The 901,182-nt window shown below is 43.4% G+C and overlaps 6 protein-coding genes and 2 long non-coding RNA genes across 17 annotated transcripts in view; 3 read left to right on the top strand and 5 right to left on the bottom strand.

Moving 5' to 3' along the window:
• LOC115096563 overlaps positions 1 to 1,880 on the bottom strand; it is a 34,442-nt gene extending 32,562 nt beyond the window's left edge. The window contains exon 1 of the long non-coding RNA XR_003858102.1: positions 1,789 to 1,880. This is a non-coding gene — a long non-coding RNA (uncharacterized LOC115096563). The remainder of the gene's footprint in view (positions 1 to 1,788) is intronic.
• Positions 1,881 to 6,718: 4,838 nt separating this feature from the next.
• Positions 6,719 to 17,764, top strand: LOC115096562. 4 transcript variants are annotated; one of them, XM_029611353.1, is made up of 4 exons: positions 6,719 to 6,839; positions 11,260 to 11,354; positions 12,062 to 12,277; positions 16,638 to 17,764. In XM_029611353.1, the coding sequence occupies exons 1-4, from the start codon at positions 6,793 to 6,795 to the stop codon at positions 16,730 to 16,732; spliced, it is 453 nt and encodes a 150-aa protein (XP_029467213.1). In that variant the 5' UTR covers positions 6,719 to 6,792; the 3' UTR covers positions 16,733 to 17,764. The 4 variants fall into 4 exon arrangements, 3 of the variants coding, with proteins under 3 accessions (XP_029467213.1, XP_029467212.1, XP_029467211.1); XR_003858101.1 differs by lacking the exon at positions 6,719 to 6,839 and adding an exon at positions 9,937 to 10,096; XM_029611352.1 differs by lacking the exon at positions 6,719 to 6,839 and adding an exon at positions 10,363 to 10,851 and having other exon boundaries at positions 12,122 to 12,277.
• Positions 17,765 to 34,017: 16,253 nt separating this feature from the next.
• FAM102A (family with sequence similarity 102 member A) lies at positions 34,018 to 91,875 on the bottom strand. 3 transcript variants are annotated; one of them, XM_029611535.1, is made up of 11 exons: positions 91,649 to 91,875; positions 77,668 to 77,788; positions 77,018 to 77,047; positions 68,240 to 68,356; positions 68,085 to 68,131; positions 64,673 to 64,812; positions 50,406 to 50,510; positions 49,885 to 50,071; positions 47,991 to 48,112; positions 46,117 to 46,186; positions 34,018 to 37,810 (listed from the first exon to the last, which is right to left on the bottom strand). In XM_029611535.1, exons 1-11 carry the CDS (start codon positions 91,792 to 91,794, stop codon positions 37,765 to 37,767), a joined length of 1,131 nt encoding a protein of 376 aa, XP_029467395.1. In that variant the 5' UTR covers positions 91,795 to 91,875; the 3' UTR covers positions 34,018 to 37,764. The 3 variants fall into 3 exon arrangements, with proteins under 3 accessions (XP_029467395.1, XP_029467397.1, XP_029467396.1); XM_029611537.1 differs by having other exon boundaries at positions 91,693 to 91,829; XM_029611536.1 differs by lacking the exon at positions 91,649 to 91,875 and adding an exon at positions 90,932 to 91,115.
• Positions 91,876 to 91,899: 24 nt separating this feature from the next.
• LOC115096631 lies at positions 91,900 to 107,352 on the top strand. Its single transcript, XR_003858119.1, has 3 exons — positions 91,900 to 93,379; positions 105,570 to 105,667; positions 106,964 to 107,352. It is a non-coding gene; the product is annotated as an uncharacterized LOC115096631 (long non-coding RNA).
• A 7,821-nt stretch (positions 107,353 to 115,173) lies between these two features.
• Positions 115,174 to 118,324, bottom strand: NAIF1 (nuclear apoptosis inducing factor 1). Its single transcript, XM_029611971.1, has 2 exons — positions 117,270 to 118,324; positions 115,174 to 115,900 (listed from the first exon to the last, which is right to left on the bottom strand). Exons 1-2 carry the CDS (start codon positions 117,709 to 117,711, stop codon positions 115,431 to 115,433), a joined length of 912 nt encoding a protein of 303 aa, XP_029467831.1. The 5' UTR covers positions 117,712 to 118,324; the 3' UTR covers positions 115,174 to 115,430.
• A 107-nt stretch (positions 118,325 to 118,431) lies between these two features.
• Positions 118,432 to 171,898, top strand: SLC25A25 (solute carrier family 25 member 25). 3 transcript variants are annotated; one of them, XM_029611968.1, is made up of 10 exons: positions 118,432 to 118,859; positions 159,551 to 159,677; positions 160,293 to 160,380; positions 161,463 to 161,574; positions 164,031 to 164,189; positions 167,359 to 167,511; positions 167,597 to 167,704; positions 169,303 to 169,470; positions 169,614 to 169,764; positions 169,863 to 171,898. In XM_029611968.1, the coding sequence occupies exons 1-10, from the start codon at positions 118,551 to 118,553 to the stop codon at positions 170,045 to 170,047; spliced, it is 1,560 nt and encodes a 519-aa protein (XP_029467828.1). In that variant the 5' UTR covers positions 118,432 to 118,550; the 3' UTR covers positions 170,048 to 171,898. The 3 variants fall into 3 exon arrangements, with proteins under 3 accessions (XP_029467828.1, XP_029467830.1, XP_029467829.1); XM_029611970.1 differs by lacking the exon at positions 118,432 to 118,859 and adding an exon at positions 157,787 to 157,806; XM_029611969.1 differs by lacking the exon at positions 118,432 to 118,859 and adding an exon at positions 158,111 to 158,271.
• Positions 171,899 to 205,845: 33,947 nt separating this feature from the next.
• Positions 205,846 to 719,961, bottom strand: LOC115096615 (collagen alpha-1(XXVII) chain B-like). Of its 2 annotated transcripts, none has more exons than XM_029611498.1 (61): positions 719,598 to 719,961; positions 710,834 to 710,904; positions 687,412 to 688,823; positions 599,627 to 599,680; positions 584,750 to 584,803; positions 578,702 to 578,755; positions 577,794 to 577,847; positions 563,957 to 564,001; positions 563,359 to 563,412; positions 545,641 to 545,685; positions 529,188 to 529,241; positions 521,949 to 521,993; positions 489,773 to 489,826; positions 482,307 to 482,351; positions 449,633 to 449,686; positions 445,791 to 445,835; positions 438,880 to 438,933; positions 432,053 to 432,106; positions 431,873 to 431,926; positions 429,602 to 429,655; positions 429,281 to 429,334; positions 421,424 to 421,468; positions 418,906 to 418,959; positions 418,089 to 418,133; positions 412,403 to 412,456; positions 400,118 to 400,171; positions 384,607 to 384,660; positions 371,265 to 371,318; positions 362,501 to 362,554; positions 357,254 to 357,298; positions 357,052 to 357,096; positions 352,931 to 352,984; positions 341,484 to 341,537; positions 329,572 to 329,625; positions 326,053 to 326,106; positions 324,342 to 324,395; positions 319,941 to 320,048; positions 306,762 to 306,815; positions 305,566 to 305,673; positions 304,647 to 304,700; positions 298,697 to 298,750; positions 293,219 to 293,275; positions 292,943 to 292,996; positions 292,563 to 292,616; positions 291,797 to 291,850; positions 269,503 to 269,556; positions 269,309 to 269,416; positions 268,684 to 268,791; positions 257,154 to 257,261; positions 254,813 to 254,866; positions 254,400 to 254,462; positions 246,547 to 246,600; positions 245,173 to 245,208; positions 241,740 to 241,757; positions 241,454 to 241,489; positions 230,496 to 230,522; positions 228,865 to 228,930; positions 220,730 to 220,898; positions 212,971 to 213,080; positions 207,045 to 207,263; positions 205,846 to 206,449 (listed from the first exon to the last, which is right to left on the bottom strand). In XM_029611498.1, exons 1-61 carry the CDS (start codon positions 719,612 to 719,614, stop codon positions 206,303 to 206,305), a joined length of 5,175 nt encoding a protein of 1,724 aa, XP_029467358.1. In that variant the 5' UTR covers positions 719,615 to 719,961; the 3' UTR covers positions 205,846 to 206,302. The 2 variants fall into 2 exon arrangements, with proteins under 2 accessions (XP_029467358.1, XP_029467359.1); XM_029611499.1 differs by having other exon boundaries at positions 710,834 to 710,901.
• A 49,461-nt stretch (positions 719,962 to 769,422) lies between these two features.
• Positions 769,423 to 885,002, bottom strand: PIGU (phosphatidylinositol glycan anchor biosynthesis class U). 2 transcript variants are annotated; one of them, XM_029612636.1, is made up of 13 exons: positions 884,805 to 885,002; positions 884,429 to 884,623; positions 869,467 to 869,531; positions 868,180 to 868,239; positions 862,081 to 862,143; positions 861,832 to 861,941; positions 848,274 to 848,374; positions 835,575 to 835,672; positions 816,712 to 816,866; positions 807,805 to 807,948; positions 797,504 to 797,628; positions 787,802 to 787,944; positions 769,423 to 772,737 (listed from the first exon to the last, which is right to left on the bottom strand). In XM_029612636.1, the coding sequence occupies exons 2-13, from the start codon at positions 884,556 to 884,558 to the stop codon at positions 772,624 to 772,626; spliced, it is 1,308 nt and encodes a 435-aa protein (XP_029468496.1). In that variant the 5' UTR covers positions 884,559 to 884,623; positions 884,805 to 885,002; the 3' UTR covers positions 769,423 to 772,623. The 2 variants fall into 2 exon arrangements, with proteins under 2 accessions (XP_029468496.1, XP_029468497.1); XM_029612637.1 differs by having other exon boundaries at positions 884,831 to 885,002.
• Between the last annotated feature and the right edge of the window lie 16,180 nt (positions 885,003 to 901,182).

The following is a 901,182-nucleotide window of genomic DNA, read 5'->3' as shown; positions in this document are numbered from 1 at the left end:
CCAAATGTCTGACCATAGGTTAGACACCCCTACCAACTACTAGAGAAGAGAATATTGAAGAGACTACAGGTGGCCAGGACTGACTCTAGGGAAAATGGTTCTCTGAGTGAAAACTATCCCCTCCCCTCCTCCAGGCCTCTCTTCTGCATGGTGGGATGTCATCCGCCATGGCCCTGCCACCACAGGATAGGTGATGCTGGTGATGCCCAGGGCACCCCTCAGCTCATGACACCCTGGGCAACTGCCAGAGGATGTGGTTAGTGCAGTTAGTGTAGCTGGGTTCAAAAAAGGTTTGGATAAGTTCTTGGAGGAGAAGTCCATTAACTGCTATTAATCAAGTTTACTTAGGGAATAGCCACTGCTATTAATTGCATCAGCAGCATGGGATCTTCTTAGTGTTTGGGTAATTGCCAGGTTCTTGTGGCCTGCTTTGGCCTCTGTTGGAAACAGGATGCTGGGCTTGATGGACCCTTGGTCTGACCCTACCCAAACACCGGTTCTGCAGGTGGCACAGTAGCTTAAGTACCAAAAGTGCAGTGAAGCTTTTGTTCTGTCTCCATCTGCTGGTACAGGAGAAAAACCCATCCATCTGGACTGGTCTGGGGCATGATAAGGAAGTATTTTTGTACAGAGTTGCTTATGACAAGTTGCACTATAGAAGCGATGAGTAGCTGTGGTAGTAGGTTTGGAATTGGGCAGGGCAGTAGTGGTGGGAATGTGGAGAAAAGGTTGGGGGGGTCAGAGGAGGGCTATAGAGGCGGGAGTTAGGAGAAGTTGGTGACCAAGGAGGACATTAGTGCCGAGAGAGAAGAGAAGAGGTTGAGGATGGAGTAGGACAGTAATGGTGTGAGCGAGGATCAGAAACTGAGGCCTGAAGAGGGTAGTAGTGGTTGGAGTAAGATATAAAAGCCAGTAACCGAAGAGGGCAGGAAGGGACATAGGAGCACAAGCTGGGGGTGGGGGAAGGGCAGTAATGAACATAAAAACCATGCCGGATCAGACCAAGCTCTATCAAGCCCAGCAGCCTGACAGTAGACCTAAAAAAGAAGATCTATTTCCTGCTTCTCTCTCCCAGGGCTAGCCATGGCTTTCCCACGTATGCCTGGCTAATAATGTTTTCATGGCCTTTTCCTCTAAGGACTTGTCCAAACCTCTTTTTAAATCCTGCTATGCTAGGTGCCTTGACTAAGTCCTCAGGCAATTGATGCTACAGTGTGTGTTGGGAGAAAAAGTACTTTCTACGATTTGCTTTAAATCGGCTGGTCCTTAGTTTCATGGAGTGTCCCTTTGATTTGAAAGGATAAATAATCGTTCTTTATTTACTTGTTCAACCTCATTCATGATTTCATAAGCCTCTTTCTTATATGCCCAAGCTGAAGAGCCTCTTATCATAGGGAAGCTGCTCCATCCCTTTATCATTTTTTTCGCCTTTTTCTGCTCCTTTTCTAGTTCTGCAATGTCTTTTTTGAGATGGGGAAACCAGAAGTGCATACAACGCGCAAGGTGCGCTTGCACCATCAGTCTATACAGAAACTTTATGAGCGATAGAATATTTTCTGTTTTAATCTCCATTTCTTTTCGTTGGCTTGAAAAGAGGATGTGTGTGTGTGTGGGGGGGAGGAATCAATAATGATGAGCGTGAGAAAGAGGATGGGGAATGAAGAAGGGCGTTAGCGGCGGAAGCAAGGAAGCAAGGAAGCAAGGAAGAGAGAGACTGGGGATGGTGGGGGGGGAGGGCAGCATTGGTAGGTGTTAGGGCCTGGGCAGAAGTTGACATGAAACACATACCAAGGCAATAATCCAGAGGCTAGTGTAGGTGGAAAAGAATAAGGACTAAAGCCAATGAGGCTGATTCCCACCAGCTGGTCGGTCCTTATTGCTAAATAAGAGAGGAGAAAAAAAAAACAAAACAAACAATACAAACTAAATTGTATTCTGCATTTGAAGTTAGAAAATGAAACATCTGTGTCATCTAAGCAGCTGTAAGCTCCAGAAAGCACTATCTGATCACCAAAGCCTGCTGAAACTTCACGCTGAAATAAAAGGTTAGAAAAACGTGACAGCTCCCAAAAGCCAGTCAAGAAATGTATTTAGTTATTCCAATAAAGATTCATTACTTTATTTTAATTATTTTTTTTTTCCATACATCTGAAATAGAAATTGAGGATTGAAAACATTTTTGAAGAGTCTTTAATATTCATTTTTATATGCAATATTCCTGTTCATAGAGGATTCTTATGCAAGACTAATGTCCTGGACTTTATTAGGTGTTCTTGCTTTTGGTTTGGAACATCTGACATTAGCCCACCTGACAAGCCCGAGCACATAAATAATTCCATACTGTCACTTAACTACTGCATTATGTAGTTTTGCTACAAGGAATGAAAGGGGGAAAAGTGGGAACTCCTCCTGAGAGAGCATGGGGAGTCAGGGCAGGGCTGCACACATAAAAGCAGGAAGTGCCTACGTGGTAGGCCGTTCTGCTGGCTCAGGGCGCTGCCACGCAGAGGGACCTGGGTTCATTTCCAGGCACAAGCCTTCCCCCACTCACCCACCCGCCCAAGTCAGCAGTGGCTGGGGATTCCGTGGCAAATGTTCATAGCCCTTAGTCGGGGGGATTCAGAGTAAGTAATCCTACAATGGCAACACCTGGTTGCCCGTGATTGCAGGTTTCCAGAAGGCATGCTGGGATATGATTCTTGGTCAGAGACAGCTGTCAAACTTAAACATTAAAGTAAGCTGGGAGTCTATATAAAATATAATAAAAAAAATACTAATAAAGATTCATGGCACCAGATCCCAGAAGGGAACTGCCAATTCAAAAAAGGAGGAAGGCCACAGGAATCGGGGAGGAGGAAGTGGGGGGCTGAGTGAAGTACAGGATTAGGGCAGAAGTGGCAGGGTCAGTGAAATGCAGGAGGGGGGAAGCAAGAATTGAGGAGTGAAGCCTCTCACCCCACAGGGCTGCAGGAGGCAGGCAAGTCCTTAAGCTGCTTACAAAATATCACATTTTGCCACAATCTGCAGCAAATCTCCACTTGCCGCAAACATTTCAGAGGTTCATTGCACTCTGGGATGCCCAAGGTGCAGCTGCCCGTCTCTGGGAGGCCAAAGATCTCCATAGCAGCAAGCACAGCACTCAGCGGGAATGCGGCAACACTCACCATCGCCTCCTTTCAACGTCACATCTGGAAACATCGCCAGTCAGAAGCTGGGCGCTACAGCACAACCGCTCTCGGGGGGTTTAGTTTCCCTAGGAAGCAGCGGAAATTGAACTCTTAGCAAGCGAAAAATGGAGGCTGGAAATGTGAAAACTGTCTAAAGCAGGGGTGAGCAAACCTTTTGAGCCACAGCCCCTCCTTCCATCCAAGCAATTGGTTGGGCCCCCCCCCCCCCTCCTAAAATCGGGTTCCATCATACTTATGTATACTGTGTATACACACACACACAATCCTGGATTCCTGGCCTGGAGTCAAAGTGTCTCACTAATCAATCAGCTGTTGAGCCATTTGCCAAGTAGCAGGCAATCACACTGCAAGCCAGCAGCTCAGTTTTCATTCTCTTTAGGCTGCTGAAAGGAGCAGACAAAAAAAACACAAAGAGACAGACACCACACCACATCCTCACAGGCACAAAAAGGCAGAGAGAGAAACTCTAAAGAGAGATGGAGAAAGACAAAGATACAGGCACACTCAAACACAGAGAGACACATGCATCCCACACCCAGCCAGACCACACCAGCAGACAGGCCCAAAGAGTCACACACCACACCTAAAGGAACACAAATACGCCACAGAGAAGCACACACACACACAACAGACAGACCACAGGTCACACCACACCTAGATATAAAGAAACAGACACACCAAGCAGCAGATACTCAAAACCATGCCCAAACACACACAGAGAAACTGACGCACCACACCACAATCAGAGAAACGGACACTTCATAACCAGACACCACATTCAGACATAGAGACAGACACAGTCAGCACACACCAAATACAGACATCCTACACCCAGACAAGCCCAAGGATACACATCCCACTCCAAACACACATACCCATGTGTGGAACGGGTACTTATACTAGAAAGTAAGCTTCAGCTCAACTCCACCCAATTCCAGGCAGCAGGAGGGCGGCGTGGCCTCACAGGCTGCAGCTCTCATCTTTCCTCCACCCAATCATACATGTAAAATTGTGCATCCAAAACGGGCGCCCGTTTTTTCCAAACGCACACAGCCACCTCTCCTGGGCGCATGATGCACTCAATAAGAGGGTCTGTTTTATATAGTTGCAGATAATTTATAGGTACTATACACACACACACACACAATTACACGACTTGGAATATTTATATTGTGCACCCAAAAAAGTTTTTTCTTCATCAAACCTTTCGTTTTTTAATCATCGCAAGGAGTAGATCTTAGTGCCGCGACAATACTAAGTAGGAGGAACCACCGAATAGCAGTATTTTTTGTTTTTAGGTTGAGCCCTGTACATAATATTCTGTACTTAGGGCCTGGACCTGCTGACCTGCTTTAATAACTTCTATCCCAGTCACCTTATTGATTCTGATCCTCCCCCTTTCTCTCCTCTGTTTTTTTTTTTGTTTTGTTTTTTAAACAGAAGCCCTAAAACACAATATTTCATAGAAGATTTAACACACAATCTATACACTGTACACCAGATAGAATAAAACATTTATACTTACAGATTATTTTTGTTTTTTCTGAAAATTATTTACATACTTACAGCCCTTGACCTGTGGCAAGACTTTACACCAGCTCCAGGGCTGGCGTCAAATTTGCTGTGCTAAAACGTGTGTGTCGGGCGCATGGCGATTTGTTGCATCAGGGGGTAATAGCTAATAGCCTCATGTACAAGACATTTACATGTCATCAGCACTATTAGCTATGCGTTTGTTTGGACGCGTTAATCCCCTTATTTATTTTATTTATTTATTTAGCAGTTTTTTATACCGACCTTCATAGTAGATAACCATATCGGATCGGTTTACATTTTAACAAAGGGTAAAACTGAGGTAACAATTCTGGTAAATAATAGATAACAAAGGAAAAGGAATAAGTCAAAGTTACAATCAACAAGGTATGGAAAACTTGGAGGCTTAAAGACAAGCTGGAAGGAAGATAGAGGCAGGTAGAATAAATTGTATTGGGTGCTAGTCTAGTGCGTTATTGTATTGGGTGCTAGTCTAGTGCGTCCAAAAACACACACCCAACTGCGATTAACCTTTGCACTAGGATGAGCGCACTTTATTGCGTCAGCCTGTCATTGTGTGAGGGGAAGGGAGGGGGATTGGCCAGAGGAATGAGCTAAATGCAAAGCTGTACCGCTTCTGCTTCCTCCATCCAGTCATTCTGTGGGGGATCAGCAAATTCCACAGGCAGGGGCTGATTTTGTGGCCCTTCATACAGCATCACAGGAATCCATGTGCCCTGATTATGGCATTGGAAATTTAATTTTAGATATACTGCTGGCATATTTACAGAAATGATGACATCCTTTGGATTATTCTTTAGCTCAGAATGGCATTCATGATAAAGTTTAACCATAAGGGCTGTGCAGTTTTTAATCCCAGATTACTGAGCTGTTCTGACTGATCACAAACCTTTAGTAACAGTAATCCAATCTCTGTGTGTGGAGTCTCCTAAATGAAATTCCACACACAGATTGGCTTATTGTTACTAACGGTTTGTGCAGAGATGCCAATGGTGGTCTACCCTTAAGAGGGTCATTTAATGATCCAAAGCGTAAGAATGAATGCTGAAGAGTGAGATTTTGCAGACAGTTCATCCAGGATATAAATCTGGAAAGATATATGGAGTATTGAATTACTTTGCGAATGAAAAGGAGCATACCAAAATATTTAGCTTTCTTTGAAGAGATGTTTCTATATGCACATCCTTATCAGCATCCCTGCCAGGACACATACACATGGACATGCGCTGGAGGAGATGGGGGGAGACATGACAGCACAAACCCTGCCAAAATGCTGCAGCACTTGGAGAGAGTTTTCTTTTTATTTCATGATTTTTGTCTGAATATCAAAAATAGTTTTCAGAGTCTCCCTATGCCCCTCACGGGTTCATGCCAGACAGGCAGAGGGGGACTCAGAGGGATTGATGACTTGCAGATAAATCACCACACACACCCCTCTCCTCAGAGCAGACTAAGCAGGGAGAAAACAATCACAACAGCATACTAAGCAGAACTTGCATTAAACACGCAAGAGAACCAAATTATAAAAGAACTGTATCAAATGACCGGCCCCCTTCTCCTCCTCATGCCTCTCTGGCCCCTTTCCCACCATCACACTGACCCTCTCCCATCACCTTGCTTGTCTTAGTCTGGAATGAGACTCTCAATCACTGGACCGTGACGATTTAAGTCCTTCTCCTTAAGGGTGCCACTGTCCTGATGCTCGGAGCTGCCAAAACAATTTCACAGACGCAAGAGTTTATCCGCATGCTGGAAAGCAGGTTGGAACAATAGCACCATTTCCGGCTCCTGTCCTCTCCCCTGCCCTAAGAGGAAGACGGAAGAAAAGCGTCTAGGATCCGAGGCGTTTTCGCAATCTGGCAGCTCCTCCTTAAGTGCTTCTCACTCCTTCACGTTGCCTCCCGGCTCAGCGCAGAAACTTTTTTTTAAATGATGAATGTCTCTGCGGCTGGCGACTCAGGGAGGCTCGCTCAGGGCTCCTCCCCTGCCCTTCCCCGTTTGCGCAGTCTAACGTCAAAGACCCAATGGCGTGCATGCTTTTCGGCCTGTGATGATATCAATAGGGACACATGCAGAAAAAAACTGCTGTCTCTACAGGTCTGCTTCGGGAATAGGAGGCGGGTTTGCCACAAAAAAATATTTTTTTTTCTCTCTTCTTCCTCTCTCTGGTCTCCTTTCTTACTTGTTTGCCTCTGGTTCTGCATAATCTAATTTAATTACAATTTATTGTTCTCTCTGTGCATTCCCCGTTTAACTTAAGGCAGTGATACGTAACCAGGTAATAGTGTTATGTACTGTCGGGCTCGGGTGGGGTTAGGCAAAGCTCAAGAGTCTGGAGTCCTTCCACTCAATTAAATGGAGGCCTGGATCTCGGTGTCAGCAGGAGCAAAAGCAGCAGCGGTACCGGATTTGGCGTTTGGCTGCAGGCCTGGAACTGGAGTCCGCAGGCAGATTGCAAGGCTGGGACAGGCACTTGAAGCCGGCTGGAATTGCTGGAACCCTGGTTACAGGCGATAGCAGAACTAGTAAACAATGGCACTGAAATACTTGAATTTAAAAACTGTAGGCTGGAACCAAAGTCTTGACACACAAGGTCTGGAGATTTGAGGTTCAGCATGTAGCAAATCCCATACGTAAGTCAGCGTTCGGGTTGCTGCAAATAACTTCCCTTTCCTCTGCAACCACTTTAACAGCTCCAGCCAATCTCTGATACCTGGAGGTGTGACTTTAGCGGCTACATGAAACAGTCATTCACATTCGGAAAGAAGTAATTGCTACATTCAGTGAATTAAAAGATGCATATGAGATGATGCTTGATGCACATTAAATTTCTCCAAAGCATTTTTATTTATTTATTTATTTATTTATTTATTTATTTAATGGTTTTTATATACCGATAACCGTTTTCACATCATATCGGTTTACAGGGAACAATAATAAATAGGCCTAAGAATGAGGCACAAACCATTACAGTGAACAGAATTATCTTAAAAACCAGAAACTAAGTAAACAGTATTAACTGAAGAACAATCCTAAGAGAACAGTATTAACTAAAGAACAATCTTAAATAAATGAGGATACACGTGGGAGCAGTTTTGTATGCCGTAGACAATTTGTAAATAATTAGGAATAAGAGCAAAGTAATAAGCATAAGTATAGGAGATGTAATAATAATAAGGTAATAAAAGCTAGAATATCTATTGAAGGTGTACAAATCTTAAGGACAAAATCTTAAGTACAAAAAATCAGTTGAGGGATATGGGGGGCTATGATTTTTGAGGTAGATGAAGCAAGGGGCTATGGGAAGGCTTGTTGGAATAGCCATGTTTTTAATTTCTTTTTTAACTTTGCTGTGCAGTGTTCTGCAAAGTGCATGCCTGTTATTGTCAAATGATGGAGTCCCTACACCCCCTCCGTGCAATTAGGATTCAGTTTCCAGTCTGGGAGTTAATACTGACACTCATCTGTCATTTAAACAGCATATTATAATATGAGAAATTGGTTTTCCATCTGTGACAGTTGCTGCTCATTTGCCCCTTAGTTGATCAAAAGTCCACAAAATGCATCTCGCGCTACTATACGCTAACAGGTCCTAGAAATTATAGACACAAGACTCACAGGTTAGAGGAGTGGCTGCATCAATGGCTCCTCTGCAAGGAGGCTTCTGCTAAGCTGCAAGTTGTCATCAGTACATATTTTGGCGTCCCATTACTGTCTGGACAATCTCTCAAAAAGTGATAGTACATTCTGACAAGCAGTTTTGCATGGCCTGTTCACCCAGTAGTTCTCTCTCCATGGTAGGGTCATAGTTGCTTATTTCAGTAAATTCTCCACTGCATCCTTTAGCTTGGAACTCTAATTCAGCCCTGCTTATCGATGGAAAAAGCAAGATTGTTTACCGTAAACCTTGTATTCCATAGATAACAGGAGGAATGTACATTAGCCATACAAAATACCTGCCCGCCTCACTGGAGAGTTGACTACCTAGCTAGAATTAGCTCTAAAGTTGATTGAGGGGACTCCTGAGGCAACACCCAAGTGGGAATTCCCCACATGCTCAGTAGAGTTTACTAGTTACTAGTTTACTAGTTAGCAGTCCATTCATTGATACCAAATGACATCACCTACATGTAATGGCTAATTTATCCTGCTATCTATGGAAAACACCATTTACAGTAGGCAAACTTGCTTTTCCTTAGATTATTCTTGAGACTACCTCCTTTCACCCTCATCCCATGACTCCTCATTCTTCCGCCTCCTTTCTGTTTAAAGAGGCCTGCCTCATGGGCATTGATACCTTGAAAGTATTTAAATGTCTCTATCATATTTCCCATATCCCGCTTCTCTAGGGTACACACATTTAGATCTTTGTCTTTCCCCATATGCTTCACAACTAAGAGCAGTGACCATTTTATTAACCACCCTTTGGTCTGACTCCATCCTGTTTATATCTTTTTAAGGTGCAGTCTCCAGAATTGAATGCAATATTCCAAGTGAGGTCTCACCAGGGACTTATAGAGGGGCAATATCACCTCCCTTTTTCTCCCTATGCAGCCAAGAATCTTTCTGGCTTTTAGCATTGCTTTATCCACCTGTTTGGCCACCTTAAGATCCTCAGATACGATCACCCCTGGATCCTGCTCTTGATTTATGCACAGAATTTCACCCCCCAATACTGTGCTGCTCCCTTGGATTTTGCAGCCCAAATGCATGACCCTGCATTTTTTAGCATTAAATCTAATCTGCTAGACTCTAGACCATTCCTCAAGTTCGACTAGATCTCCCCTCAAGTTTTCCACACCTTCATGGGCAGAATGTGGTGGTATCCACAAAAATATAAAACATTTCCCGATAGTCTTTCCACCATACTGCTTACAAAAATGTTGAAAAGAATCACTCCTATGACTGATCCCTGCAACACACCACTGCTAATAGTCCTCTCCTCAGACTGAATTCCATTTACAATTACACTTTGTTGCCTCCTACTCAGCCAGCTTCTAATTCAGTCATCCACTTTAGGGCTCATACCCAGGGCACTCAGTTTATTTATAAATCACCTATGTGGAACATGTCAAGGCCTTGCTGAAATCCAAGTATACTATATCAAATGATCTCCCGTGATCCATCTCTCTGGTCAACCAGTAAAAGAAATTGATCAGATTTGATACATTGAATACAGTTGCAAAGTTAGCTAGATAAGCTTATCCGGACAGTGTCTGGATGTGGACTTTAAAGTTATTAGACACATTTTAGAAGTATGTGCCATGTCTGTGGGTAGAGCTGTATGACGCCCTACTGCTTCCATGTGGACGGAGCATGTTGGAAGCGTAGTGCCAAGTGACCTGGAGGTGGAGGTAGGTGGTAGGTGTCTAATTTGTGCTGTGCCTAGAGCCTGCACTTTCCCAACTTATTTTGATATCTTTCTCTTTGTAGCCTGAGTCCTGCTTGGACATTTCTCACTTGCTTGAGGAATGCTCACTCATTTTCCAGAGTTTCACCTTTTGCAATGTGCGAAATGTTCCAGCTGCTTTGGCCTGTAATCGTCATGCTGGGGGGTGGGGCGGGCAGGGGACGAATTGAGTCTGGGCTGTTAAGGCATCGGACTGGGGCGAAGGGAGCAGAGGCCAGCGCTGAAGATGAGACGGGGTTAGGTCAGGTGCAAGGAGGACTATGCTGCTGCAGTTTTGGGTGATCTGAGCCGGGCTTACAGTTTTGCTCGGCCCCCATCGCAAGCTGAACTTGTTCAGGAGCCACTTTGGCAGCGTGCGGACCCGATGGAGGGGGAGGGGGGCTCCCTGGCCCTGCCTTGTCTCCTGCCCCTGCCCCTGCTCCTGCTCCTGCTCAGCTGCCCCTTGCCTTGCTCTGGGGAGCCTTCACCGCCGGTGGGCTGCCTGAGGTTAAGCCACTGCCGCTGCCTGCGGACAGACGGCTCGGGTCTGGTGAATTTGGCGGCAGTGGCAGACCCGGAGGGCTTTGTGTTTCGGGCGCAGCCCCTGCCATCGGGGGCAAGAGGCATCTCCGCCTCCTTCAGCCCCTGCTTTCCATTCAGCGAACCTGCAGGGCTCCCGGGCAGCGGCTGCCAGGACGTGGCCGTGTGTGTCGCAGGCAGGTAGGGAGTGTGGCTGGGAACTTCCCCTTCAGGCCATGGCAAGAGGAGGGGAGGCTTCTCTCGCTCTCTTTTCCTCCTCCCCTCCCCTGGGCCTGGGAGAAAACTCATTCTCTTTCCCCTTCTCAGGGTGGGACTGCTTGTTTCTCTCCTCCAAAGGTTAGGGGTGCTTGTCTCTCTCTTTCTATCCCTCGACTCCTCCTTCGGAGTTGGGGGAAAGTCCATATCTCTCTCTCCCCCCCCCGGGGTTAAGGAAGGCTCCTACATCTCCTCTCCCCAGGCTTACCTCCCTCCTTCCTGGGGCCTGAGGCCGATTGTCTTTTCTTCCATAATGATTCTCATGGAAGGAGGGGAGCTGCTGTGTTGTAATCCATTACCTGATAACAGAAGGTGTTTGGGTGCCTCTTGCAGGTACCCTGGATCACCCTACACAGACTTTGGACGACATGAAGGCAACGAATTTAATTACAGCAATGAAACCAAAATCCTGACGGTCACCTACCATGGTAAGGAAAGCAAATCCTGAGTGGGCTGCCTGTGCATGCATTGGTAGGTGTTTTCTGTGCGGATGCCTGGGCTGGAGTGCCCTCCTGAAGGAAGCGATAGAGACGAAAACAGTAACGGAATTCAGAAAAGCCATAGGATAATATACACAGAACACTGGGTAACCTGCATCGAGTGGCAGTTACAGCCAAAAAGTAGCAATTGGCAATGCCTTGTTCTTCCTGCACAGTGGCACGTGTCATCCCAAACAGCGATAGTATAATTGCACTTGGGGACCTGCATGGAAAAGCAAGGATGAACCCAAACTTCAGTGAGCGTTTGGAGGCCAGATTTTAAAATTGAAGTGTGTGCTTGGGAGGATATGAAGTGATAGGAAACGGGTGGGAAGGTCAGTTAAAAGTTGTGGGGAGAGAAAGTTGGTGTTGGGTTGCATGTGTGACCTAATATGCACATCTACCCAAGTGCACAAACCTCAAATGGACAGACTAGATGGGCCATTTTGATCTTTATTTGCTTTCATCCACTGTGTTGCTGCATGTGTCTGTCTGCACCTCTCTCTTTGGAGATTTGTTTCTCCCTGAAACGAACTTCATGGTTGTCTCATGCTGTCTGCCCAGAGCAAGTCTTTCTGGGTGGAAATTTAGTGTGCAGGTACCAGTTACGCAATGCTGTGTCTAGTTGGTGACATGAAGTCTGTGCTTGTCTGCAGCTCTGCCTGGTAGCCGTCTGATGACTGTCGTTCATTTTAACTGCAGTCCCTTGTACTCAGTTTCTTACCAGTCAGTCACCGAGGATCCAGATGTGCTTCAGATTTATGTTCAGAGCCCTTGTGCTTGTCCCAACAGCTGCCAACTGGAAGATGTAGGACCTGGGACCATCATATTAATAATACTCTTACTGGCTTTGGCCCTTTATTTTCTCTTTGGTAAGTTTTATTGCAAACACGAGTCACCATTGTAAGATAGTGTAAGCCAGCACCCAAGACTAGATCAGGATCATTACCTCTTCTGGCTAAATATATGCATTACCTGATTATGGATACATGAGTTTGTTGATCATTATAGCTTCTTAGTAGAGTTTGGCAATTTTCACATTTTAAAGATAGAGTTTGATTTCACATTTGTGTTGTGCACGCACAATCAAAAGAAATTCGGTTAAAAAAACTGAGTGCCTAATCTAAGTATAGAGAGATGTACCTATTGTGTAGGTCAGTTTCTATATTAATGTCCTATGCTAGACAGACTCAGAATTACTGTGGCGCTAGAGTGACAGTGATTCGTACTATCTTCACATGAGTACTAATGTACAATGAGTCCATGTCCCTAGCAAAACAGTGCCATTATGGAGATAAGACACTGACTCTTAGTGCTCAAGTTACTTATTGGTCACAATGGCATAAATTCACACGAGCCCTCATGCAGCTGTTATTAATCGCTCTTCAACACTTTCCTAGCTCTATCTTTGAAAGGGTCCCCCTCTCCCCTTCTGCTACAGAAGCCCCCTCTAAAATTTTGTTTGGGAGCCTGGCTATGAACTTTCACCATTAATGCTATATTATTACTGTGGAGCTAGACACTGACTCTTGGTACCCATGTTACTAACAGTACAGTATCGCAGTAGTGATAGCCACTGATGATCTTGCTTAAGTTGGTCATGGCATTAGTTAGTCTTTCCTATCCTGGTTTGCCTCCAGACAAGGCAAAAAAATCCTAATATAAGCCTTGGCATTCAAGCTTAAATTGCCATCAGTGCAGATATTCATAATCCTATCCTATTAATGTGGAAACAGAAATTTAATACGTTGACTTTCAATCTTCATGGTGGTGCGGTATTGTCATGAAAACAGATCTGGAAATATTTGCAACCCATTAATTGGTTGCGTTAGCTGCTGCCCTGGCTAAGCCAATTAAAGAGCTCAGAGTTCTCCTTGGCTATCTGAGTCACAGAAGGTCATAGCCCGGTTTACTTCATATCTCACTGACCAAACCCAACAAGTTACAATTTCTTGGAATACCTCTGCTCCACAACCTATGCCTACTCGTGTTCCTCAGGGCTCTGCCCTATCCACAGCTTACCTTACCCTTTTATGTAGGCTGCTTGTGGGACTCGGCATTGCTACAAACTTTACGTGGACGATGTGCAATTTTTTGTACTGTTGACCTCATCCTGGGCCGTCACTTTTGAATTCATATCCATTTGTTTATCAGCTATAAAGCTATGTCTCTCACATAACAAATTAGCACTTCCCAACAACAAGACCAAAGTCATGATCTTGTCTAGGCTTCTGGCTGCAGATATCCCTACAGTTTTTAATTTTGATGGCCTGATGTTACCCATTATGAATTGCAAGTTTGCAATGTAGGTGTCATTTTAGAACCAGACCTTTGTTTGTTTTTTTTACTTTATATTTATTGCATTTTAATTATTACAAAGCACAAATACTTTGATACAGAAATACAGAAATACATTGCCAAGAAAATACTATTCCACAAAACAACAAAACTCTTCAAGCTAAATAGTCCACAAAATATAAAAGCAAAAGGGGGGAGAAACTGAGCAGAGAAAAAAAGAAACTTAACATAAGAAAATTACCAAGTGAGATTTATCAATACGTCCTGCAATTTAGAAAAGTAGACCAATTAAGAAGTTGGAATCATTAACCAATTTCTTTGAGTCTATATATGCTCTAAGCTGTTCAGGTGTTAAAAAAAAATACATACAAATTCTGTTGAAACTTAACCAACCATTTATAGGATGTTACGGCTATGGCTGCTGTGCAACCGCCTCACCACCAGGGGTCCTTCAAGAGCAGGCTCTCCTGGCTGGCTCTGTGTGTGTGTGTGTGTTCGGCCTCTCTGTCTTGCTATAAGGTACCTTGACTTTGTTCCCAGCCAGTACTCTGCTCCATATATCAGCCATCGCCCAGCTCCATACACTCCTGCCGCTTCACATTCCTTCCCAGCCATCCCTGTCTCTCTCCACCTGGAGTCACTCCTGAAGGTGGTGTTCACTAAACCGGATCACTGCCCAAGCGTAACATAGGGTTCACATAATAAAAAAGTAACTCTAAGGACAAGGGTCTTGGAACCGGACCTTGCAATGCAAACTTACATTAAACATCTGATAAAATCCTTCTTTTTCAAGTTACACATGCTATTTAGACCAAAATTCTTTCTGGACTATATTAAAAGCTCTTGCTTTCTATCTTTAGACTAGTGTAATTCTTTAATGGTAGGTCTCCCTGCAGCCGCCTGCATTTTGATAGGTATCAGCACATGTGAGCATGTCACCTTGGTACTTCACTCATTACACTGGCTTCCAGTTTACTGGCACATGCACTATAAGCTTGCTGTGCTTATCCATAAGTTGCTTTTTCCTTCCACCTCTCCTTGGATAAAATGAGTTGTTACCTACTTATAGACTTTCATGATCATTAAAATCTGCTAACAAGAGCCTATTAGAAGTTTAATCACCTAAACCTGCTCAACTCACAGAGTCCCGTGTCAGGGCCTTCTCTGTTGTTGGCCCACTGACATGAAACTCTCTCCCAGAAGACTTGCATCTTACAGCTGACTTGCAGATGTTTGTAAACCGGTCTGATATGAATCCTTTTCATGAAGGTTGGTATAGAAAAATGTTAAATAAATAAAATAAATAAAAAGAACCTCAAGACTTTCCTCTTTCAGAAAGCATTAATTTTTTTCAACTTGATATAATTAGAACGTGCGCTCCTTCTGCTTGCCTGCTCCTGTTATTGATGCTCTTGTATTCAGGCATAGTATTGTTGTTTTTGTGTTTTTATGTTACTTTATTATGATTGTTAAGTTGTACCCCGCCTTGAACTTTGAAGAGCGTGGGAAATAAATCCTTTTAAGTCAATAAAGTAAATAAGGGCAAACGTTTGCACCAGCCATCTGTAGTTAGGAGGAGGCCATATCCAGGGGAAATAGCAAAAAGCAAAACCTTAAAACTTATTTTATGTAACCTTCTGACATAAACAGGTCTAAAAATTCAGAGACCTGGCTGCCACAGTAGCCATAACCCAACATTTTTCGGCAGTGTTTTACATCACAAGACATAATCAGGTAAAATACAGAAAGTTAGAGAAGAGGAATAGAAGGGAGAAGTACTAGTGGGACATGATTATGGGAGGCAGGCGCTCTTGCAAATTTGTGTTCAAAGTAGAGGGGGTTTGGAATCCTTTGATGTAACTTATTTCAAACTGGAAAAATTGAATCTTCTCCATTTTGCATAATCATTTGTGATGTTTTGATCATATTAAAAAAAGGCTGTTATGGTAGCTGTGGCAGCCATACTCTTTAGATTCAAGGACTTATGTAAAGAAACATAAAGTAAATTTACTACAAGTTCTGTAGTGTTGTGTGATGCACTTGCTGTGTGCGTTTGCCTCTAGTTCTTATGCCTGATTGTCTGCTTTTAGACTTGACTAACTTTCTTTTCTTTTAACCGAGGCTCATGACCTGTATGTTTGTCTTATTAGATTGTAAGCTCTATTGAGCAGGGACTGTCTTTTTGTATGTTTGTACAGTGCTGTGTATGCCATGTAGCACTATAAATCCATCTACTCGCATAACTCCGACTGGCTAGGTGAACCTTTCCTTCACACTCAACCCACCCCACTCGAGCCAACCGCGTGGGTATGCTCCAAATACCATCCCTCAAAAAAGCACACCTCTCCTCAACAAGAGATAGAGCCATATCTATTGCGGGCCCCACCTGCTGGAACAAACTACCCCCAAACCTTTGTCTCGAGCTCTGCCCCAAAAATTAAAAAAAAAATTAAAGACCTGGCTATTCATCCAGGCTTTCCCAGAATAGGACCCCCCCTGCCATTATCACTCCCTCAAACTGCCTCGAATCCAAGTTGATCCACCCTGCCTTTGTCTCTTCTACCTCACGTTAACGCACTCTCAGATAACTAATTTTAACTAACTAAGCCATATTGAATTCTATCGTTTTCGTTGTTGTTACATTCTTTGTTTACTGTTAAACTCTATCTGCCTGTCCTCCTCCAGTTTCCCCTCCCTGCCCCAGTTGTCCCCTTCCTGTTCGATGTAATTTCTTTCTTTTGTTTGATGTAAACCGATATGATGTTCATACAAATACCGGTATAGAAAAGCTGTTAAATAAATAAATAAATATAGAAATGTTAAGTAGCAGTAGCTCTGACGTGCGAGGCTGCATGTGTGTCTGTGTCTCCAGCTCTGAGGAGCGAGCCACTTGATGTTTGCTTTCTCTTTAACAGTTTCTCTGTCTGTCTCCAGGATCTTGCTCCCTAAGACCTACCCGCACAGCTGAGGGAATAGAGATGGTACCAGAGGAGCACGTATGGTGTCATTTTTGTTATGCCTTTTCTTAGAGCGGGGCCACTGTCATCACTGGAAGAATGAAGTGTGAGGGTGTCTTCCAAGAGTCAAAGTTCACCGTAGAAAAGAGTCTCAATGAAGTAATATTCAGTTCTTGGGACTGTAGGACATGGTTGATGTTCTGCCGATAGGAACAGTCCTGGAGTTCCAAGACAGCCACCTGACGAGCCTAAAGTCAAAATGCAGTGCTGTAATGTAGAGTGCAGTCAGCTTTTAATTCAACCCACAGCCTTCAAGACGCTGCAGATATTCTGTCCTGAGACTGTAGTGGAAATGAACACGGTACTTTCTGCATGCACCTGGTTTGTAATATTTTCTCTGAAGATTACTGGGGATAAGAATGGTGTGCTGCATTTTTTGTACCATATTGTATGTGCAAGGTTCATGCTTATCCCGCCATGCCCCGTCCTCTGCACCAGGCCTCACAATGCCAAAGCTTTGCAACAAAAAGGGGAAAAAATCCCTCCAACAGGACAAGACACACTCACACCTGAACAACATTGGCCGGTCATTCTAAAGCAGATACCACAGAAAAAACATTACATTCTTGTATCTCCATAGAAAGAGCCATTTCACAAAACAGCTTCTGCCAAGCATTTCTACTTTCTAGCCACCCTTTGAAGTTCTAGGAGGAGACAGATTTCCATACTCTTCTAAATGGCAGATTTTTACCCTTCAAAGTTTGATATGAGGGCATTTATGAAGATCAGAACATTTTTGAAATGTGATACAGCAGAGATTTTTTTCCCTTTATTTTTTTATAGCTTGTAGGTTTCTGTTTAGGTGTACGTTTAAGTCTTTGATAGTCTTTAATTATGTTCTGTAAGAAGGGATGAGTTTGTTGCTCCGTTCTATCCATATACTGACTCTATAGTTAAGACCCAGCAGCTTAGGGCAGATTCTACAGAAGTCAGAAAAATCTGTAGCTGTTTTGCATAGTTCTGTATTACTTACTCTGCAGCAAGCAATTTTTCATTGTACACTTTTTAATTAAATGCTTTCATTAAAAAAAAATTACAACTTTTTATATCTGATTTTTTTTCCATCCTCCATTTTTTGTCCTGCTTCTTAAAAAAGTTTCATTCTTATTTCTCTTCCTTTCTATTCTCATCTCTATCTACAAGCTCTTTTTCTTCTCATCTTCCTCTTTCTCGATCCCTTCTCCCATTTCTCTCTCCCTGTGATCTGTTTTCTTCTCGTCTCCCATCCTCTTCTAGTTATGTTTACTGTGTGAGTAGCGTGGTGCCTGTTGTATGTCTGAGTGCGTGCAGTTCACCTTTAGGATTCTGAGTTAGAGCAGGTGGGGTGACAGCAGGCAGGTTGGTGATTGGCTGTTTCCTGCAGCTCTGTACCAGTTTCCATAGCTACTGAATTCTGGCATCCTGTGGGCCCAGCCTCGGGTTCTGAGAGTGCATGCATGAGTGGTTGCTAATGATATGCTGGTACACTCACACCTGTATAGTGATGGCAAGGCTCGTTTCCATTATACTTTTCCCTGGATAATCAAATGATGAATGGTGGAAAATTATCTGGACAGGGCTAAGCCTGAAAGTTAAAGTGCCTAAATGAGCAGAAGAACCTATATGCACATCTAAAACAGTTTAAAGTGACTTAACAAAAAAAACAAACAAACAACTTTTTCTCAAGTGCTTTTGTCTTGCCTGGTGTGGTACTTCATATATCTTAAAGTCTCTCTCAAACTTTCTAAGCATCAGCAAAATACAAGTGGAGAAATATTGTCACAGAATACACACACAATAGAAAAGGTTCTGCCCCAATCCCTCCTACAAAAGCTGGACTGGAACTCTCACTTTCCAAAAAAAAAAAAAAGTCCATGAAGCAGAGCCATTTCTTTAATTGCTTTTATTAAATGTAACCTCCTGTTTCCTCGGAAGTCACCTTTGGGTGCTGCAGAGGTGGCGAGTTACCTTGCTGCAGCCCCAGGAACAGGAAAGATCCACCAGGGATCGCCAATTGGGGATGAAACTGTCTCTGGGAAGCCCAAGAGAAGGCTTACCAAAATGCAAAGTTTTAATATCCACACTTCCAGTTGGTTCCAAAATATAAGATTTTATTTTGTAAATCCAAATGAAAACAGATTTCTTCAGGGAAAGTCTTCTTAAATTTGTAGTAACTCAAATACATTTCTCCCTTGTCTTCAAATATTTCTTTAAAGATGAGGCTCCAATTCAGAGTTCGGGGGGCAACATTCTTTCAGAATCAAAAACAACCAAAATCTTTTCTCTCCTGGAGCTTCTCCGGCAGGAATTCCAGCCTTTCTCCTAGGGTTTCCTCCCTCTGAATTCTACCAGCGCAGGAGCCCTTATGCTCCAGAATACTACTACACTCTTCTTTCTTTAAGTTGCCTTCCACAGCATCTTAAATAACTTCTCCCAAACTCATTCCCTGTGAAGAAAATGTACCTCCCTCGGGCATTATTCTATCTTCCTCACCCATCTGTAACTCAGCAAGAGCATTACCTCATCCCCCTTAGATGCCTGCAGAGGACAAGAGTTCTGCACTTTACACAAAACTCCCTGAACCCTGGGTGAACCCTGGACAGCAGGAACCATCCAGAAAACTTTAGAACACTTGGAGCAGGTTAACAACCCTAGGTAGGGTTACATAAACTTCACTGGCACCATCTCCATTCAGGAAACTGACAGGTAAGTGGAAGCACAAGGCAAAAGGTAAAAAAAAAAATCACAAGAAGCTTCTTGTGATTTTTTGGCCATCTCCATTCAGGAACATCTCAGCTTTATTTTCCAGCAGAAATACAAATCTTCCACACCTAAATCACAGCCAAAATTCTTAAACAGTTGTCATTTCTGCCACATAGGCTATAAGACAAAGGTGGCCAACTCCGGTCCTCAGAAGCCACAAGCAGACCAAATTTTCAGGAAATTCACAATAAATATGCATGAGATAATTTGCATGCACTACCTCTTATATGCAAATCATTTGCAGTATATAAACTGAGGAGAGGCTTACTTCTGGGCACATCACATCTGTGTGCTTATTAAATCCCTTTGCACACTGCTGCCATTACATGCATCCTTTTTCATACTTCTTTGAAATATAGCAGAGTCTCCAGGTGCAGCAGCACAACTTGAGCAATGCTCAGAATAACAAACAAATCCAAACTCAAAACAGGATACAGCATTACTAGTTCTGCCTTGTTCATTCTACTTGTGTGGCTTCTCTCATATAATTCTGTCAAACATTTTATTCCATTTCCAATTAGTAGTTTATATCAATCCCCTTACTAGCAAGCATTATAAAAGAAACAGATCACTGAGCTTAAAAGCCTCCTAGTCCTCTCTATCTGAGTCTCCTTCCATGGTGAGAAAGCTGCTTTTTTTCATAAGGTTGTCTATGCCCAGTTTGCTTCCTCTGTGTTGTCTGCCCAAACCCTTCACCTTCATGCATACTCAGTCTGTCGAGCCAATACAGTAAAATCGCGGGAGAGCTCTCCCAGCACGCGCACAGGCCACTCTCCTGTGCGCGCGATACAGTATTTTAATTTATTTAAATTAGGCCCGGCGGTAAAAAGAGGCGCTAGTGTGTCCCTAGTGCCTCCTTTTGGCCCGGAGCGGCGGCTGTCAGCGGGTTTGACAGCCGACGCTCAATTTTGCCGGCGTCGGTTCTCGAGCCCACTGACAGCCACAGGTTTGGAAACCGGACGCAGGCAAAATTGAGCGTCCGGTTTTCGACCCGCCAGCCGAGGGCCCATTTAAAAATTTTTTTTAAAAATTTTTTACTTTTTTAAACTTTCAGGACCTCCGACTTAATATTGCCATGATATTAAGTCGGAGGGTGCACAGAAAAGCAGTTTTTACTGCTTTTTTGTGCACTTTCCCTGTGCCCGGAGAAATTAGCGCCTACCTTTGGGTAGGCTCTAATTTCTGAAAGTAAAATGTGCAGCTTGGCTGCACATTTTGCTTTCTGAATCGCACGGGAATACCTAATAGGGCCATCAACATGCATATGCATGTTGCGGGCGCTATTAGGTTGGGGGAGGGGGGGTTGGACGCGCGTTTTGGACGCGCTATTACCCCTTACTGAATAAGGGGTAAAGCTAGCGCATCCAAAACGCGCGTCCAAATGCCGGCCTGTAGGTGGGGTTGCAGCCTCCACCCAATGCCAGCTCCTCCCACCTAAGGCTCTCATAAGGCTAGTCAAGGCAACTGGAAAATGTAGTTCTCTAGTGCAGTGATCTTGTTTCTTTCCCCTTTTAGCGTTTCCAGATGTTAACCAGACCTTGCCTTTCCGTTCTGAGGTACCAATTTCTGCGCAGGGACTAAGAAAACTATTAGTGAATCATCACACCGGTTAAGCCTTAAGTTCTCTGGACACACGCAGGAAGATAGAGCTCACTCTTGGCTAAGGTAGCTGGATAAATTGTTCAATCTGGAACAGCTCTTTTTTTGTTTTTTTTAATCTAACTAAAATTTAGCTGGATAATGACTTTTCTAACTAAAGTTTAGTTGGATAAGTGCCCTAGATATTTAAAAGTCAGCATTAGCCAGATAACTCACAAGCTATCTGGCTAAATGCATTTGAATATGGCCTTATAGAGGTTCTCATTTTATCAAGAAATTAATTTAGAGTTAATGAGTCACAGCTTATTAGGGTGTTGCAGGCGTGGACCCTTGGACCAATGGGAGGAGCTGACGCTAGCTGCAGGGCCCCGCCTTTGACTGGTGGAGCCGGGGCTGTGGCAGAGGCCCAACTGGAGCTTCACCTATACCAGTCCTCATTCCCTTAGGTTGCACCCTCAGGTGCCGGGGCCGGCAAGACTTAGGCACGGGCCTCTGATGAGGAGATGGAAGTCTGTGGGGAGCCAGTCGGGTCACAGGCCAGGCTCCAGAACAGGCTGGGTTCAGCTGTGGTCAGAGACAGGCAGTGGTCAAGGCAGGCAGCTTTCAGGCATGGTCCAGAGTCAGGTAGAGGTCGAGGTGGGCTGAGTTCAGGACTGGTCGTTAAACAGGCAGTAGTGGAGGTAGGTGGAGTAGAAGCATAGTTGCAGGTCAAGCTGTGGTCAGTGGCAGGTGGTGAGCAGGTGTAGTCCTGTCAAGCAAGCAGCAGTCAAAACTAGAGATCCATCAGGGAAGACAGGAAGGCAGGCAGGGAGGCACAGAGCAGCACCGATAGTCAGGAGACACAGAAGACACTGAGGAACTGAAGACTGATAAAGAACAGCAGACAGACCACTGGACATACTGAAGACAAGGACTAGGAACTCGGAAACAAACACAGGAAGACAGGAACAGACGCTGAGGTAACTCACTCTATTTAGAAAGTAGTGGACCTATTGCCAAGGCATGGGTTGATGGGAGCAAGGCCCTTTTAAGGGCTGAAGGCGGTGAAATCATGGTGCCACGTGCTCTTTAAGTTCAGTGAACACATGCCTAGAAGTATTTGGACTTGTCTGTAGCATTCTGCTGCCCCGACGCTACCGGTTAGTGCAGTGGTTTGCTGGCCTGCTCCGCAGACTGCCGAACGCAACATAGACCGCCTTGGGACAGTCCACAAGTATTTTTTTACCTGCAGACTTTGCACCAGTTTTCAAAGAGAAAGTATGCATATACTTTCACTTTGAAACTTGTAAAGGATAAAAAGGTACCCATGACTATTTGCATCTGCATTTTCTGCAGATACTCTTCTCTATTGACAAACAGAGCAGAATTAGCCATGACACATGGGTGACATCATCCAATGGCCCCAACCTGAGCCTTCTCTCTTATTTCATAGAACTGTTGCTCCACTGAGCAGATACAGGAGTTCCCACGTAGGCGTGCCCCCACTAACTCCTCAGTCTTTTTTTTTTATCTGAGCATCAGCATAGACCTGCACCCTAACACTCATTTTCTTGAATTAATATCTATTGCTATCTTTCTACATTATTTTGCCTTGCTGCCTTTTCACTACTATTATAAAATAAATTCTTCACAAAACATGCCTGGCATGAAGAAGCCTACCATCAATGTCTTCAAAGACTGTGTATGTGGTAGGAAAATGTCCATTACTGATGGGCATAACATTTGTAACCAGTGTCTAGGACCAAATCACACCCAGTCCAACTGCTATCACTGTGGCTGGATGTCTCTGTGCTCCCAGAAGTTAACAGCCTGGAAAGAGGAGGAACTGCGTAAGTGTTTGAAGAGCTACAGCTGTTCCTCCTCTGAGTGGAGCTCTTTTGAGCATCCCCTGTGTGCCGAATTAAGCAGGAGCTCCTCGAGCAAGTCTCCCCAGTCGTTGGAGCAGGTGTGGGGCACCTCCACCTTGGGGTCGAGTAAGTAGAAAAAGCACTATTTTCCGGTGCCAGTAAGTCCTTTGTGTGCACTGTGGGGCTCAGGGCCTATTAAAAGGAGGAGTGTCACTCCACAGAGGTGGTAGCACAATTAGTGCCAAAGAAGCACCAATCCTCGGCAATGATGATGCAGTTGAACCACAAAGCATTGGTGCTGTTGATGGCGATGCACCATTCACCAGCACATCAAATCCTAGAATCATGGATGCATCGGCCCCTGGAGCCATCAGTGCATACTAGTCCCAGCACCACTAGTGCATAGAGACCTTGTGCTGTCAGTGCATTGCACGCCGGAGAACTCAACACCTCAATCCTCAAAGCAAGGATCTGCACTGGGCCTTGGTGTTACTGATGCAATTTTTTATTAGCTCGTCAGTTCCCTCTATGCCACCAACTATTTGAAGGACAATTTCTCCATTGAGACTACTGGACCAAGGCATGTGCTGGATGCACCAGATCCAATTTACTACAACTCCGGGATTTGGGGTAGTATAACAGCCTCACCACTCAGGTGTGGTGGAACCAGAATTAAAACAAGAATATTCTCAAACACTCCACCAAGGAAAGATCCCAGGCTGTTGGACAAGTTTGGTAAAAAGGTATTTCACAGTTCCATGCTAAATGATCATATTTCTGTTCACCAGTTTTATGATTGATTTAAAAATTGAAGCCACTACTTAATGGCAACTCTGTGTATACCTGAAATCCCTTCTGGACACAAAGGAATATAACACCATCTTATTCATCCAGTTTATGAAGCATTTAACACAATGGCCTGCTCCTCATTAGCTTCTATTGAAGCAAGTTGAATGGCTTGGTTGAGGACCAGCAATTTAGGCGACTACGTCCACGACAAGCTAGTGAAGGTTAGAGATGTGAATCGGAACCAGAATTGGTTCGGATTCCGGTTCCGATTCACATCGTGGTTTTTTTTTCATCCGGCCTGATCGCAGTTTTGTTTATTGGCTGCTCCCGAGCCGATAAACAAAAATCCCACCCCGACCCTTTAAAACTAATCCCTTAGCTTCCCCAACCCTCCCGACCCCCCCAAAAAAAACATTTTACAGGTACCTGGTGGTCCAGTGGGGGTCCCGGGAGCGATCTTCTGCACCCGGGCCGTCGGCTGCCACTAATCAAAATGGCGCCGATGGCCTTTGCCCTTACCATGTGACAGGGTATCCGTGCCATTGGCAGGCCCCTGTCACATGGAGGGAGTACTGGATGGCCGGCGCCATCTTTAAAAATGGTGCGGGCCATCCAGTGCTCCTACCATGTGTCAGGGGCCGGCCAATGGCACGGATACCCTGTCACATGGTAAGGGCAAAGGGCCACAGGCTGCAGAATCAAGCCATTCGCATGTCTGACAACACGATGATAGCTGCCTATATCAATTGCCAGGGAGGAACCAAGAGCCAGCAAGTATCACAGGAAATAGACCATCTGATGGAATGGGCGGAAGATCATCTGCAGATGATCTCAGCCACTCACATTGCAGGAAAAGCAACATACATTGGACTTTCTCAGCAGGGAGAGTCTGGAGCCAGGAGACTGGGTGTTGTCAGCAGAGGCGATTCAGCTGATTGTGGATCACTGGGGCCTTCCATTCCTAGATCTGCTGGCAATTTCTCGAAATGCGAAGGTTCCTTGTTTCTACCGTCACAGAAAATATCCATGGTTCCTGGGAATAGAAGCTCTCATACATGTCTGGCCAGAAGACAGATTGCTTTATGTCTTTCCTCCATGCCCCTTGGTGGGCAGGATGATAAACAAGATCGAAGGCCACAGGGGGCTAGTAGTCCTGGTGGCGCCGGACTGGCACAGGCCTCTGTGGTATATGGATTTGCGATGACTCCTGGTGGAGGCCCCCTTTCGTCTTCCGCCGCACATGAATCTGCTTCAGCAGGGACCAGTTCTTCACAAGGATCCAACTCGATTCTGTCTTATGATTTGGCCCTTGAGAAGGCTTGCCTGTTAAAGTGTGGTTATTCCTCTGCAGTGATTGCCATTTTACTCCACCCTTGCAAGTTCTTCACTTCATAAGAACATGCCATACTAGGTCAGACCAAGGTCCATCAAGCCCAGCATCCTGTTTCCAACAGTGGCCAATCCAGGCCATAAGAACCTGGCAAGTACCCAAAAACTAAGTCTATTCCATGTTACCGTTGCTAGTAATAACAGTGGCTAATTTCTAAGTCAACTTAATTAATAGCAGGTAATGGACTTCTCCTTGGCTTATGTGCGGGTTTGGAGAGTTTTTGAGGCCTGGTGTGAGGAGCGGGGTGTTCTTCCTTGTTCAATTAAGATCCCTCTCATTCTGGATTTTTTGCAGGATGGATTGAATAAAGGCTTGGCCCTTAATTCCTTGAAGGTGCAGGTTGTGGCTCTTGCCTGTTTCAGAGCCCCGGTGAATGGTGTTTCCTTGTCATCTCATCCTGATGTGGCCCATTTTTTGGAAGGAGTGAAGCACCTTAAGCCTGCCTTGAGGTTACTGGTTCCATTGTGGCATCTTAATTATGTGAGTTCAGTGTTTATGGTTGGCTGAGTACAGTTCTGGTTACCTGTTTTTAGTCAAGTTTTTTGCTAATCTGTCCACAGTTGCTTTTGAAGAGAATATGGTAGGCTGGAGTCACTGCAGGTTTATGTATACTGTGACATCAGCTTGCTCAGTCTCCATCGGCTGGCAGGTGAGCATAAACCCACTGGTCCTGAGTCCATCTGTCTACACACTAAGGAAAACTAAATTATCAGGTAAGTAATTTCTCCATTCTGACAGATCATGTAAACATCTTCAGATCTCTGGTATATCAGTTGCTGAATGCAAAACAAATAACAGCCAGGAAAGTGCTAATTGTTCTGGTTCAGATGGTGGCAGCAGTTCATGTAATATCACTAACCCACCTCTACATGAGACTCCTGCAGTGGGGCTTCTACTCCCAGTGGGACCAGTTAGCTCAACCCTTGACATCTTTAGTAAATATATTGCAAGAGATGAAACGAGACCTCCAATGGTGACTAGATCCAGACACTTTACAGGAGGGAGCTCCACTATGTCTATTACTCATCAAGTGACATTAGCAACAGACACATCCACCAAAGGATGGGTAGCGCATATGGGTTTCTTCTGACACCAAGTGACTTGGCCCCTAATGGAAAGCCAGTTTCAAATCAACCTGCTGGAACTGCAAGCAATCAGACATGCCTTAAGCATTTTCTCCCATCTCCTCAAAGGGAAGAGAATGGTCTTTCAAACTGACAATCAAGTAGCCATGTGTTATATCCACAAGTAGGGAGGCACAGGCTCATGGACTCTCTGCCAGGAGGACATGGAGATATGGGAATGAGTGTGCAACCATCAAGTGGTGCTTCAAGTGACCTACCTTCTGGCAAATGCCTCAACAAAGTATTTTGCCCTCATGAATGGTCCCTTTAACAGTCAACAGGGACATCTTTCAATCAACCTCTTTATGTCAGAGGACACCACAAAAATGGAAAGATTTTGTTCTATTCTTTCTAACAATCTCAGATCCACTTGGGATGCTTTTTTGTTCACCTGGAAAGCAGCTCTTGTATGCTTTTCCACCAATTCCACAAATAGTCAAGACAGTACAGAAAGTACTCAAAGACCAGGCCTGCCTGATACTTATTGCACCAGCATGGCCCAGACAGGTGTGGTTTACAGATCTAGTACAACTGTCCATCAGCCCTCCAATTTCTTTAGGGGTCCGTCCATCCTTGTTGACTCAAGAAGAGGGTCTTCTATTTCATCTGAACCTTCTCTCTCTTCCAGTTATGGGAGCAGCTTGAAAAGATATGAGGAGGGTGAGCTCCGTGGGTCCTCCGCTGCTTTAAGAACATAAGAAATTGCCATGCTGGGTCAGACCAAGGGTCCATCAAGCCCAGCATCCTGTTTCCAACAGAGGCCAAACCAGGCCACAAGAACTTGGCAATTACCCAAACACTAAGAAGATCCCATGCTACTGATGCAATTAATAGCAGTGGCTATTCCCTAAGTAAACTTGATTAATAGCCGTTAATGGACTTCTCCTACAAGAGCTTATCCAAACCTTTTTTGAACCCAGCTACACTAACTGCAGTAACCACATCCTCTGGCAACAAATTCCAGAGCTTTATTGTGCGTTGAGTGAAAAATAATTTTCTCTGATTAGTCTTAAATGTGCTACTTGCTAACTTCATGGAATGCCCCTAGTCCTTCTATTATTCGAAAGTGTAAATAACCGAGTCCCATCTACTCATTCAAGACCTCTCATGATCTTAAAGACCTCTATCATATCCCCCCTCAGCCATCTCTTCTCCAAGCTGAACAGCCCTAACCTCTTCAGCCTTTCCTCATAGGGGAGCTGTTCCATCCCCTTTATCATTTTGGTTGCCCTTCTCTGTACCTTCTCTATCGCAACTATATCTTTTTTGAGATGCGGCGACCAGAATTGTACACAGTATTCAAGGTGCGGTCTCACCATGGAGCGATATAGAGGCATTATGACATTTTCCGTTCTATTAACCATTCCCTTCCTAATAATTCCTAACATTCTGTTTGCTTTTTTGACTGCTGCAGCACACTGAGCCGACGATTTTAAAGTATTATCCACTATGATGCCTAGATCTTTTTCCTGGGTGGTAGCTCCTAATATGGAACCTAACATTGTGTAACTACAGCAAGGGTTATTTTTCCCTATATGCAACACCTTACATTTGTCCACATTAAATTTCATCTGCCACATTTGATACCTCGTAAAACTAGTTATATTCACTAAAAGTTGTTCCTACTGCATAATAAGCTTGGATAGATAATTTTGTTATAAAAAAAACCAAAGAGAAGTGAGCATTAAATCTGTTCATTCCACATATAAGGGATGACAAAAGGATTCCAAAATGGCGACAAACTCATCAAAGGCTGCTGCAGAGAAAGTTGTCACGGTGCTGTCTGATGAATTGATACATATTATATCCAAAAGTGTATCAGCACCATTGGAAAATCCAATTGACAATAGTTGAAATTAAGGTAGGCCTTGATATACAAACTAGGCAGCTGACTGAGGTGGAACAGTGATTTATAAACCAGGAAGGCCATGCGGATCAAGTGGATGCACAGATCTCAGCTTTACAAAAGGAAAATTCAGCCTTAATTAACAAAGTAGATAATTAAGAAAATCAAAACCGGAAGAATAATCTGAGAGTGATTGGGATTCCAGATGCACTAAAGGACAAGGTTTACCATCTTATTTTGAAAAATGGCTGCCGGAAACACTTGGCCTTGACACTGTGGTAAGCCCTATTACATGTGAACAAGGGCACTAAGTAGAACAACTGAGGGAGAAAGATAATAACCATCTGAGGACAATTGTTGCTCGACTACTAAATTGGGCAGACAAAACAAAAACTTTTGTTGCTTATAGTGTTAAAGGAATGGTGGAGTATGGGGGGGGGGGGGAAGGGACGGGCGGGCAAGGATTTTGATCCTTTTTGACTTTTTGGCATGAATAGCAGCACAGTGGAAGGAATTGTCACCAGCGTGTACAGAGCTACAAAACGGGGAATTCGACTTTCTGTTCTATATCCAGCTAAAAGTAGGATTTAACATGCAGGCACAACAATCTTTTTATCTGGAAAGAAGCAGATGCAAAACTACCTTCAAAAGCTACCACAGTGGCTATGGATGTATCTCAGTATATATTATACAGATACCTTTAGGAGCTGCATCATGCAGTCATATCACAGAAACATAGAAATGATGGTAGAAAAGGACCAAATGATCCACCCAGTCTTCCCAGCAAGCTTATGCCAGTATCTGCTGCACTGTGCAGGTTACCCTCCTGCTTATCAGTTTCCCAGACTGTAAAATTCAGGACCCTCTGATGCTGTCTGAATTCAATTTTTCATAACCCCCTGCCAAGGAAGCAGAGAGCAATGATGGAGCCGCATCAAAAAAGTATCAGGCTTAATGATTAAGGGGTAGATTTTTTAAAAAAGCGCGATCACGTACTTTTGTTCGCGCAGCAGGCGCAAACAAAAGTACGCAGGATTTTATAAGATACGCGCATAGCCACGCGTATCTTATAAAATCCTGGATCGGCGCGCGCAAGGCTGCCGATTTTGGGCAGCCTGCGCGCGCCGAGCCACGCAGCCTGCCTCCGTTCCCTCCGAGGCCGCTCCAAAATCGGAGCGGCCTCGGAGGGAACTTTCTTTCGCCCTCCCCTCACCTTCCCCTCCCTAACCCACCCCCCCAGCCCTATCTAAACCCCCCCCTTACCTTTGTCCCTAGATTTACACCTGCGAGAAGCAGACGTAAATCTACGCGCGCCAGCAGACTGCTGGCGCGCCGTCATCAGACCCAGGGGCTGGTCCGGAGGCCTGCACCACACCCCCTTCAAAAAACCCTGGGACCTACGTGCGTCCCGGGGCTCTGCACGCGCCGGCGGCCTATGCAAAATACGCGCGCTGGGCTTTTAAAATCCGCCCGTAAGGGTAGTAAAAGCTGCCTCAGCAAGTTACCCCCATGTTTATTTGATCTCCAAACCATAAAAGTCAGGGCCCTCATTGGTTGCTATCAGAATCCAATTTCCCTTTACCCACTGCCGTTGAAGCAGAGAGCAACGATGGAGTTGCATTAACAGTATCAAGAATTATTTGTTTAATTCCATTCTCTAGCCTTTAGGGATCCACAAGGTTTAGCCCATGCCCCTTTGAATTCCTTCACTGTTTTTATCTTCATCACCTCCTCCAGAAGGCCATTCCAGGCATCCACCATCCTCTCCGTGAAGAAATATTTCCTGTCGTTGGTTCTGAGTCGCTCTCCCTCCCACGCACATACAGTCATAAATCTACCATGGCAAAAGATGGGAAGTTCTAATTATACAATGGCATAGATGCTAAACGTGATTAACCTGATGATTTCCCTGGCTTAAGCATTCTAAAATGGTTCTCATTGGCAATAATTGGAATCTCTTGTTTTGAACTCTGTCTCTCAACTTGGTTCAACCATCACTGATTGTTCCACTCTCCTTACCCAAGGAATAATATCCACCAGAAAGCCCTCAACTAGAAGAGCTTACGGCTTTAAATGGAAACAGTTCTTGTTCTGGTGTCAACAAAAGTTCCTTGGACCCATTTGCATGTGAACCGAGATATCTACTTTGGTACATGTTCTCTTTTTTACTCTCAGTTCTCAGCTCCTCATCAGTGAGAGTGCATCTCAGTGCCATAGTAAACTGTTCTCCACTTATCCTTTAGTATCAAAATTTATGAAAGGCTTGTAATCAAAGCCACCTATTCCATGGGACTTTAATGTGGTTTAAATTTATGATGCCACCTTTTGAGCTATTGGAGTCAGCTTCTCTGAAGTTTCTCACATGGAAAGTACTATTCCTTGTTGCAGTCATGTCAGCTAGAACAGTCAATGAACTTCAGGCATTTATTCATTTCTCTTTGGTAACCTGCACGGGGCAGCAGTTACTGTCATAAAAACCTTGCTGGGCAAACAGGATGGATCATTTGGTCTTTTTCTCCTGTCATTACTATGTTACTATATTACTGTCCTTATATGCAATTCTTCCACAACAGAGTGGTGCTCCACACCCACCCTAAGTTTCTACCAAAGGTGAAATCATCTTTTCATATAAATTAAGCCATCGTATTATCTACTTTCTTTCCGAGGCCACACGCACATTAAGGAGAAAATAAAACTTGACTGTAAAAGAGCTTTGGCTTACTAGTGGAAAAGAACTCAGCCACACTGTCAGGCCTCACAACTATTTGTCTCTTTCAATCCTAACCGATTGGACATAGCAGTTGCCAAACGTACTTTGTCCACATGGATAGCGCTGTATTGTGCACTGTTATGTGCTCACTGGTCTCCGGATTACAGACTCAATTAAAATTCATCAAGTGAGAGCCAAGGCTGCATCAGTGGCTCAGCTATGAGCAGTACCTCTTGAAGACCTTTGCAAAAATGCAATTTGGTTGTCAGTGCACACCTTTATGTCTGATTACTGTCTGGACAATCTATCAAGGAGCAAACATAAATGTGGACAAGCAGTTTGGCTTAGTCTGTTTAATCAGTAGTCTGCTCTCCATGGTGGGATCTGGGTGTTTATTCAGTAAATTCTCCACTGCAACCCTCAGCTTGGGACTCCCCACATGTCATACTAATTCAGCCCTACTTATTGATGGATAAAGTAAGTTTGCTTACTGTAAACTGTATCCCTCCCATAGATAGCAGGATGAAATTAGCCATTCTAAATATCCACCTGTAGCCCTGGAAAGTTAACTACCTAGCTAGACTTCACTCTAAAATCAAATGAGGCATTCATGAGGCAACTCCAGCACATTTTCAATAAAGCCAAAGCACTATGAGCTAAGAGACAAGGGTCCATTCAGCACCATCGGATGATGTCATCCACATGGCATGGCTAATTCATCCTGCTGCCTAAGGAGATCATCATTTATGTAAGCAAACTTACACTTCCATGTAAAATAACACCCACAAATTTGAAAATGTGATCTACATGCATTATTTTCCTCCTCTGACTTACTCGCCTCCTATTCTCCCATCAGAGAATTCCTCCTCTAATTGTGGTCAAAAGTATGTGCATTATGGATCATCATGCATACTGTTATCCTGGTTAAAAAAAGAGAAATTTTCAGACAGCCAATTTACATGCAGAAATGGCTTTGAAAATTGCTCCTAGATGCCCATGTAGTCATGTAATTGAGATTCATAATAGATTTGGGTATTATGTTGGTTGAATCAAAAATGAAATGACGATACTTATGCAATTTTTAAAAGGGTGCTCAGATTTTATTAGTCTTGGATATTTTGTAATACAAATACAAATGAAAAAGAAAGGAAGTACATTTTATTTAATAGGATCGCTGTTGGATTTGCACGTCCCTGCTGTCACATTTTCTCAACTTTATGATTCTTATGAAAACAGCACAGCTTTTTCTGAAAAGTCCTTACAAGGTTACCACAGCCTTGCTATGTCTTATGATTGTCACTAGAGCAGGGCATCCCAAACCTGTCCCTTCAGACCCCACAACTCGTCAAGGTTTCAGGATACCCTCAGTGAATATGAATGAGAGAAATTTGCATACACAATCTCCAGTATATGCAAATTTATCTCATGCATATTCATTGTGGATATCTTGCAACCCTTACTAGCTGTAGGGTCCCCAGAAAGGGTTTAGGATGCCCTGCACTAGAGGGTCCCTATGGAGTGCATACAGACCTGCTGTGTTTCAGAATTCCTTCCACAGGATGCCTATGGAGTGTGTACAGACCAGCTGTCTCATGATTCTCACTATAAGATGCCTATGGAGTGTGTACAGTCCAGCTGTCTCATGATTTCCACTACAGGATGCCTATGGAGTGCGTACAGCCCAGCTGTTTCATGATTTCCACTATAGGATGCCTATAGAGTGTGTACAGCCCAGCTGTCTCATGATTTCCACTATAGGATGCCTATGGATTGTGTACAGCCCAGCTGTCTCGATTCTCACTATAGGATGTCTATGTACAGCTCAGCTGTCTCATGATTCTCACTATAGGATGTCTATGGAGTGTGTACAGCCCAGCTGTCTCAATTCTCACTATAGGGTCCTTAATTGTGTGCATACTTGTATTATGTTACATGATTTTTCTATAATGTCCCTACAGAAATAGACTAAGTCAGCAGATAAGGACCCTCTAGTCTGCTCAGTTTCCTTCCTGCTGCAATAATATAGAACCCACCTGGGATCTACACAGCACTGTTTATTTGATTTGATTTATATTTCACTTTCAGGCACTTCAAAGCGGATTACAATCAGGTATTGTAGATATTTCCCTATCACCAGAAGGGGTCATTTAATAAGCTGTGATATTTTATCATGAGAGGGGCTAAATATCATAGGGAGACATTCCTGTGGTATTTGGCTCCTCCCAGGACAATATCAGTGGTTTCCCTGCAATATGTTTTCTCTCAGAAAAACTGCAGGAAAAAATCATGGAGAACAAGGCAAAAACGGGTGATGGCAGCCCACTTCGCATGAGGCTGCAATTGTTTTAAAGGGCCACGTGGCCCAAAAATATCCTTTCGCTGCCTAGAAGAAAAAAAAAATTGAAAAAATAGCTTTCATAGTCACGTGGTGATGCCATATTCCCCTCTTCCAAAATACCTCTCTTTAGCCAAAACTCACCCCTGAACCCAAGATCTCCCCAGATGCAGGCCCCCCCGTACATACACCATATTCCCTGGTAGTCCAGTTGACTCACCATATATAGAAAATTGACCCTGGTGGTCTAGTTGGGCCCCCCCCCACCCTAAGAAATTCAGTCCCTGGTGATTCAGCAGCGGCCCAGAGTAACCCCTCAGCCTCAGGCTAGTCAACACCATTTTCCAAAATGGCACCAGCCAATTTTTGCCCCTATCACAAGATGGGGCAAAGGCCAGTTAGCGCCTTTTGAAAAAAAATGGGGAGCTCTGGGCCACTGCTGAATCACCAGGGACTGAATTTCTTAGGTAAGGAAGGCTCCGGGAGACTCACAGAGACCACCAGGGTCAATTTTCTCTGGAATGTGGGGGATCCACTAGACTACCAGGGAATATGGGGTATGTATGTAAGAGGGGGGCTGGGAGGGATTGCTACTAAGGGGGCTGTTTAGATCTGGGAGCGACCTTGGTGGGGGGTGGGGGTGAGTTGGGTTTTGGAAGTGGTGCAGGACATCTCCACCCAACTTAAAGCTATTTTTTTTTTACACTTTTTTTTCCTTCTATGCCACCACTACAGGTCATGGGTGAATGGGAGTTTGCCACACTGAAGAGTTGCAGCAACTGATTTAGGGCTGCTGCAGGCCCTTTAAGAAGCATCCCAGGGACATGGGGATACACATTAGCATCCTGATGCCCCAAGGATCATTTAGTTACTGCTCCTGAGTTTTTGCCAAAATAATGCTCCTTGCTTGTTTTGAGGCAAGCTGCATTATTTTATTTGCATTAGATTATGTATGCATTAGCTACTTTACATGCATGTAAATGCACCCAAAGCAGCAAATTTCAATAAGGGGCAGATTTTGGTTGAAAATATCACACATTATACAGTGTTTTGAGTGCAATAAACACAATTTTTGGAACATCAATTGCTTATTGAAGCTTAGGAAACATATCTGTAAGTTTGTACTTGAGACAACGGAAGGGGAAGTGACTTGCCCAAAGTCACAAGGAATGGCAGTGGGATTTGAACTCTGGCTGTCCTGGTTTGCTATGCTATGCTATGCCTCCATGTCTTTTTCTGGGTTGGGGAAAGCCGTTTACAAGATCAAATGAGGAAAATGGATAAGTTCTGTCAGGGCGGGCTTCAGCTCTTCTGCCAAGAGTGGAGCAGAGAGGAGGAAGTTAAAACTAGGGAGAAAGTAGGAAATTACAGTCTGGTTGGTCTGACTTTGGTGGGTAAATTAATGGAGACTCTACTAAAAGAAAGGATAGTGAAGTATCTTGAATCCAGTGGCATGCAGGATCCAAGGCAGGTTGGTTTTAGTAGAGAGAGATCAGACAAATCAGATTCATTTCTTGAGTATGGTGACCAGAATATTAGTGTGTGTGTGTGTGTTAGATGTCATGTACTTGGATTTCAGATTGTGTCCTGCACAGAAAGCTCATAAATAAACTGATCATCCTGGGGGTGGACCCCAAGGTAGTGGACTGGATTTGAACCCGGTTGAGGGATGACAACAGAGAGTAGTGCTCCATGAAATTCCAAGAAAAGCAGGGTGATCAGTGAGGAGCCTCAGGGCTCAGTCCTGGGGCTGGTTCTAGTCAGTGTCTTTCAGAGCGATATTGTGAAAAGATTAGAAGGAAAAATTACACTAAGTTCTGCAACAGAGCAGAAAGCCCCAAGGAAGCTGAGAGCCTAATAAGTGATCTAAGAAAACCTGAAGAGCGAGTCAATGCAAACAAAATGCAAAATCATGCATTCTGAAAATGGAAATCTTGGGGGACAGGTATACGGTGGGGGTCCTGATGTACCCTAACCTAGAGAGAGACCTTGAGATGACAGTATGAAACAGTGGGATGAAGATGTAGCCAGAGCCTCAGGAATGCTAAAGTGCATAGGAAAAAGTATAAAAGTATATAGAAGTATGTGATCATTTGTGAGGTCTCACCTAGAATATTGTGTCCAGTTCTGGAGGCCATACCTCCAAAATAAATATAGACAGGAAAAGCTACCACAATGGTACAAGGTCTACACCAAAAGTGCTATGAAATAAGACTTAAAGACCTAAATACTGTATGTATATACCCTAGAGGACACATGAGACAGCGGGGCTGTGATAAAGACATTCAGACACTTCAAAGGTATCAGTGACGCACAAGAAGCAGGAAAAAAAGGTCACAGCATGAGACTCCAAAGGGAGATAGTCTCCAGAGCAGATGGGCAGACTAGATAAGCTGCATGGTCTTTTTCTGTCATCACATTTCTCTATTTCCAACATCAGGAAATATTTCTGCACAGAAAGAGTGGTGTATGAAATGGTCGCCTGGGGGAGATGGCAGAAAACAAAAAACAGTATCATAGAAAATAATGTGTGGCAAAAAAATATATACTGGTCAATATATACTAACAAAAGATTTGTATTTGTAAATGTATACACATCAGTAGTGCATGGTTCCAAGCACTAAAAATTCAAACAAAGGGTCTACTAAGCACTACTGATGTGTATGCATTTACAAATACAAATCTTTTGTTAGTATATATTGACCAGTATATTGTTTTGCCACACATTATTTTCTAGGATTATAATTTCTCTGTGTGTGTGCTGTGTACTCCGCCCTTCTCTTCTTTTGCTGTCACTCAGAAAACAGAAGAGTGACAGAATCCAAGAGAATATGGGATAATCACAGAGGATTCCTGCTTATGGAGAAGAGAGGGGAAAGACAGAGATCATCTGGGGTCCGTGACACGGCTGCAGGAACGAAGTCCTCATCTGCCATCATATTTTAAGTTTCTCTAGCATTTTAAAAACGATCCTATGCATGTCCTATCCTTTCCAGAGGACAGGGGAACAGATTCATTGTGGAGAAAGCTGTGCTTCAAGAATGATATGCTTTGTGCTTTCTACTAATGAATGAACTCTCAGTCTTATGGTAGAAATACAAGACGTTGCAGGGAAGGGGCAGTAATGGGATGTTAGGAAGCTGCACAAAACTCTCTCACATAGAGATATGGCAGAAAACCTGGTAACATCACAAGAAACTTATTACCTAGCAAAAGTGACACTCGATTAAATAGGGAGGGACTAGGCAACTAACACTGAATCCCCACTTCAATTTTGACCCCTTACTGGGCCAGCACTCTCCCAGAATTCTCGCTGTGGTCATGTCCCCCCCCCCCCTCCCAAAAAGAAGCCTCATTGAGCTAGTGCCCCTAAAACCTCTGTACTAAGTCAGCATGCTCTTTTGTGCTTTCCTCCACCAGACTCTCTCTCTAGCCCTGAAAATGGTGGTCAGAACCAAGTACTCTTCCGAGACCAGGAACAGTAAGAAGTGCCCTTCTTCAGGCCAATCTGCATTAGGCACTCTGACTTTCTAGATAGGAGATTTCCCATGAGCTGCTGGGGCTGGTTATGCTTGCCAGAAATTGCTGGAACTTTGGATATCATCTTGCATGGTGACTGATATAGATACAGCAACTATAATTTTATATTTAGGTGGGTGACAATTGCATCAGCTTTTACAGCATATCGCTATATTTCCTTCATATTTGTGCGTCCATTTTTCTTTTTTTTTTTTTAATAATCACAATTGCACACTGGAGAGTCCTTAATTTTCCATTTATGCATCAGTTATCTTTATTTTCTATAGTTTCTGCACATATGGTTTAAGACTGCCTATAAGAAATGTGGAAGATCTTTGATCATCAGCTCACATGACAGGCAATGAGAGTCTGCATCAGGGTTTGCTCAAAACTTGTAGAAAATGAGATTCTGTCATCATGATCCTGTTATGCCTTGGACAAAAATGACAATCCTAATAGAGATGCTCTATTACAGTGGCTCTGTTCTTTTCTTGCTTTCTGCAGTAAATCTCTCATTTTGCTAGTGAGAACGCCCCTTTACCTTCTGGAATATTTTCATAATTGCATCATACTGCTTCTTATGGCAGCTTTCAGAGATTTTTTCATAGGGGAATAAAACTTTCGCCTCTTGTTGTTTGGGGTCAGAGTTTGCCACCAAACAAAAATACATTATGATTAGCGATTATGGCTCACATCTGCTTAAAGCAAAGTGACGTGAGGCCTTAGGGACCTCCAGATGTGCAAACAGATAGGCATGTGAGATACACAATTATCAGGACAGAAAAAGAAATCCCGCTGATAGTCCTTGTAACCTTGGGCAAGTCACTTCACCCGCCATTGTCTCAGTTACAAACTTAGAGCCAGATTCATTAAAGCTTTTCTCCCATTTTGTGTCTATGGGAAAAAACCCTTAGTGAATCAGGTCCTTAGGGATCTATTTATTAAGCATTTTTTCCCATAGAGACAAAATGAGAAAAAACCTTTAGTAAACAGGCCCCTCAGATTGTAAGCCCTCTGGGGACAGAAAAATACCTGCATGTAATCTGCTTAGGAGTGGCTGACCAGTCATGAAAGGCACAATATAAAATAAAAAATAAAATTCAGGAATGAAAGCAGCGGTATCTCCCCAGTAGACAGGCCCTTCTAGTGACCTTCAATCACAACTGGCTCATACACTCCAGCAAAGATCCTGTCAGAGAGACAAAAAAACAAAACAAAATGAACGGTTTCAAGTCAGCAAAAGCAGGAGGAAAATGGTAAGGGGCTGAAAACAATAAAGGCTAAATATTTATAGGTGACAAGGTGTTCAGTAAAACATCCCAGCTAAATTAACAAAATTAAGAGACTCTCCAAAGTTACGGAGAGTATTAAGTAGATCTGCAATGCTTCACTCATCCACCAGGAGGCAGCACCTGCCCAGCATGATGTGGCTTTTGAAAAGTCCTGAGATGACTCTTGCTCGTAAATAAGAACGTAAGATATACCAAGCTGGGCCAGACTGAGGTTCATCAAGCCCAGCATCCTGTCTCGGACAACGGCCAATTCAGATCGCAAGTAACCAGTGGATTCCCAAAAGTAGATCTATTTCGTGTTACTCGCTCCCAGGTTGACTTGGCTAATAATTGTTTATGGACTTTTCCTCCAGGAACTTGTCTAAATATCTTTTAAAACCCGTTATGCTAGTGGCCTTGACCATGTCCTTTGGCGACAGATTCCGCAACTTGATTGGGCACCAAGTGAAAAAAATGCTTTCTACGATTTGTTTTAAATCTGCTGGTTGCTAATATCATGGAGTTTCCCAGTAAATAACTCTTCCCTATTTACCAGTTCCACCCCATTTATGATTTTATACATTTCCAGCATATCCCCTTCTCAGTCATCTCTTTTCCAAGCTGAAGAACCCTAACCTTTTTAAACTTTTCTTCATAAGGGAGCCATTCCATCCCCATTCACACAGTACTCAAGATGGGGGGGGGGGGGGGGGGGGGCGCACCAATGACAAATACATATAGTAGGCATTTGATATTCTCAGTTTTATTCTCCATTCCTTTCCAAATAAGTCTTAACGTTCTATTTGTTTTTTGACTGCCACAGTACATTGAGCTGACGATTTCAAACCATCGTTCACAAGGACTCCAAGATCCTTATCCTTATATATAAATTCCAGCACCATGTACCTGTAGCTGTGATTATTTTTCCCTATGTGCATCACTTTGCACGTGTCCATACTAAATTTCATCTGTCATTTAGATGCCCAGCCTCCTAGTCTCACAAGGTCCTTCTGCAAAAGCTCACAATTTTTTTTAAATTTTTTTTTTTTTTTTTTTTTAACAATTTTGAATAATTTTGTGCCATCTGCATATTTGATCACCTCACTTGTTCCCTTTTCCAGATCATTTTAAACAGTTCAGATCTCTGGGGCACTCCACTATTGACCTTGCCCCATTTAGAAAAAAAACCTGCCCATTTAATTCTACTCTCCGTTTCCTCGCTTAAATCCACAATAGGACACTGCCTCCTATCCCACGACTTTTTAATTTCCTGAGGAGTCTTTCATGGGGGACTTTGTCAAATGCCTTCTGAAAATCCAAACACACTATATCAACTGGCTTACCTTTTATCTACATGTTTATTTATATCTTCAAAAATATCCAGTAGATTGGTTAAGATGACATCACACCATGGAGCGATACAGAGGCATTATGATATTCCCCGTTTTATTCTCCATTCCTTTCCTAATAAATCCCACCATTCTATTTGCTTTCTTATGCTGCTGCTGCACACTAAGCAGAAGATTTCAATTTATTATCAATGAAGACACCTAGATCCTTTTCCTGAATGGTAACTTCTAATGTGGATCCTTGCATTGTGTAGCTATAATTTGGGTTACTCTTTGCTAAGTGCATCACTTTGCACTTGTCGAAATTAAATTTCATTTGCCATTTGCATGCCCAGTCTCCCACTTTTGTAAGCTCATCTTGCAATTTCTCACAATCCTTTTGAGACATAACTTTGAACTCATATTTGAATTCTGTAGGAACTCTTGGGTTATTACCATCCAGTCCTGGTGGTATGTTACTCTACTGTTTGGCAATTTGATATTGCATCTTCCAGCTTCACAGTAATTTGCTTTAGTTGTTCAAATTCATCACCATCAAAGAATATTTTGGTGTATATATCTTCCTCAGTAAAGATGGAGGTAAAGAATCTATTTAGGGGTGGGTTTTTATTTTTTGCTAGTTGTCCTCTATGAGCACCCCTTCTACCCTTGGTCATCTAGCAGTTCAACTGACTCTTTCACAGGTTGGTTTTTTTTTTTGCATCCTATTGAAACGTTTTTACTATTTGTTTTTACATCTTTAGCAAGCTTCTTTTCAAATTCTTCCTGGGTCTGCCTTATTACTCTTTTACATCTAACTTACCAGTGCTTATGTTCTTCCCTATTTCCTCATTTGGGTGTACTTTCGATTTTTTGAAAGATGCCTCTTTGGTTTTAATTGCCTCTCATCTCACCATTAAACCATGCTTGCAGTCATTTGTTCTTCCTTCACCCTTTTTTAATGCACAGGATATATTATATCTGGGCCTCTAAGATGGTATTTTTAAATAAAGTCCACGCTACATGCAAACTTTTAAACTTGGCAACTGCTCCTTTTAGTTTTTTTCTAATTTCTTCATTATATTGTAGTCTCCCTTTTTAATGGAGAAATTACTTACCTGATAATTTCGTTTTCCTTAGTGTAGGCAGATGGACTCAGGATCAATGGGTATTGTGCTCTCCTGATAGCAGATGGGAGATGGAGTCAGATTTCAAAGTGGATGTCAGACTACATATACCCGTGCAGCAAGCTTAGCTCTTCAGTATTCTCTTCGAAAAGCCAGTGTGGATATATGTTGCTTAATACTTGATTACACTTGATTAAACTTGAACTGGTTCAACTGATTATATATATAAACTTTGGACTGGAGACCACCAGTGCACTCAAACAATAAACGCAACTGTGGGTGTCTTGAACTAGGGGTAGGCTGTGGCTTACCTGTACTTGCTCAGTCTCTAGATTTGATATCAGAGGTTCTCTGGATCCATCACAGCCCAGGATTGGGAGCTTTTTCACCACTATTCCCCCGCTTACACCAGGTGAGGTCGCTGGGAGAGTTCAGGAGTGAGAATCTACCACCCCGACCGAAACATCGCTAAGACACGGATCACCAATAAGGCCGGAACCGCCAGGATGCGACGAGGAAAGAAGATTGTTGTGTGCTGTGGGCCCAACGGAGAGAAACCGTAGAGAGGCCGGAACATCTGAGCAAGACTGAGAAGGACTTACCCTGCAAGTGCAAGGAGACAAAGTAAACCCTGGAGGAGCTGAGGGTGAATTGGGGCTGAACCTTGCAGCAGGGGTGAGATCCATTGCCCCTGGAAATGGCGGCGGCCTAGCACTGGGTGTGGGCATAGGAGTGAGTCAGGAACTCTCGCAGCAAAAAACACTACTCCCTGAGTCGGAGATATCTCTTAATTTGATTTGGAAAGCTCTCCAATCTTTAGAAAAAGCTATATTGGGACTAACTAAAGAAGTAATTGAGGTAAAACAACAAGTTAAAGATAATGCCATCGAAATAACGACACAATAATAAAATTGAGAGTCCTCCCTGGCCTGAACATCCAAGCGGTAAAACCTGGAGAAGGTGTGTAGGGAAGACCATGTCGCCACCCGACAGATCTCGGCTGGCGACAGCAGCTTGGTTTCAGGCTAGGAGACTGCATGGGCCCTTGTAGAATGCGCCTTGACCTGTAGAGGTAATGGTTTTCCTGCCTCTATGTAGGCAGCATTAACTACTTCTTTGATCCAGCGGGCTATGGTTGCCCGCGATGCCGCTTCCCCTTGTTTCTTCCCTCTGTGGAGAACGAACAGGTGGTCAGTTTTGTGCAAGGATTCTGATCTCTTCAGGTATCAGACTAGGATTCTGCCGACATTCATGTGGCGGAGGAGGCGTGAGTCTTCCGAATCCCTGTGCTCATCTGGTTCATATGGAACTGGGAAACCACTTTCGGAAGGAAGGATGGTACCGTACATAGCTGTATGGTGCCTGGGGTGAACCTGAGGAATGGTTCCCGACAGGATAATGCTTGAAGTTCGGAGATGCGCCTGGCTGAGCATATTGCGATCAAGAACACTGTCTTTAAGGTCAAGAAACAGAGACAGGACACTTGTTGGTCTGAAGGATTCCCCTGCTAGGAAGTCTAGTACTAGGTTGAGGTTCCATAGAGGCATTGGCCACTTTAGTGGTGGTCGGAGTTGTTTGACTCCTTTCAAGAAGCGGAACACATCAGGATGAGTTGATAGTCTGATGCTGTCCACTTCAGACCTGAAACAGGCCAGTGCTGAGACTGAACTTTGAGGGAGTTGAGGGACAACCCCTTCTGCATGCCGTCCTGTAGGAATTCTAGGATCGGGGGAATCTTGGCTGTCCTCGGGAGGAGACCACAGTCTTCACACCAAGCTTCGAAAACTCTCCAGATCTGTATGTAAGACAGATGTGGAGAACTTGCATGCCCGAAGCAGGGTGTCAATCACGGTTTTTGAGTAGCCGCGCTTCTTTAGGCTAGTCCTCTCAAGGGCCATACCGTAAAGAGACTCAAACCTGGTCTTCATGGGAGATCGGTCCCTGATGAAGAAGGTCCCTGGATGGCGGTAGATGTAGAGGGTTCCCCGCCAATAGTCTTCACATGTCCGCGTACCATGGTCTTCTTGGCCAATCCGGGGCGACTTGTAAGACTAGTCCCCCTGTGATGCTCTATCTTGTGAATGACCCTGCCCAGTAGTGGCCAGGGTGGGAAGGCGTACAGGAGGCTTTCCTCTGGCCAGATCTGGATGAGAGCGTCAATTCCCTGAGATTGTGGTTCTCGTCTGCGGCTGAAGAATCTGGGGACCCAGGCATTGCGACAAGTTGCTAGTAGATCCATGGCTGGGAGACCCCATCGATTTACACTATCAGCTGGAAGGCTGTGCATTACCCCGGGTCTAGGCTCTCTGCTGAGGTAGTCCGCAGAGATGTTGTCTTTTCCCGTGATGTGGGAGGCCGAAATCCCTTGTAGATTTATTTCCGCCCATTCCATGAGGGGGTCTATTTCCAGAGACACCTATTGGCTCTTGGTTCCTCCCTGTCAGTTGATGTAGGCAACGGTCGTTGCGTTGTCTGACATGACTCTGATGAACTTGCCTTGGAGCCTGTGGCTGAATCATAGGCAGGCTAGTCTGACCGCTCGAGCTTCCAGGCGGTTTATGTTCCATTCCGCCTCTTCCTTGTTCCATTGTCCCTGGGCAGTCAGTTCCTGACAGTGGGCTACCCACCCTCACAGGCTTGCATCTGTGGTGAGCAAGATCCACTTCGGAGTGGATAGGTTTACACCTCAACTTAGGTGTTCTTCCTGTAGCCACCATTGAAGCTGCTCCCGAACCTCTGTCGGTAGCTGGAGGCGAAGTGAGTAGTTCTGGGACACTGGATTCCATCGTGACAGTAGGGAACATTGTAGCGGCCGCATATGGGCCCTTGCCCATGGAACAACTTCCAGAGTTGATGTCATAAGGCCGAGGACTTGAAGGTAGTCCCATACCTTGGGGCAGACCGAGGTCAACAGCTTTTGTAATTGACCCATCAGCTTCCTTCTCTGTGGAGGGGGAAGGTAGACCTTGTTCTGTTTGGTATCGAACCAGATTCCCAGGTATTCTAGTGACTGGGAGGGCTGTAGACAGCTCTTGGTTGTGTTCACGACCCACCTGAGCTCTTGTAGTAGATTCTTGACTCTGGTGGTCGCATGGCGACTCTCCTCTGGAGACTCTGCCCTGATTAGCCAATCGTCCACGTAAAGATGTACCAGGACTCCTTATTTCCTCAGTGCTGCCGCCACTACCACCATTATTTTGGTGAAGGTTCTGGGGGCGGTGGCTAGTCTGAAGGGTAGCGCTCTGAACTGATAATGATGGCCTAGTATCGCAAAGCGCAAGAAGCGCTGGTGGTTCTGATGGACCGGAATGTGAAGGTAGGCTTCGGATAAGTCAAGGGAGGTTAAGATTCACCCCATTTGTTGGCTAAGTTCTCAAGTTTGCTCCCGAACAGGAGGGATCCTTTAAAAGGCATTTTTGTGAGGTTCGCTTTGGAAGCTGTGTCAGCCGACCAATTCCGAAGCCATAATTGTCTTCCTGCTGCCTCTGCGGCAGTGACACCCATGGATGAGGTGTGCACAAGGTTTGCGGTAGCATCGGTGAGGAAGGAGACCGCAGGCTCCATAACTTCTCCGGGCGTGGTTGCGTCTCTGGCGAGGATCAAACAGGAACGTGCCACTAATGCACAGCAGGAAGCAATTTGTAGCGTCATTGCTGAAACATCAAAAGACTGCTTAAGGATGGCTTCCAGCCTTCTATCCTGGTGCGTCCTTCAGCGCCGCTCCCCCCTCCACTGGGATCGTAGTGCGTTTTGAGACTGCACAGATCATAGCATCCAATTTGGGGAAACTTAGAAGTTCCTTAGCCATGGGTTCCAGTGGGTATAGGGCTTCTAGTGCCTGCCCCCTTTAAAAGTGGGCTCCTTGGTAGGCTCCAACATGGGAAAATAGCATGAGGCCTTACGGAGGTACACCAACAAGGGATTCTTCTTTGGTTCCAATGTAGGTTCCGTGCCTGGAAGACCCAGTGTCTTTATAATCTGGGACATGATAGCTGGTAATTCGTCCTTGTGGAAGAATCGGAGCATGGTCCGGTATGGCTCCATCCCTGGGGGAATTTCTCCTTCTTCCAGGGAATCAGTTTCCTCTTCTGAGGTATCTGGATCCTCATCAGAAACGCTCTTGGTTAGGAGAGGTATTTCTCAAGGAACCCAGGAGAGGCCGGGAAGGCTTGAGCTTCTGGCGGGGTTTGAATTAGGTGGGTAGTAGGGCTGGCTGTGCCTGGACAAAGGTTTGCAGCCCTTTAAAAAATTCTACCCAGGAGAAGGTTCCTGGGTCCATGTTGATCCCAGGGTGAATTGTAGAGGTTTCCCCGGAGGAATTTTCCTGTGGGGGCGCCAATTTGGAAACACTTAGGTCCGGGGTGTCATCATCCATGGTTCCGGATCCTTTCCCTGGCTGTAGAAGGTCTTGGCTTGGTTCTCCCTGGTTCTGTTCACACTGTTGGCACAGAAGGGATTCCAATCCAGGCTGCGCGGCTCTTAAGTGGCAGGCTGGGCAAAGGATGGGTCCCTTGGCTTTCTTGGCTGGCGGTGCCATTATTTGCGCGCGTGTAGGGCTTAGGAACTCACCCATGCGTGGAATTGTGCGCACGGATGTGCTTAATTGTGAGTATCAGATGTGCAGAAGTTATGCGCACAAAGTGCGTGCGTCATCGGAATTTGTACGTGTCGCTGCATGCACAACCCAGATATGTGCGCCGCTGTACGCTCAAACCGTAGTTAGGCGCCTAAGTTAGACGCTTTGGGCCTCTGGCCTGCCCCATGCATACCGTCGGTCGGAGGGGGAAAATGGCGCCGATGGCGACCCCGGAGGGTCTCCACGTGTGTGGACCCTCACACCGAATCGGGGCCTGCCCCCAAGGAGGGCTGCTGAACCCGATTTAAACCTCAACGGAGGAAGGACGGTATGGCTGTTCGAGCCTTGGAGACCGTAGACTTAGAAGTAAAGTATTCTACCTTACCTGGTCTCGGCACTTACCGGTCGTGTGCCAGGCGGTCTCCAGCTGCGGGGGGAGAGGGGAATACCTTCACTGCCACGCTCGAATCTGCACCCGCTGCCTTTCAGCCACCCTGGGGGCTAAGTCCATGTCGGGAATCGGCCGGCGGACTAAGGCTCACCTCTGAGGGATATCGAAAATCACCTCAGGAAAGTCTTGACTTGGGGAGGGACCGTTAGGTTTCACCACAGGAGAAACGGGGCTCTCTTCTTAGAGGTAAATTTTCTCTCTTCTCTCTTGTAAATGCTACACTATTCTCATTTGGGATAGTGTCTGCATCTGCTATGGAGACGGAGAAATACTGAAGAGCTAAGCACGCTGCATGGGTATATGTAGGCTGATGTCAGCTTTGAAATCTGACGCCATCTCCCATCTGCTATCAGGAGAGCACAATACCCATTGGTCCTGAGTCCATCTGGCTACATGCTAGGAAAAGTTAAATATTACCGCAGGAGTTTTACTTAGTATCTGCCCTGCTGTGATTACGTCATATTTAATTGCATTATGATCACTGTTGCCGAGCAAATCCACCACCATTACATCAAGTCCTGTGTTCCACTCAGACCCATGACCATGTCATGCAGCAGCTGGTTCCATGACCAGCTGCTGCATGACACTGTCAGTCATTTACGGCATCAAGGTACTTTACTTCTCTAGCATGTTCTGATATGACATTTACCCAATCAACTGAGCATCTACAGAAACCATCTGACCTGGGAAAAGTTCCCCACAATTTTTGTCAAAGCTTTCAAAAACAGTCTGGTATACTTACCGGCTTCTCATCTGAATCCCACTCAGTGTGGTTGTGCCATCCCTGCTTACAAACAGCCTCAGGTTACTGTCTATACAAAATAAGAAATAGTAATAAGAGTGACAGCCAACAATGCTACACCCAGCCACACCAACTAACTCAACCCAATGTTGTCAACTAGGATTTGCTGCACTGAATCCCTACCCCCCACCCTCCTCCCACACACTGTATATGGAAGCTTGCCTGGCTGAACACACCCTCTTCACTACATAAGGGAGTCAGCTCATCTTCACTCATACACATTGTATATTCCCCCTAGCTTCACATATATTCCCTCCAACGTAAACACGGAGCCTGCCTGATTGCATCCTCTCATGCACCCTTTCCACTGTATACAGGGGCCTGCATGGCTATGCCTCTCTCTGCTCCATCTTATACTGTATACAGGAGCTTACCTGTTATCACATACTTCCATTGTATATAGGGGCCTGCCATATACACAATCTCCTCATATATACTGTGTACAGTGGTCTGTCTGGCTATATATACAGTATGTACATATATCTGTACCCTCCACACATTCCTGTACACTGTATATAGGGCCTGACTGCCTGCACACACAAAAACACCCTTTTACACTCTATCTATATATGTATCTATATGTGCCTGGCTATCTATCTATACATAGCAAAAGGACTCCTTTCAGCATATGGCTTTTCAATTAAAGAACATTTCTGATAAGAAAGTGGAGTGAGTGGATGTGCTTTGTACAGAGCTTTACAACTAAGAGAGTCAAGAGGACTCGCCTCAGCATAGAGTTTTACAATTAAGGAACTTTTCTGATAAGAAAGAGGAGCCAGAGGATTTGCCTTTGTACAGAACTTTACAACTAAGGACTTATTCCTGTGATAATTAAATGGTTGTGCTTTTTCATGTAGCATTATTACAATAAGATTTTGTATAGCATCTAATTTGTTTCATTTGTCTTGTATTAGAATGTTATATAATTCTACTTTCATTGTTCATTTTTCTGAAAGTTCTATCATGCTGACTTTTTTGATACGTGATATTTAATAAAAACATTTTTGTTATATGTTTTACCGTTAAGAGTTCCAATTTTGCATTGTTCTATATATATACACACACACTACCCTGCATACAGAGACCTGCTTGGCACCACATACACACACCCATCCTTGTTCACTATATAAAGGAACTTGCCTGGCAAAGCGCACACACACACACACGTGTACAGGGGCATATCCAAGTATACACACAGTCTTGGTTTTGTCAGTAGGCACCCATTATGCCTGTGCCTGTGCCTAGGGTGGCAAACATTTAGGGGCAGCAGGCTGCCTAAGATTTGCTGTTTTCCAGCTCTGCTAAATCTTATTCAGCAGAGAGCAGCCCTCTGCTACCGTGTAACAGACCCTTATCGGGGAGGGGGGGGGGGGAATAAAAGCACTAAAAGTATCTAGGGATGGGAAAATCCTAAATCCGTCCCTGCACACACACATACCGAACCCTGTCTGAATACACACTATGTGACCTGTATACTGAGGCCTGTTTGACCACACACACTTCTTGTGCACTGTATACCAGATCCCGTGTGACTGTATAAATACGCACCATGTGCACTGCATACAGAAGCCTGTTTGACCACAGAGACACACACACACACTCTGTACACTGTACAAAGAGGTCTGCCCGACTATACACGCACACACAACCCCTGTGCACTGTATTTAGGGATCTACTTTATTGCATAAACACTGCATATACCAGCCTTATTCATAAAGCACTCTTTCCCATTCTGTGCCTACGGTAAAAGCCTCTATTAGAACGTCCCAAGGTGAGCAGCACAGCCTTGCTATAGTCTTGCAAAGGTTTCCCACCTTCATTACTGCTGACGTCTGTGAAATCTTGACTTTGAACTATGTTCTCCACGATGTCATTAGCATCGATCCTGGTATCATCCACCCATGAAGGGAAACTCTCCATAAAGTCCTTCTTCCTCCTAAAAGCACAACTTGCTATGTTTCTTGTGTGGAACAAACACTGCAACTAAGAGGCTGAGCACCTCTACTGCTACACAGATAACAGGTCCTTAAGTCAGTAAATCGAATGTATTTAAGGGACAAAACAAAATCACAGCTAACCTTTGGAGATGTTAATGCCTGTTTATGAATACTACCTCAGTAACCCACCCTTATTGTGGACTTATAACCATGAATGTTACTTTTGTAAGCCGTTGTGATCTATACACGGAACGACGGTATATAAAATGCCTAAATAAATAAATAAGAGGGGGTTTATATGAGGCTTTCAGAGCCTTTAACTTCTAGGTCACTGTCAGAGGCCACTGTTTCAGATCTAGCTCAGGCCAGTAGTGACAGAAAGCCCTTCCTACCTGAAAGCTATAAAACGAGTTGGCACTCTCCTTCCTTCCATTTCCCAGGGGACAGCTATCCACATCAGTAAAACCACATCACAATTTGCCACTAATTGGCAGTCTCAGCAGAAACATGAAAAAAATGTATTAAAAAGAAAGTTTGCATTGATGTAAAAAAATCGATGTTTGTATTGATGTCCAAATTACACACGTTCCTTTAGGGGACCACTATGTTTAATTATCAAGAAAAGGCATTTTAGTAGAACAGGGACAGTGAAGGCAGCTGAGGTTCCTCTGTACAAGGAGCTCCCTGCAGGAAGCTGGAGTAGAAGACTGCACTAGCAGGCTCAGGTTCCTGGTAGCATTAAACCAAAATATTAGCATTTTCACAAGCAATGACATTTGTAGCTAGGCATGCTGCTGTAACAAATAAAAATGAGTAAATAACTCTGCTGCTAACGGTACTTTAATAGAAGATCATTGTCAAGGAATCATTGGAAGCAGAGGTCTTGAACATGATTCCCCCAAAAACTACCGTTTTGAGGTCTATCTATTTTATTTAGTCAAATGAGATTTCTTGCCTTGTAATCTGAGAAACCCCATGGCAAGTTAATGTATTGCTGTATTTCTTGGTGTATATGGTGATGTAACGACTGGTGTATTCCTGTGTTTGTATGAATGCATTCATGTAGCCATTACTGGCACATGTTGGGTTTGTCCTTGGTGTATATTCATACACAGGTGTATTCAATGTATTTGGGAGATTTATCAGTGTGCTCAATGGTACACCACTTGACACATGCATTTGGCTAGTAAAAGGTATAGCAGTATGTTTATGTGCATTGATTTTGATGGGTCAAATATGTGAATCTTTCCAGTTAAAGGCATTGTTCCTTTCATCTACACACTGATTTAGTAAAAATAGATCACTTCATAAGGTGACAAAAAAAAATCTAGATTCCACCTGAGACGAATTTGAGAGTTTCTAGGGAAAAAAATTACTTCTTTATTTTTAATTTTTTTCTTATATATTTAAAAAGTCTTGTATACCTCACCCTACAATAGTATTGCCTGGGGAGCTTTACAAAGTGACATTCCTACATGGCTGATGTTGCTATGGACCAGACACTGGAACACAGGACAATATGACTAAAAAGAGGAACAGACAAGAAGTTACCCCAGATCAGAAAGTTCACAGTCTGCCTAGACTCTTGTCTCTCAGTCTCTTCAAGATTTCCAAAATCTATCTGGTGCAGTAATGCCCTTTCTCCACACTGGCTTTAAAATATCCATGGACAGTAATTCTGCACACAGTTCCAAACAGAGATAGGATGCATTTTAAGAAAGGGACCATTCGTCCAGCTCACATAATGTAATTCTCTACAATTGTTACATACCTGGATTGTCTGTCCAGTAAGACAGAAGATCTTGAGGAACGAACAAGCTTCTCTGACTTGTCTCTTTCTGCCTGAGGACACTCTGCAGCGAGGCTCAGCCCCCCGGAAGTACTGCTGCTAGTAGATGGACTGCGCTGATGGGTCTGGTCGGAATTGCCAGAGCAGCAAGAATGCTCTGTGCTATATGCTGTGGACACAGAACCTCAATGGAAATAAAGCTTTTTTTAAAAAAAGGACAACAGCTGCCTTGTAGTCCCATAGATAGTTATTCAGAGAGAAAGATATTAGGAAAATAGTCATTTCTGAAACACTCATACTGTCCCGAGTTCCCATTTATCACACATAGAAAGTCTTCACACGAAGGTCAATAAGGAACCAAATGCAAACTGTATTATTTGAAACATTGCAATGTTTGCTCCCTTCTCTTTGTTGCTTTTGATATAGGGGTTGGTTAGTTAGAGAGACAGGTGGGAGACTGCAGGTTAGTTTCTTAGGGATGTAGGAGGTTCATAATTAGTTACCAGATATTTTGGAGCGCTGACTGGCATAACTGGAGTTTCGTGAATGACCCAAGTGAAAGGCTTCTTCTAAACTTGACAAGTTCTGATCTGCTTCCTCCAGGACCCCTAAATAGAAAAATAAAAGAAAAAAAGAAAAATGACACTTAGCATTAAAAAAAAAAGAGAAAAAAATCTAGTACTCATTCGACAGGAGATAAGATTTGAGGATTATTCTTGATTTTTCTAAACAAATCATGATGAGTTTTCATTCTGTTGTACAAAGTACAAAGCAGAGGATGAAAACAATCAAAACTGTATAATTGTATAAAAATTGAAGAATAGGGGTATCAAAAACATATAGGTATGTTTAATTCTGTTTATTAAATATCAAGAATACACAACAACTTGACATGGTTATGTGTGGTTCTTAACATACCATGTCCTTAACATCAGAAATATAATGAAATATTAAAAATAATACCCCCATCCACCCAACACCCACCCAAACCCTTTAGCATAAACTGGAACAATATTTTAAAATAATAATGTTATGATCATAGACAAATGGAGAAATTACTTACCTGATAATTTCGTTTTCCTTAGTGTAGACAGATGGACTCAGGACCAATGGGTATAGTATACTCCTGATAGCAGTTGGGAGACCGAGTCATATTTCAAGCTGACGTCAGCCTACATATACCTGTGCAGGAAGCTTAGCTCTTCAGTATTCTCCTTGAAAAGCAATTGTGGATATATGTGTGTTTTAATAACTTGATTAACTAGGACTGGTTCAACTGATTTCCAAATTGGAGATCGCCAGTGCACTGAACCGAAAAACGCCGACACCTGGCCACTATGGGTGTCTTGAACTAGGGGTAATACCTGGCTTACCCATGCTTGTCTTGCTCTTGGGGATTTTTCACCCGAGGATTCCTGATTTTGGGGCAGCCGTGGGTGGGATGCTGAGTCCATCTGTCTACACTAAGGAAAACAAAATTATCAGGTAAGTAATTTCTCCATTTCCTAGCGTGTAGCAGATGGACTCAGGACCAATGGGATATACAAAAGCTACTCCTGAACTGGGTGGGAGGCTGCCCGTGGCCCACTTAGTACTGCCCTTGCAAATGATGTATCCTCCTGGGCCTGGACATCCAGGCGGTAGAACCTCGAGAAGGTGTGAATGAAGGACCACGTCGCCGCCAGACAGATCTTGGCTGGTGACAGCATCTTGGTTTCTGCCCAGGACACTGCCTGGGTCCTTGTAGAATGGGCCTTGACTTGTAGAGGCGGAGGCTTCCTTGCCTCTACGTAGGCCGCCTTGATTACTTCTTTGATCCAGCAGGCTATGGGTACCCACGAGGCCGCTTCCCCTTGTTTCTTCCTGCTGTGAAGGATGAATAGGTGGTCCATCTTTCGTACGGAATCCGATCTTTCCAGGTATCGCACTAGGATTCTGCCGACGTTTAGGTGGTGAAGATGGCGTGAGTCCTCTGAGTCCTTATGTTCATCTGGAGATGTAGAGATATGATTTGGTTTAGATGACATTGAGAAACCATCTTCGTGAGAAAGGAGGGGACCGTGCGTAGTTGTATGGATCCTGGTGTGAACCTGAGGAACAGTTCGACAGGATAGGGCCTGAAGCTCGGATATGCGACGGGCTGAACATATTGACACTAGGAATGCAGTCTTCAAGGGCAGGAGCCGTAGTGACAGACCGTGAGTAGGTATGAAGGAAGCTCCCGCTAGGAAGTCTAGTACTAGATTGAGATTCCATAGGGGCACCAGCCACTTTAAGTGTCTGAGCCGGAGATACAGAGGTCCGGGGTACTATCATTGGTGGAGCCGGATTCCTCTACTATCTGAGGGGGCCTTGCTTCGGTTCCCCCTGGGTCTCTTCGCACTGCAGGCATAGGGCAGAGGCCACTTCAGGTTGCGCAGCTCTCAGGTTGCAGGCTGGGCAGAGAGCTTGTTCCTTGGCTTTCTTGGCCGGCGGTGCCATGATTTGTGTGTGTGGAGTGGTGGAGTGGCTCAAAACTAGTCTGTGTGTGTAGGTGCACACACCGGGAAACTTAGGTGCGCACTCCGAGTGCGCCGACTATGTGCGTGCAGGCCGCTATTTGTGCGCTTAGCGGGGATGCACGCACCGCTGTGTGCACAGGCCTATCTGTGCATGCCGCTATGCGCACAACACTAATGCGCGCCCCCGGTTTGCCGCTGTGCGCACAGCTCAGTAGTGCTGACAAGATGGCGATTGAGGAGGGGAAATGGCACTGATGACCATGTGGACAAGATGGCGATTCCCCCGGAGAGTCTCCACGAGGGAGGACCCTCGCACCGGATCGGGGTCTAGCCTGGACGAGGATGCTCAACCCAATGAAACAGACACCGGAAGGACGATCTGTGCTGCTAACCGAGCCTCGGAGACTGGAGAATTAGAGAAAGTTTTCTACCTTACCTTGTCTCGGTGCTTCCTGGTCTCATGCCGGGCAGTCTCCGGTTGCGGGGGGAGAGGGAAAATACCTTCACCGCCGAGCTCGGTATCGCACCCACTGCTTCTCAACCACTCTGGGGGCTAAGTCCACGCCGGAAACTGGCTACCGGACAGAGGCTTGCCTCTGAGGGATCTCAGAAATCACCTCAGGAATTCTCAACTGGGGGAGGGACCCTTAGGTATCACCGTAGGAGAGCGGAGCTAGTCTTGTAGAGGTAAGATTTCTTTCTTCTTTGGTTTGGATTTTCTCACACTGTGCAAGTATGTGTAGTGTCCCTAACTGCCTAGGAGACTGAGAAATACTGAAGAGCTAAGCTTCCTGCCGGGTATATGTAGGCTGACATCAGATTGAAATCTGACTCAGTCTCCCAACTGCTATCAGGAGTACACTATACCCATTGGTCCTGAGTCCATCTGCTACACGCTAGGAAAGAGCATTTTTATACAAAATCATTCAAAATCAAACTCTGTGATCTGATTGATAAAGAGTCCAATAAGGAGTCCAAATCTGCAAAAAGTTAAGTCTACATTTAAACGTAGTGTACCGGGCATCTCTCTTTTCCATGATTAGAAGGTTATGAAGGACATTTCTCAAGAACGTTAGAGTAGGGGAGAAGAGTTCCTCCAGAAACAGAATTGATTTTATACCAAACAAGAAACATTTGCTCAACTATAATTGAATATATTTATTTTCCAACTCCACAGAGGAAAAATCATCAAACAGAATCATCTCTGTGGTATGAAAGACAATAAAACCACTACTTTGGACATAAAGACAACACTTTACCCCAGAAAGTCTGAATGGATCAAAAAGCATGGCCATGAGTACCTTCTTGAGTGCAACATTTGTAAAAGATTGCAGTCAAACTTATAATAGCCAAAAAGGCTCTGTGTTGTGAGATATAAAAATGAGTTAAAAATGTATGTAGGTTAGAGATGTGAATCGTGTCCTCGATCGTCTTAACGATCGATTTCGGCTGGGAGGGGGAGGGAATCGTATTGTTGCCGTTTGTGTGTGTAAAGTATCGTCATAATCGTTAAAATCGTGAGCCGGCACACTAAAACCCCCTAAAACCCACCCCCGACCCTTTAAATTAAATCCCCCCCCCAAATGCCTTAAATTACCTGGTGGTCCAGCGGCACACTAAAACCCCCTAAAACCCACCCCCGACCCTTTAAATTAAATCCCCCACCCTCCCGAACCCCCCCCCCCAAATGCATTAAATTACCTGGGAGTCCTCCGTAGTGGCGGTCCGTGGCTAAATCGGGGGAAGGGGGAGAGCACGAAAACCGGCACACTAGATCGTGAGGTCTTCAGCCGGCGCCATTTTTCATTTTTCAAAATGGCCGCCGCAAAATGGCGGCGGCCATAGACGAAAACGATTCGACGCAAGAGGTCGTTCCGGACCCCCGCTGGACTTTTGGCAAGTCTTGTGGGGGTCAGGAGGACCCCCAAGCTGGCCAAAAGTTCCTGGGGGTCCAGCGGGGGTCAAGGAGCGATTTCCTGCCATGAATCGTTTTCCGTACGGAAAATGGCGCCGGCAGGAGATCGACTGCAGGAGGTCGTTCAGCGAGGTCCGGAACCCTCGCGAGATTTCCGGACCATTTTGAAAAATGGCGCCGGCTGAAGACCTCACGATCTAGTGTGCCGGTTTTCGTGCTCTCCCCCTTCCCCTGATTTAGCCACGGACCGCCGCTACGGAGGACTCCCAGGTAATTTAATGCATTTGGGGGGGGTTTTAGGGGGTTTTAGTGTGCCGGTTTTCCTGCCCTCCCCCTTCCCCCGATTTATGATTTTTTGACGATAAATCGGGGGAATTGGTATTGTATCGTGGCCCTAACGATTTTTGACGATTTAAAATATATCGGACGATATTTTAAATCGTCAAAAAACGATACACATCCCTAATGTAGGTGTTCCCATAATCGATTAGTAAAAGTAGGGGTAATGGCAGTAAAGAAATGAATAAAATGAGTAATGGTTCATGTAAACTGTTATTCTTGTTGCCATTTGTCCAATAAAGTATGAAAATTTAGCTGCAAGTCCACTTGTTGTAATGTATATTTGACAAATAGGGACGTTCTAGCTCCAAGACATTAAAGATCTCTTGAATTGTAGACAACTGCTGTGCACCCAACAGTGACTTATCCAGCCTAGTGATATAGTGTTTCACTTGTAGAGAACCATACAAATGTCTTGGGGCTGGAGCAAAAAATTCCAGTAGCTCATAAAAGGGAATACAGAGTCCCTGGGAATCTCAAAATTGCAGCACTACCAATAATCCTTTTTACCACCATCATGATCAGGTCCAAGCAAGAGATCAAGATCCAAAGAGGCAAGCCAAGGGCGAATGAAGACACACTGAAGACACTAGATAGGAGTATGGAAGACGAGATGGGATGAGGCAGGTCTGGATGGCAAGGCCGGACGAGGCAGGACTAGAAGTCAAGGAAATCAGTAATGCTGGCCACACGCACTGCTAGGCAGGAAACCCATAGCCTGTTGCTGCTCCAAGGGAGCCTTTTATGCTGGAAGGCCCATGATGTCATCAAAGGGCGCTGGGGCTGAGTTCCCGTCTCTGGCCCTTTAAATGTCTGAGCGTCAGGCGCGTGCGTGCCTGCCTAGGGAGGGCTGGAGAAGAGACAATGCAGTGGCGTCTCGTGCTGCATCCGGTGGGGCCTGAATGCCAGTGGCATTCTTGCTGTGAAGACTCGCCAGTGGTTCTGGGGTGAGGCGGTTTGTGGGACTGTCCTGTGAGCCACCAAATGTAACAGTAACAGACTGAACCCTTCTTTCCCAAAATACCCCATCTATTCCCAGTTCACAGCATCTTTGAAATAAAATGGGGGTAAGGAACCCTGATCCTGAAGTGCTGCAAACAGACCTGGTTTTCAGGATATCCACAGTGAATTTACATAGGATATATCTGCATATAGTGAAGGCGGCGCATGCAAATATATCTCATTGTGGACAGCCTATAAACCAGACCAGTTTGTGGCATTGCAGGACTGGAGTTGCCTACCCCTGTAATTTTGTGATTTACAAGGTCAAAAGTACAAGTCTAACATAACTATTATCACTGCCTCCCCTATCCCAGTGGCTAGACATTCAAGCCATGACCAATACCAGCATGGAATCAGGACTGGTAAGCATCGAGGGACAATAAATCATTTAAAAATGTCAACTCATAACAGTACCACCTTTTCCAAAAGTTTAGCCAAAAATCGAGAAATTACTTACATGATAATTTTGTTTTCCTTAGAGTAGACAGATGGATTCAGGACCAGTGGGTTATGTATTCCCCTGCTAGCAGATGGGAGACTGAGTCAGGTTTCAAAGCTGACGTCACCTAGATATACCCCTACAGTGACCTCAGCTCTTCACCATTCTCTTTGAAAAGCCATTTTGGACATATATATTGAAGAACTTGATTAAAATTTGGATACAACTTGATTAAACCCTTGGTTAACAAAACTTGATTAAAAAACTTGATTAAAAACTGGAGACCGCCAGTGTACTCAATCAACATAGGCGTTGAAACCAGCCATATTGTAGATGCCCTGAACTAGGGCTAGGGCAACAGCTTACCCGAATTCATATGGAATAGAGGTTCGCCTCATGGGCAATTCCTTGGCGCCTCTCCTGGGCAGCCATGGGTGGAATGCTTAGTCCATCTATCTACACTAAGGAAAACGAAATTATCAGGTAAGCAATTTCTCCATTTCCTAGCATGTAGCCAGATGTACTCAGGACCAGTGGGATATACAAATGGAGCGGGAGGCTGCCCATGGTCCAGTTAGCACCTTCCTTGTAAAGGCTGCATCCTCTCGTGCCTGGATGACCAGGCGGTAGAACCTGGAGAAGGTGTGTAAGGAAGACCATGCCGCCTCTCGACAGATGTCGGCGGGCAACAGTAGCTTAGCTTCCACCCCGGATACTGCCTGGGCCCTAGTAGAATGAGCTTTGACCTGAAGGGGTAAAGGCTTCCCTGCCTCTACATAAGCCACCTTGATTACTTCCTTGAACCAGCGAGCTATAGTAGCTCGTGAAGCCGCTTCGCCCTGTTTCTTCCCGCCGTGAAGAATAATCAAGCTATCTGTCTTGTGCACCAGTTCAGAGTGCTCCAGGTACCATACTAAGAGTCTATCGACGTTTAGATGGTGAAGAAGGCAGGAGTCTTCCATGTTCTTGTGTCCCTTTGGTGACGGTAAGGAGATGGATTGGTTCAAGTGAAACTCCGAGACCACCTTTGGTAAGAAGGAGGGGACAGTGCAAAGCTGTACTGTTCCTGGAGTAAATCGAAGGAATGGTTCCTGACAGGATAGTGCCTATAGTTCCGAGATGCGAAGGGCCGAGCATATTGCCACCAAGAATACAGTCTTTAGTTTAATAGGCGGAGCAACAGACTGCACATCGGTCTGAAGAAAGGCCCTGCTAGGAAGTCCAATACTAGATTGAGGTTCCATAGGGGGACCGGCCACTTTAAGGGTGGTCAGAGTTGTTTAATCCCTTTTAGGAAACGGGCCAAGTCCGGATGTGCTGACAGACTGTTTCTGTTCACCGCGGCCCTGAAGCAGGAGAGGGCTGCTACCTGGATCTTGAAGGAGTTGATGGACAACCCTTTCTTCAGGCTGTCCTGTAAAAATTCCAGAATCATGGGGATCCTGGCCATTCATGGGGACAGCCCATGGCCCTCGCAACAGGCCTCAACTATTCTCCAGATCCGAATGTATGCCAGGAACATTGAGAACTTCCACGCATGAAGCAAGGTGGTTATCACGGACGCCGAGTAACCGCTCTTCTTCAGGCGAGCCCTCTCAAGGGCCAGACCGTAAGTGAATCAAGACAGAGCTTTGTGAAGAATCGGGCCCTACTGGAGAAGGTCCCTGTGTGCGGGGAAGGCAAAGAGGACTCTCCATGAGGAGCCTCTGCATATCTTTGTACCACGGGCATCTGGGCCAGACCGGGACCACTAGGATGATTAATCTCTGTGGTGTTCTATCATACAGATGATCTTGCCCAGTAGAGGCCATTGGGGGGGGGAAGGCGTACAGCAAGGTCCCCTCTGGCCAGGTCATTGATCTCTTGGGAGTGCTGATCTCGTCTGCGACTGAAGAACCGGGGGACTTTCGCATTGTGAGATGTGGTCAGTAGGTCCATGGCCGGGATGCCCCAGTGATTTACTAGGAGCTGGAAGCCTTTGGTTGACAGCGTCCATTCCCCCAGGTCCAGGCTTTCCCTGCTGAGAAAGTCCACTGTGACGTCTTTTCCCGTGATGTGGGAGGCTGAGATCCCTTGTAGGTTTAACTCCACTCATTCCATAAGGGGGTCTTTTTCCAGAGACACCTGATGGCTCTTGGTTCCTCCCTGGTGGTTGATGTAGGCAACCATTGTTGCATTGTCTGATATCACATGGATCGCTTGCCCCTGAAGCCTGTGGCTGAACTGCAGGCATGCTAGTCTGACCGCTCGAGCTTCCAGGCGGTTTATGTTCCAATTCGCCTCTTCCTTGGTCCATTATCCCTATGCTATCAGTGTTAGGATTAGTAGGTATGTGGGCCCTGGGCTGAGGTGAGAGATGATACCGCCCACAGGGAAGAGCCCTGTGAGCCTCACCGTCGGGAGGCAAGGTCTCAGCAGACATCAGACACAGCTGTGGAATAGAGTCTTTATTAGAGAATAGAGAGACACTGCCTGTGAAGCGGGGAGTGCAGGAGAAAGAGAGTCTGTGCGGTGGGGTATACCCAAGGGGAATATCTCTGTAGAAGATACAGCAATGGTCCGCAGAGCAGGGTACACCAATGAGGGTTCCTCACTAGAGATGTCATAGTAGTGGTCCGCAGCGCGGGGTACACCGATGAGGGTTCCACACTAGAGATGGTACGGTAGTGGTCCGTAGAGTGGAGGTACTCACAGTAGCGGAGGTTCCAGGAGAAGTCCCGGGAAATGGAGCAAGTGGTAGTCCAAGGCAATAGGCCCTCCGAGGAGTGGATAGCCAGAGACGAGAAAGGGCCCCCGAGGAGCGGGTACCCAGAGCGTCTCGTGCCAAAGGAGCAGGAACTGGAATGGGAAGTCAGTAGCAAGTGAAGCGGATTCATCAATGAGGGAACTCTTTGCCAAGTCGTAGGTAGGCAGGGCCAGGTGGCTTAAATGTCCTGGAAGGATGATGTCATCCGGAGGGGACGCCCCTGAGGTTCCCGCCATGACATGCTTAAAGACTGGCCTGTGCATGCACGCCTAGGGCATTCTGAGGGCAAGATGGTGGTCTGCAGCATCCGGGGAGGCCCGGGAACGGTGGGCAGGCCGGCGATAGCTGGGGGAGGCCACAAGTCTTCCCAACGGAGTCAAAGCTGAAAAGAAGGAGGTGAGCAACAGTGGTCATAGCCATCTGCGACCGATGGGCATAACAGTCAGCTCCTGACAGTGAGCTCCCCACCCTTGGAGGCCGATCTAGCTTGGTGGGGAAAGGTTTATGTCCTTGCTTAGGTGGATTTTCCTGTAGCCACCACTGGAGCTGAAAGCATACCGCCATTGGTAGGTGGAGGTGAATCCAGTAGCCTTGGGACAGTGGGTTCCAGCGTGACAGTAACGAGTGTTGGAGAGGCCACATGTGAGTCCTCGCCCATGGTACTACTTCCAGGGTTGATGCCAAGAGGCCAAGAACCTGAAGATAGTCCCACACCTTGGGACCTTGGGGCACATTGTGTTCGTCAACCGGCGTACTTGGTCCATCAGTTTCCTCCTCCTTGGGGGAGGGAGGAAGACCTTGTTCTGCCTGGTGTCGAATTGGGCCCCCAGGTACTCTAAGGACTGGGAGGGCTTGAGGCTGCTCTTGTCCATGTTCACGACCCAACCGAGTACCTGTAGGAGGGACCTGACCCTGCTGGTCACCTGGAGGCTCTTTTCCAATGACTTCACCCAGATCAGCCAGTCTTCCAAGTAGGGGTGCACCAGGATCCCTTCTTTCCTCAGTCATGCCGCCATGACCACCATAATTTTGAAGAATGTTCTGGGGCGGTTGCCAGACTGAAGGGTAATGCCTGGAACTGATAATGTTGGCCTAGTACCGCAAAGCGTAGAAAACTCTGGTGGTCTTGATGGACTGGAATTTGAAGGTAGGTTTCGGAGAGGTCCAGGGAGGTTAAGAACTCTCCCGGTTGCAGTGCCATTATGACTGAGTAGAGAGTTTCCATGCGGAAGTGCAATATCCACAGACAACGGTTGACACTCGAGATCCAGGATGGGCTGGAATGAGCCCTCTTTCTTGGGCACGATAAAATAGATGGAATAACGCCCTGTATTTACTTGGGGTGTAGGTACCAGAGTTATAGCCCTCAGACTGAGGAGCCTTATCAGTATGGATTCCACTGCCAGTTTCTTGAGCTGGGAGTGACAAGGTGATATGATGAACCTGTCCTAAGGGATGCTGCGAAGTTCCAGAGCATAGCTTTCTATTATGATGTCCAGTACCCATTTGTCCAACGTGATCTTGACCCACCACTGGTAGAAGAGGGAAAGTCGACCCCCTATCTCCTTTTCCCATGATGGGTCAGCCCAACTTCATAGGGAAGCTCAAGTCAAGCCTGAGCCTGAACCTGTTCTTCTTTTGGGTTGCCGGTTCCAAACGGACTGAGACCTCCCAGAGGGTCGAGGTGACTGGAACGACGGGCCAGAAGCACTGGGAGCCCCGGCCCAATCCCTCATAGGTGAGGGGTGCTGAGACCTCTTTTTCCTGTCTTCCGGTAGTCAAGGCACTGGAAATTCGCCCCACTTACTGTCCAGTTCCGCAACCATAGCTGTCTTCTGGCTGCCACCACTGAGGCTATTCCTCTGGCCGAGGTACGCACTAGGTCTGAGCTTGCGTCTGCCAGGAAGGCTGCAGCAGATTCAATCGCCTCTCCAGCATGCGCCCCAGAGCTATCTGCCTCTCTCGAGAGGAGCAAGCAAGAGCAAGCCACCAGGGCACAGTAGGAAGCGATCTGCAGTGTCATTGCTGACACGTCGAAGGCTTGCTTAAGGATGGATTCTAACCGCCTATCGTAAGCATCCTTCAAAGCCGCCCCTCCCTCAACAGGGAGAGAAGAGCAGTGGTGACTAGACAGTGGAGGGTTGGAGGCCAAGATGTCAGTGAAATGCGCATAGTACTCTTGCTTGGTGGGCATGATAGATTGGGAGGAGTAAGCATAAATTTGAAAAGTAGAAAGTCAGCATGAAAGCAGTACTTTTTGCCAGAGATGCTCTGTAGAGTGGGTGCATGACCGTAATAATTGAGTACCATGGGTGAGCCAGGGTAGGAGTATGGGATGTTTCACAGGATAAAGGAGAGGTGGTGTGAGTGTCTAAAGTGGAGGAAAGTATGGTACTGTGGGAGAGGACAGCCTCATTGACAATTCTGATAGGGTTGAAGAGGACAGGCAAGAAGAAGCACCAGCAGATAGGCACAAGGGTCAAAGCCTGGATATTTCTAAACATGTTGGTTATGGCTAGTTGAGTTTGAGGAGGAGAGTGGCTTAAGTATAAATGATATGAGGTGAAAACAATGATAGAGAAGCCCAGAGGGTTCTGTTGCTTCTTTTCCATATCTGGATTGATTATTCCTTCAGTTTTTCAGAAGACATCAAAGTTTTCTTAAATATTTTTAGCTATAATATCTTCAAAACATTTGGGTTTGTTGATATTAGGTATAGGTGTCTATTTTAAAAGGTCCATATTTCCTCCTGCTCTTGACATACACTAGTGCCCATATGTAGGGCATAGTGGTTTCATGAATCAGACAAAGCGTACTAATGTAGCTCATGTCAGATACACATACCTGGGAACTCTCCAGATTTGGCCCGGAGACCCTGGAATTCTAAAGGAATTGCTGGGTCTCCGGGCCAGCAGCAGAAAACTCTGAGCAGTGGCATACTGAGGAAGGGGGGGCTTTATTTTCCCATCCCACCCGGTAGCCGAACTGAAGAAGGCACATGGCTGCCGCCACTGTTCCCTAAGTTGTGCTCATGTGTCGCAGTGCACAGCTTGTCCCCCCTCCCCATGCCCCTGGGAGCAATAAGACCAGCAAAGCCACAGTGGAGCTCATCCTACCGCAGTCGAAGGAGAGAAGAGGACCATGGCTGCCGGGGGGATCCCATCCCGCCCGGCAGCCCAACTGAAAGAGGCAGCAGCTGCCGGGGGATTCCATCCCACCCTGCGGCCAAAATGGAGGCCCCCCCTGGGTGCTGAGGGATTCTGTCCCACCCAGAAGCCAACAGAGGAGGCACCAAGGCTGCCAGGGGATCACGTCCTGCCCAGCGGCCCAACTAAAGGAGGTTCCGTGTTGGCAGGGGACCACTCCTGCACTCCTGTTAGAGAAAGTATGCGTAAGCATGTGTGCCTGAGAGAAAGGGCTGTATGTATGCTCGAGAGAGAACACACATGTATATATGTGTTTGACAGAGAGGGAGTCAGTGTGTGTGTGCGCAAGCATGTGTGTTGAGAGAAAGGAAGAGTGTGTTTATATGTGTAAGCATGTGTGCTGAGAAAGGAAGCGCGTGTGTAAACATGGGTGCTGATAGGAAGCTGTGTATGTGTAAGCATGTGTGCCAGAGAGAGAGAGGAAGTGTGTGTATGAGTGTATGTAAGCAGGCATGCCTGAGAGAGAGCCTTTGTGTGTGTTTGAGAGAGAAGAAACACATTTATGTGTGTGCTTGACAGAGAGGGAGCCAGTGTGTATGTGTGTGCCTGAGAGAGGAGGGAGGGAGCCAGTGTAAGTTTTGAAAGAGCATTTGTGTATATCTATCTGTGTGAGCATGAGGATGAACATGTGTGTATATGAGAGAGTAGAAAGTTTGTGCATCCTCTTCCCCTCCCACTAATCCATAACAATCTTATATTGACCGGAATTTAAAAGTTCCCAGGCATGGAGAATGAGGTTTTTTGTTTTTTTTTTTAATTCTTATTGATTTTTAACTATTTATGTGTTTGATCTGTATGATGTTTTGAAATATTTTATTGGTATTTGGGAAATTAAAAAGTTTTTAATTGTTGGATGTTCTGTTCATCAGCTGTTTTGAAATATTATTAGTACAGTTTTATTATTATGATTAATACTTTATATGTCTTGATTTTATTGTTTGATGTTTTCTGAGGAATGGTGATTTTTCTGTTTTTCCATTGGTGCACTACATACAAAGTCTGGCTTGTTGCGGTACCTAATTCAGTTTTTGTCTGCATTTTTCCACTTATACTTTATAGTCACTCTGTTTTGTATTTGGTGAGTGTGTGTCTTTGTTCTGCATGTGTGACTGAGGTTAAGTATTCTGCTAACATATCATTTCTATGTAGGGATCTATAGCAGCTTAGCTCGTTCTGTTTTCCTAATAGGTATATTAGGAAAACAGAACGTGTTTTAGGGCCTAGCGTAATGTTTCCTAATAGGTATATTAGGAAAACAGAACGTGTTTTAGGGCCTAGCGTAATGTTTCCTAATAGGTATATTAGGAAAACAGAACGTGTTTTAGGGCCTAGCGTAATGTTTGCAAGCGTTATTTTGGAATGAGAGGTTCATTATATTGTAACTGAAATTTAATTTGCTCATGGCTTTCTGATGACCAAGCCCACACCTAACATGTGTTAAAATAGTCCTGATACCATATGCGTTCCAAGTGTCTTTTTAGCTTTTATGCAGGGTTTTCTGGTTGACACTGCATCAAGGTATGTAAATATAATAAATAAATAATAAATAAAATAAATAAATATATACACTGTTGTGATACTTTTACTTTAAAAGACTGTACTTTGAGTGTCCTTTTTCATGTAAAGTCTTATTATAAATGCATAATTTTAAATTGTGTGTACAGAGGGCCGTGGTGGGGAGGAAGGCCAGGCACAAAGCTGTAAGATTCACTTAGGGTGAATAATACCCTTGCACTGGCCCTGATTAGACAAAAAAACCAAACAGAATGAGGAGGGGCCAGCTCAGTAATAGTTTGTACAGGGCAGCAAACGTGTATGTGTGTGTGTGTGTGTGTGTGTGTGTGACTGGAAATCAAAGGTTCCTAGGTATGCAGATACAGAGTTAATAATAGTTATGCAGCTTTTATTTATTAGTAAACCCGCCAACAAAATCATAAAATTGTGCAATATGGGTGTCAGCAAACCAAAACATGTGAGACTTTAAAAGATCACTGCTGGTCTTCTCAATCATGCACCCAAAAGTGTCTCTTTTTAATTCTGTCTACTTTCATTTGCAATAAAAAATTGAAAACTGATTTTCTTTCATGCTATTTAAATAAAAAACCATATGCTGGAACTACAAATCCACCTGACATCAGCTGATGTTTCATTAGCAAAGAACTGCTTCAGGGCTAAACATAATAGAAAGTTGCTTAGCAAGGTGGCCTCTGCTTTTTAAAGCTGGATGAGATGCCAGCATCCCTATTGAAAACCACTAAAGCTAAATAACTCTGCACTATGTTTAGCCCTGAAGCAGTTCTTTGCTAATGAAACATCAGCTGATGTCGGGTGGATTTGTAGTTCCAGCATGCGGTTTATAATTTAAATAACATGAGAGAATCAGTTTTATTTGCAATAAAAATTAAAAGACAGACTTAAAAAGAGACACTTCTGGGTACATGATCAAGGATGACCAGCAGTGACCTTTTAAGGTTTTGTGTGTTTTGGCTTGCTGACACCCATATTGCACAATCATATGATTTTGTTGGTGCGTTTACTACTACTAATAATAATTAGGGCATAGTGGTTTGACAGCTATGAAATCTACAGTCTAGTTTCTGAAATGGAAAAGACTGATGGTACCTGAACTGAGGATAGAAAGTCTAGCCGTAGTTTGATGAGCTGTGCCCACAGCAGCCGCTCCCATCCCCTCACCCTTACAAGTCAACTGCAGCAATGAGTCCTGTCCTGGAGTGCAGATGTATTTTGCTGTTGAAGGAGGCCTGAAAGGTCCAAACATAGAAATCAAAAATCAGTCAACCTGAGAAATTTAAGAACCTTTATTAGCATTTCCTTCATTACCTTGCCAGCCTTTGGATAAGCTGGCACCTGCCAATAGTAAAGACGCAGATCCAAACTTATATAGCAATGGAAGAAAGCTGTTTGTGGATTTATCTTGGGATATATTATATAACTGGTTTTCAGGTGAGAAAGCCCGCTACATTTTGCCCAGCTCTTTCTAGATATCTTTCTGCATCCCTTTCTAACATAGAAACAAAGATGACGGTAGATAAAGACCATATGGCCCATCCAATCTGCCCATGCACACCTCCTGTTTAGGGACTGTAAACCTACCTCTTCCTCAGAGATCCTCTGGGCTTATTCCATGCTTTAATGAATCTTGACACTATTTCCATCTCTACCACCTTCGTTGGGAGGCTGTCTGTGCATCCACTACCCTTCTCCGCAAAGAAATATTTCCTTAGATTTCTCCAGATTTTACTCCTTTTCATCTTATGACTCCTATTCTAGAGCCTTCTTTCCACTGAAAGAGTCCTACCTCCTGTGCATGTATTCATTGGAGGTATTTAAATGTTTCTATCACATCTCCCCTTTCCTCCAGGGTAGGTATGTTTAGATCTTTAAGTCTATCCCCATATGCTATGTGATGAAGGCCATTAACTATTTTAGAAGATGGACTGAATCCATCTAGTTTATATCAATTTGCAGGTGTGGGCTCCAGTATATTACAAAGTCCCCTAAATTAGATATAACCAGAGACTTTTAAACGGAGACACTATCACCTTCTTTTTCCTGCTGGCCATTCCTCTCCCTACGCACCCAAGCATCCTTCTGGCTTTTTTTTTTTAATTTAAGTATTTATTGAGAGAAATTTTCAAAACTTTACAAAGCAAGTAAGTCAATAACTATAACATTATTACAGGAGAAACTAGCAGAGTTTCCCTTTTTCTGCCCCTCCCCCCCATTAACTAACTCCCTCTCCAATCTCCAGCAGCAAAAGTCATACCTCAAACAAAAAAGAAATATGATGTAATTCAAATCTCCTCCCAAAAGATTTAAGATGAGGATAGATAAGTTTTGTGTCAATCCTTTAAAGGTCTCCACACAAGATTAACTCTTCAATGTCTCTCCCATCTTATCGTGGTAAGCCTTTCCATTAAGTAAACACTCCACAGTCTTTGAACCACTCTGTCAAAAGATGTGGACAGTGTCTTTTTTTAATTCACTGCAAGCTCACACCGGGTAGCAATAAGACCTCGAGCAGCAAGGGAGTCCTTCGCTTTATTAGCTGCTGGGGTTGGTACAGCCAAAACAAAAATTTAATGGCCCTGATGCAGCCCTATTGAAAGAGGGCGGAACTCGGCCAGAGTCGGGCCCACTTGCATACTTTTGTCTCTACACAATAAAGAAATCCAGATTGGACATTTGGCTGCTTATTCCATATTTCTGCTCTCACATCGTTGGTAATCCCATTTCCTCGGCGTGAACTTCATTTACCAATTCCCATTGTCATCTCCCGCTCAACCAGTTTCTAACCCAATCAGTCATTTTAGGGTCCTTATCTATGGTTCTTAGTTTGTTTATAGGTTACCTATGTGGAAATCCCAAGGCCTTGCTGAAATCCAAGTACACTACCAGAAATGACTAGAACATAGAAACATGACGGCAGAAAAAGAATGTATGGCGCATCTAGTCTGCTCATCTGGCCAATTAATTTAGCATTATAATTCTCATCACTTCCATAGAGATCCCCTGTATTTATCCCATGCTTTCTTGAATTCAGATACTGTTTTGTCTCCATCTCCACTGGGAGGCTGTTCCATGCATCCACCACCCTTCTCTAAAGAAATATCTCCAAATATTACTCTTGAGTCTACCCCCTTTCAACCTCATCAAATGACCCCCCCCCTCATTCTAGAGTCTCTTTTCCGTGAAAAGAGGCTCACCACCTGACATGGAAACCTTTGAGTTATTTGAATGTCTCTATCAAAGCTTCCCTATCCTCCAGGGTATACATGTTTAGATCTTTAAGTCTATACCCATATGCTTTACAACGAAGACCATTGACCATTCTAGTAGCCACCCTTTGGACCGACTCCATCCTGTTTATTTCCTTTTCATGGTGCAGTCTCCAGTTTCAAATGAGGTCTCATCAGGAATAGCCAGCAGACCCTTTTTCTGCTGACTATTCCCCTCTCTCTCTATGCAGCCAAGCATCTTTCTGGCTTTTACTGTTTTATTCATGTTTGGCTCCAGATCCCATGCTTCCTTTGTGCTTAGAAGAATTTCACCTCCAGTACTGTCCCTTTCCCTTGGGTTTCTACATCCTAAATGCATTACTCTGCACTTTTTAGCATTAAATCTTAGCTGCCCGACCTTAGACCACTCCTCAGGCTTCGCTAGATCCCTCCTCATGTTTTTCCCACCTTCCTGGTTGTCCACCCTGTTACAGATTTTGGTATCATGTGAACAGTTTGTCTTTTTGCCAAACAAACCTTCTGTTATGTCAATCACAAAAATGTTGAAAAGAACTGGTTCAAGGATTGATCCCTGAGGCTCACTGCTAGTAATACCCTCCTCTCCTCAGAGGAAACTCCATCTATCACTACCCTTTGTCATCTCCTACTCAGCCAGTTTCTAACCTAGTCTATCGCTAACATATCTAGAAGGAAGTGCAAAAGTGGCAATATGCCACTCAAAGGTGAAGGGGAGGAATATATAGAGGCCGATAAGGAAAAAAGCAAAATTGCTTAACAAATATTTCTGTTCACTGTGGAAGGGCCTGCAGTAGGACCACATAAAATGAACACAAATAAGATTGGCAGTGAAGTAAACTTCAATCGATTTTCAGAACAGTGTTTATTTATTTATTTCATGAGGAACTAACTAAATTTAAAGTAGGTGGGGTAATGGGGCCAGATGGGGTGCATCCGAGGGTACTAAGGGAACTTAGGGAGATGTCCTGGTAGCTCCGCAGGCTGACTTTTTCAATGCTTCTTTAGAGTCTGGAGTAGTTCCGGAGGACTGGAAAAAGGTGAATATGGCTCCTATTCATAAAAGGAGAAGTAAGGAGGCGGCTGGGAACTACAGACTGGATAGCCGATCAAATAGCGGCATATTCATCTGTTAGACAAAGCGTAAGACGACATACGTTTTAGAAAAGACAGATATTGATTTATGTACACCCTTCCAGAAGAGGAGCCCAGAGCTCTGGATATGATGTGGGATACACAGCAGGAATTGGCATACATACGTTTTGAAGCAGGGATCTCCAGACAGAAGTGACATTCCAACCGTGACCTGGTAGAAAAAACACATGCTGCTATTAGGAGGAGCTCAGTACCTGTAATCGCGCTTCTAAGGTCGCCAGCCTTAAGGCTGTAAGAACTCCTGCTCTTGATAGTGTACCTTCAGAATGGAGTTGTCCTGACGGGTGTTCTTGGTGTCATAGCCTTCCAGCAAGCAGCATCGGATGGTAAAACCAGAGCCAGCAAACTCTGCCAGATTGAGATCTGCAAAGCCAAGCTGTGCAAGAGGGAAATTAAGGCAGAAATATGACAATGAACAAAGAGTGGACTGGCAAGGAGCATAGAGACAGAAGGACAACAAGGAAACAATGGCGATTTGTCCACCTTGTAGTAGGAATTTAAAACTAGGGTGCAACATGCTGGTTTGATGAACAAAATTAAGAGCAGCAGTGTAGGCAAAAAAAGAGCTTTGAGGAGAAAAGGCCCATGAGAGTGAGAGCAAACAGAAGCTAATCAGCTATTGGGATTGCAGGAGATGTACCAGTTAATAAGAAAATTCTTTACTGGGATCATGGGAACTGTAGTTCTCCTCTTATTAAATAGTACTGGGGATGTGCATAATAATATTATTACTGTATTTGCGTCTTTCAGTAGTACTTTGGAATGTTTTAATACCGACATATATCATATATTGGAGTTGTAATGTCCTATGACTTTGTGTGTTTCTATAAATAAAAAGTTGTTAAAAAAAAAAAAAAAGAAGTTAATCAGCTACTGATGAAAACTAATGACATGACTCTTACGTAGGCAAAAATATCAAGGCAGTCTTTGTATAGGATCCCTAAAGGGCAGATTTTAAAAGCCTGACATGTGCAAATCCTGGGAGATACATGCATGGCCGGGATGCATGCGCGCTGAGCACATTTCCAGAGCGGCCCGGCCACATGCGTCTCTCCTGGTATATGTGGAAGTGCCAGGTTTCTTTAAAGGGGTGGAGCAGGGGCTGGCCGGGATAGCGCCATGATGCCAGCACACACAACTTACTTCACCTCCTGATAGGAAGATACAAAACAAAAAAAATTTGATTAGTTAGGTGGGGATTAGGGAAGTTCCCTCCCAGTCCACTCCTTTATTCGAGCGGCCTGGGATGGAACCGGGGAAAGGCCGGAGTGCGTCACTACGTGTTTTTTATAAAATCCCTCCCCCCCCCCCCCCCGGCAAGTGGGCACCCGCGCACACAGATATAAAATCGGGCGTGGATGCGTGCGCATGTTATAAAATCAGTACGTCCTTTTTAAAATTTATCCGTAAGTGCTCTGAAGTGCATTCTCTAGAAGAAATGTCTCCACTTCAGCTCAAAGATAGAGATGAGAAATGGAGGCGTACATCACAGAAATGAGAATTCCCTCCCGAGTCAGTGAAAAACAGACTTATTCACACCCAACCATGCTGCTCCTCCTCTGACCTGCCTCCTCTCCCAGCACACAGCCAGCCATACTGCCCTAGCTTGGTTCTTCTGCACTTGAGTTTTTCATATAATACAAGGGATGAGGGTCCAGATTCAATTCTATAGCATGAGTCTCATCTTCAGCCTAACATCTGTGACAATTCATGCTAACTTTGCTGAATCAAGATGTAATACTACAAAATGCTGATGCTAGCAAAAAAAGAAAACCAAAACAAAACAAGCACATATTTGCTAAAACTGCTGAGAACCGTCTATAGCTCGTGTGTCTGCAGACATTGCAAGGCCATACTCCCGTTTTCCTCTTGTTTTTCCAAAACAATGGGAGACATTTCTTCTTGAATCCAAAACACATCCTATTTCTCTCTCTCTCACACACGCATATATACACACACACAGGCTCTCATCCTCACATGCTCTCTCTCACACAAACACAGGCTCAGTCTCACATTCTGTGTCTCTCATGCACACACACACACACACACACACATAGGATCTCACTCGAAAAAGGAGTAGATTTTATAACATGCGTACTTCATATAGATCAAGTGGGTGAGGAAGTCAGCTAATCAGTTTGCATCCATATTTGCTTCATGATGGCAGCTCCATCCAAGTTCCTCTATCTTGTTTCATGTCATCAGTGTGTCTATAACAGTCAAGGGTGATGTCATCCCTGCACTTATGGATCATGTATGCCCTCTGGACAGAGTCACTGTAACTTTCCACCCAGGATGTATTTGAGGGAGCCTGTATGTATGTTTGAGAGAGGAAGGGAAGAAGACAGGTGGAGAGAGAAGAAAGAGAAAGAAAGAAAAAAAAAAGACTCCGAAAAAGAATTAGGAAAAACACCGAGAAAGGGAATGTGGGAAAAAGAAAGGCTGGGACCAAATGATTAGAAAAATAAGATCAGACAACTAAAAGGTAAAAAAAAATAAAAAAAAATTACTTTGCATTTATAGTGATTGGTATATGCTATCTTTGGGAATGTGCATTATGTATTTGTATTTTGTTCTCTCTTTAGTATTTCACTATTCAGAGTCTGGTTTCCTGAGCTTTTCATTTTATTTTTGTCTGCATGTTTCTGTTTCTAATTTGTAGTCCCTTATTCCGTATTAGGTGAGGGTCTGTCTGTGTTCTGCGTGTGTGACTGAGGTGCAGTATTTCTGTTAGTGTGTCATGTCTCTGTAGGGATTTGCTGCAGTCCGGTTTGTTCTATTTCCCTAGTTAGTAGTATAGTAGTGTTCTAGGGGATGGTATAATATTTGCATTGCTGCCTTTTCATAGAAAGGTTTGCTGCTGTTTGAGTCCTGAGATTAAATGTTATTAGTCCTAGGGGTCTCTGCGCTACTGTGGAGCGCAGAATTCCCCCCCCCAAGCAGAATTGCCATTTTCTGTGCAAAATTGCCAAATTCTGTGCAGAAAATGGTGGAGGAGATGCCGACATGCCGCGAACGGAGCATGCAAAAAGGAAGGCCCTGGCGCGCCATTCGCGGCGAAGATGATGGCGCACGTCCTCTCCCTCTCCTCTCACACACACTCACTCGCCATTCGCGGCGAAGATGATGGCGCACGTCCTCTCCCTCTCCTCTCACACACACTCACTCTCACCCAGTGAGAGTGAGTGTGTGTGAGAGGAGAGGGAGAGAGGTGTGAAAGGGGAGGGGAGGGTGAGAGAGCAAGGGGTGAGCAGGAGGGTGTGAGAGAACCAGGGGGGGGGGGTGTTTGAGTGTGGGTGCCAGAGAGAGGGAGCCTATATGAGGAGATTGTGAAGGAGTGTGTATGTGTGAGAGAGACTAGGAGCTCCTATGTATGAAAAAGGGATCGTGTGTATGTGAGGGTGCTAGCCTGTGTGAAGGGATTGTGTATGTGTGAGACAGAGTCTGTGTGAAGGGGTGCATGAGAGAGAGACATAGGTAGCCTGTGTCAGGATGTATATGTGAGAGAGAAAGGGAGCTTGTGTGGGTGTGTATGCAAGAGAGAGGGACCTTGTATGAGGAGATGTGTGTGTGCGAGAGAGTGAGAGAGCCTGTATGAGGGTGTGTGTATGTGTACTAGAGACGGGAGCATGTGTGTGAGAGAGGGAGGGTCAGAGGGAGCCTGTGTGAGGGGCAGTTCTGAGAACAGGGTCAAACTCTGAGACTGGCAATTGAGTGGAAGGGGTTGAGCCTAGAGGTAGAGGGGAGAGATACTGGCAGTTGGAGGAGTTGGGGGCCTGAGAGGGCAAAGTGGCCAGGGGAGTAGGGAGAGCGAGTGGAAGGGACACTCTTACAGTGAATTTCTAGGGAAATTCTTCTCAAAATATTTAAAATTCTGCATCTTTAAGTAATAACTTTTTTCTGTATTAATTTAAAATGTAATTACTTAAAGACTGTCATGTAAATTGTGTTATTTTGACCAATATAAAGTTTGCAGAATTTTAAGTTTCTGTGTGCAGAATTCCCCCAGGAATATATTATGATATATTATGGCATGGTTCTAGGTGTCTTTTTTTTGCAGAGGTTTGAGTTAATTCACAAAGTGATTGGCAGTGGAGGGTGTTTTCGGTTTGCTGTTACGGAGATGAGTGTGTGTATGGAAAAGAAAGAGAATAGAGTGAATGTACGTGAGAGGAATGAGAGTGATTGTGTGAGTCTGTGTGTATGAGAATAAGCATGTATGTGTGTGAAAGAATAAGAGTGAACATGCAAATGTATTAGCGAGTGTGTGTGTGTGTATGTATGTATGTATGTATGTATGTATGTATGTGAGAAAGTTTGTGTGCATGCTGCTACTGGTGTGCGAGCCCATGGCCTCCTCCCTCCAATCTGCAACAATCTCAGGGTGACTGGAAATCAAAAGTTCCCAGGTATGAACATGGGTAAGATGATACTGTTTATAGAAAGGACTTTTAATTAGCACAGCTTCCCTCTGATCCTCTGAGAGCATGTGAGAGGGAGAGAGAGGGAGAGAGTATGTGTGTAAGGAAGTATCAGGCCGATACAGTACTTGGACGTGCTCTTGGTCGCACGTTTTCCCTTACCCCTTATTCAGTAAGGGGCGGAAAACGCGCGTCCAACCCGCAGCACCTAATAGCGCCCTCAACATGCAAATGCATGTTGATGGCCCTAATAGATGTGTGCGCGGTGTACAGTTGATGGCCCTAATAGATATGCGCGCGGGATACAGTAAGTAAAATGTGCAGCCAAGCCGCACATTTTACTCTAAGAAATTAGCGCCTACCCAAAGGTAGGCGCTAGTTTCTGCCGGCACCGGGAAAGTGCACAGAAAAGCAGTAAAAACTGCTTTTCTGTGCACCCTCTGACTTAATCTCATAGCGATATTAAGTCTGAGGTCCCGAAGGGTGTAAAAAGTAAAAAAAAAAGAAAAGAAAGAAAAAAAATTTAAATTGGGCCAGCGGCTGTCAGGCCGAAAACCGGATGCTCAATTTTGCCAGCGTCCGGTTTCCGAGCCCGTGGCTGTCAGCGGGCTCGAGAACCGACGCCGCAAAATCGAGCGTCGGCTGTCAAACCTGCCGACAGCCGCTGCTCCGGGGCAAAAGGAGGCGCTAGGGTCGCGCTAGTGTCCTTAGTGCCTCCTTTTACCCGTTTCTACCGCACCACCTCATTTACATACTGAATCGCGCGCACCGGCGAGTGGCTGGTGCGCACGCCAGGAGAGCGGGCGTTCGTCCGCTCTCCCGCGTTTTTACTGAATCGGCCCGTATGTGTGAGAAGAGCGAGTGAGGAGGGGAGCATGTGTGAGTGTGTCTAATGAAGGAAACGTGTGTGGGCGAGAGAGAGAGGCATGTTTGTGAGTGACAGAGAGGGAGTGTGTGACTCCCTCTCCCCCCAATCATCCACAATCTCAGAGTGACTGGAAATCAAAAGTTCTTAGGTATGGAGAGCAGGGGATTTTTAAAAATCCTTATTAATTTTAATTATTGGGTATTAGTTGATGTGTCAGCTGATGTGAAATACTTTGTGTGTGTTTGGGAAATTTAAAAACATTTTATATAAATTTTTGGTTACTGGATTTTCTATTCAGTTTTGAAATATGTATTCTTTTTATTTATATAGTTTTATTGTTATGAATGATGTTTTTCTATGTCTTGATTTTATTGTTGTATTATGAGGAATGGTGATGTTTCTGTTTTTCGATTGCTGCACTCCATACAATCTAGTTTGTTGCAGTTTCCAGTTCAGTTTTTGTCTGCATGTTTATATTTATACTTTATGGTCTCTTTATTCTGTGTTTGTTGAGGGTCTTTCTAGGTTTTGCATGTGTGACCAATGTAAGGGATTCTGCTGGCATGGAGTTTCTCAGCAGAGATCTACAGCAGCCTGCCCCATGGAGCTGAGTTAAGAAATGTGTTAATTGCTTATTTTATGTATGTTTTATTATTGTAAACCACTGTGATCATACTTGGAACGACGGTATATAAATGCTTGTAAGGAGAGAAATAAATGGGGAGCAGTTGAGTGGCAGGGGCCCCCCTTCGTTGCCTTGAGAAGCTAGAAGGTAGTTCACAGGCAGGATTTAAAATGTATTAAAATTTATGGAAATTAGCATTTGCTTCCCCACCCCCACAAGTCCTTGAGTGTCCAGTCCTGGTCTGTGGAAAGGTTGTCAGAACCAGATGGACATTCTCATTTCTAAGCTAAATTTCTTGCCTAGAAAACAGCAGGATACTGTGGCTACTTTCTGGGGGATTTGGGGGAACTGGTTACACTTTGAATCAATACAATAGAAAGTACTACAGAACGCTAGCCCTGTTAGAGCCTAACTCATGAGAAACCCACAGAGGGACAGCTCTAAAAGAAAAGAAAAAAAAAAGATAAACACAGGGAGAAAGAAAGGGCTGACTCAAACCCCAGGGAACAATAATCAAGCCTGCAGCCCGTTTCAAGGAGAGGAGCTGTTACTGCACTTCAGGTTTAAAGTTAGTGGTTAGAAAGGGAGCGGCAAGCTCCATATTAGAGGGCAGCAGACAGGCTGAGCTGCAACCACCCAGACGTATTAGGCTGAGGTTACCTTAACACCCATGCAAACTGCTCCAGGTTAATTGGTTAATTTGTGCTTTGAAACCCCTAATGTTGGAAATGCTGAAAGCCAGGTAGTGAAAGCTCAGTACTTTGGAGCCACGCTTGATCAGCTCTGTTCCTGTTTGCTTCTGGGGAAACTGCGGTGATTATAAAACCCTCTCCTGAACTGTCTGTAACTTGTGTTGCAAGCTGTACAAATTAGAACCCCAGACTGTAAAGGCTGCTATAGTCAATCACAGTGGAAACTCTGGCACGGAATCCCCTTTCAGTCTGGGCCCACCTGCCCAGCAGGACTAGGAGTGGTACTTTTCTCCTTATGCTGGAATCTGCTTGGAAACTTAAAACTTGAGCTGGCTTAAGCCTTGCTACATACTATTTCAAAACATTATTTCTTTGCTTGAATGTTAGCTGTTACTGAATAAAAAAGTATCTGGGGAATTGAATTGTGGCTTGGTTTCAGAGTCATTACTAAGTGCAAGGGTTTTGGGAAAGAGATGTAGAACATTACAAGAGTTGCCACAAGGAGATGAAAGCCCAGTTCCAGGTTTTGTTTTGAGTTAACAGGGAGATCCCCACATGGTTGTCAAAGTGAAGTGGAAAATATTAGAAGTCAGTCTTCTGCATAGAGCCTTGCTTACTGCTTGAGACCGGTGTAAGGCTCATGACACAAAGGATTAGCCACAGGCTAGGGATGAGAACCCCTTTTCCTTACTATCAGGTCTATCCTGTAAAGTGCGGCCGCGTTTACCCTGCTCCTAAGCCGCGTTTTACTCACTTTCCGGCCGCGTTATCCCTTCCTGCGATCCCGAATCCACTTTAACCTACTCCTACCGCGTCCTAAAATCCCCGGCCAACCCCTTCCGCACGCGGCATGGATATTGCATGCAAACGAGCGAATTAGCTATTCCCTAGCATCCCGTAACCCGCGCCCCGACTATCGCTATCTTTCCCTGCCGTTTTGTCGCGCGTTTAACCTGCTAACTTACCGCCTACCCTGACCCCTGCGGTAGAGGCAGGGGTAAGGGTAGGTGGCAAGCTTTTCCCCAGCCCCCGCTCACCTGCCCCGGCCGCGATCACGGGTGCCGGTCTCCGGGGCAGCCCCAGTCCTCTCCCTCCTCCCGAAGCAAAAAAAAGCGAAAAAACCAAAAGCAAAAAGTAAGTCGCTTCGCCGCTGTCACTTCTCCCCTCCTCCCGGAGCAGGGCGCGAAAAGCAGCCTTGCTCCGGGAGCAGGGAAGAAGCGGCGAAGCAACTTACTTTTGCATCCCCGATCGGACTTCTCCTGCCTAAACTTACTTTTTTTGCAGCCGTCCGGTCCATCTGAAGAAGGTATCTTCCCCTCCCCGGGGAAGATGGATGCCAGCACGGGGGAAAGCGGCCCCTGTGCATTCAATTGGCTGCTCAAGACGTGACGTCACGACGTTTGGCGTCACGGCATGTGACGTCACGTCTTGAGCAGCCAATTGAATGCACAGGGGCCGCTTTCCCCCGTGCTGGCATCCATCTTCCCCCGGGAGGCAGGGGAGCCACGATACCTTCTTCAGATGGACCGGACGGCTGCAAAAAAAGTAAGTCCGATCGGGGATGCAAAAGTAAGTTGCTTCTCCGCTTCTCCCCTCCTCCCGGAGCAGGGCGCGAAAAGCAGCCTTGCTCCGGGAGGAGGGAAGAAGTGAAGGGACTTACTTTTTGCTTTTGCTTTTGGTTTTTTTCGCTTTTTTTTTTTTTTTTGCTTCGCCGCTGTCAGGTTCTCCCCTCCTCCCGGAGCAAGGCTGCTTTTCGCGCCCTGCTTCGGGAGGAGGGGAGGGGGGATTGGCAGTCCCGACTTCCTGGTATCTGTCATTTCAAATGACATTTGAAATGACAGATACCAGCGTGGCGTGAAGCGTTAGTTAGGCCCGCGCACCCAGGATACTGTATAGGCGCTCTATCCAGTAAAATGGGTAGCGCGGGCCTAAGGCTTCACGGGCCCTTCTTAGACGCGGTTTACATTTACATAAAATTAGTGTTCAGGATCGAGCGGTAGGTGTGCTGCACTGTGCGTGCGGCAACCGCGGGTGCCGCAGGCACTAACGCAGCTCTTCCTACCGCTCGGTACTGGATAGACCTGTATGAGAGGTTTTAAGACTTATGAGCAGGGAAACTTCTGGCCATAGAAAACTCATTGATCTCCATCTCCTTACATTCCTAACGACCCATAACTTGAAATTGCTCACTCTAACTGTAGAAATCCTCCCCACAGAAACCCTGAGCCCTACGCCTCACATCACACCAGCCCTGCTGCTTTCCTAGTGAAATCCCTCCACCAGGGCAACCACCAAACTGGGACTCTGCATGGTACAGATTTCTATCTTCTGGTGCTCAAATATGTGCAGGTTCCATAGAGAGAATAAGGTGTAGAAGCTAATTAAGACTGGGAATGGAGTGCAGTTTGTGGGGTGGTTTTTTTTTTTTTACCTTTGAGTAGGTTTTTCCTCCCTTCAGTTCCTGTAATAAAAATTCTGTCACTTTTCATTGTGGAAGATGAGCAAAACAACTTTTAACTATGCATAACATATCCCACCCAGAATGCCTGTCAGTATGTACCCTCCCACACCTCCATCATCAGGCCTTATAACCATGCAGCCCCCAGGCTCTCTCTGTATCACCTAGCACCTCATACCAACCCTCATTACAGCACTGTTCCCATAACCTTCCCCTTCACCGTGGTTTACACCACTCCCATACCCCCTCCCCCCCCAAGCCACCCTGTTTTCTCATACCCCTCATATTTCCCAGCCTTTTACTGCACATCTTAGCCCAGCTGTCACAGCAGCCTGACTTCTAACCTCTAGCACCTCCTCTTTATCTAGAATCCCACACAAAGCACATAAATATGAAAGCAGATTGACCCTTGAGTGCATCCAATATCCTATACAGCACAGTAAAGTGCAAAACCCTACATACAAGACACCACAATAAGTTCTAAACTCCAGCTTCCCCACCATTCCTGCCTTGAGGGATACAATACCATGGTTCAGTTAGATGCCCTTCCCTGACACCTTTCCCCTATCTTTCAGACTGTAAAAGGTACTGCTAATGATTTTCTGGATGCCGCCAGCACTCACCTTTCGGACAGATACTCTGCAGACACAAGGATCAAGCACACCTGTAGCTGGATTGGCACTCATTTTACAGATAAAGCTGAACAGTTTCTTCCAGTGCACACGATTCTCATGCACCTCCTCCCTGTATGCACAGAATAAAGAGAGGATTTAGCACAGATACCTCCTCCATGCACTCTGCAAGTGAAAGGCCAGCACTGCAGCACCTGGGAGAACTGTGTGTGTGTGTGTGCCCCAGAGCCAGCAACAGCACAGCTGGAGACTGAGTTCACTTCCTGCATGACATATGGCAGAGATCATTACAGGACTTTAGGTTAAAACAGCATCTGCCAAAGCTCCAGAAACTGCAATACACTCTCCAACAGGTACGTTTAAAGAACAAAAGATCTGGAAGTGTTCCAGGTCCACAAAAGAAAATGAAGATTAACTGAACTGCCTTGCTGGCAGCCTCCAGAACAAGCCTGCAGCTGATATATCATACATGCATGGATCAGTGCCTTAGGATTTCCCATCTAAATGCCACACACAGAGTTCTCCAGGGCCAGGGGTGAAAGTTCCTGGCAGGGTCTAAATGCTGCAAGCATGAACATAACTAGGATTTTCCAGCTGAATGCAGCTCTGGCATCCTTGAGATGCCTAGATTTTTTATTTAATTATTAAATAAAGTCATGTGGTTGCTGTCTTAGTACAGCTGACTTATTTCTATAAAAAAAAGCTCTGGAATTTGTTGCCAGAGGATGTGGTTAGTGCAGTTAGTGTAGCTGGGTTAAAAACGTTTTGGATAAGTTCTTGGAGGAGAAGTCCATTAATGGCTATTAATCAAGTTTACTTAGGGAATAGCCACTGCTATTAATTGCATCAGTAGCATGGGATCTTCTTAGTGTTTGGGTAATTGCCAGGTTCTTGTGGCCTGGTTTTGGCCTCTGTTGGAAACAGGATGCTGGGCTTGATGGACCCTTGGTCTGACCCAGCATGGCAATTTCTTATGTTCTTATTAACTAATTAAAGTACTCACTGTCTAGTGAATCACGTGAGTAATTTTAACCCCCAGAATCTGCTGCAATAATGACAGCAGCAAATTATGCCTGCTTTCTCTACAAGCAACTTTTCTGCTGGAAATAATGGGATAGATTTCATAAACTTGCGCAAACGCGTACTTTTGTTCGCGCACCAGGCGCGAACAAGAGTACGCGGAATTTCAATAGATACGCGCGTATCCATTAAAATCCGGGATCGGCGCGCGCGCAAGGCTGCCCAAAATCGGCAGCCTGCGTGCGCCGAGTCGTGCAGCCTTCCTCCGTTCCCTCCCCTCCCCCCACCTTCCCCTCCCTAACCCACTCCCCCGGCCCTATCTAACCCCCCCTTACCTCTGTCATGAAAGTTACGCCTGCTTGAGGCAGGCGTAACTTTGCGCGCGCCATGTTCCGGTCCGGGGGTTGGTCCGGAGGCCGCATCCACGCCCCTGGGCCGAAACCACACTCGCGGCGCCACCCCCGGATGACACGCCATCCGCGTCATGCCCCCCGATGATGCACAGATCGCAACACACCCCCTGTCACGCCCCCCCAGGAAAGCCCCGGGACTTACGCGCATCCCGGGGCTTTGTGTGCGCTGGAAGCCTATGCAACATAGGTTCGGCGCGTGCATGGGGTGTTTGGGCCAGGTTTTCGGGGGGTACGCGCGTACCCCTTTGAAAATCTGGCCCAATGTGCATAGTTTTCATTTAACAAAACTATGTGTGGTGTTTAATCCCCTACCGCCTCCCCATTCCCACGAATGCCCCTAGTGTAGAATGCTGTGGGTAATTTTGACTACGTCAATGGTAGAGAATAAGCAAAGCCCCCATATCTATGGTATAACACAGTTTTATCCATGGAAATGACTTTCGTTATTGTCCCCTAAAGGTTTATGACTAAACTCCATCTTGTGCACCTGACTAGCTTTCCTTACCTGCAATACTGAGTGACAGTTTAGTAATTAACAATTTGGAAGGATAATATGAAACAATTATTCTGTGCCTGCAGGTTGGCAGGGAGCTCAGGTTTTCCCTTTGACCCCCTCTCCCTTTGTTTCTGCGGCTTCACCTTGAAAAACAAAAAACAACCAAAACCCAAAAACAATCCCAAACTGCTGAGTTTGTTCGTATAGAAAAACCCAAGTGGTTGCCAAATCTGTCTTCATGGAATCATCTACTCTCCAGTTGGGTTTTCAGGATCTCCACCATAAACATGCATGAGATATATATGCAGATGCTTTTCACCCGTATTCATAGAAACAGAAGATGTCAGCCGAAAAGGACCACTTGGTCTATCCTCTTTTGTCGCTAATGCCATTTTACTCTGCTGTCAGAGGTTTAACTGCCTCTTCTTCCTCCCACTTTTGATCTTTTGTGTCTGTTCTACACATCCTTGAATTCTGCCACCGTTCTTGGCTCCTGTAACCTCCGCTGGAAACTGTTTTGAGATATCCACCTGTTGAGTTTGAGGATCCTTAGACTGAGGTGGGGGTTGACGCAACCTGCACGGAGGAACCCTGCAGGTCCCCACCATCAGCAGGCGGACCCGGAGGGAGCAGAGGCCCAGCTGGAGCTTCGCCTTTAGCCGCTCACATTCCCCTCAGGTTGAAACTTTGGGTGACAAGATCCGTCGAGATAGCTGGGTTGAGGTAGGCGTAGGTGAGGCAGGCAGTGTTCAAGAATACCCAGGAGTCAGGCAGTGATCAGTGGTGGGTGTCCGTCCAAAGGAAATGGAGGGATGGTAAGGGGAAACCAGACGGGCAATTCAGGAGGCAGAGGAGGACCGAAGAACGAAGACAGAGAGAGCTGGGACCGAAGACAGGAATATTGTGTCATCATGTACTACTTGCAAGTAGGAAGACCCATTGCCGAGGCGCTGGAGCAGTGTCAGGAGAGGTCGTTTATAGGCTAAAGTGGCGATGTTATCAGGGAGCACCCGGAGCCTTTTCGCACTGTGGGTTCTTTTAGTCAAATGTAGTCAGGCGCGCCCTAGAGGGAGCGGGACCAACTGAGGATGGCAGCGTCTTGCCACGTGGTTCGGCTGCAGCAAGATACAGTACATACATTTACATCAGTGTGCTTCTTTTAGTATTACTGATGAGTTGCACTGGAGAACTCATAGTTTAGTGGTACAAAGTGCAGACAGACCCTGGAGGTAAACTGGTTCCGGTCTGCCATAGACTTAGGACTGGGGAGAAGATTCCCCTTTCAGCAGGACAGTGATCCAAAGCACAAAACAAAAGCAGCAATGGAGTGGCTCAGTAAGAAGAAAGTGAACATCCTCGAGTGACCCAGTCAAAGCCCAGATCTGAATCCAACAGAAAAATCTGTGGCAAGACTTGAAGACTGCAGTCTGCAGACAACCCCCAGACAACCAACCTGAAAGAACTTGAGCTCTTCTGCCAAGAAAAATGGGCAACAACTGGACCATCCTGCTGTGCAAAGTTGATAAGACACCCTAAACAACTCATGGCTGTTATTGCTGCAAAAGAGGCAGCCAATAAGCATCAAAGTCGACGGGGGTAGGGGAAAGACTTATACAGTTGAGACTTTTTTTTATTATTAATTATTTTTGGAATATTTCTATGATTGTTCTTTCACAATGAAACTGTACAGAGTGTTGTGTAGATCAGCGAAACAAACAGGGCCGTGGAAACAATAGATGGCCGCTTAGAGCGCCATAGTTTTGGGGATGGCACGGTGATGGCATCGCTTTCCTCCCACCAAGGCAGGCTCAGAGAAGGAAGGGATGTCAAGTCATGTAGGCCTGCACAGGCGGAAAGGAGGAGATGCCATCACCACCACTGGAAAGTGCAAGCGCAGGCTGCAGTATTCGCTCACTCGTGGAGAAAGGAGGCGGCGGAGAAGCATCAGCCCATGTGGCTAAAAGGAGGAAAAAGGAGCAGGAAGCAGCATCAACCACCCGTGGCCCAAAGAAAGAGAGACCCCCTTCAGCCGTAGCAGCTGCAGGAGGAAGGTGCTGCTGCCGCTTGTGCTTCCAGAGGGGGAGAAGAGCGAGTGAGAGAAGAAGTGTATGTGTGACTGAGTGTGCGTGCAAGAGAGATTGTGTGTCTATGTGAGAGAAAGCGAGAAACAGCGCATGTGTGTGTGTGTGTGTGTGTGTGTGCGCGCAATCGGGGGTTGTCAAGGCAATCTGCTGCCTGAAGCGAGGGATGAGAGGGCCCCCCCCCCCACCCCACCAAGGCACGGCATAGGTCAAATCACCGAGAGGGCCAAGGGAGGTGTGGGGGGAGAGTCTCTTGCAGCCTGGCCCTTTCAGTGATTTTAAATGCTGCACAAGGGGAAAGCAGGGGTCAGAGTTCCCAGAGGAGTGGCAGAAACCGTGTCAGTGATAATGTTTCTAGGAAGCTGGCAACCCTGCCACTTTCCCAGGAACCCTATGACCTGCCTCAGACATTTCCTCAGCGTTTGCCCACTGGAGACGTGGGAGATCTGTGTGTGGCGCACTTCCTCCAGGTCAGTGCAAGGGGATTAGGTGCCCTAGGCGAACTTTACAGCTCTGCTTCCCCTCCTTCCCTGCCCTCACCACACACATTTAAAACTGTACGTTTATAATAAGAGGTTTTACATGAAAAAGGAAACATCCAAAGTCTTCCGAGGTAAAAGTAACAAAACAACAACATGTATGTTATTTTTACATGCTCCGCTGTGGCACCATGCAAAAAACCCTGCAAAAATGAGACCCTTGGAACCCATATGGTATTAGGCATATTATTTAATTTATTTAAAATCTTTTCTATGCCGTCGTTTAGTAATGTACCATCACAACGGTTTACATAGAGGCACATATTTAGTTTGGTTAAAAAAAATGTATCTATGAAAGTGCCATTACAGTGTCGGTACATGCTTATATAATATAAGTTATATGGATCTAGTCCATTTATATGATTAATAGGGAAATCATACAAGAATGTGCTTAAACTGAAGTTCTCCAACATTATCATTCGAGCATATAAAAAGATAAAAGAAAAGAACAGAATGTGCAACCACACATCTCGGTAACCTTGTTCTGTGTTTCTTATTCTCCGTTCTCATTGTAAAATGCTTTTCTGAATAGCCATGTTTTTAAGCTTTTTTTTTTTTTTTTGAAGAGTTTTGGATGACTCTGTAATCTTGTTTCTAGTGGCAATATGTTCCATAATTTGGACCAGCCAAGGATAGTGCTCGCTCTCTAACTTATTTATTTTATTTAAGAACTTTTACTATACCGACGTTCGTAGGGCACATCACGCCGGTTTACAAAAAACTGAAGCAGGTAGAAAGTACATTGAACAAGGGGGGCGGGTAAGGGGAGCAGGCGAGAAAAGGGAAGAGGGGGTAAGGGATAAAGACAGCTGGAATTATAGAGGCAGCCTAGCGAAAAATGACAGGAATTAACAATGATGAACAGTAACAAACAATAGAAAATTAACTATTTTACATAATTTCCTTGGTACATGTCTAAGGCAGGCAGAGTAGGGGGGGGGGGGGGGGGGGAGGAAGAAAAACCCCCAAAAAAAACCAAAAACAAAAACCGAGGGCAGGGAGGAGTGTGTTAACTAACTTGTGTTAGTTTTGCTGTCTTTACAGAGGTGATGATTAGTAGAGCTTTATTGGCTGATCTCAGATTTCTGTGGGGTACGTGCAAGCGAGGCGCTGTGTTTAACCAGTCGGCTTTTTCTTCATTGATTAGTTTGTGAATTATGCGTAATGTTTTATATTGCACTCTCTGCTCTATTGGTAACCAGTGTAGCTCGGCCAGTGTTTGAGTGACGTGATGATCTCTTTTGCTCTTGCCAGTGAGTATTCTGGCAGCAGAGTTCTGTAGGACTTGAAGTGGTCTTATTGTCAAGTACGGTAATCCTAGAAATAGTGTGTTACAGTAGTCTCTACTAGTGAAAATCAGTGCCTGAAGAACTGTCCTAAAGTGTTTTTTGGTTAGTAACGGTTTTAGCCTCCTGAGGACCATAAGTTTGGCGTAGCCTTCTCTAACTTTAAGTGATATGTGTTGTTTAAGGCTAAGTTCCGTGTCAATTATTACTCCTAGGTTTCGAGCTTTCTCGGCTAGATCCACTTTCTGATCATTTTTAAGTTTGATGGGGTTGTTAAGAGCATTTGATATGGGCTTGGCCATCAGAAAGTCATGAGTAAACTGAATTACAATTACAATATAGTAAATCTCCCATACCAAAACAGCACTAAATGCCAGCACTGAAACAGTAATAACCATACCTATGAAAAGGCAACACTGGAAATATTACACCAGGCCCTAAAACACCACTACACCTCCTAGTAGGGAAACAGAACAAGCTAGGTTGCTATAGATCCCTATATAGAAACTACATGCCAGCAGAGTACCTCTCTTCAATCAAACATGCAGTACACAGATGAATCCTCACCAAATAGAGAAACAAGCATGTGCAGACAAAAACTGAACTGGAAACCACAAGATTATGCAGCACAATAATGGAAAATCAAGAGAGAGGAAGTTTTGAAATGTAAAGTCACTTATTTCTGTTCCTCGATGTGTTCTGGTCTCAGTTGCTTTCTAGTAGTAAAACAAAAGCACCATCATTCCAACAATAATAAAATTAAGAAATATAACACATTAATCATAACAGTAAAACCATATTAAAGAATAAATATTTCAAAATTGAATAGATCATTCAATTAAACTTGAGAAAAAATTTAAAATATTCTTAAAAAACAATAAAATATTTCAAAACAATAGACATCAAATAACACCCAACAATTAAAACTAATAAGAATTTTAAAATTTTTTAGCCTCCATATCTTGGAATTTTTTGATTTCCAGTCATCCTGAGATTGTCATGGATTGGGGGAAGGGGGCTGCACAAATTTTATCCTCTCTCTTACACACACACATGCACTTACATATGCGTCTCTCATACATACACCCATATTCTCTCACACACTCCCTCTCACATACACAGGCTCTCTGTCCCTCACACTCACATACATTCTCTGTATGTGAGTGTATGTGAGTGTATGTGAGTGTGAGGGACAGAGGAGGAGCAGAGGAGATATGATACAGACTTTCAGATACTTGAAAGGTTTTAATGATCCAAAGGCAACGACAAACCTTTACCATAAGAAAAAAATCAGCAGAACCAGGGGTCACGATTTGAAGCTCCAGGGAGGAAGATTCAGAACCAATGTCAGGAAGTATTTCTTCACGGAGAGGGTGGTGGATGCCTGGAATGCCCTTCCGGAGGAAGTGGTGAAGACCAGAACTGTGAAGGACTTCAAAGGTGCGTGGGATAAACACTGTGGATCCATAAAGTCAAGAGGCCGCCAATGAAGAGTGGGTGACTCGCCAGAATGATGGCTACTGCCTGGACACAATACCCTTATTCAATAAACATACACATGGTTACTGTGACTCCAACATCACTCTAAGCTTCAACAGCAAGAGGAAATGTGGAAAAAAGGATTTGCACTCACAAAGCTGGGAGTAGCTGGCTTGTTACGGCGGTTACTACCCCAAACCAAATGTGCCTGATACTTCACTTTAGATGCATATCCAGCATAGCTCTCTGCTTCAACGGCAGGGGAGAAGAAAAACAACCAATAAGGGCTGTATAACATAGTCTGGGTTAAAACAAATAAGCATGGGTGTAGCTTGCTTATTGCGGCGGTTACTACCCCTACTACCCCCTAACTAATCAAGCTTGATATTTCACTTGGATGCAGCTCCATCACTGCTCTCTACATTAATGGTGGGGGAGGAAGGGAAATAGAACCAAGAGCTAAAAGAAACAGATAAGTATGAGAGAAAAAATGTGTGAAGCTTGCTGGGCAGACTGGATGGGCCGTTTGGTCTTCTTCTGCCGTCATTTCTATGTTTCTATGTTTCTGTCACACTCACCCCCACATTATAGTTACACACAGGCTCTCACACACACCCACACGTATACATGCACACAGGCTCTCACACAAACACACACAGGCATACATGTTCTCTCACTCACACACACACACACACATAGGCATACAGGCTTTCAATCACATACATGTATACAAACTCTCATATACACACACACACACACGCTGTCTCTCACATGCATACAGACTCTCTCACAACACATACACACATTCTCTCAGGGCCTCCTCTCTTTTTGGGCTGTGGCAGGATGGGCTCTGTTGTGGCCCTGCAGAGCCTTGTTCTTCAGGCCATGGAGGGATGTGGTTCACTGTGGCCCCACCTAGTCATGCTCTTTGGCAAGGTTAGGAGGCTGCCACTCACAGGAATGTTTTGGGGGCCACTTTTTGCTGCTCCCAAAATTTTGCCATCTGAGGCAGCCACCTCACCTTGCCTCATGATAGAACTGCGCCTGTGTGCAATAGCTCATGTTTGTGTGGGAAAGCGAGAGCATGTGTTTGGGTATGATTGAGCATGTGAGAGTGAGAATATCAGTGAGACAGTGAGTGTGAGAAAAAGAAGGTGCATGTTTGTGAATGAGAGAGAGCATGAGTGTATATGAGGGAAGAAAATTACCCTGTGTCTCTCTCCCCACAAGCACACTTCCCTCCTAATAATCCATAACAGTCACATGGCATCTGAAAATCAATTGTTCCCAGAATGGGAGAGCAGAGCATGTTTTTATCCTGATTAGTTTTAATTATCGTATGCTATTTAATGTGTGCTGTTTTTAAAAATGCTATTACTGTTTGGAAAATTTTTTTAAATGTTTATATGAGTTTTTAACTACAGAATTTTCTATTCATTAGCTGCTTGGAAATATGTATTTTTATTGACATGACTTTACTGTTATTGATGATTTTAAAAAATTGTACTTAAGGAATTTTGTACAAAGTATACAGAACATATAATTAACAAAAACAAGAAGATCAAATAAATCACAAATTGTTAATAAAGAAAAAACTAAAGTACAAATACTCAATTGGGGAGATCAGATGGTGTGAATAGAAGGAACAGATATAAAAATAAGAAGAAAAGAATTATTGTCCTGTGACATATTGGATCCAAGCTGCCATAATCTACAGTGACTTGACTATTAGAAAATAGCTTCCATTAAAGATAATATGATATTGCATAGTAGAATTGAAAGTTTGGAGAACGAATTGAGATCTGGTAACCTTAGATTACTTAATTTTCCAATTTCTAGACTACTTTCGGCGGATGAGTTATATAAAAAATGTGACTGAAGTATTGCAGTTTGAAGTAGAGAAAATACCTTTAGTCTCTAGACTATATTACCTATCTAAAAGAAGGATAGAGCAGAACCAGGAGGGTGGAGTGGATAATTTAGAAAGTCCAGGGGTTTCCACCTTTTTGGAAGACTCCCTAGACTTGATAAATTCAAGAGCAACATTGCTTGTTTCCTTTTCTTTGAAACGGGATAAAGACTTGTTTTTTTCTTAAATATTTTCAAAACAAAGATCGTAATTATTGTGGACAGAAAATACAAGTCTTCCCAGATGTTTCCCGTGCGACTCAAGCACAGAGGAAACTTTTCCTATCTATGAAACAATCGGTGTTAGATATTGGAGCTAGTTTTTTCCTAAACTTTCCGTGTAAATGCCAGATTTTGTTTCAAAATAATAAATTTGTATTTCTTGATCCATCCCACCTGCAACACTTTATCTTAGATAAGTCCCAAGCTTTATGAAAGAGCAGTAAGGGGAAATTTGATTGTAAAAGAGTAATGTCAATGTTGCAGAGTCGGTAACCCTTTTCTCCTCCAAAGATGTGGGCTAGAATACAATTATATTTTCTTTAAAAGTTGTGATGTATGAAATATGTAATACTTTGATTATATCATTTTGTTGTAAATGTTATAATTTGAAAAATATAAAATAATAATTTAAAAAAAAAAAAAAAAAAAAGGAAATATCAAACATATTTATCATTAAGCAAAGTTTCCAAATGTGATACATCCTAGAATACAAATCTAGGCTTGATTTACTAAGGCTTTTCTCCCATTCTCTGTCTATGGAAAAAAATACTTAGTAAATGAGGCCCTCAGCTTACTGTAACACAATAATGCATTTGCAAGAATCTTTCAAGAAAAAAAATTGAACCCAATGCTATAACCCTGGATTTCAACAATAAAATATTTGTCCTATTAGTACTTGATAAATCAGCAAATATATATATATATATATATATACACACACACACATATATACACACACACATACACACATATACACACACACATACATACATATATATATATATATATATATTATATATATATATACACACCTGTATACCAGAAAAAAATAGATCTATGCTGAAAATACCAAATCCCTATCAATCTCCAGAGCAAAATGAACTAGTAACGTAACAATCCCAATAATCTCATCCTGAGAACTCTCCAAGGGAGCCGAGACATCCAAAGGACTCGATATTTATGTTTGTTTCCAACATCCCTTCTGCTAGTGATCCTTTTTTAGTACTAAGTATAAAGTAAGAACATAAGAACATAAGACATTGCCATGCTGGGTCAGACCAAGGGTCCATCAAGCCCAGCATTCTGTTTCCAACAGAGGCCAAAACCAGGCCACAAGAACCTGGCAATTACCCAAACACTAAGAAGATCCCATGCTACTGATGCAATTAATAGCAGTGGCTATTCCCTAAGTATAATTGATCAATAGCCATTAATGGACTTCTCCTCCAAGAACTTATCTAAACCTTTTTTGAACCCAGCTACACTAACTGCACTAACCACATCCTCTGGCAACAAATTCCAGAGCTTTATTGTGCGTTGAGTGAAAAAGAATTTTCTCCGATTAGTCTTAAATGTGCTACTTGCTAACTTCATGGACTGCCCCCTAGTCCTTCTATTATTCGAAAGTGTAAATAACCGAGTCACATCTACTCGTTCAAGACCTCTATCATATCCCCCCTCAGCCGTCTCTTCTCCAAGCTGAACAGCTTGGAGAAGTACACCCTAGAGATTGGAGGTAAATGTGCAGAAAGTTCCAAATTATCCATAAGATATTTTAAATGCACCATAGAAACCAATTTCAATTTAGGAAAATGTATTAATCTTAAATTCCTATATCTTGATACATTTTTTCAACACTTCTGTTCTTGACATCAAATAAAGATTATCTTAATCAGACCCTTGTTTGTATATTGCAAGAAAGATTTGTGAAGAAAAAGTACTTAATCGTCTCTATACAGGGGAGGGGACAGGTATTGGAATTGAAGACCCCAGCATGGTCTTGCAAACTGCTTGAATCATCACTAGTTCTACCTGCTGTCCTTCCCAAATAGCCAGCCTCTCAGTGGAGCATGTTTTCCTAACAGGAGGTGTATTTGTGCTTTAGGGACTGGTGTAATATTTGCATTGTTGTCCTTTCATAGGTAGAGTTATTACACAGTACCATAGAAACATGTTGGCCAAAAAAAAAAAGACCGTACAGCCTAACTAGTCTGCCCATCCACACCAAATGCTCAGCTCTACAATCCCTACCACTCCCTCAGCGATCTCCTGTGCTTATCCCATGCTTTCCTGAATTCAGATACTGTCCTTCTCACTTCCAGCTCCATTAGAAGGGTATGCCATGCATTCACCACCCTCTCTGTAAAGAAATATTTCCTTAGATTATGCCTAAGTCTACCTCCTTTCACCCTCATTCCTTGATCCCTGCTCCAGAGATTCCTTTCAGCTGAAAGAAACCCACCTCCTGTGCATTGATATCATGAAGATATTTAAATGTCTCTATCATATTCCAGCTGTTGCTGTTTGAGTGATGGCAATCAATGCTGTTTTGCTATGGGAGGTTTATTATATTATAACTATAATTCAGTTTTCTCTGGGCTTTCTGAGAGCCTAGGCTCTGTGATGGCAAACTCCAGACCTCATGTGCCACAAACAGGCCAGGTTTTCAGGATATATAGAATGAATATGAATGAGAAAGATTTGCACACACTGCCTCCATTGTATGCAAATTTTATCTCATGCATATTCATTGCGGATATCCTGAAAACCTGGCCTGTTTGCAGCACTCGAGGACTGGATTTTGCCATCCCTGGCCTAGCTCACAGCCAACACATGTTGGCTGTGAGCTAGGCCACACACCTTGCTATAACCAAGCTAGGCCACACGCCTTGCTATAACCAAAGACAGAGCCTTTTCGATAGCAGGCCCATCGATCTGGAACAGTATCCCATCAAACCTCAGACTGGAGCCATGCCTTTTATCTTTCAGAAAAAGTCTTAAAACCTGGCTCTTTCAACAAGCCTTCCCTGAACCACCAATCACTAGTTGGCCTTCATTCCTACCCGGTCTGGCACTCCGTTTCTCAAAGAAAAAATAAATGGACTCTGAGACATTCAGGTTAAAGCACCGTCCTTAAGTTTTTAACTTGTACACTCTATGGTAAAATTTTTTACCGGCCTATCTTCTTTCCAGCTTGTTACAATCATCCAAGTTCTCTCCCCCTGTTGATTGTAACTTTGACTTATTCCTACTTATTGTTATCTTTTGTTTACGTGAATCTGTTACTCTAGTTTTTCCCTTGTTAAATTGTAAACCGATCTGATATGGTAAATTTACTATGAAGGTCTGTATAAAAAACTGTTAAATAAATAAAATAAAATGTTATAATGGACTTAATACTACATATGGGTTTCAAGTGTCTTTTTTGCAGGGTTTTCTGGTTTACACCACAGCAGTGCAATATATCTTAAAGACTGTACTTTTAATATCCTTTTTCATATAAAATCAGATCTAAATGCATAATTTTTAATTGTGTGTGTGTAAAAGGCAAGGCTGTAAGTTTCACCTAGAGTGCCTACTACCCTTGCACCAGACCTGGAAACAAATATCTACTTTAATGCATTTTGATTTTTTAGACAGTAGAATGTGAAACATTTACAAGGGTGCGAAGACTTTTACAAAGCACAGTATATATGTCTGCTGAAAGTAGCAGGTTTTGTGCTGAGAAAACCACCTACTTCTGCCATTACTAACAGGAACCTGTAAACGCACAGCAACCTGGTAAGGGATCACACACTATAGGGCTGGTGAAGAGGAAAGAATAAAAGAGGGGAAGTCAAAACCGGTTTCTGAGCAGAGATGCCCGAGTTAAACCTCTTCCACCCCAAGACCTGGAGCAGCCCACTGCATCGACGTATTCTCTTGCCCTTACGTAAGCCAAGAAGGTTTTATTTCTCTTCCACCACTTTCCAAAGAAAGAAGTTATTATCTAATGTACACAAGGGAGCAGAAACATTTCTCTGGCGCTTACCTTTTTCTTCTCTTGCATGGCTTTAGCAACATAAGAGCTATCATATTTTTAAATCTCAACTTCCCCAACCAGTCCAGAGCTCTGTTGGAAAGTAAATACAACTGTACCAGATGCCACTGAATCTCATAGTTGAGGCACAGTGTTGTCCTATGCTCAATCGGGCTTCTTTTACGTTTTTTTAAAATTCCGGTCCCAGAGGCAGAATTAAAACCTTTTGCAAAAAAAAAAAAACCGCCACAGAGCGTTCCTCCAGCCAACCACACCCCCGCAAACAAGCCACGCAACAGAAAACACTAAAGTGCCGACCCAGACTTGCCAGCATTCTGTTTAGGCTTTAAAAATGACCAAGGATCTGCCATACTTTCTCCAAGAAGAAGTTTTCCCTGGGTGACGCGCAGGGAGATGCCGCTGCGGCTTGTGGGGGAGGGGAGGACGCATCGCTGCCCATTTAAAAGGCCGAGATGCGCTAAAGCGCTTCGCCCCATTTTGTGTCGGGGAGGGGGGGCATAGTGTGCACAGCTGGCCTACAACATTTCTCCGTCTCCCCGAGCGCAGCAAACATTGCGGCCGGGACCAGGAAGGGCTCTTGCGCCCCGCCTGAAGTCAACAACGGAGCTCCATTGCCAGCACCGCCCCCATCCCCGCTGCCGGGGCTCCTGGGCCCGAGCATCCCGGGAAGGCTAAAGTGTCCTCCGAGTGACCCGTGCGAGGCGGTACCTGGGGGAAAGGCTGGCGAAGTCCCCGCCGTCCAGCAGCCGCACCTTGCAGAAGAGGACGCCGGTGACGAAGGGCACGGCCGCCAGCTCCTGCAGCGTCAGGCGCGTCTGGAACTTAAACCTCTTCTTCTTCAGCAGGAAAGCCATGGGCCGCCAGCAGCATCTGCCCCGTCACGGCTCGCTGCAGCCAAGCCGGAAATCCCCGGCCCCGCACGACTCCTCCCAGTCCAGCTGTGATAAGTGGAGTCCTGTGCAAGAGAATGGGGGCGGGCTCCCCCGATCTCGCTCTCCCCCGTCCCAATGCAAGGGAATGGGGACTCCCCCCCCCCAATTCCCCTCTCCCAGGCCCTGTCGGGATGGGGATGTACCCCCCCCCCGTCCTTTCCTCCAGTGTAAGGGAATGGGGGACTGACTTCCCCAAATCTCCCTATTCCTAGCCCCGGTGCAAGGGACTGAAGGTCTGGCTCCCTTTCCCCATTCCCAGTTCAAAGAAATGGAGGACAAGCTCCCCCCAATGTCTCCATCATTCCTAGCCAGCCTCCCTGTAAGGGAATGGAGGACAGGCTCCCCTGATCTCTAACCTTTCTCCCTGCCCATTGCAAAGAAATGGGAACAGATTCCTCTGATCTACCTTCCTAGTGCTTCTCCAGTCGTCGTCCCCCCCCCCTTGCCAGCCCCAATGCAAAGAAATGGGGATGAACTCTCCTGATCTCTTCTTCGCCCATGCAGAGGAATGGGGGATTGACTCCCCTTATCTATCTCTCTCTCTCTTCCCCCACCCCTGTGTACAGGAATGGGGACAATTCCCCTGATCTCTGTTTGGATATCTACTTCTCCTTCCAATCAACATCCACGTGGGATATTGGGGGGGGGAGGACAAAACTCCCCTGATCTCAGGTGTCCCCGTTCAAGCAGGATAATGCAGGGAGGGGAGTTCTCTCCTGGTTTTATGCATCCCCCTCACTGGAGGGGAAGGAGGAATTTCCTCTCATTTCCCCTCCTTGCTGGGGAAAAGGGGATTTCCCATCATCAGCATCTAGGAAGACAAGACAAACAGGAAAACCAAGGCAAGGAACAAGACAGGGAACAGAACATGGGCTAGCAACATGCGGGACACAAAGCACACCAGGGGACCTGTTGCTGAGCCAAAGCAAGGAAGGCTGGAGAGCTCTTAAGTAGGGCAGGACAACTGACCTCATCCCGAGGCACTGTGATGTGCTTCCTGCCAAGACCCTTTTAAGATGTGCTGTGTGTCGCGTGCATATGTGTGCCTAAGAGGGAACACAGGAGCGGCTGAATGGCGGCATCTAGTGCCACGCTGGTCTCGTGGGTGGCGTCCAGGCCATGAAAGATTGTTGGCAATGTAGGGGATGAGTGCGGCAGCTCATGGGAGGGCTCCGCGAGCGGTCAAACGTAACAGTCAGTAGAAAAAAACAACTCTTGAACAATACCTTCAACTCCTTCCCTCTGGTAATTGTCAGGAATCCATTTCTCTCTGATGAAACTTCCATTCCTCAGGCTCTTCAAAAGTGAAAGGCACCTCCTCTTTCCAATGATTGGAAACTGGGTGTCTGCTATCAAGAGCAAAAGGAACAAAACTAGACTTTTATTCAAAAGGGGGAAAAAAAACAAAGAAAAGACAGGAAGGATGAAAAAACGTCCTTAAGTCTCCCAAAATGAGAAGATAGTCACTGAAGAAAAATCAACTCAAAGAGGACCTCCTCTGTATCAGGTAACTGACTGATCTGTCCACTGGAAGTGAGATAGCCAGCAGCAGAATCTTCCCTACCCCTTGATCTAATCTTATTCAGGGACTCACCAACCAGCTGACTCAAAACAAATTGTAGAAAATACTCTTTCACTCAGATTCTGTGGAATCTGTTGCCTTGAGGACATGGTCAAGGTTCTCATATAGTGGGTTTTAAAAGAGGTTTGGACAAGTTCTTGGAGGAAAATTCCATAACACATTATTTGCCAGGTAGACTAAAGAAAGCTTTTGTTATCCATGGGAGTGAGTAACAGGAATAAGATATATTTTATGGGATCTGCCAGGTAATTGTAACCTGGATTGGTGTTGGATTATTTCTGACTATTGATGAACTCAGAGCCACACACAGACAGAATGTACATAGGCATACAGAAAACGGATTCTGGGCCTGGCCAGCTCAGAACTGGTTAACTTAATTTACACATGTGCAGGCAGACAGAATTATCCTTGACATTTAATCCCCCACATAATTGCTATTTGCATAACCCCCAATTATTTGCTAATGTTTACATCAGAAGTGAGGTGTCTCTCACATATACAGATGCTATTGATTAGAACTGTCCCAACTACAGCACCCAAGCATGAAGAAACACATCAAAGTAGTATTAAGGTCTAATGTGCTTAACTGTGGCACCAAGACTGATAAGAAAATAGAGGAAGAAAGACCCCTCCTGCCTCAAGCAGTTTGCTCAGTCCCACTTTATGCATCTGCCAGTGTTAAATTTCTCCTGATAGATTTCTCACAAAGAGGCCGATGCAATACCGTGCACTGGCCACAGCGTACGACTCAGCACACGATTGGACGTGCGTTTTGGATGCGTGTCCATAACCCCCGATGCAAAACGGAGGTTAGTGCATCCAAAATGTGCTTCCAATTGAGCGGGCAGGTAAATTCATGTTGATGAGGCTATTATCTATTTCTCCTCGGACACATGCCTGACACACACATTTTAATCCACAAAAATTAACACCTGCCCGGAGCATGTTAGGTTCCATCTTAGGTGCTACAACCCAAGAAAGAGATCTAGGCGTCATAGTGGATAACACATTGAAATCGTCGGTTCAGTGTGCTGCGGCAGTCAAAAAAGCAAAAAGAATGTTAGGAATTATTAGGAAGGGAATGGTTAATAGAACGGAAAATGTCATAATGCCTATGTATCGCTCCATGGTGAGACCGCACCTTGAATACTGTGTACTATTCTGGTCGCCGCATCTCAAAAAAGATATAATTGCGATGGAGAAGGTACAGAGAAGGGCTACCAAAATGATAAGGGGAATGGAACAGCTCCCCTATGAAGAAAGACTAAAGAGGTTAGGACTTTTCAGCTTGGAGAAGAGACAGCTGAGGGGGGATATGATAGAGGTCTTTAAGATCATGAGAGGTCTAGAACGGGTAGATGTGAATCGGTTATTTACTCTTTCGGATAATAGAAAGACTAGGGGCACTCCATGAAGTTAGCATGTGGCACATTTAAAACTAATCAGAGAAAGTTCTTTTTTACTCAACGCACAATTAAACTCTGGAATTTGTTGCCAGAGGATGTGGTTAGTGCAGTTAGTATAGCTGTGTTTAAAAAAGGATTGGATAAGTTCTTGGAGGAGAAGTCCATTACCTGCTATTAATTAAGTTGACTTAGAAAATAGCCACTGCTATTACTAGCAACAGTAACATGGAATAGACTTAGTTTTTGGGTACTTGCCAGGTTCTTATAGCCTGGATTGGCCACTGTTGGAAACAGGATGCTGGGCTTGATGGACCCTTGGTCTGACCCAGTATGGCATGTTCTTATGTTCTTGAGAAGCCCAAAAAAGTTACAGAGAAGCAGAAAATACTGCTGTGCACAGGTTAGGAAAATGGATATTCATAAAATTGAGTATCCACTTTCCTAACCTGACCGCCACCTCTCCTGGGCACCTGCTGCCAAGGTGGTGCTAGGGATGGACAATTTCCCCTAGCGCCTCCTTTTTACAGCAGTACCCGATTTAAATATTAAATCAGTGTAGTGGGTAGGAAAATTGGTGATTATTTTGTCATAGATTATACAACACACATTTATAAGCATAGAAGTTTTAATTATAAATCTGAGAATAAGCAATAAAAGCATACAAGATTAGAGTTTGCAGTAAAGAAAATTCACAAAAATACTTCCCCTCACAGTTCCCCAATGTGAGTCTTATATATCTTTGTAGATCTGGGAACACAGCATGCTGGGAAATTGGCAACAGCTCATCAGGCACTTCATTAACCAATATTAATGTACAAAGCTATTCTTCTGAGCTATTCTTTCTCTGATTTCAAATAGCTTGTCTCATGTTGCTCTTTTTAAATTAATTATTCTGACCTTTGCTCTAGTTTCTTCTCTGGGCAACTCCCATGAGTCCTTGGGACCCCCGTTGTCTGTTATCACATCAGCAAGCAATTAGGTGTGACCAAGAGGCTACTGTCCTGTTTTCCTCTGATATCTGCAGTTAGCCTTCTGAGTAACTGCTTTCCGATATATCTGATCTCAGAACTCGTTTTGTTGCAAGCAAGCTAAGAAAAATGGCATATTTGTTCTCACTACCTATAGGCCTTATATCAAATAATTATACTAATAATATCAGTGATTTCTCTACTTCATTACTCTCTATCACAGTACAATATTCTTCTGCAAGCTAAATAACTCCTTAAAATAATTTCCCACATTTCACCCGCCAGATCTTGAAGCAGAGTAATCACTAATAATAGTTGTTCATATGTACTTCCATCTTACACAAAGGAAGAGTAAGCACATGAGTCATAATAGCTTTCACAATACATATTAAAATAATAATTTCAAGTATAATAGCAAGGCTAATGCAAATATTAATCAGTATTTTCTTTCCGCATGCTTTAAACTGTTCCCACCATACATATATGCTAATAGCCTAATCATCTTATTTGGCCTATCCTGGGGGAAGATTATAAGGTTCAATTAACCATTTAGTTCTGTTTAGTATCTGTGGGGTATGATCAATAATCTCTGTGCAACACTGGGCACAGAGTTCATCATTTAGTACTTGACAAACACCCCCTTTTTCTGTCAGGATTCAATCTAATGCCATATGATTATCCATGGCAGCAATGAGTTTCAACTAATTGATGTGTTAGAGCACAGAGATTATCCTGGTTATTATTCTTAAGGGTTTCTACTGAGGCTTATAAGTGCAGAACAGCAGTAGAGAGACGGCCAATAGCATGTATGTTGGAAAATGGGAACCATGCCGAACCTATCTGAGGTGTTCCTCAACAATAACAGGTGTATCTTGTAAGGCATTCTGATTGTATTTATCAGAGAAATTCAGGGAGGGGAGTTCTTCTAAGGTTTGTCATTTATGACAGGACTTGTATATCTACTTATGCTGGGGAAAGCAGAAATGGGTAAATAATCATACACGGACATACATTTTCCAGTGCAATCAACAGGGAGAGTAGCTTGAATTTTATATCCCCTTGACAAGAAAAAAATACAAGAGCTGAAACATGGTTAGGATGGGAAATAGGCTATGAGGAGTGAATGTCCAAAATAATCATTTTAATAAACCACTCTTCCCCAAAATCAAACATGAGGCATTGTTATGGGATGGGAGTCTAGTATGATTCACGATATTGAAGTTATCTCACTGACTACCTGGTACCACTGGAATATCTGGTTATGATATTGCATGGCACTAGCAAAAATATTGGCAGTTGCAGCTTGTCATGAGAGGGCTGAAGTATTCTTAAATAAAACCGTGGGCTAAATCGTGGGTTTGGGTTTCAGTGGTTACTAATGTGGGTTAGGTAGAAACAAGGTGTAAAAGAGTAAGAAAGAGAGACAGATCAGGAGTGAAAGGTATTATTAACTATAGGTCTAGCTTATGGGCACAGAACAAAGAATATGGGATTAGTATTACTATGTATACAGTTAGCCATTATGGCTAATGGTATGGGGGAATTCTATGTGATGGTAAAATTAGAAATATTAAGAAAGGCCAATGATATCTCCAAAGCTAAATTCTGAAGGATTACAATTTCATGCTTATGGCGTATGTTACTATAATTATCATAGCTGGTGATGTTAGTGAATGATTCTAATGCTAAGCATGTAAAATGTAACATTAAAAAAAAAAAGAACCTAACAAACCCAGAAAGGTTAAATCAAACAAACCAAACAGTCTTTTGTATAAAATGTTCATAACTGAAACCATGGAGTAGAGATGAACATGCGCCATAGATGGTGTTTTGTTCCTCTGTGCTTGCATCAGAGCTTGTGGAGAAACCTTCATTCTGTTGACAAAACAGGCAAGCAATTCACAGTGTGTCCCATTATCTTTCAGCAGTGACTCTTGCAACATGCTGTAGTACAGATAAAAGTACAGGGTGAAAAATCCAAACTTTAACACTAACGGTTTCTTTGTACATGGTACTGCTCTACATTTATTCAGTATTCTAAGCACATGCTCTAAACTCTTTTTCAACATAATATTATCAGACTAATGTATTCCTCCACCACCTATCCAATAACTAAGGCAGCTCCATATCGCTAAACTTATAAAGTCTCTCTCTCTCTCTCTCTGTGGCTTGTTATAGCAAGATGCAGGATATTTGCCTAAAATCATGCAACAACATCAGGTTCTTTCACTAAATAAAAAAAAAACAGTAATAAGAATAGAAAATAAGAAGAAACTTATGAACACAATGGGTCTTGTGTAGCAGATGTTCTGGTCTGATGGAGAAATTTGCTGTTGTTCTCGGAGAGGTGGATCTTTGGTCCGACTGGTCGGAGATAGGATGGATGGGATCTCCGCTGATGGAAGTAGGTCGGAAGGCGGATCTGTAGCCGAAGACTGAAGAGAGCTTCACCCTGGAAGCCCGTGATCCCTCCAGGAGGAGCCTGTGAGGACCCGGGCCGCTGGGACTTAGGCGGCTTCGGCGTAGATGCAGAGACGAGGAGACGGACCAGGATCAGGACAGGTGGAGAAAACAGCACACGAGGAGCCAGACCAGGGTCAAGACCAGAAGACAATCCGAAAGGCGAGCCCAGGACCAGGGGCTGCGGACCAGAGCTCAGCGAGACAACGGCAGAGCGGGACCAGAGGAACCGGAGAACCGCAGGACCGGCAGCAGGAACAAGGAAGACCTGGAACAGGAACTCAGGCAGGCACAGGAAGGAACAGGCAGGAACAGCAACTCTCTACTCACAAGGAGTCGACCGCGTTGCAAGGCAGGGATCTTCGGTCAGACGCCGGGTTTAAATCCCCACCGGCGTCTGACATCACGAAAAGGGGCCGGCCGCGCTTTTGCACCAGAGGCCCTTTAAAAGGGTTCCCTCTGCGCGCGCGTGAGCCTAGGGGGGGCGGGGCTACGGCAGCGTTCGGCGGCGTCTCCCTCATGGAGACGCCGCTGTGTAGGACCCGCGGCTTCTGCTGGCCTCCCTCCCGACCGAAAAGGTAAGGATCTGGTCGCGAGGGTCGCGACTGGAACCACAACATTTGCTGTAGCTGATCGGGACCATGCACTTTCAGTCTTGTCTCCCGTTTCTTGTATCAAGATCTCAGCCTTAATTAGACATTCAGACTGATAAGCACATCTGCCTGATGCAGAGATGAAAAAGGAGAGGACAGGCAAAAAGGGTCAACAAAACATATTATATATATCCAAAGAAAATAAGAAATGTAGGCTGCCCTCTGTATTTCTGATAAGAGCTTCTCACATTCCTTAGGGCAATTTTGGTCTAACCAGCATAATTGTAATCCATCTCTTGAGGTAAGCAGCGGTTAAATGGTCTAACATCCATTCTTCAGGATAGCGCTCTATAAAAGTACATAGAAGGGCTAACAGTTGTATAGCTAAAATACTATCGGGTAAAGAATCCCTAAAGAGCACCTTTGAAAGAAAGGTACATTTCTGTAAAAACTCTGATAGCCATCAGGAAGGGCATATCTCCCTTCTTATCACTTTGACAAATTGCAGATCTTACTTTTGTCCAGGCAGAGTTGGAAGTATGTAGGAAATTCACTAAATTCAGTTCATCTGCAGTAAAAATCAACTTACATTCCCACATTCTTAACACTTTGTCTGTTTATATCTTTTAAATAGAAAAGCTAATTCTGTGCTATAGAAACCAATTTTTTCTTCTATTTGCATAACTCCCACTCTCCCTTTTCCTGGCTAGCTCTATTCCCCTTATCAGTTAACTCTTCAGCTTCCTGTATCTTTTCAGGTTCTAAAGCACTGGTAATCAACTCTACAGTATCAGAATTATTAATGTCCTCATTAGAGGGATTTTCTTGTCCCTTTGTGACTAGATTCTGTATTTCTGCACAAATATGGGTTTCAACTGCAAATGCACATGGACACTGAGCACAATTTCCTGGATTTGACAGCAGTTCTTCAACTTGGTGCTGTAAGTTAGTCACACCCTTCTTAAGTGTATCCTGACAATTAAAATGATGACAGCAGACAGACAAATGCATCAAACATGCCTGCAAACATTCCTGACATCTTCCGATGTATACCAGGAAAGTCAGGTAAATATTTCAGAGGTCAAGTCAGAGCTCTGACCCAGCCTGATATTCTCTCTCACATCAGCTGTCTCTGTTTGGCTCAGTAGCTCTGCTGCAGCATTCAATTTGTTGAGAGTGGTCCAACCAGACACAATATCAGAAACTGGGTCATTGCTAGACTTACACATGATCCACGTATTAGCAGCAAAAAGGACACACATTCTTTTTGTCACACTCTGCCACTTACTTACTGTATAGCAATATAACAAACAAACTAGGAGACAAGTAACACCAATCCCATCCTGTTGCCAAATGTAATGGGTAAGAAAACTGGTGATTATTTTGTCATAGATTACACAACCCACTTATTTATAAGCATAGACGTTTTACTTATAAGTCTGAGAATATGTTACGGTTCTGGCCGCGAGCGCCGCGTCCAGACCCTTACCTCCTTGTTCCTGGACCTGTTCCCGCTTCTGTTGGCCTAGTTCGCGGCCTGTTCGGTGGCGTCCCCGCGAGGGCCGCTCCACCGGGAAGCCTCCCATGGACGCCCTGCCTCTAGGCGCACGCGCACCAGTTGGGCATTTTTCTAGGCCGTTTCCCGCCAGTGGTGACTCCGCCCAGTTCCTGACGTCAGTCGCCGCGGCCTTGATAAGCCGGCCACGGACACTCAGTCTTCGCCTTGCAACGGGCTACCAACCAGTTCCCTGTTGCTCCGTGCCCCAGAGTGAGCTGCCTTTGGAACTCGCTTCATTCCTGCTTGCCTGCTACAGTACCTGCTTGGTTCCTGCTTGCCTGCTACAGTACCTCCTTGGTTCCAGTACCCGAGTCTTGCTACAGTTCCTGCCTGGTTCCAGTACCCGAGTCTTGCCACAGTTCCTGCCTGGTTCCAGTACCCGAGTCTTGCTACAGTTCCTGCCTGGTTCCAGTATCCGAGTCTTACTACAGTTCCTGTCTACTGTTCTAGTCTGGTTCCAGAGCACCTCTACATCCTGCCTGAACATCTGCCTCCCGGCCTGCGGTGCACCAGAGACATTGAATACCTTTCCCAGTCTCTTGCAGGTCGGCCCAAGGGTCCACTAAATTGAGACTCCATAACAGAATAAGCAATAAAAGCATACAAGATTAGAGTTTGCAGTAAAGAAAATTCACAAAAATACTTCCCCTCCCAATTCCCTAATGTGAGTCTTATACATCTTTTTAGATCTGGGAACACAGTGCGTTGGGAAATCAGCAACAGCTCATCAGGCACTTCATTAATCATTGTTAATGTCCAAAGCTATTCTTCTGAGTTATTCTTTCTCCAATTTCAAACAGCTTGTCTCATATTGCTCTTTTTAAATGAATTATTCTGACCTTTGTTCTAGTTTCTTCTCTGGGCAATTCCCATGAGTCCTTGGGGCCCCCACTGTCTGTTATCACATCAGCAAGCAATTAGGTGTGGCCAAGAGGCTACTGTCCTGTTTTCCTCTGATATCTGCAGTTAGCCTTCTGAGTAACTGCTCTCCAATATATCTGATCTCAGAACTTGTGGATCGGCACGTGTTAAGGGTGTGGGCACTCAATCATGAGCGCCCGTTTAATGCACGCCAATATTGCATCGGCTTGAAACTGTATAAAGGTGAGCAACACTGTAAAGGAATCAATCAACACAGACCTCAGACCATGGCAGGACAGACAGATCTATGAGCCCTTATTTTCAACTGTGACTAGGAACATAAGTGATGTATCTTTCTATCAGGCCAATACAGTACAGTGTGCTCTGGTGGAGCGCACTGTTAATCCGCGTTTGGACGCGCTAGCTTTACCCCTTATTCAGTAAGGGGTAATAGCGCGTTGAAAATGTGCGGCCAACCCCTCGAAACTAATAGCGCCCGCAACATGCAAATGCATGTTGATGGCCCTATTAGTTATTCCCGCACGTTTCAGTAAGTAAAATGTGCAGCCAAGCCGCACATTTTACTTTTAGAAATTAGCGCCTACCCAAAGGTAGGCGTTAATTTCTGCTGGCACCGGGAAAGTGTACAGAAAAGCAGTAAAAACTGCTTTTCTGTACATCCTCCGACTTAATATCATGGTGATATTAAGTCGGAGGTCCCAAAAGTACAAAAAAATTATAAAAATAAATAAATAAATAAAATTTAAAATCAGCCCGCATCTGGTTGAAAACTTTCCGAACCCGTGGCTGTCAGTGGGCTTGAGAACCGACGCCGGAAAAATTGAGCGTCGGCTGTCAAACCTGCTGACAGCCGCTGCTCCTGTCAAAAAGGAGACGCTAGGGACACGCCATACTAGATTAGATTATCAGCAAATAATAATGCACATAGTTTGGTTCCAAAGAACTAATGGAGTCTACTTTCTAGAAGTGTGCACACTAGGGGTGTGAATCGTGTGATCGATCGTCTTAACGATCGATTTTGGCTGGGGGGGGAGGTAAATCTTATCGTCGTGTTTTTTGTTTTTTTTAAATTGTTAAAAATCGTAAATCGGGGGAGGGCGGGAATACCGGCACACCAAAAAAACCCTAAAACCCACCCCGAACCTTTAAAACAAATCCCCCACCCTCCCGAACCCCCCCCAAAATGTTTTAAATTACCTGGGGTCCAGTGGGGGGGTCCCGGCACGATCTCCCTCACTCTGGCCACGACTGCATTAAGAGCAATGGCGCCGGTGGCCCTTTGCCCTTATCATGTGACAGGGCAAAGGTAGCGCCGGTGCCATTTTGGTTCCTGACTCCTGACGTCACATGTGCAGGAGATCGCCCCCGGACCCCCGCTGGACCCCCAGGGACTTTTGGCCAGCTTGGGGGGGTCTCCTGACCCCCACAAGACTTGCCAAAAGTCCAGCGGGGGTCTGGGAGCGACCTCCTGCACCCGGGCCGTATTGCCAATCTTCAAAATGGCGCCGGCGCTACCTTTGCCCTCACTATGTCATACGGGCGACGGTCGCAAAATTTAGACAATATTTGTAAATTAGATATATGTGTTTTACTTTATAAAAATAAAATCATTTTCTGACATTTCTTTGACCAGTTAATGTATGTGGTTCTTTATTAGAGTAAAAGGAATCTTACTGATTGGTGCTGGAGGGGAAGGGGAAGAGATTTGAAGATGGGGAGAGTGGGGATCTCAGAAGAGGGAAATGAAGAAGGGATCTCAGGAGGGTTAGAGGGATAAAGGATGGAGGAGGACAGACACAGATGGAAAACAGGATGGGAATCAGGGAGGAGAGGGAAAGGGAAGGAGGGGAGGGGAGGGAAGTAGGTTCAGGGAGGGGGAGGAAAAAGAGAGGATTTGGGAAGGGGGATCTAGAGTCATGATAGAAAGGAATGAGCCACTCCCCCAGACATTGATTCTCTTACTCACACTCCCTTCAATCTTCTCTGTCACACGCCACACTCCATCCTGTCCTCTATCTCGCCAAATACACCCCTCCAATCTCCTCATTCACACAGCTTTATCTCTCAGATTCCCTCACGCACCTCCAGGCCCCTCACTCACACTTTCATTTCATTTCATTTTGAAAACATAACAAAAGAGAAACAAGCACAGTTTTGGTTGGTTTAATTTTCTTAGTAAATAGCCACCAGCCCCAGCTCAGACTGGCCCAGCTTGGCCTGGCCTAGCCCAGCCTAGGGCTCTCACCCCTTCTTCACTGGCCCCGTGGATGCTGCTGGGAGCAATTCATGTACACTGTGCTCCTGACAGCCACAGGGGTGCCGGGAAGTGGAGGGCTAGGGATGGAGCGGAAGGCTTGGGTTAGGTTGGTGGTTGTTAGGGGGTATCCCATAGTACACATGTTTTTGGGGGGTTTTTTGTGAATTCAGGGGAGAGGGAAGGCCCATAGGGCCAATATAGCCTGCAGCTTATGATATATCCTACAGATGGGGGTAGGGGATTGATCCTTTTGCTCCAGACACTTTTTAAAAAAATTTGATACCTAACCCATTATATTTTGAATATAGCAAATTAAGGTAAAAGTTATCTGGCTACCTGTACCCAGACAACTTTAGGACTGTTCTCAGGACTTCCATGCTTAGCCAGATAACTGTAAATCTATATGTCATAACTTTTACTTTGCTAACTCATTTATCTGTGAATTGTTTTTTTAAAGTGAGTTAGAGGGTAAAGAAGGTCACTTCCATTTGTGATTTATTATATAGATGCTAGATTAAAAAAGATTTCTTACAAATATGTCCAGTGAATACTGGGTTACATGGGCACAATTCACAGGAAATTATAGAAACAAAATCAAATGGGGAGCTTGCAAGTTCCCAGCAACCCTGAGTGCACAATCCTCAGAAAGTTCCTTTATCAAGAAGCAGAGAAATATTCAGATACTTATCCAATTACAATTTTCTTATGCCATGTAAAAGCCAGGCAGCCAGCCAGCAGCCCACAAGTAAAATAATTTTCCAGACCTCCAGTCAGGGGTAACAGTCCGACATCAGCAGAAACTGCTTGTTTATTTCTGGCGAGGTCCAGCTTGTATCCCACTTGACACAAGCAACAGCTGACTGTGTTTCTCAAAATTCTTTTAAACCTACCAGAGATAGCCAGTTAAGAATAGCAGGTAATTTTGCAAGTATTCTCTTAAACTCTTGACATGGCTAGATGGAGGCAATTCTCAAAATCTCTGTGTGCAAAGTACGTGGGTACTTTGTACTCTCATAACTTTAGGCAGATTTTGAAAATTTGCTTAAGGTTTATGTGGACACTATGGGTACAAAGCGTGTATACCTTTCACCTGCTATGTCTGCAAGTTGACTTACACAGGAAAATCTGTGCATGCATATTGGAAAATCCCTTTACATGCACGGAGGTTTCTCTGACTTAAACGCACCTCCTGGAACATCAAAAGTAAAACTAGGTAGCTGGATTTAGCCTCTTTAATGGTGGGGGAAGTAAGGGCAGTGGAAATAGATTTTCACCCCATACGACCAAAAGAAGTACTCTGATGGGTCAAGTAATATATGGAATTTATTGCCAGAGGAGGAGATGAAAGCAGTTAGCGTAGCCGGGTTAAAAAAGAATTTAGACAAGTTCCTGGAGAAAAAGTCTGTTAGCCAATTAGACTTGGGAAAACAACTGCTTCTCCCTGATTGTGAACAAGAAGAACTGGATCTATTCTTTGGAATCCTGCCAGGTACTAGTGACCTGGATTGGTCACTGTCAGGGACAGGATGCTGGACTTTATAGACCTTTGGTCTGACCCAGTATGTCATTTCCTGTGTTTTTATTTTCAATCCCTATATCTTGTCTCCGTCAGTAGCCAAACTAAGTCCAACAAGGACACTGAATTGCACAGTCTGGGAAAACAAATAAGCATTGGAGTAACTTGCTAATATGGCGGTTACTACTCTTAACCAATAAGCCTTAATATTGTTGGTACAATTCCAACATTGCTCTCTGCTTCAATGGCAAGAGGTAATGGGGAACCGGATTCAAACAGCAACCAGCAAGGGCCCTGGTTTTGACAGTCTGGGAAACTGATAATTATATGGCCAGTAGTTACTACAATAAGCTTGTTGGGCAGACTGAATGGACCATTTGGTCTTTTACTGCCATCATTTCTATGTTTCTATGTTAAGTACACTACATCTAATGCTCTTCCCTAATCTAACTGTAAAGGCTGTTATCTTCTGCAGGATGTATAAGTACAGAATAACCCCAGCAGAGACATCTGAGAGGAAATTGTGACAGTAAGTGAAACTGTATGAAGACAACTCCATAAGAACTGGAGGTTGTAAGTATAACATCTATTTCTATTGTACTGTTAGTTTAGTTTAGTTTTTTCTGTTGTGGGGACGCCCACTGAACTACAGGTAATACTTTTTTGTTGATGTGTTATAGACAGTATGTCTGATTCTGCTTTAATGTTGCCCTTAGATGTAGTTTATGCAGCATTTCCTTTAAACAAAAAACTTGTACTAGAGCACAACAAAAAGTGATTTAAGGCAGCAAAATCTAGCCCTTTTTTATGTTGGCCACAAGAAGGTTCCTTAACGGATGCCTCACTTTCAGGGCTCCAAAGTTTCCTACTGGATCATAAGAAGGATAAGTCTCTTGAAAAACATTTGCAGGTTTTGGACTTGAGGGAGAAAAGGATACCCCCCCCCCCCCACACACACACACACACTCCCCAATAGAGACTATGGATTTAAAGAATCTTTTAATGCTAAGGAAAAAATTCTGATTTTATTTTTTAAATTGTTACTTGCCTTTTCCAGCAAAGGTTGGCAAATGTCAGTAACTGTTTGGATCTGGGTCTTATGTTTATGTCTGATTGCTGCTACGGTGTAACTGAGTTACTGCATCGTAGTGAAGAATTGCTGTCTGCCCAAATCCTAGAATAGAGATCTGTTCCAGGAATCACAGCCAAGTCTCAATTTACACTTGCCATGGACACGCACAATTATGTAAGGATTCAGAATTGGGTCATGGGGGGGACACAGGGGTTCCTCTAATGAGAATATTGATGATTCTGTTGCTGTAGAAGCAATTGCTGGTGCTGAAGTTTTAGAACTTGAAAGGACACAGGGAGCTGAAGAATTAACTGAATTTGCTGATGAGAACAGAGCTAGTGAGAAGGAGGGGAAACGGGGGATAAAATTTAAAGTGTTTCTCAAATACAAACAGAGGAGAAAACTTGTTTAAATGAATTGATTTTTCTGTTTAAAAGTTATAAACAGACTGATGGGGAATTAAATATGTGGAGAAATTAATAGATTTTTGCAGAAAATGAATTTAATTTAGTAGATTGTTTAAGAGTGTTTAGTTTCATTTGCACTGAAGTGTGATCTGTAACTTTTCAAAGAGACAGCAGAGAATGTATTCCTCTCTTAATGGCTAGCATTGAATTTGTACAAAAACTAATGTATGGTTTATTTAAATGCTGGGTAAATAAATACTTGTATGTGAGTTAGAAAAGGAAGGTGAATAGCTATGATCAGGAAATAGAGAAAGAGCAGCTGTATCTATTTTCCCTGAATATAGTGTATGTTTTGTTTACACTTTGTTTTTTTATTTCTGTCTTAAGCAGAATTGCCTATTAGTTTGTATGTCTGGTAATGAAACACCTTTACTGTTGACATCCCGCTACAAAAGAAAAAAGTACATTCTTCTGGTCCTGAATCAAGACTGGAATGCCTGTCACATGACTAATTGTGTTCATACGTTTTTTTATTTTTTTATCCCTATTATATGTAATGAAATATTATAGATACTGTTAATTTAATGAAGGACCCTGTAAGTTACAGCATGCATTGCAGAATGAGTTGAAAAACCCAATTAGTTTTCTGAGTACTTTGATCTTTGAATAAATCAGATGTTTGTAGCTGTTTATTAAGAGATCTGATAAAAGAGATGAGATAAGCTTCCTTTTTACTTTTCTGCTTTTTGCTTTAGAAATTACAGAGAGAGAGCAATGGACTGATAGACTTTGCTTTTCCTCTTTGTATTTTGTATGCTGCAGACTGAGTTATGGATTGTGGAATTGCTGAGGAAATGGCTGGAGGCAGGAGTCAATGCTGAAAGATATTGAGACATTGTTGGGAATGCTGCCTGTTTGTCATCAGGAATGAATTCCCAATCCCTGACGCAAGCAGAAATGCAAAAGATCATCTATGCTGCATATTTTTATTTTATCTCTATTTCCTGGGTTACCTTTATGAACATTCTATACAAAAGACTATTTTGATTGCTTTATATTACATTTTTCATGCTTAGTATTAGAATCATTTACAAATATCACCACTCTAGCAGAAGCAGTTACATGGGATCCTTTAACCCTGACCGAAAAAGATAGCCTTATTGCAGCTATAGTATTTATATTTGGTGCTGGCCATAGCACAGCCAGATTAACAATGAGTATTTTGCACTATAAGCTATTGTGGAAATCTTTAACATTACTGTTGAAACCCAGAGGCGCACTGCCCTTCAATTAAGAGGGATAACAGAAACCTTACAAAACTATAGATTAGCTCTAGATTTGCTTTTAATGGCACAATGAGGCATTTGTCATGCTCTCCAAACCACTTATGGCCATCAGTGTTGTATAGAAGTTACTGACCATACCCCAATAATTCTTAACCTGACTATACACTTGGAAGAAAATTACAATTTACCCTCTGATTGGTTAGCTGAACCCGAGAGGCATAAGCCCTTCCTATCACTCTGGGAACAGATAAAAGTTTGGGGTACAAATATACTCATATATCTTGCTATTGGTCTTGATGGCTGTATAGTATTTAGTCCTTCTAATAGTATGTATCAAAGCTGTTTTACACTGAGTGGTTGCCCAACTTTTGCCAGTGTCCTTGCCAGTTGTTTTACCCCCCACCCCCCACTCCTCTTCTGTATGATGATTCTTCTCCTGTGGATGCAGACCCTGCTGCTTCCACAGATACAGAAGCATGGCCTACTCTCTCACATACTCCTCTGTATACTCCAGCTTACCCAACAGAAAACCTCAACAAGCCAATCTTACATGGCTTGGAAATACAGATTTAGTCTAGCAAATCATTTCTTTCTTTTTTTTTTAACATTACTGCTTCAGCAAATGTTATGTTACTGCTCTCTGACCATCCTCTCCAACATGGAAGTGCCTGATTTCTGGTTCTAACCTCTGCTGCAGTTACCATTAAATTTGGGTATTAGGTTAGGGGTAGTGGATAGCATTGTTTCCTTTTCTTTACATCATTCTGGTGATCTAATGTTCTGTTTCTGCTGTCTACTGTCTGGAGATGCTACCCTGGCTGCTCCTTTACCATAGCTCTCATGTAATCCCTGATTCATCATCTCTCACATTTCTCGATGCCTGTGAACCTTGGTTTGCACGTATTCACCAAGGTTCAAGAGGGAAGATGTAAAGTCTGCCTGGCAGCAGAAACAGAGGGCCAAGCTGTGTGACCTGTGTGAACTTGAACTTGGGTCCAGCGTATGGAAACTTGTGTGTGGGCAATGGAGAAAGGCAGCCTTGCATAAAGAGGAACAAGAAGATGGCAGCAAGCAGCATGATAAATGACGTGTTACTACAGGCACCATGGTAAAGCAGAACAAGACAAAATAGGCACGTATAAGAAACTAAGAAATGAGTCACTATCACTACAGAGGCGAGCCTAGTGGACTGGAGAGCTCATTGTGGGGGACAGTGGTGCAGGGTTTCTGGTTCCTGATGGCAGCATTTTGGTCAATAAATCAGCTAGAAACCAGCGCTATATGATTAGCTGTAGGCAGGTTTCTCCCAATAATAAGGAGAACTACAGTCAGAATACTATCGGTAGCTTATGTGAATAGATGGGTACCAAGAGGCTGTAAGTGAAAGAAAAGGGAAAGCTCGTGGTGGACTAGGTACAAAATCATCTCAAAGAACTGTCAACAGCACACATCACAGGTGTTAACAATGTTCGGGCAGATTTCCTAAGCAGGCAAAAATTATATTGAGGAGAATGGGAACTGACTGAATTGGCATTTGCTCAAACAGTGGACAGATGGGGGATCTCTGTTGGTGGAATATGATTGTGACTCAACAGAATGCCAAGGCTGAGAGGATTTTCAGTCACAGGAGACAGGATCTCAGGGTTTGAATGCTCTTCTGCAATCATGGCCACAGGACAATCTGTTGCATGTGTTTCCTCTGTGACCTCCAATAGGGCGAGTGCTCCAAAGGATTTCAGACATTCTGAACCTGATTATTTTTGTGGCTTCGGATTGAGCCAGGCATCCATGGTATGCAGATCTTGTCAAGCTCAGGATATGAGGAAGTCGCTCAGGTTCAGTTTGGTGAGGGGTTTACTTCATCACGGTCTGGTGACTATGGAAGACCCCTTTCCATTCTGTCTTAGGTCTTGACCCTTGAGAGGGTGAGGTTACACAAGCGAGGTTACTCCAGGACAGCAATTGTGGTATTGCTGAAGGATAAAGATATCTCTCCATTTAAAGGACAGTTTCCTTCAATCTTGGCTTTCCATCAGGAAGATTTGGATAAGAGATTAGCCCTGAATCCCATTACAGTTCAAGTGGTGGGGCTGTCCTATTATAGAGGACAAGTGTGTGGGGGAGGGAAACAGGTGTGGCAGGCCCCTTGGCTTTGCACCCTGATGTGATTTGTTTCTTCAGGGGAGTGAAGCATGTTTGGGTTCAGCTTTCAGCATGATCATTGCTTCCTCAATGGGACCTGAAGTTGGTCTTTAGAGCTATGTCAGTGCCCCCTTTTGAACCTCTGAAAAAAGCTTTGTTAAAAGATCTGTCTCCTAGTAATCATCTGTTACGCTAGAATTTTGGAACTTCAGGCAATGTTGTGCTGGGATCCCTACTTGCTATTTTCAAAGAAAAAAGTCAAAATTCATCCAGCTCCATCCTTCTTGCCTAAACTGGTTTCAGATTTCCATCTAAATCAGTCTATTTTCCTTCCTTTCTTTAGGTTTTTAGAGTGCATTGTTTTGACGAAGGATCAGCAATTTTGGATGTCCGTAGGGTACTGTTACATTACCTGCAATTAACCTATCTTTTCAGAAAGTAGAACTGGCAATTCATCCTTTTCAGGATTAAGGAGGCAATCGCTTCTGCCTATATCGGGAAGGGTCTGCAGGTCCTGGAGGTTCTCTTATTCTTCTAAAGCCCGGCTTCTTTGATTCTGCCAGAGGAGATTTGCAAGGTGGCAACTTAGACTTCCTTGCACTAATTTGTTAAGCATTACAGGTTTGACCATCAGGCTGAGGGAGACAATTTTTGGAGCTAATATTGACAAGGCAGCCTTGGCTTCTTTCTGCTCAGTTTATTCACTGCTTAGATAGTCCCAGCATTTGGACTGATCTGGCAGGATGATAAGGAAGGTGAAATTTAAACTTACCTGTTAATTTTCTTTTTTAAGTCCTGCCAGACCAGTCCAGAACCCACCCATGTGTCTTCAACCTAGGAATTCTCCCTCACAGTCTCTTCAGCTGTGGTATAAAATTGCACAAAAATCAAGGCTATGTGTCCACTGTCTTAGTAAAAGCAGCTCATTACTCTCTGCTCTGCTTTCTCCAGGGGCTGGGGGTCAGAAATGATCTGTGTTTCTAGTTCTGTTCCATTTTTGTGGGGGAACCAGAATTTATTTTCACTGCCAGCTATGTTCTGTTTCCTTGGGTCCCAGAATTAAGATGGCAGAACTCTGTTCTGGGTCGTTCTGCCAGAAATTAAGCCCTAGGTAAGTAACAGACACAAAAAAATGGTTGAATTAATTCAGCACAAGTTTGAAACTAGTGAGTAGTAATGTGAATCATCAAGGCCAGGGTTGAAGCCTTGACAATTGGCTCTACTGCTCACAAGTGTAAAAAATGTGATAATTCACCCTCTTTTTGTGTCTGTCCTTTGCTTTGTAGTGTTTGCCTGCTTAAGGATCACCACTTCCCCTGCGGTTTCCTACAGCAGTGGTTCTCAACCTTTTTTCTGTTAGGACACTCCTAGTAGATAGTTCCCACATGTGTGACATACTGAACACATGACCATCACAAAGCTAACCCTACCCCCACCCCTCAGTAATGGATATAAAGCAGAACTAGAACATTCCCAGTACAACTCACCATACAAAAAAGATATATTCTGGTGTTATCTCAATAACAGCAACACAAACTCCCTCTACTACCAGGCGCAATAGCCCTACTTATAAAAAGATAACAGTTCACCACCAATGCATGTCCCTTTGAGAAAATACAACAAATAGGGTGAGGTATTTTACTAGCCTACATGTTAAATACCTCACCTTGGTCATACACACAAGATCGACCTTCACCAAGTACAGAAAGACCGCAAATTACAAATATGTAGGCAGAAACTGGAATAGAAACCCAAAAAAGCCACTCTGCATGCTAAACAAAACTGGAGAAATAGAAACAGAAATATAGCACCTAGAATTAGTACCAGGATCTGCAACAATGCACACAAACTAATCCACACAAAGTTACACCTTCATTATGGCATCCATGCCAATAGAACAACCCTACCTATAAAAAGGCAACACTACAAATATTAAACCAGGCCCTAAACACCAATTCACCTCCAATTAAGAAACAGAAAAAGCTAAGCCGTTATAGATTCCCACACAGAAATAACTGTAAAACTATATGAATAAATGTTTCAAAACAGCTGATGAACAGAACACAAACACACACACACAAGCAACCTGTCTCACATACACACCACACATAAGCACCCTCCCTGTCTCACATACACCACCACAAACACACAAGCACCCTTCCTGTCTCAAATACACACCACACACACAAGCACTGTCTCACATACTGTTGTGTCCGTTGGTCGCAGACGGCTGCGACCGCTCTGCCTTATCTCTTTTCTTCCCTTTTCCTCCTCTTTGGGCAAGATGGCTGCCTCCAGTGTCGAGGGCCTCGGCGACTCCAGTCTAGCATGGGAGTTCCAGTCCGCCATGCTCACTCCCGTGGCCTCCAGGGGCGCGCACACCTCTCCTACGCTCAAATATACGTCATGGCAGGAACCTCGGGGGCATCCCCACCACATGACATCAATACGTCCAGGTATTTCAAGCCTCCACTTCGCTACCACCATTGAGTTAGCAAGGACTTCGGTTAAGCTACTCTGACCGCTCTAAGCTGTATGCTTAGATGCCGCTCTACATTCCATGGGCCTCGCTCCTTCAGAAGCTCAAGACACCTGCTCCTCAGGGGTCTCTCACTTCCATCTCCCTTCGGGGCCTTACTAATTGAGACAACCGCTCCTCGGGGGTCTCTCTCTGTCTACAGGACCTCTGGACTATCAGGTACTCACTCCTCGAGGGCCTACCAATCTAGTATCCTGTACCACGGACCTTCGGTCCTACCATCTCTACCAGGAAGACGCCCACACTCCTGTGAGTATCTTTAAGATCCGGTGCTACAACTCCACACACCAGGCTCGGCGCTGCCCGCACCGCAGGTCCCCACCTCTCTGAAACATTTGGGTGAGAATCTACTTCTGAGACTGTTGACCGTATTGGGACCTCACGGACCTCAGTGCCTTATCTTCCTGCTTCATACCATCTACCTACAGCAGTACAATAAAGCCTTCCATTCTTTCTGTGGCTGCTGAGTTTAGCCTATCACTGTGTTCCCCATGGGGCTCCTCCCCGTGGGCGAAGTCATCTTCACAGCGACCAATGGTCCACAATGCCACAAACACAACACATACACAGGCACCCTCTGTTTCACATACACACCACACAAGCACCCTGTCTCACATACACATCACACACACAAGCACCCTCCCTGTCTCACATACACACCACACATACAAGCACCCTCCCTGTCTCATAAACACACACATATATACACACTGGCCCCCAGCTGAACAGCTTGTCTTTGGCTCTGCTGACCTGGTCTCTGGCCCCAGCCAGCAGCGCCAGTCTTCATTTCTTTGACGCTGCCAGCCTGGTCTCCAGCAGTGGCCAGCAGCGCTGGTCTTTAGCCCCACTGGCCTGGTCTCTAGCAGTGGCCAACAGCACTGGTCTTTAGCCCCACTGGCCTGGTCTCCGGTGGCAACCAGCAGCACCGGTCTTTGGCCCCACCGGCGCCAGTCTTCGGCCTCACTGGACTGGTCTCCAGCGACGGCCTGGCCTCAGCCAGTGGCCAGCACCTCCAGTCTTCGGCCCCGCCAGCCTGGTCTCCATTGGCAGCCAGCAGCGCCGATCTTTGGGTCTTCGGCTCTGTTGTCTGTGGGTGGCACATGACACACCTGCTGAGAATCACTGCCCTACAGAATAGGAGGAGAGGGGGAACAACAGGAAGGGAGGAGCTGGATGAAGGAGCAGAGTGACTTTTTCTTCTCTGTTTGCTCCTATTCTCTTCTCTGCAGGCTGCCTGGAGGAGAAGGGCTACAGCAGAACACCCCTACTCTCTGCTGTTAAGACTGAACAGTGGCGATACCCAGTTCAGATCTATTCCAACAGAAATTAAGCCCTGGTTCTACTCCTTCTATCCCAGCTAAAATGGCGGTGGCATCTCTAGCTTTCAGAAGTTTCTCACACCCCTGGAGCTAAGCCTCAGCACATAGTTCCCTGCTTCACTCAAATCAGAACAGCTAATATGCTGTTTATATTTTAAATGAAAATTTCAGTTTCTGTTTATTAAAATAGTAATATTTTTAGGAAGGAATTTCTGGCTTGATACAACAGAAATTTTACCAAGATCAAAACAGACACCATGGGGGTCAATACTGAAAGTGGTTTGTCTAGCTAAGTCCCGGCCTTAGCTGGACAAATAGCGGGATGTAAAATCCTGCTGCTCTGACTGCCTGGGACTTACTCGGCTAACTTTTTATCCAGTTAAAAAGTTAGCCAGCTAAGGCAGAGGCAGTCCATTGTAGACCGCACTTACCAGCTAAATTATCCGGATTACACAGATATTCAGTGTTATCTAGCAAATACAACTGGCTAACTTTAGGATTGCCAAAGGGAAGGCCTAAAGTTAGCTGGGTAAATTTATCTAACTTTTACATAATTAAGTATATTTAGTGGCATGCCCGCAACACTGAATATGCCCGCTAACTTAGCTGGATACGTTTATTTGGCTAACTTTGCTGGTCAATTAACCAGTGAAAACTGAACATCTTTCCACAAGAAGAAAAAACACTGCGCTGAATTTTTGTATTTTGTTGTAGTGTCAGTGTAGAGAGCAAAAATCAGTCTCTTTCCTTACTCTGAGAAAAGGTATTCTGTTTCAGTACTTTTTCTTGGTTTTGATTTTTGGCAGCCTTGTTCATCACATTATGTTTGTCACAGTCAAAATAAAAGCATGGTGAGAGTAGAGAAATTACAGCATATTCTTCATATATGAGAGGAAGATGAATATTCCAGACAAGGTACCTCTGAATGGAGAATCAAGAAGGTCAACACCAAAGAATGATCAGATTAATATTGTAGTTGAAGGGGCCCAGAGTATTTCTGCTTTAAAATATGACAATATTCACAAAAGTTGTAAATTAGGATTCAGCCAGAATGAAAAAGCAACAAGTCATAAGCAATTTGACTGTCTATTGTACAGTGTGATGGTGGTATTTTCTAGCTTCTGTTGTGTTACATGACTGAAGATGTGACCTCAAGTGCTTCTTTCTGGCATTTGTGAATATGATCCAGAGCTCAGATGTGTGGCATGAGCATCAAAGCACTAACACCAAGGCCACCTTCATCCTTATAATACAATCTCCCCTAAGTTGGGAAATGTGCTATTTTCACAAAAACACAACACTGCAAACTGTACATCGGAGCTAAAGAATATAATACATTCTGTACATTTGAAGCTACATTTTTTAAACCTGCTTAAATACAGTTTATTCTGCAGAACACTTGTTTGCAAAACAGTTGTGAAAAGTTTAGGTAGTCTGGCCTCAGTGCCTGGACAATACCGACAGTTTTGTGAGTTACTGCAGGAGGTCCTTTCCTTTGCTGCCTGACTCAGGCTCCATGGTTGGGTCTGCCACTTGCTGAAGGGCTGGAAGCACGGTTCTTAATTGACTTCTCATTGAATGGTGCTGTCCTGCTGTCCATTCTGGGTTCCCTGGCTGGGTTCAATACCTGTCGTGGTGCTGGTTGTGTGGCCCTGCAGAAATCTGCGGAAATCTTTAATCATGGGGCGAATGAGCTGAATGAGAGCACTCAGAGCAGCCTGAGTTCCCTCCATGGCCTGTGCCTGGCGTTCCTGGGCACAAGCTTGCACTTCCTGGGAACGGCGGATCATCTGCAGTAGGTCATTCTGTTGCTCCAGGTGCTGGGCAATCTCTTTCACATGTAGATTGGTTACTCTCTGCTCTTGCAGAAGTTTGGCAGAATTCAGGGCAATTCGACTCTTCAGTTCTTGTGGTTTCACAGACATATCTGCTTGTTGTGTCATCCCTATGGGGGCCTCGGCAGTGACTGTTGAAGGAGTTTCAGTCGTGCAGTACTCCACAACACCATCCTCCAAAGTATGATAAGTTGTTTCTGCAGGTACTAGTAAGGAGAAGAAAGTGAGAAGAGTCAGTGGTATTTTTGCCAAGTAGTTGCATATCCCCAATCTGTGTGTGCAGACATTGTATCTAAAAAGCATGTTGTATTTTGTAACATTTCAGCTTTCACTATGAATTAAATTAGCCTCACCTGAGCAGGTAAGAAGCACTTAGCTTTACCTTTGTAGGTAAACTGGGGTGTGCTTAATTCATATCATAATAAAAACTGCAATAAATGAGTCTCTCAGACCTGCAACAACAGTCACAGTGCTGGGTCCAGTAATATACTGAGAATCCCAGAGCAGCAGGAAGAGTCACAATTATAAGTTTAAACAAGAATATATGCTATTTCAAGAATAGTCTTTGAATATCGATTTTGCCTAGGACCCTGATCAAAATCTTCATTTAAAAACAGATATAGTCTAACAAAAGTACTATCACTGAGTGGTAAGCCTGAAACCCCCTGGGAGGTGGGTGTGGGTCTATCTGGAAGTCTGTGTTATTGCGAGGTAGGCATGGGTTTCCATAGATGTCTCTGTCAATGTCACTGCGGGGTGTATGTTTCCCTGGGTGTCTCTCTGTGTTACTGAGAGGCAGGCCCAAATCTTACTGAGAGGCAGGCCCAAATCTTCCTAGATGTGTCTCCTATTGTTGCTGAGAAGTCTGGGTCTCCATGGATGTCTCTGTCAATATCACTGGAAAGTGAATACAAATCTCCATGGATGTTTCTCTCACTGTAACTCAGATGTGCACCTGGTTCTCCCTGGATACCTCTGTGTCACTGGTATGTTGGGCTGAGTCTCCATGGATGTCTCTGTCAGTATCTAAGGGAAGGGGGTTTCCATGGTTATCTGAGTAACTTGAATGTGTATATGAGATATAGAAACATACAATAGATGGTAGATAAGGACCATAATATCCATCTAGTCTGCCTGTTTTTATTCCTGGTGCAATCCATAGACCCAAGTTGTCACTGTCAGTGTTGTTGGGTGGTGGGCCAGGATCACTGTTGCTATCTCTGTATCACTGAGAGGTAGGTGTGGGTATCCATGGACAACTCTGTCAGTGTGGTTGGAGGTGGCTGTTAGTCTCCAGGGATGTCTCTGTCAGTGTCGCTGAGAGATGGGTCTAAGTATCTGGACAAGACTTTGTTAGCGTCACGGGGAGGCAGACCTGGGGCTCCAGTGTCATCTCTGCCAGCTCAATGTGAAGTGGGTGTAAATCTTTAAGGGGTATTTATATCCCTAGAAGAATTGAGATGAAGGGGAATGAACCAGACATGGTGTAAAGTGTCTCTCAAGTCCTGGCATTAGCACATTCCACATGTGCAGCTCAGTAATTATTTGTGGAGGCAGTGCTGGTCATTCACTCACTCTGGGTCAATGTGACGGTGGTGGTAGAGTTGATGGGCACCTGCACCGGAATCTCAGCAGTGCAGTCGCTGTTGGGTAGGTTGATTATGGTTGCTTCGCCCAATAGGTTGCAGATACGCTGTTGCATGGGTGTGAGGATAACAGGGGTGGATGGCACATCTCCCTCACCCTCCATGGCCACCCGCACCTGTGCCACCTTGCGACGCACCTCAGTCTTCAGATCAGACCACTTCTTCTTGACCTCTGTGAGCTGGCGCTGGCAGGTAGTTACAGCATTAACACGCTTGAGTATGTGTTGCCAAGCACTGTTCTTGGTGAGCAATGGCACACCTGCATTAAAATGGTTAATAAGGACATGCTTCTGCTTCTCTAGCTCTTCTACAATGATCTCCACCTCCCGCTCGGAGAAATTCATCTTTCGCTTTTTGGCTGGGGTGGCCATGGCCTTGCAGAAACCCACTAAAATACGCAAGTTACGTAAATCGGAACCAGCCACAATTCAAGCAACCTGCGCAGCGTAATGGCTTCTAGAATCGGTGTCTTCCTTCCGCTGACATCGATTACAGCTCACGGTGATTGGCTAAAGGTGCTGCCATTCGAAAAAGGCTCGTAGGCGTTTTGGTTCCGCCTACTCACGTTTGCGAAGCCGTCGTTGGACAATTACGATAGCAATCATGTGTAATAAGAACGTAGGCCAATGAGACGGATTCGATATGATGTCAATCAAATGTTAAATTTGATTGTAACAGCAAAGGTTACAGCTTGATTAGATGGCACGCCCGTCAATCAAGGTAGACGACGGCGGGAAAAAAGGGGACAGGTACTGTTAACAGCGCAACTGTTTGCGTTAACTGAGCCACAAACGGCCGACTCGTCAGACGCAGTTTGCGTAGCGAGTGAAACCCCCGAAGGCCGATCTGAAAGTAGCCAGACAGCTTTACTTTGTCAAGCTGTGAAGCACTATTGGAACTCCCTATTGAAGCTGCCATTTGCCATTCAGATTGTGCTGGGCCCGCCTTTTGACTGACTCATAAATACGCAGTCTTGTGACACTACCGTCAAATTCCCCCTATAGGCTGATCTGCCTTTGCTGCTGTTGGTAGAAGGCTGTGGTTCGCAGGTTTAAGAGGGAGTGTTTTGACGTATTTCCGCTCGGGTACGGTTGTACGCCCGCCATTTACCGGCATTTTAGTTGTAGAAAGGTGGTGAGGGAAGCGCGCGCGCGCGCGTGTTAACTCAGTCTGTGGAAGGGCCTAAGTCCTTCGGTTTTCCCGCCCGGGGATGCAGCGACCGCGCTCCTTGGTGTCGCCGCTGCTGAGCGGCGTATTCTGTCAATGTGAGCCTCCAGACTCCGAGGCCGGTGCTTGGAATGGCTGTAGCTCGGCCCCCTCCGGCTCGGCCCAGCCACTCGTAGCAGCCTTGGCTGTGGACCCTTGCGGGGGCAGCCTCTGCGGAGGTCCCGAGTATGAGCGTCGGTTGTATACGCTCTTCCAGGAGCTTGATGTGAATAGGGATGGCGGCATCTGCGTCAATGACTTGGCGGTCGGGCTGCGGCGGCTCGGGGTGCACCGGACCGAGCCAGAGCTGCGGGTGAGTGAGGCGGCTGGAAGCAGGGGCCGAGCGGGAAAGAGGGCTCTGGAGCAAGAGGTCGTGATTTGGGGTTCAGAGGGTACACCTAGGAATATTATGGTATACATAGTTACACTACGGTAGATAACTAAGCAGACTGGGTGGTCTTTATCTCTATCCACAATACTAAGGTTGTATTCGAGTAGCCAGTGCAAAACATGTCACGTTTATGACATGCTTTTGCACATAAAATTGAAAACTGGTAAGATGACTGACTTTAGTGTACCATATCCTTATACTGTTTGTATCCTGTTGCATCGCAAGAGGCAGGGGAACGAAGGTTGTGTGCACAAAAACATGTCTGATACTAGTTTCTCTTAGTAATTCTATAAAGTTTGCTGTATGATATTACTCTTAACATCTTTTTTTTAGTTTGGTTTTTTTTTCATTTTGGGAGCACTGCAAATATTAGGCCCTAAAACACCAATACACCACCTGTTAGGTAAACAGAATAATCAATCTCCACATAGAGAAATCTAAATATTTTATAATTAATTGTGCAAAGAATTTTATTCACAAATATTGTAAACAATGACATCTATAAAATCAACACACCCATACTTGCATTCATTCTTTAAAAACCAACACTATTGACACATGGAATTTTATACAAAGTTTCAAAAAAGTGCAAAAACAGCATCAAAAATAAGTTATCATATGTGATGGAAACTGAATGAAGAAAAGTATTTCTAATCTTTTAACGAGGTACATTAATCATGTACACCCTACAATATTCTTGTAAGCGTCCTTCAAATAAATTAGCATGAAAGATTGTTTCCTTCACCGTCTCCAATCCATTATCTCCAGTCCAACAACGGATCCTTGTTTCGCCCTTTTCCAAAAGGGCTTCCTCAGGGACAACTTATAAATTCACAATGTACGACCTCTCAACTCAATTTCACACTTTCAATTCCCATCCATCTAGTTCTCAACCTGAACCGCTTACAACTATTTTATTGAAAACCTTACAACGAGAGGAAAACGCTCTCCAACAACAGACCAACCTTGAAGTGTCACGGATGGGCTTCAAAACAAAAACTCCGAGATGGTCAGCAAAACCGCAGATATCGGGATGGTTATGAGGATATTCAGATTAATGGTTTAGCAACATTGCTGTGTATGTAGCATTTTTACCGCTCTTATTTTACCTCATTTCCGATACCATGCAGACAGAGAGGTATATAATGTATTTCCACAATTTTTGAGTATTGGACTGAACTGGTCTCCAAGCAAAAGTCCAAGGGAGTTATACACCTCACCGCAATGTGCTCTGAGCTATGAGCCAAACTCCAGCCACACGATATTAGCAGCCCGAGTTCCCCATAAGCTGGATTCAGCGGGTTGCCCAACAGTTGAAATTGCCCGTTTCACTCAATATACATATTTTGACAAAATCCGGTTCCCCTGAGGCAGCTGGAAGCGAAACACGGCCGTGTAGGGGCCCTGTTGCAATTATAATTTTGTATACCATACTTTGAATGCTAGGCACACCATTTAGTGTGCAAATGTAAAATAAATAATTGGTTGTTACAATGTACTGGACAATAACAGTATATGCCGTACATTTTTTGTTGTGATTTCCTGTGTGTGTGCTGTTTACTCCGCTTCTTTTCCGTGCTATATCAGTGACACTGATTTCTAAAGATGGGTCCTATATTGTCTCAATAGCTCAGTACAGTATTTTGAGATAATTACATAGCTGTCATTGGACTATCACAGCCTGTGAAGAATAGTTTACCCCAAGAGACATTGAAACAACACTAACTCCCAGGACTCACCCTACCTAGGAAAAAGCCACACTGCAAATAAAATATTTAAAAACAGCAGACATATCAAATAACATGCAACAATTAAAACTAATAGGGATAAAAAAAAATCCTCTGCTCTTCATACCTTGGAATACCATTCTCAAACATCAGACCATTACAAATCCTTCAAAATACAGCCGCCAGAATCCTAACTGGAACGGAAAAATAAAATCATATAACACCGATCCTCATAGCACTACACTGACTCCCAATAAAATTTTGGATTGAATACAAGACTTTGACCATCACTCACAAGCTAACACATAATGAGCAAGCAAAATGGACAGCATTAAACATCAGCCCCCACAACACACAATGAAACTTAAGATCAAACAACAAAGGCCTCCTGAAAATTCCCTCCATCTGCACAGCTCAACTCACAAAAACACGAGCGAGAGCATCCTCTCTTGCCAGCCCCAAACTCTGGAACACACTCCCGACCGATCTAAGGATGCAACCCAACCTAAAAAAATTCAAGAAAGATCTAAAAACTTGGCTGTTCACCAACATATACAAAGACAGCCAGGATCAACACAACAGCCCCTTCCCAACCGACCTCCTAATCGGAAATCAACATGACCACATACCTCAGACAACATAACTTCCTGAACTCTCATCTTTACTAAATGTAAACATACCTTCTCCAATTATCATCTACTACCTATTATTACTTTCTAACGAGATCAAAACTTGTAAACCATTGTGATGGCGAACCCGAATGACGGTATATAAAACTCAATAAATAAATGATAGATAAAATACCTGGGAACTTTTTCATTTCCAGTAACCCTGAGATTGTCCTGGATTAGTTGGGGGGGTGGCATGGGGGAAAGGGTGCACAAAATCTATCGTTCTCTTCCTCATATACACACACAGTAACGTGTTCATGCTCTTTCACCATTACACACAGGCATTCTCATACTTGGTGACACATCTTACACACTCATGGGGCACTTGCACTGTGGCGTGCTCTCCCTCTCTCACACACACACACACACACACTCTCCAGGCATTCTTGCATTCAGTGGCTCTCTGAACACAAACACTAAGTGACTCTCTCCCTCTCGCATGCAGTAGCCTACTGTGTCTCTCTCACTTGCACGGACTCTGGGTCTCATGCTCTCTTCTCCACCTCTGTCATGGGTCCTTGCTTTTTCAGCTGCAGTGGTATGGGCTCTGCAGTGGCCTGCCGAGACTCATCTTTGGCAGCCTGCTGCATCATGGGTTCTTTTTGTGGCAAGGACTGTAGCAGGAGTTGCGTTGATGCAACATCTCCTGCTGCTGTGGGGCTGATCCTGTGATAAGAGCTGCAAGATCGGCCCTGCGGCAGCAGGAGATGATCACTTAAACACAACTCCTGCTGCCGGCTGGAAATCCATGAAGTTGATCACATGGTTGAAGTTGATCTCATGGTTTGAGTGTAGTATCAGCTTGGGCAGGGGTTTGGTTTATCCTTGACTGACTTGAAAAAAAAAAATGCAAAAAACACAAAACAAATAAAGGAAATTGGTTAGGGTGGGGGATTCACTGAATCCCTTTAAGGCCCTGATCACACGCCACTTCCATCCAATACTCTCTGCTTCCTGAATATCCACCCCAGAGTTCTAAAAGAACTAAAATATGAGGTTTGTGAAAGCTGTTTATTAATAATCTGTAACCTATCATTTAAAACTACCACAATACCAGAGGACTGGAAGGTGACTAATGTAATGCTAACTTTTAAAAGGGGGCTCCAGGTGTGATCTGGTGAGTCTGATAGTGCTGGGTGAAATGGTAGAATCCATTCTTAATATATCACTGGCCATATAGGTAGACATGGCTTAATGGGGAATAGTTAATATTGTTCTAACAAAAGGAAGATTTGCCTTTAATAATAAAAATAGGCACCAAGAGCATAAGCACTGGCAACTTAAATGTAAAACAGTAGTTAGGCCAAGAAGGACTTTAAGAAATAGCTTGCCAGTGAAGCAGAAACTAATAAAAACATTTTCAAGTACATTTGAAGCAAAAAGCCCGGTGAGGGAGGCAGTTGGGCTGCTTGACCGAGAGACAAAGGGGGTGCTTAGAGAGGACAAGGAAATAGACAAACTGAATTAATTCTTTGCCATGGATTTTATATAGGAGACTATTGGGAACATACCCACCCCTGAAACATTCTTAAATGCAGATTTTGAGCAACTAAAACAAATATCTGACACTGAAGGATATAATAGATCTGATGTATAAACAAGAGTAACAAATTGCTGGGACCACATAGTATCCACCCAGAGTTATAAAAGAACTAAAATATGAAATTCCTAACCTTTTCCTAGTAATCTGTAACCTTTCACTTAAAATAGCCACAATTCCTGAAGACTGGAAGATGGCCACTGTAATGTGGATTTTTAAAAAGGACTCCGGGGTGATCCAGGTGAGCCCAGTGTTAGTGCCCAGCAAAATGGTAGAAGCCATTCTTTCAAGGATTTGTTCTGTACACAATGTGGATGCTATTGGTTGCTGTTACCTTGTTTACTATGTTTATTATTATGTAAAACCCAATAAAAATTATTTAAAAAAAAAACCAAAACAAAATCACTGGCCATATAAATAGGCATGGTTTAATGGAGAAGAGTCAACATTATTTACAAACATTTGATATTCTGCTTTTTGCTAGGTTTGGTCTCAAAGCAGATTACAAAAATTAACTTACAGGCAGAAACCTGAGCATTTCACTAACTTGCAGGCTAATATTTAACTCCCGATATACAGGTCGATACTGTAACGTGCGGTTGAAGATTTCCCGTCTGTAACGTGCTGGGAGCGCACAATTCGGACGCGTAAGGCGATCCAGTCTCCAGTTTCACGCGTCCTTAGCGCTTCTTAAAACAGACGCATAACCCTTTCCGCACGCAGCATGTATATGATATGTAAATGAACGAATTAGCTGTATAATGAAGGAATTAGCTATTCCCCTCCGATACTGTGACGCGCGCTCAGATTATCTCCTTTGTAACCTGCTATTTTGCCGCGTCCTTAACCTGTTAGTTTACCGCCTACCCTCTACTTGGTGTTAGTGTGGTGTTAGAAAATTAAAACGGGAATAAAGTGTAAAAAATGGGGACTATTTCGGCGCTCAAGGCCCCATCCGGTCTCCGGTGCAGCCCCAGTCCTGTCCCCTCCTCCCGAAGCAAAATCCTCCCGAAGCAAAAAAAAACAAAAAACCGAAAAAGTAGCAAGGCTCGGGCCTGCTACGGTAGTCCCTTCTCCTCTCCTCCCGATTTCGGCGCTCAAGGCGGCCGGGTGGGCGTGCATTCATCCAGGCAGAGGGAGCCAGTGGCGAAAGCAGCCTCCGGCTCCCTCTGCCTGGATGAATGCACGGCCCCCGCCGGCAGTGAATGAATGCCCGTGCGATTTCGGCGCTCATGCCTTGAGCGCCGAAATCGCACGGGCATTGTTTCTGTTTATCCCAGTCTAATCGGTTGCCCATTCAGGAGCCAAAGTTATTTTCATTATGACTAGGGTTCAGTGGTCTTTTTCTGATTTAAAAAAAAAAAAAAGGCTGGAGATCAACTTATTTGTTAGAAAGAGGTTTTCCTATAAAGGAATTTGATGCATGAATGAATGCCCGTGCGATTTCGGCGCTCAAGGCATGAGCGCCGAAATCGCACGGGCATTCATTCACTGCCAGCGGGGGCCGTGCATTCATCCAGGCAGAGGGAGCCCGTGGCTGCTTTCGCCGCCGGCTCCCTCTGCCTGGATGAATGCACGCCCACCTGGCCGCCTTGAGCGCCGAAATCGGGAGGAGAGGAGAAGGGACTATCGTAGCAGGCCCGAGCCTTGCTACTTTTTCGGTTTTTTTTTTGCCTCGGGAGGAGGAGACAGACTGGGGCTGCACCGGAGACCGGACGGGGCCAGGGCAGGTGAGCGGGGGCTGGGGAAAAGTTTGCCGAGCATCGGGGAACATAACTGTCCACTTCCTGGTACCTGTCATTTCAAATGTCATTTGAAATGACAGATACCAGCGCGGCCGTGAAGCGTTAGGCCCGCGAACCCAGGATACTGTATAGGCGCTCTATACAGTAAAATGGGTTGCGCGGGCCTAACGCTTGCCTAAGGCTTTGCAGCCGCGGCATGCATTTGCATGCAATTGGAAGAGAGTATCGAGCGCTAGGTGAAGAGAACTGTGCGTGCGGGGAACGAGGGTGTGCCTGGCAATGCCGCACTCTTTCTACCGCGGCCTTAGAGTATCGACCTGATAGTAAGCTAATGGTATGCTGCTAATTTTTTTTTTAATTCCTTATATATGCTGCATGTAAAAATGTTCTAGATTTCAATTCCCTACCTAAGAACCTAAATTTAGCATCTAGAAAATCCCTCTTGCACCTTCCTATGTCCTTGGTATTCTTGTACCAAGACAGTTCCCCTCCAGCACTAAAAACTTATCTAGATGGCATGTGAGATACCACTGTGCAGTTAGTGTAGCTGGGTTTAAAAATGGTTTGGATAAGTTCTTGGAGGAGACAGGCCATTACCTGCTATTTCTTAGTGTCCAGTCAGAAGAATCCAGAACAAGTGGGTTTTTATGCTCCTTTACCAGCAGATGGAGACGGAGCAAACTGATGTCACAGTGTATAACCCCCTCTAGTGACAGCCTGCCAGTATTCTCTGTCCTCAGATGATGAATGTGCATCTCCCCACTGGGGATTACTCAATTTGGTAAAAAAAAAAAGAATTAAGGAGAAAATATTTTGCCTCGCTCTCCTGCGGTGATACCATAAGGTCCCTCCCCCAGTTGACAATTCCTGAGCTGATTTCCATGGTTTCTTTTACGTGTGCCTTGGTCCGGTAGCTGGTTTTTCAGGTGGTGTGGACTTAGCTGCTTGTGCAGCTGAGAGGCAGCAGGTGTAGAAAGCCGAGTGTGGCAGTGTCAGCAAATGCCCTCTTCCTACAAGCCAGAGACAGTCTGTGTACTCAGCCAGGTAAGGGTGAACTCCGGTAAACTTGTTTTTAAAAAAAAAAAAAAATTAAAAAAAAATTGGAGGGTTCCGTTAGGGCTTCCTTCCTCCTGGTCTCCGTGCTCTGCATGCCCCATTCTGATGTTTGTCCCGCTCCATGGGAGGTCAAGAGAAATGGGCAGATTGAGCAGCCTCAGTTGGCTAGGCCCTGCTCTGAGGCTTTAGTTGCATGCTGCAAGGTAGGCCTCAATGGCTTTTTGCATGCTTGTTAGGCTGCTCTCCACAGGATTGTCTGTTTGCCTTGTGTGTCCAGTTTTCTGGACACATAGTCAGGTCTTGTTTTCCTTGAATGGCGCTTATTGTATAAACACCCAGGTATTGGGGGCAGGATGCCCAAGTGTTGGACGTCTAGAATTTTTGGTGGTCTTTAAACAAACCACTCCCCCCCCCCCCCCCCCCCCCCCCCCCCCCAGCTAGAAGCACACCTCAGGCCACCACTCAACACACTGTCAGCCATAATGACACCTATACCTAAAAAGCCTAAGCGCCTTTGTCTTTGCTCTGCTTGTCATATTAGGGCATCTCAGCTGGGAGTGTCTGCTAATTCATGCCAGTGCTGTTTGGAAGCTCAGGGAGATTTATCCTCCTCCTGATTTCACAAAGCCTGGTTCTTCCCAATCTGATGTAGGTCTGGGTAAAGACGACTTAGGTGGGACACCTGACTCTGGACCTCCCCTAACTGGATCCTCAGCAGGGGATGGCAGCTCAGTGAATATACCCCAGGTTTGAATACTTCTACACTTTCCTGGATGGAATTTTTCCAGTGCTTGCAATTCTTCAGGCACAATCCTCATCCCAATCCACTGCTCCTAGACTGGAAAAGCAGGTGGGAACCTTGCCTGGACCTTCTGTTAAGCACTGGAGCACTCCTAGATCAGCCACGGGTCCTCCTGATAGAGACCTGGATGGCACGGATGATACCGATCCTGATTCTTTGGAGGATGGTGAAATTCTTTCAGGTCTGGAACTATGCTATGGTTCTTTCATAGAGATGAACTGCCAGCTCTGATCTTCCAAACCTTGGAAATGCTCAGGGTCCCTGGGACGGATCACCAAAGAAGAATCCCATTTTGGTTTCCTTGTGTAAAGCATCCTGTTTTTACCCAGTATTGGAAGCCATTCAAGAATTGACTGATCTTGAGTGGGGTGTCTCAGATGCTACTTTCAAAGGGGGTTGGATTTGGAAGGCCTGTACCCTCTGGATCCAGTGGTAAGAGCACTTACATCTTCCAAAGGAAGATGCATTTGTGTGTGCAGTTTCGAAGCGGACCACTATTCCTGTGGAAGGAGGAGCGGCCTTGAAGGATGCTCATGATAAGAAAGATTGAGACTATCCTCAAGCAGGCATTTAAAGCAGTGGCAATGACCTTGCAGATCGCTTCTTGTTCCTTGGTGGCTCGCTCTTGTTTGCTTCTCTCCTAGGAGGTTGATGACTCTGGGGTAAATTCCAGGGCAGTTACGGAACCAGCTGCTGCCTTCTTGGCCTATGCAGGCTGTGGTTTGGTCTGCATTTCAGCCAGAGAGGGGTGGCTTTGATAGTAGCGGGCAGGTGCCAGTTGTGGTTGAGAAATTGGTCGGCCAATGCGACCTCCAAGGCTAACCTCACCAAGTTGCCCTTTAACAGCTCACTTTTATTTGAGAGCGAATTGGAGAAATTGGCCAGTAAGTGGGACAAATCTCTGGTTCCTCATTTACTGAAGGATAAGAAGCAGATGCAGCGCTCCTTTACCATGAGGAGTCATGCTAGAGGATCCAGGCATTTTTGGCCCTAAAGAGGAGCTACCATTTAGAGGACTCGGCCTTTCGGTAGATCTAAGTCATTTCACCCCAGAAGGGGTGCAGGCTTGGGTAGTGGAACCTAATGAGCCTCACAGTGAAGGTTTGCCAACCCACCCTCGGTAACAGGAGATAGGGGCACACCTTTTTTTTTTTTTTAATCCGAGGTGGGTCAACATTACATCGGCTCAGTGGGTTATGGAAGTAATACGAAAAGGGTATGCGATGGAATTCTGCAGTGTTCCTCAGGGCTTGTTCATGGAGTCTTCCTGCCACTCCCTGCAGAAGAAGCAGGTAGTGGAGAGTATGTTGACAAGGCTCCTCAGTCTGAGGGCTGTAGTCTCAGTGCCCATGTCTCAGGAAAACAAGGAGCGATATTCCATTTATTTTCTTGTGCCAAAGAAGAAGGGTTCCTTTCATCCCATCCTGGATCTCAAAGGTATCAGCTGTCATCTGCAGGTGAAACATCTCTACATGGAAACTTTCTGTGATAATTTCTATGCAGTCAGGGGAATTTCTGACCTCCCTGGATCTATTGGAAGTGTACCTTCACATCCCCAAACAATGCTTTCTGCAGTTTTGAGGAAACATTTTCATATTCGGGTGCTGCCCTTTTGGTTTGAACAATGCTCCAAGCACCTTCTCCAAGGTAATGGTGATGGTTGCGGCAAAATTGAGGAAGGGTGAAATCCTAGTTCACTTGTTTTTAGACAACTGGCTAATCCGAGCCAGGTCGCCGGAAGAGAGCTACCTGGTGACTCTCAAGGTGATTTCCTTGTGCAGGAACTCTGGGTGGTGAATCTAACTAAGAACATTCTTCAGCCTACTCAGTCTCTGGAATTATCTCTGGGTTCGTTTCGACATGCAGCAGGGCAATATGCTCCTGCTGGAAGCTTGAATTCAGAAGTTGCTAGTGCAGCTCCGTCTGCTGATGAGCACTCTGTGCCAGACTGTATGGTCTTACCTGCAGGTACTTGGCTTAATGGCGGCAGCCTTAGAAGTGGTACCTTGGGCAAGGGTGCATGTGTGTCCTCTTCAGTGCTCCCTGCTGTCTCTGTGGAATCCGCAGTCTCAAGACTATTTGATTCGGCCTCACCTGCTGATGGAGGTTTCTTACCAATTGCATTGGTGGCTGCAGGCAGAGCATCTAAGGAAGGGAGTTTCTGTAATCTCTCTGGACTGGCTCATGCTGACGACCGATGCGAGTCTCCTTGGTTGGGGAGCTCACTGTCAGGAGCTGACAGTGCAAGGCCTATGGAATGCAGAGGAATCTCTCTGGAACATCAATTGCCTGGAAGCCAGAGCGATTTGGCTGGCAGGTTTACAGTTCAGTGACAAGCTGCAGGGTCGATCAGACCAAATGTCTGATGTAAGCCACTGTTGTAGCATTATCAATCAGCAAAAGGGGGGGGGGGGGGGTACCAGGAGCTAACAAATATTGCAGGAAATAGATCAACTTATGGAATGGGCAGAAGTGCATCTGCAGATGATTTTGGCCTCACAATTTGCAGGCAAAGTCAATGTAAGAGCAGACTTTCCCAGCATGAGAGTCTGGCCCCAAGATTGTGGGTGTTTTGAGATGAGGCATTTCAACTGATTTGGGATAGCTGGGGTCTTCTGTTCTTAGACCTGTTGGTGACCTTGCTCAATGTGAAGGTTCCGCGCTCCTTCAGTCGCAGAAGAGATCCAAATTCCTTGGGGATCGATGCCCTAGTGCAGGATGGCCAGAAAACAAGTTGCTGTATGCTTTTCCTCCATGGCTCATGTTGGGCAGATTGATTTTGAAGGATCGAGCGCCACAGAGGGATAGTGCTCTTGGTTGCTTCAGATTGGCCCAGGAGACTGTGGTATGCAGATCTGCAGGGGCTCCTGGTGGACTCGCCTCTTCGATTTTCAGCACGCAGGGACCTGTTCTTCGCGAAGATCCGAATCTGGTTTGTCTTATGGTTTGGCCCTTGAAAAGACTCGCTTGCTGAAATGTGGGTATTCTGTGGCAGTGATTTCCACCTTACTAAGAGCGAGAGTTCTCCACTTCCTTGGCCTACATTTGGTTTGGAGAGTGTTTGAGGCCTGGTGGGAGGATGGAGGTACTCTTCCTCCCTTGGTCACGATTCCAATCATTTTGGAATTTTTGCTGGATGGCTTGAATAAAGGCTTGGCTCTCAATTCCTTTAAGGTACAGGTAGCGGTGCTCACCTGTTCTAGGGGTCAGCTGAATGGTAGATCCTTTTTGGCTCATCCAGGTTTGACAAGTTGTCTGAGAGGCGTGAAACATCTTCAGCCTCCCTTGCGATTTCCGGTGACCTTGTGGAGTCTTAATTTGGTACTGGACTTCTTGGCAGGCCCTACATTTAGGCTGCTACATACTCTCTCCTTGCAGTTGTTGACCTTGAAGACTGGTATTTCTTGTGGCAGTTTGTTCTGCACGTAGGGTTGCTAAACTGCAGGCCTTGTCTTGTTGGGAACCATTTCTCCGGGTGACTCCAGGGGCGGTACAATAGCATACTGTTCCTTGCTTTTTACCAAAAGTGGTCACAGACTGATTCAAGTGAAACTCAATCTCCTTGCTGTCCTTAGACAGGGAGTGAGATGTAGAAGAGTATAATTTTTTGTGACCCTTTGTATGTCAAGAGACACATTGTCTGTCTGGTTCTCAAGGTTACTGAACCCTTGTGGAAGTCAGGCTGCCTGTTTATCCTTCACAGCGGTAGTAGACAGGGAGAACCAACCTCACAGGCTACAATAGCTTGCTGGGTTAAGGAGGTAGTCACGGCTGCAAACGTCTATTCTGGGGAAGCAGTTACCTGGTTAGGGCTCGCTCATTCTACTAGGGCTCAGGCAGTGTCATGGGCAGAAATTAGATTGTCCTCAGACATTTGCCAAGCTACGACGTGGTCCTTCTTACACACTTTTTTTCCAGGTATTATGGTCTGGATGTGCAGGCCTGGGAGGATGCAGCCTTTGCACGTGTGCTGTCTAGACCGCGGGCAGCCTCCCGTCCTATGAGGGAGTAGCTTGGGTATATATTATTCTGGATTCCTCTGACTGAATGCTAAGAAATGAGAAATTACTACTTACCTGAATTTCCTTTTCCTTAGGATAGTCAGATGAATCCAGCTTCCCTCCCTTGGCTGCCAAAATGTTTGTGTGTTAGGAATTACTGGTGTTAGTCCAGTCCCTAGACTAGCATTATTACATTCTTGTCTGAGCTCAGTGTTGCATGTTGGCTGTGTATTGAAATGGTTACATTTTTTTTTTATCAAGTATTTTTTGCTAGTCTGTCCACAGTTGCTTTTGAAGAGAATACTGGCAGGCTGATGTCACAGGAGGGGTTTATATACTGTGACATCAGTTGGCTCCTTCTCCATCTGTTGGTAGGGAAGCATAAACCCATTTGTTCTGGATTCATCTGTCTTAAAGAAAAGGAAAATGTCAGGTAAGTAATAATTTCTCATTAATCAAGTTGATTTAGGAAGTAGCCACTGCTATTACTGGCATCAGTAGCATGGGATCTACTTAGTATTTGGGAACTTGTAGCCTGGATTGGCCATTGTTGGAAACAGGATGCTGGGCTTGATGGATCCTTGATCTGACCCAGTATGGCAACTTCTTATGTTCACATCCAAAATAGTGCTAAAGTATGTCATTTCTTCCTCTAATGTTGGTGCGGCCTGTCAAATTCCTAATGAATATGTATGAGAGAGAGCTGTTTACAATGGAGACAGGTGCATGTAAATCCTCTCATGTATATTCATTAGGGATATCCTGGAAACCTGACCGGTTGGTGACCCTTGAGGGCTGGGAGTGAATACCACTGCTCTATAACATTGCTAAAATGAAGTCTGTCCTTTTCTGAGTATGCTAGGAAAATGCTCATCCACTCTTATCTCCTGCTTAAACTACTGCAATTTGCTCTTTGTAGATCTCCCATTAAACCATCTTTCTCCACTGAAATGTATTCAAAATTCACTATGATCATGTAACCCTCAAGTTGTAATATTGGCTTTGCTTCTGCATATAGTTTGTTTCTCTTACAAACGCATTCACTCATCCACTCTTCATTACCTATATTCTCTCTTCCTACATCCTTCCTTGTGAAATGTTCATTGGGCAAGCTGTTTGTGCCTTTCACCACCACCTACTCCAAGTTCTGTGCTTGCCCCCATGCTGCCCCATATACATAGAATAGACTTCTCATTTGGTATGTCATGCTCCCTCTTTGACCATATTGAAGCCCAGTCTAAAAACTCGTTGTTTTTGAGGGTGCTTTTAAATCCTATAACACTTTTCTCTACAATAAATATCTTCCCACAGTGTGTGTCTTGACTAGATTGTAAGCTCCACGGGAGCAGGGACTGTCTTGTATGTAGCTGTATAGCACTGCATATGTAAGGCAGTGCTTTTAAAAGTGATTGATTAGTAGTAGCTCAGTTGAAACCAGCCTCTGCTGGGCTAATGTGCCATAAGCCTTCATTGTGAAACTACCAAAGTTCTTTTTTTTTTTTTCCCTTTTGTAATATATTTCCTTCCAGTTTTGCATAGTTCTTGTAGTAACAGTCTTTGGCCATTCAGAAATGGCAGCAATTCCTCCTTTATCTGGGGCTGTGACAACTGTCTTTCTTAGGTACAAGTGACCTGGCTAACGAGTTAGTAAAGATTCAAAATCTGTTTAAGGAATTAGGGAGAGGTCTTGGAAGGTAGATTACCTTGGAAGTGTGACTTGCATACTACAAGAACTTGTCCTCACAAAACTTCTAGTAATGGTTGAAAGACTAGTGCAAGAAAATTAATTTTGGATTTTTGGTGACCTGGGATGCACCAAGCAAGATAAGTCTATATCAAAGGGATGGTTTATATGTCTGTCCAGGAAGGTATTGCACTCATTAGTTTTAAATGCTAAACTAAATAGAATTTGAAGCCATGACCAAGGAGAGGGTAATACAAACTGCTGTTCCTCACAAGTAAAAACATGGTGGAAAGTGAGGTAAGCTCTAAAAGGATAAAATCTCCAAATCAACTATGTAATAAAATATGAGATTCAGGAATTAAGTAGGATAGTTGATTAAAATAGCTAATGGAAATATAAATGACTAAAAGTCAATGAAGTGTAGAACATAATCTTGGAAAGTCATATGTGCAAATGCTCAGTCTGAACAAAATCAGAAACCCAAGGAAGGGTATCTTTAGTCCTATTATATCTCATACCTTAAAAATGTAGTGCATAGTCCATAAATTACCTGTCCCAGGTCCCTCTTCTATTTTTTTCTTTGTGTAATCCTTATCAGCGACCATGTCTGTAGATACTGCAGATTGGTTAAGGGCCTGAAATTTTTAGATCAGATATGAGCAGGATAGTGGTTTAAATCACTTGCTGATCTTTGTACTGAATTTGGTATACTCCCCCCGTAATGTATATATCTGAGTAGTTGTGCAGAAATTTATTGGGAGGGGATGGTAACACTGTGCACTTGCAATCCCATATAGCATTGCAGCAGCTATTGACTTCTGTCTTTGTACTAAATTGATCTCTCAATCATGCATACACCTACAGGATGGGATTAAAACACTGGAAACTAACATGTTATCCTTTGATCAATGGAATGTTAATTTATCCCTTACATTAGATGAGGATGATTGGAGGGACATTTGGCGTGCTACTCTAAAATTGTCCAGAGGTAATAAAAATAGGGAACTGATGTTTTGACTTTTACATAGATACCCTCTGTACTTTGCAAAATTTAATGATGTAAACCCGCTGTGTTGGTAAGGTGGTGGCATTTCATCATCTTATTTACACAGCTGGTATGACTATTCATTAGTAACTGACTTTTGGTTACAGGTACAGACTTCTATTTCACTTACTCCTCATTTTGATGTTCAGCTCACAATACCTTTTTGCCTCTTGGGACAATAAGAAGACCCTCCAACCAAGCAGACATGAACTTATTTTGCATTTATTTCATGCTGCTAAGCCACAGCTTGTTCATTGACAGTGGGTGGTTACAGAGATTGCAATAATGGAGTGAATGTCTCATACTCTTCATCATACCCTGTAGAAATATGACTCTAGTTGGGGGGCTTATTGGAAATGTTGGAAGGATTCTGGGATGGAGGTATAGTTCAGTTAACTGTACTCTAGGATTCTTTTGATTCTCTATGCTCACAAAGTTAATGATCTGCTTTTGATATCCTTTGCACTTGTAAATGTTTTTTTCTCATTTGTCTTAAATAAAGAGGTAACAAAATCAGAAACCCAGAGGCCAACTGTGTAGGGATACTTGGTGTAATTGAAATCAAGGTTAGCATGAGACAATATATGGTGTTTTCCTGTTCTTGCTCCTGGTCAGAAACCAAATTACTGTGATTTGCTACCTGAGTAATATATAGACTTCCATCCCAGGCAAAAAAGGTAGCTTCAAATGAATGGGAGAACATTATGGTGGCCAGCAAGATGGGAGGTTGTACTTGTAGGTATCTTCAGTCTACTAGATGTGGAATAAAATTTACCTGCTGTAGCATCAGCTAAAAGTGTAGAAGGAAAGAAGCCCTGAATGTCATACTAGAGGCTTTCTTGGTCAATTAGTCAAAAAGCCCATTGAAGAGAGGCTAAGCTAGAACTGAAACTGACAAATGGAATCAGTGTCACTGACCTCAAGGAAAAAAGTCTAGTGCTTTTTGTACTGCATATTTCAATATTAGACTCTGCCTTAATGATAGACAGATTTTTTCAAAGCTGTTTATGTAGGTCAATAAAAATTGCTCTCTTTCTATGGCCAAAACTACTTGCATTTTGCAATATAATTAATTTCCTAGCTTGTAGCAGATGGACTCAGGACCAATGGGTATAGTGTGCTCCTGATAGCAGTTGGAGACGGAGTCAGATTTCAATCTGATGTCAGCACTACATATACCTGTGCAGGAAGCTCTGCTCTTCAGTATTTCTCCGTCTCCTTAGCAGTTCGGGACTATACACACGCTTGCATAGCATTAGAAAATCCAAACCAAAGAAGATAATTCCAAACTACAGAAGAAATAATATTACTTCTACAGACGAGCCCCGTTCTCCTGCAGTGATACCTAAGGATTCCCCCAGTCGAATTCCTGAGGTGATTTCCGAGATCCCTCAGAGGTAAGCTGCGGTCCGGTAACCGGTTCCCAGCATGGACTTAGCCCCAAGGAACGGGAGTGGCTGAGAGGCAGCGGGTGCGATACCGAGCGCGGTAGTGAAGGTAATTTTCCCTCTTTCCCCTCACAGCCGGAGACTGCCTGGCACCAGGCCGGGAAACACAGAGACAAGGTAAGGTAGAAAACTCTTAAGTTTTCTATCTTACCTTGTACCTCTGTACAGATTGCCAGCTGACGTCTGTCCCATCAGGTTGATCAGCCCCGTTGGGGCTAGACCCCAATCCGGCTTGAGGTCCTCCCACGTGGAGACCCTCTGGGGGGTTGCCATCTTGCTCACATTGTCACCGGCGCCATGCCCTCCCCCCCACCAGATCGCTGTACTGTCCACCTAACTGAGCCGAGTGCACAGCGTCGAGCGCATGCATGTAGGTGCCCACACGCTCAATGGTGCCGGGCGCACAAGTTAAGGCTGCGTGCACATACCGGCCTGCACACTTATCTTTGCAGCTTGCACGCACATCTTTGGCGCACCTGGAGCGCATATCTAAGCCACCCGACGCGCACATAAAAATACACAGACCGGGTTTCAGCGACTACGCGCACAAACCATGGCACCACCGGCCAAGAAAGCCAAGGCACAAGCCCTCTGCCCAGCCTGTCACATAAGAGCTGCGCAGCATGAAGAGGATACTGCCCTGTGTCTACAGTGTGAGGCGGCTCTCGGAGAACCAGGGCAAGGCCCTCCCCAGCCAGTACAGGAATCCGGATCCACCGATGGTACCCCAACCTCTCTATCCTCAGCTCAGCCCTTCCTCAGATGGGGCCCTCGGGGAATGCCGCTGGATTCAATATAGACTCAGGAACCTTTTCCTGGGTGGAAATTTTTAAAGGTCTACAAACCTTTGACCAGATGCAACCGGTGACACAGCCACAGCCTCCACCAGAGGACCCTAAGCTCCCAGGTCCCTCTCAGCCTCCCAGAGACGTGTCTCCCCCGGCCAAAAGCCTCACCTTAGGGGACACAGACACCCTGGAGGAAGATAGACTCTCTGGAGGAAGGGGAAATCCTTCCAGGAACGGAACCATACCGAACCATGATGCGCCGCTTCTTCTCCAAAGACAAGCTACCAGACCTCTTGTCTCTGAGCCTGAAGGAGCTGGCCATCCCAGGCACAAGTGCCACAGCGGAACCAAAGACAAACCCACTTCTGGTTGGGCTCCGCCAGGCCTCCTGCCATTTCCTATTGCTGCAAACCTTACAACTCACCGACCTGGAATGGAATACTCTGGAGGCCAGTTTCAAAGGAGGATGGGTCCTAGAAGCCCTGAACCCACTGGAACCCTCAGCCAAAGAACTCCTGGTTTTTCCCAAAGTGGACACCATGGTCTGCGCTGTCACAAAGCGCACTACCATTCCAGTCGAGGGAGGAGCAGCACTCAAGGATGCCCAGGACAGACGTCAGGAATCCATCCTTAAACAGTCATTTGATGTAGCAGCTATGTCACTGCAGATCGCTGCCTGCTGTGCCGTGGTGACACGTGCCTGCTTGTCACTTACCAGGAACGCCACCACGCCAGTCATCACTAGAGCCAGCAATATTCTTCCTCACGGATGCGACCTTCGACCTGGTGCGCACCTCAGCCAGGGGCGTATCATCCACTGTGGCAGCTAGAAGGCAACTCTGGCTCCGAAGCTGGTCAGCCGACGTGACTTCCAAGACGAAACTCACGAGAATGCCTTTTAAAGGAACCCTCCTGTTCGGAAGCAAACTGGAGAAGTTAGCCGACAAATGGGGCGAATCACCAGTACCTCAGTTACCGGAGGACAAGAACAAAAGGAGCCGGCCCAGGCCCCAGCTGCACCCCACAATGAGAATCAGCTGACCCATCCATAGGAAGAAGCCATAGGGGGCAGGCTTGCCCTATTCTTTTTTTTTTTTTTTTTTTTTTATTTATACTTTATTAAATTTCTTGCCATTTAACAATGCACATGAAAAAAGAAAAGTTTGATTTACATCATCATTAATTAAACAAAGAGAAAAAGGAAATACTTTTACATAATTATTAATGTAAAACCAAACAATCAGCCCACATTATGGGGAGCCATCCAAAGATATTTTTCAAGGAAAATAACTCAAACAACAAGTTAATATTTGGAGATGAACCATTGCAATTATTAATACCAGTTACCGTATTTTTCGCTCCATAAGACGCACTTTTTTTCCCCCAAAGGTGGGGGGAAAATGTATGTGCGTCTTATGGAGCGAATATAAAAAAAAAACCAAACAAAAATCTAACAAACACCCCCCCCCCCCCGACTCCCCCAAGACCTGACAAATTAATTTCCTGCAACCCCCCACCCTCCTGACCCCCCCAAGACCTGCCAAACGTCCCTGGTGGTCCAGCGGGGGTCCGGGAATGATCTCCTGGGCGTGGGCCATCGGCTGCCAGTAAACAAAATGGCGCCGACGGCCCTATGCCCTCACTATGTCACTGAGACCGACCGCTGCTATTGGTCGGTCTCAGTGACATAGTGAGGGCATAGGGCCGTCGGCGCCATTTTGTTTACTGGCAGCTGACGGCCCTATGCCCTCACTATGTCACTGAGACCGACCAATAGCAGCGATCGGTCTCAGTGACATAGTGAGGGCATAGGGCCGTCGGCTGCCAGTAAACAAAATGGCGCCGACGGCCCTATGCCCTCACTATGTCACTGAGACCGACCAATAGCAGCGGTCGGTCTCAGTGACATAGTGAGGGCATAGGGCCGTCGGCGCCATTTTGTTTACTGGCAGCCGACGGCTCACGCCCAGGAGATCGTTCCCGGACCGCTCCTGGACCCCCGCTGGACCACCAGGGACGTTTGGCAGGTCTTGGGGGGGTCAGGAGGGTGGGGGGTTGCAGGAAATTAATTCGGCAGGTCTTGGGGGGGTCAGGAGGGTGGGGGGTTGCAGGAAATTAATTCGGCAGGTCTTGGGGGGGTCAGGGGGGTGGAGGTTGTTAATTTAAAGGGTTGGGATGGGGGGGTTTGGGGGTTCCCACAGAAAGAAAAATATTCTGATCTGGGGAGTGGACCGAAATGGCCCTCCCCAGACCCGAAAACAAAATGGGGAGAAAAAAAAAACCTATGCACTCCCCTAATTTGCTCCATAAGACGCCCAGACGCAGAGCCGGTTTAGCACAATTTTTTTTTTTTAAATTTTCCCCCTCTGAATCCTAGGTGCGTCTTATGGTCAGGTGCGTCTTATGGAGCGAAAAATACGGTAAATATTCCCAATTTCTAAGGTTGTTACAATGACCTGTCCTCCTTTATCTGCAAGAAAATTTTCAAGATGAATTGGTTCCTGAAAAACAAATCTATTCTTTTTGATAAGTAATTAAACACTTGCAGGGAAATTTAAGATAGAAGGTTGCCCCAAGGGCCAATACCTTCTGTCTTAATAACAGGAACTGTTTTCTTCTTGCTTGTGTATCCTTGGATACATCCGGGAACACCTGGATTTTCTGACCGCAAAAACTAAATTCTTTGTTTCTGAAGTACTAAATTTTTATCCTGTTCCAGGCTAAATTCTACTATTAAGGTAGATCTAGACTGGATGTCGTCCACTGAGGCCTCCAGAAAGGCTGTTAGATTAGGACTATCTGTAGTTAATACCTCTATTTCCCCCTCAGGTAATAATACATCTCTTCTCCTTGTTGAAACATAAAACATTTTAGATATAACCAATTCTTTTGTAATACTCAGAATTTCCTTAATATATTTAACAAATAATTCTTGAGCAGATAATAACCTGGTAAAAGGGAAGTTTAGGAACCTTACATTTTTTCTTCTCATGGCATTTTCTAAGCCCTCCAGCTTTCTATACATAATCAAAGAGTCTTTGATATAAGTCGTCCCAGTGGCTTGCAAAGCTATTATTTGCTTAGAAGAAGTACCAGTTTGCATTTCTAACTGTTGTAGTCTTTTGTCGTGATCATCCAGGCTTTTCCCTGTTTCTTTAGAAAAATTGGAGGACTGTCTCATGGATGAAGATAACTTCTCCAATTTTGTAACCGCCTTCCACACATCTACCAGCGTTATATTCTCAGGATTGACTATTTCATCATCATTCAATTTTTCAGAAATCTCATGTCCAACCCCATCTGTTAACAGTCCTTCCTGGCCTGCTGGTAGCTCTGCTGACACAGCTGATGTTATTAAAGCTGGCGTACTTGGGGCATTGAAACCTGTAGCCCCATTTCCCTCAGCAGATATATTGAGACACTGGTTACTGGCAGGACTTAAGGAAGCACCAGAAGAAAAGGATATATCAGGAATAACCTCCCTAGAAGGTTGACTCACCATTCTTGTGAGGTGATGATCCATTGGTCCTGAAACTTCCTTTCTGACTGGAGTGGATACCACCATTTTGGCCTTCCTCTTTTTTCCCATCGATGTTTGAATACGCAAATAGAGGTCTTATTCAAAAGAGTCAAATCGCTACCAGGGGCGCGCCCCTTTGGCGCGCAGCTTCGGCAGCGCGCCGCAGCCCCCGGTTTAAATAGGGGCAGTCGGGCTAAGATGTCGTCAGAGGTAGGCGGGGTTAAAGTTGTACCGGGGCGGGTTGTTATGCTTCCTTCCTCCGTCCTTCTCGCCACAGCTGTTCCGGACACGCTGAAATTGCTCCCAGCGTGCTTCTCCTTTGCAGGCTCCCGCTTTCTTCACCGCAGGGGCTTGCCCTATTCTAACAAAGATGGGTTGAGATAACGTTGGATAAGTGGGCCCTAACCATCATTCGAGAGGGATACTATCTGGACTTCCACAGCAGCCCTCCAGACAAATTTGTGAAATCCCCTTGCCACTCCTCCTGCAAGAGGACGGCAGTGGAAACCATACTGAACAAATTGCTTGCCTTAAAGGCTATAACACCAGTGCCCTTACAACAACAAAATACTGGGCACTATTCCATCTATTTTATCATCCCCAAGAAAGAGAGAACATACTGGCCCATCCTGGACCTCAAGTCTGTCAACCACTACCTGAGGGTACCACACTGCTGCATGGAAACACTGTGCTCGGTCATAAGGGCGGTACAGTTGGGAGAATTTCTGACCTCCCTGGATCTGTCAGAAGCCTATCTGCACATCACAATCATCAGCGCTTCCTACGTTTCACAATCCTGGACTGGCGCTGTCCTTCGGACTAGCTACAGCCCCTCGGACATTCACCAAAATCATGGTTGTAGTGGCAGCGACACTAAGGAAAGAAGGAATCCTTGTACATCCATATCAGGGCCAAATCTCCAGAGGAAAGTCAATAGGTGACCACCAGAGTCAAGAATATACTGGAGAACCTCGGGTGGGTCATCAACACAACCAAGAGCTGCCTGCAGCCCTCCCAATCTCTAGAATACCTGGGAGTCCGGTTTGACACCAAACAAGACAAGGTCATTCTTCCCCCCCCACCCCCTTACAAGGAGCAGAGAACTGATGAACCAATTGCGAAAACTGCTGAGAGGTTCTCTCCCCAAGGTATGGAATTACCTCCAAGTCCTCTGCCTCATGACATCAACCCTGGAAGTCGTCCCATGGGCAAGAGCTCACATGCGACCGCTACAACATTCCCTACTGTCACAATGGAACCCGATGTTCCAGGACTACTTCGTTTGCCTCCAGCTACCGGAGGAGGTGCGGACCCAGCTCCAATGGTGACTACAAAAAGACCATCTGAGCAAGGGAGTAAGGCTATCCCCACCAACCTGGATCTTGCTCACCACAGATGCGAGCCTACGAGGGTGGGGAGCCCACTGCCAGGAGCTGATGGCCCAGGGTCAATGGGACAAGGAGGAGTCGGGATGGAACATCAACTGACTAGAAGCCCGGGCAGTCAAACTAGCCTGCCTACGATGCAGTCACAGGCTCCGGGGCAAATCGGTCAGTCATGTCAGACAACACCACAACAGTTGCCTCCATCAACCGCCAGGGAAGAACCAGAAGCCAACAAGTGTCCCTGGAAATAGAACCCCCCCCCCCCTCTAATGGCATGGGCGGAAGCAACCTACAAGGGATCTCAGCCGCCCACATCGTGGGAAAAGACAACGTCACTGTGGATTACCTCAGCAGAGAGAGTCTAGACCCAGGGGAATGTATGCTGTCTATCACAGCCTTCCAGTTGATAGCAAACCACTGGGGAACACCAGCCATGGATCTTCTGGCAACCCGGTCCAACGCCCAAGTTTCCAAGTTCTTCGGTTGCAGACGAGAACCACAATTCCAGGGGATCGACGCCCTCGTCCAGGCCTGGCCACAGGAAGACCTACTATACGCCTTTCCTCCATGGCCACTACTGGGCAGGATCATCCGCAAGAGAGAACACCACAGGTGGCTAGTTCTTCTAGTGGCCCCGGACTGGCTAAGAAGGCCGTGGCACGCAGACATGCAAAGACTGCTGGCGGGGAACCCCCTGTGTCTACCTTAACACAGGGACCTGCTCCAGCAAGGACTGATACTCCACGAAGACCCAACTCTATTCTCTCTTACGGTCTGGCCATTGAGAGGACTCACCTGAAGAAGAGCAGATACTCGGGGGCAGTGATTGATATCTTGCTCCGAGCACGCAAGTTTTCCACGTCTCTGACCTACGTACGAATATGGAGAATATTCGAAGCCTGGTGTGAAGACCACAACATATTTCCATGGACAGTCAAAATCCCCACAATCCTGGAATTTCTGCAGGACTGCTTACAGAAGGGGTTGTCCCTCAACTCCAGCAAGGTTCAGGTGGCCGTGCTGGCCTGCTTCAGGACCGAAGTGGACGGCATCAGTCCACTTATGTGCATTATTGTAAACCGTTGTGACGATATCTATCTTAATGACGGTATAGAAAATATTTTAAAATTAAATCTTCCCATCCAGATGTCTCCTGCTTCTTGAGAGGGGTCAAGCAAATCAGACCACCACTAAAGTGGCCGGTACCCCTATGGAACCTCAATCTAGTATTAGACTTCCTAGCGGGAGCCTCTTTCAGACCTACCATTGGTGTGTCCCTACGATTTCTGACCTTGAAGACTGCATTCCTAGTGGCAATATGTTCAGCCTGTCTCATCTCTGAACTTCAAGCACTATCCTGTTGGGAACCTTTCCTCCGATTCACACCTTCCTTCCAAAGGTGGCTTCGCATTTCCACCTAAACCAAACCATCTCGCTGCCATCTCCAGACGAGCATAAGGACTCTGAAGACTCTCGCCATCTTAACGTCGGCAAACTCCTAGCCTGATACCTGGAAAGATCGGAATCCGAACGAAAGACGGACCACCTATTTGTCCTTCACAGCGGGAAGAAACAAGGGGAAGCAGCCTCGTGGGCAACAATAGCCCACTGGATCAAAGTAATCAAGGCGGCCTACGTAGAGGTAGCAAGCCTCCGCCTCTACAAGTCAAGGCCCATTCCACAAGGGCCCAGGCAGCGTCCTGGGCAGAAACAAAGATGCTGTCACCCGCCAAGAAGTGTCGGGAGGTGACTTGGTCCTCTATCCACACCTCGAGGTTCTACTGCCTGTATGTTCAGGCCAGCGAGGCTACAGCATTCGCAAGGGCAGTACTAAGTGGGCCTCGGGCAGCCTCCCACCCAGTTCAGGAGTAACTTTTATACATCCCATTGGTCCTGAGTCCATCTGCTACACGCTAGGAAATGGAGAAATTACTTACCTGATAATTTCGGTTTTCCTTAGTGTAGACAGATGGGACTCAGCATCCCACCCACAGCTGCCCCAAAATTTGGGAATCTTGAGAGCAAGACAAGCACGGGTAAGCCGGACTTTACTCATAGTTAAGACACCTGTAATTGCCAGGTGTCTGCGTTTCTCAGTTGCATGCACTGGCGGTCTCCAGCTAGAATTCACATCAACCAGTTCAAGTTAATCAAGTTATCCAAATACACACACATCCATTATTGCTTTTCAAAGAGAGTACTGAAGAGCAGAGCTTCCTGCAGGGGGTATATGTACTGGTGGTGATGTCAGGTTGAAATCTGACTCTGTCTCCAACTGCTATCAGGTGCACACTATACCCATGGTCCTGAGTCCGTCTGTCTACACTAAGGAAAACAAAATTATCAGGTAAGCAATTTCTCTATTTGTGCCCACAAAATCAGGGCTCTTTACTTGGGCTTATAACTGATTTAGGGTAGTTTCTTCTCTTGCACTGCCTACTTTTTAGCTTAGGGATTTTGTCTTCCAGAGATAATTGTCTCTTGGAGAACTCTTGATGAGCTAGGGGTGGGCTTCTGTTGAGTAGTGGACCTGTCTATTGGCAGGTGCAGAACTGTATTTTTGCCCTTTGTTTGGCTGCTGTAATTTTGTATATTTCCCCTATGGGAGGTTTTATGGTTTTGATTATGCTTAGTCTCATTTTTTATTAACTTACAAGGGGTATCTTACTCTGCACCACTGTTGTATATTATAATTGTCATGCTTGTTTTGGTGGTTTAACAGACTTGTATGATTTTTCTTAATTTGAATTTTTTTTTTTTGTACCTCCATTGTAGGCACATTTGTGGGAGGGTGAGTAAATATTTTTAAGGAAATACAATGTGTGTATTTTTTGGGTGGGATTGCAAAATGTGTAGGTTGTATTTTCAAGTTTACATTCACTAATTTGCAAAGAATCTACATGCAAGAAGTTTCAATGTGAAAAGTATGTGTGTAACTTCTCTTGGGAAAAGTGGTGCAAACTAGCCATGGACTTTGTTCCAGTGCAGACTGTTTTGAAAATTACCCCTCTCTAAGACCTTCAGGAAGATGCAATAACACTACTACTTGCCCTGCAGGCATTCTGTGCTACTGTGGAATGCAGAATTCCCCCCTTCCTGCAGCTATCGCCCTTCACCTTATAGAATTGTGGCCACACCGCTGCTCTGAATGCTATTGCAGGCTCAATTATGGCAATAATCATGGCTCCACGAACCTGCTGGAAGAGGAAGGGCATAATACCCAGAAGTATAACACGGATCAGGCTCATAGGAGGCAGCCTAGCTCTGCGAGTCTGGCTGAAGACCATTCCTGGGCAGTTGACAGGCAGGGAGGACCTCTAAAGGAGGCATGTGAGCTGTCAGAGAGAACGCACATGAAGGAGAACATGACTCTCTTTATATCTACCACTGTAGGAGGGGCACTTTCAACTCTGGCGGGGTTTGGCAGTATTACATTGGTCTGCCTAGGGTACTGCAGGTTCTTGTCATGGTTGTGTGCAAAGCCACTGGCAAGATCCAAGCTCCTGAGGGGGCTTAGCTCTCCCTATCTCTTGCTCGCTGCTGGTAAACAAAAGTTTGCACTCCTGGTGGTAAGGGTCCAAAAATCTCTCTTCATGTGGAGTGGGTAAGAACTGGTACCAAAAGAATTCCAATTTTTTTTTTTTTGCAAATTTTGTGTGGGGATGCAATGGGACCATCCCCCAGTTCTCTCCAAATTCGCTCCTGATTAAGGAGCGGACTGGGAGGGAACTTCCCTAACCCCCTGTCTAACCTTCCTTCCCTGTCCCCTCTCTTTAAACCTAACCTACCTCTTGCCAAACTTTTTTTTTTTTAATTTTCTTCTGCTGCTGAGGAGCAGTAAGTTACGTGCGCTGGCTGGCGCATGCTTCCCCAGGTCAACGGCTAAGGCCTGCTGTCCCGACCGGCCTCCTTCTGGAAATGTGCCCAGTGCATGCACGTGTCTATTTTTACATGAGCCAGGCTTTTAAAATCCAGCCTTTTCTGTCAGAAGGAAATCAGTAAGTGAGAAAAATGTGGTCTGTTTTCTGTACTATTATTTAAATGAAAATACTGGATTGCACTGAAATACAGAATAATTGGCAAACAATATTTTGACAAATGTGCAGAATTCTGCACAATTTAGAAAATGTGTGTGCAGAACTTATAACTTTTTCTGCAGAATTCCCCCACGTCTTTACTACTAATCACTTCTCTAGTACTACTATTATTACAGTGCCAGCCACAGGATATGAAACACATCTTCTGATTCAATGTAAGATTTATTCACAACATAAAGGTAACAGGTTCTCTTCATGTTCATTAACCCAACTATATAACAAATTCATAGTATTCAATCCAGCTCAAAATATTCCAGTTGGCTTCACACATATATATACTATCAATAGGTTCAGCAGGGTTGCAGATCCTCCTCCATGAACTGTGGCACGGTTTGCAGCTCTACCTTTAATGGCTCAGATAGTCTAAGTGATATCAACGGAGAAAAAAAAACTTGGACCCATTGTGTTGCTGACACAGTCCACTTTTCAGACTCAGGACTTACCACTTTGATTAAAGTTCATCCAAACATCTTAATTGCTTACCACATTCAAGTATGTGCTAAACCCATTTCTACTTAACCATTGATACCGAGTTTTATGAAAGTCTTTTGCCATATTACATAAGAACCTAAGAAATTTCCATACTGGGTCAGACTTAAGGGTCCATCAAGCCCAGCATCTGTTTCCAACAGTAGCCAAAGCAGGCTACAAGAACCTGGCAATAACCCAAACACTAAGAAGATCCCATGCTACTGATGCCTGTAGTAGCAGAGGCCATTCACTAAGTCAACTTGATTAATAGCATATAATTGACTTCTCCAAGAATTTATCCAACCTTTTTTTTAAACCCAGCTACACTAACTGCACTAACCACATCCTCTGGCAACAAATTCCAGAGCTTAATTGTGTGTTGGGTGAGAGAATTTTTGCCGATTAGTTTAAAATGTGCTATTTGCTAACTTCATGGAGTGCCCCCTAGTTCGTCTATCTGAAAGTGTAAATAATAGATTTACATCTACCCATTCTAGACCTATCATATCCCCCCTCAGCCGTCTCTTCTCCAAGCTGAACAGCCCTAACCTCTCTAGCCTTTCCTCATAGGGGAACTATTCTATCCCCTTTATCATTTTGGTAACCCTTCTCTGTACCATCTCCAGTGCAATTATCTTTTTTTTGAGATCTGGCGACCAGAAATGTACACAGTACTCAAGGTGCGGTCTCACCATGGAGCAATACAGAGGCATTATGACATTTTCCATTTTATTCACCCTTCCCTTCTTAAGTCCTAACATTGTTTGCTTTTTTGACTGCTGCAGCACACTGAGCTGATGATTTCAATGCATATTATCCACTATGATGCCTAGATCTTTTTCCTGGATGGTAGCTCCTAATATGGAACCTAACATCATGTAACTTCTGCATGGGTTCCTTTTCCCTATATACAACATCTTGCACTTGTCCACATTAAATTTCATCTGCCATTTGGATGCCCAATCTTCCAGTCTCGCAAGGTCCTCCTGCAATTTATTACAATCCGCTTGTAATTTAACTACTCTGAATAATTTTGTATCATCTGCAAATTTGATTACCTCACTCATATTCCTTTCCAGATGTGAGGCAAGACTTCCCTTGGGTAAATCCAATGTTTACTGTGTTCCATTAAACCATGTCTTTCTATATGCCCTGTGATTTTGACCTTTAGAATTATTTCCATTATTTTTCCTAGCACTGAAATCAGGCTCACTGGTCTATAATTTCCCGGATCACCCCTGGAGCCCTTTTTAAATATTGGGGTAACATTGGCACCAACTCAATACCCTCCACTTCTGTGGGACTGGGATAGGTCCTCTCTCAATTCATGAGATTTCAGATCACTACAGATGGATTTTCTTAAGTAGTTCCTAATTGCAGTTGATTCAGTTACAAGTTAGCAAGCTACAACCTCATGTCCTCTATACACCATACATGCCTTTTCTCCATGATCAGGTAGTCCTTCTAACTCGCCCACAATTTCTACAAACGTTTCTCAGCTTTTCATATTACTGAATCCATTATACATTTCTACCTTTTTTTCTGAGACTGCATATCTTTGAGAGAGCCCTTCATATCTTAGATTACAGCAGAGACTGAATTGGGTTTAAGAAAAGAATGCAACCTCATTGCTAGGCTTTGCATCTATTTATTGCATATGACATTAATAGACAGCGTCAAGTCACCTAATGTATATTGTCCACCTGGATAGCAGAATGTGTTCTGCACTGCTAATCCTAATCTTAGGATAGTGCTCTTTGAGTATGTTTGCAAAGCTGTAACTTGGTAAACAGTTCACAACTTTCCATCCTCTTGCTGTCTAAACAGCTTCTCAAGGACTGACAGTAACTTGGGACAAACAGTTTTGTGTAACTTCTCGCAGTAGTCTACTCTCCATAGTGGAGTGTGGGTTGCTTGTTCAGTAATTGTTCCACTGCAATCCTCAGCTTTGGGACCCTACATTTAATGGCTAATTCATCCTGCTTAGCGAGGGGGGGGGGGGGGGAAGGGGAGCATGTTTTCTTACTGTAAATGGTGTTTTCCATAGGTAGAATGAATTAGCCATGGAATACCTGCCTGCCTTTGTGGAGAGTTGACTACCTAGATAATAGCTATGATCATAGACTAAGGAAGCTCTTGAGACAACGCCTATATGGGAGCTTCCTCACAGGCTCAAAGCTCTTCTAGCTAGGAGAGACAAATATATTCGGTGCGGCTGGATGATGTTACCTACATGTAATGGCTGATTCATCCTACTATTCATGGAAAATACAGTTTAATGAGCAAGCATGCTTTATCATTTTAGAAAATAAAAAAAAAACCATAAACCAAGCAAAGTAGAGTTTGCAGAGTTAACAGGAGAACCAGAGGAAGGAAAGGCAGGTGAGCAAAGGCCTGACCAGGATAGTGTCACGTGTGACTTTTTTACCCGCCGGTGAGAGATTGTATGTGTGCACTCTGTGCAAAGAGCTCCTGGCTCTCAGGGAGCAAGTCCGATTTCTGGAGGCTAGAGTAGCAGATTTGGAGGAGCTGAGGGAGACAGAGAGGTACATTGACGAGACCTTCAGGGACATAGTAGCCAAGTCCCAAATTCATTCTGGCAGCCCCAGTGCTGCCTTGGATCAGAAAAGTCTCCCAGTAGGAGAACATCACCCTGGTGTAGCAGGAAGTGATCCTGTAGCAAGGACCTGCTCTTCAGGTGATGTATTGTCCTTTCGCACTGAGGACAAATCTCCCAGGGCTACTGCCCAGGAGGGAAGAGTTAGGCTGGCCATTATAGTTGGTGATTCGATTAGAAATGTAGATAGTAGGGTGGCTGGTGGACATGAGGACTGCCTGGTAACTTGCCTGCCTGGTGCGAAGGTGGCAGACCTCACACGTCACCTAGATAGGATTATAGACAGTGCTGGGAGGAGCCAGCTGTCATAGTACATGTGGGAGAGAGGTTTTGGAAGCCAATTTTTTAGGTAGAAAGCTGAAATCCAGAACCTCCAGGGTGGCATTCTCTGAAATGCTTCCTGTTCCACATGCAGGTCCCCAGAGGCAGGCAGAGCTCCAGAGTTTCAATGCGTGGATGAGACGATGGTGCAGGGAAGAGGGATTCAGGGAACTGGGGAAACTTTTGGGGAAAGGGGAGACTTTTCTGAAAGGATGGACTCCACCTTAGCCAGAGTGGAACCAAACTGCTGGCACTAACTTTCAAAAAGGAGATAGAGCAGCTTTTAAACTAGAACAAGGGGGAAAGCAGACAGTCACTCAGCAGTGCATGGTTCAGAGAAATGTATCCTTGAAGGAAACTAATGAAACAGGAGAGTTGGGGCATCCCAACAGAGAAGTTCCATTAAAAGCAAACAGTTCATATGCCTGTTTGTAAAAAATCACCAAAGCTAATGATTTCTGAATTATCCCAAACAACTGAAAAGCAGGTTGTTAAAACAAGCAAAAACCACAGTTTGAAATGTCTGTATGCCATTGCCAGAAGTCTAAGTAGTAAGATGGGAGAGTTAGAGTGTATAGCATAAAATGATGAGATTGACATAATTGGCATCACAGAGACTTGGTGGAAGGAGGATAACCAATGGGACAATGCTATATCAGGGTACAAATTATATCGCAATGATAGGGAGGATCAACTTGGTGGGGGTATGGCACTTTATGTCCTGGAGGGTATAGAGTCCAACAGGATAAAGATCATACAAGAGACTAAATGCTCAGTTGAATCTATGTGGGTAGAAATCCCATGTATGTTGGGTAAGAGTATAGTGATAGGAGTATCCACCTGGACAAAATGGTCAGACAGATGATGAAATGCTAAGAGAAATCAGGGAAGCAAACCAATTTGGCAGTGCAATAATAATGGGAGATTTCAATTACCCCAATATTGACTGGGTAAATGTAACATCAGGACTTACTAGAGACATAAAGTTCCTGGATGTAATAAATGATTGCTTCATGGAGCAATTGGTTCAGGAACAAACAAGAGAGGGAGCTATTTTAGATTTAATTCTTAGTGGAATGCAAGATTTGGTAGGCGAGGTAACAGTGGTGGGGCCGCTTGGCAACAGTGATCATAACATGATCAAATTTAAACTAATAACTGGAAGGGGGACAATAAGTAAATCTGCAGCTCTAACACTAAATTTTAAAAAGGGAAACTTTGATAAAATGAGGAAAATAGAAAAAAACTGAAAGGTGCAGCTGCAAAGGTTAAGCGTTCAACAGGCTTGGACATTGTTTAAAAATACAATCCTAGAGGCGCAGTCCATATGTATTCCGCGCATTAAGAAAGGTGGAAGGAAGGCAAAACTATTACCGTCATGGTTAAAAGGTGAGGTGAAAGAGGCTATTTTAGCCAAAAGAACATCCTTCAAAAATTGGAAGAAGGATCCATCTGAAGAAAATAGGATAAAATATTGTCAAGTTAAGTATAAAACATTGATAAGACAGGCGAAGAGAGAATTTGAAATGAAGTTGGCCATAGAGGCAAAAACGCATAATAAAAACGTTTTTTAAATATATCCAGAGCAAGAAACCTGTGAGGGAGTCGGTTGGACCATTAGATGACAGATGGGTTAAAGGGGCTCTGAGGGAAGATAACGCCATTGCAGAAAGACTAAATGAATTCTTTGCCTCCGTCTTTACTAATGAGGATGTTGGGGAGATACCAGTTCCGGAGATGGTTTTCAGGGGTGATGAGTCAGATGAACTGAACAAAATCACTGTGAACCTGGATGTAGTAGGCCAGATTGACAAACTAAAGAGTAGCAAATCACCTGGACCGGATGGTATGCATCCTAGGGTACTGAAGGAACTAAAAAATGAAATTTCTGATCTATTAGTTAAAATTTGTAACCTATCATTAAAATCATCCATTGTACCTGAAGATTGGAGGGTGGCCAATGTAACCCCAATATTTAAAAAAGGCTCCAGGGGCAATCCGGGTAACTACCAGTGAACCTGACTTCAGTGCCGGGAAAAATAGTGGAAACTATTCTCAAGATCAAAATCGTAGAGCATATAGAAAGACATGATTTAATGGAACACAGTCAACATGGATTTAGCCAAGGGAAGTCTTGCCTAACAAATCTTCATTTTTTTGAAGGGGTTAATAAACATGTGGATAAAGGTGAACCGGTAGATGTAGTGTATTTGGATTTTTAGAAGGCGTTTGACAAAGTCCGTCATGGGAGGCTTCTACGAAAACTAAAAAGTCATGGGATAGGAGGCGATGTCCTTTCGTAGATTACAAACTGGTTAAAAGACAGGAAACAGAGTAGGATTAAATGGTCAATTTTCTCAGTGGAAAAGGGTAAACAGTCGAGAGCCTCAGGGATCTGTACTTGGACCGGTGCTTTTCAATATATATATAATAAAATGATCTGGAAAGGAATATGACGAGTGAGGTTATCAAATTTGCGGATGATACAAAATTATTCAGAGTAGTTAAATCACAAGCAGACTGTGATACATTACAGGAGGACCTTGTAAGACTGGGTATCCAAATGGCAGATGAAATTTAATGTGGACAAGGGCAAAGTGTTGCATATAGGGAAAAATAACCCTTGCTGTAGTTACACGATGTTAGGTTCCATATTAGGAGCTACCACCCAGGAAAAAGATCTAGGCATCATAGTAAATAATACTTTAAAATCGTTGGCTCAGTGTGCTGCAGCAGTCAAAAAAGCAAACAATGTTAGGAATTATTAGGAAGGGAATGGGTAATAGAACAGAAAATGTCATAATGCCTCTATATCGCTGCATGGTGAGACCGCACCTTGAATACTGTATACAATTCTGGTCGCCGCATCTCAAAGATATAGTTGCAATAGAGAAGGGCAACCAAAATGATAAAGGGGATAGAACAGCTCCCGTATGAGGAAAGGCTGAAGAGGTTAGGGCTGTTCAGCTTGGAGAAGAGACGGCTGAGGGTGGATATAATAGAGGTCTTTAAGATCATGAAAGGTCTTGAACGAGTAGATTGACTCTGTTATTTACACTTTCGAATAATAGAAGGACTTGGGGGCATTCCATGAAGTTAGCAAGTAGCACATTTAAGACTAATCGGAGAAAATTCTTTTTCACTCAACGCACAATAAAGCTCTGGAATTTGTTGCCAGAGGATGTGGTTAGTGCAGTTAGTGTAGCTGGGTTAAAAACGTTTTGGATAAGTTCTTGGAGGAGAAGTCCATTAATGGCTATTAATCAAGTTTACTTAGGGAATAGCCACTGCTATTAATTGCATCAGTAGCATGGGATCTTCTTAGTGTTTGGGTAATTGCCAGGTTCTTGTGGCCTGGTTTGGCCTCTGTTGGAAACAGGATGTTGGTCTTGATGGACCCTTGGTCTGACCCAGCATGGCAATTTCTTATGTTCTTAAGATGAAAAGCTAAAGAGAGGTCAGGTCAAATCTGTTGTAGATCTCCATTTTTTTTTTTGTTTTTAAATCAAGGGTTCCAAAACTACAGCCTATAAGCTACATCCAGCCCACAGCAGTGGGAGTAGCTGTGGGAGCACATTCATTTGCTGCCTCCCACTCTTGTAACTTTGTTTTTAGTGGGGGTTTTTTTTTTTTCCTAATGTAGATTTATTGAAGATCATACTCAAAGCGAACACCCACTCTCATACTGACCATATGAGCACCATGTCTACATGCAAAACATTGCAGATTGTACTTCTCTAGCTGCTGATCTTGTAGCTCTTTCAGGGAGCAGCAAGAGGACGTGTGACCTGTGCTTTTTGTGCATGCAGAAGTTGCTGGTAGAGGAAGTCTCTGGATGGGTGGAAGTGCTGGTGGGGTTCCCAACCTCTAGCTGCAGCAGAGGAGCCATGTGGTGATGCTGCAAATGCTAGTGGGGTTCCCAATCCTTGCTGGGAGAAGAGGAAGGGAGGGGGAAGGCAATTTGAGTGACTAAGAGTGGAAAAGAGATGGAGGAAAGGGGAGAGAAATAGAGAGCGAAATGTATGGGGAATGGTGAGTGGGAGAGAATATGCCACACACCCTTCTTCCTAGGGGTTATATGCTGATAAAGGGAGGAGGTAGATGGTAGGGTTGCCAACTACTAGAAGTTAAGGAAACTGTATCCATCATTCTTCTGTGGGAACTCTGCCTCCCTCCACCAGCATTTCAAATCGCTGAAAAGGCCAGAGTCCAAGGGAGACTCCCTACTCCCACTGCAGTAACTTGAAATATTTCACTGCCCTTTGCTTAGTTTGGGGACCCCTGTTCTAAATTTTAATATGCTAGGAAGGAAATGAGGGACAGTGGCATCAGCAGGAAGTGAATATAGATAATACAGAGAATGTAGGTACTATCTTAATATTTTATAGACACTTTTTTTTTCCTGCAGTGATTATTCCTGGGAAGACACATTTTCTAAACTTGGGCAGCAGCCAAATAGTAAGAGCCAGGGAACTATTTCCCAACCCCAAGCTGATCCAATAGCTAAATTTTTTTACTGTTTTCACTAATTTCATTTACTTTTGTATTGTATTCATGTTATACTTTATTTCACTCTTTTTTTTTTTCTTTTTGCTCTTCAGTCTCTCTACTTTATTCCTTTTTACCTCACCACTTCAGTGTTGCTCAGTACCACACAGAGCACCTGAGTTTGCTTCCTGGGTTTGGTGTCTGGTTCTTTGTGCTTGTGTTGGCTGGGGATGCTGTGAAGGCAGGGTTTGCAGTCCCTGTGGGGGAGGGAGTCCCATTTATCACAAGATAATACCTAATGGCTGGATATAGGACCCCTGTTTATGGCCCTTGATTGCCACTTTCCCTCCTCCCCTTCTGTATACCAGCAGCAGTAACTTGAGCAAAAGACTGCTATATCCCACCTCTCCTATCTGGTTCCTTTGAGCAGAGTAAACCAATCTGCTTGAGACTGAAGGTGAGAAAAAGCCTGTTCTGCCTGCTCATCCATCAGCATAAGACACTGGATTCTTGCTTTCCATGTGCTTTTGGGCCCCTCCACTTTCCTCCAGCAGCTGTGGTTCTATAAATGCTGCCGTTGCACCAGCTCTAGAAGGGGGTATGAAATAGAGGGACAAAATCCCCCAGTAGTTGCAACTGAATGCTCATGGTGCCAGATCAGATTGAGCTGGCAGTACAGAGAAATGGGAGGGAACTGCTGGCCCCAATCCAAAGAACAAAGTCTTGTGTAAATTGCTTTGGATGCCAAAGTGTGAAATTTGTTTCCTTGAGGTGAGGTTAGCGGAGTATGATGATCTGCTGCGGTTGGCCAGAGTGGTGGATCTGAAGCTAGTGCTAGATTTTCTGAGTCTGGGGTGTGGCTTTGGAGACAGAGTGGGGGATGGTGCTCATGTTACTTCACAGTATGGAACTGAACTGCAGTACTGGCTGAGCTGAATGCAGGAAATCTTTTCATGCTATTCTTGGATTGGATGAAGATTATTCAAACTAATCTTTCATCTTGAGAGCAGTGATTGGTCAGGTCCTGCTGCAGTGAGTGCTTACGGTTTCCTCGGATGTAGGATGTGCATTGACAGAAAACATTTCTCATCAGCACTAACAATGTATTCGAGATTCAGGATTCCCTGAATTGCTGCAGCTCTGATTGAAAGATGTTGGCCCCTGATTTTTGATGATCTGGGGATTCTTTACCACTGAACAATTTGCATAGCCCAAACAGCATGGGGTGAGCTGAGCACAGTGGCTGATATGAATTTTTCCAGAGGAAGTACTGAGGATGCAGGAACAGATGTGTGGCTTAAAAGCTGCTGGGTATTGAGGTCCTTTTACCTGCTGTAAAGTTGATTGATGTACAGTTCCCAACTGGGTTGAAGCTTCAGCTACTGCTAGTTCTTTGGGAGGTTCTTTCCCAGGGCTACCTGCCAAGGGTCAACAAGAGAAGGAATTCTACCAGATTTAGACATGGGCACTGACGAGCGAGAACTCCAGACTGACCTGGTAGAAGGAATGGCTGAATCAACTGAAGAGAGATCAACTGCTGTAGTGCTGAGAGTGACACAACCCCAGTTGAAGGTAATATGTATGAGGGATACAAGGGGGAGTGAGTAACATGTTAAAAAAAAAACCAAAAAAAACAAACAACTAAATAGTAACTAGTAGTACTGATGCTACCTAAGCAAATTACTGTGCCGCCCCTGTGAGTCAGCATATGCTCTATTTCTTAGTAGCCCTGCCTTCTGCATGTGTTTTATGGAACAGGAGGCCTGTGTATGAGGAGGGGGCAGGACTACTGAGGGACTTGTGAGCATGCTTGCTCGCACGTTCCATGTTCTGTGACTGTTTCTACCATTGAGAGAAGCTACTGAGTGGAACAGGGCTGCTCTGCAAACTGTTGCTATGCCCAGATCACTCTGGCATGGAGGCTGGTTGAGCAGGTGTACAGATCTACTTCCCTGTGCCTGGAGCCACCATAGAGCCACCCCTGTTCATTGTAATTTCCACCTACTGTTATATTGTAAACAGATATGTGTATTTTAACATCTGTATAAAAAAAACTGTTAAAATAAATAATAGATAGGAGTTTGATTCCATTACATTGTGTCTTCAAACCCACCATCTTAATCTAATTTTTAAGATACTGTCCTTTGAGGTGTTTTTGTATATAAATCATCAGTTACAATATTTTTATATGGATTGTTTATAAAAGTAGCACAAGCTTAGCCACCTGCAAAACCTTCTGTACCCTCAGGAAAATGCTCTGGAGGGGAGCAGGGACTACTGAGCCCTGGTTCCGTCCAACACATCTTATTGCTGTGCTTCAGACCTGGTTATGCCCTTTGCTCTGATTCTGTGTACATTGAAATCTAAAGCCTGTAAAACAGTGGTCCCCAATTTATTTTCCAAATTGGGCCACTTTCAGATTGTGTACTGGAGGGCCAATCCATTGATGCTTTCCATCCCTGTTCTAGTCCACTGTGCTTCCTCCTCAGTCTACTTTTTTTCTAACAGCTGCTGCAGAGACTTTTTATTCCAAAAGCCTGCTCCTGCTGCTCCAGGCATCCACTCCTCTTTCTTCCTTTTTCCCTGTTTCTAAAGTCCTCCCTTTCCTAGATGCCAATGCAATGAGACACATGAGCGTTAGCACAGGTTTTTACTCCTGTTTTAACGTGCATTTTTCTGTGGTAAGTTGACTTGGATGCTTGAACTGGTCATATAGGGCACTCCGCCCCAGCCAGTTGGGTTTTCAGGATATCCCTACTGAATATGCATGAGAAGTTTGCATACATGGGAGATAGCACATGCATATTCAGTAGGGATATCCTGAAAACCTGACTGGCTGGGTGGGGGGGGTTGTAGGACTGGTTTGAGTACCCGTGAGTTAACTGGTATTTAACAGGGGTTTTAATACCTAAATTTTGCAATAAACCAGGATTAACAGTGTTAAAATGTGTGGGTTCATGCAAATCCCATGTAAAAGCTATTCCCCCAGCAATGCAGGGAGGTGTGTTAAAGAGCAGACAGCTTAAAGCATATTTTCTTAATGTTGGAAATTTAACTCTTGGGTCAGAGTAGTAAAACTTAACTCTCATTTCTGGTAGTCTAGCTGCTTTTATCAGACTGGACACAACAATAGAATAACTTTGGCCACCAGAAATGTGAGTATTCCACCTTGGACCCATGAGTCTAATTTCCAATGTAAGCTCTCAAGGCAGGCACCTAAAACTGAACAGTACATGGCACTATACATTCCCACTTCAGCATACTGTTTAACTGTAGATGCCCATTCCAAGGAGCTTACACTTTTTCAGCTAGCTATACGTGCTCACTCCAGAGGCCATTTTGGCAAGGAATGGCTAGTAAAATCAAAGCATAAGCTCTCCAGGGTGCGCTACAGCTGAACAGGATGCCAAAGTGCATACTGCTCATCTGAAGGCACCTGCCCCAGATAGCTTATGCTCTTTTTCTTGCCGTGCCTTGCTAAAATGGCACTGCATGCAATAAGGCCATTTTGACAAGGAATGGCAAGTAGAATAAAAGAAGCTCTCTGGAAAAGATCTACAGCTAGATGAGAAAAGCATAAGCATTCTGGGTGGCCACCAATAGTTGAACAGTTCACACCTTAGCACAGTGCATGCACTGTCCTGGTGTTCAGGAAAACAAAGATATAACCTATGACTGGTGCCTGCCTCAAAGAGCTTACAATGGAAATTTAACTCCTGGGTCTAAACTGGAGTAAACTCACATTTCTAGTGGGCAATGTCTCTTAAGCCTAGGGTAATACTCTTCTTCAGACCCAGGAAAGACTTACATTTCCAACGCAAGTTCTCTTGAGCTGGAACCCACAGCAGAACAGGGTGTAAGCTCTCTAGGAAGTGCCAAAGTCAGGATGCACAACACCAAAGTGCATACTATTCAGTTCCTGCCCCAGAGAGCTTACACTGGAAATGTAATTCCTCCTTTGGTCTGAGATGGCATAAACTTGCATTTCTGGTGGCCAAAGTCATTCTATTGCTGTGTCCAGTGTGGTAGAAACAGCTAGACACTACCACACAGGCACAGCAATAGAATATCATGGCCACCAGAAATGTGAGTTAGCTTTTACTCCATCTCAAGCCAAGGAGTTAACAAAATACAAGAGTAAGGAGGTAAGTGCTTGAAGTTGGAAGGAGTGTGACCAGACTAGCAAGATCGGGACTGGACATCTCAAGTGCAAAGCATGCCAAGTGAACTCAAAGGAAAAGCTCTCTTGAACCAACCATTAAGGATGCACAGCACCAAAGTATGTTCGGTTTAGCTATAGGTGCCTTCTCTAGAGAGCTTACCCTTTGACTTCACTCGGCATGCCTTCTCCAAATGGCCTTGCATGTGAGATTGTGCCCAAGTTAGATACTCTTGCATGCAAGGCTATTTTGGTCACATGCCTTCCAACTCCTTCTTTACTCCTGATTTCAAGCATTTTTTTAAAGCACTTTTCTCCATTAGTTAGGATATTTCAGCTTCATTCACATTTTAGTATGGGCTTCCCCCCATTTAGACTTTTTTTTAATACCTTTTCGATTTGTATCCCTCGGGACAACAGATGCATTAAGGAAAACCTTCGTTAAAATTGAACCCCTATTTTCGCATAGGCTTTATTACATCAGCTCCTCTGCTGCCCTCCCTTTTATACTTTCAGCCTGCCGCTGCTACCTCCTCCCCCTTCTGTGCTCCAGCAGCAGCGTAATTTGAGCACCTGATTGCTGCGTCACCTCTTCTGCTTCGTTCTTAGAGTATCCAATTTAAGCTTGTGCTAGTAAGCTTAACCCTTTTTTTTTTTTTTTTTGCTTGGGAGCAGAGAGAAAGCTATTAACGCCTGGAGCTGAGCTGCAGCCTTGGGGGGGGGGGGGTGTTTGCTGCTCAGGAGCGCCCCCCCCCCCCAGGTTGTCCATTAGGCTCTGAAAAGGAACCAGTTCCGTGCCTGGTACAAGTTAAAAAGTGGTCACACTCTGACTGGCAACCAGGATGGGGTAGAATGGACTTTGTCATTATTTACTGTGTAACTACCATAGGACATGAGATAAATGCAGGTATTTCGGCCGGTAAGTGTTAAAACTTCCAGCCTGCCCTGTCTACCAAAATTGATCTTTTTAGATTTAGTTAAGATGTGCTGGGGCACTGCCCGAGTGCCTCACGCATGACAGGCTGATGCTTAGGGTTGTGCTTTCTGAAAGGTTACCGGTCTTCCCTGGAACAGGACCTCTTGCCTAATTTATTGAACGAATATATTTCCGCGTGCTGCTTGAGAGTGACGAAATAACGCTGGCACTGAAGCCTTTCGGTGGCGTTGACTCATCTGCTTCCTGATATTTAGTTCTTGAGTGCCCTTTGCTCCGAACCAGTTGTCCTTTCATATCTGTCACGCGGGAAGAGTAGTTATTTATTTTGGGGGACGGGAGGGAGTTGGACCTTGATCTCTCTGCTATGGTAGGTATTTGCTATCTCTGACCCTGACCCCAGCCGTGCTAGCAGCATGTGAAAGGACTTAACGGCGCTCCCTGTGCAGTCCAGTAACAGCAGGAGGGAGGAGGCCGTGACGTCAAGGCGGTTCTTGCAGTGCTGGCACTCCGGAGCTCCATTGGTTGATGGGAAGAGCTCTATGCGTAAGACTCCCTAATATGGAAAAGGGCTGGGCTCGGCCAGCCAATAGCTGCGGAGAAATTCTGTCTTCTTGCCGAGGCTGGGTGGCAGGAGCAGCTGTAGAGCTGTGTGTGGTCTGAAGCCGGTAAAGCCATGCTCTGCCTTTGCCTCTCCGTGCCGCTGCTCGATGATTCCCATAGAAAAGTAGAGTACTTTGAGTCCCAGAAACTCCCCTTGGGGTTGAAGTCGATCTTCCGGCTAAGTGTTCTTCTCCCGTCGCAGGAGCTGACCACCTATCGCCAGTGGCGTCAGGTCAGAGAATGGGCATTAGAAGCACTAGAGAGTAGGACGGAAAGGATAGATCAGTACGGAGAGATGTATTTAAGACCAGAACCATCTGTGTGAGATTGGAACGGGTTAAGGATACAAGATAACAATGGGGGCTCTTTGACTTTTCAGCAGAACCAGATCTTGTAGCATTTTTAGTGACATTGGCTAGAAACTTGTAATATTGTGAATGAACTTCGAATATTTCATTTCATCCAGATTTTATATTGCCTTGATTTATTTTAGTCACTGCCTTGTTTTGGCATTGTGTGTGTATTATTTTAATTGTCCTTGGTGGTTTTTCATGAACTATTTTTATTGTAATATTGTAAAATGAGAATTCTGCAATGCTATGTTTTAATTTCTGTAATGGCGATTTAATAAGTTCTTAAATTTTGGCACCTGTTCAGTCCAGTTAGAAACTGAACTTGATATCTATGGATAACCCTCTTATTTATTTTGAGTATCAGGCAATGGTTCCTCAATCTTATGTTCCTTGCCCATGAATTCAGGAATAGTGAGCATAGAAGGGACTTCACTGCTCACTACATCTTCATAACAGATTAAGAAATAAAGTTTGAAGCCAGAGGGATGGGTTTGGATAGCTTTGTTGTATGGAAGGGGGGTGAAGCCCTGGAGACAATAAGCATTCAATCTGGATTGTGATGGCTGTGCATTTTTGGGCGATATTATTGAAATGCTTCCTGGAAAACTTTAAGCAATATCTTGTACTTCTATTGTGGTTCTTGATCTTAACTGTGGTATTGGGATCTACCATGTAATTCTGTAGTATAATATGTTATCTAGGAGTTTTTGTTTTTAAGTTGTATTAAAGTAAATTGTTGAAAAAACCTGGTATTTTCTTCATAGCTAGTTGCAGCTGGTTCTTTTTATACCTTTTTAGAATTTCACTATCTTTTAGACAATAACTGGATATCCTGGCTGGCTGTAGGCTACATCTTTATTGCCTCACCTATGGTTTCAGTTTTTAGGGTTTAGTACTTTATTCCTATTCATTCTTGCTGATTGTGCCAACAATGTTTTCTATCCATTTTGTTGGTCTGCTGGAGGGAAGGTCAGGAACCTTACTTCATAGAGTATTTAGGACTGGGTATGAGTTTAAAATGGAAAAGCTAGGTCTCTAATTTTTATTTTTTAATTATTCAAGTGCTGCATTTGGATATTTTACTGCAGGAGAAAGCAGTTATGGATTGAGTTTCTTTTTTTTTTTTTTTTCTTTCCATCCTCCCTCCACTCTAAACAGAGGATCGTGAAGGCAGGTGACAAAGACTTGGATGGCCAACTTGACTTTGAAGAATTTGTTCATTATCTTCGCGATCATGAAAAAAAACTGAGGCTGGTCTTTAAGAGCCTGGACAAAAAAAATGATGGTGAGATTTCAACCAAATTTAAAAGCTACATTGGCAGTACTTCTGACTACTTGCTCCCCTTTATCAGAAGAATAGTTCATATCTCCTTGTCAGTCTGTTCAGAAGGAATTCACTTTAGAACGATCTGCCCTCTCCCTCAAGTCTTGACACTTACTGCATCTTTAGAGTAAGAGACTACTAACTAACCACGATTGGGTAGAGTGACAAGGGAGGGATATAATCAGGCTAAAGTAGTTTCTCAGATTAGATGCAATGGGCCCTGCTTTTTCAGTTTTGAGGATTAAGTCTGACCCAGTATGGCATTTTCTTATGTTCTTAAGTGGTGTGGAGTCAAATGTTTTCAGATTCAGATCCTGAAGTCCCTAGTTGAAAAACAGGCTGAGAAATGATGCAGTTCCCCACAAATATAACTTGCACAATCATCCATTTTCCTTGCTTCACCCAAGGGCCTTTGAGTGAATTACCTCTCACACCCACACACCTTTGTCTAGCTTTTCTGTCTTAGATAATGCTGCTCTTCCCATGCCACATGGGTGCATGTATACATACAATGCATGTTTCCTCAACACCATTGTATTGTGACTTCTAGGACACAGCAAATTTGTTTCTTTCCAGGTCGCATTGATGCCCAGGAGATCATGCAGTCTCTTAGAGATCTTGGAGTGAACATCTCTGAACAGCAGGCTGAAAAAATCCTCAAAAGGTAAATGTCAAGGCTCTAATGAACACACGTGAAAAGTAAAGGTGCCGTCTCCTCGTTCTAGGCAGTTGAGTTGCTACTGGATGATTTGTGGTTGGACGAGTCTGAGGCAGGCATTTATTTATGCTGGTCTTGCTAGGGTTATTTTGTCTCATAGCAACATGGTAGATGACAGAAAAAGATGAACCGACCCATCTGGTCTGCCCAGCTGCCAACCATAGAGGATGCCTGTCTGTACAACAACAAATCAATTAGCATGACTCTCAGTATTGCCTAAACAACCTATCCCTTTAAAGATGTACTGGTCCTTTAACTTATGCTTTTTTAAAATTGATAATTTTAAATATACTGTGAGTGAAATTTATCACTTTTTAGTCTTCACTTTTCAACACATTTTAGTTTCTTCCCCTGAACTCTGCTGATATAAAGGGCATTGGTGGACTTCAACTTTTTCCAAAAAATGCTAAATGAAGGGAGATGGGAGATCCTAGTTCTGTGGCTTTTTAAGCAACATTACTGAGTTTGCAGATGATTTTCCAGAGAATAACTGATCCTTGTCTCTGCACGTCCCTTCCTGGAGAAGGGAGACTGTAGTTATAGCACTTCTCCTCAGGCAGTAATCTGTTCATATCCACACTGCAGTAAAACTGCAGCTGAGTTGTGGTTTTTTTTTTTTTTTCTTTTGGTAGTCCATGCAATACACACCTGTATGTTAACAATTTTGTTCGTGTACCTATGTTTTTATCATCAGCTGCGGTATTGGTTGATTGGGCGATGCATGTTTGTGTGCCAATATGCACCATTAATGGGTGCTACTGTATTGTTGTTTTTTTTCCTTGTGCTTCTGCCTCTTTGTCAGAATAAGGACTGGGCATTTCTGGGGTCATATCACCCAGTAAGTATCTGAGCCTGGTTTGTGTCTTTTCCTGTTTGCTTATGTTCAGCATGTCATGCCCTGGTCTGTTGCTGATTTCATTAATGCTGTATGTCTGCTACAGTTGCTATTACTTTGGGGGGGGTTAGTAAGATATAAAAGAAGGGTGTGTTATGGGGATCCAGTAATCGCCTCTGCTTTGTTTTGACAGTATGGATAAGAATGGAACAATGACTATTGATTGGAATGAATGGAGAGACTATCATCTCTTGCACCCTGCTGAAAACATTCCTGAGATCATTCTCTATTGGAAGCACTCCACTGTAAGTACCTATCCTTTACCACCAACTTCAGCCTCTTTCATTTAATGGCCTGGGAGTCTCTCCACTTCTATTTTTACTCTGTTGCCCTTTGTCCTTTTATGCGTTAATGTTGTACATTCCTTGGAAGGGACTGTGTGGGTACTGTAGCAACCAGATTTTCCAGGTAGTTTCAGGCTTCAGACCGGCACCTGCTGGTTGGGTACCTGCCAGGACTGATAGACTAACATTTCCTGCTCTACTTAAAGAATGTGTATAAATAATAAAGTACCTTGCTCTGCTTCTTTCAGCATGCTGCAGCTCCACATAGCAGTTTGGTCCTGTATGTTGCTTTATTTCAGGCTCACTGTCACCTGGAACATTTCAGACCCACTGCTTTTGTCCTCTTGGGGTTGAGACCAATTCAGAATATTTGAAGTGGCTTTGGGATTGGGGGAGGGGTAGGGGTAGGGAAAGCAACTTCTGAGGTCTGTTTCTGCTGCAGGTGCAGTTGACTTCTCGGTCAGTTTCTCATTGACTGTTTTGACTACTTCAGTTTGTGCTAGTGTGTTGCTGTCCTTCCTGCAGTGCAGCCATGAATGCGTTGCTGAAAGGCTGTGAATAAAGGCAACGGTCTTTGTGCCAGTCCTCCAAAGTAATAGGTTACTGATTTTTGAACTACTTTTAAGACCTTAAAGAGGTGAAGTCTGTCTTTTTTTTTTTTTTTAATAAAAAATTGCAGGTGATAATCTTTTTATTGGATTAATTTATACAAGTGACTAGCATTTAAGAGTTGGTCATAAAATGTGTTAAGTTAGTCCAATAAAAAGATCATCTGTAGCTTGTTGGCCTCTATTGCTGTGTTTAAGAGGACTAACATGTTAAATACACTGCTTTTTAATTTGAGAGTAAGCATGTTGGCCTGAACTCTGTTATCAAAAGTTTAACAGTGCAGGCTTATGCCACCCTGAAGAAGGGACATGTAGTGTTTGGGAAGTCCATATGCAGAAGCTTTTGGATAATTCTTATATTGATCAAAACAAAATGCTGCAAGGGATCCAATTTTCTTTAGGACTAATATGGCTTCTAAAGCTATACACTTCATTTTGTGCCTAAATCATGAGCCTATAGAGAATTCAGGGTAATGTTTTGACATAAAACTACTGGGAAAATGGGGAAAAACATGTAATCACTTTTTTCTATGATACATTGATCAAAGAAGCAGAGAAATACCGTTGGCCAAACAGTTGACATGTTTTGACCATTATCATACAAATGTACAATAGAGATCCCAAAACTAACAGACAATATTGGGAATACTTCTACAACACATTTTATTACATTCACATTTTTTTTCTTTTTTTACAAGTACTGCAAATGGGTACCAAGATAAATACAGTAAATACAGAGCTGAATACAACTATACTATATAAAATAACATTACTAGCAGATCATATACATAAAGTAGACCAACAATGAGCAACCTTAAGTGGCAGCAAAACCCAGATGTAGGTATAAGTTCACATCTGTCCAAGATAAATTGTTATGGTAATGGTCAAATAACAACCATCAATACAAAAGTATAGCCTATATTTGTGTTTCGCAATCAGCATGCCTTTTGTGTGCCATGAAAAAGTCACCACTACCTGAATCTCGGATCCAGGCCAACACCTGTACTCTGCTCTCAGCATCTTATAGCAACAAGAGACTCCAACAGTAGTTCTTAAACATCATGTAAGAAAGGAGCTTCCTCATGTATAGTCATGCATGTCTCTCCTTCTTAGCTACAGCATGAGCCCTGGATTATGGGAATTAATGGGCAACATGCAGAGTATGGCTAGCTGGGCCCTGCAGAGCACCATGTCATCTTCCCCCTCCTGAGCTTCCTTCTTTGAGTCCTTCCAGCCCCACTTATTCCCACACTGAGTGAGATGGGGAGAGCATGCACTGAGCATGGGATGTGACTGACTTTGAGTGTTGGGAGAAGCAGCATTGAAAGAGGGTTGGCAGCCACATGTGGCAGCCAAGGTAACTAACTGAGCCAGCTGCCTGCACCGTACCAACTTCTCTCTTCTCTGGCATTTGTATATAGAGGGAATTGGTCCATGGTGATGGGTTCGTGTGTCTTTCTCCCCTCATGTTTGTTTAAAAATTTCAAAGAGACTGCCTGGTCTTTCAGTGCTTCTTTACCTCTTCTTCGGGCCATACGAGTACTCTCCCTGTCTGAGTTGCCTTCTCCATGGAGGGTCATGTACCTTGGGCTTGAAAAGGCCAGGAAACACTGGCCTACATGATTATCAAACCTATCCAGTAAAAAAAAAGATTATAACGTAATCTTGGATTATATTAGAAATTAACCAGGATTATTAAAATAGTTTATACATTTGTGATTATATTTTTCAGCCACAGATCATAAGCAGTTTGTTTGAATCTTCCTGCTTAATCCTTCATGCATTAGTCTTATCTACTTTTCTTTACAGATTTTTGATGTTGGAGAGAACTTGACAGTTCCTGATGAATTCACAGCAGAAGAGAGACAGACGGGGATGTGGTGGAGACACTTGGTAGCAGGAGGAGGAGCTGGTGCTGTCTCACGAACGTGCACAGCACCACTGGACAGGCTGAAGGTGCTCATGCAGGTACGCTGTAAGGTGCAACGGGGCTTCCCAAGCTCATATGCATACATAGGAGAGAAATTTCATATATTGATTGCAAGTTTTTGTATTGTTCACCCAGTGTATCTAAGATTGAGTGGCTGGCATTGCCAGAGAAATGCACCTAATATCCTGTAGTGGTTTTTGGAATGTTTGTAACCCTGCCTTTGGTTTAAGTCAGAATGTAGGGGCCCCTCAGAATCCCCAGGACCAATCTATCTTCCCAGACCTCTATTTATTTTTTTCCATGTACCACCATGGTTAGCCACTGGAGTGCTGGGGTTCCACTGGTGGGGAGGAGGTCACACCTCCAGGGCCCTAGGTGCACTCAAGGTGGGAATCTCTGCATTGTCTCGTCTGTCCCACTTGACCTTTCTCACAAGGGTACTCACTCCAGTACATCTCAGCAGGCTGGTTCTCCAATTCAGAAAGAGCAGCAACTTGCTTGAAGTGGGGGTCAAATAAATTTTACTGTAACTCATAACTTTAATCCAAAATTTGAAAATCACAAAATACAAAAATAAAATGTTTTTGATACAGATGGAATGAAACTAAGTGAATCAGTCCCTTTCCCTCTCTCTGCAATTCTGAGTCAGTGTCCCTTCCCAGTGACAGGAAAGATTGAAAAATCTCTTTTCCAAAAAATGGGAGAACAGATTCCTCCTATTTAAGAATAAAGAAAAAAACTTCTCCAAAAAGTCCTTCCTTCCTTGGCATCTACAGTCCCTTCTTTAAATGTGTAGTGTAAAGTAGCCCCAGTGTGAAGGCAAAATCCCCACCCCTTTGGAACAGGCTTTGGGGCCTGAATTTGGGAAATGCCAGCACAATGCCACTGCTTCAGAAACTACAACCAGCCACACTTTGCACATGCTCAGCCTGGCCTTTATACTGCTGAGCTGATCAATCCATCCCAAGGTGGGGAAAAATCTTCTGGCTGGTCCAAAAAGTGACCAACAACTCTTCCTAAGATGGAGGAAGGGAAAATAAATGATGATGGTATGAAGTGCCCCTTATATTTTATACAACTTTAATTCCTTGGAGCTAGCTGTCATATGAAGGAGAGACTCCCTCCTTGGTTTTGTTTTCTAGCTGGCATTAGGGTTTTCAGGTTTGCTTCAGAAACAGAGGGTAGAGATAAATGTCAGTACAGAGTGCAGTGTCTGCTTGGAACTTGCTTGTGATATACTAATCTACAGATTGTGAAACTATAGTAATAGTTGGGCAAGAAGGGTTGTAAAATGCTGATTTCCACAGCAGTTGGAGGATGAAAGGTGGAAACTGCCATAGGCTAGAGGGGGGAGTAGATGTGAATGAATATTGGAGATGGCAGTTCCCTCTTCCGCCCACAATCCACACACTCCTGTCTGAAGGACAGTGCTGCTGCCCTTTTTTTTTTTTTTTTTTTTCCCTTCAAAATAGACCCCTACTTCTTTTGGCCTTCCCTATTAATGTTTTACATCTACCTTGCCGTTCTGTTCTGTTCTCATTTGGACTTGGTTTCCATTGTTTAAAAGATGACGTTTTGGCTTTAGTAGCCTATTTAACTGTGCTCGTAGCTATTTGATCTTTTTGTGACACTTTTTTAATGTATGAAATACATTTTTATTTATTTATTTTTTTTTTAAATTTGGTCTTCCAAGATTGTTCATCTAAAAATACTATCTCAATGCCCCATGCAGATTTTTAACGCTTGCTACTGCCCCTTTCTAGGTTTTTCTTAATTTTCTAATTTTCGTAGTCTTATCACAGTATGTTTTTACTTAATAATCTCCCTACAGTGATTCAGTCAAACTTGATTGAATTGTGATCACTATTATCCTTTGTACCAAATCTTGTAATCCACTGGAAAGCAAGTTTAAAGTAGTTTCCAGCCTCCTACCCTTCTAGTCTGTTCTAGGACTAGTTGCTTCATGAAGCAGTCATTTTTGGCATCTAACAATTTTACTTCCCTTGCATGCCCTGATAAGACATTCATCCAATCAATATTAGGATAATTGAAAACCCCCATTATTATGTTGCCAAAATTATTAACCCATCTAATCTGTTAGCATTTGCCTGTTTCATCATCCTGGTGAGGGGAGCAAAGTATCCTCCTGTTATACTCTCCTTTCCCTATCTCACATGGAATTTCTAGCCATAGAGGTTCCAGAATACAGTTTTTCCTGCTGAACCTGTATCCTACTTGACTGTGCCATTCTTAACGTATGTCACGCCACACCCAATTTGATCTGCCATGTCATTCCCTGTATTTTGTACTCTGGTATCCTTTTTCCACCAGGTCTTTGAGATGCTTAATATGTCTGTCTTCATGTAGTGCCATACATGTTAATTCTCCATTTTTGTTTTTTTTTAGACTTTTGACATTTGCATACAGAAAAGCAAATCTGTTTTTGTGTTTTTTTTTTTTGTTTGTTTAAATCCCTAATTACAGCCTGCTCATTAGCAATGGATTCAGATAGTTTTCAAGCATTCATATGTGTACTGTTCATTTAAATCCACCTCTCTATAACAAAATTTTGACTTCTTTGTTCTGACAGTAACCTTTGAAGGCTCTTTGATCCTAACCATGAGCTGCTCCTAAAGGACTGTAGACTCCCCCAGTAATCTACCGTAGTTTAAAAGATGATAGAGCGGTTTTTAAATTGTTGGTGCCCACGGCCTGGTTCCCTCTTGGTTAAGATGAGGGCCTATTCAGATGTGCCAGGATTCCTTTCACCAAAATATTCCTCAGTTCTTAACACATCTAAAGCTGTCCTTCCTGCACCATTGTCTCAACCATAAATTGAGATTCAAGGGCTCTGCCTGCCTCTTGGGTCCTGTGTGAAGAACCGGGGGAACTTCTGAGAATGCTGCCCTATAATTTTGGATTTCACTATCCTACCAGAAAGCCAAGTTTGGCATCCAGAATCTTCATCCTGTTGTTGGTATCCACATAGACCATGACAGTGGGCTCCTCACTAATGCACACAAATTCTAGGCTTCAGACATGTAGGCATGAGAACACAAAAATGATTTTGAGATTGTGGAAAGCTGTAATGTTCTGAAGTGTGCAACAAAGCTTGCAGACTAAATTAAAGGTATATGCCCCCCTCCCCCCCTGGAATTAGTATGAAATGTGCCTATGTAATTTATTGCAGCTCTCCTCTATTTTCAGGTCCATGCTTCCCGTAATAACAGCATGTGCATTGTTGGTGGCTTCACCCAGATGATCCGAGAAGGTGGCCTCAAATCTCTTTGGCGTGGAAATGGCATCAATGTCTTGAAAATTGCACCAGAGTCTGCCATGAAATTCATGGCATATGAGCAGGTAAGGCTGAGGATGGCAGTGGGTATGTTTATGGAGTATGGGAGGGTAAGGTGGTGATGGTCCCTCATTGGTTAATCTTTTACAGATAAAGCGGCTTATGGGCAGTGACCAGGAAACACTACGAATCCAGGAGAGGCTGGTGGCTGGATCTCTGGCAGGAGCCATTGCACAAAGCAGTATTTATCCAATGGAGGTAGGTGCTGTGCTGTTCTTGATGATCAGGGTATTGGATGCACTGCCAGCACTGGAGTGATAGTTTTGGTGTGGAGTGAAATCTGACATCTCCCTACCTAGTGGAGAGAGTAGATGGGAGTGTTTCAAATTCTTTAATCTTACCCTCCCCTCTATTCTCTTGGTAAGAGAAGAGGCACCGCACTCTACTGGCAAACTCCCAAGCAAATGGAAGATGGAAGGCTCCCAACTATTTTATTTGTTGGGGTTGCTGGCTGTCAAATTTCTAGTACTGCATTTTATTTTTTTTTAATTTTTTATTTATGCCAAAATATTTTACAAACAAACAGCAATAACAGTTTGCCAAATATACAGGTGCAAGCAAATTCTCACAAACCTAAATAATCATATTTAAGGAATCAACCCCTGTTATAAAGTAATAAAAGAGCCAAGATAACATAGATTTGAGCATTTTGAAAAGAAAAAATTTTAACTAAGAAATTTGTGGTACAACACTTTCATTACCGATGCTAGGAATCTGTGTAGGCAATTTGGCATCAAGAAATTTCCTTAACTCAATTGGGTCCAAAAACATACCTTTGCTGTTGATGTTTCACCACACATTTACATGGATAATAAATTGTACTCTGAGCACCTATAGTTCTTAACTCTTGATTCATCTGAAGGAAATTCCTTCTACGAATTTGGGTGGTCTTTGTTATATCTGGGAGGTTCCATACCTTCTGACCCAAGAAAAGTTTGTCTCTATTCTTTAGAGACAATTTCAATATCTTATCTCTATCTGAATTTTTCATAAACTTTACACATAGAGTTCCCCTAAATTCCACCTGTTCTGACATAGTTTGTTCTAAGAATGCAGTTAAATTATTAATTCCATTTTGTGATGTTATATTTTGCTGAGTTGCTTCCTGCATTTCATTATTCCTTTTTCCCAATGAGGGAATCTGGAGAATTTAGGGGCAAGGCCTAAAACCAGGGGAAATTCGAATGGATTGAATGAATTTCCCCTGATGTCTACACCATCGGGGCATGAGGGGAGAAGAGGCCTCTGATAAGAGGATCACACTGTGTTCTCCAGGAACTGTGAATTTATCTGCTAACTCAAAAGTGTTTCAATCACAACCTGTAACCCTAGAAAATGTATGGTCTACTTTAACTGATGTAAAGGCTATGATTTCATCGCTGAATAATATAGTAGTAGATATACAGAATCGGGTAATGAAAGTGGAACCAGAAATGTTTAAACATGAGGAAAAAATTGTTAGGATTGAAAATCGATATGAGCAAATAGAAAAGGTCCAAACAGGGCTGATTCAAGGGGAATTGATAAATAATAAGAAAATTGAAATGATTGAAAATACAATCAGATATAACAACCTAAGAGTCCTCAATTTTCCTAATGTTAAACTTATATCACCATTTGAACAGTACAAAAAATTTATGTTAGAAAATTTAATGCTTGACATAACTGAGATTCCTCCTATTGAAAAAATCTTTTTTATTTCATTGGGAAAAAGGAATAATGAAATGCAGGAAGTACTGCATTTTAAAGAATGAAAACCTATCTAATGGAAGTATGTTGTCCTTTACTTACATTAGGTCTTGAAGACTCGCATGGCACTACGGAAGACAGGGCAGTACTTTGGCATGCTAGACTGTGGCAAGAAAATTCTCTTCAAAGAAGGCATGACCGCATTTTATAAAGGATATATCCCCAACATGTTGGGAATCATTCCATATGCTGGCATTGATTTAGCTGTATACGAGGTAAGAATACTGTGCTTTAGTTTATGCTCAGGTTTGCATTTTATGTCATTGCTGCTGTTGGCATGCTTTGAAAGGCTCATTTCAAATTCCTTTAGAAAAGGCAGAGATTTCTGAACTTAACCTCAGTTTACCGGTTTTTACAGACATTAAAGAACACTTGGTTACAACGCTACGCCATTAACAGTGCTGACCCTGGAGTTTTCGTTCTGCTGGCGTGTGGAACTATTTCAAGTACCTGTGGGCAATTGGCCAGTTATCCCCTAGCATTAGTAAGGACACGCATGCAGGCCCAAGGTAAGTAAGAACTTATGGAAAGTAATGTCTTTATTAGCCAGGCTGACACATGCGGTGCCAGGAGGTTTCTAACTTTTTATTTGTGTATTTTGGTTCAGCATCAATAGAAGGCTCACCACAAGTGACGATGACAGGACTCTTCAAACATATCCTGAAAACAGAGGGGGCTATTGGTCTTTACCGGGGTCTGACACCCAATTTCATGAAAGTGATTCCTGCTGTCAGCATCAGCTATGTGGTGTATGAGAACTTGAAGATTACCCTGGGGGTGCAGTCGCGGTGATGGAGGGGAGATGCTGCAGACTGGATTTTATGGTGGAGCCTCATCTCATTCTGTGAATGTGTTAAACACTAAAGTGACTGAGCCAGGCTTTAGAACCTTGAGAGACTGTGAGGGGTTTTGGGATGGCCCCTTGCTGAAATTACAATTTGATGGGACCATAAGAACCCGAATTAATGCTTCCAAATTACTACTACCCAGTTTTCTGCTTTGCTGGCTCTGGCATTAAGCAGAATAGCTGCATGAGAGAATAGGAGTATTGCCTACATCAGTTCCTCTGGCTTGTTCTTAATTTTACCCCAAGTATTCAGAATCTGATGGCAGACGAAGTATAAAGGAGTTGGACACAGACTTATTTATTGTTCATGTTTACATATTCCTTTTTTTTGTTTTGTTAGAATGTATTCACATTCCACTTTATTACATCATTTTTTTGTCTCCCAAAAATTGTGGCTGGAAAGTTGATCATGTCTGGCCATTGTGACAGGAGGAGAAAGGGGTGTGACCATACAGTATTTTTATTAACCTTTTGATAAAAGGTGACATAGAAACTATGTTTGTGTTTTTGATTAGCTATGCTCTCTCATCTGACAGCTCAATTTAGCAAGGCAGTCGAGGAATAGGCCTCTTGTTGCCTCTGTTAGCTTTCTGCCCATCCTGCACGAGGAAAAAGATGGATGACCCTTCTTCTTACCCTGTACATACATCTAGTGGAATAGGGCAGTAGCGAAAGCATTGGTTACGTGTTGTAACAATGCTGGTAAGAGAGCAGGACCCTGCATCAGGGATAGAAAGAAAATGAATGAGCTGCTTTCACGGCAGGAGGGGATGCGGTTTGAGAGCCTCAAGATTTTTAATAGTAGCCAAATTCACATTCCTTTAGAACACATCTTGGCTATGCTACCTAATTGCACATTATTTAGTATTTATTGGTGGAAGATATAGAAACCTGTGTAAGTAGTATGTACTTTTTTTATATCATGTTGTAATTATTTATGTTCTGGTAAAGCAGTGGCATAGCTTTTATATCACAGTTCTGCTGACTACTCTGGCAGCTTTTTTGCACTGAAGCCCTTTGTGCTAAGAGCAATCATTACTGTCCTTCCTCAACACACAAACATATAGATAATGATCTATGTTTGTGTGTTGAGGGATCACAGTAATGATTGGTCTTAGCACAAAGGCTTTTTCTGATGCCTGACTTCATCTGACTCCCTTATCTCTATGTAAGTTTAAAAGAAAAAACACTTCTCTAGGGATGGAAGTTTGTAGGGTAACTTGGTTTTGCATTATTGAGGGTTGGATCTCAGGGATATAATAAGAAGTGTATGGTGAGGAGGGTGATATCACCTTTTCAGTACTGAGGAAGGAACTTTGCACTTTAAATGTTCCCTTGAACCCTTTATTTTTCCTTTAGGTTGTAAGATTTACTGTGGAATCGGGATCCCCTCCTTGACCATACTGTACAACCTTATGTTTGCGGATACTAGAATACTTGTTTGGCAGTCTTTTGAAACACATGGAATAGGATGGGAGGAAGAGAACATTTTCCACCCCATCACCAGTGTTTTTAGAAGGTTTCTGAGAGAGATCCAACTTTGCCTATTAGTGCTTTTCAATCCATGAAATGGCTGGAGAGGTTTCACACTGCTGTAGCTTTTGTTTTTGCTCTGCTGTAAATTCTGCCAGTATGATGTACCTGCCAACCATTGTGGACTAATGGGGATAATATGAATGCAAAGATCAATGCAAAGAACTTGCCAGTTTAATTTAAGTCTGTAAAATAAGTAAACATCTAAATTATGAAAACTTCATATGGGAAACAGTCTTCTAATAAAAGTCTTTAAAACGTTAATGAAATTGTGTGATCATGGATTGTGCCCATTTTTGGCTTTTATATGTGAATCTACTGCCACCTACGATTTGAACACTTGTGTGCCAGCAGTGAGCACATGACACCTTACTTGCTAGGGGTGGAGAGGGTATGCTGGCTGTGAGCACATGACACCAAACCTACCAATGGTATGTTCTTGGGGTTTGTTTGTTTTTTTACCAATTTAATTTTTATTAAATTGGAAAAAAACTATACACATAATAGTACAATAACAGACAAAACTGAATACACGATTTTCATAGTCCTCTCCCCATTCCACAAGTCTTCAGTTATTCAAAAGGAACAATTCACTGTGATCTCTATCCCAGGTTTGAAATAACAAAACGCGAACATAAGAAGAAATATATTTTCTCTCAGGACAAGCAGGATGGTAGTTACCATACGTGGGTGACATCAGATGGAGCCCCGATGCGGAAAACTATTATGTCAAAGTTTCTAGAACTTAAAGCACACTGAGCATGCCCTATACCACAAGTCCATGCAGGGTCCCTCTTCAGTCTTCTCCCCCCCCCCCCCCCCAATGGAGTTGTAAGCCTCATGGTGTGATTTGAGGTCACTTTGGCTGTTTTTAGCCTTGTGGAAAATGTTTTTGCTCTTCGTTTTGGGGTGGGGGGGTCCCTCAATCCCTCGCTGGGTCCCTTTCTGTGCCTTCCCCCTAGTGGCTGTAGTCAGGGTTTTCGGTGTTTTGGGTAAGTTCCCTTTCGCAGTCTATTTTTTTTTCCCCCATGGTGGTGATGCCTCTGTGCCCATTGGCCATTGATGCCTGCTGCCATCACTTTAGAATTTGTGGCCTTCTTGTTTTTCCCCCATCATGGCCACGATCGGTTTTCACTGATGCCCCCAGTGCCCGTGGACCATGTCTTATCACTGATAATCATGAGGTTTGTATCCTCTGCCTGCGGGCATCGCATGACGTCAGGGGTTGCTGCTTATGCGCCCAGATGACCCCGAAGGGATGTCTGCTTTGATTCGACAAGATGGATCAGCACTTATCCCAGGACAAGCACGATGCTTGTCCTCACATATGGGTGACATCATTGATGGAGCCCTATTGTGGAAAACTTTCTGTCAAAGTTTCTAGAAACTTTTTTGACTGGCACTGTGAGGCCACTGAGCATGCCATGATATTCTCTGCCACAGGGTTCTCCCTTCAGTCTTCATTTTTCCGCGCTGCTGTAGGCATCGTGGAGCAGGAGCTTTTGTGAGTTTTCCTCACAGTTTTGTCTGACAAAATTCAGATTTCACAACCATTTATTTTCTCCTATATCGGGGTCTCTCAGGTTTTCACTGGCTGGTGAGTAAATCTTAGTCTCTTTTTTACTCTTTGAGTAAAATTTTTTCCTCTCACGTTTCCTCTCATTTTTATCGACTGCTGTCGACGATAAAATATGGCCACAGGATTTAAAAAGTGTCCCAACTGTAATCGGACAATGTCCATTACAGACCCACACCTCGAGTGTGTACTTTGTTTAGGGGAAAAACACGACATAACAACCTGTCCCAAGTGTGCAGAAATGACCGCGAAGGGAAGAAAGGCCCGTCAAGAAAAAATGGAGCACTTATTCATTTACAACTTTTGCCATCCCCTTTCACATCGAGTCATCTCCGGCCGGAGTCTCTAAACGTTTAATATTGAAAAAACGTCATCTGGAAGGGTCGGGGGAACATCCGTTGCCAACATCATCGATGGCATCGACGAAGTCAGTGACCGAACACCGTTCGAAGCACCGCCATCGGCACCCTCACCCATCGATACCAAAGGCGCTTCTCTCTGGAGGAATCGACCGCGAAACGGCCTAGAATCCAGGAAACACCGGTACCTCCGCCGAGGCCTTTATCCCATGGCGAAGCACCAGTTGTCAAACCTCCACAGGGCTCTGTGGAAGGACCATCGACACCGCCACCACCACATGTAGCTGCTCTGCCCCTGCACCAGCTGTCATGCAGGAATTGTCGGATTTCATCCGTCAAGCGGTGCTCCAAGCCTTAAAGGATCAACAGATGTAGATACCGATGCCGGTGGTTTCACCGAAGCCGGTGCCGGCACTGAAGCCAGCAGTCCTGCCGATGCCTGCACCGATGCCGGCACCACAGCCAAAGTCGATGCAGATGCCTGACCCGATACCATCGATGCCGATGTCACCTGGGGCTCCAGGACATCCTGAATTTGCGCTGTACCAGTTTCTCTTGAAGAAATTTGATGAAATAGTCTGTGCTATTCCATCCAAGCCACAAGAAGAAATTCCTGGACAGATACCTGTAGATGATCCGCAGCCAGGTCCTTCAGGACTTCCTCAACCACCAAGGTCTTCTCCAATGTCTCCACATCAGGATGATACATGGGATGACAGTCATACAGACACTTCTTCTGAAGGATTTATGTCTGATCCTTCCCCTCCAGAAGAACGGAAGAAATCTCCACCGGAGGATTTATTCTTCACAAATTTTGTTCAGGGTATGGCGGACACCATATCATTTACTCTGGTAGCCGAAGAGGATGCTAAACAGCAAACACTGGAGGTCCTCCAATTCGTAGACCCTCCAAAACAAGTTTTGGCTATACCTGTCCACGAAGTCCTCCTGGACTTGCAGCACAGACTCTGGGAGCATCCATGCTCAGTACCAGCCATAAATAAGAGAGTGGACACCACTTATTTGGTACAATCTGTCCCCGGTTACCAAAAAGCACAACTGCCACATCAATCAGTTGTTGTGGAGTCCGCACAAAAGAAATCAAAACGGATAAGGCTGCATTCCTCCACACCTCCAGGCAAGGATCATAGATTTTTGGATTCTCTGGGCAGGAAAATTTATCAAGGAGCCATGTTAAACACAAAAATTGCATCATATCTGTTATACATGACTCAATATCAAAGAAATCTGTGGAAACAGATGCAAGAATTTTCAAATTCGTTACCACAGCAATATCAAGAAGCAGCCCAAGCAATCATACACAAAGGACTTGAAGCTGGCAAGTACGAAGTCCGAGCCGCTTATAAGTTTTGAAACAGCCTCCAGAGTAGCGGCATCTGGTATAAGTGCAAGATGCTGGGCATGGTTAAAGCCTCGGACCTCAGGCCTGAAGTCCAGGAAAAGTTAGTTGATTACCATGTGTTGGTGACAACCTTTTTGGCTCTAAAGTGCAAGATGCTGTAGCACAATTAAAGGAACACACAGAAACCCTGCGCCAACTATCGTCAGTTCCACAGGACTCTGCTACCCCGTCATCTCGCCGACCTCCAAGGAAGGAATCTCGATGACCTTTCTATCGACAGAGGCATTATTACCCTCCAGCATCAAGAGGCAGATCTTCTTGGCTGCAGCAAAGATCTCAGCCCAGGCAACCTAGGGCTGCTAGACCTCAACCTCTGCCGCAGACAGGACCAGCTGCAGGCTTTTTGAGGCCATCACAGAGACCAAAGCCATATCTACAACCCTCAACCAGATCTACCGGTAGGAGGCAGAGTATCCTCCTTTTTACAACCATTGGGTACAGATAACAGACCAATGGGTACTCTCAATAATATTTCGATGATACCAACTCAATTTTGTCTCAATTCCAAGAGATTCTCCTCCAAAACATTTTCCATTAAGTGAAAATCACATAATTCATCTACAAGTAGAATTATCCACCCTTCTGAGAGCCAGAGCTGTAGAACCGGTGCCCCGGACTCAGCAGGGCAGAGGATTCTATTCCCGTTATTTCCTCATCCCAAAGAAAACCGGAGGCTTATGTCCCATCCTAGACCTCAGAAATATCAACAAATTTCTGAAGAAAGAAAAGTTCAGGATGGTCTCTCTAGGCACCATGCTTCCACTTCTTCAAACAGGAGATTGGCTTTGCTCTCTGGATCTACAAGACACTTACGCTCACATTCTAATATTTCCTCCTCATCGCAAGTATCTGCGCTTCATGGTGGGTCATCAACATTTCCAGTACAGAGTACTACCATTCGGACTTGCCTCAGCTCCCAGAGTTTTCACAAAATGTCTAGCAGTAATAGCAGCACACTTGCACAAGGAACGTGTCCGTCTTCCCCTATCTAGACGACTGGCTCATCAGAAGTCAATCTCAACAAGGAGCTCTGGCTTCTCTCAGTCGAACAATTACTCTACTTCACTCCATGGGCTTTCTCATCAATTATCAAAAGTCCCATCTCATTCTGTCTCACCTGCTTCAATTCATAGGAGCAGAATTGAACACTATGCTTTCAAATGCTTTTTTACCCAAGGACCGAGCAGAAACACTTTCCCTATTGGCAAACTCGGTATACTCAAAGAAACAAGCAACAGCTAATCAGTTTCTAACCTTACTAGGCCACATGGCCACCACAGTTCATGTCACTTCCAGGGCAAGACTAGCCATGAGGGTAACCCAATGGACTTTAAGATCACAATGGATCCAAGCCATTCAACCACTGTACTCTCCAATTCAAGTCACCCACCAACTACGTTCATCTCTACTTTGGTGGGCAATAAAGGACAATTTGTGCAAGGGCCTACCCTTCCAGCAACCAGTCCCACAGATAACTTTAACTACAGATGCATCCACCTTGGGTTGGGGAGCTCACATAGACAATCTCCAAACCCAGGGTTCTTGGACAAAACTCGAAGCAACGTTTCAAATCAATTTCCTGGAACTTCGAGCTGTACGTTATGCTCTGCATGCATTCAAGGACTGCCTTTCACACAAGACTGTTCTCATTCAAACAGACAATACAGTAGCCATGTGGTACATCAACAAACAGGGAGGTACGGGCTCGTATCTCCTTTGTCAAGAAGCCGCTCAGACTTGGGACTGGGCCCTGACACACTCCATGTTTCTCCAGGCCACTTATCTAGCAGACATCCACAATGTAGTTGCAGATCGACTCAGTCGTCAGTTCCAACCACATGAGTGGTCCCTGGATCCCTCAGTAGCGACCAGGATATTCCAACATTGGGGGCAACCAATAATAGACCTCTCTGTATCACACCTGAAATCACAAAGTGGACAGATTCTGTTCTCTACACAAACAGAAAAACCAGCCAGCCAAGGATGCCCTTGCTCGCCCTTGGAACTCAGGCCTTCTATACGCATATCCTCAGATACCGCTAATAACCAAAACTCTAGTAAAGCTGCAACAGGGCAAGGGGTCCATGATACTCATAGCCCCGTATTGGCCTCGACAAGTATGGTTCCCCACGCTTTTAGACCTCTCGATCAAGGATCCAATTCGCCTGGGTGTAGCTCCCACTCTCATAACTCAGGATCAGGGTCAGTTGCGTCATCCCAACCTTCAATCCCTATCCCTCACAGCGTGGATGTTGAAAGCTTGATTTTACAACCACTCAATCTTTCAACCAATGTATCTCAAGTGCTGATAGCTTCACGAAAACCTTCAACACGAAAGAATTATTCTTCGAAATGGAAAAGGTTTACTTTGTGGTGCAGACAAGTATTGATCCTTTCTCCTGCCCCACAACTTCCCTACTAGACTATTTATGCCATCTTTCAGACTCTGGTCTCCAGACATCATCTGTAAGAGTACATTTAAGTGCAATCTCAGCTTACCATAACAAGATGGCAGATGCACCAATATCCATACATCCTCTTGGCAGTAGATTTATGAGAGGTTTAATTCACCTTAAACCACCAGTTTGGCCACCAGTCACAGAATGGGATCTGAATCTGGTCTTAAGGCTCATCTGTTCTCCCTTTGAACCCATGAATTCCTGTGATCTTAAATTTCTCACATGGAAGACTATCTTCCTCATAGCCATTACATCGGCTAGAAGGTTAGTGAGTTACAAGCACTTGTCACATACTCACCTTATACAAAATTCCTACATGACAGAGTCGTTCTCCAGACACATCCAAAATTCCTCTCCAAGGTAGTTATGGAATTCCACTTGAACCAATCCATAGTTTTACCCACATTCTTTCCAAGGCCTCATTCTCACGAAGGAGAACGGGCCGTACATAGCTTGGACTGTAAACGTGCGCTAGCATATTACTTAGACCGCACTGCAGTCCATAGAAAATCCACTCAACTCTTTGTATCTTTTGATCCAAACAAACCGGGTAAAGCAGTGGGTAAACATACTCTATCCAATTGGCTAGCAGATTGCATACAGTTTTGCTATGAAAAAGCAGGCCTTCCTCTCCAAGGGAGAGTAAAGGCACATTCAGTAAACAATGTCAACCTCAGTAGCACACTATCGTTCAGTGCCAATTCTTGACATATGTAAAGCAGCAACATGGAGTTCTCTTCACACCTTTGCAGCTCATTACTGTTTGAACAAGAAAGAACGACAAGATTCAGCCTACGGACAATCTGTCTTAAAGAACTTGTTTCCAGTTTAATCCCAACTCCTTCTACATCCAACCTGCTGTGATCTTCGGCTGCCTCATTTTCACCAACAATACTTCACTGTTGCTTCACTGCAAAATGACTCAGCCTCTAGCTTGCTAATCACCCATATGTGAGGACTAGCATCCTGCTTGTCCTGGGATTAAAGCAAAATTGCTTACCTTGTAATAGGTGTTATCCCAAGACAGCAGGATGTAGTCCTCACGAAACCCACCCGCCACCCCGCAGAGTTGGGGCCGATACATTTTATTTTATTTTTTGCTAAAGCTTATTGCTACATACGAGACTGAAGGGAGACCCCTTTGGCTCGAGGGATCATGGCATGCTGGGCATGCTCAGTGGCCTCACAGTGCCAGTCAAAAGTTTCTAGAAACTTTGACAAAGTTTTCCACAATAGGGTCCATCAATGACATCACCCATATGTGAGGACTACATCCTGCTGTCCTGGGATAACACCTATTACAAGCTAAGCAATTTTGCTTTCTTGAACATACCCAGATCAGTCCAGACCAGTGGGTTGTGCATTCCTACCAGCAGATGGAGTCGGAGAACATAGAACTTTGGGCACTGCTACTTTACGAGAGTGCCACCTGTAGCTACTCAGTATTTCTCTGACTCCAGCAGATGGTAGAGTTCCAAACCTGCAATCTGTTACTCAGTTTAAAAAAAAAAAAAAAGTAAGTTAGGGAAAGCTCCCCCCCCCCCCCAGGATAGGCTAGTTTGTGGTTAATTGTGTAGCTTCCTGAGGTGTTAAGCACCTTCGTGGGCCATCCCTCAGTTGAAGCCGGGCATCCGTGGGGTTGGATACCCCTGCCTGTGTCTCGCCCACATCGCTGCCAGTGTCTCGATAGCCAGGGGCTCCTGGTTTCCTCGAGCAACGAGGAGGTTCCTCAGACTCCAACTCTCTCAGGTTAAAGTTTTCTTAAAAAAAAAAAAATAAATAAAAATTAGAAAGCAAGGAAGAAGCCGTTCAAGGTAAGAGTTCATTTGGGGGACAGGCTGTGCCGTTTCGTCGGCAGGCCAGCTGGAATGGTGAGCTTAACCCCCACGACAGCCCGGGGCTCCGGGTAGATCGGTGGGGGTTAGGCCTTCGTGCGTATGAGGCCTCTTTTTTTTGCGCCAGCAACTCTCCTCAGGAATTTTGTGCCGTCAGGGAGTTTTTCTATTTCTAGCTTCTGCAGTTGTGCAAAGGTTTTCTGACCTGGAACTTTTTTCTCAATGCCACCCCGGCCTAAGTTGTGCATGTGGGGCGTCGGGGCAGGCCATAAATGCTAGTTCCCTGTGTTCTGACTGTTCTTCAGAGTAGGAGAGAACTTCCTCGGGGAGAGCAGCAAGCAGGCAAGGGCTCTGGTCCTCCTCTGTGGGGGAGAGTAACTGGTGGTGGCTGCCGAGGGAGGAGGCGGCCCCTCCCATTCTTTCTCGGGTGAACCAAATTCCTGCGTTGGGGGATGACCCTGGGCCACCAGACCCTCCTGCGGGGGATGGTGTTGATTCAGGGGAGTTTTGCCCTGAGTTTGTGCTCCTGCTGCATCAGGTGTTCCTGGCTAGGAAACAGGAGATCCTGGAGAGAGCAGTGCAGCCAGACCCTTTGGTGGAAACTTCACCAAAGCGAATACCCACAGGGGTCCCCGGACTGCCATCACCCTGCAGGGGCTACTAAGGGGCTGAAGGTGTGGATAGGTTGCCGACCCCACCTAGGGATATCTCAGACCCTGGGGCGGATCAAGATCTGGGATTCACTCAGGATATGGGTGATGTGATACAGGACGACTCGGACCAATATGACCTCCCAGCCTCTGAAGGCGATGATCCCAGCGTAGAGCACTTGTTTAAGCGAGAGGAGCTCTGATCTCTCATTTTCCAGATCTTGGAGATCCTGGGGATCAAAGTTTCACAGGAGGAATCAGACAGCGAAGGTGTTAACCCGGTCCTGGACGGGGTTCAGAGTCAGACTACTTCCTTCCCATTACCTAAGAAGGTCCGCAAGCTAGTGACGGAGTGGGACTCGCCGGATGCGGGTTTAAAAGTGGAAAGAGCCATGGCAAAGCTTTACCCGCTATCATAGGATGTTTTGGATCTTCTATCGATACCGAAGGTGGATGCGGCATGTCTGCCGTGACTAAGAAGACAACCATTCCTGTGGCTGGGGCCACTGCACTGAAGGACATTGAGGACCGCAAACTGGAGATTCATCTGAAGCGAGTCTTCGAGGTCTCAGCACTGAGTCTCAGGGCGGCGATTTGCGCCAGCCTCATGCAGAGAGCCTGTTTTTGCTGGGTTCATGAGGTGGCCGCAACCCCCAGTCCCGACGACGGGGAGGCCCTTGCAAGCCGCGCGTTTGGAGGCAGGAGTTACCTATGTCGCAGACGCGTGTGTGACATTGATTAGGACCTCTGCGCGTAGTATGGTGTCTTCGGTTACGGCTCGGAGACTGCTCTGGTTGTGTAATTGGTCAGCAGACTTATCTTCCAAGTCTCAACTTTGTAACCTCCCCTTTAAGGGCAAGCTTCTCTTCGGGAGGATCTTGACCAGTTGGTGAAATTGCTGGAGGAGTCCAAGGGTAACCGATTGCCAGAGGATAGGAAACCTTCTGGGAAGGTTTTTCCCCCGCAGGCTCGTTTTCAGGATTCTTGCAGATTTCATCCTGGTAGGTATTCAGCTCCTTCGGGGTCCAGGCTGGGCTCGGGACGTCAGCAGTCCTTTCGTGGAGGATGGCGCCCAGGCAGAGAGTCCATGGGCCAGGGTGCTGGTCATGGAAAACCTACCCAATGAAGCTAGGGGCACCCATTCCGTCACTTCTACGCGGATTGGGAAGAGATTACCTCGGACTGATGGGTCTTGGAAGTGGTCCGGGACTGTTACGCTCTCAAGTTTTCACGCCCGGTGCAGGAGGCCTTTGTGGAGTCTTGCGTCGCTTTGCGGATCAAGCACGAGGCAGTACAAGGGACTTTACAACAGCTGCTCGATCTCCAGGCCATTGTTCCAGTTCCTCTGGCGGAACAGGGCAAGGGATGGCATTCAGTTTATTTTGTGGTTCCCAAGAAAGAGGGCACCTTTCGTCCCATTCTGGATCTGCAGAATGTGAACAGGTGTTTGAGTTCCCTGTTTTCGCATGGAGATGTTGAGAACTGTGGTGGCTGTGGTACGCAGAGGAGAGTTTCTCGCATCGTTAGACCTCGCCGAGGCGTATCTCCACATCTTGATTTGCCGGGCTCACCAGCGGCTCCTCCGCTTCAAAGTGATGGGCCAATATTTCCAGTTTCAAGCTCTCCCTTTCAGTCTGGCGACAGCTCCACATTCTTTCACCAAGGTCATGGTGGCATTCCTGCGCAAGAAGGGAGTCCTTGTTCACCCGAATCTCGACAACTGACTAATCAGAGTGAAGTCTCAGGAGGACTGCGAAAGGTCTGTTCAGAGGGTGATGCTCACCTTGCAGTCACTCGGCTGGGTCATAAATGTCCAGAAAAGTCATTTAGAGCCCATGCAGTTGTCTGTCTACTTGGAGCGCTCTTCAACATTTTCTGAGGCAAGGTTTCTCAGGCAGCGGACCGTATAACAAAGTTGCAGGATCAGGTCCAAGCCCTGCTTCAGAGGAAGAATCCAACGGTTTGGTATCACTTACAGGTTTGGGATCCATGGCCTCCACTTTGGATTTGGTCCCATGGGCGTTCACTCATTTGCGTCTGTTGTAGCATGTGCTGTTATCGCGGTGGAGTCCGGTGTCGTAACAATTCCATATACCGTTACTTCTCCTTTCAGAGTCAGTCTATCATGGTGGCTTTCACGCAGCAACCTGGAACAGGGAGTGGACCTAGACCCTCCGAATTGGGTGGTTATCTCCATGGATGCCAGTCTATCCGGATGGGGTGCAGTCTGCCTCAACGAATCTGCCCAAGGGCTTTGGTCCCCAACAGAGAAATCCTGGTCCATCAACTGCCTTGAGATGAGGGCTGTCCAGCTGGCCCTCCGAGCATTTCTTCCTCTGGTCAAGGACACAATGGTTCGAGTGTTTTCAGACAACGTGACGATGGTAGCTTACATCATCCGGCAAGGAGGGGACATGGAGTCTCACAGTGGCATTGGAGGTGAGGCTATTGTTCACTTGGGCGGAGCACCATCTCAAAGGAATCGCCACGTCTCATATCACGGGCGTGGAAAATATACAGGCGGACTTACTCAGCAGGCAACAGCTCGATCCTGGAGAGTGGGAGTTAGCTCCCGAAGTATGGAACCTCATTTGCGCCAGGTGGGGTGTACCTCAGTTGGATCTGATGGCAACTCACACCAATGTGAAGATGGAACGCTTCTTCAGCCGTTGTCGAGAAATAGGCTCGCTAGGACTGGACGCTCTGGTATGTCCGTGGCCCACGGGCATTCTTCTCTATGCCTTTCCTCCCTGGCCTCTCATCGGTCGGCTTCTACGATGCATAAAGCAGCATCGAGGCAATGTAGTGTTGGTGGCTCCGGAGTGGCCGCGTCGCCCGTGGTTCGCGGACATGGTGCGATTAGCCTTGGAAGGTCCTCTACAGCTGGCGCATCTTCCGCATTTACCCTGGCAGGGGCCCATATTTTCGGATCGGGAGGATCACTTCTCTCTCACGGCCTGGCTTTTGAGAGGCGGCGATTGCGATTGAGGGGATATTCCGAGCAGGTCATTTCCACTCTTCTTCAGGCGCGTCGGCCTTCTACTTCTATGGCCTATATTAGGGTCTGGAAGTTATTTGAGGCATGGTGCCGCCAGCGCTCCTTGGATCCTTTGTCAATGGAGATTCCCCAGGTTTGGATTTCCTGCAACAGGGGTTGGCCAAAGGTTTAGCTTTCAACTCTCTTAGGGTTCAGGTGGCTGCCTTAAGGGGCAGAGTTCATGGTCTGTTTCTAGCAGTGCATCCAGACATTTCGCGTTTCCTCAAAGGAGTAAAGCATTGACGTCCTCCCGTATGCCCGTTATGTCCGGACTGGAGTTTGAGCCTGGTGCTTCGGGTGTTTTCCGGAGCCCCCTTTGAGCCTTTTTCAGAGGGCTCCCATTAAGGATTTGACCTTGAATACCGTTTTTCCTTGTAGCCATTTGTTCTGCTCGATGCATTTCAGAGTTACAGGCTTTGTCGTGTCAAGATCCTTTTCTTAGGATTTACGATAAGAGTTTTGCTGTGCACGGTTCCTTCCTTCGTGTCCAGTGCGGTCTCTGCTTTTCATGTGAATCAGGCAGTGGATCTGCCAGGATTTCCGAACTGGTCCAGGGATTCTCCTAAAGAGAGGGAACTTCATTTTTTGGATGTGCATCGCATTCTTTTGTGCTATTTTGGAGGTTACTAATGACTTCTGGCATTCGGACCATCTGTTTGTCTTGTTTGGCGGGTCCTAAGAAGGGTGACAAGGCTTTGAAGGTGATGATTTCACACTGGATTAAGGAGGCTATCGCTGCAGCTTATGTTGCCCGTGGGTCTGAGAGCTCATTCCGAGGTGGTCTAGTAGCTTTTTTTGTTTTATCTATTCCGGGCAAGAGGTTGGCGGTTAAGTTTTTGGGTTCCAACCTCCTTTGCCTTTTAAGTAAAGTTTGGTTGTTTAGGCTTGGGTACAGGTCAATACTGAGAGGCTGCAGGTGGCACTCTCGTTAAGTAGCAGTGTCCAACTGACTCCATCTGCTGGTAGGAATGCACAACCCACTGGTCTGGACTGATCTGTGGTATTACAGGAACGAAAATTAGCAGGTAAGAACCAATTTTCCTTTAGGGTTGAGGAAGTCAGAGCCATTGGCAGTGAGGGACCTTGGAGCCGCACCAGTGGACACCTCAACATTGGCTATATTCCACACCACAGAGGAATTCAATTCTCCTGTACCATTCAATTCCAAATACTCAATTTCTTGCTGAATGTGGTGCAAAGCTCTTCAGTACAGAGAGCATCATTTAGCATTCAAAACCGCTGTAGCTTATACAAAGTGTTTTTTTTTTTAAACTTTAACCCAGACTCACATATAACCATATTTGGCCCAGCAGCAATGATGTCACCATGCTCATGTCTATGCACAAGTATGTCCCATGGGGAATAGAGAAAATGTGAAATCTTTACTAGTGGGATTATAAAGTCTCCAGCCATCTAATATCCCCAGAGTTTCCATCACATTAATCAACCTCTTCCACTGTACATGTGGTACATGAGAAGAATATCTGGAGTCTAATGCTGGATGAATGGTGATATTGAAATCTCCTATTATTAAAGGACTTTCAGCAAACTCCACCAACTGGTCCATAATGAGATATATCATGGGAGGAGATTTATAGATGCTGTTCCACAATAGGGACATAGCTTTGCCAATGGCACAGTTGTCATATCATTTTCTGCTTTAAGGAATATAAATCTGTCAAATATTCAAGAAGTTTTATACAACAGAATATCCACTCCTCCTGCTTTCTTAGTTTGAGACTTAGAAGCTAAAAATATTTTTCTATAATCTTTGTGTCACACTAATCTTTCATCCAATTGCCGTAAATGAGATTCTTGTATAAAGGTCATAACTGCTTTCAACCTGCGCACCGTTCTTTAAACAGAAACTGTTGCTTAACCAAAACTATGTTCTTATTCATCTTTAAACCTTTACATAAAAAGCTAGTGTGATTTCCTTGAATCCCCCCCCCCCCCATCATCGCTCCTGCTCCTTGTTTCTCAACAACTTCCCCCATCTTAACCCCACTCCACACCCTCTTTCCTACCCCTTCCACTACCATCTTTGATATTTCCCACTTACAAACCCTCTAATACCCCCCCCCCACCCCCTTTATACCTGCCCTCAAGGACAGATGCAATAAGGAGGAAAGATTCCACTCCCAGATCCAGTGCCCTATTGAACCATGTTAACGGCATTAGCTAGAAAAGATGGACTCAGGATAATCCCAAATGCATTACTGCATAACAAATGTCAAGTTGTTAAAACAAGACTGCCATATCTGCTTCCACAGCGCTCTGAAGCTGAGATATTCAAGCCATCACAAGATGTTTACCACTAGTTCAAGTCTCTGCTGATATCCTCCCCCACCCAAAGCCATGCATTGCCATTTACTAAAAGCTTGCTTTACTGAAGGAGCCAGTCCTACAGCTTCTGAGTTTCCTCCATAAAGTTAGACAGTTAGGATAGACTTTTGAAATGCCATGACTGCTTCCTCGGTCTTAACATTGTGCCTATTGCCATTGAAGGTGAAGAGGAGGCTAAATGGGAAGAGCTATCTGTTGATATTTTCCCTGCATCATTTAACTGGGCCATTACACAGATCTCCCCTATGTTGCAAGGTGACTGGGGCTAGGTTGCAGAAATCCCAAGGTGTGGCCGGCCCATAGAAAAGGTCCTTTGGCTCTAGCTTTAGTCAAAATATGTTCTTTCATCATGTAATTTATAAAGCATATCTCTGCATAGGGCTTTGGGGCCCCAGCAAGGGAACCTATGAGCCCTTTCAATATGGATAGGCTCAAGCATCATGCTCGCACAGCCTCTTCATCTAAAACAGCTTTACTCACTTTTTTGCACTTCAACTGTCTTTATCTCAGGGGCAAATTATGCTGGACTGATTTTCAAGGCCCTCAATTGTTTCTAGCATCTCTTGTGACTTTTCCAACTTAGAGGACCAGTTTTTGCCTTTTGACTGGAGGCAAGGGCATGGCATATGCAATAAATTTATATCTATGCTATGTACTTCATAGCAGATGAGGAAACAGACATGTTGCAATGTAAAAAAATAAACCATACTTTTCTGTTCCTTTTACTTGGCTTAAAAATTTGTGTACATTTTTTAAACAAATAAGTGTATACATTTTTACATTAACAAAGCATACATCTTTAAAATCACTTCACTAGATTCTCCCATCTTTGACATCAAGGCTTTTTCACATTTTATACTTGGCATTTTTGTGGCTAGCAGAAGAATAAGATCTGTTCATTTTCAGGATTTTTCAACATATGAAAGCATGCAGCTAGGTATGCCTTTTAATAGAACTACAAAACTTGTGTCACCATTACAATTTGCAAGTTTCACATTTACCTACATTTCACAAGTCAGTTGGCTGTACCCCTGACGTCTGATTCCCCCAGGCGGTGGCAGGCTCCTCAGCTTCACCTGTCACTGGGAAGAGATAACATGTGACCACTGGGTCCTCTCCATAGTTTGCCAGGGATTCCGTCTGCACTTCAGCCGGCCCCCAGAGACCTCTCTCCCGTGTCCATTGTGGGGTTCATCCATCTAGTCATCCTTCAAACGGAACTCACCACCTGCCTTGCAGCGGGTACAGTGGAACCGGTCACTCGCTATCAGCAGGCCAAGAGTTCTATTCAAGGTATTTCCTCATTCTGAAAAGGAATGGCGGCTTGCGCCACATTCTTGACCTCAGGGCATTGAACAAGTATTGCGTAAGAGAAAAATTCAAGATGGTCTCCCTGGGCATGCTGATCCCGCTCCTCCGAAGAGGAGCGTGGCTTTGCTCCCTCGATCTCAAGGAAGTGTATGCACACATCGTGATTGTCCCTGACCACTGAAGATACCTCCACTTCATGGGGGGGAGTGCACATTACCAGTAGAAAGTGTTGCCCTTTGGGCTTGCACCCCCCCCCCCCTCCCGTGTGTCTTCAATTGTTTAGTGGTGGTGCCTGCCTACCTCAGGAGTTGCTCGGTCTATGTGTTTCCATACCTGGATGATTGGCTGGTCAGGATCGACTCTCGTTTCAGTGCCTTGCAAGCTCTAACCTTTGATAGTGCAGACCCTGCAGACGGTGGGGTTCATTATAATCTTCCCCAAGTTGCACCTCAGCTGAGGGGATGGACAGGGCTTCATAGGCACCCGGTTGGACACTGCACAAGTGAAAGCTTTTCTGCCCAGGGATCGGGCGATTGCCATTGCCTCACTGGCTACTTTCGTCCGCGACAGCAGGAGGGTGCTAGCCTGCCTTCTGCTCCGCCTACTGGGCCATATGGTGGCCTCCGTCCATGTGTCTCCCCTGGCCTGCCTCCACATGAGAAGCCCCCAGTGTGTTTTGCGGTCCCAGTGGCAGCAGGCATCTCAGGATCTAGAGGCTCCGGTCACTGTCATGGACTTTCTGATGATATCTCTGACCTGGTGGGAAGATCTTTCCAACCTGGAATGCGGACTTCCCTTCCAACGTGCGCTGCCCCAGGTGACTTTCACCACCGATGCTTCCCCCCCAGGGGTGGGGAACCCACACAAAAGGCCTCCATACGCAAGACCTCTGGACTGCTGCTGAAGCCCGCTGTTAGATAAACTTTCTGGCACTTCAGGCAATATGATACACCTTGTGGGCATTCAAAGATCAGTTTTCTTCCAAGGAGCTTCTGATCTGGACGGACAACCAGGTCATAATGTGGTACATCAACAAACGGTGGCACGGACTCGTTCCTTCTTTGCCAGGAAGCGATGCAAAGCTGGAGCTGGGCCCTCTCTCAGGGGATGTAGCTGGGGGCAACCTACATGCCAGGTCACCTCAATGTGCTGGCGGACTACCTCAGCCGATCCTTCCAACCACATGAGTGGTCTCTCAACCCAGCAGTGGCAGCTGAGTTGTTCCACGGATGTGGACCTGTTCGCTTCCCCTTACAACCACAAGGTGAGCAGGTTCTGCTCCCTAGTGCTGGGGAATGACCAGCCTGCCTATGATGCCTTGTCCCTTCACTGGGGGCAGGGCCTCCTAAATGCGTACCCCCCTCTACCACTCCTCTCGAAGACTTCTACAGGACAGGGGGACCATGATTCTCGTGGCACCTTCTCGGCCTGGCAGGTTTGTTTCCCACTTCTGCAGGACCTATTGGTGCGAGCGCTCATCCGGCTGGGAATGGCACCCGACCTTATATCGCAGAATCAGGCACCCTGCAACATCCGAACCTCTGGGCACTGGCCCTCATGGTGTGGATGTTGAGCGGTTCGTCCTCCAGCCATTACAGCTCTCAGATTGTGTTTCCTGGGTTCTGGTGGAGTCCCAGAAACCTTCAACCAGGAAGTCCTACTGCTCAAAATAGAAGTGTTTTTCCATCTTGTGTGGAGGGCATGGGTTAGACCCTTTTTCATGCCCTCTCCCCCAGCTGCTGGACTACCTTTAGCACCTGTCTGAGTCTGGGCTCAAGACCAGTTCTGTCAGGATGCACCTCAGCACTGTCAGTACATATCATCAAGCTAGTACTGGCATGCCCATTTTGGTCCAGCCCCTAGTGGGCTGTTTCATGTGGGGTCTCCTCCAGCTGAAGCCCCCTGTTAGACCTCCAGTGGTGTCCTGGGACCTCAAGGTTGTCCTGGCAAGACTGATGCAGCCTCCTTTTGAGGCGCTGCAGTCCTGTGACCTGAAGCTCCTCACCTGGAAAGTCATATTCCTGGTGGCGATCACTTCAGTGCGTAGGGTCAGTGAGCTTCAGGCTCTGGTTACGTATGCACCATACACAAAGTTCTTCCACGACCGTGTGGTATTGTGTACACATCCTAAGTTTCTGCCCAAGGTCGTGACTGATTTCCACCTCAATCAGTCCATCATTTCGCTCACCTTTTTTCGAGACCTCATTTCCCCCCCCGCCCCGGGGGAACGGGCACGTCACACCCTGGACTGTAAAAGGGCTTTAGCGTTCTACCTAGATTGCATGGCGAGCCACAGGCAGTCCACCCAGCTTTTCATGTCTTTTGACTCCATCAGGCTGGGGGTGGTGGTGGGTAAACAGACTTTATCCAACTGGCTGGCAGATTGCATTGCCTTCTGCTATACATAGGCGGGCCTTCAGCTAGCCAGCAAAGAAAAGACTTATCTTATAAAATCCAGCATACTTTTGTTCGCGCCATAGTGAATACACTTATACATTTAAAGCACCCTAATCGTATGCAATCCTACTCCCATAGCAACCTCAAACTTAACTAGGAACTGATCAAATTTAAGATGAAGGCAGCAGTCCAGCAGCAAGAGGGAGGTCTCCCAGTCTTTTGCATCGAGTGTCACATGTATGATTTTTTTACCCACTGGTGCGAAGTTTTGTGCAACCAATGCAAAGAGCTCCTGGCTCTGAGAACAAGTCCAATCTCTGGAGGCTAGAGTGGCAGAACTGAGGTAGACAGAGAGGTATATAAATGAGACCAGCAAGGACATAGTAGCCAAGTCCCAACTCCAGTTAGTCATCCCTGATGCTGTCTTGGAGGAGGAAGGTCTCATGATCGGAGAGCATCAACCTGGTGCAGTAGGAAATTATCCTTTAGCAAGTGGTGCATAGTCTTCTCATAGTGAGGATGTGTCTCCCAGAGCTTCTGCCAAGGAGAGATGGATTAGATTGGCCATCATATTTGGTGAGTTGATTATTAGAAGTGGCTGGTGGGCATGAGCACCATCTGGTTACATGCCTGCCTGGTGCAAAGGTGGTGGACCTCGTGCGTCACCTAATTAGGATTTTAGACAGTACTGGGGAGGAGCCAGCTGTTGTACATGTGGGCACCAACAACATAAGAAAATGTGGGAGGGAGGTTCTGGAAGCCAAATTTAGGCTCTTAGGTAGAAAGCTGAAATCCAGAACCTCCAGGGTAGCATTCTCTGAAATGCTCCCTGTTCCACGCGTAGGTCTCCAGTGGCAGGCAGAGCTCCGGAGTCTCAATTTGTAGATGAGACGATAATGCAGGGAAGAGGGATTCAGTTTTGTAAGGAACTGGGGAACCTTTTGGGGAAGGGGGAGTTTTTTTCCCGAAGGGATGGGCTCCACCTTAACCAGGATGGAACCAGGCTGCTGGCACTAACTTTTAAAAAGGAGATAGAGCAGCTTTTAAATTAGAACAAAGGGGAAAGCTGACGGTAACTCATCAGCACATGGTTCAAAGGAAGGTATCTTCAAAGGATACTAATGAAGCATTAGAGTTTGGGCATCCTAACAGAGAGGTTCCAATAATAAAAGTAGTCCAAGTGCCTATCAACTGAAAAGCAGAATTTTATTTTATTTATTTATTTATTTATTTATTTATTTATTTATTTATTTAATTGCTTTTATATACAGACATTCGATCGAGATATCACATCGGTTTACATATAACTAAACAAGGCAAGATCTGCTTATTTTACATTGTAACATGGTAACTTGTATAAAATAAACATTGTAACATAGTAACTTGTATAGGGTAAAAGAGAGAATTGTTTATATTAAGACATTAAAACATATAAAATTATAACTAGGGGGAGATAGGTTATAGATTACGATCTGGAGTTTTGGAGAGGATAACTTGTGTGGAGGCTAATAGAACTTAGCTAGGGGGGGGAGGGGGAAGGGGTGAGGGGGTGTGTAAATACAAACAAAAACTCACTTTGAAATGCCAGAAATCTAAGAAGTAAGATGGGAGAATTAGAGTGTATAGCAGTAAATGATGACATAGACTTAATTGGCATCTCAGACACACGGTGGAAAGAGGATAACCAATGGGATAGTGCTATACTGGGGTAGAAATTATATCGCAATGATAGAGGAGCATCTTGGTGGCAGAGTGGTGCTTTATATCTGGGATGGCATAGAGTCCAACAGGATAAAGATCCTGCATGAGACTAAGGGGTAGATTTTCAAAAACGGTGCGTTGGCGTACTTTTGTTGGCGCTCCAGGCGCCAACAAAAGTACGCGGGATTTTAGTAGATACGCGCGTAGCCGCTAAAATCCTGGATCGGCGCGCGCAAGGCTACCGATTTCGTGTAGCCGGCGCGCGCCGAGCCGCGCAGCCTACCTCCGTTCCCTCCAAGGCCGCTCCGAAATCGGAGCGGCCTCGGAGGGAATTCGCTAACGCCCTCCCCTCACCTTCCCCTCCCTTCCTCTACCTAACCCACCCCCCCGGCCCTGTCTAAACCCCCCCCTACCTTTGTTGGGGGATTTACGCCTCCCAGAGGAAGAAGTAAATCCCCGCGCGCCTAGACGCAACCTGGGGGCAGTTCCGGAGGGCGCGGCCACACCCCCGGACCGCCCCGGGCCGAAACTACGCCCCCGGGCCCGCCCCGAAAACGGCGCGCCGCTCGGCCCCGCCCCGACATGCCCCCCCCCCCGGAAAACCCCGGGACTTACGCGAGTCCCGGGGCTCTGCGCGCGCCGGTAGGCCTATTGAACATAGGTGCACCGGCGCGCAGGGCCCTGCTCGCGTAAATCCGGGCAGATTTACGTGAGCAGGGCTCTTAAAATCCACCCCTAAATGTACAATTGAATCTTATGGGTAGAAACCCCTTGTGTGTTGGGGAAGAGAATAGAGATAGGAGTATACTACCGTCCACCTGGACAAAATGGTGAGATGGACAGTGAAATGCTAAGAGAAATTAGGGAAGCTAACCAAACTGGTAGTGCAGTAATAATGGGAGACTTCAATTACCTCAATATTGACTGGGTAAGTGAAACATCAGGGCATGCTAGAGAGATAGAGTGCCTGGATGGAATAAAAGACAGTTTTATGGAGTAATTGGCTCAGAAACTGATGAAAGAGGGAGCAATTTTAGATCTAATTCTCAGTGCAGCACAGGATTTGGTGAGAGAGGAAATGGTGGTGGGGCCACTTGGCAATAGTGATCATAATATGATCAAATTTGAAGTAATGACTGAAAGGGGAAGGGTATTTAAATCCTCTGCTCTAGCACTAAACTTTCAAAAGGAAAACTTTGACAAAATGAGAAAAAACTGAAAGGGGCAGGTACAAAGGTAAAAAGTGTGTAACAGGTGTGGACATTGTTAAAAAAAACAACAAACAAAATACCCATCCTAGAAGCACAGACCAAATGTATTCCACACATTAAGAAAGGTGGAAGGAAGGCAAAACGATTATCATCATGGTTAAAAGGTGAGGTGAAAGAGGCTATTTTAGCCAAAAGACCTTCATTCAAAAATTGGAAGAAGGCTCCCTCAGAAGAAAATAGGATAAAGCATAAGCATTGGCAGGTTAAATGTAAGACATTGATAAGACAGGCTAAGAGAAAACTTCAAAAGAAGTTGGCTATAGAGGCAAAAACTCACAATAAAAACTTTTAAAAATATGTCCGAAAGCCTGCAAGGGATTTGGTTGTGCCATTGGATGATCAAGGGGTTAAAGGGGCACTTAGAGAAGATAAGGCCATTGCGGAAAGATTAAACAATTTCTTTGCTTCAGTGTTTACTGAAGAGGATATTGGAGAGATACCTATTCCGGAGGTTTTCATGGGTGATGATTCAGAACAACTGAACTAAATCACGGTGAATCTAGAAGATGTGTAGGCCTGATTTCTGAAAGAACTAAAAAATGAAATTTCAGACCTATTAGTAAAAATTTGTAGCCTATGATTAAAATCATCCAATGTACCTGAAGATTGGAAGATGGCCAATGTAACCCTTATATTTAAAAAGGGATCTGGGAAACTATAAACTGGTGAGTCAGACTTCAGTGCTGGGAAAAATCTTGGAAACTGTTATAAAGAATAAAATCATAAAACATTTAGAGAATGGGACACATGGTTTGATGGGACACAGTCAGCATTTATTTATCCAAGGGAAGTCTTGCCTCACAAATCTACATTTTTTTAAAGGGATGAATAAACGTGGACAAAGGTGAAGCGGTAGATGTGGTGTATTTGGATTTTCAGAAGGCATTCAACAAAGTCCTGCATGAGAGGCTTCTAAGAACTAAAAAATCATGGGATAGGTGGTGATGTCCTTTTGTGGATTATAAATTGGTTAAAAGACAGGAAACAGAGTAGGATTAAATGGTCAGTTTTCACAGTGGAAAAAGGTAAACAGTGGAGCGCCTCATGGATCTGTACTTGGACTGGTACTTTTTAATACATTTATAAATGATCTGGAAAGGGCCACAATGAGTGAGGTGATCAAATTTGCGGATGACCCAAAATTATGCAGAGTAGTTAAATTTCAAGCAGATTGTGATGAATTGCAGGAGGAACTTGAGAGACTGGAAGATTGGGCTTCCAAATAGCAGATGAAATTTTATGTGGACAAGTGCAAGGTGTTGCATATAGGGAAAAATAACCCTTGCTGTAGTTACATAATGTTAGGTTCTGTCTTAGAAGTTACCACCCAGGAAAGAGATCTAGGCATCATAATGGATAATACATTGAAATCGTCGGCCCAGTGTGCTGTGGCGATTAAAAAAGCAAACAGAATGTTCGGAATTTTTAAGAAGGGAATGGAAAATAAAAGGGAGGATGCCATAATGCCTCTGTATCACTCCATGGTGAGACTGCACCTTGAATACTGTGTGCAATTCTGGTCACTGCATCTCAAAAAGGATTTAGCTGCACTGGAGAAAGTGCAGAGAAGGGCGACCAAAATGAAAAGGGGCATGGAACGGTTGCCCTATGAGGAAAGGCTAAAAAAGTTAGGGCTGTTCAGTTTGGAGACGAGATGACTGAGGGGGGAATATGATAGAAGTCTACAAAATCATGAAAGGCCTTGAACAAGTTAATGTAAATCGGTTATTTACTCTCTTAGCTATTAGAAGGACCGGGGGCACTGCATGAAGCTAGCAAGCAGCTCATTTAAAATAAATCAAAGAAAATTCTTTTTCACTCAGCGCATCGTTAAGCTCTGGAATTCATTGCCAGAGGGTATGGTTACAGCAGTTATTGTAACTGGATTTAAAAAAAGTTTGGATAAGTTTCTTGAGGATAAATCCATAAACTACTCTGACACTAATTAATAAGCAATAGTAGCTTGCGGTCTTTGTAATGTTTGGGTACTTGCCAGGTGCTTGTGACTTGGATTGGCCACTGTTGGAAACAGGATACTGGGCTTGATGGACCCTTAATCTGACCCAATATGGCATATTTTATGTTCTTATGTAGAAATTTCACTCCTTAGGCTGTATTGCCCCTTGTGTTTTTTCAGTCCGTTTTACCATGAGACAAAACACATCCAACAAGGCATTGATCTGTGCAGTCGGGGTAAACAAGCATCGGGGTAACTTGCTTGATGCGGCGGTTACTACCCTTAACCATTAAGCCTTACGATTCACCTTTGATGCAACTCCAACATTACTCTCTGCATCAATGGCAGGGGGTGGCAGGAAATTTGAATCAAAAATTACCAACAATGGCCCTGAACTTGGTGGTTGGTGAAACAGATAAGTATGGGAAAATAAGTGTGGGAGCTTGCTGGGCAGACTCGATGGGCCGTTTGGTCTTTTTCTGCCGTCATTTCTATGTATAAGGCTGCATTTTTTAGCATTAAATGTTATACTGTATATGCCAGACTCTAGTCCTGGGCTTCCCAACCGTTTTGGGAGTATGGACAGGACCCGCTTTTTAACTTCCTATTCCCATAACATTTTTACATAGAATTAAATGCCATATAAAAACCTGATTAATATAATAACTAAGCACTCCAGAACCATTTGTGTTGTATAAACTTTATTTCAGAAACCATTTTGATATAAAGGTAGTTGGCCTGCTCTTTGTAGCACCTGCATTTGACTTTCTGCTGGCGGACCTCCTGAGACAGTCTCATGGACCCCAGGTTGGAAATGCTGCTCTAGACCAGTCCTCATGGTTTGCTAGATCCTGCCTCATGCTTTCCATCCCTTCATGGGTGTCTACCCTGTTGTAGCTTTTTGTTTTGTCCACAAAAAGACACATTTTCCAGACTATCCTTCCGCAATATTGCTTTTGAAAATGTTTAAAAGAATAGGTGCCAAGGACCGATACCTGCAGCTCACTCTCAGTAACCACTCCACTGCTTAGAATGAACATAATTTATCACTACCATGCTTCATCGCCACCCATGCAACCAGTTTCTAAATTAGATTTATCAAGCCGTGTTAGGGCTATAATGTGCATTCAACAGCATATATCATGGGATATAGTCCTAATGCAGCAATGTCATCTGATATGTGCAATAATTTGAATAAATATGGGCAAATTCCCTCCTGTATTCCAGTGAGCTGCTTTGCATGTCATTTGCATGCAAGAATTTTGAAAATCCGTGCAGAGCAGCTCATGCATAACTAATCCAATGTAAATAAAATAACACACCTGACTTAGAAAATTGTCAGCCATGTTATTTTATCTACAACTTTCTGCAAAATGTTAATCTGATATGGGAGCACAGACCCTAAGGTGAGTCCCGATACTCCCATATTAGATTTAAAGGGTCATGTGGCCCGAGAAGTAACCTCTGTTAAAATATCAAAAGAATGAACCAGGGGTCTTCTTAGACCACCCCCCTGGCCACCAATTGAAGCATTCCAGCCCCCAAAGATGAAACAAATAAATGTAAAGAAGCCACATGATGTGGCCCCCCTGCCACCGAACTCCTTAGAAGTGGCAGCCCCTCAGAAAAACAAGCTCCCAGCCCCCCTTTCTCAGTTAAATAAAGCCCTCCATGTACTCCCCTTATTCAAAATAAAAGGCCAGTAGTCCTCCCTTTCAACTCCCCAACCTAAAATGTGAAAGAAATCACTGTTGTGGGTAGTCTAGTAGTCCCCCCATCCCCCCCAAACCTCAATACCTTGAAAAATGAAAATTGGCCAGGGCGAGGGACTACAACTCATGGCCTTTTAAGGCAATGACAGTCCTGTGTGTTGGGGGCTGCCATTGCACGTTAAAGGCCTATATCATGTTTTGCCTCGTGGAATTTTACCGTGAGACAAAACAATGATACAGCCATGATATTTTTCATCAGAGAGATGCAATATTGTGGGTACACCCCTCCCCCTTGCGATATTGGGGCCCCTCCCATGATAAAATTGCAGCCTAGTGACTCTAAGTCTTAGTCAGTCTGTCACATAACATCTTTGAACTTCCCCTACTGCCCACTAGGGGTTGATCTCTTAGCCACTTGAGAGTCTCAGTAGGCACAACGTAGGTTTCGCCTGTTCCACTCTCCTGGCAACCACCCACCCAGCAATTAGCAGAGTTGCTTACCTGTAACAGGTGTTCTCCCAGGACAGCAGGATGTTAGTCCTCACATATGGGTGACATCATCAGATGGAACCCTGTCACGGAATACTTTTGTCAAAGTTTCTAGAACTTTGACTGGCACACTTAGCATGCCCAGCATGCCACTAGCCCTGTGGCCACACGGGGTCCCCCTTCAGTCTCGTTTGTAGCAAAAAGTACGAGCGAAAAATAAAATAAAATGCTATTGAACTGAACTCCGCGGGGTGGTGGGTGGGTTTTGTGAGGACTAACATCCTGCTGTCCTGGCAGAACACCTGTTACAGGTAAGCAACTCTGCTGCACCACTCAGGCACCCATTCTACCACACACACACACACACAAAGCTGCAATTCAGGCATTCAGGTACTCTTTCTACCACACACACACACACAAAGCTGCAATTCAGGTACTCATTCTACCACACACACACAAATTTGCCACTCACATACTCACACAAGCAAGTTTCCTCTCTCACGTGGAGCCTCTTATTGTTTGGCCCAATAAGCCTTGCCTCTGCTCTTCAGCTGCTGCTGGCTTGGGCTCAGATGGCGGCACACAGCATCACTCCACTTTTCAGGCCCTGCCGGCCTGGCCTCCGGCGGCGACACACAGGGTCTCTTTGCTCTTCAGCCACCGCTGGCCCGGCCTCTGGTGGCAGCATGCAGCGTTACTCTGCCATTAACTGCATTGGCCCACAAGGGGATGATCAATCCCCTGATAGGCCATTCTGCCCCTGAGGAGAAGGGAAGCACACCTGGGGCAAGGGGACGCTGGGCGGCACGACACACCTGCTGGTGGCTTGGCGACACACTGGTGTGTTGCGACAGACCGGTTGAGAATTACTGTGCTAGAGTATTGGAAATCCCTGGAAGATAGGTGGACTGTAAATCAGCTAATTCCAAATCCTTAGTACTTTGTGACAGAGGCCATAGTTCTGTGCCGCCTTACTTGTTAACATAAAACAAGGCAACTTGGTTGTCTGTCTGAATTAAGATGTTTTTCCTTGAAGAAGATGCACAAAGCCTGACAGAACATATCTTTTCACTCAACTCCAGTAAGTTGATTTTAAAATGGCTCAAGGACTAGGGGGGGCACTCCATGAAGTTAGCAAGTAGCACATTTAAAACAAATTGTAGAAAATTATTTTTCACTCATTGCACAATTAAGCTCTGGAATTTATTGCCAGAAGATTTGTTTAAGGCAATTAGTGTAGCTGGGTTTAAAAAAGGTTTGGACAAGAGCAGAAATCTATAAACTGTTAATAATCAAGTTAACTTAGGGGCGGATTTTAAAAGGGCCGCGTGCGTAAATCCTGAAGGATTTACGCGCGCAGGGCCCTCACGCGCCAGCGCGCCTATTTTGCATAGGCCGCCGGCGCGCGTAAAGCCCCGGGGCTTTTGAAAAGGGGCGGGAGGGGGCGTGCCCCGGCGTTTCGGGGGCGGGCCCGGGGGTGTGGCACTGGCCCGGGGGCGTGGTCGAGGCCTCCGGACCACGCCCCTGGGACCGGAGGATGGAGCGGGGCTGCCGGCAACGCGCGCAAAGTTAAGGGGGGGGGGGGTTTAGATAGGGCCGGGGGGGGGGGAGGGTTAGGTAGGGGAAGGGAGGGCGAAAGAAAGTTCCCTCCGAGGCCGCTTCGAAGTCGGAGGGAACAGGCACCGCGCGCTGGGCTCGGCACACGCAGGTTGCACAAATGTGCACCCCGTTGCGCGCGCCGACCCCGGATTTTATAAGATACGCGCGTATCTTATAAAATCCAGCGTACTTTTGTTCGCGCCTGCTGCGCGAACAAAAGTACGCACTCGCGCAAGGTTTTAAAATCTGCCCCTAAGGGAATAGTCACTGCCTATTACTGGCATTTCGTAGTATGGGGGTCATTTTCAAAGGAGTTACGCATGTAAATGTGACATACTATCGTAGCAATTTTCAAAAGCTATTTACTCGAGTAAAGTGCACTTACTTGAGTAAATCCTATGGACAATTCAATGGCATATATTGTAGCAATTTTGAAAAGCCCACTTACTTGAGTAAAGTGTATTTACTCGAGCAAAAACCAGTTTTGCTCGAGTAAATGCTTTTGAAAATCTGGCCCTATGGGTTTATTTAATTCTTGGGTATTTGCCAGCTACTTGTGTCCTGGATTGGCCACTGTTGGAAACAGGATGCTGGGCTTGATGGATCCTCGGTCTGTCCCAGTATGGCAACTTATGTTCTTGTTTTCTAAAAACCTTCACTTCTGAGATGCTGCGTGCGTAATTCTGAAGGTAAAGCATTCCATCCGAATAAATGCTCTTGTTCGCGTTCTTGACAATTTACATGACTAGACAAATGGCGTATATAGCAAATTTGCAACTTGAGAACGAAGTGCCCTTGCTGGCACATATCTCTAAATAGTATCAGCTAACGGGCTTGTGTTTTCAGTGTATAATAGTTTAAAAATAAAAAAACAGTTTAAACTGTGCTCTAAAATTGACTGGCAACCAATGCAGCTCCTAAAGAATTGGTGATATATCCGTCTTATTGCAAATTCCAAAGACACCAAAAAAGCACTCAAAACTCATCTATGCACCTTTGCATACAGTTAGCTAAACGACTGCTCTGTTTGTTCCCATGTATTGCTAATTTGTCCTATGTGATATTTAAATTACTGTTATTTCATCTACTATGATGTTTTAAATTATTATTTATTTATTTATTTATTTATTGGTTTTTTATATACCGAAGTATTGGTGGAGGCCTTCACTCCGGTTTACATTTTAAACAACAAGATACAAAGAACAATTTAATGAAATCTTAAACAAATAACTTTAACTATTATGTATTATTATATATATTATTATACATATAATATATATAATATATATGTATATATAATAATAATATAATATATATATAATATATATATAATATATATAACATATAACATATATAATAATATATATATTATTATACATAATATGTATAAAACATATTATGTATGTTTTAATCTGTTTGTAAACCGCTTAGATCCACCACAAATTGTATAGGTGGTATATAAGAATTTTTAAATAAATAAATAAACAAATATATGATCCCTAATTGATACTCCAGTCAATACCCGCACAGCTACAAGCTAAACAAGTTGGAGTGCTCTAAGATGTTTTAGTTAAGCAAGCCCATGATAAGGACTATTACATAGTCCAATTGTCCAAGCAATAGTGCTTGCAGCACCGATCTAAACAGTATCCAGGACAATATAAATTTCAAAGGTCTCAATAACTTCAACCGGTAAAATTATCTTTTTATCATCTGTTTAATCTGTGGGACAAAGGCCAACCCAGAATGAAGGATGGCCCTTAAATTTCATGCTTCTGCAATGAACTGTAAAGGTATACCAGCAAAAGACAAAGATTCAATTTTTGGCATCCAGATAATGTGATAATCCAACAATGTGGTCTTTCTTTGATACATTTAGTGTTAGATGGTTTTAAACTAACCCATCTTCCTCTACCTTCATACACTGCTCTGTTATTAAGAGGATGAATGTTAAATTTTAATGTTATGCTGGTGATGTACATTTTTATTTACTGAGCTTAGATGGTGAATTCCCATGGAGGTTAGTCTTACAGAGATTAAATAAAACAAGGGAAAGGGCTGAACCTTGAGAACCCCCCATCTCCAATTCATTCCAAGAGGAATAATTATGCCCAACCTGTACCCGATATAAGTAACCAGGCTGATGTAAGAACTCTCATTATTGAAAAGGGCAGATCTAGGATGGGCTGCATACAGCTATGGTGGTAGAGCAGCATGGTGAGCTTGATGCGTAGATGGCTTTGATGGTGTAGAATGCTGGGATGCTTTTGAAGAATGTGACTACCGCATAGACAGCTCTTCAGGGAGGTGCAGTGAGGAAACTGATGTAATCTGAGAATGCTATGCTGATGCAAACATTTGTCAGTGGACACTGGCCTCGATAGGTTATGCTTCAATAAATTGGTTAGTCTATAAGGTGCCACCCGACGCTTGGCATTTTTGGTCATGTTCTGGCCCAAGGTATTAATAGCAGAGCTCATGACAATCCATGAGGGACATTACCGTGCCATAAATGCAGTTTTTGAATCAGCTCACCACTTGCGGGCTGATTTCAGTAAAGTTTGCAGGAGAGTGGGCGAACGCCCGCTCTCCCGGTGCACGCACATGCCACTCGCCTGTGCGCGTGATTCAGTATTTAAATGAGGCCCAGCGGTAGAAACAGGTAAAAGGAGGCGCTAGGGACACTAGAGCGTTCCTATCACCTCCTTTTGGCCCGGAGCAGCGGCTGTCAGCGGGTTTGACAGCCGATGCTCAATTTTGCCGGCGTCGGTTCTCGAGCCCGCTGACAGCCACGGACTCGGAAACCGGACGCCGGCAAAATTGAGCGTCCGGTTTTTGACCTGACAGCCACGGGCCGACTTCAAATTTTTTTTTTTTTTACCCTTCGGGACCTCTGACTTAATAATGCCATGATATTAAGTTGGAGGGTGCACAGAAAAGCAGTTTTTACTGCTTTTCTGTGCACTTTCCCGGTGCCCAAAGAAATTAGCGCCTACCTTTGGGTAGGCGCTAATTTCTGAAAGCAAAATGTGCGGTTTGGCTGCACATTTTGTTTTCTGAATTGCGCGGGAATACCTAATAGGGCCATCAACATGCATTTTCATGTTGAGGGTGCTATTAGGTTCGGCGGGTTGGATGCGCGTTTTCGGCCCCTTACTGAATAAGGGGTAAGGGAAAACGCGCGTCCAACCCGCCGAACCTAATAGCACTCTAATAGCGGCCCGTTAGACTTTTTTCTTTCCTGACATGTTCGGAGGAGACAAAGCTTTTGAAAGACTCCACCATCTTTTTTTTTTTTTTTTTGTGGTAGTACTGAAAAGTGTAGTTATGGGTGCTGCAGAGGCAGAGAGGCAACTAGAAACAAGAATTTGTAAGAAAAATATTGAATTTTAAATGTTACAGAAAAATATCTGAGGAGAGACTGAGTATATGTCCTTGCTTGTGCTTTGACAAAATGACTGAGGAGGCTCATGAGACAAACCCATGTGAGAAATCCATGCTCATGCTCAGTAGAGTTCAAAGCTCTACTGCTTGGAGAGATGTCCATTCAATACTGCCAGATGACATCACTCCACATCTAATGGCTAATTCAGCCTGCTTATCAATGGAAAAGTGATGTAATAAAAGTGAACAGACTGGATGGGCCTTGTGCTCTTTATTTGCTGTCATATTCTGTGTAAAATATGATTAAGATTAATTACCTATTTTGTAGTCAACTAAATATATACTGTGCTCCCTTTCATGTTGTAATAGACTTGGGTGGGTGGGAGGAAGGGGAGAGGGGTGACAAAAGGGTCTTTGTGTCTGTTGTGGTTTCTTATTTTGCAATGAGACCTTTGTTTCTCCAGTGTGATCTCCTTTCCTTGCAAATCCTTGAACTGACAGGCAGGTGGCAGCCTAACTCCTGCTGTGTTCTGTAGTTTCTTGCAGCTAGGACTAAACGGGTTAACCTGCCATATATAATCCTAAAACGAGACTTGCAATGCATACTACCCTAGTCTCCACAAAAGGTGTAATGTTGTAACATTCTCTATTTCCTATGGGTCATGAGGCTAGTTTCTTTTGATTATCATTAGTTGAACAGTACCAGTTCTAATGCACTAGAAGTTCTCAGTCTTGCCTGAAAGCAGGTCTGTGCTAAACCTCTTTCCTAGCACTACAAATCCTTTTGAGGATAGCCTACCTTGAACCTCCCCAGATACTGGCTAAATACTGGTTAAGTGAAACTCATTTAGATATAAAATTAACACCAAGTGCTTGTTGTTTTATCTATTGGCCTTTTGAAAAGAAAAAAATGGAAGTATGTTAGCACTGGGAACAGTGAAAATGAATAGGGTCATTTTTCCTAATGCGATGTGGGGTTATTGCATGCGTTATTGCACACAATAAATCCTACTGCATGTGATAACTGCCGCATGGCGGCTTTAATATTTAAATTTGGGAAAGGGGAGGGAGTTTGGGGCAGGCTTTGGATAGGGTAAAAACATTTTAATTCCGGTACCGCTGCGAGCGATAATATTTTACACCTTATCATCGGCATTAGTGATGGAATTATCATCACCTTTTCCACTGGTAGTGCGAGGACGATACAGAGCAGCATAGCTGCAACTGCGGTGGGCAAAAATGCACCGCCGCGATGTGGCCAGTTGCACAATTTCGCTTCCCCCACCCCTTTTTTTAGCGTGGTTCATCATTCTATTGTTTTAGATACTATTTAGTTTTTGTGTTGGTTTGTTAAGGTTTAATAGTTACATCAATATTTTAATTGTATGTTATACTTTATTGGATGGTCTACAGTCTGTTCAGCCTGTTTTCCGTCAAAACTGTTATATGGAATTTAGTTTATTTAATACCTATTAATAATGTCAATGTAAAGCCTGTTGCTAAGTTATTGTTAAATGTAAACCGCGGTGATGTATTTCTTTACGTACTGCAGTATATAAAAACCCTTAAATAAATAAATAAAATAAATAAATAAATTCTGTTATATTCATAGCAGAATGATGAATCTAGGCCTAAGTTTGTTTGCTCTTTCCTTGTGATTGGCAATCCCAGTATTTCTTAAATTTGGTCTGTAGATGCATTTCTAGGAATTGTGTGACCCTTGGGTTATGCGGGGTCTCAGTGTCCCTAGAAACCACCAGGGATAACCTGCAGGCAGGGTACTTGGCCAAAGACAAGCAGAATTCTAGTTGGTGAGCAGGAGATTTTCATTGTAGGGGGCCCTTGCACGCAGGTTCAGGCAGGAATCTTCACATGTCCAAAGGGCTGGGTTACATGACAGGGGCCAGTATTCAAACTGTCCACACTGGAGCAGACTTTTTCATCTATGGGCTTTGCACCAAACCTGAAAGGGAACATAGATCTTAATTTTAGCTTTGCACCTGCTTTTTGTGTGGGTAGAATTTTGCTGGAAAAGACATGAATAAAGTTGAAAATGCAGGCTGCTGGGAACACCTTTTCTCAATGTAGCTGAAAGTATGTATTTTGTGGAAAAATGCACAGATATTTGGCTACAATGAGGCTGAGCTATATTTAGACTACTGATATCATAGATAAAAGGATATGAAAATTGCCTTGGCTAATTCAGACATGGGGATTATTTTTTAGGCTTGAAATCTGAGTTTTATGAAACACTTCCTTCATCTTATTCACTCTGGTCTTATGATGCTTGATTTGGTGGTTTCTAGACAACCGATTGAACTTTAAAAAAATTCATCAACAATACAACAAAAGAATGCTTCCATAAACTTCACATTCTGAAAAGGCTCAGACCGCTCCTGCACATTCACGATTTCCGCACGGTTCTCCAAGCCACACTATTCTCAAAAATAGACTACTGTAACTCTCTTCTCCTTGGCCTCCCTGCAACCTCCACTAAACCTTTGCAGATGCTGCAGAATGCCGCCATAAGGATACTAACCAACTCTAATCGAAGAGAACATATCACCCCAATTCTCAAGAATCTACATTGGCTTCCCATCAATTTCAGAATCCTTCACAAGTCACTCACCATCGTACACAAAGCCATCCACACCCAGTCCTCACTCCAGCTAAAAATACCACTCAACCTCCACTCCTCCAGGAGACCAATCAGAACAGCCTACAAAGGGTCTCTCCACGCGCCCCCTACCAAGTCTACGCTCCACCCCTCCATAGGGAAACGCACCTTCTCTACTGCCAGACCTGCCCAGTGGAACGCATTACCAGCAGAGTTACGCCAGGAACAATGCCCGCTCACCTTCAGAAAGAAATTGAAGACATGGCTATTCACACAAGCCTTTCCTTAATCTGCTGCGGCTCAGATTCTGACTGCTGATGCAGTTATCGTTCAAAACTTGCCATAATAATGCTACAATTTCTTTCCCTCACCCAATTCCCTTGTTGCTTTCTCTGCCCCCACCCCCTTCCTTGCATAGCCCCACCGCCCTGACAGCCCTCTCCCCCGTTAGATCCGAGTTAAGTGCGGAGCTAAGTCTGAAGTTATTTATATCCTCGTACCAGGTTAATATATTTACTGGGATTACCCTTGTTATGTCACTTTATTTTATTCTTTCTATACATTTCTATACAATTTTATATGCAATTTTTTCCCAGATTTGGTTCGATGCTAACTTGTTATATGTAACTTTCCCATGGTTTGGTTCGATGTAAACCAGTGTGGTAAGAATCTTCGTCTTGAACGTCGGTATAGTAAAAGGATGTAAATAAATAAATAAATAAAATAAATAAATTAAATAAATTTGCATAAGGGTAGGCTTGACGGACCTCTGGTCTTATTTCATTTTATTTTCAAAACTGGCAAGGTTCAAATATCTGTCACTTGAGATTTAGTAATCTCTCCACAACTATTATAGTAGTATCACTGGTTTTATCCATGAAATGAAATCGATTTGATCCAAATCATAGCTTTCTCAGGTATCCTCTTATACCTGTACAGATTAAAAATGTTGGATAAGTTTAGGGAAAGAAATATGTGCTTATTTTTTCATGGTTTATTATGTTAAAAATGCAAGTGCATGAGTGACATACAATGTTGTCTCTTCTTGAAATATATTTAAAAAGAAAGTATTGTGTATGGGAATTTGAAAGAAACATCAGGGAGGATACAGAGAGGCAGCAAGGATGAATCCATATTTGTGGTGAGGTATTCAAAACCAAACTTTATAGCTCATTTACAAATAAAACCAAACAGTGTTAACAAGGTAAAATCATACATTCAAATGTACTGACATCAATCACAAGAAGTTTTCCCAAACAGCACAGTTACTATTTATATTAAAATAAAGATTATTATAGCTCTTTAGTTCCAAATTTACACATAGAAAATAGCAAGGTTAGACTTCTAGGACAAAGTAAACAAAGGCCAGCAGCAAACTGGTGCAATGTATTCCTGCTGCTTCTACAGAGGCAGGTCCTAAACACGATTTGAACATAAATAAGGGTTAGGGTTTAGAGTGAACCCCACAAGGTGAGCTAATGCTCTTAAGGAACCTGCATCAACCATATCTACAATCAAAATAGTAAATTTAATATTTTTTGGGGAAAAACACAGAAAAAGCTCTCGTACTTTTCAGGGTAAGAATTCTTACAGCTTCTGGCTAAAATTTTACACAAGCAATGAAAAACACACATAAATACATATAATCCTGAAGTACCAAATCCTTTGGTACACAATTATTTTAAAACATTTTAATTGGCATTTTGATGCATACAAAAGCCATTACGATGGAAAACATTACAATTTAAAGTGATTTTAAAAAGCCTGAAAACAAGTTCTCAGTTATAAAAATGGAAAATGAATGTCCCACACTAGGTGGTGTCTTCAGGATTGCGCCGAGGATGTTAGCACCTTCATAGCCTTAACTCATCAACCCACAGATAATACAAAGCTTTAGAGCACCAGAGATTTCACAGTGGGAGGTAGAACAGGTCGGATAAGGACTCCTTTCAGCATCCATACACTTTGGATCTCAGTATCTTCTCCCCGCTATTGTGCTGAGAGAGAGAAGCCAAGAGCTCATGCATGGAACAGATGTTACAGTACTTTTTCTTCTTCATATATAAGTATACATTTCAACTTCATTATTTTCTTGTATTGCACATTAAAATGCTTTTTTTTTTAAAGACAGCAGGCCAGGTATAACCTACAGCGTCTCTCACTTAATCAGTTTTCTGATGTCTCACATGATAAGTGTCCAAAATTTAATAAAAATTGCTTGCAGGAATGTTTGATAGCTATGTAAGATGAGGTGTAGGAGGTTGATTCTTGGTGGTAATGGATCATTTTTGTTAAAATTTTAAGATTTTATTTTCTTTGGAATGTCTTCTAGACTACATGCCCAGGCCCTGCTCACTGCAAACAATCTTTCTAGCTTGAATTGGAGCAGCTGTGGAAGTACAGCTCTATCAGTTTTTTCTCTTTTTTTAAAGACATCTCCATTCCAGCTACAGAAAATAATAGCTGGAGTTTCAGAATTGAATGACCAGCCATCATCTGGATGATGTGATATGACACTTGCTAATGAAAGCAGTCCAACAAAGGTCAGAGGAAGCACACAGGGCCGACCTCCAGCTTGTACAACTTCCCTGGCCGTGGTGGTGGAAGATTGTATACACTGATAATAGGCAATTGGTTGGCATCCTGTGTCCGAAACAGGAAGAGAGTTTGGTGCCAGAGTCCATCCTGCAGCTGTGAATAAAGAGGTTAAGGTTTAATAGCTATTAAGACAAAAAGTGCTTATGTTCTTTCTGGAGGTAATTTTGTAATAGCTTGCATAGGTTTGTTAGCAAATAGCTCATAGGTTACACTAGCTTTCAAAGTAAAATTATGTATCAGCAAGTTCATTTTGAAAACTCTCTGAAAGTAGTTTCAAAGAGATAATCATACCTGCTGTCATTTTTTGGCAGAAATATTTTGGCAAATTTTGTGTGCATACTTTTGTGTTTTCAAAAAGTGTGTATGTAAGTGCTAACCCTGCCTCCAAGGAAGACATCAGCTCAGTCAAAATAAACTTACCCTGGTTTGTCTTGTATGTAAGTTTACCCACATCTCAGGTAGGCAGTTTATAACAGGTCAGTTCTGTAGGTATAGCACTGTTTTATCCATAGAAATGTCTTTATAAATTATCTTACCTCTGTATGGCATTCTCTGTAATTATCTTATATTACAATAATTATTCTACCTATATCCATTTGTAAGCATTTGCCAAAGAACACAAGTCTGCTCTCCTTTCTCCCAGGTCTGGCCCATACCCTCAATGTGTTAGATGTAAGAAAATCCATACCATACAGTCATCCACCAAAACATCTGGCTGGAACTGCCCTCCTGCCTCAAACACCTGTCCATTCCAAGCCTTGAAGCGCACTGCAGTATGTGAGGGCTTATCAGAGGCTGCTTCCTGCCAAATGGTCATGTTCAGACAGTGAATAGTGATGTGCTGGACTACCTCTGAACTTAGAAGATGAAGGAAATTCATTTGGACTCGACCAACATCAAACTCCAACTACAGAATGGGATTAGAAGAGAATAATGGTTAATACATATTAAAAGATGTATATAATTCTGTAAACAAAACATTACAGGGGAAATTTTCAGAAAGCTTGTATAGCTGCACTGAACCTTTTGAATCTTGCAGCTAATTTTCAATAGGGAAACTATATTAGTAGTTTTGATTTGAAAATTGTACCCGTAGGCAAAGTTCCCATGGACTTTGTTCTTGCTTTTGCTGGCTGGCTGGTAAACATTTCCTGGCAAATGTAGATTTTGAAAATCCAATCTAACACTTGTTTCCTTATCCTGCTTTCTCCCTGGGCCCCCGGAACTGCCTTCCTCCAAGTCAGCTACAATTGCCTGCTGTGGAAGCCCGTGCACACTTTTATCCAGACTGCGGGTGATTTTCAGACTTAAGTAAACCTGCCCTTAGAGCAGCTAAAAGTACATCTGGTCTTCCTCAGCCTGCAGAATTTTAGCATTCCTGGCACTTAGGTTAGGGGAGAGAAACAGCCCCTGTCCATGGTCTTTTCAAAAGCTTACACACTATTATCTCTCTTTGGCTGCCAGTAGAGCTGTGGGCATTTTTAGCACATGTACCTTATGTTAGCTATTGCTTTTTAGGTGCATTTTAATATATCTTATCAATGGTTGCTCAAGGTAAGTTACATAAAAACTTTTATATAGATACAAGTATAAAATTAATTATATGCCTATACCTATATAAAAGTATAGGAAACATCTAATAGCAGTAAGGTCTATATTCAGAGGACTGGCAAGCAGAAAAGTTTATCCAGGTAAAGTCAGCTGAATAACCTTAGCTGAATGCTTAGTGGGACAAGTCTACCACTGAACACGCTTGGCTAAAGTGGTGCTTTGGAAAACTTATCCAGATAGGTTACAAGAAAAAAATTGAAAATAACTGGTCAGATCTAAAGTTAGTTGCTATATTTGAACAGTCATATAGGCCCAATCCCTCACCACCAAAATATTAAAAAAAAAAAAAAAGTTGATGCCTAGCATCCAATCCCCCATCCCCCCCAAAATAATTAAACCAATGCCGTGGCATAAGCAACCCCCCCTCCTCCGCACGATATAAACATTAGAGTTGGCTGAGGGCTGCCTCAGAACCCAAGCCAGGAGATGGGAGACACTTACTGTGTGACAACAGCACTGGTAATGTATGGTGTCCACACTGCTCTCAGTTTTACTAGAGGAAGGGGAGGAGGCCCTCAGGCCACTAGGGCGCTGATGTTGATTTAATTATTTGGGGGAGATGGTGAAGATCATTCCTGATTGATTAGATCTAAAGTTAGCTAGGTAAATGTACTGGATAACTTTACACAGGCTCTGGAATTACCTAAATAAACTTAACTGGCTTATGCTAAATATTAACTCAGCCCAGTTAAGTTTAATCCCATTCCTGCAACACCTTTTTTTTTTTCTTTTTGTTAGGCGGATACATTTTAGCTGGATAATGAGTTACCCAGCTAAAAGTTATCTGGTCAGGGGAGGGGAGAAGGAATGTTTAAAACCACAGGTTTGTCTTACTCCTGTCCTTAGCCAGACAAATCTTTTGAATATGGACTTGTGGTTGGATATCTCTTAGGGCCCAACAGTTGTGGGCCTGGAAGATGCAGGACGCTCCAAAGGTTGCTCAAGGAGAAGCAGACCTGTGAGTCTGGTCACAGGAGCCACTCTTCTTCCCCGAGCAGAGCCTCCCCTGGCTTGTGCCACATTAAGTCACGCTTGAGCTCCTTACACTGGCACTTCATAGCAAGAGCTCCCCTTCCCATGGTACCAAGTCCCAGGTCTGCTCAGCACTGTAAGGGCACAGTCAACGGTACCTAAGCACCTTGTCCCCGAGGTAGAGCTCTTCTGAAACAAGTAAGAAGCAGCTACATGGTGCAGGTACTGGGGATTCTTCGTCGGCCCAGTACCGGCACAAGTCTCTTCATCTTTCATGGCACAGAAGGTCCCCATGGCACCCGATTACTCTTTCTTTTTAAATTCCGGTGCATCCAGGACCCTGTTGGTAGAATCGGCAGTGTGCGCATTCCATGGAGCCAGTGGAGAAAAGGCTTGAAACAGCACCGATTCAGTTTACAATCCCTGTGTTGTCAATGAAGATGACACTAGATAAAATTTTTCCAGCGCAGAAACCAGAGAGCTGGCAACAGAGCCTGTTTAGGTCAGCACAGAGTGCCTCTGAGCCCTCTCTTTCACTGAAATCAAGTATTCCAGCTCTAGTCCAGCAGGCAGAGGAAGAGCCTAATTGGGTTGAACTAAGTCATAATAATAAAATACTTGACACTACTATCTTACGAGTGATCTCTGGATCACCAGGTGACAGACAACTTGATTCATCTCTGGGACAAACTGATAATCGACTTGCTTGCAACAGGTTTTGCTCCATGCTTCCAAGCAGATTCAGCTCAGCTCCTGATTCTTTTCTGCTAGCCTGGGATGCATATCTTCTAGACGCATATCTACCAATTCCATCGATTGCACAGACAATTCAGAAAGTGCCTCAGGATTGTTCGAGAATGATTATCATTGCACCAGCATAGCCAAGAGGTTCCCCTTTGGTTTATTTATTTAATGTATTTATTAACCATCCCTCCAAAAATGTTCAGGGCAGGGCACAATAAAAAACACTCAGACCACACCCCCTGGTCCGCCTCTTTCTCAGGGCCTGGCACTTCTACATGTAATGGGGGTTATGTACTTGGCTGGGCCTGTTCTAAAATGCGCGTGGTGGGTGCAAGGCCCGGCCGTGCCTGTAACCCCTGGTTTTTACATGTGTGGCCCTTTGAAAATGTACTTGTTAATGAGTGGTCAAGTCAAATAGAATGGCGTTGTAATCCCTTCAGTGCACAGTCCACCCTATTTGAGGCCTTATAGCCCACCAAAGCAGGGACAAACAGGTTAGGAGCAGCAATAAAAAAAAGATGAGGGAAGGAGAACAATTAGATTCAGCAAGAGACAAACAGGTCATGTGAATGGGGGGAAAGAGAGAGAGAGAGAGGGAGGGAGGCTGGAGTGGGTCTGGGAAGGGGAGTAAGACAGGGAAAAGCAGATTAGTAGAAAGGAGCTGAATAGGCTGTGAATAGGGAAGAGAGTCTGGAGGACAGAAGAATACACAATATAAGATAGAGGCTAAGGCAGAAGAGAGACTGCAGAAAAACAGAAGAAAATAAAAGAAAATTAGATCATTTGAAAGAAGAAATCCTATAATAATGGACGGTAACAGATGAAATTGACTAGTCCATTCTTTTCTCAATCTAAGAATAACTTGAAACTAAGGGGCACAGGTTTTAGCCAAGTTTTACTCCTGAAAGCACTATGGTGTCACTGTATACCAAGCCCAACGAAACCTACAGATGAATCCAAAGATAAATAAGATTGTTTTCTTACTTGTCTTTTTGAATAAGAAATCCACTCAAGACAGGGTACAACATACCCTGTCAGAGATCAGTAGCAGTTTAACAATAGAATAAGGTGCATAGCAAAGACTAGTCAATATAATCAATCTATAAAAGGGTAGATTTAACAAATAATATAAAACATCTCTGCAAAACAAATTGTAGCAGCATGTTCAAGGTACTCAGAATGTTGAGTCAGGCAGTTTGTTGTAGTCTATTTTGTTTACTGCAAACTTTCTAGGGGAAAATTATAGGTTTGGCATTAAAGACCTGGTAGAAGCTTCCTGAGGCAAGAGCAATCATACATTTTGGCAAAATTCTTCTGAGAGAGAGAGTTTCGTTGAGTAGGTGCTGTTCCCGAGAAGGATCGTTGGTGGGTGTCTGGTTCTTTTGATACCGGAGTTTATTTATTTCTCGTATTTATAGGCCACCCCTCACACAGCTCAAGACAGCTTACAGCAAAACATGCATAATTTAAAATAACAAAATCCAAACAGAAAGCACATCAACATGCATGCCACTGCAAAACTGCCCCCCCCCCCCCAAAAAAAAAAAAAAAAAAGCAGAAAAAACTGCTTTTCTGTACATCCTCTGTCTTAATATCATAGCGATATTAAGTCGGAGGCCCCAAAAATAAAAAAAAATTTTTAAAATGTGCCCGTGGCCTGTGGGTCGGAAGATGGATGCTCAATTATGCCGGCGTTTGTTTTCCGAACACGTGGCTGTCAGCGGGCTCGAGAACCAATGCCAGAAAAATTGGGCGTAGGTTGTCAAACCTGCTGACAGCCGCTGCTTCTGTCAAAAAGGAGGCGCTAGGGACGCGCTAGTGTCCCTAGCGCCTCCTTTTACCGCGGGCCCTCATTTGAATATTTTTTTTTACTAAATCGCACGCCCAGAAGAGTGGCCTGTGCGTGCGTCGGGAGAGGGCACTCGCCCGCTCTCCCGCACTTCTTTCTGTATCAGCCTGTATGAGAGAGTAAGTAGATCCTATTGGATGTCTTGAATCATGAGCTGAATGGAGAAGGAAATGAAGAGGGCATTAGAGGAGATGCAGTAGAGGAGTAGCTTGTTATCCAATTGTTATGCAGTAGAGGAGTAGCTTGTTATCCAAGCTACCCTTACATCTAAGTTAGACTACTGCAACTCACTGTACCTTGGCCTCCCCTTCTCCACCATCAGACCTCTCCAGATTCTCCAAAATGCTACTGCAAGGATAATCAATAATGCACGCAAAACAGACCACATATCCCCCATACTCAAAGACCTACATTGGCTCCCCATTTCCTACCGTATCATGTTCAAGACCCTCACCATTATACATAAAGCTATCCACACGCATAACTCCCTCTGGCTCAATGAACCACTACAACCAGCCCTATCTGCCTGTCCCACTAGAACACACCTCAAATGCACCCTACAAGTCCCTTCACTTAAGAAAGCCCGTCTCTCAGCAACCAGGTCCCGCGCCCTATCCATTGCGGGCCCCACTCTTTGGAACTCTCTTCCTCCCGACATCCGTCAGGAGCAATGCCCGTTTAAATTCCGCAAACTGTTAAAAACCTGGCTTTTCCACCAAGCTTTTCCGGATTAATTTTTTAGTCACCCCTCATTCCCCCTGCCCTCCTCTAGACCGCTGATATCTTTCATCACCTCTTCTCCACCCAATCTCTTTGTAATTCATTATAAACCTCTTGTAGACAGTGTAATCCTTTTCAGCCCCTTGTAAATTTAATTATAATTTGTTAATTTTGTTATTTCTATCCTCTTCTCTCTTTTACTTTGTTCAGGCTCCGCTGTTTCGGACCTCTATCAGTTATCCTCCCCCTTTCCCTTGTTATTTGTACTTTCCACCTTTTGTTTTATGTGAACCGATATGATGTGTACTTTAATGTCGGTATAAAAAAGCTGTTAAATAAATAAATAAATAAATAGAGGAGGAGGGCGTTAGAGGAGAGCACCGGTGATGCAGTATTCTTCTCCCTAGCACAGAGCAGGACCTTTATCAGAGGAAGTCTGATAATATCATAGACTCTATACAAACACTATAGTGGATGCTGGCAGTCTTTGCTATGCCTTTGAATGTAACTGGGGAACTGTAGGATTAAGGACCTGTACCACTGGAATAGCAGGAGCCATGAACTGCATGGACCATTGGTCTGTTTTCTTTGTATAGCAAAATGCACTTGTTTTTCTGGCATTATTCCTCACGCTCTACAGGATCAGAGGGAAGCATGAATATCACACCATGAAAGCAAAGTGGTTTAAAAGTGCAAGATAATGAGTGCCCTAATGTACCTTTGAAACAGCGATAGGCCTGAGACAAGTCTGTCCTCCCTGTGTGAAGTTACAGATTACTTCAATGGTATCAGAAGAACAGCCAAGATTGGGGTCAATCCAGTAAGTACCTGTGGAAAGACAGAGTATCAATTTTAACAAGAAAGAATCTTTGGTGGCACTCATTTTTTTTCATAAGAACTGAATTACTATTTAAGAGGATAACTTTTGAAGTTATTTACCTGGATAAAATGATCTGACAGAAAATTGCCCTAAAGGCACAGGGGAGGAAAAGCTGCACGTGCACATTTGATTTTCAAATGTATGTGTGTGCTATATGCTCCCTCTGCTGCCTGCACAAGGTACACAGGCACTTTTAGTGCACATACTCAGCACATGATAATTTCCAAAAAGGAAAGTATCTGTAACATGCATTTAAAAGCACCTGCACAGTTTGCAAGTATGTGGGTGATTTTAAAATTGCCCCCTAAAGAAGGAATGTTATGTATTCAAGGACATAAAAGAGGAATTCCCAATCAGGTCAGGCCAAAGGTCCATCTAGCCCTGCATCCTGTCTCCAGGTGGCAAGCAACAGACGCTTAGAGCAGAGGTTCTCAACCTTTTCCCCATCGTGACACACCTGACGGACAACACTCACATGTGACACACTGCTCATTATAATCCACGTCAGAAATAAAAGGCCCAGTATTACTTTTATTGTTAAGAATGACACAAAGGAAAGATAAGCACTCTTTCTGAATAGAAATTACATAATAGTAAACCTCCCATACCAGTACAGCACCAACGTCCAGCACTCAAACAGTAACCGCCTTAAAACTCTAATACTCCTAGTATTAGGAAGACTGACCAAGCCAGGCTGGGGAACATTTTGGCCATTGGAGAGCCTATCCCAATGAAACAGAAGTGTGTGCATACCCAGCCAAGGTGAAGAAACAGACTGTGAAATGTTAGCCGAAATTAAGCAAATAAATTTGGCAACACAATAATATTGGGAGATTTCAATTATCCCAGTATTGATTGGGTCAATGTCTCATCAGGACATGCTGGAGAGATTAAAGTTTTAGATGCCATAAATAGCTGCTTCATGGAGCACTGGCCCTGGAGCAATGTGATGGGCAACTAGTTTAGATCTAGTCTACTGCTCCTACTTAACATGCCTATAGTGCTACATGGCATATGCAGCGCTGTACAAGCATTACATAAGAGACTGTCCCTGCTCAATACAGCTTACAATCTAATCAAGACAAACATACAGGGTCAAGAGATTTTGGAAGTTTCACATAAGACAATGGTTAAAATTAGGTAGTTAATTAGGCTGAAGGCAGATAATCAGATCTGAGATTTAAAACCAGCCTCAAAAAGGTGGGTTTTTAGATGGATCATCACAATGCGAGGTAGTGAGCCCTTGCTAAGCATTAGCAATTATAATGCAATCAAATATGACAATCACTGGAGGGAGGATATTAAGTAAAACTACTGCAATAGCACATAAACTTTAAAAAGAGACTATGACAATGAGGAAATCTGTTAGAAAAGAAAACTAAAAGGAAGCGGTGCAAAGGTTACATGTTTGCATGAGGCATGGACATTGTTTTAAAAATGCCATCTTGGAAGCCCAGATATTCTATGCATTAAAAAAGGTCAAAAGAAAACCAAACAACTGACAATATGGTTTTATGGTGAGGTGAAAGATGCAATTAAAGCCAGAAGGGCATAGTTCAAAAAATGGAAAACAGACAAGACCATAAGCACTGGCAAGTTAGATGTAAAACAGTAAGAGAGAATTTGAGATAAAGCTTGCCAGACAGGAATAAGCTAATAATACAAATGTACATGCAAAGCAAAAAGCCTGTGAAGAGTTAGTTGGGCCATTAGATGACTGAGGGGTAAAAGGGGTAATCAGGGAGGACAAGAAAATAGCAGAAAAACCAAATGAACTCTTTGCCTTGGTCTTTACTGACGAGGATGCTGGGAATAGGTCCACACCTGAAACATTCTTTAATGGTAATAATTCTGAGCAACTACAACAAGTCTCTCTGATAATGGAGGATTTAATAGATCAAACTGACAGTAAAAAAAAAAAAAATCACCAAAACCAAATGCCATTCACTCCTTAATCCTAAAACCTCCAACATGAAATTGGAAGCCTGTTCTTAGTAATTAATAGTAAAGCTCGTGCAAGGACAGGGTAATCAGGCCTAATTCACCCCCCCTCACTTTTCATTTTCTCCCTACCTTCTGTCACCTCACCTTCCCTGCACTTTCTTGTTACCTTCCTCAGCTCTTCATACCTGGCTTTTTCTTTGACCCTTCTGCCCGTGGGGGGGATGGAGGGGTCTTCTGGCACTCCCATCTCTCCATTGCCACTGCAGGTCTCTCCTCCACCAGTTGGGGGGAAGGGACCCCCACCATCACGCCTGCCTCTGCAGCACTGCTGTGGGCGTTTCTCTGTCCTTTGCCAGCCGGGGGTGGGCGGTGGGGTGGGGGATGGTGAAGAGAGGTCCCTGCTGGTAGAGTGGCTCTTTAGCGCTGCCTCGGGTCTCTATCTCTCTGCCGCAAGCAGAGGGTGGGGGCTTGTTGGCACTTGTGGTCTTTTCTCAACTGCAGCACTTAGGATTGTTCGCCTCCCTCCTGCTGTTAGTCAGGGCAATGCGGGGATGGGGGCACGTTTTAGGTGGCAGAGAGCAGAGGTGCTCATTTGCCTACTGGTGACATGTGTGGGGCAACTTTCCTCTTTATTGTAGTTAGACCTGTAACCTATCATTTAAAGAGCCTCACTACCTGAAAGCCTGGGAGGTGTTCAACATGATGCCAATTTTTAAAATGGGTGCCAGGGGTATTACGAGAATTTAAAGACCAGTGAGCCTGATATTAGTGCTGGGCAAAATGATGGAAGCCATTCTTAAAAACAAAACGCCTGGTCATATAGATAGTCATGGCTTAATGGAGAAGAGTCAGCAAAGGGTAGTCTAACCTTACCAATCTTTTAGATGTTTTTTGAAAGTGTAAATAAATGTGCAGATAAATGTGTGCCAGTTGATATAGCATATCTGGATTTTTAGAAGGCATTTGACAAAGACCTCCATGAGAGCCTTCTCAGGAAATTCAAAAGTCATGGGATAGGAGGAAGTGTCCTATTGTGGGTTGGTACTGGTTAAAAGACAGGAAACAGAGGGTAGGACAAAGTGGTCAGTTTTCCAACCGAAGTAAAGTCATTAGTGGAGTACCATAGAGATTGGGACTGGGATCTGTGCTGTTTAACATATTGATAAATGATCTGGAAGAGGGAACGACAAGTGAGATAATCGAATTTGCCGATGACACAAAATTATTTAAAGTTGTTAAAACTGCAGCGGATTGCGAGGAACTACAGAAGGATGTTGTGAAAGTAGGTATCTGAATGGCAGATTAAATTTAATGTGAAAAAGTGCAAAGTAATTCACATAAGGAAAAATAATCCCAAATACAGGCACACAATACAGGGATTGGGAGTCACCAGCCAGGAAAAGGTGCTTGGAGTCCTTGTGGACAATACATTGAAATATTCAACTTTGTGTGTGGTAGCAGTCAAAAAAGCAATCAAATGTTAGGAATGGTCCGACAAAGGAATGGCAAATAAAAGGAAAATATATTGCCTTTGTAGCAATCCATGGTGCAATTGCACCTTCTACCGTTCTGGTCGCCCCATCATTTAAAAGCATAGGGAACTAGAAAAGGTACAGAAGAGGGGGACATCAATGATAAAGGGAATGGAACAGCTACCTTCTGAGAGGCTATATAAGTTGAAGCTATTCAGCTTGGAAAAGAGGTGGCTGAGAGGAGACAAGATAGAACTTTATAAAATCATGAATGAGGTAAAACAGGCAAATAAAGAACAGTTATTTCCCCTTTCAAATAACACTAAAACAAGGGGGTATTCCATGAAACTAACAACCAATAGATTTAAAACAAATCATACTTTGTGCGCCTAGTGAAATCTGTTGCCAGAAGATTCTATCAAGGTGATTAGGATAGTTTTAAGAGATCTGGACAAGGTTCCTGGAGAAAATGTCCATCAACTGCCCTGCCTACCAATTGAAAGCAGTATAAAATTCAAAACTCTCTGCTACTTCTTCAAGTGCATGAATAAACCTCTCCAGACTTCTTTCCCCTTACAGACTCACAAGGTAATTCCACGACACCCAAATGGTCCTTCTCTGCTCTCACCTCTGCCAGGTTGGTCCTCTACAAGATTATGTGCTTTCAGCTGTTCTGCACCAAAAACTGGAACAAGGTACTAGTACTGTTATGCCTTGAATTGTACTACCTCATGTTCAGGAAAACAATGAAAGCATGACTTTTCAACCAGGCCTTCCCTGCTGAGACCCTCAATCTCCTGATCTAATTACTTGATCTTCTGAGCAAGGTCACAAGCTATTTGGTTAGATAACTCGCAAGTTATCCAGCTAAATGGCAACGTTTTTAACACTGAGCCACTTATCCAGCTAAATATTGCTGGATAAGTCACTAACCAGCTATAATTTATCCAGATAAAAAAGAAGAGGTCTTCCAGGGTAATACCAGGGTGGCCCTAAATTATCTGGCTAACTTAGCCAATTTTCAGTTTAACCTATCGCAGAATGGTGAATCCAGCGAAAACAGGGGGCGGGCCTGCGAAAGCCAGAAGCCATCACACCACCGTGGTGTTATCACTGCTGGATTTCACACCCAATAGCGCCACCGGGAAAGGTGGTGCTATTGGACGCACTACTGGAGACGATAACGTGGCTTACCTTATCGGCGCCAGTGAAGACATCGCGGAGTCCACCCCTTGCTGCCCAACTCTCCCCTTGCTGCCCCGACTCCGCCCCTAGCAAGCTATTGCATGCAAAAAGGGACTTTTTGCGTGCGATAGTGGCTTATCATATGTGATAAGCTTTACAAAATGACCCCCTAAGTTAGCAAGAGGCCTATTTTAGAGCAGGTCTCAAAGTTATTTGACCTTGTGTGGCCGGATAACCTGCCACTTAACCAGATAACCTCCTCATTTATCAAAATGCGTTAAGGCGTTTTCGCATGCGTTGAGGGCTTCTCACATGCGAAAAGCCCTGTTAACACATGCGATAAGCCCTTAACGCATGCGAAAACGCCTTTAATGCATGCGATAGCACCATATCGTATGGTGCGATGTAAATCCGAAAAAGAGGAGGAGTTAGGGGCAGGGTTTACCATTTTGCAAAGCCCTATTGCACAGCTTTAATGCCAATTTAAACCATGTGATAGCTTGTGTTACAGCTGATCGCTGCCAATTTGAAGCTCCCAGAGCATCCACCTTTATGAAAGAGAGAGAGAGAGAGAGAGAGAGCGAGCCTAGCCATAATGCATCACCCTAGATACTTATTTATATCTCTATGGGAGGCCCACCTAGTAACTCAGGTGAGGTTTAGGTATTAGTGTAGGGGGTTAGGGGCCACTTTGACATTCAAAGTGAGACGTATGAACAGAACAGTGTTCTCTTGTGAACATTTGATGACCCTCGGAGTGAGGAAACTCACCCAAAGATGAGATTTGTGCAATGTTCTCCCAACCTCTCTCTCTCTCTCTCGCCCGCTCCCCCATAGCAAACATGGTCCCCCCAGTGGTTGTATGTATGAAATACCATATTCTGGCACTTATCTCAAAATGCAAAAAGGTTATTGCAATTTAAAGTAACTTAGCTCTTCACATAGGTATTAGTGCAAATTGCGATAAACTCCCTATTATCACAAAACATGCCCCTTTTCCCATCACATGCGATATTTACCTCATTTTGATAAATCCAGGCCTAAGTTAGTTGGCTCTGTTAAATACATTTTAAAAAGTGATTTGCGGGCCTGTAGCCTGATGTCTGAACCCCTCCCCAACATGTCACACATGAAGACTGCTGAGTATTATGATGATCCGTAATTCAGAAAATAAATAATTTTTGCCATATTCATATCTCTGATGCCTGCCATATATTTTGAATAGGAAATTTAAGGAAAATCAAAAAGTTATCACCAGATGTTTTTTCTTGAGATATATGAAGGCTGCCCTCCCACCCACCCAAACTCTCTCCAATGTTTACAAATAGATGTATTTGCCGGTCAGTACAACCGTCACTCCTACTTTCACCTCTTTCTCCATTTTATTTTTCATTTAAAGTTTCTCCTGTCCCCCTGCCCTACTTGCAACCTCTGGAACCCCAGGCTGCCCTCTACCGCCCCTTCCAAGATGCAGAAATCCCAGCCAGGAGCGAGGGATTAACTTACCCACTTCCAGTGCTGCTTTGACAGCAGCTCGTCTGGCAGCGTAAACTGTGGGGTAGCTTACACTTCTAGCGCTTCTCCTGACAGAGTGGCACTGAAAGCGCTAGGAGCACGTACATTAATACCTTGCTCCTGGCTGGGATTTCAGGGTTGGGAGTGGGGAAACATTGGGGTTCCAGAGATTGCACGTGAGGAGGAGGGGGCAGGAGAAAACTTACATTAAAATTAAAAAGGGGGAAATGGATGAGGATTGGGCAAGCTGCCTGTCAGATGCATCTATTTGTAATCATCGGGGAGGGGGGATAGGGAGTGGACAGCCCGGCAGGGCTATGTTTAGTTATGTGGATAACTTAAAAACATAAACGGTTTTATTCAAACATAGCTGGTTAGGCTTTTAAGTTATCTGGCTGAATATTTGGGACAAATTATCCAGCTAACTTTAGCTGGATAACTTGTTTGCTTGCCGGCTTACTGAATATGAACCTCTATAAGTCTTTTATTATTGCATTCCCAGTGCTATTATAACTCTAAATTTCATTCTAACTGTAAATTTACTTCAAATTCTATTATTTGATTTAAATTTGTTGCAATCTGCCTTGAAGCTATTCCTGGAAAAAGGCAGAATATCAAATGTCTATAAATAAAATAAATTAGCCAGACAGACTAAAGAAAGCTATTGCTATCCCTGGGATTGAGTAACAGGAAATGGTACTACTTCATGAGATCTGCCGGGTACTTGTGACCTGGACTGACCACTTTCAGAGACAGGATGCTGGGCTCGATGGACCTTGGTTTGATTCAACATGGTATTTGTTATCTTCCTGTGCAAAACAAATATGTAAAGACAAAAAAAAATTAAAAAATAAATAGGACGTGTGTACTGTTAGCTATATGTTGTTGAGCTTTCCATCTTCCTGTGCCTGGAATAGTCTTCCTGAGTTTGTGCACCTCTCTCTGGCCATATTCATAATCCCACCTAAAAACCTACCTTTCCGAGGCTGCTTTTAAATCTTAAACCCTGGTGCTCTCTGATCTTGATTTTAAGCATGATTTTTTTTTTTTAACAGGAGTAATTTGTGTATTTGCAAGTTCTATTGGTAACTGTATATCCATGTACTTTGTATGGATATAGTGGAGGTATATCTCAGGAGTTAGACCAGCAGGCTGAGAACCAGGCAAGACAAGGTTCAAAAATTGCTTCTCCCACTTATTGTGATCTTAGGCAAGTCCATTGCCTCAGGTACAACTTAGATTGTATTCCTCTAGGGAAGGGAAATACCTGTTGTACTCTATTTGTAACTCATCTTAAGCCTGGGTTTGGAAAGGCGAGTAATTCAAAGCCAGCCCTGTTTTAAATAAGTAGAATATGATAACAGCCAACTTGGATCATGGTCCTAGCTTTGTGGTTTTTGGAATGGTTTCTCATACTTCAGACAAATTGATATTTTCAGAATGCAGAACTGGCATTATCCTCAAGGTCTGGAGTCCCTCACCATCGCCTATCTTCTGTTCACAGTTCATGAGATCTCTGCAAAGACGAACAGGGTTTTCCTTGGTTCCCATAGGATTTTTGATGCTCTGAATGAGGCTGCTGAGGTAGTACAGGGTCTTAAAGATCTCCTCTCCCTGATTCAATAGTAGAAAGTCAGAATTTGGATAGGTCTAGCAAAAAAAGATAAAACATAAGAAGTTACAGAAAATTGTCGTTATACATAAAAGAAATTCATCATCATCTATCTGACTTAAAATAATGATGTAAAATCTGCCACATACCCAGCCTAACACACAGCTGATACAGTAAAGCATGCTCAGCTGAGCACACTGTTTAACTCGCAACTGGATGCGCATTTTGGACGCGCGTCCACAACCCCTTACAGGGCTTCCCAAACCTTTAGCCAAAATGACCCCATTTTAGCACTTAAACATTCACATAACCCCAGAAGACAAACAAAACAAATTAACAGGGGTGCATTGCTACACTTTCACCTTCCCTGGACTCCAGCTAAACTCTCTCGCTTAAACTCCACCCTCTCCAGAGGACCTGCTCTCTTAATCTCCTCCCCTCCAGTGGACCCTCTTTCTTAACTTCTACCCCTCTAGCTCATCCCACCTTACATCCTCCAGTTCCTCGCCTCCCTAGCCCATTCCTTGTTTCATCCCCTCCAGGTGATCTCTCATCCTAAATCTCTTCTTACAACCCCTAAACAATCCTCCGTCATCCCCAATCCCATCTCAATGCCAGGGCTCGCTTCCTCCTCTTTCTCCTCTTCCTCCTCTTCATCCCTTCTCTCACGCCTCCCCCCAGCATCTCTTACATCTTACAGTTGATCTTTTGTCATTCCCCCTCTCCCACCCTCCAAGGACAATTCCTCTCCAGTTGATCCAACCCTCAAATCTCTCCTGCATCTGATTCCTTCCTTCAAACAACCCCTCCTCCAAACCCCCCCCCCCCCCCCCCGGCCAGGGTCAGTGGCACTATTTTCCTTTGGGCAGGCTGATGATAGGGGCAACATTTTTCTTTGGAGTAGATTCAGTGGTGGATGAGGAGAAAGTAGTAGTGGCAATCTCCACTGGCTCATGTATACTCAGCCTTCTCGTCCCCTCTTGGTTAGATCCAAGTCTGACCATGATCGGCAAGTGAGAGAAACATTAGTAGTGGTAGTCAACATGGGACCTGTGAGTTAGTCCAACCTCGTAGATCCTGCAGTGGCTCTGATCCCTCCTTGTGCAGGACTTCCTGTTACCACAGAAACTCAAGCAAGGGCCAGGACACGGCAGGGCCTGTGAGTGCAGGCTGACTCCCTCTAGTAATGCTGCTGCCAGCACCTTAACAGCACTGCTGTCTGAGGCACTTGTGACTCCAGCTGGAGGTTTTGTGATCCCATTTGGGGTCCCGACCCACAGTTTGGGAAGCCCTGCCTTATACCATAAGAGGTTTAGCACATCCAAAATGCGCATCCAACCCCCCCCCCCCCCCCCCCCCCCGAAACTAACAGCATTCATCACACGCAAATGCACGACGATGAGGCTATTAGCTTTTCACCTCAAATACAAAAAAAAAAAAAAATGTGCGCCCGATCCGCACATTTGTATGCTCAGAAAGTAACGCCAGCCCAGAGCAGGCATTAATATCTGAGCGGCCCAAAACAGTGTACAGAAAATCAGAAAATACTGCTTTTCTGTACATCCTCTGACTTAAGTCGGAGGAACCGAAAGGATAATAAAATAATAAAAAAAAAAAAGGTTAAAAAGAAGTGCTGGCGATCAGATTAGGAAAAGGGATGCTGGGCCCAGGTTAAAGAAAACAGACGCTCGTAACATTGAGCGTCTGTTTTCCTAACCCACTGACAGGCACCTCTTCTGGGCTGCCAAGGAGGTGCTAGGGGCGCGCAATTGTCCTTAGCGCCTCCTTTTAGCCGCGACCCCATCATTTAAATATTCTATCGCACGCCCAGGAGAGTTGGTTGGGCGCGCGTTAGGAAAGCGGGCGCTCAACACTGAGCTCCTGTTTTCCGTGCAGCTTTACTCTATCAGCCTGAAAAAGAGCAACTCAGAAGGCCATTTTTAAAGCCATTTCTGGGAGCCCAAATCGTTTTATATGCGTATTGGGTGTCTGAAAATTGCCCTCACTGAATTCAGCTAACATGCCCTCTTTTAGTCACATTAATTGATAGTGTTCCTGGGGGCATGTTTGTTGGGGAAAAAAAAATAATGCATGTAACTACATGGTATTTTCAAATGCATGTGTATTTTCCTTAAAAAAAAAACCCCAATAAAGTCTCTGTACAAAATGCAGGTGCAAATATCCTTTGATACTTAGTAAGTGTGACAATTTTCAAAGTGAAAGTATGCACCTAACATGCAAGGTTTATCCACATTGAGTAGCAGGGACGTAGCGAGGGGGGGGGGGGGGATTGTGGGGGCCAGGCTGTAAGGCAGAGGTGGGCACATTTTTTTGTACTGAAGCCACATTACAAGATATTGAGCAAAATCGGGGCTGGAGGATGGGGCAGGGCCTGGCACAGTAGGGTGGGCACTGCGGGTCCTCGACACTACAGTCAAATCTCTGTCACTTGCTACAGGCATTTCAGTACCCAGCAGGCGCCTCTACAAAATGAGAAAAACCTTCAACCCAACAGGTACACGTAGCAGACCTCACCTCAGTCACACATGCAGGCCACAAAGTATAAATAAGGTGCAGACAAAAAACTGGACTGGAAACCACTAAAAGCCAGACTCATATGCAGTGCAATAAATCAAAAACAAATATCACCATTCCTCAGAAAAAAAAGTCAAGAAATATAAATCAATCATAACAGTGAGGAAACCATAGTATTAAAAAGCATATTTCAAAACAGATGGCAAATAGAACACCACCTAATAATTAAGATCAAGAACAATAAAAAAACTTTAAACATTTTCCCAAAATCAATCAAATATTTCAAAATAGCAGACTTATCCAATACCCAATAATTTAAACTAATAAGGGTAAAAAAAATAAATTCCCCCTCCATATCTATAAACTTTTTATTTCCAGTCACCCTGAGATTGTAGACTTGGATTAGTCGAGGGAAGGAGAGAAAATTACACACAAACTTACTCCTCTCTCTCACTCTCTCTCACACACACTACCCTCTCTTCTCCTCACTCCCCTCTTCTACTTCCTCCCATCTCATTCACCTTCAATCATTCACCCAAACCCTACACCCTCTTTCCTTCTCTCTGTCACTCACCTTCCCACTAATTGCCTTACCTTCCCTCTGTCACTCATCCCCTCACTTCTACTCACCTTTTTCCCTTGCTTCATTACCCTTCCCTCTGTCACTCATCTCTCATTCCCAATCACCCCTCAGTCACTCCTTCCATTTCCTCCCCTCGTCAATTACTCTTACTCCCAATTCACTCCTTCTCAGTCACACACCCTTTCCTTTCCACTCATTTTTATCCCTTCCATTTTACTCACTCACCATTCTCACCACTTTCTCTTCCTTCCCTCTCTGTCCCTTCCCTTATTCACCACCCCCATCAGCTCCAGGCCTCTCCTTGCTGGTGGGGGTGGAAACCCGCCAGTGCGACAACAATGGGGCCCACTCCTCGCTGGAGGGGGATGGGAACCCTGCCAGCGTGATGTCACCGGGCCTCTCCTTGTTAGTGGGGGATGGGAACCCCACCAGTGTGATGACAATGGGGCCCACTCCTCGCTGGAGGGGGATGGGAACCCTGCCAGCGTGATGTCACCGGGCCTCTCCTTGTTAGTGGGGGATGGGAACCCCACCAGTGTGATGACAATGGGGCCACTCCTCGCTGGAGGGGGATGGGAACCCTGCCAGCGTGATGTCACCGGGCCTCTCCTTGTTAGTGGGGGATGGGAACCCCACCAGTGTGATGACAATGGGGCCCACTCCTCGCTGGAGGGGGATGGGAACCCTGCCAGCGTGATGTCACCGGGCCTCTCCTTGTTAGTGGGGGATGGGAACCCCACCAGTGTGATGACAATGAGGCCCACTCCTCGCTGGAGGGGGATGGGAACCCTGCCAGCGTGATGTCACCGGGCCTCTCCTTGTTAGTGGGGGATGGGAACCCCACCAGTGTGATGACAATCTGGCCTCTCTTCACCAGCACACAATGGGCCCTCTTCTCGCTGGCACAGGATGGCAACCAACGCACCGGGGGCTCTTCTCTTCTCTCCAGTCCTCTGTATAAGTGTTACAATTGCCTCTTACAGCAAATATAAGAGCCAATCGCAACACTTATACAGGGGAAAGGCAGGCAGGCAGGTGAGCGTCTGCCTGCCTGCCAATTGCATCTTTATTCAGGATGCTCACCTGCCCGCCCACCCTTGTGGAGAGAAACGTTTGGCCACGTGCTTTCCTCCTCCCCCTCTTCGGGTGCCGACGTCATCAGCAAAGGCCAGGACCTGCGACGCGTGATTCCGCACGTCATTCAAAGGGGATGGCTGATGACGTCGGCACTTGGCGAACATTGCGGGCCACATCTAATGTTAATTTTTAAAAGTTTAGCGGACCAGATGGAAGCCAGTGATGGCTCTGATTTGGCTCATGGGCTGTAGTTTGCCCATCCCTGCTGTAGGGAGTTCCCAGGGGCCTCTTTCTTGTGACCTTAAGCATTTCTTCAAGGAGTTTTGCGGTAATGGGAGAGGGGGGGAGCGCCAGGGAGGCAACAGAAACATATTGGCTCCCAGGCACCGAAGACCTTTGCGACATCACTGTTGAGAAGGTGATATGCTGAGAAAGCATGTGTGTACAGACTCGGGTCAAATTTTAAAAGCGTTGATCACGCAAAAAACGCCCACAAATGCGCATATGTGAGCCGCACGCAAGCAATGCGGATTTTAAAAAGCCGCAAAATACGCGCACGCGTACCCGTGCACGTGTGAGGAATAAGGGGGCGGAAAAGGGGCGGGGCATGACCATTCTGGGGGAGGGGGGCCCAAGACACTCGCATACCTCTGTCAACTGGGTGGGGTGCAGGATAAATAACCAGGGGAGTCTGAAAGACTTCGATATTAACTGGGCAAACTGGTGGACCAATCGGAAGACTGGGAATGTGCCTTACGTGAGCGTGTTAAAAAAATCCACCGACAAATGCGTGTAAAAGCAAAGCACTATGGCACACACGCGCGCTGGCTATGGCTGAGTAACCTCTTAAAATTAGGAGAATACTTACACGAGGTTGGTGTATTTATGTATGTATTTATGAACTTTTAATATACTGACATTCGTGGGACACATCATACTGGTTTACAATCAACTCAAGGAGAAAGGAAAATTACAAAAAACAGTACAAAAAAATTACAAAAATCATACACATACTTGCTCACGTGTATTTACAACAGGTGAGCAAGTATGTGTATGATTAAAAATTCCAGTGTATATTCATTCGTGTGCTGATATGTGTGTGTATGGGCACATGCACGCTTGTTTTAAAATTATCGTCATTGTCTTTTATGTGTACTTTTACTGCAGAAAAAAAAAAGCAGGTGCAATTAATCACCTGCACTTTGCATATAGATTTGCTTTAAAACTTGCCACAGGTAGAAAGTCCACAGGTAAGAAGTATTTCTAGTCTTTGTCCCCATGCAAACAGTTTGAAAATTGCCCCATTAATGCACAGAAGTGTAGAGTCATGCATTGCAAGCATATAATTCCAAAAAGGGTGGTAGATGACGAGGTAAGATACTGATGTGCACCCAACAAGATAACAATCTCAGGATGATTGTACTTGATAATCTCAAGGTTACAAAACAGTACGGCAAGGCACTAACAAGAACCAGAAGAAACCTAGGATGCACAGAGAGAGGTATTATGTGGGAAGAAGAGAATGATAATGCCTTGCTGAGCCCTCATCTAGCATACTGGGCAATTTTGAGTAATCTGTGCAAATGCCAGATCCACAGATATTTTTGTAGCTGTGTGGTCTAGCTAATTTTCAAAGGAAACCTTTGTGGATAGTTTCCCTTTGAAAATTAGCTATAAAGTACCTGCAGACCTTGGATTTGCTATATTTGTGGGTTGGCTGCGTACTTGAAAATGCACATGTAGATTTGAAAATCAAATCTACAAGCACATTTTCTCTTCCCTGATCGGTCTCTGCCACAGCACAGTTTTGTGATATCTAAATCTCTGAAGTGTGTAAGTTTCACCCCAGGAAATTTAGCTGGGTAATAATTCCTTAGTTACTTGGCTATCAAGCCCATGTATTAAAAAGCAGGTTCCTGCTCTAATCTTAACATATATTTTCATTTACACTCACACTATAAAAGCATGTATGTGATGCTTAAGCAACTGGTGTACAAATGGAACAAGAATTTAAATACATGCTAAACTGAAAAACCACACTAAAACTGTGAGTAAAACTGAACTGTATGCACTTTGGTGCTATGCATTCCAAGTTGGGCACAATCTTGCATGCAAAGCCATTTTGGCAAGGCAAGGGAAGTTAAATCAAAGCTTAAACTTCCTGGGGTGGATACCTACAGCTGAAGTATGCACTCTGATGTACTATTCAGAGATGTAGATGTCCGCCTCGGGGAGCTTACGCTTTGATTTAACAAATGCTTCCTGTTATGGTTTATCTGGGTGGGGTGGGAAGGTTTGAGAGCAACATGGATGCAAGTGATTGTACCCATTCGGCTTGGCTTGTCATCTCTTGCCACTGTGCATGCTGCTGGGGATACTTTATGTAGTCCCTGATCCCCATTTTATCAAGGCCTGCAGTACCTGACTGAAACACCTTGAAAATGACAACTAATGTATTTCACCTACTACAGCCACTGTGACCAAACCTGGTATTGCATGTCCACAGGCAGAAGATATAATTTGTAATTAATTCTTAGAAAGACAAGCAACTTGACAAAGTGCACATAACAAATTTAGCAGGGGAACTGGGGGTGGGGATGATGGGGATTTATATCCAGTTTGTATCATGTTCGGTTTGCATAAGGTAACTTTCTGTATACCTACTACAAAATTTAATAAAAAACTTAAATTAAAAAAAACAACATTTAGTTTACATGTCTGAGGTGGAATAAAAGTTAACTTGCATTTTGGTGGCCATTTTATTCTATTGCTGTGCTCAGTGTGGTAGAAGCAGCTAGACACAACATGACCACCAGAAATGTCTTTTATTCCACCTCAGACCCAGGGGTTACATTTCCAGTGTTAAGAAAACTACCCTTTAACATGCTAAGCAATCTGCCGTTTAACATGCCTCTCTGCATTGCTGAATAATAGCTAATAGCTTCATTAACGTGGGATTTTCATTTTTTTTCTGTACACAAAGCCTTTTAAATACTTGGTTTAAGTTAGCGCTGAAAAATTCGTGTTCCCTGTTGGATTGTCAAATTTGCGCTAATATTGTATCATGTATTTACCTTAAAATTTGATTAGCTTTGAGACTAATTTGGAAAAGACAGAATTTCAAATATCTATAAATAAATAAAGTAGGATAAAACCTGTGCTAAGGTCAGTGCTCGTTATTACACTGCCCCTAAATCTCTTTGAAAATGATCCTCTCGTGTGTTCAGTATTTGAGGCTGCATCTCCAAAAGGCAGGGGCAGTCTAGAGAAGGATTTACCAAAATAGTGCAAAGTCTGCACCACAAGTCTTATGAAATGAGAACCATGGACCTAAATGCATGGAATATATGTGATAAAGGCATTCAAATACAGTACCTCAACAGTATTACAGTACACAGCAGCAGCATTTTTTCAGTGTATATAGGAAATTCTAGAACAAGAGGGCCAATAAAGAATATACAAATGGAGTAGACCCCGGAATAACATTAGGAAGTATTTCTTCACAGAAAGGGTGGTAGATACAGGAAACCTCCTCCTAGTGGAAGCCAAAAAAAAAAAACCACTTTAAAAAAATGACGGAGGCACAAGCTAAGCAAGATGATCCTTTGGATGTGAGGATGTGAATGTAAGGCCTGAGATAAAGTTGGCTCTGCAGTAGTACAACAGGAATCGAAAATGGGAAGACTGGATGGGCCTTGTAGTCTTCATGTGCTGTCGCATCGTGCTTCTACATTAGGAAGCTGTGAATTGGAGAGTCAGATAGCACATCATCATCCCGTACCCTTCGTTTTTGCATACTGGTACATTACCTCGGTCCTGAACACACCACTTGAATCCATCAGAGCCCTGAAGGTAGAGCTGAGCTCATCTTGTTCCTAAAAATAGATGTTAATCCACAATTAGCAGAACATGTGCACAGGTCACCGGGAACAATTGGGGTGAACAAGCTCTGAAGGACATTCTGAGAACATGACTTAGGGGTAGATTTTCAAAGGGGTATGCGCGTAAGATACGCGTGTACCCCCCGAAAACCTACCCCAAACTCCCCTGCGCGCGCCGAGCCTATTTTGCATAGGCTCGGTGGCGCACGCAAGCCCCGGGACGCGCATAAGTCCTGGGGCTTGCAAAAAGGGGCGGTCGGGGGCATAGCCAGGGGCGTGTGGGCGGTCCGGGGGTATGGCCGAGTGCCCTGACACAGCGGCTTGTATCGGGGCTTGCCGTGCCGGCGCACGTAAGTTACTACAGCCCGGAGGCAGTAGTAACTTCTCCGATAAAGGTAAGGAGGGTCTAGATAGGGCCGGGGGGTGGGTTAGGTAGGGGAAGGGAAGGGAAGGTGCGGGGGGGGGGGGGGGTAGAAAGAAAGTTCCCTCCGAGGCCGCTCCAATTTCGGAGCGGCCTCGGAGGGAATGGGCAGCACGCGCAGGGCTCGGCGTGCGCAAGTTGCACAAATGTGCACCCCCTTGCGCGCGCCGACCCCGGATTTTATAAGATATGTGCGGCTACGCGCGTATCTTATAAAATCCAGCGTACTTTTGTTCGTGCCTGGTGCGCGAACAAAAGTACGCGTGCACGTATGTTTTTAAAATCTACCTCAGAGAATTACGAAAATTTACAAAAATAAAATAGACTATACTTTGCTTTCACATTTTAAACCAGTATTGAAAATTTTGGTACAAGGTAAGGAGGGCTGGATGGTTGTTTTGACTTGTGTAGTAGGACTGGGAGTTCAGACAAGCACACTTTGTGGTCTGAAGTTGAGTAGACAGCACCATTAGAGACATCCATGACTATTTTCAAGGTTAGTCTGAAAGGGGAAGGAATTGCATATTCAATGGTGACCATCCACTCACGCCAGTGCATAGTTTCATAGGGACGGTGCATATTTGTTTTTGATTCTCAATGATGTTATTCTGTAAAAGTATTGGGTAGACTTTCTAGTATCTGTTGGGAATCTTAATAAGTTGGACAATCTTCAAATTACATCTTGAGGTTGAGGGGGAAAGGGGGTGAGTTTGGGGCTAGGTATTGAACATCTGTAACAAGAATCTTGTTGTAAACCAACGTTGGGTAAGAGCACAACCACTCAAGGTTCTCTTTAATTGTATTGTTTTGCAAATGTTTAATAAAAAAAAGTTTTAAACAAAAAAATAAAATAAGCTGACTCTCTGCATTGTGTATTTACTTAAACTTTGATTTTTTTGTAATTCCTACTGAGCATCAATAGTGGATGAGACTTTTCTTTGGCCTTTGGGTTCCTGTTACCGCCCAGTCACTTCTCTCAAGTGGGAGGGAGATTATTATTCTAATAGATAAAGCAGTTAGAGTACAAATGGTGGTGGTGTGGAGTAAAAGTAACCAAAGCAAGGAGGATATATTGGTATGATAACGTTTGCTACATGAAGGCACTCACAATTTCGTAAAATGAAAATGTATGACTTACAAATGAATGTGGAATTCCAGGAGGACCCTAGAAGTGAAAAGAAATCAACATGTAAATGAATTGTACTATTTTAATGTTTGTAGTAAAGCGTGGACAAGGTTTAAATGACTGTAATCCCCAGAACATGACAAATTAGCAAATAAAATATCCTGTCTTTATCTAGGCAGTGGAAATTTCCTCCATGGACAAGCAGAACAATAATCAGCGACATAAGTGAATTACATCATCTGCTGGTGCTGAAAAAGAAAATCTCTCTCAAAACTGGGAAAAACCTGTTTTCTGAGCGTATTCTTTTTTTTTTTGCTCTTGAGCCGCTCGTCAAATTTTTTTCCTTGCATTTTCATTTCTGTTTCCTTCTCATAAGAACATAAGAAAATGCCATACTGGGTCAGACCAAGGGTCCATCAAGCCCAGCATCCTGTTTCCAACAGTGGCCAATCCAGGCCATAAGAACCTGGCAAGTACCCAAAAACTAAGTCTATTCCATGTTACCATTGCTAATGGCAGTGGCTATTCTCTAAGGGAACTTAAAAGCAGGTAATGGACTTCTCCCTCCAAGAACTTATCCAATCCTTTTTTAAACACAGCTATACTAACTGCACTAACCACATCCTCTGGCAACAAATTCCAGAGTTTAATTGTGCGTTGAGTAAAAAAGAACTTTCTCTGATTAGTTTTAAATGTGCCACATGCTAACTTCATGGAGTGCCCCCTAGTCTTTCCATTATCCGAAAGAGTAAATAACCGATTCACATCTACCCGTTCTAGACCTCTCATGATTTTAAACATCTCTATCATATCCCCCCTCAATCGTCTCTTCTCCAAGCTGAAAAGTCCTATCCTCTTTAGTCTTTCCTCATAGGGGAGCTGTTCCATTCCCCTTATCATTTTGGTAGCCCTTCTCTGTATCTTCTCCATCGCAATTATATCGGCGACCAGAATTGTACACAGTATTCAAGGTGGGGTCTCACCATGGAGCGATACAGAGGCATTATGACATTTTCCGTTTTATTCACCATTCCCTTTCTAATAATTCCCAACATTCTGTTTGCTTTTTTGACTGCCGCAGCACACTGAACCGACGATTTCAATGTGTTATCCACAATGAGAGCAGGGCCAGGAGGCCAGGAGGACGGCCAGGAGGAGGGCCAGGAGGCCAGGAGGAGGGCCAGGAGGCCAGGAGGAGGGCCAGGAGGACGATTTCAATGTGTTATCCGCCAATGAGAGCAGGGCCAGGAGGCCTTTAAATTACCCGCGGCGACGAAAACTCACCTCTTCAGCGATTTCTTCAGCGGGACGGGACCGTGCGGGGCCTGCCCCTTTGTCTCGCCCCTTCGTCTCGGCCCCGAGAAAGCCACGAACCTTACCCACAGACGAAACTACAGCACAAACAAATGCCAATCAGCCATGGACAAACGGATTTTTCTGACCGGATAAAGCCATAACGCACCGACCACTTTCAAACACCTAAACCAATCCTTTCCAGCCACAATACAACACACCCTTCACAATCTCGCCAGCGTCCATCAACTAAAATCAAATGTCTAACTAGCCCTCACAGAATCCACTCCAGCAGTTCCAGCATCCACCCCAACAGTTCCAGCATCCACTCCAGCAGTTCCAGCATCCACCCCAACAGTTCCAGCATCCACTCCAGCAGTTCCAGCATCCATCCCAGCAGTTCCAGCATCCACTCCAGCTGTTCCAGCATCCATCCTAGCAGATTCCGCACGTATCCGGTCACAGACCTACCCCTACTCATAACCTCTAGCAAACCAGCATATAATGACACACAGCCATTCCATCCCCATACTCAAGAGAAAACCCAGAAATAACTCTCCACCAGACCCCATTCAGACACCCAGACAACAAAGACTCATCAACATCATGACATCTCCCATTACACAACTCCTCGGCCTTTCATTATTCACTTTAACCTTATTCAATGCACAGTCACTGTCCAAAAAAATGCACCTTCTAAATGATTACCTAATTGACAACAACCCTGACATATGTGCAATAACGGAAACATGGCTAAAACCCACGGACATATCATTAACAAACCAACTACCTACACAATCCTTCGACCTCTTCTCAATACCTAGACCGAAAAAGAAAGGAGGAGGAATTTTACTTGCTGCAAAAAAACAATTGGGTATAACACTACAACAATCATACTCCACCTCAAAACTTGAATGCTCCATATTCAAATCTCAACATCTACAAATATTCCTCATCTACGCCACACCAGGAACGCTAGAGGCTAACCCCTCCCCTCTAATAGAGATGATAGCCAAACATCTAAATTCAGACAAACCAACCATCATACTGGGAGACTTCAACATTCACGTAGACTCCACCCCTCAATCCACTAACTGCGAAACCTTCCTTACCTCCCTCAGTCACCTTGGATTCACACAAATAATCAGCGGGCCCACTCACAAAGCAGGTCATACATTAGACCTCATATTTATCAACGAGAGCTGGTCCATCCATACAAATCCCACCTGCACGCCTATCCCATGGTCAGACCACCAGCTTATAGACACAACCCTCAAAATGAAAAACACACCTCCTCCAAACATCTCCAAAACCACCATTCATTTCAGGAAACCATGCGCACTGGAGTTACTCAACAAACAATGCTCCAAAGACCTCAAACAAATTGACTTCTCAGACGCCAACACAGCCACCACTTCATGGATCAAACTCACGAACAAAATAGCTGATCAACTCTGCCCAACCTCCTCAAAAGAAATCCAACCGACACGAGACAACAGAAAACCATGGTTCACCCCAGAACTCAAAACCCTGAAACAGAAACTACGAAACAAAGAACAAAGCTGGAGAAACAACCCTTCTCCCACATCCAGACTTGACTTCAAAGCCACCCTCAACACCTACAGAAACGCCATACACAAAACAAAAAAGGACTTCTATGCAAAAAGAATTCATAACTTCATCTTCGACTCGAAGGCTTTATTCTCCTACGTCTCATCACTCACCAAACCAACACCACCATCCATTCCAGACCACCTAGCGCTCAGTAAGGCCAACGAACTAGCCACCTACTTCAAAACAAAAATCTCAAACCTCACCCTCTCCCTTACAACCCACCAAACGCTTCCAACACCTCATAGCACATACCAACTCACTCTGAATTCTAGACTAGAGTCATTCGAGCCCACATCAGCCATGGAGATTGAAAACTTACTTAAAAAAATTAAACCATCGGCACATCCCTCGGACCCACTCCCTACTAATTTGCTCACTGCCATCTCTAGCACCGTCGCAAAACCTATTGCAGAAATCATCAATACCTCCTTAGCCATGGGCACAGTTCCTAATCAGCTAAAACTTGCAATCCTCAAACCCCTACTGAAAAAACCAACTGCATCACCCATGGATCCAGCCAACTACAGACCCATTGCAAACCTGCCCCTGATCTCCAAACTGATGGAAAAAGCGGTAAATAAACAACTTTCCGAATACCTCGAGGAGCACAACATTCTTTCCCCGGCACAATATGGTTTTCGCAAATCTCGAAGCACAGAGTCCCTTCTGCTTTCCCTCACTGATAATTTACTTTTGAACCTGGAGAAAAAACAGTCATTCTTACTGGTCCTACTAGACCTGTCTTCAGCGTTCGACATGGTAAATCACTCACAACTCCTAGAACAACTATCAAACATAGGAATCAAAGGCACAGCCCTCTGTTGGTTCAAATCGTTCCTATCCAACAGGTTTTACAAGGTCAGAATCAACAACAAGGAATCTGACCCCATCCTATCAGACCAAGGCATACCACAAGGTTCATCCCTCTCCCCTCCCCTGTTCAACATTTACCTCCTCCCCCTCTGCCATTTGCTATCTCAACTCAAGCTTACTCATTACCTCTATGCAGACGACATCCAGATCCTAATCCCCATCACAGAATCAATTCAAAAAACCTTCGTCTACTGGGAGAATTGTCTTAAACCAATTAAACAACTACTCTCCAGCCTAAACCTGATTCTAAACTCCAGCAAAACAGAGCTGCTACTAATCTCACACAACCCGAACAACCACCCACCTAGTCTGGCACAAACCACATCTTTAAACATTGAGCTCTCTGCAGACGTCAGGAATTTAGGTACTTGGCTTGACAATCAACTTAACCTTAAAAAATTCATAAACACAACCACCAAGGACTGCTTCTTTAAACTACAGGTCCTAAAGAAACTAAAGCCACTCCTTCACCTCAATGACTTTCGCCTCGTTCTTCAATCCATTATTTTTTCGAAACTTGATTACTGCAACTCAATCTTACTGGGCCTCCCCTCCAACAGCATCAAACCCCTACAGATGGTACAAAACGCCGCAGCCAGAATCCTAACTAACACTAATAGAAGAGACCATATTACCCCCATCTTGAGCTACCTCCACTGGCTACCCATCAAACAGAGAATCATATATAAAACCTTAACCATTATCCATAAAACAATTCATAACGTCGCACCTATATCTCTACAAACCCAACTTCGCCTACAATCATCGGCCAGACCCATCAGAAGTGCCTACAAAGGCACATTAGTCGCAGTTCCCGCCAAATCAACGTTAAGAAAAAGAGCACTATCCACTGCGGGACCACATCAATGGAATGCGCTCCCACCAGACATAAGACTCGAACCCAATCTACCAGAGTTCAAAAAAAGGTTAAAAACATGGCTCTTCAGGCAAGCATTCCAACTCCCAGAGTGAAACTAGGCACCTCCTCCTGTCTTTCAGATCCAACCATTGCAAGGTGTCACAAACACATTGACACTCAATTTCATACACGGACTTGATTATTCACAATATCTATTTATTTAAGTCATCCTTTTCATATTATATTATTTAACCGATTACTTGCAGACTATTTACGCTACCAAAGTTCCTTGTAAAATGTGAACACGAATAATGTTATAATAATATTATATGTTTGTTAAATACTATTGTTACTTTCACTGTTCCTTGTAATAATGTTCAATAGTTGATTGTTATTGTTCTATGTTCTATGTAAAAAACCCCAGTCTAATCTACCAGACCAGGGCAACCTTTTCGTTACTTGTAAACCGGACTGATTTGTATTGCATACAGGAATTCCGGTATATAAAAATTAAAAATAAATAAATAAATAAATGACGCCTAGATCTCTTTCTTGGGTTGTAGCACCTAATATGGAACCCAACATTGTGTAATATAGCATGGGTTATTTTTCCCTATATGAATCACCTTGCACTTATCTACATTAAATTTCATCTGCCATTTGGATGCCCAATTTTCCAGTCTCACAAGGTCTTCCTGCAATTTATCACAATCTGCTTGTGATTTAACTACTCTGAACAATTTGTGTCATCTGCAAATTTGATTATCTCACTCATCGTATTTCTTTCCAGATCATTTATAAATATATTGAAAAGTAAGGGTCCCAATACAGATCCCTGAGGCACTCCACTGTCCACTCTCTTCCACTGAGAAAATTGTCCATTTAATCCTACTCTCTGTTTCCTGTCTTTTAGCCAGTTTGCAATCCACGAAAGGACATCTCCACCTATCCCATGACTTTTTACTTTTCCTAGAAGCCTCTAATGAGGAACTTTGTCAAACGCCTTCTGAAAATCCAAGTATACTACATCTACCGGTTCACCTTTATCCACATGTTTATTAACTCCTTCAAAAAAGTGAAGCAGATTTGTGAGGCAAGACTTGCCTTGGGTAAAGCCTTGTTGACTTTGTTCGATTAAACCATGTCTTTCTATATGTTCTGTGATTTTGATGTTTAGAACACTTTCCACTATTTTTCCTGGCACTGAAGTCAGGCTAACCAGTCTGTAGTTTCCCAGATCGCCCCTGGAGCCCTTTTTAAATATTGGGGTTACATTTGCTATCCTCCAGTCTTCAGGTACAATGGATGATTTTAATGATAGGTTACAAATTTTTACTAATAGGTCTGAAATTTCATTTTTTAGTTCCTTCAGAACTCTGGGGTGTATACTATCCGGTCCAGGTGATTTACTACTCTTCAGTTTGTCAATCAGGCCTACCACATCTTCTAGGTTCACCGTGATTTGATTCAGTCCATCTGAATCATTACCCATGAAAACCTTCTCCATTATGGGTACCTCCCCAACATCCTCTTCAGTAAACACCGAAGCAAAGAAATCATTTAATCTTTCCGCGATGGCCTTATCTTCTCTAAGTGCCCCTTTAACCCCTCGATCATCTAACGGTCCAACTGACTCCCTCACAGGCTTTCTGCTTCGGATATATTTTAAAAAGTTTTTACTGTGAGTTTTTGCCTCTACAGCCAACTTCTTTTCAAATTCTCTCTTAACCTGTTTTATCAATGTCTTACATTTAACTTGCCAACGTTTATGCTTTATCCTATTTTCTTCTGTTGGTTCCTTCTCAAATTTCCTATGACAAATAATGACTTCAAATTTTCAAAACTAAGTTTGACCTCACTTTAGCTCTTTTCATGATGGCAGACTATAAACCAGGTTTCAAAAGATATCTGTACTGTTCCTACGAGATGTCCTTATCCAACCAGAAACACTGCGATGTTTGATGCTTAGGCTCATTGCATGATGTCTAACTAAGCAGCCTGTGCCTGAATGTCACCCAGGACCACACACAGAGAGAGCCAGCCAAATTGCACCTTTTCTACCTTAAATGATCTCCCAGCATTCCTTTGGCTTCCTCCTCTGCTGGCTATGTAATGCTGTTTTCTGGGTAGGTTAAACAGTACAACCTTTTCTCAACTTGTTAACACTGTAAGTGATGAATGCTGGCTCTTGCAGAACATTTGACATTCTAAGAAGAGTACACAAGGGTTTCTGATGTATTTTTATATTCCTTCACCTTGGCCGTGGCAGCTTGCAAGGTTGAAAACCCCTTTTTGACAGTTCTAAAACACATCACTCAGATCCAGACACAGCTCAGTCCACATTTTAAGGCTCCAACACAAGATAGCTCATAGGGGCAGGAACCTGGTTTATAGTAGCTTGCTACACAAGGAAAACATTTCTCCCTCAGCAAACTCTTTCACATCAGAAACAGGTTTCTGCCAACTTCTTCATGAAAATGTTAGGACACATATAACAATCCATGGCATCCCTTTTACACATCTCAGCATGAGATAGTTCAATTGAGACTTCAGGTGTTACTGTGCCTAGCACTATAACCACTTTCACTCTAGCTGAATATATCCAACACTCATTGATTCTCTGGCATGGTGGCTGGAACCTTCAAATTTGCTGAAAGGTCAGTCTTTTTACCAACCTCAGTTTCAAATTACAATTAACAACAAATGCCTCCAGTCAAGGATGGGGAGTTCATCTGAACAGCCTTTGTTCTCCAGGAAATTGTTCTCCACACAAGAGATTACTCCACATAAATCACCTATAATTGAGAGCATTCTTTAATGCTTTAAATCCATGGATAAAGAAAAATGATCCAGACAACCAAGTAGCGATGTTCTATATCAACATATAAAGACAACCATACTCTTTGAATCTCTGTTTGGAGACATACAAGATATGGAAATGGGCAATTTCCCAAATAATAAATCTCATAGCATATCCACTATTTAATTTTGGCTTCCACCACGTTGCTAAAAAAAATGCCATCCTAGAAGCACAGACCAGATGTATTCTATGAATTAAGAAAGGTGGAAGGAAGGCAAAACGATTACCGGCATAGTTAAAAGGTGAGGTGAAAGAAGCTATTTCAGCCAAAAGCACTGGCAAGTTAAATGTAGGACATTGATAAGACAGGCTAAGAGAGAATTTGAAACGAAGTTGGTCATAGAGGCAAAAACTCACAATAAAAACTTTAAAAAATATATCTGAAGCAGAAAGCCTGCTAGGGAGTCAGTTGAACCACTGGATCTTCAAAGGGTTAAAGAGGCACTTAGAGAAGATAAGGCCATTGCGGAAAGATTAAACTGTTTACTGAAGAGAATGTTGGAGAAATACTCATTCCAGAGAAGATTTTCATGGGTGATGATTCAGATCAACTGAACCAAATCACGATGTGGTAGGCTTGATTGACAAACTGAAGAGCAGTAAATCACCTGGACCAGATGGTATAGACCCCAGGGTTCTGAAAGAACTAAAAAATGAAATTTCAGACCTATTTCAATTAATTTGTAACCTATCATTAAAATCATCCAATGTACCTGAAGATTGGAAGATGGCCAATGTAACCCCTATATTTAAAAAGGGACCCAGGGTTGATCTGGGAAACTATAGAGTGGTGAGCCTGATTTCAAGTGCCGGAAAAATCATGGAAACTGTTACAAAGAATAAAATCACAAAACATTTAGATAGACATGGTTTGATGGGGACACAGTCAACATGGATTTATCCAAGGGAAGTCTTGCCTCATCAATCTCCTACATTTTTTTGAAGGGATGAATAAACATGTGGACAAAGGTGAACCAGCAGATGTGGTGTGTTTGGATTTTCAGAAGGCTTTCAACAAAGTTCCGCATGAAAGGCTTCTAAGAAAACTAAAAAGTCATGGGATAGCAGGTGATGTCCTTTTGTGGATTGCAAGTTGGTTAAAAGACAGGAAACAGAAAGTAGGATTAAATGGTCAGTTTTCACACTGGGAAAAGGTAAACAGTGGAGTGCCTCAGGGATCTGTACTTGGACTAGTGCTTTTTAATATATTTATAAATGATCTGGAAAGGGGTACGATGAGTGAGGTGATCAAATTTGCGGGTGACTAAATTATGCAGAGTAGTTAAATCTCAAGCAGATTGTGACAAATTGCAGGAGGACTTTGCGAGACTGGAAGACTGGGTTTCCAAATGGCAGATGAAATTTAACATGGACAATTGCAAAGTGAAGCATATAGGTAAAAATAACCCTTGCTATTATACAATGTTAGGCTCTATTTTAGGAGTTACCACCCAGGAAAGAGATCTAGACATTTTTGGGGATAATACATTGAAATTGTCAGCTCAATGTACTGTGGCAATCAAAAAAGCAAACAGAATGTTAAGAATTATTAGGAAGGGAATGGCAAAGGGGAGGAGGTCACAATGCCTATGCATTGCTCCATGGTGAGACTGCACCTTGAATACTGTGTGCAGTTCTGGTAACCGCATCTCAAAAAGGATATAGCTGCACTAGAGAAAGTTGAAGGAAAGGTGACCACAATAATAAAGGGCATGGAACGGCTGCCCTATGAGGAAAGGCTAAAGAAGTTAGGGCTGTTCAGTTTGGAGAAGAGACGACTGAGAAGGGATGTGATAGAAGTCTACAAAATCATGAAAGGACTTGAACAAGTTAATGTAAATCGGTTATTTACTCTCTCAGATGATAGAAGGACCAGGGGGCACTCCATGAAGTTATAAGTACCTCATTTAAAACAAATCGAAGAAACTTCTTTTTCACTCAGCGCATAGTTAAGCTCTGAAATTCATTGCCAGAGGATGTGGTTATATAAGTTAGTGTAACTGGGTTTAAAAAAGTTCCTAGAGGAAAAATCCATAAACTGCTATTATGGTAATTAATAAGCAATAGTAGCTTGTGATTTATCTAATGTTTAGGTACTTGCCAGATACTTGTAACTTGGATTGGCCACTGTTGGAAACAGGATTCTGGGCTTGAATGACCCTTGGTCTGACCCAGTATGGCCCAGTTCTTATGTACTTGTGTGATTGATTTTTTCTTGCAGTCTACAGAGAATACTTATTATAAGTAAGCAATTTTGCTGTACTCGAGGAGAGAGAAATGAGCAGTGGTGTATGTTCAGTGCCTTCAAGGGATTCAGTGAATCTCCAGCCCTAACGGATTTCTTTTATTAACTTATTTTGGGGTTTTTTTGCATTTTTTCAAGTCGGGCAGGGAGGAGGCATCTGTTATAAAATCTACACAGATGATATTCAGTGCGTAATCGGGAAGCTTTTAAAATTCATGCGGTGTGTGCCAGACCAACTTGTACAAGGATCTCCTGGTTTCTGTGCATGCTGGGCTTTTAAAATTCACCTTTAAGTATTTACGATTTGTGGATTGTATTGTTTACTTTGGTGTTGAATGACTATAAAAAATATTATGGAAAAAAAGAGAAAAATATTTCATCCTAAAATTGTTTTCAAGTGGCTACATTCTATAACACCAGGGCTATTTTATCAATAGGACAAAAGGGGCAGTTGCCCCGTGCCCAAAGCCTTAGAGGGACCCATCTTGAGCCCATAAAAAAACGAAAGAATAAAATAGTAAAAAAAAAAAAAGAAAAAGAAAAGAAGAGGAGGTAAAATAAGATAGTTAACTAACATGCCATAGTATCTTCTTTAGGTCTTAACAAGGATTGGTTCGTAAATTGCGCAAAAATGTTATGTGTGGGAGGGGCCCATCCTAGTGAGTTTTGCCCAGAGCCTCACAGAGGCTTAAAATGGCCCTGAATAACACCTAAGGAAGTGATTCAATGCTGGGGAAGAAACTTGGAATACTCAGGAACTGAAATCACGTTTAAAGACTCCAGATAGTGACTCTTACACATCTTGATAGAAACACACGGGGGTGGTGGTGGTGGAAGGGCTTGTGTGTTGGATTAAGTATGGGAAATTGTGTGCTCATGTATCTAGGATGGGAAGACAACAAGAACTAACTTGTATAAGGAGTGAGATCCTACAAACAGTCCCGCTTTCTATATCTAGCAGCATGGATATATCCTTAGCAGTGTAGACCAAAATAACTGGATAGACTGGATGAGCTGTCACTTACTGTGTTACTATGTCCAGATCTGAGGAACCTGTTCTAATCAAGTTATAGAATAGTCTGATTACCCGGATACTTATTTTATGTCAGGGTCATTGCTGGGCAATAGCTCTGCAGCCCTTTCAATTCATACATGGCTACAAATTTAGTTAAATAAATAAACAGATAAATAAATACATACATATATATTTATATATATATATATACCTGGACTCCAGGCTGTCCACGCAGGCCAGGGAGACCCTACAAACAATAGACAATCAGTTAGTAAAAGCCATCCATACCAAATTAAAGAGGGAAGAAACCTCCCCGGGGAAAGATAGATCAGCAACCTCCTAATCACTTTTCCATTACCTCTTGGACTCAATTGCCTCATACAAGTTATCTAAATTACTTGGTGCATTTTCCAAACCCTGTCTTGGCCTCAATATAGCTGTATATCTGGTATACAATATGTACGTTATGCAGATAATGCAGGACCCCCACTACTTACCCTTGGACCTGGTAAACCCTGAAAAAAAAAAAAGATCATTCAGAGATTGCGTGAAACAGAAACTAATGCAATCTAAAGAGTTTAGGGGTCAATTTTCAAAGGATCTAGCCATCTAACTTCTGGAATTGGGTAGGTACATTATTTATTTTATTTAATAAAATATATTAATCACAATCCATCAAGATCCCAGAGTGATTGACAAATGTATATACAACACTAAAAGAATTACATAAATATAAATACTAATTATCATACAGTGCTAATGAAAGTCCTTATAATAAAACTTAATTATATAACTGATCTAATGTGCCACCCTGTCATCCAAAGGCTTGAGTAAATAACCACGTTCATCATCAGTCAGCTTTGAAAGGGGCCACATTCTGCTGCTCTAAATGTGGGAGGCACTGGGGACAGGGTTTTGGTGAGAACTTAGGCACTTACAGGTCAATATTCAAAGTCATTTAGACTGATAATTTGTGAGTTATCCATCTAAATGGCTATTTGTGAATATTTCCCTTTCTTATCCTGCTAAGATTTAGCAGAATAAGAAAGGGACATGTTGAGGGTATTCCGGGGCGGGGCGGAGTTAGGAGAACAACTAATTCCGATATTAGGATTTAGCCAGATAAGTTATTTGTCTAACTCTAGACATGCCCGAAAGCACGTCTAACATTATCTGGGAACTTGTTTTAATTTTAAATGGCTGTATTCAAAAGACAGACTGCAGGCCTACTGGCTCCAAAAGGTCTTCATTCCTCCTTCCCACCCAAGGCCGGTCTGTGTCTATGCTTCCCTCCCCTGGGTCTGATCAAAATTTAAAAAAAATAAAAATAAAAAAAAATTGTAAGCTCCACCTATATCCACCCCAGCCCTTACCATCCCACCCTCCTGGTACCTGAAATCTCCTTTAATCTTCAACCTAGATCACAGAAGAGGCCTACCATGACCTCGGCTGGGGCGTCTGGTGTCACTACGCATCTCTGCTGGAAGTGGGGGCTTCTAACGTGTAGTGCTTCTAGGGAGCCGGATGAAGCATACGCTTCCAGCATAGGTGCTTAGTGACACCAGACGTGCCAGGCCCAGGTTGCAGTAGGCTGCCACAGTGATCAAGATTTAAGTACCGGGAGGGTAAGGGTTGGCGTGGGTGGAGCAGGGATGAGTGGCCCAAATCTAGCCATCCATTCATTACCCTCCCAAACACCCCAGTGTAGATTGTCCCCCTTTTGGAAGAGGAAAGGTCCTGATCATTGAAAATGTGCCCAGACTCCCTTCTCAATCCCCATTGAGACCCCTTGATCCCCCCCCCCCCCCCCCCACTCACAGATCCTCTGTGGCCCTGGATCCCTCTCATCTCTCCCAAGCAGTCTTCATCCTTCCCCCACCCTGCTGGAGGATCCCCATCTTTACCAACAGGAGGGACACAAGAGGCCTCTTGCCGGCACTGCTACGTATTGCTGAATGGCATCTAGCGGTGTTTCAGAATTGTAAGTACAGATTCTGAACAGGTGGCTGAGGCACATGAGATCTACTTGGAGGGTAAGGGTGGAATCAAAAGGCACGGAAGATCTGCTGGGGGGGAAGGGAGAGGCGGTTTGCTAGCCACAGACGAAGTGCTTGGAGATGGGGGAGAGATATAACAGAGACATAGGATCTGCCCAAGAGAAGAGGGGGAAAGGGGGACATGACTGTACCGTTGGGGATTGAGAGGCAGTATCCAGGAACAGAGCTTTCAGTACTGAGCCATTGGGAATTGGAACAGAGAATTTGGCCCCCATAAAGGGGAGGGGGTAAATCTACATGAGAGGGCAGAGTAGGGGGCAGTGGGGTTATTTGCACCGTTGGGGTTATCAGGGTGGATTTTCAAATAAAATGCCTTGTAAAAGTCTTCATACCCTCGTACACTTTTCACATTATTTAAAAAAATACAAATCAAAATGCATTAAAGCAGAAATTTGTTTCACTGATCATTCCAAAAGTAATTAAGAAAACAAAACCAAAGGTCTTGATAGCAAAGGTTTTCACACCCTTTGACTCTATACTTGGTGGAAACCCCTTTAATAGCAATAACAGCCATAAGTCATTTAGGATAAGTGTCTACCAACTTTGAACAGTAGGACGATGCAGTTTTTGTCCATTCTTCTTGGCAGAACAGCTCAAGCTGGTGTTCAAGTCTTGCCATAGATTTTCCATTGGATTCAGATCTGAGCTTTGACTGGACCACTCAACATTCACTTTCTTCTTGCTGAATCACTCCATGGTTGCCTTTTCTTTGCGATTAGGGTCATTGTGCTGCTGAAAAGTTAATTTTCTCCCCAGTCCTAGGTCCGCAGGAGACTAGAACATGTTTCCTCCTGCACCATCCACCTTTCTCTTGATATTCACAAACCTCACTATCCCCACTGCTGTAAGGCATCCCTACAATATGTTGCCCACCATGCTTTGCTGTAGGGAAGCTATTAGCTGTAGGGAAGGTTATGTGTGTTCTTTGTTTTATGCTACACACAGCACTGAAACCAAAAAGTTCCACTTTGGTCTCATCAGCCCACAAAACCTTCTCTCACATGTATTCAGTGTCCCCTGAGTGTTTCTTTGCAAGTATGTGGCACATTATAGGGCTTTTCTTCAGCAGTGGCTTCCTGCTTGCAATCTTCCTAATACAGGGCACGTTTGTGGAACAATCTTGAAATTGTTGAACAGTCAACATTTTCCCCAGTCTCAACCAGAGACTTCTGCGGCTCTTTTAAAGTATTCTTACGCCTCACAGTAACCTTTTGCGGCAGATGTTTAAGCTACTGCTACTGACTTTGGAGGGATAGTCTGATCGCCACAGTGTTTTGGCTGTACCAAACGGTTTCACTTTACAAGGATGGACCTGACAGTGCCACAAGGGATATTCAAACACATGGAGATTTTCTTACAGCCTTCCCCCAGTCTGTACCTTTTGAATGATATCGTGGAATTTTTTCAGCAGTTCCTTGCTTGGTATGTTTTGACTTTTGTTTCATATTCACTTCATAGATCAGAAACAGCTTGATTCTTCATCCAGAAGTATTACAATGAGCTCAACTACTGTGACTAGACACAGGTGAGCTTTATTTAATTTGTTAAGGTGAATTTTTGAACCAGTGCTAATTTGGCTTTGTTATGACAAAGGGTGTGAAGACTTTTGCAAGACTTTTTTTTTTCTCTCTTGCGAGCTGCTTTGTCCCTAAGCCTGCCCATATCACCTTTAACCTGACAACTACTTTGAGACCCTTAGAGGTGAACCAAAAGGAAAAAAAACAAAAGGTTATGGAGGCTGTATTTATGAATTATTTACCAGATTTGTAAGCCACTTTGGCTAAGCCGTCTTGAGTTGCTAAGATGGAGTATAATGTAAAGATAAGATAAGGGAAAAGAAAACTCTGCAGAACAAGGAACTAAATTGACCTACCGTGTCACCACAGCTTCCTTTATCACCTTTTGGGCCCTGCAAAGCATGACACAATATTTATTTAATTTATATTCCACCTTTCAGACACTTAAAAGCAGATTACATTCAGGCACTGTAGGTATTTCCCTGACCCCAGAGGATTCAAGATGTAAGTTTGTGTCTGAGGCAATAGGGGGAGAAGTAATTTGCTTAAGCTCAAAAGGGGCAGTGATGGGATTTGAACTTTGGCTTCTCTAACTCATAAGCTCACTGCTTTAACCACTAGGCTTCTCCTCCATTCTAATAATAACTTATAATCCCAAGCTTTTAGCATCAGATCCTTCCTTGAAAAATTTAAAATATACCATAAAAGCAAAGGAATTGAGACAAGTGCATTAGCTCTCAGTAGAAGTTTGTGGATAGACTCTGGGACAAGCAATGTGGAATTCTGTGGCAAAAATTATAAATGCCTTCTAGAACCTGATACTAAAAAAAAAAATCTTGCAATACCTAACTACTTAAATTAATAACATCAAATCTCACTGGATCTTTTAATATTGTGCCTGCTTTGGTGTAAATGGTTAAAGATGTGCAAATTGTTTAGCCAGATTCCAACCAGGCAAAAATTCAATGGGAATTTCAGATTTTCACCAGATCTGCTGACATTTGTGAGGTTTATTTCCAGTGAATCTTACGAAAATCTGACTAAATTATGCTAAAGCCTAAGTGAGTCTGTCAGTTTGAGGTGCTTTGGATTTTGGTAGATCCTCAAAACATCCAAAATCAGTTTACCAATTTGTAGATATTTATTTCAAATTTCTTTAAAAAAAAAAAGTTTGTTGAATTTATTCAATTAATCTGTCCAATTTTCCACAGTTCGTTGAATCAGGTAATTTAAGACATTTTGGGGGGTTCGGGAGGGTGGGGGATTTATTTTAAAGGGTCGGGGTGGGTTTTAGGGTTGTTTTAGTGTGCCGGTTTTCCCGCCCTCCCCCGATTTACGATTTACACGATATTTAAAAAAACAAAACTGCGACGATCCGATTCCCTCCCCCCCCAGCCGAAATCGATCGTTAAGACGATCGATCACACGATTCACATCTCTACTGCCTACCTCCATGCTAGAGTTTCTAGAGTCTTCAGGATTTTAAAGGATACACGTGGCTACGAGTGTATCTATTAAAATCCGGCGTACTCTTGTTCGCGCCTGGTGCGCGAACTAAAGTACGTGCGGGCGTACTTTATTAAAATCTACCCCTATATCACCATGCAGTATTTGCATTTAAAAACCTGTCCTCAGAATCAGTACTCATACAGTTTAAGGCCATTGTACAATTTCCTGAAAGTATCTGCAAGAATTACTCTGACCACAATTAAAACAAAAGGAAAACTTACAAGATTTCCAGTGGGCCCCATAATTCCACCTGGTCCAATGACACCTTCTTTTCCCTAAAGAAAAATAATAAGTGTTATAATTTTATTTTTGCAAAGCGTGTTTCACTGGTAAACAAAGTTATTGTTTCCTTCAGGCTTTTTGGTGTTCCAAATAGATTTTTTGATGCTGATCACAGATATTACTTTGAAATTTGTACATCACGTAAGATTTTTGAGAAACGGCCAATTTTGTTACAATAATTGTGAAATTTTAAAACGTAATCTCGTGTACATATATTTTCTTGCTGGACAGTAGTTTTTATGATTTTTAAAATTCATGTCGTATTTTTGACGCCATAAACAACTTAACATGTAACAGACTAACTTTTTAAAAAATACATCAAGAAACTCTGCCTGATCATGCCATAACTTGCTCGGGCAAGCCCAAGCTCGGCTGCAAGATTCCAACTTGTTTTCATGACGTTGCAGCCTTATATAAGCAGCAGCAATGAGTAGCCTCCTATGCAACGTATGTGTGAATAAGCGAAAACGTATCGCTAAAACTGTTGAGTTTAAAGCTTGTGGATTTAATTTCATATACTTTATGAAATGTTGCGCCAATGTCATAATAGCTGTGACATGTTTTGTTACATCTGTGGTGAGTTTACTCTGAAAGCACAGAAAAGGAGTATGACTGCACTCATTTAGAAGGCATACAAGTTATACTTCGGGTGCAAAATTGATGACCAGGACAGAGCATGGGCTCCTCATATATGTTGCACATCTTGCGCCAGTAGTCTGTGAGCTTGGCTGAAAGGTGTGCGACCATCTATGCCATTTGCCATCCCAATGATATGGAGGGAACAGAAAGATCATATAACTGACTGTTACTTCTGCATGATGAATGTGTCAGGATACTCATAGAACAGGAAGTTTATTGAGTACCCTAACCTTGCTTCAGCAATGAGACCAGTGCCACATGATGACAGTCTTCCTGTTCCAAAACTGCCAGAGGTGTGGACACTTGATGACGAGGATGAGGAGGTAGGCGATGATGGCGAGCCATCGCAGATGGAAGCTGTGGCTGATCCTGACTTTGTGCCATCAACATCCAGCGATCCTCATTTAATATCTCAGTCAGAGCTGAACAATCTGATCAGAGATTTGGCTTTATCGAAGAGTCAGGCGGAGCTGCTTGGGTCAAGGCTGCAAGGATGGAATTTTTTGTCATCTGATACGAAAATTTCAGTATTTCACAGCCGTCATGAAGATTTGACAAAATATTTCAACCAAGTAGATGGTCTGACATTTTGCTGCGACATCAATGGATTGTTTTGTGCTTTCGGATGTGACCACGACCCAACAGAATGGTGACTGTTTATTGATTCATCAATCTTAAGTTTGAAGGCTGTTTTGCTGCACAACAGCAATATCTACCCATCAATACCTGTCGAACATGCTGTTCATATAAAAGAAACGTATGAGAACATGCAGCTACTGCTGAACCACATTGAGTACTCGAGGTACAACTGGAATTTGTGTGATGATCTCAAGGTAGCTGCAATTCTACTGGGTCTGCAGCTTGGTTACACCAAGTATTTTTGCTTCCTTTGTGAATGGGACAGTCGAGCAAGAGATTCGCATTACGTCAGAAAAGTCTGGCCTCTCCGCAAGAAGCTGGTTCCAGGGCAGAAGAATGTTGTGCACGACTCATTGGTGGATCCAAGTAAGATATTTCTTCCACCTTTGCACATCAAACTTGGGCTGATGAAATACTTTGTTAAGGCAATGAACAAGCAAAATAAATCCTTTGATTATTTGTGGCAAATGTTTCCACGCATAAGTGACACCAAGATAAAAGAAGGTGTTTTCGTTGGCCCACAAATCCGAGCTGTGATGAAGGACAGCCACTTTGATGGTTTTCTGCAAGGTACAGAACGTGTTGCGTGGACAGCCTTCAAGAATGTCGTTTGTAACTTTCTAGGCAACTATAAGGCAGCAGACTATGTTGAACAGGTTGAAAATCTGCTTCAGGCATACAAGTTGTAGAAGTGCAGCATGTCATTGAAGATACATTTTCTTCATTCCCACTTGGACTTCTTCCCAGACAACCTTGGCACAGTGAGTGACAAACATGGTGAAAGGTTTCATCAAGACATTGTCAAAATGGAGAAATGGTATCAAGGCAAGTGGAACCCCTCCATGCTGAGTGACTATTGTGGACTCTCATCCGCGAAGTGTCGGACATGAAAATCTGCGGCAAAACATTTTTAGTTTTGTTTTCTGGTGCCAACATTGCCATTATAGCTTTTGCTGCTAGACACGTAACAATGCTTAATGTATATTGCACTTTTCTGGCAAACGGTACGTGATACAGATATAATAAATGCACATGTGTGTTCAGCTTTTTAAAATCTACTTGTTTCACCGAAGGTTGTGGAGGAAACAAAATGTTCCCAGAAATTTGTTTACCAAATTTCCTCATATACTGGGGCCTCTGGTAAAAATGTTCATTTAAAGGCCAACTTTATTTGGATAATTATATATATATTGTGTTCTTCAATCAGCATAATCGAATACATCACTCTGTTCTGTTTACATATCTATTTGTCAGGTACATAGGGAAATTTCTGAGACATCTGACTGCCAAATTACAAAATAGGGGACTAGATCAATGCCTTTGAAAATTTAACAGTACTGAGTGGTTAAATTTAATTTACTTAATTCTGGGTGGTCTAAGAGCAGGATTAGGTCAGGAGAAGAAAGCTAGCTAGCTAGCACTAATTTGCAGGGTTCAGGCTAAGGCCTAGATTCATCATTTTGCTATAAATATAGCAAAAATAGTGCCTGTGATGAAAAAGGGGTGTGGTTAGGATAATTTTCCTGGTACTAAATTGCATAGGTGATTTTATTGCAGTTGGTGGTTTTGGCTACCGGAGAGAGGGAGAGGGAGCCTCTGTAGAGGCTCACAAAAAAGTAAACTATTTATACCACTATAAGAGGGGCCACTAGTAAGTTGGAGTGAGGTTTGTAGGGTGGAGTGGGTCCTGGGGGGCAATTTTACATGCACAATCATATGTATGAACAGAATAGTTAACATCAATGAAGATTTAATATGATTTGGAGGGATGAAAGGTAAAAGAAGAGTAGATTTGTACACTTTTCTCTCTACCTACCTTGATTGCAGCTAGGTAGAGAGAGCAGCAAGCTAGGTAGAGAGAACATAGTACAAATCTACTTTTCTTTTACCTTTCATCACTCTAAATCACATTAAACCTTCACTGGTGGTAACTGTTCTGTTCGTACTGTGCATGTAAAATTGCCCCCAAAAACCCACCCCATCCCACAAACCTCACCCAAAGTTCATAATGCTCCCTCTTGCAGTGTGGCGAGAGATGAAGAAATGCCATAAATATTAAACAAATACTCCAGTTTGGTATTCACAAATGAAAACCCTGGAGAAGGACTGTTGCTGGTTGAGAAGACTGAAAATGGGGATGGGGTAGACGAAACTCCTATTTACAGAAGAGAATGTATGGGAAGAGCTAGGACAACTGAAAGTGGACAAGGCCATGGGGCCATATGAGTACATCCCAGGATACCGAGGGAGCTCAGAGATGTGCTGGCGGGTCCGCTGAAAGACCTGTTCAATAGATCCCTGGAAATGGGAGTGGTGCAGTAGGGCTGGTACTAGCTTTTATGCTACCCTATGCAAACAATTACTGTGCTGCCTCTCCCTCAATTTATTCGATCTCTGTCCTGGGCCTGTCAAAGCCCAGCTTCCTCCTGTACTCTATATTTTTAAAAACTGACCTTCCCTATCCCAGAACTCATGGATAGGGAAGGATATTAGGTACCCTAGGCAAACCTTACAGCCTTGCATACATGCCCCTCCCCACACACTCCCACACCCTTTACAGACAAACACAATTAAATTATGCATTTATAACACATTTTACATGAAAAAGAACATTCAAAAGTACAATATTCTGAGGCAAAAATATCACTTCCAACATGCATATTATATGTACATGCACTGGTGTGGTGCCAACCAGAAAACTCTGTAAAAAAAAGACACTTGGAACTCCTATGGAATTAAGACTTTTTGTAATATGTGTTCGACGTGGGCTTGACCTTCAGAAAGCCATGAATAAATAGAATTACCATTACAATATAGTACATTTCTCATACCAAAACAACCCCAACAACCTTATCTATGAAAAGGCAACACTGCACCCATTACACCAGGCCCTAGAACACCAATAAAACTATTAGCTATAGATCCCTACACAGAAGTTACATGCCATCAAAATACCTCACCTCGGTCACATATACAGAACACAGTCAGGCCCTCACCAAATACAGAATAAAGAGATCAGAAAGTATAAACAGAAACGTGCTGAGAAGAACTGAATGGAACCCACAACAAGCCAGCCTTTATATGACGAGCAAGAATGTAAAAACAGAATCACCATCATTTCTCATAAAATATGAAATTAAAAAAAACCAACTTCAATCATAACAGAAAAACCATACTAATAAAAAGAATAAATATTTCACAACAGCTGATAAATGGAACATCCAATAATTAAAAACAATTTATAAAATGTTTCATACACCAAGAAAACAGCAGCCACATCTAATAACACCAAATAATTTAAACTAATAAGGATAAAACCCCCCACACACTTTATACTTAGGAACATTTGATTCCTATCACCCTGAGATTATCGTGAATCAGTCAGGCGTAGGTATGCACACAAACTCTTTTTTCTCTCTTATATACAAACGTTTATTCTCATACATACTCTCTCATATGCATCCTCATGAACATGCTCTCAACATCCTCACTGACTCACACACATTTACTCTGACATACGTGGTCACTGAAACACACGTACTCACATGCGCTCATGCACATGCTCACTCACTCACACGAGTACTAATTTGCACTTTCACATATGCTCAGTGGCACACACGCTCTCACACATTTTTAGATTCACACAGGCTCACGCTCTCACATATATTCGGTGACTCACTCCCACTTTTCTCCCCCCTCTGGTCTCTGAATAAGTAAAAAAAAAAAAAAATTACTCACATTGGTGGTCAGGAATATTCAGGAAGGACCCCAAAAGAATAAGGTTGAGTAGACTTCCTGTTGCTGTTCCAGATATAGTGATCCTCATGGGTAGGGGCAGGCTATATGGCCCAGGTGCTGGGGGTGTGTGAGCTAGTAGGTTTTCTTTTTTGTGTTTTTTTTTAAGTGGGCCAACATGAGGGCTGTCTTGCCTAAGAGCAGCAGGAAGGGCTCAGCCCGTGGTGAAGTAGCGCTGGGAGGTTTCTGTGTTTCTGACACTAGCATTCAATGCACAATTAAGCTCTGAAATGTGCTGCCAGAGGATGTGGTTAGTGCAGTTAGTTTAGCTGGGTTTAAAAAAGATTTGGATAAGTTCTTGGAGGAAAAGTCCATTAACTGCTATTAATCAAGTTGACTTTGGGAATAGTCACTGATATTACTAGCATCAGTAGCATGCTATCTACTTGCCAGGTGCTTGTAGTATGGATTGGCCACTGTTGGAAAAAGGATGCTGGGCTTGATGGACCCTTGGTCTGACCCAGTATGGCAATTTCTTATGTTCTTATACAGTAAAGAGCTAGTTAGGAGTTTAGCTTTTGTTATTTCTCAGGCCCAGTCAGAGGAACCAAGCAAGCCCTGCTTGGTGGTCCTGACCAGGGTCAGGTGGGTTTCCTTCCTGTCTGCTCACTAGCTGGTTGGGATATTTCTCTGGGTTGTTTTTGAGGTTTTGAGATGTTTCATGGTAGGAACCTTGTAAGACACCTGGGCCTTTCTTGGGCACATTGACTGGGGAACCCTGCATCTGGGATGCCCAGGGATAGGGAAGACCTGCCCCTGAAGTGGTGGTAACCTGCTGAAAGGAACAACTCTGAGGCTAATATCAGTTTTTGGGAAAAGACACTATCTTGTTAGAAGATCCAGGAGGACGTTTTGGCTGTCTTTCCTTCCTGTTTAGAAGCAAGAGAACTGCTTATTTTGAGGGGATCCTTCCCATCAGGGATCTGGGGAGAAGAACTAAAGAGACGTTGTAAGATCAAGGAGATCCTGAAGATTTGCTAACCATGAGTAAAGGAAAGTAATATCACTGGGGACACCCATCCAGTGTTTCACCATCTTGGGGAGAGAAAGAGAATTTCTTCTCTGTGCCATACACTTTTGCCAGTTTATCGATTTAGAAGGGGTTTTGACCATTTTAAGAGACCCTGACCATCTGGAACTCCACTTTCCTAAATACAGGAGAGTGAGTGTTTTCCTGTCCCAATACAAGTGAGTCCTGCACAGATAGAGGGGAAGAGACTGTAAGAAATTGAGAAGAGAGTTCTGTGGTGCTGTAGTTTGAGTTTTTTGCCACTTTTATCACCCATATTAACAGTAAAGATTTTAATTTTGGACATTAAACCAGTGGCTCCAGAGTATTTCTTTTGCACTCACTGCACCCACTTTAAGGACAAGTATTCTCCCCAAGAGAACACCAAAAAAAAACAAACCAACAGAGGAATGGGTAAAAAGGTCACTCCTGTCACATTGGGCCCTGGATCCACCCTCCCCTGCCTGGGAATAAGAGGGAATGTGAAAGAGCTTAACCGGCAAGTGGTTACAGACCCGGAGAGTAAAAAAACTCTTTTACGGTCCCACCCGTGCAGGATAGGCACACCGGGCTGGGGTTACATACGTAACCTTAAATGTCTCCAACTTTTACAGAATTACAGTTGCTGGAATTCTGGTTGAGGCCAAAGCAACTGACCACATAAGGGCCAATCTTACATTAGCTACACCGGCTTCCAGTCAAAGGCAAGACAAAATCCATAACTCTTTGTTTCGTCTTTATCTACATGAATACGCAAACCTCGAGTTCCTCTCTTGACTCCTTTTCTCCTGTACCCCTTGCTAATCCTACCAAATGGCCCAAAATGGGGAACTACAAGTGATCTTATAACTTTGGGCGAATGGTGGAGAGTGCCCCAGTGTGAATTTGTCTATTGGTGGGCAAGAAAGGAGAGGATATGGGGGAGGCGCGTTGGGGCGATGCCACCTCCGGCTGTGGGGACTCCACACAGCTTTGGGGAAATGGACTTTTTTTTTTTTTTTTTTTTACACAGGACACAGTTTCTGGAGAGAGAGAGAAGACTTTAGGTCAAAGGAGTGATAGGGCTGACATGACCTGACATTTTTCTTTTTAAACTGGGGAAGGAGGTGGGGGAAAATTAGGCTACTGCTGGCCCAAGAGGTTTTTTTGGGGTTTTTTTTTTGTTTTTTTTTAATATCACTTACCCAGCTAGATTCAGAATATAGCTGGGTAGGTTTAAAGTGAGTCAGTTACACATACTCAGATAACTTTAGGATCGCTCTCATGCATGACCTGACTTAGCCAGATAAATTAACCAGTTAATTCTAAATATCAGACTTAAACCAGAAAAGTTATCTGGCTATCTTAACTCCACACTAGAACACCTCCAACTTATTTCGATATATTTTATCCAGGTAATACCTTATCTAGGTACAATGTATCCGGTTAGCGGGGCAGAAAATGTAAACCTTGTCCAGGTAACTCAAAGGTTACTCAGACAAACCCCTTTGAATATAGACCTCTGCTGGGAGAGTCTCAGATTTATGCAATATATACAATTGTAAGTGGGAGGGTGGCAAAATTAAAGATAGGGCCTGATTCACTAAGACTTTTCTCCAATTCTGTTTCTATGGGAAAAAGACTTTGCAAAATCAGGCGTTTATTTATTTATTTATTAGTTTAAGTACCTCAAAAGAGCAAAAGACTTTTTTTTTTTCCTAAGAAACTCACCATTAGCCCTGGTGGTCCCTTGGGGCCCTGAATACCTTTGAAACCAGTGTCTCCTGGTGATCCCTGCAAATAACAAGCAGAAAATATATTGTTTTATGTTGCTAGAGCTGCTAAGTGACTCAGTTTCTGAAGGAAGACTATTTGCCAAAAATTGTTTTTTTTTAACCTACGTTCTAAGTACATGCTGTTATTTGTAGGCCAGCTTCTTTTATTTGAAAGAAACATTATAGACAGTACAGTGTATCAGGAGTGTTAAAAGCTCAGGCTGACCTCAAGTCTCCCTCCAGAGACTGGATCACCTGGCAACTGTGTGTATAAAGAGCTCATGCGCTGCTATGTTCTGACAATAGGAAACAAGTCACACAATATCTCTTCAGTCAAACTACAAACACTGGATCACACATTTCTTTTACCTTTGCTCCAAACAAGCCTGCAACTCCTGGAAATCCTGTCTCTCCCGAGTTCCCCTGGCAAGAACAGCAAAGAAAAATATCAGTCCAAGGAACGGTTAGGAGTTCCTGTTTAGATATTCTGAGGCAATGATTGTAAGGAGTAGATTTCAGTTTAGGGCAAAAAGTGCCAAATGCCTGCTAGTCAGTTTCTTGCACAATTTGTGGTTTCAAACTTTTTTGTATGGATAGCAAAGTTAGCGGGATATTAACTTTGGTGGTATAATCAATACTGCAGTCTCACTACTGAATATAACCGGCTATCTGAAAGTTAGCCAGCTAATGTAGTCGGCTAACTTTAGGAGTTAGCGGGTTAGCCAGCTAACTCAATTCCTCATAGTTTTGTCCCCAGAGCACCCCTAACTTAGGCCTGGATTCATCATTCATCGCTGAAAACGGGGGGGGGGACCTGCGAAAGGCCGCAGCCTTCGCACCACCGTGGTGTCTTCGCTGCCGGCTTTCACAGCAAATAGTGCCACTGTGAAAGGTGGCGCTATTCGGCGCGCTACAGGCGACGATAATGTTAGTAACATCGCCGCCAGCGAAGACACCGCTGAGTCCGCCCCCTCACCACCCGGACTCCTCCCCTCGCCGCCCCGACTCCACCCTGAATCGATTTTGCATGCTATCGCACGTGATACGGCTGTATTGCGTGCGATAAGTCTTTAGAAAATAACCCCTTTAGGCAGATAAATTCTAACCAGCTAACGTTTAGCTGGCTAAGTGCCCAAATATTAATTTAGCTGTCTAGCATCTAAATTAAGTTCACAAATAATATACCCGTGTTTATAATTAAATTTTTCAAATTTTATTCCTTATGACATTTAAAACACATAAAACATACCCTATTATGTCAAAACATTCATACCTCATTCACTCATCTAAACATCATACCATATACAACATATTAAAATTCACAATACATCACTATTGCACAAATATTACAAACATATTGCAACAATCCCTAATAACACTGTAAACAATTTATTTCACAAACACTTTTGTAACAGTTATTACTACTCTTTAATGTTAATGTTCCCTAAACTCATCCTATTTCATATCACTTTCAATTAACGGCTTGTTAAACAGGTATCCCTTTTTAATCTAATTTAACAAATATCCCTTCAATATCGGTTCCTTTTTAGACAGATGTTAACCTTATTTAGTAAATGTCCCAACAGAAAGCTCCTGTTTCACCTGTTGGTTTCTTCAGGGGATTTATTCTTATGCTTACATCCAATGACTTCCAGATAGTGTCTTCTTAGACATACAAATCCACTTCCAAATCAAAGTTATTGGGGAACCTATATTTCAATCCTTTCCAGTTCCTCTTTAGCCATTATTCATTTCATTGTTGCCATCTCCTTACTTTTTTCCACTGAAGCCATTCCGTATTGTCTGCACTCCACTTACATATTCATGCCAAAAATTGATACCAAAAATTGTATGTAAGTGGAGTGCAGACAATACGGAATGGCTTCAGTGGAAAAAAGTAAGGAGATGGCAACAATGAAATGAATAATGAGCCCCTAAGTTAGCTGGATAACGTTTAGGCCTGCGTACAGGACAGGCCTAAAGTTATCCGGTCATGCGTGGCCAGTTAACTAGCTACTTAACTGGATTTCTTCAAAAGGTATCTGGTTAAGTAGTGCTCCTTAGAAAAAAACAAAAAAACAAAACCAGCTTCAGGCCTCCTGGCCCAATTCCCACCTCCCACCAAAAGAGCTCCAACCCACCTACTGGCCAGGACCCCCCAAACCCTTTGAAATGTTTAAAATATGAGATATCAGCACCGCTGGGCCCGGCTCTCCAGTCCACTTCCCCCTGCTAAATATATTTCGAAATTTCACCTTCTCCCACTCCCAAACACTTCCCTCCCACCCTTGTATCCTCCCTCTCAATACCTGTCGGGGCCTCCTGGTTTTGAGTGCATTTAAAAATCCGACATTTCCTACCATTAAATAAGGATCAGGGTAAAGAGGAAAAAAAGAGCTTGTTTTCTGACTTCTGAATGTCAGGCTTTCTAATGTCATGTGCACATTTATTCTATCTCAGAATGTTGTAAAAAATGTTTGAATTGACTTTGCATTTGTATTTTCATAATGCAAGTTTGATTCCTTGTTTATATTGGGAATCAGAGTTTCTCTTAGCGCTGCTGGGGTGATCTCCAGAATATTTGCAACATCCACTCAGCATGGGGTAAGATTTTACAGAACTGGATGATACAAAATTCCTTTCCCTACATTGTTACTCTGCCTCTTGATGTTTGGATTGTCAATCAAAGTGATCTCAACTATTCACTGACCAGCTGTCCTTTGCTTCCTAGATCTCCAGGCACTCCTGGGAGTCCCATTCCTCCTTCCATGCCTTGTTTTCCAGGAGGACCCATTTGTCCAGGTAATCCTCTCTCACCCTAAAAAAACAACAAAAAACATTACAAACAAAAAAAACAACCTGTAATACAACTTGGAGTTTGTATCTTTCATGTAAACAAACTTCCATGTCACCATGTGCCTCCTGCACACACACACTCAACGCCTGGACTTACTATGTGCTCTCTTACATATGTTCACAAAGTCCAGAATCAATAGGTGCCTACATATGCGGACACTGACAGAGCCTGGAAGCATTCATGTGCCTACATACACAGACAGACACAAAGTCCGGAATTACTCATGTGCCCACATACAGGGGCCGATGCAAAAAAAAAAAAAAAAGCGCGGAAAGCGGGAAAAAGTCAGTGCCCGCTTTCTTAGTATGCGCATGGGCCCGCAAGGGGGGCATCATGCTATATAGAAATTAGGGGGTCGCGCTAGCAAGGAGGCGTTAGGGTCGCTTGCGTGCCCCTAGCGCCTCCTTGTTAACACGAACCCGCGGCGGCTGCCGGTTATGAAAACCGACGCCGGTAAACTTGGCATCGGTTTTCATAACCGTCCGTCTGCCAGTAATGAAAACGGACGCCGAGTTTACCAGTGTCGGTCTTCATAACTCTGCAGTCTGCAGAAGGTTTTTTGGTTTTTTTTTTTTACTTAAGAAGTACAGGCTATTAACGCCTGCTCCAGGCCTGAGAGCTAAATGTGTGTCTGAGACTCACACTTTTTTTTTGAATGCGGAGTGAATGAGTAATAGCCTCATTCACATGCATTTGCATGTGATGAACGCTATCGCATTCACGCTGCGTCGGATGCGCAGTAAATAGGCACTAATCCCCCTATTGCAATACGGGGTGGATTAGCGCCTATTTAACCCACGTCCGACTGCGGGTTATACAGTGCGCTCGGCTGAGCGCACTATATTGCATCGGCCCCACAGTTAGAATCACCATGTGCACAGGCACAGAGGTGGGATCAGCATTTGTCCATGTACCCACATGCACAGAACCAGAATCACTGTGTACCCATATAGACAGACACAGAGTCTAGAAGCATTCATGTCCCAGATAGACAATTTTCAAAGACCCTCTATGCAGGTTAGGTAACCTGTTAATTTTAGCTGGTTATATTTAGATAAATTTTCAGTTGAACTTAACTATGTTTTCAGCTGAAAATTCAACTAAACGTTGCCAGGCAAAATTTGCCCAACTAGTTTAAAGACACCTATATGTGCAGTTGGTGCTGACTGGCTAAACTTAGTAGGTTAACATTGATTTTCAGCACTAACCAGCTGTTATAAGCCTTATCTGAGAATGCCCCTAGAACTGCCCCTTTTTTGCCTGGCTACCTTTGCCTGCCTTGTGAATTTAGAGGGCAATAATGAAAGCTATTTCTATAGTTAGCATGCTTTTTTACCTGTAAAAGTGGGCTGTTGGATTATTGCTCACCCTGAACATCTGTAAAAGTATGCATGTATTGTCAACATGCATACGTCTATCCAAATACTTTTGTAGGTATTTCCAGAACAGGGATAAGTTGGGAGAGGCAATTACATGTGTAGTTTTGCCTTAAAAATATGTACCCATGCAAAAAGCAGGTGCAAATTTGTGTAGGAACTTTGGAGGGATGCATTAATCAAAACAAAACTACCCAGAAGGTTGGCCAGACTCTGGGATAGTTTGATTCTCAGAGGACAAACAAGATATTCTGTTCTCACAGGTGGATGACATAATATGACAAAGCCCAAGTTGGTGCGATGATTGTATAGCTTCTGAATTTTACTGAGCACATATGGGCTATCCTGCATCATGGCTATCATTCAAAGATGCAAGTGCCCCCTCCTGTTGCCTTTTTTTTTAAAGGTAATTTTTTTGGTGAACTTGGCTCAAAACCATGCTTTTTCCCACATGGCTTCCCTTAGGTTCAACCTTTCTCCAACCTATTTAGACCCTTGGAAAGGTTTTTCATCAAGTTACAAGTTATCTTTTATGCTCTGCTGCATATTGCATTGACATTGGTGCATCAGTCAGGATTTGTGTTCTACATTGAGTTGTTTGATTTTACAGTGACTATTTTTTGTCCAATGTTGCTCAAGAAGAAGTCAGCCATCTTTCTCCACTGCAATCTATTCAACATTGGGTTCCCTGTCTCGTTCTGCATACAGTTCAAGCTTCTCTTATTTGCCTACAAATGCATTAGTTCTGCAGCTCCTCATTACTTGCCTTCTCTCTCCCTACACACTTCCTCGTGAACTTTGTTCATCAGGCAAGTTACTCTTGTCCATGGGAGGAACAAGGCAATCTTCTGCCTGAAGCAAGGGATGAGATGGCACTCCCCACCAAAGCATGGTACAGGATAAATCATCAAGATGGTCAAGGTGAGGCCTCTTTGGAGTCTAGACCTTTTGATGATTTGAAATGCTGCAGAAAGGGGAAAGCCGGTGTCAAAGTTCCCAAAGTAGTAGCAGATAGAGTGCCAATGATATTTGCAGGATATTTGCAGGAAGCTGGCAACCGTGCCACACTCCCAAGAGCTCTACAACCTGCCTCCCACCTTTCCCCAACATTTGCCTCCTAGAGAAAAAGAAGATGGGTGAATGGTGAGGATCTGTGTGTGGCAGGTATATAGTAACCCATCTTGGAGGGGGGCCCAACCAATTGCATGAATGGAAGAGGGGCCATGGCTAAAAAAGTTTGCTCACCCATGCTCTAGAACATTCTTCAAAATTCATTTGACCTCTCCTCATGTTTTCCATACCTTTCTGGGTATCTATCCTGTAGCAGCTTTTGGTATCATCCGCAAAAAACATAAACCTTTCCTGACAATCCTCCTGCAATTTCATATATGAAAATGTTGAAAAGAACCAATCCAAGGATTGATCCCTGCGGCACACTGCTAGTAATGACCCTCTCTTTGTTGTGAACTCCATTTACTATTACTCTTTGTTGCTTCCCACCCAGTTTCTAATCCAGTCACTTACTTAAGGGCCCATACCAAATCACCTATCGGAACCGTGTGAAGGCCCTTACTGAAATCCAAAGGCCTTAGTGATGTCATCTGATTGAACTCTGGTTGGTGTGATGATCGTTTGGCTTCTAGAGCTTTCACCATACTAAACATATGCAGATCCAACTCAGTTCAGGACTTAGCTATATAAGTAGAAGCCAGCTCCTAGGGGAGGTGGGTGCATTCTATGAGGATTGATATTCTGCTAGCCACAGAGAACACCTATTACGGATAACTTTTACCTACTCCATGGACTACTACTACTAACCATTATTTTTTAAGCACTGCAATACATATGCAGCGCTTTATAGATACTGTATGTATAAATCCTATCCCTGATCCATGTAACTTACAATTTAGTCAAGACAAAAATATATGACAAATAGGAGTCTATGGGAAGTGTATTTATTGTAGAGAAATGTCTAGGATTTAAAAGTGGCCTCAAAAAATGAGGTTTTAGACTAGACTTGAATATGGCCAGAAAGGGAACATGATGCACTGAATCAGGAAATCTGTTTCATGCATACGGCATAGCAAGGTAGAAAGTGCAGAGCCGGGAGTTGGTGGTGGAGATGAATGGTACAAAAGAGAATAGGTGTGGTTCTATCACTGGGCAAAGTGAGGCTGCCACCTCAGGCGGCAAAATTTGTGGGGCAGCAAAAAGTGGCCCCAATCTTGCCAGGCATCATGGCTGAAGACCATCTAAGCCTGCAGAGAAGCGCAAGTATTTTTAAATGTATGGGCTAGATGTGCTAATCTCCTTCATCACGAAGTTAGCACAGTCAATCTATGAGTTTTGAAAATGCTTGCAAGATGCCAGTAAGCTTAGACAGTCTTTGGCTGCAGTGTCTGGCAGAATGAGCTCTATTTTCCACCTCATTTCAGTATTTAACAAGTGCCCTTGGCCCATGGCCGCCTTCTTACAAAAGCCTTCCCATGAGGAGGACTCATATGTAAAGGAAAATTAGTTTCTTACCTGATAATTTTCGTTCCTGTAGTACCAAGGATCAGTCCAGGACACCTGGGTTGTGACCCCGCACCAGCAGATGGAGACAGATTAAAACTTGTGGGCGGAGCCATATATGCTCCTGTGCCAGTCACAGCCCCTCAGTCATACGTAATGTCAAAGTAGACAAAAAATAGAACAACCAAACTAAATAACTAACCTTAACAGGGAGCCATTCAAGGACCCCCAACCGGAACAGAACCCCAAAACGAGGGAGCAAAGCAATAACCGGAATAGTTAACAAAAGAGATGAGCGGACTCTCCGATTCTTCACAACAGCACGGGCGGGATCCTGGACTGATCCTTGGTACTACAGGAACGAAAATTATCAGGTAAGAAACTAATTTTCCTTTCCCTGTACGTACCAGGATCAGTCCAGGACACCTGGGATGTACCAGAGCTAAATTACCGAGGGTGGGAAGCAGAGAGTCCCGCTCGGAGTACCCTCTCTCCAAAACCCCCGGAATCCGCAGCCTGAACATCCAACCGATAGTGTCTAATGAAGGTATGTAAGGACTTCCAGGTAGCTGCCCTACAAATCTCTTGAGGCGAAACCTGAGAAGATTCCGCCCAAGACGCAGCATGAGCTCTTGTCGAATGAGCCCTAAGACCGTTCGGAATAGGCTTTCCTCGTAACACTTACGCTGAGCCGATGGCCTCTTTAAGCCACCGTGCGATTGTCGTCCTGGAAGCCGGACCTCCTTTCTTTGGGCCCGAGAATAGAACAAAGAGATGATCCGACACCCGGAAAGGGTTAGTGACTTCTAGATAACGGAGGAGAACCCTCCGCACATCCAACTTCCGCAATTCTTTCCATTGCGGGTCCGAATATTCAGCACCTGCGAAAGCAGGAAGCTCAATGGACTGGTTCAAATGAAACGGTGACACCACTTTTGGCAAAAAAGACGGACCCGTCCGCAGGGAAACTCCCGTATCTGAAATCCGCAGGAATGGCTCCCGACAAGACAAAGCCTGTAATTCCGAGACTCTCCGAGCCGAGGTAATCGCAACCAGGAAAACGGTCTTTAAAGTAAGATCCTTAATAGTAGACCGTTTTAAGGGTTCGAACGGAGCCGTAGACAAAGAAGAAAGGACCCAATTAAGATTCCAGGAGGAACATGGATGATGTAGTGGTGGACGAAGATGTTTAGCCCCCCGAAGAAAACGAGAGACATCGGGATGCAGGGCCAGAAAGGAACCGCGAACCTTACCCCGCAGACAACCAATCGCCGCCACTTGTACACGAAGGGTACTACAAGAAAGCCCTTTGGCTAGACCGGCCTGAAGAAAAGCCAGAATATCAGAGACGGAAGCGGAAATGGGATCTAGCCCTCGGCTGATACACCACTCCTCAAAAACTACCCAGACACGTACATAAGCCAAGGACGTAGACTGCTTTCTGGACCGCAGTAACGTGGCTACCACCGCATCTGAATAGCCTTTTTTCTTTAGACGTTGCCTCTCAAAAGCCATGCCGCGAGACAGAAGTGATCCGCATCCTCCAAACAAACGGGGCCCTGACGAAGAAGCCCCGGAAACCCCTGTAGCCGAAGGGGAGCATCCACCGACAGCTGAACGAGATCCGCAAACCAAGGGCGCCGTGGCCACTCCGGCGCTACCATGATCACGTTGGACGGGTGCAACTCTATGCGCCTTAAGATCTTGCCTATCATTGGCCACGGAGGGAATACGTACAACAACATGTTGGTTGGCCAAGGAAGAACCAGCGCATCGACGCCCTCGGCACCTCGCTCCCGACGTCGACTGTAAAACCGAGGAGCCTTCGCGTTGTGCCACGTGGCCATCAGGTCCATGTGGGGCAGCCCCCACCGATCGCAAATGAGATGAAAGGCATCTTCCGTCAGCTCCCATTCTCCGGGGTCGAGGTGGTGTCGACTGAGGAAGTCCGCCTGAACATTGTCGACCCCGGCTATGTGAGATGCTGCTATGGAGTTGAGATGGCACTCTGCCCAACTCATCAGAAGCTTTGCCTCTTCCGGCACAAGTGGACTTCTTGTCCCTCCTTGGCGATTGATGTATGATACTGTTGTTGCATTGTCCGACAACACACGGACCGCCTTCCCTTGGACCAACGGGAGGAAGGCTTGCAGAGCCAGGCGCACCGCTCTGGTTTCCAGACGGTTGATGGACCACTGCGACTGGACGGAGGACCATCGGCCCTGTACCGACTTGTCTAGGCAGACCGCTCCCCAACCGGAGAGACTGGCATCCGTCGTCACCACTGTCCAGTCGGGGACCAACAGAGACACTCCGCAAAAGAGATGGCCCGGATCGAGCCACCAGTGAAGACTCTCCCGCGCCTGAGTCGTGAGTGGAAGTGGTAGGTGGAACTCTTCTGATACCGGCTTCCATCGGGAGAGCAACGCAAATTGTAATGGTCGCAGATGAGCAAAAGCCCAAGGAACCAACGCCAGTGTAGACGCCATAGATCCCAGAACCATCAGATAATCGCGAACCAGCGGCAGCTGAAGACTTAATAATCGACGCACTTGACACTGAAGCTTGCGTGCACGATCCGCGGACAGAAAAACCTTGCCCTGCTTCGTGTCGAAAAGAGCTCCCAGGTATTCCAAGGACTGGGTAGGAACAAGCTGACTCTTGTTGAGATTGACAACCCAACCTAAGGTCTGCAACAACTGGAGGACTCTGGCCACCGCCTGACGGCAACGGGTCTCGGACTTGGCCCGAATCAGCCAATCGTCCAAGTAGGGGTGTACCAGGAACCCCTCTCGTCGAAGATGAGCCGCCACTACTACCATTACCTTTGTAAATGTTCGCGGAGCTGTGGCGAGGCCGAAGGGAAGAGCCCAAAATTGGTAGTGTCTGCCCAAGATGCAAAATCTGAGGAACCTCTGGAAAGACGGCTGAATTCCGACGTGGAGGTACGCCTCCGTGAGATCTAAAGAGGCCATGAATTCGCCTGGACGAACTGAGGCAATCACTGACCGAATTGTTTCCATCTTGAAGTGTGGAATGCGCAGACATTTGTTTACCCCTTTGAGATCCAAAATTGGCCGGAACGTGCCGTCCTTCTTTGGCACGATGAAGTAGATGGAATAACGACCTGCGCCTTGCTGATCGGGAGGTACGGGGACGATTGCTCCTAAGTCCTCCAGACGCCTGAGAGTGCTTAGCACTGCCATGGTCTTTTTTGGGCACTTGCAGGGCGACATCAGGAACTTGTCCGTTGGAGTCCGTACAAAATCTAACGCGTAACCGTGCCTTATTACATTGAGGACCCACTGATCGGATGTTATTTTGGTCCATTCCTCGAAAAATAAAGTCAACCTCGCCCCTACGTTTGGAACGGAGGTTCTTGGTTGCCTTAAGGAATGGACCCGCCGTATCTCATTGAGAGGCTTTGGGACCCGTGCCGGACGGGGTGCCTCCCTGTCTGCCGTAACGTTTCCCACGAAAGGACTGTGGCCACGAAGAGGCCCGGGAAGAAGTCGAGCGATAAGAAGGAGCCGAGGACCTCTGAGGACGAGATCTCTTGTTACCTCGAAACCGGGACCTGGACGGATAGGAGGATCGGGCTCTGGACCTGTCTTCTGGGAGTTTAAAAGCTCTGTTCTCTCCAAGAGAAAGCATGAGATCATCCAACTCTTTGCCGAATAACAACTTCCCCTTGAAGGGCAGGGCTCCAAGATGAGCCTTGGAGGATCCATCCGCCGACCAATTGCGAAGCCAAAGTAAGCGACGCGCCGAGACTGCAGAGACCATGGATCTTGCTGAAGTACGTAGTAGGTCATAGAGAGCATCCGCACTATAAGCAATGGCAGCCTCTAGGCGATCCGCCTGCGTGGCCTCTTCAGGAGAAAGACCTGCATTCGCCTGTAGAACTTGGGCCCAGCGCAAACTAGCCCGCATGGCATAGTTGCTACAAATGGCAGCCCGGACTCCCAACGCTGAGACCTCGAAGATCTTTTTGAGCTGCACCTCAAGCTTCCTGTCCTGTATGTCTCTAAGGGCTGTGGCCCCAGTGACCGGAATCGTGGAACGTTTAGTTACCGCCGACACCGCTGAATCCACCTTTGGAAGCCGAAGAAGTTCCAGTGCGTCTTCTGGCAAAGGGTAGAGCTTATCCATTGCCTTAGATACCTTCAGACCTAGTTCAGGAGTATCCCACTCCCGAAACAAAATGTCAGACGCCGAGAAATGGAATGGGAAGGCAACCGCTGGACCAGTGAGTCCTAGCAGGACCGGGTCCATAGTTGCTCCGGGGCGCGAGACTGTCGGTGGGGCTTCAACCCCTAACTCGCTGAGGATTGCCGGGATAAGCGGGGACAGCTCGTCCCTTCGGAAAAGGCGTACCACCTTTGGGTCGTCCCCATCACCGGCTTGCGAAGGTTTGCTCAGCCCTGTTTGGGCAGAATTGTCCCCTGACGCGCCATCGGCCCCCATCAGGGGCTCGTCGGGTGGATCTACCTCATCTTGTGAGGTGGACTCTGATTCTGTATCCTGCGGGATACCTCTTGGTGTCCGAGTTCCTGTCGCAGAGTCATCCCGAGATTTTTTCTTCCTTGGAGTATCCTTTTTAGAGTGTCCATGAAGTTCCTTGCGCCTGCGGCCCTTATATTTTAAAACTTTTCGCAGCAGGAGGGCAAAATCTGCCGAAAAAGACGACCCCGAATCTGAGGAGTCCGATTCCTCGCCAGCCTCATCCGGGGACTCAGCCCCCACAGCGGAAGCCCCCCCCGAAGGCCGTTGTTGAGGAGATAGCTCGGGAGGCGCGGCAGAAACCCCTGCAGGTTCCTGCACAACTTCGTGAACTGATGCCAAGATGGCCGCCGCTCCTGCACTAAGCGGGAAGGAGTCAGCTGGTGCGATAGAAGCGGCGGGAGTGCACGACGGCGACCGCACCGACCGGGAACGGACCCCCTTACCTGACTTAGACGGTCCCTCCCCGCCCGGGACGCATGCAGAACAAATTCCCTCACGAGAGAGCCGTGCGCGCGCAGAGCCGCAAGCGCGGCAAGTTGTGCCTCTAGGCATTCTCGCGGCCGCGGCGGGAAAACGTGAAGAAAAAATGAAAATTAAAATTAAAGAATTGAATGCCGAAAAACTCCCCTCCCCTTGCCGAACCGAGGACCTTTTCTCCCCCCCCCCCCCCCCCGGCGAAGAAGAAACGGAGAGCCGGCACAAACAAAAGAATTTATAAACACTTTTTTTTTTTTTTTTTTTTTTAAATCAAACCTGCCGCTGTCCAAGGTCCTGGGGTTCCTGCTCCTGTTGGGGGTGAGTGAACCGGGCTCCCCGGTGTCACCCCCGACGCTGCTGCTTTAGTAGTTCGGGTCCTCGACCCTCAGCAGCGGCCTCAACCAGGGAGGGATGGTCCTCTCAGAACTTTCCCACCCCCCTGGGAGGCAGGACGGACAGCTTTTTTAAACTACTCTAAGCAGAAGTAGAATCAAAAAATACAAACTGAGCTTAAAATAAACAAAATAAGTAAAATAACCCTGACTAAAACTAAGTATCAGTCCTCAGGGCACCCAGAGGCTGTGACTACACCTGCACCACCTACTGGAGACAGAGTAAGACTGAGGGGCTGTGACTGGCACAGGGGCATATATGGCTCCGCCCACAAGTTTTAATCTGTCTCCATCTGCTGGTGCGGGGTCACAACCCAGGTGTCCTGGACTGATCCTGGTACGTACAGGGAACCTACCTTCCCAATTTTCACCTTGGTCAGGGCCTTCTGTGTACATAGAATAATTCTCCTACTGGAAAGTATACATCAAACTGTGGCAAAAATCAGAACAGAAGCCGGCCAGATCCAGGGATGTGTCCCACTACATATTTATCTACAAATTAAATTCCAAGGAGGGCCAGGGATAAGCCAAAAACTTATCTTGTTTTCTCAGGAGTCGTATTTATCTGCATGAAAATTCTAAACTATTTTACCACGGATGTCTAAACAATTTTACTGACCAAGCTACAGTTTAATTTTCTTTGTTTCAAAATGGGATGGGAAGAATGCGCTGAAAGGGAATTTAATAACTTCTTAGAAAGGATTTTCCAGCAGAATAGGAGTATCAGAACATGTACTATATAAGATGTATTCATTGCCATGTGTGAATAACGAGTTATTCGGAGTTAGCTGCTTAACTTATGTGGCTAACTCTGGTCACGCCATAGGACTGTCCTAAAGTTAGCCAGATATACTTATCCGACTAACCTTAAGATAGCCAGATATATTCGGTGGCACTGCTGCGCCGCTGTATATTCTGGTTAGGTTAACCGGATAGGTGTATCCAGCTAACTTAGGGGGTCATTTTCTAAGCCTATCTCATACGAAAAGTCCCTTTTCGCGTGCGATAGCTTGCCGGGGGCGGAGTCGGGGCAGCGAGGAGGCGGACGCGGTGTTATCTTCGCTGGCGGCGAGAAGGTAAGGACCATTATCGTCGCCAGTAGCGCGCCCAATAGCACCACCTTTCACGGTGGCGCTATTGGGTGTGAAAGCCGGCAGCAATAACACTGCAGTGTTACGATCACTGCCAACTTTCGCAGGCCCACCCCCCCTTCGCCCCCTGCTACCGCTGGATTCACCATTCTCTCTGAGAATGGAAAATCCAGACTTTAACTAGCTGCTGCGTGGCTGAATCTTGGCCCCAAAGTTCAGTCATATCCATGTCTTCAATATTGGGTCCACAATTACCAAAATCCAACTTGCAGACAAATACTCAGACTTTGGGTGGGTTTGGGATCTTCTAGTTTACATCTAATTTAAAGTATAACAACTTTTATTGCAAGAATTGAACAGATTCAGACAAACCTAAGGGATGCAAGCACTAATTCAGCATTAAGTGTTTTTTGAATGTGAGTTTCCCTAGAGCAGTTCCCTGTCAGTGCCAGTTAGTTGTTGTATTTGGGGAGTTTTAAGCCCATTAGTTCCTCCTTTCTCTTCCAGCTCAGTCGGAATCAGTGCTGAGATCCTGGTGCCAGGTGCCTTCATTCACACCTACCAGATGATTTTTTCCTCCTATTTTAAAAGGCCCTCCCTCCCACTGTTCCTAGGTTGGTCCTTGCAGCAATGGTCTTGAGGCCTTGAGTCATGTACCAGGGCTGCATCTGGGAATTCTGTATCATGGTTTCTAAAGCTAGCAAACAGGTGTCACCTTTAATGAAGACCATAGTTATCTCCCTCTAGGGTCTGCAAATGGTGCCTTTGCCACATCCCCAGCCCCTACCGACCTAAGAGATGGAAGGCCCAATCCAAGTTTATTGTAAACCACCTAGAAACATTCATAGGTGGTCTATACATTTGTAAATAAATAAAGTACCAAACCAAGGACCATCCACATGGCAGTGCATAGTACTCCTACTGGGTCACCAAGCCAATCAGCTATGATTTCTAAATAGGAGCTTCCCTACAGCAAAAGGTTGTGTATGGGTCTCCTAGAAACGTACTGTAGTACAGAAGAACTTACTCTGAAACCTGCTGATCCTTGAGCACCAGGATGACCTTGGAAACCAATGTCCCCTCTTTTTCCAGCCATCCCTAGGAGGCCCATTTTACCATCATCTCCCTGTTCTCCCTAGAAACAGAAGAAGGAAGAATAATGGTTTTTGTTCAATTGCTGTCAGACTCTGAATAACCCACAGAGTAAGAAAAAGTGATATAAGAGTCTTCACAAGATATTATGCATGATTCCCAAAAATACATATTGTGATGTCAATGGCTTCTGAGCAATCTGAAAATGATAGGTATAGGTTATAGGTTTATTTATTTATAGGCCACCTATACATAAGCCCTGCAAAACATGCATAATATCAAGCACAAACAATATAAATAGGAAGTTTTTAAAAATAAAATGCATTATAATAGTAAAATCATTAAAAGATCTCTCAATACAGATGATGAGAGAGAAGCAATCTAGCATCCGTTCCTGAAAGAAGCAACTTATGCTCTGTGTGTTATGGAGATAACAGAAGAGAAGTGACCCGGCATCTGTGTTTTCAGACTTGGCAAATGAGGTGCCATTTCTAGTTGTTATTTTCATGTCATCCCTCCTCAGCGGCAGAACATAGATTGACATTAATCCCGTATCTTACCTGGATTCCAGGCACGCCATCTTTCCCGGGCATACCATCAACACCTGCTGTACCCTCTTGCCCCTGCCTGCCTACTGCTCCCCTTGATCCTGGTAATCCATCTGGACCCTATAAAATATAAGAGTGACTTGTAAGAAGAGTGGCATGGGCACACCACAGAAACGAAAAGAGGCAGGAGCTGAATTTCTACCTACTGGAGAGCCTCGGACCCCGTGCACCCCAGAGATCCCCAGCTTTCCTTTAAGACCCTGGAAAAAAATGGAAAAGGAATAAAAAGAAATATTTCTTTCCAGCTTCCCCAAATCAACTCAGTTTACATTATTTTTTTTTAATTTTATTGGCGTTTCAAAAGGATAGCATTGTGCAGGCAACCGACGATGTCTCAGTTACAAAGTTTATACAAGGAATAAGAAAGAAAACTATTTGCTGACACAAGAAGGTGGTCAAACAAAGAAAACCCCAAAGCAGGAGGACTCTCACCCTTGCACCACACATGAGGGAAGGAGATATTTGATAGAGACATCAGGGAGCCATTAAAGGAACAGAGGCAGAACAGCCACAATCTCTGGCTTCAAAGTGTGACTCCAAGTTTTTAGTTCTATTTACAGTTTTTCACATTTATTTTTTTCTACAGTAAAATTGTATTTAAAAAAATTGGGGTAGATTTTCAAACACGGCGCGTTCGTGTACTTTTGCTGGCGCATCAGGCGCAAGCAAAAGTACGCGGGATTTTAGTAGATACGCGCATAGTCACGCGTATCCGCTAAAATCCGGGATCGGCGCGCGCAAGGCTATCGAATACGTATAGCCGGCACGCGCCGAGCCGCGCAGCCTACCCCCATTCCCTCCAAGGCCGCTCCGAAATCGGAGCAGCCTTGGAGGGAATCCTCTAACGCCCTCCCCTCACCTTCCCCTCCCTTCCTCTACCTAACCCACCCCCCCGGCCCTGTCTAAACCCCCCCTTACCTTTGTCAGGGGATTTACGCCTCCCGGAGGGAGACGTAAATCCCCGCGCGCCAGCGGGCCCCTAGCGCGCCGGGACGCGACCTGGGGGCGGGTACGGAGGGCGCGGCCACGCCCCCGGACCACCCCGGGCCGTAACCACGCCCCCGGGCCCGCCCCCAAAACGCTGCCGACGCGCCCCGAAAACGGCACGGCACTCGGCCCCGCCCCCAACACGCCCCGACACGCCCCCTCCGAAAACCCCGGGACTTACGCGAGTCCCGGGGCTCTGCGCGCGCCGGTAGGCCTATGCAAAATAGGCTCACCGGCGCGCAGGGCCCTGCTCGCCTAAATCCGCCCGGTTTTGGGCGGATTTAGGCGAGCAGGGCTCTTAAAATCCGCCCCATTATTTTTAGTCTTCTGTTGTAACAAATTTTCCTGTGCAGACCATATTTAATAGTGTGCTCGATTTACTTCCCCCTACCTTCCTGGAGCTTTGATCCTTCACTAGGCTAACAGCCAATTACTGCTTGTTTTTTTTTTTCTTTTAATAGCAAAGGGGTGGTTGGACACTACTCATGCTGCATTGAAATGCTCAATAAATTAGGAAAGTGTATGTAGCCATGTTGCACAACCTAGGTGTGCTTCATGGAGCTGCAGGTTACTAGGATCAGTTTCTGCTTGAAAGAGGGATGGATACATTCAGGAAAGCCAGGCCAGTAAAACAGAAGGCACCACTGCTGCTGTATCTCAGCACTGGAAATCCCTGTCTGAGAAAGCACACAGAGCAGATGCCAGCGGTAGCCCTCTGGGAAGGAAAGGAGACTAGGGAAGAGAGTGTCATCTGCCCACCCATGCCTCCTCAGTGAAACTCCCCCAGCACAAACTCATACCACCAAGCCTCAGCAGCTACCCATTTAATGCCTGGCACTCACCCAGATCAGCCAGAAAAGAAAACCTCCCTCTCCTAGCTGTCTCTGATGGTAGTCGTCAAGTCTCACACCACTTTTTACTTCTTGCCCAGACCTGCTATCTCTGCACATGGATTGGAGGCACTGTCTCTGAACAGATTTGGATGGAGTTTGGTAAGAGAGCTGGAATTTATGTCTCCTACCAAATATCATTCAACTCCATTCATGCAGAGTGCTCCTAATACATATGGATGGGTAGCCATAGTATATTTGTTTGATAAAATATTCATAATATGTTATTTGAAAGGTTCAATAAAGATATTCTCTGTGAACAAGCAGAACAAGAATCAGCCAAACAAGTGGACAATGTCATCTGATGGCACAAAGATGGAAAAGCTCTCAGAGTGCTATGCGAGTCTTCTCAGTATTCTTCCTTCCACTAGTGCAAAAAGTCATTTTTTTATCTCTCATCAATTTTTTTCCTTACTGGGTGCTTTCTTTCATTTTTTTTTTATTTTTCCTTTCTTTTTTTCATTAAAGTCTTCAAATATAAAAGTTATTTTGAAAACATCTCCCTTCATAATTTAACTCAGTTTAGCAGTGGTGCTCTTCAAAATGGCAGAAACCAGGGTTTAAGAGATGTCCCTATTGCTCTTTCAAAATGACTCTGTCAGACTAGTTTGACCGGTGCATGCAATGTTTGGGGCTGTCCCATGATGTTCCTAATCATGCAGGCTGTGTTGGCATATCTTCAAGGGCCAAAAGATCAAGAAGCCATATACTGAAAGATTTTCTAGAATCTCCTCAGGCTTCTGCCTCAGCAGTTAAGGTGAAGCACTCGTTGGCACAAAGCCTATCACCAAAACCAAAGATGGCACAGCCTTCTCACGAGCAGAGTATTTCAACTCTCTGCGCAGGCAACGTTCTCTCTCCAAAGTTAGGTCGAGTGCCTCACCATCTAAGAAGGTACGTTCTGTACTAATAGGCACCTCATTAGTACAGAGATGATCCCCTTATATGGAATTCATCCTTAGCAAGTAAAAGCTGTTGGCACCATCCACAAGCAAAGGCACGCTACCATCTTTGACACAAAGACTTTCTTGGTGTGTAGACTCTGTTCTCAGCATGGAAAAATCAAAACAGGACCAAAGCTCTCCAATATTGCACATTTTGGTTCCCAAATCAGATATTTCTTCCACTGTGCTTCCTGCAGCAGACAACCATCCCAGAGTGAAAACGATGTGGATAGAATTGGTAACAAATTATTTTACCAACATGCTACCACTGCTGCCACTAAAAAATATGTCTATTTTGGAATCAAAGACACCTAATATGGAAAGTTAATTCAGTATACTTCCCTATCAGTGTGGAAAGCACATGACTCTTCCTCCTCGAAGAACAGAAAAACATCAGAGAAATATCAGAGATAATACCCCGATTCACAAAAAGAGTTCAATTCTTACATTGCTCTATTATTCCTGTCCAATAATGAAGTCTTGACTGATCTACCATCAAATTCATCTCTTTAACCTCCTAGGAGTATCTCCCCCTCCTGAAGATATTCCGTAGAAACATAGAACATGACAGCAGATAAAGATTACATGGATCATCCACTCTGCCCATCCACATCTCCTATTCAGCTTTATAGTCCATTCCTCTTCCTCAGAGATCCTCTATGCTTAGCCAATGCTTTCTTTAATTCTGATACTGTCCTTGTCTCCACCATCTCCAAAGGGAGGCCATTCCATGTGTCTGCTTTTTTTTTATAAAGAAAAATTTAATTTGCAAATTTATAGTCTGCTTTCCAAGGTCAACAGGCCTCATCATGGTATATTACAACATATCAAAAAAAATTACAATTAGATCATCATATCCAAAACAGTCTCAAAAATCACAAAGAATATAGAGGCCAATATTTAGTGCTACTTAGCCGGATAAATAGGGTCTTATCTGGCTCAGTAGATAGCTGGATATCTTGGGGGTGGACAATGGGCGGACTGAGGCAGGGCAACTTAACTGGTTATCATAACCGGATAAGTGCCTATATTCAGCCGTATCTGGTTAAGATAAACTAATAAGTTAGACCTGCTCAAGAGCAAGTCTAAAGTTATCCGGACATAACTTATTCAGCTAACTAGAATTTATCTGGTTATATTCAGCAATATAGCCATGCTGCTGAATATCCCTTCTCACTTATCCAAATAAGTTATATCTGGATAACTTAGATAACCAGATATCTTTGAATACTGGGCCCATAAAATTTAACAAATTATAAATTATGTTGACAAATCAGAATTCACCTTAGATTACTCCTTAGCCTACCACGTTTCATCCCATGATTCCTTGTTCTAGAGCCTCCTTTCTGTTAAGAGAGGTCCATCTCCTCTGCACTGATACTTTGGAGGCTTTTAAATGTCTTTACCATATCTCTCCTAGCCTGACATTTATCTAACTCAGAGATAGGTAAACTCCAGTCCTGGAGTGCCACAAACAAGTCTGGCTATCCACACTGAATATGCATAACATATATTTGCCTGCACGGCCTCTGTTGTATGCTAATATATCTTGTACATATTCATTATGTATATCTTGTAAATTAGACCCATTTGTGGCACTCCAGGAGAGAGTTGCCTACCCCTACTCTGGGTATATATGTTTAGATCTTTGACTGTCCTCATATTTATCTCAACAAAGACCACTGACCATTTTGAAAGTGTGGTCTTCAGAACAGTACACAGTATTCCAAATGAGGTCTCACCAGCGACTTACAGGGATAATATCACTTCATTTTGTCTGCTGACCATTTCTCTCCCTATACACCCAAGCATCTTTCAAGTTTAGGCTAGGAAAGATTACCAGGTTCACCTCCAGATCCCAATCTTGATTCATGCATAGAATATCACCCACTATATTGTACCACTCCCTTGGGTTTTTGCAGTCCAAATACATGACCCTGCATTTTTTAACATTAAACCTTAGCTGGCAGATTCAAGACCATTTTTCAAGCTTTTCTAGATCCCTCTTCATCTTTTCCACACCTTCCTAAGTATCTACTCTATTGCAGATGTGGGTATCATCCACAAAAAGGCAAACCTTTCCTAAGAATCTTTCCACAATATCGCCTACAAAAATATTGATAAGAATTGGCCCAAAGACTGATTCCCTGGGCACACTACTAGTAATGCCCCTCAGTTTGGAGTGAACTTCATTTACCATTATCCTTTGTTGCTTCCCATCAGTTTGTAACCCAGTCTGTCACTTTAGGAACCATCCCAAGAGCACTCAGTTTATTTATAAGTCACCTATGTGGAACTGAGTCAAATGGCTTACAGTACACTATATTTAATGCTCTCCTCTAATCCAACTTTCTGGTCATCCAGTCAAAAATATTGACCAGATTTGTCTGACAAGACCTACCCCTGGTAAAACCATAATGCCTCAGATCTTGTAATCCACTGGATTCCAGAAACTGCACTATCCTCTGTTTTAAGAGCGATTCCATTAATTTACTCACCACAGAGGTCAGTCTAAGCAGCCAGTAGTTCCCAGCCTCCTCCTTACTTCCACTTTTGTGAAGAGGAACCACTTCCGCCTGTCTCCAGTCCTTCGGAACTACTCCCGACTCTAAAGAAGCATTGAAAAGGTCAGCCAGAGGAGCAACCAGAACTTCTCTACGTTCCCTTAATACCCTCGGATGTATCCCGTCCGGCCCCATCGCTTAATCTACTTTTAGTTTAGCTTGCTTCTCACAAACACACTTCTATGAAAATCATTTGAGGTTTACTTCACTTCTAATCCTCTGCGTGCCCATGTTCTGTGGTCCTACTCCTAGCTCTTCCTCAGTGAATACTTAATTAAATATTTGTAAAGCAATTGCACCTTTTCCTCATCAGCCTCTATATATTCTTCCCCTTCACCTCCGAGTCTCATAATGCCACTTTTGTATTTCCTTTGAAATAAGTCTTGTCCCTCTATTTTATTACATATTTGTTAATGTTCTTCAATTTGCAACTTTACTCTTGTGACTAGTTTCTCAGCTTCTCTTAGCTTTTCTAGATATTGTTGCCCATCTTCCTCTTTCTGCAATCTCGTGTACTTTATTAATGCTAACTTTTCCTTACTTTTTCAGCTACTTCTTTAGAAAACCATAGTGGCCTCTTTTTCCTTTTACCATTATTTACTTTTCTAACAAAAAAGGTTTGTTGCCCTTATAATATCTATGGCATTAGATACACTGTCCCCATTGATAAGCTTCAGGTCCGGTATCACTCCCTCAGATTTCCTTGCTTCTAGAAGACAACAAAGCTGAGATGTCTCAATCTAGCAGATTGAAATCACCTAGCAATACCACCTCCTCTTTCACAGGAACTGTGTGACTATCTTCCATTAAATCTCTATCCATTTCTTCTGCCTGCAAAGTCTAACTCACACCAATATAGAATTTCCATTCCCTCTTTCCAGATTAACCCACAATGCCTCTTCCTTACCTCTTAAGCCTCTTATAGTTCTGTTACTTTAATAGTATTTTTTATACTCCCTTTCTTCCTACCCTGTCCTTCCTGAATAGGTTGTAGCCTAGTATAACTATGTCCCAATCGTGGTTTTCCATGACCCATGTCACCATGAGAGTCACTACATCCAAGTCAGCCTTGTCCATGATTGCCTCTAGATCTGGGACTTTATTTCCCATACCATAGCTATTAGGATACGTAGCTTTCCAGATTTTTCTGTTTTTTTTTCTTATTTCTTTACATATATCTACAGTTTTACTTGCTTGAGGGCTTATACTTACCTGAGGTCTTTTTTCACCCATTTCCAACAACCTCTGTCCTATCTCCTCTCAGCTATCTCTTCTCCTGGCTGAAGTTAGCCTTTCCTTATGAGGAAAGGCTAACTTGTTTAGCCTTTCCTCATAAGGAAGCTATTCCTTCCCCTTTATCATTTTGGTTGGCCTTCTCTGTACCTTTTCTAGTTCTGCAATATCTTTTTTGCGATTGGGTGACCAGAGCTGAACCACGGATCAATATGGAGGAATTATGATCTCCCTCTTCTCTGTACTATGTATGGAGAGAGGGACAATCATCACCTATCAAGATATACAATCAAAGACCAAGAAAATGTGACAGAAGGATACAAAAACAGTCCCTGTTGTCTTGAATATGACTGGCCTGATTAAAATGACCTTCCAAGTGCATTGTGATATGTTGCCTGTATATATGAGCTCCAGCAGGAAGCTTTCTTTTACACAAAGTTAGTGTTAAAAAAAAGCACTAGCAAATTTCTTCAGTTTTCTCCCCTCCTCCTCCTTTTTTAGAGGATGTATATGGAATAAGATTTGTTGTCATTATGTTGTAAATTTTCTGATGAGTTTTCTTTTATTATCCTTTATTTCTATACAAAGATTTATATGCTTTAATACTAAAATTCATAAATAAAAAGTTTAAAAATGCAATAAATTTGACAGACTAAAATCATACTCTGTCATAGTAATGCAAAACAAAACTATTTGGAGACCCTACCCCTGGGAGACTCCATGATGGATAATGACAGACATGGGCTGGATGTCTTTATCCAGTTAGAACTGTTTTGTTTGTATGTTTGTACAGCGCTGCATATGTCATTAAGTAGTAGTAGTATTAGTAATAGTAGTAGTAGTAGTAATAGTAGTAGTAGAACTGTCCCTCTGGAGCCTCATAACCCTAGGAATACCCCATCAACCACCAGGCACCCTTGCTTTCTCCATCTTTGCCTCCTGATACTCAAGGCCATTATACGCTATCGTACTGCTGTCCTTTGATCTTCTCTGTATGTACCCATTGCTTTGGCTTCCACAATGGGTGGGCTACACCAATGCATGAGCTTTCTCATTTTGAGTCTTATTCTTAATTAAAATCTTGATATTCTGCACATAGCCAAATCTTGGCACTCAGATACTAGTCTGCTTGTACTAAATAATCATTATGCTATGGGTTATGTGCATGAGCAGCAGTTTAAGTATAATAATCCATGAAGGGGTAGGGTGGAGAGTGGGCGTGCTTATATTTAAGTCTAGCCTGCCTCTCATTCACTTTCATTTTCCTTTTACACCTAGCCATGAAGGATTAGTTTTTCACACAGAGAATTGCTTGCTCTGCCTCCTATATAGGCCCCCTGGGCCAGGCAGCGATTCTCTCTATCTTTTAGCAGACTCTTTAGCAACTCTTATTACGACTTAAGGAGACTTTTATAATTGTTGATTTTAATGTCCATGTGGACAAGCATCCACAGGGATTAGTGGATGATTTTTCAGTTGTCTTGTTAACAATGGACCTCTCTCAGGTTATTGATGTTCCCACCCATTGTGCAGGGCATGTCTTAGATTTACTATTTGTACCTAACTGTTGGATAGCTGATAATCATTTAAATAATTTATCTATAAATGCTATTCCTTGGATAGATCAATTTGATTTAACTTTGATTGAATGGGGTCTGTGGTGCCCTTATCTACTGTGCTAAGGGTCAAGCAAAGTACAATTTTTCTCGCACTATTTAAGAAATTGTGGGATATTGAATGTTAATAATGCTGAGGGTGACATGACATCTTTGGTGAAACTCTTTGAGATAAAATTAGAATAGATTCAGCAGTTGCACTAAAAATTATGCAGGCTTCTAAGACAAGTAATCATTCTCCATGGTTTACAGAAATATATTTGAAGAAAAATGTAATACTGTTAATAAAGATATATATATGGAGGAGTTAAAGCAATATAATGTAACAGTGTTAATAAAGATAAAAATATATATGGAGGAGTTAAAGCAATATAATGATGCAAGGATTAAAATCTGGTAATCACTTTTTTCCTTTTTTTTTTTTCCAACCACTTTTATTAAAGAAAAGAGACTATGAACATGAATATACAATCAAAAACATTTTTGTCCATAATATATGAAATTTGTGTCTTTAAAGGAGAAATGCAAGGATACTGCAGTAATAAGGTCATACACAAGTCTGTATATGAGAGAAAGTGAAGAGAAAACATCATAACAAATGCAAAATAGACCCCCACATTCCCTTTCCGAACCCCCTCTCCTCCTTCCCACCCCTGTGGTATTGTGCCCAGCCCAGTTAGAGAACATAAGGGAGTATATAATAATGAGTTGACAAATAGCAATAATTTCTCTCTCTAATGAGCATCCGACTGAAAGGATGCTATCTTATTGGAGGCACCTTCTTACGTTCCTTTCGAGAAAATATAGTGCCAACCCTCTTCAAATTATATAATTGAAAAAACCGAACTGGTGGATGGGGATATATAATCCATATATTTGGACCATATAGATAACATATCATCAAACCTTTTTTGAGAACATGGTCTGGCAGTGAGATATTCATGAGTGAATAATTTCATCATCCTTTGAAACCATGAATCAATATGTGGAATATGATCGCCCACCCACTCCACCAAGATTACCTTCTTTCCAATCAGACCAGCCTTTCTTATAAAATCCCATTCCCCTATGGCACCTCCAGGGGATTCCCATTTGATACAACCAAATAACCAGATATTAAGATCCTCGAGGGTGTCACGCTCCAAAATCTCTATACAACGTTTCCGCACATGCCCCCAGAAACTTTGTATAGGAGGGCAAGACCAAAAACAATGGTCATATATACCGCCACATTTATTCGCATAGTCTTATTTACTCATCTTGTTACTCTTCTACATTAATTGGCTGAAATGTAAATATTGCTCTGTTCCTTTATCTCCCCTCTTCCAGTTCCAAGTTAATTTTCCCTGTTTTTTGTAACTTTCTCACATCCTTTTCTGATTCCCTGTATTTAAAGTTCAAGGTTTTATTGAGAATATTGTTATTACGCTACGTTATGCCTTTCACACTTTGTTAATTGTAAACCGGGTTGATGTGATGCCTGTCATGAAACTCGGTATAACAAAAACAATAAATAAATAAATAAATAAATAAATAAATATATGTCCAGCTCCTTATTGCATTTAGGACAGATATCAGAAATACAAAGATGGGCTTTAAATACCCAAGATGGAGAGTAAAATAGTTGCCATAAAAATGTGTACTGTGTTTCCCTCAGCAGAATATTGTGGTGAGTTCAACTAGGTTGGAAAAACATTCTTTAAACTCAGACTATCCCAATCGAAACTCTGACCACCCCCTGCCAAAGATTATATGTTACTCGGATCTCATCTGTATCAGGAACAGAGTGCAAGGAGGCTTTAGAGAATCGTGCCACTGAGGGTCTGAGTTTCCCTTCACCATATACTAGGTCTAGCAAAGACCTGGAGGCCTGGAAAGTCTGAAATGAGTTGAAATGTTCAATTGCAAATATGCATAAAAAGTTTTGTGTGGTAGGATAAATTGTTCCTGAAGTTTCTGAAAGCTAAGGAGAAGGCCCGTTCGAGGTGAGATCATCTGAAGTATAGTGATGAGCCCTTTCTCCTTCCATCTGCGAAAAGCAGATTCTCCCATTTCCAGCATAAAGAAGCCATTGTCTACAATTACCAGAAGGGGGGTAAGTCTGTTAGGATGTTGGGTCAACTTACATAGTTGCAGCCATGCTGATCGACAAGAATTGATTAATAGGTATGCTTTTAACGCATTTGGGAGTCTAGAGTTGTCTATTTGTAATAAGCTGTTCAATGAAGGGACCTCAAATCAGTTTAGTAAATGTTCTAATGGAGCATAAAAAGCAGTCCCAAAGATCCAGTCCCTGATGTATCGCAGCATACATGCCAAATTATAAAGCTTCAGATTTGGACAATCAAGCCCCCCTTTGTCCAGGGGTTTCATGAATATTCTCATAGACAGCCTCGCTTTTTTCCCATTCCATAGAAATGTACAAATGTAATTCTCTATTACTTTATGATCACGCTTAGTGATCCAGAGTGGTGCCATTTGGAGAATATACAACCACCGAGGGATAATCATCATTTTGAGAAGCTGGATTTTCCCTATTAAAGACAGGGGCAACATTTTCCAGCATTCCAAGGACTGTGCCATATTCTGGAAAATGGGCGAGATGTTAATTGTATACAGGGTACTGAGATCAATCAGAATTTTAACCCCCAGACACCTTATCGCCCCGGTAACCCATTTCAAGGTGAAATTGCCTGGCCAATGTTGTTTAAGGTTCCCACTAACGTCAATTGCCTTCGACTTGACCTGATTGATTTGAAGGCTGGCAAAACACCTGAATCTCATCTGGAGGACTAATAGTACCTCTAACAATTCCATTGGATGGGTGAGGAATATCAGTACATCGTCCGTAAAGATTGCGGTTTTGAAGGTCGTGGGCGATGGACCAAACCCGACAATATTCGGGTCTGCATAAATTTTCCTCAGAAGAGGATTGATGGAGAGAATATACAGTAAAGGAGAGAGGGGGCACCCTTGCCTAACTCCCCATCACAGGTGGACCTCATCCGATTTGCATCCATTGGTGATAATAATGGAGATAGGATTGTGGTATAGCAGGGAGATATAATTAAGTATGTCACCCCGAAACCCGTATCGCTTCAGCACTGAAAAGATATAAGACCAGGAGATCGATTGAATGCCTTCTCTGAATCAAACCCGATGGCTAGGGCTGGTATTTGTTGATTTTGACAGATCTTCATAGGTGTAAGTAATTTTATTATGTGAACACAAGAGGTTCTCCCCTTCACAAATCCCACCTGGTTTTGAGAAATTAAAGAGGGCATATTACAGCACTAACAGGGTTATTCATCAAAATGTGTTATAGCGTTAACGCCCACAATAACACCATAACAACACTTGCGATAATAACTGTATTGCATTGCGCGAATGCAAATTTTTTAAAAGGGCAGGATCAGGGAGGGGTTTGGGCAGGATTAATGAAAATTAGGGGCATTATCAAACATTCTTAATGCCAGAAATAACTATACCTTTTTTCCTGGCGTTAAGCTGTGCGATATGCCTGAAACGGCCATAATGCAATTTGTGGTAAAGATTGCATTTTGGCCATTTCTGGGCTGTGTGTGTGTGTGTGTGTGTGTGTGTGTGTGTGGGGGGGGGGGGGGGGGGGGGGGGGGGGTTAAGAGAGAGGGAGGCCTTAACAATATTCAACTATTTATATCACTCTATAACAGTATTCAACTATTTATATCACTCTATAACAGGGTACTATCAAGCTAGGGCAAAAGAACATTGTAGAAATCTCATGTTTGTGAGACTTTCCTCACTCCAAATGATGTCAAATCTTCACTGAGGTGTACTGTGCTGCTTGTACGTCTCACTCTGCATGTCAAACTGGCCCCAAAACCCTAAACCACCATCGAAACCTCACCTTGGATTATTAGCTGGCCCTCCTATAGTGATATAAATAGTTGACTACTGTGACAGCCTTATAACAATACTCTACCTATGCGAAGTGCCTGGTGCGGTAATTCTAAAATTATCATAAACACACCCCTTTTTCTTACCATGGACATTATCCATGCAAAATTATAGCATTTTGATGAATCTAGGTGTTAGTCTGGTCGCTAACACCTTTGCAAGAATTTTTAAAATACAATTTAAAAGGGAGATCAGTCTGTAGGAAGAAGGTAGTTATTGGTCTTTTCCAGGCTTTTCAAGAACAATGATGTGGGCTTTGTTAAAGTCCTTAGGGAGGGATTGCATTATTAAAGCACTCTCATAAAATTTAGTCAAAAGTCCTACAGTTGGACTTTCAAAATTTTGTAATAATCATATGAGAAGCCATCGGGGCCTGGGGATTTCCCCACTTTACTTGAGGTGATAGCACGCAAAACTTCATAATATTGGATGGGTTTGTTCAGATATGTGAGATGGGTATCAGAGAATTGCGGTAAAGCGAGATTCGCAAAGAAGGAATCTTCCTCACGTAATCCCTCCTGTGTACCTGCCTTCGTAAGGGCCTCATAAAATAACCATAAAACTTCACAATTCCAGCCTTTGTCGATACTACTGTTCTCTGTGCAGATTTCATGCCGCTAATGACCATTTTTTGTCAAGATACTTGGACCATATTAGTAAGTGTTTTCCCGCTTTGTTCCCAAATGTAAAGAAGTTGTGCTCCGTGACTTGCAGGGATTTATGGGCCCTGGAATGGAAGAGTACATTAAGCTGTTCCAGGATAGAAAATGACCCTCTGGATCTTGAATGGTGTTATGCATGACAAACGTAGCTGTCTTATTAATAAGAATAGCTACCCCTCCTTTTTTACCTTTAGCAGATGAAAAGATACAAGAACCTACCCATTCCCTATGTAATTTTTTACTTTTCTGCTCTGTCAAATGAGTTTCCTGGAGACAAGCGATGAATGCTTTGCACCACTTTATATGTTGTAAAACTTGTTTCCATTACCATATTGGAGAGCCTAATCCTTTGACAATCCTGGTGATGAATCTGTGCATTACCCCCATAGTGAATCCAGCTTCTAAACGCACCATATCGTAACCTAGTTAAATGTAGGGTCCTCAACCTGTCTTGTTTTCTTGGGTGGTATTCTGAGACTTCTTTTTGGCCACAGATAATTGTGCCTCTATATCCAGAATATTTTTATTCATACAGTTGTTTCTGTTAAGTAGGTAGGAGATTATCTCTCCCCTAAGAACTACCTTGCTTGTCTTCCTAAAAAGTTATAGAATATTTATGTGTTGCTTGTTATGGAAGACAAAAGCCCCCCACCATTCCTGAACAAATTTTTGAAATTGGATATCATCTTTTAGATAGCAGGGAAACTTCCAAATCCTATCACCCTGCCCCCTGCTGGAAAACATTAAATCCACCCAGACTGGTGAGTGATCCAAAACTACCGAGGACCCTATAGCTGCTTGGGAGACTAGAGGAAGACCCTCCCAGGCCATTAGGTTATAGAGATGTGAATCGTGTGATCGATCGTCTTAACGATCGATTTCGGCTGGGGGGGGGAGGGAATCGGATTGTCGCGGTTTTGTTTTTTTTAAATATCATGTAAATCGGGGGAGGGCAGGAAAACCGGCACACTAAAACATCCCTAAAACCCACCCCGACCCTTTAAAATAAATTCCCCACCCTCCCGAACCCCCCCAAAATGTCTTAAATTACCTGGGGTCCAGTGGGGGGGGGTCCCGTTGTGATCTTCCACTCTCGGGCCACGGGTAGCGCCGGCGCCATTTTGGTTCCTGTCCCCCGAAGTCACGAGCGTAGGAGATCGCTCCTGGACCCCCGCTGGACCCCCAGGGACTTTTGGCCAGCTTGGGGGGGCCTCCTGACCCCCACAAGACTTGCCAAAAGTCCAGCGGGGGTCCGGGAATGACCTCCTGCACTCGAATCGTGTTGCCGTAATGAAAAATGGCGCCGGCCATATGGCCGGCGCCATTTTGCAGTACGGCAATATGGCCATATGGTATTGGGGGAATATAGATTACGGATAGTTACTTCCCATCCATTTCATTTCTGCACTATTGTTCAAATTGTAAAGTTTATTATAATTGCACCCCTGTTTCTTGTGAACCAGCATGATGGGACTACCGTCTTGAATGTTGGTATATAAAAAAAAACAAAAACTTTAATAAATAAATAAAATTTCCCCATAAGCATGACAAAACGACCCTCCAGATCTTGAATGGGGTTATGAATGACAAACGTAGCTGTCTTATTAATAAGAATAGCTACCTCTCCTTTTTCACCTTTAGTAGATGAAAAGATACAAGAACCCACCCATTCTCTATGTAATATTTTACTTTCCTGCTCTGTCAGATGTGTTTCCTGGAGACAGGCGATGTATGCTTTGCACCGCTTTAGATGTTGTAAAACCTTTTTCCATTTTATTGGAGAGCCTAATCCATTGATATTCCAGGTGATAAGTCTATGTATCTCCCCCACAGTGAATCCAGCTTCTAAATGTTCTTTACCATAACCTAGTTAAATGTAGTGTCCCCCAGCCTAATCCCACATTTCATCACTAATCCTTGAGAAAAAAAGAAATTGATGGAATTGTATGGTATATATGTTCCTCTATCCTTCCTGTAGGAACACTGAGAAAAATCACTTACATGACAAAAAAATACAGCATATCCCATTCCACTTGGAAACCATTCTTCATCATTATGGAAATAATCTACCCCCATCTTCTTCATATTACCACCTAAATCTCCCCCCTGAATACTACCAGAGAAAATATTTGGGCAGTCACAACCCCACCCTACTTCAACCCCCCTTCTCCTCCCTCCCCCCTTCCCCCCATTCCCTCCTACCTTCTCCCCAAAATCCCTAAAATGCAAGTCTCTCCCCTCAACATGGAAGGGACCAGGGTCAAGTGTAGTCATGTGGTTGGGTGCTACGCTCCCAACATCGTGAACAACAATCCACTAACAGAACCAGTTGTCAATCTCTGTGCCCTACTGTCTTGCAGGGCTCAATACCCATGTCCAGGTAAAAATCCCTATTCAAGATATAAAACATATACTTTAAATCATGAGAGCACCCACGTAGGTGGGGTAGTGAAATCTTCAACATAAACAACAAAAGAGAACTGAGGTCTGGCACAGTTCGCCACTAAGTGTGAAATCCGAAGCCGTTGGATAACAATTCTGAGAAGGTGCGTTCCCTCAATGACACAGATGTAGCAGGACCCTTATACTCTCGTTCTGAAACCCGAGGTACCCAATGATGGAACAGTCTTACCAGTTATCTGGCTCCATCTCCATGCCCTGCTGATAGTTAAATCCTTGAGACTACGCCCGTTTTTGCTCCTCCCATGTGGGAACAGAAAAAGACAAATTCAAAGTCCGGGAAGTTTCCCCATAGGAAGGAATAGGCTGGGATCCAACATTTGTAAATCCTTTAACATGAATATTGGAAGAGAGTTGAAATCCGCCATAGTATGTTGCTAGGCGCGGGATCCTGTGTCTCTGGCTCGCCTCCTGGCCCCATCATGTTGCAGTTGGGGCTGTATCCTGTACCTTTCAGACTGGAACTTGAGATGACAAATAATACATAAAACTAACTCCAAGGTGTTGTAGCGTCCATAGAGTAAGGCCGCATGGCATTTATGAAGAACCATCTGTAGCTGGCATGGGGATTATCCTCAGGTGCTTGCAGTTATGAATAAAGACAATTACCACAACAAAGTGCCGCGAAGCTCTTTTCCGAACCGATGAAAACAGTTAGTAGAAATTGGTTGCCCTCTGTTATGATCATTGTGGTAGTGCACTTACAAACTGTTGAGCTACTGCCACTGTTTCAAAGACTTTAGTTGGCCTTTGTACCACACTAAGTTTTGCTGGATAGAGCAGCAAAAATTTGATCTGCTTCTTGAAAACAGCTCCCAGGGCTGGGAAAAACCCCTGCGCATGGAAGAGATGCAGGCTGAATAGTCTTAGAAGATGCACACTATGTGCATTATAGGAAAATTCGGGCTTTTTACTGTAAGCCTGCATTACCAGATGCTTGTGAACAAAGTTTAATATTTTAGAGATAACTATTCTTGATCTTGTCTCAGTGTCTTTACATGCCCTGAGACAATGTGCCTTTTCAATCTTGAAATACTGGGAAATATCAGAAAGATTTAAAGCCTCTGGCAGCCAGGTTTCCAACATCTCTCTCAGGTTTCTATCGTCCACGGTTTCCGGTATCCCCCAAAAAACGGAAATTTGATCATCTCAAGTGATTTTCAAGATCATCTATTTTATAAGCCTGTTCCGCCAGACATTTTTCTAGGGACGCCATCTTTGTTGCTGCTGCTATTGAATCATCCTCTAGCAGAGAAATCCAACCCTCCCACTTATCTAAATGAGGACCCAAGTCATTAAGAGCACTCCATATTTCGGTAAGCTGGGCAGATATACCCGACAACTTCTCATCTAGAGCCGCTAAAATTTCAGCTTTAATTTCTGTAATGATAGCATCAGGTTGTGCTTTAATTTCAGAGGAGATGGTCAGCAGCGCCATTTTAGCTTCAGGCTCTCATGGTTTTTCCTTTTCCTTTCTGTTTCCTTTAGGAGTCATCCCTGGAGGAGATTTCTGCATGTAGTGGATGATGACAAATGAAGAATCCCGTGTAAGTAGAGCGGCGGGGACGCTCAAAGAGACCTCATAGAAATTGTCAATTATTTAAGCTGACATGTAAGCTTATAATGGCTCAAGCTTTGTTTTACTTGTAATCATCGGTCTCTATGGGCGTGTGATGCTCCTGCAATAGGTAGCTATCTCACGGCACGGTCAGTCTCTATTGGTACTCTGAAATAGAGTCTCTTGATATACTTAACTTGCGATTTTTATGTCCGTAGACGAACCAGTATTGTTAGTACAAGTGTAATCCGACGCTGTTCCGACACGGCGTGTTTCGGAGGAAACCCTCCTTCATCAGGGGCTCGGATGTCACTAATGCCGGTTTTTCACATTGTTTGTGGAAGGCAAGTTATGCGGCTGTATTTATAGCGTCTCAAATGGTTTTCCAGTGATGCTGGACTAGCATTCATGGAGCCATGCAAGACGTCTGTCAGCGAGCCATGCAAGACGGCTGACAGACGTCTTGCATGGCTCCATGAATGCTAGTCCAGCATCACTGGAAAACCATTTGAGACGCTATAAATACAGCCGCATAACTTGCCTTCCACAAACAATGTGAAAAACCGGCATTAGTGACATCCGAGCCCCTGATGAAGGAGGGTTTCCTCCGAAACACGCCGTGTCGGAACAGCGTCGGATTACACTTGTACTAACAATACTGGTTCGTCTACGGACATAAAAATCGCAAGTTAAGTATATCAAGAGACTCTATTTCAGAGTACCAATAGAGACTGACCGTGCCGTGAGATAGCTACCTATTGCAGGAGCATCACACACCCATAGAGACCGATGATTACAAGTAAAACAAAGCTTGAGCCATTATAAGCTTACATGTCAGCTTAAATAATTGACAATTTCTATGAGGTCTCTTTGAGCGTCCCCGCCGCTCTACTTACACGGGATTCTTCATTTGTTGTTGTAATCATTTATATCCCGATCAGTGGATTCTTTTATTTGTTGTGTAGTGGATGATGGACATAAGCCCTATCAGCTCAGATGGTCACCACTTTGTGATTAATGTGAAAAACTGCAGATTACAAAAGATATGGTGAGCGTGGCACCCGGAGCTCAGACAGAAATGTTCATCTTGGCTCACCGCATCACGTGACCCCCTCCACTTTTTCCATTTAAAGTTAGAGGAAACCAGGTTGTGTAAACTGCATTAGTAATCGAGACCTCTTGCAGAAATGCTTATCTAACTAAAAAAGTGTTTAATATGCCCTTAAATGTCTTGGTGGAGTCTAACTGCTGCAGTTCATGAGGGAGTGAATTCCATAGAGAGGGTGCTGCTACTGAAACGGCTCACTTTCTAGTTTCAACTAAATAAGCATGCCAAGGAGACCTCGTTGAGACAAGCAAAGGGCTCTGATCAGATTATAAATTCTTTGCATAGCATTTGCCTATGGGAATGATTTCATTAGAATCAACTTATGGACCAGCATTGCCACTTTATATTTGACTCTCCAGTGGTTTGGTAGTCAGTGGAGGTCAAATAAGACTGGCGTGATGTGTTCCGTTATCCTCTTGTTGGAGATTAAATGCACAGCAGCATTTTGTATGAGTTGCAGGGCATTAAGAGTCATTATAGGTAGTCCCATGTAAAGTAAACTACAGTAGTCAAGTGCTGGCAAATTCAACGCTTGAACCTCAATCAGCTGGTCAAAATAGTGGCTTCAGGTTCCGCAATAGTCAAAGCTTTAAAAAGCAAGATTTAAGATTTAATTATTGCCGTATCCTGCCTTAAATAAATAAAGGCAGGGTGCCCCATTCTGATCCCTTGATCAGAAGTAGTTACTTCACAAGGTTTGGGAAAATCTGAAAAACATTTAAAAAATAAGACATTATTGGACTGAGCCTAACAAGTGCAAAGCAAAGTATTAGATTAGAAAAAAAAAGACTTGCACTCACTCTGGTAGCTGTTATAGACTTTTCCTCCATGAACTTGCCCAAACCTCTTTTCAACTCCACTTTACTAATTGCCTTGATTACTTCCTCTTGCAACACATTCCACAGTTTGATTGAGCACTGAGTAAAAAAATTCTTCCTATGATTTGTTCTGCTGGTTGTTGGTGTTTCCCTGATTTTAACATTTGAAATGGTAAATAATGGTCCTTTATTTATCTTTTCCACTCCACTCAATTTTTCATGCATTGCAGCTTGCTAAGGAATTAACAGTGATTTAGGACTATAGTAAACATTTTTTTCTCATGGGTGCGAGTGCTGGGGTATGCACAATTATTAACTATGGAACTGGGGTGAATAACTGGAGGCTGAAGTGTGGGAATTTTTAGCTTCTTGGCCTTGCTTTGCATTTATATCACAGCCTGCACCTGCTCAGTGCAGTTTCCTTGCATTTTTCTATAGGGAACCAACATCACCTGAGTAAGTTCAGCTATCTGAAAAGGTATAATTAGGCTTATGCATGGTAAAATGAGACACTTAATGCATGCCAGATCACTGATCCAGAGGGGTCCAAAATGCTTCATTATATCTCTCTCTCGATATATATATATATATACTCATATTTCCCCATTTGTCATTGTTTGACCTCTTGCACAGTCTCTACTTCAGAACTCATACTTCTATAAGTCACATATTCCAAAAACTAAATTTAAAATAAAGTTTATTTTCTCTCTTTGTTGTACTACTTCCCTTGACAAAATGTTCAAAAATTTCACCATAATAATGAAAAATAAATTATTTTCCTCTGAAATCTATTTTCCCTATATTGTAGAAGGTTCTTGTTAATTAGTTCTTTGTTCTTACTGGGGGAAAAGTTTGTTTTCAAGCTCTCTGTGGGGTTCAGTGATTTATCTGCATAGTGTAAATAATTGACACGCTTTTTCTCTTGCTAGATTATTGTAAGCTTGTCCTGGCTGATCTTTCTGACTCCTTTCTTCAATCTTTTCAGTTTCTTAAAAAATAAACTCCATGGATTCTTTTTCAGTGACCTTACTATTTTCATGTTACTTGCTTCTTCACTGGCTCCCTGTTAATATGTACTGAGCAATTTTTAAGCTCCTTGTTTTAATCTACAAATGCATCCATAGTCTGCTCCATGCTATCTTTGTGCTAGTCTCTATCTCTATATTCTATCTTGTTCTCTCTGCTCTGAGCCTTGCATGATTATCTGCATCCCACATACTACATGGGTGACCTAATTTTCTGGCATTCTCTTGGCTAGCACCATTTCATTGGAATTTCCTCCAGATACCAAAAAGACTTACTCTTTGACAAACATCTGATCAGAACTGAACATTCATCTTTTCCAATAAATTTATGCTAATCCTGGACTCTTAATTACATTCTTCTTGGACCATTCTTTTTTCAAAACTATGTACCATATTAACTCTCAGTTTGTATTTCTTATTGAAAAACATTAAATAAAAGCTAGAAAAATATGTCTTGCCTCAAATATATTTACTTGAGATAGACATAACCAAGGCATATAGGTCTCTAGTGTGCAAAATTCAGATGTGTGCAAGAAATTATTCATAAGAATAAATATGAGAGAATACTACATATCTCCTTGAATGATCTTTTTTGAAGTAGGAGAACATTTACACAGCTCAAGAATTTTACAGAACTGAGGCCTAAATAAATCAAAACAAATGTACAAGTTGTCTATAGCATTAAAATGGTAGATAGGCTTGAACTATGATTGTTAGGGTTAGCATAGAGCTGGAGTAGACATGAGCATTAAAATGAGGCCTAGTCAGTGAGGTTAAGGATGGCCATCTTATTCCCCTTGCTTTGTGCCAGTATGCAAAAAAGATTTCTGGATAACATTAAGAACCCAGATATATAGGGTGGCCCATGAAAAAGTACCCTGCCTCCAATACCAGTGCATTGGAGAAAGGTTACTTTTCCATGAGCCACCTGTACTTTCCCTCAGAGGAGGAGAAATATGCCCAGCAGCTTCAAGGTCATTTGGCAAAAAGATACTTCCTCCAACATGATAAAACACACTGCATGACTAACTTAAGGAAAGTGTTGAGATGTTCTCCCACATATGTCTGAAAAGACATCTTTCCCCATTTCCTACAAGAGATAACCAGCTATTGGAACAGCTCAGCCAATCATTGATCAAAGAATTTCTACTGCTAATTGGAAAGATAAGAGATTATAGTATTTGGTAATATACTGTTTAAGAAACCGGGTTGAAAACTTTAATAAAAACAAATTGAAAATAACCTCCCCTCTGGACTGGGACACAACATAACCTGTGAAACAAAGGGCTATGATGACGTGTGTGTGAAAATACATAGTAAAGCAGCCTGAGAGAGTACATCAGCAGCAGCAGTAGTAATAGCAACCATAGGGATGTGCATTCGTTGGTCATTTGTTTCAGAGTACAAGTGTACGTTCTCCATTGTACAAGCATGGACATTTATGCACATATAAGAGATATGTGCATACTGCAAAACAAATAGCAAATGACCAACGAATGCACATCCCTACTTACTAGTGACCAGACGCTGGCATTCCTGTTTCCTTCACTTCTGGCCAAAGTGGGGAACAGCAAGCTTTGGTGAGAAATAACTCCTGTACATTTAGGTAGCTAGACATAGAAAGACATTTCTGTGTAGGTTCTAATTTTGTGCTTTGTTTATGTACCAGAGTTATAATAAATATTATAGTACTTCTGGTTGATCTCTCCTGAGTCTGTATCTTACATGGGCTTTCTGAGAGTCACATCGGTTGCTGTAACATGACAGGACCAAGTACAACAGTGAGGTGGGTAGGTTTAGTGTGAGCCAAAGATAGGCCCTTGGGCTACCTTAACGTTCAGAGGGAGAAAACTCACTACAGCAAGCAAGCAAGGAAGGAAGGAATGAAAAGAAAGGTAAAAATAAAACTAACAGGAAAAAGACAGTATATTCAGATAACATTCAATGTGGTCCAGTTCAGTCTATTGCATCTAATGCAGCATGTAGGTCCAGAATAATTAGGAAGGAGTAAGAACGGTACAAAGGAGGAGATCCCTAACTTTGTCATGCAGTTGCTGTCTCACATGCAGTACCCAGATTAAGAGAGAGATCATCAAACAAGAAGTGCCTCAGATTTTTTCACTGTGCTCCTTCTACCTTCATGTGGTATTTTTTGGTTTGAAAAGAGTGTGTTTTTTGCTCTGTTGGTGGCCTGGATTTTTTCACTGTGCTCCTTTTACCTTGATGTGGTGTTTTTTGGTTTGAACAGTGTGTGTTTTCTGCTCTGTTGGTGGCCTGGGCTCCTTGGGTTATTTATGAGCTAAGGAAATGAGGGTAGCTCTCTACTTTTACTAAAGGAGTGGAGGAGTAGCCTAGTTAGCCTATGAACCAGGGAAGTCAGGGTTCAAATCCCACTGCCGCTCCTTGTGATCTTGGGCAAGTAACTTCACCCTCCATTGCCTCAGGTACAAACTTAGGGCCTGATTCATCAAGGTATTTTTCCCATATACACAGAATGAGAGAAAAGCCTTAATGAATTAAGCAGTTAGACTGTAAGCCCGCTGGGGATAGAGAAATATCTACAGTACCTGAATAGCAGAATATAAAATAAATAAAAAAGGGATTTTTGATAAACCTTGAGATTACAAGAAACTTACCTCACCACCTTTGGCTCCCTTTAGGCCTGGCAAGCCTCGTACGCCAGGATCTCCCTATATAAAAAAATTTAGAAATCATCTGGAAATTATCCTATAGAAAGATCTCTCAAAGCACAAAGTTAAATATTTGCCGTGTCCTCAATAGCAAAGTCCATCTCAGGAAAAATAAATGGAGCCAAACTCCAAACTAAGGGCTTCATTGAGGATGAAGAAATTGGAAAGAGCTTCTATACTAAGGGTCTCAAATTCTGGTCCTTAAGGGCCAGAAACCACTTAGGTTTTCAGGATATCCATAATGAATATGCATGAGATATATTTGCATAAACACTGCCTCAACTGTAAGCAAATCAATCTCATGCATATTTATTAAGGGCATCCCGACAGCCTGTCCAGTTTGCAGCCTTTGAGGACTGGAATTTGAGACCCTTATTCTATAAAGTGTTCATAGTAAGGCAACAATGATTTTCCCCAGACAATCTTCTGAAAACACTTTTGAGAGATGAAATGGAATGCTAAGCTCTTTGGGGCAAGAAATTATTATTCTCTATAAATACTTATCACCATTTTACAGCCCCATCTAGCATTACTCAAATTTGTATTATCATTTTATTTTGGAGTTTCCAGTTCTGGTATGAGAAAAGGGGAAAAACCCCTCTTCCTCGTTCTCAGGATCATAACATAATAGCAGAAGGAATAGCCCCTTCATCCCAATACCGCAGGTGGATGGATACGATTGCTAAATTGACATAGGAAGGATTTATCTTACAATCAAACCTTGTTGTCCGACTTTTCCTCTAGCTCCTTCCAAACCGTCTTGACCCTTTAAAAAAGAAAGGATGAAATGAAACTGTCTGCTGTTATGCGTTTCCTCTAAAAGTGCTGAGGAAGGCAAGGCAGTCCCTGGAGATTCTATTGCTAAGTTCATGTATAAGAAATTACAGTGTGTATGTATGTAGTGAAGGTGTGAAATGAATATTTTCAGAAGGAATAGGTACAATCTCTATAAAGGCTGCCACAGGAACTCTTTTCTTGATGTCCCTTCTCAGATAAGCAATGAATTTAGACTTTCCACTGGGGATAAGAGAATATTGGTACAAGAGGCCATACTATTAATGCCATAAGGAAGCATTTCAATATCAGACTTACAAGATAACCAGGATCTCCCTCTTCTCCTTTTTCTCCTGGGTCACCAACAGCGCCCTACAAGAAAAAACAAATTAGGGTGGAGGTTAACTGCAAAGAGTCCAGTCCGTTTTCCACTTTAACTGTTGTCTTTTAGAATCTACAGTGAGAATCAAATATTATATTACAGTGCATCAATGTACATGAAAGCATGAGGATTAATACAAATGTCAACACAGAAATGAAAAATCATTAAGCATGGGAGAGAAGCAGGGTGATAAGTTTAGGAAAGCTTCTTACTCTGTCTCCAGGAAGTCCGGGAAGTCCCTCAGCCTTTCCATCATCCCCCTGCTCTCCCTGTAGGAATCAATATTAGTATGAATACAGCAAGGACACTATAGATGGCTATATCTCATATTTAGCCTATGGGGCAACTTTTATTTTTATGTTTAAATCTTTCTATTGAGATAAATATAACACAATACGTTTAGTAATAGCCACGAGCGGGCGCGCCCAGCCCTCCTCATACTCTATGCAAGTGCATTCCAAATCTAGAACAATAACAACTAACATTGGCTACCCAAACTGAAAGGGGTTTTTCAAACCATCAGGCAAGATAACAGAATAGGAAATACACAATTGAAAAGTCAGTAACATCCCAACCTTCCCTCCCTCCCACCCCCATCCGATCCTGGGGCAACTTTCAAACACTCCACATAGTTTGGAACTACAAGGGTAGATTTGCATGACGTATGGAGGTTAAAGCTGCCCTTGTATTTTGAGCCTGCTCCCTTGTAGGGAAAACAATATTTGTGCTTTTGAAAATGTTATGTATACATGGAGGGTCAATATTAGGGATGTGAATCGTTTTTTGACCGATTTAAAACTATCGTCCAATATATTTTAAATCGTCAAAAATCGTTAGGGCCACGATACAATACCAATTCCCCCGATTTATCGTCAAAAAATCGTAAATCGAGGGAAGGGGGAGGGCAGGAAAACCGGCACACTAAAACACCCTAAAACCCACCCCGACCCTTTAAATTAAATCCCCCACCCTCCCGAACCCCCCCCAAATGCCTTAAATTACCTGGGGGTCCAGCAGCACACTAAAACACGGCACACTAAAACCCCCTAAAACCCACCCCGACCCTTTAAATTAAATCCCCCCTCCCCCCCCAAATGCCTTAAATTACCTGGGGGTCCGTAGCCTTAAATTACCTCCGTAGTGGCGGTCCGTAGCTAAATCGGGGGAAGGGGGAGAGCAGGAAAAGCGGCACACTAAATCGTGTAGTCTTCAGCCGACGCCATTTTGCAAAATGGCCGCCGCAAAATGGCGGCGGCCATAGACCAAAAACGATTCGACGCAGGAGGTCGTTCCGACCTCCGCTGGACTTTTGGCAAGTCTTGTGGGGGTCAGGAGGCCCCCCCAAGCTGGCCAAAAGTTCCTGGGGGTCAGCGGGGGTCCGTGAGCGATTTCCTGCCGCAAATCGTTTTACGTACGGAAAATGGGCGGCAGGAGATCGACTGCAGGAGGTCGTTCAGCGAGGGTCCGGACCCCGGCTGAACGACCCTCCTGCAGTCGATCTCCTGCCGGCGCCATTTTCCGTACGGAAAACGATTCGGGGCAGGAAATCGCTCACGGACCCCCGCTGGACCCCAGGAACTTTTGGCCAGCTTGGGGGGGCCTCCTGACCCCCACAAGACTTGCCAAATGTCAGCGGGGGTCCGGAACGACCTCCTGCGTCGAATCATTTTGGTCTATGGCCGCCGCATTTTGCGGCGGCCATTTGCAAAATGGCGCCGGCTGAAGACTACACGATTTAGTGTGCCGCTTTTCCTGCTCTCCCCCTTCCCCCGATTTAGCTACGGACCGCCGCTATGAAGGTAATTTAAGGCTACGGACCCCCAGGTAATTTAAGGCATTTGGGGGGGGGGGTTCGGGAGGGTGGGGGGTTTAATTTAAAGGGTCGGGGTGGGGTTTAGGGGGTTTTAGTGTGCAGTGTTTTTTAGTGTGCCGTTGTTTTAGTGTGCCGCTGGACCCCCAGGTAATTTAAGGCATTTGGGGGGGGGGGTTCGGGAGGGTGGGGGATTTAATTTAAAGGGTCGGGGGTGGGTTTTAGGGGGTTTTAGTGTGCCGGCTCATGATTTTAACGATTTTCACGATACTTTACACACCCAAACGGCAACAATACGATTCCCTCCCCCTCCCCAGCCGAATCGATCGTTAGACGATCGAGGACACGATTCACATCTCTAGTCAATATTCAAAAGCCATTTAGATGGATAAATGAAACGTTATCTACATAAGTGGCTACCCGGCTATAATGAGAGCCGGGTGGTAGCTCGCCCGCCCCCGCCATTTCTGGGGGCGGGCGGGGAGTCATTTCTGGGTGGAACAGAGTTAGCCACATAAGTTTTGTGGCTAACTCTACTTAACCTATGCAGCTAACTCTGGTCGGGCCACAGGGCTGCCCTAAAGTTGGCCAGTTAGACGTACCTGGCTAACTTTAAGATAGCCGGGTATATTCAGCAGCGGGGTTGCACCACTGAATATTCCCTGCTAATTAGCCGGATATGTTTACCTGGCTAACTAGCCGAGCAGCACAGTGGCTGAAAAAGGAACACCATAGTCATTTTCTCCACCGACCTAAGCACACCCAAAAGAATGCCCCTTTTTATGCGGCTAAAAGTACATGCATACTTTTTATCCACTACAAGGAGAGCAATTTTTAGACATGTCTATTCATCCGTGCAAACAGCTTTGAAAATTTCCCTCACCATCTCTCCACCATAGAAAGCCTAAAGGATCTCTACTACAGTGGATTTGTTTCATTGGTCACAGGGGAACAGGCATAGTGTTATTTTGGGTTGTAGCTCCCCATATAGAAGACTAGAATGGTGGATCCCCTAGTGATGTGGTGCTCATAGCACCTACTGCAGGAATGACTTGAAGTAAAGAGGCAGTGAAACACTTTTTAACATGTCACACAAAAAGGTCATTATTCTTGTTCTCCTAAATTTTTGATCATAAGTAGCTTTATAATTACTGCCAAATATTTTATAGCATTTTTGCTTCAGTTTTATACTTTGGTTTTGCTAGACAGGAAGATGCCGCAGATGGAGAGAAGCTAGATAAAAATGCTGTATTAACAGAAAAGTACTGGACCACAGTGTTACAGACATTATGTTTAGAAACATCAATGAAGTGCTGGCACTTCAGGTCCATAGATAACATTTGCATACAAAGCGAAGATTAATTTACATGCAGAGCAAGAGCAAATTAACATATGGCCATTCAGATTGATTGTTTATAGTAAAAAGCCAATCATAACAACTGCGCAACTTAATTTAGGGGTTGACAATTGATAAGTATAACTCCTATGTAATGTTTTATTATCAGCAAAATCATTAGAGGGAGAGTTTTATACTGGTGCTTTGTGTAGCACTCTGCCTCTATTCTTCATAAGGTATACCTTATTATATAAGATTTATAGCATTTAATCAAAAAACATTTTTCTCCATAGCTGTCGGCTCTAAGTGTCTATTTCATTGAATCACTAGAGTATATAAACCAATGCCACCATTTTAGTGTGTGGACCCTTTAGTTATCCCTAGCTTGATAGACTCTAAAACATGGTACTATCTGGTGTTCACCACAATTTTCTCATTGATATACAGAAGAGAGGAGTATGGAGGTATCTTCCAGATACCAGTAAAGAAAGTAAGGAGAATGACCGAACTAACGGGATAAGTATGGAACTTTGAATTAGTACATCTATAATGGGATATTATCCCATTCACCAAATGGTGGGAGGCAGCTTAAAAACTACCCCATTCATTGGATTGAGACAAGAATATATTAACTGGAAGCTGAAAGTCACAAATTTATTAGATCTGAAGCTGTAGAATGGATTGTAAATACCAAGACTTTGTAACTTAATATTTTCATCAAATTTCTTTCTTCAGTAAAAGTTAAGTTGGAAACCATCAGTTGCTTCCAGCATTATTATTGCTGCATACCATAAACTTTAATATGTAACGAACTACTGAACAACATTCATGGCCTAGAAGGTAATCTCCCCCTCCCCCTGACAGAGAATCTTGGACTTTCAGAATGTATTAACATCAGGAGAATACTTTACCACTATAAACCCTGCTTGAGGTACATTCTTTGGGTCCAGTCAATGGTTTACATAAGTTTGAGTTTAAATTTTTTAACCAATTACAATCTGGCAAGTGTATTTTAAAAATATGGGTCCAATTTTTAAAGAATCTAGCTGGCTAAGTAGAATTTAGCTGATTAGATCAACATTTGAAAATCTAGCCCTGCTGGGTGATCAAATCTGCACAGATTAATGCTGTTTTTTTCAAACAAGAATATCAGTTACTGTGATATTACATGCAAGGCATCAGTTAAGATAAGTAAAAATTAGGGCAACATTTTTATGTGCAATAAATATTGAATATAAGAATAGATTAAAAAACTCTCTCCAGGTTTCAGTATATAATGGGATAATATAGTGCTGGTGTCTGATAATTACTTGTGGCACATTGTAGGCAAGAGGCAGTGGATTACACTTGCTCATCACACACTGTTGATACAGATCCTTGGGAATTTTTTTGTATTTTAATAATTCTTTTCACCTCTTTCTATGGTTATTGTTGAAATCTTGTGAGGTGGTCGCTTACTGTTTAAAACTACCATCTTGGAAGCCCAGATAAAATGTATTCCATGCATTAAGCAAAGGTCAAAAGAAGATCAAACGACTGTTAGCATGGTTTAATGATGAAGTAAAAGAGGCAATTAAATCCAAACAGGTATCTTTCAAAAAAATGGAAAGCAGCCCCAAATGAGGAAAATAGAGAAGACTAGAATTACTGGCAAGTTAGAAGTAAAGCAGTAAAAATGCAGGCCTAATCAAACTCTGGATGTGGTCAAGGCAACTAGCATAGCAGGGTTTAAAAGAGGTTTGGACAAGTTCCTAGAGGAAAGGTCCATGAACAATTATTAGTCAGGTAGACTTTGAAAAGCCTTAACTGGCCACTGTCAGGAACAGGATTCTGGGCTTGAAGGAATTTGTCTGACCTAGCATAAGATATTTTATGCTTTTATATTAAGCCCTATCCAGTCTCAGATTCCCCACTTTCCTCCTATCCCTGAGGTCTTTCTTTCTCCCAAGTCCCTGCTGTCATCCTCAAACTCTATCCAATCTGGAAGCCCCACTTTTCCTCTAAGCCCCATTAAATCCCAGTTCCCACTCTCTCCCTATCTCCCTCTGCTTCCCAGGTTCCATCTCTCTTCACCCCCTCCCAATACTTTGGCAGTCTCTTCTTCTAACTGGCCCTCTGTCCAGCTGATTGGAGCCCTCCTTTTTCAACCATGCACTTCAATGATCATCTGTTTGAATGTGCTGCAGTCTCTATGGAGACTTGCACAGTTCAAACAGCTAATCATTGAGCCTTGTGGGAGGAAAAGGGGAGGGGGTGTGCCTGCAGCTGAAGAACAGACCAGTTAGAAGCACAGACCACTGGTACATGGAGGGGAGAGAGATAGAGGCACAAATAGGAAGGGAGCAGAAAAGGAAAGTGGGGATTTTGGAGATACAAGTAGGGGTGGGGGGAGGGAAAGTCAGAAACAGGTAGGAGGCCCTAGAAATTATAATTGAGGAACAAACACTACCATGCCCGTATGTCTCGGTATTGCCATAGTTCTGACCACAGTGTGTGCCTGAAGACATAGAATGAGGGATAGATACATTACGTATTAACAATTACCTTTTCACCTTTTTGTCCAGGTGGTCCAATAGAACCTTGTGGTCCTACATGCCCCTGTTGAAAATACCAAGACCATTCGGTGAGTATAATACCTTCTGTGAGTGTAAAATTTTCTTGATTGCGAATGGACCTGACTCTAGAAATCCAGGTAACCAAACATTTAAAAAATGTTTGCTTTCTGTCAGCTGAAGGAGACACAGGAATAATTGAGAGAGCGCAAGTACTGACTTGTCTAGGTGAGGAAGATAAGGCAGCAATTGTTTTATCAGTAGGCAACAATTTAAAAAACGCAGATTAGTTGAAAGTCAAATGATATCTTACATTACATCATGAAGCCAATGAGGAGGCTAGTTTGTCACTGAAAAATCACTTGAATTCAGGTGAGTTACTTTCTCATCTGTGAGGTTGCACTCCCTTCAGTAATCTCTTTGGGATGGAGACTTGCTTTTTCTCCCCTTCCCAGAGTGTGAAACTCAGTCATAGCTTTCCTCTCTTTATTTATACTGAAGTCCATTATTCACAGGTCACAACTCAGTTCTCTTTCAACAAGGAGCCATGAATTAGCCATTTGCATGAGTGATATCATCCAACGATGCAGCTCTCAGTCTCTCTCCTCCCCCCACTTCCCATACTCTGGTGGTCTGCCACTTCTATCTGGGCTGCCATCCAGCTGCCGGTTACCCCTTCTTTTTCTCATGCAGTTCAATGATCAGACCTCACTGCATTGTGAGCCCCTCAGTCTTTCTTCATCGAGCTACCGCATGGACGAGTCCCAGTCTCTCAAAGTTTTTCTACCTTTTGGAACCTGGTGCCTTTTCCTGTCTTGCTGCTTTAAACATTTCCTACCATTGCCTCAGTAGCCTCTGAAACAGAACTCTTTTTTTAAAGGGCTTAAAAGGGAGGATTGAGAATTTAAGTAGCAAAAGATGTTGGGGAAGGGGAGGAGGGGCTTTTCCGAAAGGGTGGCCTCCACCTTCACCAGAGTGGAACCAAGCTGCTGGCACAGTTGTATTAAATATAAAACAATAAAGATATGAGTGAAAAAAAAGGAGATAGCGCAGCTTTAAAACTAGATGATGGGGGAAGGCCGATAGTCACTCAGAAGTGTATGGTTCGGAATGATGTATCTTTGAAGGAAACTAAGAAAATAGGGAAAATAGAGCATCCCAGTAGAGAGGTTGCAATAAATGCCAAAGGGGACCAGGTGCCTTTAAGTAAAGTGCAGAAAGATTCTAAATTACCCCTGGCAACTGATGAGCAGGTTGTTAATACAAACAAGAAACATACTTTGAAATTTTAAATTCAAATGCTAGAAGTCTAAGGATGGGAGAGTTAGAGTGTGTGGCACTGGATGAAGAGGTAGATATAACTGGCATCTCAGAGACCTAGTAGAAGGAGGATAACCAATGGGACACTGTGATACCAGGGTACAAATTATATAAAAATGAAAGGATGGATCAAATGGGCGGAGAGGTGGCACTGTATGTTCAAGAGAGCATTGAGTCAAACAGGATAAAAGTTCTGCAGGAAACAAAATGAAATTTTGAATTTTTATGGATAGAAATTCCAGGTGAAAAAGGGAATAAAATAGTAATGGGGGGTATATTACCGTCCACCTGGCCAGAATGAACTACCACACAATGAAATGCTAAAAGAAATTAGAGAAGCTAACAAAATCAGCAGCAAAGTAATAATGGGAGATTTCAATTATCCCAGTATTGACTGATGAATGTTACATCAGGACATTCTAGAGAAGTAAAGTTCCTAGACGAAATAAATGACTGCTTCATGGAGCAGCTGGTACAAGAAGAAACAAGAGGGGAAACTACTTTAGACCTAGTCCTTAGTGGAATACAGGATTTGGTGCGAGAGGTAACAGTGTTGGAGCCACCTGGCAATAGTGATCACAATATTATCAAATTTGACTTAACTGGAGGGACGGCAAAAAAAAAAAAAAATCTACCATGACAGTATTTAACTTTGAGAAAGGTAACTATGATAAAATGAGGAAAATGGCTAGGAAAAAACTGAAGGAGCAACTGAAAAGGTTAAGGGCCAGATTTTAAAAGGGTTACGCGCGTAACCAGGTCTACGCCTGCCGGGCCTATTTTAAAAAGGCCAGGCAAAGTGCCCGGGATGCGTGTAAGTCCTGGGGCTTGCAAAAAGGGGCGGGGAAGGGGCAGGAATGGGTGGGGAGGGACGCAAAGGTAAAGATAAACATTTTGGGGGGTTAGTTTAGAATAGGGCTAGGGGGGAAAGGCTAGGGGAAGGTCAGGTTAGGGAGAAGGGAACGGGGGAAGGCAGCGCGACTCGGCGCGCACAAAGTGCACAATTGTGCACCCCCTTGCGTGCGCCAACCCATGATTTTATAACTTGCGCGTGCCAGAATTGAAGAAAAGATCAGAGCTATTGGCACATGGCTTCTCTGGAGTGGTGCCTTCCTTGAAAACAAGATAGGTCTTAGTCTCAGTGCATGTGTTTATTACGTTCATTGTAAGAAATAAGAACCGCCACCCCCCCCCCCCCCTTATTTCTGTTCTTCTGTAAACCGATGTGACATCACTGATCTAATGTCGGTATATAAAAACATATAAATAAATAAATAAATAAATGTGTCATCTTTGTTCATGGCATGGAGGATTCCCATACCACCAAGTCATTTGTTTACTTCAGACCCAAGGCCGACCAGGGTTCCGTTTGTGTTCTCAACTTGGAACTCATATTGCAAGGCACAGTCAACACACTTGGCACAGCAAATCACAACACCATCAGTGATGTCAGAGTGAAGTGCTTCAATGCATACATCATGGTGCGGAAGGAGCTATCTGTGCCATCTATAGAGTGGGGTGATAGTCAATGGGATTTGTTGATGCATCTGGCATAGAGTACGTCATAGCCAGCTGCCATTTTGGCAGGGAATCCTTCTATGGTACTAGGTTCCTCATCAGCTTTACTGGCAGCCTTCGGAGAGGATGAGCAGATCTGTGTTTCTGAAGAGGATGTTGAACCTCCAGCTCTGATTCCGAGAGCCTTCAATAAGCAGGAGGCCAATTATTGTAGTTAGTGAGGAATTTCTTTGCTTCCTTAAGCTCTGAAAACCGAAGAGGAGAGATAAGAACTTCTCCTGTCCAAGATGAAGGAAATTTTCCCACATAGTGGGGTTCTTCAAGTACTACGCTGGTGAATACTTCACTTTGAGGGTAATGAGGTAATGGATCCTCCTCCTCCAGGGGAATCCCTTCACAAATCAGAGGGTGAAGAAATGGCCTCCGTCCACTCTGACTTCCTTCTGGAAGTCTCCTTGCTAGACCAGAAGAGGTCTCTTCCTCGGTTATCTTCTTCATCTGTGTTGATGCCATCAGTTAACATCACCCAAGCATAATGGCCAATTCATCCTGCTGCTTACAGAGAACTATGTTTACAGGTAAGCAAACTTGTTTTCTAAAGCTTAAGTCATCAAAGCATTTTAGGCCTACATATCAGGGGTTAAATACCAACCCGCATAACTCCATACAGTGAGGAGTAGCCTAGTGGTTAGAGTCAGGGAAACCAGGGTTCAAATCCCACTGTTGCTCCTTGTGACCTTGGGCGCATCACTTTACCCTCTGCTGCCTCAGGTACAAACTTGTAGGGTCATTCTTTATTGTGCGATGTGCCGGTATCGCGGCGGTATAATTAAAATTAGGAGAAGGAGAGGCGAGTGGGCAGGGTTTGGTCGGAGTTATCTCCTGGCAGTGCTGCGGGCGATAATGTTTTTCACATTATCGCTGGCAACACTGTGGGAAATAACTATAAATATAGCAGAATGAGGAATCTAGTGGTTAGACTATAAACCCTCTGAGGACAGGGAAATACCTACAGTACCTGAATGTAATCCACTTTGAAGTGCTGAAGAGCAGAATATCCTCGACAACCATGCATGACCTTCTTGTTATATATTTATAGAGATTTGATATTCTGCCTTTTACCATGGATGGCCTCAGAGTGGATTACAACAAATTTAAAGCAAACTGTGCCATTTGAATCAACTTTAAGTTTAAAATCAAATTTACAGTTGGAAGAGCATTAGGAATCCAAAGGTGTATAATGAATAGTCCTTATTCAAAGTTCAGGTAGTTAAGTTAGAGGACTGAAGGTCTTCTGCAGGAAAGGCCTGGCTGAAAACCCATGCCTTAGCTTTTTTTTTTCTGACTGTGAGGTAGCAGAATTCAAGCGCAGGTGTAGTGGTACCTTGTCCCAAATTTTTGGTGCATTACAGCTGAAAGCACAAAGTCTTGTATAGGACAATCTGGAAGCAGCCAGAGAAGGGGAGGAAAGAAGAGCCAATTGAGAGGACTGGAGTTCCCTTGTGGGTGTGTAAGAGCAAAGAAGATGAGGAAGTACTTCTGGGGCTTGTTTATTCATGCACTTGAAGATAAAGCAAAGAATTTTGAATTTTGTTCTTCTTTTGACTGGGAGCCAGTGCAGTTGATGTAGTATTGGTTTTATGTGGTCAGTTGTTCTGGCTCCTACCAAACTTCTGGCAGCTGTACTCTGAAAGAGCTGGAGTCTCTTCATATTGTATTGTGAGATACTGTTTAAAACAGAGTTGCAGCAACCAAGTCAGCAATCCAAGACTAGAGTTGCCTACTCCTGAACTAGGTGTAGCCCCTGTCTCAGTCAGCTCTTGGGCATGGGGGAACATGGGAGGGCCACAGAGTATGCAGAGCCCCATGACCTCCAGGGTGCTTGCACAAGGGGGAAAAGAAAGTCTTTTCAAGGCCCTTGGGATTTTTGTCTCTGAGGTTCTTCTGCACACCAGTCCAGTCACACAAAAATAACCTCAGTCAACTCCAAACTGTTGTTCAAAATATAGTCTTACTGCAACTGGTAGCAGGCAAGCAAAAACAAATTCCAACAATACACTACCGGTTAGTGCACCACGCTGTACACAGTCAAAAATACAAAAACAAACCAATCTCAGTCTCTTTCACTACATTCCCAAACAGGTCAGCTCTTGTGGAAGGTACCTTTCCACCATGGCCCTTTCAGTACCTTTTGGGTGATAGATCTTCTCTGTTCTTCTCTCTTACTTCGGTTTTTTGATTGCGCCTCTGGCTACTTTTATTGGGTCAAACAGCAACTCTAAGGGCTTTACCAAGTCAGGTTGATCTTCCTTGGACCTCTGAACCTCAGTCTCTAACAACATCTCCTCTTCCTCAGACTCAGATTTTCTCCATCTCATTACTTCTTCTCATTCTGGAATTTCAGGACTTCTCCCTGTTGGACTCCTTCCTTTCAAGCAAGGTCTGGCCAATCTTTGCCCTGGTTCCAGCCACTTTCACTGAGCAGGAACCCTTCTCCTCTCTTTCGCTCCAACCTTCCCTCTGGAGAGATAAGCCCACTGGCACCATTCTGTGGAGAGATGGCACCTCAGCAGAGCTCCAGGTCTTGGAATCATGTCCCCTTTTCTTCTGCATCACATGGGTGCAGGGATTTTATACAACTTTACAACTACTCCAGTGGGGAGTGGTATATCTAACATACTGATATTACAGTGGCATCACTACAGGGGCAAGGTCTGGTTGAGACCTCTGACACACACGAAGGGCAGTCAGACCAGCTGAAGCCACTGCTGCATGCAAGTGAATGGCAGACTGCTTACGGGGCAGAATTTGACTCTCTGTTACATACAATTTCCAGCGAGCTTTGCCCAAAAATGACATTATCTCTTTTCTGGCATCCAGTGCCTCCTCTTCAGTTCTCTCTAATGGCCAGCTATCCAAACCTCAGGAAAAACATGTTTACTCCATTATACCTAATAAGTTAAAATAAACAGATGTGACACCATGATGCATCACTTTCCATAGGATTTGCTATTTAGCGGATTTGTGGTGACATAAAAGGAACTGTGCACATTTTAAGTCACATGTTCTTATATCAGAATAGTATTTTTCAGAAGGTACTTTACCTGGTAACCAAGTAATCCAGGCTCTCCCTGAATACCCATTCTCCCTGGTGAGCCCTAAGGGAACAAGCAAGAGAGAGAGAAAATCATTTCAAGAGGTGGAAAACCAAGATTACACATTTCCCGATTGTTATATAGATTGGAGTATGACCACTGAGTAAAATCATTAGACATTTGAGTTCCTGACAAATATGAAGTATAACTTGCTTGAAATTTTTGACAAAATGGGGAAAAAGGTTTGGACAGGTTCCTGAAAGAGTAGTTAATTAACAATTATTAACCAGGTAGAGCTCAGATTTGCCAACTCTTCAGGAAGTAAGTATTGTGGAACAGATCTTCTCGTTGGGATCTGCCAAGTACTTCCAAGTGACCCACACTGGCAGAATGCTGGGACCATTGGTCTAACATTGCACCTTTTATTCCCTTCTATTTTCTCTTTATTCCTCTCTTGCTACTCTTTCCTCCTTTCGGTCTGTCTCTGCTTGTCCTTCTCACTTGGACCCTCTTTCACTTCTAATATAGTAACATCTCTCTTCTCTCTTTGACCCTCTGTTGCTATTCTTTCCTTTCTCTCTGCACCTGTCACTACTCTTCCCTTCTTTGTCATTGCTGCTTCCCCCCTCCCCCTCCCCCTCCCCTCTGACTCTGTTCTCCCCTCTTTGTCAATCATTTTGTTGCCACTCTTCCCTTTCTCTCTGAGCCCCTCTATCTGCTGAACATTACTGTAAACAAAAAATGTTTATGGTTAAAAGGTTTCTAGCTTCTTCTTCTTTGTCCATGTGCATTAGGAAAGAACTAGTGTCACTAACAATACACAAGCATAAGTCAAAGGCTGCTCATGTTTATGGTCTGCTTAAGAAATCTCCTTAGTGATTACTGCTGCATTTCTTTATTAGGTTTTCTAATACATTTCTCTCTTTACCATAGGCCCCAGAGTTCCTCTGGATGCTTTAGAGCCTTTGTTCCCAATGAGACCTGTGACTCCCGGAAGACCAGTCTCTCCCAAGTGCCCTTGAAAGCCCATATTACCCTGCAAAACAAAGACAGGTGTTCACTGCAGAGCCTGGTTCAGCCTGGGTTTACTCAAAGCAAGGATGATTAAGAGATGTGAATCGTTTCCGGAATCGTGTTCGTACTAAAACCGCAGGAAATTTTAGTTTCCGGCGGGACCGCTTTTTTTTTCGGCTGTCCCGAGCCGAAAAAAAACCAAAACACCCGACCCTTTAAATCTCATTATTTAGAATCCCCCACCCTCCCGACCCCCCCAAAACTTTTCTAAAGTACCTGGTGGTCCAGCGGGGTTCCCGGGAGTGATCTCCCGCTCTCGGGCCCGTTGGCTGCCACTAATCAAAATGGTGCCGATGGCCCTTTGCCCTTTCCATGTGACAGGGGCTATCGGTGCCATTGGCCGGCCCCTGTCACCTGGTAGGAACAATGGCACGGGCCATCCATTGCTCCTACCATGTGACAGGGGCCGGTCAATGGCACCGATAGCCCCTGTCACATGGAAAGGGCAAAGGGCCATCGATGCCATTTTGATTAGTGGCAGCCAACGGCCCGAGAGCGGGAGATCACTCCCGGGACCCCCGCTGGACCACCAGGTACTTTAGAAAAGTTTTGGGGGGGGGGGTGGGGAGGGTGGGGGATTCTAAATAATGAGATTTAAAGGGTCAGGGTGGGTTTGGGGGTTGTTTTTGTGTGCCCTTTCTTCCCGCCCCCCATGTGGGGTTTTCCCAACGCTTTTGGGGACCCCCCAATTCCTGACAGTTGAGAAAATATCGTACAATATTTTCATCCGTCAGAAAAACAATTCACATCCCTTTATTATTAGATAGTAATGCTATAGTTACTGATTATTAGCTGTTCCTAAATGTTTCTAGAGTGGTTAATTGTCAGATGGTTCCTAGCCAATGTTAAAGCTTTATGCCTGGGGAGTTTGTAGACAGTCCCTGGGTAGAGAAAGTGATACTTAACCTGAAAATGACTGAAGAGGAGGCAGGGCAGTGGCTGGCTGGCTGCCAAAGTTTGCATTGTTGCAATTCTTAATGAAAATGTAGCTGCACACATCATGGTGGTTGGAGAATTATTATAAACATAGAAGGAAAATATGTGTTTTACCTTTGCACCCAGTTGGCCCCTTTCACCCTGTTTGCCTGGTTTCCCTTCAGGCCCCTAGAGGACAGAAGCAAAGGAGACTAAATGTACAAAGCATTTTTCCATAGACAAAAAATGGGTAAAACTCTGTAGTACATCTGGCCCTAAAATACAGCAATGATGTCTGAGTCATCTATCTATAATTGTAAAATGACTAGGCTCCATTCCAAAAGTGATACCCATGTTCATGCTGCATTCTCCAGCCTGTATTATACAGAAAGAAAAGGGAAACCTTAAGTAGATATGCTATCAGGAGAAGATGTACAGCACAGCTCTAGAAGCCATATTGGTCCAGAGAAAAAACAGATTCTACATAGGCTGTGACATTTTTATTTATTTAGGCGTTTTATATACCGTCGTTCCAGAATAAGATCACAACGGTTTACAAAATCATCGTTCATGTTCTTGTTTAACAATCTCATTCTGAGGCAGCATTCATAATCTAGGTCAAAACCACGGTAGATATATGTTCTAATTTATTCAATGTAAAAACTTTGCTTACTTAGATTTGTTCAATGTAAAAACTTCTTTTATTATGTTCTATGTTCTATGTAAACCGCTATATTTTTTAGCGATAGTTACTGTTCTTTGTAAACCGGGGTGATATGTATACTATACAGGAACCTCCGGTATATAAATCATTTAAATAAATAAATAAATAAATGTTCTTATTCATAATCTAAGCCAGAACTATGGCAGATATATGTTCTTATACATGTTCGTCCATATTCTTGGTCAATATGACAGTAGATTTATAGTCTTCATTTTCGTACATTTTCAAATTCAGCATTACAACAAATGCAGGTTCTAATTCAATCATTACTTATTGCTCACTTCAGTACCATTGTCTCTTGAGTTGACATTGAGGTTTTCAGTATATTGGTATTTTATGTTAAATCGTAAGCTTTTCTAAAGAGCCATGTTTTTAGTTCACTTTTGAAATTCTTTTGTTCAGAAATCTGGCGTAATAATGGCGTATTTAGAATCCCCCACCCTCCCGACCCCCCCAAAACTTTTCTAAAGTACCTGGTGGTCCAGCGGGGGTCCCGGGAGTGATCTCCCGCTCTCGGGCCGTTGGCTGCCACTAATCAAAATGGCATCGATGGCCCTTTGCCCTTTCCATGTGACAGGGGCTATCGGTGCCATTGGCCGGCCCCTGTCACATGGTAGGAACAATGGCATGGGCCATCCATTGCTCCTACCATGTGACAGGGGCCGGTCAATGGCACCGATAGCCACCGAAGGGAATTCTACAATTTGGGGCCTGCTACAGAAAACATTCAGTCCCTTATTTGCGTTAGATGTGTGTTCCGAGTAGAAGGCACCGTCAGAAGTCCTTTGTTCTCTGTGGTGCATAGTGTTGAAGTGTCACTCCTAATAAGCATTGGTCAATATTGTTGATGATATTGAATATTAGGGTTAATACTTTATAGAGAATTCTGGATTGTACAGGAAGCCAGTGCAATGCCATCAGCGAGGGGGCGATGTGGTCAAATTTCCTTGTTCCTAGTAATAGTCTAGCAGAGGCATTTTGGAGTAACTTTAGTGGTTTTAGTAAGCTAGAAGGTAGACCTTGCAATAGGGAGTTGCAGAAGTCTAAGTTTGAAAATATTAGTGTTTGTAAGATGGTGCAGAAATCCTGTATAGTTAGAAGAGGTTGCAGCCTGTGTAATATTCTCAGCTTGGTGTATCCTGTTTTTATTAATTTGCTTATATGCTTTTTCATGGTGAAGTTCTCATTGATTTGTATTCCTAGATCTCGTACTTGATCTGAAGGAGTAATATTAATAATTCCTTGGTCTAGTGTTGGTGGTTTGATTATCGTTTCAGTTTTTTTTAGGTTTAGAGTTAGTTTCAGTTGAGAAAGTTTTTGTTGTATTTCCTTCTTGTATGTTGACAGGGATGATGCAATTTTTTTTGAATGTTTTGTCGAAAGGGATGTAGAATTGAATGTTGCATATAGGAAGAAGTTGATTCCTAGATTTGCCAGGTGTGTGTATATAGGCGGCAAATATATGTTGAATAGAGTGGCCGAGAGTGCTGAACCTTGGGGTACACCTGTATCAATTGGGAAGGTGTCAGATATTTGTTTGTCAAGTTTGACTTGAAATGTCCTATCTTTTAGGAAGGAGGAGAACCATTTGTTGACCTTTCCATCTATTCCAGTTTCTCTCAGTTGGTGGCATAGCAGGGAGTGGTCAACTCTGTTGAATGCTGCTGTAAGATCGATTAGTATCAGGATATATGATTCATTGTTGTCAAACCCCTGGAGTACAGGGTTGGCTAGGGAAATGAGTAGAGTTTCTGTTGAGCGGTTTTTCCTGAATCTGAATTGGTTCAGGCACAGTATATTATTGTCTTCAAGGAGATTCTCTAATTGTGTTAACATACTGGTTTTTTTTTTAGGACTTTAGTGATGAAAGGCAGGTTGGATATCGGTTGGTAATTGTCCCAATCGTCTATTCTGCCAGTTTTATTTTTTAGAATTTGTTTAATTACAGCTTTTTTTGCCCTATCTGGGACCAATCCATCTGCTAGTTAGTGGTTTATTATGGTTGTGAATATGAGAGTTATTACGCTGTTTACTGTCTTCAGGGTACTTGCAGGGATAGGGACCAATGGGTGGGTGGCAGGCTTCATTTTAGTGATGATTTTGTTTATTTCAAAATGCGATACTGGGTCAAATGAGTTCTATTTCACTTGACTGGATTTTTCTTCAGGCTCTATTGTTGATGATTTGGTAGAGAATTATTTGAAAACTCATAGTTATTAGAGATGGAGGAAGATGGGTCCTTGATTAGGTTTTTAACTGTTTCGAAGAGTAATTTGGAATTAAATATTACACCATGGATCTGTTTTGCATAGTATTCTTTTTTTGATTTATTCACGGTATTTTGTTAATAAGGATTTGTATTTTTCTAGTGAAACTGTACATTGGTATTTCCATCATTGCTTTTAGCAAATGTTGCTTACCTGATGTAACAGGTGTTCTCACAGGACAGCAGGATGTTAGTCCTCACAAATGGGTGACATCGAGGATGGAGCCCTGTACGGAAAACTTTTCTGTCAAAGTTTCAACAAGCTTTGACTGACACTGGCACACTGGGTGCACTGAGCATGCCCAGCCTGCAATTATCCCTGTGAGCCACAGGTGTCTCCCTCAGTCTCGTCTTATAGCTAAAAAGCGCAAGCGAAACTAAAATAAAAGTATACAGACCCAACTCCGCTGGGTGGTGGGCGGGTTTCGTGAGGACTAACATCCTGCTGTCCTGTGAGAACACCTGTTACATCAGGTAAGCAACATTTGCTTTCTCACAGGACAAGCAGGATGGTAGTCCTCACAAATGGGTGAGTACCGAGCTGAGGATGCCCGGGAATGCACCAGATACACCGCAGATGCGCAAAGGCGTAACGACTGAGGTGGAAATGGGAACGGAGGGCATCCGCAACACCATAATGGGTTCGTGGAAGGATGTTGGGTAGTGAATTGAAAAAAGTAAGAGTAGGCGGACTGGCCAAACATGGAGCATGCCGGCTAGTCAAATGTAAGCAATAATAGGCTGCGAAGGTATGGAGAGGACTCCAGGCTGCAACCTGATAAAAAAGTACAAGCAGCAGTAACCAAAGGGAAGCTGTTAAGGCTAAGACGGACACAACAGTATGTGGATACCCACAGTGTTGTAGTGAAATGTCTGCTTGTTGGTAGGAAAGGAAATATAGACCACTTAATCAGAAGGATTAGGTCTGTGTGGCCACTGGAAGTAGCAGCTTGACCCTTGCATGAAGGAAAGAGTCAAGTGGAATTCACATGGAATGCAGTGCAATGTAGATAGAATGTAAGCGCAGCATTACTGTCCAGGAATGTGGAAAACCCAGTCTCTCCCTAGGGCGAGAGAGAGAGGTTAGGAAAAATTAATAGAGAATTTCCTGAGGAAAGGAGATACAACATCTACCTGAAAAGGATAGAAAGTTGAATGCGTAGAACTACTCAGTGGCAGAGGAACGGAGTCAGGTGAGTATGGAAAGAGTGCATAACTCACGGACCCTGCTGGCAGGAATGACATTAAGAGGGAAAGAAGTTCCCTTGCCAAACTGTGGAAGAGAGGAATGGAAAGGCTCAAACGTAGAATGTATGAGACTTATAAGGAGAATATATATGTTCATTCCGTGATTAGAGAAATAGAGGCGGCTTGATCAGTGGATAATCCATGGTAAGCCGACTCAGAGAGGATTACCGAAAACGGGAACCCAACTCCCAAAACGATACACCTCCTAAGAGAAAGGTGTATCTATGTGGAGGATGTCTGGAGAACAGAATCCGAGGGAGTAAGAAAAAATGGTGGAAAAGTAAAAGGGGTAATACCTCTTTTTTTTTTTTTTTTTTTTAGCGTCAGGAGGTAAAGCCTGCCATATTAAACGGCAAGATTTATGTTTAGAAGGTTTTGTGACGCTACCAGAACCTAAGAACATCAGTAAGTCTATGATTTGGGACTGACTGGTGAGAGAATAAAAGGTTACTGATATGATGGATTGAGAAGTATGGGAAAGCATACTGATCTCAGTCAGGGAGTGGGGAAAAGAATACTGAACCCCATCCCAGTTCAACATTAGAAGAATGCTGGCTACGAGAGGCAGCAGAAGAGATATATTGAAGAGGCCTTTGATGGAAGAAAAGGCATCTAAGGGAACGCATAGGAAACATGTGCAGGGAGCAGAACCTGTGCATCGTATGGAATGATGCAGACGCCGAGGAAAGTTTAGTTAAACTCAGCGTTAAAAGATTTGCCCTGTACACATGTAATTGAGACCATTCGAGAGGATAGAACCTACGTGGAGAAGGTCTGATAGAGCGTTCAATTAAATCTCTTAGATATGTGGCCCAAGGACGCATGAAGTGAACAAGGGCCAAGGGTAGAGCTGCGCAGCTGTCTAGCAGAGCAGCTAAGAGGTAATGCGTGCTTATGAGTTGGAAAGCACATGTCCTATGCTGTCTGTCTGTATGCACAAAGAATTGTTGCAAAAGCAGTATTGGAAGGCATAAGGGCATAACTCATGGGTGCAACGTCCAGGAAGTTTATGAGAAACTATGCTGGAGAGCAATAGATGCATAATGGGTTGACAGCTTTCAGGAGAAACTTATAACCCTAAGGAATTGCGAGCATGAGTCGAAGGAGACTAGGTCCTAGTTCGAACTGGGATAAGAATCAGGGACGAAAGCAATGAAACCACTTAGGTCCATTGAGTATAGAAATGTCACTGAATATAACCCATAGCAGTTTTGAATTATGAGAAAAATGCATAGTGGGAAGAAACCCCATAGCCCAACCATGAAAAGTTGAAAGGCTGAGGTTATGGAAAATATGCGCAGGGACATATAACAATGTATCAGAATGTCTGTGCGCATGCTGGACAAGAGGGTCTTAAGACTGTGGTGTCCAGAAGTGTTACAGAAGGGATTTATGGCAGTGACAGTAATCCCAGTTAGTAAATGTATAGTGAGTCCTGAAAAAAGTGAGAGCTCCTTGCATGTACTGAAAGTGGTTAGCAGTAGTCTATGCAAGGAAAGTGAATGATGTTACACTCCGCAGAGAAAACAGCATTCACCAACAGTGATGCAAGAGACAGTTCACTTACCGAAGCTGGTGCCAGCGGCAGAGCTTGGGGTTGTAATGTTGACTCACCATAAAGCACATAGAAACATTAAAATAATGTACTTACTACAGTATGGAGTGATGGTAACCAAAGATACCATTGTACCTGTGACGTCTAAAGAAAGTTGGATTTTCTTAGGTCCAGGATGTGCGGAGAGTAACTATTTTCTGTTAAAAGAAAGAATAGTGCAATTAAAACTCCCCAACCCCCCTCCCTTCTCCCCTCTGCACTTCGTAGCGCCTGGGGGAGTGTACCGGGACTTGGTACAAGGTGGGGTGGCCGCTCTGATATCTGACCAGATGGGAGACCAGGAGGTGTCCCAATGGAGGATATCATGTAGGCTCCTGCAGGTGTGTGAGCGGTAAGTGGTACCCGCATTTCTGTATGCTGTACAAGGAGACACTGAGACCTGTGGCCAGGCCTCAAGGTGGACTTGTACATGGGGCAATGGTTGCTGAATCTCATGTTTAGCAGATCAGCCAATGCAGCTGGACCTTGGTTGGGAGGGAACCAAGAGTCAGAGCATTGGTCGGCACAGGGACTTGTTACTGACAAGAGAAGAAGCCCTGCTGCAATCCCAAGAAGATAGAGGGGTTCTCCTGATATTGTGGCTAACATAGCTAACATAGCGATATGTGACACTAATACAGTTCTAAAAGGCACATGACCCAGAACTTTTCGAACCACGGTCCGAATGGGAGAACACAACTCTATGGGAATGCCGCCGAAGCGGGTACTTACCATCCGACGTGGATCGTCGCAAGACGAGCCGGTGAAGATTGTTGACTCCGACGGTCTCCGGAGTCCTCGAGGGTAAGGCCGGGGACGTAAACGTCCATCTCGCTCTGAAACCCGGTATGGTGGCACAGGTACAGAGGAGACAGGCCAGGCGTGAGTGGCGTTTAGACTGCTAAGTTTAACAGATGGCCATAGTCCCACACCACTTGACGGTGGGGCACGCCAGGAACAGAGGAGCCCTAACGGAACTCCATGTTCCCTTCCCTCGTCACACAGCGGCTCGATGTGTCGTGACGCCAATGCAGAAGCTGTCGGACCTGGATCCGGAAGTTCTGGATCACCAAGGACTGCCAAAAACTGTAGGAACAGTGCTGATGGCAGTGGTGATGTCGCTCTGGCCCGAGCGTTGTCCAGCCTGGAGAAGGATGGCACCGATGTGCTGGATGGCGTCAGCGGCGGACGATCACGATGTCGGCGATGATGGGTGCCACGGTGCTCGGCCCGGTCTTTCCCCAGCGCCGAAGATGGAAGCCCTCGTCGTCCTGGAAGGCGATCGATGACGAACTGTCAGCACGCCTGCTCTGCTCCTGACACAATGGAGTGTCTTAAGCTAATACGGGGCTTAAAAAAGAACCCAAAGCGTGGAGCAATGTGAGGAGGCGAGGGTATTATGTGGCGGTGCTATGTCGGTATTGACGATATTGAAGGCAACCTAAGGGGCTTCGAGGATATCATCAAAATGGGTATGAAAAATCGTCGATGACTGGCCAGGAGAATGATGACAGTGACGGGCACTGACAGCAGTGGCATAGGTATCTTTGAAATGATGTGGAATCGAATAATCGAAAAACATTGCCGTTATTGAAAAAGATACCGGCATCGACTGAGTCGAAGTCGAATCAATAGGGCGTCAAGGACACCGAAGGAAAAACGGAGGTGTCGAGGGCATCGATGCATGGAGGCGGGCATTTATGCCGTTTGTGGCATGGCCACGGGCATCAACTATAGGGCCACAGACGTTGACGGTATCGATTTGGACAGACTCAGATTTCCAAGTGTACATGGCATCGGTGCCCCAGACACGTGTGTCGGTGGCATCGATATGGACACGTATGGAATCGATGGCATGGATCTCCCAGTCGATGAATTCCATCCCGGCATCAACGCCAGTCCTGGAATCGGCATGGGCATCGATGCCAGCCATAAGGCTGGCATTGGCATCAACGCCCATCCACGGAATCGAGCCGGCATGGATACCCACCGATGGGACCCACCTGGGCATCGAATTTCACCGATGGGAGCAGCCTGGCATCGACTGCCCTCGATGGATGCATTCTAACATAGATGCCCATGGATGAAACACCTGGGCATCGGTGTCCATCGATGCAAAAGGACCTGGCACCCGATGCCATCGACGGACGGCAATCCGGCACCAATGCCATCGACGGACAAGCCATCCGGCACCGATGTCCATCGATGGGGACCAATCCGGCACCGATGTCCACCGATGGGGACCATCCGGCATCGATGCCCACCGACGAATCGATGTGGCACCGATGCCCACCGATGGAAAAAGGGCTGGACATCGGTGGGGAGGATGGGGCATCGATGGCATCCCCAAAAGGGGGGGTGGCATCGATGAAGTGACCCTGGGATCGTTAAAAAGTGTCTCGGGCAGCGGTGGCGGCAACCCGAGTATGCATGGCAGTGACTAACAGCGTGTTCGTCAATGGCATGCATCCGGGTAGGGACGGCACCGAGGAAGCCCAAGGAAAAAAAACAGTGCGTAGGAGGAAAAAGCCTGGTAGCACTGAAAAGCAAAAAACATGGATAAAGGCATCAGGGCACCGTGGGAGGATGGGCGCTGATGACATATAAAAGCCCAGGGCGGTTTAGGAGGGTCCCGGTGTAGCGATAGGGTATCGACTGCGTGAGGGTACCAGGGAACGAAGGACTTGAAGCTACAGAGGTCCTAAAGTTAAGGAAAAAATCCCTACCCCACTAGCATAAGCAAGCAGAGTGTCACAGAGATACTCGCAAGCTGTTTAAAGCTAACTGAAAAATGGGGGAAGGGAAGGCTTCAGTCAGTTAACAGCCTTAAGATAGTGACAGGAACCGACCGAAAAATAAGAATTAGTACTCACCGAGCGTCGTAAAAACGTACGCGGAGGGAGACCTGTGCAGGGAAAAGTGTTTTTTGAAGTGAAAAGTTAAGTGTTTCCATGAGGTAATTAGTTAAAAAATCCTCACAGAGCTCCAACCGCTATGCTGACTGCAGAGCGGAAAAAAGAAGACTGAGGGAGACACCTGTGGCTCACAGGGATAATTGCAGGCTGGGCATGCTCAGTGCACCCAGTGTGCCAGTGTCAGTCAAAGCTTGTTGAAACTTTGACAGAAAAGTTTTCCGTACAGGGCTCCATCCTCGATGTCACCCATTTGTGAGGACTACCATCCTGCTTGTCCTGTGAGAACAGATTTTCTCAGGGTCTGTTTAGAATGTCTTAGCTCTTCATTGTATCAAGGTTTCTTTTGTTGCATTCATTTTGGAACTTTTTTTTTCTGGATTGGGCATAGGGTATCTGCTGTTTCATTGATGATTTTATCCCAGGAGTCAAAGGATGAGGAGGCATTATTGTCATTGAATTCATTTATTTTCTTTTTAATTGTTTCTTCAAGTATTTCCGGTTCTATCTTTTTTCTGTATGTGAAGGGCTGATTGTTATGCGTGTTTGTTTGTTGTGCAGTGAGGCGAGTTACTTCTACTTTTATTAACTGGTGATCAGACCAAGGTAATATCTTATGGGAAGAATTGATTACGCAGTTATATTGTGATTGGCGAAAATTAAGTCAAGAATGTGTCCTGTTTTATGAGTGGGTTTGGTTATAAACGGAGACCAGCCCATAGCTTCCATTGTATCTAGAAAGATTTCACATGCTGTGGATTTAGGTATGCTGTCTACACATAGATTAAAATCTCCTAAAATTAGAGGTGATTCTGGAGATGGAAACACTTTAGTGAAGATTTCAATTAGGGGGTGATGTTGCGTCTGTCGGTCTCAGACGGCTTGACTTTTGTGCTCAACCTTTCTTCCTTCTCTCTCTCCTCAAGCCTTGGGAAGTTGGCTGTCACTGACATCTTCATGCCGCTCTCACCCAGCGTCCCCGGATCGGCAACGGCGATGGTTCGCCATGTTCTTCCTAAGGGTCTCCTAGGGTGCGCACACGCAAGCCACCCTCGTCTTTATCCACGTCATGGAAGGAACCTCGGGGGCGTCCCCTCCGAGTGACGTCAGCACATCCTGGTATTTAGCCTGCCCTTCATTTGCTAACAAAACTGAGTTAGCAAAGGATTGGAATAGTTCCGGTATAAGCTGCTCTGCCGCTTCCTAGCTGCTGCAGGAGGCTCTTTCTGCCCTTCGGGGTAATTCTACTTAACGTGGGTACCCCTCCTTGGGGGCCCTTCTGTCTTCTTTCAGGTGCCTATCCTGGGATACCAGGTACCTCGCTCCTCGATGGCCTGCCTCTCCTAATCTAGTGCCTGCCACTCTACAACTTCTGCCTGCCAGGACTTCCAAAGTTACAGCTTCTGCTTCAGTGAGTACTAATCTATCAGTCTATCTCACCTACAGCTTCCGCGCTCTACATCTGGGGCTTGTTCCTGTTCACCGCGCTGTCTTCATCTACTCGAGAGTGAGACGGGACCTCTCTGCTGAGGATCCATGGACTAATACTGCTGGAGCTACCTTCCACTGCTGTCCACTTCCCGGGCAGTGCCACCGTGCTGTATAAGAAAGTACAACTCTCTGTGTTTGCGTGTAAAGAGTCTAGCCTGGTACTGCAGTTCCTCACGGGGCTCTTCCCTGTGGGAGTGGCCATCACTGCAGCACCCAAGAATCCACTCCAACACCTCATAACCATAACAGGTGAGCAGTGTTTCAGGGGTGATGAGTCAGATGAACTGAACGAACCTGGAAGATGTAGTAGGCCAGATTGCCAAACTAAAGAGTAGCAATCACCTGGACCGGATGGTATGCATCCTAGGGTACTGAAGGAACTAAAAAATGAAATTTCTGATATATTAGTTAAAATTTGTAACCTATCATTAAAATCATCCATTGTACCTGAATACTAGAGTGTGGCCAAAGTAACCCCAATATTTAAAAAAGGCTCCAGGGGCGATCCGGGTAACTATAGACCAGTGAGCCTGACTTCAGTGCCGGGAAAAATAGTGGAAACTATCTCAAGATCAAAATCGTAGAGCATATAGAAAGACATGGTTAATGGAACACAGTCAACATGGATTTAACCCAAGGGAAGTCTTGCCTAACAAATCTGCTTCATTTTTTGAAGGGGTTATAAACATGTGGATAAAGGTGAAACCGGTAGATGTAGTGTATTTGGATTTTCAGAAGGCGTTTGACAAAGTCCCTCATGAGAGGCTTCTACAAAAACTAAAAAGTCATGGGATAGGAGGCGATGTCCTTTCGTGGATTACAAACTGGTTAAAAGACAGGAAACAGAGAGTAGGATTAAATGGTCAATTTTCTCAGTGGAAAGGGGTAAACAGTGGAGTGCCTCGGGGATCTGTACTTGGACTGGTGCTTTTCAATATATATATATATATATATAAATGATCTGGAAAGGAATACAATGAGTGAGGTTATCAAATTTGCGGATGATACAAAATTATTCAGAGTAGTTAAATCACAAGTGGACTGTGATACATTACAGGAGGATCTTGCAAGACTGGAAGATTGGGCATCCAAATGGCAGATGAAATTTAATGTGGACAAGTGCAATGTGTTGCATTATAGGGGAAAATAACCCTTGCTGTAGTTACACGATGTTAGGTTCCATATTAGGAGCTACCACCCAGGAAAAAGATCTAGGCATCATAGTGGATAATACTTTAAAATCGTCGGCTCAGTGTGCTGCAGCAGTCAAAAAAGCAAACAGAATGTTAGGAATTATTAGGAAGGGAATGGTTAATAAAACAGAAAATGTCATAATGCCTCTATATCACTCCATGGTGAGACCGCACCTTGAATACTGTGTACAATTCTGGTCGTTGCATCTCAAAAAAGATATAGTTGCAATTGAGAAGGCACAGAGAAGGACAACCAAAATGATAAAGGGGATGGAACAGCTCCCCTATCAGGAAAGGCTGAAGAGGTTAGGGCTGTTCAGCTTGGAGAAGAGACAGCTTAGGGGGGATATGATAGAGGTCTTTAAGATCATGAGAAGTCTTGAACGAGTAGATGTGACTCGGTTATTTACACTTTTGAATAATAGAAGGACTAGTGGGCATTCAATGAAGTTAGTAAGTAGCACATTTAAGACTAATCGGAGAAAATTCTTTTTCACTCAACGCATAGTAGAGCTCTGAAATTTATTGACAGAGGATGTGGTTGGTGCAGTTAGTGTAGCTGGGTTCAAAAAAGGTTTAGATAAGTTCTTGGAGATGAAGTCCATTAACTGCTATTAATCAAGTTTACTTAGGGAATAGCCACTGCTATTAATTGCATCAGTAGCATGGGATCTTCTTAGTGTTTGGGTAATTGCCAGGTTCTTGTGACCTGGTTTGGACTCTGTTGGAAACAGGATGCTGGGCTTGATGGACCCTTGGTCTGACCCGGCATGGCAATTTCTTATGTTTTTATGTTCTTATGAGTGTTCCAGGTGATTTTAGTACAGCAACCTCATAGGGAGGGTTTCATCTCAATTTTGTAGGTGTTAAGTTTGAACTCTTTTTTACAGATTATTAATAGACCCTATCTTTTCATTTTTTTCTGGGGAAGTGAAAGATATCATAGTTTGGATGATCAATTTGGTTTAGAAGGACATTATCTTTCAGCCATGTTTTGGTGATGCAAAGGATAGAGGGATTTAGTTCCTCTAGTAGATCATTTATTAGTGGGATTTTTTTTTATAGTGATTGTGCATTTAGTAGTAGGAGAATAAACATTAGGCAGGGAGAAGTTGCAAAGGAGTAGTTATTTAACTTGGGATAGATCAGGGTTTCGCTCTCTCGTTGCTTGTGATTTGGAGTTCTCTGACGCTTTCTACGTTTTCTGCGTCCCTTGATGATTTGAATGAATTGGACAGGATCCATTTTTAGATCTGTATGGTTGAGGCTGAGGTTACGTTTTATTTAAATCAGGCGCAAGCTAGCCAGGTTGTGAAGCCAGCCAGGTAGTGCAGTCAGCTAGTTAGTGAAGTTAGCTAGTCAGGCCAGCCCTTTAGTGAAGCCAGCTAGGAGGTAGCGAAGTAACCACTTTGGGGTTAGCACTTCAGGCGTGCACGAAGGGGCACACAAAGGGGCAACCTCCTTGGTCGCGCCTTCGGCATCACAACTGGGCTGACATCGCCGGGATGGTGGGCGGGTGGGAGGTGGGTGGGAGGCAGACTCACCCAGCTGGTGCCGGCGTTCTTCTTTTTAACTTCCTGCTGCCTGGGGGTAGAGTGCCTGCAGCGCTGCTTCCCACTGCCCCCCCTGGTGACAGTGCTCGGGTGTTGTGGGCGGCAGGTCTGCTCTCCTTTTACGGCGTCGCGGCCGGGCTGACCTCACCGGGATGGTGGGCGAGCGAAGGGCGGTGGGCAGGTTGGGAGGCGGGCTCACCCTCCTGGCGCCAGCAAGAGTTATTATTATTCAAGAACATAGAGGACCTTTCTTTTTTTCCCCCAAACTGTTTATTTTGACAAGGGGAATACACAGACTCACAGATAAAATGAAGAAACAATTTTCAGACTCACTCGGACACCTGTCATTCCCGGATGTCCAGGGAATCCATCCTTTCCTTTGAATCCCTGTTTGCCCTTCTCTCCTTTCTCCCCCTTGAATCCTGGTTCTCCATTTTCTCCCTGGCAAAAAAAAAAAAAAAAAAAGCAAGCCACTAGACATTTCAAACGGAGGATATAAAATCCCTAACATTTTATGGCAAGCAAAAGTGTAGATCTGTTCTTAGCTCCCTGAATACCACAGAAGAGAAATAACTTCAAGTTAAAACATTTTTAATGATTTCTTCCTCTATTGAGCCCATGGCATATACGAAACAATTAGCAACATCCAAAGCAAATCATGGCACATCCACAAAAAAGCCGCTGACCCCGCCCCCTCCCCGCCCCTTTTTTCAAGGCCCTGGGACTTACATGCGTCTGGGGCTTTATATGCGCGCTGCCGGGCCTTTTTGAAAATAGTCCAGCATGCTTAACACCCCCATATGCGCGTAAATCCTCCTGGATTTACGCGCATAGGTCTTTGAAAATCTGCCCCAAGTGTGCGCATATGCAAGTCACTCGCATATCTTCCAGTTTTGGCCACACACAACCCTTTAAAATCTACCTCTGATTAAATAAGAGCAATCATAAGCAGCAGGTAAAATCACCAAGAGCTATAAATACCTTATTCTGTCAGCCACTGAACAGTTATGCTGATAGCTTACACTTGCATTGTGCCTGTTGAGACCTACGCCGGAAGCGCCTGGGATCACATCCTACTGCAATCTTGGACCTAAGATCAATGCAGTGATTGTGGTACTAGGTGGGGGGGAAGGGCTTGGGGGAGGAGGGAGTGAGTAGTGTAGGCAGTTGTGGGGCAGAGGAGCCTGGAATTTTTAAATTTTATGGGGCGAGAATGGGAACAAGGGGAGGGAGATGGCTGGCAGTATTCATTTTTTTCATGTTGGAGAGATTGGGAGAGGGGCTCTGCAGCAGGCATTTGATGGATTAATGGTGGGGGTGGTGGGGGTGGGAATTGTGCCAGGAAGCCTGTGGGTTTTTGTTTTTTTTTTACTATAGGATCGCCACTTAACCAGAAGTCTTTTAAAGATATCTGGTTAAGTGGCAGGTTATCTGGCCACACAAGGCTGGATAACTTCAGATCTGCTCTGAAGCAGGTGTTCCAGGGAGGAGTTATATTATACCTCTTTTTATCCAGCTAAATTATAGCTGGATGACGATTTATCCAGCTATATTTAGCCGGATAAGTGGCTGAATATTGCAAAACTTGCCATTTAACATATGGAACATAGAAACATAGAAATGACAGCACAGAAGACCAAACGGCCCATCCAGTCTGCCCAGCAAGCTTTCACAGTTATTTTTCTCAAACTTATCTGTTACTTTGACAGCTGAGGTCAGGGCCCTTATTGGTAACTTTTTGGTTGTAATTTCCTTCCCACCCCTGCCATTAATGTAGAGAGCAGTGCTGGAGCTGCATAAAAGTGAAGTATCAAGCCTAATTGGTTAGGGGTAGTAACCACCGCAATAAGCAAGCTACTCCCTCGCTTATTTGTTTACCCAGACTATGCAATTCAGTCCTTGTTGGTAGTTGTCTGAATGTACATCCTCTTATCTTCATTCCCCCCTGCCGTTGAAGCAGTGAGCTGCACTATAAATGTATTCAAAGTGAAGTATCAGGCTTAATTGATTTGGAGTAGTAACTGCCGCAACAAGCAAGCTACTCCCACACTTATTTGTGAATGCAAATCATTTGGCCCACATTTCCACTTGCTGTTGCAGCATAGAGCAATGTTGGAGTCACATTAACCATGTGTATGTTTATTGAGTAAGTGTATTAATCACCAGGTACTAGCCATCATTCCTGCAAGCCACCCCCATGCCTCTTCTCACAGACAACCTGTGAGCTATCCATCTAAATGGCTTTGAATATTGACCTCCCCATTTCTAGTAAGATATATTTTGAAAAATACCACAAATTGCACTTCTAAATCCATTATTTACCTCTTACAATGTCCATACTCATTATTGTACATTGGGAAGACCAAAAGAAGGGTGATAATCAGAATGAATGAACATCGGAGCTTGCATTTCCACTAGGAAACAGTCAGCTTATTTAGTCACACATTGTTTTGAAGAAAGGTCATTCTTTTGAGGACTTTAAATGGCAGTCTTGGGACAAAGTCCATTCTCTAAGACGTGATGGTGATTTTTCAGGTCTATTATTAATGAGAGAGTAACACCTGACTGGGCTGCACACCCCCTCCCCACCACTCTGATGTTAAGAAATAGATATGATCTGCAGATCAGCACCCCCATCCCACCCCCTTTCTCCATTGCTTTTTAATTTAAACAGGCTCTCTCCTGCCCCCTCCTTACCTTTGCATGCCCAGAGTGTTTCCCCGCTCCTTGGATCTAGAAATCCCCAGCAGGGCGCAAGATATTCACTTATTTGCTCCCAGCGTTTCCAGAGCGGCTCCGACAGCAGCTTCACTGGAAGCGTAAATTGCGGAGTAGCTTACACATCCAGCACTTCTCCTGTCAGAGCTATTCTGGAAGTGCCAGGAGCTGATAGGTGAAAATCTGGCTCCTGGTTTGGGATTTTTAGGTCTGGGGAAGGGGAGGGGTAACACCTGGAGTTACAGAGGGTGTGGGGGAGGGGGGTGGGGTGGGGGGTGGGGGTGGGGAGAAAACCTAAGTTTAAATTAAAAGCAATGGGGAAAGTGGGTGGGAGCAGAGCTCTAGCCAGGCAATTTGGTGCCTATGGCCAGGTGAAAATCTGCACCCTCACCCATTACACAACACATGACACCACGAGTTGGGAGACTGTGTTCAATGTTTGTACAGCAATGCCTGTGGCCAGTGCAAGGGTATTCGGTGCACTAGGAAAAACTTTACAGCCTTGCACCCCCCACCCCATCACAACCTTCCTGACACACAATTAAAAATCAATGCATTTATAATAAATGATTTAACATGAAAAAAAAACATTCAAAGCACAGTCTTCTGAGTATAGGTTGCAAATTGAACATGCATAATTGAATAAAATAGCATAAAATTAACATACATTTTAAAAATACATAAAACAATCTATCATAAAATAATATAATATAAAATAAAACATAATACATAAATAAAAAATAAAAGAGACCCATGATTTAGCCAGGAACTAGATCAAGATCCATGCACATTGACACAAGGAACTGCATGTCTATTAGTGAGTGCAGCTGATTAGGAAATAGGTAGGCCAGTAGCAAAACTATATATTGTGAACTCCTGAGGGAATTTGCGCAAAAAAAAATAAAAAAAATTCTGCCACAAATATTTTAAAGGCTATTTCTAAATCTGCTTCGAGACCAAACTTGGCAAAAAGCGGAATATCAAATGTTTATAATAAATAAATAAAACTCTGCAGACAATTTTTCAGATGAAACAATATAATAATTGTCTTTGAGAAACAGTTAGTTTATAGTGTAATACAAAAACATTATTACTCAAAGATGCAGGATTTTTTATTTTTTTGTGCAGATTTTTGCCATCATAAGGCCTAGTTCCTCCAGATTGCTATCCCCATAACAGGTCTAATGACTCTCCTGTTGTGCCGCCGTTATGGCTTGAACCCCCTTCCCCATGCTTCATCTCTCCTCCCCCGTGGGTCAATCCTCCAGTTCACTTGCTACTTCCTACCCCCCAAGGCTGACACTTCTTCTGTCTCTTTTCCCCCACAAGGCTTAATCTCCCTCCACTCGTTTTGTCTTTCATTTCCACCCACCCCACAAACCCCTTCACAGCTCTCTTTGTCCCCAGTTCTTTCCCCTCACCCTAGCAACATCTCCTATCTGCTTTCCCCCTTAGCAAGACCTTTAGTTTCGCTCCATCTGCCCCTCCAGGCTTGACTCCTGGAAGGAGTCAACAGAGAGAGAGAACACTCCTCCTCTAATTCTCTTCCCTCACCCCAGTAAGACCCCCTGGCTTTCTCTGTCTGCCAGCCCCTCTTAGTAAGACCCCCAGCTCTCTCCTACCTTCCCCTAACTCGTTGTTTACCTAGCTTGTTCAGACCCCACTGTTCCCCTTCTTTGGGCCATACAGGCCAAGGCAGACTCTGCAGGTTCATCTCTTCAGGCCTGCATGGGCCAACTCTTCCAGTCTGCAGAGGCCAACCTGCCGCTGCTCTTTTCTCATTTCCAGCTGACACTGGCGCGCTACTCCTTTCTCCCTTCTAGCCCATGCAAGCCTCCACTGCCAATGCTGCTGCTGCTTTCTGGTCCCTATGCCTAATTCTGTGGGGCAAATACAGAATTCTGCGCAGGAGAGGAATTACTGCACAACTGCGTAACACAGAATTCACCCGGGATTAACTGTGTCACCTTCATTCTTTTTCTACCAATTGTTTGGAAAAACAAAAGTGAATTTTACCTTTACTCCATCGGGCCCTGCAGGGCCACTCTCCCCCTCAAACCCAGGTTCACCCTGCAAAAAAATAAAATATTTCTTAAAATGCTATTTCTTCAGCTTATACTATGATTCTTTAGAGTCAAGAGAAAGGGCTCTTTTCCTCACAGCACTGAATGAAGGAGAGTTCTAATTATCTGTTATTTATAAATTACCTGAAATGATCACTATTCATGAACCATAGACCTTCTACCTTCACCTTTCCACTCTACCCAGAGAAAATCATCTTCCCTTGAGGCCAGAGAAACTCAGCCACCAATCTGATTTAATCTAGGCTCATCACACCTGTCACTATTTCAACATAGACTGAGGACAATTTTCACATTTTACCCAGGTAACTAAGCAGTTATCCAGGTAAAATTGCTGGCTAAAATTGTCCTCCCCATCTATGGGTAAAAGTACTATTTATCTGTGCCACAAAGGAGCAGGTAGAAAGCTTGGTTGGTAAACACACATAGGGATTTCATTATGAAATCCCTGTGCGTGCTTTAAAACAAGTGGAAAGTTCATGGGTATAGAAATACTTGTGGTACTGGTCAGCGCTTAAATTTTAAAAGGGAAACATGGGGATTTTAATTACCTCTGTTACATTGCTTAATTTACATCTGCATCTACGTGCAAATTTATTGGGCAGATTTTAAAAGGAACGTGTGTGTGTCCATAAACATGTGTATCTCACCACGCACAAAGAATCGCGCTATTTTATAAAGTATGGGGCCGATTTTAAAAGCTACGCACGTGGGGTACATTTATGTACACCCGATTTTATAACATGCGCGCGCTGCTGCATGTTGCACGTGCTGGCTCTGGCAACTGCTTTGTCACACTGTTTTATAATCTTGAGATCATCAGATATGAGCACTCCAAAGTTTTGCTCCTGGTTGGCTCCATCAACATACCCTCATCACATACTACCCCCTTGTAGTTCTACACTCCAAATGCATGACTCTGCACTTTTTTTTTTTTTTAGAGTTCTTGCATCAACACTGCTCTACATTAATGGTGGGGGTGGAAGGGAAATAGAATCAAAAGGTTATTAAGAGCCAAGAGTAACAGATAAGAATGAGAAAAAAAAAAGTGCAAAACTTGCTGGGCAGACTGGATGGGCCGTTTGGTCTTCTTCTGCCGTCATTTCTATGTTTCTAAACAATGTCTAGATAATGACAGTGTAAATTATAAAGTGCGCCATTATTTTGATGATGTATGTTTGTTGTGTGATTGTATTGATACATTTTTTAGCCTTTTTTGCGATTGCATTTATATAACACCATAAATCATTCAGGTACAACATAACCCTGAAAAGCCTACAATCAAAATAGGTACTCAAGACAACAGAAGAAAAAGTGCAAGATAACAAGGAAGGTCAACAGAAGGAACCCATTATTCTCACCACTAGGCTACCCCCTTCTCCTCCAAATTTGACTACGATGGACTTACTTTTTAATAAATGAGCTCTTTTGGGATTCAAACTGACAACCTTCAGACTGTGAGGAATTGACTCTGTACTACTGAGCAACCAGAATTGGTGCACTATATATTATCCTGAGTATATTAATGCTAATCATGGCTTCTTGAATAAAAGTTATTTCTCGCAGCTTACATTCTTTTCAGAGTTCAATATTATTACAAAACTTGTATTGTTCTCACTAGATCCTTGAATCAGAGGCTTACTTACTCTTTGTCCTACAAGGCCTTCCTCACCAGGGTCACCCGGTAGACCAAAATCCCCCTAGAGATATACAGAAACATTACAGTTATCACTCTAGAAAAAAAACTTTTTATAAACATTGTGTGATATATCATTTCTGTTCTCTTGCATTCACAGATCAAACTCTATATTTTAACCCTCTGGATCCTGGCTCAGAGTTGAGATGACACTAAGCATACATTTCTTCATTCTGCCCCTCTCTTTCCCCATACATCTCTTTCAGACTCCTTTCCCATGTTATTTCCTTCATGCTACCTCCCTAACTAATGCTAATCCAATTTCTACTTTATAACTCCTGAAAACCTCTATTGTGGGAATTCCTTCTGCTCCAAGCCTCCTAAACCAACATTCTCTAAATATAAGTACTAGGGATGTGAATCGTTTTTTGACGATTTAAAATATCGTCCGATATATTTTAAATCGTCAAAAATCGTTAGGGCCACGATACAATACCAATTCCCCCGATTTATCGTCAAAAAATCGTAAATCGGGGGAAGGGGGAGGGCAGGAAAACCGGCACACTAAAACCCCCTAAAACCCACCCCGACCCTTTAAATTAAATCCCCCTCCCTCCCAAACCCCCCCCCGAAATGCCTTAAATTACCTGGGGGTCCAGCGGCGGTCCGGAACGGCCTCCTGCAGTCGAATCGTGTTGGTCTATGGCCGCCGCCATTTTTCGCCGCCATTTTGAAAAATGGCGCCGGCTGAAGACAACACGATTCGCAGCAGGAGGCCGTTCCAGACCGCTGCCGTTCCGGACCGCCGCTGGACCCCCAGGTAATTTAAGGCATTTGGGGGGGGTTCGGGAGGGTGGGGGATTTAATTTAAAGGGTCGGGGGTGGGTTTTAGGGGGTTTTAGTGTGCCGGCTCACGATTTTCACGATACTTTAAACACCCAAACGGCAACAATACGATTCCCTCCCCCTCCCAGCCGAAATCGATCGTTAAGACGATCGAGGACACGATTCACATCTCTAATAAGTACATCTTTCCTTCAGCAGTGCAATTTTATCTTAGGATGGGACCAAAAAACTTTTATCTTAGGAAGGGATCAAAAATTTTTTTTACTCTTCAAGCGACTGTGAATAAACAATGAATATGTTGAAATCAACTCTATTCTAAAGTCTCATCTATTGAGCCAGCAAAGACAAGGTTCCATGAACTTAATCAGTGTTATACCTTTTTTGTATACCGCTCATCGTCTCCACCTCTCATTAATCTTAGGAAGGGACCCATATGATCTCAAAGATCATGTACTTTAGCATCTTTTCATTAGGCTTATGTTGTTATACTAAAAGTTACACTATCTCAGTATTTAGAGGACAATTTTCAAAGCCATGCACGTAAAAAAGCATTTTATAAGCATTAATCGGCTACCTGAAAATTACCCTCCCTCAATGCAGCTAAAAGTCTTTGTGTTATTTCACAACATGGATACTTTTAAAGGCATGGAAAGGAGGCGTTCCTGGGGTCGCGTTTGGCTGGGAGAAGAAACATACGCATGTAGATTGCATTTTCAAATTTGCTTTTCAGCAACATCTATCAGCAGGTAAAGCAGGTTCAAGGAACTGAATCTATTTTGTATCTGCAGCGAGTTTTAAAGCAAAAGTATACATGTACTTTTCTCTTTCAAAATTGGAACAAAGCTCGCAGTGGAAGTACATTTGCTCTTTGTCTCAATTCAGACAATTTGATAATTTCCCCATTATCAATGTTATAGTATGCTAAATATTCTAATCATCATATCAGTTAATACGCTTCTGACCCTAGATGTTAAGATCCTGGCAGAAATATTCAGAACAGACCAGCTCGAAGTTATTAGATCTGTAGAGCACCCAGACTAATTGGTTAATTTTCCCAAAGATTACATATTAGATACAGAAAGAAGAATATAATCGCGCATGTTATATAATACGGGCTCGGTGCGCTCAAGGGAGTACACACATGTGCACCATGCGCGTGCCGAGCCAGAGGGGAGCCCTGATGGCTTTCCCCATTCCCTCCAAGGCTGCTCCGAAATCGGAGTGGCCTTGGAGGGAACTTTTTTTCCGCCCCCCATCTTCCCCTCCCTTCCCTTATCTAACCCACCCCCATCCCTAACTAAATCCCCCCCCCCCACCTTTACTACAAAGGTTATGCCTGCCCGAGGACACAAGAGGATGATATGAAGGGTTGGGAGGGTGAAGGATTAAACAGGATATGAAGAACTAGGGTAGGAGAGTCAAAAGAAAGTAGAAAAAGTAAGATAGGGGAGAAAAATGACTAAAGTCTAGAAAGTAGAACATGGAGGGCTGGGATGGGACAGTGGGGACGAGAAAGGATAAAGAGGGAGAGGTGGAAGTGCGAGGAATTGAGATGAAAGATGGAGACAAGGGAGAGAAGTTTAAAGCTGATGGTAGAAAGGAAAGATATAGATAGAGAGGTGAGATGGAGAGAAGTAAAATGATAAACACTAATGTTAGAGAGCCAGATGGAGGGATGGAGAGAAAAGAAAGAAAAGAGTCATACAAGAGGTCTGGTAAAATGGAAAGGAGATCAGAAAAAGGAGTCAGGAGAAGACATAAAAGTGGAGGCGAGAAGGATTCTTAATATATTTTTTCTTCTTCCTTCTGTCTGTCTGTCTGTTCTCCCCGGTTCTCCCAGGTTCCTGCACTTAGCTATGTTGAATCAGTGTATAAGAATTCAGACCAGAATCACTAAATTGATGTTAGTATCCCTGTAAATTTAATGCCAAGAATAGCCCAAGATTATGTTTTAAGCTGTTTAAGCCTCTCTAATAATATACAGCAGGAGCCCCTCAGATTTCTTGTACCAGAGCCCACAATATTGCCCTGACTGATAGGTAGGTAGCAGCATAACTGCAAATGCAGTTGAGTAATAAAACTCAAAGACAGTACAGTAGTATGTGTCAGATAGCTCTCACTTACTACCCCCCCCCCCCCCCCCGCCTCCAAAAGAGAAAAGAAGCTAAGAAAAAAAATTGAATTTGACCCTTGAACACAGGCTATTGAAACCTCTCAGTTATTCACAAATGCTCCACATAAAAGGAAGTTGATTTGGATTAGAGAGATAGTGTTGCCATCACCCCAGGAAGAAATGACCTATGTTAACCTAAACTTCAGTCTGATACTTTTGGAATGAATAAAACTGCATTTCCTGTGCAGCAAGCTCGAGTACTGAGTATCTGTGTTTCAGAAATGGCATTGCTGCTCATCTTCCTGCAGTCACAGACCCCCTGGGATTCTGGTTCTAGTTTAACACAGCTTTTCTTTTTAAAATTTGAGTAAATCAAGAGTTTCTTAAAGGGTCATAGATTTTCATTATATTATCCACCTAATCTAGCTCTCATTAGCTTTGTATAGACTTGCTCAGAGTTATTAGCAGTTCATATGGTACCATTCGGCAGGGGTACTACTGTCTCCTGAACGCTTCTTTTTATCTCTTATCTGAGCAGGAGAAACCATATTTATCAAATGCTATTCTTACCTTCATGCCTTGTTCACCCAGAACACCAGCTTCTCCCTCAGGTCCAGGAGGTCCCTGTAAGGAAAATGTATTATTACAAAGTAGAGAGGAAGACTATTCAGTAAGTTCCCCTAAAATAAATTCTCATTCTGGATTAAGCTCTGGGAGTAAAAATTACTACAGATATAACCTCAACACTTGACTTAGAGGTCCTTTTATAAGATTGCCTGCCTGATATGCAGGTGAACTAAAACACATATGTCATGTATACACATAAGTTTACCTGGACTGAGTGTAGACATTCCCTGGGGTAGAAATGGGGAGGATTTTGCAGTTACATGCATATTTTTCCATCTTCAAAAGTACATGGGTAAATATTTTAAAGAAAGATTTTGCACACAAAATTAGCAGACAACTGTGTACAGGTAGTTTTGGTGCCACAAAGCAGACTTTGAAGATGTGCATACCACACTTGATGAGGCCAATCCAGTGCAACCAGCAGAACAAACCCTGGATGACCAGTCATCCATTGAAGTAGTATGCCTATCATGGGCCAAGGGGGAAAGGCGTATAACACCCTTTTGGTGGCCCCTCCTGAACCAGAACATCGACTCACCTTTGTATTCTGGCCATTTGCCATCAGATCCAAATCAGAATACCCCCACATTGCTACAATCTGGTCGAATACTCTTTGAGATAGAGACCATTCTCCTGGATCTATGACATGGCTACTGAGAAAGTCTGTTTGGATACTGGACACACCTGCAATGTGCGACACTGACAAAGCCTGTAAATTAATTTCTGCCTAAGGGCAAAGAATGTCCATCTCCAATGACATTTATGGACTCCGAGTTCCCCCTTGATGATTCGTGTACACCACTGCTGTAACATTGTGGACCTTACCATGACTGCCTGTCCCATGAGCAAAGGCCCACATTCATGAAGCACTAGCTGAATAGCTCTGGCTTCCAAATGATTCTTGGACCAGCTCACTTCCTCAGAAGTCCATTGACCCTGAGTAACAGTTCCTGACAGGGTCACTCCAGCCCAATAGAATGGCACCCATCATCACTATGATCCATTCAGGTGTCACTAAGTCCATTCCTCACTCTAGGTGCTCAACTTCCAGCCACTACTGCAAGCTCTACCTTATTGATTCCAAGAGCAGCAATCTCATCAAATACTCTTGAAATTGGGGATTTCATCTGGAAAGCAAGGCTCTCTGAAGAGGACACATTGCCACCCTCGCCCATGGCACAAGGTCCAAGAAAGCCACCATGGACACAAGAGTCTGAAGGTAAGACCATGCTGTCGGGCTTTTGGCTGTTCTCAAAGCCCGAACTTGATTACATAACTTCTGGATCTTCTGGTCCATCAGGTGTACACAACCTACTTTCATATTGAATTGAGCTCCTAGATAATCCATCTTATGAGATGGATGAAGATTGCTTTTGAAAACATTGAGAAACCAGCCCAACTTCTGCAATACTTGAACTATTCGCTGAAATATGGAGATGCTATTCTGAAAGAACTTTGCCCGAAACAGCCAACTGTCCAGATAAGGATACTCCACAATTCTTTCCTTGTGAAGGGTTGCTGCCATAACCTTGGAGAACATTCTTGGAGCTATTGCCAGGCCAAAAGGCATCGCTTGAAACTGAAAATGATGGCCAAGGACTGCAAAATGAAGAAAATGCTGACGATTCTTTCAGATTGGAATGTGAAGATAAGCCTCTGTTAAATCCAGAGAAGTAAAACATGTCTCCCTTTTGAACCGCCATGATCACACATCATAGGGTTTCCATCCTGAAGTGAAAGACTTTCAAGAAATCATTGATGCTTCGGATCTAGGATGGAATCCTCCCTTATTTGGAACTAAGTAAATGGAATAGAGAGCCTGACCATCTTGGTCTTTTTGAACCAGAACTATAGCCTTCAAGTCGATAAGTCTTTGCAGAATGGCCTTTTATCACCTTTCTTTTCACTGCCAAGTGACAAGGAGAAACCATAAAAGCACTGGGAATGGGCCAAGCGAATTCCAGCATGTAACTATTTCTTATTATCTCCAGATCCCATTGATCCATTATAATTTGGCCCTTTCTGATAAAACAGACACAGGCCCCCCAAGAACTCATTGTGCTGATGTAGAAGGTCTGGAGCTTGCCACTCCATCTTTACTTCCTTTTTTGGAATGTAAGGACTGATATCTTCAGAAGGTTCTACTCCACTGAATGGAAACAGCACAGCCTTGTCTGACTCTACAAGTCTTGTAATACCTACTGTGAGAAGAATCTTCCCACTGTAGAGTCTTAGCTCTGTCCTCTGGGGGTCTTGGAACTTTAGAGTTATCCCATGCCTTTGCCATTTTTACAGCTCCTCACCAAAGGTTTACCCTTAAAGGGAAGCTTCATCATGTTAGTTTTGGAGATAAAATCTGCTGACCAGTTGCACATCCATAAAAGCCATTGAGTTTCTATAACCAATACTACACCCCTTCTGAGGCCTGCACTAAATCATACTCAGCATCTGCTATGTAAGCCACTCCAGGCTCTAATGGCAGAGACTCCTCACCAAGCTCTTTCTGGGCATCCTGTGCCAGAGAAAGCCCAGATCACACCACAATACAGCAACAGGCTGCAATCTAAAGGGTCATACTCACAGCCTCAAAAGCTTGCTTGAAAACTGATTCTATTTTCAGTCCTGTGCACTCTTCAGGGCCGCCTAACCTTTCACCGGGATGGTGACTCTTCTAGTAACTGAGTATACCAATGTAACAACCCTGGTAAAATGGAACTTCTCCCTTATCTGGGGATCCAGATACAACTTGGCTCAAAAGCAGCTCCCCTTAAAATTAGCTTCTGGAGCTGCCCATTCCAAATCATTGAGATCTTGCAACACCTGGAAAAGAGGGAAAATAACGAGATTTTCTCAAACTGACCATAATCGAATTCTTGTGGAGATCCCCTTTTTTCTCATCGGAAATTTGCAGAGTGTGTCAGGACTGTGAAATTAGGGACGTTAATTTATTCCTATGGAAGAGACACAGCATAGACGCATGATTGTCCCCATTTGGAAGAACTCCTCTTTCTAAATCCATGTCACTATCACCTGGAAAATATTTAAAAACCATCTATAGAGTCATATGAGGAAGGGAATTCCTCCTCTGGGACTCCCTCCCCATTCTGCCTAGCCCTCAATTTACCCTTAGTACCAGAGTCTGAGGGCACTGGGAGGGAAGGTGCAGTATGTGTACTCAGACTCAGGTGTGCATGCTGTTGACAGGTGTACTCTGACAGGGGTGTGCATGCTGATGACGCTGCTGCCTCGCGACTCCATGCAAAGTCAGTGCCACTAGGGAGGGATGGAGCAGATACAGGAGAGGACTCTGTAATGGAGTCTGCTGGCTCATCGATGGAGGGGATTTTCCAGCATCAGGCAGAGAGGATTTCTTCACTGGCTGCCAAGTCACAATAAACTACTATGCAACCGCTCTTGGTAAGACCAAAACATTTCACTCTCAAAACTATATGGGAGGCTATTGAAACTTAGGGCCTCATTTACCTTACAATTTAAACCTCTAGTGGAAAAAGTTAATGAAAATGAAAATAGGATAACATTTCGAGAAGCCTCTAATGAGACTTTCTCACAAAAGATTGAAGAAGTTAAACTGAAAGTTCAAGGAGTGAGATCTACCCAGGAACTTTTGATGAAATAAAATCAGCTCTTGCAGAATAAATTAGAAAATCTGGAAAATGTTACCTGTGGAAAAAACCTTTGATTTATTAACTTTCCGAAAATACCATACCTTTCAGCCAAGGACATGTATATCTTATGGATATACTTAAGGTTCCAGAACAAGCGGTTCCTCCTCTATCTAAATTGATTTAGCTACCCTTTTTTAAAAAGGCTAAAGAAGCTTGGGTGGGCTCTCAAGAGATGGAACCTTTGATCCCATCAAATATGGATATTTCAGAATTGTTGGAAACATCAGATAGTGCCCTGACTGAAGCAGCCACTATGTTGGTTTCATTTGTTTTGGAACCTGACCATGAGGGGGTGTTAAGGTTATATTTTAAACACTGACTAGTAGGGATGTGAATCGTTTTTTGACGATTTAAAATATCGTCCGATATATTTTAAATCGTCAAAAAATCGTTAGGGCCACGATACAATACCAATTCCCCCGATTTATCGTTAAAAAAACGTAAATCGGGGGAAGGGGGAGGGCAGGAAAACCGGCACACTAAAACCCCCTAAAACCCACCCCCGAGGTCGTTCAGCGGCGGTCCGGAACCCCCACTGAACGACCTCCTGCAGTCGATCTCCTGCCGGCGCCATTTTCCGTACGAAAACGATTCGCGGCAAGAAATCGCTCCCGGAACCCCGCTGGACTCCCAGGAAACTTTTGGCCAGCTTGGGGGGGCCTCCTGACCCCCACAAGACTTGCCAAAAGTCCAGCGGGGGTCCGGAACGACCTCCTCCGTCGAATCGTTTTTGTCTATGGCCGCCGCCATTTTGCGGCGGCCATTTTGAAAAATGGCGCCGGCTGAAGACAACACGATTCTATTGAGGGGACCGTTCCGGACCGCCGCCGTTCTGGACCACCGCTGGATCCCCAGGTAATTTAAAGCATTTGGGGGGGGGGGTTCGGCAGGGTGGGGGATTTAATTTAAAGGGTCGGGGTGTGTTTTAGGGGGGTTTAGTGTGCCGGCTCACGATTTTAACGATTTTTCACGATAGTTTACACACCCAAACGGCAACAATACGATTCCCTCCCTCTCCCAGCCGAAATCGATCGTTAAGACGATCGAGGACACGATTCACATCTCTACTGACTAGATTCTTTTTGCCATCTTAGAGTTAGGGTATACCCAGATGTCTCCAGACAAACTCAGAAGAAAAGAAACAGCTTTTGTTGATGAGACCCAGAGGTTACAAATAGGGGATTATTTTCTTCTAAAGTTTCCGTGTAAATGTCTTGTAAAATTCAAGGGCCACTTGTATATTTTTTTTATATTCCTTCACAATTGTCTTAGTTTCTTACGGGCCGATACAGTAAAAGTCACGGGAGAGCAGGCGCACAAGGCCACTCTCCTGTGCGCGCGATTCACTAATTTATTTAAATTAGGGCCCGCGGCAAAAAGAGGCGCTAGGGACACTAGCGCGTCCCTAGTGCCTCTTTTTGGACAGGAGCGGCGGCTGTCAGCGGGTTTGACAGCCGACGCTCAATTTTGCTGACGTCTGTTCTCGAGCCCGCTGACAGCCACGGGTTCGAAAACCGGACGCTGGCAAAATTGAGCGTCCAGTTTTCAACCCGCAAGCCGCGGGCCCATTTCAAAATTTTATTTTTTAATTTTTAACTTTTTTTTAACTTTGGGGGCCTCCGACTTAATATCGCCAAGATATTAAGTCAGAGGGTGCACAGAAAAGCATTTTTTCCTACTTTTCTGTGCACTTCCCTGGCGCCGGCAGAAATTAACGCCTACCTTTGGGTAGGCGCTAATTTCTTAAAGTAAAATGTGCAGCTTGGCTGCACATTTTACTTACTGTATTGCGCAGGAATACCTAATAGGGCCATCAACATGCATTTGCTTGTTGTGGGTGCTATTAGGTTCGGGGGGGTTTGGATGCGCATTTTTGATGCGCTATTACCCCTTACTGAATAAGGGGTAAAGCTAGCATGTCGAAAACGTGTGTCCAATCGCAGGTTAACAGTGCGCTCCGCCGGAGTGCACTGTTAACCCGCGATTGTACAGTGCGCTCCACCGGAGCGCACTGTACTGTATCGGCCTGTTAGTGATAAAATGTTCAGCAACTAGAGGGAGTGGGATTTTCTTTGCCTGACTCCCCCCAAGGCTGGCTGAGTGTCCCTAATGAATGAAATCTCCATTTGTCTTTGCAATTTTTCCTTTCTATTTCCTTTGGGAAATTTTCATGGAATTGTGTTACTGGATCCTCTTTTGTGGAGTATATAGGAATTGTAAGAAATGGTGGTATTTCCTATTATACTGATTGTAATGTTTAAGATTTCATTCTTTCTTTCCTTTTCTATGCAAGATTTCTTTTAACATAAATGAAAATGTGTAAATAAAAAATTTAAAAAAAGGAAAAGGAAATAGGCACAAAATACATCTTTAAAGTCCCCCTAGAAGAGGGAAATCCAAATGTTCCGAGCTTGAACAAAATACTGTAAAAAGAAAGAAAAACTAAAAAAAGGGGGAAGTCAGTATATTATACATAGCAGCACTACACATCAATAACAACTAGGAACCCTAAAGATATTTCTTCAGAATGTAAAGCAAGAAATATTTTCCTTCAAGCTTCAGTGGCTCGTGAAATGTCAGGAGAAAGTCAAACCTTATGGCTGTAGGGAATATCCCAATTCTTGCTATCAGGACAAGCAGCTAAGATGGACTCTCTGATGTCAGTAAAAATGGACATTGCCTGTTTGGCTATCTGTGGCTAGATGCAGAGGTGAAACGGTGCTTTGCAGTTGCTGTGATTGTGACAAACTGGACAGATTTATAGGCCCTTCCAGCCTAGCTGGAGCCAAAAGAGGCCAAAAGAAACACAAGGACAATTGATACTGTGTCAATATGCATAGCCAGAGCACTAGAGGTCTCTTTTTATGGCTCTAGGGCCAATCCAAGAGCAGGACTTATCAGTGCCCTGTCAGAGATGAACCTGTAGTCCTTAAACTGACTGCTTGATGAATATGGAGAAGAAACAAAGGAACTGATAAAAAATCAGGAAAATCAGCTAATTAAAGCCTTAATTATGCATTCAGCTGACTATGCATGAAGTTGCTGAACTATGCATAGGTAATCCCTTAAAAACAGCAGGGTGCAAGCACTCAGGGTTGTTGTTGTTTGATTGTTATCCATCCAAAGAGGAAGACAACCCATCTGAATGCTGCTGCTTCCCCCTCCCTGCCTTGTTTCCAGGCATCCTGGGCAGAAGCAACTTGCGAAGACAAAGGGCACAGCTGAGTAAGGAATCAGAGATTGGAGAGCTGAACAGCCTTTGCTTCAGTGACAGAGGCTGTCCTCTTCACCTACATGCCAAGGACCTAAGAAGGGACAAGACAGCCAGACCAGACCAAAGAGCATGGCTCTGCAAGTCCCATATGGTGAGAAACTGTGGGCTCCATTCCCTATTCAGTGGGTTTGGAAGTTAAGGCTCTTAGCAATTCACTTACAAGTCTGTTCTAGAGGGGGGATGCTAGCGCTTTAATTGATTGTAATCTGATAAGCACTGGATGTCAAGTATGTTTTCGTCACTATTGTTTTTCTTATTTTCTGTTTCCCTGAATTAGTGTCATTATGCTTATCTCTGTGTAACTTAGAAATAAAGCATTATTCAGACAGTTTGGTGAATTATCTAAGCAGACAGACAGGAAGAAGCGTCCCTCTAACTATCTCTTCAGTATCCAATGATTTTGCAAAGCATTTGTAGAATTCAAAACTAACATTACCACCATCTTGCTTATTAACCAAGTCTTACCCGCTGTTTCCAGATGACGGTAGAAAAATGCTTTGCTAATTGAAGGTAAAACTTCAGCAAAGATCTCAATAGGTGTACAGGAAGATAACTTTGGAAAATGTAAAGACCTTACATTCAAATATCTGAAGGAATTCTTCAAGTTCTCAATCCTTAAAATCAATGAGTTGGATTGTACCATCTTAACCTACCATTTAGAAACAGAATCCACTCGCTTTTCCAATGTTCCAGTTCCCTCCAATTGTGAATTTAAAGAAACTTCATTAAAATATAGCTTCTTATGTATGTCAACGGCAAGAGAAGTCATGGAGGAAACAGCTTTTTCTAAGGATACCATCATTCCCCATAGGGATTCCATGGTAATCCCGGCAGGTTTAACAGGCAGACGTCTGGTTAACATACCAGCAAGAGCAGATAATAAAGCATCCCCTAAAGGGGACCTCACTCCAGCACTACTCACAGTCATATTCACTGCTTGCATCAGTCTTTGCCCCTGCTGACACTCCACACCCTATCACTATGGGCAGCAAAGCTTCTCCTCCAAGGCCTCTGGGAAATGGGAGATGAAGGAATCGCTGCACCAGAGCAGAGCTGTTTCAAAGTCTGGCTGAATAATAGCTCACTCCCCACCAGCCAAGGGCTGCTCACCAACTACACCATCAGCTGCTGAATCCACAAAGCCAGTAATTCTCATCAAACGCAAAACAAAACTGAGGGAATATTTTTCACAACCATGAAATAGCACGAGAAAGATTGTTTAGATATTTTGGCTGTTAGCATAATCTTGAGAGGAGTCATCTCCAAAAGGTTGTCGTTTTGAGAACACAGCAATCAACGAGTTACATAGTTCACTAACTTATCCCTCGAATACAGTGGGCCTAAGTAATGCAAGCATTGTGTGTCAAAGTCAAAGCTTTAAATGTAATCCTAAACTCTACTGGCAACCAATGTAATTTTGAAAGTACTGGAGATATATAGTCTCTCAAATTGTGACCTGAGAAAAAATGAACTACTGCATTTTGGATTAACTGGAGATTCTGCAAACATTTTTTAGGTAAATCAGGATAAAATGCAACAGAAACAAATGTACTTTGTGAGATTGGTTGTATATTTCTTCTGTTTAATAAAAAAAAGTTTGAACATAAAACAAATTACAGTAGTCCAGTGGAGATGTCAGTGTTGCATGCACAATGGCCTCAAAACATTTTTGATCAAGTTACAAAGTTGGAAAATATCCATTCCACACCAGTGATGCAATCTTCAGCTCCACTCTCAGACCATTATCAATTTTAATCCTCATACTGCAAACCTGATCCCTCATTTTTAATGTATTTTCTTCCAGTACAAGATTTGCTGTACCTACTATGTGCGCACATTTTTTCAATTATGGAGCTCAACTTGTAAATCTATCCTCTGTATAGCATTTGCACGTATAAGTGGACGTGCGGCGATTAATGCTGTTCATCAACAGTTTGGCTAATATTTTATAAAATGTGCGGCAGGAACTGCACACTTTATTAAATATCACATATTTCTGCTCCAAAGTTATGTGTGTGTGTTTCAGTATGCACATATATTTCAAATGCAAGAAAATACAAACTTTCTCTACCCAATTTATAAACATATGCATGAATATTTTATGCACAAAATTGTGACACTATGGAGGAAATTTTCAAAAGGATTTATACACATAAATGGGCTTTTAAAAAATGCTTTTATGTGCCTAATTCCTTTAAAATTCACTCCACAGAGCTGCTAAGATATATGCTTTTGTGTGCACAACTCCTTTGAAAATTAACTTCTGTGTGAATAAACATCCAGAAATAATTTTAGAGGCAGGTATTTTAAAAGTATGCACAAGTATTTCAAATCACCAGTTTGCCAATACCTCCACCATTTTACACAGTCCACCAGTTCTACTAGACCTTCTAGCACTTCACCCTGAATGCCCACTAGTTCTCCTAGTTCTCCCAACCTCCCACCCAAAAACTTGTGGCAACAGACAAGTCTGATTTCACTTGCACAGGTCATTTAGCAGGTGTAAAAGTGTACAAGGAAGTTTGATAATGTATATGCATACATCTCTTACAAGACAGCAGCTACTGCATGTACTTCTGAACCCCTTCACTGAACACCTCTTTTTCTTCTTGAAAAAATATACACGAGAGAGAGAGAGGGACTGAGATTGAGTGAGACTGAGACTATCTACAAGACTGTCATAGTAGTCAAGTATTTATATTAGGGATGTGAATCGTGTCCTCGATCGTCTTAACGATCGATTTCGGCTGGGAGGGGGAGGGAATCGTATTGTTGCCGTTTGGGGGGGTAAAATATCGTGAAAAATCGTGAAAAATCTAAAAATCTAAAAATCGCAAAACCGGCACATTAAAACCCCCTAAAACCCACCCCCGACCCTTTAAATTAAATCCCCCACCCTCCCGAACCCCCCCCAAATGAGTTAAATAACCTGCGGGTCCAGCGGCGGTCCGGATCGGCAGCGGTCCGGAACGGGCTCCTGCTCCTGAATCTTGTTGTCTTCAGCCGGCGCCATTTTCCAAAATGGCGCCGAAAAATGGCGGCGGCCATAGACGAACACGATTGGACGGCAGGAGGTCCTTCCGGACCCCCGCTGGACTTTTGGCAAGTCTCGTGGGGGTCAGGAGGCCCCCCACAAGCTGGCCAAAAGTTCCTGGAGGTCCAGCGGGGGTCAGGGAGCGATTTCCCGCCGCGAATCGTTTTCGTACGGAAAATGGCGCCGGCAGGAGATCGACTGCAGGAGGTCGTTCAGCGAGGGTTCCGGCGCCTCGCTGAACGACCTCCTGCAGTCGATCTCCTGCCGGCGCCATTTTCCGTACGGAAACGATTCGCGGCGGGAAATCGCTCCCTGACCCTAGCTGGACCTCCAGGAACTTTTGGCCAGCTTGTGGGGGGCCTCCTGACCCCCACGAGACTTGCCAAAAGTCCAGCGGGGGTCCGGAAGGACCTCCTGCCGTCCAATCGTGTTCGTCTATGGCCGCCGCCATTTTTCGGCGCCATTTTGGAAAATGGCGCCGGCTGAAGACAACAAGATTCAGGAGCAGGAGCCCGTTCCGGACCGCTGCCGTTCCGGACCGCTGCTGGACCCGCAGGTTATTTAACTCATTTGGGGGGGGTTCGGGAGGGTGGGGGATTTAATTTAAAGGGTCGGGGGTGGGTTTTAGGGGGTTTTAGTGTGCCGGCTCACGATTCTAATGATTTATAACGATAAATCGTTAGAATCTCTATTGTATTGTGTTCCATAACGGTTTAAGACGATATTAAAATTATCGGACGATAATTTTAATCGTCCTAAAACGATTCACATCCCTAATTTATATCTCAATAGGAGGGCTATCTAATAGCTTGAGGTGAGGTGTTGGTTTAGGGGTCAGATTCTCATGTAGAGTGAGACCTACGAACAGCACAGTACACCTCGGTGAAGATTTGACATCATTTGGAGTGAGGAAAGTCTCACAAAGATGCCATTTCTACTATGTTCTCTCACCCTAGCTTGATGGACTCTATAACAGGGCATGTGTTATGCTATTGCACGGTGCAATATTTCCTCTCATTTTCCTAAATCCCACCCAAACTCCTCCCTGATCCCACCCCTTCCAAAAATTTGCATTCATGTTGCGCGCTAGTGTTATTATCGCATGCATTATGGCGTTAATGTATCATCACATGCTTTAATGCCAATAAAGCATTTTGATGAATGACCCAGTTAAGTTCTAAATGTATCACAAATAAAACTATGCCATATCACAACAAATGCCAATATCACATGTGGACAAAAGTTTGTATTGTGAAATCATGCATGCACTTTCAGACAACTGAACATCCATTTATGCAGATTAGCCATCTTACCCGCTACCTTCATATATTAAGAATGTTAGATGTCAATTAGGTCCGCAGGTACAAACTGCCCGTGGAACCGCAAAGCTCATTTTCAAAAGGAAATTCGCCATGGAGTTTCCCTTTGAAAAACCACCAGGATGCGCACCCTGGGTACAGGAGTTATGCATGGACTTTACACCAGCTTTATAGTGCCGGACATCACCATGTGTGCTTTTCCCTTCCCTGCCCATGCCCTGTCCCCTTCTCCCAGCAGGTAAAGGTGAGTTTGCACTGAGGTAGTGGGGAAAGGGGGGGGGGGGGGGGAGTAGAGGGATTTTTAAACACACATTTACCCATGTAAAAAACGTTTAAAACTGTCCTCTGAAAATTTACCCCATAATTGTTGATCGACTGAGAAATATTAAGCTCATTTTGTGACTTTATACCATTTTAGAAAATGACCCTTCCCCAGCAGTTGCTAAAGTAATAATAGGTTAAAGTACAGCTTCTTTTACCCTTCCTCTTTTCCTAACAAAGATCAGTTTGTAACAAAGGCAGCAAAAGTGTTTCTACTTAACCTTTAGTCCAAGTTCACCTAATGGGCCAGCTGGTCCCTGAGGTCCTCGAGGGCCCTAGAATAAAAACAAATACAGAAACCGTTACTTACTAAAGCTCTTCATTGATCAGCAACATTTGATTCACTCCAGAGCATTCAAACCCACTAAGCTTGGGTTTAAACAAGGGACATGAGACGACATGGCAGAAAATTCAGCAGTGCAACAAAAAACACATCTGCAATAGGTATTAGATTCAGATTACTTTATTGGCACGACAATGGGACGTCCTGCGTATGAAAACCAAAAGAAATGTTGTGATTTCTCAGAGTAGAGTAGGCAAATACCCCCAAAAAGCAAAACTAACTTCAGAAGACCTCAGTTCAGCTGAATTCAGAATGAAATCACATTTGCCAAACAAATTGTCATCAAGAGGGAAATGTTTAAACTGTCCGTTTTTGGACAAAGTCTGTGGGTACTTTTTACCTGTGGACTTTGCCCCAAGTTTCATAGTGAAAGCATGTGTGTACTTTTGCTTTGAAACTTGCTATGGATATAAAGAACCCATTGACATCTTCACCTTTTAGTATGGTAGATTTTGTGCTGGGAAAAATACACAGGTAGAGTTGAAAATATCGTCTATGAGTGTACTTTTCTTCCCTGGAAAAAAAAAACAACCCAGTATCTGACAACAGGAGGAGGAGGGGAGAGCAAAGCTGGGAAGGAGGGGCAGCCTTCTCTCAGGCTTTCCAGGGCCTTATTTATGAATGCCTGCTACAGTAGATGTGAGGAGTGAGAACCTTTATAACGTGTTCATTTAAAAGTGTACTGCTATAGCAGGAGTGAAGAGCGATAAGCTCTACAATTTTATTGTTTTAAAAGGAACTGCTACAATGCAACCTATAACTATGCATAAAGTTGTTTCAGCCCCTTCAGAGGACACTCAGCAGAGGAGGTCCAGAAACTCAAGCCCAGGTATGGGATGTTTTCACATCTGCATATTCCTGCCAATTTTCAAAATGGATTTACATGCCTAAGTCCACTTTGAAATTAGGGCTAAAGTCCATGTGTACTTTCTACACATGAGCGGTTATAAAACTACCCTCTAGTCTAAAAGAATAGTACAAAAATATTTTAAAATATATGGGTACCCTCTGCAGCATTAACTGAAATATTAATGCAAAAAATGCAATGTACATGAGTTTAATAAAATCAAAACAGCTCAGGAGTATTGAATATTGAAAGTGTGAACATTTCCTTGCTGTTATTTATGTAAACATTTAGAGCAAATTTTCAGTAGGTCATCTAACTATAAATGTACATATGAACTTAGATAGAAATGTGAAGGCAGAAAAAAGACCATATAGCCTATCTAATCTGCTCAATCATCCAACTAATTTAGCTTTACAATTCCCTTCACTCCCTCAGAGTTCCCCTAAATTTATCCCATGCTTTATTGTATGCTTTACAGAATTATTCATTTCATAACAGTATTTCTTCAGATGCTGCTTTTGCCTACACATAATGGGCCGGATTTTAAAAAGGTTACGCACCCCAGGCCTATTTTCAAAAGGCCCGGCGATGTGAATAAAGCCCCGGAACGCGTGCAAGTCCCAGGGCTTTACTAAAGGGGCGGGAAGGGGGCGGGACAGGGCGGGAAGGGGGCAGGGTGGGGCGGGGTCAGAGGCTCCAGGCACAGCGGCCATTTGCCGCTGTGCTTGGGATCGCACGCTGGCCCAGAGGCAGGCACAAAAGATAAATACAAAATTTTGGGGGGGTTAGAGTAAGGCTAGGGGGAGGAAAGGTTAGGAGAAGGGAGTGGGAAGATCAGGTTAGGGGGAAGGTAAGTTCCCTTCTAGGCCGCTCAGATTTCAGCCTGGGAGGGAACGGGGGAAGGCAGCACGGCTCGGTGTGCACAAGGTGCATAATTGTGCACCCCCTTGCGCGTGCCGATCCTCGATTTTATAACATCTGCGCATGCATGTTATAAAATTGGGCGCACATGTGCGCGCACCGGGTAGCACACGCACATGTAGGCCGCGTGCACTTCTTTTAAAATCTACCCCAATGTTTTTTGATATGTAAAAATCTTTTTGAAGTTGCAATAATCGTCTTTAAAAATTTTTATATATGTTTTTCTCATATTTGCCTGCAAATTTGTACTTATTGTTTTTGTTGTTTTTTTAGGACATCTCGACTCTACATATTTTACTTATGTGTAATCAATATATTTCACCCTGGTATGCATTCTAATTAGCCATTAAATGTGCATTCTCCTCAGTGTTGGTTGCCACTGTTCTAATTGTTTATTCTTTGTTTTCTGTATAGATGTGTTGTGTTCTGAGGCCGTGGTCATCCATGGCCACGGCCCCCTACCTCACCCGCGGTGGCGACCCGCCGCAGCAACATCAGGGGAAGCTGCTGAGTCCGTGTCTGTTGCACCGGCACGGGCCTCCGGTACAACCGCTGGGCTAGGAGCCGTCCCTGCTCCTCCCTCGTGGTGTCATGCAGCCTTTCCTCCGCGGGCGAAATCCAAGATGGCCGCCGCCAAGTTAGGCGCGAGGCCACGCCCCCTTACTAGATTTAAAGGGACCTCGTTCCTTTAACTACTCTCAGCTGTTCCCAATGAGCCAGAACAGAGGAAGTATATAAGGAGACTTCCTCTGCTCATTCCTTGACTTGGCAACGTCCTACGTTGGTCAGGTCTGCTTGCTTTGGTGAGTCTTTTTGTGCTTTGGATCCTTGCTTCTTGGTTCCTGTCTCATCTTAGTGATTCCTGGTTCCTGACTTCGGACTGGCAAGCGGTGATTCCTGGTGTGTGACTTCGGATTGGCAAGTGGCGATCCCTTGGTGTGTGACCTCGGACTGGTAAGCGACGATCCTCTGGCACTTGACCTCAGACTTCTTCTGGATCATCATTTCCAAGGGCCCACCTAAGTCCCAGCGGCCCAGGTCCCTACGGGCTCCTCCCGGGGGGACCGCGGGCTTCCAGTGACGAAGACTCAGTTGCCTCCTCGACGTCTCGACTCCTCGTCTGCTTCCACAGCCACCTCAGTCTCCTGTGCCCAGGGTCAGCCGGTCGCATCTTCAGTTCTGCCTCGCCACCCGACGGGAGAACCTACGGATCCACCTCCTAAGGTATACCATCCTCCCGTCGGTCCAAGGGTTCACAAGCCTGAGCATAACAAGATGTTGCAACTGTATGGGAATTTGTTTCCCATGGGGTCCTCCCAACGCAGCCCCTATGGCAAAACATGGCCACGTCGGGGGACTATATTCTATGAGATTGACTTTGAAGCTTTAAATAAAATGTTACCTTGAAGATGTAATTGGAACATTACTTTTGCTTACTTGGAACAGCATTATTTTTGGTTGCACACCTTGCTTTGCTGGATATACTCCTCTGTGTGACTAAGTTTACTCCACATCTATTATTTGCTTTTATAAAATAGCATGTACATGAATACAGGCTACTTACGCACAATTATACTAATTTTATACATGTAAACCATTTAAAATTTACTCATCAGTGTTGGTGTAAACAAAGGTAATCTCACTCTTATCTTTCTTATATACCATACTATCTGGAGCCACAACTTCCACCATTTCTAACAAAGAGGAATTCCACTCTTCCACTAATTTTTCACTGTCCTTTTTTCCTAACCTAACTGCTGTTTCTTTAACTGAGCAAAACAGAAATCTTGGCAAACCATTCCCCATAATTTCCTACTCCCACCCCTCAATCTCACCTTCTGCATATAAGGGAGTTTAAAGGAAAACAAAATCATCTGGTTATCTAACCAGGGAAGTGCCCTCACCTCATTAATCTCCAAGCCCCCTATCCCACAAAGGTCTGAAGATCTGCTCTGATGAGACATTCACTCAATCTATAAGGGGGTAATTGAAATCTCCCATTATTATAGTGTTTCCTTATTTGTTAAGCTGTAAAATCTGTTAGCATTTCTCAACAAAACCCCACTGCTATAACTCCTCCATGTTAAACATGCAATTTATATCTATAGAGATTCCAGGGAGCAATTTGTTTCCTGCAGAATTTGTATGCTAGCTGACTCCATGGAATCCTTAATTTATAGGCTCACCACTTTTATCTGCGCTGTCTTTTCAATATATTTTGTACCTTGGTAACACCGTATTTCATTGGTGGTCCTTCTTCCACCCGATCTCTGAGATCCCAATCTAGTGTCATGCACCTAACTCTCCCATCTTATTATTTTTTAGACTTTTTGCATTTGCCTACAGATGCTTAAATGTATTTTTTTGTATTCTTTTTCATAACTTGAATCATCTGATAGTAAGTAGGTTATGTGGAATCATCTTTTTTCTACATCCTCTCTATCTCATCATTTTGAATTCCCTTTCTGGATACTCTGCTCCAAACTATGTACTCCTGACCAACTGTCGGCTTTCCCCTATAATCTAGTTTATAAGTTGCTCATTATTTTTTTTTTTATTTTTAGTCCAGCAAATGGGTTAAAATGTGTTCCATTTTGATTAAGGTGGAGCCCATCTTGCTGAAACAGACTCTACCCCTCCCAAAAAATTCCATAGTTCCTAATGAATTTGAAACTCTCCTCCCTGCACCATTTTTTCATCCATGCATTGAGACTCCGGAGCTCAGCTTTCCTCTGAGGTTCTGCACATGGAACTGGAAGCATGTCTGACAATGCTACCCTGGAGGCTTTGGACTGTAATTTCCTACCTGCTAGTCTAAATATAGTCTCCAGCACCTTCCTTTTACACCATGTCATTGGTACTCACATGGACCAAGACAGATGGCCCTTCCCAAGCACTTTCTAAAATCCTGTCTATGCAGTACATGGGGTCCCCTACCTTTACACTAGGCAGGCACATTACCAAGTGATCATCATGTCTGCCAGTCACCCTCTCTCTATTCCTAATAACAATACCAACAATGGTGAGAAGGATGGAGATTGCTCAGCTTGTGGAATAATTGGTTAGAATTAAAAAGGTCATACCTCCTGCCCCCACCACCACCATTAAAACTGTCAGCTAAGGGCTGCAAATCAGGAACATCTTGCCCAAAAGATACCACTGCAAAACTTCACAGAAGAAATTGTGGCGGAGAGAGCTGAGGATGAAAGTCCACAGTAAAGAAGAACTTAAGAGTAGTGGTACATTACAAATAGTGTGAGATCAATAGTGTGAGTTATCTAGCTAAATGCCAATGTTTGAATATCCCCTGCACTTATCCAGCTAAAATTTAGCTGGATAAAGTTATAGCATTTCAGGGGCATTCCAGGGTGTAGCAGGGTCAGATTTAAGGTTATAAGTAGAAGAGAGGGTGGAGGGGTTTCCTTTGGAGATTGGAGGGGGTATCCATTGGAAATTGAAGAGCAAGGCATGGTCCCACTTTTTTGGGCATCTTCATTATTTGGCACTTTAGCTATTTGCCTATGTTACCTATGTCTAAATCCTGCCATGATTTAGATTATGAAAAGGGGAAATGGAACTTCCATTGATATAGATATGATCTATAGACCTCTCACACAGGCAGAAGGATTGAATAGATGCTTAGTTGTTCATAAGATACAACTGGTGGCAGATCTTAATCTGCAACACATGCCCTATTTCTTATGTGTTTTTTCTAGAAACCTGCTGTTTGCTGCTGTAGGAAACAGGTTACAGGCTAGATGGACCCTTAGTCTGCACAGTTGCACAATTCTTATGTTCTTATATAACTAATGACCATCATTGATCAGCCACCAATAAAGCTATTCCTGTCATATGTTACAAGATGCAGTGTTTGGCCCAGACCTATTTAAAAAAAAGCATGAAATTACTCACACATATGAAGCATTATTTAGTATGGAACTGTCTGGATGTTTTACTGAGAATGTCTGAGCCTAACATATACACAAGGGAAAAAAGCCAACAGAACTATAAAAAGCAATAATCAGGAATATTAAACATGGCAAGTCTCTGAAATTAAGCCATACTAAACTGTGTTTAATTACACAGACAACTCCATATATATATAATTCTAATAGAAAAGAAACTGGTTTACAAGGTAAGTTATTCAAATAATGTTGAAAGAAACAAAAAGCAGACTCATGTTTGGAACAATGATGAAAGATGACCAAAACGGAAGAAACACATGAAGAATAAGACAGATGAAAAAGACAGTGGGGGGGGAGAAGGACAAACTTTAAGAAACTAAATTAATAAGTAACATGAACAATTAGGGAAATTGGGCAAGAATTTACAAAAAAAGAGCAAAGAAAGATACTCTATGAATGTACTGGAAAGAAAAGACATTTTAGCTAACTTAGGAAACAAAACCTCTGATAGCTCATGGGGATTTATTTTTATACAGCATTAATGGAGAACAGCTGGAAGAGATTAAAATGAATGCTTTTTTTTGTAGGATTAAATTAAAATATTATTTATTTTATTTTATTTTATTAAGGCTTTTATATACCGACTTTCTTGATACAAATCAAATCAATTCGGTTTACAATGAACTAAGTAGAATATACAATTAACCAATCAACAAGAGATACAGAGCATACAGTTACATTATAACAAGGAAGCCTTAACTTGGAGTAGGAAAAAAAGAAGGGGTGAGCGGAGCAATAAATATATAAAGTGCAATAAAATAGAATAAATACTATATACAGAGGAGGGGGCAAGGAGCCAACCTCTCTTTAATGGATATTATGCATGAAAATTTGGAAAGTTTTGTTTACAGAGATGTGTGGTGTACAATTCTAGATCAGGGAATGGAGTTTGTAGTGGGGAAGGCTTGGCTGAACAGCCATGTCTTTAGTTTCTTTTTAAAAGTTGTTAGACAAGTCTCCAGTCTGAGGTCCGGAGGCATGGCGTTCCACATGGAAGGGCCTGCAGTAGAGAATGACCGGTCTCTGATGTTTGCGTGGTGCACTAATTTGATTGTAGGAACGTGTAAAGATCCCTTGTAAGCATCCCTTAAAGGCCTGGCTGTCGAGTGCAGTCTGAGAGGATGAGACAGATCAAGCGGGGTTTGATGGTGGATATTTTTATGAATGATTGTGAGAGATTTATGGAGGATCCGGAAGTTTACTGGGAGCCAGTGGAGATCTTTTAGAATAGGAGAAATATGCTCTCTCCGATTGGTATTTGTCAGGATCCTTGCCGCTGCATTTTGTAGCAGCTGGAGCGGTTTAATGGTAGAGGCTGGAAGACCATGCAGAATGGAGTTGCAATAGTCGATCTTAGAGAACAGAATGGCTTGGAGGTCGGATCTGAAATCGTAGTGGAATAGGAGCGGTTTTAGTTTTTTGAGTACTTGTAACTTGTAGAAGCACTCCTTAGTAGTGTGTTTTATAAAATGCTTTAGGTTCAGGTGACTGTCGACTAGGACTCCAAGATCTCTGGCGTGTGATATATGTGGAATATTTTGTGATTGGAGAAGTATGGGACTACCTTCTGGAGTAATTAGTAAGAGTTCGGTTTTAGAAGTGTTGAGCACAAGGTTGAGGCTGGATAAGTAGTGGTTTATAGTTTGTAGATGAGCGTTCCATAACCTGAGTGTTGAGTCCAATGATTTGGATATAGGGATTAAAATTAAATTAAATCCCCCACCCTCCCGAACCCCCCCCAAATGAGTTAAATAACCTGCGGGTCCAGCGGCGGTCCGGAACGGCAGCGGTCCGGAACGGGCTCCTGCTCCTGAATCTTGTTGTCTTCAGCCGGCGCCATTTTCCAAAATGGCGCCGAAAAATGGCGGCGGCCATAGACGAACACGATTGGACGGCAGGAGGTCCTTCCGGACCCCCGCTGGACTTTTGGCAAGTCTCGTGGGGGTCAGGAGGCCCCCCACAAGCTGGCCAAAAGTTCCTGGAGGTCCAGCGGGGGTCAGGGAGCGATTTCCCGCCGCGAATCGTTTTCGTACGGAAAATGGCGCCGGCAGGAGATCGACTGCAGGAGGTCGTTCAGCGAGGGTTCCGGCGCCTCGCTGAACAACCTCCTGCAGTCGATCTCCTGCCGGCGCCATTTTCCGTACGGAAAATGGCGCCGGCCATACGCGTATGGCCGGCGCCATTTTCCGTACGAAAACGATTCGCTGCGGGAAATCGCTCCCTGACCCCCGCTGGACCTCCAGGAACTTTTGGCCAGCTTGTGGGGGGCCTCCTGACCCCCACGAGACTTGCCAAAAGTTCAGCGGGGGTCCGGAAGGACCTCCTGCCGTCCAATCGTGTTCGTCTATGGCCGCCGCCATTTTTCGGCGCCATTTTGGAAAATGGCGCCGGCTGAAGACAACAAGATTCAGGAGCAGGAGCCCGTTCCGGACCGCTGCCGTTCCGGACCGCCGCTGGACCCGCAGGTTATTTAACTCATTTGGGGGGGGGTTCGGGAGGGTGGGGGATTTAATTTAAAGGGTCGGGGGTGGGTTTTAGGGGGTTTTAGTGTGCCGGCTCACGATTCTAACGATTTATAACGATAAATCGTTAGAATCTCTATTGTATTGTGTTCCATAACGGTTTAAGACGATATTAAAATTATCGGACGATAATTTTAATCGTCCTAAAACGATTCACATCCCTAGTGGGCATAATTCGTTAGCTATCATTTCAGTGATGTTTTGCCATGAGGTGATAGCTGAATTGGGATTTGAAAGATCCAAGTTTGGGAGATTTCTGATCAGGGATTTGCCAAGATCTTCTGAAGAACAAGTTTTCCTGTAGTATAGAGTTGTAGGCTGATGAGGTGTGGTCAATCCTGTCAATGACCTGAAGGAGGAGTTGATCATAAAATGATCTGACCATGGGACTGGTAGGCATAAGGGGGGTGAGAGTGGGGTGAGATTAGAATTTGTGAAGATAAGATCAAGAGTGTGACCCGCTTTATGTGTTGGTTGGTTAATGTGCTGTTTGAAGCCCATGTCCGAAAGTGCTGATAGGAAAGCATCACAGTTGGTCGATCGAGGACTGGCATCAATGTGGAGGTTAAAATCTCCAATGATTATGGCAGGAGAGTCTAGTTTTAAGTATTTGGCTATAACCTCTATCATGGGAGAGGCATCTTGATCTAAAAGTCCGGGAGGCGTGTAGGTGAGTAGGATTTGAAGTGACTTAGATTTGAATAGGCCTACCTCAAGTTTGGGTATAGTATAGATAGGTTGTTGCTTGAGGTTAAAAAGTTTTTTTGCAGCTATTAGGAGACCTCCTCCTTTCTTTTTCTTTCTGGGTAAGGAGAAGACATCATATGTCTGTGTAGGCAATTGATTTATTAGGACTGTGTCTGAGGATTTTAACCAGGTCTCTGTGATGGCACAAATGTCTGGTTTAGTATCTAGCAGATGGTCATTAAGGATGTGGGTTTTTTTTGTGATTGATTGGGCATTGAAGAGTGATAAGGTGAATAGAGCCAAACCAAGTAATTGTGTGACTGGTGAGATCATTACCGGGGTTAGATTTCTACGGGTTATAGGTTGATATCTTAGTGTAGGCTTCATCTTGGAGAAGGAGTTGTGATGTAATATATGTATTGGGTGTCCTTGCAACATGGTTGTATGAGGGAGAAGACTTTGATGGTGTTGTAAGAATCAGGTGTCCTATGACGTTGTGGCGGTAATAGATTGTGGAAATGTTCTTTAAGGAGGTCTGAATGATATGTTTGGTTGTGTAATCTTTTGCTAGATGAATGCTGAGGCTGTTGGTTGACTGCTGAAGTGGCTGGTTGGATGCTGAGGTGGTTGAATGCTGAGACAGTGGGTTGAATGCTGAGGCTGTTGAATGCTGAGGCTACTGGTTGAATGCTGAGACAGAGGGTTGAATGCTGAGGCTGCTGGTTGAATGCTGAGACAGAGGGTTGAATGCTGAGGCTGCTGGTTGAATGCTGAGACAGAGGGTTGAATGCTGAGGCTGCTGGTTGAATGCTGAGACAGAGGGTTGAATGCTGAGGCTGCTGGTTGAATGCTGAGACAGAGGGTTGAATGCTGAGGCTGCTGGTTGAATGCTGAGACAGAGGGTTGAATGCTGAGGCTGCTGGTTGAATGCTGAGACAGAGGGTTGAATGCTGAGGCTGCTGGTTGAATGCTGAGACAGAGGGTTGAATGCTGAGGCTGCTGGTTGAATGCTGAGACAGAGGGTTGAATGCTGAGGCTGCTGGTTGAATTGAATGATGGGTGGATGCTGGATGAGTTCTAGTGCAGTATTGGTGTGATGCAGCTCGGGGAAGCGAAGTTCGAAACGAAGGAGCGAAACAAAGGGGCAGGCCCCTTTGTTGCGCTCCTTCGTGCGCGCGACGCCCGGCGCGCGGCACCAGGAGAGTGGTGGTTTAAATAGCCCGCCGGTCGCGCCTCTGACGTCACCGCTGCGACTTTTTCGTGGGCGGTACGGGGCGAGGGCTCGCGGCTCGGCTGGGGGCCTGCTAGAGGCGAGGGCTCGTGCTTCGGGTCGAGGCTGTGCAGGATCGATGTAACTTAGCTCCGATGGCGGCTGGCTGGAGGCAGAGACTCGCTGCCTCTCAGGTAAGTGGATGTTGGAGAGACGGGCCGGTGATCGGTGAGGGAGCCCGATTGGGGTGAGCGGAACAAGAGGCCTTACCCCGACGGGCTTCAGCGCCGATCGCGCAGGCCTAGTTCACCGCTGGAGCCCCGTGGAAGATAAAGGAGGAATGAGCGGAGAGCGGAGGTTTAAATAGCCCGCCGGTCGCGCCTCTGACGTCACCGCCGCGACTTTTTCGTGGGCGGTACGGGGCGAGGGCTCGCGGCTCGGCTGGGGGCCTGCTAGAGGCGAGGGCTCGTGCTTCGGGTCGAGGCTGTGCAGGATCGACGTAACTTAGCTCCGATGGCGGCTGGCTGGAGGCAGAGACTCGCTGCCTCTCAGGTAAGTGGATGTTGGAGAGACGGGCCGGTGATCGGCGAGGGAGCCCGATCGGGGTGAGCGGAACAAGAGGCCTTACCCCGACGGGCTTCAGCGCCGATCGCGCAGGCCTAGTTCACCGCTGGAGCCCCGTGGAAGATAAAGTAAGACAATGATTTTCTGCCAGGTCATGTCAAGTCGCTAACGTGAAACCTTTTTGAACGGGTGTCACTGGACTTGACCCAGTACCACTGGAGACCCTCTCTCTATATTTCCTTAATTACATTTAAGTTGGATGAGGGTAAGATCTTAATTTTCCAGTTGGAACCCTTTGTTCTAATAGAATGATATCAAAATATTTTCTGAAACAATATAAAAACTGTATAATCACATTAAGGTGCTGAAAAGGTGTATGCTAAAGTGGGTATCACCACTTCTTGGGTAGATAAAGGGAGCAGAAATCATGGTTACAACACATGAGATACATACATGTATATTAATTATCTACTGGCCTCTTTTTCTCCATCCACATACATAAAGAGGCATGTAAAGGCAGATAAAGGAATAAAGAGAAAGAAAACACCAGAAGGAGAAAAGGTTAGATTGTGGATAGGAGAGAAGAAGAGCGAAGACCATGATACTTACTGCTTCACCTGGAAACCCTTTTACTCCATGAGGGCCAGTTGGTCCTGGAATTCCCTGTAATAATCAGACATTAAGGTGAGCCAAATACTCATTCCAGCCTCTCTTGTGCTTCTACAGCACCTTCATTTTAAATCATAAAAGAATGTGGTGCCTGTATACAAAGACCTATCAATATAACATAAGATGTGTCGTGCCATAGAGCTGCTATCAAGCTAGGTCGAGAGTACAATGAACAAATCTCTTCTTTGTTTACCTTTCATCACTCCAAATCACATAAAATCTTTACTGATGTCTATTGTGCTGTTTGTACCTCTGACTGTGCATGTAAAACTGCACCCCAAAACCTAGGCCACCACCAAAACGTCACCCCGAGTTACTAGTTGTCCCTCTTACAGTGGTATAAATAGTTTACTTTACTTATATGAGAGCCTTATAAAGAGTCTCTCTCTCTCTCTCTCACATCCCAAAATGCGATAAAATATCACCGGTGCGATAAATTTAATTAGCATTGTGCTAAAATACCTATGTGTTCTGGGTCAGGCAGACATCCGAGTTTGCCATCCAGGCAGCTAAACTAGGAAGACTCAAGTTAGATTGAGAGGCATTCAAGCTCTTCCGATAGTGAGAGAAAGTGGAGGGGGGAGGGAGCTTCTCTTAGGGGCAAAGGCTCTTCTTAAAGGCAAAGGCTCACAGACTTTTATCATGGGTTACAAAAAGTGTTTCAGTATTAAGAATCCTCAGAAGGGAGGATTGCACTAAACACAGTTAAAACTACAATATGTACAGATACAAACATGTACCCACTACTGGGGACAGACCACTATGCAATGCAGTAAAAAAAATTACCCCAACTACACCCCCTTTTTTTTTTTTTTTTTTTTTATCGTGGGCGCTATTCTCACGAAATTAATAGCAAAATGATGAATCTAGGTCTAAATAAGGTCCATAATTTTCCTGACTTTGTCCTCTGCTTCATCATCTATGACATAGTCTGCCTGATCACTATGAACCAAACTGGATAACTTTAAAACATATCACACATGCCTGTATATGCATATATAGGGGTGCATGTACTCATGCTCATATATTTTATATTGTGCGTGCAATTACGCATGCACAATATAAAATACTCGTAAATCTAACTTACAACATGCTCATGTATCTAAAAGATATGCAGCATGTATTTTCAACATAGCTGGATACATTTTGACTTATCTGGACAAGTCTTAAAAAGTGCTCCTCAGCTGGCTAGATGGCACTTTTCAAAACTTATCCGGATAAGTAAAATAGCTGGATAAATAGCTTTTTAAGACTTATCTGGTTAAGTATCAGCTTTGCTACTAAGCCAGTTAAGTTGGAACTTGACCAGATAAATGACAATTTCACAATTTAGCCAGATAGATTGGATTTTTATCCAGCTAAGTAAGTAGTGCACCAACTGCTTTACTTGCTTATTTTTGCATCTAGCTTTAAAAATGTATGTGTGGATATTTTACCTGCACAATTTACATGCATTTACCCCCTGCATCTTGGATCGGGTTTTACGTGTGTAAGTCAGGTGATCTGTAGCATACTCTCAGCAAGGAAACTACCAGTTTTACCAATTAGTCTACCAGTTTACCCAGTCCATCCTTCAGCTCATTGAGACCCTTCGGTTCTTCAGCCTGAACTCTCCCCCCAGTTTCCCCACACCCCTTACTCCCAGTACGTATTTAACAATAAAAACTTTATTCTCACTTACACCAGATAATCAGCAGGTGTAAATATATGCAACAGACTTACCTGTCGCTTTTGCAGGATCTAAAATAGTTAACTTATCCGTGTAATAGTTGGTCCCGCCTGGGAACAGCCTCAGATTGCCCCGTTTTTTTTTTTTTAATATGCAAGTTTGCTCAAATATGTTTTTTTACCCGTTTATGTTGGGGTTTTTAAAATATCATATACGTGATGACATACCATTTTACACATATAGTTATTTTTTTACGCTCGCAACATTTGAAAATTCGCCTTTTACATCAGCAGGCTGACAAAATACCTTCCAGGGCTGACAAAATACCTTCCAGGGATTTTATGCTAGTATTTAAAAGCAAAATTGGCTGCTGTGACCCATAACTAATGGGATCTCTCCCCACCTTTGGGATTGCTGAGATACTGTCCTGAAAGTTCATTGGAGGCAGATCAGCCCTTTCCTTGGTCAGTATAAAAATCTGAAAATTGCCCTCCTCAGCACTGCTAAAAGCATTCATAATATTCCGTAGTGCACACATTTATATCGTGGGCTGCAAGGAGATGTTCCCAGAAGTGTACTTTTAGGTCAGGGAGGAAAATTCTATTTATTGTATTTCTGATATACTATTTTTCTGATATATTGCTTTTTTATTGTATTATTTTCATGTTTTGTAAAATACTTTGTGTTGGACTATGTATAAGGAAGGCAGTATACAAATATAGCATTACTTCCTACGTGCCATTTCTAAAAGCACACAGACCATTTTACCCCTCTCAGACCCTTGCTTAAAACAATAGTTGCAAAGTACATGGCAGCATTTAACATGTTTCCTTTACATTAAATTTCAGTGTGAAGCTACTAGTTGAAATTAACTACAAAGTAATAGGTGGGATTTTAAAAGAGTTGCTTGTGCAGAAAGGTCCATACGCGCAAATATATGGGCCCATCGCCCACCACTTGGACTTTAAAAGTGGCAAAGTACGTGCGTATGTGTGTGTACGCAAGGAACAGAACATTTGGAAAAAAGGGGGCGTGTTAGGGGGCGTTCTGGGGTGGGGCTAGCATTTACACAAATAAATTGCTATTTTAAAAGCTGCCAAAGTGATGCACATGGCCGGTGCGTCCTTTTAGGTGAAATAGGCGGTCGCATCGGGCACCGACATTTAGGGATGCGCCGAAGATCAGCCATGTGGGACTGTGAGTGGAGCCTATCCTACTTGCAACAGAGGAATAAAGATTTGGCGGGCTGCGAGCAGTGCCCATCCTGCTCGTGGCCTACAGAAGCAAACACTCAGAGGCATGAATGCAGTAGGAGTGGCGTGGGGGGGGGGGGGGGCAGGTGCATGGCAGAAGACTCGCCTAGGGCGCCTAATGCCCTTGCACCGGCCCTGGTGACACATGTTAAGTATTGTTCACCTGCGTATATTTACTGCCGCTCGATATCTGGTGTAAGTAACTGTAAACAACTTAAAAGTGAAAAAAATGACTGGGTGACATGGGGGGGACTTCAGGCTGAAGAGCCAGGAGGGTGTTCCCGAGCTGCAGAGAGACTGGGCAAACTGGTGGACTAATTGGTAAAACCGGTAATTTCCTTCTTGTGCACATTTTGCAAAATGTACACGTGTAAAAGCCGACAATTTATAACAAAAACACGTGAGTTAAATCTTCTCGTATAAATGATTATAATTAGGAGCACAATTCCACATGTAAATCACATTTTGCCATTTATCCAGATAAATGTTTGACTTCTCTGGGTAAGTGGTGGCTTTACTGCCACTTAGCCGGATAAGTATTAAAACCAGTTATTTATCTGGCTAAGAAAGCTAGGCAGTTAAGTGTAAAACACTACTTATCCAGCTATGTTCAATATTACATTCTGTATACATTTTAGATACGCGAATATTTGTTGGGTAGATTTATGTGTATTTTATATCATGTGTGTGCAATTGCACGCACGATATAAAATACATGAGAGTGTGCGCATCCATGTGTCTGCGTATGTGGGCACTTGCTTGCTTGTTTGAAAGTTACCCTCCCTGTGTGGGAAAAGCATGCACAAACATTGCAACTAGACCACCTTTTGAAAATTAGGCCCGCCCCCCCCCCCCCCCCCCCGTCATGATTTGAGAAGAGGAGTTACATGGCTGAAATGACACTGGAGCTGAGGGAAGGCCCAGATAAGGCCCTCTGCTGTAATATCTTAAGTAGACTGTTTTTTTAATCTTATCGTACATGAAAAAAAGACCACAACTCTCACATTTCAGTGATGGCAAAACACTTGACTTGTATGTTCACCCAGATAAAATTTAACCAGAGGACTAAGAACTGAAAACGCTTTCTTTAGAGAAGAACGTAACACTTCATTACAGGGTAGTTTTTAAATAGCACTTACTGGGAAACCATGAAGCCCCATCTCCCCGCTGGCTCCTGCTTTTCCCTGAAAACACAACATTACAAAAATGATATTCCAGCTACCTATGACTTTGCACTTGTTTCCTAGCTGAAATTTATATCAGATTTGGGTGCTACTCATCTATTTTCAAGGCAGTTTAGTTTTCAGAGACAGCTTTTAGCACCGTCAGAATATGACATACCTGATAACCACTGAGACCCTGCCTTCCTGGCTCTCCCTGAATGCCCTATTAATGACAAAAAAAAAATGTTTGGCATTAGAAATGGAATGTTGATGGCACCATCTTGTTCTCAAATATATACCACCCAAACTCAGTCATGTTATCATGATTAATAAACATCTAAAGTGTTAAAAGAACAAAGTTTGAATACAGATATCTGTGCTATGGAGCACAATTGTGAAAAAAAAACCAGATCACAAGTTAGAGTTTTCAAAATCTAGTCTTGCTGGAGAATAGTGCTAGTTTTATCTGGCTATCAGAAGAGGCAGCTCTCTCTGTGGTTAAATCAAAGAGAACTGCCCTTGTGCTTTGATTTAGTGAGATGGACAATATCTTTATATTAGGAAATGTGGAAAAGATAAAAGGACATTACTTGAAGGCAAAAATATTTTATTATTTAACCAGTGTGTGGAATGTTATAGATTGTGAGGAGTTATGTGCCATCATCTGCGTTCTCGCTCCTTTTTTTTTTTGACCTGGCTCACCATCCTCTACACTTGGCTTCCAGTCTCCGCAAGCTCAGTTATGCACAAGTTAAGTCTGGAACACAAACCCAGGTATCCTACCTAGTAGTGTAATGTGTACCACTACTGCCGGATCATCAGGCTGGCCCAATCACTGGACATTTTAAACAGAAAACTGGATAGTTTCATGAGATCATGAGGTATTAATGGAACTGATGACGCGCTATTTCACTAACTAGGATAAGTAAGCTGCATAGACAAGATACAAGTTTTTATTTAATCTTAAACCTATAGGACAATTTCAGAGTTATGATTAACTATAGCCCACACAGTTGTGCTCACTGTGAAATTCTATGAAGCTGATGGGATTCAGAGTTTTTAATCTGCATATATTTTCCACTTTTAGGTCCTACATCATGACTGACTTTATACACAATCAGGCCGATACAGTACAGTGCGCTCCGATGGAGCGCACTTTTAACCGGCATTTGGACGCGCAGTAAAAACTGCTTTTCTGTGCACTCTCCGACTTAATATCATGGCGATATTAAGTCGGAGGCCCCAAAAGTTAAAAAAATTTAAAAATTTAAAAATTAAAAATGGGCCCGCGGTTCACAGGTTGAAAACCAGACGCTCAATTTTGCCGGTGTCTGGTTTCTGAACCCGTGGCTGTCAGCGGGCTCGAGAACCGACGCCAGCAAAATTGAGCGTCGGCTGTCAAAGCTGCTGCCAGTCACCGCTCCTGTCCAAAAAGAGGCGCTAGGGACGTGCTAGTGTCCCTAGCGCCTCTTTTTGCCGCGGACCCTAATTTAAATAAATAAATTTACTATATCACGTGCACAAATATAAATAGAGGCAGCGCACAAATATAAATCGCTCGCACAAATATAAATAGAGGCAGCCTGTGCCGGGCTTGGCTTTACTCCTGTTGTTACTACAATGGAAGCAAATCTAAGACTGCTTCAGCCTGCCCTTTTTGATATGGAGCACTGTTTCTTTTCTGGAGAGAAAGAGAATCCATTTCACAGAGGCCTGAAAGGATGTGCCCAGTGAAAAGGGTTTACGGTGCCATCTGGATCAGACGATCTGACCAGTAATTAGAATACCCTCACCTGATCACAGCTGTCAGCAAAAAAAGAAAGAAAGATATGCAATGAAGTCCAGTAAAGATATAATTTCAGGAGGATCAACCCAAAGAATGTGCAAAACCAGGGAAGATATGAGAAGTTTTAAGCCAGGCCTATTGTCTTCCTTTAAAAGGAGAACTCATTTCTGAAGGTTTGAACATTTAGCAGATTCCATCAATCTTCAAATATGAGCACATGTGTGTTACTCTGAATCTTTATGTTCTCTCTTTTCAACTCTCTCCCATCTTATTTCCTTTTAAGACAGAGTGTCCAGCCTTTTATTTGATTTTGATTGGGAGCCTGAGAAACTGCTGCGGGAGTGCTGGGGAGCAATCCTGCTTCTGGAAGATGGAGAGTACCCAGGCCTTGACAATCTGTAGCGCACAAGGCCTTTGCAACCTGTTGTGGGGGAATCTAGAGATGAAGTGTACCCTTGGGCCATGATGCGCCTGCAGAGGAGCTACGAGAAGCGCGGAGGCAGGCGAGGAGTGCCCAAGCACGGGCGGACAGGCTGGAGATCGATGGCCCTGGCCTCTGCCGAACCTGATGCATTGGAGAGACCCAGCAACGCAATGCTGGTCTCTGAAGTAGCCCTCCGGCCACTTGACAGCCCTTTCGGACATACTGTAGGAAACGGCAGATGTGACAGGACAGTCAGAGGCTGAGGGCGGAATACGTGGACTCAGACAAAGACTCAGACGTGGATTCAAACGAAGACTCAGATGTGCATTCAGACGAAGACTCAGATGTGGATTCAGATGGGGTTCAGGATGAAGAAGACTAATGAAGTGCTGCCATGCCATGCACCCTACACAGCCAGTCAAGGCAGGTCACGGACCAGTTGGAGGCGAAGCAGACTCCAAATTGACATCGACTCAAATACATTAGAGTTCAAGATGGCAGTGAGTACTGAAGGAGTAGGAAGACGGACATCTGGACAACAGAGACGACGGACATCAGAACAGACGACTGAAGGTATCCAGCCAGAACCCATAGCAACAACGTCTTGGACTGAGCTTCGGGAGCTCGGCATGATCGACGCACCTGACAGGTCATTTGATGGAAGACGAAACCTCTGACCTGGCGTGGAAGATACAACAGAAGGTCATCCCGAAGTTGGACTGAGGATGAGCCACTAGGAGGTAAATCTGGAACCAGGAACATAATGGTGATCTGAAGGAAGACATGGAGAATCTTTGGCCATGTCAGATGGAACTGTTCCACTGAGTACCCTACACACCCCAGCCGGGATGGTCGGGGACCACTCGGACCACAGCGCGTCCTACACAACAAAGCTGGGCTGGTCGCGGACCACGCAGAGACGGAACAAGCCTCGGAGACTTGGAGCATCAGGATTTGGAACAACAGGACTTGGAGACATCAGGATTTTGAGACATCAGCAAAGACCAGGACGGAGACATGAGACGAGAGACCAGGACGAATAGACGGGATCCCACGAAGAACAGAGTGCCTAGGAGGAGTAGAAGATGAGGAGTCACAAGGAGGACTGAATCCTTGCAAAGGCAAAGCTGGAATGCAAGCAGAGCCCTTTTATAGGGCTGAAGAGGACCTCCCTTGGTGATGTCATCAGGAGGAGCCAGGAGGGCTTCCCTTTAAATTCAGCAGAGAGGGGTGGCCCCGCACTTAAGGAGGAAGCAAGAAAGAGAGGGCAGGACCATGGAAAGCGGGCCTGCTGCAGATGCCATGAAGAGAGAGCTGGACCAGGAACAGGCCCCAAAGCTGGAGGTGGCACCCTGCCGCATGAAGAGGTGGAGCGGCGGCAGCGGCGGCATCCTGCCACTGAGGAGCAGGCCTCCAGGCCTGCAGGAAGACAGCAATGCCTGCGGCCCGAGCGCAAATGGAGGCTGAAGTCCACGGCTCCCTGCCATGGTGAAGAAGGAACGAGGGCGGCTCCAGCCGCAAGGGAACACCGGCGGCGGCCACCGGGCCACGAAGAGGAGCTCCAGAGTGGCCTCCAGGCCGCAGACAAGGATGGCACCAGTAGCGGCCTCCATGCTGCGGACTGCAGCAGCGACGGTGACATCAGCGGCTCCAGCCGCGAAGGCAGGAGACTGCAGAGCGGCCTCCAGGCCGCGAAACGAAGACAGACAGTGTCGGGGAGCCGGACCAGCTAAAGGTGAGAGGCCACGGGCAGAATCGCAACAGAAACAACCCTTCCACATTTATATATCTCTCAAATTTTCTGCTTTTAAAGTCTTACAGCCTGAATTGTGAAAAAAAAAAGGTTTTCTTTGCCATACTGTTCTCAGTCTCAGCAGCAGTGAGGGCACTCCTTTTTCTGATCAGGCTACCTTATTTTCTTCCTGAATAGAGTGGGCCAGTGCTGCCTCTTCCTTCCAGAGGATTAGACTTGGTTATTCTTCTTTCTCTGCACAGGGGGTAAAGCATATTCCTGCCTCTTCAATCTGATGTGAGAGCTGTCTTGAAACTTGGTACCACCTCTTTTTCATGAAGTTGCCAGGCTACTACCTCCTATCTCACATTGAGGTACTGCTCCTGAACCCGGAGCCAAACATGGAGGAGCCAGACTGCACTGCAACCCTAAGGGCCATTTGGTTTACAGGCTGCATGAGATAACTTGGGAGGGCTGGAAGGCGTGGCTTGTACACCCTTATTTTAAGATAGCATAAAACTATGGACACTAGAAAAGGAATGCACTGAGTCTCTGATAAATCCCAAACGGTAGAAACACACCCTTTGAGCCCCTTCCTGAAGTTTTGGAAGGGAAATCGCGCTCTAAGGGCTGATCTGTACTACAGCTTCCCCAGGAAGTATCCCTATTATAGGTGTGTTTGAACTGTAAGTAAATTGGTTTTCAAAGGTTGATAATTTTTTTAAAACTCTTATAATGCACAGGATCTCCATTCAATAACACTGAATAAATGAAGCATCTACACCACCTAAAAAAAACAAAACCCTTCTCTTTTCCAGTACAGTCTATGTGGTGTTCTTCATGCCTGTTCCATAAATGGAAGCATCCTTTGAGACTGTAGAATAAACATTTCCTAATATTCCTCCTGGCAAAAAATCAAAGCTATTCTGCTGCCTCCAGTGAATGAGAAAGAGTCAGAGATCTGGGAAGGTATATTTAGATTAAAGTCTGGGAATGTGTCCATTTACTTTCTGAATATGGGAAGTAAGCTGCCAGCTCCGGGGTGTGCATAGTCTGTGCTCCACGGTTACATGTCATTTCTAGGACTGATCATGAGCTGGAACTGGAACTGAAGGAGTTAATAGCCTGCTAACAATTCTGCTGTTCAAAGCAGAGCAGAAGCTGCTGGAAGTGCTGTGGTCCTTTTTAGTGCTGTCGTACGTGCACTTTTTCTATTATAAGAAGAAGAAAACTAATCTCCCTAAGAAATCTATTCAATCTCAAAACCAAAAAGTGCAGACAAACAAATGGCAATCAGTTGATGTCTGCTGTAAGTGGTAACATTAATAGATGCCTTGGCCATTAGCCTCTATTTATGTCACTTATAACAGATGTTGGCTGACTACTATTTGCTTGTGTCCACTTTTTGGTTTTGAGGTTTAAGTGTACTTTCAACATATTCAAGAATTGTTCTTCCATCTACTTAGTACTCCAGTGAATTTACCTTGCCACCTGCCGACCCAGGCTCCCCTGATGGTCCATCAGGCCCCCTGGCACCCTGAGAAAAAAAAAAAAGGGAAGGTTAAAAAGCAAAATGAACAGCAGGTGGTTCTCTTAGGTTAATGACCCTGGAGACCATAAGAGATGCCAAACTCTGCATACACTGCAGACCCACCACATCCTGAAACATGAAGTCCCCAGCATAGATGTTGAACACTCCCACTCATTCAAAACAAATCAGCTCTTTCAGTGTATGTCCACTGAATCTCAATATTACTTTTAAAATTCGATATCTTTCTTACTTCCCATCTTTACTGGTCTCTTGTTATAATAGTTATGATATGAAGTTCCAAGGAGGTAAACTCAGAAACAACATTAGGAAGTGTTCTTTTTTTTTTTTCATGGAAAAGTTGGTGGATGCCTGAATGCCCTTGTGGAAGATGCTGAGGTGGAGACAAAACACAGCGATATAAATAAAGGATTGTAATGAAGCATGGAAACCTGTATGGAGCAGTAGTTCAGCCCATAAGAGCAGTGGTATGACTGCTTTATGATTCCAGGAATACACTGGGGTAACCTACACAGAGCAGCAGTTACAACCATGATTGTACTGGCGAATTAGCTTGGGGATTGGTTATGTGAGAAACAAAACTGAAGATGCGGGGCCTGAAATAGTCAATTAGCAGAGGAGCTGGAGGCCAGATTTTGGGCAGGTTCTAAATAGAGGTGGGAAAAGGGGTGAGTGGCCAGGTAAAAGACTTGGGAGGAGGAAGGAGTTGGTGGTGACTTTCATAAAGGATTTTTGTGTGCATACAGTATGCCTAAATTGGATGAATCTTTACTAGGAAGACCGGAAGGACCATTTTGGTTTTTATCTGGCTTAATTTACTATACTATGTCAATGCCTTCTTCTCCACTTCCCTCCTACAAATGATCCCGTAATGCCCTTCATGCCCTACAGACCTTATAGAGAATCACAACACTCACATAGATCCCCCTCCCTGAATCCCTGCTGGCCCCTTTAAAATTTTGCCCTCCAATCCCCCTCTTTATTCACAAGCACTAGCTCTATAATACTATCCTTCTCTTTAATCCCCTTTTCTTCTCTTGCACCACAGATCCTTCACTGTCTCTCCCTTTTGCCTCCATTTTCCCATAGACTTTATTGCCCACATCTTCACCCACATAAAATTCCTCGTTTCTGATCATAGCCCTCACACATCCATTTAAAGTGCTTGCCTCTCACAAATGACATCAGTCATTATGCATAATCAACACACAGTACTTACAGCAGCAGCTAATGGTGCATTCTTGCACATGAAATCCAAATAATTCAAAGCATATAATTATTCCATCTAGCTAAATACCAAGAAAAGTAGTGACTGAGACCTTATGATATAGAGGGCACGTTTTAGCTTATAAGCATTAGCTTAAAACATATGGCAGTGGTGGCAAGAGAGAGATGGACAATGCTGATTAATGCCTGGAGATTCCAGACTTGTTGCCCTGGAGAGAATCGAGTCAAAAACTTCAGGATTTCTGAGAGTCCATACAAAAGGAGGTACATACATTAAGAATATTTTCCACAAACAGAATGGATCAACCTCTTACAATATCTAGCCTATAATGATCTAGATGACTTCTCTTACTGCCACGTTAATGCACTTAAATGCATGGAAATAAAAATCAATAAACAAAAAATATATAAGGTGATATATATTTATTAGGCTAATTTAATACATGGGTAGCCTCCATCCCAGTCAGCACATGGGAAGGGTCACAGATCTAGCAAATCCATGACCTGCTGGAGTTCCTGGGGGGAAAGTCTAGCTTTCCAAAGCCCTTAGGGTTTTCCCGCTCTGGTAATCTTCTGCACACCAGCTTCATGCAGATCACAAACTATGTTTCACTCCAGTGGATGTTGTTCAAAAACAAAAATCTTTTCTGGACTGATACTGGTGGCTGGAAAATAAAAATCCCCAAACTCTGGCACATCATGAGACAATGCACCAGTACCATAATACAAATCCACAGTATAAAAATAAATCTCAGGCTCTTCTCACACTCCCCCCCCCCAAACAAGTAGGTTCTTAGGGGCATGACCCTTCCGCCTTGAGTCCTTCCCAGTACCTGTTGGACTACTGCAGATCTTTTCTGTATTCCTCTTTCTCTTTCTGGAGTCTTTGGTCAGTTTGGGTTTAATAGTTCTCTGAGCCCATGGACTTTTCTAGGCAGGATGCCTCTCCTCTGGTACCTCCCAGTATACTCATCCCTCAGAGAATTCCTTTCTTCTCAGGGCTCCTGAGGAACATTTTGCCCTTCCACTCTCTGAACTCCTAGGAATCCCCTTTTCCTATAGTTCCTTCCTCTCAGATGAGGCCTGGCAAATCTCTCCCTTGGTTCCAGCTACCTCCTTTAAGTAGGATCACTTCTCCTCTCCTGAATCTTCTCTGTGAAGAGTGAAGAGAAGACCCCGAACATATAAAAACTCCAGATCTTGGAATCCCTCTCCTTAGTACTTCCAGCTTCTACCTCTCCTAGAACTCCTCCCAGTAGGGAGTAGTATATCTCCTTATCACACATTTACACTACACTGACGTCACATGAATGCAAGGTCTAGTGAAACTTCTGTCACTCTGAGGCCATTCAGATCAGCTGAAGCCTCTGTTGATGTTTTTATAAAACGCAAAGCTACCTTTTCAGGGGCAAAAATGGGTACCCCTCCTTGCACACACACCTTGACTAAATTTTAAGTATTAAGTCAGTCCAATAAAAAGGTATCACCTTACATATTTTTGGCTTATTGAATTCTATTTGTGTCTTAAAAAAAAACAAAACAAGACATCCATTTTTAGATTTGTTCTTTTTCTGAATGCTTTCATACAACATTGAAATGAATAAAGTTAACTCTGAATAAATATTGCAATGTTTTTTAAATTACTGTTTTTTTGTTTATAAGGTAATTTCACAGCCCCAAGAACCTGAGGCTTTCCAGTCAGCAAATCTCTCTTCTTTTCCAAATAATACTGTGATGAGTGGCATGAGTGTGACCCTTGGTGCTGTGGTGTGGTTGAGGCAGCTTCATAGGCGAACCTACGAGGCCTACACTGACAGCTGGTGAGGACACCCTGAAGCGGGACAGACTAGAGCTTCACCTATATCAGCTGCCCTCCCCGCAGGCTGGGGGTACTGGTATCCAGCTGGACTTAGGTGGGTCCCTAGGGCAGTAGGAAGAGCAAGAGTCAAGGACATGCCAGGGACAGGACAGGCAGCAGACAGGAGATACTGGGAACAGGCCAAGGGTCGGGACAGATGGCAAGGAGGCATAGTCGGGCCTAATGGAATGGTCAGGTCCAGGCAACAAGCTAACCTAGTCATGTCCAAAGCAATGATCAGATCCAGGTGGCAAGCAAGCATAGTCAGGTCAAAAGCAAGAGGTCAGTACCAGGAGATCAGACCCAAGGATGGACGAGGACAGACGAGGAGACACTGGACAAGATGAGATAGGCAAGACTAGGCTGGACGAAACAACCTAGACAAGGCAAGGCTGGACAAGCAAGGCTGGCAAGGCATGGCGGGATGCAGGAATGCTGGAAAAAAGAACAACACATACTGCACACTAGGCAGTAGACTCGTGGTTGAGACGAGGAGTTCAGGGCTCGGTGGGTTTAAATAGTCTGAGGTGGCTGATGTCATTTGCAAGCACCGTGTCTATTTCCCGCCTGGGGGCCTACATCATGTGTGCACACACGCCTAAGGACGCCAGTGGGGACGTGATGACAGCATTGAAGCCACATGGACAGTCGAGGCTCATTGGTGAGCATGGTTGGCCAAACATAACAAATTCTTTAGCATTCTCTTAATATCTAGAGAGTAGAATTTGCTTCCTTCAGATTAAAAGGCTTTGTATACGAGTAGTCAAGACAAATTCTTGCTACATGAAAACTTGAGTTATCTTTTGTAACAAAGATAGGAATGGTGCATGACATTTTGCTAACAAAGAAATGAAGAAAAGTCCAGATAACAATCTGGCCATTGGATCGCATGATGTGACCAAGCAAAGTACTACCAAGAAAAAGCACTGTCAAGGTCAAGAAATACAAAAAAGTCTTAAGTAAGAACTCAAAGGAAGGCTCCACTACTGAGTTAATAACCAGGTTCAAGTTCCAGCCTGTCAATGGTCTTTGATTTTTCAAATTTGCAATACTGCTGAGGTACAGGTTTCTTTGTCTGGATGAGAAGCAATAACTCGTTTCATATATCTGTGAAACAACAGTGAAATAGATTTAACATCCATATTCACAAAAGACACAGAAGCCCAAGCCCCTTCTTTTTTGTATGATATTGCAAAATGCTTCCATACCAAATAGCAGGCTTTGTTATAGTTTCTTCTTGCCTTATAAAAAAACAAAAACCACCTAAAGACAATTTTCAGAGTAATCTAGGCATGTAAAAATGGATGAACACACCGAGACTGTCCTATCTGAAAACTGCCCTCCTCTGGCTGGCTAAACGTCCACATGGCTTCTACAGCATGTATAGCTTTAACCAGACTGTGAGGGCATTTAGTCAGGGGAGGAAAAGAGCCTTATGCATAATTCCAAAAGTATATACAATATTTTACCCTTCTAGACCACCCATTCAAAATAGCAGTGCAAAATACATGAATGTTTTTAGTTTATGTACCTTATGCTAATTTTCAAAGAGAAACTACTGTACAACTATTTCTATTTTAAACTATACCCCCCTCTCTTTTTGAAAAGACTCAGAGTGGCTTATGAGCCTAACTAATTGCATACAATAAAATTTAAAACATACAATAAAATAAAATTAAAACCATTTTCAAATACAGTTATACAGTAATATTTTCTCAATACACACAAAATCGCAATCCACCTCAAACCACCTCTCATATAGGGGAGCCCCTTAGTATGTCAATTTTCAAATTGCCTCCCAAGGACTTATCACAGTCAGCGGCTCGAGGGACGGACCGCAAGCCACCTCACTCACCTGCAAAGGAGCACCAGCTCTTCCATGGCTGGGACACCACCTCTTGTGACCAGGGCAACTTTGCGCATGCTCGCACATCTACACTGCAAATGGATGCCACCGTCTTCAACTCCTCAGGACCCTTCCCTTAGGCATCCGTGCCTATATTTAAGGGACCTTTGGCGGGAAAGGTTCAGTGGCGCCTGGTGATGTCAGCAGTATTCCCTACTTAAGCATGGTCCGCACTCCCTATCATTTTCTCAGCAAAGTGACTCCTGCCTAGTAGCAGTGCTTGTTGAACAGCATGCCAGTGTTCCTGATTCCTTGCCTCATCCAGCTTCTTTGCTCCAGCCTTGTTCTGTCCATCTTGTCCAGTGTCTTCTATGTGTCTTCATCCACCCTTGGTCTGACTCTCTGGATCTGACTTCTTGCCTGAACCTGACCATGATTGCCTGCCACCTGGATTTGACCTCTTGCCTGATCATGACCATGATTGCCTGCTGCTTGCCTGGATCTGATCATCCGCGTTAGCCGCCTGCCCCGACTTTGGCCTATCTCCGATTCCATAATTATTATTAATTTATTTATATACCATCAATCTGAAGTACAATCTTGGTGGTTTACAATAAAATCAAATTTACAAATACATAAAATAAATCTGTTTAATCATAAAAGCTAAATAAGATCACAAAATCATAAAAGAAGAAAAAAACCCAACTAGATCAATTTTCCAATAACATTCGATCTGCATTGAAGAATCACTGCTATATTATTAGTCTGCTGCCTGTCCTGACCACGGTGTGCCTTTGAACTTTGACTCTCTTCATCAACCTAGGGACCTGCCTAAGTCTTGCTGGCCACAAGGGCTCAACCTGCGGACGAAGTGGCTGGTATAGGTGAAGCTTCAGACTGTCTCGCTACACGGTGCATTTGCCAGCTGCCGGTGTAGGTCTTGTAGGTTCACCTATGAGGCTGCATCAACTACGCTGCAGCTCAAATGGCTCACAAACCCCCCACTACTCATCACAGGACTGTTTAAAATAATCCCCTTTACTGCTCTTTCTTCCCTTTTTAGAGCTCACAGGTTAGCTTTCAAGCCATCCATTTCAGGAGACATGGGTCTTGTTTTGAAAAAGGGACCTTTACTCAGTAAACAACAAAAGGATGTGCAAATGGACCATTTCAGCAAACCCAGAAACTATTAATGCATAGGTCACTAGGATATTGTTTCAAAGACCTGTGTCTTTAAATCCAATTCTTACAACCTTAAAACTACTTTGTTTTGCCATTTTTATTATACACAGACACCTGGCTATGTGAACCATGGATAGTATTTTGGTACCAATTCACCTAAAATGAAACTTAAGACATCTCTTCCAACATCTGCACATTTCTTGACTTGTAAAATAATGCTGGCTGGCCTCATGTATAATATCTATATCAAAATTATGTCACAATTTTGATATAGATATTGTATTTCAGAAAAGATTTTTTGATATACAGTGGTTTTAAGGTATGAATGTGGAGGATTGAGATTTTGTAGCTATGAGTTACATATTTTGCATTTTTCTGTGAAGCTGTGGTAATAAAAGTCTTTGTACATGTTTGGGATTCATTCAGTGAATTTTTCTGACTCTCATTAAGTGGAGTTTTATGTACTAAAATAGCTCTAGATTCAGTGCATGTACCCAGCTGCACATGCATTTCTATGTGAATTGTACAAGCATGTTCCGAGAGGCATTTTTTTCATTTTAAAAAGTATATGTAACCCCTGTGCCAAGGGGTCACCTTTCCAGCCCTGGGGAGCATTTGCCTGGCAAACCCAGGGTCGGATAGACTCAGTCTCTGGATATGGGCTGGGGACAGGATAACCAGTAAGGCCAAACTGGATGAAGACACTTCTAAACACCATCCAATAAATCCAATATCCACACCTTACTTGTGCTCCAATAAAATACATTTTTAAAAGCTTTTATCATCTACCTCTTCAAAGACTGAAGCGAGTTACAGTATTAAAAGTAGAGCAATATGGTTCATACATAAACATAAAATAAAATCACATCAATAAAATAACAATCAGTGACTCCTACTTGATGTGCCTACATGGGCATTGTAATCCAAAGAGATAGAAGGGAAATAATTGTTAAGTTCAAATAACAGTTCAAATTCTTCTTAACTTTTATTGTCATTTTGGCAAGATCACAGAATTCCCAGTTAGCCACTTCATTCCTTTCAGCTGTCTCACTTAGACACCGAAGCCTCAGTTACTCCACCGCTTCTGTATCTCTTCAGGGCAAACTCACTCATTCAGCAATCTTTATTCCTTACTGCACTTCAGGGCAGTCTCTCTCACACGGAAATCCTTCTTTTTGCTTATTCTTTTGTGGAACCAGTGAGGGTCCAGGTTAAAATATACCCTCTGTTGTAGAAGGCACCACTTTTTACTCCATTCAGAAACAGCTCACATCCAGACACACAGTACAAGAGTGGTACACACCTAGTCCTTTCAGGCACAGTATCAGTCCCCAGCCCTGTGAGATGAAATAACCAGCTGCAACCCCTGAACGTTTAAGCCACCATCCCTCAACATAGCTCCTGAGCTTACATCCAAATCTAAACTCTTTCCCTTCCAGTAATTAGTACTCACTGTTCAGATTCAATTCCTAATCTAGCCTCTGCATACAGAAGCAGCTCTAGAGACAGGGCACCTCCCGGCCCATTGGAGCTTAGTGCTAGTCTCGAGCTCTGCATGAAATAACCCACTGCAACCTCAGACTCAGCTAGCCCCCCCCCCCCCCCCCCCCCCCCCCCCCCCCCCCCCCCCCCCCGCAGCCTCTGTATCCAAAACTCAAAGTCCAAATGTTGTCTTAGTAAGCAAGAACTTGCAATCCAAATCACTTGGGCTTCTGTTCACCTCTGGGCTGTTGGAAACCCCAGGCACTCCTCTACTCACACCTTGTAATACACACTGGTCTCTCTCTTTCCAGTCTCAACCCACACTGTAGGTTCTTTATAGTACTTCTGGCTGAAGCACAAATGTTCTCTTCTATTCCCCTTGTATTCTGACCCACAATGTGGGTTCTTGGTATAAGGGAGTGGTCAGCTTGGAGAGTGAACCCTTTAGGCCCACTCCGACAGCTGACAGGTGAACTCTGGGATGGGCCTAGTCAAGAGTTTCACCTATACCAGTCCCTTTCTCCACAGACTGAGCCCTTGGGTTCCAGGAATTGGCAGGCAAGGATCCCTCAGGGTATAGTGAGACAAGAAAGTCTGGGGTCAGTCTGGGTCAGGACAGGCACCAAACTGCAATGCACCACAATGATGCATTGTGCCAACAGTCCCTACACGTGACACTGAGAAAGGGTCAATAGTACAGCCTAACAGCCTTCTATGATACAAACTGAGAATATTTAGCTTCCATACTTTTCTTTCAGTCACCTAGACCTCCTAAGATCTAATGATATTTTTGTGTGTTCTGATGTTTCTTTCACCCCCAACATGCAAAGCAGATGGGGGTCTGATCATAAAGCAACTAAAGCATCTAATCTATACAGGAAAATGTTTTTCCACTGATAGGTTCAGCAAGGTTCTTGATGAAAACTAATTTTATTAGTATAGAATTCTTAAGTTAGTGTTTCACAGAGATATGTTCTTTCCAGATTTATCACGCATTTGTCAGCACTACAGAAACCCAGCACACAATCAACATTCTTCTTATTTTTAAGAAAAAAATAATACTTTGAAGCAATACCAGCCATTCAAAATTAGTAGCTCCTCACCCGACGGCCTTTTGGACCCCTTGTTCCTGGTGGACCACTAAATCCAATGGGACCCTAAAACAAGTAAGCAAAGATTTTAACAAGCAGTCTGCATCAACACAAATTAATTGTAAATAAATACTCATTAAAAGACTGAATAAGCTAGAGAGATTTGCTAACCCTAGTGCATAGTTTGTCCTCTAGCCCCAGCACACAGCAGACCAGGCCCAGTGCTAAAGGAATTTATAAACCACACGAGGTGCTCTCCTACTTTGCTTTGCGTTCCTGTCACTGAGGAGCAGTCAGGACACTCCTGCTTCTGAAATGGCTGCTGTGCTGGGCGCCTCTAGCCCCGCCCCGCCCTCAGACCATCCCTTTCGCTTACTCCGGGGCTTACACGCATCCCGGGGGTTTACGCGCGTGGCCGGGCCCTTTGAAAATTGGCCCGGCACGCGTAAGGCCCGGCCATGCGCGTAAACCCCCGGGGATTTACGCAAGTAACCTTTGAAAATCCAGCCCTATGAATTTTAACGTCAAGAATTGGGGTGTCAGCAAGCCAGATACAGCCGTAAGACCTCCCTTAAAAAGGGAGATTACCTGGTCAATTCAATCATCCACCCTCGGGCCGTGGAGGGTGCCGTACAATAAGCATAGTCATGTTAGTATTTTTTTAAAGCATTTTTTTTAGTATCAAAATTTTTATTATTTTATTTATTTATTTATGTATTTAATTGGAGATTTTTATATACCGCGGTACGTATAGAAATACATCACCTCGGTTTACAGATAACAATAACTTAGCAACAGGCTTTACATATAACAGGTTATTCAGTAAGTAAACAATAAGTTAGCAACAGGCTTTACATATAACAGTTTATACATTAGGAAAACGATCAAGAGCTTCAGGTTTTATATCAATAACAGTCTCCAGAGACTAAGCTATAGCTTCTGTCATAATAATCAACAATGAGTGTTTAAGCGCAGCGTCACTTAAGTCATTAACCTGTTGACGGCAAGATCCAATGTCAGTGTTGATTCAATACGCGGAATAGCACAGCGGGAAGGCATGGAGAATGAGTAACAGGGGGATAAGCAGAGAAACATAAAACAAGTGGATTAATGAAGCACATGGCGAAGGGGAGGTATAGAAGTAGATATATCAGCAGTAGGGAAGAAAAACATGGCGTCGGAGAAAAAGATTATACAGGTAAACTGAATTTAATGTTAGTTATTGATCATTGATAGAAAGCTTGGATCATTGATAGAAAGCTCGGACAAACAATCTGTGTTATTAGAAGAAAAGAAAACAACAAACAACATAACCTTAAGGTACCATGGTTCTTGTGTACTTTGAAGGCAACTGTATACAAACAGTTACATTTCCAGTATATCTTCCCTTCCCTCTCCCAACCCATTCTCCCCTCCCCCACTTCACAACACTGTCTCCAGCACTCTATGTCTGAACATTATTATAGACCCACTCCAAACACTCGATATGTTAAATCCCTGGAACCCAAGGTCCATCATCTCCTTGATACGTCCACTTCAAATTAACAAATGTTAATTCCCCTAGAAAGTCAGGGTCCACTTTTTATAATCAAACTTCGTGCTCTAGGAGGCAATGTTTGTAAATACTTTTCCCAAACTGCCAAAACCAAATTCCAGTGAAGAAAAGTATTAGGGATGTGAATCGTTTTTCAACGATTAAAATTATCGTCCGATAATGTTTATATCGTCTTAAATCGTTATAGAACACGATACAATAGAAATTCTAACGATTTATCGTTAAAAATCGTTAAATCGTGTTAGTGCGCACTAACTCGAGTTAGTGCGCACTAACTGAAAATGATACAAATAAACACTTTCCAGGTCACTGAAGGTCAGTTAGGAATGAATATGTGTTCCTATTGGCTGGCTGCCCTCTTATCTATTGATATTACCAAGGTTACCACTGAGGTGATGGTTGGGGGGATGGAAATGGAACTGGAAACTAACGAACACCAACAGAAAATGAAACAAAGTGTTCACACTTCCCAGGTCAGTAAAGGTCACTTAGGAATGAATATGTATGTATGTATTCCTATTGGCTGGCTGTGCTCTTATCTATTGATGTTACCAATATGGTTGGGGGGATGTGAAATGGAAACAGTTGGAAGCTTGACAAAAAAGTAATGTAATGATCAGCACTCACGTGACTAGAACTTGTTTGTTTATTATTTTTGTTAGCAGGCACCTGAAATGCTAGTGCATGTTGAATTTGCCAATCACTGTGCATTTTAGAAAGGTGGTCCTGGCTGGAACTGTACACAGTTCAAATATATGTAATTGATTGTTGGTAAGTGTATTTTTTAAGTAGCCACACTGGCACCAGTATGTTTACTTTTCCTCCTACTTAACTCACTAGCTCAGCTTTGTAAGAAGGGCTTCTCTGCTTGTGTGTTGTTTTGTTTGGTGTGAGGAGAGCAGAAACATCAGATCTTTATTCAATCTACTACAGTCATCTCTTACAGTGCCCTATCCCTATTAATACCAGGAGTGTTGTGATCTTCCTGCACACAGTGCCCTAACCCTGATACCAGTCTGAGACAGCTCCCTCCCTGCATTACTAGTGAGAGGCTGGCTTCACAGACAGGGGGGAGCTGCCTGACCCTCACTCCTGACTTCCCCCATGTCCCAGCTAGTGAATGGTGTGTGGGTGAGGGGGGGGGGGAGGATGGTGAAGTCTGAGACAGCTCCCTCCCTGCATTACTAGTGAGAGGCTGGCTTCACAGACAGGGGGGAGCTGCCTGACCCTCACTCCTGACTTCCCCCATGTCCCAGCTAGTGAATGGTGAGTGGGTGAGGGGGGGGGGGGGGAGGATGGTGAAGTCTGAGACAGCTCCCTCCCTGCATTACTAGTGAGGGCTGGCTTCACAGACAGGGGGGAGCTGCCTGACCCTCACTCCTGACTTCCCCCATGTCCCAGCTAGTGAATGGTGTGTGGGTGAGGGGGGGGGGGGGGAGGATGGTGAAGTCTGAGACAGCTCCCTCCCTGCATTACTAGTGAGAGGCTGGCTTCACAGACAGGGGGGAGCTGCCTGACCCTCACTCCTGACTTCCCCCATGTCCCAGCTAGTGAATGGTGTGTGGGTGAGGGGGGGGGAGGATGGTGAAGTCTGAGACAGCTCCCTCCCTGCATTACTAGTGAGAGGCTGGCTTCACAGACAGGGGGGAGCTGCCTGACCCTCACTCCTGACTTCCCCCATGTCCCAGCTAGTGAATGGTGTGTGGGTGAGGGGGGGGGGGGAGGATGGTGAAGTCTGAGACAGCTCCCTCCCTGCATTACTAGTGAGAGGCTGGCTTCACAGACAGGGGGGAGCTGCCTGACCCTCACTCCTGACTTCCCCCATGTCCCAGCTAGTGAATGGTGTGTGGGTGAGGGGGGGGGGAGGATGGTGAAGTCTGAGACAGCTCCCTCCCTGCATTACTAGTGAGAGGCTGGCTTCACAGACAGGGGGGAGCTGCCTGACCCTCACTCCTGACTTCCCCCATGTCCCAGCTAGTGAATGGTATGTGGGTGAGGGGGGGGGGGGAGGATGGTGAAGTCTGAGACAGCCCCCTCCCTGCATTACTAGTGAGAGGCTGGCTTCACAGACAGGGGGGAGCTGCCTGACCCTCACTCCTGACTTCCCCCATGTCCCAGCTAGTGAATGGTGTGTGGGTGAGGGGGGGGGGGGGGAGGATGGTGAAGTCTGAGACAGCTCCCTCCCTGCATTACTAGTGAGAGGCTGGCTTCACAGACAGGGGGGAGCTGCCTGTCCCTCACTCCTGACTTCCCCCATGTCCCAGCTAGTGAATGGTGTGTGGGTGAGGGGGGGGGGTGGATGGTGAAGTCTGAGACAGCTCCCTCCCTGCATTACTAGTGAGAGGCTGGCTTCACAGACAGGGGGGAGCTGCCTGACCCTCACTCCTGACTTCCCCCATGTCCCAGCTAGTGAATGGTGTGTGGGTGAGGGGGGGGGGGGGAGGATGGTGAAGTCTGAGACAGCTCCCTCCCTGCATTACTAGTGAGAGGCTGGCTTCACAGACAGGGGGAGCTGCCTGACCCTCACTCCTGACTTCCCCCATGTCCCAGCTAGTGAATGGTGTGTGGGTAAGGGGGGGGGGGGAGGATGGTGAAGTCTGAGACAGCTCCCTCCCTGCATTACTAGTGAGAGGCTGGCTTCACAGACAGGGGGGAGCTGCCTGACCCTCACTCCTCCGGGGTATTGTGATCTTCCTGCACACAGTGCCCTATCCCTGATACCAGGGGTGTTGTGATCTTCCTGCATGCAGTGCCCTATCCCTATTAATACCAGGAGTGTTGTGATCTTCCTGCATGCAGTGCCCTATCCCTATTAATACCAGGAGTGTTGTGATCTTCCTGCATGCAGTGCCCTATCCCTGATATCGGGATGTGTGCAAGAAGATCACAACACCCCCGGTATCAGGAATAGGGCACTGTGTGCAGGAAGATCACAACACCCCCAGTATCAGGAATAGGGCACTGTGTGCAGGAAGATCACAACACCCCTGGTATTAGGGATAGGGCACTGTGTGCAGGAAGATCACAACACTCCTGGTATTAATAGGGATAGGGCACTGTGTGCAGGAAGATCACAATACCTCTGGTATCAGGGTTAGGGCACAAGTTCTAGTCACATTGACTGATCACATTACTTGTTTTGTCAAGCTACCAACTGTTTCCATTTCCCATCCCCCATATACTGTCAGTAGGAAACTTGGTAACATGAATAAATAAGAGGGCAGCCAATAGGAATACATATTCATTCCTAAACTGACCTTAACTGACCTGAAAAGTGTCAAATTGTATCATTTTCAGTTAGTGCGCACTAACTCCCGTTAGTGCGCACTAACTCGAGTTAGTGCGCACTAATCGGAAAAAACGATTTTTAACGATTTTTTAACTAAAAAATCGTGCCTAAGACGATTTTCTTGCCCTGCCACACGATTTCTATCGTTAAGACGATATGGAAAACGATTCACATCCCTAAAAAGTATATTTCAAGTCCATATGTTCCATTTGTATCATGTCACGCACATATTTATCCATTGCCAAAAGGATGGTGGATTTTCACCTCTCCAGTATGGCAGGATGGTTTTCTTGCCCACAACACAGGCCTTTCGGACAAACAATCTGTGTCCCCTTGATTTAAAAAAACAGGAGGAAACTGTTCAAACAATATGGCTTCAGGAGACGGAGGAATAGTATAACCTATGATCTTCAATATATACTTAGTTTTTGAAATCCATAATAGCTGAATCCTTGAACAAGACCAAAAGACATGTGACAATGTGCCCACCACAGTGCCACAATGGCCACTTAAGTCGGTATCAGAGAATCCAGCAAAAGCATTGCTTTTAAATTGCAAATAAAAACACCTATAGGCATAATCAAAACAAGGTGCTCTGTATGTGCTATTTCTATGCAAACTGATCTTGTGGTTAATACACCTCTGAACTACCAATTACATCTATGTTATGCCTTGACTTGTCAAACTAAAGGGGTAATCTATACTATCAAGTGTCCACGCAAAAAATTCTATATCGGGATAACTACGCGCACAGTTTGTTCTTGCATGATTGAACATCATAGTTTTTTGAAAAAAAGTTGTTTGACCATCGCATTGGTGTCACACTGTCTAGAACTTTATGCTTCTATGTAATAGCTGTGACTTTTCACGACGTCTTTTACAGGTTGAACAATGTTGGATCCATCATCTGCAGACTCTCATACCATCTGGCTTCAACACAAATTTAGATCTTTCTGTGTTTCTGTGACTGGCTTTCACAAGATATTTGTGTATTTTTACTGTTATTTTTGTGCCTTGTTCTTGATGATGGTTGCTGATAATGTTTTTCTATTTAGATTGTCTAGATGGCATCACTTCCGGTGATGGACCTTTAATAAGGATTGTCTACGATTGTGTCAGGATGCCTCTTTTAAAACTGTTGCCAGGCCCTCTTACCCTCATCTGCCTGTTCCAGCGTCTGACTCCACTTCTCTTGAGGCCATGGGCCACCGCCTTCGACCTCGGGCCACCTCTGATGCTTCTGTCTCTGCAACGGACGTCCGTGCTCCCCGGTGGGCCTCCCCGCATGGTCCGCAGGGAGACGCCACCGTCCTGCGCCGTGCTCCTCCCTAGGTGCGTGCGTGCGCATCTCCTCTTCTTTTAAAGGGGCTGCAGCGGGAAACTAACCTGCGGCCCCAGACAATGACGCCACTGGGTCCTGGTATATAAGGCCAGGCCCAGCCTCAGTTAGTTGCCTTTGTAACAGGTCTCCATGCTGGTCATGTACTTCAATGCATCCTCTGGTGCTTCCTTCATGTTCCTGGTTCCTGTCTCGTCCATGTTCCTGATCCTGGTCCTGATTCTCTTCCCTGTTCCTGTGTCCTGTGTATTCTCTACTTGTTCTACGGATTGACTCCTGGAACTGACCTCTGCTTTGCCTAACCACACTACTGATCATCTCCTGGACCCAACCTCTGCTTTGCCTGACCACGCTACTGATCATCTCCTGGACCTGAGCTCTGCCTTGCCTGACTACTTTATTGATTGTCTCCTAGACCTGACCATTGCCTTGCCTTACCGTTCTTCCTTGCCTGCCGCCTGCCCTGATTCCAGCCTGTTCAATGACGCCTCTGCTATACTTATTCTGGACTTGGCCTCTCAGGCTTCGGCCTGTTCTTACTCGGGTGCCCCCTGTCTGTCTCTCGTTCCATTAGGTACCGGGGTCTCTGGGACTCTGCCTCATCCAGACCAGACTTTCTACTCCTATCGTTGCTGGTCCCTGGCGGACAGAGGCCCACCTAACTCCAGCCGGCCCCAGTACCCAAGGGCTCAACCTGCAGGGAACGAGGGCTGGTAATGGCAAAGATCCAACCGGCCTCCGTCAGTCAGCCAGCTCCGCCTACCAACGGTGGGGACCCGTAGGGCTTGCCCTGCGGGTTGCATCAACCCCACTTCGGCTCAAGGGTCCACCTCCTGTGCAACAAAAACAAGATGGGGCAGGCAGAAGACAAGCGGAAGCTGGAGAACCTGCCAGAGGTCAGGACGGGCAGAAGAGAGAGAAATCCAGATACCAGGCCGAAGTCAAAACCAAAGAAGCAAACAAAGGCAGGAGCGGGAGCAGGAGCAGAACAACAGGAACAGGAACGGAGCTGGAACAGGCAGGAACATGGGAACGGAGTCAGGAACAAGCAGGAACACTGGAACCGAGTCAGGTACTCAGGAGAGTCAACCTGTTGCCAAGGCAAAGCAGAGAAGTCTGAAGTGGCCTTATATAGGCCTCAGCTGGTAACTTCAGGTTTGGGGCCGAGCCGAGGTTTCCCACCACGGCCCCTTTAAATTCCAGGCTTCTGTGCGCATGCACGCGCCTAAGGGGATGGTGCCCTTGAAGAGTTTGGCGGTGTCTCCCTCATGGGGAGGACGCTGCGTTAAGGCCCCGGAGCGGTCTGCCCCGGAGCGAGGAAGGCAGCAGAGAGATCCGGTGACTATGGGTAGGGAAGGGAGGCCCGGCTGCGGCCACCTGCGGCCAAGTTTCTCAACATTTTGCCTAATATCCTCCCCCCAGAGAGTGTCAAATTTGATTGTATTATGATCACTACAGCTAATGGACCCCACAACAATACCTCCTTGTACTAGATTGTACATTCCACTGAGGACTAGATCTAAAGTAACTGCTCCTCTCATCTGTTCTAGGACAAGCTGCTGTATGAAACAGTCATTTATGGCATCTAGAAACTTAACCTCTTTAGCATGTCCTGATGAGAAATTGCCCCCCTCCCCCCCGTCAATATTGAAGTAATAGAATCTCCTATTATTATTGTGTTGCCAAATTTATTTGCTTTTCTTATTTCTGCTAGCATTTCAGAGTCTGTTTCTTCACAGGGAAGAATATCTAGTGAAACTGAGGGAGACGAAGAAAGTAATCAAGAAGGTAAAACGTCAGGAGGAAGAATGAATTATCAAAGAAGTAAAGCAAGGGGACAAAACATTTTTCAGATACATCAGAGAAAGGAGAAAGGTCCAAAGTGGTATAGTGAAATTGAAAGGTGATAAGGATCAATGTGTGGAGAGAGGCAAAGAAATGGTGGAAATATTAAACAAATACTTCAGTTCTGTGTTCAGTAAAAACGACCCTGAAGAAGGATCGTCACTGGTTAACAAGACTGTGGATGGGGGTGAAGTAGACCAAACTCCATTTACAGAAGAGAATTATGGGAAGAGCTAGGAAAACTGAAAGCAGACAAAGCCATGGGGCCTGATAAGGTTCATCCCAGGAAACTAAGGGAACTCAGAGATGTGCTGTTGGGTCCGTTGCATGACCTGTTCAATAGTTTCCTGGAAATGGGAGTGGTGCCGAGTCATTGGAGAAGAGCAGAGGTGGTCCCACTTCAGAAGAGTGGCAGCAGAAAGGAGGCTGGGCATTACAGGTGGGTTAGCCTCACCTCGGTGGTGGGAAAATTAATGGAGACTCTGCTGAAGGAAAGGATAGTGAACTACCTACAGGACTGAGGCAGCATGGATTCACCAGTGGACGTTCCTATCAGACAAATCTGATTGATTTTTTTGATAGGGTGACTAAAGAATTGGATCGAGGAAGAGCACTCGATGTGATCTACTTGAATTTCAGCAAAGCTTTTGATACGGTCCCGCATGGAGGCTTGTGAATAAAATGAGAAGCTTGGGAGTGAGTGCTAAGCTGATGGCATGGATTACAAACTGGTTGAAGGATAGAAGACAGCATGTGATGGTAAACAGAACCTACTCTGAAGAGAAACTGTGTTAAGTGGACTGCCACAAGGATTGGTACCGATCCTGTTCAACATCTTTGTGAGCAATATTGCAGAAGGTATAGAAAGTAAAGTTTGCTATTTGCAGATGATACTAAGATCTGCAACAGAGTGGACCCGCTGGAAGGAGTAGAGAATGAGATACGATTTAAGAAAGCTTGAACAGTGGTTGAAGATATGGCAGCTGGGATTCAATGCCAAGAAGTGCAGAGTCATGCATCTGGGGTGTGATAAGCCAAAAGAGCTGTATGTATGGGGGGTGAAGGGCTGTTGTGCACGGAGCAAGAGAGGGACCTTAAGAACATAAGAATATGCCATACTGGGTCAGACCAAGGGTCCATCAAGCCCAGCATCCTGTTTCCAACAGTGGCTAATCCAGGCCATAAGAACCTGAGGTGACAGTGTCTAGCAATCTGAAGACGGTGAAGCAATGTGCCAAAGTGATAGCTAAATCCAGAAGAATGCTGGGCTGCATAGAGAGAGGAATAACCAGTAAGAAAAAGGAGGTGATAATCCCCTTGTACAGGTCATGGTGAGGCCTCACCTGGAGTATTGTGTTCTGTTCTGGAGACCGTATCTCAAAAGGGACAGAGACAAGATGGAGGCGGTCCAGAGAAGGGTGACAAAAATGGTCAGTGTGCTGCAGCAGTCAAAAAAGCAAACAGAATGTTAGGAATTATTAGGATGGGAATAGTTAATGAAATGGAAAATGTCATAATGCTTCTATATCGCTCCATGGTGAGACCGCACCTTGAATACTGTGTACAGTTCTGGTCGCTGCATCTCAAAAAAGATATAGTTGTGATGGAGAAGGTACAGAGAAGGGCAACCAAAATGATAAAGGGGATGGAACAGCTCCCCTATGAGGAAAGGCTGAAGAGGTTAGGGCTGTTCAGCTTGGAGAAGAGATGGCTGAGGGGGGATATGGGTTGATCCAGGAAACTATAGACTGGTGAGCCTATTGTCAGTTCCAGGCAAAATGTTAGATGCTATACCTAAAAACAAAATTATTGGTCATATAGACAGACATGGCTTAATGAGGAACAGGTAATTTTAGGAAAGGGAAGTTTTGCCTTACAAAACTAAGTAACCAAGAAAAAATTTACCTCACTTACAGGGTCATTTATCCAGATGCATTAGGGCATTATTGCAGGTGTTAGGGCCCTAACGCCCGCGATAATGGCATAACACATGCGATAAATACCACATCGCGAAATCCGTATGCAAATTTAAAATTAACAGTCTAGTGGAAAGAGTTTGGGCGGAGTAAATGGAAATGAGGGCTGGTTAACATTGCGTGCAATAATGTAATGCACACTCTCATGAGATTTAATGCCAGAAATAACTACACCTTTTTTCTGTGCATTTCAGGATTTATCACAAATCCCAGTTCGGGAGAGAGAGAGTTCCTCTTGGAGGCTCACTTTGTTAGAGTTGTGGACCCTTGGGCTGGCTGAGACAGTGGATGTTATGCTGTGGGGACTCACAGGAAGCGTCACAGCTGGGAGGCGGCACTGAAGAGACTCTGGCAGAGGCTTCACCACTGGAAGCCCGAGGTCCCTCCAGGAGGAGCCTGTAGGAACCTGGGACTCTTGGACTTAGGCGGGACCCTATGCGACCAAGGATCCGGGCAGCGATCGAAGAGGTGGAAGATGAGGACGGCTGGACCCAAGAAGCTGGAGATACTCCACCCTTGGAAGCCCGCGGCTCCCTCGGGAGGAGCCCATGAGAGCCCGAGCCGCTGGGACTTAGGAGAATCCTCTGGGCCAGCGAGTACCGGATACCTGAGATGGAGGCAGAGTCGAAGTCGGGGTCCAGGAACGAAGCCGAGTCAGAAGCCAGGAGTCAGAGGTCCAAACTGAAGCCAGGGGCGAAAGCTGAAGACGGAGTCGTGGGACGAAGCCAGGTCAGAAACCAGAGATCAGAAGTCAAATCCAAAACCAGGAGCAGAAGCTGGAGACGTGGTCAGAAGATGAAGCCGGGTCGGAAGCCAGAGGTCAGAAGACAGCAAGAACGATCCAGGGATCAACGCAGCAACTAGAGACTCAGGGAAATTGAGAGAACCTCGTTGCAAGGCGAGGGTTTAGTCCCAGCTGCAGGGAATATACCCTGCAGCATCTGACGTCATCCTTGGGACTGTTCCTGAGTTCCCACGCTGGCCCCTTTAAATCTGGAGCCCCTGCGTGCGCGCACACCTAGGGGGCGGGGCCGGCGATGGGGAATCGGCGGCGTCTCCCTTGCAGAGGAGACGCCACGGCAGGCTGTGATATAGGCCTAGACGGCCTGGGAAGAGTCCGCGCGGGCCGGGCCGGGCCCGAGGTAGGAGGAGGGACCGGGGCACGGCCCGGTCCCGTAACACACTTGTATTTCAACTTTTTATATCATTGTAAGAGGGGGCATTATGAATGCGGGGTGAGTTTTGTGGGGTAGGGTGGGTTCTGGGGGCAATTTTACATGCACAGTCGTACTTGTGAACAGAACAGTTATGACCAGGAAAGATTTAATGTGAATTGGCAAAAGATCTACTTTAAAAGGCAGGTTATGTCAGATAAGAACTACTAAAACATTTGAACAAAATCTAACTTTTGTCTAAAAGGGTTGAAGAGCTGGGTAGAATAACAAAAAAAAATAGAATGTTATGCATTGCCCATTAAGAAGGCAATGTTTAAGAGCATTTATTCACTGAAATGGCTTGACTGAAAATTGCCTTACTCAAATGCAGCTGAAAGTACACACAGGTTTCACAGTACACATACTTTTAGCCACATTACAAAGAGGTGTTCCTTTGGGAAAGTTTAGGTCATGGGAGGAAAACAACATGCATATACTTGATTTCAAATATATGAGCACAATTTTGCCCTCTCTCAGCTACCTGCGCAAATAATAGGTGCAAAGTAAATATAAGACTTGCCATACTGGATCAGACCAAAGGTCCATCAAGTCCAGTATCCTGTTTCCAACACTGGCCAATTCAGGTCACAAAGACCTGGCAGGATGCCAAAAAGTTGATATAAAATTCTAATCAGATAGAATCTATCTGCAGCAAAGTGTCACTGCAACCTCATCCATGTTATTCATTCATCAGCACTTTTCTTACAACTTTTAAGTCTGTACATCCACAGTTAATTCTACCTTCCACTCACAAAACAAAACACAAACATGTTCATGTAGCAATTTCCACCCATTGCTCCTCTTTTTCACAATCCACCTGATCCTGAATTGGGTGACACTGATGCTTTTAATTCTCACACTTTGTACTTGCTAATTTTCAATATTGGTACTTTATTTTTTAAATTTACCTAAAGTATGCACATTAAAAACAGCCATGAAGTTTGCTACTATGCAGGTTATTTGAATACTATGCCCTAAATTATCATTCACTTTTCACTTTATATACTTCCTATGGTCAAGTGTTAAAAAAGTCTGAGCATTTTCATTGTCTTTCAGTTGCTTTGAACTGCATACAGATACTAATGGATCATTTTTCAAAGGGTTCAGGTGCCTAACTTTTAGGTTTGGTCACCTAAATCAGCCCCTTTAAAAATTAACTAGAATATCTAAATGTAGGAGCCTACACTAGGTGATACAATTAGGTGCCTAAAAAATGAACAGCAATGGGGGCAGCGTTAGAGGGGGGAAAAGCCAGGCTTTTAGCACCGATTTTCAGCTCTAGGCACCTAACTTAGATCCCATCTAAATAAACATTTTCCCCATAGACACAAAATGGGAGAAAACCTTTTGGAAATAACTCCCTTTAGGATCCTAAATCCAGGAAAATGAATTGCAGGTCTAAATTTAGGTCCCTATTTATTTATTATTTATTTAAAGATTTTTTATATACCGGGGCACGTTAAAAAACATCACCTCGGTTCACAATGTAACGTAACATAGCAACCAGCTTTACAATAATTTAATGTAATGCAAACAGTAAGAAAACTAAGTTTTAGATTAATTTTTAGCAGAAAATGTAGGGTTCTACGTGCAGCTGAAAGTCTTCCTAAATTTAGGCACCTAATTTAGAGATAGAACATTTTTAGAACATGGACCCCTAAAGTCCTAATTATTGTCTAGCCATTTGTGTAAACATTTATATTTAAGTATCCAGCACTTGTCTCTTGCTGAAATTATTTTTATTTTGCTTTGTTGAAAATACTGATTCTCTACATGATTCTTGAAAATGTCAATTTTCCCTTTGATTAAATTGTTAAGAAACATGATGGAAGCAAGAATGTACAGTGGGGTTGGAAAGGAGAGATAGCAAAGGGTTGTTACAAAGGCACATTTCAATCAACTACTTTGTGTATGAATGAAGATCAGCACTGAGAAGCTCCTTTGCCTGGAACGCACTGTGAGCATTGAGCTCCGTTTTCTATCTGGTCCACTGATGAAGTTTCTGTTCCCTACTCTCCGGCTCATCTCTCATAAGAATGTATATTGTATACTTTCATTCAGGTTTTTTTTGTTTGTTTTTTTTTTTTTAGAAGGAAAGAGACATCTCATTTTCTAGGAATATATTAGTTTACTTACTGTCATTCCCGAAGGTCCTGGGAAGCCTATTTGTCCTGGGCGGCCAGGGTGCCCCTAGAGAGAGGAAAGAAATGAACTGTAATATAAATTGTGTGGAAGATGTTCTGTTATCCTGTCCTCCTTAATATATCTCTTTCTCAGCACAGAAACCACTTAATACTGTACTCAAGCCTGCTACTCCAGCCGTTTGTGTATTTGTAAACCTGACAGTGTATGCAGATTTTTGCTGTTTTATTTACATTAGATGGCAAGGGAAATGATTATGTCCATTAGGGGAGTGGGAGGTGCTTTTCTCCCATAGGTTATTGGCTCTAGGGCAGCGCTTCTCAACCGGTGTGTTGCGACACACTAGTGTGTCGCCAACCACCGGCAGGTGTGTCGCGTCTCCCGGTGTCCCACTGCCCCATTGTACTTTCCTTCTCCCTTTTTCCAGCCCCCGCGGTCCAATTGAAAGCTTCCTTTCTTCCTACCCCCACTGCCCAATGGGAAGCCTCCTTCATTTTGCCTTCCCCCGCGCAGGCCAATCGGAAGCCTCCTCCCTGGCCACCTGCCAGTGGTAGTAGGAAGAAGGGAGGAAGCCTTTGATTGGCCGGTGAGGCAGGCATGGCACTGCCCGGGAGTGGGGTGGGAGGAATAGCAGTGTAGGACCCCGACGAAGCAAGGCCGCTACGGGAGCCCATCCCCGTAGCGGTGAAGAGGAAAACCCGACCCCGACGGTGCAAGGCCGCTACGGGAGCCCATCCCCGTAGCGGTGAAGAGAAAACCCGACCCCGACGGTGCAAAGCCGCTACGGGAGCCCATCCCCGTAGCGGTGAAGAGAAAACCCGACCCCGACGGTGCAAGGCCGCTACGGGAGCCCATCCCCGTAGCGGTGAAGAGAAAACCCGACCCCGACGAAGCAAGGCCGCTACGGGAGCCCATCCCCATAGCGGTGAAGAGAAAACCCGACCCCGAAGGTGCAAGGCCGCTACGGGAGCCCATCCCCATAGCGGTGAAGAGAAAACCCGACCCCGAAGGTGCAAGGCCGCTACGGGAGCCCATCCCCGTAGCGGTGAAGAGAAAACCCGACCCCGAAGGTGCAAGGCCGCTACGGGAGCCCATCCCCGTAGCGGTGAAGAGAAAACCCGACCCCGAAGGTGCAAGGCCGCTACGGGAGCCTAGCCCCGTAGCGGTGAAGAGGAAAACCCAACCCCTAGCAACGAAGAGGAAACCCGACCTCTGACTGAGGCGCCCATCCCCGTGGCGCCGAAAAAAGAAGGCCCGCCGGATTAAAGCCACGGCGGAACCGGAGCCCATCCCTGCAATGAAGGAAGAAGTTATTTTTGGTGAGAGCTGGTGTGTCTGTGTGTGAATGGGGGCCTGGGTGAGAGCTTGTGTGTGAATGGGGGCCTGGGTGAGAGCTTGTGTGTGAATGGGGGCCTGGGTGAGAGCTTGTGTCTGTGGGTGTGAATGAATGCCTGGGTGAGAGCTTGTGTCTGTGGGTGTGAATGGGTGCCTGGGTGAGAGCTTGTGTCTGAGGGTGTGAATGGGTGCCTGGGTGAGAGCTTGTGTCTGTGGGTGTGAATGGGTGCCTGGGTGAGAGCTTGTGTCTGTGGGTGTGAATGGGTGCCTGGGTGAGAGCTTGTGTCTCTGGGTGTGAATGGGTGCCTGGGTGAGAGCTTGTGTCTGTGGGTGTGAATGGGTGCCTGGGTGAGAGCTTGTGTCTGTGGGTGTGAATGGGTGCCTGGGTGAGAGCTTGTGTCTGTGGGTGTGAATGGGTGCCTGGGTGAGAGCTTGTGTCTGAGGGTGTGAATGGGTGCCTGGGTGAGAGCTTGTGTCTGTGGGTGTGAATGGGTGCCTGGATGAGAGCTTGTGTCTGAGGGTGTGAATGGGTGCCTGGGTGAGAGCTTGTGTCTGTGGGTGTGAATGGGTGCCTGGGGGAGAGCTTGTGTCTGAGGGTGTGAATGGGTGCCTGGGGGAGAGCTTGTGTCTGTGGGTGTGAATGGGTACTTGGGTGAGAGCTTGTGTCTGTGGGTGTGAATGGGTACCTGGGTGAGAGCTTGTGTCATTGGGTGTGAATGGGTGCTTGGGTGAGAGCTTGTGTGTAGGGGTGTGAATGGAAGCCTGGGTGAGAGCTGGTGTGAATGGGAGCTTTTGTGTGTGATTGAGAGCTTGTATATAAGAGAACATGAGTGTGATTGAGAGAGCGAGACTGGTCAGGGAGGTGATGTGTTTCTGTGTGAGAGAGAGAAACTGGTCAGGAAGATGACTGGTGTGAAAGAGACCGAGACTGGTCGTGGGGTCTATTTGGGGGGGTGTGTGTTGTGAGTGACTGGTTGTGGGTGCTAAGGAAGAAGATTGAGGACAGAGCTTCAGCAGCCCTTGCTGCTTCTGGTTAGTGCTATTGGCCTGGAAGGGAAAGGAGTAGGAGAGTTGCTGGAGAAGGTAAGTAAAGGTGGCTTTTTAAATTTATTTTTCTTGATTGACTGCCATTTTAATTATTGGGTATTATGCGATGTCTGCTGTTTTGAAATATTTTATTGATATTTGGACATGTTTTAATAATTTTTATGAGTATTTAATTGAATATTATTCTGTTCAGCAGCTGCTTTGTAACATTTTTGGTATAACTTTACAATGATTTCTGTGTGGGGCTCTCTAGCAGCTTGGCTTATTCTGTTTTCCCAATAGGAAATGTTTTAGTGTTTAGGGCCTGGTTTAATAGTTGTATTTCTTAGATAGGGTTGTTACTGTTTGCGTGTGTTCCGTAATACAGGTGTAACTTTGTGCAGGTTAGTTTGTGTGCATTATTGCAAATCCTGAGTCTGTTAGGTGCTATATTTCTCTTTCCATTTCTCCAGGTTCGCACTGTATGCAGAGTGGCTTTTTTGGTTTTCCGTTCCAGTTTCTGTCTCCATATTTATAATTTGTGTTTTTTCTGTACTTGGTGAAGGTCAGTTCTGGGTGTGTGACCAAAGTGAGGTGTTTTACTAGCATGTAGGCATTTGTATCAATCTTATTTGATGTGTTTTCTCAATAGGATATGCATTAGTGGTAAATTACTGTCTTTTCATAAGGAAGGCTATTGTGCCTGGTAGTAAAGGGAGTTTGTTTTGCTTTTACTGAGATGTCATCAGAATCAGAATATCTTTTTTTTGTATGGTGAGTTGTACGGGTTATGCCCTAGATCTGCTCTGCACTCATTGCTGAGGGTTGAGGGGATTCCTGTGGATGCAGAGTGCATGTTTACACTTAGCCCCGTGATGGTCACATGTTCAGTGTGTCACGCATATGAGAACCATTTGTCAGGTGTGTCCCGGCCAAAAAAAGGTTGAGAACCACTGCTCTAGGGGATATTAATAATAAATATTGCTTCAGCACGAGGCAGGGAAGGATTGCTGAGTGGAGGGCGAGGATGGAAGATTTAGAGGAATGTAAGGGGATTCCTGCTAGGTAGACGAGTGACGAGTGAGTTTAATAAATGACAGGTTTTGAGCTAATTGCAGCCTCCCCTAGGTGTGAGGTGATGGTGTAGCTGAGGATTTGCTGAACAAGATCACTGAGAGCCATCCAGGACTCAAACTCTATGAAGAAGGGTTGTTGACCCTTGCAGGAGGAGATTTATGGCTTTGAAAATGCTACCCTGAAGATCTTGGAGTTAAAGGCTGAATTTTGTCTTAACATCTGAAGAGAAGTTTGCTTTTTGGATCTTGAATTGTACGACACCTGTAAGTGATTGTTTTGTTTCACCCGCTTCTGACAGATTCTATTTGTCTTTTTAGTGGGATTATATCCTGATAATTTGGTTGTGATTCTGGCACTTGGATACATATTTGAACTTTTAATAAAATCTTTTTCTTTGGAACTGGAAACTCAGGTGTGGACCCTTGCTTGGTGCCAGTCTCCCTGTGGGCCTCCCAGAATTATTCTGTTCCCCAACAGGCCTCCCATTCTGGGGCTGCAGCTGCCAAAGGTGACCCCCACCCAAAGGGGGACTGCATATGAGCTGAGCTGTGGAAATTAAAGATTCCTATCTGCTTAGCTCCTCAGCATTCAAATATATTTATTTATTTATTTATTTATTTATTTAACGTTTTTCTATACCGACATTCGCACGAGACATCACATCGGTTTCCAGACAACAGTAAATTCAGCCAACTGGGCTTTACATTGTAACTGATATTAGAACTAGGTTGGGGGAGGGGAGGGGGGGGGGGGCAGGGAAGCAATTGGGTTTTATGTATATCCATAGGACAAAGGTGGGATTGGTTGTGGTCTATTTACAAGATGGTGGCATTATGTACATTCTATACACAAGGTGTCGCAGGGGGGAGCGAGGGGGGAGAGAGCTTAGCGGGTTAGGAGGGGCTCAATTAGTGAGAGATGGAAGGATGGAGGGAGGTATTTCGTGCATGCTCAGCAGTTAAGCTATTCTTAGTATTTACTATTTCCATACATGGTGGAACATGCTGAATGGTCACAAGTAAATTTTAAAAGGAGTGCATATGTGCCCATAAACACGCATATTGGGCACGTGAGCAAAGGCACACTCAGTTTTGTATTGTGCGTGCAAGTACACGCGTACCATTTAAAATATTCCTACCATGCGTATGTGTTGGAGCCTTTACATGCGTACTTGCAAGTGAGTGGCGGGGGGGAGAGAGAGAGAGAGAGAGAGAGACTCTTTTAGAGAGACAATCTGACATCTATGTATCTCCCACTGTAAGAGGGGCATTTTCAAGTCAGGGTGGGTTATGGGGGGGGGGGGCAGTCTTACAAGAGCCTGCAGATCCTTATGCCCTAGGAAGACCAATGTAATACCGCCCCCCAAAACCCACCCCGATTTGAAAATGCCCCTCTTCAATGGGAGATCTCTCTCTTTCTCCCTCTCTCTCTCTGCTCCCCTCCTCAGTGTTCAGGATCTCTCTGGCCCCAAATCTCCAGACTTGCGCCTCATCAGGACTATGAGTAAAGTTACGCAGGGAACGTGGCGCGCGTTGCCATGGTCAGCATGGCAAAGTTCGGTGATTACGAGCTTAAGTCTTGGCCCCACCCCAGAACGTCAATTCCCCGCCCCCTTTCTGCCTCTTTATTCTTGATGCGAGCACAGGTATGTACGCGTGTACTTCTCAGCTTCTTAAATTTCGTGTTGCTTGCGCGCGGCCCACATAAGTGTGCAGGGGGCCATTTTTGCATGAGCAGCACTTTTAAAATCTACCTGTCAGTTATTCTAGCAGCCACTGATTCACAGATATTATATTTATGTGTTCCTCTGGCTCACTGCATTTCGATATAATGCTCATTCTATATTGGCACGTAAAGTAAATAGTGAACTTAATCAACTAATCAAAACAGAAGTGATAAACTCTAAAAAAAAGAATAAAGTACAACATCTTGGTGAAGGAAAAGAAAGGCGATATAAATTGAAACATACATTAAGAGTTATGAAGAGCCTTGTGTTGTATTCTAAAGCAACAGTATTAGCAAAAAAATATTTCCGTAATTCAGCACAGCTGAATTTTATTTAATGCCTGAAAAGATATGAGTGTTTCAAGTTTTTCAAAACTCCTACCACTTAAGTCATCAAGGGCTGGATTTTCAGAGGATTTACGCGCGTAACCAGTCATACGCGCGCTGGGCCTGTTTTCAAAAGGCCTGGCGATGCACGTAAAGACCCGAGTCGCGTGTAAGGCCCGGGGCTTGCAAAAAGGGGCAGTCCAGGGTGGGGTGGGGCTTGGCCAGAGGCCTCCGCATGGCTGCTGTACCGGAGATCGCGTGCCAGCAGTCGGCCGGCGCACGCAACTTACTTCAGCCCCAGGGCTGAAGTAAGTTTTACAACAAGAAAAAAAAAAAGAAAAAAGGTAGGGGGGAAAGGGCGGGAGAGGTAGAGGAAGGGAAGGGAAGGTGGGGTGGGGGGATAGGGAAGTTCCCTCTGAGGCCGCTCCAATTTCAGAGCGGCCTGCAAGGGAACGGGGGAAGGCAGCGCGGCTCGATGCGGACTTAGCACCCCCTTGCGCGCGCCGACTCCTGATTTTATAACATGCACGCGTCTGCACGCGCATGTTATAAAATCATGTCCATGTGTGCGCGCCGGGTAGCGCGTGCACATAGATGCGCACGTGCATGTCTTAAAATCTACCCCTAAGGGAGTATTTATTTATTTAAGTATTTTAATGTACCGCTTGATATAATGGAGGTACATCAAACGGTTTACAATGTTTACACAAACATAATGAAAATACAATTAAAAAATAATGAAATTACACAAGTAAAAAGCAAGATAATCACAGAAGAGCAGGAAAGAAAAAATGTAAGTAAAAGAAATTAAGTAAAAGCAAGTTTAAATAAATAAGTTTTTAAAAGTTTCTTAAAATCTTTGCTAGTGGGAGGTAATCTGAGATTGTCTGGAAGGGAATTCCATAGAGAAGGGCCTGCAACTGAAAAGGTTCGGTGACTTGTAAGATCTAGTCTGGCAAGATGAACGGTGGGAACTTCTAGTAAACATTTGTCAGAAGATTATAATTGTCTTGATGGTTGATAAATCCGGAGTAACTGCTATAGAGTAACTGCTATAGAGTTACTGCTGTAGAGTAGATGATTGTAGATCAGATTGTGGATGATGCACAGAATTGTGTGTTGAATGCGAAATGAAACAGGGAGCCAATGTAGTAACGATAATACTGGTGTGATATGGTGTCTAATTTTTGAGGAAGATAAAAGTCATGCAGCAGCATTTTGAACAAAGTATAATCCGGTAGGCCTAGGAATAGGCCATTGCAGTAAATGAGAATGGAGAATATAATGGCTTGAAGAACTAAGTGAAACTTGTTATGAAATAGTAGAGGTTTTAGATTTTTTAAGATGCAAAGTTTATAAAAAGAATTTTTGACAACAGTAGATGAAAGTTCAGAATCGAGTATGACACCAAGGTATCATGGTTTAGACGAGATTGGAATAGGGCAGTTATCAATGTTAAGTTGAGTTGGGGGACAACACATTTCTACAAATTTCTAGCTGCTATCACCTCAAGGTCCAGTGTCTACAGCCAAGCTCTGCGGTACAGTCACAGCTGTTTAACCCCTTTAAATAGGACTTGCATTTCAAGAAGTTAGAACAAACATTCCAGAAACTACAATACCTACCATAGTAAAATAAAAAACAAAACAAAACATAGATCAATAGCTAAATGAATACCCACAAACAACCTACTAAAGGAACATCCCAAAAAAAGAAAAAAAGACAGAACACTTCTGGTTGTCACCTGCAGCTAAAACCCAAACATGTAACATCAAGGATATGTAATTCATCCTGGACACTATCACATCACTCTCTTACAGGCCATGGGCAGCAGCTCTGTCTTGGCTTACTGGCAGCCCCCTAACCTCAATCAGATACTCACCAGCAAGCACAAACCATATAAAAATGACGCTAACATAGGACCAGACCCTGCCACAAGCCTAGATGCCAATTCTGTCCCTATATCCACTCAGGAACACTATTACAGGATCCAGCAGCATCAACTACAGCATCCAGGGCTCAGTCACCTGCTCTCCCCCAACATGGTATATGTATTATATGTATTACCTGCCAGCAATATCTGTAAAGGAGTATATGTTAGATTCTTCTGAAAAGTCTAGGACCAGACATCTAGCCTGGTCCACCTTAAGACAGCCCACAAGGGAATACTGGTTGTAGGAAGATAAGAAGAAAGGCCCCAAGGAGGATTGCATGCCCCACACATGAGAAGAAAGAAGCAGGAGTTTTGTTCAAGCTACATATCTGAAGACTACTGCACTTTTGTTTCTAGCACTGCCTGGTCAGCAAGCTCATGGTTGTTTAATTTGCCTGTAAATAATAAAAATCTGTAAAAGAATAGCCGGAGACCAATCTACTCTGTCCTCCGGTAAGCCGAAGACCATTCACGCTGTGTCACAGTCCTTCTGCCAACTTCAGTGTCATTTTTTTTTTTTTATTGACAATAAAAGGCAGAGGAGCAGAAGCAATCACATCTGGTTTTTCTTCTCCTGAAACTCTTACATAGTAACATAGTAATGATGGCAGAAACTGACCAAATGATCCATCCAGTCTGCCCAGCAAGCTTCTTATGGTAGTAGTATCTGCTGTGCCATGGTTATCCCCCATGTTTCTCTTAAGGATAGAAACTGCTGTTCCGTGCAGCTAGCCCCATGATTTATGATAAGCCATTAAAAATTTCTGCTAGCAACATTTTTAATGGGTGATAAGCCTTCTTAAAAATTTCAGACAATGCTGCTTGACGTGCTTTGCTTATGGACTTGTTGCCCAAGGAAGCAGTCCTGTGCTTTTTTCCCCCCTTATCTCTGAATATCAGTACCCCAGACCGTAAACGTCAGGGCCCATGTTGGTTGCCGTCTGACCTCAATTCCCCTCCCCCCACCTTTAATCTCCTTTCCTGGGGTCCAGTAGCTCTCTCACTTCTTCCTTTAGTGCTGACAACTACCCTATGTGCTGGGCTTACTTTGATACAGTTTTGAAGAAAGGAGGTAGCACCATGGACAAGAGAGAACTACACCTACTCTTTTTAGCTCAGGGCTTCCCAAACCTTTCAACAACTAGCTGAGTTTTCAGATGTGCATGAGATATAAGCCCGGCCATTTAACAGTACAAGAGACTTATTGCAAACCACTTCACCAAGTGTCTTCAAACTGTTAAAAAAAAACAAAACAAAAAAAACCCCTCCAATTCCATTCTTTCCATGTGACAACAGTTACAAAGTATTTTTCATGCCTACTGCTTGCTATATCTTTATTTCAGGTATTCACAGAAAAGGAGGACATCTAATTTTTTTATGAATTTCCGTAAGAGGCAGCTTTTTATGCAAATATAATTGTCAACATATTCAGACAAAGTTAATTACAGCTAACAAAATGTAATTGTACTCGGACCGCATAGCCCCCGGTACGTATAGCACAAACTGCTCTAAAACGTTTGAGTTTGCAGACTGAGTCTGTTTCTAATTTGGAGATACTTGCAGCCTTTTCTGCTTCCTAGGTTGTATGTTTGACCTATGGTCAACCTGGTTTTTAGGAATATCTCCTTCCATTTTTGATTGATGTTCGACTTTCTTTTAAGGCTGTTTGTAAGAATTTTATAGTTTTAAGAGATTTTAATTTCCATGTGGATGGTAACGCCTTTATCTGAGAGCTGTGACATTACGCTTAACTCTATAGCTGCTTTAAATTGGGAGCAATTGGTTAGTCAGTCCAGCCAAAAATACTTTAATACATTAGATTTGGTGTTTTTAAGGGATAACTGGCCTTTACATTAAAGCGCTGAACACTCAGTTAAAGTAGCACCATGGTCTGATCATTTTTTCTTTGTATTCATTTTCAAAGTTCAACTTTTGACAAAAGGGAGGTGGCAGTGCTGCATGACTATTAGATCTATTTTTTAAACTTTCTCCTGCTGGGCTCCCTCAACAGGTGGCAGAGAGCGGGAGGGAATCTATCCAGACTCCTTGGGTAATTTTGGCACATTAAGGGGGTGGGGTTCCAAGTTACATGGCCCTTTAAGATAATGGCAGCCCTGGGTGGTGGGCTACTTTTGTGAATTGTTACCCTTTTCCCATGATATTTTTTCTCATAGAATTTTTCTGCAAAAAAAAAAAAAAAAAAAAAAAATATATATATATATATATATATATATATTGTGTGGAAGCTGCCACAATATTCTATCTGGGAGGGGCCAAATAGTGTGAGAATGCCTCCCAAGGTATTTTTCCCTTCCATGATAAAATATCACAGCATAGTAAAGGTCCCCCAAGTTTGTGACCTTAGCTTTTTGCTCAATACAACTCTCTCATTTCACCCACTGATAAGGAATGTGGTAAAGAGCTCATTTTTAAGCTCTGCATACATCATCAACTTAAACCTCTCTTATCAGAGCTTCACAAAAACAGTTATCTATCTTCTATATTGATTACTGTAATGCTCTATATATTGGGTTACACCACTCTGTGTTAAGAGCCTTGTAGATTGTTCAAAACACTGCAGTGCAAATTATCTCTAGGGCAAGGATTTGGGATCATATCTTACCATTATTGCTCAAGCTTCACTGGTTACCTATTGGCTAGAGGGTAAGGTTTAAGCTTTATTTAAAGCTTTTAATAAGTTAGGACCATATTGTTTCAATTCTGTTTTGAAAACTTATAAGCCAGTATGACTACTGAGGTCCTCATCTCAACATTTGTTGAACATACCCTCTATAAGTTGGTCTTCTGATTGTAGGTGTTTTAAAATTGCAAATTATTATTTATTTTCCTGTTGATTAGGGGTTCTTTGTGGGTACTAAAAATCGGTGTTTATCGGTATTTTCGCAGCACAGGTACTATTATTGGGTAATTGTTCTGGTTGAATCAAATACATACACTGTGCAGCCGAGGAGTCATTCATATGGAAAAGGCACAAAAATAAAGTGGAGGATCCAAGGTAGGTAAAGAAGAGGTGAGAGAGTATTAGAGAAAGTAGTGTTTTTCACATGTTTATCTCACAAACACCTATTTCATTTTTTTCACATTGGGGATGCTCTATCAAGGTTTATCAGTTAAAGCCTAAAATCAGAAACCCTGACTATAAGACAGGTAGGGATGTGCAGCAGGGATGGATTCGTCCCATTCGGTATTCGTATTCGTCGGGACCCAAATCCTTTGCATCCGTTCTCGGGGGACCCCGATCCGTTCATTAGTTACATATGTATTAATTTCCCCCAAAAACCCCCATCCCAACCCTTTAAATTTAATTAACTACAACCCCCCCACCCTCCTGACACCCAAGACTTGCCAAAAGTCCCTGGAGCCAGTGCCATCTTGTGCTCCTACCATGTGACAGGGGCCGACCAATGGCACCGGTAGCCCCTGTGACATAGTAAGGGCAAAGGCTATCGGCGCCATTTTGAATACCGGCAGCCGACGGCCCGAGCGCAGGAGATCGCTCCAGGAACCCCGCTGGACCACCAGGGACTTTTGGCAAGTCTTGGGGGGTCAGGAGGGTGGGGGTTTATTCGTTAATGATACATTGTATTCGTGGGGGTTTGCCATACGTTTCGTGACCCCCACGAATACAACGAATATGACATATACGTTGCAGATTGCCAATATGTTGCAAATGAACGCACACCCCTAAAGACAGGTGCACCTCACAGAATCAGGAGAAAGGCTATTTGGTGTGGATAGGCTTTCTTTATGGAATTCTCTGTCCAAAGATGTGAAGGCTGAGAAATCTCCTCCTTGATTTCAGAAGTTACTTAAAGCATATTTATTTATGCATGAATTCACAGAGCTGAGCTAGATTCTAAATGAGATGAAATCATTTGCATCTGGCTACTTTATTACTCTATGAAGTTTTTTTGAACCTGGATCAAATCGATAAAAAGTTACTGTATGGCTGTGTTCTGTGCTAGATTTTGCTGGTATTTGGTTTTATGTAATATTTGTTTTTATTGTTTTAATTTATGGACATATCACTACTACCCACTGAGAACTGTAGATAAGGCAGAATATCCATTTTTTAAATAAATAAATATCCATTATTATATAATTTCACATCGAAAAATGCATTTATAACAAAATAAGCACCTGTTAACAGGGAGGCCAGGAGGTGAACAACAGAGGACTGTTAGACCGACTTTTCTGGTTTAAGTGTTTTCTACAATTTTATTAGAAAATGTAACAAAGTATAGACTTTCAAGCTTGTATGAGGACAATTTACCTGGGCAAATAGTGATTTACATAGATAAAATTGTTTGGCTGAAAATTCTTCTGCCAGGCTAAAAGTAGGAATGGGCTTTCACAGTGCATGTGCTTTGAGCCAGGTGAAAAAGAGGCATTCCTGTGAGCATCTATGTCAGGGGAGTAAACAGCGTGTGGACTTGACATTTTCAGCAGTGCACACACTGTTTACCCTCTCAGATGTCCGCTCAAGTAGCAGGGGTGACGTACACCAGCACTTTTAGCACACACACTTTGTGACCACTAGTTTTCAAAGGGAAACAACATACATTGTTTTTTGATAGACCAGGAATGCAGTACAGAAACTCAAGATTAGAGTAGATTAGAAAATCAAAGCACGGTCGTTACCGCTTTATACTTCAGGGAAGTTAAAGAATGTACAAAATGTCTCAATGTTCTTTAACCCTTATATCAGGAGGTTAGTAATCCTGGTCTGCTCTGGTTCTATGACCTGTTTGAAACTTGATGTGAAGCCAGCTGCTCATTTACATTTCTCCAGGGCCAGAGAAAACAGCTTAAGTACTTTAATATTCAGTCATTATCTTACCGGTAGATTACAGCTCTTTAGATAAGAAATTCTCAGTTCACAGCAAGACTAGCGTTTTTTTCTCTCCCATCTCTTATAAAGTTCATAGGCTGCGATTCTGAAACCATGGCCAGGGCTGAAGAATTTGATGCTCTGATCCCTCAAGTACTCTTTCTCTTTGCCCTTACTAGTGTGGACCCCACTAACCATCATTCTCAGTCTTTTTTTTTTTTATTAATCAGTTTCTCACATGCATAATCACTTCCCTATTTCTAGACTGCCTAGCCTGTTCGCAGGTCTTCGATGCTGAACTGTGTCAAAAGTTTTTTCTGAAATCCAAACAGCCCACCTCTACTGCAGCCTTCTGATCTACTATTATGGTTTACCTCATTGTGGCATTTACAAGGTGACCCATTAGCTCCATGTCATAAGCAACCTGCTGAACCAATCCAGATTTTATTTGCACTGCACCTTTGAATTGTAGCTCTGGTTTCTTAAGGTGGGAGAACTGAATCTGTATTTCTCATGGTTTTGTTCTGTGCCGGAATGCAGTCCCTTTTTCTGTTACTTATAAACCCGCACCTGCAGTTCTATCTTTATTTCTCGTTTGCTTATTTTGGGGCACACTATGGCCAGGGCGCCTCAGTACACTGAGCAAGGGATCTCCTTGTCAACCTCCTCCTGGATCTTACAAAAATGCCCTTCTATAAGCGCTGGGCTGGGAAGACACATGAACTGTGGAGTCCTGTTCTGAGCGATAGTGCATGCCTATTGCTGAACAGAGCATTGCTCTGAGGTGTTTACTTGTTTGTTGGACACTTCCAACCAATGAACACTGAACAATATGCTTTGTTCAAGTACCGCACCAACCGCACACACCCAACTCCAGTTAATTTTCTGCAATTCATTATTTAATGTGCACTGTTTTTCATTTATGATTTACAGTTTAGAAAATCATATATGTTTAGTTTCTTTTGAAAAGGAGACTGCAGTTTCTAACAATGACCTGAACCTCCACCAAGTGGAATCAGCTCTTAAACAGATTTCTGGTTTCTTAAGAAAAGGATGCTTGCCTATATGTAAATGCAGTGAGGGAAAACCATTTCTGTCTAGTGTGAACCTTGCCACATGGAGTTATCTGTTCATCTAAGCCATTAAGAAGGGCAATTTTGAAATCCCACGGGGTGGTTGCAGACCCACTGCCGCTATTGGCCTGCAAGTATATTTTCAAAGGGAAACTCCCTGCAGGGGCCAGCTCTGCCAGGGGCACATTTATACTGATTGACTTTGCAACTGCTATGCAGCAGGGACAAGGTCCATAGCTTAAACAATCCACATGGATTTCAAAATGAACTCCCCATACATGTTCATCTGGCTCTGATCTCTACCACCAAGGACCTGTCTGTTTTGCTGCAGGTAAAAGTACCCATGCTGTCAATCGGTGCAGGTAATATTTCCTGCAAAGAGGGAGGGAAATTTTAAGTGGGGTTTTTTTTCATGGGTGAAAACTCTAAAAACGAATACATCTGTATTGATAGAACCCTTCTTGAGCACTGAATGGCCATCACTAAGGCCCACAGTTTCCCACTGAGCTGCAATAATTAATACAGAATTTCCCTCCTACTGTAGCATTGCAGGGCATGAACTGCCAACCTCATCCACCCTCTCAGCCAGTGCTGCTACCAGTTCTTTCCTTACCTGACTCCTCCTCTCTCGTTATCATATCTTCCCCAGCCATACGTCATTCCTAGCTACTAGCTTCTTCTCTTCCTTCCTTCCCTCCCCTTCCCCCCCACACCCAGTTACTCTCCGTTTCTCTTAATTCACCCCGAGCCATCAGCTCACCTCCTGCATCTGGTTCCTTCTCCCTACTGCCATCATCTCCCTTCCCCTCCTCTTTCTCCTACTACCAGCCTCCCCCCATCTTACCTCCCCACTGTGCCATCTGCTGGCTCTCTCCAGAGATGATGGCACTTGCCACAGCTACTCCAAAGCGCCAGGCTGCCCCCCCCAGCAACATGTGATTCCATTGACTCTGAGGCACTAGCACCAGTGCTAACCCTCATGAAAGCAGTTAGCTCCAGAAATCGGCCACCTTGCAAGTAAATGGACTTATTTGGCCCAAGGGCAACAGCAGCAGAGGCATCAAAATGGCAGCAACAGATATTGACAGTGGACAGCGATCTAGCATCTGGGCTGAGGGGCTAAGGGGAGAAAAGGAGACTAGTGAGAGAGAAAGGAGAGACCGATTTCTGTTGTTGGGGTGGGATGGGGTGGGGAAAGGAGGCAGCCTGGTGGCTGTCAGGAAGAGCAGGGAGCGAGAGGCAACAGCTAGTGGCTGTCTAGGTGGAGAGAGATTTGGTGATGAGCACAAAGGAGAAGTGGCTGATGGCTGCTTGGCGGAAAGAGAAAGGAAAGGCCACTGGGTAGTAGGATTAGCATGGAAGTGAGGAGCTGTCAGCGGCTGGGTAAAGAGCATAATAGGAGAGGAAGCTGGACAGGGTGGAGAAAAGATGAGAGGTAAGTGAAAGGGGCAACAGCACGAGTAGAAGGAAGGTAAAGGAAGTAAATGAGGAAACAAAGGGGAAAACTAGCAAAGAAGCAAAGAAGAGACTGGAGGAGTGCAGAAGGGTAGAAGAAAATGATGACCCTATGGAAGAGGAGAAACAGGCTGTGGTGAGGCAGTGTGAGCTAAGGAGAAATGAACAGAAATGGAGGAAAGAAGGAATAAAAAATAAAACTGAAAAACAAAATGAGACTGGGAAGGAAAGGAAAGGAGATATTACTTTAACTTATAGAACATGGGCTAGAAACCATTTTATTTGGTGAAATATTTAAAAATGGGATTTTCAATAAAATAGACATTGTGCACATTTAAGTTGTGTACATCATAAGAAAAGCTTTGCAAAAATGCTGCAGTTTCACTGTAATTATCTAAGCTGCCACAGGAAACAGGAAGGCCTTGGTTATTATACTACCAGTGGAAAAGAAATCAGCAACCTTACCCAATGGGATCTATGGCACAGCGGAAAGGGCCAGGACCTGCCTGCTCTGCACTGTGCATGCGACTTTTCTGATCCTCTTTTTTTCATATTAACTCATCTCTGCACTAAAACACTGGCCCCTTTTCTACCTGAGGCATGCTTATGGCAGAGACTGCTCTGCTCTGCAGAGTTTATGTACAGTACCTCTGCATTCCTGAGCTCATTTCCAAAGCAAGAAGATGTCGACTTACTCCTTACCATCAACCCCTTGAGTCCAGGAGGGCCTGGTGGTCCAGTCTCACCACGATCACCCTAAAACAAGGCAGAAACAAACCTGTCACTTGGATGCATAGACATAGTATTGAGATCCAGCACACAAAGAGGTAGATACTGAGTCTCTGTGCAGCTCGGCTAGTTAGCCGGATAAACTTATCTGGTTTACTTAGCTCATTTATTCAGCGGTGCAACACAACTGCACCTGCACCATTGAATATATCCAGCTATGTTAAAGTTAGCCAGATAAATTTATTTGGCTGACTTTAGGACAGCCCTATGGGCTAACCAAACTCAGCCGGATAGGTTATCATCTCCACCGCAGAACGACCTCACCCCCACCTGCCACTTAGCCAGGTAACTATTTAACCAGATAACTAGTTATCTGGCTAAGAGGTGGACATTCAACAGGGTTGGATATTCAGCTGCTTCTACTTAGGATAAAAGACCTAACTGTTCTAATATTTTTATGTGAGTGGTTGTGCTAATTTTCTAAGAGGTGTTACTTGGGTAGTTCTGACATGAAAACTGGAAGTGTTAAGGTGCCCAGATACGTTGTACCTGCTCTTTTGTTCAGAAGGTCATGAGGGGTAAAATAGCATGTGTACATGTGAGAATGTCATATATGCACACTATTTTCCTTCCCCCAACCTAAACACATCTCCGGGTACGCGTCCTCACAATCTAGCTAATAATATATATACGCTGTGCACATATTTACCCAAACTGAAAGCAGTTTTTGTCCAAACTGTTTTACCAGGATACATTTTTTGAAAATAGTCCTCCCCATGTTCTAAATGTAACAAGATAGTTCCAGGAAATGTGTTTACATTTCATTTTATTGTAGTGGTAAAATATTTCAATTCATTTTTTCCAAATTGTCTTTGCTAGTCATAATTACATTTTGACTTTAAGGTTTCAAGTTACATTTTTTAAAAGTATTTATTGTACAAGAGCTCAGCATAGAGCATGCAATGCACCCTGATCCTTCCTTTCCTTTTCTTCCAAGAATGTTCAGCCCAGAGTTTAAAAAATGGCAACAAGTTTTGTTTGTCTGTAGCACTTTGCAGAAACTTGAAGTGATAAGCAAATACTTTTCCCACTATATTAACTACTAGAGATGTGAATCGGAACCAGAATCTGATCGGTTCCGGTTCTGATTCAAAATCTTAAAATTTTTATCGTCCAGCTCGATTTTTTTTTTTGTTATCGGCTGCGCCCGATCCGATAACAAAAAAACCCTCCCCCACCCTCCCGAACCCCCAAAAACCATTTTTAAATTACCTGGTGGTCCAGTGGGGGCGCAGGGAGCGATCTCCCGCTCTCGGGCCATCAGCTGCGTTAATAAAAATGGCGCAGATGGCCCTTTGCCCTTACCACGTGACAGAGTATCCATGCCATTGGCCGACCCCTGTCACATGGTAGGAGCACTGGATGGCCGGTGCCATTTTTATTAGTGGCAGCCGATGGCCTGAGAGCGGGAGATAGCTCCCCGCGCCCCCACTGGACCACCAGGTAATTTAAAAAGGTTTGGGAGGGGGGGTCGGGAGGGTGGGGGAGGCTAAGGGGGTCAATTTAAAGAGTCGGGTGGGGATTTTTTTTTATTGGTCCATCAGCGCCATTTTTTTTTAGTGGCAGCCAAAATGGCGCCGATGGCCAGTGAGTGGGAGATTGCGCCGGGACCCCCCCACTGGACCACCAGGTAATTTAAAACATTTTGGGGGGGTTCGGGAGGGTGGGGGATTCGTTTTAAAGGGTCGGGGTGGGTTTAGGGGTTGTTTTGGTGTGCCGGTTTTCCCACCCTCCCCCTCCCCCAATTTACGATTTTTTACGATAAATCGGGGGAATTTCTATTGTATCGCGACTCTAACGATTTTTGACAATTTAAAAAATATCTGACGATTTTTTTACATCATCAAAAAACGATTCACATTCCTATTAACTACATTAACCATGCCTACAGTTGCTAGATACTGCTGACACTAGCACTAACAGTATCCAGGAACTTATAGTCCTAGCTGCCTTAGGAAAATCAGAACTGCATCTCCATATATGCAAACAGGCAAAACCAGGACTGACTTAATGTGCTCCTGATGACTTGAAGCCTCTGCTCTTTTCCACAAAAAGTGTCAGGACATAGGTAAAACAATGGCAATGCACTGCACACCGAAGTGCTTCAGTGACATCATATGGCCACCGTGAGACAAGAGGAGGCAGACAAGCAGTGGCCAATTTATGTCATCAGAGCAGGCCAACAGGGAGTCCAAGCTTTGCCAGCCCAAGAGGCATTGAAAGAGCAGCAACCAGCAGGGAGCCCAAGCCCTGTCAGCCCAAGATGAGGCAGTGCTGAAGAGGAACCCAAGCCCTGCCGGCCCATAAAGTGAGTGAAGAGGGAACAGGAGAGGGAGGAGGGATAGTGCAACTGGAAGGGGGGGGGGGGAATGGAAGGGGGAGTAAAACAAGGAGGGGGAAGAAGCCCCAATAGCCATTCACTCCTAGTCCCATAGCCACCCCCCTACCACCACACATACACATCCTGCCACCACCACCCTCAGCCACATACACGTACTCCACAACACAGCATTGTGAAGTTGCATTTTGTAATTTTAACTTTTAAACAATAAAGGCAACTAAAAAATTGAAGATAAACTGATTTACACTTTACTAAATTGCATACACCTAAAAAATTTTTAAATTGTAACTGCACTGCAAAATTACTGATAAACACCTATTATTCCCGTGAAATACACCTAATTGCTCAAAAATAAGCACCTAAATTTGCAATGTATAAATACATAGGATTAGAAACCCTAATTATAATTGTTATACATATTCTCATCATGACTCTAGAACTAATCAAAGCAGTACCAACCCATATTAAAAAACATGGATAAAAAAGCACGAGTCCAGTTTTGAAAGAGTTTAAAGTGCCTAACATTAGGCTTCTAAATTTGCATTTTTAAATTTTATTAGGACTGAGTTCCTAAATTTAGGAGCCAAAGAGGTGGGTAACTATATGAGCGGAGTTAGGGGAGAGAGAAATATGTTAGTGCTTAGCACAGATTTTCAGTACTGAGCACCTAACTTATGAAGACAGAAGTGTTGCTAATGTTAGGTTAATAAAAAAAATTGTAGCCCAGGCTCATCAACACCCCATCCCCCACATATATTCTTACTTATGCATTTCTTATCCTTTCCCCATAAAAAAAAATGTACATTAAACAATTAAAATTGTTATATACTGCATTTTATTGTAAGTGGTAGCAGTGAGAGGCAGTTTATAGGGAGACCTGAAAAAAATGTGTAATCTACTCTGAATATAGGCAGTTTCCCTAATAACTATAAGCACATGCTTTTACCATAAACTATAAGAACCCAATGCAAACTCTCAGAAATAGAGGGTACGTTCTGCAGCGAAAGGGACTGTGTGCCTGAAAAAGCCAAATCAACAAATGCCATTTCATCAGTTTCCTACCTGTAATTTTCCCTCTGTGGGAAATGCATCCTGGTTCTGTAATTGCATCCCAGGATGCTTTGCACTAATTAGTTCAGTTCAATCTCTTTCAAGTAATAAAAGTAATTTCCAACCTTTGCTCTCTCTGGTTTGATTTTTTTGGCTCAGCATATCTTTTTTGTTCTTATTCTCTAGCCACGTCTGTTTCTTTCTCATTTTCTCTTTTTGGTCTCCCCCTTCCTTTTTCTTTTTTGTTTTGTGTCTCGTTCTTTCTTTAAGTCTCTTTCCTTCAGTAGTGGGGTTTTTTTTTTAATTACTTTTCTTCCCTCTCTCTTTCAACCCTTTCTCCCAGCTCCCTTCTTCCTCCTCCAATTTCTCTTTTGGGTTTCATGGTCCTTATTCCCACCCGTCCTGGGGACTTTACAGCTCCTTCGCCCTGCAAATCTCAGGGCTCTTCTCCCAGTCTCTGTGGATCTCCTGTATCTCAAGGCTCTCTCTGGGAATTCATGATCACCCTCCTGCTTATCCCGCCTTTCTTCTTTCCCAGCCCCCTTTCATAGGTGTAGTTTGACTCTTTGGTTTAGGCAGGGAGCAAAGGATAAGGAGATCAGATTGATAGGAAGGAGGAGATAGGATGTAAATTCTCTCTACCTCACCCTACAACATCTCCCTCTTTTCTCCTTTCAGGCAGCTACAAGTGGTGGGTCTAGAATTCAGCTTAACCGCCACTGACCCCCTATCCTTAAACAAGTGAGGCTGTCTGTTCCTCTCCCCGCGAGTCTTATCCTCCTCAGTCCTTGAACCCTGGACTAAGTTGGGGGTTCATCATTACTTGGTCCTTTATAGCCTGAAGTTGTCCCAAATTCTCCACCACATGGGAAGGGGGGTGGGGAGGAAATAATACTCCTTCCCATTTCGCACACAAAATAAACTCCTGCCTGTTCGACTAACTCACTCACTCACTGGTCACCTCATCAAAACTCTTAAGCCACTGTGGCAAAGCCCCAAACTTAAAAATTATTATTTTTTCTTGAGCACTGCTCCGGCCCGGGGGCGTGGTCAAGGCCTCTGGACCACGCCCCCAGGCCCGCCCCCGAAACGCCACGTTGTTTCAGGAACGCCCCCGGACACACCCCCAGACACGCCCCCTCCCTCCCCGTTTCGAAAGCCCCGGGACTTACGCGCATCCCGGGGCTTTACGCGCGCCAGCGGCCTATGCAAAATAGGCACACCGGCACGTGAGGGCCCTGCGCGCGTAAATCCTGCCGGATTTACGCGCGCAGGGGTTTTAAAATCCGCCCCTTAGATTTTATTTTCTTTGTGCTGCGTCTGATTGGAGATATTTTTAGATTAATCTAAATAAAATCGCCTCTTTAATATGTGGTAGTTTAAGGTTGCAGACATTAATGATTAATCCTTGCACACACACCCGCTGTGAATTAAAATGGTTTGGGTGCGTTTGCCAGCAGTAGCTAGACATTGATATGCATCCCTCTTCCTGTAACCACTGCTTATGGTCTAACTACTTTGGTTTAATATTTATAGAATATGATTTCGCTTCCATTATTAATAGCTATATTTATATGCATAGTTAACCTGAATGTGATTTAAATTCATTAGAAGCAATATAGATTTGTAGTGGCCATATTTTGACTCATATTTATTTTGATACACCTCCAATGTGGATTATTGAGTTTTTTATTCATCATTAATAACTTAATTTGTATGCATGGTTTCCCTGATTTTGAGTCACATATATAGGATTACTCATTACCATGAGTTCTTTCCCATGTTGATTTTAGATATGTCCCTGCTGTGGATGACGCAATCAGCGATATTTTATCTTAAGAACAGTTGCCTTTACGCACAATCGTGGTCCATTAACATATCAGAAGGTAATAATCAAGTTTGAGTTAAATAATCAGACATTTTTACTCAACTATTTATTTATTTATTTATTTTTCACAGTCCCCTAGTTTATGCCAATTTTTTGTATGTTTTTAGGTGTTTATATTAATATGACCTCTACTTGACTATCCTAAATCTTACATATACAGGTATTGCAAAAATTGATGTTGCACAATCATTTATGCTCATGATCAATTCTACATGTCTTCATTGTATAAGTAATCATTTTAAATGTCATCAAGTTATATGTTGGTGTGTTACATTTTATTATTATTGAGTTTTAACAACTGATGTTTAATTTGTGCATGACACTCCCTTTAATTACCTTTATGTGTCATTATTCTTATGCTATCTTTGTTAATGTCAACAATTTGTGTGTTGTGTATGTTTTATTAATTCTTAATTTTTGTTTGATATTTATTTTTGTAAATTGCACAAATAATTTTATACATGTTTTAAATATGTATTATATAATTTGTGGTTTACTCTAATTTAGCCCCTGAGACAGCCACCTAATAAGTGGCGAAATTCGGCCAGTTGGGAATGTGTAACACGTCTCCACTACAATAAAGGTTTTAAGGACATCTGGCATCTATTTCTTCTTGTTTACCTTCATGGCCTACATAGATCGCCTTCCTCATTGTTTCTTGGGTCCATTTATCTATTAAGGCAATGATGGGCTTTCTGTCTTCATAGGTTATAATGATGGCACGATATGGGGGAGAGATAATTTTGAATCCTATGGCTTTGGTCATTAGTACCCTCTCTACCAGTGTGGGATCCCTCCAATCCCATGAGACCCCTTCTGTTCTGGTTAATTACATTCGGATTTTATCATAACTTTCTCTGGCCTCTGCTCCTAGGTCAAATTTCTCCAACAAGCCTTTGAAAGATATCCACCCATTTTCATCCCAGAGTTGTCCCAGGTGTCTTAATCCCAGATGCTCCCAATTCCAGAGCTCATTATGGAAAGTGTTGATCAAGATATCAGGATTCCCTCAAGACTACTAATGGAGCATGGAGACCTAGCTGTATATGAAAGTGTTTGCAGAGCATATGCCATATCTTTATCATATGCACCACAATTACACGAGATCGCATCACTTGTCTGACTCATGGGGACAAAGATTCAAACAGTATAAGAGGCAGATCTATTCCTTCTGCCGATCCCACCTCTAGTGACAGCCAAGGCTGCAGGAAATCACAGTTTAGCCGTGCTGGCAAGCATGCCAATCTGGAAGTCCAATAAGATCCTGGTAGGTTAGGAAGAGCAAATCCTCCTCCATTCTTAGTATGCTATAGGGTGCTTAATTTCGACCCAACTATATAAACCATGACATTAGCCCATTTATGTTTGTGAAAAATTTAATGGATAGGGTGATTGGCAAATGCTGAAACAGGTACATTAATTTTGTCAATATATTCATTTTTAGAATCCCAATTCTACCTGACCAACCCCATCTATTTCTGCATATCTTCTAAACTTTTCCTGCAAATTGGGGCATGACTAGTCTTTGTTAGGATTCTGTTGATATCAGTTGGTATGTGAACCCTGGGCTGAAGTGAGAGGTGGAACCACCCACGGGGTGCCGCGGGCAGCGATCTCCCATTCCCAGGCCATCAGCTGCGCTAAAAAAACTGGCGCCGATGGCCCTTTGCCCTTACCATGTGACAGGGCAAAGGTAGCGCTGGTGCCATTTTGAATATTGGCAATACAGCCCGCGTGCAGGAGATCGCTCCCGGACCCCTGCTGGACCCCCAGGGACTTTTGGCCAGCTTGGGGGGGCCTCCTGACCCCCACAAGACTTGCCAAAAGTCCAGCGGGGGTTTGGGAGCAACCTCCTGCACTTGGGCCATATTGCCAGTATTCAAAATGGCGCTGGCGCTACCTTTGCCCCCACTATGTCATAGAGGCTGACGGTCGGCCTGAAGAGGATGTAAGGGGGGATAACAGTTCTGGAGATGGTTTTCAAGGGTAATGATTCAGATGAACTGAACCAAATTACTGTGAACCTGGGATATGTGGTAGGCCAGATTGACAAACTGAAGAGTATAAATCACCTGGACTGAATGGCATACACCCAAGGGTTCTGAAAGAACCAAAAATGAAATTTCAGACCTGTTACAATTAATCTGTAACCTATCATTAAAATCATCCATTGAACCTGAAGATTGGAAGATGGCCAATGTAACCCCAATATTTAAAAAGGGCTCCAGGGGTGATCTGGGAAATTATAGACCGTGAGCCTGACTTCAGTGCTAGGAAAAATCATGGAAACTGTTATAAAGAATAAAATCACAAAACATTTAGATACACATGGTTTAATGGGACACAGCCAGCATGGATTTACTCAAGGGAAGTCTTGCCTCACAAAACTTATTTTTTGAAGGGGTAAATAAACATGTGGACAAAGGTGAACCGGTATATGTGGAGTATTTGGATTTTCAGAAGGCATTCGACAAAGTCCTGCATGAGAGACTTCTAAGAAAACTAAAAAGTCATGGGACAAGAGCCTTTTGTGGATTGCATGCTGGTTAAAAGACAGGAAACAGAGTAGGATTAAATGGTCTGTTTTCACAGTGGAAAAAGGTAAACAGTGGAGATTCTCAGGGATCTGTACTTGGACCAGTACTTTTTAATATATTTATAAATGATCTGGAAAGGGGTATGACAAGTGAGGTGATCAAATTTGTGGATGACACAAAATTATGCATATTACTTAAATCTCAAGCGGATTGTGAAATTGCAGGAGGACCTTGCGGGACTGGAAGATTGGGCTTTCAAATGACAGATGAAATTTAACGTGGACAAGTGTTGTGGGAGTCTCAGTTTAGTGGACCCTTGGGCAACCTGCCGGAGACTAGGAAGAGATGGACAATGTCGCTGATGGACAGCGGGCCGGGAGGCAGATGTTCAGGCGGGACGTAGATGCTCTTCACCCTGGAAGCTGGTGCTCCCCCGGGAGGAGCCCATAGGAGCCCAACCGCTGGGACTTAGGTGGCTTCACCCTTGGAAGCCGAAGCCCCCCCGGGAGGAGCCCGTAGGGGCCCGGCCGCTGGGACTTAGGCGGGTTGTGGATCAGGACAGGTAACTGGAACCAGACTAGGACAGTAGTGATACTGTAACTGGGTACGGGTTCTGGAACCAGGCAGGAACTGTAGCAGGACTCGGGTACTGGAACCAGGCAGGAACTGTAGCAGGCTCGGGTACTGGAACCAGGCAGGAACCAAGCAGGTACTGTAGCAGGACTCGGGTACTGGAACCAGGCAAGAACTGTGGCAGGATTCGGGTACTGGGACCAGGCAGGAACCAAGCAGGTACTGTAGCAGGCAGGCAGGAACCAAGCAGGTACTGTAGCAGGCTCGGGTACTGGAACCAGGCAGGAACCAAGCAGGTACTGTAGCAGGCAGGCAGGAACCAGGCAGGTACTGTAGCAGGAACGGAGCGACGTAGCCAAGCAGGTTACTCCGGGGCGCAACGCAACATGAAACCAGAATGCTAACCCGTTGCAAGGCAAAGGCTGGATGGCCACAGCTGGCTTATCAAGGCCGTGGCGTCTGACGTCAGGAATTGGGCAGAGTCAGTACTGGCGGGAAACGGGCTACAAAGGCGCCCAAGTGGCGCGCGCGCGTGCCTAGGAACAGGGCGTCCACTGGAACCTTCACGGCGGTGCTGCCCCAGCGGGGCAGCGCCGCCAAACAGGCTGCAAGCCAGGACTCCGGAGGCGGGAGCAGGTCCGGGAATCAAGAGGTAAGGGCCTGGCCGCGGTGCTCGCGGCCAGGACCGCAACAGACAAGTGCAAAGTGATGCATATAGGAAAAAATAACCCTTGTGTAGTTACACAATATTAGGTTCTGTCTTAGGAGTTACCATATAGGAAAGAGATCTAGGCATCATAGTGGGCAATACATTGAAATAATCGGTTCAGTGTGCTGCAGCAGTCAAAAAAGCAAACAGAATGTTAGGAATTATTAGGAAGGGAATGACAAATAAAACGATGGATGTCATAATGCCTCTATCGCTCCATGGTGAGACCGCATCTTGAATACTGTGTGCAATTCTGGTCGCCGCATCGCAAAAAAGATATAGTTGTACTGGATAAAGTGCAGAGGACGGCGACCAAAATGATAAGTGGCATGTAACAGCTGTTGTATGAGGTAAGGCTGAGGAAGTTAGGTTTGTTCAGTTTGGAGAAGAGACAACTGAGGCGGGAGATGATAGAGGGCTACAAAATCATGAAAGCACTTGAAAAAGTTAATGTAAATCGATTATATACTCTCTCAGATAATAGAAGGACTAGGGGATACTCCATGAAGTTAGCAAGTAGCTTATTTAAAATAAATCAAAGAAAATTGTTTTTCACTCAGCACATAGTTCACCTCTGGAATTCATTGCCAGAAGATGTGGTTATAGCAGTTAGTGTAACTGTGGTTAAAAAAGGTTTGGATAATTTCCTAGAAGAAAAATCCATAAACTGCTATTAATTAATAGGCAATAGTAGCTTGAGATTTATTTAATGCTGGGGTACTTGCCAGGTACTTGTGACTTGGATTGGTCACTGTTGGAGACAGGATACTGGGCTTGATGGACCCTTGGTCTGACCCAGTATGGCAATTCTTATGTTCTCATCCCAGTTCCCTGCCCAAGCTTACAAACCAAAACCTTCCTATACCCTTGGCCCCTCCCCACCCTTATCTTCACTTTTCCTATGCATTCTAATATGTGTTCGTGGTGTACCCTATTCCCCACCTCTCTTAGGGGTAATACATCAGATACTGAAGGCAGAACAGTCCATATTTGTTTAACCCCTCTACATCCCCAGCAAGATCCAGTTTTAATTCAAAAATAATAAACAAGTCACTAGCTGGAGCATCCAGTGATCGGCAGAGTTATTTATTTATTTAGATTCTTTTAATATACCGATGCTCAAGACAAAGTCTTATCGTACCGGTTTACAGTATAACCAGGGGAAACCAATAACCAGAAGAGAGAAAGTTACAACGAAGAGGGATTACAAAACAGGACAATTGTATCCATGCATGTTTGCACACTGTCACCGACCTGTCTCCTTCAGGCTGAACCGGATAACTGTGAGGCTGCTCCTTCCGAGTTTCTGCGAAGCTTGCAACCTCCCTTGCCTACTCACTGCCATCTTGGTTTTTTCCATCTCTACAGGGCCTTGCTGTGGCTTTTCCATCACCAATATTGCAATGCCAATCGCTTTTAGGATAGGCAGCAGTTCTGATTCAGTTTCGATCATCAAGGTGACCCAATTCAGAGTAAATGCCAGACCATTTGGAAATAACCAACAGTATTTGATCTTTGTCTTTCTGAAGTGCCAAGGTCATAGACTGCAGCTCCCTTCAATTGCAAAGCGTGCTGGGTTAAAAATCATGATACAGCGCAATCTGTAGCCATCCCAGGAGAACAATCGCATTTTTTGTGCTCAACTCGTCACCCACTCTTTCATAGAGAAGCTGTGTAAGCAGGCTATTATGTAATCAGCGGCTGCACTATAGTTTCTACTCCATCCATCTCTCTGCTTAAAATAGCTTGGCAGATTCCTGAACCACGAACTGCGCATTTTCATACATTTGTGTTTCCGGTAAGCCCCACATCCATATATTTGATCGCCGAGACCTATCTTCCAAATCCTCGAATTTATTTGACAGTTCCAGGGTTTGTGCCTGTAAATCAGCTGAGGAACCATGTCATGGACGAGGCATCCTCCACTCGCTGCCTAACACTGGACAAATCTGAGTGTAGTTCTGAAATAGTCTCCTGGATTTTGTCTTTTAAGGACTTTATATTGGATTCTATATCCTGAAACCAATTGCGGAAGTCCTCCCTTGTTGGAGCGTCTTTCTTACCTGCACACACCAGCACATTATCCGCTGCAGGGCCTGCCTCACTGTGGCTTCACTCTGTCTGTTCCGCCATGCTGTCAAGGGCCTTGAAACGGAATCACTCGAATTGTAGGAGAACTGACACAGCTCTACTGCTTTTTTTTTGTGATGGGCCATCTTATGTTGCTTTTTGCATTCCTCTGGCTTATTTTTGCAGGCAATTCACCAGCTTAATCCAGCTTAAAATGTGCTTTGTGAGGGTGAATAGGGAGCTACAGAGTCAAGCGACCATCGTGCAGGGATGATGTCACTTCCCCCCTCCCCAGCACAGAGACTTTAATTAGTCACTTGTTTATCCAGATCCCAAGAAGGTAAAACTGGTAGATGCTAGAAACAAACCCTTTTTCCAGGATTGCTCCTCTATTGTAGAAATCCCACCATGGGAAATCCTTGATAAATGAGTACTTAAATCTTTCCGAAAGGCCCTAAAATGTTATTTTCTAGATTGGCCTTCTCTCAGGCTTAACACTCTCGGGACCAGTGATTTTTGTTCAGCTAATGCAGGAATGGTTATTGTGATCAGTAGTGTAATTTTGGGTTGCTAACTGAACAAATGACATGAATTTAGGGATAAAGCTATATTCAGTTTTGGGTTATTTTACTGGCCTACTTTTATATTGATTTCAAGATTTTTATAGTATTCTTTGTATTATTTTGCTTCTCTTTTTGAATATGTTCATTGCAATGGATTGTATTACATTATAAATTATTTCCATGGTTGTAATCTACTTTGGTCTCTTTTGGAGAGAACAGAATATAAAAACTGTTAAATAAAATAATAAATGGCTGACCCGAGGAGCATAATCCAGACTTGGGAATCAAATACAGCCTGGCAGTGTGCAAGTCTCCTAGCCTAATTTTCTACAGGGAAGCTGCATCTTATGGAAAAAAGGTGAATATTAAAACTGTTAAATAAAGTAAAAATAAATAATTACTCTGTACAGGGGCTGCACAAGAACAGTATCACCTCTGGTGATGTGCACTACATACAGAGAACTTACCTTTTCGCCTACTATTCCAGTCTCTCCTACAGGACCAATAAATCCCATAAGACCCTGTAAAATATATGGAGAAAATGTCAATATAAACTTTGTTCCTACTTTATCAAATAAATCAAATAAATCATAGGTTGCATGAAACTAGGCAGTTTAACTACCTAATGAGATAGCTGAACCTGGTTGTGTGCCATGTTCTCCACAATGATATTGCCGATAAAGCTGTGTGTTTCTCCCAGAACAGTAGCCTCTGTCTGTGGAAAAATACATTTGCTTGTGTGTGACATAAATGTCATTCATGATACAACTGTCTTTTACTTAGCACTATAAAAAAAAACCCAACCCAAAAACCCCATCAGGCCCATCCAGTCTACCTAGTTATTCTGCCTGCATTGCTAAGGATGCATCCTACCTGTCAGCCACAAAATATGACCATATACACGATTCCTCCTTATTCAGGACAATCTTTTTTTTTTTGTTTTCTTTGGTAGAAAAACAAACGAATCCGCCCCCCCCCCCCCCACACACACACACTTAGTTCCCTCCAGCACCTACCTTTCACATGCCTAACTACAGAATGGTGAATCCAGCAAAAACAGGGTGCGGGGGGGGGGGGGGGGGGGGACGGGCCTGCGAAAGCCAGCAGCTTTCGCACCACCTCAGTGTTTTCCCTGCCGGCTTCGCACCCAATAGCGCCACCGTGAAAGGTGGTGCTATTGGGTGCGCTACTGACGACGATAACGTTGCTTACCCTTATCGCCTCCAGCGAACACACCATCGAGTCCGCCTCCTCGCTGCCTCGACTCCTCCCCTCGCTGCCCCGACTCCCCCCCAGCATGCTATCGCGTGCGATAGTAGCTTATCGCATGTGATAAGCATTTGAAAATGACCCCCTACATCTGTAACAATCTAAACAGTTCAAATCCCATCAACAGGTTGGATATATCGATTACCAAAGAAATTTGATTGTAAATCCTCCCAAGTGATTTATGCAATTATATGTCCTTGTGGACTTTATTATATAGGACAAACAAAGAGAATGATTAAAACAAGAATAATTGAGCATTTAAGTAATATCCGCACCAGGAGGGAAAATGCACCTTTGGTGCAACATTGGTAAGAAAAGGAACATAAGATTCAAGAACTAAGGTTTTGTGTGCTTAATCAGGTTGTATTAAGGAGGGGAGGAGATGTCTCTAAGATTTTGGTTCAGAAGGAACAAAGATATATATTTCATTGGGGATGGTAGAATCTTTGGGATTGAACCAAGAAGTGGAGTGGAATGTGTTCATTTAGGGCCGGATTTTAAAAGCCCTGCGCGCGTGAATCCGGCCGGATTTACGAGCGCAGGGCACTCGCGCGCCAGCACGCCTATTTTGCATAGGCCGCCGGTGCGCGCAGAGCCCCGGGATGCGCATAAGTCCCGGGGCTTCGTAAAAGGGGCGGGGAGGGGGCGTGTCCGGGGCAGTTCGGGGCGGGACCAGGGGGCGTGGCTTCGGCTTGGGGGCGTGGTCGAGGCAACCAGACCTGCCCCCGGGTGGGGTGATGGCATGCCAGCAGCCTGCTGGCGCACGCAGATTTACGCCTGCTTTCAGCAGGCGTAAATCTGGCAACAAAGGTAGGGGGGGGTTTAGATAGGGCCGGAGGGGTGGGTTAGGTAGGGGAAGGGAGGGGAAGGTGCGGGGGGTGGAAAGAAAGTTCCCTCCGAGGCCGCTCTGATTTCGGAGCGGCCTCGGGGGGGAACAGGCAGCGCGCGCCGGGCTCGGCGCGCGCAAGTTGCACAAATGTGCACCCCCTTGCGCGCACCGACCCCCGATTTTATAAGATATGCTCGACTACGCGCATATCTTATAAAATCCAGCGTACTTTTGTTCGCGCCTGGTGTGCGAACAAAAGTACGCGCTCGTGCAAATTTATAAAATCTACCCCTTAGTACTGGATAGGGTAGATCAGATTGGATTAGGATTTAGAAGAAGTTGTATTCATTGAGGCAGTATCTAGGGAAGAATATGTGGTTCACGCGGATGACGTATGAAATGGGAGTTACCGCGGGGAAATTTAAAAAGAGAAAGGAAGTAGTGAATGCGCAGCCGCGGCGTGGTGAAAAGGTAAAGCAGTCGGGCTTGGTTGGAAGCTGGTGTGAAAATCAATAAGGTTCGTGTTCAAAATTTTTTAAAAGAAAAGAGAAAGTAGTTGATAGAAGGTATTTATTGATGATACATGTGGTTGTAGAACATTTTCTCTAAATAGTTATGGTGTTGGTTTGGAGAACCATTATAATCGATGGAACTGTGGTGTGGTGATGGAAGAATAAAGGTGGTGAACGGCTGTTAGTTAAATTCGTGCAATGGAAGAGCTGTGGGGTAGATTTTCAAAGGGTTGTGCATATAAGTTATGGGGGCAAACCCCGAAAACCTTCCCCTGCCTCCCCGTGTGCGCCGAGCCTATCTTGCATAGGCTCGGCGGCGCGCGCAAGCCCCGGGACGCGCTTAAGTCCCAGGGCTTGAAAAAATGGGTGTTCCGGGGGCGGGGCCGTGGGCAGGGCGCTGGCCTGGGGGTGTTCTGGGGGCAGGACAGAGGCCTCCGGAACAGCCACCGGGCCAGGGGATGGAGAGCCGGCATGCGCTAGTTACGCCTCCCCGGAGGCAGGCGTAACTTCAACAAAGGTCAGGGGGGTGGGTTAGATAGGGGAAGGGAGGGGAAGGTGCGGGGGAGGGGGCGGGGGGGAACGGAGGAAGGCTGGTCAGCTCGGTGCGCGCAAGTTGCACAATTGTGCACCCCCTTGCATGCACTGACCCTGCACGCGCATGTTATAAAATCAGGCGTAGATTTGTTCGCGCCAGGTTGCGCGAACAAATCTACGCCCGCGCGCATGTTATAAAATCTGGCCCAGTATGACAGTCCAATAAAAGGTATCACAGCCTATAATGTTCAGATCTTCAGAGGTCCTAGAAAGTTCATATATGTATATATATATATATATCTATATATATATATATATTAAAAATCACCAGTCCAAGTACAAATCCCTGATGCATGCCACTGTTTACCGCCTTCCACTAGGAAAATTAACCATTTAATCCTACTCTGCTTCCTGTCTTTTAACCAGTTTGCAATCCACAAAAGTCCATTAACCATTATTAAGATAGAGTTGCAGAAATCCAGTGCTTATTCTTGGAATAAGCAGCTTGGAATCTAACGACCCCTTTGGGATCTTGCCAGGTACTTGTGACATGGCTTGACCTCTGTTGGAAACAGGATACTGGGCTTGATAGACCTTTGGTTTGACCCAGTATTGTAAGTCTTATGTTCAAGCCTCAATAAATTGGTTAGACTATAAGGTGCCACCAGCTTCTTGTCATTTTTGCTACAGCCTATTAAGAAGCCAGCTTTCTCCAGGACAGATATGCTGCTAGAAAGAGTGTGTGAAAACAGGAAAGAGATGAGAATATTCATCCTGAGTAGTTTGGAATTTTCTTCGTTAAGAACATAAGAAGTTACCATACTGGGACAGACTGAGGGTCTATCAAGTCTAGCATCCCATCTCCAGAAGTACCCAAACATTAACTAGATCCCATGATACTAATGTTGGTAATACACAGTGACTATTCCCTAAATCAACTTACTAAGAGCAGTTTATGGACTTCTCCTCCAGGAACTTGTCCAAATCTTTTTTAAACCCAGCTAAGCTAACTACCTTAACCACATTCTCTGACAATGAATTCCAGAGCTTAATTGTGCATTGAGTGAAAAATAATTTCCTCCTATTTATTTATTTAAAAGTGTTTGTATACTGCTTTTACAAATAAAATTTAATCAAAACGGTTTACAGTTTAAAACACATAGGGGTAGATCTTAAAAACATACGCGCGCGCGTACTTTTGTTCGCGCACGAGGCGCGAACAAAAGTAGGCTGGATTTTATAAGGTACGCGCGTAGCCGCGCGTATCTTATAAAATCCGGGGTCGGTGCACACAAGGGGGTGCACATTTGTGCAACCTGTGTGCGCCGAGCCCAGCGCGCGCTACCTGTTCCCTCCGAGGCCGCTCCGATTTCAGAGCGGCCTCGGAGGGAACTTTCCTTCGCCCTACCCCACCTTTCCCCTACCTAACCCACCCCCCCGGCCCTATCTAAACACCCCCTTACCTTTGTTGGCAGATTTACGCCTGCTGAAAGCAGACGTAAATCTGCGCACGCCAGCGGACTGCTGGCGCACCATCACCCGACCCGGGGGCTGGTCCAGAGGCCTCGACCACGCCCCCGGGCCGGCGCCACACCCCGGGCCGGCCCCCGAAACGCCGCGTCACACCCCCGAAATGCCCCGACACGCCCCTTTTACGAAGCCCCGGGACTTACGCGTGTCCCGGGGCTCTGCGCGCGCCGGCGGCCTATGCAAAATAGGCGTGCCGGCGCGCGAGGGCCCTGTGCGCGTAAATCCGGCCGGATTTACGCGCGCAGGGCATTTAAAATCCACCCCATAATCTGCATAGAATTAAAACAATAAAAGACAAAATATTCAACATGTCTAGCAAACAACAAAAACAGAACTCTGTTTTAAGTGCATTACAAAAAGGCTCATTGAATTAAGTTAAGTAGTTCATGTATGGACTTTTTAATGTTGCATATATAAAAAAGTTGAAAAAAATATTTTTTGTATACAATATCTAGCAATTGGTGACTTATGATCATATATAAGGCAGAGTCTTAAAGCATCAAGCTATCTCGATGAAGCCTATTATGATGGTCACTCACTTCTAAGTTAAAATTTGTTTCATCTTAACATCAGCGTCGGGATAGGTTGTAAGTGGGGATGTATGTTGGAGTATGTGTAAGGTAACAGTTAATACCAACCACCCATTATAAAAATCGTTGACACTCTCTGGTTCATATTCAGTTAGAATACTTCCCACTGCACTATACACAAGCTTGAGGTGTCTTTTAAAACTGACCACCACTCAATTTTTTCCCAAAATATTTTCTTCAAACCTGTTTTACAGTCTAAAAATTAAGTAAAAAGAAAGGACTGTGCAGTGGTTTTTAGACCAGTTGTTGAAAAATGCCTAACACTCTCAGTGCTGGTGCCAGCAGTGAGGCTGCTATGGTTCTAAGATGCCATAACCTGGAGATTCCCTTCCTGTTGCCCCACAGGTGTCAACACAAGCCAGCGATTCTCCCCTCAGTACCAGAGAGAAAAATCAGCATGGGTTGGGGATTCACCCCCCATGACCCAGGAGGAGAGAGAAATCAATGCAGGCCAGGTATCTCATCCCAGAGGACTGAGAGAACACTAAAGTCTGCATGGGCCTGGAGCCCAGGAGGAAGCAGGAGATAGGATGACCCTAGGGCTCTTTTCTGCAAGTTATTGTGGGTACTTCTCATCTCTATAATAAGGAACTCATTATGTTTATAAATGCCTAGAGCACACCCTGTTGCTGCATACATATGATTTTGTCATTTAAAAGTCAAAATTTTGCTGAAAATTAGCCTTTTCAAAATGTGTCACGTAGACAGCCAAACCTGGAGATCCACTCCCCTGGGTCCTGTGAGGAGAGAAAGCATGAGTGCAGAATTGTGGATCACCTGTCTGGGTCTCAGGAAAAGACAGGAGTTGACATGAGCCCAGACATTCCTTCTGCAATTGTTTGCAGGTTGCCACTTACTCACATAAATTGCAAAATGAAATATTAATTACCTGCTCTCCAGTACTTCCAGCCCTTCCTGTGTCTCCTGGATCACCCTTAATAAAGAAGAGAAGACTAGAATGTTAATTTGTTTGGGACTGATACTTTCTCTCTCCTGAAACCAGGTGCTAAAATGTCCCCTCACTAACTCTACACATCTACACCCCTCTTTATCCACTGTAAATAAAGCAGTGATTCAGAAATCTCCCATTCTCCTCCTTCCCAGAGCTCTCAGTGCCTTGGCAATCTCCCCAGGGAGTGGGGGAATAGTCTGGTGCCTAGAGCAGCAGCTGAAAACCATAGAAACCGGGGATCAAATGTTGCTTCTCCCACTGATGCTCTTATGACCTTGGCCAAATCACTTCACCCTCCATTGACTCAGTTATAAGTTTAGATTGTAAGCTCTCTGAGAAGAACTGCCTACGTTACCTGAAATGTAGCTCACACTGGACTTGGGTTTGGAAAGGCGAGTAATCAAATCTAAATCTAAATCAGTCCCAGAGAACCCTCACTGATGCACTCTCTCCATTTCCCTCCCTCCCTCTCTGTAGCCCCGAGTATCTCGTGTGTTTTGTTTAGCAGTTTTAAGGTGAGGTCCTGCAAAGAACCATTCTGAAATTGTAAATACCCCTGCCAATTATTTATGCCTCCAAAGTAATGAGCATACCTTACACTACAAGTGCTATTATGTATTTAAATATAAGAATTATCTGATAGTACTCCAAATTAAAAGCTAAAAATTCCAGTCCTGTTCTTCCAACAATCATATACTCTGCCCTATCTTGTGCACATCAGTTCTCCCTCAATATCCCAATCTTTTCTTTTTACCTCTGGGCCATTGGGACCAACGGTTCCTGGGAACCCCTTCTTGCCAGGTTGTCCCTGAAAAAAACAAGGCACTGATGAGAAGGAAGTCTAAGTACATAATATATTCATGCAAAAGTCTTTAGTGCAGCTGGGATCCAGGTTTTAGTGGAACCCGGATGAGAAATTGTAATAAAAAAACGGATGAATCAGGAAGTCACAATTCTTTTTTTTTTTTTTTAACTCTCATTTCATTAACTTTGTCAGAAATGTTGTAGGTAAGATCATTCTATTGATAGTGCCACTAGAAATATGCACTATTTTTTTTTTTTTTTTACTATTGCAATTGGAACCTGTGATCATTTTTTTTTCTTTGAGAATGCCCTAAATTCCCATATAAGTCATAGCACAACAGCAGAAAGCCCTATTCTCCCATTTCAATCTAGCAAAGAGATGAGAGGAAACACTGAAGGGTGGTGATTATTCAGATTCAGCTCACACCTTTTCATTGGTAGCTCAAAGTGAATTATAATTCAGGGACAGTAAGTTTTTTTCCTGTCTCCAAAGGGTTTACAACCTAAGGGGGTCATTTTGTAAGCGTATCGCGTGCGATAGCTAAATAGGGGCGGCGTCGTCACTGGAAGAGGAGGAGTCGGGGCGGCGTCGGGGCGGACTCTGCGGAAACTTCGCTGGCTGCGATAAGGTAAGCCACGTTATCGCCGCCAGTAGCGCGCCCAATAGTACCACCTTTCATGGTGGCGCTATTGAGTGTGAAAGCTGGCAGCGATAACATCGCGGTGGTGCGATCGCTGCTGGCTTTCGCAGGCCCACCCCCCGTTACCCGCGATTCAGAGAGGTGCGCGAAGATAGAAAATCCAGCCCTAAGTTCTACCTGAGGCGATGATGGAAGGTCAAAATAATTGCCCAAGGGCACAGAAAGCATCAGTTGAATTTTAACTTTGGCTTCTTTGGTACCTAGCCCACTCTACCACTAGGTTACTCCTCCACTCTTAAACCTCCCAAAGTAATAAGAATCTGAATCTTCCTACACAAATTTGTCATGATAATTTATTATAATTTATTTAAGGTTCTATGTACTAAATCCACTTTAGCTGTAATTCATGTGTTAGCTACTTACTTACAATACTTTTTTTTATGTTCTCTTTATAAAATTTTGAAAAAAATGCAAGTTCACACAAACTTATTACAGGATATTTAAACCAACAGAAAAACCTCAAAAAAAAAATCACTTAAGTACAGCATATAAGTCTACTAGACAGAGATTCACAAGAAAAGGAAATGGCAGCAGACAGAATAAATATGATAAGAGAATAATAACAAAAAAAAAAAACACCCAGGGCCACAGATCTCAAGCTGTTACAAGCCCAATCCTAAAAAAGAAAAGGAAGAAAAATAAATCACAGGAAAGAGAAATGCACAAGAAGAGGAAAACAACTCTTGCAATTAACCAATCTCGTCTGAAGAAACAGAACTAAGCTCTGTAAGCATAACAGGAACAACAAGGGAACTTCAGACTTAACAAGAAAATCAGAAAATTGTTTAGGATCCCAAAATATACTTTGTGCATCCTTATACACAACACAACACTTAGCAGGATATTTAAGGGCAAAAGTTGCCCCTTTTTGTTGTACCGCACATTGCATACACAAGAAGGTTTTCCATCTAAGTTGCGTCCCATGAATTCCTTATCCATATATAACCTCTATGATGGCTGAACCCAGAAAACAGTTCCAGAGGCAAAGAACTCTTTTATTCGATCCTTTTACTATACTTTATTTGTTGTAATTCCTTGAATAATTTTAGTATGCTATATTTTACCCTATTTATGTAGGATATTGTATTTTACTCTGTTTTATTTAGGCTATATTTATTTATGTACTCTGTTATTTTTTAAAAAGATGTAAACTGCTATGACGGCTTGACTGAATAGCGGTATAGAAATTTTAACAAATAAATAAAATAAATAAATATCTGACATTTCTGTCAGATGGAACACTTATACCAAAACATGTAACTCCGAGGTTTCCTGCACGGGGAGAAAGTTTCCTTTCAAGGCCCGCTGAATTGCCCTTACTTTTCCCACTTTAAAGTCTTTGCACACAGCACTGATAATAATAGCACAAACGAGCATCAAAAGAAAAATAAGAAGAATCAAACAAATGATCATCTTCAACTGAGGAGGTTAAGTCAACAGATGAACTAGAAATATTTCCCTCTATCCCCCGCTGTAAAATATAATACACCTGGCATCCCTGCCAGCAGCATTTATCGATGATGTGGGTCCCAGTGCCTGTTCTCTCCGCCAGCCACGAGTAAAAAAAATAAAAAATGTCTTCTGTGGACTGAATCCAGCTGCATAAAAGAAAAACTTAGCAGGTTGGTCAAACAAGCTCTGTGGGCTGCATCTGGCCTGTGGGTTGTAGTTTGGGGGCCACCCAAACTACTGATTTAAATATCAGAAGTATACAGTGTTTTGTTAAGGAAAACCAAAATGAAAGAACTTGAAAAATATTAAACTCACCTCTGGTCCGGGCGCCCCAGAAGGCCCAATTGACCCTTCAGCCCCCTGAAGAACAAAAAGTAAAAGATGTGAGTGCTTCATAACATGTCATTAGTGCATCGGACTAGAAAATAGAGATGTGAATCGGGTGCCAGAATCTGTTCCGGTTTCGGTATCGTGACCTGCGGGAAGTTCCGTTTCCCGCGGTCCGAACATTTTTTTTTTTGGCTGTCCCGAGCCGAAAAAAAAACAACCCACCCCGACCCTTTAAATCTAATTATTTACAATCCCCCACCCTCCCGACCCCCCCAAAACTTTCCTATTGTACCTGATGGTCCAGCAGGGGTCCCGGGAGCAATCTCCCGCTCTCGGGCCATCGGCTGGCAGTACACAAAATGGCGCTGGTGGCCCTTTGCCCTTACCATGTGACAGGGGCTATCTGTGCCATTGGCTGGCCCCTGTCACATGGTAGGAGCAATGGATGGTCGGTCCCCCACCCCCCCCCAAACGATAAGAAAACCTCATGAAAATTTCATGGGGTTTTTCTATCATTTTTGGGAACCCCGATACATGACGGATTAGAAAATATTGTACAATATTTTCATCTGTCAAAAAAATGATGCACATCCCTACTAGAAAATCAATCGATACAGGCACTCACCTACATCCATGTTTGCAGCTCCCTCTCTTTCCTACTTTTATGAGTTTTTACTACAGAGAAGAGGGATTTACCTATGTGGAATGACAACTCAAACTGCATATCTGACTGCCTAAGCATGCTTGAATTTTATCACAGTTTTGGCTCCTATGATCCCTGCTGGAAATCTGTGCCAAGTGTTCACTACATTCCCTTTCAGCCTCACTCCCTTCAGTTTTATATGATGACTGACAATACTTTATTGAAGCCTAATAGATATTTGAATGTTGGTATCACGTCTCTCCTGTCCCTTCTAGTACCTCTTCAGTGACTTCAGACTATGCATAAGTTGCGGTGGAAGTCGTGCACCAAAATGGTGGCCTTCCTTTGAATTGCCTCTACCTTGTCAATGCCCTTTTGTAGCTTTGGTTTCCAGAACTGAACACTGTGGAGGTCAAACCAAAGACCTGTAGAGAGCTCCTTTTTCTACTAGCAATACCTCTCTTTACACGTTCAGCTTTAGTACTGGCACAGAATCTCCCCCTTTTCTCTCCTTTCTTTCAAAGATGTACTTTCTAGAACAGATATCCAGCAAAGGGCAGTAATTGCTAAATTAGTAACTGAACTCAGGTATGTTCGGGGCAGATATAAAAGGACCTTAGTGGAAGGGCAAGGGTAAGAAGGAACCAAAGATTTAGTAAGATCTATGGAACACGAAAGGCAGGCACACATGGGCACACTTGATGGTTATTTGCCAACATCTGTGTGTCTATAAATCAGGAGCCAAATGTATTAATTTCGATAAGGAAAAACCTACAGTACTTGAATGTAATTCTGTTTTGAATCTGGTGACTAGTTATGGAAGATACAATATAAATAAAAAATTAAATTAAATTAAGGATCATAGAAAATGGTGACAGAAGAAGAGCACAAGACCTATCTAGTGGGCAATTTTCCTTATCTGTTGCCAGCATTATACAGGCACAACCTTTCTTGAATTTTGATGCAGTCTGTCACCACCCCTCCAGTAGGATTAAATAGCTCCTGGTGAACTGTGAGATTCCCTGACATCAGAGTGTAGTGTGCAGATGTTTCCCTTCCTGATCCATTCTCTCAATTAATGAATTTTTCATTGTATAACACACCGTCTTTCAGGATATAACTTTGCTGCTCTATAGAAGATACATTTTGCAACACGTTTGTCTTACATTCTTAAATCTAGGATACTTATTATTTAGGGTGGAAGATAGTGAGCCCCACTTTTTCCAAATATAATAAAATAATCTACAAATCAAACCATGACAAATTTTAGTCAAAAATTCCCATCCTAACAGAAGGTAGTTTGGAATAGTTTACATGACAGCTATCAAAGTTTACATATAAGTTCAGTCAGAATTAATTACAATTAAACAATTACCACAGAATTGCCATAGACCATTGTTGTGAATGCATTCAGTTATGTAGCAGCCAGCTCAAATTTTAAACAGTAGAAGCTCGGTAAAGGTAATACAACTTAGTAAATATTCTAGTTCTCTGTCCTGAAAATGTTTCATTTATTTACACGCTTTGTAATACTTCTTTATTCAACCTCAGCTAGACAGAGACAGTAACTTTCAAACAGCATGCGGGTGCACATATACACATGTGCGTCTGTGCGCGCCCAGAGATGCAGCCATTTTATAACATGCGCACACATATGCGCGCACGTTATAAAATAGCCTGGATGCAAGTATGTGTGTGCCTAATTTTAAGCTTGTGCAGGCCCAGCAGCATAAGTCAGCTTATGGACGTGCAAATGCCTGTATTTTAAAACAGATGCATATCCAGCCAAGGACCAGTTTTACCATTTCAACCACCAATTTACCCAGTATGCTTTGTAGGTCCTCCCAAACTTCCTAGATATACAGCCTGCACCCCCCCCCCCCTCCCAGTTTCCCTAGACCCCTCAAACCCCACTTAAATGGCTGTGTTTCTTTTTTAAAAACTTGCACCTCCTTTATAAGTAAAGTTATACGGCTCTGGTCCCGGGCAAGCAGCCAGGAGTGTGGGCATCTCTTGCCCCCGCCCCCCCCCCCATTCCTGAACGTCCATGCCCTGCCCACACCACACTTCTTTTTCCTTCTGGTGGAAGATGTGCGCACATCAGCACTCGTCCACGCATCTGCCCACTTTATAAAATAGGGTGGACATGCGCTAGTGCTAGATGTGCCCCCATCTTCTGATTTCGGCGTGCATCCAGCTTTTAAAATTCACCTCTAATTGAGCATAAAAACTGCCCCCTGTAGCTCTTCTGCCTAACCCGGCCCTCCTTTCCCCATAAGACACTTCCTTTTCCTTACTGTTCAATTTCTTTGTCACCACTCTCCCCTCTGCTGTCTCTACTTCTCTGTTCCTCGTGGCTATGCAGCACAAACAGTCTTCTCTAGCATTTTCGTATGTCCCTTTTGCTAACTTCTCTATCTCTCCATCTTCCCATTAATCTCTCTCCCTCTCTCTCTGCTCCCTCCTACCCTCTGTCTTGCTGAGCCATTTTTACCAGTATGCATCGGAAATCCTTGATTTGAGATATTTTAATTTACCCATTATCCAATTTAGAACATCTGTTTCGACTTTAAGACACTCCAGCGTCTCCCAATAAGCGCACATTTGGGTGCGGATGAAGATGAGGCATGGAGAGTTGATGCCGCTAGGAAGAGTACTAGAGACTTCCTCTCCTCAAAACAGTATCAGTGCAATGACCTGTAGGCATGCCTGGGCACTTTCCTCTTCAGATAAAAGAAAAAAGGTAACGCTTTAAAATGTGTCAGTGCTATGTAAAAAACTATATGCTACTAAATTATGGATTATTTTGGGGAAAACAGGGTATTGGGCCCTGGTGCTGGAACCAATCCCCCATTTATTACATTGTTTTTGTGGGACCATCAGTTCTGACTAACGTTTCAACTTAAGACGGTTTTCAGGAGCCAATTATTTCTTGTCTGAGGACTTACGGTATATGCTTTGTAACTCAAGTTGATAATTTTAATAGTGATTATTTATTAGTCACTATTAAGGTGCTGTTTACATGGAATTATACATCTTGAAACTTTATACATTAAATCCTTCTAATGATGCATTTTCTCTGTAAATTAATTAAACCTAAAACTATTATTTGTCCTTATAGAGTTGTGGCCCTGGATCCTCCAATGCTTGCAGCAAAGCATGCTGCTCTCTCTCTCCACCACTCAAAGTATCAGCTGAGATTCAAGAAGATCCATATTCAGTCACTGTGCGGCCTTACTAGTTAGCCGGTTAAACTTATCCTGTTATCTGGCCTGCCCTGAGTGCTCTTCTAAGTTATGGTGATCATTAAACAGATAAATCAGCAAACCAAAATGTAGATTCCGCAAAAAAAAACAAAACGTGTTCCATTATTTGTCTTTAAAAATGAAAGTGGGCAAGAGCTCTTTAAATAAGAAAACATATAAACTAAATAGAAAATAAAGAAAACCTAGCCATCATTTTATTATTTGTATCTTCTTATATCATGCAGTCTGCCATAGTATCATAGTAGCATAGTAATGATGGCAGAAAAAGACCAAATAGTACATTCAGTGTGTCCAGCAAATGCTAAGGGTAGTCTCTACTGCCCTATGCAAGTTACTCCCATGCATCCTTATCTTAATTTTCAACTCTAGTCTTTCGGGATCCACAGGACCGGATTTTAAAAGCTCTAAAGGCCCAGCGACATGTGTAAAGCCCCGGGACGCGTCTAAGTCCTGGGGCTTTATTAAAGGGGCAGTCCAGGTGAGAGGAAGTCCAGGGGCGGGGCCAGAGGCCTCCGACACAGCGGCCATTTCCAGCTGTGTCGGAGGATCGCGTGCCAGCAGGCTGCCGGCGCATGCAACCTGCGCCTGCCTCCAGGCAGGAGCAAAAGGTGAGATAACAAATTGGGGGGAGGTTAGAGTAGGGCTAAAGGGGAAAAGGTTAGGGAAAGGGGTGGGAAGATTAGTTAAGGGGGAAGGAAACGGGGAAGGGCAGCGCGGCTCAGCGCACACAAGGTGCACAATTGTGCACCCCCTTGCGCGCACTGACCCCCGATTTAATAACATGCGCATGCCTGCGCGCAAGTGTTATAAAATCGGGCATACATGTGTGCGCCCCAGTTAGCGCGCGCACATGTATGCCCGTGCGCAGGTCTTAAAATCTACCCCATGGAGTTTAACCCAATGCTTTTTGAATTAATTTACTATTTTCATCTTCATCACCTCTTCTGGAAGGGCATTCCAGGTATCTACCACCCTCTCCATGAAGAAATATTTCTTGATATTGGTTCTGAGTCATCCCCCTTGAAGTTCCATATCATGACCCCTAGTTCTATTGTTTGCTTTCCAACGGAAAAGTTTCGAGGAACATGCATCATTAAAACCTTTCAGGTATCTGAAGGTCTGCATCATATCTCCCCTGCACCTCCTCTCTTCCAGGGTATACATATTTAGTTCCTTCAGCCTCTCTTCATAAGTCTTTAAATACTGACTCTACACCATTTTGAGCACCTTCTCTGGACTGCCTCCATCCTGTCTCTAATCTTTTTAAGATATGATATCCAGAACTGAACACAGTACTCCAGGTGAGACCTCACCAAGGACCCGTACATGGGCATTATCACCTTTTATTGCTCACTGGTTATTCCTCTCTCAGCCCAGCATTCTTCTGGCTTTAGCTATCGCCTTGTCACATTATTTCGCCACCTTCAGATTACCAGTCGCTATCACCCCAAGGTCCCTCTCCCAGTCCATGCACATTAGTCTTTCACCCCCTATTACAAACAGCTCTTTTGGATTACCAGCCTGTAGTTTCCAGCCTCCAATCTGCCACCACTCTTGTGAAGCAGGACCACAAGCACCCTTCTCCAGTCCCATGGCACCTCTCACGTTTCCAGGGATCTATAGGTTAGATATTTCAGTGGTCCCGCCAGCACATCTTTGAGCTCCCTTGGTATCCTGGGATGTATCTCATCCCGCTCCATGGACTTTCAGTTTACCTAGCTCTTTCCATACATTCTCTTCTGTAAACTGAGTTTCATCTACAATCTTGTCAACGAGCAATGGTACTTTCTCCAGAGTCTGCTATTTCTTCATCCCTCTCCACACAATGCTCCTCGTCACCTTTCAATATCACTATACCACTTCGGGCCTCCCTTCTTTCTCTGATATATCTGAAAAAGGTTTTGCCACCTTGCTTTACCTCTCTGGCAAACCTTTCTTCTGCTTGCATTTTCTTTCCTGATTTTTTTCTTCATATCCCTCAGTTTCACCAGGTATTCCTCCCTGTGTTACTCTTTTTGGAATCCTTTATACTTTGTGAACGCTGTTCTTTTTGCCTTTATTTTTTCAGCCACCTCCTTTGAGAACCAGATCAGATTCTTTTTCCTCTTACTTTTGTTTACTTTTCTAACATGTAGATCTGTTGCCTTTGTGATAGCTCCTTTTAATTTGTCCCATGTTGTTCCACATCATCCATTATCTCCCAGTCTTCTAGTTCTTCCTCCAGAAACATCCCCATTTTGACAGTTTTTATTTTTGAAATTCATAACTCGGGTCTTCGTGTGATTGCTCTATATCATATTTGCGATATCAAACCATATCATCTGATGATCACTGGTGCTCAGGTGGGCACCTACCCAGACATTAGAGATATTATCCCCATTTCTGAGCACTAGATCGAGTCTCACACCCTCCCTCGTGGGTTCCATTACCATTTGTTTGAGCAGAGCTCCTTAAAGGGCATCCACTACTCTCTACCTCTAGTAGATTCCGCAGAAGGGATACTCCAATGCACATCTGGCAGATTAAAATCTCCAACGAGCAACGTCTCCCCTCTTTCCACCTTTTGAATGTCGTCGATCAGATCTCTGTCCAGTTCTGTCTGAGTAAGAGGCCTGTAGATCACTCCGATGTAAACGGAAACACCATCCTTTTTTTTTTTTTTTTTTTAGGACAGCCCATAATGCTTCTTCCCTACTGCACATCCCTTGCATTTCAGTTGCTTGGATATTGTTTTTGACATAAAGAACTACTCCTCCCTCTTTTCTGTTATCTCAATCCTTCCTTAAGTTATAGCCCAGGATGGTTGTATCCCAACTATGAGACTCAGAGAGCCATGTCTCTGTAACAGCAACTATGACCAAGTCTGCTTCCACCATTAAGGCCTGCAAGTTAGGGGTTTTATTGCCCTTAGTACAAACATTTGTGGTCATAGCTTTCCAACGTTTCTCCCTTGGTTTGCTGCTCTTCTTAGAAACCTCTTCTGATATTTTGAGCTCATTGATTTTGTTTCTTTATCCTCCCAATTCCTGTATTGCCTGGGGGGGTCACGTGGCAATTTAATTGGCTACCTCGCCCTCTAGTTTAAATGCCTAATAATGTATGCTCTGAATTTCTCATTTAGCATCTTCTTTCCTCCCATGTACAAATGTAGACCATCCTTACCTTAAAACCTTTTACTGTTCCATTCATGGCCCCAGACTTCAATGTATCCAAAACCACTTTCTTTACACCATGTTTTGAGCTATAAATTGAATTTGTCTATATGGCAGAGACTTTCCTTCTCCTTTCCTTGAACAGGTAATACTTCCAAAAAGGAAATGGTCTTTGCCATGTGTCTAATCTTCTTCCTTTGATTTTGAAAACCTTTCTGTACTGCAATGGAATCATTCTTGAGAAAATTACAGCATTAATGTTCTAGACTTAAAACTTCACAAAGTTCTTTCTTTCTACCTTTCTTTTAGGATGCAGATAGTTAGATAAACCTGATTGCAGGTCTGTTCCGGTGATCAGTGTTATTTCCCTAGCTCAGGTAAACTGAGTCCATCTTAACTGTGGTCAGCTATCTCGGAATGAACTCAAAACCTGGAGCAGAATTAATAGAAACTCACTGCTATACAGTGTCTGTGGCTTATATACTTAGATTTCAAAATGCTGTTAAAGAATAATTACTAAGGCCTGGATTCTCTAAGGTCACAGACCTTAGAGAATATGGAGGGCGGGGGGCCAGTCCTGCGATAGCCGGCAGCGATAAGGAATCTTACTTTTCGCTGCCAACGATGTGTCTGCAGCGTCGGCCCCGGTGCCGCGCCAACTCCTCCTCTTCCGGGGCCGATTCCGCCCCGACTCTGCCCCGAGTGAGCTATCGAGTGCGATAGCGTTAGAGAATGACCTCCTAAGACAGTAAAATGTATGATGCCAGTGAATACTGCCCACCTGCTCTCCAGGCGGTCCTCTCGGTCCTGGTAAACCCTGTGCTCCTGACTTCCCCTGTAAAGAAGGGAGTAAGAAAAAATGTCATAAAACAACTGACAGCAAATCATTAGACAAGTAGAAACTCTTGTTTTCTAGGGAAGGAATCCAATCACAATTTTATTCAAGAGAAAAATGTAAAATAAATTCAATATAAGCAGAATCAGTTGCAAGCTTTACCAGCACAATCTCCAGAAATTTGGTTCTATTCTTTGTTCTCACTCATTGTTAACTTCACATACAATATATCTCTTAATACAAAACTTTGATCTAATGGCAACTCACCTTCAAGCCTTCTAGGCCATTTTCACCTGGTGGACCTATGTCCCCCGGAAAACCCTAAAGAAAAGTAAACCATTGGTGACACAAATCCAAACTTTAAAGAAGGCACAGTATTATAACTATAGTACTATTCAATACTTTCAAAGTATAAAATGCTTTTATTATTTATTTATACAAAATTTTATATACCACCTGTAAATCATGTTAGCCAAGTGAATGTACAATAAAAACATAATGTACATAAACGTAATAAAAATCAAATTAACAATAAAAACTTAAACCTGCTAATAACAAATCATAATTAATACCAAAAATAAAGTAATTCAGTTAACATACATAAACTATCCGAATGTTTAGACGTTTGAGTTCAGTCCGAAGGCATATACCCATTCCACTTACAATCACTAGTACCTCGCTAAAACTGTACTAGCTCAAGCAATTTTTCTCCTATTGTAATGCCTAATAAAAATACAACTGGGCCAATATTTTGCCTCACTTGCCTGTATTTATTTTACTTTCTTTTTTTTTTTTACTTCCAATTGGAAATGTAGAGGTCAAGACTGAGGAAAACAGAGAATGGGAAAGTTACCGGGGAAAGTTTAATTGGGTAGCTTTACTCGATATTCCCGCGAAGTTAGCCAGGAGTGTGCCAGTTGAATATTCCTGGCTAAAGTTATCCTGGTCACTATAGGACAGTGATATTTCCAACCAGACTTAACAAGTCAAGTTAAGCTGGCTAGAGCTGAATATTGGTGCTAACTGGTTAAAATTGAAGCCATAGCCCCAGAACACCCCCTACACTGTCTCTTTTTATCCAGCTAACTTACCTGGCTAAAATCTCACCAGCCAAAGGGGAAAGAAATTCAAACCTCAGAGTTTGTTCAGGTAATTAAAAAATTATCTGGATCAACTCTTTTGAATATTGATCTTTTAATGGAAATTGGTAAGCCCCTTTATGTTAAAATCATATTTCTGCACATGCCACATAAGGGCTATGTATCCTAGATCAGTATTTATTTTTATTTTGAAAAGTGTCAGGCAAGTAGTTACCATGCTGATCTTAAGACACAATGCAAGGTCAGCACGGGGACTAGTAGCCCACAAGTTTGAATATAACTGTAGAAAAGACAGAACAGAGAGGCACCTGAATGGCAGAGATGGTCTTTCATCACTACAGGAGACAGAAAAAGGGAAAAAAATGTAAGCAGTGGGGAGGAAGAGGATAAGAGAGGCAGAGGGTTTTTAGAGCAGTGACATAGCCTTCCACTTCTTGTGTGAGACTTGAGGTGTATGCATATTGAATATTACACAGTTTTAAAAAACAAAAAAAGAATATAATATAGATTGAACACACAGCACCTACAAAAACTGTTGCACACTTGAATTAGCAGAAGTTTGAAACTTGTGAGCAGTAATGCCAGGCTTCAGCATATTTACTTTCATAGGAGCCCAGGATCAAGTCAAAGCTCTAGGAGAGACTGCAAGCCTCAATTTATCCATTGGTAACCTATGGTTCTAAATTTTAAAGGTGTCAGCTGATCTTGTGGGGATCCAAATGATGCCAGACCCCTCCTCTTCCCATTTTTGGCCTAGCCTATGAGCTGCACATGCTTACAGGCATTGCAGCAACCATACCCCTCACAATGGTTTTCTTAACAGGAATCTGTGCAGAAAGGAGGTGATCAATGCCCTGCACCAACTTATTTCCATTGCTGCTGTGGGCAAAGCCAGAGGAGAGAAAGGGAGGGGAAGGAGAACTAGGGAAGGGCGTTTGCAGAGGAGGGCCTGGGCAGGGGGAAAGTGATGTGACAGCAGAGAACAGTTACAAGATGGCATTAATGAACTTGCCTTGGGCATGTATAGAAAGGAAAGGTGATTATAAATAAAAATTAATAATAAGGATTAGGCTGCCTTAGAAATCAATTTGCTCTACCCTCAGATAATGAGGAGAAATGTTATTGACCTATTTTGCTCTGTCTAATGAAGGGTAAAAAGAGCTATCATTTAAAGTACTAATACTATTACTACTAAACATTTCTATAGTGCTACTAGACGTATCACAAGAACTGTGCAGGAGACTTTAGAATGAAGATAAAATTGTGATTTGTGCATGATGTATGAAGAGAAATTAAATGAAATTCAGAATTGAAACTAGAAACATAAAATAACTAGTGAAGAATCCTATATTTCCCCACTGGAAGTTATTATTAGATGTATGGTACAAGGAACTACATAATACTCCAAGGCAGGTATAACTGGGGATGGTGCATATACCTCAGGACCTGGATTACCCGGAAGCCCCATTGGACCTTTATTACCAGACCTTCCCTGTGGAGGAAGAAAGAAAGACACAAGGTGATTATAAAGCTTCATTTTCTCAACTGGTGGAGTCTTGTTGCTCATGCTCATCACCCAGCATTATAGCAGGGCAGATGAGTTGTACAAATTACTTACTGTTTGGCCAATTTTCCCGCAAATTCCTTTTACCCCTGGCAAGCCCAAACTGCCCTGAAATTCAGACAGACAGGAAGACATTTAGAAAACGGACACTACCACTTCATTAAAGGATCCTCCTACTTCCTAGAGCATGTATTCTTAACCCAGTCCACGGGACACACCCGGCTCGCTCATGCATATTCTTTATAGATATTCTGCCTTTATTGATATTCTGAAAATCAGACTAGCTGGGTGCAGGGGCGGATTGTGGGAAAATATTGGCCTGGGGGATTTTTCTCCACACTAGCCCATGGTTACCCAATTACACACACAATATAATTTACATATATATAATTTACTTTACATATATATAATTTACATATATATGCACACACACACCTTAAAATTAATAAGCATAAAGAAATTTCCCAGTCCCACACTCCATACCTGTCTTCTCTACTCACCCACATCCTCTTTCCCTTTCCTCCCCCCCCCCCCCCCCTCCATCCAAGGTTCTTCCTAGGTTGTCTTTCTGCTCGGGGGGGGGGGGGGAGAGCACCATAAGTGCACAGATCTTCTTTATGTTCTCTCCCTCTACTCACCCCTCATATTCCCTCCCTCACATTCACTCCCTTCCCACTTCCCTCTCATTCTCTCCTCCCCCTTCATTTAGGCCTCATATTCCACACCTTCTGCCATCTTTTCCCTTCCTCATTCACTCCAACATTCTCTCAACCCTCTCATTCACTCCTTTCATCTCGCTTCCTTGCTTTCTCTATCATCTGGTCATGGTCCCCTCCCTTCCTCCTTAACTGAGTCTTCTTTTGCTGGCAGCACCTGGCCTTCCTGCTAGTGGCTCTTCTCTGGGGCGAGCCTGGCCTGGCCTTTCCGCCAGGCTGGGTCTAATGCTTTTCTTTCGCTGGCAGGGCCTGGCCTCCCTGTCAGCAGCTCTTCTTTGGAACACCCCGGCACCAGAGGTGCTCAGTTCTGGCGGGGAGGCCAGGCCCTGCCAGCGGTTCTTCTTTGAAGCAGCCCCGATGCTCATTTCGCTGGCACCGGACCTGGCCTCCTCGCCAGCACTGAGCGCCTCTGGTGTGGGATGCACTCTTTCTGCCCCACTGGAATGCCCATGAATCGCGCCTCACTTCCTGCAGGGGTACTTTTGGGGGGTGGGGGGGGGGGGGGGAGGGGGGCATTGCTGCTGTGCAGCTATCCTGCTCTTGCTGCAGGGCTCATCACTGCGACACAGCTATGCGGTGCCCTCAATGTGAGCAGGAGTAGAGGAGATCACGTGATCAGCTAGACTGGCCCACCAGGGGAAGCCTGATTCTCTGATAGGCCAATCCCCCCCTGGCTGGGTGTATCTCAAGGACTGGGTTGAGTTTGGGGTATTTTCAGCAGTAGGACCCTATTTAAAAAGGCTTAGACGCATGTTACTCTCATGAAAAAAGCATTTTACTAAATCACTACTCATTCCTCAATTCTGAGGGAGTATTGAGAGCAGATGTTGCTTGTAAGTATTACTTTGCTGAGGATTTTGCAACTTAAAGCTTGGGAGAGAAGAGAGACTGTGGGGTAAATTGGTTATTCCTGTGTCCTTTGGCCTTTTAGACTTATGTGTTTTTTCCTTAAAAGAAACGGTACATTGCCTTGAGAAGGTGTGAAAGAACAGATATTGATTTAAATAGGTGTTAACTAAAGTATTGTCAGAAATGGAGAATAGCTTAGAGGGTCACTCTGGCAAACTAATTGCAGTGTGAACCACCAAAGGTGTTTTTATATAATAAATTTTTCTTAGAAGCATAGATATATAGCAAGTCAAGAGTTCATACTCTTAATACTGTCCCGGCCAACCTCCATCCCGCCCCACCACACCCATCCCCACCCAGACCATGCCCCCTGGCCCGCCCCTTTTTTAGGCCTGGCACTTGTGCATGTATCGGCACTTACACGCGTGGTCAGGCCCTTTTGAAAATGCATGCAGTGCACGCAGGGTCCAGCCACATGCGTAAGTGCTGGTATTTGCGCGCATGGCCGTTTTAAAATATGGCAAAACACTACGAGAGATATCCCAGATCCCCCCAATGATCACAATATCACCTCCACAATGGGAATCAGTAATCATAAACACCACCAAGTTCTAAACAGTACGGTTCATTGTATACAGCACCCTATATATAAATTCCATACAAGAAAAAAAAATCTATTTTATATATATTTAATTTTTATTTTATATATTTTATTATTTAAATTTTCTATTGCACTTATTCCTATTAACATGATATATGTATAATGTACAATTTAATCAGAAATAGAAAAACATAATCAATCAAATTCTTGTGGACATGTCATTATACTCAATTCACATGATTCACATATGTGTTATAATACGGACATATCCTAACCCTTTACCCTTTAATATTCCATATTTACATTCACACCTCATTCATACTCATACTTCAATATTGAAGTGGATGGGATGCAGTTAGTGCATTAAGGGGTAGATTTTCAAATAGCGCGAATTGGCCTACTTTTGCTGGCGCATCAGGCGCAAGCAAAAGTAAGCTGGATTTTAGTAGATACGCGCGGAGCCGCGCGTATCTGCTAAAAACCTGGATGGCGCGCGCAAGGCTATTGATTTTGTATAGCCGGCGCGCGCCGAGCCGCGCAGCCTACCCCCGTTCCCTCCGAGGCCGCTCCGAAATCGGAGCGGCCTCGGAGGGAACTTCCTTTTGCCCTCCCCTCACCTTCCCCTCCCTTCCCCTACCTAACCCACCCACCTGGCCCTGTCTAAGCCCCCCCCTTACCTTTGTCGGGGGATTTACGCCTCCCTCTGGGAGGCGTAAATCCCCGCGCGCCAGCGGGCCTCTTGCACGCCGGGACGCAACCTGGGGGCGGGTATGGAGGGTGCGGCCACGCCCCCGGACCGCCCCGGGCCGTAGCCACGCCCCCGTACCCGCCCCCAAAATGCTGCCGACACGCCCCCTAAACGCAGCGACGACCGGGCCCGCCCCCAACACGCCCCCGACACGCCCCCCTCGGAGAACCCCGGGACTTACGCGAGTCCCGGGGCTCTGCGCGCGCTGGTAGGCCTATGTAAAATAGGCTCACCAGCGCGCAGGGCCCTGCTTGCCTAAATCCGCCCGGATTTGGGTGGATTTAGGCGAGCAGGGCTCTGAAAATCCGCCCCTAAGTGTTTAAACAGCGAGCGAGTAATGAAATATAATCCTGTATTTTATGGGGTATAGGCTTTGGGGTGAACATCTTGGTATTGTATTAAGTGTTTAAAAGTGAGTGAATAATGAAATATAATTTTGTATTTTATGGGGTGTAGGTTTTATGAGTATGAATGAGGTGTAAATGTAGATATGGGATATTAAAGGGTAAAGGGTTAGGATATGTCCTTATTATAATGCATATGTGAATCATGTGAATTGAATGTAATGACATGTCCACAAGTATTTGATTGATGATGTTTTTCTATTTCTGATTAAATTGTACATTATACATGTATTGTGTTAATAGGAATAAGTGCAATAGAAAATTTAAATAATAAAATATATAAAATAAAAATTAAATATATACAAAATAGATTTTTTTCTTGTATGGAATTTATATATATGGTGTTGTATTCAATGAACCGTATTGTTTAGAACTTGGTGGTGTTTATGATTATTGATTCCCATTGTGGAGGTGATATTGTGTTTTAAAATATGACCATAAATCAATAAGTTAAAAAAAAATTCACTATCTGTTCTCCAACAAAAGCACCTGAAGACTCAAATGACATGGTTAATGGTCCACATTTGACAGTGTATCGAAGCTGGAAATTAGTCATATCATTGCTAAAATTAAACCTGCTACTCACCCATGTGACCCAATACCAGCTAGTTCCTTGAAACAAGTACATCAAGTTATCACTCTGACAATCACAACTTTAATTAATCATTCACTATCAGAAGCAATTATACCACATGGATTAAAACAAGTGGTGATAAAGCTGATACTAAAAACTACAACTGGTTGAACTGATGATTGGGACAACTATCATCCAATATCCAACTTGCCGTTTCTAGCAAAAGTTCTTGAGAAAATAGTGTTATCCCAACTTGTAAATCACCTGGAAGACCAAAATATTCTCTTCCCAAATCAATTTAGATTTAGGAAACATCACTCAACTGAGATATTACTCCTCTCATTAACAGACTCGGTTTTATGAGGGCTTGACACAGATAAATCTTATTGCCTTATGCTAATTGACTTAACCACCGCCTTTGAAACTGTGGACCATAACCTGTTATGCCATCAGATGAGAAACACTGGGATCGATGGCATGATTCTCAGATGGTTCTCTTCATTTCTATCCAAGTCAAACTGGGCAGACATATATCTGACTTTCCAGTGTGATACAGGTGTCCCTCAAGGCTCAGCCCTCTCAGCAATACTATTCAATATTTACATGCTCCCACTGTGTAAATTACTAACGCATCTAGGAATAGCTTTCTACTTGTATGCTGACGAAATACAGTTTTACGTCCCAATCTCCAGATCATTTGAGAATACAGCTTTGATACTCTCTACCTATATGAAAGCAATACAACAAGAACTATCACAACTTAAACTAACATTGAACTCTAAAAAGACTGAAATCATTTGGCTGAGTAGAAACTCATCGACAGTTAAACCACTTGCCCTAGACTTGGGTAATTTTCAAATTAATCCCTCAAATAAAGTATGGGATTTAGGTGTACAACTAGATGAGAACCTCACAATGAAAATACACAACAGTAAATTAATTAAGACAAGTTACACTAAGTTGCATATATTACATCGGTTGAAACCATTAACTTTTGCGTATTTCCGTACTGTATTGCAAACTCTAATCTTCTCAAACCTTGACTACTGTAACTCCTTACTACTAGGTCTTCCAGTAAGTCACTTAAAACCACTACAACTATTACAAAATGCTGCAGCAAGAATATTATTAGGATCCAGGAAATATGATCACATTACACCCTCGCTGATGTCACTGAATTGGTTGCCAGTACAATCCAGAATCTAATATAAAGTATTAATGTTAATATTCAACATCATTCATTCCATTAACACCGGCTTGTTAGGAGTGACACTACAACTTTACAATCCTCAATGAATACTAAGACCTCAAAATAAATGACTATTGACTGTTTTCCATAGTGGGTTCAAAGCTCTAGAATTCTATGCCTGAGATGTTATGTATTTTATCAGATAGAAAGAGATTTAAATGTGAATTAAAAACATGGCTATTCAAAAACACATATAATTTAACTTAAAAATATCAGAATATACAAAACTATAAAGACAAGAATGACAAAAGATAATAATTGAATCATGAAGAATAAATCAAACGAGAGAATGCAAGATTCCCAAAACAACCCACTGACTAAGGGCCTTATTTTCCAATATCGCATTGGTAACGCATTAGGGGGCGTTACCAATGGAAATGAGGCTTCTTTCGTGCAGTGGGGAAAAATCGCGTGCGGCGATGTTTTCGCCATTCACGAAAACAGTAGCGCCGCACGCGATGTTTTCCCAGTGCACGATGATTCTTTCAGAATTAGAGAGAGAGAGAGAGAGAGAGAGAGAGAGAGAGAGAGAGAGAGAGAGAGAGAGAGAGAGAGAGAGAGAGAGAGAGAGAGACTTACTATAGTGCCTATGCCCTACATAGGTATTTTAACCCCTATGGGAGGGCCACCTACTAACTCGGGGTGGGGATTAGGTATGAGCGTCGGGGGTTGGGGGCCACTTTCGCATTCCACATGAGACCTACGGACAGAACAGTGGTCTCTAGTACAGATTTGCTGGCCGTCGGAGTGAGGACGCTCACTCCAAGCGGAGATTTGGCCAACATTCTCTCCACCTAGCATGTTGTTGCCCAGGTAGAGTGTCCATCAAGCTAGGTAGAGAGAACGTTGCCCAAACCACTTCTTGGAGTGAGCGTCCTCACTCCGACAGCCAGCAAATCTGCACTAGAGACCACTGTTCTGTTCTCTCTCTCTCTCTCTCTCTCTCCCCTGAAACAGGCTGTCCGGAACTATCGTGGATGGCGGTAATCCTTTTCAGGCCCGTAACGCAGTCCATAACGCGAGGTTTGAGTTGTAGTTAGCAGCCGCGCTAGCAGCCGCGCTAACACTGCGGCTGTTTCGCCGCACACGATACACAGGTTCCCGCTTTACATATGCTCCGCCCCCTGAATACCAAATAACTAATTTGCATTCGCAAATCGCGTTAACAGCTGTTAACGTGATTTGCGAATTTATCGCACGCGGTAAAGTGCTTGGAAAATGAGGCCCTAAGTGTGAAAACTATCATTTCATTTGAATTACCTGCACTCTTTGCCATATGTACTAGATCAATTAATATGTACTAGAAAGTTTCACTTAATAGATATTAATACCATTTCCGTTACCAATCTTTGTTTATTTGTTTGTTGAGTCATTACCATGAATGTTACTTTGTACACCATTGTGATCTATACATGGGACAGTATACAAAATGTCTAAATAAAAATAAAAATTAAAAAAATAAAAATACTTATCAGCATTAGTAGCATGGGATTTATTTATTCTTTGGGTACTTTCCAGGTATTTGTAACTTGGATTGGCCACTGTTGGAAACAGGATGAGGGACTTGATGGACTCTTGCTGTGACCCACTATAGCAATTTCTTATGTTCTTATGAAGATATGCAAGAGGCCTGCCATACTGATGTCCATAGAACTATATGAGAAGTATTCCTCATGGAGGTATGCGAGACCCATCCATGAGGATGCATGAAGTCAATATATGAATAGGAAGATCAATTACCTTATCTCCTTGGAAGCCAATCTCTCCAGGAACTCCTGGCTGTCCCAGATTGCCCTAAATACATATAATAAAAAATGATAATATAAACGATCAATGCAGTTGTAGCTCAGATTTTCTTCTACAAAATATTTAATTTGAAATTCAGATAATTATTTGATGTTTTTTTCTCATGTGTAGTGATGTTCTTGCTAATTGTAAAGATCAGAGAGGACAATTACTTTGTACCATTTTCTTGTTTTTCATCATTCCATTTCTACCCCCTCCCCCCAATTTCATGACAATTACTTGGTAGATTCTGCTCATTTGCTGGCTAACGCTGAATGCGGAATTGTCCTCCCAATCGGCCCAATTTTAAATGGCCGGCGTGCGCAAAAAACAGGGGTTATGTGCGCGGCCGGGCCTTGCACGCACTGGGGCGGATTTTCAGAGCCCTGCTCGCGTAAATCCGCCCAAAACCGGGCGGATTTACGCGAGCAGGGCCCTGCGCGCCGGGAAGCCTATTTTACATAGGCCTCCCGGCGCGCGCAGAGCCCCGGGACTCGCGTAAGTCCCGGGGTTCTCGGAGGGGGGCGTGTCGGGGGCGGGCCCGGTCGTTGCGGCGTTTCGGGGGCGTGTCGGCAGCGTTTTGGGGGCGGGTACGGGGGCGTGGCTATGGCCCGGGGGCATGGCCGCGCCCTCCGTACCCGCCCCCAGGTCGCGGCCCGGCGCGCAGGAGGCCCGCTGGCGCGCGGGGATTTACGCCTCCCTCTGGGAGGCGTAAATCCCCCGACAAAGGTAAGGAGGGGGTTTAGACAGGGCCGGGCGGGTGGGTTAGGTAGGGGAAGGGAGGGGAAGGTGAGGGGAGGGCAAAGGAAAGTTCCCTCCGAGGCCGCTCCGATTTCGGAGCGGCCTTGGAGGGAACGGGGTAGGCTGCGCGGCTTGGCGCGCGCCGGCTATACAAAATTCATAGCCTTGCGCGCGCCGATCCAGGATTTTAGTGGATACGCGCGGCTCCGCGCGTATCTACTAAAATCCAGCGTACTTTTGTTTGCGCCTGGAGCGCAAACAAAAGTAGGCTGTTCGCGCTCGTTTTAAAATCCGCCCCACTGTGCGCATTTTAGAAGGGGCCTGGCTGCGCGCATAGGGGTAGATTTTCAAAAAGCATGCCTTCTCATGCTTTTGTTGGCGCATCAGGCGCAAACAAAAGTACGCTGGATTTTAGTAGATACGCGCGTAGCCGCGCGTATCCGCTAAAATCCTGGATCGGCGCGCGCAAGGCTGCTGATTTCGTGTAGCCGGCGCGCGCCGAGCCGCGCAGCCTGCCACCATTCCCTCCAAGGCCACTCCAAAATCGGAGCGGCCTCGGAGGGAACTCGCTTTCGCCCTCCCCTCACCTTCCCCTCCCTTCCTCTATCTAACCCACCCCCCCGGCCCTATCTAGACCCCCCCCTACCTTTGTTGGGGGATTTACGCCTCCCGAAGGGAGAAGTAAATCCCCGCACGCCAGCAGGCCGCTCGCGCGCCGAGACGCGACCTGGGGGCGATTCCGGAGGGCGCAGCCACGCCCCCGGACCGCCCCGGACCGAAACCACGCCCCCGGGCCTGCCCCCGAAACGCCGCGCCGATCCGACACGCCCCCGACCCGCCCCCCTCGAAAAACCCCGGGACTTACACGAGTCCCGGGGCTCTGCGCGTGCCGGTAGGCCTATGGAACATAGGCGCACCGGTGCACAAGGCCCTGCTCGCGTAAATCCGGGCGGATTTACGCGAGCAGGGCTTTTAAAATCCGCCCCATAACCCTCATTACTTGCACAAGAGCCAAGCCACAGAAAAGGGGTGGTCTGGGGTGGGGAGGGGCGGTCCAGGGGGCAGGGCAGGGTGGAGCTGGAGTTGGCTGGTACAGCAGCCATTTGCCGCTATACCAGGGGATTGCGCGCCTGCAATCTGCCAGCGCGTGCAACTTACGCCAGCTCAGAAGCTGGCGTAAGTTCTAAAACAAAGAAAAAAAAAGGTAGGGTCTTTTAAGGGGTCAGGGAGGACAGGGGAAGAGGGAGGAGTATGGGCAGTAGGGTAGGGAACTGGAGAAGGCCATGATGCGTCGCCACACGAAAAATGCATTATTCAACCCCCTCTTCCAAGCCCCGCCCTGGATTTTATTTAATATGCACGCACTGGCACATGCATGTTATAAAATCTTGCGTCCATGTGTGTGCGCTGGGTAGCACGAACATGGATGCACGCTTATGTTTTTAAAATCTACCACAAAGTGAACATCATCATATCATCCTCCCTACTTGGGTCAGCGCCCGTCACCAGCATCAAGCACACATATCCTGCTAGCATCACTGAACAGAAGATTCAAAGATTGTTTTCCTGTATGGCTACCTGAAGTGCTTCAGCCAAGTTGCAAACATAGCTAATTTTGCAATGTTTAAACAGCAAAAGAACATAAGATATATTATGCTGGGTCAGACCAGTGAGCCCAACATCCTGTCTCCGACAATGGCTAGTTTGGACCACAAGTATCTGGCAAATCCAAAAAAGTAGATCTATTTCTTGTTATGTATTCCCAGGGATACACAGAAATTACATGCTAGCAGAATACCTCACCTCAGTAACACATGCAGAACACATTTAAAGAAACAATAAAGTATAACTAGAAACATGCAGATAAAAACTGAATTGGAAATCGTTACAAGAGACTCCATATGTAGTGCAACAATGGAAAAACAGAAACATCACCATTCCTCATTAAACACTGAACAATAAAATCAAGATATATAAACCATAAATCATAATAGTAAAAACATAATTCATAATAGTAAAACCATACTCATAAAAAAATAAATATTTTAAAGCAGCTGATGAATAGAACATCCAATGATTAAAAACATATAACATTGTTTTTTAAAATTTTCCAATCGTCAATAAAATATTTCAAAACAGCAGACACATCAAACACCACACAATAATTAAAACTAAGGCTAAAAAAAATCCCCTGCTCGCTATACCTGGGAACTTTAGACTCCAGTCACACTGAAATTGTCATGGATTAGTCAGGGATAGGAAGTGTGCATAAACTTTCTCATCTCTCTCATATATACACACTCTCTAACATACATGTTCATTCTTACACAAACTCCCTTGTCCCTCACACACATGCTAACTGGTTCACAAACTCTGGCACACACATAAGCTCACTGGCTTAAATAATCTTCTTGCTCACACATATGCTCACTGGCTCACTTGTTCTCTGTTACTCACACACATGCTCACTGGCTCACTCACTCTCACTCACACATATGCTCTGGAAACCACAGCATGCCTGACTGTATTATGCAGTGCAACAATGGAAAAGCAGAAACATCATCATTCTTCATAATATTAAAACCATACTAATAAAAAGAATAAATACGTCATGCAGGCAACAGCCAATGAACATCCAGTAAATAAAAATCTCATATTTTTTCTAATATTTCCCAAACACCAAATATTTCAAACAGCAGACACATGAAATAACATCTCAAAATTTAAAATGAGATTAAAAATCTCCAGATTTACATAGCTAGGATCTTTTGGTTTCCAATCACCCACATATTCTCTCTCCCCTCCCCCCCTCCCCCACAGGCTCTCTTTCATTTACATATATGCAGTCACACAGACTCTCAGAGACAAATACAGGCTCTCTCACTCTCTTATACACACGCAAGCTCTGACACACACATGTAGGCTCGCTCGCTCTCTCTCTCTCACACACACACACACACACACACTAGCATACACACCTACAGCTTTCAGGCCTTCCTCTTTCTTATGGGCCTTGTCTTTGGCTGCTGTTGGATGGCAGCACTGCTCCTCACTGCGGGAAGGGAGATGGAAGGAGGCCACTTCTACTGTGCTGTTCCTGCGAGGTTGGGGGACGGGTCACGCGGGCTCGCAAGCTTCTCTCCCGACTCTGCCATGGCCTCACAGGCCTCTCTGCCACAGCCCCACATGGCTGTCTTCAGACTGCAGCAGCGGCCTCATGGGCCTCTCTGCCACAGCCACACATGGCTGTCTTCAGACCTTGGCAGCAGCCTTGCAGACCTCTCTGCCGCGGCCCCACATGGCTGTCTTCAGACCATGGCAGCGGCCTCGCAGGCCTCTCTGCCATAGCTCCACAGCTTCCTCTTTGGGCCATAGCAGTCCCTCTTCTTTTCTTTGGCCGGGAACTGGATGCTAAAAAAATAATAAATCACGTGATAGGAGCAACCGGCCCACCGTGGGAAGCCCGATCCCCCGATAGGCCAATCCACCCCTGACTAGGAGCCTAAATTTAGGGACGCATCCCTAGTAAATGTTCAATAGGGTCAATTTAGAAGATTAGGTTAAAAAGTGAGGAGTATAAATCCTTTGAAAATTGATCACCCAGATTTCTTGCTACCGAGGAAAATGCTCCAGGTGAGACAGCGAAATAGCAGTAGATAAAAGCAGGAGCTGATGCCAGATCAGAAAGTATGAGACTTCAATATAATTCTGAAGGCAATTTAAGAATGTATTGTGAAGGATAGTGACAAAAGCAGCATTTAATTTCAATTTAAATTAGCTGAACCAAAAAAGCTAGATTCTGAGAGACAGCAGGAAACATGGAACAAATTAAAAGTAAAATAGAACAATGACATCATAAAAACTGCATAAAAAGCTATTCAGAAAATTTCCCAATATGTTAACAATATAAATAAGTTTGGGATTTTTATCCCATTTTTCAAAATGATGCTCATGGATGGCCTATAGCATTATTAGAATTCAGGCAGAGTAAGTAACTGCCAAAGAAAATACAATCTAAGTGAGTATTTGAAGCAATGGGAGATAAAATGACTTGCTCAAGGTCACAAGGAGTGTCAGTGGGATCTGAATCTTGGTTTCTTTAGTCCTCAGTCCATTGTTCTAACCACTCGGCTACTCCTTCATTCCCCATTCAGCAGTTTTAAATCTACTAATATGTAAATATTTATGCTAGTTAAATAGAAACTCTTTCAAAGAAAGACTTTTAATTTATTCTGTCTGAGAAAATAAGAAAAAAAACTTGAAGAAATCAGGTCAACAGTCTTTCTTCTGGACCCATTAAATTTTCATTCATCAACACAATAGGATAAAATGTTTTTGATGATGGAAGCAAGTTCAGAAACCTGTAAACGTCTTAACAATAATTAGGTTTAGTTATGTTATTTTGTATTTTCTTTATGAAATATACTTATCAAATGTATTTTTATGAATTTTTTTTTCAGATTGTTGTAAGCCACTTAGGGATTGATAAAGTGGTGTATAAATACTAAAACATAGAACATAGAGGGGTAGATATAAAAAAAAAAAAGTGCTGTGCTGCTGAATATACCTGGATAAATTGCTACTCAGCCAGTTATGTATTATCCTAGATTCATTGAGAGAGAGAGAGAGAGACACTATCTATAAGGCCTGCATAGAAACATAGAAATGACTGCAGAAGAAGACCAAACAGCCCATCCAGTCTGCCCAGCAAGGTTCGCACTTTTTTTTTCTCATACTTATCTGTTTCTCTTGGCTCTTATTAACCTTTTGGTTCTATTTCCCTTCCACCCCCACCATTAATGTAGAGAGCAGTGTTGGAACTGCATCTAAGTGAAATATCTAGCTTAATTAGTTAGGGGTAGTAACCGCCGCAATAAGCAAGCTACACCCATGCTTATTTGTTTACCCAGACTATGTTATTCAGTCCTTGTTGGTTGTTGTCTGATATAGATCCACTTTTCTTCATTCCCCCTGCTGTTGAAGCAAAGAGCTATGCTGGATATGCATGAAGTATCGGTCTTTCTCCCCTACAGTTGAAGCAGAGAGCTATGCTGGACATGCGTGAAGTATTGTTCTTTCTCCCCTCCTGTTGAAGCAGAGAGCTATGCTGGATATGTGTGAAGTATAGTAGTCAAGTATTTATATGCTTATAGGAGGGTCATCTAATAGCTCAAGGTGAGGTGTTGGTGGTGGTTATGGGGCCAGTTTATCATGCAGGGTGAGACGTACGAACTGCACAGTACACCTTGGTGAAGATTTGACTTCATTTGGAGTGAGAAAAGTCTCACAAAGATAAAGTTTTTTACTATGTTATCTCACCTTGAACTATTAGATGACTCTCCTATTGGCATATAAATAGTTGCATACTGTGAAGGCATCCCCAAAGTCTCTCTCTCTCTCCCCCCCCCCCCCCCCACCTCCCTTCCCATTCTTCTCCCAAGCCCAAAAATGGCTGAAATGCAATTCTAAAAATTTATCGCAAATTGCGTTACTATGCAGGTTTTATAGATAGTCTCTCTCTCTCTCTCACTCAATGAATCTAGGATAATACATATCTGGCTGAGTAGCAATTTATCCAGGTATATTCATTTCGGTCATATCGCACAGCTTAACACCAGGAAAAAAGGTGTAGCTATTTCTGGCATTAAAACTGTGCGATATCGCTCGGTGTGATATTGCCCCTCATTTTCATAATTCCCACCCAAACTCCTCCCTTTATCCTGCCCCTTCCCGAAATTTGCATTCACGCTGTGCGATACCATTATTATCGCATGCATTATGGCGTTAACGCATATGTTAACGTGTTATTACGTGTGTTAATGCCATAACACATTTCGATGAATGACCCTGTAAGTTAAGACCTGATATTCAGCCACCACCACTTAACTAGATAAGTCTCTACTTATCTGGCTAAATAGCATTGAATATTGGCCTCATTGGACTTGCTTAATTTCATCAAGAACAGTGATTAGATTCTCAGATGAGTTTCATAGTTCTGTGCTGTAGTCATCAAGATAAACTGCTATTCCTCCTAGTCCTCCTTACGCTGAACTGAATATGAACTACAGCTTCAGATATGATTTTACATATAGAACCAAGCAGTAATAATGGAAGTTTCAGATCACCTTATCACCTTTCAGTCCACGATGTCCGGGGTTTCCCATTACACCCTGAAAACAAAAATATCCAGAATAAGCTTCAGCGGTAATCTAAAATCCACACAGAGGTTATGTATCAAGTCTCTCTCTCAAGGCAGGCTGAAATTCAATATAAAACATAAGATCTGTAGTAATTGCATGAATGGCCACTGATGGACCTCTGCACATAAGCCTTAGTTTTCTTCAAGTACGGATATCTCAATGTATGTTTGTCTTGATTGGATTAAAAGCTCATTTGTTTTTGTAGAGCATTGCATAGATCAAGGAATACTATAGAACTGCATGAAACTCTGCACTTTCAGCTATAAAACACCAAAAATTTGGAACAAGGTACCACTAGCCTCATGCCTGGAGCCGTACTACCTTACCTTGAGTTCAGGAAAAAAGCTAAGGCTTGGCATTTCAGCTAGGCCCTCCCCTAAGATCCACATCTTCGGCCCAACTTCCTGAACTCCCAATAAAGGGACCATGTTATACTAAACAGGGACACAACTTGGTCTTAAAACTATTCACAAATGGGTTTTCCTATGCTGGATCCCAATGCTACGTTAATTGCCAATTCTGATTCGAATGTCAGCTGTTCTAATGCCTCTGTTCTTTTAAATTTATTGTAATCAATCTTGAGACCAACTTTGGGAAAAGGCAGAATATTAAGGGGTACATTTTAAAACATAGCGGCGTGCGTACTTTTGTTCGCGCACCAGGCGCGAACAAAAGTATACCGGATTTTATAAGGTACGCATGTAGCCGCGCATATCTTATAAAACCCGGGGTCGGCGTGTGCAAGGGGGTGCATATTTGTGCAACTTGCGCGCGCCGAGCCCTGCGCATGCTGCCCTTTCCCTCCGACTCCCCCCACCTTTCCCTCCCTTCCCCTACCTAACCCACCCCCCCCGGCCCTATCTAAACCCCCCCCCCCCACCTCTGTCGCACAAGTTACACCTGCTCGAAGCAGGCGTAACTTTGCGTGCGCCGGGCCAGCTGCCGCGTGCCAAGTTCCAGTCCGGGGGCTGGTCCGGAGGCCACGGCCATGCCCCCTGAACGCCCCCAGGCCGAAACCACGCCCGCGGCACCACCCCCGGTTGACGTGTCAACTGCGTTACGCCCCCCGACACGCCCACCCCAAGAAAGTCCCGGGACATATGCGCATCCTGGGGCTTTGCGCGCGCTGGAAGCCTATGCAATATAGGTTCGGCGCGTGCAGGGGCGTTTTAAAAGGGTTACGCGCGTACCTTATGCGCGTAACCCTTCTAAAATCCAGCCCTAAATGTTCATAAATAAATAATAAATAGTCGTAGTAGTAACTCAGAGATCTTAGATCTGCAATTGTATCATAATATAATGCCCAATCAAATATTTTGTTTTTGTCTAAGCTGTGCACTGGGCTGACCCTAGTGAAGCAAGGGACCTGGGGCGATTCTGTTGAATTGGGAATGTTGGGTGTGTATGTCGGGGTGGGGGTGGGAATTGTACCTCCTAAACCAGTGCCAATAGCTTTTCCATGTAAGTCAGTGCTGCGCCTGGCTTGTTGGCATTCCCAAGTAACAGGTAATGTCAGATGCAGAAAATATTCAACATCTTCTTCCATTAAAGCTCAATGTAGTTGAGGCCATGAATATCACATCTATCTGACTGTCCTTGTTCACCTGAAGACTGGCTATATTTATTTAAAGAAATTTATTTTACGCCAAGTTACCAATATTCATGTTCTAGGCTTTCTCTGAATTGGAAGACGACAGAAGTGCTTTTGATAAACTGTTCTCCACAGCCTGTCACATTTCCTGGAGGTGAGAGATTTAGGAGTGCATACTATGACAACTGGAGCCTAGTGTAGAGAGTAAATTATTTCCTAGATCTCGCACATTTCACAGCAGTGCTACAGATCTTAGCCCTTGTTTTGTCTCCACAGTGAATGCATTTCTTTCTTTATTATGCTGCCACTCTGTTATCTTTTGATATTGCTTAGCTTAGAGTTTCTGCAGGGTGTAATAATCTTTTTCCTGACTGGCTGTTAGTTGTTGTTTGAATGTTTCAGAACTTCCTATTGGGTCTGTTCCTGTTTGCTCTCTCTCTCTCTCACTCTCTCTCTCTGTGCCTTTCTCCTTTTCCTATTGATCCCTTGACCTAAGGAATGCCTGGGTCAGTGTACTTCCTGCAGAGACTATCAGTTGAAGAAGGCGTTTGGCAGGCTAACAACTTAATCTCATCCTGTTTCAAGCTATGAGAAGCATCATCTTTTCAACTGTTTTTCACTATTAACCCACAGCTACCATCAGCTTTCAGAGAAAACATATTACAGCTGTATCAGTCTCTCCCTATCTGTGTGGCTAATCTTGGGATCTTCTCCTCTACTGTAAGCGTTGAACTGTTCTTCATTCAAATAAATGTTTTTTGTAACCAAGAACTGAGATTATCTGATATCTGCAGCTAGGGAAAAGGTTTAACTGATTGTTTAGGATCTCAAGCTAGACATTGAATGCCGAGGGCAGAACAGTCCTGTCCAGGATATACTATTGCAACAACATTTATTTGGGCCTCCCTAACTCTAATACAGATTCTGGAGCTTATTCAAAATGCTGCATCTCGTCATTGTGGGTTGTGACTAAAGGGAACAGGTTTCACTGGTGTTTCAAGAGCTACATTGGCTCTCTATCGATTGGAGGATTACATTTAAAGTAGTGATGCTGATTTTCAAATTTATTTATTTTTATTTATTTAATTAGAGTTTTTTTATATACCGATGAACGTTGGGAACATCTCATCGGTTCACATAAAATGATAAAATCAGCAACAAGCGCTTTACAGTGAAACAAATAACACATATGGTAACAAAGATAGGGTAACACTGAATGATTTACAGGATTATGAATCATAAAAAAACATAACATAATTTACAAGAGTAACCTTATTTACAAGATTATCACTATCTACACGGGTGTCGTGATGGAAAATGGGGAACAGATGATATGGATGGGAGTAGACTTCATGGGAGGGATGAGAGCTGATCAGAGTATGCTTGTTTGAAGAGGTGTGTTTTGAGGTCCTGTTTGAAATTTTTTGGGCATGATTCTTGACGTAGTGCGGGGGGGCGGGGGGGGAGTTTGTTCCAAAGGGAGGGAGCAGCTAGTGACAGAGCCCGAGCTTTGGTGGCGCTGAGCTTAAAGTCTTTGGGTGAGGGGGTCTGCAGTGTCGCTCTGTGTTGCTGTCTTGCGGGTCTAGCGGCTACTTGAAATCTGTTCTCTCTGCACCAGTTTGTACTCTTAGGTCCTCTGGAAATGCTAGGCTCTGAATGCCTTCATTCAAGGAGCTCCATTTAGTTGGGACTTGCAATAGAACCTTTCCATTTATGGGTCCAGTGTTGTTAAATGCCTTGCCACTAGTGCTGCACCAAGATTTTGATATGCTTTGCTTCTGGAAGAAGGAAAAGGCTTCATATTTAAACAAGTCTTTGGGCATATTTGATACTGGCGGCTATCATCTTTTAATGATCCACGTTTGGAGTCAGTTTATAGACTGGGAGGTGTTTACATTTTACTTGGTGAGGTTTATTTTTTAGGGTTTATGGGTTGTAATAATTTTGCTGTTGGTTATTGTGTGATTGTTTTATGTATCATGTGGGTTGTTTCCATAGAAAAGTGAGTAAGAAATTTACTAAAATAAATAAATCATGGGGCAGTACTACCGTAATGGTGCAGAGCCCAAGGCAGTCACCCTGATTCAGCCTCATCACTCTACTCTAAGATTGGCCCTAGCTGTACATATTAGTTCTGAAAACAAAGGCAAGTTACTCAACAATCATTGACTCTTACCTTTAGTCCTTTTGGTCCTGGAAAGCCTATGGGTCCTACAGCTCCTACATCACCCTAGTAAAAGTAAGACATTAAGAGTAAATTCTAAGCATAATGATATATCCAAGGACAATTCTCTCAGCCCTCTGCATCTGTGTCTTCCCTAGCTGCATAAAGTATCCTGGAAGATCTTTAATCATTTTGAAAATAATGACAAAATACTTAATTGCCAGTTCCCTAGCAACAACATATTGAATGTAGAGCTGCTCTACCTCCAGGTAGTAAGCCCAACTGGTACATCACTTCTCCTCTGTTAAGGTCATCTCTCTTCTCTAAGATCATTACATCATACGATGAAACCTCCAAAAATAGGTCCAACTAAAGATGGTAAACCTATCTTGCTGCGGAATATTCAATTTTTAAAATTAAATGCAATTATATATTTTTAAAAAAAAGATTGATATATTGTATATTAGATCCCCGATTTTTAGTGTTAAGTCTTCAAATCCCCCATGCTAATCAGACCAACATGAAAGGGTTGGTTGGCAGGAGAGATTTCATCTCCCCAGGATCTCAGTACAACAATGAAGGGGGTTCATTGTTCTCTCCCTACTCTTGATCTCCATCCCTACACTTATCCCCTTTGCTGGGGCTGTGATGTTAGAGAAAATGCTTCAGAGCAGCTGCTGCTGATTCCCTCCTCCCACAACTGATTGGCTCATTGTACCCAGCAGAACCAATCAAAGGAAAAAGATCTGGGTGTCATAGTGATAATACATTGAAATCATCAGCTCAGTGTGCTGCTCCAGTCAAAAAAGCGAACAGAATGTTAGAATAATTAGCAAGGGAATGGTGAAAAAAATGTCATAAGGCCTCTGTATCACTCCATAGTGAGACAGCACATTGAGTACTGAGTGCAATTCTGGTCACCTCATCTCAAAAAAGATATAGTTGCACTGGAGAACATACAGAGAAGGGCGACCAAAATGATAAAAGGGATGGAACAGCTCCCCTATGAGGAAAGGCTAAAGATGTTAGGGTTGATCAACTTGGAGAAGAGATGGCTGAGGGGGAATATGATAGAGCTCTATAAAATCATGAGAGGACTAGAATGGGTAAATGTGAATTGGTTATTTACTCTTCCAGATAACAAAAGGACTAGGGGACACTCCATAAAGTTCGCAAGTAGCACATTTAAAACAAATTGGATAAAATTCTTTTTCACTCAACGCACAATTAAGCTCTGGAATTTGTTACCAGAGGATGTGGTTAGGACAGTTAATGTAGCTGGGTTTGAAAAAGGTTTGGATAAGATACTAGAGGAGAAGTCCATTTACTGCTATTAATCAAGTTGACTTAGGGGTAGATTTTAAAAGGAATGTGTGCGTGGTTCCTAGCACTCACATATGGACGCAACAATTTTATAACATGCGCGCGCATGTTATAAACTCCGATGCCTGTGCGCACACATGTGGGTGGCCCGCGACTTGCATGCGCGAGGAGAAAAATTCACAAAGTAACGCGCAGCAACACAATCAGGCCTCCCCCCCCAGTTCCCTCCCAGTCTGCTCCAATTAAGCTGATTTGTATTGTATATGTTTTATTTTACTTTATTTTGTTTTTGATTTATTGTTTATAACTCAGTATGCAGCACACACTGAGTACTTTCTAGCAGTAAAGCATGTAATAATACAATTATTTTTATTAACTTGGAGCCCTGCTTATTCCTCTACTGCACCATGCCTACACCTTGAGAACATTTTGTACTTGCATAATACTCCCAGACCCACCTTCAAAATTAGTGTCTCTCTCTCACTGAAACATATAAATGCAATCTTAATCTTGCATTATTCAAGATATACATATGAAATATATATTACTGTATTCTACATTTGTAAGGTTGAAAAGTATGTGGGTACAGAAGTATCCACATACCTTGTAGTCAATTTTCCAAGAGAGACAATGCAAGTCGTTGTGCTCCTATTTCTGTAGACATCACATGGGGGTATAATATTACATATACATTTGAAAATAAAAATGTATACACATTGTTTACTCATCTAATCTAAGAATACCTCTGGAAATGCCTCTTTTTAATATGGTTACCAGTATGCATGTTGTGAAAGCCCACATGTACTTTTAGCTGGAGAGAGGAGGGGCATTTTCAAATAGGTCAGTCTAGCTGGGTAACTATTTAGTTATCCAGAGAAATCCTTTTGAAAATTATCCTCTATAGAGTGGGTAGGCAATTCCAGTCCTTGAGTCCCACAACCAGGTCAGTTTCTAGAATGTCCACAATGAACATGCATGAGATTCATTTGCATGCAATGCAGGCACTTATGAATATTCAGTGTGGGTATCTTGAAAAGCTAACCAGCTTGTGGCACTCATGGACTAGAGTTTCCTATGCCTGCTTTATGGCATAATTTGTGTCAGGAAATATAAATTACTGTATTTTTTTATAAGCCAATATTCCAATGGATCATAGTGGAGTTATATAGCAGAGATATCCGAGGAGTGAGAGAATACTTGAAGAGAGTAAATTTCTGTCATCAAATCTTGATGAGTACCTTCACATGGTGACTTTATTGAAAAACATCTGACCAAATCTCAGCAAGGTGAACCCTACTACTAAGTATGAAAAGGAAAAATTCATACTGGTCGCATGTCACCCACACTTAGGGGCCGATGCAATAATTTTCGAGGAAAGTGGGTGCTGACTTTTCATCACCCGCTTTCTTAATGCACGCATGGTGCCCGCAAGGGAGGCACCATACAATAGGCAAATTAGGGGGTCGCGCTAGCAAGGAGGTGCTAGGGTCGCTTGCTGGAGGAGTTGAAAGGACTAAGGTAAAGCTTTGCCTGGTTAATTCCCTCCAGTCTAAGCAACAAGATCTAGCTAAATCCCTGATGTTACATGTTTAGAGTCACCACTTCATGTCATCCTCCACTGCCTGTGATACAAATGTAGGGACCCATTTCCTAAGCATTTTCCCCATATAAGAGAAGATAAACCCCTTAGATTGTAAGCAGTCTGGGGACAGGGAAATACATGCGGTACCTCAATGTTATCTTTTGTGAAGTGCCGGAAAGGCGGAATATTAATCAAATAATGTTCAAAGCAATACAATAGTCCTGGAAATTGAGAACATTTTCAGCCCGTATGCTTTGAGGGTCCAGGGGTACTTATTAACTGCAGACTTTGTGCCAATTTTCAAAGAGAAAGAATGCAGGTAGTTTCACTTTGAAACCTGACACAGGTATTTAAAATATTTCTTATACCACATTATCAACAGTTCTAAGCAGTTAACAAAAAACATCCATAAAATTACAAAACACATACAGTAAAATATTCTAAAAGATAAAAATATGGTATAAATTATTCACAGAACTTTGTGTTTTTGTGCAGGTACATTTTCCATCAAAAATAACGTGTTGAATTAAAAATGCAATGTACACATTGCATTGCATCTCTTACCCCACCCCCACCATCCCTAGCCTGATCATGCCCCCAGCAAATACCATCCTAAATGATGTGGCTATAAGTACACGTGCTGTCAAGCAACATGTACACTTCTAGCTATACCAAGGGAGGGCAATTTTTAGACAATTTATGTGAATAAATCACTATTTATCCAAGTAAATGGCTTTGAAAATTCTCCTCTGTATTTCGGTGTTCACAGGGATGTGCTATCAACAGAGATCAACTGTGGCCATCACAAGAATGGGGATGAAAACCCATGAATCATGGCTAAATTCCAAAAGAAATCAAATTATTTGGCATATGCCAAACTTTCCCCTATAGAAACAAGATTGTGCTCTGCTTTTTTCCGTGATATATGTATTCATTGTTAAGCACTATATGACACTTTAGATGGAAGCAAAAACACCAAAAACTAACTCTTTAAATTAAATGCAATAAAAATATCTGTGAGAACTAAAAACAGAAGGGGGTGTCAATTAATTCTACTCAGGAATTCTAAAAATTGTCAAGAATATATTTGCCAACTTGGGGCAAATAAAGATAAATAATTATTGGTGAAGGCAACCTGGAACAAACTCCCTTTGCATGGACTTTGGGGCTTGCTCCCAGGCTTCAGTACATAATAATTATCTTCTTTTTTGGACATTCAAAGTTGCTCTAATATCAGTAACACCTGAAATTGGGTGGAGGAAGAACAAAGAGCAATTGAATGGCATGACATCAACACAGGGCCAGGCCTGGAGGGGGCCTGCCCCGGGTGTCAAGCCAAAGGGGGCTTCAGTCAGCAGTGCCGCTTTTACATATGGGCATGAACACATAGGGATCTGCCCCAATGATTCTACCGGCCAGGGCCCCGAATCTCAGGAGGAAGAGAACAGCCCTCTGCTTCCTGTTCTAAGCCCTCCCCTCCCCTCTCAGACAGTATGCAAGGAACAGGATGGATGAGGGGGAGGGGAGGGGGAAGGGGGAGCCTGGAGTAGGTAGAGCACAGTGCAAAATAAAGAAAGCACTCTGCTCCTTAATCCATTTCCTCCTCTCTTTGTTTCCCTCTCCCTTCCTGTCTGCAAGGAACAGGAATGAAGGGGTGAAGTTGGAATGGATTGCAGAAGAAAGAAGAATTCAGTTTTTGTCTGCATGTTTCTATTGCTAATTTATTCTGTATTTGGTGAGGGTCTATATTCTATAGGTATGGCCTAAGGGAAGTGTAGTAGTGCAGCTTGTTCTGTTTTCCAATTAGTATTTTAGGGCCAGTGGAATATTTGCAGTGTTGCTCTTTCTTACAGGATTGTTGCTGTTTGCGTTCTAGGATTTAATGCTATTTTGGTATGGTAGGTTTGCTATATAAATGCTAAATGACGTTTTGCAGGGTTTTGTGTTAGTTCACCAAAAGCCTGGTAATGGAAAGACCAGTTGAGATGCCTAAATTCACCTCTGAAGGACAAGATGTCATAAGGTATTTTCCTAAATTTGAGACCGTCAATGAAAGACTACTTTCAGAAATTAGTAAAAGCAGGTTTCAATAAATTACGTACTCTGAGAAGATTAAAACCATTACTGGAGCCTGAAGATTTTCATCTAATTTTACAGACAATTCTATTTTGATCCCAGATCGAGCACTGCAACTGCCTGATTTGGTGGTCACAGCCAACTTGCTGAGGCAACTGCTGCAGAATTCTGAGGCCCGAGTTTTGACTGGGCTATCAAGTTATGACAGTATTACCCGGGTGTTATATAGCTTACACTGGTTACCAATGCACGTCAGGATTCAATATAAAATCTTAATGATCCAGAAAATGATTCATAACCCTGAAACATCATGGATAGGTTCTGCTTTTCATTTATTTACCCCTCAGCACAACTTAAGATCACCAAATAAAAACCTCTTGGCTATTCCAGCTGTGAATCAGACACATCTGGGTAATATGAGAGAACAAGCTATATCTGCTGCTGTTCCAAAGATTTAGAACATGATGCCAGAACATTTGCAGCTCTTACCAGATTCAAAAACATTTTAAAAAGCATTAAAAACTTGGCTTTTTAAGCAAGCCTTTGAAATATAGGACAAGTATAAATCAATATGAATTATGAAGTAAAATTTAAGACCTGCGTGAGTGCACATGTTTGCCAGGGCGCGCACATGGACGCACCGATTTTATAACATACATACGTATATGTGCGTATATGCACACGTGTTATAAAATCGGCTGTCCAAATGTACACGTGCACACAATTTTATATTGACGTGTGCATGAGTGCATGAATGCCATCTCGAGCGCCTAAGTGGGGGGAATTTTAGTAGGAACATGCGAAAATGCAATAGGCCTTTTTTACCAGTTCACTCCCAGTTCGCCTCAATAAAAGAGAGGACTTTCTAAAACCACCTAGCTAACTTGCCTCCCTTTTACCCTATTAGCCCCGCTGACCAGCCTCATTTTGTTTTGTTATATGACTTACACACTGTCCATTGCAGAAGTAAAGTTATGTGGTAGGGTATCCTGGTGCTTGCTGACTTCATGGTGCAGTCCCGGCCCGCCCATGCCCCACCGCTTTTTCAGAAAACTATTTTTTTTATTCCTATATTGAGAGACTAGCCGTTAAGCCCGTAACAACGGGCTCGGTCCGTTTCCTTCCCACTCCCTCCCCCTCATTCTCCCTCCTCCTTCACTCTCTCCCCCCTCCCTCTCTCTCACCTTCCTCCTCCCTCTCCCCTTCCCTCCCTCTCACCTCCCTCCCTCTCACCCTCCCCCTCCCCTTCCCTCCCCACCTCCCTCCCTCTCACCTTCCCCCTCCTCCCTCTCACCCCCTACCCCCTCTCTCACACCCCTCCCCCCTCTCTCTCTCACACCTCCCTCCCCCTCTCTCACCTCCCTCTCTCACCCCCTCCCTCCCCCTCTCTCTCACCTCCCTCTCTCTCACCTCCCTCCCCCTCACACCTCCCTCCCTCTCTCTCACCTCCCTCCCCCTCTCACACCTCCCTCCCCCTCTCTCACACCTCCCTCTCTCTCACCTTCCCTCCCTCTCCTCAGTCACTCCCCCTCTCTCAATCCACTCCCCCTCTCTCAATCCCCTCCCCTCTCTGATCATCCACAACCGGCAGATCTCGGGGGGGGGGGGGGGGGGTGGTGTCCCTCCCACGCGCGCGGCGCCGCTACTTCTCCTCCCGCTCCTGCCGGCAGATATCGGGGGGGGGGCGCTGTCACTTCCGCGCGCGCGGCGCCGCTGCTTCTCCTCCCGCTCCTCCTCCTCCTGCTTCGCGGCTGCCGCCGCTCCAGCTTTTCACCTTCGCCGCCGCTCCTGCGGTCCCACCGCCATTTTTTTTTTTTCGGGCACGCACGGCTCTGACCAACGTGCTCGCCCACACATGCGCGGTAGAGCTGCTCTCTACTGCGCATTTGCGGGCCGTCGGTCAGAGCCCATTTATAAGGTAGATACACGCGTGGCCGCAGGCCTTTTAAAATCCATGCAGTCCCTCGGGTCCGAGTCATGCATGTATCTCCCGGTTTTGGTGCATGCAAGCCTTTGAAAATTGAGCAGTATAAATTCAAGGGTTACCATATTACAGAAGCCTTTGGAAGGACAGGTCAACAAGTATAAGTTTGCATAAGTCATGAACTAGATGGTCAACGATGCTCCTGAATGGAAAGCAGACTTAAGATCTAGACAAGATTTGGCAGGAATAATCAATATAACTTAAGAACATGCCATACTGGGTCAGACCATGGGTCCATCAAGCCCAGCATCCTGTTTCCAACAGTGGCCAATCCAGGCCATAAGAACCTGGCAAGTACCCAAAAACTAAGCCTATCCCATGCTACTGATGCCGGTAATAGCAGTGGCTATTTTCTAAGTCAACTTAATTAATAGCAGTTAATGAACTTCTCCTCCAAGAACTTATCCAATCCTTTTTCAAAACACAGCTACACTAACTGTACTAACCACATCCCCTGGCAACAAATTCCAGAGTTGTGCGTTGAGTGAAAAAGAATTTTCTCTATTAGTTTTAAATGTGCCACATACTAACTTCATGGCGTGCCCCCTAGTCCTTCTATTATCTGAAAGATTAAATAACCGATTCACATTTACCCGCTCTAGACCTCTCATGATTTTAAACACCTCTATCATATCCCCCCTCAGCCACCTCTTCTCTAAACTGAACAGTCCTAACCTCTTCAGTCTTTCCTCATAGTGGAGCTGTTCCATTCCCATCATGTTCACGTGATGACTATATATTTATTTTATGTATTGTTTCATGTGATGTTGGGTAATTGTAGGTCTTATGTATGCTTTTACTGTAATCCACCACACTTTTTGGAGTGTGTGGTTAAGAAATAATGTTAAATACATAAATACAATAGCAGGGAAAGCGTCCTCTTCCTCACACCTGGGTAGAAAGTGTGGCAGACAAAACATCCTCCTGAACCAAAGGGCAAGACTCACAAAAATAGCTTGAAACAGAATCTTTCCAAAACACAAGAGTCACCACAGTCCATGTACTGGATGTGAGATGGAACAGGTCTTCTTCTCTTCCTTCCCTGGATTGATATGGGCGTGGATCCCTGGGCCGAGGGGGGAGTTCGTACCACCAGTGGGGAGGAGCCCCATGGGTTCCCACTGTCGGCAGGCGAGGCTGGAGAAGACCTGAGACCCCACTAGGGCTTCACCAATACCAGCCCTCATTAGCCTCAGGTTGAGCTCTTGGGTACCGGGGCCGGCTGGACTTATGTGGGGTCTCAGGGGTCGAGCTGGAGATCAGGTATCAGCGCAGGTCCAGGCAGAAGGCGAATCTCGTAGTCAGGCAGGCAAGGGTCTTGGCAGGTGGCAAATCTCATAGTCAGGCAGGAAAGGGTCTTGGCAGGCGGTGAATCTCATAGTCAGGCAAGCAAGGGTCTTGGCAGGCAGCGAATCTCGTAGTTAGGCAGGCAAGGGTCTTGGCAGGCAGCAAAATCTCGTAGTCAGGCAGGCATGGGTCTTGGCAAATGGCAAATCTTGTAATTAGGCAGGCAAGGGTCTTGGCAAATGGCAAATCTTGTAATCAGGCAGGCAAGGGTCTTGGCAAATGGCAAATCTTGTAATCAGGCAGGCAAGGGTCTTGGCAGGCAGCAAATCTCGTAGTCAGGCAGGCAAGGCTCTTGGCAGACAGCAAATCTCGTAGTCAGGCAGACAAGGGTCTTGGCAAATGGCAAATCTTGTAATTAGGCAGGCAAGGGTCTTGGCAGGCAGCAAAATCTCGTAGTCAGGCAGGCATGGGTCTTGGCAAATGGCAAATCTTGTAATTAGGCAGGCAAGGCTCTTGGCAGGCAGCAAAATCTCGTAGTCAGGCAGGCATGGGTCTTGGCAAATGGCAAATCTTGTAATTAGGCAGGCAAGGCTCTTGGCAGGCAGCAAAATCTCGTAGTCAGGCAGGCATGGGTCTTGGCAAATGGCAAATCTTGTAATTAGGCAGGCAAGGGTCTTGGCAGGCAGCAAATCTTGTAGTCAGGCAGGCAAGGGTCTAGGCAGGTGGCGAATCTCATAGTCGGCAGGCAAGGGTCTAGGCAGGAACCAGAATCAGGAATAAGTGCAGGAATGCAGAAACAGCTTCCAAGACAATGCAGGAGCCAAGTAGCCAAGGCAAGTCCTGAGGAGCAGGCCGTGCCTTAGTCTGAGGCCCAGAAGGGGAGGCCCCGACTCCTCCCACGGAGGTCCCTTTAAATAAGGACATGTGGCGCACACATGCGTGTGTGTATGAGGCTGGGGGTCAGCTGGGAGGCCCGAGTGCGGCCCGGCGGCATCCAGGCCATGATGCAGCATCAGCGAGGGAGGCCTGGCAGCGAGGCAGTGTGGTGGGATGTGCCGGTGGCGGTTTCCTGCCGCCGCGAGGATCCCAGGTCTGGCAAAGAAGGCACGGCACTGCTGGTAGGTGCAGGGGGCTGGTCGCGGCCCTCCGCTGCCGGTTCCCATAACATGGATAGCCTGGGATTTAAGGCTTACCCCATCAGGGACAGGGAAAAAAAAGCTTCTTTTCCTTTGACTACTAACTAAAAATGCCACGCAGATCTGATGCAACCTGTCCTTGAGCAGACTGGAGACTAACGCTGCAGCCATGACACTGCAGCTACCACACAGGGGTACTATAGCATGCATTTTGCTCCACTCTTCCACTTTCTATGCCTGGTCTGTTACTAAAGTCATCTAGTAGCAATCCCAAAGGATCTCTACACCAGTAATCATGGACTGAGCCATCGATTGATGGATCTCATCAGTGCTGATGCTTTTTATGTGAATACAAGCCAATTCTTGAACTACACAGGCTTCCACAGAGAGCACATTCAAAGGACTGAATGGATACATAGCTGGTTTATGGTGTTGACATTTCACCATCAGTGGTGAGATGTGATTTTGTTCAAAGTGGTATACACCTATATGACAAATCTGACACCACTGTATTCTGTTTTCTATGGCAGAGCAGAGGTCAGAGTTTTCCAGGCTGCATGCTATCAATCAATCACTCAGAAGTACATGGTTTGGAGGGAGGTATCAAAGGCAAAACAGGGAAGTTAGAATGTCCTCAGAGGCTATAGTAAAGGTTGAAGTGGATGGATGAAAATAAAGAGTACAGAGATATGAATGACTTCAAACTGCTTTATCATCTAATAACCAGATTGTGAATTCACTTAAAAATAGAAATATAAATTTTAAAAAAACCATACTTTAAAATGCCTGTCTGTGAATGCCAGAAGTCTGAAAAAAGATTGGAGAGTTAAGAATATCTGGCACTAAATGAAGATACAGACATAATAGGCATCTCAAAGGAAGACCAATCAACTACCAGCATAGTTTAATGAGGAGGTGAAAAAGGCAATTAAAGCCAAAATGTCATCTTTTAAAAAATGGGAAGCAGACACAAATGAAGAAAAAAAGGAAGCTCATAAAAATGAGCAAGTTTGATGTAAAATAAGGCCAGCCAAGAAAGCATTTGAAAAGAAACATGCCAGACAGGTAAAAATTATTAGTAAAAACATTTTCAAGTACACTGAAAACAAAAAGCCTGTGATGCTGTTGATTGGACTGTTAGATGACCAAGGGGTAAAAAGAGTACTTTGGGAAGATAAGAAAACAGCAGAAAAACAAAATTCTTTGTCTCGATTGATGAGGATGTTGGGGAAATATCTATACCAGAAACATTCTTTTATGGTGTTGAGTGTGAGCAACTAAAGCAAATCACTGAAAATGGAAGATGCCATAGATCAAACTGACAAACTCAAGAGTAACAAATCACTAGAATCGGATGGTATTCACCTCAGAATTCTGAAATAACTCATACATGAAATTGCAAACCTGTTTCTAGTAATCTGTAACCTATCATTTAAAATCTCCACAGTACCTGAAAACTGGAGAGTGGCCAATGTAATGCCGATTTTTAAAAATACCACCAGGGTGATCTGGGAAAATGTAGGTTGGCAACTTGAAGTTGATGCTGGGCAAAATGGTAAAAGCTATTTTTAAAACCAAAATTACTGATCATATAAACATGGTTCAATGGGGGAAGAATCAACATGATTTTTCTTAAGGGAAGTTTTGCCTTACTAGTCTATTTGATTTTTTTTGAAGATGTAAATAAACATATGGCTAAAAGGAGAGGCAGTTGATATAATGTATTTGGATTTTCAGAAGGCATTTGACAAATTCCTTCATGAGAGGCTCTTGAGGAAATTAAAAAGTCATAGGATAGGAGGTACTGTCCTGTTGTAGACTGATATCTGGTTAAAAGACAGGGAACAGACAGTAGGACTGCATGGTCAGTTTTCCAAATGGGGAAAGATAAATAGCAGAATGCCCCAGGGTTCTGTACTGGTAACTGTGCTATTTAATATATTTATAAATGATTTGAAAAAGAAGCAATGAATGAGCTGAACACATTTGCAGATTAAACAAATTTATTAAAAGTTATTAGAATAGTAGCAGATTGTAAGGAATTGCAGAAGCATCTTGTGAGACTAGGAGACTGGGCTTTTGCGTGTCCTGGCCGCGCTGGTGCCATGGCCAGGCCTGCTCACCTTGGGTTCCCCTCCATGAGGCTTGGTCCGTCCTCCCTCGCACCCAGCCCCCGGGCCCCACAGCGTCCCACAACGTCTCCAGGCCCCTCGGGGCCTTCGACCTCGCACTGCTCCCTCACAGCGGGGCACTCATGTGTGGATCACCCGGCCCTTTAAAGGGCCAAGCATGAGAAACTCCTCTGCAGCATGCAACGATGACATCACCTGAACCCTACATAAAGGCAGGGCTCAGGCTCCAGTTCCTTGCCTTGGCAAACGGGTTGTCTCATTCGTGAGAAGCTAGTTGCCGTCCTGTGTTCCTGCTTCCTTGATCCTGTGCTTGTTCTAGTGTTCCTGCGTTCCTGTCCTTGTTCCAGTGTTCCTGTGTTCCAGTGCTTGTTCCAGTGTTCCCGAGGTCCTCCCTGTGTGCCAGCGTCTGTTCCTGATTCCTGCTCCACTTCCCAGGTTGTACCTTCTTGGACTGATTCATGGTATTGACCTTGACTTGCCTCTGACCACATTTGGACTGATACCCGGTATTGACCTCTGCTTGCCACTGACCACGTTTGGACCGCTGCCTGGAACTGACCTCTGCTCGCCACTGACCACGCTTGGACTGATACCTGGAACTGACCTCTGCTTGCCACTGACCACGCTCAGACAGATACCTGGAACTGACCTCTGCTTGCCACTGACCACGCTCGGACTGATACCTGGAACTGACCCTTGCTTTGGCTGATCACCCTTGGACGGATATCCTGGCTTTGACCCTTGCGCTTCACTCGGACACTCTCTTCGCTTCTCCTGTAACCACCAGGTCTGCCTGCTCTGACGCTGCATGCAACCTTCTACTTGCTAGACTACTAGGCGCTGCCTATCCTGTCCGGAGGACCTTCAGTTCCTGTTCCCTTCCAGTGGTCTCCGGTACACTCTGTTCCGGTCTAGCTCAACTGTTTTCCACTAGCCTTGCACCCTTGCTCTTGGTGGGCACACCTCTCCACTACCTCTCCGGGAGACCCTCTGAGGCCCACCTAAGCCCAGGCGGTCCGGGTACCCAAGGGCTCAACCTGCGGAACCCCCAGACTGTTATTGGTGAAGCTCCAGCTTGCCTCTGTCTCCCTGTGTGCTCCACCTCCTGGCGGCAGGTGCCCTCTGGGACTTCCCTGAGGGCCGTACCAATCCTGCATCAGGCCAAAGGTCCACCTCCAATGCAACAGTTTCTGTACCAGAAGAGTTCTGTATACACCACACCATATCTTACTATAAATTAAGAACATTGATTGAATACACAGACCCAAGTTTCTATGATGTGTGTTCAGAATTTCTCTCTTCTCTTTCAGTTGAAGAAATTGAATACCCACAACAAATATAATTAACTATTGCTTTATTAACTGACAGCTCGATACAGTAACATTCAGTTGAAGATTTCTCGTCTGTAACGAGCTCGCTGAGCACAATTCGGACGCGTAAGGCAAACCAGCGATACAGTCTCCAGTTTCGCGCGTCCGTAGCGCTTCTTAAAACAGACGCGTAACCCTTCCCCACCCGGCATGTAAATGAACGAATTAGCTGTATAATGAAGGAATTAGCTATTCCCCTCCGATACCGTAACGCGCGCTCAGGTTATCTCATTAGTAACGCACTGTTTTGCCGCGGCCGTAACGTGTTAGTTTACCGCCTCCCCCTAGTAGGAGTTAGGACTGTGAGTCTAGTAACAAATCCATCGACACCGCTTAAGACACTCAAACACAATAAAACACAATAAAAAAAAAAGTGATACAGAGATGATCGAGAAAATGTAATGATGTGGGACACATAAAACCTGTCAGAAAAAAAAAATAAAAATTTTTAAATACTAGGGATGTGCAGAGCAAAATTTTATGTTCATATTTTTTATGTCCGAAAGGGGGTCCCACTTGCGGCCAATATGGACATAAAAAAAATCCAATGAGTTGGGTATATGTACATATGTGCAAAAAAAAAAAATTAAACCCCCTCACCCTCCTTAATCCCCCCCCAGACTTACCACAACTCCCTGGTGATCGAGCGAGGAGTGAGGACGTCATTTCTGCAATCCTTGGCGAGAAGCATGTGACGTCGGTGGCACGTCGAGTGACGCGGCGTCACGTGATTCCCGGCTCGTTCGCGCCGGACGGCTCGTTCGGCCCAAAAAGAACTTTTGGCCAGCTTGGGGGGGCCTCCTGACCCCCCCAAGCTGGCCAAAAGTTCTTTTTGGGCCGAACGAGCCGTCCGGCGCGAACGAGCCGGGAATCACGTGGCGCCGCGTCACTCAGACGCGACGTCACGTGATTCCCGGCAAGTTCGCGCCGGACGGCTCGTTCGCCCAAAAAGAACTTTTGGCCAGCTTGGGGGGGCCTCCTGACCCCCTCAAGCTGGCCAAAAGTTCTTTTTGGGCCGAACGAGCCGTCCGGCGCGAACTTGCCGGGAATCACGTGACGTCGGCGTCACGTGATTCCCGGCTTGTTCGCGCCGAACGAGCCGTCCGGCGCGAACTTGCCGGGAATCACGTGACGTCGCGTCTGAGTGACGCGGCGCCACGTGATTCCCGGCTCGTTCGCGCCGGACGGCTCGTTCGGCCCAAAAAGAACTTTTGGCCAGCTTGGGGGGGTCAGGAGGCCCCCCCAAGCTGGCCAAAAGTTCTTTTTGGGCCGAACGAGCCGTCCGGCGCGAACGAGCCGGGAATCACGTGACGCCGGCGTCACTCGACGTGCCGCCGACGTCACATGCTTCTCGCCAAGGATTGCAGAAATGGCGTCCTCACTCCTCGCTCCATCACCAGGGAGTTGTGGTAAGTCGGGGGGGGGGATTAAGGAGGGTGAGGGGGTTTATATTTTTATTTTGGCTCAACAATCGCGATTTCCCACATATCGAACATATCTATGTTCGATATGTGGGAAATCCGATCGTTTATGTCGAATCAATTTTTTAAGTAAAAAAAAAATATGAGTTGCGTTTTACTAATGCGGTCAATCCGAATGCACACCCCTATTAAATACCTGTCGGAGGGCCGCGTGGGTCCAGGCGGCCGGCGGGAGCCGGGTGGTCGCGTGTTAAATCTAGGCCGCGGGCGGGTGGGCGCCTGTTCCAGGCGGCAGCGGCAGCAGCGGCGTGGGGACACGCGTTAGTTCGAGACAGCCGGTGGGCGGCGGGTGGTCGCGTGTTAAATCTAGGCCGGGTCCGCACAGGCGCGCGTTCATTCACTGCCGGTGGGGGCTGCCCCGGCAGCCCCCACCGGCAGTGAATGAATGCGCGCCTGTGCGACCCCTGCGATTCGGCGCTCAAGGCAGTCACATGCCGTGACGTCACGGCATGTGACTGCCTTGAGCGCCAAAATCGCAGGGGACGCACAGGTGCGCATTCATTCAGGCGGAGCCGGCGGCTTTTGCCGCCGGCTCCTCCGCCTGGATGAATGAATGCGCGCCTGTGCGACCCGGCCTAGAGTTAACACGTGACCACCCGCCGCCGCCCGCCCGCCGGCCGTCTCGAACTAACGCGTGTCCACCCGCCCCCGCCGCCGCCTGGAACAGGCGCCCACCCGCCCGCGGCCTAGATTAAACATGTGACCACCCGGCTCCCGCCGCCGCCCGCCAGCCGCCTGGACCCACGCGGCCCTCCGACAGGTATTTAAAAATTTTTTTTTTTTGAACACTCAGGTTTTTACATATTTTGGTATTTTTTTTTTTCACTTCATGGTGCCTGTCATTTCAAATGTCATTTGAAATGACATTTGAAATGACAGGTACCAGCGCACCCAGTAAAATGGGTTACGCGGGCATAACCCTTCCCTACCGCTTTAAAGCCGCGGCATGCATTTGCATGCGATTAGAGGAGAGTATCGGGGAGTTAGTGAAGAGAACTGTGCGTGCGGGGAGGAAGGGTGCGCCTGACACTGCCGCACTGTTATTACCGCGGCCTTACAGGATCGACCCGTGAATATGATAAACATAAGTAAAAATGTACTTTACATATATACACTGCTTTAATATTGAACCACGGAACTAATAGAATCGGTATAAGACTTAAAAGTTCTTGACGTAGTTAACATTTCTTAGTCCCAAGAAAAATGGAATAGTTGCAAAAACCATAAGCATTGCAAAAAAAGAGGTAGAGATCTCTAGGTGGTGCACTTCAGGTTTTTTTCTTCCTTTCTGCCACTAAAGAGTTCTAGGTTTACTTTAGCTTGCAGTTTATGTTGATATATTTATTCTAACACTCTAGCTTTCAGTGGGGAACCCACAATTCACAGTTCTCCAATTGGATAGGATGAGCTCTGGAGACTTAGTCCCAGAGTCTGGTTCCAGTCCTGGCTTGCTCAACCCTGGTTTTCCTATAGGGAAACATGCCTACCACTCTACTGTGGCACACTCTACCATTCTCTTCACACCAGCTCAGTCTCTTGTAACACTGGATATCCACAACTTACAGCTTAGTTAGAGATGCTCTCTGTAATGTTCTCTGTCCCCTCCCTCTAGGGCTATACACACAGGCATTCCTCTTCAGATGAAACTCACTCCTGACTGGCTGAGAATCCTTGCAGGGCTATGTTACTTGCTTTGAGGACTGGTTAAAAATCCTCACACTGCACTATGAAAAATTGATCCCACCAAGCATCAGTCCAAACTGGGGATCACTTTTATGTGCCCTGGATAGAATCATGGTCTACCCCATTTAGCCTTATAGTTCAAGGAAGGTTTAATAGAGTCACCAGCACATGTCACCACACTGCATGTGAGGTGGGGGCCTAGGCGTGCATTTCTGGTCACCCCATCTCAAAACAAAACAGGACAGAACTACAAAAATACAGAGAAGGGCAGCAAAAATGATAAAGGGGATGGAATTGATGTGGGTGCTAAGGGCCCTATTGCAGGCATGACTTGTGATAAAGAGCAGTGAAGAGGCAGTGAAACATTTTGGCATGTTGCACAAGAAGTCAATATTCTTGGTCTCCTAAGTTTTTGATTTTTTATTATAAATAGAGTTATAATTGCTCATAATTAGCTTTACAATTACTCACATATTCTATAGCATTTATGCTTCAGTTTTGTACTTTGCTTTTGCTAGACAGACAGACGTCACAGAAGGGAAGATGCTAGACAGAAAATTCTGTTTAAGCTAGAAAGTTACTATTTATTTAAAATCTTTTCTATACCGTCATTAAGTTATTTACCATCATGACTGTTTACAGGCTGGCACAAATAGGCAAAACAAAACCGGTAACATATAATTTCATACAATATCTATTTGAATCATGTCATATAATATCCATTGAATACATGTCTCGTAGTTAGCTTACATGTGATTTGTTCTTGTACTTTCAGGTTAAATCTACTTTTATCAGTGAGAGTTTAAAAATAGTTGCCAGCTTTTCCTTACTTACTGTCTCTGTTCTCTTTGTAAAAGGCCTGTTTGAAAAGCCATGTTTTCAGACTTATTTTGAATAGTTTGAAATTTCCCTGTAATCTTACTTCCAGGGGGATAGTATTCCATAAGATGGGTCCAGCCAGTGACAGTACTCGTTCTCTGACCTGGGTTAGCCATGCTGTTTTAACCGATGGGATGGTTAGGAGGGCTTTGTTTGCTGATCTGAGATTTCTATGTGATACATGTACCCGTAGTGCTGTGTTGAGCCATTCTGCTTTTTCATCATGAATCAGTTTGGCTATGGTGCAGAGTGCTTTAAATTGTACTCTTTGTTCTATCGGTAACCAGTGTAGTTCAGCTAGTGTGTCAGTGATGTGGTTTCTTTTCCTTTTACCTGTGAGAATTCTTGCAGCGGAGTTCTGCAAAATTTGTAGTGGTCTTATTGTCGTATAGGGTAATCCAAGTAGCAGGCGTTGCAGTACTCCGTGCTTGCGAATATTAGTGCTTGTAGTACTGTGCGGAAGTTTGATGTTGTCAATAACAGTTTGAGTTTCCTTAGGACCATTAGTTTGGCATATCCTTCTTTAACGTTCAGTGCTATGTGGTGTTTAAAATTTAGTTCTGTATCTATTAGTACTAGGCCACAGTATTACAGAGTTATGTTTTGAACACACTTCAGCTTAGTTGCAGGCCCATAGATAACATTTGCATACTAAGTGAGAGCAAATTTACATACAGCTAATTAGATTAATTGTTTAAAATAAATAGTCAGTCATAGAAATATTTTGATAATTGTATAACTCAGTTATTGGTTTAGGTGTTGGAAATGTGAAGAAGTGTAAACCCTATATAATACCTTATAAGTAAAATCATCTGAGAGAGAACTTTATTCTGGTGTCTTGCATGGCACTCTGACACTCTCTTGCCATAAATATTTTATTATATTATTTGTAGTATTTAATAAAAAAGGATTTTTTTCCCCACAGCTGCTCTAAGCATTTATTTGATCCACAATAGAATGCTTCTCTTATGACAAAAGACTAAACAGATTAGGGCTCTTCAGCTTGAAAAAGAAACAACTGAGAGAGGACATGATAGAAGTTTATAAAATCATGAGTGGGGTGGAATAGGTAAATAGGGATTGGTTATTTACCCTTTCAAATAATAGGGAAACAAAAGGCCTCTTCATGGATAAAAAAAACCCCCAAATCATAGAAAGTATTTTTTTTACTCAGTGGACAATCAAGCTGTGGAATTTGTTGCTAGAGGATATTATCAAGGACGCTTGCATAGTGGGATTCAAAAGAGATTTGGTAAAGTTCCTGGAGGAAAAATCCATAAACAATTATTGGCCAGGTAGACTTGGGAAAGCCATCACTTATCCCTGGGACTGAGCCACAAATAATAGATCTAATTTTTGGCAAGGATATGTGCAGGCCCGTGCCAGATGCCCGGAGCCTGAGGGTGACCTGGGGCTGGGCCATGAGCTTGGCCGCGTGGCTGTCTCCTATTTTCTAACGTCATCAAGGCCGGTTGGCATCAGAAGAGAAGAGGAGGATGATGCGGGAGTAGCTGCGAGTCCTGGGCTACAAGCCTGGGCCTGGGCTTAGGCCGAAGCCCAGGCTTTGGAACTTGGGCTCTGGGCTGAGGCCCCAGCATTGGGCATGGGACCAGGCTGAGGCTTTGGCATCAGGACCTAGCCTCCGAGCCGGGTCATGGCATTGTGCCTGTGTTGAGACTCTGGCCTAGGCGAGGCCTAGACTTTGCGCCTGATTACGGCCAAGGCTTTGGCTTTAAATAGGCCGAGGTCACAGTGACATACGGTTCCCTCCCTAAGCCCAGGCGACGCTTCGGCCTGGGCTTAGGCCTTTACAGTGGATCCCCACCGGACCAGGTAAGTGAGAGACGGTGGGGGGGGGGGGGGGGGGGATCCTAGACCTAGCATGTTTTCAGTCAGATGGGAGGCCCAAGAAGGCCTCGTTTTTGTTTTTTGGCTGTTTGGGGTTTATTTTTTATTGTTTGATTCATTTTTTTCTCACAAATGATATGAATCAAACAGTCCAAAAACTGAAATTCGTGGGGAAAAAACCTCCTGAAAACACATTTTTTTCCCCTGCACATCCCTAAAAGGGGCTCATAGGGAAGACAAAGCCATAGCAGAGAGACTAAACTAATTTGTTGCTTTAGTCTTTACTGAGGAAGATATAAGGGAGATACCATGCCAGAAATGATATTTAAAGGAAGACGTGATAAGCCAAATTGACAAACTAAAGACTAGCAGATCATCTAGACCAGATGGTATACATCACCGAGTGTTGAAAGAATTGAAAAATAAATCGTAGACATACTGGGCCGGATTTTAAAAGGGATACGCGCGTCGGGCCTATTTTAAAAAGGCCCAGCGGCGCGCGTAAAGCCCTGGGACGCATGTAAGTCCCAGGGCTTGCAAAAAAAGGGGCAGGGAGGGGCAGGGCATAGGTGGTCCAGGGCGGTCTGGGGGCAGGGCATGAGAGGGGGCAGGCTCCCGGCACAGCGGCCATATTTGCTGCTGTGCCAGGGATCAGGCGCCAGCAGTTGGCCGGCACTCGCAACTTGCGTCTGCCCAGAGGCAGTCGCAAAAGGTAAAACAAATTTTTTGAGGGGGGTTAGAGCAGGGCTGGGGGAGAAAGGTTAGGGGAAGGGGTGGGAAGGTCAGGTTAGGGGGAAAGGAATGGGGGAAGGCAGTGTGGCTCGGCACATGCAAAGTGCACAATTGTGCACCCCCTTACACGTGCCGACCCCTGATTTTATAACTTGTGCATGCCGGCGCGCGCAAGTTATAAAATTGGGTGTACATGTGCATACGCCGGGTAGTGTGCACACATGTACGCCTGCACGCAACCTTTTAAAATCTACCCCACTATTAATAATTTGTAAACTATCTTTAGAATCATCTATGATACCTCAAGATTAGAGGGTTGCCAATGTAACGCCAATTTGTTTAAAAGGGTTCCAGGGGTGATCCAGGAAACTAAAGACCAGCGAGTCTGACGTTAGTGCTGGACAAAATGGTAGCAAGTATCATAAGAACATAAGAAATTGCCATGCTGGGTCAGACCAAGGGTCCATCAAGACCAAGGGTACCAGGCAAGTACCCAAATTCTAAGAAGATCCCATGCTATTGATGTCAGAAATAGCAGAGGCCATTCCATAAGTCAACTTAATTAATAGCAGTTAATGGACCTCTCCTCCAAGAACTTATCCAACCCTTTTTATACCCAGCTACACTAACTGCACTAACCACATCCTCTGGCAACAAATTCCAGAGCTTAATTGTGCGTTGAGTGAAAAAGATTTTTCTCTGATTAGTCTTAAATGTGCTACCTGCTAACTTCATGGAGTGTTCCCTAGTCCTTCTATTATCTGAAAGTATAAATAACCAATTCACATCTACTCATTCAAGACCTCTCATATCCCCCCTCAGCCGTCTCTTCTCCAAGCTGAACAGCCCTAACCTCTTCAGCCTTTCCTCATAGAGGAGCTGTTCCATTCCCTTTAACATTTTGGTCGCCCTTCTCTGTACCTTCTCCATCGCAACTATATCTTTTTTGAGATGCGGCGACCACAATTGTACACAATTGCACTCCAAGGTGCAGTCTCACCATGGAGTGATACAGGGGCATTATGACATTTTCCGTTTTATTAACCATTCCCTTCTTAATAATTCATAACCTTCTGTTTGCTTTTTTGACTGCTGCAACACACTAAGCCGACGATTTCAATATGTTGTCCACTATGATGCCTAGATCTTTTTCCTTGGTGGTAACTCCTAATATGGAACCTAACATTGCATAATTACAGCAAGGGTTATTTTTCCCTATATGCAACACCTTGCACTTGTCCACATTAAATTTCATCTGCCATTTGGATGCCCAATCTTCCAGTCTCACAAGGTCCTCCTGCAATATATTACAATCCGCTTGTGATTTAACTACTCTGAATAATTTTGTATCATCCGCAAATGTGATAACCTCACTCATCGTATTTCTTTCTAGATCATTTATAAATATATTGAAAAGCACCGGTCCAAGTACAGATCCCTGAGGCACTCCATTGTTTACACTTTTCCACTGAGAAAATTGACCATTTAATCCTACTCTCTGTTTCCTGTCTTTTAACTAGTTTGTAATCCACGAAAGGACATCGCCTCCTATCCCATGACTTTTTAGTTTTCATAGAAGCCTCTCATGAGGGACTTTGTCAAACGCCTTCTGAAAATCCAAATACACTACCACTACCGGTTCTCCTTTATCCACATGTTTATTAACCCTTTCAAAAAAATGAAGCAGATTTATGAGGCAAGACTTGCCTTGGGTAAATCCATGTTGACTGTGTTCCATTAAAGCATGACTTTCTATATATTGAACATAAATTAAAGATAGTCATAATTTAATATGACAAAGGGAAGTCTTGCCTCACCAATCTGCTACATTTTTCTGAAGGTATAAAACATGTGGATAAAGGTGAGCCAGTTGATATAGTGAATCTAGATTCCCAGAAAGCATTTGACAAAATCCCTCATGAGAGACTTCTGAGGAAATTAAAAAGTCATGGGATAGGAAGCAATGTCCTATTGTGGATTGAGAACTAGTTAAAAGATAGAAAACTGTTCAATTTTCTTAATGCAGAAAGGTAAATAGTGGAGTATCCCAGTAACCTATTCTGGGACCACTGCTTTTTAACAAATAGTGACATGTGGTGACATTTATAGTAGGGGATTCAGTCTTGCTCCCACAGCCCTCTCTCCCCTCCCACCCCCCACCAATCTTCTGCAGTCTCGCTCCTTCTGTCCCCTCTACCCAACATATGAAAAACAGTTGGAACCCATATGGCATTAGGCATTTTGTAACATGCATTGGGTGTAGGCTTGGCCCTCAGAAAGCCATGAACAAACAATTACAATATAGCAAACCTTCCATACCAAAACAGCAATAACTGCTGGCACTCAAAAAGTAACAACCCTACCTATAATAAGGTAACTCTGAAAATATTTTAGTACAAACTAAAAAAAAATAGTAAGCACACACCTCGAATCAAATTGAAAAAAGAAAAAAATCAAAAAGGTGTGAAAAGTAAAATTGTATATCCAAAGTTTATAGAATTACTAAAAGAAACTGGTACTAATTACAGTAAGTTATTTACCAATTCTCAATTCTATACTCAAAAACATGTCACATTTATTACATGTGTTTTTGCGCATAAAATTGAGAACTGGCAGATGACTTAATTAGTGTGCCATATCCTGATACTTCTTGCAGCCTATTGCGAGGCATGAGGCAAGGGAACGAAGTTTGTGTATATAAATACATTTCTGATACCAGTTTCTTTTAGTAATTTTATAAACTTTGGATGTATGATATTACTTTTCACATCTTTTTGTTTTTTCTTTTTCCAAACACTACAAATATTACATCAGGTCTGAAAGCACCAAAACACCACCTATTAGGTAATCAGAACAAGCCAGGCTACCTAAAAATATCTGTAAAATAAATACAAGAGACATATCAAAATAACACTAACTCCCAGGATTCAAAGATCAACCACCCTAAGCAGGAAAAAGCAGCACTGCAAATATTACATAAAATATTTAAAAACAGCAGACATATCAAATAACAACCAATAATTAAAACTAATAGGGTTAAAAAAAATCATCTGCTCTCCATACCTGGGAGTGTTTCATTTCCAGTAACCTGAGATTTCCTGGATTAATTGGGTGGGTGGGGGGAGGGTACACAAACTTAATCCTCTTCCTCTTCCCCATACACGGTCTCTAACATGTTGTTCTTGCTCTTTCACAAACACATATGCCCTCTCTCAAACTCAATAGCTCTCTCTCCCTTTTACGTACACATAAACACACACACAGGCACGCATACTCAGTGGCCCTCTTTCCCTCACACACACACACACATACTCAGGCACTCTGTCACATTCAGTGTCTCTCTACACAAGCACACACAGACACAGGCACTCTCACATACTCGGTGGCTCTCTCTCCCTCTTATATAAACACACAGAGGAACTGTCTCACACTCAGTGATTTCCCTCCCTCTCACACACACACATACTCAGGCACTCTCTCACACTCAGTGTCTCTTTACACAAGCACGCACAGACACAGGCACTCTCACATACTCGGTGGCTCTCTCTCCCTCTTCTTTAAACACACAGAGGAACTTTCTCACACTCAGTGATCTCCCTCCCTCTCACACACACACATACTCAGGCACTCTCTCACACTCAGTGGCCTGCGAACTCACACACACGCGCACACACACTCACTCACTCACACGCACTCAGGGTCTCCCGTTCTCTTTTCCACCTCTTTGTCATGCTGGCAGGTCACAGGTTTTTGCTTTTTCAGCTGCAGTGGTACGGCCTGTGTAGTGGCCTGCCGAGAATTATCTTTGGCAGCCTGCTACATCATAGATTCTTTTTGTGGCATGGACTGTAGTAGGAGTTGCATTGATGCAACGTCATCTCCTGCTGCCATGGAGCCAATCTCATGATAAGAGCTGCAAGATCAGCCCTGCAGCAGCAGGATATGAAGTTCACTTAAACGCAACTCCTGCTGCCGGCTAGGGGTTGATGAAATGGATCACGAGGTTGAGTGCAGTTTTGACTTGGGCAGTTGTTTGGTTTATTACTGCCCAACTTGAAAATAAAAATGCAAAAACACAAAAACAAAACAAGTAAATAAAGGAAACCAGTTAGAGCCGTAGATTCACTGAAACCCTTGAAGGCCCTGACTGCACGCCACTATTCACATATTTATAAACGAAATGGAAATGAGAACAAGTGAAGTGATCAGATTTTCAGATGTGACAAAAATATCAAAGCTGTTAAATCACAAGAGGATTGAGGGAAATTGCAAGAAGACCTTGCAAGACTGGGAGACTGGGTATGTAAATTGACAGAGGACATTTAATATGGACAAGTGCAAAGTGATACAGTTAGGGAAAAGAAATCTAAATTATAGCTACATAATGCAAGGTTCCATATTAGGAGTGACCACTTAGGAAAAGAATCCAGATGTCATTGTGGATAATATATTGAAATCCTCTACTCAGTGTACAGAGGCAGCCAAGAAAACAAACAGAATACTAGGAATTATTAGGAAAAGGATGGAGACTAAAACAAAAAAAATCACAATACATCTGTATCGCTCCATTGGGTGCAATTCTGGACACCATATCTCAAAAAAGATATAGCAGAATTAGAAAAGGTACTGAGAAGGGCGACCAAAATGATAAAAAGGATGGAACAATTTCACTATGAGGAAAGGCTAAAGAGATTAGGGTTCTTCAGCTTGGAGAAGAGATGGCTGAGGAGAGATATGATAGAGGTCTATAAAATAATGAATAGAGTGGAATGAGTAAATGTGAATTAGTTGTTTACTCTTTCAAAAAGAAAAAAGACTAGGAGACACACAATGAAGTTAATATGTTGTACATTTAAAACTAAAAAGAGAAAATATTTTTTTACTCAAAGCATAATTAAGCTCTGTAATTCATTGGCAGATGATGATGTGAAAGCTGTTAGTGTAGCTGGCTTTAAAAAAGTTTGGACAGGTTCCTGGAGGAATAGTCCATAAGCTCTTATTAAGGTGGACTTGGGGATAATCCACTGCTTATCTCTGGGATAAGCAGCATGAAATCTATTTAACTTTTGGTATCCTGTCAGATACTTGTGATCTGGATTGGCCACTATTGGAAACAGGGCTTGATTGACCTTTGGTCTGACCCACTATGGCAAATCTTGTATTCTAACTCTTTTCTGCAAAGTGGCTGAAAGCAAGGAATAGGCCAACAATCCTTAAAGTAACTAAGCCTTATTGATTACATTTCATGCCTATCCTAGCTCTTTGCTAACTGTAACACTCTCCATCGAAGTATCTAAGGCAAACTGAGGTACTGGCATGACTGAAGATACTAATCAGAACAATTATGTCAAATATTAATAAGAATAAATCAATATGAAAATAAAAATTTTTAGCTGATGTGAAAGCAAGCAAAAATTGTGTCCCTGACTAGGCCTCATGCTAAAGCTCATATCTACCCTATCTGTGCTAATCTTAACAGAATCATGAGGATAACAGCACTGAACTGCCAGCTTAGTCATCATATGCACATCATGCTCTTTCCACAATCATCTCTTCAAGTATCCAAACGCAAAGATTGTCTTGTCCAGTCAACAACCATTAAGACTGAATTTTAAAAGCCCAGCATGCACTGAAATGGGCAGATACATGCGTGGATGGGCCGTGTGCGTCGTGGGGATTTTAAAACGCCTGCAGCCACACGCTTATCAGCCTGTATGTGCACAAGAAAGGCTTTTCGAAAAAGAGGCAGGCCAGAGGCGGGATCTGGGTGGGGCGTGGACAGGCTGGGACAGCGCCATTTCAGGCACTGTCTGGCTGAAGCGGATGCTGGAAACAATGGACCCACTCAATTTGAAGCTGCTGCTCCGGACTGCAAGTAACAAAACAACAAAAACTAGGGTAGGCAATGGGGTTTTAGGGGTTGGGACTAGTAGGGGAAAAGGGAGTTAGGTTAGGTAGGGGGTTTAGGAAGGCTGCTCCATTACTGGGGTGGTCTGGGAGGGAACAGGGCCAATTGCATCTCCGCGCGCAAGTTGTAAAATCCCCTTCCACTTACGCGTGCGATTTGGCAATCGCATGCACATGCGCGTGCCAATATAAAATCGTGCGCGCGGGTAGCGGATATAAATTTGACCCACTCATGGATGCCTGCTGCTGAAACAACAGAACTTTTTAAAAGCTGTTAACCTGGTGTCTCCAACATGCACCTCTGGTACAGATGGGGTAAGGGCTGGAAAGGACTGATTCTGAATCTCAATTTTTTCTGCAGTTCATCCAAAATGCTGAGAGGATGTCACAGAACAAATAACTTTTGAACTTCATGCAATGAATGCACTACCAATGACAATCAACTACATAAATGTTCACAGAATGTTGTGCCATCGTTTTGGCTTGCAGATGCCCGAAATTGAAGATGTCATTATCATTGGGAAACTGGATAAGAATGCCTGGATTGCAGTTTTTAAATGCAACAAGCAATACCATTGAAAAATAAATACCAGATAGAAGTTGAGCCAAAGCACAAACCTGTTTGATTCCATTGAAGGCAAGAAAACTCTCTGATCTCTCACTTGCATCAAACATAGAAGCCTTCATGTTTTTATGAAAGGAGAGAGTAATAATGAATTTGCTCGAGCTGGCAATTTTCCTAAGAACCTCCCAGATGCCAACCCTCTGACAGAATCAGTCTTTTGTTAGATCTACAAATACTACATACAGGTCTTGATGCTGCTCACCAAACTTCTCGTATATCTATCTGTAAATGTATTTATTTTCTACCAATGAGTCTACAAAGCATATACAATATAAAGCCATTAATAACAAAATTCAATAAAAAATAAAATCATATACATGGTAGATCTACCAGCTCAGAAGCTACACTGCTCCTCAGGAGAGATATCATTAGCTGTCACTTGATTTAAAGCCTGATAGTAGGACACGTGCCAGGATTTCGCTTAGTTTAGACAGCAAGCCAAAACCACGATGACTATCAACATACTTGGTCACCTTTATGCTTGAAGAGGAGGTTAATAAGAAAATCACTTAAGTCTTGAGGCACTCCTTCCTCTTGTCATAATTGATGGCAAAGCTTAGTTAACGAATGAGTCTGCTGATAACAAAATGTAAGCACTTCAGGTGTCACACTGGGTGAATCAAGTCTAATGTCTTTAGAAACTTTACCATGGTGAAACATTTCCCCATGCCCACAAGACTTGTGAATAAAACAAAAAACAAATTGGTCTCAGAGTTCTTAACCTGCATAATTAATTCCAGCTTGGGACAGGGTTATGTTGCACCCTTAATGAAGTTAGTGAGAGTACACTCTGTTGAAGAAGGAATCATTGGATCCAACTGACATTAGTCATTAGTTCATTTATTGCCAAAGAAATTGAAAAAACAGTAGCTGGGCAATTAGAAAATTTCCTATTCGAAACCAATGTTTTTCATCCTACGGAGTTGGGATACCAACAAGGCCACAGCATTGAATCTGCTTGGTAGCACTAATGAATGAAATTAGATTTAAAACTGACGGAGGGAAAGATGCTTTTATTTTCATTGATAGAAGCACAGCATTCAACATTATCACAAACTGCTTAACTATAGTTTTTCTGACGTCAATATTCATCACCAATTGATGTACCATTTATAACTGTGTTGGTAGAGCAACTGCTAAAATCAGCAACATGGGCAGAGTAGAATGCTTTGAAGATTTTGAAGATCTAGACTTGTCATATTTAGATGAACAGTATTCTGATTCCGTAGAGGAGTCTGGGGTTAATCATCAATACTGTGTCAACGAAAGTGCCACTTACATCAGTGCTGTGCCCTGTGTTCCCTTTTCAGGGCCTGAGTGCATTAATCTAGTAGCATCGAGCAGTCGAAGAGCTGATAGTTCAGAATGCATTAAGGAAGTGCAGTGCTTCATATTAGATGTGCCGTGCACTAAGTGCGCCATGATGGAATGTATCAATACCATCTGCGTCAAGTGATCAGTCAGCACCAAATATCTCAATGCTTCATGCTTCAGATGCCTAAACCTGTGAAGGACTTCAAAGGGGCGTGGGATAAACACTGTGGATCCATCAAGTCTAGAGGACGTGAATAAAGAGGAGGCAGCAAAACACTGCATGGAGCGGCAGTAGCCACAGAGGCATTCACGGAGCGGGATGCCAGTGGTTGGTGTTCCACCTTCACGAAGCGGAAGGATGGAGGGCTGCCATCTCCAAAAAAAAAAACCAGGGGTGGGTAAGAGTATGGGGCAGGGGTGTGGCCTGCTTGTTGCAGCGGTTGCTACCCCTAATTGAGCTGGATGTTCACTTGGATGCAGATCCAGTGCTGCTCTCTACATTGGTGTTGGGGTGGAGGGGAATTAGGGCTGGAGGGTACTGGAAGCCAATAGTAACAGATGGGAGAGAGAAAGATTAAAAAAAAAAAAAAAAAAAAAAAGGATAAAGTGCGTAGCTTGCTGGGCAGACTGGATGGGCCTTTCGGTCTTCTTCTGCCGTCATTTCTATGTTTCTATGTAATTCCCGCACTTGCTCAATAGAGCTCAAAGCTCTATCATCCACTCATTGCCGCTAGATGACGTCGTCCACATGTAATGGCTAATTCATCCTGCTATCTACAGGAAACACCATTTACAGTAAGCTTGACTTTTGAACATATTAAATTATAATACAAAATATGATATGTAGTGCTGGTGCTAAGCAGTTTGTTTGTTACAGACTTAGGTGAACATAGCACTCTTTGAATTTCTGCAGCACACAGCAACTGGTCCTCCCATTGGTCTTCCATCTAACTAGGCTTGACCCTGCTTGTCTTCCAACACCTGATCAGTTCATGGTCTCCCAGAGCAGTACTGCTGGAGAAAACGTGTCAATTTTCAAAGGCTTGACCATGGCAAAATCGGGAGATATGCGCGTGATTCAGACCCGCATGCATTGTGCAGATTTTCAAAGGCCTGCGGCCACACAAGAACCTCCTGGTACACGCATAAAAACGTTTTCTGGAAAAAGGACGAGGCGTGGGTGGGACATGAGTGGGCTGGGTCCATGAACTTAGCACATCAGTAGTTAAATGCAAAAGTATGCGCCAGGGTAACCTACCGTATAACTTTACTTCTGCGTGTAACTCATGTAACCAAAAAAATGAGGCTAGTCAGCAGGGATTTAAGGCACAGGGTTAATATGGTTAAAGGGAGGCAAGTTAGCTAGGGGGTTTAGGAAGTCCTCTCCTTTACTGTGGTGAACTGGGAGCGAACTGGGAAAAAGGCCTATTGTGTCGCCATGCTATCTACTAAAATTCCTCCCACTAATGTGCTTGAGACGGCATTCGCGGGCATGTGCGCATGTCAATAACAAATTGTGCGTGCATGTATTCGCGGATAGCCGATTTTATAAAATGCGAGCATATACGTGAGTATGTTATAAAATCGGCACGTCCTTGTGTGTGTGCCGGCAAACGTGCACACCTGTGCGCATGCGTGTGTCTTAAATTTTACTTCAAAGTATGTATGATTTTTTAATATTTTTATTGTATGTGTAATAAGTACAGTGTGGTTCTGCCACATTCTTATCTTGAACTTTATAAGGATAACTTTCAAACATCTATGCATGGTGGCATATATGCGGGTATATGGCTGGGCCTAAATTTAGAACAGTATTTTATAATCCATGCATATCACATATGTGCATATTTATTTATTTATTTATTTAGCGTTTTTCTATACCGGCATTCATGATTAGAAACCACATCATGCCGGTTTACATAAAACAAGGGGTGAGAACAAGAAACGAAAAACAAGTGCAAGGAGAACAAAAGTTACATTACAACAGGGTCTTAAAACTGGGAAGAGAAATTAGAATAAGAGAGACGAACGGAAGAGATTAAAATATTTACATTATTTACATTATGATATGAAATCTATTGTATAGTTTGCTGTCTCTTGTAAAATTACTATCATTTAGATCGGGTCTGGGAAGGCTTGTTTAAATAGCCAAGTCTTAAGCCTTTTTCTAAAAGTCGGTAGGCATGGTTCTTGTCTCAGCTCCGGAGGGATAGAGTTCCATAATGAAGGGCCGGCTGTGGAAAAGGCTCGGTCTCTGAAAGTTAGGTAGTGAGTGGTTTTGGTTTGGGGGACATGGAGTGATCCTTTGTAGGCTTCTCTGATGGGCCTGGTGGAAGTGTGTTGTCTGAGAGGAATTTCTAAATCGAGCGTTGTTTGGTGATGTATGGCCTTGTGGATAATAGTGATGGATTTGTGGATGATTCTGAAGTGTATAGGCAACCAGTGCAGGTTCTTGAGAATGGGTGAGATGTGATCTCTTCTCCTGGTGTATTTCTACCCTGCAAGATGGCGTGTAACTCATGTAACCATGTGAATACATGCAATGCAGCAAAAGCGAGTATTTCAATGTATTGAACACATGTACCTAATTAAAATTATATGCTCATACATTTTACATGAGAAAATAAAGTAGAACTTATCTGTATATATATCCCAATTTACATGCGCAATTTGGTATATCATAAAACATGTGCGCATAAATGAAATTACCAATTTTACCAATTACTCCACCAGTTCGCCCAATAATCCTTCCCCAAGTCATTGAGACCTTCCTAGTTCTTTAGCCTGATCTCCCCCAATTCATCCAGACCTGTCACTCAACCAATAGTAGACAAGCACGTTTGATATCATTTATGCAAAATAATTAGCAAGTGTAAAATTACGTGAACAAGTTACCAAATTTACACACATCTTTTAAAATAGCAGCTTACACACGTAAATGTTGGCCCTGCCCGGAAACACCCCTAGGCCGCCCCTTTTTTATTTATTTATTTATTTATTTATTTATAGCTTTTCTATACCGGCATTCATGATGCAATCACATCATGCTGGTTTACAGTTAATGGGGGGTGTAGGAAACCTTGAACAATTAACAAGTGAAGAGGAGCAAGAAAGTTACAATAAAACAGGGAGCTGAAACTGGGGGAAGAGGAAAACCAAGCTAGAGTAATTTAACAATAGGATGATCAATTATTTCTATTGTAAATTACGCTCGTATTTTTGATGTTTATAAAATAGTGATTACGTGAGCACAGGCTACTTATGCGCATATGTTAATTTTTGTGCATATAACATTTTGAAAATTCACCCCAATATTTACAAAAAAAATCATGTTATTTTCTGAATTTTTAGTATGTGGTAGAAGAAGCTGCTTGGTGCAATGCTCTCCCCCTCTTCCCCTAAAATCCAAACTCCCTGAAGTCAGCAATGTAGGCATGGTCTGTCTGATGATTATAAATCAAGTAGCGAGAACATTTGCTACTGACAGGATATAAAATGGGCAGAGCCCAGCTGTATCCTATAGATCTTGGCCACCATGTTTGGAACCAAGAGTTATATAATGCACAATCAGATGCTCTGATTGAGGTCTCTAGTGCAGACATGAGGTTACTAGGCATTGAGTGAATGGTGAATCGAGAATCAGGGTCCAGAGAATACTCAAGTTGCATAATCAGCCATTGCAAGGTAATTTTACAATACAAACCCTTCAAAAAAGTGTCAAAATGAACAAGGCTTGGGTTTCTCATTCTTTCAAGAAAGGCACTAATGATTGTGGAGCCCAGCAAGAAAACTAGATTCCTTTGCAGCATGCAAATAAAGTGAGAAATCTTAAGAAGGAAAACATGTGTAACACACTAAGTACGAAACATCAGTTGTATTAACTCAGACCCCTTTTTCCATCTTTCTGGTATAAAGGCTTCTTGGAGGATACTGTTTATTCAAACTTGCCCATATAGCTAATTACGTTCCCAGGCGGGTCCTGTTTCTTCTAAATTCTGCTGTTTAATGTTATTTTAAAAAGACATCTGTGAGCAGTTTATAACACAGAAAGACTGAGCTTTGTCTCAAAGAATTTTGCAAACTGCAGCTGAAAAGTAGCTGTTTTTGTATGAGAGTCAAATATATGTGTGAATTTCATGAGGAGATATTATTCAATTTGGAGACTACACAGTAATAAAGATTTTAGGACAGGAAGAAAACAAAATTATTTTAGTCTCCTTTCAATTACATTCAATAGCAGTCTGTGATCTTTAAGGAAAATCTCATAATAATAATAATAATTTACATGATCACCTTCAGTGAAGGGAGCGGGTTATAACTTTGCTTTAATATTTAGGTAAGCTATTACCTCATCTTATTACAGTTTTACTGATCTTAAGTGGACCGTCATGGAAAGGATTGAATGGTCAAGTTTGGTTAGTTCAAACGTTTTGATGACATCATGTTGTTTTGATTGTATAGATTGCACAGTGAGTAATAATTATGAATTTGTATTTTTTTGGTTTTTGTAATGTTATGTTTTAATTTGGTATTTTATATTCTGAATGAAATATTGTAAACTGCCACAAAATTTCTTGGAGAGTGCAGTATATAAAAAGTTTTAGATAAATAAATAAATAGATTTTGCTTTCTAATTAGTTTACTTCAATTTAAAAACTGCCTTTGTTTGTGCAAGGATATAGACCTTATATTAAAGATGAATCGTCATTGAAGTCTGGAAAACATAACAACTTGTAAAAAAATAAGTGATTGGAATCCTGCACGTTACAGTTTATTTTTTTTACTGCATAAAAAATAGACTTAAATGTTTTGAATGTGAGGCTGGAGAGGACAGACTTATGATTAGGGGTATAAAAACCTTTCACAGAGTGTTGATAATACAAGTATTGGTTGGCATCTTATTATGATGGTGTCCCTTGAAAATCACAACAAAAATGAAAAATATATATGGGACTGGTTAGGAGTTGTATGTGCATTTTGGAATTTCACTCCTACATCAGAGATTTTGTCATTTTCAGTTTTTATTAGACAGAAGTGGGCACGTAGGGCCTTGCAAAACAGGACCTTAGCTCTGTCTCTCCTCCCACACTTTGAGCTCACATGTTCTTATGGATTTCCTGAATTTTACTTTAGAAAGTGTCACTTTATTTCCCCTCTCTGTTGCTCGAGAGTTGTACATCTCAGTTGTTCTCATTCTTGTTTCTTTGTAATGAAGTACAGCTGTTTTTCCTCTGACACCTTGTGTTTCCTATGCCCTTCCTAACAAAAAATTCTAATCATTGTGCGTATTAAATTATCAGATTCCAGAATCCTATTTGTACACTTACAATGAATCCGAGAACTCCAGGAGGACCAGGGGCACCTAATTCTCCCTGAAACAAAAGAAAGATCAACATAGTTAAAGATTATTTTTGGAAAAACAGTCTAAGTAGTGACTCACTGCTTAGTGGATATGAGGGGTAGGAAGGAACATCCTCCCCCCCCCCCCCCCATTTCCAGATCTTCCATCTTCCACAAGAATATTAATAAAGAAGATAAAGATTCCAGACACAGGTTTGCTTTGCTGTTCTGTTGCAGCCTTTGAAGTTATCTGTGATTCTGACTCCCCCTTCTCAGACTAAAGTAGTGTGGTTGCTGTGTTAGACCACTTGAATGCACAGAAAAACAGAGTTGCTTACCTGTAACAGGTGTTCTCTAAGGACACCAGGATGTCAGTCCTCACACATGGGTGACACCATCATCTGATGGAGCCTGGCACGAAAAATTTATGTCAAAGTTTCTAGAACTTTGACTGAGCCTCACTGAGCATGCCCACACATGCATTATGCCACTCGTCCATGCAGAGTCCCTTCAGTCTAATTACATATCTACATAACATAAGAAAAGAAACCATGTAGTGGAGACCCAACTCCATGGGAAGGTGGATGGGTCTCTGAGGACTGATAGACTGCTGTCCTCAGAGAACAGCTGTTACTGTAACAATCTCTGCCTTCTCTGAGGACAAGCAAGATGGCAGTCCTTACATATGGGTGAATCCCTAGCTACAGGCAGCCCCCAACAAAAAATGGAACAACTAAACCAATGTCAACAGGCACAACAACATACAGGCCTTTTTTATATTGTACATACCCTAAAAAAGGGGGGGGGGGGTGTAGACTGTACAAAAACAACAGGCCTAGGTGGAAACAGAGTTGGGTTCTTCATCTCAAGCCATTCCTATCCAAACAGTAATAGGATGTGAATGAGTGGAAGCAACTTCACATTGCAACCTTGCAGATTTCCTCCATGAGGACTGATCACAAGTAGGCCACAGACACTGCCATGGCTCGAACAGAATGAGCCTTGACATGGTCCACAAGATTCAATCCTGCCTAGGCATAACAGAAGGAGATGCAATCTGCCAATTAGAGAGTGTCTGTTTTACAATCATCAGTTGCCCTGATCAAAGGAAACAAAAAGCTGGGTAGACTTTCTATGGGTTTCTTTCTCCTCCAGATAGAAAGCTAAGTACCTTTTGTAGTCCAGACTGCAGGGGTTGTTCACCTTGGTGAGCATGAGGCCTGGAGAAAAATGTTGAAAGGACAATTGATTGGTTAAGATGGAAGTCCAATACCACTTTAGGCAGGAAATTAGGGTGCATACGCAAGACCACCCTATCATGAAAAAAATGAGTGTAAGATGGTTAAGTCACTAAGGCCTGAAGCTGTGAAGTGACCGCCACCAAAAATATGACCTTCCAGGTCAGGTACTTCAGGTCACAGGAATGCAGTGACTCAAAAAGAGCTTTCATCAGTTGAGCCAAAACCACACTGAGGTCTCATAACACAGCGAGAGGTCTTAAGGGAGGCTTCAAATGAAGCAGACCCTGCATGAAGAATACAATTAAAGGATGTACAGCAATGGGCTTATCTTCTACATGGTGATGATTACACTAAGATGAATACTGAATGAGTTGGTCTTAAGACCAGCATCGGAGAGATGTAGAAGGTAGTCAAGCAGTTTCTGTGTTCAGCAGAAGGAGTCTAAGGACCTTTGTTCATACCATGCAGCAAACCTCCTCCACTTCGGTATGTTGGACTTTCCAGTGGAAGGCTTTCTGGAGGCCAAGAGTACATGAGAGACATCCTTTGAAAGATCAAGGGGTTGTAGGATCAGCTTCTCAACATCCAAGCTGGGAGCGATAGGGCTTGGAGGTTGGGATCCCTCAACCTGCCTTGATCCTGAGTGATGTACAGTGGGGAAGCCCCCAATCTAATCAGTTTCTGGATGGATAACTCCCAGAGAATTAGAAATCAAATGTTTCAGCCAGTGGAGGACTATGAGAATCATAGTCCCCTTGTTTTCTCTGAACTTCAACAAAGTCTTTGTGAGGAACTGGAGGATATGTGTACAGTTGTCCCTGGCACCAACGGAGAGCAAAGGTATCTGAAGTTAGCTTGCCATGTGCCCTGTACATGAAACAGAAGAGCGAGACCTTTCTGTTCCATGGAGCCACAAACAGGTCCACCTCTGGGATCTCCCAGAGGAGGAAGATTTTATTTGCTGCTGTCTGGTCCATGGACCAGGGGTCTAAAGGACTGACTCAGACTGTCAGCCACACTAATGCTGATGACCCGACATCCATTGGTCCTTCCGTCATCGATGCCTCCAATATTGATGTTGATAGATCGGTCTTCTGGTGCCCAAAGAGATGCTCCATGATCTTTGGGGGTTATTGTACACATTTGTGACAACCCCAGACTTCGTGTGATGCCCCCAAGCAGATGACACATCTATCATGGGGATAGACATAGTCCTCATGCTTCAGGAGTATTGCTGGAACACAGGTCAACTCGAAATTAAAGGAACGCTAAATTGAACTCATTGGCGACAACCTGTCAACTTCCCATGGATACTGATGGCACCACCACCCGGATGGACTTGACTGTGAAAGAAAACTTAAAACCTATCTAGGGACACTGCAGGAAGAACTGCAGGATGACCAGGCCAAAAACTTTCTTCAAAAGAAGAGGTAATACAGTAAAAAAAGAGAAATTCAGAAAGACCATGACCACCGGGCTCCGTGGAAAAAGAAAAACTGAAGGGACCTCACATGGATGCATGGCATAATGAATGAGTGGAAATGATCAGCGAGTCTCAGTCAAAGATCTAGAAACTTTTACATATATTTTTCATGCTGGGCTCCATCGAATGATGTCAGCCATGCGTGAGGACTGCCAACCTGCTTATCCTCTAAGAATAAAAATTAACAAACACAAACAAAATACATATATCAGATGGTATCTTTATAATACATTTCTTGACCAGCTTTTGAGAGCTTCTCAAGTTAGAATTCAAATAAAAGGATAACATCTGAAAACATAAAGCCGTGCGGCTGCCATAAGTAAAGAATAAAAGACATTCCAGTAATAGATGAAGGGGTGGGGGTTTGAAAGATGATCAGAAAGTGACTGGCAGTATAATTTTATAGGCTCATAATGTGATAGGAACTCTAGGTCTGTTAAGTCCATTTTTGTCAGTTCCAAAGTGCCTTATCACTTCAGCTTCAAAAGTCTTGTGTGTCTGGATTGTTTTAAAATTCCCACTGATTATCTTCATCATAAGGTCATTAATGCAGTGGTTTGGGTCTGAAAAGTGCCCCCACACAGAAGTTTCGGCCTGGTCTTTCCTGTGATATTTGATCTTGTGCCTGTGTGAATTGACTCTGCTCTTTAATGTCTGGCCTGTCTCACCAATGCAGCATGCTTCTTCACATGTTCTCCATTGAATAATAGATACTACATTAGAGGAGGATCCCTTATGTTGAAAGTTTTTCCCATGTGGGTGATTGTGGAGTCCTGTGATATATTTGGCATAGTTTGTAGTGTGGTGTGTTGCAAGTACTGTTTGTGTGCCATTTTCTTTTTTTTCTGAGTTTCTGTTGAAAGCTTGCTTTTTACTAATTTCTGCTTCAGTTTAGATGATTGTATAAAGGCCAATACCAGTGAAGCAGGGAATATTTCTTTCCATGATTCATCTTCCAGAATAGTGGCTGTAGGTCTTATGATTTTCTTAGTTATTCCACCTCTGGGGTGTTTGTAACTATGAGAGTTACTTGCTCTGTGGTTTTCCTCTCTTTGTATTGCAGTAGATTTGTCATGAGCATTTTAAGTGAACCAGTAATCTTCCTGGAGATGCTTTTGGGTTGTAATTTACACTCAGATTTCTGATCTGACTGTAAATTACATCATCAGACTAAGCAGGAAAAAATGTCACCTATAAGTTTTGCCTTGAGGGTTTTCAGGAAAGGAGTTTTTAAAATGCAACTAAATAAACGTGCGTCACTATTCTAATATGCCACCCTTGCCCAACCAGATGTAGCCCTTGTTCCAGAGCTTGAGCCTAGGGTCCTATGGCCAACTCTTGTTTTTTCTCACAATCTCAGGGTATCTGGTTCTTCCCGAGGGGATGTAAGAAATACTCATCCAGGACTCAGGCATCAAAGCTGACTCTATTCTACTTTTTCTTGGGGAGGTCTCTCTTCTCTTTCAGTGGGAGGAATGTGAGTGCCAACAAAATACTCTCAACACTCGAGTTGGGTGTCCAGACAAAAAGCTTTACTGAAGCAATTTCTCAAAAGCCAGCAGTAACACTTTACACATCAGTTCTTGGCACAAACAGCTTGTTATCACAGTTCTTCTTTAACATTTTTTTTAATCTGTGTAAGTGTTTTATCAGTAACCAAGCCAGGGAAAGATCTCACCCTCCAGGACACTGAAATAAAGCAAGGCTTCTCAGGTAGTATCCTATGTTGGACCCAAAAAGCACAAAGGAAGGCGATCTATAAAAGCCGTCAGGATGAACAAAAGGATAGATGCCTGTAGTCTTTTTCAATTTCAATTTCTTTATTGAAGTGGAGACACAAGGGTAGCCAGACTCTGGCCGAGTTTCGCCGTTTAAAAACGGCTGCCTCAGGGGCTTACATGTATTGTCTTGAGTTCCCAATTTTGTTCAAACAGAGTGGAGATTCGGCTCTGAACGCGATAGAAGATTGAATACTGTTGTGGATCATATAGATGTTTATGTGATTCATTTACACACATTTTGTTTGAACAAAATTGGGAACTCAAGACAATACATGTAAGCCCCTGAGGCAGCCGTTTTTAAATGGCGAAACTCAGCCAGAGTCGGGCTACCCTTGTGTCTCCACTTCAATAAAGAAATTGAAAAAGACTACAGGCATCTATCCTTTTGTTCATCCAGTATCCTATGTTGGGCAGAATTATCCCCTTCCAAAAATACTGGCAGACAAAAAAAAGCCAAAATAGTTTCATTGTCTGCACAACTCCCATTTATTCCTGTCCTCCCTGGGGTGAAGACTCCTGATAGGGGCCTCAAAGTATAATAAAAAAAAAAGATCTTACTCAGTTCTCTCTTTCCAGATTTCATATGGGATCTTTTGCAACAGCTAGCAACTCTCATTTTGTCCACTTCAGTGCAGGAAGGGTAGCAGCAAAAATCTTCCTCTCTGATCCTCAAAACATTCTTTACTCATAAGTCCAAACTTTGGAATTCTCTTGCAGCAGATAACCACCAACCTCAGATTTGGGGCTGGAAGTGGTAAACCCTTCCCTATTCTGGCCACCCCTGAAAGGGACTTCCTTGTAATCTCTTTCCAAGTCAAGAATCAGGGGTCTCGAAAAAAAAACTGCAAAAATCAGCAAAACAAAATCAACTGGGGGCAACTCAACCAGAAAGAATTTGTCTCCCACCTCCCCTGGATTCCAGACAATAAGCCCTGGTCTCTGGAGTAGGCCCAAACTTCAAACAAAGAAAACCTCCTGCTTAATCTCAGCTCCAGACCAAAACTGCACTGTCATATCTTGCAATGATGCAAGCTGCCCAGCAAGGGCCTAGCCATTCCAGCAACCTCATTGGAGGAGCTGTTCTGAAATTGTGCACTCCTCCCTTTACTACCTAACTCCTACTACTAGCTCAAAAGGTCACCACATAGAGATGTCAATCTTCTTCTGCTGTGTTTTGCTCTGATTAATATTCCTTGGAATGGCACTGTTTTGTCAAAACCCTGCATGAAAATGCGTGGAACACAGTATAAATTGCACAGCCTTGGGAGAAGGTATAATTTAGATGGGTGTTGGGTGTTAAATGCTCTCATACTTTGAGATAGGCAGGTTGCCTTATTTATCTTATCTTTTCAGATTTTATTATCTATGCTAAAACTTTACAGGATATTAACTGGAAGCGATATTTTCTGCTCTACAAAGGGGAATGTAAAATATACTGATAGGACAAAATCTGATCTGCAGTACAATTTACTTATAACTATTATTAGATCCCTAGGAAATATCTGTTATAGGCTGAGCAAGACATAACCTGCAAATATCCACCCATATGTGGCTGTGTGTATCTTTATGAGGTGTTACATTCTAAAGTTTCTAGGGCCTGTAAATAAAAAGTTCAAATGCTGTAATCAGGGATATGAAAAGATGATACACATGTTAATTTTATTGTGCTCAATAGTAGAACTAGGATCGCAGTAGGCAGGGCTGGTTTTTAGGAAATCCACAATGAATATGCATGAGATATATCTACATACACTGCCTCCATTATATGCATATATATTGCATGCATATTCATTGTGGATATTCTGAAAACCAGACCGGTAGGGGATGTGCAGACCAAAAGTTTAAGTTCATAAGTCCATAAGTCGAAAGGGGGTCCCATTTGCGGTCAATATGGACATATGGAGAATTCCATAAGTTGAGTCTATGTCCATATGTGCAAATAAAAATTTAAACCCCTCACCCGCCTTAATCCCCCCCCCCCCCCAGACTTACCAAAACTCCCTGGTGGTCCAGCGGGGTCAGGACGCCATTCCTGTACTCCTTTGCAAGGAGCACGTGACGTCGGCGTCACGTCGGAGTGACGCGGCGTCACGTGATTCCCCTCCGGTTCGCTCCCGGACCCCTGGTTGGGCTCAAAAGGAACTTTTGGCCACCTCGGGGGGGCCTCCTGACCCCCCCAAGCTGGCCAAAAGTTCCTTTTGAGCCCAACCAGGGGTCCGGGAGCGAACCCGAGGGGAATCACGTGACGCCGCGTCACTCCGACGTGACGCAGACGTCACGTGATTCCCCACGCGTCCGCTCCCGGACCCTCACGGAACATTTGGCCAGCTTTGGTAAGTCTTGGGGGGGGGATTAAGGAGGGTGAGGGGTTTAAATTTTTATTTAGATCAACAATCGCGATTTCCAACGTATTCAACATAGCTATGTTGAATAAGTTGGAAATCCGATCGTTTAAGCCTCATCTTTTTTTTAAGTTAAAAAAAAAAAAAAAAGTTGCATTTTCCATTTAAGTTCAAAACGAATGCACACCCCTACAGACCGGTCTATGGCACTCAAAGACCGGAGTTGCCCACCCTTGACCAATATTCTACTGAGATTGATATACTGGACTGAGCCAAATACATTTTTTAGGATGAGAAAGCCTTGGCTCTTATTCAGGTTTTACAGTCTGTAGTGGAATGGTAACCACAATTCAAACAAGCAAATTATATAGAAATATAGAATATGACAGCAGATAAAAACCGCACGGTCCATCCAGCCAATCTACTTCTCATTTGGCTCCAATGTTTCAGAATCTACTTGACTTGAGCTTTACCTTCACTTCCTTGTAACTAAAGATCTTCTGTGTTTACCTCATTGAAGAGCATCCTCTTTAGTTAGAGCTCCCCTCTGATCTGCCTATTCTCAGAATTTAAATTTTCTATAGTTTAAGGCTTTCTGCTACTTACTGAGATTCCATCTATTCCTGGAGGTCCTCTTTCTCCCATATCTCCTGGAAAACCCTACAAGAATTGAGAAACAAAAACATTGTTTTTTTTAGTGAATTCTAGAAGGTAATGAAAATTGACTCCCTAACAGAAGACAGAAAAAATATTAGAATGTCTTAATGTATGAGAAGATGGAGGTGAAAGTCACTTGGACTGACAAGCTATTTCTAAGGAACATTAATATTGCATTTTTGCTGGTACTCAAGCATGAAGAGATGCACGTGGTGGAAAATCCGTGAACCATGCGCACATGCGTGCCGGATTTTATAATCCGCACGCATATGTCCGGGTGGCACGAGCAAGGGGAGACTTCTGCAATTTCCGCACGGGGTCACTTCCCGGCCTTCCCCAGTTCCCTACTCCCTACCTAACCTCCCTTCCCCTTCCCCTCTCCATCCCACCCCCTAAACCCTACCTTTTTCTTTTTTTTTCTGGCAGCTGGGTCTTCGGGACAGCGAACAATGGCACTGTCCCAGCCTGCCCCCCGCTCTACTGCGCTCCACCCCTCCCCGCCCAGAACACCCCTTCGAAGAGGCCCAGCACTGGCATTTACACTTGTGGCCAGACCTCTTCAAAAATTTGCCCGGCGCACACAAGGCCCGGCCACGTGTGTAAACGATGGGATTTATGCACATGGGCGGTTTAAAATCTACCCAATAGAGAATTAGATCTTTTGGAGCATGATATTAAGTATTTAGAAGATCAATATATCAAAAGCAAGTATTATAACTTGCTCTTACAGCTTCAGAAACTAAAATTCAAATATAAATATTTTGTCAACAAGCGAGTGACCCATTATTTTCTGTAAAACGTAGGTTATACGAGTAGAAGCTTGTTAGCTCAATACTTTAAAAAATAATAGGAAAAATAGAGAATACAAGTTATTAAATCTAAGAAAGTTATATAGAGGTCCATATTTAGCCACTGTGTAGTTCAGCTAGTTAGATGTTAAATGAACAAAGCAGGAACTGACATCTATAGAACTGAAGTTGAAAACAATACCTTGGTCTGATCACCTCCTAATATCATTAAGAGGCATAATTAATTACTGTGAAATATTCCTTTTACAACAGATTTGTGAATTCTTTCTTCATTGGTTTCCTCTTTACCTTACATAAGTGGAGATGGTTAGACACAATCAAAATGGTAGTTGCTCCTAGAATAAATTTTGTTTTTTCTATGATCCCTATTTTCTTTTCCAGTGATTTTCTTTGGTAACAAAAGCCTCCAAAAATTGCAACTTTCAAATTAAAGGCTGATAAAGGAAATGGAGGGGGGGGGGGGGGGCTGTTAACTTCCCCGATGTTTACAGCTACTACTATCAGGTTTACATTCTTCAGCAAGGATTTCATTGGATGTCAGATTTGTTGCATATTTCAGATAATCCCAGATGGTTAAACATTGATTTTCAATTCTATTCTTGGTTACAACTCGGAGATAGTGTTACTTCCAATCTTTTCTCCAAATATGTCTTAACATATGCTTTCTAGATTATTAGGACTTTACCGTGAATTCAGTCCACTGGGACATCTCACTTCTACATTATATAAAATGATAAAATAGGTTTTAATAGGTTTGCGTAAGGCTTGGCTTACTGATAAAGATTGTATTGATGATAATTGGACTTATTTTTGGAATACGTCATGCATTTCATTATCTTCCAGCATAACTCAATCTTTTTTTCTTTATTATATATAAAGATGTTTGGACTCCATGGAAATTATTTAGGGCTGGCTTAGCTCCAAATTATCATTGTTGGTCTTGTAATTTTCCTAAAGCCACTATATCTCATGTTTGTTTGCCCTATAATCCACTAATTCTGGCATAATATTTGGCATATAATATGAACAAGACTCCAACCTTATTTCTGAACCAACGAGAATCACAGTAGATAATAAATTGTAGGAGATTTCTCCCGAACCGTGATGATGCAATGTATACGTTCGCGAGGCTAAATTAAAGCATAACCGAAGATATCCTGGCATGCAAATGCGGAAACCACACACAGTCAGAGGAGTTCCTGAAGCAGCATTGGACGCAAAACGTGCACGTCGAACTGCACTCTGATTTCCTTGGAAGGGTAGCACCCTCCATGGTCTGTGATCCCCGAAAGGGAAGTATTCTTGAACTAATTTATTCAAGGAACATTTTATCTAAATGAAAAAATCAACAAAAAATGTACATAAGTGAATTTTTGACCTATGATTAAAGATGATCCCAATCGCAGCTTGATAAAGAGCAGAGATGCCAAAAGAGCCTGCGGGATGTTATGAGAGTCATTAAATCACTTATACAAAAATTCGGTACCGACTATCATCACTAGAAGTAACTTTAAGAGAAACTAACGTACAATTTATTATATAATATTTGGCATACCATTTCACAAATATTAAATTTTCAGTGTCCAATTACATCTTGCATAGCTTTCTCTATGCAGCAGCCTTCCTTATGTATCTTTCTATCCCACACAGGCAGCTATTAAATTGTATTCTTGACAATCACATTAAAATTGATCTTATCATTCTGGAAGAATAGTGATTTGCTTAATGAACACTTTTGGTGGCATTCAGTTTGTATGTACTATAAATATGAACAGGCGGTTGCTATTAAATTCCACATATTGTCTAAATGAGTGGTGGTGTGGAAACCCTTGGATGAATATTTTGAAACTATCAGTCACTGCTGGCAGAACTGGAAGAGAAAGACCTTATTTTGTTGTACCTATTTATGCCACCCTCTGGTATTTCTTTTCTTAGTTTTTTTTCTTTTCTTTCATTATTTATTGAATTCTGCAGTTGTGTTTTTTTCCATGCTTTACTTATTCAAATATTAATAAAAAGATTGGAACTAAAAAAGATGCATAATTAATATTAACAATATCACTGTAAAAGTCAATCCACATAAATTTCTAAAAATAAAAAATGTCGAGCCTGATCAGTTCATAGATACCTTACTGCCGTCTTTACCAGATTTTGTAACAGAATGAAATAGATCCATAATAATGGTAATGAACACTATTGCTCCTGAAAAAAATGTTCTCTGATCGTAAACACAATGTACCCTGATTCACCTCTCATTTAAGAAACATGAAAAAAACACTAAGGTGTCATGAACATCATTAGAGAAAAAACTCATTACCTACATCACTTACCTAGCTAAATACAGAAAATATATAGATATTGCAAAAATAATCTTATTACTCAGAAAAAATTCAACTGGCAAATGGCAATCCAGCCACTTTATTCAATATTGTGAAATAATTAATTTCCCTAAAACAAAAACCCTCCTATGCATGTTGGTTCCCAATTTGTTCCTGCTTCATCTGTGTTCCTGATTCCTGTTCCTGCTCTTGAGTTCCGCGTCTACCCTGTTTGTCTATGCTACCGACTAGGGATGTGAATCGTTTTTTGACGATTTAAAACAATCGTCAGATATATTTTAAATCGTCAGAAATCGTTAGAGCTGCGATACAATAACAATTCCCCCGATTTATCGTCAAAATCATAAATCGGGGGAGGGGGAGGGGGAGGGCGGGAAAACCGGCACACCAAAACAACCCTAAAACCCACCCCGACCCTTTAAAAGAAATCCCCCACCCTCCCGAACCCCCCCAGTCTGTTCTTACTCGGGCGCCCCCTGTCTGCTCCGAGTTTCCATTGGCACCTGGGTCTCCTGGACTGAGCCTCATCTGGACTTGTTCTCCGATCTAAGTCACTGCTACTGGCCCCTGGCTATTTCGCTCATCACTTGGAGGAAGACCTCGGACGGAGGCCCACTTAAGACCAGCCGGCCCCGGTACCCAAGGGCTCAACCTGCGGAGAACGAGGGCTGGTATTGGAGAAGCTCCAACTGGCCTCCATCAATCAGCCAGCTCCGCCTACCGATGGTGGGGACCTGTAGGGCTTGCCCTGCGGGTAGGTCAACCCCACCTTGGCCCAAGAGTCCACCTCCGGCACAATATCTAGGTTTGCCAACATATATAATTAACCCATACAGTTGATCCAAAATTCAGCAGCTCAAATTTTGACAAATCAAGCCGCCAAGAACACATATCTCCAATCTATTCTTCACCACAATGGTTACCAATCTCATTTCATATTCAATATAAAATCCTAATCATGATCTTCAACTTATTTCATAAATCTTCAATCTGGTTATGTACCTCCCTTTGAATCTACAAACTGGCAAGACAACTCTGATCTGCAGACAAAATTTTACTAGAAGATATTCCCACACTAAAAATACCAAGACTAGATCTCAATAGCAGGCTCCATTCTCTAGAATGTTTTACCTGACTCACTGCAGTTAATCACAGACACTAAAGTAAACATAAAAGGAACTTTAAAACTTCTCTTTTTAAAAAGACTTTGATAACATAAGCTAGAACTTCAGATATCTAGACTTACACATTGCAGCATCTTTGCCATCTATTTTTATGATTGCAGAACTGAATCTTGTCTATTCCATGGTGTTGACTTTTTTTGTGATGTTAGATTTATTGATCTTTTGTTTTATAAGAATTATTTTATTGTGATGAAAAGTATTTTTTAAACTCTTTATTTAGAACGTTTACATGGCACATAAGAAAAAATAAAGGCGTAACTTCAATACAGCATTACATAGACGAAAACTTGTTCATAATAAAGAAAACACATAGTAGAGAAATCAACAAAAAGGACCAGACAGCTGAATGCACCATTGTGTACAGGGAAATAATCCTAATTAGCTTTCAAATATTCCTGATACGGGCCCCAAATAGATACATATTTAACGTGCTCATTCTTTAAGTCAAAGCATAGTAGTTCAATATCAGCAATATCTCTGACTTGCTTTTTCCAATGAGCAGGTCTTCCAAAAGGTAGCAATGGTGAATCGCGCCCCAAAAGAAGCTGTCCCACTAGCACCCTATGCTTAACTGTGTTACAGGTTCAGACCATGCACACTGGTATCCTGCCCAGGGGCTCTGACCTGGGGGGCTTATCCTATATACACACACACAATTACTGGGATTATACCTGGGGGCTTGAACCCAGGAGTTTATCCCCTACACAAATTTATTTTATTTATTTATTTAAAAACTTTTCTATACCGTTGTTTAGTAATACACCATCACAACAGTTTACAATTAGGCACGTATATAAGTTTGGTTTGTACATTTATCTAGGGGGTGCCAATCAATTTTCGGTTACATGTTCCATGCCCCTTGACCTTAGACTCCAGAGCAATCAAACTTTTCAAAACACAGCTCAAAACCTGGCTTTTCATACAAGCCTTCAAGAAAAAAAGAAATTGATGCAGGCAATTAAGTAAAGATATGCGGCATAAAGCACCGAATGCCTAATTTAACACTCCTTACTGAATTAGTTCAACCTTTTTAACTGTAGGCAACCTTCAGGACACATTGCTATGAAACACTCAATCACCCAAATAAACGCCTTTTTTGTTACTGAATACTAATGGCACCACCTATGTAATGTACGACCCATGTTTTTTTTTATATAGGTGCCCTATTGTAAACCGTTATGATGGTGAATAACTTAATGACGGTATATAAAAACTCTTAAATAAATAAATAAATAAATAAATGTTACAAAAATCTATTCTATATGGAAAATGGATTGGGATTTCCATTTATATGATTCATTGGATAATCATATACGTTTTATACTGTTTCTCAAATTAATACTTAATTATGATAAAAATAGTAAAGAAAGCAATTACGCTTTTAGGTGACTTTCAGCTACAAGTAGGTGTTCTTACTCATTGACCTCACTGTGAAAAGCTTTTTTGAATAGCCACACACAAACTATGATTCAGTACATCATGGTTCCAGGTAGGAAAATAAGTTTATATGAGCAATAGGAGGATAGAACAAATAAAATTAGATTGTATAGAAGAAGTAATGGTAGATAATAATTGCTATATAGATATAAAAAGCTTACATTTCCAAAGGATCAGCCATACCATCACGTCCAGGGCTCTCTCTTTCTCGCTGTCTCTCCTTATACACTACAAACACTTGGGAAAGCAGTGGTGTTCCCTCCCTCTGAATTCTTATCAGATTTCGGACACAGTTGTGTGGCCTTCACTTTCTCTCTCAGGCTTTAGTATAAGTTAATTGCTAGTTTTCTCAACATAGACTTAGTGAAATATCTAAATAAACAGTATCTTGCCTGTTCGTAAACATTTTACAGTGCAAGACAGTAAACAGGAGTTCACTCAGAGACTGGCCTGTGGCCTTCAAACTAGTTTGTGTCTGGGTGAAAACTCTGAATCCATACGACCTATCCTCTATATACATCCTCAGCAAAAGTAAAAAAAAATGTCTCCAACAAACTGGAACTAATGACCTGTTCCAATGACCCCGGAGACCTAACTCTGGAGTCACATTTACAGGGATGTCCAATATGTCTGCTATCGCTTGAGTGACTTGCGTCCAAAACTTACCAATGACAGGGCAGAACCACCACATATGGATATAAAACCCACTCTGGCCGCACCTTCGCCAACACTGCACCCCAGCCTCCGGAAAACATTGAGAATAAAAAATTGGAGTGCGGTAAGTTCTGTTCAATAATTTAATCATTAACTCCTTCTGCTTGGCACATATGGAAATGTGGTAGGCAGAATTCCAAAAGTGCTTCCACAGGCCTTATTGTCCAGTGAAAGGTTCAAATCTGTATTCCACACATCAATTACGGACTGTGGCATGTTCATACCATATTTACTCCGTAAAATGCCTAAATATATAAGGGAGATATCCTTCCTATAAGCATCAGAATCACTCAAAAAAAGACTCTAGGCCATCTTAAGTGGGTGCAATGGTTGGGACAGGTCAAACTAATCTTGCTAAGCATCCCTTAGTTGAAGACAGTAAGCATGTGAGTGTGGGAAAAGATCATAATCTTCACAGAGTGAGTGAAAAGAAAGGAATCCTGTGTCATCCCATGACTGAGTAACATAGACAAGACCACTATCCCTCCATTCTTTGAAAATGGGAGAGAAGGTATGACTAGAAATATTCGGATTCTCATATATAGGTGCAATAAGAGAGACATCCGCCTCCGACCGTCCCAAGAATGTAAGCACCTGTCACCAGATTTTCAAAGTGTGTGCAATTAGTGGGCTAGATCTACATACCCTCCCTACTATTAGGTGAGTCACAAGAGACAAATGGAAGCACCCCAACATTAATGCCTCAACTTGCACTTTCTCCAACTGGAGCCAAGCCTCTTCTCTACACCCCATCCAAGCCTTCAGAAAAATGAGTCTGGCAGCCCAGTAATAAATCCTAAGATTAGGCAGAGCAAGGCCGGCCTGTGACTTGGGCAACCAAGGCCACAACATACCCATCCTAGCCTGCTCCCCCCCCCCCCCCCAAAAAAAATAAATTTAATTATGCATTTATTCAACTTAACACTGAGGCTGGAATAGAACAGGGCACATGTTGAAACAAATATAAAAGTTGTGGGAGCAAACATTTTAAGTAAGAAAATTCTACCAGTTCAGGAAATAGATAAGTGATCCCCAACTTGTAATTTTTGCTTAATATAGGAAATAACTGGGGCAAAATTTTTTCAAAAAAAATCCTTTAAATTTTGTGGAATAAAAATACCCAAATATTGAAACCCAGGCAGAACCACCTTGAACTCTTTAAGCGAGTCCGGAATTAATAATTTCAAGACCACCAAAAACAGTTCAGATTTATCAAAATTAATCTTGAACCTGGCCAGGGAACCGTATTGCCCCAACAGAGTAAGAATGGTCTGTCCAGATGTCTTAGGAGAAGTCATATATATTAAGACATCATCTGCATAAAGAGAGATTTTATGAGTTCTTCCCCAAAAGTGAACCCAGAGATATCAGGATGCTGCCTCCAGAGGCTCAACCTCCAGGGCCGCAACCTCCAGGGGCTCAATGGCCAGATCAAAAAACAAGGGAGATAGAGGGCAATCCTGCCACATACCTCTTGTTATATCAAAAAAGGGAGAAGGCGACCCATTTATAGTCAAGTGTGCTCTTGGTCTCTCATACATACCCTGTATCCAAGCAATAAAACAGGCTGGCATGCCGGCCTCCTCTAAAACTGCAAAAAAGGACCAAGAGACACGATCAAACACCTTTTCCGCATCAAGTGAGATTATAGCCTGTTGCAACCATCCCTTCCCAATGGCTTCACTCCGCCTACCTTTCTTTCCTTGCACCTCCTCTTGCTGTTGATGGACACCTGGCTGCCATGGCGTCTGCCTGCCGTGCTCTCCGGCATTCCCGGACCGGCTTGGGCGCTGCCTCCCACCATGCTCCGCTTGTACCTTAGGGCGTGTGCGCCGCGTGGCCCTCACTCTTATTTCCTACTTGGCATGAACCTCAGGGGCGTCCCCCTGTGATGACGTCACGCTGCCCGGATATTTAAAGCCTACTTTGTTTGCTAGTCTTTGAGTTAGCAAGGGGATTCTTACAGATGGGATTTGCTCTCCATACCCAGCTACTCTGCCTCCAATCTACCACTGGACTCTTAACGCTAACGGGGTACCCGCTCCTCGGGGGCCTCACTTGCCTTTCAGGTCGCTATCAGGAAACCGGTACTCACTCCTCGAGGGCCCATGTTCCCTGACTCGCTGCCTGCTCCTACCTTCTCTTCTGCCTGGAAGGATTCACTATCTTCAACACCAGTGAGTACTACCATCTCACCTCAGAGCTCTTCCCTGGAACCAGGTACTCGCTCCTAGAGGGCCTGCCTCCGTTCCAGCCCTGGTGCCATCTCCTACATGGAACCGCTGTGTGAGTACATCACCTTCAAGCCTCTCAGCTCCCAGGGATCAGGTACTCGCTCCTCGAGGGCCTGCTCTCCCTATCCTGGGGTTCTCCATACTGAGGCTTTGTGCATATTCCACTGTACTCATTATTCTCAGTTCTTTCCACTACAGCACTGCTACCGGAGGAGTCACTGTTCCAGTGCCTGAGGAATACTAGCCCAGCCGGGCTACTTCAACTACTCACCACTGCCACCTCTGGTGGCTTCACCACATTGTTTAATAAAAGATCAATCTCTGGGTTTGTGTGTCCTAAGCTGAGCCTGACCTGTGGCCCCTCATGAGACTGCCCCCCCCCCACCGTGGGTGTAGTCAGCTGCTACAGTGTCCAAGGGTCCACCCAAACCTCACTAATTATAACATAGCCCCAGCCATACCCCTTGATCTAGCTGAATGGAGGAGATTAAACACCCTCCTAGTATTAGACATGGAGTGCTTTCCTTTCACAAAGCCAGTTTGATTAGGATGCACCAGATGTGGGAGTAAAGTCTCGATGCATAACTGCAACACTTTCGCAAAAATCTTAATATCAGAATTAAGTAGAGAGACTGGCCGATAGGAGCCGCACCCTAAGGCATCCTTACCCTTCCTATGAAGGAGCATAATATTTGCATCAGCCATAGATCCCAAGGAGTGGCCATTATACCTGGTGGAGTTAAAAACTAGGTTAAGAAAGAGAGAAACTTGTGCCAGGAAATTCTTGAAAAAGTCAATTGAAAACCCGTCAGGGCCTGGACATTTCCCACCTGGAAGGGCCTTCACAGCGGCCTGGATCTCAAGTAAAGATATAGGCTCAGCCAGCAGCAAGCTGAAACTCAGGCAAGGAAGGTGAACCTAACTTGGTTAAGAACGCCTGAATCTCAGATAAACAATTACCCTCCAGTTCCCTATACAGATCAGAAAAGTATTTCAAGAAAGCATTTTCAATGTCCCTGGAACCAGTGACATTTCCATGTGCTCTGCCGTATTTGTGCAATATGCAATCTACATGCTCACTTCTTAGTTACCCTGGCCAGGAAAGCTCCTGGTTTATCACCATGTTCATAAAACGTAAGTTTAGTTTATTTTAAAGTTTTCCCAATCTTATGAACCTCCAATGATTGCAATTCCCTCCTACATTTTTCCAAAAATTTAAGGATCCTAGCAGAGCCAGTTCATTTATGATTAATCTCCAGGTACTTAATCTGTGCCATCAGGAGCCACTCTTTTCACTTTCATTTCCTCTGAAGGTGACATGTGAAACTGATACATTTGCCCCTAAAAGAAAACCTTAAAATTTTCCCAGCGTAAGACGGGTGCATAATCTCCCTCTGGGTTGTAAAAATCAAATCCAGCAACCGGCTTCCTTTACCAGATCCGGGAATCATTTATCTCCCAGAAGAGATGTATTTAGTCTCCAGGTATATGGTCGGGACTCAGTAGCCTCTAAAGCAAAGCAAAGCAAAGCTCCACAGAGTAATGATCAGAAAGTGTGCAAACAAATATATTACTATCAGTTACCTTAGTAAGCAAATTTGGGGAGCAGAGAAAAAATCAATCCTACTATAAGAATTATGACACAGTGAATAAAAGGTATAATCTTTTTCTCCAGGGTGAAAATGCCTCCAAATATCTGTGAGATTAAATATGTTAATTAAATCCTGAAAACCTAAATTAAGAGGGATTCATTGCCGGGATGAGGCAGTTCTATCAAGCATTGGGTTAGGGCTAAGATTTCAGTGTCCCCCCAAGCACAAATGTTCAAAACCAAACTGTTTTATCTGGTCAGTGAGATTATGAAAAAACCCTGATTGTTCCACATTAGGAGCGTATACATTTACAAGAGTTAGAGAGACTGAATGTAATAACCCCTCTATCATAATGAATCTACTATCTGCATCTGCAAAAGAGCAGTGAATCACCAAGGGTACATCTTTATGTATAAGGATACATACACCCCTACTTTTAGATTTATAGGATGAATAATACATTTGACTAACCCAGCCAGCCTGTAGTTTTTCATGTTCCAGATCGGTAAGTGAATCTCCTGCCAAAAAAGGATCTGGGCCTTACGCCGCTTGGCTGTCTGAAGGATATGTTTTACTTGATCGGGGAAGATATCCCCTGAACATTTAAAAATAAACAAGTGGTGATATCCCCTCAGGAATGACATATACTGGAAATGAATTCAATGAAGTGACATTACTATAAGGAATTTGCCAAATAAGTAATCCCAAGATGAAGAATACAAGGTATACCAAAGATAATTAAACAAAATAAATGAAAATACTGCAATCCAGTCAGTAAACAATTCAGAAAGGCCATCCAACATGAAAGAAATAGTATATGCCATTAATTCCCCTCTCGCCCCCCAAGCAACCTCTTCAAACACCCCCCCTCCCCCCCACGAGCTGCATTAAGAATCTTCCACTTCTTGCAGAAGTTATGTAATTTAATAATAACGGCGCGAGGCCGACCCCCAGCAGCCGGGGCCGGCACCGGAGCTCTGGGAGCACAATCTATTTTGATAGTAGTTTGGGGTTCCTCAAATTGCAGCATGGCAGGTAGCCATTTATCACAAAAAGCCACATCATTGTCTCCATCCACCTTCCCTGGCACACCTAAAATACGATTGTTTCCCCGGCGCGATCGATTTTCAAGTTCATCTAATTTTTCTAGAGTTGTATTATATCGTTGCTCAAGTTGATCAATTTTGGCTCCGGCTGCAGTCAGCACCATTTCTAAATCCATTAGTTACTGTCCTGCTCCTCAATTTTAGTTGAATTGTCCTGCACAGCTTCTACCAATTGGGTCATTTTGTCGACAACTATTGCCAATCGATGATCCAATTTGGTAGAGATCTTTTCCGCCAATTCCTCTATTCAGGCTCGAATTGAAGCAGTCTGATTGTCTGTCTCACAAGGCGCGGCTGCCATATCTTCATCAGAGGCAGAATCACCCACATATACTGGTGTAGCAACCTTGGGAAGCGATCTCTGCCCATAGCGAAGGCAGAGATCGCTTCCTGGTATCTTTACCCAGTGACATGGCCTGTAAAAATATTTCACCCATAGTGAAAAGTAAGTAAATAGGATAAATGTTGGCGGGAACTTGTTGCGACTGTCGCTGCCCAATGGCTTCACTCCGCCTACCTTTCCTTTCTAGCGGCTCCTCCTGCTCTTGACGGACGCCTGGCTGCCGCGGCGTTTGCCTGCCATCCTCTCCGGCTTCCCCGGACCGGCTTGGACGCTACCTCTCGCCATGTTCTTCAGGTACCTTAAGGCGCGCGCGCCGCGTGGCCCTCATTCTTATTTCCTCATTGGCGCATTCCTCTGGGGCGTCCCCCCGTGATGACATCACGCTGCCGGATATTTAAGCCTACAGTTTGTTACTAGCCTTTGAGTTAGCAAGGGGAATCTTACGGATGGGATTCACTCTCCATACCCAGCTACTCTGCCTTCCAAACTCCATTGGACTCTTTCTGCTAACGGGGTATCCGATCCTCGGGGGCCTCTTTGCTTCTTTCAGGTCGCTATCAGGTAACCGGTACTCGTTCCTTGAGGGCCCATGCTCCCTGACCCTCTGCCTGCATCTATCTCCTCTTCTATTTGGAAGAATTCGCTACAGACACCATCAGTGAGTGCTACTACCATCCACTCCTCAGAGATGTTTCCCTGGAACCAGGTACTTGCTCCTCGAGGGCCTGCCTCCGTTCCAGCGCCAGTGCCATCTCTTACATGGAACCGCTGTGTGAGTACTTTGCCAACAAGTCTCTCTGCCTTCAGGGATCTGGTACTCGCTCCTCGAGGGCCAGCTCTCCCTATCTCAGGGTTTCTCTATATTTGGGACTCTGTGAATGTTCTATTGTACTCACTATCTCAGTTCTCTCCACTACAACACTGCTACCGGAGGAACCGCTGTTCCAGCACCCTGGGGAATACTAGTCCAGCCAGACGACATCTTCTACTCACCACTGCAACCTCTGGTGGCTTCATAAACTGTCTAAATAAAGATCAATCTGTGCTTGTGTGTCCAAGAGCTGAGCCTGACCTGTGGCCCTTCATGGGACTTCCCCCCTGCCTTTAATCTCAGAGTTGTTTGACCGGCTTCAAGGTGCCAAAATATTCTCGAAACTTGACCTGAAGGGAGCTTATAATTTAGTTCACATTCGCAGTGGCAACGAATGGAAAACAGCCTTCAACACTTGAGATGGTCATTTCGAGTACTTAGTAATGCCCTTCGGCCTGTGCAATACACCCGCTGTGTCCAGTACATGATGAACGACATCTTGTGGGACCTGTTGTACAAGAGTGTTGTAGTGTACCTAGATGACATCCTGATAATTTTCTCAGGACCTACCTAATCATCTAGAGGACGTCAAACAAGTACTCCGAAGACTTCGAGAACATCGGCTCTACGCCAAGCTATCCAAGTGCGAATTCCATAAGGACTCTGTGCCTTTTCTTGGCTATATTGTGTCTAAAGATGGCTTCCAGATGGATCCCCAAAAATTAGAGAGTATTAAAAATTGGTCCCAACCTACCAGCCTGAAGGCCCTGAGATGATTTTTGGGGTTCACTAATTACTATAGGAGCTTTATAAAGAACTATTCTTCTTTAACTGTGCCCTTAACTGCTATGACCCGGAAAGGGGCCAAACGCTTCTAAGTGGTCTGCGGAGGCCATTTCCGCGTTCGAGGATTTAAAGACTGCCTTTTCCACTGAACCATGCCTGCATCATCCAGACCCCGACAAGCCATTCATCGTGGAGGTCGATGCTTCTCATGTTGGCATGGGGGCTGTATTGAGCCAGACCAGAGACTCCAAATCCTTACATCCCTGCTCCTTCTTCTCGCGACATTTCTCTTCGGCAGAGAAGAACTATGGGATCGGAGATAAAGAGCTCCTGGCTATTAAGTTGGCATTCGAGGATTGGCGGCCTTGGCTCGAAGGCGCTCAACATCAAATTACCGTGTTTACAGACCCTTAAGAATCTAGAGTATCTCCACCATGCGCAACGTCTTAACCACAGACAAGCCAGATGGTCCTTATTTTTTAACTGTTTTGACTTCGTGCTCAAATATCACCCCGGAGACAAGAATACCAGAGTTGATGCCCTGTCACGCTCCTTTCTCTCGGAGGATGTTCCAGAAGAACCTCAGCATATTATCGACCTGAAGAAAGTCATCTTGGCGGCTACTTATACTGTGCCCACTGGTAAAACCATCATGCCTAAACACCTCAGGAAGAAAGTGCTCTATTGGGCACACGATTCCAAGCTGGCTGGCCATCCTGGTCAACGCCGTACCCTGCTGAAGCTACAGAAGTATTATTGGTGGCCAACTATCAAGGAAGATACACTCTCCTACATAGCATCTTGTGCCAACTGTGCCAAGCACAAACCTACTTCTGGCCAACCATGGGGATTGCTGCAACCGCTTCCAGCTCCGGAAAAGCCCTGGACGCATAACACTACTGACTTTGTAGTTGATCTTCCCCTCTCTGGAGGTATGAATACCATTTGGGTCACAGTCAACCGCTTCAGCAACATGGCCCATTTCGTGGTGCTGCCTGGCTTACCTTCAGCCTTGGAGCTTGTGAAGCTCTTCATAACCCACATCTTTCGCCTTCACGGCCTACCGAAGCACATAGTCTCAGATTGAGGATCACAGTTCACGGCAAAATTCTGGAAGGCTCTGTGCAAGCTTCTCGACATCTCTCTAGATTATACATCTGCCTATCATCCTCAATCAAATGGCCAAACAGAACGGATGAATAGGACCCTGAAACAGTTCATTCGGGCCTATGTGAACTGCTGTCAGAATAACTGGGCTGAACTGTTACCATGGGCTGAATTCGCCATTAATTCTCATCCAGCATCATCCACTGGATCAACACCTTTTGAAGTTCACCATCACCGCCACTTCCACTGAAGTTCTCAGTGACGTCCCCAGCAGCTCAATCCACTGCTGATGATATCCATCAATTATGTACTCAGACGAAAGAAATGCTACTCAAAGCGAGTGATCGAGCCAAAAGGTTTTATGATGCTCACCATTCCAAAGTGCTTGTCTTTCAACCTGGTGACAAAGTCTGGCTATCCACTAAGCACCTTACACTGAAGTTACCCTCCACTCGATTTGCTGCTCACTATGTTGGACCATTTCCAATCCTCTGACGTCTTGGCAACATCACTTACAGTCTGAAGCTACCACCTGGATTAAACATCCACAACACTTTCTATGTTTCACTTTTGAAACCACTCATTCTCAGTGAGTTCTCTTCCAAGTCTATTTTCTAATAGATATCCACTATGTTTTGACGCCACTACTTTGTATGTCAGAATATAACCAATACGATTGCTTAATCATAACATGCACATATATATGGTCGCAGGGGCTATATTGTTATTCCCGTGACTGTTATACTTTTTTCTGATCACAACAGTAATATTGTTATATATCGCTCAAGATCCTACTTCGGCCACGCATACCCTCCAGACCGGTGAGATCAGCGTATAGAGACACCCTCCATGCCCCCCCCATCAAAACCTCATTAAGGAAGAGAGCTCTTTCCACTTCAGGCCCAACACAATGGAACTCTCTCCCGCCAGATCTCCAGCTAGAACGATGCCCGATCACCTTTAAAAAAAGACTCAAAACCTGGTTGTTCGACCAAGCCTTCTCTGAATTCAGATGACCCGTTCAGTCTATTATGTTGTTCTCTAGTAGACCATCGTTCTAGCAAGCCGCGTTTTTTGCAGACAATCTAACAAATTTTCCTCCTTTGTACCTGGTCCCAGTGTCATCTTCTTAGGCACCGGGCTCTATACCTAAGTTAGTATCCGGCTCTCCAGGTAAAGATCTTCTTTTTATCTTCTCTGTTAAACCCAGTTCCATGGATCCAAGTTTGTTCATCCTTGTTTAATGTAATGCATTCTTATGCGCTGGTTATCGTTATAATGTAAACCGAAGTGATATGTAACTTGTTACATGAATATCGGTATATAAAAGTGCTAAATAAATAAATAAATAAAATTTCAATTGAAGCATTATATTATGGCTGGTGGGTTAGATTTGAGCTGACTCTTATGTTCTACCTTTGTATCAATTGTCTAAAATAATGTCATTTTCCAAGTAGGTTTACGGTTTTTATAAATTCTTTAAAAGTGAACTGGATATAAGATGTGTTGGAACAGAGAAAACGTGGGAAAAAGATTTAGATTTCTTACTAGATGTGAATACTTGGGCTAAAATCTGGAGAAAATCCTTGAGAATTCAATTATCTGCTACTGTTATTCAATCTGTGTTTATCTTCTGGCTCTTTGAACTCCTGTTAAAGTTGCCAAAGTATTGAAAAATGGGGACAATAAGTGATGGTCCTGTGCTATTGAAATTGGTACCTTTTCTTAAATGTTATATTTTTGTGCTAATCTTAGAAATTTCTGGGATAAGGTGTCTGAAAGAATTTATGATATCCTTCACCTTCAGGAGAAGTTTTATATCATGTTGTTATTATTTCGAAGTTTTTAGTTATAAATTTATTTTATTTTAAAGAATTTCTCTCTCATGCTTTCGAAGTTCAGGGCGGATTACATGATTCACATGCATAATTTAAATAACATTACATGACGGGTAACAAACATAATGCATTCCAGACATTTGAGAGAATTATATGGCATACATAGTTCTCATGTGTTTTCGTACTTACAGGTACAACACTATATTAAATCTATACCCCCCGAGGCACGTCAGCCAACGGTGTTTCAGGCATTAGATACTCTCCTCCTCTTTGACAAATCTGGCACATTATCTTTGTCGATGTACTATAAAGGCCTTAGGAACCTGGTAAGATTGGATGTTTGTGCTATATTGGCGGAGAGATGGAATAAGGACTGCCAAATGGCCCTTGCTCCCTCTACTCTACAGATTTGTTTTCGGCGCATTTCTGCAGTAACAACCAATATGTATTACCGAGAAATGCAGTTTAAAGTTCTCTATAGAGCATATATCTTCTCCCAAGCTATGTTTCTAGCCAAGATATCAATGTCGGCATTATGTGCTAAATGTAATGTGGCCCCTGGGTCAATATTTCATTTATTTTGGGAATGCCCCCGATTAAAGCCTTCTGGGGCCGTATCTCTTAATACTTTGCTGACCTTTTGGACATGAACATTCCGGTCTCTCCAGAAGCGCTTCTATTTGACTGCATTTCCCCTTTAACTATTCGGGGCCAGGGACCTCGTCTGTTTGTCTGGAAGGCCGGCTTGGTAGGGAAATGTCTCATTCTCGTGCTTTGGAAGGGATCAGAGGTACCTATTTTCTGGATGTGGCGGAATTGCCTGCACCATATGATGCAAATGGACCATATGGCTTCTGGAACTTCCCCATCTCATCGGCGACAATTCCTGCTGATATGGGACTGCTGCCTCCAATCGCTGTCGCATCGTTCCCGAAGTCTTATTTTAAATGTCTGACCAGAATTTCTGCTTTTACGCTGCGCCCTACAGTTCTTTCTGGTAGATTCTTTTCTGGACTGGGTGAGCAGGAGGAAGGGTAGTGGGTGGGTTAAGGGGACAGTTTGAATTGTTGTTTCTTATATTGAAAAATGATTTTTGTACTGCTGCTACCTGTGGGGTTGCAGAATACATGCCCCGCAGGAGGTGTTATTATTTGTACAATAAAAAATTGTTGAAACTAAAGCATTCATCACCATTTAGCTAAATAAGTCTGTACTTACCTGGCTAAGTGGTGCTGAATATAAATTCGAAGTAACATGGGTTCACTTATAATGAAGATCTAATTTTTGGACCCCATCACCCGCATTTATTTATTATTTATTTATTTATTTTTGGATTTTTATATACCGTCGTTCATCCAAGGATATCGCGGAGGTTTACAGGAAACAAAAACAATACGACAGAGCGTAGTACATAGAACAAGGTAGTAATAATTATGAACTAGTATAAACGTAATTGAACAAGTGTAACATTATACATATAACAAGATAAAAGAAAATAATGAACTAAGGCATAGATAACTAACAGTGAAAAAACTAAGGAATGTGAATGGCAAATCTAAGATTATAGAGAAGGCAGGTAGGGGAGGGGGAGGCAGAGGAGGGAGAGGGGGGAGGAAAAGAGGAGGAGACATTCAGGCGTAATTAGAAATATTGCATCAATGGGAAGGAATTGCAAGAGAGATAATATTTAATGTGATTGAAAGTAGATAGTATGAAAGGAGCAGTAGCAAGGGGATCAAGTGTAGGCTTGGGTAAATAGCCATGTCTTGAGGTTTTTTTTAAAAATCTTGGGGGACTGTTCGAGTCGTAGTTCAGTGGGCATAGAGTTCCATAAAGTAGGGCCAGCTAGTGACAGGGCGCGGGCTTTAGTGGATGAATATTTATAGAGTTGAGGTGATGGGGATTGCAATGTAGCCATGTATGGGTTTCTGATCGGCTTGCTGGAGGTGTGATATTGTAAGGCATTAGAGAACCAGTTCATTTCGGAATTATGGAGGGCTTTGTGTATGAGAGTTAAAACCTTATATTGAACACGAAAGTGAATGGGTAGCCAATGTAGTCGTTTAAGGATAGGTGTAATATGCTCCTTTGAGGTAGTGTTGGTGAGGATGCGAGCGGCAGTGTTCTGTAGTATTTGTAACGGATTGATGGCATTTTTGGTTAGTCCTAATAGCAGCGCATTACAGTAATCAATTTTAGAGAATACCATGGCTTGGAGTACGGTTGCATTATATTGGATCTACAGTGTAATAAGAATTGTTCAGTAAAAGCTCTACTATCTAATAGAGAAAAGAAAAATCATTTGCAATTGGACTGATTTTAATTTTATACTTGTAACACATTATGTTACATACTGAATTAACACCTTTAATGAAGCAAGGAGCAATGGTGGCATCTTCTGTTAGCATATGCATATTGACATGACACTATGGGCCTTATTTTCTAGTATTCGTAGCGCACGCCTGCGAAGGGGACATCGGGGCGGAGTTGGCCCCGGAAGAGGAGGAGTCGGGACATCACCGGGGCCGACTCCGCAAAGACGCCACAGACAGCGAAAAGGTAAGGAGCCTTTTCGTTGCCTATTTCGCGCCGAATAACTACACCTTTTATGGTGTAGTTATTCAGCACGTCGCCGGCTAGGGCAAGACTGCCCCCCCCCCCCCAAACCCCCTGTTACCACCGGATTTTCTAAGTTCTGCGAACTTAGAAAATTCTGCGAACTTAGAAAATCCAGCCCTATGTCTCAGCATTGACACAAATTATCAGAGGCACATGGGAGAACAATGCTAACAGAAGTGCGCTTGCAATATGCCTCATGAGTGGCAAGACTTGGAATATGGCACTCTCAGAAATCAGAGCTCTGGGACGTTTCTAGCACCCTAAGTACATAAGCAAGAAATGCTGCCAGGCTGATGTTATTTCATCAGCTGAGCTGGGAAAATATATTTTTAAAAACCCAGGACTGTAAATTCCAGTTCATCTGTACTTCAATATGGAGATACCATACAACTCCTGAAAGGAGCAACACTGTATTCTAAGCTATTCAACAAGTCCCTTCTAATGTACATTGGCCAGATTTTCCCACCAGTGGTCTCAGGAAGCTGCCTGACTTATGCAACCTGAATCTTACTTACATTTCAGATAGAATGAAAAAGGTCACTTCTGTTGGATGGATGTTTTTAACACTGCCAAATTTAGCTCTAATGGAATGTTTTCAAAGTCTGACTCATGCAGAGTTTGTCTATTTAAATCTTTATATTTTTGCATCACTATGTGAGACCCACTGCTTTTTCTTTTATATCTCAGCTAACAAATCTGAAAGCGCAAACACATTTGTTTCTAAGTTTCTGTGCCTATGTTTGTATCCTGTTCTCATCTTTAAGACTCTCTCTTTAACCAGGCATAAGAACTCTTCCCTGCAGTCTTACAACTCATTTTCAGTTAAAAAAAGAGATATAAGGTTAGGATCAAAGGATGGATAAATAGATGCAAAAAGCAGATAAGTCTGTTTGCTTGCCCAAATTATGAAGTGGTGCATCTTTAGGTCAAGGATTTAATTTCCTACAACTTCAGAAGAGAAAGGAGTCCACATAAAAAAATTGTGCTTTCTGCAAAAGTTTTACTTCTTTTCTTCATCAATTTAAAATTGTCTTTTGTGCCTGCTTGCTCTCACTTATTCCCATTTTCTTAATATCCTTCTTCATGCCGTACCTTTCAAGTCATTGCATGCTCCTAAGTCTCTGTCCTAAGACTCTGTTCAGTTTCCTAGGGCATTGTTACTATCTCCACAGCTTCTTACACTTTGGCATACATTTGACCATAACTTGTAACTGCCCATAAATGTATCTGGATTCCAAAGAGTGTTAGAGTATATGGGCCTCTGCTTCTCATCTATCTATTTGGGTTGGATGGACCAAATTAATGGTTAAGCTATTGCATGGAACCGGTTTACTGTGCAAAGTTTATTGAATTCCGCATGCTGGAGGGGATTCGGTGAGATTGGATCATACATCCATATGTGCTGGAAATGTCTGAGTTCTCAGCACTTCAGGTCCCTTGTCACTCAGGAGACTGTAGGTGGTCATGTGATGGCGTGAGAGAGATCAGTCGTTCACTGCATTCTCTCCGGGAATTCTTCCCCCCATTTTGCTCATATTAAGCCTTCTTTTGAAGCAAAATCTCTGTGGCTTGATGGCGCATATTTTTCTTACCCCCAATCTTTTTGGTCGTGCTTTCCTCCGGCAGAGCCATGAATGTCAATGCAAGCAGCGCAAAGAGACAGGGAGAAGCAAAGGCTTGGCAAGCTTAAGTCAAGGAATGTACCCAGATAGCCTAAAAAACGCAGCCCTTAAACCCCTCCTGAAGAAACACAACCTGGACCCTAGCGAATTAGCTAATTTCCGCCCCATCTCCAATCTTCCTTTTTTAGCCAAACTTACAGAGAAACTGGTAAACACCCAGCTCTCAGACTACCTAGAAGATCACAACTTTCTGTACCCTTCCCAATATGGTTTCCGCAAATCACGCAACACGGAAACCCTTCTCATTTCTCTAACAGACCATATTATTATGTGGCTGGACAAAGGCCACTCATTTCTTCTAATTCTCCTTGACATCTCGGCGGCATTCGACACCGTCAACCACTCCATCCTCCTGAATCACCTGTCAGACATAGGCATTTCCGGAACAGCCCACAGCTGGTTCAAGTCTTTCCTTAGTAATAGAAGCTTTAAAGTCAAGATTAACAATAAAGAATCGCCATCGACAAATTCTTCCCGTGGTGCACCTCAAGGATCATCACTATCTCCCACTCTATTCAACGTCTACCTCCTCCCCCTCTGCCAGCTTTTAACTAGTCTCAACTTAATTCACTACATTTACGCCAATGACGTGCAGATTCTGATTCCCATAACAGAATTCATTACCAAATCACTCTCGATCTGGAACAACTGCCTACAATCTATCACCAGTCTCCTCAGCAGTCTTAATTTAGTTCTCAATGCCTCAAAGACTGAATTACTCCTCATCTCCTCCAACCAAGACAACCTCACTCCACAGACCCAACGCAACTCACACCACAACTCCCATCTCACCCATACTCATGTAAGAGATCTCGGGGTCATATTAGACAACCGCCTCAATCTAAAGAAAATGATCAACACCACAACCAAAGACTGCTTCCACAGACTACAGGTACTAAAAAGACTCAAACCTCTCCTATTTTTCCATGATTTCAGGACAGTTCTCCAATCCTTAATATTTGCCAAAACAGACTACTGCAGTGCTCTCCTCACAGGCCTTCCCAGCTCAACCACCAAGCCGCTACAGATGATACAGAACGCCGCGGCCAGAATTTTGACCAACACCAACCGGAGAGAACATATTACTCCCATCCTCCGAAACCTACACTGGCTACCAGTCAACTTCAGAGTCCTACACAAATCACTCACTTTAATACATAAATCCATCCATAATCACCTTCACCTCGACCTCGAAATCCCTTTCAAACTCCATACCTCCAGCAGACCGATTAGAGAAAACTACAAAGGAGCACTTCAACCCCCCCACAACCAAGCCACGCACCTCATCTCGACCAAAGACCGAGCGTTCTCAATAGCAGGCCCAGCTATCTGGAACAACCTCCCAGCAGATCTGAGGCTGGAACCCTGCCTAGTAACATTTAAGAAAAAACTCAAGACCTGGTTGTTCCGCCAAGCCTTCCCGGACCCCTCAGACACACATTAGACGACGAACCGGCTCATGAGCAATGGAACCCAGATCCTCTCTAAATACGACACAAGCATCAGTACTTTCATAATAGCTCAACTAGCACTAGCACGGACTTTTAGATCTTAGTTTCTTAACTTACTACCCTTTTACGCCTTCTTTCCAGCTGTTTAAGCTTCCAAGTTTTGCAGTCCTTGTTAAATGTAACTTTGTTTCTCCTGATTATAATAAGTTGTTTATGTTTTACTGTTTACGTCCCTGTTCGATGTAAACCGACCTGATCAATGTGTGGAGGGAGACGAAGAAATGGCAGAAATATTAAACGAATACTTCAGCTCTGTGTTCACTAAAGAAGACCCTGGAGAAGGACCATCTCTACACAACAAGAAACTGGAGGGAAGCGGAACAGAGGAAAATCCATTTACAGTAGATAATGTATGGGAAGAGCTAAAGAATCTGAAAGTGGACAAAGCCATGGGGCCTGATGGGATTCATCCAAGGATACTGAGGGAGCTCAGAGATGTGCTGGCGGGACCGCTGTGCGACCTGTTCAATAGATCCCTAGAAACGGGAGTGGTGCCGAGTGATTGGAGAAGAGCGGTGGTGGTCCCTCTTCACAAGAGTGGGAACAGAGAGGAGGCTGGTAACTACAGACCAGTTAGCCTCACTTCAGTGGTGGGAAAAGTAATGGAGTCACTGTTGAAAGAGAGAATAGTGAACTATCTACAGTCCGGAGAATTGATGGACCAGAGGCAGCATGGATTCACCAGAGGAAGATCCTGTCAGACAAATCTGATTGACTTTTTTGACTGGGTAACCAAGGAATTGGATAGAGGAAGAGCACTCGATATCATATACTTGGATTTCAGCAAAGCTTTTGATACGGTTCCGCACAGGAGACTGGTGAATAAAACGAGAAGCTTGGGAGTGAGTGCCGAGGTGGTGACCTGGATTGCAAATTGGTTGACGGACAGAAGACAACGTGTGATGGTAAATGGAACCTTCTCTGAAGAGAGAGCGGTTTTAAGTGGTGTACCGCAAGGATCGGTGTTGGGACCGGTCCTGTTCAATATCTTTGTGAGCGACATTGCGGACGGGATAGAAGGTAAGGTTTGTCTTTTTGCGGATGACACTAAGATCTGCAACAGAGTGGACACGCCGGAAGGAGTGGAGAGAATGAGACGGGATCTAAGGAAACTGGAAGAGTGGTCGAAGATATGGCAGCTGAGATTCAATGCCAAGAAGTGCAAAGTCATGCATATGGGGAGTGGAAATCCGAATGAACTGTATTCGATGGGGGGGGAAAGGCTGATGTGCACGGAGCAGGAGAGGGACCTTGGGGTGATGGTGTCTAATGATCTGAAGTCGGCGAAACAATGCGACAAGGCGATAGCTAAAGCCAGAAGAATGCTGGGCTGCATAGAGAGAGGAATATCGAGTAAGAAAAGGGAAGTGATTATTCCCTTGTACAGGTCCTTGGTGAGGGCCTCACCTGGAGTACTGTGTTCAGTTCTGGAGACCGTACCTTCAAAAAGACAAAGACAAGATGGAGGCGGTACAGAGAAGGGCGACCAGGAAGGTGGAGGATCTTCATCGGATGACGTATGAGGAGAGATTGAAGAATCTAAATATGTACACCCTGGAGGAAAGGAGGAGCAGAGGTGATATGATACAGACTTTCAGATACTTGAAAGGTGTTAATGATCAAAAGACAACGACAAAACCTTTTCCGAAGGAAAAAAATCAGCAGAACCAGGGGTCACAATTTGAAGCTCCAGGGAGGAAGATTCAGAACCAATGTCAGGAAGTATTTCTTCACGGAGAGGGTGGTGGATGCCTGGAATGCCCTTCCGGAGGATGTGGTGAAGACCAGAACTGTGAAGGACTTCAAAGGGGCGTGGGATAAACACTGTGGATCCATAAAGTCAAGAGGCTGCCAATGAAGAGTGGGTGACTCGCCAGAATGACGGCTACTGCCTGGAGTCAATACCCTTATTAAATAAACATACACTGGCTTACGGTGACTCCAACATCGCTCTAAGCTTCAACAGCAAGAGGAAATGTGGAAAAAAGGATTCACACTCACAAAGAGGGGAGTAGCTGGCTTGTTACGGCGGTTACTACCCCAAATCAAATAAGCCTGATACTTCACTTTCAATGCATATACAGCAAAGTTCTCTGATTCAACGGCAGGGGAGAAGAAAAACTGATACTTCACACATCCAGCAGAGCTCTCTGCTTCAACGGCAGGGGAGAAGAAAAGAGGGTTCGCACTCACAAAGCGGGGAGTAGCTGGCTTGTTACGGCGGTTACTACCCCAAACCAAATGTGCCTGATACTTCACTTTCGATGCACATCCAGCATGGCTCTCTGCTTCAACGGCATGGGAGAAGACTTATACGTCACGCATATCCAGCATAGCTCCCTGCTTCAACGGCAGGGGAGAAGAAAAACAACCAATAAGGGCTAATAACATAGTCTGGGTAAAACAAATAAGCATGGGTGCAGCTTGCTTATTGCGGCGGCTACTACCCCTAACGAATCAAGCTAGATATTTCACTTGGATGCAGCTCCATCACTGCTCTCTACATTAAAGGTGGGGGTGGAAGGGAAATAGAACCAAGAGCTAAGAGAAACAGATAAGTATGAGAGAAAATATGTGTGAAGCTTGCTGGGCAGACTAGATGGGCCATTTGGTCTTCTTCTGCCGTCATTTCTATGTTTCTATGTTTCTATGATAAGGTATTTAACTTTGATGGTCGGTATAGAAAAATGCTAAATAAATAAATAAATAAAGCTCAAAATGGCCAACCTAGAAGAAGCCGATACCAAGGGCAGACTTTTGGAAAATGTGGTAGGGACTGCAGAACCCACTTCTTCCAACTTAGGAACTACAATTATTGCAGCCCTGGAGAGGAGACTCAATAAGCTGTCGGAACAGATTGAAGGAATCGGGTCTCATATTGCTGGGGTTAAGTAGAGCATTACAGAAGTGAAGCAGAGGATATCTGGGCAGGAGGACCGTGTATAAGCCATGGAAAGCACAATCACGAATCTCAAAGCTTCTAAAGAATTTTTATTCTTGAAAGTGGACGACCTGGAAAATCAATCCCGGAGGAGCAATCTTCAGGAAGAGACTTAAGACCTGGCTGTTTAAAAAAGCTTTCCCGGACACCGATTAATTCTATTCAGCCAGATTCTACCACTTCCACATGTAAAAATGTTATTACTAATGTAAATACCTATACCTAATGTTATTCTCTCCCTTTTCTTCTCTCCTCCCAGTTCTTTTACCTTGTTATTTGTAACTGCTTCCTTCTACACAAATAGGTTATTGAATTGTTCACTGTACACCCCTGTTATATGTAAACCGGCATGATGTGTTTGCAACATGAATGCCGGTATATAAAAATTTTAAATAAATAAATAAATAAATAAATCTCAGATTGGTAGGCCTACCTGAGTCTGTCCCAGATATCTAACTAGTGGGGGTCCTGGAAAAAATAGCTGCCTTCAGCTCTGGCTCTCAATCTGAATAAAGGACCCCTACGTCTGGAAAGAGTGCATAGACTGGGTCCCCCCACAACAGAAACATCAATCCCCACAAATTGGGAGGAATGATAAACCTCGAGTGGTCATTTTTCGTGTCCTTAATTTTGCCTATAAGGTGGATATCCTTTGGGCTTACAGGAGATTACATAATCTGCAATATGAGGAACAAAAAATGTTACTCTTCCAAGATTATTCTGCTACTGTGGCCAAAAAGAGACGATCCTTTCCATCGGTCTGCACCCAACTGGTTAAGAAAAATCTGCACATTACCCTATTTCCAGCTAAATTACGGGTTATCCATCATGGCAGTGCACTCCATTTCACTACTCCACAAGAAGCAGCATTTTTTCTTCAAAATATGGTTACTACCTGAGTATCTTTGGCACTGTGCTGCTTTGCTGACTGTTCTATATGGTTACTTTAGTGCCTTTTGTACCTGAGCGGCTACATACCAACTAGTTATAGTTGGTTTTCTTTGGGTTTCATTTGTTTTGGGTTTTTTTCTTTGATGCTTTCTTTTTCTTCCGGGGGGAGGAGGAGGAGTCCTCATGGCATGATCTACAAACCCTCTATGTGGCTCTTAGTTGAGATTTTTCATGCATATCTTTTATTTTTATTTCTATTTTCAAATTCATAGGTTGTTATTGTTGAGCTAGGGGAGATGTGGGGGTTGGGAATGAGGAAGTTTAAGGGTATGTACACAGATGTTTTCTTATTTTTTATGAATCCTCCTCAAAGGTCCCGACTAATTTGGTACATCTTGGGGGGTGACCCAGGCTGGGGAGTTTCTCTCCTTTATTCAATGTTAAGAAGTTTTTTCTTTTACCTTTATTTGATACCTTGGGGTTATGGCTAGGTAGGCGTAGTAATACTGATACATAAATCTTTACATTTCCAACAGCAAAATGTTTTGCAAGACCCTAAAGGTCAGTATATATTTGTAGAGGGACAATTATTTGGATGCCGTATACTTATAAGAAGTGTCTATGCACCCAATGTATATTCTTCCTCCTGTTTTGCTCAGATAGTAAACTTTTAACACCTTGTTCTCATATTCCTATTCTTATAGGGGGTGATTTTAATGTAGTCTCTGACCCTCAATTGGACCAGTGTCCTGCAAAAACTGCTAGTAATGCCCTTCCGGAGGAGGTGGTGAAGTCTAAAACTGTGAACGACTTCAAAGGGGCGTGGGATAAACACTGTGGATCCATCAAGTCTAGAGGGCGTGAATAAAATGGAGGCATTCAAACACTGCACGGAGCGGCAGTAGCCACAGTGGCATTCAAACACTGCACGGAGCAGCAGTAGCCACAGAGGCATTCACGGAGCGGGATGCCAGTGGCCAGTAGTTGGTGTTCCACCTTCACGGAGCGGAAGGATGGAGGGCTGCTATTTCCAAAAAAAAAAAAATAAATAAAAACAGGGATGGGTAAGAGTATGGGGCAAGGGGGTGGCCTGCTTGTTACAGCAGTTGCTACCTCCAATTGAGCTGGATGTCACTTGGATGCAGATTCAAAGCTGCTCTCTAAATTGGGTGGAGGGGAATTAGGGCTGGAGGGTACTGGAAGCCAATAGTAACAGGTGGGAGAGAGAAAAAGGGGAAAAAATGGATAAAGTGCGTAGCTTGCTGGGCAGACTTGATGGGCCATTTGGTCTTCTTCTGCCGTCATTTCTATGTTTCTATGTTTCAGAGATGGGTATTCCATATTTATGCGAACATCTACATCTTGTGGACATTTGGCAATGTCTCCATCCTTTGGAAATTGACTTTACCCATTATTCAAGGGCACATGATACAAAGTCTAGGTTAGACTATTTGTTACTCTCAGACACTTTTATTTTCACAAGTACAGGGTGCAGATATAGGACCGATGGAAATATGAGATCATGTGCCAGTCTGGGTCATTTTGGAGGGGTTCACAGAATTCGCATCTAAAGGCTCTTGGAAATTTCCCCATCATTTGTATAACAATAAGGCTTTTCATTCCTATCTTACTGAACAATGGAAAGAGTACATGGAATTTAATGGTGCTCATTCTGAAGCTACTCTATTATACTGGGATGCTGCAAAAACTGTATTGAGGGGTGCTACTATATCCTATGTCATTAGGTAAAAACGGATGAGGACCAAAGAGATTCTTTTGTTGGAAAGACAGTTACGCTCCGATAAGCGGAATCTGCTTATCGACCCTTAACCATTAAATAAAACAATTCCTGTCTATGCAAATTGCCCTTAATACATTAATCCATCGGCAAACCCAAAAAAGTATTTTGTATTACAAATACCAATTTTTTCTACACGGTAACAAAATTGGTCACATGTTAGCTAACTTAGGGGGTTATTTTCTATGCGGATCATATGCGAAAAGGGACTTTTCGCGTGAGATAGCTAAATCGGGGCGGGTTCTGGGCGGCGTCCACACCACGCAAAATGGCGCCGGCCGTACGGCAACACGATTCGACTGCAGGAGGTCGTTCCGGACCGCCGCTGGACTTTTGGCAAGTCTTGGGGGGGTCAGGAGACCCCCCCAAGCTGGCCAAAAGGCCCTGGGGGTCCAGTGGGGGTCCGGGAGCGATCTCCTACCGTGAATCGTTTTTCCGTACGGAAAATGGCGCCGGCCATAGGGTGTATGGCCGGCGCCATTTTCCATATGGAAAAATGATTCACGTGCAGGAAGTCGTTCCCGGACCCCTGCTGGACTTTTGGCAAGTCTTGTGGGGGTCAGGAGGCCCCCCCAAGCTGGCCAAAAGTCCCTGGGGGTCCAGCGGGGGTCCGGGAGCGATCTCCTACGCTCCTGACGTCGGGGGACAAAAAAACAAAATGGTGCCGGCGCTACCTTTGACCTGTCATATGACAGGTCAAAGGTAGCGCCGGCGCCATTTCTACAACGCACGGAGGTCCGAGAGTAAAAGATCACACCGGGACCCTTCCTCTGGACCCCAGGTAATTTAAGGCATTTTGGGGGGGATCGGGAGGGTGGGGGATTTATTTTAAAGGGTCAGGGTGGGTTTTAGGGTTGTTTTAGTGTGCCAGTTTTCCTGCCCTCCCCCTTCCCCTTCCCCCGATTTACGATTTTTTGACGATAAATCGGGGGAATTGTTATTGTATCACGGCTCTAACGATTTTTGACGATTTAAAATATATCGGACGATATTTTAAATCATCAAAAAATGATTCACATCCCTACTGATTTCTTTACTAAATTTTGATGTAAAGTTACTGGCAAAAGAATTAGTAGATAGACTGTCTAAATTTCTCCCCTTACTAATTTCTCCAAAACAGGTGGGCTTTATATAAGGGAGATACTCTGTCTACTGTGTGTAAAGTGCTTGCTTCTATAGCTCACTTCGTGCAGTTTGAGTTAAATACTCTGCTTATCAGTTTTGATAAGTTGATGTGCACTGATAATAGCAAGAGAGTAGAAACTGCACCTTAAGGCCAGTCTGATGATTCGGTGACAGTGCTGTGAAATGCCATGTAGATGATCTAGGTTTATTTATAAAAAGACAAAAGATTGCAAAAAGCTTGCATATCAACCCCTGTATTTTTGTATATGATTGTAACATGATGAGTATCGGTTTTTCTGTATAAAGGTGTGATAGACATTTTTGTGAAATCATAGTCATTCCCTGGGCTAGTCATGCTGACAAAACTTGCCCAGGGAATGGCTATGATTTCACAAAAATGTCTATCACACATTTATACAGAAAAACCTATACTCAACATGTTACAATCATATACAAAAATACAGGGGTTGATATGCAAGCTTTTTGCGATCTTTTGTCTTACTTTTGTGATTGTTATAAGAGCATAAGAAATGCCATGCTGGGTCAGACCAAGCTATCCCAGCTAATTTGGCTGGGATATTCAGCAGCATATACCTAGTTATCTAATAGCTTGCCAGACCTGAATAGAAGGTCTAACTTACCCGGCTCATTTAGTCGAATAAGGCTGAATAAATAGATGGTCTGCAGAATGCCCCATCCCATCCCTCATTTAGCTGGCTAACTATTTAGCCAGATAAATAGTTATTCAGCTAAGTGGCAGCCGCTGAACATGGCCAAATATTGAAATGGCACTGTTTACCCGGATAAGTCTGAACTTCTATTTTATTACAATATATTCAATCAGTTTTGTTTTAAAGAGCATCATTTTACAAAGATTGAAAATTCTATAAGCATGAGATCAGTATTGTATATCAGTAGCTGTTTCTGATGACCACAGACTATCAAGCTCAACCAACTATCCTCATTTGGGCAATAACTTGCTTGCAATGACAAAGTCAAGATAAAAAGTTCTTATTTAGGGATTCTCAATTTAGGTTTTAACCTAAAAACACTGATAAAACACCCCTGAAGCAAAAAAAAAAAAAGCTGTTTATTTGATAAACACCAGAAAAACACTGCTTCTCCTTGAAATCTCTCAACCCTTCCCCTTGCTTGCCTTGGATCCTCCGCTCTGTTTTTGTGCCTTTTTCTGTGTTAATTCCTCAGCTGTACTTAATTCAACTGGATAAAGGTACCCAGCAATAATAATTGTGCTGCAAAAACACTTATGAGCACTGATTTCTTTTTTTTGTACTCTGAAAGAACAGGAGAATAAACACAAATATTCAAATTTAAAAACACTTAAGAAAAGAAGCACTCATTATATCCATTAGAGATGTGCATTCGTTTATGACGAATTAGGCAATTTCAATGAAATTGCCTAATTTGTCGTGGTTTGGGGACCCCGCCCCTCAAAACAGATTTTCCCTGAAGTACGAGAAAAATGTGTTTTTCGGGTTTGTACGGGGGGGGAGGGGCACATTTTATTTTTTTAAATAAAAAACCACCCCAAGCATTAAAATTTAGTATAATACAAACCCCCCCCCCCCCACCATCCCAATCCCTCCCTAAGACTTACTTACATCCCTGGTGGTCCAGCGGGGTCCCGCGAGCGATTAGACCCTCTGTGCTTTCTGACTTTCGGGCCTGCCTCGCTCAAAATGGCGCCGATAGCCTCTGACCTACTATGTCACAGGGGCTACCGGTGCCATTGGTCAGACCCTGTCACATGGCCATCGGTGCCATCTTGTGCTCCTACCATGTGACAGGGGCTGACCAATGGCACCGGTAGCCCCTGTGACATAGCATGAGCAAAGGCTATCGGTGCCATTTTGATTACTGGCAGCGATGGCGAGATCACTCCTGGACCCCCGCTGGACCCCCAGGGACTTTTGGCAAGTCTTGGGGGGGGGGTCAGGAGGCCCCCCCAATTTGGCCAAAAGTCCCTGGGGGTCCAGCAAGGTCCAGGAGCGATCTCCTGCCCTCGGACCATCGGCTGCCATTAATCAAAATGGCGCCGATAACCTTTGCCCATACTATGTCACAGGGGCTACTGGTGCCATTGGTCAGCCCCTGTCACATGGTAGGAGCACAAGATGGCGCCAATGGCCATGTGACATGGGCTGACCAATGGCACCGGTAGCCCCTGTAACATAGCAGGTCAGATGCTATCGGCGCCATTTTGAGCGAGGCAGACCCAAAAGTCAGAAAGCACAGAGGGTCTAATCGCTCGCGGGACCCCGCTGGACCACCAGGGATGTTGGTAAGTCTTGGGGAGGGATCTGGATGGTGGGGGGGGGGTTGTATTTAATGTTTTATAGTAAATTTTAATGCTTGGGATGGGTTTTTTTGAGCTTCATTTTCCCGTGTCGTTTTTTGGGCCGGTTTCATTTTTCCCGCTTAGTTTTTTGTTCATTTTTCCAAAAAACTAACCGAGGAAAAATGAACTTTACCCTGAAGTGTCCAACTCAAAAAATGACCCGGTAGTAAAAAAACAAAGCTCATCTCTAATATCCATTATAAAACCTTCCTTACCAATCTCAAGCAAGTAAATGCAGCACATGTAGCACCTTTCCACTAGAATTTTAACACATACAAATACTCAACAGTATGCTTTCTCTAGTAGCCATATTAGTCTTGGAGAAAGCTAGAATATTTGTTCGCAGTGATACCTTTTAAAGGATTTTAATTTAAAAAATATTTACAGGAGTGGCTAGAACTGATTCAATAGGCTGCATATTTCCTATATTGACCACTCTAACCATAAGCATCATATCCACTGAATAACTTTAAGCATCCTTCTAATTTGTGACTTCTTTGTTCTACACATTTTTCAATGTGAGAGCTTTTGCCAGCTTCCAACCCCATTCACCATATGACATCATTTCAATCACTCATCATTTAAAGAAAGGGAAAGAACACATGAAAAATAAAGAAAGAACATGAAGAAAACATACATAAAGGGACAAAGGACATAAGTAATGTAACAGAAATAAAAAAATATACAAGGTATAATGGAGAAAAAAGAACAGAAAATAGAAAACAACAGCACCACAGAGTGAAAGGAAGGGAGAATTATAGATCATTTAGGTCTTTGAAAATAGAAATCTCAAGAATTGCAATATTATTCTAGCAGTTTAGAAATAGAACTGGATAGTAGTAAGACTATTTCCAATTTTATTAAACAAAGTCTACAGAGAAGAAGAGGAAAAACTTTACCGGCCTACCCATCTTGCCCCTCTTCGCAGGAACTCCAGGCACCCCCTGTGAATCAGAAATAAAAGTCCGAGTTAGAAGGGAAACAATTCAGAAGTGCAAATCACCATTTAACTGCCATGTTAAAAATACACAATTTTTATTTATTTAAATTTGACTTCCAACTTGTCGATATCTTAAAGCGCTTAAACCCCACCTCAACTCACAATCAAATTCAGTTCACAAAATAAAGAGGGAGAGCAGCAGAGGCCTCACAGCAGCCCCACTCCTGCCCCTGTTTTTTTAATTTTTGTATCTGCTCACACAAATATTAAATCCCTGTCTTTCAAACTCTATGAAAGCATCACACGCACACAAATATCTTCATACATACACGACGCAAAGTCGGCAAAAGTTGCTTACTTGTAACAGTTGTTCTCCGTAGACAGCAGGATCAATCAGCCACACAAATGGGTGACGTTATCCTGACACCACTGTGATGAAAAAGCTCTCCCAGAGTTCAGAAAAATTGAGGTTTTCATGTGCATGTATTTCCCACACAACCGCCCGTCGCGTGAGTCTCCTTAGGCTTTATAGCAAACTATTTTTCAACACTAAGGGGAGGTGGGTGGGATTAGGATTGTGTGGCTGATTTATCCCACTATATACAGAGAACACCTGTTACAGGAGAAAATCTTCGCTTTCTCCATGGACAAACAGGACAACGTAAGCCACACAAGTTTGTTATCTGAATGTAAGAGGTAGCTTTTTCCTTTACCACTTATTTTCCCTCTGGCTAATTCCAAGGAGAATTTTGGCACTTTGTAGATCAACCCTAAGGTTTTTCTCTCACCCCGGGTGCTGCAATTGGTCAGCTCAGCATTATAAGAGCCTGGTTAAGCATGTGTAGAGTGTAGTTGTAGTTTTTGGAAGGAGAGGGTCGTGATATTTTGAGCGGACCCTTGTAGGCCTCACAGCCTGTAGCCTGTAATAAGGACTGGGTTTTTGCTGGTTACCTCATGGACCTAGAATGACCCTTTCCTTGAGAGAGAAGAAGAGAGAGATTTTTTACTTTGAGAGATTTTCTTTGGCCTGCTCTCAGTTCAGGAGGGAATTCACCCCCGCCTGAGAGGAATAGGATAAAGTGCTCCTTTGCCTTGTGACTGCAATTAGCTGGAAGAGAGAAATTATTTGGAAGAGTTTTTGTTTTTTTTTTTCTGTTTGTTGGGAGGAACCTTTCACCACTAGTTCCTACCCACCCTACTTTCCTGTCACCAGAAACGGACATTGAATCAGAGGTCGACTAAAGCACTTGGAGGTTTTCTTTTGTACTCTATCAAGAGATTTTGAGCTTCTTTTTTTGTGATTTTGGAATTTGATCAAGTTCTCCTAAGTTACAGTAAAGTACAGTGTCAGCTTGTTATTTTCATGTTCCCCAGCTGAGACGATAAGGAGCGAGTACATCTGTGCTACTGATTTCAGAAGTCTAAGAGACTGATTCAGGGTTCCCACCTCCATGAGCCTAAGGCCCCAGTGGCCTGTCCTTCTTCACAGCAGAAGAACCCTGGCAGCCCAGTGGCCTATTGTGAAGTTTTGGACTGTGTCAGAGAGAGAAAGAGGGAGAAAGAGCAAGCTGATCTGAGAGTCAATGGCCTAGGGACTGTTGTGTGCCCCTATTTGAAACAGCCACCATTCCTGTAGACAGGAGGGCGACAAATGTAGCAACAATTTTTTTTTTAAGGGTTCCAGAAGAGATCTGGGAAACTATAGATCAATGAGCCTGGTATTGATGCCAGGCAAGGTGATGCATATAGGGAAAAATAACCCATGCTATAGTTACACAATGTTGGGTTCCATATTAGGTGCTACAACCCAAGAAAGAGATCTAGGTGTCATAGTGGATAACACATTGAAATCGTCGGTACAGTGTGCTGCGGCAGTCAAAAAAGCAAACAGAATGTTGGGAATTATTAGAAAGGGAATGGTGAATAAAACGGAAAATGTCATAATGCCTCTGTATCGCTCCATGGTGAGACCGCACCTTGAATATTGTGTACAATTCTGGTCGCCGCATCTCAAAAAAGATATAATTGCGATGGAGAAGGTACAGAGAAGGGTTACCAAAATGATAAGGGGAATGGAACAACTCCCCTATGAGGAAAGACTAAAGAGGTTAGGACTTTTCAGCTTGGAGAAGAGACGACTGAGGGGGGATATGATAGAGGTGTTTAAAATCATGAGAGGTCTAGAATGGGTAGATGTGAATCGGTTATTTACTCTTTCGGATAGTAGAAAGACTAGGGGGCACTCCATGAAGTTAGCATGGGGCACATTTAAAACTAATCGGAGAAAGTTCTTTTTTACTCAACGCACAATTAAACTCTGGAATTTGTTGCCAGAGGATGTGGTTAGTGCAGTTAGTATAGCTGTGTTTAAAAAAGGATTGGATAAGTTCTTGGAGGAGATGTCCATTACCTGCTATTAAGTTCACTTAGAGAATAGCCACTGCCATTAGCAATGGTTACATGGAATAGACTTAGTTTTTGGGTACTTGCCAGGTTCTTATGGCCTGGATTGGCCACTGTTGGAAACAGGATGCTGGGCTTGATGGACCCTTGGTCTGACCCAGTATGGCATTTTCTTATGTTCTTATGTTCTTAACATGGTAGAACTTATTCTTGAAAACAAAGTGGTAGGTTTTAAAAGCCTTGCTCACGCAAAAATGGCCATATTCGCCTGTTAAGTGGGCCGCACGGGAGCTATGAAAATTTTAAAAAGCTGGGAAAGATGCGCGTACATTCATGTACATATGTCCAGAAAAAGCAGGTGAAAAAGGGGCGGGGCACTCCAGAGGCGGGGCCAGCACCGATGCGCGTAATCCCTAATTTTCCTCAGCCAATGTGTGTATGTTACCAGTGAAAATTAGCAACAGTTCCTCAGGAGTCTTAACCCCTAATTTTCCTCAGCCAGTGTGTGTATGTTACCAGTGGAAATTAGCTACAGTTCCTCAGTAGATGCAGGAGTCTGAGTGAGAGGGAGAGGGAGAAAGAAAGACTATAAGGTTCCGCATGACATTCAATATGTGCACCATTGTAAGGGGGCACTTTGATTCAGGGTGAGTTTTTGGGAGGTGGGTTGGGGTTTGGGGGGTACCCTTCAGAGGTATTCATTGTAAAACTGACATCATTAAAGAATTTTAGACCTTATAAGCAATGAAAATTCATACAAGAGGAGTTGATTTCCACACTGCAGTCTCTGCTAGCTGCATTGTACAAATCAACTCCTTTTCATCACTCTCGCATAAGATATGCATGTAAAGGCTGCAAATATGTGCACGTGAAAAGTATTTTAAAACCTACGCATATTTATTTATCTATCTAATTTTATATTCCACTTTTCAGCACTTCAAAGTGGATTACATTACATTGCATATACTTTATAAAATAGTGTGCGGCACAATATGCTCGTTTATGGGTGCATGCACGGCCCTTTTAAAATCTACCTGAAAGTTACTATCCATATAGATTTTTCCAAATGGAGAAAATTCATTAGTGGAATACAGCAGAGATCTGAACTGGGACCTGTGCTGTTTAACTTATTTATAAATAAACTAGAAAAGGGAGTCATATGTGAGGAGATCAGACTAGCAGATGACATAAAATGATTCAAAGTACTGAAATAGCGAGCTGATTCTGAGGAACTGTAAAGAGAACCTTGCAAGACTGGGGGATTGGCAGTGCTGCAAACCCTCATTTTTTTCAAACTTAGGCTACTGCAACTCCCTTCTACTTGGAGCACCTAAAAGTCTTATAAAAAAAAAAAAAAACTACAACTACTATAAAATGCTGCAGCTAGACTCTTAACAGGATCCAGGAAATTCAATCATATCTCGCAATCACTGATAGCTCTGCACTGGCTTCCGATACAGTCCCAAATCCAGTACAAAGTCTTAACATTAAAACACTTCTCCCTACATTCTGACAACACTGGCCTAGTAGGAGTGGTGATTCAACCATATAAGCCACAGAGATCACTAAGATCTCATAATAAAGGATTACTAGCTGTGCTATCATTACAGAATACACTCCTGACAAAAGTAAAAGAACATACGTTCTCGATAGCAGGACCTATACTTTGGAACTCTCTACCTGAGACTCTACGACTAATTACTGAAACAAAGAAATTCAAATGTGACCTGAAAACGTGGTTACTTCAAAATGCCTATAACCTAACTTAAGCTGTTCGGAAATCGATATGTGCTCCTTCGAGGACAAATTCATTATGAACCTAACTAAAGAACCCAATACTATCTTCATTCTAATCCAGCCCAAATAAATATATTTAATACATCTTCTCTCTACCCCCAACTTTATATCCCTCCGGCACCTTGTGCTAAAAGTGCTACCTCATCCTTGAATATCTTTCCTCTCCTGACCACCTTAGTCGATGTATGTGTCTTTCAAAAATGTATGACTTCTGAACACATCAAGTGAATGTAATTATCTACCTATGATAATTATGTCATGATGTAAACTGTCATTCACTTGGAATGATAGTATATAAAATGGCTAAATAAAAATAAATAAATAAACCAACCCTGGGGTGTATACCATCTGATCCAGGTGACAGACTACTCTTCAGTTTGTCAATCTCACCTACCACATCTTCCAGGTTCACCGTGATTTGGTTCAGTTCATCTGAATCATCACCCTTGAAAACAGTCTCTGGAACTGGTATCTCCCCAACATCCTCTTCAGTAAACACCAAAGCAAAGAATTCATTTAGTCTTTCTGCGATGGTCTTATCTTCCCCTAAGTGCCCCTTTAACCCCTCGATCATCTAACTGTCCAACCAACTCACTTGCAGGATTTCTGCTTCGGATATATTTTAAAAGTTTTTATTATGAGTTTTTGCCTCTATGGCCAACTTTTTTTCAAATTCCTTCTTAGCCTGTCTTATCAATAAGGGGCCACCTGGCAATAATGATCATAATATGATCAAATTTGAATTCATGACAGGAAGGGGGACAGTAAGTAAATCAGCTACAAAGGTAAAACGTGTGCAAGAGGCATGGACATAGTTAAAATATACTATCCTAGAAGCACAGTCCAGATGTATTCCACACAATAAGAAAGGTGGAAGGAAGGCAAAATGATTAGCAATATGGTTAAAAGGTGAGGTGAAAGAGGCTATTTTAGTCAAAAGATCTTCATTCAAAAATTGGAAGAAGGATCCAACAGAAGAAAATAGGATAAAGCATAAGCATTGGCAAGTTAAATGTAAGACATTGATAAGAAAGGCTAAGAGAGAATTTGAAAAGAAGTTGGCCGTAGAGGCAAAAACACAGTAAAAATGTTTACAAATATATACGAAGCAGAAAGCCTGCGAGGGAGTCAGTTGGACCATTAGATGATCGAGGGGTTAAAGGGGCACTTAGAGATGATAAGGTTAGCGTGGAAAGATTAAACAATTTCTTTGCTTAGGTGTTTACTGAAGAGGATGTTGGGGAGATAACCTTCTCTGGAATGGGTTTCATGGGAAATGATTCAGATGAACTAAACCAACCGGTTGAGTTGAGTGCGTTGAGTGAAAAATAATTTTCTCCGATTAGTTTTATATAGGTTACTTGCTAACTATCCAACTTTAAGGGTGATCAAAAAGGTGGATGGTCTTCATAACATGACTTATGAGGAGAGATTAAAGAACCTAAATATGTACACCCTAGAGGAGAGGAGGAGCAGAGGTGATATTTATTTATTTATTTTGATTTTTTATATACCGATATTCTTACATAAAATGTAAATCAAACCGGTTTACATAAAACTGTAGAAGCAGAAAATAAACTTCCGTTGTCTGATACAATGAACATTTATAATTTAACTTATTAACGAGTCTAAAAAGTTGAGAAAAGGAAAAACAGGTTAGTTAAAAAAGAAAAGGAGAAAAAGCATAGATAAATAAATATTACATAAGGCACTAAGGATTGCACGAAGATACAGACTTTCAGATACTTGAAAGGTTTTAATAATTTATAGACAACAACAAACCTTTTACAATGGAAAAAAAATCAGTAGAACTAGGGGTCATGATTTGAAGATCCAGGGAGGAAGACTCAGAACCAATGTCAGGAAATATTTCTCCACGGATACCTGGAATGCCCTTCCGGAGGAAGTGGTGAAGACTAAAACTGTGAAAAATTTCAAAGCGGCATGGGATAAACGCTGTGGATCCATAAGGCTAAAAGATGGGAATGAAGAGTAGAGCCATGGGGGTGGCTTGCTGGAATGTTAACTACTACCTGGTGATTACTACCCTTGCTCAAAACATCCCTTGCAGGGTTAATGCAACCCCAACATTGTTCTCTGCTTCAACGGCAAAGGGAACTGTGGAAAAGAGGATTTGCATTCAGATAACAACCAAAAAGGACTGAATTTCACAATCTGGGTAAACAAATAAGTGTGGAGGTAGCTTGCTTATTATGACAGTTACTACCCTAAACCAGTTAAGCCTGATACATCACTTTGAAAGCATATAGAGCGTTGCTATTTGCTTCAGCGGTAGGGGGAAGTGAGGAAAACAGGATTTACATTCAGACATCATCAACAAGGCATCGATCTGTGCAATCTGGGTAACTTGCTTGATACGGTGGTTACAACCCTTAACCATAAGCCTTATGCTCACCTTTGATGCAACTCCAACATTACTCTCTGCATCAATGACAGGGGATGGCAGGAAATTTGAATCAAACAGTTACCAACAAGAGCCCTGAAGTTGGTGGTTGGTGAAACAGATAAATATGGGAAAATAAGTGTGGAAGCTTGCTGGGCAGACTAGATGGGCCGATTGGTCTTTTTCTGCCGTCATTTCTATATTTCAGGAGTGCCTCCTAGTCCTTCTATTATCCAAAAGTGTAAATAACTGATTTAAATCTACCCATTCTAGATCTCTCATGATCTTAAAGACCTCTATCATATCCCCCCTCAGCTGTCTCTTCTCCAAGCTTAACAGCCCTAACCTTTTTAGCCTTTCCTTATAGGGAAGCTTTCCATCCTCTTTTGCTGTTGTCATAGCTTAAAAGTGTTTGCAATGATAATATTTATTTAATATGTCCTTAGAAAACATGCATTCATCACTCAGATTTATTACATTTTTTTCCATTCTAATCCAAGTTATACAAGGTGAGAGTGATGGGTACTAGACAGTCTGGATCTGATGATATGCCAAAGCTCTGAGCTCACATCTGCTTCTTCAGTAAATACTCACTCGTTCTCCATCAGGTCCTTGAAGTCCGCATAAACCTGGGATGCCAATAAACCCCTGGTAAGAGAAAGCATGGAGTCAAATTCTGTTCTATTTTGAGAGAAGGGTCCATTTTTCTTCTTTGTTTTACAGTTTGTTCTCCAGCGTTGATCTACTGTGCTCTGATGAAATAAACCTTGAGGCAAGTGTATATGCCCATGGACTGCATGGTGCTGGCTTCCACGATGTAGTCCAAGGGCACATACGCTCACAGCAGGGATCATGGGAAGTCCATGCAGCAGGAGCCCTGTACTTGCTGTTTTCCTGAGGAAACGAAACCTAATTTCAGATTAGTTATATTTAAAACAAAGATTAACTATTAATACATTTTGTATTGCAGATGAGCAGAAAGTCCATTCATGGACTAATTGGAAAGCAGCCACAGAAAAATCCAAGTGTCTCATTTTCTTGCTTAATGCTTAAAGTATGGTTGGTCTTGCCCAGTAGCATAAAACCCTACTGTCAAAGGTAAATAATAAAAAAAAGTTTACATATTTGAAAACAAAACAAATTAGATGAGTGACCCCCATGGGGATAACTAGTAATTGGCCCTACTGTTAGGGCCTATGAGGGAAGTAGGAGTGAAGCATACCATTTTGACAACGCACACCTATTTGAGGCTACTGCAGTAGTGGGTTTCTGTCTGCTCAGGATCACATAATGCAAGGAATCAAAGTGACTTTTTTTTTTTTTTTTTTTACAGAAGTTGAAGTATCTGTTTTGATGATTCCTTTATTCCTATGCTTCTTCTTGGTGAGACAAGCCAGTCAAAGTTAAGATTCAATTCACACAGACCCAAAATCAAAACACTATATGGAAAGTGAAGGTGACATCTCTGTGGGAGGGCATTTTTTTGGAACCAAATCACCTCATCACTGAACTTATGATCAGGATAATTAAAAAAAAATGTTACAATCCAGGAATATAAAACTTTTGAAGTCAAAAGGATCAGACACTTTGGAAGTGACAAAGATCTAACAGACCTAGGTTTCTTATCAGATTATGAGCTTTAAAAATTATAGTGCCTGGCACTTTCCAATCACCCCTCAACCTCCCCACCCCCATCTCTTCCACTATCATTGGAATGCCGTTTATGATTCACTTATATTTTCTGGTAATGTCACCTTTTGCTTATTCTAGCCTGACCTGAGGAAGAGAATAAGCTCTCGAAAGCTAGTCAAAAAAATCTATTAAGTTAGTCCAATAAGATATTACCTTATATATTTTTTTATTTTTGTCATCCTTTACTTCTGTGCGTTCAAATGGATTAACATGGCAACCACACTACTTTATCTTTCCTTCATAGCAACAGGGCCGGTGCAAGGGGATTGGTTGCCCCCTCCCTCCTACTTCGTTCTCGTTTTTCTGGGCCGTGCGCAGGTTGGGTGCTGCTCGCGTCCCACCAATTGCAGCCCCACATGGCTTCGGCCCCCAAATGGTTGGCACCTTAGGCCCAGACCTAGTTTACCTAGTGTTTCCAACGGCCCTGTAGCAACCACTAGATGAGTGACTACATAGACAAAATGGAACGTAGTATAAAATGTGGCATCTTTAAGTCTAAATTGCAAACAGGTGTTTGTCACCCCGATGCACATAGATGTATATTTTGAAAAGTAATTGTTACAGGTGAACAACTATTTTAGAATGGACAGGTAGCATAGAGAAGAGGAGGATGGGAAAAGCATCTTGTTTCATGAATTATCCAAACCAAGGTCATGTTTTTACAGTGTCCTTTTACTGTCAATTTACATAAATTGTCTGTTTTGTTTTTATTGTTTATTTTGATATTGTTGCCCACTTACAGCAAGTTTTATTGTATAATGCAGGTTATAAATATTTTAAAGAAATAAATGTAACTTTGAAGCACAGCTCCCAGTTTCCTGTGGCAGTCCAGGAGAAGAGTTAGAATAGTCTTCCTGAGTCAGTGCTCCTGTTCCCTCTCTAGCCATATTCAATCAAATCTAGTCTAAAAACTCACCTCGTTAAGACTTCTATTAAATCTTACCCACTTATCTATAATAAATGCATTTCTTATAGACTCATGTATCATATGTTTGTCTTGCTAGACTGCAACCTTCATGGAGCAGGAACAGTCTCTTATGTGTATCTGTACAGAGCTACATGTGTCTAGCAGTGCTAAATAAATAAGTAGTAGTATTTAGAACATTCTGCAGCAAAGTTTCTAAAATTCTGTGCCAATTCTGGGACATGCTTGCTTGCATAAATATGGATATGGTTGCATGCAGGAGCAGATTAGTCTTTTGGGGGATCGTGCATTCCCCAGTAGGCCGGTCGCTCCAATCACGTCAGTTTTCCAGCTTCCTGCCCTGAAAAGAAATCTGCGGGGCCGCGGTAGAGCCCATCCTGCTGTGGCCCGATGAGACACCCTGCATGGCTGTGGCAGAGCCCATCCTGCAATGGCCCTACAAGAGGCCTTCTACAGCCCCAGCCCAAAGAGAGGCCCTGCAAGACTCCAGCAGAGACCCTCCTCTCCCCACCTTGCAGAAGCTGCAGGTAGCAGTGGCCTTCTTCCACCTCCCTTCTAGCACTTAGGAGCAGCACTGCCATCCCACAGCAGAAAAAAGGAAGGCTAGAAGAAAGGGGGAGGCCTCCAGATCAGCCACTTCTTGTAGCATCTAGAAAAACACCACTTTATGGATGAGTATGGCAATCTAATGACTCTTAAAACTATCTATCGCAGAAAAAACTTGGGCCACCCAGAGTCACCTCAGCTTAGTGGTTTCCTTGGAGTTCAAATGGGTTTCCTTTGTTTGTAGTTTATTCAGGTGACTCAGAACCTTCTCCCTTTTAACTGGGATCCCAAGCCCTGCCACGTGTTGCGTCCATCTGTCTCAGACGGCTTCGACCTCTGTGCCTCACCTTTCTTCCTTCTCTCTCCTCAAGCCTTGGGAAGATGGCTGCTGCCGCATTTTCATGTTGCTCTCTCCGGCAACCCTGGAACGGCAACGGCGACGGTGTCCGCCATGATTTTCCTGAGGGTCTCCTAGGGTGCGCGCGTGCATGCCACCCACGTCTTTATCCACGTCATGGCGGGAACCTCGGGGGCATCCCCTCCGAGTGACATCATCACATCCTGCTATTTAGCCTGTCCTTTGCTAACAAACTGAGTTAGCAAGAATTGGACTGCCTCCGGTCTAAGCTGCTCTGCTGCTTCCCAGCTGCCACAGGAAGCTCGCTCTGCCCTTCGGGGTAAATCTTCACTAACCTGGGGACCCGCTCCTAAAGGCAACCACTGTCATGAACCAGACTTCCAGGATGCACCCCAGATCTAGCTCAGGTATGCTCTCTGGGAATCCGATGAACCAAAGATTATTTCATCAGGCCTGTGTTATGTCCGTCGCTGTCTGACGTCTTTGCTCCGCCCTCCTTACCTCGTTGGCAACTCCCTTCGGGGTTGATGGAAGGCTAGCTGCTGCGGCGTCTCCAGGCCATCCTCCTCCGGCATTCCCGGACCGGCTCGACGCTGCAAGCCGCCATGTTGACCAGATGCCTAAGGGCGCGCGCGGCCCAACTGATGTACCAGCATTGGCATGAACCTCAGGGGCGTCCACCTGAGATGACGTCACCAGCTCCAGATATTTAAGGTCTCAGTTTTCGCTAACAAGATGAGTTAGCAAGGGATTGGTTTACCTAGCTTCCTCCTGATCGCTGCAGGTGGGATTCGCTCTCCACAACCCTAGCTATTCTGCCTCCTCGGACTTCACTAGAGGTACCCACTCCTCAGGGGCCTCGCTCTCTCTTTTTCTTTTCAAGTCGCAGTCCAGAACCGGTACTTGCTCCTCGAGGGCCCAATTCCCGGACTTGTTCCTGAATACCACTTCTGCTAAGAAGTCATCACTACTTACAACATTGTGAGTTTCCATCTATCTCTCAGAGCTTTCCCTGGGTCCAGGTACTCGCTCCTCGAGGGCCTAATGCATACCATCTCCTGGGCTGCCTTAAGAGACTATTGTGCGAGTGCTACCATCAAGGACTTGTTCCTGAACGCCGCATGCTTTGCCTACTCACTTTCTTAATTTCTCTACAGCTCAGCCACCTTGTGATCGCTGTTCCAGACCCTGAGGGACTACAGCCCAGCCGGGCGCTTCCAGCTCACTACTGCCTCCTCTGGTGGTTTACCATATTGTCTAATAAAAGAACTAGTGTGTATCTGTCTCCTACACTAGCCTGACCAGTGGTCCCTCTCGGGAATTCCCACAAGGGCGTGGTCACCTGCCACTGGTCCAAGGATCCACCCACAACTATTCTAAATAACTACAGATTGCTAAATACCAGCTTTAACAACAGAGCTTTCTGACAGCCTGATTTTCCAAATCATCTATTTTTTCATCGCATACTTGGGCCGCTTTCTCTAAAGCCTCCACCTTGTGCTCAAGTGCCCTAATGTCATCTTCTACCACCGTGATGTGGCCCTCCCTACAGTCCATGTGTTGCCCAATCTCTGAAAATGAGGAACAAAGCTCTGATATTTGCTTCAGAATTTGGATATCAAGTGCCACCACTACCACTAGAATGACTTTCTCTTCAGTGGATGCCTCCGCAGGAGCTTCTAGTGGTTCAGGCCCGCTCGCCTCCATCTTGGGATCTGGAACCCACAGTTTGCTCTGTCCTTCTTCGTGGCTTTGGTTGCCACTTAGTCTGTGAAGGGTAGCAAAGTCACTTCGGAAGTTCAGGAACAAAAGAGCTTTGCCTAGGTTCATGACGTGGTGAGATAAATACAGTAAAAATGGAAAATTATCGAGGGAAGGCTGGGCCTTGATCCTCGCACATCCTATTGAGCCCACCACATCACATGACCACCCCCCCTCCAGAAAAAACCAACTTATTTTAATTACTGGATGTTCAATGGCTGTTGCCTGCTTGACATATTTATTCCTTTTTTTTTAGTTTGGTTTTAATATTATGAATGATGTTTTATATCTCTTAACTTTATTGCTTAATGTTTTATGAGGAATGCTGTTTGTTTTTCCATTGTTGCAATGCATAATAGTCAGGCTTACTGTGTTTTCCAGAGCATGTGTGTGAGCAAGAGTGAGTGAGCGAGAATGAGCACACCAATAAGCTTTTGGGTGAGCAAGAGGTCTATTTAAAGCAGTGAGCGTGTATATGAGCTAGAGTTTGCAAGCCAGTCAGCATGTATGTGAGAGAAAATGTAAGGGAGTTTGAGTGAGAATGAGCATATATTTAGAAAGTGTGAATATCTATCTATATAGATACAGATATAGACTGATAGGTAGATATAGATATAAATAAAAGGGAGAGGAGAAATTTTATGCATACCTCCTATCCCTGACTAATCCATGACAATCTGAGGGTGACTGGAATTTAAAGTTTCTAGGTATAAAGAGCAAGTGATTTTTTTTAGCCTTAGTTTTAATTATTGGGTGTTATTTGATGCGTCTGCTGTTTTTAAATATTTTGATAGGAAAATTAAAATAAAAAAATTATGTTATATATTTTTAATTATCCAATGTTTGATTCATCAGCTGCTTTGAAATATTTATTATTTTTATGAGTATGGCTTTACTATTATATAAACCATCAATCATATCTTGATTTCATTGGTCGATGTTTAATGAGGAATGGTGATGTTTCTGTTTTTCCATCGCTGCACTGCATAAGGAGTCTGTCTTGTTATGGTTTCTAATTCAGTTTTTGTCTGCATGTTTCTAGATCAACTTTATTGTCTCTTTATTTGGTGAGGGTCTGTGTGTTCTGCATGTATAACTGAGGTGAGGTATTCTGCTAGCTTGTAGTTTCTTTGTAGGGATCTATAACAGTTTGGCTTTTTCTGTTATCCTAATATCAGGTGAATTGGTGTTTTAGGGCCTGCTGTAACAGGGTGCTCACTGTGGGGGTAATTTTCAAAGGAGTTACACATGTAAATATGACATACTATCGTAGCAATTTTCAAAAGCTATTTACTCAAGTAAAGTGCACTTACTTGAGTAAATCCTATGGACAATTCAATGGCATATATTGTAGCAATTTTGAAAAGCCCACTTACTTGAGTAAAGTGTATTTACTCGAGCAAAAACCAGTTTTGCTCGAGTAAATGCTTTTTAAAATCAGGCCCTGTGTGAGCATATTAGCAGCAGCAGCACAATGCCAGAATTGTGTTTCAGAAAGAGAGAGAATGTGTGTGTGTGTGTGGGGGGGGGGGGGGGGGGGTGTATCTTTCTCCCTGACACAGAAAGACAACCATATAAACACTTTCTCCATGATGTGAGCATCTTTGTGTCTGAGAGACTGTGTGTGTGTCTGACACTGGCTGGCAGAGTGGTTGTCACATTATTTGGCAATTGGTTCGTGAGCTGATTGATTGGCAAAGACTTTAATACAAGTCCAGGAATCCAAGATATAATTATGAGAGATGAAACCAGGCTTGCAGGCAGATGGAAACTGATTGCATGAATTGAAGAAGGCACGCAGCTCCGTTTGCTCATTGTTGGTCTAAGGTGTGTTCTATGACTTGGTTATTTAGGAAAAATGTGACATGTATGTTGGAGATTTTTTGGCTCAGTTCTTCCAGGCTCCAGGTCACATGATATACCGATAAAGGGTCAGTTTGGTGTGCTTTTTGGAACTGTTGAAACACATGCTGCAGGGAAAATGCACAAGGGAGTCAGACAGATTCCTTGTGGGCCAGTTTTGAAAAAAATCCCCCAGGCTGATATTTTCCTGCCATCCACCCCTGGTTGGGTGCTAGAGAATGATGTGGTCTGATGCACTACTGCTGTCCTCCTGTGTGCCAGATCAGCATAGGGGGGGTTGGCAAGGGTGAGAAAGGAGCCATATACATATCCATCCCCTAGTTCCCATGATACCACAGGAGTCTGGCAATTCTGCAGCATGGATTGGATTTTGCAACATCACAGGAGATTAGGGATCCTGCTCTAACATAGAAACATAAAACAAAGAAATGATAGCAGAAAAGGACCAACGGTCCATTCACTCTGCACAGCAAGCTTCCCAAGGTAGTATCTGCTGCACAGGGTACCCCCATGTATCAGTCAGTTTAATGCTTGACATGCTTTGCTTATGGTCTTAGCCAAAGAAGTAGTCCTGTGTTTTTTCCTTAATGTCTGAACATAAGTACCCCAGACTGTAAAAATGTCAATGCTCATGTTGAATGTCTCTGAATCAAATTTCTCTTTCCTTTCAGCCCCCATCCCCCTCCTTCGAAGCAGAGAGCAATGTTGCAGTTGCATCAAAAGCATCAAGACTTATTGGTTAAGGGTAGTAATCCCATGCCTTCTGTTAAGGGTAGTAACTGCTGCTCTGTGCTGGTTACCCCCATGCTCATCAGTTCTGCAGACCGTAAAAGTTGGGGCCCTTGGTGGTTGCTGTCTAAATCCAGTTCCCCTTTTCCCCTGCTGTTGAAGCAGAGAACAATGTTGCAGTTGCATTAAAAGCATCAAAGCATATTGGTTAAGGGTAGTAATATCCATGCCTTCTGCTAAGGGTAGTAACCGCTGTACCAACAAGTACCTTACATGGCTTGTCTCATTTCTGTCCTCTAGCCTTTAGGGATCCATAGTATTTATCCCATGCCCCTTTGAATTCTTTGACTGTTTTCTTCTTCACCACCTCCTCCGGAAGGGCATTCCAGGCCTTCACCACCTTCTCTGTGAAGAAATATTTCCTGAAGTTGGTTCTGAGTGTCCTCCCTGGAGTTTCATTTCATGACCCCTAGTTCTATTGATTTCTTTCCAATGGAAAAGGTTCAAAGTCCATACATCATTGAAACCTTTAAGGTATCTGAAAGTCTGTATCATATCTGCCCCTGCACCTCCTCTCTTCCAGGGTATACATATATTCAGATCCTTCATCCTGCCTCTCCTCATAGGTCTTCCAATACAGACCCCACACCATTTTTGTCGCCCTTCTCTGGACCACCTCCAGCCTGTCTCTATCCTTTTTGAGATACGGGTTCCAGAACTGAACACAATACTCCAGATGAGGCTTAACCAAGGACCTCTACAAGGACATCATCGCCTCCTTTTTCTTACTGGTTATTCCTCTCTCTATGAAACCTAGCATTCTTCTGGCTTTAGCTATCGCCTTGTCACATTGCTTCGGCAAGGGCTAAGATGACTTAGGAGTAAGTGAAGTTTTATACCTGCAACAGGTGTTCTCCATAGGGCAAACCAGTTACACAAATGTCATGTCACTGATGGCACCAACATAAAAGTCCCTCTCTAGAGCTAAAGGAAAACTAAAGTTTTTCAGAGCATGCGTGAAGCTACCATGCAGCTGTTGCAATGTAAGCCTCCTCAATTACTTCTCTAGCTAGGCTTCAGCTCCCAGGGAGGAGGGAGGGATTGTATGGTTGGTTTGTCCTATTGTTTATGGTGAATAATTGTTACAGGTATGCAATTTCACTTTTTCAATGGATAAGCAGGATAAATCCAGCCACACAAGTGGGAACTCCCAAGGTGAGGGTTGCAATGAAAATCATAGAATTTTTTCTGTTTTTGCAACCCAGTAAGGAAATGGAGGGAGAGTTGAAGCTTTAGTTAACTAGGGGGAATTTTTTTTTTTTTTTAGCATAGCTTATTCAAAATTACCATCTCTGCGAGAATCTTCTTCTAAACAGTAGCGCTTTGTAAAAGCATGAATAAAAGACCATGTGGCTGCTATGCAAATATCCTGCATCAAAGCTGATCTAAGATGGGCTACTGATGTTGATGTTGCTCTCTCTTTGATGGGCTTTGACCTTTGCAGGAAGTTGCTTGCCAGACTAAACATAGCAGAAAGAAATGCAATCAGAGAGCTAAGAAGATAAGGTTTGATTCTTAGCTGGCAAACCTGGAGTAGATTTCCTGAAAGATTTAGTCCTTTCTAAGTAAAATAGCAAAGCTCTTCTGCATCCTAGTGTAACTGTATTAAGAGTATGTTCAGATTTAGATGTATTAGATTTGGGGGGAAACGGAAACACAATGTATTAAGATTAAACTGAGATACAATCTTTGGTAAAAAAAATTTAGGGTGAATCCTTAGAACATCCCTATTTTTAAAAATTTGAGTAAAAGACTCAAAGGCAACCAAAGGCTTGAAGCTCACATATTCTATGTGCTGAAGTTACTACTATTAAGAATACCACCTTCCAGGACAGGTACTTGGAATAAACTAACTGTAGCTAGCAATTAAAATGGAGCAGGCATTAACTTTGCCAAAATTATACTGAGATCCCATTGGCTAGGAGGGTTTTTAGGTGAAGGCTTGTACGATAGCACGAGCAGTTTGTAGCTTTTAAGTGCAAACAAAATCCATCAGCATTCTTCAGGTACATCACACAAAAGTAGGACAGTCTTTCCCTTATAGTAGGATAGCTTATGTTACAGGAGTTGCTTTCGCAGGAGTCCCTGGAGCCTGTTTGTTCCCACCTGGACTCAAACTCTTATCTCTACTCTCGCTTAAGGTGGACCAGGCTGAATGTCTGATCCTGCTCTGTTAAGAGGACTGCCACTGCTCTCCCTGTAGGTCTGAGGCCCTTGCCTACTTCTTCTCTGGGACTTCTAGATCCTCAGGGTGTACATTTTCTTCTTTTCTCTGGTTGACACTCACAATAGTCCTCTCCATTGTCTTTCTTTAGCTTGAGGATAGTTTTTGGTATGCGTGGAAGCAGAGGAGGTTTGTGTTGCATGAAAAGAGAAAAGCATTGAATGCAAGAACAGAATAAGGGAAGCTTGTTGTTTGTCAGCGATGCAAAAAGATCTATTCATGGAGTTCTCCAACACCAAAAAAGATAGTTCACAATGTCTGGATGGATAGACCATTTGTGTCATTGAAATCAATGTTCAAAGAATCTGCTAGGACATTTAACTTTCCTGGAGGATATATCGAGTAGAGTATGCAGTGTGAAGTTTGCAGCCCTCTGTGTTTGCATACGAGATACATCTGATATGAGCCAATCTTCTAGCAGATAGCCGGATAACTCAGGGGCAGACAATGAGTGAACAGAACAACGCTACATTTCTGGTTATCTACCAATGTTTGTACTTATTTAGTTACATTAACTGGATAAGTTAGACCTGCCATCGAACAGATATAACTTAGCTGCATAAGACTTATCTGGCTAAGTACTGATTTTTTTAAAACAGATATGCAGCAGTATATGGATGGATGTTTTTGAATATTGAGGCTTATAATGTTGGGTCAAGCCATGGTAGAGAAGGGATACAGAAGCAGAGCCTGCACTACTGCCTCCAATTGGCATTTGTAGCAGCTGCATAGACAGAACAGGAACACAGGAGAGATGCATGCAGCAGCAGCTCAGTTTGCTTGGACCTATTGTCTCCATTTGCTACCACTGCCACTTCTGCCTTCATTTGCTGCCATCAAGCTTTTCCTGCCTCCATTTTCCACCACTGGGTGGTGGGCCTGAATGAACAGCTACTGCCTGCTGCTAGGTGTCTGACTGGCTTGTCCCAAGGAAGGAGGAGAGAGCGCTGCTTCATTCTGCTGCTCTCTTCTGATTCCCACAGCCATTGCATCCACTGAGCAGGCTGCCCACCTGAAGGAGAGAGCTATCACTGTAAGGAAGAGGGAGTGACTGCTGTCTGGGAGCCAGAAAGAAGGAGAAATGGGGGATGTTCATGCTGCTGGACAGGGAGAGAAAGAATGACAAGCTAGGGGGAGGAGTGTGAGGGATGCTGGAAAAATGGTGGGCATAAGATAAGGAGCCTAGAAGAGGTGCATGGTGAGTAGAGAGAGGGGGAACAGTATCAAGGATATGGTGGGAAGAGGATGGGGGCAAGGGGAAGGGCTTGGGGGATTTTGTGCAGGAGAGGCATTCAGGGATACATGCCTGAATTTGTCAATAAGCACACTAGGCCTGAGCCTAGGGCAGCACATATCTGGGGGCAGCAGATTGAAGATTTCATACCTTCCAGTTGTACCAAATGTCACTCAGTAGAGTACAGCTGTCCGATTCCTAATCCAGCCCCTCCAGGCAGCATGCAAAGAAGAGTTACGTGCTCCTTATTCCAGCCCCTCCCCACTATTCATTTAGGGACAGAAAGAGCAAAGAAGGGTCATTCTGGGGAGGTTAAGAGGGGCTAATGGGAGATCACTGGGGTAGAGACTGAGTGGATGAGCGGGGATCAGTTGGGGAGCATATGAGTAAGAGAGTGGGCCCGGGAGAAGTATTTGTGTGTGAGGGAAGAGATTGGTGCCAGGTCTGTATGTGTATATGCCAGATTGGGAGGACATTTTTTTATTTTTTTTTTTAGAAAGGGGATGCAAAGGAAAGTAGGACCTCAGCTCCCCTACAAAAATCAGATTCCAGATCTTCTCTCCCTCACTCTCAGATTCTATATCCTGGAACCTCCCCCTTCTTTCCTATCTCTCCTTTCTCCCCAGATCCTGGAACCCAGCTCCCCATCCCACCAAATCACTCATTTTCCCCCATCCCAAATTTCTAATCTTCCCCACCTTTCCTTCATCTCTATCAGACCCAGTCCTCTTTCCTTCTCAAACTCTTCCCTCATCCCCAGTCCTCTCATTTAATATTACTGTTCAATACTCTCTTTCTTTTGTCCCCTTTCCTTGAGATCTCCTCCCTGGGCTGATACTTCAGATCCTTTTCCCTCACCCAATAAAAAGAAAAATTATTCAGACAAGCAAAATTCCTTTATTTTTATAATATAAAGAAAAAATGTGTTGTCAATGTGCTTCTGAATTTTCAAATGTTTGCTAAGGAATCTACTCCTCAGCTGCCACAGCTGTGCTTTAGACCTTTTTCTACTCGTCGTTGTCTGACATTATGGGGGGGCTGGGGTGGGTGATAGCATCCACAGTGCCTAAGGGCATCAAAATCCTAAATCCATCACTGCAGGGAGGTGTTGGGTAGAGATTAGGAGGCATCTATGGCCCTAGTCCAGGCCTATGATCCACAGTATCTGGACAGTGCCATGGAGCAGCAGTAATGGTTCATGGTAGTATTTTTATTTTTCCACTGTTGCAGTGTAGAGTTTGGATTCTTGGGATTTCCAGTTTAGATTTTGTTTACAATTTTCTAGATCCTTATTCTGTATTTAATGAGGATTTATGCTCTGCATGTGTGAGTGAGGTGAGAGATTCTGCTTGGGTATAGTTTCTGTGAGGCGTTTACAGCAGTCAGGCTTGTTCTGTTTTCAGTAGGAGGTATATTGATCTTTTAGGGCATAGTTGTCGGGACAGCAGGGATTGAACCCTTGGTCCCAGTTGATCAAGGGCAAGGGATCCTAGAGTGGAGCCATAGAGACTCTGGCTCACCAAGAATTCTGCAGGAAATACCAAGCTAAGCAGAGTTAGGGAGACCTGCCTCCAGAGGTTCCCAATTGACCTGTAGGGAGAATGAGAGAGATATGGAACAACAATGGACCAAACTAAAAGGAGTAATTACCAAGGCAACTAATCTATATGTTAGAAAAGTAAAGAAAAGAAAAAGAAAAATGAAACCTATCTGGTTCTCCAAGGAGGTGGCTGACAAAATAAAGGCTAAAAGAACAGTTTTCAAGAAATATAAAGGATCCCAAAGGGAGGAGCACAAAGAAGAATATCTGGTAGAACTGAGGGAGACAAAGAAAGTAATCAAGACAGCAAAAAGTCAAGCAGAAGAAAGGAATGCCAAAGAGGTAAAGAGAGGTGACAAAACATTTTTCAGATACATCAGTGAAAGGAGAAAAGTTCAAAGTGGTATAGTAAAATTGAAAGGTGAAAAGGATCAATGTGTGGAGAGAGACCAAGAAATGGCAGAAATATTAAAAGAATACTTCAGTTCTGTGTTCACTAAAGAAGACCCTGGAGAAGGACCGTCGCTAGTTAACAAGAAACTAGAGGGGAATGGAGTAGATGTAACTCCATTTACAATAGAGAATGTATGGGAAGAGCTGGGGAAACTGAAAGTGGACAAAGCCATGGGGCCTGATGAGGTTCATCCCAGGAAACTGAGGGGAGTCAGAGATGTGCTGGCGGGTCCACTATGTGACCTGGTCAATAGATCCCTAGAAACGGGAGTGGTGCCGAGTGATTGGAGAAGAGCGGTGGTGATCCCGCTTCACAAGAGTGGAAACAGAGAAGAGGTTGGTAACTACAGACCGGTTAGCCTCACCTCGGTGGTGGGAAAAGTAATGGAGTCGCTGTTAAAAGAAAGAATAGTGAACTATCTACAGTCGGAAGAATTGCTGGACCAGAGGCAGCATGGATTCACCAGGGGAAGATCCAGTCAGACAAATATGATAGACTTTTTTGATTGGGTAACCAAGGAATTGGATCGAGGAAGAGCACTCATTGTCATCTACTTGGACTTCAGCAAAGCTTTTGATACAGTTCCGCACAGGAGACTGGTGAATAAAATGAGAAGCTTAGGAGTGAGTGCCGAGGTGGTGGCCTGGATTGCAAACTGGTTGACAGACAGAAGACAATCTGTGATGGTAAATGGAACTTACTCTGAAGAGAGAGCGGTGTTGAGCGGAGTGCCGCAGGGGTCGGTGTTGGGACCTGTCCTGTTCAATATCTTTGTGAGCGACATTGCAGATAGGATAGAAGGTAAGGTTTGTCTTTTTGCGGATGACACTAAGATCTGTAACAGAGTGGACATGCCGGAGGGAGTGGAGAGAATGAGACGGGATTTAAGGAAACTGGAAGAGTGGTTGAAGATATGGCAGCTGCGATTCAATGCCAAGAAGTGCAGAGTCATGCATATGGGGTGTGGAAATCCGAAAGAACTGTATTCGATGGGGGGAGAAGGGCTGATGTGCACAGAGCAGGAGAGAGACCTTGGGACGATAGTGTCTAATGATCTGAAGTCAGCGAAACAATGTGACAAGGCGATAGCTAAAGCCAGAAGAATGCTGGGCTGCATAGAGAGAGGAATATCGAGTAAGAAAAGGGAAGTGATTATCCCCTTGTACAGGTCCTTGGTGAGGCCTCACCTGGAGTACTGCGCTCAGTTCTGGAGACCGTATCTCCGAAGGGACAGAGACAGGATGGAGGCGGTCCAGAGAAGGGCGACCAAAAAGGTGGATGGCCTTCATCGAATGACTTATGAGGAGAGATTGAAGAATCTAAATATGTACACCCTGGAGGAAAGGAGGAACAGGGGTGATATGATACAGACTTTCAGATACTTGAAAGGTTTTAATGATCCAAAGACAATGACAAACCTTTTCCATTGCAAAAAAATCAGCAGAACCAGGGGTCACGATTTGAAACTCCAGGAAGGAAGACTCAGAACCAATGTCAGGAAGTATTTCTTCACGGCGAAGGTGTTGAAATCCTGGAATGCCCTTCCGGAGGAAGTGGTGAAGACCAAAACTGTGAAGGATTTCAAAGGGGCGTGGGATAAATACTGTGGTCCATAAAGTCTAGAAGATGTGAATAAAGAGAAGAGGCATGGGGGTGGCTTGCGGGAATGTCGGCTACTACCTGGAGATTAATATCCTTATTCAATAAACATACACATGGTTAATGCAACTCCAACATTGCTCTATGCATCAATGGCAAGAAGAAATGTGGAAAAAAGGATTTGCATCCACATAAAAGCAGAGGAGTAGCTTGCTTGTTATGGCGGTTACTACCCCAAACCAAAAATGCCTGATACTTCACTTTCAATGCATATCCAGCATGGCTCTCTGCTTCAATGGCAGGGGGAAAGAAGAAAAGATTTATATTCAGACAACTACCAACAAGGTCTGAATTACATAGTCTGGGTAAAACAAATAAGCATGGGTGTAGCTTGCTTGTTACTACCCTGACTCAAGCCTGATACTTCACTTAGAAAACATATCCAGCGCAGCTCACTGCTTCAATGGCAGGGGGTTGAAGAAAAGAGGATTTGTATTCAAACAATCAACAAGTACTGAGTTGCACAGGCTGGGTCAACAAGCGTGGGAGTAGCTTGCTTATTACAGTGGTTACTACCCCAAACCAATTAGCTAGATACTTCACTTACATGCAGCACCAGCACTGATATCTATGATGGCAGAGGTGGAAAGGAAATAGAACCAAAAAAGTTATTTAAAGGGACAAGAGTAACAGAAAAGTATGAAAAAAAAATGTGTGAAAGCTTGCTGGGCAGACTGGATGGACCGTTTGGTCTTCTTCTGCCGTCATTTCTATGTTTCTATGTATTGGGTGTATCCCAAATTGAGAGCTGGATATAAGAATCCTGAGCCTGATATACATTTACTGGTACAACAGTCCTCATAGTATTCACTCTGTGATACCAGTTTGCCTGACCTGTTTCCTGCTTGTTCCTGTTGTGTCCTGGTTTCTGCTCTGGATCATGCTTGGTTCTAGCTTCCTAACTTCCTGCTTCCGCTTGATAAGGTCTGGCAGCACCTACAACCCAGTGTCTATTCTGCAGGGAACAGCAGCTGCTTCAGACAGAAGAATGTCTGTTCCAGAGTGCTGGCCTCTCTGAGGTACGTATGTGTGGTATCTATTCTTGGCCTTCAGTGGAACAGCCCACGACACTGGTCTAAAAAGAGCAATGCTGCTTTTTCCTGGATATAATTGTTACTGTTTAAGTCCTAGGAGTTCATGCTGTTTTGTTATGGCACATTTTGCTTCTGGCTTAAAGGTATTCTTGGCAAGCTGTGATAGCTTTTATTGGGTCAATGTAGATATAATAAAAAAATATTGTATGTAAGCTATGAGACAATATAGATCCCATCATCAGATGTGAATGTCTCTGCTCTGACAGCTGAAGAAGAGATCTATGTTATGTCAAAGCTTTTTTACAATATTTTTAGATAACTTTTATGCTGATCCAAAAAGGATTCAAAATCTGCCAAAAATCCCACACTGGGTATGGATGAAGTTATGTTCTATGTAAAATTTATTTTATTATCTGGTGACAGAGAAATTTGTGAAAACAAAAGGAACAAACCAAATTGGCACAGAAGTGATGATACCCTTGATATGAAACTGGCAGATCATTATTGATAGTGTAAGAGTTAACTGGAATGGTGTATCTCCTTGAGTCTTGCAATGTTCTTGGTGCACATTAGAAGGACAGCAGGAACACAGTTACAGCCTGGTCTGTGTTTTTACATGATCCAGTGGGGGCATGGACTTAATTATCAAAATCTCAGAGTTGAGGAGTCTTAAGTATCTAGGCAAAGCTTCTGTAAAAAAGGAAAAGACGAAAAGAGATGTTAAACGTAACATCCCCTAGTCCTCAGGTTTGATGGGGTACCTCGTTAGTCTCCATGGAAAAATTGGCCATCCTAATGTGAGAAAAGATTTAATGTTTTACTTTCTGACTTGCTTGGGGTTTCCAAATGAGGGGGCATAGGATTAAAAAGGACTAAACAAATAAGAAAAATCAGCCTTTGTCTTTATGCGAAGTGTTTTGTGATTAAATAATTAAAGGGTATAGATAAAGAAATGATCCCTTACTCACCCGACTGCCTTTAGCACCAGCTTTTCCTACTGGTCCAGGAAAACCCTTAAACAAAAGGGAAAATAAAGAAAGGCAAATTTAGAGAGGCTCTATTTTAAGTTTAATGCCAACAGTTAGGGCTAATCGGTACTCAGGTGAGTTTCCAAATCTTTTACAACCGTGATACAATAGACGCTAGAGACCCTGGTCTTACTAAGTTGAGTATGTTACTAGTTAAAAGAACAAGTCAGCATTAATGCACAACTGGAGGAAGCTGAATGTAAGTCAGTATGTAACCTACTATTGAAAAGACTGGAATAACCCAACTAAAAAGCTCACTGCCCTGGTTCTAGTAAGAGAATACAAATTGAACTAAGAAACAAAAAATCCAATACATTCACCTCAACAGCCCGAAACAAAAGTGCCATGGACGAGTAAAAAGATATATGAAAAAGTGACAAAAACAAAATGCACGTGTGAAAGGGATTTATCTATTGGTTCTTTATTTCTTTTTTTAATTTCTTCAAGAGCATTCATAGATGTAGTCTAATATGTTTGGGATATGAATCTCTATTCTTTAGCTGCTTTTTATATACCGGTAAATGTAGCCCCGAAGACTTTTTGTCCTCCTGCTTGCAAATGTGAAACCTTTTATTGTTTTAAAAATTACATAAACAGCCATTGCACTTAGAAATTTGTATTTTAAAAACAAAGTTATATTTCTGTCACAATTCTATCATATTTACAAAACATAAGCAGTAATCTTACTTTAACAAATAAGCAAAGCACCTACATAAAGTTATAAAAATTCTAATGCAGTTGTTCCCACTTCGATCCTAGAGGAGCCCTTGGCCACTGTAGTTTTCAGAATATCCACAATGAGCAAATCTGATATCAGAAACAGCAACATTGAAAAACCAGTATGAGAACATTTCAGCTTTCCAGGACATCTCTGAAGGACCTTAAGGGTGAAAAGCTGAATTAGTCCTTACATTGTGCTTATTCAGGCCTATGGAGGTGACATCACAGCCCACTACTAGTGTAAATGGATTTATCTATGCTCAGATTATCTTGTCATCAATTTCTCTCACCCAGCACAATTGTCATTTAGCCTCATTCATAGACCCTGGTTTCCTGCAGCAGCTTTTTCAAGATTCTACAGCAAGAGAGCAAATTCTGTGGCAAATTTTTCTAAATTCTATAATTAAGTGGCAAATTTGTATAAGTTTACATAAAAATTCACATCTCTCACTATTAAAAATGTCTATTTATTGAAAAACTTTCCTATTGTTTTTAAACTATATATAAATACAAAATGTACCAAGTACAATAATCCACTATTTATCAAATAAAGACATAAGTTACAAACGTAACTATGAAATGTCAGTTGTGTTTTGAATTAAACTACAGTGAAGTCATCTTTTTTATATATTTTCTTGAGAAAGTCCTTGTCTTTCTGAATATATGAACTTATGTATGGTAAAAATGACCTTGGTGATAGCAGTTAGTCATGCTGTTAATTACACAGAAAAATACGTGTGCTTATCTTGGACACACATAACAGACATGAAAAGAAGTTGAATTAGCACAAGTCTGAAACTTGGCAGCAGTAGTGCAAGTCATCAAGGCTTCTTTAAATTGAAATTATTCCCAGCTCTGTGGGACCAGTGTTCCCTCTAATTTTTGAAAGGTAATTTTCAAAAGTATTTACACGTTTAAAAGTAGTATATATCATAGCAATTTTCAAAAGCCCATTATTTGCATAAAATGTTTTGAAAATTCAGCCTTATGGAGGACATTTTCAAAGGAGTTCTATACATAAAAGTTTCAATTTTCAAAAGCCCATTTATGTGCTCAAATTCTTTTGAATATGGTAATATTAATATCCTGTGTATGCAAAAATTTTCTTTTGTGCAACTTTTTATAAAGTGTGCTACAAGCCAGTATATGAAAATATTTGGATTTCTTGTTTGCACTCTGTTTTGCTGTGGGCACATGGTTCACAACCTGTATGCACATGTACACACATACAGCTTAGAAGGAACACTATGTGGTACACCTGCAATTACAGATTTCCAAAACACATATAAGTCTTTGTAGCTGGTTTATGTTCAGCCATATATACAAGTGAATGAACATTTGTATAAAGACGTCCCTTTAGAAGAATTTCATCACTCCATCCAGGAATTAGACCAAAATCATCTTTGGTTTTATTTAAGAGATCTTTGCAGGATTAAGCATTCTGACTGCTTTCTTTGTCCATTCCAATCTTACTCCTCCCTGTTCCCTTCAGGAGAGGAGTGATGATGGTGGGAGCTGGATTAGGGAACAGTGCATTTTCTCTGTGTGCTCTAGCCTCATCCTCATTCCTCTCTTTGCCTGTTCCTTGCAGGTTGCTTGTGAAAGGGAGGGCAGGAGCAGGAAGCAGAGAGAGAGCCAAGACTAAAGGCAGGCAGGCACCCTGTAGCTTTCTTCAGATGACTGAATTAGGAGGTGGGGGATTTTCAGGTTTGTTGATTGTTGGGTAGGTTATAAATTATGCCATTTCTTTCTCCCCAGGCCACAGAAGCAGGGGAGGCTGAGGGCACTGGCATAACTAGGCTGATATTATTACTCCCTTTCCATACTGTGCTCTTTACTCCTCAATGTCTTCTCTGTCCTTTGTATTCTCCCTCCCCCTTCCACTCCCATCCACCTGTATATTTATCAACCTCCTGAACTGCACTTCATGCATGCATCTGACAAAATGGATTCTTGTCCTTGAAAGCTTATGCCTCAATAGATTTGTTAGTACATAGTATATAGCAAATGTTGCTTACCTGATGTAACAGGTGTTCTCACAGGACAGCAGGATGTTAGTCCTCACAAATGGGTGACATCGAGGATGGAGCCCACCACGGAAAACTTCTGTCAAAGTTTAAACAGAACTTTGACTGGCCCCTACTGGGCATGCCCAGCAAGGCACTGACCCTGCAGCCAGCAGGGGTCTCCCTTCAGTCTGATTTTCAAAGCTACAGGCAGTGCCTAAAAAGTAAAAACAAAACAAACCCAACACCGTGGGGTGGCGGGCGGGTTTCGTGAGGACTAACATCCTGCTGTCCTGTGAGAACACCTGTTACATCAGGTAAGCAACATTTGCTTTCTCACAGGACAAGCAGGATGGTTGTCCTCACAAATGGGTGAGTACCGAGCTGAGGATGTCCTGACTTGCACCAAATGCACCCAATGACGTGCAACAGGCACAACAACTGGGGTGGTATTTGGTAAAGGGCATCCGCACTCTACCGGGAAGGTGGAAGGGTGTTGCTACATCACGTTGGAAAAAGGTTACGCAAGACAGATTGGCCGAAGATGGAGTCCTGTCTTCCAGCTTTGTCCAAACAATAGTGGGCTGCAAAGGTATGGAGAGAACTCCAGGTTGCAGCTTTGCAGATGTCAGGAAGCAGCACCGATCGAAGGTGTGCCACTGACGTCGCCATGGCCCTCACAGAGTGTGCTTTCACACGGTCTTGAAAAGGAATGCCAGCTTGCTGATAGCAAAAAGAAATGCAGTCCGCCAACCAGGAGGAAAGAGCCTGCTTACCCACAGGATGTCCTAACTTGTTAGGATGGAAAGAGACAAATAATTGAGTGCTCTTCCTGTGAGCAACTGTACGGTCTAGATAAAAAGCTAGAGCTCGTTTGCAGTCTAGGGTATGCAGAGTCTGTTCCCCGGAGTTGGAGTGGGGCCTGGGAAAAAAGATAGGTAGTATGATGGATTGATTAATATGAAACTCAGAAACTACCTTAGGTAAAAATTTAGGGTGAGTGCGGAGTACCGCCCGGTCCTGCAGGAGCTTAGTGTAAGGCTGATAGGTAACTAGGGCCTGCAATTCACTAACCCTGCGAGCTGAAGTGATAGCCAAAAGGAATAACACTTTCCATGTGAGATACTTTAATTCACAGGAGTGTAGAGGTTCGAAAGGAGGTTTCATTAGACGACCAAGAACCAGGTTAAGGTCCCAAGATGGGGCCGGAGGACGTAAGGGTGGCTTCAGATGGAGCAAGCCTTTAAGAAAACGTGTTACCAGGGGTTGTACTGAAATAGGGACACCCTGTACACCTTTATGGAAGGCGGCTACCGCACTGACATGCATCCTAATGGAAGAGGTCTTTAGACCGGATTCTGATAGGTGCCATAAATAGTCCAAGAACTTAGAGATTGGACAGGAAAGGGGATCAAGGGACTGAGAAGTGCACCATGATGTGTACCTTTTCCATTTATATGAATAGGATCTTCTGGTAGAGGGCTTTCGTGAAGCTATCAGGACACAAGAAACCGAATCCGAAAGGTTAAAAGGCTGAAGGACTAACCTTTCAACATCCATGCCGTCAGGGACAAGGCCTGGAGGTTGGGATGGAGGAGGCATCCGTCGTTTTGAGTGAGCAGATGCGGATCCGTTCCCAGAGGGATGTGCCTGCGGATGGAGAGATCCTGGAGTATGGGAAACCACACTTGGAGTGGCCAGTGGGGTGCTATCAGGATCATGGTTCCTCCGTCTTGGCGTAGCTTCACGAGAGTCCTTGACAGAAGAGGAAGTGGAGGGAATGCATAAAGCAGACCTGTCGTCCACTTGAGGGAGAAGGCATCTCTCGGCTGAAAGTGTTGGCTCCGAATGAGAGAGCAGTAATCGTCCACTTTGTGGTTCTGAGGGGACGCAAAGAGGTCTATGCGGGGAAAACCCCACTTGTGAAACAGAGAGGTCACTACCAGAGGATCGAGTGACCACTCGTGTGGCTTGAAGACACGGCTCAGCTGGTCTGCCAATACATTGTCTACTCCCGGCAGGTAAGTGGCCCTGAGGTACATAGAGTGGGAGAGGGCTTCCGCCCAGATCTGCGCAGCTTCCTGACACAGAAGGAAGGAGCCTGTGCCTCCCTGCTTGTTTATGTACCACATGGCCACTTGGTTGTCCGTCTGGATTAAGATTATCTGATGGAATAGATGATCTTTGAAAGTTCGGAGTGCATAGCGGATTGCGCGAAGTTCCAGGAAATTTATCTGGTGTTCGGCTTCCTCTTTGGACCATAACCCTTGGGTTTGTAATTCGTCCACATGGGCTCCCCAACCGATGTGAGAAGCGTCGGTGGTTAGGATTACTTGCGGATCCGGTGGAAGAAAAGGTAAGCCCTGAAGGAGGTTGACCTGAGTTGTCCACCAGATTAAGGATAGGCGCAGGGCCTGTGTGACTGTGACTATGAAGGACAGAGGCTGAAAAGCTTGAATCCATTGGTGTCGTAGAGTCCATTGTGTTACTCTCATGGCTAGTCGGGTCATGGGAGTGACTTGAACCGAGGATGCCATGTGTCCTAGGAGAATGAGGAACTGGCGAGCCATGGCAGTGTTTTGAGACTGGAGCTGGCAAGCCAGGGATATTAGGGTGTGGACTCTCTGAAGAGGAAGGTAAGCCTTTGCCTGCAAGGTGTCCAAGTCTGCTCCAATGAAGGATAAGGTTTGAGACGGGACTAAGCAAGATTTCTCGTAATTGACAAGAAACCCTAAGGAAAGGAGTGTTTGAATTGTCAATTTTAGGGAGGATTGAGCTATGTGTTGGGAGGAGGCCCTGATTAGCCAATCGTCCAGGTAGGGGTAGACGTGGACACCTTCCTTCCTTAGGAATGCTGCTACCACTACGAGACATTTGGTAAAGACTCGTGGGGCGGAAGCCAGACCGAAAGGTAGGACACGGTATTGATAATGGTCGTGGCCTACAAGAAACCGCAGATATTTGCGATGGGATTGTGTGATCGCAATGTGGGTATAAGCGTCCTTGAGGTCGAGAGAGCACAGCCAATCCCCCTTTTGCAAGAGAGGGAGCAAGGCGCCCAGGGTTACCATCTTGAACTTTTCTTTTTGCAGATACTTGTTGAGGGCCCGAAGGTCCAGAATTGGACGTAGCCCCCCTGATTTCTTTGGTATTAGGAAGTATCTGGAATAGAATCCTTTTCCTTGTTGACAAGGAGGGACGGGTTCTATAGCATTTGATTGTAGAAGAAGGGATACTTCTTGATGTAATTGAGTGAAATGGCTGGTTAGACTCCATGCCTGAAGGGGCGGGGAGTCTGGCGGAAGTGTTATGAAGTTGAGGTGGTAACCCTGTGCGATAATTGCTAGCACCCACTGATCTGAGGTGATCTGTTTCCAACGGTGTAAGAAGTGGAACAGTCGACCCCCCACAGGGATGTGTGGAAGAGGGAGATGGCATGTGCTCAATACAGGGAAGCAAAGGCCCGCCGTAGGCCCAGGAGGTGGGGCTACAGTAGGTCTTTGCTTTCTCGGCTGACGAGGCTGAGGCCTGTTAGAGGACCGTGCAGGACGAGCCCTAGTTGACGGAGGGTAGTAGCGACGTGGTCGAAAGAATGACTTCTTAGAGTCCTTCTTTTGCGGTTGCTTGGAGGTCACCTCAGGTGGGACAGATGAGAGTTGTTTCAACGTCTCATGGTGGTCTTTTAACTCTGCCACAATCTGTTGAATTTGCTCTCCAAACAAATTGTCGCCTAAGCAGGGCAAATCAGCAAGACGATCTTGGACTTCTGGGCGAAGGTTGGATGACTTTAACCAAGCCCAACGTCTGGCTGAGATGGCTGTGGCTGAAACCTTCGTGGAAGCATCGAATATGTCATAGGCAGTCCTAATCTCGTGCTTCCCAGCCTCAAATCCCTTGTGAAGAAGTCACAAATCCCTTGTGAAGAAGGGCTTGAAGCTGTGGTTGGTATTGGTCCGGCAACGTGTCAGCATAGTCTTGCATCTGCTTAAAGATGGCTCTGTTGTATTGAGTCATGTAAAGTTGATATGAAGCTATGCGTGAAATCAACGTAGCTCCATGATACACTTTCCGTCCTACACTATCCAGGAACTTGTTGTCCCTGGTAGGTGGGGTAGAAGAGTGCGGCTTAAGACGCTTGGCCTTCTTCTGCGCGGACTCAACCACAACAGAGCGATGATCCAGTTGAGGCTTTTGGAAACCTGGTGCTGACTGGACAAGGTATGTGGAGTCAGCTTTCTTGTTAACTGGTGGCACCGATGAAGGAGATTCCCAGTTTTTCTTGAGCAGATCCAAAAACACCTGGTGTATAGGGATGGAAGCGATGATTTTTGGAGCATCCAGAAATTGAAGTAGTTCCATCATCTGGTGTCTATCATCAGCTTCAGATTGTAGTTGAAAAGGTACAACTTCTGACATTTCTTTCACAAAATTAATGAAAGATAGATCCTCAGGAGGAGATCTTTTTCTACTCTCTGTAGGAGATGGTGGCGAAGGCAGATCTGTGTCAGAAGAGGTATCATCATCATCACCCCAGGTATCGTAGGGATCATGTGTGGCTTGTAGCCCTGATGGACCTGGCTGAGGCTCTGAAGGCATCGATGGAAACCGAGGTGGAATCGGTGCAGTAGGTGGAACCAGAAATGGCATCGATGGCTTCGGTGCTGCCGATGGAATCGGTGCCTGGCGCGGAATCGATGGAGCCGAAGGATAAATCGGTGGAGATATACCAGAAGGTACCGATGGAACTACCCCAGAAGGGGGAATTCGAAACGGTGTTTCTCCTGCCGATGAAAAACCAGTCGGAGACGGTGGTGTTGTCGATGGCACTGGAATCACCGATGGAAGGGCCGTCACGAGTGCCTCCATGCGGCTCAGTAGCGGTGCTAGCGCTTGTATCAACGGCTCGGTGGTCGGTTCCCTCCTCGGTGGCGAAGCCGGTGCCGGTGTCGGTGCCGGGGGCGGCACTGGAACCGGTGCCGGAGACGGTGCCGATGGAGGTTGTAATTTCTTCATCGCTTTCTCGATGGCCTCCTGGACCAGCCGGTCCAGTTCTGCCCGGAGACCAGGGGTAACCATACCCGGCTCGACGGGAGAGGGAGGCTGAGGCAGGGCCGGAGGGACCACCGTAACCGGTGGGATCACGGCCCCCACACCCCGAGAGGGTGAGGGTTTCCTCGATGCCGGCGAACGAGACGTGGAGGGCATCCGGTCTGTTCGCGGCTTCTTTGTCGGTGGCTCGGCTTGAGCAGAGGTCGATGGCTGTGGATCCTCGACAGGCCGAGACTTATGCCGTCGATGGCGGTGCTTTTCTTTCCGATCCCCTCGCCCATCCGGGGAAGGGACGGGAGTCGACGGCCGAGAAGCGATCGATGGCGGACGGTCACCGGAGGGTTGACGATGATGGTACAACTTCGACGGTGCCGGTTCCGATGACGTCGATGCTATCGATGGCGTTGGTGCATGGAAGAGGAGCCCCATCTTCTCCATCCTGGCTTTGCGACCCTTGGGTGTCATTAAGGCACATTTGGTGCAAGTCAGGACATCATGCCCACTACCCAAACACATTACACAAACCCTGTGGGGGTCTGTGATGGACATAGTCCGGGTACAATCCGGACAACGACGGAACCCCGTTGCCATGGCTGAAAGCCAAAATTTAGGCTGGGGATCGGTAAGTGCCCACAGGCCTCAAGGGCCAAAATCGACGGCAGTCGATGGAAGAAGGCAAAAAACTTACCGGGTTCCGTAAGATGACTAAAAAATTTGTCGAAGGGAGACCCCTGAGGGGCAAATTTTCTTAGGAAAGTAATTTCCAAATTCCTGTCAGGAACGTGGTTAGAGAGCTCCTTTCACCGCGTGGCAACTGCTGCGCGGAAAAAAGAAGACTGAAGGGAGACCCCTGCTGGCTGCAGGGTCAGTGCCATGCTGGGCATGCCCAGTAGGGGCCAGTCAAAGTTCTGTTTAAACTTTGACAGAAGTTTTCCGTGGTGGGCTCCATCCTCGATGTCACCCATTTGTGAGGACAACCATCCTGCTTGTCCTGTGAGAAAGTATAGTATATAAAGTGTCAGCCTCTGTCATTTTTACAATTAATATATATGAGAAAGATCTAATACATTGAAGGACGTGCATGCAAATTTATGTATTTCATGAATACTTATTATATATATATCCTGAAAGTCAGAATGGCTAGGGGTTTCTCTAGAATCCGGTTGGGGACTACTGTCCTAATGTAAATGCCTTTAAGAGACATATCCCAGTAACCCTGACAAGGATATATTTGTCCTTTCTAGTAGTTAGTTTTCTTTATACAACACCCAGATTTGGGGGATAGAATCACTCAGCTATCAGGAGATCAGAGCTTCAAGTGCCACATACACTTAGGCAGACTAAGAAGCATGAGAGCAACTATGATGATCGTAAGCTGCATGTGTTAATAAATGCGCTTAGTTCAATATCAAGTCTTGGTCCTGATTTCTGAAATACACTAGAACACTACAAAATCATGCAGCAACAGTCGAAAACATACTTCTTTATACTGTCAGATTCACACAGCTAAAGCAAGAAACACACATTCCCATACTGCCAGCCAATGTAACGCAAGTACATCAAGAAACATTCTCACACAAGTGCTGCAGGATAGCACGTTTGCTTACTGTAAATGGTATTACCTGTAGACAGCAAGATGAATTCACCTTGACATGTTAGGTGACATCATCCAATGGTGCCAAACAGACCCCTCTCTCAGTTTATAGAGCTTTTGCTCTACTGAGCATGAACATTGCCTCATGAGCAATTCAGTCAATTTTGGAGGCAAGTCTAGTTAGCTAGTTGCCTTTTCAGGGAAGGGGGCTGGTACTTAGCATGATTAATTCATCCTGCTGTCTATGGAGAACTATAGAGAACACCATTTACAGTAAGCAAACTCGCTTTCTCCGTTGGCAAGTGGGGCTGAATTAGCCATGGCACGTGGGGATTCCTTTAGAGATGTGAATCTGAACCAGAATGGGTTCGGATTCCGGTTCCAATTCACATGTGGGGTTTTTTTCATCGGGCTCGATCGCGGTTTTGTTTATCGGCTGCGCCCGAGCCGATAAACAAAAAACCTACCCCAGCCCTTTAAAACTAATCCCTTTGCTTCCCCCACCCTCCCAACCCCCCCAAAAACATTTTACAGGTACCTGGTGGTCCAGTGGGGGTCCCGGGAGCGATCTCCCACTCCCGGGCCGTCGGCTGCCACTAATAAAAATGGCGCCGATGGCCTTTGCCCTTACCATGTGACAGGGTATCTGTGCCATTGGCCGGCCCCTGTCACATGGAGGGAGCACTGGATGGCCAGTGCCATCTTAAAAAAATCAGAAAATAGCATATATAAACAAATAAGATACACATCTAAACGTAAAAAACTCATATGAAGAATAAACAAACTAGGTATACATGACATATCAAAACAGCCTATCATTAAAATTAGGCTTAACTCATTCCAGTAGCCTAAATAAAAGTCTGATTTAAAAAATGGGTTTTCATCTTCTTAAATAATTTAAAACAGACTTTCTTAGAGTTTCTCATAAAATATTCCATGCTGCTGAACTGGCCACAGCAAATAGCCTTTCCTTTGTCTTGGCCAGGCACACCACTCATGTCGATGGAACACCCAAAAGACATTGTCCAACGGATTGCAGATTCCTCTCTAGACTATAGATTTTAAGTAAGGCACTGAAACAAGAGGGTGTTTCATTATTCAGAGCCTTGTGAACCAACATCAGAAATTTAAACATGATCCTCCACTTAACAGGCAACCAGTGTAAGCTATACAGTACTGCAGTTACAGTGAGAAGAGCCTGTTAGAACTCAGCCATCGAATTCTGTAGAGCTTTTAGGGTAGTTGATGGTAAACCTAAATAAACTGAATATCAATACTCAAGGCCTATTAAAATTAGGGTTTGAAGTACAATCCTAAAATTGTTTAGTGATAAGAAAGACTAAGATATGCAACATCCAAAGTTTAAAAAATGAGGCTTGGTCTAAGTTTTTAATCTGGGCATTAAAATTCAAATTCTGATTAAAAGTAACCACAAGATTCCAAACCTCATTTAAAACTGAGATGTTGCAATTCTCAAAAGATATACAGTTTGGTCCTACTTGATCGGATGCATGACTGTACCAGATAATCTCAGGCTTTCCTAAATTTAATGCCAACTTGTTGACAAACCATGTCTTAATAGTATTGAGATAGATTGAGACTAGCCCCAGAGTGGTTCGTAAATTATCAGCAACAGGAAAAAGAACTAGATATTGTAGCATATATCCTTATTGTAAACAGAGACCACTCAATAGTCTACAGATTGGGTGAATATAAATATTAAAGAGGGTTACTGAAAGTGTAGATTAGGACTCAACAGATGGAAGCAGAAATCAATCAGATGTCACATAATTTGACAAGACCTACAGTATTCTAGAACTCAGCCTCCAGTACCAATTAGAAGGATATATTGGTCAAGGGTATCAAAGGCCACCAATATATCTAGTAAAAAAATTCAGTATTATTATCAAAGCCATGCTGGAAAATGTCAAGACTTGAAAGTAGGAGAGATTCAGTGCTATATATGGGACAAAATCAAATTGAAAAGTATCAATATTATATTTTTCTAAAAAATCATGTTAAATATAGACTTCTCTCTCATCTTAGCCACAAAAGAGATGGATGAGATCAGACAGTAATCATGTGGATTGGCACTATCAAGTTGGGGTTTCTTAAAAAGGGGGCATACTGAGGCCCTCTTTAAACAATTAGGTAGGAGGCCCTTACATAAACAGGCATTAACTATAACAGCCAATGAACTGAAGATGGGTCTGTAGCCAAAATTTTCAATAAATTGGTGTCTCACAGGTTCAGTAGACAATTTGTGGAGTTCATGATTTTAACATAATCCAAGATTTCTTTCCTGGAGACCTGTTCAAATCAGTCCCCTCTAACATCACTGTTAGGGCATTACAATGTGCAACAGAGTCCCGCAAGTCAACTGGACAATGTTTGGTAACTACTATGCCCAGTTGGTTAGGACTGTAAGAGACAAAATAGTTATGAGGCCTGACAATGTGGCTGAGTTCTTTTTCTGTAATAAGCCAACATTCTTTTACAATCTAATGACTGAAGGGCTTGTGATCTTGTAAGCAAGTTTAGGGGTGCAGGGACTTGTCTGCTATAGGACACTTCCAGTTGCCCTCCCACTTTACTTCATGATACTAAGCTCAGGAAAAAGACAACATGGTCTCCTCAGCAACAGACTTATTAGATTTGGTAGGACTTAGCATTTTATTTATTTATTTATTTAGATTTTCATATTCCGCTTTTCAGACTTCACAGTGTACATCAAAGCGGAATACATAGTTATTTCCTTATCCGCACAAGGCTTACAATCTAAGGCCTGGATTTATCAAAATGCACTAAGGGGCAGATTTTAAGAGCCCTGCTCACGTAAATCCACCTGGATTTACGCGAGCAGGGCCCTGCGTGCCGGTGCGCCTATGTTCAATAGGCCTACCGGCATGCGCAGAGCCCCGGGACTCACGTAAGTCCCGGGGTTTTCCGAGGGGGGCGTGTCGGGGGCGTGTGGGGGGCGGGGCCGAGCGGCGCGCCGTTTTCGGGCGGGACGCAACGTTTCGAGGGCAGACCCGGGGGCGTGGTTTCGGCCCGGGGCGGTCCGGGGGCGTGGCCGCACCCTCCGGAACCGCCCCCGGGTTGCGTCTAGGCGCGCCAGTGGCCCGCTGGCGCGCGGGGATTTACTTCTCCCTCTGGGAGGCGTAAATCCCCCAACAAAGGTAGGGGGGGGGTTTAGACAGGGCCGGGGGGGTGGGTTAGGTAGAGGAAGGGAGGGGAAGGTGAGGGGAGGGCATTAGCGAATTCTCTCCAAGGCCGCTCCGAAATCGGAGCGGCCTTGGAGGGAACGGAGGTAGGCTGCGCGGCTCGGCGCGCACCGGCTACATGAAATCTATAGCCTTGCGCGCGCCGATCCAGGATTTTAGCGGATATGCACGGCTACGCGCGTATCTACTAAAATCCCGCGTACTTTTGTTTGCGCCTGATGCGCCTACAAAAGTACGCGAGGGCGCCCTTTTTGTAAATCTACCCCTAAATATCAATGGACTAAATATTGATGGACTCTCTACCTGGTAACATCAAGCTAGGTTGACAGAACATTGCACAAATCTCATCTTTGGGTGAGTGTCCTCACTCTGAGGGTCATCAAATCTTCACTTGAGATCACTGTTCTGTTCGTACGTCTCACTTTGAATGTCAAAATGGCCCCTAACCCCTACACTAATGCCTAAACCTCACCTCGAGTGACTAGGTGGGCCTCCCATAGAGATAAAAATACCTATCTAGTGGGAGAGCATTATGGCTAGTCTCTCTCAGTCTCTCTCTCTCTCTCTCTCACATATTGCATGAAAATGCACAGCCAAACAGGGGCTTGGCCGAGCACACTGTTCTGTATTGGCCTGAATGGTTGAACCCTTCAGTGGCAATTGCAACCTGCAGAGCTGCTTTCTGATTCCCTCGTCATGATGCCTGTCCTGCTTGCCTGCCTCTGCAGATCATCATAAAAGTAGGTAACAATTTTTAAAGCGGCAACTACAAACAAAGCTGAGCCTTGGTTCCCAGCGTGTCTGTTGTACTTGGCCACTCGGTAGCCTGTGGGAGGAGAGGCGGCCAAGCAGGGGACTCACTGTAGGGGAGAAAAAAAAAAAAAAAGAGTCTGCTGAGTGCAGAGATGTCAGTGAGGGGGGCTGCAGGGTGGACAGGGAAGCTGCAGCAGAGCTTTTTCCGAGGCAGCAGCAGGCTGGCAGCACACACACACACACACAAGCTGTGGAGTCTGAGGTAGGGCAGGGAGAGCTGCAGCTGGGGCAGGGAGGAGAGGAGGAGACCTATGGAAGGCAGGCTGCAGGACCCGCTCTTCAATAGCAGTGCAGCCTGCCGTGACACTCCCACTGGAAGCTCCTGAAGAGAGTGAGACATTGGTCTTCGGGTGAGGGAAGACTGCAACTTAAAGACAGCGAGAGACTAACCTGGGGAAGTGGGGGAAGACAGTGACTGAAAGACAGAGAGACTGAACACTGGTTTGGGGGATTTGATAGTGACTGGCAAGAGAGAAACTAGTCTGGAGGACGGGGAGGGGGGGGAGACTAGTGTGGGCAAGAGAGACTGATATGCAGGGAGGGGTGGCAGTGGCTGTTGACAGCGAGAGAGACTGATATGAGGGGAGGGGTGACAGTGGCTGTTGACAGCGAGAGAGACTGATATGAGGGGAGGGGTGACAGTGACTGATGCGAGCAAGAGAGGCTGGTCTGGGGAGAGGGGGTGACAGTGCTGGCCCTTTAGTAGGGCATGCTGGACGTTTGGCCTGGGCATCACCACCACCACCACCACCTATCCTGCTGCAGCAGATTCCATCCCAACTCTGCCTGAAGATATGTGGGAGAGAGGGAGAGAGAGAAAGTGAATAGGTGTAAGTGCATGTGAAAGCCTGTGTCACACCTGCACACATGCAATGATACACAGCCTGTGTATGTGAGAGAGAGAGGAGTGTGTATATGGGTGTCTGTACGAGAAGGAGTATGTGATAGATTCAACATGTATAAGTGTGTCTGAGAGAGAGGATAAAGTTTGTGATTTCCCTCACCTCCCCCCTATCCACAACAATCTCAGAGTGCTAGATCTGAAAACATCCCAGGAATGGAAAGATTTATTTATTTTTTTTTAATCTTTATTAGTTTTAATTTTTGGGTATGCTTGTTTCTGCTGTTTTTAAATATTTTATTAGTATTTTGGGAAATTTATAAAACATTTAAAAATTATATTGTATGTTCTATTCATCAGATGTTTTCATTAGCATGGTTTTACTATTATGACTCATGATTATATTGTTTGATGGTTTCGTGAAGAGTGGTAATGTTGCACTGCATACATCATCTGTTTTGTTGCGGTTTCCAGGTCACATTTCTATTTATGCTTTATGGCCTTTTTATACTGTATTTGTTTCCATACCTGTGGGAATATTCCGAGTAATCTTTCAGGTATTAAATGTCATCTGAATAAGATCATGTATATTTTCTAAATTTGTTGAGACAGTGCTATCAAACAATTTAACAAATAGCTTTGCTGGGTGGCTAGAACTGGCCAGGGCTTTATTGCATATAGGGGCCTTAGGAGTTTGTTTGCTTTTTTTTAAACGTCTTATAATCAAGTTGCCAGATAAATGTAATGTCAGGCAAAGGTATGCATGGTTAGACAAAATTTGAAATTTGTGTTGGAGCTATTTTGGCTTAGTTCTGCTGCTGATGTGTGATCCAGGGATACATGATTGGTAGAAAATTTAAAAATATCTATGTTCCATAGATGCAGCGTTTCTATATCTAGAGAATGCATATTTCTATATGTCTAAGGTCAGCACTGGAGTGGAGGGGAGGGGAATGAAATGTACATGGAAGTCAGGGGGAGAGAGAAAGTGTGCCCACTGCTGCTAATCTATGTCAATCGGGAATGAGAAGGTATCAAGAGTAACTCCAGAGAAAGAAAAGACTGTCACAGCTGTGATAAGTTCTGTCTGGAAGGTCAGTAGCCTGAAGGAGGCAACTGGAGCTGAGATAGAAGCTGTAGAATGTGACTGGTGAAAAACAATGCATCTGCGGAGCCAGAGGCAGGCATCAGGAAGAGCTGCTAACCTGCAGAGAGCTCAGTTCCAACTGAAGGAAGTTACAGGTCGCAAACTGTCCCAGGTATTCCTGGTAGCAAGGGACCAATGAGAGCAAGCAAGAGAAAACAGAGAGAAAAAACAAAACAGGAAAGATCCAATAAGGAGCTCAGAATCATTCAAAAGAGAGCCATCAGAAGGGAGCAATTCGACCTCTTCAGTTAATCCAAATTCAGCTGCATGTGTATTATCCAGTTCTCCCTTAAAAAAAATCACATAACCCCTATACTGTTTTCTTTACACTGGCTTCCCATTAAATTCAGAATCCAATATAAAATCCTGTCCATAATCCACTCACTCATACACAATCCTGCATCAACTTGGTTATGTTCTACCCTATGAATATATAAACCTACAAGACATTTAAGATCTTTAAACAAAAACTTATTAGATGTCTCTTCTGTCCACCTTGCAAGATTAGACATTACTAGGAAAAGAGCATTTTCATTTGCTGGCCCATTAATTTGAAACACCTTACCAAATACTCCGGCAAATCACGAATACAAAGGAATTTTTAAAAAACACTAAAAGCATATCTCTTTTCACAGGCATTTAACATCCCCGTGTCAGAACACACTTAACTTTTCTCTCCACCTCCACTCTTCACTTATACTTATGATCTTTTATTTTGTTCTTGTATTGTTTTGAATTTTGATTTTAATTTTTATTTATTTTAGTCCTTAAGCATTTTTATTTGCAAAATTTCAATTAATTTTATGTATTTTTATGTGAACCGTTTTGACCAATTTTTATTGAAAAAGCGCTATGCAAACAATTTTAAATAAAATAAATAAATAAATAAATGTAGAGAACCCAAATTGTGCAAGATCAATGAAATGACACAAGATGACAGCATAACAAACATATATACAAACATATAAATATATTGTGAAGGCAGAACAAATGTAGAAAATGAAAATGTATAATAAGGATGAAGATACCAAAAGATATCAATCAAGTTAAAAAAAGAGAAGATACACACCCATGCTGAAGCTCAAACAAAAACAAAAAAAAATAGAGGGGGTCATGAGGCAATGCCTGAGCGGGGACTCCACAGCTGCTCAGAAGAGTTAAAGCTCTATGCGCTAACAGAAGGGTCTATTTGGCGCAGTTGTTGGACATCACAGATGTGTCATGGCTAATTTCAGCCCTGCTTGTCGATGGAGAAACACACACACTTTCAAAATCATAAAACTACAGTAGGATACAAATACCCTGTAAGTCTCACAAAGCTACAAATGATCTTCCATGAGATTGCAAGGATCTCTTGCATGCCTGCATTTGGAGGGTTTAAGGGATAGCTGAAGGCATATTTTATACCTAATTACTGAATTGAAAAAAAAAATAGGAAGGGGAAATTTTCATATTACCTGCCTAGCTGCAAAGTCCATGGCTACTTTTTACCCATGGCTTTTTCTCCAATTTTCAAAGCAAAAGAATGCATCTATTTCTATTTTGAAAATTTCCTAAGGAAAAAGTATTCACAGAGAGTTGCACTTGCTTTTTAAGCAGATAGCTTTGAAAATCCAAAACAATGCATGTAATTTTCTCTCTCAGCCAAACTTCACCTCAGGAATGCAGGTAAGAATATGCAGGTTATGGAGCTATGCGCGTACTTTTACGCTCAGATTGAGCAAGTTTCAAAATACCAATTTACATAGGTAAAATGCTTTTTATTCATGGATCTCTTTTGTTAACTGCCACTTAAAGGCTCAATTTTCAAAGTGACTTATGTGCATAGAACCCTGTTTTATGCACATAAGTGGCACTTTGAAAATCTATTAGGGTGTTGTGGCTGTAAAATAATCCATGAAACCCTCATTTCATATCTATTTTCCCCACACTAGCAAGAGGCATTGCTGAGGGCAGAGGCATGGTGGGGAAAGCATTTACGCACACAGCTTTGATTTTCGAAAGTGTACGCATAAAAATGAACACAGGAAGGAGGTATAACCTTTTGTGCATGAACAGGGACAACCCGCAAATTTACAAAGGTGTATAAATCCACTTTGAAAATTCAGGTTGTTATAAAATTACCCTTCCTATAGCTTTTTTTTCTACATATGCAGGAAATTATTATAAATCAATGCAGTTTTTTTTTTTATTTTGGCACACTGGTGTCTATATTCCTATATTCCGTCCTCCTCTGTGCACACAGCACAGTTAATTCACTGCACCTGCCTGCCAGGATAACCTTTGACACCTGGGCTCCCTTCTGGTCCATGTTCTCCCTATAAAGAAGCAATCAATAAAAACATTAGATTTTTGACAAAATATTTCAGCTTTATAAAGATGAAGTATTGTTCCAAAGGACAAACGGAGAGTAAGAAAATGAAAAGGAGACACATTTAAGTGAAAAAAAAAATCTGAGAAAACTGTCAAACAAGGAAGCTCTGTCACCCTGCAAACCTCAAAGAGTCAATGGAAAGGTGCCAACCTGCCTCTTCTCTGCTGGAAGGGCTTATTTTACTGAGTAAAGGACTGACAGCATAGTTTTAAAGCAAATGGATACAATTACAAAGCCCTCTAACACGATGTCAAACAGCCATGCTATTCATCGCCTGCACAGCCAACACCAGGCTTAACCAAACACTGAAAGAAAGGATTGTCTATTTCGTAAGATAACATTAGTAATGAAATTCAAAGTAAAGTAGATCAGATTAAAAAAAAGAACTTTTTTGTAAATCTTGTAAAAACTCTAGAAAAAGACAAATAAAGTATTTTAACTTTTTTTTTACAACCTGAAAAGCTGTCATTAAACTTGGGGACACTAACCTGATCTCCAGGATGGCCTGGGGGTCCAGGGTAGCCTTTCTGCCCCTGTAAGAAATACAATCTTAAAGTGTATTAACAGTTTCTGGTTATCACTGAAAAGATTTTTACAGAGATGGAGTTTCTCTACTGAGTATCTCACCAGACCTACAAAATGCTCTTCTTCTGCCTCTACTGTAGAGAGAGGTACTCTGCATACATTGCGTATGGCACTTGAGAAAAGGATTTCTAAAAACCTTGGACTCTTCAAATGAGTAGTGGTGACTATGTTTTTACATGGCAAAGTTCAACATGAGAAGTCTTGTACAGATGACCATACTCTCTTATGACAAGATGATTGCAGTCAGAATGCAGGATATATGCAGTTCAGACAACCCAAAGAGCTCAGTTCCATAAATATGCCATAACACATTTATATTGACAGCTTTCATCAGTAAGTACCAAAAAAATAAGCAAAATGTATCTTTCTTGGATATAAAATCATATAAGAAGGTAAAGTTAATTATTCCATCTCAACTTCTGTAATGGGCTGATGGGCTTCCTTTTAAGGCTCACTAGGAAACTTCACATGGTAGAGATTGTGGCCCCTAGAGTGGCTTTGAACTGTTCAAGGAGTGAGTACTGCCCCCTCCTATGGATTGTATATTGGCTTCCAGTTCATATTTCAGCAAAGTTAAGCTATGACCAGAGCCATTGCTAGGTACTTAAAAGACTGTTCTATTTAGTCTCCCCTTAAGATTTTGATAATTAAATTCAACAATCACAGTCAGTCCCCCGTCGTCCCCCCCACCACTCCCCAAAAGAAACGACCCTGTAAAAAACACAAGAGGAACGTGCATTCATTTTGCATAAAAGTGTAAAACATAATGAATGACGATATTTGCGGTTTGTACAATGGTATGAACCAAAAACAGACCTCAGACGAATATACATGACAATTTTTGTGTATATTAATTTTCTTAAAAAAATAAAGCCAAAAAACAGGTCTCTGGTGGGACCAGGCCTTGGCCCAGCCTTAGATCAAATCCCATCATCGAGACCCCGGCTTAAGGCCTAGTCCCAGGCCCAAGGCCTGCTTCCAATCCCTGATGTCTGGGCCTAGGACTGTGTCCCAATGCCAGGGCAGTGGTAATTGGGACCTGGCCTCGGGCCTTGAAGTTGAGACCCAGGCCTGAGCCTGGCCATACAACAAAATGGCACTACATCACTTTGAAATGGTACTTTGACCCAGGCTTCAGTGACATGGATCCGGCCTTGGGCTTCAGTGACTGGGACCTACCTCAGCTGGACCCAGACATCAAGCTCAAGCTTAGGCCCAGGTCCAGGTCTCAGCAACCATGGCCCAGGATTAGGCAACTGAGATCTGGCATCTGGCTCAGGTCTACAGGCCTCTATTACTAGGACCTGGCCTCGGCTGGCCCCAACTTTAGATCCAGGTCTGAACCACTAAGCCAGGGCTGTTTTAAAGGGGCAGCTTCCAATCTTGGGAGAGCCTCTCTTAAAAAGGTAGTGTCCTCTTTGACAACTAATTCATTAAAGGAACTAGATCACAGGAGAACGGCACCCTGTTGTTTCCAAAGAAGCCTTAATGCAGCCCAGAATGGGGTGGCAGGTATGGGGATTTTCAAGGGGGTCCCTGCTACCACAGAGGAGACCAGTTACAGTAAAATGGTGTCCTGGAGTTACTGTTTGGTGCTGATGTGCCAAGGGCGTTTGCTGGTGATGACCCAGTAGGAATTTATTTATTTATTAGCTTTTGTATACTGCTTATACAAAAAAATATAGATCTAGGTGGTTTACAAGATAAAACATTCATAGTGTAACAAATAAAAGTGTTAAAGCAAAAAGACAAACAGCAAAATAAATTAGAAGGATTTAGGAGGTTTACAGGTTAAAATACATAATAAACAAGATAAAATGTCAAATTAATAAAACAAATGGTAGTATGTGTGAACAATTAGGGAGTTATTATTCTGAGTCGTTTGTGTCAATGGCAATAGAACACAAATAGGTTTTTAGTTTCTTCTTAAATTCTTTAGGATTAGTTATGAGCCTGAGTGTAGTTGGAATAGAGGTTCCAGAGTAAAGGACCTGTCACAGAGAAGGCACGTTTTCTGGTGATTTCTAGCCTTGCAATTTTTACCATTGGGACCTGGAGAAGATTTTTATCAATCGATCTTAGGTGACGTCAAGGTTAATATAAGCGAAGGGAAGTGCATAGCCAGACACCAGATGGGTTGTGCATTAGATTGAAGATTAGCATTAGGATTTTGTAGTGAATGCTTTATTTAATTGGTAGCCAATGAAGTTTGAATTGCTGCTGAACTGTATATCCTTTCCGAGGAGAAAATCCATAAAAATAGCAAAATGTGTTTTGAAAAAATGCCATGACCTTTGGAATTATTTTTTAAGCTATCTGTTAAAGTAATAGTTTCCTTTGTAGTTTGGGTACTACCCATCTGGTGACTTTTACACTTTATATTTCAGGAAATTGCCACCAAAGGGTGTGACCATCAGCAGAAGAGCCTTTAACTATTGATTCTCTCCCCAAGGTTTTGAGGTACCTCTTTCACGTTTCCTCTCCATTGTTGCAGCTGAGTATGTCATCTGATCTTCTTCCAGGACGACTCAGAGTTTCATCTTTCACTATGGGAGTGGCATTTGAAGGTGTACTATTGAGTGTACAATGTATTGTGCTTGTGTATTTCAGGATGGTGAGAGCATCCACTGCATTCTAGGGTTGTGAGGAGACCCTCTGTCTGCCAGCAGTGGCAGTGCTGGCTCTATTTTTAATTAACTCCATTTTCCATTCAGTGTTGATGGATAGTATCCAAGTGTTTGTATTAACCGTTCCTTTGTAGAATGGAGCCTGCAGGCCTAGTGTAATAGTGCCTGCAGCAGGTGTAAAGCCTGTTTGGGTTTGGGGCCCCACCCAGACAGATGTGGCTGCATAGGCTCTCTGGTGATACCTTCCGATTGTAACATAGTTATTATTTGGACTATGTATATTGCAGTGCATTATTACATGTGTGGCTACTGTAAAATCTGTGCACTAGTCACCATGTCCAGATTTTGAATAACTGGGAGGGGAGGGGGTGTAACAGACACCTAGTTCTGTTATCATTAAGGGTGAACCCTTCGTCAGAGCGAATGGAGGAGGTTACTCTCTCTTTGAGGGTGCCAGAACAGCTGTCCACCTGCAAGCTTTTTAAAGCGGCTCTCTCCAGACAGTCTGTGGGCAGTCCCTTATGATTTTCTTAGAGTTAGGAGGCAGTGAAGGAGATTTTTCCGAGTTTGCTTTTTTTTTTCAGGCCCAATCAGAGGAGTCAGGCACATCTTGAACAGACGTGTCAGGGGATCTTGAACAGGGTCAGGAGGTTATTCAAGTCCATTCACTGGCTGGTTGAGATTATCCCTCTGTGTTTTGGTAAATGTTATTGGTAGGAGCCTTGTGAGCCCCTGGGCTACCACCTGAACTCAGGGCATGGAGAACCCCTGTGTCTCGGGCTGCCCAGGTTAGGGAAGACCTGGCTATCCAAATCCTCAACGAGGATGAAGGAGGTAGAGACCTGCTGCAAGGAGAAACTCTGCTCTTAAGCTTTGTCGAAAGGGAAAATAACTGAGCAATTTATGAAGTACAATAATCTGTAAATATTTCACTATCAATGGCATGAGCAAGTCTAACAGTCTCTGGTTTCCAAGCAACTGCTTCACTGCCCTCAATTACAGAGATTGATTTAAGGAATCCTGAAATCTAGTTTGGATAAAAAGTCTATTGGTAGTAGTTATGATCTTCCTGTAGTTATGCAAAACCAATCTATAATCTTCCTTAAGGTCCTCATCAGGATGTTTCAACCAGAGATGCTCAGCAAGCATTCTTTAGAATATCAAGGGCTCGTTGAGCATTAGGGATGCACGTTCATTTTTAATGAATGCAAAAATTCAACAAATGAGGTCACTTTTGGTTTCTTCTGAATGGAATAAACCAAAATTAGGCTCCTTGGAAAATATCCCAAAATTTTCTGGTATTTTCAACATTCGTTGCATTTAAAAACAAATAATAAAGGCCTCCAGCGTGTCCTGGACTCAGTGCTAGGTCCAATCTCACTGCTTGGTCCTGGGCCCTGAAATCTAGGCCTTGGGTTTGGATTGGGAGGAAAAATTTATATAAATTGCATTTTTAAATCTGTGCTTTTCCAGCAAAATTCTACCCGTACAAGTGACCTTGTGTACTTTGTATCTGAGACTACTTTCAAAACAAAAGAACACGGATAATTACACTTTAAAAATTGGTACTAAGCTTATGGGTATTTACTTTCTTTCACATAATAGAAGGACTAGGGGGCACTCCATGAAATTAGCAAGTAGACATTTAAAACAAAGGAGAAAATTATTTTTCACTCAAATCACAATTAAGCTCTGGTGTTAATTGCCAGAGGATGAGGTTAAGGCAGTTAGAGTAGCTAGGTTTAAAAAAAGGTTTGAACAAGTTTCTGGAGAAGTTCAAAAACTGCTATTAACCAAATTGACTTAGGGAATAGCCATTGCTATTACTGGCATCATTAGCTGGGATTTATTTACTGTTTGGGTATTCGCTAGGTACTTGTATTCTGGTCCACTGTTGGAACCAGGATGCTGGGCTTGATGGACCCTTGGTCTGACCCAGTATGGCTACATCCATAACATTAAAACTTTTAGCCACATTGAGAGATGGTATACTTGGGAGTATGTTTGGATTAGGAGGAAAAATGTATATAAATTGCATTTTTAAATCTGTGCTTTTCCAGCAAAGTTCTACCTGTACAAAAAACAGGTACAAGTGACCTTGTGTACTTTGTACCTGTGACTACTTTCAAAACAAAAGAACATGGATAATTACACTTTAAAAATTGTTCTTATGTCCTTGCCCCAATAAGACAATTTGAAAAATGCCCCAAAAGACTGAGACTTGCATTTTTAAGTGGTATTTACTTGAAATTTAAATTAAAAAAAAAAGAGCACTTTATTTCCAAGTCCTGTAAGTTTGTCTGATCTGAGGGTATTCATATCTGATGATCTCAAGGAGGTCAAATAGGTGGATAAGGTAACTGGAAAAGTCAGAAAGATGCTTGAGTGCATAGGGAGAGGAGCAGTCAGAAAAAAAAGACAGCAATATTACACCTCTCTTTTTGTAAACAATATCAGAATCTGCAACAAGGTAGACACCCAAGAAGGTGTGAAAAACTTAAGGAGGAATCTAACAAAGCTTGAGGAATGTCTACAGTTTGGCTGCTAAGATTTAAGTTAAAAAATGCAGAGTCATGCATTTGAGCTTAAAATACCCATGGAATTGGTACAGTCTAGGGGATGAAATTCTTCTAAGCATGAAAGAATAGTGGGATCATATCTGATAATCCTAAGGTGGCAAATAGGTGGATAAGATAGAAGCATATAATATTTGGTTGCATAGGGAGAGGAATGGTTAGCAGAAAAAAAGGAGGTGATATCGCCCCTGTATAAGTTCCTGGTGAGACCTCATTTAGAATACTGTGTAAAATTCTGGAGACAACACCTTAAAAAAAAAGAATTAAACCAGGTGAAAAAGATCCAGCTGGATCAGTGGTTTTTGTTTTATTGCATACCTACAGTACCTCAATGTAATCCGCGAAAAGCGGAATATACATTTAAAAAATATATATATAGGGCAAACCTAAAAATCTGAACATGTGTACCCTAGAGGAAAGGCAGGATCAGGAAGGTATGAAAGAGACATTTAAATACCTTCCAGGTGATATTGCACAGAAGACCGATCTCTTTTGATGGAAGAGAGCCTCTGGAACCAGGAATTATGGAATGAGGAAGAAAGGGGGTAGACCAAGGAGTAATCTAAGGAAGTATTTATTTGCAGAAAGAGTGGTGGATACATGGAATAATTTCCCAGTGGAGGAGATGGAAACAAGGACAGTACCTGAATTCAAAAAAGCATGGGACAAGCACACAGGATCTCTGAGGGAGCGGCAGGTGATTGTAGAGTTAAGCAGATGTGTGGATGAGTAGACAAGAATGGGCATAAGGCCTTTTTCTGTCATCTTGTTTCTATATTTCTGTCTGACACACTGCAGTTCTAGTGGCTGCCACATGGGGGCACTGTGAGCTATGATCAGTTATAACAACGACTGTACTACTTGCACCGCCTGACTCTGCTACAGCAGGGTCCAATCGTCTCCATTATCAAGAACACCAGTGTCCCTTTCTGCGGTACTGGTGCCTGTCCCCTTTGATAATGAATTAAGCAAAAAGGTTCAGTTTGAGAGGGACTAGACATAATTCTACTGTCACTGTCTTTTTACTCTAAAACATTAGCCTGCCCCGTCCTCCTTTCTCCCTTCCCACCTCCATTATAATACTTGTATATACAAACGAATCACAAAAGGTAACATCATCTTTTGCTCTAACCTGCTCATTTTGTTTCAAAGTCATGAAGAGAGCATTTGCTGCTGAAAGCTAGTCAAGAAATGTACTACGTCAGTCCAATAAAAAAGGTATCACCTTACATATTCCTGTCACTCCTGATTTAGGCAAACTTCAGAGAGTTGCAGGGCTCATGCTTTATACCAGGGCTAAGTCTTTATCACTTCCTGTCACTCTTTTCCTTGCCCCAAATACTGGATACTCGATAAACCTCCAAGACTCTGGGTATTCTGTTCTCCTTATGGTCTAAGTGCGAATAAACAATCATGGCACTGTACTGGTGTTCCAATATATACTTTACTGATGTACTTTCTAAACAAACCGTCTGTTAAAAATCTCCTTGATAAACATTCTTATGGCAACTCCAAAATAGTAAATCCGTGAATCTGTAGTCTTGTAATCTCTCCCACAGAGTCCCATCTTTGTCCTTCAATAGATATGAAGCCTTCCTAAGTCAAACTCTAAACATGAGAGCTTCCTCTCTCAATTTAGTTTCCCCTACACAATGCCTAGGACCTACTGCTTGATCATGAACTCTCCAATTTTCTCCACTTCATGTCCCATGTACCTTGAGGCCAGGGGTGGATTGGCCTTTCAGGGCTTTGGACATGTCCCAGTGGGCCGGTCAGGTCAGTCATGTGAATTTTTTTTTTTTGCAGTGTTTTCTGGTTGGCACCACAGCAGTGCATGTAAATATAATGTACATGCTAGAAGTGATACTTTTACCCCATAAGACTGTACATCGAATTTCCTAATGTAAAAAAATATTATAAATGCATAATTGTTAATTGTATGTAGGGAGGGAGAGTCTGGGGGATACAAGGTTGTAAGGTTCACCTACAGTGCCTAATAACCTTACACCGACTCTGGCTGCACCAGCTTCACGTACTGCTTTGGGTCCTGTGGCTCTCCCCAGTCTTAGCCAGGGCTTCATTTTTCTTTTTAAGCCCTGGAGGAACAGCATGGATTATGTCTGGTTCCTGCAGGCAAAGCAGAGCCTGGGGAACCATAAAAGCAGCAGACTATGTAGCACACAATCAGTGGGAATGCGCTGGAGTGGTGACAGGGGCAAGGAGTAATGGAGGCAAGCTACAGTCAAAGAAAGAGATGGGGTGAGCCAAGAGGAAGTGCCTGTGCAGTGTTGGGGAGGCTTCTGTCTGCTGGGCTTTCCCTCTGAAAGGGTCAGCTGGCTATAGAACTATGAGTCTCCTGATGTGGGAGTACCAAGAAGGAGTGGGGGTGGGAATGGGAAAGGGAGGGGCTGCTACAGGCTGGGGAAGGGCTGACAGCAAGCAAAAAAATGTTTTACATAATGATGCAGCAATTGTGGAGCAGGGGAGCTCACTGTGAGCATATGAATAGCAACAAAACAATGGAATGTATGCATCACAGTGTCTATCTGTGATGCAGAAAGACACCCACACACACATTTTCTCTATGACATACCCTACACAGAGTGAATTTGTGTGTGTGTGTGGGGGGGGGGTATCTGAGCGCCCGCTTTCTTAACGCGCTCCCAACCACCTCTCCAGAGGACCTGATATCATATTTAAATGACCTGCCATACTAAAAAGAATGCACCAGAGAAAATTGTGCACCCCTAGCACTTCCTTGACATTGGGTGCCTATGAGACATAGCTGGGCACAGGTCTGACCTGCCCTAAGCTCCCTCCCTCCAAGGTCTGGCCTGATGGGCCAAGTAGTCTGGGTCAGATCCGGAGGGGGGGGTTCAGTACCTGAATGGAAGTCCTTAGGAAAGCCCTTTGGAAACTTCCAATCTTCTCCCTCCCGTGGGCCGGGAACCCCTACCAGAGAACCTTCTCCAGCAGGGCTGTTCCAGATTGGTCCTTTTCACTGACATTTGTCAGTGAAAAGGACCAGTCCTCTTCCAGGACAGCCTTCTGAAAGGTGATTGGTTCTTTCACTGACATGTGACAGTGAACGGACCAATCGGCAATAAGTGAAGGAGTGAATAAATTAATATTAAGTGCCCTTAGGCTAAGGGACATCAAAATGATCAAGAAAACATCTTCTTTTACTCTTCTATCTGTGTAAGAAGGGTGGATAAAATAACTTCCTTTCAACAAAAATCACAAGGAGTAAATATAGAAACATAGAAATGTGATGGCAGAAAAAGACTGCATAGTCTGCCCATCCACCCAACTAATTTAGCTTTTCAATTCCCATCAATCCCTCAGACTTCCCATGTGTTTATCCTTTGCTTTCTTGAATTCATCAATTTTGTTTTCTCCACCACCTCCATTGTGAGGCTTTTTCAAAGATTACTCCCGAGTCTACCCCCTTTCATTCTCATCCCTTGGTACCTCCTTGTTTTAGAGCCTCCTTTCTGTGTATGGAAACCTTGGTGATATTTAAAAGTCTCTATCATATCTCCCCTTTCCTCTAGGGTATATATGCTTAGATCTTTAAGTCTGTCCCATATGCTTTAGAATGAAGAACACTAATCATTTTAGTAGCCATTGTCTGGACTGACTCCAACTGATATATATCTTTTGAAGGTGCGGTCTCTAGAACTTTACACAGTAGGGATGTGAATCGTTTTTGAACGATTAAAATTATCGTCAGATAATTTTAAAATCGTCCAAAATCATTAGAGTGCACGATACAATACAAATGCCCCCGATTTATCGTCAGGGGCATTTGTATTGTATCGTTAAATAGGGCGCGAGAAAACCGGCACACCAAAAAAACCCTAAAACCCACCCCAAACCTTTAAAACAAATCCCCCACCCTCCCGAACCCCCCAAAATGTTTTAAATTACCTGGGGTCCAGTGGGGGGTCCCGACGCGATCTCCCTCTCTCTCTGGCCACGGCTGCGTTGAGAAATGGCGCCGGTGGCCCTTTGCCCTTATCATGTGACAGGGCAAAGGTAGCGCCGGCGCCATTTTGGTTCCTGGCTCCCGACGTCACGTGTGCAGGAGATCGTCCCCGGACCCCCGCAGACTTTTGGCCAGCTTGGGGGGGGCCTCCTGACTCCCACAAGACTTGCCAAAAGTCCAGCGGGGGTCCGGGAGCGACCTCCTGCACGCGGGCCGTATTGCCAATCTTCAAAATGGCGCCAGCGCTACCTCATTATGTCATACGGTCGCCCGTATGACATAGTGAGGGCAAAGGTAGCGCTACCTCACTATGTCATACGGTCGCCCGTATGACATAGTGAGGGCAAAGGTAGCGCTACCTCACTATTTCATACGGTCGCCCGTATGACATAGTGAGGGCAAAAAAACAAATTTTCAAGGATCAACAAGCTGCAGGATATGAAGAACTGCTGGCATGCAAGGTCAGAATGTTTCCAAATTAACACAAAAATGTGTTCCTACCTATACAATTTTTATGCTGCATTTTTCCCTCATAGGTGTCTTCTCCATATTAGAACAACATTCACATACATCTTTCCCATACACACTATACAATCCTCAACTCATGCACTGCTGTCATAGGTCCAGAATCTAACAACCCCTTCTGCAATGGTCAGCAAAATTAGGAGCACTGGCGACTGGAGCCTCATTTATCACACAATGGCTTCATCACTGCATCACAATTTTAATCTCCAAAAGCCATGCCATAATAGAACAGCTCTGCCTTTATATAGTCCAAGAACAGCTCTGCCTTTATATAGTCCAATCACTTGTCAACTTCTACAATACAGTAATCATAAAAGTTAGCTGGCACAGTTTCCTCTAGATTAGGATGGCTTGCACACCACCTGCTATCATTGGTTTGAACAGATATGCCATGCCTATCACTGGTTTGAACCATGCTTATACAAAAACAAAAAAAACAAAAAATGGACACATCCGAAGGTCGCAGAATGACTAATATCCTTGCCCTTTCTTTAAAACCTATTTAGAATCACCAAAGAGTAGAGGATGCCCACGTGACCTCAGTTGTTGCCTGTCCACATATTTCAACAGGAGAATATATTGTTTCAGGGTATATTGGTCGAGTGGCAGCATATATATACAGTTAGTATTTTTTAGGAATATGTGTTTAATATTTATTTATTACATAGGATGGTTTCACCTCCACTTTGGGATAATGTGTTTAGTTTTTCCCATTCACATATTAAAGAAGTACTGGAAATGCCATCACTTTTCTCATCAGAAACTCCTGCAAATATAGAGTAGGGGTGGGAACATGCTATATGTTTCAGTAAAAGATTCTTATGTTCTGATTTACACACAGGAACATTATCTGAGTATGTTCAAGCTCAGAGGATTCCACGTTTGGATAAAGAACCTAGTTTATATGCTGAGGAAAGTGGCTTCCTAATGAAATGGAACAACATTTTGAATAAGTGTGCATTAGATTTGACGCTCTTGATTATAGCGTTTGTTTGCTCAGCTTTGGCACTTAAACAAGATGTAGATGTAACTTTAGGGGAATTAAAGACTCAATTTTCCAATAATTTGTTTGTACAATTGAAAGATTTTCAATCTAATATGGCTTCTTTTTCAGAAGAAGTCAAGTTAAGCATCGTAAATTTTTTCAAGATGAAGGAGATAAGTGTTGATTGGTCTATCATGGAATGAATCCCTCTGCCAGATGAAATAAAATGGTTAAGAACATAAGAACATAAGAAATTGCCATGCTGGGTCAGACCAAGGATCCATCAAACCCAGCATCCTATTTCCAACAGAGGTCAAACCAGGCCACAAGAACCTGGCAATTACCCAAACACTAAGAAAATCCCATGCTACTGATGCAATTAATAGCAGTGGCTATTCCCTAAGTAAACTTGATTAATAGCAGTTAATGGACTTCTCCTCCAAGAACTTATCCAAACCTTTTTTTAACCCAGCTACACTAACTGCACTAAGCACATCCTCTGGCAACAAATTCCAGAGCTTAATTGTGCATTGAGTGAAAAAGAATTTTCTCCGATTAGTCTTAAATGTGCTACTTGCTAACTTCATGGAATGCCCCCTAGTCTTTCTATTATCCGAAAGTGTAAATAACCGATTCACATCTACTCGTTCAAGACCTCTCATGATCTTAAAGAACTCTATTATATCATCCCTCAGCCGCCTCTTTTTTTGATTTTTTATCCTCTTCATCGGATTCCTCAGGTGAAGTCATCAAAAGACCATCTGGCATATCTCCTTTTTTAGAATCTTGCAAGGACTGGAGGGTCTATTTCCAAGCAGAAGACAGAGGAATGAGTACCTGATACAAGATTAGCATGGATTTACACCAATGTCCATGGGATCATCTAGTGACCAGATCACAGTTCTTTCAAAGCTGGCGATAATTAATCTGTCTTCGAAAGTACTGACCGCACAGATTAGTGTATTAAATAGAGGTGTATCCTTTGTGCCCACTAATGCATTTGAACAGTTTGATGCAGAGCTACATCTATTTAAATTTATACAAAAATTGCATCTGAGAGTGTATTTTTCAACATCTGAAGCATGGGCTGTTGATGATTCTTTGTTGTTAGATCGTCTAAGTGGGCTCCATTGGGTCCAGTGAATCTTCTGATTCACACTTTTCATGAGTTGGTACATTCTGACATTAGGAAGATTACATCTCATATGAGAAATTATCAAGGGAATTTAATGAGTGAACAATGCATTGCCATAAGAGATTAACTGCAGGATAATTCCATAGACAAGCGTGCTGATAAAGGAGGTGCCATTCTGGTGGTGGACACATAAGATTATAAAGATGAGATCAAATATCTGACAGAATGTTTTACTGTCCTTTGAACAACAATCCCATGCTGGAGATTAAAGAATGGATCTATGATTGTTTATTTAACCCTTTTCTCCCGAGGGGCATCTCCTCAGAGGGTACATAAAAAATGTGTCTCTTGGGACTTTCTTTCCTTGCCACTGCCCCCAGGCAGATGCATAATTAGTTGAACACAGTATATTAAAACAGCATGTAATTGAAGATTATACCTTTTTGGTTTTGAGGAAACCTGTTATGAATGCTAGAGGGGAGGATTAAGGAAGAACAACATTGGGCAATTTGTAACCTGTATCCAATCATTTGGCACGAATAAAGAGGTGGAATGGCATTTGTGCTAATTGGTGTAATTGTGTGATGCCTTTATTATACATGTCATTTTGGTTTGGAGGTTCCCTTAAGGATGCGACATCACTGGGGAAATGAGTGTGATTGGTTGTCAGCAGCATCTTCATTTCAGTCGCCTCCATATTGTGAATGATTCTTAGTGAAAGGTAGGAGGTTCGAACTTTTGAAACAGATTTTTGAGAAGGTTTTATTTGCTAGGTTGAAATTTTGTTTAGACTATCACTCCTAACTGTTTGTTCTTTTTGTTTTGTTTCAGAATATTTGACCCCTGAAGAAGACAGGTTCTCCCATTGAAACATGGGCGCATGTCAGGCAAATTAAATATTTGGGCAAGTTAAGAGTCTATTAAGAGTTTTGAGATGACTCATGAGTATGTTGAGTGGAAGATTTTTTTTTTTTTTTTAGAAGATTAGTATGAAAGAGTCAACATATGGGGGATTTCTAGATTAAATTTATGGCATGTAAAGATTAAAAAGCTACAAAAAGTTATAAAGTTTGTTTAATGAGCTAGTAAATGATAATGCAACAAATGCCCAATTTGAAAATGCCTGCAGCCCATTCCTTGGCAAGAGACATCAGATAAATTGGAGCACTCTTACAATTTTTTGGATACCATGTTCATTGTTTATAGGATTGTGTTTTTTAATAAGATTTGCACCTCTATTTTTTTATTTTTACTTATTTTCTCCACCACTGTCCACTCAAATATATCTTAATCTCTTCTTTTTCTTGTTCCTCTTAATTTTTACCTCTGTTTCTGTATTAATTTAGTTTAATTCACAATGCTCCAGGTAAAAGCAGAGTATCTTACATTTTAAACAATCAAGAAAAAGCTCAATTAGTGAATTTATACAGACTTCATGATGTAAATCTTAAAGAATTATGTTCATAATTGATTTATGAAGATTAAAAAACTAAAACAACCTAATTAAGCTCTTTTTTATTTTCATCTGAATTAGTTTCATTCAGTGAAAATTACTGTTTAGCCCTCATAGAATTTCTAGGATGTGTTGTTCCTCGCTTTGAAAATTTTTCTTGGAAAGGCAAGTCATAAATCCCAATGAATACATTTTTAAAACTTTTGAAAATGTTTCCTATTAAAAAAAAAAAAAAAAAGTTGAGAAGTCTGTTGTTAAAAGACTCAAATTGAAAGATTTCATTTAAGGACAGCCCAGTCTCATTTTACAAGGCCTCACCCTAATATAACAGTCTGCAGATACTGAAAGTCTGTTAAAAATTGATATTTGCATCTTCTTTAAAAGTCTGCAAGAAGAATGCATTTTTGACTGGAACTTTATCAAGTCACTCTGCAAGAAAACATGCTCTTACCTTCCAACCAAGAGGACCAGGTAGTCCAGGCAATCCAGGCACACCTATGTCTCCCTGAAAACATAAGCAAGTTTGAAAGCTTAAGTATTAGGACTTACCCCGCTTCCATTTAAATAATAAACCATGGCTTTTTTTAGGGGGTGGGGGTATGGACTTTGACCTGGCAGTTTTCTCCTATTCCTTTATAATTCCAGTTTCATTAGGACTAGGAGTAGGATCTAGTACCATAAGCCTTCACTCAGTTGCCTGGGATTTTCCCTTATTTTATCCATTTATAGTTGTATAATTCTCCATTCACTTGTAAGATGGCTATCTTTGCTTCTGATCACACAAGATCTCCAAATACAAGTAAAGTCAGGCCTTGCTAGGAGACCTCCACAGAACTCTGTGCTGCAGCAAGTAGCTTTGGTGGCATCATATGGATTGCTTTTCTTTTAGCTAGTACAGAACAAATCACTGAATATAGTTTAAGGGGGCAGCTTGCTGCAAACCATGCTATCTTTTGAATGGAACATAAAACCAGATTATTTATTACTAATACTAAAACAGTTTATACAACATGATCAGAGACCTTATTAAAACACTGATAAATTCCTGAGTTAATTACAATAAGAACAAAAATGATATTTACCCAGAAAATATTTACCCAGAAAAATTATGAATAATTTTGAATAATTGAATAATTATGAATAATTTTTCCCACTAATTTCTCCTGTTTTTGTTTCAACAAACATTGAGTAAAATGTTTCAACAATCCAGAGTAAAATAAAACAAAAACTGAAAATAAAGGTCCCTAAACATGGTGCAAAGTCCCTTGTGTTTCTGGGCATTTGAAATCTCCATTAAACCCAAATATTGTCATGGTCACCATAGTGTACAAAATGCAGTAATCCTATTTGCTTACTTACCTTTAATCCATTTAGTGCTTTTCCATTTGAAATTCCAGAATCTCCTTTCTGGCCCTGAAAGAGTGCCAGAAAATCAAATTATAAGAGAGAGGAAAAGGAAAGTTAGAAGAGAAAACATTTCCAATTCCTGTACACCTGTAAGTAAACAAGAATCTCTAATATTTCCTGGAAAAACTGTTTTGGAACTCTATAAATTGTTGAATTGTCTTTTACAACTTATTGTTTTCTACTAGAGTGTGGTGGGGTGTTTCATTAGCTGTAACTGAGTGATCACTTTGTTATTGCTGGCTAGCTAATAGTGGTGGCCTGCATAAGTCAGAAGAGAACCAAGATCCTATAATTGAATAGTTCAGATCATACACTGACAAAGGTGTGTGTGTGGGGGGGGGGGGGGGGGGAGGGGGGAGCGACAGATGTCAGTTGAATTGGGCTGTGGCCCCTAAATGAAATATATGGAAAAAGTCAGTTACTTACCTGTAACAGGTGTTCTCTGTAAACAACAGGACAAATCAGTCTTCTAAGTGACATCATCTGATGGCACAGATTCAGATCATGCTCTGATCAGAGCTCAGAAAGACCTAGAAGCAGCCACCCCCACATGAGTCTCTTCAGTGTGTTTACAAACTAAACAACTCTACAGGGAGAAGGGTGGCATTGTGCGGCTGTTATGTTCTCTAGAGACAGCAGGTCAAATCAGCCACACATGTATGGATTAGGGATGTGAATCGTTTTTTGACGATTTAAAATATCGTCCGATATATTTTAAATTGTCAAAAATCGTTAGGGCCACGGTACAATACCAATTCCCCCGATTTATCGTCAAAAAATCGTAAATCGGGGGAAGGGGGAGGGCAGGAAAACCGGCACACTAAAACCCCCTAAAACCCACCCCCGACCCTTTAAATTAAATCCCCCCCCTCCCGAACCCCCCCCCCCAAATGCTTTAAATTACCTGGGGATCCAGCGGCGGTCCGGAACGGCGGCGGTCCGGAACGGCCCCCTCAATTGAATCGTGTTGTCTTCAGCCGGCGCCATTTTCCAAAATGGCGGCGCAAAATGGCGGCGGCCATAGACCAACACGATTCGACTGCAGGAGGTCGTTCCGGACCCCCGCTGGACTTTTGGCAAGTCTTGTGGGGGTCAGGAGGCCCCCCCAAGCTGGCCAAAAGTTCCTGGAGGTCCAGCGGGGGTCCGGGAGTGATTTCCTGCCGCGAATCGTTTTCCGTACGGAAAATGGCGCCGGCAGGAGATCGACTGCAGGAGGTCATTCAGCGGGGGTTCCGGACCGCCGCTGAACGACTTCCTGCAGTCGATCTCCTGCCGGCGCCATTTTCCGTACGGAAAACGATTCACGGCAGGAAATCGCTCCCGGACACCCGCTGGACCCCCAGGAACTTTTGGCCAGCTTGGGGGGGGGGCCTCCTGACCCCCACAAGACTTGCCAAAAGTCCAGCGGGGGTCCGGAATGACCTCCTGCAGTCGAATCGTGTTGGTCTATGGCCGCCACCATTTTGGAAAATGGCGCCGGCTGAAGACAACACGATTCAATTGGAGGAGGCTGTTCTGGACCGCCGCCGTCTGGACCGCCGCTGGATCCCCAGGTAATTTAAAGCATTTGGGGGGGGGGTTCGGGAGGGTGGGGGATTTAATTTAAAGGGTCGGGGGTGGGTTTTAGGGGGTTTTAGTGTGCCGGCTCACGATTTTAACGATTTTCACGATACTTTACACACCCAAACGGCAACAATACGATTCCCTCCCCCTCCCAGCCGAAATCGATCGTTAAGACGATCGAGGACACGATTCACATCTCTAGTATGGATGCCCAAGATGAAGGTTTCAAGCAAGAATTTATGATGTTATATCAGGAGAGGAACTGCAATCTGAGATTCTAAGAGGTTGGTGACAGAGCTGAAGCAATTAATTGAATGAGCTTTTTAGTATTGCTTGGCCAAAACTACTATCTCATTGAGGAAGCATCTTCAAGGCAGTAATGTTTCATGAAGGTATAACAGAAGCCCAAGTACCTGCTTTGTAGATTTCTTTTATAGACGCAGGGGGAATATGTACTAAGTACACTGCAGTTGCTCAAACTTGATATGCTTTCGCCTTTCTCTTTACGTTAATACCCTGATTTAGTATAGCAGTAGAAAATGCAGATAGCAATCCAAGTGGACAGGGGCATAGGGTGACTGCTGAAGTTGGGATGCATCTGAAAACTTGCTGCTGCCAAGTAACCAACCCTCTGAGCTGCCTCCCCAGCCTGACATCATCAATAATGGCCAGGTGCATGATGATGATGATGATGATCTATGGGAGATAGCTCAGTGTCAGCAGCCCAGAGCAAGAGCAGAGCTGTACTTTAAATCGGTAACTGTTGCTGGCAGTAGGAACAGGTCAAAGCAATCTGCTGCCTCAGGCACGGGATGAGATGCTCCCCTCCCTCTCCCCTGTTAAAGGTACCCAAAAGAAATACAATCTCCAAGAGACAGGCCCTCACCAACACACAATACAAAAAAAATTCAAATTCTGGTGTCACCTCAGTAACAGCCACACTAACAGTTTCTACTGCTAGAAATTTTTTGAAGTAACAAAACCCTTAAAAAAAAAAAAAAAAAAAAAAAAAAAGATACTAAGAACCCATATAGAAAATCTGCCAAACAATAACAAACTAACTCCCAAGACTCAAACAGTAGCAACTGTACCTGGAAAAAGAGGCAGCACTGCAAATATTACTAAAGGCCCTAGAATACCAATACACCTTCTACTGGAAAAACAGAACAAGACAGTCACTGCATGCCAGCAGAATCCTCCACCTCAGACGCACCCACAGAACACAAACTGACCCTTACCTAACACAAAATAAGGGATCACAAATTAAAAACATAAAATGCAGGCAACAACTGAAATAGAAACCCTCATGAAGCCATGCAATGCAACACCAGAGAAATCCATTTCTTCCTGAACCGAGCAAAATACAAAGATATAAGAAATGAACATTCCTAAACCTGACATATTCCACTCTCTAAAAGCAAAATATTCTCTACCTTTTTTGTCTAGGCATTATTTTTTGTGATTGAGTTGATCTTGGTTTCTCTCTTCAGTCTTCTCCATTCCATTTTCCATTTGTTTTTGGCTCGTCTTCTTTCCTTTCTTCCCTACATCTGTCTCAGACATTGATCCTTCCCTTTCATCCTTTTCTCCATTTTTCTCTTTCTAACCATTCATAATTTAATTTCATCTCTTTTCTTTCCTCTTTAAGCTTCCAGTCCTCAGTCTCCCTCTTTCCACCTCTAACCTACCAGTTTTCTATCTCCTACCCCAACCCTCCCTTTCCTCCTCTTACTACTTTTCCCCTTTGTCTTTCACCCATTCTCTAGTTCCTCATTTCCACCTCCCTCTGACTCCTCCTATCCTCATCTACATTCCTGTGTGCTCGTCCTCTCACCAGCCCCTGTTCCTTCCGTGTCACTCATTCCTTCCATCTCTTACACCTACCAGCTTCCTATTACTTCTCTTTTACTACCTCCCCAGTCTTATTCCACTCTCTATCACCCTCTTCATAGACTCATCCCCTTTTCCTCACATTCCTCCACAGCCCCCCAATACTTTTCCACTACCTTTCACCCTTTCTTCAGTCCTCCATGCCATTCACACCACCTCTCAATCCTTCTTCACCCGTCAGCCCCTTTCTCTTACTTCCATCTCACAACCTCACTCATATTTCCTCCCCCAGCCAATCTAACACTCCCAAATGTAAAATCACCCAATTGTCAAGTCTCCAATGCCCCCTAAGCCCCAGCTAAGGTCCATTCTCTCCACCATTCACAAGTCCCTGCTCTGCCCCCAACTCTGTCAAAATTCCAGCTCTTAACCCTGCCCCCAATTCACAAGTCTCTGCTCTCCCCGAGTCTGTTCCTCCCTTTCTCTCCACCTCAGTACCTGTTCTCCCTGAGTTCCTAAATCCCATTCTTCCCATGCTCTGATCCCATCCCCACATTCCATTCTTCCTCTGATCTCTCCCTTAGCCCCTGTCTCCCATTCTTCCTGATTCTTATTCTTCTTCTTTTGCCTGCCCACCACCAGTCCCTGCTTCCTGTTTTCTCACCAGTCCCATTCTTCCTTCTCTCCTTCTGCCCCAATCAGCACTTCTAAGCTGCTAGGACTACAGCTTAAATATGGGGTACCTCTTGCAGGCCCACTGAAAAACACTCCCCGTTTGAACCTGGAGCTCTGTATCTATTAAGCTTCTCATGGTTCAAATATCCACTGTCAGAACTGCACACAACTCTAACAGCAGATGTTTGAACCATGTGGGCCTCTATAGAAACAGAGCCTTACAGTTCAAACAGGGGACTTTTCACTGGTGGGCTGTAGAAGGGAGGAGGCGCCTATATGTGAGCTGCAATGCAACAAATTCAAGGTGCCAGTTAGGGCAGGGTAAGAATGGGACTTGAGGGAATACAGAGGAAAACAGGAGGCAGGGACTGGGTGGGGTAGGGTGTGACAGCATCTAAACTTGGTGGTACACAGCACATCCCTTTTTAAATTTGGTGATGCCAGGGAGACAGTTTAACCTCCTTTCAACAGATCTTGCGGGCTAAAATTTGTGTGTTCTCGCTGGAGGGCTTATGGTCTAAATGGAGTCAAGAATTACATTTATAGCTCTCTTTATCCTCTTATTTCATGTTTTGAAAACATTTCCAGAATCACCACATAATATGCAGATGAGAGAAACACAATATAAAGTTTTATGCAGATCATTTATTTCACAAAGACAAGCATACCTAGCTGGTTTAACTGATTCCAATTTATGTTTGAAATGTAAGGTAGAGGTTGGGACTTTGAGTCATTCTTTCTGGAATATTCAAAAGTTTTGGAAACAAGCATAATCATTATGTTGAAAATGTTCTCTCAGTACGATTGTCTTTTTCTGCCCCAATGTCAATATTTGAACTTAAAAACTTGGGAGAATGTTATACTGCTCTACAAAATTTGTGGGTCTCAAAGATGTTTTCTACATCACTGGAGGGAAACATCGGATCCACCCATTTTGTTCTGGAGGAACTGATGGTTAGAAAAAATTCTCCCAAAGGCAAGAAGAAAATGTTGGACTGCCTTATATTGACTTTATGCCTTCACAAGTTAGGAGTCTGGTTTTGAAGGCTTATTAGACTGTGGCTGGTTGATTGCACAAGATAATTAACATTCACTGCAGGGGTGGGAGGGTGGGGATTTTAGCTGGTTTATTTGGTGTTGCATAAATGCTTTTTGATGTTCTTTTCTGAGTATGCCTGGTGAGCTCAGAGACAAAGTAACTGAGCATGGATGGTAATTTTGCTTTGTTAATCTTTAATAAAAAGATTTAAATATATAGTTGGTGATGCCTGTATGCTATGGACACTATGCCCCTGCTCTCATCTAAAAACTGCAGACAAAAGACAAGTCCGATTTCAATTGTGCGAGTCAATTAGTAAGTGTAAGTGTGTCTGGACAAGTTTGGTAATATATATGCATGTGCCACTTAAGCAGCAGCTGGTGCACTTACTTACAACCCACACCCTGATATGCCCCTAAACCACCTCTTTTTCCCCTGTCAAAAATAGTATATACATGTGTACATGCTACTTACATGCATATGCCCTATTTTCACATGTACAACTCCTGCATAATTCTTTGAAAATTCCCTGCAGTATGTTTCTCTGTTCCCCTCTGAGAAGCAGGGGAAGAGTGTAATAATAGGGGGTGGGAGACATGGAATGAGAAGTAAACATAAAGAGAAGAAGACAAGCTGAATCAAAAGGGAAAAGAATGACATACGTAGAATGGATACGCATGCCAGGAAAGAGTTAAACAAGGAAAAATGCAGAAAGGAATCTGAAGAGAATAAAAATTTCAAATGGCTCCTCATTTATCTGTCTGCTTTGTCATTTTAAAAAAAAAAGAAAAATCAATTAGTGTTGATCCTCTACTACTACAAAAAGTTATGTTGTAGTGGTTGCTGCTAAACAGAAATATTGGAGTAAAGTATTCCTTGCTGACTTCACTTACCTTAGTACCTGGAGGGCCAGGGCGACCAGGATTTCCATGAGGACCAGGAGGACCCTTTAGAAAACAAACAAAAAAAAAAGTTAACATAACATAGTAAATGACAGCAGTAAAAGATCAAATTGGCTTATCCAATGAGCAAATAAATTCCTCCACTCAATCCAACACCTGCTTCCCAACCCTATGACTTTTTCCTAAACTTTCAAACCATTTCTTATCACTGCTCTCTATATCAGTCATAAGCATGCCAAAAAATCGTTAAAATACAGGACTCCGGGAGATCAAGATAGCATTTTGAAGGAAGGACATGTCGGGAGCCCTCTACTGCGCTTAACTCTTTTCCTTCTTTGCTGGTTTCTCCTTGGAGTTATGGTGGAGAGGAAAGGGAGAGGCCAGGTTGTTCCTTCAGCTACAGCTGGAGGTACTTGCCTTGAGGCAGCAGACCACTGAAGGCTCCTTGGCTTGGCAATGTCAGGTGCACTTGTGGATGCATCCTTGGTTGGTGGAGTTCGGGCTCATCCCTAGCTTGACAATGAGACTTTTCTGAGTCCGGATGCTACAGTGATTTCTGCTCCTCCATTTCCCAAGGATACTGGAGGAAATACACTGTCACCTCCAGTGACACTGAGGGGAGAGCTGGGAGGAGCGATGACTGAAGGAGTGATCTCTTTCTGTACTTCAGATGGTCGAAGAGGCATAAGCCCTTGCGGGAGATCAACCCAGAGGAGCAGCATGAGATCTTGGCACCTTGAATTGACTCAGGAATGTTGGTGCAGTGAGTTCTCCCGATGAAGACATTTTGTTACCTTTGTTTGTTGGCTTTGCAAATAAACTTCCTCTGGAGAAAACCAGCATTATAACTTTCCATTTCCACTGGAATATGATGGCCTCCTTTGAAAAGTCTCTCTTCTTTGGTAATAACTATGGATATTTACAAAAAAATTCATCTTTGAATTTATATCAGAAGAAAACCGGAGCCTTGGAAAAGTATATAGATACTGTTGCAGCTATTCAGACTAAATTGGTTTAGTCCAATTCAGTAATTCTGAGGAAGGTAGAAAAGAGAAAGTTTGCTTAACTTAAACAGTTGTCCTTAGATAGCAGGATGAATTAGGCATGATCTATGGGTGACATCATCAAGTGGCACTGGACAGATCTGGCTCTCCAAGCTATTAGAGTACTGAGCATGTGCATGAGTTCCCGCATGGGCACTGCCTCAGAGTATCCTCAGTCTATTTCAAAGCTGATAAAGTAGGATAATCTGCTGTCCAGGGAGGAGGGCTGGCATCTCATGTCTAATTCATCCTGCTTTCTATGGAAAACAGTAAGCAAACTTACTCTTTTCCATGAATAAGCAAGACCGAATTAGCCATGATCTGTGGGGAGACCCAAGCTGAGGATTGCAGTGGAGCCATTATGTTAAGCAATCCAAACCCAAGAATGGATAGCAGACTATTCGTGAATGAGATGGTGCAATACTGCTCTGTCTGCAGAGGTCAGAGAGTTCAGACAGTAATGTGAGGTGAAGGCATGCACAGATAACAGAATGTCTCTGAGGTGTGCAATGGAAGAAGCAGCTATTCGAACATGGCGAGCCTTGACTGGGTTAGTAAGATCAAATCCAACAGCTGAACAACAATTTTGAATGCAGCTAGTTATCCAGTTGGAAAGAATTTTTTTTTTTTGTTATTCTCACTCACAGTTTATTGGGTTGTATGATAGGAAAAGTAGGGGTGCCTTCTTGTGAGGTTGAGTACGACATTTGTAATATGCCAGCACTCTCTTGCAATCCAGGGAGATTGGTTTATCATTGTGTGATGCATGGTCAGCCACAATAGCATGGAGATGTACACTGACTGAATCTTCCACAAGAGCAGATTGTGCTAGGGAATAGAAATAAGTAGAAACAAAAGCCTTGGGCTGCACTTGAAGGAGTCTGTGTGATGAGAATCAAACCAAAAGGAGTAGAATTTCCATTTAAAGGAATAGTTACATCTTGTAAACTGTTTTCTTGCAGAGAGAATGACTTCTTGAATTGGTTCTGAAAGGTACCATATCCTTAAAACTGTGCATTCAACATCTATGCCATCAGGTGTAGGGATGACAGAATGGGATGTAAGAGCATGCCTCCTTCTCGGGAAAGAAGAAAAAGGTCGTCCCCTAGTGGAATTCTTGAGAATACCTGAACAAGATATGCAATACCATGGTTGTCTTTGCCAGGCTGATGTGACAAGGGAAACTTTGATAAAATGAGAAAAATTGTTAGAAAAAAACTGAAAGGAGCAGCTACAAAAGTAAAAAAATGTCCAAGAGGCATGGTCATTGTTAAAAAATACCATTCTAGAAGCACAGTCCAGATGTATTCCACACATTAGGAAAGGTGGAAAGAAGGCAAAACGATTACCAACATGGTTAAAAGGGGAGGTGAAAGAAGCTATTTTAGCCAAAAGATCTTCATTCACAAATTGGAAGAAGGATTCAACAGAAGAAAATAGGATAAAGCATAAACGTTGGCAAGTTAAATGTAAGACATTGATAAGACAGGCTAAGAGAGAATTTGAAAAGAAGTTGGCTGTAGAGGCAAAAACTCACAGTAAAAACATTTTAAAATATATCCGAAGCAGAAAGCCTGTGAGGGAGTCAGTTGGACCGTTTGATGATCGAGGGGTTAAAGGGGCACTTAGAGAAGATAAGCTCATCGCGGAAAGATTAAATGATGTCTTTGCTTCGGTGTTTACTGAAGAGGATGTTGGGGAGGTACCCGTAATGGAGAAGGTTTTCATGGGTAATGATTCAGATGGACTGAATCAAATCACGGTGAACCTAGAAGATGTGATAGGCCTGATTGACAAACTGAAGAGTAGTAAATCACCTGGACCGGATGGTATACACCCCAGAGTTCTGAAGGAACTAAAAAATGAAATTTCAGACCTATTAGTAAAAATTTGTAACCTATCATTAAAATCATCCATTGTACCTGAAGACTGGAGGATAGCAAATGTAACCCCAATATTTAAAAAGGGCTCCAGGGGCGATCCGGGAAACTACAGACCAGTTAGCCTGACTTCAGTGCCAAGAAAAATAGTGGAAAGTATTCTAAACATCAAAATCACAGAACATATAGAAAGACATGGTTTAATGGAACAAAGTCAGCATGGCTTTACCCAGGGCAAGTCTTGCCTCACAAATCTGCTTCACTTTTTTGAAGGCGTTAATAAACATGTGGATAAAGGTGAACCGGTAGATGTAGTATACTTGGATTTTCAGAAGGCATTTGACAAAGTTCCTCATGAGAGGCTTCTAGGAAAAGTAAAAAGTCATGGGATAGGTAGCGATGTCCTTTCGTGGATTGCAAACTGGCCAAAAGACAGGAAACAGAGAGTAGGATTAAATGGGCAATTTTCTCAGTGGAAGGGAGTGGACAGTGGAGTGCCTCAGGGATCTGTATTGGGACCCTTACTTTTCAATATATTTATAAATGATCTGGAAAGAAATACGATGAATGAGATAATCAAATTTGCAGATGACACAAAATTGTTCAGAATAGTTAAATCACAAGCAGATTGTGATAAATTGCAGGAAGACCTTGTGAGACTGGAAAATTGGGCATCCAAATAGCAGATTAAATTTAATGTGGATAAGTGCAAGGTGATGCATATAGGGAAAAATAACCCATGCTATAATTACACAATGTTGGGTTCCATATTAGGTGCTACAACCCAAGAAAGAGATCTAGGTGTCATAGTGGATAACACATTGAAATCGTCGGTTCAGTGTGCTGCAGCAGTCAAAAAAGCAAACAAAATGTTGGGAATTATTAGAAAGGGAATGGTGAATAAAACGGAAAATGTCATAATGCCTCTGTATCGCTCCATGGTGAGACCACACCTTGAATACTGTGTACAATTCTGGTCGCCGCATCTCAAAAAAGATATAATTACGATGGAGAAGGTACAGAGAAGGGCTACCAAAATGATAAGGGGAATGGAACAGCTCCCCTATGAGGAAAGACTAAAGAGGTTAGGACTTTTCAGCTTGGAGAAGAGATGGCTGAGGGGGGATATGATAGAGGTGTTTAAAATCATGAGATGTCTAGAACGGGTAGATGTGACTCGGTTATTTACTCTTTCGGATAGTCGAAAGACTAGGGGGCACTCCATGAAGTTGGCATGGGGCACATTTAAAACTAATCGGAGAAAGTTCTTTTTTACCCAACGCACAATTAAACTCTGGAATTTGTTGCCAGGATGCAGTTAGTATAGCTGTGTTTAAAAAAGGATTGGATAAGTTCTTGGAGGAGAAGTCCATTACCTGCTATTAAGTTCACTTAGAGAATAGCCACTGCCATTAGCAATGGTAACATGGAATAGACTTAGTTTTTGGGTACTTGCCAGGTTCTTATGGCCTAGATTGGCCACTGTTGGAAACAGGATGCCGGGCTTGATGGACCCTTGGTCTGACCCAGTATGGCATTTTCTTATGTTCTTATGTGGCCTGTTCCCTCATCAGTGTTTGTATTGTACGAGATTTATTTATTTACAGGTGTTTATATTCTGCAATTCATTTCTATAGAACTGAAGCGTATTACAACAATTTTAAATTACAAGTATAGTAAAACAAACATGATACACAGTTATAATAAAACAAGCATGTAAATCATATCATTTCAAAGCAGTATTAAGGAGAAAAGTTTTCAATGTCTTTCTTAAACATTGATAATTTATTTTATTTTATTTATTTAGGTTTTTTATATACCGGCATTCATGAACAAGTCACATCATGCTGGTTTACATACAAACAAGGGGTGCAAAGAACAGTAGAACTAAACTGGTGCAAAGGGGAAGCAGTTACAAAAAACCAGGGGTGGAATAACTGGGATGGAGAAAGAAGAGGAACAGTGGGGATTAAAAGAATTTTATGGGGATAAAATAAATAACTTAATGAATATTTACAGTCACATTCTTACAGGAGTTGGAGGTTATTATGAGTTGTCCAGGAAGGCTTGTTGGAAAAGCCAGGTCTTCAATCTTTTGCGGAAAGTTGGTAGGCAGGGTTCTAGGCGCAGATTTGTGGGGATGGAGTTCCAAAGTGAGGGTCCAGCTGTTGAGAATGCCCGATCTCTTGCCGTTGTGTGTCTGGTGGATTTTGTATTCGGTACCTGGAGGGATCCTCTATGGGCTTCTCTAATCGGTCTTTGAGAGATATAAAGGCTGAGCGGATATTGAAGGTCCAGGGAGGTGTAGTTATGGATAGACTTGTAGATGAAGGTGATGGATTTGTAGAGAGGATTCTGGCTTGGATGGGGAGCCAGTGAAGATTTTTTAAGATGGGTGAGATGTGGTCTCTTCTTTTAGAATTTGTAAGGATTCTAGCCGCTGTGTTTTGTACCATCTGAAGGGGTTTGGTGTATGAGGATGGAAGTCCCAGAAGTATGGCGTTGCAATAATCTAATTTTGCGAAGATTATTGCTTGAAGTATGGTTCTGAAGTCTTGAAAGTGGAATAGTGGCTTTATTCTTTTTAATACTTGTAGTTTATAAAAGCAATCCTTGGTGGTGCGGTTTATAAAAGCTTTCAGGTTCAGGTTGTTGTCAATAATGGCTCCTAATAATCCGTGATCACATGTATATCAAATGGAACAGAGTTCCACTAGACTGGCACTATCTGAGAAAATGCACGATGAAAGGTTTGAAGATGCATCTCTTTGGCACCAGGAATCATTAGTAACTGTTGGCCAATGGAACGTAAACTTTGTTGTGGACAATACCTGTATGTAAGAGTTTTCGTATAAACAGGGCATTCACCATATAAAATCTGGTGTACAAATGCTAAAATTTTCAAACGAATCTTTGACGCAATAGGGAGCCAATGTAGCTTTTTTAAAACTGGAGAAATGTGAGCAGATATTGGGCAACCGACAATCAGTCAGGCAGTAGCATTCATCAGTAACTAAAGCCCACACACAGCACTTCGGAAGCCCTATATAGAGGGCATTGCAGTAACCTAAACAATATAATACAAAGGCTTGTATCACTGTCCCAAAGTCATTCCTAACAAGCACATATTTTAATCTCCAAAGTTTCCTCAGCTTGCAGCTGTGGGCGCATTGTAAACCCAGTAACTAACTAGTAACACCCCTAAATCCCAAGCTGATTCAACAGCTGCAATAGTAATTCCCTCAATTTGGAAAATAAGGGTACTTGTTTCTGCAACACATGCAAATAGTACAAAGTCTTTCTTTTTAACATTAATCAATAATCCAGTCTTATTCCTCCTTTGCATAACAATATTTACAGTGGAAGTAATCTCCTGGACACTATCTTGTAAGCTAATAGTTACAGTAAATAATGACTGCAAATCATCAGCATAATTATCCTACTTTTCTCCAATCCCAATTTCCACAAGTCTAGTCAGCATTATTATATGCGAGACTGAATCAAACATAGCAAACACTTCCAAGAAAAAGTGGGGGCGGTATTTGACCTGGTACTTACAAATGAGGAAAGTGCTTCCAGTATTCAAGTAGGTGCTTGCCTGAACTCCAATGAGCCTCAGATGGTATCTATAGTGTCCCAAGGAGTTTCAGTAATCAGGAGCAAGGCTTGAGAATAAACTAAACCTATAATTAGCACATGCAGCTGACAGTCTCAGGAGGTGCTCTTGTGCTCCCCTCTATGTGTGCGTGTGGAGCCTGGACCCCTGATCACTGGTATATTTGTGAGTGCAACCCCAAAATCTGGGGTGGAGTATAAGCAGACCTGAAGAAGTAGGAAGCAAAAGGAAATGCTGTCCTGTGTGTGTACCCCAACTTATAGTCAAAGCATCAGTGATAAGGATTACTTGATATGATATGGTATGGTATGGAATGGTATGGATCAGAGCACCTTCCTGTATTCTGGAAGGGTAGAGCCACCAACGTATTTCCTTTTTCATTTGAGATGTTATTATTTTGGATGATAGTGTTTGCAGGGATTGATTCCACTGTGTACTTTGTCCCCATTGGAGATGCCTCATGTGGAGACACATGAGAGGAACCACATGAATAGCTGCAGCTAAGTGGCCCAGAAGCACTAGTACTTGGTGAGCTGTGGAAATATATGTCCTTAAAGTTGTTGCCACTTTAAATAGATTTTGGACCTATTCTGGAGTCAAAAAAGCTCGCTGTTGCATTGCTTCTATAATGGCTCTGATAAATTGGAGTCTCTGAGTGGGCTGGAGCATAGATTTCAGAACATTTTCATAGGATCCAAAATGGCCGACTGTGTGAGACGTGCTTGAAGTGTTCCTCCCGGGACCCAGACCGCAGTGAATATGCCTCACTCTGGCAGGAAGCGTCATGCCAGGGAGCGAGCTGAATTGCCTCTACCATCTTTACCTAGAATCCTGGGCTCGATGGACTCCCATGTGTGCTGGGGATCTCTTAATCTGGGAGATGGTTCGCTCGAGGTGAGTCGGGAGGAAGCGGAACCTGACATCATTTTCCCCAGAGCAATGGTCGGCCCCGGTAAATCCTGCAGAGGCCAGAACAGCACAATCACTCGGCAGAGCAGCACCCTCTGCTAAAGAGGGAAGCATCTCATTTCTATGAGCAGTGATTACACCAGGAATTGACCCATTGCTTTTTGAAGTCCCCTGGAATTCCATGGACAATGCTAGCTCCTCTGATCTTTGGCAGCTGGAAGAAGAAGATAGTGTACCCAGAATACTGTTGTTGGAATTGGTAAGACCTGTTTCTATCACCCTAGAATCTATCTGGGAGGCGATACAGACTTTGAATCATAATACCTCAAAGCAATTTAATCTGTTGATTTCCTCTCTGGACATGTTAGATAACCGTCTGAAAACCATGGAAAGTGGAGTTTCTTTGAAAAACAAATTCTTGTACGAATCTCAAGTTGGAAATTGGTAGTGTATCTGCGGCCCAACAATCCATGATTAGAGAAAATCAGATTCTAACCAACAGATTGGAGCAGCTAGAAAATCAGGTGCAGGGGAAGAATCTGCATTTCATTAATTTCTCTAGAGATCCTACAGTCCTTCCTAAGGTCATGTGGAGAAGATATCTATTAGAGTGTCTTAAAATATCAGAAGAAACTCTCCTCTTGGTCTCAAGCATTTGTTACATCCCAGCCTTTAAAAAAGCTTCATCAGATAAAAAGGGGTTTCAAGTTCTAACACCAATTGATACTCCCCAGATGGATTTATCGAACATGTTGGAGACTACTCAAAAGGACTTGATTTCACCAGCCACACTAATTGTCACCTTTATATTGGAATCCGATTGAGAATGGATATTGAAAATGTTTTTCTGCCACAGATTGGATACATTCCTGGATTACAAAGTTTGCATTTATCCAGACTTGGTGAGGCAAACCCAAAAGAAAAGAAAGCAATTTTTATTATTAAGACCTAGGGTACTAGAGATAGGAGCTTTTTTCCTTCTGAAATTCCCGTGTAAATGTATCATTAAGTACCGGAATCATTAAGTATATTTTTTTTCCTACCAGCACAACTCTCAGCTTTCTTGTCTGATAAAGCTCCATCTGCTACTAATTTTTCTTCTTCTCCCATTGCCCTAGATTGAGTATAAAAGTCTAGCATTGTTATCCATTGCAAATAGGTATGATCTCCGAATGCCTGTCTTTCTAATTATTTGTGATGTTTCCTGAGGTAGAGTTATGGATCCTCATGTAGAGGACTTGGATATAGAGATAATTATTATGATCAATGCTCTAGGGTCTTGTTCTTTAACAGAAATGTTTATAACTATACTCACTTACTTCACAAATTTGGAGTATGTTAAGTCTAAAGGTGGCTCCAGAAGTGGGTTGGATGGAATACTCACCGAACTACCAGGGTTCTCCTCAAGGAAGTGTTGACTAGACCAAGAAGATTGGTGGGATATCACTAGAAGTAGATCTTCTATGACCCTGACCCAATGAGGAAGAGACTGGAAACTGAGAAGCACTGGGCATGATTCTTTCTGATGAAGCAGGAAGAATTGGATACGTTGGCAGAAAAGTGGATTATTCTGGTTCTGGAATGAAGGAAGCAAAGAGGTTCTTAACAATAATCAGGTAATTGTTCTATGGCCTGCTGTGATCTTTGAGCCACTGTAAGCAGTGGTCCATCTCCTCTGAAGCTAGGATTCCTCTGTTACTGGAGGTGGGTTAGAAGAAAGTTGCATAATCAAGCAGCAAGGTTCTGGAGACTGTAAACGAAGTCTCTGTGATAACAGTTGTGCCATTGGAAGAGAAGTCATGATGGGAGTGGCAGCCTTAGCTGGGTCTCTGCTAGCAAAGCACTATAAGTGGTATACAACTGTGTTGGTAGTATTATTTTAAAGTCTCTTGGGCATATCTTTCTCTTGGATGAACTGCAAGTAGTGTTGCTCTTTTGAAAGTAGTGAAGCATGCAGACTTAGGAGAAAGATATTGATAGTTATCCAGATGGGATCCTGCATGGAAATGAAGGATTCAGTGATGACTTGCATTGATGGTTGAGCTGAGATGGTTGTTCTTGATGGTTTTGTCTTGGATGCATTGAGCAATGATTGCATTGATGGTTCGTGCATTAATTGCACTGGTGCAGACATGGCTAGGTGCATCAACATATGCATCGAGGATGTCAATGCAGATTGTGTTGGGTGCAATGGTAATGTTTGAATCAATGTATGTGCAGAGTTTCTGTAACTTTGCTCCACATGTCTAGCTGGCTTCTTTTCCCCTTGTTTGATGTAAACCGGTACGATAAGACTTGACTTGAATATCGGTATAGTAAAAAATAGTAAATAAATAAATAGATAGATAGAGAGATATGTGCTTGGCGGTGTCAAGTGGAGCATCATGGGATATAGCTTCTGGATGGTGCTTCTTGGATGCAGAAGATTTGTGTGTTTTCAATGTCAGTTTCTTTGATGACATTGATGCTCTTTCCTCACTTTTCTGATGCTGCATCGCTAATTTTTATTTGAAGGAATTGCTTCTTTTTGCATAGACTGCATCAATGTGTCTCGATGCTTTGAACTGAACCGAATTTATTTTGTTTTAGTCCGACGACCATGGTCACTTCAAAGTGGCAATTTTTCAGTTCGATCCATTTGGGTCTTCCCTACATTAGGAGTCTGCTCTTGATTCCATTTCTAGTGGAGGAAGAGGAATGGTGGCTCTTAGTAGAAGCTTTAAAAAAAAACTATTTTTATTGCTCTCATTCTTTGGGAGTGAGGGAACATCTGTCCACAGGCTGTACAATTTTGTTGGTCATCATCTGGACCTAGGCAGCAATAGCAAAGCTTGTGTCTATCTGTCTTTAACATAAGGTAGCCTCAGAGGCAGGCTTTAGCTGCTGGTTGGTTTTCTGGACATGATGGGGTTTTTTTGTAGTACTAAAAAGTACTGTTTGGGGGTTGTTACAAGTAGCAAGAAATTGTTTCCCTTTCCTTTTTTGTAATTGAGGAGTCAGTCACAGAGAGACTTAATCCGTGTGATAGCTTGGACAAAACAGACTGAGGAGAATCTCAGGCAACAGTTGCATGGGAACTCCTGCACATGCTCAGTATAGCTCAAAGTTCTACTAGCTTGGAGAGGCAGAGCCATCTAGTTCCGCCTGATGATGTCACCCACAGATCATTTCTAATTCAGCCCTGCTTATTGACTGAAATCTTAGAGAATGCCTTGGAGAATTTAAATTTGTCTGCTACAGTTTTCTAAACTTTCTTTGAATTTCCCAGTTGGTACTTTTTATAAACTTTATTTTCATAAAGACAAACAAAGCAAGCAAGGTAAAACTTAGAGAGAGCAACTCAGAGCATGTACAATATAGAGTCAAACACAGGGAAAGGAGAAATCTTCAATATGTTTTCCTAATTGGTACTTTTAAGGAATACCTTTCAAACATTTTATTAATACCCTCAGAAGCGCTACCTCCTATTCCTAGGGCTTTTTTCTTACCATCTTTGGAAGGAGGGACAGAACCAGTTAGGGTTCAAAATGAGGAACAAACTGCTAGTTTAAGTGTCACTGATATCCTGGAAAGGTCAACTGAACTTGAGGTGGCATCTAGAGGACCATTGTTAGTTACTTTTGCTCTCTATCAAGACAGAAATTTACTTATGAACCTTTTTTTTTAAAGCATAGATCTGTTTTATTTTATGGACAGACAGTTTGGCTTTTTCTGATTTTTTTTTAGGTCTACTCAGGCCCCTAGAAAGAAATTTCTAGTAATGCGCCAAGAAGCTTTGGCCCTTTGGCCTGGATTTATCAAAATGTGGTAAATATCGCATGCGATGGGAAAAGGGGCATGTTTTATGGTAATAGGGAGTTTATTGCAATTTGCACTAATACTGATGTGAAGAGCTAAGTTACTGCAAATTGTGATCACTTTTTTGCACTTTGAGATAAGTGCCAGAATGTGGTGAGAGAGAGAGAAACATAGAAACATAGAAATGACGGCAGAAGAAGACCAAACGGCCCATCCAGTCTGCCCAGCAAGCTTTCGCACTTTTTTTTTCTCATACTTATCTGTTACTCTTGGCTCTTAGTAACCTTTTTTATTCTATTTCCTTTCCAACCCTGCCATTAATGTAGAGGGCAGTGTTGGAACTGCACCTAAGTGAAATAGCTTAATTAGTTAGGGGTATTAACCACCGCAATAAGCAAGCTACACCCATGCTTATCTGTTTATCCAGACTATGTAATTCAGTTCTTGTTGGTTGTTGCCTGAATATAGATCCACTTTTCTTCATTCCCCCTGCCATTGAAGCAGAGAGCTATGCTGGATATGCATGAAGTGTCAGACTTTCTCCCCTGCCGTTGAAGCAGAGAGCTATGCTTTATATGCATTGAAAGTGAAGTATCAGGCTTATTTGGTTTGGGGTAGTAACTGCCGTAACAAGCAAGCTACTCCCTGCTTTTTTGTGAATGCAAATCTTTTTTTCCACATTTCCTCATTGCCGCTGAAGCTTAGAGCAATGTTGGAGTCGCATTAACCGTGTGTATGTTTATTGAATAAGGGTATTATCACCAGGTAGTAACTTTCATTCCCGTGAGCCACCCACTCTTCATTTCACATCCTCTAGACTTTATGGATCCACAGTGTTTATCCCACGCCCCTTTGAAGTCCTTTACAGTTTTGGTCTTCACCACTTCCTCCGGAAGGTCATTCCAGGCATCCACCACCCTCTCCATGAAGAAATACTTCCTGACATTAGATTTCAAGAACTCTCCTAAGGGGCAGATTTTAAAACATACGCATGGGGTACATTTGTGCGTGCAACCCAGCGCGCACAAATGTATGCCTGATTTTATAACATGCGCGTGCAGCCGCATGCATGTTATAAAATCAGGAGTTGGCGCACGCAAGGGGGTGCACACTAGTGCAAACTGCACGCACCGAGCCCTCGGGGAGCCCCACTGGCTTTCCCCATTCCCACCCCCCCAGCCCTAAAGAAAACCCCCTGAACCTTTGTTTTGGAAGTTACGCCTGAACTTGCGCACGCCGGCCAACTGCCGGCGGGCAATCCCCTGCGATGGCTGCTGTGCCAGAGTCCTTGGCCATGCCTCCGAGACCACCCCCGGACCACCCAGCCACACCCCTGGACCACCCCACCACATCCCAGACCATCTGCCCTGCCCCATCCCGCCCATTCAGAAAAGCCCCGGGACGTATGCGTGTCCCGGGGCTTTACGTTCCCCGCTGGGCCTTTTGAAAATAGGTCTGGCGCGCGTAGGTCTTTGAAAATCTGCCCCTAAATGTGATAGCTTGCCTTGTTGCTTGTTTATAGTGATTTATCTTTCCTTCCTATATATTTTAGATTCTTTTCTTCCTTTTTTTCCTGTTATTCTAGCTCAAAACTTAAATGGATCTCCCATTTTTGTGGACTTCAGTTACAGATGCTATTTTTTTTTTAAAGTTGTTTCTTTTTTACGTTGCTTTGGTATGTATTTGCTTTAACACTATGAGATTTCTCTTGCAAGTTGCACTTGTGTAATTTTTTAAAATTCAATTTATAATACTGGACTCCATCACCTTCATTATTAGGAGGTTTCAGGCTGTGCCATCTTCTCTATGATTCTTACAAGGCTAACACTAAACCCAGGTTTACTTCTATGACTTATTATCAAGATTTATAATAGTCTATAAAGCCAGCAATATAGCAAAGCAATTGATCAAAATATCCAGCCTCCCCATGCTTATTGCAGTTTGGCCTTTAACCAAGGTCATTCCATGCGGGTTACCTCAATAACTTCTTGGAAGTATGATATAGCCATAACCACCGCTGTTAGGGCTGTAATCACGGTCTCCAGCAGTGGCCAATCTGGTCACAAGTACTGGGCAGGGTCCTAAAGAATAGATCCAATCCATCTTGGAAGCCAGATGACGTTTTGCTATTGCCCTTTGAATAACATCCACTGCTCCATGCAGATTGGCCCTTGTCTACCCTCATGGTCTGTGGTGCCATTAGGTCAAGCTTTCACTACTCTTCACTACTCTTCACTTTTTGCAAGTATATTCTGTTTCTCTCTCATAACTTTTTGAAGTCAATTACTGTTTCAGTTTCCACCATCCTATCTGTGAAAAAATATTTCCCAGTGTTGTTCCTGCATTTACCCTCTTGGAGCTTCATATCATGATCCCTAGTTCAACAACTTTCTTTCCATTGAAAAAAGGTTTACTTAACTAATCGGAGAAAGTTCTTTTTTACTCAACGCACAATTAAACTCTGGAATTTGTTGCCAGAGAATGTGGTTCGTGCAGTTAGTATAGCTGTGTTTAAAAAAGGATTGGATAAGTTCTTGGAGGAGAAGTCCATTACCTGCTATTAAGTTCACTTAGAGAATAGCCACTGCCATTAGCAATGGTTACATGGAATAGACTTAGTTTTTGGGTTCTTGCCAGGTTCTTATGGCCTGGATTGGCCACTGTTGGAAACAGGATGCTGGGCTTGATGGACCCTTGGTCTGACCCAGTATGGCATTTTCTTATGTTCTTATGTTCTTGTGCTTTCTTTATTAATACTTTTCAGGATCAGAATCTCTTTATCAATTAAGGTGCCTAGTCAAAATTTTATTTTATTTTTTTTTGGTGGTGGGTGAGGGGGGCTCAAGGTTAACATGGGTGGGCATTGTGGCATGCTCCCTCCTCTACTCCACCCCTTAACCCATCCTATGGGGGTTTTCATGGCAGTGGTTCAAAACTGTTTTTAAATTTCTGGAAACACCATCTCCTCACTCTCAGTTCTGTTTCTCACTCTCCCTCTGTAGAGAAGGCAGTTACTTTATACAAGGGTTAATCTCTCAGGCTGCTGAAGAGCAATTACCGGTATGTACATAAGCTTTCACCCAGCCCAGGCATTCCTGAACTTTTAAGAGACTAAGAGGAGAGGGGATAATTACTTGCCAAAAGTAAACAGAAAGACTTAGATGCCTCAAACCTTTACGTCTAGCCCAAGGGCACTGGTATTTCTTATTCGTGTTGGCCCCTTTGAAAGGTGCAGGGGATCATGGACTGGCAGTGATTTCAGTGCCTCCAGGCCCTCTAAGGGCTGACTCAGATGGGACATGAACCAGCTGCTAGAAGTAAAGACCTGAGGTAAAAACAAGGGAGGCTCACCTGTGGCTGTGTTATTCTACCATATATCTACTGTTTCTCCTCTATGGTATACATATTTAAGTCCTTAAGTCTCATTTTATATGGCTTTATGTGTATCCATATTGTAAATACAAATATTTAATAGTACCCAGGGTATTTACTCCCAGACTGACATTGATCTTTCGTTTCTAGAATGTTTTCCAATATGCTGTGTACCCAACAGTCTGTGTACATCAAGTATACATACTGCTCTATAAATGTTTATTTTTATGTATGGCAATGGTAAACATACCCGTGGCCCTCGTTTCCCAGGTGGTCCAGAAAGACCAGGTAATCCAGAAAGACCCTGAAAAGATAAAAATTGATATTAAGAAACATTCTTTATAAAACAAACCTACAAAGCCTAGAAACTATTATCAAATTGTATTAAGATATTAGCTCTGTTTATTTCACAAAAAAGCATCAGATGCAAGAGAATAAAACTTACACATATCTAATGTAATGAAGATCCTTAAGGGAGGTAATTTTCAAAAATTTATGCAGTGGTTACACATGTAAAATCAGCATATGCACGTGCAAGTAGCGTGTACATGCGTATATGCTATTTTAGGAACATCGCAAGTATATGCAAGTTTGCAGTGATACACAAATGTTAACAGGAAAAAAAACGTGGCAATTTAAGAGTGGCTCCTGCCACTCTGTTTATAAAATACTTTAGACTCACCGACTTACGCACATATGTGCTGACTTATGCAAACTGTTGAAAATTATCCTCATAGAACAAGGTGGCTAACTCCTTTTCTAAAGAGCCACAAACAGTTCTTGTTGTCAAGATATCCACAATGAATGTGCACTCTGTGACTCCAAAATCAAGGGTACATTCTAGAATCTCAGGGGTCTCATTTTTAGTAATAGATATATGGTGATTTGACATCTACATTTTCATTTTCTTTTAGTTATACAGTTTTCTTTGTATCCAAAAGACATCTTTCCAGCTCAAATTTAGATATCCCAGTCCCAATTGTCCCTTTTAATCTTTTTCTGATGAGTCCTGCTTAGTTTAAAAGTCTTTCTTCTATATTTTCCCAAGATATATTGCTGTTCTCACTGTTGTTTTGAATCTGTTCTTGTATGTGGCTAGATTGTAGATTTCTCTATAGAGATTGCAGATTTCTGCGTTGTTACTAATCTGTCTGGTGGGTGACCGATTAAGCTAAAGGGGAAAAAAATACATCTCTAATAGACTGTTTTATTTCTGCTGTTTGTCTTGGAGGTTGCTAGAATCTTACATTTACTTTCTAGGTGGAAATATATTTGCTAGTTATTTGAATTTCCAAGTCTGTTATTTAAGTGAGGACCCCTAAAACTGGTATCTACTAGATATTTGTGGGTGATTTGAAACTGTTGAACAGCTGGAGGTAGCCAGAATCTAGTTAGAGGCAGAATTTCAGAGCACATGGTGACCTGGCTGAGACTGAGCATTTTACCTGAGTCCTGCTTCTGCAAGGTTAAAAGTCTAAATTAATCTGTTTAGTAATCTCAACTGTTTGGTTTACAGTGGGCTCTGGTAGAACAAGACATGTGACAAACAGACACCCACCTTCCCCAACTTTACAGCATCCTGTGCATCAACCCCCACTCCCACAGAGATGTCAGTCATCCAGGATTCAAAAACCCAGGAACAATTGGATAACAGTGGGCTCTGGCAGAGTAAGGACCGTGATGAAGAGACACCCACTCTCCCTGCTTTTACTCTTGCATAATGCTTTTTCTGAATTGGAGAATGAAGAAACCTCAGCAATAGATACTGCAGTGATTTCTAAAAGCAAAGTCACCCAATGCACCCAGAAGCCCTTCAACAGAATCAAACGTCAAAAGAAAGCTGCTTCTGCTGGGAGACTCAGAGGAACCAATTTTGGAGCACATTTTGATGGTGGCAACAGTTAAATGCCTTCCAGGATCTTTAGCTAATAGAAAAGCAAACTAAATAGGCCAAATCATTGAAGAAGAAAGTAGGAACCTTGATATCAGTGTTAACATCCATCTGGGGACCAATGATCTCAATAGAAATGGTATATATGAAGTACAAAAAGATTTCCAAAATCTAGGAAAGATAAGACACACCACAAGGACTATTGCCTTTTCAGAAGTATTACCAGTTCATGGAAAGGGAAATGAGAAGTTATTTCACATAAATTATTCCAATTACTGGCTGAAAACCTGGGGCGCAGAAAGTGGTTTTAGATACATTAGTGGCTAGGGTCGTGTATGGAGCAGTAAAAGGCTATATGGTAAGGATGGCCTACATTTGTCTGTGGCACATTCCAAATGTGTTAACAGGAAATCTTACAAAATGGAACAATTTTGAAATTTAAAAAAAAAAATTTTTAATGACCATCATAGTTATAGCACAGGTACCAGCACATGGAATACCCTAGTGAAAACTGGGGGACAATTGGAAAAAACTCCTATGTGCTAATAATTAGTCATCAGTCTCATTTTATGAAAAAAATGCACTTCACTATGGGGCGGATTTTAAAAGGCCGGCGCGCCTATTTTGCATAGGCCACCGGCGCGCGTAAAGCCCCGGGACGCGCGTAAGTCCCGGGGCTTTCGAAAAGGGGAAGGAGGGGGCGTGTCCATGGGCGTTCCCAAAAAGACACGGCATTTCGGGGGCGGGCCCCGGCGTTTCGGGGGCCTGGCCGAGGCCTCCGGACCAGCCCCCGGGACCGAAGGACGGAGCGGGGCTGCCGGCGACGCGCGCAAAGTTAAGGGGGGGTTTAGATAGGGCCGGGGGGGGTGGGTTAGGTAGGGGAAGGGAGGGGGAAGGTGGGGGGAGGGCGAAGAAAAGTTCCCTCCGAGGCCGCTCCGAAATCGGAGCGGCCTCGGAGGGAACATGCAGCTCGCGCTGGGCTCGGCGCGCGCAGGTTGCACAAATGTGCACCCCCTTGCACGCGCCGACCCCGGATTTTATAAGATACGCGCGGCTACGCGCGTATCTTATAAAATCCAGCATACTTTTGTTCGCGCCTGGTGCGCGAACAAAAGTACGTATTTTTTAAAAATCTGCCCCTATGTGTACTTGGGAAGATATAAACTGCAGTGGAAGTATCCAAAACTATCTAGAGTTAACCTTTTCTTTTAAACCCTGACATTGCAATGCTTCGGAAGGGTCAATGCCTTCCTTCCTCAGGGGGAATACAAATGTTCTGTGAAGAACAATACAATCCCATATTTTATTGTGAAAGCCACTTAAATTTAAAGTGACACTGCGGTTTTATGTGTTCATAAGTAAAAAAAAAAAGAAGTATATTTATTAAAAGAATCATTCTTAATTGTATACAGCGACATATTTCAAATTCACATCCATATTTATTTTTTAGGCTCAATCACCAAAAAAACACAGTAGCCACAAATATATCATTTGCTGTAAACATATTCGTTCTGTTTAGTCTATAACAGTGAACTGTCGCTCCTGTTTTTATTTCCGTTCATGTGTCCATAGGTCAGCATGTTTATCCACTTTTTAACGAAAGAGCTATATTTTACATGTTCTTTTTAAAAAATGCACCTCGTGCTGTATTGCCTTCTCATAAAAACTTTGAATACATAACCATGGTTATCAATTTCGTTAGCAGAATAAGTGTCTCCTTTGTTTATTTGATTAATATATTAATATATATGTCATTTTCAATTATTCTATATTTATATTTGAATTACCATTTCAGTGATATACATATGATGACACTTTAATTTATGAAAGAACAGTACCACTAAGATCGTTTTCTTGCACATTGAAGCAAGTTTGGTCACACATAATCGCCCCTACAATAGAAAGATTAGACCATGCATGGTGACTTACTGCGAAGGTAAATTTATTTAAAAGTTATAAAATTATAGTAATATCTGGTTGAATGAACATTAACTAGAAGTTACTCTCTCTCTTATATTATCGGTTCTGTTAAATTATTTACCTTTATATAAACATTTTTTTTAATGTTACTTAATTATTTAAGGCAGGAATGAGCAGTTTCTAGTAATCAGTAGGTCCTTGTTATGGGCCGGATTTTAAAAAGGTTAAGCACACCAAGCCTATTTTAAAAAGGCCTGGTGATGCACGTAAAGCCCCGGGACGCGGGTAAGTCCCGGGGCTTTACTGAAGGGGCAGTCCAGGGTGGGGGTGGGGCCAGAGGCCTCCGACACAGCGGCCATTGCCGCTGTGTCGAAGGATCGCATGCTGGCAGCCTGCCGGCGCGCACAAAAGGTAAAATAAAAATTGGGGGGGGTTAGAGTAGGGCTAGGGGGAGGAAAGGTTAGGAGAAGGGGTGGGAAGGTCAGGTTAGGGGGGGAGGAAATGGGGGAACGCAGCGCGGCTCAGCGCGCACAAGGTGCACAATTGTGCACCCCCTTGTGCATGCCGACCCCTGATTTTATAACTTGTGCGCACCTACACGCGCAAGTTATAAAATCAGGTGTACATATGCATGCGCCTGGTAGCGCACGCACATGTACGCCTGCACGCACCTTTTTAAAATCTACCCCTATGGGGTAGATCTTTAAAAAACACGCGATCGCGTACTTTTGTTCGCGCACCAGGCGCAAACAAAAGTACGCTGGATTTTATAAGATACGCTCGTAGCCGCACGTATCTTATAAAATCCGGGGTCGGCGCGCACAAGGGGGTGCACATTTGTGCAACCTGTGCGCACCGAGCCCAGCGGCGCTGCCTGTTCCCTCCGAGGCCGCTCCGATTTCGGAGCGGCCTCGGAGGGAACTTTCCTTCGCTTCCCCTACCTAACCCACCCCCCCCCCCCCCGGCCCTATCTAAACCCCCCCGTAACTTTGCGCGCGCTGGCCGGCAGCCCCGCTCGTGTTCCGGTCCCGGGGGCTGGTCCGGAGGCCTCGACCACGCCCCCGGGCTGGCGCCACGACCCCAGGCCCGCCCCCGAAACGCTGTGTCGTTTTGGGAACGCCCCCGGACACGTCCCCTCCCGCCCCTTTTCGAAAGCCCCAGGACTTACGCACTTCACGGGGCTTTATGCACGCCGGCGCACGAGGGCCCTGCACGCGTAAATCCGGAAGGATTTATGCGCACAGGCCTTTTAAAATCTGCCCCTATGGTTTTAGCACTGCTGCATATGTGACTATTTATATAAGTTATAATGTTGGACTATTAATGTTGGGCAAGAGTATTTTATTCAATATTGTGCTAAATAAATACTTTTTTACTATACAACGATTGGTCTCATCCTACTTTTGTTGCATTCTGCAATACGAGACCATCCTCTGCTTCTTTTTGTTTCTACATTTGTCTATGGCACAGTCCAGATGTGTTAACAGGAGATCTAACAGAATGGAACAATTTTGAAATTTTTAATTTTTTTTTTATGACCATCATAGTTATAACACAGGTACCAGCACATGGAATACTGCTCAATGTACCCTAGTGAATACTGGGGGACAATTGGAAAAAAACCTCCTATGTGCTAATAGTTATAATCATCAGTCATTCATTTTATGAAAAAAATGCACTTCACTATGGGGTAGATTTTCAAACCCCCGGCTGGGCCTTACACGCGCCGGGCCAATTTTCAAATGGGCCTGGGCATGCACGTAAACCCCGGGACGTGTGTAAGTCCCAGGGCTTTAAAATGGGGTGGTCCGGGGAACAGGGCTAGAGGTGCCTGGCACAGTGGTCATTTGCCGCTGTGCCGGTGGACGCATCTTGCTCTTGGTCCTTGGCAGGAGCAAAAGGTAAGACAAAAAAAACTGGGGGAGTTAGGATAGGGATAGGGGGAGGACAGGATAGGGGAAGGGGAAGAGAGGTTAGGGTAGAGGGTTGGGAAGTTCCCTCTCAGTCCTTAATTGGAGCAGACTGGGAGTGAACTGGGGAAGGCATCGGGAACTTCTGGGTATTCCAAAGGAGTTCCCTTTCCCCAACTTATTATATTTTTGTCTTCATTACTTCATTTAGCACTTGCTCCCTTTGAACAGAAATTTATACTATCAGTTTCTATTCATATGTATTTACTATATTTCACGTACTCCATGACACAATCTTTTTTAATGCCTAGCTAAAGCTTTTTGTCTTACAGTAAAAACTGTACCAAGCCAGCCCAGTGGCTCAGATATGAAGTGCTGTGCATGCAGGATCTAAAACAGAGGGGAAAATCACAAAGTAGTTGTGAATGAAGGCTCACAGTGCCAGATTCCAGCCCTGCTTCTGATTTAGCTGTAAATAAAAAGAAGCAAGAGGAAACTGCTGGGTCAAAAAAAAAATTATCAAAGATTTGTCACCTTTTGAGATCGGCTAAACTGCTAGCTAAAAATATCAAGGTCCAGACTTCATGAGAATGCTTTTTCACATCTATAAATAAATGTTAATATTTGTCAAAGATAAGGATGTGCATTAGTTTGAAACGAAATAGGAAATGAAACATTTCCTATTTCATTTCATAACATTTGCAAAATGAAACAAAAGAAAAATCAATCAGGTTTTTTTTATTTCGTTTTGGAAAAAAAGGGAAAGTACCCCAAAAATGACCAAATCCAGAAACCTCCCTGGCCCTCACTTATTCCATTCACTGGGGGAACCTGACAGCATGGCTGGCATCCGAGCTGGGCCTTTGCCTTGGCATCAGGGGATGGCCTCCAGGCCAGGATCTGGCTTCAGTTGGGTTGGCCATGTCAACATGAACCATAAAAACATAAGTGCGGGCTGGGGAGATTCCTGGCCCCAGCAATCTTTTTTTTTTGGGGGGGGGGGGGGAATAAATAGGCACAATAGGACCTGGGGAGGCTCTGGGGTTATTTTGTTTATTTGTTTGTTTTTTAGGTTGTTTTTTTTAATTATTGTTTTGTGGATTTTTTAAAATGTTTATTTTGATTCTAAAGTTTTCAAAATGATACCAAGGGGAAAAAAAGCATAAAAAAAGAAGAGAAAATAAACATAAAAATGAAAAATGTTCTCCCTTCATATCCCTCGTCAAACACCTGTTGGTGTCATGATTTTCATATGATTTGCTATTATACACAAATTACCATATGTCAATGCTGGCATGTTTGAGGACACTTCATATGTATAAAATTGGTACCATGAAATTGTATATAGGTGTTAACTAAGTATAAATATATAGGGGCAGATTTTCAAAGGGTTTCGCGCATAACCCTGAAAACCTGCTCCTACACGCGCTGAGCATATTTTGCATAGGTCCTGCGATGCGTGCAAGCCCCGGGACGCGCGTATGTCCCGGGGCTTGAAAAAGGGGGTGGGGCAGGGCCGGAGCCTCCAGATACAGCGGCCATTTGCTGCTGTGCCTGGGATCGCAGGCCGACCGTTGGCCGGCGCGCGCAACCTACGCCTGTCCAGAGGCAGGCGCAACTTATAAGTTAAAGGTAAGGTGGGGTTTTTAGGTAGGGCTGGGGGGGCGGGAAGGAAAGTTCCCTCCGAGGCCGCTCTGATTTCGGAGCGGCCTCGGAGGGAACGAAGGAAGGCTGCGCGGCTCGGCGCGTGCAAGTTGCACAATTGTGCACCCCCTTGCTCGCGCCGACCCTGGATTTTATAACATGCACGCAGCACTCCTTTCCATCCTCCTCAGCCCTTACCCAGCAGATTCTCATCTCCCACCTCAGCACTCCCCTTCCCTGGCCTAGCCTCAGCTTACTCTGATCCTCCCTCTACCATTCTGACCCCCTCCCTGATCCTCCCTCCACCATTCCTTGCCCCCCAGCTTTAACACACTCTGACCCCCCCTTCTCTTACATAGCATACTTTGACCTTCCTCCCATTAACTAAAATGAAGGAAAAGAAAAGAAAAACCACCATCAAAACAACACCCCCCCCCCCCCCGAAAAACAAAAAGTAAAAAGTACCACCTTCTTCTCCCCAACAAATCCACTTAATATAAAGGCCTTGCTTGACCCCCAGGTTCCCCCAACCTCGTCCTACCACAACCTTTGCCCCATTGTGTCTCCACAAGACTTCTGTGACCAGGAGCAATCGCCAGTTGCTCCTGCCCATCATTCCAAAATGGACAACCTTGGGCCAGCACCATTTTTTGCATGCCACTGACGCCAGAATATTGACACACAATGTAAGGGCGCAAGCCTTGGGTTGACAAAGGGCATTTTGACCTCAGAACACCCAGACCCATGAAAGGGTAAGGGTTGAGGGAGGGGAGGGGGCTGGTGAGGTCTTTAAGTGGGCTTGGAGAGTGGGGAAAGGGACTGGAACTGGGACCCAAAAGTTTTTTAAAAATTATAATTTGGTGGTTACTGTATGGTGGGAGCATATGTTCACTCATGAGGACCCCACCAGCTATAATAAGCTACAGAAGGTTCTATAGTAGCAGGCCTGTCTGGCAGGAACTAGTAGTGTGCACATGCCCGCCCACCCACCAGCTGCCGAAAGACAACATCCAGTGTTGTGTTTTCATGGTGCATTTAATTTGTTTGCTTTTCATATTGCACTGCCACCCTGTGACCTTTTGTATTGTTTAACTTTCTCTGCAGGGTCCCAGTACACCCTGGAGGAAAGGCAAGATAAGAGGAGATATGATAGAGACATTCAAAATCTCATAGGTTTCTATGCACAGGAGGTGAACCTCTCAATGGAACGGAGGCTCTAGAGCGAGGGGTCATAAGATGAAGTTGAAAGGGGGTAGACTCAGGAGTAATCTTTGGAAATCTTTTTTTTACACAAAGGGTGGTGAATATGTGGAACAGCCTCCCAGTAGAGGTGGTGGAGCAAAAACAGTATCTGCATTCAAGAAAGCATGGGATAAATACAGAGGATCTCTAAGGAGGTGATGGGAATTATGATGCGAAATTAATCGGACTAGATGGGCCATATGGTCTTTTTCTGCTGTCATGTTTCTATTGACTCTAATAGGTGATTAGAACTGGTATTTGCATATTCTCATCTTCCTGATTGGACATATTTGTGCTGCTCCCTTGACAATTGGTCCTTTGATCCCAGGCATCCTGGGACAGTTCCTTTCCTCTGGAGGGATTTTTCAGTTTGAAAAAGGCTCTCAGCCAGCTAGCAGCAGCTTCTGATATTCTATCCATAAAAGTACTAAGGAAAGCATTGTTTCTTACCAGTTGCTGTTGCAGTTCCAATTTTGCTTCATTATAAATTGAATTGCAGCATTCAGAGAAACATCACAGCTGTGACAATTCTGGAATTTGTGCAGTTACTCTTGATTCCAGTGTATCACAGTGAATGTTATAATTGTTCTAATAAATGATTTTGGAATTTAAGAACTAAGACTATCTGGTTATCCGAAATTGACTAAGGTTAACTGGTTGTCTAGAAACATAAGCAATTGTAAAGACCCCCTAGCTCTCCACTATCTGACTGGTCCCTAGGCTAGGTTCTTGTAGTTTACAGACCACCCCCCTGAAAGCACCTCCACAGAAGCTTATCTGGATTGGAGAGCAGTGTGCCACGTGGAGCAGTGTGATGTTTTGGTTTGGCATTTTGAGTTGCAGGAGAGTTCTGGAGCTTTCCCCATAGTTAGGCTCCCAGTCTGACACCAGGGGAAATGGCTTTTGTGCTGGAGTGTTGAATTGGAAAAAAAGAGTGTGGTGGCACATATCTATTTTAGACTTCACAGCCTGAGCCAAGGGAACAGATCCCATAATCTGGAAGGGATTGCGCCTTGGCGAGAGTTGGAAGAAGTTTTGAGCTGTTTTGTGTTGAGATTTTTGCTTTGTAAAACCTGTCCCTGTTAAGGAGGATTGTCCCCCCTGCCTTGGGAAACCAGGAAGGTGCTGTGACTCTCTCCTTCCAAATTAAAGAGTCAGCAGTGACCTGACACGACAACTGACAGAAAAGAAGAAAGTATTTTTACAGAGTTTTTCCTCAGTTGGTTTGGAGGAGAGAATTTTGGATTTTCAACAGCTTTGGGAATTTTCTCCGCCAGAAGTCCTGTGTACCATCAGAGTAAGAGATAGGAGATCCCGGCCCTACTAGGAGCCCACTTTCTACCATCCAGGAATATAGGGTTTGCCTAGTGCTGCCATCCAAAATGTCACGGACTCAGTTAACAGCACCGAGAACGACACTTTTGGACTGTTTATTTTTGTATGAAGTGGTAACATTTTTGTTGTGAATTGGACTTTGAGTATTTTTGGTGGCAGTAGATTTTTGTTGAACGTCCCATCAGAGTGCCCAACATGTTTCTTCGGTGTTAAAGGTGCCCTCAAGCAAGGACATTCCAAACGAGAGAACTGTGAACCAAGAGAGATTAAAGGGTCCCACCCTGTGAGCTTAGGCCCCTGGAGGTTTATTCTCCTCTCCTAGAGTGACCAACTGCCCGGTTTTGCAGGTAATTCTACAGTGTCCGGTTACAAGGGTAACCGGATACTGTAAAATCCGGTCAGTAAAGACTGGAGCCAGTCAGCAGAGGGGGTGTGCCTGAAGACAGAGAGGGGGAGAGAGGAAGAGAGGTCTGTCTGCTGCCAGCAGAACCCAGACTGAAGCAGAGAGATTGAAATGCACAGAGGGGCAGGTTGTATAGGTGCTAATTTATCCCCTTATGCAATAAGGGGATTGGCACCTCTACAACGCACATACAACGTGGAGAGAATCTAATAGCACTAATCACATGCAAATGCAGGCATTAATTGCTGAGCGCTCCTTAAACCAGTACAGAAAAGCAGAAAAAATTGCTTTTCTGTACTGCCTCATACTTAATATCGTTGTGATATTAAGTAGGAGGAAAAAGTAAACTAATTTAACAAAAAAAAAAAAAAAAGTAGAAAAAAACCACGCCGGCAGTCAGGTGCAGGAAACGGACGTTCAATTGAGAAGCATCTGTTTCCTGAACCCCCTGGTTGTGCGGTGTTTAGGAAAACCGATGCCAAGCAACCCTAGCGCCTCCTTGCTAACGCGCCCCCCTAATTTAAATATTGCATGACGCCCCCATGGGGGGGGGGGGCGCATTAGGAAAGCGGGCGCTGACTGTTCAGCGCCCGCTTTCTCCACCAAAATATTGCATCAGAACCAGAGCTAGGTAGAAATAGTAATAAGCTCCGGTACTTTATGATTTTTTTATTCTGTATTTGGTGAGGGTCTGTCTGCATTCTGCATGTGTGGCCGAAGTGAGATTTTCTGCCAGTGTGTAGTTTCTGTGTAGGGTTCAATAGCAGCCTGGCTTGTTCTGTTTTCCTAATAGGAGGTCTATTTGTGTTTTAGGGCCTGGTGTAATATTTGCATTGTTGCCTTTTTTATAGGTAGGGTTATTGTTTGATATGAGAGGTTTACTATACTGTAATTATAATTTAGTATACTCACTGCTTTCTAAGGTCCAAGTCCATACCTAACATGCATTGTTGTGTAGGCCTAACACCAAATGGGTTCCAAGTGACAGGATCTGAATATATGCAAATTTATTCAAATGAGGTGGGAACACCCTCCCCCCCCCAAACCCCGCCCCTGGTCCTCAAGTGTCCAGTCCTGGTCTGTGGAAAAGTTGGCAACCCTATCCTCCATGTCGGAATGACCCTGGCACCCCAATTGCCTGCTGTGAAATATGTTGGTGTGAGCGGAGAGGAGACAGAGGTGGAAGCAGAAGTGGCCCCAGGGACTACAGCGTGCCCCTGCATTCTGGGAAGTTCCTGAAGAGAGGATTACATAAGGAAGTACATGCTGTGAAGACAATGCATCCAGCGCCTATGCATATTATATACAAGAACTGATCTTGGGGGGAGGGGGAATATTTTCCTTTTCTACTTTCCTATAGTTTAGCAAACCATAATTTGGGTGTCCTAGGGTTAAAAAGGCACTTATAGTCCTGCTGCTGTAGATTCCTGGATGCTGCCCTGAAATGCTGACAACAATTTGAAACCTTCATGCTATAAATTGCTGATAATTAACTACAATTCTTATAGCGTTATTTGCAAAATTTCAAGTCTCCAGAACATGCACAATGTCTCTACAATTATCACTTTTCCCCTACTGCATTTGACCATAAGAAGTTTCATACTGTGGTAAACTGTTAATATGTCAACTTTTCAGGATTTAGAGAGACAGATGTACAAAGCTTTTTTTTTCCCATAAACACAAAAATAGCAGAAATCCCTTAGCATATCTGGCCCATAGTGTTTGAAAGTAATGCTATGTTATAAATTAACGGTGGCTTTTTTTTCCTCTCTCTTTTCACAAGAAAGAATCCAGAAGGCTAAAGAATGTTTGGAATCTAGCCACAGTTTAGGGTTTGTTATTTTTTTTTGCTACATTAGAGAGCAAACACTTTTACCAAAAGTGGAGCAGAGAAGAGAATGGACAGATGCACTGTGGCACAGAAAGTTTTCACCTAATATCATTTCCTCCATACAATGCAGAAACACACTTGCATGTTAGCTGACCAAGTTAAAAAGTGTGAAAAAGGTGTGAATGCCTGCTCTGAATTCTTAATAATGAGGCAAAAAAGACAGTGTGATTATTGGGTTAGTCTAATGAACTACATAGAAATAAAAGGTCAAAGAAGTTATAGGCGACATCTTTTTATTGGACCAACTTCATACACCGGTGACTAACTTTCAAGAGATCAGTAGTACAGAATGAGCTAAGGATCAGGGCTGTCTTTAAACAGGTGTGAAGGGTGCAACAGTAACAGGCCCATGACAGTCACATCACATAGGACTAAAGATGACCCTGTAGCGAGGTCCACTGGCAACTGGGTCTTGTATACGGGCCCCATCTCTATCCTACACAAGTTTCCTTCCAAAGTGGGGGAAGCTGGTGGCATCATTTGAGGGCTCGGCTGCTAGGAGAGCAAAACTGCAGCAAGTTGTCACAGGCCTCATGCACACTGACAAGTCCTGCTTTTCATTACTGCATCAGGCGCTGCTCCAGCCTAAAGATGGCTCTGTTAAGGATGGTGCTGCCTGGTTTTCTGTTTATCTTCGAATTCAAGCAATATCACCATCTCAGCTCATGAAGCCAGACTGGTCAGTACAAGACACAAAGGGGTAGATTTTAAATACTTGCGCGATCGCGTACCTTTGTTCGCGCAGCAGGCGCGAACAAAGGTACGCTGGATTTTATAAGATACGCGCGGCTACGCGCGTATCTTATAAAATCTGGGGTCGGCGCACGCAAGGGGGTGCACATTTGTGCAACCTGCGCGCGCCGAGCCCAGCGCGCGCTGCCTGTTCCCTCCGAGGCAGCTCCGATTTCGGAGGGAACTTTCCTTCGCCCTCCCCCCACCTTCCCCTCCCTTCCCCTACCTAACCCACCCCCCCGGCCCTATCTAAACCCCCCCCCCCCCCTACCTTTGCGCGCGTTGCCGGCAGCCCCGCTCCGTCCTCCAGTCCCGGGGGCTGGTCTGGAGGCCTCGACCACGCCCCCGGGCTGGCACCACGCCCCCGGACACGCCCCCTCCCACCCCTTTTCGAAAGTCCCGGGACTTACGCACGTCCCGGGGCTTTAGGCGCACCGGCGCGTGAGGGCCCTGCGCGCGTAAATCTGGAAGGATTTACGCGCGCGGGCCTTTTAAAATCCGCCCCAAAGCCTTTTTCAGTGCTGCACCATAATTGTTGAACAGCCTTCCAAAATCTTTTTGTTTTATTAGTGATTATTTATGTTTTAGGAATGTTGTAACATTTGGCTGTTTGAACAAACCTTTAATAGATCAACTGTTACTTTTATATTTGCATGTCTTATATTTTTAGTTATTGTAAAGATACTGAACTACTATTGATAAAATAGCATATAAATTAGATTTAGCTCATTTTGTATTAATCTGATAAAAGTGAAAAGCTCTCAAAAACAAGTAACCAATGTACAACATTTGTCCAGTAAAATGTTTCCTACAACTCATTTGACATTTCTATGCTAATTATCAGGGAATTATAGAGATGAAATTCAGAGCACTCTATAACAGTGTTTCTCAACCACTGGTCCTGGACTGGCAGCAGGGCCCGGTAGCATTTTTGCTAGTCCACAGTGTCACTGCAAGAGGAAGTAGACCTATGCAGCAGCTGCACAGGTAGACTACCACCTGGTTGCTCCTGCAGCCACAAGTGGGACATTCTCTACCCCCTTAAATCTCCAGGCCAAAATGTGTTGGTAACTGCTTCACTCTAGCACCCTGCTGCTGCGTCTAGAGATGGGGGCAGACTGCTGATTCTCTCCAGATCTTCATGTCCACTGACAGTGAACAGCTGATCAGGCTGGCAGACTAAATATGAACATTGTGCTCAATTAGGCCTCAGACCCCCACTGGCTCAATAAATAAATAAAATCCAACAGGTTGCTGGCTATGCATCTAGGAAGGCTGCCTCAAGCTCTAGGGCCCTTTAAGGAACAGCATCTACTCCTTTGTCACCAATGTAAGTATTTTTAGCCCCTGTGCTTTCGTTTGGACAAAAAACTGACTGACTGAGGAGGCTTATGAGGCAACGCCTGTGTGGGAGCTCCCAGCACATGCTCAGTAGAGCTCAAAGCTCTACAAACTTGAAAAGACAAGTCTATTCTGGGCCGCTGGATGATATCGCCTCTACATAATGGCTAATTCAGCCTGCTTAATGACAGAAAAAATACAACAGTTGATATAATATAGATAACATTTTGAACAAGGTGGTAAATCTCTGTGGATTTTTTTTTTTTTTAGTATTTTTATTCCAGAGACTAATATAAACAAACAATCCACAACAATAATTAAACAGCAAGAAGTACAGCACAGACTAAAAACAATACAGTAATGTTCATGTCTCATGGCCTTTACACAGACACCCACAGCAACATAGAACAAGAAAGAAAATAAAAGCCCCCCAGCCACTACTCCACATACAACCCCTACATTAATACTCACTGGTAAGTGCCCAATCATACAATAGTCAACTCCTTGTAAAATAAATATGTATAGGACGATTAAACATTCTGAAACAATGTAACAGAAAGTTGAACATCTGCAGGCAGAGTATCACAGAATTTAGACCATAAATATCAAGATCTTTTCATTTTTGCAGACTTCAACTTCTTCAAATGTAGGAAATCATTTTTTAAATGTACCATTTACTTTTCCCAAGACTCAGAGTGTCAGCACAGCTTTTTTACCCAGTAGAGTAGTTAATATAAAAAAACTCCTTTCTTCAGCAGAATAATTATCACCTTCTACATTGAAGCCTAAAATAAGTGCCATTGTTAACTGTATAGATCTCCCCCACAATCCTTTCCAATCAATTTTGAATTTCTCGCCAAAAATGCTGCAGCTTCGTACAAACATATGTAAATATGTCCCAGGCTAAACATGGCATTTAAGACAGAGATCTGTAATAAAGACCAAACCTATGTCCTCTGCTTCTATCAAGAAAAGCCCTATGGACCAATCTACACTGTGTTTCTTTGGTATAAATATCAGAAATTAATTTATAAACAGAAGAAAAGTAATCAGATAAATCTGTAAACTCCAATCCCAGATCACCAGACCACCTTGCAGCTAATGTCACCAAAAATGGAGCTTCAGCATGATTTCTGTCTTTGCCAGGTGTATTTTTAACACATTGATCAAATCTGCCAACTAGGGATTTCATGGCATACTGCTTACAGAGTGAGTTGACAAAATTTCTTGCCTGTAAGTATCCATAGAAGTGAGTATTTGGCACTGCAAATTTTGAAAAGAATCCAGTTCGGCCATATTTAATTTTATTTTTTATATACCGACATTCGTCGGAACATCATGCCGGTTTACATTGTAACAAAAATAACAAGAGAGTGAAATACAATAAACAGGGATGGGGAAAGGGGAGCAGCAATGAAAGAGGAGAGAGGACAGCAGTAGGAAGGCTAGGGAAAGAGATATTTGATAGGAACATTTGAAGAAAATAAATTAACAATAGACAATATATGTACAGGTGGGCTGGTAGGTACCAGACCAGTGATGGCAGTGACAGGGAGAGGTGGGGGGGGGGGGGGGAGGAGAATGGTAGGGTAGGCTTAAAGGAGGGTGAGGGGAAACTAATAACAGAATTTAGGCGTCATTGCTTAGGGGGGGAGAAACACTATATTTTGGAGTCTTTGCTAGGTGAAGAATGGGGGAGAAAAGGAGAGGCAGAAAGGAGGAGAGGGGAAAGGGTGGGCTGCGGGGTTAGAGTGCAAGCTAAGTTTGGTCAATGTCTGGGTAAGCTAATGTAAAGAGCCAGGTTTTGAGCCCTTTTTTAAATTTAGACAGGTTAGGTTCTAGACGGAGGGCCGTGGGCAGGGTGTTCCATAGGGAAGGGCTGGCAATAGAGAAAGCCCTTTCTCTGGTTGAAGTGTGGTGAGCAGTTTTTAGGGAGGGGGTGTATAGGGTACCAGCAAGGTTGGATCTGGAGGGGCGGGTTGATGATCGGAAAAGAGGTGCATTCTCGAACCAAGTGTGATTTTGATTGTACAATAAATTGTGGAGGATGGTGAGAGTTTTGTATTTTATGCGTGAGGTTATGGGTAACCAGTGGATGTCTTTTAGGATAGGGGTAATGTGATCCGATTACGTGCGTTTGTTAGGATTCTGGCCATGGTATTCTGTAAAAGTTGGAGGGGTTTGATAGTAGAGAGAGGGAGGCCCAGCAATAAGGAATTGCAATAGTCCAGTTTAGTTAAGATAGTTGCCTGTAGGACGGTGTGGAGGTCTTGGGTATATAGAAGGGGTTTAAGTTTCTTTAGGATGTGCAATTTGAAGAAGCCTGTTTTTATGGTATTGTGGTTGTGAGATTTGAAATGTAAATGTTGGTCAAGATAGACACCAAGATCTCTCACATTGCAGGTGAATCTTTCAGGTGGAGGGTTGGTGTTGCTTAAGGCAGGGAGCGAGCGAGCTGGGGGATTGGTGATTGTGAGGAGCTCCATTTTTGTTACATTTAAAGCGAGATGTAGGTTTGAGAGGAGGGTGTTAATTGAAGTAAGTATCAATATATCAATATATAAGAAATCCTCACACCCTAATCAATATATCAGAAATCCCCACACCCTAATCAATCCTCTTTCCTTCCAGAAATGAAAAATACCAAATTCTTGACCTGGAGGAAATATTTTATGGTGAATGAATTGCTCAAAATAAGACACATGAGGGGATAGCTTAAAATGATTATGCAACCACCTCCACACAGGGAACAGAGCAGATGAGAGTCCCTTTCTAAAAAAAAATTGCAGGGAATTTCCTGACATGCAGCATATTACTTAATGAAATATCATTATTGGCAGAATGTGTTAGGGGTACAACAGCATACTTATTATACCCCATCAATATATCAGCAATCAGCCTCATCTGACACACTGCATTATACCATCGCAAATCAGGTAGACACAGGCTCCCCTGCTGTCTATTATTTAATAACACTGGTAAACAAAGTTTTTGTTTCCTTAAGGATTTTGGTGTTCCAAATAGATTTTTTGATGCTGATCACAGATATTATTTCAAAATTTGTATATCACGTAAGGTTTTTGAGAAACGGCCAATTTTGTGTTACAATAATTGTGAAATTTTAAAACATAATCTCACGTACATATATTTTCTTGCTGGACAGTAGTTTTTATGATTTTTAAAATTCATGTCATATTTTTGATGGCCATAAGCATCGTAACATGTAATAGAGACTAATTTTTTTTTAAAATACACCAAGAAATTCTGCCTGATCATTCCAGAACTTGCTCGGGCAAGCCCCAGCTCGGCTGCAAGATTCCAACTTGTTTCCATGATGACGCAGCCTTATATAAGCAGCAGCAATGAGTAGTCTCCTATGCAACATCTGTGTGAATGAGCGAATCGTATCGCTAAAACTGTTGAGTTTAAAGCTTGTGGATTTAATTTCATATACTTTATGAAATGTCGCGCCAATGTCGTAATAGCCGTGACACGTTTTGTTACATTTGTGGTGAGTTTACTCTGAAAGCACAGGAAAGGCACTCATTAAGAAGGCAAGGAACAGAACATGTTGCATGGTCAGCCTTCAAGAATGTCGTTTGTAACTTTCTAGGCAATTATAAGGCAGCAGACTATGTTGAACAGGTTGAAAATCTGCTTCAGGCATACAAATTGATGAAGTGCAACATGTCATTGAAGATACATTTTCTTCATTCCCACTTGGACTTCTTCCCAGACAACCCTGGCGCTGTGAGTGATGAACATGGTGAAAGGTTTCATCAAGACATTGTCAAAATGGAGAAATGGTGTCAAGGCAAGTGGAAACTTTCCATGCTGGGTGACTATTGTTGGACTCTCTTCCGCAAAGCATCGGACAGTGATTACAAACGAAAATCTGCGGCAAAACCTTTTAAGTTTTGTTTTCTGGTGCCATCATTGCCATTATAGCTTATGGGGTAGATTTACAAACAGCGCGAATTGGCGTACTTTTGCTGGCGCATCAGGCACCAGCAAAAGTACGCGGGATTTTAGTAGATACGCGCGTAGCCGCGCGTATCCGCTAAAATCCTGGATCGGCGCGCGCAAGGCTATCGATTCTGTATAGCCGGCACGCGCCGAGCCGCGCAGCCTACCCCCATTCCCTCCGAGACCGCTCCGAAATCGGAGCGGCCTCGGAGGGAACTTTCTTTTGCCCTCCCCTCACCTTCCCCTCCCTTCCCCTACCTAACCCACCCGCCCGGCCCTGTCTAAAACCCCCCTTACCTTTGTCGGGGGATTTATGCCTCCCGGAGGGAGACGTAAATCCCTGCGCGCCAGCGGGCCGCTAGCGCGCCGGGACGCGACCTGGGGGCGGGTCCGGAGGGCGCGGCCACGCCCCTGGACCGCCCCGGGCCGTAACCACGCCCCCGGGCCCGTCCCCAAAATGCTGCCGACACGCCCCCAAAACACCGCGCCGACCGGGCCCGCCCCCGACACGCCCCCCTCGCCAAACCCCGGGACTTACGCGAGTCCCGGGGTCTGCGCGCGCCGGTAGGCCTATTGAACATAGGCGCACCGGCGCGCAGGGCCCTGCTCGCCTAAATCTGCCCGGATTTGGGCGAGCAGGGCTCTTAAAATCCGCCCCTATGCCACTACAGACACGTATCAATGCTTAATGTATATCGCACATTTCTGGCAAACGGTACGCGATACAGACATAATAAATGCATATCTGTGTTCAGTTTGTTAAAATCTACTTGTTTCACCAAAGGTTGTGGAGGAAAAAAAATGTTCCCAGAAATTTGTTTACCAGTGTAATTTAGCATAGCTGATTCGTGCAAGCTTACCTTGCCATAGGAAATGTATGATCGCAGATTTAAAGGTATTCATATCCTTTCGTTTAACCTAACAGGGAACCACTTGCATAGGGTATAACACCTTCAGTAATGCTATAATTTCGCCATATAATGAAAGGGGCAACACATACCATCGAGCCAAGAGCTTCTTTACTTTATCTATGGCATCTTTAATATTTAGATTTAGATTCCCATGCAAAAGGAAAGGTGCCAGACCATCTGTCCAGTAGAGTTTTATCCAATGGAAAAGCTATAGATTTAGAATAATTGATACTCTGCCCCGAAAATAACTCAAAATGTGAAATATTGACAACACTCAAAATAGCTGCCTAAGGGTTATTGATAAAAAGCAGCATATCATCTGCAAAGAGGCTAATTGTAATTTTAAACTCATGACCCTTAAAGAAAATACTTTGAAATCCATACAGGTTTCTTTGCTTTTTTTGGAGCCTCTGGCAATTAAACTAACACAATAATGGGGATAATGGGCAACCTTGGTGAGTGCATCTACAGAGAGGAAAAGAATCAGATGGATGCCCATTCACTAAAATTTGAGCACTGGGGCAGTGAATATAGTGCCTAAATACCTTGCAGAAAAAAAAAATCAAATAAATCATATTCTGCAAGAATCCAGAAGAGAAGAGACCAATTAACCTTGCCAAATCCTTTTTCAGCATCTAGGATAAGAAAAAGAGCGTCTGAGGGTTTAATTTCCAGAGACAACAAGACCTTCACTATATTACTAATGAGAACCTGTTACATAGAAATCCCACTTGATCCAGACCAACCAGGTACAAAATTACACCAGCCAGTCTGGCAGCCAAAATAGAAGCAAATAAATTCACATCTGCGTTTAAGAGGAAGATTGGTCTGTATGATTCAGGCAAAACAGGATCTTTCCCTTTTTATGAAATCAACACTCTAGTCATGTCATTAGAAAATCACTTGCGGTCTTTTGCTTCAGTGAACATAGCCTGTAGAGTGGGTACTGCACATTGTCCCAAAATTTTATAAAATTCGATCCCCATACCATCAGGCCCAGCAGCCTCTGACAATTTCAGTTTCTTTATTTGAGCCACTATTTCTAGCTCAGTAGTTGGTTTATTTAAAAAGGAGTTGTGATCAGCAGTTAAACGGGGAAGAGGCAAATCATGGAAAAAAGATTCAAGAGAAGAATCTGCTCCAGCCTGAGAAGCATATAATTTCTGGAAAAAAATTCTAGAGATCTCAGACATTTTAGAAGGTGTCATTAAGGACCAATCATGATAACAATCATCCAGTTTTATTGCCATACCTATGTAGATGAAATAAATAGTAGTTGGACTGCACGTTAGCCCGATGATCTAGAAGTATATACAACTGTTTGCGAACTTCTAGCAAATGTTATCTCTATCCTGCAGTGTACACATATGCTGCTGCTTTAATAAGTGTGTTATGAGTCAGTTATAAAATAGCAGCATCTGCCTTATGCCTCTTTGTTGCAATATAGGCGATAATCTGGACCCTTAATACAGCTTTACCAGCCTCCCAAAAAAATGATGTTATTGACCACCAGAGTTTCTGTTTTCTAAATAATAATTTGACCAAGCTTGGGACAAAAATTCCTTAAATTCATCATCAATAGTACAGGACAGAATTCATTCTCCATGGACAAGGTGTTCCCTTTTCTCCACAGCAGAGAGTGGATAAGGTGTTCCCTTTTCTCCAGAGCAGAGAGTCAGAGAGAATGGACATCAAATATAGCAGTAGATACAACATTTGAAAAAAGAATTAGAAATAAGAAAGGCATCTAGTCTGGAATAGACACCATGAGGTATAAGAAACAGAATGTAAAGTCATGCTCATCTGGATGCAGAATCCTCCAAACATCTCTAGTAATTGCAATTCAAAAGAGAAAATTCACACCAATCTGCTCCCAATTCTAAGCCAAGGATTCAGAAGTTTAACAATCCACCCTGTTATCAGCAGCTATGTTAAAATCTCCCGCCAAGATGATTAGGTAGCCATGGTACTGAGATAATTTAGTCAGAATATTAGAAAAGAAGGAATGATTATGTACTTTAGGTGCATAAACATTACAGAGCACATATTTTTTACCCAGTATCAAACCAACTAACATCACGTATCTCCCCTGTATATCTTCCATGCATTTTTCTATCTGAAAGGGAAAAGTCCTGTGAAGTAAAATAGCAATGCCACATCTTCTGGATGAAAAGAAAGCAGCATAGCAATGACCCACCCAGTCTTTGTACAGTTTAGAATGTTCTTCTTTTTAACTAAATGGGTTTCTTCAGAAAAACTACATCTGCTTTATGTCTCTTAAAGACACTCAATCTTTTTCCCCTTAATGGGAGAGTAGATGCCATCAACGTTTAGAGAAAAGAATTTATAATTTAGCCATTCATCCAAACTAGGTGGTGCCATACAGAGAGAAAGAAAACCAATTTCCAAGAGATCCCCCAGCCATAAAGATTGTCCTATGGTGAAATAATACACATATACTGCTCACTTCAAAAGCCTGCTTACAAGCACATATATTTGTATTCCATACATCCAAGCACTGACCCACTTTTGCATACTTCCTCACTCCATCCATATCTTCCTCCCACCCCCAAAACATAGCAGCAATATCCCCAATGCACTAATTTCCATTTTACCCATCCCTAAACCCCCCAAAACATGCAAATAAACCACCACTCTTCTGCACAGCCCCCACAAAACATTAAACAACAAAAACACATACAGACCTGGCTGCCTTGTAAACAGTTACGTAAACAACAACAAAAAAGAGTCAAGCAGATATGCTAAGGAAATACCATGCCAAACTGAAAAGGAAAGTAAACAATATCTTCCCTCTGAGAAAAGAAGAAAAAAAAAAGAAGTCTAATTAGAGATACATGTGAAACAGTAAGAAGAGATAGTGATAAGCGCTGGAACAGCAAAAATAAAATATACAAGCGACAAGAGTTTACCACGGGTAATTAGTGAAACGAAGAGCAAACATGCTAGCAAAAGAAAAATGAGAAAAGAGCTAAAAAAAAGTGTCAAAAGGACCCGACTTGTTAAACAATAAAACCCAAAAGTTACCCTGACTTCGCAAGTCCACTAGTTGTCAGTTTAGGTTGACTACTTTTTAAAAAATCGGTCCACTTCCTCTTTACTTCTGCAAAAGAAAAGGAAAATGCCATACTCTGAAGCAATCAATCAAGAGCAACTGCTCAATCGCTGAAAATGTAAAATTATTCAAACTTCCAATGCGAACTTTATACGGGCTTGTTGAGTAAATATTATAAATAATTTTATGACACCTTGTCTTTATATAGTATATACTGGTATTAAGAAATTATGTGTCAATAACTTAAAAATTTATAAAGGAGTAGAGGGAAAGTTTCATATAAACTGATTGGTGTCTCGGCGCCACAATTCTGTGGTAGTATAATCATTAACTGACCCCCTTCCTCCTGTGAAAACTTTTTAGTGAAATAAAATGTTTTTCCTTCACCTATGTGTCCTCTTCCGTGCGAGCATTAAACTTTTTTATATGCCATGATAGTGCTAGATTTTAGACAGATACCAAATATTATCAAACAGTTGCAATAGACCCCACGGACACCATAAAGGCCAAAGTGCAGGAAATAGTAGAACATAATGTTAGGCTTACTAACAAAGAAAAATCATATCTTATGGTTACCTATCCTAGGAAACCAGTGATCTATTCCTTGCCAAAAATTCACAAGAGCCTATCAGCTCCGCCAATTAGACCAATAGTGTCCCAAAATGGGTCGGTACTCGAACCCGTGGCGAATTTTATAGACAAGTTTCTGCAACCCTTTGTGGTCCAATCGGCATCATTCATCAAAGACACAGCCCATTTTTTGAGGAATTTGGAAACCCTTCAGATACATTGGGAATCCATCAATTTGATCACTATGGATATAAATTCATTATATACCAATATTCCCCAAAATAGGGCTTTGGAGATTTTGGAAGAAACATTGAGGCATCGTCCTCTTTCAGAAAGAATCAATACAAGTCTACTATTGGAGCTAGCAGAGACCGTGCTATATAACAACTGCTTCTGGTTCGGAGAAAACTGTTATCATCAGGTACATGGTATCCCCATGGGGTCCCCCTTAGCACCATCAGTTGCCAACCTCTATGTAACTCATTTTGAGAAGATTCATATTTATACATCCATTTGGTGGCAGTATATAAAATGCTGGTATCGCTTCATAGATGACATCTTTCTCATCTGGGATGGACCACAGACTCAGTTAGATACTTTTCTACGATGGATCAATACAGTAGATCAAAATCTACAGTTTACTTCACATTTTTCAAAAACTACCATATCTTTTCTAGATGTGTCCATCAATATAGAACAAGGTAGACTACATACAACCATATACCGCAAGTCTACGGACCGCAATAACCTTTTGAGGTTTAACAGCCACCATTCCCATAGTTTTAAAATGGGTCTTCCAGTCAGCCAATACTTCAGAGCCAAACGTATCTGTTCCACAGATAAGGATTTTGAGGCACAAGCGAACATCCTGGCAAGCAGATTTCAGGCACGAGGTTATCCTCATAAAGCCATCAATGCAGCATACAAAAGAGCCAAGTACAGTGACCGTAATACATTATTACAATACAAGCCCAACAAACAGGAAACACGGTTGACCTGTGTATTAAAGCAGTCTGATGCATCTGACATTATTAAAACATCTATACGCAAACACTGGCATATTTTGTCAATACATGACATATTCCAGGAGACGCCTACATTTGCCATGTCCCGAGGTAAAAACATTAGAGATCATACAGTTCATGCCCAAACCAATATCCTTAAACGTGAAGAGACATTAGTAGGTCATCAACCTTGTGGCAACTGCACATGGTGTGCACAAACTATTCAAGGTATTTTATGGAAGGATCCTGTTTCAGGATATAAAGTTTGGCGCAAACACAACACAAATTGTTTATCCAGTAATGTTGTCTACGTTATTATCTGCCCGTGCCCCCAATTATATATTGGTCGCACTTCAAGACCAGTCAAGATAAGACTGGGAGAACACAAGTCCAGATTCAACAAAGTGAAAATGACGGCACCTATGGTGCAACATTTGACAGATAGGGGGCACACTATAGCAGATTTGAAATGGACAGTATTGGAGCATTTGGACGCCCCTTTGAGGGGAGGGGACATCAAGGCTCTTCTCAACCAACGTGAAGCGTTTTGGATTTTCACCTTAGCTTCATCTGCCCCGCGGGGCATGAATGACGATTTAAATTGGAATACATTGTTATAACAACCTGTTCAGCCTCTAGTGATCGGCTTACGGGATATGCCGTCACATATAAAGGTTTCTCTTCACAAGACTTTCGAACTATTGATTAACTAATACACACGGTCCACCGAAGTAGTCATACATTCTTGTATGACACCCATTTTCCTTGTGAGTTGGATAAGACGTGATGAATTCATTATATCTGTTTTTGAGCAAGCTTATGGCATCACGCCATTGAGCCAGTTTGCCATCAATTTTTTTTAATAAGTTTACGTCATCACGCTGTTAAGTCATTTTGACAGCTAGTTCTCCAACAGGTCGGAAAATTGCTGGCGGTTCTGCCTACAAGTCTTCCATCAGGTCGGTGTGACCACGTCATCACATTTCAATACGGTCATTGGTTACTGCTCATTACCTTTGCTGCATATAAAAAGGGACCGCCGAGAAGATACAATCACTCTTCCGGCGACGGAGTGCGAGTAACTCCGTCGAGAGTCACATACTCAAGTTCACCAGAGGTTTTTTCCATGAAGTTTATCCAGATTCCCAGCAAAATTGGCAGCTCTACAACGATGTACACCCCTGAGGAAAGACTTCTTGTCTGAAACACTGATCGACAGTGTCGGGATTTGCTTTGAAAATTGGATAGCGCACGCCAACTCAACCCAGGGAAGTCTGAACTTTGCTCTTTGACAGTTTTATAATAGAGTGTTTTTAGCTGTCTAAAATCTAGCACTATCATGGCATATAAAAAAGTTTAATGCTCGCACGGAAGAGGACACATAGGTGAAGGAAAAACATTTTATTTCACTAAAAAGTTTTCACAGGAGGAAGGGGGTCAGTTAATGATTATACTACCACAGAATTGTGGTGCTGAGACACCAATCAGTTTATATGAAACTTTCCCTCTACTCCTTTATAAATTTTTAAGTTATTGACACATAATTTCTTAATACCAGTATATACTATATAAAGACAAGGTGTCATAAAATTATTTATAATATTTACTCAACAAGCCCGTATAAAGTTCGCATTGGAAGTTTGAATAATTTTACATTTTCAGCGATTGAGCAGTTGCTCTTGATTGATTGATTAATTATAGGTTTAATAGCTGCAGCAGTGGCATTGATTTGTTTTTGGTTTATACTCTGAAGCAAAGCAAAAAAAAAGACAGCACAAAATTTAGATACATGTTCAGATGACTCCCTCCACTTCAGGCACCATCTTAAGTTCAAGGAACTTAGCCACCTCACCACCACAGAACCGAAAAAAAAAAAAAAAAGAAATGGCACCACTCGCTCTGTAATAAAGAATTGGCGCAAAGCTATAATGCATGATCAGGAGGCACCCTCCACCTCAGGCACCTTCTTAGTTTCAGAAGGCACAATATAGGAAAGGAAAAACCAAAGTCAAAAAAGAAAAGAAAAACAACCAGCTGAAGTCAATAGCAGCTGCAAACTCCGCAAGATGGACAGTCAAAAGAAGATATCCATCATGAAGATATTAGCCCAATTGGATCATGTAAGCCTCGATTTCCTTATCCTTCAGAACTTTTGTGAGACCACTGTTGGTAACATGAAGCTTAGCAGGGAATTGTAATTGAAAACCAATTCCCTTTTGATACAGCTTGGTACAATAGGTGAAAGCTCTCCTCATTCTGCAGTGACTTTCACAGAGAAGTCTGAAAAAAGTAACACTCTAGATCCCTCATAAGACAGGTCTCTCTATAATGTTAGCTTTATCATCATAGTTGAGAATTTTTGCAATTACTGGATGCGATTTAAGGGCATCTACCTGATATGCTCCAAGACTGTGTGCTTTTTCCACGGGAATCTATTTCCATTCACCCGAAAGACCTAGTTGCTCAGGCAGCCAACACTCACACAAACGGCTAAGTTCAGGGTCTTGTACCAATTCTGGAATGCCAATAAACCAAATATTACTCCTGCAAGACCTGTTCTCAAGGTCTTCCAGTTTACTGGAAAGTTGCTCATTAGACTGCAGGAGTTGGCCAACCTGGGCCTGCAGATCTGTAAATCTATCTGCTGGTTGTGAGTTCCAGGATTCCGCTGCCTGAATCTGAGCCTCATGCGAGTCCACCCATTCAATGAGACCCTCAAGAAAGGTTTGCATTTTGGAAAGTCAATCCTCTAATACATCAGTTACTGATTTAGTAATGGCTTTCAAAATTTCCAGACATTTCTTGAATAGCTTCTGTCAGAAAGACAACGTTGGTAGCAGAATCTGTGGAGATTTGTTTTTCGGCCATAGTTCTCCATGGTTTGGCAGACATATCAGGCAACTCCCGAATAACAAATCTATCCATTTAATCACTCCAGCCAAAAACCAACTGAATAATAAGCAACCAAATAAGTAGATGGAGAAATAAAATCAATAGAAAAATGAAGAGACAGCAGCCAGGATAGGATATAATTGGGGCCTGCTTAGGAGCTCTGGCAGAGACGTCCACTTCCTTAGCAGGTCATCATGTGATTCCCCCACTGTAGGTATTAATAGTGTAGATGGATGCAGGGGTTATAAACTGTTTTCATAGGGCTCATTTTACTGGTTAGATCTGAATGCTGCTAGGAAGAGCCAGGTTTATTCCATTTTTCTGGTCAAGTCTAATGTGAGGTGGTAAGGTATTTCATGAGTTAGAGTATAACCAGCAAATGTTCTCTTCCTGGTATTACAAACATATTTATTCAAGATGACATTTAATATCAAGATAACATCCTAAATTGGAAATGAGATATGATGGATGGTGGCACAGTAATAAGTGGTCAAGGCTACTTTCAGCAGTAACCACAATTAGCAGTTACCTCTAGCATTCACATGCAGGATTCAACTTCAGAACAGAGATGTGTCAGGAGCTGCCTTCTCCTGGAGATCCATGGCCTGTCTATTCCCACCTAGGCCCAAACTCTTACTCCTAATCTCAGGGGTCCCTCCCACAAAACTATCTATCTGTTTCTCTAGATTTTAAAGTGGATAGGCTAGATGACTGGTTCAGTGCTGATTAAGGAGGGTTTTCAGGGACACTCCTTCACATGGTTTTACATGTGGTGCTTGAGTTGTTAGGCTTTAACTTGTTTTAATGTTTTGTGTTTCAATGCTAGTTTTATGTATGTACTGCCTTGTACTCCACCATACGTTTTGTGATACATGCAGTTAATACATTTTTTAATTAAATAAATAAGCTAGGAGTAGGACTTTGAATGTGGTATGGTATAGTGCTGGGAGCCAATGTAGGGTTTTCAAAATTAGAGTTATTCAAACACCTTTGTTTGCATTCATATATATGTGTATGAGCTACAGACAGTGGTTTATGATGTTGAAGATTCCAACAGAATGATTCAAGTAGTCCAGGTGGGAAATTACACAGGTCCTGATAGCTGTTGTGAAGGTAGTGTCTTCTAGAAGAGGCCAGAGGTGGTGAAGCTGACAGAGGTGAAAAAAGGTTGTTTTGGTCACTGCTTGGACTTGGTAACTGAGAGTTAAAGTGGTATCTTATATAGAAACAAAAACACAATCATTAAAAAAATAAAAATAAAAAAGGCAATATGACCTATCTAGTTTGCCCATCCACACCAACTATTCAGCTCTACAATTCCTACCACTCGCATGCTTATACCATGTTTTCTTGAATTCAGAAACTGTCCTGGTTGCCACCACTTCCATTGGAAAGCTGTTCCATGCAGCCACCATTTCTCTGCAAACAACTATTTCCTTAAGATTGCTCCCGAGTCTACTCCCTTTCATCCTCATCCCATGACCCCTAACTCCAGAGCCTCCTTGCCATTGAAAGAGGCCCACGTCTTGCACATGGATAACTTGGAGGTTAAGTGTCTATCAAATTTCCACATCCCTCTTTCCCCTATGTTTAAATCTTTATGCAACCTCACCTTTGTTGGGGGTCACCTTAAGCAGCTACAGGGCTGGGGAACTACCTTTCTGCAGCCCAGAAACCAAGATTCAGTCCAGTGGGGGACAGCAAAGCTATAAGGCCTAAGGGAAGGCTTGCACCCAATAAGAAAAATAGGAGCCCACACCAAGAAAAGTTTGTTCCAAAATAGAGAGAGAATGTATTTAAAAATCCAAAAGTAAAAGTTTAGGCAAACAGCAAGAAAAATAGCAAAACAGTCCAGGAAATCACAAAAAGATAAGCTAGCAGTCTCTATACAGTTCTAGATACTCCAAAAATTACTCAGTTCTTTCACTTGTCTAAGTCCAAGATCTTTGGACCAAGCTCTCTTTCCAGTTCACCATCAAGGTCTTTTATTCTCATTAAGACCCCACTGAAAAAAGAACCTTCCAAATTTCTCTTCTTCTCTCATCTCAGACTGTGGACTTCCCCAGGGAGCATGGTGTCCCCTTAGACCTTGAGGTCTTTATCCTCCTGGCTGGTATTCTATCAGTATTGACAGGAACATTCAGTTAGTCCCTGTAGCAAACCTCAGACATCCATAAACCAGCCCTGCAATCTTCCAAGCTGCAAACTGCAGAAATCTCTAGTTCTTTCAAAAGACTTGAAACATATCTATGTGCAAACCTTCAGCAGAGACCTCTGAGAACACTTGGACAGGTTCCACCCTTCAATCTCACTTACTATGTTTCTTTACTCCTACTGTGCCTAGTAAGAAGCATGTCTTATACTAAACTGAAAACTCAATCCCTTAAGAGGAGAGTACCTCTCACAGATCACTATCTAATTTGCACCTCCATGAACTCCCCATGAACCTTCCCCCTGCCAGAAAAGTATTAGAGCTAAAACACATAACACAATCTAATGGCCTGAAAGACACCACATTTAAGCCTGTCCCCATATGCTTTAGAACAAAGTCCACTGACCATTTTAGTATCACCCTCTGGAATGACTCCACCTGGTTTAAATCCTTTTGAAGGTGCAATCTCCAGAATTGTACACATTATTCTAAATGACGTCTCACCAGATACTTATATAGGAGCAATATCACCTTCTGTTTTCTGCTGACCATTCCTCTCCCAAACATCTTTCTGGCATTTGCTGTCACCTTTTCCACCTGTTTGGCCACCTTAAGATCATCAGATATAAATTACCCTTAAGATCCGGCTCTTGCTTCATGCTTAGAAGAATTTCACTCCCTATATTATACTGCTCCCCTGGGTTTTTGAAGCCTAAATGTAGAAGACTGGGTTTTTTTTAGCATTAAATCTTAGCTACCAGATTCTAGACCATTCTTCACGTTTTGGTAGATCCCACCTTATGTTCTCCACACTTTCCTGAGTGTGTACCCTTATGCAGATTCCTCAAGTTTTCTTAGATCACTTTTCGTTCTCTCTACTCCTTCAGGTAGGTCTACTCTGTTGCAAATATTCCACAAATAGACAGAATTTGCATTCAAACCCTTCTGCAATATCGCTCACAAAGATGTTGAACAGAACCAGTCCCAGAACAGATTCCTGAGGCATTGCACTTATTCTTCCCTCTTCAGAGTATTATTAGATTAGCTAAGGAAATACCCCAATTATCAGCTAACACTCTAGCCAGTATTTGCACTAGTCATGGAACCATTTGCTGAGAATGTTAAGTGTAATTCTGGCATTATGGATGTCCCTGTAGGGCAGGATGAATACAAAATATCCTTGTTTGCAAATGTCCTGTTCATTTTGAGGAATCGTTTGGTATTGATGGTATTTGGTATTTAAAAAAAAATAAATCTAATAATGGAAGATCAATATGGCTTTATCATGGGCAGTACATACAAAAAAACAAGACTGAGACATAAAAACATTAACACACATTAAAACCTGACAACTCAAGCACCACATGTAAGGTCATCATACCTCATTTATTCACAATGGCATTTATCATCAAGATAGCATCCTAGGTTGCCCTCTATTAGGTGCCTCTCAAAAATAAACTCCTCTGCATACTCCCCATTCACTTCAATGCAGGCTAGAGGTCCATCAGATCATTTTCATACCCAAGTATTAAAATTGTTTCCCCAACCCCATCTTCCGCAAAACCTTATACATAAAATCCCAGTGCACCCTATTGCTGTCTGCTGGAAATATCACCCTTGCTAGATGCCCTATCATGAATCCTGCTTCCTTGCTCCCCACTGCCATAGAAGGTGATCCTTATGATTGTATCCTGACAACTGCTCATCTCACTATGCTTAATGACCTACAAGACATCCTACTCCAAAATCCCAATTTAGTGTTCTATATCTACGTCAATGGGATGAGTTTGGTTCATTGGTTGCAGGTTATGCTGTTTGTTCCCAGGATATTGTTGAGAGTCATTACCTCCCTTCTGTCTTCTCTGCTCAAGTTGCAGATTCATTGCCCTTACTAGAGCATATGCTCTAGCCAAAGATAAGTCTGCTAACATTTACACCAACTCTTTTTAGGCATTTGGAGACGTACATGATTATGGGCAATTGTGAAAACAGTGTGGGTGTCTTACTTCAGAGGATATTCAAAGAATGGTCCCAATGTCTCTGATCTTCTAGATACTCATCTACTGCTCTCTGCTGTTGCTACTGTAAAATGCATGCTCATTAGAAACCCTATGAGGATTTTACACATGGAAATGCCTTGGCAGGTTCCGTAGCCAAGGTTGCAGCTATTTCTGCACCTCAGGCCACTCCTTTGTTCTTCTCCACCTCAGCTGACTAGTCAACCCTTAGCAACTCTTAATGAGCAGGCTGCAGAAGTAGGAAAGGATTGATGGAGACTAGCAGGGTATCTTTCACACATGGCTGCCTGGTTATGCCAATGTTCTTGTTCCCTCACCTTGCTAGTATAACACTTAGCAGGGTGTTTAGTTCCAAGGGCACACAAACATTTATATCTTTCGGGCTTCACTGGCTAGTGCTCCTTCCATGTCTTGTACTCTCTATCCCAAAGGTGAATTCTTTTTATAGGGGGAAGCTCTCGCTTATGGCCCAGGCAGTGGAGTGTTAGTCCCTGGTGTGTTGATAGATGCGGAATCAAAAAGGGAGAGATGCTGGGACAAACGAGGTAGGACAAGGCACTGGGAGTTAAATTAAAAGTTTACTGATTTGTTAAAAGTTCAAATTAAAGTCCTTTTTATATGCAGTTACATCTGAATTTAATACAGATAGGGGGTGTCTCTCCTGGCTAGATGTCCTTTACTTTAGCAATCTGAGCAGAGCTTCCCGTGGTGATATATAAGTGCTCCACTAGGATCCTACCAGGGATCCTAGTGGAAGGTCCCTTCGAACACAGAAAAATAGTCCTACCTCAGACTCCAGATCATTCCCAAACACTCAGCCCTGTGACCTGGACCCATATAGGTGGAAATCTAGATGGGAATCTCCAGGTCTTAGTTGTTTAGGTGACTCCTCATGCTGAAAAGTCTTAGGATGGAGAACCTGCTATACCAGCCTGGCTCCCAGTGAGAAGGGGTGGCTAATAGAGAAGGGGTGGCTGTAGAGGCAAAAACTCACAGTAAAAACTTTTTTAAATATATCTGAAGCAGAAAGCCTGTGAGGGAGTCAGTTGGACCGTTAGATGATCGAGGGGTTAAAGGGGCACTTAGAGAAGATAAGGCCATCGCGGAAAGATTAAATGATTTCTTTGCTTCGGTGTTTACTGAAGAGGATGTTGGGGAGGTACCCGTAATGGAGAAGGTTTTCATGGGTAATGATTCAGATGGACTGAATCAAATCACGGTGAACCTAGAAGATGTGCTAGGCCTGATTGACAAACTGAAGAGTAGTAAATCACCTGGACCGGATGGTATACACCCCAGAGTTCTGAAGGAACTAAAAAATGAAATTTCAGACCTATTAGTAAAAATTTGTAACTTATCATTAAAATCATCCATTGTACCTGAAGACTGGAGGATAGCAAATGTAACCCCAATATTTAAAAAGGGCTCCAGGGGCGATCCGGGAAACTACAGACCGGTTAGCCTGACTTCAGTGCCAGGAAAAATAGTGGAAAGTGTTCTAAACATCAAAATCACAGAACATATAGAAAGACATGGTTTAATCGAACAAAGTCAGCATGGCTTTACCCAGGGCAAGTCTTGCCTCACAAATCTGCTTCACTTTTTTGAAGGAGTTAATAAACATGTGGATAAAGGTGAACCAGTAGATATAGTATACTTGGATTTTCAGAAGGCGTTTGACAAAGTTCCTCATGAGAGGCTTCTAGGAAAAGTAAAAAGTCATGGGATAGGTGGCGATGTCCTTTCGTGGATTGCAAACTGGCTAAAAGACAGGAAACAGAGAGTAGGATTAAATGGGCAATTTTCTCAGTGGAAGGGAGTGGACAGTGGAGTGCCTCAGGGATCTGTATTGGGACCCTTACTGTTCAATATATTTATAAATGATCTGGAAAGAAATACGACGAGTGAGATAATCAAATTTGCAGATGACACAAAATTGTTCAGAGTAGTTAAATCACAAGCAGATTGTGATAAATTGCAGGAAGACCTTGTGAGACTGGAAAATTGGGCATCCAAATGGCAGATGAAATTTAATGTGGATAAGTGCAAGGTGATGCATATAGGGAAAAATAACCCATGCTATAATTACACGATATTGGGTTCCATATTAGGTGCTACAACCCAAGAAAGAGATCTAGGTGTCATAGTGGATAACACATTGAAATCGTCGGTTCAGTGTGCTGCGGCAGTCAAAAAAGCAAACAGAATGTTGGGAATTATTAGAAAAGGAATGATGAATAAAACGGAAAATGTCATAATGCCTCTGTATCGCTCCATGATGAGACCGCACCTTGAATACTGTGTACAATTCTGGTCGCCGCATCTCAAAAAAGATATAATTGCGATGGAGAAGGTACAGAGAAGGGCTACCAAAATGATAAGGGGAATGGAACAACTCCCCTATGAGGAAAGACTAAAGAGGTTAGGACTTTTCAGCTTGGAGAAGAGACGACTGAGGGGGGATATGATAGAGGTGTTTAAAATCATGAGCGGTCTAGAACGGGTAGATGTGAATCGGTTATTTACTCTTTCGGATAGTAGAAAGACTAGGGGACACTCCATGAAGTTAGCATGGGGCACATTTAAAACTAATCGGAGAAAGTTCTTTTTTACTCAACGCACAATTAAACTCTGGAATTTGTTGCCAGAGAATGTGGTTCGTGCAGTTAGTATGGCTGTGTTTAAAAAAGGATTGGATAAGTTCTTGGAGGAGAAGTCCATTACCTGCTATTAAGTTCACTTAGAGAATAGCCACTGCCATTAGCAATGGTTACATGGAATAGACTTAGTTTTTGGGTACTTGCCAGGTTCTTATGGCCTGGATTGGCCACTGTTGGAAACGGGATGCTGGGCTTGATGGACCCTTGGTCTGACCCAGTATGGCATTTTCTTATGTTCTTATGTTCTCCTCACAACAAAAGAAAATATTTCCTTAATCCAAAATCATCTTTGACTGATGTTTTACTGTCACAGGTACTTACCACATGAAAAGGGTGAATGGGCTCACTGATCTTCAGCCCCTGTCCTTCCCCAAAGGAGCAAGGTTTAAACACAATCCCTTTTCAAAAATAGATATCTTCAAGCCAAACATTTCACGCTGCCAACCCTATCACAGGTGCTAGTCAAATTCAGGGGGTGAATGGGCTCACTGGTCTTCAATCCTGGAACGGGAGCCCCAAAAGGGTTCTGGCAAAAAGTATCTCTTACTGCAGCTAAGAATAGGGGGAGACCCTCTGGCAAGAAGTGCACAGTGGAGGTCCTGTTCAACAGGACCAGTGCTAGCTTTTTGGCTGCTCTGTGCGAACAATTATTGTGCTGCTCCCCCCCCCCCCCCCCCCCCCCCCTCGTTCATTCCTTCTCTGTCCTGGGCCCACCCAAAAACACCCAGCTCCCTTCAGTGATACATCCCCCGCCCAGAACCCATGACTAGTGCATGGGTATTGGGTGCCCTAGGTGAACCTTACAGCTTTGAAGAACACCCCCTGCCCCATTCTATAAACACAGTTAAGAGTTATGCATTTATATTTTACATGAAAAATATCAAAGTACAGTATTCTCAGGTAAAAATAGCACATTATATTTACATGCACTGCTGTGATGCCAACCAGAAATCCCTGCAAAAAAAGACAATTGGTACCCATATACTATTAGACCTATTGTGATATGTGTTGGTGTGGGCTTGACCCTCAAAGCCCTAAAACACTAATACACTTCCTATTAGGAGAATGCCTAACCTCAGTCACACATGCAGAACATAAACCGACCCTCACCAAATACAGAATAGAGCAAGCATAAAGTAGAAATACAAACGCACAGACAAAAAAATGAACTGGCAACTGCAAGAAGCCAGACAACTATGCAGTGCAACAATGAAAAAACAGAACCATCACCATTCAAACATCAAACAATAAAATCAAGAAATAAAATACATAATCATAACACTAAAACATACTAATATTTCAAAATAAGCTGATGAATAAAAGATCAAATAATTTAAAAATCATATAACATTTTTTAAAATGTCTGAAACACCAATAAAATATTTCAAAAACAGCAGACATCAAACAACACTTAAAAAAATAAAACTAAAAAGGATTTTAAAAATTCACACTCTCCATACCTGGGAACTTTGATTTCCCTGAGATTGTCATGAATTAGTGGGAGAGGGATGCACATACTTTCTACTCTCTTTCTTATATACACAGACACATACACACATATACTCCCTCTCAGACAAACCCCCAGGCATCTCCAGATGTTTCTTGGTTGAGATCTACCAGCAGCATCAGGCCCTCATCTTCATTTCAGCTGTTAGAAGGTTGGAATCCACCTGCAGCACTCATTCTCTCTCTCTCTCTCTCTCTCACACACACACACACACAAGCTCCCATTTACACCCACACACCTTAGACAGGCTCCCATTCACATCCACCCAAATCCCAGGCAGGCTTCCATTCACACACACACACACACACACACACACACACACACCCATCCCAGGTAGCCTCCCATTTTCTTTCACACACACAAACCCATCACAGCAGCCACCCATTCACACATATATACACACATGCAGACCAGGCAGTCAGGGTCTATGGATCTATGGGTCATTCTCTCTCCGCTGCTGCTGCTGTCAGCCTGTTCCTTCTTTGTGGACAGCAGCTATTCTACAGCTCCTTTTCATATGCTGGCCCCATGGTAATTCAACACTCGCGGTGCTACACTTTTTGTATCCTCATCTTGCAATTAAGGAAGTGTAGCACTGCGAGTGTTGAATACCGCGGGGCCAGCCCATGAGGAGGAGTTATCGGATGGGCTTCCTCTTCTCCTGAGGCCTCCTGCCTCTTCTCCCAACAGTGGGATAGGGTCTGCCAGTGGTGTACCAAGGGTCTCCGGCGCCTGGAGGCCAGTGCATGTGTGCCTCTCTATACTTCTTGTACTAATGCTTAAGGTCACAGAAAATCAGTGGCATCTCTAGACAGAAGAAAAAAAAATTTTTTGGGGGGGGGGGGGAGCCAAAATGACATTTCTTCATATCACACCCACCTGCTTTAAAATTGGCTATAAAAAGTCTTAAGTCCAAAGGATCATCTGCATAATTTTAAAAAGCTGGCTAGTTTTACACTTCTAGTAAAAGTACTATTACAATTATTTGATAGCCTTATTCAATTAATTCTATATGGCTATGAGAGTGAAGTCTGGAATATATACAGGAAGGGAAAGAATGTCAATATAAATCCTGCACCTCCAGTTCTGTGCATCCACAGAAATTCCCCCAACAATGGAGCTTGGATACTTCCCTTAAAGGTCATCATACAAAATAATTATTTTCAAATTCTGGTGTCACCTCACAGTAATAGCAGCACAAACACCTTCCACTGCCAGACACATTGTGAACTAACACAATCCCTGCAAAAAAAATACTCAAAATCTATACAGCAAACCTATCATAACATAACAGTAATAACACCAAGGACTCAAACAACAAGAATCCTACCTGTGAAAAAGCAAGGGTGAATATTACACTGGGTCTTAGAATACCAATACACCACCTACTGAGGAAGCAAAACAAACCCGATTGCTATAGATCCCTATACAGACACTACATGCTAGCAGAATATCTCATCATGGTCACACACACGGAGAAGAGACAGACCCTCACCAAATACAGAATAAAAGATCACACATTATAACCAGCAATATGAAGACAAAAACTGAAATGGAAACCCCAGGAAGCCAGACTCTAACAATGGAAAAACAGAACCACCATTCCTCATAAAACAAAATCAATAAACATAAAACATCAATTATAATAGTAAAACCATACTAATAAAAGAATATTTTAAAACTTCAGACAAACAGAATAACTTCTATTAATTAAAATATATAGTTTTTTAAAAATTTCCTAAGCACCAATAAAATATTTCAAAACAGCACATATATCAAACACCCAATAATTAAAACTTTTTGATAAAAAAGAAAAAAAGCCCCTGCTGTCCATACCTGGGAAATCTTAATTTCCAGTCACTCTGAGATTGTCAAAGATTGGGGGGGGGACGGGGGACGCACAAACTTTATCCTCTCACACATAAATCGCATGTTCATTCTCTCTCACACATACACTGTCACATGCACTTATACACACCCACAACCTCTCTCTCTCACAGACACTGACACACCCTCAGGCTCTAAGACCCTATCTCTCCCTCCATCCATCACACACAAGCTCTTAATTCCTTGCATTCTCTCAAACATACACTCTCTCACTCTGACTAGCTCTGTCACATACACACACACCCAGGCAAGCCCCCAGTCATTCTCACACACACAGACCCCTAGACAGGCTCCCATTCATTCTCAAACCGCTCCCCCCCCCCCAGGCACGCACACATATATACATATACCCACCCACCCCACCCCCCAGGCAGACTCCCATTCATACACATGCACACACTGAAGGTAGACCCACTCTTGCTTTTGCCAGCAATCTCGGAACCTCTCTCATTCCTCTGCTGCCGCATAGCTATTGGGGAGTCGCCGATCTCTGCTACTGGTACTGAAACCAGTTCTGCCTCCTCCTCTGTGCAAGCCCTGTGGTATAAAAAATTTGTGGGGCTTCCAGTTCCTCCATGCTAATCTCATACATCGCGAGATCGGCATAGAGAAAGTGCTACTCTTGCACATTCACAAAGATAACATATGCCAATCACTAAAAATTCAAAAGCGATTTTTTATTTTTTTAAATAATTTTGCTGACCAATCTTAGTTTTCTAACCGGTTGGTCACAGGCTTTTTTTCCCCCACCTTTCCTTTCTTGACCTTTTGCCAATTCCTTTTACAGAGTCTCTTTCTGTTTCTTCTCTATCCACCTGTCTTCTTTCCTCAAACACACACTCGGACTCTCACCTGCTGTCTCTCTCTTACATGCACACACACTCAGGCTCTCACACTCACATCTCTTACTCTCAGATGCTCTCATACATAAATATACAGTCTCTCTCTTTCACATGCTGTCACACACAGAGGCTCTCACATGCTCTCTCTCGGATCATACAGGCTCTCACTCCCACACAGTCTCTCAACTTACTCTCTCACACACACTCTACTGGGCCTCAGCCTCTCTCTTACCTCTGGGTCTCCTCTTTGTGGGTCACCGCAGGATGGGCTCTGCGGCGACCCTGATCTTCTCAGGCCATTACGAGGTGGGAACCTCGATGACTCTGCTACCGGGCCTCCTCTTCTCGGGCCACTGTGAGATCCACAGCAGCCTTGCCACAAATGCTGTTCCTCTTCTGCACGCAGTCAATGCTCCTCCTCCTTCCTGCCTGCGCTGCTTCAGCAATGTTTTTCTTCCGGGACTGCGCAAGCAGGAAGGAGAAGGAGCACCTGGATGTAACGTTTTCTTCAGGCTGTGGTGGAATGAGCCTCACCATGGCCCCATCGATCTTTCTGCTATGCGCGGCCAGCACACAGCATAGAAGTAACACGCTTCCCTGTTCAGCTGCCATTGGGCTGAGGTCCACTGGCGGCTGCATGGGCCTAAGTCTGCCATCAGCGCCCCCCCCTCGGTACGAAGCTACCTGCTTTTTGTGCCGCGGGTGGACCCGATCCCATCGGCAGCACCACAGGCCTCCATTTCTTCTGCCGTTGGTGGGATCAGGTCCTCTGGCGGCAACATGGGCCTCTCCCTGCTCCCAACGTCACTCACTGGGTATGCTGCCCTATGCAATGGCACAGTTTGCACACCTGGTAGCACTGGGCCTGCTGTTCAAACAGCAAAAGCCTGATGAGTCAGAGAGGCATCACCAGGCAGGAGAAACCAGGCATCTTTCTTGCTCTGTGTCTAATCAAAACTAACTCCTAGCCACACCCTGATAACAAAATGGCTGGGTTATAAAGGCTAAAGCAACCAATCTTAGCTCTCCAGGGAGGCGGCAGCCAAGGGGGATGGAAGGCTCATAGTGCTGAATATTTAAATAGGGACATCCTAGTGGCGGAGTAGAGGGTCTGGCCACACTAGCCTGTACCATGGTGTGGTGCACACATGCAAAGGAGGGGGTGGGGGACTGTGATAGCTGCTATTAGGCTTCATTGGTTTGCACCTAATTTCCCTTCAGTGGCTCAACAATATTGTCAGATCTGCCTTATCTACGGAGTTCACAATGTTAGCAAATCAGTAAAGATCCAAAGTCCAGCACAGCCCCCATCATGTATTTTGTAAATATTCAGTTTGATTTTATTCATATGAAGAAATATTATATTTATGAACATGTCTTGTTATCATTTGTATGTATGTATTCAGGACAGATTGAAGCACACCCCTGTGGAAAAAGTGACACTAACACAGTTAGTAAGAAATTGTTAAAAGAATTGATCCCCCATTTTGATATACTTATGACTTAATTGTGATCGTGGTACTCATTTTACAGACCAGATAATAAAAGAAATTTGCAAGGCCTTAAAGATTCAGCAAAACTTTCATTGCCTTCATAATCCACAGGCCTCTAGCCAAGTGGAATGACAAAACAGTATTTTGAAGAACAAACTGGCCAAAATCTGTACTGATACTGGTTTAAAGTAGCCAGATACCCTCCCTCTAGCACTTATGAGCATGAGATTTTTATTTTTATTTATTTGTGTTTTTCTATACCGGCATTCACGGAAGTTCGTATCATGTCGGTTTACATAAAACAAGGGGTGAGCAATACATTATAACGTACATAGCTAAAACGTAAGAGTATACATTACAAAAGTATAACAAGTGCATAGAAGAAAAAGTTACAATAAAACAGGGGTTATTCTAACTGGGATTAGAGTTAGAGGAGAGATAAAAAGTTTAACAAGAAGTAAAACCTTGTAGTGATTGGTTGGTATTGTCTGTTTCAGTTTAATAGAAGATGCTCAGTGTTGCTGCATTTGATGGAAGTGAATCATTAAGGGTCCGGAAATGCGGACCCTTAATGATTCACTTCCGGAGATTCACTTAATGATTCACTTCCGGACCCTTAATGATTCACTTCCGGAGATCTGAGTCAAACTGGATTGAATCCATATGAAATACTTATGGACATCACCTGCTTATTTAGCTGATATCCATTTGACTGATAATATTTTAGGCTACTATAAAGTGCTAATGAAATGTGTTAGCCTTTCACTCGCAGGTCCAAGCTGTCCTTCCAAAAGGAACCAGAGGAATAGTGCCATTCCATATAACATGTTAAAGTCCATCAATGGAAGTCTTCACTGGAACCCTGCTGGAAGGGCCCCTTCCAAATTCTGTTTACCACCTACTATGAAGTTCCAAGATCACCAGATGTGGATCCATGCATCACACTGCAAAAAGTGTACTGCAATCGGGGATTCCCTAGTGGACCAACCTGCATCTGATACATCCAAAAACCGATACCATAAGCCTTTGACCCACCTTGGAGCAATGTTCTCTGTAATTTTTGAAAGACTACATGTGCAAACATTTTCTTTTATGCAATTTTATTTTTAATAAGATGAGTTTAAATGTGTACTATGAGCCAGCATAATGCAGATATCGGGATTTCTTGTGTGCACTATGTTTTGCTGTGTGCATGGGATTCATGACAACACAGACACACAACCTATGTACGTGCAAACATGTGCACAGCTTAGAGCAGGGGTAGACCACAGTTTTGAAGTGATGTGCCAAGGTTTAAACTGGGGGTAGGTAACTGTGGGCTTTGAGTGGCACAAGTTGGTCAGTACTCTGATCTGCCAGATTCCTTTCACACAACCCTTTAATATTAATTGTAATTGACATTAATTTTCAGTTAAAATATTCAAGAGTTATGTAAAAATATGATTGAAACTGATGTTTTTTCCTCACATAAAAACAATTATAAAAAGGAGAAGAGAAAAATCTCTCATTCCTTTCCCCTCCTCACCAATGCACCCTCTCTATTAGGAAAACAGAACAAGTCAGGCTGCTATAGATCCCTACAAAGAAAGTAAATGCTAGCTATAATACCTCCCCTCAGTCACATATGGAGAACCTCACCAAATTCAGAATAAAGTAGAACTAGAAACATGCAAACAAAAACTAAACTGGAATCTGCAACAAGCCAAACTCTGATTGCAGTGCAACAATGGAAAAACAGAAACATTACTATGCCTCACAAAATTAAGAAATATAAACATCAAAATAGTATAACCATACCAATAAAAAGAATAAATATTTCAAAACAGCTGATGAATATAACAGCCAATTAAAAATTCATACAGACATTTTTTTTTAATTTTCCAAACACCAATAAAATATTTCTAAACAGCAGACACAAACACCACCCAATAATTAACACATCCCAGGATAAAAAAGAAAAAAAATGCTGTCCATACCTGGGCACTTTTGATTTCCAGTCACCTCAAGATTATCATAAATTAGTTGGGGTGGGGGAGGGTGCACACACACTTCCTGCTCTCTCACATACACACACACACTCCAACACACAAATGCTCTCTCTTTCTTTCCCCCACATGCAATCTCACACACTCTCTTTCTTCTCCCATTCAATCACACACACATTCTCCCCCACATGGAATCACACATACACCCTCCCCCCCCCCCCTGCAAACACACAGACTCTCTCTCCCCCCTCCATGCAATCACACACACACACACCGGCTCACACACACACACTCTTATTGCCTGGGCCACTTCTCAGCCTCCAGCAGAATGGGGTCTGCTAGCAGCAGCAGCTGGGTCTCTCTCTCTCTTGCTGCCACAAAATTGGCTCCCAGTGGCTAGCCGGGCCTCTTAGTCTTCAGCCACCAATGGAATGAGGTCTACTGATGGCCACAGGATCCTCTCACTCCTGTGGCAGCCTGCTGGATTATGGTGTGCATGGCAGCAGGAGTCGCATTGAACCAAATGTCATCTACTGCAGCCGCGGAGCCAAACACAACTTCTGCTGCCAGTGAGGGGTGTATGTTTTGCCACGCCTTTGTGATGCCAATGCAGCTCATGGCTGCCTGCTTGCATTGGTAATACTGGTGGTGGCTGGAGTCTGCAAGCAGTTGCTATTCAGTGCTATGCCATGTCACCGCTGCCATGCCATTAAAAATGGCCTCACATGCCAGAGGTTTCTGACCCCTGGCTTAGAGGGAATAGTGCCTCAGAGCCCAGCTCAAGAACACCACCTGGTTTGTTTTGATTTAAGGTGTTCTTCCTGTTCCTATTAGCACGTAGTTCTTGCAAGTACTCAGTTTTTAGTAAGAACATAAGAATATACCATACTGGATCAGACCAAGGATTGTGCCTATTTATGCCCACACTGGCCTTTTATGGGGGGTAATTTGTGTAGGCTAGGGAATTATCCTCTGATTACAGACAATGTTCCTCTTGTTTTGGGGCAAAAGTCTTATTGGAACTGGGAGGGGGATGGATTAGTTATTTGGGAGGTCTTGCTGGGCTGCTTTACATTTATGCCATTTAGTAAAATAGATTTATTTTATTTTATTTATTTTGTGTTTTTCTATACCGGCATTTGCGAAAGGTTTCACATCATGCCGGTTTACAATTAACAAAGGGGTGTACGAAGAATAAACAATAACAAAACAGGTGCGTAACGAAGAACATTTCAGTTACAATAAATATTGCAGTTACAATAAAACAGGGAAATACACAACTGGGAGCAGTGAAAAGTCGATAGGAAATTAACAGAAGGAACAAAATTACAAATTTATGGTATTTACTAAGTAATTGAATATCACCATGATGATGTTTATCATGTTAAGGTAAAGTCGGAGAGTTGGTTAGTGGTGAGTTAAAGGTTCAGTTGGGGTCTGGGAAGGCTTTCTTAAATAACCACGTTTTGAGTCTTTTCCTGAATGTTGGAAGGCAGGGTTCCTGTCGCAGATCCGGTGGTATGGAGTTCCATAAATGTGGTCCTGCAGTGGAGAAGGCCCTGTCTCTGAAGGTTATGTGCCGAGACGTTTTGGAGTGTGGTACCTGTAGAGATTCTCTATAGGACTCTCTGATGGGTCTGGAGGAGGTATGTTTTCTGAATGGGATTTGTAGGTTAAGCGGAGAGTGTTGATGGATATCTTTGTAGATCAAGGTGATGGACTTGTATATGATTCTATAGTGAATTGGCAGCCAATGTAGGTCTTTGAGAACTGGAGATATGTGATCTCTTCTTCTTATGTTTGTCAATATTCTCGCCGCTGTATTTTGAACCATCTGAAGGGGTTTAGTGTGAGATGAGGGGAGACCTAGTAGAATAGAGTTGCAATAATCTAGCTTAGAGAAGATTATTGCTTGGAGGATAGTTCTGTAGTCGTGCAAGTGGAAAAGAGGTTTTATTCTTTTTAAGACATGCGGTTTATGAAAGCAGTCCTTTGTAGTTTGGTTAATGGTTTTAGGTTTAGCCGATTATCAATGATAGCTCCTAGGTCTCTAACTTGAGGTGTTTGTAGGTTGGCTGGTGGATTTGTGAAGTAACTGTTTTCCGGAGATATGAGTAGGAGTTCGCGTTTTGAGGAGTTTAGGATAAAGTTTAGACTGGAGAGGAGGTTGTTGATTTCTAGAAGGCACTTTTTCCAGAATTCTAGCGTTTTTGTAAGGGATTCTTTAAGGGGGATGACGATCTGGACATCATCAGCGTATAGAAAGTGTTTTAGGTTCAGTTTGGTTAACAATTGGCAGAGAGGGAGGAGGTAAATGTTAAAGAGAGTGGGTGAGAGGGAGGAGCCCTGGGGAACTCCTAGAGAGGAAGGATAACGCTGTGATTCTTTGTTGTGTATTTTAACCTTGTAGCCTCTGTTGCCAAGGAAAGTTTTGAACCAGGCCAGTGCCGTGCCTGTTATGCCAATGTTAGCTAACTGATTTAGGAGGATGGAGTGGTTAACTGTATCAAATGCTGCAGAGAGGTCCAAGAGGATCAGAAGGTACGCATGACCTTTATCGAGACCCATAATGAGGTGATCTGTCAGTGATATGAGTAGTGATTCAGTACTTAATGATTTTCAGAAGCCATATTGAGTAGGGAACAGGATTTTGTGGTCTTCAAGGTAGTCTGATAATTTGGTGTTAACTAATTTTTCCATTACTTTGGCTAGGAAAGGGAGATTGGACGACAGTTAGTAGGATCTTTGGGGTCTAAGCTTGGTTTTTTTAAGAGCGGTTTGATGGACGCTATTTTAAGGTCTTCTGGAAAGATCCCTTGGGATAGAGAGCAATTGATAATGTCTGCCAGAGCTTTGGAGATGGTGTCTGGGATTAGAAGAAGCAGTTTGGAGGATATGGTCAAATGGATGTGACGAGGGTTTCATTTTCTTCAGTACTGATTGGACTTCTGAAGTTGTGATGGGTTCGAATGATTGGAGAGAAGTGTCTTTGTTGGGGTGAAGGTATGTGCTGGATGGGGTAGAGGTATTAGACTTCAGCTGTGTAAGAAGGTTAGAGATTTTATTGATGTTCAATTTTAGATAATATACTAAGTACATTTATTGTGATGCCCCTGTTTCATTCACTAGTGAGAATAGGGACTGAGTTTGCATTTTTATTTTGATTATTAGTATTCTGTAATTCTGTATGACATTGGTTTTGATTTGCTTTGCATTTTATACTTTTTTTTTTTTTTTTTACTTATATTCTGCCTTTTGTGATTGATCAGGTGCTTCACAGCAGAATACATTTAGATACCATAGGTACTGTATCGTATCCACTGTAAGACATTTTGGGCACTTGTTTGTAATTGAAAAAGGCAAGATAAAAATATTAAATCGAAATAGAGAAATTTCTGGCTTAAATCTCTGTGAAAAGAGTTAAAGGATACATAGGGTCCTTAGTTTTCAGTTTAATCATCCTGGAATTAGGGTGAAAATCGGTTAAAGAGCAGCTCCAGAGCTGCAGATTCAGTGCCTGAAAGCAACTGCAGTGTTTCAAGCCCTGCCCCCCCACCTGCCACAGTGCTTGCCCACCAGTGCCGCTGATGTGGCATTTCGAGTACAGCCTCTTTTTCTCTCAACCAAGGAGCCTGGCTGCTTGGTCCTGCCAATGCAGCATTTGTAGTGGGCCATGCTCACGAGAAGCACTTCCTGGCAGGCTCCCTGGCCCTGCACTAAGGCAGAAGCGCAGTGCTGCAGAGTGTGGGAGCCTCAGTCCGCGTGCTGCTGTAGGAAAAAGGAGAAGTCTAGAGCCACTGCTAGTAAGGATGAATGCTGTTGCAATGGGGTGGGGGGGAGGGGAACAGGGAGATTCTTGGGGGTGTAGGGAGAGAAATGGGCCTGCTAGTAGGGGATAGAGATAGGAATGCTGCTGAGTGGGTAAGTGGAAGAATCTGCTCCGTATTGCTTTATTGTCCTGGCTTCTGTCCACCATAATAAACTTAAGATATTTACCCAGAAAAATGAGTCACATTTTTTCACTCATTTTTTCCTGTTTTTGTTCTTGTCATAATAAACTCCCATCAATTATCAAGAAAAATTAAAATAATAAAAATGAAGGTGCCTAAAGATGCATGATGTTCAATCTTCAAGTACCTCTCTGCATAGTGGTAATCCAGGAGAAGCCAAAAAATGAAGATAAGACAGGTTTTATTAGGATTTCATTAAATATTTAAAATAAAATGTTATTTGAGTAGAATGTCTTTTCTTTACTGCTAAGTTCAGGATATAAGTCATTATACTCAACTTAAAGCCATATGAAATACTACTCATCTCAACATCATTAGCCAACTTATGCTTGGTATATTGTCCTCCTAGACTTTTAAATGCTGACCTCTCTCCATTCTTAGAAACACTGTCAACTTTACTGGTAGACCTAAACAAATAGCATGGACACAAGTAATTTCAACTTACGTCTTCATGAAATACCTCTATCATCTACAGCTTTGACCTTATTAATTATCATGGCTGGGCTGGGCACAGCTGGTAAACTCGGCTACTCAAACAAGGGCATATATTAAATCTGATCTTTGTTAATTCAGCTACCACAGATGTGAATATAAAAACAATCCCATGGTCTAACCACTACTTAATCTCAATAAAGTATGCAATTACAGCATATAAACCTGAAAAAACACTTAATGAAAAAACACGGAGAAGAAAAAGGGCTGATCCTGATCAATTTATTGAAACCCTGCTGCCAGTGTTACTCGATACACTGGCTAATATTACTACAGATGCTCTAAATGATTGGAATAAATCCATTATAACAGTAATGGATACTATTGCGCCAGAAAAATATGTTCTCATCTACCAAAAGAAAAGTGCTCCTTGGTTCACATCCCACCTATTACTTATAAAACTATATTTTATGACACCATGAACATCGTTGGCGTAAGAACCCATTACCTCTCTGAAAAGCTGTCTTTATGGCATCTCTATCTAAATACAGAAAACAAATACATAGCAAAAAAAATATATATTACTCAACAAAAATCCAAGCTGCTAATGGGAATCCTGCCATATTTTAACATAATGAAGTCGTTAACATCCAATAAACAAACTTTTCCTAACCATATTAAAAATGACACTGGTAATAGCTTAACTACCTTCTCAGATAAAATACAAAATATATCTAATGAGTTCTCTCATCTACTGGTTCCTAGAGCTAACATCACTCTCTTACAGTCATGGGACTTTTTTTTTTTTTTTTTTTAAACAGCAGACTAACAATTCCCAACATTTTAACAAAACTAAGATCATCCTCAAGTCCACTGAACCCCTGTTCAACTGTCCTACTTAAACTGGTTCGTAAAAACATTTCTCTAAATGTAGCAGACATAGTACACTTATCTCTCCAATCAGGAACGTATCCAAGTTCAGAAAAAAAAAAAAAAAAGCAATCATTTCCACAATCCTCAAAAGAAACAGCTGAGCCACTAAGCCTGTGAAACTGTAGACCAACTGCATCTTTAACTACTATGGCAAAAATCATAAAGTCTGTAGTGTTACATCAATTGACAGAGCATTTTAACAAAAATTCTATATTGGAACAGAACCAGCATAAATTTAGACAAGGCCAAAGCACCAAAATACTATTATCCTCTGTAGACACAATCATACATGGCTTCAATTCAAAAACTGATTATATTTTAGTTATGCTAGCCATAACATCAGCATTTGACATTCTGGTCCACTGCACCTTCTTAACATGGCTAGAATCAATAGGGATTAAAGGCAAAGTACTACAGTGGTTTACTTCTTTTCTCCATAACCATACACAGCAAATTAGAACTGGTCCATACAAGTCTAACTAGTATGAGATCCATTCAGGAGTTCCTCAGGGAACAGCCCTTTTGGCACCACTCTTTAATATATATCACTTCCCGCTAAGTTCTCTCTTAGCTGGTGTCAGCATAAACTTTAAAGTTTATACCGATGACATCCAATTTTTCATTCTCTATAGTTCATCATGGAACACATTAACGGGTGAATTTTCAAAGGGCCACACGCGTAAAAATTGGGACTCATTCGTGTGGTTGGGCCCTGTGTGCGCTGCGCGCATTTTCAAAAGGGCCCGGCCACACACGTTAAATCCCAATACACGCACAAGTGCCAGGCCCTGAAAAAGGAGGGGGTCGAGGGCCTGGTCTGTGTGGGGCGGGGCGGGATAGAGGCTGGCTGGGACAGCGGCCATTAGTCGCTGATCCAGAGAAGCGTGTGCCAGCAGGCACGCATAACTTGCTTCTACTCTGGAGGAGCAGCAAGTAATAAAATAAAAAATTTAGGGAAAGGTAGGTTAGGTTTAGGGGGTGCGGAGGAGAGGGGAAGAGAGAGGACGTGTAGGTAGGGGGGTAGGGAAGTTCCCTCCCAGTCCACTCCTTAATTCGTTAATTAGAGCGGACTGGGAGGGAACTGGGGAAGGCCCAATTGTGTCACTGCGCGTATTTTACGAAAATTTCCCCCCTTCTGTGCACGCTGCCCGCACAGATTTAAAAAAAGGGCGCGCATGTGCATGCAGTCTCCTGATTTTATAATGTGCATGCGCCGGCATGCACATGTTATAAAATCGGCACATGCAAAACAGTATCCGTTTTCAAACGTTCTACTTCTTTAAACATCAATTGTCTCTTCATCAGATATTTAGTCCCTTAACATTAAAAGATAACAACTTAATACTCCCCATCTGGCATCCCAGGAACACAGGAAAATAGTACTGGCAGACTCACCTCCCCCTTTCACCCCTTTCACCCCATCCTCCCCATACCCCCTCCCCCACCCTTATCTTTACCCTTCCACAAATACCCTCCATCTCTTTACAACTTATATCCCCTGCAAAGATATAAAGGAAGAGAACCCACAGCCCAGATGCCACCCATTACTCTATGACCTGTATATTATTTTAAACCTCAATCCAGCTATTCAATAGCAATTAACCATAGTAAGCAAACTTAAATGCACTAGCATCCCAAAACCTCCAAAAATCTTTCTCCCCTCTACATCATATAAACAACAGTCAGATCTCATTCAAAAGGCTCTGATAGCCCTACTTGAGCCCCCAGTAGCAATCCTCTAAGATCTTCTTGTGGCCAATCCATTGCGTCTGACCATTGATCAGGATCATCTGCTCATGAACTACTTTGCTTTTTTCGTTGGAACTCTCTGCTGCTTGGTGAACATCTTGGTGCTCCATGCAGAAGATGCCTCTTGCATCTGATGCACCTCAGAGACTGAAGGAGTCCCACCTTTTGCAGCACGGATGAGCACAACTATTGTTATTTGTGCCTCGGCCCGGAACAAGACATGACCAACTGCCAGAACTGAGGCCGTATATCCCTTCAGGCCCAGCGGCAGCGAGCCACCAAGATAGCAAGTCTCAAAGAGGGCTCTAGATCCTATGCTCACGTCTCAGAGCACCTGTCGGCCCACTCCTCCCCGGGGCCCAGGCTGGACCGACCAAACAGTCAAAGAGAGCTTCCTCCAGGGGACTCCCGAACAGCCACAAAGCACAAGGGGTAAAAAAAATCCGACCCACAGGGCCCATATCCGGCGCAAAGAGTGTCGGGAGATGTGCCGACACACTTGGCATCATCTGGCATGGGACAACAGATGCGTTTGGCTGCTGCATCACGCCGCCCAGATGTATTGCCTGGGACCAGGCACAAATGGCACACCACACATGCATCAGAGCCGAAGCATAGGAAAGAATCGGCGCATGATGCATTGATGCAGCAAATCAAAACATAAGGACACATCGACTTGAGACGATGCATCAACGGGGGTGCCGACGCAGGTATGACGCAGCTCAATGCAGGACATCCCAGTTCATCACCAGGATGGCTTCCTCCAAGGAACTGGCCCTGCCAACAGAACCGCAAGAGAGCATCCTCCCAGACTTGGGTATAGTGTTTTCCGATGAAGAGCGAGTGTCTGTCATAAGTTCCACCAGCTCCTCTTGCTCCTTCGGCCAAGTCTTCTCAGACTTGTCATCAGTTTCCAGACGTAGAAGAGAGGCATTGCACCTACAGGAACTGCTCCAAAAATGCCACAAGCCAGCCCCTTTGGTGGAGCATATGCCAGCCTGGTCACAAGGACCTGATTCAGACATTATTCTGGCGGCAGTACCACCCAGATGACCTCTGGGGGAAGGACATGGGACACTAGCCTCCCAATCATTGTCCCAGATCTCAGACATTCTATCCAAGTTCCTTTCCTCAATAGAGGACCAAAACAATGCCATGCGTCTCCCGCTCCCAAAAAGAGAACTCTCCTAGAAGGGAAGTCCCTTTGTCTCCTCGTGAGAATATCAGCCTGGATTGTCAATCCAGCAGTCCAGTCCCAGCCCACTCTCCCTCTTTGTCTCTGGGTTCTTCAACAGGGTACCTGTCCGATCCCCTAGACAGACAGCCGGATCAGACCTCCCCTCCCCCCGGAAGATCTATCCTACTCCAAGCTTGTGGAGAAGGTGGAGGCCAATTTAAACAGAGACACGGAAGGTACCAGACCCCTGTGCAGAGATCTTAGGAATCTTGAAGATGTTTGAGACACCGGCCGAACCTACAGCTTTGCTGTCGTTTATGGTTTTGGACGCGGTTATGACAGATGTGGGAGTTCCCTTTCTCGGGGTTGGCAACCTCCAGGAAGATGGACCTCAAATTCCAAATGAGGCAATCCCCTTTTTACAACACGGTACAATTGCCCCACGTGTTTTGTGATAGTAGATTCGGCTCTGAAGAGAGCCAAAAAATCATGCCTCCATTCAAATACGCCTCCAAGGTGCGACTCAAAGTACCTCGACGACTTTGACAGACATGCGATCCAGGTGGGGATGCTAAATGCAAAAAAATCCAACATTAATTTTACATTACTCAATACCTATGAGTGTCTGCAGTCCCTCAAACCCTTTGTCACTAGCGCCTCACAACCAGATGCAATACCACAACAGTTCCATGACCAAGAAGGTGGTCTGCGGTATATCCTGTGTACGATCTACAAGGCTTTCAAGACATCGGCTCGCACCACAGCGGGAGGCATGGAGAATGACCTGGCTCAGAGCTAGTGCCATTCATGAGGATGTCCATGAGAAATTGGTGGACCTCCTTTGTTTCCCAGATAACCTTTTCAGGGACAAGCTCCATGAGACAGTGGCACAGCTGAAGGAACAGAACATTGCAGTGCTCTGTCTAGCCTCCCCAGCGGACCAGTTGGCATCAAAGAAATACTACTCGGCTTACAGGAAAACCTATTTTCAGCGTTGCCCCTTTTGGCTGTATTCTGCATACCATCCACCACCCTACTCCCAGCGAGACCACAACAGCTGCAACATCAGAAGCCCCGAGGTCGTCAATGGAACCAGAGGCAACAACGCCTGCTTCCGACTAACAATATGAGCCCCACCAGGGTTTTTAGGAGCCACTTCTATCATTATACACAGGGGGAAGGATTTCCCACTTCTACGCAACTTGGGAAGCCATCACCTCCGACCATTGGGTCCTCTCCATAGTCAAGAAGGGCTACTCCCTACACTTCAAGACAGTGCTCACTCTTACCCACTGAGTGAGTTAGCATCAATCCACCTTGGGGAACTAGAGTTGCTTGCAGGAGGAGGTCTCCACTCTGTTCCAAACTCTATCCGGCAGATTCCTAAATCACAATTGGGTCAGGGATTCTACTCCCAATACCTCCTCATTCCCAAAAAGTTTGGAGGACTACATCCCATCTTGGACCTCAGAGCCCTCAAGAGGTTTATTGTCATCTTGAATTTCTCCTTGACATCTCTCAAGTCCATTCTGCCTTTTCTTCAACCCAACGATTGGATGTGCTCACTGGACCTCAAGGATGCTTACTCACATTTCCCCATGCACCCTTCCTCGAGGCGACCATTAGGGATGTGAATTGTTTTTGAACGATTAAAATTATCGTCAGATAATTTTAAAATCATCCAAAATCGTTAGAGTGCACGATACAATACAAATGCCCCCGATTTATCATATGGGGCATTTGTATTGTATCGTTAAATAGGGCGCGGGAAAACCGGCATACCAAAAAAACCCTAAAACCCACCCTGAACCTTTAAAACAAATCCCCCACCCTCCCGAACCCCCCCAAAATGTTTTAAAATTACCTGGGGTCCAGTGGGGGGTCCCTGCGCGATCTCCCTCTCTCTGGCCATGGCTGCGTTAAGAGAAATGGCGCCGGTGGCCCTTAGCCCTTATCATGTGACAGGGCAAAGGTAGCACCGGCGCCATTTTGGTTCCTGGCTCCCGACGTCACGCGTGCAGGAGATCGCCCCCGGACCCCCGCTGGACCCCCCAGGGACTTTTGGCCAGCTTGGGGGGGCCTCCTGACCCTCACAAGACTTGCCAAAAGTCCAGCGGGGGTCCGGGAGCGACCTCCTGCACGCGGGCTGTATTGCCAATCTTCAAAATGGCGCCGGCGCTACCTTTTCCCTCACTATGTCATACGGACCCGTATTTACGATTTTTAACGATTTTTTAAAAAAACAAAACACGATGATCAGATTTCCCTCCCCCCCCCAGCCAAAATCGATCGTTAAGACGATCGATCACACGATTCACACCCCTAGCGACGATACCTGTGCTTTCAGGTCAACAGTCGCAACTACCAATACAAAGTTCTCCCCTTTGGCCTCTCATCTGCCCCAAGAGTCTTCACCAAATGTCTAGCGGTAGCAATGGCCCACCTCAGGAAACAGGAGATACAATTGTTTCCCTACCTCGATTATTGGTTGCTGGTGGCATCCAAACCCAGCATATTGCAAGACAACCTTCTCACAACGATTCAATGCCTGGAAGGACTAGAGTAATTATCAACTACGAGAAATCCAGCCTTCAACCAACACAGAACCTTCAGTTCATTGGCACCTGTATAAGCACTGCTTAGAGTCAGGTGTTCCTGCCAGTGGACAGGACCCTTGCGCTGCGCCCCCTAGCCCTGCATATGAGAGAGTCTGTTCACACGTCGGCCCAACAGCTCTTGACCTTGCTCAGTCACATGGAGGCAGCCAAATACATCGTGCTCCACACCCCATTTGCACATTCATTGGCTGCAATGGGGCCTCAAGCCTTAGTGGACACAGTTCTCCCAACCACTGTCATGCTGGGTTCGACTTACCCCCAAGCATGAAATCAGACCTGAACTGGTGACTACGCTCTGTGACCCTCTCAGTGGGAGTATCGCTATGCTCCCCAGTTCATCAGTTGATTCTCACCATGAATGCCTCAAACATGGGTTGGGGGGCCCACTTAGATCATGTCCACATGCAGGAGCTCTGGTCCCACTGGGATAGTACCTAGCAGATAAACCTCCTAGAGCTCTGGGCCATTGGCAGTGCAATACACACATTCGAGGGATTCCTGCAAGGGAGAGTCATGGTTCACCTGGATAATCAGGTAGCGATGTTCTACATAAACAAGGAAAGAGGGTCAGGTTCCTGGAGGTTGTGCAGGGAAGTGGTCCGCATCCTAGAGTGGGCAAAGGAATGCTCAATTATCCTACAAGTGACCTACCTTCCTGGAGTGGAGAACTCCTCTGTGGACAAGTTAAGCAGGATCTTCCACTTGCACAAGTGGGAACTTCGCCAAGATATGGCAGAATCCCTCTTCCAGATCTGGGGTCTCCCAAGCACAGATCTCTTCGCGATGGAGGGCACCAAGCCGGGCTCACCTGGCACTAGACGCGTTCCTCATATCACGGACGGGAGGACTTCTTTACGCGTAACCCCCAATACCATTCTTTTCCAGGACTGTACAGAAATGCATAGTAGACTTGACTGATCTCATCCTGATTGTCCAGCGTGGCCCAGGCAACCGTGGTATGCCTATCTTGTACATCTCTCCACAGAGCCACCCATTCCACTGGGCCACAGTGCAACTCTGCTGTCTCAGGACAAGGACACACTACTTCACCCGTTGCACTCCCCCCCTCACCTATGGCTGCCCTCAGAAGTCCAGGATATTCTAATATCATCTCAAAAGTGCTCCACCAGGCACAGCTATCAGGGAAAATGGCTGAGATATGCAACTTAGTGTAATGCCAAGGAAATAGACCCCTTCTCATACTCCCCAAAGCGGCCCTTGGAGAACCTCCACTCCCTATTTCAGTCAGGACTGGCAACAGTGTCGGTGAGGGTTAAGTCAGCGTGATTGTGGCCTATCACCACCCCCACTGGGAAGCCAATTTCTAACCATCCCCTGGTCTCTCACTTCATGAAGGGCATTCTAAGTCTCCGACCGCCATTCCACAAACCATTGGTCCCGTGGAATCTCAATCTCATTCTGGAGCAGCTGTCACTGCCACCCTTTGAACCCCTGGAATCAGCTCAAGCGAGATTCCTCTCCTGGAAGGTACTATTCTTAGTCACCTTAACCTCCGCAAGGTGAGTCAGTGAGCTACAGGTGCTTGTCCACTATTCGCCGTACCTGGAATTCTATCATAACAAAGTGACCTTAAGAATTCACCCTTTTTTCTACCCAAGGTGGTCTCAGTTTTCTACATAAACCAGACCATCACCCTGCCAGCCTTCTTCTCAAAGCCACATAAGAATGAGGTGGGGGGGGGGGGGGGGAAGATGATTACATATGCGGGACTGCAAGCGAGTGCTGACATAATATAAGCGAAGAAGACAGTCTGAAACTAGAGCCTCACAACTGTTAGTTTCCTTCAACCCGAATGCTCCGGATCAACCAGTTTCCGAGAGAACCCTCTCCACTTGGATTTTGTGATGCATTCAATACTGTTATGCCAAAAGATCAGAGACTAGCCACTAGCCACACTAGCCAGTTCACTGAAAGCACATCAAGTCAGAGCGTTGGCAGCATCAGTAGCCCATGTGAGGTTCCAATCCATGACATTTGCAAGGTGTCCACGTGGTCCTCCCTGCATACATTCATGGCTCATTACTGCCTAGACCAACAAGCCGCAGCTGATGCAGTGATGGGAAGGTCCTTTCTCCATTCACTAACCACATAGAGAGATTGTCCGCTGCCATAGAGGGGTTGAGCGCAGCCCATCAGACTCAGCCTTCTTGAAACCGTCCAGCTCTCTGCAAGAACTTCTGGCTGTGCTTACAACCTTCACCTGGGGACTCCCAGACAGCATGGCTAATTCAGCCTGCTTATCTGCAGGAAAAAAGCAAGTGTTTTCCGTAGATAGCAGGATGAATTAGCCATGCTGGCCCACCCACCTCACCGGACAGTCTCCACCTTGTGCTTCGCAGAGCTGCTTTGAAATTAACTGAGGAAAAGATGGCGCCACGCGGGAAAGGACATGCAGCCTAACAGAGAGCAAAGCTCTGTCAGCTTAGTTAAGCTCCGCCTGGCCGTTCCGGAAGACGTCCCCAGATAACATGGCTAATTCATCCTGCTATCTATGGAAAACACCGTTTACGGTAAGCAAACTTACTTATCACCCAACAGATTAAAACTAAACATGAAAAAAAACTGAAATCATGTTCCTATCAGTAATTAATCCTGAACATTATCCAAACTCATTAACTTTAGATAGTCATTGTATTCCAATCTTAATAAAATCTCGAAACTTAGAGAGGTAATTCTGAACACTAATCAATGCAACATCATATATCCAGCCACAGTTTGCTCAAACATCTAAAATAAACCACTGTTAAATATCTATAACCTTCAAATGGTTCTCCAAACTTTAATTCTAACAAATTACTGTAATGCCCTATATTTGGGTTTACCCTCATGTGCAAGCCGCCATTATAATTAGTTCAAAATTCAGCCACTCTCATCTTAACAAATGTTAGCCATCGTGAATATACAACCCAATATTGACTGGGTAAATGTATCATATGGACACGCTAGAGAGATAACGTTCCTGGATAGAATAAATGATAGCTTTATGGAGCAATTGGTTCAGGAACCGACGAGAGAGGGAGCAATTTTAGATCTAATTCTCAGTGGAGCACAGGACTTGGTGAGAGAGGTAATGGTGGTGGGGCCGCTTGGCAATAGTGATCATAATATGATCAAATTTGAATTAATGACTGGAAGAGGAACAGTATGCAAATCCACGGCTCTTGTGCTAAACTTTCAAAAGGGAAACTTTAATAAAATGAGAAAAATTGTTAGAAAAAATTGAAAGGAGCAGCTACAAAAGTAAAAAATGTGCAAGAGGCATGGTCATTGTTAAAAAATACCATTCTAGAAGCACAGTCCAGATGTATTCCACACATTAAGAAATGTGGAAAGAAGGCAAAACGATTACCGGCATGGTTAAAAGGGGAGGTGAAAGAGGCTATTTTAGCCAAAAGATCTTCAATCAAAAATTGGAAGAAGGATCCAACAGAAGAAAATAGGATAAGAACATAAGAACATAAGAAATTGCCATGCTGGGTCAGACCAAGGGTCCATCAAGCCCAGCATCCTGTTTCCAACAGAGGCCAAACCAGGCCACAAGAACCTGGCAATTACCCAAACACCTAGAAGATCCCATGCTACTGATGCAATTAATAGCAGTGACTATTCCCTAAGTAAACTTGATTAATAGCAGTTAATGGACTTCTCTTCCAAGAACTTATCCAAACCTTTTTTGAACCCAGCTACACTAACTGCACTAACCACATCCTCTGGCAACAAATTCCAGAGATTTATTGCGCGTTGAGTGAAAAAGAATTTTCTCCGATTAGTCTTAAATGTGCTACTTGCTAACTTCATGGAATGCCCCCTAGTCCTTCTATTATTCGAAAGTGTAAATAGCCGAGTCACATCTACTCGTTCAAGACCTCTCATGATCTTAAAGACCTCTATGATATCCCCCCTCAAGCCGTCTCTTCTCCAAGCTGAACAGCCCTAACCTCTTCAGCCTTTCCTCATAGGGGAGCTGTTCCATCCCCTTTATCATTTTGGTTGCCCTTCTCTGTACCTTCTCCATTGCACTATATCTTTTTTGAGATACGGCGACCAGAATTGTACACAGTATTCAAGGTGTGGTCTCACCATGGAGCGATATAGAGGCATTATGACATTTTCCGTTTTATTAACCATTCCCTTCCTAATAATTCCTAACATTTTATTTGCTTTCTTGACTGCTGCAGCACACTGAGCTGATGATTTCAATGTATTATCTACTATGACGCCTAGATCTCTTTCTTGGGGTGGTAGCTCCTAATATGGAACCTAACATCGTGTAACTACAGCTAGGGTTATTTTTCCCTATATGCAACACCTTGCACTTGTCCACATTAAATTTCATCTGCCATTTGGATGCCCAATCTTCCAGTCTTGCAAGGTCCTCCTGTAATGTATCACAGTCTGCTTGTGATTTAACTACTCTGAATAATTTTGTATCATCTGCAAATTTGATAACGTCACTCATCGTATTCCTTTCCAGATCATTGATATATATATTGAAAAGCACCGGTCCAAGTACAGATCCCTGAGGCACTCCACTGTTTACCCTTTTCCACTGAGAAAATTGACCATTTAGTCCTACTCTCTGTTTCCTGTCTTTTAACCAGTTTGTAATCCACGAAAGGACATCGCCTCCTATCCCATGACTTTTTAGTTTTCGTAGAAGCCTCTCATGAGGGACTTTGTCAAACGCCTTCTGAAAATCCAAATACACTACATCTACCGGTTCACCTTTATCCACATGTTTATTAACCCCTTCAAAAAATGAAGCAGGTTTGTTAGGCAAGACTTCCCTTGGGTAAATCCATGTTGACTGTGTCCCATTAAATCATGTCTTTCTATATGCTCTACAATTTTGATCTTGAGGATAGTTTCCACTATTTTTCCAGGCACTGAAGTTAGGCTCACTGGTCTATAGTTACCCGGATCACCCCTGGAGCCTTTTTTAAATATTGGGGTTACATTGGCCACCCTCCAGTCTTCAGGTACAATGGATGATTTTAATGATAGGTTACAAATTTTAACTAATAGGTCAGAAATTTCATTTTTGAGTTCCTTTAGTACCCTGGGATGCATACCATCCGGTCCAGGTGACTTGCTACTCTTTAGTTTGTCAATCTGGCCTACTACATCTTCCAGGTTGACAGGATAATGCATAAACGTTGGCAAGTTAAATGTAAGACATTGATAAGACAGGCTAAGAGAGAATTTGAAAAGAAGTTGGCCATAGAGGCAAAAACTCACAGTAAAAACTTTTTAAAATATATCCGAAGCAGAAAGCCTTTGAGGGAGTCAGTTGGACCGTTAGATGATCGAGGGGTTAAAGGGGCACTTAAAGAAGATAAGGCCATCGCGGAAAGATTAAATGATTTCTTTGCTTCGGTGTTTACTGAAGAGGATGTTGGGGAGGTACCCGTACTGGAGAAGGTTTTCATGGGTAATGATTCAGATGGACTGAATCAAATCATGGTGAACCTAGAAGATGTGGTAGACATGATTGACAAACTGAAGAGTAGTAAATCACCTGGACTGGATGGTATACACCCCAGAGTTCTGAAGGAACTAAAAAATGAAATTTCAAACCTATTAGTAAAAATTTGTAAACTATCATTAAAATTATCCATTGTACCTGAAGACTGGAGGATAGCAAATGTAACCCCAATATTTAAAAAGGGCTCCAGGGGCGATCCGGGAAACTACAGACCAGTTAGCCTGACTTCAGTGCCAGGAAAAATAGTGGAAAGTGTTCTAAACATCAAAATCACAGAACATATAGAAAGACATGGTTTAATGGAACAAAGTCAGCATGGCTTTACCCAAGGCAAGTCTTGACTCACAAATCTGCTTCACTTTTTTGAAGGAGTTAATAAACGTGTGGATAAACTGTACCGGTAGATGTAGTGTACTTGGATTTTCAGAAGGCGTTTGACAAAGTTCCTCATGAGAGGCTTCTAGGAAAAGTAAAAAGTCATGGGATAGGTGGCGATGTCCTTTCGTGGATTACAAACTGGCTAAAAGACAGGAAACAGAGAGTAGGATTAAATGGACAATTTTCTCAGTGGAAGGGAGTGGGCAGTGGAGTGCCTCAGGGATCTGTATTGGGACCCTTACTTTTCAATATATTTATAAATGATCTGGAAAGAAATACGACGAGTGAGATAATCAAATTTGTAGATGATACAAAATTGTTCAGAGTAGTTAAATCACAAGCAGATTGTGATAAACTGCAGGAAGACCTTGTGAGACTGGAAAATTGGGCATCAAAATGGCAGATGAAATTTAATGTGGATAAGTGCAAGGTGATGCATATAGGGAAAAATAACCCATGCTATAATTACACAATGTTGGGTTCCATATTAGGTGCTAGAGATGTGAATCGTGTCCTCGATCGTCTTAACGATCGATTTCGGCTGGGAGGGGGAGGGAATCGTATTGTTGCCGTTTGGGGGGGTAAAATATCGTGAAAAATCGTAAAAAATCGAAAAAAACGTAAAATCGCAAAACCGGCACATTAAAACCCCTAAAACCCACCCCCGACCCTTTAAATTAAACCCCCCACCCTCCCGAACCCCCCCCCCAAATGACTTAAATAACCTGCGGGTCCAGCGGCGGTCCGGAACGGCAGCGGTCCGGAACGGGCTCCTGCTACTGAATCTTGTTGTCTTCGGCCGGCGCCATTTTCCAAAATGGCGCCGAAAAATGGCGGTGGCCATAGACGAACACGATTGGACGGCAGCCAATTGTTCAGCATCTCTGTCAGGATGTCAGCACAGGGCAGGGGAAGCTCAGCAGAACTAAAACCCCCTAAAACCCACCCCCGACCCTTTAAATTAAATCCCCCACCCTCCCGAACCCCCCCCCCCAAATGACTTAAATAACCTGCGGGTCCAGCGGCGGTCCGGAACGGCAGCGGTCCGGAACGGGCTCCTGCTACTGAATCTTGTTGTCTTCGGCCGGCGCCATTTTCCAAAATGGCGCCGAAAAATGGCGGCGGCCATAGACGAACACGATTGGACGGCAGGAGGTCCTTCCGGACCCCCGCTGGACTTTTGGCAAGTCTTGTGGGGGTCAGGAGGCCCCCTCCAAGCTGGCCAAAGTTCCTGGAGGTCCAGCGGGGGTCAGGGAGCGATTTCCCGCCGCGAATCGTTTTCGTACGGAAAATGGCGCCGGCAGGAGATCGACTGCAGGAGGTCGTTCAGCGAGGCGCCGGAACCCTCGCTGAACGACCTCCTGCAGTCGATCTCCTGCCGGCGCCATTTTCCGTACGAAAACGATTCGCGGCGGGAAATCGCTCCCTGACCCCCGCTGGACCTCCAGGAACTTTTGGCCAGCTTAGGGGGGGCCTCCTGACCCCCACAAGACTTGCCAAAAGTCCAGCGGGGGTCCGGAAGGACCTCCTGCCGTCCAATCGTGTTCGTCTATGGCCGCCGCCATTTTTCGGCGCCATTTTGGAAAATGGCGCCGGCCGAAGACAACAAGATTCAGTAGCAGGAGCCCGTTCCGGACCGCTGCCGTTCCGGACCGCCGCTGGACCCGCAGGTTATTTAAGTCATTTGGGGGGGGGGGGTCGGGAGGGTGGGGGATTAATTTAAAGGGTCGGGGGTGGGTTTTAGGGGGTTTTAGTGTGCCGGCTCACGATTCTAACGATTTATAACGATAAATCGTTAGAATCTCTATTGTATTGTGTTCCATAACGGTTTAAGACGATATTAAAATTATCGGACGATAATTTTAATCGTCCTAAAACGATTCACATCCCTATTAGGTGCACAACCCAAGAAAGAGAGCCATGGTGAGACCGCACCTTGAATACTGTGTACAATTCTGGTCACCGCATCTCAAAAAAGATATAATTGTGATGGAGAAGGTACAGAGAAGGGCTACCAAAATGATAAGGGGAATGGAACAGCTCCTCTATGATGAAAGACTAAAGAGGTTAGGACTTTTCAGCTTGGAGAAGAGACGGCTGAGGGGGGATATGATAGAGGTGTTTAAAATCATGAGAGGTCTAAAACGGGTAGATGTGAATCTGTTATTTACTCTTTCAGATAGTAGAAAGACTAGGGGGCACTCCATGAATTTAGCATATGGCACATTTAAAACTAATCAGAGAAAGTTCTTTTTTACTCAACGCACAATTAAACTCTGGAATTAGTTGCCAGAGGATGTGGTTAGTGCATTTAGTATAGCTGTGTTTAAAAAAGGATTGGATAAGTTCTTGGAGGAGAAGTCCATTACCTGCTATTAATTAAGTTGACTTAGAAAATAGCCACTGCTATTACTAGCAACGGTAACATGGAATAGACTTAGTTTTTTGGGTACTTGCCAGGTTCTTATGGCCTAGATTGGCCACTGTTGGAAACAGGATGCTGGGCTTGATGGACCCTTGGTCTGACCCAGTATGGCATGTTCTTATGTTCTTAACTCCCATCCTTGCATCACTTTATTATTCAATACAAAATACTAATATTTAAATTAATTCACGATGATTCTCTAATTTGGACCTGTACTTCACTCTGGCTATACAAAGCATCAAACTCCAGTTGTTACCACAATAAAAATTGCCAGACTTGACATGACCAGGAAACGCACATTTTCTATTGTTGACCCTATCCTCTGGAACGCCCTACTGGATGCTCTGCATACTTGCACAGAACTAAAAGAATTTAAATGAAATTTTAAAACTTTTCTATTCAAAAATGCTTTAATTCGATGTTAAATGCCAAGTGAAACTTTACAATCTACCTTGTAATTCTAGCACTGAATGAAGGAATAGAATTTTTTATTGTATACTTTGCAGTAATAATGATGTATTAGTATTTACTTTGTAATGTTTTGTTTTAATTCGGTCATTTTATATTATGAATGTAATATTATAAATCACCATGGACAATTTCTTGGAGAGTGCAATATATAAAAACTTTTAAATAATAAATATGATTTTACTACTGAAGTTTTTCAGAAGCCAGAGGAAATGACCACCTTCAGGAGACAGGATTGATCTCTGCCTGCTGAGCTTCCCCTGCCCTGTGCTGACATCCTGACAGAGATGCTGAACAATTGGCTGACGACTCTGCCCCCTCCTGCCAATGTCACTGTGGCCAGACATAAATGTTATGGGCCACTGTGAGGGTGGGTCACCCTTTTGAAACTTCTTCAGGAACGACTATATAACCCATGTTTTTATTAGTTATTTTGGGTTGGTGGCTAGAAAAGGGTTGTTTTTTTTTAATATGAATCTATTATTTTTTGAATGGCTGGTTTAGTAGCTTTACTCTCTCTCTGAGTGTGTGGTAGGTTTGAGCTATGGCCCTAGTTATTAATGCTTTATTGTATTTTTTTTTCACTTTTTGATTTGTTTCAAAATGCATTTATGTAACATTTGAAGAAAAAAGTCATTATGCATAGTTACAGTCATACAAAAGAAATAAAAATTAAGTACAGATTTTGTAATATAGCATAATCCAACTGTAGACCCCAATAAGAGGGGAACAGAAAAAGCCACAGAGTCAGGATTCCAAAATAAGTAATGCAGATCAATAAGAAAAATAGATGAAAACATGCGAGCAGGATACTACCCATCAAATTACCCATAATACAGAGGCAGGTTACAGTTCAGTGCTATGTTTGGCATTTATAAACTCTCACAACTGTAACAGGTCAAAGAAAAGAAACAGAGAAGTATCAGAAATAACACATTTGCAAGGATGATGAATAACACATGTAGCCCCTAAGGACAATACTTCAGGTTTCATGGCCATAAATGTCCTCCTACGTTCCTGCCTGACTCTGGCAAGGTCAGGAAAGATCCACATTTTCTGTCCTTGAAACAGAACATCCTTATGATGAAAAATGAGACAAAAGATATTACGGCCCTGCAAAAAGACAAAAGTCACGAGTAGAGCACAACCACATTTTCCTCTCCAGAAAATTTGATAAATCAACAGGGCTTCCATTGAAGCAACTCCAGTTGCTTTCTTAGGAGTAGACAAATTTTCTCAATAGGAGGCAAAGCAGTTTCTGCGATTTACAAAACTTCCATTAATTAAGAGGTAAAAAGCTCAGGAGAAATTAAGGAGATTTGAGGAAAATTAAGAATTCTCAAATTTAAAGATTTGAGAGAATTCAAGGAGACACAGATACATCTTTGATCATGTTGGTCTGTACCTCTAATTTGCACTAAGGAAATCTCTGCTTCATATATCTTCTTCTCACAAGAAGAAATACATTGCTCATGAGACTGAAATTTAGAATGTAAATCTGTAATTAGGACAACAAGAGATGACACTGATTTTTCAATAGCCATTGTTACTGTACATAGATTTTCCATCGTTATCGCAGCAGGCTTTTCAAAAAAAGACCTGGCCTGATAATCAGAAATAAGATCCAGAGATCGAGGCGAAAAAGTCAAAGAACTTACATTGGTTTCCTCAGCCAATGCAGTAAAGTGTTTGCCTCAGCAGTTCCTGGCGATCATTAATCTGCACCAGCAAACTCAGCCATGACTCCATCAACTGAGAAAAGGCGGGCACTGCCTGATGATGCGGCACTGCTTGATAATGCTGCAGAGACGACAGAGCCTTCAGCATATTCCGGTGAAAAAACTGCGAAAAAGGCAGCACTGCCAGGAGGCCATGTTGTGGATCAACAGTTTGGGCTAAGTGAGACTTCATCTGCCAATGGGCTGGCCTCCCCATTTCCAGCCAGTTGGACTCCTCTGTCGCAATTTGGGTAAGTGCGTGTTGTTCCACATTGTCAATCCACTAAGGATAGCCAATGCCATAGATGGCTTCCCCTTCCTAACAGCTCCTTTTCTTTTCCCTGTTGAGCAAAGGAATAAAGTTTAACATAGAGAGGAAAAATGAGAAAGTTATGGGAACTGCTGTGGACACATCTGCTCAGGCTCCGCCATCTTGAATTCCCCCTGTTTTATTGTATTTTGATTATTAAGTATTTATTCATTTATTTTGTGTCTTGTAAATTGCTATGGGCTGAATGTTGTTCAAGAAAGGCAAGTATAGAAGTCTAACATAATATATTTAACTATTCTAATGTTTGAAAAATATCCTGTCTTGTACATCTACCTGTATTTGATAAATAAAAAACAAAACCACCCAACCCTTAAGTGTCATGTCTGGCTACATAAATGCCTAAAATAATTGCTTACTATATTTTTGTGAATCATTTCTTCAATCAGACATGTTGTCAAACACACCTCTGTCCAACAGGACTCAAATTATATGAGTCAAACGGAATAAGCAGTGCATAACAGAACAGTCATTTCCACACAGTTGCTACTTTTGCTGACTTCAGAGTAATCTATTTTTAGTGGAAACTTATGCCATGTATTTCCAAATGCCTAGGTGGCTAGAAGCTGTTGCCTTGATTGGAATTTTCCACTCCACTTTAACAAAAGGCTCAGAAAAGGAATACAGAAGAGCTAATGTTTAGTTAAAAGTAGGGAGACCATATAACTTCATGTCCAGGGGCACAAGCAAGCCAAGTTTCACTTTATTCCATTGCACGCATTGAGCTGTAGTACTGCTTTTCTTGGGGGAACTCAGTAGAGAAATTAGAAATGGGGGGTGAAGGGCTGATGTGCACGGAGCAGGAGAGAGACCTTGGGGTGATAGTGTCTAACGATCTGAAGTCGGCGAAACAATGTGACAAGGCGATAGCTAAAGCCAGAAGAATGCTGGGCTGCATAGAGAGAGGAATAATCAAGTAAGAAAAGGGAAGTGATGATCCCCTTGTACAGGTCATTGGTGAGGCCTCACCTGGAGTACTGCGCTCAATTCTGGAGACCGTATCTCCGAAGAGACAGAGACAGGATGGAGGTGGTCCAGAGAAGGGTGACCAAAAAGGTGGATGGCCTTCATCGAATGACTTATGAGGAGAGATTGAAGAATCTAAATATGTACACCCTGGAGGAAAGGAGGAACAGGGGTGATATGATACAGACTTTCAGATACTTGAAAGGTTTTAATGATCCAAAGACAACGACAAACCTTTTCCGTTGGAAAAAAAATCAGCAGAACCAGGGGTCACGATTTAAAACTCCAGGGAGGAAGACTTAGAACCAATGTCAGGAAGTATTTCTTCACGGAGAAGGTGGTGGATGCCTGGAATGACCTTCTGGCGGAAGTGGTGAAGACCAATACTGTAAAGGACTTCAAAGGGGCGTGGGATAAACACTGTGGATCCATAAAGTCTAGAGGATGTGAATGAAGAGTGGGTGGCTCACGGGAACGACGGCTACTACCTGGTGATAATACCCTTATTCAATAAACATATACACGGTTAATGCGACTCCAACATTACTCTAAGCTTCAGCGGCAATGAGGAAATGTGGAAAAAAGGATTTGCATTCACAAAAAAGTGGGGAGTAGCTTGCTTGTTACGGCAGTTACTACCCCAAACCAAATAGCCCTTATACTTCACTTTCAATGCATATCCAGCATAGCTCTCTGTTTCAAACGGCAGGGTAGCAAGACTGATACTTCACTTTCAATGCAAAGCCAGCATGGCTCTCTGCTTCAACGGCAGGGGGGAATGAAGAAAGGTGGATCTTTATTCAGGCAACAACCAATAAGGACTGAATTACATAGTCTGGATAAACAGATAAGCATGGGTGTAGCTTGCTTATTGCGGTGGTTAATACCCCTAACTAATTAAGCTAATGCACTTAGATGCAGTTCCAACACTGCTCTCTACAGTTATGGGAGGGGTGGAAGGGAAATAGAATAAAAAAGGTTACTAAGAGCCAAGAGAAACAGATAAGTATGTGAGAGAAAAACAAAAGTGTGAAAGCTTGCTGGGCAGACTGGATGGGCCATTTGGTCTTCTTCTGCCGTCACTTCTATGTTTCTATGTAGAACTACATCTCCAAACATGCAATGGAGTAAAACTAGGATTGCCTCAATTTTTCCCTGCAGACATGGAGCTGTATGATCACCCTGTGTTACGAAAGCACCCAGTGAGCCCTGGGAAGGGCATGGAGGCACGATCACTTGCTCCTGAGAGAGAGTAAGCCCTTGGGCCCCGAGGTGGCTCAGGGAGGAGCCCCAAGACACACCCCTAGGGAGGTGAGCAAGTACAGGCCTGGGTGGAGCAAGAACACAGGAGGAGGACGAAGTGGGTCAACCCCATACAAGTGAGGACAGATGGAGGCAGAGGGCTGGGAACTCTGAGGCAAGGTACCAGAGTAGGAGATTCCGGACCCGAGAGAGTAAGAGAGTCAGAGTACATAGGGGAAAGAGGACTCCTGGAACGTGGACGAGAAGAGGACTCCTGGACTGGATGAGACAAGACGCTCAGACGTGGAGACTTGGACAAGACGAAACTCTTGGAGACTTGGACAAGATGATACTCTTGAGGATATGGAAGAGTGCTGTCCCTCAGGGCCGCCCTTCACACAGCCCAGCTTGGACTGGTCCCGCTGCGCGCCCTACACAACCTGGAAGGCTGGTGCGGACCACGCGGGAGAGCAGTACGTGCACAGGACGGAGAAGAGGGTCTGGGCAGCACTTGAGAGAAGTCCAGCTAAAAAGAATACCAGTCGCCAGAAGACTGACACCGGGGATGCCAGGATTATACTCCTGGAGGCCGACGGGAACAAGCCTGGGGGGATGACAAGGATTGCAGGCAGATTCTTCTGGATCGAGATAAGAAGAGAAAGAAGAAGATACGCAGGAGGGGAAGCCTCAAGCATAGGTCATCTGAACATCTGGACACCTGGATCTCAGAACGAGAAGATAACTGGATATCAGGGTCTCTGGACATCTGGGATGATGGACACAGGAAGAGAGGACTACTGGATGAGTAGAGATCAGAGGGTCGAAGAGAAGAGGATGACTAACATCAGGACAAAGGACGTCTGGACACCTGGATCACTTGAACCAGAGGACATCTGGACAGTAAGGATACCTGGGTGTCAGGAACATCTGGGACATCTGGATACAGTCAAGGAACCCCAAGGCTACAGGAAGGGAAGCCAAGGGCTGGAACATACCACCAAAGACGATCCAACGAGGAATGAAAACCTGGAGCATTGGACAAAAGAAGTCAGAAACAAGAAGACATGGAACATGAAGACTTCCGGACAGGAGCAGCAAGGTGGACCACGGTGGAAGCGGTGGAACTCCACGGACGAAGGAGAAGCTCCATGGAGGGTGTAACTCCATCCAAAGTCACTGTGGAACTGAAGCAGGACCAGGAAGAGCCCTGAAGACGACATCTGGAGGGCACAGGAGTGCTTCCTGTCTCTGGCCCTTTAAGAAGGGAAGAAAACCGCGCGGCCAGCCCCTAGAGGGAGCCCTGAAGGAAGATGGGTGGAGCTGAGGCCTGCAGCAGCGACCTAGAGGAAGGAGAAGGCCGGTGGCGGCTCCTGCCATTGAAGAGGAGCTGCGCTGGGGCAGGGTCCAGCCCCGAAGAAGAGGAGATCGCGGCAGTGGCTCCCTGCCACGAAGAGGGACTCTGGCAGTGGCACACGGGCCACAAAGGGGGAGGGAATCCTGGCGAGGGGTTTCCCCCATGGGAGGAGTTGGCGAAGCTGCTCCAGTCGTGCAGGAGATGAGAGCGATGGCGGCTCCAGGCCGCATAGGTAAAGGGAGGCGCGGCAGTCTTGGGCCGCAGAGGAAGCAGCAGCATCGCCCGGCACCAGGAAAAGGTGAGGGACTGCCCGCAGGGTGAGGTCCATGGGCAGGGGTGTAACACCCTGGCTATAAGGAATGAAAGAATTAAACAGTTTTGAAGGTAGGCATATTTTCAGGTGATTGCCTAGTTTGTTTAGGGCTTAATATAAAAAATCCTGCATACTTCTCTCACCTCTTTCAGGATTATACACTATTTGGACCTATCCTGTACATAAGCACAAGCAATCCTGCACTCAGACTCATTATTCCCACACATGTAACCCACCCAGGACCTTCTTAAATGGAGGAAGAGTCTGCTACAAAGATCTCATCATTTTGAAACACAACAGCAACCAGCAGGAAGAAAAACAAGCAGTAGCCAAACAACCAGGACTATCAATCCTACTTAAATGTGTGCCCAAGTTGCATCAAAGTCTATCAATTCTAGATCAATTTCAACCATCTTCAGACCCAAACACAGGACAATCATGCGAGACACAATTGACTACTTAGATTTAGTCAAATTATTGACCAAAAACCTAGTCAGACCTTTAACCACATCTCTCTGCAAGAAGGTCAAGTTGTTAGAAATATCAAATGCTAAGGTGATACCACTCCCTGCAGCATGCTTCAAAAAGCTGCCAAATATGAATATAAGCCAGAGAAGTGGAGTTCTTATGGGCCTTCAACATAGTTGAAATTACAGAGCAGGAGTAGCCATGTTACTGTATCAAAATAAATGTTCCTGGACTTTCCATATGACTGAACCCCACTTTAAAATCCTCAAACCCCCAAGAAATGGATTGGAAAAGTTGACTTGTAATCTTACAAGATCCATGTACCAATGGTCTTTTGGGCACAATCTGGAACCATTTACATTACCAGCAAAGAGTTACACTCAATTCTCCTCAGGTTTCTCCCTATCAGAGATCAGGGAAGAAATACATATAACAGTTTTTTCCTCCAATCAAAACTGCACTAGGGTATTTGTTTCTTTGAAACTGTACTTCCTGCATCAGCTGAAGAACTTGGAGTGTCTTGGCATTTTTTCCATAAGATCTAAAAGACCCTCCTGGCTGATTTCCCCTCTCTCCAGGATCCAACTTGTCTCTGCTGAGAAATAGCCCTGAACCTTCTCTAGTCCTGAAATGTGAGATGCTTGAGATTTTTAGTAGATTCTGCACCACCCAATGGAAACAAACTTGGCTCTTTGGCCACCGCAGGGAGGCTTTGGATGCCTCCCTGCTTATTCATGTAAGCCACTGCGGTCGCATTGTTGTGAAAAATACAGCCCAACATTCTTTTCACCATTGACAGGAAGTGAAGCAAAGTTAATCCGATGACCCTGGTTCTAGCCTATTGATGGACTAGGAAGCCAAATCCTGATTCCAAAATCCCTGGATAACTTGATCCTGGCAATAGACTCCCTATCTCATCAAGTTTGCATCTGTTGTCAGAATCACACAAGGAAGAGGGTCCTTTCTGTAAGTTTATTGGAACCAACCACCACAAAAGGCTTTTCTTTACTGACCTTAAAAGGGGAAGATTGACATCATAACCCTGATTCTGAGGAGACCATTGAAGAAAGCAGGGAGCACTGCAGAGGATGTATAAGAACATGCCGTACTGGGTCAGACCAAGGGTCCATCAAGCCCAGCATCCTGTTTCCAACAGTGGCCAATCCAGACCATAAGAACCTCACAAGTACCCAAAAACTAAGTCTATTCCATGCTACTGTTGCTATTAACAGTGGCTATTTTCTAAGTCAATTAATAGCAGGTAATGGACGTCTCCTCCAAGAACTTATCCAATCCTTTTTTAAACACAGCTACACTAACTGCACTAACCACATCCTCTGGCAACTAATTCCAGAATTTAATTGTGCGTTGAGTGAAAAACAACTTTCTCCGATTAGTTTTAAATGTGCCACATGCTAACTTCATGGAGTGCCCCCTAGTCTTTCTATGATGCGAAAGAGTAAATAACTGATTCACATTAACCCATTCTAGACCTCTCATGATTTTAAACACCTCTATCATATCCCCCCTCAGCCGTATCTTCTCCATGCTGAAAGGTCCTAACCTCTTTAGTCTTTCCTCAAAGGGTTGCTGTTCTATTCCCTTTATCAATTTGGTTGCTTTTCTCTGTACCTTCTCCATCGCAACAATATCTTTTTTGAGATGCGGCGACCAGAATTGTATACAGTATTCTAGGAGCGGTCTCACCATGGAGCGATACAGAGGCATTATGACATTTTCCGTTTTATTCACCATTCCCTTTCTAATAATGCCCAACATTCTGTTTGCTTTCTTGATTGCCACAGCACACTGAACCAATGATTTCAATGTGTTATCCACTATGATGCCCAGATCTCTTTCTTGGGTGGTAGCTCCTAATATGGAACCCAACATTATGCAACTATAGCATGGGTTATTTTTCCATATATGCATCACCTTGCACTTATTCACATTAAATTTAATCTGCCATTTGGATGCCCAATTTTCCAGTCTCAGAAGGTCTTCCTGCAATTCATCACAATCTGCTTCTGATTTAACTACTCTGAACAATTTTGTATCATCTGCAAATCTGATTACCTCACTTGTCATATTTCTTTCTAGATCATTTATAAATATATTGAAAAGTACGGGTCCTAATACAGATCCCTGAGGCACTCCACTGCCCACTCCCTTCCACTGAGAAAATTGTCCATTTAATCCTACTCTCTGTTTCCTGTCTTTTAGCCAGTTTGTAATCCACGAAAGGACCTATTCCATGACTCTTTACTTTTCCTAGAAGCCTCGCATGAGGAACTTTGTCAAACGCCTTCTGAAAATCAAAATCTAACACATCTACCAGTTCACCTTTATCCACATGTTTATTAACTCCTTCAAAAAAGTGAAACAGATTTGTGAGGCAAGACTTGCCTTGGGTAAAGCCATGCTGACTTTGTTCCATTAAACCAAGTCTTTCTATATGTTCTGTGATTTTGATATTTAGAACACTTTCCACTATTTTTCCTGGCACTGAAGTCAGGCTAACAGGTCTGTAGTTTCCCGGATCGCCCCTGGAGCCCTTTTAAAATACTGGGGTTACATTAGCTATCCTCCAGTCTTCAGGTACAGTGGTTGATTGTAACTATAGACCTGACTTCAGTGCCAGGAAAAATAGTGGAAACTATTCTAAAGATCAAAATTAGAGAGCATATAAAAAGACATGGGTTAATGGAACACAGCCAGCATGGATTTACACAAGGGAAATCATGCCTCTCAAAACTGCTTCATTTTTTTTTTTAAAGGGGTTGATAAACATCTGGGTTAAGGTGAACCAGTAGATATAGTATATTTGAATTTTCAAAGTCCCTCATGAGAGGCTTCTAAGAAAAACTAAAGTCATGAGTTAGGAAGGATGTCCTTTCATGGATTACAAACTGGTTAAAAGACAGGAAACAGCATGTAGGATTAAATGATCGATTTTCTCAGTGGAAAAAGGTAAAAATAGTGGAGTGTCTCAGGGATCTGTACTTGGACTGGTGCTTTTCAATATATTTATAAATGATCTGGAAAGGGATAAGACAAGTGAGGTGATCAAATTTACAGATGATACAAAATTATTCAGAGGAATTAAATCACATGTGCATTGTGATAAATTGCAGGAGGATCTTGCATGACTACAAGATTGTGTATCCAAATAGCAGATGAAATTTAATGTGGAGACGTTCAGGTGATGCATTTCAAAAAAGATATAGTTGCAATGGAGAAGGTACAGGGAAGGGCAACCAAAATGATAAAGAGGATGAAACAGCTCCCCTATGAGGAAAGGCTGAAGAGGTTAGGGCTGTTCAGCTTGGAGAAGAAACGGCTGAGGGGGGATATGATAGAGGTCTTTAAGATCATGAGAAGTCTTGAATGAGTAGATGTGAATCGGTTATTTACACTTTCGAATAATAGAAGAACTAGGGGGCATTCCATGAAGTTAGCAAGTAGCACATTTAAGACTAATCGGAGAAAATTCTTTTTCACTCAATGTACAATAAAGCTCTGGAATTTGTTGCCAGAGGATGTGGTTAGTGCAGTTAGTGTAGCTGGGTTCAAAAAAGGATTGGATAAGTTCTTGGAGGAGAAGTCCATTAACTACTATTAATCAAGTTTACGTAGGGAATAGCCACTTCTATTAATTGCATCAGTAGCATGGGATCTTCTTAGTGTTTATGTAATTGCCAGGTTCTTATGGCCTGGATTGACCTCTGTTGGAAATAGGATGCTGGGCTTGATGGACCCTTGGTCTGACCCCAGCATGGCAATTTCTTATGTTCTTATTGGTGTTTTTGAAAAACAATTTTTTCCATCAACTCTGGTGCCAGCCTTGAATGAGAAGGAGTCACTATGTGCCCTGTCATTGAGAAGGTACATTCACTGGCTACATTGGTTGATGGTTAGAAAATATAATGAGCCACTTTGGCCAGACTGCAGTCTTGTGTGCCCAACATACCAGAAGATCTGTGTCCTTGTCTTTGATAGGCTCTGTTAGATAAGTCAAAGAAATTTCTGCTGAAGTCTTATTTGCTAGAGTACGGTGAGGATCTCTTTTCAGCTATTTTAGCTATGGCCTGCATCAAGAAAGAGTTTTCTGGTGGCAATGTGGCTGTGGGTTATTGAGGTGAGGTAGGAAGAGGTAGCTCGCACTACTCTCTGGGGTAGCCGCTCTTTTCTGTGTTATATCTCCACTCCATCTTTGCCTCGGGCATGCCTGTTTGCCCACCTTAGCCGCTAGTATCTGCTTCATGTAACACACTGAGATTGAAGGGCAAGGCTCCTTTTTTCACCCATAGATCACAAACCATGCAAGCATGTAAATATTGGTTTTCTGTCAGAGGTTTCATTCTTTCTTGCAGCTGTTGCCACTGGAAGGAGTCCACAAACCAACACCTCTGCTTCTATTCCCTTTATTCATGGAAACCCTCTAACCTTTCCTCCAGAATATTACTATGCAGATGATTCCACCCAGGGTGGCACTTCTGGATCTCAGGTTTTCCATAGCATCCTTGAAGGGCTTCAGGATTTGTGTCAGCTGCCTCATATTATCCAATCATATCCCAAGGGGAAATCCACACCTCTATTTCCAGAGATAGGTCTTGAAGGTGTGTTTGTTGTTCCACTAATATCTGCAGCATCAGAAAGGTGGAATTCTAGTGGGTGCCAACATCTTGAATCAGATGCTTATGAGGCATCCCAAATTCTTCCAGCTTCTCACAGGAAAACCGTCCATCCTTCTCACAACAATAAAAATGCCCTATTTTCCTGCACCTCTCTCTCACGTCCTTCATGACTGGCATCCTGTGACCCTTAGGCCCCAGCCACAGGGCAATCCTGACAGCCAGGTGCAGCAAGCTTACAAAGGATTGGATTCCCCCCGTCCCTCATCTTCCACTGCCCATCATATATGCACCGTGTTGACTATGCTGGAGCACTTGAGTCCCTATGGTTTTTTTAGTGCAGAGTGCTCCAGCTGTTTTGCGGAGCAGTGCCTCTTCTTTTTTGATGCATGCTGGCTGCATTTACCCCACCCAGAGGAATTACCCTTCTCTGCTGATGGGGGAGATATTTTGGAGGAGCTCCTGCTCAACTCCCTTCCCAGTGAAGCAGATGAGGCTCAGCTTCAATATTAGGACAGACTTTGGCTTCTGTGAGCCTTACATAGTTCCATCCATTTTGTAGGCCCCTGCTCTCTGCAAAAATGGGGGGACATCCATCTGCTGGTTGAAGTCAGGATCCAGAAAAAAGATAACATAGCTCATGTCCATCTGTAATGGACATTTTTCTGCCACAAATACGATCTTTAAACTCAGTCACTATGGCTTTTATCTTAACTAATATGGAACCTAACATAATATAACTTCAGCATGGGATATTTTACCCCTATATGGTTGCTCTGTTTATTCATAAGTCACCTTTGTGGATCTATGTCAAAGACCTTACTGAAATCCAAGTAAACTACATCTAATGCTCTCCCCTGATTTAACTCTCTGGTCACTTAATGAAAGAAATTGATAAGATTCATTATAGTAAGAGATGACCAAGGAGAACTACCAAGCTAAAAATAAATAAATAAATAAAATTACAGTCACTTAGTCACTCACACCATATTATGTAAGCCAGGCTCAGAAGACACTAGATTTTTTAAATGTGAAAAAAACAAAGTCAGGGATTTCTAAAATTGTCCTGGGGGACCCCCCAGCCAGTCAGGTTTTCAGTATATTCACAATGAACATGCACGAAATGAAATTTGCATGAATGCAACTTGTATGCAAGTTTATCTCATGCATATTCATTGTGGATGTTCTGAAAACCTGACTGAATGGAGGTCCTCCAGGACCATAGTCCTAAATCATTTCACGCTTTCCAATTCCACTTTTTAATTGATTAACTTCAAGATAGTAAGAGCAATAGGAAGGCAAGTAGCTAGTTATGTCAGCATAGAGGTAATATGCATGATGGGAACAAATGATACCAATTTGCATATTTTCGAGGTAGTAGTTAGCATTTTATTTCTTGGCTGACTGGGGCCCAAAGTCTGTGCCATCCTTAGTGTTTAATTGAGCCTTTTGGAAGAAGGATTCTAAGGACCAACAGTAATCATCCTAACAGACTGTGCTACACTACAAACATTACACAGGTTGTAAGATTAGCACAGATCAGAATCTTTACTCGCTGAAAACAATTGTCTCTGTGCCATGAGCTACTAAAATATGTTCTACAAAAGTCTGCAGCTGGATTTAACAGAGCAAGAATTTTGAAAAAAATAAATATAAATACATATATAAAAGGGTCGAATCAATCGGTCGGTCATGTCAGTCACATTATCATGTTTGTCTGTGACAACCAGGTTGTGCCTGGAACAATGGAAGGTGCAATGTGCAAAGGCAATATGCTCTGTCTGCAAAGCAATGTTGCAAACACACACACACAGGCACAGGCATGTACACAGACACACCTCACATAGGGCTCCCCTAAACACACACATGCCCCCAACCATACATATAGACAGAAGCACATATACCTACAGGCACAGGTACACACATACAGGTGTGTACACACACAGTTATTGATCAGACAACTCGAGCAATGCTGGATAATGTTCACTAATATATGTTCTGTCTATGAAGCCATCTCTCACACTCCTGCACACAGGGACATCCAGGCACACTCAAGTTCACACAAGCGCACACTAACTTGCACAAGTGCACAGAAGCTCATGCAAGCATGCAGAAGTGCACACAAAAGCACGCATGGGTTCTCACATGCACACATACAGGCTGGTAGAGGTAAACACACACAGGCACAGCCACCCCCAACACACACAGAGGCCCCCCACACACATAACATAGGCACCCACAACAGGCTGTTACAGAGCAGACTACCTAAGCGATGACGGGCACTTTTCACTAGTTTCTTATAAAATTATAGTAATACAATTTGTGATGAAATATTTTGATATAAACTGGGGTTTTTTAAACTAGAAAGTAGTATATAAGAATTTTAAATAAATATGTTCGTAACACTAAATAGTATATCAAATGCCACATACTGCCACAGTTTTTGGTCTGACTACATTTTTTTTGCCATTTGTTTCAACTGGCATAGCATTGTTTATAGCAGAAGGCAGCAATTCTACAAACAGGTATGGTTTTCAGAATATCCACAATGAATATGCATGAGGCATATTTGCATACACTGCCTCCACTCATGCATCTTTATTGTGAATATCCTGAAAACCAGACTAGAGTATACCCTCCAGGACTGGAGTTGCAAAGAAAGCTGCTTAAATGGCAATTTTCATAATGGCAAGGTGCAGCCAGTTGTAGATGAGCAGGTACCTGCTTTGAAATAGGTGCAAATGCAACCACAGAACGTGTACACAAGGCTTTCATAATGAAAGACCCTTGTGTACTTTGCCTTCTGCTACGTCTCTCTCAACCTCTTATCCACAGACCAGGGAGTAGGGAGGAGAGGAGGGCTGGAATTTTAAACTGGTCTTTTTACATGGGTAAACAGCTGTTTTCCCAAATGAAAAGCTTTGAAAATTTTCCTCTCCATGTCATGTCATAACACATCACCAAATGCAATGATATTCAATAGCAACTCAGATCTCATGAGTCATCTTTTCTATTCCTCCAGTTATACATTATATACTGAATTACGCTGAATGACATTTTAATGTTAAGACCTGGTTTGATAATGGACCATAATGACTGATACAATGACTATAGCAAAAAAAAAAACAAAAAACCCCCACAATATAGCCAAATCTGTTGCATATCTATATACTCAAGCCTCATTAACAGAAGGCATGGGGGTAACCTGCACAGAGCGGTAGTTACAAGCTTAAGCAGCTTGTGGGGCAGTCTAGATGGACCATTTGGTCTTTATCTGCCATCATCTACCTCGTTACTATATATAAAAGAGTGCAGATCTTCTGATGAGAAAGTCAGAGACTGGAATTCATATGCAAGACAGAAAACGTTTGATGAATTTCTTTTAGGAGCAGCATACATATGACTTGAAATGAAGCTATTCCAAGACTAGTTTGCAACATATTTAAACATAGAAACAACAGCAGAGAAGGACCAAATGGTCCATCCAATCTACCCAGCAAGCATATGGTAGTATCTTATGCGCCGTGTAGGTTAGTTACCCCCATGCTTATCAGTTACCCAGACCGTAAAAGTCAGGACCCTCCATAAAACATTTAAATCGCTAGCTTTGGAGTTTTCCATGTTCTGAGACTGCTGTTTTCAAGTCAGTTCTCTTCCTGGTAGCATTTCCACACAGCTGCCTCTGTCTTTCCTACAGTGTTTCAGATTGCTCTACTACGTAACACTATCATAAACTGCTGCTGTTTCTCTGTTAGTGTTTGAACACAGCTGCCACTAGTTTCTTTACAACATTTGGGATTGCTCTCGGGTTTTTTGGCTCAGCAGTTTTCCTCCTACTCCTTTGGCCCTCCAGCTGAACTGGAGCCAGAGCTGGGATCTAGCACTATGAGCCCTCATTTACAACTACTCAATTTTTTAAAAATTTTATATCCCTCCTCTCAACTCAGCCTAACCAAGCTAGCTGTCATGGCAATAGCCCTCATCCAGGGGCCATAAATCATGTCTCTTTTCAGACTCCAGCTAATGCAGACCACAAGTCTAGATATTAGGTGTCACTGTTGAACAGACAGCAGGCTCTGGAACAAGAGGTCATGAGATGAGGGTAAAAGGGGATAGACTCAGGAGTAATCTAAAGAAATATTTATTTACATAAAGGGTGGTGGACACATGGAACAAGCCTCCCTGTGGAGGTAGTGGAGACAAGGACTGTATCCAATAGTGTAGCCAGAAATTTTATTTTTTTTTGGGTGGGCAGTTCTCTTATTGAGAACTTTCAACATAGATCTTTGCTAGTATTTTATAACCTGCGCATATCTGATACATGCATATTACAAAATATGTGCATGTTTACCCCAGCACAAATGTTCATATATTAGGCTAATGCGTAAATATATGCGATGCATTGAAACAGCGTATATCACTGGATTGAGCGCACGCACCTTACCCACCTTTTAAAAATACACACGCATATATTTTACACATGAAAGTAAAAGTAGGACTTAATCGCATAAGGTGAGATTTATGCGGATTAGTTGGTGTGTTTTAAACCATGTGCACGAGTGAAATTACCGGCTATACCACCAATATGCCCAGTCCATCTCCAGGTCATCGAGATCCTCCAATGAATGCCCCCAATCAGTACTACACAATAAAACATTTAATATCATTTATGCCAGATCATTAGCAGTTGTAAAAATATGCATGAATATTGGAAAATGTACGCATGTCTTAAAATAGCAACTTGTCCGTAACTGCTAGACCTGCCATGGAATGCCCCTAGACTGCCCCTTTTTTACATGAGTATGTGTGTACACAAAAGTGAAAATACACATGTATTTGGATTTTTATAAAACAGGGAATACGCGAGTAGAGGCTATTTACATGTGTGTATGTATACACTAATTTTTGCACATGTATTGCTTTGAGAATTCACCTTTTAGTGTGCACCTGCCAATGGATTTCTAAGTAGTCTGCAACAGCCATCATGTGTAACGATGGGATAGCTCTGCGACCAGCCTACTCACCCCAGAATGCCGAGCACCATCCCAGCAGCATGGATGCCACCCCAAAGCCACTTCCTGGATTCCTTCATAAGCATGTGCATGCACCATTGCCCAGCTGATAAAAGCACCGCGGTGGGAAATGCTCTGACAGCAGCCAGTGAAGACATCAGTATGGCTGGGTATAACACTCAGCTACAATCCTAATCAACGCCTCAGCAACAGGTTGTCCTGCTGTGCCTAGCTGTTTGCAGCGTGCTGCTCTCTGGTTCTGCTCCTCGTTCCTGCCTTGCCTCATTCCAGTTCTTGCCCTGCTCTTTCTACTCCTCATCCCTGCCTAGCCTTCTCCTCGTGTTGCTCCAGACTGGCCTCTTTCCACTCTAGTCTTTCCCCTGCATCCTCTTGATCCATGCCTCCTCCTTCCTTCTCTGACTGATCTCTCGTGCTTGGACGTCTGCCTGGATACTGACAACGCTTGATCTTCCACCTGCCCTGACCTTGTCCCGCTATCAGACTCTGTCTGACTGCCCTCTGCTGGATCATCACCTAAGTTCTGCCAGTTCCAGAACCCAAGGGCTCAGCCTGCAGGGAATGGGGTTGGTATTGGAGAATACCAGACCCTGGCCCAGTTAAGCATGTCCACCTACTGTTGGCATGAGCCTAGTAGGTTTGCCTGTCAGGCTGCATCAACACATACTAAACCTGTGTTGACAACACATACTAAATAATCACTTAAAAAAAACAAAACTAATTTTTATGACATTCACACTTTGGTTGGACTTTTGGGACCGATGAGTAAAAGTGACCCTAGGCTGCTATACCTATAGCACTATTCTTAAGTTCAGACACTGCAGGGTGGTATGATGGTCCTTTATATATAAAATAGTTATACTAAAAAGAAGTTAAATTTATATATGCGTATGTTTTTTATTATCAGATTCATTATATTGTTTGCTTTGATATTGGGACTATATTTTTGTAAGAAGTTTTAATTGCAAAATTCAGAATGGAACTGGCATAAGAGTATCTGCATCATATCTACTGTCATCCATCATCAACAACAAGGCTAAACCTCCTTATACTGACACTCAGGCATGGACTGTGATAGCAGCAAAATGTATTGAATCATATCACCAGGCCAGAAACACAAGCTGTTTGTCCAGGTAAAAGTACTTGGTAGAAAGTTACCCTCTTCTGGCTGGCTAAAAGTTATGTGCAAGGAGATGCTCCCAGAGAAGTCTTTTTTTTTTTTGGGTGGGGGGGGGGAAGATATGCAAGCATGACATTTTCTCTGTCACCTGCACAAAAGAAGGCGCAAAGAACATGGCTGCTTTTGACATTCAAACTTTACACTAGTTTTCAAATAGTTAACTGCTTTGTTTCTCTGAAAATTAGCATACGTATATGCGCCAGAAAAACCTGCATGCCTTGCAACTATGTGAACCATTTGAAACAGGCCCCAAGTATGACCAGACACAATAGGGAACATTATCAGAACCCAGGAACTGACTTGGTTATTATGCAGGGACAGTCAGCCCGAGTATCCTTCCCCCCCCCCCCCCCCCCTCTTTCTTTTCTGGCTTCAGCACAATCATGGTCACCCATATGGCTGTTGGGGGTGGAAAACAATAGAGTTTCCTGGCCAATAAATCCAAAAAATTCAAGCAAAGCTTGGGACAAGACTAGATGGCATTCTAGGTGCTTAAAAAAAACCCAACAACAATACACAACAGCGACCCACCACTTGTACATAAGAAAGGGTCAGGTATTTTAGTTCAACTCTCAGGGCCAAGGATAGGGAGTTGAGGGGGGGGGGGGTGGGTTTGGAAGCAGAACTGATACTCATCCCAGAGCTTGGCTTACGGGGTGCTCAATATAAAGTAATAACAGTGGTCAGTGAAAGCCTTGCTTTATCCACAGGAATTACTAAATGGGTCTCACACTAGTTATGTAATAAAGTCTGCAAGCAGGAATTATGAGTCACATTGGGGGATGGGGTGTCATGAGCACAATGGAGCCCCAGCCCTTTCTTCTGTATAACAAATCTAAGTGGGTTTGTTTGGGTCCAGACTGACAGTATATATGAGTTGGCAAGTTTGGTACAGCAATTCCTGTATGGCAGTCCACCCAAGGGAATAATTACCATCAGACTTCCAATAGAACAGAAATAATGCTAAGTCAGGACGAGAGGCAATTGCTTGATGCTTCAGCAGAGATATTACACACATATAAAGTATGAATCTACAATTATGCTACAATAGCATTTAACACATTGAATACTGGAATTTACTCAATTAAATAAAGTTGCAGTTGCAGCCAATTACCTTCTCAGTCAACGTGTTCATGCAAGTAGAATGGGTAAGGTTGTTTTTCTTCTTCAATCGATTTTATTTATTAGAATCTGTTTTGTTTGGGGGTTGGTTTTTTTTAAATTCATTCACTATTATGCCCCTCTTATTCCGAATCATACTGAGATAGTGGAGAATTGAGAAATTACTACTTACTTGATAATTTCGTTTTTCTTAGTGTAGACAGATGGACTCAGGACCAGTGGGTTATGCTCCCCTGCCAGCAGATGGAGATGGAGCAAGTTGACATCACAGTATATACACTCCTGCAGTGACACCAGCCTGCCAGAATTCTCTTCAAAAGCAACTGTGGACAGACTAGCAAAAAGCTTGATTAAAAACAGTCAACCATAACTGTACTCAACCAACAAGAAACACTAAACTCAACTAAGAATGTAGGTACCCCAATCTAGGGACTGAATGAACACTTACCAGTAATTCTCTGGGACCTGGAGCCCCATAGGAGGACCATTGGGCAGGAAGGTGAGTCCATCTGTCTGTCTACAGTAAGGAAAACGCAATCAGGTAAATAGTAATTTCTCCATTTCCTAGCTATAGACAGATGGACTCAGGACCAGTGGGATGTACCAAAGCTACTCCTGAACAGGGTGGGAGGCTGTCCGCAGTCCAGTCAACACCGCACGTGCAAATGGCTGAATCCTCCCGGGCCTGCACATCCAGATGATAAAACCTGGAAAATGTAAGTAAGGAGGACCACGTTGCAGCTCGGCAAATGTCAATGGGACAACAATCTAACCTCTGCTCATGACAGTCTGAGCCCTAATGGAATGAGCCTTAACCCGAGTAGGAAACAGCTTTTCAGCATCCATATACACAATCATGACTACCTCCTTAATCCAGCAAGCTATAGTAGCCCTGCTTCCTTCCACCATGAAGGACAAACAAACAGACGATCCATCCTTCGAAAAGGTTCAGAAACTTCCAGATACTGCACAAGTCTCTTGACATCCAAGGAATGAAGGAGGTGATACTCCTCTGCATCCCTGACCTTATCCAGGGATGACAAAGAAATGGACTGATTCAAATGAAATTCCGAGACCACTTTGGCAAGAAGGATGGAAAAGCATGCAGCTGTAATGCCCCTGGAGTCACCCAAAGGAACGGATCCTGGCAAGACAAGGCCTGCATCTCAGAAGTTCGACACACAGAACAGACAGCCACCAAGAACACTGTCTTCAAGGTCAATAACCGCAAGGAAAGACTACGCAGCAGTCGGAATGTAGGGCTCGCCATGAATTCCAACACCAAATTAAGACTCCCCAATGGAACCGGTAACCTCAAGAGAGGCTGAAGATGCTTCACTCCCTTCAAAAAGCAGGCCACATCAGAATGAGATAAGTAATCACTGGGCCCCCTGAAATAGGCAAGAGCCACAACCTGTACCCTTCAAGGAAGTAAGGGCCAATCCTTTATTTAACCCATCCTGCATAAATTCTAGAATGAGCGGAATCTTGACCGAACGAAGAAGACCTCAATCCTCACTCCAGGCCTCAAACACTCTCCAAACGGCACAGAGGCCAAGGAAGTGGAGAACTTCCGAGCACAGAACAAGGTAGCAATCACTGCAGAAGAATATTCACACTTCAACAAGCAAGCCCTCTCAAACCATAAGACAAAACAGAGTTGGATCTTCATGAAGGACAGGTCCCTGCTGCAACAGATTTGTGTGTGGTGGAAAACGAAGGGGAGTCTCCACAGATCTGCATACCATGGTCATTGGGGCCAATCCAATGCCATCAGGAGTACCATTCTCCTGTGGCCTTCCATCCTGCAATATCACCAATCTGCTCATGGGCAGAATGGTGATATTGATTTTTCATAGTTTCTGGGATTGAAACTGATTAGTGATGTGACCCCTGATGAAGCTATATCAAGCAAAACATCGGCCGGTATCGGGCTTCCTTTGGAATTTCTTCAACATTAGGATTTAAGCACATAAATGATTGAACTTTTTGTTTTGAACACACCTTTGCAAGTTTTGATTTTGGTTTAAAATACTTTATTCAATTAAACACAAGGTGGATGATTGAAAAGACCGGGTGGATCAAGTTTCTTTGAACACACCGTCTGGTTTGCTGACACCTTCAATGCTAAGCCCTCAGCATGTGATTTATGTTTTATTAGTTTCCCTTTATTTTTGAAGGTTAATTCTCGTAGGTTACTTAATCAGCTCTGATTTTCTTTACAATAAAGACTGCTCTTGGCCAGGTTCTCCACCCAACCGAGCTCCTGCAACAAGGAGATCACCTTGCAAGTCACCAGGCAGCTCTCTTCCTGAGACTTGGCATGAATCAAATATGGGTGTACCAGGATCCCATCTCTTCTCAATGCCACTGCTACTACACCATAACCTTGGAAAACTTTCTGGGAGTGGTGGCTAGACCAAAAGGCAGGGCCTGAAACTGATAGTGGCATCCCAACACCGCATAACGCAGAAAACATTGGTGCTCCAAACCGAAGGGAATATTAAGGTAGGCCTCAGACAGATCCAGGAAGTCAGAAATTCCCCCGACTGCATGGCTATTATCACTGAGCATAAGGTTTCCATGCAAAAATGAGTCACCCTCAAATGACAGTTGACACTTGAGATCCAGGATGGGATGAAAGGAGCCCTCCTTCTTGGGCACCACAAAATAATTGGATTATTGCTCCATACTTTGAGACATAGGCACTGGAACAACAGCCCTCAGCCAGAGAAGCCTTAGAAGGGTAGATTCCACTGCCTGATTCTTCTGTGGGGAGTGGCAAAGAGACACCATGAACACGTCCCAAGGAATACTGTGAAATTCCAGCACATATCCTTCTCATATCACCTTCAGGACACACTGATCCGATGTGATCTCGACCCACCTCTGATTAAAAAAAAAAAAAAAAAAAAGAGGTGTCCACTTATCTCTTGTTCCTGAAGGTGGGTTGACAAACCTTCATTGGGAAGCTCAAGAGGATCTGCCTCCCAAGCCCGCTCCTCTCTTGGGCTGTTGGGGACGAAAGGACTGAGACCTACCAAAAGGCAGAGTCCTCTGAAAGTTTGACCTTCTGTAGGTATGAAAACGCTTGGAACCCCGGAGACAACCCCTCATATCAGAGGGGTGCTGTTATGGATTCTTATCCTCCGGTAACCTCGGGACTGGAGATCGCCCCACTTACTGGCCAATTTCTCCAACTCACTCCCAAACAAGAGCGAGCCTTTAAAATGCATTTTTGGAGGCTGCGTCAGCTGACCAATTTCACAACCATAGTTGACACCTGGCTGCTACCACCAAAGCCACTCCTCTGGCCAAGGTATGGACCAAATTGCAGCCTGCATCAGCTTAAAAGGCGGCAGTGGTTTTCATAACTGCTCTGGAATCCACTCCAGAATCATCAACTTCCTGAGAAAGAAGCAGACAAGATCGTGCCACTAGCGCACAACAAGAAGCTATCTGTAATGTCTTCGCCACCACTTCAAAGCCTTGCTTAAGGATAGCCTCAATCCTCCTATCATGCACATCCTTCAGGGCCACTCCTTCCTCCACGCAGATAGTCATCCACTTAGAGACGGCACAGACCAGCATATCCACTTTTGGAAAACGGAAAGGCTCCCTCACCGTTGGATCCAGGGGGTACAGGCCTTCCAAAGTCAGATTCCCTTTGAAAGTTGCCTCTGGGGCGCCCCATTAAAAATCAATCAATTGCTGAATTGGTGTCCATAACAAAGAAACACAACAGATTTTACGCAAGGAAACCAAAATGGGATTCTTCTTTGGTTCAGACATGGAATCTGCACCAGGAACACCCAACATCTTTAAGGTCTGGGAAATCAGGGCTAGATGTTCATCTCTATGAAAGAACCACAACATGGTCCAATACGGTTCCAGTCCCAGAGGAATTTCCCCATCTTCCAAGGAATCAGGATCTTCCTCATCAGTGCCATCCGGGTTCCTGTCGGGATTACCCACAGTGAACAGAGGTGTGTTCTGGTGCTTAAACATAGGACTGGAAGAGGGAGGGGCCACTGGCCGATGGTCTGACCTGACGGGAATGGCCGAAGTTGAGGACTGCACCTGAAGAAAGGATTACAAACCCTGAAAAAAACTTCACTCAAGAAAAGGCAGCTGGATCTAGGCCAAACCCAGAAGGAACTGGAGTGAGGCCCACTGAACAGCTATCTCCTGTGAAGGAACCAGTCAAGGAAGTTCTAAGATCTGGCGTACCTCCAGACAGACCCTTAAATAGACTATCATCAGGCTGGGAGGATCCAGGCTTAGCGAAAATCAGGGAAAGATGACAACTCTCTCTGAGCCTCTAAATAGCGCTGACACATGTTAGAATACACGTTAGGCTGAGATGCCCGAATACGACAGGAAACACAGAGAGAAAGGCACTTAGGTTCTTTGCTCACCAGCACCATCAGTGAACAGGCGACTGAGAATGTGGGGCCAGCAGGCTCGCGCTGAAAAGATTTCAAACACACAAAATTTATGTGCACAAAAATTAGGTGCCCCAAGAGTAAGTGCCTCAAAAAGCCCCCGCATAAACTGTGTGCCAAAGCCTGGGCGCACTGCCAATGCTTAAAAATGTGTGCATGCAAAAGGCACGCCCAAAACTGAGCGCACTACACATGCACAGAGCCAACGCACTGCACACGCCGACGTCCTGTAGAGGACAGTAACGCACACACAGAAGGACACGAAAACACCGCCGCTGATGACCAGGTTGCAGCTTTGCAAATGTCTTGTAAGGGCACTTCTCATAGATGAGCAATGGAAGAGGCCATAGGCATTACTTGATGAGCTTTGACAGAATGAGTGATCTGTAAATCTGCTAAGATGTAGCAATGTGTAAAATGGATTCTGATATCCAGTTGGACAATGTACACTTGACAGCTGGGATGCCAGCTTGTTAGGTCATATGACACAAATAACTGAGAAGATTGGTGAAGCAATTGAATTTTTTTTCTTTATTTTTATTAGTGTATCATATGACAAAGCACAACACTTTGAAACAAACAGATAAGTATAATATACAGACAGAAAAACAAAAAAGAAAGGAAATAAAGGTAAACTTATCCATTGAGTTATAGGTAATAAAGAAAAAGGAGGCATAAGAAATGAGGAATATCAAAAGAAAAGATTACCAAGAAACACCAATGCCTGAACAACAAAAAAAAAGGGTTCCAATAATATAATTATTCAAGATGGATTCAAAAGAGGCATCGGAGAAAAAGTTGTCACTCTTCTTGCATCAATAAATGCCCTGAGTTGATCTGGAGAGAAGAAAGCATAAGAGTTCTTTTGATATTTCATGTAACACTTGCAAGGGTAGCATAATAAAAACGATGCTCCCAAAGGTATTGTATCCTGCCGAAGGACAAGAAAAGCTCTTCTTTTTTGTGTTATTTTACACAAATCAGCCTATGCTCGAAGAGATTGGGCATGAAAGGAAATATTCTTTTTTTCTTTTTTTTTTAAATAAGCAGACTTAACCCTACCCAAATCAGATTCAGAATAAAAAAAAAGGAAATCATATTGTCACCCGGCTCAATCACTTCAACCTCAGAGGTTTCCAAAAATTGAGTCAAATTCACTGCTAAAGAAGCAGCAACAGCCTGAGGCAGGCGTAATTTGCGCATGCTGGCCAGCTGCCGGCACATGAACCTCCAGCACGGCCGCTGTGCTAGAGGACCCAGGACCATCCCCATACTGCTGCCACGCCCCCAGCCCCGCCCCGGGCCACCCATTTTCAAAAGCCCCGGGACATACGCGCATCCTGGGGCTTGCGCGCGCCGCCGAGCCTATGCAAAATAGGCTCAGCGCGCGCAGGGGTGGGTTTTTGGGGGTTATGCACGTAACCCTTTGAAAATCCACCCCACTGCCTTTAGAAAGGCAGTAAGATCCTGTCTTTTTATAGCAACATATCAGTAGAAGAGAAACTTTAGCAATATTTTTGTTTGTTCTTGGCAGGAGTTAGTTCCCTTATGATGATCAGGGGAAGAATTTACCCCTAGATTCATCAAAATGCAGTAATATCGCAGGCCTATAAGAAAAAGGTGTGTGTTTAGGGTAATTTTTAGAGTTACCACACCATGTGGTAATGAAGCTTTGCATAGGTAGTATTGCATGATGTGGTAAACGTTTCGCACCCTGTGATACTTCCTACTTTGCATCTCATAGAGAGAGAAAGAGCGAGAGAAAGAGGCTGCCTATCTATAAGGCTTTCATAGTAGTCAAGTATTTATATCTCTATAGGAGGGCCAGCTAATAGCTCGAGGTGAGGTATTTGTATAGGGTTTAGGGACCAGATTTTCATGCAGAGTGAGACATACAAACAGCACAGTACACCTCAGTAAAGATTTGATGTCATTTGGAGTGAGGAAAGTCTCACAAAGATGGCATTTCTACTATGTTCTCTTGCCCTAGCTTGATGGACTCTATAACAAGGTATCCTCAAGCTATTAGCTGCCTCTCCTGTAGGCATATAAATAATTGCATACTGTGAAGGCCTCCTCAGAGGCACTTTCTTTCTCTCTACACTCCACTCCATGCTCTCCTCAAGCCCAGAAATGGCCGAAACGCAATTTGAAAAATGTATTGCGAATTGCATTATGACCGGTCATAGCTTAATGCCAGGAAAAAAAAGTGTAGTTATTTATGGTGTTAAAACCATGCAATAGCATGTGTTATGCTATCGCACGGTGCAATATTGCCCCTCATTTTCATAAATCCCACCCAAACTCTTCCCTAATCCCACCCCTTCCCAAAATTTGCATTTGAGCCATGCGATACTGCTATTATCGCATGTGTTATGGCATTAATTTCACATTTTATTATATTTTTTTTGTTGTTTGATTGGATTACTTTGAAATTGTTGAATGTTTCTTATATTGTATTTAAATCTAGTGGATATTGGATATCTTTTTTTTATATATTGATGGAAGCTGTGATTTTATTATGATGTTGTACATTGGTTTGAATTTGTTTTGGAAAAGCAGCATAAAATACATTTTGTAGTTTTAAAATTACCAGCCCATTTTTTTTGGCTCCTCTGACTATTGTGGTCTGGGTGCCTCTGATATTTTTCTAGTGTTATTTTTTCACAAATGCTAACTTTTCATTTGAGCTGTCATCATACTTTTTACTTTGCTAAATCATTGCATCAAGTTTTGGGACTCTAAAAAGATTTTTCCTGTGCATATCTTGCTGCTAGATTTTCCACATAAATGCTTGGGATATTTGAGGAAGCATTGTGATTAAAAATGGAAAAGGTTCTTGTCCTCTTGTGCATACTTTCCACTGAAAATCACTCTTTGACAATGCTCCACACACTTCTCTTGCCCCCATTTCATGACCATTTGCACATATTATTGTGAATCAGCGATCCAAAGCAACTTGCAACTCACCATCCAGAATTCAGTCTCTACTCGTAGCTTGTAGGTTGTGCGTACTTCTGAAAATGTTATATGCACATAGGGGTAGATCTTAAAAAAATACGCGCGCGTGTACTTTTGTTCGCGCAACCGGCGCGAACAAAAGTAAGCCAGATTTTAAAAGATACGCGCGTTGCCACGCATATCTTTTAAAATCCGGGGTTGGCACACGCAAGGCTGCGCAAAATTGGCAGCCTGCGCGTGCCAAGCCGCGCAGCCTGCCTCCGTTCCCTCCGAGGCCGCTCCGATTTCGGAGCGGCCTCGGAGGGAACTTTCCTTCCGCATCCCCCCACCTTCCCCTCCCTTCCCCTATCTAACCCACCCCCCAGCCCTACCTAAATCCCCCCCTACCTTTGTTGTACAAGTTACGCCTACTTGAAGCAGGCGTAACTTGTGCGCGCCGCCTCATCAGCCCCCGGCATAGGCCGCAATGCCGGGGGACTTGGGACCGCCCTCCCGGCCCGCCCCCGAAGCCTTGCCATGCCCCCGGACCCGCCTCGGACCACCCCCTGACCCCGGGCATGCCCCCAGGACATGCCCCCGGCCTTCGAACATGCCCCCTCCCACCCCTTTTACGAAGCCCCGGGACTTACGCGTGCCGGTGGCCTAGGCAAAATAGGTGCGCCGGCACGCGAGTGCCCTGCGCGCGTAAATCTGGAAGGATTTACGTGTGCAGGGCTTTTAAAATCTACCCCATACTGTTTTCTTCCCGTGCCCTAAAAACATCCCTGGGAACACCTCCTCGTAATCTGACTAAACACATGAGCACTGCAGAGCCCTTCACATACTTTTAGACAGGCAGAGGAGGACAATTTTCAGAGGGAAAGTTGGGTGGGTTAATCCAATTTGGTGCCACTTTATAGCTTGATTCTCTCTGGCAAGTTCTGATTTGTCTATTTATCCTTTATCTTCTCTTTATAGATTCCCTTATAAAGCAATCAATGAAACAAACTGAAAATAGCTGAAAAATTTATTAAAATGAAAAAAAAAAGTGTAAATATATATGTTGACAGTCCATTTGTGCATAGACATAGTATACTGGCATGCACTAGTTAACTTTTGCGTTGCATTTGTAGCCTTTAATCAAGGACTACCTGAATTGCCTATTTCAAATGTTTACAGCACACAATATTCTACTATGTACTGACAGACATAAAATTAGGAAGTAAACAGATATTAATATATCACCACAACTCTACCATCAGCCTTATTACATTAATTTGCATATTCATGTTATTTAAAATGTCAGTAAACATACTGTGCTCTTACTTACTGGGGGTCCTTGTTCTCCTTTCTGTCCTGGTGGTCCCATTAAAAGAGGAAATTGAGTAGGTCCATTGAATCCAAACCACAAATAAGCATCAGTTGCAATATGGCTTCTGGCATAAAACCTGTGTTGATTGGCTCTGGAAACAGTGTAAACGGATCCCAATGGTTTGGTATAAAGAGGAAAAATAACAGTGGGATTTATTTTCTTATTCCACTGTGATGGCTGCTTTTTTAGAATAATTCCATTTGTCATGGTTTCTAAGTTTTGTTTATGGACCTTTGGGTAGACATCCTTGGTTAGGTTTCCTAACTTCTCTCTCAATAACTTTGTGGAACTGAATGTCCCATGGGACCCGATGAGAGTCTTTTGGTCAACTTTCTTTCTGATTTCTTGCTCAGAAGTTATTTTGTTGCTGGTATCATTCTGGAAAAAAGGCAGAACTTGACCGACTGTTGAAAGGCGATGTTTTTCTTCTCCTTTAGCAGAGACTGGTTGATGTATCCTAAGAGCAAGTGTAGTTGTCATAATTTGGCTGTTAGTTGATAGCTGGGATTCATGACTAGCAAACATGGAAGATGGGATTGTCATAACATCTGTGGTTTTGGTAGTCAGCCTCAGAGATAATTTATTTTCTACTGTAGAGGTATACACAGCTACTGGTCTTCTGTTTCTGAAGGGCAATGTGCTAAGAGTGAATCCTGGAGGGATCCTTGTGGTCAAGTTAGTCAAATTATTCAATGGATACTCGGTTTGCAGACTAGTGCAAGTAGTATTTATATCTTTAGTGAAGAATGAAATTGATGGAAGGTAATCTTGTTGATAAGCTTTTGCCCTCCTACAATGTTTCTTCAGGTATTTGCAGTAATTATGAGGAGCCTTGGCAGAACGATAAATATCAAATTGACAAATGGCACCTTCAAACTGTACTGAGTGCTGGTTTATTTTTCCTAACAGGAAAAATCCTTCTGGGTCCAATATCTCATCTTTTTTTAACAGCAAGTCTGCATGTATTCTTTGTTTCCCACAAGAAGTAAATAATGTGACCTGTTGGTCTCTGATGTCAATAGCGAGATTATGCCACTGTCCATCATGAATATTATAATCAAAATATACAGACTGTTTATGACCTACATATACTATTACTTTATGAGGGATGAACTGGACTCCTAGCTGCAGTTTTTGCTTTTTACTTTTAACAGTAAATAAAAAAGCATTGTTAATGTGATGGGAGCACAAACTCAGTATCAAAACCAAATTGGTGCCAAAAGCAGCAGGAATAACTGTACTGACTGGTGCCTTGATGAGTGCTTTCTGTGTCACAATAACTCCCAATTTGAAGGGAATGACTCCCTGAGGAAGAGAGCACAATGATGTTTTGTTTCCCATGAGGCCCAGTCTTTGAAGAACATTCACATCTGAAAACAAAGGCATATTAAGAAAAAAAAATCAAAAATAGTACAGAAAATTTCTACACATCTTGAGCAAAATGTTAAATGCCTATGATCATTTTGGTAGAAACACAATATTTTTCAATACTTTATTTATTAGATTTGAGATACGTTTTTCCAAAAACCTAAAGGAGGTTGATTTTAAAAGGTGCACGTGCTTCCCAGCGCACTCACACAGACGTGCAGATTTTATAACATGCACGCGTCGGCACACACATGTTATAAAATATGGTTCCTGAGCATACATGCGTGTGCAGGGGGGGGGGGCGCGGGAATTTTAGAAAAATACGCACAGCAATGCAATTGGGCCTAGACTGCTTCCCTATCCCTAACCCTATCCTTCCTCCCTCTTCCCCTCTCCTCCCCCTAAACCTACCCTACTTATCTCCGGTGCGCGCTTCCCCAGGACAGCATCTAATGGCGCTGTCCCAGATCACACCCCACCCAGACCACACCGCCCGGCCTGCCCCTTTTAGCTGGCCCAGCCCTTCTGTGCATATTAGGGGTTAGGCGCATGGCCGAGCCCTTTGGAAAATCCATGCAGCATGCACAGGGCCCAGCCACACGCGTAATCCCCAAATTCTACTCGAGCGAGCCTTTTAAAATTCAGTCTTAATGCGAGGCCCAGCAACTAAATATAGACAATAAAAAAAAATTTCAAGCAAAACAATGAAAGCAATAATAAAACAGTTGCAAAAAACAAAACAAAACACATCTTGAAGCATCAAAATGAAACAAAAGACACCAACATCATAAAAATGAAATAGTATAACTAACTTAATATACAAGAATGAAAATCCCCAATCAAAAATTAATTATCACAGAAGCATAATTAAGAGACTCACTTCTCAACTGATTTTGCAGTCTAAGAAATATTGATGCTTCAATATAGAGCTAGATGGTGGTAATTAAACGTTAGAATTGCTCTACAGTCAGTATGGACACTACCAAGCAGTATAATGGGAAGTGGTCCACTGCTATGGGTAACATCTTTCCATTGTTTAAAAAAATTAATTTATTAGCAGAGAAAGTCTGGCAAATGTACTGTTTTCAGTTGGGGCTCTGAGGCACAAGGGATATAAATGACTTAACCAAGATCACAAGCATAATCGAGGACAGAGGTGAATCTTGAACTATTCCTGATTCAGGCTCTCCTCTAATTCGAAGACTCACCTCTGTCCCCAGCTATCCTAGTGATCTTGAGAAGCCATGCACTAGACTGTTTCTCCTACAATGTCAAATACAATGGAGGATAATTTTCAAATCTTTTTGTTTGAGTAAACAAATGCTTACCCGGATAAAAAGCTTGCCCTGAAAGCTCCCCCATCAGCATGGGTAAAAGTGGCACGGTTAGAGCAAGAATCAAAACATGTGCAAACTATGCAAGGACAAAATATTCACATTCCCCCATCAGTCTAAATTGTCAAAGAGAAACTCTGTGGATAGTCTAAAAATTGCTCCCGTTAAACAAACTAAAAGGCAGTATAGAATTACCCACTTTATTTTAAGACTGGATGGTAGTAATAAATGTACTGAGGCAGAAGAACAATGAAACCTGCTAGTCCAAATTCACCTTTGTACCTTGTTTGCTTCAGAATGGACCAAGATATGCACTTTGGGCCGGATTTTAAATGCCCTGCGCGCGTAAATCCGGCCAGATTTACGCGCGCAGGGCCCTCGCACGCCGGCGCGCCTATTTTGCATAGGCCGCCGGCGCGCGCACAGCCCCGGGACGCGCAAAAGTCCCGGGGCTTCGCAAAAGGGGTGGGGAGGGGGAGTGTCCAGGGCAGGACCGGGGGCGTGGCGCCGGCCCGGGGGCATGGTCGAGGCCTCCGGACCAGCCCCTGGGTCGGGTGATGGCACGCCAGCAGCCCGCTGGCACGCGCAGATTTACGCCTGCTTTCAGCAGGCGTAAATCTGGCAACAAAGGTAGGGGGGAGGTTTAGATAGAGCCGGGGGGGTGGGTTAGGTAGGGGAAGGGAGGGGAAGGTGGGGAGAGGGCAAAGGAAAGTTCCCTCCGAGGCCGCTCCGATTTCGGAGCGGCCTTGGAGGGAACAGGCAACGCGCGACGGGCACGGCGCGCGCAGGTTGCACAAATGTGCACCCCCTTGCATGCGCCGACCCCGGATTTTATAAGATACGCGTGGCTTCGCGCGTATCTTATAAAATCCAGCGTACTTTTGTTCGCGCCTGGTGCGCGAACAATAGTACGCCCTCGCGCAAATTTATAAAATCTACCCCTTTTAATTTTAAGGTGGAAAAAGAAGCCTATTGTTTTTATCTAATAGCGCTGAGAACTTTTCAAAAATGATGTTCTCTTTAGCAGTCTGAAACATTCTAAAATTCATATTTAGGATCTGAACACTAAATTGGTGTGCTTACTGAAAGCAGTTTTATTTATATTTGATTTTCTGCCCTCTCTTATCCCTCAAAGTAGATAACAGACAAATAAAAATACACAAAACAGACATTTCAGTAAAAAAAAGAATGTATATGGGTGGGATTCTATGATATCTTTCCCACAATTCAATAACCGAAAATTCAGTACAAATCTACACCTGCTTTAGAACTTTTCTGCTGAGTCCCCAATGGAAACTTGGCATTTTCAGCAATAAATCACTTCTTCGTACTAAGCCATGTATAACCACATATGTAATTTCAAATGTATATTTTCCCATATGGTCTCTGCGTGTATATGTTTATAAGGATAATTTTCATCAACTGCACACGGTGGCATGTTTGTATATGGCCAGTTAGAGATTTATGATAGTATTTTATAACCCGCACACATTGGGGCAGATTTTCAAAGGGGCACGCATGTAAGATACACACGTACCCCCCGAAAACCTGCTCCAACCTCCCCCTGCTCACGGCAAGCCTATGTTGAATAGGCTCGGCGGTGCACGCGCAAGCCCCGGGACGTGCGTAAGTCCCGGGGCTTTGCTGGAGGGGGGGGCCTGGTTCCGGTCCGGGGCGTTTCGGGGGCATGGTCGAGGCCTCCAAAACAGCTCCCGGGACGGGGAATCGCGCAGCCAGCGCGTGCGAGTTATGCTTGCCTCAGGCAGGCGTAACTCTTCCAACAAAGGTGGGGGGGGGGTTAGGTAGGGGAAGGTGGGAGGAGGCGGAGGGAATAGAGGCTGGCTCGGCGCGTGCAGGCTGCCGATTTTGCTCAGCCTTGCGCGTGCCGATCCCGGATTTTAACGGCTACGCGCGTATCTATTAAAATCCCGCGTACTCTTGTTTGCACCTGGTGTGCAAACAAAAGTACGTGTGTGCGTAACTTTGTAAAATCTACCCCATTGTGTATTATTTTTATTTATTTAAGCACTTATAGTCCGCTCTCTCCAGTCAGACTATTTTAGTGTGAATTACATCAATCAAAATTATAAAATATGCATATCTTTACCCTGCAACATATGCATGTATGTATGCTTATGCATACATACAATACATTGAAAGAGTATTTCAATGCACTGCACACACATACTTTTCCTACCTATTTAAAAAAATGCATATGTGTATATTATACATGCGATAATAGAGTAGGACTGTAATGGAATATACAGGGAAAAACCCCAGAATACCTTAAAGAATCAGCTGCAGAGATCTGGTCTGGTCTACTTTAAGCCCTATAGTAGCAGGGAATGCTAGTCTGGGGGTGGTTCCAGTGGCGTGGTCAAAATTGATTTTTTAGGTGGGCCCACTGCTAACAAGGGTGGGCTGTAGACATACAGGTCTGAAACTTACTAGTTGTACTCCATGAGTTATTAAGTAGTCTACAACAGCCCTTATGCATCATGAGTGAAAGTTTTTAGAATATTTTAACTCTTATTTCAAGCTCTTACCAACATTAAATATTTCTTAATCAATCTGATTTTTTATTTTATATTTATTGCAATTTATAAATATACAAGAATATCAGGTAAAAAAGCAAAGAACACAATCATCAGATCCAATCATGCTTTAAAACATTAATGTATTCTTTCACAAATCCTCTTTCCAGAAAGGCAGAGATCACCATAAGTACAATAAAATAGCAATAATCATAAGAACAGGTGCAGAGCAAAACTACGACAGTTCATATTACAAACCAACTGTGGGAACAAGCAGTCATTCCCACAGACCTGGAGACAAACTAGTCTGATTCCAGTCTTCCTTAAAACAATATGGGCCGGATTTTAAAAGCCCTGCGCGTGTAAATCCGGCTGGATTTACGTGTGCAGGGCACTCGTGCGCCTATTTTGCATAGGCCGCCGGCGCGCACATAGCCCCAGGACGTGCGTAAGTCCCGGGGCGTGGCCGAGGCCTCCGGACCAGCCCCTGGGTTGGGAGATGGCGCGCCAGCAGCTTGCTGGCGCGCGCAGATTTACACCTGCCTCGGGTAGGCGTAAATCTGCCGACAACGGTAGGGAGGGGTGGCGAAAGGAAAGATCCCTCCAAGGCCGCTCCGATTTCGGAGCGGCCTTGGAAGGAACAGGCAACGCGCGCCAGGCTCGGCGCGCGCAGGTTGCACAAATGTGCACCCCCTTGCATGCGCCGACCCCAGATTTTATAAGATACGTGTGGCTATATCTTTATTACAGCTTCACACATGCACAACAGTAGATTGTCTTCCCCTCAGAATAGTGTACTTTCTACTTATAGTTCAGTACTGCTTCCCTTGGTACTCACAGTTCAGCTTTGTCTCAGCTCAGTGTTTGGACAATGTTACGTTACAGGAGCTGCCTTCCTCCTGGAGACCTGGGCTTGGTCTGATCATCCCCAGCTCTTTCTCCCCAGTCTCTGGTTATACCCTCTGAGCCCCACCTGCCTCATAGAATCCCACCTATAGAGCATATTCTCCTTAAGGAATTTAAGGTGGACCAGGCATCTAGTCTGATTATGCACAAGTAAATAGAGGAACACTAGGGGCACTGCTTCACATACCCCTCTCCTCAATTTATATCTGTCAAGCCAAACTTCCCTACTCCCTCCTGGATCCCATCCAGGAGAGTCTATGACATCTCGTTCCCCTTCCTCTGACTTCCTACCAGCTAAGCTTGGGAACAGGGACCTAGTGACATGCTCAGCCCCATCTCTTAGGGTTACCCTTGACATCATCATTACCATCACCCAATGTGATGTTCATGCAGTGCATATTCCTAGTCATTTAACTAAGTTTTTTGCTGGCTCCAGGTTCAAATTCCACCCTGATGGAGCTTTATGGACTGACTAGAGAACCACCAGTGCTGGTTCCTCTATAACCAGCTGTACCTGCTTCCTGGCACCTTGTATTTCTGATGTAGAGCCCCTTCTTGGCTCTTCTGCAGTCTCACTCACTGGGGTCTCCACAGCACCATCCTCTGGGCTCTCTGAGGACTCTTCCTCCAGATTCTCTGCAGCACCTCCCTCTGGGTTCTCCACAGTTTCCACCTCTGTATACTCTGGCCACTTGCCCACGCCGGTCGCTATCTCTTCCACAGCCTCACTCACTGGGGTCTCTGCAGCACCACCCTCTGCGCTTCCATGGCATCTCTCGCTTACCTTTCCATACCCTCTCTAGGCTTCTCATGGGAGTTGTTTCTATCCTCCTTGTAGTGTTTGGCCACCCTACAGGATCTTCCTCAGGACTACATGTAGCACCATCCTCTCGCCAATCTGTGTTGCAGCCCACTGGCCATTCTGTAGTGTCCCCTCCAGGGCACTGTGTTTCCACTTCTTGACAAGGCCACAAGGTTCCACTCCAAATAGAAATTGACTACAGCCCAGTTTGCTTCCTGGTTCCATTTGTGTTCATCCCAGGAATGCTGACTCCTTGCAAGACTCTCTTAGAATGCCTATCTCCCTCCTGGAGACTCTGGACCAGTGCTTTCCAGTTTCCTTCAGTCATGCTCTCAGACTGCTGCATTCTGGTGCTGCAGTACCCTGGCAGCTTCACTCTAGCTTTCCTCGTGGCTGCACACCTTCCCTGCAGAATGGCTTGTTTGCTGGGAAAGAGCCCCACACCGTTTCTATTCACTGTACTCGCAGCCCTCTCTGGCAGCTTTTAAAGGGCCACACCCTGTTTAGCACAGCCCTGCTTCACCGATGTTCCTTCCTCTTTTCTTTTTTCAAGGCAAAAAAAAAAAGAAAGCCTGCACAACCAGCATTGATGAAATCACTTTTAATCCCTACCTACCTCCAGCCGGGTTTTTTCCATTAGCCAGTACAAACTTACCACTTCCTGGCTGTCCCTGCAATCAGGCCCACTCAATTTCCTCTCTGCCTAAAACTTTTAAATTTTGTTTTGTTTTCCTTCAGTGCAGCTTCTGAGCCACACCATTTCACAAGCTACCATGCTCTGGGTACCCCTGTAATCTGTACTATGTTTAGAAGCATAAGTACTCTTCACAACTCTTTCTGTACTCCCAACAGATACGTTCTTGGAGGCTGGGGGTTTTTTTTCCCTGTGCAAAGCATGAGAAAAGTTCCCATGCATGACATTATATGTGAGCATAAGCAAGGATTCCCACAGGCTTGAAGACAAACTAGTCTGATTCAAGCCTTATTTAAAACAATATATCTTTATTACAGTCTCACATATGCACAACAGTAGGCTATCTTCCCCTCAGAACAGTGTAATCTTTACTTATAGTTCAGTACTGCTTCCTTCAGTACTTACAGCTCCACTTAGTCTCAGCTCAGTGTTTGGACTGTGCTATGTTACAGGAGCTGCCTTCCTCCTGGAGTCCTGGGTTGGGTCTGGTTATCCCCACCTGGATCTCAGCTTTTATTTCCCAGTCTCTGGTTATGCCCTCTGAGCCCCACCTGCCCCACAGGATCCCACCCATAAAGCACATTCTCCTTAAAGAATTTAAGATGGACCAGGCATCTAGCCTGGTCCTGTACAGGTAAATAGGGGAATACTAGGGGCACTGCCTCACACCAACATGAAAAGAAAACTATATTCAAATTCTGGAGTCACCTAAGCAAAAAAAAAGTAATCACTTATAAATTTGCCATGCCATACCATACCATATCATAACAGCACTGACTCTCAGAACACAAACAGCAACCGTATGAAAAAGAAGTAATGCAAATACTACACCAGGCCCTAGATTATTAATACACCACCCACTGGGATAACAGAACAAGCTAGACTGCTACAAATTCCTACAGAGAAACTACATGCAAGGAGCAATATTGGACCTTATTCACACATAGGCAGAGCACAAACCAACTCTTACATAATACAGAAATAAGGGATTACAATTTAGAAATAGAAACATGCAAACAAAACCAAAATAGAAAGCCTGAGAAATCAGTCTCTGAACAGTGAAATGTTAAAGAGCAAAATACAAAATTATAAGAAATGCACATGAATGACACATACCTTGGGGAAAACAAGATGGCCATCAACTGATCCACATGCTGAAGGAGAGCTCTCTGTCTTTCTTCCTGTTGCTATTTTTCCTGATAACAATGCCACATACAAAGAGGAAAGCTCAGCTGAGGAAAATATCAAGCTCTTCCCCCATGCCTGAGCATTCACAACCACAGATTGAAATCTTCTTCACGGCACCCTGTTGTGTCCGTCGCTGCTCGACGACCTCACTCCGCCCTCTTTATCTCTGTGGCAATTCTCTCCAGGTCTGATGGACGGCTGGCTGCCGCAGCGTCTCTATGCCATCTCCCTCCGGTGTCCCCGGACCGGCTTGACGTTGCAGATCTGCCATGTTTGCCTGATGACCTAGGGCGCGCACGCGCTCTGATTGAAGTACCAGCAAGGGCGCGAACCTCAGGGGCATCCCCCTGAGATGATGTCATCCGCTTCCAATATTTAAATGTCTCTAATTCACTATCTAATTGAGTTAGTGGAGAGGATTCGAATACGGATTCGGCTACGTTTCCTCCAAGCTACTCTGCCTCCTCAGACTTACCAGAGGTACCCACTCCTCAGGGCCCTCGCTCTTTTCTTTACTTTCAGATTGCAGATAGGAACTGGGACTCTCTCCTTGAGGGCCCATGTTCCTGGACATTCTGAAGATTCTCTACTGCCTGGAAGCTATCGCTGCTACCAACAATTGTGAGTTACCATCGCTCTCTCAGAGCTTTCCCTGGAACCAGGTACTCGCTCCTCGAGGGCCTAAACCTTTCCAGCTCCTGAGCTTCCTTGAGACCTTATGTGAGTTTTGTCATCTAGTTCTGTTCATGAACCTTGTCTACTCTACCTACTCACTTTCTACAATTTCTCAACAGGTCAGCCATCCTGGATTGCGGTTCCAGTGCCTGAGGGACTACAGTCCTGCCGGGCATATCAGCTCACTACTGCCACCTCTGGTGGTTTCCAAAACTTGTTTAATAAAAGAACTAATGTGTGTCTCCATACTCAAGCCTAACCAGTGGTCCCTCTTGGGATATCCTCCCAGGGGCGTGGTCATCTGCCACCAACCCAGGGATTCACCACTACTATCTTAGATTCATAACAGATTGTTAACTACCAGCTCTAACCCAGAGATTGCTAACTACCAGCTCTAACCAACAGATTGCTAATTCCTCACAGAGAACCCTAACAGAAGCAGAATATAACTGAATCTGAGACACTACAAGATAGCTGACTCCTCCTTCTTAGGAGCTATTCATTCAGATTGCTCCTCCCATCTACGCCCAGCTTTCTCACCAGATTTATTACAGATTGTTAACTCCTCCCTCTTCAGGAGCTCGCAGGCTAACCCACACCAGATTTATTACACACCCCTAGTATCGACGCCGGAGGGGAGAGACACTGTGCAGACTGACGCCGAGCGATCGCCGTCTACACTGGCTGAGGCAATATCACTAAGCCCCGGTGAACCGAACATACCTCCACTCCCTGCTACTTTGATATCGGAGATTCTTGACGTGAGTGATACTGTTACAACTAAAACCCCGAGAAGGGAAACTTTTGTTTGTGGTTTTACCTTCAGTGAACCCATCTGGGACGGATTCCAAGGGCCTCCTCACACAATAAAACTACCTGAGAATGTTGGACGTGGAAACAGTACTAAGAGAGGAGAAGAGAAAATCCAGGTATGTCCGATGCCGATTTCTTTATTTGAGAAATCCGAAGAGATCATCTTAGAGAATGTATGGTAAGCATTAATTGCAGTTGAAAAAGCTATATCATCTTTAACTGTTGTAATTATGGAAAACAATCAACAAGTGCAAGTAACAAAAAATCAAGTTGGACAGTTGGATACTAAAGTTATGGAACTGAAAACAAGAATTACTAAAGTAGAAATGATTCAACATAAGCCAGTTCAATCGATATTGTTTCGGCAAAGAAAATGGAAAATTTGGGAAAAACTCTGCGAAGCTCAGACTTAAGGATTTTGAATTTTCCTTATATCAAGATGCTTTCTCCTAAGGAAATATTTAAGAGCTACCTAATACAGATTCTTAAATTTTCACCTGAAGCTGTGCCAATGATAACTAAAGTTTCTTTTCTATTTAAATCAGAAGGCGATATACCAAAGAATCCGAATCTATTTCACCTACAAATATATCTGAGTTATTAGAGATGTCCCAAGAGACGGTTATTCAGAATAGAGCAACCTTATTAATTACTTTTGCATTTATATCTGAGAGAAATTCAGTGTTAAGGTTTTTCCTTCGGAATCGCCACTAGCTGTTTCATGGTCAAAAAGTTTGGGTTTTTCCAGATATTACTAGAGCAACACAAGAACGAAGGAAGAAGTTTCTCGATATGAACATGGAAGCTTTAAATAAAGGTGCAAAATTTGACTTGAGATTCCCATGCAAATGCTTGCTTAGTTATCAAAGTTCTAAGTACCTGTTCTATGAACAATCTCAGCTACAGGTATTCCTGGACTCTCATTCCTAATAGTCCCTAGGTCTGGTTCGGTATATATTTGTGTGGGGGGTGTAGGATCAGATTATTTCTTGTATAATTAATATTTCCTGAATAATTGCTCTGTTGTAATTTTGTTTTCCCCTAAATCTCCTGATATTATATAAGACAAAATATTGGGGGAGATTACCTTTTGTAATATTTCTTGGTTTGTAATACAAAGTTTGTCTTAATTTTCTGGAACAAGTTCTACATGTGATAAATATGAAAAAATTCAATAAATGCACATACCCGAAGATGACATATTCCAATTACTAAAATCTCAAAATAATTTTTTATTTTTACCTTTAATTTCTGTTCTTTTTATTTTTTTAATTGGTTTGTCTCGGTCTCTTTTTCCCACTTTCCCCTTGTCAGACTTTTCCTAATTCTTTCTCCAGTGTTATTCTTTTTTCTCCCTTATCTTCTTCCCTTTCTCTCTCATACACACACACAGCTCATGCTTTCTCTCACAGATTCCCTTACACACAAGCTCTCATCTCTCATATACACACTCAGGCTCCCACTCTCATGCACAAACACCTATAATCAGGCTCCCATTCTCACACACATGCACCGGGCCTCAACGCCAAACCTCTTCTTTCACCACTGCAGTGACGGTCTCCCACTGCAGCTTTACTCTGGTGGGCCTTCTTCGCCATCACAGCTCCCTTGACAGCCTTGTTTCGGCCAGACTTTCTTTGTTGCCATGGAGATGGGCTCCTATGGCGGCCTTGCTTCGGCAGGACTTCTGCAGCCACCACAATGATGGAGCCAGTTTGGTGTTGGGCAGCCCTGATTGGGTGGCCTAAATCCAAAGTGGGTGCACTGTGGCCCACCCATGGTTATGCCACTGCTCCCATGGCAACAGCTAATATCAAGATTAGAAAATGTGTGTTTGCTGCTACCCATGTCAGTATAAATAACTACAGATTAAAGGTTGTTGATAGAACCTAAATATATGAATTTACTACATATAACCATTTGCTTGATGCAGAGTTAAAACCTACATACTGGAAAAGCAGTCACCATTCTGTTTAGACTTACCAAAGAAAGTCTGGAAGAGCAGAACACTTATAAAAACACATCAAAAGCAGCATCTACAAAGACTCTGTTCCTACTCTTCTTTATGGCAGTGAAACATGCTCATATCAAGATACAAGACTATACAGTTTCTACATGTGCTGCCTGTGATGTATTCTTAACATCTGGAAGGATAAAATCTCAAACTCCAAAGTTCTGAACTGGGCCCAAATTGGCATCATCTTTATCCAGCTGAAACAGACATACTTTTGATGACTCAGGCATGTCCCTCATATGGACAATGGCAGAATTCCTAAAGACATTTTTTATGTGGTGTTAGTCTCTAGCAAAGGTGAATCAGCCAGCCACACCTGCAATTCAAGGGTTTCTGCAAGTGTGACCTCAAAGTTCTTGACCTTTACATTAACACCCAGGAATTAATGGATCAAGATTGCTAGCATTGGAATTATTAAACCCACAAAAGCCCTTAAAAAATGTGTGGGGGGAAAAAAAAAAAAAAAAAAGACCGATGTCTTTTTGGATCTACAAGAGAGCTCAGAAAAAGCAAAAGCTCAGATATAGCTATGTTGGTTTTCCATAACTGTCATTTGTATGTGGGTCTCTACAGCCTTAGAAGGTGCTGCCTACCTAAAGGCTAAGAAGAAGATATAGAACACACATTCATGGTCTTGCTGCCCATAACTGGAGGAGACAGCTAGTGCACAGTCATGTTGCTGCTGTTCTGGGGTAGCAGCAAAGGCATAATAAGTGAATAATGGCTGATGCTACACAGGAAATGGGAGAAGGTTCAGAGCTGCCCTAATTGTTTATCAGAGTTAATAATACTGTTGAATTTATTTCTAGACAATGTGCAAGAAAGTTAAATCAGTATAGGAGAGACAGAAAGCTGCTCAGCAATAGAAGAAAAGTGGCATAAGCAAAAGCATGGAGACCTCAAGAGTTACTAAAATTATTTTTAAATTTGAAAATATTAGAGTAAAAATAGAGAGGCCAATATTCATAGAACCCCCTGTCCATCTAGGATCACCTTCTCAGCTTCGGGGAGCCTGGAATAACTCACACAAAGCAAGGAAATCAGATCTCCTGGGTCGTGGGCTGGGGGCAGGCAGACCTGCAGGAGCAAACTGAGCCGAGGGCACTCTTCCAAACAGCTCCAAAAATTCACAATTCACTACAGTTTGTTTAAATAAATTATCTTTTGTTGGAGCACACAAAATGTTCAACCCGTCCAAAAACTGTAGAAATCACGCTTCCAGAAAAATCAAGTTTCCCTCGCAACCCTTTTCCAAGAGTTCAGAACAATTCAAATCACAAACTTTATGTAAAATAAGCCTTGAGCTAGGCCCCAGATCTCCTTGCACAACAGTTTAAAGTCTGATTTATTACTCATAACTTTTAGGAAGGTTGAAGGACAACTCACTTTCTCTCCTGGAGATGGAATGCTCCCCAACCCTGCTCAGAGACTCCAACCAGGCACAGGTTTTCTGCTGGTCCTCAAGGCCCTCCTTACAGTTCTTTTAATCACTCTAACTCCAAAAATTAAATTCTTCCGTAGTCACCTCACATTACTCAGGCTTCCTGAAACACCTGTGGGGTGTCTCTGCCCGACTCCTCCTCCTTTCCCCTGGAACCCCAGGAGAGGGTCTCAGCTACCTCCTTCTCCTGGCCTGATGACTCAGAGAGCATCTGCCCATGTCTTCACCAGGGTAATATACCCTTTCCAAAAACCCTCCCCATAGGGCTAGACTGTCTGTCAAGGATTTCAGGATCACCCTCTGCACCACAGATAACCTTTTGTTCACTGGAACCTTCCCTGCAACTCTGCTAACTCTCATATTTCCCATGGGGGGGGGGGGGGGGGGAACCACTCTTCTCAAACAAGAACTAAGGGGAAAGCCAACAGTCACTCAGCAGTGCATGGTTCGGAGGAATATATCCTTGAAGGATACTAATGAAACAGGAGAATTAGGGCATTCCAACAGAGAGGTTCCAATAAAAGCAAGCGGAGTCCATGTGCCTATTAGTAAAGAATCACCTGAACTAATGAATTCCAAATTATCCCTATTAACTGAAAAGCAGGTTAATACAAACAAAAAACACACTTTGAAATGCCTGTATGCCAATGCCAGAAGTCTAAGAAGTAAGATGCGAAAATTAGAGTGTATAGCAGTGAATGATGAGATAGACATAATTGGCATCTCAGAGACCTGGAGGAAGGAGGATATCCAATGGACAGTGCTATATCAAGGTACAAGTTACATTGCAATTATAGAGAGGATCAACTTGAGGTGTGGCACTTTATGTCCGGGAGGGTATAGAGTCCAACAGGATAAATATCATACAAGAGAGTAAATGCTCAGAATCTGTATGAGTATAAATTCCATGTGTGTTGGGTAAGAGTATAGTGATAGGAGTATACTACCGTCCACCTGGACAAAACCAGACAGACAGGTGATGAAATGCTAAGAGAAGTCAGGGAAGCTAAACAGTTTGGCAGTGCAGTAATAATGGGAGATTTCAGTTACCAATAGACAACGGTGCAAGAATACAATCTTAAGGATCCACCAAATGTTCAAATAGAATTTAATTGTTCTTTTTTACATAAAATATGATTTATAAATCGGCAACTCCACATGAATCAGAGTCATTTGTATAAGTCCCCCGACACGGTCCCGTGTTTCGCTTGTTGCTGCATCGGGAGGGACCATCATTATACTTAAATCTTTCAGATCAAACTGAAAGATTTCAGATCAAACTGAAAGATTTAAGTATAATGATGGTCCCTCCCGATGCAGCAACAAGCGAAACACGGGACCATGTCGGGGGACTTATACAAATGACTCTGATTCATGTGGAGTTGCCGATTATAAATCATATTTTATGTAAAAAAGAACAATTAAATTCTATTTGAACATTTGGTGGATCCTTAAGATTGTATCTTGCACCGTTGTCTATTGATACTTGCTGATGTGCAAGGTTTGCTTCGTGGTTTAGTTGGCAGATTTCAGTTACCCCAATATTGACTGTGTAAATGTAACATCTGTTGCGAGCACGGGGGTGCGGTTGCTTGCACTGGAAAGATGTGAGCCCTTGGACCATGGCACGGCTCAGGGAGGAGCCCCAAGGCCCACACCATGGGAGGTGAGAGTGTCGAAGCACAGGCTGGAGCTGGAACAAATCTGAACATGGAACTTCACAGGAACTGGTACAAGGCAGGCTCAGACTTCCACTGGACCTACCCGCAAAAGTGAAACTCAGCAATGCAATGCTGGGACTTAGTGTGCACTAGTTTTCTTAATTTCAGAGTTAGTGCGCCCTAATAGGACTTAAGGGTGCACTAACTGGATGTTAGCATTCACTAACTAAAGTTAGTGCGCACTGACAAAAAATGTTACCAATAAGTTAAAGGGTCAATTGGGGAACAGTTTGTTAGCTAGAAGTATGGTTCTGCATGCCCATTGGCTAACAAACTGCTCCCTAATTGACTCTTTAACTTATTGATAACATTTTTTTGTTAGTTAGTGTGCGCTAACATTCAGTTAGTGTGTCCTAAGTCCTATTAGGGTGCACTAACTCCAAAATTAGAAAACTAGGTGGCGTGCACTAACAGATGTAATGCACACTAACATCTAGTTAATGCACGCCAAAGTTTCCCTATTTATAGGCTAACGGGATATAGTGCACACTAACTACATGCTAGTGTGCACTAACATGAAATTTCGTCAATTTTTTTTCATTTCAGGGCATTCCCAAAACACAACAAAATAGACAATGGCAACGAAATTGTCTATTTCATTAAAAATGAATGCACATCCCTACTGAGAAAAGCAACCAAAATGATAAAGGGGATGGAACAGCTCATGTATGAGGAAAGGCTAAAGAAGTTAGGGCTGTTTAGCATGGAGAAGAGATGGCTGAGGGGGATCTGATAGAGGACTAGAATGGGTAAATGTGAATCTGTTATTTACTCTTTCAAATTATACAAGGACTAGGAAGCACTCCATGGAACAAGCAAGTAACACATTTAAAATAAATCTGAAAAATGCTCTCTCACACAAACACAATTAAGCTCTGGAATTCATTGCTGGATGATGTGGTTAAGGCAGTTAGTGAAGCGGGGTCTAAAAAAAAGTTTTGGATAATATCCTGGAGAAGTACATACACTGCTATTAATAAAGATGACTTAGGGAATAGCCACGGCATTAATAGCATGGGATGTATTTAATGTGTGGGTACTTGCCAGGTACTTGTAACCTGGATTGGTCACTGTTGGAAACGGGATGCTGGGCTTGATGGACCCTCAGTCTGACACAGTATGACAATGTTCTTATGACAGATATTATGTTCATTCCAATGCTGAAGGTTCACAATACACAAACCAGAATGTGTTAAAATCCTTGACTGCACCTTGTTCACAGCTTTTGCCTAATACAAGCATAACAGACACTGTCAGACAGCAGTAATTCCTTCCACCATCCCAACTGCAGATTTGATCACCTCACTTGTTCAACTGTGTTTCAGGGGGTCTACCTCTACGAATGAATGAATAGAATACTTTCCAAATAGCATGATACCATTTCTGAGGCTGGTCTATTATGCAATTCTAAGGGCTCATGAGCATTTGAAACTGAATTAAAAAATAAAAGTTGACAATCTGTAGCAATACCAATCACCTACAACTTGTTTGTCAACTTTTCCTTCTACAGAGCAACCACATTGCTTTACTGAAAATGAACTAAAAATTAATATTTTACATAGGACAAAGGAAAGAAATGGTGGTAGTTTTTCAAGTTGAGACAGTTTCTGTAAACTGGTGCTCCTACAGATGTGAAGTTCTGCATCATTACATCCCTAGAGGTGAAAGGCTCTTCATTTTCATATCCACAGATGTAGACGACTCTATAATCTCTGTGCCTCTAGAGATGAAAGTCTTAGTAATCTTTCATTCTTAGGTATGAAAGACTATGGGCCTGATACACCAAGTTTATTTCTCCACAGACACAGAATGGGAAAACAGCTGGAGTGAATCAGGCCCTATTGTCTGTACACATATCCTTATGCTCATACAGGCAAGAGACTCCTTTCAAAGAATTTTGCATACTAAGGCCTGGATTTATCAAAATGCAGTAAATATCACATGCTATAGGAAAAGGGGCGTGTTTTATGGTAATAGCCTGTTTATCGCAAAGTGCACTATCTTAGCACTTCGCATAGGTATTACCGCAGAGTGCAATAACTTTTTCACACTTTGCGGTACCACAATTGTTGCAATTCCTATCTACAACCACTGGGGGGGGGGGGAAGAGAGAGAGAGAGAGAGAGAGAGAGAGACTAGCAATAAGGCCCTTATAATACGTAGGTATTTATACCTCTATATGAGGCCCACCTAGTACCTCGAGGTGAGGTTTAGGTAGTAGTGTAGGGGTTAGGGGCCACTTTGACATTCAGAGTGAGACGTACGTACAGAACAGTACACTCTTGTGAAGATTTGATGTCCTTCGGCGTGAGGAGACTCACCCAAAGATGAGATTTGTACAATGTTCTCTCAACCTAGCTTGATGTTACCCAGGTAGAGAGTCCACTTGGCCAGAAATCCCGCCCCAATTTCCTCCCCTTTTTCTAATTTGCATTGCACCATGCGTTATGGTGCTTTTCGCATGCGAAAATGCCTTAACACATATGAAAACGCCATAAAGCGCTTTGATAAGTGAGCCCCTGAATTTGGAAAATCATTTACTAAGATTCATACAACTGTTAAAATTTTACTTTCTGGATACCACCGTACAACTACACATTTACTACATGCTATCAAATTTTCATTCTCCACAAAGTCCATTGTCTACAGCCAAGCTTTTCAGTACAACCAAATAAATCTATTTATTCATGTATTTGTATGCCAGGAATGTATTTTAAGTTTTTATTGAAAGAGGCTATGTACAAATGAAATATAACATTTATTCCAACCCTGCTGAGAGCTACACTAAGCAGCTCTTAAACTACAATATTCACGCAATGAAATGAAGATATAAACAAGTCAAACCAGATAAACAGAGCCAGACAAGTATCCAGGCACAACTTACTAAGGACCATCCAGAAAGAAAAATGACACACCACCACTAATTGTTACCTATAGCTCCCAGCTAAAACCACTAAACACATGAAAGGATGTACAATTCATCTTGGACAACAATGTAACCCTCTCACAGGCTGTGGACAGCAGCCCCATTCTGGATTACAGCCTCCTAACCATAGAACAGATACACACCAGCAACCACAGACCTCATAAAAACCACACAAACACAGGGACAAGACAACAGTACAGATCTAGATGTCAACTCTATCCCCATATCTCCTCTGGCATCACTACTGCAGGACTCAATATCAGCTAAAACATCAAAGGCTCATTCACTTGCTATTCTTCCAAATACGATACACATTTATCTGCCAGCAATGCCTTTCTGCTGTCTACATTAGATAAACAGGTCAGTCCTTTTGAAAAAGAATAAATGGACTCATATCTGACATCAGAAATGGCAAAAATCAAGAAACCAGGAGAACTCTCAACATCCGAAGATGCAATGTAGCTGACCTTAAGGCTGTTGTACTCCTATAAAAGGAACTTCAAAAGGGAAACTCCAGCATGAAACCGAAGCATTAGAAGTAATCAAAGTGCTAAATACTATAGCCCTGGGCCTGAACGAGGACAATAGTTATTTGGCCTACTACAGATGTTACAGTGGTTTAAAAAAATAAAAAGGGAGGTGTCCTTGGGAGCGTGTTTATGTCAGAAGAGTAAAAGGGCATACATAAGATTTCCACACACACATTATTTTACTCCCTCTTAGCTTCTACACAAATAAGAGTTGCGAAGTATGTGGGTGGCATACTTTAAGCCAGATAAGCTATTACCAGAAGAGTTTTTCGCTTTGAAAATTCTCTTAAAAATAGCAGCAAAGTATGCATGGTAAAAGCACCCACATACTTTGCAAATACGCAGTCTATCTGAAATTGCTCTCTAGATTGTTTTACTTTTCTTTGTGTTATGGATTTTCAAACTATACCACAGAGTACTAGATTAAATCCTGAGGAAGAAGGATTACATTTTAAACTGTAGAATTAATTATTATTTTTCAAACAGATATTTTTCAAACAGAGAGAGAGCGGTTTCGATAGCAGGACCACTTCTGTGGAACACCTTACCAGAAAAACTAAGGTTACAAAACACAAAGCTCTTTAAAAAAGCTACTCAAAACATGGCTCTTCCAACAAGCCTACAGAAACGGCATAGGTTAAACAATACCAACAAACGCAACACCTCAGCCTATTCTAATATAATAATTATTCAGTAATCACTGTTGCTAGTCTTAAGACACATAGGAGTTAGGAAGTTTAGATACTCTACTAATCACACTCAACCAGGAAGGCGAGCTAATTAGTATTCAGCACTCTCTTCCCGCATCTTCGACCCCCCCCCTATTTAACTATTTATGTTATTATGATAATCTAATAGAACCCTAGAAAAACAGCTTTGTTACCTTACAACGATGGCATAATTCATGTTATCTTATAAAGATGCCATAATTTCCATAATATACTATTAGGTTGATCTGTATTATTACTTTCTCCACTGTAAAACTTTATGTTGATGTTGACAATATTCAAAAACTGTTAGGATGCTCTGTACAATTAATATCTTCTCTGTAAACATTATATCTCATCACTTACCAAACCAGCTCCCCCGTCCATTCTAGACCACCAAGCTCTGAACAAAGCCAACGAACTTGCCAATTACTTCAAGAAAAAAAATCTCCAACCTAACTCACTCCCTTACAACCCACAACTTCGCACCAACCCCCCTTAACACATCCCAGCCCCAACAGAATTTCAGCCTTGAGTCCTTCGAACCTACATCCACCCTGGAGATCGAAACCACCCTTAAGAAAATCAAACCATCCTCCCATCCATCGGACCCACTACCTACAAACCTGCTCACCGCCATCCCAAACACCATCGCACAACCCATTGCGGATATCATCAATACCTCTTTAGCTCAAGGCACAGTGCCCAATCAGCTAAAACTAGCAATTCTTAAACCTCTACTGAAAAAACCAAACGCCTCGCCTACCGACCCGGCTAACTTCCGGCCCATCGCAAACCTACCCCTGATTGCCAAACTGATGGAAAAAGCAGTCAACAAGCAACTGTCAGAATACCTTGAAGACCACAACATACTCTCTCCGGCTCAGTACGGTTTTCGGAAATCTCTAAACACAGAGTCCCTTCTGCTTTCTCTCACGGACACCATCCTCTTGAACCTGGAGAAAAAACAATCATACCTTCTGGTGCTTCTAGATTTATTCCTCAGCTTTTGATACGGTAAATCACACATTACTCATAGACCAACTAGCAAACATAGGCATCAAAGGTACCGCACTCAGCTGGTTTAAGTCCTTCTTGTGCAACAGGTTCTACAAAGTCAGAATAAACAACAAGGAATCTCAGCCTGTCCCGTCAGACCAGGGTGTACCTCAAGGCTCCTCACTCTCACCCACTCTCTTCAACATCTACCTCCTCCCTCTCTGCCAACTTCTCTCAAATCTTAAGCTCACTCACTACCTCTATGCGGATGACATACAGATTCTCATCCCAATCACAGAGTCACTTCAAAAAACCATCACCTACTGGAAGGACTGCCTACAACCAAACAATTACTTTCCAGTCTTAATTTGGTTCTGAATGCCAACAAAACGGAGATGCTATTTATTTCACATGATTCGCATATCAACCCATCCAGCTACTCGCAATCCACTACCTTAAACATTGATTTCGCCCCGGACATCAGGGATCTAGGAACATGGCTGGACAACCAACTAAACTTAAAAAAAATTATAAATACCACCACTAAGGACTGCTTTTACAAATTACAAGTCCTCAAAAAGTTAAAACCGCTCCTTCACTTCAACGACTTTCGCCTAGTTTTACAATCTATCATCTTATCAAAACTCGACTACTGCAACTCTATCCTACTCGGACTCCCCACCAATAGTATAAAACCCCTACAGATGGTTCAGAATGCCACCGCCAGAATCCTCACAAACACCAATAAAAGAGACCACATCACTCCCATTCTCCGCAACCTATACTGGCTACCCATCAAACACAGGATTTTATTCAAAGCTCTCACTATCATTCATAAAGCGATACACAACATCGCGCCCATCACGTTAAGGACACAACTTCGACCCCATACATCTTCTAAACCCGTCAGAAGCGCTTACAAAGGCACATTGTATGCCCCCCCTGCAAAAACATTATTAAGGAAGAGAGCACTTTCAACCGCAGGACCTCATCAATGGATTGCTCTCCCCCCAGACCTACGCCTCGAACCTAGCCTACCAGAGTTTAAAAAAAAAAAAGCTAAAAAACCTGGCTCTTTAGTCAAGCGTTCCCAATTACATAATGTAACTAGGTTGTCATGATCTGATTCCTTAATCTTAAGCTTCCTAACGCCATCTCGCTTGACATGATCCTTCCCCCTTGCCATCCTTCCTCGCCCCCCTTCTTTCTCCCCCCCTCCCCCGAGACCTCGATCTAGCAGTCTTCCCATTTAATGCTCTCATCTTTATCCTCCACCCTGTTCATCTGCTTCATGTTAATTTGTAATTATTAACTGTTATTAATTTGTATTTATTATCAATTTGTTATATTCAGACTCTCTGTTTAACTCGTTATTTGTATAGTTTACGGAGAATCACTGTTTACTGTTCCATGTAAAAAGCCTTGGTCGGGTATGTAAGACCCGGGCAATTAGCCGTCCTATGTAAACCGGTTTGATTTGTATCTCATACAGGAATTTCGGTATATAAAAATTTTAAAAATAAATAAATAAATGTTGATGTTGGCAATGTTCAAACCTATACTGTTGTTATTACTGTAAAACATTGTTATACCTGTAAACCGTAGTGAAGGCTAGTACCAAACTATGGTATATAAAAGCTTACAAATAAAAATAAATAAATATTTGATTTCATGGTTGTGTGAGAAAAACCTAATTCATTTTTAGCAAATAGAACAGTTCATGGCCTTAAATGAATGGGTACTTGAAGGATTTAAAAAGTTAGAACATTTAAAAAATATGCTGAACTATAAGGTAAAAAGTACAATTTACTATATTTACGTATTTCTGCCATAAGCAGATACAACCGGATGGGACAACATTCTCAGACCATCAAAGTATCTAACAACGTACTTCCATATCATTTCAACATATCTTACTGCTGAAATAATAATTGTACTTGAGTCAGCAGTTTAAAGCAAGATTATATTATAGATAGCAAAGAACAGAAATCCTTAGTGGACAATTCAGTGAATTTCTAATCAGCCAGTTAATATGTTAAGTTAGAGTTTATGGGTAGTTATTGCACAATGCAATATATGGCATGCATCCTTGAATGGATTTAGTAGATATGTGGTGGAGGCAGGAAGGAAGTGAAAGAAGAGCAGCCTTTGTTTGGGCAACTACAATGTAATATAATTGTAGTTTAATGTGCTTCAGGTAATGCAAGATTTTCATAGCATCTTTACTGTACTTTAAATTTAAAAAAAAACTGGATATACAAAAGCAAATAATTGCAGTTGTCAACCTACTAGAATACAAATACAGTACAATAAAATACCCAAATTATGGAAACAACCATATCAGAATGTAGTATTTTGCTATGATTTTATTCCTTTGACATCAATAAAGCTTTCCAATCCTCAATTTCAAATGTCACTAATGCAATCCGATGTGGAGAATGCAGAGAAATAGAAATGTAAAATAAAATAGCAACATATAGCATGCATTTCCAATCCTTTGAGAAATATAAAAATTAGTTGCCACAAAAAGATTGCTTCTATTTATCCTGGTCCTTTCTGTCACCCTGGAAACCCAAACATGTTAATCCAATAAAACTACCAGCCATGAAAAGCACAGTTGTGCTAGTAGTATATTACATCTCAGTGCTAAAGTCTTATAAATGTTCATCTTAATTCCCAAATTGAATTGTTTTATTTTAGAACAAAAAATACGCGGAAAACTTTTTACCTTCAGGTGTTCGGTGAGTAAATCCTATGCAACAGGAAAAATATAAACTCATCCAGAGAAAAACGAATCTACTGGAAGGAAAAACAAAAAGAAAAAAGGTTCATAATATAATCATATTATAATAATACTACACAACACACAGACAACTATATAATTGTTCATTACAGAATGGTTTTCAAAATCTGGAAGAAGTTCCTAAAGCTTGTAGGAAAACAGATTGACTTTTACTACTATATAAATAGATTTCTAAAATATTTCCTAGGCAAGAAATGCTGTAGAACTTAGGAACTGTAAGGTTTTCCAAAGGCATCAGTCATTTGCAAACACTTATTGCTTGTGGCATGAGAGTTCTGCACTATTTTTCCAGTGGTGACAAAAGAGAAGTGCAATTGGCTTGGTCAGTAGCTTTCTGTTCCATTTTTGAGCTCCCAAAGAATTCAGAATATAAACAAACATACTTTTTATTCCAGATACTTCTAGGTGTCTTTGTGCAGTTCCTGGGTTTGATACAATGAACAGTTTCCAAATATAGGATAAATTCCCACATTTTTCCAAAATCATTTTAAAGACAATAAGGAGAGGGAGAGGGAGAGATGCCCTCAATCTAGGTAGGTATTTATATCTCTATAAGAGGCCCACCTAGTAACGCGAGGTTAGGTTTAGGTATTAGTGTAGGGGTTAGGGGCCACTTTGACATTCAAAGTGAGACGTACAAACAGAACAGTGCTCTCTTGTGAAGATTTGTTGACCCTTGGAGTGAGGAAACTCAAAGATGAGATTTGTGCAATGTTCTCTCAATCTAGCTTGATGGACTCTCTACCTGGGTAACATCAAGCTAGGCTGAGAGAACATTGCACAAATCTCATCTTTGAGTGAGTTTCCTCACTCCAAAGGTCATCAAATCTTCACAAGAGAGCACTGTTCTGTTCATTTGTCTCATTTTGAATATCATAGTGGCCCCTAACCCTTACATTAATACCTAATCCTCACCTTGAGTTACTAGGTGGACCTCCTATAGAGAAATAAATATCTACCTAGGATGAGGGTATTATGGCTAAAGTTAGAAACTGAAATGCCCTACATATACACTTACCTTTTGCAATTGTGCACATTGTACATACGTTTTCCAAACTTAAAATGTTAGGTTCAATTCAAATCATTGCTGCAAGTATATATTATCTATGTAGGGCAACTTACCTGTCAGAAAAACCCAAACTGCCCTATTTCTGCCTTGTCTTTCCATCAGTAAGAGGGAAAAATTAAGCATCCTTTGAAAAGGAACATTTTTTCCTTTCCAAAATCTGCATATCATTCTTGAGTTAAAAAGAAATTTTGCTGAGAAACCCAGAAAGATCTTGAAAGCTCACATAGTAGATTTCTGACACCAAATTTAAAGATGCTCTCTCAAAACCTAACTTCTCCATTTCATTTGTTCCAGCATTATAATGGGGGCAGATATTCAAAAATCGCTGCACTCCTAAATTTTGGCCTCTAAATTAGGTGCCTATTTAAGCTAAATTTAGGTGCCTAAGGGGTAGATTTTCAAAGAAGCGCATGCGCGTCCATGTGCACGTGCTACATGGCACGCACACATGGATGCCCAATTTTATAACATGCGTGTGCAGGTGCACGCATGTTATAAAATCGGAGATCAGCGCATGCAAGGGTGTGCATGCCCACGGCCTTCCTCAGTTCCTTCCCAGTCCGCTCCAATTTTGGAGCAGACTGAGAGGAAGCTTCCCAACCCCCTACACTAACCTCCCTTCCCCACCCCCCCCCTAGCCCCCCCCCCCCCCCCCCCCCCCCCCAAAAAAACTTTATCTTACCTTTTGTGCCTGGGGCAGGAGCAGGTTGCATGCGCTGGCACCCTGCCGGTACACAATCCCCCGGCACAGCAGCAAATGGCCGCTGTGCCGGGGGCCTCTAGCCACAACCCGCCCCCCCCCCTGTCCAGAAGCCCGGGGACTTACACGTGTCCCAGGGCTTTATGCGTGTGGCCGGGCCTTTGAAAATGGGCCCAGCATGCATAAGGCCATTTATGCGCGTAGGCCTTTTAAAATCTGGTCCTAAGTTTCCAGCTGAAAATTCACCTAAAATTTAGGGTCCTAAAAATGTTAGGCCCCTAAATGTAGGCCTAGATTTAAGCTCTTAAATTAATTACCTAGTTCTGAAAATCAGTGCTGTTTCCCCAAACTAACCCCACCCCCATAACCACCAACTTTTTAGGCTCTTAAATTTAGGGTCCTATGAAACTAGGATTCTAGATGTAGGCAATCAGTTCTAGCAATTTTTCAATAGGGCTAGTTTAGGAGCCTAAACTCATTGAAAACCTGCCCCAATTAAGTCCTCAGAGCTGGAGAAACCTCCCTGCCATGGGAGAGAGGGACCAGCAGAAATGCTGACCAGGAGCTGTGAAGTACAGTAGGGCCCGTATGTAGAGGAGAGAGGGACTAGGGCCAGAAGTCATAGTCCAGCAAGAGTTGTAGACTAGGAGGGGAAGAGTGCAGAAGCCAGGAAAGTGACAAGGGAAGCAATAATCCCATGAGCAGAGCAATAGAGACTGGAAACGTTGGCCCATTAGAATGAACTGAGGTTTGAGGAATGCTGCAGACAAAAGTTCTCTGTGTACAGAGGGAGAAGGAAAGTGCACTGAGGCTAGTCTAAAAAGGAAATAAAAAAAAGAGTGGGGGGGAAAAACATTGATGAAAGCATCCACACCTGATCCAGTCTCGACAGCTGGTGTTCTCCTAATGTAAACATTTCAGACTTTTTCTGCCATCGTGTACTATGTTACTGTACACTTCTGTACTTGCCAAACTAAACCAATGTGAAACTAGCTCTTCAAGGAAAATATAATCGAATCGGCTCCAAAGACACTAATCAGACTTTAAAAAAATGATGAATCAGACATGTAATCCATCTGGCACTGTAATTAATGCTTACTAAACAAAATAGAACAGATTTGGAAAGCATGCAAGTGCCAAGGCCCTGAAGAAAAAAGAAAAAAAAAAACCCTCTACAAAAACGAAATTTGGTGGAAAAAATGAATGTTTGCCAATGCCACATTTTTAGCTGAAGAAAATCACTAATTATTGCAGTTTAATCTAAGCTTTGTCTATGATGACTATTAGATTGCATCAGATCCTCATGGAAAAGGAATAAAGGAAACTTTTATCTCAGAAAATATTATACACATATTGCTTGCATTTACAATGTCTGTTAGGGATTTCTTAGAAGCAATTGCATTTTTGACATGACGTGTTTTATTCCACACAGACTGAATATCAAAAACTTCTTCACCTCCACTAATAACACAAGGCGATTGTTTAATATTCTCCATCTAGCCAGGAGGTTTAAAATTCTGGAGATGGTTATTTCCATGGATGCGGAGAAAGCTTCTGACCACATTTCATGGGGGTTTTTTTTATTCTCAAATGTTGCAAAAGTTTAAGTTCCCAGATGTTTCCCTAAGCGAGATCAGAATGCTATGTAGGAACCCTAGAGTTCAGATTATTCTTAATTGAGAGGACTTTCTGTTATTTTTACCAATTTTCGGGGGAATGAAGTAAGGATGTCCTCTTTGCCCCTTGCTTTTCAAACTAGCTATTGAACTATTTTTGGTTTTGTTAAGACAAAATGACAGGATTATAGGTTTTAGAGTTCAGGAATCTACATACAGTATATAGGGGCTTTCATTGTCAGTTGTTTTTTGTTTTTTTTTTAATTTTCCAGGAATTTATGACAAGAAAAAAAAAAACAGGAGAAAAATCAGTGGAAACAATTTGACTCATTTTTTTGTGGTAAATATTGGAGTTTATTTTGATGGATAGAAGCCAGGACAATAAAATAATATTAAGCAGATTCTCCTATTCACCCACTCGATGGCTTCACCATCTCTATCCCTATCTGCTGCCAAGCATATCCCTTTCTTTCCCCACATCCCCAATTAAAATATCCCTCCTCCCCCCCATTGCAAGAGCAGTCACCCTTCCTAATGGTGACTCCAGGATTCTCCTCTCTCCTTCAGCAGCGTGCTTACTGGGGGCTGCTTTAAGAGGCGGCCCCAGGTTAAGCCAGGAGTCAGCCCTGATCCTTGCTCAACTATTTCTTTTTCCCACGGCATTGTGTTACTCACTTGCATGGCCTTTTTAATGTAATGCAGGAACCTCAGAACCCACGTTAGGGTCCTGGGGCTCCCGTATTTCATTTAACGAATCCCCAGGTGATGTTATTTTATCGTGCCTGACCACTTTCTCACACACCTGTGATAAAATCTGAACATGAAATTGCCCTGTGTTTTACCCCCATCATTTAGTAATGACACTTGTCTTTGCTGGAGGAGCTGGCAAAGAAGGATCGCATGTTCATACGGCATGGTCTATTCTTTTTGGGAGTTGATGCAACAAGAAATACAGTCAATTGTTCAGCAGAATTTTGACTGGATTCCCCAGATGCGTCTTTTGGGTATTTAAAGAACTGTGGGAACGCAGAGAAATAAACAGCTGGTCTCACATTGTTTACATGCAGCATGCTTGACCATTGCATTTTGCTGGAAGGTGTCCCCCTTGTCATTTTGGAAACATTGTGTGGCAGAAATTGCAATAATGGAATGCATTATGTATGCATTTTGGGAGATTTGGCTAAATATGACAAGGTGTAAGAGCCTTACTGGAATTGGAGAAATCAGACTGAAGGGGTGTGTGTGTGGGGGGGGGGGGGGGTGCTAGTGGAGTAGGGATATCCATATTGTTTTCCATCTAATGTCATGAAGAAGATGAATGTTTTGCTGTTGTCAACCAAACTACTTTATTTGTTCTTGCTTTCATTTGTTTTCGTGTACTCCAATTTGTTTGTCAATGTTTTCTGATTGACCCCTTATCGCAGATAGATAGAGACAGAGACTTATCTACAAGGCCTTCATAGTAGTCAAGTATTTATATCTCAATAGGAGGGCCATCTAATAGCTTGAGATGAGGTGTTGGTTTAGGGGCCAGTTTATCATGTAGAGCAAGACCTACGAACAGCACAGTATACCTTGGTGAAGATTTGACATCATTTGGAGTGAGGAAAATCTCACAAAGATGCCATTTCTACTATGTTTTCTCACCCTAGCTTGATGGACTCTATAACAGGGTCAAGCTAGGGTGAGATAACATACTACAAAATTTCATCTCAAGCTATAAGTTGGCCCTCCTAGAGAGATATAAATAGTTGCACACTATGAGGACCTCCCCAGAAGCTGTCTCTCCCTCTTCCCCCCCCCCCCAGAAATGGCCAAAATACGGCCATTTCTCACAGCTTAACACCAGGAAAAAAGGTGTAGTTATTTCCAGCATTAACACCCTGCGATTGTGCCCCTCATTTTCATAAATCCCACCCAAACTGATCCCACCCCTTCCAAAATTTTGCATTCATTATCGCATGCGTTATGGCATTAACGCCATAACGCATTTTGAAGAATGACCCTATATGTTTGCTAATAATGGTAAATGTTAAATAATTTAATTAAAAACCAAACAAAAACCAAACAAAAAAAAAAACTACTTCACTTCTGTACTTCATCTGTTGCCTAGACTGTCACTGGCTTTCCAATGAACTGCTTGGTGGCTCCCTGGCAATGCTATTTATTGCTTTACAGAGACTTGGGTTCAATTCCCAGGTCAATTCTTCTGCACCCTGACCTAGCCAGGGATCCTGCGGAGATAATGTTCACAGCCCCCACCATGGCTTTAGGATTCCAGATGAAAACTATTGCCATAGTGACTGGGATCAGGGAATTGGGAGGAGATATAAAATTGGGGGGGGGAAGACCCAGTTAGTTATTAACAAAGGTTGATTGTGCTGGATCTCAACCCAATTAATTCTGATTGAACTGGAAGCCCATAAGAGTAGGAGGAAACTGTTGGCTCAAAAAAAAAAAAAAGAAAGAAAGACAAAGAAAATTTTAGTTTTAACATGTCAAAGTATTGAATAAGGGCTGAGTGAACAAATATCACATTTCACGTTTTTGGTTTCTGTGATCTGAGGAAAACATCTGCCCCACTCTCTATTAGAATGGTTCTATTTTCTCTTAGTCAAAGGGAGACTGTGCATGTGTAGGTGGGTGGGGCAGTGCTTATATAATTGCATTGAGTGAGAGAAAGGTAGGTGCGGGGGCACATGTGGGTGACAGATTCTATGCTTGCATGTGAGGGAAGGATTGTGTGTGTGTGTGTGTGTGTGTGTGTGTGTGTAGGGGAGAGAAGGATGCTGTGTATGTGATCAAAGGATACTGTGTGTGGGGTTGAATGACGATATCCTATAAGTGAGTGAGAGCTATTGTGGGTGTCTGAGTATAGGAGAATTGTGTGAGAGTGAGAAGAGGAGGTTGTATTTGATGGCAGAAGTGAACTAGTGTGGTTGAGAGAGAGAGAAAGGGAGGGAGGCTGTGCATGTGCATGGTTAGTGTTATTTAACCTTTTATTTTTTTGTTAATTACTAGTTTGGGTGGCTCTCTTTAAGAGGGCATATGGGAACCTGAAAGGCTGGCAGATCACAAAGCCTAGGCAGAGAGAGATCAGAGTGAGGGCACAGCTCAGGAGCATCAATGGTCATTTCTAGCCACATTTGCACTTCGTGGGAGCAGGAGAAAAACATCACAGAACCAACGGTGATGAAAGCCACACAATGAAGTCAGGAGCCAGGAGAGTTGACACATCAGCAAAGGTAGTGCATGAAAAGCAACAGACACAGCAAGAATGAAGACACATTGGGGAAGAGTCGACATGTTAGCAGATCACCTGTACAGCCCATCATACTACAGGCAGAAATCAAAGACACATCATCATGTTCCAATACAGGACAACCCAAGAACCCTAAAAAGATTTCAGCATTCATTAGCATCCTAAAACATGCCACTTACAAGCAACTACCTAGGACTATTGATGTGCCCCAGATCACAAGAAGGATAAGAACATAAGTGCCATGATGCATCCATCACTGATCCAGGTCACCTAGCAGATTCTAATGGGAAGATCCCTTCTTTTTGCTCAGTCCCAGAAGTAAGAGGTGATGATCCCCATGTCCATCTGCCTAATTAGCTTACTTTCTGAAGAAAAAGAATGCTTATGAGATCGATATGTTTGTGCAAGTATTCCCTTAATTTGATGTCTTATCCATACCCAATTTTCAGGACATGTCAGGCAGACATGGGGATTCTTACAAGGGTGTCCCTTTTTCTATGCACATGCATGGACCACAGACACACACATCCTTGAAAATATTCTCTTTTAGTTCTGCATATAACATCTTACAATTGCCCTCCAGAAACTTGTTCAAACCATGTATATAACCATTCATACTATTAAGTTTAACCATATCTTCCAGCAACAAATTCCACAGCTCAATTGTGCATGGACTGAAAAAAAAATCATTGTAAGTTTCACAAAGTGTCCCCTTAGGCCTAATATTATCGGAAAGGTAAATAAATATTTCCTATTAACTTGGTCCAAGCGACTTGTGACTTTATAAGCCTCTATCATATCTCATCTCAAACCTTCTCCATTTTAACCCAGCCCTCTGGCTCCCAGTCCATTATTCAAATCACTAGAATAACTGCAATCTCTCAGTACAAAGGAAATTTTACAAGGAGCCATACTATAAGGCTTAAGGGAGTTGACTCAGAAGTAAAATTATGAAATGTTTCTTCTCAGGAAGGATGGTGAATACATTAAACATCCTTCTAGTGGAGATGGTGAAGGGTTAAGATTGTCGGTTACAGTGATAGACAGAGCCAAGCCCTAGGATGATTTAAGATGTGTGGGCAGGCGTGGAGGAGCATACAGTAAGGGAGGATTTCAATAGTAAGCTTTGTGATTTTACAGTACATATAGTTATGAACTGAGTGAGACTGAGCTGGTAGGGCTGATTTTGTAATATTTTAGTCAGGTTGAGTATTAATTGTTTTTATTTTATATTATTATGATTTTATTATGTAAATGGGTGACTATGGATGTTATTTATAATGCTGCAAAAAAAAATCTCTATAAATTAATAGATTAAAACATGAAATAAAAAAAAAAAATACAGGATTAAGAATTGAATAAACTTGTTATACCAAAAAAAGCCATTTCAAAATTAGTCCAAAGGATACATTAAAAAAAAACAAAAAACCTTTACAAACCCCTGTCCTTCAATTACAAAAAGTGAAAAAAAATTATCTAATGTAATACTTTTGTACAGTTTATAAAGCTGTGCTCAGACGTGTTGAAAAGAGTTAATAAAAAAAATCTTTCCTCTGAACACCTAATAAAGATTTCGGAGTAGTGCTGCTGATTTCTTTATGAATTCGGCGCCTAAAGCCCGTCAAAGAAGAAATCTACTGAGCAAACACGAACGAGCTTGTCAAACATCACTCGGAGACGTTTGGACTGTACTCAGCTTTCCGGCACAGGGGAAATTGCCTTCAGATGGGAATGCACATCACTTGGAAACAACGGTACTGCCTAGCACAATCAATCGGCCAGCAAACCCCTCAAGCCAAAAGCTCTTTTACCGGTTTCATCCGACGCAATTAAAATGCAATTGCAGTCGAAATGTAAAGTCAGCAAACAAGCCTTGCAGGGCAGGAGAAAAGCAACTGAACAGAGTCCCCGTCCTCGGCAGGAGCCTCCCCGGAAAACTCTACCTCACGTTTCCCTCGGTCTCATCATCTCTGCGGCCCCTACGCTTTCCTCCTTCGGGCGGTAAATCTCGCTCCCCTGAGGAGTCTGGCGTCCCTACTCACCCCCTGGACGGGTCCATCACGATTACTTCATCCTCCCTGCGCGCCCCATCAAAGGGAATCCACCTCCGTCTCCATTCGCGCCACTTTATGCGCCGGCCCCATGAAGGACAGGGGGGGGGGGGGGGGGCGCTGCACGGAGCCGCGCGGGGCACCGGGCAGGCGAGCCCGGGCTTCTTGCCGCTCGTTACTAGAGCCTCTAGTTGGGAAAAACCGTTCCCCGAGCTGTGCCTCTCTCTCTCTGTCCCAGAACTACTCCTCCGTAGTTTGAGAGGGGAAAAGAAGGGAGTTGGAGAACTGGGAGATATTTAAAGATCCGCTCCCCCTGTCTCCCTGCTGCCCTCGTCTGTACAGAGGGAGGTAAGACACTGCCCTGCGCTCAGGCTCCCACGGTTAGGGCTGGAGCTGGAAGTCTCTAGTCAGTCCATCCCGGTCCACCAGTGACTGGAACAGAGATGTCTAGCGGAGAAGGGCAATAAAGACCTGTAAAGCTATCTGACAGTCTGCCCAACTTAGAGCACGTTGTATTGCTTCGCCACCGACTCCAGGCTCAGCGGATTTCTGTTTTATCTTTTACTCCTTGCCAATTAAGAAGCCTCTGTGCTTAGTTCAAATCTGCTCGAATTCTGTTACTTTTTTGCCTCCCTCACAGATCAGTCCTGCACCCCATCAGGAAAAGTCTTAGACATGCTAGGGCCCAGGGCAGAAACTAACGAATGGCCCCCATAATTGTGAATTTGTGAATTCTGATGTCGCAGAGATTCTCACTCTCCACCCCAACTGTTCACCCCAGTCTCTGTGTCCTCCCAAGCCCATTCTCACCAGTCTCTCCCCACCCCCCACCACCACTACTACCAGTCAGTCAGTCCTTCTCTTTCTTTCCTGCCAATCCCACCAGGCTCTTTTCCCCTTTTCCCATCCACACCCAGTATCTCTCCCACAAAGCCAGACTTTCCAGCATCTCTCTCTCTACCCACCCAAACCTGACCCCAGCAGTCTTTATTTCTCCCCATCGGCATATTCCTACTACTAGTCTCTCCCTCCCCCCCCAAGCTCATCCCCACTAGTCTCTCTCACTACTCCAGCCAATTCCCATCAGTCTCGATCTCTACCCCCACCAAATCTTTCTTCCTCCTCCCAAGCCTGGTTCCCACTAAGTTTCTTTCTCTCACCCATACAACCCATCCTTGCTGACCTCACACCCCCTAGCGTGTCCCCACTAGTCACATTCTCTCCCCAGTCCATCTCCATCAGTCTCTGCTCTGGTTTGTCCCTACCAGTCTTTCCCCAAGCCCATTCCCCCTCGTCTCTCATCAGCTCTCTCTCTCACAACTTTTCCCCTCCAAATTCTCTCTCCCCAAGCCTGATTGACTGGTGTCTTCCCTACCCTCCTTCCCCAGCCCACCATTTTTTGAGCCTTCCAGCCCAGCACCACCAAATTTATTTATATTACACTTTTGGCCTTTCAAAGCCAAAAGGGGGGATATGATAGAGGTGTTTAAAATCATGAGAGGTCTAGAACGGGTAGATGTGAATCAGTTATTTACTCTTTCGGATAATAGAAAGACGAGGGGGCACTCCATGAAGTTAGCATGGGGCACATTTAAAACTAATCGGAGAAAGTTCTTTTTCACTCAACGCACAATTAAACTCTGGAATTTGTTGCCAGAGGATGTGGTTAGTGCAGTTAGTGTAGCTATGTTTAAAAAAGGATTGGATAAGTTCTTGGAGGAGAAGTCCATTACCTGCTATTAATTAAGTTGACTTAGAAAATAGCCACTGCTATTACTAGCAACGGTAACATGGAATAGATTTAGTTTTTGGGTAATTGCCAGGTTCTTATGGCCTGGATTGGCCACTGTTGAAAACAGGATGCTGGGCTTGATGGACCCTTGGTCTGACCCAGTATGGCATTTTCTTATGTTCTTACTGTAGCATTCGCCTTCCCTCCAGTTATGGTTGCCTACAGCTGATGTTCAGCTGGTGTAGGCCAATGCTGCCTTCATCTCCTGGCTCACACAGTCTTTCTGCTTCTACTGTGTGTGAACACACACACACTCACTTCTTTGTGGCCCTGCCACTGTCACTACCTAAGCTATCATGGCATGCTACCACGGCTAATATCTCAGTCTGCTGTTGCCCTTCATATGTCTTGCTCTTGTCACTGCTGCTCCTGGTTTCCTGGTCCACACAGACCTGCTCCTCCCACTACCACCATTCCAGATCTCCCAGCCCATCCTTCTTTTCCCACCACTAGTGACAACCCCATGGGCCTGCCACTGCATGTACTTCCTCAGCACACGAGAGCCTGCCAGTTCCTCTAGCATTAATGCCTCATCCATTTATTAGTTTTCCTTCCTACATACCCCCTGTAATAGTTTAAAACTACAGCTCTAATGCATTTACTGAACTAAACTGTGAAAGAATTCCAGGCAGCTGATGGAGAAATGAGGATAAAGCCAGACAAACAAGATCTGTGATATTGCAGTAAGGGATAAAGAGCAGATTCTCTTGGGCACTACAACCTTGATCTACCAGCATATTCTATGTTTGTGTCAAATAAATGACTGAATTAAATTATTTACAAAGCTGCATCGCTAAAGAAAGCACAGTGGTCTGTTCACTTGGAAAACAGTGGAATTGGTAGGCCAAGCATAGGAGGGAGGAAAAGGGAAAAGTGCTTGAGCTGGGTTGGGTTGGGTTGGGTCAGGGAGGGGTGGGGAAGATTGTACTGGGGTTAGGATAAGGGAAATATATTTTGGGCTTGGACTATGAGGGTGAACATAAGACCTGCCATGCTGTGTTAAACTAAGGGTCGATTGAGCCCAGCATCTAGAGTTGTCAACTTTCAACTGTGAAAATTCCAAACACTTGGAGATGTTGAGAAAAATCTTTCTTGACAATGCCGTACCACGACTGTTACTGCCACCCCAGCATTAAAACAACAGCAGATAAAGGCCAATTATTTGATAGCATCATTCAATCAATGTTCTTGTACAAGAGGGGAGGAGGAATAGCCTAGTGGTTAGAGCAGTGGGCTACAAACCTGTTCTACTGTGGACCCTTAGTCTGGAGGGTACTCACCGAGGAATGGTCCTGATGAACTCCTCTCCAGAAGGTGGAGTGGAATAGCATAGGGGAGAGTCAAGGCAGGCGGCCAGCAAGCAGGATCCAAGTCCAGGGAGGGTCAAGGCAGGCGGCAAGCAAACAGAGTCTGGGTCCAGGCAGGGTCAAGGCAGGTGGCAAGCAAGCAGAATCTGGGTCCAGGCAGGGTCAAGGCAGGCGGCAAGTAATCAAAGTCAAAGTCCAGGCAGAATCAAAGTCCAGGCTGAGGCAAGGCAGGGTCAAGGAGAACACCAGGAGCAGCTATGCAGGAACTTTGTTGCAAGGCATCTGAAGATTCCCAGGGAGAGGTTTAAATCTCCCCGGGTGCTGACGTCATCATTCGGGGCCGGCCCGACCTTCCTGCCGTGGCCCCTTTAAGGGGCAGAGCCTGCCGTGCTCTCCCCGACGCTGCTCGTCGAGGCACCGGGAAGAACGCGCTGCAGCCTGTGCGATCCGCGGCATCCGGAGAGGGACCTGCTCGAAACGGTAGGGGTCCTGGCCGGGGACCACCTCGGCCAGGAATCACAACAAAACCAGAAGACCAGCGTTCAAGTCACTTTATCCTCCATTGCTTCAGGTACAAACTTAGATTATGAGCTCTCTGGGGATAGGGAAGTACCTGAATATAAACCGATGTGATATCTCAGATCAAATGATGATATATAATAAATAAGAGAGTAAGCTCAAGCTGTGGGATTTATCATTAACCCTAAACTATTCAGGATAGAACAGAACCACTATAGATTTCCTGTTCCTCCAGTTCTAAAAACAAATATTCTGTGTCCAAAGAAACACCTATAGTAAGGGTGCAGATCAAAGCTAGGACATTTCCCCTTACTATCCACCGTTCAAAAAGAATATTCTAATTTTGGCATCATCTCAGTAACAATGATACAGACTCCCTCCTCTACCAAACAGTCTATGAAACAACACAAAACCTTGCAAAAGGCACACTCAGCACCTATGTAGCAAGTCTGCCATTCCCAAATAGCACTAACACCAAACCAGGCCTCAAGAACCTGGCAATTACCCAAACACTAAGAAGATCCCATGCTACTGATGCAATTAATAGCAATGGCTATTCCCTAAGTAAGCTTGATTAATAGCAGTTAATGGATTTCTCCTCCGAGAACTTATCCAAACCTTTTTTGAACCCAGCTACACTAACTGCACTAACCACATCCTCTGGCAACAATTTCCAGAGCTTAATTGTGAGTTGAGTGAAAAATAATTTTCTCTGATTAGTCTTAAATGTGCTACTTGCTAACTTCATGGACTGCCCCCTAGTCCTTCTATTATTTGAAAGTGTAAATAACCGATTCACATCTACTTGTTCAAGACCTCTCATGATCTTAAAGACCTCTATCATATCCCCCCTCAGCCATCTCTTCTCCTAGCTGAACAGCCCTAACCTCTTCAGTCTTTCCTCACAGGGGAGCTGTTCCATCCCCTTTATCATTTCGGTTGCCCTTCTCTGTACCTTCTCCATCGCAACTATATCTTTTTTTGAGATGCGGCGACCAGAACTGTACATAGTATTCAAGGTGCGGTCTCACCATGGAGCGATCCAGAGGCATTATGACATTTTCCGATTTATTAACCATTCCCTTCCTAATAATTCCTAACATTCTGTTTGCTTTTTTGACTGCTGCAGCACACTGAGCTGACAATTTTAAAGTATTATCCACTATGATGCCTAAATCTTTTTCCTGGGTGGTAGCTCCTAATATGGAACCTAACATCATGTAACTACAGCAAGGGTTATTTTTCCCTATATGCAACACCTTGCACTTGTCCACATTAAATTTCATCTGCCATTTGGATGCCCAATCTTCCAGACTTGCAAGGTCCTCCTGTAATGTATCACAATCCACTTGTAATTTAACTACTCTGAATAATTTTGTATCATCCGCAAATTTGATAACCTCACTCGTTGTGTTCCTTTCCAGATCATTTATAAATATATTGAAAAACACCTAAGTACAGATCCCTGAGGCACTCCACTGTTTACCCTTTTCCACTGAGAAAATTGTCCTTTTAATCCTACTCTCTGTTTCCTGTCTTTTAACCAGTTTGTAATCCACGAAAGGACATTGCCTCCTATCCCATGACTTTTTAGTTTTCTTAGAAGCCTCTTATGAGGGACTTTGTCAAACGCCTTCTGAAAATCCAAATACACTACATCTGCCGGTTCACCCCTATCCACATGTTTATTAACCCCTTCAAAAAAATGAAGCAGATTTGTTAGGCAAGAATTCCCTTGGGTAAATCCATGTTGGCTGTGTTCTGTTTCTCCTATACATTGTCTAGGATCTGCTTTTCATTTTTCATGTCTTCTCTCTTCTCCTGTCTTCATTTCCTTCTTTACCTTTGTCTCCAAGATAGATCTTTAACTTTCATCTCTTTTCTTCATTTTTTTTCTGCCTCTAGTCGCTCATATTTATTTATTTAAAATCACTTCTATCCCGCACCCTCCAAAGTTCAGGATGGTAACATAAAAATATCCATAGAATTCTAAACCAAACATATCATGATCAGGACATAGCCAAATTTCATCCCTCCCCCCTCTCCTCACCTTTCCATCTCCCACTCTCACCATCTTCCCAGTCCATCTCCCGGCTTTCTCTCTCTACCCCCTAGTGCCCTATTTCCACCCTTTATCCTCACCTCCTCTGCTTCTAATCCTCTCATCAGCACTCTCTCCTCCTTTATTTTTCATGCCTTCCTCTGCTTTGTGTCCTGCCTCTAGTACCCTTCCTTTACCACCTTCTGAAGCTCATTTCTGCTTTACAGCTCCCACATCTTTTTCCACTGCATTCATACTTTCTCATAATCCCTCTCCACCCTTCAAGTCCTTTCTTTGACCCCCATCTCACACCCTCAAATACTCCACACATTTAACAACCCCCCCCCGCTCATTAACTTCTAACCACCAAATTCTTACTGTTTCTCTCCCACAAATCTTCAGTTTTTGAGCCCTAGCTCTCCCCATCCCCAATTTTTTGCTCTGCTCCACTCCCACTCTCTTTTAATCCCCATTCTCCCACCCCCAATTTCTCTATCTCCACCCCAAATTCCCAGGTTCTGTTCACCCTCTGCTCCCCCCTCTCAAGACCTCAGAACTCCCCCCATTCTCTCAGCATTCTGGTACAAAGGCCATGCCATGCTCATTCCATTCCATTTTCCCATCCCATACCCCCTCCCTCCAATTCCCCGTCCAAGTTCCCCATCCCCTGCTCATGTCCTTCCCTGTTCAAACATTTGGCCGGCAGGGCTTGGGATCTCTGCTGGCTCTCTACTCCTGGGGTGCATCTTTTTCAGCTGGCAGAGCTTGAGCTCCCAGCTGGCCCACTGCTCCTGGAGCACATCTTTGGCTGAAAGAGCTTGGGCTCCCTGCAGGCCTGCTGCTTTTGGGAGGCATCATCTTCAGCCAGCAGGGGCCTTGGCAGTAGCGATAGCGTCACTTTATTGAAGGCACTGGTACTGGGCAGCAGGAGATTTTCAGGCTGGTTGGACTGCAACTGGGCTGGAGGTTAAAATCAGGACATTTAAGCCCTCCTTATTTATTTATTTTTAATTTTTTATATACCGAAGTTCTTGTTGGAATTACAAATCACTCCGGTTTACATAAAACGATGAACTGCCCAACAGCGGATGGGGGCTTTACATAGAACTGTAGAACATAAGGAACAATAAAACCGGATGTCAATTTAACATAGTAATAATAAATATAATATAATATGTACATACAATTTAACTATTTAACGTAGTAGAGATGACCTGTCAAATCTACCATATAGATACAATAAGAGTAATATAGTGAACTTATGGATTCAAAAATTGATTGAGCAGTTGTGGAGTCCTGATAGTAGGAATTGGTGAGATGTCGATAATTTAGGGATACTATTATTTAGGAAGTCCTCTTGTCTAAGTATCATTGAGAATCTGGGAAGGCTTGTTGGAAAAGCCAGGTCTTCAGTCTTTTTTTTGAACTCTTGATGACTTCTGGCTTCCTTCTGGCTCCTCCTGGCTTCCAGAGATTTCCTCGAAAATCTGAACCATTGGCAACCTGTCTCTGACAGTGGTCAATCCGGAACAGCAGGAATCACCTGGTAGATCCATTCCTTATTGCTCACACCAGGGATAAGCAGTGATATCCCCCCCCCCCCCCCCCCCAAGTCGATCCGGCTATTAATTGTACAAAAGGTAGAAAAGAGAGTACTGGAGTCAGTTGGTGGGGGAGAGAGATTGCTGGGGGCAGGCTAGGATGAGCGGGGTTGAAGGGGCGCTGGGGTCAGGATCAGGAGAAGCAGGTGCAGGCTTCATTTGGGGGAGGGGCGGGCAGAGCTTATTGGGGCCAGGCTAGAGCAAAGGGGGGGGGGGGGCAACTTCAAGATTTTCCAGCAAATTTTCACTGGGTTACAGCTAGTGTGACAGTAATACAGGGTCATAAACACACTGTAGAAAATTAAATGCAAAAGACAAAATTCTGAAGAAGATTAAAAAGTGATATGAGATTTTTTGCTCCACACTAGTATGTTTATGAAAAGAGCAAAAGCTCTCACTGCTTGTATGCATAAAACTATGTTTTGACCAAAGCAGTGGGCTTCACTGATAAATTGTAGATCCCTTTAGAGAAGTATTTGCTTTGAAAGTATTAAATGGAGTCTTTATAAAATACCTCCCTAAATATTTGTGCTTGCATACCTCTCTCATTTCCTGTTCAAATCCAAACAACGTCTGCACATAAAAAGACTTTTGAAAGTCACATATTTATTCCTGAAAAAGCAACGATGTTAGTGAGCCAATCTGATACTGTTAGGGGACAATTTTCAGAGTGATTTAGCCAGGTAGAGCACTCTGGGTGAAAACTGTTCCAGTCAGAATCGCTAAAAGTGTGCTGGTTTTCACAGTGCATAAAAAGAAGTATTTCTGAGTGTGGGGGTTGTAAGTGTTTAGGAAAACAAAGTGTGTACATTTAATTATCAAATGTATGTGCATTGTGCCTGCAAAATCCATGCATACCATTGCGCCCATAAACTCTGTAGGAATTTTAAAAGGAACATTTTTATCTTTGAAAATTTGCTACAAAATCTGCAGGTACAAAAATACCCATACAGTTTCCTTTTGAAAATTCAAGAGTCAGTGGATATCGCTGGTACAAAGTACATGTTTGTACCAGCGATGCAGTCTTAACTGGATTTGTACATAAGTTTAAGAGAAGTAATTGATGGTTTTAAACTGGATTCTCATCTTAGTGCTCACCAATGGGGTTGTCGTCTCTAATATCCGGGTGGGTATCCACCTCAGCAGCAGTGATCATCAAACAGTATGGTTTGATATCGCAAATAGGATACAGAGAAGTCACACAAAGACCCACATTTTGAACTTAAAAAATACGGACTTTGTTGAAATGAGGAAGTACCTGGAGGTAGAACTAGAAGACTGGGAGAAAATGAGAGAGGTGGAACAACACTGGGCCAGACTAAAAGGAGCAATTACAAAGGCAACTAATCTATATGTTAGAAAAGTAAACGAAAGCAAGAGAAACAAGACAACTATCAGTTTCTCAAAGGAGGTGGCTGATAAAATAAAAGCAAAAAGAACAGCATTCAAGAAATATAAAAGATTCTAAAAAGAGGAACACAGGGAAGAATATCCGGTGAAACTGAGGGAGACGAAGAAAATAATCAAGAAAGCAAAAAGTCAGGCGGAAGAAAAGATTGCCAAAAAGGGTGACAAAACACGTTTTAGATACATCAGAGAAAAGTGACAAAGATTAATGTGTAGAGAGAGACAAAGAAATGGCTGAAATATTAAACAAATACTCAGTTCAGTGTTCACTAAAGAAACCCCTGGAGAAGGAACGTCGCTAGTTAACAAGACATTGGAGGGGGGTGGAGTAGATAAAACTCTGTTTACAGAAGAGAATGTATGGGAAGAGCTAGGAAAACTGAAAGTGGACAAAGTCATTAGGCCTGATGAGATTCATCCCAGAATACTGAGGGAGCTCAGAGATATGCTGGCGAGTCTGCTGCATGACCTGTTCAATAGATGCCTTGAAACGGGAATGGTGCTGAGTGATTGGAGAAGAGCGGTTGGGGTCCCGCTTCACAAGAGTGGGAGCAGAGAGGAGGCTGGAAACTACAGGCCGGATAGCCTCAACACGGTGGTGGAAAAGTAATGGAGACTCTTCTCAAGGAAAGGATAGTGAATTATCTACAGTCGGGAGGATTGCTGGACCTGAGTCAGCATGGATTCACCAGCGGAAGGTCCTGTCAGACAAATCTGATGGATTTCTTTTGATTGGATGACTAAAGAATTGTATGAAGGAAGAGCGGTCGATGTAATCTACTTGGATTTCAGCAAAGCTTTTGATACTGTCCCACATAGGAGGCTTATCAAAAATATGAGAAGCTTGGGAGTGGTCACCAAAAGTGGTGGCATGGATTATAAACTGGTTGACAGATAGAAGATTAGAGTGTGATAGTAAATGGAACCTACTCTGAAGAGAGAATGGTGTTAAGCGGAGTGCTGCAAGGATTAGTGTTGGGAACGGTCCTGTTCAACATCTGCATCATTGCGGAAGGGATAGAAGGTAAAGTTTGTCTTTTTGTAGATGATACTAAGATCTGCAACACCAGAAGGAGTAGAGAGAATGAGATGTGATTTAAGGAAGCTTGAATGTTGGTCAAAGATATGGCAGTTGGGATTCAATGCCAAGAAGTTCAGAGTTATGCATCTAGGCTGTGGTAATCCAAAAAAGCTGTTTGTGATGGGGGGTGAAGGGCTGTTGTGCATGAAGCAAGAGAGGGACCTTGGGGTGATAGGGTCTAGTGATCTAAAGATAGCGAAACAATGTGACAAGGTGATAGCTAAAGCTAGAAGAATGCTGGGCTGCATAGAGAGGAATAAACAGTAAGAAAAGGAAGTGATAATGCCCTTGTACAGATCCTTGGTGAGACCTCACCTGGTGTATTGTGTTCAGTTCTGGAGACCGTATCTCAAAAAGGTCAGAGACAGGAAGGAGGCGGTCCAGAGAAGGGTGACAAAAATGGTGGGCGTGGGGTCTCCATCAAATGACTTATGAGGAGAGGTTGAAAGACCTAAATATGTATATCCTGGAGGAGAGGAGGTGCAGGGGAGATATGATACAGACGTTCAGATACCTGAAAGGTTTTAATGATGCACAATTGACAAACCTTTTCTGTTGAAAAGAAAGCAGTAGAACTAGGAGTCACATAATGAAACTCCAGGGAGGATGACTCAGAACCAACATCAGGAAATATTTCTTCACGGAGAGGGTGGTGGATGCTTGGAATGCCCTTCCAGAGGAGGTGGTGAAGACAAAAATGGTGAAAGATATCAAAGGGACATGGGATAAACACTGTAGATCTCTGAAGACTAGAGGATGAAAATGAGGAAAAGAGCACATGGGGGTAACTTGCTGGTGTGGCAGTTACTACCCTTAACCATCAAGCCTTCATACTGTTGATGCAACTCATTATTGCTCTCTGCTTTAACGGCAGGGGGAAAAGAGGAAAATGGGAATTAGTTTCAGATAGAAACAAACAAGGAAATGAATTTTACAGTCTGGGAAAACAAATATGCATATAGAAACATAGAAATGACGGCAGAAGAAGACCAAATGGTCCATCCAGTCTGCCCAGCAAGTTTTCACACTTTTTTTTTCATACTTTTCTGTTACTCTTGTCCCTTTAAATAACTTTTTTGGTTCTATTTCCCTTCCACCCCCGCATGGGGATGACTTGCTGATGCAGATGTTACTACCTTTAACCAATAAGCCTTATACTTGTGATGTAACTGAAACATTGCTCTCTGCTTCAACTGCAAAAGATAATGGGGAATTGGACTCAGACAGCAACCAACAAAGGTCCTGACTTTAACAGTTTGGGAAACTAAGTATAGGGGTAACTTGTACGACATGGCAGTTGCCACCCCCTGGTGATACTATTATAAGGGAGACCTGTATGGTGCGGTTGGTGCTACCATAAGCTTGTAGGGCAGAATGGATGGACCATTTGGTCCTTTTTTGCCATCATTTCTGTTTCTATGTTATGTTTCTATGTTGATCTCAGGAGTAGACCATTGGGATTAATGGATGTTGTCTAAATTAATTTAATATTGTGCTGTTTATATTTTAACTTTATATTTATGTGAAGTAATTCAGAAAGGGTGGGGATGATTATTGATTTTATAAGGGGTAAATTGATATTGTTAATTTTAAAATTTCAATGTAATATTGCGTCTTTTGCATTTTTAGGTTTTGTAATCCACTTTGAATAGGTTGCTATAAATAGGGGAATATATAAATTTTAACTTAAAATGGAAATGTGGGCAGAGATTTCAAAAAGTATTCCTGCCCATGCTTTCCATCCCCATCTCTTTTCCCTATGTAAATGTACAATTTGTAGCTACTATTGAATGTACAATTTACTTTTATTATGTATGTTTATGTTCTAAACCACTGCAATCTTTGGAGCATGCAGTATATAAAACATTTTAAAATAAATAAAATAAAAATAAATGAATATGCTGTGAAACAGCCTGGGGCATTTATCTAGGATCATAAGAAGTGCATGCTGAGTTGGACCAATGAGCCATTGAGCTCAGCATCTTGTCTCTGACAGTGGCCAATCTGGGTGATTTGGAAGTACCCAGAAGATCATCTCCCAGTTGCTCATTCCCAGATATAAGAGATGGTGATCCCCAAGCTTGTTTAGCTATCCAGTATTAATTAACCTGTCTCTAGAAGCTTGGGTAACTGCTGAGTTATCCAGGAAAATCCCATTGGAAGCTGTCTTCCCCATCGATATAGATGGGTTGGGCTCCCGTGGGTAGGTGTTGGGAGCAATGGAAATCTTGTGAGGGGCAGATCAGGCTCCATTTCCTACTGATCCTACCCTTGAAGTTCTGGTTGCTCTGTTTATTATTGATATGAATTGACAGGACCATTGAATCTTCTGCTATGAAAAAAGTGTGGATTGACATCTGAGTAGCCAGTGTTGTACCTTTATGACTAGAATTATTAAGCAAAGATTAGATAAAGGGCGTGTTATAAAATCCGGGATCAGCGCGCGCAAGGGAGTGCACGGCGAGCCCTAGGGGGGCCCTGATGGCTTTCCCCGTTCCCTCCGAGGATGCTCCGAAATTGGAGCGGCCTCAGAGGGAACTTTCCTTCGCCCCCCCCCCCCACCTTCCCCTCCCTGTTCCGCCCCCCCCCCAGCCCGAAAAAAAATACCCCTGTACCTTTATCTCAGAAGTTATCTCAGAGGCAGGCATAACTTGCGCGCACCGGCCAAGTGCTGGTGCATGATCCCCAGGCCCAGCAGCCGATAAGAGGCCTCTGGCCACATCCCCGCTATGCTCCCAGATCTCCCCACCATGCCCATACCCCTCCCCCAGACCGCCCATTTTTTCAAGCCCCGGGACTTACACGCGTCCCGGGGCTTTATGCGTGCTGCCGGGCCTTTCGAAAATAGGCCCGGCGCGCGTAGGCTTTTAAAATCTGCCCCAAAATACATAAATGGAAAAGGATTTATTTTTCTTTTCCTATTTGTTAGCTTTCCATTACTATAGTTAATCATGTTTTGCAACTTCCTAAAGTATCTTTTTTTAGATGAGAAATAAAGAGGTTCTGTATGTTTGTTCTTAGGTGCGTTGTTAGCACTGGGTGTACAGGGCCCATGTCCCAAATCTAAAGATCAGTACCCCAAGTCTCAGCTGCTGCCACCGCAAAATTATTTTTCAGTCCTTCACCACTTGTGCTCTGCTGGGTCCCTACATCCAACCAAAGAGAGGAGGCCACGGCCTCAGCTGTGACTGTGCTGAACATAAGGAGAGACTAACATGTTGGCCGACAGCGGGATTGAAGAAAGGAAGCTGCTGCATTGCCGGGGCCCATGAGGAATTGAAGAAGAGGCTAATTTGTTTGCAGACTGGGCAACTGAAGACAGAAGGCTGCTGCATTGCCTGGGCCTGCGAAGCTGAAGAAAGGCGTGATCTGCTACATATTGCATGTGGGTGTGGTGAAGACACAAAAATCTCAGATTGTGCAGACTACCTTCTCGACAGCATCCAGTTCACTAAACAATTCACACACTATACAGACACCACATTACACTCACACACCAAACTGGAATGACAGTAGAGCCCGGGACAAATATATGTGCCTGGTTATGATAATGATGCAAGATGACATTATATGTATTTGTATATACATAGATGGATGTCGTAGAAATAATAACAATGCAATGTAAAACATCCAGTCAGTAATGTAGGCTGCAGAAGGGCACAGTTACATTGCGTGTCTCTCTCCTCTGTTCCTTCTCTTTTATCTCTGTCTTGGTCAGTCTTATCTTATGCTGTGTTGCTGGGAGGGATATCCCTCTCCTCTGAAACCCCAGCACAAAGGGGCCGATGCAATAAAATTTGCGGAAAGCAGGCGCTAACTTTTCAGCGCCCGCTTTCTTAGCGCATGCATCGAGCTCGCAAGGCGGGGGGGCCATGCAATAAACAAAATAGGGGGGGTCACGCTAGCAAGGAGGTGCTAGGGTCGCTTGCGAGACCTTAGCGCCTCCTTGCTAACGCGACCCCGCGGTTACCGGCAGTCTGCTGGTTATGAACATCGATCCCAATAAACTTGGCGTCGGTTTTCATAACTGCAGTTATCTGACTTTATCGGTGTTGGTTTTTATTCCTGCAGCCGGCTGGTTATGAAAATCGATGCCGAGCATATCGGCATCGATCTTCAGACTGGCCGGCAGAGGTTTTTCTTTTTTTTTTATTTCTCAAATTTTCAAAATAACAATCAAGAATTACTTGATACAGATATTTGGCCACACATTACCTACACTTAGTCATGCAATATTAATCTTAACATAGAAAAAAAAAATGATGCTTGGGATTTTTGTAAGTCCTCAATGAATGGGGGAATAAAGATAAGAAATATTTCAAGGCATAAACATTTCATAGAAAACATTAGGCAATATTAGACGAACTAACTAGGTTAGCCCTATTTCTTTCCTTTTAAATACTTAGAGCTTTTGTTATTTCTGGGGGGTTGTGCCTTTCAAGTTTTGGTCACTTTGTTTATCAGTTATGAATTTTATCAGATGTGAGGGTTGAAAAAAGCAATACTTAATTCTTTGGTATACTATGCAACATTTACATGGGAACTTTAATTTATACAAAGCACCCATTTGTAATACTTTAGGCCGAAGATTAAGAAATTCTTTCCTCCTCTTTTGAGTTTCCTTGGTAACATCTGGAAACATTCTTACTGCCAGCTAGTAAAATTTCTCATTAATGTTCCTAAAGAATAACTTCTGAACCCCATTCTTTGTCCAAGTTCAATAAGAAAGAAATTAACATTGTAGCCGGTTGGGCCATTTCTAAACTAGTAGACTCTAAAATATCAACAACATTTAATGGCACTATAGATTGATATAATTGTTCTTTATCTGATGTGATTTTCCATGAAGGAATATAATATACTTGAGTTAGGGGAGGAAGTGCTTGCTATGGAATTTTAAGAAATTCTAAAGCAAATTTATTCCACATTTCTTTGGTTGATAGGGTTGGCACCTTCGGGAAATTTACCAACTTTAAATTTTTACTTCTTAATTGATTTTCCAAATTTTCCATTTTTCTAGAAAGATACTGGTTTTCTTTCATAATTAACTCATTTTGATTTGTTAATTTCTTTAATTCCACAGAATTCTTCTCAAGGGCCTGATCTCTCAATTTATCATCAGTAATTACTTTATTAATTTTAAATTCCAACTTTTCAATATTTTTAACTATAGGATTCAATTGCGCAAAAACATTTTTATTCAGTAATACTAACATTTCACAAATAACTTCTAATGAGAAAACAGGTGGTCTTACAATTGGTATTATATCAAAATCCTCCCCTTTCTTTTTTTTTTTTTTTTTTTAACCAAATCCTTGAGTTAACATTGATCCCTCTATAACCTTCCCCTCTGATCCACTAGAAATACTAGTTTGCTCTGCACTTGGAGCCAAAGTTGTTTCCAGCCCACCTTCCAAATCGTCACTTTTTTCAAGAGACAATGAGGTGACCTCAATTGGTTCAGATCTTAAAATTGCAGGATTTTCAGGGGGAACTCTATAGTCCAGGGACAACAAGAATTCCAGGTCACGAAGGGTTGCAGTGCCTTCCTGCAAACCTTCAAGCGACGTTTCACCCGGTATTTGGGCTCCCCTTCTGATGTGGGCATCCATGGGGCCCAATACCGGACTAGCTAATGTACTTTCAATAGCGGACCGCTCTCTCGCCCTACGCTTATGGGCTGAGTGAGGCATAATTTATGCAAACATCCAAGAGAAAATGAAAAAAGAAAGTACTTAGCTGATTTGTGTGTCGTTATTCTTATTCCCCCGATGGGGAATGAGAGGTTATAAAGAATTTCCATGCGACTCCATGCAAGACCATGCGAAGCCAGGCTAAGCCTGGCAAGGCGTGCGCCCCTTAGGTGCGTGCGGATTTGGCGGTGCACCGGCATTGGCTGCGTGCCGCACGCAGCCTGTTCTTTAGGACCACTTCTGGGGTCCCGCCCTCAGCGTCGCAAATTATCCACAGCTGTGTAGAGGCTGTCGGGGCACCGAGCACTCTATACCCCCGGATTCCTCAGGGAGACAGGCAAAGCAGGTAATCCCTCTCCTCTCAGTCCTGTTTTTCTTTTTTTTTAACTTTAAAAAAAGTACAGAAAAGCGTTTTTTTCTGCTTTTCTGTACTTTTTTTCAGCGCTCCAGGCAGGCGTTAATATCTGAGCGATAAATATGCATCTGAAACGCACATTTATTTTTTTGCATTTGGAGTGAATGAGCAATAGTCTCATTCACATGCATTTGCATGTGATGAGCGCTAACTCATTCACTCTGCATAGGACGCACGTTAAATAGGTGCTAATCCCCCTATTGCATTAGGGGATAGATTAACACCTATTTAACTCGCATCCGACAGCGGGTTAAACAGTGCACTCGGCTGAACACACTGTATTGCATCGGCCCCAAAGAGCAACGTTTGCCACTTAGCAATCTACTACTGCGCCGCTCCACCCACACAATGAATTGTTTCTGACATATAGCAACCTGTTTACATTGCTGAGTGACTTGTCACAAACAAGGACCAGCTATTATTAACTGAGTCTATGTTTCTCCCTATATCTCTCTGTGAGAAACAAATTACCCTTTAACCTTGTTTCAGCATTGTTGCTGTGTCAGAGATTGATTAACCTTTAACCTTATTTGCCTCTCTGGCCCAGTAAGTTACATTATCCATTCTGAGCTAGCCAGGCCTAAACCAGTTCCCTTACAAGGAGGCTTCTGCATAGGCATGCCATGCCACCAAAGAGACAAGTCTGCTGCTGGATGTAGAGTCCAAGAAAGAGGACTGCTACTGCCTGCAACCTGCATGTTCTAGGGAGAGAGAGAGAGTGTGTGTGTGTGCGCATATATGAGAAAGAGAGCATTTTGTATGAGAACATGAGAGCGCGCATGAATATGTATGAGCAATAGCATATTTGAAACAGAGTATGTGACTGTGTGAGAATGTGAGAGTATATGTATGTGTGTGCAAGATTCTGCACCTACCCAAGGAGGAGGCTGTTTCTGCCTTCATATTCTGGGGAGAGAGGGAGAAAAAGAGAGCGAGAGAGAGTGCATGTGAGAAAGCATATGCGTGTGTAAAACAGAGAGAGCATGTTTGCGTGTTTAGAAGAGAGCATACAAGAGAGAGTGAGCAAGTGAGTGTGTGTGTTGGAAAGTATGTGTATGTAAGGGAGGAGAAAGTTTGTGTGCAGCAGGGGGTAAAGCCTCACTAAACCACAACAATTTCAGGGTGACTGAAAATTAAAAGTTCCCAGGTATGGAATGTGGGAGATTTTTTTTTAAATATCCTTCTGAGTTTTAATTATTGGGTGTTATTTGATGTCTGTTTAAAATATTTTATTGCAGTTTGGGAAATTTTTAAAAAATTTTATGAGTTTTTAATTATTGGATATTATTTTCATCACCCATTTAAAATATGTATGCTTTTCATAAGTATTATTTTACTAATATGACTTTTTATATTTCTTTATTTGTTTAGTATTTTATGAGGTATGGTGATGTTTGTTTTTCCATTGTTGCACTGCATACAGAGTTAAATTTGTTGGAGTTTTACTCCTGGGGGAATTCTGTGCAAAAAAATTTAAAATTCTGTGCTCAAAAACTTAAAATTCTGCAAACTTTATATTGGTCAAAATAACACAATTTACATGACAGTCTTTAAGTAATTACATTTTAAATTAATTCAGAAAAAAGTTATTACTTAAAGATGCAGAATTTTAAATATTTTGAGCAGAATTTCCCTAGAAATTCACTGTAAGAGTGTTCCTTTCACTCGTTCTCCCTACTCCCCTGGCCAATTTGCCCTCTCAGGCCCCAACTCCTCTACCTGCCAGTATCTCTCCCCTTCACCTCTAGGCTCAACCCCTTCCAGTCTATTGCCAGTCCCAGAGTTTGACCCCATTCTCAGTACTGCCCCTCACACAGGCTCCCTCTGACCCTCCCTCTCTCACACACATGCTCCCTCTCTCTAATACACATACACACACCCTCATACAAGCTCCCTCATTCTCTCGTGCACACACACATCCCCTCATACAGGGCCCTCTTTCTTGCATACACACCCACACAAACTCTCTTTCTCTCTCACACATACATCCTCATACAGGGGTAGATTTTAAAAGCCATGCGCGTAAATCCTGCTGGATTTAGGCATGCAGGGCACTCGCGCACCAGTGCGTCTATTTTGCTTAGGCCGCCGGCGCGCGCAAAGCCCTGGGACGTGCGTAAGTCCCGGGGCTTTGTAAAAGGGGCAGGAGGGGGCATGTCTGGGGGCGTGTCAGAAGTCATGGGTGTGTCCGGGGTCAGAGGGCGGTCCAAGGGTGTGGTGATTGTTCAGGGGTGGGCCGGGGGGGGCGTCCCGAGTCCCCCAGCACTGCGGCCTGTGCCGGGGGATGGCGAGGCGGCGCGCGCAAGTTACGCCTGCTTTGAGCAGGCTTAACTTGCACAACAAAGGTAGGGGGGAGATTTAGTTAGGGCTGGGGGGTGGGTTAGATAGGGGAAGGGAGGGGAAGGCGGGGGGACACGGAAGGAAAGTTCCCCCAGATGGCCGCTTCGATTTCGGAGCGGCCTCGGAGGGAACGGAGGCAGGCTGCACGGCTCGGCGCGCGCAGGCTGCCGATTTTGCGCAGCCTTGCACTGGCCGACCCCAGATTTTATAAGATACGCGTGTATCTTATAAAATCCAGCGTACCTTTGTTTGCGCCAGTTGTGCGTACTTTTTTAAGATCTACCTCACAGGCTACCTATATCTTTCTCTCACACACCCCTTCACACAGGCTCTGTCTCAGACATACACAATCCCTTCGCACAGGCTAGTACCCTCACATACACACAATCCCTTTTTCATACACACGAGCTCCCAATCTCTCACACACATATACACTCCTTCACAATCTCCTCATATAGGCTCCCTCTCTCTGAAACCCACACTCAAGCCTCCCCTCCCGCTCTCTTACCTCCCATGCTTTCTCACACCCTCCTGCTCTCTCATCCTCCCCTCCCCTCTCTCACAAACATTCTCTCTCACCGGGGCCTTTATCTTTGCCACAAGCGGAGCACACTCTGTTCGCAGCACATGGGGGGCCTTCCATCTTCGCCGCAAATGGCACAGCGGGGCCTTCATCTTTGCTGCGAACGGCACACCGGGTCCTTCATCTTTGCCGCAAACGGAGTACGTCCTGTGGCACAAGTGGGCCTTCATCTTCACGTGCTCCCTTCGCAGCATGCCGGGGTCTCCTGTGCTATTTTCTGTGCAGGGGAGGAATTCTGCGCAAATTCTGGGCTCCACAGTAGCGCAGAATTCCCCCAGGACCATAGTTTCTAGTTCAATTTGTGTTTGCACATTTCTGTTTACACTTCATGGCCTTTTTATTCTGGATTTGGTGAGGGTTTGTCTGGATTCTGCATGTGTGACCAACGTGAGGTATTCTGCTAGCTTGTTCTGTTTTCATACTAGGAGGTGTTTTGGAGTTTCAGGGCCTGGTATATTTGCATATTACCTTTTCATAGGTAGGGCTGCTACTGTTTGAGTGCTGGGAATTAGTGCTGTTTTAATGTGGAAGGTTTACTATATTGTAATTCACTTTTGTGTTTCAGAGGATTCATTGACAGTTTGTTTTCAGTATCAAATTAAAGACAGCACAATTTTTAAATGTGAACAGTACAGTAACTCAAAAGCTGTATGTAAGAGGCTACATGCTGATCTGTGATGTGTCTGGGTCCTTCAGCCAGCTGTGAGAGTACCTTACAAAGTGATCAGTGAAGGGTGTTATTAATGCATTCATAGTTCCATAATATTGGGAAAAATGAGCAGTCCATTCATAATACACATAAGCACACACAGTTAATGGAACACTTGCATTGATGTGAATTATACTCTACCATTCTTAGAATTTTTCAAATTGATTCATGAATGCATCACTCATTAAAGGCTCTGTTGTTCCATTGGTAGATTGTTGATGGCTACTATCCTGGGGATGCTAGCATAGAAGGAACAGAGGGACAAGAGAGAAGAGGCAGGTTCAGGGCAGTAGCAGCTAATTTATACAAATGAGGTAAGAGTCATTTCCACTGTCCTGGTCCTCAATAGTCCAGTCCTAGCCTGTGGAAAAGTTGGCAACCCTTGCAGCAGGAGGGAATGGGAAGAGACAAGGATCTATGGGCCTAGGCCCTGACTCTGAAGTATCTAGCAACATTAGCAATATTGTTTTCTCCTTAATTTTTCCTGTGGAATGGGGCTGCATAAATACATCAAAGAATATTTAAAGAGAGCTGAGTGGTGATCGAGATGTGGGTTGAGCATTTTTAGCATCTTACTTTTATTTCACACTGATATGACACCATCAGCATACTTCTTGTGCTTCCTTCAACCCACCATGATATTAATGATGTTAACAGAACAACTTTGTATGTCCAGAATGGGGAATAATCAGCCTCATGTGTACTGCAATGTATTAGGGGTTGGTCTCAAAATCACAATAAAGAGGATTTATTTGGTTTCTTGGCAGCTGCTTCCAAATACTGGATATAAATATTTTTAGATGCTCACCAAATACATTTTTACCAGAAAATGTTCTAAGTTACCAGCAGGAGAAAATCGAACCTTGACTGAACTTGTCCTTGACTTTTTAGTTTTCTTAGAAGCCTCTCATGAGGGAGTTTGTCAAATGCCTTCTGAAAATCCAAATACACTACATCTACCGGTTCACCTTTATCCACATGTTTATTAACCCCCTTCAATAAAAATGAAGTAGGTTTATTAGGCAAGACTTCCCTTGGGTAAATCCATGTTGACTGTGTTCTATTAAACCATGATTTTCTATATGCTCTACAATTTTGATCTTGAGAATAGTTTCCACTATTTTTCCCGTAACTGAAGTCAGGCTTACTGGTCTATAGTTACCCGGATCGCCCCTGGAGCCTTTTTTAAATATTGGGGTTACATTGGCCACCTTCCAGTCTTCAGGTACAATGGATGATTTTAATGATAGGTTACAAATTTTAACTAATAAATCAGAAATTTCATTTTTTAGTTCCTTCAGGACCCTAGGATGCATACCATCTGGTCCAGGTGATTTGTTACTCTTTAGTTTGTCAATCTGGCCTACTACATCTTCCAGGTTCACAGTGATTTTGTTCAGTTCGTCTGACTCATCGCCCCTGAAACCATCTCTGGAACTGGTATCTCCCCAACATCCTCTTTAGTAAACACGGAAGCAAAGAATTTGTTTAGTCTTTCTGCAATGGCCTTATCTTCTCTAGGAGCCCCTTTAACCCCTCAGTCATCTAATGGTCCAACTGACTCCCGCACAGATTTCTTGCTCCAGATATATTTTAAAAAGTTTTCATTATGAGTTTTTGCCTCTATGGCCAACTTCAATTCAAATTCTCTCTTCGCCTGTCTTATCAATGTTTTACACTTAACAATGCTTATGTTTTATTTTCTTCAAATGGATTCTTCTTCCAATTTTTGAAGGATTTCTTTTTTTTTTTTTTTTTTTTTTTATAAAATAGCCTCTTTCACCTCACCTTTTAACCATGACAGTAATCATTTTGCCTTCCTTCCACTTTTCTTAATATGTGGAATACATATAGACTGCACCTCTAGGACTGTATTTTTAAACAATGTCCATGCCTGTTGAACACTTTTAACCTTTGCAGCTGCACCTTTCAGTTTTTTTCTAACTATTTTCCTCATTTTATCAAAGTTTCCCTTTTGAAAGTTTAGTGTTAGAGCTGCAGATTTACTTATTGTCCCCCTTCCACTTATTAGTTTAAATTTGATCATGTTATGATCACTGTTGCCAAGTGGCCCCACTACCGTTACCTCTCTCACCAAATCCTGCGTTCCACTAAGAATTAAATCTAAACTAGCTCCCTCTCTTGTTGGTTCCTGAACCAATTGCTCCATGAAACAGTCATTTATTATATCCAGGAACTTTATGGCTCTAGCAAGTCCTGATGTTACATTTACCTAGTCAATATTTGGGTAACTGAAATCTGTAGAAAGTAAGGGCAACTGAATTAAATTTAAATTATAGCCTAAGTAACGGTGTCATCAAGCCAGACGTTGTGATTTTAACCCAAAGCCCAACCGGACTTCTAATCATTCACCATCACTGTAAAAATTATATTTATTAATTGAAAAAATATAGTTTTTGGGTTTTTTAATATTTTTTTTGCTATGAAATTAAAAGTCTGTCATAAACTTTCAAAATCAGTCTTTAGTAGACATTCAACTCCAATGACCATACGAAGAAGAGTTAAGTAGCAGTCTCTCTGTGCAAGTTACTTAGGCTATAATTTAAATTTAATTCAGTTGCCCTTACTTTCTACAGTTTACCGATTGGGTTTCTGTATTGACTCTCCTTGTTTACAAATTTGTGGTAACTGAAATCTCCCATTATTATTTTCACTGCCAAATTGGTTAGCTTCCCTAATTTCTCTTAGCATTTCATCATCTGTCTGACCATTTTGTCCAGGTGGACGGTAGTATACTCCTATCACTATACTCTTACCCAACACACATGGGATTTCTACCCATATAGATTCTACTGAGCATTTAGTCGCTTGTATGATCTTTATCCTGTTAGACTCTATACCCTCCCGGACATAAAGAGTTACACCCCCACCAAGTTGAGCCTCCCTATCATTGTGATATAATTTGTACCCTGATATAGCACTGTCCCATTGGTTATCCTCCTTCCACCAAGTCTCTCTGATGCCAATTATGTCAATCTCATCATTTGCGGCTATACACTCTAACTCTCCCATCTTACTTCTTAGATTTCTGGCATTGGCATACAGACATTTCAAAGTGTGTTTTTTTGTTTGTATTAACAACCTGCTTTTCAGTTGTTAGGGATAATTCGGAAATCATTAGCTTCGGTGATTTTTTACATATAGGCATATGGACTATATTTGCTTTTAATGGAACCTCTCTGTTGGGATGCCCTAACTCTCCTGTTTCATTAGTATCTTTCAAGGATACATTTCTATGAAGCATGCACTGCTGAGTGACTGACTGCTTTCCCCCTTTTCTAGTTTAAAAGCTGCTCTATCTCCTTTTTGAAAGTTAGTGCCAGCAGCTTGGTTCCACTCTGGTTAAGGTGGAGTCCATCCTTTCGGAAAATTCTCTCCTTTCCTCAAATCTTTCCCCAGTTCCTTACAAAGCTGAATCCCTCTTCCCTGCACCATTGTCTCATCCACGCATTGAAACTCTGGAGCTCTGCCTGCCTCTGGGGACCTGCACCTGGAACATTTCAGAGAATGCCACCCTGGAGGTTCTGGATTTCAGCTTCCTACCTAAAATCCTAAATTTGGCTTCCAGAATCTCTCTCCCACATTTTCCTATGTCGTTGGTGCCCACATGTACCAAGACAGCCGACTCCTCCCCAGCAGTGTCTATAATCCTATCTAGGTGACGCGTGAGTTCTGCCACCTTCGCACCAGGCAGGCAAGTTACCAGGCGGTCCTCACGTCCACCAGCCACCCTGCTATTTACATTTCTAATAATCGAATCACCAACTATCAGGCCGACTCAGTAAAGTCCACGGGAGAGCGACGAACGCCCGCTCTCCCGGCGTGTGCACAGTCCACACGCCTGTGCACATGATTCTCTATTTAAATGAGGCCCGGCCGTAGAAACGAGCAAAAGGAGGCGCTAGGGACACTAGCGCGTCCCTAGTGCCTCCTTTTAGCCCGGAGCAGTGGCTGTCAGTGGGTTTGACAGCTGACACTCAATTTTGCCGGCGTCGGTTCTCGAGCCCGCTGACAGCCACGGACTTGGAAACCAGACGCCAGCAAAATTGAGCGTCCGGTTTTCGACCCGACAGCCGCCGGCCTACTTCAATCTTTTTTTTTTTTTAACTTTTTTTACCCTTCGGGACCTCTGACTTAATATCGCCATGATAATAATAAAGGGCTACTTTTGATCATCCGATTCCTATTGTTTTCACTGTAATAAAATAAATAAATAAAGTACCCCTATAGTCAAAAGCACACTGATGCTCCCATTAGAGAGGACAAAACATGCACAACCAGCCAATCTTCAAATACAAACATGCATTGTCATACAAATTCACAATCAGACATACATAAACATGCTCTCTAATTTACAAGCTTTTACTCTGCCATATCTGTGGACAAAACTATAGAAGTCCCTTATCCATCTCAGTGAATGCAGAAGATTGCAAATAAATTAGAATAGTGTCTTTTCCTCCATAAATAGACTACCAAAGTTGTGAGATCAGCCCAATATGTGACCATGAAGTTAGGCAAGTCCTAGCCATGAATACAGCAGGGATGGGAATGGAATTAGAATAAAATGCATTTGTACCATTACTATAAGACAAGAATGTGGCATATTTTCTTGCTATTTACCATAGAGACTGGAGCTTGCCATATTATTATTGCAAAAATAGTATAAATCTAATTAAGTAGTGTGGTTGCTTGGTTAGTCCACATGAATAAATATGTAGAGCCCTTTTTGGTTCTCTATCAGTTCAGGATTAAGCCAATTCTTGTGTGGGGAGGAAAATAAGTGTGGGTGGTTAGCTATCCCATGTGGGAGATGATAAATGGTGAGCTCCTCTGATTATATAACTCTCTGATCGCCATTTTACTTTGTGAAAGATTTAAGCAGGGATGGCATGCTTCTGGATGCCCACTGTTTAGGGTAGATTTTAAAAAATAGTGCAAACAAAAGTACGCTGGATTTTATAAGATACGCGCGTAGCCGCGCGTATCTTATAAAATCCGAGATCGGCGCACGCAAGGCTGCCGATTTTGGGCAGCCTGCGTGCGCCAAGCCGCACAGCCTGCATCCGTTCCCTCCGAGACCGCTCCGAAATCGGAGCGACCTCGGAGGGAACTTTTTCGCCCTCCCCTCACCTTCCCCTCCCTTACCCACCCTCCCCCTATCTAAACCCCCCCTACCTTTATCCATGGATTTACGCCTACCGGAGGCAGACGTAAATCCGCGCGCGCCAAGACCCGACCCAGGGGCTGTTCCGGAGGGTGTGGCCACGCCCCCGGGCCCGCCCCCCAAATGCCGCATCATGCCCCCAAAACGCTGCATCATTTGGCGACGTCCCCGACACGCCCCTTTTTAAAAGCCCCAGGACTTGCGCGCTTCCCGGGGCTCTGCGCGCGCCGGCGGCCTTTGCAAAATAGGCTCGCCGGCGCGCGAGTGCCCTGCTCGCGTAAATCCAGCTGGATTTACGCGGCCAGGGCATTTAAAATCCGCCCGTTTATGTTTAAGGATAAGGCCTCTGTAGGTTCTCAGAAGCGAGACCTGGGAAAGATATGGAGTCAGATACACTTTCTGTTTTTGAAGAACTACCTTTAAGAACATTTTCTTTTGTTGTGCTGGGACTTTTTCCCACCTTCCTGGACTCATGTATTTTCCTTCTTTTCTGTAAAGACTTTTACTTTATCTTTTCTAGATTCCCATTAATTAGTGGCTCAGTCTTTTGCTTTAACATCCAAAAAAAGGAGGGGCTCCCATCACTGTGATGGAAGCTGGGATCATCTTATCCTGAGGAATGGTAACTTATAGCCATACAGAGGAGAGGGGCAGGGGTAGATGATTTCAAAGGCACCAAAGATACTGCTACCCTGGGGAAGATGATTTCAAAAGAAAACTTACCCTTAAACACCAAAAACCCTGGTTAAAACAGATAAGGTGAGAACTGGAAGGACCCTGCATTGATCGCGCATAAATAACTTGATAAAAACTCAAGAGAAATCCAATTGCCTAAGAAGAAAAAAAGAGAGAATCAAACTTGCCGCAACACATGAGGCTTTTGGAAGAAAAGACTGAGGGGACCCCACATGGATGCATGGTATAATGCATGTCAAGCATGCTCAGAAAGGCTCAGTCAAAATTCTAGAAAGTTTGATATAAGTTTTGCATGCTGGGTTTCAGCCGCTGAGGTGACCCATCAGTGAAGACTGCCATCCTGCTTGTCCTCAGAAAAACAGCTGTGTCAAAAAAGCATCTTCTCTTCTCTATCATTCCTGCACACATAGACCAAAATAGTTCTCAAAGGACGTCAAAGAGCTTCTAAGCTAACAAAAACTCCAAGGACCTCCCTATATAATTTTGCTTCCAAACCTCTATTAAAAAAATATAAAAACGTCACAGAATGTAAGATGGTGCAAAATCTTGAAAATGGGGATAAAGGTTCCTTAATAAGATGTTTCTTATTTAATGGCATGACATTCATCTTTGTTAGAGAGTAGCTGGCTATGTACATACTAGCAGCAAATTGAAAGTAAATGAAAACAGAGTGCTGGAAAGTACTCAATGAACATACTGTAAAACTAGGTTGAAGTTGGATTTTTTTTGGATTGACTTTCTAATGAAGCTGCCTGGCATTAGGACAAATCACTTGTTTATTATGCTGCATAGAACAGCTAAATGCTTTCCAGAGTTATAAAAGACTGATAGATTTAACAGTCAAACAGTAAGTATTTCATCTCTATCACATATAACCCTTAAATACTCCACTCTAAATATTAATCCGCACCCTTTTTCTATTGGGCAATTGTTCCTGTATTCAGCACACAGCAGGGAGGGGTCAATTCTCCTATTTTGAGGTTGGAAAGGAGGCTGAGATGAATAAAAATGTTTACTATTCAAATTCAAAGCAGGGGCCATTCCAGTGGGCAGTAGAGGCAAATTGGATGCACATGGGCATTGTTCATTCTGACTCCCATCAAAAAAGCATCATTTATTAAAAATAATAAAAGAAAAGAAAGGCATTTTAAATTTCTTGTCCCTTCCCTAGGCAGGTCAGGAACCAGGGTGATGGATTTTCTAAGGTTTGGATGGGTTAGGGTCTACACTCTGCACCTCTGGAAAGGGAAAGAAGAGAGAGTGCTGGTTTCTTCTTGTACGGCTCCTGGAAACAGAGCTAGGCCTGGGGGAATTCTGTGTTACTACAGAGCACAGAATTGGTGTAGAATTTCACTCCTGCTCAGCTGCGCTTAAGTTCTATTTTCTGTGCAGAATTTGGCAGGCCCCAGTGAAGGCCATCCCGCCATCGGCAAAGAAGAAGCAAGCCCCAGCATGCCACAAGGCCAACTTGCACGTGTTGAAGATAGAGCAGGCTCTAGCATGCCACAAATGGAGGCCATCCCGCTCACAGCACAGATGAAGCAGGCTCGAGTGTGAGTGTAAGAAAAACCGTGAGACTGGGGGGTGACAGAGAGTATGTGTAAGAGTGTGGGGGCCAGAGAGAGGAAGCCAATGTGAGGAGATTACAAAGGAGTGTGTATGTGTATGTGAGATTGGGAAATAGTGTGAGTGAAAAAGGGATTGTGTGTATGTGAGGGTGTTTGTGAGAGAGTGCCTGTGTTAGGGTGTATGTATGTGAAAGAAAGAGAGCCTATGTGAAGGGATGTGTGTGTGTGTGTGTATGTGTGAGAGAGAGAGAGAGGGAGCCTGTGTGTGTGCGGGGGGTGTGGGGGTGTGAGTGAGAGAGGGAGCCAGTGTGTGGGGGTATGAGAGAGACATAGGTAGTCTGTATGAGGGTGTATACATGAGAGAGAAAGGGAGCTTGTGTGGGTGACTATATGAGAGAGAGCCTGTATGGGGGGGGGGGGTATATGTGCACTAGAGAAAGGGATCATGTGTGTGTGTGAGAGCACCTGCTTGAGGGGCAGCACTGAGAGAGGGGTCAAACTCTGGGAGTGGAGAGAGTGGAAGGGATTGAGCCTAGAGGGGGAGGGGAGAGATAGTGGCAGGTAGAGGAGTTGGGGCCAGAGAGGGCAAAGTGAGAAGAGACTGGCCAGGGAAGTAGGGAGAGAGGGTAGAAGAGCCACTCTTACAGTGAATTTCTAGGGAAATTCTGCTAAAAATATTTAACACATTGCAACTTTAAGTAAAAATTTTAAATGTAAAACAGAAAAAATTAAATACTTAAAGATTGTCATGTTTGTGTTATTTTGGCCAATATAAAGTGTGCAGAATTTTAAGTTTGTGTGTGCAGAATTTACAATTTGTTTGCACAGAATTCCCCCAGGACTACAGAGCATCAGCATGTCCAGATGAGGATGAAAGAAAAAAAAGACATTCACTCAGAATGGCTCTCAAACACATGAGCTAAAGGCAGAAGGAAAGAAGTCAGCACATACAACAAAATGCAAGCATAAATTACTTGAGGCTGTTGCATGCTCTGGGTGGTTGGGAAAAAGAAAAAGTGGAAGAGACTCAGCTACCAAGAACTACAGTTAAAGTAACAACCATGAACCAAGAAGGCAAAGGCAAGAGACAAGACATGCAGAGAGCAATATTCAAAGCCATTTATCCAGGTCCAAACATAGCCATCTGTGCCCAGTTAATAGTATGTATATGCTTCCATAGTTTATGTACTTTTAGCTGAGTTGATATGAGGCATTCTTAGGTCAGAACAAAACAGCATATGTACATAGGATTTTCAGAAGTATTTATTTATTTTATTTATCTATCATGTTTTGTATACAGTCATTCGGTTTCACCATCAGAATGGTTTACAGAAGGTGAATTACAGTGTATGGTTAAGTCAAGTCAGTTTATACATTCATGATAAATGTTGAGATTACTTACCTGGTAATCTTCTTTTCCTTAGTGTAGACAGATGGACTCAGTACAAATGGGATAGTATCCGCGTGCTAGCAGTTGGAGACAGATCTGACGTCAGCACGGGGTATATAGCCCCACAGGAAGCGTAGCGATTCAGTAATCTTCCTTGCAAAAGCTGTTATGGATGTGTGTACTGACACTCAGTGAAAAGTGAAAAAGTGAAAAAGTGAAAACAGGATTCCCCTGACCGATTGACAGTGGCTGGAGACCGCCAGCATTCACAACCGGAAGGCGTTGACACTGGTAGAATGTACGCTTTTATGGAAACAAAGGCCATGGCTTACCTGGAATCGGTGAAACCCATGTACACAGGCAGCTGGGCGGGATGCTGAGTCCATCTGTCTACACTAAGGAAAAGAAGATTACCAGGTAAGTAATCTCAACATTTCCTGGCGTGTAGCCAGATGGACTCAGTACAAATGGGATGTACAAAAGCTTTACTCCCAGCCAGGGCGGGAGGCTGCCTGAGGACCATGTAGTACCGCCCTCGCAAAAGCTGAGTCCTCCCTGGCCTGGACATCCAGATGGTAGAACCTGGAAAAGGTATGGAGGGAGGACCACATCGCCGCTTTACAGATTTCTGCCGGCGACAGCATCCTGGATTCAGCCCAAGATGCCGCTTGTGCTCTGGTAGAATGAGCCTTGACCCGCAGAGGCGGAGCCTTCCCCGCCTCCACGTAGGCCGCTCTGATAACTTCCTTAATCCAGCGGGCAATGGTGGGCCGAGAGGCCGCTTCACCTTGCTTCTTCCCGCTGTGTAGGACGAACAGGTGGTCCGTCTTTCGCAGGTCTTGTGTCATTTCCAGATACCTGGGCAGCAATCTGCCGATGTCGAGATGGCGTAATAAATGGCCTTCTTCAGATGTCGTCAAACCCGCCGTGGTGGGCAAGGATATGGTTTGGTTAAGATGAAACTGTGAAACCACTTTAGGGAGGAAGGAGGGAACCGTCCGAAGATGGATAGTCTCCGGAGTGATTCGTAGAAAGGGATCACGGCAGGACAGTGCTTGTAGCTCAGAGATGCGGCGTGCGGAGCACACCGCCAGCAAGAACACCAACTTCAAGGTTAGAGACCGGAGAGACAAGCCCCAAAGGGGCCTGAAGGTGGATCCCGTGAGGAAATCCAAAACAAGATTAAGGTTCCATAAGGGCACAGGCCACTTTAGTGGCGGACGAATATGCTTGACCCCTTGCAGGAACCGAGAAACATCTGGGTGCTTGGCGATGGTCTTGCCATCCCTCCTGGGACCATAGCAAGACAGTGCTGCTACCTGAACCTTGATGGAGCTGAGGGAGAGAGGTAAAGTAGAATCTAGAATGATAAGAAAGAGAAAAGATTAAAGTAGTCTTGGAAAGCACGCTGAACCAGCGTGCAGGCACTCCAAACTGCTTTGGAGACGGAAATTACTGAATCGCTACGCTTCCTGTGGGGCTATATACCCCGTGCTGACGTCAGATCCGTCTCCAACTGCTAGCACGCGGATACTATCCCATTTGTACTGAGTCCATCTGGCTACACGCCAGGAAAGTTGAGGTTAGTTGGTATAACATGTGCAGATACAATTAGGGTGGGGTAGGAAGTAAGTGGGCTGAGTCGAACAGGTGAGTTAGTGAAACAGCGTGGACAAACAGTTAATATGCAGTTAACTATGCTCTTTAACTCGTTATAAATGTCTTAGAATTTCGAGAGGTCGTAGAAATGTCATTGTTCATGGGGTGGGCTGTAGTTTCTTGTTGTTGGTGTGCAATGGTGTTGGACAGTGCGGGTTGTTGGTGTGAGTTTGCGTAGGCTTTGGTGAACAACCAGGTTTTCAGTTCTTTTTTTTGAAGGTTTTTGTGTTGGGTTGCGTTCTTAGTTCGGTTGGGAGTGAGTTCCATAGTGAGGGGCTGGTGATGGATATAGCTTTTACCTGGGTTGTATTTAGTAGTGTGATTCTGGTTAGGAGGAGTTTCGGAGTATGGAGTTCGATGGTTTTGCTTAGCCAGTTGGATTGTTGTCTCTAAAATGACATTCCAGGCTACATTCCTCCCTGTTTACCTGCCGGAACTCATATAGCTCAGAGAAATATTGTTCAGATTTCTCCCACAATGATGGATCCATGTCCAATAATCCTGCTATCCAGTCATAGCCAAGGAGAGGACACACTGACCAGGAGCCTGCAGGAATTGGACTTTCTTTAGGACTGGTCAAGAGAGTCATAAAACCAGCCTCCTTTGTGTTTTTGTTTCGAGGTGTAACCAAGATGGATTTGGGTTTCTTAACCTCCTTCATGGACTGTTTTCTATGCCTATTGTTTCTTCATCCAGCAACCTGTCTGCATACTTTGCTGACTCCAAAGTTGACCTTTCACACCCTGACTGTAAGAGAGACTTCTGGAATAGTACACTGAGCCACCAAGTCCTGGAATCATCTCCTGCCTGTCCTGGGAGTCTCTGGTCTCGGGAAAAGAAACCAAGCCGTGGCATTTAACAGAGTCCATGGCTGTGAGTTCTCCTCTAGCGATTTTCTGCCGAGATAGGAAGCTCTCTCCTAGCTCATGAGGCCTTTTAGCTGGTGTATCCCCAGGCACAAAGGGACCATTACTCTGTTCTTTGGGCACTTCCCCAGTGTGTGACTCTTCTCTTAGGGGGGTGACGGTGGTTGTCCTTGGTGAGGCATCAACAGTAACTGTGTCCTCTACAAACAATCTCACTGAATCCTCCCGGTCTCCCTCTCCATTACCACTTCTTCTGGTCTCATCATCTGTAGCACTTCTGGGTTTAGCCTCCTCCTGTGCCTTGGGAGCAATGTGTGAAAGGCGTTCCTGAGAACGCACTCTCTTTTCTGAGTCCATTTTCCAAAATTCTTTGTTTCACTTTCAGTCTTTCAGGGAGATTTTTGTTTTCAAGATGCAATCTTTCCAGATATTCCAATTCCAACATCCTTCCTAATATTCTTTACTGCAAACCAACTCTCTGGTCAGTCTCTCTCGTGGGATTGTGGTGTTGCGGTCAGTCTCTCTCTACCTTGTGGTTGGGACTAAGGATCGCTCTCTTTCTGGACCGGGGCGTCTCGGGTGTGCCCGCAGTTTATTCCCTCTTCTGTGTCTGTGTCAGAAGGTTCAAAGAACCCAAATTCTTGTGCATGTTCTTTACCCGAGCTAATTTTTAAAGATAAACTATCCGGGTTGTTTCTTTATGAAAATTAGATACAAGTAGGGTTGCCAACTCACTCCAGGTCTAATGGGAAATAGCATAATCAGAGCTACAACTCCATGCATGCAATGGGGGAAAACCAAGCCTCAATCAGCGGATTCGGTCAACCTGGGGGCGAGTTGGCAACCCTAGTTACAAAGTATCATGCCGATACAGAAAAACACGCGGGAGAGCCGGCGAGCGCCCGCTCTCCCGGCGCACGCACAGGCCACTCGCCTGGGCACGCGATTCAGGAGGGTGGACTATGCAAATTAGGGCCCGCGGTAAAAAGAGTAGCTAGGGACACTGGCACGTCCCTAGCGTCTCCTTTTTGACAGGAGCGGCAGCTGTCAGCGGGTTTGACAGCCAACGCTCAATTTTGCCGGCATCAGTTCTCAAACCCGCTGACAGCCACGGGTTTGGAAAACGGACGCCGGCATAATTAAGCATCCGTCTTCCGACCCGCGGGCCGATTTAAATTTTATTTTTAAATTTTAAATTTTTTTTATTTTTGGGGCCTCCGACTTAATATCACTATGATTAACGCCAGCCTTTGGGCAGGCATTAATTTTGAAAGTAAAGTGTGCGGCTTCGCTGCACATTTTGCTTTCTGGATCGCGCAGGAATAACTAATAGGGCCATCAACATGCATTTGCATGTTGCGGGCGCTATTAGTTTCAGAGGGGTTGGCCGCGTGTTTTTGACACGCTATTACTGTATAAGGAGTAAAGCTAGCATGTCGAAAACACGGGGTAACAGTGCGCACCACCGGAGCACTGTACCGTATCGGCCTGTATGTAATAAAAGTACCTGCGCATTTTGGAACTACATTAACTATCCAAAAGTGAACCCACAATGTAACCAAGACAGACAAAGTCAAGCAACATGATGGAAACTGCACTTATACGATAATGAAATATTTTGAATGCGGCCCGTGACAATCTGGGGTGTCAACATTAAAACTGGTTAAGATCTACAAACATATGCAAGGTAAAGAGAAAAACTAAGTCTAGATAGAACTGGGTTATAATGGCAGCTAACTTTCTTGTCAAAGCAGACACTTGATAATGGTGATTATATATGTTTATGAGGTTGTAGATCCCTGTAATTCCTTTCCTGGGTATTCAATGTCTTTCCCCAAGCCCTTTATCACTCTGCCTGCCAGCTCTGCAGTGTTTCCTCACTCTTTTCTCGTTCCTCCAGAGATAAATATTTTATGTTTCAATATCTTTTAAGAACATAAGAAATTGCCATACTGGGTCAGACCAAGGGTCCATCAAGCCCAGCATCCTGTTTCCAACAGTGGCCAATCCAGGCTATAAGAACGTGGCAAGTACCCAAACACTAAGAAGATCCCATGCTACTGATGCCAGTAATAGCTGTGGCTATTCCCTAAGTCAACTTGATTAATAGAAATTAATGGACTTCTCTTAAAACTTATCCAAACCTTTTTTTTAAAGCCAGCTACACTAACTGCACTAACCACATCCTCTGGTAACAAATTCCAGAGTTTAATTGTGCATTGAGTGAAAAAGAACTTTCTCCTATTAGTTTAAAATGTGCCCCATGCTAACTTCATGGAGTGCCCCCTAGTCTATTATCCTAAAGAGTAAATAACCAATTCACATTTACCCTTTCTAGACCTCTCATGATTTTAAAGATCTTGATCTTATCCCCCCTCAAGTGTCTCTTCTCCAAGCTGAAATGCCCTAACCTCTTTAGTCTTTCCTCAAAGTGGAGCTGTTCCATCTCCTTCATAATTTTGGTTGCCCTTCTCTGTAATTTCTCCACTGCAACTATATCTTTTTTGAAATGCGGCGACCAGAACTATAAACAATATACAAGGTGCAGTCTCACCATGGCGTGATAGAGGCATTATGACATTTTCTATTTTATTCACCATTCCCTTCCTAATAATTCCTAACATTCTTTTTACTTTATTGACTGCCGCAGCACACTGAGCCGGCGATTTCAATGTATTATCCATTATGATGCCTAGATCTTTTTTCATGGGTGGTAGCTCCTAATATGGAACCTAACATTGTCTGACTACAGCAAGGGTATTTTTCATATACACATCACCTTGCACTTGTGCACATTAAATTTCATCTGCCATTTGGATGCCCAATTTTCCAGTCTCGTAAGGTCCTCCTGCAATTTATCACAATCTGCTTGTGATTTAACTACTCTGAATAATTTTGTATCGTCTGCAAATTTGATTAACTCACTCATCATATTCATTTCCAGATTATTTATAAATATACTGAAAAGCACAGTCCAAGTAAAGATCCCTGAGGCATACCACTGTTTACCCTTTTCCACTGAGAAAACTGACCATTTAATCCTACTCTGTTTCCTGACGTTTAACCAGTTTGTAATCCACGAAAGGACATCACCTTCTATCCCGTGACTTTTTAGTTTTCTTAGAAGCTTCTCATGAGGGACTTTGTCAAACACCTTCTGGAAATCCAAATACATCTTATCTACCAGTTCACCTCTATCCACGTTTATTAACCCCTTCAAAAAAATGAAGCGGGTTTGTGAGGCAAGACTTCCCTTTTGTAAATCTATGCTGACTGCGTTCCATTAAACCATGTCTTTCTATATGCCCTGTGATTTTCACCTTTAGAATAGTTTCCACTATTTTTCCCAGCATTTAACTCAGGCTCACTAGTCTATTGTTTCTCGGATTGCCCCTGGAGTCCTTTTTAAATATTGGTTACATGGGCCACCCTCCAGTCTTCAGGTACAATGGATTATTTTAATGATAGGTTAAATATTTTAACTAATTGATCAGAAATTAAATTTTTAAGTTCCTTCAGAACCCTGGGGTGCATACATCCAGTCCAGGTGATTTGTTACTCTTTAGTTTATCAATTTGGCCTACTACATCTTCCAGGTTCACAGTGATTTGGTTCAGTTCATCTGACTCATCACCACTGAAAACCATCTCCAGAACAGGTATCTCCCCCAACATCCTCATTAGTAAACACAGAAGCAAAGAATTCATTTAGTCTTTTTTGCAATGGCCTTATCTTCCCCTTTAACCCCTTGGACATCTAACAGTCCAACCAACTCCCTCACAGGTTTCTTGCTTCAAATATATTTTTTAAAGATTTTATTATGAGTTTTTGCCTCTATAGTCAACTTCATTTCAAATTCTCTCTTAGCCTGTCTTAGCAATGTTTTACACTTAACTCGACAATGCTTATGCTTTTCCCTATTTTCTTCAGATGGATCCTTCTTCCAATTTTTGAAGGATTTTTTTTTTGATAAAATAGCCTCTTTCCCCTCACCTTTTAACCATGCTGGTTATTGTTTTCTCTTCCCTTCCTTTCAGCTTATCTTAATGCATGGAATACATCTGGACACTCACATGGCAACACTATCCCTCCTATCACTCATCCTGATTAACACATAATCTGTCTCCAAGAAAATCCCCATACTACAGGATCTCCTAACGGACAACTGCCCTGACATCCTCTGCATCACAGAATCATGGTTCAAGAAATCCGGCACAGCATTAATCAATAACTACCCCACTCAGCATACAACATCTTCTCACTACCAAGACCTAAAAGAAAATGAGGTGGACTACTCTTCCTAGCCTCAAAGAAATTCAAATTCACACAACACTACATTAATCAACCGCCACCCCCCTGGGGCGAGGCCTCTTCAAAACAAAAATCTTCAAATCATGCAGGTATATGCACCACCCAAATTCCTGGACCTCCAGCTATCATCACTCATTGAAATCATCCCATCACACATTAACATGGACACACCAGCAATCATCCTAGGAGACTTCAACGTCCACATAGATAGCACCCCCCCCCCCACCCCCAGTCTCCCACATGCAAACTACTACTTGACACCATGTCAGCCATTGGTTTCAAACAAATAGTAAACACACCAACTCAGAAATCTGTCACACCCTTGACCTCATTTTTATCAACAACAAAACAGCACGCACCAACATCTCCCTCACAACCACAAACTCATCCAAACCACACTACATCTCAAAATCAACCATACAGAAAACAACAAAAAATACATCACATTCCCCAAACCATGCCCCAGTGAAGTCATCGCAGAAGCCCTCCCCACCGCCTTTAAAAGATCTTAACCTTAACACAGCAAACACAGCCACAAACTCATGGCTCAACATCAACATTGAAATTGCAAAATCAAAATGTTCTATCATCAGCAAAGAAATCAGAACTGAAAACACCCATAAAGCACCATGGTACAAACACAAACTGAAAAACAAAGTGATTACTCTGTCAAGCCGAAAAAAAAAATGGAGAAAAATTCTACCCCCACCCCACCTGGACAAATAAGAACAATACTCCACATCTAAGATTCAGGTTGTTAAATACTTTAAGGTTCTGAAAGGGCTTTACCCCATGCGCATTAAGTTCTATTGACTGGTATTGTCCGAAAAGGGCCTAATTATTTGCTATGCCTCCTGCAAACAATTATAAATGGGTCTGAACAAGAACACACATTTTTTTCTTCTGTGGCTGTTGTAGAATGGAATACGTTGCAGTGGATCTTCACAAGCAACAGGTTATAAAAAGGTTCAGTAAAGGTCTTAAAACTCTTCTTTGCACAGGCATTTGGATGAGGCTCAAATGTGTTAGCAAATGTTTTTAGTATGAGAGATATCCATTCCAGAAATGGTTTTCAAGGTTGATGATTCAGATGAACTGAACCAAATCACAGGGGTAGATCTTAAAAAAATATGCGATCGCGTACTTTTGCTCGTGTACCAGGCGCGAACAAAAGTACGCTGGATTTTATAAGATACGTGCGTAGCTGCGTGTATCTTATAAAATCCGGGGTCGGCGCGCGCAAAGGGGTGCACATTTGTGCAACCTGCGTGCGCCGAGCCCAGCGCGTGCTGCCTGTTCCCTCCAAGGCTGCTCCGATTTTGGAGCAGCCTCGGAAGGAACTTTCCTTCGCCCTCCCCCCCTACCTAACCCACCCCCCCGGCCCTATCTAAAACCCCCCCCCCCACCTTTGTTGGCAAAGTTACGCCTGCTGAAAGCAGGCGAAACTTTTCGCACCCCGGCCGGCAGCCCCGCTCCGTGTTCCGGACCTGGGGACTGGTCCGGAGGCCTCGACCACGCCCCCGGGCCGGCGCCACGCTTCTGGGCCCGCCCCCGAAACCCCGCGGCATGCACCCGAAACGCCGTGTCGTTTCGGGAATGCCCCCGACATGCCCCCTCCCCGCCCCTTTTAGAAAGCCCCGGGACGAGCGTAAGTCCCGGGGCTCTGCGTGTGCCGGCGGCCTATGCAAAATAGGCGTGCCGGCCTTTTAAAATCTGCCCCACAGTGAACCCAGCAGATGCAGTAGGCCAGCTTGACAAACTGAAGAGTAGCAAAATCGCCCAGACCAGATGGTATTCATCCCATTGTTCTTTATGTTTTTTAACTTTGGTTATTGAGTTACATATAATTATACAATCACAAAGAGAAAAGCCAAAACAAAATTAACATTATGCCAACTTGGAATGCCAACTCAATCTGTTTCCAATACAAATATGAGAACATGCCCCAAACATAACTCATACCACACATACTATCAAACAAACACATTCACCCTGCGTGCATGTTATAAAATAGTGGGTCGGCGTGTGCAAGGGGGTGCACACTAGTGTATCTTGTGTGTGCCGACGCCCGCGGCCTTCCCCCGTTCCCTCCCAGGCCGCTCCGATTTCAGAGCGGCCTCGGAAAGAATTTCCTAACCCCCTAACCTAACCTCCCTTTCCCTTTCCCTTTCCCTTCCCCTAACCCTCCCGCCCCCTAGCCCTATCCTAAACCCCCCTCGACCTTTTTTTTTACCATTTGTGCCTCTGGGCAGGTACAAGTTACGCGTGCCGGCACGCGATCCTTAGACACAGCAGCAAATGACCGCTGTGCCAAGAGGCCTCTGGCCCTGCCCCGCCTCCCTGGACCACCCCTCCCCCTCCCTGCCCCTTTTTCAAAGCCCTGGCACTTAGCCGCTTCCTGGGGCTTTACGCGCATTGCTGGGCCTTTGTAAAATAGGCCCGGCTCACGTAGGGCTTTGAAAATCTGCCCCATAATGAGGCAGTAAGTGAACAAATACCAGAACCAGGTATAAGCAGTTTCTAGAGGGCAGAAAGAGAATCTGAAGGACATAAATGTGCTGGGATACCGGCCTGCATAGGTATTGCTGGGTTGACCCTCTGGTAAAAAGAGAATGGAGAATATGAAACTAAAAACATACCATTTCTAGGAAAATGAAACTTAAGAGAAAAGAGCTTAAGAAAAAGGTGTAGCCAGCAATTGGAAACCAGAGGGGTAGATTTTGAAAGGTGCGCACGCTTCCCAGTGCACCACATGGATGGAAACCAGAGGGGTAGATTTTGAAAGGTGCGCACGCTTCCCAGTGCACCACATGGATGGAAACCAGAGGGGTAGATTTTGAAAGGTGCGCACGCTTCCCAGTGCACCACATGGATTTTATAGTATGCGCGCGCATGTTATAAAATCCGGGGGCCACACATGCATGTGCGGGCGGCACGCGCAGGAGGGGCCTAATTTTAGAGAGGTACACAGGGTGATGAGATCGAGGCTCTCTCAGTTCTCTAACCCCCTGCCTAACCTTCCTTCCCCCCCCCCCCCTAAATCTAACCTTCCTTCCCCTTCCCTCCCCCTAAATCTAACCTACTTTACAAAATAATTAAAAAAAAAAAAAAAAAAAAAAAGGTAAGTTGCTGCTCCTCTGGAGCAGAAGCAATGCATGCCGGCCAACTGCCAGCATGTGCTTCCCCGGCACAGCAGCAAATGGCCACTTTACCGGCCACCTCCAGCCCCACACCCCTCCCCTTTCTCTGGGCCCGGCCCTTATTTGCATACCAGAGTTTTCGCGCATGGCTGGGCCTGTTTGAAAATTTGCCCGGCGCATGTAAACCCCGGAATTTACGCGCGCCGGGCATTTAAAACCTGCCCAAGAACGTACTGGTTTGGACTAGTTGGAGGGGTACAAGGTAGGCAGCATAGTCTATAAGATAAGAGGATGTATACAGGAAATTGTAGAACTGTTTTCAGTTACCTAGCATTTGGCAGGATTTTGACCAGTTCTATCCAGAAGAAAGACAGCTTTGCTAAAATATTCTTCGTATTTGAATAGGAAAAAAAAACCCCATTGTATGCTGCTCACTGTTTGAGATTTAAACAATGTATTTCATTTCCTTTATGCTTGCTGTCTACTAAATACATTTTAACTCAAATCAATATCTAAATTTTACATCTATGTGGTTTATCCCTTCCTGTCATCAAGACTCAGGTAAAACAAAAAAACAAAAAAAAAAGAAACAAGACAAACCAGAGACAAACTTCTCAAAGGTTTAGCCCAAGGCAGCCTTCTGATACTTTTACCTCAGAGGTGAGACAGAGGGGGGGCTAAACATCCGTCACTCGCAGACAGACCCTCACCTAAAAAAGAAGAGACTATGAAACAGAAACAGAAGCATGCAGACAAAAACTGAACTGGAAACTGCAACAAGTCAGGAGACTCTGCAAGCAGTGCAACCAAGGAGAAAGAGAATCACCACCAATTCTCATAAAACAAATCAAGAAATATTAAATCAATAGCAGTAAAACCAGACTAATAAAAAGAACAGATTTCAAAAAGGCAATGAATGGAACATCCAATAATTAAAAACTTATATAAAAAAATGTATAGAGACACTAAAAATATTTCAAAATAGCAGATACAAAGACCCAATAATGAAAAAGGATAAAAAAAAAATGCTCCTGCTCTCCATACCTCGGAACATTGCATTTGCAGGTGCCCTGAGATTGTTCTGAATTAGCTGAAAGAGAAGGGGGGGGGGGGGGGGGGGAGGGGGTTACTAGCAACTTTTTCCTCACTCAGTCACACACAAGTCAGACTAATCGGAGAAAATTCTTTTTCACTCAACTCACAATTAAGCTCTGGAATTTGTTGCCAGAGGATATGGTTAGTGCAGTTAGTGTAGCTGGGTTCAAAAAAGATTTGGATAAGTTCTTGGAGGAGAAGTCCATTAACTGCTATTAATCAAGTTTACTTAGGGAATAGCCACTGCTATTAATTGCATCAGTAGCATGGGATCTTCTTAGTGTTTGGGTAATTGCCAGGTTCTTGTGGCCTGGTTTGGCCTCTGTTGGAAACAGGATGCTGGGCTTGATGGACCCTTGGTCTGACCCAGCATGGCAATTTCTTATGTTCTTAAGGTCTCTCTCTCACTTACATAGGCTCTCAATCGCATACACTCTCTCTCACTTATAAATAGGTTCTCAATCACATAGACATGTTCTCTCACACACACATGCTGTCACACAGGCTCTCACTCACATACATGCTCTCTCTCACTCACACACACACACACACAAACACAAGGTTTAAAACACACATGCTTGCTCGTTCTCTCTCCCCCCACTGAAGAACAACTAGCAGCAGCAGCAATAGCAGCTTCTTCTTACAACTCTCACGGCCTCGAGAAAGGAGTCTCATCAGCCGCAGGGGCTGAAGTTGATCTGGGAAACGCTGCTCTTCTCCTCTGGGCCGATGCTAAAAGCACTTGTACCTCAGCATGGTCTCTTCTTCCTGCGCATGCGGCCATTGCACACCACTTCCTCTTCCGGGCCGCAGGGGGCGGGAAGAAGAGACCGTGCTGCTAGTACTGCTGAGTGCAAACACAAATATACTTTTGCAAGTTAGGCAAACCCCAGCTTCCACTTAGTGCTGTCCTGCTTCCACTATTAACACTCCCTCAATAATAGCCAAAGCCCTAATAGAAGCAGGGGCTCATGTAACTTGCCTTTAGTATAAGACAATTAAATGTTATATGTTTTACTTGTGATACTACAGGGATGTAAACTGAATGCTCTCTCTTTAAGAGTTGTAGATGATTTAATGTTTTCATGGTTGATGAAAAAAAAACTTTCTTTTTAAAGTGTAAGTGGCATAAATAAAGTTATATCTTTGGCTAAAACAAATAGCTGTTTCTCTCTCTCGGTTTGTTTTTCCAAGAAGCTGGAAAGGGGCTACCAAATGGAATATTCCAGACCCTGAAATGAACTGTAAATGCACATATTAAACAGTGCATTTCACATTGCAAGTGAACTAAATTGCATAAATCTGTGGACCATTTACATGTGTTAATGTCAGCAAGTTAAATCAATTCAATTCTAGTAAACCTGAATAATTTCATTATGTTAATGAGTTATGTGACCTAATTACTGATGCTCGGTTAGTGAATGAAACTAAAAGTGCTTGCAGGCTTGAACATACACAATCTGGCCCTTGCCGCAACCTAGAATCAGTTATTCAGAAATGTTTGTATATAATGCAAGGTTATATTCACATAGCCAAGTCTATCTGGCAAGCTACACAGGGGAGCTGGGAAGTTGGATGTTCAGGCAATAGCCAGACTAGTATTGCTATTTAGATTAGTATAGAACTGGAATGAACTATGTGGGAACCTACCTTGTATGCTCTTTTAAACTAGAGGAAGACAGAAAAGACTGCCTTGGTCAAGGTGAAATCTTGTAGGTAGTCACACTATAGCTGGCAGCTGGGATTTGGATAGAATAACTGATGAGCCAGTTGATCTTTTGCTGCCATTATCTACGATGGGACAGATATTCAAAATATTTATCCAGCTCAAACCTGGTTTTAGTAAGGTAAACCCTGTTCAAAATTCCCACCTTTAACTAGCTAAATTTGTGCCTGTAGTAATTGCTACCTGCATAAATTTAGACAGGTAAGAAAGGACTGGGTTGGGGCATTTCTGTGGCAGGCTTTGTAAATTCAGCGGATGACCACTCTTAAGGCTCTTCCATGGAGGAAAGATCCTAGCCTAGAGTGAGAAAAATCCAGTTGGTTTGCCAGAAGAGCTATGGAGCCAACAGAGCAATCAACTGTTTTCTTCAAGGGCGGTTTCTTTCTGATTCTTCCAGTCAGAATGCCCTGGTGAAAAAAAAGTGCTACACAACTGGGAGAAGAGGAGTGTGTACCCACATTGAATTCACGCAAGGAAAAAGAGAGAAAAATGTCCTGCAGGGAAGCTGAGCAGAGTCAATGGTGTTCTAAGAGGTACAAAAGTTCCCAAAATCAGTCCTTTAGGACATCCTGAAGTAGAGAAATAAGATGATCCTGTGTTTGTGGCTTGTAACTGTGTAAATGGAAAGTGCAGATGCTTATCTCTAACAGGTGTTCTCCTAGGACAGCAGGCTGTTAGCCCTCATAGATGGGTGACATCAGATGGAGCCCGGCACGGAAAACTTTTGTCAAAGTGGCATGCACGTCCACGCAAGGTCCCCCTTCGGTTTTGTAACAGAGAAAAATACAAGCGAAGAAATAAAACAAAAAGAAAGGAGAACCCAACTCCGCAGGGCGGCGGGCGGGTTTCCTGAGGACTACCAACCTGCTGTCCTAGGAGAACACCTGTTACAGATAAGCAACTGCTATTTCTCCTAGGACAAGCAGGATGGTAGTACTCCAGATGGGTGAATACCAAGCTCCAGGCTGTCCCTGGCAATAACCAAGACCAACAGCTAGGGATCAAAGTGTCAACGAGCACAACAAATGCAGTGCTGTTGGTCAATAGGGAGACAGCCTGGTTCCAAACATGGGCCCTAGGCAGGAAGACTTGGGTCTAAGCCTGAAAGAGATTGCCGAAGGCACTGTCCTGATGACCATCCTTGTCCAAGCAGTAGTGGGCAGCGAATGTGTGCAGGGAACTCCATGTTGCTGCCTGACAAATTTCAGCAACGAGAACCGCTCGCAGGTGAGCTACAGCCGACGCCATGGCACGTACAGAATGAGCTTTGATTCAGCCTGCAAGCTGAAGGCCCGCTTGTGCATTGAAAAAGGTGATGAAATTCGCTAGCCAGTTAGGGTGTGTTTACCCACCACCACTCCCATATTGGTATCGAAAGACAAAAAAGGCGTTGAGTGGACAGTCTGTGACTGGCTGTGAATTCTAAATAGAAAGCCAAAGCCCTCTTGCAATCCAAAGTATCACGAAGCCATTAGCATGGATGGGAATGAGGCCAGGGAAAAAAAGGTAGGTAAATCAATGGACTGATTGATATGGAAATCAGTCACAACCTTCGGCAGGAACTTGGGGTGTGTACCAAGACCACACGATCGTGGAAAAACCTCATGTATGGCGGGTACGTAACCAACGCCTGAAGCTCACTGAGAGCCAAAGTGATCGCCACTAGGAATATAACTTTCCAGGTGAGGAACTTCGGGTTGCAGGAGCACAAAGGCTCAAAAAGAGGATTCAGGAGCCATGCCAGGACAATGTTGAGGTCCCAGGATGCAACAGGGAGCTGAAGAGGGGGCTTCAATTGGAGCAGACCCCTCATAAAGCGCCCCAGTAAAGGCTGCACCAATACGGGTGTGCCAGTGAAATCCCAGTAGTATGCACTAGGGATGTGAATCGGTACCAGACTCGTTTCTGGTATTGGGTTCGTAAAAAAAAACACGGGAAATCTTCGTTCCTGCGGTTCTGAGCGTTTTTTTTTCGGCTGTCGCAAGCCGAAAAAACCCCCCACCCCGACCTTTTAAATTTAATTATTTGGAATTCCCCACACTCCCGACCCCCCCAAAACTTTTCTAAAGTACCTGGTGGTCCAGTGGGGGTCCCGGGAGCAATCTCCCTCTCTCCGGCCGTCGGCTGCCAGTAAACAAAATGGCGTCAGTGGCCCTTTGCCCTTACAATATGACAGGGGCTATCGGTGCCATTGGCCAGCCCCTGTCACATGGTAGGAGCAATGGATGGCCGGCGCCATCTTTAAAAATGGCAAAGGGTCATTGGCGCCATTTTGTTAACTGGCAGCCAATGGCCCGAGAGCGGGAGATCGCTCCCGGGTCCCCAGCTGGACAACCAGGTACTTTAGAAAAGTTTTTTTTTGGGGGGGGGGGGGGGGGGTTGTTTTTGTGTGCCCTTTCTTCCTGCCCTCCCAAATGATAAGAGAACCCCACGAAAATTTCATGGGGGTTCTATCGCTTTCGGGGACCCCCGATACTTGATGAGTTTGAAAATATCGTCTGATATTTTCAATCGCCACAAAAACGATTCACATCCCTAGTATGCACTAACGGTGCTGAGATTAACTCTGAGCTGGTCTGAAGCCCAGACTTGGAAAGGTGCCACAAATAGTCTAAGAACTGAGGAAGGGGGCAAATGAATGGATCCAAGCCATGACCCGCACACAGGTGGAGAATCTTCTCCATTTTAACCTGTAACACTTCCTGGTGGAAGTCATCAGAGAAGCCACCAGCACCTGGGAGACATTTTCCGAGAGGTCCAGGGGCTGAAGGACTAGGCGCTCAAATTGTCCACTCTAGTAATCACCAGTCTGTTGTTCTGCCAATTAATATCAGTGAATGCCCCAAGTGTTCTATGTGCAGTCTCAAGTCCACCCAGACCACAATCACCACGTTGTCAGGACGCACAGTTTTGTTACCCCAGGCAACATGTAAAACATCATTTGTGGTTTATGCCATTTATTGTCCATGCCAATTGATTTATGTCGGCATGACTAAATGTGCAGTCCGTACTAGACTTACAGAGCACAAATGTATCAACACAAAAATAATGGAGGAACCATTGGTAGCTCATTTTGTGGCAAAAAATCACTTGTTTACTGAAATCTGCTGGACCATCTTGGAGATTGTACCCATACATTGGAGACGAGGTAATAGAATTCAGCGTCTTAGGCAGAGCGAACAACGCTGGATTTTTCAATTAAACACTAATTCCACACGGCTTGAACAAAGAAATAGAATGGATTCACTTCATGTGAACCCATTTACTTAGTCAAATTGCACACACAGCTGTAGACTGACATATGATATAAAAGCACTTTGAATCTCGCGACAACTTTGCCTAAAATGCCGACAAGTGAGGAAAAGGTGGTAAGGTCTGGTAAGTTCATACTGGATTCTCATTTACCCATGATAATTCATAGTAAGTGCCTATTCCTAGTTAAAAAATGTGCGGTAAAATTTAAACTGAATAATGTTTGTCTAACAAACACTTTTTAGCAGTGAAAGCAGAGTAAGTGAATATGAGGAGCAGGACCTTTCAGTGAGCAGTTCGGAAGAATCTACGTTGACTACAGCCCCTGAAGCAGCATCTAGCGAAACGTACGTCGGGCTGGAGCGGGGCTCATTGCCCTTTAAAAAGAAAAACAATCTTTGTACCAACTTCCGAATCAAAGGCGTTGAGTGCGGTTGCACCACATTGAAGAATCCTCATATAAGGAAGGTACCATCTTTCTCTAATTTTTAAAGAAAACTCCGTCAAAAAAAAGTTTTGAAAAAATAAGATAAAACGAAGATAAAAGTGTTTAGCAACAAAGGATATGGACTTGGACCTATGATTAATTATGACCCGAAGAGGCTATACATGATAACAAATGAGTCTGTATGCCCACGGGTGTTATGATGGTCCCTTAAAAAGCTAAAATAAGCAAAAAAATAAAAATTATATTGCACATGTAAAAGTAAAAAGTGAGTTTCATAACGTTTTCTTTTAGATTTCAATTACCCCAATACTGACTGGGTAAGTGAAACATCAGGGTATGCTAGAGAGATAAAGTGCCTGGATGGAATAAAAGACAGTTTTATGGAGCAATTGGTTCAAGAGCCAACGAGTGAGGGAACAATTTTAAATCTAATTCTCAGTGAAGCGCAGGATTTGGTGAGAGAGATAATGGTGGTGGGGCCGCTTGGCAATAGTGATCATAATATGATCAAATTTGAATAAATAACTGGAAGGGGGACATATGTAAATCCATGGCTCTAGCCCTAAACTTTCAAAAGGGAAACTTTGACGAAATGAGAAAAATAGATAGAAAAAAACTGAAAGGTGCAGCTACAAAGGTAAAAAGTGTGCAACAGGCATGGACATTGTTAAAAAAAAAATGCCATTCTAATAGACAGACCAGATGTTTTCCATGCATTAAGAAAGGTGGAAGGAAAGCAAAATAATTACCTGCATGGTTAAAAGGTGATGTGAAAGATGCTATTTTAGCCAAAAAGGTCTTCACTCAAAAATTGGATCCATCAGAAAAAAACAGGATAAAGCATAAGCATTGGCAAGTTAAATGAAAGACATTGATAAGACAAGCTAAGAGAAAATTTGAAAAGAAGTTGGCCATAGAGGCAAAAACTCACAATAAAAACTTTTTAAAATATGTCCGAAGCAGAAAGTCTGCAAGGGAGTCAGTTGGACTGTTGGATGATCAAGGGGTTAAAGGGCCACTTAGAGAAGATAAGGCCATCACAGAAAGATTAAACGTTTTCTTTGCTTCAGTGTTTACTGAAGAGGATATTGGAGCGATACCCATTCCGGAGAAGGTTTTCATGGGTGAAGATTCAAATCAACTGAACCAAATCACAGTGAACCTGGAAGATGTGGTAGGCTTGATTGACAAACTGAAGAGTAGTAAATCACCTGGACCAGATTATACACCCCAGGATTCTGAAAGAACTAAAAAATGTAATTTCAGACCTATTGGTAAAAATTTGTAACCTATCATTAAAATCATCTGATGCACCTGAAGATTGGAAGATGGCCAATGTAACTCTGATATTTAAAATGGGATCCAGGGGTGATCCGGGAAACTAGACCAGTGAGCCTGACTTCAGAGCCGGAAAAAATCGCGGAAACCGTTATAAAGAATAAAATCACAAAACATTTAGATAGACATGGTTTGATGAGACACAGCCAGCATGGATTTACCAAAGGAAAGACTTGCCTCACAAATCTCCATTTTCTTGAAGGGGTGAATAAACATGTGGAGAAAGATGAACCAGTAGATGTGGTATATTTGGATTTTCAGAAGGCATTCGACAAAGTTCTACATAAGAGGCTTCTAAGAAAACTAAAAAGTCATGGGATGGGAGGTGATGTCCTTTTGTGGATTGCAAATTGGTTAAAAGTTAGGAAACAGGGAGTATGATTAAATGGTTAGTTTTCACAGTGGAAAAAGGTAAACAGTGGAGTGCCTCAGGGATCTGAACTTGGACTGGGGCTTTTTAATATATTTATAAATGATCTGGAAAGGAGTACGACGAGTGAGGTGATCAAATTTGTGGATGACACAAAATTATGCAGAGTATTTAAATCTCAAGCGGATTGTGATGAATTGCAGGAGGATCTTATGAGACTGGAAGATTGGGCTTCCAAATGGCAGATGAAATTTAATGTGAAAATAACCCTTGCTGTAGTTACACAGTATCTTAGAAGTTACCACCTAGGAAAGACATCTAGGCCTCATAGTGGATAATACATTGAAATAGTCGGCCCAGTGTACTGTGGCGATCAAAAAAGCAAATAGAATGTTAGGAATTAAGAAGGGAATGGAAAATAAAACTGAAAATATCATAATGCCTCTGTATCACTCCACGGTGAGACCACACCTTGAATATTGTGTACAGTTCTGATCACTGCATCTCAAAAAGGATATAGCTGCACTGGAGAAAGTACAGAGAAGGGCAACCAAAATGTTAAGGGGCATGGAATGGCTGCCCTATGAAGAAAGGCTAAAGAAGTTAGCACTGCTCTATTTGGAGAAGAGACGACTGAGGGGGAATATGTTAGAAGTCTACAAAATCATGAAAGGACTTAACCAGTTTACATTAACTTGTTCATTTACTCTCTCAGATAATAGAAGGACCAGAGGTCACTCCATGAATTTAGCAAGTAGCTCATTTAAAACAAATCGAAGAAAATTATTCTCAGCACATAGTTAAGCTCTGGAATTCATTGCCAGAGGATATGATTACAGCAGTTAGTATAACTGGGTTTAAAAAAGGTTTGGATAAGTTCCTAGAGGAAAACTCCATAAACTGCTGTGACAGTAATTAATAAGCAATAGTAGCTTGAGATTTATCTAATGTTTGGGTACTTGCCAGGTACTTGTGACTTGGATTGGCCACTGTTGGAAACAGGATACTGGGCTTGATGGACCCTTGGTTTGACCCAGTATGGCATCTCTTATGTTTCTATATGCTCTCCCCTCGACCCCCAGGTGTCAAGGACTCCGACGCAGGTGTGGATGGAGTGGACTTTTTGGGACCGAAAAGTTTCTCCATTTTATCGAATCGTGCTTGAGGGTCATCTGATCACACAGCTGACACCCTCGGATGTCATGCAAGGCCACCAGACAGAGGATGCAAACCTCATGCTGATCCGTGATGGACAGGGTCTGTGGGGACTGGGGTCACCGACAAAAACCGGACGCCATGAAAAACCGGAGTGCGGTCGATGACTAGGGGCCACAGAGACATGGGATGCTGGGAATCGACCGCGAAAGAGGAGGAGAAATGTTTTTGCCTACCATGTTGAGGAGAGACACTGACCGCGAAGGGAGACTTGTCGATGGAACGGGGCAAACATTCTGATTTTAAGCACAAAAGGCAAAAAATGAAGCAGAGCTCCACAAACCACAAGGCAACCGCATCGCGGAAAAAGAAAGACTGAAGGGGGACCTTGCATGGATGCGTGGATAGTGGCATGCTGGGCATGCTCAGTGTGCCCATCAAAGTTTCTAGAAACTTTGACAAAAAGTTTTCCGTGTCAGGCTCCATCTGATGATGTCACTCATCTACGAGGACTAACTTCCTGCTTGTCCTAGGAGAATAAACAGATTCTCAAATTTACTGTTTTCCAGATTGCCCCCATTACAGATTTTCTTAACTAGGGCAGTAATATTTTATTTTATAATAAAGTTCAGCATGCTATTTTGTTGTGAGTTTGTTGCTGCTAGTTTTTGTATTCCCAAATTGTTTGGAGGTTTTATGTAAATTGTACACTGTACTAAAACTGACATGGGTCTAATATTGGAGGAATATAAGATTTGTAATAAATACATTTTAGTAAAGTTTCTGTTTAAACGCTATCCAGAGTGCTGAGAGTGATTTGTCAGAGTCCAAGGTATAAGCCCCAAGAGTCTAGAAGTGAATCTTCCTTCCTGCTCGGGAACAAACCTGCACCCATAGCCTCAACAATTAAGTCATTTGGCAGATTTGATCCACATATGCATGGATGTAAGTTATCAATTAAAGCCCATTTCACTAGTCTGTCTCCATTTGTCTCATGATCAGGATAATCCCAAGCCATCCCATATAGCAAAAGCTGAAGTGACCTCAGAAAAATGAAGACCCGGGAAAGGCGAGTCCAAAGAAGATTGATGGTTTATAAATAATCAGAACAAGATTATTTACCCATATAACTTGCTATTCTAGTGCATTATATGGGTCAGACATTAATACAGCAGACAATCCTTTAGCATAAAGTAATCAATACTACTTGTGATGGAGATAAATCACAACAGCATAATCTGGGATTAAAAATTGGTCATCAGCCTAGTGTCAAGTGTTGTCCATTGCCATACACAGGTCCTGGGTTCAATTTCTGGGCCCACTTTCCACTCCTATGGTGAGCTAAGACTGGGGATGCTGCAAAGAAAGCATTCACAAACCCTAGGAGGAGAAAGAGTATTGGCCATTACTCAATAGTGACACCTAGTGGCCAGATTTAGGGTTCACATTAGCCAAGGTCTGGAGAGAATTGCAGTTTGTTGTCCTTGGCTCAGAACATTTGCTGCAATGGCTGGGCTAAGCTGGGAGAGGGATGTAAAAATAAAAATAGGGGGAAATAAAGACCATGCATCAGTAGCAGAACTTCTGCTCAAGTAGGTTTATATGTATTCTAAAATCTGTGTCAAAATGAATAAGAGTATTCCTTTTCACTGCCAACAGCCTCTCAATGTTGAAATGTAGTAGTCCAAGAGTCCAGAGCGTGCTGCAATGCCTCTGAAAAGAGGCCCATGTGAGAACTTTTTTTTGTGTATTGTTTGTAAATTGCTTTGAGCTGAATGTAGGCAAGGTGTTGCAAAAGTCGACAAATAAGGTGAGTCAATTTCTTGTTTGCTTTGCTTTCACTAGAAGGTGTTGAGGGAATACTATGAGAAGGTAGTAACCATATCCCTTTTATATCCAGAAGAGTAGCACTGTCATCTTTACCACTTTTGGACAATGACTGTGGGCAGAAAATCCAACAGAAGCCTTTGGTTTGGGAGAGCAAATCATTGGGCCACCTTGGAACAAAAAACAGATTAAACGTAACAGAAGTTTTCGTCACTGCATGAAGTTCTCTTTCATATCATAGTGTAAGAAATGAAAATTTAAATCATAAAAAAAACAAACCATTTTAAACATACTGAACAGCATTTAAAATTCTAAACAAGAACATTTTTAATGTTATATATAACCAAAATTTGAGTTTACATGAAATTTTGGGCAAAAGCTGTAACAGATATAAATTATCCCTGATGTTTGGTTGCTCACAATAAAATTTTTAAAGTTAAGTGCTGCCTTTAAAGATATCTTAACAGCATCTGTTGAAACAGGCAATCACCTAAGCCAGTAAGAAGATGTTCCAAGGTTAGGATATCAAATGATATAAGGAGCAATTATCTGATCATGCCTACTGCCAATGCCTCTATTACACAAGTAAAGAATTGTGTGGCTGGAATATAGGGGTAGATATAGGAATGGTGGGGGGGGGGGGGGGGTTTATAAGTGGTAGGTAGGCGGTACAGGTGTGTGGTTGTTGTAGGGTAAGCATTGGCTCACGGTTAGGCAAACATTTTTAACCTTGAGCCACATTAGTGACTCTTGCCTGGGCCAGAGGGGTCCCTCCTGGACAATAAAGAACCTTAATAGAGAGCGCGGGAGGGGTTCCCCCCCCCCCCCCTCCCCAGAGAAAAGGGACGTCAATGAAAACTACAGACCCCTTACAAAACATCTCCCATCGCTTACGAGTGTCTCAACTCACCATAGCTTCATGCACTCTCTGTTTCCAAAAGCCCTCCTAGCAGGCATGCCGCCTCACCCAGACTAGAGAGCAGAGTGCTGGCCGATGCCCCTGCCCCAGATGTGGTTTGTAGCAGAGGTAGCGACTTTACAATTTAGTGTGAGCCAGAAGATCATCAAGTTATTTATTTTTATCCTCTCTAAATTTATGGCTCAGGGCAGCAAAAGGAGAAGATGAAAAGGGGTGTGGGGGGGGGGGGGGGGGAGGCAGAGATCTAACCTGGCCTGATATTTGTCCCAGTAGGCCAACTCTGTTAGCGACTGGGGGAAGGAGAGAGCTGCAGCATTAATGTAGCAGTACACCCAGCCACTCAATTAGCTTATTCAAACTTCTGAGAGGAGGAGACAGCAATGCAATTGCAGGTAGCAACCCAGACAATCACTTGTTCTGGGTTGGAGATGCAGCAAGGGATTGCCAGCAGTTAGTCGGGCTATGGGGCGGAGGCAGGGTAGGAAATCCAGAGAGTGTGTCAGACTATCGCAGTGAATGCAAAATAATGTGGCAAGACTTGGGGCTATGCCAGAGGAAACCAGAGAAGATGGCAGCATCTTGCTAGAAGGGAGATAGGAAGCCAGGATACATACAGTCAACATCAGCAGGCGGGTAATACTACAGAGGAGATCTCCGAGCACAGGCCAGATGAAAAGATCCTGTGGACCAGAAGCAGCCCATGGGCCATAGTTTGCCCACCTCTGGGATAGCTGGTAACACAGGCATGCAGAATTATAAGTGTTGTAACACATCAGGAAATGTTGCAGGGCAACTTCCCATCTAAACTGTACCACTAGAGATTTCAAGAAAAAAAAAAAAAGACATTTAAAAAAACTTTCCAGAAAAAATGTACAGACTGAAATGCTAAGGGGATAGCTCTTCATGGTTCATGGATTGGGGACTGTGGAAACTACATCACAAAAAATGTACAAATTCCACAATTTTCAGAATTTTTTTTATTTTTTTTTTTAAATAATTCTTACCTTTTAAACTTTCTTTGTAATAAAATTGCTTTTCATATTAGGCACCAAGCTATCCATCCTCCTGAAGCTAGACAGATGGGGAGATTTAGACTTAGAAAATGTGAGTAGGTAGTGCAAGAGTGAGAAAGCTGCCAGTTCTGTAGGTAGCCTATGGCCAATATGGCCTCAGCAATAGGCACCAGTGCAGGAAAGGCGCCATAGTGCAAGGCTGCACAGTTAGCCACCACCTCCAGGGTGCAAGGGGTCAGGGAGCCAGCAATACAGGAGGACCACCACACATTCACAACATTTCCCAACAAGGAGTAGAGGTTAAGTCTAGGAGGCCTCTCTGCTGCCATCTTCCCCTCACATGTGGTTCAATGATCTTCCATGTGAAATGCACGGTGCTCCCTATCAGAGTCACACAGGATTCAAATAAAAGATCATTGAACTGGGATGGGGAAGAGCAGTACCAGTGGCTGGAGGGGCTGCAGAGAGATGCACAGAGTCCTGCAGATGTCAGAATACATAATAGGGAGGTGAGGAGGAAAATGGACCCAAATTCCAAGATATTGGCGGGGGGGGGGGGGGGGGGGGGGGGGGGAATAGGAGTCTCAAGGAGGGAAGTAGACGCCTGATAGGGGAGTGGCAAGAGCATTGTGGTAGAGGAGGGGTCCATAATGAGGGAAGCTGGGGAATGGGTGTACCTGAAGAGGAAGGAATAGGCGGCAGAAAAATGTAACAGTCTTCCAGCTCGTGATGTGTACTGTGTACAGCAGTGCATCCCATGCCAGTCTGGTTTTCAGGATATCCACAATGCATATGGCATGAGTTAGAGTTACATGCAAATAAGGGTAGTGAATGAAGCTCTGTCATATCCTGAAAACCAGACGGACTATGGGGCTTTCCAGGATCAGCTTGAGTGCACTGGGATAGGGCACAATTTTTCTCTTGGCCATAGGTGCCAAATTGCCTGCCTACAGCTCTGAAAGCTGGAAAAGAAGGGGAAGATGGTGTAAAATGTATCAATAAAGGAGATATAGCAGACAAATGTTGGAAAAAAATGGCAAGCAAACATGATGAAATAAAAATCTGCTATAAAAAAAAAACCCAAACACGTTAAAATTTAAAAAAAAAAACAAAAACGTCACATTTCTACAAAACTTTGTGAAAAATCTCCATTATTTTATGGAGAATTGACCACAAATTCAGTGTCCCTGGTCCTGAAATGTCCCTTGGCTTTCCAGCAGACCAGTGTTCTTGTTATGTTTAGCTGAACTTCTTTAAAAGCTCATCAACCAACAGGAGGCTGCAGCTAGCAAAACATTGTGTATTTATATCATCATGTGTTTTACTTTCTCATTCTTACCCCACCTGATCACCAAGACCTTTTTTGAAAAAGATAAGATTAGGGGCTTGATTGTTTTCTTTTAAGAGCCAAAAGAAAGTCAGAGGCCTTCTTTTCTCATACAAACCACAGGGTGTTGCACCACATGGAAAGATAACATCCAAGACTGGTGGGTTTCAAGGATCCACCTTGGAACACAGTGCTCTGCATAAGTCTCTAAACAGTCCCTTTTCTGCCACTGTTCTGGCTGCACCTATTTCAGAACCAGTGTGGCCTCAGTTCCATCTTTTCTTCTCAGATAGAGCCCATGACTCAGGTGGTATTCTCTTCGTAGGTAGGCATAAAAATAGTCTGAAATAAGCAGGATCTGCAGAAGAAAGCAACACAAATATAATTATCTGACCAAAAACTGAACTGGCCCTTCATAGGTTTGATACTTTATTCTTCAAAATCTTTCCCAGAAACTTGAGCTGCAAATTTGAAATAAGCAGCAAGGAAGTTGAGTCAGTGCAAAATTATAGCATTGGTTCACAACAAACATATACACACACAATATGAACAATATAAAGGCTAGCATAGCTCTGCCATGTTTACAATATACAGATACTGTTCTTTGATTTGATCTACACTGATTGCCAGTAGCTTATATAGGGAAGATGAAGGCAGATACATACTATTAGGCCCATCTAGTCTGCCCAATTTCATTCCTGGTGCAATGTCATGGACCAGTTCATATTTGACTTTCCTTTCACTTCTTTGCAGCAAATGCTACTTCATGTTTATCTCATGCTTTCTTAATTACTTTAAAGTTGTTCCATGCAATCGCCACCCTTTCAGTGAAGGTATATTTTCTGATGTTGCTCTTGAGACTGCATCCTTGGAGTCTCTTACTGTAACCTCTTGCTTCTTGCTCTAGCGCATGCTCTCTGAAAAAGGTTTGTTTCTTGTTTACTAGAATGTCTCATATCCCCCTCCTATCTCTGTTCTTCTGTAGGTTATACATGGATGTTGGGAACACACCCACACCAGAAACATTCTTTGATAGCAATGATTCTGAATAGTTAAAATATAACTCATTGATAATGGAGGATATAATAGATTAAAATGACAAAATAAGAGTAATAAATCATCAGGACCAGATGGTATCTATTCCAGAATCCTACATGAAATTTAAAGCTTGTTTCTAGAAATCAATAACATTTAAAACAGCCTAACTACATCCTTTTAGAGGTACAACATCCAGAATTGGACATAATATTCTATGCGATGTCTCTCCAACAATCTCTTTATAGGCAATATCTTGTTTTTTTTCTGCCGATTATGCCTCTCTCATGCACCCTAATATCCCTCTGGCTCTATCCACTGCCTTATCATACTGTTTTGCTATCCTGAGGTCCATCAGATACGATCAAGGTCTCGCTCCTGAAAGGATTTAATTACTTGTTTTCCAAATCCATGCTCAAGGCAAGTTACAATTCAGATAAACTAGGGAAGCTAACAAAATCAGCAGCACAGTAATAATGGGTGATTTCAGTTACCTCAGGACTGACTGGGTGAATGTCACATCAGGACGTGCTAGAGAGACAAGGTTCCTAGACAAAATAAATGACTGCTTCATAGAGCAGCTGGTACAAGAATCAACAAGAGGGGAAACTATTTTAGACCTAGTCCTTAAGTGTGATGGAGCCACCTGGCAATAATAACAACGATCAAATCTGATTTAATAACTGGAGGGAAGACACCAAAGAAGTCTACTGCAACAGCATTTAACTTGCAGAAGGGTGACTGATCAAATGAAGAAAATGGTTAGAAAAAAACAAACTTAAAGGAGCAGCTGCAAAAGTTAAGAATTTACATCAGGCATGGACATTGTTTATGTATTCCATGAATTAGAAAAGGTGGAAGGAAGGCTAAATGACTAACAGCATGATTAAAAAGTAAGGTGAGAGAGGCTATATTACCTAAAAACATCTTTCAGGAAATGGAAAAGGGATCCGAATGAAGAAACAAGAAACAGCATAAGCATTGGCAAGTGAGATGCAAAGCACTGATAAAGAAGGCAAAGAGAATGTGAAAAGAAGCTTGCAGTGGAGGCAAACACTCATAATAAATACCTTTTCAGGTACATTCAAAGTAAAATTTCTGTGAGGGAATCAGTTGGACCATTAGATGATTAAAGGGTAAAAGTGGGCACTTAGGGGTGACAAAGCCATATTAGAGAGATTAAATTAATTCTTTGTTTCAGTCTTCATATGGAAGAGAGCAACCCATGCCAGAAATTATATTCAAAGGTGATGATTCAGCAGAACTGAAACAAATCTCAGAGAACCTGGAAGATGTAACAGGGCAAACTGCCAAACTAAAGAGTAGCAAATCACCTGGACCAGATGGCATGCATCCCAAAGTGCTGAAAGAACTAAAAAAATGAAATTGCAGACCTCCTATTGGTAATTTATAAACTATCATTAAACTAGTCTATGGTACCTGAAGATTGGAGGGTTGCCTAATACTAATTTTTAAAAAAAGGATCAAGAGGTGACTCAGGAAGCTACAGACCAGTGAGACTGTCTGTGACATGCAAAGTGGTAGAGAGACCACCATAAAGAACAAAATTTCTGAACATACAGATAAGCATTGTTTAATGGGACAAAGCCAACATGGATTTAACCAAAGGAAGTCTTACATCACCAATCTGCTACACTTTATTTTGAGGGTGTAAATAAGCTTGTGGATAAAGGTGAGCCATTTGATATAATGTACCTAGATTTCCAGAAAGCTGTTGACAAAGTCCCTCATGAACGACTTCTTAAAAAATTAGTAAGTTATGGGATAGGAGGCAGTGTCCTATTGTGGACGGGAAACTGGTTAAAAGAGAAAACAGAGTAGGGCTAAATGGTCACTTTTCCCAATGGGGAAAGGTGAATAGTGAAGTGCCTCAGGGATCTGATCTGGCACCACAGCTTTTTTTATATATTTATAAATCACCTGGAAAAGGGAACGAGTGAGGTGATCAAATTTGCCAATGACACAAAATTATTTGAAGTTGTTAAAATGAAAAGATTGCAAGAAATTTCAAGAGGACCTTACAAAACTGGGAGACTGGGCATGCAAATGGAAAATTAAATTTGATGTGAACAAGTGCAACGTGATGTAATCCAAATTATGGCCACACAATGCAAAGTTCCACATTAAGAGTCATCATTCAGGAAAAGGATCTAAGCGTCATTACTGATGATATGTTGAAGTCTTCTGCTCAGTGTGCAGCAGCAGCAGCCAAGAAAGCAAACAGAATGCTAGGGATTATTAAGAAACTAATGTAGAATAAAACAGAGAATATCATAATGCCTCTGTATCACGCCATGGTGTGACCTCATCTTGAGTACTGTGTGCAGTTCTGGTCACATCTCAAAAAAAGACATAGCAGAATTAGAAAAGGTACAGAGAAGAGTGATAAAAAGGGGATGGAATAATTCCCTATGAGGAAAGGCTAAAGAAGTTAGGATTCCAGCCTGGGGAAGAGACGGCTGAGGGGAGATGTGATAGAGGTCTATAAAATAGTGTGTGTAGTGGAACGAGTAAATGTTAATTGGTTGTTTACTCTTTCAAAGAGTACAAAAACTAGGGGACACATAATAAAGTTACTAGGTAATAATTAAAAAATAAGAACATAAGAAATTGCCATGCTGGGTCAGACCAAAGGTCCATCAAGCCCAGCATCCTGTTTCCAACAGAGGCCAAAAACCAGGCCACAAGAACCTGGCAATTACCCAAACACTAAGAAGATCCTATGCTACTGATGCAATTAATAGCAGCGGCTATTCCCTAAGTAAACTTGATTAATAGCCATTAATGGACTTCTCCTCCAAGAACTTATCCAAACCTTTTTTGAACCCAGCTACACTAACTGCACTAACTACCTTCTCTGGCAACAAATTCCAGAGCTTTATTGTGCGTTGAGTGAAAAAGAATTTTCTCCGATTAGTCTTAAATGTGTTACTTGCTAACTTCATGGAATGCCCCCTAGTCCTTCTATTATTCGAAAGTGTAAATTCCATGCATAATTAAGCTTTCAAATTCATTGCCAGAGGATGTGGTGAAAGCTAGTTGTGTAGCTACATTTAAAAACGGTTTGGACAAGTTCCTAGAGGAAAAGTCCATAAACTGTTAAGGTGGAGTTGCAGAAATCTACTTCTTATCCCTGAGATAAGCAGTATGGAATCTACCTCCTGAAATCCTGCGAGGTACTTGTGATATGGATTGGCCACTGTTGGAAACAGGATACTGGGCTTGATGGTTCTTTGGCTGACCCAGTATGGCAAATCTTATATACCTCTCTATGCAGAAGTAGTTGCAAATGATCCCTACCCATCTCATCATATTTAGCAGGAAAAATTGATGAAATCAAGCTTTTACAGATTCCTTCTTAAGGTCAGCAGGCATTTATTTGTTGCTAGTGCCACCCAATGGATACTACAGTGCATTCATATGGCTGAAGGAGCCATAGTTTTAACACAGTTAACACCTCCAGTTTGTTGTTCTGTAATATAGCACAAGCCCCTCCATGCTAATTCCAATATATTTTACCAATCATTATTATTCTCTTGTATGAAACTTTTCAAAACCTCAAAGATAGCCTCTGATGTAGATAGGCATTGACTTGCAACATAGAAAGTCCTATGCATCTCATCATTGAATTCATACCTGATGAACGTGATAAGATTTGAAACTTTAGGGGAGTCATCCATACGCAAGGCCTAGTAACGATTTTCTAAATATTTTTGCCATTTGGTGCTTCTTCATTTAAGAACAGAATATATGAACTGCTACACTGAGTCAGACAAGGGTACATCAAGCCCAGTATCCTGTTTCTAATGGTGGCCATTATAGTTCACAGGTACTTGACTGCATCCCAAATAGTAGATCAATTCCATGCTGCTTACACCCATGGATTAGGAGTGGCTTTTTGCAAGTATACATGGTTAATAACAGTTCATGGATTTTTCTTCCAAGAACTTACACAAACTTTTTTTTTAAACCCAGCTATGCTAACTGCATTTGTCACAGCCTCCAGCAATGAATTCCAGAGCTGGTTTGTGTGAAAAAAATGTTTTCTGTTTTAAATGTGCTACCTAGTAACTTCATAGCACATCCCCTATTTTTATTTTCTGAAAGAGTAAAGAACCAATTTCCACTTTCCTGTTTCACTCTACTCATGATTTTATAGATCTCTCTCTCATCTCCTCTCAGCAGTTTCTTCTCCAAGCTGAAGATCCCTAGCCTTTCCTCACAGGGGAGCCGTTCCATTTCCTTTATCACTTTCTTCACCCTTTTCTGTACCATTTCTAGTGCTGCTATATCTTTTGAGAGATGCAATGACCAGAATTACACAGTATTCGAGGGGTGGCTACACCATAGAGTAATACAGAGACATGTTGTGTTATTCGCCATTCCTTTCCTAATTATTCCTAACATTTTATTTGCTTTTTGACCACTGCCACACACTGCATCGAGGATTTCAACATATTGTCCACAATGATGCTTAGATCTTCTTCCTGGGTGGTGACTCCTAAAACAGAACCTAACATCATGTAAGTAAAATTTGGATTATTTTTCCCTGTATCACTCGTCCACATTAAATTTCATGAGTCATTTGGATGCCCAGTTTTCCAGTCTTATGCTGCTCCTGCAATTTCTCACAATCTGTTTGTACTTTAAGAACCTGGAATAATTTTGTGTTATCTGCAAATCTGATCACCTATTTCTTTCTCCAGATCATTTATAAATAGATTAAAAAAAAAAAAAAAAAGCACCAGTCCATGTACAGATCATCCCTGGAGCATTCCACTATTTACCTCTCTCCCATTCCCACCATGCTAAACCTTCAGTGCTCCTCTCTCATCCAGCTCTCTCCCTCTTTTTCCTCTAGCCTAGGCTCAACACCCCATCCCAGCTACCCATCAGGTTAAAACCTTCAACACTCATATTCAAACTCTACCGGCTAACTCTCCTACTCCCCATCCCAGGATCAACACCCACCTCCCAGGACTCTCTCCACCCCAAACTCAAGACAGCTCTCAGTGCTCTCTTTCCCTTCCTCTCCCCCACCCCAGGCTCAAAACCCACTCCCCATGAGTCTCTCTTCCTACCTCACCCCGACTCCAGTTTCGATGCCCTATCCCCCATCTCTCTCTCAATTCCAGGCTCAATACCCATCTTCCATATCTCTGCATTCCTCTCCCCTACCCCAGACTCAATACTAGCCCTCCATCTCTCTTTTCCCTTCCTTTCCCCTACCCCAAATGCTCAGCCCCTATATCGCTCTCTCTTACTCTCCCCCATCCTAGACTCAACACCCATTCTCACCCTCCACACCCCACCAGGCCTCTCTCCACAAATTCTCCAGGCTCAAATTGCTCCCTTCTTGCATCTTAATTTCAAGTCTTCTGTTGGGGATGCTGTCCCTTTAAGCTTGCCAGCCTCAATGTCATCACTGCCCCCAAGCTGTGCAAGAGTAGAGGCTCCAGGACAGCTTTAAAAAAATAAGAGAAAACTCTGAAGGTGACCATCTCCCCGACTACCTTACTCTGGGTATAGGAGAGAGAACCAGCTACCAACACAGGCATCAGCAAAAATCTGGGCCCACGGTGGTGACTGTGAGAAGGGAGGAAAAGAAGAGACAGGAGGGGTGAGACTAAGAGACGACGAGAGAATGTAACAAGCTTGGAGAGATCAGCTGTGGATACATAGAGAGAGATATATGAAGAGAACAGAAATACTAAAGAAATGAGAGGAAGACAGGAGAAGAGGTTTTAAAAGAGGAGTTGCGTCGAGGGTGGTTAATGTGAAAATAAAGACAAGACAGGAAGGGAACTAACAGAAGACCAAAACCAAGAACAAGCAGAGCCAAAGGATAAAAATTAATCTACAAATAAAAACGTTGGAAAATTATTTTAAAATTTGGTAAAGATTTTTCTGCTAGTTAGGCTGGGTTCAAGAATGAGGGGATAGCTTGAACCCGTCCTTCTCCAGCCCGACAGTCACTGGGGTTAAACAAGATAGTTTCGTGGAATTACTTGGGGCAGACGTGTGCGGAGGTTGCGATGGCCTTCAATGCCAGGGGCTGAAAATCTCCCTCTTAAAAATTGCTCCTTCTCGGTAGCTTCAGTATTGGAGAGGAACTGCCATCAACGGGGCCTCTAATGATCAGCTCTGATGCTGAGAAAGTGCTCGGTAGGGTGGATTGGAGGTATTATGTTCTCCGGTCCAAGTTTTGGATTGGAAAGGAATTGTATGAGGGCAGTTGAAGCATTTTCTTCAGACCCCAGGGTGGTGGTGGTAACAAGTGGTAACTGCATCAGAAACAGCAAGGTGCTTGCCAGGATTGGCCTCTGCACCCTCTACTTTGACTTCTGCCCTTGGAACGCCTTCTGGTAAGAATTCAGGAGACTGAAGATATTAGGAGAATACAGATGGATACTGTGGAGTTCATGATTGCAGCATTTGCGGGGGGACGTATTGGTCCATCTTCTGGATCTGCACAGATAATTGTCTTACCTGATGCAGGAATTATTCCGCTTTGGGGCAGTACGGCAGGGAGATAACTTTCCAAAGAAGTGGTAATCACATTCGTTTAAATGGCATTGCTCTCACTTTGGAAGACATTCAAAGATACTGTTCAACAATTTGCACCAAGAGAATACGGATATAAATATGAAACGAATGAAATTTAAATGAGCTGGATCGCTGCTATGTTGACAACGTCAAAAGATTCCACATAAGGATGGGAGGGGTCTCTAGGTTGCACTAAATGCCCCGGGGGATTATGGGAGATCTCCTACATACATTTTTACGATGCTCTAGAGGGTTTCCTTTTTGGGAAGGTTTTCTGCAGGTGCTTAAGCAGTGCACAGGGTTATTTCTGCCTGCGAAGGGTGAAGTGCTTCTCCTGGAGCCCGTGTACAATTTTAGGGGTATACAAAAAGGCATTAAGCACTTTTTAGTATCGGCTCTGCAGGCAGCAGGGAAATGTTAACATGGTTAGGAGATGAGCCTCCAGCAGAGATGCAGAGCGAGCTAAAATGATTGATCTCACGCAGGGTGAGAAGTTGGATAAAAAAAATCTGCTCACTGTAAAGTGAATGACTGATAGGTGGAAATGTGGGAAAATATTTGTGAAGGTTTAGGTGAAGTTGCACAGAAACACCTGCTTAAGATGGGCTATTCAGTGATCCGGTAGAGATCTTTGCTCGTGCCTTACTGTGATTTGCACATTTAATGATTACACCTATTAGACTTGAGAAAGGGGGGGGTCTAAATAGGAAGGTATGAATGTGAGATGCTTGTATGGAGGGAGGAAGGGGAAGGGATGATGGCTCGAGTTTAAAAATGACTGAAAAATCTGCAACAGGCAAGATGGCATAATGTCACTGCAAGCTATTTTGGGGCTTGTTTATGATTTTGTGTTCAAGCATTTTGGCATGCTCAAGAAGGTTTGTAATTTGAATTATGTGCTGTTGTAAAATATACACATTTTGGAAAAAAAAACCCCCTCAAAGACTTGAGTACTGGATTTGAATCAGTTACACAAGGTCAATATGCCCTCGCTTACTGGTCACTTAAACGTTAAATTACAGCAGTGGCAGCTGCTCCCCCTGTCAGTTTTAGGGAAGATTAATCTGTTTAAAATAAATTTAGCTTTACTTTGTGTCTCCCAAGTATCTGTCCCCTATTCTGGAAAAAAGTGTTATATCAAGATTGGTTTTCTCATTTGAATATTTCTTTTGACTCTGGATATTTCATTTTTGTTTTCTGAAAGTAAGGATTGTCTTGCTTGCAATTGTTGAAAATTAATAAAGATAAAATTCAAATAAATAAATGTATTCCTGAAATGCTCTATGTACTACAGCTGTTGCCTCTACACCTCTTAAGAGAGGATTTGTCTAATTAACAGTATATTACCAATATTTTTCTGGGGGGGGGGGGCTGTAGGACAAGGATCCCTCTGAAAGCAATGGTCAGTGATTGGAACGGGGGGGGGGGGGCTATAGTATGGTTTGCATTATAGGAATACAGCTGGTTTTGATTTTGAAGAGAGTCTTGTGTGTTATGTGTTACGTGCTAGAACAGAGAAACTGCCATTGTGTCTTAATATTCCCTTTGAGCTATGCTTGGAGATTTTTATGTGGAAGTATGAGAAACAATCATTAGTATCTGTTCTGCCTATTCTGGAGATCTCTGATTTCATGCCTGGAGACCAAAGCAGAACTTTTCAATTATTGGTCAATAAGGGAACGAGGGTGCTTATTTATTTTATTTATTTATTTATTTTTAACTAGGAGGAGGATGGATGGACTCAACCTTTCAGATGCTAAAACAAAAATATAATTTAGACAATAAGGCTTCTTCACCTCTCTTCAAGTGATTCACCTGAACATTTGTTATCTCTCCTGCAGAAGGAAGGCAATTACCCTTCCGAAACATTGCAATGTCGGGTTTAAAAGAAAGGTTATCTCCTGAAAGTTTTGGACGACTCTGAAGTTACATCTCCCAGTACTTTTTTCATCACTCTAGCACATAATCAGGGGCATATTATGTTCGCTAAGTGCATCTTATGTTTACACCATGAATGACTGATGATTATAACTGTTAGCACATAGGGGGCTTCTTCAATTATCCCCCAGGTCTCAAAAGGGTACATAAAGCAGTGTTCCATGTGCTGGTACCTGTGCTAAACGTATGGATGGTCATTTAAAAAAAAAAGGAAACATTTAAAAATTAATTTTTTCATTACATAAGATATCTCTTCATTACATATCTGCATTGTGCCATGAAGTGAGATTTCTATTGTGGATAATTGGGAAGTCTCATTTTAGGGACTTGGAGAGATCCTGATACACCTTTTTGGCAATGAACTGTTTGGTTACATAACCTCATGCAAATGGAGAGTAAGACAGCAAGAGAATTGCCAAAAAAGAAAATGACCTTTTTTGGCAATATGAGAGGAATATATTAAAAGGCTGTCTCCTAGAACAAGAAGCGATGTTCTGAACCAGGGTTAATCTTACATGGGGAAACCACTGAAATATCCTCAGGTTTTAGGGGGAAGGGTATCAGGGGAGGTACTAATCATATATTAGACTGCAATTCTGGTTGATGCAGGGTGGGATCAGGATGGATGGGGTTTGAGTAAGAGCTATCTTCTGCTTCCTGAGATAGCACACTGTGTGAGGATTCGGTTAATGTCAAGATTCAGAACTTGCACGTGTTTATAGCTATGGGGTGTTTTCATGACAAGAGGGTGAGAAATGAAATACAGTAGTCAAAATTTTTGTAACAGCTTATAACAGGAGGAAAAGGATGTGCATTAATATTGACTTATTTAGGGCACCCTGACTGTAAACCCCCTGGGACTAGGAAAATACCTAAAGCACCTGATGTGCCGAAAGGCAGAATATAAATAAAATAAAGAATCAATACACACCAGGGATTGGGTTTTGTGTATTTGAAATTTCAATAAAAAGTTAAATATAAATATATATTAAAAAACATTGGTTTCAGTACATATCCCTAGGGCCTCCACTATAAGAAACATATTGTATTCAGTCTTACTTTTCGGTTCCTATTCTTCAGCCAGTTACCAATCCACAATATGACATTGTCACCTATCCTATGATTTTTTAATTTCCTGAAGAATCTCTTGTGAAGGACTTTGTCAAATCCCCTTCTAAAAATCCAGATACAATATATCAGATTGAATCATCCTTGTCAATATTGTTTGTTAACCTCTTTAAAAAAAAAAAAAAAAAAAGAATAGATTTATAAGACAAGATTTCTCTTTGTAACATTCATGCTGGCTCTGCCTCATTAATCAGTGTTTAACCTGATGGCCATCAATTTTGTTCTTTAGAATAGTTTCTACCATTTTGCCCAGCACCGATGTTGGACTTATCAGTCTGTGCTTTCCCAGATCGCCCCAGGAGCACTTTTTAAAAATGAGCATTACTATTAGCCACCCCTCCAATCCTCATGTGATTTGAATGAGAAATCAGAGATCGCTAGTAATCTCAACCTGCTTTTTTAGTTTTCAGAAAGAGAAAAAATGATTGGTACTTTGAGAGCTTCCCTAGCACTTCTTATGGTCACCAGCCCTCCCCTTGTCCATGCCACTTGCTCTGGACATTTAAATACGAGCTGCCCAGTGGTGTAGACGACTCACTATGGTTTATTTTCTTTTTTTTGCTGGAGAGAGGAGGCGATTTGTGTTGGAGTTCAGCACCCTCAATCATTTGGAAAAGCTGGCTCGTATGCTTACAGAACTAGCGAAAAGTGCCTGGCATTGCTTGGGTAGTCTGCTCTATAACACAGTCCGTCTGCCTGCTATCCAACGTAAACGCATACTGTGATTCACTGAGTAAAACCTGAGCAGCTATTAAAAGTTTACTGCCATTAAAATTTTCAATACTAAAGTTACTGAAAAAGCCATAGAAATCACAGATTTATTGGCAATATCAGATCTTTATAGAGGGGAAAACAAAACATTTTGGGATGGAATAAACAGGGAGAGGAAAAAATGGAAACTTCGGTATGTGTTTAAAACTGTCTTCTTAAATAGTAAAATATTTGGCATATATTTCTCCAGTATCTTAAAATCATTAGTATTGCTTCTGAAGACTACTACAGTCATAATGACTATTTTAAGAGCTATGTATGTTTCAGCAGGGATAGTGGCACAATGGTCAGATTCCTCCTTTACTACCACTGCCACCAGTTTTTTCTACTCCTCCTACTCTTCTAATCCTTTCCCTCACACATCCCTTTCACTTCCCTCATCCCTATTGCTTTTCCTATCCTTAACCCTGTCCATTACTTCTTCCTTAGAATCTGTCCCCTGCCTCATCTCTTCCCCCCCCCCCCAACCCAGTATCTTCCCACTGCCTCTTACCTCCCCATCCCAAGCATCCGTCCCCCTGCAGCCCCCAGCATTCTGATCGCTGCCCCTCTCTTGTAACCTAAGTGCATGGCAGGAGCTCATACTGTGGCTGCCAACCACGGTATAAGTCAGTACCAACATGACAAACATTTCCAAAATTCATGGACTGGCACTTCCCAGCTGCTGATCTCGTGCATTGTAAGATTAGTGCAGTGTCCCAGTGTGTTTGAAAAATAAAGACCCAGTCTTGAGACTGAACTAACATTTATTAACTCATATTGTGCAGCTTACAGTTAAGGTAGTTGATGTCTTACTTTCTTAGTCTATGTGTGGAGCCTGAACCTTTGATCCCTGGCTGCATCGCTGTGCTGTCCCCAAAAGCAGGGGTGGAACAGAAGCAGAACTGAACTTGTAGGAAGCACAAATCTTTGTTTCTCAAGGGCTTTACAATCACTTGCTGGAAAGGTTAGATTGTAAGCCCTCTGGGAATAGGGAAATATCTACAGTATCTGAATGTAAACCAATGTGATATCTCAGATCAAATGTCAGTATATAATAAATAAAGTGCTGGCATGCAGTTTCCGCACATACAATACACAGTGGTCAGCAGCCACGGGACAGGATCCTACCACTTTGCCTGACAAGTCCAACATGGCAGCAGTACAGCAGTCTGCGCAGCCAGGTTTGTTGGATGCATGGCTGCTGACAAACCTCACGGGGAACACTTGACAGGACACCACCACAAGAAAAGATTGACTGCTAGGAGTTGGCCTCCTGCTGGATCAATCATGAAGCAGGCTAAAAACAAACATATGACAGGGTCTTAGAATGTGTCTCATTTCCCCTTTGAGCTTACGTTGTGCTAGGACAAAAAACTGGGCATAGGATTGAGACTGGGCTCTTATTTGTACAACAAACATGCCACTAAGGTGCCAGGAGCTGCAAGCTCTAACTGCAGGGATGGAGTTGCTGCAGTAACAGTTTGTGTTTTAAAATGAACAATTCCTGCATTGCAGGGAGTGTTCTACTCATGCAGATCCAGCAACTTCAGGTTAACTCGTCTGGGGAACTGAGAGATGCTAGAGATGTGAAAGACACGAAGCAGAGCGCCTGGAATTGCCTGACATTGGGAAGCAGCGGGAAATGGGAGAGACCAGGAAGTAGCTGGATGCTTTGTTCAGCCAATCCAGGATGAGGAAAAAGAAATTGCACCTTTTTCTTGTTTGAATTTTCCTAGGAGAGCAGAAAGCAAGGAGAAGAGAGAGAGAGAGAGAGAGGAGCAGCAAAGCAGTCTGCAGCTGAGAGAGAGAGAGAGAGAGAGAGAGAGAGATGGAGCAGCGTAGCAACTCAGCAGCCTACAGCAGAGCTTGGGAAAATATCAGGCAGTCCCAGTAGAAGAGAGGCTGGGAAGCAAAGTCAGAGGAAGACAAAACTGGGGAGCAGAGCGCTCAGCTGGAGAGGCAAACAGGATGTGGAAGCTGGGGACTGGATGGCTAGATTATCACTGTAAGTGATCTTCATTGATCCCAGATGAAGATATAAGTGAACAGAGAGTAAGGAGGATGCTCCTGGAGAAAAGGTATTTCTTTTTCCCCTTTCATCATCTGAGGGGGAGGACAGAGCAGAAAAAGATAAAATACAAATGTAGGCAGTCAACAGACTGATGGAGACAAGCAGCAGAAGGGAACAGATTGCTTGTACTTGGAGGGGATCTGCACAGAGCACAGTGTTGGGAGGACCCTTCAATATACAGCTAGAACTGACAGACTTCCAGATCCAACACCATTTTTCTGCTTTGATTCATCTGCCTGCATCTGTAGCATCAGAGGCGCGTGTACTTTTTTAAGATCTACCTCAGCGAGTTTAAGGACCGGAACAGCTGTTTTGGTATTAATACTCCAATACTGATGCGACATTCTTTACCCACTCCACTCCCCCCTATGGGGTAGAGATGGTTTCTCTTTTTTTCTTTCTGTGGGTTTCTCCCTTGGCATGCAGTTTGACTGCTTTACCTTGGGGGGGACCACTACCGGCAGAACACTGACCCAATCAAGGAACAAAGCATAAATGAAGAGTTGTACAAATCAGATTTAGAAGTGAGTAAAGGAGTTGTGTTCTTAAAATTATTAACAGAATAATTTCTCAGAAAATTAAAGCAGAATTTTGCAGATGTCCAGAACACGATGCTTGTAAAAACAGTAAGGAAATGATGAAAGCTCCGATTGGTTCTTATAATCCTGGTGCCATTTTGAAATTTCTATAAGAAATTTAAGTTAGTGTGATTTGTTTACCTCACAGAAACAGTTTTAACCAGGATTTTTGTCATTTGTTTAACAGTTACGACAATATATCGTCTCAGTCTACGGCTCTTTTATGTCCAGTTTTGTAACATTGCTTTTGATATAATGAGCATCAGATTTCTTCCTAATTGTTGAAGCAAAAATATTCAGTAGGACAGTCATCAGCAGAGTAATTAGAGGAAAGTAACCCTGATAATTTTAGCCAAATATTCAGCTAAGGTATCCTGGATAAAATCATCAGGTAATCTTGATGCTCCTTGGCTTATACAATATTTGGAGGGAGGGGGGAATCTGTGAGGCTGGCAGGGGCCCAATTTCTCTTTCTTCCTCTCTGTCCAAGTGAAGATAAAATATGTCAGGGCCATAGCAGCCCCTTCACCTATTAAAAAAAAAAAATGCCCCTCATTCACCCCCGAATCCCCTAAAATCTTCCATTACGTCTGCAGGAGGAGAAGAAAAAAAAAAAGCTCTTAACTCCTTTCCATGACACACAATTGTCATGCTGGGGGGGGGGGGGGCTGCCTGATCCACATCTCTCCTCGCACCTCATGCCTTTACAAATGTCCCCCTCCCCCCCACACACACATCTTCCTCTCTCCTGCCGGAAGGTAAAACAATCAGTGGTGTCAACACTCCCCCCCTCCCACCACCCGAAGTGACAACCACTGTGCAACCCCCCCAGACTTCCTCGCCCCACTTCCAAGTCATCCCACATGAACAGGAAGCAAAGCCTAGCCGGAAGGACACAAACTGTGGTCCTTTTACCTGGAGGGCTGACAGGAAGTGCTAATACACCTCCTTCCCCTTACTCTGCACCACGTAACATCGCCTAAGTTCAAGCACGCACCCGCTCACAAAGCCAGAGATCATAAATAAAACCATGTTTGTCCTGCCCAGTTCTTTTTTTAAAGCATGAATATTTATGAAGTACCAGGCCAGAGTAGCCTGGATGGCTTAGGGGATCCAAAACCAGATCCTCAGCACAGCAGCCTGAGCCATGGGGCCAACACTACCTATTATTATCAATTAGTATTTTCTTGCAGTCACGCCAGTATGGAGCTCAGACGTAAAAGAAGGGCTAGGCGCCTTGCTTTAACAGGGCTGAAACTAGAAGCACTTTGAAAGCAAGACACAGCACAGCAGCTCAGAGTACATTTTCCTTGGAACCAAGGCAAGTTTGAGCTTCATCTCTCAGCACTAACCTGTCCTACATTGAAGGACAGTGTGATTGCATAGTAGAAGTTAGAATTGGCACTTCCTGCATAAATCCAAAGATGCCAGAGGACAGGAAACAGCAGGGAGCATACAACCAGCACACAGGATACGATAAAGATGTTTCGCAGGACTGGAAAAGAGAAAAAAAAAACAAAACAGATTATTCTTGTGTTAAAAAGGTAGTTTTCGGACAGCCTGCATAGTTGTAAATTGTACGGGTGGTTTTAAAGCACCTACTTTCCCCTCAGTTTTCAAAAGGGAAAAAATGTGGGTTTAGGTAAGTTCTTGGGGGAAGAGTCCATAAACGATTATTAGCCAAGCAGACTGCTTACCCCTGGGAATGAGCAATAAGACACACATCTGCTCTCTGGGACCTGCTGGGCACTTGCAACCCAGATTGGCCACTGTCAGAAGCAGGAATGCTGGGCTCAAGAGACCTATGGTCTGACCCACCTCTTATGTTCCTTTTGAAAATCTGGGTTAAACCGCCCGCATGCTCTGCGCAGGCAGCTGAGAAAGGGAAAGCAGCATGTCTACTTTTGAAAATGTTGCATACACAAGCTATTTTCCTCCCCAACCTAAACACACACACAAAGGAACGCCCATTTTTAACAAGGATGAACATATGCATCTTGTGAAATCCATGCATGCTTTTAGCCACAGTGAGGGAGGACAATTTTGTCAGCCCAGTTTACCCAGGAAAATCGCCATTTACCTGCAAAAATGGCTTTTAAAAATTTCCCCTCTAATTACCTGACCATAACAGATACAGCCTGCAACTCATCCAATATGAAAGAAAATGCCTGAGTTTTGTTATGGGTCAACATGCTGGGAGGGCTGACAGGATGTGCTAATACACCTTCTTCCTTTTTAATCTGTACAATGTAACATCTCCTCAGTTCAAGCACGCACCTGCTCACATAAGATTTCAATATTTTAATTCTAACAAAGGTAGTATTATTCCCATTATGTGGAGAATCAAGGAAGGGTGTTAAGCTCACAAACTGGATGTGTTTCAATTATCAGCCAACTGGTAAAACCTGACAGCGTACAGTGCAATTTAAAAAAAAATATGGGGGCTTGTACAATCTTCTATGCCCACAGACTACCTCCACCTTTCATGTCTGCAAAGACATTAATGTGCGACTCTCCCCTGGATCAGCTTTTTTTTTTTTTTTTTTAATTAAAAAAAAAATTAAAAAAATTAAAATTAATTTTAAATTAAAAAAAAAATTAAAAAAAAAAAAAAGAAAGAAAAAGATAAGGGACTCCAAGTCCCATGAAACATGGTTCAGTTTTTCAGAAATTAAAAAAAAAAAAGATACATATACAAAGTTACTCATATCAGAAACTGGACTGTTTACAATTCACTGGTAAGAACGCTGTGAGAAAGCCCTGCGGCATGCAAAGGGATTTTCTCTAAGACTTAAGTTACACCAGCTGCCATGTACTTGTGAGGAAAAGGCTACCACCAAGCCAATAAGAATACTGGACTGGATTTCTCGTGTGTGATAAATGTAATTGTTTATAAATCCATGTCAAAGAAAGCAACTCAATTTCCTGGAAATCCCTGCACTTCCCATCACATGGTGTGATGGAGCATGCGAGTAGAACCTGAAAAGAAAATCGTTCCTGTAGTACCACGGATCCGTCCAGACTCCTGGACTTCTGTCTCTAGCAGATGGAGACAGAAGTTTACAAAACAAAACTCCGCCTTATCTAGGCTGGTGCCACCTACAGTCCCGGCAGTATTACTTAATGTCAAAGCAGAATGGAGCACAAAACACCCAAACTATATACAGTAACCTAACAACTTCAACCGGCTCAATAAATCCCCAAATGGGAACAGAACCCGTGCTATCGATAACTGTACATACAGAATTGACCTGTGAAGGAAAGAAAAACACGCAGTACGGACTCTCCCTTTCCTTGGCAGAACCGATGGGCGGGACTCTGGACTGATCCGTGGTACTACAGGAATGAAAATTATCAGGTAAGAATCAAATTTTCTTTTCCCTATACGTACCTGGATCAGTCCAGACTCCTGGGATGTACCAGAGCTGTCATTAAATGGGATGGGATCCGGAGAGGCCCACTCTGAGCACCCCTTCTCCAAATCCATAGTTTCCTGGAGCCCTAACATCCAGACGATAATGTCTGGCAAAGGTATGTAAGGACTTCCACGTAGCCACCCTGCAAATCTCCTCTGGAGATATTTGTTGGCATTCCGCCCAGGATGCGGCCTGAGATCGTGTAGAATGAGCGCGTAGTCCCACCGGCAGGGACCTTTCCTGCAATAGATACGCAGAGTTTATGGTCTCCAACCAGCGAGCAATGGTAGTCTTTGAAGCAGCATTGCCTCTTCTAGGCCCACTCCAAAGCACGAAGAGGTGGTCCGATACCCGGAAAGCGTTGGTAACTTCCAGGTAGCGCAAAAGTGTCCGGACATCCAATTTCCGCAAGTCCTTAGACAAAGGATCTGAGCTGTCCAAATCTACAAACGATGGAAGTTCTACCATCTGATTTAAATGAAAGGAAGAGACAACCTTAGGGAGAAATGAAGGTACCATTTGCAGTGACACCCCAGACTCCATGATCCGCAAAAAGGGCTCCTGCAAGACAGGGCTTGAAGCTTGGATACCCTCCTTGCCGAGGCAATAGCCACTAAAAACACCACCTTCAGAGTTAGATCCTTCAAGGTGAGCTTGCGGATAGGCTCAAAGGGTGCGCCACACAAAGCCTTAAGTACCACATTCAGATTCCAGGAAGGGCAAGGCTGTCGAAACAGCAGGCGTAAATGTTTTGCCCCTTTAAGGAATTGAATCACATCTGGGTGAGATGCCAAAGACGCACCGTGGATCTGACCACACAAAGAACCCAGTGCCATTTGAACACGTAAGGAACTACACGAGAGACCCTTTGCTAAACCATCCTGAAGAAAATGCAAAACATCTGGAATGGTTGCACGAATAGGCACCACCTCCCGAGCAAGGCACCACGTCTCAAAGACCTTCCAGACCTGCACATAAGATAACGACATAGAAACCTTGCGGGACCTTAAGAGAGTGGTTACCACAGCATCCGAGTACCCTCTGGATTTCAGCCTTTGCCTCTCAAAAGCCATGCCGCTAGACAAAAGCGTTCGACCTGGTCGAAACAAACGGGTCCCTGATGTAGAAGATCCGGCACATCCTGAAATTGAATGGGTTTCTCTAAGGCCAGATTTACCAGATCCGCAAACCAAGGACGTCGCGGCCATTTGGGAGCTATGAGCACCACTTCCGTCGGATGTAACTCTGCGGCGAAGGATCCTGCCGATGAGGGGCCACGGAGGGAACACATACAGTAGAACATCCGTCAGCCAAGTCAGTACCAGAGTGTCCACGCCCTCCACTCCCGTCTCCCTGCGATGAGCGAAGAAGCGAGGAGCTTTGGCATTCTTGAATGTTGCCATCAGCTCCAAGGCGGAAGTCCCCCACTGTGCACAAATGACTAATGCATAAAATCCCTGGGTAGTTGCATATACAGGCTCTTGGTGCCAGATCCCAGTCCTGCTTGTGTTTTGAGCAGGAAGCCCAAAGAAGCAGAAGAAAACTGCAGTCCCCCCCCCCCCCCCCCCCGGGCAAAAGCATTATCTCCTCATTTTTTCTTACAAGTTATTCCTCTCTCTATGCAGTCCAGCGTTCTTCTGGCTTTAGCTATCGCCTTGTCAAATTGCTTCACCGCCTTCATATCATAAGACACTATCAACCCAGGCTACCTCTCCCAGTCTGTGCACATAGTCTTTCACCGTCAATCACATACAGCTCTTTGTAATTACTGCACCCCAGATGCATGACTCTGCACTTCTTGGCATTGAATCCCAGCTGATAAATCTTTGATCACTCTTCAAGCTTTCTTAAATCACTTTTCATTCACTCTACTCCTTCAGGCATGTCCACTCTGTTGCAGATCTTACTGTCATCCTCAAATAGACAAACTTTACCTTCTATCCCCTTCCACCAGGTCACTCACAAAGATATTGAACAAAACCGGTCCCAAAACCGATCCCTGTGACATTCCACTTTACATCATTCTTTCTTCAGAGTAGGTTCAATTTACCATTACATGCTGTCTCCTGTCAGTCAACCAGTTTGCAATCCACGCTACTACCTTGGCACCCACTCCCAAGCTTCTCATTTTGTTCACGAGTCTCCTATGTGGGACTGTATCAAAATCTTTACTAAAGTCCACGTAAATCTCATCAAATGCTCTTGCCTGATCCAATTCTGTATTTACCCAATCAAAAAAAAAAATTCAGATTTGTCTGACAGGACCTTCCCCTGGTGAATCCATGCTGTAATGTCACAATGACTATAGGGTGAATATGCTCTTTTTCCATAAACTGTGCCATCTGTGGAAATCAGTCTAGGCACTAGAAATGCAACAGTTAGCAAACAGGTAGTGGGGTATGTTTTATTTGAATGCCTTTTTTAAAAAAAACAAAACTATTTATTACATTTCAACAAATAAAGCTACAACACATTTGCAGGAAAACAGGGAATTAAGCGAGCACAAAGTTAATTACCTAACAACCTAGAAATAATACAGAAAATACCCATCATTGTGCAAACCACCACTATAAAGTCCTCAACATTGGCGGGAGGAGTGGGATTCCCAAAAAATGAGAAGATAATACTACTATAAGAGGAAAAAAGAAAATTTATATCAAAATACACAAAGAAAGAAAGGACTATTCCATACTTATACTATGAGAACTAGTATCATAGATGTTTAGATACTAAAACCATCACCACCTATTCATTCCACCAATCAAAAATCCTTAGCATCAAGAACATTTCTAAGTTGCTTGGGGTCAAAGAAGATGTAACGCACATTAGTGAACTTTAACATACATTTAGCAGGATAGGACACATCTGCATAAACGCCTTAAGCCCACTCTGCGTAATGCTACAGAGGTCAGGAAGCGCCATACTTTTTACCCCAAAACATACTATTCCTAGCTCTAAAGAAAAGCCACATAACTGAATTGCTACCCAATTCAAAAACAAAGAAAACAAACAATCAGCGAGACAAGTCTAATATCCTCTTCTTGAGAATTCTCAAGAAATGCTGTCACTTCCAGGCTGTCCAAGTCACTTGCTGTTGCTTGCAGACCCTCTTGGGGCTAGGAACCTTTAGTATGCTTCTTTAGTATGGACAGCAGGAAAAAAATGCCTTGTTCAAGGGAGGCAAAGAATCCAAGAATATTTAAAATCTCTCTCAAATATATCTTAAAGCTTAACTGAGGGAAGTTCAGAACTTTTATTTTCAAACATCTCCATCTTACATTAACCTCCCAGATTGTCCCTTATAAGGTCGATATTCACATTGTACAGAGTTAAGTAGTAGTAGTCGTAGTAGTCTCTGCTAGCTGTTCTTCAAATGATTCTAATTTCCGGCCCTGAAGAACTGCAGTGTTGTCCAGTCCGGTGACTTAATCTTTACATTCGTTAAGAGAGGATTCTCTGCCCTCTAATTTCTTACAGACAGCAGAGAGCATGAAGATAACAGCAACCCTTGCTAAAAATCATGTGGCCCGCTTTTTAAAAACAGTGCTGCTATTATCTGATGCTCTCTCTTCCTGTGTGTGACCCGTTTTCCACTCCCTAAACTGGAGGTCTGTGGATGTGTGTGTACATATTGTAAAAATAAAAATCCCTTTCCTTAGTGACCACATCAAATTGAATTTAATCATGCCACAGGTATTAGATTGATGCTCTAATAACAATAATAATAGTAAAGGCAGAGGGAAAGCTTTGCCTCCTTCTGGAAAAGGGACCTATCAAGGCAAACCCAAGCATTTCTAGTAAAAGTTCTGGTACTAAGACCAGGAATTCATTGCACAAGGTGGGTAAAATCCCAGGAAATGGCAGGATAGAGTAAGAAGCTGAAGAGCATGCGCTACCTGCTCCCAACTCTTACCTCAGTTTCTATGGTGCAGGGGAAGAAGGCAGGGCCAGTGGAGGAGGCACTGCAGTGGGAGGGGCAAGGGCAGGAGGATGAGGAGTAGAACAGTCAAAAACAGCACAGTTCTCCTCCCTGATTCTTCCTGAGCCGTTACATCAGATATCTGGAGAAAGTTCGGATTCAGATGAATCATTTTATGGATTCTAAGACTCAGAGGATATTGGACTGCTAGTGGCAGAGAACTGGGGGGGGGGGTGTCTAGTTATTAGTTTAGAGACCCCCCCTCCCAATAGCTTACTATTCTGTACAGTAGCCACAGGAGGGAGAAGACGATATTGCTGGGGCAAAGAGGACCTCCCCCCCCCCCCCCCAAAGGGAAAGCATGAGATACCCCTAGGCTCTCTCCTCTCGGTCTGCTCTCAACCCCAGCAGCAGCAGCAGCATTCAAGCCTGCACAGAGGGAGAGGATTTCGTGCAAGACAACTGGGGCATGGATGCACTTAAGAGTTAGGGAGGACAAGCATTATGCTAAATGTATTTGCTGTAAGGCTATTAGTAAAGGAAAGATGGTTGGTCGTCTTACAAACTGTGGCATGCAGCATCATTTGAAAAGAGAACACCCCATTAGAATTGGTTTCGGGGAAGGCTGCCAGTGCAAGTCTGGGGACACCAAGCAGCAGCAGGAAAGTCATAGAGAAAGAGAAGTCCGTTTCCTGAGCTAACGCTCCCTCCCCCCAGCCTCTTCCTCCAATGAGGTGACAGGGAAGCAGCCCCTCCCCCCTATTCCCTCATCAGCAGCAAATCACCATGGAGCAGATGGGGTATTTAATCACATCACCGTCCCGTAGCAAGAGGCAGGCAGCAACAAAGTTGGTGCCATGCTGCATCAGGGAAATAATTGCCCTGGATGACGAGCTCTTACAGATCATGGAGAAGAATGTGGGATTTAAGTGTTACTGTACCTGTTAGCTCTCAATTAGAAAGTGCCTTTCTGACCAACATTCATGCATACTCAATAAAATGCTCGCATGCAGGTACAGCTGGTCAAGGTGAAGAGGGGAAACATCCATTTCACTTCTGGACCAACCAGAATGCCACACATGCCTATTTTTCCCTAATACATCATACAAACCAACCAAAACCAATAAATGCAGGTAAATCTAAATACCACACCACAATCAAAGCCTACATATTAAAATCCTGATATAAAAAATTTTGTATGCAAAATTTATAATTTTAAGAAAAACTTCTAGAAAATTTACACGAGAGGAAGGTATTAGTTTCATATATGATGCTATTATACAGGTACCATCCAGGTTACCTAAATAGACTTGTAATCATCAACATAACACCATCCACCCGTGTTTTTAAATTTTGAAATGCTTCACAAAAATATTTTTACCGTGGAAAATACTGTTCATAATACCGCCCTACATTTGCACTGTTTTTCAATAGTGTTTAAATCTCAAAATGTATCAGCATCGTAGTTGCTCAAAAAACACGTGATTTCAATGAAACAAACAAGTTCTTAGCTGTTGTAGTTCCATATTCTTTGTTAATCCCGCTGCTCATAACTCTCAATTCTTTAGGTGCTCAGTCCACCAGGTTTTCTTCCTTTTAGTGTGCTTTAACCCCTGATGAAGGATTTTATCCGAAACCTGGTCACATTGGGACCAATGAGCACCTAAAGAGGAAGATGTAGAGTTGGCAGCTATAGCAGAGTGACAGGACCATTCCTAGTTTTTTGTGACAGACAGTGGGGCAAACATGAAAAAGGCAGTGGAAGATGGGGCAATGAGGGGATCTGTTGCTTTGCACACTTGCTTCACCTAGCAGTAAAGAATAACCTACGCAGTAGCTTAGCCCTGAAAGAACTGATTGAAATGTGCAAGAGCCATCGTCACTGAAAAGTAAAGAGCAGGCAGTGGCTCCACGAGGAGGAGAAAGCAGTAGGGATGCCTCTGCACTGGCTCATTCAGTATGTAGGCATCAAGTGGAACTCCACCTTTCTACTACTACAGAGATCAGTGCAACAAATGTACAGCCCTTCATGGTTTGGCTTTGGAAATCTAGCTAGACAGTGATTGTCCCTGGGACACCAAGATGATATGAGTCCTGAAGCCCTTCAAGGATGCTGTGAAGGATCTCAGTTCCTCAAGAGCCAACCTGGATGAGGTCATCCCCATAGTCAGCATCCTGGAGAATAAAGTTAGGTGGTTTTTGAGAGGCAGAGGGACTAGAACCAGAGCTGCTGCTTTTTGTGGACTTCTCGCAGCAGAAGGTGCAAGATAGGCTAAAACCTTTCACCTAGAAGACGACTTGTATGCTAGACACGTTGTGAGACCCATGGGGAAATGGGAGTCACCTCGGGTCAAATTCTCTAATTTACTGGCAGGAGACAATATTGACTAGGGTTGGGAATAGTAGTGCCAGAGCAGAGGGACAGTGGGGATGCAGCAGAGTAAAGAGCTGACATCCCACACCGTAGTGTCAGCATTAGTAGCACCCAATCAGCTACCAGTTCCTCCTCTACTTTTATCTGCAATCCCCCATGGCAAAACATTCTCTTGACAAAGACCATAGCTACAGCAGTTGGCAGCAAATGAGACCCCAGTAAAAATATCAATCACACACTATTCCAAAGAGGCCATAGAGGACATGGCCAAAGATCCTTTGGCATACTGGGCACATAAAGCCACGGTCTGTTGTCGCTTTGCCCACTCTTGTTTCTCGGAGTGCCCTTCTACTTTGCTATTGATGTCTACCTGCAAATTTCACTAAAGCTGAATAGAAACTCCAGTTTTGGAACCCAAAATAGGATGCATTTCTTCTCTCACTGACTTTAATGGGAAACGAATAAATGAATGAAAGGACAAAAATAATATTTTGTTTGAAACAAACAAAATGAATTAGGGAGGCAAATGAACTGCCACACACAGCCCCATTATGTAGCACTATGAGTAGAGACACAATAAACATGTCCTTGGTCCTAAGAGCTCACAGTGTAAATGTTAGCACAGGGAGGTTAAGCTGACACACTGGAGAAGAGAAAGGAAATGAACACTCCTGGTTCACAGCTCTTTATATAAAGCCCCAGACTACACCATCAGTTTTATAATACTAGGTTATCTCAAGTACTGCAATGATCCGTCAACAAATTTCAGCATCCTTCAGCTCAGTTTGAAGAGTAATAATTACAGTTAAACTAAATTATATAAAGCCTTAATATGCTCATCTGTCTTCACTTCCCTCAGCTTTCCTGCCTGGCTTCAAGGTAGATGGTTCTGCCTCATTTTGTCATCCTATTTCCCCAGACATAAATGATTCATGGAGCTCCTACATGTTCAAGAAGCAGGAGCCTGATAATAATAAAGCTCATTTATGACACCTTTACAAAAAATGCCCGAGGCTTGTCTGTTTCCTTTAAAATCTTTGCCATAAAGTTTGAAAATGTGCCCAATATCCATGGCACCCTCTAGCAAACAAAGATTTCTGGCAGGAGGCACCTGTAGGGGGAACACAGTACAAGGAAAAAAGGTGATTGATTATTGAGTCTATCCATATGATATTGACTATTTTTGTTTCTGTGAAACATATGCAATTTGTGTGTTATTGTATTTGTTATTCTTTATGTTTTTATTATGTATGTTAATGATGTAAATCGCCTAGGCCTCTTTTGTGGTAGGCGATTAATAAATTTTAATAAATGAAAAAATAAATGAAAATGAAAAGGGTCTTACATCTGTAGAGGTGGCTCCACATCGGCAGGAAAGCCATGTACAATGATACATCCCCAACTGTTGGGTAGGACTTAAAGATAGAGATGATGGCAATCTGGACAAACATCAGGAACATGGGGTGCTCCCTAGGGAAAAGGAACACAAATTAAGTACAATACATTCAGTAGAGAAATGGGCCAGGTCCCAGCCTGCATCAACTACTCTTTCCTCTTTAGGCTCAGGGAAGAGATCACTGGCTTTTTGCTGACCATGTGACAAGCAAGCAAGAGACTCCTAGGAACAAACTTAACAGATAAAAAGGTACCCAAGTCAGTGATGTAAAAAACACACAGAAAAAGATTTTGTGAGGGAAAGACTTCAGATGCCAAATCTCAAGCAGAAAGCCTTTGAAATGGATTAAAATGCACCATCATGAGTAAAAAAAAAAATAAATAAATAAAAAAAGTTTTAAAAAAATATTTTTACAAGACAAAAAGTGTCTTCATAAAATAAACAATGCATATCACACTTATCTTGTATTGAAATTTACACAGTGCAGTCACTTATTTCAATATATTCACTTCATGTCCTGTGTTTCAAACACTCACCAAATTGTGCTACTTCTCTCATAGACCAAAGTCTTCACTGTGGCATCAATGCCTACTCTCAAATTTATAATGGTATAGAATAACAACTTTTTTAAAAAAATGCATATCCAATGAGTCAACATGTGTCAATAAGACATAGGTGGAAATTCTGCAAGGTGTTTGCTTTCAATTAAAAAATGATTATTTTTCTTGTAATCCAGTTGGAACACATCACTAATAAAGAATAAATCACTGACAAAAAATGATATGTCATTTGTGTATTATCAAAAAATAATAATGTGATTCCATGCCAAATGTCAACTATGACATAATGGAACTTCAATGACAGATGCTCTATAAAAAATGCCCCCATTTGATTCATGCATTGAGAGTCTGCCAAGTATCCTAACTCATAAAATCCATCTTTGCTTGCGTTGAACTAAACGTTTATCGCAATCACCACGTGAGTTTTTCAAAGCCACGTCAATGGCAAAAAAAAGTTGTGAAAACAGTGATTCTTTTCCTTGCAATGCAGTCCAAGCAGTGCCTCCATGTGTCCATTCTTAAGGCAACTTCGAAGCTCTGATATGTGTGTGTTCTAAAACAGTGTTTAGTTTTTTCAATATAACTCTTGTCTCAGGGACATGACTAAATATATTACATAGGTTGTATAATGCTAAAATAAATATTTCTTTCCAGTGGTTGAACAAATAATCTCCTTTATGTTCAATGGGATGTCACAAGCATGGCAAAACCCGCATTTATAACATCCTTTCATTTTATCCTTTCTGATGCTTGAACCATCATTGAAAAATGTAGGACTTAATCTGTCTTTAAAATTCAAGTAAAGTCAAATCACAAACCCATATTTTTGAAACTAGAATTTAATAAAAGGATATCCCAATTTCTTCTAAAGTTTTTGCAAAGCTCTCTTGTACCAGCCATGTATGGCAAAACACAGGTGAAAACCATCTTTTTCCTTCACTCTGTATGAGCTTTTCAAAAGCTCCCCTCTTGGATAATACAATGGCCTTGTGAGAGCATTTTGAATTGTTGTAACTGGATACCCCTGCCCTCCTGCGTGGCCTAGATCAGCACCATTTTTTTTTTTTGGCAAAATCATTTTTATTAGGAACTCGTGAATACAACTACAGCTGCCTCAATACAAAATAATCAATATTAGCCTAAGACAGGTACAAAATATCGGCATGTCACAAAAACAGTTGTGCTAAAAACATTGCAAGTGCTGCAACTGCACGCACGCCCCCATTTTCCAATTTGTGTATCTCTCCCCTCACTCAACCCTCATACTAACAGCCCAATCATACACAAACATCCACCCATTCAACCGCCCCCCCTATGATCGGGCTGAGTGCTAGGGCCCCATCACCGGACCTTCTTCTAATTGTAAAGGTAGGAGGGCTGAGGGAGGGAAGGTTAGAGGGTGGGCTTGGGGATGTTCCCTGAACCCCAATGTTTTTTGTTTTTTGTTTTTTTTAATTAGATTTGAGTATTGGGAGGGGGAGGAGGTAGAGGGGGGATGGGTACTATGCCCCTAATGATTTAGGATCCTACTGGGGTGGCAGCTCTACTCTCTAAGGGAAGGTGAGTTGGGGGGGGGGGGACATGGACTTTTTGGTTGTCTGGGTTGGGAGGGGCCATTGCTGCACGTGGACTTACTTAATTTTTTTAACTTGTGGGCATCTGGGCCGCATCAAGGGTCCCTTTGATGATTTACATAGGCTATCACTGCTACATTTTCTGAAAACACTCTGACCGATCTATCCTGAATCAAAGGGCAGAACACCCACAAAGCTTTCCTTATGGCTCTTGTTTCTAGGCTACTGATGGTCCATGATGCCTCTGTTGTGTCACATGTCTCCCAAGTTGTTCTGCCCTGACAATGAGCATTCCAACCCTTCAGAGTGGCATCCATCATAATAATCTAGTCTGGGGAATCCAAAGGCAATCCTTTGGACAGATTCCAAACAGTCAGCCACCATCCTAGGTTCTCTCTGGCCTCTGCCATCTAGTACAACCTCATCTCAAAATCTTACGACTTCTAGTCAACAGTAACTTCTACAATGACCGCATTATGAGTTCTCTCCCATAGAGCAAGGTCCACTGCTGCTGCCATGGAACCCAGCACTTGTAGATAATCCTGGGTGACTTCAACCACAAAAAGGATTCTGAACCTTCAAGATAAGCTTGGCTATCCTTTCTGTGTCATGGACACCATGGCCTTTAGGGTATCAAAGCACACCCCTAAGTATTCCAAGGTCTGAAAAGGTACTACCTTGCTCTTGGCAAGTTTATCACCTTTCTCTGATCCTGTAAAAAGCTGTATCACCGTCGCTGAACACTGGACCTCCTCTTCTAACTTTGCCCTGATCAGCCAACCATCTAAATACAGATGAACCTTCAAAGCCACCTTTGTGTAAGGCTGCCGCCACCACTACAATGACCTTGGAAAAAAGTTCTTGGTGCTCTACCCAAGCCATAGCGTAGTGCTCAAAAGTGACAAGGTCTCCCAAGGAGTGCAAATTTGAGATACTGTTGATGCATCTGCCATATTGGAACGTAAATAAATGCGCCTTGGAAAGATCCAGTGATGTTAAAAATTCCACATTCTCAGTGCTAAGATTACTGATCAAAGAGTTTCCATGAAGAAATGAGGTACCTTCAAGGCCTCATTTACGTGCTTGATATCTAGAATGGATCTGAACATTCCTTCCTCCTTTGGAACAACTGGTGCCAGCTAAAGAGCTTGATCCAATGTTGACTTTAAGTCTCTTCTCTTTTCTAGAGAGAAACACGAGGATTCCATAAAGATGAGTCAACTGAGGCATAGACATCTTTTATAACTGAAAGGACATACTGTTCTGATGTGATGCAGACCCATTCCCTGTAAAACTGGAAAGGCCATCTCTCAATCTGACATATCAGGGAGTGAGCACGTTGAACCTCATTGGGAGCCCTTGGGGTTGGGAGGAGAGTTGTGCTAGACATGCAACGGTTTCCCTAGATCCTCATATTCTGACCGAAAGGACTGAAATTTGCCACCAAGATGTCCCTTCTCAAGTCTTCCCTAGCCGATAATATCACACCTCTCAACTTGGGTCTGCTAGAACTCCCCCTTCTCAGAGCCGCCCCCCCCCCCCTTGGCCTATTCTCTGATAACCTGAAACACTTGTTATCCCCATAATGTTTCACCAGCTTCTCAGGATCACCACTGAAAAACAGCTTCCCTTTAAAGGGTGATTTACTAAAAGTATCTTAGAAGTCATGTCAGCTGATCAGTTTTGTAACCACAGCAACCACTAATGATGCCATGTCTCTAGCCAAGGTATGAAGGAAATCATACAACAGGTCTACTATGAAAGTGACATTGGCCTCTAAGCCTTGCCACATTCCTCCGGGTTAAAAAACAAAACAAAACAAAAAAACCTCCCCCATACCTTTCAGATGAGTTTTCCCACAGGAATTTGTTGCACCCAGCATAAACGTAACCAGTACTTATAACTATTGCATAGTGCTGTCTGAAGAGGAAGAATGGTCACCTCAAAGGACTGCTTTGGAACAATCTCCATTCTTCTATCCAAAGCATCCTTCAGAGTCGCACTTCTCTCCACTGGAATAGTAGTCTTCTCCATGACAGCTAAAATTAAGGCATCCATCTTAGGAAACTTCAAAATTCCATTTCTTCAGTGGGCAAAGGATAGAGCTTTGTCATGGCTTTGACCACACAAGTTTGATTTTGGCATATCCCACTCTGCAATCACTGAAGCCCATACAATTCTGTGGAAAGGGAAGGTCCTAATCGGTCTGTGAAGCCCTTCCAAAATAGGACCCTCCCCTTCTACCCCAGGAACCATCAGAGCCTTCTTGATACTTAATTCTGCCAAGGTAATCAGAGGGAGGCTCCTCCTTCATAAAATAGATGGATGATCTGCGTGTTGGATTTCACTCTCGAGTGTTTCCCTGGGTCACTGCTACTCAGGCCTTGATCATCAGAGGCTTGCTTATTTATTTAATACTTTTTTATACCAGCATTAGTGGTTACATCATACCAGTTCACATCCGAACCAAAGGTGGAAAATACATAAAACAGGGACTGGGGGTGGGACAAAAGGCGAAAAGGGAGGCAGAGAGATAGCACACAGAGCAACAAATAATATATAAATAATGAGATAACAAAGACTAATGCCACATTCATATCCTCTTCCAGAGCCAATCTAGAGGTTTTTTTTGCTAAGCTCCAACTACTGGCCTCTTTTTCCACTGGGGTCAAATTGGGAACCACCCACTCCCAATGAGGAATTCTCCCTTCATAAACAAAAGGCATTGTGCTTCAAGAGCACCAACTCAGGTGAAAGAGAGAATGAGGAGGCCTGAGAAAACCAATCTAAGTTCTTTGGTATTCTCCCACTGGGGAGAATTCTGAAGAATCACTGAAAATCTCCCTTGTGGAGCTGTTGCTGCTTTTAGCAGCTAAGATGGCTGATGCTTCCATCTTGGGAAGTTCCCCTCTCCCAAAGGGCTTAACTCCAGAACAAGTAACCAGTGCTGCGCTGCACTCCAAGTGTCCCCCCTCCTCAGACTCTTCCCCAGCCACAGAGGACCTGCTCTCTCTGCTCCCCTTAGGCAGCCTTTGCAGTGGAAGAGCTCCCACATTGGCCCCCATGCGAGCCACACACAGTTTCCAATGCCCTCTGGGAGCCAATTTGCGTGAACCCTCAAAGTAAAAAGATTCCTGCGGCTTGCCACCCTCTTCACCACCTGGAAGAAAGGCTCTCATAATTTCCTGAAATCTCCTTGTAGTGGCCAGGAGGCTCACAATTTATTTTATTTGTTAATTTACTGCAAGGGATTTGAATAGCAAATTAAATTAATTGAATACTTCTGAGAGAAAAAGGGAGACCTGCTTGGTTTCTCTTGCTCCTGGTTTTCTTCATCCTAACCAGGGCTCAGACTGAATCCTCCAAGAACTGCTTGGGGAGAGAGGGAGCCCAAGGGCCAGCAGGAAAGAAGAAAAACAACATCATTGGCTTTGAGATTTCCCTCCCTCTCGCCACACTCCACAAGGGCTAAGTTGGAAAAGGGGCTACTGCTGGCCCTACTCTTCCAGGAAGAATACCCGAGCAGGGTAAAACTTTGAGGTGTAATTTGACCCCAGTACTTTCAGGCTGAAGGATTAAGATCTCTACCATCTTCTGGAGACAGAGAAATACTGAATTGCAGGCTTCACAGTGCCCTATATGGTTGGCGTCAGGAAGTCAGTTGTTCTCTGTCTCCATCTGCTGGCTGGGGAGATAAAGCTATGCATTCTGAACTAGTTTAGTGGGATGAGGAAGAAAATTGGCTTTAAAGTTTTAACTCTGGCTCAAAAAGTCATCTATGGATTAGGCCTACAATGTGTGTGAGGCAGATTAAATTTGTATCACTATACCCATGTCTTATGTTCATTCCAGGATCTACAACTGTGCCTCCATTATCAGAAACCAAACTGGTTGCTACGCAAGAGTGCATTTTTTGCCATGCAGCCAAGTCTGTGGAATTCCCTTCTAAGAGACCTTAGATTATCAGAGGACTATTTGAAATTCAGGAAGCTATGCAAAGCATGTTTTTTCAATGCCGTAAGTTAAAGGGAATTCTCCAACAATTCTCTTATGAGGTAAGGTACTATTGGGAAATGCTGTGATTGTTTGGATATTTAAGACTATATTTGAAAAATTGTGTTGATTTTAATTACACTGATTTAATCTAATTCTGTTTGTCTTTTAAAAAAAAAATTTTATTTTGAATCATACACATGAAATAAAACCAAAGAAAAAATGGATTATAACAGAAGCATACATAATCATTAAGAAAAAATATGACCATTACAAGTCCTCATATTAAGGGGGGGATGAAATACAAAAATTATAATGAAAAATCAAAACCATTAAGGCTGCCAAATGGTTCAACTATAGTCTATAATCTAATCAACCCTTATTAAAACTTCTCAAATCACCCTGACTTATCAAAAAAAGTTTCCAAGTGGACAGGATTGGAAAAAATAATGTATTACCCGGGTATACTAATCATACATCTGCATGGAATCTTAAGGAAAAAAGGAGGCACCCAAGCCAAGAACATATTTTAATCAAAGAAATAATTTTCTTCTGGCTTGAATCTCCCTAGCCACATCAGGAAAAATCTGTACCTGTTGCTGAAATATTGCTGAAAAAAGTCTTTATCTGACTCCAAAACAAAACATTATAAAAACAGCATGTGCAGAAATGTTATCCTGAGATCTTTGTAAAAAAAAAAAAAAACAAAAAAACCCCCCGACAAATCTGAACTAGCAAAAGAAGCTAATACATTAGAAGCTCCTTCTACATTGGGAATCTTTTTTGTATCTGGTAAATAGTAGCATTTAGATAAACTTTCTATTCTGAGAAAACAATATGACTTCAGTAAGATATTTCTTAAATAGCTCATGTCCTGAGATCAAACAAGTTTGAGGGAAACTTAACAGCCTATGATCCCTAAATGCATCTTGCTTTCCAATGTCTCCAACTTATAATGCAAGTTCAAATTATCTTTGATTCCAGTTAGTAGTTTATTACAATCTTAACAGAATGAGAAGCCAATTGAGTTTCTATCGAGTCAGAAAGCTTAGCTGAGACATCAAAAGGAAAAGCACATCATTGAGAAATAGTTTGTGTTAGGGAACTATTCCAACCGGGTAACTACTCTTCAGGTATTGGAGTGAGACCGCAAGCTCAGGAGGAGTTCCTCCTGCCTCTAACCCATTCAGAGATTGCAGGGGCAATTATTGCTTTAGGGACAGGGTTCCGGTTAACAACTGGACCACTATATCTCAGGCAGATAGGGATACAGCTGCGACGATGTTAGTACCTTCAGAAAATAGACTCCTGGGTGAGGTAAGCACCTTGACTCAATCTGATTGGAATTTTACTTCCAATTATAATGGAACCAAGCCACACACAGAGTCGGTAACCTCTCTGAATGTGGGGCAACGGTGGAGGAGAACGGATACCAACACTTAACGATGCCTCGTCTATTTCCTCATTCAAATCTTACCTATAATGACAATCTCAGCCATTGGACATGGACATCCATTAGACCACTCATAGGGGGGTTGATACAGTCAGAGAGAGGGAGAAATCTTCCCCTTTCTTTTCTCTTCCCATAATCTTGAGAAAACTGCTACCAGGGGGATGCCCCTTAGGCACTTGGCTTCAGCTGCGTGCGCCACAATACGCTGGTTTAAATAGGGCCCCCAAGAGTACAGATGACATCCGAAGCCAGAAATTGACCCGAAGTCCTGCAGCAGTCTCACCTCAGGGAGGGCCTTGGGCAGCTGTGGTTAGTCTCAAAATTAAGAAAGGACCCCCTTTGTTCATCTTTATTGTAATACTAGCCGTTAAGCCCGAAACAACGGGCTACATTCAATTTTTTTTTCGGTCCATTTCCTTCCCCCTCCCCAATATTCTCCCTTTCCCCCCCCCCCCCCCTCCCCCCCTCCCCCCCTCCTCATTCTCCCTTCCACCCTCTCTCTCCCTTCCACCCTCTCTCTCCCTTCCACCTCCCCATCCCTATTCTCCCTCCCCCCTCCCCCTCTCTCAATCCCCTCTGCTCCCAGCTCATTCACAACCCCTTTGGATGGCGCAGATGGAAGATCTCCGGGGTGGGGGGGTGTGGGAAGGAGTCCCTCCCTCGCACACCGCCACTGGTCCTCGCCGCTGCTCCTCCCAGTGCCATTTTTGTTAACAGGCAAGCTCTGACTGATGTGCTCGCCCGCGCATGCGCGGTAGAGCTGCTCTCTACTGCGCATTTGCGGGCCGTCGGTCAGAGCCCATTTATAAGGTAGATATGTTTTATTCCTGTAAGTCTCGAGAGTTTTTTTTTTTGTTTGCTTGTTTGAAAAACTGAGCTATTAATAAATTGAAATAGCAAATAAATAAAAGGCCACATGTAATTTAGCATGGAAAACGTACCCAGAGAAAAAGCAAGAGCAAATCTCTGCGGGTACTTTATCCAGCAGCAATAATCAAAGCAAAATTATATCCATAGTTTTGCTTTACTGGTGCAGACCCTGCAGAGTCAAAACTACTTGTGGTATTTACACCCTTGGCAAAGAGTTTAATTATTGCTCCCATAATGCAGATACACAAACCCTAATAGATATGTAAATGAGAACATGAGAAAACTATTTGTAACTCATGTAAGAGAAAGAAAAAAAGCTTGTGGGAGAATAAAATGCATTTCACGTGTCTTTTTTTTCCCCATGCAGCCCCAGTATTTTTCCTTCATGGGCCCATCCCTTATAGCCCCACTATCAGCACTCTTCTGCACCCACATTTCTATCCCTTACAGCTCCAGTTCTCTTCCCCACCCCCCCACCCCCAAACCCAGCTTCCAAACCCCCTCCAACTAGGATCTGCAGGCCCCCATGCCAACTCCTCTCCAAGATCGAGCTACAATTCCCTGAGCCCTCACCTCCTCCAAGTAAAATCTGCTGGCCCCAGCTGACAGAAAGTTCTTACTGTTACCAACTTTTCTTCAGGCTGGCAGGAAAAAAAAATATTCTTTTCACAGGTAGGCCAGCAGCTGCACCTCCTCCAGGCCTCTATCCTTGTGAAGCACTTGTTGCTGTGTTAATAGGAGGTACAGATGGATGCCCCATGGTGCCCTAATACAATGCGGGTAATTTTATGGGACTTCAAACTACAGCCCGAGACTGCAGGTATAGCTCCTAGTATAAGATAATGGTCTCTTCTTCTGCCAGGGTTGGGAGAGAAGGGGTAACAAAAACCACATGTGGTTTTGGGTTGCAGACCCCCTGGACTAGACAAAGATGAAAGTGATCACTGTGATGATATCAGGCATTACTAAAATTTCTCTGACCTTCTTAGTACAGAAATGGAAAAAATATTAGTAAATCCGGAGTGCCAGTAGGAAATGGCAAACTCCCATCCTAGAGGGCCACAAGTAGTCTGTTTGCAGAATAGACAGATGCATACAATTATCTCTCAAATATTTACTGTGAAAATCCTGAATAAACAGATGTTGGTAGTGTCTGAGGACCAGAAGCCACCATCTCTGCCCAGAATGCTCTCCTCTTCTCATCATTCACCTCATTACTTCCCATGATTCCTTCCTGCCCAACCCTCCCTAAAGTGCTCTTTATCTATTTCCTCCCAAATGCTCCTCCTAGCTATCCTTCCACTCGTGCGAGGGAAGGAAGTCAGGAACCGAACAGCACACGAACATGCTCTTCCCCATGCTTCTTGTTTAGAAAGGAAGCACATGGTGGGGGTACAACATGGTGATTTTCCCTTTACACTACCAATCACCTGACTTTATTCCTGTGGCAGCTTGAAGGGAAGAATAAGACCCTCCTCAAATGCAGGGTTAACCAGGGCTTCTCTGCTGGAAGTAGATAGTTTTCCTCACTGGCCAAAAGTGGGATATATAAATGCCAGAACAGAGTACCAGACTCTTCCACTTTAGGTTATCAGCACCAGCATGGGAATTGTAGGTGTCTGTCTGTCCATATTCCTGGAAAACTTCCAGGTCTGGGTTAGTGTATTTAAAGGCATTTGATGTATGGCTCAGTTACACAGCAATGAAGCAAGTCATATTGATTTGTATCTTTTCATTGTACAAATATACAAATACCATTGATTTGTCACACTGAGAAAGGAGCTCCCTAAGCCCACTTACTTTAGCTTCACACTCAGAGGAATGGTGTAGAAGAAGACATTGATCTGAAACACGCAGACGAAAAAGAGGCTGAAGTGCTCAAACATCTCTGCGAAGAAGTACCAGAAGAGGCCAATGTTTGGAGTCAGATCAGGCACGGAGAGGCTGAATAAAGAAGAAGTAGTGACAAATATATTTTTGTTATTGGCAGCTTCCTCCTGGCTCCGTCGGGCATCTTAAGCTCAACAGCACAGGCTACTACTGGGGGCAATGGTTCAGGGCTGCCAGCCTTCGTGCATGACTATCCAGGGTTTTCCTCCTCCTTTACCCTCTCCCACCCCAGTGACAGTACTCTGGCTGACAGTCGCAATCCACATTTCATTCGAGAACATAGCACAAGGATAGACCTGATTCATATCAAAGGTGTTGCTGGGACTCCCCCCGCCAGGGCTGTAAATGCTGCCTCCACGATGTCATCAACCCCGGCCAACCTGAGCATCAAAATCTCACCTGCTGAGCCAGGAGACCGACTCCAAAAGCCAAATTTGAAATACAGAAATATGACGGCAGAAAGACCGTATGGCTTATCTACTCTGTCCATCTCTAAAATCCCTACCACTCCCTTCAGGGATCCCACGTGCTCATCCCACTGCTTTCTTGAATTCCCTACCACCTCCGTCAGGAGACAGATGCTTTCATGCATCTCCCACCCTCTCTGTAATGAAATATTTCCTTAGTTACTCCTCAGTTTAGCCCCTTTCACCTTCATCCCATGACAAGCTGTGAGTTTATTGTGATGGTAAAGCTGTTATATTATCTATGAAAGAAAAGCAAATTATTTCCTTACCTGCTAATTTTCATTCCTGTAGTACCATGGATTAGTCCAGACGGTGGGTTTGTCTCCCGTCCAGCAGATGGAGTCAGACAAGGTTTCGGAGGGTGCTGCCATATTAACCAGTGCACCCTCCATAAGTCCTCAGTTTAGAGAATATCAAAGCCAGAATAAACTAAGAAGGATGGATCAAGTGTACTAACCAGATACGGTTATCAGTAACTAAGGCAACTGGTGCCACAACTTTAACTTGCAAAGAGAACTGTCGAACAGCCCCAAGAAACGGAGGCAAACATGAAGAACAGAATAGGAAAGCCAGAAGAACAGATCGAGCAGGAGGACCCCAGAATCCCAACATTAACAGGGAGGGCGTCTGGACTGATCCATGGTACTACAGGAATGAAAATTAGCAGGTAAGGAAATAATATTTTTTTCCCTGTACGTACCAGATCAGTCCAGATGGTGGGATGTACCAAAGCTTCCCTAAATCGGGTGGGCCCCTGAAAGCCCTGCTCGAATGACCCTGTCGCCAAAGTATCCAGAGGTTGACGACTGTAGGTGCAGACGATAATGGTGTGCAAAGGTGTTTAGTGACTTCCAAGTCGCCGCCTGGCAAATTTCTTGAGAGGAAACGGACTGGGATTCCGCCCAGGATGTTGCCTGAGAATGGAGTGAATGGGCCTTGACACCCAACGGAGGAGTCTGACCCGCTCCAATGTACGCTGCCACTATGGCTTCCTTGAGCCATCTAGCAATCGTGGTCTTCGAGGCCTGAGACCCTTTCCTTGATCTCGACCAAAGAACAAACAAATGGTCCGAGACCCTGAACTCGTTGGTGACCTCCAAGTAGCGGATTAAGCTGCGCTTGACATCCAGGTGCCGGAGAGATCTTGACTCGTCAGCTGAGAAGGACGGAAGCTCCACCGTCTGATTCACATGAAAAGTCGAGACAACCTTGGGAAGGAAGGAAGGCACTGTACGCAAGGATACCCCAGCGTCCGTAAAGCAAAGGTAGATTTCACTGCATGAGAGTGCTTGGAGTTCCAAGATGCGGCGTGTGGAGCAAATGGCCACCAGGAAGACTGTCTTTAGGGTGAGATCCTTGATGGTGGCGTTACGCAGAGGCTCGAAGGGAGGACCTGCGAGAATCTTAAGAACCAGGTTAAGACTCCAATAAAGACATGGATCCTGAACCGGAGGCCGTAGATGCTTCACCCCTTTGAGGAAGAGGGTGATATCCAGATGAGACAAGAGAGAGGGATGTCTGGATGACTGAATGAGCGAGCCCAGCGCGGAAACATGTACTCGCAGGGCGTTGTAGGAGAGTCCTTTCTCCAGGCCGTCCTGTAGAAACGCAAAGATCTGAGGGACCAAGACCCTTCTGGAATGAGTGCTATGGGCGGTACACCAAGACTCAAAGACCTTCCAGACCCTCACATAGGTGACCAAAGTCGAGGTCTTCCGAGCCTTGAGGAGGGTCGAGACTACTGCGTCAGGGTATCCTTTGCGCTGAAGCCGCCACCTTTCAAAAGTCAGGCCACAAGACAGAAGCGTTCTGCTTGGTCGAAAAATACCGGCCCTTGATGGAGCAGATGAGGGAGATGGCCCAGATGTAGCGGGCCGTCCACTGCGAGGTTGAGTAAGTCCGCAAACCAAGGGCACCGTGGCCATTCCGGGGCCACCAGGATGACGGGACCCTGATGTATCTCTATTCTCCATAGTACCTTGCCCACTATTTATTTATTTATTTCATGATTTTTTATATACCGCGGCACGTTAATAACATCACCTCGGTTTACAATAAACAATAAATCAGCAACAAGCTTTACAGTCAATATGAAATAAGAAATAAGGTGTACATAACTCAATTAAGAACAAATTAAGAACAAACTAAAAACAAATTAAGAACAAACAATTAAACTAATGATAATCAATAATAATTAATTAAACTAATAATAAAGATAATTAAACTAATAACAATTAAACTAATGATAAACTAGAGGCCATGGAGGAAGTACGTATAGAAGAAGATGACCCGGCCAAGAGAGAACCAGTGCGTCTACCCCTCTGCGCTGTGCTCCCACCTGCGGCTGAAGAATCGTGATGCCTTGGCGTTGAGAGACGTTGCCATGAGATCCAGACGGGGTGTCCCTCAACGACGAATGAGGAGTTGCATCGCCTCGTCTGAGAGGGACCACTCCCCAGGATCCAGACTCTGTCGACTCAAGTAGTCCGCCTGAATGTTGTCTATGCCTGTGATGTGGAGGCTGCCAGGCGCGCGAGATACTGCTCTGCCCACAACATCAGGCGGGCTGTTTCGAGAGTCACATGTCGGCTCCTCGTACAACCCTGGCGGTTGATGTAAGCTACTGTGGTCGCGTTGTCCGACAGAATCCTTACCGCTTGGTTCCGCATGAGAGGCAGGAAGTGTATGAGAGCCAGACATACGGCTCTTGTTTCCAGACGATTTATTGGCCAGGCAGCTTGTGCCTTTGTCCACTGCCCCTGCGCTGAGCTCTGTTGGCACACTGACCCCAACTGGTCACGCTGGCGTCTGTGGTGACCACCACCCAATCCGGGATCTCGAGAGGGGTGCCCTGTGCAAGATGCAGTGGATCCAACCACCAACGCAAGCTGGTTCTGGCAAGTTGAGGGAGAGGAAGGACGAGCTGGTAGTCCTGCGAGACCGGTCTCCAGCGAGAGAGCAGTGCTCCTTGTAAGGGACGCAGATGCGCGAAAGCCCATGGTACAAGATCGATTGTGGAAGCCATGGATCCCAAGATCTGTAGGTAATCCCAAGAAGTGGGTGCAGGAAGCGCGGCAAAGCGCTGAATCTGCTCTCGGAAGTATTGTGCTTTGTCTGGTCATATGAAAACCTTGCCCTGAATCGTGTCGAAGCGTGCTCCCAAGAAATCTAAGTACTGTGAAGGACTGAAACTGCTCTTGGCGAAGTTCACAACCCAGCCAAATGACTGGAGAAGTTGAATGACCCGGGTGACCGCTGCCTGCCCTGAGAGAAAGTCTTCGCCCGAATGAGCCAGTCGTCCAGGTAGGGATGAACTAGGATCCCCTCCCGTCTGAGAGCAGCCGCCACTACCACCATGATCTTTGTGAACGTCCGCGGAGCGGTCGCCAAGCCGAAGGGGAGAGCCTGGAACTGGAAGTGCTGGTTCAGAATCTTGAAACGAAGGAACCTCTGGTGAGCCTTGCGGATGGAAATGTGAAGATAGGCCTCTGTCTAGTCGAGAGAGGCAAGGAACTCTCCCTGATGTACCGCCGCAATCACTGAGCGCAGGGTCTCCATTTGGAAGTGAAGGACCCGGAGGGACTTGTTGACCTCCTTGAGATCCAAGATTGGATGAAAGTCTCCATCGTTTTTGGGGATCACAAAGTAGATTGAATAATGACCCAAACCCACCTCTCTGGAGGGGACGGGAGAGATGGCCCCGAGGTCCAGGAGTCTGTCGAGGGTCTGTTGCACGACCAGCTGCTTGTGACTCGGTCCGCAAGGCGAGAAGAGGAACCTGTCCCTTGGTATGCGAGCAAACTCCAATGCATAACCGCTCCTTAAGATGTCTAAGACCCACTGATCTGAAGTGATGTGGACCCACTCCTTGTAGAAGAGAGATATTAGTCCTCTGATCCGGGGAGTCGAGGAGTGGGTGAGTCTGGCATCATTGAGGGGACTTGGACGAAGCCCCTTGAGTTGTCCCCTCTCGAGGTGTTCTGCGGCCACGAAAGGAACGGGGCCACGACTGGGATCTGGAAGAAGGTGCCCGGGGCACTGGCTGTCTAGAACTGCGATAGCGGCGTTGTGTGCAGGGCCAGTTTCTGAAGGAATTAAACGATCTGGTGGTCTGCTGGTGGTCCTCGGGCAGGCGATGGACCGCGTTTCCCCCCAGAGACTTAATGATCTGGTCGAGATTGTCACCGAAGAGGAACTTGCCCTTAAAAGGAAGAGATCCCAGGCTGGACTTGGAAGAGGAATCTGCCGACCAGTTGCGAAGCCAGAGAAGGTGCCTCGTCGAGACCATGGACCTCGCCAGAACACAGAGCAGGTCATACAGAGCATCCGTTCCATAGGCTATGACGGCCTCTAGGTGGTCCGCCTGATTTGCTTCCTCCGGTAGCAGTTCCTGAGAGGTGAGAAGTTACTGGACCCAACGGAGTCCTGCCCTCTGCACTAGTGAGCTACAAATGTCAGCGCAGACTCCCAGAGCAGAGACCTCAAAGACCTTCTTGAGGTAGACTTCCAGCTTCCTATCTTGAAGGTCCCGCAGGGCCGTGCCACCAATAACCGGTATTGTTGTCCTTTTGGTAACCGCCAACACCACTGAATCCACCTTTGGAACCTTGAGAAGCTCCAGGAAATCCTCAGGGAGAGGATAAAGCTTTTCTATTGCCCGTCCGACCTTGAGTGAGGCCTTGGGAGTATCCCATTCCCTGGCCAATAGCTGGAAGAAGGTGGAATGGGTGGGAAAGGCCTAGGACAATGGGCGCAGGCCAGCCAGGACTGGGTCCCCCTTCTTGCTGGATGAGGAGACGACTGGAGTGAAAGGTCCTGGGGGTCAAGGGGGGGGCTCGAGGTCCAGCTCCTGCAGGATATGAGGAATTAGAGCATCTATCTCTTCTCTCTAAAAGATGCAGAGAACCCGTGGGTCATCTCCTTTCAGTTGCGCTGCCAGGAGAGGATTATCAACATGTGGCGACGGCGAATCCCCCCCCAAATCCGGGAGAGCGAGCCCGCTGAAAGCGGAGATGGGGCTGGTCCCTGCTGTCTAAGGCGCGCTGAAGTGCGCGAAGAAAGTTTATCCAGCGGCATGGAGGTGTCCTCCCCACCAGGGAGGCACCTGGCACACAGACCCTCGCGGGACAATCGCGACCCCGGTTCGCCGCACGCCGAGCATCGGGAGACCACGGCATGCTCGGAGGCGAACAGGGGAGAGGGGGGTGTGAGCCGCTATGGGGCCAGAAGAAAAAACAGCGCCGCGGGGAGCAGGAAAATGCCTCCGCTACACCCCTGTCCCCGGTAATTGGCAGCAAAGGAATGTGACCTCTCTGCTGCAGTGGCCCCGGGGAATGCGCATCTCGGGGCCGCGGGGGGAGACGTGGCGAGGGGGGGAGAGGCTGGTGCCACCAGCATTCACCGCCCTGAAAACAGTAAAACCAGAATCTGTGAAAAAACGTGAGAAAATTGACAGAAAAATCAGACTAACCACTTACCCCATGGAGGGAGGAATGGGCGGGGGGGGGGGGGGGGGGGGGGAGGAGGAGAGGTGACCAAATAGCACTACTTGCAAGACACACAAAACTCCAACCAGAGGATCTAAAACTTTCTTGCCACTTTTTGTTTTTCCCCAGACAACTTGATCCAAACTTAGAGAGATAAAATTAAGAAATAGTAGTGGGGAGGAAATATCCTCCAGACAGGGGAAGCACCAGGTTCCCCTATTCCTATCTGCTGGAGTCAGAAAGATACTGAGGACTTATGGAGGGTGCACTGGTTAATATGGCAGCACCCTCCGAAGCCTTGTCTGACTCCATCTGCTGGACGGGGGACATAACCCACTGTCTGGACTGATCCTGGTACGTACAGGGAACAGATAGATCGTATTTTGCAAACATTGCCTTACTGAATAAGTACTGCTATGAGCACTTGGTCATTTTTCTCCCTTTTACTTTCATCACTTTATGGGTACGTAATACACTGGGATGTATGACGCTGATACAAATGCCTACATTGTAAGCACTAATATTTTTTCCCCTTATTTTTCTGCAGTAAGTGGTTAATGAATACAAGATCTTCATTTATGAAATTTGTATATTTTTGGACTTGTGTTAATGCATATCAGAAGGCTTTCAGTGCTATTTGTATAAGGAAATCGTGAGGCTTGCTTATAATATCTGGATTTGCACTTTTGAGAAACCGTGGTGAAAAGTCAATGCTCTTGCACCTTCTTGGGCATGCTTATTACCTGGGTTCTCATTACTGGCGAAGAAACTGTTTATTGCCATTTCTGTTGTAATCTGTTTTGGTTTTTTTTTTTTGACTGCCAATTTTCACCGGTTTATGGAACTATAACTTAACCCATTATGTCCCAGTGTCCTATTTAGAACATTAAAAAAATGTGGGACATAATGGGTTGTCAGATGGTTGCTCCTTCCTTTTGCTAAAACCATGTTGAGCCTTCTCCATCTGTATGGTCAGCAATTTTGTTTTAAAGAATAGAATCTACTATCTCGTCAGGTTTATGGTCTTTAATTTCCCAGATCACCCCAGAGCCCCTTTTAAAAATTATCACATTGGCCACTCTCCAGTTTTCAGGATAACTGATGGCAGATAAAGACCAAAATGGTCCAACTAGTCTGTTCAGCAAGGTGTTTAGGGTTGTAACTTTTGTTCAGAGCGGGTTACCCCAATACTCCCCATGCCTTCTCTTTAGGGCTGTAACTGTGCTCAGTACTTGGCTATTCTAAATGATAAGTTACAGATCAGAATAATATATTTACAATTTCATATTGAGTTCTTTTAGGACTCTGTGTGGATTGCTATTTTTTTTACTTTGTCAATTTGACCTATTACATCCTCCATAATCATAGAGATGTATTTTAACTGCTCAAAATCATCACCATCAAAGAATGTTTCCGGAGTGTGTTTATGTGTCCAACATCTTTTTCAGTAAAGACTGAGGCCAGTGTTCATTCAGCTTCTGTTTCTTTCTCCTCCCTGAGCACTCCCTCTTTTACCCCTTGGTTATCTAGAGGCCCAAATGGCTGCCGCACAGGTTTCTAGCTTCAAATGTATTAAAAAAAAAGGATTTATTTTTGTCTCTGTGGCAAGTTTCTTCTCAAAATTGTCTTGGCCTGTCCTATTATTGTTTTATATCTAACTTGTCAGTACTTATGCTCTTACCAATTCCCCTATGTCAGGGGGAAAAGGGAAATTGGATTTGAACAGAAGCCAACGAGGGCCCAGACATCTGCAGTCTACACAAACAAATAAGTATGGGGGGTAACTTGCTGATGCGGCAGTTACTACTCTTAACCAATAAGCCTGTTACTTTGATGTAACTCCAACATTATTCTCTGCTTTAATGGCAAGCCATAACAGGGAATTGGATTCAAACAGCAACCAATAAGGGCTCTGACTTTTATGGTCTGGGAAACTGATAAGCATAGGGATAACTTACATGGTGCAGCAGATACTACCTCATAAGCTTGCTGGGCAGACTGGATGGACCATTGGTCTTTTTCTGCCATCATTTCTATGTTTCATTTGCATTTTTTGAACAATGCCCTTTTGGTGTTAACTGTCTTTTTTGCCTCACCATTAAATCATGCTGGCAGTCATTTGGTCTTTTCTTCACCTTCTTTAATGCATGGGATACATTTTATTTGGGTATCCAAGATGGAAATTTTCAACCCACACCTTATGCAAACTTTTAACCTTTGCAACTGCTCCTTTTATTTTATTCTCATTCTATCATAGTCTCCCTTTTTAAAGTTATCTGCTACTCCTGCCAGTGATTATGTGAATTTACTTGCATTCTGATTACTATTGCTAAGCAGCCCCACCACAGTAACCCCTTGTTCTAGGTTATGCATTCCACTGAAAATTAGATCTAAAGTAGCTGCCCCTTATTTGTTCTAGGACCAGCTTCTTTAAGAAAAAGTCACTTATGGCATCAAGAAACTTAACCTCTAGTATATCTTGATGAGACATCGACCCAATCAATACTGGAGTAATTGAAATCTCATTTTTGTGCTGCTAAATTTGCTTTTCTAATTTCTGCAGCATTTCAGAGTCTGATTGTTCATCTTGGCCAGGTGGACAGTAGCATACACTCAACCTCTAATACTCCTATCCATCACATATGGAATTTCTATCCATAAGGATTCCACCATGCATTTCGTTTCAGGCATATTTTTATCCTGCTGGACCCTATACCATCCTTAACATATAGTTCCACCCCTCCACCAATTTGATCTGCCCTGTCCTATCACTGATTTCTGCTATGTGCCCTCATCTTTGATATGGGATATTTTAATTTCAGGAAATAAGCAGGTTACTTATTAAAAATTTTCATGTTACTTACATAAAACCATACGTTGAGGAGATAAAATCCCAGGAGTGTAGAAGGAAGAAGCAGAGACAGACAAGGACCCCCAAACTGCCCAGGTACATGACAATGTACTGGCTAGTATAATACCAGAAGTTGTGGCATCTTACTTTTACTGGGATGTACTCCCTCTGAAACACAAAGGGAAGGCAACATTAAATCCCATCACACAAACAGTGAATTTCAGATTTTCAGTGATTTTTGCTATATACCTGCAAAAGAAGCAAATGGTACATGCTCTAGCACCAGGATTACCAAATTAGAATGGATAGTACTGACACATCTGTAAAGCCAGCAAAGTGATCAGGCTGTGACTTCTCATGGGACGTGTCAGAACAATGTTTGAGAAATTAAAACTATCCCCTTTCCCTTTGTACAGTGCAGTATGCCAAAAGAACCAATATCAAGCAGTCTTACACCCTCCCCCCATTACACATTCAAGTAATACATTTAAGGTGCTCCTATTCTGGGAGGAAAGTCACACACTGCAGTCTGGTTGGTCGGTTAAGTGCCTCTGATGTCATGTGTCAATGACAACGAAAGGGATCTAATATGCACGTGAGGCTATCTGACTCATTACCATGCTGCTCCCAAAGATGCTGGGGAAAAAGCTAAAAGGGGTTGATTTTTCAATAGCCTGTGCAAGGGCATATTTAACACACATACTTTACCCACATTTTCAAAAAGAAACTACCTGCATTAGTTTTCTTTTAAAATTATGAAGTGCGAAGAAAAAATGTTCATGTATTTTGCACCTGCAATTTAGTGGGTGGTGGTGGGGGGGGGGGGGGGGGGGGGAGAACAATACAGAGCGCACACACTGAAAATCAAATGTCTGCATGCTATTTTACACCCTCAGCCTAAACACACCCAGAGGAAAGCAGAGCTGCTCGTCTGTAAAAAAAGTGTTCCGAGAACAGCAGGTGTTCTCCGAGCACATCTGATACAGAGCTCAGTATCAGAGCTGTGCCTTAATGTGCTCTACTGAGCATGTGTGGCAGCTTCCGCACTGCAGCTTGCTCACAGGGGGCTCCTCCCAGTTCAGAACTTAGCTTAAAATTGGAGAGATTAACTCCTTGGGGAGGTGGATGGGTTTTGTGAGGACTACATATCCTGCTGTCCTAAAACACCACCTGTTACAAGTAACTAATCTTGCTTTCTCCCAAGGACAACCAGAATATTTTCTCACATATGGGAACCCTAGCTACAGGCTGCCTTCAAACAAAAAAAGTGAAAAATATACTTGCCAATTGGCAACAAATGATTTTGTTGGCAAACAGCCATTTTACATATAGATTTTTTTTTTTGGAAAGCAATCTGGAAATAATAAAAATGTGTCCTAGGGGGATGGAGTTGAATTCTAGAACAAACCTATGGACACATCATGAGTCCCTAGCCAAGTAATAATTTGATGTGAATATGTGGACAGAACCAAAATAGTGGAAAAATTGACACACTATAACATATCAGCCAGTCATGGAGCATGTAAAATAAATTAAGGGGCAGTTTATCCTTCAAAGTTAAAATAAAAAAAAATTTCTATTAACTTGTCAGCCAATCTTCTACAGAACACTGACAATAGAAGAAAAACTGCTGTCCCCCAACACGGACCATGTTTTGCCTCTAGGAATAGCATGTGCAAATCCACAGTAAATGTTTTGGTAATTTATCATTCCCCCCCATTGCAGCAACTGTGAAACCATCCTGGTTGGCAGACAGATGTTTTCTTCTATTATCAATATTCTGCACAAGATCAACTGACATTTTTTTTACTTTAACTTTGAAAGATGAACTACCCTTTAATGTATTTTACATGCGCCATTGACTGATATGTGGATAGAATGTAGAGATTACTTACCTGATAATTTCATTTTCCTTAGTGTAGACAGATGGACTCAGGACCAATGGGTATAGTGTGCTCCTGATAGCAGTTGGAGACGGAGTCAGATTTCAATCTGACGTCAGCACTACATATACCCCTGCACGAGGCTTTGCTCTCCAGTTTTCTCCTCGAAAAGCGATTATGGATGTGTGTGTTTGGATAATTTTTTTTTTATTAACTTGGCTAACTTGATTAACTTGAATTTGGTTGACGTGGTTTCTAGCTGGAGACCGCCAAGACACTCAACCGAGAAGCACCAACACCTGGTAATATGGGTGTCTGAACTAGAGATAAGGGTTGGCTTACCCATGCTTGTTTGCACTCGGGGGGAGGTTCCCCTGAGGATTCTCGATTGCGAGGCAGCCATGGGCAGGGTGCTGAGTCCATCTCTCTACACTAAGGAAAATGAAATCATCATCAGGTAAGTAATTTCTACATTTCCTAGCATGTAGCAGATGGACTCAGGACAATGGGTTGTACAAAAGCTACTCCTGAACCATTTAATAAGCATGATTTTTGGGAGGCTGCCTGTGGCCCATTTAGTACTGCCCTTGCGAATACTGTGTCCTCTTTTGCCTGAACATCCAGGCGATAGAATCTCGAGAAGGTGTGGATGGAGGACCACATTGCCGCCAGACAGATCTCTGTGGGTGATAGCATCTTGGTTTCTGCTCAGGACATCGCCTGGGCCCTTGTGGAATGGGCCTTGACTTGTACAGGTGGAGGCTTGCCTGCCTCTCTGTAGGCCACCTTGATTACTTTTTTGATCCAGCGGGCTATGGTTGCCCGCGAGGCCGCTTCTCCTTGCTTCTTCCCACTGTGAAGAACGAACAGATGGTCCGTCTTTGGTACAGGTTCCAATCTTTCCAGGTATCGGACTAGGACAATGCTGACATTCAGGTGGCGAAGAAGGCATGAGTCTTCAGAGTCCTTATGCTCATCTGGAGATGGCAGCATAAGAACATATATTCAGGAAGACGTCAAAAATCATGCTTATTAAATGTAACTCTTTATGGGACTCCAATGTCTCAAAACACTTATTTCTCATGAACGACCTTAATACCACTCTACAGTATTCTTGAGCTTTGCCGCCCATTTGCTGTACTTGTTATAGAGCCATTTTTAATCATTGGTCGTGTTTTTTTATCCCTTTTTTTTGTCTTTTTCTAAAGTTATGGTAAAATTCAATTTTATCACTTTTATCGTTCTCGAGATGTCGAGTTATAAGTACTTCCCTTAAACTGTAGAGCCCTGTTTCACTCGGGAGATAGCAGAGTTCGGTCGAACGTAATTACGTTTCACGTCCCAGCTGCCTCAGGGTCCTCTCTGGTATCAATTTCGCATTGCCGGTACTTCAGATGCCAAGAGATGTGTTCTCAAAATTCTTTTACGAGAATGTTTCTACAATGACAAAAAATATTATCACAACCATTTTAATGGAAATTACACTTTGGCTTACTTGCCAGTCAAGAACTTACTCAACCGCGGGTGTTATAATTACATTCCCGCGGTGTGGGAGAAATCTCCTATTGCATTGTGTGTTTGTGATCTCTTTTTATATGCGCATGCTCATAGGTTGATTCAGGGGCGGGACGATTTTGATTGTGCTCAGATGATTGCAACTAAAGTCAAGGAATGACATCACATGAACTGTATCCACTCAATTTCGCGATTAAGCCCATGTTGAGAGACGGTGTGTAGTTTGTAGATCCACTGCTGTTCATTTTGATGGAGCTGTTTGACTCTATCTCCTCCGCGCCAATGTTTTGGAACATATTGTAGAGTAGTCCATGTTAAATCTGCAAAGACATGCGCTTTTCCTGACAGTGGGCAACTAATGGTGCCTCTATTTTCCCAGTTTTCAGGCAGCTTTTGTGTTAAGAACAAAAATTTAATGATGGCGAATAAACGAGAGAAAATCATCAAAGAACTGGTTACTTCATCCACATTAGCACCTCACAAACATACTGACATCAGACCTCTGGGCCATCGACCATGTGGGTATTTCTGTCTGTCCAGTTAATTTAAAAACCAATAGCATTAACGTTCCAGGAACAAATAGGATATTCAAATTGAAAACTTTTACCAACTGCAAAAGTGCGGGAGTTATATATGTAGCACAGTGTCCTTGTAAGAAGCTATATATTGGTAAAACCAACCAGCAAGGACCGATCCTCCACGAAGACTCAACGGGATTCTCGCTTATGGTCCCGCCATTGAGAGGTCTCGCCTGAAAAAGAGTGGATACTCAGGACCAGTGATTGACACACTGCTCCGAGGGCACAAGTTCTCCACCTCCTTAATATATATATATATATATATAAGAGTATGAAGAATATTCGAAGCCTGGTGTAAGGACCACGACATCCTTAAATGGACAGTCAAAACCCCCCTGATCCTGGAATTTTTGTAGGACGGCGTGAACAAAGGGTTGTCCCTCAACTCCATCAAGGTACAACTGGCCGCTCTGGCCAGCTTCAGACCCAGGGTGGACAGCACCAGCCTAGCGGCCCACCCAGACTTCTCCCGCTTCTTAAAAGGGGTCAAGCACATTCGGCCACCCCTAAAGTGGCCGATACCCCTATGGAATCTCAATCTAGTGTTAGACTTCCTAGCGGGAGCTTCATTCAGACCAACTTGCGGTCTGTCCCTACGGCTCCTGACCTTGAAGACGGAGTTCCTCGTGGCAATCTGCTCAGCCCGTCGAATCTCCGAACTTCAAGCACTATCATGCCGGGAGCCGTTCCTCAGATTCACGCCGGGATCCATACAGCTGCACATGATACCCTCCTTCCTGCCAAAGGTGGTTTCTCACTTCCATCTAAACTAGAAGATGTGGTAGACCTGATTGACAAACTGAAGAGTAGTAAATCACCTGGACCGGATGGTATACACCCCAGAGTTCTGAAGGAACTAAAAAATGAAATTTCAGACCTATTAGTAAAAATTTGTAACCTATCATTAAAATCATCCATTGTACCTGAAGACTGGAGGATAGCTAATATAACCCCCATATTTAAAAAGGGCTCCAGGGGGGCGCTGTTCTGCCGGCGACGGTGATGGCCGCTTAATTTTGAGCTCTCCCTCCCAGATTCTAAATTTGCTATTTAGCAAGCTTTTGCCTCGCAGAAAACCTTAGGGGAGCTTGATTAACTTGAGCGGGTGCCCTGTACGATGGCAGGAAAGCGGAGAAACACCGATTTAAAGCAGTTTGCCTTCTCCAAACTACCGCCTGAAATGTCGGAGGTACACGAGGATAGGCCAGAGCAGGCCGAGCTGGAGAGTGCCGTGGTCGAGTCTGACGCAGCCCCGGAGAGCGCGGCAGGCGCGGAACTCGAGGTCCCGGCGAGTATCTCTCAGTTGCGCGATGAGATTCGGGGCTGGTTTATCGAGTTCCGGTCGGATCTCAAGAGTTATAAGCAGGATCTTTTGGCTTCCATCTCTGACCTCCGGGAGGACTTAGCAGCGCTGGGACAGCGTGTCGACGAGGTTGACGTCCGGACCGAGGGGCATGCGGCAGCCATAAATACCTTAAATGAGCAACAGGGAGCTACAAATGAAGAGCTGTCCTCCCTTCAAGATAAACTTGAGGACCTTGAAAATCGCTCTAGGCGCTGTAATTTAAGGATCCGGGGCGTCCCTGAAACGACAGCCTACACTAATGCTGTGGAGGTGGCTGGGCTCATATGCAAGTTTATTCTTAATGAAGGTAATATTTCTACTCCTGCCACCTCGGATCCGCCGGTTATAAGGCTGGAAAGGGCGCATAGGGCACTGGGTCCCAGATCTGAAGCTAAGCCCAGGGACCTGGTGTTGTGTTTTCACAGTTTTGTCCAGAAAACTGCGATCATGGAGGCGGCCAGGAAACAGAATAATTGGATGTGGGATGGCCACCCTATCTCCATTTTCCAGGATTTAGCTTCCACCACGTTACGGCGGAGATTTGAGCTGAGGGAAGTTACCGCTTTTCTGCGCCAGGAAAATATCAAATATAAATGGACTTTTCCGTTTGGCCTACAATTTGCAGTGAAAGGAACAACGCATAGGATTAAAACCCTGCATGCAGCCGTGGCGGCCTTGGAGCAAGCAGGCTTTCGCCTCCACATTGCCACCACTCAGCCCAAGGCTGCCTCTCGCAAACTGGTTGACCAGCCCCGCTGGCACAGGGTGGGCAAGGGTGGTAAACGTCTTCGTCGCCACTCTGAGGACTCACGAGCAGCCTTATCGGATCAGGGCTGATTTGCCTGTGCTCCCAGTTTCAGTTAATGGGCCAGTTATCGCTTAGAGATGCTGGGGGTCACCCTTTTTCAGAGGCCTCTGTATGTCTATATTTTTATATGACATAAGGCCTAGGGGTTTACCTGCGAGAGCATGTGTGTATGTTTTGCACTGTTTCCAGTTTATGGTTTTTTCTTGTCATGAATGTAATCTGGGGGGGAGGGTATTGTTGGCGGTTGTTAACGCCCGGTTTAGAGGCCCTCCTAGTCATGGTTTTCACCATCTTTTGTGATGGATGGTGGGGGGGAGGGGGGAGGGGAGGGGGGGAATGGGGGGGTGTTTCTTCTCTTAAAGTTTGGTTACCATATCATGTATGCATGAACAGTTCCTGGATTAAACCTGTGGGAGTGTATAGTTTCTTAGGGGTCACTTTACCATTTAGACCATGGCGGGGATGTTGAGGTTTGTCTCCATCAATGTTAAAGGTCTTAATCATCATCATAAACGAGCTCTACTGGAAAGGGAGTTGGGGTCCCATAATGCTACGGTGGGGTTTATACAGGAGACCCATCTACGTAAGCACTATGAACACTTATTGCGCCTGCGACACTTCCCTCATAAGTACTTAGCGGCTAGTACTAAAGATTCTAAGTATGCGGGAGTGGGAATCCTATTAGCTAGGGATCTCACACATGAGGTTCTTACTACTATATACGATCCTCAAGGAAGATATGTGTTAGTGAAACTTCGTATTGGCAATGAGGTGTTAACCTTGGTTACTGTATATGCCCCTAATACGGGTCAGAGCGCCTTCTTCCGCAACCTTGATAATCTTTTGCTTATACATGCGGAAGGCCCGCTGATATTGGGTGGGGACTTTAATGTCTCGCTTAATCCCACCTTGGATAACTCTGGGCAGGCTACACTTCCATCTCGGGGTGCGAGATCCGCATTACGCTCACTCATGGCACGGTGGGATCTTACAGATATCTGGCGTCAGAGGTTTTCAACTACCAGAGCTTACACATTCTATTCACATGCTCATCAATCCTACTCGCGGATTGATTTTTTTCTTGTGGACTCTAGGATACAAAACCGGGTGATTGGAGGGGACATTGATCCCATTACATGGACGGACCATGGCCCAGTTACTATGGTAATTACGTTATCTAAAGCCCTGTCAGGCCAAAGATTTTGGCGGTTAAATGAAACCTTATTGGCTGATAAGAACTTTCTAATGAAATTGGGGCAAGAATTGTTAGCTTATTTTCAACATAATGCCACTCCAGAGTGTGCACCCCCATTATTATGGGAATGCTCTAAGGCGGTGGCGCGTGGTTTGCTTATTTCGCAGGCGACTTATTGTAAAAAGGTGAAGGGGGAACGGAGAGCACTCTTGCATGACTCTATTGCCCAATTATCTCGGCAACATCAAGCTAGGCAAAGCCCAAAAATCTATAATCAGCTCGAAGAAGCTAGATCGGAACTTCAGTCGTTAGACCTCGCCACGACTAATTTGGCCTTACAGATTACCAAACAACAGTTTTACGAGGAAGGGGATAAGGCGGGGCGTATGCTGGCAAGACGTCTAAAGGTGGTCCTTGCCCAAAACAATATAGCTAAAATAAAAAATTCTTCGGGCAAGATTGTTACAACCTCTGACGATATTCGTCATTGTTTCACGGAGTTCTATGAGGCTCTTTATGCCAAAGATTCTGATATAACCACTGCAGATATTGATTGTTATTTAGCTTCAGTGGCTCTGCCGACCCTGACGCTGGCCCAGCAAGAGCGGCTTGAGGGTCCCATTACTGAGGCTGAGGTCCAATATGCTATTAAATTGTTGAAGGTGGGCAAGGCACCAGGCCTTGATGGCCTTTCAGGGAGTTACTATAAAAAATTGACGCATATCTTGACCAAGCCCCTCACAGATATGTTTAACGCTCTGCGTGGCGAGGCGCGGCTGGCTCCTCATTCTAATGTAGCGGGTATCACGGTCATCGCTAAGCCGGGGAGAGACCCGGAGCTATGTGGCTCTTACCGCCCGATCTCTCTGATCAACCTTGATCTTAAGATCTTAGCCCGGGTCTTAGCGGAACGTTTGAAGATCTTCTTACCCGATTTAATTTCCAATGACCAGGTTGGCTTTATACCAGATCGAATGGCCAGTGATAATATTCGTAAAGTCCTTGATTTGATTGACTGGGTACAGGTTAAACAAATTCCAGCAGTCCTACTGGCCATTGATGCTGAAAAGGCCTTTGACCTGGTACACTGGTCCTTCTTATTTAAAGTTCTACAGAAAATGGGCTTTGGTTCTTATTTTCAGTGTTGGGTGCAGGCCCTGTATGATTCCCCACAGGCTAGGGTAAAGGTGAATGGTGGCTATGGCCCGTGTTTCCCTATACAGAGGGGTACTAGGCAGGGTTGTCCCCTGTCTCCTATGCTTTTTGCCCTATTTTTGGAGCCCCTGGCCACGAAGGTCCGTGCTTCCCCTCAGGTGGTGGGGGTTGAGTTTCCAGGGGTTCATTGCAAGATGTCGCTTTTTGCGGATGACGTCCTCTTTACACTGACGCAACCCTTTGATTCTCTCACAGCTGTGAAGGGAGAACTGGAAGCTTTTCAGAGAGTGGCGGGTTTCCGGGTTAACCAGGATAAATCGGAACTATTGAACCTTACTCTGCACCCCTTGGAAGTCGAGCGTATAAAGGCGGTGTTTCCTTTCCGTTGGGCACCACAATTTCTTAAATACTTGGGGGTTCATATTGGAGCACGTACATCTGATTTATTTCGCCACAATTATACCAAACTCTGGCAGAAAATTGAAGGGGACTTACACCGTTGGGGTAGGGAGGCTTTCTCTTGGATGGGACGTATTGCAATCCTGAAAATGAATGTGCTTCCTAGGTTATTATATTTGTTTTCTACTCTCCCTATATTGGTGCCTAAAATAGTTCTTGCAACCTGGCAAAGGAAACTCTTTGGCTATATATGGAAGAGGAGACCGCCTCGGGTGTCACGTGCTGTCCTTTATCTCCATCGTAAAAGTGGGGGGCGGGGAGTCCCTAATTTGGCATGGTATTATGGGGCAGCTCAACTGAGAGCTATTATTGCCACATATCAACAACGTGATATTAAACAATGGGTTCGGGTAGAACAAGCCATGTTAGCTGTCATGCCTATTCAAGCTTTATTTTGGCAGCCCAAACGCACATACCGGCCTCTTGACTACCTTCCAGACCTTGCGGACCACTCTTACTGTGTGGTCTCAGTGGCGCAACCAGTTGGTTGGTTCTCATACATATTTTCAGATGTCTCATTTGTTTCATAACACTGAATTCCAGATGGGCCTTCGGTCCCCAGTTTTTCATACGTGGCAACGGCAGGGTGTGGTAACTATCAGTCATCTCTGGTCAGAGGGGGATATTCTACCTGCAAAGGAGTTCCTACGCAGATTTCAAGGGGGACTGGGTGACTTTCTGGGGGTAGCTCAAGTCCGGCATTTCCTACAAATGATCCGGGACGCACGGCTGGTGCGGAACACAAAGTCCTTGTTTGAGACCTTTTGTGATAATGCGGATAAACTAAGAGGTGTAATTTCTAAATTGTATGGGTTATTAAATACACAGTCCCCCCTTGCTGTCCCCCATATCAAAGCTTGGGAGACTGGGTTGGGAGTTAGTATTTCAGAGGATGATTGGGATGTTGTTTTCCATAACATAGCCAAAAGTTCTATCTCTGCAACCATACAAGAACATTGTTATAAACTTTTGTATAGGTGGCATTTGACTCCAGCCCGGCTCCATGCTATGTTCCCACAACGCTCTGCGGAGTGCTGGAGAGGGTGTGGTCAGATGGGCTCCTATCTTCATATCTGGTGGTCCTGCCCCATTGTAACTGTCTTCTGGAATGCAGTCGGTGACTGGCTGCGGGATGTGCTGGACATGGACATTCCTATGGAACCCCTCCACGTTCTGCTACACTTACCTTGCGAGAATGTGGACAAATTTCGGCAAGTCTTTATCTCTCAGGTGTTCATTGCCGCCAGATGTGAAATTGCCAAGGCCTGGAAAAAGCCTGTTTTACCTTCTCTTTCAGTGGTGATTCATAGACTACATACCTGTCAACGCATGGAACATCTTACTGCGATGCGCAGGGACAAACTCGCTAAATTTCAACGCATCTGGGAACCTTTCCATCGATGGATTCAAACACAATCTATATAGAGTGTCACTGTCTCGGTATCCGGTTGGCTTTGATTCTCTAGACCCAATACTTACCTGTGACTGTTTGTCATTTATACCCATGGATGGACTTGTTTTCCGGGACTGTTCTAGTTCATGCTCTTTCTCTTTTTCTTTGATGACTTGCTTATGAGATGTGGTTGGATTCTTCTGTATTGGAGTGATTATGGAGAAGAGGTGGGGAGGGACGGGGAAGGGGGATTGGGGGGTTTCTTTGTTGGCAAATGGTATTGATCTCATTGTATTCTTTTGACATGTTGCCTGATTAATGTGATCAATAAAAAATTTCATATACAAAAAAAAAAAAAAGGGCTCCAGGAGCGATCCAGGAAACTACATACCAGTTAGCCCGACTTCAGTCCCAGGAAAAATAGTGGAAAGTGTTCTAAACATCAAAATCATAGAACATATAGAAAGACATGATTTAATGGAACAAAGTCAGCATGGCTTTACCCAAGGCAAGTCTTGCCTCACAAATCTGCTTCACTTTTTTGAAGGAGTTAATGAACATGTGGATAAAGGTGAACCAGTAGATGTAGTGTACTTGGATTTGCAGAAGGCGTATGACAAAGTTCCTCATGAGAGGCTTCTAGGAAAAGTAAAGAGTCATGGGATAGGTGGTGATGTCCTTTCGTGGATTGCAAACTGGCTAAAAGACAGGAAACAGAGAGTAGGATTAAATGGACAATTTTCTCAGTGGAAGGGAGTGGGCAGTGGAGTGCCTCAGGGATCTGTATTGGGGCCCTTACTTTTCAATACATTTATAAATGATCTGGAAAGAAATACGAGTGAGGTAATCAAATTTGCAGATGATACAAAATTGTTCAGAGTAGTTAAATCACAAGCAGATTGTGATAAATTGCAGGAAGACCTTGTGAGACTGGAAAATTTGGCATCGAAATGGCAGATGAAATTTAATGTGGATAAGTGTAAGGTGATGCATATAGGGAAAAATAACCCATGTTATAGCTATACGATGTTAGGTTCCATATTAGGTGGTACCACCCAAGAAAGATCTAGGCGTCGTAGTGGTTAACACATTGAAATAGTCGGTTCAGTGTGCTGCGGCAGTCAAAAAAGCACACAGAATGTTGGGAATTATTAGAAAGGGAATGGTGAATAAAACAGAAAATGTCATAATGCCTTTGTATCGCTTCATGGTAAGACCGCACCTTGAATACGGTGTACAATTCTGGTCGCCGCATCTCAAAAAAGATATAATTGCGATGGAGAAGGTACAGAGAAGGACTACCAAAATGATAAGGGGAATGGAACAGCTCCCTTATGAGGAAAGACTAAAGAGGTTAGGACTTTTCAGCTTGGAGAAGAGATGGCTGAGGGGGGATATGATCGAGGTGTTTAAAATCATGAGAGGTCTAGAAAGGATAGATGTGAATCGGTTATTTATTCTTTCAGATAATAAAAAGACTAGGGGCACTCCATGAAGTTAGCATGTGGCACATTTAAAACTAATCGGAGAAAGTTCTTTTTCACTCAACGCACAATTAAACTTTGGAATTTGTTGCCAGAGGATATGGTTACTGCAGTTAGTATAGCTGTGTTTAAAAAAAGATTGGATAAGTTCTTGGAAGAGAAGTCCATTACCTGCTATTAATTAAGTTGACAGCCACTGTTATTACTAGCAACAGTAACATGGAATAGACTTAGATTTCGGGTACTTGCCAGGTTCTTATGGCCTGGATTGGCCACTGTTGGAAAACAGGATGCTGGGCTTGATGGACCCTTGTTCTGACCCAGTATGGCATGTTCTTATGAGTGCGCTGCTATGCGCACAAGTACTTTGTGCGCCAGCTGGTCACTGTGCGGACGATGCGGCGACGGGGAGGAGGGGGGGAGGAAGGCGTCAGCGTCCACTCGATAAGATGGCGGCCCCCCCCCAGGGGGTTTCCACATGGGAGGACCCTCTTGCTGGATCGGGGTCTAGCCCGGACGGGGTTGCTCAATCTGAATGTACAGACGCCGGAGGGACGATCTGTGTGGCTGTCTCGGAGACCAGAGACTTAGAAAACGTTTTCTACCTTACCTTGTCTCGGTGCTTCCAGGTCCTCTGCCGGGCGGTCTCCAGCTGCGGGGGGAGAAGGAACCTTCACCGCTGCGCTCGGTTCTGCACCCGCTGCCTCTCAGCCGCTCCCTTTTCAGGGGGTTAAGTCCAAGCCGGGTTGGCTATCGGACCGAGGCTGCTTCTCAGCCGCTCCCTTTCCCGGGGGCTAAGTCCATGCCGGGACCGAGGCTTACTTCTGCGGGATCTCGGAAATCATCTCAGGAAATCTTGACTGAGGGAGGGACCCTTAGGTATCACCGCAGGAGAACGGGGCTCGTTTTGGAGATAAGTTTTTCTTTGTTTCTTCTTTAAATTTGGAGTTTGGTTTTCTAACGCTGGGCAAGCATGTGTGAAGTCCCGAACAGTTATGGAGACAGAAAAAACTGGAGAGCAAAGCCTCGTGCATGGGTATATGTAGTACTGATGTCAGTTTGAAATCTGACTCCGTCTCCAACTGCTATCAGGAGCACACTATACCTATTGGTCCTGAGTCCATCTGCTACACGCTAGGAAATGCCATAATCACAGCTTTGTATCTCTCTTCTATAAAGAATGATCAACTGAGTCACTGACACAGCCACAGCTCTGACATTAGAAGCCTTGACATGTCTTGGCATGTCAGAAAAGATGCAATCTGCTATTCAATTATTGTGCATTTGGTGATGGCAATTGAGTTCTATTGGGAAGGGCTTCAGTACACTACAGATAAAAGGCAAAGGCTCTCTTGCAATCCAATCTGTGTCAGGCTTATTCATCACTGTGGATATGTGGCACAGGGTAAAATACTGGAAGGATGATTAAGGTTTTGCACAAGCATCCTAGTATGGAAAAAATTCATATAAGTCAGCTAAGTCACTAGGGTCTGGAGCTCACTGTGTGCCAAAAGAAATGCCACCAAAAATATGACCTTACTTTATAATATAAACAGAGACAAAGACACGTGATTTATGGGCATGCATTCCTTTATTAATATATCTCAATATCATGGTTTGTTAGGTACAAAGTGTTCCTTGTTTATACATGATATACCAGGGTGTGTACATTCTGTACTGATAATTTGATTTCTTAGTGCGATGTTGGCCTGTTCCTGAGCCTGTTACATGATGTTTTATGTATTTATGTCTTCAATAAAACATTTCATTTAAAAAATATATATATATATGACCTTACAGGTCAGGTATCTACGCTTACAGGAATCTAATGGCTTAAAAGGAGCTTTCATCAGCTGGGTTAAAACCACATTGAGGTTCCCATGGCACAGGAGGCGGGCTTGAAGGGAGTCCTCAACAGAAGCAAGGTCCACATAAATTGAACAACTGAAGGCTGTACAGAGATGGATTTACCTTCTACTTGGTGGTGCCAATTGCACTAAGGTGAAGCCCAACACAGTTTTCATTAACAGACAAAGATATAGAAGATATTCAAAGGTTTTGTGTGGGACAGGAGAAAGGATCTAGGGCAGGGGTGGCCCACTCTGACCCTTGAGAGCCACAAACAGGCCAGATTTTCAGGATATCCATAATAAATATGCATGAGATAGATCTGCATACAATGGAGGCAGTGCATGCAAATCAAATCAATCTCATGTACATTCACCATGGATATCCTAAAAACCTGGCTTGTTTGTGGCTCTCGAGGCCCGGAGTTGGCCACCCATGATCTAGGGCCTTTTCCTCATACCGCGGGACAAATTTCCTCCATTTAAAACCATAAGACCTTCTGGTGGAAGCCGTTTTAGATGCAAGAAGAATAGGAGATGCCTCATCTGACAGGTTTAAGGAATTGCGATAAAATTTATTAGAGGCATCTGTTTAGTGGGAAATTATTAGAAGAGTTCCAGGAGGCATTGCTAGGTCTTGAAACTGTCTCACACTTAAATAACAGAAAGACAAATGTATCTCTTTGTACTTTTAGATACCACAATGAAGAGTTATAAAAAATGTATGTCTTTCAAGGTTAGTTAGTGTTCTCAGGACACTTAGGAATGTTAATGTCAGCAAATGTTTTTCACCTTGTGATCTTAAATCAAAGGAATGTTGTACTAATCTCCTGGGCAAAAGTGTATTTAAGTAAAGTCAATTGGATATCAGATTAAGTCAGGCTCTCCAACTTTGGAGCTGACTTCCTTATGCGCATAAGAATAAAAACTTAATTCTGGGAAACATACAGTCTTCTGTTGTTGTGTCCTTGGTATAACTTTTTACATTGCAGAATCCAATGCTATCCTCTCGACTACCGGACTAAGAAGCTAAAGACCTAATGCTGGGGGTAAAGCATTTTTCCCTGGTTCTGTGAGATGACAGTTGGAGAATTCTCCAACCTGGACTAATTCCTTAATGGGAAGCTCCTAAAGGAACAGGTTGAAAGACAGATTTGTTACAAGGGGCTATAAGAAACATATACCTTCAATATCTTCCGAATTTTAGCAAGGTCTTTACCACCAAAAGAATCCAGACATGCATACAGAACATCTTCTGACTTTGAAAACAGGCAAGAGCCACCACCTAAACCTTTAATGAATTAAGGGCCAACCCTTTACTCAATCCATCCTGCAAAAATTAAAAAATGAGTGGGATCTTAACCGAATAAAGAAGAACCCCTCAATCTTCACACCAAGCCTCAAACACTCGCCAAACCTGCACATAAGCAAAGGAAGTGGAGAACTTTCGCTCGTAGCAACGTGGCAATCACCGCAGTAGAATATCCATGTTTCAGCAACTGAGCCCTCAGTAAGACAAAATCCAGTTGGATCTCCGAGAAGAACAGGCCCCTGCCATCGCAGATCCCTGTGCGCCGGAAACCGGAGGGGACAGTCCACCAGGAGCCTTCGGAAATCTACATTCCACAGTCTCCTGGGCCAATCTGCTGCCACCAGAAGCACCAAGCCTCTGTGTCTCTCAATCTTTGGAATCATTCTGCCTAGGATGGGCCATGCCAAAACCAGGGGGCATCGGACCTGCACCCACTGAACTACCTTCCCCCACTGATGAACCAGTTAGGGGAGTCCCAAAATCAGGTGACACACCTTTGGCAGCTCTTTCTCCATTCCCGCACCAGACTGGAAAGAACAGGGCTTAGTAAAATCAGATGGCGGCAATTCTCCCTTAGCTTTCAAACAGCACTAACACAAGTTAGAGGGAACGCTAGCTTGGATGTCCGAATATGACAAGCAATACATAGGGCAAGGTGCTTAGGCCGTCTATATCTCCTACCATGTAACAGGTGCCAACCAATGGCACCAGTAGCCCCTTGTCACATATTAATGGAAAACTGTCACTGACGCCATTTTGATTACTGGCAGTCGTCGGCCCAAGAGCAGGAGATCGCTCCCGGGATCCCTGCTGGACCACCAGGGACTTTTGGCAAGTCTTGGGGGGGGGGGGGGGGGGGGGTTGTAATTAATTAAATTTGAAGGGTTGGGGTGGGGGTTTTTTTTTTTTTCCAGGAAAGAGAACGATAAAAGTTTTCTGATCCGGGGAGTGGACCGAAATGGCCCTCAGACCCGAAAACGAAACGGGGACAAAAGAAATTGTGCACACACCCATAATTTGCTCCATAAGATGCACAGACACCCGGGAACAGAGCCGGTTTAGCACACCATTTTTTTTTTTTTTTTTAATTTTCCCCCTCTGAATCCTAGGTGCGTCTTATGGAGCGAAAAATACAGTAGTTTCCTAGATCAATATTGGGAGGAGTAGTTAAAGGTGGATTTTTGCTTACCCAGATTATTTCAGGTTTTTTGGGATTCATTGAGAGTTTCAGTTTTGCAAGATTTTCTTTAATGGTGATCATAGATTCAGATATAAGAGAAGTTGTTTTCTCAAGCGAGCTTGTAATAGGGATATAGAATTGAAGATCTTCAGCGTATACAAAGAAATTTAAACTAAGCTCAGTTAATAGTTTGCATAAGAGCAGCATGTAGGTATTAAATGGAGTTGCTGAAAGTGAAGATCCTTGCGGGATACCAATAGTACATTGGAAAGTGTCAGACAGATGATTATTAAGTTTAACTTGGAAGGATCTGTCAGACAGGAAGGAGGAGGAGAACCATTTTAGGACATTGCCTTTAATTTCTGTTTTTTTAGTTGAAGCCATAGAAGATTATGGGCTATAGTGTCAAAGGCGGCGATTAGGTCAATCAGTACTAGGCAGAATGATTCGTTGGAGTCGAAGCCACGCAGTATAGGGTCAATTATTGATTGAAGAAGAGTTTCTGTTGAGCAATTCTTCCTGAAACCGAATTGGTTAGCGTATAGGATTTTTTTTATCATCAAGATGAGATTCGTGTTGGGAGAGAGCTGCTTTTTCAAGGATTTTTGCAAGAAAGGTTAAATGGAGATAGGGCGGTAGTTATCCCACTCAGTTTTTCCAGATTTGGTTTTTAATATTGGTTTAATTACAGCCTGTTTTAGCTTATGAGGCACATAGCCTTCAGTGAGAAAGAGATTGACCATAGTTGTAATTGAAGGGGTTATTGTTTGGTTTACTTGTTTTAATGAGGATGCTGGAATCAGGGTCAAGAGGGTGAGACGGTTTAAGTTTTGAGATAATTTTGCTTATTTCTAATTAAGAGACTGGATAAAAGTCTGATCATATATCATTATGATCGATCTTATCATGGATGTAGAGAATTGTTGTTTATGTTTTAGATTTTTTTCAGATAAGGCAGTTTCAAATTCGTTGCATAATTATTTTTTTAGAGAAGGTATGGTTGGGTTGGTTGATTATATGAAGATTCTTTGATTAAAATTCTTTATTGTATCAAATAGAAGTTTTGAGTTGAAGATTATTCCATGGATTAGTTTTGCATAGTAATTTATTTATTTATTTGTGAGGGATCGATATTGAGAAAGATTAGTTTTGTATCTCTTCAGAAGGATGTTTCCGCCATTGTTTTTTGAGTTTTCTTAGGTGTTTTTTGATTTTTAGAGTTTCATTATACCAAGGGTTTATAATTTTTTTATTTTTTTTTTAGTTTGTTATGTTTGTTTTGGACTAAGTTTGTTGGCTATTTTGTTAAGCACTGAATCCCATGAGTTGAAGGTTTCAGTGCAGGTGGATAAATTTAATTCGTTGATTTTGGTTTCTAAAGCATTAGTAAGTGTTTCAGTTTTTATTTTCCTTCTAAACATGTAGGTAGATGTATTTTCAGAGAGGTTCACTATTTGATTTTTGGAAGTGAGATCAGCATTGATTAGATGATGGTCAGACCAGGGATTGTTAAATGCTTAGTTTTTATATTAAAACTGTTAGAGTTTGCAAAAATTAGGTCAAGCGTATTTCCAGCTTTGTTAGTGGTTCCAGAGATGAGCTGGGTCCATCCTAATGCTTCCATTGTTTCAAAGAATGACGGTGATGGTGGACTGGAGCTCTGTAGAGAGCTATTTTTCTCATGAGGAATTGGGGAAGCTGCAGTGTTACCTTCCCAGGTATTCAGGCCAATTCAGAAAAACGCGCGGGAGAGCTGGCGAGCGCCCGCTCTCCCGGCGCACGCACAGGCCACTCTCCTGGGTGCGCGATTCAGGAGGGTGGCCTATGCAAATTAGGGCCCGCGGTAAAAGGAGGCGCTAGGGACACTAGCGCCTCCTTTTTGACAGGAGCGGCGGCTGTCAGCAGGTTTGACAGCTGATGCTCAATTTTGCTGGTGTCTGTTCTCAAACCTGCTGACAGCCACGGGTTCAGAAAACGGACACCGGCATAATTGAGCTTCCGTCTTAAGACCCGCGGGCCGATTTTTGTTTATTTTTTTTAATTTTTTTACTTTTTTTTTTTCACACACACTTTTGGGGCCTACCTTTGGATAGGCGCTAATTTTTGAAAGTAAAATGTGCGGCTTGGCTGCACATTTTACTTTCTGTATCGCGCGGGAATAAATAATAGGACCATCAACATGCATTTGCATGTTGCGGGTGCTAATAGTTTCGGGGGGGGGTTGGACGCGTTTTCGACGCGCTATTACCCCTTACTGAATAAGGGGTAAAGCTAGCACTTAGAAAACGCGCGTCCAAACGCAGGATAACCGGAGCGCACTGTACTGTATCGGCCTGATTGTGAGCTAATTTGCCCAGCCAGGCTCACATTAGCTATAGTAAATCCACCCTATTCTCCCAGGTCTTCTTGAGTTCTCTGCTGGCAATTCTCTTGAGACAATACTGGGTCTAAACCAGGCTGTGCCAAGGCTTTTGTAAGCTGAACTGGGTATCTCTCCTCACTTTATCCGGTAAGGGGATACTGCATCTCTTATTACTTTGATTGTTTCCCTGTAAATTGTAAGTCAGGAAGCACATGCTTTGTCCTCTTGTTTTATGTATTAAAGATCAACAGAAAGTGCAGTTATTGTGAGTTTTGTTAGATCCTGACACCTGGGTAGTATCACATGAAGCTCAGCATCTTCAGAGCATTTCTTTACAGATAAATACATATTTATGCTTACCTGTAGCAGATACAGCAGAGCCGGAGCGAACAAGGTGAGTGGATATAGGGACTGGAACGTAGCCAAGGCCAGAAATATAGCACTGAGAAAGGCACTACCTATGAAGAATAATGAAATGCAGTTCATATTTTGTTTTGTTCTACTAAGATTAGATCTAAAAATGAACAATTAAATGTTGAATCCTGAAGGACTGAACCTCATTCTTACTGAAGCATAAATCCCTATGGCTATTTATATTATATTTACATGCACTGCTGTGGTGCCAAGCAGAAAACCTTGCAAAAAGAGTGAAAAAGATATTTGGAATCCAAATGGCATTATACCTATTGTAATGCATAAGAACATAAGAAAATGCCATACTGGGTCAGACCAAGGGTCCATCAAGCCCAGCATCCTGTTTCCAACAGTGGCCAATCCAGGCCATAAGAACCTGGCAAGTATCCAAAAACTAAGTCTATTCCATGTTACCATTGCTAATGGCAGTGGCTATTCTCTAAGTGAACTTAATAGCAGGTAATGGACTTCTCCTCCAAGAACTTATCCAATCCTTTTTTAAACTCAGATATACTAACTGCACTAATCAAATCCTTTGGCAACAAATTCCAGAGTTTAATTGTGCGTTGAGTAAAAAAGAATTTTCTCCGATTAGTTTTAAATGTGCCCCATGCTAACTTCATGGAGTGCCCCCTAGTCTTTCTATTATCCGAAAGAGTAAATAACCGATTCACATCTACCCGTTTTAGACCTCTCATGATTTTAAACATCTCTATCATATCCCCCCTCAGCCGTCTCTTCTCCTAGCTGAAAAGTCCTAACCTCTTTAGTTTTTCCTCATAGGGGAGCTGTTCCATTCCCCTTATCATTTTGGTAGCCCTTCTCTGTACCTTCTCCATCACAATTATATCTTTTTTGAGATGCGGCGACCAGAATTTTACACAGTATTCAAGGTGCGGTCTCACCATGGAGCAATACAGAGGCATTATGACATTTTCCCTTTTATTCACCTTTCCCTTTCTAATAATTCCCAGCATTCTGTTTGCTTTTTTGACTGCCGCAGCACACTGAACCGACGATGTCAATGTGTTATCCACTATGACGCCTATATCTCTTTCTTGGGTTGTAGCACCTAATATGAAATCCAACATTGTGTAATTATAGCATGGGTTATTTTTCCCTATATGCATCACCTTGCACTTATCCACATTAAATTTCATCTGCCATATGGATGCCCAATTTTCCAGTCTCACAAGGTCTTCCTGCAATTTATCACAATCTGCTTGTGATTTAACTACTCTAAACAATTTTGTATCGTCTGCAAATTTGATTATCTGACTCGTCGTATTTCTTTCCAGATCATTTATAAATATATTGAAAAGCAAGGGTCCCAATACAGATCCCTGAGGCACTCCACTGTCCATTCCCTTCTCAGCTGAACCTTTCCTGACAGCTAAGTCCATGCTGGAAACCAGCTACCGGACAGAGGCACTTGACTGAGGGAGGCATCACCAGATATCACCTCAGGAAAGCTCAACTGAGGGAGGGACCACAAGGAATCACCTCAGGAGAAGCAGTGTGTGTTAATCCTCTCTCTCCTTCTCTCTCTCTCTTTCTTTTTTTTTTAAAACAAACAAGCAATCCCCCAATAGGAGATCTCTGCTGAAGAACAAGAATACTGGTGGGCTGATGTCAGAGCAGGGGTATATATACACCGTGATGTCAGCTTTGCTCTGCCGCCATCTGCTGGTAGAGGTGCATAACCCACTGGTTGTAGATTAACCTGTCTGAATGCTGAGAAATTCAGTCATTTGTGAAAACAAAAAACCTAAGTAAAGTTCAGTGGGAACTAAATTAGTAATATCATAATAAATCCTTCAAGTAATTACTTTTAGTTGGTCTGATCTTTAGTAACCAAGCCACAGGATTCGTATAGGTTTCATACCAGACAGATTAAAAAACATTTTCTAAACTAAAAGCAGGTTTGGGATTATATTTGCGTATAATAGTACTTATCAGTATTATTATACACAAATAATTAATCCTGAAATATAATGAAAAGAAATAGGTCCATTAGAGATCAAAGATGAACAGGAACATAAGAACATGCCATACTGGGACAGACCAAGGGTCCATCAAGCCCAGCATCCTGTTTCCAACAGTGGCCAATCCAGGCCATAAGAACCTGGCAAGTACCCAAAAACTAAGTCTATTCCATGTTACTGATGCTAGTAATAGCAGTGGCTATATTCTAAATCAACTTAATTAATAGCAGGTAATGGACTTCTCCTCCAAGAACTATCTAGTCTTTTATTAAACACAGCTACACTAACTGCACTAACCACATCCTCTGGCAACAAAGTCCAGAGTTTAATTGTGCGTTGAGTGAAAAAGAACTCTCTCAGATTAGTTTTAAAATGTGCCCCATGCTAACTTCATGAAGTGCTCCCTAGTCTATTATCTGAAAGAATAAATAACTGATTCACATTTACCCATTCTAGACCTCTCATGATTTTAAACACCTCTATCATATCCCCCCTCAGCCGTCTCTTCTCCAAGCTGAAAAGTCCTAACCTCTTCAGCCTTTCCTCATAGGGGAGCTGTTCCATTCCCCTTATCATTTTGGTTGCCCTTCTCTATACCTTCTCCATCGCAACTATATCTCTGAGATGCAGCAACCAGAATTGTACACAGTATTCAACGTGCGGTCTCACCATAGAGCGATACAGAGGCATTATGACATTTTCCGTTTTATTCATCATTCCCTTTCTAATAATTCCCAACATGTTTGCTTTTTTGACTGCCGCAGCACACTGAACCGATGATTTCAATATATTATCCACTATGATGCCTAGATCTCTTTCTTGGGTGGAACCCTAACACTGTGTAACTATAGCATGGGTTATTTTTCCCTATATGCATCACCTTGCACTTATCCACATTAAATTTCATCTGCCATTTCGATGCCTGATTTTCCAGTCTCACAAGGTCTTCCTGCAATTTATCACAATCTGCTTGTGATTTAACTACTCTGAACAATTTTGTATCATCTGCAAATTTGATTACCTCACTCGTCATATTTCTTTCCAGATCATTTATAAATATATTGAAAAGTAAGGGTCCCAATACAGATCCCTGAGGCACTCCACTGCCCACTCCCTTCCACTGAGAAAATTGTCCATTTAATCCTACTCTGTTTCCTGTCTTTTAGCCAGTTTGTAATCCACGAAAAGACATCGCCACCTCTCCCATGACTTTTTACTTTTCCTAGAAGCCTTTCATGAGGAACTTTGTCAAACGCCTTCTGAAAATCCAAATACACTACATCTACCGGTTCACCTTTATCTACTTGTTTATTAACGCCTTCAAAAAAGTGAAGCAGATTTTTGAGGTTAAGATCATAGATTAGGATAAATTACTAGTCATCAGTTGGAGAAAGCACTGTTTTGTATCAGGAAGGTAAGAGATGGCAAATGATTTAGTTCCAATTTTGTTGTCACCTGCAAACAGAACAAATTAAGGACTAGATTTACTAAACTGTGATAAGGTATAATGTGCATTAAATAGCATTTATTGCCTGATTATAGCCATAACACGGCAATACTGTATGGTATACAGATACCTCCCCAACATGCCCCTATTATAATTAGCTGTTTTGCATATTCATGTAAAGCAGCCAATGTATATACAATTCTATGTTAATAAAATTACACAACTTACTTAGAAAAACAGCCCCATGTTTTTTGGTTATAAATTATTTGAGGCCAAGTATAAGTTACCTATATTTGCATTACTGTGTCTTTTTGAGGGGGACTCCTGAAATTAAAAATGGACACTAAGTATAGAACCTAGACTGTTTTGTAGTTTAATATAATAAAAAAAATGATAAGAATAAAAACAAAGACAAAACTTGTATCTCTGGGGAGAGGAGGATCCCTAGCAATTGCATTAGCCTTAAAACTAGTGCTCATAAAAGAAAGCGTCCAGCACAAGGAGACTGTAAAGGCATTATTATTCTGGGAACTCATTCCAAAGAGAACATAATAGTTAAATGCCTTCCAGGGTCCTCAACTGGTAGAAATGCAAACCAAATAGTCAGTGCAATTAAAGAATGTAAGGACTCAAAAATCAATGTTATCATCCTTTTGGGGACCAATGACTGCTTCTTTAGAGACTGGAAATCACTCTGTACGGTTTAGAGATTATTTCTAGCAGATTGGGCACGATACAGACCATTGACTTTTTGGAAGTGTTATCTGTTCATGGAAAAGGGAAGGAAAAGCTAAGCCATACAGACAGCTTCAATACATGGCTCAAAACCTGCTATAAGGAAGGTGGTTTTGGCTATACTGGGGCTGGGACCATGCATTGGAATAGTAAAAAACTATATGCCAAAGATGGCTTACATCTGTCTGTGGCAGGAAAATGGATCCTAAGTAAAAATTCAAATCATTTAAGGCATTTAAACTAGAGGATAGGGGTGGCAGATGGAAGTTACAATGTCACACCCAACAAATACAGGACGTGGGTGAAGAAATGAACAAAAATCAGCTAGATACAGCAGAAAAAAATCTGGAAAGAACAGCAAGCCAAGTGAGAAAAGCTGGAAAGCTAGCAGCACAAATGTTCATAGTCTAGGCAATAGAATTCCAGATATGCAAGCCCTAATGATGGAGGCAGACTTGGATATTGTGATTACGGAAACATGGTTCAGTGGATCTTATGAATGGGGTACAGCCAGTCCAGACTATAAACCTGTTCAGAAAAGACAGAGAAGAGGTAAATGGGGAAGGAGTAATTCTTTATGTAAAACTACAATCAAAGCTTCTGAAATACAGGGGGCAGCAGGAAAGGAAGAAAGTCTGGACTGTCTTAAAAAAAAAACAACATAAAAATAAAATAAAAAAAAGACACTTCCATTTCCATCGATGTGGTCTATAGACCTCCAAATCAGACAGAAGTACTGAATAGAGATTTAGCTAAAGACATCCAAAATGCAGGAAGGAAAGGAGAAAGGTTGTTTGTTGGAGATTTTAATCTGATATGAGCTGGAGAATCCCTGCTGCAAAATGTGCATGAAGTAGAGATATACTGGATGCTCTACAAGGGGCTTATTTCATATAAATGGTAATGGAACCTATCAGGAGTGAAGCAAAACTCGACCTAGTGCTCACAAATGGGGATATTGTCTTTAATGTTCAGGTAGGTACTCACATGAGCAACACTGGTTTGATATAGTAACCAGGAGGGAGAGAAGACACACAAAAATCTAAAGTTTTGAATATGAAAGATACAGACTTTGGTAAAAAAAAAAAAAAAAAAAAAAAAGGACATACCTTGCAGAGGAACTCAAAGGCTGGGATAAGATTGGTAAAGTGGAATAAAAGAGGGCCAAATTTAAAGGCACTATTACAAAGGCAACAAATTTTTATGTAAGAAAAATAAATCAATCTGGTTCCCAAAGGCAAAAAGATCAACAGTCAAGAAATACAAGGAGTCCCCCCCAAAACAATACACAGAAAAGAATATCTGGTGCAACTCAAGGAGTGGAGGAAAGAAAACAGAAAAGCAAATTATCAAGCAGAAAAAGGATTGCTAAAAATAGAAATTGAGGTGACAAAACATTTTTCAGATATATCAGGGACAGGAGGAAGGTCTTACGTGGTATTATAAAATTGAAAGGAGACAAGGAGCAATGTGTGTATAAAGATGAAGTTCACTAATGAAGACCCTGGAGAAGGACCCTACTGATGCTTGACAAAGCATGGATGAGAGTGGGGAGATGCAACCCCATTTACAGAAGAGAATGCGTGAGAAGCGCTAGGAAAAACAAAGTGGAAAAGGTCATGGGGCCGGATGAGGTACATCCCAGAATATTAAGGGAGTGCAAGCGATGTGTTGGTGGATCCGCTGAAAGACCATTTCCAGGGATCTGTTAAACAGGGAGTGGAGCCATAAGATTGAAGAAGAATGGTTGTGGTCCTACTTTGCAACAGCAGTAGCAGAGAGGAGGCTGGAAATTACAGGAAGCTATAGGAAAGTATTGTGAACTATCTTTAATCCAATGGTTTGCTGGACCTAGGAAGGTCCTGTAAAACAAATCTGATAGAATTTTTTTTGTTATGGGGGACTAGAGAATTAGATCAAGGAAGAGCAATCGATGTGGCTTACTTGGATGTCAGCAAGGTTTCTGAGATGGTCCCACATTGGAGGCTCACGAATAAAATGAGAAGCCTGGAAGTGGGTGCCAAGGTAGTGAAATGGATTACAAATTGGTTAACTGTTAGGAGACTGTGTGGAACCTACTGGGTAGAGTGCTATTTGGAGTGCCTCAAGAATCAGATTTGGAACCGGTTTGGTTCAATATCTTTGAGTGATACTGCAGAGAGGTTAGAAGGAAAAAGGTTTTCTTTTTTTTTGCTGACAATACTAAAATCTGCAAATGAATTGACATTATTGAAAGAGTGGAGCAAATGAAGAATGATTTAAGAAAGCTTGAAGAGTGGTCGAAGGTTTAGCAGCTGGGGTTCAAAATGGCATTTTGAACCCCAGACTGTAAAAATCAGGGTCATGTTTGTCTGTATCCAATTCCCTTTCTTCCACCCCTCAACCCCTGCAAGAAGTGCAGAGTCATGCAGTTGGGTGTACTAATTCAAAAAAGAGCCATTTGTGATGGGGGGGGGGGGGGGTGATATGCATGCCTACACAGTTACCTGTTTCCCCAGTTTGTTCCCAGTTCCCCCAGTAAAGGAGAGGTCTTTCTAAACCCTAACTTGCCTCTCTTATCTTATTGGCCCCTATCCTTAAAACCTCAATGACTAGCCTCAGGTTTTTTTTTTCATGACTTACACTTGTGTATCGGGAGATACGCATGTACCCAGGCACCTCTTAAAATCCACACAGCACGGGCTGGGCCGATATACACACACATCTCCCGGTTTTGGCATGCGTAGGGCTTTTAAAATTCATTTGTATTTCCCTAAAGAATCCCTATGAAACATGCATCTAATCAATATTAAGGTAACTGAAATCTCCCATTAATGTTGTATTGCCAATTTTATTAGCCTTTATGATCTGTTGGTATTTCACAACCTACTTCCATATCATAGTGAGTCAGATGGTAGTACACTCCTACTACTATACTTTTCTCTTTCAAACAGGGAATGGCTCTCCACAGAGATTCCAGAGTGCAATCTGCATCCTGCAGTATTTTTATCCTATTCAACTCTATGCATTCCATAACAAACAGAACTACCCCACCACCAGTTTGATCTTCCCTGTCATGTCGACAGATTTTATAACTTGGTATTAACATGGTTATCCTCTTTTCAACAGGTCTCTGAGATGACTTTTATACATACTAACATACAAATGATGGCAGAAAAGGACCTGATGGTCCATTCGGTCTGCCCAGCGAGCTTCTTATGTTAGCATCTGCTTCTTCATGCAGGATATACCCATGTTTCTCTGAAGGGTAGTAACTGCCGCTCCGTGCAGTTACCCCCAAAGCCTTATGATAAAAGTAGTAATATTTACAATCAAAACCAAGCACCTGTCAAACATTTTTACTGGGGGAAGGAGCCTTCTTGATAATTCAGATGATGCTGCCTGACATTCTTTGCTTTGGGACTTGGCTGTAGAAGCCATCCTGTGCTTTTTCCCTTATGTCTGTGTGTCAGTATCCCAGACTGTAAAAATCAGGGTCATGTTTGTCTGTATCCAATTCCCTTTCTTCCACCCCTCAACCCCTGCGGTCAAAGCAGGAAGCAATCTTGCAGCTGCGTCAAAACCAATATCATTCCCTGCTTCAGTTAGTGCCATACATTCTAAGCTCTCCAATCTTATCTTTTAGACTTCTGGCTTTTTTTTTTGTTCCTAGTAACCTCATGGCTATTACTAGCAGCTGATCCAAGTAATTCTGAAGCATTTTTCTTAGTCTGCTCTTCAGCTGAGTCCTTCCCCTCCCTCCCGCACTACCTCAGCTTTAATTTCATCTTCCCTATCAAGATATCCGAAATTTCCTTGATTTAACAGTAGAAGATACTTTACTCTAAACCATGCACTCTTGAGCAACTGTCTATTTTCCTCCATAGTAATACAGTAATCATGGCAGAGAAAGACCAAATGGTTCATCCAATTTGCCCAGCAAGTTGCTTATGGTAGTAACTGCCGCTCCATGCAGGTTACCCCCATGCCTTCTATTGTTGGTAATAACTACTCTCTCTCTTTATTTTTAGCACCCACAGCTTGGTTTCACCCTGGTAAAGGTAGCGCCCATCCTGTCAATACAGGCTCCCCCTTCCCCAAATTGTTCCCTAGTTCCTAACAAATCAAAAGCTCTCTTGCCTGCACCATGACAGAGCGGATCCCAGCCTGCTCCTTGGGTCCTGTGCATGGAATTGGGAGCTTTTCTGATGCCACGGAAATGATATCCCCGCCCACTGCTCAAGAGGCAGAGGATGCCTTTTTTTCCCATAAGAACCGCTAATGGTGGCTTGCCTAAAGGGTACAACAAGGGGATTGGGGGGGGGGGGTCACCCCTGGAGAAGCCCCTTAGGGAGTACAATTGATTTTAAGATGGATTGGCAGAAAAGCCTAGTCTCAGAGTCAAACAAGGCAATCAAGTTGTTGTAGGTCAGAGTTGGTATGGGTCTAGGAATTAGGAGGGAAAAAAAAGTAAGACATCTTTACAAGGGCAGAGGTTCAATTGCTATTAAATCTGTGCAAGGGGTAAATTGATGTGCTATACGGTTTTTGTTTTTCTTTTAAATGCATAGTCATAATAAGTGGCCTGTGATATAGGATTTAATTTCAGAGGAAAAGCCAGCCTGTGTTCTTATTACAGAAATATGGTTAAGAAAAAGTGTGGTGGCTACTCAGATTTGTCCTAAAGGCTATTATCTATTCCAGCAAGCCAGAGCAGGAAAAAGGCGGATACCCCTTATTGCAATTAGCAATTTTTTTTTCACAACTTGTAGTAGATTCCCCAGAAGGCAGTGGGTTTTTTGGGGGTTTTTTTTAGAAAGGCTGCAGAGTGATGTACAACCCCAGACCTCACCACTACCACCATCGATGTTAATCAAGTTTCTCTTAATGCACTTTAGGAAAGGGTTTTGGAGTTAAGTTTGTGCTTTTCCTATTTTATTATTTTGGGGGATTTTAATTTACATATGGAATTTAGCATGGAAAGAGTAGAGCAAAGTTTTTGTCTCTCTGGGCTATTAGTTATTTGGTACAATTACTACCTTTCCTGATTCATTCGGGTCATGAAATCTTTTTAGCTCAGAAGCTACTAGAACTAAGGACTGATGGTGCCTTAAATATTCTATAGTTGGATTTCAAATATTTATTTAAGTTTTAAGAAAAGCAGTAAAGATCCCCCACAAAATTATTTGCAGGATTTTAAAGTGCGAGGACATAGAATAGACATGGAACAGTTAGGAATAATACTGATAAAGAAGTCTGAACAAGACATCAGTCCCCTGGAGGCTGAAGAACAGAATATTCTAGATCAAGGAGATCTTTCTGTTGAGTCCTTGCTGGAAGCTTTTAGGGAAACCTTGGATTTGGTGGCAGATAAGATCTGATTTACTAAGGAGTTAAGAAATTATAAGACATTAGTTTGAATTTAAAATGACGATGGGCAAAAACCCTTTGTCCTAAATTAAGTTAATTGGAAGAAAATGGCTACAAAATGTAGATTGCTTATTAAAGCGAAAAGGTCTTATTTTATGAATTCCATCCGTAGTGCCGATAAGAAGCCTCAAGAGCACTATGCTATAGGATGGTATTGAAAATTAGGTAAAACAGCAAGGGAATCTGATGAGAAGCAGGGAATTTCTGCACACTATTTTACTTCTAAAGTGGAAAGTTTGCAAATAGAACTGTCAGCTCAATCTAAAGAACATTAAGATTGGGAGAAATTGGGAGTAAGAAACAAGAGCCTTTTGATAAGCCTATGATTTTAATCAGAAGAAAGGTTTTCCTTTAATGAGCCATCCCACCTGGAGAATTTTTTAAGGGATAAAACTAGTCTAGGAATGATTGCCAATCAGTCAGAAACATCGGTTGTTTAAACATAAATAGAAATCACTCCCTTATAGTTTGAAATAATGTGAAATTTATGGTTAAGTCAGGACCCCCCACATTATAGTTCACATGAGAGATATATTGAGATGTTGTTTATTTGGTTTTTTTTGTTTGAGATTTATGAATGTCTCATAATGTGATTACCTATATTATACGAAAATACAATGTTGTATTATGTTTTAATTTGGAAAAATTTGAATAAAGAGATAATAAAAAAAAAAAGAAGAAAGGTTTTATTTTAGGATGGATTCTGAGTTTGTTTTAATTGTATGTAATGATTTTTATAAATTTCCTTTAATGTAATCAGCTCAGTATAGTAATCTGCTATGGGCAAAATAGAAATATTTTAAAATATATTAAGTAAATAAATAGAAGACTTTCAGAGTAGTCGTCATGTTCACAGGAACTCGCACAAGAGACGTTTGCTCCTTTATCATAGGTAGAATTGAATAATATTGTAAATAAGGTCCATACTAATTTTAGCCCGTACCCTTATTCACATGTGGTGAACTTTGGCCAGATTTGGTATTGGAATAGTTGCGTCAATTAATTGTTTTGCTTAAGAAAGGGATAATGCCTTCAAATTTGAAAATCTCAATCGTTATACCCATCCTTAAAAAGCCAAATTTGGATCTGAAATTTATATCTTAATTACCAAACAAACAGGAGCACTACTGCACGCTAATAAAGCTCAGCAAACCTTAATTACCAACCAGTGGCAAATATTCCTCATCTTACAAAGAGTGTAGAAAAAAGTAGCTCCATTACCTATTAATCAAGTTGACTTACAAAATAGCCACTGCTATTACTATATACTTAGTTTTAGGGTACTTGCAGCCTGGATTGGCTATTGTTGGGAACAGGATGCTGGGCTTGATGGACCCTTGGTCTGACCCAGCATGGCAATTTCTTAGGTTCTTAAGACTTTGAGGGTATGAGAGAGCCTGGATTATAGACAGGTGGGCTTCACATCACATTGAAGTGCATTAGGTTAGACCCAAGAATGGGCCTGAAAAAAAACTGAACGGTGATCTGGTGATTTTGAGAAACTGGTTTAAAGGAGAACATAATGGCCATTAATACTAACAAAACAGAATTTAAGTGCATAGGGACAACAGAGATACCATCAATTAACTTCTTGTTAACCTGGGAGGACTTTAAGACAAATCCAGTGCCTGAAATTAAGGACTTAGGGTCAAATTAGACAGTACTAACATTAGAACCCCAAATATCTGAGTAAAGAGGGTATATACTATAATTTAGATTTATTATCCACCTTTCTGAATAAAATTCACTGAAAGCAGGGTACAACAATTTAGAATAGCAGCAAAGGTCAGTAAGTAACAATTTAGATCCAAGGGTATGCTCAAAAGGGCTAAACTTGAAATAAATCAAATGACTAAATTCAAAATAGCAACTTAACAGTAACATCTTAACATTTCTGGTCTGAGAAATGTTAAGCACAGTAGGGGTTAAGCTAGAGAAGACAATACTAATAGCTCAACAAAACAAAATAATAAAAGTAAAACCATTCAGCAAAGAATCAGTAGTAGCACTGTGTTCATGGCACTCAAAATGGTGCTAGATAGTTTTCACTTAATTAAGCAAACTGAAATATGTATTGATCAGGTTTTTAGATCAGTTATGCAGACTCTAGTAATAAATAATCATTGATTATTGTAATGGACTATACACGGGTCTTTCAGATAAGACCACCCATAAAACTGCAAATTTTTCAGAATGTGGAGGTTAGGGTGGCAACGTGAAGTTCTAGGAAATCCAGTGCTACCCCTTTAATGCATCAATTGCATTGGCTACTGGTGGTTGAGAGTCAAATTCAAGGTGTTGGAAGCAAGATTTGCTCTCTGTTCCTACAAGAGACCTCCAGCCCTTCCAGGATGGTTTATTGAATATAAAGTATATATGATACTCATTACAGAGCTTGGGCATTTTTGGTGGTGGCTCGAGTCCTTGGGAAAGACCTACCCCAAGTGGTTTGGTTGGAGTCAAACCTTCTCTAAAAGTCTAAATCTGGCTTCCAGAACCTCTCTCCTACATCTTCCTATGTCATTATACCCACAAGTATTATAACAGCTGGCTCTTCCCTAGCACTCTCTAAAATCTTATTTAAGCATCACACAAAGTCTGCTACCTTCGCACCACATAGGCATGTTACTAAGTGATCTTCACACCCACAAACCATAGCAGTCTTATTCTTTCCTTCCTGGGCATACTCTTGAAGCAATATCCTCAATGCAAAAGGATTAGTTGGAAGGCAGGTCCCAGTTACAGAACACTTCTTGTCACTCCAAGGTGACAGCCTCCTTCCTAAAGACCTTGCCCCTTGAAAGCAGCAGGGAGGCTGCCAGAATGGAGATGGGACCACGCTACAATGTCCTCGAAGGTCTCTGCTATATTTCTGTCTACCTTAATTAACTACTCCAGGTCTGTCACTCTAGTCTCCACAGATCGGATTCATTTTCTGATAGCTAGGAGCACTTTGCACTTGTTGGAAAATAAAATGCAAACAAAGTTGCTTTTGCAATGAACTGCAAATGCTAACTGTTCTGATTTTACTGGCAGAAAGTTTAGCAAAACCCAATTAGTACATCTTACCTTTTACTGTGGCCAAAATAAAGAAGGCAATGATAGTGTTGTTAATGGCACAGGTAGATTTAGCAACACAAGCCAGCACTGTGTAAGGATTTAACAGGTAACTGAAAATCAAAAGAAATCCTGGTCAGTTGCATCAAATACTGATCAATCTTTTAGTGCATACACAAGACTCTGTCCAGTTAATCTTTTTTTGACCTAGTTCCCTTTTTGATTCTCTGTCTTCAAATTGCTTCGTGCTAAGGCATATTCAAATCGTTTAGAGCTAAGGCATTAGTGATTAAGACATTTTAATAAAGATAAGATAAATTTTTCCCCCAGATGGTACATTTGGGTGGTTCCAGTTTCCTTGCAGCCCAGGGGATGGAGCAAGGTCTCTTCTGAGGCTCGCCTTGTATTCACTACTGGCAGTCTTTGCTCTCTCTCTGGGCCTGAGCACATCACTGTTGTAGCATGCTCCAACCCAACCAGCTCTGATAAGACGACTGATGCAAATTCAAATCCTTCCTACCACAGTATTATGGCCTGAGCCTTGAAGCCAGCCACCCCGCCTCAATTATTTTTCTCTCAGTCATTCCCTCATTATTAAATCCTCTAATCAGACAGGATAGCATGGTGCCCTTGCCAGCCAAAGGGGCTGAAGCAAAGCCTCCCACAAGATTATCCCTCAGTGCTGTTCTATGGATAATGGAGGCAGCTACCTCCCCTCGATTTTAAAAGGCCTGCATGTGTAAAACTGGAGGTTTACACGCATGGCCGGGCCTTTTGCACGCTGCGTGCATTTTAAAACAGGCCTAGCCATGTATGTTGACCCCCGGTACGTGCACAAGTGCTGGGCCTCTCCAAAGGGGTGGGGGCTGGGGCAGGCCAGGACAGTATCTGTCCCGATGACTTGCTGGCCGGCGTGCGCAACTTACTTCAGCTCCGGACGTGAAGTAAGTTGCAAAACAAAAAAAAAAGGATAGGAAGGGTTTAAGGGGTGGGGAGGAGAGGGGAAGTGGGAGGGAAGTTCCTTCTCAGTCAGTTCGTTTTAAAATCTATCCCTTAATTTATTAAAAATATTTTTAACTCACGGGTCCAAGTATATGCTCCCTACGAGGTACAATGCAACCTCAATAAATTATATAACCAATAAAACTCATTAAACATATCAAGTGCATCATAACATAGTAGTATTACACAGAGCAATCAGTCCAACATAGAAATGAATATAGTGCAAGAGGCACTATTAGATTTCAAAAGCTTGGAGAAACAAATAAGCTTTAACTCTCTTCCAATATGCCAGTCTAAAGGAAGAGTGTTCAAAAAATAGGTCCTGCAATAGGAAAAAAAGGTCAGGACATAGTTATGTGCAAATGATAATGGCTAACTGGTGGAATTACAAGTTTCACTGTATTCTCAGGCTGAAGACTTTTAGAAGGGACCAACATGAATTAAATCTCTGAAGGATATAGGACGTAAGATATGACGTGCCAAAAAAAAGAGAATCAGTAATTCAAAATTCTGTATGCCAACTCATAGGAACCAATGAAGATTAAGCAGCCTTTATAAGGAACTTGTGATATTAATCCAGTTGCTGCATTCTAGATAATCAAGCATCTGTAGTAGTACCACATAAAACAGAGCTACAATAATCTATACCAGTATAACCAATGCCTGGACAATGATGCTAAAGTCTGGAGGCAATATCAATGGCCTTAATTTCACAACTGTCTTTAAATTTAAAAATAAGCAACAACCACACTGACTTGGGGCTTCATGGTGAGATTTTGAACAATCATTATACCATGATTTTGCAGCTCAGTTTGTATGGGAAGAACTGCCTCACCTAATGTCTCATTTGAGGAATGGCTACCAACCATTGCCTCAGACTTAGCCAGGTTCAATTACAAGAAGTTTCTTTTAAATCAGTCTTGAATAGTACTTAAACAGGCAGTCACCTAAGTAGGTATCAAAGTTAGTAGCAGAGAATAATAATTAAAAAAAGAGCTGGATATTAACATATATATGAAATTCCACATCTAAAGATGTGGACTGAGGGCAAACTGGGAGCAAGAAAATATTAAACAATACTGCTGAAAGAAACTATCCTTGTGGGACCCCTGTTTTAAGGGCTTTAGCAAGAACCATCTGTGAGCCTACCCAAATTTGTCGTACACAATTGGAAAAATTAGACGAACCACTGGACAACTTGAGGGCCAAACCCAAGGAGTGCAATCACTGTAAGAAGTATGATTGATTGCACTGAAGGCAGAAGAAATATCCAAAAAGACGGCCCATGATCTAGACCAACCATCCATGGATCAAGTAAAAAGACTAACAGGGTCTCAGTACTATTGGGTCTGTGAAAGCCAGACTGAAATTGATCCAAAACCTCAAATTCTTGGACAAGGTGACATACTGAACGTTCAATTAGTTTTCCAAGCAGTGGGATGTTTGAAAAAGGACGGCATCAAGACCAGCTTTTTGGATGACAGGGCACACAACAGCTCTGAAGAAGAGGGAGCTACCTGATCTAAGATTAATGAGAAGGAAGATGAAAAAGACTCGGCAAGAACCAAAGTATTTTCAGTTCGCAAAGACTTAGCAACCTGCTGCCAGCATTCATCAAATTTAGCAATTTGTCATGTCTGTTTCAATGGATTACAAACAGAAGTCAATAATAGGACAGCAAAATAATCAATTTAAATCAGCTGATGGTCTGACCAAGGCACTGAACTCATTTGTGTCCTGAAAATCTTAATACATGAAGAGACAGTATCATGACAAAACAACCGATTCAGACCAAGAGTGGAATCTGCTGGCAAAGACAAGCAGCCTTATCTTACCAACAAGGCTTCGACAGTCGCACTCAGTCACTCCTGGTCCTAACAGATACAGCTTCTGCTTTCACCACTCTTAATCCTAACATTCTTTGTTCCCCCCTCCTTGTTCTATTTCATCGATAAACAGATACCATCCGAGTTGCTGCCTTCACTCATCAAAAACAACAAGGGGTATAAATAATGAGAAATTGTAACAATCCTTTATTTACATTCTTTGTAAAACCATTAATAAGTGTGGCTTCATAAAGCATCTAAACGTCATTGAACATCTTACACAGTGCTTCTAAAATTACATACCATAAATGCTACACAAGTCAAAATTGTAAAAATGAGTACCATGCTTAAACACACACAAAGACTCACATCCACACACACATACCACATCGTTATGTACAAATATTATACACATCTGAGATGCTAACACAAAATGTGTCCAAAATACCATATTACAAAAGTACCATCCTACAATCTAGTATATTTACATTTCAAAGGAATGTTCTCTTGGAAATCCCTTCACAAAAATGTTTCCTTTAAATTCCAACAAGAGGCTCCTGTTTCGCTGATGTTCAGCTTCTTCAGGGAGGAAGTAACTGTCAGTTGTAACCATACAGGTGTGTAGGGTACCACTGCAATATAACCAGTTTCTTTCCCAATCGCTTATCACAACTTTGCTCATCAACACTTATTGGAGATACCATCTCTTAAATATGCCCACACTTGCAGGAATCTAGATGTGAAGGGTGGCGTGGGTGTGAGCCCTTTGTGCTGTGGTGTGGCCTCAAGGGTGAGCCTATGCGGCCTGTGCTGGCAGCTGGCAAACACACCCTGTGGCGGAACAGACTGGAGTATCACCTATGACTGCCACCTCCCCCGCAGGATGGTTCTTTGGGTTCTGGCAGCCGGTGGGTCTTGGGTGGGACTCTAGAGCAGTGGCTACAGTAGGAGTCCGGTGGCATGCCGACGTCAGGGTAGGCAGTTGTGGTCAAATGCAGGCAGGCATGTCAAGTCCAGTCGGCAGGCAGTGATGGTCTGGGCATTGGACCAGGGGTGGACAGGGATGCACAGAATACACTGGACAAGGTATGTAATATGAGGCAGGCTGGACAGGGAAGGTTGGACAAGGCGGGACTGGACGAGGCAAGGCTGGACTAAGAATCCAGAACACAGGACACAGAATCCAGAAACTCAAAGGCAGCGTGCACTGCTAAGGCAGAGGTCCTATTGCGGAGGTGAGGTAATACTAAGAGGCCCTTGCTTAAGTAGGCCACTCAGCCTGTCATAGGAAGGCGCCACTCAGCGTATCCTGCCACAGAGCCTACGTAATGTGCGAATGTGCATGCATGCGCCTAGGGGACAGTAGTGAGCGTGGTGGTTGGAGGGGTTTTGGGCTGCACTGGGCAGCGTTCAGAGCAGGAGGCTGTGTGCTGACTACAAGATGGGTCTGGCCAAGTTGGGGGTGAGTGGGGTGGCTTGCAGGGCCCCATGAGCTGCCAAATATAACACTACAATATGGATTTTTGGTATAGCTGGTCCAACCTACCAGACAAGATTAGAAATGAAAATGACTGACTTTCTCCACTTTAGAAAACTCCTTAAAATCCATTTTTTGCTTTAGCTTTTCCCAGGAGAGTTCTGTTATGCTTGTTTACTCTGTTTATACTGGATTTGTTTTGACTTTGTTAATGTTCTGTTTGTCATATTGTTTACATATTTATATGTCAGTATAGTCTTGCTTGTTCAGTTTTAATGATTATGTATGTTGTAACCCGCTGAGATTTGTGGATCAGCAGGCTAAAAATTAGGTTTATAAAATAAAGATGAAAGTCCCCTATGAGAATCAAATCCTGAACCTACATTGTCAGGATTGGGGAGGGGATCACTCACACCCCAATCCTGACAATCAAGATCACTTGAATGCTTTCCAAGAAAACTTTGGGGGGGGGGGGGGGAGGGGAGGACAATAAAACAATGCTAGTTTTCCAAATTTAAAACTGAAGCACCAGAAATTCCATTACATGCAAAGGAGCTAGAAAGGATTTAACACCACACCCCCCAGCCCTGTTATCCACTTGGAGCTGATATTCTGCTAAATTAAGTTTGAGGACATAATTGGTTCACAATTTGTCAGAATCTCAAATCCATGATTTGAAAATACAAAGAATGTCTATTCAAGTAAAAACTGGTACCTTAGTTTTAATCATTTTTGATATATTGAAATTCAACATAAATCAAAGCTATTAACAATAAAATTCAACTACACTGATAAGATAATTATATCACAAAGCCTACAGAGTTCAGTGTTAACTTTTAGAAGCAAAATATGATACCCATTCCTAGCAGGCACAATTAAATTATTCACACATCAGCTCCAATGGACCCAAAAACATTTTTTTTTTTAAATTTACATGTCCATAGCAACTGTTGCCAGTCTCACACAAAATAGGTTATTGAACATCCAATGTCTTACTAAGGCATATCATGTTTTTCAGGGGCCACTTGAAGGGGTGCTTAAAGACGCAGAACTGCTGGTGGTAGCCTGTCTGCATGCCCCCCACCCCCCAAATAGGGAGGTCCTGGCACAAGGTAATGTCAGTAAATAAACTGGGAGTATCAGCCACACTTGAAAATATCAAGGTAGAACACAAGAAAGTATGGTAATCTTAGTTCATACAGTGAATAAAGTTTCTGATATATGTTTCAACATAGAATTTTATTGTCAACGGCTACTGTTCAAGCTTTGTTGTAATTTACTTTTAACAGAATTGCAATATATATATATATATATATATATATATATATATATATATATATATATATATACACATATCGTCTCAAAATCTTACAGCTGAAGACTCCATAGCGCTCCATAGCAATATTATTCCTAATCTTTTCCGCAAACGGTTCCAGGGAGAATGCAAACAACAAAGGAGACAGCGGACAACCTCGTCCTACCCACTGTGAACATATCGGAATATCTCCCATTCACTCTAATATACTCTTTGGGTCAAGAAGCAGGACCCTAACCCCAATTTAAGCAATACTTGAAATAAACAGGGTCAGTGTACCCTATCAAATGCCTTCTCGGCATCTACGGCCAACAATATTGCATTGTATGCTGGTATTGCACCCACCATATTAAGTTCAAAACTCTCCTCAATCTACAGCAAGTCTACCTGGGACAAAACCAGACTGGTCACCATGAATGAGAAGAGGTGCTATAATGCCTAATCTGGAAGCCAAAACTTTTGCTAACATATTTAAGTTCAAGTTAATAAGGGAAATGGGCCTATAGGAGCCACAAAGCAAAGGGTCCTTATCCTGCCTTCTCTATTAAGTAATACCTGCTACATTTGCTCCTTGCACCAGGAGTACCCCTTCCCTCAGAAAATTGAACATGGATGTTAAGGGCCTGGCTAGAAACTGCTTGCAAGTTTTATCAAATTTGGTCATATAGCCATAAAGACCCAGTGCTTTCCCCCATTTTCAAATCCGAGATAACTCAACGCCTCCTCTCCCCTAATTTTTGCATTTAAAAGTTCCCTGGCTTGCTCCGGAAAATAGGGCAGAGGTATTGAATTAAGATATCTCTTAATATCTGTCTCCTTAATATTACTATCCGAAGAATAGAGATCTTCATAAAATTGGGCAAAGCTATTTGAAATTAGCTTACTATCATATACCATTTTCTCCATCCTATCTTTGATCTTAAGGATTGTTACTTAAGGCATCTTGCCAATAATCGGCCCACTGTATTTCCAAATTCAAAGTATATTTCTGTTTAACTCATGCCATGTGTGATGCTGTCTCTGCCAGATCAAAAGCATTCAATTCTTGAGGAGCTAACTAGCATTGTCCTTGTTTGCTCATCCCTACAACTCTTATGTTTAATATCCAATGTACCTATTTTCTACATTAGTTGTAATCTCAGCCCATCCTACTCTTCTTTTAAGGTAGGAAGCCCTAGAGATTAGCTTCCCATGCCCCACCACTTTTAAACCCTCCCACAGCACTGCCAGACTAACTTCCTCAGTATTTTTCAAAAGTAAATACTCCTCCATATCTGCCATAAGACTACTATTAAATTCTTTATCAGATAAATCCTCGTTCAGCCTCAAATTTATATTGCAATTGATCCTTACCCACCTTCCTTTCCCCCCATACCGGATCATGACCCGACCAAGTTATATTACTAATGCCCGCGTCTGATAAACTACCTGCCAAAATCTTATCTAGCAAAATACAGTCTATCTTGGAGTAAGAATCATAAGGCCTCGAGTAGAAAGAATAATCTTTCATACTGGGATTCCTTAACCTCCAAATGTCAACAAGACCCGATGTAAAAATCAACTCCTTCAATCTCTGTCTCTGAAAATGCATGGATCCCTTGCCACTATTGAAATTGTCTAGGAAAGGATGTGGGGTCAGATTAAAATCTCTTCCCAACAGTAGATGACCCTCAACTCATCCCATCAGAGTGTTATATAATAGTATTTAGGAAAAACCCCTGATTAGTGTTTGGAACATATACATTCACCAGAGTAAACATTTCTCCATGTATTAAACACCTTCAGAATAAGAAATCTACCACCCTTAGCATTTCTGATTATCGCTTTTACATCTACTATCAAATTGGGGTAGATTTTCAAAGGGTTGCGCACGTAAGATACGCGCACAACCCCCGAAAACCTACCCCTGCCTCCCACTGTGCGCGCCGAGCCTATCTTGCATAGGCTCGGCGGCGCGCGCAAGCCCCGGGACGCACGTAAGTCCAGGGGCAGAGTGCTCCGGCACAACGGCCTGTGCCGGGGCAGGGAGCCAGTGGCGCGCGCAAGTTACGCCTGCCAGAGCCACGTGTAACTCCACGAAATAAGGTGGGGGGAGGGGGGGGGAGACAAAAAAAAAAGTTCTCTCCAAGGCCGCTCCGATTTCGGAGCGGCCTCGGAGGGAATGGAGGCAGGCTGTTCAGCTCGGTGCGTGCAGATTGCACAATTGTGCACCCCCCCCCCCGCACGCACCGACCCTGAATTTTATAACATGCGTGCGGCAGCGCACGCCGGGTTGCGCGAACAAATCTGCACCCTCGCGTATGTTTAAAGATTTGCCCCATTATGTACAAATAGAATCCCTACCCTACCATATTTATCATCTTTCGTAGTTGGAGCAAAATACTGAGTTGGAAATTTTTGTTGGATAACATTTAACATTCCTTGCTTTTAAATATGGTTCCTGACAAAAGACCATATTTGCTTTCATACTCTCAGCATCTTTCATCAGTAGTTTTCTTTTAATAAGGGAGTCTAGCCCCTTTGTGTTTAAAGACATTTTTATGACCACCATATTGTAGACAGATATAGAAAATCGCACATGCAACCTTTGCCCACAACACACAAGCCAATTGCCCATTGGAGCAAATCCGATGCCCAACTAAGTGAAAATACCAATCACCTCCACTCTGTCATTTCCCTTTCCTCCCAACTCCACCCTTCCTCCCCAAGCTCCATCTCTATAGCATACCTAACTACCACTTGGGGAATATCTCCCCATCTGAAGAACAACCCCATCCAAATAGGTACCCTTCCAAGAACTTCACTCAAAGCCCCTCTGTTAGGAATCAAATGGGGCCTTGCCTGCCCTCGGCGATCCCGTGGTGCGGCAATGGCCGGCGGCTTCCTCAGAGAGAAGCACGACGGGAAGCGCGCTCCACTGTGGCTCCTCCCCCCATCACACTGGGCGTCCCTGCTGGAAGTTCCCACGGTAAGTGCAGGAACATTAGAGATTTAAATGCTATCTCTGCTGCACTTCCCTGCCTTGGCAACAGGCTTGTGTAGTGCTTGGTTTTGCTGTCGGTGAGTTTCTTCATGCCTGCCTCAACCCCAGACTGGATTTTGGATTGCTTTGGCTGCTGCCTGCCTCAACCCTTGAGCAAACTTGGATTTGGTTGCCTGCTGCTGTCTCGTATTCCACGGGATAAGGGACTGGATTGTGTCCGAGCCCCATCACTCCTCTACAGATGCCATTCTGTCTACAGTTGAGGTAAGGCTGTTACAATTCTGTGGATCCAAGGAAGGAAGTAACACCCTATTTTAGACAAAGCGTTTCAAAAATATTAAATATTCAACATGCAATCCCCTCATACTTGATTATCCCCTCATAGTGTACCAGGTATACTTAACAACACACTTAAATCAGAGTCATGCAAAACCCCAAAAGGCATTGACCCAGCAACCCACTGAACAGTTCAACTCCACAGTCCCATCCTCACACACTCGCATTCCAGGTGATGAGGGCTGCTCAGGCTGTCTCCGAAGATGTCTGTCCACTCCCAGGACTGTTTGCCACTTGGGACGATCTTTCCTTCACAGCAGGGATGCCAGGTCCTTCCTCCGCTGGCACAGATATCCCCGCACTATGCAGGTAATCCGCAACCACCGCCACCGATTTCACCTTGGTCAAAGTACCCCGCACTGAGAATTGAAGTCCAAAAGGGAACAGCCAGTGATACTTGATTTCTTCTTTTCTCAATATAAAAAAAAAAAAAATGCTTCTGAACTCCCTGGACTTCCGTATGGAAATTATGGACAAGTCCTGAAAGACCTCCATGACATTCAACCAATCTTTCTGTCCAGTACAGCCACCTTCTCTTTCAACACAAAACTATGGAAGCAAATGACATCTCAGGGCAGATTCCACCTCTGTTCTCCCAAAGATCTGTGTGCTCTTTCCAACTTGACGATTGGCACATTCTCAGTGGTCTTGTCTGTTCACAGTATCTGCGTGCAAATGCTCATTACAACTTGAAAGCAATCTGCATATTCCGGCACTTCCTGCCTGCCTCGAAACTGGAAATGTGACCTATGAGACCTATTCTTTAGGTCTTCCAGGCACTCCTCCATATCTTGCGCTGTCTTAGAGATATCATCCACCTTCCGTCACACTGTAAAATCCGCAGCCTGTTTGTCGATATGCATCTCCACCTCCTCGGCACATCGACCAAGATCAGTGACATCTCCTCAGAGCTCCATTACCATTGCCTTAAAACTCCAATTTTATCAGCGCCATATCTTGGTACAGCTCCACAAACCAAGGCTGAAATTCTGCACGCGTCAGCAGTTCTTCTATATCATCACCTCGCTTGCCATCGACCAAATCGTGGCCTGCCTCCTCAGCAACACCACTATCACCCTTCTCCTCATTTTCCAGGTCAATCGCCTGCATCACCTCCCGGTTAGTAAAGGAGAACTTTTTAAGATTCGGTTTTCTTTTCGCCTGCGACATCCTTAGATAAATGTCCATTCTCTGCAGATCTCTAATAGTGCTATCAAGGGGAATTAATGCTCAAATTAAATCACATAGTAGAATCGGGGCTGGAGCATCGGGATTAGGCCACCATCTCACAGGATGATGTCACTCCCTCCCTCCCCCCCATTGCCAAACTTTGAAGAAGTATTCAAAGCTTAGCAACAGGAGCTTTTGACGATAAAATTATATACATTTAAACATTTATTAGAGACTTTATTCACTGTGTGGACTATAAGAATATTACCATGTTTTCTTGTGTTCTACCTTCAACAAGGTAATGTGACCCATGGAGGGGGCAGAGCCACAGATCAGCATCAGTGTCCCTCAAGGAAGTATCAGAAGGAAATGTCCTAGTGGGAGAGAGATCCGTTCACAGCACCCTCTAAGCAGACAGTTTTGGCAGGCTCAATTTAAAGTGCACAGTGCATGCAGTAGTTCTCTCAGATTAAAGTGCACTAGTGCTCTGGTTCAGAATTCACCTCTTAAGGCACTTCTGACATGCTTAAGGCCCTGCTGTCCCTACTAGAAAGCAGACAGTCTCCCGAACTGCAGCCTGAGTGACAGAGATGCCTTGGTCAGTTAACCTTAACATTAATTTATCCTGACACATATGGGTTATCCAGAGTTGACCGTTTCTATATTATATTTACCAGTCAAGCTTTTCTCACATGAATAGCCTAAGAGTGGGTGGCAGATAGGGACCACCCTGTTGCTATTTCACATACTAGTCTAGCTAGGGATAATGCCCAACTGTCAGTCTTAGAGACTTCACCTTCCACAGAAGACATTTTATCCTTTTTGCACTTGCCCTTAGCCAAGTCAGCTATTGACCAAGCAAGGCAACCATCATAACTGAGAACATTCCAAATTTCTATTGTTACTCCATGCAGGTTAACCCTGCCACTTCTCTCTGGGGTCCTGAAGTATCCATACCATTGCTCTGTACAGTCAGCTTTGTCAGCTCTCGTTTGGCCTTCTGCTGCTCCGGGTAGATAAACAGATGTTTTTTTTTCTACCTAAGTCAGTATTTAAGATCCCATTTCTTTTACGCCTCTCCATTGCCCCCATCTGTATCTATCCTGAGCATGCTTACATTGCTACCGCCATTCTGTAGGCCAGTACAGAGGTATTTCCTTATATTTTTTCTGAGTTTCCCTATTGCAAATTTCATATTATATACCATTCTATGTTTTTTTTCCTTCTTGTACTTTACTGAAGCCTGTTAAGATATTTGAATGTTTCTATTATATTCCCCTTTTCCTTGCTTTCTTCCAGCAAGTACATTTTGAGTTCCTTAAATCTTAAGAGATTTTTTCATTGAGTGTTATAGCCTTAGATTTTAAGTTCATTAAACAGATGTTTCCATAACCTGGTTTCTCTATCTTGTATTGTGTATCATACACTGTTTGCCTTACTATGGGATGCGCATTAGAAATGGACTGAAAATTGGTGTAGTTTATGATCAGTTTATCTGAGCATTTTCTGCTGGCTAGGGTTTAACCAATCATAATCCTGAACGCAGATTTTTCAGCTCTTCAGTTCATCCCCTGTCCATGGGTACATACCTCCAAAAAGGGAAAAAACCTGGCTCATCCTGTATTTTCCAGTGTAGATTAACCTTCTACATAAAAGAGATACACTTGTGATCAAACTAAGAATAAGACCTTTTTGAAGGTACAATTTGATGGTCTCAAGAACTCGAGGAACACTCAAAAGTCACAGCTCTGTCTTTAAAAGTCACTCTGCGATTTAGTGGTAAAGAACAAGAGGCCTTAATAAGAAGGCATGGACAGCTCTGTGGCAGTGTTGGGTAATGTCATGCCAGAGATCTGAACTCCAGCCCCATGCACAACTCCTGCTCTTCAGACCAGCTAGGGCTGGAGCTGCTGAGGAGGAAGTGTTCACAACTTCTGGCGAGATGGAGGCCCAGCATTATGTGTGCGCAAAAAATATGTGCACATGCGAGCATATGTTATTTTCAAAACTGCAAAACACGTGTATAAACTGGGGTCCATGAGAAAAAAAGGGGGTGTGTCAGGAGCATGCTGGAGTGGGGCTAACATTTACGCGCATAAACTGCTAGTTTAAAACCCGCCAAAGTGACACACGCAAGTCTTGTGTATATTTATTCCTGCTCAACATCTGGTTTAAATGATTGTAAACATCTCAAAAAGTGAAAAAAAAAAAATGACAGACTTAGGGGACTGAGTGAAATGGGGGGGGGCCCTTCAATAATGTTAATGTAATGTAATATAGTTCCACTTAATCGATCCTAAATTCTCCTCTCTCTCTCTAGGTCCCTCTGACCGTTTTTCTCTCTACCCCGTTCCTCTCGAATCCCCTGTTAGATGTAACTATTATTTTCCTTTCCAAATGTTAAGTTCTTACCCCTGTTATATGTAAACTGATGTGATATTCGTTTGAATGTCGGTATATAAAAACTCTAAATAAATAAATAAAGAGCCAGGAGGGCTTTTTATGAGCTGCAATTGAACTGGTTCAACTGGTAAACTAATTGGTAAAACTGGTAATTACACGCATGTTGTAAAATCCTGACTTAAGCATGTAAAAGCCGATTTACAGGGATATATGTGCCTAAATAACATGCATACAATCTAGTCGCATATATATTTAAAATCTGAAGTACAAATATGCAGGAATATCGTTTGCGCACATTTATCTGGCTAAATTATTACTTTTACGGCTAAGTAGTGCTTATCTGGATAAGTAGCAGCACTTATCCGGCTATGTAGCAGCAGGCCTACTTAGCTGGAAGTCTAAAAAGCACTACTTAGATGGACTTATCCAGCTACGTGGTACGACTTAGTCAGATGAATCAGTATTTATTCAAATAAGTCTGAACTTGTGTGGCTCATGATTTTTATATGCATGAGCATATGTACTCAAATATGCACGCAGATTATAAAACTATAGTAGTAAGTTATTGTGCGCCCATATACTAGCAAATATGGGTGCATGTGAGCAGTTCTGAAAGTTATCTTCAAAATGCACAATTACCAGGTTATAGAACCGCAATCTGTGGCCCCTGGCCAAAAACGGTCTCAGAAATTATTGGCTTAGACAGAAGAGGGAGAGGGCTAAAAACTGGGAACACACACAGGTAGTTGAAAATGAAGGCTCATGGCACTGGCAACTAGAGGACAGGGGTGGACAACTCTGGTCCTCAAGAGCCACAAACAGGTCTGGTGTTCAGAATATCCACAATGAATATGCATGAGACAGAATCGCATACAAAGGAGGCAGTGCATGCACATCTATCTCATGCATATTCATTCTGAATGCCCTAAAACCAGGCCTGTTTGTTGCTCTTGAGGACCAGAGTTGACCACCCCTGCTATAGGATGTGATGGGGAAAAGGAGGAAGCTGCCGGGTCAAAAGAAAGAAAGAAATCTTAACCCCATTTCAGAACACTTACAACACTGCTACTTTGAGAGGGATGTAATACATTTCCAAGGGAGTCCGGATGAGTTCTGCCACATCTGGAGCATACTGGTTCAGTTCTAGTTGGAGCTTCTGCTTTTTAAACTGCAAAAAGAAAACGCAAGGTTGTTGGCTCCTAAAAGTGAACTGTGTGTTTCAATTCAATAACATTTATTCTGGCTTGTTTTGAGAAGTTGCACTACCTTCAGGTCACTACCACTAAACTTGCTTGCAGATTACTTACCATGGCCTTGTTATAGTCTTGGACCGCTAGGTAGAGTGCAATAGCAGTAAGTGCATCCAGTATCTGAAGGAGGTAGCAGAAAGAGAAATTGGAGGCAAAATATTGCATTATGCAGAATATTAAAAAATGGGCCTACATGCCAATCATTTTTCCATAGACACAAGATGAAAAAAAAAAACCTTTAGTATATTTGTCTCTAAGTGTTTTGACCAGTCATGCCAGGGACATAAATATCGTTTAGAATGTATCTATTTTAAGAGAGAAAGTACACATCCTTTTCAGAAAAAAAAAAAAAAAATGAATGAGGGCTAACAAGACAGCGCTTGATCAGTAACCACTGTGCAAGCTCAATAAAGATTTTACTGAACTATGAGAGATGGGTCCATTCATTGCCATCAGATGACGTCACCCATGTGTCTGGCTAATTCAGCCTTATTTGTCCATCGAGAAAGATTAGTACAGCATCAGAGAGGAGTAGTTATCTGAGCCTGGTGGCAAGGTGGCTGCTGTGAGGCAACGTGAACTGTAGGGAGAAAAGCAGCTGCTGTTGAAGTTTGTCTGGCCTTGGAGAGCTGCCTTGATCCTACCGCCAGCGCAACAGCCTGGAAGCAATGAAGCCAGTCCAGAGGCCACCTCACCCCTGCCTATCCCCGCAGCAGTTAGTGCTAGTATCTATCACATATTCCCCCAGGGGGCTCCAGAGTCTGACTCCTGCTGTTGTAAGGCAGCTAATATAATAAAAGATTAAGTGGAATGCCTCAAAACTAAATAGTAAAACTATACCTTTTGGTTAACCATTTAATATTTTAGATCCCTAGTTTATTTTCTTTAAAATAAATAAAAAGTCTTTCATAGTCAACCAACTAAGATTTGAAAAGAGAAATTACTTACCTGATAATTTCCTTTTCTTTAGTAGACAGGTGGATCCAGAACAAGTGGGTTACGTACCTCTACCAGATGGAGACGGAGCAAAGCTGATATCACAGTATATATAACCACTACATTGACATCAGCCCGCCAGTATTCTCTGCAAAAGCCAACTGTGGACAAACTAACAAAACTTCTTTATTAACAGATAACCATTTCAGCACTCAGCCAACAGGAAAACACTGAGCTCAGACAAAGAACGTATTAACACTAGTCTAGGGACTGGAGTAACACTTACCAGTAACCCCTGGAACACGTAACCATGCAGGAGACAATAGCACAACCCGCCAGCAGCCAAGGGCAGGAAGTGGATCCACCTATCTGTACTAAAGAAAAGGAAAGATTATCAGGTAAGTAGTAGTTTCTCCTTTCTTAGTGTTCAAACAGGTGGATCCAGAACAAGTGGGATGTACCAAAGCTACTCCTGAACAGGGCCGGAGGGTGCCTGCAGTCCAACCAACTCACCGCTCGTGCAAAGGTTGAGTCCTCCCAGGCCTGCCCATCCAAGCGATAATACCTAGAAAAGGTGTGCACGGAGGACCATGTTGCAGCTCGGCAAATATCCATGGGAGACAACAATCTAACCTCCACCCATCACCCTGCTGAACCCTAATGGAATGAGCTCTAACCTGACTAGACAACAGCTAACCAGCATCCACATATGCTGCCATGGCTACCTTTTTTTTTTTTTAATTTTACAAACTATCAAGTATTTAACTTGAAAGGAAATACATGCTTTTTTGCAACACTTAGGGAAAGACTTACATACACATCCATGCAATAAAGTAATTTAGAAATAATTGCTACAAAGAAAAAGGCAAAACCAGCCTACTATGGACACAAAGTTGCTAAACATGCAGCAAGCCCACAATATGGGATCCAAGATACACCCAACCCTAGGAAATTATCTACTCAAAAGGAAAAATTGGTTTTAAGGGATACAACATAATTCAATGAGAGGTCTTTTAGTTACAGCTTAAGGAGCTTCCAAACTAACAATAGGGGGAAGCTCCCATTTTGTTCGAAAGAAAAGATATTATTTGGGAGGGTTGATAAAACAAATAGGAAACCCCCCAGATGTTTAATTAGACATTTCCAAGGGAATTTTAGTAAAAAATAATGAACCTAGTTCAATAACTTTAGGCTTCAACAGAAGAAACTGTTTTCTTCTCTGCGTTTGTCTAGATAAAAGTCAGGAAAAATTTGTATTTTATGATTCAAAATCAACTCAGTACAATGTACAAAATAGCATTTGAAGACCCATTCCCTATCAGTCTCTAATAAAAATGTAACCACCAACGATGAAGATGTTGCCAAATCCTCATCAGACTGTTCCAGGACTGCGGAAATATCCAATTTAGCGAGTCTCTTGATGTTAATACTTGAAGATTGCTGGTATCCACTTGACTTTTCTTCAAAGGGGGAATATAATGTACCTTTAATATTACTGGGAGCATGGCTTCTGTAATTAACACTTCGATCATATACCTTCTCCAAATGTATTTAGGTGAAACATGAGGAAGTTTCGGGAAATGAATACACCTTAAATATTTTGCTCGCATTTGGTTCTCCATATGCTCCACTTTAGATTGAAGTGATTGATTTCCTTTTATCAATGCTTGTTGGATATTTGTAGTACTTTCCACTTTAATTTTAAAAGTTTGAAGTTGCTGTTTAAATTTGCTTAATTCCTGTTCTGCTACCTTTAAGCGGATATCCAAATCTGTTAGTTACTTGAGTAATTGTAGCCCTTGACGCCAGCTCATCCTGCCTGCTTCCACCGCAGAGAACAAACAGGCGATCCGTCTTCCTGAGAGGTTTAGAAACCTCCAAATACTTCACAACATACCTCTTAACATCCAAGGGTGGCATCTTTTTCTTACCCTCTGGTAACTGAGGAACCTGGGACTCGCCCTACTTATTGCCCATTTTCTCCAGCTCGCTCCCAAACAAGAGCAAGCCTTTAAAGGGCAGCTTCGTAAGATTAGACCTGGAGGTTGCATCGGCCAACCAATTTCTCAGCCACAACTGTCTGCTGCTATTACCGAAGCCACCCTTCTGGTTGAAGTGCAGACCAAATCACAGCCTGCATCTGCCAAAAAGGTGGCCGCTGGTTCCAACACTGCCCTGGAATTCATACCAGATTCATCGACCTCCCGAAATAGAAGTATACAAGAGCGAGCCACCAGGGAACAACAAGAAACTATCTGCAAAGTCATTGCCATTGCTTCAAAGGCTTGTTTAAGGATGGCCTCAATTCTCCTATCCTGTGCATCCTTCAAGGCCGCTCCTCTTTCTACAGGAATAGTCGTCCTCTTTGTGACGGCACACACAAGCACATCCGCTTTCAAAAAACATAATTGATCTCTCGCAGCTGGATCCAGGGGGGTACAGTCTTCCCAAGACTCGTCCCCCTTTGAAATAAGCTTTCGGAGTGCCTCACTCAAGATCAATCAAATTAAATGGCCTCCAAAATAGGGAAGAAACAAGAGGTTTTATGCAAAGGAATCAAAATTGGGATCTTTCTTTGTCTCAGATATGGATTCAGCCCCAGATACGCCCAGCATCTTCAATGTCTGGGAAATCAGAGCCAGTAACTCATCGCTACAAAAGAACCGCAACATAGCGGTTATATAGCTCCAATCCTGGCGGAATTTCCCCATCCTCCAAGGAGTAAAGATAGGGATCTAGATAGCATGGATGATGAAGCAAATCAGGAAGACCGGCAGACAATCTAGGTGTACTCAGATGCTTACCCGCAGCACCAGATGCGTGGGACTTCACCATCTGAGACTCTGACCTGGGAAGATTGGCTGGGGCCAAAGACTGCACCTGAAGAAAAAAACTGCAATCCTTGAAAAAATTCCATCCAAGAAAAGGCAGGAGGTATCCATGCCAATACCAGGGGACACCTGTCCTGTGCCAACTGAACTACCTTCTCCCACTGGCGAACCAGTTAGGGGAGCTCCAGAGTCAGGTGACCCTTCTGGCATCTCTTTACCCAGGCCCACATCAGGCTGGGAAGAACCGGGCTTAGTAAAATCAGAAGAAGGCAATTCCCCTGAGCTTCCAAGCAGCGCTGACATAAGTTAGAAGGAATGCCAGGCTGGGATGACCGAACATGACAAGCAGCACAGAGGATAAGGCGCTTGGGTTTCTTTGCCATAGGTGCAATGAGTTTATCAGTACACTTTAAAGGCGACTGAGAAGTGTGTGTCCAGCCGTAACCATGCTGCAAAAAACTAGGCGTCCAGCCCTGTGCCTCGATGAGCTCCCACAAGGCCGCTCAGATTGTGTGCGTAGGTAAGTGTGTGTGTATAACCGCTTAGACAGACGCCTCTATCAACTGGATGCCCAACCTGATGCACTTGCACGAACAGACGGAACTGAAGTGGGCAGCCTAATGTGCAGGAAAAACACAGTAATGCAGCCGCGGCCTACCACGCAGCAAACAAGGAAAACCTGAGCGCGGGGGCTTAGCCAAAAAAAAAAAAAAAGAAAGGCTGCTCAACCTGCCAGGCCGTTCACATCCCCCAAGCTCCCCCAGAGGCGGGAATGAACATCGGATCAGCATGCCAAATAGAGAGACTGAGGAGAAGAGGAATTCCCTACAAAATCCCCTTCTCTGTTTTTTTTTCCCTTCTTTACCTGAGCTCAGCCTATTCCGGCTGAGTACAGTCTGTATCCGACTGTGAGCGGAGAGGGCATATTACCTTCACCGCCGTGCTCGGCTTCCTGCATCCACTTGCCTTTCAGCTTTTTTTTTTTTTTTTTACAGCTAAGTCCATGCCGGCTGAAAAGCAGCTATCGGACCAAGACACTCATCTGAGGGAGGCAACCAATATATCACCTCAGGAAGGGACTATATGGTATCACGACAGGAGAGTGGGGCGAATTAACTTCCTTTCTTTTCTCCTTCTAAAAACTTTAAGCAATCCCCAATAGGGAGATGCACATCCACCATCTGCTGGAGACGGAGAATACTGGCAGGCTGATGTCACTACAGGGGAATATATACCATGATGCCAGCTTTGCTCCCTTCTCTATCTGCTGGTAGTCGTGCATACCCCACTTTTTCTGGATCCACCTATCTGAACACTAAGAAAACTGTTCTCCTACTCAAAAATAATGGTCTCAAAAGGTTAGCCATCGAATGAACCTACTAACTAAATGCTCTGTTAAAATGGATGAAACAGAGCTGGAGGATAAGTAATGCAGTATGACATCAGAGTACAGAATGGCCACTGTGCTGAGAAAATCATCACTGCACAACAAGCAGAGTATTGCACAAGCTTTTTGTTGTATAGGCAGAAGCACTAACTCTCATGGTACATTCTGATCAATCACTAGATGTTGCTAGAAGGGCTTTTCTGCCCTCAGTAGCTGTAAACGCTACCTTAGCATGACTTACCCTTGGCAAGAGCCTGAGCAGGGAAACAAACTTAGGTCTCTACACAGCATCTTGGCCAATGGGGTGATCTTATAAAAGCACTTCTTCCAGCTGTGATGGCCATTGTTGCCCTTGTGCATGAGCTGCATCAGTGCTGGGGCAAAATGTGCCTCAGCAGGACTTTAACCAGGGGGTCTCCTTGGTTCAGGGCTGATGTGCTGAACCCATAGAATGGCTCAGAAAAAATGCAAGACCCCCAAGGATCCAGATTGGTCCTCAGGGAATTCAAAGGATATGCTGGGCTTCCAGAAGGTGTTCATGGCATTTGAAAGGCCAGGAGGGCAAGAGATGGTGTGAGATCCCAGTAGAATACCCAGGAGCTCAAACTATTACGTAGAGATTTTTTATGATGTGACCGTACTGAAAGTAGTTTACCCTTTTACGTGGAAGTCTTGTCTCAAGTCTGTGCTGTTCCTCCAAGGAAGGATTACTGTGCACATTAACAGACTAAATATATTGACTAGATTTAAACTTTATCCCAATTGTGTTCGTAGTCTTGTTCTGTTATGCCTGCAGTATGTGCAAGTCAGAGAATACCTGTGTTAATATCCTGTCTACAAATAAACCAGTGTTGACACTATTTATCATAGTGGCTTGTTACTGAAGGAGTTTCCATCCCAACAGTCATCCAGTGGCTGGTATATTACACATTACTGCCGGAATGATGCTGTGATTCATTAACACAATAAGGTGAGGCAAAACCTCTTTGGAAAATTACTTACCATAAATACCAGTTCTGCATAATCAATGAGGAAATGAAAGAGGTATATGATAAATGGTGTCTGAAACAAGAGAGAAAATGATGGTTGTTATTAAATTTAGAGGTCCATATTCAAAAGCCATTTAGATGGATAACATAAGTTATCCTTCTAAATGGCTTACCCAGCTATATTTAGCCGGATAAGAAGGGGGTGTTCTGTGGGCAGGCAGGAGGTGCTCTGAGGAGGAGCAGAGTTAGCCGCATAAGTGGTTAACTCTGATATTCGGAGTTAGCTGCTTAACTTATGGGGTTTAACTCTGGTCAGGCTGTAGGGCTGTCCTAAAGTTAGCGGGTTAGACATAACTGGCTAACATGCTAGTTAGCTGGATGCTTATCTGGCTAACTAGCCAAGCCATATAGAGGCTGAAAACGGACCCTTTAGTCTAAGTTTTCGGCTTGTATCTACATTCAAACACCCCAGCGAGAAGTCTTACAAAAATAACAAAATCAAAATCAGGAAGGAAGGAAAGAATGGCTAGATAAAAAAAAAAGAAAAAAGTAGTTGTGCAAAGTCTTAATTCATTTTTAGAGTAGTAAGAACTTGCTTAAAAGATGGAAGATGGTTGTCCTATAATGGTGGCTCCCGATGGCCAATGAATAGCTCTGAAAGGGGAACCTCAGAGATGGCACCCTTCTAAGCCCTTATATACAGGCTGGCAGGGGCCTCTAGAGCCATCTGGGGCAAGCAATCTGGGGAGGAGGGGGGAGCAAAGGGGAAACATCAAATTAGCTGACAAAGTTTGGCCAAAGTTGAGATGTGTCCCACAAATGTGCAGCAGTCTCAGAGCACTACAATCCTCCAGTGGGCAATGCACTAGCTGTCACTTTTCCCATTTTCTTGTCTACATATAATCATAGAAATGTAGGGAATTCAAAATTACATAAATAATTAAAACTAAGTTCAGGCACTTAAAAACAAAGTCTACAAGTAGAACCCCAGCGAGGAGAAACCTAAGCACAAAAGATCAAGAAAGGAGGGTGAGCTAATGCAAGAGCAGCGATCTGCACCCAAGGAGAGTTCCTGAGATTAGTCCACCGAATCTGTGGGCTCTTAATCACTCCTCAATCTATCCAAGTTCATTCTCCCCAGCTTTAAAAGCTGTCATGCACAGTAGGAACCAGAACTGGTAGCTTAGACTTTCTGCTCCAGAAGTGGCTGTACATATATTTTACATGTATTAAACTGAAAAGTATATTAGCATTCTGGTTGTATGAACATCAAAATACAAATCCAAACACTGCTACTTACTTCATGAAATAAATCCCCAGAGTATGGGGAAATTCCCAGGTCCAGTAGAGATAGCCCTTCCACCACTGCAACACACAATATTTGTACATGTAAACTTCCAGTGACTATCAACCAGTGGATAGTAGGCTCATTTTACTAAAGGAAATTGCTTTACAGCACCAGATGTGAGACCTTGATTTATTTCTTGTTTCTGTACTGAAGAGTAATGGAATAGCCTGAAGGGACGTAACCAGTGGGATATAGTTGATAACACATTTTCCAACGGGGGTATGACAAGTAGAGCTCCACAGGGAATGGTGCTTAGTCTGATATTTGAAAATCACGGAGTAGGGGGCAGAGCTGCCCCGATGACAGATTGCATGCCAGAGTCTCATGTACAAAGCAAAAGGTTGCTTACCTGTAACAGATGTTCTCCTAGGCCAGCAGGATGTTAGTACTCACATATAGGTGACATCATCAGATAGAGTCCAGCACGGAAAACTTCTGTCAAAGTTTCTAGAAACTTTGACTGGCACACTGAGCATGCCCAGCCTGCTACTATCCACGCGGAGTGTCTCGTAAGTGGATTACGAAAAAATAAAAAACAAAGAGAACCCTACTCCGTAAAGGTGGCAAGCAGGTTTCCTGAGGATTAAAATCCTGCTGTCCTAGGAGAACACCTGTTACAGGTAAGCAACTTCGCTTTCTCCTAGGACAAGCAGGATGGCAGTCCTCACATACGGGTGAGTCCCTAGCTACAGATTGGACACAAAAACCAATGAGACAAACAGATACCAAACTAAGTAGTATGTGGGGGGGGGGGGGAGGTCATCAAAACTTTATAGGTTAGATTTGGGGTTCCACAAGGATCCCCTTTGTCCCTGTTATTTAACCTTTTTTTGCAGCTGTTGGGATTGTTTATTCAGAAAGCGGGGTTTGAAAGTTACATTTGTGTTATGTGCAATTAGGGCCATATATCCATACCTACGCGTGGGTGTAGATTTGTGCACGTACCCCGGCGCACACAAATCTACGCCCAATCTTATAACATGCGCGCGCTGCCGCACACATGTTATAAAAACCAGGGTCGGCGCACGCAAGGGGGTGCACAATTGTGCAACTTGCGTGCACCGAGCCGCGCAGCCTTCCTCCGTTCCCTCCGAGGCCGCTCTGAAATCGAAGCAGCCTCGGAGAGAACTTTCCTTCCAACCCCCCACCTTCCCCTCCCTAACCCCCCCCCCCCCTTACCTTTAACTTATAAGTTGCGCCTGCCTCCGGGCAAGCGTAGGTTGCACGCGCCGGCCGACCCGCGATCCCGTGCAAGGCAGCAAATGGCCGCTGTGCCTGGAGGCTCCGGCCCCGCCCCACCCCCTTTTTCAAGCCCCAGGACATACGTGCGTCCCGGGGCTTGCATCCGTCGCCAGGCCTATGCAAAATAAGCTCGGCGCGTGCAGGACCGGGTTTTAAAGGGTTACGCGCATAACCCTTTTAAAATCTGCCCCTTACTGTTTCCAGTTCAGGACGATTTATCAATCTCCTTGAAGAAAATCACAGGCGAGTTAAAGAAAATCCTGGATTGGTTTGCTTCTCAAAAGCTTTTACTGAACGTAAGTAAAACAGAATGATTATGTGTGGGGAATGAGGTAATACTTAAGGAGCTACATAGCTTGAGGATAGGGGAGGCTGTTTTCGAGAGAGGCCAGAAAGTAAGGGAATCTAGGTGTTCAAATTTGAGACTTTGACCATGTAGTCTTATATTAGTTTGATGATTCAAAAAGCGTGGTTTCGACTTAGACAATTATGATGACTTCGAACTTTCCTAGAGGTTTCAGTTCTCAGATTGGTGGTCCAGGTGATGGTCTGCTCAGTACTAGATTATTGTAATGTGGTACTGGTGGGTCTTCCTAAAGAGAGTTTACAATGCTTACAGGTGGTACAGAATATTGCAGCACATTTGTTCTTTGGTCTCCCACAAGGGTGAGTGCAACACCTTTATTAAGACATTTTCATTGGCTACCTATTGAAAAGTGAGTTAATTTCAAACTCATGATTTTGATGTATAAAAGGCATTGAATGGAGGGGGTGCAGGATATTTACAAGATAAGATTAAGGGTTATGTTCCCACCCATAATGAGAACATAAGAAATGGGAGTACATGGTATTGAAAATGTCGTTGGCCCAGGTGTGTCTTTCACATCAAGGGAGCAAAGCCAGAGGGCAATCAGGGTGCCCAAGGACAGAGGCCTCCTGTTTTCTCCGGAATCAAAAAAATAACAGAAGTAAAACCCCTGCCCCTGTTGGTCCCGAGGAATGGGCTCTACTATCCTGGCCATTAGAAAGGCAGAGAGCTCTGCTATGAGCAAGTCTGGATGCGAGATGAGAGCCCAAAGCGGGCACAGGGGAGAATTGGGTGGAACAGCTACGAGATTCAGCCTGTAGCCATGCCAGATGATGGACAGGATCCACTGATCCAAGTCACAGATGGCCACTGGTCTGCAAAGAAGCAGAGCCGGCCCCCGACCAGCAGGTCTTCCGGCACTGGTCGATACCATTGGCTTATGCTCCCTCGCAACCAGTCAAAACTTTGTAGCAGGGCTAGCCGGGGGCCTGGGACACCTTGACTGACAAGATCTGCCCCTAGCACTTGTCTATTGTGGTAGAGCGTGAGGGGCTGGAGGGTAGTACTTCCGTTGCCTGTAGAAAGGTCTCCTTGGTCTAGGCAGTCCAACAATGGCTCCAATCCGGACACCACAGGCATCAGCATCGGTGCATCCACCAACATCGGTGGCTGGAGCACAGTCTTCCTGTAGCACAAAGCACGTTCCACCACCAGGTGCACCCAATGCTTAAGCTCCACCTCAAAAGCCTCTGCTGGAAGGGCAGGCCGAGAGGAGAGGCCAGCTCCTCCTTAGGATGCCAAGGGGGGTCAGTGCCCGACACTGGGAATGGTGTGCATGGCTTTGGCCCACTGGACTCAAGGGAGGATAGGGCCTCCTCTCGCTGGGACCACTTTAGGGGCAAGACGGCAAGCACTGTCGCCAGTCCGAGTCTGGCACCGTGTGAGGTCAGAGACCAGTGATAGTGTTTCCGAGATTTCCCACGGTGCTCGGCCTAGTCTTTCCCTGGCACAGAGGACAATGATCCAGATGTCCGTGACTTCGAGGAGACAGACATGGGTCGATCCCAGGAGGTCTCTGGGAAGGAACAGCCACTGAAGGGTCGATGACAAAGGGTTCCCCCCAGTCCATTGGCATCGATGCCAGGGTGGAGGGGTTGGACTTAAGCAAACTAAACACCTTCTCCATCTTATCCAGCCTGGCCCAACTGCCCTTTAGAGTCATCTGCACGCACTGATTGCAGCCATGAAGATCATGTAATGCCCCCCGGCACAGGATGCACAATTCGTGAGAATCTGTTAAGGATATAGTCCGCGGGGCACCGATAGAAGCCCGATGCCACCATGAGGCGCACTGAAGACTGCAAGGCCACGACGACCAGCGGCCACTGAAGGAGAGAGAAAAAAAAACTCAACTAACAAGAAAAACCAATGGGGAACCAGAGAGTGACCCAGCGCAGAGTAAAAAACATACTTTATGGACCTTTTTCTACAAAAGAGCACAAGCTCCGGCACCGCGAGGCAGTAGCTCCGTGGAAAAGAAGAGACTGAAGAGAGACTCCGCTTGGACAGATGGATAGTGGCATGCTCAGTTTTCTGTGCTGGGCTCCATCTGATGAGGTCACCCATGTGAGGATTACCATCCTGCTTGTCCTAAGAGAAACTGTTTTTCTAAAATAGACCTTGAATTAAGTATGTGATCTTGTTTGATGTTAGCATTTGATTGCAAGTTTTAGAAGTGTGAGTTTGCAAAGGTAACTTACTTGATCTGAGAAGGTGAAAGTACTGGATTCTGGACAAACTGTCAGTTTTATTCACTCTCCACCCCCATCTTCTGCCCAACCCAGGTGACCATGCTCCTCCAAAGCAGCATAAGAGCTGCTAGAGTGGAATTGGGACCACTCAACAGGATGACTCCACCTTAATTAGGGTAGATATATAGAGGTCTCCTTTATATCCATCTGTCTGTATTTTCATATAATCAGATTACCCCCATTAGGAGGAAAACCTTCAAAATATGAGCCAAGAGTCAATTAGTCATTTCCAAAAATGTACAAATAACTAAATTTTAAATGATTGACTAATTTTAGTCCTATTGCTGGTTATTCACAAAACATACAGGCAGCTAATAATCAAAATAAAAACCATTACATTTAACAACTATGACTTTGATAAACCTATTCCTTAAACAGATTTAAAACTATTAACTCAACAAAAATTAAGATGCAGATAGAAACCCAGCAGCAAGATTGGCAGCTATCCAGTCTTTTGCACCGAATTCTAGATATATGATTATCTACCTGTTGGAGAGAAGTTACATGTGTGCACCTGAGGCAAAGAGCTTCTGGCTCTCAGAATGAGTGATCTCTGGAAGCCAGTGGCAGACATATATAAGAGGAAATCTTCAGGGGCATAGTTGAGTGGTCCCAACTCCAGTCTAGCAGCTTTGTGATGCTTTGGAGGAGCAAGGTCACCAGGAAAGATACCTTCACCTTGGTGTAGCAGAAGTAATCCTGAATCTAGGATGCACCTCTAGGGGTACGTGCCCAGGAGGGATGAGTTAGGACTGCTATTATAGTTTGCAATTTGATAGATAGGAATGTTGATAGCTGGGTGGATGTGGGCATGAGGACTGCTTATCTTGCCTGCCTGGTGTGAAGGAAGCAGACCTCATACGCCAACTGGATAAGATTTTTGGGAGTGTTGGGGAAGAGCTGGTTGTCATGGTACATGTGGGTATCAATGACATATGGTGCAGGAGGGAAGTTCTGGAGGCTAAATTTAGACTTTTAAAGATGAATTTTCAAAACATTGCATGTGTGCAAATGAGCATAAACTCACAGAGGTAGCCTCTGCTTGCATATTCCTTATTTTATAAAAGTAGAAAATGTGTGGGTATATTCACTTTCATGCGTACATATATGCATGTTAAAAGGGTCAGTCTAGGGTGGGCCAACACTCACATAGGAAAATTAGTTCTTACCTGAATTTTCGTTCCTGTAGCACCACGGATCAGTCCAGACCATGGGTTGAGCCTCATTTCCAGCAGGTGGAGACAGACTAAACCTGAAATGATATCCTATATGAGGACAGAGCCTACCCTGTAGCCCTTCAGTATAACTATTGTCAAAGCAGAGAAAGAAAAATATCATGGAACAAGCAAGCAAACAACGAGAGAACTCTGAAAGATTGTTTTGAACTAGAGAAAACAGTGAATGAACTCTGTGCATGGACACTCTTGCATAAATGCCCACAATCATCACATGGATGCTTCCGGTGCCTCATATTAAGGAACATATAGGACAAGGTAGGATATAGCATGGTAGGAATAGAATAAGGATCTTTGAGCGGACAGGAAGAAAAGAAACAGGAAGGGCGTCTGGACTGATCCGTGGTACTACAGGAACGAAAATTATCAGGTAAGAACTAATTTTCCTTTCCCTGTACGTACCCGGATCAGTCCAGACCATAGGATGTACCAAAGCTTCCCTAGACAGGGTGGGACCTTGACAGTCCTGCTCGAAGCACCTGCCGCCCAAAGGAACCAAAAACTGGTGCCTGAACATCCAGGCGGTAATGTCGAGCGAAAGTATGCAGAGACTTCCAAGTAGCCGCCCTGCATATCTCCTGCGGAGAGACCGACTGGTTCTCCGCCCAGGAGGACGCCTGCGAACGCAAGGAATGGGTCTTAAGGCCCTCCGAACCGGACGTCCCTGACAGATGTAAGCTCATGAGATCGCTTCCTTCAACCAGCGAGATATCGTAGTCTTAGAGGCCTGTTTGCCCGGTTGGGGCCACCCAATAAGACAAAAAAATGATCCGATACTCGAAAGTCATTAGTTACCTCCAGATAACGCATGAGAATGTGTTTCACATCCAGACGGCATAAGTCATCCCATCCAGGGCTTGCAATGTCTGCAGAAGAGAATGCAGGGAGCTCGACCGACTGATTGATATGAAAAGAAGATACGACCTTCGGCAAGAATGACGGGACTGTCTTGAGAGAGACCCTGGAATCCGAAAAGCGTAAGAAAGGCTCGCGGCAAGACAACGCTTGGATCTCAGACACGCACCTGGCGGAGCAAATAGCAACTAGAAATACTGTCTTGAGCGCCAAATCCTTGAGAGTGGAACGGCGAAGAGGCTCAAAGAGAGCCTGACAGAGCGCTTGTAGAACCAAGTTCAAACTCCATGAGTGACACGTGGGACGCAACGGTGGCTTCAAATATTTGACCCCTTTGAGAAAACGGACAATATCCAGATGGGACGCAACCGCGTGGCCGTCGAGGCTTCCCAAGAGAGAACCGAGGGCAGACACCTGAACACGGAGTGAACCAAAGGAGAGACCCTGAGAGAGACCTCGCTGAAGGAACGAGAGGATGAGCGAGACTGGGGCCGATCGAGTCGCAACGCCCGCTTCCACGCAGGCCAGCTCAAACACTTTCCAAACCCGGACATAGGTAAGGGAAGTAGAAGTTTTGCGGGCCCGCAAGATAGTGGAGATGACGTCCTCGGCATATCCCCTCCGCCTTAGCCGTCGCCGTTCAAAAGCCAAGCCACAAGACAGAAGCAATCCGCCTGGTTGAAAAATTCAGGACCTTGACTGAGAAGGTGTTGAAGATGACCCAGGCGCAGAGGACCGTCTGACGCTAGGTTGACTAGATCCGCAAACCATGGTCTGTGAGGCCACTCGGGAGCTACGAGAATGACCGGGCCTCTGTGAAGCTCTATTCGGCTGAGCACTTTGCCGACGAGGGGCCACGGAGGGAACACGTACAGCAGAACGTCGCTCGACCACGGAAGGGCTAGGGCATCCACCCTCTTGCCAGCAGCTGAAGAACCGGGGAGCCTTGGCGTTGTTCAGAGTCGCCATCAAGTCCAGGTGCGGGGGACCCCATCTGTCGATGAGGGACATGGCGTCGGACAGCTCCCCCCCCCCCCCCGTCTGGGTCCAGGCGCTGGTGACTCAAGAAGTCAGCTTGCACATTCTCGTTGCCCACAATGTGGGAGGCCGCGAGGCAGTCCAGGTGCCGCTCTGCCCACGCGAAAAGGCGACTTGCTTCGAGAGCCACCAGACTACTCCTGGTACCCCCTTGGCGATTGATGTAGGCCACGGTGGGAGAATTGTCTGAGAGCATCCGGACCGCCCGGCAGCGAAGTAGAGGAAGAAAATCCTTGAGTGCTAGATGAACCACCCTGGTCTCCAGGCAGTTGATGTGCCAGCGAGACTGGGCTGGGGACCAGTGCCCTTGCGTGATCTGAGACTGGCAAACCTCTCCCCAGCAGACAGGCTGGCATCCGTCATGACTACCATCCACTGCGAGGTCCAAAGGGACATTCCATGGAGAAGATGCTTGAGCGAAAGCCACCATTGTAATTCGCTGATGGTAGAGGCTGAGAGAGGGAGCTGCATCTGAAACTGCTCCGATACTGGCTGCCAACGAGCCAACAAGGCTCTCTGTAATGGTCGCATATGTGCAAACGCCCAGGGGACCAGGTCGATCGTGGAAGCCATGGTCCCCAGGACCTGCAGATAATCCCACGCCATGGGAAGAGGCATGGAGAAGAAGCCCTGGAGCTGATCCATCAGCTTGAAAGCTCTGGAGTCCTGTAGAAAGACCTTGCCGTCTCGGGTATCGAAGCGAGTCCCCAGGAACTCCAAGACCTGAGATGGATGAAGGTTGCTCTTGGAGAAGTTGACTACCCAACCGAGGGACGAGAGGAGAGAGAGGATGCGGTCCACTGCCTGGCGGCACAGGGTTGCCGACTTGGCCCGGATTAACCAATCATCCAAGTACGGATGGACCAGGACACCGTCCTTCCGAAGGGCTGCCGCCACCACCACCATCACCTTGGTAAAACATGCGGGGGGCCGTGGCAAGACCGAAGGGCAGAGCCCTGAACTGGAAATGTTGACCTAGGATGTGGAACTGGAGGAACCTCTGATGTTCGGGACATAGCGGAATATGCAGATAGGCCTCCGTCAGATCGAGGGAGGCCAAGAATTCTCCGGGATGTACCACCCGCTATCACCGTCCGAAGGGTTTCCATCCGGAAATGAGGCACTTTGAGGGCCAGATTAACCCTCTTGAGATCCAGGATGGGACAGAAGGAGTCATCCTTCTTCGGGACCACGAAGTAGATAGAGTATTGGCTGGTGCCATGCTCTGCCACCAGAACCGGGCAGATGGCCCCCAGCCTCTGAAGTTTGAGAAGGGTCTGGGAGACCGCGGGCCGCCTCCAGTGGCCGCACGGAGAGACCATGTACAGGTCCGGGATGTCGTGAGCAAACTCTAAAGCATAGCCTTTGTCGATGGTTTCGAGGACCCACTGGTCTGACATGATCTTGGCCCATTCCCCCACGAACAGGGATAAACGACCACCTAAGTTGTGAACGGAGGGATGGGCCGGCGGATTCTCATTTGAGGCGGGCTTGGGCGCAGGACAGTGGGAAGCGGCATCTCGAAAGGGCCGATGGCCTCGAAAGGACTGGGGCCAAGACTGGGCCCGAGAAGAATTTCCCCTGGGGAAGGCACCCCTTGCTCTAGGGTTATAGCGGCGTTGGCCCTGGAAGCGGGTGCGAGTAGGGAAGAAGGATCTAGCCTGTTTCGGGCGGTCCTCAGGCAACTTATGAACCTTGTTTTCCCCCAAAGACTTAATAAGCTGGTCCATGTCCTCCCCAAAGAGCAACTTACCTTTGAAAGGGAGAATACCCAGTTGCGCCTTGGAAGACGAATCAGCCACCCAGTGTCGGAGACAGAGGAGCCGTCTGGCCGAGACCGCCGAAGCCATCGCCTTCGCCTGCACGCGGAACAAATCATATAGGGCATCCGCCCCATAAGCTATAGCGCCTTCTAACCTGTCAGCCTGCTCTGCAAGCGGGAGGTCCTGGGTGCTGAGCAATTGTTGGACCCACCTAAGACTTGCCCGCTGCATGAGACTGCTGCAAATCGACACCCGAACACCCAAGGCCAGGATTTCAAAAATGCGCTTGAGGTGGGATTCCAGCTTACGATCTTGGACATCTCTCAAGGCTGTAGCCCCTACCACCGGGATGGTGGTATGTTTAGTAACCGCCGTCACAAAAGAATCTACCTTAGGCATCTTTAATAAATCCAAACACTCCTCCGGGAGGGGATAAAGTTTTTCCATGGCCCTCCCGACATAAAGACTCGACTTGGGGACCTGCCATTCCCTGAGGAGCATTAGTTTGTGCATAGGGTGAAAAGGAAAAGGGCACGGTAGAGCCCTGAGTCCCACCAGGACTGGGTCCGAGGAAGCCGGCATTGCCGCTGAAAACTCGTCCACTGGGAGGCAGTCAATCCCTAATTCTTGGGAGATTAAGGGAAGAAGGGGCTCCAGTTCCTTCCTACGAAAAAGGTGGAGAACCCGAGGGTCGTCCCCCTCCAGGGGGGGGGAGGGATGTCAACCGAGTCCGGATCCTGATCCGGGTCCTGGGGAGGCAGGGGCAGGGACCCCCGGAACCACACAGACCCGCAGAAGGAGAAGGAACAGGGAGCCAAGGAACTTTGGGCGGCGGAGGGGGGGGGTCCTGCCTCCTCTTGTAAGCTGGCCAAGTAAGATTTGTGCAATAAAAGCACAAAATCAGTTGAAAAACGGGGTTCTAACGCCCCCCGGTGGGGGGGAGGGTGTTTCCAAAAAAATAAATAAATAAGGTCCCGTGGGTCAGGCTGCTCTGAAAAAGAAGCAGCAGAGAAATGCAAAATGTCCGCATTCCCATGGTTTGCCGGCCTGGGAACGGCGTGGCCAAACGCTTGGAAGGTCTGGATTGGGGGTCCTGAGGGCATCTGAGAAACCTCCCCCCCCCCGGCAAACATCTAGAACAAAGTCCCTCTCTCGAGAGACGCATGGCTCCGATGAGGGGGACGAGCAGCACAAAGTCAGCTGGGCTGCTGGAGCGGAGGCAGAGGCTGAAGTCTGCACGCTCCTAAACTCTCTCAGAGGCTGCAAAACTAAGGGAGAACTTTTCTCCCTTATATTAGTTGTATGCTCTTTTTTTTTTTTTTTTTTTTTTTAAACAAGACAGGGAAAGATCCCAGCAGGCAGCATTAGAAAGATTCAGCCCAGTGAAGGGAGAAATTTATAGAGGGAGAGAGAGAGCTGCTGAACATGGGGAGTGACTGGCACCACCAATATCCACCCCTGCAGCAGAGGACTACTGGGAATAGGGAGCCTAGGCTATATAGCACAAGGGGCAAAGCCCCCCCTAGGCCCCCGCAAGAGCAAGAAGACCGAAACTGTCTCCTGAGGAAACAAAACACAAAGTTCATACAAAGTCTAATTCTTTTTTTTTTTTTTTTTAATCAATAAAAAGAGTAAATACTTGCTTGATCCAGACAGCGTGAGAAGAAAAAATATAAAGAATCCCCAAAGGGACAGAGAAGAAGGTAAACAGGGAACCACAGGGTGAGCTGTTCCACCTGCTGGAGACAGACAAATACTGAAGGGCTACAGGGTAGGCTCTGTCCTCATATAGGATATCCTTTCAGTTTTAGTCTGTCTCCACCTGCTGGAAAGGAGGCTCATCTCATGGTCTGGACTGATCTGGGTACGTACAGGGAAGTGTAAATTGCTATTTTAAGAGACACTTGTGTGTGAATATTTATCAACTTATTTGTGCATTTTTACACCTGCTACTTATCTGGCATACTTTATTTATTTATTTTACTAATTTATATACCGCATACCAAAATTCCTATGTGGTTTCACAAAGAACATTCCTAATAGACTCAAAAAAATCAATCCATAAGAGACAGACAAAATTAATAAAACATAAAATGATAAAAAAAACTACAACCAAAAATATCATCAATAAAATTAAAACAAACTAATCTTAGAGACCACTCCATTATACTGGGCCCAGAACTTCATGGAGTATTCAGCAGACTCTTCCTGTAATGGAAGGGGAAAAGAAAGCAGAGGAAACTGGGGCTGTAATCCACGCCGCTCATAGCAAAGAGGGACCAGGGCTGCAGTTCCCAAGGTTCCTAACCCAAGATTGGTCTCCTTTCTTCCCTGCTCCTGGGGATCGGCTTAGGTTTCCGGTATCTCCTGCCGCTCGCTGCTCCCCTGGGATCGAGTGATGTTAAATCTGCTTATTGTGTACTATTGGCCGGGTGGAAGTCTGGTGAACTGGCAGGAGTGCAGGCTAAAGAAGCAGGAGGGTCTTGATGACCTGGAAAAGGAATGGGTGAACTGGTGGACCAATTGGTAAAACTGCTCATTTCTTTGATGTGTGCATGTTTTAAAACTGGCCAATATAACCGAGCAAGTAAAATATCTGCAAGGATATTTTTAAAATAGGTAGAAGTACACGTGTTTAATGAATTGAAACATGTGGTTTCAATGTATTGCATGTATTTTCATGTAGGCCAACATACGTGCAGTTTGTGCTATGCGCGGGTTATAAAATACTATGGAAAAACTACACCCTACTCACGACACGTATATGCTGCTGCGTGCAGTTGTTTGAAAGTTATCCTTCCTAATAGGAAACTGGAATCCAGAATCTCCAGGGTTGCTTTCTCAGAAATGCTCCCTGTTCCAACCTTAGGACCAAAGAGGCAGACTGACCCCCACAGTCTCAGGGTGTGGATGAGACAATGGTACAGGAAAGAGACTTTAGATTTGTTAGGAACGGAGGAATATTCTGGGGAATAGAACGCCTGTTTCAACAGGATGACTCCACCTTAACTAGGGTAGAACCTGACTGCTGGCACCAACATTTAAAAAGGATATAAAACATCTAGATCGGGGGGGGGAAGCAGACAGTTACTCAGAAGCACGTGGTCCAAGGATACTTGAAAAGCAGGGAATTTAAAATATCCCAGTGGAGAGGTTCTGATTAAGGTTGAAGTAGCCCAGATGGATGAAAATAAAGAGAGCACAGATGTAAATGAATCTACTAATTAGCAGGCTGTGAATACAAACAAAAATAAAAAAAAAATAAAAACCACACACTTTTAAATGTTTGTATGCAAATGCCAGAAGTATGAATGGTAAGAGAGAAGAGTTAGATTATATGAGGATATCAGCATAGGCATTTCAGAGACCTCTCTCTTTTCCATATACACATACTCTCTAACATACATGCTCGTTTGTTCTCTCACATGTTCACTCTCATGAACACTCCCTTCTTATAAACAAACACACACACTCTCTCTCACACAGATTCTCTCATATTCATAGAAACATAGAAGTGACGGCAGAAAAGGACCAAATGGTCCATCTAATCTGACCAGCCAGTTTTATGGCAGTATCTGCTGCACCATACAGTTCACCCCTATACTTATCTGTTTTCCAGACCGTCGAAGTCAGGGCACTTGTTGGTTGCTGTCTGAGCCCAATTCCCCGTTACCTCTTGCCGTTAAAGCAGACAGCAATGTTGGAGTTGCCTCAAAAGTATCAGGCTTATTAATTAAGGGTAGTAACCGCCACACCATCAAGTTACCCCCCCTGCATCATTTTCCTCATTTCCATCCTCTAGCCTTTAAGGATCCACAGTGTTTATCCCATGCCCCTTTGAAATCTTTCACTGTTTTTGTCTTCACCACCTCCTCCAGAAGGGCATTTCAGGCATCCACCACCCTCTCCGTGAAGAAATATTTCCTGACACTGGTTCTGAGTTGTCTTTCTTGGAGTTTCACTGGCTCTCTCTCTCCTTCACTCTTACACACAAGCTCTCTTACTGGTGCTCACTCACATACACAAAGCTGCCTCTCACTCACTGGTGCTCTCATGCTGAGGCCTCTCTTTTAGAATGTTGACATCCTGCTGGGCCTTTTTTTTGTTCGCCATAGAAAGGAAAGGAGGCATTGATGGCTTCACAGGGCCTTTATCAGTTGTGTAGTGGGCTGGAGGGGAGATACAGAGGGCCCCAATGGGCCTTTTCTCGTGTACCGCAGGTGCCGGAAGCCTTGCTCAGCCTTTAATTGTGTGCTGCGGGTGGAGGGCTGAAGGAGGACACTCTGGGCACAGGCTGTTGCTTCAGGAGGGAAAGGTGAAGTGCTTAGGTAATTTCTCAATTAATGTAGCACCACAGCTCCTCCAGGCTAGTTAGGAGATGTGCTGCTGCACTGGAGAATTAAAACCCAGACAATTTCTGGACATTTTAATCCTCCATCTGGCTTCCAGATACTGCCTTGAAATGCTGTACTGTCTGAAGAAAATCCAAACAGTTGGCAACCCTACTCTGTTTCCTATCTTTTAGCCAGTAACCAATACACAAAAGGCCATTGGTACCTATCTTAAGGCTCTTAATTTTCAGATGAGCCTCTCATGAAGGACTTCGCCAAATGCCTTTTGAAAATTCAGATACAGTGTATTAACCAACTCACCCTTCTCCATATAATTTGTTAACTCCTTCAAAAAAAGTTTAAACATATTTAAAAGACAAGATTTCCTTTTTTTAAATCCATGTTGGCTCCATCCATCGATATGGCCAGTAATAGTTTATGCCATTTTGCCCATCAATGACATCAAGCTCACTTGTCTGAAGTTTTCCAGATCACCCTTGGAACCCTTTTAAAAAATGTACATTATGGTGTCATCCTCCAATCCTTAAGTACTGTAGCTGATTTAAATGAGAAGTTAGAGATTACTAGTACTAAGTCCACAAGTCCCGGTATTGATTACTCTTTAGTTTGTCAATTTGCACTGGCAGAGTAGTCTAGAGGTTAGAGCAGCAGGTTGTAAACCAGGGAAGCCAAGGTTCGAATCTTACTGCCATTCCCTGTCACCTTGGGCAAGTTACTTTATCCTCTGTTGCCTCAGGTATAAACTGGAAGAATAACTTTAAAACATTATGTGTGCAAGCCCATATACTGGGCTTGATGGACCCTTGGTCTGACCCAGTATGGCATATCTTATGTTCTTATGCCAAGTTTTGTTCAGCCCTGAATAGTATAGGCCTGATTTTTTTTCTGTGAAGACATGTCATGTCTTCACAGAAAAAAAATCAGGCCTAGATTTTTTCATTCCGCTATAAATATAGTGAATGAAGAGCTGCAGCAGGAAAGGGGCAGGGGGGCGATAGCATACACCCGGCTGATTCATGGCAGTGCGTTTTCGCCCGCCTCAATTATGGCCGCAGCACACACTATCGCCCCCATAGCGCCCCTGCAAAAGGTGTAGCTATTTTCAGTTCTACTGCCTGCAATGTGTAAAACATTATCGCCCGCAGTACTACCAGGCCCAAAATTGTTAACCCCACCCTAACCCTTCCCCTTATTTTAATTTGAATGTCACGATGCAGTCATTATCGCATGCATTAGGGTAGTATCGCATGTGATAAGGCCCTAACACATGAGAGAACAGCCTATCACATTTTAAAAAATGACCCTGTTAGGTAAAAATTCACATATTGGTTGAGGATTCTTGGAAAAAAGTGAGATTCTTACACCTGCGCAAGTTTTAGTAATTGCAGCTTTTTCTAGCACTTAACTTCAAGCCCCGCCCTCCAAATAAGTGCCACAGAGCAGCAAATCTCAAGCTGTCCACTACAGACACTAGCCACAGCAAACCCTGGAGCTCTCCTGGGTATACACTAGCCACAGAGCAGCGAACCCTCAATCCCTCTCCCCTGAACACCAGGCAGAGAGCAGCGAACCCACAAGCCCTCTCCTCAGCGGGATACCTGACCCAGCAACCCCCCCACATTCTTCCTTTTGGATATCTGGCACAGGAACAACAAACCCTGAGCTGTCCTGGTCAGATATCAGCCACAGAGTAGCAAACTCCCAAGCCCTCCTTCTAGATACATGGCTCGGAACAGCAAACCTCCAAACCCTACCGGCCAAATACCAGCCACACCTAGCAAGCCCCGAGCCCTCCCCTCCCAACACAAACCTCGTTTCCATGAATTCAACGGCGACACCACTTCCACTCGTTCCGAAATAAACTCAGCCAGGCTGGATCTAAATAGCACAGCACGAACCGTAACAGCTATAAGCACTACCAGCACTAAGGGAGCCGCCATCTTTACAGCACAGTCCTCTGTTCATGGAAGTTGTAGTTCCTGGAGTCAGCCCAGTGTTGCCATATCTGAAATACATCACATGGAATCCTCAGAAATAGTGTATTAAAAAAATCATCATACGCTGCCAAAATGCAAAAATGTGCATTGCAACCATGCAGCAAAATGAAAACTGGTTAAAAACACATCTGATTGTGTTTGCTCATAGGAACAGCAGCGTCAAAGACTAGACGTTAGAAACCAAACTACCATGCAGTTTCTTCCTCCCTCGGTACCTAAAGGTAGGCGAGAGATAACTCGGCTGATTGGCTGCACTGCAGGCCGGATTCAGAAGCCGGAAGAGAGGCTATGCACTGTGCAAACGGAGCAAGCGCCGTTCCACTCTCTCCTCCAACTACATAGAGGCAGACAGGTTCAGAACTAGAAGCCAGATACCCGGAACTAACTTTGCCTCTGCTTTCTTCTCCCCCGCCCCCAGTCAGGCAGCAGGACTCGCCCCAAGCTCTGTTGATTGGCTGCGGGCAATCAGGAAGTGGAACTGTAAGACAGCCAGACTGCTTAAAATTATGTATTAAGCTCTTTTACCTCAGCTGTCTATGTCGCTGCAGCACAATGTTACAGCGAATCAGTGAGAAAAATTAATCGTACATTTTTGCAGTTTATATTTATTGATTTCATATCATAAGATGGAACCAATCAAATACCATAATAATCACAGATCTGGTAATACCAATATCCTTAAGATGGATGAGCTATATTAAAACAAAGATTTCATCTCGGTATGGATACATTGACCTATTACCGGGTCAACTGTTTGGAAGGCAGCCATGCTCACCACTATACCACCAATGCTATATTGCGGGAGCTAAACTACAAATCTCAAAAAGCACTGCAATATTGCCACATTTATTTCCCCATATGCTATAGAAGAGATAGGGCAAACTACTGCGTCTTCACTTAGCTTCTTGCTGTCTTTGAAGTGGGAGTATTTCTATAGATTGAAGCGTGAAATCTGCTTTAGTCACTTTGTTTATGCCTGGTATATTAGTAAGAGCAGCTCATATTTGTGTTGCTGATTGCTAGGGGATGAAGGAAGGAAGATAATTTTCAAGCTATGTATGTGGATAAAAAGCAGTTTACTCATGTAAATTGGCTGTATGAAAATTGCTATATTCCAAAGGAGGCATTCTCAAGGAGGAAAAGTATGCACCTAGATTGTATCTTCAAATCTACATAAACCAAGTTCCTACCCCATGAGCCTATGTGTCAGAGCCATGTCTGGCTCTGAGTAATGTGTTTTGGACCTGTCCAAAAGGATTTTTCAATCCTGCAGAGACTGCAAGCGGGGGTAGCCAAGATGAAGGAATATAAAAATACATCAAAACCCTTATGTGCTCTTCTGTGAAGGACAAATGTTCTGCAAGACCCAGCATCCAGCACACACATTAACAGGTTGCTTTCCCATATAAAAGTATTTTTTCCCATATTTTGACAATATAACATTTAAAGATAGTTGCTATGTGTGGATTACATGATTTACATATAGGGGTATAACACACTTTGTGAAGCAGGTTACATTGTCAGTGTTTTGTTTGTTATATGGTTAACTCAGCTGTACACCTGTCAAACCATTGGGGGGAGGGCTTAGTTCTTTAGGATGTGCGCATGCTCACCCATAACAAACGCTATTCACTATGGGTTATGTGAAGAAGGGATTTGTGGCGAGTCCTTGTGTTCTGTTTATTTCTTTTTTGTGCTTTTTGATACCCATTTATTCTTTTTTTATGTTTTTCGTTTTAGAATAAAAGCAGCAGGGGCCTGATGCAGGCAGAAAGCGCTGCAAAAACGCTGCAGCGTCGGGCGTAGTGACAGTAATCAGCGCTTTGGGCGTTCGCGATGGTGATCCTTGTTGAACTGCGCTCACTGCTCAGAGACCTTGTACTAGTGGTTCCTACCGAACTACACTCAGCGCTATTGCCCCGTTGTGCCTGAGAGCGGGCGAGTTTGTTCTGCACAGAAGGAGTGGCTCAGTTCTTTGGGTTTTTATACTTCAGCCGCCGCTTCTCTGTTTTGAGTCCATCGAGCCGCCTGTTTCAAGCTTTAGCCAGTGCCTTGTCCAGCTGTTGGCTTTCTTGAATGCTGGAGATGCGTAAATATATAAAGATACAAATTTGACGAACCTCCCTATGCAGATATGCTTGGAGTCAAATCCGGATGAAAGAGTTTAGATGAACCGGATAATGCATTTATTGAAAGGCTTTGCAGCAGCGATTGTGCGGAGTAAAGTGGATTAACTTTTAGTTTTGAACGGACTATCACTTAAAAGAATATTCCAACATGGACTTTCATTTAACATATTTTAAATAGTATTGGGAAGGGTGTTTTTTTTGCTTTCCTTTGTGCTTTTTCATGTTTCTTTTTGTATTTTTTTTCCAGATTTTTCTGTTTTTTTTGGGGTGTATGTTTTGTGTCGTCAAATGTTTTGTTTTTCTGTTGTAGGTGTTGTGAGGAGTTTGTACAATGAGGGTTAAGAGGATTTTTCCTCTTTTTGTATAATGGATAGATAAGTGTATATATACATAATTTCTAAATTTTGATAAATATAAAAAGAGGTATTTATCAATAAAGAAATTCAGTTCACTAGCTCTTTAGAGTGTGTGTATCTTTATGAATGTCTTTTTTTTGGGTATCCTTGATTTGATTGTGACAAGGTAGTTTGGAGTGGTTGGTTTGTGGATTTCGTTGTTTTGGGAAAAGGGTTGTACTGTTTAGCCTACCTAGAGAACAGCATTACAAAGCCAGCAAAGGAGGAAGTCAAAGGAATAGTGGGAGACATTTAAGGAAGAAAAGGCACAAACTGGCTGGCTCTGTGTGTGAGAGGCTAGCCAAAAACTGGGAGTGGGGGGAGAGGAATGTATTCGGCATCCCTGAACGCGGTTCTTCTCCTGAGAAGCTGATTATGGAGGGAGGGAAAGAGAGAGAGAGAGAGAGAGATAATCTGCACTGTCAGGAAATAGCTGATTTTGCTTCATAGCCAAGCTAGGTATAAAATCTCAATAAGGGACAAAGGAGCCAGGAAGGAGCTAAGAGCAGTGGCGTAGCCACGGGTGGGCAGCTGCCCACCCAATTTGGCCCAGGCCCACCCAACTGGAACCGGAAATGGAGCACCAGACCTGCAAGGCCATCGCAGGATCCCACCTCCGCCCAGTGCAGAGGAGGACCCAGGGCCGACGTGCCATTCCGTGCATTTGCATGGCCCACATGGGAACGTGATCCTGCGGCCGTATGACCCACCGATCTTCCTATTTTGGGAAGGGAGCAGAAGCACCGCCCACAGCTTCCGCTTCCTCCCCCTCCCAAGCAGAAGGATCGGTGGCCCATACGGCCCAAAGATAGCAGGAGACTGGTGGCAGCAGGAGAGGCCAGCTGATCTTCCTGCTTGGAAGAGGGAGGAAGCGGAAGCTGTGCGTGGGCTTGAATGTGTATGTGTGGGTGAGAATGGGAGCTTGAATGTATGTATGTGTGGGTGAGAATAGAAGCCTGGCTTTGTGTGTGGGTGAGAATGGAAGCTTGAATATGTGGGTAAGAATGGGTGCTTGTATGTGTGGGTGAGAATGGGACCTTAAATGTGTGTGGGTGAGAATGGGAGTCTGGGTTTGTGTGTGTGGGTGAAAATGGGTCCTTGAATGTGTGTATGTGTGGGTGTGAATGGGAACTTGAATATGTGTATGTATGGGTGAGAATTGGTGCATCGGTTTGTGGGTGAGCATGGGAGTCTGGGTGAGAATGGGTGCCTGGATGTGCGTCTGTGTGTGCATAAGAATGTAAGCCTGGGGAGGGGTGAGAAAGTGAGAGCTTGTATGTGTGTCTGCAGAGAATGTGAGCTTTTGTGTGTGTGTGGGGGAGAGCATATGAGAGTGAGAGAAAGCGTGTATGTGTGTGTGTGTGTGGAAGAGAAGAAGACAGTAGTAGAAGAAAGACACTGAAAAGGAATTAGGAAATGAGCGACAAGGGAAAAAATAGGAAAAAGAGACCAGGACCAACTGATTAGAAAAATACAAAGGTAAAAAAAAAATATTATTTTGAGATGTTAGATAATGTCATCTTTAGGAATGTGCATTTCTTATATTTTTGTATTTTGCTCTTTCTTCAGTATTCCACTGTTCAGAGACTTTAGTTTCTCAGGCTTTTTATTTTGGTTTTATCTGCATGTTTCTGTTTCTAATTTGTGGTCTCTTATTTCATATATATATATATATATATATATATTAGGTAAAGATCGGTCTCTGTTTTGCCTGTGTGTGTGACTGAAATGCAGTATTTCTGCTAGCGTGTAGTTTCTCTGAGGTAGTAGTCCAGTTTGTTCTGTTATTCCCATAGGTGATATATTAATGTTCTAGGGCCTGGTGTAGTATTTGCATTGCTGCTTTTTCATAAGGTTGCTGTTATTTGAATCCTGAGAGTCAGTGCTGTGATTGTATGGCAAGGTTCTAGATGCCTCTTTCTTTACAAGAGTTTGTGTTACTTCACAAAATAGTAGTGGAGGGTTATTTTTTGCTGAGGTGACACCAGAATTTGAAATTTTTTTTTCATGTTAGTTGTAATGTGAATTGCCCTAGCTCTGCGCTGCACCTGTTCTGATGATTAATTATATTTTATTGTATTTATGAAGATTTCTGGCTTTCTGCAAAGATGATTCATGAAAGAATACATTCATTTTTGTTTTATTACATGATTGGATCTGATTGTTTTCTATACTTGTGCATTTATAAACTGCAATAAATATAAAAAATTCTGATTAATAAGGAATTTTTAATGCTGGTAAGTGCTTGAAATAATTGTGGTAAAATGTTTTAAAGTTTCACACACGATGCATAATGGCTGTTGCAAATTACTTAGAAAGCCATTCTAGGGTGCAGTATATGGCATTATTTATCACAACTAGTAGGTCTCAGACCTGCATGCCTACAGCCCACCCATGTTAACCTTGTGCCCACCCAAAAAATCAATTCTGGCTACGCCACTGCCTAAGAGACCTCTTTTCCAGAGCTATCCAGGCCCAGGAGCACATGACTGGATTACCCTCCTAAGAGACTGCGTTAAGTAATCTAAACTTTGCACACAGAGTATTTTATCAGAGGAGGGAGTATCTCATCTTAATGACTTTAGCCAATGTCAATCATAAACCCTTGCTGGCAGGTACTAGGAAAGAAAAACTGGTAGAGTGTGATCTTTCTGTAAGAGAATGAAACCAGGTCAGCTTTCTGTTTACTACCAAGTAAACCATTTGGGGGAAGCTCGTCAGGAGAGAGAGACCTTTCACACACTGCAGTGCTCATCTATTTGATGTTAAATATAATTCCCAACATCTTCCAAATCCAAATTTCTATATATCATTTTTTTAAAATTTTTAATTGCAAAAATACTGCTCGCTCAATAGAAAAATTTAAAAAAAATTTCAAAACCAAAAAATAGATATGGACGAGGCGGCAGGTTTCATATCTTCAAACATTACCACCTCGTAATGATTTTACTTTTTTTAAATCATCAACCGCCAAACCTCCATCCAAAAAGATTAGTGTGCTTAGCATGTATAACATCTACAGTTCTAAATATTTTTTGTCTTTTTTATAAGCTCTTAAAAATGTGCATAGATTTAAAATTTAGGTGAATTAAATTTTTATAGACATCTTATCATGAGAGAGTTATAATTGTTAAATCATTATAAGAATTCAACAGTTCAAAGAGTAATATTAGACTAAAAAAAAAAAATACTGCCCTCCCAACGAGGCCACATTACAGACATAAAAAGTCTTTCCTCAAGGGATGTCAATCTTCATTCAGTCAATACACATGAACTCTCCCAAACTACACCATCAGTTTTCTTGTATTCTTCGACGATGCCATATTGCCTTCAGATGTCGGTTATATATACTATTCAGGTGACTACAACCCAACAAATCAGACATGGTGAACTAAAACAACTAATCACCAATGAGGAAACCAAACTGCAATAATTAAGTACATCCCATTCACAACAGCGTAGTAAAATCAAGTTCTTCATTCATAACCCCTGGAGACTGTGTCTTTAAAATAAAAATCCAAAATGCTTCCTGATAATTTCATTTTGCAAGTATATCAACACCTCAGATCAAGTACGATATGTGATTAATAATTGTCCATTTCTGCTAGGAAGGAAGAGAACAATTTGATCATATTTCCATCTAGTCCAAATTTTCTCAACTGATGATATAGTAGTGTCGAAGGCTGCTGTTAGATCAATTAGTACCAGGATATAGGATTCATCTTTGATGAACCCCTGTAGTACAGGGTCAGTTAAGGAAATAAGAGTTTCTGTTGAGCGATATTTTCTGAATCCAAATTGGTTTGGGTATAGAATATTATTGTATTGTAGGTGGCTTTCTAATTGGGATAACACTGCTTTTTCGAGGACTTTAGTGATGAAAGGCAGGTTGGATATAGGTTGATAATTGTCCCAATTGTTAATTCTGCCAGATTTATTTTTTAGGATTGGTTCAATCACAGCTTATTTGGCTCCAGCGGGGACCAATCCTTCTGATAGCGAATAGTTGATTATAATTGTGATTGTTTGAGTGATTATGCTGTGTACTGTTTTCAGGGAACTTGTGGGGATTGGGTCTGGTGGGTGGATAGCTGACTTAATTTTTGTAATGATTTTGGTTAATTTCAAGTTTAGATACTGTGTTGAATGTGTTCCATTTTGCTTGCTCTTGTTTTTCTTCAGGTTCTTTTGTTAGGCATGTTGAGAATTGTGTTTTTAGCCTATTGATTTTATCTAACAAAGAAGTGGCATATTCATTGCAGGAGTTCTTTGAAAACTAGTGGTTGTTCGAAATGGCGGATGATGGTCCTTGATTAAGCTTTTAACTGTTTCAAAGCGTAATTTGGAATTAAATATTACGCCATGGATCGGTTTAGCATAATATTTTTTGCTTTATTGATTTGTTCACAGGGATTTGTATTTTTCTAGTGATTCTGTAGTTTGGCATTTCCGCCATTTTCAGATTTTCTTAGTGTCTGTCTGGTGTGTCTTAACTCTTTGTTATACCAAGATTTTTTTTGTTTATGGGTATTTCATTCTTTTTGGAACGATTTGTCTGGACTGGGCTTAGGTTATCAGCTATTTCATTGACAATTTTATTCCAGGATTCAAAAGCTGAAGAGGCAATATCTTGATTAAAATCAACTAGTTTATTTTTAATTGTTTCTTCAACTATTTTTGGTTCTATCTTTTCTATAGGTGAAATATTTATTATATGAGTTTGCTTTGTGTTGAGGAAAGTTATTTCTGCTTTCATCAGTTGGTAATTGGACCAGGGCAATATTTTATGAGAAGAATTGATTATGCAGTTAGGGGTAGATTTTCAAAGGGTTATGCACGTAACCCCTGAAAAGCTGCCCCTGCACGTGCTGAGCCTATCTTGCATAGGCTCGGCAGCGCGCGCAAGCACTGGGACACACATATGTCCCAGGGCTTTGAAAAAGGGGCAGGAAGGGGGCGGGTCCGGGGGCGGTTCTGAGTCCTCCAGCACAGTGGCCTGTGCCGGGGGATGGCGAGCCAGGGCAGGCGTAACTTTGGAAAAAAAAGGTAAGGGGGGGATTTAGTTAAGGGTGGGCTAGATAGGGGAAGGGAGAGGAAGGTGGGGAGGTTGCAAAAAAAGTTCCCTCCAAGGCTGCTCCGATTTTGGAGCTGCCTTGGAGCCTTGTGCACACCGAGCTCCCCTTGGGCTCGGCGTGCACAAGTGTGCACCCCCTTGTGCGCGCCGACCCCGGATTTTATAACATGCGCACGGCTGCGCACACACGTTATAAAATCAGACGTAGATTTGTTCGCACTGGGTTGGGCGAACAAATCTACGCCCGCTCATAAGTTTAAAAATCTGGCCCTTATTGTAACTAGCAAATATTAGGTCAAGGATGTGTCCTGCTTTATGAGTGGGGTTGGTTACAAATTGTGACCATCCCATTGCTTCCTTGGTATCCAGAAAGACTTCACGTGCAGTAGGTTTTTGTATGCTGTCTACATATAGGTTAAACTCTTAGTGTAGATTCAGGTGATGGAAATGATTTAGTGAAAATTTCAATTAGCAGTGAACAGGTTTTGTTTTGGGTTTTTTTTTAGTGTTCCAGGTGGGCAATAGACCATACCTATATTTAGTTGTGGTGATTTTAGTATTGCCAGCTGGTAGGGAGGGTTTAAATCAGCTTTGTAAGGTTTAAGTTCCTTTTTTTTTTTTACTGATTATTTATAGAGCCCCACCTTCTCGTTTGTGTCTGGGAAAGTAAAAGATGTCATAGTTGAGGTTATCTATTTGATTTAAGAGAACATTCTTTGTCCTTAAGCCATGTTTCGGTAATGCAGAAGATAGTAGGTTTTAGATCCTCCAGCAGATCATTTATTAGGGAATTTTCATTGACAGAGATTGAACATTTAGTAGTAGGAGAGTATAAACATTAGGCATGATGAGATTACAGAAGAGTTGTTACTTATTGTGGGATAGATCAGCTTTGTGCTATTTCTTTGCTTGTGTTTTGAGATTCTACGAAGATTTCTATATATTCCTTGTCCAGCGATGGTTTCAATGAGGTGGGTCAGCTCCATTATAATCATAGTTTGGTAAGGATGAGATTAGATAGCTACTTCAGGTGCGCACAAAGGCACACAAATCTGCTACATTTTTTGAAGGAATTAATAAACATATAGATAATGCGATCCAGTAGATATCTGGATTTTCAGAAAGTGTTTGACAAAAGTCCCTCATGAGAAACTCCTGAGAAAATTCATATCATGAGATAGGAGGCAATGCCTTACTGTGGATTGCAAACTGGGTAAAACATAAAATAGAGAGTAGGATTAAATGATCAGTTTTCGCAGTGGAGGAAGGTAAATAGTGAATTGCCACAGGGATGTGTACTGGGCTCGGTGCTTCTAAATTTAGAACAATTTTATTATTTTCAACCAAAAAACAATACAGAGAATGCTGAACTCTGATACACTCTTCGTGAATGGTTCCCCTTATGAACCCCTTCTCAGTTCTCCAACCTCAGCCCTAGATAGCACAAAAACCCACCAAGAAAGACCCCCTCCTTCCTTCCTGAGCCATATATTTTTTTCAAGTGTTCCACTTGTGTTCACTTCACGTGTTGATGCAAGAGTGTCCGTCCAAATTTAGTTCACTCAGTGAGGATCAAACTGCGTGAGCGATGCGGGAGAGTTTGTAGATACGGATCCCAGACCTTCGTGAACAGCTTCTTGTTGCGTGGAGATTGTCTCGCTGTCGCCGCCTCCATTTGAAGCATCCGGTGTAAGCAGTTACGCCAAGTCCAGTAAGATGGAGGGGTAACTTCCCTCCAGTTCAACAAAATGACCTTTTTGGACACCAAACAAGCTTTACGAATAAGCAACCGAGCCCCCATATCCCTCACCCGTAAGGGAGAAATACAGCCAAAAAGTAGCCATAGGGGAGACACTGGAATTGGTATCTCCAACAAATTGACTAAATACCTTACACTTTTGCCTCAATAGTTCTTTATAGGAGGACATTCCCAAAAAGTGTGGGATAAGGTACCCTTAGGGCATTGGCATCTTGGGCAGGTTGCCAAGGATGATATTTTACATTGGTATGCCCCTTGAGCAGAAATATAGCCCTTATGGAGAAACTTGTACTGCATTTCTCTATAATATATATTTGCTGATATTTGGGATATTCGTTTAAAGCACCTTTGCAGTATGGACCTAGTGACTAGAAAAACCCCATCCCATCGCACAACCAGGATAGAGCATGTGTCAACATCCAGTATCTTATTTAAGCTCTTGTAGTATTTTGAAAGGGAGGGCGCCTTTGGTTGCTCGAACATGAATATTTTATCCATGTTGTGAAAAACTGAAGCTTGCTTTGAGACTAAGGGGAGCGACCCCACATAATGCTGAAGTTGTAAGTATGGGAAGACATACCCAGGCTGAAGCCCATAAATCTCCCTAAGTTCTTCAAACAATATGTGACCTTCAGAAGACAGCACATGACCTAATTGCTTTATAATACATATATAAATAAATCTGGAATAGAGAACAACGATCAGATTTGCAGATTGCACAAAATTATTCCAAGTTGTTAAATCACAAGTGGATTGTAAGAAATTACAGGAGGACTTTGCAAGCCTGGACATCCAGTGGCAGATGAAATTTAAAGTGGATAGCTGCAAAGTGATGCACATAGGGAAAAATAATCCAAACTGTAGATACATGATGTTAGGTTCCATAATGGGAGTCACTACCCAGGAAATCATGGGCAATGGAGTGGAGTAGCCTAGTAGTTAGAGCAGCAGGCTACGAACCAGGGTTCAAATCCCACTGCCAGTCCTTGGGACCCTGGGCAAGTCACTGTACCCTCTGTTGTCTCAGGTACAAACAGGGACAGTAACTTTCAAACTAGCATGTGGGCATACATGTGCGTGCGTTTGACAGCCTGTGCCCAGGGATACAGCTATTTTATAATATGCACGCATGTTATAAAATAGCCTGGCCTTGCACAGGTGTGCCAAATGTTAAGTGGGCATGAGCAAGTGCACGCAAATGTTACTTCTTCCACATAAACTGGACTTTAAAAAGGGCACATGTCGATGCCATTTCCAGTTTTACCAGTTCATCAGGTTAAGAGAGAATTCTTCCCCCTGGTTTAATAGCCTTCACGCCCCCCATTTATCCCCCAACCCTTAAAACCCCACATCCTTCACAAATTCCCACACCACTCAAGTTGACTGGAAAGTAATATCACATACCTATCTTATTTATTTAAAACCTTTTTTATACCGGTGTTAGTGTGAACATCACATCGGTTTACAATATAACAAAATGAATAGAAAATACAATTAACAAGGGAATAAAACAGGTGGGCAAAGAGAAACGCAGGAAAGCAGCATAGAAAGATAGTACAACTGGTGTAGAGTTCTTAACATAGGTAACTATTGGAACATATCATGTTGGATAATATCATGAATGCTAGTTATTATATAAATTATATACATTAATAGAACGATGTGTTCTGAATTGTTGCATTGAGAGATATTTGTCAGTTAGAGTTGGTCATGCTGCTGTATCGTGGAGTATAGTTGGGAACTTTCAAATTGAATTAGATAATTGTAAAGGTAAGATAGGTATGTGATATTACTTTCCAGTCAACTTGAGTGGTGTAGGAATTTGTGAAGGAGGTATTATTTTTGTGTACTTTGTTTTGTAATAGGTACACGTGAATTGGATTGTGAATAGGAAGACTGAATCAGCATGTTGAAATGTGTCTAGTACGTTGGAAGCTAGTTAAAGGTTAGCACATGTAATTTATACAGAACTGTGATTAATGGTACTTGTGTGAAGAATTTTAAGAGTTTATTTTTATTTTTAGGTTGAGGTACCATCTATGTGGTGAATAGCTGTTGCTCTTGTTAAAGCTGTGGAGGAAGTGAGTTATGGACTGTAGGGGGTTATTGTGATAATATGTTGGGCAGGATTATTTGCTTAATGTTTCTTTTTATTTTGTCTTTGTAAGAAACCAGTTGTTGATCCACCTCGAAGTTGTGTATTATACAAGTGATTGGAGGGGTAACGCTAACCTTCAGTTGAGTTGGGAATAACCGTCCCCTGAAGAGAAGCTGTGGTGAAACAAGGATCCTTGTTGGGACGTGGTGGAGCGTTCCTATATGAAGATTGGATGTGGTGTAGCAGTTCTATATGAAGACAGTTAAAAAATTCCTTGGGGGTAGTGGAGTCTGTTTGTATAGTTATTGGATAAGATTGTGTCTGATAAATTGTGAAGGGATGAAATTGACTCTGTAAAGATATATGATAAGAACTATTGTGGTTGTGTTAGACCAGGTTTATAACAAGGGGGTGGTGGTACTTTATTAGTGAAGAATTAAGCACGTATATCTTGTGATGAAATAGATGGGTGTATATTCTTTAAATGAGTGTGGAGGTTTTATTGGGTGGGGAGTGTCTGTGGTATGAATAAGTGTGTTTGGAATGGAATATTTTAAGATGTTGAGTGTTAATTGTTAATGCTATGGTGGGGCAGTAAATATGCTATGTTGCACATATTTGCATTAATGGTGTATTAATATACATAATATATTTGTGATGTTTGTATTTGTGCAAGTAATTAATACATGTTCTAATACATAATTGTAAAGTTGTCATTGAGAAATGATGTAAAATTGTATTAATGAGATATATTAAAGTTTTCATATCTTTGATATAAGATTTCCTATAGAATTGTGTGTTTAGTAAAGATTATAAGATTAGGGGATCTGTATTCTCTCCTTTTGTGATTACCATATCAGGTTAAAAATGCAAACAGAATGCTAGGAATTAGAACATGAATGAAAAATAAAAGACAAAATAATGCCTTTGTATCACTCCATGTGTGACTGCACCTAGAGTACTGTATACAATTCTGGTTGCCGTATCTCAAAAAAGATATTGTGAAACTAGAAAAGGTAGGGAGGAGGTCAACCAACAAGTGATGGAATGGCTAAAGAGGTTAGGTCTCTTCAGCTTGGAGAACAGACAGCTGAGAGGAAATATGGTAGAAGTCTATAAAATCAAGGGTGGAATGGAACAGGTAAATGCAAATCAGATGTTTACTCAAAAGATAAAGAGACTAGGGGATACTCTATAAAGTTTCTAAGTAGCATATTTAAAACAAATCAGAGGGAATGGGAATGGTTAATAGAACAGAAAATGTCATAATGCCTCTATATCGCTCCATGGCGAGACTGCACCTTGAATACTGTGTACAATTCTTGTTGCCGCATCTCAATAAAGATATAGTTGCGATGGAGAAGGTACAGAGAAGGGCAACCAAAATTATAAAGGGGATGGAACAGCTCCCCTATGAGGAAAGACTAAAGAGGTTAGGACTGTTCAGCTTGGAGAAGAGACGGCTGAGGGGAGATATGATAGAGGTCTTTAAGATCATGAGAGGTCTTAAACGAGTAGATGTGACTCGGTTATTTACACTTTCAAATAATAGAAGGACTAGGGGCCATTCCATGAAGGTAGCAAGTAGCACATTTAAGACTAATCGGAGAAAATTCTTTTTCACTCAACGCACAATAAAGCTCTGGAATTTGTTGCCAGAGGATGTGGTTAGTGCAGTTAGTGTAGCTGGGTTCAAAAAAGGTTTGGATAAGTTATTGGAGGAGAAGTTCATTAATGGTTATTAATCAAGTTTACTTAGGGAATAGCCACTGCTATTAATTGCATCAGTAGCATGGGATCTTCTTAGTGTTTGGGTAATTGCCAAATTCTTGTGGCCTGGTTTGGCCTCTGTTGGAAACAGGATGCTGGGCTTGATGGACCCTTGGTCTGACCCAGCATGGCAATTTCTTATGTTCTTAACATTTTTTTCATTCAGCAATTTTACTTGCTTTATATTCTGCCTTTCAGGCACTTCAAAGTAGACTACATTCAGGTATTGGTGGTATTTCCCTGTCCCCAATCTGTACCTCAGGCAATGAAGGGTGAAATGACTTGTACAAATTCACATTGAAGCCCTGGAATTCAATGCTGGAGGATGTGGTAAAGGCAGTTAGCATAGCTGGGTTTACAAAAGGTTTGAACAAGTTCCTGGAAGAAAAGTCCATAAACAGTTATTAATCAGGTAAGCTTGGAGAAAGCCACTGCTTATCCCTGGGTACAAACTGCATGGAATCTATAGGAAAATTGGCTCTTACTTGCTAATTTTTGTTTCTATAGATCAGTCCAGACCTCTGGGTTTGCTTCTCTTCCAGCTGATGGAGACAGAGAAAGTTTCGCTGACACTGGCATAACATCTGGTGTACCACCTGCAGTCCGCCAGTATTGACCTGTACCCATGCCAAGATGCCTCTGAACCTAAATGCACCTAACTTCGCATAACTTCATATAACACATCCCCCGTAAACAAGCAATAAAATGTAGAAAACTAAACTCACCATCTTTGCCAATCTTCAGACTATGTATAATGAAAGATTGAGTGGACACTCTAATCCTTTTTACCCTAATGGGCGGGACTCTGGACTGATCTGTGGTGCTACAAGAACGAAAATTAGCAGTTAAGAACCAATTTTCCTTTCCCTCTAAGTTCCCAGATCAGTCCAGATTCCTGGGATGTACCAAAGCTCCCCCAAACAGCCCATAGCCGCTGGAGTCTGGACATCCAAACGGTAATGTCTGGTGAAAGTGTGCAATGATTTCCAGGTAGCCGCCCTACGAATCTCTTGTGGCGACGCCTGCTGGCATTTGGCCCAGGATGTTGCTTGTGACCGACGCGAGTGAGCTCTCAACCTGATAGGTACAGTGTGGCCCTGACCTATGTGTATGCCGAAGCTTTCACCTCCTTCAACCATCATGCTATGGTGGATTTCAGAGCCTTATGACACTTTTTTGCACCACTCTATAGCACAAAAAGAGGATCAGACAGCCTAAAGTTATTAGTGACTTCAAGATAACATAAGGCACGCTTCACATCCAAATACCTCAACTCTTTTGTGTGAGGCACCATCGTGTCCAGGTCTGGAAATGCCGGCAGCTCCGCCGACTGATTCAAATGAAAAGACGACACTACCTTTGGTAAAAAGGAAGGAACTGTACACGAGACTCTTCCACTCTTTCTTTTATCTATTTTTATCTCCCTATTTTTACCACTCCCCCTCCTCCTGCATCTGTTTCTCCTTCCCTCCCCCACAGTTCCCACCATCTCCCCCATTTCTCTCTCACTCATCTGTGTTGCTATACTCCATTCTCATCATCTCTGAATGTTTTCATCTCAGTAACAGTAACACAAACTACCTCCATTATCAGGAACTTTGTGAAATAAGCTTTTTTTTTTTTTGCAGGGTTTTGTGTTAAGGACCTATAAAGGAAAACTGCCACACCAAAAAAGCACTAGTTTCTAGAATTCAAACAGCAGTAATCCTACCTATTCTTACTAGGGAGGAGCATTCTAGTGGTTAAAGCAATAGGCTGAGAACCAAGGTTCAAATCCCATTTTCCTTCCTGACGTTAATCTTAGGCAAGCCATTTTACCTTCCATTGCCTCAGGTACCCACTTACAGGCCGATGCAATACAGTGTGCTCCACCGAGAGCCCTGGTTAACCCGTGGTTGGAAGCGTGTGGCAATATTAAGTCTGAGGAACACAAAGAACTGTAAAAAAAAAAAAAAAAAAAAAAAAAAAAAAGTTAAAAAAATGTGTGCCAGCAGTTAGGTTAGAAAAAGGTCAGCCACCTCCTCCTGGGTACCCGCTGCCGAGGACGTGCTAGGAGCGCACAATTTCCCCTAGGGCCTCCTTTTTACCGCAGCAGGCCATTTGCATATTGCGTCGGGCACGTCAGAGAGATCGATCGGTGTGCATTAGGAGAGCAAGCACTCAATCATGAGTGTCCGTTTTCCACGTGCCGATATTGCATTGGCCTGTTAGATTGCAAGCTCTTTGGGGCAAGGATTTATTGTATCTGAATTCTAAAAATGTGTCAGCTACCTTGTGCTTTTATTTGTAAATGTGGGCTAAAAATCCAAATGTACGATTAGCAATACACCTCCTATTGGGAAAACAAGCTAGACGGCTACAAATCCCTATACAGAAACTACATGTTAGGAGAATAACTTACATCATTCACACACAGCCCTCTACGAATACAAAATAAGTGACTACAAATTATAAACAGAAATATGCAGGCAAAAACCGAACTGTTCATTCCTGCCTCACACCCTGTTCCCTGCAGAACTGGACAGGAGGGGCTGGATTAGGTAGCAGAGTGGCTCTTCTTTGCTCTACTCTGTCCACTCTAACTTAACCCCTTCCTATTCCCTGTATTTTGCTTAGGAGGGGATGTGCTGGAGCAGTAAGCATATGGCTTGCACTTGCTGCTGCCCTCAAAACTGTTGCATTCTAGCTTGCCTAGTCTGCCTAATGGAAGTACCAATCCTGCCCTTTTATTATTTAATATATTTTTGTATATTCCACCTATACTGCATGAGGTTGCCTAGGCAAATCACTTAGAAGAACATCAATCATCATGATACATATAGACATAATAAAACACTTAATAAAGCAACATCATAATAAAATATCTAAAGAACAATAAAAGCAGTAAAAATACCTTTTTCCTGCCCCCCTTCCCGACTCTTCCTTGTTGGGCTTTTTTGTCAAACCCCCTCAGGTCCCTGTCTCTCTCTCTTTCCCTACCACCCAATGTCTCCCATTTCCCTCTATCTCTTTTCTGCTCCAGATCCATCCACTTCCTCTGGAGGGACTGCTTGGGCATCATGGCCATATTCCAAGAGAGGACAGTCTTCAGACTTACATGTCTTAGGATGATCAGCTTGGTACACTGGACATCCTGGTGATGCCCTTTTCAAACTATCAGGCCGATACAATAAGAATCGCAGGAGAGTGGGTGCTCCGTGTTGAGCACCCGCTCTCCCGACGCGCGCCCAGCTACCTCTCCTGGCCGTGAGATTATTTAATTGAGGGGGGTTGCACTAATAAGGAGGTGCTAGGGATAATAGCGCGTCCCTAGCGCCTCCTTAATAGCGAAGAGGTGGCTGT

This window comes from Rhinatrema bivittatum, chromosome 8 (genome assembly GCF_901001135.1).
Source record: "Rhinatrema bivittatum chromosome 8, aRhiBiv1.1, whole genome shotgun sequence".
Lineage (NCBI taxonomy): Eukaryota > Metazoa > Chordata > Amphibia > Gymnophiona > Rhinatrematidae > Rhinatrema > Rhinatrema bivittatum.
This window is presented reverse-complemented; position numbering and strand designations above follow the sequence as displayed.

Excerpts from the sequence above, each read along its gene's own strand:
- LOC115096615 (XM_029611498.1), bottom strand. Across the intron at positions 489,827-521,948 it reads GGGGCAAGATGGGTAGGCCG|GGTTTTCCAGGAGATATGGG; the intron begins GTAAAGTTTTTC and ends CAATTCTTGTAG. Across the intron at positions 341,538-352,930 it reads AAGGGTTTCCAGGTGAAGCA|GGCCCTCGAGGACCTCAGGG; the intron begins GTAAGTATCATG and ends TTTTTATTCTAG.
- LOC115096562 (XM_029611351.1), top strand. The coding sequence starts at position 10,517 with ATGGAGGGGGAGGGGGGCTCCCTGGCCCTGCCTTGTCTCCTGCCCCTG. Across the intron at positions 10,852-11,259 it reads GCCGTGTGTGTCGCAGGCAG|GTACCCTGGATCACCCTACA; the intron begins GTAGGGAGTGTG and ends TGCCTCTTGCAG. Across the intron at positions 12,278-16,637 it reads GGCCCTTTATTTTCTCTTTG|GATCTTGCTCCCTAAGACCT; the intron begins GTAAGTTTTATT and ends GTCTGTCTCCAG.
- NAIF1 (XM_029611971.1), bottom strand. The coding sequence starts at position 117,711 with ATGGCCACCCCAGCCAAAAAGCGAAAGATGAATTTCTCCGAGCGGGAG. Across the intron at positions 115,901-117,269 it reads CACCGTCACATTGACCCAGA|TACCTGCAGAAACAACTTAT; the intron begins GTGAGTGAATGA and ends TCTCCTTACTAG.
- PIGU (XM_029612636.1), bottom strand. The coding sequence starts at position 884,558 with ATGGCGGCTCCCTTAGTGCTGGTAGTGCTTATAGCTGTTACGGTTCGT. Across the intron at positions 807,949-816,711 it reads TCCTCAACGTATGGTTTTAT|CCTCTCCGTGCCTGATCTGA; the intron begins GTAAGTAACATG and ends TTCTTTATTCAG. Across the intron at positions 797,629-807,804 it reads CCTCTGAGTGTGAAGCTAAA|GGAGCACCCCATGTTCCTGA; the intron begins GTAAGTGGGCTT and ends CCTTTTCCCTAG.
- SLC25A25 (XM_029611968.1), top strand. The coding sequence starts at position 118,551 with ATGCAGCGACCGCGCTCCTTGGTGTCGCCGCTGCTGAGCGGCGTATTC. Across the intron at positions 118,860-159,550 it reads GGACCGAGCCAGAGCTGCGG|AGGATCGTGAAGGCAGGTGA; the intron begins GTGAGTGAGGCG and ends CACTCTAAACAG. Across the intron at positions 169,765-169,862 it reads GACACGCATGCAGGCCCAAG|CATCAATAGAAGGCTCACCA; the intron begins GTAAGTAAGAAC and ends ATTTTGGTTCAG.
- FAM102A (XM_029611535.1), bottom strand. The coding sequence starts at position 91,794 with ATGGCTTTCCTGCTGAAGAAGAAGAGGTTTAAGTTCCAGACGCGCCTG. Across the intron at positions 48,113-49,884 it reads TTACTGGACAGACAATCCAG|GAGGAAGAAGGACTTTATGG; the intron begins GTATGTAACAAT and ends TTGTGCTTTTAG. Across the intron at positions 37,811-46,116 it reads GGGATTCAGATGAGAAGCCG|GATCTTTGCTGGAGTGTATG; the intron begins GTAAGTATACCA and ends TCTCTCTGACAG.